Here is a 1,153,433-nt window from a genome sequence, read left to right as displayed (position 1 = left end):
CGGAGCGTGGCAAGTCCCGCTCTCCCAGCTGGAGCTCTGGCCAGAGCGCAGCAAGTTCCGCTCTCCCGCCTGGAGCCCCAGCTGGAGCGCGGCAAGTCCTGCTCTCCCAGCTGGAGCTCTGGCCAGAGCGCGGCAAGCCCCGAGGTCCCACTCTCCTGGCTGGGGCTCTGGCCAGAGCGCGGCAAGCCCCGAGACCCTGCTCTCCCAACTGGAGCTCCGGGCCTTTAAATAGCCTCCAGAGCCCTGGGGTAGTGAGGGGCTCCGGGGGCTATTTAAAGGGTCAGGGCTCCAGCTGCCTGCCTCTGCCACCCTGGTCCTTTAAATAGCCACCAGAGCCCCACCACCCCCATGCATTCCCCAGGGCTCCCGTGGCTATTCAAAAGGTCCAGGGCAGGGTAGAAGCTGGGGAGCCCAGGGCCCTTTAAATAGCCTCCAAAGCCCTGGGATAGCAGGGAGCTTGGAGGCTATTTAAAGGGCTGGGGCTCCAGCTGCCTCTGCTGTACCCTCTGCCTTGCCCACACCAGCCCCGCTCCCCCTGCCTGCAGCCAGCTCTGCACCCCGTGCCCACAGCTAGTCCCTGTCAAACTCCCTGCTGTGTCTCCAGTCAACCCCTGCCACCAGGGACGGTGCAAGGATATTTTGCGCCCTAGGCGAAACTTCCATCTTGCGCCCCCCTCTCCCCCCCAAAAATCACATACATTATACACAATACACGGTCACGAAATTGTGCACCAGACCTTTTTTTTTTAATCTGCCATGAGGCTGCATCAACTGTAAACGAAAAAAAAATGAAATTTTATTCCTATCAGTCCTTTTTCTTGTTCACTATTAAAAGTAAAGGATAGAGAATGCATGTCACTTACTATAATTAACTATTTGAATTTCATCAACTGTTTGACGTAAATATTGATTAAGAGATCAAGATGACTTTCAAGCTTAAGCCTGAGTATTCAAGCCTTGTTAGGTTTATGTTGCAACCATTACACTAAACAAAAGCACAGATGTAGGCAGATATTATCCTACTGGTGTAACAGCAACTGCTCTGGATAGGATCAAAAAGTTGTTCCACATTAGGGGTTGTCAAGTTTCTCAGAGGCATTGTGGTCCAGGTTTGTTTTAAAGAAATAGACCCCTATCCTGCAATCACTTATGCAGGAGGTATCTGTTAAGATGTTTTGCCTTGTTCTACTTTACCTCACTTGAGATAGGTGCAATTCAAGCATCTGACAAAATAATAGGAGAGCAACCTTCCAAGTTAGTAAGGAAAACATCTGGCTAGTACAACCTAGGATCCCACTATTGTGCTGCTCTGCTAGAAAGAATGATAAAAGATTAAAGTTCACAGAAGGTACAACTCCAAGGTGCTCCGAGCTGTCCAGCTAATCCTTGAATGTTACATTGTAAGAATTCACATGCAAATCCCATTTGCTTGATTCAAAAGAGGAGGCCATCAATGGGAGAGGCCTGGGAGCTCTAGAGATATTAATAGTTCATGTCTGTTCCAGTATTTAGTATCAAATCAGGGCTTTACCTGTCAGCAAACAACCACCACGCCTACTTATTTCTCAGCATCGTGCATGTTGTGGCTAGATGGTGATCCTGAGTCACTTGTTACCTTACACAAGAGAAACCTACATTTTAAAGAATTATTTCAAATGGGACAATAAAACAGGAGTAACAAACTTTCTGCTTTTCTGAGGTAATAGCCCCAGAAGTTCTTTATTATTTAACAGAGAGCCTGAGCTGAATGCTGGAACAGGGGGCAATATGATGTTGAAGGGCTTCTGTGAAGAAAGAGGAAGAAGTGGCTCTTGGAGCCTCTGGGCCTGATCTAAAACCCATTGAAATCAGTGGGAATTTTTCCACTGACTTCAAGGTCTGGGGATTGGTCCTGCTTTGAGCGGGGGTTGGACTAGATGACTTCCTGAGGTCCCTTCCAACCCTGATAGTCTATGATTCTATGAAGGTGGATCAAGGCCTCTGATAACAAGAGTAACTTTTGTAAACTTCTCATTTCTGGGCAATGAAAATACTTACTGAAATAAGGACATGATTGCTGGGGATGGACGAGATGTGGAGATATCAGAGGATGAGAGGCTTACAGTCACCTGGGTTGGGGATCTGGGCTAAGGGTGGTTGGTGGTGAAGTAAAATAGGAAATATGTGTAAACGAGCTCTTAAGCTAAGAAGTGGGGGCTTAGTAGGTTTTAACACATGCAATAGTTTAAAACAACACACAAGGGTGTATGGATTGTTTGTAAGGGGTCTGTTTAGTAATGAAACAGAAAACCACTTCAAGTTTAGAAAATGTGGGAACAGTTTAGATACAAACAGGAAAGGGAATATAAAAAACTATACAGATTTTGCAGAACATGATGTGAACCTAACAACTATGTCACCTGATTTTTGTATCCTCCTCTTCCCATTTCCTTATTTTGCTTCCATTGTTTGTCACTATCACTTGGTGTCATTTTTAATTTAGATTACAGGCTCTTTGGGCTAGTGAGTCTCTTTTATTTGTCTGCAGAGATCCTAGAACATTTTTGGACACAGAATACATAAGTAATAATATTCATAACAATAATTGCCAAGTGATATACAAACTTAAATGGGATAGAGCCCAGGGGATCCCCCGGGTCAGCACGCCACTGCAGCAGCCGGCAGCCCAGGGGATCCCCTGGCCCAGGGAAACCCTGGGCTCCGGGCTGCCGCGGCGGCGCGCTGACCCTGGGGACCCCTTGGGCTCCGGGCTGCCGCGGTGGTGCGCTGACCCGGGGGACCCACTGGGCTACCGGCTGCCGTGGCGGTGCGCGCTGACCCAGGGTCAGTGCGCCTCCGCGGCAGCCGGCAGCCCAGGGTTTCCCTGGGCCAGGGGATCCCCTGGGCTGCCGGCTGTCGCGGCGGCACTCTGACCCGGGGGATCCCCTGGGCTGCCGGCTGCCGCGGCGGTGCCCTGACCCGGGGGACACCCTGGGCTGCTGGCTGCCGTGGCGGTGCGCGCTGACCCAGAGTCAGTGCGCCTCCACGGCAGCCCAGGGTTTCCATGGGCCAGGGGATCCCCTGGGCTGCGGGCTGCCGCGGCGGCGCCCTGAGGGGGACCCTCTGGGCTGCTGGCTGCCGCGACGGCGCCCTGACCCGGGGGACACCCTGGGCTGCCGGCTGCCGCCGGCAGCTCAGACTCCCTCTCTGTCCCAGCAGCAGCGGCTGGTGAACCATTTAAAAAAAATTTGGGGGTGCTTTTTGGCACCGCCAAATCTCGGCGCCCTAGGCAACCGCCTAGTTCGCCTAAATGGTTGCACCGGCCCTGCCTGCCACACACCCGTGGCCCTGTCCAAAGCCAGCCAGCTCCACACACACTGCTGCCCGCACCAGCCCTGCACACCCTGCCCTGTCTCCAGGCAACCCCTGCTGCCTGAAGCCAGCCAGTCTCTGCCTCTGTCTCTAGCCCTGCCAACCCCTGCTGCATCCCCCCGCGGCCCTGCCTGAAGCCAGCCCGCCCCACACACCCCCTGTCTCCAACCAGCCCCACACCCCTTGCCCTGCCTCCAGCCAGCCCCATGTCCACTGCTGCCCTGCAGTTCCAGGACAGTAACCCTGCACACCTGCTTCAATGAGGTGGGCAGGGAGCAGCTGGGACCCACACGTGTGAAACAGCAGTCATTAATAATCAATCAACAGCATATATGATGCAATGTACATAATTTATAATTTTATTATTTATATAGTTATGGAAAGTAAATAATACATGAAAGAAATGAAAGGCTTTTTTTTCCACTTTTTTTTTTTAAATCATCCCTGCCAGGGTCCCGCCGAAAATGTTCGAATTGGGCCCTGCACTTCCTAAAGCCAGCCCTGCATGGCTGATGACTGCACTCTGGCACAATAGAACTCTCAACAATAAGAGTAAAACTTGTCTATGCAGGAGACAAAACTTTCTCTGGGGGGAGTTTGAGAATTTGGAATGAACTCCCCCAGGCACTAAGGACCATCATAAACATCATCAATTCAGGTGCAAGGTGCATTTCTTTGACTTTGCCTTCTAAAAAGTCACACCCTACCAAAACAAGATACTCCGCTGCACACATTTCTCCCTCTGGGGAGATGATGAGAGAACAAACAACATGTAACATATGTAGTCACGTGGCTTAATGCACAACTGGAAGGCACTCAGATACTACAGTGATAAGTGCAGTATAAAAAACTCTAGTGAACAGAACAGAAACAGAACAGTTAATATGTACACTTGGAGGACAGATGTCTTAAGGGGAGGAATGTTGAAACATATGACACATTCTTACATAAGTAAAATATAACATTTTATCATGCCGATACAGAAAGTTTATTTATTAGAATAGTTTACATATAGGGCCCTACCAAATTTACGGTCCACTTTGGTTAATTTCATGGTCATAAGACTTTAAAAATAATAAATTTCATGATTTCCAATATTTAAATTTGAAATTTCAGGGTGTTATAACTGTAGGGGTCCTGACACAGAAGGGGGTTGTGGGGGGTCACAAGTCTATTGTAGAGGGATTGACTATTGCTACCCTTACTTCTGTGCTGCTGCTGACGGTGGTGCTGCCTTCAGAGATGGGTGGCTGGAAAGCGGCAGCTGCTGGCTGGGAGCACAGTTCTGAAGGCAGTGCTGCCACCAGCAGCAGCATAAACGTAAGGATGGCACAGCATGGTATTGCCACCCGTACTTCTGCACTGCTGCCTTCAGAGCTGGGCCCTCAGCCAGCAGCTTCCACTCTCCGGCCGCCCAGCTCTGAAGGCAGCATAGAAGTAAAGGTGGCAATATCATACCATGCCACCCTTATTTCTGAGCTGCTGCCTTCATAGCTGGGCAGCTTCATCTACATTAACCTTATGATGCCCCCTCCAGACCCACTTTTGGGTTGGGACCCCCAGTTTGAGAAATGCTGTCTCCTCTTTGAAATCTATATAGTATAGGGTAAAAGTATACAAAAGACCAGATTTCATGGGCCGTGACGTGTTTTTCACAGCCATGAATTAGTAGGGCCCTATTTATGTATTAGTTACAACTTTGAAAGTCAATAATAAAACTAGTTTAATAGTGCATTCTTTTCACTTACAACAGCCTTAATTATACCAAAAATATTAAGTGGGATACTTAACAGAAGAAAGAACACTGCCCCTTCTTTATCTTAATGCCACATGCAAAGTTTTTGGAAATGTGTGAACCAATAGCTGTTATGAACTTCAGGAGATCTCAGATTTCCTCAAACATTTGAAATTACACTATTTTTTGTAGTACACACTGGCAAGCAACCTGAAAGTGCCTGTACTAATGTATGTATCTCTAGTATTAATGTATGAATTTCACCAAGTATTTTTGAATTTAAAATATTTCTAACTCTCCTCCCATCCCTTCACCTGCCCAGTATAATGAAAGTGCTTTACCTGGTATTTTAAAGGTGAAGTGATCAGCTACTGAGTGGCAAAGTCTGCCCTTCTGGTTACATAATCTAGCCAGAAAGTACAAATAGTCTATAGGTGTGGCACCATGGTAATAAACAATCAGTCCTGGTCCTTCTGGGATGTTTTCCACACCATGAAGCTCATAACCTGTGAAGTACACAAAGTGCAATTAGTTTTCTACCAGTCATGTTGTGATTTAACGTAAGTTCCTTACTAGATACCAGCAGGAAGTTATAAAGGAAACTGCACCAAAGATTAACTTCTCATTTGCCATGTCAGTGATATCAAGTTAAAGTTGATTATAAGGTGATGTTGTTACAGAAGGAACTGTGTAAGAGGGAAATAAACCTCTACAGCAAACTGTCTTCGCTTCACAATAGCTATTATAAAGGCATTTGCTCAATGGGCTGTAGCCTTTATGATTCAGTGAAGTGGGGAAGAATAGGAAACATGAATATGGCCCTATGACCAGAACAGATCCTGCCTGAGAGACCTGGGGTTTTGGGAATCATGAACAAGATCAGGGGGTGGGGGGAAGGTTAGCCATTCAGGGTGGGAGGGCAAAGAGATCTAGGTGGATATTGCCTTGCTTTTTACAGAAACTGGGAGTTTGGTGTGGTGAATCAGGTCCAAGAGCACCTTTCTTTGGGGTCCAAAGTGTACCACCTATTACATACCTCCCAACTTGGATGGCTGGTGTTCTACTCCCCAAAAGCCATCTCACCGAGATGTCCATACCTGTACGTGGAAGGCATACAGCTGCAAAGCTAGATACCACCAGATCACCGAAGAATCGGTGTTCTTCGAAATATTAAGCTAATGAAATAGGGCACAATCTGTAAAAGATAGTACTGGAGGGATACCATATTAGCCCTAGGACTGTTAAATTCCCCTTCTCAATTCTGTAATATTTAGTTTCTCATGGAAAGTGATTTCAGTTCAAATATAGCAGTAAGTGTTCATAATATTGAAAGGCTTAAGCATCAGTCTGGAACACACATGTCTGAGTGAATGACAGGGCATTGACACAGGATTTTTTTTTATCATAAAAAAGACCTTGTCACACTGAACCTGCCAGCGAACTTGCTCTGGAATAGTTAAAGGAGCAGCCAGCATGGCAAAGTGGGGTAGGAATTACCCAGCTAGTATTTGTTTGGAGATAAGGGTTTTCTTTAGTGCCCTCACTTTATATAAGAGGGTTTGGATTCATGTTTAAAGAAAAAAAATCTTGCTTACCATGCCATAACTTTCCATACAAGTCCCAAAGACATATCACCATTTGCCTGCCATTGTCCCATAACTTACTGGAATAATCCCCCTTTAGGCGATTCTTTCTCTTGTAAACATGAAGAAGAAGACTGGAAAGGTAGAGAATACCAAACAGAACGATATGAAATGCAAGCAGCATTATAAATGGAATTAACAGCAACAAGAAGTAGAACACCTAAACCAGATAGTCTTAAGGTGCTCCAGACCAGTCAATTCTTCCAATATGTCAGTCAGATAGGTCATATAGTTTACAAGTTTCTGCTCTGAAATACTGGATTTGCTTCTGCTTAGCATCTCCTGTTAAAAAGAGAATGAAACAAACTAAGTCCAAAACTCTTCATAGTCAAGGCAGCTTTCCTAGGAAAAGATGACATTATCCTTTATTCTTCCTACTAGCAGAGAAGTTCCACACATTTTTATTTAATTTAAATGGTGTTCTTAACATTGACTGACTGTTCTATGTAAACTAGGACTTTGATATATGGCTAATACTATGGTTACATATAAATATGTGTTATTTTTTATTTATATTAGATAGTGTCCCATTGTACTGGGCACTATAATTAAGCACATATTAAGACACTGTCTCTGCCCCAAGCAGCTTCCAGTCCAAAGCTCTGATTCCACAAATGTATGTTTGAATTCAATAGGAATACTCATATGCTTAAAGTTAAGCATGTTCATAAGCATTGTCAGGATCAGAGCCTAAGACTACAAGTGGGTGGGAGGTGTCAGGGCAGTGGGGTGTCAGGACAGATGGGTGGGAGGTTTTGGGGCTGTTGGTTGGGGAAGTTGGGTGGGGGTGTCAGGGCAGTTGGGTGTCAGGACAGGGGGGTGGGGGGTGTCAGGGCAGGGGGGTGTTGAGGCAGTTGGGTTTCAGGTGTCGGGGCAGTTGGGTGTCAGGGCAGTTGGGTGCCAGGGCGGGTGGGTGTGGGGGCAGTTGGGTGGGGATGTTGGGGCAGTTGTGTGTCGGGACATGTAGGTGGGGGGGTGTCAGAGCAGTTGGGGGTGTTGGGGAAGTTGAGGAATGTCAGAGTGGTTGGGGGTGTCGGGGCAGTTGGGGGATGTCAGAGCGGTTGGGGGGTAGGGACAGTCGGGGGATGTCGGGGCGGTTGAGGTGTCAGGGCGGTTGAGGAATGTCAGAGTGGTTGGGGGTGTCGGGGCAGTTGGGGGGTGTCAGAGCGGTTGGGGGGTGGGGACAGTTGGGGGATGTCGGGGCGGTTGAGGTGTCAGGGCAGTTGAGGAATGTCAGAGTGGTTGGGGGTGTCGGGGCAGTTGGGGGGTGTCAGAGCGGTTGGGGGGTGGGGACAGTCGGGGGGTGTCGGGGTGGTTGAGGGGTGTCAGGGCGGTTGAGGAATGTCAGAGTGGTTGGGGGTGTTGGGGCAGTTGGGGGGTGTCAGAGCGGTTGGGGGGTGGGGACAGTCGGGGGGTGTCAGGGCGGTTGAGGAATGTCAGAGTGGTTGGGGGTGTCAGGGCAGTTGGGGGGTGTCAGAGCAGTTGGGGGGTGGGGACAGTCGGGGGGTGTCGGGGCGGTTGAGGTGTCAGGGCGGTTGAGGAATGTCAGAGCGGTTGGGGGTGTTGGGGCAGTCGGGGGGTGTCAGGGCAGTTAAGGGATGTCGGGGCGGTTGAGGTGTCAGGGCGGTTGAGGAATGTCAGAGCGGTTGGGGGGTGGGGACAGTCGGAGGGTGTCAGGGTGGATGAGGTGTCAGGGCGGTTGAGGAATGTCGGGGCGGTTGGGGGTGTTGGGGCAGTCGGGGGTGTCAGGGCGGTTGAGGAATGTCAGAGTGGTTGGGGGTGTCGGGGCAGTTGGGGGGTGTCAGAGCGGTTGGGGGGTGGGGACAGTTGGGGGGTGTTGGGGCGGTTGAGGGGTGTCAGGGCGGTTGAGGAATGTCAGAGTGGTTGGGGGTGTCGGGGCAGTTGGGGGGTGTCAGAGCAGTTGGGGGGTGGGGACAGTCGGGGAGTGTCGGGGAGGTTGAGGTGTCAGGGCGGTTGAGGAATGTCGGGGCGGTTGGGGGTGTCAGGGCAGTTGGGGGGTGTCAGAGCGGTTGGGGGGTAGGGACAGTCGGAGGGTGTCAGGGCGGATGAGGGGTGTCAGGGTGGTTGAGGAATGTCAGAGTGGTTGGGGGTGTCGGGGCAGTTGGGGGGTGTCAGAGCGGTTGGGGGGTGGGGACAGTCGGGGGGTGTCGGGGCGGTTGAGGGGTGTCAGGGCGGTTGAGGAATGTCAGAGCGGTTGGGGGGTAGGGACAGTCGGGCGGTGTCGGGGCGGCTGAGGTGTCAGGGCGGTTGAGGAATGTCGGGGCGGTTGGGGGTGTCGGGGCAGTTGGGGGGTGTCAGAGCGGTTGGGGAGTGGGGACAGTCGGGGGGTGTCGGGGCGGTTGAGGGGTGTCAGGGCAGTTGAGGAATGTCAGAGTGGTTGGGGGTGTCGGGGCAGTTGGGGGGTGTCAGAGCGGTTGGGGAGTGGGGACAGTCGGGGGGTGTCGGGGCGGTTGAGGGGTGTCAGGGCGGTTGAGGAATGTCAGAGCGGTTGGGGGGTAGGGACAGTCGGGGGGTGTCGGGGCGGTTGAGGTGTCAGGGCGGTTGAGGAATGTCGGGGCGGTTGGGGGTGTCGGGGCAGTTGGGGGGTGTCAGAGCGGTTGGGGGGTAGGGACAGTCAGAGGGTGTCAGGGTGGATGAGGTGTCAGGGTGGTTGAGGAATGTCGGGGCGGTTGGGGGTGTTGGGGCAGTCGGGGGGTGTCAGGGTGGATGAGGTGTCAGGGCGGTTGAGGAATGTCAGAGTGGTTGGGGGTGTCGGGGCAGTCGGGGGGTGTCAGAGCGGTTGGGGGTGTTGAGGCAGTCAGGGGGTGTCGGGGCGGTTGAGGGGTGTCAGGGCGGTTGAGGAATGTCGGGGCGGTTGGGGGTGTTGGGGCAGTCGGGGGGTGTCAGGGTGGATGAGGGGTGTCAGGGCGGTTGAGGAATGTCAGAGTGGTTGGGGGTGTCGGGGCAGTCGGGGGGTGTCAGAGTGGTTGGGGGTGTTGAGGCAGTCGGGGGGTGTCGGGGCGGTTGAGGGGTGTCAGGGCGGTTGAGGAATGTCGGGGCGGTTGGGGGTGTTGGGGCAGTCGGGGGGTGTCAGGGCAGTTAAGGGATGTCGGGGCGGTTGGGTGGGGGGCGTGAGGCATCGGGCTGGGAGTCAGGAGCTCGCGATCCCTGCACTCTCCTCACCGTTGCCAGCCATGGGTGTGCAGACGCCCCTCCCCAGTGGCTGCCTGGCTGGCTGCAATCCAGCAGAGAACCCAACATCAGCATGAGAGGAAACAAAGGGGACCCCTGGTTACCTGTAGCTGTGCACTGCCACAGCATCCCCTGGTGTGGGGGATGACTTACTACAGAGGAAATCCCATAGGACTGTGAGGCGAGTGTGACATCCCAGCTGGAATGCAGGAAGGTGTGACAACGCTGCTGAATGTATGAATGTCATGTGAAATTCATGAGACTTGGAAGTCCTGCTCATCAGCTCTCCTTGAATTCCTAAAGTAAGCCCTGTGTGCAGTGGTATGGTCAGAATGAACAGGTGTTGATTATATTGGGTTGTGCAGGGCTCAAATTTGCATATTTTTAAAAACAGGTTTATCTTTAAAATTTACTGTCCTAGCCGTTATTACATCCACTAGAAAGGAAGGTGAGATAGGAGATATCCTTCTGTAAATATTTTAGTGTTAAACAGTCCATTACTTTTTATGAAACAAAGGCTTTTTTCTAAACACAGGTTTGCACTGATTCAGGTATGGTCTCCTCTAGGAGATTAGGTCCGTATAACTACATTACTCAGGGCTTGTCTACATCAGAAAGTTGCAGCGCTGGTGAGGGAGTTACAGCGCTGCAACTTAGGAGGTGTACACATCTGCAGGGCACCACCAGCGCTGCAACTCCCTGTTTGCAGCGCTGGCCGTACTCCCGTTTTGTCTCGGGTGTAGAGGATCCAGCGCTGGTGATCCAGCGCTGGTAATCAAGTATAGACACTTACCAGCGCTTTTCTTGACCTCCGTGGAATAAGCAGGTATCCCAGCATACCTGAGGAAGCCTCTGGTAATCAAGCTGGTCTCCTTCCCCGGCTTGCTCTCGCGTTCCCCGAACCCCGAGCAAGCAGGTCTCCTTCCCTGCGGTTTGCAGGGTGGTTCCGGGAACGCGAGAGCAAACCGGGGAAGGAGACCAGCTTCGCCGCGGTTTGCTCTCGCGTTCCCCGAACAAGCAGGTCTCCTTCCCTGCGGTTTGCACGGTGGTTCGCGGAACGCGAGAGCAAACCGCGGCGAAGCTGGTCTCCTTTCCCGGTTTGCTCTCGCGTTCCCCGAACCCGAGCAAGCAGGTCTCCTTCCCTGCGGTTTGCAGGGTGGTTCGCGGAACGCGAGAGCAAACCGCGGCGAAGCTGGTCTCCTTTCCCGGTTTGCTCTCGCATTCCCCGAAACCCCTTGAAGCCGCCCAACAGCGCTGCAGTGTGGCCACATCTAACACCACTTGCAGTGCTGGTTGCTGTAAGTGTGGCCACTCTGCAGCGCTGGCCCTATACAGCTGTACTAATACAGCTGTAACAACCAGCGCTGCAAAATTTTAGATGTAGACATGGCCTCAGTTGTAGGAAAATGCCACACCCCTCATATGTACCTCAGCAGTTCTGATTCTTGTACTAGAAATGTATCCCCTTGGCAGCTGTGTCCCCTTGCTCCTTGGGAGCAGTAGCCTGTATGTCCAACACCTCAAAGAAAACCTGCAGTGCCGAGTCTCAGAGCCTTGGTCAATTGACTTGGAAAGATTACCAGTATGTTTAAATTTACATATTTTGTTGTAAAATATTAAAAACTACATAATTTACTGTAACTTTTAAAAATTTCTCCCCAGAAGATATTACAAAATACATACATGAAATAATCATATAACTTTCTTAAAACATATCTATGTCTTATCTAGTCTGGACATGGGTTGTCTTTCTCATGTCAGCAAGGGGAAACAGATGTAAAACCAATTTTATGATGCTGACTCCCTCTATAAAGTAGATCATTTCCAACTATAATCAGCTTTCCACTGTGTGCTCCTAATGTTACACAAGCTCTAACTTTTTATGTCAGGATAAAGTTGTCGCTATTATGTGATTAAGTATCTCCAATGGATTTCTCTCAGTTTAAAGAACCTTTCCATTTCCTTTTATTATTTGGATTGAAGTTGCCTACTGGGGAGTTTTGCTTCTTTTTGACTTCTTTAGTTTGGAGTGGAGTGGTTTGAGGGGGAAGGGGTTCCCTTACTGTCCTCCTTTCCTCTCCCCCTACCCCTGAAAAAAATATGATTTTGTTATTTAGAATTTCCAAACAAGCTGGAAGTCTACAACTAGAGAGGACCAACCTGATGTAGCCCTTGTGTCACAAACCTTTCTATGGCCTGCCTCCACTTGCTGCTTCAGACCGCCTCAAGACTATAAGAAGAAAAACACACCTGGTAGAGGAAATTAACTGTAAATATATCCTTAAATAGCTGTTGGTTTGTGACCAAGGGCTGTCGCAGAGTACCCTGTTGTCACAGTACATCCCTGAAGGTGTGCTGCCCTCAGCTCCCTCTTCTGGCTCTTGTAAGAACCAATTCTCTGGCCAGAATACTTGGGGTTTGAATCTGCTCCCATAGAAGTCATTAGGAGTATGACAGATGTGATGCTCTGGAAACATGGACTATTCAGACTATTGTTGAGATGTGACGTATGCTGTGGACACAGAATATTCAAAGATGGTCGTACCAACTTTATAAATGTTATATGGGCTGGCAAGTGATTGTATTTTTGGCTTAGTATAGGAATTCAAATCACTGGTGGCTAATTCATGCAAATCCCTAATGCAGGTCACAAATCTGTGGAAGCTTCGCCCCCAGGGATTCCTGACCAACAAAGAACTGTAAACTGTATAAAGTGACCACATTGATCCAAGAATGGGCATGAGACTGACCGAGAGGGACAGGACCTGTGAAAAGACATGAAGTACTTTGGAACCTATCAGGGTCTCCGTATGCTGTACTGGCAAGGAGGTGAGCAGCTGATCCCAATGAGTGAGAAGGAGGAGCTATCTGCCCCCCAAATTGAGAGGCTCATGGCCATTGCGCCCAACAGGAGGAGACAGAATGCAGATGATCAGGGACTCCCTTCTGAGGGGAACAGATGCATCCATCTGCTAACCTGACTTGATATCCTTGGAAGTGGCTTGCCTGCCTGGAGCCAGCATTGAGACATTATGGAAAGGTTGCCAAGGCTTATCCATCCCTCTCATTACTACTCCATGTTACTCATCCGTGTGATCACTAATGGTACTGCCAGGTCTGACCATGAGCAGATCAGCAGTGGTAGGCAACCTATGGCACTGGTGCTGAAGGTGGCACACAAGCTGATTTTCAGTGGCACTCATGCTGCCCAGGTCCTGGCCACTGGTCTGGGGGACTCTGCATTTTAATTTAATTTTAAATGAAGCTTCTTAAACATTTTTAAAACCTTCTTTACTTTACATACAACAATAGTTTAATTATATATTATAGACTTATAGAAACAGCCTTTCTAAAAACATTAAAATGTATTACTGGTCTGCAAAACCTTACATTAGAGGGAATAAATGAAGACTCGGTACACCACTTCTGAAAGGTTGCCTACCCCTGGACTACAAGTTTCTGGCAGCTAGAGAGAAGGAGAAGGAATCATGGGTGCAGGTTGTGTTATCGTCCATCCTCCCAGTTGAGAGTAAGGACTTAGGCAAAGACATGCACATCCTAGAGATTAATGCATGACTGTACAGATGATATTGACAGGAGGACTTTGGCTTTCTAAAACATGGGATACTGTTCCAGGAAGAATATCTGCTAGGAAGAGATGGGGTCCACCCATGAAAATCAGAACCTTTGTAAAAGTAGGGGGCCACTGGCGCTGGAACCAAGGAGTAGGGAGCCAGGCCCCCCACTTTTAATATCAGCTTAGCTGGGGAGCAGGGAGTGGCACTGACCCTCCCAAACTGCAAGCTTTGGGCAGGCACGGAATTGCACTGGCAGGAGCTGCGCTTCGTGGTGGCGGAGCTGAACTGCACCACACCTTCCCAAGACTTTCAGTTTGGGTGGACAACACTGCCCCATGCCCTCCAAACTATGCCCATGTTAAAAATTGCTGAGCATGGCCCCCTGGCTTCCCTGGTTCTGATGCCGTTGGGTCCACCTGATCAAGAAGGGGAAGAGCATCTTCATGCACCAACTTGCCAACCTAGTGAGGAGGGCTTTAAAGTAGGCTGTAAGGGGACAGGTGACAAAGGCCCACAGCTACGTATAAAAAAGGGAGACCTTTACAGAGGGTTAGATATTGTAGAGGACATGGAAAATTATCATAGGGTCACAAGAACAGCAAAATGGAAATCAGTGGGGGAATCCGCTCAACATCTTAGATATTTACACACAAATGCAAGGAGTATGGGGAATAAACAGGAAGATCTGGAAATATTAGTACATGAGCTATGTTATCACTTAATTCACATTACAGAAACTTGGCATGCTAAGTTTTATGATAGAATATGGTATGGAGGAGTATAGCTTGTTCAGGAAGGATAGGCTGGATTAAAAGGTAGGAGGTGTTGCATTATACATCAAGATTATATACACTTGTTCTGAGGTCCAAAAGAAGGTGAGAGACAGACTAGTTGAGAGTCTCTGGGTAAAGGTAAAAGGGGTAAAAAAACAGTGGTGATGTCATGGCAGGGATCGACTATAGACCTGCAAATCAGGAAGAGAAGATTTATGAGGCATTTCTAGAACAAACAACAGAAATATCTAAAACACAAGACTTAGAAATAATGGGTAACTTTAACTACCCAGACATCTGTTGGAAAAGTAATATGGCAAAACATAAGATTTTCAATAAATTCTTGGAATGTATTGGTCACAACTCTGGATTACAGAAAGTGGAGGAAGTAACCAGGGGGGCAGCCATTTTAAATAGGATTCTGATCAACGGGAAGGAATTGGTAGCAAATCTGAAAGGTGAAAGCAATTTAGGTGAAAATGATCATGAAATTATAGATTTCCTGATTCTAAGGAAAGGAGGGAGCAACAGAATATGGGCAATGGGCTTCAAATAAAAAACAGACTTTAACAGACTTGATGAACTGGTAGCTAAGGTACCATGTGAAGAAAATCTAAGAGAAAAAGGAGTTCAAGAGAGCTGGCAGTTCCTCAGGGAGACAATATTAAAGGCACAACTGCAAACTATCCCACTGCAAAGGAAAGATAGAAAGAATAGTTAGAGGTCAATATGACTCCATAAGGAGCTCTTTAATTACCTGAAAATCAAAAAGGAATCCTACAAAAAGTAGAAAACATGAACAAATTGCTAAGGAGCAGTACAAAAGAAAAGCACAAACATGGCAGACAAAATCAGAAAGGCTAAGGCACAAAATGAGTTACATCTAGCAAGGCACATAACAGGCAATAAGAAGAGGTTTTTAAAATACATCAGGAGAAAGAGAAAGACAAGGGAAATTGTAGGTCCTTTACTTAGGGGGAAGAAGGTCTAATTGGTGATGACATCAAGAAAGCTGAGGTGTTTAATCCAGATTTTGCTTGAGTCATCACAAAAAAGTTTAATGGTGACCAGATATTCACCAAATTAATAACAACAAGGGGAAATGAATGCAAGTTAAAACAGGGAAAGAACAGGTTGAAGAATATTTGGATAAGTTAGATGTACTCATGTTGGCAGGGTCTGATGAAATTTGTTCTAGGGTACTTAAAGAACTAGCTGAAGCAATCTCCGAACCATTAGAAATTATTTTCAAGAACTCTGGATGACTGGTGAGATCCCAGAGGACTGGAGAAGGGCAAACACAGAATCTGTCTTTAAAAAGGGGAGGAGGGAGAAACGGAAACTGGACTGAGGGAATTATGCAACAGTCAGCCTAACTTTGATACTTAGAAAGGTTGATATTTTTTTCTTGGTAAGATTTTACTCTTGCTGTTTTAAGCAAGTGTCTATTGCAAAAAGTTTGTAATTTAAATACAATATTTTCCCCTTTAGGGCATAAAAATTAATAGCAAATACTAAAAGGCAGTGACTGGGTAAAATAAAGGCAAACATGGGTCTCTACTGGAGAAATAGTGCAACGCTGACATCATGTGACACGAGAATCTGACTAGAGACAGGTTTTTAAGTTAGACTGTTTAAAGCACAGGGTGGAAGGGGGCATTATATGTTCTTTTTGCTAGCACCCAATATAACACAATGCCAAAGGATTGCCCCAACCTTTCAGTTAAGGGGAGTTCACAATTCATGTCTGAGATCCTCAAAAAAAATTCTCCAGTAAAACCGGAACTGAGATTTTTTTTGAAGTTTTTAAAGTAAAAAAACAAGCTAAAAATCCAAACTGTTTTAAGTCAAACAAACCCTTCCAAATTGTCCATGCCTCATAAAGATGCAAAAAGGGGCACAAGCCCAACTATTTAAAAACACTTTGCAGGTCAGTTTTATCTTTATGAACTCCTTTCTGTTTTGTGATATGTTTAAATCAAGGGTTCTCAAACTGGGGGTTGGGACCCTCAGGGGGTCATGAGGTTATTACATGGGGAGTCACAAACTGTCAGCCGCCACCCCAAACCCTACTTCACCTCCAGCATTTATAATAGTGTGTAATCAGTAAGACTGACTCATAATCACTGCTGTCGCCATTGATCAGAGGCAATATCTGCTGTATCCAATGCAGCATGGAGACTGGACTTTGCCACCAAATTACTTTTGTTGATTAAGAAGACAGACTCTTTTCTGGCCACTGGTGGAAGTGTGTTGGAAAAGAGTGTCAGCTCTTGAAGATATGGAAATTGTACCTGACCATAAAAGTCTAATAGTTGGTGACCCAAAACTGTAGCCTCACCGAAGAGCATGCCTGGCACTGCAGCCAAATAAATCAATTCTTGGTGTAGCTCTGTTTTGTTGCAACTTCTTGTTCACAGCTGTCACAACCAGTGATAAAGGCACTGGGTGTGCGTACAAGAATTCAGCCTCTGAAGTTTCTAACTAAGGTGGTCATGGGATTCCATCTGAATCAACAAATTCATCTGCCCATATTCTTTCCTAAGCTACATGCTTCCAAGATGGAAGAAACTCTCCACACCTTAGACATTAGATGTGCCCATGCATTCTATCTTCAAAGGACAATGCAGTTCAGATTTTCACCAAGATTCTTTGTCATTTGGGGGCAATGATGAAAGGCAAGGTAATCTTGACTCAGATACTATCAAAAATGGATTTCTAACTGTGTAAAAACTTGCTATGAGGTAGCCAGAATAGATTCATCTGCTACTCTCAGGGGTCACAAAACAAGAGCTCAAGCAGTTTCAGTGACTTCACAGAAGAATGTGTTTATGTCAGACATTTGTTAGATAGACCTCATGGGGGGTGAGGTTTCTATTCATATGTTTACCAGGCATTACTGAAGCCTTCAGATCCAATGCTGTATTTGGCAATGCTGTGCTTTAATCTTTATTCTTCTAAGGGTTTGTCTACCCAAACAATTAGACAACAACAGACAGGGGTGTTAATATATTCTGCAGTAGCTTGCCACAGTCTCACTGTCCATGTGCACCCTGCTGACATGTGTTAACAGTTTATTCATGCATTCTGAGCTAGGCCCTAGATGGACTAGATCAAAGTGCACTAGCTTGCTGTGCTCTAATTGTTCATTTACATAAACCCTAAGTTTCTGGGCTCCCATCTCCATTGCAATGGTCCACTGCTTAGGAGTCACTGTTAGTGGAACATGCCTATGGAGAATCATTCAAAGTAGAATGAGAAATTATTTATCTGTACAGTAACTGTAGTACTTCAAGATGTGTTGTTCACAGGCACATTCCACAAACTGCCCTCCGCCTTATCTGCCCTGTAGTCCTTTATATTCAGGATTCTGTGGTTGAAAGGAAACTGAAGGCTAGTTGGCACATTTTACCCTTTTATGCCTTCAACACAGAGCATGAGGACTCACAAAGCACAGGCATGCCACGTGAATGCTGCTGGCCAAAGGACTCCAGACTTAAGCACATAGATTGCATGTCCGCCATTGGTGACATGTGCATATGGACAACACCTCTTGAAACACTCTAGTTACTCTATAGGTAAGTAACTTCTCATTTTTCCCCATGCAGAAGAGGCAGCATGAAGGCAACCATGGAGATGTTTATGAGGGAAGCAGACTGGTACCCAGGGAAGTTTGGGAATGCTAGAATTCATTAGGAGTGTACATTTACAATAGTACAGACATTGCAAAATGTTTATCATTTTCAGTGGTGTGATCATACATTTTTGACGTATTGAAGGCAAAAAGTGACTATGGATTTTGGCCCTTTGCTACACATTTTGAAGGGCCAGAGGAGGTTTGGAGCTAGAATTTAAGAATATAATATGTGTAACATAGGCTGTGTTGCCATAAGAACCTTAACTATTTCCTGACTTGTGTATTTAAATTCAGAGTCTTAGTTTTGTATTAAATGTATATTTTAAAATTTCTATTTGTAATTTTGATAAATATGAGATTCTAGGGCCAGCTAAGAATCATAGAATAATAGAAGATTAGGGTTGGAAGAGACCTCAGGAGGTCATCTAGTCCAAACCCCTGCTCAAAGCAGGACCAACACCAACTAAATCATCCTGACCAGGGCTTTGTCAAGCCGGACCTTAAAAACTTCTAAGGATGGAGATTCCACCCCCTCCCTAGGTAGCCCATTCCAGTGCTTCACCACACTCCTAGTGAAATAGTGTTTCCTAATATCCAACCTAGATCTCCCGAACTGCAATTTGAGACTATTGGTTCTTGTTCTGTCATCTGCCACCACTGAGAACAGACGAGCTCTATTCTCTTTGGAACCCCCCTTCAGGTAGTTGAAGGCTGCTATCAAATCCCCCATCACTCTTCTTTTCTGCAGATTAAACAAGTGCAGTATCTCAGCCTGTCCTCTTAAGTCATGTGCCTCAGCTCCCTGATCATTTTCGTTGTCATACTTCTTTAATTTGTTGGCAAGAATACTGTGGGAGACCGTATCAAAAGCTTTGCTAAAGTCAAGATATGTCACGTCCACTGCTTTTCCCATATCCACAGAGCGAGTTATCTCATCATAGAGGGCAATAAGGCTGGTCAGGCATGACTTGCCCTTGGTGAATCCATGTTGTCCTGATCACCTTCCTCTCCTCCACGTGTTTCAAAATGGTTTCCTTGAGGACCTGTTCCATGATTTTTCCAGGGACTGAGGTGAGGCTGATAGATCTGTAGTTCCCTGGGTTCTCCTTCTTCCCTTTTTGAAAGATGGGCACTTGCCTTTTTCCAATCGACCTTCCCCAATCACTACGAGTTTTCAAAGTTAATGGCCAATGGCTCTGCAATCACATCAGCCAATTCCCTCAGCACCCTCAGACGCATTAGATCTGGACCTATGGACTTGTGCATGTCCAGCTTTTCTAAATAGTCCTTACCCTGTTCTTTCACCACTAAGGGCTGCTCACCTCCTCCCCATACTGTGTTGCCCAGGACAGCAGTGTGGGAGCTGACCTTGTCTGTGAAGACCAAGGCAAAAAAAGCATTGAGTATTTCTGCTTTTTCCACATCATCTATCACTAGGTTACCTCCTCCATTCATTAAGGGTCCCACGCTTTCCCTGACCACCTTCTTGTTGCTAACATACCTGTAGAAGCCCTTCTTGTTACCCTTCAGATCACTTACTAGCTGCAACTCCAGTTGTGTTTTGGCCGTCCTGATTACACCACTGCATACTCAAGCAATAGTTTTATACTTCTCCCTAGTCATCTGTCCAAGTTTCCAGTTCCTGTAAGCTTCCTTTTTGTGTTTAAGCTCACTGAAGATTTCAATATTAAACCAAGCTGGTTGCCTGCCATATATGCTATTCTTTCTGCACATTGGGATGGTTTGTTCCTGCACCCTCAATAAGGTTTCTTTAAAATAAAGCCAGCTCTCCTGGACTCCTTTTCCCCTCATATTAGCCTCCCAGGGGATCCTGCCCATTAGTTCCCTAAAGGAGTCAAAGTCTGCTTTTCTGAAGTCTAGGAACCATATTTTGCTACTCTCCTTTCTTCCTTTTGTGAAGATCCTTCAGTAAGGCATTTGACACGGTTCCACATGCGGAATTATTAGTCAAATTGGAAAAGATGGGGATCAATATGAGAATTGAAAGGTGGATAAGGAACTGGTTAAAGGGGAGACTACAACGGGTCGTACTGAAGGGTGAACTGTCAGGTTGGAAGGAGGTTACTAGTGGAGTTCCTCAAGGATCGGTTCTGGGACCAATCTTATTTAACCTTTTTATTACTGACCTTGGCACAAAAAGCGGGAATGTGCTAATAAAGTTCACGGATGACACAAAGCTGGGGGGTATTGCTAACACGGAGAAGGACCGGGATATCATACAGGAAGATCTGAACGACCTTGTAAACTGGAGTAATAGTAATAGGATGAAACTTAATAGTGAAAAGTGCAAGGTCATGCACTTAGGGATTAATAATAAGAACTTGTGATATATTGGGGATGCATCAGTTGGAAGGAACAGAGGAGGAGAAGGACCTTGGGGTATTGGTAGATCACAGGATGACTATGAGCCGCCAATGTGATATGGCCGTTAAAAAAGCTAATGAGGTTTTAGGATGCATCAGGCGAGGTATTTCCAGCAAACATAAGGAGGTGTTAGTACCATTATATAAGGCGCTGGTGAGACCTCATCTGGAATACTGTGTGCGGTTCTGGTCTCCCATGTTTAAGAAGGATGAATTCAAACGGGAACAGGTTCAGAGATGGGCTACTAGGATGATCCGAGGAATGGAAAACCTGTCATATGAAAGGAGATTCAAAGAGCTTGGCTTGTTTAGTCTAGCCAAAAGAAGGCTGAGGGGGGATATGCTTGCTCTTTATAAATATATCAGAGGGATTAATATTAGGGAGGGAGAGGAATTATTTAAGCTTAGTACCAATGTAGATACAAGAACGAATGGGTATAAACTGGACACTAGGAAGTTTAGACTTGAAATTAGATGAAGGTTTCTAACCATTAGAGGAGTGAAGTTCTGGAACAGCCTTCCAAGGGGAGTAGTGGGGGCAAAAGACATATCTGGCTTTAAGATTAAGCTTGATAAGTTTATGGAAGGAATAGTATGATGGGAGAGCCTAATTTTGGCAATTGATCTTTGATTATCGCCAGATAAGTATGCCCAGTGGTTGGTGATGGGATGTTGGATGGGATGGGATCTGAGTTACTGTAGAGAATTCTTTTCTGAGTGCTAGCTGGTGAGTCTTGCCCACATGCTCGGGGTTTAGCTAATTGCCATATTTGGGGTCAGGAGGGAATTTTCCTCCAGGGCAGATTGGCAGACGCCCTGGAGGTTTTTCGCCTTCCCCTGCAGCGTGGGGCATGGGTCACTTGCTGGTGGATTCTCTGCAGCTTGAGGTCTTCAAACCACAATTTGAAGATTTCAATAACTCAGGCATAGGTTAGGGGTTTGTTATAGAAGTGGATGGGTAGGGTTCTGTGGCTTGCTTTGTGCAGGGGGGTCGGACTAGATGATCACGTTGGTCCCTTCTGACCCTAGAATCTATGAATCTATGAATCTATAAAACCATCTTATGGTCACTGCTGCCCAGGTTGCCATCCACTTCTACTTCCCCTACCACTTCTTCCCTGTTTGTAAGCAGCAGATCAAGAGGAGAATGGCCGCTGGCTGGTTCCTCCAGTAGTTGCACCAGGAAGTTGTCCTCAACACTCTCCAAAAACTTCCTGGATTGTCTGCACTGCTGTATTGCTTTCCCAGCAGATGTCAGGGTGATTGAAGTCCCCCATTAGAACCAGAGCCTGCGTTCTGGAAACTTCAGTTAATTGTCCAAAGAAAGCCTCAACCACCTCATCCTCCCGGTTCAGTGATCTATAGCACACACCCACCATGACATCACCCTTGTTTCTCTTGCTTCTAAACTTAACCCAAAGACTCTCAACAGGCTTTTCTCCAGTTTCATACTGGAGCTCTGAGCAATCATGCGCTCTCTTTCACACAGTGGAACTCCTCCCCCTTTTCTCCTCTGCCTGTCCTTCCTGAACAGTTTATACCCATCCATGACAGTGTTCCAATCCTGTGAGATACCCCACTAAGTCTCTGTTATTCCAGTCACATCATAGTTCTTTGACTGTGCCAGGACTTCCAATTCTTCCTGCTTGTTTCCCAGGCTTCTAGCATTCATGTACATGCACCTAAGATAACTAGCCGATTGCTCTGCTTTTTCAGTATGAATAAGAACCGCCCCCCCATTGCACCCTCCTCCTTGAGTTTCCTCCCAGTATCCCACTTCCCCACTTACCTCAGGGCTCACATCACAATCCCCCGGTGAACCTAGTTTAAAGCCCTCCTCACTAGGTTAGTAAGCCTGCCTGCAAAGATACTCTTCCCTCTCTTCGTTAGGTGGACCCCATCTCTTCCTAGCAAACCTTCTTCCAGGAACAACATCCCATGGTTGAAGAATCCAAAGCCCTCTCTCTGACACCACCTGCATAACCACGTATTTACCTCCACAATTCGATGGTCCCTACCTGAGCCTTTTCCTTCAACAGGGAGGATAGATGAGACCACGACTTGCACTTCAAACTCCTTTATCTTTCTTCCAGAGTCACGTAGTCTACAGTGACCCACTCAAGGTCATTCTTGGCAGTATCATTGGTGCCCACGGGGAGAAGTAGGAAGGGGTAGCAATCCGAGGGCTTAATCAGTCTTGGCAGTCTCTCTGTCACATCGTGAATTCTAGCTCCAGGCAAGCAGCATACTTCTCAAGTCTCTCGGTCTGGTTGGCAATGGATGACTCCATCCCCCGTAGGACAGAGCCCCCAACCACCACCACCTGTCTCCTCCTTTTGGGAGTGGTGGTCGTGGAACCCCAATCCATAGAACAATGCATCTCATGCCTTCTGGTCGATGGGGTCTCTTTCTGATCTCTTCCCTCAGATGACTCTTCCAAATCATTCTCCACAGTAGTACCTGCGCAGAGAGCTTGAAAACGGTTTCTTACCTCTATCTGCATAGGGGGTACATGGGTTCTCCCTCATTCTTCTTCTGGAGGTCACATGCTGCCAATTTTCTTCCCCGTTCTGCGCTGCCCTCTCTGATTCTTTTAGTCAAAGTTAGACTCAGGACTCACAGTTTGTCAGACTGCTCTGTTTTATTAGCACAGCGCTCTACTAATAATACCCAGATAATGTGAGCACCATGCAAGACACAAACTATCTTATTTATACAGATAAAAGGTCGAGAACTTAACAAGATAACAAAGGAAGCAGGATCTGATAAGTTTACCTGGACTAGGCATGCATATCTTATTTCCTTACTAAGTATTACTGATCTCTGTTAATGTTTCGCCGTTAGCACCACTGTTTATGCCTAATATTTCTTTTCCTGTCACCTGTATTTCAACATTTCTTATTTCTGTTTAAAGGTACATACAACATTTCTTTAATCCATTCTTATTTTTACAGTATAATTCATTCTACTTTCACATTTGGCATGTTGTGCCTCCAGAACCAAACACTGACTTCTATCCAGAAAGTCTTCATTTTCTCTGATGCAATGCAAGGTTGATACAATCAAGGAAGTAGAGTTGCCTGTTATTTATTTATATTCTGTCAGCACGTGGGGGCCCCCACCAGTAATTTGATTCTCTGTTTGAAAAGAGAAATCACCAGTGTTCTGTATTTAAATTGTCTATTCGTTTCTTATAAAGTAATGCTTTTTTACAATACCTCACTCATCTGTTACACAGTTGCTCACTAACAGATAGCTGTTGTTGTACTATCATTTATTCATGACCTCGTTGTCTTAAATTCTCATAATTCTTGATAGATTTGTACATTGTTTTAATTAGAACTGGTTGAAAATTTTCTGACAGAACAGTTTTCTATCAGAAAATGCTGATTCAATTAAACTGAAACCTTTTACAGGTATGTGTTGATTTTTGTCAAAATGTTTGATGAAAGATTAGCAAAGTGCTTAATTTCAATGTTATCATTATAATATACATAAAAGTTTTGATAAAGTAGTGTTGAAATTTCCAAAACAAAATTTAAAAATTTTTTGTTGTGCCGGACATTTTGAAATTTTTACTTTTTTCATTCTGATTCACGACTAAAGGAAATTTTAAAATGTTGGAATTTCCTATGGAATGGAAATTCTGAGATTTGCCAGCTCTAGTTTTAATCTCAGAACCCTCCTCCCTGCCACACTCCCTCAGTAATTTACACCTGAGGTTTCCAAACAGTGATGCATAGAGTACTTGCTGTATACGAATGGACAGCTGGTTGGTCACAGGTACTGGTTTAACTTGTTACCAGCTAGTAAATTACACTGAAAGAACACTACAATAAAAGCTTTCCCTATTTCTTTTTCATGAAAACAATAGTTTAATTGTCCCAAGGTTGCAAAAGGGAAGGGCAGTGATTCACATAATCCTGACTCAGAGGGCAACTGGTCATTGAGGCATTTATTAACATGTGAAGGGTTGGGAAACATTTTAGGCTTGGTGTACACTTAAAAGTTAGGTTAACAAAGCTACACCCCTGATGGTTGTAACTATGTCAACCTCACCCCCAGCGTAGACACAACTATGTCAATGGAAGAATGCTTCCATTAATGTAGCTACCATCACTCAGAGAGGTGGTATTCTCACACAGATAGAAACACCCCTCTCATTGATGTAGGCTTCATCTACACTACAGGGTTATGCTGGCATAGCTACGCTGACAAGTCTATGTAGGTATAGGCTCTGTAGTGTAGGCACAGCCTTAAGAAGAGACTTGGAAAACCTCTCTTAGGCCATGTCTATACTGCAAACTTTGGTCGATGCAAGTTACATTGGCATACAATCACCAAAGTTAATAAATCGTTTGTGTGCAGGTATACTTGATCGCTTACATTGGCACTTCACATATTCACCAGGAGTGCTTGTGACAATGAAGTGTGGTGGATTATGGGTAGGTTTCCCAGTGCGCCACTGTCTGGCGCAATGCCATTTGGGAAATTTTTGCAACAAGTTGTGGGGTAGAAATGAGTCACAGAGAGATCTAGGCATCATGTTCCCATTTTGTAACTTTTTCCATCCTCTAATGCCAGCCACATCACCTAATTTTCACAACTTTTTTTAAAGCCTACAAACCCTCCTGGCCCTTTTTTGTTGTCTGCCATCTGTGGTCAGGCATATGGGCCTGAGCAGTTTCAAGATACCAACAGCACAATACCACTTTCCAACCCCAGCCATGGAGAGCGGGGGTGGGGGGAGGCGGGGAGGAGGTTGGAGAGGAGGAGGAGGAGCAGGAGCAGGGGGAAAGATTTTTGATTGCATGAAACAATACAATTTCAGTCCCTGTTTCTGTAGGTACAAGTATAGGAAAATAGCGCTGAATATTGGCGCTATTTTCCACAGGTGGTGGTGATTCTAGCTAATCTCACTTCCAAGGGTAACAAAGGCAAGAGGTGAAAGTAAGGCAGTATGGGATGGCTGGTACAGCGTACTGGTAAAAAGTGGCCACAGATACCAGCCTGTACCACTGACTTTAAAGCACTTCCGTGGCAGTGCTTCAAGGACCCTGCTTAAAGCGCTGCCGTAACAGTACTTTAACGTTGCTAGCCCTTTTGTGCCCCCCATCAGCAACCTTGCCTGGTCCTGCTGACGGGGGGGAAGGGGGAGAAAAGGAGCAGCTGCTCTGGGGCTGGCAATTTAAAAGGCTCAGGGCTCTGGCCGCCGCCGCTGCTATCACGGCAGCAGCAGCCGGAGCCCTGAGCCCTTTAAATTGCTGCTGGAGCCCCGGGTTGCACAGGCCGGGCAGCGTGGATGGGCTGGCTGGGGGACGCTGACCCCCAGCCCCGCCTCTTCTTGGGACTCCAGAGTCGTACTGGTAAGAGTTAAATTTTACTTTCACCCCTGACAAAGGCACAGAGAGCACAGCTGCTTCTGGTGTCCCAAAACTGCCCGGACCTGTATGCCACTAGCCTGTTTACTGCCATGATGTCTACACTCACACTGCATTGACCTCAGAAGATTGACCATGGTTCCATGTTTCTGTTAGAAATTGCAGACAACAAAAAGTGATCAGCAGGTTGGTGGGATTGTGACGAACTGGGAATGTTCTTAATGTTTTCTCTGAATACTGTGTTGGTGCCTCAGTGTCCCCATGGCAGTTCTTAAGTATCTGGCAGAGCAAGGGCCAGTGCACCTAAATGCCTGGCACTCTGTCTCCTAGCAACTGATGGCCTGGGCCCCTCCTCTGCAAAGGTGCCAGCTGAAGGTGTTGGAGACAAAGAGATCAGGTGACCTCCTGGCCCGGGAAAGGGGCTGAGCAGAGAGGAGGGGCTGGAAGGGGTGGTTAGTCTGGAGCTGGCTGGGGTCGAGGAGTGAAGGGCAGATGTGAGGGGTCTGGCTCACTGCCCCCCAGAATGGACCCGGCTGAGGGGTCCGGTTCGCTGTATCTACAAGCTCTGTTTTAGACCCTGTTCCTGTCATCAAATAAACCTCTGTTTTACTGGCTGGCTGAGTCATGTCTGACTGCAAAGTTGGGGTGCAGGACCCTGTGGCTTCCCCAGACCCCGCTGGGGCAGGCTCGCTGTGGGAAGTGCACGGAGGGGCAGAGGATGCTGAATGCTCCAAGGAGAGACCCAGGAGGTGAAGACGTGTGAGCTTCTTGCCCTGAACAAGTCTGCTCCAAGGGAGAGGAGGCTCCCCAAAGTCCTGACTGGCTTGGTGGGGAGAAGTTCCAGAGCATCGCCCGGTGACTCCGTGACAGGGATTTAAAACAGAAAGATATACAAAAACCAAATGCAGTGTTTCTTCTCTCTAGATATTAAATGTACTTCATTAGTCATTCAAATCTAACATTTTGTGCATGTGCTATATACAAAAGCCTAGCTATAAATACAGTTTCAGTTGGAGCCAGAGTTGATTCACTTCCATTGAATTGACTTTATATTTACTATGTATTAATTTCTTCTCCAGGCGCTTTATGATGATATTTGCCAAGTGTCATCCCCAATGATGGCTCATTTTTTCCACTAAAAAGCCTGATCCAAAGCCCAATGAAGTTAGTGGAAGTCTTCCATTGATTTTAATGGACTTTGGATTAGGCCTTAAGTACACTTTTGAGTTAATTATGGGTAGTGAACCTCTCCTGTACCTTCTAATGGTAATGAGTAAGTAGTGTCCTGCTTACACTACAAGGACACTAGAAGTGAGTCTTCTTAGCCTCTCTTCCCTTACTTCAAGTTGATCTGCTAACTCATGTGAAAACTGCCTTGTCTTCCCTAGGATTTTACCCTGAGTTAGCTAAGACCATGTAAAGAGCAAGAGATTAATGAGTTTGCTCTACAGTTTTAGTTAACAGCAGTTTGGCTTTTAGCTCATGCACTAGAGCAGGGGTCGGCAACCTCTGGCACGCAGCTCGCCAGGGTAAGCACTCTGGTGAGCCGGGCCAGTTTGTTTACCTGACACATCTGCAGGTTCGGCCAATCGCGGCTCCCACTGGCTGCAGTTCGCTGCTCCAGGCCAATGGGGGTGGTGGAAAGCTGGGGCCAGCACATCTCTCGGCCTGCGCTGCTTCCCGCTGCCCCCATTGGCCTGGAGCGGCGAACTGCGGCCAGTGGGAGCCGTGACCGGCCCAACCTGCGGACACGACAGGTAAACAAACTCACCCAGCCTGCCAGGGTCTTACCCTGGCGAGCCGTGTGCCAGAGGTTGCTGACCCCTGCACTAGAGGTTCATGCACTAAGCTCCAGAAATCCTAGGTTCAGTCCCGCCCACTGACAACCAGGATCCGTCAATATAACAGATACATTATACTTCATGCAGGTATAATTTTGGCTCTTAAAAGATAATCTCAGAATGGTGGCTCTGAAGATTTTCCCCAGGCTATATAGGTCCGCTAAGCTGGTCTTGCTGAGAAATAATGTGAAGGCCACAGTGCTGTGATCACAGTCTTTCCCCAAAACATTTGCTTTACACTGACTGGAAGTATTACCTAAACTAGTCCTGGGCTTCTGAATAGGAAACAGTTTCAGATACAAGTTTTCACACACGGAAATTATTTATGTCTGTTGCACGAAGCAGTCATCTGGTATGATCAGAGCCTCAAGATCTTCTTTCTACATGAGAGTTTTTGAGTGGGGTCCTGAGAACTGTGGCATTTAAAAATTGGTTTGACTTTGGAAGCAAGAAGAGCGGGAACTATCCATGGGGAGTGAGCACAAAGCAAGGCTGATGGGACAACTCGATAAGACCAAGGCTGAGGTATGGAGTCTGGTAGTCTGAGGCTTTAGTTCAAGCTGAATAGAACATTAGGGGCCTAACCACAAAAACCACCAAAAACAGTGATTTTATGACTAGTTAGTACAGCCACATTATCTGCTCAGAAGTCATGAGTTCAGACTGGGCTAGCACAGCAGTTGATCTGTAAGGTCCTTAGTTTTCAGTTTTTATTTTATTTAATTTTTCCCAGGAATTTATAAGTGTTTATTACCACCACAACAAAAATTGGTGAAAATCAGTGCAAAAATTATTAATAATTTTCTGGGTAAATATCAGGTTTTATTTTGGTGGCTGGAAAGACAGGGGATCAAGGTATTCAGTAGATGAATGCTTTGAATTCCATTAATCAATGTGGTTTGCTGCAGAACTAAAGCAGAACTCAAAACACAATGCCACTTCTGAGTTTAAGAAAACAATATATCTCTAATCCCCAAATAAAACTTTTCATTTGAATAAATAGTTTACTGTTGTAGACTTAGAACTTTTAGCCTATAAATATTTACATTTAATAATTGGGCCACACCATTTGCAGCGCATACACACAACTTCATCCTTTTCTCCTGTTTTTGTTTTTTTAAAAAACTTGCAAATACTTCTTTGTGTTCTGAAATGTATTCTGATACAGGTTTTTTTTCTTACCATTTTAGTGTGTCAGATCTGTAAACCGTTATCTGCTAGCAGCTTGAAATGTATAACTGGTGGATGTGAGATTCATCAGTACATTCAGATGCACACACACTTCACAGCTTGAGTGTGTGCCTGTTTGTTTATTGTGTGTATCTTCTAGACTAATACATAGTCTTACTTCAACAGGTAGCTTTGCGTATACACACAGACTAATGTATTATCATTATATATATAATCCAATGTATTGTATTTTTCTAATAAAACAAGTTTTATATATATATATATATTTGAATGATACAAAAGTAGGGTGAAAATAAGAAAAACCTGAATAATACTTTTTGTAAAACTTGGGATTTTTTTTGGTAAAAATCAGTTTAAACTGAAAACAAAAGGGCTTACTTATCTGCCTCCATAATTACATAGGTGCATCTGTGGGAGGTGGGGCTGCTCTGTAGTTTGCCTTCAGGGCCACATCTGGTATTGCAACCACTCCCCACCTTAGTCTGCAAGCTTTGACTGACTGCTTAGGGCAGCATAGCCTGTGCCATAAACTTGGCATCAGCCTCTAAACAATCAAGTATCAAAATAGCAACTCAGGATTTGGCAGTCTGCATCTTTAAACAAAGACAGGGGAAAAATCCCTTAAAAATGCCTTCCCCAATATAAATGTGGAACTATATAAAGGGGAAAGGAGAGCGAAATGTATTAAATGTAGCAAATCAATATAAAGTGATATATGGGGGTGGGGCAAACATTTCCAGATGTTTACAAAGAAGTCTGAAGATGAGAAAACCAGGTGATGGGGACAGCATCCTGCACCCCAACGCTTGGAATAAAGAAATCGATTAGACTATCAAATTTTGTAGCCATTATAATGGTCAAACTAGCAGGGATAATGTTGATGTTATAGTGCATACTGGACATGCAACCTATCACCATTGTCATCATGTGAGATTCACAATCAGGACTGCTGACAATCAAAAATGGGAATTCAGACAGCAGAAATGATATAATTAATGAAAAAATGTTACTGGCACAGATGGGAGTAAACACTGAAATAGCCTGGATCCCAGCACATGTAGGGATAGCAGGAAACAAGGTGGCAAACAGAGTAGCAAAAAAAAAAAAAAAATGCTGTAAAAATGCAAAAACTGTCAGGCCTTGCCTCACTATGCAGCTTTTAGCGACAAGGCTATGTTGACACAGCCTTGTCGCTCAAAGTCAGTGTGTGTAAATGCTCTCTGTTGGTATTTTGTTGGCACTTTTGCAGACCAAATACTTCCAGCCCCGCGAGCAATGTTAGCTTTGTCGTCAGGAGAGCGCTTCTGCCAACAAAGCCGCGTTCACACTGCCACTTGCTTAGGCAAAACTTTTGTCTTTCATGGGGGCATAGGTGCTGACTTTTGAGTTTGCCAGTGGGTGCCCTCCCGAGGCCCCACTCCCCCTCCACCTCCTCCCTAGGCCCCATTTCCTCTCCACCTCTTCCCCCACCTGCTCACTGCTCGCTTCTCTTCGCTCCCTCCTCCAAGCACCTCTGCCAATTTTGGAGGGAGGCTATTCACATTAGAGAGACAAAGTGAGTGAGTTTATATCTTTTATTGGACCAGCTTCTTCAGGAAGAAGAACTCTGTGAAAGCTCCAAAGCTCGTCACTCTCTCTCACCAACAAAAGTTGCTCCAATAAAAGATGATATCTCACTCACTTCGTTGCTCTAATTTCCTGGGAACAACTGGGCTACAACACAGCATACAAAAACGCAGGATTCACATGAACAGAACAGAGTGAGCATCACACCAGGGCAGTATTTTCAGGATTCATCTTAGCATAATGTCATCATCACACCAAGGAAGTAGCACTACTAGCACAATGAGATAAATATAGCCACATGTGCATGCCAAAAATTCACAGTACAAGCACACTGGGATCCACACAGCAGGATAGTAGTGTCAGTTTAGCTCTCAATTTAGTGGGGATACAATCAGGGACTGAGTCCAAGGGTTCAGCTAAACACAAGGGCACCTGCAAATAGCTGTACTAACAGCCGGATCTACACTGGCCCAATAAGAAGAGTTGCACATCAGGGCACTAATTCCCAATCACAGTGCAAGGCAATATGGAATCCACGCACCAGGTCTTTAGTACCAGAATTTGTACTCCCAGGAGAGTGGGATGGAATTATAGAAGCCCTCTGTGATCGTCCTGGCTCAGTCCACCTCTCTGCCAATGCAGGGCTGATCCTTACTGCATGTTTTGTCCAGTCTCGTTTTAAAAGTCTCAAGCCTTGGAGTTTCTAGTTGACAATTGTCAAAGTTAGAATCAGGACTGACAATTTGTCAGACCACTCTGTTTATTAGCGCAGCGCTCCGCCAATAACATTCAGAATATGTGAGTGGCCATGCAAGGCCCAAACAGTCTTATTTATACAGATAAAAGAGTGGGAATTAGACAAAGGGACAAAGAAATCAAAACAGTAAAATTCACCTGGGGCACAGCATGCATATCCTATTTCCTTACTAACTGTTATCGATCTAAGGCTAATGCTTCACCAATTGCCCTTAAACGGTGCAATTGTTCTATGTTAATGTCTGTATTCCTGACACCTGGTTGCAACATTCCAACAACTTTGCTTAAAGGTACAGACAACATTTCTTTAATCCTTTCTATTCTTACTATATAATTCATTCTACTTTCACACACTCTATACCAGGGGTTCTCAAACTGGGGGTCAGGACCCCTCAGGAGGTTGCAAGGTTATTACATGAGAAGGTCACGAGCTGTCAACCTCCACCCTAAATCCCACTTTGCCTCCAGCATTTATAATGGTGTTAAATATATAAAAAGTGTTTTTCAATTATAAGGGAGGGGTCACACTCAGAGGCTTGCTATGTGAAAGAGGTCCCCAGTAAAAAAGTTTGAGGCCTTGGCTACACTCACACTTTACAGCGCTGCAACTGGGGTGTGAAAAAACACCCCCCTGGGCTCTGCAAGATACAGCGCTGTAAAGCGTCAGTGTAATCAGGGCAGCAGCTCTGGGAGCACGGCTCCCAGCGCTGCACGCTACACCCGTAAGGGATGTGGTTTACATGCAGCGCTGGGAGAGCTCTCTCCCAGCACTGCTGCTCTGACTACACTCACACTTCAAAGCGCTGCCGCGGCAGCGCTCCCGCAGCGCTGCCGGGGCAGCGCTTTGAAATTCCAGATGTAGCCATACCCTGAGAGCCACTGCTCTCTGCTATACCTCTGGGGAGTGGTGTAGTGTGCTTTGTAAGCCCCATATTCATCATTTGTATATATTCTTTATGTTTCATATAAAGCATGCCATGTAAGGTATCATGGGAAAGGTTATGATTTGCTGAAACCCACTGTTCTGTCGAAATATGTATATCATTAAAGTGTATGAAATTATGAGATTGTGCTGCATGGTGTTAATGAATATGCTACAAATTTGGGAGTAGCCCAGAAGGCAACTCCCCAGAAACAACAAGGCCCTTGACCAAATGGCTGGGTGGATGTTACACAACCATCACCAGCCATTGTGCAGCAATACCAAGATGAGAGCTGCCCTGACTGTCGAGAAGCGATGTGGAAGCTTGCAATACCTGATTGCTACCAGTCAGTCTGGAATCAATTTGGTGTGGGCAAATCTACTATGGGGACTGCTGTGATTCAAGTAGCCAATGCAATCACTGATGTTCTGCTCTCAGGGTAGTGACTCTGGGAAATGTGCAGGACATAGTAGATGTCTTTGCTGCAATGGGGTTCCCTAGCTGCAGTGGGGCGATAGATGGAACACATAGCCCTATCTTGGGACCGGACCACCTTGCCAACCAGTAAATAAACCGCCAGGGGTACTTCTCAATGGTGCTGCAAGCACTGGTGGATCACAAGGGACATTTCACCTACATCAACATGGGATGGCCAGGAAAGGTGCATGATGCCTGCATCTTTAGGAACTCTTGGCTGTTTGAGCAGCTGCAGGAAGATACTTACTTCCCAGACCAGAAAATTACTGTTGGGGATGTTGAAATGCCAATAGTTATCCTTGGAGACCCATTAAGATTCCTTAATGCCATATATTTGAAGAATGGATATCTGTGACCTGAGTGACAATGCATACAAGGTGATATAATAAACTTACGGACGCAGTTGAGCCTGGCTGTATGTTTACACATGGGACTAAAGTGGGAGTGAGAATTACTCATACTCCCTTGCATGGATTATCTGCCTCATCAGACCATACACAGGGTGGTGCTGAAAAGAGTAGTTGCTGCTGCTCTTCTTCTCACTGATGGGAGAGGAAACTTGGCTCACCACACCCAGTGCACCAGCCACTGCAGCCAGGTGGCATGGAGGAGAAGTGCAGGGGCAGCTGCTTTCCCCTGTGGAACAAGGGGGAAACCAGAGCTACACTGTCACTTTCATAGGTGCTCCTGGGGCAGTGCAACTACATGCTATCCATTACTTGCACAATCCAACCTCTGTGAAAGAGAGATTTGTAGGATCCCATCTCACTCAAGGCTCAAAAAAGCTCACTCAGTAAAGCAAGTCATTCAGGCCTCAATGGAGCAAAGCATTCAGGCATACAGTAGAAATAGTCACCTGCTTAGAGTTACACGCATGCTTAAATGCTTTTCAGGTTAGAACCTCAGGGTGTTTCTTAGCAACGTAACACTATTCTGGCCATTTGGTAAGCAGCTCCACATGGCAGGATTTAAGTGTCAGTGCCAGAAGTCATTACAGGGGAAGGCAGTGCAGTCAACTTCCACAATTTAAATTGTTACTTTGCGAATGTCACAACAGTTTGAGCTTTTCTTAAGCCTCAGCTCATGCAGTCCTGCAATTGCATAAGAATCTGTTCTCATTTTTAATAAAAGCTTCTAGCACTCAAAGTTAAGGAAAAGAGCTTGAAAAGAGCTTCATTATTAAATATAATATATCACAAATGAAAGAAAAGGGAAGTTGATAGTAATGAATATAAATCAGAAGCTAGGACCTGTAGAAAACTGATAAAGGAAGCAAAGTGACACAAGGAGAAATCTATGTCCAGAAAAGTTCAGGACAATAAGGACTTCAAGTATATTAGAAAGAAAAAGAATCCTGACAATGGTAGTGGTCCATTACTAGATAGATATGATAGAACTAGCAATAACAATTCAGAAAAGGCAGATGTGTTTAATAAATAAATATTTGTTCTATATTTGGGGGAAAAACAGATCATATAGTCTCATCTCGGGAGTATGCTAAATAGCAACTACTACAATTAGACATTTTCAATTCAGCTGTTCCACATAAATTTCATCCAAGAATTTAAAAAAAGCTGGCTGAGGAGTTTGCTGGACTGATAATGTTGATTTTTACTAAGTCTTGGCACATTAGGGAAGTTCCAGGAGACTGGAAGAAAGCTAATGTTGTGCCAATATTTTAAAAGGGTAAACAGGATGACCCATGTAATTATAGGGCTGCAAGTCTGACATGAGCTGGGAGTGGCTGATAAAGAATTAAAGGAAGGCAATATGATTGATACCAATCAACATGGGTTTATGGAAAATAGGTCCTGTCTAACCTGACTTCTATTTTTAATGAAATTATAGGTTTGGGTTATAAAGGCAATAATGTTGATGTAATATACTTAGACTTCTGTAAGGCGTTTGACTTGGTACTGCATGACATTTTGATTAAAAAACTAGAACAATATAAAATTAACATGGCATGTATTAAATGGATTAAAAACTGGCTAAATGATAGGTTTAAAATGTAATTTTAAACAGAGAATCATCATCGTGTGGGTGTGTTTCTAGTGAGGTCCTGCAGGGATATATTCTTGGCCCTATGCTATTTAATATTTTTACCAAAACCCTAGGAGAAAACATAAAATCATTGCTGGCAAAGTTTGCAGATGACACAAAATTTGGGGGAGTAGTAAATAATTAAGAGGACTGGTCACTAGTACAGAGCAATCTGGATTGCTTGGTAAACCGGGCTCAAGCAAATAATAGGTGGTTTAATAGGGCTGACTGTGAATATATACATCTAGGAATGAAGAATGTAGGCCATACTAACAGAATCGGGGAAGAGGGGGGCTCTATCTTGGGAAGCAATGACTTTGCTGGTCATGGTGGATAGTTAGCTCAACATAAACTCCCAATGTGCTGCTGTGGCCAAAAGGGCTAATACAATTCTTGGATACATTAATAGGGGAGTCTTAAATAGGAGTAGAGAGGTTATTTTACCTCTACTTTTGGTGTGACTGCTTCTGGAGTCCACAATTCTAGAAGGGTGTTGATAAATTGGAGAGAGAGTTCAGAGAAGAACCACAGTTTATGAGTACTTATGTGGGGAACAAATATTTAATAATGAGCTCTTCAGTTTAGCAAAGAAAGGTTTAATACATTCCAGTGGCTGGAAGCTGAAGCTAGACAAATTCAGACTGGAAATAAGGTGCAAATATCTAACAGTGAAAGCAATTAGCCACTGGAACTGTGTGCCAAGGTTTGTAATAGATTCTCCATGACTGCTATTTTTCAAATCAAGACTGTATGTTTTTCTAAAATATATACTTTAGTAATTACTTTGGGTTAGTTCTGTGGCCTTTGTTATACAGAGGTCAGACTACATGGTCACAATGGTCCCTTCTGGCCTTGGAATCTATGAAACGATGAGCAAAGTAACCTAAAAGCTCAGAAACCAGAAGGCAAAAAGAAAGGAACTCACAATACCTTATGTTTTTTAAATCTCACGGACTTTAAGTCAATCATGATTTCAGTATTGCCAACCCCAAGTGTTCAAAAATCATGAGTCAGGCTCACCAAAAATCATGAGATTGGCTTTAAAATTATTTAAAAATAATAGATTTGGTGTTTTTATGTGACTTCTGCTTGTTGATATTTTATGGAATATTGGTGTCACATTTTGAAGCTGTCTCCACAGCCACGAGGACTAGAAACATATTTTCTAAGAATGAAGGCTGAAAGCATCACATTTCCACTTGACTCCAGGAGCTGAGGCTTTAAGGAAAACAATAATTAGCAAGAGAATCATGACAAAATCATGAGAGTTGGTAACACTCTGATTTTTGAGGTGTCTAGTTCATTATTTTTGAATGATTAGGGATAGTAATACAGGGGGCCAAGTTTTTATTTAAACAGTTTATTATCACATTTCAGGAAAATCTAAAGAAAGGCATTTGGTTTTGACACCAAATGAATAAAATAAATATAGAGTCACCCTTGCCTTGCAGAATCATCCAGCCAAGGGAGCTTTTCCCCAGTTACAGAGGAAGGCCCTTGTGATAAAGATTCAAACAGATATCTTATTTCCACTTGTGATCAAATCAAAGCAAGAGCAGAAAAGCAGCTAAGCTCTCAATTTTTGGCTTTATCAGCTAAGGGTATGACTACACTTGCAGCTGTACAGCGCTGTGAGTTAAACCTGTCTTTGTACAGCTGAGTAGGGAAAGCGCTGCAGTCTGTCCACACTGACAGCTACCAGCGCACTGTCGTGGCCACAATTGCAGCATCTGCAGCAGCATTGGGAGCAGTGCATTATAGACAGCTATCCCAGCTTTCAAGTGGCTGCAACGTGCTTTTCAAAAGGGTGGGGTGAGGTGGAGTGTGACAGAGAGCGTGGGGGAGAAAGAGAGTGGATTTTTGGAGCCCATACTGTGTCAGCATCTGCCTTGCAAGTTCCGACCCCCTCCTCCACCCCGCTCTCACTCACTGAAAGCAAACAGCAGCTGTTTGTTTTTTTCCTCACAGACCAGATAAGCAGCCGTCCCTTGTGCTGCTTCTCTCCTCAAGCCCCCTCCCTCCCCCTCTCTTCAAGCAAACACTAGCTGTGGGCATTCCGAAAGGAGCCCCTTGCCTCTGCCCATTCACAGCAAACAGGAGCTGTGTTTGTTTTTTTTGATAAGCAGCTCCGGGAGCCCAGAGTTCACAACAAAACAAAGAGAGTAATCTTCACTTAAAAGGATTATGGGAAGCTTCTGGAGGTCAGTCACAGCATACTAAGATTATTCCCTGTTTTCACTGGCACCCCAGCACTGCAGCAGCAGCAGCGTTATACTCTTTATTCCTCTCGTGGAGATGGAGTACAAGGAGCACTGTAGCCACAGAGATATAGCGCTGTATGTGCCTTGCCAGTGTGGACAGGGAGTGAGTTACAGTGCTATAAAGCCACCAACAGTGCTGTAACTCTCAAGTGCAGCCAAGGCCTAAGTCGACAATGTTTCTTTTTTACAATATGGAAAGTGCATTTCTCCTATGCCACTGAGGAATCCAGTTGGTCAAAGAAGCCACTCAGCATTGACAGCTTGTTTTCCTTTGGTTTCTCAATGTTAATCATATTGCCAAGGTCCTAGTAGTTCTTAGCCTGTCTCTGGAGAGAAATACTGTAGTATGTGACCATTTCCCTACCTCTCCTTGCTTCAGCCAGAGCTGAGCCATAGAAATAAGATATTCCTCACTGCTATCAGAGGCTTATGAGCTTCGGGGCCAGTTTTTATCATTGGGTATGGAAGGGAGCAGAATAGTGGTTGGCTACATGGACCCTTACAGTGATGAGGCTATGTTGCTGCAACCACCCCGTTGTAAGGTGCGTGGCCGCTCTTCATCGCTAGGCACGAGCTCCCCCATCCACAAAATAAAACCACCCCCAACCAGAGCGGTCGTTCCGTCGAGGCTCCCGCAGATTAAGCCCTGTCCACGCCAGTGCTTCTCATCGCTAGAACTTTTGTCGACACATTTTTTGTCCCCAATCCCAGCTCATGGTCGCTTCCAAGGCCTAGGAGGGCAGGGCCCAGGATGGGGTGGGCTCCCGCTTGTGCCTCTGGGTGATTTTCACAAGCACCCGAAACTGGCACCAGCCCTTCTGCCGGGTGCCGCCCTGCTACCCCGGCCGGGACCCAGCGGCGCTGGAGGCAGCCAATGAAGGAGATAGCGCGGAGTGGAGCCGGAGCTGTGGGGCAGCCAGGTGAGGGGCAGGGCTGTGCTCGGGGGATTCTCGGCCCAGGGGGCGGGTGGGGACTAAGACGCGGGCTCCACGCGGTGGCTGCTCCACTGATGCGAGAGCGACAGGGCACAAGGTGGGGAGCGAGCGCAGCCAAAGCCGCATGACAGCGGCCAGCGGAGCAGCGCAGGGTCCCAGTTCCCTGGGCCGCGGCGCAGCCTCTGCTCTGTGCGAGCAGCTGCCTACACCTTGGTGCGGCTCGCGCCAGTACAGTAGTTACTTTAGTTTAGTTTGTGCATTTGACAGAAGGGGAGGGGGGCTCTGCCAGGGGCAACAAACAAAAACGATGCCGAGAAGCAGGAGAAAGCTGGTGTTGGAAGAGAGCTTGGGAAGATGGAGAGCTTGGGAAGATCGGGACTGTTTAGAGATGGAGATAAAAGAGGAGATAATTTGCTAAGCTTCTCTCAACCCTATCTTCGCTCATAAGGCAACAATGGGACATTCAAGGAAATTAACAGCCTCACACTTAAAAGGGATAAAAGGATCTTTTACCTAATGCATAAGTAGCACGTGGAAACTGCCGCAATATATCATCACAAGAGTTTAGTAGCACACATACACAGTTAGATGTTTATATGAATTCAGGGAACATCTGCAGTAAGGTTAGGTAATATTTAAGAAAAATGGAAGTGATCAACTCTTATTCTTCAGGGATTAACTAACTTCTAATTGATGGGCATTGGATTAGCTCAGGAGTAGGCAACCTATGGCACGGGTGCCGAAGGTGGCATGTGAGGTGATTTTCAATGGCACTCACACTGCCCCGGTCCGTGCCACCAGTCCAGGGGGCTCTGCATTTTAATTTAATTTTCAATGAAGCTTCTTAAACATTTTAAAAACCTTATTTACTTTACATACAACAATAGTTTAGTTATATATTGTAGACTTATGGAAAGAAACCTTATAAAAACGTTAAAACGTATTACTGGCACGCAAAACCTTAAATTAGAGTGAATAAATGAAGACTTGGCATACTACTTCTGAAAAGTCGCCGACCCCTGGATTAGCTGAATGATGAGTGTTCTGTGGAGTATAAAGAAGACAGACTAGGAGCAAGTTATTCCATAAATGCCCACTTCAGCGTTTCTTGCATCTTGTAATGGTCACTTGTAGAGACAGAACACTGGCCCAGATGAAACACTGGCCCATCTGGCAATTCCTACATTCACATGATTGCATTCTGTGTATAGACAGTTTCACCAGTTCCCTTTTTCAGCCAGTCAGGTTCTCTTGGTTGGGTTTTCCATGGAGCAAAGGGAAGAAAATATAATTAAAGAGTAAAATGTGATTGAAAACCCACAAACACTGGCATATGGAGTCAGGGGCACCTCTAGGAGCTGAAACTATTTCTAACTGACTATTTTTAAAATTGATTTGACTTAAAGTTGACAGTGTCTGTATAAAGATATTTGTCAAATACCATGGCAGGTTTCCAATGTAAGAGTTGTGGGAGTTTCACTTTTATATCAGTTTATTTGGCTTATTTATCTTTCAGTTATTAGCTTTAGCATTTGTAGAAGCTTCTGACCTTGAGTATAAGCTTTCCTGTAGTCTTAATTAATTAAATATTTCATATGGTGAGACTATTAAATATTACCAATCTAAAATTGCCAGGGGAGTCCTGCTCAGCCATGCACTGGAGCATGCACACAGATATTACATTACAGTAATTTAGCTGCTAAATTTGAAATCTCTACTGAGCTTGGATGAGCTGTGATTTTTCAAAGGCTTATAACTTCACCAAATTTGGGTGGATTTTCATGGGGATAGCAAAAGGCACATTATTGACACAAAGGCCACACCCTGCCAAATTGTAAACCCTAGCTCAAAAGGTTTCATAATGGCTTCCATTGGGAGGGAGAGAAGCAAGTGAGGAGAGGACTATCTAGGAAGGAGCAGGTTCCTTATTTTGATACCTTGACCACCTTCCTCTCTGATTGCTAGTTTTCCTACTGCCTGTATGCAGCACTCCTTCATACTCTTTGAATACACCTTCCGTGTCCATGTCTCCTCTGACACATTAATTGCTGCCTCCTCAGCCTCATTTCCTCATCCTCCCCTCCTCATTTGATCTTCAGCCCTGGAACAGCTCATTTGCTCACGAAGATGATGACTCATTGAATCTTGTTCTGAATAAAAACTCTTGCATCTCAGGCTATTCTTTCAGTGCTCCCTCTCTCTAACCATCACCTAATGCCCATCAGTGCTGCTCCTTACCCCCTTGCACAGGCCTTCCATGACACTTGGTCCATCACTGGCCACTGCCAGGATCCCTCTGCTGTAGTCAGTTCCCTCTTCTGCTGATTTTCCTCTGTCACTACTGCAATGTGTTTAAAAATAGTTATATCAAAGTCCTACTTCACATGAGAAAAACAGGATATTAAGAACATAATTTAAATACAACAAAAGCATGTCTGAAACCTCTGGTAGTAGTAGGAAGAAATGAACAGAGTGTTCTCTCTTTCTAGGGGCAAGGTTAAGAAGCTGCTTTGATTACGAAGAGCGTTTGACTCAGTTTGCCTAATTCTTTTAAATTAAGTAAAAGTGAATCCCATACTTCATGGCAGGAATCAATGATTAGCTCAACCTGGCTGACTTACGTATTAGAAGAATGGACTGGTGTGGGGTACCACTGTTTATACTACATCAGTCTTATCTTGTGTGTGTTGCACCTAATATTCTTTGCACCTGTTTTAATTTTTATAATCTTTAATTGCTTTTTAAATCTTCTCCTGCACATTTACAAGAGAAATAATGGCCTAGATGAGGATTTCTCCAGTAAGTCATGGGACAACGGAAGGTTCATGGTGGCATCCATGTTTAGTATCTGTGGAAAACTGTGGTATGGTAAGATATTTTTCTCTCTGAACACTATTGTATTGTGATATGCTAACATTTGATTATTAAAAACTGGTATCCTGAACTTTTTGTGGCTGAGCTATAGTTACACTCAGATGGGATTCACTGATAGATATGAGAATTTCTTTACATTTCCTGGGCATTTTGAGCCATCATAGATAACAGGAATGATGGAGGCTTTCAGCTAGGCCACTGATTCTTATCCAGCCCAAGTTGGTAGTAACAAAAGTTTTTATCAGCTGACGCTGTTTCTTACGCCCTGGCTGTGTCTACACTTGACTTCTATGTAAAAATGTTCTTATCATCATTGTGACTCTCCCTCTTGTAGCAGTGGTGGGAAATTTTTAAGAAAAACCTACTGTAGAAAATGAACATAGGGTTTATAAATATTAGAACCATGAGACACATGATAGATTGTAGGTTTTTGCTTAAATTAAAATTATAGGCATAGTGAATGAAGTTAATGCAGTAGACACAGAGACTGAAAAACTCCTCTGATCCAGAAAGTTTTAAATTTCTATGACTTCTGCTATCTAGAGGCTGATATAAAAGATGAAACCCACAAATAGAGACCAGGGTCAGTATTCTAGAAGAAACTTCTGCATCCTCCCCCTTCCCAACAGGTTGGGGTTAGGGGGTCTGGCCTTCTCAGTAACACAATAAACAATTTCAAGGCCTGCAATAGGTGCACTGGAACCAAATTCTGCAGTAACAACCCCTAAATTCAGTGCCAATATTAATAATTTATTCACACTAGAAAATACCCTTCATTCTCCATGTTTTCCTCTGCCACGGCACACACAAACAGACCCTGTCATTTATAGCTGAAAATACTCCTTGATGTTGAATTGAATAGTGATTATTTGAGGTTGGGATTTTGATTAAGCTCTCCAAGTGACCCAGCTTGATTCCCAGGATTTTATCTCCTAAAATGTTGGCAAGGCAGTCTGAGTAAGAATGTCTCTCTTCCACCCCCATTGTGTATCAGGGAAAGTGGTGCACATAGCTGGCTTCATTGGGCCTTGGCTGTTGTGCCTGGGCAGCCCAGCCCACCATCCTACACTTCTGTTTCCTTCCACTCCTTGGCACTCATGGGGAGAGACAGAGGCAGAGTTCCTGGGGCCCTGATTGAGATGAGCAGAGCAGTTTACACCTCTTACAGGTATTGTTTCAGACTCTCTGTAGACTCAGCCCTGGTCTACACTGGGGGGTGTCGACCTAAGATACGCTGACTCTAGCTACGTGAATAACGTAGCTGAAGTTGATCTATTTAGGTGATGTCTACTTACCGCGCCGTGTGCTTGGCACTGAATCCACTGCTGCCACTCCCCGTCGACTCTGCTTGTGCCTCTCGCGGTGGTGAAGTACCGGAATCGACGGGAGAGTGCTCAGGGTTCAATTTCATCACATCTACACTAGATGCGATAAATCGATCCCCGATAGATCGATCACTACCCGCCAATCCAGAGGGTACTGTAGACGTACCCTCAGAAAGACATTACTGCATTGATTTACTCACTTCACATTGTCAAGGTTATCTCTGCAAATATAAAGGCTAGAAACAATTAAAAAAGAGAGCGCTGGGATTCTGGAGCACAATTGTGTGCCAAGGAGTAAATTCTGTATCAGATTCTCCAATCATGGAATACATTTGACACTGCTTGGGCGTGAAAGCAGGCAGCATATTTTGGATGTACATTTGTGATACAATATGGCAGCACAAAAGACCAATGCATCACATCTGAAACAGGGAGTTGTTAATAATACATCTCCTACATGGTTTAGTGAGACTATTTATCATGTTACTTGCTGCTCAAAGTGCACAGGTTTTGGTGTGGACGAGAGGGGAGTGTTGAAGCATCCAAGAATGTCCTGACATACATTAGTTTTGAGGGGTAAAACTAAGACACACAGGCATCAACACTTCATTTAAATGAAGGGGTTCACTTCTTTTGGCCTTGAATTCCCTCCGCCCTTCCTTGCCCATGAAAGTGTAAGGCCTTTGTACCAGAATCAGTGTATTTCAGCTTCTCAGAATATGTCTATACTACAGTTAAAAACTTGTGGCTGGTCTGTGTCAGCTGACTTTGGCTTGGGCTCAGTGGCTATTTAATTGCGGTGTAGCCATTCGGGTTTGGGCTGGAGCCTGGGCTCTGGGACCCAGCGAGGGGGAAACCAGTATTTAGATTCTGTACAAATAGATGGGAAAGCCACTTAGTCCTTTTTTCTAATTTTAATTTGTGAGTAATCTGCTACTTTTATATAGTCTTTTAGACTAAAATTACACCTCAGGATGAACTGAGATGCTTTTTTAAACAAATACAAGGAAATAGTTAAGATCGTAAATCCATAACTAAAATACACTGTGAAATAACATAGTTGAAAAATCGTTTCTTATTTCATTTACTTGTCAGGACCTCTGTAATTTTTTTTTATTTTTTATTTTTTTGGCAAACATAACATTGCAAACATCTAAAGCAGAAAAGGGAACTGAAAAATTTAAAGGACTCTTGTTGTGTCACTGTCAGCTCTTGCAGGAGAATTGCAGGACTCTGAACCTACTCTTGGTATGTTAAAACAAGAAAAACTTCCAGCTTGGATTGCATTGCTTTATAAGGCAACCTCCTGTCTCAAGAATCTGCCCCAGAATATCCCCAAACTTGGCATATTTCTTTTATTAGGAGACCATCTTTTGTTAAACCAACCAGCTTTTGACAGGTCCATGACTCATCTCTATATCTTTAAACATATACTTTTTGTAAATTTAAAGTGGTATGGGTATTTTGCTAGTAGTTTAAGTTCTTAAACAATATTTTTTCTTAATTTTCTTTTTAAAAGCCTTGGTTCTTATTTTTAAAAGCAAATATCACTTCTTAAAGCAGGTAACCCTGATGTTTATTAGGAATAAAATCTGAAGAGATGGTTTTTGACAAACAGCCAGGTGTGAAAGTGAAGTTGTATGGGCCAGTAAGTGTACTGGTAAAAAGTGGCTGGGGTAGTACAGTCCTTCACATACCTTAAGCACTGAGTGATCACTGAATGCAATACTTGACCACCCAGACTTCTTCTTTGATGAGAGCAGCAACTGATCCTTTCCAGCAGTGCTGAGGGCTTTTGGTTCCTTTCCTCCTCCATCAACCACTATCTTTTCATCCTTTCCCTCTCTCACCCAAAATAAAAGAGATCCCTCTGCTTCCATTGAAGTTCAATGACTTAGCCATTAAAGAAGATAGTCCCATTTGGCTGAATGAGTGTGTTCTATCCACTTCACCTTGAACATGTCAAAACTCTCTTCTCCATACCTGCTTCCCAAATAGCTTTATTTTGAAGGGGGTCTAAGAATGTTTTCTCCTATTACAGCGTCATTGGAGAAGACGTGGGTTAAATAAATCGAAGATCCTTTAACTGAGCTTTACTAAAGTGATACCAAGTCCAATAGGACTCAAAGCTTACACATTTTCTGCAGTTTCAAAGACCAACTTTTCCTTCCTACACCTCATCTGATGCAGTAGGAAGTCTATTGCAGTTCCTGATTCGTGGCTGAAAAATTGGAAGTGAGCTCACAAATAAGAGTTTGGATCCTCCTCTCTTAATCTGAGAGCTACCATTGCACATGTAGCCATGGTCTGCACTGCCCTCAATGTCATACCTCAGCCCCAGCCCCAGAAGAAGTCATCAGCTAGGAACCCCCAGTTAGGGTGACCAGATGTCCTGATTTTATAGGGACATTATTGATATTTGGGGCTTTTTTTGTATGGCCTCCTATTACCCCTCATACTCTGTCCTGATTTTTCACACTTGTTATCTGGTCACCCTACCCCCATTGCCGAAAAACATCAGAAGCCAATCAAAGACAACTCCCATCATTGTTATACAGCTTGGCCTGTGTTGTTCCCAGATTCTTGGCTAACTCCTATGCAAAATTCTGGAATCTAAGAACACAGAGGAGGCAGCACCAGATAAAGATCCTACTAGCAGAAACAACCTCATTCAAGCACCCTTTGATGACTCTTTATTGTTTGGAGCATCTTTAGGCAGAGCTTTAAATGACTTGGACAGAGCTTTTAATGACTTCTTTGGATCTCAGCAAAACATTCGCTCCATTTCCTTCATCTAGAGAGTTGAGGGAAGTTCAGACCCTTACCAAAACAAAGAAAATTACTGTACATAAAGACTTTGCTGATTTTTAATTTTGAGATGTGAGTTTTTATTTTAGGATTATTTTTATTTTCAGATTATTTTTCCCCTTGTTCTGCATCTCTGAAGTCATAGTGAATTTAGTTTTTGATTTCTTTCTTTCCTTCAAGGGAATGTTTGTGCAATTCTTGCTACTGATCCTTGCATAGGCCAAACAAAAAATTTAATTTGAATATATTGTTATTTAATATACTTGTGTGATTCAATGCTTCCTGCTGCTTCTTCATGCCAATTATATAGGATATTGAGCCCACTTTCAACCTTTCCTGCCCTGATCCCCACTCCATTAGTGCTGTCACTTAAGCACTGACCCATGTCAGACAAGCATAGAGAATTCTGCACAAAGAAATAAACAGTCTGAACTATGCTGTTCATGCATACAAATAGTTACAACTAATTTAGAAATCATTCAGGAAAAAGATTTAGGTGTCACTGTGGACAACTCAAAGGAAATATCTGTGCAGTGTACATAGATTGGATGGCATGCTCTAATTTTGAATATTACATTATATTATGGTTGCTTCTTCTTCTCAAAAATTATATAGCAGAAATAGAAAAGGTACCAAGAAGGCTATTGCAGATAATTAGATGCATAGAAAACTTCAGCATGATGAAAGATTACTCAGATTATATAGTTTTTTGAGTGGGTCTGTATATTCCCACTTATGGGTACTGCTCTGCCTAGTAGTGTCTAAGTAGAACCCTCTCCTTGCAGCGTACCTTAGAGTACACTCACATGCCTCCCGCTTACTCATCAACATCTCCAACTGTTTTGAGAGTGAGGATATAAGGGGTGGCGTGAGCTGAGCTCTTCACCACCTCAGTTCCTTGGAACCGCATGCCTGGATGGTAGTGAACTGCTCCAGTCTCTTTGGATCTGGAGTCCTTTCTGCTTGAAGTGTTCTTTCTTGTAGCTAGTTAGTGTTAGTATAGGTATAGTCAGTGTGTAGCTTGGTTCCAGGTTATGGCAGAGCTGAGGAAGAAGGTGGGATTCAAGAGGTGTGCTTTATGCCCCACTGTCTTCCCCATGTCTGATGACCACATGTGGTACCTCAAGTGCATGGGAAAGGGCTGCTCTCCTTCTAGGTGTTCTGTTTGCCAGACTCTTAGACTCAGAGTCTGCAAGGACATCTGGACAGTTGTTGGATCCAAGGTCCAAGAGGCCATTCTTGACTTCTGTGGCTTCCAGTAAGTCAAAACAGTTGAAGTGCTCCAAGAACTGGAGCCCCATGAGGTCCAGCTTTGGTTCCCTCTGCTTCTCCAGTTAAGCCCTTGAAGCTACCTATGTCAGAACCGAGGGCCATGTGGTTGGCTTCAGCTGTCTTGCATCCAGAGAAAAAGTTGAGAGATGAGATGGCCACTCTCAGCTGTGCTGTATCCCATGCATTAGACTTCTTGGATCCATCCAATTCCAACAGAGCCTCCACGGCTTCGAAATCCTGGTTGGTTCCAGTCTCTTCTTCAGAAACTAGCAGGATGGATTTGAGTCTTATATTGGATGTGATTCTGTCTATGTCTTTGGCTCTGGCTGTTACAGTTACAAGCAAAAGAGGCTTAAGGACAAATCAGCCACTGTTAGCAGTGCCAGATCCCATGCCTCAGATTTATCAGCTCCAGCCAATATGACAGAACTGCTACGATTCTAAAATCTAGATCTTCAGCTTCAGCTCTGGCAGTTAGGGAGATAGATTGTATCCTGCATTGGATCTGGTGCCATCTAAATCTTATGCTCTGGCCACAATTCCAGCTCCATCTTTGGTTCCAAAGGATGCAGTGATAGTGATAGCTGAAGTTCACTGTTTAGTTTCTGATTGTTCCTTGGATCCAACTGTGAAACAGAAGGTCTCCAGAGAGAGGCAAAAAAAGAGATTTTGAGATCTGCTACTTTTTCATTTGAAAGAAAGAAAAGAACAGAGGACATTTTACTCTTTCCCCAGAATGTGGCTAAGGACTCAGAGCTTTCTTTGATGCCTTGGACTCTGCTGCTAGAACACTGACTCCTGCTATGAGGAGACATGCTTGGCTTTGCTGCTTTTCTCTGGCCCTGGATACCAGACTTAAACTACAGGATCTGTCCTTCCAAGGGGATGATCTTCTCAGAGAAAAGACAGATGAGTTGCTGGAATAGCTAAAGGAGGCAAGATCGACAGCCTATTTTCTGGGCCTGATTTCTTCTGATAAGAGGAGAACTTCTACTTCTTCTTTTCGTTATCAGAGGCAATTCTGTCCCAAGTTGTCTTCATCTTATTTTTCGCCTAATCTAAGATGTCAGCAGTACCATTAATTGTCATGCTTCCAGAGCTAACATAAGAAGAGGTCATTTACATCAAGACCTAAATCTGAGCAACCTGCTGCCTCCATTACATCTTTGTCTCGAAACACTGGCCCTCAGATTTGAATGCATGATTGTTGGAATTATTTTTTAGGCAGTGTATTACAACACTAATTGAACCATAAATTACTTTATTAAATTCAGAGGCCAAATGGTATTGATACAATTGCTCTAAACATGCCTAAAAAGCCTAAATAATAAGCAATTTACTACATCCAAACAGTAACATAACATTTATAAGCACTTAATCAAGATACTTACAAATGGGCAAAACTCAAGGTTGCTTAGATCCATATTGGTTGGCTTCAACGTGGTCAGGCAGGTATTGGCAATGAAGCCTTTAAGAGTTTGGGGGAAATGTGTGATTATGGGGGACTTCAACTTCCCGGATATAGACTGGAGGACGAGTACTTGCACGAATAATAGGGGTCAGATTTTTCTGGATGTGATAGCGGATGGATTTCTTCATCAAGTAGTTGAAGCACCTACAAGAGGGGATGCCATTTTAGACTTGGTGTTGGTGAGCAGTGAGGACCTCGTAGAAGAAATGGTGGTAGGGGACAACCTTGGTTCGAGTGATCATGAGCTGATTCAGTTCAAACTAGATGGAAGGATAAACAAATGTAGATCTGCGATTAGGGTTTTTGACTTCTCCAGGGCTAATTTTAAAGAGTTAAGGAAATTAGTTAGGGAAGTGGACTGGATGGAGGAATTAGTGGATTTAAATGTGGAGGAGGCCTGGAATTTCTTTAAGTCACAGCTGCGGAGACTGTCGGAAGCCTGCATCCCGAGAAAGGGGAAAAGAACCATGGGCAGGAGTTGTAGGCCAAACTGGATGAGCAAGCAACTCAGAGAGGGGATTAGACAAAAGCAGAAAGCTTACAGGGAGTGGAAGGAAGGCAGGATCAGTAAAGAAAGCTACCTTGCAGAGGTCAGAACATGTAGGGATAAAGTGAGGAAGGCTAAAAGCCGCATTGAACTGGAACTTGCAAAGGGAATCAAAACCAATAGTAAAAGGTTCTACAGCCACATAAATAAGAAGAAAACAAAGAAAGAAGAAGTGGGGCCGCTATACGCTGAGGATGGAATGGAGGTTAAGGATAACCTAGGCATGGCCCAACATCTAAACAAGTACTTTGCCTCGGTTTTTAATAAGACTAGTGAGGAACCTTGCGATGATGGAGGGATGATAAACGGGAATGTGGATATGGAAGTGGATATTACTGCAACTGAGGTAGAGGCCGTACTTGAACAGCTCGATGGGACATAGTCGGAGGGCCCGGACAATCTCCACCCGAGGATATTAAAGGAACTGGCGCGTGAAATTGCGAGCCCGTTAGCGAGAATTTTTAAGCGATCGATAAACTCGGGGGTTGTGCCGTATGACTGGAGGATTGCTAATGTAGTTCCTATTTTTAAGAAAGGGAATAAGAGTGATCCGGGTAATTATAGGCCTGTTAGCTTGACGTCTGTAGTATGTAAGGTCTTCGAAAAAATTTTAAGGGAGAAAGTAGTTAAGGACATAGAGGTCAATGGTAATTGTGACGAATTGCAACACGGATTTACTAAAGGTAGATCGTGCCAAACCAATCTGATCTCCTTCTTTGAGAAGGTGACGGATTACTTAGATAAAGGAAATGCGGTAGATATAATTTACCTAGATTTCAGTAAGGCGTTCGACACGGTTCCGCACACGGAGCTGTTAGTTAAATTGGAAAAGCTGGGAGTGAATATGAAAGTTGTAAGGTGGATAAGGAACTGGTTAAAGGGGAGACTCCAGAGGGTCGTATTGAAAGGTGAACTGTCGGACTGGAAGGAGGTCACCAGTGGAGTCCCTCAAGGATCGGTTTTGGGACTGATCTTATTTAACCTTTTTATTACTGACCTTGGCACAAAGAGCGGGAATGTGCTAATAAAGTTTGCGGATGACACGATGCTGGGGGGTATTGCTAACACGGAGAAGGACAGGGATACTATTCAGGAAGATCTGAACCACCTTGTAAACTGGAGTAATAGAAATAGGATGAAATACAATAGTGAAAAGTGCAAGGTCATGCATTTAGGAATTAATAATAAGAATTTTGGGTATACGTTGGGGGCGCATCAGTTGGAAGCGACGGAGGAAGAGAAGGACCTTGGGGTACTGGTTGATAGCAGGATGACTATGAGTCGCCAATGTGATGCGGCTGTTAAAAAAGCAAATGCGATTTTGGGATGCATCAGGCGGGGTATTTCCTGCAAGGATAAGGATGTGTTAGTACCGTTGTATACAGCGTTGGTGAGACCCCATCTGGAATACTGTGTGCAGTTCTGGTGTCCCATGTTCAAGAAGGATGAATTCAAACTGGAACAGGTTCAGAGACGGGCTACGAGGATGATCCGAGGAATGGAAAAACTGCCTTATGAAAGGAGACTCAAAGAGCTTGGCTTGTTTAGCCTGGCCAAAAGAAGGCTGAGGGGGGATATGCTCGCCCTAAATAAATATATCAAGGGGGTTAACGTTAGGGAGGGAGAGGAATTATTTAAGTTTAGTACTAATGTAGCCACGAGGACGAATGGGTATAAACTGGATATTAGGAAGTTTAGACTTGAAATTAGACGAAGGTTTCTGACCATTAGGGGAGTGAAGTTCTGGAATAGCCTTCCGAGGGAAGTAGTAGGGGCAAAAGACTTTCCTGGCTTTAAGACAAAGCTTGATAAGTATATGGAGGGGATGCTATGATAGGATCGTTAATTTGGGCAATTGATCTTGAATTACCACCAGACAGGTCTGCTCAATGGTCTGCGGGGAGATGTTGCATGCGATGGGTACTGAGTTGCTGCGGAGAATTCCTTCTTGGGTGCTGGCTGGTGACTCTTGCCCACATGCTCAGGGTTTAGCTGATCGCCATATTTGGGGTCGGGAAGGAATTTTCCTCCAGGGCGGATTGGCAGGTGCCCTGGAGGTTTTTCGCCTTCCCCTGCAGCGTGGGGCACGGGTCTCTTGCTGGTGGTGTCTCTGCAGCTTGAGGTCTTCAAACCATTTTTGAGGATTTCAATAACTCGGTCCTGGGATAGGGGTTGTTATAAAATTGGATGGGTGGGGTTCTGTGGCCTGCCTTGTGCAGGAGGTCAGACTAGATGATCAGATTGGTCCCTTCTGACCTATGAGTCTATGAGTCTATGAGTTTACTTTTTTATATCCTTTCACAAACAAGGGATATCTTTGCCAATTACTGACTTCAGCTAAAAACCAGTTTGAGACCATTCACCTTTATTTCCAGTTTTAATCCAGATAAGATTTACAATTTCCTTTCTCCCTTTCTGTTTCTTCCCTATCTCTTCCCTTCCTTCTTCCTGACCAACAGTTTTTCCATTGTACCTGGTTTACATAGGCCCTAATTTTTGAGATAACACTGGTGTGTTGGGTGGGAAGGTCCATGCTGGCACCTTCTAAAACAGATTCTCTTTGTGTTATTTAAAACCATCTGCAATCACCCCTCTTGGTCAGAAGCCTTTTTTTTTTTAGAAACTTGCCTTTATTTCATTAGTTATACTTTGAACCCTACTTCATTCTATCTGGCCTTATAACTAATTATTTTCAAGGTCTTTCTTTTACATGCAAATTAGGGCCCTTCTTTACAATACATACGTTTAACCAAACTTAAGCTGACTTTAATTTTATATTTATTCTACAGTGATTGAGTGTCAAGATCCAACCAGTCAGGGCCATTTCCACCCTCAGTTTGGAGAAAGGCTAGCCCATTTTGTAGACACTTGAAGGCAAATTACATAAAACAGATTGCTTATGGACATTATAGAAAAGGGCTATGCCATTCAGTTTGACAGACTGTACACTTCCAATTTCCCTCCATCCTTCCCTTTTCAGGCAACCTTCTCATGAGGCTATGTTACTTTCAGAAGTAGATAAATTGTTTTTAATAGGGGGCAGTCAAGGAGGTGACCAATACACAAGTCAGGGGTGTTATTCTCAGTACTTCCTGGTTGTCTGGCCGGGGCATGGGCACAGAGCTGGCACTAGGCATAAGCAGACAAAGCAATTTCTTAGGGCCTCAACCAGCTCAAAGGGGCCTCCTATTCATTCTTTTTTATTAGAACTTGGCTGTTTTAGTATTACCGAGAGGTGCCAAAAATATTCCTGCTTAGGGCCCCCAATGGACTAGCACCAGCAATGCATGGGTGACCTGGCCTCAGGGTTAGCATTGCGTGCAGGCCAAGGGTCCAGGGACCAGGCAGAAATTACGAGGAATCAGACAAGGTTGGAATGCCAAGAGATCAGAATTGAGAGACAAACTGGAGGACAGGAATCAAGAGACAGTTACCAAGGCTCAGGCTGAATCAAGATGCCAGGAAGTCAGGATCAGGTGAAAAGCCAGAAAGCAGGAAACAGGTGTCAGTTACTAAGAGTCAGGCCAGATCAGGAGGTCAGGATCAGAAGGCAGGAAGAGATAAATACCAGACCAGCAGTCCATGGCAGGGTGAAGCACAATTGTACTTCCTTTTTCCTTCTCTCTCTTAAATAGGGGCTGTGACCCAATCAGAAGCCTTGACCTAATCAGAGCGTAGGGATGTGGTTTATGACCCAGTTGGGCTTCATGGACTCCAGTCCCAGCTGCTGTCTGTGAACTGCTAGATGGAGGACTGGAGCAAGATAACTCCCAGGACCCCTGGCTTCAATACCTGTGGGGCCTGACACTGATGCAGAAAAACGATGAGGGGTTCCATCCAATTTTTTATTTAAGGAACCTCAACAAATGCATTCAGAAGTTTAAGTTCTGCATGTTAACTTTGGCTTCCATAACCCCTTCACTTTTGGTCATGGATTGGTTTACAACTCTTGGTTTAAAGATAACATAATTTCATATATTGATTCACCACATTCATTGAAAATACCTTCATTTCATATCCATCAGAGAATTAATTTGCTGATATTTTTCCAAAATGCACATTCTAATAAAGAGGAATCTGTTTTACATACTTTGGATGTGAGAAGAGCCCTTGCTGATTAACTAGATAGAACTAAAGGTTTTCGAAAATCAGATATATTATTTGTGTCTCATGCTAAGAATCATGTGGATTTTATGGTTTCTTCTCAGACTATTTCTAGGCGGATTAAACAATGTATTATTGAATGTTACATATTAGCAGAAATTCCTGTACCTACTTCAGTACAATCACATTCTCCTAGAGCTGTAACAACTTCTTTTGCTTGCCATAAGCAGGTCCTCCTTGCTGAAATTTGAAGAGATGCAACCTGGAATTCTGTACACACTTTCACCAGGCAATGTGCTCTGGATCTGTTCGCTATGGCTGATGCTACATTCAGGAGGGTGGTGATTCAGTCACTGTTCAATGGGGACTCTGTTCCCACCTCTGGACTATTATCAGCACTGCTTATAAATCAAAACCATAAATGGGAATATAGTAGAAATAGAATAGATCCAAAAAAGGACCCTGCAGATGACGAGAGCCATGGAAAAACTTGATGAAAAATTTGATGAAAGATAAAAATGATTAAGAGTATGTAGTTTAGAGAGAAACTATTGAACAATATAGAGAAAATAAATGTTTTTACTCATGATTTCACTTTCAAGTTCTAGATATTTTTCCCCCACTTTATATTTGCCTTGAGTAGGATATTTTTTTAATCCAATCCATGTGTCTCTCCTCTCAGTCTGAAGTGTTTTTAGTTTTCAGAGCTGTAGCATACACAACTCTGGAAAACTATGAGAAAGCTTATTCATTTGAAGTGTGCTCAATATTCTGTAGTTTTGTTGGTTACTAATAACTATTCAAGTGTGACATAAACAAAAAAACCCATGAAGTTAGAGAATAGCCTGGATCTTTAGTTGAATACTGTGATGGACTGTACTCCTGTACTCACACTATTGTAATAATATTTGTACAAAGTATGCCTTGCGAGGTATCATTTGAAAACCCATAATTTTCTGATCATTATTGTGCTGGTAAAATATGTGTGGTGATATTGTATGTGAAGTTATAACATTCCACTGTACGATGTTACTAAAACATGTTCCAAGTCTGGGGAGTGGTCAAACCAGTTCCTCAGAGACAAAGGGCAAGCTGACACATCAGCCAAGTATAAACAAGGTCAATAGGCCATTACCTTCTAAGTGGCTATTCATTGGCAGGAAAAAGGTCATGGGCAGAAAATGTAAATTTTAGCAAAGGTTCCTGTGTACATAGTTTTCCCAGCATCATGCTCCCAGGTAGAAATGCTTCTCAAATGGAGGAAAGGACTATAAAAAGAAGGAGGAAGACACCCCACAGGATCCCACTCAAGCTCCTCTCTCACTCTCTATCAATTCACTGCACTAGAAGGAAAAAAGGAAACAGCCATTACAAAGAAGGGGTCCTGATCTAAGGAGTTTGGTCAGTAAGACTGTTGAGAACATGTGGTAAGAATAACTTTGCTTTGAATTTAACATAGTTTGTTAAATTAGGCACTAGTTGCATTTTATTTTTCTTCTAACCATTTCTGACTTTTATGCCTTATTCCTTGTATTCACTTAAAATCTGTCTCTTTGTAGTTAATCAACTTGTTTTATTGTTTTATCTAAACTAGTGTGTTTGAATTGAAGTGTTTGGGAAACTCCACTTGAGATAACAAGATTTGTGCATATCATTTCTGGTAATTGAATGATGGACTTTGTATAAACCTGTATTGTCCAGAGAGAGGCTGGACAGTAGAAGACGTACATTTGTGGGGAAAATCTGAGACTGGGAGTATGCTGGTGTCACCCACCAGTTTAATTCAGGTTGGTAAAAGCCTAGCTGTGGCTGCAGGCTGCAAGTGCACACAGACATAGCTGGGAGCGACTTACATGCTGGAGGCTGTTTGTGAGCAGTCCTGATGGGAAGCTGCAGCCGCAAAGCAGTGTAAAGGGCACACCAGGCAGGCGTGAAACAGCTACTCGCCAGTCTAGATTGTACTGTGGGAAGGAGACAAATGCCATTTATAAGAAAGAATTTTCCCCCTGATTTCTGACTCCTCTTAAATCATGGTCACAATTACAAAAATAAGAACAATTGCTCAAGACTGAACCAATACTTTAGGCCTCTATGGTCTGACATATGGTTCAGCAATGCAGGAAATCAAGAATAAGGCTGCCATTTTCTCACTGCATTTTGATTAGCAAGTGAAATGTTTTGACTATCAGAACCAAGAGTTAATTGTTAGGCTAAAACTTACTCCTGGTGCAGCTTCCCCACATGTCATCAAGAGTTTCCACAACTCTAGTAAGGAGTTTATGTTATATCACAGGTTGACTGGTATAAAGCTAGTATTGAAACTATTGTTCTTTGTACTCTTGACAGGATATGAGCTTCATAGTATGGAAAAAATTCCAGAAGGACCGGGGCTTATAGTTTATTACCATGGAGCCCTTCCTATAGACTACTGCTACTTTATCTGTAATCTTTATATACAGACGGGAAGACTCTGTAACTCAGTAGCTGATCACTTATTTTCTAAGTTACCAGGGAAAGTATTTTTATTGTAAATAAGAGAGTTAGTAATATTTTGAATTCCGAGATATTAATTCATACCATTTTAGAGATACATATATTATTACAAATATTAAGACTTAAACAAAATGCTTTCCAGGTATGCACTACAGAAAATAGTATAATTTCAAGCATTTGAGAACCTCTGTGGTCTTTTGAATTTCATTATAGCTAAAGGTTTCTAGATTTCAAAAAACTTTGCATGTAGCTTTAACATAAAAATGAACTGTTCTTTCTGTTCTCATTTTTTTGGTATGATTGACTGTTGTAAATTGGAAGAATGCAACATTTAATGAGTTTTATTATTGGCTCTTTTTGAGCAAATCCTAAAATATAAACTATTCTAATGAACTTATTTTCTCAGGGTGAGAATAGAAATCCTTAAATAAAAACCTATGAAGCATCCAACTCTCATTAAGGTTGTCATTAGGACCAAGTAACTTGCATTGCACAAGAAAATTTGGACTCGGAACGCAAATCTATCCTTGATGTAATTCCATTGAAGTTAATGAAGTTGTGCCAAGGGTGAATTTTGTCTACAGTCTTTGTATGTAGTCTTCCAGCACATTTTCTTTAATAATTTTGTTTTCCTGGCTTCTTCCAATTGATGTTCTGAAAATGAAGTTTGGTTACCTTTAACTGAGGTTCTTCAAGATGGACTCTGCATATTCACATGGGATGTGTGATAAATAGGGATGTGTAATCTCCTGAAATATCCTGGGTGAACTTTACTGTTCAAGTTTTAAAAACTTTGGAACCTATTGTATTAAATGAATTGTTTATGTATCCTCGCAGGGCAGGGATTGCATGTATTTCCATGGGAAGGGTAAATATTGCTCCCCCAGAATTAAGAACAATTTGGGGTGATTAGTCAAAATCTCACAGGTTGCAAAAACTCTAGAGAAGCACCAGCCACTGGCAAGATTTGCCTAAACTAGTTCAAACTGGATTCCTCAGGGACCAAGAGACAAAGAAAGGGTTTTTGGTTAAATGGTCTGGTGGTAAACTGACTCAAGGCCTTCTTTCTGACCCAGCAGTCGGACAGGCTCTGTGTTCCACAGAAGGGTCTCAATCCTTAGGGAAGGGTTGGAAGGATTTTGGCCTACTTAGGCCCCAAAAGACTAGCCTGTTCTGAGCAAAGGGTGTTAGGAACTTGAAACCATAGGAAAACCCCTGTGTGGAGTTTGAAGGACTGCTCCTGCCAGAGCCCTTATTGGATTTGGAGTGATCTCTAGTAAGCGTCTTAGCATGCATGAGGTCTTTTTCTGTTTTTAATGTGTTTTCTCTGTATTGCTTTTGTGTTCAGATTAAAACAAGTTTGTTTAAAAAGAGATGTTTGGTAGATTAATAGTGGTAATTACACTGTTAACCATCTCTGAAGAGAAGGCAAAACAAACCTGCTTAGGCAGCCTGTGTTTTGTTGGAGATAGTCACAGTAAAGACAAGGAATGGGTCAGCCTGGAAATACTCTGGTCAGAAAGGAGAGAGATGCATGTCTCCACCCAATGGCTCAATCCAAAGGCAATGGCTGGGGAGCCAGAAGCTCAAGAGTGGGTGCCCTTGCTGGACCATTGAGGGGAAATACAGGTGCCCTGAACTGTGACATATATGATGGCTGTGTATGTGTGATATCCGTATGAGTGCGAATTGCATAAGTTTCCATAGCTGTGGAACTAAGTATCCTAGAAAGAAGAAGTACAGAGAAAAGTCCCAATCTTTTTGGGAAAGCCTTTGTGAAAAGAGAGAGGGGAAGCTGAATTATGAACAGCTGAGGAGACATTAGCTGGTTGAGCTGTGCACAGAAAGGCAGCTCAGCATTGACAACCTGATGAAAACACAGCTAGTAGGTTTGCTGTATTCTAATGAATAGAAGAGGAATAATGGTCCAGGTCTGCAAGGAACTTCCAGCCCACTGGCAGAGGGTACAGCCAGCAGGGTAAATCTTGGAGCCAGCTCCTTGGAGGGAAGTAGGTAAGTGGCTGGCAGAGGCACTACCTCTTTTCTACCCAGTCTGAGTGCATCACTGCTACTGGGATCAGAGACAGATCTACAAGTAGATCAGGAGAATCTGCAGCTGGAAAGGGACAAACTGCATCTGGAAATGCAGCAGCTAGCGGACCGGAAGCAAGAGAGAGAATACTAGGAAAAACAGTGTAAGTACAAGAGAAAAGAAAAGGAGTAGTACCAGCATGAGGAGAGAAAGAAAGACAGACAGCTTCAGAATCCTTATCCAGTAGATAGAACTAGTCCTCAGGTACTTGTCCTGGTGGGTGGTATAGATTCCAAATTGCTTCCTCATTTTAGGGAGGGGGACATAGATGTGTTTCTAAATGCTTTGGAAAGGGGTTGTGAATTGATAGGTCTCAAATGTAATTGTTAACAGGGAATTATCATTGAGTGGTATATTTCCAGTGAGGTCCCACAGGGATCGGTTCTTGGCCCTATAATATTTTACATTTTTTCAGTGACCTGGAAGAAAACATAAAATCATCTGTGATGAAGTTTGCAGATGACACAAATTGGGGGAGTGGTAAATAATGAAAAGAACAGGAGTACTCATGGCACATTAGAGACTAACAAATGTATTTCAGCGTAGGCTTTCGTGGGCTACAGCTCACTTCTTCGGATGCATAGAATGGAACACACAGACAGGAGATATTTATACATACAGAGAACATGAAAAGATGGAAGTACGCATATTAACTGTCTGTGTGTTCCATTCTATGCATCCGAAGAAGTGAGCTGTAGCCCACGAAAGCTTATGCTGAAATAAATTTGTTAGTCTCTAAGGTGCCACAAGTACTCCTGTTCTTTTTGCGGATACAGACTAACAAGGCTGCTACTCTGAAACCTGTAAATAATGAAGAAGACAGGTCACTGACTGAGAGCAAAGAGGACCACTTCATAAACTGGGCATAAGCAAACAATATGTGTTTTAATATGGCTAAATGTAAATGTATACCTGTAGGAACAAAGAACATAGGCTGTACTGACAGGATGGGAGACTCTATCCTGGGAAGCAATGACTTTGAAAAAGATTTTGGGTCGTGGTGCATAATCTGCTGATCATGACCTCCCAGGGTGATGCTCTGGCCAAAAGGGTTAGTGTGATCCTTGATGAATAAACAGGGGACTATTGAGTAGGAGTAGAGAAGCTATTTTTTCTCTGTATTTTGCACTGCTGTCACTGCTGCTGGAGTACTGTGTCCAATTCTGGTGCTCATAATTCAAGAAGGATGTTGATAAATTGGAGAGAGTTCAGAGAAAAGCCACAAGAATTATTAAAGGATTAGACAACATGCCTTATAGAGAAAGTTAAGGGGTAACTTGATTATAATCCATAAGTACCTAGCTGGGGAACGTATGTGCAATAATAGGCTCTTCGGTCTAGCAGAGAAAGGTATAACACAATACAATATCTGGAAGATGAAACTAGACAAATTCAGACTGGAAATAATGTGTAAATTTTTAACAGTGAAGATAAATAACCATTAGAGCAATTTACCAAGGGTTGCGATGGATTCTCCATCACCTACAATTTTTAAATCAAGATTGGGTGTTTTTCTGTAATATATGCTCTAGCACAGTGGTTCTCAAACTTTTGTACTAGTGACCCTTTTCACATAGCAAGTCTCTGAGTGACACCCTCCTCCCTTCTTATAAATTAAAACCACTTTTTTTTATATATTTAACAACATTGTAAATGCTCAATGCAAAGTGGGGTTTGGGATGGAGGCTGACAGCTCACGACCCCCCATATAATAACCTTGCAACCTCCTAAGGCGTCCCGATCTCAGGTTTGACAACCCCTGCTCTAGCAATTATTTTGAGGAAGTTTGGTTATCAGTGTTCAGTGGCCTGGATCTGAATGTCTTGTATCTGAATATGTTCCTCCTCTTCAGACAAAATGTTTACTGTCATAGAAGGTGTCAAGGTTCCTTCCCCACTCTGAAATTTAGGGTACAAAAGTGGGGACCTGCATGGACACTTGTAAGCTTAATTACTAGTTTAGATCTGGTACACTGCCACCATCCAGAATTTCAGTGTCTGGAGCACTTTCTGTCCCCCCAAAAACTTTCCCCTCCCTGGGTTGCCTTGAGGGACTTCTCCAATTCGCTGGTGAACACAGATCCAAATCCCTTGGATCTTAAAACAAGGAGAAATTAACCATCCCCCCTTCATTCCCCCAACCAATCCCTGGTGAGTCCAGATCCAATCCCCTTGGATCTTAAAAACAAGAAAAAAATCAAACAGGTTTTTAAAAAAGAAAGCTTTTAATTAAAGAAAGAAAAGTAAAAAATCATCTCTGTAAAATCAGGATGGAAAATACTTTACAAGGTAATCAGATTCATATAGCCCGGAGGAACCCCCTCTAGCCCTTAGGTTCAAAGTTACAGCAAACAGAGGTAAAATCCTTTCAGCAAAAAAAAGGAACATTTACAAGTTGAGAAAACAAAAATAAGACTAACCCGCCTTGCCTGGCTATTACTTACAAGTTTGAAAGATGAGAGACTGATTCGGAAAGATTTGGAGAGCCTGGATAGACGTCTGGTCCCTCTTAGTCTCAAGAGCGAACAACTCCCAAAACGAAGAGCACAAACAAAGACTTCCCTCCACCAAGATTTGAAAATATCTTGTCCTCTTATTGGTCCTTTGGGTCAGGTGTCAGCCAGGTTTACTGAGCTTCTTTACCCTTTGCAGGTAAAAGAGACATTAACCCTTAACTATCTGTTTATGACAGAAGGTAATTGAGGGTGATAATTACCTTCCATAACCAAATCTTGGATCCTCAGATTCAGAAAAGATAATTGTAGTGAGGGGGCCTGGCCTCTCTTCAAGACTGACAGGGAGGAACCACTCTCCATCCCCTGGTGGGCAGAGCCAGGCAAGCCGTGCCCACCCTGCCGGAAGCGGGGGAGGGGGTGGTAAAGGAAGTTTAAAAGGTGGGCCCTGCAGCTCAGTTGTACCAGAGCCAGAGAAGGAAGCAAATGTTGTTTGTCTGCTGCCAAGACCTGTGCCTGGGATGGAGTTCTGCTGCACTGAGGACCCAGAGATTATGGCAGGACTGCTGACAGACCAAGACTCAGAGGAGCTACTGGGACTGCCACTGGTTGTGTACCTCGGGGAGACAGAGGAATCCCAGGAGACAGAGATACATGCCAAAGGGGTAGTAAGAAGTAGCCGAGGGATGCCAGACGATAGTCCAGTTATGTTGGCAGAATTCAGGTCAGCATGTTTCAGCCAGGTCCTCACTGACCCAGTGGTTCTGGGCTGTGGGCTAGGACCTTGTGGAGTAGGGTGGGCCTGGGTCCCCCTACCCTCTGCAGCTGCCCTACCCCTAGGGTGGCCACCTACTCACCTTAGGCCAAGAGGCCTGTGTTTGCCCACTGTCTGCCTGAGCCAGGAGGGTAAGCAATAGACTGCTTACTGCTCTGCCCTGCCCAGAGGGTCAGAGCCACTTTAAAACTGCTTATTGTTCTGCTTTGTCAGAGGGTCAGAGCTCTGAGACTGGTTATTACTCTGCCCCGCCCAGGGGGCAAGAGCCCTGAGACTGCTTCTTGCTCTGCCCTGCCCAGGGGGCCAGAGCCCTGAGACTGCTTCTTGCTCTGTCCCACCCAGGGGGCCAGAGGCCTGGGACAGCTTCTTGCTGTGTCCTGCCCAGGGGGCCAGAGCCCTGAGACTGCTTCTTGCTGTGCCCTGCCCGGGGGCCAGAGCCCTGAGACTGCCTCTTTCTCTGTCCCACCCTGAGACTGCCTCTTTCTCAGTCCCACCCAGAGGACCAAGGCCCTGAAACTGCTAATTCTCCATTGAACCTTGCCTTTATAGATACGTGGTAGTGAGATGGTCTGGCCTCCCTCCACGAGTGATGGGGAGGGGTGGTCTACAGTAATTATAGACATCCTTTGTGTGGTTTCTTGAGTTCCAAGTAATATGCACAATATGGAGCCAACCGATAGGGCCTATTGAGCCAAAGCCATTCGGGCCAGGATTCAGTCATTGGATCTGATTAATACCCTTGAGCATAATGGTGAAAGAATTTAGAATTCTGATATCTCTTGTGATGATCAGGTAGTCAAGAACTGGCTGGTGGTATCTGCTGATCTGCCTCTGATGACTTTTCCAATAGAGGTGACTGCAGAGGACCTGGTAGAACTGATCATAGCGATAATACATTCAGAGACCTGAAGGATGTCTCGAGGGGCAGAACCAGTGGTGAAAATAGCCATTCCTCTCTTCTCTTATCCTCTGGAGGTAAAGAAGGGAGCTTTGGAGAAGAGCTGCTCTTATTTGCTGTTGATCTTTTGCTGGATTGAAGACTGATGAGGACTCAAGCAGGGATGGATCTGAGCTATTACTGTGGGATAATGAGTAGGAAGGTGGATTCAGAATGTTGCACAAGAGCAGTTCTCACAGGCTGAGGTTGCACTCCCTAAATTGCAGGTTTAAGAGTCAGTTCTGGTTATGCACTGTTTCTGAGTGGTCTCATATCCGTGTCTTAGCTCTGCTCACAGAACTTCTATGTGCCATAATCTTATCGAGATTTGTAAGCCCTGGATCTGATAAAGTTCTCATTCTCTGAATGGTTCTGCTAACAGAGGCCATTTCCAAAGCACATTTGTCTCATCTTGATTCAGATCCACAGACTTGGAGACCTTCTAAGCCACATTCTTCCCTTTCTTTGAAGATAGCACAAAAGAGGCTGCTGGAGTTGAAGGTCATCAGAATGGATGGAGGTCCATAAGGTTTCTATTTATCCTGACCCAAAGGACCTAGAACTGAGGATGGTCTCTGCCTATCCCCTGTATCTGATGTCTCTTCAGCTTCTGTGTTAGCTGTTTCTCCTGAAAAGGCGATCTATTCTGCCTCTCCTTCTTAGCTCTCAGAATAAACATGACACAGATTGAGCACTTCGATGAAGGACATCCCTTCTGAAAGGAAGCAAGGCATCCAGAATGTGATGCTGAAAACCGCTGCGGACAGGAGACATGTTTGAATCCATGTTTCCTCTTCAGAGCCACCATTTGAATTCTTCTATTAAAATTCTTACTTTAAAACTAAACTACCCTAATGGTCTTCACTATAAATTAATTGCTAACCGTAGCTCTATCTGCAGAACTATGTGAGGGGTTTTAGCATCGGTATTAAAGGTCCGGGGAGATTCCAAGTCTGTGACTGCAGGTGTTGAAAGGAAACCAGGTGGCTGTGGATCACTATACCCCCTTTTATAGCTTGACCGTTACACTGTTCAGGAATCAGGGAAGGAAGGGTAAGAAGGGGTGTGTGCACTCTCCAATGCGCACTGCTAGTTGGCCAGCACATTCCATGAGTGGGATATGCAGAGGCTACTCAAAGGAGAACTTTTCTTTTCTTTTAGAGATTTATATCTTATTACACTGTACCTCTTTGGTATACAAGAGTATTTTTCTCTCTCAGGTGTATATTTATGGGTAAATAACCTCACCTTTTGAAGTTTAATGCTTCAAGATTCTTCACGGTCATTTTCCATCCTAATTAGGCTACCTATGATAGGGTATATAAATCCCACACTGGGCCAGAAGGGGTTAAAGGACAGTACTGGGCCCAGGTAGCCTGTCCCTCCAGCCTGCAGAGCATGCTCCAACTGGAGAGGGAGTTGAAAAGGGAGCAGCACAGCTCAGAAGGGAGAAGACTGGGGAGAAGGATAGACCTACTCTGAAGGCTCCTGACAAGAGTGCCAGAGAAGCTTCCCTGAGGGAAGTGAGAATATATGCTCAAGTCGGTTGGGACAGATGGTTTGGTTACCCTTTCTTTTTCTTTTCTCCTTATCTGGAACTGAAAGTGGGGAGAGAAAAGCAATGATAGGAAGTGACCCAGGGAGGGTGACTCAGAGGGCACCTTTGGGAGGGCCAGATATTGCTGATCCTCCTTGGGCCCAGGCAGAGCTGTGTCTAGGGTTTTTGCCACCCCAGCTGGCAGGAAGGAAAAAAAAAACAAAACCGTGATTGCGATCAGTGGCAGCTCCCCTGCGCCGCTCTCTTCTTCGGTGGCAATTTGGCGGCAGGTCTTTCCCTCCGAGAGGGCCCGAGGGAACAGCCGCCAAATTGCCACCGAAGAGCCCGACATGCCACCCCTTCCCCTTGGCCACCCCAAGCATCTGCTTGCTGAGCTGGTGCCTAGAGCCGGCCCTGGCCCAGGGTTGGTTCCCAGTGGGGTGGGCAGGCCAAGACTCCCCTACTCCTGCCCTCGCTACAGGAGGGACTTGAACCACTGGTACTTCTCACTGTACCTCTGAGCAAAGGGCAACCAGGACTGTGGGGTGGGTCCTAGGTGCACTAACCACTAGGCAATTAACCCACCAAGGACTCTATTGCACTGCCTTTACTGCACTGTATCTAGAGGTTTGTTAATTAAATACAGATTTCCCTAGGAGCTAGTGGTTTGTTCACCTATGCTATTCTCCTTAGGATCTGTTTACTCCCCATAGTGCTCATTGTGGTATGTATGATAACACTTTTGTATTCATTTAAAGTTAAGTGTCTTTGTAAGAAGTGTCTTTAAGACAACTGAAAACAGTTGGTGAGGAACATCTCACTTTCAGTAATCTTTATTTCATTTGTAACTCTCAAATTCAAAGACTAACTTGTGAACTCAGAAAGAAAGAAATGATTGTAAAATTTCCCAATATACATCTGTAGTTTCAAAAATTCTTATTACTCTTAGCACAGTTATCTTATTGGAGCAAACTAGAAAAACAGAAAATCTGTGCATGCTACCATTTTTAATCTGTCTCCGGGTATTCGGACATATATCATGTTTCCCTGTGTTGTGACTCTTTGCCCCTTGTCCTCAGACTACAAGTTATAGCCTATAATCCAAACAAAAGTTGTTCATTTCACAATAAAGTATATATAAGATATAACACTGTCCTCGGGAGCCAAAAAATCTTACCGCGTTATAGGTGAAACCGTGTTATATCAAACTTGTTTTGATCCACCAGAGTGTGCAGCCCCCCATTTCCCACAACCTGGAGCACTGCTTTACCACGTTATATTCAAATTCATGTTATATTGGGTCACATTATATCGGAGTAGTGGTGTAGTAAAGTTAGGCTTATTATCATGTGTTTTGTGTGTATATTTTTCTGAGTGAGCAACTATGTGTGACTTTCTTTTAACTCATTCAAGTCAGGGACGGCATGTACATGAAAAGGCTATTCAAGTTCAAGCTGTAAATTTGCAAAACATTTCTTATTGCCAGTTGAGCCTGATACAAAGTCTCAGAAGTTTTTTAATGTAGCAGTGAAACTATGGACCAAATTCTTCAGCCTTTGTTCAGGCAAGATTCTCAATAAAATCAAATATTGTCTTTACATTTGTACCCATCAACAGCTACCGAAGCAGTAACTGAAAAATACACAGTCAATTCAGCACAGTACAGTTACCCTGCAGAAACTCTTCTGGTTTTTTATTCCATCTATTTTGCCAGTTCTTTTCTCCAGTGTTGAGTAAAGGTCTCTTGATACCTTTCTTGTCCATCATATTGATTATTATGGCTGGAACTCTGCCACACTTGGAAAGTGCAAGTACATTTCCATGCTACCATGGATTGAAGCTGTAACCCCTAATTGTATCTGAATATTTATACTGGATTTATTACTGATGACTATGAAATCTCCAGTTTTATCAGATATGTAATATGTAGACGCACTTAAAATTGTTGAAGGGGTGGGTGGGCATGTGTGTGTTGGAGAGTTTTTGATTAGATTTTATTTTCAATATGTACAAGTAATTATGTAATGAGGGTTAATGCACCATATGGATCTCTACTGGTTATGTTTTATTGCAGGAATACAACTGTATTTAAACCTGTTACCTGGAGTGCACAGTGGAAGAGACGAAAGTGTTGAAATTCTGAAGAAAGGCAACTTATTGAGTGTCACACCAGGCGGAGTTCGAGAAGCATTCTGTAGTGATGAAAACTACAACATCCTGTGGGGTAATCGCAAAGGCTTTGCTCAAGTGGCCATAGATGCAAAAGTGGTGAGTGGTTTCTTGTATGTGTCTATAAATATGTGTAATCCACTGATGAATGTGTATTATGCATGTATCGGGGGTAGCCATATTAGTCTGTTTCCACAAAAACAACAAGGAGACCGGTGGCACCCAAATAAATCTGTTAGTCTTTAAAGTGTCACCGGACTCCTTGTTGGTTTTGTGTGCTACGTGCCCGTCTCTGTGCCCAAGCCACAAAGAATGTGTGTCTATTACAGCTGCTAGCTACAAAGACTAGTTCTTTAACTGACACTTTCAATATTCATGCTTTTCGCTCTGGAAGGCCCTGATTCAATCCCCCAGATGACAGCCATCACATTAGCGCATATATATATTCTACAACACAGGGATTCAAAGATGAATCAAGTAATTCTGATTTCAAGTACGTTTTGTAAAGTGGATTCTCTTTCTAGGATTATAAAATGTGACCTAAGAAGGCTCAAAATCAATTATTTTTATATTAACAGGATTATTATAGTCTAATGTCAGATATAAAAGTAGCAAACTTGTGAGATTATGTACTTGAGGGATAACAGAGTACTTTGGTTTTAAGATTAATGGTCTCCAATTAAGTAGCCTCCTATTTATCTGTAAAAAAACTATTGCCTTATCAAGACTAAGATTGATAAGTTTATGGAGGGGATGGTATGTTGGGATAGCCTAATGTTGGCAATTAATTGATCTTTGACTATTAGCTGCAAATATGCCCAAAGGCCTGTGATGGGATGTTAGATGGGGTGGGATCTGAGTTACTACAGAAAATTCTTTCCTGGGTGTCTGGTTGGTGAGTCTTGCCCACATGCTCAGGGTTTAGCTGATTGTCATATTTGGGGTTGGAAAGGAATTTTCCTCCAGGGCAGATTGGCAGAGGCCCTGGGGGGTTTTCGCCTTCCTCCGCAGTATGGGGTATGGGTCACTTGCTGGAGGATTCTCTGCACCTTGAAGTCTTTAAACCATGATTTGAGGACTTCAGTAGCTTAGTCATAGGTTAGGGATTTGATACAGGACTGGGTGGATGAGATTCTGTGGCCTGCATTGTGCAGGAGGTCCGACTAGACAATCATAGTGGTAGGGAAATATGAAAAAGAATACCCAAAGCTAGCACTGAATTACAATTAATGATGGTATGATGCAAGCTACATTCCAGAGAGAGATTATAAGTTTACTGAGATAGATTCTATTCATGCCCCAGAACAGAGAACAGAAAGGTGTGCTGTCTGCCGGGTGCTAAGATATGGGATGTGGACCTGAGGCTGAAAAGGATCCTAACGGGAGCGGGAAAGAATCCGTTGATTATCCTTCATGTGGGAACAAATGATATGGCTAGATTCTCACTGGAATGTATCAAGGGAGACTATGCCAGACTGAGGAAGACACTAAAGGAAATCAAGGCTCAGGTGATCTTCAGTGGGATTCTGCCTGTTCCTAGAGAAGGGCAACAAAGGCGTGACAAAATTATGGCAATCAACAGATGGCTCAGGCAGTAGTGCTATAAGGAGGGCTTTGGAATGTACGGCCACTGGGAAGCATTCATGGACAGAGGACTGTTCTCTTGGGATGGACTTCACCTGAGTAAGGAGGGAAATAGACTTCTAGGATGGAGGCTCGTCCAACTGATTAAAAGAGCTTTAAACTAGGAATTTGGGGGAGATGGTTGGGAGATGTCCAAGTAATCTCCACGCTGGAATTTAACATTGAGAGGGAAGAAAACAAAGTAAGAGAGGATACAGCGCTGGGCAGAAGAATGGACATAAGGAGGAAGGGTAGGGTAGATACCAGTCTAATAGGTGATACTGGTGGTAGAATGTCTGTGCCTAATTGGGCAAAGAATGTCAGTGAAGCCAAACGGCAAAAATTAAGATGTTTGTACACTAATGCGAGGAGCCTAGGTAACAAAATGGAGGAACTAGAGCTACTGGTGCAGGAAGTGAAACCAGATATTATAGGGATAACAGAAACATGGTGGAATAGTAGTCATGACTGGAGTACAGATATTGAAGGTGATGTGCTGTTTAGGAAAGACAGAAATAAAGGCAAAGGTGGTGGAGTAGCATTGTATATCTATGATGATGTAGACTGTAAAGAAATGAGAAGGGATGGAATGGATAAGACAGAGTCTGTCTGGGCAAAAATCACGTTGGGAAAGAAAGCTACTAGAGCCTCCCCTGAGATAGTGCTTGGGGTGTGCTACAGACCTCCGGGATCTGATTTGGATATGGATAGAGACCTCTTTAATGTTTTTAATGAAGTAAACACTAATGGGAATTGTGTGATCATGGGAGACTTTAACTTTCCAGATATAGACTGGAGGATAAGTGCTAGTAACAATAATAGGGCTCAGATTTTTCTGGATATGATAGCTGATGAATTTCATCACCAAGTAGTTGAAGAACCAACAAGAGGGGATGCCATTTTAAATTTGGTTTTGGTGAGTAGTGAGGACCTCATAGAAGAAATGGTTGTAGGGGACAACCTTGGTTCGAGTGATCATGAGCTAATTCAGTTCAAACTAGATGGAAGGATAAACAAAAATAGATCTGGGACTAGGGTTTTTGATTTCAAAAGGGCTAACTTTAAAAAATTAAGGAAATTAGTTAGGGAAGTGGATTGGACTGAAGAACTTGTGGATCTAAAGGCGGAGGAGGCCTGGAACTACTTTAAGTCAAAGTTGCAGAAACTATCAGAAGCCTGCATCCCAAGAAAGGGGGAAAAAATCATAGGCAGGAGTTGAAGACCAAGCTTGATGAGCAAGCATCTCAGAGAGGTGATTAAGAAAAAGCAGAAAGCCTACAAGGAGTGGAATATGGGCGGGATTAGCCGGGAAAGCTACCTTACTGAAGTCAGAACATGTAGGGATGAAGTGAGAAAGGCTAAAAGGCATGTAGAGTTGGACCTTGCAAAGGGAATTAAAGCCACTAGTAAAAGGTTCTATAGCCATATAAATAAGAAGAAAACAAAGAAAGAAGAAGTGGGACCACTAAACATTGAGGATGGAATGGAGGTTAATGATAATCTAGGCATGGTCCAATATCTAAATAAATACTTTGCCTCAGTCTTTAATAAGGCTAATGAGGAGCTTAGGGATAATGGAAGGATGACAAATGGGAATGAGGATATGGAGGTAGATATTACCATATCCGAGGTAGAAGCCAAACTCGAACAGCTTAATGGGACAAAATCAGAGGGCCCAGATAATCTTCATCCAAGAATATTAAAGGAACTGGCACATGAAATTGCAAGCCTATTAGCAAGAATTTTTGATGAATCAGTAAACTCAGGGGTTGTACCATATGACTGGAGAATTGCTAACATAGTTCCTATTTTTAAGAAAGGGAAAAAAAGTGATCTGAATAACTATAGGCCTGTTAGTTTGACATCTGTAGGATGTAAGGTCTAGGAAAAAATTTTGAAGGAGAAAGTAGTTAAGGGCATTGAGGTCAATGGTAATTGGGACAAAATACAACGTGGTTTTACAAAAGGTAGATCATGCCAAACCAACCTGATCTCCTTCTTTGAGAAGGTAACAGATTTTTTAGACAAAGGAAACACAGTGGATCTAATTTACCTTGATTTCAGTAAGGCATTTCACATGGTTCCACATGGGGAATTATTAGTTAAATTGGAAAAGATGGGGATAAGTATGAAAATTGAAATGTGGATAAGGAACTGGTAAAGGGGAGACTACACTGGGTCGTACTGAGAGGTGAACTGTCAGGCTGGAAGGAGATTACTAGTGGAGTTCCTCAGAGATCAGTTTTGGGACCAATCTTATTTAACCTTTTTATTACTGACCTTGGCACAAAAAGCGGGAATGTGCTAATAAAGTTTGCGGATGACACAAAGCTGGGAGGTATTGCTAACACAGAGAAGGACCGGGATATCATACAGGAAGATCTGGATGACCTTGTAAACTGGACTAATAGTAATAAGATGAAATTTAATAGTGAAAAGTGCAAGGTCATGCATTTAGGGATTAATAACAAGAATTTTAGTTATAAATTGAGGACACATCAGTTGAAAGTAATGGAGGAGGAGAAGGACCTCGGAGTATTGGTTGATCACAGGATGACTATGAGCCGGCAATGTGATATGGCCGTTAAAAAAGCTAATGCAGTTTTAGGATGCATCAGGCGAGATATTTCCAGCAAACATAAGGAGGTGTTAGTACCATTGTACAAGGCACTGGTGAGACCTCATCTGGAATACTGTGTGCAGTTCTGGTCTCCAGTGTTTAAGAAGGATGAATTCAAACTGGAACAGGTTCAGAAATGGGCTACTAGGATGATCCGAGGAATGGAAAACCTGTTTTATGAAAGGAGACGCAAAGAGCTTGGCTTGTTTAGCCTAACCAAAAGAAGGCTGAGGGGGGATCTGATTATTCTTTATAAATATATCAGAGGGATTAATATCAGGGAGGGAGAGGAATTATTTAAGCTTAGTACCAATGTGGACACAAGAGCAAATGGATATAAACTGGACACTAGGAAGTTTAGACTTGAAATTAGATGAAGGTTTCTAACCATTAGAGGAGTGAAGTTCTGGAACAGCCTTCCAAGGGGAGTAGTGGGGGCAAAAGACATATCTGGCTTTAAGACTTCGCTTGATAAGTTTATGGAGGGGATGGTATGATGGGATAGCCTAATTTTGGCAATTAATTTAGCAATTGATCATTGGTTATCAGCAGGTAAATATGCCCAGTGGTCTTTGATGGGATGTTAGATGGGTTGGGATCTGAGTTACTACAGAGAATTCTTTCTTGGGTGCTGGCTGGTGAGTCTTGCCCAAATGCTCAGGTTTAACTGATCTCCATATTTGGGATCGGGAAATAATTTTCCCGCAGGGCAGATCGCCAGAGGCCCTGGAGGTTTTTCGACTTCCTCTGCAGCAGGGGTCATGGGTCACTTGCTGGAGGATTCTCTGCAGCCTGAGGTCTTTGAGGACTTCAATAACTCAGACATAGGTTAGGGGTTTGTTATAGAAGTGGATGGGTGAGATTCTGTGGCCTGCATTGTGCAGGAGGTCAGACTAGATGATCATAATGGTCTCTTCTGACCTTAAAGTCTATGAGTCTATGAGTTTATGTATACATACTGTAAGAGTGAGTGTGTGTGTCTGTGTATAAAAATATGCTGAATAAGGTTGGTATTGACAATATTATTCTATCAAAACATGCCCTTGTGTGGGCTGTTGTAGAAGCAGTGGAGAGCTTCAACGTTGAGAATTCTTGTTTTTCCATCTCAAAAATTTAAAGGATTAATATTAACATATTTTTTAGTGGAAGGGACTAAAATAATAATTTCTTAAAGGGCCCAATTTTAATTAAGTTCTCATTTTATAAATTATCCAGAATGGGTTTTCTGAGTCTTCAAGACAATCTTTCGTCACAGTTACATGCTGTAAATTTGGGAGTTCTTCATACAAAGCATACAGGTTGAATCCTTGCTTTAAGTGGAAAACTGAGTAGATGCCCTACTGTCTGTGTCTCCATAATATACCCTTGTAAGACTGTTGTCCCTGAAATTACTGCCACATAAGTAGTGCAGTGTGGAAGGAGACTTAGAAAATATAATTTGGCATTACCTGAAAATACAGAATTATTGACAGAAAATTATAAATGATACCAAAAACATTAATGGACTGAGAAATGGTAAGTTCTCCCTGCAGGAGGCACATTTAGGAATAATGAATAGCAACTTAAATGCAAAATCTCAAAACCTTTCTTAAAAATTTTGGCCCAGATCTTGGGCTGTTTCTGTGCTCAGTGCATCTCAACATGAGAGGTGCAAAGGTAGATTTGTCACCTTGGCACTCTCCTGACCCTGGGGCTACTGGGCCTCAGTGTTGGTGACGCTTTGAGGATGCTCTATTTTAAGTAGGCAACCCTTGGCCTCAAGGGACCATAATGGCAACCATGGATCTCCAGGACGTAGACACCTGCTGGTCATGCTTCATTTTTCCCAGCTACCTCTCCTCCCTCATGCTGGGGGTTGAAGGAGAAGGTGTAATAAGAGGTGCTCTGATGTCTCTGGGCCACCCAAGGACTCCTCATAGGCAGAGGAACTCCACATGTGGTTGGTTAAGCCAGCTTTAGGAAGAACTGGTGCAAAAGAGGATTGGGCTGTTTTTTCTAGCAGGCAAATACACTATAGTAAGAACATGGAAGTTATGAGTCTCCCCCCACCTTGTATTGACTGGTTATGCAGCATAGGGCATGTGATGGAAATGGAGCATTGGACTTTTAACTTTAAATTTTTGAAAAGATTGTAGATTCCCTTCTTAAATTATGTGGTAGAAAATCTGCAAACCCCAAAAGAGGGAAGGGGACAAAGTGACTATTTTAACTGGAAATTGGACTAATTTAAATTTAATATTATATCAGTGGAGTAGAGTGAAGAATTCTTCAGGTGTACGGTTGTTCTATGATGTACAATAGTAGGTTGTCACAAGGTGCCTCTTCAGCTACCTAGTGGGCAGTGCTGCCCAGCATGTTTTCATGTTCTCTGTCAGAAACTCACTCATGCTGTTTCCCTTTCACCATCTGTACATTTATTCTTCAGTTCCCAAGCAAAACAGAACATGACACAGGTATCCAGCAGGAGGAGACTGACACACAGCCGCCTTCTTCTCCTCATGGTCACTCTCGGAGCTCCCATGCTTCCTGTTCCTCTCAGTTACTGAGCCAATTGTCTCATTAGCCCAACAGTTAGCACCCAGGTGTCAGTAATCTTCTCACCAGAAATGGGTTATTGTCTTTCAGTAAGTCAGCAGCCTTCTCTGTGCTGCAGCAATCTCTGTGATCAGGATACTACGCGTAGCATTTTGTCACATAGGTGTTACAATATCCAGCATATGGTATTCTGGCTTATATTTTTTACTGCAGCTTCATTTGACTAATAAAGAATAGAGCTGTTATGACAGAAGAAAGGTGAAAAGCAAGATTAATGTGTAACCTTTGTGCCCCTCTGAGTTGGCAGCAACCAAGGCCGGGTTCAGTATCCAGGGGTTTTGTTTCAATATTGCAATAACCGGCTCGAGCCCCCACCCAGTGACCTGGGACACTGACATACCACCACCCCGGGCGCCTCTAGGAGGCAATACTTCCCCTCTCGCAAGCATGGAATCTGAGAGTAGCAAAATCCTTTTAATAAAGGAGGGAAACAATGCAGCATCCCATCGGAGAAACACCACAAACAAGATTTAACACAAACCATAAGCAAAAACCCAGCTCCAAGTACATTTGTCAATGTCCTTTCCCCCTTAGAGTCTTAAGTCCAATCACCCCAAAGTCCAACAACCCGAAAGTCGCTGGTCAGTGCCACCCCAGAGTTCAAAAGTTTATCTGCAGAGTTTTACTCCCCTAGCCTGGGTGGAAATGGGGGGAGGCCCCACACAGGGTGTTAAGGGGCACCTTACATGGGCCAGGGCCAACTGCTCCGCCTCTCCGTGGATTTCTGCTGCAGCCTTCACCACGACCAGCTCCACTACACCAGGTGTGCCGCTCCTCCAGCCGACCTGTGAGCCACGCCAGCCATCCCCGCAAACCGCTCCACTCTGCTCACTGTTCCATGGGCTGCTCCAACATGCTGCAAACTGCTCTGCTCTGCTATCCTCTGAGCAATAGGTCTTCAGGCTCCCCCACTAGTTAACACAGCACTCAGTGATTTCAGCTCATAGTAGGGGAGCCCCGGTGCTGGTGCACCATTGGCCCAACGTGAATTCAGCTCAGCCGCCTCTAGATGAACTCCTGATGGAATCAAAATTAGCTCTGCTCTTCAACAGTGGAGAGAGGAGGACGTACAATTGGTGTTTCAGGCCCTCAAAAGGGGCCCATACCATCAGGTACAAACACCAGTCCCCAACCTCTCTCAATTCACTGGCTTTTGGAACCCATGTCCCTTGTTTAGCAAGTACTACTTAATTAAGGTTGAGTCATCTCTGTCATAAAGCAGTCTCATAGCTCCTCATTCACATAATCAGGGTGACAACACTTTATTCCTCCTGCCCCAATAATAAAGAAATTGGGGATCCCAGAGCTGTCAAACTAACCATCCCAGGCTGCCGTGTGCTATGCTAGGTGAGGTAGGTGTGCCAATGCAAATACCTGAAATTCTTTCCACACTCCCCATAATTCATCACCAGATGTCAGGGTAGAGCTCATCCTGACTCTGCTTACATCTGCACAAGTTCAATGTGTCTTGGAATATGAAACGTGGCCAAGAGAACATCATCCTTCCTCTCTGTTATTAGTCAAATTTCTATAAACTGTATAGATATGAGTTGAAAGAGATACATTTTAAAGAAATAAAAGCAGAAGGAAAGAAGGAGTCATCATCTTAGCTATGGGCTGCTGCTTCAAAAGAAGAGGAGAGGAAATGGGAGCTGCTTTCCAGGACCAGAACTACCAGCAGGAGTGGAACTGCAAAAATAGGACTCCAGCCATCAGTGGTAGAATGGAGCCAGGCAATATTTGCAGGAGAGAGGGGGACAAGATGTTACACAGAGTGAGAAAAGAAGGTGACCTGAAGCCTAGTCAGGAGGAGCAAGAGATTTGGAACAGATGGCATGATGATGAGATTAAATGAAAAGCACGTTCATCTAGTGTGACTTTTAAAAAAAATTAAATTGTTTAAAAATAAACTAATTTCCTGATGTTACTTTTCCCTCTGAGCAGTTGTAGGGATGTTGCACAAGAAATACACTCTCTGTTAAGATGTGGTCTACACTATAAAAAAATTTAAGAAGCCCCTGCTCTAATTCATATCTCTGATAAACCTCTTGGGATAGGAACTGAAGGGAAAGCAAAGTTCTATGCTATGCCATGTACATAGTTGGCACTCGATCTATAACAACAATAATGAAGACACTGTCACAGCATAAGATTTAGGAAGAACCTCTGCTGTGAGGTGATGTGAATTGTACTAGCTCAATATGTGCTTCAAAAAGACAATAATCTTCATCATATTTGAGGAAAAATTATTTTCTGAGAAATTACAACTTAAAACTATTTAGTATTAAAGGCATTAGAAAGGAAATATTAGTTATGCATTATCATCCTTTCTCGTTCTCTGCCCCAACATTTGCAGGCGTTTCATAGTAAAAGTGGGACTCACACTGCATAGTCTGTTTTCTGTAGGACTTTTGCAAGATTTTGTTACCAAAATAATATGTGTCTGGATGATTTTTTGTCTAACTCACTAACTCTGACTACTTAGGCACTGAAAAAAATTGCTGAACAAACTCATGAAACTGAAAATTCTGAAATTTGTGAAATTATTTTTTCTGCTTCTAAATGTTATCCTGTCAGTGTTGTTTTGGTGTTCATCCTTCTAAAAGCAACATGTGACATAGGTTCTAAGAACACTCAGAAAATGGAGTCTCACCTGGTACCTAACTAGCTGTAGTTTTTCCTGACAAACATGTGACTCCTTCTGAGTTTCTAGTCATGATAACTTATCAGTTTCATTTTGATGTAATGGGATGGTAAAGTTGCCTATAACCATATGATATAGATGCAGAATGCCTCTCTACAGAGATTATGAAATATTTAAAACAAAAACTGAGGTTGAACTATTGTCCAAAGTCTTACCACTTCTTTTTCCTTAATTCTTAGCCCATCATCCCTTTGTTTACACATAATATTCAGGAAGGATGTCGGACACTTGGAAAAATAGGTGAGATTTACTTCGTATGTAGCTTTTCACATTCTTAGAGTTTTCTTTTATTTATATTTTCAAAATCAACTGTTTCTGGGAAATACTAGTTTTGGGAATTTCTTTAGACTATTTTGTTCTCTTTCAATCCTGGAACTGTTTCTTTGTGATGTAAACCGAAGTGCACATTGGTTAGCTAATATGAATGCTGTATGCATTTATTGGACTAAGCATTAATTGTTCTCTACATAGTGACCCATCTTAACCTAGTAATGAATTTGTAGGAGGTAATGTAAGATAAATATTTTCAAGATTATGTGCCCTGCATATTGTTTGACCTACTTTATGTAGCCTTCATCAAACCCCTATCATTTAAAATTTGTTAGTTGCAATCCAGAACCATTGTGATTCAGGGACTCTGCTGGCTTCTAAGGTTCTCTCTCAAAACGTAACACCACCTCGTCCCACCTTTTTTGTAATTCACAGGGTTTTTTAGGTGGTTCTATGAATGTTCTCGATTGCCACTCATTCCTGTATATGGAGGGTTCCCAGTCAAACTTCGCACATATGTTGGTGATCCCATTCCATATGATCCAAATATAACAGCTACGGAACTAGTTGAAAAGGTAAGTTGGGTGTTCTCTTTGAAACTTTTGGGAGCCTACAGTCTTAGTTTAAATGATGTTGAAGTGGCCCATTTCAGACAGTTAACACTACTTATTACCACTTTCAAAGTTATTTTTCCTCCCTTGGTATCCTGCTGTTAATTGAATTGTCTCGTTAGATTGACCTCACACTTGGTAAGGCAACTTCCATCCTTTCATGTATTTATACCTGCTCCTGTATTTTCCACTCTATGCAGATGATGAAGTGGGTTCTAGCCCATGAAAGCTTTGCCCAAATAAATTTTTTAGTCTTTAAGGTGCCACAATGACTCCTCGTTGTTTTTGTTGATGCAGACTAACACGGCTACCACTCTGACTCCTAAGTTGTGAACCCTGTGAAAATGCACTCCATCAGTCAAAGAAATGAAAATACTTCTGTGAAGTTAGTTTTCGATGTAAGCAATCAGTTTAGTTGCCACTGGGATATGATCTGGATCATACCTGAAGGGGAGGTAGTCCATTAAATAAATTGTCTCCTAAGGTGTATCCTACCTTAAGAAAAACATTGGGGACCCACCATGTCTTGAATAAAAAACAAAAACAAAAAACAAAAAGCAAAAAAAATTGTGTGGCACAAAGTGTGTTGAATTTAGGTATCTTGATTATAATACTTCTCATTTTATTTTGATCTGAGTGAAAATACTTCTTAGATTCCAATATCAGACCCCAGTCCAAACACATCTATAGTTATCTGAGCTGTGCCGCTCCTGAAAGACTGTGGGTCTGAATGACCCAGGAGAGACTCATCAAGTTAGCATGAAGTTTTTCCTCTGGGAGATCCAAAGGGGAGAGAAGAAAAGGATTTACTGCTGCAAACTGTGGAACACAGTGGGAAGCGGAGAGCTAACGCAAATTTCCTATCTCCGACCACCTGCTCTTATTCCCATTAGACTCCTCACCTATGCTCTGCCACATACAGTTCTTCATCTCCAAATAGGAACAGCACTACTATGTGGTCAGGGATAGGCAGACAACCTCAGCAGACTGGTTTTATTTTTGTGGTGATGTTAATATAAAAAATGCCTCGCAGTGCTTCGGGGCATGAGAAGGCTCATAGTTAATATGTGATGTATTTATTTCTTTTTCGGTTGCAAGTGATTAAATTTGGAGGTCAGATACAGTTCCGTCACTGCACTTTTTTGACTAGTAGCTCATTCAGGAAGTCGTTCAGAGCAAACATTGAGTACGACCTGCCCAGCAATACTATAGGAGTTTTTAGTGGTCCCTGGCTGTCAAGTCTCCTCTTTAACATCTTAGAGAATGAGTGTAGAAACCTGAGAAGAACAGTGTTCCTGTATTCTTCCCTCCCAGACTTTGCCTCTCCCAGCCCCCTCTCCAGACCGTCTCTCCCCGGCTCTGTCCCAAATTATATCAATGCAATAGGGAAGAAAAGACTTACCCTGTTGGGTTGTCTGGAATCTGGAAACTAAGTGGCAAGTGTATTAATGCAAGGAAGAAGTGCAGAATAGCTATATAGGCATTCCACAGCCATCAAGAAGGGATAAGCTTCCCTGTAGCCTACACCCCAAAGTACAGATTACCTTGCAAAGCCTTTTTCTGCTTCGCTTCATCAGAGGCAAGTCCTTAGCCACAAGGCTTGGGGGCAGCAGAAGTGTTGTTTCAGGATGTCTTACATTATAGCTCCTTGCCCTCAGGCAGCTTCTGTAATCTTTTTCGGTGGGGGCTAGAAGGACTGTACAATTATTGCCTCTTTCCTCCTGGTTTTTTACCCTTTTCTATTTTGTGGTATCTTTTGATTCTGTAGTGATAAGTGAAGCATAAATGCTTACATGGATAGAAGACGGTTGAGGAACTGCACAAAGCAGTTTCTAAAACCAAAAATTAATTCAAATGTAGTCAAGCCCTGCCTGACGTTCTGAAGGAGCAAAATACCTTTTCTGCTCCCAGATTTCAGACTGAGCCACTCATTTGGATCTGGGAATACAGGAGCAGATAGTTTCCCCCACCAGCATAAACATGATTTCAGCCACTTACAAATTCAGAGAAGCATTTGTTTTCCCTTAGATTCACATAATCAACGTCCTGTCTCCCCTTCTCCCTCACCACCGCCACAGAGGGGAAGGGCATCCTGAGTGTACAATGGGAAAAGCCAGGGACCTGAAGGAAACTAAATATATTAGAGTCTCCCTTCTCTCTGCAGCATCTGCCCTGCCTCAACACACATTGACATTCCAGTGTCCCTCAGCCGCAGGCCTGGGTACCTGGCAGGGACGGCAGGTTATATGGGCTCGTAGTGCCCGAGCACCAGGAATATTCAAGGCTGGAGGCTATGCTCCACCAATATTTGGAGCTGGGTTTCTCCCCTGGCCCTGTCTGGAATGGGCCCCGGTGCCCCCCTCCTGCCCCAGAACGTCCCCTCCCCGCCCCCAGCCTCAGAACTTCCCTGCCTGAAAGAAAACAGCCCGTGCCTCTCCCTTGCTTGTGCTGCCGGCTGCCTGCTGCTGCTTCTGCCTAAGGGCTATAGAGAGCAGCGGCTGGCAGACTGTTGTGGGGCACCTCAGGAGGCACTCAGGAGGGGGAAGGAGAGAGAGGAGTGGGGAGGAGGCACACATGTGCTTGGGAGTCCTTTCTCCTGTCCCCCGGCACCCACCTGGAGGAGACGCCAAGGGGATGTCCGGCCCAGAGATGGACATCTGGAGTGGACCTCACTCACCTGAGCAGCTGCTGGGGATTACAATGTAAATTAGTAATACTTTAACTTTGGGCAGAGGCAGGGGAATATCTTAATGGTTCTCTGCATAGTATAGGCAACTATTTGTTTTGCCCTCTACTGATCCCTCCTGACTTGGAGGGATTACCTCACCATTTTTTTCCAAGGACATTTTTCTTTGGCATATTAAGTTTGTTTTGCAACAGAAATGACAGGTATCTTTAGCTTTCACTTCCCTTTCTTTGGTATTAGAACTGACTAGTGGTGTCTCACAAGGCTGTATCCTAAACTGAAACTCTTCAAACACAATCCCAATTTATCTAAAAAAAAATATAAAAATCTAGCCTTTGTTTGATTTATGGGTGAGAGGAACAGAGGGAATAACAATTTGTGGGTAGTCTTGGGGACTGTTTGGAGGGAAACAGAGATTTATCTCAGGATATCACATAAAGCTGCAATACTAATTTAATCTTACAGTGATTTTATCAAGTTCTTCTGTAAAGAAGAATAGAAAAGTCTATTTCTAATGATAAATATATGGAAATAAAATCCCTGAGGCCGGCAATGCTCTGTTCCCGTCTTCTGTTGCCCCAGAAATTGGTCACACCCACTTTCTTTTAGAGTTCAGTCTCTATTTTATTACAAACCCTTTACCCACACCAGTACAGTGCAACATCACAGTTTTTAATTCCTACAGTTTTTAGTCCCTCTTTACCAAGACCTTAGGAAATGAGATCTCCCTGTTTTGGAAGCTGTTTCAGTCTGGTTCAGCTAGTCCAGTCTTCCCGTCTTGTAACACTTCCTTCCTGGTTTAGCAGGTTAGTCAGCTGAGACCTAATTAGTTCCTTATCTCTGCAGCATCACTTTCTGATTAGCTACTTGCTCAATCAGCCATCTCTGGGAAACTAATTCACGCTAATTCACCCATCAGGCCTCAGCACTCTGTCACAAGAAACTACTAGCAAAATGGTCTCACGTTTCAGGCCATCTTGAAATATGTAAACTCAGAGGTAGTTTCTCTTGATTTTTTTAAAATGGAAAATAAATCAAAGAAAATATATTAATACAATATGAAATTAAAGACAGAAAAGGTCAATATTTGCACAGTGACTTGAGGAGATCTTCCAAGAGACAAAAGGGAATTAGATGCCCATTCCCACTGACTTCCATTGACTGCCCTTTGTGCCTTTTGAGTCTGTCTCTGAATCTGTACTACACACATTATAGTCAAGTCCTACTCTTCAGCCTACTAAACACTAAATACCTAGCAGAGCCCTTCAAAATGAGTAACAAGGAACCACACTCCAGTCACTTTATCCCTTGCATGGACACATATAAAATAGAGACAAAGTGGGTGAGGTAATATCATTTATTGGATCAACCTCTGAAGGTGAAAGAGACAAGCTTCTGAGCTACACACAGCTCTTCTTCAGTTTGGGAAAGGTACTCAGAGTATCACTGCCTAATACAAGGTGGAGCAGATTGTTAAGCATAAGAAGTTAACATATGTTGCAAGAAACCATGTCATAAACAGATAGTTAAGGGTTAATATCTCTTTTACCTGTAAAGGGTTACAAGCAGTGAACCTGGGCCACCTGACCAGAGGACCAATCAGAAGACAAGATACTTTCAAATCTTGGAGGAGGGAAGTCTTTGTTTTGTGTTGTTTGTTTGTCTGTTGTTCTCTCTGGGTTCTGAGAATGAACAGACGTACCTACAGGCTCTCCAATTTTCTGTTCAAATAGTAAGTACAAGTAGAAAGGCGGTTTAGTCTTTTTGATTGTTTTCTTTATTTGCAAATGTGTATTTTGCTGGAAGGATTTTAATTTGTATTTGTGCTGGGGGGAAGGCTTCTCTCTAGTGTCTATAAGCTGAAAGACCCTGTAACTTTTACCATCTTAATTACAGAGACAACTTTTACTTTTTTCTTTCTTTTATTAAAAGCTTTTCTTTTTTAAAACCTGATTGATTTTTCCCCTTGTTGAGGCTCAAGGGAATTGAGTCTGTACTCACCAGGGAATTGGTGGGAGACAGGGAGAGAGAAGGGAGGGGGGAAGGTGGAATTCCTCTGTTTTAGATTCACAGAGCTTGAATCTGTATTACCTCTTGGGGAGGGGAAAAGAGGAGGGGGGAAGGTGCATTCCTCTCTGTTTTAAGATTCAAGGAGTTTGAATCACAGTGATCTTCCAGGGTAACCCAGGGAGGGAAAGTCTGGGAGAAGCAACGGTGGGGGAAAGGGTTTACTTTCCTTGTATAAGATCCAGGGGGTCTGGGTCTTGGGGTCCCCTGGGAAGGTTTTGGGGGACCAGAGTGTACCAGGCACTGCAAGTCCTGGTTGGTGGCAGCACTACAAAATCTAAGCTGGTAATTAAGCTTAGGGGGATTCATGCTGGTACCCCATCTTTTGGACGCTAAGGTTCAGAGTGGGGGTTATACCATGACAGACCATTCAAGATGAGGTGGACAATTACCACATCGGCAGTCTTAGGATAAAGGAGAGTTAGTGGTTCATAGATTGTGTTAATGAGACATAAAACCAGCTTCTGTATTGTGGCCATGATTTTTAGTGTCCAGCAAGGTTATGAATTTAAGCTCCTAGTCTTGTCTTTTGAAGATGTTATGCAGGTTTTCCTTTGATTATAAGGACAGAGAGGTCAGATATAGAGTTGATCATTTCAGGAAAAGTGTTCGCCCATGGGTTGATTAGGGTATTTGTTCTTTTATTATTGAGACCAACAGTTACAACAACACTACATATAAGATATATAGTTATATCTCTGCAAATGATAAATGTTATGAGACAGATCCTCAGCTGGTATGAACTGGCTGAGGTTCTGGTCTTACTGGAGCACTGTGGGGGGTTAATGCTACTTTCAGAAATGTTTTTCATATCCTGACTCCCATCCATTTCTATAATTTAGAAAATCTTGGTCAATATATGTGCCTAATCTTAGGCTCACTAATCCATTGTTAGGTGCCTAAATAAATAGTCTGATTCTTTCCTCAAGTGGTGAACACGCAAGAACTCCCACTGATCTCTTTAACAAATACATTTTTAGAAGCTGTTGTGTCACTTTGGGTGGAATAAGTGGGCCCAGAGAACTGGAGGTGTTTACATGACTGTTGTTATTCAACATGAACCATTTTAAACAAGGTTTGGGGTCCTGAGTACAGAGACCTCAGGCTCTTAGTTACTGTGGCAAACACACTAGAAAACTCATAACAAAGGCTGGAAATGTATTGACTGAGATACCTGAAAGGAAAAGAATCAAAACAAGACAAAAAGCACTGAAATTATGTGATTATGCAAAGAACAACAATATCTTTTTCAGAGATAAAGAATATGGGTTAGAGTCTCTTGCTCTGTCAAGCAGCCCATCTTGGTGGGGAAGAGTTAGTTTTGCTGTTCAATTTTGAATCAGGAATGATAGTCATGTTCCTGCTTTTGACAAAATAGACACAGGAGATAAGACAGTAGTAAAAGTTGGGGGAAATATGGCTTTTGTTGATGTTCTCAGGACACAAAGAGGCTAGTCAGGGATATCGTCTAGTCAAGTCCCTTACCTCTACCAGTCCTTCTCTGACCGGCAGAGCTGGATGGACCGTCTCACCTTGTTATGCTGGGGCCGTATGGTGCTTTTGATCTCCGGTTTAGGCAGAAAGCTGAGAGAAAGAGGACAACAGTTAGATGGGAAGGGACAGGAAGGGACACACAAGAGAGAGGAGGACAGAGCTGGACCTCATATGTATCAAGTTGGGGTCTTTGCTGGGGCAGTGATGTTGGCTAGGCCGCCCCACTGGTGTGCCAAGGTCCAGATGTCACAATGAAAATCCCCCAGTGGCAGTAATACAAATGGTATTTCCTTTCTCTCACAAAGTCGCTCTTTAAAAGGATCCCCAAAGGGGGTTATGGGCAGAATAACCCATCCTTTTTTTATTTTGTCCACCAGTTAGGACTAATTTCTGAAGTACCAATTTTGGTCCATTGAGTTTCAGTCCCATACTCCTCTTGTTTATCAGACATGATTTTAAGCACAATCCTTGGGTGGTAGCAGTAGATCCTCTCGGTTTAATTCAGATGTCTCCTTTTTCCTTCTTAAATAATGTTCTATAGAAGGTGACTGTGACAATTATGAACTTTTACCCACTTTCCATAAATTAAGCCCGTAATCAGGGAAGGCCCTCTGGGCCCTAATCATTACAAGAGAGCAAGGGAAGGGTCTAGGCTGAATATTTATCAGATTTTAGTCTGAGCAAAAATTACAGTGGATGTGATTTAACATGCCTGAAAAAACAGGGTTTTACATCCTAAACCTCTAATTTTATTTAATGATTTGATGCATATTTTAATGAACGGTAAACATTTAAAATAGGGTTTGAAAAAGGTAATAGCTGTTTTTGAAGGGGGAAAACTGCCTTCTACACCTGGCAGCTGAGGTTTTGCTGTGGAAAGCCTATTTCGATGTTTAGTTAAAAGATCTTTACCACAACTCCAGTTGAAAAAAAACCTGTCAAACTTAAATATTAAATTAAATCAAGTCATACTTACAGTTTAAGGGCTCAAACCTGCAAACGCAAGTGAATAATTTCAATCGAATATGTAGTCCTATTGAAGCTAATGAAACACATGCATCTGACAAAGGGGGTATTCACCCACGAAAGCTTATGCTCCATCTGTCAGTCTATAAGGTGCTACAGGCCTCTTTGTCGCTTTTCACAGATCCAGACTAACATGGCTATCCCTCTGATTCTAATCTCCTGAGTTATTGAGTTATTCATGTGCCTCAGGGTTTGCAAGATGGGGTGGTAGTGAGCTAACATTTCCATGGCACTATTGCATATCTAGATCTAGCTGTTTAGTATCCTTGGTTATCACAGGGGAAAATACACTGGTGGGTGGGAATGAGACTATCCCTCAGTATGAGCTTCATGGGATCTTGTGAAGGATTTACCCTTCCTGCCCTCTCCTCCCACAACATTTTCCACAGAGTTTTATATATACCTTTAGCATCCTTGGGAAAACTAGAAGAGAATGATGATTGAAGTGGTCGTTCTTGAAATATAAAAGATTTCCCCTCTTTCTTTCTCTTAACAGACAAAGATTGCCCTTGAAACGCTAAGAGACAGACACCAAAAACTACCAGGAAGTATACTAAGAGCTCTGTTGGAACAATTTGATAAACATCAGAAAGAAGACTAGTGTATATAAATATTGTTGTTAAATATTAAAAACTGTTATTATAACTTGTGGGAAGAAAAACTGTAGTTTTCTTAAAAGTACACGAAACTGCAAACTACATGTATCAAGCATTCAATCATATCACTGCCTTAAAATCTCACTCTCATCTGGTTTGGCAACTTCAATCCAAATAATAAAAGATAAGGAAATTAAGAGGCTCATTATCCTGAGAGAAATTGATTTGAGATTGTTAAACCAGATGACAGCAGACATTATTCTGATATAAAAGTTAGAGCATGTGTAGCATTAGGAGCACACTGTGGGGAGCTGATTATAGAGGGAGTCACCATTTGTTTCCAATTGTTGATAGGAGAAAGACAGCCCATGTCCACACCAGATGAGAGAGATGAGGAGACATTTTGGCTATAATACACTTAACTGTATTTTAATATTTAATAAAGGTGCAAATAAATTTAGAAATAGCAAAAAAGTTATGATTTTATCAATATTGCCTTTGCATTAATGTTGAGATTTTTCCTTTAGTTTTTTCTGTAAAAATAAAAATTAAATTAATAAAAGCATTTTTTTCTGTAAAAATAAAATTAAATTAATAAAAGCATTTTATAAATTTTTTTAAAACTGCAATTGAATTATTGAGATAAATTATCTGTACATATTCAGTAACTCCTCACTTAACGTTGTAGTTATGTTCCTGAAAAATGACTAAGCAAAGCGATGTTAAGTGAATCCAATTTCCCCATAAGAATTAATGTAAATGAGGTGGAGGGGGATGTTAGATTCTAGGGAAAAATTTTTCACCAGGCAGAAGATTTTTTTTTTTTAAACACACACACACTTTTAAATAATTTAATACTGTACACAGCAATGATGATTGTGAAGCTTGGTTGAGGTGGTGGAGTCAGAGGGTGGGATATTTCTCAGGGAATGCCTTACTGCTAAATGATGAACTAGTACTTGGCTGAGCCCTCAAGGGTTAACACATTGTGTTAATGTAACCTCACACTCTACAAGGCAGCACAAATGGAGGGAGGGAAGACAGCATGGCAGACAGACACACATTCTGAGAGAGAGAGAGAGATGCGCATTGTACCTTTAAGTGCGCTGACCCCACTTTAAGTACATTTCCATTTTAAGTAGATTAGCAAGTGGAGACAGCAGCTGCTGCCAGCAAGTGCCCTCTGTCCTGAGCCCTGTTGTGTCCCCCTTCCCCTCCCATGGAGATGGGGTAAGTGGGGGGCAGGAGCAGGGGGACACCCTGACGTTAGCCCTCCTCTCCCTCCCGTCCCCACCGCATAGCAAGCAGGAGGCTTCTGGGAGCAGCTCCAAGGCAGAGGGCAGGAGCAGCACATGGCAGTGGGGCCGGGGGGACAGTTGAACTGCCAGCAATTGATAGTCTGCTGGGAAGCTGCTGCACAGGGAACTTAGGGGAGTGAGGAGCTGTTGATCCACCTTGGTTCCAAGCCCCCACCAGCTTGCTCCAATGGGCTGTTCTTCCTGCAAGCAGTGGACAAAGCGGCAGCTGCCAAACAATGTTATAAGGGAACATTGCACAACTTTAAATGAGCATGTTCTGTAATTGTTTCGTTGTTACATTGCTGATCAATGTTAACTGGGACAACTTTAAAGGCCTGGTCTACACTACAAGTTTATCTCGAATTTAGCAGCGTTAAACCGAATTAAGCATGCACCTGTCCACACAACAAAGCCCTTTATTTCAATATAAAGGGTTCTTAATATTGATAATTGTACTCCTCCCGCTGAAATTGGTATTGCCATTTCGAATTAGGGTTAGTGTGGCTGCAATTCGACAGTATTGGCCTCTGGGAGCTATCCCACAGAGCACCATTGTGACCACTCTGGAAAGCGATTTGAACTCGGACGCACTGGCCAGGTAGACAAGAAAAGCCCCGCAAACTTTTGAATTTCATATCCTGTTTGCCCAGCGTGGAGAGCTGATCAGCACAGGTGACCATGCAGTCTCAGAATCAAAAAAGAGCTCCAGCATGGACAGTATAGGAAATACTGAATCTGATCTCTGTATAGGGAGATGAATCTGTTCTATCAGAACTCCGTTCCAATAGACAAAATGTCAAAACATTAGAAAAAATCTCCAAGGCTATGATGGACAGAGGCCGCAACAGGGACTCAACATAGTGCTGCGTGAAACTTAAGGAGCTGAGACAAGAGGACCAGAAATCCAAAGAATCAAATGGATGCTCACAGAGGGAGAGGCGACTGATGACTGTAGCTATCCCAGTTTCTGCACTCTCTGAAAACCATTTGAATTCTTGGCTGAGCTCCCAAAGCCTGAAGGGTCAAAAATATTGTCACAGGTGGTTCAGGGTATGTGTCGTCAGCCCCCCCTGTGAAAGCAAAGGGAAAAAAAAATCATTTCTCACCTTTTTTTGATGTCACCATGTGTGTTCAGGATGCTGCTGGCAGACACAGTGCTGCAGCACTACACAGCAGCATCCCCTTCCCTTCCCTTGTGGACGGGAGATGGTACAGAGGACTAGTATCCGTCATTGTCATCCAGTGCTCCTGGCTGGCCTCGGTAAGATTGACCAAGGGTGCCTGGGCAAAAATGGGAATGACTCCAGGTTATTTCCTGTAAGTTTTGTCTAATGGAGATTCAGTCCTGCCTGGGCTATCATGCCAGCTGGAGATTTCTGCCTCAGGCTGCTCTCCTCAGTCAGCAGCCGCGCACGGTTGCACCTATTCCTTGTTATCAGGGATCACAATCACAATCAGATACTTAGACCTCTACATTTTGCTGCAAATAAAAAAATTAAGCTGCCATTTAGAACTGTCCCCCAACATACATATCCTGGGACATTTTGTATTTTACCAGTGTCAACCAAAGGCCCACACACAAATGGAGATTCAGTGCTGCCTGTGCGTCTATCCTAATATAAGCAGAGTCAGGATGAGCTCTACCCTGACATCTGGTGGTGAATTATGGGAAGTGTGGAAAGAATTTCAGAAAGTGTGATCTTTCAGGTGTTTGCATGGGCATACCCAGCATAGCCCACAGCAGCCTGGGATGGTTATTGTGACAGCTCTGGGATCCCCCAATTTCTTTATTATTGGGGCAGGATGAATAAAGTGTTGCCACCTGATTATGTGAATGAGGAACTACAAGACTGCTTTATGACAGAGATGTCTCAATATAAATTAAGTAGTACTTGCTAGACAAGGGACATGGGTTCCAAAACCCAGTGAATTGAAAGAGATTGGGGACTGGTGTGTGTACCTGATGGTATGGGCCTGGAACACCAATTGCACATTCTCCTCTCTCCACTGTAAAAGAGTAGAGCTAATTTTGATTCCATTAGGAGTCCATCTAGAGACTGCTGAGCTGAATTCATGTTGGGCCAATGGTGCACCAGCACCAGGGCTCCCCTACTAAAAGCTGAAATCACTGAGTGCTGTGTTAACTAGTGGGGGAGTCTGAAGACCTGTCGTTAAGCAGCTGGCAGAGCAGAACAGTTTGCAGCATGTTGGAGCAGCCCATGGAGCAGTGAGCGGAGTGAAGCAGTTTGCAGGGACAGCTGGAGGAGCGGCACAGCTGGTGTAGTGGAGCTGGTCATGGTGAAGGCTGCAGCAGAACTCCACGAAGGGGTGGAGCAGTTGGCCCTGGCCCACATAAGATGCCCTTTAACACCTTGTGTGGACTTCCCCACCTATTTCCACCCAGGCTGGGGGGGGTAAAACTCTGCAGATAATCTTTTGAATTCTGGGGTGGCACTGACCAGAGACTTTTGGGTTGTTGGACTTTGGGGTGATTGGGCTTAAGACACTAAGGGGGAAAGGACATTGCCAAACATACTTGGAGGTGGATTTTTGCTTATGGTTTGTGTTATAATCCTGTTTGTGGTGTTTCTCCAATGGGATGCCGCATTGTTTCCTTGCTTTATTAAAAGGTTTTTGCTACACTCAGACTCCATGCTTGCGAGAGGGGAGGTATTGCCTCCTAGAGGCGCCCAGGGGTGTGTGGTATGTAAGTGTCCCAGGTCACTGGGTGGGGGCTCGAGCCGGTTATGCATTGTGCTATTGAAACGGAACCCGGCCCTGATTGCTGCCAACTCAGAGGGGCAGAAGGGTTACACTAATGCTTGTCAGAGATTTCCATTTTCAGCTATAGGCCAAGCAGGGATGAAAGTAACTCACGAGACTTACTGGTATGGCCAGAGGGGGCGGGGGCTCATCTGGTAGAGGCATGGCCTCAAGATTTAAAGGCCCTGGGGCACCAGCTGTGGCTGGGAGTCCCAGGGCCTTTAAATCACCCAGGGGGCTCCCAGCTGCAGAGGTGACTGGGAGCCCCTGGGGCCAACTAAAGAGCCTGAGGCTTCAGCCACTGTGGAGCTCCGGGTCCTTTAAATGCCAGCCCCAGCCCAGCTGCCAAAGCGGCAGGCTTGACTTACAGGGCTCCTCCAAGCTCCCTGCTATGGCGGGGAGCCTGGAGGATCCCTTTAAATGCTGGCCCCAGCCTGGCTGCTGGAGTTGCAGGCTGGGGCCGGGGCCAGGACTTAAAGGGCTCCTCCAAGATCCCCACTGTCCGGCCCAGCCACGATTTAAAGTGCCCCTCTGGGCTTCCCACTGCAGCGGGGAGCTTGGAGGAGCCCTTTAAATGCCGGCCCTAGCCTGATGGCTGGAGCTGGGATTTAAAAGGGCTCCTCCGAGTTCCCTGCCACCCAGCCCAGCCACTATGGTGGGCCAGGATTTAAAAGGCTCCTCTGGGCTTCCCGCTGTGACAGGAAGCTCAGAGGAGCGCTTTAAATGCTGGCCCCCGACCCGGCCGCTGGAGCTGCAGCATGGGATTTAAAGGGCTTGGGCCTCGCCACAGAGCCCTTTAAATCCCCGCTGCAGAAGCCAATGCAGTCTGGCATGACATACTGGCTCTTACTGGCATGCCGTGCTGGACCATAACGGCTTACTTTCACCTCTGAGGCTGAGTAAGTGCAGAATGGTGGTTCACTTGACTTTGCTGTAAGCCAACTGCCTGCCCGCCTACCCTCCCTCCACATTGCATTCTTTATTACTTCATCACACAAATGGGGGGATAACTGCCATGGTAGTCCAAGAGGGTTGGGGGGAGGAGAGAAGCGATAGGTGGGGTTGTTGCAGGGGCACCCGCTAGAATGGCATGCAGCTCATCATTTCTGTAAGATGTCTGGGGCTCTGACCCAGAGCGGTTGTTTGCCTCTCTAGTTCTTTAGTAGGCTTGCCTGAAATTCTAGGCAGGACAGAATCTCTATTAGACAAAACTTAAAGAAGAGAATGACCAGAGGAGTCATTCCCATTTTTGTCCAGGCACCCCTGACCGACCTCAATGAGGCCAGCCAGGAGCACCCCTGACAGCAGCAGATGGTACAGTATGACTCGTAACCGTCATTGTCAACTTGCAAAGCAGCAGATGGTACACGAGAGCTGGTAACTGTCCTTGCTAACTTGCAAAGGCAAGGGTATGCTGCTGTGTAGCTCTGCAGTACCGTGTCTGTGAGCAACATCCAATAGACATACGGTGACAGTGAAAACAGGCTGAATGGGCTCCATGGTTGCCGTGCTATGGCATCTGCCTGGGCAACCTAGGGAAAAGGGCGTGAAATGATTGTCCACCATTGCTTTCACAGAGGGAGGATTCACTGATGACATTTACCCATAACCACCTGTGACAAATTTTTGGCCCCATCAGGCATTGGGATCTCAACCCAGAATTCCAATAGGTGGGGGAGACTGTGGGAACTATGGGATAGCTACCCACAGTTCAATGCTCTGGATTTTGACGCTAGCCTCGGTACATGGATGCACACCGCAGCATTAATGTACTTAGTATGGCCACGTGCCCTCGACTTTATACAGTCTGTTTCCAAAAATAGGCTTCTGTAATATCAGTATAATCCCATAGTGTAGACATACAGTAACTCCTCACTTAAGATATTTATATCTGAGGCCTTTTTGAGCTCTACAAAAAAAGTGTGGTATTACGGTTATAACCCAACCATAATATTTGAATAGTGTGATACCACTCATTACAAATAAATTATAATTAAGTATAAAGTTGACTTTTGTTGCAAATAAAAACAAATTGTCGTCATGTGACACAGGACACAAGGCAACCTACATGACATAGGACAAACTTACAATTAAAGAAGAATGGTATCAAAATAGTATTTAAGCTCTTAATGCCATATCTTGCATAGTTAAATTATAGGAAAGTATTTTGGAAAACAAAAGTAAACAAAATAATTAAACATTTAATGAGTCAAGTTGCCACCTTTTTATTTAAAACTTGATAAAATCCTTATTATCTGTCTACCTTGTTATATTAAGAATGTTTCTATTACTTTATATTATTTTTATCTCAAGAATACTGCTATACAAGTGTAACCCTTCTGCTCCTCTGAGTTGGCAGCAACAAGGGCCAGGTTCAGTATCCAGGGGTTCCGTTTCAGTAACGCAATGCATAACCGGCTCGAGCCCCCACCCAGTGACCTGGGACACTTACATACCATACCCCACTGGGCGCCTCTAGGAGGCAATACTTCCCCTCTCGCAAGCACGGAGTCTGAGTGTAGCAAAATCTTTTAATAAAGGAAGGAATCAATGCGGCATCCCATTGGAGAAACACCACAAACAGGGTTATAACACAAACCATAAACAAAAACCCACCTCCAAGTACGTTTGGCAATGTCCTTTTTCCCCTTAGGGTTTTATGTCCAATCACCCCAAAGTCCAACAACCCAAAAGTCTCTGGTCAATGCCACTCCAGAGTTCAAGAGTTTATCTGTAGAGGTCCCTCCCCTCAGCCTGGGTAGAAAGGGGAACCTTACGTGGTCCGGGGCCAACTGCCCTGCCTCTCCGTGGGTTCTGCTTCCACCTTCTCCACGAACTGCTCCGCTTTACCAGCTGCTCCATTCTGCTCTTCCAACTGTCCTCACAAACTGCTCCGCTCCACAAGCTGCTCTGCTCCATGAGCTGCTCCAGTTCTCCCTGCAAACTGCTCGGCTCGCTCTGTGGGCCGCTCCACCCGTCCCACAGCTACTCCACTCTGCCAGCCGCTCTGCTCCACCAGCTGTCCCGTGATCCGCTCCAGCCATCCTCACAAACTGCTCCACTCCGCCAGCTGCTCTGTTCCACAGTATAGCTTCAGGCTCCCCCATTAGTTAGCACAGTACTCAGTGCTCTCAGCTCAGTAATTTCAGCTCTTTAGTGATTTCAACTCTTAGTGATCTCAGCTCTTAGTAGGGGAGCCCCAGTGCTAGTGCACCATTAGCCCAAAGTGAGTTCAGCTCAGTAACCTATATCTAGATTCTTGAGGGAATAAAAAAAATCAACTCTGACATTCTACAGTGGAGAGAGGAGGGGGTGGAACTGGTGCTTCTGGCTCCACAAGGAGACTGCATCACCAGGCACAGATACCTGTCCCCAGTTTCTCTCCATTCACTGGGAGTTGGAACCCATGTCCCTTGTCTAGCAAGTACCACCCAACTGAGGTTGAGTCATTTCTGTCACAAAGCAGTCCCACAGCTCGGCAGCCTGGGATGAGGAAGGCGTGCCTATGCAAATACACTCTCTGAAATGCTTTCCACCAGATGTCAGGTTAGAGCTCATCCTGACTCTGCTTACACAAGAAATAAGAAAGCCATATTTCACATATTAGGGAAATGTAAAACATTTTTATATCTTGTTAACCAACTTAAGCTGTTTAAGGGGGCATCCCACAGAATGGAGACACCAGAATATATCAATACACAGTGAAGAAACCTCTGAGCACCTGAAGAAAAGAAACTGTTATACTTAACAGACCAGTCAACAATACTTCAACCTACCATATATGGATAATTGAGTATGTGATTGACTATAGAGACATTATAAAGACCATTAGCCTGGCCAGGTCCAACAACCTGTATATTACGTATATACATGTGGTTTTAAATATCTCATTGGGATATGGCTGAATTTTATTGTTATGAAAGAGGAAATGTATCATTACTGTATGCCTCTTTGTTAACTGACATATAGCATCTGTTATTTCGACACAGATATGCAGAATTTTGTATAATTATCAAATTTTAAAAATTTTGGCACCAAATTTTTAATTTTTAGTGCAGTATTCTCTCACAAGTACCAGGGTTCTGTGTGGCACAATTTGGGTGCAGACAGCTCAGTGGTGGGGCCTGTGTGGGGGAGGGGAACTGGATGCACAAGTGTTCGTTGGGGGATTCTGGCTGCAACGGGAATGGGATTGTGCAGCGTAATCTATGTGAAGGTGGTTAGGAGTCAACAAGGGGAGGGTTTGGGTGCAGGGGGACACAGCAGGGGGGCAGCTTGTTGGGGGGCTGGGTGTGGGGGGCTCCCAATGCAGGGAGTGAGGCTTGGGGTGTGTGTTTTAGGTGGCTCAGTGGGGGGTTCTGGGTGCAGGGAGGTGAGGCTCAGCAGGGGGGATGGATGAAAGTAGGGGGATCCTGATGCACAGGGGTTGGGTGGACAGGAGGAACAGCTCCCCATACAGTGCCCTCTCCCCCTGAGGCTGAGGAGCAGGGACCAGGAAGTGGGGGGGAAGGGGTCACGATGCAGGGAGTGGCTCCCCTTGTCTGCCCAACAGCCATACCTCACCCCCCACCCCCAGAACCCCCACCCCAACAAGCCTCACACCCTGCACCCAGACCCGCTTGTCAAGCTCTCTCTCGCCATGGTTCAGAGCTTCCTGCAGCTGGGGAAGGTTTCTTGGGGTTGATCTGACCCAGCCCCAGCTGCTCTGTGCAGGGAAGAGGAAACCTGTCTGTCATCCTCCTCCTCGCCAAGTTGGGACTAATGTCCCTGGGAAGTTGGGGTACCCCAGCTTTCCCGGCCCCCTCCCCACGCAGTGACTTCCCTCTCCCCTGGCTGCTCTGGGTGCTAGGGTTGCCAACTTTGGTTGGATGAATTCCTGGAGATTTCATCACATAACAATCTTTAATTGAAGATTAATCTTTAATTCCTGAAGACTGCAGGACAATCCTGGTGGGATGGCAACCCTTTCAGGTGCCCAAATGTGAGTGAGCACTGGTGCAGCTTCTCTTTGTTTCCCCACAGAAACCATTTTTCTGCGGGAAAACAAAGAGAATCTGCAGCGGGGGAGGGCATGTTTCTGCACACATGCAGTGGTGCAAAATTCTTCTAGGAGTAAAATCCAGCTGAAAATCCAGCCTAAAGTAAAAAGCAATCTGGAGACAGACAAAGAGCCAAAGAGCTTAGAGAAAAATGTGATGACCCCAGGGAATGAACTGGAAGTATCCCAGGAAGAGGAGGCTGACTGCATCTGTTAGTGATTTTATATAATAGGTGATTTTAAATGATTAAGATAAGGTTTTTATATCATTTCCCCCCCCCCTCATCAGTATGGACTTTGGTACTTTTCAAAATGGAGTCAAATCTCCATTTTGTCCCTAGAGTTGGGGAAATTAAGGTGCCAAAGCTGTGGCGCAAACAGCTGGTTCAGACCAGTTGGAACTGGCTTGTAACTGCCAACGCCTCAGAATTTTCCTGCCATTCTTTATAAGGAAGTGTGCCACGTCATCACGGCGCTGTCCGTTCAGGAGGCAGCTGTGTGCAGTCAGGATTTTGCATGAGTCTCCAAATCAAGAGCTGTGAAGGATCCTGTGACACCAACAACTTACCTGCCATCCAGGATCCTTTGGTCCATCAGCAGTTTCGGTTCCAGTAGCTTGTCAACATCCAGCAGCCAAAATCCAGCGTTCCTCCCCAAAGGCCAGTGTTTGGCCCAAGGGTAGGAGGTCCTGGACCCACCACTCACTACCATCTGACCTGCCCACAGATGACATCGGATTAGCAGTGGGCTATATAGGGGATTTGATTGGTTTTGTTCTTGTTGCCAAGGGAGGGGTATTGGGCCTGAGCTTCAAGCCCCTTTGTTGCAGTCCACTTTTTGTTGAGTGTTTATGTGGTTGCTTATGGTTTTCCCCTCACCCCTTTTATGTAATCAATTCTTAATACAATACTTACCTGTTTCAACATAATTTTTGTCTCTTCTTCTTTCTTACACTATACTTGTGAGGGAGGGTGGGACACAGGAGCTGCTTCCTCAGGTGATGGACTTGCTATCAGGGTCCAAGAACCTGTACAAGGGAAACAGAGGCATATTGGGGTTCATTTAAATTTGAGTTTTCCCTGGTTACACATCAGAAAAAGAATCAGTGGGACACCAAGCTATGCCAGTCAGCTGAGGACAAGGACAGCATAACAGTGGCTGCAGAAACACCAAGTCATCAAGAATCAGAATGTGTAAAAGCGAAGGTAATAGAAAAGGTCTTGCTGATGGGAGACATCAAAGAGACTGTGCAAAGCCCTAGTCAGGACACAATGGAGTGGAAGACATCTACTACAAGGTGTGGGGATGGGGGGCGGGAAGTATCCCTGCTGAGCTGAACATCATTCACAAAGAAGTGGAGGTACAAAAGGAATGAAAACGGGTGTTGCTGGGTGAGCTACTACAAGCAGTAGGCAACACCGCAGAGTCTTTGGGGATCCTGTAAGGAAATGGAACAGAGATGACGACATCCTTAAATCAGAGGGATGGATATGCGTATGCCTACCAGGGGGATCTTTTCCACAAGATCAGAAAGTAGCCTTAAATTTTAAGCAGAGTGAAGTCCTAGTTTTGCTAACTACTCTAGACATGGCTATATTACTAGATGTTCTGGAGGCTTTCCGCATGTTGTAAATTATGGTTATGACACTGCATCTCACATTCTTCATGGTGATATTATGGTGATATGGTTATAGCATAATTATGATGCATTTTATACAAGACAGGTTATGTGAGATGTCATTCAAAAGGTTATGATTTGCTGAATATGATTATCCTATTATTTTTGTATCTGAAGTTATAAATACTATGCATCCATACTTCAAATGTAGTTACACCTGGATAACACCCACTAAACAAGATGCTTTCTATCTAAATAGCTAGTTGAAAAGGGCCTAGTCAGGGTAATGGGCCTTTAGAAAGAACAATAGTCCTTAGGAGAAGCTCATCTCCCACCTGGTAAGCCTTCCTGAAAACGCTACAGACAGCCTGTGAGTGATGGCTACTATGACTCTACAAGGACATGATGCTTTACTCAATCTTGGGATGTCAGTATTTTTCCCCACAGACAGGTCTGGGAACAAAGATTTGGAACAATGGGTTCCCCACCATGTGCAACAGCTATATAAGGCAGGAAGTGACATTATCTGGGGTTCTTCACACCCCAGAGAAGACAGCTGGAAACACCTGAGGAACAAAGACTGAACTGGGGGAAGTGCTAGACCCAGGCTAAAGGGATTTCTAGCCTGCGTATGAAACACTTGAGGATTCCAAGCTGTAAAGCAAGTGCAACTTGCTCCTTAAGAATTTGCAGCCTGCTTGTATCATCTCTTGAAGTGAGAATCTGCTAATTCATACCCAATCTAGTATAATGAGCTTAATTTGTGCTTTTTGTTTATTTGCTAGGTAATCTGCTTTGAACTGTTTGCTATTCCTTATAATCACTATAAATCATTGGTACCCCAGATCCAGGTGGTACGCTGGAGGGAACCCATAATAATGGTGTGCCAAGAACTACATGAAACTATATTCACAGGCCTCTGTACTTGCAGTAGAGGAGAACCCAAGGCTTGGTTTTCTCATATTTGTGAAAATGACCAGATCATTAATAGGGAGCTAATAGACTATCTTGCAGCAGCTAGGCAGGTGTACCCCATGGTTGGAGGCCATGGCCAGGTATTAACTTTGGTTGAGCCTACCTTTTCAATATAGTTGGCTGAGCAGGGGGCTGTGTCTGTATAGCTTAGTGGTTAGCCTTCCTCAACACATGGAATGGGCCTTTCAGAGTTTGAAAGGCCCAAGAGACATATGTTAGGACCTAAGGGGAAATGTACATAGAGAGGAAGCAGTCCTGGAAATGAACAGTACTTGGAAGGAAATCCTGCCTCTGCATCTTTAAGGGCCTGGGGCTAGGAGTCTTGGAGAGGGTAGGGCAAAAGTCTCTTAACTTGCAGGGATCATCTAGTTTAACTCCCTACCAAGATGCAGAATTTGTTGCATCTAAACCATCCAGCCTCCTTTTGAAAGCTTCCAGTGAAGAAGCTTCCACAAACCTCCCTAGCCCAGCTGTTCCATTGTCCTACTGTTCTTACAATTAGAAAGTTTTTCCTGAGATTTAATCTAAATCTGCTATGCTGTAGTTTGAACCCATTGCCTCTTGTCCTGCCCTCTGTGGACAACCAACAACTTTTGTCCATTTTTTTAATAGCAGCTTTTAAGTATTTGAAGACAGCTATCATATCCCCCTCTTAATATTGTGAGGGAAAATATGATGGGCTTACAACTTTGGTCAGGCTTTTAGGCCTAAACTTTGGATAAGCTTGTTTCTAGGCTGTGTTGAACTTTGGTTCAGCTTGTCTCTGTGTATAAAGGGCAGAGAGGAAGGGGACAGAGTGATGAAAAGTTGCTTCTGTGTGTCAAGGGGTAAAAAGAGTCACAATGGAAAGTTCCCAAAAGGGAACAATGGTTTGTGTGTATAAAGGGCATGAGGGGGCAGAGCACTAAAGTCCCCAAGTAGCATAATTTGGGACGGCCAGGCTTAATATATAACCACAGTAGTTGTGTTAGAAAGGTCACTGACTGCAAAAGAACCGATAGTGAGTAATGTATTCCAAATAAGGTAATTAATACAGAAGTATGTGTAATTTGTCTGTGGTTTTAATCTTTATAAGCTAGCTAAAATTTAAGGAGGGCAGAGCAGCTTGCCACCTTGCATGGGGCCATGCTGACTTTCCTTGCATGTATAAAATAAAGGAGCCTCCAGCTGTCTGATCCAAAAATCAATCGTGTGGTCAATTTTCCACAACAATCTCCTTTTTTCCAAACTAAATATACCTCGTTCCTTCAGTCTTTTCTCATATGGCTTGCATTCTATCCCTTTGGACATTTTTGTCTCTCTTCTCAGGCCTGACAGAAAGGGAGTGCACCAGTGTGATCTCCATGCCATCACATGGAAGTAAAAATAGCAAGTTTAAAAATATACTTGTAATGCAATATTAAGTCTCTGAATTTAAATACTCAAGTCATAAAACAGGTTGAGTTGCTGTAATAATCTTAGCTATCTGGCACATATTGTACACTTCTATCCTTCCTCCAAACCTCCTCTCACCCTTCAAAATGTGTAGCAAAGGACCAGTATCCATATACACTTTTTTCCCTTCAATATATCAAAAATATTGATAGCACTCTAACCATGCAGGACTCACCCCTGCAGTGCCTCCTGTTGGTCATCTCAGGAATTACCTCTCCAGCCTCCAGAGCACCTGCTGCCACTTGGCCTCCTATGTTCCTCCCAGACCCCAGATGATCCTTTCTCTGGGTGCTGACCCCAGGCAATACCCCCATAGTTTCTGTGGCTCTCCCCACTTAGGGGAACCCCCACTCACTATCCCCACCTTGCCTCAGTGTTTGGCTACCACCAGTCACCAACTAGCCCCCACTCACTGGGGCAGACTGCCATGTCTCAGCCATTCATCACAGGCAAGGGGGGGTTTTAGACCTGCTGCCTCAGCCTACTCATGGGCTGCCCCCTGCAACCCCAGAGAAAGTGTGAAGCATGCCTGGCTCAAAGCCTTTTTATAGGGGCTGGCTGTGGTCTGTTTGGGGTGTGGCTCCCAGTTGTGCCTACTTCCCCAATCAGCCTGGGAGCTGTTTGCCCCAGCCAGAGCCCTCTGCTGGGCTGTTCTAAGTCCCTCAGGAGCGAGTGACCACTCCACTACCCACTCAAAAAGAAAAACCTTTTCAATGTCTGTATTGTCAGAAATGTAAAGACCTGCTGAATTCCAGCATTCCCAACTTTGACTGTGCACTCTCTTAAATATCTTTGTGGCTGCCTCTTCTGCAGGGGACACCTGAATTCTGTGTATCCTCCAAATGCAACACTGTGGCCAAAAGAGCCCAGAGTCTGCATTGTGTGTGTCCTCATGCTCTGGGCTCTTTTGGATGAGAGTATTAAAAGGTTTATCTACACTGGCACTTTACAAGGCTGAAACTTGCAGTGCTCAGGAGTGTGTTTTTTCACACTGCCTGAGCGAGAAAGTTGCAGCACTGTAAAGTGCCAGAGTAGAAAAGCCCACAATGACAGGGTTAAAGAGTGACAAAACTATTACAGAGAAAACATATATTAAAAATAGAAACTGTTTATACATGTCTGGCTTATCATGTGTCCCCCATCTTCCCTGTGTAAACCAGGTTCCAAAGTATTTCATACCCTCTCACAGGGCCTGACCTGCTTAGTCACAGTCTCATGTCAGTTCTTAGATCAAGGGTGAATCACCCTATCTCCTCACACAAGGGTGGTCACAAAGTTTATATAATTCTTTGTTTGCTAGACCTCTAGAAGCAGATCAATCCAGTATAAGCAATTTTCCCCAGAGGGTGAAACTTCTACCAATGTGTGACCACTATACGAAATTTGCATTAAATAGCATCAGTCAGGGCCGGCTTTAGGAAGTGCGGGGCGCAATTCGAACAGTTTTTATGGGGCCCCAGCAAGGATGACTAAAAAAAAAAAAAAAAAACCCCACGTAAAAAAACACATGGGGCTTGTACTCATTGGGCGGTGCTCCGAGTCTTCGGCGGCACTTCGGCAGTGGGTCCTTCACTCGCTCCAGGTCTTCTGCAGCACTGAACGACCCGCCGCCGAATGCCACCGAAGACCCAGAGCAAGCAAAGGACCCACCGCCAAAGTGCCACGGAAAACCTGGAGCACCACCAGATGAGTAAAAATGAAAAAGGAGCCTCTAGCCAGGGAAGGGATTCTCACTGGGCGTGGGACCCTCTTTGGTGCGGGGCCCAATTCGGAGGAATTGGTGGAATAGGCCTAAAGCCGGCCCTGGCATCAGTGACTTTAGTTTTTCCATTAAGCCAGGAATGCAATCACTAGCCAGCCCATACAAATTCATGTAACATTTATAAATTTGATATAATAGTCTTTGAACATTCTGTGTGTTCACAGCATCTCCCATATTTCAACAACAGTCTTTGAATGGGCCATATTTCCAAACCATTGCATTTGTCACACTCCCACTGACTTGTATGAGAGCAAGATCACGCCCTAAAGATCTCCCAGCTACACCCATAAGAAAGATGCTACACTTTGTTTGGCTGAACAATTAGCTCTGATGTCAGATTTGATAAAGAAAAATAGAAAAGCAGCTGTTGCTTACAATGCATCATATAATTATTATAGATGAAAGAATTTACAAGCTACAACAACTATTCCATTGTCAATAACAAACAAATAAAAAGGAGGGCAAGTTGATACATGATGTAAAACTCCTTTTATATGTATTGACTGATGGATAAAGATGATGGCTACAGATCAGAAAAGAGATGCATTCGAAGCTTCTGCCTGCTCCAGTATTGTCTGGGAAAAAACTACTGGAGGAAGAATTTAGTAGAAAACTGATTCAAGAACAAGATAAAAAGTAATCAAATCAATTCAGGTTTCTTTGGCAATGAAAACAAAGGAGCTTTGTAACTCTGGTAACGAGAAATATGTGACAATCGGTATATCCATGAATTATATAGTCTGTCAGTCAGTTTCTCTTCTATTGCCCCACTGATATAGTCCACAGGCTTCAAAATCAGTCCATCAGATATACAGGGTGTAACCTCATTTAAAGATATCTTATCTTGTCCTGTTCCATCACTTCAAGGTGACAAAACCCCTGGTGCTAACCTAAATGTCTAAACTGTGGCTTTAAGCGACAGTCCTCAGTAGGCGGTAGGGTGATCAGACAGCAAATGTGAAAAATCAGGACAAAGGGTGTGGGGGTTATAGGATCCTATATAAGAAAAAGACCCAAAAATCAGGACTGTCCCTATAAAATCGGGATATCTGGTCACCCTAGTAGGAGGTGATGTGAAGGTGCATCTCCTCTGCAGGGGCTCCCAGAAGCGTTATGCTGTTGCTCTACCTGTTGAAAGAATGTAGCAAACACTCCTCTCTGTGTGCTGGCTACCTGTTTGAGGAGTCTAGTACCACTGTCACCTTGGAACTGCCATTGCTTTCTCTGAGTGCCAGGGATGGAAATGATCTGGGCTCAGCATGGTGAAGAGGGGGCATATCCTCCTCCACTCCTGTGCACCTGTTAAAGAGCTGGGCACAATCTAACTCAAAGCATTGGGAAGAAAAATAGAAGTACATAATAAATATACAGCAAAAAAGGGACACGGCAAAAAAGACCGTTGCGCCCCCCTTCGTAGGACTTGAAGGAACGTGTGTGTGTGTGTGTGGGGGGGGGGGGGGGATGGCAACGTGAGGTGTCAGGCAGCAGGACTTGGGAGGTCAGCTCCAGCCCCAGGTACAATGGAGTTGGGGGGGTTAGGGGCCAGCCCCAGCTCCTGGCAGTACTGTGGGGAGCTGGGGCAAGGGAGGGGTCAGCCCCTGTCCTGGCAATGACAAGCGGGGCTCTGGGGATGGGAGGGGGGTGTCAGCCCCTAGCTGCTGCATGGGAAGCTGTGGGAGAGGGGTCAACCCCAGTGGCGGACTTAGAGCTAGTGGGGCCTTGTGCTCAGCTTCATTTTTGGGGGCCATCCTTGGGACCCAGCCAAGAAAAAGAACAGTCTCTCTTATCTCCCCCCACCACCGTTTTTAATGCTTTCTTTCTTCATCCTCCTCCTATAAGTAATAGCAAGTAAATGAAAATAAAATGAGGTACCTTGATTGTTCTTGTAGTCTAAGTTATTTTTCACAGATCACTAATTGCTGGGGGTCTTGGTGGACCACTTAATGATCTTTCCAAATATTGTTCGTACCATTAGCTAACTTTTGTAAAGTGCTTTGGATAAGAGTGCTTTATAAAAAAAATGTAAAAAACTTTGGGTGCGGAGTCTGGCGAGGACTTAGGGTGCAGGAGTGGACTCAGGGCTGGGGGTGCAGGGTCTGGAAGGGAGTTAGAGTGCAGGAGCAGACTAGGGGAGGGGGTGCAGGGTCTGACCAGGAGTTAGGGAGAGGAAGAGAGCTCGGGGTTGAGGTAGGAGTTTGGGGTGTAGAACGCTTACCTGGGGCAGCTCCCATTTGGTGTGAGGGGTACAGGTGAGGATGTAGGGGGGTGCAGGAGTCAGCAAGGGCAGGGGGCTGGCAGTGAGTGCAGGGGTGCAGGAGTCAGGGAGGTCAGGTGGCTGGTGGGGTGTGAGGGAGTGCAGAAGTCAGGGCTGAGAGTGTGTGCGGGGGGTGCAGGAGGCAGGGAGGGCAGGGAGCTGGGTGTGTGTGAGTGGGGTGCAGGAGTCAGGGCTGGGTGTGTGTAAGTGGGGTGCAGGAGTCGGGGCTGAGAGTGTGTGAGGAGGGTGCAGGAGTCAGGGCTGGGGATGCAGGGTCTGGCCAGGAGTTAGGATGCAGGAGGGGGCTCAGGGTTGGGGCAGGAGGTTGGGGTGTGGAGCGCTTACCTGGGGCAGCTCCTGTTTGGTGTGATGGGTGCAGGTGGGAATGTAGGGGGGTGTAGGAGCTCCTGTTTGGTGCTCAGAGTAGGGGTGAGGATGTGAAGGAGTGCAGAAGTCAGGGCAAGGGGCTGGGGTCATGGGGGTGCTCCGTGCTCCCTGCCCCACCCCAGCCCCAGCCCTGAGCGGCTCATGGCATGGGGCTGGAGGGGGTATGTGTAGGGGGAGTGCAGGGGCCCCGCCTTTGCTCCACCCTGCCCCGATTCCACTCCCTACCCCAAGGCCCTGCCCCCCCTCATCTCCACCTTGCCCTCAAGCACGCTGCGACCCCGCTCCTTTCCCTCCCTCCAGGAGCGCCGTCAAACAGCTGTTCGGTGGCAGGGGAAGTGCTGGGAGCGGGAGGTCCGGAAATGTGGCATGCTCGGGGGAGCAGGTGGGGAAGAGACAGAGGAGCGGAGAAGAGCTGGTGGGGCCTTGGACTGCAGCTGAAGCAGAATGGGCCAGGGCCCCTTTGAACCTGGGCCCGGCACCAGGGCACCAGTGGTGCCATTGTAAACCCAGTACTAGTCACTGCTTCTCAGGATAGAGTTACCATCGGGTAAGTCTGACCTACATTCTTTGTTCACATGTGTTTTTAAATGTGTTGCCCCAAACTGGACACATTACTCTAGCTGAGGCCTCTCCAGTGCTAAGTAGAGCAGAACAATTACCTCCTGTGCCTTACATATGATACTTCTGTTAACACACCCCAGAATATTAGTTTTCTTCACAATTGCATTACATTCTTGACTCATATTCAGTCTGTGATCTGCTGTAACTCCCAGATATTTGTGCGCAATACTTCTTGCCTAGCCAGTTAGTCCTGGTTTTGTATTGGTGCATTTGATTTTTCCTTCCTAAGTGTAGTACTTTGCACATGGCTTTATTGAATTTCATCTTGTGGATTTCAAACTAATCCTCTAATTTATCAAGATCCTTTTGAATTATAATCTTGTCCTCCAAAGTACTTGTTTTCTTTCCCCTTTGAATATCCCCTGCAAATTTTATAAGCATATGCACCACTCCATTATCCAAGTCATTAATGAAAAAATTGGATAGTACTGGGCCCAGGACAGACCCTTGTGGGACCCCCTTAGATATGTCCTCCCAGTTTGACAGTGAACCATTGATAACTGCTCTTTGAGTACAGTTTTTCAACCAGTCATGCACCTACTTTATAGTAATTTAACCTAGACCTCATTTCCCTCATTTGCTTATGAGAATGTCAGGTAGGACTGTGCCAAAAGGTTTACAAAAATCATAATATCTCATGTCTACTGTGTACACCCTGTCCATTAAGCCAGTAAAAAGGGTAAATGAGATGACAATTATAGGCCTGTCAGCCTGACATCGATCCTGAGCAAAATAATGGAACAGCTGGTATGGGACTGGGTTAATAATGAATTAAAGAAGGTAATATAGTTCATGCCAATCAACATGGGTTTATGGACAATAGATCCTGCCTCACTACATTGACATCTTTTTTTTTAATGAGTTTACAAGTTTTGTTGATAAAGGTAATGCTGGTGTAATACAGTTAGCTTCTCTAAGGTGTCTGACTTGGTACTGCATGACATTTTGATTAAAATGCTAGAATGATATAAAATTAACCTGACACATATATTTATTAAAAGTTGGCTAACTGATGGGTCTCAAAATGTAACTTTAAATGGGGAATTGAGTGTGTGTGTTTCTAGCAGGGCCCAGCAGGGATGATTCTTGGCCCTGTGCTATTTAAGAAGAAAACATAAAATCATCATGGACAAAATTTTCAAGTAACGCTGAATTTGAGGGAATGGTAAATAATGAAGAGGAAATGTTGCTAATACTGAGAAATCTGGATCACTTGGTAAGCTGGACTCAAGCAAACAATATGCTTTAATTCAGTTAAATGTATATGTATACATCCAGGAATAAAAAATCTAAGCCGTACTTACAGGATGGGGGACTCTATACTGAGAAACTGTAACTCTGAGAAAGATGTGGAGGTTGTGGGGATTAATCAGCTGCTTATGTGCTCCCAATGTGATGCTGTGGTCAAAAGGAGTAATGCAAGCCTTGGATGCATAAAGAAGGGAATCTTGAATAGGAGTAGAGGTTATTTTCTCTCTACATTTGGCATTAGTTTGACCGCTGCTAGAATACTGTCTCCAGTTCTGGTGTCCACAATTCAAGAAGGATGTTGATAAATTGGAGAGGGTTCGGAAAAGAGCCACAAGAATGATTAAAGGATTAGAAAACATGCCTTATAGTTCTGTGACGAGTATAATGCAAGACATCAGACTAGATCTTCAGAATGATTTCTTAGGTCACATTTTCATAGATTCCAAGGATAGGAGTGCAACCTAAAAGCTCTGAATGCAGAAGTCAAAAAGAAAGGAAGTAAAAATGTATTATGTTTTTAAAATCTCATGGATTTTTAAGACAATTGTGATTTTGGGATACCTGATTCACTATTTTTGAATGCTTGAGGTTAGCAATACAGGGGGCCAAGTTTTTATTTAAATAGTTTTTTTGGCACATTTCAAAAAAATCTAAAGAAAGGCATTTGGGTGTTAGAAGTCTCCTTTTATCCAATTGTATGCAATTAAAAATCACAACTAATGAACAAAATAAACACAATCATCCAGACCTTCGAGGATCATCCAGCCAAGGAAGCCTTTCCCCAGTCAGGATGGCCCTTTTGATAAATGTTCACCTACTCTCTGAGTCCAAACACAAGTATCTTATTTCCTCTTGTGATCTGAGCAAGGGGAGAAAAGCAGCTGTGGTTGTTAATCCCTTCATTTTTGTTTTTTATCAGCTAAGTCTACAATGTTTCTTTCTAAGAATTTTACAGATTGGGAAGTTAATTTCTCCTATGTCACTTCCAGCAGAGGAATCCAGTTGGTCAAAGAACCCTGTCAATGCGAGTAACTTGTTTTCCTCTCTCTCTCTTTTTTTTTTAAACTCTTTTCTCTGTATTAATTGCACTCGCAAGGGTTTAGTAGTTTTAAGACTTTCTCTAAAAAGAAGTAATATTTGTGACTATTTTCTTTCCTCTCCTTGCTTCATCTAGAGCTGTGCCCTAGAAGCAAGATATCTCATGCTGCTATCAGAAACTAATGACTCTCAATGCAGGTTCTCTCATTCTGGTTGGGAGTGGTGTAGTGGTTGCAAGGAGCTGAGGCACCTTTCCAAATGTGTGGAGTGGAGATGAGAGGAGAGGAAAGCAAAGAGGAACAGACTGAGACCCTTTTCTCAGTTCATGCTGGGGATGGAGGAGTTGTAAGTGTAAGGGAGCTGAGGTTACTTTCCCAGATCATGTTATGGGCTAGGGACAGTGGGTGTGAGGGGCTGTAAATAAATGCATGATGAATTCTGTTCAGTTTCCTAATCTGTGACATGTCAAATTAGGATGACCAGATAGCAACTGTGAAAAAACGGGATGGGGGTGGGGGGTAATAGACACCAATTTAAAAAAAAAGATCCCCAAAAACGTGACTGTCCCTTTAAAAATGGGACATCTGGTCACCCTATGTCAAATAGTAAGTTCAACTTGGTTTATTAAGTTACATTTTTCTTACTACAGTAGAACCTCAGAGTTATGAACACCTCGGGAATGTAGGTTGTTTATAACTCTGAAATGTTCATAAGTCTGAACAAATCATTATGGTTGCCCTTTCAACACTTTACAGCTGAACATTGACTTAATACAGCTTTGAAACTTTACTATGCAGAAGAAAAATGATGCTTTTGACCATCTTAATTTAAATGAAACAAACAGAGAAACAGTTTTCTTACCTTGTCAAATCTCTTTTTAAAAGCTTTCCCTTTATTTTTTTGGTAGATTACATTTAACATAATACCCCTCCCCCGCCAAAAGAAAGGCAAATACAGTACAGTATCTGCTACTACCTGTGTGTATACCTTTGGTTCCAAATGAGGTGTGTGGTTGACCAGTCAGTTTGTAATTCTGGTGTTCATAACTCTGAGGTTTTACTGTACACCAGGTACTCTTGTACAGAAAGATGGTGCTCACCAGCCAATCTGGAGGCCAGTCTGCAGCTCATCCTGACTCACATGGGTTATAAGGCTATATAAAAGATCACTTTAAAAAAAAAATCTCATTTTACACTTTGTGGTTAGTTACACACCTAACATCATCCAATCACCGTCATCCTTACAGTCCAGATAGCATTGGCTCCAAGTTTCCAACTTAACGTACGTACAAAGGTACATTAATTTTGGCCTGATTAACAAGACAATAATAGGTTATGTAGTTAGCCGCATAACACCTTTTAACCTGCAACAGAACCTCAGAGTTACAGACACCCCAGGAATGGAGATGTTTATAATTCTGAACAAAATGCAGTTTTGGCTCCAGCTCCAAGAGCTCAAGCTCCAGGCCAGGCTCCAGCAGCAGCTTCCCCCTCAGTACCAGCAGCTTCCTTCCAGGCAGCTTCTTTCCTGGGGTCAGCTGGACTGAGTTTGCAAGCTTATCCCCACCGGGCCAGGGGAGAGGGGGGTGGAAACAGTGCGGCCCCCCCTGGGCCAGGGGAGAGGGGGAGATGGAAACAGTGCCCATGGCTTACAGGAAACTAGTGCAGACCCACCACTGCTCCTGCTCTACTGGCTCGGGCAGTCTTGGGCTGGCAGTGCAGTACTTCCTAGCTGTAAGTGGCTGCCCCATGGGGGGAGGGGGTACACAGGCAGCCCAGATGTGTCTACTGTGGAAGCAGAGAAAGAACTGATAGGGATTTGAAGCTGTTGCTTATTATTGTCTGTGTAGTGTTGCTTATTATTGTTTGTAATAAAGGTATAGATGCTTGCTGTAATTGTTTACCTGTAGAGAGACCTGCATAGGAGGGGGAAACCCTGTGTCCTAGTGCACTCTCTCCCTCTATGCAATTGCTTGAGAATAAAATATTTGACTTTGCTGCATCCAACTAGAGAATGAGAACCATGTTTTTCTCCGACACTACCTTTAAGATGCAATACAGGCACAATACAGTTATTATTTTTTTTTTTGTCTCCGCTGGTGTGTGGTTGACCAGTCAGTCCATAGCTCTGGTGTTTGCATCTTTGAGGTTCTATTGCATCATTTCATGTTGTGCTGAAATATCCTATGCATCATCCATTCTGTAATACAAAGTTCATCTGTTGATAATGTTCCATTATTTCTCTTTGTTGTGGCTTCCATTATCACTTCATAATTTGATATTCAGATAGAACCAATTAGATTCTAACAACCACTTATGCTTTCAAAATATCTTTGTAATCATGAAAATAGGTTACAAAATAGGTCTTACATTTTCATTCTATAAGCAGTATAAGCTTAATAAAGCCAAACTCATGCTTGCTTTTGGTTTCTTGCCATAACTGTGTGGGATGCTGGGATGGGTAGGCTTACATGACAATAGTCCCTTAGAATAATTGCATAACAATTTATGGACCTCTAGCCTATGTGCTAACAGGGCTGATCCTTTTTTCCTGGTGCAGAGGGTGGTGTGTGTGTTGTGGCTTTCAGAGGCTGAAACTCCTTTCCCAGTTCATGGAGAGGAGAGAAGGGGAGGGAGGTATAAGCTTAACCCTCTTTCCCATTCGTATGCCTTGTGCTACTAGCAAAGACTTATGGCCCCCAGTGCTAGGTTTTATAACTCATAAAAAATCAGAACTTTTGTTTGTTTTGTTAGCACACTCATCTAAACAAAGCTTCACTAGACATCATAGGTACATATACAAGCATCTGTGGAGTTTTCACTTGGAGGGTGGCTTCTGTGTGCTTCTGGTAGGTAGCTCATCATGAGCCTGTACCAGAAATCTTTTAGTGGCCCTGCTGCGAGTACTGCTCTGGGGGAGTTCCCAGTGTCCAGAAGGACCCAGAAGAAATAGGAAACTTTACTTGCTACTCCTTTAGTTTAATCTGTTCCCATATTAGTTCAGTTTTGACAATCATTCTGTGTCTAAATGCTGAAGGGCAGAACAGTGCTATTTATGTGATATTTGTTTAAAACAAGCCAACACTTTTGGCATTTTATGATCTGTTTTATCCATGATCTCTGAGTGCAATAAAAATTGAACTTACAATTCACCACCACACCTCCCTGCAAAAGTGCTTGAGGCAAATTAGATCATAAACACAATTCAGAATACTCTTCTAAAAATTAAATTAGAAGCCTATCTTATAAGCATTATAACAAAACAGAGCTTTTCACTTACTGTATTTTTTGCTCTAAGTTGTTTTAATTAGCTCATAAGGTGAGATGTGAAATTCTTACTGCTTAGGAAGTTTGTTGTAAGGGCTTCCTTATTTGGAAACTGATAGTACTGTGTAACAACCTACTTGGTTGGTCATAAAGGTCTCACAGTATTTTGTGGTGGCACCTTAAAGACTAACTTAACCCATGAAAGCTTATAGCCAAATAAATCTGTTAGTCTTTAAGGTGCCACCAGACTCCTTGTTGTTTTTGTGGATACAGACTAACACGGCTACAGTATTTTGTGTTTTTCTTAAAGCCCCGGCTCCTGGAACCCTGTAACTAAGAGTCTGTTTTCATTTTTTAAAAATAGTAATTCCCTAACCCTTAGGGTTGCAGAGAAAACCTTAACCAGGTGACCCAGACATACACTGAAATGTCCAACACCAAAAGGCAAATAAAGAGCCCCCACAACATTTAGTTTTTAAACTCTCATTATTTTTAAGTCAGTCCTATGATTCCTAACACCTGAGTCATTACTTTTGAACATAAGGCTATAAAAATACAGATTGCTGAGAGAACAGTAGCTTGATATCCCCTTTGCTTATTTGGGCCCCCAGTGAATATGGAGCCATGGTTGAGAACAGGGCTCCACTCTGGAATCACCAGAATGTCCCATAAAAAGAGCCAGGTGTGACACAGCTAGGTAGACTCACCCACGCGGTAGCACAGTGGATGTCAGGGGCTATGGCCCATTTCCTGGTTCACACGTGTGCATGAGTGGTGCAGAGGGTTCAAAGTAAGGTGACCAGCCAGGAAATGTGAAAGATCAGGACAGGGGGTGGACGGTAATAGAAGTCTATATAAGAAACAGACCCAAAAATCAGGACTGGCCCTATAAAATTGGGATATCTGGTCACCCTAGTTCAAGGGAGTTCAGGCCCCTTTCCCAGTTCATGGAGGGGAGCAATGACTGTAAGGGGGCTGAGGGCCCTCTTCTGGTTCCTGGGGGGAGGTCCCAGTTCACGGGAAGGGGATTCCGGGCTCACACACCTTCCTCGGTTCATGCGGGTCGGAGAGACGCATTTGCTCGCTCCCAAGGCCTAGGAGAGCAGGGCCCAGGATGGGGCGGGCTCCCGCTTGTGCCTCTGGGCGCTTTTCGCAAGCACCCGAAACTGGCACCAGCCCTTCTGCCGGTGCCGCCCTGCTACCCTGGCAGGGACCAGCGGCGCTGCAGGCGGCCAGTGAAGGAGACAGCGCGGAGCGGAGCCGGCGCTGCGGGGCAGCCAGGTGAGGGGCCGGGCTGCGCGCGGGGGATTCTCGGCCCGGGGGGCGGATGGGGACTAAGGCGCGGACTCCACGCGGCGGCTGCTCCGCTAACGAGACAGCGACAGGGCACAAGGCGGGGAGCGAGCGCGGCCAACGCCGCGTGACAGCGGAGCAGCCGCAGGGTCCCAGTTCCCCGGGCTGCGGCGCAGCCTCTGCCCTGCGCGGGCGGCTCCGTCCCCCTTGTGCCTGCGCCTTGGTGCGGCTCGGAGCAGCCCCCTCCGCAGCCTGGGACGCCCCGGGCCCTGAGAGCCCAGCCCCGGACTCGGGGGCTCCCGACAGAGTGTCTCGCACTGTCTCAAGTACCGTCTTCCCCTGGCGCAGGGCTAGCCACGGGCAGCTGAATTTGCTGAGCTGCTTTAGTGGCATTTTGTCTGAAAAATGTTTACTGGTGGAGCTCAGATTCCTGCGGGTGACAGCAATGAAAGACGCGAATACAGGAGTTACTTTCGTTTCTGCATTTGGCAGAAGGGAGCGGGCTCTGCCTGAGGCAAAAATCTGCTGAGAAACGGGAAAGCTTGTGTTGGAAGAGAGATTGGGACGGTTTCGAGGTGGAGAAAAATAATAGTTGGCTAAACTTCTCTCAGCACGAATGCACACAGACGTTTATATGAATTCAGGGAACATCTGCAGTAAGGTTAGGTAATATTTAAGAAAAATGGAAGTGATCAACTCTTATTCTTCAGGAATTAACTAACTTCTAATTGATGGGCATTAGATTAGCAGAATGATGAGTCTTCTGTAGAGTATAAAGAGGACAGACTAGGAGCAGGTTATTCCATAAATGCCCACTTCAGCATTTCTTGCATCTTGTAATGGTCACTGATAGAGACAGAACACTGGCCCAGATGAAACACTGGCCCATCTGGCAATTCCTGCATTCACATGATTGCATTCTGTGTATAGACAGTTTCACCAGTTCCCTTTTTCAGCCAGTCAGGTTCTCTGGGTTGGGTTTTTCATGGAGCGAAGGGAAGAAAATATAATTAAAGAATAAAATGTGATTGAAAACCCACAAACACTGACACGTGCAGGGGCACCTCTAGGAGCTGAAACTATTTCTGACTATTTTTAAAATTGATTTTATTTAAAGTTGACAGTGTCTGTATAAGGCTATTTGCCAGATATGATGGCAGGTTTCCAATGTAAGAGTTGTGGGAGTTGCACTTTTTTATCAGTTTATTTGGCTTATTTATCTTTGTCATTAGCTTCAGCATTTGTAGATGCTTCTGACCATTGAGTATAAGCTTTCCTGTAGTCTTAATTTTAGAAATATTTCCTATGATGAGCCCATAAAAGATTACCAGTCCAAAATTGCAGGGGCAGTCCTGCTCAGCACAGGTGTTTATCAGAGGAATTTAGCTGCTAAAGTTGAAGTCTCTACTGAGCATGGTTGAACTGGGATTTTTCAAAGGCTTATAACTTCACCAAATCTGAGTGGATTTTCATGGGGATAGCAAAAGGCACATTACTGACACAAAGGCCACACCCTGCCTAATTATAATCCCTATCTCCAAAGCATGAAAGGGGTTGTTTTTCCCATGTAAAAAATATTCTGGAGATCCATCTTCCTCTGATATCATTCTCAGATAAACTGTGTTGGTGAGATTTCCCCACAACAATTTAGCCTGAGGCAAATGAACGGAAAATTTCATCCCAAAATGTTTGTCTGGCAAACTTAAAACAACCTAAAACACAGTTTTATCATAGGAAGTGTCACGCAACCTTCATAAGTGATACTACCAGCTCCACCTTAGTAAATCATAAACACCTGGTGTTCTAATCTGTCTCCACAATCATAAATATATTCTTGAAATGCAGCTGCGAGCCACCTTGTTATTTATCCTATTCTTGTTCTTTGCCAGTGTATTGAATTTTGGATAGTACCACTGCTAGCACAGGAAAAGGAGAGCAAAGTATTTGGGAAATTAGATACCTTTTGGTGTGATAATTACTATTATATAGGGCATGGCTCTGAATCCAGGCTGTTGGTTTTTTTTAGTACCACCAAAGTCCACTGCAAAAATTTGCTAATCACAGAACCTGAAACAATTGTAGAACAACCAGATACTACTGAAAGTTGATGTGTTAAAACAAAGACTCAAAGATAGCTGTATTGACAGGTATATATTGTTTATTTCATTTCATTATAGAAACACCAAGCACTATAGTTAAGGTCTCATAGTGGCTTCCATTGGGAGGGAGAGAAGAAGTGGGGAGATGACCATTTAGAAAGGAGCAAGCTGGAAATTCCTTATTTTGGTACCTTGACCACCTTCCTGTCTGATTGCTAGTTTTCCCTCTGCCTTTATGCAGTCCTCCTTCATACTCTTTGAATACTCCTTCCATGTCCATGTCTCTTCTGACCCTTTAGTTGCTGCCTCCTCAGCCTCATTTCCTCATCCTCCCTGCCTCAGTTGATCTTCAGCCCTGGAACAGCTCATTTGCACATGAAGATGATGACTCATTGAATCTTATTCTGAATAAAAACTCTTGCATCTCAGGCTATTCTTTCAGTGCTCCCTCTCTCTAATCATCACCTAATGCCCATCAGTGCTGCTCCTTACCCCCTTGCACAGGCCTTCCATGACACTTGGTCCATCACTGACCGCTGCCAGGATCCCTCTGCTGTAGTCAATCCCCTCTTCTGCTGATTTTCCTCTGTCACTACTGCAATGTGTTTAAAAATAGTTATATCAAAGTCCTGCTTCACATGAGAAAAACAAGATATTAAGAACATCATTTTAAATACAACAAAAGCATGTCTGTAACTTCTCTGGTAGTAGTAGGAATAAATGAACAGTGTGTTCTCTCTTTCTAGGGGCAAGGTTAAGAAGCTGATTTGATTACGAAGAGCGTTTGATTCAGTTTGTCTAATTCTTTCAACAGAAGATGTTAAGTAAAAGTGAATCCCATACTTCATGGCAGGAATCAGTGATTAGCTCAACCTGGCTGACTTACATATTAGAAGAATGGACTGGTGTGAAGTACCACTGTTTATACTATATCAGCATCTGGTGGGTGTTAAGCATAATATTCTTTGCACCTCTTTTAATTTTCATGGGCACTAGTTGCTGTTTAAATCTTCTCCTGTACATTTACAAGAGAAAGAATGGACTAGATGAGGATTTCTCCAATAAGTCATGGGACAACGGAAGGTTCATGGTGACGTCCATACTTAGTAAGTTTGGAAAACTGTGGCACGGTAAGACATTTTTCTCTCTGAACACTATTGTATTGTGAGATGCTATCATTTGATTATTAAAAACTGGTATCCTGAACTTTTTGTGGCTGAATTATAGCTACATTCAGATGGGGTTAACTGATTGATATGAGAATTTCTTGACATTTCCTGGGTATTTTGAGCCATTGGTTCTTATCCAGCCCAAGTTGATAGTAACAGACGCTTTTGTCAGCTGATGCTATTTGTTACTCTCTGGCTGAGTCTACATTTGACTTCTGTGTAAAAAATGTGCTTATCAATGTTCTTATAATTTATGTGACACCCCCTCCTTCCCCCCCGCCACCCCTCCCCCGATAGCAGCTGTGGGAAATTTTTAAGAAAAAGCCTACTGTAGGAAAGGAACATAAGTACTGGTGTGGGTTTATAAATATTAGAACTATGAGACACATGATAGATTGTGTGGGTTTTTTGCTTAAATTAAAATTATAGGCATAGTGGATGAAGTTAATGCAGTAGACACAGAGCCTGAAAAATTCCCCTAATACAGAGAGTAGGGTCAGAATCCTAGCAGAAACTTCTGCATCCTCCCCTTTCCCAACAGATTGGGGCTAGGGGGCCTGGCCTTCTCAGTAACACCTTACCTCTGCATCTCACATGCAGGCATTTAGCTAGTTGTTTATATTTATCTCTGGCTAGTAGGAGCCTAATAAACAATTTCAAAGCCTGCAGCAGCTGCACTGGAACCAAATTCTGCAGTAACAACCCTAAAATTCAGTGCCAATATTAATAACTTATTCACTACTAGAAAATACCTTTCATTTTCCATGTCTTCCCCTGCCACGATACACACACAAACGGACCCTGAAAATATTCCTTGTTTGAATTGAATAGTGATTATTTGAGATTGGGATTTTGAAAGAGCTCTCCAAGTGACCCAGCTTGATTCCCAGGATTTTGGCTTCTACAATGTTGGCAAGGCAGTCTGAGTTCATAACATTGCAAACATCTAAAGCAGAAAAGGGAACTGAAAAATTTAAAGGACTCTTCTTGTGTCACTGTCAGCTCTTGCGGGAGAAATGCAGGACTCTGAACCTACTCTTGGCATGTTAAAACAAGAACTTCCAGCTTGAATTGCATTCCTTTATTAGGCAACCTCCAGTCTCAAGAAACTGCCTCAGAATGTCCCCACACTTGGCATATTTCTTGACCATCTTTTGTTAAACCAACCAGCTTTTGACAGGTCTGTGACTGATCTCTATATCTTCAAACATGTACTTTTTGTAAATTTAAAGTGGTATGGGTATTTTGCTAGTAGTTTAAGTTCTTAATATTTTTTTCTTAATTTTCTTTTTAAAAGCTTTGGTTCATATTTTTAAAAGCAAATATCACTTCTGAAAGCAGGTAACCCTGATGTGTATTAGGCAAAAAATCTGAAGTGATGTTCCTTGACAAACAGCATTTCTCATACATAAGAATCTGTTACTCTGGCTGTTTTAGTTGGGTTATCCTGCCTGCTCCCTATTACTGGGGGACAACTAACTGTTTCTCTAGAACAGTGTTTCTCAACGACTGGTCCCTCAGATCTCGCTGACTCAGTTTAGCAAGGCAGTTAGGAAGCCAGTCCCGTTATCAATAAGATTGAGAAGCGCTGCTTGAGAATATTTATTTTTATAGAGTGGCTGCATCCTCTGCTGGCAGTTGGGGTGAACTGCCTACATGATGTGGTTTTGGAACTGTGTCTTTATGGGCTGAGTGTCCAAGGCAGTCTGGGCAAGGCACTGAACCTATTATTATTTATTAAGCGCAGCCAATTGGAACAGGACACGGAACAGACCAGATCTCTTGTAAGGACTGTGTAAAGTATTCAAGCCAGGGGAAGCCAAAACTAATTAACAAAACAGATATGTCCTCTTCAAGAAGGTCACAGGGAAGAAGCCGTCTTTTAAACAAAGTTCATAAGGCCCTTACCTCAGGGCCCTAATTGAGCTCCTAAAATTAGCATCAAGAAACAAAATCTTTGTGCCCAGTCAGGCTAGTTTCTTGGTGCCTGAGAAACCTGCATGGCTTCTGGTCTCCTGCTCAGTCTTTTACCTATTTAAATAGTCCAGCAGGCCAGGGCATGGGACTTCCTTGATTACACCTAGAGAATTTTGGTTGTAGGCTCCAGCCCGTTCCTAAAAGGGGTAGTACAGTCCTTCAAATGCCTTAAGGATTGAGTGATCACTGAATGCTATACTTCAGTGGTTCTCAAACTAGGGCTGCCGCTTGTTCAGGGAAAGCCCTTGGCGGGCCGAGTGACGTGCTAGCTGCCTCTTCCTGCAGCTCCCATTGGCCGAGAACGGTGAACCACGGCCAGTGGGAGCTGCGATTGGCCAAATCTGTGGATGCAGCAGGTAAACAAATTGGCCTGGCCCGCCAGGGGCTTTTCCTAAAGAAGCAGTGGCCCTAGTTTGAGAACCACTGATATACTTGACCACTCAGACTTCTTTTTTGATGGGAGCAGCAACAGATCCTTTCCAGCAATGCTGCGGGCTTTTGGTTCCTTTCCTCCTTCATCAACTCCTATCTTTTTATCCTTTCCCTCCTTTCATCTAAAAGAAAAGAGATCCCCCTGCTCCCATGCAAGTTCAGTGACTTAGCCATTAAAGAAGATTGTCTTATTTGGCTGAATGAGTGTATTCTATTCACTTCACCTTGAACATATCAAAACTCTCTTCTCCACACCTGCTTCCCAAATAGCTTCATTTTGAAGGAGGTTAGAATATTTTGTCCTATTACAGCATCATTGGAGAAGACGTGCTAGATCGAAGATCCATCAACTGAACTTTACTGAAGTGATACAAAGTCCAATAGGACTTGAAGCTTACACATTTTCTGCTGTTTCAAAGACCAACTTTTCCTTCCTACACCTCAGCTGATGCAGTAGGAAGTCTATTGGAGTTTTTGATTCGTGGCTGAAAAATTTGAAAGTGTGCTCGCCAATGAGAGTTTGGATCCTCCTCTCTTGATCTGAGAGTTACCATTGCACACGTAACCATGGTCTGCACTGCCCTCAGTGTCATTCCTCAGCCCCAGCCCCAGAAGAAGTCATCAGCTAGGAACTCCCAGTGAAGAGAAACATCAGAAGCCAAGCAAAGACAACTCCCAGCATTGTTATACAGCTTGGCTTGTGTTGTTCCCAGATTCTTGGCTAACTCCTATGCAAAATTCTGGAATCTAAGAACACAGGAGGCAGCACCAAATAAAGATCCTACTAGCAGAAACAACCTCATTCAAGCACCCTTTGATGACACTTTATTGTTTGGAGTATCTTTAGGCAGAGCTTTAAGTGACTTGGACAGAGCTTTAAATGACTTCTTTGGATCTCAGCAAAACATTCTCTCCATTTCCATCATCTAGAGAGTTGAGGGAAGTTCAGACCCTTACCAAAACAAAGAAAATTACTGTACATAAAGACTTTGCTGATTTTTAATTTTGAGATGTGAGTTTTTATTTTAGGATTATTTTTATTTTCGGACTCTTCTCCGCCCCCTTTGCTCTGCATCTCTGAATTTATAGTGAATTTATTATTTAATTTCTTCCTTTCCTCCGAGGGAACATTTGTGCAGTTTTTGCTACTGATCCTTGTATGTGCCAAACAAAACATTTAATTTGAATCAGGGTAGATTTTATTTAAATTATGATTTAAATGACTAGTCAGGAAGACTCTATTTAATCATGGATTTCTACATAAAAGTGCATTCTTGTTGGTTGTTATAAGCTTAATTCATATTCTTCAAAATTTAGAGATAGATGTGGGTTTCGTTTTTAGAAGGTACACACTATACATTTTTAAAGTGATTTATTTTGAAAACTTTTCAGATTACTTTTACAGCTATATCAGAAAATGAATGATAGTTTGCTTATTTCATTTATCAAAGGTAATTGAAGCAGATATTTATGAAGTCAATGGGAGGTGAACTTTGTCCAATTCAACAGATTAATCATTAACAGAGCCGGCTCCAAGCCTCAGCGCACCAAGCATGTGCTTGGGGCGGCATGCCGCAGGGGGCGCTCTGCCGGTTGCCGAGAGGGCTGCAGGCGGCTCCGGTGGACCTACTGCAGGCGTGCCTGCAGATGCTTCACCGGAGCTGCGGGACCGGCAAGCGGCAGAACGCCCCCCCCGCGGCATGCCGCCGTGCTTGGGGCAGCGAAATGGCTAGAGTCGGCCCTGATCATTAATATTTGGAAGATTTTCTTGCCATGCTGTAAGAGGAGGAGAACATCACCAGAGAGACATTTAAATTGTTTTGTTTAACTAAAGCAACAATGTTATGTATTCTGGACTTTTTTCTTTAACAGCAAACACATAATATTTTAACAAAACAAGCATATGAATTTTTGAATTTAGTTAAACATTCGGTCAGGTTTGTCTTTGTTAATATTGTTTAACTAAAATAGTTAAATGAAATATTCAAAAAAAAAAGCACCCACAAATTAAATTGACTGTCAGCCAGGTCAACATGAGAAACTTAAAATATTGGCTTCTGCAGCTAACTCAGTCATCGTCACCTTCATTTTCCTGTTTGTTCATAATCTGGAAAAGAAAAACAAGCTTTTCTGCTTTTTCAGATCCCAAATGATTTCTCAATTTGGAAGGAATTAGTCCAAAGGAAGAAAATATTCTTTCTATACTGGCAGAAGAAGCTACTGCTGTTAAAAGTGAGATTATCACTTCAACAGTCTCTGAATCCAAGTGCTTAAGTGACTTCCACCAGTTCACTGGTGTGACTTTCTCTAAAACATCATCAGCAAACATATATTTCTTGAATGGTTCACCCTTAACTCTGAAATTTATTATAGTTGGCATTGGGATATCTATGTCATAGCCAAACTCCTCTTCTTTAGCAGTTAAGGTTTGATGCTGGTACTGAGTATTGAGAATATTTGCAAGAAAATGAGCTGGAGATAGTGCTTGTCCCATTTGTTTTTTTTAATGCTTGTAATTTAACTGTTGTATATTTCTCTTTTTAAGACCTCACTCAGTTCTTTCAAATTTCAGCAGTGTCAGCAATAAAACAGCTATTTCCCTGCATTTTGTTCAAGGCTACAGAAATAGGCTTCAGGGTACTCAGCATATGTTCAACATTTCTCTTAAGCCCAGTGTTGAGAACTTTGGCTGTGACAGTGCCATCTATTTTTTCACAATTTTGTTCTCAAACTGTCATCAGATTAGGCCAGTTCTTGTTATAGTGCTCAAAACAGTCCACTACTGAGTTCCATCACATGTCTTGTGGGAGAATTAGCTTGGTTCCTCCTTTCAGAGCAGCTGCTGCAAAGTGGCTGTTACAGAAGTATTTTGCAATTTCAACAACATTAGCCTTTATTTCTGGAACACTGAAGTCTTGGGCTAGGAGGTGCATCAAATGAGCACTGCAACGGTATGTTATTAGCTTGGGACTCTCCACACTCTCTTCTAAAGAATTTCTTCTCATCTTAGATACATTTGCAGCATTGTCTGTGACCAAGCTGCATACTAACATTTGAATTTCTTTTCACAGTTTGTTATAGCTTTTACTGCTACTTCTTGTAAGTATTCTGCTGTGTTTGCATTTCCTGATATATCAATTGTTTCTGTAAGGAAGACATTCCCTTCTTCTGTTGTCACACAAGCACATACAACAGCATCATTGTGGGACATTGCTCCACCCATCAAGACTCAGGTTAACAATTTCACCCTCTAGACCTTTTTGCACACTGCTCAGTTTCTCTTTCATACACTTTATCCAGCAACTTGCCTGCAACATCTGCTCTGTTGGGTGGACTTTATCCTGGTCTTAATGACTGAACCATGTTAATGAAGTGTGGGTTCTCAATCATACGGAAAGGAGAGTTTGTTGCATAAACTAACCAGGCAACTTTTTCATCAATTAACTCTTTTTGTAATCTGCTGGTTCTTATCACAAACCTATCTATGGTTGTTTCTGAGTGATGGAGATTTTTCTACAGATGATGTACTGTGGCTATGTGACATACATGATGTGACTGAAACGCTGTTATTGGCAGATAACTCTGAAACTATAGAAAATCATGGTGATCTTGAAGATGGATAGTCTTCAGAATCCTATATGTTGAGGATGGAGTCTCCTAAACAAAATAAGTCAATGCAGTTATTTTATTATTATTACAATACTGCTCACTAAGTATTACTAATTGCATTCACTGATACTCAGTACTACTTTAAAGGTGAAATTGTAAAAGGAAGATCTGCCTATTTCAGCTATTTATCTAAAACTGCATCTAAATAATAGTATTGTAGAGTAACAAGTATATTTTTTGGTCAAACATGAGAATTCAAGAATAGTACAGAAGGAAGACAGGCAGTCCTTAAAGAAGTATGAAATAAAAAAGTTTAACACCCTGAAGATCCTGCGTGATCAGACAGGTTCCTTAAATCATCTTCAACACAGCTTCCTCCTGAGAAGCAACACTTCTTATGATGTTGTTTCCTTCGTGCAACCAGGCCTTGCATTTCTTTGTTGCATTGTTTGCATTTTGCATGCATGCCTGTTTTATCCACAAGTAGAGGAACTTCATTAAAATATTCCCAAACTGGGTCTCTCTTGTGGCATGCTGCCATTGTAGGTTTTCCCTTATAGTGAGAGAATAGTATGGCAGATCTCAAATCAATGAAGGCTACACTCAAAAAGACCTCAAGACTGCTGGAATATGCTGCTCAAACAATTTCACTTTTGTTTCTACTGCTTGTCCCTCCCTTCTCACATTATCTCCAGACTTCTTCTCCTTGTCTATTCTGCCCCCAACAATCTTCTCCTTATTGAACTTTTTGAAACTTTGCACTTTTAGAGAGAGGTAAGGGATTGACTCTGTACACAAATTTGAAGATGGACAATAGGGTTGAGGTCTGTTATTTCTCATCTCTATATATTTATTTAAAAACTTTTTTGCTGTTAACAAGCATGTTATCTCTGGAGACACATCCACAGTTTGAGAAATGCAGAACTAAGCATCTCTAATGGTATCTTCTAGACTTATCACTGAGTCCTACTGGGTAGATAGAAAGATTAATTTAACTAATCTATACAGAAGCCCCTGAAACCTCATAAGATTGGATCCCTAATCCATGAACTATTGGAACTCATTTACAAAACTTTTCTTAAACATTACATGAATATATTGTCTCCTACTATAGAATTAGAATTTATAATCCCTATTTCGTGATGATATCTTTGAGCTATAATGCATCTTAATTCAAACTGATTTTTATCCACCCTGATTTGAATATATTTCTATTTAATATACGTGTGTGATTCAGTCCTTCTGCTGCTTCTTGATTCCATATATATAGGATGTTGAGCCCACCTCCAACCTTTCCTACCCTGCTCCCCACTCCATTACTGCTGTCACTTAAGCACTGACTCATATCAGATCAGCAGAGAGCAGCGGTCTCAAACTCAAATGACCACGAGGATCATGTAAGGGCTAGTTCATTGGCCCGAGGGCTGCATCACTGACACCCTCCCCACCCCCCGCTGCCCCGGCTCTGCCCCTACTCCACCCCTTCCATGAGGCCTCACGCTTTCCCTGCCCCCATTCCAACCCCTTCCCTGAAATCCCCACCCCAACTTTGCCCCTTTCTGCCCTGAGAGGGTGCATGAAGGATGTGGTGGGGGTTTAGGGCAGGGAGTTGAGGTGTAGCAGGAGGTTGGGGTGCAGGCAGGGGGCTCAGGGTGCAGGCAGGGGGCTCAGGGCAGGGAGTTGGGGTGCAGGAGGGGTGTGGGATGCAGCAGGCGGCTCAAAGCACGGAATTGGGGTGCAGCAGGGGGTTGGGGTGCAGGCAGGGGACTCAGGGCAGGGAGTTGGGGGGTGGGGTGCAGGAGGGCTCCTGCTCCTGCAAGTAGCTGGACCGTGTCCCTGTGGCCCCTGTGGGAGCAGATGCAGGGCTCTGCATGCTACTTGCTGCACTTCCAGGTACCTGCCCCAAAGCTCCTATTGGCCGTGGTTCCCAGCCAATGGGAGCTGGGGGAGGGTGGTGTCTGGAAGCAGGCTGTGTGTTTGTGACCCTGATGCAATTCTGCACAAAGAAATGAGTGAAGGGACAGTCTGAACTATGTTGCTCATGCATACGAATGATCATAGGCACCGACTTCCCCTCTGTCGCATGGGTACTTGACACTCCCCGCCTCCCAGCCCTCTCCCCACTTTACCCCTTCCATGAGGCCTCGTCCCCCATTCCAGCCCCTTCCCCAAAGTCCCTGCCCCACCTCCTCCCTGCCCCTATTCCAACTTCTTGCACAAATCCCTGCACCGGCCCCACCTCCTCCCCATAGCCTGCCACGTTCCCACTCCTCCCCCTCCCTCCTGGAGTGTGCTAACGCTGCCAAACAGCTGTTTGGTGGTGGCTCGAGGGGAAGGAGGAGGTGGGGCGGAGGGTGAGGGGAGCTTGACTAATTTTTCCCTATGGGTGCTCCAACCTCAGAGCACTCACGGAGTTTGCACCTATGTGAATGGTTAAAACCAGTTTAGAAGTCCTTCAGGAAAAAGATTTAGGTGTCATTGTGGAGAACTCAATGGAAATATCTGTGCAGTGTACACAGATTGGATGGCATGCTCTAATTTTTGAATATTACATTACATCATGGTCTTAACTATCTTGAGCAGTTTAGTATCGTCTGCAAACTTTGCCACCTCACTGTTTACCCCTTTCTCCAGATCATTTATGAACACATTGAATAGGACTGGTCCTAGGACTGACCCTTGGGGAACACCACTAGTTACCCCGCTCCGTTCTGAGAATTTACCATTAATTCCTACTCTTTGTTCCCTGTCTTTTAACCAGTTCTCAATCCATGAAAGGACCTTCCCTTTTATCCCATGACAGCTTAATTTACGTAAGAGCCTTTGGTGAGGGACCTTGTCAAAGGCTTTCTGGAAATCTAAGTACACGATGTCCACTGGATCCCCCTTGTCCACATGTTTGTTGACCCCTTCAAAGAACTCTAATAGATTAGTAAGACACGATTTCCCTTTACAGAAACCGTGTTGACTATTGCTCAACAGTTTGTTTTTCTACATGTCTGACAATTTTATTCTTAACTATTGTTTCGACTAGTTTGCCCGATAGTGACGTTAGTCTTACCAGTCTGTAATTGTCGGGATCACCTCTAGAGCTCTTTTTAAATATTGGTGTTACATTAGCTAACTTCCAGTCATTGGGTACCAAAGCCGATTTAAAGGACAGGTTACAAACCTTAGTTAATAGGTCTGCAACTTCACATTTGAGTTCTTTCAGAACTCTTGGGTGAATGCCATCTGGTCCCGGTGACTTGTTAATGTTGAGAGTATCAATTAATTCCAAAACCTCCTCTAGTGACACTTCAATCTGCGACAGTTCCTCAGATTTGTCACTACAAATCAGATTTGGGAATCTCCCTAAAATCCTCAGCTATGAACACTGAAGCAAAGAGTCCATTTAGTTTCTCCACAATGACGTTTTTGTCTTTAAGCGCTCTTTTTGTATCTCGATCATCAAGGGGCCCCACTGATTGTTTAGCAGGCTTTTCTGCTTCTGATGTACTTAAAAAACATTTTGTTATTACCTTTGGAGTTTTTGGCTAGCCGTTCTTCAAACTCCTCTTTGGCTTTTCTTATTACACTTTTGCACTTAATTTGGCAGTGTTTTTGCTCCTTTCTATTAGCCTCACTAGTATTTGACTTCCACTTTTTAAAGGAAGTTTTTTTTATCTCTCACTGCTTCTTTTACATGGTTGTTAAGCCACGGTGGATCTTTTTTAGTTCTTTTACTGTGTTTCTTAATTTGGGGTATACATTGAAGTTGGGCCTCTATTATGGTGTCTTTAAAAAGCGCCCATGCAACTTGCAGGGATTTCACTTTAGTCACTGTACCTTTTAATTTTTGTTTAACTAATCCCCTCATTTTTGCATAGTTCCCCCTTTTGAAATTAATGTCACAGTTGTGGGCCATTGAGCTGTTCTTCCCACCACAGGGATGTTGAATGCTATTGTATTATGGTCACTATTTCCAAGCGGTCCTGCTATAGTTACCTCTTGGACCAGCTCCTGCACTCCACTCAGGATTAAATCTAGAGTTGCCTCTCCCCTTGTGGGTTCCCATACCAGCTGCTCCATGAAGCAGTCATTTAAAGTATTGAGAAATTTTATCTCTGCATTTCATCCTGAAGTGAAATGTTCCTAGTCAATATGGGGATAATTGAAATCCCCCACTATTATTGGGTTCTTAATTTTGATAGCCTCTCTAATTTCCCTTAGCATTTCATCATCACTATTACTCTCCTGGTCAAGTGGTCGATAATAGATCCCCAATGTTATATTTTTATTAGAGCATGAAATTTCTATCCATAGAGATTCTGTGGAACATGTGGATTCGCTTAGGATTTCTACTTCATTTGAATCTATATTTTCTTTCACATATGTGCCACTCCCCCATTCTCCCCACCCCGCATACGACTTGTTCTGACCTTCCGATATATTTTGTACCCCGGAATGATTGTGTCCCATTGATTGCTCTCAGTCCACCAAGTTTCTGTGATGCCTATTATATCAATATCCTCCTTTATCACAAAGCACTCTAGTTCACCCATCTTATTATTTAGACTTCTAGCATTTGTGTATAAGCACTTTAAAAACTTGTCCCTGTTTATTTGTGTGCCCTTTTCTGGTGTGCCAGATTCTTTTTTATGTGACTGTTTATCATCTGATCTGGCCCTTACATTATCCTCTTCCATCCTCTGCTCCTGAATATAACCTGTAGATTCTCTATCATTGGACTCTCTGCTAAGAGAAGACTGTGTCCAATACACATGCTCCTCTACAGCAGTCTTATGTTCTTATGTACATTACATTATGGTTGCCTCTTCTTCTCAAAACCGATATACTAGAAATAGAAAAGTTACAAAGAAGGCTATTGCAGATGATTGGAGGCATAGAAAAATTCAACATGATGAAAGATTAGTGACGATATAGTTCTTCACGTGGCTCTGTGTATTCTCACTTACGGGTATTGCTCTGCCGAGTGGTGTCTAAGTAGAACCCTCTCATAGCAGTGTACCTTAGAGCACACTCATGTGTCCCCTCCGCCGCTCGCATGCATAAACATCTCCAACTGTTCTGAGAGTGAGGATATAAGGAGTGGGGTGACCTGAGCTCTTCACCACCTCAGTTCCTTCGAACTGCATGCCTGGATGGTAGTGAACCGCTCCAGTCTCTTTGGATCTGGAGTCCTTTCTGCTTGAAGTGTTCTTTCTTGTAGCTAGTTAGTGTTAGTATAGGTATAGTCAGTCAGTGTGTAGCTCAGTTCCAGGTTATGGCAGAGCTGAGGAAGAAGGTGGGATTCAAGAGGTGTGTTTTATGCCCCACTGTCTTCCCCATGTCTGATGACCACATGTGGTACCTCAAGTGCATGGGAAAGGGCTGCTCTCCTTCTAGGTGTTCTGTTTGCCAGACTCTTAGACTCAGAGTCTGCAAGGACAGAGAGACTCAATTACAACTCCTTCTCATCCCTCTGGATCTGGACAGTTGTTGGATCCAAGGTCCAAGAGGCCAGTCTTGACTCCTGTGGCTTCCAGTAAGTCAAAACAGTTGAAGTGCTCCAAGAACTGGAGCCCCATGAGGTCCAATTTTGGTTCCCACTACTGCCTCTGAAGCTATCTATGTCAGAACCGAGGGCCACATGGTTGGCTTCAGCTGTCTTGCATCCAGAGAAAAAGTCAAGAGATGAGATGGCCACTCTCAGCTGTGCTGTATCCCATGCATCAGACTTCTTGGATCCATCCAATTCCAACAGAGCCTCCACGGCTTCGAAATCCTGGTTGGTTCCAGTCTCTTCTTCAGAAACTAGCAGGATGGATTTGAGTCCTGCATTGGATGTGATTCTGTCCATGTCTTTGGCTCTGGCTGTTACAGTTACAAGCAAAACAAGCTGAAGGACAAATCAGCCACTGTTAGCAGTGCCAGATCCCATGCTTCGGATTTATCAGCTCCAGCCAATATGACAGAACTGCTACGATTCTAAAATCTAGATCTTCAGCTTCAGCTCTGGCAGTTAGGCAGACAGATTGTATCCTGCGTTGGATCTGGTGCCATCTAAGTCTTTAGCTTTGGCCACATTCCAGTTTCAGTTCCAGCTCCATCTTTGGTTCTGAAGGGTGCAGTGATGGCGATAGCTGAAGTTCACTGTTTAGCTTCTGATTGTTCCTTGGGCAAGCGTCACTGGTGTGGAGATCTCAGTTCTTTTCTTTCAGATGAAGTAGCAGGACAATGTTACTCTTTCTCCAGAATGTGGCTAAGAACTCAGAGCTTCCTTTGATGCCACAGACTCTGCTGCTAGAACATTGACTCCTGCTATGAGGAGAAGTGCTTGGGTTTGCTGCTCTTCTCAAAGGGGATGATCTTCTCAGAGAAAAGACAGAGGAGTTGCTGGAATAGCTAAAGGCGCAAGATCGACAGCCCATTTTCTGGGCTTGATTTCTTCTGACAAGAGGAGACCTTCTACTTCTTTTCATTATCAGAGGTAATTCTGTCCCAAGTAATCTTCATCTTATTTTTTGCCTAATCTAAGGCGTCAGCAGTACCACTAATTGACATCCTTCCAGAGCCAACATAAGAAGAGGTTATTTAAGTCAAGGCCTATATTTAAGCAACCTGCTGCCTCCATGGCATCTTTGTCTCAAAACACTGGACCTCAGATTTGATCGCACGATTGTTGGAATTATTTTTTAGGCAGTGTATTACAACACTAATTTAACCATACATTTCTTTATTAAATTCAGAGGCTAAATGGTATTGATACAATTGCTCTAAACATGCCTAAAAAGCCTAAATAATAAGCAATTTACTACATCCAAACAGTAACATAACATTTATAAGCACTTAATCAATATACTTATAAATGAGTTAAACTCAGAGGTGCGTAGATCCATATTGGTCGGCTTCAGCGTGGTCAGGCAGGTATTGGCAATGAAGCCTTTAAGAGTTTACTTTTTTATATCCTTTCACAAACAAGGGATGTCATTGCCAATTACTGACTTCAGCTAAAATCCAGTTTGAGGCCGTTCACCCTTATTTTCAGTTTTAATCCAGATAAGATTTAAAATTTCCTTTCTCCCTTTGTTTCTTCCCTATCTCTCACCCCCTCCTTCTTGCTGACCAACAGTTTTTTCCACTGTACCTGAGTTCACGTAGACCCTAATTTTTGAGATAACACTGGTGTATTGGGTGGGAAGGTCCATGCTGGCACCTTCTAAAACAGATTTTCTTTGCGTTATTTAAAACCATCTGCAATCTCCCCTCTTGGTCAGAAGCCTTCTTTTTAGAAACTTCCCTTTATTTCATTAGTTATTCTTTGAATCCTACTTCATTCTATCTGGCCTTATAACTTATTATTTTCAATTCCTTTCTTTTACATGCAAATTAGGGCCTTTCTTTACAATACATTCCTTTAACCGAACTTAAGCTGACTTTAATTTTATATTTATTCTACAGTGATTGAGTGACTGTGGCCCAATCAGGAGCCTTGTAGCTCTCCTCATCGGAGTGCAGAGATGTGGTTTATGCCCCAGCTGGGCTTCATGGACCCCAGTCCTAGCTGCTGTCTGTGAGCTGCCAGGTGGAGAACTGGAGTGAGAACTCCCAGGACCCCTGGTTTCAATACCCATGGGGCCTGACATTGATGCAGAAAAAGGGTGGGGGGTTCTCTCCAATTTTTGATTTAAGGAACCTTAACAAATACATTCAGAAGTTTTGGTTCTGCATGTTAACTTTGGCTTCCATAACCCCTTCACTTTTGGTTATCAATTTGTTCACAATTCTCGATTTAAAGAACATATAATTTCATATATTAATTCATCACATTTGTTGCAAATCCCTTCTTTTCATATCCATCAGAGAATTGATTTGCTGATATCTTTCCAAAAACCACATTCTAATAAGAAGGAATTTATTTTACATACTTTGGATGTGAGGTGGGCCCTTGCTAGATGAATTAAACAATGTATTGTTGAACGTTACATATTAGCAGAAATTCCTGTACCTACTTCAGTACAATCACATTCTACTAGAGCTGTAGCAACTTCCTTTGCTTGCCATAAGCAGATCCCTGTCGCTGAACTTTGAAGAGCTGCAACCTGGAATTCTGTACACACTTTCTCCAGGCATTATGCTCTGGATTTGGTCCCTAGGGCTGAAGCTACATTCAGGAGAGTGCTGCCTCAGTCACTATTCAGTGAGGACTCTGTTCATGCCTACGGACTATTATCAGCGCTGCTTGTAAATTGAAACCATAAGTTGGAATATAGTAGAAATAGAATGGGTTCCAAAAAGGACACTGCAGATGATGAGCCATGGAAAAGCTTGATGAAAGATTATGATGAAAGATTAAAATTATTAAGACTATATAGTTTAGAGAGAAATTATTGAACAGTAAAAAGAAGGTAAACCATGTGCTTCAAGTTACATTTTCACCATAATACAAGAAGGGAGGCACAAATGAAATTAAAAGCAACACATTTAAAATAGATGAAGAAAAAATATTTCTGCAATGCATCATGAAACTGGGGAAATAAGTGCCACGGTTTATTATGAAGGCAGAGAGGATTAGACAGTTTTATCTGAATAAGGATATCCATAATTCTATGATGCTGAAAATGTGTTAAGCATATAAACTCATGTGCTTCAGGACATAAGCCAACTTTTAACTGTGTGGTTAGACAAAACTCTTTCTCCAGATATGTTTTTTCGTAATGGTTCATTGTGGAGGTTTGGAACATCTTCTCTTGATCACTGCTAGAAACAGGATACTGAACTAGATGGACCATTGGTGTAATCCCATGTGGCATTTTCTACGTTACCACTTTCCAGCAGCTCCACTCTTGGGATTAAGTTGTGCAAAAGGCTTGTGCAGGCCTTTCAAGGTGAATTTTCCACTATGGGCACTGACATAAATAGGGCTTTTTATGTTCACTTCAGAGGCTATTGAATTAGGCCCCAAGTGTGCAAAATTGTCCTAGGATTCATAATTTAGGAATAATGATCAGCCTAATGCAGCTATACTTCATGTTGCATCAAGAAAAATAACTAGAATAGTAGTTAATAATCTAAAGGATGTAAAAGAAAATCATTAGGTTTAGTTGTAAAAGTAGATTATTGGGGAGGGAAAAGTTAGCCACTTCAGAGTATAGACAAGTATGATTTCTGGCTTCTAATGTGGAAAATACAATACAAATGTTCATGACTGTACTTCATACTAAATCAAAAAAGATATAGTAGTGAAAACCAACAGGGAAACAGTACCATAGGTTCTTTCTGATGTGGTAGATTTGATAAGCAGTTTCCATGACAGCTCATTTTATTGCAACTGATTAGGATTAGAATCTGAGCCATCAACCGTGTCTCACTCAGTGACTGAAATTTATTATGTTAAACCCTGATCTACCAAAAGCATTTTTCCATCTATCCTCTGTGTCTGAGTGACGAAGGCCAATTTCTAACTTGATGGATTTTCTGTTTACATCACACTTGAATAGGCACAAGTGACCAATGAGACTACTGAATTTTTGAAAGCCAATTGAGACTTTGATCTCAAACCTCTTCTTAGCTCTTCATTCTCACATTGCTTTCCAGTGAGTAGACTATGCAAGTGCTGAGTTCTTCCCCAGTTTCCAGACCTCTTCTAGTGTATTTTTGCTAAGGCCTTTCTGCAGTCATGAAAATGGCTGAGAAACAACTGAGAAGGTTTAGAGGAAAACTATATGGCCCTTCACATATCTCTGATTGTCACTGATCTCTGAGCTGTCATCCACCAGTCTGAAGCTGGAGGAAGTAACCCAGCATCTCCAAAGCCAATACTTGAGCTGGTGCATTGTTCACTAGGTCTTTCTTTGTACTTTCAGCCTAATAGTCATTTTAATTATGTGGTCATTTTTCTATTGTTTTATTACTGTTCTAGTCTTTGACATATCCTTTCAGTGAACATTGGCTTCCTGGTACTATTTTGTTTTTGGGGGTTGTTTTTACTAATGATTTCACGTTCAAGTTTTAGATATATTTTCCCCCACTTTAGATTTTCCTTGAGTGCAATTTTTTTAAAATCCCATCCAATTGTACCTCATCTGGGTTTGAATTGTTTTTAGTTTTTAGAGCTTTAGCATACACAAGTCTGGAAAACTAGCAGAAGGCTTATTCATCTGAATTGATGCTCAACATTCTGTAGTTTCATTGGTGCTAATAACTATCTGTGATGTTCCCCTCTGATATTATCAGGACCGGTGGTCTGATAGGTCACTCCAATCCTTAACTCTGGGAACCAGCCTTATCTTGCTCTGCTGCGAGAACCCCCACTCCTGGGCTGTTCACACAAAGCCTTTAGCATGTAAGCTGCTCCTTGAATTGTGCAGCTGAATGACACTAGCCAATATCTCCAGTCCCAGACACAACCCTGGAAACCTCCATCTTGCAGTGTCTAGTTATGCCCACTGGACACGGCAAGCTTATATGAGTTTGTCAATTTAACAAAGAAGTTGATATGTACCAGGCTTGTTATCCCAAGGGGATTTTCTGACCTGCTTCAAACCAAACACACTGCTTCAGGTAGAATAAACAAACATTTATTAACTATGAAGATAGATTTTAAGTGATTAAAGTCAAAGCGTAACAAGTCAGATTTGGTCAGATGAAATAAAAGCAACACTTTCAGTGCCTTTACAAACTTAGATGCATCTCACCACAGGCTGGCTGGTTGCTTTTCAGCCAGGCTCTCCCCTTCAATCAGGGCTTCAGTCGCTTGGTGTGGTGTCTGTAGATTTAGGTGGGACGGGGGGAGAGCATGGCAAGCGTCTCTCCCTTTTATCCTGTTCTTTCTTCTCTCTTGGCTTTGCCCCCTCCCCCATCAGAGTTAGTTAAGCATTACCTCATCGCAGTCCAATACTGACTGAAGGAAGGGGGAGTAACTCACTCAAACAGATCCTTCTGTTGCTGCCTAGGCCAGCGTCCTTTGTTCCTGTGAGGCTGGGCTGGGTTTGTCTCGTACCTGCCCTGATGAGGTGTGAACTGCCTCTCTGCTCTTGGAGAGTTTTTGCCTTGGCTTATTTTAAGCCATGAGGATACATTTTCAGCCTCGTAATTACATAGATAAATTATAACCTATAACATTACTGTAACAATTACTATAACATTACTGTAACAACAATGCTCAGTGCATCATGAGCCTTCTGAAGACACCCAACATGACGAACTTTGCATTGGATACCACGCAATCATTTTACAAGAATGAATATGGGAGTGCTGGGTGTTCCCCCGAGGTACAGAGCGTCACACTATACAAGTGTGACATGAACAAAAGACCCATCAAGTTAGAGAATAGCCTGGATTTTTAGTTGAATACTGTAGTGGACTGTATGCCTGTATTTACACTATTATAATCTTTGCACAAAGTATGCCTTCTGAGGTATCATTTGAAAACTCATAATTTGATGATCATTCTTGTCCTGGCAAAATACATGTGGTAACATTGTATGTTAAGTTATAAGATTCCATTGCATGATGGTCAAGGCCGGCTCCAGGGGTTTTGCCACCTCAAGCAGCCTCCCCCCCCCACAAAAGCTGCGATCTGCGGCAATTCAGCGGGAGGTCCTTCGCTCCGAGCGGGAGTGAGGGACTCTCAGCCGAATTGCTGCCGAATACCTGAAAGTGCCGCCTGGCTCCGGAGTTGCCGCCCGAAGCACCTGCTTGATAAGTTGGTGCCTGGAGCCGGCCCTGATGATGGTATTAAAACATGTTCCAAGTCTGGAGCGTGGTCAGTTCCTCAGAGACAAAGGGCAAGCTAACGCATCAGCCAGGTATAAACAAGGTCAGTGAGCCATTACCTGCTAAGTGGCTATTCATTGGCAGGAAAAAGGTCATGGGCAGAAAGTGTACATTTTAGTAAAGGTTCATGTGTACACAGTTTTCCCGGCACCATGCTCCCAGGTAGAAATACTTCTCAAGTGGAGGACAGGACTATACAAAGAAGGGAGCAAACACCCCACAGGACCCCACCCAATCTTGTGTCTCATTCTCTGTCCATCAACTCAGTTCATTAGAAGGAAAAAAAGAAACAGCCATTACACAGAAGAAGGGGTCATGACCTACGGAGTTTGGTCAGTAAGACTGTTGAGAATATGTGGTAAGAATAACTTTGCTTTGAATTTAACATAGTTTGTTAAATTAGGAACTAGTTGCATTTTATTTTTCTTCTACCATTTCTGACTTTTATGCCTTATTCCTTGTATTCACTTAAAATCTGTCTCTTTGTAGTTAATCAACTTGTTTTATTGTTTTATCTAAACTAGTGTGTTTGAATTGAAGTGTTTGGGAAACTCCACTTGAGATAACAAGATTTGTGCATATCATTTCTGTTAATAGAATGATGGACTTTGTATAAACCTGTATTGTCCAGAGAGAGTCTGGACAGTAGGAGATGTACATTTGTGGGGAAAATCTGAGACTGGGAGTATGCTGATGTCATCCTACAGTTTAATTCAGGCTGGTAAAAGCCTAGCTGTGGCTGCAGGCTGCAAGTGCACACAGACATAGCTGGGAGCGACTTACATGCTGGAGGCTGTTTGTGAGCAGTCCTGATGGGAAGCTGCAGCTGCAAAGCAGTGTAAAGGGCACACCAGGCAGGCGTGAAACAGCTACTCGCCAGTCTAGATTGTACTGTGGGAAGGAGACAAATGCCATTTACAAGAAAGAATTTTCCCCCTGATTTCTGACTCCTCTTAAATCATGGTCACAATTACAAAAATAAGAACAATGACTCAAGACTGCACCAATACTTTAGGCCTCTGTGGGCTAACATATGGTTCAGCGATGCAGGAAATCAAGAATAAGGCTGCCATTTTCTCACTGCATTTTGATTATCAAGTGAAATGTTTGACTATCAGAACCAAGAGTTAATTGTTATGCTAAAACTTACTCCTGGTGTAGCTTCCCCACATGTCGTCAAGAGTTTCCACAACTCTAGTAAGGAGTTTATGTTATATCACAGGTTGACTGGTATAAAGCTAGTATTGAAACTATTGTTCTTTGTACTCTTGACAGGTTATGAGCTTCATGGTATGGAAAAAATTCCAGAAGGACCGGGGCTTATAGTTTATTACCATGGAGCCATTCCTATAGACTACTGCTACTTTATCTGTAATCTTTATATACAGACGGGAAGACTCTGTTACTCAGTAGTTGATCACTTATTTTGTAAGTTACCAGGTAAAGTATTTTTATTGTAAATAAGAGAGTTAGTAATATTTTGAATTCCGAGATATTAATTCATACCATTTTAGAGATACATATATTATTACAAATATTAAGACTTAAATAAAATGCTTTCCAGGTATGCACTACAGAAAATAGTATAATTTCAAGCATTTGAGAACCTCTGTGGTCTTTTGAATTTCATTATAGCTAAAGGTTTCTAGATTTCAAAAAACTTTGCATGTAGCTTTAACATAAAAATGAACTGTTCTTTCTGTTCACTTTTTATTGATGTGATGGACTGTTATAAATTGGAAGAATTCAACATTTAACAAGTTTTATTATTAGCTCTTTTAGAGGCAATCCTAAAATATAAACTATTCTAACAAACTTATTTTCTCAGTGTGGTTAATTGCTGCATTGTTCTTAAATAGAAATCCTATGAAGCATCCAACTCTCGTTAAGGTTGTTATTAGGAAGCAGTAACTTGCATTGCACAAGCACATTTGGACTCTGAAGACAAAATCTATCCTTGATGTAATTCCATTGAAGTTAATGAAGTTGTACCAAGGGTGAATTTTGCCTATAGTCTTTGTATGTAGTCTTCCAGCGTGTTTTCTTTAATGTTCTGAAAATGAAGATTGCTTACTTGTAACTGAGATTCTTCAGGATGGACTCTGCATTTTCACAGTCATGGGATGTGTGATAAATAGGGTAATCTCCTGAAATATCCTGGATGAACTTTACTGAATCAAGTTTTTAAAGTCTTTGGAACCTATTGTATTAAATGAATTGTTTATGTATCCTCGCAGGGCAGGGATTGCGTGTATTTCCATGGTAAGGGTAAACATTGCTCCCCCAGAACTAAGAACAATATGGAGTGATTAGTCAAAATTACACAGGTTGCAAAATCTCTAGAGAAGCACCAGCCACTAGCAAGGTTTGCCTAAAGTAGTTCAAACCTGGATTCTTCAGGGACCAAGAGACAAAGAAAGGGTTTTTGGTTAAATGGTCTGCTGGTAAACTGACTCAGGACCTTCTTTCTGACCCAGCAGTCAGACAGGCTCTGTGGTCCACAGAAGGTCCCAATCCTTAGGGAAGGGTTGGAAGGACTTTGGCCTACTTAGGCCCCAAAAGACTGGGTTCCTAAGCAAAGGGTGTTATGAACTTCAAACCCCACACAGAGGTTTTCCTATGGTTTCAAGGACTGCTCCTGCCAGAGCCATTTTTGGATTTGGAGTGATCTCTAGTAAGCGTATTAGCACGCATGCAGGTCTTTTTCTGTTTTTAATACATTTTCTCTATATTGCTTTTGTGTTTAGACTAAAACAAGTTTGATTAAAAAGAGATGTTTGGTAGATTAATAGTGGTAATTACACTGTTAACCATCTCTGAAGAGAAAGCAAAACAAGCCTGCTTAGGCAGCCTGTGTTTTGTCAGGGGTGATTACAGTAAAGGCAAGGAACAGTTCAGCCTGGAAATAACCCAATCAGAGATGCATGTCTCCACCCAATGGCTCAGTCCAAAGGCAATGGCTGGGGAGCCAGAAACTCGAGAGTGGGTGCCCTTGCTGGACCACTGAGGGGATATACAGGTGCCCTGAACTGTGACACACATGTTGGCTCTGTGTGTGTGTGTGTGTGTGTGTGGTCTGTATTAGTGTGAATTGCATAAGTTTCCACAGCAGTGGAACAAAGTACCCTAGAAAGGAGAAATGCAGCGAAAAGTCTCAATCTTTTTGAGAAAGTCTGTGAAAAGAGACAGGGGAAGATGAATTACAAACAGCTGAGGAGATATTGGCTGGTTGAGCTGTGCACAGAAAGGCAGCTCAGCATTGAGGATCTGATGAAAACACAGCTAGTAGGTTTGCTGTAGTCTAATGAACAGAAGAGGAATAATGGTCCCGGTCTGCAGGGAACTTCCAGCCCACTGGCAGAGGGTACAGCCGGCAGGATAAATCTTGGAGCTAGCTCTTGGAGGGAAGCAGGTAAGAGGCTGGCAGAGGCACTACCTCTTTTCTATCCAGTGCATCACTGTAACTGGGATCAGAGATGGATCTACAAGTAGATCAGGAGAATCTGCAGCTGGAAAGGGACAAACTGCATCAGGAAATGCAGCAGCTAGCAGACCGGAAGCAAGAGAGAGAAGACTAGGAAAAACAGTCCTCAGGTACTTGTCCTGGTGGGTGGTATAGACTCCAAGTTATTTCCTCATTTTAGGGAGGAGGATGACATGTGTGTGTTTCTAAATGCTTTGGAAAGGAGTTGTGAATTGATAGGTCTCAAAATATAATTGTTAATGAGGTTTGTCATTGAGTGAGTGTTTTTCCAGTGGGGTCCCACAGGGATTGGTTCTTGGTCCTATTCTATTTAACATGTTTATCAGTGACCTGGGAGAAAACATAAAATCATCCATGATAAAGTTTGCAGATGACACAAATTGGAGGAGTAGTAAATAATGAAGAAGACGGTCTCTGATTGAGATCAATGAGGACCACTTCATAAACTGGGCAGAAGCAAACAATATGTGCTTTAATACAGCTAAATGTAAATGTATACGTCTAGGAACAAAGAACGTAGGCTGTACTAACAGGATGGGATACTCCATCCTGGAAAGCAGTGACTCTGAAAAAGATTTTGGGTCGTGGTGGATAATCTTCTGAACATGACCTCCCAGGGTGATGCTCTGGCTAAAAGGACTAATGCGATCCTTGGATGAATAAACGGGCATGTTGAGTAGGAGTAGAGAGGCTATTTTATCTCTATATTTGGCACTGCTGTTACTGCTGCTGGAGTACTGTTTGTCATTCTGGTGCTCACAATTCAAGAAGGATGTTGATAAATTGGAGAGGGTTCAGAGAAGAGCCACAAGAATGATTAAAGAATTAGACAATATGCCTTACAGTGAGAGACTCAGCTCAATTTATTTAACTTACAGAGAGAAGGTTAAGAGGTAACCTAGATTGGGCTCTTCAGTCTAGCAGAGAGGGGTATAATACGATCCAATAGCTGGAAGATGAAATTAGACAAATTTACACTGGAGATAAGATGTAAATTTTTAACAATGAAGATAATTAACCGTTAGAAAAATTTACCAAGTGTTGCGATGGAGTTTCCATCACTGATAATTTTCGTATCAAGATTGGGTGTTTTTCTATAATATATCCTCTAGGAATTATTTTGGAGAAGTTTAGTGGTCTGCGACAGCTTGCAACCCCCCCCAAGGGTTCCCAACCCCCAGTTTGACAACTCCTGCTCTAGCAATTATTTTGGGGAAGTTTAGTGATCTGTGTTCAGTGGCCTGGATCTGAATGTCTTGTAGCTGAATATGTTCCTCCTCTTCAGACAAAATGTTTGCTGTCACAGAAGGCAATTGAGGGTGATAATTACCTTCCATAGTCAGATCTGAGAACCTCTGATTCAGAAAAGGTAGTTGTATTGAGAGGGGCATGGTCTTCCTCTGAGACTGATGGGGATGAACCACTCTCCATCCCATGGTGGCCTGAGCTAGGTTAGCCACACCCACCCCACAGGAAGCAGAGGGGCAGCACAAAAAGTTTTAAAGGTGAGTTCTACAGTTCAGTTGCACAAGAGCCAGAAAAGGAAGTAGACGTTGCTTGGCTGCTGCCAAGCCTTGTGCCTGATATGGAGTTCTGCTGTGCCAAGGACCCAGAGAATGTACCAGGACTACTGACAGACCAGGACCCGGTGGAGCTACTGGGACTGCCGTTGGCTGTGTACCCAGGGGAGATGCAGGAATCCCAGGAGATAGAAGTACATGCCAAAGGGGTAGTAGGAAGTAGTAGGAGGGATACCAGATGGTAGTCCAGTTTTGTTGGCAGAATTCAGGTCAGTGTGTTTTGGACGGATCGCTGCTGACCCAGTGGCAGAACCATCCACCACTGTTTGGACCCTGGTGGAGTAGGGTGGGCCTGAGTCCCCTTACCCCATGCGGCTGCCTCACTCTGGGGTGACTGCCTATCCACTTTAGGCCACTTTAGGCCAAGAGGCCAGTGTTTTCTCCCTATCCTCCTGAGCCTGAGAGTAGGCAATAGACTACTTAGTGCTGTGCCCTGCCCAGAGGGTCAGAGCCCTATAGACTTCTTGCTCTGCCCCGTCCCGACAGCTAGAGCCCTGATACTGCTAATTCCCCATTGAGCCTTGCCTTTATAGATAAATGGTAGGGTGGGACGTGTGGCATCCCTCCAAGACTGATAGGGAGGGATGGCCACAGACCCCTACAGTAGTTATAGACATTATTTATGTGGTCTCTTGAGTTGCAGGTAATATGCGTAATACGGAGCCAACCAACAGGGCCAAAACAGTCAATGCCATTCTGGCCAGGATTCAGTCATTGGATCTGATTTATACCCTTGACCATAATGCTGAAAGGATTTAGGATTCTGATATTTCTTGTTACGATCAGGCAGTTGAGAAGGGGATGGTGGTATCTGCTGATTTGCCTCCGATAGCTATTCCGATCTTGTATCTGAAGGTGAGCAGAGGTGACTGTGGCGGACCTAGTAGAACTGATCATAGAAATAATACATTCAGAGACCTGAAGGATGTCTTGAGGGGCAGAACCCGTGGTGCAAATAGCCGTTCCTCTCTTCTCTTCTTATCCTCTGGAGGTAAAGAAGGGAGCTTTGGAGAAGAGCTCCTCTTATTTGCTGTTGATCTTTTGCTGGATCCAAGACTATTGAGGACTCAAGCAGGATGGATCTGAGCCATTACTGTGGGATAATTAGTAGGAAGGTGGATTCAGAATGTTGCACAAGAGCAGTTCTCATTGGCTGTGGTTGCACTCCCTAAATCGCAGGTTTAAGAGTCAGTTCCAAAGTGTTGGGAACCTGGTTATTATGCACTGTTTCTGAGTGGTTTCATACCTGTATCTTAGCTCTGCTCACAGAACTTCTATGTGCCATAGATAAAGTTCTCGTTCTCAGAATCGTTCTGCTAACAGAGACCATTTCCAAAGCACATTTATCTCATCTTGATTCAGATCCACAGACTTGGAGACCTTCTTAGCCACATCCTTCCCTTTCTTTGAAGGAAGTACAATCAGGGGTGGCTCTATGCTTTTTGCTGCCCCAAGCATGGCAGGCAGGCGACTTTCGGTGACAAGCGGATTCGGCGGCATGCCTGCGGGAGGTCCGCCAGTGCCGCCCCATCGGCGTCCCCACTGCCGAATTGCCATTGAAGCTGCGGGACGGCGGACCTCCCGCAGGCATGCCGCTGAAAGCGGCTTGCCTGCCACCCTCACAACCAGCAGGCCGCCCCAGGCACGTGTTTGCTGCTCTGGTGCCTGGAGCCACCCCTGAACACAGTAGAGGCTGCTGGAGTTGAAGGTACCATCAGAATGGATGGAGGTCCATAAGGTTTCTATTTATCCTGACCCAGAGGATGGTCTCTGCCTATCCCCTGTATCTGATGTCTTTTCAGCTTCTTAGCTGACTCTCCTTCTTAGCTCTTGGAGTACACATGACAGAGATTGAGCACTTCGATGAAGGGCATCCCTTTCCAAAGGAAGTAGGGCATCCAGAATATGCATCTGATGTGGAAAACACCTCCAGACAGGAGACATGTTTGAATCCAGGTTTCCTCTTCAGAGCCACTATTTGAATTTTTTATTAAAATTCTTACTTTAAAATTAAACTGCCCTAACTGGCTACACTATAAATTGACTCCTATCCTTAGCTCCAACTGAAGAACTATGTGAGGGGTTTTGGCATCTGTATCAAACGTCCAGAGAGGCTGCTGTGGATCACCGTGCCCCTTTTATAGCCTGGCCCCTAGACTGTTCTGGAACCAGGGAAATGAAGGGTAGGAAGGGATACGTGAGCTCTCCAATGGGCGCTGCTAGTTATTATGGCTGGAACTCTGCCACTCTTGGAAAGTGCAGGTACATTTCCATGCTACTGTGGGTTGAAGCTGTAACTGCTAATTATATCTGAGTATTTATACCGGATTTATCACTGATGACTATGACATCTCCAGTTTTATCAGATATGTAATATGTAGACACACTTAAAAAATGCTGAAGGGGTGTGTGTGTGTGTGTGTGTGTTGGAGAGTTTTTGATTGGGTTTTATTTTCAATATGTGTAAGTAATATGTAATAAGGTCTAATGTACCATATTGATCTCTACTGGTTATGTTTATTGCAGGAATCGAACTGCTTTTTAACCTGTTACCTACAGTGCATAGTGGAAGAGACGAAAGTGTTGAAATTCTGAAGAAAGGCAACTTATTGGGTGTCTCACCAGGTGGAAGTCGAGAAGCATTCTTTAGTGATGAAAACTACAACCTCCTGTGGGGTAATCGCAAAGGCTTTGCTCAAGTGGCCATAGATGCAAAAGTGGTGAGTGGTTCCTTGTGTGTCTATAAATATGTTTAACTCACTGATCATTGTGTGTTACATGCTTGTCTCTGCACCCAAGCCATAAAAAATGAGTCTGTTACAGCTGCTAGCTACAGAGACTAGCTCTTTAACTGAAGCTTTCAATGCTCATGCTTTTCGCTCTGGAAGGAGGCGAGCAGCAGGCCAGGGGGCGAGGAGGTGAGTGGCGAACCAGGGAGTGAGGAGGGATGCAGCAGCAGGTGAAGAGGTTTCTCAGTGGTCGGGCGCAGGGGTTGAGGAGGGATGTGGTGAACGGCAGGTGGGAGGTGAGGAGGGACACTGCAAGCGACAGCAGGGGTGCCGAGCAAGAAGGCGGCCAGGCCTGGGGTCGAGTAGGAGTGGGGTCGAGGTTGGAGTGTATGTGGCCGAGGGCAGGATAGGCAGCTAGCGTTCCCCAGGGGAAGCTTTAGCCACCACCCATGACTTTGCTGTGGTGCTGGGAATACCTTTACAAGGCCTGAATAAGAGCTCTATGTGGCTCAAAAGCTTCTCTCTCTCACCAACAGAAGCTGGTCCAATGAAAGATATTACCTCACCCCCTTGTCTCCCCAGTGCAATAAAACAGTTTTTGTTAATTTTCCCTTAGGTCTGGTCTACACTACAGACTTACATTAGTATAACTGTGTTGCTCAGGGATGTGAATAATCCATCCTATCTCCCAGTGTAGACAGTGCTTTGTCAGCAGGAGAGCCTCTGTCTCCCATCAACATAAAATGTCTTTATTAAAGTGCTTCCGTGGTCCAGCTGGCTTCACCAATGCAACATTTCAGTTGTTGACTTGCCCTTAGAACTTTACCCACATGTTAAAGGTATTTTGTGATAGGGGTCTTTAATTGGGTCCTTGAACTAAAGATAGCTTAACTATTTTAAAAAAGAAGTAGGGAAATATGAAAAAAAAAATACCCAAAAGCTAGCACTGAACTGAAATTAATGATAGTATGGTGCAAGCTACATTCTAGAGAGAGATTATAATTTTACTCAAATAGTCTGTATTCTTGCTCCAGAACAGAGTTTATGTATACATACCATAAGAGCGAGTGCATGAGTCTGTGTATAAAAATATGATTAATACAGTTGCTATTAACAATATTATTGTATCAAAGCATGCCCTTGTGTGGGCTGTTGGAGATCTCTACTGCTTCTACAATTTTGAGAATTCCTGTTTTTCCATCTCAAAAAATTAAAAGGTTAGTACTAACACTTTTTTTTTTTTCCAGTGGAAGGACTAAAAAAAAAATTTCTTAAAGGGCCCATTTTTAATTAATTTTCTCATTTTATAAATTATCAGATTGACTTGAAGACTCAGAAAACCCAATCTTTCGTCACAGTTACGTGCTGTAAATTTGGGAGTTCTTCATACAAAGCAAACGGCTCGATCTCCAGGATGTAGACACCTGCTGGTCATGCTTCCTTTTCCCCAGCTACCCATCCTCCCCCATGCTGGGGGTTGGAGAAGAAGGTGTAATGAGAGCTACTCTGATGTCTCTGGGTCACCCAAGGACTTCTCATAGGCAGAGGAACTCCACATGTGGTTGGTTAAGCCAGCTTGAGGAAGAACTGGTGCAAAAGAGGATTGGGCTGTTTTTAATAACAGGCAAATATACTATAGTAAGAACATGGAAGTTATGAGTCTCCCCCCACCTTGTAGTGACTGGTTATGCAGCATAGGGCATGTGATGGAAATGGAGCATTGGACTTTTAACTTTAAAGTTTTGAAAATATTGTAGATTCCCTTCCCAAAAGAGGAAAGGGGACAGAGTGACTTGTTACAATAAATTCAATATTATATCAGTGGAGTAGAATGAAGAATTCTCCAGGTGTACGGTTGTTTTTTGATGTACAATAGTAGGTTGTCACAAGGTGCCTCTTCAGATGCCCAGAAACTCACTCATGCTGTTTCCCTTTCACCATCTGTACATTTATTCTTTGGTTCCCAAGCAAAACAGAACATGACACAGGTATCCAGCAGGAGGAGACTGACACATAGCTGCCTTCTTCTTCTCGTGGTCACTCTCTGAGCTCCCATGCTTCCTGTTCCTCCCAGTTACTGAGCCAATTATCTCATTAGCCCAACAGTTAGCACCCACGTGTCAGTAATCCTTCCACCAGAAATGGGTTATTGTCTTTCAGTAAGTCAGCAGCCTTCTCTGTGCTGCAGCAATCTCTGTGATCAGGGTGCTACATGTAGCATTTTGTCACGTAGGTGTTACAATATCCAGCATATGGTATTCTGGCTTATATTTTTTTACTGCAGCTTTGTTTGACTAATGAAGAATAGAGCTGTTGTAACAGAAGAAAGGTGAAGAGCAAGATTAATGCACAAGTTCAATGTGTCTTGGAATATGAAACGTGGTCCAGGGAACATCATCCTTCCTCTCTGTTAGTCAAATTTCTATAAACTGTATAGATATGAGTTGAAAGAGATACATTTTAAAGAAGGAAAGGAGTCGTCATCTTAGCTGTGTCCACTATGGGCTGCTGCTTCCGAAGAAGAGGAGAGGAAATGAGAGCTGCTTTCCGGGATCAGAACTACTAGCAGGAGTGGAACTGCAGGCAGGAGAGGACCTGGAAGCAGAAAAATAGGACTCCAGCCATCAGTGGTAGAATGGAGCCAGGCAATATTTGCAGGAGAGAGGGGGACAAGATGTTACACAGAGTGAGAAAAGAAGGTGACCTAATGCCAGAGAAGCCTAGTCAGGAGGAGCAAGAGATTTGGAACAGATGGCATGATGACAAGATTAAATGAAAAGCAAGTTCAGATACTGTGACTTTTTTTTAGGTATTTTTAAACTATTTAATTTTTTAATTTCCTGATATTACTTTTCCCTCTGAGCAGTTGTTGTAGGGATGTTTCACAAGAATTACACTCTCTGTTAAGATGTGGTTTATACTGTAAAAATGTTTAAGAACAGCTGCTCTGATTCATATCTCTGATAAATCTCTTGGGATAGGAACTGAAGGGGAAGGAAAGTTCTATACCATGCCGGTACATGGTTGGCACTCGATCTATAATAACAATAATGAATACACTGTCACTACATAAGATTTAGGAGTAGGGTGACCAGCCAGCAAATGTGAAAAATTGGGACAGGGAGTGAGGGGTAATAGGAGCCTATATAAGAAAAAGACCCAAAAATCGGGATATCTGGTCACCCTATTTAGGAAGAACCTCTGCTGTGATGTGATGTGACCTGTACTAGCTCAGTATGTGTGTCAGAGAGACAATAATCTGCATCATATTTGAGGGGAAATAATTTTCTGAGAAATTACAGTTTCTTAAAACTATTTGGTATTAAAGGCATTAGAAAGGAAATATTCAGTTATGCATGATCATCCTTTCTTGTCCCCTTTCCCAAGATTTGCAGGTGTTTCATAATAAAAGTGGGACTCTTACATTGCATAGTCTGTGGAACTTTTGCAAGATTTTGTTACCAAAATAATACGTGTGGATGATTTTTTTTTATTTTTTGTCTAACTCACTAGTACTCTGACTTCTGAGGCAATGAAAAAAAATGCTGATAAAACTCATGAAACCAATAATTCTGATATCTGTGAAATTATTTTTTCTGCTTCTAAATGTTATCCTGTCAGTGTTGTTTTGGTGTTCATTCTGATAACAGAAACATGTGACATAAGTTCTAAGAAATCTCAGAAAATGTAGCCTCAGCTGGTACTTAACTAGCTGTAGTTTTTCCTGACAAACATGCGACTCCTTTTGAGTTTCTAGTCATGATAACTTATCAGTTTCATTTCGATTTAGTAGGATGGTAAAGTAGACTACAACCACATGATACAGATGCAGAATGCCTCTCTACAGAGATGATGAAATATTTAAAACAAAAACGGAGGCTGAACTTACCAAAGTCTTACCACTTCTTTTTTCTCATTTCTTAGCCCATCATCCCTTTGTTTACACAGAATGTTCGGGAAGGATATAGGACATTTGGAAAAATAGGTGAGATTTACTTTATATGCATCTTTTCAAATTCTTGGAGTTTTCTTTTATTTATATTTTCAAAATCAACTGTTTCTGGGAAATACTAGTCTTATGAATTTATTTTGAATCTTTTTCTCTTTTAACTGTAGTAACTGTCATGTAAACTGAAGTGCACGTGGGTTATCAAATCTGAATATGTATTTATTGGACTAAGCATTAATTGTTCTCTACATGGTGACCCATTTAACATGATAATGAGTATGCAGGAGGTAATGTAAGAGTAGATAATAATTTTCAAGATTATGTGGCCTGTATATTGTTTTACGTATTTTATGTAGCCTTTCATCAAACACCCATAATATTTAAAGTGTGTTAGTTGCAGTCCAGACATCACTGTATTCAGGGACTCTACTGACTTCTAAGGTTCTCTCTCAAAATGTAAATCTCCCCTCCCCTTTTTCTAATTCACAGGGTTTTTTAGGTGGTTCTATGAACATGGTAGATTGCTACTCATTCCTGGATATGGAGGGTTCCCAGTCAAACTTCGCACATATGTTGGAGATCTCATTCCATACGATCCAAATATAACAGCTGCGGAACTAGTTGAAAAGGTAAGTTGGCTGTTGGTATCTTGATTATAATACTTCTCATTTCATTTTGATCTGAGTGAAAATACTTCTTAGGTTCCAATATCAGACCTCAGTCCAAACGCATCTATAGTCTCAAGAGTGGCACATCTCAGATAAGACTGTGGGTCTGAACAACCCAGGAGAGACTCATCAAGTTAGCATGAAGTTTTTCCTCTGGGAGATCCACAGGGGAGAGGAGAAAAGGATTTACTGCAAACTGTGGAACACAGTGGGAAGTGGAGAGCTAACACAAATGTCCTATCCCTATCCCTAATCACCTGCTCATATTCCTATTAGACTCCTCACCTATGCTCTGCCACATACAGTTCTTCATCTCCAAATAGGAACAGCACTACTGTGTGGTCAGGGATAGGTAGACAACCTCAGTAGACTGGTTTTATTTTTGTCGTGATGTTAATATAAAAAATACCTTGCAGTGCTTTAGGGCATGAGAAGGGGCATAGTTAATATGATTTATTTTTTTTGGCTGCAAGTGATTAAATTTGGAGGTCAGATACAGTTCCCTCACTGCACTTTCTTGACTAGTAGCTCATTCAGTAAGTTGTTCAGGGCAAACAGTGAGCACGACTTCCACGGCAATTCTATAGGAGTTTTTAATGGTCCATGGCTGCCAAGTCTCCTCTTTAACAGCTTAGAGAATGAGTGTAGAAACCTGAAAAGAACAGTGTTCCTGTATTCTTCCCTCCCAGACTTTGCTTTTTCCAACCCTCACTTGCACCCAAACTGTAAACAATACAATAGAGAAGAAAAGACTTACCCTGTTGGGTTGTCCGGAATCTGGAAACTATGTGGCAAGTGTATCAATGCAAGGAGGAGGTGCAGAATAGCTATATAGGCATTCCACAGCCATCAAGAAGGGATACGCTTCCCTGTAGCCTACACACCAAACCACAGATTGCCTTGCAAAGGTTTTGTTTTGCTTAGCTTCATCAGAGGCAGGTTGTTATCCACAAAGGCAGCAGAGGTGTTGTTTCGGGATGTCTTTCATCAGAGCTCCTTGCCCTCAGGCAGCTCCTGTAATTTTTTTCTGTGGAGGCTAGAAGGACTGTACAATTATTGCCTCTTTCCTCTTGGTTTTTTTAATCTTTTTCTATTTTGTGGTATCTTTTGATTCTATAATGATAAGTGAAGCATAAATGCTTACATGGATAGAAGACAGTTGAGAAACTGCACAAAGCAGTTTCTAAAACTGACTTCCTGAAGGAGCAAAATACCTTTCTCTGCTCCCAAGTTCCAGACTGAGCCACTCATTTGGATCTGGGAATACAGGAGCAGTTAGATTCCCCCACCAGCATAAACATGATTTCAGTCACTTACAAGTTCAGAGAAGCATTTGTTTTCCCTTAGATTCAGATAATCAACGTCCTGTCTCTCCTTCCCCCTCACCACCACCACAGAGGGGAAGGGCATCCTTACTGCACAATGAGAAAAGCCAGGGACAAGGGGAAAACACATATTTTGCCCTTTTAAAAATTTCCAGAGAACAAATCATCTAATCATCACCTTGTTCTGTCCTGTAAGATAGATGCAGAGGCCAAAGAGAAGTCCAAAAAGGAAAGGGTGACTTCTTTTCAAAGGGGAAAGGGTAGAAGATTTACTCAGGCAAAATGACAAATCAGCTCCTGGACTTAAGGAGGTTTCCATGTTCTCCTCCTATAGTTGCTTGGTAAAGGGGCACTCTTGCATAAAGCTGAAGCAGCAGGATTTCAGTGGTCTCCTCTTTGACAACTGCAAAGGTGTATCTGAAGGCATAATTTGACCTGCAAAATCTTTCAGTAATGAGGATGCCTGAGAAAAGGACAGAGCTTGACTCTAAATCCAGGAGTTTGCAGGAGTGGCTGTTAGTGAAATTTCATGCCATTTGTGAGATGAGATTACTGTTTATCCCAGATTAAGTTGTCCTGTGAATTTAAGTTGCTGATGAATAGCTGACAGTACTATTTGATAAACATCACATTGAAAACTCAAATTCTTGCAGGTTCCTAGAATTTAACTTTGGGCAGAGGCACGGGAATATCTTCAAGGTTCTCTGCAGAGCAAGGGCAACTATTTGTTTTACTCTCTACTGATCCCTCCTGACTTGGAGGGATTACCTCACCATTTTTTTCCAAAGACATTTTTCTGTGGCTGTTAAGTTTATTTTGCAATAGAAATGACACTTGTCTATAGTCTTCACTTCCCTTTCTTTGGTATAGGACAGAGGTTGGCAGCCTTTCAGAAGTGGCGTGCCGAGTCTTCATTTATTCATTCTGATTTAAGGTTTCATGTGCCAGTAATACATTTTAATGTTTTTAGAAGGTCTCTTTCTATAAGTTTATAATATATAACTAAACTATTGTTGTATGTAAAGTAAAAAAGGTTTTTAAAATGTTTGAGAAGCTTCATTTAAAATTAAATTATAATGCAGAGCCCCCCAGACCAGTGGCCAGGACCTGGGCAGTGTGAGTGCCACTGAAAATCAGCTCACGTGCCGCCTTTGGCACGCGTGCCATAGGTTGCCTACCCCTGGTATAGGAATTGACTAGTGATATCTCACAAGGCTGTATCCTAAACTGAAACTCTTCAAACTCAATCACTAATTATCTAAGAAAAAATCTAGCCTTTATTTGATTTATGGGGGAGAGGAACAGAGGGAATAACAATATGTGGGTATTTTGGGGGACTGTTTGGAGGGAAACAGATTTAGCTCAGGATATCACTTAAGGCTGCAATACTAATTTCATCTTCCAGTGATTTTATCAAAGTTCTCCTGTAAAGAATGGAAAAGTCTATTTCTAATGAAAAAATATATGGAAAAAAAATCCTTGAGGCTGGTTCATGTATTTATCCTACAGGAGCAATGTGTCAGGGTGGTGCTATGTTCCCATCCTCTGCTGCCCCAGAAACTGCTTACAACCACTTTCTTTTAGAGTTCAGTCTGTGTTTTATTACAAACCCTTCTCCCAACTCCAGTACAGTGCAACATCACAGTTTTTAATTCCTACAGTTTTTAGTTCCTCTTTACTAGGACCCTAGGAAATGAGCTCTCCCTCTTTTGGGAGCTGTTTCAGTCTGACTCAGCTAGTCCAGTTTTCCCCTCTTGTAGCACTTCCTTTCTGGTTTATCAGGTTAGCCAACTGAGGCCTAATTAGTTCCTTGCCTGCCTAGCCATCCCCCGTGCCTTCACTAGCAGGACCAAGTACTTATTTTGCCCCAGATCCCTAAGCAGCCCTCCTCAAGGATTGAACTCACAAGCCTGGGTTTAGCAGGCCATGCTCAAACCACTGAGCTGTCCCCCTCTTAATGAGACATAAAACCAGCATCGCTATTGAATCCATGATTTTTAGTGTCTAGCAAGGTTATGAATTTAAGCTCCCAGTCTCATCTTTTGAAGATGTTATGCTGGTTTTCCTTTGATTACGAAGACAGAGAGGTCAGATATGAAGTTGATCATTTCAGGAAAAGTGTTTGCCTATGAGTGATAGTGTGTTTTTATCTTCTATTATTGGGACCAATGCAGTTACAACAGCACTGCATGCAAGATATATAATTACACATCTGCAGATGATAAATGTTATGAGACAGATCCTCAGCTGGTATGAATTGGCTGAGGTTCTGGTCTTACTGGAGCCCTGTGGGGGTTAATGCTAGTATCAGAAATGTTTTTCATTTCCTGACTCCCATCCATTTATATAATTTAGAAAATCTTGGCCAATATATGTGCCTAATCTTAGGCTCACTAATCCATAGTTAGGTGCCTAAATAAATAGTCTGATTCTTTCCACAAGTGTTGAATGCCCTACAGCTCCCATTGACCTCTTTAACAAATACATGTTTTGGATGCTGAGGGGAAGCTGTTGTGTCACTTTGGGTGGAATAAGTGGGCCCAGAGAACTGGAGGTGTTTACATGACTGTTGTTATACAGCATGAATCATTTTAAACAAGGTTTGGGATCCTGAGTACAGAGACCTTAGGCTGCTTAGTTATTGTGGCAAACACATGAGAAAACTCATGGCAAAGGCTGAAATGTATTGACTGAGATACACGAAAGGAAAAGAATCAAAACAAGACAAAAAGCACTGAAATTAAGTGATTATGCAAAACAAACAATCCCTTATTCAGAGACAGAGGATATGGGTTAGAGTCTCTTGCTCTGTCAAGCAGCCTTGGTGGGGGAGAGTTAGTTTTGCTGTTTAATTTTTGAGTCCTGCTTTTGACAAAAACAGACCCAGGACAAGTGATGGAATAGTAAAAGTTGGGGAAAATATGACTTTTGTTGATGTTCCTAGGACACACAGAGGCTAGTCAGGGATAGTATCTGATTGGTCTGTTCAGGTCCCTTACATCTGTCAGCCCTTCTCTGACTGGCAGAGCTGGATGGACCATCTCACCTTGTTATGCTGGGGCCATGTGGTGCTTTTGGTCTCCGGTTTAGGCAGAAAGCTGAGAGAGAGAGAGGACAGTAGGTGGTGAGGGACACACAAGAGAGGAGGACAGAGTTGGACCTATGTATCAAGTTGGGGTCCTTGCTGGGGCAGTGGTGATGGTTAGGCACAGGGCTGTCCTTAGGATTTATGGGGCCCTATGCAGTATTATTAAACTGGTGACTATATGCCCCATGGCAGCCTGGGCTCGCAGCCCAGAGGGGAGGGATGAAGCAGCAAAGGATACCGAGCCGCCCAGTTCGCGTCATGGCAGCAGAGAGTCACAGTTCCCCACAGAGATCTCTGTAACCTCTCCCTCATGCAGAATGTGCCACGCCAACGGATTCGGCTCTCTGAATATGGCCCCTGCCTAAGGAGACTGCTGGGCATCCTGCGTGTGTGGAAACCGACCTGTTCTTACCTGCTGTCATGGGTGGTGGGTGAAGCTGTTGCTTGGGGAGGCTCGCTCTCCAGCCCACCTGTGGCCCCACCTATACTCTGCCCCACTCTGCCCAGACCCTGCCCTCTCTCCACTGTCTCCCTCCTCTCTTCCTTCCCTCCCCCTCCCTGATTACCCCCTTCCAGCCAAATCTCTGAACCCAAATGAAGCAAATGACATTTGAAAAAACCACTCTTCTGAAACTTCTTTCTAAAGAAGATGGAGCATGTTTTCCACTGCATGCCAGAAGGTTAAGATTGGACGTGCAGAAGGTACCTAATTAAAAGCACTAAATCTGGGAATGAAAAATGTCAGTCGTGTTTTTTTTGATATACCCTGAAACTTGTCAGATTTTTTTTCCCCAAAACATTGTAGTAAGGGCAAGTCAGCTGTCCTGCTGAATATAACATTAAATATTATGGAATACATGATGCAGCTCTTCTCTGTTTTATATTTTCTTAATCAGTATTTCTAAGATGATTTTATATTTTAAATGTACTCTTAAGCCTTCGTGAAGTAATCATTCCAGATTACTACATATTTAACTCAATAAAACAAAGACATTATTTTAAATTAATCAGTCAGAGTTTTAGTGTGTTCATAGCAATGTTTATTGCTTTTAGAAAAAGGAAACACTCATTTACTTTGTGTGATCTCCATAAAAATAGACATGTTTATGAAATTTCACCAACTTTAAAAAATGTTTCCAAAGATTTTAGACATAACAAAGGATTTTATTTCTTACTAAGGTACTGATTTTGCAAGAGGGTTCTCTTAAAACTAGTTCCTCAAATAGTCAGAAGTAAAGAAAGGTAAACTCGTTTATCCAGCTATCTGGCAGGAAAGGGGTGTTGTTCCTTGTAAGGGCTCTCTTCAACAGGGCGGATGAAGGGAGAAAAGGATGGACTGAAAGGACAGGAAGACTCTGGAAGCAAGTTTTTTGTACTATAGTAATTACAATTAAAATGTGTATTTTAGATAAGGGTAGTCCTTTGACGGATTTATTTAAAAAACATATGTCTGAAATCCAAGCATTTAAGGCTAAAGATGAATACTCAGATAGTGCATCTAAAAATCCGTGCAAGGATTTTTTAGAGATGTGATTTTATAAACTTCAGCAGCACACTAATGAAATATTTTTAAAGCAAATTTTAAACTAAGGTCTTGTAGACTAACATGTTCTGAGTAAATATTACAGTAAAATACAACTGTTTTTGTCAGTAAATTCAGAAACTGACAGCATATACCTGGGGGTTGGCAAATACTTGTTAAATGGCTTTATTACCACTTGAATGGCTCTTTAACAGTTTCAGTGTTGTGCTAATAGGTCTGGCAGGCTGGAAGGCTTTTTCAGTTTTAAGTTACTAGATCCCCTCCAGAGTAAGAGTCATCAGGCTGCAGCAGCTAGCTGTGAGAGCCTGCAAGAAGGGTCAGAACAGGGATAGAAGAGGTGGGAAGGGACACTAAGACCCAGGGGAGCCCCAAATTTTCAGCTGTGCAGTCACTTATGCCCAAGGACAGCCCTGGTTAGGCATCCCCACTGGTGTGCTAAGGTCCACCTGTCACAATGAAAATCCCCCAGCAGCAGCTCACAAAATCTCTCTTTAAAAGTACTCCAAAAGGTGGTGATGGGCAGAATAGCCCATCATACTTTATTTTGTCCACCAGTTAGGACTAATTTCTGACGTACCAATTTTGGCCCATTGTGCCAGTCCTGTACTCCTCTTGTTTACCAGACATGATTTTAAGCACAATCCTTGGGTGGTAGCAGTAGATACTCTCTGTTTAATTCAGTCTTCTTTTTCCTTATTTTCTTAAATAATATTCTATAGCAAGTGATTGTGACAATTATAAACTTTTACTCACTTTCCATATGTAAAGTTCATAACCAGAGAAGGCCCTCCGGGCCCTAATCATTACAACAGAGCAAAGGAAAGGGTCGAGGCTGAATATTTGTCAGATTTTAGTCGGAGCAAAATTTTACAGTAGATGAGATTTAACATGCCTGAAAAAACGGGATTTTACATTCGAAACCTCCCATTTCATTTAATGATTTGATGCATATTTTAATGAACAGTAAACATTTAAAATAGGGGTTGAAAAGGTAATAGCTGTTTTTGAAAGGGGAAACTACCTTCTACACATTGCAGCAGAGGTTTTACATCGGAATAGGCTTTCCGCAGTGATAGCTTAGTTAAAAGATCTTTACCACAACTCCAACTGAAAAACTGTCAGACTTAAATATGAAATTATATTGAGTCACACAGTTTAAGCGCTCAAATCTGCAAATACAAGTGAATAATTTCACTCACATATGTAGTCCTGTTGAAGCTAATGAAACTAATCTCCTGAGTTATGCATGCACCTGAGGAGTGGTAGTGAGCTAATATTTTCATGTCACTTTTGCATATCTAGATCTAGCTGTTTAGTATCCTTCGTTATCACAGGGGAAAATACACTGGTGGGTGGGAATGAGACTATCCCTCAGCATGAGTTTCATAGGTTCTTGTGAAGGATTTACCCTTCCTGCCCTCTCCTCCCACAACATTTTCCACAGAGTTTTACGTATACTTTTAATATCCTTGGGAAAACTAGAAGAGAATGATGACTGAAGTGGTGATTTTTGAAATATAAAAGGTTTCCCCCTCTTTCTTTCTCTTAACAGACAAAGATTGCCCTTGAAACACTAAGAGACAGACACCAAAAACTACCAGGAAGTATACTAAGAGCTCTGTTGGAACGATTTGATAAACATCAGAAAGAAAACTAGTGTATTTAAATATTGTACTTAAATATTAAAAACTGTTATTGTAACTTGTGGGAAGAAAAACTGTAGTTTTCTTAAAAGTACAAGAAACTGCAAACTACATGTATCAAGCATTCAATCATATCACTGCCTTAAAATCTCTCTCTCATCTGGTCTGGCAATTTCAATCCAAATAATAAAAGAAAAGGAAATTAAGAGGTTCATTATCCTGAGAGAAATTGATTCAAGATTGTTAAACCAGATGACAGCAGACATTATTCTGATATAAAAGTTAGAGCTTGTGTAGCATTAGGAGCACATTGTGGGAAGTCGATTATAGAGGGAGTCAATATCAGAAAACTTTTGTGTTTGGTCTGTTTCCAATTGTTGATAGAAGAATACAGCTCATGTACAGACCAGATGAGAGAGAGAGAGAGATTTTGAGAAATTCTGGGCATAACACACTTGTAATGATATTTTAATATTTAATAAAGGTGCATATAAATGTATAAAAGGTAAAAAAGTTGATTTACCAATATTGCCTTTGCATTAATATTGAGTGCTTTTTCCCTTACAGTTTTTTCATTTGAACAAAAAGCCTTTAATTAATTTTAAAACATTGCAATTGAATTATTAATTGAGGTAAACTATATGTACGTATATTGATATCTGAGGTCCTTATTAACTCTGAAAAAAAATGGTGATACTCTGGTTAAAACCCAATCAGAATATTTTAATAGTGTGATACTACTGTGCCACGGCACCCCATATTCATCATAGTGGTGTGATTGTGATATATGTCATGTGAGATTTTGACGGAAAAGTTATGATTTGCTGAATATGATTATCCTATTTGTGTGCATGTATCAGTTTTGTATCTGAAGTTATGAGTATTGACTATGTATCTGTATTTCAAATATGCTTAATCTGGGTAACACCCACAACTAGCCTTTCAGGTACAACAATGAAGAAGCTATACAGTGCTGGTGGCTCATCAACAAAGACAGTGGAAGAACTTAGCCTTCCTGTGAACATTTCAGCCAGCCTATGAGTAATGGCTGCTATGACTCAGCAAGGCATAGAAAGGCATGTGACCAGACTCCATGACGCTGAACTCCATTTTGGTACCTGTATTTTTTCATAAACTGGGCTGGGACCTTAGCTTGAGCAAAGGGTTTCCACCGTATGGCGGAAACCATATAAGGTGGGGAGTGACCTCATGATTTGTCTTCACTCCTGCACAACTCGACACCTGAAAGAAGCTCTGAAACACAAAGGGCTTGGAATGGGAAAGGGGAATCCAAGCTGCACAGCAATTGTGGTCTGTGCCTTAAGAATCTGCAAGTCTGCTTGTATCGTCAGGGTGAGAAATTGCTAATTCACATCCTGTCTGTCTAGTGTATTAGGTTTACTGTGTGTTTTTGTTTATTTGCTAGGTAATCTGTTTTGATCTGTTTGCTATCTCTCTCTGTAGTTAAGAACTTGTTTTATGCTCTATCTTCACTCAGAACACACTGGTTAAGTGTCTGGGAAAATCTCAGCTCTGTGAACAAAGGCTGTTGTATATCTTTCTCACATCGAGAGGGAAGCAAATATATTAATAAGCTTACATTGTACAAATCCCTGTGCAGTGCAAGATGGTATAATTCTGGGTTTATATTCCAGCTAGGATGCAAGTCTGGGGAGCTGGGAAATTGGCTGTTCGTACTAGAGTGGCTTAAGTAAAGCACTCGGGTAGCTCAGTTGGGTGTGTGACAGCACCTGCTGTTGTGGTGGGTGATAACAGGGCCTAGAGAGGCTGGCTGAATCACCAGCAAAGCAGAGTGAGAGAGGCCTGCCTGGCTAGGGGGCACAGTGGTTCCCATCACTTCCAGACTGCACCCCACAGGTGACAACCCGTCACAACCACTCTCGTTAAAAATAAATTATAATTAACCATAAAACCTCCAAGCATCTGAGGAAGAAAAGATTGTGTGTTGTACATGACAGGCCAGTCAACTATTCTTCAGCTTACCATATGGACAATTGAGTATGCAATTGACTAGAGAGACATTATAAAGACCAGTAGCCTGGCCAGGTCTAACTAACTTTATATTACGTATGTACCTGTAGTTCTAAATCTCTCATTGGAATATAGCTGAATTTGGTTGGCGTGAAAGAACAAATGTATCATTACTGTATACATCTTTGTTAATTAACATAATAGCATCTCATCAGGAATGTGCAGAAGACTCAATGGCTGGGCAAAAAAACCCTATTTCCCAGTCTGATGTCTTTCAAAATAGGAGACTCCAAAATCTAGATGGAATTATTGGTTACATTTCAGGATTATTTGGAAATGGAATGTCTATTCAGAAAAGCGGTCGTATGAAAAATATATTAAAAAAAAATCCCACGTTAACTATTTTGAGCACCAGGCAGTGGAAACCATCTCTAAACCCCTAATTCATGATATTGAAGGCTAGCTACTAAAAAAGAAAAAAAAAGTGTATTGTGTATAATATGTATAACATCACTAAGCTGTTTAACCAAACACAAGCAAAACTTAATAAATTCATTGCAACAAATAAAAAAGTAAAGGAAAATAAGGAACGTAAAGCAATTATTTGTACCAGTTATGGGAGTTACATGTTAACTACCATAACCAACTCATTAGGGAACACTGAAAAAAGAAAATTGCTTGACCTTATTAGCAATAAACAATCAGCTAAATGTCCTCAGTGCATAACAAAAACTCGGGGAAATTGGCAACGTGTTAAATTGTGTGGACAGATTCCTTTTAGTACCATTCATCCTAATTGAGGCATATTTTATTCAAAAGAGTCTTGCTCAGGTAAAAAATTTCATGGTAATGTCATAAACAGATAGTTACAAGTTAATGTCTCTCTTACCTGTAAAGGGTTAACAAACAGGGACCCCAAACACCTGACCAGAGGACCAATCAGGAGACAAGATAGTTTAAGATCTCGTGGGAGGGAAGCCTTTGTTTGTGGGTTTTGGGTTTGGCTTTGTTCTCTCTGAGTCCTGGATGGGGCTAGAGGTGTAACCAGGTTTCTGCCAATCTCCCTGCTACAGTCTCTTATCTGTTCAGAATTGTAAGTAGAAAAGGCGGTCATAGTCTTTTAATTTGTTTTCTTTTTCATTTGCATATGTGTACTTGCTGGAAGTAGCTTAAATTGTGTTTCTGCTGGAGAAAGTTTCTTTCTATTGCTTATAAGTTGAAAGACCCTGTAACTTTTTACCATCTAAAGTGCAGAGATAAACCTGTTACTTTTTTCTTTCTTTTTTTATTAAAAGCTTTGCTTTAAGACCTGTTTGAGTGTTTTCTCCTAGTTAAGGCTCAAAGAAGCTTGAGTCTGTATTGCCTGAGGGAGGGAAAGGTAAAGTTCCTCTTTGTGTTAGATTCATGGAGTTGAATCAGGTGATCTCCTAGTGTTCCCAGGGCAGGAAGGAGCTGGGGAGGAAGGAGGGAGGGGGAAGGAAATGGTTTATTCCCCTTTGTTGTGAGACTCAGGGAATTTGGGTCTTGGGACCCCCAGGGAAGGTTTTTGGGGGAGACTAGAGTCGATCAGGCGCGCTACTCTAAGTCCTGATTGGTGGCAGCCTATCAGATCTAAGCTGGTAATTAAGCTTAGGGGAATTCATGCTAATACCCATATTTTGGACGCTAAGGTCCAGAATTGGGAATTATATTATGACAGGTATCACTACCAATATCGGATCCTTGACAAATTGGCTACTGTCCATTCAGTAGGTTATCTGGAAGACAGCATCCGCACAAAATAACTGAATTGACGTCAACTACTGGTGTGTTATGCAGCAACACACACCTGAATACCTCTTCACGTAGCTTCTTGTGCCAGGTTTGTTTTTGACATCACAACTCCAGTGTGTGGCCATGATGGCTCAGACATGTACCATCAGATAGAGAAGCTAGCCATTGCTGGCTCCTGCCTGGTGAAGCTTATTAAATGATGACAACCAGCAGTAAGGGTGACCTATAATATGAGTGGACTATACTTGAAATAACTACTTACAAGAAATTTATATATGGAGGCCTAACTTATAATGTTGCTACTCCAAATTTCTGTTTTACTCCTCATGTATGCAGCATTGTGGGATGCGCTATAATAATGCTTATTCCTGTTTTTCAGAATAAATCTATTATCCAAAATGAGCTGCAATATTAGGAGGAAGTTGAAATTTACCTACTAGTTATTAACATGCATATTAATCCACTTACTTTATATTTAAAAACAGTACTAGATCAGAAAGACATACACATTATTCAAATTGGAAATGAGGTGTATAAGGCAAAACAAGCCTTGAATGACCTTATCCATGATAAGCTTTCATGGATGCATACCCACTTTGTCAGATGCATGTAATGGAAATTTCCAGAAGCAGGTATAAATATGCAGGCAGGAATCAGTCTAAAGCTAACGAGGTCAGTTCAAGAAATTTAAGTTTCTCTCCCTTGGTGTTCACACCTTAACTGCTAGAAGAGGGCCTCATCCTCCCTGGTTGAACTGACCTCGTTAGCTCTAGACTGATTCCTGCCTGCATATTTATACCTGCCTCTGGAAATTTCCATTACATGCATCTGACGAAGTGGGTATGCACCCATGAAAGCTTATGCTCCGATACATTTGTTAGTCTATAAGGTGCCCCAGGGCACTCTGTTGCTTTTTTACAGATCCAGACTAACACGGCTACCCCTCTGATACTTATCCATGATGGGGATCTTGAGATACTGATTTCCCACGCTTGAAAAGAAGTTGCATATAAAGCTGTGTGTTGATTTTAGCTACATTAATTATGTATTGTCCCTTATACAGTTTGGTAAAACACTTAAAATCACATATAAAGGCCTCCCCCACCCCCATACAGTAATTTGGCAAAGAAGTCGTTTTAACTATAACAATTATCAACATGACAAGTGGGGATTTGTTGACCAATATGCTGGTTAGTGTACATACATATCATGTTTATATGTATTATCCTTACCATTACACATTAGCATTTATTAAGCACATATAGTATAGCAGTTATATAGCCTAAATTATCCTATACCTTTACTATAATCTCATTCTCTTATGCTAAGTGTCCCATGACATCTTGTATTAGCTGACATAAGCTTTGTCTTAAGAAGGTAGGAAAGTTGTCAGGGTCAGGACATATGATTATTTTACCATAGCAGCAGGGTGGGAGGTATTTTCATAGGCCAGCATTGGAATTTCCTAAGGAAGAGGTCAAGACATATGCTGGTTCTACCTAGCAGGTGCCTTCATATTTCGTACTTGGAATGGATATGTTCATGAGTACGCTGTGGTACCAGAAAAACAAGATAGAAAGCTGATTGGTTAAATCTCATTTCAGATGACATGTACAGTAAAAAGGTAGAATATGAAAAGATGGCTTTAGGGTAATTCTGGAAGCACAAGTTCTGCATAAGGTGATTGTAATAACCCTGCATGAGATTGCTTCCCAGAGACTGATTTGTATAGAATTATTTTTTTGTACTATATTTTTGGCTTATAACAGTAAGCCTGACTGACATTGGTTATTTGGTCTCTTGCGTATATTTCACAGCAAAGCATAATGTTGTCAAGAAACTGACTGTGCAATTTATCAACAGTTTGAGAACCCAAAACACCAATATTCTATATTTTAATGGTTACTTTTCAAAGCTAAAAGGCAAAAATAAATGTCATCTATTAATTTCTTATAAATTAAAACGTCCTTACAGCAGCTCAGTCATCTCTTACACAGTTAATTGTTGCCCACTAACAGAGAGCTGGAGCTTTCTGTCATTGACTTATGACCTCATTGTCTTAAATTCTCATAATTGTTTTAATTAGAACTGGTTGAAATTTTTGTGATGGTATAGTTTTCTGTTGGAAAATGCTGATTCAATGAAATCCACACCTTTTGCAGGAAGAACTAATTGTGTTGCATTGTTTGGTGAAACATGACTGAAGTGCTGCATTTCAATGTTATCATTTTGACTTTTATATTATAATATACATAAAATGTTTTGATAAATTTGTTTCAAAATTGGCAAAAAAATTGGAAATTTTTTCAGGAAATTTTGAAATTTTTTACTTTTTTTGTTCAGATTTAGGACAAAGGAAAAAATTAAAACATTGTCATTTCCCAGAGAATCATAATTTAGTTTCAACCAGCTCTAGTTTTATTCTAATAGCCCTACTCTCTGCTACTGTCCCTCAGTAAATTACATCTGAGGTGTCCAAACAGTGGTGCAAGGAGTGCCTACTTGTTGGTTATTTATAGAGAGCTGGTTGGGTACTGGTGCTGGTTTGATTTGTTACCAGCTAGTAAATTGCACTGAAAGAATATTAAAAGCTTTCTCAATTTCTTTTACATGAAAGCAATTAGTTTAATCATCACAGGAATATTATCTGCTTGCAAAAGGGAAAGAGTTGAGTCACATAATAATGTCTCAGAGAGGAGCTGCTACTTGAGGCATTCATCATGATGAGAAGGTTTGGGAAAGCTATCTTGTGCTGTATTTTGTGGTGAAAGTGTGATGCAAAGGAGGTCAGTTTTAGGCATCTTGAATACAATGACCCCATTCTGGGTTGCCTGAAGCACTCTGGAAATGCTCTCTTGAGAATCCCCAACAGAAGGAGATTAATTGGGTGGTGTATGAGGCCCCACACCATTCTCTTAGTTCCTAGCTTTTATGGGTGTTCAGAAGGTATGACTGAGAGAAGGGTGTGGCTAGAGAGCTGCCGTGCTGTGGTTATTTCACTACCAAAAGACTCTCTGAAGCAGTTGTGTCCCAGGTCTAAATCAGAGTAGCTGGGAACCAGATCTTTCCTTAGCTGACTCTAGAATCTATGTGTAATGGGTAGTCTTCCTTTAAGGTTTGTAGGACTTCGTGGTCAGCCCACCCTGCCATGTGGTATGACCTTTTAAGGATTTGAAAGGCCCAATATATATATTAGTGACAGACCCAGGCCAGTGGGGTGCAGGAGTCTGGTCCTATTGGTATGTAGCGGGGTGGGTGGGCAAAGCCCTCCCACTGCTAAAGGACCTCCCCACAGCCTAAGGGGAGGACCCACAGGTCTGGGACACCAAGTAATTTTGTGGGACAACTAATGAGAAAACAGGATCGGGAGTGAGAACAGAGGGCTAAACGAAGGGAACCTGATGGGGACACTGAGCAGAGAACCCCAGACAACGCCCACTGCTCCTCGAAGGCGTCAAGGGAGCCAGTGGACGCCACCCAAAGGAACTCTATCCGAATGCGTGAAAGGACGGAGGAACGGAAATAGGCCCTACAGTCACAGGAAATCCCGTCGGCCAACCTCCTCTCCCTGGTGTTGTAGATGGCTAGTTTGGCCAGGGCTAAGAGGAAGTTGATAAGGAGATCCCGCAACTTCGTGGGACCACGGATGGGGAGTGCATAGATGAACAGGTGAGGGGAAAAATGCAACCAAAAATGCAATAGGAGGTCCAAGAGGAGCCAGAACAGGAGCTGCAACCTGGCTCACTCCAAATAAATGTGCACCAGGGTCTCCTTCATGCCACAAAAAGGGCAGGTGTTGGGGACAGGTGAACCGTGCCAAGTACACGCCCATGCTCACGGCTCCATGAAGGAGCCGCCAACTGACATCTCCGGCAGGCCTCGGGACCAAGGCAGAGTATAAGCTGGCCCACCAGGGACTCTCACCCTCGAGAGGTGTCAGGAGGTCCTGCCATTTGGTATCGGGGCGGGACGTGAGGGTGAGGTAGTGGAGAGCATGGAGCACAAGTGTGTACAGATGTTTCCGTGGCACGGCCTGGAACAGAACCGGCTGCAGATTGTGCAGCTGGCTAGCAGTGAAAGGATGAGGGGGCCGATTCGGTCCACGGGGCAGGGGCCCTATAAAAAGGTCCATGGGGCCTGGGATGGAGGGTGGGCGGGGCGTGCCCTCTCACAGGACCCGGTCGAGGTAAGCCCAAGCAGCAGGCAGTAAAGTGGCCTTCACCTCCTGAAGTACGCGCTGGGGAGTACAAGGTCTGGAGAGCCCCATGCGCTGAGCGAGTGTCAGGGAATCCAGCCAGTCTCCCCGGTCGCTGTCCAGGAGGTCCCTGACCCTGGTAACTCCCACCAAGACCAGCCTCTGGTGCACCGCAGGGGACTCCGCCACCTGCACACGAAGCTGGGGATTGTGTAGCAGGCTCCGCGAGGAGGTCACTCCCACGGTGGCCGCCACGGACCTGGTCATTGAAAAGAGCTTCCAGGTCTGGAGGAGGTCTTGGTAGAAGAACGGCAGCCCGGAGAGGTCTTGCGGAAGACCTCTCAGATGGAGGTAAAAGAGCTGCCGGTCGTATCGGAGCCCTCGGAAGTGGCGGAGGAAGGCGTGTGCCAATACGCTCCACGCCGGACTACCTGCACCATACAGGAGCCTCTGCAGGGCCTGGAGGCGGAAGACATGGACCTGAGTGTGTAGGCAGTACAGGCCCTGCCCCCCTTCCTCCAGTGGCAGGTGGAGAACCCCTGCAGAGACCCAGTGCGTCCCTGGCCAAAAGAACTCCAGAATCACCATCTGGAGGTTGGCCAGGAAATCCAGGGCCAGGACCAGGGTGTTGAGCTGGTAGCAGAGCATGGACAGGACCAGTTGATTAGGCACCAGTGCCCTTCCCCAAAGGGAGAGGCACCAGAGTAGTCCTGTCCATTTCTGGAGCCGCTTCATCACTCTGCCCTCCAAACTGTGCCAGTTCTCCGGCAGAGATGGATGCGTGGCAGAAAGGTAAACACTGAGATAGAGCAGTGGACCCGCATTCCACCGGATGGCCTGAAGCGTGGGTGGGAGGGAGCTCGCCTGCCACCCATCCTCGACCACCAGGCCAGGGCTCTTGACCCAGTTCACCAGGGTGGAGGAGGCCACCGAGTACACAGCCTGGCAAGCCTCCACCCGCACCAAGTCGCCCGGGTCCTGGACCACGAGGAACACATCGTCAGCGTACGCTGACGGGACCAGCTGCAGCTCCAGCTCCCGAAGCATCAACCCCATCAACCTCTTGTGGAGGAGACAGAGGAAGGGATCAATCGCCAGAGCATACAGCTGACCTAAGAGGGGGCACCCCTGCCGTACTTCCTGCCTGAAGCTGACCGGCTCGGCCAGGGTCCAGTTGAGCCTGACCAGACACTCCGCAGACGCGCACAGCACCTGGAGAAAACCCACAAAGCGGGATCCGAAGCCGAACGCTCCAGGAGTGCTCAGGAGATACCCGTGATCCACCCTGTTGAACGCCTTCTCCTGATCCAGGGACAAGAGGGAGAACGACAGACCATCCCTACACCCTAATTCCAGAAGGTCCAAGACCAGATACACGTTATCAAAGATCGTGCGGCCCGGGACGGTGTAGGTCTGGTCTGGATGGAGCACGTCTGCCAGCATGGACCCTAGCCGCATTGAGATGGCCTTCGCAACCATTTTGTAGTCCGTGCTGAGGAGCGAGACGGGACGCCAATTCCGTAAATCTCGGAGGTCCACCCTCTTCGGCAATAAGGAGAGCACGGCTCGCCTGCACGAGAGAGGGAGGACCCTGCTCTGCAAAGACTCGGCCCAGATGGTGACCAGGTCTGGGCCAAGGACGTCCCAGAACACGCGGTAGAACACCATGGTCAGCCCGTCCATGCCTGGCGATTTATTGGTGGGCATGTGACGGAGGGCTTCTGAGAACTCGGCCAGAGTGAGAGGCAGCTCTAGCTGGTCCTGGTCGCCCGTGCTGACCGTCAGGAGTCTGTCCCAGAGCACTCTGCAAGCAGCAGGATTGGTCGGATCCAAGGAGAAAAGAGTCGCGTAGAAGGCCCTGGCCCTCTCGCACATCTCCGCCGGATCCGTGAGGGGGGTGCCGTCCTCTGCCAGGAGGCAGGTGATGTGCTTCTTGGCCCTCCTCCTTTTCTCCAGGGTGTAGAAGAAGCGGGAGCCGTGATCCATCTCCCGAAGGAGGTGGATGCGGGATCAAACAAAAGCAGCCCGGGCCCAATGGTCTTCGAGGGCCCAGAGCTCCTCCCGCTTCTTCCGGCACGCTCCGCAGAGGGATGGATCCTCGGGGCTGACGGCCAGATGCCGCTCCAGCTCCAAGACCTCCCGCTCCAACTGCCCTATCGCTGCTGGCGCTCCAGGTGTAGTCACGGCAGAAGAGCCGGGCGTGCACCGTCCCCAGATCCCACCACCGCCACGCCGAGGGAAAGGCGTGCCTCTGCCCTCGCCCAGGGCCGGTGCAAGGAAGTTTCGCGCCCCCCCAGCCCTGCAGCAGCTCCCTGCCCCCCCCCCAGTGTGCCGTCCGCCCCGTGGCAGCTCCCCATCCCCTGGCCTGAGGAGCCCTGCGGTACCTCCTCACCCCCCAGCTCACCTCTGCTCCTCATCCTCTCCAAGCAGGACTGCGCAGTGGAACCCCTGGGCTGGCGGCTGCCAGCAGCGGCGTGCTGACCCAGGGGACCTCCCTGGGTTGCCAGCGGCGCGCCAGGGCAGCCCAGAGGATTCCGGGGGCCTGGGGTCTTCAGCGGCGGGGGGCCCCCGCTTTGGCGGTAATTCGGCGGCGGGGGGCCCTTCCGCTCCGGGACCTGCCACCGAAGTGCCCCGGAGACCCACCGTGGGGCCCCCCCACCGCTGAATTGCCACAGAAGCGGGACCAGCTGCCGAAGTGCAGCCGGGTCTTCAGCGGTAATTCTGTGGTGGAGGACCCCGCCGCGGGTCTCCGGAGCACTTTGGTGGCAGGTCCCGGAGCGGAAGGGCCCCCCACCGTCGAATTACCGCCAAAGACCGGGCTGCATGTTGGCAGCGGGTCCCGCTTTGGCGGTAATTCACTGGTGGGGGGTCCTTCTGCCCTGGAGCGGAAGGACCCCCCGCCAGCGAGGACCAGGAGCAGAAGAAGCTCCAGGGGCCGGGCCCCGCGAGAGTTTTCCGGGGCTCCCGGAGCGAGTGAAGGACCCCGCTCCAGGCGCCTCGAAAAACGCTCCTGGGGGCCTCTGCAGGGCCTGGGGCAAATTGCACCCTTTGCCCCCCTCTCTGGGCAGCCCTGCTGGCGCGCTGACCCAGAGGAAGCCCTGGGCTGCCGGCAATGGCGCCCTGACCTGGGGGACACCCTGGGCTGCCAGCTGCCGCGGCAGCACCTTGACCCGGGGGGCCCCTGGCCTGCCAGTTGCCCAGGTGGTGCGTGCTGACCCAGGGACTGAGTCAGTGCACCTCCGTGGCAGCCGGCAGCCCGGGGTTTCCCTGGGCCAGGGGATCCCCTGGGCTGCGGGCTGCCGCGGCGGCGCCCTGACCCGGGGGACACCCTGGGCTGCGGGCTGCCGCGGCGGCGCGCTAACCCGGGGGACCCCCTGGGCTGCTGGCTGCCGCGGCGGAACGCTGACCCGGGGGACACCCTGGGCTGCCGGCTGCCGCGGCGGCGCGCTGACCTGGGGCACACCCTGGGCTGCCGGCTGCTGCGGCGGCGCCCTGACTCGGGGGACCCCCTGGGCTGCGAGCTGCCGTGGCGGCGCCCTGACCCGGGGGACACCCTGGGCTGCCAGCTGCTGCCGGCAGCTCATACTCCATCTTTGTCCAAGCAGAAGCTGCCGGTCAACCATTTAAAAAAAAATTTTGTGGCGCTTTTTGGCACCCCCAAATCTCGGCGCCCTAGGCAACCGCCTAGTTCACCTAAATGGTTGCACCGGCCCTGCCCTCGCCAGGCCAGCCAGAACTCCCGGAAGGACGCCACGAAGCCCACATCCTCCAGCAAACTATTATTAAAGTGCCAAGAGGCCGGCCCCGGCCTCTCCGAGCAAAGAGAGGCCATCACGGTGGCAAGGTGGTGATCTGAAAAGGGGACCGACTTAACGCTGGAGGAGTGGGCCCGTGAAAGGTGGAAACGTGACAGGTAAATGTGGTCCAGCCAGGAGTGCCGCAGCCGACGGGCCTCCACTCGGACAAAGGTGAACATCTAGATGTCGTCGGGGTGGTGGTCGCGCCAGACGTCCACAAGGGAGTGGCGTTAGACGATCTCCTGGAGGACGTCTGCGGTGGCTGGGCACTGCTCGGTCCCCAAGCGGTCCCATTCCTCGAGGGTGGTGTTACAGTCCCCTCCCAGGACCAGGCACTCACGAGGATCCAGGGAGCCGAGGAAGGCGGACGCCTGCTGATAAAAATGCAACCTCTCCGGGGCCGATGTCAGGGCATAAACATTGATGAGATTAACCACACGCCCCTCCATACGGACCCAGAGGTGCAGCAAGCGACCCGGCACAGCCTCGGCGACCCCCAGCACCTCGGGCTGTAGGTCGGGGGAGAACAGGGTCGCCACTCCAGCCGCACAGACCGAGAAGTGGCTAAAGTAGGCCCTGTCCCCCCACTCCAGCCGCCAGCTAGCTTCTGCGGCCGGATCCGTATGGGTATCCTGCAGGAAAACCACAGAGTACTCCCCCCTCCCGGAGGAAGGAGAGCACCTGGCTCCTGTGGAGACCCATCCTACAGCCCAGGGTGTTTAAAGTGGCAAAGATGATCGGCACCATGAGGAGGGCTGAGGAGGATCCTTGCCGGCAGACATGCCCACGGCCTCCAGCAGTCCGCGCAGCAATCGATGACCTACCCCGTAGGTGAGTAAAGAGTCACGGAAGACATGGACCCGCCGGTAGGCCGCGGCGGCCTGCTTCCCGGTCCTCTTACCCTCCCCCATGAGGGCCCTCGTGGCTGGGAGGACCTGATGGAAGTCCCCCCACCGCCAGAGCACAAGCTGGACTTTGAGGACATCCGTGGCTCCCGTAACAAACAACTCCCGCAGCTCCTCCCTCAGTGCATGGGGGGGCGGGGTCACCGATCGATGACTGTCCCCCAATGGGGCCCCCATCACAGCTCCGTGACCCACCGAGGCGGGAAGGCAGGGGGCAGACCCCCGACGTGGCGTCCGATGGGCCGACGCCACGCAACCCACCCCGTTCCCCGGTTCAACAAGGGGTGGCGGAAGGAGAACAGCAGCCCCTGGTGGGTCGGGACAAGGAAAAACTAGACAAGCCGCTCCCTGGGGGGCATTCCCAGGGGCGTCACTGGCGTCACAGGAGGCGGGGGTGACAAAGGACAGGGCTAACAGGAAAAGGGCAGGTATCAGGGATAGAATCGGGGAAGTGGGTAGAGGCAGGATCCTGAGCCCCTATAGTTGAGCCACTGGACGGTGGCTCCTCCTGGCCAGGCTCAGGGATCTGGGAAGTAGGAAGGGGACCCCTAACGATGCCGGGCTCAGCCACTGTACTACATGCGGCAGCCCTGGCATCCAGAGATAGATGTTCATCAATGGGGCCCCTGCCTAGGAAGTAGGGCGGGCTCTCCACACCCAAGAGGGACACCCCCTGGGAACCGGGCCTTGGCAGCGGGGCACTGGCCATCGCCCTAAGGGGCTCGGCAGCCGTCAACAGGGTGCCACCCGCAGTCGAGTTGATGGAAGAATACAGGGGACCCTCAGAGGTGGGAGCAGAAGCAGCGGTCAGGGGAAGGGAACTCAGGGACAGGGGGACCGTGGTGAGGCCGCCCAGATCGAGGCCTGCTAGCAGAGGGTCGTCCTCCCCCTGCATGACTGGGGTCAGACCCAGGGCCTCGATCTCCGCGTAGATGGAAGGGAGATCACCATCTACCACCCCAGGGCCCTCCCCGCCAGCACCCAAGGCGATACCCACCGTGGCGCTCGCAGAGGCGTCGAGTGGGAAGGGGGCGAGAGAGGCTCCCTCGTGGTCTTCCATGGGAAGGGACCCCGGAGGAGGGGCGGCGTTGCCTTCTGGTGCTGCCACGATGTCCCCAGCCGGTACCACAGAACGGGAGTTGTCAGGGGGCAAGGCGGAAGGCTCGTCATCGGTGCACCCCCCTGTTCTTCCGGGGGGCCTCCGAATCCGAAGGATGTAACGAGGCTCGAGCCTTCCGCTTTCCCCGCTTCTCCTGCGCTAAAGACCAGCCCTCCATGGCATCATCTGGGGGCTGGCTAACAGGGGTCAGGTCGGGGGGCAAGGGCAATGGCTCAGCGACTCGGAGAGGCAGTGGTGGGACAGCAGAAGCGAGGGAGGATTCCCCGTGGGACGAGCCCTCTCCCACATCCGGCGGTATCTCCGCCGCACCCTCTTCCACAGTGGTGGACCGAGGAGGACGGGCAGCTCCGGGTGCCGGGCAGCCAGGGGTACCGGTGATGACAGGGCCGGCACCTGGCCGGGGCTCGGGAGTCCCGGACACTCCTCCATGCTGGGCCAAGGGGCAGTCCCTCTGGACGTGCCCCATCGCCCGGCAGAGGTAGCACCGGGCCTCCCCCGTCGAATAACGCACCAGGTATTGGGCTCCCTGGTAGGGGACCAGAAAGGACCCCTCGAGCGCCTCTCCGCCACACGCCGCCGGCAGCAGTTGAAGTTGCACTTGCCGGCGGAATGAGAGAACATGATGGAGGGCGGGGTCCTTGCAGCCCAAGGGGAGAGGGCTGATGACGGAGATGGGGCACCCCAGGGCAGAAAGGGCAGGCAGCAGGGTGGCATTGGGTAGGAAGGGAGGGACGGAGGTCAGGATTAAGCGGACCCCCAGGCCTTCCAACGGCTCCAGGGGGACGAACACGCCCCCCACCGCCAGGCCCGTCTCTACCGCCTCCTGGGCGGCGGCCTCCGCTGTCAGGAAGAAGACCACCTTCCCGTACATTTTGGAGGCTGCTACGATGGCTTTGGGCCCCACTACTCTCACCAACGCCCACACATAGGTCACCACGTGGGGCGAGGCGGGCACCGGGAGGCAACGGACGCCATGCTTCCTGGTCTAAGTGGCACCCCTGGTGCCCCAGCAGACACAGTCCAAACCCCCACCACAAGAGCACAGTTTGAAAAAGACTCAGTCCAGGAATGCCCCCTCCACAGTGGTCTTCACGCGGTCTCCAGCAGCAGGCGGTCCTCTTCTACTCCTCCTCCTCCTTCTCCTCACGGCTCCAACAGCTCCCCAGCAACAGCCACAGTAGCCCCAGCAGCTCCAGGTGGTGGTGATCTGGTGTCCAGGCAGGAGGGACCCCACTCAGATGGTGTCCTCAGCAACAAGAGCTGGGGTCCCTCACTCCCCTCCTCTCTGGGAAGCAGGCCAGCAGCCCCCCCCAGGGGCTGTAGGTGGAGTAACAGCAGTAAGTGAGGTTGGAGGGGAACCACCAGCCAGCCAGTAAGCAGATAGCAGAGAGAGGGGTGGGTGATGGTGTCTAGCCCAGCCAGGGGAGCAGCAGGAGCAGGAGCAGGAACAGCAGCAGCAGCGAGGGCCCAGTGCCCAGCAGGAACAACAACAACAGCAGCAGCAGCAGCAGCAGTAGCAGCCCTCTCCCTCCTTCCTCCACAGCAGAGCGGTCGAAGGGAGAGCCACCACTGGCCCCAGGACGAGCAGGCTTCTGTTCCCTGAGTGACCAGAGCAGGGGCTGCACTAGAGTAGTCAGGAACCTGCTAGAATCAATTCAGGCAGACAGGCTGGTTAGAACACCTGCAGCCAATCAAGACAGGCTAATCAGGGCACCTGGGTTTTAAAAGGAGCATTCTCCAGTCAGATGGGGAGGAGCCAGAGGAGAGGAAGTGTGTGAGAGGAGCTGGGAGCAAGAGACACAAGGAGCTGGGAGTGAGAGGGTGTGCTGCTGGAGGACTAAGGAGTACAAGCATCATCAGACACCAGGAGGAAGGTCCTGTGGTGAGGATAAAGAAGGTGTTTGGAGGAGGCCTTGGGGAAGTAGCCCAGGGAGGTGTAGCTGTCAAACAGCTGTTACAAGAGGCACTATAGACAGCTGCAAATCCATAGGGCCCTGGGCTGGAACCCGGAGTAGAGGGCAAGCCCAGGTTCCCCCCAAACCTCCCAACTCCTGATCAGACACAGGAGGAGTTGATCCAAACTGTGGGGGAGATCACTGAGGTGAGCAAATCTGCCAATAAGCGCAGGACCCACCAAGGTAGAGGAGGAACTTTGTCACAATATGTAAATACCTATGGGGGATATGGACAGAGAGGAAGCAGTCCTGTGAAAGAATGGCGCTTGGGAGGATATCATGTCACTGCATCTTAAAGGACTTGGGGCGAGACACCTTGCAGAGAGGGTGGGGCAAGGCCCCTCCATCCCTCAACCACTTGAGGATGAACTGGGTGAAGATCACCTGCACAATGGCTGCCTCTTCTCTCCATAGCAGGGCAGACATCAGGAGTTAGCAGGAAAAGGCTGACTTGCTGAACACCCTGAACTGATGGCTAGTTAAGGAAAAGAGACCAGCTGAGGGAGGAGCTACAGCTGGCTAACCCACTGGTCATCTCCAGAGAGATCTAGGTGGAATCCTCTTTTAAGTAGAGAGTAGGGACTAACTAATGCAGCCAGTGGCGTAGCCAGGTTCTAACATCAGGGGGAGTGAACATATAAAAAAAGGCACCACCCAACATATGAAATTACACCTCTACCTCGATATAACATGACCCGATATAACACGAATTCGGATATAAAGGGGCAAAGCAGTGCTCTCCTGAGGGGGCGGCTCTGCAATCTGTGGCCCCTGGAAGCAGGCAGCACACAGGAGTGGGCGGGGGGCACAGTCCCCTGCATCAGAGAGACAATTGGACAGAGGTAGGCAGGGTCTGTTGGGGGTTTGCATGGGGAAGAAGTGGTGGGGAGCTGCACTGGGAGACTCTTCAATGCAGCACCTAGCCACACTGGCTCTGTGCATCATGAGGCCACTTGGGAAAAGGAGGCAGCAAGAGAGAGAGACTGAAGAGGAGGTGCCCTTCCCCTCCCAGCTGGGTCTCTGAGTCCTTGATCTTACAGAGTCTCAGCGCTGCAGGCACTGGGCTGCAGTGCAAGCTAGAGGGGCTGATATATAGAAGTCAGGACCAGTCAGAGCACTTCCCATGTCATTATGAAAACTCACTCCTGAAAAACCGAGTGAGGTAATATGTGTGTGTGGGGGGTAATATACATCAAAATAGGTGAGGTAATATATTTTATTGGACCAGCTTCTGTTGGTGAGAGAGACAAGCTTTTGAGCTTTCACAGAACTCTTCTTCAGGAAGAAGAAAGAACTCCAAGAAAGCTCCAAAGCTGCTCTCGCTCTCTCTCAATCTCACCAACAAAAGTTGCTCCAATAAAAGATACTACCTCACCCACCTTGCGGCTCTAATTTCCTAGGAACAACAGGGCTACACCAACAGAGCATACAAAAATGCAAGATTCACATGAACAGCACAGAGTGACCACCAGGACACTATTTTCACAATTCATCTTAGCATAATGTCATCATCATACCAAGGAAGTAGCACTATCAGCACAATGAGATAAATATAGCCACATGTGCATGCCACATGTGCATGCCAAAAATTCACAGTACAAGCACATTGGGATCCACACAGCAGGATAGTAGTGTCAGTTTAGCTCTCAGTCTCTGAGTCCATCCCCACTAAACTAAGTCCAAAGTTTCAGCTAAACACAAGGGCATCTGCAAATAGCTGTACTAACAGCAGGATCTACACTGGCACAATAGGAGGAGTTGCATGTCAGGGAACTAATTCCCAATCCCAGTGCAAGGCAATATGGGATACAGGCGCCAGGTCCTTAGAACCAGAATTTGTACTCACAGGAGAGTGGGATGAAATTAGAGAAGTTACAGAAGGCAACTCCCAAGAAACAAGGCATTGACCAAATGGCTGGGTGGATGTTAAACAACCTTCACCAGCAACTGTATGCAGCAAGTGAATGACAATTAGTAACTTAATGACTACCATCATCAGAATTACTCAACCCTGGGATTCAGCAATGCCTCCCGCTCCTCCCAACATGATCACAAGCCCTTTCCTTAGGAGACAATTCAGGTTTCCCCTGATAGGAGAGGGAAAATCAGGCTTCCTCTCCCTGCCCCACAACATGGTGCCTGGACTTGTTTGCCAGAACACATGGACTAAACTAAACACATACTACAACAGCAGATAGTTCGTTCCAGCCTTCCCTTGGGAGACAATTCCATCCACACCCCCAAGACACAGATTGTACTGCTATGAAGATTTTCCCTGATAGTCTCAGTTTTCCTTTCCTATCCCCCCCAGCCCCTATCCCTTCGCCACTGCCTCTTCTCTTCCACCCCTCACCCCCTAAGAGGCAATCATCCAGATGCCAGGGAGGGGGAACCAAGCACACTACATGGCCACTGTCTCTGAGAGGCAGGCGTCTCTGCCTTATGCAGCCCATTTCCAAAGATGAGCTGGGGACTTCTATTTTAGGAAGGACTGAAAAGTCACAAAAAGGAGTAATGCAGAGAAAGAACAGGGAATTGTTCCAGAAAGAGAGATTGTTTCCAGGTGCAGAAAAGAAGTCTCCCAGAAGGAAGGAGCCAAAGATTGCTAGTTGGATTGAACCAGAGACAATGAATGACCCTGAGTGTATCTAAGTTTCTACTTATGCTAATGGTGCTTGTTAATAAATAAGATCATTGGAAGGTGGGGCGCAGGGGATATGCTGATTTAAAAGGTCTATCTGGATTTGTTTATAATCTGGGTCAAGGGAATTGAGGCCAGGCTCACCTGCGGTGCCACGCCTTACCAAAAGTGGGTGCACCAGGGTGACTTCCAGTCATCACAATATGGTTCCAGGGATGGGGTGCAAGATTTCTTCCCATCAAGGAGGGATATCTGAGCAGCAAGATACAAACACCTTCCCAGGTAGTAAGTCATTTACCCTCCTAAGTCTGCATTTGGGGGGCTAGCTCCCGCTTTTTGCAGGCATCCTGCACCAGGAAGGAGACGGTCACCACAAACACTGAAAAGGAAAAAGGCATAGGCTCATCTAACTGTGTGCACTGACTGCAGGCAAACAGGGCATGTAAAATGCATTGGTCTCTATAGGAACAATGTCTCTGTGGCATACCCATTTGACCAGAGTACTAAGAGAACTGGGAAGTTCCGACTATTAGAGAGGGGTGCCCCAAAGTAGTAGGACCCAGACTACTAAAGTCTAAACAGAAGTGTGAGGATGCAGTTTAGGGTAAGAAAGTGTGAGGCCCCAGTGGCCACATGTTTTGGGAGAGGTAGGTCTGAGGTTTTGAACTCTCCGTTGCTCATGGGAAATATCTTGACTTCATCCTCAGCCCTAATGGGTAAAAACTTTGGGACTTGAGCTACCTTATTATGGGAGCCAGATCAGACCCGGGAACTGGGAGGGGCTCCAGGCAAGACAAGGATGTCCAACTGTTATAAAGGAAAGCAGGATTTTAGGGCTGAGGGCACCTCAAACATGAATGATTCCAAAGTTCTAAAGAGCCCATGAATTGCTGGCAGCAAGATTATGAAATTGTTCAACAACACTAAACTGCAGGTCCAGAAGAAGCATTTCTACCTAGATTTGAATGGTTGTATAAAAAGGTGCAGGAAGTTCAAATCCAAGAATTAAAGGAGAAACTCCTGAAGGGACTGATTGAACAGCATGAGCAAACAAAGCAGATAGAAGATGGGCAAGACAAACATGAGAGAACAACTATTCTATGCTGGTCAATTAAGTGAAGATGATTCTACATGGCAAAGTAAACATTTTGTACATATGGAGACAAGTAACAGAATTGCTACTCAGTTTGAATAGGAGCTCAGAAAGGCCAAACCAGGCGAAGAGCAAATCTTTCACTCATAGATATCGTGGGGACCCAGCTACAGAGGGTTCATGAATTGTTACAAGAAGAGATGCACCAGAAACTAACTCTCAGGACCCAGGTGGAGTGGGTAGTGGCTAAGAAGAACCACTTCAAAGAGCAGCTATGTGAAGGAGCCAAAGAACAGAGACTTTGAGAAGATCACCCATCAACAGATAGAAGGAGGTGGAATATCTATTAGTTTTGGAGAAGAGTTATTCTTCTCACTACACAAAGAAGTAGGAACATCCTGTAGCTGAAGCTTAGGAACTAGAGATGCTCAATCTTATCCTAGAGTAGCAGGTTACCAAACTGGAGACTAAGACTGGTGAGCTTTGGGGGTTGTCCAACAAAGCAGTAATACTACACTCCTTGGCAGAAGAAACTGGATTCAGGGGAAAGTGAGTCTGGAACCTTATAAGAATGCGGGGACCAGAGCACTAGAACATTTGTGAAGACATGTGATAAGGTGCTGAGCACAAAGGTGACGTTCCGAGAGGTGATTAACAGTCCATGTCTTGAGGAAGACTATTCTGGTGGGAGAGGTGTGCAAAAGACTGCATATTCCCAAGGTACAAACACAAATATGATATTTGAGGTAGAAGCTACAGTATTAGCAGTAGTTACCAACACCTTGGGAATGGAGCTTATCTGTAACTCTGAAATGTTCGTAACTCTGAACAAAACGTTATGGTTTTTCTTTTAAAAGTTTATAACTGAGCATTGACTTAATATAGCTTTGAAACTTTACTATGCAGAGAAAAAATGCTGCTTTTGACCATCTTAATTTAAATGAAACCAGCACAGAAACACTTTCCTTATCTTGTCAAATCTTTTTTTTAAACTTTGCCTTTTTTTTGTAGTTTACATTTAACATAATACTGTGCTATACTTGCCTTTTTTGATCTCTGCTACTGTCTGATTATGTACTTCTAATTCCAAATGAGGAATGTGGTTAACCAGCCAGTTCGTAATTCCGGTGTAATTGTTCGTAACTCTGAGGTTCTACTGTACACCAAGTATAGCATGTACAGAAAGGTAGAACTGACCAACCAATCTGGACGCCAGTCTGCAGCTGACCCTGACCGACATGGGTTACAAAACTTTTATAGACCACTTTTTAAAATCTCATTTTATACTTTGTGGTTAGTTACACACCTAACATCATTGAATCACCATCAAATGCCACCCTTGCAGTCCAGATAGCATTGGTTCCAAATTTCCACCTTCATATCCAAAAGGTGTGTATATACGTATGTTTCGGCCTGATTAAAAAGACAATACTACGTTATATAATTCGCTGCGTCACATTTTTTAACCTATCATTTCATTTTGTCCTTTATAGCTGGAACATCTTATTCATCATCCGTTCTAAAATACAAAGTTAATCTGTTGATGATGTTCTATTTCACTTTGTTGTGGCTTCCATTACCACTTCATAATTTGTTATTCAAGGAGAACCAATCAGATTCTAACAAGCACATATGCTTAAAAATACTGTTTGCAATTATGCAAATAGGTTATGAAAATAGATCACACATTTCCATTCTTCAAGCAGTGTAAGCTTAATATGCCCAAATTCATATTTGCTTTTAGTTTCTTGCAGTAACTGTGTGGGATGCTGGGTAGTGGAGGCTTATATGACAATAGTCCCTTAGACCAACTTCATAACATTTTATGGACCTTTGGCCTATGTGCTAACATGACTGAGCCATCTTTCCTGGTTCAGAGGGAGGGGTGTGTGTGGGTGGGTGGGTGGTAGGTGTAAGGGGCTGAGGACCCTTTTCTAGTTCATGGAGAGGAGAGAAGGGGAGGGGAGGTCTAAAGGGCTTAGCCCTCATTCCTATTCACATGCCTTGTGCTACTATCAAAGGCTTATGCCTTCTTGTGCTAGGTTTATAACTGTAAGAAGTCTGAACTTTGGTTTAGTGGCTTCTCAGAGCTCCCTTATTCCCTACTCCAGAATTTGCAATATCAGGGAGCAGTTACCTTAGACCACATTTACCTAACACACCTTCATTAGACACCGTAGGTACGTAGACAATCATCTGTGGAGTTTGCACTTGGAGGGTGACTTCTGTGTATGCTTCTGGCAGGTAGCTCATCATGAGCCTGTATCAGAAATCTTTTAAAAAGAACAGGAGTACTTGTGGCCACAAGTACTCCTGTTCTTTTTGCGGATACAGACTAACACGGCTGCTACTCTGGCCTCGTCCAGACTAGGGGAGGAAAATCGATCTTAGATACGCAACTTCAGCTACGTGAATAACGTAGCTGAAGTCGAATATCTAAGATCGAATTACTCACCCGTCCAGACGGCACGGGATCGATGTCCGCGGCTCTCCGTGTCGATTCCGGAACTCCGTTTGGGTTGATGGAGTTCCGGAATCGATGTAAGCGCGCTCGGGGATTGATATATCGCGTCTAGACTAGACGCGATATATCGATCCCCGAGCAATCGATTTTAACCCGCTGATACGGCGGGGTAGTCTGGACGTGGGCTCTGAAAGAAACCTTTTAGTGACCCTGCTGCTGCAAGTACTGCTCTTGGGGAGTTCCCAGTGTCCAGAAGAAATAAGAAACTTTACATGCCACTCCTTTAGTTTAATCTGTTCCCCATTAGTTCAGTTTTGACACTCATTCTGTGTCTATATGCAGACAGAGCAGAACAGTACTACACCTCTACCCTGATATAACACGGTCCTCCGGAGCCAAAAAATCTTACCGTATTATAGGTGAGACCACATATCAAACTTGCTTTGGCCTCCCTGCTCCTTGTCCCCTGACTGCTCCCTCTAGAGACTCCCACACCTAATCACCCCCAGGACCTGACCCCCTACCTAACCCCCCTGCTCCCTGTCCCCTGACTGCCCCGACCCCTATCCACACCCCTCACCTCCTGACAGGCAATCACCGACAGCAGTGGGAAGTGGAGCAGCCCGGCCCCAGCCCGCTCCACTCCACCAGCTCCAAGCCACTGTGCTCCACTTCCGCTGCTGCCAGTGAGTGTGGGGAGATTGGGGAAAAGATGTCCCCCACACTCACCTGCAGCGGGAAGCGGAGCGATGCAGCCCCAGCCTGCTCGGCTCTCCTTGCCCCGGCCCCAGCCATGTCGCTGGGGAGGGGGGTAGGATGGAGTGAGGAAAGGTCCTGCACTCACTGGCAGTGGGAAGTGGAGCAGCCCGGCCCTAGCCTGCTCCACTTCGCCAGCACCAAGCTGTGGCACTCTGCTTCCCACCACCGGTGAGTACGCGGGGCACCCTTTCCCCAACCTCCCCGCACTCACCGATGGTGGGAAGTGGAGCACCCCAGCTGGGAGCTGACGCACTGATCCGTGGGAACACTGCTTTACCACGTAGCATGCGAACCCGTGTTATATCAGGTCGCATTATATGGGGGTAGAGATGTATTTACATGATGTTTGTTTAAAACAAGCCAACAATTCTGCATTGTATGATCCGTTTTATCCATGATCTCTGAGTGCAATAAAAATTGAACCTATAATTTCACCACTTCACCTCCCCCCTAAAGTGCTTGAGGCAAAATAGAATATCATAAACACAATTCAGAATACACTTCCAATAATTAAATTACAAGACTACCTTATAAGCATTCTAACAAAACAGATGTCTGATTTTTTGCTATCAGTTGTTTTAATTAGCTCATAAGGTGAGGTGTGAAATTCTTACTGCTTAGGAAGTTTGTTGAAGAGCTTCCTTATTTGGAAACTGGTACTACTGTGTAACAGCCCACTTAGTTGGTTATACAGGTCTCACAGTATTTTGTGTTTTTCTTAAAGCCCCAGTTCCTGGAATCCTGTGACTGAGAGTCTGTTTTCATTTTTTAAAAATAAGTCTCTAACACTTAGGGTTGCAGAGAAAACCTTAACAAGGTGACCTAGACATATCCTGAAATCTCAAACACAAAAAGCAAATGAAATGTTTCCAAAACATTTAGTTTTTAAATGATCATTATTTTTAAGTCAGTTATATGATTCCTAACACCTTTGTCATGATTTTTGAATACAAGGTGATAATATTAGAGATTGCTGAGAGAACATTAGCTTGATATCCCCTTTGCTTATTTAGGCCCCAGTGAATATGGAGTCATGGTCAAGAACAGGGCCCTGCTCCGGAGTCACCAGAATGTTCCCTAAAAAGAGCCAGGTATGACACAGCTATGTCGACTCCTGTGCTGCTGGGGAAACCCAATTCTTCAGCTCATGCATGGGGTAGCACAGTGGATGTCACAGGCTGTGGCCCATTTTTGTGTGTGTGGGGGGGTGGGTGTGTGGAGGGTTCAAGGGAGTTTAGTCCCCTTTCCCAGTTCATGGAGGGGAGCAATGAGTGTAAAGGGGCTGAGGCCTTTCCCGGTTCTTGTGAGGGGCAGAGGCAGGGCTGGCGCAAGGATATTTCACGCCCTAGGCAAAACTTCCATCTTGCGCCCTCCCCTGTCCGAGCCCCCGCCATGAGGCACCCCCTGGAGGTGGCTCCCACCCCTCCACCCTGAGGCATCCCCCCTGCGGCAGCTCCCCACCCCCACCCCACTGAGGCACCCCCCTCATCTCACCCCTGCTCTGCCTCCACCCCCGCGCCAATCAGCTTAGGCACCGCAATCCTGGGAGGTGGGAGAAGTGAAGCAGCGACGGCATGCTCAGGGTGGAGGCGGAGCAGGGGTGAGATGGGGAGGGGAGTCCCCTTACTTGCTGCAGGCGGCCCTCCTCGGGCTACCCTGCCCCAACTCCCTCCGCCTAAATGCTGGCGGCAGGGCCAGCTTTAGGCCTATTCCACCAATTCCCCCGCATCGGGCCCCGTGCCTAAGAGGGCCCCGGGCCCAGTGAGAATCCCTTCCCTGGCTAGAGGCGCCTTTTTAATTTTTACTCACCCAGTGGTGCTCTGGGTCTTCGGTGGCACTTTGGTGGTGGGTTCTTCACTTGCTCTGGGTCTTCGACGGCAATTCCGCAGTGGGTCCTTTGCTTGCTCTGGGTCTTCGGCAGCGGGTCCTTCAGTGCTGCCGAGGACCTGGAGCGAGTGAAGGACCCGTTGCTGAAGTGTCGCTGATGAATCGGAGCCGTCCAGTGAGTACAAGCCCCACGTGTCTTTTTACATGTGTGGTTTTTTTTTTTTTTAGTCATGCCTGCCAAGGGCCTGTCAAAACTGTTAGAAATGGGCCCCACACTTCCTAAAGCTGGCCCTGGCTGTAGGGAATACATCCCATCTCTCTATGTGAGACAGATGCATGTATATCTATCATTCTCTATAGAGACAGAAAGATAGTCATGTACCTTTATTTGCTATTTTTCTCACTGTCTCTGATACTATGGGATAGTATTAAAATGAAAAAAGTCAATGATGGGTATGAAGGCGATTAGAGAGATACAATGTCAGATAGTAAACAGTATGAAAGTTTGAGAGTTCACTTAAATAGCTGAAAGCTAAGAAATAAAAATGATGACACGATGACAAAGCGCCAGGTTTAATTTTTAAAGCAAATTTTACTTAACATTTTCTACTGATGTCCAGGCAAATTTCCGTCTATGCAGAGCCCTTCCCTTCTATGGTGACTGTGAATACACGATATCAAGTTACACACAGACTGAAATAATGTTAATGTCAGCTTTTGCTTTTTGGCCCTGCTCCCCTGGCTGGAGCCCCGCAACCCTGCGGTCCCACTCCCCAGGCCGGAGCTCAGCAAGTCCTGCGGCCGGCCGCAGCCCCACAAGCCCGCAGCCCTGCTCTCCCGGCCAGAGCTCCACAACCCCGTAGCCCCGCTGCCCCGGCCAGAGCCCTGCAACTCCGCAGGCCCACTCCCCCAGCCAGAGCCCCGCCAGCCCGCGGCCCCGCTCCCCCGGCTGGAGCCCCGCAACCCCGTGGTCCCGCTCTCCCAGCCGCCACGCGGCAAGTCCCGTGGCCCCGCTACCCCGGCCAGAGCCCTGCAACCCCGCAGCCCCGCTCTCCTGGCCGGAGACCCACAGCCCCAGTCCCTTGGCCCGAGAGTGGCAAGCGTGGCTGCCCTGATCCAATGGTTGGAGCCCCGCAACCCTGCGGCCCCGCTAACACCGCCAGAGGGGGGAAATCCAAAGTGCCGCCTGGAGAGTACATGCCCCACGAATCAGGCCCCGCACTTGCTAAAGCCAGCCCTGGCCGGTGGCAACCAGGGCAGCAGAAGATCCGGTCGCTGCTGAAGAAAATGCCGCCCTCCCAAATCCCAATACCCTAGGCCACCGCCTAGGTCGCCTAAATGGTTGCACTGGCCCTGGGCAGAGGTCAGGGGGTTCCCTGGGGCTCAGGCCTCTTTCTGGGTTCATGCTGTGAGGAGGCGGCTGAGGCCCCTGCCCCGATGATGTGGGTCGGAGAGACGCATTTGCTCGCTCCCAAGGCCTAGGAGGGCAGGGCCCAGGATGGGGCGGGCTCCCGCTTGTGCCTCTGGGCGCTTTTTGCAAGCACCCGAAACTGGCACCAGCCCTTCTGCCGGTCCCGCCCTGCTACCCCGGCCGGGACCAGCGGCGCTGCAGGCGGCCAGTGAAGGAGACAGCGCGGAGCGGAGCCGGCGCTGCGGGGCAGCCAGGTGAGGGGCCGGGCTGCGCGCGGGGGATTCTCGGCCCGGGGGGCGGGTGGGGACTAAGGCGCGGGCTCCACGCGGCGGCTGCTCCGCTAACGAGAGAGCGACAGGGCACAAGGCGGGGAGCGAGCGCGGCCAACGCCGCGTGACAGCGGAGCAGCCGCAGGGTCCCAGTTCCCCGGGCTGCGGCGCAGCCTCTGCCCTGCGCGGGCGGCTCCGTCCGCCTTGTGCCTGCACCTTGGTGCGGCTCGCGCCAGTACAGTAGTTACTTTAGTTTAGTTTGTGCATTTGACAGAAGGGGAGGGGGGCTCTGCCAGGAGCAACAAACAAAAATGATGCCGAGAAGCAGGAGAAAGCTCGTGTTGGAAGAGAGCTTGGGAAGATCAGGACTGTTTAGAGATGGAGCTAAAAGAGGCGATAATTTGCTAAGCTTCTCTGAACCCTATGGGGCTGCCCAGGGTGGGGGCAAGTGGGGCAATTTGCCCCGGGCTCCGCAGGGGCCCCGCTAGCCAGGGCCGTCCTTAGGATTTATGGTGCCCTAGGCGGAATTATTTAACTGGTGCCCCTGTGCCTGACTTGCTCTGAGCAACACAAACATAAGCTTACAGTATTGGAAAACTTGCCACGTGCATGTTATTAAAACCAGTTTAACTTAATTAAGCACACTGTAATGCTGATGGACTAGCACTACAGAAAAAATTCTGATTTGACAGAATGATTCAAAAAATATAATTTTTTAAATTTGTCACCATTTTATTGGAAATTTATATGAAGAGGTATTGAAACAAGGATTTGTTTCTAATTAAAAGCAATCTTCCTGGCTTTTTTGGCTGCAAAATCAGTAATAATGTCATCGTATGACAAAGACAAAGTGATGTCTTGTTTGATTGCAAGAATAGCAAGACCAATCAAGCATTCCTGACTCATTGTAGAGCGGAGATAGTTTTTAATGAGCTTTAGTTTTGAGAAACTCTGTTCTCCTGTTACAGAAATTGTCAGTAGAATATGAGTGGTAATGTACACATTAGGGGAGAGAGAGAGAGAGATAATCTCCACAAGTTTGCTGGTATGAATAAACTGTACTTTCATCATCGATTTTGCATGTGGCAACACTGATGACAGTGTACTCAATTCTTCATACAGTTCAAGTCCATTTAAATCAGAACTATCACGATGCTTCAGGAGGATCTCTAGGTTCTTGCACTTTGTCATTAGTTGCTCTTGTTTTCCTATTTCGTTGAATTTAGTCCTGCTCAGCCTGCTGCCAGCTGAGTGAATGGAACCCCAGGCCAACAATGGGTTGAGTGGCTCAGCCAGGGTCTCAGCCACCAGCCTGCTTAGCCTGCTGCCAGCCTGGGGTTCCTTGGGGGTCCCCAGACCAGCAGCGGGTGCTGAGTGGGGCCGGCGGCTGGGACCTCGGCTGGCAATGGGGCAGCAGCCGGAACCCCAGAACATCAAAAATCAGCTGGCATGCCACCTTTGGCACGTGTGCCGTAGGTTGCTGACCGCTGCTCTGTACCAGTGGTTCCCAAACTGAAGTTCGCGAACCCCTGGGGGTTTGCAGAACGTTACAGGGGGCTCGCCAGAAAAATTTCATTAATGGCGGCCAGAGGACTCCAGGCACTGGAGACAGCAGGTGGGACCCAGTTGCAGGGTAGACACCCGGAGCCCCAGGGAGAGCGGGGCTGGGCAGTTTGGGCTGGCAGCCTGAGTTCTGGCAGTCAGCACAGGAGCCGACAGCCCAAACCCCTGCGCTCCACGCGAGGCTGGTAGCCCAAGCCCCAGGGAGAGTGGGGCCAGGCAGTTGGGGCTGGCAGCCCAAGTCCTGGTGGTCAGCAAGGGAGCCGGCAGCCTGAACCCCAGTGCTCTGTGCGGGGCTGGCAGCCTGAGTAACAGGAAGAGTGAGGCTGGCAGCCTGAGCCCTACCCCCATCAGTGGGGGAGCCAGCAGCCCGAAACCCAGCCTGAGCCCCAGGAAGAGCGGGGTGGGCAGTTGGGGCATCCATCACACTGAGGAAATTTAAACTTAAATCCCTGAAAATAGTCATTTTTAGGAGGGGGTTCATGACATTTCACAATTTAGTGAAAGGGGTTCGCGGGCTGTTAAGTTTGGGAACTACTGCTCTATACACTAGTAAGGAGATGAGCATATTACAGTTGTTGGAGGGCTCTATTTAGCAGTAACAGGGCTATAGGAAAGTCAGTCAACATTTTTTGTTTCTCTGATGAAAAGTGGCCCACTCCCTTCCCCATATCAAACTTGTCACAAATAATTGTCAACAACTTAATTTTCTGCTTTTGGCTAAGATATTGATTTTTTTTAAATTGAAATTGAATTCAGGATGGTTAGCAAGCATTTTTGGCAAACATATTTGTTAAATGACAATCTAAATGGCAACACAGCACTGCTTTCATTCTTGGCTCACCCCCTCAGCCTGCTGGTCCAACAGCTGCAGTAGAGGAGGAGATAGGTGGAAAACTGCAGGACCACAAAATCCACCTCTTGGGGTGCAGAGTGGCAACAGCAGCAACAAACCCTCAGGTCCAATCACACGCCAATGGGCACCACCACCAGCCCAACGGACCATGGTGAAGTTAGCACAGCATCTGATCTCAGGGATGGGGCACCCATGGAGCCACAGCAGCTCATCCTGCCCTGTGCAGCTCCGCCTGAGGGAGAGATGTGCTCCCCAGCTAGGGTGACCAGATCCAGATATCCTGATTTTATAGGGCCAGTCCCGATATTTGGGGCTTTGTCTTATATAGACACCAGGAGCCTATATAAGAAAAAGACCCTAAAATTGGGACTATCCCTATAAAAGTGGGACATCTGCTCACCCTACCCTAATCCCCTGTCCTGATTTTTTGCACATGCTATATGGCTATCCCCAGCCCAGTCCTGTGCGACCATTCCAATCCTGGCTGCCTGCCAAGGAAGTGAGTTACCTTCACTTTCATGCCTCAGTAGGCAGCCAGGGAGGGGAGGGAGGAGAGAGAGATGCTCCGTGGGGGGAAGGAGAAAGGTGGGGTGCTCCGTGGGGCAGCGGGGAGAAGAACAGATGTTATGGAGGACAACAAAGGATACTGCCAGAGCCGCGGAGCCTGCCTCACCTCATGCCAGGGGAAGGAGTCACGCTCGCAGGTGAGTTCCTTTCCCCCACCCCTTCCCAGAGACCCCAGCAGCCAATCCCCTCCCTCAGACTGTGCTGCATTCGTCTCTCTAGGACCCAACAGCCCTGCTCTTACATGCTCCACTGCTTCCCATCTGTCCGGGCTCCCGGCAGAGCGGTGCCCCTAGACCTAGTGGTGCCCTAGGCGGCTGCCTATTCTGCCTATGGTTAAGGACTGCCCTGCCGCTAGCCCTGGCATGAAATCCCTTTCCTCACCCGGCAGCGCTCCGACACTGCGGCGACATTTTGGCAGCGGAGGGCCCTTCAGTTGTTCCAGATCTTCGGCGGCGGGGGTCCCTTCAGTGTTGCCGAAGATGCGGAGCGACTGAAGGGTCCCCCGCCGCCAAAATGCTGCCACCGCTGCCGACTCAGAGTGCTGCCCTGTGAGTATAAGCTTCCTCGCTTTGCCCCAGGCCCCCTGAATCCTCTGGGCGGCCCTGCAACCCTATCCTCTCTAATAAGGCAATAATGGGAGTTTTCAAGGAAATTAAAAGGCTCATATTTAAAACGGACAAAAGGATCTTTTACTGAATGCATATATATATCATTTAGGCCAAGAGTTGATATCAATATATCATTTAGGCCAAGAGTTGAGCAAAATTAAATAAAAAGTTTAACATTTATATGGATTCAGGGAACATCTGCAGTAAATGTAGGTAATACTTAAGAAAAATGGAAGTGATCAACTCTTATTCTTCAAAAAAGAAAAGGACTGGGGGGGAAGTGGATGAACATGGGGAAATAGTTTTACTTTGTGTAATGGCCCATCCACTCCCAGTCTTTATTTAAGCCTACTTTAACACAACGTAAAAGTATTTCCCCATGTTCGTTCCCCCGCCCCCACTGTTCCTCAGACTGCAAATGGACCCTTTTGATTATCACTACAAAAAGTTTTTTTTCTCTCCTGCTGGTAATAGCTCACCTTAACTGATCACCCTCATTAGAGTGTGTATGGTAACACCCATTCTTTCATGTTTTCTATGTGTATATATATATATCTTCCTACTGTATTTTCCACTGCATGCATCTGATGAAGTGGGCTGTAGCTCATGAAAGCTTCTGCTCAAATAAAGTTGTTAGTCTCTAAGGTACCACAAGTACTCCTGTTCTTTTTGCAGATACAGACTAACACGGCTACTACTCTAAAACCTGTCTTATTCTTCAGGGATTAACTAACTTCTAATTGATGGGCATTAGATTAGCAGAATGATGAGTGTTCTGTAGAGTATAAAGAGAACAGAATAGGAGCAGGTATTCCATAAATGCCCACTTTGGGATTTCTTGAATCTTCCTGGAAGCATCTTATAATTGGCCGGAGTTGGAGACAAAACACTGGACTAGATGCAACGCGGACTGATCTGGCAGTTCCTGTGATTGCACTCTGTGTATAGACAGTTTCATCAACTGCTTTATACAGCTAGTCAGGTTTCCTTGTTTGGGTTTTTCACAGAGCAAGATGAGAGAGAGAAAAATATAATAGTAAACTGTGATTGTAAACACAAAAACTGGCACAGGGGCACATCTAAGAGCTGAAACTATTTCAGACTCTTAAAAAAATTGATTTAATGTTGAGAGTGTCCATTTAAGGATATTTATCAGACATAATGGCAGGCTCCCAATTTAAGAGTTGTGGGAGTTGCAGTTTCACATCAGTTGCTGGTGGTTTATTTGGCTTATTTGTCTCTCAGTCATTAGCCTCAGCATTTGTAGAAGCTTCTGAGCATTGAATCTTAGCTTTCCTGTAGTCTTAATTTTGGGAATATTTCCTCTGATGAGATTATTAAAGATAACTGATCCAAAATACCAAATGTCTTAATAATTGTATATTTACTTTTTTATTTTAATGGTTTTAATATTATAGCACACAGAGACTGAGGTCAATGGAACTACTCAGTACAAAAAATTAAACACATTCTTAAGACTTGATCTTGAAAAGACTTGTGTAACACAATCCTTTCAATTCTTTTTCCCTCTTCTCCCCCCTTAAAATATCTGAGGTTTTGCACTGCATTAAACTGTAAACAATTTTTTAAAAAGAGAGAGAGAAATGTTTAATATATGTTAAAAGAAAATTATTAAAGATGATAAGTCAAGCACTCACAAGTTAGGAAATGCTAGAATTAAGGTTTCGTGTGCAAACTTAGTTTGGCCCCCTTATGTGTATGCATTATGATAAAGTCTTTAATTACATGATCACATACTGTTTTTTCTCAGTTCAGCATCGTTCAGTGCAGAGGATGGATGATTCTCACTTAATGGGCAGCTGTTCAATATTTTATTTTATCCTCATTGTTCAGTGTGTGCCCCATGCCTTATTAACTGCACACTATTCAAACACTACTCAGAAGACAGAATTATTAATTTCCTCTTGGGTTTATCTGTGGTGTTCAACCCTATAGTATATGAGTGCTTCACAAATGTTTATTTTCACAACATCACTGAGATGAGGGCATAGTATTATCCCCATTCTAAAGATGGGGAACTGAAGCCCAGAGAGATTAAGGTAAAAAATTCCACTAATTTTGGGTTGTCAATTTGAGACACTCTGATTCATCATCAGAACAGGTCTATCCCCTGCACTGAATGAGGCCAGAGACTTGTGAAAAAAATGGTATGTGATCACGTAACTAAAGACTGCACTATAATGCATATACACAAGGGGGGCAATTTACAGTTGCACAGGCACCTTAATTCCAGCATTTCCTTACTATTGAGTGCTTGAATTTGTAACCTTAATAATGTTCTTTTAATATTTTGTGCGTGTGTGTGTGCACGCACGTGTGCGTACATGGTTTGCTAGGTTTTAAAAAATGAAAACTGAAAAAACAGAAATTGCATCATATACTGATGCCCACATGAGTCATCAGCAGGGTTGAAACCTACAGACTAGGGATCTGATTCCCAGCTTGTGCAGATATACTACCACTAGTTTTCCTTGAGCTAGTGCACTAAAAATAGTAGTATAGTCATTAGGGTTGCCAGGTGTCCTATTTTTGACCAGAAAGTCTGTTGAAAAGGGGACCTGACAGTGTACTACTGACAGACACTAAAAGTCCAGTTACTTGAGTAACTGTCCACAATTGGCTTCCGTTCTGTCGCCAGGAGGGTAAGAAGAGCAGCTGCTGCTGGAGCTGGAAGAGCATTCAGGAACTGCTCGACCCTGGTGGAGAGAGATATGGTGGCCGGCATCCTTGGGGAGGGATCCTGACTCGTGCAGCGTTTGAGGAGAGGGGCCAGTGACTGGGTTTACTACCCGGTCCCTCTTCTTAGCCTCATTTGTGTCCCGCCCCCGGGGTGCTGGTCTCTGTCCTGCCCCGGTCTCCCCGCACTCCTGAGTACGGCTCTTCCTCCCACATCCTGCCCCAGTCACCCCTCACCCCTGAAGCGCAGCTCTCCCTTCCCCATCCTGCCCCACTCACCCCCCACCCCCAGAGCACGGCTCTCCCTTCCCCATCCTGCCCCCGCTACTCCCCACCCCCAAAGTGTGGCTCTCTGTCCTCTGTGCTGCCCCAGTCACTTACCCTGGAGCAAGGATCTCCTTTGAACATCCTGCCCCAGTCACTCCTGTACCCCTAAATCCAGTAGTGAGCTGCCAAAAAATTAACAACTGGTTCCCTCCTCCTCACCCCACAAAGAGGTCATGGCTCCCCCCCCAGGACTCCTGCCCCATCCACCCGCCTTCCCTGTCCCCTGACTGCCCCCTGCGGTCCCATCCAATCCCTCCTCTCATTTCTGATGGCCCCCGGGACCCCTGCCCCCATTCAATCCCCCTGTTCCCTTCCCTCTGACCGCCCAACTCCTATTTGCCCCAACCCCTATCCACCCAACCCTGAACTCCCCTGCCCTCTTCCAACACCCCCTCCCTGCTCCCTGCCCCTGTACCATGCTGGAGGCTGGGCCGGGGGTGCTGGGCTGGGCCGGAGCAGGCCACCTGGCCAAGGCCAGGGAGCTGGGCTGCGCCGCCCCTCCCTGGAGCCCTCCTCGCTCCCCACCCCTCACCTGCACAAAGCCGCCCTTCTCAGCCCTCCCAGGCTTCCCGCATTCAAGGAAGGAGGCAGAGGTGAGCTGGGGCTGGGAGTGGGGCGCAGAGCTGCTGGAGCTTTACGGGTTATTAAATTTAAAAGCCCTTTTAGAACCGGTTGTCCCGCGTGGTACAACCGGTTCTAAAAGGGCTTCTAAATTTAACAACTGGTTCCCGTGAACCGGTGGGAACTGGCTCCAGCTCATCAATGCCTAAATCCCTGCTCAGCTGGTAGGGGGAGGGAGGTGGAGAGACCAGCCAGTGATGGGGATGAAGAGGTGGAGCAGGGGAGGGCTTTAGGGGGAAGAAACAGAGTGGGGCAGGGCCTTAGGAGGGAAGAGTCAGAGCATGGGCGGTGGGGAGAGGAGGGAAGAGGCAGAGCGGGGGTTAGGAGAGGTTCCGGCTTTCAGTGTCCATTTTTCACAGATTATAAAGTTGGCCATCCTAATAGTCCTAATAGCCCAGGCAGAGGCTAGTGGTGGCATGAGCTATCCCCCATGAGTACATACCCCCAGTGTCCAGGAGAGTTTGTTCTCTGGGCAGCTAGCCTGTACTGCTGTTTGCTGCTGCCTGCACTACGGTGGCTATACTATATTTTTAGCATGCTAGCTTGACAATAGATGTATACAGATAGATATTACTATTATACAGAGCATGATTCTTAATGTAGTTTTTTTTTTAAGTAGAACTTCATAGTAAAGTCCTTCGCAAAAATTTGCTAATCAGTCCTCACAATACTGGTGAGGTTAAGAAATATTATATAAAACAATTGTAGAACAAAAGCACACCACTAAAAGTTGGTATGTTAAGCAAGACCCAAAGATGGCTGTACTGACCATTATTTATTATTTATTTCATTTCTTTATAGCAAGACCAAGCACTATAGTTAAGGTTTCATAATGGCTTCTGATGGAAGGAAGAGAAGCAAGTGGGGAGAAAATCATCTAGGAAGGAGCAAGTTCCTTCCTTATTTTGTTACCTTGACCATTGCATGTTCCTCTATGATTCCTAGTTTTCCTTCTGACTCTACTCACAGTCTTCCTCTTTCACGCTCTTTGATTTAATCTTCCACATTGATGTCCCTTCTGACCCATTAGTGGCTGCCTCCTCAGCCTCATTTCCTCATCCTCCCCTCTGCAGTTGATCTTCAGCCCTAGAAAACTCCTTCACTCACCACGATGGCCAACATTAAATCTTGTTCTGGATAAAAACTCTTTTCTCTCTGATCTATCAGTTTTAGTTCCCCCTCCCTGACCAACCCCTAATCTCCATCAGGGTTGCCCCCGACTCCATTGCACAGGTCTTTCACGACACTTCAGTCCATCACTGCTCAGTGGTTCCTCTGCTGCTGTCAGTCCCCTCTTCTGCTGATGCTCTTCTGGCACTACTGCAATGTGTTTAAAAATAGTTATGTATGCATCCATAAGCATATGTCAAAGTCCTACTTCACATGAGAAAAACAGGATACAGTAGATGCTTGTTTGCTGTAACACCTTAAGCACAACATTTCCCCAGGGAACATGTTCCCTACTATAAATTGTTGACACTCCCCATAACAGCAACACCTGCTTAGGAGCAACATAGCAAAAGGACACCAATACAATGAAATTAATTACACATAATGAAAGCACATGTGTAATTTCTCTGGTGGCAGTAGTAGGAATAAATGACAGTGTGTTCTTTCTTTCTAGGGGCAAAGTTAAGAAGCTGCTTTGACTACAAAGAGAGCTTGACTCAATTTGCCTAATTCTTCTTTAAACAGAAGATGATAAGTAAAAGTGAATCCTCTACTTCAGGGCGGGAATCTGTGACCAACTCAACCTGGCTGATTTACATATTAAAAGAATGGATTTGTCTGGACTACCACTATCCAAATTATATGGGCTCTTTTTTGCATGTGTCACTCTCAATATTATTTTTTCCTCATTTACTCTGGTTTATCGTTTGCGTCTTTTGTAATATTTGCCTTCACATTTACAAGAGAAAGAACGGCCTAGATGATGATTTTTCCAATAAATCGTGGGACAATGGAAGGCTAATGGTGTCACGCATAATTAGTATGTATGGAAAGCTATGGCATGGTAAGAGATTTTTTTTCCCCTTTAAACACTAAATATGTATTATTGCAATAGGTGACTACATGACAGGGGTTCCCAAACATCGTTTGCGCCTTGTTCAAAGTAAGCCCCTGGTGGACCATGAGATGCTTTGTTTACCTGAGCATCTGCAGGTGCTACCGCTTGCAGCTCACAGCTCCCAGTGGCCATGGTTCACCGTTCCCAGCCAATGGGAGCTGCGGGACTACTTCCTGGCCAATGGGAGCTGCGACACCGCTTCCCGCAGCTCTCATTGGCTGGGAACAGCGAACCATGGCCACTGGGAGCTGCGAGCAGCTGTACCTGTGGACGCTCAGGTAAACAAAGCGTCTCACAGCCCTCCAGGGGCTTACCCTAAACAAGCTGTGAACCAAGTTTGGGAACCCCTGCTATATGGATGTTTTGAAATCTGATAGAACCAAAGTTTGACCTACATTTTCTTTTATGTGTTTAAAAATTCCATTCCATGTACTTTTTTTGTGCATTCCTTTTTCAAAGCAAACTTTATATGGGAGTAAAAAAGAAAATTCCAATAGCTCAGCAATGAAAGAAGGAGGAAAATTCATTTAGAAAACAAATTTCAGTTTTCAGGCTGACGCAAAAGATAGTTTATGAATATTTTTGAAAGGTGTCTTTAAAGTGCTGTTAACAATATTTTTTTATTGTGTACTGTGAGGTGCTATCATTTTATTATTAAAAACTGGTATCCTGAACATTTTGTGGCTGAACTATAGTTACACTCAGATGGGGTTCACTGACAGATATGAGAATTGGGTGATATTTCTTAGGCATTTTGAGCCATCAAAGATAATACGAATGATGGAGGTTTTCAACTCTAGGCCAATGGTTCCCAATCTTTTTTCTGTTGCAGCACACCTTGATACTTTAATTATTTTGAGGCACACCATCATATAGGGTATGTCTACATCTACAATTTTGCAGCGCTGGTTGTTACAGCTGTATTAGTACAGCTGTATAGGGCCAGCGCTGCAGAGTGGCCACACTTACAGCAACCAGCGCTGCAAGTGGTGTTAGATGTGGCCACACTGCAGCGCTGTTGGGCGGCTTCAAGGGGGGTTCGGGGAACGCGAGAGCAAACCGGGGAAGGAGACCAGCTTCCCCGCGGTTTGCTCTCGCGTTCCCCGAACCCCCCTGCAAACCGCAGGGAAGGAGACCTGCTTGCACGGGGGTTCGGGGAACGCGAGAGCAAACCGCAGGGAAGGAGACCTGCTTGCTCGGGGGTTCGGGGAATGCGAGAGCAAACCGCAGGGAAGGAGACCTGCTTGCACGGGGGTTTGGGGAACGCGAGAGCAAACCGCAGGGAAGGAGACCTGCTTGCTCGGGGGTTCGGGGAACGCGAGAGCAAACCGCAGGGAAGGAGACCTGCTTGCTCGGGGGTTCGGGGAACGCGAGAGCAAACCGGGGAAGGAGACCTGCTTGATTACCAGAGAGGCTTCCTCAGTTATGCTGGGATACCTGCTTATTCCACGGAGATCAAGAAAAGCGCTGGTAAGTGTCTACACTTGATTACCAGCGCTGGATCACCAGCGCTGGATCCTCTACACCCAAGACAAAACGGGAGTACGGCCAGCGCTGCAAACAGGGAGTTGCAGCGCTGGTGATGCCCTGCAGATGTGTACACCTCCTAAGTTGCAGCGCTGTAACCTCCTCACCAGCACTGCAACTTTGTGATGTAGACAAGCTCACAGTCTCCAAATAAGCTTGCCCTCTTATCACCTTGGTTTAAGCAGTTTATCACCCTTGGCTTCACAGTCTGTAGTCTCCAAATCAGTTCTGTGCCCAGCCCCCATCAGTTCTGTCCTCCCCCTTCACCAGTTCAGCCCCCACCTCACCCCAGTTCTGCTCCTCTCCACCCAGCCCCATCAGTTCTGTCCTCACCCTCCACCATTCCAGCCCCCTTCTCACACACCCCACCTAGGCTCCACCGTTCTGCCTGCTCAGCTGTCCTCAGCATTCACTAGTTAAAAGTGCAGGTTTGGAAAGCTTAGCAACTTGTCACAGCAGCACAGTGTGAGACGGAGCCCAGGCTGGTGGGTCAGGGGGGCTCAGTGGTGTACCAGTTCCAGGTGGCTCCCCAACAGAGGGGGAACCCATCACAGAAAACAACACTGTAGATTCTTTCTGATGAGGTAGATTTGATAAGCAGTTTTAATACCAGCTCACTTTTATTGTGCTGATCAGGCTGAGCATCTGAGCTATCGACTGTGTCTCCCTCAGTCACTGAAATTTATCATTTTAAAGTCTGATTTACCAACAGTATTCTTCCCTATATCCTCACTGTCTGTGAGTGAACAAGGACAGTCTCTAACTTCATGGGTTTTGTGTTTAGGTCATACTTGACGTGACCAATGAGATTACTGAATTTATGAAAGCCAGTTGAGTCTAGATCAGGCCTGCACAACTCGTAAAGCAGAGAGGGCCATATTACTCCAAAGAAAACAGCTGAGGGCTGAACCCCACACCTCCCCACACACCTCCGAAACACCACCCTCCCCAGCCCTCTGAAACACAACACTCTCCCCCTCCACCGCTGCCCACCCTGCGGAAACAAACCCTCCTTCGCCAGTGCCGCCCCGCTGAAACAGCTGTGGGCCGAAAAGGAAGGTTGCGGGGGAGTGATACGTTATTAATAATTTTTCAATTAAAGCAAATAATTGTATGTATGGCACACTAGGAAGGCACTGACAGTGTGTGGAAGCCTGCAGTGTAGAGGGGAAAGAAACGGCATGCATAGAGTGACCAGATCACAGCAGTAAAATAAGACCCACCCTCTCCCTGGTCAGCCCCACCATCACACCCATCTTCACCCCCAGACCCCCCCGCTGCCTTGCTGCATCCCTCCTAGTCAGTCCCCCACCCACCGCTCGCCTCCTTTCACCTTCTCCCTCCACTGCCAGAAACCCCCGTGCCCACCCCCAGAACCCCTGCTGGCTCACTGCTCGTCTCTTTGCCCACCTGCCACTTGCCCACCCGCTCGCCTCCGACTTGCTGGTCGCCCCCTCGCCCCCCTTTCCCCAAGTATAAAGCCTCATTCAAAGACCCAGGGTCTCTATATTACTGCACACAGCAGTCAATCAATGCAGTTCTAGATACATCTGTGTTATGCATTTTTACTTTTATATGACTTTGTATTGAACCTTGGTAATATGTTATAGCAGACCACTGAGGTAATATAATTAAAGTAGGCCTGTCTGGACTCATAAAAATGGCTGAGAAACAACTGAGAAGGTTTAGAGGAAAACCATGGCCCTTCACATATCTCTGATTATCACACTGACCTGAGTTATCAGACTGAAGCAAGAGAAAATAACCCAGCATCTCCAAAGCCAATATTTAAGACAGTGCGTTGTTAAGTCAAGTTAAACTGTTAGTGAGTTCAGAAAAAATTGTATTTTTCAATTAACTAGGCCTTTCTTTGCATTTCTGACCCTATAGATCATTCTAATTATTTGGTGATTTTTCTATTGTTTTATTACTGTTTCAGTCTTTTAACATACACTCCAATGAGCAGTGGCTTCATGGTTTTATGCTGGGTTTTGAGGTTCCTTTCACTCACGGATTTCACCTCCAAATTCTAGATAATTTCCCTTCTTCCCACTTCAGATTTTTTTTAATCCCATCTATGGGGGTTTGTCTACACTACGCAGCTTTTAGAGACAAGGCTATGTTGATACAGCCTTGTTGCTAAAAGCCAGCATGTGTGAACACTCTTTTGCGCTTTTTTGTTGGAATTTTTGCCAACAAAATACTTCCAGCCTGTTAAGGGGCTTATTCCTTCACCCTCTTACTTCCCTGGTCCTTCTCGCATGAACAGAGAGCAACAATACCCGAAGTCCAAAGGTGCAAACAATTTGATGTTTATTGGGGTGAACTTCCAGCAAGCATGATTCCAGTTTCCTTCCTTAGTGTCCCCCTTCCCAGCTCTGACACCACAGAGCCTTGCCTGTGTCCCTGTTCCTGTTCCCATCCCCTGTTCCCATTCCCCCTTTAGCAAAACATGATCCCAATTCCCCCATCCCCAGTCCCTGTTCCCATTCCCTCCCACTCCCTTACTTCCTGATTGACTGCAGAGTAAAACCTGAGTTTTGCTTAGCTATTTCTTAACCAATCATTTTACTGAAATTTAACTAACCAATCCTAACATATTGTAACATGGTTATTTAACCAATTATATTCCACCACCTTCATTGGTTTACACCCAACAAAATTAATTATACAGCAGACAGAAACAATTACAGAACCAGACAGAGACCATGCAAATAAACATACAAAACAATACAGAAGTGAGGATTTCACAACTACATCTATACAGACATAAGGGTTTTCCAGTTGTGTCTATTGCTAAGTGAGTTCTTGCCAGACAGGATGCAATCAAACTAGGTTTCCTTTTACATCTTCTAGGCTCTTCCCTTTCTCTGGAGGTGATAGGAATATCAGGACAGGATTGTATTCCTAATAGCCCACTAGCACCTTATTTCAAAGAGACTAGTTTGGAATGTGAGGATGTGACCATAAACTTCCCAGCTTATGGCTGCCTAACTACATCTTAGCTGAAGGCCTTAGCCTGTCACAGTAAGAGAAGGCCATTACATAGACAGTGATTTTGATTCTTTCTTTTATACCTCTATAACTAGCTAAGTGATAAGAATACACCTAAATTCTTAAAGTATAGGCCTTTGCAGACAGGCCTGAATATCTATATCCTAACACAGCCCCGCAAGCGGTATAAGCTTTGTCGGCAGGAGAGTGCTCCTGCCGACAAAGCTGCATTCACACTGCCGCTGGCATTGGCAAAACTTTTGTCTTTCGCTGGGGAACTTCTTTAAATATCCATGAAAGACAGAAGTTTTGGCAACAACTGTTCAGTGTAGACGTATATATTTGTCTCTCCCTCACTATTATCTAGTTTGAAAGTATTTTTAGTTTTTGGACTTTTAACATATAAAAGCCTGGAAAACTAACAGAAGGCTCATTCCGCTGACCTGGTGCTCAAATGTCTGTAGATTGATTGGTTGTTAACTACCTAGTGTGACTAACAAAAAACCCATCAAGTTAGAGATTGCCCTGGATCATTAGATAAATAGCATTTACAGGCAAGGACACCGCCCCCCTCCAGTTCCTGGCTTCTTTTAAATCATGGCCGCAATTACCAAAATAATAAATAATAACGCTGACTCAAAACTGCACCAGTACTTTAGGCCTCTGTGAGCTGACATATGATGCAGTGATGCCAGAGAGCAAAAAAAAGGCTGCCATTTTCTCACTGCATCTTTAACTGTGAAGTGAAATGTTTGATTGTCAGAGCCAAGAGTTAATTGTTATGTTAATCACTTCTTGACTAACATTGGATGTCCTAAAATTGACTCCTAGAACATCTTCCCCGTATATAGTAAGGAGTTTCCTGTAGCTTTATGTTAAATCACAGCTTATAAAAAGCTAATATTGAAATTATTGTACTTTGTATTCTTGACAGGTTATGAAGTTCATGGTATAGAAAAAATACCAGAAGGACCAGGGCTTATTGTTTATTACCATGGAGCCACTTCTGTAGACTACGACTTCTTTGTCTGGAATCTCTATATACAGATGGGCAGAGTCTCCTATTCAGTAGTTGACCATGGCTTGCGTATGATACCAGGTAAAGTACTTTTATTGTAAATGAGAGAGTTAGAAAGATCTTAAATTCAGACACACAAGTCTATTACACAATACTAGACATAAGTACCTTATTACAAATATTAAGACTCAAACCAAATGCTTTCCAAGTAAGCACTACAGAAAATAGTATAATTTCAAGCATTTGAGAAACTCTAAGGCCTTCTGAAGTTCATTATAGCTAAAAGTTCTTTGAGCTGCTGGCCATGTGGATCCCACATATGGTACGCTTGCGACCTCTGCACAGAAGTTTGGAAAGCTTTTCTCTAGCAATGTCCAGCAAAGGGTTGCAGAGGCACCCTGTATGCTCTCATGTTCCCCCTTGCCAAAACACAGAGGGTGGGGCAACCCCAACTACTAGCCACTTCCTTCTGACCACCCTGACAGAGAGATGGAACTAAAGTATAAACCAATCTAACAAACTTGTTTTTTCAGCATGGTAACCTACTGTATTGTTGTTAAATAGAAATCCTATGAAGCATCCCAACTTTTCATTATGATGAGCATCAGGAACTAATAATTGATTGCTCTGTCCCATACATATTCAAAACTTGGATTCAGAATGCAAAATACATCTTTGATGTAATTTCATTGAAGTTAATGGAGTTGTACCAAGGATGGATGTTGCCTGTTCAGTAGAACCTCAGAGTTACAAACACCTTGGGAATGGAGGTTGTTCATAACTCTGAAATCTTCATAAATCTAAACAAAATGTTATGGTTATGCTTTCAAAAGTTTACAACTGAACATTGACTGAAAACAGCTTTGAAACTTTACCATGAAGAAGAAAAATGCTGCTTTCCCTTTATTTTTTTAGTAGTTTACGTTTAACACAGTACTGTACTGTATTTCTGTATTTGCTTTTTTGTTTGTTTGTTTTTTGGTCTTACTACTGCCTGATTGCATATTTCCAGTTCCAAATGAGGTGTGTGGTTGACTGATGAATTTGTAACTCTGGTGTTCATAATTTTGAGGTTCTACAGAAGTTTTTGTATGTAGTCTTCCAGCTAGTTTTCTTTAATAGTTATTCTGTTTCCCTGACTTCTTCCAACTGATGTTCTGAAAATGAAGGTTAATGACTTATAATCAATTTTTTTCTCACATTCATGGGATGTGATGGCCTAGATGCTCTGAAGATGGATCCTAATAGGCAATGCCCACTGGAGCACTCAGGTGCTCTTACTTTCCCCTTCCTTCATTGTTCTTGAATATTCTAGGGGTGAGGCTATAAAGGAGGGCATGGGGATCCTTCACTTCAGGTCTTTCCACTGCTTGATCAACACCATGTATGGATTATGACTCCAAGCAAGAGGGGAAGGCAGATGGGGAATATGAGTATGCCGAGTCCATTTTCAAGAACCTCAGTTACAATTAAGTAACCTTCATTTCTCCTTTGAGTGGCTTCTGCAAATTCCCACTAATGGGATAAACTGATTAGAAGTACCCATTCTAGGAAGGGGGGCAAGGGACACTAAATTAAAAAGAGATTGAAGGATCTTGAAGCCAAGCTGAGAGCATAATGTATATGGAAGGATAGAACTCCATGTGACCACCATACTGATTTTTGCAGTTGGAACATTGAAGCAAGGAAATAAGGTAGCCTTCTTGATTCTAGTGGAATTGGCTGTAATCCTTTGAAGGAATGGAACCAAAGGTAAAGAATGTGTTTCCTGAATATAGAGTTTATTCCATCTAGATAATGTCTGTGAAGATGTAGACTGACCCTTTTTGTCATCAGCATATAATAGAAATAGACTCGGAGAACGTCTAATGCTTCTTGTTCATCTGTAGAGAATGCCAATGCTCTTTTAATATCAAGTGTATGAAGTCTTGCCTTAGCCCTATGGGGGTGAACTTTGGGGCAGGGAGCATGGCAAATTTATTGATTGATTAATGTAGAAATCTGCACCAACTTTGGGTAAAAAACAGGAGTGAAGACTAGCACTACCTTGTCTTTTGGAAAATTTTATATGGCAGATCTACCATAAGAGCTTGTAATTCATTAACTCTTCTTGCTGAAGTAATTGCTACTAGAAATGTTGTTGTAAGTGAAAGGAGAAATAAAGAACATTTCCACCACTGGCTGAAAAGATTGTTGCATTAATTGCATAAGTACCCAGTTATAGGAGGGTATATATGGTTTAGACCCTTCATAAATTTGTTAAATTATTCATCTATAAGCACCAACCTATTAGAGTGGAAGGTAGCTATGGCTGATAAATGCACTCTAACTGACGACAATGATAATCCTGACATTTACGATAAAGTAAATACTCCAGAATACTATGTATGAGGCTAAGAGAGAACGCCCCTTTTAGCCACCTATAAAGAAAACCTTTTTCAATTTAACAGTATTAGAAGTCTGCTTGGGCCTAATTTTAAAGCCAAACCCAGGCCTGAACCTGACCCTGGCACAACCAACCTGAACACAACGTGAAAGCATCAACTTGTTTTCAGACCCAACCTGCACCAGATACTCACCTCCAAACCTGTGTCAGAGTCACCGCCACCACCTCATCCTTGGGTCTCAGTCTCGTGGTGCTCCCTGCACCTTGTGCCCATGATCAATCTCCAGCCTCCTCCTGCTTGTGGGGTTGGGGCAGCAGAGGCGGCATGCCTCACTCCTGCTGGCCACTGCAGCCTCACTGTGCTTGTGTGCTGCAATTTGTCAGTATGCTCACTCCACCTCACACTGAGCACAGCGGGGTGGTGGTGGCTGGCAGGAGTGGAGCATGCAGCCGCCACCATGCTGACATCACAGGCAGGCAGAGATAAGAGCTTACCTGACCTGAGTCCTAGAGGACTGGATTGTTTTCTGACCTGACCTAAACTCAGCCCCTTTAGTTGGGTCCTGTTGGGTTGCGAACCTATAGGCAGCATTTACTAGTTAACTTCTTTTCTAGAGTTTGTTAAAACAGGGTGCACATTCATCAAGAGAGACAATTCCAAGTCACTTAAAAATCTATCCTCTATGCTGTTAGGTGAAGGAAACTTGGGTCTGGGTGGTAAATCCAACCATTCTGCTGAGTTAATGACTCTAGACAGACAGGAAGGGTCTTGAAATCACCTGCTGAGAAGCGGAGCATAATTGGGAACCACTGTTGCTGGAGCCATGCCAGGGTGACCAGAATAATCCTTGCCTTGTTTTGCTTTATCTGGATACCATTTTCTATACAAGTGGAAAAGAAGGAAATGTTTACAGTAGCTCTTGAGTCCAGTGTCAAGAATGCATCTGAAATTAAGAAACAATTCTTTCCTGCTCTTAACCATACCTTTGGCATTTTGGGTTTTTCCTGGTGGCAAATAAATATATGTGCAGGTGACCCTATTGAAGAAAAATATCTCACGCTACTGACATTTTTGGGACCATTCATGTGAGTCTATATTAATCCTGCTTAGTTGATCCACTAAGAGATTGTCTTTTCCTGCTAAATGAATTTCAGTTGGGGTTATGTTGTGTGCTATACACCATTCCTGTAATATAGTTGCTTCCTTGCACAGCTGGTAAGAATGAGCTCCTCCCTGCTTGTTTATAAAATAATCTGCTCTGGTATTGCCTAAAACTATTTGAACCACCTTGTGCTGTAACTGCTTGAGAATAGCTTTTCAGGCCCATTGAATTGCCCTGAGCTCTAGAAGATTTATATGAAATCTTGTCTTTTTCTGTGACCAGAGACCCTATGCTGTGAGTGCAAGACAGTGAGCTCCCTATCCAGTATTGCATGTGTCTGTTGCGAACACCACTGGTCGATCTGGATATCTGAATAATACTCCCATCAGAATATTCTGTGGCTGAATCCAGACGAGTAAATCTGACAGAACCTTCAACAGATTTAGATACATGGAGTGTTTGCCCTGTTTGTAGTTGGTTGATGACAGTGCTGGAGGAGGGTTCTCATTTTTAGACAGGTGTGCACAGTTACATAGGTCATAGACACTAGGAGCCTCATCAACATGAGGTAGAACAAATTTTTAATGAGATTGGTGACTTTTTGGTCTCTGTGGTCCTCTTGATATTCAGGAACCTATCTCATGGAAGCATAGCTTGTCCCAGACTGGAGTCCAATAGAGCTCCTATGAAAGATATGGTGTTGGTGGGTCCCAAACTCCCAAAAAGAGTACATGCGTAGATAACAGCTTCACAATTGTCTAAATATGGATACACACTTATCCCTTTCTTTCTCAAGAGGGCTGCCACTACTGATAGTTACTTTGTGAAAACTTTGAGAGATGGGGACAGGTGAGCAAACCCCACAGGTAAGTGAGGAACAAGACCTGGGAGATGGGTTGGAAATAGGAGGGAGCACGGGCTATAATGGCAGAGAGAAAGGAGGGTCAGGGCAAAGCTGAGAGGCAAGATCAAACCAGTATCTTAGATGCCTATATACAAATACAAGAAGTATGGGTAATAAGCAGGAAGAACTGGAAGTGCTAATAAATAAATACAACTATGACATTGCTGGCATTACTGAAACTTGGTGGGATACACACGACTGGAATGTTGGTGTGGATGGGTATAGTTTGCTCAGGAAGGATAGACAGGGGAAAAAGGGAGGAGGTGTTGCCTTATATATTAAAAATGTACACACTTGGACTAAGGTGGAGATGGACATAGGAGATGGAAGTGTTGAGAGTCTCTGGGTTAGGCTAAAAGGGGTAAAAAACATGGGTGATGTTGTGCTGGGAGTCTACTACAGGCCACCTAATCAGGTGGAAGAGGTGGATGAGGCTTTTTTCAAACAACTAACAAAATCATCCAAAGCCCAAGATTTGGTGCTGATGGGGGACTTCAACTATCCAGATATATGTTGGGAAAATAACACCGCGGGGCACAGACTATCCAATAGGTTCCTGGACTGCATTGCAGACAACTTTTTATTTCAGAAAGTTGAAAAAGCTACTAGGGGGGAAGCTGTTCTAGACTTGATTTTAACAAATAGAGAGGAACTCGTTTAGAATTTGAAAGTAGAAGGAAGCTTGGGTGAAAGTGATCATGAAATCATAGAGTTTGCAATTCTAAGAAAGGGTAGAAGGGAGTACAGTAAAATAGAGACAATGGATTTCAGGAAGGTGGATTTTGGTAAGCTCAGGGAGCTGATAGGTAAGGTCCCATGGGAATCAAGACTGAGGGGAAAAACAACTGAGGAGAGTTGGCAGTTTTTCAAAGGGATGCTATCAAGGGCCCAAAAGCAAGCTATTCCGATGGTTAGGAAAGATAGAAAATGTGGCAAAAAACCACCTTGGCTTAACCACGAGATCTTGCGTGACCTACAAAATAAAAAGGCGTCATATAAAAAATGGAAACTAGGTCAGATCACAAAGGACGAATATAGGCAAATAACACAGGAATGCAGAGGCAAGATTAGAAAGGCAACGGCACAAAATGAGCTCAAACTAGCTATGGGAATAAAGGGAAACAAGAAGACTTTCTATCAATACATTAGAAGCAAGAGGAAGACCAAGGACAGGGTAGGCCCACTGCTCAGTGAAGAGGGGGAAACAGTAACGAGAGACTTGGAAATGGCAGAGATGCTTAATGACTTCTTTGTTTCGGTCTTCACTGAGAAGTCTGAAGGAATGTCTAGTATCGTGAATGCTTACGGGAAGAGGGTAGGTTTGGAAGATAAAATAAAAAAAAGAGCAAGTAAAAAATCACTTAGAAAAGTTAGATGCCTGCAAGTCACCAGGGCCTGATGAAATGCATCCTAGAATACTCAAGGAATTAATAGAGGAGGTATCTGAGCCTCTAGCTATTATCTTTGGGAAATCATGGGAGACGGGGGAGATTCCAGAAGACTGGAAGGGGGCAAATATAGTGCCTATCTATAAGAAGGGAAAATAAAAACAACCCAGGAAACTACAGACCAGTTAGTTTAACTTCTGTGCCAGGGAAGATAATGGAGCAGATAATTAAAGAAATCATCTGCAAACACTTGGAAGGTGGTAAGGTGATAGGGAATAGCCAGCATGGATTTGTAAAGAACAAATCGTGTCAAACTAATCTGATAACATTCTTTGATAGGATAACGAGCCTTGTGGATAAGGGAGAAGCGGTGGATGTGATATACCTAGACTTTAGTAAGGCATTTGATACGGTCTCGCATGATATTCTTATAGATAAACTAGGAAAGTACAATTTAGATGGGGCTACTATAAGGTGGGTGCATAACTGGCTGGATAACCGTACTCAGAGAGTAGTTATTAATGGCTCCCAATCCTGCTGGAAAGGTATAACAAGTGGGGTTCCGCAGGGGTCTGTTTTGGGACCGGCTCTGTTCAATATCTTCATCAACGATTTAGATGTTGGCATAGAAAGTACACTTATTAAGTTTGCGGACGATACCAAACTGGGAGGGATTGCAACTGCTTTGGAAGACAGGGTCAAAATTCAAAATGATCTGGACAAATTGGAGAAATGGTCTGAGGTAAACAGGATGAAGTTTAATAAAGATAAATGCAAAGTGCTCCACTTAGGAAGGAACAATCAGTTTCACACATACAGAATGGGAAGAGACTGTCTAGGAAGGAGTATGGCAGAAAGAGATCTAGGGGTCATAGTGGACCACAAGCTTAATATGAGTCAACAGTGTGATACTGTTGCAAAAAAAGCAAACATGATTCTGGGATGCATTAACAGGTGTGTTGTAAACAAGACACGAGAAGTCAGTCATTCTTCCGCTTTACTCTGCCGTGGTTAGGCCTCAATTGGAGTATTGTGTCCAGTTCTGGGCACTGCATTTCAAGAAAGATGTGGAGAAATTGGAAAGGGTCCAGAGAAGAGCAACAAGAATGATTAAAGGTCTTGAGAACATGACCTATGAAGGAAGGCTGAAGGAATTGGGTTTGTTTAGTTTGGAAAAAGACGACTGAGAGGGGACATGATAGCAGTTTTCAGGTATCTAAAAGGGTGTCATCAGGAGGAGGGAGAAAACTTGTTCACCTTAGCCTCCAATGATAGAACAAGAAGCAATGGGCTTAAACTGCAGCAAGGGAGATTTAGGTTGGACATTAGGAAAAAGTTCCTAACTGTCAGGGTAGTTAAACACTGGAATAAATTGCCTAGGGAAGTTGTGGAATCTCCATCTCTGGAGATATTTAAGAGTAGGTTAGATAAATGTCTCTTAGGGATGGTCTAGACAGTATTTGGTCCTGCCATGAGGGCAGGGGACTGGACCTGATGACCTCTCGAGGTCCCTTCCAGTCCTAGAGTCTATGAGTCTATGAGTTGCTAGGGGTCAAAATGAAGGACCATTTAATGATAATAATAATTTCTTATTACAAACCTGAGGTTTTTGAGAAAATACCTATGTGGAAATAAGCATCTTTTAGATGAAGAACTACAAACCAGTCAGTCAACCAAGGCTGCCCAGAGAGGGGGGGCAAGTGGGGCAATTTGCCCCAGGCCCCACAGAGGCCCCCAAGAGAATATAGTATTCTATAGTATTGCAACTTTTTTTTATGGAAGGGGCCCTGTAGATGAGCGGACTCACCCTGGTGGTGCCTCCTGCTGGTGACTTCTGGGAATTAGCTCAGTTCCAGCTCCAGAGCCCCTTTTGCCAGCCAGTGATCCACCTGTCCTCTGGCCCCCGTGTCCCTCCCAGGACCCGGTGCCCTTTTACATAGGGTGCTGCCCCCTGGCAGTAACCCCTTTCTCTCAGGGTCTCCCTTCCCCAGGGACCCCCCACCCACTATCCCACCTTGCCTCAGTATATGCCAGTCATTGTCTAGCCACATGCCCTGGGGCAGACTGCAGTATCAGCCTTCTCATCGCTGGCAAGGTTGGGTTTGGACCTGCTGCCTTGGCCTACCCCTGGGCTGCCCCTGCAACCCCCAGTACCTGTTGGCCCAGTGCAAGGCCGCAGCCTGGGGCTTTCCAGGCTGGAGCTCCTCAGCTCCTCTGCCTTTCCCCAGCCCTGCTTCACTCAGGTACCTTGTATCTAGCTCCTTGCAGCCAGGCCCGTCTCCCCCTATAGCTAGAGAGACTTCTTTTGGGCTTCTGGCTCACAGCCTTTATAGGGCCAGCTGAGTGTTTGGGGCGTGGCCCCAGCTGCAGCCACTTCTCCCAATCAGCCCAGCCTAAAGGCTGCTTTCTCCAGCCATAGCCCCCTCCCAGGGCTGTTTATAACTCTTCAGGGCAGGAGCAGGGGTCCACCCTACTACAGGCCCCCAAAATTGCTTTGCCCCAGGCCCCCTGAATCCTCTAGGTGGCCCTGCAATCAACTAAATGGAAGGTAGAATGGAGGCCAACGTTAACATGTGAAACCAGAACTTCTCGATGAAGGTATTTAGAATCCTGATATGGGACATAAACCACCATCTTTCTCGATAGTCACGAAATATTGTGAGTAAAAACCCTTCTCCCTGAATATCTTTGGGACTTTGTCTACTGCTCTCATTTCTGAGAGTTTGAACTTCTGATCTTAGAAGACTTGCATGGGAGCGGTCCCTGACCAGGCATGAGTAGGGGAAAGTAGAGTCTCACACTATATGGCATACCTGCTGTGAAACATTTCCAATATCCACGTGTCCATAGTTATCAAATCCCAATGGCAGGAAAAACTGCACAGCTGGTTTTCAAACAGTCGATTTCACTTTTGTTGAGCTGCCAGACTGCAGCTGCATAGCAAATTGTCAAATTTTACATTTAGAACCTACTCATGAAAAAAAGGTGGTCTCCCTCTTGATTTCGGCTTAAAATTTCCTCTACAATGTTGAGACAAATGTTGGGATGGGTATTGAGGATAATATTGTCTCCTCTGTGAAGAGTGTGACAAAAAAGAAGAAAAGGGATACTGCTGTGTTTGATATCTAAAAAACGACATTCCACTTCTCTTCCTCTGCTGTTGCTGGTGAAATCCCAGAGACCTTGCAGTATATCTTGTCTCCTTCATTCTTTCTAATACCTCATCAGGCTTAATATTAAAAAAGACCTCATCTCTCTAAGGGGAGATCTTCGACCCTTTCTTTAGTCTCTGGTTGGAGACAAAAAGATTTCAACTAAGCAAAGCATCTTAAGAAAATTACAGATGAAACTGCTGTTGTTGAAAATCTGAAGAGATATGCCCTCAAAACATATTTATCAATCTTTTGGCCATGTGAAGCAATAACATTTGCTAACTTTCTCTCATCTTCTGATAAAAATTTGATGAACAGCTCTAATTTTTCCCATGAATGATATTGTTAGCTTCAATGACTGATAATTGGAGGCCCAAAGTAGATGACCAAAATAGTTTTCTGGCTAATATATCAATTTTCTTATCCTCTTAATCAGAAGGAGTAGAATGAGTGGTGTTGCAATTCCTCTCGAGACCTTTAGGTTCAAGCTTAGATGGTGAGTACAGGGTATATCACTGTCATCACAACCACATATCCCCAAAGAATACAGTCATTGATTACTTTATATACAATTTTAACTATCCACTGACACATATCTTCCATTTTATATCATATCATGTGCTCTGTGATTGATCTATTAACTTATAGGAACCAATGTCCATACAGGTCATGAGCTGTCCATGTGCCACACATCTGTCATCCGTTACACATCGTTCACTTCCCTACTATTTCTTTATCTACTAGTTACATATTTACAAGGCTACTGTGACTATTTCTGTGAATTCATGTCTCGTTAATTGTTTCATTTCCTTGTTTGGAATAGGCCGACACATGGTGCCTTGTGTTGTTCTTTGAATGGCTGCCCAGACCAGTAGGGAATTAGGGATAGGATGGGTGTGAAAGTAGAGAAACCTTCCTGAGGAAGAGGATACAGTTTGCCTATGTTTTTAGATATTGGCTGAACTGATGTTGGGTTGGATCATATAAGTTTAGCAGATTGTGGTAAACCAACCAACAAAGGTAGAGGAAATCTGGAGGACAAGCGCGAACCAAGAATATTCAATATAGAAGGAGAAGTTTCCACAATCAAAGTGTGGAACTTTAAAAGTCAAGGTTTGTAATTTTAAAATAGCCACCATCTTTTCAATCAATTATTGGAAAGCTACTGCTTCCACAGATGGAGAATAAGCAGTAGTTTTTTAAGTCCTTTACTTGGTCTCATGTGTTCTCAGTAACATGCATAATACAGATCCAGCCAATAAAGCCAGCGTGACCAAGGCCATTCTGTCTAAGATTCAGTCATCAGATCCGATTCATACCCTTGACCATAATGTTGAAAGGATCTTGAGTCCCAATATCTCTTGTTATGATCAGGCGGATGAGAAAGTGCCAATGGTACCAGCTGATCTGAACTGGATATTACTCAGATAATGGTTGTGATCTTGGATCTGATAGTGAGAGTAGAAGTGACAGCAGTGGATCTGATAGAAATGATCATAGAGATAATATATGTGGATATTCAAAGGGAAGTGGAACTGGAGGTGAAATCACCGTTCTTCTCTTCTCTTATTCTCTGGAGGTAAGGAAAGACATGCTGAAGAAGAGCTCCTCTTATTTGTTCTTGATCTTTTTTGTGCATCTGAGATTGCTAAGGACTCAATGAGGGCTGGATCTGAGCCATTTCTGTGAGAGAATGAATAGGAGGATTAGAACCAGAATGTTGCACAAAAGTAGTTCTCGCTGGCTATAGTTGCTCTCCATAAGCCGCAGGTTTAAGAAAAGCTTCCCAAGTACTTGAAACTGGCAAAGTATCTTGGTTATACACTGATTCCAAAGACTTTGATGCCTGTATCTTAGCTCTGCTCACAGAATTTTTATGTGCCATAATCTTATTCAGATTCGTAGACTCTGGATCTGATACATTTTCCATTCTTTGAATAGTTCTGCTAACAGAGGTGGTTTCCATAGGTAGATTTCTCTCATATTGTCTCAGATCTGCAGACCTGGAGACTTTCTTAGCCTCATTCTTCCTTTTCTCTGAAGGTGGCACAGCCGATGCTGCTGGAGTTGAAGATGCCCTCAGACTGGACAAAGGTCATTATGTTTCTCCTTATCTTTCTGATCTGAAGGACCTAGAGCTAAGGATCGTCTGGGCTTATCCCCTGGATCTGATGTCTTGTCAGATCCCAATTGAGCTGACAATGCCTCCTGAAGGAGTATGAGCAATCTATTCTGTCTCTCCTTCTTAGCTCTCGGAGTAAACGTGGTGCAGATTGAGCACCTTGATGGAGAATGTCTCTCTCTGAGGAATGTTCATCTGAGACCAGAAACATCTTCAGTAGGAGACACAATGTTTGAATCCAGGGTTCTTCTTCAGCTCCACCATTTGAATTTTTCCATTAAAATTTGTATTGTAAAACTAAACTATTCTACCTATGTAAACTAGAAACTAAATACAATCCTTAATTCTAACTTCAGAACTTAAAGGGTTTTTAAAGCATCCGAGCAAAGGTCCAGAAAGGTTCAGAGTCCATCACTGCAAGCTGCAGGAAGGAATTGAGGTGGCTATGATTGCCATGCCTCTTTGTATAGCCTGGCCCCTAGAATTTTCAGGAACACTGAAGCAGGGTCTGAGCACTGCTAGTTAGGTTCCATTATCAGAGTGGCTTGGCTGATGCACTTCATGAGTGGGAATATGCAGAAGTCACTGGGAGGAGAACTGTTCTTTCAGAGATTGGTTTCTTACTACACTGTACTTCTTTGGTGTATAAGGAATTATTTTATATAGTATATTTCTTTATTACTGTAAATTTATGGGTGAATGACCATACCTTTTAAAGTTTAAAGTTTCAAAAAAATTGCTAGTCATTTCCCACCATAATTATGCTACCATTATTCTACTGGTAGCTGGAGGTTTGTTAATGCAATTCAAATTTACCCTGGAGCTAGTGGTTTGTTTGTCTCTATGCTATTCTCCTTAGAAGCTGTTTCAAAGAATAATCCCCACTTCCCATATTGCTCAGCATAGTGTGGATGATTCAGTTTTTGTATTCATTTAAAGTTAAACATCTTTGTAAGAAGCTTCTTTAAACCAACTGAAAATAGATTGAGGAATTCAACTTTAGTAATCTTTATTTCATTTGTAACCCAAAATCTCAGAGCTACATTTGTGAACTCAGAAAGACAAAAGGTAACAAAATTTCCCAATATACATCTGTAGTGTCAAAAATTCTTACTACCCTTAACATAATTATGTTATTGGAGCAATTTGGAAAAACAGAAAACATTTTTAATCTTATTGGTCTCTTGGTGTTCTGATATATACCATGTTTCTCTGTGTTGCGACTCTTTGCCCCTTGTCCTCAGCCTACAAGAAGTTATAGTTTATAACCCACTCAAAAGTTCTTAGTTTCTCAGTAGGATAATGGTAACGTTAGGCTTATTTTTGGGTGTGGTGTATATATTCTGGGTGGTGTATATATTCTGGTAGGCAGCTGTGACTTTTTTTTAACTCATTCAAATTAAGTGAGGGTGTTAGCCAGGATTCTCTCAACCTAAAGCTCAGAGTAACTGTTCTCTTTGTGAGACAATGTCAGGAACAAATCAGTGGGTGACACAGTGCATCCATCTGATTAAAGATTGACACAAACCCAAAGTGCTTTCATCCCAAATTACTATTTTATTAGAACTCAGGGACAAAGATTTGCAAAATGTTAACACGCCCCCAAATAATAGTGACCCATGGTCTGAAGGGGTCTCAAGTGATCAAATGACAAGGTTCAAGTGGCCAGTTGAGTGCCTGACACTTTGGATTCCAAGAGATGTCCAGAAGGTCAAATCCATATTCATCAGACCTATCTACCCCTTTTAGGTTAGCAACTACTACAATTATATCAACAACATGTCAGTCAAAGAAAAAACATTAAGCAAGCACGTTTTAAGCTGTTAGTCCTGCAGCTGTCTTTCCACACAACAACAGTCCAAAGATATAGCTAGACTTCCTGGTTTTTTAAGACACAATTTCAGCACTTTCAAAGAAAGCTTTAACAGGAAGGCAAGCAGGGTCATGCCCAACTCTCGTGGTCACTCAGCCGCCACCATCCAGCTCATTTAGTTATGCTAAGGCTGCTACAAAGGCCTACTGACTAGCTTTAGCTATTTTTAGCAATGAGCACATTAATTGATATTCCAGTTACTGGCAATGGCCTAAAAACATTAGGCATTCTGCTGGTTGTCAAAATGTCCCCTAACAAAGGGAGCACACAAGAAAGGGCTGTTTAGTTTCAAGCTGTACATTTATAAAACAATTCTGATTTCCAAGTGAGCCTCAGGCAAAGTCTCAGAAGTTTTTAATGTAAAAGTGAGAAACTATGGACCAAATTCTGCAGTCACTGAAGTCAGAATTTAGCCTTAAATTTGTATCCATCAACAGATGCAGTAGTAGTAACTGAAAAATACAAAGACCTTTCAGCACAGTCATGTCACCCTGCAGTAACTTCCTTGGTTTTATTCTATCTACTTTGTCTGTTCTTTGTCTGGATAATTCCATTTATTCTGGGGCTGCTGAAGCAGGGTGAGCTGGAGCCTGGGATGGTTTTAGGGAGAAAACAAAAAAGATGAAAAACAAACAACAAGGGAAGAGCAGATGGCAGCTTCCTTCCTGGAGTGCTGCTGCAAGCAGGCTAAACAGACAGCGGTGGACACGGCTGGTGGAGTCTGGAGGGAAGTTGGCCAGCAATGGGAGAGAGGCAAGTAGTGAGTGAGGCAGCAATCAGCACAGGAAAGAAGAGATGCACTAAGTGGAGAGCCAGTGCGTACGGACCTCAGTGGCCCAGGTGTGTCTTTGAAGGGGTGCCAGGAACAAAGCTGAAATGGAATAAGGCCAGTTCAGGAGGGACAGGAAAGACAGAGATACTAGGAAAGTAGGGATAACCACAAAAGGAACAGTAGCTAGGAAAAGGAAAGACAGTGGTGTAAGGGGAAAAGAGAAAATGTTAAAGGAAAAACAGTAGAGCTAAACAAGAGGAAAAATAGCAAAGGAGTCTCTAAGTAATCTAAGAAATTATTAGAAAAACATTGTTAGAAAATGCTGAGAAAAGTAAAGTAAATGAAATGCAAAGGAAATAAGCTGTAATAAAAGAGAAACTGTAATTAAAGAGAAACAGACTAAAAAAAATATGGAGGAAGTGAGCTGTAAGTAAGGACTGTAAAACAAAACATCCAGACAGAATCTTAAGGTGTACAGAGTGACGTGACAGGATTAGAGAAATTGCCAGAGAGGAAAGGGACTGTAAGCCGGAACGTAACAGAGAGATAATCAATCTTCTTCTGTCAAGAAGCCAACACATCACATCAAGGAACACATGCCTTTATTTAAGCTGGACTCAAAACAGTAAACAAAGATTGCATAAGAGGATTGCTCAAGATATAACTAAGCGTCCTGTCATAGGTCTCACCCCACTCTGAACTTTAGAGCACAGATGTGAGGACCTGCATAGACACTTCTAAGCTTAATTACCTGCTTAGATCTGGTCTCACTGCCACCATCCAGATTTCTGAATACCTGGAACACTCTCTTTCCCCCCAGAACCTTCCTCTCCCTGGGTAGCCTTGAGAGACTCCTCCACCAATTCCCTGGTGAGTCCAGATCCAATTCCCTTGGATCTCAAAAACAAGGAAGAATTACTCCTTCCCCCTCCTTTTTTCCCCCACCAATCCCTGGTGAGTCCAGATCCAATTCCTTTGGATCTAAAAAACGGGAAAATCAATCAGGTTCTTAAAAAGAAGGCTTTTAATTAAAGAAAAGAAAGGTAAAAGAAAGAAAGAAAGAAAAAAAACCCTGGGAGACAGCATACCAGCTAATCTCACAGACAAAAGATAGAAAACACAGGATGTTCCCCTGGGCAAAAACCTTAATACACACAAGAATACCCAATTTGATAATTCCCCTAATTGCACCAAGACAAGTTACAAAAGAAAAACATAAACGTATTTATTCCTTTCTAAAACTTACTACTCTTATAAGAGGCTGGTTTCTTAATCTTTTTCACTCTGGCCGAGACTGAAACTGACTAAACAAAGGAAACTTCCCTCCTTCCTTTTGAAACATCTTGTTCCCCCATTGGTTCCTCTGGTCAGGTGTCAGCTAGGCTACGTGAACTTCTTAACCCTTTATAGGTAAAAGAGGCATTAACCCTTAACTATCTGTTTATGACACACACCCCAAATCTCAGACAGTGTTGAACCACACTGGCGGTGATTTCTTCCTAGAGCTTTAGATTAATAAAACACATGCACCTTTACATATACTGCTAATTATGTAAAACTACAAGATTTTTCACATTTCAAGGACAATTTTAACCAGTTAACTCTGGGAAACTTTCACGGGAGAGTACATCAGCTACTTTGTTAGAAGCTCCTGAAATGTGTTGAATTTCAAAATCAAAATCTTGGAGAGCTAAACTCCATCGAAGCAGTTTTTTGTTGTTTCCCTTGGCAGTATGAAGCCACTTTGGCGCAGCATGGTCGGTTTGTAGCTGAAAACGCCGTCCCCAAACGTATGGGCTTAGCTTTTCCAGGGCATACACAATGGCGTAGCATTCTTTTTCACTGATTGACCAGTGGCTTTCCCTCTCAGACAGTTTCTTGCTGAGAAACATGACAGGATGGAATTCTTGATCCGGTCCTTCCTGCATTAAAACTGCTCCTACACCATGCTCAGATGCATCTGTGGTTACTAGAAATAGTTTGTCAAAGTCTGGGGCCCTTAGCACAGGGTCAGACGTGAGTGTTGCCTTAAGCTGGTTAAAGACCTTCTGACTCTCATCAGTCCACTTAACTGTATTTGATTGTGTCTTTCTGGTCAAGTCTGTCCGTGGGGCAGCGATTTGGCTGTAGTGTGGTACAAATCGCCTGTAATATTCGGCCAAGCCTAAGAACAATTGGACCTGTTTCTTTGACTTGGGGATAGGCCACTTTTGGATAGCATCCACTTTGGCCTGTAGGGGGTTTATAGTGGTGTCCAAGGTGTTACTGGTGTCCAAGGCAAGTCACTTTGTTTTGGCCTATTTGACACTTTTTAGCCTTAACAGTTAGTCCTGCCTGCCTGATGCACTCGAAGACTTTTTCCAGGTGCTCCAGGTGTTCTGCCCATGAATCAGAAAAAATGGCCACATCACTGAGGTAGGCAACTGCAGATTCTCCCAATCCCACTAGAAGACCATCTACAAGTCTTTGAAAGGTGGCGGATGCATTTCGCAGTCCGAAAGGGAGCACATTAAATTCATACACCCCTGCATGGGTGATGAAGGCTTACCTTTCCTTGGCAGGTTCATCCAGTGATACTTGCCAGTACCCCTTGGTTAAGTCTAAAGGTAGAGATGAATTGGGCATGTCCCAATTTCTCCAATAGCTCATCAGTGCATGGCATTGGATAGTTGTTGGGACGAGTTACAGCATTTAGCTTACAGTAGTCCACGCAAAAGCGTATTTCCCCGTCTGGTTTGGGAACTAGAACTACTGGAGATGCCCATGCAATGTTAGAAGGGCGGATTATACCCATCTATAGCATGTCCTGGATCTCTCATTTTATAGCAGTTTGGGCATGAGGTGACACCTGGTAGGGTGGGGTTCTAATTGGGTGAGTGTTACCTGTGTCAATGGAGTGGTATGCCTGTTCAGTCCGTCCTGGGGTGGCTGAGAACATTGGTATGAAGCTAGTGCACAGCTCCTTGATCTGCTGTCGCTGCAGACGTCCAAGGGCTGTGGAGAGGTTTACCTCTTCCACGCCACCGTCACTTTTTCTGTCGTAGTAGACACCTTCAGGCCACTCCGCCTCATCCGTTCCCTGGGCTGTAAACTGGGACACCTTTAATTCTCTGGAATAAAAGGGCCTGAGAAAATTAACTTGGTATACCTTAGGCTTTATGTTGGAGGTGGGGGATGCTATGAGATAGGTAACAGCTCCTAGGTGCTCCTGGACCGTGAATGGTCCTTCCCATGACGCTTCCATTTTATGGGCCTGGAGCGCCTTTAAGACCATTACTTGATCTCCTACTTTGAAGGACTGTTCTTTGGAATGTTTATCATACCAGGTCTTTTGCTCTTCCTGAGCGTCCTTTAGGTTTTCTTTAGCAAGGGCTAAAGAGTGTCGGAGGGTGCTTTGTAGGTTACTTAAAAGTCTAGAATGTTAGTTCCTGGAGAAGGCATAAACCGCTCCCATTGCTGCTTCACCAACTGTAATGGCCCCTTAACCTTGTGGCCATACACAAGTTCAAACAGTGAAAACCCTAAACTGGGATGTGGTACAGCCCTGTAGGCAAAAAGTAACTGCTACAACATTAGGTCCCAATCATTGGAGTGTTAATTTATGATTTTACATATCATGGCTCCCAAAGTTCCATTAAACCTCTCCACAAGGTCATTGGTTTGATGGTGGTAAGGGGTGCAACCAAGTGATTCACCCCATGAGTTTCCCACAGGTTATTCATGGTCCCTGCCAGGAAATTAGTTCCCAAATCGGTAAGGATGTCGGAGGGCCAACCTACCCTGGCAAAAATGTCTGCTAATGCCTGGCACACACTTTTAGCCCTGGTGTTGCTTAGAGCTACTGCTTCCAGCCATCAGTTAGCAAAATCCATGAAAGTCAGTATGTTCTGCTTTCCTCTGGGAGTCTTCTTTGGACAGAATATCCACAGCTACTCGCTGAAATGGGACCTCAATTATGGGGAGGGGCTGGAAAGGGGCTTTGACCTGGTCTTGGGGCTTTCCCACTTGTTGGCACACCTCACAAGACCGGACATAGTTAGCAATGTTCTTGCCCATTCCCTCCCAGTGGAAGGACTTCCCCAAATGGTCTTTGGTTCTGTTCACCCCAGAATGGCCACTGGGATGATCATGAGCTAAGCTCAAGAGCTTTACCCAGTACTTAGTTTGAACTACCAACTGTCTTTGAGGACGCCAGTCTTCCTGGTGTCTACCAGAAAGAGTTTCCTAGTATAAAAGTCCTTCTACAACAAACCGGGATTGGTTAGAAGAGCTGAGAGGCGGTGGGGTGCTCCGTGCCACCACCCAAGCTTTCTGAAGGCTGTCACTTGCTTCCTGCTCAGCCTGGAACTGTTCCCTTGATGCTGGAGACACCAGTTCCTCCTTGGACTGTGGACTTGGGCTTGGTCCGTCTGGAAGCGATGTACGTGAGGGGGTTGTTTTCGCTGATTGTGAACTGCTCTCCGCTGGTTCACTATGTGATATTTCAGGCTCTGGCTGAGCATCTTGGGTAGGGTTATCTGCTGCTTCTGCCAGTTCAGGCCTGCTGGTGCCCTCTGACATTGGAGTTGTAGATGGGTTTGCAAACGCTGGAGTCAGTGATGGCAACAGTTCTGGTGCTGGTTGCTTTGCCAGTTCCAGTTCTGGGACTGGATTCACTGCAGCTGTAGCATTCATGGGTAGAAGATCCGATTCCACCATCTCTGTCTGGGTCTCTGGTAACATAGACGGGGCCCTGGTGGACGGCTTAGGAACAGGGATGAGTGTGGAAGCTTGCTTGGCCTGGCTGCATGTGACCATTCCTACCCTCTTGGCTAGCTTCACCTGGTTGGCCAAGTCTTCCCCCAGTATCATGGGGATAGGATAATTGTTACAGACTGCAAAAGTCCACATTCCTGACCAGCCCTTGTACTGGACAGGCAACTCAGCTGTAGGCAAGTTTAAAGATTTTGATATGAATGGGTGAATTGTCACTTGGGCCTCTGGGTTGATGAATTGGGGATCCACTAAGGACTGGTGGATAGCTGACACTTGTGCCCCAGTGTCCTGCCACACGATAACCTTCTGTCTGCCCACTCTCAAGGTTTCCCTTTGCTCTGAGGGTATTTGAAAGGCATCTGGGCCTGGGAATCTTTGCAGTGATTGTGGTGTAATGAACTTAATCGGTTGGGGTTCTTGGGGCAGTGGGCCTTTATATGTCCCAGTTCATTACATTTAAAACATCGCCTAGGTGACTGGTCACTGGGCCGAGGTGGGTTGCTGGAGACTGGTGAGGTGGGACAATAAAGTGTCTGGGGCTTTCCTTGGGTTGTAGGTGGGGTCTTAGGTTGCCCCCGGTGATAGGGTTTGGTTTCGGTTTGCCCCCTCTGATATTCACGCCAACTGCTAGTAGTTTTTTTCTTTTCTGCCACTTCCACCCATTTGGCTCCAATCTCCCCTGCCTCAGTTACAGTTTTGGGCTTCCAATCTAGGCTGTACCTTTCTATTTCCTCAGGAACATCCTCTAAGAACTGCTCCATTTGCATTAGGAAGGACATATCTTCCAGAGATTTAACACTTGCTCCTGATATCCAGGCATCCCAATTCTTTCCAATGTGGTAGGTGTCTCGGATAAATGACACATCTGGTTTCCACCTTAGGGCTCTGGACCGCCGACAGGCATGCTCAGGTGTTAGCCCCATTCTGATTCTGGCCTTGGTTTGAAAAAGTTTGTAATTGTTCATGTGTTCCTTAGGCATTTCAGCCACCACCTCTGCTAAAGGTCCACTGAGCTGTGGCCTCAGCTCTATCATGTACTGGTCTGTAGAGATGCTGTACCCAAGGCAGGCCCTTTCGAAATTTTCTAAGAAGGCCTCGGTATCATCGCCTGCCTTGTAGGTGGGGAATTTTCTGGGATGGGAAGCAGTACCTGGAGAAGGGTTGTTAGGGTTGGCTGGTAAATCCTGCTTAGCCCTTGCTAACTCCAGTGCATGCTTCTGGGCCTCCCTCTGGATCTCCATAGCCCTCTGGTGGTCAGCCTCTTTGGTTTTCTCTTCTCTTTCTCTTTTTCTTTTACCTCCATCTCTTTTTCTTTCTTCTCCATAGCTCTTTTGTGGGCAGCCTCATCTCTAGCCATCTGTCTGTCATGTTCCTTTTGGCTCTCCTCAGCCTGGAATTTAGCAAATTCTAGGTCCTGTTGCATAGTTTTTTTTCCTTTGCTTGACATTTTTCCCTTCTCTGCCTGAGCTATCTTTGTTTGAGAGGTTAAAAAAACAACAACACAGCTTGTAACTTTTTTGTGAATGTAACTGGACTCCTCAGAATGAGAAAGAAACAAGAAAACCTGGTTTGTGACTTGTCTTTTGCAAACTGTTAATTACCCTCCATCTAATCCCAGCTGGAAATCCTTTCTAACAAAACCTTGTTAGAAAAACTTTTCTCTGTTTGTCTTCTGGGTATCTCTCCTTCACTGCTTCTCCAGCATCTCAAAGGAGGAAAAAAACAATCTGGCTAGGTTCCTTTAAAATCCCTCCCCTGCTCACCATGTCATAGGTCTCACCCCCACTCTGAACTTTAGAGTACAGATGTGGGGACCTGCATGGACACTTCTGAGCTTAATTACCAACTTTGAACTGGTCTCGCTGCCACCATCCAGATTTCTGAGTACCAGGAACACTCTCTTTCCCCCTAAAATCTTCCCCTCCCTGGGTAGCCTTGAGAGACTCCTCCACCGATTCCCTGGTGAGTCCAGATCCAATTCCCTTGGATCTAAAAAACAGGGGAAAAATCAATCAGGTTCTTAAAAAGAAGGCTTTTAATTAAAGAAAATAAAGGGGAAAAAAAAAACCTCTGGGAGACAGCATACCAGCTAATCTCACAGACAATAGATTATTATTCCTTTCTAAAACTTACTATTCTGATAAGAGGCTGGTTTCTTGATCTCTTTCACTCTGGCTGAAACTGAAACTGACTAAACAAAGGAAACTTCCCTCCTTCCTTTTGAAACATCTTGTTCCCCCATTGGTTCCTCTAGTCAGGTGTCAGCTAGGCTAGGTGAACTTCTTAACCCTTTACAGGTAAAAGAGGCATTAACCCTTAACTATCTGTTTATGACACATCCTGAGAACCCTTCCTCCATACTCTGGGCATCCACAGGCTGAAAACTGAGAAATTGAAAAGTGAACTCATAACAGTGGGGTTTATGTTCCAGTGCGTTATATTTTCTAATTCAAAATTCTGCTATTTCATAAATGTAAATTATTACCTATACATTTAATTATGTTTCATTAAGATAATAGTAGTTAATATACAGGTAGATAACAGTAATAGTTTATGGTGTAAGCCCAAGAAGTTCCTGCTAAAACAACTAACTCTGATTTACTAGTGATTATTTCCCACTTAACTGATTTCTCCTTTATCCCAGCTGATTGAGATAAAACATAATTTGGCCTCTAAATTGCCTCTGCCTCTCTTCATTGCTCTGATTCAGTGCACTGAATGATCCACTCCGTTGAGTTCATTATACTGATTATGACATCCAGTTTTATCAGATATGTAATATGTAGCCACAGTTAAAAATGCTGGAGACGTGTATGTGTGTGTGTATGTGTGTGAGAGAGAGTGTTTGGTTGGATTTAATTTTCAATATGTGAATTATGTAATGAGTTTAATGTACCATAATGATCTGTACTGTTTTTGTTTATTGCAGGCCTACAACTGTATCTTAAACTGCTTCCTGCAGTGTATGGAGGGAGAGAACAATGTGTTGAAATTCTGAAGAAAGGCAACTTACTGGGTGTTGCACCAGGTGGAGCTCGAGAATCATTCTTTAGTGATGAAAACTACGGTATCTTGTGGGGTAATCGTAAAGGTTTTGCTCAAGTGGCCATAGATGCAAAAGTGGTGAGTGGTCTCCTGCGTGTGTGATGTAAATGTGTAGTCCATTGATTGTTGTGTATTATATGGCCCTCTCTTTGCCTGAGTCAAAAAGGATGCAAGTCTCTCATAGCCTCTAGCTACAGGGCCTGGTCTGACAGGATGCCTAGGACTATGAGTCACCTTGTTATCTCCCTGTCTCCAGCTAGAGGAAGAATTGCTTGTGCTTAACTGGGTTTCAGATCCCTTACACCACCAGTCTGCTTGTCACCCAAAAACTCTCCTCAGGGCAATGGGAGCCCTCACTATGGTTCGCATCCCAGTTACAAAGCTCTTTTGAAGCATTCCCCTGTGATATCCAGCTCCTGTCACTAGCTGTTGACAGTAATACCTGGTTTGGTATCATCAAGAGAACACTATATATGCCAACTTGTTTGAGTCAAGTGAGGATTGGCTCCTATATAACATCACAGCACTGAGATATATTTATAATGAAAACAATCATAAGTTTATTAGCGAAGATTTCAGAGAGAGTGAGTAAGGATAATGATGGAAACAGAAAGGTTACATATAAAACAATATCCCGATATACTTTCTAGAGACTAAACTTAACTTTAACAGGCTAACCATCTGTCTAAAACCAGTCATTTCTCACCTAAATGTCCTTTACAGTGCTCCAGCCAGGGCAGGTTGGGATCTCATTTTCATGAATGTAATCATACTGCCCAATTATATCCTCAGATGCAGGAAAAAGAGGTGTCCTTTTGCTTCTCCTTATATCTTTCCAAATCCATTGCTTGTCTCCAGAGTATGGATAATCTCTCTTTTTCTCCTAGGTTTATTCCCTGGTGTGCTGACTTCATCTTAACTTCACAGCCTTATGTTGACTTGGTATGCAAACAGAGATTCCATTGTGTTGTTTCTAAGGATGTCAATGAATTGCAGTACACTGATGTGATAAACTAAAAAAAAATTAATCACAATTAAAAAAATTAATCATGATTAATCACAGTTTTAATCGTACAGTTGAACAATAGAACACCAATTGACATTTATTAAACATTTTTGGATGTTTTTCTACATTTTCAAATATATTGATTTCAATTACAACACAAAATACAAAGTGTATAGTGCTCACTTTAAATTATAATTTATTACAAATATTTGAATTGTAAAAAACAAAATAAATATTTTTCAGTCACCTCATACAAATACCAGAGTGCAATCTCTTTATCGTGAAAGTGCAATTTACAAATGTAGATTTTTTTTTGTCACATAACTGCACTCAAAAACAAAACAATGGAGAACTTCAGAGCCTACGAGTCCACTCAGTTCTACTTATTGTTCAGCCAATCTCTAAGAGAAACAAGTTGTTTACAGTTATGGGAGATAATGCTGCCCCCTTCTTATTTACAATGTCACCTGAAAGTGAGAACAGCCATTTGCATGCCACTTTTGTAGTTGGTGTTGCATGGTATTTACATTCCAGATATGCTAAACATTCATATGCCCTTTCATGCTTTGGCCACCTTTCTAGAGGACATGCTTCCGTGCCAATGATGCTCTTTAAAAAAAATGCATTAATTAACTTAGTGATTGAGTTCCTTGGGGGAGAATGTAATGTCTCCCACATTTTTACCCACATTCTGCCATATATTTCATGTTATAGCAGTCTTAAATGATGACCCAGCACATGTTGTTACTTTTAAGAACACTTTCACTGCAGATTTGAGAAGCCACAAAGAATGTACCAATGTGAGATTTCTAAAGATAGCTACTGCACTCAACTGAAGGTTTAAGAATCTGAAGTGCCTTCCAAACTCTGAGAGAGACGAGGTGTGGAGCATGCTTTCAGAAGTCTTAAAAGAGCAACACTTTGATGCGGAAACTACAGAACCTGAGCCACCAAAAAAGAAAATCAACCTTCTGCTGGTAGCATCTGACTCTCATGATGAAAAGGAATGCACGTCAGTCTGCACTGCTTTGAATCGTTATCGAGCGGAATCCATCATCAGCATGGATGCATGTCCTCTGGACTGGTGGTTGCAGCATGAAGGGACATATGATTCTTTAGTGCAGGGGTGGCCAAACTGTGTCTGGTGAGCCACATGTGGCTCTTTTACCATTAAAGTGCGGCTTGCAAGCCCTTCATGCAGCCCCCCTTTCTCCATCTATCAGACTGGGAGGGTGGAGCTCAGGACCTCTGCCTTGCAGGGGAGTGGTGAGGTAAGCAGTTCTGTCCAGCAAGGAAGGGGGTCTAGAGGCTTCAGCCCTGCGGGGTGCACCATCTCCCGGCAGGTGTGCCCTGGTTCTCAAACTTCTGAAGATTGTTGTATGCAGCTCGGAGGACCAGTAAATTTGGCCACCCCTGCATTAGCGGATCTGGCACATAAATATCTTGCGACGCCAGCTACAAGAGTGCCATGTGAATGCCTGTTCTCACTTTCAGGTGACATTGTAAACAAGAAGCTGGCAGCATTATCTCCTGCAACAGTAAACAAACTAGTTTGTCTGAGCGATTAGCTGAACAAGAAGTGGGACTGAGTGGACTTGTAGGCTCTAAAGTTTCACATTGTTTTATTTTTGAGTGCATTTTTTTGTATATAATTCTACATTTGTAAGTTCAACTTTTATAATAAAGAGATTGCACTAGAGTACTCATATTTTGTGAACTGACAAATTATATTTCTTTTGTTTTTTACAGTGCAAATATTTATAATAAAAAATGAAGTGAGCACCGTACACTTTGCACTCTGTATTGTAATTGACATCAATATATTTGAAAATGTAGAAAACATCCAAAAATATTTAAATAAATGGTATTCTATTGTTTAACAGCGCTATTAATCATGCGATTAATCACAATTAATTATTTAATCATTTGACAGCCCTAATCAGAACCCCTTTAAACAAAAACCTACATTAAAACATGTAGTCTATTGTAATCCCACAATAATGTGAAGCTTCAGCAGAAGATATATTTTATAAACCAGATTATTGTATATAAAAGAAATATAATGGATCTCCCCCTAGAAAAGGAATAGTATTGATGAGAGACTTACTTTGTATTCTTCAAGCAGTGTTTCTCCAAGATTTCATGTTAGGATGTAGCTAAGCCATTGAATAGCTTCAATGTGTGTCCTGAGGGCCCTATGTGATCCCAAATGGAGCATCTCATTCTGCAGTGGTCTGTGTATTTGAACTGTTATCTACATCAGAGTTTCCTATGCCACATTTCACAGGTCAGAGACAAAGCATACCTGCCAATAGTGGGGGGATGGAGTGAGGATGGTAGCTTCAGCAGATGTTACTGAGCATGCTCAGTCTGTGTGAACATGCTCAGTACAAGCCAAGCAGCAACTCTGGCGGGGCATGTGACCCCACATGCCTCCTCACTCATCGCCTCTGTCACACAGAACTGGTAAAGTGGGTGAGGTATCATCTTTTATTAGACCAACTTCTATAGGTGAGACAAGCTTTTTAGCTATTAACAGATTTCTTCCTCAGGTCTAGGAAAGGTACTTAGAGAGTCACAGCTAAATACAAGATCGAACAGACAGAATATGTGCTAACTACTTATGCTAAACTAAGGAACCATTCAAGGTGAAGTGTCCCGTTAACATCCCTGTAGTTATAGGACAAAAAGGGGGCTGGTGGATTACAGATTGTTATAATAATAAAAACACTGGATTTATGGCTTAAGACAATGTTTTTTAGTGTTAAGCAAAGCTATGAATTTACATTCAATATTATGAAAAAAATAAAAAGCTTGAGTCAAATGTCAGCAGAGTAGAATGAAGAATTATTTTGATGCATGTTCGTTTACAATGTACAACAGTAGGCTTTCACAGGGATGTTGCACAAGACATACATTCACTGTTAAGGTGTGGTCTACACTATAACAAAATTTCAGAACCTCTGGTCTAATTTATGTCTCTGATAAACCTCTTGGGATAGGAACTAAGGGGGAAAAAAGTTTTGTATCATCCCATGTGGGTGACTGGCGCTCAATCTATAATAATAATAATGAAGGAGCTGTCACAACATAAGGTTTAGGAAGGCTGTTTGCTTTGAGGTGATCTGATCTCAATGTGTGCTTCAGAGAGATGATAACCTGCAACATTTGAGAGAAAAATAATTTTCTGAAAAGTTACAACTTCTTAAAACTATTTTAAATATTAAAGGCATTAGAAAGTAAACATTTAATTAGGCAAGGGCATCCTTTCTTCTTTTCCCCTCCCCTGATATTTGCAAGAGTTTCATAATACAAATGAGACTCTTACATTGCATAGTTTGTGTAAGTTTTCTATAGGACTTGTGCTGCATTTTAGTTTCTGCTTCCAAGATTTTGTTACCAAAATAATATCTATATCTGGATGTTTTTTTGTCTAACTCACTGGTATTCTGACTTCTTAGGCACTGAAAAAATATTGCTGAACAGGACTCCTGAAACTGATAATTCTGATATCTGTGGAATTAATTTTTCTTCTTCTAAGTATTATTCTGTCAGTGTTGTTTTATTGTTCATCGTGATGATAATGAATACATGTGATTTAAGAGACAGAGTCCTATGGCACCTTATAGACTAACATGACATGCATCTGACAAAGTGGGTATTCACCCACAAAAGCTTATGCTCCAATACGTCTGTTAGTCTATAAGGTGCCACAAGACTCTGTCGCTTTTTACTGATCCAGACTAACATGGCTACCCTCTGATTCATGTGATTTAGGTTCTAAGAACCCTCAGAAAATGGAGCCTCACCTGGTACATAATTAGCTGTAGTTTTACTGATAAACATATGACTCCTTTTGAGTTTCTAGTCATGATAACTTATCTGTTTCATTTTGATTTAATGGGATGGTAAAGTTGACTATAACCACAATATAAAGATGCAAAATGACTCTATTCAAAGCTGATGCAAGATTTAAAAGAAAAAAATGAGGCTGAACTATTGTCCATAGTCTTACCACTTCTTTTCCTTATTTCTTAGCCCATCATCCCTTTGTTTACTCAGAATATTCGGGAAGTCTGTAGAACACTTCGAACATCATGTAAGATTTACTTCATATGTAGCTTTTCAAATTCATAGTTTTCTTTTATTCATATTTTCAAAATCAACTGTTTCTGGGAAATACTCATCTTGCGAATTTCTTTCTAAACTTGTATTCTCTTCTAACTCTGGTAACTGTTTCTTGTGATGAAAACTCTTCTGGGTTATCTAATCTTAATGTGTATTTATTGGACTAGGTATTAATTGTGCTTTACATGGTGACACATCTTGAACTGGTACTTGGTATGCATGAGGTAATGGAAGCATAGATTATTATATTCAAGGTTATGTGCCCTGAATATTGTTTGACCTTCATGTTGCCTTTAACCAAATCACTTAAGATTTGTTAGTTACAATCAGACACCATTTTGATTCAGGGACTCTGCCAGCTTCTAAGCTTATCTACTATCCTCCTCCCCCTATTTTTTTTTAATTCACAGGGTTTATTAGGTGGTTGGATGAACATTTTCCATTGCAACTCGTTCCTGAATATGGAGGGTTCCCAGTCAAACTTCGTACATATATTGGAGATCCCATTCCCTATGATCCAAATATAACAGCTACGGAACTAGTTGAAAAGGTAAGTTGGCTCTTCTCTTTGAAACTTCAGGGAACCTACAGTCTTAGTTTAAATGATGTTAGTTGGTGTGAAATATTTAACATCAAATCTGTGTCTACTGGTTTCTTATGAAGTAAAACTTTCTTACAGTACATTGGTCATCTTAAATAGTGTATTGTTATTCAATAACATATCTCTGGCTAAAATATCATTTTCTTCAGTCCAGACAACACTATCTTACACTGTTAAACTCCTTCACAGATTTATGCATTGTTCTATCTCATCACTATCCTCGCTGGCCCTCTCCTTCAATACTTTATACCAGAGGTTTCTGGACTGTGTTCTGTGGATCACTTGCTGTTAGTCTGTGAAGAGCTGGCTGATCACAAGGTCCTGGCTGTGGACCTTGTTTCCAGATGGTAAACTGTCTCAAAAGGAACTAAAATACATTACATTATTTAAATTGAAGTAAATAAAGAACTTTTACAGATGTGCATGAAAGGCTCTAGTGCCCTAACACATAATTGATATTACAGCAAACCCCCAGCAGTATTAAAACAATCATTCAGAGAGGAAATCTGCCTTCCACCAACCTAAAAAAGAGCTTTCCATGCATTCATAGTTCTAGACAGTATACTTAGTATTATAGAATATCAGGATTGGAAGGGACCTCAGGAGGTCATCTAGTCCAATCCCCTGCTCAAAGCAGGACCAACACCAGCTAAATCATCTCAGCCAGGGCTTTGTCAAGCTGGGCCTTAAAAACCTCTAAGGATGGAGATTCCACCACCTCCCTAGGTAACCCATTCCAGTGCTTTACCACCCTCCTAGCCAGCCCTCTCCAAACCCCCCATCTAACAGATATCTGGCAGTGTGCCTAGAAGGTCACTAAATCTGTGCTGTTTTTGACTGATGGAGAGCAAGTTCTAAAGTCTTAAAGCCATCACAGAAAGCATCCTGCTATCCAAAACTCTCTGCCTTATAGTGAAAGGGATTCAGCTTGAGTGCCTCTGGTGACCACAGTTGTGGCACTATGGCTGGGGGAGAGAGGCTGGTTGGCCTTACCATGAGACGAACTGAGGCGGTCGCCTCAGGTGTCGGACTGTGGTGGGGGCACCACTAGGACCCAGAGTGTAGGAAAGGGGTAGGCAACCTATGGCACGCATACCGAAGGCGGCACATGAGCTGATTTTCAGTGGCACTCACACTGCCCGGGTCCTGACCACCGGTCTGGGGGGCTCTGCATTTTAATTTAATTTTAAATGAAGCTTCTTAAACATTTTTAAAACCTTATTTACTTTACATACAACAATTGTTTAGTTATATATTATAGACTTATAGAAAGAGACCTTCTAAAAATGTTAAAATGTATTACTGGCACGTGGAACCTTAAATTAGAGTGAATAAATGAAAACTTGGCACACCACTTCTGAAAGGTTGCCAACCCCTGGTGTAGAAGATTGTGTCTACTGCTGGTGCATATTTATTCTCTCTGCTCTAGATGCACAGAGATGGTGCAGTGCTGTGCAGGAGGAAGTAGGGCACAAGAGACATAACAGGCAGGCAGAAGAAAAGGTGAGAGGGAATAACAGAAAGCAGCAGGAGCTGCAGAGAGAGAGAGGAGGAGGAGCCTCTTATGTACCTCTCTAGCACCCCAGGAGCCTGGCTGATTAATACCAGCTTCTCAGGGAGCTTCCTGTTTCCTGCTGCTTTCCTGAACCCACTTGAGGAGGACAGGCAGTCAACTGAAGTAGTAGGAGCCAGTTAGGCCCTTAAGACACTGATATCTTCCCTCACTCAGGCCTTGTTACCAGCCTGCTTATTTGTCCCCTTCAATTGAGTGTTGAGAGCCACTATAGCTGGCACAGAACAGCAGCCATGAGTGAAAGAAGAAAACGCCCCACTGGGGCAGCATTCAGAAAAAGAAAGAAAGCAAAGGAAGCTTTTCTATCTAAGCAGTAAGGAGCTCTCCTGAGATACATAGACACAAATGTTCACGGTGAGCCTTCTGGCCCCAGTGAGGATGTGAGTAGTAGTTTGAGGGACTTCCTTGTACTGCATGGGCCACAGCAAGTGAAAAACTTCATACTCCCCAAAGACAATGAAAATAGAAGTTTCCATCCAACACATTACTGCCGTGAAATCCCCAATGGTGACAAAGTGGAGAGGCCATGGCTTATGTTCTCAAAAATCCAGAATGCTGCATACTGTTTTTGTTGCAAACTCCTCCAGTCTAATGTTCCAGCCACATTGGGTTCTATAAGAACAAAGGACTGGAAAAATCTGGCTAGAAATCTGGCATGCCATGAGAAGGCAGCAAATCACCTCAGAGCATTCCATAGGTGGAAAGAGCTGGAGATAAGACTAAAGTTAAAGGCCACCATAGATGATCAGCATCAAGAGAAGATTGCATCAGAGTCTCTTTACTGGCAAAATGTTCTGAAAAGGCTCATTGTCATTGTGAGAATGCTTGCTACCCAAAAGCTAGCACTGCGTGGCACTTCACATCAGCTGTATGTGCCAAACAATGGAAACTTCCTTAAAATTGTGGATGGCTGAGTTTGATGCTGTACTCCGGGAGTATCTAAGAAGAGTCACCACCCAAGAAATGTACACACACCACTACCTTGGAAAAACAATTCAAAATGAGATCATACAGTTACTGGCAACAAAAGTCAAACAGAAGATTGTGGCAGATCTGAAGTCAGCAAGATATTACTGTTATTCTGGACTGCACATCTGACATCAGCCATACGGAACAAATGACTTTAATGGTGCATTTTGTAACAAAACCAGAACCTAGTGATAATGTCCCTGCAATGGTGACTGTCAGAGAGAACTTTGAATGTATTGACATTGATGATACTACAGGAGCAGATATGACAAATGTGCTTCTTAAAAACCTGGAAGATACGGGAATTGTGATAGCTGACATGAGAGGACAGGGCTACGATAATGGTGCCAACATGAGAGGAAAGAATAGAGGAGTGAAGACACGGATCCGAGAGTTAAACCCTTGAACTTTTTTTGTCCCATGCAGTTCTCATTCATTGAACTTGGTGGTCAGTGATGCAGCATCAGCTTCTACTGAGGGTGCTGAATTTTTAATGTAATTCAAAGCATCTATGTATTTTTCTCTGCATCAACTCACTGATGGCAAATTTTGAAGCAACATCTGGAAACATCCTCTGTGCCACTGAAACCACTGAGTGCCTCACGATGGGAAAGCCTATCAAACACCAGATTGGGAAGATAGACGATGCCATACTTGCCATTATGGATGATAATGCTATGACAGGAACTGTTCATGGGAGAACAGTGGCAGAGGGAAATGGAATCACCAGAAACATACTTAATTTCAAATTTCTGTGTGGCTTAGTATTGGGGCATGACATACTGTTTGAAATAAATGTTGTAAGCAAGAGACTCCAAGGTGTTGACCTTGATATATCTGGAGAAGTAGAAAAACTGGACAAAGCAAAGTCATACCTACAGTCTTACTGGTCAGATGAGGGATTTCAAAATGTTCTGAAGAGTGCACAGAAGCTGGCAGAGGAACTTCACACTGAAGCTATTTTCCCACCCATTCAAGAATACAAGAGTCACTAAAGAAGAAGACATTTTGATTAGAAGGCACGGGATAATCCCATAAGAGACCCCAAACAGCATGAAAGTTGAATTATTTAACCAGGTGCTAGATTGTGCAATACAGTCAGTTGAAGAATGTTTCATGCAGCTCAAGGAACATAGCAGTATATTTGGGATGTTGTATGATATTCCAAAACTCCTCACTATACCAGAAGAAGACCTACACCAACAATGCAAGGCACTAGAGACAGTGTTGACACATGATGACATGCGCGATATTAATGCGAGTGATTTAGGTGATGAACTGAAAGTCCTTTCAAGATACATTTCAGCAGGATCAACTCCAAAGGCTGTTCTGGAATATATGTGTACAAATAAGATGACCATCCTCTTTCCAAATGCTTTTGGTGCTCTGCGCATACTTCTAACACTTCCTGTAACAGTTGCCAGTGGAGAACGCAGCTGCTCCAAGCTGAAGTTAACATCTATGCTCCACAATGACACAGGAGAGGCTGGTCGGCCTTGCAACCATCTCAATAGATCATGAGTTGGCCCAGACTGTGGACCTTCAGGAAGCAGTTCAAATCTTTGCATCCAAGAAGGCACAGAAAGCACCTCTTTGATTATTCAAGCAGATAAAAATGCCAGTGTTTATGATGCAGACAAGAAAAGTTACATTAGCTGTTCAGGTGTTTGAAAGTTAAGTGTTACTTACAATTTTTGAACAAGGCATTGTAAGTTGTTAGTTTTCCTTTATTGGGGTAGGTAGCAGAGCTGTACCATGAGAGGAGTAGAACAGGAAGAAGGCAGAATTGAGACTTTTCAAAGTTTTGGCCCAAGTGAGGTGGTATGGGGGCATCATTTGAGCTCCCCCCTCAGGTGTCAAAATGTTGTGGGCCGGCCCTGCTCAGGTAGGCAGGTTACAGGCTATTTAAGGCTTCCTAAGTCATAACTAATACTTTAAACTCCACCTGGAGTTAGATAGCACCATTACACAGCCACTGCAGATCCCAGAGCACTTATGTCATGAGTTACCAGAAAAATACTTCACTGAGACAGCTGCTGTGTTCTGCCCCAGTGTTACTCTCTGAATGCCTTCAACACATAATTCTATTTAGAGCACATTGTTATAGTTTAATACTGAGGTAACAAATGTTTAAGTGATGGTGAAGAGGTCTGCAAAGGACACAAGCTTCTGGACAGACAAAGAAGGTGAAAAACTGACTGGATTACTGCTGGGTTCACCTGAGAGTGTACACTTTTTACAAAGTGATCACGCTATATCTGACCTATCAGTCTTCATCCTCAAAGGAAGCCTGCATAACATCTTCAAAAGACAAGCCTGGGAGCTTCAGTTCAGAACTTTGCTAGACATAAAATCATGGATTGAAAAGAGAGATTTGATTTATGGCTCATTACAACAATTTACAACCCACTAATAACTCCCCACCCTCAGCTGCTTTTCCCCTCATCCTTTCTTTCCTCCCTATGACTGTTAACAGACCACTTCACCTTGAATGGTCCCTTGAAAAAGACGGTTACTCACCTTTGTAACTGTTCTTCGAGATGTGTTGCTCATATCCATTCCAATTAGGTGTGCGCGCGCCGCGTGCACATTCGTCAGAAGATTTTCTACCCTAGCAACACCCGGAAGGTCGGCTGGGCGCCCCCTGGCATGCACGTGGCGCGCGCCACTATGGCACCGAATATATACCCCTGCCGACCCGTCCGCTCCTCAGTTCCTTCTTGCCGGCTACTCCGACAGTGGGGAAGAAGAGCGGGTTTTGGAATGGATATGAGCAACACATCTCGAAGAACAACAGTTACAAAGGTGAGTAACCGTCTTTTCTTCTTCGAGTGCTTGCTCATATCTATTCCAGTTAAGTGAATCCCAAGCCTTACCTAGGCGGTGCGGTCGGAGTGAGAAACTGCAGAATGCAAAACTGCTAAGCCGAAGTCTGCATCGTCTCTGGATTGTTGCACCAGGGCATAATGGGAAGTAAAGGTGTGTACTGAAGACCATGTAGCTGCTCGACATATCTCCTGAATAGGTACTCGAGTTAAGAAGGCAGCCGACGAGGCCTGGGCCCTGGTAGAATGTGCAGTAATATGACCCGGAGAGGTATGAGCTAGTTCGTAGCAAGTGCAGATGCACACGGTTACCCAGGATGAAATCCTCTGAGAAGAGACGGGCTGACCTTTCATCCGGTCCACCACTGCAACAAAGAGTTGGGGTGTTTTGCGGAAGGGCCTCGTACGGTCAATATAGAAGGCGAGCGCCCTACAGATGTCGAGCGAATGTAACTGCTGCTCCCTACGAGATGTATGCGGTTTGGGAAAGAAGACCGGTAGGAATATGTCCTGGTTGAGATGAAAGGCCAAGACTACTTTAGGGAGGAATGCCGGATGTGGGTGTAGCTGCACCTTGTCCTTGTGGAACACTGTGTATGGTGGGTCCACCATCAGAGCCCGAAGCTCAGAGACTCTCCTAGCCGATGTAATGGCTACAAGGAAGGCTGTTTTCCATGACAAATATAGAAGTGAGCAGGTTGCCAATGGCTCGAACGGAGGGGACGTAAGTCTCATCAGAACTAAATTTAGGTCCCAGGAAGGGGTGGGGCATCGTACTAGGGGGTATAGACACTCCAGGCCTTTGAGGAACCTCAAGACCATAGGGTGGGAGAAGACAGAGTAAGTACCTTCCCCGAGGTGGAAAGTAGAAATAGCCACCAAGTGCACTCACAGAGATGAGATAGCGAGGCCTTGTTGTTTTAGATACCAGAGGTAGTCCAAAATACTAGGGATAGGAACCTCCGTATGTGCAACATTCTGCGTGTGACACCAGCAAGAAAACCGTTTCCACTTGGCTAAGTAAGTAGACTGCGTAAAAGGTTTCCTGCTACCCAGGGGTATCTCTTGCACCGGGGCAGAGCAGCGTAATTCCGATTGGGTTAGCCATGCAGGAGCCACGCTGTTAGATGGAGGGATTGCAGGTCTGGGTGGAGAAGCCTGCCGTGGTCCTGCATTATCAGATCCTGATGAAGGGGCAGAGGGATTGGGTTGGCTATTGAGTGGTCCAGCAATGTGGTGTACCAGTGTTGTCGGGGCCACGCAGGGGCGATCAGGATCAGTTAAGCCCTCTCCCTGCGAAGCTTTACGAGAACCCTGTGCACCATCGGGAAAGGTGTAAAGCAGGTGGTTCGCCCAAGAGATTAGGAAGGTGTCCAATATTGAGCCCAGGGTGAGACCCTGGAAGGAGCAAAACCTCTGACGCTTCCTGTTGTTGCGGGAAGCGAAGAGGTCTATGTGGGGAAAGCCCCACTTCTGGAAGATGGAATGTACAATATCCGGGCGAAGCGACCACTCGTGGGAGAGAAAGGATCTGCTGAGATGGTCTGCCAGAGTGATCCGGACCCCTGGGAGGAAGGACGCTACAAAGTCTATAGAGTGGGCTATACAAAATTCCCACAGTTGGATCGCCTCCTGACAAAGGGGGGAGGATCGAGTCCCTCCCTGCTTGTTTATGTAGTGCATTGCTGTTGTGTTGTCCGTGAGTACTAGAACACAACGGCCCTGCAGATGATGTTGGAACGTCTGGCATGCGAGGCGAACTGCTCTCAGCTCCCGGACGTTTATGTGCAACGCTAGCTCTTGAGATGACCAGAGGCCTTGCGTGCGACGATGGCCTAGGTGTGCCCCCCAGCCGAGAGACGACGCATCCATCGTTAGGGATACTGAGGCTGTCTCGGTTGGAACGGCATCCCTGCACACACCAGGGAAGGTGTTAGCCACCAGTTGAGGGAGCATAAGACGCTCTGAGGAACGGTGACGACCATGTCTATGGCGTCCCTGCCCGGGCGGTAAACTGAGGCGAGCCAGGTTTGAAGAGGAAGCAGGCATAGTTTGGCGTGCTTGGTTACAAAAGTGCATGCGGCCATGTGACTGAGAAGGCTGAGGCAGGTTCGGGCCGAGGTCGTCGGAAAAGTTTGGAGGCTCTCTATGACAAAAACTAGTGCCCGAAACCGGGGTAGTGGAAGGCAGGCTGTTGCAAGTGTGGAGTCTAGAATGGCCCCGATGAATTCTATTCTTTGAGTAGGCACTAGAGTAGACTTCTCTAGATTGATCATCAGGCCCAATAGCTCAGATAGGTCCGTGATGATAGCAACATGCCTGGTGACTTGAGCCTTGGAGGTCCCGCAAATAAGCCAGTCATCTAGGTAAGGAAAGACGTGTATTCGCCGACGACGGAGGAAGGCGGCCACTACAGCCATGCACTTTGTAAACACGCGCGGGGTGGTAGAGAGGCCAAACGGAAGGACCACAAATTGAAAATGTTGATTGCGCACCATAAACCGTAGGTACCGTCTGTGCAGAGGGTAAATGGCGATGTGAAAGTATGCATCCTTCATGTCGAGAGCAGCGTACCAGTCTCCGGATCCAAGGATGGGATGATGGTCCCCAGGGACACCATGCGGAACTTCAACTTCTTCAGAAAGACGTTGAGACCGCGTAGGTCCAGGATGGGTCGGAGACCCCCTTTCGCCTTGGGGATTAGGAAATATCGGGAGTAAAATCCCTTGCCCCTGAACTCCTCTGGCACCTCCTCTGTAGCTCCAATGGAGAGGGAGCGTACGAACCTCTTGCCAGAGGAATTGCTCATGAGAGGGGTCCCTGAAGAGGGACGGGAAGGGAGGGTGGGAGGAAGGGGGCAAAATAAATTGGAGGTGGTATCCAAATTCCACCATGCGTAGGACCCAATGATCTGAGGTTAATTGGGCCCACGCGGGGAAGAAGGAGGAAAGGCAGTTGGAAAACTGAAGGGGATCCTGGGGAAGGGCTGGTGCTCTGCTCTCGGGCGCACCTTCAAAAGTTCAGTTTTGGTCCTGCTGATGGTTTGACGGGACAGTTATTCTGGCCCCCTTGGCAACCCGATTGCCGTCTGCTGTTCCCGCGACCACGCCTCCTGCTAAAGTCTTGTCATGGCCTGGGCGGGGGGTAAGGGCGTTGAGGCTGGGTACGGAAGGACCTCCGTTGGGTTTGTGGAGTATGCATCCCGAGGGAACGCATGATGACTCTGGAGTCTAGGGTCCGTTTTCTGAGAGAAAAGGCCCTGTCCATCAAATGGAAGGTCCTGAATAGCATGTTGCAGTTCAGGAGGTAGGCCTGACACCTGCAACCACGATATTCTCCGCATTGTAATCCCCGAGGCCACGGTTCTGGCCGCCGAATCAGCAGCATCGAGTGAGGCCTGCAAAGAAGTCCGTGCCACTTTCTTCCCTTCCTCCAGAAGGGCCTGGAATTCCGGGCGGGAGTCCTGTGGGACCAGTTCAGCGAACTTACCCACCAATTGCCAGGTATTATAATTATACCTGCTGAGCAGGGCCTATTGGTTAGCCACCCGCAGTTGGAGGCCTCCAGTGGAGTAAACTTTATGCCCCAATAAATCCATCCGTCTAGCCTCCCGCGATTTCGGGGCAGGGGCTTGCTGGCCATGACGCTCTCTTTCATTCACAGATTGAACAACCAGAGAGCATGGAGGAGGATGGGTATATAAGTATTCATACCCTTTAGAGGATACAATGTATTTTCTTGCCATGCCTCTGGCCGTGGGAGGGATAGACGCCGGGGATTGCCAAATGGTGTCCACTTTGGCCTGGATGGAATGGATGAATGGCAGAGCCACGCGAGTTGGGGCATCCACCGACAGTATGTCTATGACCGGGTCTTCCACCTCCGGGACCTCCTCCACCTGGAGGTTGATATTTAAGGCGACTCGCTGGAGAAGGTCCTGGTGGGCTTGGAGGTCGATCGGGGGCAGGCCCGATGTAGAAGTACCGGCTACTGCCTCGTCTGGCGAAGAGGAGGATGACAGACCCGGCACAGTTGGCTCATTTAGTGACTCCTGTTCCGGAGGAGCATCAGGGTCCGGGAACACCTGAGGATCCGGCGCCAGAGCCGATTCGTCCATACCTTCTGGAGGAGGGTGGCTAACAGTGGCCTCTGGTGCCCGATGTTCCGACGGGGAGGAACGAGATGGAACCGTGGGTTCGCCTTGGGCCTGGTGATATGCCCAAGGCGTTCAGAAGGACCACTGAGGCACTTGTTCCGTGCCCTGAGCCTCCTGGAGGACACGGCTCTGCATTTCTGAATCCCCATATGCAGCGCTATCAGCGTGCAAAGACTCAGATGAGTGCCGTGATGGCCACGGCGGAGCAGAGTGCATGTGAGGAGGAGCCCTGTGTGCAGGGTACCGTACGTCGTGCCGCACTGGAGAACGGTACCAGGAGTCGTACCAGTGCTGAGAGGTTGACCGGAACCTCTGACTGGCGCGGTGCCGGGAGGTCGACCAGGATCATGAAGCTCTATGGTGGGAGTGGCTGCGGTGTGAACGGTGCCGGGAGCTGGACCACCGTCTGGAGTTCTGGTCCGGAGAGCGAGATCTTGAGCGGTGCCGCGAGTACGACCGGTACCGAGAAGGAGATCGGTACCGGGACTGCGAGCAGCGTCGAGATCAGGACCGGTGGCGAGACTGGGAGCACTGGCGAGACCTCGATCTCGAGTGGTGCCCACCTGCGGCGTTGATGGAAGGTGGCCTGACTAGGGCAGGCTTCCCTGTTGACGCAATAACCCGCACTGGTGGTGCCGGAGGTTGGGGCAGGGTGGGCTCCATTAGGGCAATGAGTTCCCTTGCCATCGAAAAGGTCTCTGGTGTGGTGGGAACAATAAGCTCTACCGTGGCGTGTGCCAGGAAGCTGTCATGCACCGGACTCGACGGCTCTTGCATGGCCGGAATCAACGGTGCAGAGATTGCCGGTGCCGCGGCAGTTGTTGGTGCTAGGCGACTCGGTTTTGGCTGTTGCTCAGACTGCGGTGTAGATATAGAAGCCGCAGGAGCTTTGACCTTTTTGGCACGCGGGGAGAGGGAGTTGTGCTGGGCTGGTTTCTGGGCTGGTGACGGCTTGTGCCGGGGCATCTTGGCGGTGCCTGTGCTCTCCGGTGCCGACGAGGCACTTCTCCCCGGGGCGGACTGTGCGGCACTCGGTGCCGAAGAGGGAGGAGTGAGGGCCACCTCCATTAGGAGCTGCTTAAGACGAAAGTCCCGCTCCTTTTTTGTCCACGGCTTGAAAGACTTGCAAATCCAGCACTTATCTGTAAGATGGGATTCCCCCAGGCACTTTAGGCAGGAGTCGTGGGGGTCTCCCGTTGGCATCGGTCGCCGGCAGGCCGAGCACGGTTTGAAGCCCGGTGAACCAGGCATGGGCCTGGGCACCGGGAGAGGGGAAGGGGCTAATCCCCAATCCTCTGAACTATATACACTAACTAGGTTTACAAAAGGTTATTAAAAGTATTAACTACAACTATAAAACTATATACACAATAGTACTAGAACGAGTAAATAGCTAGAGAAGTGGAGATCAGCTAAGCTACGCTCCACTGTTCCAACGACCGACACGGATAAGGCTGTTTATTCATATTTCTTTTAAGCAATTGACCCTGTATTTGTCACCTTAATACAGAGAGACCATTTTTATGTATTTTTTCTTTCTTTTTATATAAAGCTTTCTTTTTGAGACCTGTTGGAGTTTTCTTTGGTGGGGGCTCCAGGGAACTGAGTTTGCAACTCACCAGGGAATTGGTGGGAGGAAGAAGTCAGGGGGAAAAATCTCTTTGTGTTAGATTTACTAAGCCTGACTTTGCATACCCTCTGGGTGAAGAGGGGGGAGGTTAGACCTCTCGGTGCTTGTGTTTTCCAGGACTGGAAACGGGGAAGGTGGAGTCCCTCTGTTTAGATTCACGGAGCCTGCTTCTGTGTATCTCTCCAGGAACCCAGGGAGGGAACACCTGGGAAGGAGGAGGGGGAAGGGAAATGGTTTATTCCCCTTTGTGGTAAGACTCAAGGAATTTGGGTCTTGGGGTCCCAGGGAAGGTTGTTGGGAGGACAAGAGTGCCCCAAAACACTAATTTTTTGGGTGGTGGCAGCTTTACCAGGTCCAAGCTGGTAACTAAGCTTGGAGGTTTTCATGCTAACACCCATATTTTGGACGCTAAGGTCCAAATCTGGGAAAAATGTTATGACACTGCCAGACTAGGTGATCATGATTGTCTCCTCTGACCTTAAACTCTGTGAATCTATGAGCCAATCTCAGTGAGAGGCAGCACTCAGAGGTTCACAGAGCTAGATCACAGAACTCCCTGACTCCACACAATACTGGGATTGTTGGCTAGGAAAGCTGGTGAAGATCCTCTGCCTATGGATAAGTAGAGGGACCTTCTTTACTTTGTTTTCATAGAGCCCATGAAGCTCAGTCTGGGTCCAATAGCCTGATAAGGGACTAGAGAACCCAGCCCTAGCTCAGGAGTTGTTGACCTGTTTGCTTCACAAGAAGAGGGAGGTCAACCCTGTCTGTTTTCGGGCTGTAAGACTGTTCAACCTTATCTTTTTAACTTGGACTACTGTTAACCCTAAAATGTGGGGCAGGGAACTGTCTCCCTGATACTTGTAGCCAGAGAAACACAGCACATTTTCCGATCAACTCTATAGTAATCTCTGCTGGAAGAGAAAACCACTGGGGACAAAGGAAGCACCTGAAGCTCCCCAAGTAGGTGCTGTGTAGCAGAACATGGGCAGTTGCTTTCTGACCCTGATATAATGATAAATTAGAAGAAACTGATAAATCCCCACACGCATGAGTGACAGTTAACCCAAGTAGTATGGATCCAGAACAATGGTGCAAGTGACTGATGAAGAGCAGCAACAGTGGACAACCCAGCAAGAGCAGTTTCAGCAAAAATTTTTGCAACAATTGGACACACAGCAACAGCTACAGGGGGTCAACAGCAACAGCTATTGCACAAAATGGCAACACAGCAGAAAGAATTACAACAGAACCTTGACCTGCTGATGAATCTACAGCCTCTTGGGGTAACTAGTGGTCTGGTACAGGAGCTGTGAGCCTAGGGCCTCTGCCCACACCTGTATCTGTAAAGCTGGCTAAAATGGGGCCTGACAACAACTCTGAAGCCTTCCTGACTACTTTTGAACAGGTGGCAGTGGCCTCCAGTGGTTTCTGATGTTGGCCCCTAACCAGCCTGGCCCAGTCCGGGCAGGCTACTGAGGGCTTGACCCTGTGTCTACAATGAATTACAAACTGTTTAAAGCAGCCATCCTGAATTATCTTGATATCAGTGAGGAGACATGCTGCCACTGCTTCTGAATGGAGACATATACCCAGGGAGCCTGACCATGGGTGGTGATCCAAAGACAAAAGGAATATTGATGGTTACAGCCACGGCAGAACATGGGAAGCCAGCTGGCCAAGTTAATATTGACCAAGCAATTCATACAAATACACCTCTACCCCAATTTAACGCTGTCCTCAGGAGCCAAAAAATCTTACCGTGTTATAGGTGAAACTGTGTTATATCGAACTTGCTTCGATCCACCGGAGTGCACAGCCCTGCCCCCCCAGAGCGCTGCTTTACCATGTTATATCTGAATTTGTGTTATATCGGGTTGTGTAATATTGGGGTAGAGGTGTACTTCCTTCTGGAGATGCACGTGGGTTCTGAGGCACCGCCCAAGGTGATGGTGCAGCTGAGGGAGAACTTTATGGCTGATGAGGAGCCCCCAGAGAAGGAGAAGGGAGACAACTTGTGGCTAAAAATCTGACCCTATCTGAACCTCTGCCACTCAAAGATGAGTACCCTAGTTACCAGCAGCTCAAGTGTCAGAACAACCACTCTAACTCTGGGCAAACCACAGTAATCAGGCAGGAAGAGCCTGGATGAAACCTCACCAGGTCTTTTGAACCTTGGCCCCATCACCAGACAAAGCTAACACAGATGTGGATACCAGATCCCTACAACAGCCAGGACCACCATTGTGTGAGAGAAGAGACTCAGACCACAGTATGATGACCTGCTGCTTATGTGGGTGTCAAGGTTCCTCCCCCACTCTGAACTTTAGGGTACAGATGTGGGGACCTGCATAAACACCTCTAAGCTTAATTACCAGCTTAGATCTGGTCTCGCTGCCACCACTCTCAAGTACTAGCTCCCTTTTCTGGATAGTCTTGAGAGACTTTTTCACCGAGTCCCTGGTGAACACCGATCCAACCCCTTGGGTCTTAACACACGGAGAATTTAACAATCTCCCCTCTTTTCCCCACCAATATCTGGTGAGTCCAGATTCAATCCCCTTGGATCTTAAAACAAGGAAAAATCAATCAGGTTCTTAAAAAGAAGGCTTTTAATTAAAGAAAGAAAGGTAAAAATCATCTCTGTAAAATCAGGATGGAAAATAACTTTACAGGGTAACCAGATTCAAAGAGCCCAGAGGAACCCCCTCTGGTCTTAGGTTCAAAGTTACAGCAAACAGAGGTAAAATCCTCTCAGCAAAAAGGAACATTTACAAGTTGAGAAAACAAAAATAAGACTAACACGCCTTGCCTGGATGTTACAAGTTTGAAATATGAGACTAGTTCAGAAAGATTTGGAGAGCCAGGATTGATGTCTGGTCTCTCTTCGTCCCAAGAGCGAACAACCCCCAAAACAAAGAGCACAAACAAAAGACTTCCCCCCACCAAGATCTGAAAGTATCTTTGTCATAAACAGATAGCTAAGGGTTAATGTCTCTTTCACCTGAAGCACCTGACCAGAGGACCAATCAGAAAACCGGATTTTTTTCAACTCTGGGTGGAAGGAAGTTTGTGTCTGAGTCTTTTGTCTGGCTGCCTGCTTTCTCTGAGCTTTGGAGAAGTAGTTTCTACTTTCTAGTCTTCTGTTTCTAAGTGTAAGGACAAAGAGATCAGATAGTAAGTTATATGGTTTCTTTTCTTTGGTATTTGCATGAATATAAGTGCTGGAGTGCTTTAATTTGTATTCTTTTTGAATAAGGCTGTTTATTCAATATTCTTTTAAGCAATCGACCCTGTATTTTATCACCTTAATACAGAGAGACCATTGGTATGTATTTTTCCTTTCTTTTTTTATAAAGCTTTCTTTTAAGACCTGTTGGAGTTTTTCTTTACTTCAGGGAAATTGAGTCTGTACTCACCAGGGAATTGGTGGGAGGAAGAAATCAGGGGGGAGATCTGTGTGTGTTGGATTTGCTAGCCTGATTTTGCATTCCCTCTGGGTGAAGAGGAAAGTACTTTTGTTTCCAGGACTGGGAACGGAGAGGGGGAGTCACTCTGTTTGGATTCACAGAGCTTGTGTCTGTGTATCTCTCCAGGAGCACCTGGAGGGGGGAAGGGAAAAAGGATTATTTCCCTTTGTTGTGAGACTCAAGGGATTTGGGTCTTGGGGTCCCCAGGGAAGGTTTTTCAGGGGGACCAGAGTGCCCCAAAACACTCTAATTTTTTGGGTGGTGGCAGCAAGTACCAGGTCCAAGCTGGTAGCTAAGCTTGGAGGTTTTCATGCCAACCCCCATATTTTGGACGCTAAGGTCCAAATCTGGGACTAAGGTTATGACAATCTTGTCCCCTTATTGGTCCTTTGGGTCAGGTGTCAGCCAGGATTCCTGAGCTTCTTAACCCTTTACAGGTAAAAGGATTTTGGAGTCTCTGGCCATGAGGAATTTTATAGTATTGTACACAGGAGAGCTGTTCCAGTCCCTTTATAGTTATGACAGTGAGTAACTGGGGTACATCTGAAGGGAACACCTCCTTATGGAATGCAAGTATGCCTGGTGTGGACAGCAGAAAGCAGGGCAAGGAAGAAGGGGCTTCCAAAATAACCATCCTCATGTGGATCTGGGGGATGAAAGTACAAAGTTTGTTGGACTCTAGATGGAGTCAGACCTTGATGCAAACTCCATTGGCCAGGACAGGAGGGACCTCCCAGGGGAGACAGTCTTCCCCTAGTGCATCCACAGGGATGTAAAGGCCTACCCTAGCAGAAAACTGAAGTTTATCATGGGACGACATATAGAAACTCTTCCAGTAGCTCTATCCCCAAAGCTAGCCTATCCCATTATTATTGGTCAGGATTGGCAGGACTTCCAAGAAAATATTAGTGAGTTGGGAAAACCAGAGACCGTAGTCACTAACCAGATTCTGGCACTTGGGGCAAATCCTGGACTGATTGAAGTAGCTGGATGACAAGAACCTGAAGAATCTCTTGAGGGGGATTTGAAGACTATAAGACATCCACCTGGGTTGCAAATGGGAAGAGTATCTAGGAGACTGCCATTAGCTGATTTAGAAGCTGTGACCTAGATTTTCTCCATGAACCAAGACCCTGTGCTGAGTGGGGCCCACAACCAATTTACTCTTGTAAATGAAGAGGTGGCAGAATCCTAATGCCTGAGACAGTCACCCCACTTTATACTCAGGGGACAGAGCTATATCATATTGAATGCAACAAACCAACCAGTGAGGTAAGGACACAATTACAGATACCCTGGTTGTCCTATGGCTAGGACATGGCATCCCTTGTGCTGGCCACTTAGGCCAAGAAAATACCTTGTCCTGCACATCTACCTGCCTTTACTAGTGCCTTTCCCTGCTGCTAGAGCCTTTCATATTGCTAAAAATAGCAGTGTAAACATGGGAGGCACTGCTTGGGCATGTAGAGAGCCCATGTATGTAGCCTGAGGGTTCTGGCATGTAGGGCACTCTACTCTATCCACCTAAGCTGTGCCTCACTGTCTACACTGCTGTTTATCTCTATGCTAGCTGGGTTTGCATTGTCCCCACTCATGTGTACTAAGTCTATGTATAACAAAAAACATTTATTAAGAACAGAAAAGAAAAATTCCACAATAATTATTCAAAAGTATGCAAACCATAAGTAAACCCCTACCCTGCAGTATCTTGGACAGTAGTCCTTTGCATCAGTTTTGGTGTGAAATTCCAACAGACAAATGTCCCTTTAACACATCACTCCTCTTTCCCTCTGCTGCACCCACTCACTGATTGTCTGAGGTCAGCCAAGTCCCAGACTTCAGGGGTGCGTTCATGTGGGTTCACCTCCCTCATGTGGGGGCAGAGTGGGGCTCAAGCAATGCCTCTGCTCACCTTACCACTGTCACTTCTACCTTTGCGGCTGTTCACCGCTGTCTCTGCTGCTGCTTGCCACTCACTGCCACCTCTGCCGCTAGCTGCGATGCCATGTTCTGAGATTTTACCACTTAGCCCACTCCTTACTGATTTTAGGTCTTAGTGATTTCACTGGGGAGTGAGGCACTCTGCTGCTGCATCCTCTGTTGTCTTTCGGTGCAATGCTGTCCCTATGTCACATCTAAGATTCAGCCGCCTAGAACTGCCCATCATTGATTTCAGTTCTGGTGATCACTGAGAAGGAACAAGGACTCTAAGGCCACGTCTGCGCATCAAAGTTTGCTTCACATATTACGTTGGTGTAAAGCCACCACAGTTAATATATTGCTTGTGCATACACACTTGGCTGCTTGTGGCAGCACTTTGTGTACTCACCAGGGGTTCTTGTGTCAACGCAAACTGTGGTGCACAGTGAGTAGGTATCTGTGTGTGCCATATACCACGCTCTGGCACAATGCTTTTTGGGAATTTTGGAAATGTGTTGTGGGGCACACATGAGTGTGACCAGGATCCCAAGAGGGCTATGCTATGATTGCTCAATCAGGGAAAACTGCTAAGAATGGGGCAGATGATCCCCAAAACTGGTGGTTACTCTACCTCTTAGATTTACCAAGCCAGCAACAAAACAGCATCTACAATACCTTATTGGTTACCCAGAAGCCAAAACACCGTTCCCTTAAAGTAACGCAGCCTTGAGCTCCCACACAGACAGCCAAGTCAAGCACAATGAGGATTACTGAAAATCTTGTTCATCATACAAAAAGCTCTACCAATCCCAAAGGATCAGATACATTACCCCCTAGGTCAATGAATATTTCAGATCTTACCCAAATACACACTTACAGTCAATTCTTATTAACTAAACTAAAATGTATTTAAAAAGAAAAGAGTTTTGGTTAAAAGATTATATGTACAAAAATGAATAGAGTTCTTAGGTCACTTTCATAGTAGAGATAGAGAGCTTTAGAGTTGCAAAGAGTCCTTTTCAGAATCAGTTTATCAGGTTATGGTCCAATGCCCTTATTCAATATCAGGGTGATGCAGAATGGCACTGGAGACCACAGTTTTGTGGCTCAAACTTCCGCTGATGAAGCTTAAGCAGATTTGAGATGATTTGGAACTGGCTAGCCTGCAATGGAGTCTCTAAATTATCCTGGCTCCTGCATAACAGGACCCCCAACACCCTTGCCACATGTCACTCCTCCTCCATGCTGTTAATGGCCAGGGTCTGTTTATTGCGAGTACTGGAGATATCCACAGTGGTTTGCAGAGTCCTGGTAGGGTTCCCTTCAAGAATGGCATGTAGTTCATTGTAAAAGCAGCAGGTCTGCAGCTCAGCACCAGGTTGACTGTTGGCCTCCCCAGCCTTGTGGTATGCCTGCTGCAATTGCTTCACTTTCACGTGGCACTGCAGCTGATCCATGTTGTACCCCTTCACCTGAATCCACTGTGCAATTTTCTCTTAGATGCCCATGTTTCTATGGCTGGTCCATAGCTATTCCTGCACAGTCTTTTCTCCCCACAGGCCAGGAGATCCAATATCTCCTGTCTATTCCAGGCAGGAGCGTGTCTAGAGCATGTAACTGGTATGTTTGGTTGGGCAGTTGCACGTAATGAGGAAGACCTGTTAGATGTGCTCACCAAGCTGGACAATCAGGAAAAGGCATTTCAAAAATATGCAGGGATTTAAAGTTGGGAGGGGGGAGGGCTATGGCTTCCAGTCTCTATGACCCCCTGGGCAGTGGAATTCACAATTATGACCAGAGTGGTCACTGTTGGGCATTATGAGATAGCTCCGGGAGGACAGTTAGGTTCAACATAACTCACACACTCTTTACACTTGCACTGTGTCAACCATGGCCCACCATAACAGGGTGCTTACATCAGTGGGATACAAATTGGAGTATAGACACATGAACAAATAGGTTGTCACAAGACAGTTTACATCAACCTAACTTTGTAGTGTAAACCAGGTCTAAAGTGAGTCAGATCTGCTCTGTCTTTAAACATGGGGGGAAAGCGAGGTGGAAGCCAAATTGTATCTAAGGCTCTTTAAACAGGGTCCTCACTGTCAGATAAGAACACCTATTTCCCTTCCAACTTGCACTTGGATTTGACATCACTATCTCCTGCATAGTGAGTGAGGTTCTGGTTAGGATGACCCACTCAATTAGGTGGTATCAAGTACAGTTCTGCTGTCCTTTGGACATATAAAAAGGATAATATTTCGTTAGCTCATGCATTAAAGACTAAAGTGAACTTTAATCCAAAACAGCCAAAGCCAATCACTTTGGCAAAGCAAATCTGTCTTCTGTGACTTAGGCAAAGTGTGTCTGTGCAAATCTGGTCTACTCCTGAGGTCATCTCCCTCAGTTACTCAGTTGAGGCCAGAGAAATGCTCATTCAGACCCTCGTTTACATTTGCATCATAATGCTTTTCCCTGAGGCAGTTTCTGCAATCTTTTTCTGCTCTTATTTTCTATGGGGGCTAAAGAGACTGTATTATTATTACTTCTTTCCTCCTGCTTTTTATCCTCTTCTATTTTGTAGTATATTTAGATTCCACAGTGACCAGTACAGCATAAAATGTCTCGAGAGGCAGAAGACAGCTGAGGAGCTGCACAAAGTGGTTTCTAAAATCAAAAATGACTTCAAATGCAGGCCTGACTCCCAGGAGGAAGAAAATATCTTTTCTATTCCCAGGTTCTCAGGGGATGGATCACTTGATGATTACCTGTTCTGTTCATTCTCTCTGGGGCACCTGGCACTGGCCACTGTTGGAAGACAGGATACTAGGGTAGATGGACCTTTGGTCTGACCCAGTAGGGCCATTCTTATGTTCTTATGTTCCAGACTGAGCCACTTACTTGGATGTGGGAATATCGGAGCAGCTACATTCCTCCACCAATACAAACTTAATTTCAGTCACTTAAAAATTCAGAGAATTATTTGCTTTCCCTTAGATTCAGATCACCAATATCCTGTCTTCTCTTCCCCTTCACCACCACCATCATTGAGGAGAAGGACCTCCTGAATGTACAATTGGAAAAGCTAGGGAGAGGAAAGAAACAGAAATACATTAGAATCTCCCCTCTCTCTGCAGTACCTGCCCTTCCTCAGCACACATTAACTTCCCAAAGTCCCTCAGGCCTGAGCACCCAGAGTCCCCTGGACATGCTGAGAAATCTGATTCAGGTGACCCAAGCATGGCTCTTGGCTCCATTACACAAGAGTCATTGCTCCACTACTGTTGGAAGCATGTAGCTAAAAAGAATTTATCCATCCATTCATCAACAGGAAGACATTTCCAAAAAGAAGGAAAAAGGAAACACAACTTACGCTAAACCCAATGAGAGGAATAATTAAAGAGGACTGAGAATTAACTTTAAAGTTAAAAAACATATTGTGCTTTTATAAATTTCTAAAAAAAAAAAAATCCAACCTTGTTTTGTCATCTAAGATAGATGCAGAGGCCAAAGAGAAGGTCGACAAAGGAAAGAATGCCTTCTTTTCAAAGGAACGAGGGGAAAGGATAGAAGACTTACTCAGGCAAAATGACAAAGCTGCCCCTGGATTTTAGGAGGGCAAAATGACAAAGCTGCCCCTGGATTTTAGAAGGTTTCCATTTTCTCCTCCTATATTTGCTTGGTAAAGGATCATTCACCAGCTTCAAAGGCTGTAAGGACACTCCTGCACAAAGCTGAACCAGCAAGATTTCAGTAGTCTCGTCTTTGAGGACAATGGGATTGCATAGAAGTAAATGAAGGTAACTTGATAGGCCTCCTCACTGCTAAAATATTCTGCAGGAGAAAGGAATACAGCTTGTCTCTAAACCCAGAAATTTAGAGGTGTGGCTGTTAGTGAAACTTCATTTGTGATGTGAGAGAACTTAATCTGGGATGAATGGTACTCCTGTGAATTTAAGTTGCTGATGGACAGTGCTATTTGATAAACATCACTTTCAATACATAAGAGCCTGAAAGCTCCTACAGTTTGGAGAGGAATATTTTAAAGATGCACTGCAAGCAAAGGCAACTATTTGTTTGTGCCCTCCATTGGTTCTTCCTGATGTAGGACAACCTTAGCATATTTTTTTCATGAAATTTTTCTGTGGCATATTTAGGGTTGTTTTTTTCTAAATAAAAATGTCAGGTGGCTATAGTCTTTCCTTTCCTTTCTTTGCTAGCAGACTTGACTAGTGATGTCTTACAAGGATGTATTCTATGTTGCCTCTCTCCAAACACAATCTCTTTCTCTCTAAGAAATGGTATCCACACTTTCCTTCATTTATGGTGGAGATGGACAGAGGGAGTAAACAATCTGTGTATAGTCTCAGAGGCTCTTTGGAGGGAAGGAAAGATGTGGCTCAGGATGTTTCCTAAGGCTGTAATACTAATTTCATTTTCTGGTGATCTTATCAAGTTTCTCCTACAAAGATTAGAAATAATAGATCCTTCTTTTCATATGAATATTATAAGCAAAAGAAAATCCCTGCGACTGGCTTTATATACTTTTCCTAAAGGAAGAATAAAAAAATCTTGCTTTGTAGGTCATCTTTGAATACCTAAACTCATGGGCAGTTTCTCTTGTTTTTTTATAGCGTATCAAGGTTGGAAGGGACTTCAGGAGGTCATCTAGTCCAACTCCTTTCTCAAAGCAGGAGTAATCCCCAGACAGATTTTTTTTCCCTGATCCCTAAATGGCCCTCTCAAGGATTGAACTCACAACCCTAGGTTTAACAGGCCAATGCTCAAACCATGGAGCTATCCCTTCCCCCCTTTTTTTAAAAATGAAAATTAAATCCAAGAAAATACATGACTACAACATTTAAATACATAAATTCTAGGAAAAGGTTAATGTCCCCTAGTAATCTGGGGAGATCTTCAAAAATATGAAAGGGAGTTAGATGCCCAAGTCCCATTGACTGCTCTCTGTGCCTTTTGAAAATCTGTCCCTGGACCTATACAGTACACATTATAGTTCAAGTCCTACCTCTCAGCCTCCTAAATACTAAATTTATAGAAGAGCCTTATGTGAAACAAGGAACCAGACTCCACAGTCCCTTTTTGCCAAACATACATACAACACATAGTTATACCTCTGCAAATGATAAATATTATAAGTCAGATCCTTAGTTGGTGTAAACTGGCTGAGGTTTGGGCCCTACTGGAGCATTGTGGGTGTTAATACTAGTATGAGAAACGTTTAACATTTCCTGATTCCAATGCATTTATATGTATTAGCCAAGGTTTTCAAAATTATGTGCCTAAATCTGGCCTCATTATTCCATCTTTTTTAGGCACCTACAAAAATAGTCTGATCCCTCCACCCCAAGAGTTTAAGCACCAAAGAATTCCCATTGACCTTTTTAACTAAATTAAAGTCGACCTGGTTTATAAACAAATCCTTTAGTGTTGGTGGGATGTAGAGGAAAGGGTCTTGGCTGATTACCATATTTTAGCTGGAGCCTAATTATAGTGGATGAGAGTCAATAGGCCTGAAGAAACATGATTTGTTGGGAACAGTACATTTGCATGCTGAAGGAATTGTCCTTTTACATCCTAAACCTCCCTTTTTATTGAACCATGCCATTAATATTTTAATGAACAGTAAACATTTAAAATAGAGTTTGAAAAATGTATAACTGGTTTTGAAAGGGAAACTGCCTCTTGAAACTTGTGGCAAAGGGTTTTACACTGAATAGGTTTTCCTTGGTGCTGGTTTAGTTTAGAGATTATTACAATTAGTGCTTTAGTGAGGTAACATGTCTATGTCACTGTTGCATAGCTAGATATAATTGTTTAGTATGCTTCGTTATCACAGGAAAATACACTAGCATCTGGAAATGAGACTCTCTTCCTCAGCAAGTGTTTGATGGGATCTTGTGAAGAATTTCCCTTTTCTCCCCCTCTGCCCATACCCTTACCGCTTTCCATAGAGTTTTAGACTTTTTGTATATATTTTGCAACTTTGGGAAAACTTGAGGAAAATAATGATTCGTCATTCCTGTAATATAAAATGTTTCCCCCTCTTTCTTTCTTTCAACAGACAAAGATTGCCATCGAAGCGCTAAGAGACAGATACCAAAAACTACCAGGAAATATATTAAGGGCTCTATTGGAACGATTTGATAAATATCAGAAAGATGACTAGTGTGTTTACATATATGTTTAAAATGCACATACCTTGTTATAAAAGTATTAATAACTACGTTACTGTACTTTGAACTTTTAAAAAAATTACAGTTTTTCTCCCAACAAGGGCTGTCTCTCTTATGTCTCTGATCAGCAAGTGGAAATGGGCCAAAACTCAAATTCTTAAAAGATAAAATTGGCTTACAAAGGATTTTGAAAAATTTAGGCTTGTGCTGTTTTTACTAATTTATGGTATGTGAAGATGGCCTGAAAAGATGAGGAGGAGATTTTGGAGGAGGAATTTTCCACCTCACCTCCCACCCTGCACCCAGGTTTTGATCCTGGTACCATGAACCTGATCCAAAGCCCATATTAAGTCAGTGGGAATAGGCCAATAATAAACGTCTAGTCTGGTTTTGTTGGAGAACCTCTTGGGGTGTCTCAGATAGGCATTGTGGGCTCACTTTAATTGAAATGACAGGATGTTCCTTAGAAGTTATGTTTTAAACAGGTGCTAACAAAAACAAATGAAAATCCAGAGTTTAACAGCCTAAGAATGCTTTGACTGCTCAATAACATAGCTCCCATTGTGCTAGTTCTCCAGGCATCACAGATTTTTCCAAGGCAGACAACACCTAAAATTTTCTAATACAAAAAAGAAAGAAGAAACCCTCCCAGACCCTGAGAGGGAGGAAAACTCTTCAGGCCTTCTTGATGCACCAGAAACAATCAAAAAAAGCACAAACCCATCTTCTCTCCTTTGAAGGTTACTTTTAAATTTTTGACGTTTCACCAAGTTTAACAGTAATTTGCTTGGCTTAGATGCTCTGATATAGTACATCGTATTAATTCTTTGACAGCAGAATTACTAACTTATTCAAACATTGTAAAAAGTTGAAGCACTGTCTAATATTTGAATTGCTTAGATCGTAAACATAAGGAGTGAAAATCCTGACCCCGCTATACTCAATAGTAAAATCCCTTTGACTTTAATTGGATCAATGTTTTATTCATGAATGTTAAAGATGAACTCCCAAGTGGCAGTGTCAGAAAACTTCCTACTCAAAGACGCATTTTTTGCTTTTATTTCATGCAATTATTGCCCTTATAGTATTTGCTCTTTAATGACTCCAAAGGACTGAGCAAACATTTATTCTTTTGTGCTTTAATCTTCTTGCAATAGCCACTTGTCTGCTATTACAAGAGGAAAATCAGGAAAATTTGATCTGAAGAAACAACTCCAGTTGGTCATTTTGTACAGCATCACGCTCTGCTTGATCTGGTATTAGCATGTGTAGAGTACAAACATTTGAGCTAAATCTATGTACATAAAAACAAGTGCCCTGAAGCATTTAGATTTCTTGTCTTCTTGAAAGCTCAGTTTGAAAAGTATCCAGTACAGAAGTATATGAGTACAGAAAAGAACCAAAACTAAATGCCCTGTTGCTTCACTCTACATTATAATGTATTTAGTATTTTAAATATGATGCATGAAATCCTGGAAACAAATATAACTGGAAGTTATACTTGACTCACTCTTGTAAAACTGATAAGCTTCGGTGTGTAGATTCCTTCTTCAAACACTTTTTCATAATGAACAGGAGTACCTGTGGCACCTTAGAGACTAACACATTTATTTGAGCATAAACTTTTGTGGGCTACAGCCCACTTCATCAGATGCACAGAATGGAACACACAGTAAGAAGATATATATACATACAGAGAACATGAAAAGGTGGAAGTAGCCATACCAACTATAAGAAGCTAATTAATTAAGATGAGTTATTATCAGCAGGAGTTAAAAAACAGACTAACATGGCTGCTACTCTGAAATCTTCCATAATGCTATTTTACCAAATACGTTGCCACCAGAGCTCATACTCATATTTTCCAGTTGTGGGCACTTCTGCAGTGAACCTCCTCCTATACCTTTAAGTGGCCAAATTTCAGCTGTTTTGACAAAAAGAAACCAGAAGTGAGTCTTGTAGCCTCTCTCCCTTTTCTTTAAAGCTCTGGGAATAGGGCCAGCCCAAATGAAGATCAGTGATTTGCCCCTTTTGGCTAATGCAGTATAGCAGGTTCTCATCTAGCACCCTCTAGGAGTCCAGTAAATTAAACTCAAACTCTTCACTTATATCCAGGCTCACTTCTCTGCACTCTTCATCCCTTCTTCGGCTCTGCAGCATTGTCTTACTGCCCTTGTACAGGGCAACTCCTCCCAGGGCTGTCTTCCTGGAGGCCTGTTTCCAAACTCAGGAGTCCTGCTCACCCTTGTCAAGTTGTTTATGCACCACCTTCTCCAGTGGCCAGACCTTGCCATGCCACTGGGTTCCAGTCTAGAATGAGCAGATGAAGTTGGCTCCATCAGGCCCCTTGTTGCCATATCCCTCCCTGGACTCCTTCCTACCACAGCAGCCCCTTCCTGGGCTCTTTGTACTCCTGTTTCCTTCTGGGATCTCCACTCTCTAACCTCCCCCATCTTTTTTTAATGGCAAAGCAGACTCGACTGAATAGTCTATAGCAGTGATACTCAGACCTCTCTGGTTCAGGAGCCAAATTAGCAATCAATATTACCCAAAAGAGTCACAGTGTGAATTCATTGCTTATCTATCTATCTATATATAAAATTCTTACAGAAAAAATGACTGACCAAGTATTATTTTATCACCTGCAATTGGTTAATAACTTATTAAAAACATCCTGAGTGTGTGATTTAACTATTAACCAGTGTTTTAAAGTCATGGGCTACAAGAGCCAGAGGAAACATATTAAAGAGCTACTTGTGGCTCATGAGCCTCACTCTGAATATCACCCGTCTATAGCCACCAGCTATAATTCCTAAATACTTAGTGGTTTATATGCTCTCACTCTGCCCAGGCTTCCAAGTAACATAATAACACCCTTCTAAGAATAGTCTATTTCCCTGATACTTTCACTAAATAGCATTGTAGCTTTTGTTACTTTAAGATATTTGAATTCCTCAGAAATCTTTTCCCTTTCTTTAGCAAAGGCTTTACATATCCTTAAAAAGTGATCAATTGTTTCTTCCACCTTAAGGAACACAGTTTGTCTTTGTGTTTATTTATTCTAAAAAAGTTTTAAGTTACAATAGCCAGTTAGTACTCTAAACAAAATCACTTCATTTCTTCTATCTAGGGCCTGCTATATATCATTATCTTCAACTCTAACAGTGCCCTTCTGTCATAAACAGATGGTTAAGGGTTAATGTCTCTTTTACCTGTAAAGGGTTAAGAAGCTCAGTAACCTGGCTAACACCTGACCAGAGGACCAATAGGGGGACAAGATACTTTCAAATCTTGGTGCAGGGAAGTCTTTGTTTGTGCTTTTTGTGTGGGGGATGGTTAATTCCTCCTTGTTTTAAGACCCAAGGGAAGGTTTGGGGGGAACAGAAAGTGTGCCAGACACTAAATTCTGGCTGGTGGCAGCGTCCCAGATTTAAGCTAATAATTAAGATTAAAAGTGTTCATGCAGGTCCCCACTTTTTGTACCCTAAAGTTCAAAGTGGGGGAAAAACCTTGACACCTTCTTTGTCTGAGTTTTAACACAGAAGTCTCCCCCACTGCTTATCTTTGTAATAACTATTCAGCTCCTCCCCAGCTGTGTTTCATCTTTCATTAGGCCTGCCAGATGCAACCAGGTGCTTCAAAGGAGGCCTCCAGGCCACATTTATCCTTTCGTCACCTGTGCTGGGCTAGATACTCTATCATATTCCTCAAAAAGGATGTCTCCCATTTCTATTCAGCTGTGTGATCAGTGAGAAGGCAGATACTCCACCTGGACAGAAAAATGATGCAGAACCTGGTCTGTTAGTGAATAACCAAAGGCTGGTGAGTGAATAAGGGGTATTAAAGTAACCTAGGTGGAAACCTACTTTAATCTTCCATTGCCACAGTATCAGTAGGCCTTGAGAAGATGGCTTCACATTGTTGGGTGAAAAGCACAATCCACACCAATACTAAGCTTAACTAGTTTAAAGCTTTAATATGAAAATTTTTGGACAATATATTACCACCTTAATTAAGCAAAAAGCATAAGTAAAGCAGATAGAGCAGACAGCATAATATGGAATGGGCACAAGCAACACATCTGGAAGAACAACAGTTACCAAAGGTGAGTAACCATTTCTTACCTTTTTCTGAGGTGTGGGGTAAGCTGTTTGCTAGCGTTGGATTAATGCTGGTCCACTCCGGTGAATGTCCTGCATTGTTCCACCTCCCTGTGTTAAATACATGTTCTTTATGTCTTGTTTTGTTACATTATGCAAGTGCATATTAAAATTCTCATTTATAACTATTTTATTCTAAATATAACCCCTCATAACCTCAAATCCTTTTAACTGATATATTTTTACTTATCCTGCTAAAATTGGTGCCTTTTTATTTATCTATTTTTAGCCATTGCTACCTTCCTCAGTCAGCTGTCCTTTCATGTGTTCCATTTTTATTTTATTTTATGTATGTATGTATGTATTTATTTTACAACAGTTGAAGGGTGGAAGGGGCGGAGCTGAGGGGGTCAGCATCCCCCAACCAGCCCTTCCACGCTTCCTGGCCAGTGCCACCTGGGGCTCCAGCAGTGATTTAACTTCCCTATGCAGGAATCTGCTACTTACCATCATGGGTAGTATGAATGAACCCCATAGAAAAGTCCGTGTATATTGGATCTTGGTTGTTCAGCAAGGCCTTCTGGCTTCTTAATGGTGTGGAGATTGTGTAGCAGCTTCAAATACATTTAAATATGGAAGTTTTAATGTTCACATTTGTCAGTAAACAGTATCACTATGCTATTCCTTGGCCTATTTTGATATCTAATTCCAATTTATTTAGTTATGCATTGCCAAGCCAAACTGCAGAGTAGAAATTGTTTAGTGTAAGAGAAAAGCTTGAGTTTTAATAGCTGGGTAAGGAGACATGTGGGGCTTTTGGCAGCCAGAAAGGTGAGGGAGGCAGCTCAGGCTCCTGGCAGCCAGGAGGAAGTTGTGGCTTTTAGTACTAGGGAGCGAATGAATCTCCTCTTTCCTTCTCCTGTAGCAGGGTTGTGACTTCAGTTTTTTGGGTGAGAGGCTGGGACTCTTAGTCCCCTAACCATCAGCTGCTTCACTGCCCTCCATGCCAATATCTCTACTTCATCCATCAGAGGATCCGCCCCTTCTACCCTTCAGCTGTTGTAATAAGCAAGCATGCTTGTTGAATGTTTCTACTAAAATGGTCTGCAGTGAAACGGGTAACTGTACGAACATTTATCATTAGGTTTTACAGTAAACACCCAAGGAGATGATTGGGGAAGCAAACACTGCTAGTACACTATTATTTCAAATGAGTGATCTGCAAATCCACTTGTTGCTGTTATAATTTATACCAGCAAAACTGTCACCTTTACCCATTGTATGAAGTCCCACAAATAGGTTCATTTGAAGAGAAGAGATTCTTTAGTTAGCAACAGAGAAGGACTATTTTTTGTGTAATAGGTATGCAGGTTGTAAAGTAAACTAATGCAATTACATTTATTGGGACAGGTTCCTGCATAGAGCTTGTGACGGGAAGCAGGAAGTGTTACTACTGAATCGGGGTCAGTCTCAGACTTTGCTAACCTGGCAGGTAGTACCATGTCTCAGGCAGGTAGTACCATGTCTCAGTACAAGAGCTGTTGAGAAGGAATCAAATGAAGTGTCTGTGACGGTGCTGCCCGTGGGAGCCAGCTGAGGTTACTCAATCAGGGTGAACTGCAAACAAAACGGGGCAGACAAATCCCAAACGCTGGTGGTTATTCCAATACTTAGATTTACCAAGCCAGCACAAAAGAGCTTCTATAGTACCTCACTGGTTACTTAGGAGTCCAAACCATGCAGTTCCCTTAAAGTGCCCAGCCTCAGGCCTCCGTCCAGACACACCTGTCAGATGTGATGATGATTCCTGAAAATTTTACTTCATCATATAAAAGAAAAGGTTCTTCCAATCCCAAAGGATCAGCCAAATACCCAGGTTCAATTATAACTTAGATCTTACCCACAATACACACTACAGCCAATTCTTATTGACTAAGCTAAAATTTATTCAAAAAGAAAAAAGAGAGTTGGTTAAAAGATCAATATACAGACAGACTTGAATTCAGTTCTTGAGGTTCAGATGCATAGCAGAGTTGAGCTCGTAGTTGCCAAAAGTCCTTTTAGAAATAGTCCATAGGTTATAGTCCAATTTCCATTTTCAGGGTGGCTCCAGTCAATGACTGGGGATCTCAATCCTTATGGCTTAAGGTTTCCCCCTCTTGAAACCCAAAGCAGATCTGAGATGAAGAAGGATCATGTCCCAGGCTTCTTATACATTTCTAGCAGCCTTTCAGCCTGAGAAAACAATAGGCTTAACTTCTTCTCCCAAACATCCTGGCAATTAGCACAGAGTAATTTATCCATTAAACAGTTCAGATACAGGTTACCACAACCTTCAAAGAGACACATAGACAATAATACTATTTCACTCGAGTATCATCATAAATGCTAATATTCCTTTTTTGATCTTTGAATTAAAACTATAGCAATAGACAAGACTTGTTTGCTTACATCACAAGACCTGAGCAAACACCTCCCCTTCTACCTCTAACAATGCAGACTTGCATTTCAAAGCTCTATTCATTTACATATCTTGCTAACCAGTTCTTAAGGTTCACCCATGGGTCAGGTCAGTCGGTGAGGTAAGTTAATTAACTCTTTCTGGCCCTGTCACCTTTCAATGAGATATTATATTATACTCATAACATCACAGTGTCTCTTTGCTTTCAAGTCTTGCTGACCAAGACTAAATCAAATTAAACAAACTCCTGAGCAGACGGCTGCACTGATGACAAAGAAGTCCAGGTAGCTGCATAAATGAATCCCCTTTGATCAAATGAACACTGCCATCACTTGCAGAATGTTAGTAATTAATTTCTTCCGGGAAATTCAAAGTCCTTCTGGACCTGCTGTATGGCTGGTGTCTCCAGTGCCCTTGCCAGTAGATAGTAAAAGAACCCAGGCCAGCCCTCTTCACTGGGTTCCAGGCCAGGGACCCTATAATAAGCAGCCAAGGTCTCTGCACAGTCTGACTCTCTTGCTGCTGTTTCCTTGGGCTTCTTCCTACTCCTCTGACTTTCCCGCATCTCGGCCCTTGCCAGTCTCCCAACTCCCTCTACTCAGGGAGTAACCACAACCCACCTTCCTGATCACTGCTTCTGGGCTTTATACTGGCCCCGCCTTCTGCTCAGCTGACCCTATTTCTAATTAGTGGCATACTCCCTGGCTCCTCCTCCATGTGCACCTACTGGAATTAATTGGCCTGCCTGGTCACCTTAACCCCTCTTAACCATGTGTGGGGGCCATATCCAATCTTCAACTTATTCTGACATTATGGAAATACTCACCCTCTCCTGGGAAGCAGTACGTCAATAAAGACACCGCTACCTCAATATAATGCCACCTGATATAACACAAATTTGGATATAACGCAGTAAAGCAGTGCTCTGGGGGCGGGGCGGGACTGCGCTCTCTGGTGGATCAAAGCAAGTTCAATATAACACGGTTTCACCTGTAACGCGGTAAGATTTTTTGGCTCCCAAGAACAGCGTTATGTCAAGGTAGAGGTGTAGTCAAAAGTCAGGAAATGACAAATTTAGTGTGGCCACTGCAACACTAACTGTTCCTTTGTGTATATGCATTACAATGCAGATTTCAATTAAATGAACAAATACTATCCCTTCTCCACACAACATCTGTGGAGCACCGGTTCCACAGTACACAGTAACTGAGGCCTTGTCTACACTACAAAGTTGCAGCGCTGGTGAGGGGGTTACCACGCTGCAACTTAGGATGTGTACACACCTGCAGGGCATTACCAGCGCTGCAACTCCCTGTTTGCAGCGCTGGCCGTACACCCGGTCGTGCCTCTGGTGTAGAGGATCCAGCGCTGGATCACCAGTGCTGGTCATCAGGTGTAGACACTCACCAGCGTTTTTGTTGACCTCCGTGGAATAAGCAGGTATCCCAGCATACCTGAGGAAGCCTCTCTGGTAATCAAGCAAACTCCACTGCCCTCCAAGCAGGTCTCCTTCCCCGCGGTGTGCTCTGGTGTTCCCCGACCCCCCACTCCAATCAGGTATCCAGCCCCGCGGTGTGCTCTAGCGTTCCCCGACCCCCACTCCAAGCAGGTCTCCTTCCCCGCAGTGTGCAACAGCGCTGCAGCGTGGCCACATCTAACACCACTTGCAACGCTGGTTGCTGTAAGTGTGGCCACGCTGCAGCGCTGGCCATATACAGCTGTACTAATACAGCTGTAACAACCAGCGCTGCAAAATTGTAGATGTAGACATACCCTGAGACACCTGTATGATACTTATTTTTATTCTCATTGTTTAGTGTGTGCTCCTTGCCTCATTCCCTATACAAAACTCAATTTCTGCAGTGACACATTCTCTATATACCCCTGCCTCACTTCCCATCTAACCTATGCACTACAGTCCTGATTGCAACCCCTTCAATGAGTTTTGGATTAGACCCTGAATAAGAAATGCCACACAGCTTTCATATGTATGTGTGCAGCGCCAATAGTAAGAGATTGTTTGCTGAATGAGTATTAGTGCTCTGCTAACATACAAACATGTAGTGCCAATGGAATATTGGAAGATCTTTAGTTTTTAAAAAACCTCATTGTTATATGATAAAAACGTGTACATGCTCAAAATTTCTTTTTAAAATCCTTATAATTCAAGCAAATCTAAATGGATTTTCATTTGACCGAGGAAAACACATTAGTAATCTAGACGCTATCTCCCTGGTAAATTTCATGTTTCTTTTCTCAAAATCCAGAGGTGCTAAAGCTATTTTTAAGTCTTTTTTTCCCCTAATGACAAGAATGTATATTTAATACTTTATTATTGAAAATGTCTTACCTGGTTTTACTCAATCTTAAAAAAATAAAAATAAAAAAAATAAAACCTCAGGCTGTAACTGATCATAGAATTTTTAAGCCTGAAAGATTAAAGAATTGAGAATTTTAAATGATTGAAAAAGGCCACCTAGAATGGAACCAGTTATGCAACCTTAATTACAGATGTTGCTCTCCCTAAGATAATTAAAAAATAACATTTTCTCATCTGGATGGAGATATGGAATGAGGTAGTTGTTTTGCACAATTTTGATTAATGCATTTACATGACATTTCTTTACCTAATTGCAGCTCAGTCCTATAGTGCATACTCAGGTGAAAATCCAGTTGGCTTCAGTGGTTGTTTGGCTAAGTAGGGGTTGCAGTCTCGGACCCTAGATTTTAGTTCAATAAATGATTTGCTCTCCTTTACCCCAATGATTCTGAGACAGGTGTACTTCAGGCCAAATTCCAGAAGAAGCAGATTGTCCGGGAAATATGCACATTTCTGTTAGGGAGCTTATTGGGAGGCATTTTTGAAAGTGCCTTTAGTTAGCATATGTGTACACTACAGTTTTGTAGAATGCTTCAAAGCAGCAGCACAACCTAACTGAATAGACTTATTAACAAACACTGTCCAGTGTTGAGAAACACTTTTAAGAGTGCCCGTAAGTAATAAACGAATGTATGTATTTGTATTTATTTATGTAGCGCCCCTCTCCACCTGATTACCTCCTTTAATGGCAATCCGCTTACAGGTTCTGATGGACAGGTCTCGGTTCTTTTGGATCCCGCCATCCACTCAGCAGGGTGAATCTTTTTTCCTTTTTTTGTTATGAAATTATTTGGCAGTGCCTTCACCCCCCTCGCTCCTTCCTGGCGGGGTCACCAGGGCAGCCTGGGCGGAAAATTCTAACTACAGGGGAATTCACACTTACTTGCCAGATAGTTGGAGACTTCCAAGAAATAACACAACACATAAAAATATATTCAACACAACAATTATATTAAACAGGCAACAAATACAACATAACAGGGTGAAACACTATTTTTAGGGTCACCAGTGCCCACACTGAAAATACCCCTGACTTGATGTAACAAGTGTAAAATTAGTGTCCTGCTGGTATGCGTACTTTGTTGGGGCCCTTGATGACCTATAAAATTCTCTGCAGTAGTTTTGCAGTGCGGCTGACTGGGTTCAGTACAGCCCAAAGGACTGACAAGTGGGAGGAGGTGGTGAATCCCTCCCCAGGTGTAATAAACAGCAGGTTATAAAATCCTCAAACCCTTACTCCCTGGCTGGAGGACACAGTTCAGGGAGTACGGGGTCCCTAAAACAAATTCCCTGACTGACTGACTAAAAGCTGGTGCACTCACGAACTCCATGAATGACCTTCAGGTTGGAAGATGACACTGGACTCCTCAGTCACTGCAGAGGGGCTGCTGTTTGCTGACCTGGATCCTCCTCAGGCAGGATTCAGGCTGCGTTGGTCCCAGGATTTCCCCTCATCACAAAGGAGTGCAGGGCTCAAGGTGCAGGTTATACAACTACCCTAACATCCAAACTGTAGCCTCCTAGCTCAGCCTCCAGTCACACACTCCACAGGCAGCAGGCCTGGAGTAGCGGCACTGACCATGTGGGGACTAGTCTCACCAGGGGAGCTGGAGGTGAACCCAGCCTGGCTGGGGAAATTTCTCAGCAAACGTAACAATCGGGAATCATCCGTGAGGAAGGAAAACCCAGCTGAGGGATCTGCGGTCAGGTCCCTAGAGGCCAGTTCGCAAGGGGAACCCTGCTTGTAGGCCTGGGACTCACCAGCTCCCCACACAGCCAGTCTATCTGGAGCCACTCGGCAAGTGGCTCCAGATAGACTTCAAAATAGCTTCTCCTCTCTCCTCAGCTCCCTGGGAAGGGCATCTCCACTCCCTATTGGTTGCCGGGCAGACTCTGAGTTTGCCTTGGCTCCTGCTCCCTGAGCTGCCAGCAGACAGAGCTCCAGGAATCTATGTAATCTCCTTGGGGGTTACATTTATTTTGATTCATAAACCCATTTCATAAAAAGGACCCTCTATCCTTTTCTCTAGATCAGGGGCAGGCAAACTTTTTGGCCTGAGGGCCGCATTGGGTTTTGTAAATTGTATGGAGGGCCGGTTAGGGGAGGGGTTGTGGCCTGGCCCCCACCTCCTATCTGTCCCTCCCCGGGACTCCTGCCCCATCCAACCCCCGCCGTTCCCTGACGGCCCCCCGGGGACTCCTGCCCCATCCACACTCCCCTTCTCCCTGTCCCCTGACCACTCCTGGACCTCCGCCATCCCATCCAACCCCTCCTCTCATTCCTGATGCCCCCCCCCCGGACACTACCCCATCCAATCACCCCTTCTCCCTGTCCCCTGACTGCCTGCGGAACCTCTGCCCCTGACTGCCCCCTACTGCCCTATCCAACCCTCTGCTCCTTCCTGACTGCCCCCCTGGGACCATTCAACCCTCTGTTTCCCCCCTCAACCCCTATCCACACCCCCACCCCCTGACCACCACCCCGAATTCCCCTGCCTCTGTCCAAACCCCACTGCTCCCTGCCCATTACTGTGCTGCCTGGAGCACTAGTGGCTGGTGGTGCTACAGCTGTGCTGCCTGGCTGAAGCTGGGCCACAACGCCGCCACCACCACACAGCACAGAGCACCGGATCAGGCCGGGCTCTGCAGCTGCACTGCCCTAGGAGCTCACAGCCCCACTGCCCACAGCATTGCACTGGTGGCGGAGCGAGCTGAGGCCGCGGGGAAGGGAGAACAGTGGGGGAGGGGCCAGGAGTGAGCCTCCTGGGCCAGCAGCTTGGGGGCCAGGCAGGATGATCCCGCAGACTGGATATGGTCCCCAGGCCATAGTTTGCCCACCTCTGCTCTAGACACTCCTTGCCACAATTATAGAAAAATAATTACCACCTTCTTCACCCAATAATTAGAATATATAATAACTCAGCAGTTACATGTATTTAGATCTTTCTAATGTCCCCGGAGTCCTCTCTTACCCTTGAAATAAACAAATGGGCTTTTGCTGAGCAAAGATCCTCTGAAGATCAATAAACTAGGACTATTTCAGACTTATGACAGTGCTGGTCACATATACCACATCAAGGATGTAATTACCCTGAGAACAAGCAAGGTCTCAAGATTCTAATTTTATTTATTTTATTTATATATATATAGTTAGAACAATATATACATAAACTGCATATATTTGATAATATCCTTTTCCGCCTCCCTCTCTTGTCATTGTGGCAGTGTAAAAGACACACATATTAAAAAAAGAAAAAAAAAGCCCCCTTTATGATGCCAGAGAGGTGTGAAGTGGCTTAATTATAAATTCAATGTAATTGAATTTGATCAATTACTAGATAGGTATCTGATCATAGAATATTAGTGTTGGAAGTGACCTCAGGTGGTCATCTAGTCCAACCCCCTGCTCAAAGCAGGACCAATCCTCAGACAGATTTTTACCCCAGTTCCCTAAATGTCCCCGTCAAGGATTGAGCTAACAACCCTTAGTAGGCCAATGCTCTAACCACTGAGCTATCCTTCATGCAAACACTGAGGGCCAGTGGTTGTCTGCCAAAGATGACATCAGGAGATGATGTAGAGGCATATCTCCTCTCATTCGAAAGGACTACTTAGCATGAGATGTGGCCTCAGGAGCAGTGGGCCAGCATTCTTGCCCCTTTTTTATGTGGAAAGGCCCAGAAGGCCTACTTTGACTTGCCAGCCACGGACGCCACTGACTATACCTAGCTGAAGGCAGATCCTAGCATGATCAGGGGTAATGGCAGTGGTAAAGGCCCAGAGGTTCCATGAGTGGAAATACCAGGAGAACAAACCCCCATGGTCCCAGCTATTCGACCTCATACACCTTGTGCTGAAGTGCTTAAAGCCCGAGGTGTGCAGCCCAGAGGAGATTTTGGAGACCCTGGTCATGGACCATTACATGCAGGAACTGCCACCAGATCTCCGTAAATGGGTAGGCCTAAACGATCCGTCCATGTACGATGAGATGATCACACTGGTAGAAAGAGGGATGGCAGCCAGGGAACTGACCCGACTACCCAAGGAAGACCCCTTTCGAAGCAAGCGCCCGACCCCAACCCTGGAAAGTTGGGCAGCCAACCCCCCAGGGAGTCCTAGGTGGAAGAAGGGGGAGGGGCGAAAACCAGCGGGGACCCCACAAGGAAGGGATTGGCCTGAGTGGGGAGAACCCTGGGACTAAACCCCCTAACCCCTGGTTTAGAGGAGTTATTAGAAGCAATTATAGATGTTATGCATGTGGGGAGTGGGGACACATAGCAGCACAGTGTCCCAGCACCAAGGAGCCTATGCAATGTAACTTAGGGGATTGGGACGTCCCATGCTCCCTTATCCACCTTGCAGTTGTCACATTAGCCCCTCATAACTACATCAGGCCAGTGAGAATAAATGGAGCAGAGACTACAGTGCTTGTGGACTCTGGGAGTGCTATCACCCTTATATCGGGTAAGCTGGTAAAAAGTAGTCCGCTACTACAAGCCAAACATGTAGCAGTGACATGCGTGCATGGGGCCGTGAGCCATTACCCCACCATCCCGGTGGAGATAGAAGTTCAGGGGAACCTCATTGATGCGATCGTGGGCGTAGTTCCTAAACTCTCATATCCTGTAGTCATTGGGAGGGACTATCCAGAGGCTGGAGGGAGGTGGGATCCTGAGGACAGCAAATGTCAACCACCGATGTTTGCTGAGATTTCTCAGGATCTGTTCTCAGCCACCCGAAAGACCCACAAGACAAAAAAAGAGAGGAAGGCCACAAAGGCCTTGGGAACCCGGATCCTGACCCAGGGCCAGAAGACCTCCCTGGCAGGTAGATGGACATGAGCAGCCAACAGAGAAACTTCCACCACAGAAGGTGAGCCAGAGGCTGCCCCCAGTCATGACGGCGGGATGCCACTGGAAGAAGCAGAATCCGGCCCCTGGGAGCTTGGGTAGGTTAGTTCTGGGACAGAGACTTTCAAGCGGGACCAGGCAGAGGACCTCAGATATGATAACACCAGGAAAGAGGTGGCCAAGATCGATGGAATACCCATGGATGGGAAGGTCCAGGGTCCCGGACCTTACTTTATAGTGAAGAAAGATCACCCATGCCTTGTGGTACGAATGCAGGAGCAAGAGATATAACAAGTTCTGGTGCCACGAAAACATCAAAAAGCCATATTGAGTCTCTCCCACAGTCACTTGTTTGGAGGACATCTAGGAGTAGAGAAAATTCAGGCACGGATTCTGCGGAGGTTCTTCTGGCCAGGAGTACACGAAGATATAGGTGATATTGCACCTCTTGTCCAGAGTATCAGTTACATAGCCCTCGCCTGCACTTGCGGGCCCCTTTGATACCTCTTCCAATAATAGAGGTTCCTTTCGAATGGATAGCCATGGATCTGGTAGGGCCCCTAGAGAAGACAGCTAGGGGCCACAAACATGTGCTTGTTGAACTGAATTATGCAACCTGGTACCTGGAAGCTGTTCCCCTATGCAGCATGGCTTCCAAGACAATAGCTAAGGAGTTAGTACAGATCTTTGCCCAGGTTGGGCTACCCAAGGAGATATTGACTGATGAAGGGACACCTTTCGTGTCCAAGTTGATGAAAGATCTCTGTTTGTTGCTTCACGTATGAGCTCTACAGACCTCTGGTGTACCACCCGCAAACAGATGGCCTTGGGACCCTCAAGGCCATGATCAGGAAAGTGGTGAGCCGGGATGGGAAAGATTGGGATACCCTATTGCCTTACCTCATGTTTGCCATCTGGGAGGTTCCACAAGCCTCTACTGGTTTCTCTCCGTTTGAACTACTATATGTGCACCACCCACAGGGCATATTGGATATATTTCAGAGAAGCCTGGGAAGAAGAGCCAAATCCCAGAAAGAACATAGTTGAGCATGTACTGCAGATGAGAGATCAGATAGCCTGAGTTACGCCCATTGTATGAGAACACTTGGAGAGAGCATAGGAGACCCAACAAACCCATTATAACCACCAAGCGAAGCTTTGACGGTTCCAACCAGGGGATAGAGTACTGGTGCCCACAGCAGAAAGTAAACTGTTGGCCCAGTGGCAGGGACCCTAAGAAGTAATTGAAGCTGTGGGAGAGGTGAACTGTAAGATGCGGCAGCCAGGCCGCCGGAAACCAGAGCAAATTTACCATATCAATCTTCTAAAATTTTGGCATGATCGAGAGGCATGCTTAGTCACCCAGGAGACCCTTTCCCAGGAGGACAATTTACAGAAGCAAGTGAGGATATCACTTGACTCGACGCCGTTCCAAAAGATCGAGGCAGCCGACATGATTAATCACAACCGAGATGTGTTCTCTACAAAACCGGGGCTGACAAATGAGACCTATCACCATATCCGCACGATCAAGGGAGCCAAGGTAACATTGAGACCCTATTGTATCACGGCAGCCAAAAGAGAAGAAATCAAGGCTGAAGTAAAGAAAATGTTAGAATTAGGAGTTATTGAAGAATATTACAATCAGTGGTCCAGTCCAATCGTTCTAGTGCCTAAACCTGACAGTACCATGAGATTCTGTAATGACTTTCGCTGACTGAATGAAGTATCCCAGATCGATACATACCCCATATCACACATCGACAAACTGGTTGACCGACTGGGTAGTGCCCGATTCTTGACTACACTGGATCTGACAAAAGGGTACTGGCAGATTCCCCTGATCAAAGAAACTAACAAAAAGACAGCGTTCTCCACCCCGAATGAGCTATTCCAGTACACTGTCCTCCCTTTTGGGTTACATGAGACCCCAGCCACATTCCAGCACCTCATGGATAAGCTGCTGCGCCCCCATATTAGTTATGCAGCTGCATTCCTAGATGATGTCATCCTCCATACGGCAGACTGAGAAACCCACTTGGAGAAAGTTGAGGCAGTACTGCACACCTTAAGGCAGGCTAGCCTCACTGCTAATCCCACTAAATGCCACCATAGAGCTAGCAGAGGCTAGGTACCTGGGATATATTGTAGGAAGGGGCATAGTGAAGCCCCAAACGAATAAGCTAAAGGAGATTCAAAACTAGCCCTGGCCAACCTGAAAGAAGCAGGTCCACGCGTTCCTAGGTGTGGTAGGCTACTAACAACGTTTTATTCCCCACTTCGCCACTAGAGCAAGTCCTCTAACCGACCTGGTGAAGGCCTGAGGTCCAGACATGGTGAAGTGGACCGACACAGCAGAGGGGGCGTTCACAGACCTTCGGACAGCCCTCTGTAATGATCACATACTCATAGCCCTGGACTTTAACAAGGAATTTATTTTACAAACAGACGCTTCTGAGGTGGGGTGAGGGCAGTTCTGTTGCAAATGGTGGGAGAAGAGGAACCTCCGATCCTCTACCTAAGCAGAAAGCTTCTCCCAAGAGAACAGAAATACGCAGTAGTTGAGAGAGAATGCCTTGCTGTCAAATGGTCCATGGAGACACTGTTATTACCTCTTAGGCTGGCGATTTACTCTTGTGACGGACCATGCACCCCTCCAGTGGATGCAGTGAAATAAGGAAAAGAACGCAAGGGTCACCAGGTGGTTCTTATCCCTCCAACCGTTCCAGTTCCACATACAGCACAGGGCTGGATGCCACTATGGCAATGCTGATGGTCTGTCACGAGCACACTGCCCGGCGTCCCAAGTTGTCCAACTCTATGGTGTTGAGCGGGGGGGATATGTGACAGGGCAAGGCCAGATGGCTATAGAAAAGTAGTGGGAGATAGATATATTAGCCCCAGGTTAAAAAAATCCCTGATACCAGGATAAGAAAATGGCAGCTGCTCCAGGTCAATTAAGACACCTGAGGCCAATTAAGATCTTTCCAGAAGGCAGGGAGGATGCTAGGTTGAGTGGGATACCTGAAGCCAATCAAGGGCTGGCTGAAACTAGTTAAAAGCCTCCCAGTTAGTCAGGTGGGTGTGCATGTCAGGAGCTGTGAGAAGTTGGAGAGACTGAGCTGTACACACCATATTAGGCACAAGGAAGGAGGCCCTGAGGTAAGGGTGAAGTGGAGCTTGAGGAAGTGGGGGCTGCTGTGGGGAAGTAGCCCAGGGAATGTACATGTCCTGTTCCTAAAAGGTCAGCTACCATACCTGATACTATTAGGGTTCCTGGGCTGGAGCCCAGAGTAGAGGACAGGCCCAGGCCTGGACTTCCCCCACCTCACCCCTTTTGATCCCCTGATTAATCACTGAGACTGGGAGACAACAGAGACTGTGCAAGGGAGGATAGCTTTTCCTCACCTCCCTCGCTGGCTTATGATGAAAATGGCTCCGTAGGCTGTGACTCTTGCCTCTAGAGAGAGAAGGGCTACATGGAGGGTCACAGTGAGCCTCTGTGGCTAGCAAAATCTGTCAGGACATGCAGGACCCACGGAGACAAGGACAGAGCTTTGTCACAAAAGATTATATCCTACTGCTTGCTCCTTAATAACTCTAAATTAAATGTTCTTTCACATGCCAAACATGTAAAACTGTGGCACAGAAACTGGACATATAAATGTGATCACTAATCATTTAAAAAAAACCTGAAGTTTGTCATCCACTCCTCTTTCAAATTCCATTTCAAAATACACTTCTTTAATACTTTGCTCTCTGTATGCTTCACAGAAGTGCTGTGACAAAATAAATGATAAACCTGTAGTGCTGTGTGATAAACCCCATACTTTGGGCAACTGTTGTTGGATCATTCTCTCCATTCCCATTAGTGGAAGGGGCTCATATAGTGCATTTCCTTGTGGGAAAAGGAGCACCAAATGGGAGATCCACAGCCCAATGGCACCAGGCCCCTCCCCTTTCTGATGCCCCTATCTAGATGCTTTGTGTGAATTAGGTTGTGAGGTGTAAAGGGAAGTAGATTTGGCAGATTAAAGATTGCAAACCCAAACTGCAAATGAATGGGAGCTAAAGGAGGGGGTAAGAGTCTGCTGATATTAAATAATGCTAGACAGAGAGGAGGGTGCATATACAGTACATATTTCAAATGGTTTAGTGATACTGGGTCAGATATCTGTTACACTGGTGTAAAACTGAAGTAATCCATTTATGCCAGTGTAAGTATTACCCGAGTAAGAACTGTAACTGCACACTCTTAATGAGCCTGATCCAAAGTCACTGAAGTCTAGTTTGAAAAAAAAAACTGCAATTGACTTCAGTGGCCTCTGAATCAGCCTAGAAGTGAATAGCTTCACATTCATAGGTGGGAGTTAGTTTGTTTGTTAACAACAGTCTCCAGCGAGTAATGTTTACATGCAATATGAAGACAAGTATAAATACTTTCCCCAAACTCAGTCTGTCATATTTTCCTCATGCAAAGAAAGTTGTATCTTCCACCCACTGAATCACAGGAGGCTCACAGGTTTTTTTTCCGTGGTTAGCTAAGAGAACGTGGCCTTTCCTGGATTACGCAGATTTAAAGTTCATTAAATAATGAGGTGAGAGTGTCACCCCTGCTCTAGCCCCTGTACATTATCTAAAATGGCTGGATTGACGTTGGCTTTGCATCTGGCTGGGTGAGGCCTCCCTTTGCACAGGCAATGTGGAAGACAGGCATAAGAATGCCTTCTGGTGGATCCCCATAAACTCAGTGTAGGAGGTGTCTGAGGCTGGGAGGAGCATAGCAGGGCCAGGGCTGCAGTACACAGCATTAGGAGATTCCAAGCAGTACTATATGCCATAGGGAAGTGCCTGTAACCTAGAGAGGAGCCTCTCCTCCAGCCCCTGGAATAGCCCAGGATCAGGAGGGCACAACAGTGGTTTAAAGCCAACATGGTCCACCATATTCTGGGGCTGCAGCCTCTGTGTCTTGTGCCTTTCAGGCTACGTTTGCATGGAATTTGTACCTATGACCCACTCTGTATTCTGTGTTGTAATTGAAATCAATATATTTGAAAATGTAGAAAAATATTCCAAAAATAGTTATCATACATTTAAATTGGTATTCAGTTGTTAAGAGTGCGATTAAAACTGTGATTAATCACCACTATTTTTTTTAATCTCACAATTACTAGCCTGTCTGCCGGGCTCACGCCCATCCGTCCAGCTCTTTGTCAAAAGCAGGTAAAGTGGCCATCCTTCACCTCTTGGAGCTGAGCAACGAAACTAACCATTTCCTTTCCACCAAGAAAGAGTCTCATTATTTTGTGGGACAACCTGGCTGATATCTGCTCTTTTAAAAGGCACTTTGATAGGGTTTAGTTATTTGTTTTTATATAATCACTTAATTACCATTTTGAAGTGTTTTAGCTCATTTTCTCTTTTGTATCCTAACCAATTCATTGATAGACTTTAGCATGGATTTCTTAGTGTGTTTGCCATGGAGCTAAGCAGGCTGAAGTCTCTGTTTTTTCTAACCCTGAATCTTGTTTAAAACTGTGTAATATTGGAGAGTTTCAGGGTCATGTTAACATCTTTGATTCTTTTTGTGTCCTCCCCTCTTGTGGACCTCCTAAAATTATTTTACCTCTTAAAAGATTTGTATGTATAACCTCAGATTTTGGTTAATTAAAAAAATGCCCACAAAACCTCACATGCCATCGAGCATTAATTGAAGGTGAATGGACTTCCACTGGAGATTTTGGGGAACAGGTGCAAAATTAGACTTATTATACTAGTAAACAGAAAATATAATAAATTAGTCCTGACTTATATCTTTAAACATTAAATAATCATGAAGCATTCAAATCAAGTGACCAAAATTCAATATGGCATAACTGCTGATATTTTAAAATTTTTCTCATATGAATGCTATTAGAATGTATTATTGATCCTAAGTATTTGCTTCTAATTGTTCTACTAGCTCTGTGGAGGTTCTCTGATATAATTTTACATGAGTGAATTGTTTTTGTTTTTTATCATTCAATTCTTTTCCTGTATCTCTAAAGTACGTCTCATCAGAGTCTCAGTCCTCTTTGCTTTGACTTTTCCTTTCTTTCTTTATATTTTGTGTTGTGTTTTTATCTTCTACAGAAAGAAATCATCAAGATTTCTGCTTTAAAATGTCAGTGTGATAATAAGTGTTTTCCGCAAACAGCATCAATAAACGATACATAAATTTAAGTGGCATAAAATAAAGGCAAGTGGATAAAATAGAAAAGGAATAAAGAAAAGGGAATAAAAAGTGATGGTAAATAAAATGTATGTCTGAATCAGATATGGTTAGTTTGTCTACTGATTGTCAATTCTTTGTCTTAAGCTGTGAACTAATATATATAGTTCACAAAAAATATACCAAAACATCTAATTTTAATTGCTTTCCTGAGAGCTGTTTTTTTCCCATATTCTACAGGTGTGTAAAGCTCTGAACTTTAGAGACCCAGGCATATAGAATAGTATTGTTTCTTATGGGTAGTGTTGAGAAAGTCCAAAAAGCAGATAAAATTAAGTTACAGTCAGTATTTGTCCATTTTTAACATACAAGATTTTCCTTTTTTCCAAATATCCTTCAACCACTACAAGTGTTTTTTCTTCCATATAGGGAGAACATTTATCTTTCAAAAGAAGCGGTATTCTGCATTTTGCTTAAGGTATTTTAAGAGTCAGAACTGAATTCCCTTATTGCTTTCAGGTAACCTGAGATGCCATCAGTTAATTGCTTCCTTTACTCTATCTTCAACACCACCCACTGTTCTAGTTTCATGTGTAGAAATCATGGAATCTCTCTTTATAGCTACTATTTGTTGTGATGGTGGGTTGAACAGTACTCTATCCTACTAAAGAAATTATGCCTATGATAGTTTTTGTAATTGTTTCTTAAAGTTACAATTAAAAATTATAATAAAACAGATATCCCTCAAGAAGTGACAGACAGGATATAGACCAGCAGTTCTCAAACTGGGGGTCATGACCCCTAAGGAAGTCGTAAGGTTATGACCTGGGGAGTCACAAGCTGTCAGTCTCCACCCCAAACCCCGCTTCACCTTCAGCATTTATAATAGTGTTAAATATTTTAAATGTGTTTTTAATTTATAAGGGAGGTTGCACGCAGACTTGCTGTGTGAAGGGTGTCACCACTACAAAAGTTTGAGAACCACTGATATAGACTTACCCCTAGATAAAAGTGGCTGCATTAGTGTCCAAGAAAAATGGCAGTCAAAAACATAGCAACATTTGTGAGGGGTGAAGGGAACAAAAGTAGACTACTCTGACTTCTTCTATTTTCAAGTTTAGTATGTTATAAAAACTGACACTTGACATTACTCTTAAATAAGAGGATACAAAATCAGCTAATCTTCCTTTAATCTGAGTATTCTACTCTAATCTCAAATATGTTAGTGTATCTTGAAGAATCCATTACTGCACCCTTACTGTCACAGGAGATAACTTTTCAAGATGCAAGATTGTTCTAATGTTGTGAATAAAAAGACATTTTGAGGCTTTGAAACCTGTAAGAGGGCTTCAGAGGGTTCCCTAAACGTTACACCTTCCACTACATTCTCAGGGCTGGTTCCAGGTTTTCTACCTCCCCAAATGAGGGGGAAAAAAAGCCAATCGGTGGCACTCTGGCAGCAGCTCAATCGCGCAGCTCTATTCTTTGGCAGCAGTTTGGCAGCGAATCCTTCACTCCCTCTCTTCTTCTTCTGCAGCAGCTCAAAGAGAAAGAGAGGGACTGAGGGACCCTCCGCCAAATTCCCACAGAAGACCGAACGAATAGCGGACGGAGTGCTGCCCTTTTGTATTGGCCTCCCCTGACATCTGCTTCCTTAGCTGGTGCGTGGAGCCGGCCCTGTACATTCTGCAGATTCATTAAGAAACCTCAAGATTTAATTCAACAGTTATGCATCGCCACAAAGAATTATATAATTCTTCATAATTCCCACTAGCAAATCTAATTCCTTATGTTATTATTCAGGATACTTTAATGGATTTCATTTGGATTTGAGACAACAGTGATTAACACATCGGAGGTTCCTGACATGCATGCTAAATGTCTCGGGGGTTCAGGAGTAATGTTGTAAGTAAACTGATTGAAATATATTTCTCCTCTAGAGGGCAGTCTCCAGTCCAGATCATATACCAAACTGTAGGAGAACTCCATACCTACTGCTTAATAAACTGACAAATTTCTTATTCCAGCTTCAATCAGTTTTCTCATTTGCATTAATAAGCACTTAAATATAACAAATGTGGATTTTTCTTTCATATGTTGATTATTAAATTCTTACTTTTTTTGTTTTTTCTCTTTCTTTGCCCATCATTCCAATGTATACTGAAAATGTCCGGGAAGTGTATAGGTCTCTAGATAAGATATACTGTACTTCAAATATATTTTTCCTCCAAGTGTCTGAAATGGTTTTCTTCACTTGCATCTCAGAAGAAATATTCTTTTAAGTCTCTTTAAATTTTGCTTTCTTTTGATGCTATGGATAAACTTGGGCAGATGATATGAATGCTTCATAATAAAACATCTCTGCAAAACCTGCTTGCTGTGTTTGTGTGTATATATAGAACCATCAGTAGATTAAAAACTGTGCACTTGAAACTGAAATTAGACTCCAGTTTACTAAATCTGCCATGCCTTGTCTTGGAACAGACACATTTTCACACCTGAATTTTTTGTTGACAGTGAGACAAACAGGCACCATTTAGATTCAATGAATTTGAGGGCTCTGTTTTTTTCCTAAACTTGACATGTATTTATTCCCTTCCCAGCTATAAGACTATTTTTTTTAAATTAACATACAGGGTTATTTAGGTGGCTTTATGAAGTTGTTTGAGTGCCAGTTATTCCTCTGTATGGCGAGTTTCCAGTCAAATATTCCACATATATTGGAAATCCTATTCCATACAATCCAAAGATAATTGCTGCAGAACTAGCTGAAAAGGTAAATTTGATTCTTCTGTTGGCAATATCAAAACCCACTCTATATTTGCATTATTTTAAATATATTTGAAATATTTCTGTGTTTAAGAGTAAATGGAAGAATAACAGTACATCTTCATTAGATTTTTTTAGTGTGAATTTTGTCTGTGTGTCATGTATTGCATACAGTATGTGCACTATAAACAAGAGTTGCATCTTTATTTTTTTTGGTATGAAAGCTAATATGAAGGGTCTACCCAGACAAATCTGTCATCATCTAGGCCATGTAAGATCATGGATACCAAGCTTGGTTAACATATTTGTCTGAAGTATCACCTTGCTGTGGAGGCTCACAAAAGATATGCCATGAGAGGCTTTTTTTGTTTTAATGGCTCTGATGCCACAAATTGTGGGCTTACTAGGAAGTCAAGTAACTAAAATCCTTTTACTTCACCCATGTACAATTCCCTGGGCTACTTCCCCACAGCAGCCCCCACTTGATCCCTTTAACCTCCTCATCTATAATTGTACCACAATTAATTCTCCAGAGCTAGAAAGGAGAAACTCTCCAGCTGTAATCATTGCCAGATGATAGAACAGTGGCCATATTTTTTTGTTATAACCACCACAAAAAAAGTTTTTTGCATTCTTTTAGTATGAATCATCACAAGATTTGTCTTGTTGAAATTGATTAAAACTTTTTGGGTTATATGTAAAAATCCTTTCACTTCACCTCCTTGGTTAAGTTTTCAGGAAGTGTATGCCATCCACAGGTCTCCAATTCTTCTTCAATACCATGCTAGTTTTAAAGCATTCTTGAGTGTATTGACTTTAACAGCCAGGGAATTAATCTAAATTTATTTTCCAGCTGATTTACTTGGATAACTGTATAGTATTGGGGGGGCGGTGTACACACAATGTTTCTAGCTCTTAACCAGGAGTTTAAACTATAATTGTGGTTAGAAACAAGCTCAAAGAGCAGCCAGAATCATAGTTGTTAGTACTCTTATGCCTGAGAACTTGCCGTTTTTTTTAATAGACTTTGCAATCCAAAAGCTCCCTGAAGGCTAGTATTTTAACATTTAATTTCAGAAGTGAATGAAATGGTAAGTTTTTGACCTATCACAGAAGCCTTATAAAGCACCTTGAGTTGCTTGGAGGGAAAGCAGTTTAAGTGCCAAGTAGTGGTAGGTAACATAAAATAGATACCAATATACCAGTAGCCTGTAAAATAGATATCAATACAAATTAAAATAAATTGTACCTTAGAGGGAAAATGTATAATACCATTGCATTTAGTGGCTCTGGTGCTAAATCATTGCAAATGTAACCTCATGTGGTGTGACATTGCTTGAAGCCTTTGAAGGAATTTTCATCCTATTCATACATGGTTATTTGATATAGACACCATGAATGAAAATAAATTAAATGTGTATGGTTTAAGATAGGTTTCAGAGTAGCAGCCGTGTTAGTCTGTATCCGCAAAAAGAACAGGAGTACTTGTGGCACCTTAGAGACTAACAAGTTTATTTGAGCACAAACTTTTGTGGGCTACAGCCCACTTCATCAGACGCATAGAATGGAACATATAGTGAGTGTGTGTGTGTGTGTGTGTATATATATAATATACACATATACAGAGAACATGAAAAAGTGGGAGTTGCCCAACCAACTCTAAGAGGCTAGTTGAACCGTTGTCAGCGGGAAGAAAAAAACTTTTGTAGTGATAATCAAGATAGCCCATTTAAGACAGTTTGACAAGAAGCTGTGAGGAAACTTAGCATGGGGAAAATAGATTCAATGAGTGTAATGGCTCAGCCATTCCCAGTCTCTATTTAAGCCTAAATTGATAGTATCTAGTTTGCATATCAATTCAAGTTCAGCAGTTTCTCGTTGGAGTCTGTATTTGTTTTTGAAACTTTTCTGTTGCAAAATTGCCACCTTTAAATCTGTTACTGAATGGCCAGAGAGGTTGCAGTGTTCTCCTACTGGTTTTTTTATGTTATGATTCCTGATGTCAGATTTGTGTCCATTTAGTCTTTTGCTTAGAGACTGTCCGGTTTGGCAGAGGGGCACTGCTGGCACATGATGGCATATATCACATTGGTAGATGTGCAGGTGAATGAGCCCCTGATGGTGTGGCTGATGTGATTAGCTCCTATGATGGTGTCACTTGAATAGATATGTGGACAGATTTGGCATCGGGCTTTGTTACAAGGATAGGTTCCTGGGTTAGTGTTTTTGTTCTGTGGTGTGGTTACTGGTGAGTATTTGCTTCAGGTTGGGGGGCAGTCTGTAAGGGAGGACAGGTCTGTCTCCCAAGATCTGTGAGAGTGAGGGAACATCTTTCAAGATAGGTTGTAGATCTTTGATGCGCTGGAGAGGTTTTAGTTGGGGGCTGAAAGTAACAGCTAGTGGCATTCTGTTATTTTCTTTGTTGGGCCTGTCTTGCAGTAGGTGACTTCTGGGTACTCTTCTGGCTCTGTCAATCTGTTTTTTTTCACTTCAGCAGGTGGGTTTTATAGTTTTAAGAATGCTTGATAGAGATCTTGTAGGTGTTTGTCTCTGTCTGAGGGATTGGAGCAAATGCAGTTGTATCTTACAGCTTGGCTGTAGACCAGAGGTAGGCAACCTATGGCACGGATGCCGAAGGCGGCACGCGAGCTGATTTTCAGTGGCACTCACGCTGCCTGGGTCCTGACCACCGGTCTGGGGGGGTCTGCATTTTAATTTAATTTTAAATGAAGCTTCTTAAACACTTTAAAATCCTTATTTACTTTACATGCAACAATAGTTTAATTATATATTATAGATTTATAGAAAGAGACCTTCTAAAAATGTTAAAATGTATTACTAGCACGCAAAACCTTAAATTAGAGTGAATGAATGAAAATTCGGCACACCACCTCTGAAAGTTTGCCGATCCCTGCTGTAGACAATGGATCATGTGGTGTGTCCTGGATGGAAGCTGGAGGCATGCAGGTAAGTATAGTAGTCAGTAAGTTTCCAATATAGGGTGGTGTTTATGTGACTGTAGTGAGGCGCCCTGGCTCCCCACCGCGCCTGAAAGGAGCAAGCCAGAACAGATGCCGACATGGGCGGAGCCACCGCCACCTGTCCCCGCCCCCTGGAAGTCAAGGGGCGGGACAGGAAGTATAAAGGCCCGGCCCCAGCACTCAATTGACCGCAGGCTTCTGGAGAGGACAGACGCTGGTGCCCGAGCTCCCGCTGGGCCCAGCTTGTGCCGTGCTCGCTACCCAGAGGAGGACTGGCCGAGCCTTCCCCGGGCCCGGTATCCCGAGGCGCCGCCTGCGCTTCCCCGGGCCCGGTATCCCGAGGCGCCGCCTGCGCTTCCCCGGGCCCGGTATCCCGAGGCGCCGCCTGCGCTTCCCCGGGCCCGGTATCCCGAGGCGCCGCCTGCGCTTCCCCGGGCCCGGTATCCCGAGGCGCCGCCTGCGCTTCCCCGGGCCCGGTATCCCGAGGCGCCGCCTGCGCTTCCCCGGGCCCGGTATCCCGAGGCGCCGCCTGCGCTTCCCCGGGCCCGGTATCCCGAGGCGCCGCCTGCGCTTCCCCGGGCCCGGTATCCCGAGGCGCCGCCTGCGCTTCCCCGGGCCCGGTATCCCGAGGCGCCGCCTGCGCTTCCCCGGGCCCGGTATCCCGAGGCGCCGCCCGCGCTTCCCCGGGCCCGGTATCCTGAGGAACCTATGGTGTGGGACCCTATCGAAGATGCCGGCGACAGTCAGGTATCCAGAGAGGGGGAGGTCGGAAGTGGCCCCAGGGCAGCCGACCCGGATCAGGCCCCAGGAGAGCCTGAACCCATGTCAGTGTGTTGCGGCCAGGATCCCCACTGACTGCAGCGAGTCTTTGCCACTGCTAGGGCCCCGGGCTGGAAGGCAGTGGAGTGGGAGGGCCTGCGTTCCCCCTGCCACCCTTCCAAGGGTGGCAGACTCCCCCTCTCCCTGGCCTGATGAGGCCTTTTGGACACTGTGCTTGCTCAGCCCTGCTGAAAGGCCTGAGCTTGGACTGCTTGTTGCCCCGCCCTGCTCCAGGGCCAGGCTTATAGGCTCTGTATTTGCTCAGCCCCTGCTGAAGGGTCTGAGCCCTGAACTAATTTCGGCCTGTAGTGAGGCACCCTGGCTCCCCGCCGCACCTGAAAGGAGCAAGCCCCAGCACTGGACTCTTACACGTGGTGCCTTCTCTGAGGAGTTCCGCCCAGGATGTGGGCGCGAGCTCTAGATTCCGGTGAGAGAGGGGCTGCGGGGAAGAAACCTCCCTCCCGAGAGATGGATGTGTCGCAACTCTTTGCCCTCCTGGCGGAAAACTAGGAGCGGCAGGAGGTGGCCCAGTCACAGCAGCAACAGGAGCAGTGGGCCGCCCAGCTCCAGCAGCAACAGCAGCTTGTTGAGCAGCTGGGGACCCAACAGCACCAGCTGGTTCAGGACCTGGTCAAGCAGTATCAGGAATTCCAGCGGCAATGCATCCAGCAGCTCGCGGCGTCGCAGGTCCCACCTGGGGGGGCCCAGTCGGGAGACACTGATGGGGGGCCTGCACCCCAGCCCCCCGATTTGGCTGACAAAGATGGGCCCCGGCGACGACACCGAAGCCTTCCTAGTGACATTTGAACTGGTGGCGGTTGTCGCAGGGTGGCGCCCAGACCAATGGGCCTCCGTACTTGACAGGGACTGCTCAGGCGGTCTATCGATGCCTATCTGCCGAAGCAGCCCAGGATTATAGTCAGGTGAAGGCCGCTATCCTGGACGCCCTAGATGTAAGCCCAGAGACTTTCCGCCAGCGGTTCAGAAGCCTGACCTACCCCACTGGAGCCCGGCCTCGTATAGTGGCCCAGGAACTCCGGGAGACCTGCCGGCAGTGGTTGCAGCCCAAACATCGGAGGAGCTAGCGGAGCAAGTGATACTGGAGCAGTTCACCCACATCCTTCCGTCGCGGGGAAGGGCCTGGGTCCTCCGCCATCGGCCTGCAACACCGGCCGCTGCTGTGGTACTAATGGAGGAATTCCTAGCAACGGAAGCACCGGTGGATCTGGCTGTTTGAGCCGCCCCACCCGGGACGGAACGCCCAAACCCCGAGAAGAAGGCGACGCTCCCCCGGGCTGACGTGCGAGCTCCCTATCGGGGGAGGCCCCGGACCCGGGCTGCAGAACCCCCCGGGCGCCTCACTCGAGCCCCGACTCCAGCGCCGCGGAGGACTCATCGGAGCCCTCCTGGGGACAACCCCGGGACTCAGCCACGATTGGGATGAGCCGACCTGGGGCCCTGCTTTTCCTGCGGCGAGTATGGCCATCTCCAGCGGGACTGCCCCAGACGGGAATGCACTTTTGGCCAAGTCTGCCCCAGGGAAGCTCGTGCCCGTCACCCACAGACAACCAAAATTATTGTGCCCGTGGTTGTCGAGGGGCACCCGACGGTGGCCCTCCTCGACTCAGGCTGCAGACAGACATTGATCCGCAAACACTTAGGCCCCCAGGGGGAGGCCCGCCTGGGAGAAATCCGACTGCAGTGTATCCACGGGGACATACGGCCTTACCCCAGCGCCTGGGCCCAACTGATGATAGACGGGGTCACCCGATGGATGGTAGTGGGTCTTGCACCAAGACTGGCATATTCGGTGATCCTGGGCTGGGACTGGCCCGAGTTTCCGGCAGTCCTACGCCAACATGCCGGGGGCGGCCCAGGCCTATACCCACCTTGGAGGGGGAGGCCCCAGAGGCTGAGGAAGATGGGCAGGAGGCCCCCGAGACTGAGGAAGAGGGGTGGGAAGCACCCGACCCCGCCATCGAGATAAAGGAACAGGAGGATGTTTCCCTGGGCGAGGTGGGGGATCCCTCGACCCGCACGGACTTCTGCTGGGATCAAAGAGTCGACCCCACCCTCAGCCAAGCATACAAGCAGCTGGCCACGGTGGACAGGACCATCCTCGATCCAGGTTGGGTGGCACAGTGGCCGCACTTTGAATTGCGGCGAGAGCGCCTGTATCGGGTTGAGAGAGACCCACGCACCAGGGAGTCCCGGACTCAACTCCTCGTGCCCCAATGTCACCGATGGGCAGCCATGAAGCTGGCCCACAATGTCCCAGCTGCCGGGCACCTGGGTCCCAAGAAGACCCTAGCCCGGATACTGGGACGCTTCTTTTGGCTGGGTATACACCAGAAGGTAAAAGACTATTGCAACTCCTGTCCGGATTGCCAGTTGGCCACCCCGGCAAGAACTCCCAAGGCGCCCCCATCCTGATGCCTTTAATCGAGACCCCCCGTCGAGCGTGTGGCCATGGATCTGGTGGGGCCCCTTCCCAAGAGCAGTGCGGGGTTCTAGTACATCCTAGTGATGTTGGACTATGCCACCCGATTCCCCGAGGCCATTCCCCTCTGTAACATCACAGCCCGCACCATTGCCGGCGAGCTGGTGAAGGTCTTCGCCCATGTCGGCTTGCCCCGGGAGATCCTCACGGACCAGGGGATCAACTTTACCTCGCGGTTGTTACAGCAGGTGCGTGGACTCCTGGGGATTAAGCAGCTGCGGACATCGGTATACCATCCCCAGACCGAAGGGTTGGTCGAAAGTTTCAATCGGACCCTGAAAGACATGTTGCAGAAGTTCCCCCTGGAGGACCTCCGCGGATGGGACCAGCTACTTCCCCCCTCTTGCTTCTGGCAGTACGGGAGGTCCCTCAGTCGTCGACCAAGTTCTCACCTTTCGAACTTCTGTACGGCCGCTGACCCCAGGGCCTCTTGGACCTGATGAGGGAGACGTGGGAGCAAACCCCATCACCAGCCCAGGGCCTCCTAAAATATGTGCTCCAGCTCCAGGGCCGTCTTAAACAGGCTGGCGCCCTGGCGTGAGAAAACTTGAAAGCCACCCAAGAAACGCAGGCCCGGACTTATAACCGAGATGCACAGACTTGCGATTTCCAACCAGGGGATCGGGTCTTACTCCTCCTTCCCTCCAGTGAATCCAAGATCCTGGCTTGGTGGCAAGGGCCTTATGAGGTGGTTCGAAAGGTGGGCCCGGTCACTTATGAGATCCATCAGCCTGACCGGCGGAAATGGGTACAGCGGTACCACGTCAACCTTCTCAAGCCCTGGCGGAGACGAGAGGGTCTTTTAATCATGCCCTACCCACCTGAACCCGAGCTCGGACCCCAGGTAAACCCTACCGAAGACCTTGAGGGAGCCCAGCTTGGGGAGACGTTAACGGAGGAACAGCTTAAACAGACCCAGTGCCTCCTTCAAGCGTTCTCCCGTACTTTTACAGCCCAACCAGGATATACCTCCCTGGTATATCATAGGATTCAGACTGAGCCGGGGATGGTGATCCGGGGCGCGACCAGGCCCTTGCCGTATCACCGAAGACAGATCATTGACAAGGAAGTGCAGGCTATGCTAGACCTGGGGGTGATTGAACCCTCGCAAAGCGAGTGGTGTAGCCCAGTAGTCCTGGTACTGAAGCCTGATGGCTCAATGTTTTTGCATCGACTTCAGATGCATTAATGCCATCTCCAAGTTCGATGCCTATCCCATGCCCTGAATAGATGAGCTGCTGGCCCGGTTAGGAGAGGCCCGCTATATCACCACCCTGGACCTAAGCAAGGGATATTGGCAGATCTCCCTCGAACCAGCCACCAGGGAAAAGACCACGTTCGCCACTCCTATGGGCCTATACCAATTTACATGAATGCCTTTTGGCCTCCACGGGGCACCCGTCACATTTCAGTGCTTGATGGACCGCCTCCTTCAACCCCATCAGGACTATGCAGCGGCCTATCTGGATGATGTGGTCATTTACAGTCCCTAGTGGGAAAACCACCTAGAGAGGGTCGCCACCATCCTGAGGTCCTTGCGGATGGCCGGCTTAACGGCTAACCCTAAGAAGTGCCGCATTGGCTGGCAAGAGACCACCTGGGGTACACCATCGGAAATAGACAGGTGAAACCCCTCGTGAATAAGGTTCAGGCCATCGCAGCCTGTTCATCGCCGACCATGAAATGCCAAGTCCGCCAGTTTCTGGGACTGGCAGGATATTATCGACAATTCATCCCCCAATTCGCAGCGATGGCCACCCCCTTGACGGGACTCCTAACCAAGGACAGCCCACGACAAGTGCGCTGGACCCTCGAATGTGACAAGGCCTTCCAGTCGCTCAAGGCAAGTCTCTGCAGTGAGCCTGTCTTGTTTAGACCTGACGTAAATCGGCTGTTCGTTCTGCAGACGGATGCTTCGGAGGTAGGGCTCGGGGCTGTCCTCACAAGAGGTGGATGGGGAAGAGCATCTGGTCCTCTACATCAGCCAGAAGCTGTTCCCCTGAGAGAAACACTATGCAGGGTTGAAAAGGAAGCCCTTGCTGCAAAGTGGGCATGTGACGCCCTGCGATACTACCTCCTTGGGGCCCCGTTCACCTTGGTCACTGACCATGCCGCCCTCCAGTGGTTGGCCCGCATGAAGGACCACAATATGAGGCTCCAGCAGTGGTACTTGACCCTGCAGCCCTACGCCCTCACCGTTCGCCATAGGGCTGGGAAGGACCACACAAACTCAGACTTCCTTTCCCGTCTAGGGGGTATGGACAGGCCTGGCCCCGCTGCATGGGAGCCAGCCTTGAGGGAGGGTGTGTGTAGTGAGGCGCCCGGGCTCCCCGCCGCACCTGAAAGGCACGAGCCAGAACAGATGCCGATGTGGGCAGAGCCACCGCCTGTCCCTGCCCCCCAGAAGTCAAGGGGCAGGACAGGAAGTATAAAGGCCCGGCCCCAGCACTCAGTTGACCACGGGCTGCCGGAGAGGACAGACGCTGGTGCCCAAGCTCCCGCTGGGCCCAGCCTGCCCTGTGCTCAATACCCAGAGAAGGACTGGCTGAGCCTTCCCCTCGCCCGGCATCCCGAGGTGCCGCCTGCGCTTCCCCTCGCCCGGCATCCCGAGGTGCCGCCTGCGCTTCCCCTCGCCCGGCATCCCGAGGAGCTGCCTGAGCTTCCCCATGCCCGGTATCCTGAGGAACCTATGGGGTGGGACCCTATCAAAGATGCTGGCAACAGTCAGGTATCCAGAGAGAGGGAGGTCAAAAGTGGCCCGGGAGTAGCTGACCTGGACTGGGCCCCAGGAGAGCCTGAACCCATGTCAGTGTGTTGCGGCCAGGATCCCCACTGACTGCAGCGAGCCTTTGCCGCTGCTAGGGCCCCGGGCTGGAAGGCAGTGGAGTGGGAGGGCCTACGTTCCCCCTGCCACCCTTCCAAGGGTGGCAGACTCCCCCTCTCCCTGGCCTGACGAGGCCTTTTGGACACTGTGCTTGCTCAGCCCTGCTGAAAGGCCTGAGCTTGGACTGCTTGTTGCCCTGCCCTGCCCCAGGGCCTGGGCTTATGTACTGTGTTTGCTCAGCCCTGCTGAAAGGCCTGAGCTTGAACTGCTTGTTGCCCTGCCCTGCTCCAGGGCTGGGCTTATAGGCTCTGTATTTGCTCAGCCCCTGCTGAAGGGTCTGAGCCCTGAACTGACTTCAGCCTGTAGTGAGGTGCCCTGGCTCCCCGCTGCGCCTGAAAGGAGCGAGCCCCAGCACTGGACTCTTAAAGTGACTATCGCTTATTAGCACAGTAGTGTCAAGGAAATGGACCGCTTAAGATAGTCACATTTGTACAACTGTCGTGCAGGCTGCTTGTATTAATATAGTCAAACTTCTCAGATTGTTCTTTGGAAGCCTGAAAACATTGTTCCTGTGATGTTTGGGAGCTCCACAGGAACACCTGTAGAGCCAGTCAGACTGGCTCTCTCAAATCTGGGGAGCTATCCCAGAAGGATTTGCTTAGTGCTTAGCTTCTCGGCCTTTTGGCTAAGATCATGTGCTTACTGCCTAATCGTGCATTCTCCAGAACTTGCTGAGCTGGCTCTCCTGATTATCATCCTCTCTGGAAGGTTTTGAGTGTCACCTGAGAAATTACGGGATTGTACTGTATGCTTTTCCATTTTATTAATAAATCAGTTTTGTTAAATTCCCATTGAAATAGTCTATAAATAAAGTTTATGAAGTCAAATATTACAAAGAATGTTGTGTGATTTCGGACTACCTTGCTTCCACTGAACTCAATGTGAACTTTGCTGTCTATTTCAATGGGCACACAACTGAGTCTTCTGTAATTAATATGTTCATTTCACAACTGCACTGTCAGATACACTCTTTAATTCTGGAAGGAACTTAAGCACATGCTAACATTAAGTATGAACTTAAGACCCATTAACTTAATGATACTTAAGTAGTGACTTATGGTGTCAATCTGGGAGAAATCTTAACTGTTTATTATTAGAGTGACAACTAGCCACCCCCCACACACTTTCCCCAGATTTTTTTTTCCCCAGTATCTTTTGCAGCCTTGGGAAAAAGAAATCAATGATTCTGCTATGTGCATGCTCATGCAATACAAAGAGGTGTAAAGGTTAATTATTTTCTTCCCTTTTCTCTTAACAAAGACTGTAGTCCAGACTCTAATACAACAGAACCAGAAAATACCAGGCAATGTACTAAGGGCTTCAATGGAATTATTTGATAAACATCAGAAAAAAGACTAGAATGAGTTTTACAAACTTTGTAAAATATATTCCTTTCAAGTTATATATATTTCAGTAACTTGGGATTTGTAAATCCAGAGTGAAAAGCAATGTTCCACAGAAGTGATTGCTCTAACCATTGCTATTTGATGTTATATTATTTTATTTGAGTGTTTCTGTGTAATTGAACAAGAGGAACATGACCAACAGCTTGTCCTAGGTTTTCAGCTGTCAGATTTAGGTTTCACTCCTGTAGCAAAATTCCCAGTTCAATAGGCATTTTGTTGGAGTAAGGACTGAAAGACCAGACTTTCTAACTAGGAAATAACATACCAAATCCATATTTGCAGATAGTGAACCAAATGCCTAACCATTTGGAAAGGAGGTCGTAGGCAATATTGCCTTAATACTACATCTTTCAGGATATTTAAACTTACCACAAAATAGGATACACTCCTTATGTTACATTTTCAGAGTTTCACCACTTGTAACAATAAAATCATTCCCAAAGAACTTGTATGTTTTCTTTCCGTGTTTGCCTGACATTAAACTTTGTTGTTTGAATTGTAGGTACATTTTACACAGCTGAATTAAATGATTAGATTCCAGTCCTGCAGTCTTTAGTCAGGCAAAAGTCCTGGAACCTCATTCAGATGACTGAATCTTTATCTGATTTGAAGCACTAACTAGTGTTTGAATTCTTCAGATTATAAATATTAATTTCTACAATCACAGCTGCAACTGCCAGTGACTTAAGTAAGGATAGCTAACACTCCTCAGTTGTGACTGGGGAGGAGAACTATGAGAAAAAAAGTATAGTCCTCTTTTAGTAACTTATGCTTCAAAAAGGCAAACAAATTTTCATTCCATTTTAAATTAACTCTTGCAATATGTCCAATATTACAAGAATAATACAACAGTGTGAAGTAATAACATTCTGTATTGTAGGGACTCAGTCCTTCCCATGAAATCTGTAGACTCCCATTGGCTTCAACAGGCATTCAGTCAGGTCCCAACTTATTAGTCTGAAAAAATATTTGAGGACTAATTGAATGGCCAAAATCTATTAGCTGTGGATGTAAGATCTTAACTACAGTTTCTGCTAAGAACTTTTTAGAGTCCACAGCTTGGCCTGGGCAATGGGAGCTGGCAAACAGAGAACAATACATGGCTGAGAGAAAGCTGGGGTAAACAGATAACCTTGTGTGTTTCAAGTCAGTAAGTGGAGTCAGCATAACTCTGAATGTAATTGGGCTCCTTATCACGAGTTATAGACACATGAAGCACTGAGAAAGGCCTCAGGGTTACTCCCTAATGCAGGGAGGAGATAGTTGCGCAATACCCTTCAGATCCCAGGCAGAGTTCAGGGAGACGCCTAATATGATTGACATGAGTTATGGCACCCTCCCCTCACAGATGTATGCCAATCCCAGCCTACAGAAATGCAAGGGTAAGCTATAAACAATTGTTATTGTTAAATACTAATTACTGCTTTTTTGCTTTAAATCTCCAGGAATGTACCAGGGAGAACTGCTACCTCATTCCCCTGGACCCCAGAATTAGGACTTACCCCCAAACTATGTCTATTAAAGTATATAGGTTAATTACCTGTGTGTCAGCAATATGTTATTTTGGGCCATAGGTGGAGCCATTATGTAATCTTTTAGACTATTGGCTAATTGTGCTTATCTTGTCTTGAAGCTTAGGAAAACCCATCCCCATTGCTTCTCTCTGCCTAGTGAGCACCCTATATAATCTATTGTAATTAATTGTTCTGCAGTGTCTCTGAGCCTAATAAGCAGAGTGACACTCCACTAACGCTGTGCGTAATAAACTCCTGTGCTTAACTCTACATGGTGTGGATTTCTGTCCTTCACTAATAGTGTGAAAACACACCCAGCACAAGTCTTTAGTTTTGCAATCTCTTGAAAGTTTAAGGGGATACTGTTTTTGTTTTTTTTAAAGTTCTACTCAGTGTTGCCATTTCTTATGATTTGTTTGTTGTGATTTAATGTTTTATTTAAAACCCCAGCTACTGGAGACAGTGATTGTGAAAATCTCAGCTTGCATTTTTAAATGAAATTTTCTATCTATCATATTTGTAGAGGAAAAACTTAGACTGTGATTTGAATGCTCCAAAGCAGGGCCGTCCTTAGGATTTATGGTGCCCTAGGTGGAATTATTTAACTGGTGCCCCAGTGCCTGACTTGCTCTGAGCAACACAAACATAAGCTTACAGTATTGGAAAACTTGCCACGTGCATGTTATTAAAACCAGTTTAACTTAATTAAGCACACTGTAATGCTGATGGACTAGCACTATAGAAAAAATTCTGATTTGACAGAATGATGCAAAAAATATAATTTTTTTAAGTTTGTCACCATTTTATTGGAAATTTATATGAAGAGGTATTGAAACAAGGATTTGTTTTTAATTAAAAGCAATCTTCCTGGCTTTTTTGGCTGCAAAATCAGTAATAATGTCATCGTATGACAAAGACAAAGTGATATCTTGTTTGATTGCAAGAATAGCAAGACCAATCAAGCATTCCTGACTCATTGTAGAGCGGAGATAGTTTTTAATGAGCTTTAGTTTTGAGAAACTCTGTTCTCCTGTTACAGAAATTGTCAGTAGAATATGAGTGGTAATGTACACATTAGGGGAGAGAGAGAGAGATAATCTCAACAAGTTTGCTGGTATGAATAAACTGTACAATGTCCATCATCGATTTTGCATGTGGCAACACTGATGACAGTGTACTCAATTCTTCATACAGTTCAAGTCCATTTAAATCAAAACTATCACCGTGCTTCAGGAGGATCTCTAGGTTCTTGCACTTTGTCATTAGTTGCTCTTGTTTTCCTATTTCGTTGAATTTAGTCCCGCTCAGCCTGCTGCCAGCTGAGTGAATGGAACCCCAGGCCAACAATGGGTTGAGTGGCTCAGCCAGGGTCTCAGCCACCAGCCTGCTTAGCCTGCTGCCAGCCTGGGGTTCCTTGGGGGTCCCCAGACCAGCAACGGGTGCTGAGTGGGGCCGGCGGCTGGGACATCAGCTGGCAATGGGGCAGCAGCCGGAACCCCAGAACATCAAAAATCAGCTGGCATGCCACCTTTGGCACGTGTGCCGTAGGTTGCTGACCCCTGCTCTGTACCAGTGGTTCCCAAACTGAGGTTCGCGAACCCCTGGGGGTTTGCAGAATGTTACAGGGGGTTTGCCAGAAAAATTTCATTAATGGCGGCCAGAGGACCCTGGGCATTGGAGACAGCAGGTGGGACCCAGTTGCAGGGTAGACACCCCAAGCCCCAGGGAGAGCGGGGCTGGGCAGTTTGGGCTGGCAGCCTGAGTTCTGGCGGTTAGCGCGGGAGCCGACAGCCCAAACCCCAGCGCTCCATGCGAGGCTGGTAGCCCAAGCCCCAGGGAGAGTGGGGCCAGGCAGTTGGGGCTGGCAGCCCAAGTCCTGGTGATCAGCAAGGGAGCCAGCAGCCTGAACCCCAGTGCTCTGTGTGGGGCTGGCAGCCTGAGTAACAGGAAGAGTGAGGCTGGCAGCCTGAGCCCTACCCCCATCAGCGGGGGAGCCAGCAGCCCGAAACCCAGCCTGAGCCCCAGGAAGAGCGGGGTGGGCAGTTGGGGCACCATCACACTGAGGAAATTTAAACTTAAATCCCTGAAAATATTCATTTTTAGGAGGGGGTTCATGACATTTCACAATTTAGTGAAAGGGGTTCGCGGGCTGTTAAGTTTGGGAACTACTGCTCTATACACTAGTAAGGAGATGGGCATATTACAGTTGTTGGAGGGCTCTATTTAGCAGTAAAAGGGCTATAGGAAAGTCAGTCAACATTTTTTGTTTCTCTGATGAAAACTGGCCCACTCCCTTCCCCATACCAAACTTGTCACAAATAATTGTCAACAACATAATTTTCTGTTTTTGGCTAAGATATTGATTTTTTTTTTTAAATTGAAATTGAATTCAGGATTGTTAGCAAGCATTTTTGGCAAACATATTTGTTAAATGACAATCTAGATGGCAACACAGCACTGCTTTCATTCTTGGCTCACCCCCTCAGCCTGCTGGTCCAACAGCTGCAGTAGAGGAGGAGATAGGTGGAAAACTGCAGGACCACCAAATCCACCTCTTGGGGTGCAGAGTGGCAACAGCAGCAACAAACCCTCAGGTCCAATCACACGCCAATGGGCACCACCACCAGCCCAACGGACCATGGTGAAGTTAGCACAGCATCTGATCTCAGGGACGGGGCACCCATGGAGCCACAGCAGCTCATCCTGCCCTGTGCAGCTCCACCTGAGGGAGAGATGCGCTCCCCAGCTAGGGTGACCAGATCCAGATATCCTGATTTTATAGGGCCAGTCCCGATATTTGGGGCTTTGTCTTATATAGGCACCAGGAGCCTATATAAGAAAAAGACCCCAAAATTGGGACTGTCCCTATAAAAGTGGGACATCTGTTCACTCTACCCCAATCCCCTGTCCTGATTTTTTTGCACATGCTATATGGCTATCCCCAGCCCAGTCCTGTGCAATCATTCCAATCCTGGCTGCCTGCCAAGGAATTGAGTTACCTTCACTTTCATGCCTCAGTAGGCAGCCAGGGAGGGGAGGGAGGAGAGAGAGATGCTCCGTGGGGGAAGGAGAAAGGTGGGGTGCTCCATGGGGCAGCGGGGAGAAGAACGGATGTTATGGAGGACAACAAAGGATACTGCCAGAGCCGCGGAGCCTGCCTCACCTCATGCCAGGGGAAGGAGTCACGCTCGCAGGTGAGTTCCTTTCCCCCACCCCTTCCCAGAGACCCCAGCAGCCAATCCCCTCCCTCAGACTGTGCTGCATTCGTCTCTCTAGGATCCAACACCCTGCTCTTACATGCTCCAGTGCTTCCCATCTGTCCGGGCTCCCGGCAGAGCGGTGCCCCCAGACCTAGTGGTGCCCAAGGCGGCTGCCTATTCTGCCTATGGCTAAGGACGGCCCTGCTCAAAAGACAGAAGGCAAATAAAAATTTTTTAAATTGGCATAAAAATCATAAGCTTTTTAAAAATAATCTTATGATTTTGAATGTCTGGGGTTAACAGTACTGTACTCAAATTACTAAAATGAAAATATTTTAAACTAACTTTTTATTATATTCTTTCTTTGAAGCTGGACAATTAAAATATAAGTTTCACTTTTTGAGTGTTAAGTTTTGAATCAATTTAAATTTCAGTTTCTAGTACAATGTTAGGGTTCCAAATCCTGTGGAGGAGGGACATGATAGTGCCCCTTTAACATATTAAAACAGAAGATCATCAGAAATTGTCATATCACAATGCCTTGACTGTTTAATATATTTATCTTCTGTATAAGTTTTGATATTTAATTCTATATTTAGTAAATGTACTGTGTAAAGAAAAATAAAACTGAAGCTTCAGCCTGAGATATACTTGTTGTTTTGGTTTTATTTTTACTTTTGAAATGGTGTTTATATAGAAATTTGTTCCTCAGACCCAGCTTGCATAATTGTGTAAGGTCTAAATGAACTGAAAGAATTCTCCCCTGACAGCTAGCTGGGATAGGGAGAGACTTCTGGAGCAAACTGTATTTACATGAACACACCTACTCTGCTTAGATATCCAGTAGATAGAGCACTGTTGCTGAAGATTGGGGGAGAGGGAGGGATAGCTCAATGGTTTGAGCATTGGCCTGCTAAACCCAGGATTGTGAGTTCAATCCTTGAGGGGGCCATTTAGGGAAGTGGGGATTGGTCCTGCTTTGAGCAGGGGGTTGGACTAGATGATCTCCTGAGATCCCTTCCAACTCTAATAATCTGTGATTATGGAAAGAGAGAATGGGAGGAGAGCTATAACACAGTAGAGAAGATTAGAAAGACATGTTAAAAGGAGCAAGAGAAGAAAAAAAAGAGATGGAAATGCAAATATCTGACCACGGCTTTACTGCTGGACCTCACTGAAACCTACACAGAAGTAACTTCCATGGTCAAATCCTCCCTTCATTTAACATGTGCAGCTAAAGATCCTGCATTCACAAAACTATCACTGCTCCTCCTTGCCTCCTCCTGTGTGTTAGCTACCCTGACTGGCTCCCATCATATCTTTCTTGTTTGCCTGCCACTTGCCCACCTCGCCAGCTTCTGCTGTCTCTTCCTCCAGCCACCTGGAATACCAACTACATTCTGTTCCAATCCCTAGTTCTTTTGCCCGTTGGTCTTTTGTGCGTACGTAGTCCCTACTTGATGACTCAGCCCTTCATCTTCTAGACCATTTAGCATTTGAGAGAGTCTTTAATGTAAGACTTTAAAAAAATGAGGTGGTGTCTGCTGATACTTTTAAAAGTGTTTGCCTCTGGAGTCATTTCCTGCTGCTGTTGTGAAGTGTCCCAGTTGTCAGGCCAGCTGCCATCCATCACCCCAGTAGTGGGAATTTTCTGCTTAGTGCACTTTTGTCCTGCTGTGATTCTCTGTGCATCTGCTTAATAGCTCCTGCACGAGGAGCATTATCTTCTCTTCTGCATGCTGCACAGCCTGCAGCAGTGAACAGCTAGACTCTTGTTAACACAGTCCAGTTCTTTCAAGGAACCTGGACAGATTTTGGTGGAGAAAAAGTGCTTTAATTGCCTCTCTTCTTTGGCCAGAAGAGATTCTTGCTTGTTTGGATTACTTGTTTTGACCAGTGTTAAAGCACAGAGAGGGCTAATCTATTTTCCAGTTGAGTGTGATTCCATGACTGGAGCTTTAAGAACATAAGAACAGCCATACTGGGTCAGACCAAAGGTCCATCTAGCCCAGTATCCTGTCTTCTGACAGTGGCCATGCCAGGTGCCCCAGAGGGAATGAACAGAACAGGTAATCATCGAGTGATCCATTCCTTGTCGCCCATTCCCGGTTTCTGGCAAAGAGAGGCTAGGAACACCATCCCTGCCCATCCTGGCTAATAGCCATTGATGGACCTAGCCTTCAGGAATTTATCTAGTTCTTTCTTTTTTGGACCCTGCTATAGTCTTGGTCTTTACATCCTCTGGCAAGGAGTTCCACAGGTTGACTGTGCATTTGTGTGAAAAAATACTTCCTTTTGTTTGTTTTAAACCTGCCTATTAATTTCATTTAGTGACCCCAAGTTCTTGTGTTAAGAGGAGTAAATAACACTTCCTTATTTATTTTTCTCCACACCAGTCATGATTTTATGGACTTAAATCATATCTCCCCCCTTAGTCATCTCTTTTTCCAAGCTGAAAAGTCCCAGTCTTATTAATCTCTCCTCATATGGCAGCCATTCCAAACTCCTAATCATTTTTGTTGCCCTTTTCCCGAACCTTTTCCAATTCCATACATCTTTTTTGAGATGGGGCGACCACATCTGCATGCAATATTCAAGATGTGGGTGTACCATGGATTTATATAGAGGCAATATGATATTTTCTGTTTTATTATCTATTCCTTTCGTAATGATTCCGTTTTTGACTGCCACTGCACATTGAGTGGACGTTTTCAGAGAACTATCCACAGTGACTCCAAGATCTCTTTCTTGAGTGGTAACAGCTAATTTAGACTCCATTATTTTATATGTATAGTTGGGATTGTTTTCCAATGTTCATTACTTTGCATTTATCAACATTAAATTTCATTTGCCATTTTGTTGCCCAGTCACTCAGTTTTGAGAGATCCTTTTGTAGCTCTTCACAGTCTGCCTGGGACTTAACTATCCTGAGTAGTTTTGCATTCTCTGCAAATTTGGTCACCTCACTGTTTACCCCTTTTTCCAGATCATTTGTGAATATGTTAAAGGACTGAGCCCAGTATAGACCCTTGGGGGACACCACTATTTACCTCTCTTCACTCTGAAAACTGACCATTTATTCCTACTCTTTGTTTCCTATCTTTTAACCAGTTACCAATCCATGAGAAGACCTTCTCTCTTATCCTATGACAGCTTACTTTGCTTAAAAGCCTTTAGTGAGGGACCTTGTAAAGGCTTTCTGAAAATCTAAATACACTACTATATCCACTAGACCCGCCCCCCCTTGTCCACATGCTTGTTGACTTCCTCAAAGAATGGTGAGACATGATTTCCTTTTACAAAAAACATGTTGTCTCTTCCCCAACAATTTATGGTCATTTATGTGTCTGACAATTTTGTTCTTTACTATAATTTCAGCCAGTTTACCCAGTACTGAAGTCAGGCTTATGGACTGTAATTACCAGGGTCACCTCTGGAGCGCTTTTTAAAAATGGGCATCACCCTTAGCTATCACCAGTCATCTGGTACAGAAGTGGATTTAAATGATAGGTTACAGACTCCAGTTAGCAGTCCTGCAATTTCACATTTGAGTTCCTTCAGAACTCTAGGATGAATACCATCTGATCCTGATGACTTATTACTGTTTAGTTTATCAATTTGTTGCAAAACCTCCTCTAATGACACCTCAATTTGGGACAGTTCCTCAGATTTATCACCTAAAAAGAATGGCTCAGGATTGGGAATCTCCCTCACATCCTCAACCCTGAAGACCAATGCAAAGAATTCATCATTTGTTTCTCCACAACGGCCTTATCGTCCTTGAGTGCTCTTTTAGCATCTCGATCATCCAGGGGCCCCACTAGTTGTTTAGGAGGCTTCCTGCTTCTGATGAACTTAAAAAATTGTGCTATTACTTTTTGAGTCTTTGACTAGTTGTTCTTCAATTTATTTTTTGGCCTTCCTAATTATATTTTTACACTTTGTTATGTTTCCCAAGAAATGGTGAGATGCCAGTGTTTTGTTCACATGTAGGATAGGGAATTAGTAGATGTTAAAGGTCATTAATTATGAACCTTCTAACAGACTCCAAAAAACAACTGCAATCCAAGTGTCTGGGTAGTCTTTTAGAGATTACTACCCAGGTATAGTCAGCTGGTGGAATTCAACCAGTAATTGCCAGACAACACAGAACAGACATAGGCGCTTGAAAAGTAGAGTTGAAAGGACTGCGTTTAGTTAATTGTTCCTCTCTTATTGCAGCCTCAAATGGCTGAAACCAAACTTTATTTTGCTGTTAGTCAAAGTCAATAAGGGGCTTTTAAAAAAAGAAAATAGCCTAAAAAGTGTTTGGCCCAGATTCACAAAGGTACTTTGGTATTTAGGTACCTACATATCTCTATGAATCAGGGCTTTAATGACTATAACAAATAATTCAATATAAAATGGCAATGAGAATTTATAATCCTAAAACTCAATCCAGCAATCAGATTGGTGTGGGCAGATCCCCTTTGACTTCAGTGGGCTCCCTGCAGGTGTAGGGGTTAGCCCACATGGATCCAGTTGCAGAACTGAGACAAAGATCAGATTTTAGATTTTTAATAACAATTATCTAGTTGGCAATGGCATTAAACTGACGTAGGTTACCTTTTGTAGGCCTTATAGATGAAAACAGCATGCAGTACTCTATAGTCAGAAGTGACATATATAATATCACCTTGTTTTATTTCTGAATATTAACCTTTACTTGTACATGATTCAAGTTTGAACAAAAAAGGTATCTTTCCCCTCTTCAGTTTCCTAGTACAAAAAGCTGATTAAAAACTGGAATAAAATACTAAGAAATAAATATCAGTACTGTGGGGAAATTCATAAATAAAAATAAGTTGATTATGTGACAGAGTGGGATATATCAGCTTGTGTTATATTGTAAACTCCATGTATGTGCTGAGCACGTGTAACCTTGCACAAGACAATTATTGTAATGTATTCCAGACAGGTGCCCTACCCAGGAAAGATGCTTGCTGTCCTGATGAAACACTCCATAACTGAGCAGCCACCAACTCGGTTTCTCAACTGAAGGCCCAACCCCATGCAACAATGGCATTTCTATACAGGGGAGCCAGCGTGGCTAGTTGAATGGAAAATTTTCAGTTTATGCACTAGGCAAAAGAAGAGAGACTGCACTGTCGAAGGGGAGGATGCTTCTCTGAGCAGGGGGTAGATGTAAGCAGGACTGGCTGGAGAGATATTAGACAGGAAGGACTCGGCCTAGTCTGAAATGCTGAGAAGCCATAGACTCACAGAAGGGGTGAGATCCGACTTGGGAGGCTGCTTCTCAGGACTTGTTATTTTTCAGATAATTAGCTCTTTTAAAAAGTAAACTGACTGTTGTTAATAAATTCCCTTGCTAAGTCTGTGTTCCTTGCTCTCCTGCACTGTTTTCCACAAAGGGTTAAACTATAAGCCCAGTGTGATCCCACCTCAGGTGGGACTCTTAGGGAGCATTTGTAAGCAAGGTGGCTCAGAAGGTTTTAGGGACTAGTTTTCAGGGAGCAGGCCTTCTGGGCTGCAGTCCTATGCCACAATGACAGAGAATTCTGCCTAGACCCCATTGGTTTGGAGACCTGTGGAACCTGCATTTGCATCCATTTGCAATAGACTGCTAATACAGAGAGGTACTGGGGATATAGTTAATGGGAGAAGTGAATAAAGGTAATGGAAAGTTAAGTAGCAGTATGTTGGGTAAGACAGGCCTGGCAGTGGACAAGATGTTTTTATCAGATGGGACTCCATTATCCTAATAGCACTTCTGGGCCTTAACCAAAAAACCAATTGTACAAGTAATATGAATGCTGGCTGAGTGGGAGAATCCTAGGCTGTAATAACCTCTCTAATAAGCCATTAAAAGCAACCTGGAATTGTAACTCATTAAACAGAGTACCAAGGAAGGTAATTGTCTAGTTTGATCAATCACTAATGGATCACCCACTCACAGGAAACATTACAGATGGGGTGAGGAAGCAAAGGAACACACTAGCTCAGACCACAAAAATGCCAGGGTAGGGTGAAAATTTAGCACAATACGGAACTGCAGAATGAAGACTTCTACAAAGAGTGTCCCTGTGGGTGCTCCATTTCTGGTGAATGTATGTCCCTGTGCCTTTGATCGGAGAATTTCAGCAGCAGGCTCGTCTGGGTCACGCATACACTGTCCCCATCACACACCATTGTCAACGCCTATCTACCGTGCATGACCAGACTCCCCGCAGTTCCTTCTCAACTGTCCTCGCCCTGAGTTGGTGCTCTCAGCAGTGTGAAAAATAAATAGCTTTCCTCAGTGCTTAAAATAGGGGGTTTTTGAGTGGTTTTAGTACAGTAGTTAGATTTACTAACACTTTTCTTTCCCTGTTTATTTTTTCCATTAAAAAAAAATTAATATATTTTCCTACCCCTTAGGGCTGGTCTACACTACGGGGGAAAATCGATCTCAGATATGCAACTGTCGAAGTATCTAAGATCGAATTACTCACCATCCTCATGGCGCGGGATCGATGTCCGCGGCTCCCCATGTCGACTCCGCAACTCTGTTCGGGTTGGTGGAGTTCCGGAATCGATATAAGCGCGTTCAGGGATCGATATATCGCGTCTAGATGAGACGTGATATATCGATCCCCGAGCAATTGATTGCTACCCACCGATACGGCGGGTAGTGAAGATGTAGCCTAAGAATAGTTCGTGTTCACCCTTAGCACTGAACCGCCATAATTCGATCCAAGCCCAGTTCACCGGGATTCAAGTGCTGCCATTCCTGCTAGGAGGTGATCCTGGTATCAGATGGACACTCTCAATATATCTGATGCTTAGGTGAGACACATATCCCACAAAAGTGCTCTCACTGCAGCAAGTTGATTTACAGGCTTGTGCCAGAAAGGACAGAAACTTGCATCTCAAACTTATACTTATGGAGAAGTCTCTATGACAGCAGACCCCCTCTGGACAACGATCTCCAGAGACTTTAACCCTCTTCACAGAGGAAGGCTCACTTTGCCAAAAAGGTAGCCATGAAAAGAGCATCAACTTCCCTCCTGAAAAAGCCACCAAAAAGGCTCATTCTGTATCCTCAGTACTGACTGTAGCACAGCTGAGTACATATAAGGCATCAGGATCCTCTGGTACCATGCGTATCGTGAAAGCCAGTGACCACAAGCGGGCAGGCTTGGAGTCAAGGGGCAAACAGACGCCTACCTCCTTTGCTATGACATCGAGGGAACCGCCCAAAGACATAGCACCAAGGTGCTCTCCACAGGCTATAGTGCCACCACCTGCTCCAATAGCAAAGAGCACTCAGATGTCAGCACCGATGCCTATAACTGCAACAGCATCATCCACTTTGACCACTTTGACACTGAAACCATTGGATCTCTCGAGATATATAGATAGACTTATGTGTAGTGCTGGGAAGGAGCTGGTGATTATGGTACATATAGATACCAATGACATAGGAAAGGATAGAAAAGAGGTCCTGGAGGCCAAATTTAGGTTGCTAGGTAAGAGATTGAAGACCAAGACCTCCAGAGTAGCATTCTCTGAAATGCTTCCAGTTCCACATACAGAGCCAGCTAGATAGGCAGAACTGTAGGGTATCAATGCATGGATGAAATGATAGTGTAGGGAGGAGAGGTTTAGATTTATTAGGAACTGGGGAACCTTTTGGGAAAGGGGGAGCCTATACAGGAAGGATGGGCTCTACCTAAGCCAAAATGGAACCAGATTGCTGGTGTGTAAAATTAAAAAGGTCATAGAGTAGTTTTTAAACTAAGGGCTGGGGGAAAGCCGACAGGTGCGGAGGAGCACGTGTTTGGACAGAGACATCCCTGAGGGGAGGATCTATTAATGGAGATTCTTGTTATGTAAAGCCTCCGCTCAATCCCTTGGAATGTGATTGTAAGATTTGTAACTTTTCAGTCATTGCTAGGTATGATCATTAAGTTCTGTAACCTTCTGGAAACTTTGTAACTTTAGTTATTGTTAGCATAACCTTTTAAGTTTTGTAACTTTTGCAACCTTTGTGACCTTTTCAGTTACCACTTGTATAAACCTCCAAGCTTTGTAATATTCCATCACGCAATCAGAGAGACTGTGTGTGGGAGATAAGGAAGTGTGAACAAGGGGGTGTATATGGGACTGGGTAGAGAGGACCTGCAAGGAGAAAAGAGCCCGGAGCCAGGTGTGTCTGATGTAATCTGCCTTGGGAAAGCAATCATGGGGTGCGGTAAAGAAAAGAAGAATCTGGGACGCATGAAAGGAACGAAGCCTGGAAATGCTTCTTGGTGATGGACACAGAAGGGAAACTCTGTGACAGGAGCCACCCAGTTCCAATAAAAGGAAGAAGGCATGCACACAAGCCTGCTGGGTTTTTTGACCTGCTCGCCGGCCTGGACCCATGACCGCAGACGGACACACCGGATCTACTACGTCTCGGCTTCTCTGCTGTTTCTGGTAACTCTCCGCCTGTGTGACTTTGTGGGTGCATTAGGGTATGAATGCAATGAATGTGGGAGTGCATGAATAAGCTCCATCCCTTTTCTGTTTGATCCAACAGCGACATTTAATAAAACCAATATGCGTAACCCTGGGCTGGTTTCTAGGGAAACTGAGGTAACATTAATGGTAACCAATATAAGTGTAACCCTAGGTTGGTTTCTAGGGAAACTGAGGTAACAAGTCTCTATGTCCTAGTAAGGAGGAAAGGATGAAAAATAAAATACAGGTAGGATCTGATAAGAGACAGTGTAGTTCCATTTAATTACATCACTTAATGGCAGATAACTAAAAAGTGACAATTTTAAAGTGTTTATATATAAATGCTAGAAGTCTGGGTGAACAAGAGTGCCTTGTATTAAATGAGAATATTGATGGAATGAGGACAATCAATGGGACACAGTAATACCAGGGCACAAAATATATCGGAAGGACAGTACAGGTCAGGCTGGTGGGGGAATGGCACTATATGTGAAAGAAAGTGTAGAATCAAATGAAGTAAAAATCTTAAATGAACCAAACCGTACCATAGAATTTCTATGGATAGTAATTCCATGCTTGAATTATAAGAAAATATCAGTAGGGATATACAGTACTACTGACCACGTGACTAGGACGGTGATAGTGACTATGAAATGCTCAAGGAGATTAGAGAGGAGATAAAAAACTCAATAATGGGGATTTCAACTATCCCCTTATTGACCGGTACAGGTCACCTCAGGACAGGATGCAGAGATAAAGTTTCTTGACACCTTAAATGACTGCTTCTTGGAGCAGTTAGTCCTGGAACCCACAAGAGAAAACGCAATTCTTGATTTAGTCCTAAGTGGAGCACACGATCTGGTCCAAGCGGTAAATACAGCTGAACTGCTTGGTAATATTGACCATAATATAATTAAGTTTAACATCCCTGTGGCAGGGAAAACACCACAGCAGCCCACCACGGTAGCATTTAATTTCAGAAAGAGGCATTACACACACAAATGAGGAATTTAGTTAAACAGAAATTAAAAGATACAGTGCCAAAAGTGAAATCTCGGCAAGCTTCATGGAAACTTTAAAAAGACATCATAGTAGAGGCTCCACTTAAATGTATACCCCAAATTAAAAAACATAGTAAGAAAACCAAAAAAGTACCACCCCATGGTTAAATAACAAAGCGAAAGAAGCAGTGAGATGCAAAAAGGCATCCTTTAAAAAGTGGAAGTTAAATCCTGCTGAGGAAAACAGAAAGGAGCTCTTGGCCATCACTGCCTTTTTTCATTTGAACCTAAGCACACCATATCTACTGGCTCACCCTTGTCCACATGCTTATTGACCCCTGCAAAACATTCTAGTAGATTTGTGAGGAATGATTTCCTTTTACAAAAACCATGTAAACACTTCTCCCCAAAATTGTTTATCTACATGTCCGACAATTCCATTCTTTACTATAGTTTCAACGAGTTTGCCCAGTACTGAAGTCAGGTTTAGTGGCCTGTAATTGCTGGGATCACCTCTGGAGCCCTTTTTAAAAATTGGCATCACATTAGCTAACCTCCAGTCATCTGGTACAGACACTGATTTCAATGATAAGTTAGTTGTTCTGCAATTTCACATTTGAGTTCCTTCAGAACTCTTGGGTGAATACCAGCTGGTCCTGGTAACTTATTACTGTTTAATGTTATCAGTTTGTTCAAAAATCTCCTCTAATGACACCTCAGTCTTGGACAGTTCCTCAGATTTGTCATGTAAAAACAATGGCTCAACTTTGGGAATCTCCCTCACATCCTCAGCTGTGAAGACTGATGCAAAGAATTTATTTAGTTTCTCCGCAATGGCCTTATCTCCCTTGAGTACTCTGTTAGCATCTTGATTGTCCAGTTGCCCCACTGGTTGTTTAGCAGGTTTCTGCTCCAGATGTTCTTAAAAATTATGGACATGTACTTAAAAATTATATGCATCTTAATGCTGCCACATAATAAATTCACATATTTATGTCTGTGTTCTATTTGCCTGAACAAAACAATACAACCAGTTTGTATTGCCTCACACTTAACAGCTACGTACACACTTGTTTTAGATTTCTTTGGGCACGTCTACACTTGCAGATGTAGAGCGCTGTGAGTTAAACCATCCCTTGGAGAGCACAGTAGGGAAAGTGCCGCAGTGTCAGATTCAAGCAGCTCTTGCAACACCACAGAGAGCAGTGCATTGTGGTAGCTATCCCAGCATGCAAGTGCCTGCCACTTGCTTTTCAAATAGGATGGGTGGGGGTGGAGTGTGACAGGGAGTGTGTTGCATACGTGGAGGGAGAAAAAGAGGATGGGGGGGGCTGAGAGCATCTCAGTATGCTGTCTTGTAAGTTCAGAGAGCAGCAGATCCCCCTCCCCGCCTCTGTCTCACACACTCACAGCAGCAACATTCCACACTAATGGTTGCTTTGTCCAGCGGCAGATAAGCAGCTGGCTGTCAGAAACGGAGCTTTGAATGGGCATATCCGTATTCCTACAAGGATTCCAAAACAGTGACAAGAGTGGCCACTTGACTTAAAAGGATTACGGGACATTTCCAGAGGCCAACTGTGGTGCACTAAGGCAACACCGTAGTCACACTGATGCTGGGGTTTTTCAGCTGAGGTGCAGCAAGCATCATGCTTCTTGTGGAGGTGGATTACCAGGAGCGCTCCAGCTGCAGAGTCCAGGCGCTCTTAGTGCCACGCATGTGTGGATGGACAGTGAGTTAGGGTGCCTGGGGCTGCTTTAATGCGCTTTAACTTGCAAGTGTAGCCAAACCCTTTTCCCTCTCTTTTAAAGCTTAACAGTGGAACAATAAGGCCCTGATTCTACACACCTATGCAGAAGCCCACTGGGTGTGTAAAATCATGTGTGTTCCAGGGTTTGCACGATTGGGATCTAAATTAAAAGTCTTCCACCTTCCTATACATAAGGTGCTGAAGCAAGCCACGGCTGTCTACAAAAGAGTGGAGCATGCATTATTTCTTCCCCTTTTACCTATGAAAACGAAATGCCCTTATGCTCCTTGGTTCTTTTGCGCGAGATTCTGTGATTTCTTCCATAAGCCTGGAGAAGCTGGCAGCGCGTAAAGAGCTCGCTGACAGATTTCTCAGGACAACGGGCTGAAAAACGTGGCCACCACGGGAAACCTGGGCAGGAGGCACCCCGAGTGCTGCGGAAGGGCAGCGCTGACTCTGGCGGCTGGCCGCGGTCTCCGGAGCGGAGCTTGGTACGGAGGCTGCCGGTGCCGGTGCCGGGCTCTCGCGCTGACAAGGCCCCGCGTCCAGGCTCTGCGCACCGCCGGCTGCAGCGCTCCCAGGCCCAGCAGAGGGGCCGCGCGGCACGGAACGCAGGGGTCCTGCCCGGCGCGCGCGTCACTCGGGGACGCCCTGGAACTCCCGCGATAGGCTCCGCCCTGCACCGGCCAGCGCGCGCGTCACTCGGGGGCGCCCTGGAACTCCCGCGATAGGCTCCGCCCTGCACCGGCCAGCGCGCGCGTCACTCGGGGGCGCCCTGGAACTCCCGCGATAGGCTCCGCCCTGCACCGGCCAGCGCGCGCACACCGCCGGCTTCCTACCGCCGGAAGCGGCGCGCGGCGCGTGTCGCACCCAATGGAGTCCGGAGGATTTTGCCTCGGAGACGAGGTGGCGCCGATACCACCCGTGTCCCTGACCTGGCCCCGCGGGGGAGCGGAGCCGAGCAGAGCCGGCGTGACCCGGACTCCGCGGGGGCGGCAGGTGGAGGAGAAAACCCGACGCAGGACTAGAGCCGGAGCCGCTGCCGGAGCGAGGTGAGAAGGGAGGCGCCCGCGTCCCCTGTGTGCGGCTGGCGGGGCCGTCGTTGGGTCGCTCCACGGGGAGCCGCTGCCGCAGCGCGACGTGGGGGCTCATCCCCCTCTTGGCCAGACTACGGGGGCGCGGCCCCTAGGCTGGCGTGTCCTGTCCTCTTCACCCTCTGCCGGCTGCAGCCAGCCCCGGGACTGCGGCGGCCTCGGCTTGGAGGGAGCCCAGTCAACTGGGTCCCATGGCGTGGCAGGGCCCGGGGCACGTCTTCCCGCTGGGTTGGGGGGAGAGACGTGTGGAGGGTCATCATCGGCTGCTCCTCACTGAGGCACTATTGACCTCGACCCTCCTCCTCTGCACACGAGGGAGCGGTGAGGTGGGATCCCCTCGACCCCCCTTGCTTCTTTGTATGTGTAAAGAAGCCCTGACTGGGTGATGGTCCCTGGTGCTGCGGGGCTGGGCCTGTGACCCGTACGAAATCAACAGGTGTGATATGCCCAGCAACACTTGGGTCGTGCTCTCATGAAAAACGTGCTTTTGATTTTTAAAAGAAAAAATGACGATAAAAAATATGCGAACAAACACAACTACAGTAGGAAAAATAAAAGCACTGTATATTCAGGGAATGATCAATGTCAGTTACCTTGACACTGGGGGGATAGCTCACTGGTTTGAGCCTTGGCCTGCTAAATCCAGGGTTGTGAGTTCAATCATTGAGGGGGCCACTTAGGGATCTGGGGCAAAAATCAGTACTTGGTCCTGCTACTGAAGGCAGGGAGCTGGACTCAATGACCTTTCAGAGTCTCTTCCAGTTCTGTGAGATAGGTATATCTCCATATATATTATATTACTTTAAGCAAACCTACTAGCCAATTAAATGACCCCAGCATAGCCAATTTAGACTTAAAATCTGGACATCATTCAATATTGAAACACAACTCTGAGTAATCAAAAATACTTCTGACGAAGTGGGCATTCACCCACGAAAGCTTATGCTCCAATACATTCAAGACAACCAGTGGGAGCACAGTTCAACCTCACTAACAACTCAATGACAGACTTGAAGGTGGCAATTTTGCAACAAAAAAACTTCAAAAACAGACTCCAAAGAGAGACTGCTGAGCTCGAATTAATATGCAAATTAGATACAATTAACTTAGGTTTAAACAGAGACTGGGAATGTTTGGGTCATTACACTAATTGAATCTATTTCCCCATGTTAAGTTCTCTCGCACCTTCCATGGGTCATCTCAGTTATCACTTCAAAGGTTTTTTTTCTCCTGCTGGTGATAGCTCATCTCAATTGATTGGACTCTTACCATTGGTATGGATACTTTCACCTTTTCATGTTCTCTATATGTATAAATATCTTCTGTCTGTGTGTTCCACTCTCTGCATCTGAGAAAATGAGCTGTAGCTCATGAAAGCTTATGCTGAAATACATTTGTTAGTCTCTAAGGTGCCACAGGTAGTCCTGTTCTTTTTGCCAATACATCTGTTAGTCTTTAAGGTGCCACAGGACTCTCTGTTGCAAAAATACTTCTTTTCACAAACACAACAGATCATTAAACATTACAGGAAAGCTAGGTAAGGCGTCCTATACATAGAGGTATTTGCTCAGAGAACTGCACAAGACACTTCGTAGAATATTTTTATTGAGTCAAATTATTAAAAATGTCATTGCCTTAAATTCTACAGATCGGAATTTCTCTGGATCTCTGTTTGATTATAAAGTAGTAATCTTCACAGGTAATTACATTAGACTTATTCTTTTCCCCAACATACTAAGAACTTACAACTTTTTTGATATTTTTCCATCAAAAGAAAACCCCTATGTTGCATTTGGCTGCATATAAGAATTTCTCACTTTAAATAGTATGGCTCTAGCGCCACTGAAACAATTTTCTTTAAACCCATCTTATTCCTTATAGCTCCTTAAATCTTACAAAACAACCAAGTTTGAACACAATTGTTTTAGCAATTTTTTATTTGGGGTGTTTTTTGCTGTTATGTTCACAAATTTTTTTATCAGAATGTAAAGGGAAAAGAATGCTTTTAAAATATGCATTCATTGAACATCTAGTCTGACATCTTGTATAACACAGGCCATAGAACTTCCTCAAAACTATCCTAGAATATATTTCTCAGAAAAACATCTAATCTTGATTTAAAAAATTGTCAGTGACGGAGAATCCAATGGTTAATTACCCTCACTGCTAAAAATGTACGCCTTATTTACTGTCTGAATTTGTCTAGCTTCAACATCCAACTGTGGATCATGTTATACCTTTCTTGCTAGATTGATGAGCGCATTATTAAATATTCTCTATGTGATTATATATAGACTGTAGTCAAGTCACTCTTTAACCTTTTCTTTGTTAAGATAAATAGATTGAGCTTTTTGAGTCTGTTGCTATAACTCATGTTTTCTTACACTCTAATCATTCTTGCGGCTCTTCTCTGAATCTTCTCCAATTATCAACATTCTTCTTGGCACCAGAACTGGACTGAGTATTCCAGACATTAGTGTCAAATACAGAGGTAAAATAATCTCTTTACTCCTACTTGAGATTCTCCTGTTTCTGGATCCCACTTTTTGGCCACAGTGTCACACTGGGAGCTCATGTTCAACTAATTATCCACCATGACTCTCAAATCTTTTTCAATCACAACTTCCCAGTATGGAGTCCCCCAAACTGTAAGTATGTTTTGCACTCCTTGTTCTTGGATGTTTACATTAACATACAGTCATTAAAATGCACATTGTTTGCTTGTGCCAAATTTAACAGACAGTCTGGATTGCTCTGAATCAATGACTGATCCTCTTCATTATTTACCATTCCCCCAGTTTTGTGTCATCTGCAAACTTTATCAGTGTCAATGATGATTTAATGTTTTCTTCCATGTCATTGATAAAAATGTAAAAAATAGCATAGGACTGAGAACAGATCCCTGCAGGATGCCACTGGAAACATACTTGCTTGATGTTGATTCCTCATTTACGGTTGCATTTTGAGACCAATCAGTTAGCCAGTTTTTAATCCATTTAATATGTGCCATGATAGTTTTATGTCATTCTAGTGTACTAATCAAAATGTTGTGCAGTATCAAGTCAAATGCTGTACAAAAGTTTAAATATATTATGTCAACACTATTACGTCTAATCAACCAAATTTGTAATCTCACCAAAAAAAGATATCAAGTTAGTTTAACATGGGTTCCATAAACCCATACTGATTTGCATTATTACATCGTCCTCCTTTAATTCTTTAATTGGGTCTCATATCAGCCACTCCATTATCTTGCTTGGGATAGATGTCAGGCTGATAGGCCTAATATTAACCAGGTCATTCTGTTTACCCTTTTTAAAAAATGGCACAAAATTAGCTTTCTTCCAGTCTTCTGGAACTTCCCCAGTGCTTCGAGGATTATTGAAAACCTTGTAAAACTCCTGGAGGCAAGTTATCTGGACCGCCCAATTTAAAAATGTGTAACTTTGGTAGCTTCTGTTGAACATCCTCCAGAAATACTAGTGCAGGGAAAGTGCATTATCGTCCGCATGTGATGAGACTGTATGTACTGTTTTTCTCCATATACAGAATCAAAATACTTATTAAACACTTCTATCTTTTCTACATTATTATTGCTAATTCTACCATTTCCTTCTAGTAATGGACCAATACCATTGTCAGGATTCTTTCTGTTCCTAATATATTTAAAAAACTCCTTTTTGTCCTTAACTCTGGTGGCCATAGATTTTTCCTTGTGCTGGGATGGCATTAGTTGCACTGATGGATTTTTCCCATGGCCATGCTAATTTTGCTTGAAATAACAGATGCAGCTGACATCATAAACAGCAAAATGCTGCTCTTTGCAGGTGTTGCTATGAACACGTTAAGCTATTTTAGCTAACTTCTCTTAGACCGATTCTGGAGATTTGTGAGGAGCATCTGCTGTTTCTCCTCTCCAAAGAGGAAATCTTTATCCTAATTTTAATCTTGTCACCAGTCTTATTCAACATCAATTAAAGTAATTTAGTAAGATTGTAAGAAGACAATGTGCAAAACCATTATTGTAGCAATGAGACACAGCTATGTGTATCTTTCTCATCCAATGCAGACAATGAGCTCTTCAAACTATTCCACTATATGAAGGAAATTGGAATCTGAATGAAAAACATCTGTCTGAAGTTAAATGTGGGAAATATGCAGATGATGCTAGTTAGAAGTGGAAAGCACTTCAAGGACATATTAGCTGTGTCGAAACTTGCCCATAAATAATCAAGGTGTATCATCTCATTGTTTGGACTCATTGTAGCAATCTGGTCAGAGGTAGCTGGCACTCTGCAACCTTTGAGTTTGCTATGCCTGGCGACCACAGGATGATGTTTTTAGGATGAAATGTAGAGCATTCTCAGTGGAATGCTCTGGGCTTTGGAACTCTGACACTCATGGTCAAGACAGATCCTAGACTTGTTAGAGTGAAAAACAAGACTTTCTTTAATCAGGCTTTCTCACAAAAATGAAGTTGCAGAAGGGCCTGAAAATATTCTCCTGGATAACAGAAAACAACCTGCTGGGTTTGTAGTTGGGTTTCTGCAGGGTGAAGTCAATGCCAGAGACCCAGTAGCCCCATGTACTGGTGATGAAGGGACTGGAGCTTACCTTCCCTTCTGGTGCCTAACAGTGAGGCATTTGGGTTCTAGTATGAACAGAATTTGCAGTAATACATAGTTTTGTAAGTCGCACTTAGGAAACTGGTGGTTGCAGTAGAAATATTACATATAATTATGTGTGACAGGGGTAGCCAAATTCTGCAAGGGTTACACACACAGACAAGTCTTTCCACTCAACCCATAAGGAATTGGGTTTAAAAAAGTTATGAGTAACTGAAAGGCAGGTGTTGTAGTGGCAGTTAGACCTCAACTCTTAAATAGACTTTGAATGGATGTAGCCACATATACACTTTGAAATGACTTCCAGAGCACTACAAGACAGAGATGGGTATGAAAGATGAGTTGGGGAGGGAGTGTCAGTGAAGTCCAGGGGTAAAAATCTGGTGGGCAGCTTGATCATGTGGTAGGGAACTGTCTGTGGACACTGCTAGGGCTCATAAACTTAATGTCTTAAACTAGGTGCAGGCTGACAGATATGTGATGGATACTGAAACCCTGCTTTGGCTGTTGGAAAGGAAAAGGAACTCTCTCTTCTCCTCTCCTCCTCTAGCAGGGCCTCTGATCCATTCAGTAAGGAGATCTACTGCTAAAAGCAAAATTCCACCAGTGAGAATGTTATACCTTCGGTGCTTGAGAGCCTAAACCTCAGCTTGTCTAGCTGCACTATCTCTGTAGAATGCTGCTTTCTTAGTGGGTTGTGGATGGTGACATGTTCTCTGAAATAACCATGATTTTACCTGTTTGGGACCTTGCTAAATTAGGATTACAATTTTGAATTCAATCTAAAAGCAAACGTGGAGTTAATGTAGGTATGTGGACCACTGGAGTGATGTGCTCACAGTGTGTTGCATAAGAGCCCATCTATTGTTCATGTACTCAGGAACTCCATGAAGAGTGGGTTGCAGTAGCCTCACTTCAAAGTGACAGGCCTGGATCATAGTGCAAGGTGCTTTGCAGAAGAAACAACACAGTTTACTGGTCATTTACATGTGGTAGAAAGCTGTCCTTTGCCACTGTTGTTCTACCTCTTCCCTCTAGTTCAGCAGTTTTCATTCTTTTTGAGCTGAGCCTCCCCGCCCCCCTCCCTTTGAGTTACAATTTTTGGTTATGCCCCCCCCCTCCCCCCCCCCGTCCTGACAAAAATAGACACATGCAAAAGTATGCTTGATAGCCTACTCATAAACCTAACAGAGGCCTTAACATAACTTTTAATTAAATTACCTACAACTGTAAGTAAGTTTCAAATACACAGATATTTAATGGCACAGCCCAGGTTTCCTCAGCTGAAGACTGCTTCTACCTTGCAGCCAGGCTGCGCTGTCAGGGCAGGGCCAGTATCTACCCCTTCAGGTTTTCAGGGTGCGGGAAGGCATGTGCAATGGTTTCTGGATGTGGAGGCTGCCAGAAGTGGAAATCGATGTGGCTGCAGTGGGTGTTGACAATGAATCACAGGCTGGGTGGCCTGCTGAAATGAGTTGGGGGTGAAGGTGGTGCTTCCTCCCCACTCCCCGTGGGGGCTGGCCCATGTTCCGCAGCACTGGCATGAGCTGCCCGTTGTCACCACTCCCCTCCTTCTGAATGTTCCTCCATGCCCCCAGGAGGGCGTGCCCCATGGTTTGAAATCTCTCCACTAGCTTCTAGCTACAGAAATGGGGAATTTCTGCTACTTCACTTATTCTCTAGTCTCTTTTTAATTTGTTTTGAAAAATGGTCTTCTGTAGAAAATAGTTCCAGTACCTGCCTCGGATGCTCACAGCTGTGCCAAGCAAAAGCTGAATGAAAGTGACATGTTTTTTTCAGCCCTTAGGATTCTGAATAGCAACAGTGAAACTAGTTAGCATGTTATAATTTCAGTCTGTCGCTTGGGAAAAGTATGAGCAGCAGCCGAAATATGATGGAATGATGTCTCTTCAAGCTTACTAAATAACGTACATTGTAACTGTGCTGTAAACTACTTTAGTAAAAGCATACATTCTTTCAGCAATGGTGAATCAGAACAACCTTTCCTCCACTGTCTACATTTTACATGACAGAAACATTTTCGTACTTGCCATTGACAGGTAGATTTACTTTATTTTCCAAACTGTTGTCACTTAGGGTTTGTCTAGACCAGGATAAAAAGTGTATTATAAAGATGCTCGCTAACATCTTTTAAAACACTTGTGGAGATGAGGCAGGTGGTATTTTAGCATGTGCTGGCTGAATGAGGTGAACCCTAGTCTTCGCCTTATATACTAAAAATTTAGGGCTGTAGTCTCCAACCTTTTTAAGCACAAAATCACATTTTGAATGTAAGTGTAACCCAGGATGTAACTCAAGAAAATGTAGAAATAAGTTTGTTATATAAAGCTTAATATGCATAATTATACATTTTTCCTACTTACCGAGTCTCAGTGTGACACTTGTGACTGCACATTATCTGCCAGTGTCTTGAAATTCGGGTTGTAATTTGAAATAGCTTGTTGGATGCAGTCCTGCAGAGGAGCATCTGTGAGGCAGGTGCAATACTTGGACTTGATCATCTTCATTTGTGAGAATGCTGCCTCACACAGATAGGTGGAACAAAAATAAGCTTTCACTTTTAAAGCACAGGACTATAGAAGAGGGTTGTGATGGGTTGGGTCACAGAAACTCCCTCAAGCCTGTCACTAGATGTGCTGGGATGCCACTGAGAACAGCCCCCCACCCCCGCGCCAGAAAAGGCTTCCCTCCACTCTGTCTTGCTGAGCTAGTCACACCAGTTGGCTTCAGCACAGACCTAGGAGTTGTGCCATGCCCCGCCTGCAGTTCACAGAAATTAAGATCCACTTAGCCCAGGGGCTTCTCAGTTAACAGGGATTTTCCCAGCACCCAGTATTCAGTCTTTCTGGGAGCCTAAACCCTGAATAAATCCATTTTACTCTGTATAAAGCTTATACAGGGTAAACTCATAAATTGTCCACCCTCTATAACACTGATAGAGATGCACAGTTGTTTGCTCCCCCAGGTATTAATCACTACTCTGGGTTAATTAATAAACACAAGTGATTTTACTAAGTATAAAAGGTAGGATTGCAGTGGTTTCAATTAATAACAGACAGAACAAGGTAAGTTACCAAGCAAAATAAAACAAAACATGCAAGTCTAAGCCTAATACATTAAGAAACTGATTACAGATGAAATCTCATCCTCAGAGATGTTCCAGTAAGCTGCTTTCACAGACTAGACTCCTTACTAGTCTGGGCCCAATTCTTTTCAGACCAACGTTGTAGTTTATGGCCTGGATCACCCCCTCATAGTTACTGTCCTTTCTCAAGAAGCTGACCAAATGCTTCACTGATGCTACTTAGAATCAAACACATTGACATACAATTACATAGCCAATGTTCATAACTTCAGACACAAAAATGATACGTACAGACAGTATAATCATAACCAGCAAATTACAACCGTTCCATAGACATCTTACTTGACCTCCTTTGTACAAGATTTGGTGCAACTATAGGACCTTGGTTCCAACAATGATCTATACGGTCACAGTTCATATCAATAATGTCACAGGTACTTTTTTCGGTTTATGAGTCCCTCAAAATCGTTGTTCCTAGATCTGGCTGTCATGGTAACTATCTCCATATCAATTCCAGTACTTTGTAAATCAAACAGCTGATGGAATATTGCAGCCAAGCCACCAATATCTTCTGAAAGGAACGGATTTGAGATACACATGATGATTAGCTCCTTCATGTCTAATTCTTGAAGTTGCCTGTTGAATTCCTGTGCTAATTTAGTCAGCTCTTGCTTGAATCGAGTTTACAATTCTGACAGCGATTTTCATTAGATGTGGAAAGTCCATAATTTTACTCGCTAATGCTTGTAGATGGATAATACAGTGGTAATTTACAAATGAAAGAAAATCTGGATCATTTCTGCAAAAAGCCTGCATTTTCACCAAGAGTGGCGGATGCATCATCCATTGTGATCGAAACAAGTTTCTTGACTGGAATGATTTTCTCAAGTATGTACTTTTTAAATTCGTTGCAGATATCTTTGCCTCTTGTTCTCTCTTTAAGGGGCAAAGCAGTCAGCAGTCCTCTAGTTGTCATGTGCTTAAAAACCATTCAAACAAAAACAATTACCTGGGCTGTGTCGGTCATGTTGAGTGATTCGTCAAACTGCAGTGGACAGCAATTGCAGTCATTCAAATCCTGCTGTAGTTGCTGAAAGATATCTTTGGACAATGATTCCACCCGTCTTGCTACTGTGGAAGCACCGAGTGTCATGCTGTGAATTGCTATCATTATTTCCTCTTTGTTTTTAAAGTCTTTAAATAAGGAGTCTGCTGGCACAGTCATTGCCTCTTTAAATACTTCTCCATCCTTAAACAATTTCTTGTGTTTTTTCACCAGATGACAAACACAGTAGAGGCCTTCCCTTTTGCTGCTAATTTAGTAAAAAAAAATGACTGTTGAGCTTTCAAAACAGCCTTGAATTCAATAACTTTCTTTGTATGGAGTGTGCTATTCAAGGGGACACTGTCCTTGAATTTGCTATGCATTGTTTTGTGGTGTCTTTCTAAATTCCCCTTTTTACTTATTGATGTACTTTTGTGGCATAGAAGACATGCACACTTATCTTTCACTGTTGCGAACAGAAATTCACTTTCCCATTCCGAATGGAAGTTACAGGTTTTCGATTTCTTTTTAGATGGCTTGGGTTCATCACTCATTGTTAATGCTAGCTAGCTAGGTATGTATTTTTTTATTATAAGAGGAGAAAAAGGAGAGCACTAGTGATGACTGTAATCTGTAGGAAACACTTCTGAGCAGTAGACGTGTGCACCATGCATGGAGAGCTTTTATCTTTTTTCAATTCTGCACTTGCAACCAATAATAAGTGTCGTTTTAAATGTAGTTATGAAGCTGTTTCAAATTTATAACCTGCCACATTGAGGGGGTCAGCTCATCATGCCTAGCTAACAACATGATTAGTTTAAAAGAGTCTGGTCTGATGTGATCATGCATGCCACTTTATTTTTTGCCTAACTTTAGCTTGAAAAAAAAAGAAAATGAAATGGGTGACCGAGGCTTAGATCAGCTGTCAGAGGCTCCATGATCGACCAGTTGGTCACAATCTACTGGTTGGTGACCACTGATCTAGGGGGAAAATGTTAGTTTCAGAAAAAGGCAGATATACCATAGAAGGAGGGAATGGAGAGGATATGGTAACAGAAAGTTTGTTGTATTTTTTTTTTAAGTCTCTTTGGTGGAGACATGGTAGCAATATCATAGCTAAGGATGAAATCTTTTTTTTCATGGTGGCTGCTTTTTTTTTTTTTTTGTTCCTACTCCACCCCTAAAACTGATAAGTTAATCAGTCTGCCTGAAAGTTTTAATGTCTCTAGTATGATAGGATTTTTTTGGAAAGATTGAGGAAAATCAGGTGCATGTGTGAGAGAGACTTGCCCAGAAGAATTGCTCTTACTGCTTAGAAAATTTAAAGTTAAGATTATACTTAAAAACTGTTCTTAATAAGATTTCTCCATAAGTAGTTGATGATGTTATAATATCTAACTCCAGGCTCAGAAAGTATTTAGCTTAAATTAGTATTTGCAGTATCTGATAGTGTCCTGCTAATACTCACTATATTATTTTGAAGCAGATGCACTGAAGAGTATGAATGGAGTCTTGGTTCTGTTCAGCAGCAAGAAAATGACAATTGCTTATGTGATAAACTCAGGACAGCTGCAAGGGGGCGGAGTAGAAAACAGTCTCAGAGGGTTAAAAGGCCCTCCTCCCTATCAACTGAGGGGTAACTACAGGTCAATCAGGTTCAGCTGAGAAGGGGTTACCAGATAATCAGTTAGGATCAGATGAGAGGGAGTTACCTGAGGTCAATTAGGATCAGCTGATTCCAACTAAGGGCTGCCTGAGACCTTTTTAAACCCTACCCTGTTGGGAGAAGGGAGGAAGGAGAGAGAGAAGGAGTCCTACTGACAGTAGGTTAGGAACAGCAAGACAGTGAGCCTCACTAGGAGGGGAGGCTGCATTCCCTCCTATAAGGGAGAAAAACAAGCAAAAAGACTGGTGGAGAGAAGGAATGGACCTCCCCTGTGCCACCAAGAGGGACTATTTTACCCAAACCTGTCTTGCCAAGGCTAAAAGCAGCTGAGGCTGGTGAGACCAAGAAGGTGCCTTGCCACACTTAATAGTGAGAGAACCAGTGTTGTGAATGCGAAGTGAATTAAACTCTTGTTTACACTCTCTGCAAAGTCCCCAGATAATGCTGTAAACTCACTCATTGCTTAAATTTTCGTGGTAAAAGTTCCTTGCCTCTGAACATGTCCACTGCTGTCTCGCGGTAGGTGCCCAGGCACTTGTCTCTTGCGTATGCCCCCAACCAATCCGTGAACCAGGGGAAGATAGATGTTCCTGTACCTAAGTCATGTGCTGGGTCTGATCCAGTAGGCATGCTCAGAGGTCACCTGACTCCACACACATCAGCTGGACGATTGGAGAGGAGGAGGACATCCCTTACAACCTCTAGCCTAGTGTTTAGAGTACACACCTGGGATGTGGGAGATTACCCGTTCAATTCCCCTCTTCTGCCTATTGAGAGGAGATTTGAACAGAGAGCTGCCGCCTGTCAGGTAAGTGCTCTAAACACTGGACTGTGGGATATTCTGATGTGTGTCTTCCTCAAACTCTCCTATTGAAGTTGCACTCCTTAATTCAATATTAGGCCAGAGAGAATGAGAATCATTCTAGAGCTCAGCAGTTAGAGCTCTCACCTGAAATGTATCAGATCCCTTGTCAAATCCCTTCTCCTTGGGTGGGGAGGTGAGAATTGAACCAGTGGCTCCAACATCCCAGGTGAGTACCCTAATCACTGGGCTAAAAGATCTAATTGAGGTGGTTCCACATCTCCCTAGGTGGGGGTTTTCTGTGGAGTTAGGCAGTCTCTGAGCACATCTATTAGACCAGGGCCAGTGCACCTATCTTCCTCCAGTTCATGGATCACAAACAGATAGGCACCTCCCTGTAGATCAGATATAGGTGCGTATCTCTGTGAGAGGGGTGGTGGCTTAGGACACACTGCTCTCACTGGCATTTCCCAATGGCTACCTTAGGCAGCTCCCTGCCTAGCATGCTGGGTTTTGTATATTGCATTCTAAGGTGCCTGTCTTTCCCCATTCATTGTATAGGGAGCGAAGGCACTTAACTGAGGTTTTGTGGATCTCGCTATTCCCATGACTTTTTTTTCCTAGGCAACAAAAAGTTAGGTTTTACAATGCTGAGTGTTGCAACAGCAAAGTATCTTTGTAGATCCAGGCATTTGTTCCTATTTCTTGGAGAGATCCTAGTGGCTAGTTTTGGGCAAATGCTCTTCTGCCCCAGGATTCTCTCGTGTTTCCACAGGGTTCCATCATGCCCCTCCCCCCCCATTTTGTTTATAGTTTATATGAGGCTGGTAGGAAGATTTGTATGCAGACATGAGTTGCAATGTCTTAAGTATGCTGCCAGTATCATCTCATCCTCTCTGCCTCAGTTTCATATGACCTTGCTTGTCTTTAACAGATTTTTGAAACCTTTCATGTGGTGTAGAATAGATGGATTGCCAGCTGAGGCTCTGTCCAGTTAACATTAAAGCAATGGTGTAGGATGAGTGAAGCAGCTGAAAGATATGCAAATATTTCCCCCTTTAATTTAGGATATGTAACTGCCATTTGTTACTTAAGTTGACAGACTGGGGTTACTGTTGGATCTCCAGTTCTGTGTAACTATAGATGCTCTGTCAAGGATGGCTTTTTATTTCCATCTGTATTTGGCTATGAGGTTGCAACCAGTTCTTTCTGATGCATGCAAATTGTTACCATTATTCCTGGTTTTGTAACATCAAGGTTATAGTATGCAGTGCATTCTACATGGGGCTATGCCATAAATCAACTGGGAATCTGAAATTAGTACGAAAAGCAGAGCTCAGTTGTTGGGTGAAGTTTCTCGCAAACTCTTCTTTGTGACTTGGTATTGGCTATCTGTAGGTTTCCAGGTGGACTTACTGATTCCTAAATGACTTGGCACCTGCCTGTTTGAAAGACACTTTTCAATCCTGTGTCATACTGCTACAACTGTGGTTGGTGGATAACTTGTGAGCTTCAATGTAAGTATTTGAGTAGTTTGAAAGAAATTAAGAAATTTCTTTTTTTGTTCATTTTACTGCACTTTGTGTACAGTCAGTTTAATTGTTTCTGCTGAATAGTCAAATAGTTTAGTTTTCTTGTTGAAAAGACCCTTTACAAACGTTAACAGGGAAATAAAATTCTCTTCAAAAAAAGGAATTAAAACAAAATTAACGTACTACATAAATTGTGGATTTAAAAAAAATTCTATTTCAAAGAGGATATTATGAATATCATTTAAATGAAATTTTTACAAGTTTTTATTTTGTCTTATAAGATAACACTTTTTATTCCTGCCCTAGATTAAGAAGCTTCCATGACCTGGAGACAGTTTGACTTGTTTTGTTTTCTTTTAAATAGGAGATGATACATAAAAATGAATCCTGTACTTCAGGGCAGGTACCTATGAGCTATTTATGCTGCCTGGTTTACATATTGGAAGAATGGACTGGTGTGGAGTACCTTGAGGACTATCTGAATTATGTGGCCTACCTTTTATGGGTGTTTACTCCACTCATAATAGTTTTTATACTTCCTGGACTTATCCTCCTCCTCCTCTACATTTCCATTATTTTTCTTTATGTTTATAAGAGGAAGAATGAACTAAAAGAGGCTTATTCCAATGATATCTGGGATGGTGCAAGGCAAATGGTGGCAACTTTATGGGATGGACATGCAAGAATATGGCACGGTAAGCAAGATCTGATTGTTTTGTAAGTGCTGAAATTATTGTCACTGTAGTTTAATGACAGGCCTATCAGCCTTCTTTTTTGTATTTGTTTGAAAATTTCATGTAACCCTTATTTGCTCAGAAAATAAACGTGTGCTCATGATTGATAATGTGCTGTGTTGTAGCCACGTTGGTCCAAAGATATTAGAGATGGAAGGTGGGTGAGGTAATATCTTTTATTGGACCAGCTTCTGTTGGTGAGAGTGACAAGCTTTTGAACTTACACAGAGCTCTTCTTCAGGCCACCTTGTGTCTCTAATGATTGACAAGACAGAGGATAAAATTAAGAGCCTAAGCAGCACCTCAGTTTGCTCTGCTTGACTGTCTCCAACTCCCCCACCCTTAAACCATGTTTGGAGGAGGGATTGACTTCTGCCTCGCCCCCACCCTGCTGGAAGGCAGTACCGTACCCTGGTTGCATTGATTAGGCCAAACAGGTTTCCATCCATATTTGAGTGTAATTCTGTGTCCTCTTCAGTCCTTAAGGGCGGGTCTACACTACGGGGGAAAATTGATCTTAGATACGCAACTTCAGCTACGTGAATAACGTAGCTGAAGTCGAAGTATCTAAGATCGAATTACTCACCGTCCTCACGGCGCGGGATCGATGTCCACGGCTCCCCCTGTCGATTCCGCAACTCCGTTTGGGTTGGTGGAGTTACGGAATCGATATAAGCGCATTCAGGGATCGATATATCGCATCTAGATGAGACGCAATATATCGATCCCCGAGCAATCGATTGCTACCCGCCGATATGGCGGGTAGTGAAGATGTACCCTAAGATTGCTGTTTCAGCAAAGAGCCTAGCAGCTTCTCTACCGTTCTTCCCTTTCTGTCATGCTCAGCTTTCTTACAGCTTATGTTAGATGAGGTCCCGGCTGACAGAGAGGCCTTATATTCTATAGAGAATGTGCAAATGGATTAGTGATTTCCTTCCAGGTGAGGAGGGAAACTAAAAACTTCAGTGAGCACTCAGACAAAAGAAAACTGTTACTTCAATCACTACAGATAATCTTTCTGCAGCCTCAGACAGCCTTTGCTGTAACTGACCCATACCAACCTGCAGCAGTTTAAATAGCTATATTTGTCTTTGAGAAAACAGAAAGCATTTGTGCCAATGGAGATATCATTCCCTTCCCTGCGCTATTAAATCTAAAACGGACATCAGACTAGTAAGTGTCTCTAATATTGTATGTAATAAACAGGCACTCTCTGAATTTGAATAATAGCTCTTGGCCCAGGGGGTGCCTAGCTAGGGTGACCAGATGCAGGGGTGGCTCCAGGCACCAGCACACCAAGCATGTGCTTGGGGCGTCAAGCCGCGGCGGGCACTGCCGGTCGCCACGAGGGCGGCAGACAGGTTGCCTTCGGCGGCATGCCTGCAGAGGGTCCGCTGGTCCTTCAGCTTCGGCGGATCTCCCGCAGGCTGCCACCGAATTCGCGGGACCGGGGACCTTCCACAGGCAAGCCGCCGAAGGCAGCCTGCCTGCTGTGCTTGGGGCAGCAAAATGCCTAGAGCTACCCTGACCAGATGTCCTGATTTTATAGGGACAGTCCCAATTTTTGGGTCTTTTTCTTATATAGGCTCATGTTACCCCCCACCCCCGTCCTGATTTTTCAACTTGCTGTCTGGTCACCCTATGCCTAGCTCAGGATGCAGATGCCCAAACCTGTAACTGAGGGGGGGGGGTGTTCCTTGCTTTTTGCAATGATTAGTTCTTTGAGTAGCGTCCCGGTGGGTGCTCCATCCTCAGTGCATCCATGTCCATGTGCCTCATATCGGAGATTTTAGGTAGCAGTGTCCATTTGGCCCACACATGTGCTTTCTCTGTCTCATGCCTGACCTTGAGGCTATCTAGTGCTGCGTGGGTGAACTGCCCTCAGTTCCTTCCAAACCACCTTTGGCCTGAGATGAAGTATGAGCAGAGTCTGATAGATGATTGGTTCTCAACCTTGTTTTAGTTTATAGAGTAGCTACTAGAGTTTCTGTTGTTTAGATGTTTACTGCTCCCTTCTCCTTCTAAAATATATACTAAAAAAAACAAACGTTTGTTTTTGTTTGTTCTAGCTTCAAAAACAGTTCTCTCTCTGTACTTTTTGATTTTTGTTATCTTCTCCCCTTGTTGGGAAAGAACCCAAGAAGGAGCATGCTTGGCTCTCCCAGGTTTAAACGCTGTCTCGCCTACAGAGAGGCGATTCTGGTCAGCGATGCCATTCGCAACTTAGGAGAATCTCATATATCAGAAATGTCCTCGACTTCAATTTTTGACAGAAGGCACTAGAAAGAGCTGTGAATTAACACTCGGACGTCTGATGATAGAGAGCTCTCTGAGACCAGCCTCCGACTGCTGGTCCTGGGACTCCCCCAGAGCAACAATCCGCATCAACATCCATGAGACATCAAACTCTGGTAGCACCAAAGAGGAAAGCTACAGATTCCTCTCACAAAAGCACAAAAAAGAGGACTACAAGTCCCCAGACCAAACAGTTGACTGGGAAGAAGCGATCCCTGGCAAAGTCAGTCACTTTGGTACCAGCGGAGCAGTACCCATGAGGCATTTGGTTCTGCAGGTACTGGCACTGCGCCTAAAGACCTGAGGGGCACAGGCTCAGAGTGTCGGTACTGTCTAATGAGCGGCAGTAGTGGCCAGACCACCTTTTCTAAAACAGCACTGCTGGAGACAAGGAGAGCCATGGTACCGAGCGTTTCCATGCAGCAGTGTGTGTCTCCTGTCCAGGGCCGTGCGTACCGCTTGAACACACAAGCGTGACCAGGGACAGCTGCTGGTGAGCCTGGTGCCTGCCTAGTGGGCGGTACAGGGCCAAAACAAGCCAATTCCTAAGAACCCCACCAATCTATGTGACTAGATCCCCCCCATTGTACAGTCTGGGACTGTGGGGGGCCCATTGTGCACCCCTGACTCTCTCCCCCCCCTTCCCTCTCCTTGCTGGAGCCAATTAGAAAAAAGAAGCAACAAGCTGCAAGCCAAACAAGCTACAAGCCAAAAATTTGCCAACAAACAACTCACAAGCCAATTAAGCCAAAAACAAACCCAATTTCTGCATTTTTTTCGCAGGTTTGGCATGTCAGGGTGTTTCTGGCCCAGGCCTTGTGCTGTGTCAGGGTCAGGTGCAGTCTCACCGCTGAGTTTGTGTCCCAGGGGTGGAGGGTTGGGGGGCTGCAGGATCTCCCACCTTTGTGCAGCTAGTGGCCTGAGCACCCCAATGCCATGCTGGAGTCTCTGCATTTATTTATTGACAAATAAAACTTGCAGAATTTTAAAATATTTTGCGCAGAATTTTTAATATTTTGGTGTAGAATGCCCTCAGGAGTACATGATGTATAAAATCCCAGCACTGATGATCAAATAAGCATATTGGATCAAAATTAAATGCTGCTTACAATTCCTTCTCTTTGTATTATCATTGAGGCTAACTGCCATTTCCCTGAAAGTGAACAACTCAGCATTTGTTAGTACAATTTACTTAGACAGAACATGTCATGTCTCTTCTAAGCCTCATGTCAAGAGATTCTCAAAATCAGCACTTAATGTCAGTCTAATTCACTTTCCCACCCATTACCTTAACTTGACCTAGGAGCCCTAACCATTCAGAAGTCATACATCACCTGTTTTTTTCTGTTAAAAGAAGTATTTTTGATATCTATCAATTTTGCTAGGAGAATGTCAAAACTATGGTCTCAATCTATGGCCCCTTTACTACTCCTACTATAAATATAAAGATATTCTAAAAAATTATCTGCTCTTTATACATAAGAAAATCACCTATTTCTGAGCCTTTTTCATAACCACCTTGTCTAGATCCAGCTAAAGCAAAAAAAAGGATGTTTGAAGAGCAATTTACATAAAGAACAAAATCCTTCCTGAAAATCATCTGCACTTGTTTTCTGCCATTCAGTCAAAGGAAAGTGAGTTTCTAAGGCATTGATAACTAGATAGTGGAAAGCCTGCATCAAAAAGGCTTACAGAGCCAAAAATGTAACTTTAAATCTATTAAAGCATATTGGACCAAAACCATCAGCTATGTCAAAGAGCAGAAAAAGGATGTGCATATATATTTAATTGCTTTTTTTGTAAAGAAAATTATCATTCTCCGAGACACTTGCTGTTTCTTCCTCATACCAAGGTTTGACAATTCTGTCTGCACAGCTAAAACTCTCTCCATGCCCTCATCTACTATCTGAAGTTACTGTAAACTCATCTCCTTGGCCTTTCTGATATCCCTCTCCCCTATGCACACCTTTAGTTATTTCAAAATGCAACTGTACAAAGAATTTTCTTTCCACTTAAGTAAGATGCACAATTTTCATACTGTTTCTCTGTTCATCTGAGAAGTCGTCTAATACCATGAAATAATAAAGTTATTTGTATATGACATTAGCCTAATACTGCTAACATTATTGTCTTAGCATTTGTATGAGTTTTGGGATTGGGACTGGCAGCAGAAAGGATTTATCTTTTTACAGTAAAAACTTGTATGTAGAATAAAGGAGTTAGACAACTATAGTCTTTTGATAAGTAACCTCATTTCCTCTTTCTAGCTTTGAGAGCATTTCATCAAATAGACAAGATCAGCGTGCCAGGAAACCAGATCATCATTTCTTTACTGTGATGTTACAGCTCCTCAAATTTTGAAAGGAAAAGCTAATCAAGAGATGAGGCAAGAGTATAGATACAATCAAAGAGAGTGAGAGGCATGGAAAAGCAAAAAAAGCAGCAAGAACAATAAAAGGAAAGCATGTAACTAAACTACAGCTGAACATTTTACACATTTAACATGGATGGGCAGAAAAATACCATTAGAAATGGCTACCCAATAAAAGAAAGGCAAGATAGAGTGTGTGTGTATGTAAATATTTCAAGAAAACATTTAAATAAATATGTTTCAAACTTCTGCACAAGTCCCAAAATTGTTTTTAGTACTTTCTTCTGCTACCACTATCTCTTTAGTTCTGCAGATACATTTTTTCCTAAGAAGAGATTTTGGTTTTGTTTTTTATACAAAATGCCTGCAAATGAAAAAACTGAAGGGCACACATTGTCTAGTCAAAACTTTTTCCTGTCTCCATTTACATAAAATAGTTGTTCTTGATCACTGATTTGTCACTGTTTCAAACTGTGGTTTACCTACCAATCCTTCTCCCCTCATCTGTTCCTTGTTTTAATTACTTTTAAATAATCAAGATTACATAAGTGATATGAATTATTGGTAAGACTTCAGCAATACTATAGATGTCTTGGGGGAAAACATACGTTAAAATGATACAGTAGTTCAAGATAGTAAGGTAGCTTTTGTATTATTGTAAACTTTGTGTTTAGTGAAATTCTTTTCTTTCAGAGAAAATAGTTAATTGCTGTGAAATCAGATTTTGTCATCTTCGAAGTCACAAAGCATTGAACTGTCATGCAGCAGCTCTTGTGTTCGTCGTGCTCTATAATGTGTTAACTTTTCTGAAGGATGTTGTTATATTGGAGTATGAGTGGTGTAAAACGTTGACCCATTGTACCTTATACTTCTAACAGGTTATGAGGTTCATGGTCTGGAAAAAATACCAGAAGGGCCTGGGCTTGTTGTTTTTTACCATGGCGCAACTCCTGTAGACTATTTCTACTTCTTGGCTAAACTCCTTATACAGAAGAACAGAATGTGCTATACAGTAGCTGATCACTTTGTCTTTAAATTACCAGGTAAGGGTCTTTCATTGTAAATAGTGAGCTTGGAACATTTAATTGTAGACACCCTTTTTTTAGGGATATAATACCATAATATTACTGACACACAGTAATTAGCACAAGTAGTCAGACCGTATTTGTCAACAGTCTGTGTTGGACAGGACTTTCTTTGGTGTGTAGTAGCCCAAGGCCAGTATTGTCCCAGTTTATAAATACCATTGTATGGATTGGATAGGATTGTTTGGTGACCATTCCTGCCTCATCTGTCCCATTGGGTCTGAAAGTAAAGTAGAGTAGATCACAGCACTAAGTAGCCATTTTGATTAACCAACAGCAGCAGTTTCCATGCCTCCTCCCATTTAATAATGCAGTCAGTGATTTGGGTGACTGGAGCAGAAGGGTATAAAGTGACATTCAGTAGCTGGGGTGATGCCCCTCAAGTTGCCAGAGGCAATAAAAATGTCTTTAATATCCTCTCTCTGAAAAGAATGCATAATGTAACTGGGCTTCAGCCCAAGAATACAACTACAAGTAGGATCGAGCCTCTTTGGCAGAAGGACTTAGAGGTGGTTGAGGTAGGGATACATTGGTTTAGATAAATATATATGAACTCTAAACGTTAAGTATCAGAGGAGTAGCCGTGCTAGTCTGGATCTGTAAAAGCAGCAAAAAATCCTGTGGCATCTTATAGACTAACAGATGTTTTGGAACATGAGCTTTTGTGGGTGAATACCCGCTTCGTCAGATGCATGTAGTGGAAATTTCTAAACGTTAAGGTCTTCCTGAGCACTAGTATAGAGAAAGTTAAAGAGGGTAAATGTGGAAGCCTGTGATAATTCATTAAACTAACTTTAATTTAAAAAGTAACCTAAAATTTACCTAAATGCTGATGAGGAACAGATTCCCCCAGATGCCATCTTTTGTCTTGTCCTTGAGGAAATGGTGGAATTTTCTATAAGATGTCCCTTCTTCGTTCCTCCCAATTTTTCGTTCAGAGATGTCCTATTGAATAAATGTTTGAATAAAAAGTTCAGTATAGTTTAAGGTGCATAGATTTCAGAATATTTGTGCATATTATTTAAATGGATGAAGCAGTGCTCTCTTCTGAAAAACTTAGGTTTTTGATTCTTAAATGAAAAGAACTGCCATGCAGTGTTAGAGCTTGTACCCGTGACGGGCAGTGATCGATCCAGCGGGGGTGAATTTATCGTGTCTAGTTTAGACGCAATAAATGGGCCACCAAGCGCTCTCCCATCGACTCTGGTACTTCACCGGAGTGAGAGGCGCAGGCGGAGTCGATGGGGAAACATCAGCAGTTGACTCACTGCAGTAAAGACCCCGCAGTGAGTAGATCTAAGTATGTCAACTTCAACTATGTTATTCACATAGCTGAAGTTGCGTAACTTAGATCGATTTTCTCTCTCTCCCCCTTCTCCTCGGTATAGACCAGACCTTAGAATTGTTCAGTTAATGTAAAAGAACCTTAAGTCAGCCACCCTGCCCATCCAGTATATTGAATGGATTAGATTTAACAAACAATAATACATTAAACTTACTACACATTTATAAAAATAAATACAAAAACGTGAGCAGTGTAGCTGAGTTCATGGTACTGTATGAACCTTGCATCTTCCATTTCCTCTCATTTTACTTGTACATTAATTTGTCATAAACAGCTTTTTTGCATGTAATTTTGAGATTTGCAGGGGTTTTTTTATTTTATTTTTTTAAGAAAAACAGTCTTAAGCAACTGAGTGGAGTCCATCTTGGTTGACATGTGCCTCTTAACAGTTGTGGGAAAGTGGGCAATTTGGTGTTTGTGTGTGCTGCACGTATACGTATATTATGGGCCAGATCTTCATCTAGCATAAATTAGCATAGTCTTATTGAATTCCTGCTGAGAATCTTTCTGTATGAGTTCATGTTTGTGGACTTAAATTATTTTTTCACTGCTTCAGACTACATTTTGAAAGAGTCCTTTTTATGAACTCAGAACGCAGTGCTCCTTAGCAAAGGCTAACTATATAAAAAGTCTGAACTTTCAAATTTAGACTGTGCTTGATATTATTACCTGGGAAGGGGGAGAGAATTAGTCTTATTTTTTTTTCCCCATCAAACTCAGGAAAATCTATTGCCCAAGTTTAAACTTCAAAATTAGGATAAGCCTGGGGCCGCAGGAAAAATTTCTTCTTTAAAAAAAAATTAGACAAATATTCCATATTGCCAGCCATAATATTGCTCTGGCTAACCTCAACTCTAATTACAGCAACTTTGCAAAATGTACTCTGAAGAAGCAGCTGATTATGTATGTTAAATCATATCAGTTAGAAATATATTCTATTTTTTAGCTTCTAGAAGATATCATTAACTTCTATGTTCTTCTCCAAAACTTTAATTTAAAATAAAATTCTTAATCCCTGCCTCCCCATTGTTGTTCCTTTGTTTTACTCTTTTAAGAAATGAATTTAAAAAATATAATCAAATGGCCTAAAAATAGTGTTTTTCTTATACTCATAACTCAGTTTGCTTAGGTCAGGTCTGCACTAGGAGTATCTTGCTATGTCAGTGAAAAAGAATAAGCTGCATTCTTATCGCTATACCTTAAACCACCCTGTACTGCCCCTCCCCTATCCTGTGAAATTACCGTACAAGTATAAATCACAGCTTTGCTAGTATAGCTGTGCCCACAGGAGCACTGTCAGTATAGTATACTGGATATTCCCATACCAGTAAACACTCCTTGTGTGGACATGGTTTCAGCTTTCTTTTAAAAAAAACAGCAAGTTGCTAGTTGTTATGGTTGGGTAGGGGAAACCCTCAAAAATATGAATTGAGTGTAATCAGTGAAGAGATAGGTATGTAAATCTGCAAAGAGGCTGAAATAATAGCTCTGAGAGGTGCCTCATTCATCTCAGTGAGGAGGTTAACTAAGGGCTGGTCTACACTAGGGCAGGAGTTCGAACTAAGATACACAAATTCAGATACACTATTTGTGTAGTTGAAGTCGAAGTATCTTAGTTTGACTTACCTGGCCATCCTCACTGCAGCGAGTCGACTGCCGTGGCACCCCCATCGACTATGCTTACTCCTCCTGCCGAGGTGCAGTACGGGCTTCGATTAGCGGATCAATTTATCGCATCCAGAGGAGACGCGATAAATCGATCCCTGATACATTGGCGGGTAGTGTAGACGTACCCTAAGATGCCTAGTGCTGATAATTTAAATGTAGTCATTGTTAATTATTTCATTCTCATGTAAGAAAAGAGAAGGGATGACAAATCTGCAGAGTTTTCTACGAGCGATGTCGCATTTTGTTGAATTCTACCACTCCACATTCTACCACTCGTATTCCCCCCCACACACACAATAAAAGAGTTGTGCCCAAGGTACATAGTAGAGTCCATGGACATATTCAAGCCCCACCGAGAGGAGCTAAGCTCAAGGAGCCCAGAGAACACACACAATCACGTTTTGAGCATCTGCACTCTTGTAAGTGGCAATTCATTTTGGCAACTCACATGGGTGAAGTTTATTTTGTGAGCAGAGCCTGGAAGAATACCACTACTTCATCTCCCCTGTCCTTTCCCATTTGACCCCTAGATAAAAGTACTGAAAAATTCTTGTCAATTTGAAAAATAAATAATTAAACTAACTTTTGTAATTCTGACAGTCATTATTAAACTAAAATGTAAGTTGTTCCATTGGTCTGTCAGAATGTGTAGCTTCAAGCCTTCTCCTCTTTAAGGCATATTCCTTTCAAGTATTAACAACTGGAAATGCAGTCCTGCCTACATGAGGAAATCTGTTATATAAATGCCCCAGAACTTCTTTAACACAGAGTTAAGGTTGCTTGGTGGTGCCTTGTGCCCTTTCAGAATGTGAGGAGTGGTTCAACATAAACTTCTGAAAACAAGGAAATACAACGTTAAGGTACATGCCCCCACCCACCCCCAACTCCTGAAACACAACCTTAACTCTGCCCTCTGGCCCAGCATGCCAATAACACACACAATAGCATTCTGTCATTTACAGAGAACATTTTGGGAACAGAGCACATGAGCATTATAGAGCAAAGTTCAACAGCAGCTTTTTGCTAAGACAAAACTCGTGTTTAGGTCTGGCTTAGCTAACAGGAACTATCTACACTTAAACATCGAGTCCGTTTCACACAAACGATCTTAGACTTGCTAAATTTAACCATCCTTAGGATTCCTCACCTTGAGGATTCCTTCTGAGACATTGCCTTGTCCCTCACTAAGCCCCAGAGACTGCTGTCACATAGATCACCAGGCAGTCCACACAGCAAGAACACTCCTCTGCACCTCTGCTAACACAACCTACAGAATTCTGTGCTGAAATTATGCATATTTGGATACTTAAGGTATGCATGCACCACTTCATATCACAGTGCCAAGCTGCTCTAGCTAATCTCTCCACCATTCAACACAGCTACACCTAACACAGTAAATGCAACTGGAGTTCATGCAGATAAATGCTGTAAATCAATTTGTGGAATTCAGCACAAAAATGATGGATTCCATTAGTTCTTCCTCAGTCTATTTATTATAGATTGACAGATTTTAGGGCCAGAAAGGATTATTGGATCATCTAGTCTGTACTCCAGTACATCACGGGCAATTGAACTTCATCCAGTTACTCCTGTGTTGAAGCTAATAACTTCCAGAAAGGCATCCAGTGTTGATTTGAAGACTTCAAGTGATGGAGAATCCACCACTTCCTTTGGTAGCTTGTTAACTGTCGCACTCCCTTACTAGATCTTTTCCAGAGGCGACTGTCCACTCCGGAAGGGGCAGAGTTAAGGTTGCATTGCAAGGGTGGTGTGGGAGTGGTAAAGTTTGACTTGTATCATCTAGTGTTGTGTGCTTTTCTGGTTAGACTGGTGTCTGACTTAAATAATTGAATTTCAAGGATGATGCAAGACAGGAAAGGGTTGCGTAATTTTAATTTATAAAACATGTCTGATACCAAATTGAATCTAATGTGAACAAAATTAGTCTCACCATATTTTCTTTCATAGTAAAAATTTAGTCAGTATGTTTAGTTACTGTTAGTGAAAATGCTGAAGTTTTTTTTTTTTAGTTTCTTTCTTCATTCATATCAACATGCTCTTTGACCATTGAAGGAAAGAGCTTTAAACAATTCCCATCCATTGCACTGGTGGATTTGGTCAGAATCAAGCCATGTTTGGAAAGTATGGCTTGGAAAGGAGGTCGTGCTGCTGTTAAAACATCTCTTCATCATAGCTGATTAACCTGGCCAAAGGCATCACTGTGTTTTTTTGTTGGTTTGATTTTTTTGTTATGATTGAACTTGTTACTACTGATTATGAGGTAGCACCTAATTTGATTGGGTGTGATGTACAGAGCCATTAAAAACTATCCTTTAAAGTTCAAATTTTATTGGCCAGGATTTTCAAAACCTCTTAGTGATTTTTTTGGGGGTGCCACATTTGGAATGCCTCTAAAGTGGCTGACTTTCAGAAAATGAATGCTCTATACCTTCTGAAAACCAGACCCTTTTAGAGGTATCTCAGATTGGGTACCCCAAATCACTTCTGTTTTGAAAATCTTGACCAATATATTTTGTTTTGAGAATGTGTGAAATCAATAGCTATGTAACACATCTTAAATGTTCTGTGTTGATAACTTATTTTTTATATCTTGCAGGTTTTAAACTTTTACTTGATGTGTTTGGTGTTATGCATGGACCAAAGGAAGAATGTGTTAAAGCTCTGAAGAATGGCCACTTGGTGGCTATCTCGCCAGGTGGAGTTAGAGAAGCACTCTTTAGTGATGAAACCTATGTTCTTGTATGGGGTAATCGTACGGGCTTTGCTCAGGTGGCCATTGATGCAAAAGTGGTGAGTGTGTGAGGAGGATCACAGAACAGAAGCAAAGAAGGTTAGATTTTTAGGTCTTTCTCTGGGGCTAATGCTATTTTTCTCAGCACAGTAAAGCAAATGTTTATAAGTTATAGATGTATCATAAATAGTCTCTTCCTAACGTTTGTAACTAAATTATATAATTCTATCTCCTCTCCTGTTTCTTAATGCATGGGGAGGGATAGCTCCCTTTGTTTGCGCATTGGCCTGCTAAACCCAGGGTTGTGAGTTCAATCCTTAAGGGGGCCACTTAGGGATCTGGGGCAAAAATCAGTACTTGGTCCTGCTAGTGAAGGCAGGGGACTCAATGACATTTTGGGGTCTCTTCCAGTTCTATGAGATAGGTATGCTTAGTTGTATAATTTTTAATTTCCTTTTTTGTCTGATACTGAAATTCAGCGAACTTTCTTTTTCCACAGGCTCATGTCTCAAAGTTTTAATAGTACGGTAGTGTATGTAGTATTGGAGTATCTTTCCTTAAAATGCTAAAAAAAGACTATCGGTGATATATTATCCTAGCATTTGTTTAATCTCTAAGTGTCAGAGTCCAGTAACCAAAATCTGAGTACTTCTGTGGCTCAAAATTATTAGTGTGACATAGCTAAATGACTTCTATGAATTCCATCTTCCATGCAGTACTAAACTGTTCTACAAGATGTTACAGATGTTTGTTTAAATTCTGAGGAAATGTGAGACAAAATATTTTGTCTCATGTGAGAAATATGCTCATGTAACTAAATGCTGGTGTAATGATGAGCGGTATAGTAGTCATATGTGGCTACAAATGCTAGCTAATGGTGTGTGTGTATGTATGATAGACCAATTTGAGATTAAATAACCTTTAACAATAAGGGCCTCCAAAAGCTTTTGTAAATTTGACAGCCTCATGTCAATTTCTACAGCATCATTAACAATGTATGGTTGGCAGAATATGTTAAATGTTAACATAACTCCTCATAGTTTGCCCTAGCAAATGATTCCTTATATTCCTAGACATGATGTTTTACCCAATTTCATTTACGTCTGAGACAATAACTTTGCCTACATGTATATTAATCAAGCACCTATGGTCCCAGTTGTGCAAATCTTGTAGATGTGTAATTGCTTATTTAAGTCCAGAAGGCTACTCAAATGAGTAAAGTCACACATGTGCAAATGCTTGCAGAATCCTGTTCTAAGTGCTGCGAGAGCTCTAAAGCAAACGTGACTTTAAGAAGATTGACCGACTGAAATATACTAACTGTACTAACTCTACATTAGCAAGTAGTATCTTCCAGTTTGGACTTTCAGTACGATGGTAAAATAGCTTGTAGAACATTGTGGTGTTCACTGAAAAATCAGCTGTCTGCCAAATGTATTTATCAAATAAGTTACACATTTGTTTTCAAATAAACACTATATAAAACAGTCTTCCACATATTTGCATTAAATTCTTGTCTTTCTTTTTTCTCATAGCCCATCATTCCTATGTTCACACAAAATGTTCGGGAAGGAATTAGGACATTAGGAGGAATAAGTAAGATATAAAATATCTATTTTTCTATTTTTAATGTTCTGTATATGTTCAATCCTCTTACCCCAGTAGAAATACTCTTTAAAATCTGTGTTTAGATTTGTCATACGGTCTTATTTCTCAGAGAGGGGGAGAGAAGTCACTACGCTTTAGTGGTATAAACTAAGGTGGAATTGTATTGTCAAATCTTAATATTGGCACTAGCATGGATCAGATGATGACCTACATTATTGTGTGCTTAGTGAAAGGTCTTGATAAAGTAATTTGCTGCTGAATTTGCATGTAGAAGAACAAGTTTTTAGAATAGTACATTTCTCCTACGTTAACATGTCTTTTATGCCTACTGTGAGTTTTCTGTTCTGAGTTTGGGAGGTAGACCAGCTCTAATTAATGCTGCCTACATTTATTTAGAAGTGGGGAAAAAAATATAAACAGTTCATCTTAATTTTAATCCATATCTAGTTTGCTAATCAGCCAGAAAATGTGTGTGAAAATAAATACGTGTCCCACCTCTCTCTTTCCACTTACCCCTCCCCCTTCAGTTGTTCCAAAACACACACATGAAGTCTAAACAGTTTGCTCCTAGGACAGCTAGATGACAGGGTCTCTGCTGAGCCACTAGTGCAGGTTGCATTAGACACACCTCTCCTCCAGGCTCCTGCATATGGGTCAGAGGATTGCTACAGTAGCCACCTCTGTCTGTGTAGCACGTTCTGCCTCAACCACAGCCGCTCCTTCTCCTGTTTCACAGTACTACGGGCAAAAAGCAATCTTTCCTCGTGACATTGCTTCCAGTCATGATCAGGGACAGAATTCTGGGCAGAGAGAGCTCGGGCAACAAATGGAGAAGTGCAAGGTAGCCACATGTTCTCCATGCATTACAAAATAGACATACAACCATTAACTGATGCAGTATTCAAGATTCATAGTCCAGAAGGGACCATTATAATCATCTACTCTGACCTCCTCTAAAAATGGCATATGTAGAGGTGGGGTCAAACCCACACCCCCAAAGAGATCGAAGCCTCCATCCAGTTCCTTAGACCATTTAGCTAAGCAACCAGCATAGGAGAGAGACTAGCTAAGGAAGGTATGACTGGGAATGAAACCTAGGAGCTCCTTTTCACTAGAAAGGCACTAGCTAAGCCATGGTGCTACCCTCTGTAATTCTAAAGATACAGGACCAAACTTGGCTTTTGCAAAAAGCTCCATCCCTAGAAGTGCTACAATCTCTAGTGCCTTGGGAGTTTGTTTCTATTCTAGGAAGAATTGGGGTTGTTTCGATCTAATATCTTTCTTGCTATTTGCAGTAGGATTAGTAGATATCTTAGAGAAATTTAGTTAACTTATTATTGGTGTATTTTGTCCTTTTATATCTACCAGTCATTGCTTTCATTACATTTGGACTTTCTTAGGACTTACATGCACTGTACACAAAACTTAATAACCCAGTCACTGATGATTTTCTTATCCCTTTACACTCTGTTAAACTAAGTTCTAGTCTAAGGTCACAGGTTTAGTACTGTCACAGCTTTGAGATGACTCCACTCTGGTGACCTTGAGATAAGTGCTTTAAAAAAAATAGTAAAATAAATAAGCATATAATGGAGGCCACTTAATGCTGACTACTGCCTCTGATTTTTGTCTCCTAAAAATCAATATATAATATGCCATATACGCTCTATAGTGCAGGATGGCTCTTTGATCTTCCACATGGTGGGGACCAAAGCAGTAGGTTTTTTGTGTGTGCAACTCTCCTTTCTCACCCAGGCCTCTTATGATTGAAGGATTCCTTTCCCTTCCCTCCAGACCCCAAATCCCTGAAATTCAGGTAGCTATTCTATTCTAAATTGTAGTCTTCTATAGGTTCTTATATTGCCCGTATTACCCTAGTATCTGAGCATCTTTCAGTAGCGTGTTAAGCAATGTGATTTACATCTATCATGTGTGGTTCATTCTCTCCTCCTTATATTTTGGGGCCAGTGGGAAGAGATGGGTGTATGTGCACGTGTGTGTGCATTTTAGTTTGGTAGGGGGTTGTTTTGGAGATTTTTAAAAATAGATATTTGATATCCCCTCTCCCCTCCCCCCCCCTGACAGGAATTGGTTGAGAAGGGTCTGCTAGAGGTGCCTGTTTCCATTTCTTTTGTTAGATAGGGGCGGGTTTGCTGCCCTGTGTGCACCTTTCTTCCCTCCAGTCATATCTCCCTCCACAGGATTTTGAGGAGGCTATCTACTAATCTTAACTCCCATCTATCTCAAGTAGCTCTCCTTGCCCTTTCAGTAGCAGTCACTGGATTACCTTCTGCTGTTGGCAGAACAGAACCCTCAAAAGCTCCCTTCCAGACATCATAGGAAAGGGTTGAGGTTACTCTTGTTTTGACTGTGACTCTTCCATTTTTACAAAGTGAAGATGAAGGGTGGAATAGCGCTTCAAAGATACTGCTGTTCATTTGGGAACCTGAGATCAAAAGCCGGGTTACTTTACAAGTTAATTTATCTACTGCCTCCCAAAGTGCAAATGAATATTTTTTTTTTAACTGAAAAACAGGATTATTTAGGTTGATATATGAACGTCTTCGATTACCACTCGTTCCTATATACGGAGAGTTTCCAGTCAAATTTCGTACATACATTGGAGATCCTATTCCATATGATCCAAATATAAATGCTGCAGAACTGTCTGGAAAGGTAAGGTTTGGGGGTTTTTTTCTACTTGCAATACTGAAACTGTTTAAAATACTAGTAGCTGAAAGTCCCTGCTGTCATGAAGCCGTGTTTAAATAAATAACTAATTGCTGAGAATTCCACAAATTGGAAAGTAAGAGATTGTGAATCCCAGTGATGATTGGACCTAGTGAACTGTGGTTGTTGGGCCAAGAGATCCACTATCTATGCAATCTTCCTCATACAGCCTATGCAGATTACCTGTAGAGTAAGGGTGGTGATATATCAGTGGCCTAGGATTCTTGGCATGGATGTAATTCATAAATTAAAAGTGGCTGAGAATTTAAAAATCGCAGTGAGGATTGAAACTGGTGATATTCAAAACAAAGAGATCTGTCCATCATGCTTGTAGCTGTTTCTGTCCCTTCACACTAACTCATCAGAAACTCTAGGTTTCAGATTGACATAAGGAGAAAGTGACAATCCTGGAAGCTTATTACAGTAAAAGCTGTTTTATCCAGCATGTTTGGGGAATGCGGGGGTGCCGGTAAATGAAAAATGTGGGTTAACTAAGAGGGAGGGAGTTTAGGTGGGGGGTTGGGGAGAGGGAGGAGGTACGGGGCATGGGCTCTGGGAGAGAATTTGGGTGTGGGAGGGGTCTTGGGGCAGTGGAGGGACTGCGGGGTGCCTGACACTGGGGGCGCTCAATTTGGGCAGCACATGTGGCAACCTGTGCTGGGTGCTCCTAGGTGGAGTCACGGCAGGCGACTCTGTGTGCTGCCTCCACTTACAGGTGCCGCCCCTGCAGCTCCCATTGGCTGCGGTTTCTGGCCAATGGGAGCTGTGGAGCCAGTGCACAGAGCCACCTGCTGCGCCTCCACCAAGAGCAGCTAGGATAGGTCGCCCCTTGTGGGAAGCCGCCTGAGTTGAGCGCCCCCCGAATCTGGTACCCTGTGCCTCCTCTTGTGCCCCAACCCCATGCTTCAAGCCCCTTCCAACACCCAAACTCCCTCCCAGAGCCTGCGCTTCACATCCCATCACATGCCCCCAACACACTGTGCTAACTAGGGTATAAACTGGACTTCCAATGAAGGTCAGAAATTCTGGTTTATAGAGCTTTCTGGTTGGTGAAGTGCTGGATAAAACAACTTTTACTGATACGGGAAGTATTTGTTTTCAAGTTAGTGATTTTTATCTTAGAGTTTGCTAATTAAGTGTTACATAGCGCAGTGTGGCCCTCTAACATACATCTATAGTTGTTACATCCCTGTTTTATGTTGTCAGAATTCATGATAGATTTCTTCATTGTTTGATTCTTGTAACCCTCTTCTGTCCTATGCTGATAGCTGTAATAGATGAAATGGAGGTAAGGAAGTTCTGGCACAGAAATAGGTTCTTGGGCCCTTGAAACAGTGCATGGTGTTAAGTTGTCATTCTGACCCAAATAATCTTAAATTCTACTGTGAATTCTAGCCCAATGAAAATAGCTGTACTTACCTGTTCATGAAAGTCATTTCCATTTGTCCCAAAGGAGGTTCTTCTATTTCTTGGCTTATGTAAAAGAAAGCTACTAAGAAATGTTAAACCCACCAGATCTGCTACTGAGAATTATGGATGTTAACAGGAAGTAAAATCACATTAAAGCAAAGGTCATCTCTCCACCTCCCAGCTACACATTCTAGTTCTCCGTCTTCTAAAGTGTCTGACCTACACCCACACAACATGCACAAGCTCTTCAAATTTAGTATGTTCATAGATGACTAGTTCAGTCATCATTTCTGTTTTATGGTCATCTACTGTTTTATGTTCATATAATTATGACTAGCCTTTGTGAGTGCAGAGTACAGGAGGCCCGCGGATCTTTGGTGGACTGGCAGGTATGAGTGGTGCAGGCAACAGCGATTTTAGGTCAATAATCAGAAGTTCTTTAAATATGTACTTATAAAATAAGCATTTTGGAAGGAGATCTTTCACTATCTCATGAAAGTTTTGACTGTCAGTATCAAATTGGTTGGTCTCATTAGCTGGTTTGCTCTCTTTGAACATATTTACTGAAAGATGACATAGCTGATAAATGTTTGACTGTACTACTTAAACCCCATTTAACTAAAGCTCGGATATTCCCCCCCCCCCCATGGTTTGCCTAAACCACTAGTCCTGTAGAGCTGCAAAGCTAAGGGGCCTTCGAAAAGGAGGCTTTCTATTTATCATTTAAGGGAGTTGTAGGTCAGGCTTTGAAATCTTTGTACTTTAGTCCCTGCATTTCCTCCAATCCTAAACGCAGACTTCAAAACCTGTTGGACTATCTCCCATGACAACTTGACCAATCAATCAAAAGGGTTCGGATATCTGCTGAAAGCTTCAGATAAGCAATGTACTATAGGTATACTTTCCCATCATGATAGCTATGAGAGATAATTAGCTTAATTTCTTTCTATTTTTATGGAAACTTTACATGTCTAGACACTTAGGTGGAGTGAGCATGTACTTTTTACTGCTGCTTTGCCATTTATACTTTGTATATTTACTTATCAAAGGTAGATTCATCAGACATCATTGGCGTCTGTAAGGGAATAAATTGTACGTGGTTTCTTTGAAAAAGATCCTACATACATTTCCCCTGGTTTTAATTTAAAAGTAGGTATTGTGCCCTGGATTCTGGAATCTTTAGTAGGATGAAGATCTGTTCTATGAATTGCTGTATTCCCACTAGTGTAATATAAAAAAAACAGTTAGTTAATTTCCTTGCAATTTCTTTTTCTCTTAACAGGCAAAGGCTGCAATCCAGTCTTTAATAGACAGACATCAGAAAATACCAGGAAATGTATTTAGGGCTTTAATGGAACGATTTGAGACACAGCAGAAAGAAGACTAGTGTGTGGTGCATAACAAACTACACATTTACTTGTAATATTTTCAAAACTGTTTGTAACTTATATTATTATCCTCAAAATTGATTATTACATGCATTGTCTTAATGATATTTCTTTTTTAATGCAGATGTTTTCTGTATAGTTTAACAAGAGCTGTGAACAATGATGATTTTTTTTCCCCCTCAGTGACCACTATCAAACTTGAGCCCAAACTTGCAGTTTTACTCAGGTAAAAATCTGACTAAAGTAATTCGCTTTCAAGTGCAGTTCTATACTGAAAAATAACTTAGTGAAAATGACATTGGAGGCTTCCATATTCATGGTCTTTCGATAATTTCCATCTCAAATTTGCAGGTACAAAAAATGTTTTGTCTAACTGCCAAGCCTGCAAACTCATGGCAGATTCTGACATACAAGCTAGATTATTTCTATCTAAATACCAACACCAGTAATGGAGGTTCTTCCAACCAAATAAAGCCCTGAACTACACTTGTGAAAACCCATTTTTTTTAGATTATGCCCTTGGCTACATCTGTACAAACTTAAATTACATTCAAAGGTGTTGGCATAGACAGGTGTAGCTAGTCACCTAGCTTTACATGCGGAACCTGTAGTCCTGGTGGTAATGCTTCAGCTGGAAGGTATCCAGCTTTATTGTTGGAGCCCAGAAAGAGTTTGTGGGGCTGGAGCTTTATTAGAAGAAAAAAAAAAAGAACACCCTCCTCCCTCCCCCCAAGAAACTGAGCAAACTTCTTACAGAAACCAGTAAGACACAATACATATGGAATCCCATAATGCTATTTTGATGACATCATTTTTCAGGGTAAAACCACATGTTTTTTTTTGTCTCTGACTAAAGACAGTAGCCACATAAATCTGTGAACAGAAAACCAGATTTTCTGGCACAGTGAACTGAATGCCTAATGTTTCAGGAAGAAGGCATGAGTAATATTCAAAACTGCAACAGTCAGAATTTTTAATTATATTACAAAATAGAATGCAATGTATAATGTTCTTTTTTCAGAGTTTCACCATATTCAGCAGTATAAACAGGCTTTATAATTTTTATATATATGTACCTCACTATTTTTGTAAAAAAGATATACTTTTTTTTTTTTTTTTACACATCAGAATTACTAAAATATGACTTGCCCTCAATTATGCAGTCTTCACTCATATAATACCCTCACTGAAGTGAGTGAGGGGTTTGCCTGAAGAAGGAGTTGCAGGATTGGGCTAGTTTTGTTCATTGACAATAAACTGAATTTATATCTTAACTGAATCACTGACCAATGCATGAATTGTCTGAATAGCAAAATACCTTCAATATTTCCTGTAGATAAGTACTCAGACTGTCAGTGACTGTAAAATTATTGTCTGGGACTGTTCTTTAATTGTAGGAGGCCATCATCTCCTGGTAGGCCTTTTTAAAAACAAAACAAAACACTTTTAAAGAGACAAATCTCTTTCACTTAACTGTTACAGTTTGGTTAATTCCTGCAAACACTTATATGCACATGCCTTACTTTACACACAACTTAGTCACAGTGATTTAAATGCGACGTATGTGCATATGTTTGCAGGATCAGGGTTTTATATTCAGTGTTGAGTTATTGTATGGGGGGGAACAAATGTCTGTACATTATAAGATCTGCAGAAACAGTTCATCTCTGTTTGATTTTAAATGTTTAGTTAAAATGTTTAAGCTTGAAAAAAATCATGTTGTGAAAACAAATGCCCTTTCCACAGTCTTTGTTGATATGTGATCTACTTCAAAAGTTAAGGGGATGCTATCATGATCTAAGAATAACTTTAATTTATTGTTCTGTTTCATGCATTAGACCATTAAAACTGAGAATTTTTACCAAAACTTATTTTTGTGTAAGTTAGATATTTTATTTTTGCATTTTTCTCAAGGTGGAGAAAACAGATTAACTAATTTGTAGTTACCTTTCAGGATGCACTAGGGCAGTGCTGCACTGTTGGAGTAGCACACAATATAGGGGAACACTTAATTTTGTTTTTCATGGGAATTAAATGAGAGAGAGAGAGAGACCTATTATGTTGATCTTAGATTTTGAAAAACTTACTTTTACTTCACATGGGGCCAAATTTCACCTGACTTTGTCCCTTTAATTTAAGAAGTATTGAAACCTAAGTATCAAATCAAATGCAGTATCTGTACTTTTTAGATATTAAATATACTTTTTGTTTGTATAGGCTTTTCATATTTAATTCTCTATTTGTGATATGTACTGTACAAACATACCCTACAGACAAATAAAATTGAAATTACAACTGGAGTAGACTCCTGAAATTACTTTATGATCACTGTTTATGGATTAAGTGTGAGAGTACATGGCCATCTGAAATTACCAGTGGATCTGAGCAGCAGAGTAGAAAGTGTCCAGTTGTGGGAGAGGAAAAAAGAAATAGAATACCAAAAATAATTACTAAGTTAAAGGAATAAGAAAGCATTGAAAGAATGGATGTGAAAAATGTTGGCAACTGTTCTGGACTATGCAGTAGGTATTGCCAAGAGTGATTAGTGGTAAGTAGCTATTGTGTTGTGTGTTAGGAGTAAGTTATTAAAAGAATGCTGTAGTTGCCTTCAAGATGGATGGCTAATAACGACAAATATTGTATAATCTGCTGAACAGAAGATAATTTTTGCCTCTTTATTTCAACTGAGATGCCATAACAAAGACAGGAATTTTCATACAGGTTAGAAATGTACTACTATCACACTAAATTGGAATTAACACTCTTTCCCCTGCAAATCCAAAATCTTTCACTGGCCAGTTTCTTGGCTGCTTTTTACTGGCAGTTAATATTCATCCAGTAGCGGATTTAATGACACAGAGTTTACTGTAATTTAATACTGAATCTCTAAACTAAAATCATTTATATTTTGACAGAAGATGGAAGCTAGAGAAGTTCATCATGCTACAGTGTAGATCCTGTTTAAATAATGAATTATGCAATAGATTTTGTGTTGGGTTTGCTGTACAGTGTGCCAAGGTGGCAATTTATACCACTATACTTTGTGAAAGATTTGCAAGGGCTAAAATGGAGTTTTTCACATTGTAATGATAAATGTTACAAAGTTGATTATTGCTAACGTCTATAAACTTGTCATAAGTGGTTAGCTTGAAAGACGAAAAGTGCACAAGTGATGAAATAGGTGAGGACAGAGAGCTCCTCGTAGAGAGGTGTAGAACAAACCATACTTAAATAGAGAGTGGAATTTTCTTTTCAATAGCTGCAACAAATACAGTTCTTTGAGCGTGTGTCAGTGTGGAATCCACTGTAGGTGCACGTGCACCTCATGCACACAAGACTGGATTTTTTTTGATTAGCAGGGTCTGTTGAGTCCGCACATAAACCCTGTGCAAACTCATGCTGTCACACAATAGCATAAAGGGGGATCTGGCCATCTCTCAATTCCTTCTTAGCACCCATGGGGGTGAGACAACCTGAGGAGTGTCCAACCTGCTAGTTCTTAGCTCAAGCTAAACGTCAAAATCTTCTGCAAATCTTCAAAACCACTTCCCATCTCTGTCTGTTTTGATTGCCATGAATTGATCAGCAATCATCTGGACCGAATTTTGTTGTTCAAACTCCCCTTTACAGAATCATACAGAATCCCCCTAAGCAGGGCTTATCAAATGGCCGATTTGAAACCTGCGGCCTTCAAGCCCAGTCCTTCCTGCAATGGACTAATCCTCTTTAGCACAGTAGGTATTTTGTCTGCCTGGGGGAATCATACACTCCAAGCATATGCTGTGTATGCTTATCCTTCTCCATAAGGACATGCAAGTCCTGAGATACGAGGCTGAAATTTCACCTTCCGGAACAGTCCATGAAGATCTCATCAGAGACAGAAGAAATTAGGTCCAGAATCCTACTACTAGTCAAACCAGAATCATCTAGTGCCCCATGGAGCAGACAGGCAATGCCTAAGATTACAATGGAGAAGATGGCACCAAGGAAAGACTTGAGACAGACACCAACACCAGCATCAGCACCAACAGCGGTATCAGCACAAAAGCTGTCCTCAACTTCAACACGAAAGCCAGCACCAATAGCTCAGGTGGTGAAGTCAAACACCAAAAGGGCCCACTCCGAGCACTGAGGCAGAAGCCAAGGTCAGTAATAAAAATGTTAAATAAAATTGATCCCAAGACCAATACCTGAGGAACTCCACTACTAACCTCCCTCCTTGCCTGACAGAGAGAAGTCCTGTAAGCTCCATACATCACCCAGGGATGGAGAGAGAGATCAGGCTGCAAAACAGCAGCTTTGGATGATGAGATGCAAGCAGAACCAGGTCCAGCAGTAGAATTCCTACATCCATTGCCACTGATGCAGACTCCAATATTGAAAGCACCATATACATCAGGGCTGCTCCTAGAGGACATCTATTCCTCACCATCACTGCAATATACATTCTCCCTGTCATCAAGCAGAGAATCTTCCCCTTGGAGTTCTTTCTACTCTGGGAAGTGTGCCAGGTATGTACCTGGCAACTACAACCCAGCAATATGATTTTTCTGCTAGATGTACCTGTAATGCATACTCGGAAATGCTTTCTGGTGCAGGAGCGATCTGTTCTGCAATGCCCATATACAAGAAAAAGAGGCCCTGATCTTAGTTTTGGCCTTTTGCGCTACTCTGCTCATTCCAGATTCTACAGGAAATCCCCCCCAGTGAGCCAAGACCACACACTTCATATAACATTTATTGATCCCAAAGGGTTATAATTATTCCACAGGCTCATGTCATCTGGCTCATCTTAGTATAATAGTCACTGAAATTTACATGCTTTGGCTCAGTTATTTGGATAATATTCATAATGCTAAATACAATAGTCTTAAGAGAAAAGCATATCTGTGACAATCACCACTCTGATCTTTCAGGACCAGAGCAGTTGTTGAGTTACACTTCTTCCTATTAATCACTGAGTTTGCCCAGTAGAGTTTCCAGAGTGTGCGGATGTAATCTTCTTTTGGCCAGTGTCTGAAGAAGAAATTGCCAGTCAGAGCTCTCAAAACAATCCAGTACTCTAACTCAATGGCTATTCATTTCTTGTAGTGTCTTGTCCAAGTGATAACACTATGTTTCTATGTGTCATAAGGCATTATATCTGATAGTTGCATAAGCACACATTTATTTTTGGCAGATGCCGCTAGTAAATTCCAAAAAATCAGAGAGGTGCTTTGCAGATATAATCCTGCCTTTGTGGGGCACAACTGAGAAGTAGGGCGGACACCCTGTCATAACCTTAGTCCCAGATTTGGACCTTAGCGTCCACAATATGGGGGTTAGCATGAAAACCTCCAAGCTTAGTTACCAGCTTGGACCTGGTACTTGCTGCCACCACCCAAAAAATTAGAGTGTTTTGGGGCACTCTGGTCCCCCTGAAAAACCTTCCCTGGGGACCCCAAGACCCAAATCCCTTGAGTCTCACAACAAAGGGAAATAATCCTTTTTCCCTTCCCCCCTCCAGGTGCTCCTGGAGAGATACACAGACACAAGCTCTGTGAAACTACACAGAGTGACTCCCCCTCTCCGTTCCCAATCCTGGAAACCAAAAGCACTTTCCTATTCCCCCAGAGGGAATGCAAAATCAGGCTAGCAAATCCAACACACAGATCTCCCCTGATTTCTTCCTCCCACCAATTCCCTGGTGAGTACAGACTCAATTTCCCTGAAGTAAAGAAAAACTCCAACAGGTCTTAAAAGAAAGCTTTATATAAAAAGAAAGAAAAATACATACAAATGGTCTCTCTGTATTAAGATGATACAATACAGGGTCAGTTGCTTAAAAGAATATTGAATAAACAGCCTTATTCAAAAAGAATACAAATCAAAGCACTGCAGCACTTATATTCATGCAAATACCAAAGAAAAGAAACCATATAACTTACTATCTGATCTCTTTGTCCTTACACTTAGAAACAGAAGACTAGAAAGTAGAAACTGCTTCTCCAAAGCTCAGAGAAAGCAGGCAGACAGAAAACAACGACTCAGACACTAAATTCCCTCCACCCAAAGTTGAAAAAATCCGGTTTCCTGATTGGTCCTCTGGTCAGGTGCTTCAGGTGAAAGAGACATTAACCCTTAGCTATCTGTTTATGACACGCCCCCCAAATTGCAGACAGTGGGGAAGCTCACTGGCGGCGATTTCCTTCTAGAACTTGAAAATAAACAGATTAATACAACACATACACCTTTACATATACTCCTAAGTATATAACTAACAGACTTCTACATTTTAAGAACACTTTTTAACTACTGAATTCTGGGAAACTCTCTCGGGAGAGTGCATCAGCAACTTTGTTAGAAGCTCCTGTGATGTGTTGAATTTCAAAATCAAAATCTTGGAGAGCTAAACTCCAACGAAGAAGTTTCTTGTTGTTCCCCTTGGCAGTATGAAGCCACTTTAGTGCAGCATGGTCAGTTTGTAGTTGGAACCGCCGTCCCCAAACATATGGGCGTAGCTTTTCCAGGGCGTACACAATGGCATAGCATTCCTTTTCACTGACTGACCAGTGACTTTCCCTCTCAGACAGTTTCTTGCTGAGAAACACGACAGGATGGAAGTTGTGATCTGTTGCTTCCTGCATGAGCACTGCTCCTATACCACGCTCAGATGCATCCGTGGTTACTAGGAATGGCTTGTCAAAGTCCGGGGCCCTGAGCACAGGGTCAGACATGAGCGTTGCCTTAAGTTGGGTAAAGGCCTTTTGACACTCATCAGTCCACTTAACTGCATTTGGCTGGGTTTTTTTGGTCAGGTCGGTCAGTGGGGCAGCGATTTGGCTGTAGTGTGGTACAAATCGCCTGTAGTATCCGGCCAAGCCTAAGAAGGATTGGACCTCCTTCTTTGACTTTGGGACAGGCCACTTTTGGATAGCATCCACCTTGGCCTGTAGGGGGTTTATGGTTCCTCGACCCACCTGGTGCCCCAGGTAAGTCACTCTGTTTTGGCCTATTTGACACTTTTTGGCCTTAACAGTTAGTCCGGCCTGCCTGATGCGCTCAAAGACCTTTTCCAGGTGTAGTAGGTGTTCGGGCCAGGAGTCTGAAAAAATGGCCACATCATCGAGGTAGGCAACTGCAAATTCTCCCAGTCCAGCTAGTAGACCATCTACCAGCCTCTGGAAGGTGGCGGGTGCATTTCGAAGGCCGAAAGGAAGGACATTGAATTCATACACCCCCGCATGGGTGACGAATACTGACCTCTCCTTGGCAGGTTCATCTAGCGGTACTTGCCAGTACCCCTTGGTTAAGTCTATTGTAGAGATGAACTGGGCACGTCCCAACTTCTCCAATAGCTCATCGGTACGTGGCATTGGATAGTTGTCCGGACGAGTGACAGCATTTAGCTTACGGTAGTCCACGCAAAAGCGTATTTCCCCATCTGGTTTGGGTACCAGAACCACTGGAGATGCCCATGCACTGGTAGATGAGCGGATTATACCCATCTGTAGCATGTTCTGGATCTCCCGTTCTATAGCAGCTTGGGCATGAGGAGACACCCGGTACGGTGGGGTTCTGATTGGGTGAGCATTACCTGTATCAATGGAGTGGTATGCCCGTTCAGTCCGTCCTGGGGTGGCTGAGAACAATGGGGCGAAGCTAGTGCACAGCTCCTTGATTTGTTGCCGCTGCAGACGTTCCAGGGTGGTTGAGAGGTTCACCTCTTCCACGCCACCGTTTTTTTTCCCGTCGTAGTAGACACTGTCAGGCCACTCAGCATCATCTCCCTGGACTGTAAACTGACAAACCTGTAAGTCTTTGGAATAGAAAGGCTTGAGAGAATTAACATGGTACACTTTAGGCTTTAGTGAGGAATTGGGAAATGCTATGAGGTAGTTTACAGCTCCCAGGCGCTCTTGGACCGTGAATGGCCCTTCCCATGATGCTTCCATCTTATGGGCCTGTTGCGCCTTCAAGACCATAACCTGGTCTCCTACCGTGAAGGAACGTTCTCTGGCATGTCTGTCATACCAGGCCTTTTGCTCTTCTTGAGCATCCTTTAGGTTCTCTCTAGCAAGGGCTAAAGAGTGTCGGAGGGTGCTTTGTAGGTTGCTTACAAAGTCCAGAATGTTAGTTCCTGGAGAAGGCGTAAACCCCTCCCATTGCTGCTTCACCAACTGTAATGGCCCCTTAACCTCGTGACCATACACAAGTTCAAACGGTGAAAACCCTAAACTGGGATGTGGTACAGCCCTGTAGGCAAACAGCAACTGCTGCAACACTAGGTCCCAATTATTGGAGAATTCGTTGATGAATTTTCGTATCATGGCCCCCAAAGTTCCATTGAACCTTTCCACCAGGCCATTGGTTTGATGGTGGTATGGGGTGGCAACCAAGTGATTCACCCCATGAGTTTCCCACAGTTTTTCCATGGTCCCTGCCAGGAAATTAGACCCTGAATCTGTAAGGATGTCAGAGGGCCAACCTACCCTGGCAAAGATGTCTGTTAGGGCCAGGCACACAGTGTTAGCCCTGGTGTTGCCTAGAGCGACTGCTTCTGGCCATCGGGTAGCAAAGTCCACTAAAGTCAGTACGTACTGCTTTCCTCTGGGCGTCTTTTTTGGGAAAGGGCCCAGAATATCCACAGCTACTCGCTGAAATGGGACCTCAATTATGGGGAGTGGCTGGAGAGGGGCCTTGACCTGGTCTTGAGGCTTTCCCACTCTTTGGCATACCTCACAAGACCGGACATACTTGGCAACGTCCTTGCCCATCCCCTCCCAGTGGAAGGACTTCCCCAACCGGTCCTTGGTTCTGTTCACCCCAGCATGGCCACTGGGATGATCATGGGCTAAGCTTAAGAGCTTCCCCCGGTACTTAGTTGGAACCACCAACTGTTTTTGCGGCTGCCATTCTTCCCGGTGTCCACCAGAAAGAATTTCCTTGTATAAAAGTCCTTGGTCTATAACAAACCGGGATCGATTAGAAGAGCTGAGAGGCGGTGGGGTGTTCCGTGCCGCCGCCCACGCTTTCTGAAGGCTGTCATCTGCTTCCTGCTCAGTCTGGAACTGTTCCCTTGAGGCTGGGGTCACCAGTTCTTCCTCAGACTGTGGACTTGGGCTTGGTCCCTCTGGAAGCGATGTAGGTGATGGGGTTGTTTCCGTTGCTGGTGAACCGCTCTCCGCTGGTGCACCTGAGGGTATTTCAGGCTCTGGCTGAGCCTTTTGGGTATGGCTGTCTGTTGCTTCTGCCAGTTTTGGCTCGCTGGCGCCCTCTGGCGTTGAGTTTGAAGATGGGGTTGCACTTGCTGGTGCTGGTTGCTGTTCCAGTTCCGGGCCTGGGACTGGAGGTGCTGTGGCTGTTTCAGTGGTTGGCATGGAATCCGGGTCCATTACCTCTGTCTGGGTCTCTGGTAACACAGACGGGGCCTCTGTGGACGGCTCAGGAACAGGAATGGGTCTGGAAGCTTGCCTGGTTTGGCTACGTGTAACCATTCCCACTCTCTTGGCCCGCCTCACCTGGTTGGCCAAGTCTTCCCCCAGTAGCATGGGGATAGGATAATTGTCATAGACTGCAAAAGTCCACATTCCTGACCAGCCTTTGTACTGGACAGGCAGTTGAGCTGTAGGCAAGTCTACAGCTTGTGACATGAAGGGGTAAATTGTAACTTTGGCCTTTGGGTTGATGAATTTGGGGTCAACGAAGGATTGGTGGATAGCTGACACTTGTGCCCCCGTGTCTCTCCACGCAGTAACCTTCTTTCCGCCCACTCTCAAATTTTCCCTTCGCTCCAAGGGTATTTGAGAGGCATCCGGGCCTGGGGATCTTTGGGGTGATGGTGGTGTAATGAATTGCACTCGCATGGTGTTCTTGGGACAGTTGGCCTTGATATGTCCCAGTTCATTACACTTAAAGCATCTTCCATCTGATGGGTCACTGGGCCGAGGTGAGTTACTGGAGACTGGTGAGGTTGAAGGGTAGGGTATCTGTGGCTTTACTTGGGTGGTATGTGGGGTCTTTGGCTGTCCTCGGTTGTAGGGTTTATGGTCTGTGTGCCCCCTGGGGTAATCGTTCCCCTTGACAGTAGCTTTCTTGCTTTCTGCCAGTTCTATCCATTTGGCTCCAATCTCCCCCGCCTCAGCGAGATCTTTGGGTTTTCCATCTTGTATGTACCGTGTGATGTCTTCAGGAACACCGTCCAAGAACTGCTCCATTTGTATGAGGAGGTGCAGTTCTTCCAAGGTTTGAATGTTGTTTCCTGTTATCCAGGCCTCATAGTTTTTTGCAATGTAGTAGGCGTGTTTGGGAAATGACACCTCTGGTTTCCACTTTTGGGTTCTGAAGCGCCGACGGGCATGATCTGGGGTTATCCCCATTCTGTATCTGGCCTTGGTTTGAAAAAGTTTATAGTCATTCATTTGCTGCTTAGGCATTTCAGCTGCCACCTCTGCTAAAGGTCCACTGAGCTGTGACCTCAATTCTACCATGTACTGGTCTTCGGGGATGTTGTACCCAAGACAGGCTCTTTCAAAATTTTCCAAGAAGGCCTCGGTGTCATCACCTGCCTTGTAGGTGGGAAATTTCCTGTGCTGTGGAGCAATAATTGGCGCCGGGTTGTTAGGGTTGGCTGGCACATGCAGCCCAGCTTTTGCCAACTCCAGTTCATGTTTTCTCTGTTTTTCCTTCTCTTCATTCTCTTTTTGGTGTTTTTCCATTTCTTTTTGGTGTTTTTCCATGTCTCGGCGGTGGGCCGCCTCTTCTTCTGCTTGTTTCCTTCGGTAGGCCACCTCTTCTTCTTCTAGTTTTCTTTTGTGTGCTGCCTCTCTTTCTCTCTCTCTTATTTCCATCTCTGTTTCTTTTATTTCCAGTTGTCGCCTGTGTTCAGCTTCTTTGAATTGCTCTTCGGCCTCAATTTTTGCCTTAGAAGTCATGATTCCTGTTTTCTTGTGTTGGGGTGCCCTCCGGTGTTTATCTTCTGAACTGCAGGTTCTCTGTTGCCTCCTGAAGTCTGCCTAGCAACAGTGCCTTTAGCTAATTTTCAATGTTAAGTAAACCTGAAAAACCACTTTATTTGCATTTATATAGTGCTGGTAATGACTCTCAATGGGAGTGCTATTGTGTGACAAAAGACCCTTAACAGTCTCTTAATGGCTTCTCGCTTAACATGCAAGCCACAAACTGCCAGAGAGAGCAGAAAAAAAAATTCTCTCTGGTTCCCTTTTAAAACCAACTGTTTCTCTCTGCTAAAAAGCCCTTAGCAGAGAAAAGAAAAATATAATATTCCTACTGGCTTCTGGATTCTGTCTATATCCCACCACTGCTACACCATGTTATAACCTTAGTCCCAGATTTGGACCTTAGCGTCCACAATATGGGGGTTAGCATGAAAACCTCCAAGCTTAGTTACCAGCTTGGACCTGGTACTTGCTGCCACCACCCAAAAAATTAGAGTGTTTTGGGGCACTCTGGTCCCCCTGAAAAACCTTCCCTGGGGACCCCAAGACCCAAATCCCTTGAGTCTCACAACAAAGGGAAATAATCCTTTTTCCCTTCCCCCCTCCAGGTGCTCCTGGAGAGATACACAGACACAAGCTCTGTGAAACTACACAGAGTGACTCCCCCTCTCCGTTCCCAATCCTGGAAACCAAAAGCACTTTCCTATTCCCCCAGAGGGAATGCAAAATCAGGCTAGCAAATCCAACACACAGATCTCCCCTGATTTCTTCCTCCCACCAATTCCCTGGTGAGTACAGACTCAATTTCCCTGAAGTAAAGAAAAACTCCAACAGGTCTTAAAAGAAAGCTTTATATAAAAAGAAAGAAAAATACATACAAATGGTCTCTCTGTATTAAGATGATACAATACAGGGTCAATTGCTTAAAAGAATATTGAATAAACAGCCTTATTCAAAAAGAATACAAATCAAAGCACTGCAGCACTTATATTCATGCAAATACCAAAGAAAAGAAACCATATAACTTACTATCTGATCTCTTTGTCCTTACACTTAGAAACAGAAGACTAGAAAGTAGAAACTGCTTCTCCAAAGCTCAGAGAAAGCAGGCAGACAGAAAACAACGACTCAGACACTAAATTCCCTCCACCCAAAGTTGAAAAAATCCGGTTTCCTGATTGGTCCTCTGGTCAGGTGCTTCAGGTGAAAGAGACATTAACCCTTAGCTATCTGTTTATGACACACCCCGAAGTTGGAGATTATTCTCCCATGAAATATACCAAACCAGCAACAAAAGTAAACTTCTGTTTCACCACACTGGCTAACAAGAAGTCATAAAAGCACTTTCCTTAGTCATTCCAGTCCTTGTATCACCACCAAAAACACTAGACTTAGAGAGGAGTGGTTCTTTAAAACCAATCTACTCAAATAAAAGGTGCTTCTGATCCCCAAGGACCAGCCACACACCCAGGTCAATATACAACTCAGATCTTACCCAAAAATCACATTGATGCCAATCCTTTAGTATCTAAAGGTTTATTTATAAAAAGAAAGGCAAAATTTAAAAGTGGATAAAGGAGTCAAATACATACAATAAATGCAAAGTTCTTAGTTCAGGCTTGTAGCAGTGATGGAATAAACTGCTGGCTTGATAAGTCTCTAGTTGCTTCCAAATCATTGGAAGGTCCTCAGTCCATTGGTTAGAATGCTCCCATTAGTATAAGTTCACAGTCCAGCGCTGAAGCAGGAAAGAGTCAAAATGGAGGTGTTTCCAGGGCCTTTTATAGCTTTTGCTGTGTGGAGATAATCCCATTGTTCTTACTGTGGAAAATTACAGTAAGAAGATGGCATTTGGAGTCAGATGGACAAGTCACATGTCCCTGCATGATTTCGCTTAGTCACAGCAGGAAATCATTACCTATACCTCAAACAGCATGTTCACAGGGAAGTCTCTTCAGGATAAGTGGGCGTCTTCCATTGTGAGTTAAATGTTCTTCTGATGCGCTACTCAATTTGAATAGTTCCTCCAAGATGTGCTGCCTAACTACCTTGTAAGCATTACCCCAGGAGCAAACATTTGAAATCCAGGTCTAGAGCCAATACTCATAATTTCAAATACAAATTGATACATGCATACAAATAGCATAATCATGATCAGCCAATCATAACCTTTTCATGGACACCTTACTTGACAACCTTTTTAAGATTTGTTGCAAATATATAACAGTGGGTTCAACAATGATTTATGATTTAAGTGGTGTGAAAGTAGAATGAATTATATAGTAAGAATAGAAAGGATTAAAGAAATGTTGTTTGTATCTTTAAGCAAAGATGTTGGAATGTTGCAACCAGGTGTCAGGAATACAGACATTAACATAGAACAATTGCACCGTTTAAGGGCAATTGTTGAAGCATTAGCCTTAGATCGATAAGTTAGTAAGGAAATAGGATATGCATGCTGTTCCCCAGGTGAATTTTCCTGTTTTGCTTTCTTTGTCCCTTTGTCTAATTCCCGCTCTTTTATCTGTATAAATAAGACTGTTTGGGCCTTGCATGGCCACTCACATATTCTGAATGTTATTGGCGGAGCGCTGCGCTAATAAACAGAGTGGTCTGACAAATTGTGAGTCCTGATTCTAACTTTGACAATTTGGAGGTTCCACCGAGATGGCAACCGTCTTCACTGGGGCTGTGTGATTCCTGACCGTTTGTGTAGGACGACCGTGGCAGCCGGCACCTGGGCACTTGGCCCAAGCGGTCTTCCACTAGAACAGAAAGGCGCACGACCACAGTGAAGTCTACGCCATCGAACCTGTTGGTTCCCACTGTGTTCTGGTAGGGATCCCGGGATCTGACATCAGGATTCTGGTCAGGTAATTATTTCTGTGTTTTGTCCGGACTGAGGACTGTCCTGTCTCTGTGTCTATCCGTCCTCCCTGTGGAGTGTTTGAGTCTGGGTGCCATCTCTATCTGGGGATCGGCCGAACAAGGGGTTCCTGTCCCTGCGGTCTGAGTGAGTGAAATCTGCACAATCGCAGCTGCACCACACCTTGGGTAAAACCCTTAGTGTGAAAGCAAGGGCGATTGAGGCAGTAGCCTGTGGGCTCCTTTTCTGTGTTGCACTGGGCATCGCTCTGACGAACCCTAATTTCCTTCTTGTGTGATTGGTGTGTGAAGTCCTCCTGTATGGGTAACCAGACGTCTAAGCCGGGGCAGTTCCCTAAAGGAACTCCGGCTCATTTTATGTATTTTAGGAAAGGTCTAGACTCCTGTAAGTTTCTGGAAAAATGGTATAGGCTAACTCAGGGAGATCCCAAAACTCAGTGGCCACTGTTAGGATCTTGGGATAAGGATCGAGTAGACGTCTTAAAAGACAAACTTGGCCAATCTAAAACTAAATTGGCAAAAGGAGAGGTCGATTGTTTCATGCAATGGTGGGAAGAGGCAAATCGTAGATGGACAGAATCGAAACTCGCCTCTCTCAAAGATTCAAATGATAAGTTAAAATCTTTACTGGAAACCTCCTCTTCCACCACTAGACTGAGCGCTCCCCTTTACCCTGTTCTCCAAGCAGACCCCCCTTCATACTCCTGTCTCCGGGTGGGAAAAGACGAAGAAAACCCCTGGCTAGATTCCGGGGATGAGGATGAAGAAGACGCATTAATTGGCCTGGCAGCCTTGCGTCAAATCAATAGACGGCCACCCATGCCCCCAGCTCAGGAACAAGTGTTACCAGATCTCCCAGATCAGGAACAATTCCCAGAGATCTCCAGTTCGGACCCGTCTGGATCATCCGGTACTGCCGAGGCCCATTCCTCTGGACTAATTCTGCCTCGTAAAAGTTCACGCTTAGGCCTTAAAAATATCCAGGCTCCCCTCCGAATCCTGCATACTGGGGGCCAGGACAGGGGTCCCACTTGGAGCTATAAACCCTGGACTCGAACTGAGTTCCTTTCAATTATAAAAGGCTTTCCAAAGCCCCGAGAAAATCCTACCAAATTTGCAGAGGAATTTTTGTTAGTGTGTGATACCTATGAACCCTCGGAGGCAGACCTCCTGCAGCTGTGCAAGCTACTTGTAACAGCCCCTAGTGAGCATGATAAATGGCTCACAGCAGCAGATTGGCCCGCTGCTGACTGCCACTCTACTTTGCCAGACACTGGTCCTACTGCTGAATACCGAAAAAAGTGTAAGGAACAAGCTAAAAATCTATTTGAAGCCATCCCTCGGGTATGGACTCCTAAAACCAACTGGACGGCCATAAATAGCTGTAAGCAACGACAGGGAGAAAACCCGGGCGACTATCGCACCCGGCTAACTGACATTTTTCTGCAACATTCTGGTATACAGCAACCAGATACAAATGGACAGGGCGCCCTGGCTAGTGCATTTGTTAATGGCCTCCTGCCTGCTATTGGCAATCTGCTAAAACGAATAAGTGTTGGATGGGAGACCGAAACCATGGACAAATTGCAAACAGCGGCAGAGCACTGCCAACCTACTCTAAAAGGAAAGGAAGAGCAATCAGCTCAGCAGTTAATGGCCTTGCAAATACAGCATTATTCAGGGCAGGGCAAACAGTACCGGGGACGGGGAAAATCCCAGGGACGAGGACGGGGGGGACGTGGTCGTGGGAGGGAACAGGGAACTGGATTTTCGGGTTATGGGGATGTTTGTAATTACTGTAAACAGCCGGGACATTGGAAGAATGAGTGTCCAAGCCGGCCTGGTAACTGTGAACAACCAGTTAAACCCCCTGCCAGCACAGCCAGTCAGCCCCCAGCCTTACTTTGCCCCACAACAATGACGGGACACCGGGGAACCTCAGGAAATTTTAGCCCCTTTACTACCTCTCACTCCCACGGGTGAGTGTGTGTTAACTATCAATGATCTTTCTCTCCCTTTCCTTGTTGACACGGGAGCTTCGCTCTGCAGTTCGTACTACCGACCTGCCTGAGGTTCCCCGCTCCGGAAAAACCGTGTCCGCTGTGGGCATTATGGGAGTCCCAACCCCTTATCCCCTTTCAAAACCTCTACCGGTCCACGTTGGTCCCCTTTCTGCGGATCATGCCTTCCTTCTCTCTGATTCCACTCCGGTAAACCTTTTGGGTCGGGATCTGTTATGTAAGCTTGGCTGCACCATATACTGTTCCCCGGATGGGGTCTATTTACAAATTCCCCAGTATTCCCTGAGTGATTCTGTAGCCTCCCTGCTGTCTGAAACGTCCCTTTCTACTCTGGTCCCTTGTTGCCCACTGGTCCCGTCTCTTGAGCACCTAATTTCGCAGGTCCCATCCTCTCTGTGGCCAACCCATCCCTCTGAGGTGGGCCGCTTAAATACTGATCCTGTCTGCATTACTGTTGACTCTTCCAAACCCCTGCCTCGCCCATCTCAGTACCCTTTAAACCCTGAGGCAGAGGCTGGCATTGCTCCAGTCATAACTGCCCTGCAGGAGCAAGGCATTATTGTTCCCTGTTCCAGTCCCTGTAACACTCCTATCCTCCCCGTTCGAAAAGCTGATGGCAAATCATGGCGATTTGTTCAGGACCTTCGAGCCATTAATCGTATTGTCATACCCGTTTTTCCTGTTGTCCCAAACCCAGCAACGATCCTGGCTTCTATTCCACCAGCAGCAACTCATTTTACGGTTATTGATTTGTGTTCTGCTTTCTTTTCTGTTCCGGTTCACCCTGATTCCCAGTACCTCTTTGCCTTTTCCTACAGGGGACAGCAATATACATGGACCACGCTCCCTCAGGGGTATACAGAAAGTCCATCTTATTTCTCCCAGGCATTAGCCCGAGACCTAGCTGACCTTGTTTTCCCATCTGGGTCCACTCTAGTCCAATATGTAGATGATCTGCTCCTCTGTTCCCTCTCGTTATCTGCCTCAGAAACTGATTCTTTAGTGCTCCTTACTGCCCTAGCAAACAAAGGTCACAAGGCTTCTCGCTCTAAACTACAGCTTTGTCAAACCTCTGTCACATACCTTGGTTTTCTCCTCTCCCAGGGTTCCCGTACGCTTTCTCCCACACGCGTCCGGGCTATTCTTAGCTTTCCCCGACCCTGCACTCCACGCCAGGTCCGAAAATTTTTAGGCATGGCTGGATTTTGCAGGCAATGGATTCCCCAATACGCCTTCCTTGCAAAACCTCTACAGGAACTCACTCGACTCTCTGCCTAATCCCATGCCATGGTCACCTGAAGCAGACTCTGCCTTTGTTTCCCTCAAACAAGGTTTGGCTTCGGCCCCTGCTTTAGGGCTGCCAGACTACTCTAAGCCTTTTACCCTTTTCTGCCATGAACAATCTGGATGTGCACTTGGAGTTCTCACTCAGGTGCACGGCGGCAGGAATCGCCCAGTAGCTTATTTCTCTGCCACTTTGGACCCTGTGGCCCAAGGCCCTCCCCCCTGCCTGCGTGCTGTGGCTGCTGCAGCACGCTTAGTCGAAATGTCTGAATCCCTTGTCCTTCGCTCCCCCCTTACTCTCATGGTCCCTCACTCTGTAGAAACTTTGCTGTTACAATGCAATACAAGCCACCTCTCCTCCGCTCGCCTTACCAGGTATGAACTTCTACTGCTGTCGGCCTCATATATCACTATAAAGCGCTGTTCTCAGTTAAATCCTGCCACTCTCCTTCCTTTGTCTAATGACGGTGATTCTCATGACTGCCTTGCAACTGTCTCTGCTATCACCGTCCCGCGCTCTGACCTTTCTGATGTCCCTCTCCCTAACTCTGAGCTTGTTTTGTTTACTGATGGTTCCTGTTTTCGAGACAACCAAGGTCGTCTCCTTGCAGGATACGCTGTAGTGTCACTCTCTGAAACCCTAGAAGCTGCACCTTTACCTTCTGTAACCTCAGCACAAGTTGCTGAATTAGTTGCCCTCACCCGTGCCTGCTTTTTGGCTGAGGGACGCTCTGCCATCATTTACACTGACTCTCGCTATGCTTTTGGGGTTGTACGTGACTTTGGTACCCTCTGGCAAGCTCGGGGTTTCCTTACATCTGCCGGTACCCCTATTAAGAACGGCTCCTATATCGCTGCTCTCCTGTATGCAGTTTTACTTCCCTCTGCCCTGGCTATTGTTAAGTGCCCTGGCCACTCGATGGCAGACACTGATGTTGCTAAGGGTAACGCATTTGCTGATGCCTCTGCTAAACATGCTGCTGCTATAGAACCTTCCCCAGATGCATTTCTAGGTTCCCTCTCTGTTTCTATACCACCACCGTCCCTCACTGACCTCACCCTGCTCCAGGACTCTGCCCCAGAAACTGAAAAAGATTCCTGGGTTGCCCGGGGTTGCTCTCTACATCCTGATTCCCTTTGGCGTTCGCCTACTGGTACCTTCGTAGCCCCCTTTTCATTCTACACATCACTGGCCGCCCTGCTACACGTTGTTTCGCATGTCGGAAAGGAGGGAATGGTGTCTGCTCTAACTAAGGCGGGATGGTGGGCTCCCCATTTCAACTCTTTTGCAGCCCGCCACTGTGCCGCCTGCACCACTTGCCAAAGCCACAATATTGGTAAACCTGTAAAAGTGGCTCAGGGATTCCGGGGCTTGCCCCAAGCACCCTTCTTGCATTGGCAACTTGATTTTGTACAAATGCCTAAGTGTCAACAATTTGAATTTATTTTGGTTATGGTATGTTTATTTTCTGGTTGGATCGAAGCCTTTCCTTGTCGCAAGGCTGACTCACTGTCCGTTGCTAAATGTTTGTTAAACCATATTATGCCTGCCAAGGGAATTCCTGCCACTCTGTCCAGTGACCGGGGTACACACTTTACCGGACAAATTGTTCAACACCTGGATCGTATATTACATGTCACACACCTGCTGCACTGTCCCTACCACCCACAAAGTGCAGGTGCTGTGGAAAGGCGAAATGGTGTACTTAAGAATAAACTTGCTAAAATTTGTGACTCCACAGGGTTAAGCTGGTCAGCAGCTTTACCACTAGCCCTTATGGAAATGCGATCCACTCCATCCCAAAGGCATAAACTGAGTTCTTTTGAAATCGTTATGGGACGCCCTATGCGAACTGTGGCTACCATTACTCCAGTCCCAGACTTGAATTTGACTCACAGTACGCTTCTTCAATATTGCAAGGGATTAATGCAAGCTGTAAGTCACTTCCATTCACAGGTTCGAGCCGCCTGGCCGACAGAACCCACCTCTGATGCCTGCCACAACCTTGAACCAGGTGACTGGGTCTACGTACGGCATCACCATCGAAAACACGCCTTGGAACCTCGGTGGAAGGGTCCTCATCAGGTACTGCTTACTACCCAGACAGCTGTTAAGCTATCTGGCATTGCAGCATGGATACATGCTTCACAGTGTAAGAAGACACCCTCCCCGGCGAACCAATCAACACCTCAGGACTGCGCAGAGTCAGTTTTGACTCCAGAAGAAGACGTAGAGGAACAGCCTGCAATACCTTACAATCTACGCTCTCGTAAGGGTTGCCAGAAGCAGACGACGACCTAAAGCAAGGCCTAAGAAGCAGCAGTAGTGAGCCTAGCGCCTGCTGCCTGGTGGACATAAAACTGTGAGTGCAGTTCCCTCAGTTGAGGTTGTCAGAACCAGAAGGGCCTTGCCTCCAACATGCAGCTCTGGTGGCGCCTGTTCCTCGGCTGCTGGTATCTTAAGGTCTGGGGTGCCCACAATGACAATTCTTTTATCCAGCAGCAAGTGTGGATAGCTCAGACCCTTAATATTTCTAAATGCTGGGTCTGCAGCCACATCCCAGCCCACTCTCAAGCTGGTGTTCCTGTCCTGGCTATCCCACTGAATTCCCCAGACCTTACTGGAGGACCTCGTCCATTTAACAAAACATGGAACAGCAATGACACTTGGGAAGCAGTGGGAATAAATGTATCTAAATGGATAAGTGTGGTGGAGGGGAAAGGTCATTGGTGTTGGGTGTGTAATGGGACAGGGCTGGATCTGGGAACAAGCCGTTGCCTTCAGCATATTGTGGCAAATGGTGTATGGGATTATTCAAACAAAACTAAGGAGTGGCGGACTGGGTATGGGGATATGAATTTTTTTTCAACCTGGGATCAAACAGAAAAATCAGTCTCATGTTCCCCCTACAGTAATCTTAGTAAAAATAATACAATCTTCCAATGCCATACAAATACTACCACTCCTCGTAAGGAGGATTACCCTGTGCCCTTTGGAGGATATTACTTCTCATTTGCAGATACCTATGTAACAAATGGCTGCAATCGACCCTTCCCGGCCTTAATAGGCCATCATTGGGTTTGTGGAACCAAAGCTTATACTGTATTACCAGCTAACTGGTCAGGTATCTGTTATCCCGCCCAACTCTTCCCACAATTCCAGGTGCTAGAGTCCCTCCCACAAGAACGCCTCCGTAATTTCAGGCTAAAAAGAAGGGACTTACTAGATGCCCAATGGTATATACATAACATAAGCCCCTTAACTTGGGAAGAGGCCATTGGCACTTCCTTTATCCCACTTGGGGGAGTAATACACCACGCAAAAAGACTCCTAAGGTTACAAGCAGTGGTTGAAATAATGGCAAATGAAACCGGAGAAAGTTTAAAAACCTGGCCAAAGAAACAGGGGTGATCAGACAGGTTGCCCTCCAAAACCGTCAAGCATTAGACATAGTGCTGGCGGCCAAAGGAGAGACGTGTGCTCTCATTGGAAAAGAATGTTGTGTGTTTATACCTGACAATACCAATGAGGTAATAGATCACGCTAGCCACTTAGAACAATTCGCATATCTTCCTCATGAAGAGCTGAGTTCTTTATGGAAGTGGCTAAGTAACCTGTTCAATTTCTCTGGCATAGGAAACTGGTTGTTTCAGGGAGCCCTAACTATCCTGTTTGGAATCTTAGTGATTTTTGTATGCTTTCAGTTAATCTCCTGTTGTATTCACAATTGTGTCACCCAGTTGACTGCCCCAAAACAGAGTGCTAACATGATGATTTTGAATATCACTGATGAACTAAGAGATAAGGAATGGTTAATTTGTGGAACTCAGTAAGGGTTGGTCATGGCGTACGCCTGACCAAAAGGAGGGATTGTGAAAATAGAATGAATTATATAGTAAGAATAGAAAGGATTAAAGAAATGTTGTCTGTATCTTTAAGCAAAGATGTTGGAATGTTGCAACCAGGTGTCAGGAATACAGACATTAACATAGAACAATTGCACCGTTTAAGGGCAATTGTTGAAGCATTAGCCTTAGATCGATAATGGTTAGTAAGGAAATAGGATATGCATGCTGTTCCCCAGGTGAATTTTCCTGTTTTGCTTTCTTTGTCCCTTTGTCTAATTCCCACTCTTTTATCTGTATAAATAAGACTGTTTGGGCCTTGCATGGCCACTCACATATTCTGAATGTTATTGGCGGAGTGCTGCGCTAATAAACAGAGTGGTCTGACAAATTGTGAGTCCTGATTCTAACTTTGACAGTGGTCATATTTTAATCAGATAATGTCCCAGCAGATTCATACAATTACCATAAATATTAATTCATAAGAACAGAGGGCAAGTTTTGGCTTTTCTTTTGCTTTGTTTTTTTTAAATTCTGGTAAATTGTTGCTTGACACCTAAGCAAATGAGTGATTTTAGCCAAGTTGGTACCCCATGATGCTTAATGAAATATTAACGTATGAAGAATTGTCAACTACTATGACTGAATTTGTGAAAGTCATTAATCTTGACCTAAGATGCTTTTATTCAAAACAGAATGATTGTAGAAGTCAAGATTAATGAAATAAAGTATTATACTTGGAAATAAAAATTAGTATCTGCCACAATTAGATAAACAGATTCTGTCCAATCCTGCTTCAGAGGGAAAGAAACCACAGAAAAGCTAACTAGCAACCTGCTGGATAATAGAGGCCTGGCAGTGGGAAGGGATGCTAGTGTGAGGTGGGAAACTGATATCTTCTTCTCAGCAATCTTGGGGGACCTTATGTTGCTTCACTCTTGTCAATGACAGTGTTCCAACTAACTTCAGTAGGATTGGGCCCCCGGCTTCTCTTGTGCCAAATGTCAGCAGCTGGAGCACGTGCACCCTAGGTCGGTGGTTTTCAAACTGCAGGTCGCGACCCAGTACTGGGTTGTGGAATGTAAGGCACTGGGTCACCACAGCTCTGGTCAGGACCACCAACCAGTCAGGGGTGCTGCCCAGCTAAGACAGGCTTTTCCCTGTTCTGACACCGTGCTGCATCCCAGAAGCTGCCAGCAGCAGCTCTGGCTCCCAGACAGGTGGGCCATGGTGCTCCATGTGCTGCCCCCACCCTGAGCACCAGCTCTGCAGTCCCATTGGCCAGGAAGCAACCAATGGGAGCTGAGGGTTGTGGTGCCTGTGGGCAAGAGCCATGCAGAGCCACTTGTGCTCCTCTGCCTAGGAGCCAGACCTGCTGCTGGCCGCTCCTGGGACACAGCGCGGACTGCAGTGCCAGGACAGGTAGGAAGTCTGCCTTAGCGCCCCTGCTGCACCACTGACCAGGAGCTGCCTGAGGTAAGCCAACCCTGTGCCCCAATCCCCTGCCTCAGCCCTGAGTCCTGCCAAACCCGGAGTTCCTTCCTGCACCCCAAACCCCTCATCCTGGGTCCCACCCCAGAGCCTGCACCTCCAGCTCCCCAATCCCCTACTCCAGCCCAGAACCCCCTCCCACACCCTGAACCCCTCATTCCTGGCCCCACCCTGCATCCCGCACCCCAGCCCTTTGCCTCAGCCTTGAGCCCCTCCCACACCCCAAACCCTTCATCCCCAGCTCCGTTGGGTCACAGGCATCAACAATTTTCTTCAACTGGGTTGCCAGAAAAAAAGTTTGAAAACCACTGCCCTAGGTTATAGTAATCCATCCCATAAGCCTTTAAAACCATCTGTCATTAAGAGGCTGAGCACCCATAACTCCCAGCGGTTGTTCTTGCTACTTTATCCTCAATGGGACACTAACTCAGCCTTGCAAAATTCTAATAATCTGTTCACCTAGTGGGAGTACAATTTGAAAGGAGCATAAAGTAGTAAATTTCCTTTCACTGTTATCCAGAGGAAGGTGAGTAAGGAGGATTTAGTGCATGTACTGCTAGATTTTTATGAATATTTTGCTATGCTGCCCAGAGAACACTACAAACAACACTGGGACAACCACAAGACTGGACCAGAAAACAGGGCAGAGTGGTGACTTCCAAGAGATGGACCAAGACAACCTACTTTGCTGGTGCCCCAATGCCTGCAAGATTAAATATACACTAATTTGTATATGTGGTTCTATATCTTCTATGTGGACATTGTTAATAGAAGTAAATCATCTAGCACAATGGGACTTCATTTAGATGCTACTGCAATACCAGTCTTCTTCTTTGATTCCCATCCATCAGCTTAGCAGCAAGAATAGGAATGAATGAAGTCTCTGTCTTGTAACAAATTCATGGCTTTGTTCATCTTTAAACCTTTTTGGTCTAGGTCATGTTTCAGTGCGTCTGTCCAATGCATCATCGGTCTTCCTCTGTTTCTAGTTCCCTGCAATCTGGTATTTATTGCCATGCATAGTATCCTTTCTGGGTCCATTCTTGACACAGGTCAAAACCATCTCAGTCATCTTTCTTAGATCTTCTGTAACAGAATTGTTTCTTGCCCTAGCAGTTTTCTTGTCACTTCATTTCTTAAGTTTCAAGACTGCAAAAGAAAAAAAAAAAAAAAGAGAGTCCGTATTCCCCTCAGTCAGTTCATTTCTGCAATCAATATCTTTTGTTTGTTGGCTTTCCTCATATTCCAACATTCTGACTTATACAACAGTAGCAGCACAACAATATGCTGATTTTCATTTGTATCTAAAGGTCTGTAGCCGTCCAGATTTTACAGAGTTTTCCAAATGTAATAGCAGCTAAGCTGGTTCTTCTTTTTGTCATTTTCAGAATTTCCATTCTTCATTATTAGTCCTCTAAAGAACACACATTTTTCCACTTGCTCTCGTTCTCTGACTCCAAGTTTGATCTTGACCTCTTCCTCTTGCCTTCCAATCACCATAATTTTTCTCGTCTTTGTGCTGATCTGCAGTCTGAATTTTCTGCTTTCCCAATCTATCTTGTTAGTTATTCTCTGCAAATCCTTCTTGGTCAATGCATTTGAGGTCAATATCACCTGCAAATCTAAGGTGTCCTTTCACATAATGTAAGTCCTCTTGTTCAATCTCTCAATGCTACAGCCATTACTGCTTCCAGTACCAACTTGAACAAATCTGGTGATACTGTGAATCCTTGTCTCACTCCTACATTTGTTCTGAACCAATCTGTCAGTTTTTTGTCTACTCCCACCACACACACATGGTAATAATAATCCACCCTGTTTATAGATTTGAGGCTATGGAGTTATGTCTTTTGTGCTGACTAATTATTTTTATTATCATTAATAATATTGTGTAATTGATTCAAATTAAACTATAAGCTTTCCTAAGCAATTTCTGTATGTGCCCTACTGATTATCTTATAGACTCTTCAAGTCTCCCAAATTGCTAAAGAACAAAGATTTAAGATTGTCTCTGTCAAAATAAAACAAATGCTTTTCATTTCCCACCTGCCTAATTCTCAGAAACTATGTAGGGTGGAAACAGGAAACATTTGATTGATCTATTTACAGTAATGAAAACAGGTATGTCCAAAGGTATGTGCTGCAGATGTTGCTTTGCTCTCATACAAAAGAAACTTAATTTTGTACCATTTTATGTTGTCTCTTTGAAACCAATGTTGTTTCTTTGGTACCTTTCCTGGTCTGACACTGACTTCACCCTTGTGTGCAGATTATGTTATGGCCTTGAGGATAGTCAGCGAAAATTACTGAGTATAAAATGGGATTTTTGAAGATCTCATTGAAAGTGAGAATCTGCTCAGCTTACAGCCTAAAGCAGGCTTAACTTTTAAATTCTGGAAACAGCGTCCATTGTGGATTTTGCCAAATGCAATTGGCGTTTGGTGACCTGTGGTAGTTATTGCCTAACTGAGACCTTTTGAGGGAAAAAGGTAAACTCATTGGCCCTTATATCCCTTCATTCTGGAAGTTGGTGAAGGTGTTACCAATTTCTCTTCAGCATGTGTCTGTCTGGGGTGACAACTTTTAGATCTGCTCTAGGAATTATTTTTGGGAAGCTCTACGCCTGTGTTTATACAGGATGTCTGACTAGATGATCAGCGGTGCCATCTGGCCTTAGAATCTATGAAAAACTTCCTAAGACCATGAGGCAGTGCTTAATTTGTGCCCCGGCACCCCTTGGCTCGGCTGTTCATAGCCTTGGCACTTCTGGACTTGCCACATCAGTTATGAAAGTAAAAAAAAAAAAAAATTGCTTGAGTCCCAGCTCCTCCTTCATTACAAATTAAGCACTGCATGAGGCAACCTCATTTGACACCATGGCTGTTTGTACCCCTTGATTTCCATCATAAATGTGCACTGCATCAATTTCATGAAGTGCCTGCTCAGAAGACCTCAAATCGCATGGATTTTTTTTGTTAGCTCTTTGTCTCTTTTCTGCAAATCTTCAGACACCAGCTTTTGCCATTACAGATATTTTGTTCTGTTTTCTGTTAAATAGAATGTCTGCAGGTGACAAACCATGTTTCATTGCTGCTGTCCTTTAATGTAACAGTGCTAAGTCTGATCTGGCAGCCTTTTGCAGCGGATACTTTATTATTTTAATACCCTTTTCCTGCCAACAAGTTGGACTGAGGATAATGAGAACTAGCGGTTAGATTTCTAACCCAAACTTCACTGCAAACTGCTTAAAAACACTTAACTGTGGCTCATTTTCAGACATTACGATGTCAAGCAAAAATAGTTTTGACATGCACAATCACCTATTTAACTAGTATTTTCTAGTAAAAACTATCTCGGGAAAGTGAGAATAACAGGCAAGACTGAGTACATAGTTTTTTCCAGTCAACATAAACAAATCTATGCCTACTTTGCTCCAGGGAGGCTATTTTTTTTCTTGTGCCACCAACATGGGCTCTTAGTTTCTTGACTTGGTCTGTATTTTGGCATATATGGCACACCTTGACAGCTTCGTCAAAGTTGCTGTTCATTTGTTGCTGTTCATTTGAGGCCAGTATAAAATGTTTATGGCCTTTCTCTTAGATTTTTCAATCCCCAATTGAGCATCATATTTGCATATTTTTCAGAAACACCTTAGGGATCCACCTGGTTTCTGTAAACAAAATTGGGTCTAGGACTGAGAGCTACCCCCTAAAATGATGATGGGCCTGGGAAATTGCTATCCTTCCCACCCTGTACTAATAATGTACTCACTTTCTGCAGGGTCTCATCCAGTGCAGTAGCTCTGGCAATCAGGGTCTACATTTTGTCTGAAACCAATTTTTTTTAATAAATCAACCTACAAAATCTAGCTCTGGATTTTGCTCCACTGTACTTTTGTCAAGTGCTCTAAAGAATGTGTGTGTCTGCAACGAAATCTCTCCCAGATTTGGATTCCATTTGCAAATCATACATTTAAAACCGGGGGAAAAAATCTTTATATTCTTGGGAGGCTATCTGAAAGGCACCTTATAGCAATGGCAATAAGTAACGTATGGTCAGTTTCAGCTAACACCTATGGACTAAGGCCAAAGAATCCTCCTCTGTGTGAGCATACTTATACTCAGTTTTTGTAAGTGCTACATGATGCATAAACCACTTGTCTCCAGTTTTGACCATAATGTGGAAAGAGGACTGTGCCAATCCCCTCTTTGAAGGTGTCCATGGAACCTTTGTTGCATGCTTACTGTCATAGTACCTCAGGACTGGGGCTTCTTTAATTAACTCCTCTGGTTTCTCAAACTCTTTATTAAGATTTTCATCTCATGTCCCTTATGCATCTTTGCATAATAGTACTATCATGTTGGGGATTTGGGCATCTGGATTAGGCACGAATTTCTCTACATAGTTCATCTGTTAATGGAGATTTTCTATATCCTAGTAAAGAAGAGAGGACAGAAGTTGATAAGCTACAGATAACAGCTAAAGAGAAACTGCCAAATGAAAGAGTCCCATTCAATTACATGAGGGCAAACAACTAAATTTTGATAAATGTTGCAAGTGTTTGTATACAAATGCTAGATGGCTAAATGCTAAGATGAGTGAACTTGAGTGCCTGCCATTAAATGAGGATATTGATATAAAAGGCATCTCAGAAATTTGGTGGAATGATGATAATGGGACGTGGTAATGCCAGGGTATGAAATATATAGGAATGACAGAAGAGGTTTGCTGGTGGGGGAATGGCCGTATATGAGATAGAAATCATAGAGTCAAATATAGTGAAAATCTAAAATGACTCAAACTGTACCAAAGAATCACCATAAATAGAAATTCCATGCTTGAATAATAAGAAGATAGCAGTAGGAATATACTTCCAACCACCTGACTAGGATGGTGATTGTGAAATGCTCAGGGGGATTAGAGAAGCTACAAAAATAGAAAATTCACTTACCAGTTCTCTAAGTTTATTAAAGTCTATTTTAGGAACACAAGAATGGCCCTACTGGGTCAAACCAAAGGTCTATCTAGCCCAGTATCCTGTCTTCCAACAGTGGCCAATGCCAGTCGCCCCAGAAGGAATGAACAGAACAGGTAATCATCAAATGAACCTTTCCCTGTCACTCATTCCCAGCTTCTGGCAAACAGAGGCTAGGGACACCGTAGTATCATAGTAGTATTTTGAAGTCCACTGTCCTTATTCTGCTGTTCTTACTCCCTCCTCTCCTTGGAATCATGAAATATATCATTTCATGATCACTTTCACCCAAACTGCCTTCCACCTTCAGATTCACAGACAGTTCCTGTTAGTCAGAATCAAGTCTAAAATAGCTCTCCCCTGGATACTTCCTCCACCTTCTGAAACAACAAGTTGTGCCCAACACATCCAGGAATTTACTGGGCATTTTGTGTTTGGCTGTATTATAATTACTTTTCCAAAAGATGTCCGGGTAGTTAAAATTTCCCATTATTACAAGGCCTTGTGTTTCGGATATTTCTGTTATTCTACAAATGCACCATCCACCTTCTCTTCCTGATTTGTTGTGCTATCATAGACCCCATCATGACATTGCCCCTGTTATTTTCCCCCTTTTAACTTCACCCACAGACTTCCAATTGGTCTACCTCTCCCTCTTGTTGTGCCTTGACCCTATTGTAATGTTCCATTTTTCCCCCCAACACTTAGTCCTTTGTTAAGGTCGCTGATTTTATTCCTAGCAGTGGACTTTTGTCACCTTCCCTCTTTGAACCTAGTTTAAAATCCTCCTCCTAGATTTGCAAACTGGTGTGCAAATATGCTCTTTCACTTTTTTATTAGGTGGACTACCTCCCTTCCTAACAATCCTCCTTCCTGGAACAGCATCCCGCGGTCAAGAAAGCCAAAGCCCTCCCATCGACAGCCTCCGCATAACCATGCAGTCATCTCCAGGATGTGTGTATCCCTGCCTAGACGCATCCTTAACAGAGAGAATACATGAGAACACCACCTGCACCCGATTCCGCAGTGGCAGAGCCTCTCTCATCTGCAAGTGTGTGATCAAAGAGGGATGCTGGTGTCCCGTAGTTATTCCAGGTGAGCTACAGAATAATATGGTTGCAAGTTACAATGCAAAAGTTATAAAGAGAGACCCATCGTAGAGCTTAATGAGAAGAGACAGAGTTCTCTAATTCTGGGCAATTACCTTCTTGTCTTCCCAGTTAGGACACATGGCAAAACTGCAGCCACATTCATTTCAGATGCTAGAAACATCAAGAGTGAGAGAATTTCATAGCTAGTTTCTTCACACCAGTGGGAAATCAAAGTTACTAAAGGTGTCATGTTTGTCCCCTAATAATTAAGCATAGGTTATTTCTCCTAAAAATAGTACATACAAAGACACATACCCCCACCGGTTTTTATACATGCTTCTGCTTTTCTTTTTAGATAGTTTTCTGGAAAGTGAATGTTCAGCTCACTACTGTAGTGTTTAAACTGGCAGTGATGCTGTTACTCATGTTGCATCTTGGGTATTCATCTAGACTGACCTAGTCTGAGAAACTAGAATGGTAAAGTTCCATTCTAATCACTATTGAAGAATTAGGAAACAGATACATTTACTATAGGTGATTCTGTTTCCTGGAGCACCTTACACAGTCTGAAAAGCTCCAAAATATATTTTAAAAGTGACATCTTTTAATGAACAAAGGTGTGATCCTGTCCAGACGGTACCTGGCTGGATGCCAGGAAACTTGATTACTATTTTCCATGTCATGGTACAATTCCCCACTCTGAACCTTAGCGTCCAAAAGATGGGGTACCAGCATGAATTCCTCTAAGCTCAATTACCAGCTTAGTACTTGTAGCGCTGCCACCAACCAGGAATTCCAGTGCCTGGTACACTCTGGTCCCCCCCAAAACCTTGCCCGGGGACCCCCAAGACCCAGTCCCTCTGGATCTTAACACAAGGGAAGTAAACTCTTTCCCTCACTGTTGCCTCTCCCAGGCTTCCCGTCCCTGGGTTACCCTGGAAGATCACTGTGATTCAAACTCCTTGAATCTTAAAACAGAGAGGAAAATCCACCTTCGCCCCTCCTTCTCTCTCCCCCTCCCAGACTGTCCCTGAGAGAGAAAGTAATCCTAACACAGAGAAAATAACCTTTCTCTCCCCCTTCCCTCCTTTCTCCCCACCAATTCCCTGGTGGATCCAGACCCAGTCCCCTGGGGTCTCACCAGAATAAAAAAACAATCAGGTTCTTAAACAAGAAAAGCTTTTAATTTAAGAAAGAAAAAACAGTAAAAGTTATCTTTGTAAATTTAAGATGGAATATGTTACAGGGTCTTTCAGCTATAGACACTGGGAATACCCTCCCAGCCTAAGTATACAAGTACAAATTAAAATCCTTCCAGCCAAATACACATTTGCAAATAAAGAAAACAAACATAAGCCTAGCTCGCCTTATCTACCTAATACTTACTATTCTGAACTTATAAGAGACTGTATCAGAGAGATTGGAGAGAAACCTGGTTGCAGGTCTGGTCCCTCTGAGTCCCCAGAGTGAACAACCACCAAAAACTAACAGCACAGCACAAAGGCTTCCCTCCCTCAAGATTTGAAAGTATCCTGTCCCCTGATTGGTCCTTTGGTCAGGTGACAGCCAGGCTCACTGATCTTGTTAACCCTTTACAGGCAAAAGAGATATAAAGTACTTCTGTTCTATTAACTCTTAACTATCCGTTTATGACATCCACTCTATCACTTGATCCTCTCTTTCCCCTCCCATCGTTTGTCTGGTTTTATAGTTAAACTGTGAGCTCTTTGGGGTAGGGACCATCTCTTGCTGTGTGTTAGGACAGTGCCTAGCACACTGGGGCAGCGGTCACATGTGAAGCTACTATGCACTGCTTAATACGAATAATAAATGAATGTTGATAAATTCAAATATACTGTTAGCACTTGTTTTGAACTGAGGTAATGGATATCGAGAGAAACTTACTGCTCCCTATAGCTTGTTTCTATGGAATACAAGATGAGCTCTTCAAAGTAAACATTGTAATAGAGCTGTGCTTGCATATTCTGCCAAGGATTTGGGTGTAACTGTGAAGCTTCATTGGCCGTTCTCTTGTCAATTAGGAAATATCAGAACTATGCTGCTAGAATAGCATCGGTATGTTAGCTAAATGAAAGCTATTCAAATAGTTAAAATATTAAAACCAGTGCCATTTCTGACTCATTAATTCTGCTTCAGGCAGAAAGTAGAAATGATGGACACCCACGAATATTTTTATATGCAGGAAGAAGAAAAAATGTCTCTAACAGCATAGGCGACTGCCAAACATTCATTGCCTATTCAAGAGAAGTTTAACTAATCCACAGGTCTGGGGATACCTGTTTTTCATAGACATTTGAAAGGGGTTAGAAGGGTAAATCATTGTTAGTAAACTCTTATTCGCAAACATTACCATGGTTATATGTAGTAGGATAAGTGGAGGGTAAGTAAGGCAAATCACTATATTATACAGCCATAATTTATAGAGATGTTGTGCCACATTATATCAGATCACTGGTTCTCCACTGAGTCTGGTCATCAATATTCCAGAGCATGGTTGTGAAGTCCCATAATATATGAGGTGGGCAGTTAAGTCAAATCAAGTCCTTACCCTTTCAGTGTCTGACATACGCTAAAACAGGGGTCGGCAACCCATGGCACGCGAGCCGATTTTTAATGGCACGCTGGAGCCTGCCGGGACTCCTGCCCCAACCCCTGCAGGGTCCGCGCTGCCTGGCTGGAGCAAGGAGCGAGCGCAGCAAGCTGCCAGCCCCTCCCCCGTCTTCCCCTGGAGCCCTGTCGCTGCGCGCGCAGCACTCTGCGGGCCGAGGTAGCGCGCTCCCCCGGGGCAAAGTTTGGCTCCGTGAGGAGAGAAAACCGCTCCCCGCTCATCTGGAGCAACGCCGCAGCGCGCACAGCATTCTGAGGGGCGGGGCGCGCAGCGACAAAACTCCAGATGAGCGGGGAGGGAGCCTCATGGTAAGGGGTCCGGGACTGGGGCTGGGGGGGGTTGGATAAGGAGTGGGAGCAGTCAGGGGACAGGGAGCAGGGTGGGTTGGATGGGGGTGTCAGGGACTCTAACGCAGATGGCAAAGTTCGTTGTCTGACCGCGAGAGAGACGGGCAACACCAGCAAGGTCTGATCAAAAGCTCTTTATTGACAAGTGCACGCATCAATAGAGAGCAGCTCGTCTCCAGAGAGAACCAGCCCGCTCCTTACATCTTAGTATGAGCCTATATAGACAGTTCCGTCGCATCATAAATTATTCACTGGAGCAACCCACCCCCTTCTTCTAACAACTAGAAACTAGACATCTTTAGTATACATGCATGCCTAAAGTTAGAAATGTAGGGGAGTTAAAAACAAACAAAGAACAAAACCAGGGAGTGAAAACAAGGAGGCTGGGAAACTAGGGCTCTTATCAGTTCTTCAAAGGAGCTGCCCTAACACAGCACATCTGGTACTATGCCAGGAATGCAGCTTCTCTCTTATCTCACTTTTTCCCAGCGCTTGTGAGACATGCTGCTGCTTCTCAGTGTTTTCCACTCAGGAATTACCCAAAAACTTCTGTTAGCCTGACTTTGGTCAGGTTGGCATACCTGGTTTTGTCTGCAATATCTTTATTCCGGCCTAACAGGGGGGTGGTTATGGGCGGGGATCTCTGGAGGGGGCAGTCAGGGAGCAGCGGAGGTGCATGGGGCATGGGAGTCCCGGGGTCTGTTAGTGGGTGAGGGGTGGATAGGGGTCAGGGCAGTCAGGGGACAGGGAGCAAGGAGGGTCCGGGGGGGGGTGTCTCTGGAGGGGGTGATCAGGGGACAAGGAGCTGCAGGGGTTGGATGAGTCGGGAGTTCTGGGGGTCCTGTCAGGAGGCAGGGATGTGGAGAGGGGTTGGGGCAGGCAAGGAGCAGGGGGGGTTGTATGGGTCCAGAGTTCTGGGGGTCCTGTCAGGGAGCGGTTAGATAGGCATGGGAGTCCAGGGGGTTGTGTGTGGGGGCAGGGGTGTGGATAAGGGTTGGAGCAGTCAGGGGACAGGCAGAGGGTAGGGTCCTGGGGGGGCAGTCAGAGGACAAGGGGCAGGGCGGCTTAGATAGGGGGTGGGGTCCCAGGAGAGGGTAGTTGGGACAAGGAGCGGGGGGGTTGGGGGTTCTGGGGGGGGCAGTCACCCAGCCCTCTGCCCTGAGCCCTAACCCTCCCCCCCTCACACACACACAGCCCTCTGCCCTGAGCCCTGCACCCCCACACACACCCCAGGCCCCTGCCCTGAGCCCTGTACCATCCAGCCCTCTGACTCCTTCACCGTGCCCCATGACCCCAGCCCTGACTCTGGCATCCCCACACATACCCAGCCCCCCTACCCTGACACCTGCACCCCCCTCACATGCCCCCAGCCCTCTGCCTTGACTGTTGCACCCTGCACATCCCCAGCCCCCCCACATCCCATGCACTCCGCAGATCCCCACCCCCACCCTTAGCACCAAACAGGAGCTCCTGCACCTCCACTCACATTCCCACCTGCACCCCTCACACCAAATGGGAGCTGACCAGGTAAGTGCCCCCACACCCAAACCTCCTGCCCCAACCGTGAGCCCCCTCCCTCATTCTAGCTCCTGGTCAGACCCTCTACCCCCAGCCCTGTGCTCGGTCCACTCCCACCCTCAGCTCAGTGCAGAGAGAGGAAGAGAATGGGCCAGAACCAGGGAGAAAGTAGGTACCAACTGTATGTGGGGAGGGCCAGGACCCCAGACCGGCAGCAGGCTGAGCGGGTCTGGCAGCCGGGATGCCAGCTGGCAGGAACCGGCGGATGGAACCCCTGAGCGGCAGTGGGCTGAGCCGCTCAGCGTACTGTTGGTCTGGGGTCCCAGCTGCTGGCCCCGCATAGCCCGCTGCCGGTCTGGGGTTCTGGCTGCCAGACCCTTCCCAGCTGGGGTCCCGGTTGCAGGCCCCAGTAGCCCACTGCTGGCCTACGTGAACAGAACCCCAGACCAGCAGCGGGCTGAGCGGGCTGGGGCGTAAGATCAACATTTTAATTTAATTTTAAATGAAGCTTCTTAAATATTTTGAAAACCTTGTTTATTTTACAATACAACACTAGTTTAGTTATATAATATATAGACTTGTAGAGAGAGACCTTCTAAAAAACATTAAAATGTATTACCGGCACGCGAAACCTTAAATTAGAGTGAATAAATGAAGACTCGGCCCACCACTACTGAAAGGTTGCCAACCCCTGCTCTAAAACAAGAGCCTTGATTAACTTTATTAATATTCACAATGGCAGATGTAGTTTTTGCGGATATGGTCTTTTTAAAATGGTTGGGTAATTTTATCAGGTATGCTAAATTGAAGAAAGTTCTTATTTTTTTCCTCACATTTTAAAGTCTTGTTACCAGGAGGAGGAAAATCAAAATGATCATCTGATAGAAGTAGGGCTGTGAAGCAACTAAAAAAAATTAAGCGCACAATTAATTGCACTATTAAACAATAATAGAATACCATTTATTTAAATATTTTTGGATGTTTTCTATATTTCCCAATGTATTGATTTTAATTACAACACAGAACACAAAGTGTACAGTGCTCACTTTGTATTTATTTTTTATTACAAATATTTGTGCTATAAAAAACAAAAGAAATAGTATTTTTCAATTCACCTCATTCAAGTACTATCGTGCAATCTCTTTCATCATGAAAGTTGAATTACAAAATGTAGAATTATGTACAAAAAATAACTGCATTCAAACATAAAATAATGTAACACTTTAGAACCTACAAGTCCATTCAGTGCTACTTCTTGTTCAGCCAGTTTGTTTACATTTGCAGAAGATAATACTGCCCTCTTCTTGTTTACAATGTCATCTGAAAGTGAGAATGGGTGGTCACATGGCATTGTTGTAGCCAGTGTCGCAAGATATTTAAGTGCCAAATGTGCTGAAGATTGATATGTCCCTTCATGCTTCAACCACCATTCCGGAGGACATGCTGATGGGGGTTCTGCTCGATAATGATCCAAAGCAGTGTGGACCGATGCATGTTCATTTTCATCATCTGAATTAGATGTCACCAGCAGAAGGTTGATTTTCTTTTTTGGTGGTTCGGGTTCTGTAGTTTCCACATTGGAGTGTTGCTCTTTTAAAACTTCTGAAAGCATGCTCCACACCTTGGCCCTCTCAGATTTTGGACGATCCTTCAGATTCTTAAACCTGGGTCAAGTGCTATAGCTATTTTTAGAAATCTCACATTGGTACCTTCTTTGCATTTTATCAAATCTTATAATGAAAGTGTTCTTAAAAAGAACGTGCTGGGTCAACATCCGAGACTGCTATTACATGAAATGCAGGTAAAACAGAACAGGAGACGTACAATTCCAAGGAGTTCAGTCACAAATTTAATTAATGCATTATTTTTTTAATGAGCATCATTAGCATGGAATGGTGGCCAAAGCATGAAGGGCCATATGAATGTTCAGCATATCTGGCATGTAAATACTTTGCAATGCCAACTACGAAACTGCCATCTGAATGCCTGTTCTCACTTTCAGGTGTCATTGTAAATAAAGAAGCAGGCAGCAGTATCTCCCATAAGTGTAAACAAGCTTGTTTGTCTTAGCAGTTGGCTGAACAAGAAGTAGGACTGAGTGGATTTGTAGGCTCTAAAGTTTTACATTGTTTTGGGTTTGAGTGCAGTTATGTAACAAAAAAAAGTACATTTGTAAGTTACACCTTCACGATAACGAGATTGCACTACAGTACTTGTACGAGGTGAATTGAAAAATACTATTTCTTTTGTTTATCATTTTTACAGTGCAAATATTTGTAATAAAATAATATAAAGTGATCATTGTACACTCTGTATTCTGTGTTGTAATACAAATCAATATATTTGAAAATGTAGAAAAACATCCAAAATATTTCATAAATTTCAATTCGTATTCTATTGTTTAGCAGTGCAATTAATCATGATTAATTTTTTCAATAGCGATTAATTTTTTTGTTAACCACGTGAGTTAAATGCGATTAATCGACAGCCCTACTTTTGAGCAAGTTAAAGAAGTATGGATTGGATGAATGGACTATAAAGTGGATAGAAAGGTGGCTAGATTGATGGGCTTAATGACTCAGTGTCTAGTTGACAGCTGGTATCAAGCAGAGTGCCCTAGGAGTCGGTCCGGGGGCTGGTTTTATTCAACATCTTCATTAATGATCTGGATTAGGGGTCAGCAACCCTTGGCACGCAGTCCATCATGGTAATCCGCTGGCAGGCCATGAGACATTTTGTTTACGTTGACCGTCTGCAGCCTTGCCCCGCCCCCCAGGTCCCTGTGGCCTGTGCTGCTTCCCGCAGCTCCCAATGGCTGGGAACAGCGAACCTCGGCCACTGGAAGCTGCAGGGGGCCATGCCTGCGGACGGTCAATGTAAACAAGGATGTCTCTCAGCCTACCAGAGGATTACGATGATGACCACATGCCAAAGGTTGCAGACCCCTGATCTGGATGATAGGATGGATTGCAGCCAGGGCCGGTGCAGGGAAGTTTGGTGCCCTAGGCGAAACTTCCATCTTGCACCCCCCACCCAGCTAACCCCGCCCCCCCCATGGCAGCCAACTCAGCATCCGACCTGGGGAGCTCCCCCACAGCAGCTACCCGCCCCCCCACTGCAACAGCTAACCCCTCTCTCCCCCATCCCCCCACAGCAATTAACCCCGCCCAGGGAGACTACCCCCGCCACGGCAGCTAACCCTGCCTGGGGAGACTTCCCCCCTCTTCCCCCCTGCCATGGCAGCTAACCCTGCCTGGGGAGACTTCCCCCCTCTTCCCCCCTGCCATGGCAGCTAACTCTGCCTGGGGAGACTTCCCTCCTTCCCCTCCCCCCCATGGCAGGTAACCTTGCCTGGGCAGACTCCCCCACAGAAGCTAACCTTTCCTGAGTTTTCTCCCATCCAGCTCACCTCGGCTCCACCTCCTCCACTGAGCACGCTGGCGCCACTCTAATTCTCCTCCCCGCCCAGGCGTGCGGCACTGATTGGAGGAGACTTAGAGCTGGGCTGTGTGCTCAGCGGAGGAGGCAGAGTGGAGGTAAGCTGGGGCGGGGAGCTGTTCCCGTGTGCGCCGCCCCTGCCCGTTACTGTGGGCAGCCCTCCCCATGCGCCCCCCCACCCAGCTCACCTCCACTCCACTTCCTCGCCTGAGGGGACTTTCAGGCGCCCCCAATCACTAGGCGCCCTAGGTGGCCGCCTAGTTTGCCTAAATGGTTGCACCGGCCCTGATTGCAGCCTCAGCAAGTTCGTGGCTGACACTAAGCTGGGGAGAGAGGTAGCTATTCTGGAGGGTAGGGATAGGGTGCAGAATGACCTAGGCAAATTGGAGGATTGGGCCAAAAGAAATCTGATGAGGTTCAACAAGGACAAATGGAGAGTCCTGCTCTTATGTTACTGTGAGGGAACATACCCGCCCCCCTGTCTCATTGGATAGAGCTTTGCAACTGTTTATATGGGATCTTGTCTTGCCACCAAAGCCTTTTGAGAGGTTGCTGCCACAGGTCGGATGCTGTATCGGGGCCCTGATTGAAATAGTAATCAGTCCCTGCTGCAGAGCCCTGCCATTGATATAAGCATCTGTGATTTTAACATATAATATTGTAACAATTATATGCTTTTAGCTTTATTAGTTTACAGACCCATGCAAGCTAAATAAATGCAAAATAAAAGCCATGGTTTTAGTTCTCAAAGAAAACTTGTTTATCTGCATACTGTGGCACTGGGTGTGGAGAAACTAGATAGGAAAAAGGGGGGTATGAAACACTGACAAAAGAGGAACTAGGAGGGGGACAAGGGGTCACTTAAGTGCCAGCAGCTTTAAGCAAAATATAGTATGATGATAATTGCTTGCTTATGGTAACTGCAAAGTGGAGTTACAGAATGACCAACTCAGCCACTGCCAAAACGCATGATAAGTGTGGAAATGGCTTGCTCAGTTATAGAATGACCAGCTCACCCACTGCCAAAATGCGTGATAGGAGTTGAAATAGCTTGCTCAATTATAATATTTTATACCAGATACAGTACACATGATACATGTTGAAATAGCTTGCTGATTTGCAATATTAATTTACCAGAAAAGGCAAATAACTTGTGTAATCAATATGACGTTTTGCGGTTTTAACCTTTATAAGCTTGGTAAAAATTGTAAAGGGCAGAGCGGCCTATCTCTTGCATGAGGTTACGCTGTCTCTCCCTGTATGCATACTTGTAATCTTGTAGTCTTGTTATAACAATAAAGGTGCCTCAGGCTGTCTGATCCAAAATCAACAGGGTGGTGGTCTTTTCCCCCACATTACCTATCAGCTCTGTGTTCTTGGGGAACCAGGGTGCAGTACCCAGCCTCTGCTTGAACCAAAGCCGATCAGAAGAAAGATAAAAAACAATGAAAAGTAGTGGGAGACACACCTATCCCCGCCCCCCAGACAAGGGTGACAGGATTAAGGCAAGTCCCCTAGCCTCATTTGCATCAAAGATCGGACAAGGAGGCATCTCCATTAGTATAGACTGGAGAACAGAGATCCCCAGGCAAGAACTGTACTGATCTCTGGAACCAGCAAAGCAGGGAAACACTGCATAATGGGGGAATCTCTGCTCCAGATGTTAATGAACCCATGCCTGCACACACCCAGCTCAGTAGTTATCAGACCAATACTAGTAATAAATCCTTTATTGGTATCCAAAATACTGAAGCTGCATAATTGCATTGCGAGTTCCCTTAGCCAGGAATGATCAATTCCTATCGTTAGACCTGAACAAAACAACTTTGGTGTAGTCCCTTGAGCCATCAGTTTACCCACAAACAAATCTAATGTTCTCCCTTGGATCATTGTTCTTTAGTTTTCTAAGCCTGACTTTTATAATCAAATTTGTTAAATTTAATATTATAACTGTTTTGTTTGTTTGGCTCCCCTCGTATGGTTATTTCCTGGCAATAAATAACTTGCATGGTTAAGTTGGTTGCTTCCCTCTCTCTCTTTGTCTCCCCTCTCCTGGGTGTTTTTTGGCTTCCTCATTCGCTCTGCAGCAATAGTCCTTGTACCTAAGCTAAAAATCCCTGCAGTGCCCAAAAATCCTGTGGGGTTTGCTCACTAAGTGGGTTACTACCAGAACAATTATAATGTGAAAGCGAGAATAGGGATGTGCTGAACCTGGAGCATATGAGGGTGGCAGCTTGAAAGTGCTGCTCAACCCAGCCTGCTCAGGCGTATTCTATTTCATTGCGGTGCCCATGGCATATGAGGGTGACAGCTTGGAGGTGCTGTTCAACCCAGCCTGAGTCCAGGGACATAAGGTTCAGCTTGGGAGTGCTGATTAACCCAGTCCCTGTCTGTCTGTCTGTGTGATACTGGGGATGGCGTAACCCAGCCCTGGGGAACCTAGGTCCTGCAAGATAGCTCCATTGAGAGGGAGCTTGCAGATGAGGACACAAGTAGTACATAGACAGAATTACAGGAACTCCTCCCTCTACATACACACCCTGAAGAGTAACCCTAATAAATGAGCATCCCCCAAAGTAACAGGCAAATCTGGTAACACTTAGGATGGAAGAATCCCATGCACTGCTGCAGGCTGGGGACCGACTGGCTAAGTGGTAATTCTGCAGAAAAGAACCTGGGGATGACAGTGGATGAGAAGCTAGATATGAGTCAGCAGTGTGCCCTTGTTGCCATGAAGGCTAACGGCATATTGGGCTGCATTAGTAGGAGTGTAAGGAGGTGCCCTGGCTCCCTGCCGTGCCTGAGAGGGATGAGCCAGAGCAGGTGCCTCAGTGGGCGGAGTCACCGCCACCTGTCCCCGCCCCCTGGAAGTCAAGGGGCAGGACAGGAAGTATAAAAGCCCAGCCCCAGCGCTCAGTTGGAAGCAGGCTGCCGGAGAGGACAGCTGCTGGTGCCCAAGCTCCCGCCAGGCCCAGCCTGCCCTGTGCTCAGTACCTAGAGGAGCGCTGGCCTGACCTGCCTCGGGCCCGGTATCCGGACGACCACTGGCCTGACCTGCCCCGCACTCACTACCCGGCGGAACGTTGGCCTGACCTGCCTTGTGCCCGGTATCCCGAGGAGCGGCCTGAGCTTACAGACCGGTATCCCGAGGAGCGGCCTGAGCTTCCCTACGCCCGGTACCCGGAGGAGCCCATGGTCTGGGACCCCCGAGATGACGCTGGCGAGAGACAGGTACCTGGAGAGGGGGAGGTTGGAAGTGGCCCAGGGGTAGCCGACCCTGGTTTGGCTCCTGAAGAGCCTGAACCCATGTCAGTGTGTTGCGGCCAGGATCCCCACTGACAGCAGCGTGCCCTTTGCCACTGCTAGGGCCCAGGGCTGGAACGCAGTGGAGTGGGAGGGCCTGCGTTCCCCCTGCCACCCCCCCAAGGGTGGCAGACTCCCCCTCTCCCTGGCCTGAGGAGACGTACGATATACTGTGTTTGCTCAGCCTGCTGAAGGCCTGAGCCTGAACTGCTACTGCCCCGCCCTGTCCAAGGGCCTGGGCTAATATACTTTGTTTGCTCAGCCGGCTGAAGGCCTGAGCCAGAACTGCTGCTGCCCCGCCCTGTCCAAGGGCCTGGGCGTACTTTGTGCTTATCCGACCCCTGGAGGGCCGGGACCCTGCCTTGTTTGCAGGCCCTTTATTCCCTCAACACTTGCTGAGTGGTTAGGCCTACCCGGACTGCTGTGTGTAAGGAGGCGCCCACCGAAGCCGCGGGACCAGTGGACACAATCTATTTTCCATAAACCCATGTTGATTGGCATTAATTATATTACCCCTCCTTTAATTTTTTATTAATCGAATCCATATCAACTATTGCACTATTTGGCTAATGATCAATGCCTGGGTGACATGCCTATCATTACCCAGGTTGTCCTGTTTACCCTTCATTGGCTCAACGTTAGCTTTCGTCTAGTCTTCTACAACTTTCCCATTGTTCCATTGAATATCAACATTGACAGTACTGGGAGATCCTTGGCCAGTTCTTTTAAAATTCGTGAATGCAAGTTACTCAGACCTACTGATTTAAAAATATCTCACTTTAGTAGCTGCTGGTTAACATTCTCCTGAGTTACTGTTGGAAATTGTTTCATTATTATGACATCAGTCATAACATGCCTACGTCCTTTTAGGGGACCCCGGAAGACTTTGTCACGGCCTAGTTAGGCCTTGGGCTTTCTCAAGGATAGGTTATTAGCGGACACAGAATGCTAGCAGGTGCTGCTTTTAACCAGTTAGAACTGCCCTGTGTGGGAAGCCCTGGTGTTTATGAGGAACTGCAGAAAGCCCCTGGCCATAGGCCAACGGGGGCGGCCATTGCTGCTGGAAAGCCCCAAATTACATATGTATGTGCTGCTTTGCGTGGGATTAGCATGATGTTATAATTGCTGCGGGCCATCGGTGCGTAGTTGAACTCTGTACCAGGCCGAGCTTTTTTGTGCGCTGGGTTCCCCATCCCAGTGACAGCAACGCTTGGAGTCCCCATTGCGGGTGTGTCACTTTAACCTTCATTAAAGCCAATTAATTAACCGTGTGTGTGTGGGCCTCGTCCTTGCAGAGCATCCAGGCACGCAACAATCCTTTTCTCCCAAAATCCAGAATAACCCTCTGCTTCTGAGGCACATCTCAAAATTCTTATATTCATAATACTGTCCCTTATGAGGAAGCCTCTCTAAATTGTAATTTCTCAGAACTGTATCTATCTACAACAGTAGCAGCTTTGTGAAAGTCCTAGAAAATAAAAATGAATGATACCAGGGTACAGAATAGGTGGAATCATGGGAAGGTTTGAAACAACTGATGCAAGAGCCAGTTCTAAACTTTTATGCACCATGAAGGCCTATTAAAATTTCAGCAGATGCTTCACAGTCTGGGCTAGGTGCCGTGATTTTACAGAAATAAAATGATTGTTGGCAAACAGTGGGGTATGCATTCAAATCACTGACTGATGAGGAAAACACATATGAGCAAATTGAGAAGGAATTTTTAGGAATATTGTTTGCGTGTGACCGACTCAGTCTGTATATTTACAGTCAGACAGTGGGTGTTGAAACAGACCACAAGCCCCTGCTAGCATTATCTGGCAAACCACATCTGGCTATACCTTACGGATTCAAAGGATGATAAAACTGCAAAAGTATTATTTGGTTATGATCTACACACCTGGTAAATTCATGTTTGACGCCTATATACTCTCTAGAATGGTGATTCCCACCATGCAACTAGAGAACACTTTGGAAATAGAGATGCAAGTCTACATAGATCTAAGTGTAATGTCAATTCCTGTGGCTAACAAAAAACTGCAACAAATAAGAGGGGAAATGGAGAAAGACAAATCATTGTGGATCCTTAAAGAAGTGATAATTAGAGGGTGGCCTGAAGAAATAAGCAGTTGATGTCCAAGCATAAGAGACTACTAGAATTGCAGACATGAACTTACTGTGGTAAATGGGGTGATTTTTAAGGGCAGGAAGATTGTAACACCAAGGAGCCTTCAGAAAGAAATGCTACAGAAGATCTACGAGGGTCATTTAGGAATTGAGAAGTGCAAGCAAAGAGCACGAGAGGTGATGTATTGGCTGCGGATCAATAACAGAATTACTAAAGTGGTAGGAAACTACTTTTCATGCTTGAAATACAAGTCATGCCAACAGGCAGAGCTGCTGAGACCTCACCCAGCTCCTCAAAGGCCTTATGAGAAGTTAGGCACTGATTTATTTACCTGGCTATCAAAGGACTATGTAATAGTCACTGATTATTATTCTCTGCATCCGGAAATTTGCCCACGGCAAGGTCTTAGTAGTAAGTCACTGATATCCAGCATGAAGGGGATGTTCTCCAGACATGGAATTCCAGATGAAGTTTTTAGTGATAATGAGATGCAATTTTCCAGCACAGATTGTAGGCAATTTGCCATAGATTGGGATTTTCATCACAAAACATCAAGTCCAAATTCTTTCCAATTGAATGGATTTGTAGAAAGGTCTATAGTATAGTAAATAACCTTATGAAAAAGACTTTCAACAGTGGAGGTGATTTGGATTAAGCTTTATGGGTTTACCGAAGTTCATGCCTGGAGAATGGTTTTTAGCCAGCTCAGCTGTTACTGGGAATAAAGATCAGGACTAATTTACCCATCACTGATAACTTGATGAAATCTCATGACTATGGAAAATGAAAGAAAATCAGCAGTGGAAGCAGAAATATCATTTTGACAAAAGCATCCATGATCTCCCATCCCTTAATCTGTGTGATAGTGTGCCTGTGGAATCACACCTCTAATACGTGGGGCCAAAGGGGGAACCATTAAAGAATAGCTGTATCCAAAGTCTATTGTAGTCCAGACAGACAAGGAAACACATTCTGGCATAACTGAAAGGATCTAAGAGTACTCCCAGAAAGTTCCAAAACATTGACAGTAGATGTGGACTCTGGCATTTACCAACTGACGGATCCTTTATCATCAGTGGACAAAAGAGAAACTGGTGAGCAACAAGAGAGCACCTCAGACTCTGATGAAAGGCTGATGCTGAGAAGATCAGAGAGGGAGATCAGAAGTTCTGAAATACTCAGAGAGACTTGCTATCCTGTCTAGAGAAGGGGGTCTTGGAAGAAAGTGAGGGGTAAAGACTCATTCCAGAGTGATGTGCTGGTAACCTCTCCTCTCTAGGTAATTGACATGTTGGGTATATGGATTGTAGTTTATGGACATGTTCTAGCTGGGTTTAGAATTTAATGTACGTACCATTAGATGGTTGTTAGTAGTTTATATATATTTTTCAGGAAGATAGATGTAGAGATATGTTTATCAAATATTATAATTTAGAGAGGCTCCCTCATAAGGGACAGTATTATGAATATAGGAATTTTGAGATGTGCCCTGGAAGCAGAGGGTTGAAACCAAAGGTAGCTATGTACAGCAGTTCACCATGTATGCTCTCTAGTTCTGTACGAAAGTTTTATTCCTTTCTTATTCCCTGGTTAGTTGTTTAATGAACCTCAAGATCATTACAACTACCTTACACCACTTACCTAGCCAGCAGTTCACTTCCAGAATCTTCCGCCTTCTGTTTCCCTTCCCTCACAAAACAGGAAGGATCTCTGAGAAGATCACTTTGACATTCTTCTCCTTCAGCATCATTCCAGGTTCCCTCATCTCATCAATTATCTGTGAGATATCCTGTGACAGTGTTATTAGTTCCAGTGTGCGCCATCACCAGTGGATCCTTGCCCATTGACTCAGAAGCATAGCCAGTCTTAGCATCATGTCTCGTGTCTTGGCTCTGGGGAGGCAGCACACTGTCCTGTTGTCCATTGGCTTGCCAATCTCCAGGCCAGTCCTGGAGGTCTCCTGGAATCGACATTGATCTCCCAGTGACTATTGAAAACAATCGGGAGATTTTAATAGGACATTTTAAGAAAAATGTAATTACATCATGCTAGGGGCAGGGGGCTGGGATGTGGGAGGAGGTGCAGATTGCAAGAAGGAGCTAAGGGCAGGAGGTTGTGGTGCAGGAGGGATGTGGCAGGGAATTGGAGTGCAGGGGGGTGCGGAGTGCAAGAGGGGGCTTGGCAGGGGTTGGGGTGCAGGAGGAGTGCGGCAGGGGGCTCAGGACGGGTTTGGGGTGCAGGGTGCAGGAGGGGTTCAGGGTGCAGGCTCTGGCCCAGTGCCACTTACCTCGAGTGGCTCCAGGGTGGCAGCAGTGCACTGTGGGGCTAAGGCAGGAAGTGGCCAGCATGTCTGGCAGTGGCTCCTGGGGGTGGGTGGGACAGGTGGCTCTGCCGCACGCTGCTTTCCCCTACGGGTACCACCCCCGAAGCACCCACTGGCCGTGGTTCCCTGTTCCCAGTCAATGGCAGCTGTGGGAGGCAGTGCTGGCAGGAGAGGGCAATAGCACAGGGCCAAGGCAGGCAGGGAGCCTGCCTTAACCCCGCTGCGCCACGGGGCTGGCAATCCCGTGAGTTGGATTGAAAGCCCTGATGGGCCAGATCTGGCCCACGGACCGTAGTTTGCCCTCCACTGGACAATAGACTGAGAATGATTACAAGAGGCCATACTACAGGCTGAAGAAAACACAGAAAGCAGATTAAACCATGGATGTGGTAAAACATTACGATCCAACAAATCAGTTCAGGTTTGGTAGTAACAATGAAAGCAAAAAGGACTTCGTGCCTCTGATAAGAAATAAATGACAACACAGAAATACATTATGTAACCATTAAGTCAGTTTTTGTTCAGCTGTGGCATTGTCACAGTCCATTAGATTCAAAGTCAGCACAAATAGGTTACAGTAATTGAAATTTAGTCTCATCAAACACTCCAGATGGCAAAATACAACTCACAGCAACAACAAATCACAGAAGCAGAGCCAGAATAATATAAGAGATGAGCATACTTTTGGAATCCATAAAGAAATTAAAGGAGAACTCTTGGGAGAGAATTACAAACATTATCAGACAAGCAAAAAAGACCAATAAGAATGGCCAAATGTAATAAGGAATATTGAAGTGCAGAATACTGCTCATTTAATATGAAGGAGTCTCTAATTGTACTGGAAATAAAAGTTATCAAATAGCCATTCTTCATTTGTATTTCAAAAGAAAAAGAATTAAACTTCTGCCCACGATTATGCAATCTGTGCTCTAGGTGATACAAAGAGGAGCATGACAATGCTCAGGAATAATAAAAATAATAAAATTCTTCACAATGGGGATTTTTCTCAGACCATGTTACAAATATTAACTAATTCTTTCTGGCAGTATCCTGTTTCATAGGTAAATATGAATTTGCACTGTAGGGGTAGGATTTTACATTTGTATTAAAGGTCATAATGTAGTATGTATCTAATGTATGTCTTCAGTTCATCCTGCCAGCCACCCTTTTTAAACAGAAAAAGGAATGACCCTCTGGGACATTGGTAGAAACGCATCTGACAGACTGCCAGTGTCTGTACTGATGTTAAGGCAGAAATAGACCAGAACAGTCCTTATCACTAATTATGGTCACCCTTTGTTTTAAAATAAGCTGTATTATAAAAAATGGGGTCTTGTTTCCTATATGCATGTGTAGCGGGGTGGTCACCCTGCTCCGGCCCTGAAGGGGTTAAAGCAGCCCCGGAGAGGGCTGATTGGGGGAAAGCAGCCACAGGTGGGGCCATACCCCAATTAGGCCACGGCTGGCCCTATAAGAGGGCTGAGGATCAGCAACTAGGAGACACTTTCTCTCTAGCTTTTGAGAGAGAAGGACCTGGCTGCTTGGGAGCTGAGAAGGGTACCTGAAGTGGAGCTCGGGTGCTTCAACCTGATAAAGCCCCAGGATGCAGGCCTTGGTGAAGGCCTATGAATGGATACTGGGGCTGCAGAGGGACAGCTCAGAGACAGGCAAAGGCAGCAGATCCTGACCCTCCTTGCCGATGATGAGTAGTATACAGACTGTAGTCTTCCCAAGTGAACGGTGGCTAGATGGAGACTGGCAGTAGCCACTGAGGCAAGGTGGGGATAAAGGGTTGGGGGTTCTCCTGGGTGGGGAGACCCAGATTGGGAGTTACCGTGGTGGGCAGAACCCCTGGGCAGAGGGGCCCTGGGGTCCAAGAGGGACATGGGGGGCCAGCGGCAGGCAAGTCATCGGCCTGCAGAGGGTGCTCTGGTCTGCAAAGAGCTAATTCCTGACACGGCCAGCAAGAGGCACCGGACCAGTGAGTTGTCACTCCACCACAGCGTTACGAACCAATCCCTCTAGTCATTTCTTTGTTTTAAGGCTTAGTAAGTAAAAGACAGAATCTTGTACTGTGTTTATGTTAATTAAATTAAAGGAATGTTGGAGGCCTGGGCCACAATGTGAACTGGTTTGACCCCAAAATTTAGTAAGGTTTAATTTACAATGCCTTTCTTGCTCAACATAAAACACTGCTCTTTGTATACCTTTGAAGGTCTCTGTAAAAAACTGTTTGTGTGAATAAGGAGTGTATGCATCAGAAAAAAATAAGGTGCAAAGGCCCTTGTTGGAGCCAAATAATCAAAAAAGAAAAAGTAACAAAACTTATCAACGCCAAAGAACCATCAACGTGTATCCATGACTGAGGGAAGGCAAATTGACAACCCTGAAAACAAAACAATTAATTAAATCAAAACCAGAACAGAATGACCCTCTCAGAGGTGGTTTGGAATATTAACATCAAAAAAATACTAATTAAAAAATAACTGACCATAAACTGACACAGCAAAATCCATAAACTTCAACATACACACACAAAAAAGACTATAAAAAAGAGTACTTTGCCCTGGGGCTTTGGGTTCATCTTGCCAACAACTCCAGGTGCATCGGAGCATGACCAACAGAGCCTGGCTCCCCTCTGCGACCAATCTGGCTGGCCACTAAATTAATCCAGACTCTGAACTGGTAATTATAAACATCAACTGGGCAGGTGTGTGTGTGTGTGTGTGTGTGTGTGTGACTGAAAAGCAGATGCTAATTGCTGTATTCTCAATAAATGCAGTGTGTTGCCTTTTCCCCTATAAAAAGATCGTGTGTGCTTTGTTTAAGCATAACAGCACTTCAGAAGACTGGCACTAAAGCACATAAAGGTCAACAATTTATATTTTCACAAGTGTTCTGAGGCAATGTTGGATGCTTCAATTTCTGGGTGTTTAATCTGAGACAGTTAGGGCCAGATTTTCCAAAGGTGCTGAGCACCCCCAGTCAACTTGACCTGTAGCACTCAATACCTCTGAAAAATCCAGCCCTAGCAATCTCTAGGTGGCCATCTAAAGACAGAGGCAACTCAAAATTAGTGGACATGAAAATTTAAGCCTATGATCCTGACCCTGCAACTTGTTCCATGCAGGCAGGCTCCTTCACTTCCACAGAGCCTGGGGCCTCACTAACTTGCAGAAAGCTAGAGATAGGCAGTATCAGGAGTGCCAGGCTCCCAGGCCAGTGCTTAGATCACTATGCCTCTCTTTGTTCTGAGGAGGGATGGTCTTGTGGTTAAAGAGTAACTCCCTTAGTTGACAGCAATTGTAGGCAGTTATCTTCTTGGCGGGATGTGTACATGTTACATAAACACCAACCCATAGGATGGACCCAATCCCAGGTGAGAATCTTTTAAGTGTTAACTAGGTAGACACACAAAATCTAAGAGCTCCTTTGTTCCATTTGGAAAACAGAAACCGTAGTTAATATGTGACCTATTCTTCTTCTGAGCCTCTTTACATGACGATTAAAAAGCTAGATTATGAATAATATAGGAGAACAAGCTACAAAACGTGAGGGATATTTTTAGGGATCTGTGTTATTGCACATAATGATCTGAAAAAATGCTGAGTATCATGCCGTTGCAGCCTTAAATTTTACTAAGCAGTGGAATGAAAGTGCGTATGCCTGATTTATATTTGTCTTACTTTGATTTGCTGGAGAGTAGGTAGGAAAGCTTAATCACAGTCATTAGTTATGTCTGCAAAAGATGCTCACTGTCACCTTGAATCTAACAGGGCAAGGAAAAATGTCACTGTTTATTTGAAATAAAAATATAATTTGACATGTTTAATAAAAATAACAATCAGCCAGCCACAAGAGTGACAGGGTGCATGCCTATTTGAAATTGTTTTGGAGAATGGACAACTTTATAATTGCTTTTGCTGTTTGTTATCCTCTTCCTTGTGTTCCAAGAAATCACAACATGCAGCAAATGCCATAGTGGTGAAGAATGGAAGATGTTTTCCATGAACTATACTGATTATTTGCTTAATCACTGATAATTACTAGGTTATTTAGCCACCAGAAAATTCTTGAACTATATCTCAAAAGTATTTATAACACCATGCAAAAAAGCAATCTGTTGTGAGGAACAAATACTGTAGCCTCAAGTGTGGCAAGCCCTATTGGGAGATCTGAAAAGGGACAAGAATTATAGCATTTATGAAGTTGCAGCTATGTTTTTTAGAAGACTAGGGTGTCCCTTGTAGAGACAGAAGAGACGGGGGAAAGAAAGTTGGGAGGAGTATTTTGTTATGGATCAGAGACTTATTGGAGGTAGGGAAGAGGAAGTTATTAACCCTTTGTATAAGTATGAGAGGCTGCCTCAGGTGAAGAGAGGTGGTTGGTTTGTGTGTGTGAGTTTTTGTTTCTGGGTACACCTAAGATGCAGCCTGAAGCATAATTTCCAGTTCAGGTAGATGTATACATGCTAACATGCTAAAACAGAAGTGTAACTACAGCAACTTTCGGGGTACATACTTGGGAGGCAAGCCAGTGCCAGCGTGTGTGGTGTTGTAGCCATACTGCTATTTTGAGCGCACTAGCTGAGACGAGGTAGTGTGCATACATCCACCCAAACCAGGACTTACACCTCCCAGCTGCAGTGTAGACATACCCTTTGTTTGTACTTGTGTGTTTATACCTTCTGCTGATGTGTAAGAGAAGCATTTTTAGGATGAAATTTGTACCTTCCCTGAGAGGAAATTGTTGTGGTGCCCAGTGGTTGTGGCCATTGAAGAATCTGAAGGCCCAGTGGATGATGGTGGTTGGTGTGGTTGTGGTTCTTCATTCTGTCTTGTAATGGCAAGAGGGTGACAAGGCAGGAAACTGTGACAATCAAGCAGTTTAATCTCAACAACATGGGTTTCACATGTGTTTAATTCTTGAGAGGTGTGGGTGTCGGCAGATGTCAGTTCTTTTGGATTGATGGCATTAAATGCAAAATGAGTAATTACCATGTCAGCAGACCATGATTTAAGTTCAGACGAGGCTCCTGATCTTGTATGTATAAAAGAATCCTGGTTGGATGAAACTCTTGGGCTGATTTTAGTGCAGTCGATACCATCCAGGCAATGGGACCATAGTGCTTCCAGATGGCCTTGAGGGAAATTATGGTTCCTTCACTCTATTGAAAGTTTGGTTGGATTTTATAATAATCTTTTATCCTTCACCATCAATAGGGTGGACGGACCTTCTTCTACAACTCGACATTCATTGGTCACCTTTGTTTTGCCTGCAACAGTCATGAAGGCAGATGGTCAGAGCAATGGTGGTGGAGACTTCAGGACAATTCTGACCAGTAGCTTTATAAAAACTTTTTGAATTCTTTTGCTACGGCAATGCTGGAGGAAAGAGGAGGTCCTTTTCCCCCATCACAGTGTCTGCTAAACCCAGTATTACCAGTCCCAGCAATCATGAGCCAAGTCTAAGAAAATCAAGAGCTTGGCTTAAAAATCATGAGTAGCTCTAATTTCAAATTTGGGCTGATGTTTCAAAATTAATTAGATTCTAATTCTAAATCCAGGAACCAGCAAATTGGTTTCAACTGACTTCATGCTTCACTCCCCCATCTCCTCCTCCAGTATTGTCTTGGTTTCAAGTAGGTTCAGCTTTGATTAATTGCATGTCGTGTTTCATTTCATTGTACCTCCAAATCTTTGTTTCCCTGGATTTTAGGAGACATTCCGTGATCTTGCTTGAATAAGCTGATCTTCTTGGGTAATAATATATTCCTGGGAGAACAGAGATAAAACTGAATTTACATAGGTGCTATTGGCTTTTCATCATGTAAACATACTCAGTGCCTAGCAGCTCAACAGCACTGGGAAATCTTGGGGCTTGTTATCTTTACACATTAATTGGGTGTTTCTGTGGGAGAATAGTACATGATCACAGCATATTATCAGAAATACGAATTAAAAATAAATGACTATTGCAAAGCCCATTATATAAATATATCTCTCTGTCTTCAATCTCACATGCAGATACATGTAAGCAAAATGACTGTTCTGGCTTGTAAAATAATAATAATAATGAAAAAACAAATTAATCAACACTCCTGTGCTCAGTTTATAGACATTGGTCAGATTCTGAGATCAGTTATTCTGGATCTACATTAGTGTAGTTGACTATAACTCATTCTTTGTTTTCCATGATAATGAAGATATTTTTTTACTTGCATTAACATGAGAGTTAAAGATGAAACACTGCACAGTCCTTCCTTTCTCATTGTATTTACATATTGCATAAGTCGCTGTATAGATAGGTTTTATAAATACACAACACATAAGTGAACCTAGACATGATGAACAAAAGATAATTTCCAGTCTGTCTTGACCGAAGCAATTGTAAAGTAAGTATCACCAGAGAATCGCTGCACTGCTTCCACTTACAGTACCTTGCATTTAAAGATCTCCAAGTGCTATACCAGAAGTAATTATTTAGACCCCATGACACTTCTGTGAGATATGTACAATAGATGAATAAGTTTGCTTAGGCTAGTTTAAGACAGGTTCTTAGGTGCATTGCTATTTACTTTTTCACTTTTGGTTTGGTTGTTTTTGGCTTAACCTTAAACATTCCTTGCTACTCCCCTTTAAGAGTGGCTCAGATGAGCAGTGGCATGAATAACACTAGCTCACTACCCTGCTTTCTCTGCCTTTTTTTTTTTTTTCATGTATTTGGATAAATACCCTGCTGCCTCTGGTTGGTCCAAAGCAGAGGACAAGTTTAACTTCCCTTTATGTGGGAAGTACAAATTAAGAATAGAGGACTAGCATCATGCTGAAATCTTTTCCCAGGAAGGCTCTGTTCAGAAGTTACTGTAGTCTCAGGAAGCCTGTCTTTCCCCTGATGGAACCCCAGGCCAGCTGAATGCTTGCCACTGGATCCAGAAATGGGTGGAAGATGCTGTCATGAAGGCAGCAGCCACCCAGGCCCAGAGCCCCAAAGGTATTACACACCCAATTCCCACGGATTTTAATGGGAGTTAGGCACCTAACTACCTTTGAGGGCCTGGGTTGCACTCCCTTTCATACAAATCCATACATATAGGGTAAGATCTGTATGTAGAGAATCCCCTCCACTTACTGATCTCAGTAGGCTCTAAATAATTTCTCTTTATTCTTGGGTCCAGATCATTCCCACGGTGGTAAAATGATCTGAGACTGTGCCATTGCCATAGCGATAAGGCGGGAAAAACTGAGAGGAGACATAAAAGGAATTAAGAACCAGCTGAAAGAGAGGGCGATGCAGCAAGCCAAAGTTACCAAATAGCCACCTCAGGCCTGTAGCTGTCTGTCTCTGCCGAATTTAAGTGGCTAGTTTTCAGAAAGGCATGCTGGGAAAAAATTCCTACACAAGGGCAACCATGCACTAGGGACTAGTCTATTATAAAGGAAGATATTCCTTGAAAAGGGGAGGCTGCTGCATGTTGAGTACCACACACTGTATTTTGTGTACCAATCGAGCAATCTCTGAGAAAAGCGTTCCATGAGGCTTCTCTTGTGCAGTTTATCTTTATTAATCCTATGGAAGATGTATGGTTCTCACCCTGTGCTCACCTGGATGAGCCAAGCGAATCGAGGGGAGGTTAGGGCAGTTGATGAGGAGGCCTTGTGCTTCCACAGATCCCCTTTGGTTCCCAGTAGGGATGGGGAATAATGCAGTGGCATGCTCCATTTGCATGGTAGGAGGGGGATGGGCATGTTGAGGATCTGTGTGTTGATCTCAAGATGATCTTGGCTTGGGTGTTCACACACTTATGGCGAATTGGTATAATAACCTCAAGTGTTCAAAAAGCAGGAGATTAAAATAACATTGGGTTCTTTTTATTGGCCTTTTTGAGTGCACACTGGTCATACTTTCAAGCTTTTCTTGGTAAACGGGCTAGAAAATTATTTAAAAAAAGCAGAGCCTCCCTTGTAAATCACATGATTCTGGAAGCTGAGGCTTTAAGGAAAATTCCAAATATCACAAGACTTCTGATAGACTCATGAGGCTTGGTGGTAATATTACTATTTTCCTCCATTGTCATTTAGCCATTTTGAAGCTTTTCAAAAATCTTTCCAAATAAGTCCACCCCCACCATCCCCCGATTATTTTTTAGGTTTCTTTTCCCCTTAGACTCCACCTAGACTGGGCTGTCTAGCTCTCTGTCTTCTTTTATGCAGTGCTTCCAATGACATTTACAAGAACAAACCATGGAGGAAGAGAGGTAACACGGTTTATTCTACCGGTTAAAGCATATGAAGACTTGACGATTTGGGCTCTAGTCCTTTGTTCTGCCACAGACGTCCTGCGTTACTTTGTGCCAGTCTCTAAAGGTACGGCTACACTCCACGCTTCTTTTGGTGGTGTGTTGTGTACCTAAACACATAGCCTCTTCTAGCACAGCAAAAAAATAACAGTGTAGCTGGTGAGGCAGTGCAGGTGAGTAAAGACATGCCTGAAAGGTGTGGCTATGTATGTGAGTACATATCCTACACAGCTCTGTACATGGCCAAGCATAGCAGTGCAGTGTCCTGCTGCCTTCCTGCTGCTGGAGCCTATCCCTCAGGGAAAGACTCAAGCAGCGAGGAACGGCTCAGGCATGAGGGAGGCCGTGGAGAAAGTCTCTGCTAACTCCCTGCTGCTGGAGCCTTTCCCCTCCTCAGGGAATGACCCCAGCAGCAGGGAAAGGCTCTGACGGGGGTGTCCCCCCTGCCAGCCTTTCCTCCACCAGGAAAGGCACTAGCAGTGGGGAGCTGCTGGTGCCTTTCCCCACTACCTGCAGCTTTCACTGACACGTAATTACATGCCACAGTGTGGACACAGTTGGCTTTTTTCTGTGGCATGTACCTACCCGCTGCCAGAAGTGGTCTGAAGTGTAGATGTAGCCTAAGTGCCAGATTTTTAAAACTATTTAGGCACCTTGTGGGATTTACTTGACAGCAATGAGAGTTAAGTACCTAGGTGCTTTTGAAAATTCCAGTAGGCACCTAAATATCTTCAAAAATCTGGCCTTTAGCCCATTTGTGCCCAAACGTCCCCATCTACAGAACAGGGATAATATCACCTACCTTACACATGTTATGAGGTTTAATTCATTCATGTTTTGAAAGAGCATTGGGACACTTGTGTGGAAGTGGTATTAAATTATTATTAATAAGGGACAGATATTACAATCCATACTGGAGAAAAATCTCTGACTTCAGTGGTCTGTATTCTGTTCTCAGCTATTTGGTGTAATTGCAGAATAAGTCAACTGATTTATACAGAAGTAACAGAGCAGATTTTGGCCCCATGGGGGCTTTGCTTCAGTGAGAACTGTAAGATTGGTGCATTGCCACTGCCTCATCATAAATAAAGACGTGCATTAAAGAAAACACAGGAGGCATGGTAAAATGACCACAGTGTACTTTATTTAATGATTTTGGTACTTTGTGTTGCAATAAAATAAAAAAAATCTACAAAATCCAAATATATAAAATTTTCAAGTTTTCCTTTTAAGTTTTACAAGAAAAATCAAGTTGTAACCAAGGAAATTTGTTAGTATGAAGCACTACTTTCAAATTCATTTCATCACAAATTGCAACTTACTTAACAGACCAGAAGAACTATGGTACTGTAGTACATCAAATACTTCACACACTGTGTTCTTTACTATAGCACATGTAACCACTGCCACGTGAGACAGCAGTCTCTAGCCAATAAAGACACTCTTCACAATCTGGACTCTAAAGGAATGTTTGTATACATGGAATCTGAATATATATATTTACAGGAAGATTTTTTTAAATAACTATTTTGATTCTTCATTTCAAATAGAATACCAAATACATTTGTACAATGTTTACAAGTCAAAGCACAAGTACTGCCATGATTATCATTCAACTCAAGTCACTGTGCTTGTACTGGGGGGAATATCTACACTGTTCCATAAACATAAACGTGATTTTTTCATAACTTACTTCTGTAATGGTGGCTAAGGAGTAGAAGCACAGTAACACTTATTTAGCACACTCAGTGTATAATGCAACAGTTTACAACAGACAACTGAGAAACTATTGGTCCATTCTGTCCCTTTTGCTATTCATCTGCCAACTGTTACTTTAGTTTTTGTGATTTAAATGGGGGTACAAGACAGAGTTAAAGAATACAACTTGAACAGGAAAGAGCACAAATCTTTTAAGGCAAATTAAGCAAATATAAGCAGCTTGTATGCGGTTTTTTTCCTGGATTCTTAGATAACTCTCCAACAAAACCTAGAAATAAAGTGCGTGCCCTACAACTGTCAGCAATTATGTTTTGCTAAATGTCATCTATAAATTGATCAACATGGCTTTGTTTGAAACGGCTTTTTGCAAAATGGAAAGAAAACAAACCCTGCAAATGACAGAGTCCATGACTTAACATGCTTCAAAACGAAACTGAAGGCAGCTGAGGTAGTTAGATGTAAAATGCATTTACCTAAAATAATCAGTGAACCAAAACTAGGATGTTGACAATAAAAATCCCACTCATTTGGAATTAGTTTTATATCATGCAATGATTTAATGCCAAGCAAGAATCTATATAATTTTTAAATGAAAAGGTTCCTAGTATGTTAACAGTTACAGTAAGCATGGACTATTCTATTTGAATTTGTGTCAATTCGCATGTACATTTTAACCAGGCTTTTTATTGTCGCAGGGAGCCGTTTGTGGGGCTGACATGTGAGATCTTGTCTTCTTCTGCGATTTCAGTTCCTGAATGGCAGAAATACCACAAGCCCACCAGATCTCATGTTATTCAGGTTTCATAAGTGGCTCTTTAAACTATTAAAAGTACCAGTGATAAACACACAGAAACACACTGAGATATTCAGGGGTACTTGGATCAGACTGGAAGCTCTTTGGGGCAGGGACCATCTTTTCATTTTAAGTGCCTACAATGCCTAGCACAATGGGGCATCCAACCCCTGACTGGGGACTCAAGGTGCTACTGCAATACAAATGATTCATCATATTCAGCTTTGTATGGGTTCATGTGAAACATACACAAACCTAATTAACAAATGTGACCTATTCTTCTGATTTGTTATGGATCCTCACTATATTACTGACGGAACCCCAATAACCCAAACGGTCATTTATGTAACTAATGTTTCTGCAATGATGCTAGTTCATTACAATGGCAGTTAGCACAAACTTTCAATCCAAATAAAAAATAATGAGGAGAAGAGGCCCAGTTCAGTAAAGCACCTAAGCTTAAGTGGAAGTTGAAGGTGCTTGGACAAGACATGCGAGAATATGTTTTATGCCTCTGAGAAGGTTGATCATTTACCTTAGCCATAAATTCAGAACATTAAGGTTTAAAGGTAAACGACGCAGAAAGAAAAACATGTTTGTGCCCTTTTTGGTTTCTTTTTGACAAATAAGGAAAACCTGAAAAGGATTTTTCTCCCCCCCTGCTAGTTTTTACCTACAAAATACTAGGAATACAGGCCAAGATTTTCAAACGGTACTTCCACTTTTGTCTGCCTAACTGGAGGCACTTTAAAAGGCCTAATTTTCACAATGTGCTGAATTCCTCCCCGCCTCTGAAACTCAAGGCCCTTTAAGGTGGTTCAAGTTGGGCTCCCAGAAATGGAGGAATCAAAAAATCACCAACTGCTTTTGAAAATGTTGGCCCTAAAGCTTTCCTGCTATTGTCAGAGGATTCAATGGAATCCTTGAGAACTGGAGTGTGGTATAGCTTAGCTCTCAAATGAAAGAGTGGAGTGTTGAAACTTTCTCTCAGCAATTTGTCAGGCGTTCCCTCTCAGTTATTCAGGTTTCATTTTCTTGTGATGCTCCACTAATCTCATTATTTTTTCAGTTCTTCAGCAAATACAGAGAAGTCAAGACTTGATATTTCTAATATAAAAACAAGCGGGAAAAAAATCCTTTTTGGGGCTGGGGGGGAGAGAAGAAAAGTCCTCAGCTTTCAAATCAGAAAGAAGCAAACGGACACACCTTTAAAATTGACAGGTATCACAAATGGATAAATCAAGATATTTTTTTCCTCCCACGAAACAATCCTGAGGATGAGTGTCTGGTTTTATAGTTTTTCTATATTCTCATCCACATAAGTATGAATTTGCAGAAGAAAAAAAAATCAACTGCATCTGTGTAGGCTATATTATGTGTTCACTTACCAGGCAGGAGATGTTTTCTATTTGCTATCACTAAGGTCAAGGCACAAAGACATGTATCCAGCTTGACATTTTACTATATTAGAGCCTGCCATTCAATAACTAATGTGTTGTAAGCATCCTTTTAAAACAATGCTTCATAATTTCAGTTCCATTCTTTCGCTTTTCACTCAGCATATTAAAGGTTATAGCATGACACTAGGCCACACTTTAAGGCCAGAACTCAAATTAGCATCTACCTGGGAAAAATGGGATCCTTCATTCATCTTGGATCCAAACTCTACGAGTTGTAGCCATATTAGAAATGTCAAGATAGATAAAGGGTAGGGAAGCTCAGGCAAGTTCATATATTTTTACCACTATGTCTTTTAACCTTGCTCTGGGCAGATTTAGTTGTTGATAAAAATGCGTGGGTTCTACAGGTTCCACTGTTGCTACCACCATTGGAGCTGTGCCAGTGATGCATTACTGGGCCCATTTCTGCCAGTGCAGACAAAGAGAGGTTGGAGTCCAGACTGGTGGCAGGATGGAAAACTCATTCTTCTAGGGTAGGTCAATGTTCTATAGTGTACGACTAATATGCCAGGCAAAAAATGGACAGACTCTGCTGAGCTAGAGAATTCTTTTCAGGAAGAGAGGACAGTGTTTTTATGTTTGAGTCAGAGAATTGAAAGTACACAGTGAAAAGGACCTTTCAGCAATTTTTAAAATTACAGATCAAATTCATTGTGCCAGAGCCTGAGGTAGTAAAAACTGGCACAGCTCCATGACATGCCAGTTTACACCAGCTGAGGTCTAGTGCATGATATTCACTTTGATGCAACACACACACACTGCACGTTACTCCTGTGCATACAAAGCTACAAATGTCGTACAAATCTAACTTTCCTATGTAAATTCAGAGGTCTGGCGTTCAGCTGCGTTTTGGGCATTAAAGTTGTCAATGTTGATAGCTTAACCCTTTAAAGTAACTGGCTCAGTATTATTCATTGATTAATCAGATGAAGTAATTGTGTATTGACTTAAAGAAACAGTATATTCCCCAGGCATTTCTATTGTAATGCATTACTGTATTGATAGCTATGTTATTACGCTAACATGTTACCGTACCAACCTTAATTTAGCAAATAACATATAAAAACTGTGCTGGATATACTACACTACCTTCTGGAACCACTTATGTCACAAAGTGGGTTTAACTATCACTCTATCTCTCTATATATACCCCTTTTCTGGTTCTAGTCTCTTTTGCTACAATTGTACAGGCACCCTTAATGCAAACTCTAAACATCTGTTATGCTAATTTGAAACATATTTTTAAAAAGACAATTAATTTATTCAGGAATAATAGACAGCAAATGCTACTTTGCATTTATTAGAGACCACTCCTGGAAGGTGCTTCCATAGACCTCTGAAAAGTTTTTAAGAGGTGCTTAGGATCTTAGACAACTGAGCCCTTACTGACAATGGCTTCATTTAAAAAAGAACTCACTGTTGCTTCTGAGCTGAAATGAACTAATTAGAATATGTTGGTTCCATCAGTAATTTTGATAGGGTGGGCCACATTCCATCTCCATATTACTTCATGGGTGTAACTGGGAACAGAATTTAGCCTAATTCTGCAAACCAAGAAAAAACAGTGACTTGGGAAAGGTTTATACTCATGAACCTAATTCCCGCATTATGTTGTTGTGCAATGCTGTATTAAAAACATTAATGGGACCTATGTTTGTGAATTCCTCATGCATTCAGGGGGAGGACAGATCTTTTTACATATTAGGATAGGTTTAAAGCATGGTGTTCCAGCCCCTTCCCCCCCTCCTTGTATTCAAGTTTGATTACAAATTGAAATTACAGTTACATGAAATGCTGGTGTACCAATGAAGATTAATGTGAAAAGGATTATTTCTTTGTCTTTTACTTGTTATTTTCCAAGCCCAATGAAAAGAAGTTTTAATATCACTAAGTTACTATGAAGGAAGATATTCTTTGATACATGATTGCTCTTGTGTTACCCACAAAGCCCACTGAAATCTCTCATGGTGGGGGGTCTATTCTGCCATCAGCGCCAGCACATAACTCCCATTAGTGTTTAATAGGGTTTAACTTAGGCTTCTGCACTGAGAGTAAAATCCCCTTGGGCCCTCCATGCCACTTCAGTCCTGGGTTTGTGGCAATACTGGATTTGTGGCACAACCACAAAGTGCACCACAGTAGGGACGTCTGTGCCAACCTTGTGTAATCCAGCACAAAGAGTTATGATGGAGCAGATCAGGGTCTGAGTACTGGATACACATTTATGTGACTCCGATGCCTCCAGTGTCCTATGCAGGTAGCATGGCGGGCTGCAGCTGCTTCGCCAGCTCACTTATGGCTGGTGTATGGCCCTGGGTGAGGGCAGAGTTTTACCCCCAACTTGCCCAACCTTCTCCTGTCTACAGCCCATTAATTCAGGCTTTAGATGGGAGACTTGTATTCCTCTTGAAAGAGAAGCTTATGGTTTGAAATGTCATTTTTTTTCCACAGAAAACATAATCCTTACCAAAAAAAAGTTTTCAATTTTGCTCAAGAATTTTTATTTACTACAGAACTCTGAAGTTCACCCAGTTGCCATCTCTCCAGCTATTACAAGAACATGTCTCCCAAAATGTTTCAATTACATTTACAACTGATCCCTTCTTCCATGGATGGCAATGTAAAATACCCATTGACTTCAGCACAGTCAGGAATGGGGCCCATAATGAAACCTGATTACTGGCTGGATTTCACCTGTTGGTAAAATTAAAGTGAGCTGGTTTTTTGAAAAGATTTTACTTAGAAGCTCCCATAGAAATAAAATTAATTTGAAGATTTAAAAACGAACAACTCTTTATTTAGGGTCTGATCCAGCGCTCACTGACGTCTATGGAAAGGCATCCATTTATTTTAGTGAACTTTGGGTCAGGCCCTAAAGTGTCTGGCAAATCTGTTGCAGTCCTGTACTTGTCAAGTTATTTCAAGAGCATGGGATCTAATGTAAGAAGATTGTAGAGAGCTACAGGCAGTGGCGGATTAGCCACTGGGCCAATGAAAAAAATGGGCGTCCTCTGCCCTCACCTGATCTGCTCGCTCACACGCCTGGTGCTCCTGCAGGGCAAGCCACTGGGCAGGTGCACCAGGCGGGCAGAACGGAGCAAGCCCCTGTGCCCCGACCCCATTTCCTTGGCAGAAGTGTGTGGGGGCGGGGGTGGGGGGTTGCAGGCAAAAAGGATGGGGAGAAGCCGCCACTTGCTCTGGCCAAGGGCCCCACAAAACCTTAATCCACCTCTGGCTACAGGAACTTTTAAAGTGTGGTTCCACACAGAAAAAAATGACTTTAGAACATTAGCATTGTGAGACTGCATGTTTATTGCCTCTCAATGACGTCCATAGCCAAGGTACTCCGCTTACAAGTAAAATGATGGCTCTCTTGGCTGCCAATGCCATCAGCTCAGGTTGGGATCTGAAAGATCAAACTGGGTTCATCATCATAAACAAGAGCGATTCTAAAACTAGCATTTTATTAACAATGCTGTCCAGCATGCATTAGACAAAATAAGAATCCAGCTGCCACTGTTCAAATGTTCTTGACCTTGGAATACTATCCAGGGAAAGTACAGCAATGGTCATATTTGTATGGTGCACAGTCACCTGTGAATAATATATGATTTGAAGACTGGCCAGCAAAAGGTCTAGTCTGTCTGAACTTTATTTATAGGCCAAAATTTATGGGGCCAGTCAGCCATCCCATTGGATTCAGTGGGAACTATACCCACATCAGTGTTAAATTGGAATCATGGTGAGGCAAGGAGCTATGTTCGCTGATCCAATATGATCTTTGTTTACTGAACCTTTCTTTGATGTTCTGTAGGTTCAAAAATGATTTCAGAGACAAAAGCCATTTACTATGAACATTTCCCAGTTTCTGTCTTTCAATACAAAATAGATGTGGCGCATAAAGGTACAGTTGTTCTTTTAAAAAACTTGCTAGCTTTGCCTTGGATAAAATAACTACAATTACGTCAGTATTTGTAGGATTAACTCAACTTTCCCATACTTGTTACCTCAACTACTACAAATACTGAGGTAAAGCTGTCAAAATAACTAAGGCAGCATCTAAAGCAACTGACAAGTTTGTAAGGGTAACCAGGGTTTATTTGGCAGTAAGTTACAGCATAAGAAAGCAAAGTATTGTCAATGGTATTACCTATTTTCTCATTCGCTCATCAATGTGGGTTTATGTGATATTTCTAACGAGGAGGGGGAATATATAGACTGTGTGTTTTGCAGGAACAAAACCTCCCAAAGAAGTCAAAATAGTAACTGACAAATCGCATGATCTTGTTTTTGTGAATTTGTAAACAAAACAGACTTGTGATGACAGCACTGCAAACTTAGAGGAAGGTCATGCATAAAACTGTGGTACCTTGAAGCTAACTGCTGGTTCAGTCAGGGCTGATTCAATTGCTGATTTTAGGCAAGCAAGACCTCTGCAGCTGGTAGCTCGGGGTGGAGGGGGTGTGATTTAAAGGCCCTGGGGCTCCCAGCCACAGTTGGAGCCCCTGGGCCTTTAAAGGCCCCGCCTCTTCTGGTTGAAGTCACACCTTTTCCGATTTGAGGCTATGCCCTCTGCTCAGGACTCTGGCATACCGGTAAGTCCTTTAGGTTACTTTCATCCCTGCACGTCCATAGTCCAAAGTGCATGGCAGTGTACTCAAAGCCTAGGTCTAATGAAGGGGACCAATTTGAGAGCTCTAGAGACTGAAATCCTCTCTTTATTCACTGAAAGCAGCAGTGCCATCTTTCCCACACTGCGCCACAAACGTGCCTTAATCTTGAAGAGAGAAAGCATTTGTCTTCCTCTATGTCCTTTCAATCCTATGCCTCCCTGCTGAGATTGTCAGTTATGATGTGGGTGCGTTTCCACAATAAACTAGAATGAGGTGAGATCAACTGCCAATCAGCAAATGGTAACGAACATTTTCAGTCACTCTTCTTACAAATTGCATTGAAAATTTACCATCCTACCATTTCAGTGCTTGTGAAAGGTACTAGAATAACTACTTTGATGAGAAAAGTTCTTTGCTTAGTCATAGAGCAAGTATAGTACAGGCACTGGTAGAGACCTTCCCCACTCTGCCTCATACTAAAATGCCTACCTCCTGATCTGGTGTTACCACTTCTGGAGTGAAAGCATATTCTCCCCAGGTCCATTCAATCCTTGGCCTCAGTGCTGAGCTTGCCACGTACTTCGGTTATGTGGACTTTTCTCCACTAGGAACTGATCATTTCACAAAGGCCAATGAACAGTCATGAGCTAGAAATGCCTTTTTGTTCATTGTTGAGTTTGGCCATAGTTGAACAGATGTTCTAGTGACAAGGTTGTGTGTCTCATTCCCAATACCCTGAGCCATCCCCACCAATCCATTTTTAATACAACTTACTTATATGAAACAAATAAAATGGATGAATGATTCATAAGATGGATGAGAAATTAGGAAGTACGAATTTATTAACATATTTCTTTTAGCGCGCTCTCTCTCTCTCTCTCTCTCTCTCTCCAGCCTTAGGCACAGTATGGCACAAAGCTAACAATGGTGTTCTTTCCCCCTAACTGATTAATGTCTGCTTGCAGTAGCTTGATTACTTTATTAAATTTACAAATCTGCAAAATTAAAATGTCTCTTGAATTAATTAACTGCAAATCACCTTGAGTAATACTTGACACGTTCCAAGGTGTTTCTGTAAAAATAGAAAGGGGGAATCAATAGCATCAGCAAATACATGCTGGCACTATGAACATATTAATAGTACTGGTGACTTCTCTGCTGAGATAAGATTTTTGTATTGTTCACATAGTGCTGACTCTGGGCTAAATCCTGCCCTGACCAGGGCAGAGAGCGGAAGCACAGAGGACCATCTAGTGTCATCAGTGAAATGTCTCCATCTGGCCAGGAAAGTACTCCATGAAGAGTGTTGGAGTGGGCAATGAGCTATGAAATATACCTTGACTTTACTATGAGCAGGAGCAAAGTGTGCCGATGGCTAGTATTTGCAGCTGACCACAGCACATGCATTAACTGGCTGGAGGGGGAAAGGCTACCTAAAATGGACACCTCCATGCCTCTATGTGTTATGATGTGCGGGCTAGTGTGTTAGCCAGTTTTTCCCCTTGTGCTCTGTTGAGTTCTACTGCAGAGATTCTGCCTTACTGTTTGTGCATGCATGGGTGTACGTGTGAGAGAGGAGGAGCGCGCCGCCTCCTTGTGCCCTCTTCTCCCCCTTGCATGTTACAGCAATACTAGGACACTTTCACCTTATATATGTATATAATTCAGATCTCACTGGAAAGCTACCACATCTTTTCAACTCTGTCATTAATATGACCATTCAGATGTGGAACTCACAGATATTGCACACATAAAACTCCGTGCAGCAAAGCATTTAAGCATGCACTTAACTTTAAGCATGAGCAATCCCATGCCTTCGAAAAGACAATAGGCCTACTCGTGTGCTTAATAAGCTTTTTATTAAAGTGGGGTTGTGGTATGCAGAAGCTTGTGAAGGTGTAAGGGCTTTTTTGATATATATAATGTTACTGCAGACTCAAGAGTCTTTAGCGAGCATTCCAGTGGTTTCCTCTTTAGCCATATGTGTTTTAATTCTCATCAAACATAGGTTAAGACATATGGGTGAACTGAAAAAAATGCAGAATAAGAGAGAACAAAGACATGGCTCTTTGATATGTTAATGAGTTGTGACTGAATTGTATTAGTTATACATAGATGCAATAGTAATAATTTTGAAATATCCCCTAATGTGCACTTGTGTTGCATTTAAATTGGCAGATGTAACATTCCCTTAAAATATATGCATCTGATATTTTCTGTACTACATACACCATGGACTAGCACTTTTCTCCTTTTTAAACATGTATATCAGGTAACACTATCTGTGTTTGACAACAAATCCTCATAGTATTCTGCAATCAAAATTAAATTAAAAACACATTCACCACTGGTTACTCCAGTTATGCACTGTAGCTGTATTGATTTTAGTGGCATTCCAGGAGCATTTACTGGAGCAACGCAGTGTGGAATTGGGCCTCCTAACTTCGCTGGTGCTATTTGTCCTGTTTTCCTTGACTAACCAAATTTAATATTTATATTTAGCGCCTAATCTTGCAATGCCTGTATGGAGTTGTGTGCATGGACCGCTTGCAGGAGTATTTATAATTGTTTCACTGTTTTTTCTAAAGGTTAGTGTGCTTTTTTTTTTTTTTTTTACTTAGCATTTTAGATGATTAAATATAACTGGAGGCATCTTCTATTCCCCATCTTTTTTTATTAAACTACCAGCGTTAGATATTGTACAACTGCCTCCCCAAAACACTAAAAGCCAACGATGCTCTCCCTGTTGCAGTTATCACTCTATTATTCCTTATGATGATGCTTCACTAGACACAGAATTTAATATAGATCAAAAACAACGAGCTGTCAGAGACTTAGGCCTGAGTCCAATCTACATTAAGGCCCCCTTACACAGCATAAAAGGGCCTTAGTGGAAATGAGAATTCAGCCCTGGATTTTTTTTCACATATTCTACAGTTCATAAAACAGAAATAATTACAATAATTAAGAAGACAATGATGGTATTGTATTGTATTGTAAATACAGAAGGAGAAATTCTCCCATGTGAATACAAGGCATATGTATTATTTACGTTTTAGGCGTTAAGTGGCACTTAAGAAGTGCTCAACCTTCTGTGGAGCCCTCCGCACGTGAGGGATTCTCACCCAAGCAGAACTGTTTTATTAAAGATTAATCAAAATCACAGGTTAGTATTTTTTAATAATTTAGCCCTGGAAGGCTCAGTATATTTTCTGATCCTCTCAACACACAGAAACACCAAATGCGCTACAAGACTAAATATGCACAACTTTAAAGACACTGTATGGTTGGGTTAGCAGTCTCTGCAATGTCTCTCTAAGTCAAAAGCTTAGGATAGCTATTTGAACTTTCTAGGAAACCGATGTTTTGTGAGGGCTTGTCTGCACAGTGGGGTAATGCACGTTCTGGGGGTGTGACAACGCAAGTGCACTAACATGTTGTACATGAACTGGTCCATGTAGCCCCTGCTGGTGTGCTTTTAACATAGTGTTGTTTGAAATAGCATTATGATAAAGAACACAAGGAACCCTTTATGTGCACCAGGAAGGGGTACACAGACCACTTAATGCACAACATTAAACCCCATAGAGTGCATTACCCTCCTGTGTAGACAAGCCCTGACCGGTTTTCTCCCTTTCGCACACACTTTGGATTCTAACCAGGGTGAGATCTGGCATATACCAGAAGCCACTGGAGCTGTGCCAATAAGCATTGACGTTCTTTGTCTCTTTACACTTCTACAGCATTATTAGCAGCAGACTTATTTCCATTGTGAAAACTATTTACTCTGTAATTTTTGTACTAGTCTGCGTTAGGGGCCAATTCTATTCTTAAGGAAGTCAAATGAGACTTTTACCATTGACGTCAGTCAGAGCAGGACTGAACCCTAAGCAGCAATGTCTGCTCTCAGTTGCACTGGTGTAACCCCACAGACTGTACACTATTGCCACAATGTATACACAGTGCTTTCACATTTATATTTAACATAATCTAAACATATAACGGCATTAGGCTCTCCCAGATAACTGCATTCACAGTTACCATCATTTTAAATTTAACTAAGAAATTAGGGTGTGATCCAGCACATCCTGCTGTGCACTCTCAGCTCCTGCTGATTTCCATGGGAATTGAGGGGGCTGAGCACTTCTTGGTATTGAGCAGTGCTTTGTGGGATTGAGTCTTTAAGACCTGATCCAAAGGCCACTGAAGTTAGTGAAAAGCCTCCCACTGATTTCAGTGGAAGCTGGATAAGGCCCTTAGTGCTCAGGAAGAGGTAAGAGTCCTGGAGCATTAAAATTAGGTTGTTACATCAAATGATGAGGTCCAGGAGAAAAATAAAATGTTTTCAGATGCCAATTACCAATTAGTTCATACCCTATAGCTCTTCACTTTGCCAGAAACATGTCAGTGGCTTCCTATAGCACACGCTTTTGCTAGAGAGTGTTTGTACAGTGAGTAAAAAATACAAAATTAAGGAAGAAAAAAGTATAATTCTATTACAAATTCTTTATGTAAATCTATTTCTATTGACAAATGTTCCCATCAACACTTCAGGAATTACACACACACACTTTGTGTTGTGCATCTCTATGTACACTTGTTATCCCCCCACGTATAATAAAGTTAAAACTGTGTGTTTGATATAGCCCCAATGTGAGCCCATTGTTTGTGTAAGAAAAACAAACAATCTTCATAAACAGTATTGTTTAGGGCAAATATCCAAGCCTATTTATTGCATACCCCATGGAGTGGGTCATTTGCACGCAACTTCCAGGCCATAGGCAGATTTCCCAGTGGAGCAGTGACTGTTCCATATGCTGCACTAGACTCTGCCGGGTCTGTTCTCCTTTAACTCAGCCCTTTCTGACCTCTTGCCTGCAAAGCAGCAAAAGTGGGCACATTGGGGCTGGAAAGAAAGTGCATCAGAGCTCCAGATAACTTGGTCCGCCTGCTGGAAATGCAGAATAATTGCATAACAGCCACTGTTTGGATCTGGCGTTTTTTTTTTTTTTTGCTCCCAGACGATGAATAACTGCCCGTGGAATAAGAGACCAGAAGCAAATATCCTTGTATAGGGTCTGAAGTAAGGGGATGCAATATACCTATAGAATTGAAGGGCATATCTATTTTAGGCATAGCTAGTGCTCCTGCTATTGTAGTTTCCACATGTATTAGTGGGTATATTTCAAACTGACCTTGTCCTAATCATTTCAAGAGAATAAGGTTTTGGCTAAGTGTTTTTTATGAATAGTGAATTGTTTTTATCTATTACATGTGAATTTTCTATTATTTGGTAATTTAGCTTACCAAATCCTAGCAAGCCCCCAACCCCAAATGTGATACCCACAACTCTCTTATAATATAGCTAAAATGCCTTGGTCCCAAAATTAACCCATAGCATAAATTCTAGATGTGTGGATGGCACAAATTACGTCATACATATGCTGGAGGATGCATCTTTCCATGCCTGCAAAGCTTACCGACAGACATCTCTTTAGCCCCCTTGTGTCTATCCATCAGCCAGATACTTATTTGTATACCTGGCATCTTCCCTCCAGGATCCAGACTAGACATGTGGCTTACCAGTGTGTACAAGATTTTCCCAGCACAAGTAAGTCAGTCCTAATAATGAAATCCAAACCATAACTGCAGGCTTGAACTCCAATGTTTACATGAAGTTGCTTCTGATAAATGTGTTTGTTCTGTTCCAGAGTAAACAGTACAATGTTAATTTGAAAGGACTGGAATTGGATAGACATTTTTCAAAGTCCACTTAACAGGAATAGGTCAACAAATAAAAAACCGTCAACCGGACAAACTTCAGCTATATTAGTGTCAGCACTGAAGAGAGACAAATGATTAGCATCACTAAGTCTAGAGTACAGTTCTCTGCTGTAGTTGAGCAATATTAAGTCCTCATCCTGCTGCCATCAGAGTCCACAGCAAAGCTCCAGCTGACTTCAGGGTGGAGCTAACAATGCAGACTGAGGGCCTGATCCTGCAAATCTTTACCCACAAAAGTCATCCTTACTCATACAAATTGTCCACTGAAGTCAATGACCCTGATTCTGATCTCTTTTACATCAATGTAAATCAGGAGAAATTCCACTAAAGACAATGAGGTTACCACTCTAAGGGCTTGGCTACACTGGAGCGTTGCAGCGCTGGTGGTGGGTTTACAGTGCTGCAACTTAGTAACTGTCCACACCTGCAAGGCACATCCAGCGCTGCAACTCCCTGGCTGCAGCACTGGCTGTACACCTGGTCTGCTTGGGGTGTAACGATTGCAGCGCTGGTGATGCAGCGCTGCTCATCAAGTGTGGCCACCAAAAGTGCTGTTATTGGCCTCCAAGGTATTAGGAGGTATCCCAGAATTCCTGTCCATAACAAACCAGAGCTACTTATCTAAAAAACAAACACCTGCTCTTTGCTCCAGCGAGTGAGCGGAGGCAGGGGAATTGCTTTGGAATGTTCACAGCTGTTTGCTTGAGGAGAGAGGGGAGTCCATGTTGAGCAGCTGCTTATGTGGTCTGAAGGCTATTTAGGAGTGCATAATTTGCATTTAGTGAATAAGAGAGGGGTGGGGGAAGGGGTCAAAACTTTTTAAATGATTGAAGGTAGGTGCTGTGTATCTTCCAGTCCTTAGAACTTGCAAGGCAGGGAGCTGAGAACAGTGTCAGCTCCAAAAATCCACTTTCTCTGTCTCCCCCACGCTCCTTGTCACACTCCATCCCACCCCCGTTTTGAAAAGCATGTTGCAGCCACTTGAATGCTGGGATAGCTGCCCACAATGCACCACTCCCAACAGCGCTGCAAATGCTGCAAATGTGGCCACACTGCAGCGTTGGTAGCTGTCAGTGTGGCCACACTGCAGCGCTTTCCCTACACAACTGTACGAAGACAGCTGTAACTCCCAGCGCTGTACAGCTGTAAGTGTAGCCATACCCTAAAACAAGTAAATGAGATCAGAATCAGGTCCAATGGGCTACAAAAGTCTTTGCAAAATATCAACATAGAATTTAATTCGGTGAGATTATTCCTATAAGGCCTAGTTGGATGAACAAGTTTTTGCAGGACCATGCCCTCAGTTCTAGGGTGAAATTTGCATTTGATTGAACAGGTAAATCATCTTGGCAAACAGAGCACTGCAGCAGTTTAGAAATGAGTAAATCCAATACAGAATTTCTCTAAAAATTTATTCATTTATACTAATTGCAGTAACCTGTTTAAAAAAACAAACAAAGTGAACACAAAGAAATATGGGAAACAGTGCAAATGCAGAATTTCATATTCAGTTCGGTCTGTTCTTAGATTTAAATTGGTCTGTTCTCAGTTTAGATGTCATCTGTTGTAGCAGAACAAAGAGGAAAGGATTCATATGTATAATAAAAAGATATTTTTTTCTATAAACAATTGAGGATGAATTTTATAATTGTTGTTTGTAGTGTATAAATGGCTGTTTGCCACTTATTCCATTTGGCTTTCTGCTGACAGCGCAGGCTTCATGTGAGTTAGCCTAATTGCTACAATTAGGAACATTTAAATGGCTCATTGTGTTTTTATATAATTCTTCCCACATTCTGTGCTGTTGTACTATAGAATTAGTAATTACAGCGCTGAGCCTGTTAATTCACGGGCACATGTTGTGATTATTTTCATCATGCACCTTCTGCAGCAGCTCAGCCGAAATAAGCTTGTTTAGATGGATGCTTGTCTGTCTGTTCAGTTTGGACGAATGCAATTTACTCTGCTTCTTACCATGCACAGGGGCCACAGAGGCAGCACTACAACTCCAGCACTCGGCTGAAGTCATTTCCTTGGCATTGTGCAGGCCAGTGCAAGAGGTGGGGCAGTCACAGGGTAAATTGCAGCATCCCAGCCACATTGAACTGCACCACTACAGAAAGTGAGCAGCAAAACAATAGCAACTTTTAGCTGAAGCAATGATGTAGCCAAGTACCATTCCATGAAGAGTGTTAGTTTTTTTAAGGCTTTTGATGAACTTTAAGGAAAGATGAACAATGAAGAATCACTTGAAAAGCTTTTTTAGAAACAAATAGACTAATGGTGAATATTTATGATAACCATGAAAACTAAGTATTTATATAACATTACTGCATTTTAAAATGATCAAGAATCCCTTTCCAAAGGTCAGTGTTAGTGCTTAAATAATTGTGCAGTTATTTAAATGATCTTTTCTTAAACATATAAACCTACAAACTTTAAAATGCCCATGTTTCAGGACAGTGTTTAAACAACTCCATTTCATTTAGATCTACTGGTAAATTTGCACAGCTCAATAGACAAGGCTAATGTGAAATTAATTTCTAACACACAAAGAGACAATGCAATACTTTTCCTCCATCAGAGCATAATTCTGAGCTTTCATTTATTTATGTGTTTTATGTCATTTTCCTGTTATTCTGGAATGGAATATTAAAGAACTGATTTTTTTGATTACTTCAAAAGCTTAAGTTTTAACATTTCATTTTTCCTATTGCCATCCTACTTGAACTTTCTTGGTTAATCCTAAAACTATAATTCACGGTAAAAAGAATAGTGCATGTCCATTATTAACTATTCATAAGGCAGTATGGAGGTTTCTGGAATGAGTTGTGTTTAACAGAGAGAGCTCTTAAAACAATATTCTTACCACTATTTAGCTTGACCGTTCATGGAAAAACAGTCAGTCTGTGTAGTTCATTGCAAAGACAGATTTCAATGTGTATTCTGATCGCTTTCCAAATATCAGTGATATTGACGAATGTGACAAATTAAGTTTTTGGGGATCAAAATTTGACTTACTATAAAACATTTCTTTCTCCATGAACACACCTGGATGTATTTCTAGAGAGAGGCTATGCATACTACTCTCTATGACAGCATGCATATAGCAATTTTCTACGAGTTAGGACTTGTAATAAATCATTTAAAAAATCACAGATATTTAAAAATTTGATTTTTTTATACATAGAAAAAAATTGGTAGGAGAATAGAGAAACTGAACTCTAGAAAGTAAAAAATACCCAAAGCAAAAATCTTGTGATGCAAAATTTGGACTTTGACGAAGTCCTTTAAATAAAGTGATTCTGTAAGCCTCACCAAAACTTAAGACTTAGAATTTGGAAAAACACTGCACTCCGTTTTCACATGTGCAGGTTTTTAATTATTCCAGTAGAAATCAACTTCTGGCATTGTTTTCAAAAGACCTGGAGCTAGATTCACAAGGGGGATTTAGGACCTGCCAACTAGTGGAATTCACAACCCCACCGTAGGCACTTATTCAATGAATGGGGAGAGTTAGGCGTCTAAAGAAGAGACTAATAGAAGCCAGCAAGCAGAGCAGGGAGCTACCTAAGCTAGCCATAAGGAAATGCTAAGGAGAGGGGTAGGGCTTCAAAGAGACTTAGGCGCCTAACTCTGGGCAGGAGGAAAGTGCCTATCTCTACTTGGGATTTACAACTCTGAGCCCTCTACTTGAGTTAGGCACTTAAACCAGATTAGTCCTTTAACCCAGGAGGAGGGGAAGGTGGTGGAACTGCTCCAACAGAAGAAATTGACAGACTCACCCCAGAATACCCTATAGTCCAGTGGTTAGGGGTCTCATCTGAAAGGGTGGAGACCTATGTTCAAATCCTTGAACTACAGCAGGCAGAAGAGGGGTTTGAACCTGGGTCTCTCTCACCCAATGGTAAAAGTAGGGGAAACCACCTCCTCCACAGGTCATCTTTTTTGTGAGGCTAGGCATACTCTGAACATGCCTACCAGTTTGAGCCCTGCCGGAGAGATAGGCAGGGGAATGCCCTGTTTATGAATCCCACCAGGCTTATGATGCCAAGCTGCTCAGTGGTGTCAGAACTTAGGTGACTGTTTGCATGCCCAGCAGAAGAACGTGAGGTGCCTCAGGGACTTTAGTGGCTGAAATGTAGGTACTTAGGGATTTCAGCACCTGCAGGACTAAATGGTTTTGTGAATGCCAGTGGGGCCTAAATGCTGGACTTAGCCATTGTGAATCTAGTCCCTGATGTTTCAGGTAAGAAAAACTTGGGGCTGCTTGGTATGTATAGACTGGCCACTTCTTTTATGTGATGATCTGGTGTGTGCTTATGGAATGAAAGCTCTATTGAATTTGATTAGACAAAGGACAAAGGACTTGATTCCCCAAAACTTTTTAATTGCTTGTAGCACCAGTGTATTTTCTGACAAATTTTCTGAATAATCAGGTGAACCCCTGTGGAAGGGGGCAATCACTTCTTATAAGATTTCATGTTCTATCAAATGACCATTTCATTTAAAAATGACCATGCATGCAACTGGATGCTGCTTCATTTGCAAACATCTACGCAAATCTTCAAACCTGGGGGATTTTTCTAGTGACCGTAAAATTTTACTATTTTTCTCTCTTGCAGATTCCTGCACTTCCAGAGATATTTTGTTTTGAGGATTTTGCCCCTACCAAAGACAACAGACTTTGAACATTTCACCAATTAAAAAAAATGATATAAGTATTGCAAATGGCTAATTGAATGTATACAAAGAAACCATAAGCTATGTAACTTCTGTTATTTCATATTACAAATATTATAACAGGAAAGACTGAACTTATCCAGGAACATATACAGCAGTGACTACACTTAATATACCTGACAGTGGTTAAAATATCAAAATCACAGCTCTTCTCCATCCTGACAATGCTGCTTAAAACAGCAAATCTCCAGTTGTGCTCCACTTTCCTAAAATGGATAGACATAGTTATAGCGAGTTGTTTCTCATGGAAACCCTTTGGCATCTTCATAACCCACCTATATTTGAAACAGGATTCACTTTTTATGGAATATTTCTAAAAGTACCCATGTAGGCTTTCATATGGCATTACACTGCAAAATAAATCCATAACGTGTGAAAAAACATGTTTACATCAACCTGTGGAGGCCAGCTGATATCATTTGTGGACCAGGTCTTAAATTCTATCTTATTAAAGAGAATGAGATGTATTAAAAGATTTGCAGTTTATAAAAAGTAACACCATTATATACCATATTTTTACTTTACAAAAATATTGAAATAATCCATGAGTTATTCACTCTGCACCAGCTTTAAAAAAAATACTATCAAATTTTGACTTGCACCTTTAATGCAACTGAAAGCACCATCAGGGGATACTTTTAACATAAATAAGGATACCATTGACTTGATCATACCCTAGGGAGGTATAGTATTTAAAACCCAGACGCTTGCAGCAAAAACACTCATTTTACAAGTGAGTCAACATCACTTTTAGATAGATATGGAACCAAGTCTTGAATAGTTTCAAGAGGATCTTCCACATAGCTTGTTTTAATTTACTTGACTGTATATACTTACTAACAGGTGGCTGAAAGCCTCTAAAAGACATCACTTTCACCTTGGGTGGGGAAAAAAACAGAGCTGTCTGTACACGTGGAGAACTTGATTGTTCTTTCCTGCTTCCTGCTCTTGCAGGCCTCATGCCATTCATTTTCTGTCCCTCAGGCAACAATATCAATCTTGTAGTTATACAGTGTTTGGCACTAGAAGGATATGGCATGTTGCGTCTCTTATCCCACCTGCATACATTCACACACAGAGCCATGCATCATTCTGAGTCCTGAAACAAATTTAAGTTACAATGTGTTCATATCCTGATGCTTTCCTCTCAGAATCTGAACATGGTCCTCAAAAGTTCAGAGTATGAAACCTACACTTTCCTTGTTCTTGCTTTTCCTTGTTCAAGTTTTTGCAAATCGAACACTGAATCATGATTATCATTTAATTTACATCACTAAAGGCTAGAGCTCCTTGTTCCTGCTGAAAGCCAGAGGTGAGCTGCATAGGATTTCTGTCAAAAGTAACTGAAATTTTAATTAAAATGAATCTTGAATTCTATAGACAACTAGCAGTTCTGTTGGTACTAATGCTTATTACCTGATTAATCAGACTCTAGTTTACTCTCCTCTGATAGGCTTGAGAACATGACACGTACTTTTTTGATTCAGAACTATTTTGCAAATCTATTCTAAACTGAATGGTGTATCTGCTGGAGACTTAAGGATTATACTCCTATCATTTTTGCAGAAACCAGAGTTTTTACAACAGCAACATTGCCTGGTACAGCTAAGCTATTTTGACATTTTTTTTTGTCATTAAATAAGCAAATATCAATCATTCATTTCTAAAGTAAAATGCACTACTGGTTAAAGTTGAAAGCTCTCATCAGAATCTTCCTGTTGATCTAAGTATTGTGTAGCAGAGTTTCATTGCAGCAAGGAGTCGTGAGCTGGGTCTGTTTCCCAGTTGAAGTAATAGATTTTTTGAGGCTCTCAGGTGATGCTGCTTTATAAGTGAACTGCAGACAGATGGCATACAGAGGATCAAATGATAATCATGACGATAGCCAGACTATGAAAACTACCGCTTGCTGCTCTATTGTAGTATGCAGTTTAGTTATTGCCACAGCCCTACTGTCAACCCTTAATTTGGACTGTAACTTTGTAGCTTCTTCAAGTCTTTATTATTTTTTATAAAGTGGTTTCATATTCCAAGCGCTCCTGAATAAGAGCATCGTCTTTGTACTGTAGCCGTGGAGGAGTGGGGGAACATTCAAAAGCTAAGATAGCCTTCCTCAGGCTTCTGTCCAACACGTGTCTCTCCCAGGCCGGGTATCTGTTCCTGAACAGATCAATTTTAATCACTGACTCTTCAATCCTTGGCGGCCGGGATGAAGGTGTTGAAGGTGCAGTGGGCCTTACCTGGAAGACAGGCACACACCCATCCCTCTCTGCCAATTTCTGATCCCGATCACTTGTGACACTCCGATTGTTAGAGATAGACCTTAGAGTGTTTGTTGTCACTTCTGGGGGCATAGTGAAGGCAGCGACAGGGTCCTCACAAGCACAGCTTGGCGACTGCCCGAATCTTGGTCCATTGGGATGAAAGAAGGCATAGTACATCAGCATAAAAACAATGCCTGTTAAAAAGCTGCTGAACACCACACACAGTGCTGGTATGGCGAAAGCATCAGAGATCAGTGGGGCCTTGTACAGATACCAGAGAGCACTCAAGGCAGTGTTTTCCAAAAGGATCACAAAATAGTAAATGAAGAGCCTACAACGTGTCCTTCCTTCCTTGACGTTGAACCAGCTAAAGATATAGATAATCCCAACAACCATATCAAACACTATCTCTTCCCATTTAGTGATGCAGAACTCTGTTTCACAATGGACGATCCAGAAGGTCATGATACACCAGTGGAGGACTATGAAGATCCCAAAGTACAGCTGGAAAACTGAGGCAAAGAGAGCAAAAGTAATGACCCTGGCTGCAATTGTGAAGAAATGCCAGCAAAACTGGATTATAACAGCCATATAACTGATGGGTTTCTTGTCATCGCGGGAGTCACGGAGGGCTTTCTGGTAGGAAGCCAAAGCCCAAGCCAGGGACACAAGAGATGCTGCAGCTGTAAGACCTAGAAAAAATAGGAGATGCAGTAAAGGGTTAATTAGTGCATTAGAACTTGGTTGGAGCCAGTGAAAATACAGCAGAACCTCCATAATTAACACTAGGAATTCATACTGTCTCCCAGTTGCTCAACAATCAGTTAGGACAGATCTCATATTACTGAAATTTCAGTGGACTTTTGAGTTTTTACAAAGTGGACTGCATTATAGTTGTTTGTGTACTAGCACGTTATAATGAGTGCAATTAAACTAGAGTTGCCACCCTGAACAAAACCATCCTGTGACATATTATCTTTGCCTTTCCATGATGTCTGGTAACTTGCTAATTCATAAAAGTCAGTGATTTGTAATAGATCTCTCTGTCAACAGTGTGAGTTAACAATGTACAGTTACTATTATTATTATTTTAAAGAACATGAGATTTCATTGTTTCTAAGAAAACTACATAACAGCTCAGTATAAAATTAATACTTCCTTCTAATTTAATTACTTATGGTGCTATATGATAAATAAATAATCCAATTGATTAGAATGTGAGAATATGCTTAGAGCTTCCTAAAATATCTGTGATGGGATGTTCACCCCACTCTAGCCTAGAAAAGTTCAATGAGTCTGAGAAGAGGCAAATTAACTGGATATGACACCACTGAGGGAATTAGATGTCCTAAGTAACCTCTGAATGATGATGGAGCCTAGCTGAGAAGGAAAGGCAGGAATAGTATAAAGCCAGGAAGCTGGCAGCAGAAAAGGGCTGCAGTGAAGGAGTCTGCAGCCATCCTTTGGATAATAGAGAGGGAAGGAAGGAAAGAAACATAGCGGGAGAGGGTGCAGGAAATGGCTCAGGGAAATGGCAGCAAGGGTTAAGATGGTGCGGACTTTGACTGCTGATTAGATGGTCCCCGAGCTGGAACCCAAAATAAAGGGCAGGCCCAGGTTCCCCTACCAGCTACTTGGAAAGTGGTATGGTCAGGGCAGAGGATTTGGAGTCTGCCTGAGATTGTTTGTCCTGTGTGAATTTGATACCCCCGGAAGGGGAAAACACATAGTGAGATAGCTGTATGGCCAAGCCATGAAGAGGGAGCAGCCAAACCATGGATAGACAGGCTGTGGGGCTTGTAAACAAGTAATGGAACGGGATTTCAGACCTAGAAGGAACTAATCCCAGAGCAGCCAGGTGGAGGCACCCCAGTGGTGAGTAGCGAATCCCGTGACAATATCACTGCCATAACATAAAATAAGAACATCCATACTGGATCAGACCAAAGGTGCCCATTGTCAAATTATGCACTATGGTTGGTTCAGTTAGTTTGTACTACTTTTTTGTCTACCAATCTAATTTATTATATATGGTCAAACATTTTCCCACTGAAACACTTTTTCTATTAGAAAATGCTGACTTGCTGAATTCAAAACCTTTCTCAGGAAAGCATCAGTTTCACAGAAATTTCCAAAGCAAAATTATTGAAATGTTTTGAGTAGCCTTTAATAGTATAATAATATAAAAATTAAATTGATCAGCTCAAAACAAAGTGCTTCAAACTAGTCAATATAAACCAGCCTTATTGAAGTGGAATGAAATGAAGTGCTTCAGCCTTATCAAAGTTTTGATAAGAGTGGTTTGATATTTCCAAGTGGAAACTTTTGTTTCATGGGAAATGTTGAAATTTCACCTTTGTATTCCAATTTGGGATGAAAGGAAATTTTCAGATTTCAGAATTTCACCCAATCATAATCCCTTTCGGTAGAGCTGGTTAAATTTTTTTCATCACAACTTTCTTCAGAGAAAAATGGCGTTTAATCAGACAAATTTTCATGAAAAAGTTTGGTTTTGGCCAAAATTTTCAGGCACTTTGAAGAACAGTTTTGACAATACTGGATTTTTTTCTTCTAAATTATTCATAACATGAAAAACATTTCCAATAAACTCTAATTTTAGCCTGAATAGCATATAACTCCAGGGATAGCTCACTGATTTCATTAGTGATTACTCATGGAATGATGTATTCCTCTGTTTCAGGAAGAGGGACAAAATATAGCCCTTTATTTTACTTCATTTAAAATCATTTCCAGTTGTGTCTTGGAAGTGGTGGTGTAATGCAAAGCCCAGTTGTAGCAACTGATGCGATTCACAAAGAACAAGCACAAGTGGGTTCTTATCACCTTTAGATTTTGCCTTTTGATTTAAGAGGATTCATTTTCAGAAGAGAACATTACATTGGTTCTTGCAAGCAACCGTCTCTGTCACTGGCAAGATGTTAATTATGTATGTGAATGCACAACATAAGCAGAAGCCATTTCTCACATCTGTTATTAGAAAGACATATGTGCTAACAGGGGTCCTCAAACTTCATTGCATCACAATCTCCTTCAGACAACAAAATTTCTACACAACCCCATGAAGGGGAGAGAAGCCTGAGCCCACTCAAGCCCCGCTGCCCACTCAAGCCCTGCTGGAGGGGAGGGGAAAGCCAAAGTCCAAGGGCTTCAGCCCCAGGTGGGAGGCCTGTAACCTGAGCCCCACCACCCAGCGCTGAAGCTTGCGGGCTTCAGCTTTGGTTCTGGGTTGTGGGACGTGGGCTTCAGCTTTGGGCCCAGGCAGTGGGGCTCAGGCTTCAGCCCCAGATCCCAGCAGGTCTAATGCTATCCCTGGTGACCCCATTAAAAAGGGTAGGGACCCACCTTGGGATCGCGATCCACAGTTTGAGAACTGCTGTGGTAACCTATCAGATTACCTTTAGGGAGAAGTTCAAGATGGGACAAGAGCATTCTAAGATGACTGCTCTGCCAGTTGAGTTCCATGAACAGCTCTACAACACCTAGTTCTGAAAACATTTAATACCAAGAGGTATAATGTATTGCCACTTCTCTAGTGCCCTCATCAGTTTCTGAGGAATTAAAGCTTTTATTTTAAAGAAATTTCTAGTTATTATGATAGCTGAGGTTATTATCTGAGGTTATGATGATATCTCACTCGGTGGATAGACTGGAACTTCATGCCTCTCAGTGCTCTCATTGATATAAAAGGGCTGCTAACTTAGATGCCTAACAATCATATAAAAATTGTCATTGTGTTATCTCTCTCAATGTCAATTTTTTTTAAGAAGCACAGAACTGCCCTGGGATTGAGAGCACAGTTTTTGAGTAGAGTATTGCCACTTCTTCCCCTGTTCTGATACGAGGATACCAAAATAGTAATAATATTGGTGGAATCCTCCTTCATGAAGAGAGCAAACAATGAGACTCAGTGAGGAGGGCTGGGAAAACAGTATAAATTGATGATGTTTCCCTTTCTGATATGTACATTTGCTTGTCATGCTGAACTCTGTCTCAGTAATCATTATTTCTATAGGCAACATTAGCAATTGAAAGCATAAGCTCTCATGTTCTTATGGGAATGATTTTAATGCATCTGCCAAAATATAATTAAAGAGTGTCACCTTTATAAAATGAAAAGTTTGGAGAGGAGAAGTAATAAGAGAGTAATTATTATCACTGAGAATTTCCTCCATCTTAATAAACAGTACTGAAAAAGAGTTCCTTAATTTTATTATTGGCATAGGACAGTATAATATATGGGAGAGTTTTTTGTATACTTTCTTGCAAATCCTTTTTTGAGGACCACACAATCCCCAAACATGCATACATACCTTCAGTTTCACTTTAGCATATGGAAGATCATTCATTAATTCTCACACAGAATTTTTTCAAATAAAATACTAAATTCAAGGTCACACTCTCTGCTATTAAGCCACAGATCCTAAAGCTAGGTATTTCTTTGTTATTTAAAACCTCAGTAATAGGGACATATCCATAGCTATTATGAAACAAATGTAGAGATACTGAGTAGATGGGGGGAAATGGAGTAAGAGCACGTGCAATGCAAAAGAACTGAAGATTCAAGTATTTACTATGTCTTACTCTTGTGCTATTAAAGGTGCCAGCTAGGGTCACTGATGTAAGATGAGGCTGTAAATGTTTTATTATGGGGACTATCTTTACTTTTCTGTATTATATATGGCCAAGATCACTAAGCAATTACTAAAATAATTAACAATGAGAAGAATTATGTAAGAAAGAGGGTATTATATTTGATACAAGTGGCTGCTAATGAAGAAAGAATTCTGTGCACTATCTGTAGCATCCTGGTCACTGAAGTGGCTGCAACCATGTGAAGACTACAAGCTTGAGTGAAGTTAATTAACTAGTTGCTGTAGGGGGATTACTGACACCTGGGTGGTAATTGCTGGGCTAATGAGATAATTGGTTTAGGAATGGGGGTATATTTAATTGAGAGGAACAGGAAGCAAAAGGGGACGTTCAGAGGGTAAGCTGAATAGAGGACAGAAGCTGTGTGAAAGGTGGGGGAGGGGGGAACTGTACATTTGTACCTGTGGTACATCCTGCCCTGTGTGGAAACAGGGATTAAAGGTCTATATGGGAAAAAGTAACAGACTGTGTATTTGTGGTTAGGAATCCATGCCAATGGGCTAGGCAGTGCTGCTCACTGGGTAGCTGAAGAGGCACTTATTTTAGAAATGAATAGGTAATTCATTAATTGGAACATGTTGATGCATTTGCTAAGTACTGGGGGCATGACTAGAGGTCAGTGCATCAAGATGTCAAAAGAAGAAATGACACATTTCTAACCCACAGATTGAAAACTAGATACCAACATAATAGTGGAATGGGGAAGACTGGATGTTCTAAAGTGCTAATGAAAAATGCACCAATCAGCAGCAGCTGATTTGACCTTTGGGGTTCCCTCCAACGCTCTGGTTCTATGAGTCTATGATCTTCACTAACTCCAGCAGCCCAGGGGGTATTTATTTGTATTACAGAATAAACAAGTGCTCTTGCTAGCTACAGAATAGTTCAAGTTTGTGGAAACTATAGTGCATAGTTTCCACAAACTTGGAACTAGGGCTAGATTTTCTTCCTGTCGTCTGCAAGGTTGGTTGTATTTATTTTTTATCCAATAGTGGCAATCTAGTGGGAGCAGCCCTCCAGTTCTATCTGCCATTCCCGCTCTGGTGACGGTGTCAGAAGATAGGCCCAGGCACATGCATGGAACTCATATCTTCCCCTTTTCAAAATTTTCCAGTAGATCTGCTCCCGAAAGGAGCTACAGATGCCATCAACGGTTAGAGATGAAATGTGGAATCCTGGGCTTACATCTTGATATGTAAGTAAGGGCCTAATAATACAGCCCAGTGACTTTGATAGGAGTGGGACTGGGCCATAAAGAACTCTTATTTTGCAATGTCCAGAATTGTGCTAGGCTCCTCACAGTATGTATATCATGGGCAAGACCCCAGCCCTGCAAAGCTTGCAATCTAATGTTACGCACAATGCAATGAAGGGACAACAGTGGAATGGAGGAGGGAGATACGGTGGTCGCTACAATAAGGTGACATACATACTCAGCAAAGGCGTGCATGTAGAATTGTTCAATTATTAAGAAAAATGTCTTTTTTTTACTAAAAGATTTGTCTGACTCACTTTGTGTGGGTGGTAGAAGTGAGTATTGGTGAATTAGGTCAGAGAAGGCATTCCATGTGTAGGAGGTATGTGGGGGTTTGGGTGGGGTTGTGAGAAATGACTAAGTCCGATAACATATCCCACCTACTTATAAATATAAGACTTCCAAGATGAAGACTAGATGTGGAGGAGAATCTGTGCTGAACACAGACTAGCTGCCAGTGTGAACAAGGGACAAAATGCAGCACAGTTTGAATCTTCAGACTTGACAACACTTGGGAATTATACCAAAAATTCCCACTGGTGGGAGCCCTAGTGTAGATAATGCTTTTGCTGGCTTTACCACTATAAAACATATAGAATTTAACAGTCATTGTTATTCCCTACTATAATAAAACCTAGGTCTTACACAGCTTTTCATCAGTAGATCTCAAAACACTTATGAAGGAGGTAAGTATCAATCCCCATTTTACAGATGGGAAACTGAGGCACAGATAAGTGACGTTACCTGCCCAACATCATCTCGCAGGCCAATGGCAGAGTCAGGAGTAGAGCTATGTCTCCTGATTCCCAGTCCAGTTCTTTCGCCACTAGACTGCCACACACATTTCCATAGATCCTAGACTTCATAGTTAGGTTTACAAATTCTATAGAAAATTAGTGTTCCCTATTACATTCTTATACAACTTTTACCTGTCTTTGTGTTTTCTTTATTATGTTTACACATATTTTATTAAGACTTTACCTTGCCTAACTAGTTTTATTGCTATTTTAAAGGCTAAGGAAGAATATTAACCTCTGAATCTTCACCAAAGTTATGACTGAATACTACTACTCTCTTTTCACTTATGCATGCTGGTTTCTAAGGTGTTTGCATAATATAATTTTACACGTATTCTTTCATGTAGCATACCGGTATTTTAAAAAATAGATACTATTTTTGTAAATCAACTGGTAACATGTTTTGGCAGAAAAAGAAGCAGAAAGTACATTGGTGTTTACAATCTTCTTCATCCTCATTTTATTTTAAAATAAATTAGCATTGCATTTCACTTCTGCCTGGGTTCTATAAAGTTCCACTGGATGTTGATCTCTGCAGTGCTCATATGCTGCAGAGTGAAGCTTTGAAGAAGGGGATATTTTAAAATATTGTTTTTATTCTGGATCTTCACAACAAAGTCAAACCAAGTAATTTTGTTTTTTAGAAAGAAAGTACTTTTGATCCATGTCTTTTATAAGATAATCAGGTGTTAACTAGATCTAGATGTTTTTATTTATTAGTTCACTGTAGTTCTGATCTATCCCATCTCTGACTTCCAATGGCCCCTGGACTTCGCTGTCTCAATTTCTGTGACTGTGGTGCAGTTCTTCCTGAGACAATTATTTTGCTTCACGAGGGATTCTGAGGCCTGTAAATAGGTTCAGGGGCAGGTTCCAAGTGAGATTCAAGGCGCAGAGTCACAGTTAGCTCATGGACATTGAAGGTACATCTGCACTGCATTTGGATTGGAGATGTGATTGCCAGTCATGAAGACATACCCAAGCTAGCTTTGATCTAGCTAGCATGACTACCAATAGCAGTGAAGCTATGGCAGGACAGGCCTGAATGTGGGGTGTACTAACAGGAACAGCTGACCCGTACTGAAGTCCATGCTGCTGCAGCTCCCCTGCTAGTGATATTTGTGGTAGCTAGAATATAGTTAGTTTGGGTATACCTATATGTGCTGCAATCACACTTCTGATTGCAGTGTAGACATACCCTTAGTATGAAAGAGAGGGAGAGGTATGTCCTGTCTCCATTGCTCTTATCTCTCTCCTCCTGTCTATTGTCTGTCTTCTCTCACCCTCTCTTTCACTTTATTTCCAACCTCAGTCTTTAAATCATTCAATCTCTCACCCTTCCCCTCTTCCATGGTCACCTCTGCTTTGTCCACACTGTATCCAGTTACTCTCTCCTCCCCTCTCTCCTTTGTGCTTCCCCTCCTAGGTCACTGTCCCTATTTCATGCTTTCTTCTCATATAGTCAGTGCTCCTTCTACCTAACCCCTTTATCCCTTACTTTTCTTCCTACTCAGATCTCTCAGCTCTTGTAATTCTGTTCTTTGTTCCATGTTGCAGAAACGCCATCTCAGATCAATCCTCCACTCTGTATGACGTGAACTGTGGGGAGCTGAGTGCCAATCACAGAAGTGCTTCTTTAGTTCTGTGATTATCATGAAGTCTAAAGATGGGGAAAGTCCCACTTGGCCATTAAGTACATCTCCCTTTCTAGTATTTTGTCCTGTCTCATTGTGTGTCAGCTGGTGGACCTTCTGTCCCTTCCTTTAGGAAATTGTTTGATGGGTTAATATATTTGTCTGAAAAACTTTCTTGGTAGCCTAAATCACATCAGTTCTAGTCAGGCTGACTTAAAACACTAAATTTTCCTTCTTTCTTCTAGGTGTAAACGTCCACCAAGTATTAATAGACAGTTATCGCGCCCTTTAGTCATTGCTTAGTCAAACTACATTTTTAGCTGTTAGTCTTTTATCACAATTCAGCCAGTCCAGCAACCTGACAATTGGTTATTCTTCTCAACTTCTAGTGTCCTGGATAATGAGATACTTGAACTGCATAATCTTGTGCTCTGAAGATTCATCTGTGCACCCTGTGTCTACTTTCTCTTTCTTGATTTCAAAATGTTGAGAGACACTGCCTCTAGAACAGTCCCAGAATCAGTAAACACAATGGATGAACATATAAATCCTTACTGGGTTTAGAGGTACCAAGATAGCTGACCTAAGCAAGACCCTCTGAACAACATCACTTTTTCCAGCCCCCTTGAGTAATTGTAGTTGGAATGCATAAAAGTCTTTCTAGCAGGGGTGGCTCCAGGCACCAGCGCAGCAAGCATGTGCCTGAGGCGGCAAGCCGCAGGGGGCGGCCTTCCAGTCGCTGTGAGGGCAGCAGGCAGGCAGCTTTCAGCGGCACACCTGTAGGAGATGTGCCAGTCCTATGACTTTGGCAGCAATTCGGCAGTGGGCACGCCAATGGCGTGGCACCGGTGGACCTCCTGCAGGCATGCACCCGAATCGTGACCAGTGGACCTCCTGCAGGCGTGCCGCCGAATTCGCGTGACCAGCAGACCATCCGCAGGCGTGCCACCAAAAGGCGCCTGCCTGCCGTGCTTGGGGCGGCAAAAAAACAGTGTTGCCCCTTTTTTCTAGGACAGTGACAGGTCCTCTGAGATACTGTATTAAACTGCTCTGAAAAAGTGTCTGCTATAAATAGACTATAATGCTGTTACTGTTCATCATAAGGAACATATGGAGGGAACTTTCAAAAATCAGCCTTGAAACTTGCCTCTCCAACATTACAAATGCAAGGGTTGAGGTATTCACTGGTTTGTGCACACATGCTGCAATAACATGTGCACAATGGGCTCTGAATTCATGCTAAAACTTATACGGTGTTTAGGAACCAAAGATGATTATTATCCTCAACAGGAAGTCAATATAGCATTTGTATAATTCTGCTTAATGAAGGAAAAACTAGAACTGGTTATAGTGGTGGTTTTTGTATAGTACCTGATGCTATTTGCTTCTAAGTTTCTGCAGCAGCATCAGTTCTCAAGTCTGTTTCTGCTATAGTTCTTCAAAGAACTTCAAATACCTTTTTCATTCTATTGATTGTCTGGCTATGACGAAAGAACGACAGGAGACATTAGATATGGGTTTTATCAGGTCACAACTTTATTATTAGATAGATGTCTGGGACTAAACTGGCAATCCCTCCAACAGATTCACTGCCGGGACCCTCCAATTCCAGCCAATTTTTTCAGGAGTGGGAAGGCTTCCACCAACTCCCTGCTTTTCATCCAGGTCCCTCCAGTAATTCCCTTGCCGGGACCTTACCAATTCCAGGCCATTTTTTTTGGGGGGGAGGGGCGGCACAGCTGCCCCCCCCCATTTATCCAGGTCCCTCCAGCAATTCCCTTGCTAGGACCAGGTCCCTCCAGCAATTCCCTTGTTGGGACCTTACCAAACCCCCCCACCCCTTGTAGGAGGGGTTAAGGTGGACTATAATGATGTGGGGTTGGCTCCCTGCTGTACCAATCATAGGAGTCCCCAACTGCCCTCAGCTTGCTCAATTACCAAGCACCTCTCCTTAATTCCTTTTCCAAGACATTTTTCGTTCTTTTGTGCCTTGAAGCAGTAAACAGGATTGTGAAGCAGCATGGCTCCAGGGGCACGGAAAAGGGTGAGCTTGGGAAAACGGGAGGCTTTTACCCCCTGGCCCCAGAGGCAGGGAAGGGTAGGCAGAGGCAAATTACAAGTAGGACACAAGGGGGGTGATTTAGCAAGTGAAATTGCTGCTCGGTGTCTACTGCAGTCACAAGACAGTGTGACTTCAGGCTCATGCAGAAAAGGGACTAGCAGCCCCCTGCCCCAGGTACTTCCACCCTAGGCAACTAGGGTTGTCAATTAATGCCTGTGATTAACTGAAAGCAAAATTAACATGTTAATTGCATACCTGTGGGTGGGGCACAAGGCATGGGCAGTATGGGGGCTGAAGCAGCCTCAGGCCGCCGGTCCCTGGACAGCATGGGTCCTGGAGCCCTGCGCCCTGAAAGCAGCTGAAGCCCCAAGTAGGGCTGAAACCCAGAGCCCCCAGCTGTGACTCTATATTTGAAAATATAGAAAATGCCTAAAAATATTTAAATAAATGGTATTCTAATATTGTTTAACAGTGTGATTAAAACTGCAATTAATCATGATTAATTTTTTTTAATCTTGCAATTTTTTTAATTGACAGCCCTAACAGAAACATATCACAATGTATTTTAACAAATATCTCCCCACCCTAATAATAATAACTCCAACTAGTCACAAGCTAAGTGTTAATGAAACAACTGAAACCATGTGGAAAATCAGAGTGGCAGTATAAGGTTAATCTTTCCACCATCCCTTTACTAGGAAGTGTATTCTGTTGCCTACAGGAGAGCACATAGGTTAAGAATGAATTTTATGCAGCTAGTATCATGGTTTCTCTTTCAATATTTAGTCACTGGCCTCTCCCTTAGCTCCTATTTCCAACCTGATCTGATCATTCCCTGGCTTCCAAAATCCTCTTGCATAATCTCAGTTGTGGGTCAAGAAGCTCCGTTTATCTATTAAGTCATTTATGTTCCAATTTTTGCCAACTGAGGGGTATGTTCATATTGGACTATGAGTTTAGCACATAAAATTCACAGAATTTCCCTCCTTAACAGAGGGTTTTAACCATGTATGTGTAGTAAGAGGAGGCCCTGAGATATAAACCTTGGTATCAGAGGCCTGGTATGAGGCCTAAGGCCTGAACTAAAGTAATGGTCAAGACTTTGCTAATATAAAGCAAAATGAAGCTGTGAGCCAGAGGCAGGCCCTGCTCACAGAAGCTGGCAAGGAAAGGGCTGATGCTGCAGAAAGAGACATACCTAAAAGGTACTGAACACTAGAAATCAGAACATTCACATACTTGCACATTCCACACAGATAACAAGGAACAGGCTGACCCATCCCAATAACAGGGCCAAAAGGGTAATATGATGGATAGAGCTGTTTTGTTCGAACCAACATGTATAAGGTGAGAGGCGGCACTTTACTACGTAGAGGGGTTGTACCTTGCTACGTAGAAGGGTTGCACCTCAATACGTCAGGAGTGATGTGTAACTTGTTTGTACATGTGTATAAGAATGCATCCCTGGGGCGGTGTCTTTGTCCGGCCGAGGGGGCAGTGGAAAGTCCCGCCACTGACTGAGCCGAGTCCTTTGACCGGGGGCACATATTAGTAGTATGCCCTGTAGAGTAACAATCTAGGGGGAACTATCATTGTGTCCAATATGGCAATAAACCTGGCTGACGTGCCTTCAGACCTTACTAGACTCTGTGGTCATTGGGGGTTCTCTTCGGGTCTGCTGTGTCAGCTATCTTCGAAGAGCTGGGACAGCGCACAGAGGGAACACACGCATGCAGCCAAGTGATATCAGCATTGAATAGAGCAGAGCACTACACCGGTAGCATCTGACAACAGTATGCATTTAGATACCACCTACTGATGTGCCTGATTTGTTGGGCTCCCATTTGTAGCCTTTTATTTTATTTAAAGTGAATTTAGTAATGTGGTATTACACCTTCATGGGTTCGGCCCTGGTGGCTACAGTGAAAGTCACCTCTAGTAGTTGCTTTAGATTTACAGTCTCTGGGAACACAAAGGCCAATGACAGTGACCACGCATGCAGTCACAAGAACACGATCTAGTTTCTTTCACAAGTGTTATTAAAGTTACCAGCAAAGTTATGAATATCCAAACATATAGAAATTCTGTACAGACCTATGCACAGGTTACAGATGTTAGTTATACTCACATCCTTCTAGATCAGCAGTTCTCCAACTGTGGGTCACAGCCCCCTTTGAGTGGGATTGTCAGGGCTGGCTTAGACTTGCTGAAGCCTGATCCCCACTACCCAGGGCCAAAGCCCGAGGGCTTCAGCTCTGGGCAGCAGAAGTCAGGTTGCAGGCTCCCTGCCTGGGGCTGAAGCCCTTGAACTTCAGCTTTGTCCCCCCCCCCCGCCCCTCCGGCCCAGAGTGGTGGGGCTCAGGCTTTGGCCCTCCCACCCAGGGCAGTCCTATAATTATATCAGTTGGACTTTTTGTTTGGACTAATTCAATCTTTCTGTCTCCCTTTCATACCCTTTCCCATCGACATTTGTTGTTATAGGTTATGACATCTTATGAACTTACACTCATCTTACAGTTGAGTGCATAATTAGGCCAGGTGAGGGTTAGTGGACCCCTTAGTGGATTAGGGGATTGCAGTGGTGGGAAGGGTAGCAAAGGAAACTGATGGGGGGGCGGGGAGGGAAGCCTAGAACAGCAGCAGTTGAGGAGGAAAGGAGAGTGGCTCCTTGCAGGGGCAGCGGGGGCTGACCATCTCCCCATACCAGATGTCAGAGCTTGCTCTGGCTGAATCCAAACACCACCTGGGATGCCAGACTTCATCACAACCGCCTGCCTCCCTGCGAATTTGACACCATCAGCTCAGGATTAAACAAAGACTGTGAATGGCTTGCCAACTACAAAACCAGTTACTCCTGCCTTGGTTTTCACACCTCAACTGCTAGAACAGGGCCTCATTCTCCCTGATTGAACTAACCTCTTTATCTCTAGCTTGCTTCTTGCTTGCATATAAATACCTGCCCCTGGAAATTTCCACTACATGTATCCGACGAAGTGGGTATTCACCCATGAAAGCTCATGCTCCAATACATCTGTTAGTCTATAAGGTGCCACAGGATTCTTTGCTGCTTTTACAGATCCAGACTAACACGGCTATCCCTCTTATCCCTGCCCTTGTGTGTCCTTTTCCTTCCCCAACTCTTCTCTTTCCTATCCTGCTTCTTTTCCCTTCTGTCTAATAAGTGTCTGGTTTAGTTGGCCAAGACTATATTTTGTAACACTCCTCTAAGCCTGTGACCAGAAAAAGGCTAAAGGCAATGCCTTGAACAGCCTGATGCTGGTACGGATTTATCATATCTAGATATGGCTGATAAGCCTGTGTGCTGTGTTTGTGTTCCTGCAGCAACGAGGTTGCAAATTAATGTCAACACCAGAGATAGAACCTGCATTTGATGCATTTGCGTTTCTTTTTTCTCCCGTTTTATGTGTATTTGTCCTTGTTTTGTCTCCTAAGAAAGGGGATTGGACTTTAACAACAGTGACAATGACAGCTCCAGCCCATCTCAACTAACTTCTTCCCCTCAAAGGACAGTTATTACGGTCTTTGTTACCATTTAAAAGACTCTCAAACAAGGATTTTTTTTTCCTTCTAAAAAACACTCTCCAGCTGAAGGGGAAAGGAATGTTGTTAAAATGAAAGCCTTACTTAATGCTTTACAGTTCAAATGCTTTAGCTCTTTTCCCTTCTTTTCTGTATTGTTAATAAAAGGTTGCAAGGATTTTAATGGTGTGTTTGCCATGGTTACTAAGTAGGCTGAGGTCTCTGCATGCCAAACCCCAGACCTTGTTTAACACTGTTTAATGTTTGGCAGTGACTGGGTTATGGTCACACCTTTAGCCCATATATTCCATCTACCTTAATACTACAGTACCTGCCAGCTTCAGGTGGGTTTGTACTTGGCATAGCTAAACCATGCTGCTGCTGCTACCCATGCAGCTACACTGCTATTTATACCTTTGCTAGCTTAATGACCGCTAGCACTAGTATATGTACACAAGTGGAGGACCCACATCCCTAATTTGTAGCGTAGATGTAGCCTAAGATGACAATGTTTCCCCTTACATACACATTACATTCCTTTAACTCCTTTCTGGTTGGCAACATTATATGCTTACAGAATATGTCTGACTTCCATAAACATGCTGCTTGGATATAGTGTGACTTTAATAATAATTTGCAATTCTAGCACCTTTCATTCAAGGATCTGAAAGTGGTCTGCAGTCATTGAGTGAGTTAGTCTCACAGTAGCTCTTTGAGGTAGGTGAGTATTAGACCTTTTGTACTGATGGGTAAATTGAGGCAAAGAGAGGTTACGTGATTTGCCTGAAGTCACAGAGGAAGTCTATATCCAACTCAGGAGTAGAATCCAGGCTTTCTAAATGAGAGTCCATTTTTCTAATCATTGGGTACACCTTTTGCCATTTGGGTATTAGAGTTCAGTATGATATTGCCATCTTGAATAATTGAAATTTAAAAGCAGAATCTTTGGTAAAACTGCCTAATAATTTTAGTGCAAAGCAGATTGCTCTGCATCAGTTTTCTTTCCGCCAGCATAATCAAGCACGACAGTCAGTGAGTTCAGACTGGAATAGTTTGTGTCTGCACTGTAGAAGTAAATCCTCTGTGTATTTGGATCTTTGCAGGGCTACGTTCTGGTAGATCAGCTTATTAAAAAGACAAATGGCTCTTATATTTGGGAGTTTCTGTAAAGTGAGCTGGACTCAGGTGGCAATAAGTGGTCAAGCTTGGCAAATAGGTCAGTAACTAGGCCAAAATGTTCATGACTTAGCCATCCAGCAGTGTTGTGGTATGATAAGCCTGTTTTGTCACAAGCACAAAATTACCTGGGTATGGCAATTAGAGTTCAGAGTATTCCTGACTAGTTGTTCTAGGGAACTATATCACATACAACAGTCTCTTTTTTCTACGGGCCTCCACACTCTACACTAGGTCAGAAAGAATGGTGGCAGTTCTTGACGTGTGGGACACAGTGTGATGGGGTGCCCCACCCTGGGTCCTCAGAGGTTAATGGAGCCCGAGGAAGGCTGCCTCCTACGCAGCCTATCACAAAAGGTCTTATAGGGGCAGCCAGTCAGGGCCAGGCAGGCCCATATAAGAAGACCTGCAGTACAGAACAACTTCAGTCACTCCCTGAAGCTTGAGAAGGGAGCTGGACTGGCTGCCTAGCAGGCTGAAGGCATCAAGCACCGTGGACAGAGCCAGCTCCTGGCGCACTGCAGGGATCTGCAGGCTGATGCCCTGAGGCCAGGGAAAAGAGAGTGCTGGGGCTCCAGAGAAGTGGCCCAGGGAAACCTACTGTGGAGTCAGAGGGAATGCAGCAAGTGGCGGTCATCTTCAGGTCCCTAGGCTGGAACCTGGAGTAGTGGGAGGGCATGAGTCCCCTCTGCCCCCACTTGCCACTGAGGAAGTGGCTGGACTGAGGGACTGAGATACTGTTCCCTGGAAGGGTGGGGCACAGAGTGTGGCACAGCTGGTGGGCTGTGTCATGAAGAGGACATCACAGTCCTGGGCGTAACGTGAGTCCCTGGAGAAGAAGTGATGGCAGCAAGCCATCACCAGAAGAGAGCACACTGGTGAGAAGTGCTAATTCCTATGACAGCCAGCAGGAGGCGCCAGAGTGGTGAGGCGAACCCCATCACACACAGGTTGTGTGTGTCTGCACAGCCGAGATAGATTCTGATTACTATTTTTTGGAATATGTTAAGGCCTATTAGAGACTGGAATAGTTATTGTTAGTGCTGCTAGCGCTTTGAAAATAAGCCTCAGAGATGCTTTCAGAGTCACACCTCATCAGTTTTCCTAACTTTAGTTGCAGTTTACAAGACTATCTTGACAAGGCTGGATTTGTTCAAGAGCATATTCCCAGCCAAATGAGTGCCCAATTGTTTCCACTTTTAGTTGGTGGCCATGATTGTTAACTGAATTTATTCACCTGTCCCCAGGTAGTAGGCAGCTCTGTGTGCCTGGTGATCTAATTTCAATCAGACTTCATCAAAAAATGCAATATTAGGTTTTGTCATCCAGAAGTAATGAAAATTTTAAAAAAGAAGACAAGAGACCTCATTCTTCAGTCACTTACATCAGTCTTACACCAGTGCAATTCCGTTGACTTCAATAGTATTCCTGACTTATGGGAGAACCAGGTCCAGACTTTTAGCAGGAGATTTTTAAGAGTCTCTAAGTATTTAGAAGTACAAATACAATGGAAAAAATCAATGGAATTTGTTCCCCTCCATCACCTGGGGTGCTTTTGAAAATCTGCTTTTATGTAATTTTGCAAAATTACATAACTCAACATCACATACTGAATCAATGCATTTTGGCTGATGTCACATTACATTGCAGTCACCTATGTTGGTAGCTGTAATAGCTACACTGTTTAATCAGCAGTTTAAAAGTAGCATTTCCTGAGTAGGGACTGTTGGCTTGGACATGTTTTCAAAGCCAGTCAAAATTATTGGATCCTGCTGTGGGCCAAACACATTTACAATATAAATAAATGTGTATATATATGTGTATATATATATGTATATTGCATTAGAACAGAAACCACCATGACCACTAAATTGCTACTTTATCAACATTTTTCATAAGTCAAATACCACAGATTTCCCTTACCCCACAAAAATAAATGTATGGTAGGTGTCATCCTGAACTGAATTTTTCTTTCAGAGTAATAAGGACCTCAGAATAGCAGTGTATATAATGAATGAAAGTCCTTAAACTGCCAACATATATGCAAGAGCATCATACAAATGTTTCTCTGCAGAGTGTATAAATTGCAGCAAGAGGAGAATATTTCAGGCTTGGCAGTTCCCCTGTTGGGTCTGTTAGTAAGCTTGACTGGCAGTTACACTGTGAATTGTTTTTTTTAACCCCTGGGGAATCAAGGCAGTCAGTCAGTTTTGAGTGACAACCGAAAATAATTTACTTTCAGACTGTCACCCTACCCCGTGTTTCAGACTTAGAACCACCATCTGGTGTGTGGCTTGAAGTAACCAATTTATGTAATAAATGGTTTAATGAGCCATGCCTGCAAACAGAGCTTGGAAAAATGTGATTCCCAAACCCCAGGGTGCCAAGCACATGGTACTGTCATCTTCTATACAAAAAAGCAAACTGCTGTCTCCATCAGCTATAGCATACATTTATTTATTTTTATTCATTGGAATTATATTTGATGTTTCTCTGGAAGAAACTTATAAAAGCACCATGCATACCTATCTATATGAGTGGCAAACAATAACTATATTTCATAGAAAACATAGGCCCTGATCCTTGACTACAGCCAGAAAAGAGAAAGGGACGTGTGTCATTCTGGTCTCTTGCAATAAATCAGAGCAGTTTGATGGGTGTTCTAGGGTATGCCACATACCTAATGGTTGATTAGGCAGCCTGGGTTCAAAAAGGGTAGCGATGTGTCAGCCACGCCTACTTTCCCCCAGCCATGCTCCCTGTGCTGGTGGAGTACATGGGTAGCTCCTACTATGGCCATTACACTGGCACAAGGGCTGCTCTGCTCCAGTAGTTAGGCACAAAATAGCCACTGGTTACTGAAGGATTTAAGCTGTAATGTTAAAAAGTATAAAACTTTTTTTAGAGGCAAGATCTTGACTAAGGGTACAATTTTAAAAAGCAGCTAAGCGACTTAAGAGCCTCAGTCCCATTTGCAAAAGTAACTTGGGCACCTAGGGGTGGGGTCACAAGGAGACTTCTGTGTCTACCTGCCTAAGTCCAAGATCTTGGTGCCATGGGCATTCCCAAAACCCCTGTTCAGCTGCCATCTAACCTTGTAGGTATCTCAAGCCCCTAGGCGCCTAAGTTTCCACCGTTAAAGTCCTTGAGATGCATATATTTCAGTGGCTGGTCATGTGCTGATCTTTGCAGTGCTTTCAGTCCCCCTTGTGAATCTAGCCCTTAGGAATCTAAGTTCAGCTGACTTCCTATGAGACTCAGGAGACATCTGATACTATGATCAGAAGTGTGCCTGCAGCATGTGTAGACATACCTGAGCTAGCTTTGATCTGTCTAGCTTGAAACCATGGCAATATGGGCAGCAGCATGGACTGTACAATCCTGCCAAAGACCTGGAAGTGTTCTCAAGTGGTTAACCTTGTAGCTTCACAGCTATTGTTTGAGCTACATAGATCAAAGTTAGCTCAAGTATGTTACATGTGCTGCAGTCACTCCTCTGATTGCAGTAGGCATACCCTTAGGCTCCTAAGTGCCTAATTCATTTTTGTAAATGGGAATTGGGTGCTTTTGAAATTTTTACCATAAATCTCATGAGTATCTGCAAATATAACTACTGATCTGAGACTTTGTTTCTGTGGCTAACTTCTATCTGGTGTGTCCTGTTGTAACAGACGAATTTCTATTCATCCATTGCACCATATTAAATGATAACTCCTCAATCACTAATTGTTTAAAGACAAATCCTGCTGTGATTTGTACAGTCAGAGGAGCAGATTCTCTGTCTGCTGCATCCTCTGTTACAGGAATCCTCCCAGTCAGGGCAATATTCTTCAAGTTGAGAAGGTGAATGGATTTTGGAATGTATCTTACTGATGCACTGAACAGAAGCAGCATATACCCTAACTTACGTTAAGTAGCACCTTTCTCTACCAGTGCCCCCCTTGACTTCAGTGGGACTACTTGGGGAATAAGGTCCTATTCAGTGAAATGTTAACTTTGTGCAGAGCCAGAATGCTTAGCTGGATTGCTGTGCAGCTGTGGAAGTCTGTGATATTAAACACATACATTTAAAATGATATATATATATATAAAAGCCATGAAGTTGCTTTTAAAATGCAGACCTTTTTCTCTCTATAGCATGCTACAAATGCAGAAAAAGTCTTAACAGAGGAGATTTTCAAGAAAGTGTTCCCTGTTTTATTTAAGAAAATGTATGTCTGAAAGAGATAATATTTTTTTCTTTTATTCAATGTAGTTATTACAAAGTCCATTTTCAATAATTGCTGCTTTGATTGGTGATGTTTCCTAAGGGCTCCATCCAAGTGCCATCACCCTTCAGGAGAATTTGAGCCTAACTGGCCCTTGATGGTACTCTAGGCTACCCGTGGGAGCAATCAGGTGCTCCGAGGGGTGCCATTTAGCTAATTAGTAATGAAGCTAGAAAGAGGCTGCTAGAGCAGTATAAAGAAAAAGTTGTATAGCAGGAAGGGGGAGAGAAAGGGAGCTCCTTCTAGAGAAGCTTCGTGGGTCTGCAGGCTGGAGGACCCACTGGACACTAAGAGCTCTAAGCGAACAATCAGGATCCCTGGGAAAGAAAGATAATGGAAAGCTCCTGTCAATAAGCTCTAGGAAGAGAGATGGAGTCTGCCTGAACATGACAGAGCTGAGGCCTACAGTTTGAGGCTGGCTTCTGGGAAGGGAACAGAAAGACCCACAGGCAGTGGAGCAGGCTCCTGAGGGAGGAGCCCAACTTAGGGTCTAAAAAATGAGTAGGAAAAACTCATGGGAAGCAGGTTAGGCTCCTCTGGGGGAAGATAGGACTTATAAGTGGAAATAGGGAGACCCCAGAGATAAACTGCTAGAGGCTATGGGGAAGGGAAGCTGAAGACTTGAGTAGTCAAAGGGCAGAGGAGGAGAAGTTATTAGTTTGCAGATTTATGTTTGCTCTTTCATTGGACCTTTCTATCCCCGTAAGGGACCTGAACTTTTATGTGACGTGGTCAAAGGGCCAGCCACATGACCCAGCGAGAGGCAACTGGCCTGCAGGAGGTGCTGGAGCTGAGGATAATGGTGATGTTACACCCTGATGCCAATGGGTGCTCTAAGGGTGGGTGTGCTCCTGGAACACCAACATAAACAGATGTGGGGTATAACAAAACGAAGACACCAACCTGAGAAATTCAAGGACAATTTTCTGTGTACTGTGAATAATGTGGTTAAAATTTTCCAAGAGGAATAAAAATTAAAATATGCCCTTTAGCAGATCCTGTGCCACAGGCAGCAGAGTTGGTATTGTAACTGCCTTGGGGTTCAGAGAGCTTGGCTTCTTTAAAACCTTGTCCTGAGGCAGAGGGAGTGCTGGTTGTTCCAGAGACGTGGAGAGAGGGAGAGCAACAGGGTATGTGTATCTGTACCTCCAGACAAGAGGGCTAAGGCTCTCACAGTGTTAAGCAGCTGAGAACCTGTAACCATAAGCCCACGAAAGCTTATGCCCAAACAAATTTGTTAGTCTGTAAGATACCACAAGGACTCCTCACTGGTTTTTGCTGCTACAGACTAACACGGGTACCACTCTGAAACCTGCGAGGGACAGAGCAGCCGACTGGGGATGCCTCAGGATAGGAGCCAGGAGGAGCACTGTGCCCAGCAGGAATCACTGGAGAAGGACAAACCAAAGCTGGGCCCTGTACCACTGTTGCCCTGAGCTGCATGGGGCTGCAAGCACTGGGGCTTGTGACTTTGTATTGGGAATAAGGAGGGAGGCTGTTTCTCCGTGTGGGTTTGCAGAGAGCAGCAGAAGGGGGAACCGGAGGTGGTGGTGGTTGAATGTTTACTGGCACCTAAGACTCACTGCCAGATTGGAACTCTGAGTACAGACTCATTGCTTAGTGTCTTCCCTTTCACACTGTACCACCACTGGCTCGGTGGGGCCTTGTGTTTAATGTAACAGTATTTTACCACTCCCCCTATCTTGCCTGCTCTTGTTTTTCTTTGTTCATCTCTGTAAATAAATATTTCCATTTCCTATATTCATTGTACTATTCTGGTGTGTGTGTGTGTGTGTGTGTGTGTGTGTGTGTGTGTGTGTGTGTGTGTGTGTGTGTGTGTGTGTGTGTGTGTTTTTAGTCCAGGGAGTGTGGCACAGGTGTCCCTGGGTTGGAAGGGAGCTTCCCTGCTGTGTTCCTGCACACGCCTTTTCTTGGCCTGATCTGTCTGCAAAGCAGACTTCCTCTTGGCCATGAGGCTGCTAACATTACAGTAGATACTAACTTTAGGTGAGAAAACTGTATCAAAAGCAGCAGAGGAGAGTATTCCTGCTGTGCAAGGGAGCTATAAGGCAGAGATTCAGAGGAAAGAAGACAGGATACTGGTGGCTGCTGCTACCAGAGTTTCAATTTGAGAAGTGGGGCGGGGGCGTGGGGGGAAAGCTCCAAGTTTCTACCAGTTGGGATGTCAAAATGAGACACGACGCATGGTAGAACGTACAGATGAAGTTCAAAACTTGATCACATATGATCTGCTGGGCTCCACAGGACTGGCTTCTTCTCAGCTGAGTTTAGTCACACCCACAAGCAGGACTGAATTAAGGCATAGACGCAAAAGGCACATGTGTTGGACTCTGACTCCTAGAGATATTTTGTGAGTCTATAATCTCAGCTTTCGTTAAAAAATGTGGCTATTGTTCATGGTTGTGAAGGAAAGGCTGAAAACATGATGTGTGTTTTACCTATGCATCAACATTTGAGGCTGCTAATATGCACCAGCAGAGGGAGGAGAAGCAGCCAGCCTCATACCCACCATTAGATCAGTATAGGCACCTTGGGTCAGGGTAGGAGCTTGGCTATCCCTGGGCTCAGCAGGACTGACTTTTCCTGGGTGGGGCTCAGATAAATCCGAGGCTCTGCTCTTTCCTTCGGCTTCTAGGTTCAGGTCAGATAGAGGAGGGAGAAAAGGAGTACTACTCTTCCCAAACACCACCTATTCATAGAACCAAAATGAAATGTCATGCACAGTACATGGTATAGATGCTCATAATATAATTGCCCTCTCCTTTCTTCCATGCTGGGATCCTCAGTGAAACAGTTAATGTTGTCATTTAAATAATCATCATGGAGCATCTAGGTTACTACAACAGTGACATGAAGAGGACATTTCACACCTCTCAGTGTTATTGTTTCAGGTTCTCTGTATTTTCAGGCAAACATCACTTCACTGATTTATGCTAGTTTCATGGCTGATTTTCTTCACAATCATGTGAGCTAGAGACTTCAATTTAAAATAAAAGTAAACTGAGGTTCTGGAAAATAAGATGCCAGTGTTAAAGACTACCAGGTAGTCTTTCCAATTCATTCCAGTTCAAGTTCTGGCTGCAGCTGCATTGTAATGAATTTATTTTGTTATGGGGATGTCTTATTTTCTTCTCTGTTGTCTATGCAATTATTATAACAGTGCTAATATGCAGGGAGATGAGTTTCTATGGATGCAGGCTGTTGACCTATGATCACTTAATTTTAAGTCATGGTACTTTAGTAGCACTGAAAAATATTATTTAGGAAGAGTCACAACAAACGAAGAGAGAAGTAAAAGTCCGAGTCTGTTCTTTTGCTCAACTGTTTTGATCAGAAGGCAGAAAGAGGCTATTAGACCTATCCAAAATTTCTCCTTCTGAACATCTTCCATTACTAGACTTTCTGTTCCTGCCCCTAACAGTTCTATTTTCTTCTGTGAATAACCATCTTTAGTATATGAGTTAACCATAGCGACAGGCTGTTGGACTGGAAATGTAGAGTTCCAGCGAGTGAACTGTGTAGGCAATTTAATTGTGAGTTATCACTGGTGTTGTATCAAGGGTTGGGTGCTACGTGCTTTCAGCCTAATTCTCCACTGCCTTCTACATTGGGTAAGTTATTTACATCTGTGCAAAATACTGCCATTCTATATTGAGAGTGTTTATTATGTAAATGACTACCCAAGGTGGAAAGCAATGGAGAACTGGGCCTTTAACTTGTAACTGGGTATGTGCTACATTTGCTCAGAGATCCTCCTCCATCTTTATTGAATTGAAAAAACATCAAAAGTTATAATTCATTCCTAGTTTTGAAATAGGAAAAATAATAAATAAAAACAAAATAACAAACCCAAAACACTAGTTTGCTTATTCTATTTATTTTTTATGACCAGGTTGAAACAAAAGTGTACATTCCTTTACCACTTTCTGTAACGTTATTTGGTTCAAAATCTGAAAAACCACCATCTTCATACATGAAGGCAGTAGGGTCTGTAGGATCAGGTACCGAGGTAGGACTCATAATCTGATCTCTACCACTGATTTCATGCATGAAATTCACGTCACCTCTGTGACTTATTTTTCCCTTCTATATAATGAGGATAATAATTTACCTGCCTCAAAGGAGTGTTGAGAAGATTAACATTAGCACAATACTTTCAGCATGGAAAGGATTATATGAGTGCTAAGTATTAATTTTATAAGTGATAGGTTAAATTTCTTTCATTGTAAACCAGCTGTATGCTATATTAGAGAAGTGTGGTGACCGAGTGGGTAAAGCACCCAGCTGCAAAATGAATACCTGATCCATAGGATCAGGGAAGTCAGCTATGATGCTAGCTACATCATTCTCTTATGTACCATTGGCTATGGAAATGGACATGCCTTAAACCATGTCAGCCCAGTGAGCCTTCTGTGGCTCAGAGCAGACTTTGACTCTTTTTTTCTTAAATTCACTATATTAAAAAGGAACCCCACACTTTTCACTGCCTTGCCTCTTGTGAAGTCATCTGCATGGGTGCTAAGTGGGCGTAAAATATTATCATTTTGATTTGGTACTGTTACTATAGTTATTTTCCCCTGTGCAAATATATGTACCATGCAACATGCTACCCGATCAAAATAGTAGTGTTTCCCACCAACTTAGCAGTGGTGTAAGTGACTAAACAAGATGCAAGGCAGTGGAGAATTATGTACTTTGTGATTTACCTAGATGCTAATGAGTGACTTCAAAACAGATTGAACTTATACTTCTTTTATCAACAGATGTTATTAACCACAGTTTTCAAGGACACTAAGCAAATTTGAGCTGGATATTTTTAGCTACAATGCATCTGTCTCAGATCTACAGACAAAATCATGTATAGGGCTCCAAAGGAATGTTAGCTAAAAAACCAAAACATTAAATCCTATTCTAAATTCTGAAGAGGGGAAAGTTGCTTCTTACATGGCAAAAATTGTAGTGTGCTGCTTGTATGCTTTTCTGTACTCTTTTAACATTGACACCTCTGAAATGACATGGTGTTGATTGCCATGTGTGTTTGTATATATATAATTCTTACCTTAAATCTGCAGCAAAAATTCCTCCTTTAACAGGCAAAAAAATTATTACTTAATCATTTTTACCAATCGTTAAAGGAGAAATCAAGTTTGTGCTGCCTATGGATGGTTCTGTACCTGTTAACAGAAGTGCCTTCCCTCATGCTTGTATCAAGACACTTCACATTCAATATAACATGTTATTTAGTGAAGAAACGCCAACAGCCAACTCTAAGTATCTCTCCAAGCCAAACCGTCCTTCTCTGGAAAGAAGCACTCAAGCAAAACAAACCTGGGTAAAATGTTATTACAATCCTACAGTCCTTGTGCATGCAGAATTCCTATTGAAATCAATGGAAGTTATGGGCATTAGAAGATCTCTCTGCATGATAGATAGATACCATCCTCATACTTCAACAATGTCAGTACATCACTGCCCTCTCTGTGTGTCATTATTGTGTGAGATAATTTAGTTATATTTATTTTTTTACTACTGTCAGTGCTGACTATGTGATTGGGAGCCCTATATGAGACAAAAGAGCTTACAGTCTAAAATTGGCGGTCCTTATCTTGCATCCCTTCAAATTAATCTTGCATCTCTTCAGATCAGTGGATGCATTTGACAATCACTTCAGCGTGTACAGGATTGGGCCCTACATCAGTATTAAAACCTTTTCTTCTCCCTTAGTAACTTCAGAATGAAGACAGAGGGATTATTTTCCTGTTATATTGTCTCAAGAACAACACTGTAAATCTCTGTTGGAAAATACAATTTCCATAATCAAAAGTACTTTCAATAATATGTTGATTTTGTATAGCTGTTAGCATAAAAACACAGCTTTCAGTAGCCTAAAACCCTTTTAGATCAATTATCTAACATATTTATCTCATGAACATTTTATCTGAGCATAAGTCTGTGTAGACTGAGGCCCAAGTTTTTACTGCATGCACATTCTTGTGAACATTTTGATCACAAGAGAAACTTTGCCTAAGGGTAGGAAAAAATCATTTAAAAAATTTGATCAAGATAGAAAAAGAAGAAATCAAATTTAACGGTGTGCTGTGTGCGGATTGGACGTGACGTATCCAATAAGCAGATGGACCTGTCATGGCATGGACCGTTGGGGCATCAAAGATTATACAAGACAGAAAAGGGAAGCATTTGAAGAAGACAAAGCTGGAGAAATTCCATCTAAAGCCATTTCACAGGTTATCCTGTATACTTTTTCATATCAAATTTCTCAGCATTAAAAAAAAATTTGTTATATCACAACTAAGCAAACTACTGTTTAATCAGAGGTTGATATTACAACTGAGACTTAGAGTGCTGTTGGACTCTGAAAAGTGGCTGTCAAAATGGCACTGTGGAGGTTTAGGGTTTTGTTTTGTTGTTTTCCCCGTCAGTGAATTCATTAACAAGTGATATTTCTATGAAAGAGCCTTTTCAGTAGGTCTCCTGAGTAACAGACTTTTGACCATAACCACACTTTAAGGATAAAATAAAAATAAATATAAATTGAATAATAAACTATACTCAGCCCTATCCCTTAAGAAATCAGCAAATGATCATGACTGGTGAAACTGAAATTAATAATGTTGCTTTCAAATTCTTGCCTTCTTTGTCTGTGAACTACAGTTGCAGAAGTGATTTCTCTGTCAATCCCTTTATTCTTATTAACATTCCTTCTTTTGAATTTAGTTGAGCTCTCAAAGCTTGGATGAGTAAAGCATTCTGATTGTTTTTTTTCTAGCATAAGAGCTAATAAAGCATATGTAATTGGTGAATCTTCAAAGGTTTAGAGTTTGAGTTCAATCCAGACTGATTCAATCCAGTTTTTTCCATCTTGGCAGGGAAACAAAGGGTGGCAAGATTGGTGGTCATAGTCCAGGAGCTAGAAAGGTGGGAGACGACAGTACTAGAAGGTGGAAGCGTTGGAAACACAGGATAAGAGGGGGAGGAGATAGAGGTGGGAATAAAAAATGGTTGAGGAGGGAGAAAAAAATAGGAAAGACCAGAGGGAGGGACTGGAATGATCTAGAGAGAGAGAAAAAGGAAAAGAGGTCTACAGAGATTCCAAGCTGTAGAAAAGACAGCAAACCTGCCAACCTACCACAATGACACCAGAAGGAGAATTGGGCCTATTGGACACTAGACCAGGGAGGAGGCTGGCCACTAGATTTCTCTCCAAGAAAAGAGTAAAAGGAAGTTAATGTCTGCTTGCAAGAGGGATGGTTATGTTGAGGAAGGCTGAAGGACCTGGTACAGCCTTCAGAATATCCACAAATCCCTACAGCTGCTGGGGTTACAAGGTCCCCAAACTCTGGTTTATTTGGACAATTGTCCCTGGAAACATTTGTCATGTATTGGCAATTATGCTGCTGTTGTGGGTGTAAGCCCCTGAACAGTCGTGCAGTTGCATTTCCCACTAGCAGTAGGGAATGGTTTTGAAAGGCGCCTGCTTTTAGTATGGTCAAGGCAACTCAAGTACCAATTGTTATTTTTTTATCACAGTCCTGCTGTGCTGCTTGGAAATTCACCTAGGGAAGAGAGGTGAAAACATTATCTAGTAACTATAATGTTATTCTGGAATAGTCACTGTTTTCGTGCTACTGTGGGCAACTCTCATTATTTTCTTAAGGCTGATTTTGCAGAATTTCATTGCAATTTGATAGTACCTTTTGTCATGCCATAAGAATAATTTACACAGTCACACACTAGTATGCGTGTTGTATGAAATAATGTGGTGAGACTATGGATAGCTACAGTAAAGTACAGAATACTACTTACCTCAGAAAGTCTTGTCTGAAATTCAGAAAAAGCATCCAACACTCAGAATTTACAATTTCCATTGTATGACGTCTGAATGATTTACTGTTTGAATAAAAGCCATTATATACCCTTACCTAAAGCAGACATTCCCACTATAATAAACACAGCACATTAGTTTTCTTGTAATAAGGAAACAAATGGCTCTAAAATATTAAATGACCTTTTTCTGCTATTGCTACATTGGCAGGGGAATGCACCAGGTGACCTAGGAGATGTTTTCTTGCTCTCTAATTTCTGAAGGTCTATCGTTTATAACATATATGCTATGTGAGTAACTGGGACATTCAGTGCCTTTTATAGAGCCCTGCAAATATGCAGATATCTGCTTTATATCTGTAGACCATTTTTGCGGATCATGGCTTGGATGTGGATGCAAATTTTATATCCATGTAGGACCCTCGGCTGTCACCAAGCCCTCAGGCTCCAGCTTGGCTCTCTCTTAATCACTCAGAAGCTGGCAGCGATATGTAGCATTAGCACGTAGGGGCAATCTGGGAGTTGTAGTCCCGAGCTTGCTCGGACAGAGGAGGTAAACTACACCCTCAGAAGGGAGTGTGACCATGTGTTCCTGCATAGTGCGTCAAGTGTTGTGTGTGCAAGAGTTGCTGCAGCTGTGTAGGGGTGTCTGAGCCCCCAATAGGAGGGAGGCGCTGCACATGAGGGTCCAGGACTGTACCTCCCTTCCCGGAGAGGGGAAGGAGGTATGGTTGGAGCAGAGCAGACAGCAAGGCAGGAGATCTCTAGGGAGAAGTGGGGGGCAGTTGGGCGGTTTGGAATAGCCCTGCATCACAGGCGCACAGGAGCTGTTAATAAAGCCCTGAAAATCCACAGATATCTGACAATTTTTGCAGATCACAGATTGGATGCAGATACAAATTTTGTATCCACACAGGGCTCTATCTTTTTACTCTGTTTGATGCCTCACCATGTATTAAAAGAGGTTTAGGTCCTTTTTAAAATCAATTCTGAAACATTCATAAATATCTGCACTGTATATATCTTTTAGAGAAGTTACATTTATAGCATCTCCACATTTGCCAGTAGTTGAAAGCTATGGCAGCTCTGATTAAAAGGAATATAAAGCATATTTCAGTAAGAGGAATTGTACATTGGCAAAAATGTAAGCATTGTTCAAGGCTATATTTTCATATTTTCTTTATTTATTAAGATTTATAATACAAGAAATTTCCATCCATGTGTGGGGTGTTCACACATAATTTAATTTTACAATAATTATAATCCCATTCCATCAGCAAATAAAAACGCCCTGGCATAAATAATAATTAAATACATTCTCTCCATGGCAGGCATAATAATAAAATCCCTTCAAGCCTCATCCCATCTCCTACACAACTGCATTGGAGCAAAGACAGGCTTTGCAGTGAGCTCAGAAGGTTACTAAATCCAGACCCTGGTGGACTAAGTGGGAAATGTATTCCAAAGTTGAGGACCCTTCATGTTCTTGTTCAGGAAGAACAGCCTGCTGATAGTGCCCACTCATCTATCGAGGGAGGTCTAGTTTTTCTGCTGCTGTCACCTGTAAGAGGATGGAGTGGGTTGTTCAGATACCCAGGCACTAAACTTACAGGGAACCAGTGCAGATCCTGGAGCATTGGTGTAGTATGTTTCTGGCATGAGACGCTACTTAGGCAGGCAGGCAGTTTAGTTTCTGAGTGGTCTCAAGGTTCAGCCACACATTACAGCACTCTAGTCTGAGGTGACCAGGCCATCAATAACAGAGACAAGGTACGCCATGTGAGTAGAGATCACCTCTTTTTGGCCAGTCCTAAAAGAAAGTGCACTTGGCTATTGCCACTATCTGAGAATCCAGACGCAGCCCTAGGATCAAGTAATAGAACTCAGGAAGTTCACATCACTTTTCCTTAGTTAGGGACTTCAGAATAACCTTTGTCAACTTCTTCGGCAGCTTCCCTGGACTGACTAACAATAACACAGTCTTGGATCGACTCCTAAAACGCAGAACTGAAGGGAGTGATAAAATAGCCCCTGGTAGTACTCCACACACAAGAACCCTCAGGACAGAAAAGCAATTGCCTGCAGTTACTTGTCTGGTCATGTCAGAAAATAACAACACAACAACTCAAGGGCAATGCTGTCCACCCCATTAGTGTCTGCAACAATACCTTTTGGTGACTGGTATCAAAGGCTGCTGATGGATCTAAAAGAATCAAAGTAGAACACTTTCCTTCTGCCATTGCCAGAACTGATAATCAGCTAATGCAACCAGTGCAATTTCTCCTCCATACCCAGGTTTACATGCTAATCAAGAACATAAGAATGGCCATACTGGGTCAGATCAACGGTCCATCTACTTTAGATTCACATCTTCTAATCATGGCCAGTGCAAGATGCTTCAGAGGGAATGAACATAACTGGGCAATTAATGAGTGATCCATCCCCTGTTGTCCAGTTCCAGCTTTTGGCAGTCAGAGGTTTAGGGACACCCGGAGCACGGAGTTTCATCCCTAGCCATCTTCCCTAATAGTTATCAATGGACCTATGCTCCATGAACTTATCTCATTCTTTTCTGAATGCAATTATACTTTTGGCCTTCACAATGTCCCTTGGCAATGAGTTCCACAGGTTCACTGTGTGTTGTGTGAAGAAGTACTTTTTCCTTGAGGAGGTCAACAAACATGTGGAAAAAAGTGATCCAGTGGGTACAGTGTACTTGGACTTCCAGAAGGACTTTGACAAGGTATCTCACCAAAGGTTCCTAATCAAAGTAAGCAGTCTTGGCATAAGAAGGCCTCTCATGGATCAGTAACTGCTTAAAAGACAGGAAACAAATGCAGGATGGACAGTTTTCAGAATGAGAGAGGTAAACAGAGGTGCCCCAATGGATCTGTCCTGGGACTAGTGCTGTTCAACATATTCATAAATGGTACGGCAAAAAAAGAGGTAATCAGTGAGGTGGCAAAATTTGCATATGATACAAAATTACTCAGGATAGTTAAGTGAGGAGGTACAAAGGGACCTCACAAAATTGGACGACTGGGCAACAAAATGACAGATGAAATTCAGTGTTGATAAATGCAAAATAATGCACATGGGAAAACATAATCCCAACTATACATTCAAAATGACAGGATCTAAATTAGCTGTTACCACTGAAGAAAGAGGTCTTGGAGTCATTGTAGATAGTTTTCTGAAAAACATCACTCTTTTCACTCAACGTTCAGGGACAGTCAATAAAAAGCTAACCGAAGGTTAGGAAACATTAGGAAAGGGATAGATAGTAATACCAAAAAAAATCATAATGCCACTGTATAAATCCATGATACACCTCTACCTTAAATAGTGCATGCAGTTCTGGTCGCCCCATCTCAAAAACAAAAACAAAAAGATATATTAGAATTAGAAAAGGTTCAGGGAAGGGCAACAAAAATGATTAGGGCTATAGAACAGCTTCCATATTATCTTGTCAAAGGCTTTCTGGAAGTCTGAGTACACTACATCCACTAGGTCACCTTGCCACATCTTGTTGACATAAGAATTCCAATAGACTGGTGAGATGTGATTTCCCTTTACAAAAGCCATATTGATTCTTCCCCAACATGTTGTGTTCATCTAAGTGTCTGATAATTCTGTTAACTACTATAGTTTCAACCAATTTGCCTGATACTGAAGGTAGTCTTATTGATCTGTAATTGCCAGGATTGCCTTAGGAGCGTTTTTAAATAATTGGTGTTACATTATCTTACAGTCATCTGCTACAGAGTCTGATTTAAGCAAGGAAGTCTGATTTCTGTCAGAAGTCAGAGCTGTCTTGGTATCACCACCTTAATGATTTCTCCTAAAAAGGGAGGTTAGAAACAGGTCAACAGTTACCAAGATTGTCAGCCCTAGGTATTAGCTTCTTGTGCAGAGGCCTGAGATCAGCTTTCTTAAGAATACAGTAACTCCTCACTTGTCCCAGTTAACATTTTTTCATTGCTATGTCACTGATCTATTAGAGAACATATTCATTTAAAGTTGTGCAATGTTTGCTTATAATATTGTTTAGCTGTGGAGGCTTGAAACCAGGGTGGGCCAGCAGTCCCCCTATCACCTTCCTTCCACCCCCCCTCCAGTGCCTCCCAGCCGGCGCCTGCCCCATGTATCAGTAACTCCTCTCTCCCTCCCCGTGCCTCTTGCCTGTAAGAATCAGCTGTTTTGCAGCATTCAGGAGGCTCTGGGGGAAGAGGGGAGGAGCGAGGACATGGCGTGCAGCCTCCCCACTCCCTCCCTGCACCTCCCACCCACAGCAATCAGCTATTTCGCAGCATTCAAGAGGCTGGGGGGGGGTAGGGGAAGAAGCAAGGACATGGCATGCTTGCGGGGAGGAGCGGAACAGAGGCGGGAGGAGGCGAGGTGGGGCAGGAAGAGGTGGGCACGGGGGGGGGCTTGGGGAAGGGGTGGAGTGGAGGCACTTAGAAAAGAACAGTAAGAGGAGCAGCTGGATGATCTACCTTCTTACTCCACCACCTCAACCTCAACCAAACTTCACAGTCATCATTGTATTAAATTGTTTGTTTAAAATTGTTTAAAACTTATACCGTATATGTATATAATGTCTTTTGTCTGATGAAATTTCTTTTCCTGGAACCTAACCCCCCTATTTACATTAATTTTGATGGGAAAATTGGATTCACTTAACATCATTTTGCTTAAAGTTGCATTTTGCAAGAATATAACTACAACATTAAGCGAGGAGTTACTGTAGCTAGAGAGCTTTAGCAAGAGACACTGATAGATTCCACCAACAATGTACATGGTACCTCCCTACCAGACTTCATTAATCAGGAAGAACGTGGGGCCAATTTACAGGTGGTACCTCAATGAACTCCAGAATGCTCTCACTGAAATTCAGGAAAAGGCTGCTCAGTGTTTGCTCCTTTTAAGATATTGTTCTATTTCTATAACAGTCTAGATCTCTGTGATTTGTCCTGAAAAATAACATGAGAATTCCTAACAATGAGAACAACTAAGCTAATGACTACTCAGAGCAGGTCTATTATGTGAGACTTTGAGGCAAAGATTCCACGAGGGAGGAAAATAATTTTTCTTGATGTTCTCTAAACCCCACTATATGTGGTCTTAAAAAAAAAAAAGTCTTTATTGACCAAATTCTCATAAGACTTCTGTTACCAGTGCTTTAGCCAACTCCCCTGGCTCTTCATCTGTAACCATGGTGGCCTGTGAGGAAGGAGCTAGCAGAGATGGTCTGTAGGGCATCTTTTTTGTCTTCCATTATCAACTCATTATGACATCCTTCTATGTGAAATAAAAACAACAATCAATCACCACCATAACGCATCCTACAGCACTCCTTCAGGCCATGGACTAAATAAATAGATAAGCCTTGCACCATTCCATTCAATAGGCTATAGTTTTCTCAGACCAACAGAACTGAATTGCACAATCAAGTGATCTTGTCTGAGAACATTTTCTCCAGTTGCCCAGAATAAAATTTAGAGCCAACTAGCACAAGTACTCTAGCTGATGTCAATTATCAATTAGGGCTGTCAAGCAATTAAAAAAATTAATCACATGATTAATCACGCTGTTAAACGATAATAGAATACCATTTATGTGAATATTTTTGGATGTTTTTTAGATGTTCAAATATATTGATTTCAATTACAACACAGAATACGAAGTATACAGTGCTCACTTTATCTTTATTTTTTATTACAAATACTTGAACTGTAAAAACCAAAAGAAATAGCATTTTTCAATTCACCTAATACAAGTATTGTAGTGCAATCTCTTTATCCTGAAAGTTGAATTTACAAATGTAGAATTCTGTAAAAAACAAACAAATCTGCATTCAAAAATAAAACATTGTAAAACTTTAGCGCCTATAAGTCCAATCAGTTCTACTTCTTGTTCAGCCAATCACTCAAACAAACAAGTTTGTTTTACATTTCCAGAAGATAATGCTGCCTGCTTCTTGTTTACAATGGCACCTGAAAGTGAGAACAGGCACTGTTGTAGCTGGTGTCACAAGACATTTATGCACCAGATGTGCTAAAGATTCATATGTCCCTTGATGTTTCAACCACCATTCCAGAGGGCATGCGTCCATGCTGATGACGTGTTCTGCTAGATAATGATCTAAAACAGTGTGGATCGATGCATTTTCATTATCTGAGTCAGATGCCACCAGCAGAAGGTTGATTTTCTTTTTTGGCAGTTTGGGTTCTGTAGTTTCTGCATCAGAGTGTTGCCTCTTAAGACTTCTGAAAGCATACTCCATATCTGAAGGTATAGCTCAGTGGTTTGCGCATGGGCCTGCTAAACCCAGGGTTGTGGGTCCTTGAGGGTGCTACTTAGGAATCTTGGGCAGAATCAGTACTTGGTCCTGCTAGTGAAGGCAGAGGGCTGGACTTGATGACCTTTCAGGGTCCCTTCCAGCTCTCTGAGATTTTGGAAGGCACTTTAGGTTCTTAAATCTTGGGTCGAGTGCTGTAGCTATCTTCTGAAGTTTCACATGGTATCTTTGCATTTTGCCAAATTTGTAGTGAAAGTGTTCTTAAAATGAACAAGATGTGCTGGGTCATCATCCGAGACTGCTATAACATGAAATATATGGCAGAATGTGGGTAAAACGGAGCAGGAGACATACAATTCTCCCCTAAGGAGTTCAGTCACAAATTTAAATAATGCATTATTTTTTTAATGAGCGTCATCAGCAAGGAAGCATGTCCTCTGGAATGATGGCCGAAGCATGAAGAGGCAGATGAATCTTTAGTGCATCTGCTACGTAAATATCTTGCGATGCCGGCTACACCTGTTCTCACTTTCAGGTGACATTGTAAATAAGAAGTGCGCAGCATTATGTCCTATAAATGTAAACTTGTTTGTCTTACAGATTGGTTGAACAAGAAATATGACTTAGTGGACTTGTATGCTCTGAAGTTTTACATTGTTTTGCTTTTGAGTGCAGTTATGTAACAAAAAACCCTACATTTGTAAGTTGCACTTTCATGATAAAGAGATTGCAGTACAGTACTTATATGAAGTGCATTGAAAAATACAATTTCTTTTATCATTTTTACAGTGCAAATATTTGTAATAAAAAATAATATAAAGTGAGCACTGTATACTTTGTATTCTGTGTTGTAACTGAAATTGATACATTTGAAAATGTAGGAAAGCATTAAAAATATTTAATAAATTTCAGTTTGTATTCTATTGTTTAACAGTGTGATTAATCGTGATTAATTTTTTTAATCACAATTAATATTTTTGAGTTATTTATGTGAGTTAACTGCAATGAATCAACAGCCGTACTATCAAGACATAGCGAGTCAAGGTGGGTGAGCTAATATCTTGTATTGGACTAGCTTTGGTTGGTGAAAGAGAAGTGTTTTGAGTGACACAGAGCTCTTTTTCAGGTCTGGGAAAGGTATGCAGAGTGTCACAACTAAGTACAAGGTAGAGCAGATTGTTTAGCATAAGTAATTAACACATATTGTAAGAGACCATGCAAAGTAAAGTGGCCAATTAACACTTCTACAGTGATAGGAGAAGAAAGGGGAGGGGAGTTAGTCAGTTACAGGTTATTGTAATGAGCCATAAGTCAAGTGCAGGTGTCGGCAACCTATGGCACGCGTGCCAAGCCGATTTTGAGTGGCATGCTGCTGCCTGCCGCGGTCTCAGCCCCCAGCCTCACTCAGCCCCTCCTCCATTGCTCTCCCCTGCAGGGGCAGGAGGCAGAAGCTTGGTCCTGCAGCAGCCAAGTTTCCTCCCTCCCCCGCTTCTTCCCTCAGCGTTGTGCTTTCCTGCCCCTCCTACTCTCCTTCCCTGCGCCGATCAGCTGATGGCCCTTGCCAGGGGGAGGACGAAGAATGGCAGCATACTGGCTGCTCTGTAGAGGAGGCAGAGAAGAGGTAGGGATGGGGCCTTGGGGAAGAGGAGTGGAACAGGGCATATCCCTTCTAGCCCCCTGCCATGAGCTGCTCAGGGCAGGGGGTTGGGAGCACCCCTACGAGCTGAACACCTCAGCCCTCTGCCCTGACCCCTGAACCCCCCTACACACCCAGCCTTCTGCCCTGCACCCTCAGACCCTCCAGCCCTCTACCCTGACCTCTGAACCCCCTCCACACACCCAGCCTTCTGCTCTGACCCCTGAACCCCCCTCATACACCCAGCCTTCTGCCCTGCACCCTCAGACCCTCCAGCCCTCTACCCTGACCTCTGAACCCCCTCCACACACCCAGCCTTCTGGTCTGACCCCTGAACCCCCCTCACACACCCAGCCTTCTGCCCTACACCCCCCACAGGCCTTCTAAAACATTAAAAGGTATTACTGGCACACGAAGCCTTAAATTAGAGTGAATAAATGAAGGCTCGGCACACCACTGCTGAAAGGTTGCCGACCTCTGGTCTAGTGGCTTTATTAAGACCATGATTTTTAGTGTCTAGCAAAGTTATGACTTTAAACTCCCAGTCTCATAGTTTGAAGTTGTTGTGCAGGTTTCCTTTGAGGATGATTACTGCAAGGTCAAACACAGAGTGATTGTTTTATGACAAGTGTTCACTCATGGGTGACTTGGTGTTTTTGTCTTTTATCAATTTTCTGTGTGAGTTTATGCGAGAGCGTAGTGATTGTCTGGTTTCAAGCACATAGTTGTTATTGGCGCATTTAGTGCACTGTCATGTGTGGTAGGCATAATATATATGCAGAGAATCAGGGAAATATCTGTATTATTTTTAATACTATCATGGGTACCTCAGTTTACTGGTTTGATATTATCCTGCCTGGCTGAATGCTGTCCCTTTCACAGCCTCCTTTGATTTTAACTACAAACAGGAAACTAAACAATGGTAGCAAAAAGACACCTATATAGCTTCAAGGGAGAGAAGATGACAATGGCTGGGCCATTAATTGGAAAGATGCTATTTTCCAGGCAGCAGGCAGAGTTATGCAGCTGGTTTGCCATGGCTGACAGCCCAAACATAAGAAGAACCATAAACTGTTAAAGAGACCCCTAAAGAAGGAAGGGAAGAGGCTGAAAGGCCAGCAGCAGACACAGAAAGACATACAGAGGGCATGCTGCAGCAGCATAATCTATTTCTCCTAGCCCAGAGGTGGTGGGAACCAGGCAGAATGGCATTTACCAAAGCTAGCAGGGATAGGTTAAGATTTAGATAAGGGGAAATACAGTAAAACCTCAGATTTATGAATACCTGAGTTACAAATTGACTGGTCCACCACACACCTTATTTGGAACTGGAAGTACACAATCTGGCAGCAGGAAAAAAAAAATAAATAAAAAAGCAAGTACAGTACTGTGTTACATGTAAACTACTAAAAAAAAAAAAGGGAAAGTTTAAAAACAAAGCTTTGACAAGGTAAGGAAACTGTTTCTCTGCCTGTTTCATTTAAATTAAGATGGTTAAAAGCAGCATTTTTCTTCTGCATAGTAAAGTTTCAAAGCTATATTAAGTCAATGTTCAGCTGCAAACTTCTGAAAGAACAACCATAGTGTTTTGTTCAGCATTACGAACATTTCAGAGTTATGAACAACCTCCATTCCTGAGGTGTTCATAACTCTGAGGTTCCACTTTAGGTGTATAGGCCTTTGTTGTTTTAATGCTTGTCTCTAATGTACCTTTGGCTTTGGGTGATTAATTAAATAATGCTTTATTTCGAAGAAGCTATTTTTGAGTCACTTTTATCAGCCACTGTCACAGACTCTCAGGGGAAAGGGGCTTACAGCTGCAAAACATTGCTGAGGCTGTCATGTTAGCACAATTAAGAAACTGGGGTCTGGTCTACACTACGCGTTTAAACCGATTTTAGCAGCGTTAAACCGATTTAACGCTGCACCCGTCCACACAACGAGGCCCTTTATACTGATATAAAGGGCTCTTTAAACCAGTTTCTGTACTCCTCCACGACGAGAGGAGTAAGGCTAAAATCGGTATTACTATATCGGATTAGGGTTAGTGTGGTCGCAGATCGATGTTATTGGCCTCTGGGCGGTATCTCACAGTGCACCATTGTGACTGCTCTGGACAGCAATCCGAACTCGGATGCACTGGCCAGGTAAAAAGGAAAAGCCCCGTGAACGTCTGAATTTCATTTCCTGTTTGCCCAGCATGGAGCTCTGATCAGCACAGGTGGCGATGCAGCCCCAAATCCAAAAAGAGCTCCAGGATGGATCGTAAGGGAGATACTGGATCTGATCGCTGTATGGGGAGACAAATCTGTTCTATCAGAGCTCCGTTACAGAAGACGAAATGAGAAAGCATTTGAAAAAATCTCCAGGCTATGATAGACAGAGGCCACAGCACAGTGCTGTGTGACAAGCGTAACGGAAAGCCAAAGAATCAAATGGACGCTCATGGAGGGAAGGAGGGGGTACTGAGGACTCCAGCTATCCCACAGTCCCTGCAGTCTCCGAAAAGCATTTGCATTCTTGGCTGAGCTCCCAATGCCTGTAGGGTCAAACACATTGTCCGGGGTGTTTCAGGGTATATGTCATCAATTCCCCCCCATCAGTGAAAGAAAAGGGAAAAAAATGGTTTCTTGACTTTTTTATATGTCACCCTATGTCTACTGCATGCTGCTGGTAGACGCGGTGCTGTGGCAATGAATAGCAGCATCCTCTCCCCTCCCCTCCCCGGTGGCAGACGGTACCTTACAAAAGGATTGATAGCTGTCCTCATCATCCTGTGAGTGCTCCTGGCTGGCCTCAGGTGAGGTCGGCCGGGGGCACCTGGGTAAAAAATAGGAATGACTCCCAGTCATTCCTGGTAGATGGTACAGAACAGCTGATAACTGTCCTCATCATAGCAACTGGGGCTGAGTTCCATGAGCCCCCCCCCCCCGTCATGTCTAAAGAAAAGATTCTGTACTGCCTGGACTATCATAGCGGTGGGATGCTGGGCTCCTCTCCCTCCCACCATTTAATGTCCTGCCTGGACTATCATAGCAGCTGGAGACTGCCTCCCCCTCATTTTATCTCACTAAAAAGTCAGTGTTTCTTATTCCTGCATTCATTATTACTTCATCACACAAATGGGGGGACACTGCCATGGTAGCCTAGGAAGTTTGGGGGAGGAGGATGGGGTTGTTGCAGGGGCACCCCCTAGAATGGCATGCAGCTCATCATTTCTGCAGGATCTGACACGGAGCGGCTGTGCTCTCTGGTTCTCTAGTACACTTGCCCCATATTCTAGGCAGGACTGACTCTATTTTTAGATAAACCATAAAGGAGGGATTGACTCGGGGAGTCATTCCCATTTTTGTCTTTGCACCCCCGGCCAACCTCAGCTAAGGCCAGCCAGAAGCACCCATGACAGCATCAGACGGTACAGAACGACTGATAACCGTCATCTCATCGCCAATTTACAATGGCACAGCAGACGGTACAGAACGACTGATAACCATCTCTGCTGTCTTGCAATGGCAAATGAATGCTGCTGTGTAGCACTGCAGTACCGCCTCTGTCAGCGGCATCCAGTACACATACGGTGACAAAAGGCAAAACGGGCTCCATGGTTGCCATGCTATGGCAGCTACCAGGGCAATGCAGGGAAAAAGGGTGCAAAATGATTGTCTGCCGTTGCTTTCATGGAGGAAGGAATGAGTGACGACATTTATCCAGAATCACCGGCGACAATGTTTTTGTACCATCATGCATTGGGATCTCAACCCAGAATTCCAATGGGCGGGGGAGACGGTGGGAACTATGGGATAGCTACGGGATAGCTACCCACAGTGCAACGCTCCAGAAATCGACGCTAGCCTCGTTACAGCGACGCACACCGCTGAATTATTGTGCTTTGTTTGGCTGCGTGCACTCAACTTTATACAATCTGTTTTACAAAACTGGTTTATGTAAAATTGGAATAATCCTGTAGTGTAGACATACCCTGGGTGGCTGCTACCCAGAGATTCAGTCTCAAAGTGGTTGGGTTGCGGGGGTGAAAGAAGCTTTCACTTTGAAGGAGGTGAAAGAAGCTAAGCTGGTCACATGAAGGGTGCATTTCAAAGGGACTAAAAGTGATGTAAAGCACAGTTTGCCCTGCAGCTGAGACAATTAGCACTGAAATAGTGCTAATCTTCAAAGTGCACCATAGAATAACTAATCATTGCAACACCAGATATTACTGAACATTCTTAGGCAGGGTAAATACAGTAGCTATTCTCCATTCTCATTTTATATTTGGGAAATAAGCCTCAGAAGTTAGAAGATTAGCACAAGGATTCACAGTGACTCAATTGTGGACACAGAACCAGCGCTCAAGAAATCCTGACTCAAGTGTTATGCTTAAGTCTCCAAACTATTCTACTCCCTAACCACTCCTGAATTACATATAGATCACCAGAGAGGGGCACAAGGTACCAATTTGGATCTAGATTTCAAACTTTCCAAAAGCTTAGGGAAGTTTGGGTCCAGTTTTTGGCTAAATCTATTATAAAGACAAAGTCCAGTTCAGATCAGGTGCAGGTTTCAATTTCAAAGTGGGGTTACTTACATTCAGGCAGATCTCTCTAAACCACTAATAACAAAATGGCTGGTTTTTCCTTAATGAATAACAAACAATATAAATTACAGAACCAAACATCCCAAGAAACTAGTTCATATTGTAATCTGAAAAGAGTCAAACACCCCTCTCAATCTGAAATAAGCAACTGACCTGATTCTAACTTCAACTTCTAACTCCCATATATCCTAAGTACACTCCAGATGAATAAAATTAAAGAGTTCTATTTCTGCATCAGTAAAGGAGACAATACTGAATATCAGCTGGTTTGATAGGAGGCTTCTTTTGCCTCTCATAATGACAACAAAATGGGTCATTTTTGAAATATGAGCTTTTGGTTTCAAACATTGATACACTAAAATATAACCCAGATGATTTTGTGTTTGATGATTAAATCTTTATGTGAACATGGTCATATTTAACTAAAACAGTTTTCTCAATGAATCAGATTTTCTCTCTCTGCCAAGTAGGAAGGAGTTTTGAATGACAGTATCTTTTACTTTCCCAGTCTGAACAAACACACAATAGAATGAGGCTTTGAAAATAATTTACTTATTGTTTCGTATGGATCTCTGTGTGAAGTAGTCTTTGGGGTTTCAGCTATTTCATTTTAATGATCAGAGACTACTGTTACCTGAAAGATGTACACTTTCTGTTTTGACAGGGCTAAACCTTCTGAACAAAAAACCATGAAGAAAAAGTCATCTGTAAAATAAAAAATGAATATTTTCTGTCCAAAAGATGTGCTTAGAAGTCATTTAACAACTACGATACATCCTCCACCAGTTATCTAACAACAACAGCTAAGGCCACCCTATTCTGCAAAGCACTAAAGCACATTCTATCCTTAAACAGCTAAATAAATCCATCCCTAGTAAGCAAAAGCATGTAAGCATGTTCTTAGAATGTTCTGAGGACAACTTTTTGTTTCAGAAGGTAGAGGATGTAATGGGGGAGCAACTATTTTAGATTTGATTTTGACAAAAAGGGAAGAACTGGTTGAGAGTTTGAAGGTGGAAGGCAGCTTGGGTGAAAGTGTTCACAGAATGGCTGTATCAGGAACCCTTTAAAAATCTGAAGATTAAATAGAAATAATATAAAAAGTGAAAACAAGGACAAATTGCTAAGAATGAGTACAAAAGAATAGCTCAGGTATGTACGGACAAAATCAGAAAGGCTAAAGCACAAAATAAGTTATGACAAGCAAGGGAAATAATAGAAAATAAAAAGAGGTTCTACAACAAAGTAAGAGAAGGATGAAGCGAAGTGTAGTCCACTACTTTGTGGGGAAGGAAAGTTAATAATGGACAACACATAGAAGGATGAGTATTTAATGCTTTTTTTTATTTTAGTTTTCACTAAAGAAATTATTTGTGACCAGATGCTTTATACAAATAATATTAACAAGAAGGGAGAAGGGTCTTCTGTCAAAATAGGGAAAGAACAGGTTAAAGAATACTGAAATAAGTTAAATCTAGTCAATTCGCCAGGGCCTGATAAAATTTACCCCAGAGTACTTAACAAACCAGCTGAAGCAAACTCTGAACTATTAACAATTATATTTGAGAACTTGTGGAAGACGGTTAAGGTCCCTGCAGACTGCAGATGGGCAAATGTAGTACTTGTCTCTGGAAAAGGGAAAAGGAAAACAGAGGAATTATATACCAGCCAGCCTAATTTTGATATCCAGAAAGACACTGTGACAAATTATTGAAGAGTCAATTTGTTCAAATCTGGAGGATAGTAGGGAGATAAGTAATAGTCAACATGGATTTATCAAGAATAAATCACTCCAAACCAATCTAATTTCCTTCTTTGGCAGGGTAATTGGCCTATAGATGGGGGAAGCAGTAGACATGATATATTTGGACTTTAGTAAGGCTTTTGGCACTGTCTCTGGGGGCAAAGTAAAGAGCCTGGGTGCTGCTTTGCTAGTGGAGCCTGAGTGGAAAGCTCTTGTCAATTTCACTTTTGGCCTACAAGTATTAAGTGAAATTGACAATAGCCTCCCAGGTAGACAGCTGGCAAGTGAAAAAAAAATCCATTTCAGTTCTCCTAGAACAGAATAATTCTGAAAAAAACTTCTGCAGTTCTGAGTTTTCATCCCAATTCAGAGCAAAACATTTCTCAAGAACAAGCCTTTTTTTGCAAGAGGAAATTTCCATTTTCCAGTCAGATCTTGACAGACCTGGAATCTATAGCTCCTGTATCCATCACACAGGAGTGAGATGAGGAGACAGCACAAGAAGTCATGTCTAAGGGCAAGAGGGCAGTCAACTTTCCAAGCTGGTTCAGTCCTTGGACTCTATGCTGGATCTGCCAATAAGTGTGCCAATTACAAAGCACTTGTTTCAACAGTTTTGAGACACTGGGATTGGATACACTGGGAATCTGATTGTGCCTCCAATACTCATTTTCTATAGGCCGCTGAACAGCATCAAATGTTTTTTATTTTCAATAGACCAACCATGAGAGAGGAGACAAAATAAGTACACAGATGAAAATATAAGCCACAGCATTTTGGGTCCTTTTGCAGTTGCAAAGATTTCTAGTTTTCTTACAATTTTTCTACTTTTGTGGACTCAGACACTGCCGATAAGCAGGAAGCATTCAGCCAAATGTCAATCAAAAGATGGGCCCGATCAATAAAGAATATGGAGAGATTCATAGATGCTGTTTAGGGCTTCTACATACTATAATTTAAAGGGCTGTATTTAGACTCCCTGACAACACATAAATGTGAAACACCATTGTTTAGCAATAGAAGCCTCAGGGTTTCCACTTGTGTGTGTTTGCAAAGACATGGGTTAGTCAGACTCAAAAGATAGTAATTAAGAAAAAAACTGAGGAGCACAAGATATAAAACAGTTGCCAAATATGTGTTTTTTGACAGCTCATATGTATTCCTGTAACCTTGATTAGAAAGGCACTCTTGTATGTTTGAATGTATACAGCAACCAGGGAGGAACCCTGGCACTGCTAAAGAAACAGAACAGGTTTAGATTTGGGGGAGCATAATCAGAAAGTGATCTCAAAACCGTTGAAACAAGTGCTTTGACAGGTTTGCTAGCAGATGAATTGTGCGTGCAAATAGAAAGTTGTGCTACAGTTCTGACACAACATCTAATCTGATCTGCAGGGACTTGTTCAAACAGGGCTTTTTTCGGAGATCAAAGCAGGCTGGTACTCATCTGTAAAGAGTGGCCAAAATTACTGGCCCTCTGAGCGGCATGCAACAATCTTCAGAAGTTCGAGCACTGGGGCACACCTGCGGGGGGCTGGGGCTCAGGGTTTCAGCCCTGCAGGAGGTGCCTGATGGGGTTCGGGGCTTCAGCCTCACTCCTGCTTTCATTTACCATAACTGCACACGCTCATCAGACACCTGCAAGGCCAAAATCCTTGATGCAAATATCTCAGTGTCCAATTGTGTGCTCAGTTGTCTACTTGGAGTAGCAAGCTGCAGTGAGCGTACACAAGAAGCTAGACATGCAAATTGCATTTCTGGGTCAACAGAGGGGCCCCATGGCTTAAAATTTAGCCCTTAATGTCAACCAGACCTATCACTTACATCATGCCAGCAAAAGAAATGCTGCATTCCACCAAAAAGAAACTGCACAATACAGTGCAATACACACGTCATTACTTGTTCCGACAAGCGATGCTCTACTTCTACTTGATGGCATGTCTTTGTTTGTCTGCTTGCTTTCATATTTTTATATTTATTTTAATTATTTCTTAAAGTGTATTTATGGGAATGATTGATAAGATATAATATGCAGTAACTATCCTGTATGCGGCATTGGATTTTGTCCTTCCCCAGATGAATAGCTCATTCGATGGAGTGGGGATGAGACACAGGAAGGAGTCTAGTACACCTCTACCCCGATATAACATGACCAGATATAACACGAATTTGGATATAATTCTGTAACGCAGTGCTCCGGGGTGGGGGCGGGGCTGCAAACTCCGGTGGATCAAAGCAAGTTCGATATAATGTGGTTTCACCTATGACACGGTAAGATTTTTTGGATCCTGAGGACAATTTTTGTGTGCACACTATATTGGGAGATTGCTAGGCCATTTAGGGAAAGTATCAAATGAAATAAACAATAGCAGTTCTTAGTGATTATCTTCTGCCAAATGATTAGAGTATGGATTACAAACATTCCCTTCGGAGAATCACCTGTAAGGCAGGTAAGTATTATCCTCACTTTGCAGATGAAGACACAGAGATTACAGTGAGTTGCCCAAGGTCACTCGTTAAGTCTGTGATGAAACCAGGACTGCATATCCTGTGCCTTAATAAGACTATCTTTCATCACCTTGTTATTTAGATTGTCAGCTGTAGCGCTATAAACTATAAGCTGTTTGGGGGCAGGCAACCTGCTTTCTTACATGCCTGAGAAGCACCTTGTTCACCAGTTCCAGTCTGTCATAACACCAATCCCTTCCTCTAGCACGGGATCTGTGTAGCAATATGAAGTGCAGGCTCTGAGAATATGTCACTGTCCACTCTCCCAAACACTGCCTTTCTCTGGAATGCCACTGTTAAAGCTCTTCAAGTGAATGTGATCATACCTCCCTCTAGTGGTTGCAGCCTAGTACAGGGGAAAAGGAAGCAGAAGAAATGAAGCTTGAAAGGGAGAAAGATGAAAAGGAACAACAGGGAAGAAAAAGGGAGAAAGTAAAGAGCAGAGAAGAGAAATGAAGAGCAAAGAGAACACAAGCGGATAAGGAAAGGAATGTGGAAAGAGAGAAGAAAGAGGAAGAGAGGGACAGGAAGAAGGGGAAAAAAGGAGAGACGAAGAGCAGAAAAAGGAGAAGGGGAGGGAGAAAAGGACAAGGAGAAGGAAAAATTAAAGGGAAGCAAATGAAATGGGATGATAGAAGTAAGGGAGAAAAATAAGATGAGGAGAGAAGAATGGGAAAAGGAAGATCTTCCTAAGTTGTAGCCAACAATGCCACCAGAACAGGAATTTTCATGTGTGTCAGCACGTATGCAGTAGCTTAAAAAAATACTAAAGGGTAAAACTTCAGTTGTATTAGAACAAGGTGGAAAGTATGGAAGGCAAAGGTGGCTCAAAACTACTTTTCTACCCTTCTGTTTCTGGAGATAGTGGGGGGCTGAACTGGCCTTCAGGCTGCTCTAACTTGTGCACCCTTGCCGTGGGCCCCCGGGACCAATATGCAGGAAAGTATGGCTGAACCACTGTGCACTCTAACCTCAACCTCTCTGTCTCAGTCCCCTCCTACTCCATCCATTGCCTCTGTGCCAGGGGAGCTGACATAAAGATGAATAGGCCAGATTTTGCAGCAGCCAAAAATTCCCTCCATCATGAGGAAATCCTTGGCTGCTCATTTGTATTGCTCTGGGAGTGCAAAGAGATGTTTGTATGAGCCAGGATTAGGCCCAAAATAGTCATTTATAGTCCAAACTAAAATATACAAGTAGACTAATTAATGTATTGTCTCTTTATTAATAAAATTCTGGTTTGTGAAATGCACTTTATTAATATATATCTTTGGGGGGGAGGGATAACTCAGTGGTTTGAGCATTTGGCCTGCTAAACCCAGGCTTGTCAGTTCAAGCCTTGAGGGGGCCATTTAGGGAACTGGGGTAAAAATCTGTCTGGGGATTGGTCCTGCTTTGAGCAGGGGGTTGGACTAGATGACCTCCTGAGGTCCCTTCCAACCCTGATATTCTATGATTTGGGTTTTTATACTGCCAATCTCTGTAAGATCCAAGCACTTCATACTCAAATTAGATCTGCAGAGTATGGTTTCAGGAAACAAACTGGTATTTTTTGAAGGTCTATAACAAACTATTCAAGGCATACTGTACTACTTACTCTATCTCCAGTATGACAGAAATAGACAGGCACAACATATGTGGTATCCCCTGAAAGGGATACCACATTACATGGCTCTATGGAAATAGCTGAATACGTAATCCAAGTGCATTGCGGGGCAGTTTTTGATATGCCTATTGGTTTAACTGAAAGTCCCTTAGCAGCTATTATACAAAACGGAGACACTGTGATATTAGTAACATTAACCTGCTTTCAGTTGGTAATTTCTGTTGCTGTGACTGTCAGTGGGAGCTGAGTGTTTGAAATTGATTGGTCACATAATTGTTTCTCATTTCAGCAGAGTGATCATTAAAGAATTCTGAGATTTCCCGTCCTCAATCTCATAACGCCAATAGATCTATGTAAAGTATTCTCATTTGAGGGACAGAGTCATGTTCATTTTAATATCACTGTACCCAGTGCAAGTAAAAAGGAACTATTCTACCTCCTAGAAATTTAAAAATAGATGTAGTAAAATGAATTGATCACTATCATATTGGGGCATTTAAAAATAGTAGTCAAACAGACAGCAGGCTACAGAGATTAGCCATCAAGTAATGTCAAAACTGGATATAATAGGCAAAGAAAACCTAATGTATTTTTTCCCCCAGTCTCACTTTCTGCTGACACTGTGCTTTGTTCTTTTTTTTGAGGATTTCTTATCTTCTCTCCCACTGCCTTTTCTGGCTACTGGACCTGTTTCAGTGAGTCATTCTTTCCATCAAAATCTTATTTTCTCTCTCTCCTTTTCCCCCCAAATACAGTTACTAAGATCAGAAACTGCACATCTCTCTTTATCTTCAGGCTGTAGGTGATGACAGTGTGTCACTGCCTTTGGTTAAGTTTAGTGTGCACACATGTTCCATTTCTAACTTTTCCTATTAAGAAGTATGGATTGCTTTCATACTTATAGGTAAAGTACTTCTTGTATTTGTTTTCTCTCTCTGTCACATGGGATGTGGCCTGGCATCTGGAGTAAAGCAAAGTCAGGGATACAGAACAATCCTAAAGCATATCAGCCTACTACGAACTTCACTTGATTGACTTTCTGGAGATAGCCCAGCACAATTCCACTATCAGAGCTGAAGTGTAGGTACCTGGTGAACTGGTTCATAGACTTTAAGGCCATAAGGGACCAGGAAATCACCTACTGTGAACTCGCAGATGATGGGTCATAGAACTTCACCCAGTTACCTCTGCATTGCGCCTGTGCACAGTGGGGGAAAGGGGAATAAGCTTTTATTTGTATCACTGCCCCGGATCCCTTTTTCTTTTCATTCCAGTAAACAGCATCCGGCACAGAAATTAATACTTATGTATGTTAACAACTTTGCAACAGCCACATTGCTGAGGAACGCTCTGAGGGAAGGCCTTTTGCACCACTTAATCTATGCAGAGGGACAGCGTGAGGATCCACTGGTCACACGACGGTACATGAATGCCTCTGCAACATGCAGATGAGGAAGAAGACAACACTAAAGGCATGTCCAGGTCATTCTAGTGGAGTGACTGTACACAGTGTTTATGTAGATCCAGAGGCTGCAGTACCTTGCACAACTGGCACCGAAAGGGCTGTGGCTACTATTACAGTCTCTTACGCTGGGTCTGAGGAGGGGGGATTTCAACTTTGCAAATGCCATGCACTGTACCCGCCTAGATCCTGATTGTTAAGTTTGATACGGATGAGAGTGAATTTCACCTGGAGTGGGTGCATTCAGTAGGAATCAAAGTCAAACCTGATCCTAAAATTAAAATATCAAGACTCATCACACCTGATAAGTGAAATTATGTCATTTTATAGGTGATACTTACGGTATTTGTTATAAATATTACTAGATTCTTTGGGCATTTAGTTGCTGGGTGCCCTAGAAAGACCTATGACTGGTGCTAGAAAAAAATGAAAAAAAAGTTCCATAAACATTTTCTTAATTTATTTACAACCGACGTTCAAAACACCAATTCCCTTCAAATTTGTTTTATTATATGTGCACCGGTGCAACCCATTTTTCACTTCCATGCATGTATGCAAATGAAAATGCCCTAGTGATGCCAGAAAGGTTCACACAGCCAACTTGTCTGTATTAGCTCAGTTGGGGCAGGAGAGTGGTAGAAGGCAGAGGGAGGACAGAAGAGAAAATAGTTGCAGTGCACAGTTCATGAGCACTTCATAGGCTGAAATATGTTTGAACAGTTTCAAACAATAAATTAGTAAAAATCAAGTCCTGTTTTCAAATGATTGCAAAACAGAAAGAAAGGTGAAATGTAACATTGTTAAATGTGAATAATAGGTACAATTTTCAAAGTGCTTAAGCGACTTATGGGCATGTCCACACAGCCCATGGTAGCAAGCCCTCTAGCCTGGCCACAAGACTTCGTCTTATGGGGCACACACTAGCTGTGTAGGCAGGGCTCTGAAGTTTCAGCTTGAGGTGGACCGTGGCTCTGAAGCTTAGGGAGGAGGGTGGGCTTCAAAAGTGTGATCCATTCTATCTGAGATAGACAAAATATTGGTGTCAGTTGACTGATAGATTATTGTTTGAGGTGGGGAGGGGTCTGAATTTTCAAAAGTTAGCATGTTACATGTATATGAATAAGTTCAGCAGTAATTCCACAGGGGGAGGGATAGCTCTGCTAAATCCAGGGTTGTGAGTTCAGTCCTTGAGGGGGCCACTTAGGGATCTGGGGCAAAATCAGTACTTGGTCCCGCTAGTGAAGGCAGGGGGCTGGACTCGATGATCTTTCGAGGTCCCTTCCAGTTCTAAGAGATTGATATATCTCCAATTATTACCTATTACCTTTATTACAGACAGAAATGGACAGAATTAGACACATATAACATGTAAAAAAGGTGCAATTGCAAATATATACACATAGAGACAGTATAGATACTGTTTTCACACCATGATGAGGATGGGGGAAGAATGGATGGCATTTTGATTACAGTTTTGTACATTTAAGTTTCAATAGAAAACTGTGCAGACAGTTCTAATGAATCAGAAAGCTGGGTAAACAGAAATTAATGTAATTACTGATTAAAGACATTCAATACCATGCACACACATATGCGTATATATGCATAAGCACTCACACATACACATATATATATATATATACATTTACGTACAAATACAGATTATGGCTACAGGTTTATCAGTGTGGGAAAAAAGTCATGGATAACATGGTTTTCCCATTTATCTGTGATTTGTTTGTGTCTGTGACTCACCCCACCGTGGTAGCTCTTGCGGCTCCTATCCCACTGGGCTCAGCCTGACCCTCCACCCCAGGCATTGCAACCAGGCACTGCTGAGGTTTGACCCAGCTGCACCTCCACCATAATGGAGGGGCAAGCAAAATCTGAGTGGTGCTGCAACCTGACATGCCAAGTCACAGCACCTGGAGAGGAGAGTCGGACCCAGCCCTGGGGGACACAGGAACTGATGCTGCCTGAGGTAAGTGCAGCATGAGCTCCTTCTCAACCCCGGGGCCCCAGCTGGAGCAAGGTGTCAGGCCCAGCGCCAGGGAGAGTGCAGAGGAGGCTTGCTCTCCAGCCCTACACCCCCACCTGGCCTGGGATTAGGGCTGTAGTGCTGGGGTGGAGGGTGCTGCTGTGGTGGTAGGTGCTCCCTTATTTGTCAGGGCATTTTTAAATCAGAAAATCATAAAGTAGTCACTACACACATGACTTGTACTAAATGTATCATGACTACTCCATGATTTTTTATAAAAATGCAGTGATAAATCTGCAGCCCACCACACACAAACACATATTTATACACACACACAAAGAATCGTAGGACTGGAAGTGACCTCGAGAAGTCTTCTTGTCCTGTTCCCTGTACTCATGGCAGGACTACATATTATCTAGACCATCCCTGACAGGTGTTTGTCTAATCTGCTCTTAAAAATCTCCATTTATGGAGATTCCACAACCTCCTTAGGCAATTTATTCCAGTGCTTAACCACATTGACTGTTACGAAGCTTTTCCTAATGCCCAACCTAAACCTCTCTTAATACAATTTAAGCCCATTGCTTCTTGTCCTGTCTTCAGAGATTAAGGAGAACCATTTTTCCCTCTCTTCCTTGTAACAACCTTTTATGTATTTGAAAACTATGATCACGTCCTAAGTTCTCTGAAAGCTGCATGGCCACATGGCCATGCAGCAGCCTATTTAGACTGCGTAAACACTCAGGGAACCCACCCGGGGACCTGCTGCGGCTGGGATGCCCTTCCACCAGCCCCAACTCTGTTGCAGCCCGGCCCTACTGCGGCTGGAGTGGCCCGTCCGGTCCCAGTCATGGCTGGAGCAGCGAGGCCCGGCCCTGCCCGGCCCCAGGCACACATCAACTCCATATTGGTGCACATAACAAAATTTATTCTGCACATGGGTGATAAAAATTAGAAGAAACACTGATCGTGTCCCTTCTTAGTCTTCTCTTCTCCAGACTAAACAAACCCATTTTTTTCATTTTTTCCTCATAGGTCATGTTTTCTAGACCTTTAATCATTTTTGTTGCTCTTCTTGTCCTAAAATGTGGCACCCAGAACTGGACACAATACTCGAGTTGAGGTCTAATCGGCATGGAGAAAAGTGGAAGAATTGCTTCTCGTGTCTTGCTTACAACACTCCTGCGAAGACAGCCCAGAATAACGTTTGCTTTTTCTGCAACAGTGTTACACTGTTGACTCATATTTAGCTCATGATCCAGTATGACTTGCAGATCCCTTTGTGCAGTACTGCTTCCTAGGCAGTCATTTCCTATTTTGTATGTGTGCAACAGATTGTTTCTTCCTAAGTGAAATACATTTGTTCTTATTGAATTTCATCCCTTTTATTTCAGACCATTTCTCCAGACCACTTCTCCACAAACTTTGTAAGTGTACTGTCTATGCCATTATCTAAATCACTGATGAAGATATTGAACAGAACTAATCTCTGCGGACTCCACTTGATATGCCGTTCTAGATTGGCTGTGAACAACTGATAAGTACTCTTGAGGAACAGTTTTCCAACCAGTTCTGCACCCACATTATAGTAGCTCATCTAGGTTGTATTTCCCTAGTTTGTTTATGAGGTCATGCGAGACAGTATCAAAAGCCTTACTAAAGTTAAGATATACCACATCTACCACTTTCCTCCCATCCACAAGGCTTGTACATCTGTTAAAAAAATGTTATTAGGTTGGTTTGACACAATTTGTTCTTAACAAACCCAAGCTGACTGATACTGAGATTGGCTTAAAAATCCTGAGATCGTTTTTAAATCACATTGACTTTTGCCTGTCTTCTCATAAACTCACTGTGGGGGAGGGGAGCTGCCCTATCCTAATTTTTGTATGATCAGCTCAGCTTCAAAATTCAATCATAAAGACACACAAAAAAGTAGCTTCTCTGAGCATTGTTCTAAGGCAACCTTATTTACATGCTCCTATCCTCTGTGGTATGGGTAGTTGCCATTCTATCCCCCTCTGTTTCTCTCCCGAATTAGACAAGATGGCAGCTGCACTAATAACATGCTCCCCTGAAGCTTCCCCCCAAGAGTGATATTATGAGAAGAAAGTGAAATCAGTGTGATTAAAAAAATCTCAGGGTTTTAAAACCTCTCTTGATTTTTAGGTGTAACTCATGATTGGCGCTTGGCAACACTAGAGCAATACAGCACACAGTGATCTAGTTGCTCACTTCACCAGCCTGCTCTAACCTCATGGTAAAACATCAGTCTTAAATGAGAAAGTGCTGCATGTGTGACACAGCAGTAAAGCCGGCACAGCAGGACTTTCTGTGCACTCTGTATTTTAGAGTAAGGGAAAGTTCCCTAAATACCAGTGCTCCTGCCTAGGTCTTCTAGTCTCCCTCATTTTTATGCTTTATATTTATGTTGTCCTTTCAATTAAGTCATGGACTAGGTCAGGAGTGGAGAGCTGAAGAAGTTTTCCATCCCTCCTAAGGGCTTGTGAGTCCTGAGATAACACTACTTTGGCTAGAATGCTGGAGTCAGATGGAGACCTGCAAGATTGTTACCAATTTACCCTCAGAGTCTCTTCCACCTTAGGAACAGCAAAATAGGAATTTCTCCCAAATTTGTACATTTTTAGTAGACCTCTGACCAAAAGGAAAAGGCATCTGTTCTGTATATTTCCTTCTGCCAAAGCTACCTTCAATTATAGTGCAAAATTTAAAACAAACAGCTCACCAGTGGCGGATTAGCCATTGGGCCAATGTGGCCCATGCCCAGGGGCCTTGGCCAATTGGGGGGCCCCTGGAAAAATGGGCGCTCACGCTCCCTGACCCACTTCGCCTGGCACTCCTGATGGGGAGTGGAGGAAGCCCCTATGCCCCAACCCCGCTTCCCGGAAGAAGCACCAGGCGGGCAGAGGACGCCCCTGCTCCCTGACCCTGCTCCCCGGCAGGAGCATCGGGCAGGCAGAGTGGGGCAAACCCTTGCGCCTTTACCTTGCTCCCCGGCAGGAGAACCAGGGGGAGGGAGAAAGGGGTACTTTAGACGGAAGGGGTGGGGAGGAGCTCCCACTTGCTCTAGCCCAAGGCCCCACGAACCCCTAATCCACCACTGCAACTAACAGCAGGGTAATTAAAATTCCTGACACACATGCCAGTATTATGATAACATCATTCGGCGGGGCTAAGTAATTCAGACATTCCTTTAGAGAATACTCAGTGATCCATCCAAAAGCTTTGCTAGTCCAGCTATTCCATCAAGGATGTATCAAAGGTAGATACACGTTCCTAGTCTAATTCCTGCTCTAATTGCTATTTTTCATGGATGCTCATGCAGGAGAAAGAGAAAATGAGTGTTCTTGCCTGCAATTTTTATTTCTGATAATGGAGGGGCATCCACTGATTTGAACAGAGCCTCCCTGTATAGAATCATTCCTTGTGAGATTAAGTTTCCATCTATTGCACCTTTTACTCTATTAATCCTATAATCTAAAATACATTTTTAAAAATAGTTTCTACTAGTTAATATAGCTTCTTTGGAATTCATCTCCTGAAGTTAGTGGAGGGAGTCTACATTTGCCCTCACTGTGGTGGAATGAACAGATATGATGCATGAGTCATCTCCAGACCATTGGATTATGAGAAATATTATCATCATTATTTATTATTTGTATTGCTGTGGTGTCTAGGAGCCCCAAACCTGGACCTCATCGTGCTAGAAACTGGACACAAACAGAACAAAAAGAGAGTCCCTGCCCCAAACAGTTTACAATCTAAGTGTAAGACTAGAGACAACAGATGGATACAGACAGATTGGGGAATACAAGGAACCAATGAGACCATATTGGTCAGCATGGTTACTCCAAGTAAGGACAGTTGTTATCTGTGATTTTTTAATCAATTCTGTTGGAATAGTAACCACTGCAAATATAATTAAAGGAGCAACTGTACTGTAAAGTTCTACAGAGTACAGACTCTCACAAAATAGCTGACAGTCAACACAGTCGAATTTAGTCTTCTGCATTGTCTCCCTTTGGCACCCAAATGAATGGTGGAAATAATTCTCTAATGTAGTTCACTTGTAAACGTCCGTCTTTTTGACTCTGTACTGGCTCAGTGAGATGCTTTTCCTTCCATGTCCCCTGAAGTGCAGGGTTTATCACCCTTACTATGTGTTAGCACTAGGTGATAGTGGGGTAAGAGAAATGGTTGGATGAATGGATGCCTGCTTAGGTAGCAGCATGCTTTTTCTTGTGTATGGAATTAAAGTCAGCTGCAGTATTGCTGTTCTCTATCCACTGAATTACTCCAAGTTGCAAGGTAGCCCCAGCATCTCAGTGCTCATAAGCTTGCCTACAGAAATGTCCTGTGCTTTTTCTCCTACAGGTTAGGGCATTTGCAAGTCTCACAAAGGAGGGATCACTGGAGCCAAAAGTGGTTGGATTGAGTAGAGATGAGGAAATTAGGAAAGCCTGACGGGGCCTGTGAGCTGCTGGGAGGCACTAAAGTGAAAATGCATTTGACTTGTTGTTAAACCAAATGACTTGGGTGGCTGTTGTCACTGTAGGTGTTTATTATTTTAGCACTTTTCACTAAGGGATAAGCATCACAGCTCGCCCACCTCTCCTAAAAGCAGAGGGAGATCTTCTTTCCTGAACCCTGTCCTCAGAGCTCCTCGTCCTCATTGGCGAGGTGAGGACTCATTCGCTAGGCAGGAGAATCAGAAATGGGAGCATCAGGAAAAACAAGTGCCTAGAAGGAAAGTGTCTGGAACTGCTTACTACTCCTGCTTGCTGCTTACTAGTGGAGAAGCAGCTCATCTGATGAAGAAAAAAAAAAACTGGTCCTAGCAGAAGTCCCCTATCCACATTCTCTCCTCCCAAGAAAGATCTGTCCTCCTGCTAGATCCTCTTCCTGCAGCAACCAGCTTGTTTTCTCCTCTTGAGGAGGGATAGACAAGTAATACATCATAGATTTTACACAAAATCTGACTTTTTGGTTGTCTTAGTACAGTATCTTCTAAATTCAGGATAGTGCTTTGGGTATAGTAAAATTTTCTGAGAAAGAATCCTCATAGGTTTTTGCATCAGTACAGATTCTCCAGGGTTATTAAGTCTAAATGGCACAATTTATAGAAGTGGGAGTGAGGAGCCCCAGGAATATATGAGTCCCTTCACAGTGTCAGACACATAAACACACTTGTGTCTGGCTGGCTATAGGCCTGCCTGGAAACAGGAACCCTTTGTGGGGAAATTTCTTCTCTTGTCCCCACTCTCTTCCCCTTCCTGATGCATAAGAACCTAATACTTGGACCTGTGGCAACAACCACCAAACTGAGGAGCTCCCCTCTTCGTCTGACTTACCTTAGCCATTGTTTTTCAGTATCCCGGGTGCACTTTAATTATACATGCAGTAGTTATCAGTATAGGTTCCACTACCAACTCTAGGATGCTAGCTTCCTTTCTACACACAGGACCTTTCTCTTTCTGTTCAGTCTCCCATTTCTGACTGTTTCTCAAACATTTCACTTTGAGTGGTTCACTTTCAAATGAAGCACAATATGGCCAAAAATGAGCTATTTTCCCCCATCCTAATCGCTCTTCTGCCACTCTCCACTGCTGTCAACACCATCACTACCCTCCCCCTCAGGCAGGCAGTTTGGACTTCTCCCTCTCCTTCACCTCCCACTTCTCGACCATGAACAAATTTTGCCACTTCTTCCTCCACCGCAGTTACATCTGTCCCCTCCTGTCTGCCTCAACAATCAAATCACTTGTTCATGCCTTAGTCATCTCTTGCCTCAACTATTGCCTGCTCTTCTCTATAGCCACATGGCTTTATCTTGCCTGTTCTGCTGATAAACTCAATCTCCTCACCTATGGTTCTGGCCATGGTTCCCCAATGCTCTATCACATTCAAACTTCTTGTTCTAGTTTGCACCCTGCCCCGGCCTTCATCTCTGACCTTGTCTCCTGTGGCATTTCTCCCATACATCCCACCAATGATGTGACCCTTAGCACTTCCTTTGTATGCATCTCCACCCCTCACCTGTGTGCCTTCTTCTATATAGTCTCCTATGGATGGAAAACACTCCCAAACCCTTTCCACTAAGCTGCCATCACCTCCTCATTCAAAAGCCTTTCTGTAGGTAGCCAGCCGAGATGCATGGATGGGGGAAGTGTCCTCCCTTTCAACTTGTGCAGCAGTTCTGAAGATACCCCACCGAGGCTGCTTCAGCCCACTGTCTCAAGTAGATCAGGTAAAACAATTACAGCCCTCTCTGTATGCGGGTGTATGGAGTGGGAAGAGGAGGATTTTCTACCCTCCATCCCCTGAATGCTTTACAGCAGAGCTTCATGTAGCTAGTGCATCAGGGGGCGTCTCACCCATAATACTGGCCCTAACCTCTACATATACACAAGTTGCAAGCAGGGGAAAGATAGAGAGGCAAAGAGGGATGGTTGCCTGGTTACTATAGAAACATGTTATCACTTGTGTCTGCACCGCACAACTACCTGCACCTTTGCTACTCTGTAACACAGCTTTATTTCAAGCTGTGATATAGCCACATTCAATTTCCTGTTCTCAGCCCTCAGGGTGGGAAAATATATTCACCTCTTTACTTACAAAGTAGAGTGTTTGTATTTCTCACTAGCGGGTGATCAAAGGAAGCCTAAGGTAGTTGAGGCTGAGTAAAAATATGGAAAGCCCATCTGTGCTTGTGCTGCAGCTGGGAGGTACTACAATGACAGTGCACTTGATCTTGTGTTAAACCTTCTGACTGCCTCTGTGTTGGCTTTGTAAGTGACTCTTTACCTTAGTTCCTTCATACAGACCTTAACAAGCTCTAGTCAAAGGGTTTGCAATGCTTCAGACATCTGGTAGGGTCACAAGAGGGAAGACACACATGATAAGGTTGTGGAACCATTTTCAAGAAATCAGGGCATCACAGAAATGTTGGGCTGGAAGGGACCTTATGAGGTCATCTAATCCAGCCCTCTGCACTGAGGCAGGACCAAGTACCTCTAGACCAGTGATACTCAGACTGTGGCTCATGAGCTGCAAATGTCTCTTTAATATGTCTCCTGCAGCTCTTTGCAACACATGATATTTAAAACACAGTGTGATCTAATTATTAACCAATCAAGATGTCTTTTACTATGTTATCAACCAATAGTAGTTGATAAAAGCATAATACTTGGTCAGACCTTTTACTGTGAGAATAATACACACACACACACACACACATATTATATAACTAAACATTTTCTCTGTCATACTGTTTAAATATGAATGTTAAACAATGAACTCACACTACTGTGGCTCTTTTGGGTAATACTGATAGCAAATTTGGCTCCTGAATAACTGAGAACTGAGTATCATTGACCTAGACTATCCCTGACAGCTGTTCATCCAACCTATTCTTAGAAATGTCCAATGACAAGGTTTCCACAACCTTCCCTGGAAGCCTATTCCAGAGCTTAACTATCCATATGGTTAGAAAGCTTTTTCTAACATCTAATTTAAATCTCCCTTGCTGCAATCCTTGTAATTAATTACAATGGGGCTCAAATTAGGCGTAAGGCCCTACAGCACTTGGCAGAATACAAAAACAAAATGTTCAAGTCAAAGAGTTTACAATCTATGTTAAGACAAAACCGAGTAAGTTACCATGAGAAACAATAGAAGGAGATGGAGGAACAAGGTAAAAGTAAACGTGTTTACATAGGCTGCCAATGTACATAACTCACACTCTCCAGATCAGTTACAAGTGTTTTTGTTTGTTTATAGTATTCTATAGAATGGCTCAAAAACTATACAGAGACACTATTAATTTCCCACTTTTGGCCTTGATACTTTGAATATCACCTTAAAATGAACAAAATGCCCTGAAGAAATCTGTCATAACTGTTGCTGCTGGTGGACCACTTGCGAACAGAAGAACAGGTTGCATTCATCTAATAATTTATTTTGCTACAAATTCTTTGATCTGCTCTAAAATCATAGTTTTGCATCAAAACCACATGAAATGGTAGAATTTTGATATGTCAGAAATTGCCCCAGGTTTTCTGGAAAAGTTTGTGAACTACAGTGAGACACTGAACAGTGTCTGAGTTTGCAATGAAATAGAGGAACAAGAGAGTTTAATGTCCTTTGGATTTCACAGTTAAAATTGTGCATGCTCTGTGCACATCTTACTGTGAATGTCTTTGCATATCACTGGATCCACATTTCCCTCACATGCTGCCAACCCAATCAATAAAATATTGTGGGCTTCATTCTCCACTGCCTTATACCTTGTGTAGTTATTTATGCCTATGTAAAGGTGGGTGTGAAACCACTCTCATTCTGGTTCTATAGTGTTTGATACCAACTTTGCATGGTGCAAAGGATTCCACAAGGCATAAGACAGTAGAAAACAGGTCCTGTATGTAGCCATGGATGTCCCATATAAGTGAGGTTGTGATCTCTGTAGTTTAAATCAGTAATATATGGAAATGAGAAAATCTTTCCCACACAAATTTCTGTATCTGTTTTCCAGTGCTTATTTCACAGATGTGTTTTTTAACTATTCTATGGCCCAGACCTTGGTGCAGCTCTATCCCCTTTGTACCAGACCAACAGCACAAAGGGGAGGGAAAGATGGCTCCAATAAGCCAAGCGGGGAACCTATGGATAGCAGAAAGCCAGCATACCAAGCTCCACAGCATCTGCTCCTCACCCCAATCTAGAGGATGAGAATGAGCATGATTGCACATGCTATGGTTCTGTGATCAAAGTTAGAGTGGCTCTAACTTGTGCTGCAGGCCAAACCATCCGTAGCCAAGCTGATCCCAGGATTGGGTGATAAGAGGCAGAGAGATTTGAGAAAATCACTTATGCCCCCCTCTCTTCCTCAGGTGTCCTAAACACTGGTCCAGCTCAACTGAGAATCTGGCCCTATACTTTAAATATTAACTTTCACAGAAACAGAAAGGGGATGAAATCAGTAAAAACGAACACCCCATGTAATCCCACTGAAATCAATGTAATTTCATGGGACTCAATCGATACCGAATTTATCTTATTAAGTGGAAACTTGAGATTCCTACATTTCAAGATGGGTAAGTGTGGCCAATACTGACTAGAAACAGTCACTGAATCAGCAATTAGGGACTGCAAAAATGACAATATGCACCAAATGTCAATCCATAAGACCATTAACTGAATGAATGCATTCTCATTTCAGCAATATCCAGACCATTAGATGATAGGGCAGGATAAAAAAACACTGTAATCAGTGCTCTGTGAGGTGTGTTAATTAGCTGCTGGAGACAAAAAGCTGCAATGAAAGATCATAGTTAAAACTCCCCTTCTGAGGTTGCTGAGCTTCCATTCAGTGTGCGTGCACAGTGTATTTGGCAGGGACTCTGGGGTAAACCTAGAGTGGATGCATTTGGTGATCAGTGGACTGTGTAATGAAATAGTGATGCAACACATTTCCCTGTTTCTGGAAGGGAGTCCCTGTGGGTTTGGATGTAGCCTAATCTGACATGGTAAAGCAATTTAAATTAGTGATAAATTTGTTCATATCCTTTCCTATAAAACAGGAAGAATTTTGATGCATTAACACTTTATTATGCCTGGCTTTTTTTCCTAAGCATTTTATTTCTATACAACAAATGTGCCTTATTAGGCTTCCTTGAAGCAGCCCGGGATTGTATTATACTTGCAAAATTTATTAGCAGCAGCAAGAAGATAGCATTTCAACAATCACATGGCTAAGCAGTCATGAGGGATCACTGGCCCCAAACAAACCTGTCCTTTGGAAACTCCTCTCAACATTACATGGCTGCTTTTTCTCTGCAGCTTTCTACTCATACCTCTCAGCTCATTATGGCTTTCAGCTACTTCTTAAAACCACTCTGTACTGCTTCCCTCAATGTGTTTTCTTGGCAACATGTTTACTAGCTTTGAGTGAGAAAGCTTTGCCTGGAATCCCTGTTTGCTCTCTTAGTTTTCTAATCTGTAGATAACATCACCAGATTTTTCCAATCCCCTTATCATTCTGAAGACAGCCATTAGCTTGCCTCAAAGTCTTCTCTTGTGAGAATAAGCCTAACCTGTTTAGACTTTCCTCCCAAGCAAATGTTTAAAATAAAACAACTAATTCAATCTCCAGAGCTGCCATCTGTTGCCCCATCTTCAGGCAATTATATGTTCTTTTGAAAAGATGACTAATACTAAATCAGTAGGGCCCAATTCTACTCTCATTTGCTACTGTTTTACAGCTGTGTAGCTCCCAATCCAACAGAGCTATTCCCGATTTACACTGGTGTCAGTGAGAGGACAATCAGGCTCGGTATTCTACATGAGGCTCACCCAACACTCTATTATCATAAAAGTAGCAAGATTGAGGTTTTAGAAAAATATTTACATGGTGCTCACAGCCGTACCACCTTTAGCTATAATTGCATAAGCAAACAGGGTCAGACATGGTCAATAATTATAAATAGGAATAATTTAATAATACAATGTAACAGTTACAGAAAAAGCTGTGAAAACTTGGTTCTAATATGCACTTCTCGCTAGATGGCACTGCAGTGCAATTTTGCTTCCGGTTAAGGAAAATGTAACTTTTGTAATGGTTTACTATATTTGTCATACAGAATATTAGAGCGTTACATCAACCTAAAATGGTTACATTTTTAGTGCTTGCTCTCTCTGTCTACAAGTTTCTATAACTTAACCATAAGTGAAGGAGGGCAATTTTCTGCATAATTTGAGGGTGAAAGAAAAAGCATGAATTGAAAAGGACTTGGAAGAGAAGGGTTTAGCAGCTAGTAACACCAGCTGAACAATCCTTTATTTGCACTGAGTGTATAAAGAACCCAGAGCAACATTTTGTATGTTCCTTGTAATATGTGGATTCTGTCGTGTAGGTTTCTTTCAGCCACAAAACTTTGAAGAGGAATGTCTGTATTGTTCATACAAAGTTACCCTTGAATCCTATTGTGGATCTGTAAAAGTGGCAAACTGACCATAGCATGAAACCATGGGACACTTATCCAGGATGGCCTGGAATTGTACAGTTGCCAGAGAGTTAGATCAATGTATCTTAGGGTGCATGTGTATTCTTAGCAAATTGGAAGCTAGAGGGTGAAATGCCCACTTTCAGGCCACGTCCAGACTAGGGTATTAAAATCGATTTTAGATACGCAACTTCAGCTACGTGAATAACGTAGCTGAAGTCGAATTTCTAAAATCGAGGTACTCACCCGTCCAGACGGCGCGGCATTGATGTCCGCGGCTCTCCGTGTCGATTCCGGAACTCCGTTCGGGTTGATGGAGTTCCGGAATCGATGTAAGCGCGCTCAGGGATCGATACATCGCGTCCAGACTAGATGCGATATATCGATCCCCGAGCAATCGATTTTAACCCACCGATGCCGCGGGTTAGTCTGGACGTGGGCTTAGAGAGCCAGCACAGAACTTATGCATTACTTAAATTCAACTTAAGCCCTCAAAATAGGGTTTAAAGAGTGCATAGATCTTGTTCTCAGAAATGAATTAGGAATATGCCTAAAATAAAAAACCACATTGTGATCCCTGATATAAAGGAGAGGGGGTGGGGGTACGTGCAATTTTGTGATAAAACGACAGCTAGAAAGGAAATGCTTGCTACTGATGATGTGAAAAGAACTGCACCTCACCATGAAGGACAAGTGGTTAGAAACAAGAAGGTCTCCACTGCAAGTGCAGAGAAAGCACCTTTGTATGAAATAGGCCAGATCATTGCTAAACCCACAGTTATGGTAAAGTCAATGGCAGCTGACTCTGTTCTATCCCAGGGTACGTCCACACTACAGCTTAAAATCGATATTAGTAAAATCGATTTTATAAAACAGGGTTTATAAAATCGATTTTACGCGTCCACACTAGGGCACATTACGTCGGTGGCGTGTGTCCATGGTCCCAGGCGTCCATCGATTTCCGGAGCGTTGCACTGTGGGTACCTATCCCATAGTTCCTGCAGTGTTTCCTGACCCTTGGAATTATGAGTTACTACCCCAGTGCCTGATGGGGCAAAAATCACTGTCGTGGGTGGTTCTGGGTACAGCCTCACCCCCTCCCTTCCTGAAAGCAACAGACAGCCATTTCGCGCGTTTTTTACTGGGTGAAGTGAGCAAACGCCATTTTACAGCAAGCATGGACCCTGGTCTGATCAGTACCTTGATCGTGGACGTTGTAAACAGTTCACGCATTCTCGTGCTGCCTATGCTGAACCATGAACAGCAAACGCAGGAGAGGAGGCAGCAGCTACGGCAGCGCAGCGACGAGAGTGATGAGGACCTGGAGACTGATTTCTCCGAAACCGCGGGCCCCCGCGCTTTGGAGCTCCTGATGGTAATGGGGGAGGTTCTACCCATTGCTCGCCGATTTTGGGCCCGAGAAACAAGCACAGACTGGTGGGACCGCATAGTTTTGCAGGTGTGGGACGATTCGCAGTGACTGCGGAACTTTCGCATGCGTAAGAGCACTTTCTTTGAACTTTGTGACTTGCTTTCCCCTGTCCTGAAACGCCATAATACCAGGATGAGAGCAGCCCTGACAGTGGAGAAGCGAGTGGCAATAGCCCTCTGGAAGCTTGCAACGCCAGACAGCTACCGGTCAGTCGGGAATCAATTTGGAGTGGGCAAATCTAGTGTGGGGGCTGCTGTGCTGCAAGTAGCCAAAGCAATCATTAAGCTGCTGCTACGAAAGGTTGTGACTCTGGGAAACGTGCAGGTCATAGTGGATGGCTTTGCTGCAATGGGATTCCCTAACTGTGGGGGGCCATAGATGGAACCCATATCCCTATCTTGGCCCCGGAGCACCAGGGAACCCAGTACATAAACCGCAAGGGGTACTTTTCAATGGTGCTGCAAGCACTGGTGGATCACAAGGGACGTTTCACCAACATCCACGTGGGATGGCCAGGAAGGATTCATGACGCTCGTGTCTTCAGAAGCACTACTCTGTTTAAATGGCTGCAGCAAGGGACTTACTTCCCAGACCAGAAAATTACAGTTGGGGATGTTGAAATGCCTGTAGTTATCCTGGGGGAGCCAGCCTACCCCTTGATGCCATGGCTCATGAAGCCATACACAGGCAGCCTGGACAGTGGTCAGGAGTTGTTTAACTACAGGCTGAGCAAGTGCAGAATGGTGGTAGAATGTGCATTTGGGCGTCTCAAAGCTCGCTGGAGAAGTTTACTTACTCGCTCAGACCTCAGCCAAACCAATGTCCCCTTTGTTATTGCTGCTTGCTGTGTGCTCCACAATCTCTGTGAGAGTAAGGGGGAGACCTTTATGGCGGGGTGGGAGGCTGAGGCAAATCACCTGGCCGCTGATTACGGGCAGCCAGACACCAGGGCAATTAGAAGATCACACCAGGAAGCAGTGCACATTAGAGAAGCCTTGAAAACGAGTTTCATCATGGGCCAGGGTATGGTGTGACTGCTGTGTTTCTTTCCCCTTCATGAACCTCCCCTCCCCCCCCCCCCGTATTGACTCCTGCTGCAAGCAACCTACCCTGCACCCTTCCCTAACAGCTTGCTTATGGAAATAAAGTTACTATCTTTTAAAAACCTTGTATTCTTTATTAAAACTCAGTTGCTGTAAGCAACCCACCCTCCCTCTTGCTTTAAAAAGCATGTAATTAAAAATACACCAGTAGGGGTTTTGGAGGAGGATGGGAGGGAGGGAAGAAAAAGGCAATTAAGGAAGCCTTGAAAATGAGTTTCATCATGGGCCAGGGTACGGTGTGACTGCTGTGTTTCTTTCCCCTTCATGAACCTCCCCCCCCATGTATTGACTCCTGCTGCAAGCAAGCTACCCTCCACCCTTCCATAACAGCTTGCTTATGGAAATAAAGTCATTCCCTGTAACCAACCCACCCTCCCACTGTCTTTGAATAGCATGTCATTATAAGAAGAGTAAGAGAAATAAAAAGGTACCCCGGGAGTGGTTTGGGAGGAGTATAGGAGGGAAGAAAAAGGCCATTAAGGACATTTCAATGTAATGACAGCCTTTTGGTTGGACTGTCCACGGGGGTGGAGTGGGCAGGTGCAGAAAGCCTTCCCCCACGCGTTCTTACACGTCTGGGTGTGGAAGATGTGGGACATGGTGAGTACTGAGGGAGATTAAACATGGGCTGAAGTGGCACTCTGTGACCCCGCAGCTCTTCCAACAGACTTCGGAGGATGTCAGTTTGGTCGCGCAGCAGCTCCAGCGTTCCATTCCGCCACCGCTGATCTTCCTGCTGCCACATCTCATCTCGAGCGTCCCTCCTGTCCTCACGTTCACTGGCAGCTTTCCTGTACTTTGCTACCACGTCTTTCCACTCCCCCAGATGAGCTCTTTCACTGCGGGTTACTGCCATTATTTCTGTGAACATCTCCTCCCGTGTCCTCTTCTTCCTTATTCTCCTTATCTGACCTCTCTGTCGGACTGGGGTAGGGAGGCTTGAAAAATGTGCAGCTGCATGAGTGGGGGAAAAGAGTGATAGAAGGATCATAAGAGATAAATTTCACAGAACAATGGTTATACTCTTTCACAGTGAACTACACTATTCACCGTACGTAGCACATGTCACTTCCCTACAAGGTCGCCTTTTGATTCTTTTAGTATTTAGTGCTTGCGGCTGTGGTGTCAGAGATCAACACAGACGCAGGTCCGGGGATTACAAATCAGCTTGCAGGCGGACATGGTAAGGCATACATCTAATGGCAGTTAACCGTACAACGTCCTCCTTTCCCCCCTACCCGTGGCTATTACCAGGTAACATTCATGCTTGGCAGCCAAACTGCTAAAAAGCACATCATTTGCTTCTTTTCTTATGCCATCAGAAAGGTTAAGCACTAGAGGAAAATTGTGAATGGTTTTCCCCCCCCACTCTGCATGTCTGCTGTAATGGCAGGTCACTGAAACCTTACCACCTCCTCCTTCCCCCCTCTCTCTTGGCAATTAGCAGCGAAAATTCCTGCTGCCCAAATGCTAAAAAGGTCAGCACCATTAGAGACACCTCCCAGTAAGAATGGGCTGCTTTTTACCTTCCCCCCCCATGGCTAACTGCAAGGGAAGGATTTTTTTAAAGGCGCAGGAAAGCAGCAACGAAGGAATGGTCATCTCTGTCCCCTTAATAAACGACATTACTTTTTACCAGGTGACCATGAACGATATCACTCTCCTGAGGATTACAGACAGAGAAAAAGAAATTATGCTTCTTGAATGCCAGCAATCCCCGGGACCATACGCAGCTAGGCTTTGTCATGCAATGATACCTGATTACTTGCTCCAGGCATGGCGTGGTAAAGTTTCGTACCATGGTGGACGGAATAAGGCTGCCCTGCCCAGAAACCTTCTGAAAAGGCTTTTGGGGTACCTACAGGAGTGCTTCATAGAGATGTCCCTGGAGGATTTCCGCTCCATCCCCAGACATGTTAACAGACTTTTCCGGTAACTTTAATGCCAGCTAATGCATGCAAGCCCTCATGGCAAATCAATGATTAAAAAACGCTTGCTTTTAAACTATGTTTTTTATTTAAAAAAGTACACTCACCAGAGGTCGCTTCCATGGCTTCACTGTCTGGGCTAGTGGCTTGGGAGGGCTGGGAGGGTAATTCTGTCTGGCTGAGAAAAAGCTCCTGGCTGTTGGGGAGAATGGAGTGCTGTGTGGTCTCTGCCATCTCGTCCTCCTCTTCCTCCTCCACATCTTCGCCGTCCGCAGAATCATCAGCAATGGCTGAGATTACTACCCCCACCTCTGAATCCACAGACAAGGGAGGGCTTGTCGTGGCGCTGCCCCCTAAAATTGCATGCAGCTCCACGTAGAAGCGGCATGTTTTTGGCTCAGATCCAGATCTGCCATTTGCTGCTTTTGCTTTCTGGTACGCTTGTCTGAGCTCCTTCACTTTAACTCTGCACTGCACCGAGTCCCTGCTATGGTCTCTCTGCCTCATGGCATTAGAAATTTTTTCAAAAGTTTTCTCATTTCGTCTACTGGAATGCAGTTCTGATAGCACAGAATCTTCTCCCCATACAGCGATCAGATCCAATAACTCCTGTGTGTTCCACGCTGGAGCTCTTTTCCTATTCTCAGGAGACTGCATTGTTACTTGTGCTGCTGAGAGCTCCACGCTGGCCAAACAGGAAATGCAATTCAAAAGTTCCTGGGGCTTTTCCTGTGTACCTGGCCAGTGCAGTAGAGTTCCTTTACCTGTCCAGAGCGGCCACTGGTGCACTGTGGGATACCTCCCGGAGGCCATTAACTTTGATTTCCGTCCACACTAGCCCTAAATCGATTTTGTAAAATCGATTTTAGGGTTACTCCTTTCGTTTAGCTGGAGTACAGAAATCGATTTTAAGTGCCTTGTAGTGTGGACGGGTACACCGTTAAATCGATTTAACGCTGTTTAAATCGATTTAACGCTGTAGTGTGGACCTGCCCCCACTGCTGAAATCAGATCAAAGAAAGAGAAGCAGCATTAACTGGGCTTAAAGACTGGAAACTGGGAGGCAGAACTGAACCCTCAGAAGAATTAGATATTAATCCTGAGTTCAAGCTTTACAAAAACATGTGGGATTAATTGCAAATATGATCTAGAAGCAAGGCACCCTGAGATTAATGAAACTGTCTGGAGAAACCTTACTACACAGATACACACTTCTGTGCATGGTGAGTAAACATTTGATTAGTTAGGGGTAGGTCATATGCTGATTAAATAAGATCTCAAATCTACTCGCCTATTTGGCAAAAGCTACGAAACAACATTGTGTAAACTGTGCTGCTCAGAAAACTGATTGCTTGGTCATCTTTGAGGACATCCAGTACTGGGTCTCTTCTTGGAAAAAATAATTATATTAAGCGCTACCTATGATCCTCAAAGAAAACAACTGCATCTTAGTGCTGGCAGATTGTTTACATGCTGGGCACTAGTTTATCCAGTTGCAAACCAGGAAATTGATACTCTGGCAAAAGGTCTGGTTTGTTTGAATGTGCCACATGATTAGAGAATCCCCAGAACAGAAAGAGGAGGAGAATTACAGGCTACCACACCCAAAGAAGACATCTGTAAGATAAGTTCTATGGATACTTATGTAGATGGGAAGTTTCTGGAATAGAGGGCCACTTGGATCATGGTGGAGAAGAGGTAATGCATGGTAGGGCAGGTCCCTAGGCAGTCCCAGACAGGCCTAACATTTCAGGTTTTCAGAGCTCTGTTTATTTATCCTACATGGAACATTTCCTAAGATTAGTTTCCGATAGACTCTCATCATGTAGGCAGTTCAACCAATGGCCCAAGAAAGCAGTTCTGGACATCCTTTGCAAATGTGTTCCCTTCTGTAGCTTTTGTATAATTGTCATCCCAGTCAATAACTGATCATGCAGGATTTCAATTACCCAAATATATGACCTTCTGACTGTTCTCTCTGCTGATCTACTTTCTTTAACTCTCAAGGTGTATAGCAACATTGAGAGTCATCTGACTAGATTTATTGCCCTTACTTCTAACCAGACTGCCTCTGCTATGTTAGCGAGAATATATCCTCTCCCTGCAAGCTCAATATATCCCCATTTTATGCTTTTGAAACCTAGTATATTATTTCATTCATTAAAAAATGTGCACACAAGTACTTTTAATAGAAAAAAAACAAATACAAACAGGACTTAATTTATCATAGTATCATACAATGGAGAATATTTTTAGGCTCAACACCTTTAATTATTTTGAGAAGAAAAGAAAATTTCTACCCACTCATCTTGATTTCAGATCTGCTTTTGCCTCTATTTGGGTGAAGTCCTGGTTCCACTGAAGTCAATGGAAAAACCCCAGTTGTCTTCAATGAGTCCAGGATTTCTCCCTTGGCAGGATTGTTGACAATGGCTGAGATTAAAAAAAATGTTTTTCAAAGGTAGTGTGACCAGACAGCAAGTGTGAAAAATCGAGATAGGGGGCCAGGGGCAATAGGAGCCTACATAAGAAAATGCCCCAAAAAGCAGGACTGTCCCTATAAAATCGGAATATCTGGTCACCCTATTCAAAGGGGCTATTGAACATGCACAGTACTTAAATTTAATTTTAGTTATATAATATCAAGGGTTGAACTTGATCATAAGGTTTCCCATAGACATTTGATTATTTTTAGATTTTCCAGAAATGTTCAAGGCACTTCACAGAACAGAGAAGAAGAAAATGTCTCTGCCTCACAGTGCTTGGAATCTAAGCCTCCAGTCTCGCAGCAAGCTCTGTGTGGTTGGACCTCTGCACCCATGTGGAGCCCCAGTGAAATCTATAGGGTTCCACATTAGTGTTGGAAGTCTGTCTGCACAGATCCCATGGCAACATTGAGGTCTAATTTTAGATGTGATGAAACAATAAAAGTTAGCATAAAAAGTGGCATGGAACTTAGCAGCGTAGATGTGGTTGGGATAGGGAAGGGTTGCAGTAATAAGATTTTTTGTTTTGGTGTATATCCACCTTGAGAGTTCTCTTATTTTTTTTATTACTGTTATTCATTGCTTGTTGCCTATCCTGAAGTGCATTCTTATAAGGGACTGCAGTATGTAGAAGTTGGTGGCTCAATGAATGGGGATTCGGGGGTTGTTCCATGCATCAGGGAGAGAATGGAAAATAAAATAAAGCTCAGAAGCAATAAGAGGAGAAAAACCAATGGGGCATCAAATCTGGGATAGTCTGCAGAATGGAGTGGAAGGGCAAAGGAATATAACAGGCTGTCAGTATGTTGAGCATTTTCATGCACTTCCATTGAGCACAGTATAGTTCCAGAGGACATGTATCATGGTAGTGAGTCACATTTAACAGTATGCTTTTTTCAGATAAGAAATATATAATTTTTAAAACAGACTTGCACTTCAGTTATTTAGGTCTATATGAAATGTATCTTATCAGGTTTTTTGGTTAACTGTATTAATACAATTACTTCTTTTAAGCTATTCATAAGCTTTGGATGGTGAACATTTTCCACAGATCAATTTGGGAATTTATTGGGTTTCTAGTCATCATTGCTTGCTTTTTCTGAGACCAGCCCTAAGTGCCTTTTCTTTTAATCCTTGTCCTGCAATGCCCTATGAGTAGCCTGAAAATCAATCACTTTTTTACCATGGTGTTGCTAGACAAATGGAAATTCAGCCAATTAAGGACAGGCTCACCTGTGTGGGAACAGAAAGGGCTTGTATAAAGCCTGGTGCCTGACTGCAGAGAGGAGCAGCTGCTGCTGCTGGGAAGTAGGCTACAGTTGCTCCCTGAGTGAGTGGAGGGAGGCAAACCCAGAGAGGGGGGAAGCCAGATATGTAGGAAGAAGCTCATGAAAACATCACCAAGAGGTAGGACTTTACAGGGACTAGGGCTGCCTGTTATAAGGTCTCTGGGCTGGGAACCAGTGTAGAGGGCAGACCTGGGTTTCCCTACCAGCAACTGAGGAGTTGCAAGGGCATTGGAGGTGCCAGCCAGACAGCAGGTTTGGAAAGACTGAATTCCCTGGAAGGAAAAGTCTCTAGTAACTTGGCTGGAGGGCCAACCTACAGAGAGGAAGCTGCAGACCCAGGAGTGAGTGGGGCATCAGAGCAAGACAAGATGGGAGAAGACAACACTGGAGGGAGAGCGTAAGCTGGAAGAGCTAATTCACAGGACAGCCAGCAGGAGATGTTCCTTGCAGTGAGTGGACCCCGTGACAGTGACAGAATGTTTATTATAAAGACACAGCGCACAGCAAGGCTACGTCTTCACTGCAGAATTAACCTGGACTCTTTCCTGATGAGTTTTGCCTGAATCCCCCTACTGTCCACACACACAAACATTTGACCTGGATTTGTTGATGCTTTAAGTCTAAGCTAGCTGACGTGGTTGGTGAAAGCCCAGGTTCCACTTTAATTCTGGTGGTAACCTGCCACTTTGTAGTGTGGACGCAGGCTACTTACCTTGGGTGCTGATAGTCTGCCAATGTTTTCCCACAATTCTCCTCAGGCCATATTTGCCTGCCTCTCTACCGGCTCCCTTTGTCTGCACCAGAAGTCCCCTATCAGTGTATATAAACCCATTCAGTGTTTAAACCAGGATCATCATTTGCTGTAGAGCAAGGGAGCAGTTGCCCCTCAGATCTTGGATTGCCCCCTTGATTTTTCATAGTTCCTCCCTAGCTGGTTCTACCTTGTCTATGCCAGGCTTGCAGGGGTTGCTGGGGAGGTGGGGGGCAGGCTGGGTCTTCTAATCACAATGTTGTCAGTGTTACGCCCTCTTCCTGCCAGCTGGACAGGAAGAAGCAGTGGCAGCCTGGGCCAGAGCTGAGCACAGATTGAGCCTGAGTCAGGTCCGAATCCCATCCCCAGGCAGGCCATTGTTGAGATATCACTTCTTCCTGGCCTGCCATCCCCTCCTATTCCCAGGGCCGCCCGGAGGGAGGGGCAAGTGGGGCAATTTGCCCTGGGCCCCACAGGGGCCCTCACGAGAGTTTTTCGGGGCTTCATTCACTCCAGGAGCCCCGGAAAACTCTTGCCGGGCCTGGGCCCCCAGAGCTTCTTCCACTCTGGGTCTTTGGTGGCAATTCAGTGCCAGGGGGTCTTTCCACTTCGGGACCCGCTGCCGAAGTGCCCCAAAGACCCAAGTTGGGGGATTCTTCCACCCCAGACCTGCCGCCAAAGTGCCACCCCGAATCCTCTGGGTGGCCCTGCCTATTACCCAGGATAGGACTGGCACGCCACCTCCCTGGCCCGCCCTGGGATGGGACTGGCCCCTTCCCTCCACCCCTCCCCCAAGCAGCCGCAGCCTGAGTGGGGAATCAGAAGTGGGGATATTGACTTTGCTCCCCTCTGAATTTTTCTGAAATGATATCCCTGATTTAAACCCCATATTCCATGCAACCTGTTACATTTCTACACAGAGATGCCATCCAGGAAATCTTCCTCCCAGCATGCTGCTCACCAATGGTGCACTTCCTCCTCACCAATGGTGCACTTCTAGTATGAGGTCAGTGAGGAGCATGATTTGTGAAGATGTACCTGCAATCAGCCTATCTACAGGAATATCTCCAAGAGGCTGGATATTTTTGGATGGGAATTCAGTGGAGGGGAAGACTCAAACTGCAAGACCATGTACCGCAAAGTTGGCTCTAATGGCCAGTCCAACAACTCACCATCAACCTGCCCATACTATAAGGAGTTTGACTGGGTGCCTGGTACTGTCTTGAGCCTGGAACCCCCTGATTTTTTGGATAGTATTATTACTAGACTCAGGGCAGAGAGAGTGGAGGTGCCAGAACAAACACCAACTGTTTCAGGACTCACCCCATACAACCTCAGCCTGAGGCCTCAGACCTGTTCAGCAAGGAGATGACGAACAGGCTGGAGAGGATGCTACAGCAGAACCAACATTGAAGCCATCGGGTAAGATGTGGCCACCATCTTTGTTGCTGTTACGAGGGATATTATAACATAAGGGGGCCAGCTTTGTCGGTTTATGACCAATCTCATTATTGTTTTGGGAGATGTTACATGCTGCTGGGTGATTTTTGCTTCCGTTGAGAGTGGAAGAACCTCCATTTTCTGTCCCCTAGTCCTCCATCACAAGGCATGTAAGATCTAAGATGGATTCCAAGTGGGGAGACATTTAAATGTGTAACTAGTGATTTATCACAGGTTTGGTTGCCTGTACTGGGCCTGTAAACCAGCATTCTCTTTGACCACATCTGACTAAAGCTCTCCTTTGTATCCTCACATATGCTGTGCATTGTACATCATGTCCCAATAATATGAATAGCATTACACACCCTGGCATCCAAACATGTTTGTAGGCAGCGACATCTTGCCTTCAGTCAATGAGTGCACATTCTACCATCCTCCTGCAACTGCTCAGGGCATAATTAAACTTTTTCCTGCTAGTTCTGAAATGAGAGTAGGGCTTCAAGAGCCATGACTGAGTCTCCTAAAGTAACAGTGTGCTAAGACATCCCACTGATAACCATATTATTGGGAGGGAATAAAGTCCCAGCTTGTACAAATTTGAAAATACCAGATAACTGAAATACCCTGGAGTCTTGCACCCTTCTGGTGAATACCACACTGGTGTTCATGAACCTCCTTCTGTGGTCGACCAAGGCCAGTATAATGAGCAAGCAGTATCCTTTCCAGCTGATATATTACTGTGCATTTTGGTGTGGGATGCATGTGTGTGTGGCAAACAATGGGCATGTGTGCCACATTATATATCAGTAGTTCGGGAATCTCATTTACTCAAAGCCCACCATTATTTTGGGGACATTAAAAATCTTCACCACTCAAATCACAGCAATAATCACCTCACACATCTATCATCATAGCACCGACATCTGGCCAACACCAAACAGACTATTCCCCAACCTGTAGTAGTCTTGGAGAGCCAGCTTTCAGATAGCAACCCAATTCTGGACTAGCATGGCCTCTTTCATCTGCATATCCTGGTGTGAAGGGTTGGGGAAAACTCCACACACAACTCCAGGAAGGTGGCCTTCCTCATGCAGAAGTTCTGGACATCCTGTGTCTTCATGATGATATGATCCCACCAGTAGTTATGGTCCAGCTACAGAATTGCGGGTCAATGTAAGGGGAATACACAGCTATTATGATTGCATTAGCTGTCTCCACTCTTCCATGTCTGCACTCATCTTGCAGATCTTCTCAGCAAGGCCCACCACCTTCTCAAGGCAACAAGTTGCTGCTAAAATCCCTCCACCATGTCTCATGTCCTCTATCTGCCTTCTGTAATCAAAATGAGAGTTGCATTAATAGCAACAGCTGAAACAGGTCATCACCCTGAGCTGGATCCATGCCTCACTACTGATTAGAATGGTGGCCACTGAGAGATGTGAAGTGTGCCAAGCTGGAAGTACTTTACTTTATTGAGTTGGTTGACTAACAACATTCTGCATGAGGACCCAGGAAGGACAGACAAGTTTTCCTACAATATGCTGCAAAACAATTCATAAAGTGGTGGAGCTTAGTGCAGCTTAAAGAACCATGGGATAATTCCCCAAAAGTTCTAGCAGCCCACTTGGGCTAATACAGTGACAGTGTAGATGTGACTACCCAGTTTTTGATTGCAAACTTGAGTGTGGTTTAGTAGTATTGACACTCACACCCTATATTTGTATTGAATGTTGTTGGCACTTAATATTCCAAATAAAAATCTCATATTTCTGAGCAGCTTCCATTTCTATAGAGAGAAATGTTTTCCTCAGTTGAGAATCTGGAGAGACTATCTAGAGGGCTGACACATCACCATATGTTCTGGTACCAATTTAGTGAAACATTTGCTTCTCTGATTGCCAGTGCAATATATAGTCTGTGCATATAATGCCAACAGCTGACAATAAGAGTTGTATGTGGAACAAGTGCAGGCTATGCAATATGGTCCAGATCCAAAATCCATTTAAGTCAATGGAAATAGTATCAGGAATGGGAAAAAAGGATCCTAGATCCCTAAGCACAGATCAGAATAGAGAATTTCGCCCTTATTAACTGAAAGCTTGGTTGACAAGTTGAAGTAAGGCAGAAAACCAAGCAAGCCAACATAAAATTGATCTAATTTGATACACAAACCAGAAGGAATGCGCTGATCAGCAAACCCCCCCAAAACAGACATAATCCACTACGGCTAGTTTACAGTGACCAGCTACAACAACACTGCGAGAATGAGGGAATGAGGTGAAATACGACATGAAAACAAATAATTTGCTCTGTCTTGTTTCTACTGCAAATTAGGATTTATTCAAATTTATTTTTAAAAGTTCCTTGCCCATGTCTAAATGCTTGCACAGTAATTAAATATATAAAAACCCATTAAAATACAGTGACATGGTCAGCGTAATCAATCTCAGTTGACAATATACAAAATTGCCCAACAAGGCTTCCTTCACCAACCCCTCGATAATTTCTCATGAAAATCTATGAGCCTTACAGCACTCCCTGAAGGGTAGATTTGGGTACTTTGGACTAAATGCCTTCCAGAGGAGGGGGCCCCTCATGTAGACTGTTCTGCCAACAGCCCCTCCCTGCTTGCTCAGGCACCTCAGACAATTCCAACTGTAGCAAATCAGGATAGAAATTCCTTTTTTAGTTTTAATTTTCTTAGTACAATTAATTTCATGTCACATTTTTCTGACATTAGATCAGATATGATTCTTAATGCATACTTCTAACACTTCATTCATGATAGTGAATTAGGGACAGATTCTCTCACCCTTACTCTTGTGGATTTCTATGAGATTACAAGCAGCATATGGTATTACACAACGATGGCAGAATCTGCCCCTGAAAGAACATGAGTTTAAAAGCAATGTTAGATTCCAAAATAGTGTAAACAAATTGTCTCTACTAACTTTGTACTCTCTTGTCTCCCTATATCATGTCAAACACATCTATTCAGGGCCAAGTTTTACAGTGCTTGCTCAGATGAGTAGTCCTAATGGGGCTATTGAGTACTGGTATAAGTAATGACTGCAAGATTGTATACTCAGTGGGCCATCAGCCTGATGCTGTTCCCACTGAAATCACTGTGTTTTGCTATTGATTTAAATGGTAGCAGGATTTGCCCTCAAAACCTGCTTATCTTTACTACATGAGTTCCAGGGAAGTCAGTTGGGGGGTTATAAAGAGAACATGACCTGATATTTGTGAGATATTTTAAAGGTTTTCCATTCAGCACAGGGAGAATTTTAAGCTCCTATGGGCTGATGTGGGTGACTAGACATCAGTCATGTGTTGTCATTGAGATGATTGTTCCGAAAAGCCATCTTTATTCTTTTGTCTGCTTCTTAAAAAGTCTAGATACTGCTCTTATGCATTGCTAGAGTATGAAATTACAGTAACTACCAAGATCAATCCCATCAGGGCTCCAAAAAGGCATCAATGGAAGCTTTTATAGTTCTGCAGCAGGATGAGAATTAAAATGTAACAAAAATAACTGCATCAGATTTAGTAGGTCAGTCTCATACCTGCACTCTGCTAACCCGTGACCTACTAGCTTTGCTTATCTGGTATAAAGTACAGACAATTTCTGTTATGATACTTCAAAACTGGTGTTTCAGTGCCCTCAGATTATATCACATTATGGTAACAAGAATATCACAACTAATTTCAGCATGTTTTAGTTTTTAGTCTGTGTTCTCTGCATTTCTCTAACTACTTTTCTTTTGTTCTTCTTTTGTAATAGCAGGAAACCCAGCACTGAAGAAAATTAATATTGCTTCATAAGACCAAAACGTATAGACAACACTGCACTCGGCTTTCATTTGTATTCCCTGGTGAAACCTTGATTCTGACTAGGATATGGAAAGATGCTGCCTAGAGCCCTAAGGAGGTACAACTTATAGACACACATGCAGCTACTTTTCCATCTTTCTGTCTTTCTTTTCTTTGTAAACTTACGAAAATAGAGGGTGAAATGCTAGCCCTGTTGAAATCAATGAGAGCCCACAATTTCAGAGCTGGGGCACCAGAAACCCTCTTGAGATTGGGTTGGAGTGCCATGGACAGCACTGATGAGTTCAACTAGCTAGGCTGAAGAATTCAAATGGTTTCAGCAAAGCGGATATTCTTTTATGAATTGTTCTCACTGCCTCCTGCATGAGGTTCATCTTTCACTGATGCATGCAAAAACATCTTTGGGCTGAGACAAAGCTCAGGATCTAGCAACCCAGTGTACTACTTGTATTGCTATATGAGTCAGAAACCTGGACCCTCTTACAGGCAGACATGGAGCAGCTAGAGGCATATGTGCTGTCAGCACCAAATCCCAAGCATAAAGTGATTTGCCTTTGTTCAAAATATTAGTCTCACAAAGATTTGGCCTTCCTTCAATCACTCATTATGTTCAAAAACAATATAGCTATATTGCCAGGATGGACAAAAACACCTTGGCACACTGCTCTCACTCTCCATTGACACGTGAAGGAGTGCATGCCCGACACCTTACCTTGCACTGCCCCTGGGGCACCGTACAGATTCATGGATTCTCAAGATCGAGCCAGATCTGGGAACTTCACTTCATGATGCCTGGTGCAACACCATCAACCATAGTCACTCTGGCTGGCGCAATGATCATTAGCAGACTACGCATGTTGGATAATGATGGAATTTTGCTATTGACTTCATTGGGGACAGGATTTCACCCAAAAAGTCAAGGTTTTATCAAAGAAAATACTTATAGCCAGTTGAAACAATGCTGCTGCATAATGCTCACCACACATGCTCCTGTGTCCTGTGGTGTGGAATGTAAAACTCCTTGCATTGAATAAAAGCATTAGGAGCTACCTAACGTGAGCTGCCAGATGTTTTCTCCTTCATGGCCTTGCCTAGATGACACTGCAGATTTCACACCTTGTTTAACTTGGAACTACGATCCACTACGTCTCTAGATCTTGCCATAAATATATGCATGTACCACTTCTGGGCACATTATCTAATCTTTCCCCACCTTTATGCGGCTGCCCTGAATAGGAATTTGGGACAGGGATGTGTGAGGGAGAGGAGAAGAGGAGGGGAAGTGCACAGTGAATTGTGTTCCTTGCAGCCAGGGGCCCAATGTAATGGTTTCAGAGGCTCCCCCACCCAGTTTTGCTTAAAATGTCTCTCTGTACACTGATACTCAGCAGCTAAAGTGTGTCTCCTTGTCACAGCAGAAATGCTGGCTAATGTCATGTCACCTATCTCCAAAATCTATGTTCACAAGAAAATTATTAAATTGTCTTTCAAACAAACATCTTATATTCCTGTGGCAGGGAAAACGTGAGGGTTTTTTTTGAGTGGTGGTGGGGGGGTTTGGTGGGGGACAGAAAGGAGGAGGACATGGGACTTGCCAGTGTAGTCGAATAACCCACTAAACTAATGTTTGGGCATTAGTGCTAAATTAGAGCTAGCAGTGAATAGACCCTGGGAAAAATTTTAGCCACTAATTAATTAACATCTTTGCACTTACTGGATAGGTGCTAATGAGTTTGTATGTAAGTTTTACTGTCCATTCAGAGGAAGCAATCAAAAGATAAATATTAAGTAGATAATTACATAGGATCTTAGTACATAGGATTCACACAAATTTTGTTTATGATTGCCTAGCAGCCAGTACATTTATATGGCTAATGATAAACACATTTAGAACCGGATAGCTTCAAGATGCTATTTATTTCAACAACAAAATAAAATAGAAAGAAAATCAAAATATTTTTATAAGACATCGCTTTTCAGAAGAAAAATGTTTCAAGGTGGAAGAATCTTGGATGCTTGAACTGCAGGACCACATGTAAAAGAATTTAAATACCCAAACTCAAGCCCCAATAAGGATTATGGTGCTACCATTTCATAAACAGATTCAAAGTAGCATTATAAAGCACAACACTAGAGCTGGACAAATGCCACAAGCAGGTGATTCACAAATGTTTTCATGAACAAAAGCTATGAGTTCAGTTCTCTGCTATTCCTGATGACATATTATCAGAGTTCACAAATATTCAGATAACTACCAACTATACATAAAAATATTAATGAATCGCAAAAGCTCAACACGTTGCACCACAAATGCCTATTCCTCTGGAAGATCAGACTGCTTAGTTAGTTGCCTAAATATGAATTTAGTTTCCTAACTTTAGGCTCCTGAGTTTGAAAATGCCAGTGACAGAGCTCAGACTAGCATTCCCAAGCCTGCGCTCTGACCACTTAGCTAATTCCTCCAGACTCAAAAACTTTTGTGCCAATTTATTTAAAAAAAAAATCAAACTGCACTGAAGGTATTTTACAAACTCTAGTGTTTGTGGAGGTTTGGCAGATTTCAATTTTTATTTTTTTGTAAATTCAACATAGTATTGCTTGTTATTTTTAACCTTTTTCCATTTTTTATATATTTTAATAAATTTTCACAGGTTTCACAGTGGTGCTGCATGCAGCTCCCTGAGCACCCACAGTGCGGTGACAGCAGGGCTGCCGGGAGCTCCCTGTACACCAGATCATTGCAGGGACAACAAATGGCAAAGACTGCAGCCCAGTTGGGGCAAAGCAGAGACCCCCCCAGCCAAGGCCATGAGATGAAGGACGAGCCCCTGTTTGCCAGGGAGGCCACCTGCTGCTGAACAGCTACTGCCTGGGGATGGCCCCTGCACTTCCCACCAGTGAATGAGTGGGACTGTGACAGCAAGGCTACAGCGGGCTCCCTGTGCTGGCTACACTGGATCACTGCATGCACAAGGTGAGGGGAGGCGGTGCTTGCTGACTGTTTCCTATGGATATATATATTTGTTGCATTCAGTGTGTCAGGTGAAGTGTCAGTGTGTTTACTGAAGACTAAATGGAATCCTGCCAAGCCAATCTATGTGTGAACAGAAATTTTCTATCTGACTGTAGTGCCGCCAGCGGAGGCTGGGGGTGTTTTGTTTCATTTTGTTAGGATAACTAGTGTGTACAAGCCTATGTGATAGATAATATCCTACTGGAATTCTCTCCAAGAAGCTGAAGGGATGTTCATGCAAGTTGTTCTGATACTATGTCTTCTAGGAGACTTCGTAATCTGACTGCTACTTCTCTTTTATATGCATTGATTTGTTTGTTTCTGCTTGCAGGCTATATACAATATGTCTGTTAGCCCTTTATTTCTTCATATATGTCTAAGCCAGCTGTCGGCAACCTTTCAGAAGTGGTGTGCTGAGTCTTCATTCATTCACTCTAATTTAAGGTTTTGCGTGCCAGTAATACATTTTAAAGTTCTTAGAAGGTCTCTTTCTATAAGTCTATAATATATAACTAAACTATTGTTGTATGTAAAGTAAATAAGGTTTTTAAAAATGTTTAAGAAGCTTCATTTAAAATTAAATAAAATGCAAAGCCCCCCGGACCAGTGGCCAGGATCCAAGCAGTGTGAGTGCCACTGAAGATCAGCTCGTGTTCTGCCTTCGGCACCCATGCCATAAGTTGCCTACCCCAGGTCTAAGCCATCAGGACCAATTCAAGTTTGGACGTGGCTTGCATATATGCAGCTGTGAAGATGGTGTCACAGCTGGAAATATTTATGAAAATCTGATCTTTCTAATTTGCATTTTGGGGAAAGTTGTTCAAATAATTTTAGATCTGTTAATCTGAAAGAACTGGTCTCAGGGAATCTGTTTCCAACTATTTGTGATGTCCTGAGAAATGCAAGGTTTCAGTCTCAGGATACTGGAATTATGTCAATTTTTTTCATAAAATGTCTCCAAAGATTAGTAACATATAAACATAGGAATATTCATATTGGATCAGATCCATGATCCATCTACTACATTATTCTGTCACCAAATGCTTCAGAAGAAGGTGCAAGGAAACCCAAAGTAAGCAGTTCTCATATAACCTGTCCAAAGAGAAAGTTTCGTTCTAACCCACAGTATTTAGAGCCTTGCAGGGTGAGGTTTATATCCTCAGTGATATCTTGTGGCAATGAGTTCCACAGTCTAACTACATGTTGTGTGAGAAAGTATTTCCTTTTATCAATTTTGAATTTTCTACCTGTCAACTTAATTGAGTGTCCTTTTGTTCTGATATTATGAGAGGGTCAATAGAAGTTGCTGATTTACTTTTTCTGGATCATTTTTTAGTTTATTTTATTTTTAGCATGTCCCCTTTCATTAATCCTCTCTAAAGTAAACAGTTTCTCTTCATGAGAGTGTTTCCACACCTCTATTCATTTTCACTACCCAGGTAGGATCTTTGGTTTAGTGACATATAGCATCATATTATCTGTGGATAAGGAGATTTTGTTTACTACCCTTTTATATTTATGCCTCATAGCAGGTATTTCACACTGAACATAACAGGGTCTAAACTGACATTGATATTTCTTTAAAAAATGCTAAGAGTTTTTGCCCTTGTATTTCTTCAAGCTTCAGCTAAAAGTGAATTTTTGCAGCTGCTTGAAGTCATTGAAAGTTGAAGTTTAGAATTGAAATGCTGACAAAACCTTACCCATTACTGCATTTAGCAGCCCCTGCCATACTGCAATCAGCCCTATATTGTGCATGTTTGTGTTGTGAATCTCTCTGATCTAAACATTTGTTAGCTTAAAATATCAATTCAATTTCAATCCATTATGCTCTTCTCAGAACTCCCATCTGGCTTCCAACGCTATGTGGTATGATGTGCTCCTTAGACTCTGAAGGCGTGATTCTCCCGTCACCTACCTTATTGTAAATCTGGAGTAATGTCATTGAAGCCAATGAAATTACATCATTTAAAAACATGTGTGAGAGGAGACTAAACCCAAGAGTATGGCTGCATAATGGACTCAATGTATTCTTTACATCTTGCTTCCACAATTTTGCTGCTGTACCAATTTCTAGAGGAAGTGAAATTCAAAGTATGAACCCCACACACACACACGCCTTTGGACTCTTTCAAGGGGAGATGATCCTAGTTCTGTTTTATTCCCGCTGACTCATCATTCAAGACATTTGCAGTCATTTCCCAGACAGCTCCTTAAAACAAAATCTACTTCATACAAATGGAAAAATAAAACTGTGTTTTCTAAAGGAAATGCCAAGAAGAGGAAATAAAATATTTATCACCTGGAAAAAACACTGTTTACTGCAAACTACTTGAGGATTTCTTGTGATTGGAACTGACAGTAACTGATTAAAGAGCTGTGTGAGAGCACTCTGGTCACATGGTGTGCCTGCGTGAATTGCTAGAACTACAGTGGTTTTTCAAAAAAATCCTGTAGTAAGCCATTTTCAATTTGCTGTTAACTTGGGCCCACTCTGCTTGCTTTCTGCCTTCCACTCAGCAAAGACTGTAAAGATAACTGTTACCTTTTAAAGTAGTTATTTTAAGTGCCTATGAGTAATAAGAACGAAAAGCCTTCTGTACTTAGCCAGAGAATAAGTGCCAGCACTGCAGTAAGGCGAGTGGCAGGTAAAAGGTCAAGGGCACCATGATACATTTGGACTTCAATTTTCTTATGGCTTCCCTTACACTTCTTTATTGGACTTCATTACAAACAGTAGCTAAAGTGGGAGTTTAAAAAGGAACTCTCTGAATGCCCTTTTGTGTCATAAGACAGCTAGGATACCTGGAAGCTAACTAGACAGTGTTTGAGCACCAGGTGGTGGATGTTACAGCTGGAGCTTTTTCTGCAGGCTGGCGCTTCTTCAACCCTCCCTGCAGTGTTGTCCCTCTACACTCCCACTCAAACAGTTTTAGAGAATAGAAAAGTGAACAGAAAAATATATATTTGTTTACTGCATTTGTTAGAGCCTGAAACAGCCTAAAATTGTATACGCTAAGAGGAAAGAATCCTGTTAAATTAAGTGGGCTACGGATCAGTCCCTAGATCATTCTGCTACTCATTTTGCAAAAGAGATCTTTTCTTGATCTAGACCATCTCCCCACTCACCACCTCAATTGTCTCCCTGCTGGGTTCTCAAAGCATTTCATGTTGTGGAGCTCTGGGAAGGGCTCTGCAGAGCTCTGGTGGCACTAGTCAAGAATTATTGCTACAGATTATTCAAACTGAAAGCTGTTCATGGGTGTTCTGGGGCTGATAAAATGAAAGAGATTTTATTTCAAGCATTTGACTCGATTATGAGAGAATGAAAGAATTCTTCTGCACCGTGAAGTGTTAGCAAGGTGGTAAGAAGCACACAGACTCTGTGCTCATTAAATGTAATAGAATGAGATCAATAATGTTACATTCAATAGGCTCATAAGATGTGATTCTTCCTGCCAACACTATTTAATTCAGTAGAACAGGATGGCCAACCAGGCACGAAGGCTGTGCTATAATGCTTAAATTAAGACTAAAATTGGAAATCGTCTCTTCGTTTGTAGCACAAAAAACATTAATGATGTGTTTTTAAATTGCATTCATTATGAAGAGTGAGAAGATCATAGGTTTACTGCTTTATTAACCGACACACTGCAAAAGATAGAGGCTATGAAAAAGTAAAATAAAATCTTTAATGCCATTATAATTTAGTTAAGGGAACAGAAAACTTAGGAAACATGTTTAAGTGATTTTATCGCATAGTGGAGAAATAGGTTGAAGTGTAAGCCTAAAGCAAACAAAGCTATTTTATTTTACTTTGTAAGACCCTGGTCTTGCAAGCCCTTACTGACGTAGTAGTCTTTGCTCATGCAAGCAGTTCCATTTACTTCTATGGAAAGCCTTACATAAGGACTTCTCACCTGTGCAAGATTGGACCCATAATTTGGGAGACATTTTACCCTACATTTTGCACAAAATTCCCATTGCCACTAATGGAATTCTGAGCCTAAAATGAGGATAAACTATGACTTGTGGATGTTAAAAGTCATTATCTATTTAGGATTTTCCTACTGTAATATGCTAAGACTTACAATATGTTTTATAGACACTTATCTCTATCTAACTACGTTCTTCACCAGTTTTTCTTGAACAATTATACTAAGTCTGAAGTTCATGCAATTTATATTGTTAATATATGCAAATCCAATTTAGTCTGCAATATTCCAGAAATGTCCAAATCATTCCCTTCTATCAGTCATTGCACAATGGACCACTTTTCTGGTACATAGGTGTACAGAACACCAAAACCATCTTCTGGTACCTCACTTATCAGTGGTTCACAGTCAAGCTGGAAAGACATAGCAAGTGGGGTCTGGTTCTGTAAATATCTTCATCAATGATTTAGATAATGTCACAAAGAGTGTACCCTTATAAGTCTGTGGATGATACCAAACTGGGAGGGGTTCCAAGTGCTTTGGAGAGGAGGATGATAGTTCAAAATGATCTGGACGAACTGGAGAAATGGTCTGAATAAAATAGGATGAAATTCAATAAGGACAAATGCAAAGTACTTCACTTAGGAAGCACCATCAGTTGCACACATACAAAATAGGGAACGACTGCCTAGGAAGGAGTATTGCTGAAAAGGAGTTAGGGGTTATAGTGGACCACAAGCTAAATATTAGTCAACAGTGTAATACTGTTGCCTACCCCCAGCAAACATCATTCTGGGATGTACTGATGTGGACAAATTGTAGGAAGTCCAAGGAAAAGCATCAAAAATGATTAAATGTATAGAAAACATGACTTATGAGGGAAGATTGAAAAAAATGGGGTTGTTTAGTTTGGAGAAGAGAAAACTGAGGAGGGACATGACGACAGTTTTCAAGTACATAAAAGATTGTTACAAGGAGGAGGGAGAAAAATTGTTCTTTTTAACCTCTGAGGATAGGCCAAGAAGCAATGGGCTTAAATTGCAGCAAGGCCAGTTTAAGTTGGACAGAAGGAAAAACTTCTTAACTGTCAGGGTAGTTAAGCACTGGAAGAAATTGCCTAGGGAGGCTATGGAATCTCTGTCATTGGAGATTTTAAAGAGCAGGTTAGACAAACACCTAGATAATACTTAGTCTTGCCTTGAGTGCAGAGGACTAGACTAGAAGACCTCTTGAGGTCTTCTATGATACATAAAGGATGAGAATAATTCTGAGAGGAGGCAAAAGTGAGCTAAAACGTGAATAATGGGGAAGACTAGCTTGGACTAACATAGGAAGCCAGCCAATAAAGTTCATATCTAAAAGCATCTGGAGAATAGTTCGATGTGTTTAATAAATTCATGTTCTTGCAGCTTTAACTGTCTGTTAGGTGACCAATAACCCAAGAGGACTCAAATAGCAATCTTTGTGTAAGGAAGACTTGTCACTGAAAATTCTCTTTAGTATATTAGACACAAGCAGGTTTCTTTCTGTGTCAAGCATGTATGCCAAATTCTCCCCACCCCCCATCCCTGGTGAACAAACATATCAATTGTGGAAAATAAAGTGATCCAATTGGCATATGGAGTAAATGCAGCACTAGCTCAGTGATATGCCACTCCCTATTTACCTAAGTAAAATTCATTGCATACACTACATATACTTCTATATGTAGTGTTACACCACCGGGACCACTCCAGTTGTATGACCATTGGAGCAGCCCTATTAAAAAAAACAATTCTCCCCACAAACCTGCCAGAGAAATCTGTTTTTTCTTTTCCCACTGTGTCTTTATAAAGTACACTGGCCCTGGGTGCAAGACAAGTTAAGGAATGATATCTTTCAACCTATTAGAGTTAGATATAGGAGTGTTATGTTGTGAACAGGGGCGATTGCTATCTTTCTAATGGAATTGGCTGCTCTTGTTTCTTGCACTTAGAGGTCCTGAGACATCAAATCTTACAGTCATTAGTAAGTATACAGAAGCTTTCTAATGTAATTTTTAGAAGGTTCTCAAAGAAAATTAGTTGTAATTTCCCTCTTCCTTTGAGGCCTGTATAGTTGGATTCAAAGGCCAAAACATTAAAAAAAATGTGCCTAAAGTTAAGCTTCTAAATCCACATTTAGTCACATAAGTGGTCTGATTGTCAAAACTTCAGTGGGAGCAGCTGGCTGTTTGGTACTTTTGAAAATCAGGCCACTTCTTTAGCTGCTCAAATAACGATTTAGGAGCCTAACTTTAGGCATTTATCTTTGAAAATTTGGCCACAGTACTTTAAACAGCCAGAAGGAGGGGCACAAAATATAGTTCTAACAAAATGTGTATGAAATTCTCCAAACCATTTTTAATGCTCTTTTTTCTAGTAAAGTAACATATGCACAGATTACACAGTTATGTGTTATAAACAGAGCTGGACAAAATTCAGAATTTCCATTCCACGGGGATTTCTGACATTTAAAAAAAATGCAAAGAGTCCTGTGGCGCCTTATAGACTAACAGACGTATTGGAGCATGAACTTTCGTGGGTGAATACCCATTTTGTCGGATGCATGCATGAGTATTCATGCATCCGACGAAGTGGGTATTCACCCACGAAAGCTCATGCTCCAATACGTCTGTTAGTCTATAAGGCGCCACAGGATTCTTTGCTGCTTTTACAGATCTAGACTAACACGGCTACCCCTCTGATACTTTAAAAAAAAAAATGGTTACAATTGGAAACCTAGAGATGTCATAATTTCCTACCCAAAGGAACTTCAAATAATTTGTTTAGAAAAAAAAACAAACCATTTTCATTTGATTTTTTCAAAATGAAATGAAGCAGCTGGGTGCCCTGACTACTGAGGACTCCCCATTCTGCTTCTAAGGAGTCAGAGGCAGTCCAGGGAGTCTTCCATTGTGGAGCAGGAAGCCTGGAATCCATGAGGGCCTTGGCTCCATCTGCCGTCGGCTGACTTGGGCTTGTGGGAGAGATGGGGTTGTAAAATTGCAGTGTAGACATTTGGGCTCAGGCTCTCTGGGATCATCTCCCCCTTGTGGGGGTCCCAGAGCTCAGGCTCCAGCTGAGCATGAAGGTCTACACTGCAATTTTATAACACTGTAGCCTGAGCCCCATGAGCCCAAGTCCGCTAACATGAGCCAGCCAATGTGTGCCAGCTGCAAGTGTTAAATTGAAGTGTAGACATATTCTGAAAGTCCTTGCTAAAGCTGGGGCTCTAAGGACTTTGAGGCTCCTGACTCTGTAGCAGAAAGTCTGGAAGCCCAGGGTTCCTCCCAAACCCAGGGCAGTTCACATGGCACGGCTGCCCTGGAGCTATGGACCCTGGAAGCATGTGCTCCCTGGCAGCCCACCAGGCAAACCAGCAGGAAATTAGGCAGGTTTTCATTGGAACCCTATCTTTGTTTGGCAAAAGTTCATTGAAACTGTAGTGTTTCTGCAAAACATTTTGATTTTAACAAATCAGCATCTTATGATGAAAACCTGACCAGCTCTAGTTATAACTGGCTAGTATATATTGACATCCATTTGGAATGCCTTCCACAATTCACTCTTGGCTTTGCCAGTCTTAAGTATCATGACCATCCAAAACTCATGCTGATAAACCTTTGTACTCTGAGCTGACCTTGTGGTCTCCTCAATTGGGCTTAACACAAGCAGGCAGAATCCCCAGAATAGTGACAGTCACAAGTTCAGTAAAAACAGAACCATCTCTATTTATTACTGAAGGAGAGTACAGACATATCTCCACTTCAGCTTCAGCCCCAGGTGGTGGGGTTTGGACTAGGGCTTTAGCCTGGGTGGCAGAGCTTGGGCTTGGGCTTCAATAAATTTGTGAAAAGAACAGGAGTACTTGTGGCACCTTAGAGACTAACAAATTTATTTCAGCATAAGCTTTCGTGGGCTACAGCTCAGTTCTTCGGATGACTAGAATGAAACACACAGACAGAAGATATTTATACATACAGAGAACATGAAAAGGTGGAAGTACACATACCAACTGTCTGTGTGTTCCATTCCATGCATCCAAAGAAGTGAGCTGTAGCTCACGAAAGCTTATGCTGAAATAAATGTGTTAGTCTCTAAGGTGCCACAAGTACTCCTAAAAGCAGCAAAGAGTCTGTGGCACCTTATAGACTAACAGACGTTTTGGAGCATGAGCTTTCGTGGGTGAATACCCACTTCGTCAGATGCATGTATTCACCCACGAAAGCTCATGCTCCAAAACGTCTGTTAGTCTATAAGGTGCCACAGGACTCTTTGCTGCTTTTACAGATCCAGACTAACATGGCTACCCCTCTGATACTTGACAAGTACTCCTGTTCTTTTTGCAGATACAGACTAACACAGCTGCTACTCTGAAACCTGTCAATAAATTTGTGATGTATTGTTATTGCCTGCATACTGTCCATGACTTTTAATAAAATACCTGTGCTAAAATCATAACTTATTCATCACATATGCTCTCTCTCTCTCACGCACGCACATTGCTCTACACATGAGTGTGTGGTGATAGTAGTTTATTGTCGTGAGTGGGAGATAACATTTAGATACACACAAAGGAGACATGCAGATCATCCCAAACTAAAGTGCTCTGACACATTTACTCCACCATTTACTATCTTTGTCCATGTCACACAATTTACTGAAAATCTGCATTAGATGGTTTTAGGGAAATTTTACAATTGTCATTTGCACTATTTTGTCTTTCTCTGCCTGTAAAGCAAGGCTGTTTCATTGCAATGGTGCTTGACCTTTACAGTGCTGAGGAGGGCATGGCAAGCTGCCCAGAGCCCAAGTGCTACACCTCATGTCCACACAAATGTACATAAAACTCCATAGGATGTTTTTTTATTTATTGAGTACTGTAAATGTACTCAGTGTTATACACAGCAAATAGAACTATTGGTCTGAGGGGTGCAAGGGAAGGAGAATCAATCGAAAGAATAGCACTGAGCCTCCAACCTCAACTTCTGGCTGCCCAGCTTTGTACATGAGGTGATGCAAGGGGAAGTGGCCTGTGCCTTTAAAGAAGGAAGCTCTGAACTCTCTGCCCATTGCTCCACTGTTCCTAGTGCCCAAGTTGTACAGCATAGTGACAACTGTGAAGATTTACAAGACTACGGATTTGTTACCCTGCGTGAAGAGAGTTTTGAATGACAGATGCTCAAGGATAAGCTTGAAGTAGGGAAGTATGTGATGAACTATCTGGTATGTACAGTATGCATATCCCTTCCTTCTACTGGATAAAATCAAGACCTTTCAACTATATGCCATATCCTGATAACAGTTAACTGAAATACCCCTTCGGCTCAAATATGAATGGCCTGTGTGGTTGGAGCAAGAGGACATGAGTTTTACACCACTTGCTACTCTGGAGTTCTGAAGGGTTGCCAGCTGTGTAGTTCCTAGTACTGCTGGCTGAAATGTTTTTTAGTGGAACAGCTTTCCATCAGAAAATGAAGTTTCATTTAAATGTTTACATGGGAACATGTCCATTCCAACAAAATTTCCCAATGAAAACATTTCAGAATGATTCAAAAATCAGTCAGTTTTGGCGTAGTGTATCAGTCTTGTCATGTGTTGCCCTGTGGGTTCTTTCATTGAATGAATGCACATTGTTTCAGATGAGACACAGGAAGTGACAGTGTGAATGGCAGCTCTCTATTACTGGCTGGCCTCAGTCTTTTGGGATCAAGTTTGTGTGATGGAAACTGCATTCTGACGCTGCTCCTGCTGCTATAAGCAATGCTGGACAATCCCTCCCACAGCTCCGCTTCTCCCTCTGCGCCCACAGGCCCCGAGAGTTGTGTTACAGAAACTGGCAGACCACAGTGCTAGGCTGCTCAGAGGCAGCATTCTTCTATGGAGCAGTTCAGGGTTGGAAAAAGAAAGACCAGCAGTCAAGGTTTGGGATGGCTCAATCAAGAAGCTCTTATGGAAGCTTTGCACCATGAATGCCAGGAAGCGAAGGGAACCAGATTGTCAGAAAAAGAAGTCAACAGAATTCACTTTTCTCCAAGGCAGACCGGCTCCTCTGGAAAGCTGTACTACCCATGGGCACAAAAGAATGCCAGGATGCAGGAGGTGATGATAGAAGTGATGATAAAAAGGAGGAACTTAGCACAGCTTCAGTTACTCCAGCAGCACAGGAGGTTGCTTCTATTATAGACGGCCTAGAGACCCTCAGTTTCCTCTAAAACCTTGCCTCAAAACTTCAGCCCTGGAAAGGATGTGATTGGTGCAGGCAGTCACAGCTCCCAGGTGCAGGGAAGAGGCACTGTCTCCATCTCTGCTGGACATGGCTTTGGCGAGAACACTGGGGCAGGGGGAGGCAGTACTCCCACACTGCATTTCTCTCAACAGCAACTGTCACCAGCTACTATCCCCCAGCCCCTTTCCTCAAAGTGCATTCAACAGGCAACTAGCCAGCTCTGACAGCATTTCAAAGTTCATGCTGGGGTAAGAGCACTGCCATTTGTCATAGGGTCAGTCTGGGCCATGACCCCAAAAGACTGGGGTATTCTGAAACATATGGAACACAGTCACGGGGCTACCCTGCAGCAGCAACAGATTAGCTCAGGAGAAAAGCAACCAGGAACTGGGTCTACTATAGAGCAGAGGCTGACACCACTAATGCTTTCCATTATATCGTCAGCTAGGTCCACCAGCATCACTCAGACCACAGCAGTGTGTGTTTAGAATGGGGCCAAAATACGATCTCAAGCATCCTAGAATTGTGTTGCTGACCACAGCATGTGTGAGAAGGGTGGCTGTGGCCAGGCTTCCCTTCATCTTTGTGGAGGGTGAACTTCTCAGAGGTTTTACAGCTGCGGCTGCCCCCCAGCTGCCACACACCTAGTGGCTCCTATTTTGCTAACAAGGCAGTGCCAGATGTGTGTGTGTGTTTGCTGTTGTAAAGTTGTCAAAAGAAAACATTTCAATGTTTCCAAAACAAAATATTTCAGCCTATTTTATTTCTCAAAAAATATCGAGGTTGATTTTTTCATCCTAAATTGGGACAAAACAAGATTTTGAAATCAGGATGGAAATAGTTGCTAGAGCAAACAAATCCATGACCATTTATCTCTAGAGGATATTTATACACACAAACATCATATTTTATATCTCAATCACATCCTCTGTGCTGTTATGTCATTACTCAGATCACAGGGTACTAAAATGTAAGGAAAATACTACTCTCTGGTACAAGTTTATGTTATCATACCTGCATACTTTTTGTTGTAATCTCTACTCAGACCCTATGCCACCAGCATTCCCAGCTATCTCTGTGACACCACTGATTTCCTGAGGAAACTACAATGCATTGGTGACCTTCCAGAAAACACCATCCTAGCCACCACGGAGGCTCTCTACACGAACATCCCACACACAGATGGAATACAAGCTGTCAGGAACAGTATCCCTGATGATGCCACAGCACAACTGACTGCTGAGCTCTGTGCCTTTATCCTCACACACAACTATTTCAAATTTGATGATAATATATATCTCCAGATCAGTGGCCTCACAATATGGCAATTTTTTATGGCCGACCTGGAACAATGCTTCCTCAGCTCTCGTCCACTCACGCCCCTTCTCTACCTACGCTACATTGATGACATCTTCATCATCTGGACCCATGGGAAGGAGACTCAGGAAAAATTCCACCATGATTTCAACAGCTTCCACCCCCATCGACCTCAGCCTGGACCAATCTATATGGGAGGTCCACTTCCTAGACACCATGGTGCAAATAAGTGATGGTCACATTACCACCACCCTATACCGAAAACCTACCGACTGCTATGCCTACCTTCATGCATCCAGCTTCCATCCGGAGCACATCACACGATCCATTGTCTACAGCCAGGCACTGAGATACAACCGCATCTGCTCTAACCTGTCAGACAGAGACCAACACCTACAAAATCTCCACCAAGCATTCTCAAAACTACAATACGTGCACGAGGAAATAAGGAAACAGATCAACAGAGCCAGACGTGTACCCAGAAGCCTCCTACTGCAAGACAAACCCAAGAAAGAAACCAACAGGACTCCACTGGCCATCACATACAGCCCCCAGCTAAAACCCCTCCAACGCATCATCAGGGATCTACAACCCATCCTGGACAATGATCCCACACTTTCACAGGCCTTGGGTGGCAGGCCAGTCCTCGCCCACAGGCAACCTGCCAACCTGAAACATATTCTCACCAGTAACTGCACACCGCACCATAGTAACTCTAGCTCAGGAACCAATCCATGCAACCAACCTCGATGCCAACTCTGCCCACATATCTACACCAGCGACACCATCACAGGACCTAACCAGATCAGCCACACCATCACCAGTTCATTCACCTGCACGTCCACCAGTGTAATATACACCATCATATGCCAGCAATGCCCCTCTGCTGTGTACATCGGCCAAACTGGACAGTCACTACGGAAAAGGATAAACGGACACAAATCAGATATTAGGAATGGCAATATACAAAAACCTGTCGGAGAACACTTCAACCTCCCTGGCCACACTATAGCAGACCTTAAGGTGGCCATCCTGCAGCAAAAAAACTTCAGGACCAGACTTCAAAGAGAAACTGCTGAGCTTCAGTTCATCTGCAAATTTGACACCATCAGCTCAGGATTAAACAAAGACTGTGAATGGCTTGCCAACTACAAAACCAGTGTCTCCTCCCTTGGTTTTCACACCTCAACTGCTAGAACAGGGCCTCATCCTCTCTGATTGAACTATCCTCATTATCTCTAGCTTGCCTGCATATATATACCTGCCCCTGGAAATTTCCACTACATGCATCTGAGGAAGTGGATATTCACCCATGAAAGCTCATGCTCCAAAATGTCTGTTAGTCTATAAGGTGCCACAGGATTTTTTTTGCAGCTTTTGTTGTAATAGTCACTGTGGCACACAATTCTTACTTCAAATTCATGGCTCACTTTTCAGTTCAAAACCCTAGTGACCCCAAATAAGTGCTAATGTTATGTGATCCAGAAATTGCATCCTCTTGGCATTTGAAATTGATGATCATTTTTGTGCTTAAAGATTCAGAGTTAGTGTTTGTGCAGACCTTGTTGTCTGCAATTTTGTGTGCTCTTTTTCTTGCTCGCTCTCTCTCTCTCTCTCTCTCGGCTACTTTGTTCCAAATTTTTTACTTTACTAAGAACACTTTATCAATAAAAAAGAAAATGTGTGGTAGAATCTGAGTATGAGGAAGCAGCATCTTAAAAGACAAAAAGAATCAATAATCTGTATCTCATAACAGTATCACTACAAAACAGATAAATTATACTCATGCTAATTATAATGCCTTGCACTTGCCTACTTAACACACTGTACTTTAAAAATAACCCATACCTCAAGTCTGTAACCTGAGTTTAATGCCGTATTTTTGTAGCTTGGAACAGGGCTGCCGAGAGGATTCAGGGGGCCTAGGGTCTTCGGCGGCGGGGAATTGCCACCGAAGACCTGGCACTTTGGCGGTGGGTCCCGGGGCGGAAGGACCTCCCGCTGCCGAATTGCAGCCAAAGACTCAGAGCGGAAGAAGCTTTGGGGGCCTGGAGAGCAGGACCCCACTCCAAGAGCCCCGAAAAACTCTCGTTGGGGCCCCTGTGGAGCCTAGAGCAAATTGCCCCACTGCCCCCCCACCACTACCAGGCAGCCCTGGCTTGGAAAAAAAGTAACAACAGCTGTATAAAATATTCAACAACTTTTCTTGTGGTCATTAATGTCTTGATTGTAAAAATACCCTGTTTATGTGCCAAAGAATTTCCAGTGTCATTCACTTCCTACTACAAATTTGTGGTTCATGGCCAAGATGTACCCTGAGGAACTGAGAGGAAGGGTTTGACACTCTATCCATCTTCAGGATAATTAGATCCCTTAGGGACAAAGGACAAATTGAGTAATAACAAAACACAAGCATCAATCTTCTAAAGAAAAACAACTGTATGTATTGACCCATTAGAAACCTGTAAAATAGGAAAGAAAATCACTGAACAGTTAGCCAAAGAGCAATCCATGCTGGTGATGCTTGGGAATTTTAAAAAAAATAAACCTAGCTCTCGTAGGGCACTGCTGTGAGAAATTATGCTTTACTTATGCAGCTCTACAGTAAGTCGGTCAGCCTACAGCACAATGTGTTATCTTTAACTTATTTCCTTAATAAGTAAAGAGAACAGAGGAAGGATTTTCACAGCTGGCAGTATATTAGCACTGCATCAGTTTTTGTCAAGGGAATACAGTTTTTAAGGTTGTTTTAAGTCTTGTTTAATTTTCTTAGTTTTTTAAATGGGGTCTTTTCCCCTAGGAGGATGGGAGGAAAGGGTCAGATGGGAGATCAGAATCTGTTGCCAGCCCACGCTTAGTTATGTATCAGACACCAGAACAGGTCTCACCATAAAATTCACACAGCTCGCTGATTGCAGCTCTCAGGAACCTTCTTTGCTAAACTGAAGCATTTCAGATATTTTAAGTAAAAAGCATTTACAGAGTATTTCACAGGTTGAATGTCTCCCCACTAGTCACATTTCTCACAGACATCTATCATTACACCAAAATGAAGGCACGGATCCCTATATATTAAGGATTTATGAAGATACCCAATTTACAGCTAAGGGTATGATATTCTGGCTATATGTCTCTAACTAAATTTCTCTCACAGACCTTTTTCCTAGAGAGCCAGAGCACAATTAGTTAACAATGTACTTCTTAAAAAGTGACAGTGCATTCTTCTAAGTGTAAATAGCTTTTTTTTTTTTAAAAGTGATATCGCCCCATGCCAAGCATTCAAAGCTATCTGAAGTGCTTAGGCAGCAATTAAACAATAGATCACAACCTATGGACTGCCCTTACCCCATCTATCCTCAAAAGATGTATGCGGAGAGGTTCCCAATTTCTCGATAGACAACAACTCAAGAGCTATCTTTACTGTCTTGTATAGGGGCAAGCACAGAAGTGGTTCTTAACAATAAATAGTAATAATAATGTACATCTGTGACAGTCTGTACCCATGTTCATCCCTTTTACTGGACTGTGATACATTTTGTATAAAGTGGGCCATGTGAGATATCATTTGAAGACTCATAATTTGCTGACCATTACTGTCCAGGTAAAATTTGTTTGGTGACATTGTATGCAAAGTTGCAATATTCTACTGTATTGCATTACTAAAATGTGTTCCAGTTCTGGGGAGTGGCCACTCTCTGGCAAGAAGGAGGGTGTGGGTGAAAAAAACTATATTGTGACAAAGAAACAGCTCAGGGTTCCCATCCACACAGACATTTTGTCTCCTGAACCTCAGCTGGAGATGTTTCTTTAAGAAGAGAAAGAACTGTAAAAAGAGAGAGCAGACACCCCAAATTATTCCTCCCTCTCTCTGACCATGGCATCTACAACACCTGAAGAACAAAGGAAGCAACATTGGACTGGAGAAGGGGATCCTGACTGAATGTAGTTCAGCCAGCAAGATTGCTGTAATTTATGGTGAGAGAGCCCTTGGCTTTGAATTCACTTTAGTTTGCTAACTCAGGCATTAGCTGCCTTACTTTTATTTTTCTTGTAACCAATTCTGACATTTAATGCCTCATTACTTATATTCACTTTAAAGCTGTCTTTCTGTAGTTTGATAAAATAAGTTTACCTAAACCAGTGTATTTGAACTGAAATGTTTGGGAAACTCTTCTTGAGATAACAGGATTTGTGCATATCATTTTCTAAAACAACAGACTTAATATGAGCTTGTACTGCCTAGGAGAGAGCTGGGCAGTACAAGACGTACATTTCTGGGGAAACTCTGGAACGGGGAGTTTGCTGGTATCACTCTACAGTGTAATTCAAGAGTGGGTGGCTGCAGCACTCATACACTGTAACTGAGAATAATTGATATGCTGGAATCTGTGTATGAGCAGACCAGGATTGGTTGCTCTCGCAATTAAGCAATGTAAAAGGTACCCTAGGTTAGATAGCTGAGTGACACAGATGTTCATCAGTCCAGGCTGTATCTGGGTATGTCATAATATCCTGCCTTCCTTCCCCATGTAGTCTGTGTTCACAGGATCCAAGGTGCCCTCTCCTGGCACAATCTTATGTATTAATGCAACAATAAAGGCACAACAATGCTACAGTAAGAAAGGAAAGGTAAGGAGTGGGCAAAACGAGTATTAAATAAGCATTGTAGAAATGGGTATTTTCATGGCTAACAGGCCTGTATCACAGTACTGCCAAACCATAGAAAAGGTCTGCATCAAGGATGCATGTTTGTATTTACTATTTTAAAGTAATTAAAAGACCTGCTGCACAAAATCAAACCTAAGTAAGAACTAAGCATAAAGCGTCAAGGACTTGGTCTATATGCAAAACCCCTCAGTCACACATACTACTTCAGGTACACCTGGCTGAGAACTGATGGCCAAACATTTCATAAAACTTTGACATCTCCTTTCCAAAATCATTGCTCTCAGCTATGCCATTTTCTGCTCAGCATAATTGCTAGATGAACCTAATCACTGGATTTTTTTAAAAAAAAGTTTAAACATGCCCAGGAATAAAGAAAGGAAAAATAGTGCTGGTTTTATTCCCTCAAGTGAATAATCATGAGGGCATCTTTCTATTTATGGTTGAAAATTTCCAAGGAAAAACTACTTTAGCACAGGGTGCTGGTAAATACTGTCTTGAACTTGGTTTAAACTGGGCAAAATAATTGCTTCAGGGCCTAGCAAGTTCAGCAAACACAGAACGAATCTTTTCAAACTTTGGATACATGCATTCAAAACTTAGGAGTAGGCTTGGTTTAGCCATTACATCAAAGTTGGTCCTCTCCACAGAATGCTGTGTGACCAAATAGACCTGGACTGGTAACCTGTAACCCTGCATGTTTCTGACTGCTTAATGCTTCAAGCCTACAACTCTGCATTACTGTTGTTTTCATATAATCAAATGTTTTTGACTTGTTTATATAATATTGAAAACTGAAGTATGAGTCATGACATGTATAACTGTGTCGAGAAAATACTGAACCAAAACCTATACAGACATTCTGATGTTTAGTATTATAATTACATATATTAGTATTATGCCCACTGCAGTTTCACTTTGTATTTGTACAACCCTGAATTAATCTGCAAATCTACAGTCTTATGCAACCACAATTTGAATATGTACCTAAACTAAGTATAAAGTGGTGTGCATTAACAAAACTGTTTATAAAATAGAAAATGCCTTAAACTGGGACCAACTAGTTTCTCCTGGGGTGGTGAAAGCCATAATTTTACCTCGTAAAAACCATCCCTGGTAAATACTATGCCATCCCTGTTTCTATTACAAGGGTGTAGATTGGGCAAAACAGAATAGTAACTACCACTAACCAGGAGTGACAAGAACTGCTGAAGAAAATAGTGTGTTTTTGACACAGTCATTGTTAAAGCAGTCATAGAAGTCAGTAGAGAGACCTCATTCTTATGAAGTGAGAACAAAATACACAGTGGCTGGAAAGAACAGAGCATGCATGTCCACAAATGGCATCCTCCTAAATGATGAAATTACCTGAAATGACCCCTTACCTTGGAGAGCCTGTAGAGTATGAGTCTGTACAACAATACAGAGCTGCAGAACCAGCTGCGGTGCACTTTCCAGAAACGTGGCTAGCAAGTGCAGCATACTCACATCTGCATACTCATACACCATTTTCCAATAAAACCGCCATCTGTCGTTCTCTCCACTCTGTCGACTGCGGATACCTAAGTATATTGTGTGGAAATACCTAGAAATAAGAGAGAGATTAAGAAGACACTGCAGAATATTTTACAAGCACCATTTTTACTCTAAACTAACCCACCCTGTGCCAACATGCTCCAGGATAATTAATGGAGGGAATTATATTCAGAAGGGACACAATATTCTAGTTCATAATATTTTGTTCAGTGGAAAACAAAACAAAAATTATCTTAAAAAAGCCATTTTTGAAAGCTTAGCACCTTTGTTTTATGTGTTAAATGCATTCTATTACTTTCAAAGATAAGGTATTTGAGGCTGAAACAGAAAAACTGAGCTCCTCTATGGCCTTCTGCAAAACCCAATGAAAGAAATGGAAAGACCTACTAACTTTGGTGAGCTTTGGCTCAGGTACAAATGCCCTAAACCTGCAACAAGCTCTGCTTGGGAAGACCCTTACATTCACATAGACCCATACTGACTTAATTGAGACTCTGTGTGGGCAGAGTCATCCAGCATACATGGAGCTAATTGTAGGATCAGGGTCTTAAAGAGTTGCTGTGCTCATTAGTCCTCTTTTCCACAGTGAGAGGAAGGATGAATAAATTACTAATCTTGGCCATCTTAAAATATTTGTATGGTATTCTGGATATGTTTTGAAAGGGGGGCAGCTACAAATTCCCTTTCCCATGTAGAAGCACTAGCCCCTATTCAGATGGTTTATATATAAGAGCAGCAGAGGGTGGGACCAGAATCAGCACCTGCTTGAAGACAACAGGCTGCTGCTACAGACAGCAGTAACCTGAAGATGAACAGAGGTGGATGGAAAACACATGTGCTTATCATAGTCTGAGGGAGACAGAGGACAAGCACCAGGCTAGCAACCAAATAAATGGAAAGCAGCAGGTGTAGGACCAACTGGTTTTGTTGGAGGCAAAGGGATGGTTGCTGATGGACAGTGAAGCTACCCAGTCACTGAGAACTCTCCCATGTTCTTTGCAGAGACTATAGCAGCTGCTGGGACACCTGTGCTCTCTCCTGTGTGGCCTTTGATCTGCTGTCAGGAAGGAAACTTTGAGTCTTTTCTGCCAGCCACCTCTGTTACCTGCAGGAGAAGGAGAGCCTGTTTCATTCCTACAGAGGACTGGAGGCAGGTGCCAGGATGAGAACGGAACTCAGTGGGCAGCTGCTGCAGTATGTGCTGGGGGCGGGGGGCAATACGACACAGGAAGAAGTTCAGTGGCCAAGTGGTTTCTTTGTCAGCAGGGTCTTGCCCAGCTCCCCCTGTCTATCCCATCCCTCTCCTGCTCCATAATCATTCCATTTATTAGGACAGGAAAGCTTCCCCCCTTGCTGACTAAGCAACACCTGAGAGTGGGCACAGGTGTTCTTCTCCTTACTCCTACCCCAATCTAACTCAGGCAGTTTTTGCTACAATGAAGCATCAGCATCTTGTCATCTTTATGCAGGTGCTGCTGACTTAATTTCTGCTGCTGCTGGTCCTGCCCCTGACAGACCAAACTATCCAAGCAGAAGGAGAGGTTGGGGGAGGGGAGGAAAGAGAAGGGAAGAAAAACGTAAAGTTAATCAGTGGTCCCAGAGCAGTTGAGGTACAAGTTTAGTTTGTTTTCAAACTGACCTAAATTAGCAGTTTACTCACTATGACCCTCTTTGTTTCCAAATTGGAGAGTCAGTTAAACAGTGTTACTGCCTGAATGGAATTTTCTGATATGGATAACAGGGGTGCATCTGGCTACCCACAAAATCCATGCATCCCACTGAAGGAGGAGGTATCTGAGTAGATATGAGGACTTTATCACATTCACTTTTAAGTGTTATGTATCACAAAATCCATCCAGCCAATCATGGTACTGTAATTAATAACTTAAATATTAATTAATTAATCATTTTAATTTGATGAGATAAAACAAACACTGCAACACCCCTCCCACTTTCCACTCCCCACCTCAAAAGCCCCCATAACAAAACTGAGTTAGCACAGCAAGACAGGGTCTTGATTTACAGGCAACATACAGCCTCACTTCACTCTCAGGCTCTAACTTCAACTGCATCTGACAGGATTTCTGAACTCTGTGACATAGAATATTCCAGGCACAGTCACCACGGTGTCAGTTCACATAGTAAAATCACCGCTATCCTCTCCCCAGTGGCAGGGATGGGCAGTGAGTGGAGCTGCAGCCTGCACCCACTCATTGTACCCCAAACAATGGGGACATAGTCTAGAGAAATGTTGGTGTTAGCAGGGCTGAGTCTGCAGTACTGGATGCTCCTCAATGCATACCACAGTAGTGCGTGAGAAAAATGTAACTTAACATTGCCTAAGTCAGCTTTGGCCTTTGCCCACGTTGAGTGTTGTAGTGGAGGTGGGACAAAGCAGCAATTAGCTGCACAGGGATGGCGCAAAGCAACAATAAACTACATGGTGATTGGCTGGCAAAGAACACAATCCAGGAAGGAACAATGAGGCAACAGAAGGCATATGGCAACATCACAGTGATGATCAAGACAGCAACCTTGCCATCTCAGATGACTTAGAGAAGGCAACAAAACAACAAGAACTATGTGGGCATGAGCATGATGAGATAACTGGAGGCACAATGCAGTATTATGGTAAATGTTGGGCAGAGTGAGGAATGACATCAGTATAAGGCTCAGAAAAACAAGCAGTAAATGGCTTGATTCCTATATCTAGAAGCAAATTGTTCTGTTACCACAGCCAGTCCACTGGCTGACAAGACACTCGGTCACAATGGACACAATGGCTCCTGGACCAGACTCCAGAACCCCGCAGCACAATACAGTCAGCTGTGTCTCTTGTACACCATATACTAAAAAAGTATAGCCACCGGTTTCTTCTGCTGTCCTCACCTCTCTCGAAGAAGCATACATAGGTGTATTGCACACCTATGCAAACACCATCTCCAGCATCCCTGTGGTAACATCACTCATTCTCACTTTTGGAATCACTAATAGCAGCCATCAGCAACCTTCCTTTTACAGTAATGGTGCGCTCCTAGTGGCAATACCACTTGCTGTTCTACATTTGCCTTATGACCAGTGATTTATGAGCACTTAACAACATAATTCCTCTCCCTTTGCACTTTACTATGCAACATGGGGCAGTGAGGTAGGTGATTGGGTAGCCCACCTGTATTTAAACAAGAATCAGAAACAGAAAATCTAGGGGAGATCACTATTCCTTTCTTACAGATTAGAGGCCAAGTTTTTAAATGAGGCCTCAACTTGGACTGTCTTTTTGCACCGGTATCACTACTGGTCAAACTAATTACAGGCAGAAATAAGCATTTACACACACAACTACTATTCCTGATTTAGGGGTACAATAAGGTAGTTAGACATCTAAAAATTATCCTTTGCAGTCACAATTATATCAGCAACTGATGTAATATTCCTGGATGTGGCTCTACATTATAGCTATATAATCCTTTTATTATTTGTTCTGCAGTAGCAACTGGAAGCTCCAGTCATAGACCAGAGCCCCACTGTGCCAAGCACTGTACAAACATACAATAAAAAAGACTATCCTGGACCCAGTCATTTTGCTTCTGTTTGTTGTGTATGTCTATCCGGTTTGTCTGTGTATATGAATACCTCAAAGACATGGATCAGTGACTTTTAGTGGTTAGTAATTAAGCACCAGAAAAGGTTCACAGTTGAGTAAAGATATTCATAATATAAAATGGTTTTGGTCAACCCAGAAGAGCCTAGCTATATCCAGAGATATGAAAGCAGCATATATCATTTAATTATTAATTATCATTATAGCAGTAATTCATAGAGACCTGAACCAGGTTGGGAGACACATTGTCCTTTTCTCCAAATGGAAGTGGAACAAACAACAGGCTGGGGGCAGAGACAGAGGACAAGTAATAGCATATTTAGTGTAACAAGGTTACCAGATCCCATGATTTATCTGAAGTCTTGTGGTGTTCCATGATTTTCTTAAAGCCCCAGCTGCTAGCATCAAGTGATTATATGAGAATCTTGGATTTCATTACAGAAAACGTTCTAGCCCTCATACTTGTGGAGAAAAGCTTGAAAACATGAACTGACTATGACCTAAAGGCTCAGAAACCAAAAAGAACCTACATTTACTTTTTTTAAATCAATTCTCATGATTTTTTAAGTCAAATGCATGATTTTTGGGCTTGACTCATGATTTATAAAATGGTGGGGGTTGGTAATATTGATATAAACAAGCGGCAAGATGAGGTAGCAGTAATCAAAAAGCTTGCCACCTGCATAATTATTAGATGGCATCATATATATATGGCATAATTTTCTTTTTATCCTCTAAGGCAACAGAAAATGTTCTTATCCCAACAAAGCACTGGAAGAGTCCTAATTTATTTTGGTTCACCATTATGCAGCACAACAAACTGATCACTGATTAAATGTGACCCTGAAGGACTTATGTTTGGGGCAAGACATTGGCCTGCATCATGGTTCCCTCATACTAAATATGGGACAGAGGAGAACTCAAAAACAAGTAGGAAAGTTGGATAGTCCTTGCATTGATCCCAAAAAAATGTTAAAGGAGAAAGAAACCGAGACCAAGAAGACCTGTGCATCTGATGATCTAGAAAGGTATATTTATGGGCTGAGGAAATTGTGGCTTTCTCTCTGATATGAATACTTCCCTCCAGCGCTGCCCTCCATGGTCAAGAGCCCTGGACTTATTTGCCACATCATTAAAGTTTCTGCCCCTCAGCATAACTCACACACTCACATTTGAAATTTTTTGGGTGACATTTTAATTATGTGACTAAAGTATGCCCAAGTGCGGCTTAATTTAGATGCAACAAGGTAATTATATGAGAATACCAAGTACTTATAATAGTGCTTTCAACTACAAAGTGCTTTACATACATTAATTAATTAACTAGGCTGCACATACAGAAGCTTGCAGGGTTCAATCTATTTGACCAATCCCTTGTTGTCAGAAGAAGATACAGTAATTTATTCAAGAAAGGCAGCCTGAGGTGAGCTCTTGATGTCCAGACTGGGGAGCAGGTATCTATTTTTTATGCACAGGCATAACTCCCTCCTTCCTCCCCTGATTTTATTAATGCTGGATCTGGTCCTAAATACACCGGTGAGACTTTAACCCCCACTTCAGCCCCTTTACACTGCAAACAAGGGCCGGAGCAGCATCAAGGCAATCTAATAGCACTGTTTCTGGCTGTGGGATATTTCCCCTGGCTGCAGGCTCTATGGAAGACTGCTTTCTGCGGACACTTTTGCAAGCAGCGGGCAGGGTGGGAGGGCAATTTGAGGCAGTGCTGCAGTCATAGGCTGTCCTAATTTAGGAAGGCTATCCTGGGGCAATATCCTGGCCCCGCTGATGCTGATGGGAGTTTTGCCATTGACTTAATAGAGTTAGGATTTCACCTATAGTTTGCCTCACAGTATTGTAATAAACTGGATAGTGGTGTAAACACCACTTCCCTCTACTGGAAGGTTTCAAAGCTGCTCTGTAATAGGCACTGTTCTGCAAACAATAATTCCCCTTTAACACAAATAGCAAAGGCCTGATATTTTGAAGCAGGACTGAAAATCCAAATTCTAGGTGCTCATGGATGTGTTACAGTATGAAATGCCATAAATTTGTCTTATGCTTGTGGGGTAGAATTTTGTGTAGTTTGCTACATGTAGTTTGCCAGATCATCATTTTTCAGTGCTCTGAGCCCCAGTCAGACAACCCTCCACCTTGTTTGTGGATGGTTGGTCAGAAATCAAGATGTCAGATTTCACAGAACTGAAGAGCTCTATTCAGTTCCTTTTCATTCTGATTCTGAAAAATGTGAGCCAGTCAGTGCAATTCCAGTCAGACTATAGCTCTGAGTGTTTTCTGCTCTAGATTTTCATCATTATGAAACCATTTATCTTAGGGTAATACATGGAGAACTCTTCTGGAAAGAACTCTTCAGTTTGGAAGTGTCAGATAGTATATTGCTACCATGTGCTTAATCTGAAAAGTCTTTAGGAAGATACACGACTGAGACAACATTTGCATTTTTTGGAAAAATGGAAATATATTGATTTCATGCTTCATAGAGTCCATATTTGTGACAATTGTCTATGTCAGCAGAGGACGTTTGCTTGTGTTAGATAATCTATTGAAACACTTATAGGAAGATCAAAATCATTAATGGCCAGTTGCAGCTATTCTAGACATTTATTCTGATGTCTAATTTGCTTCATGGATCAAACAGTACATTAAACAATTTATCCATATAATAAACAGATGCTTTTTCTACTGTTTGAGAAGTATGGAGAGTAAGAATCTCTACAGCAATGCTTAAAAAATAGTAGAATAAATAGCAATTCAAATAAGTGGTATTTTCTTCTGTTGCCTAGCTACCAGAGGAAACTTTACTATATTTTTACCTCAACAATAGCTGCTGTTGAATAACAAGACATTTTGCTTTTAATGTACCTTTTTTATTGGGTGTGTCTGAATACTGAAAAACAAAAACAAAAAACTTTGTTTCCTTAACAGGAACATGCTAACGTTTTTCTTTTTGTTCTGGAGAACAGGGTAAATCTCTTCAGATTTTATTCCTATATCTCACAAGGAAGGCTTCAGCAGGTGATTTTTAATTTTCATTCCAAATTATTTTTCATTAGGAACATTAATGTTTAATGTGGAAAAGGAAATTGAAATAGATTCTGTAGCAGAGGAATGCTCCGAATTTGCCTAACGGTCATGCTGAAAACGTGCCAGCCATTAGAAGTCTGCACTTAATTTACCTAGAAGTAAGACTGCAGATGTCCTTAACATTAATAGTGTGTTTTGGTCCATGAAGGCCTACTAGGAGCAACGCATAAGAATCTCTAGAGTGCAGCTGTCATAAACTGATAGTTAAGGGTTAATGTCTCTTTTACCTGTAAAGGGTTAAGAAGCTCAGTAAACCTGGCTGACACCTGACCAGAGGACCAATAAGGGGACAAGATACTTTCAAATCTTGGTGGAGGGAAGTCTTTGTTTGTGCTCTTTGTTTTGGGGGTTGTTCGCTCTTGGGACTAAGAGGGACCAGACGTCAATCCAGGCTCTCCAAATCTTTCTGAATCAGTCTCTCATGTTTCAAAATTGTACGTTAACAGCCAGGCAAGGTGGATTCGTTTTATTTTTGTTTTCTCAACTTGTAAATGTCCCTTTTTTGCTGAGAGAATTTTACCTCTGCTTGCTGTAACTTTGAACCTAAGGCTAGAGGGGGTTCCTCTGGGCTATATGAATCTGATTACCCTGTAAAGTATTTTCCATCTTGATTTTACAGAGATGATTTTTTTTTACTTTTCTTTCTTTAATTAAAAGCTATCTTTTTAAGAACCTGATTGATTTTTCCTTGTTTTAAGATCCAAGGGGATTGGATCTGGACTCACCAGGGATTGGTGGGGGAAAGGGAGGGGAGATGGTTCATTTCTCCTTGTTTCAAGATCCAAGGGATCTGGATCTGTGTTCACCAGGGAATTGGTGAAGCCTCTCAAGGCTGGCTGCCCAGGGAGGGGAAGGTTTTGAGGGGGACAAGAAGTGATCCAGACACAGAAATTTCTGGATGGTGGCACAGTTACCAGATCTAAGCTAGTAATTAAGCTTAGAAGTGTCCATGCAGGTCCCCACATTTGTACCCTAAAGTTCAGAGTAGGGAAGGAACCTTGACAGCAGCAGGCAGGGCATTACATTCATGGTTATAGGGATCTTAATTAACTAGAACCAGTGCTTGCAGTGGGACTGTTTCCCTGCTCCTTCCCCACTATGGTGACAGACTCATGCTGCCTCTCTGAAATGCTCCTAAGACTCTTCTGGTGGAGGAGTGGCAACCCCCTAGTACCTTGGGAGGGCGAAGAGGGGTTATCTGACACACGATACATCTAACATAAGGTGAGAAATGGAAAATACAGGTGCTGGAGAGACAGGTTGAGTGGAGGAAGGTTTACCCTTAATGGTTTGAGTTAGTCAGTTCAAGAGTCCGAGCAAATCTACATAGGATAGTTCACTGACAATTTTGTTAGTGAAACCTTCAGTGTTGAGTTCACGAACTGCTGGTGAACCTCACCCTGGGTAGAGCTCTAACAGTCCTAGCTCTAGTCCCTACAGGAACCTGGGCTGCTGGTTAGCCATACTGACATGTTTGTGTTCCTTTAAGGCAGGGGTGGGCAAACTACAGCTTGTGGGCTGGATCCGGCCTGTCATGGCTTTGGATCTGGCTCACTGGATTGCCAGCCCCATGATGCCATGGGGCTAAGGTGAGCTCCCTGCCTGCCGTGGCCCCACACCACTCCTGGAAGCTGCCACCCTGCAGCCCGTGGGAGGGTGGGAGTGGGGTGCAGAGGGCTCCGCATGCTGCCCTTGCCTGTGGGTGCCTCTACCAAAGCTCCCATTGGCCAGGAATGGGGAACCGTAGCCAATGGGAGCCTTGGGGGAGGTACCCACAGGTGAGGACAGCGCACGGAGCCCTCTGCCCCCCACCGGGGGCTGCAGGGATGTGATGGACACTTCCGGGAGCGATGCCAAGCCAGGGCAGGCAGGGAGCCTACCTTAGTCCTGCTGTGTGTTGCTGCCATCCCGGAGCTGCTCCAGGTAAGCAGGGCCGGGTCGGAGCCTGCACCCTGAACCCGTCTTGCACCGCAACCCCTGCCCTGAGCCCCCTTGTGCACCCCGCACCCCTCCTGTGTCCCAACCCCTTGCCCTGAGCCCCTTTCTGCACACTGCACCCCCTCCTCCACCCTGCACTCCCTCCCACACCCCAATCTCTTGCCCCAGCCCTACATTCACCTGCATGCAATTTCCCCACCCAGATGTGGTCCTTGGGCCAAAAAGTTTACTCACCTCTGCTTTAAGGGGATCAATCTGCCTTTTGGGAGAACTCAGTCTCTCAAGCTCAGAATGCATGCACAGGACTGGGAGCTATGGCTCACCAGAGTCCAACAGAAGCTCATTATTAAAGCAGGGAGGAAAAGCCTGGAACACCACTTACAAAGACCAGGAGTAGCAGTATTGGTACCAATATCAGAGATTGAGACCTAGTGGGCTAAAGCAGGGTGGTTCAACCTTTTCTATGCTGTGGGCTGGATGCAAGTTGTAAGGCACCTCCACGGGCCCCTGGGCTAGAACATTTTTATTCCCATAGATCCGTTGTATTTAGGACTGTCAACCAAATGCAAAAAATAATCATGATTAATCGCACAATTAATAGCGCTGTTAAACAATAATAGCATACCATTTATTTAAATATTTTTGGATGTTTTCTACATTTTCAAATATGTTGATTTCAATTACAAAACAGAATACAAAGTGTACAATTCTCACTTTATATTTATTTTTTATTACAAATATTTGCACTGTAAAAACAAAAAAAAAGTATTTTTCAATTAACTTATTACAAGTACTGTAATGCAATCTCTTTAGCATGAAAGTTGAATTTACAAATATAGAATTATGTACAAAAAAACTGCATTCCAAAACAAAACAAATGTAAAACTTTAGGGGCTACAAGTCCACTCAGTCCTACTTCTTGTTCAGCCAACCACTCAGACAAACAAGTTTGTTTCCATTTGCAGGAGATAATACTGCCCGCTTCTTGTTTACAACATCACCTGAAAGTGAGAACAGGCATTTGCGTGGCACTGTTGTAGCCAGTATCTCAAGATATTTATGTGCCAGATGTGCTAAAGATTCATATGTCCCTGGATGCTTTAACCACAATTCCAGAGTACATATGTCCATGCTGATGACGGATCATGCTCAATAGTCATCCAAAGCAGTGCAGACCGATATGTTCATTTTCATCATCTGAGTCAGATGCCACCAGTAGAAGGTTGATTTTCCTTTTTGGTGGTTCAGGTTCTGTAGTTTCCACTTCGGAGTGTTGCTATTTGAATACTTCTGAAAGCATGCTCCACACCACATCCCTCTGAGATTTTGGAAGGCACTTCAGATTCTTAAACCTTGGGTCAAGTGCTGTAGCTATTGTGACATTTCAGTCTATTTGGTTTTATAAAAATATGCTAACGAGTGAATATAATGTAACTGGAATAGGTTCCAGGCAAATAGTCTCTTGCAAGGTATCATTACAAAGCTTATAATCTACTGAGTGTGATCATCCTATTTGTATAAATGTACCACTTCTGTATCTGAAACTAGAAATATGAAATATAACTCTGAGAGCCTCTTGTAATTATGCAAAGTGTGGGCAATTAATGGCCGTTTGGAATCTTGATGACTCCCATTAACCAGGACAATTGTCTGCAGATGGCTGTGTTTTACCTTTAAGTCTTCCCGTATACCTGTGTGCTGGCAAGTGGGCAATGAAGTCTTGCAGTGACATATGATCATGTCATATGAACTGGAATCCATCTTTAACCTGGTGCCTTTCCATTGAGAAGCAGAGGGTGGGAACCCAGAGAGGGACAAAGGATTCCCACCTTATGCAAAAGATATATAAATGGGTGGAACAGAACAAAGTGAGAGGAGTCATCCTGAAGAATCCTGTTGCTATCACCTGAGCTTGAAGAAGAGCTATACGAGGAGAAAGAATTGTGCCCAGGCCTGGAAGGTGTCCAGTCTGAGGAAAACACTTACTGAAGCATCTCTGAGGGTGAGATTATCTGTATTCAATTTGATTAGACATAGATTTGCACGTTTTATTTTATTTTGCTTGCTGACTTACTTTGTTCTGTCTGTTACTACTTGGAACGACTTAAATCCTACACGCTGTATTTAATAAAATCTCTTTTTACTTATCAACTCAGAATTAATACTGTATTAATACCTGGAGGAGCAAACAACTGTGCATATCTCTCTATCAGTGTTATAGAGGGCAAACAATTTATGAGTTTACCTTGTATAAGCTTTATAAAGGGTAAAATGGATTTATTTGGGTTTAGACCCCATTGGGAGTTGGACATCTGAGTGTTAAAGATAGGAACACTTCTGTTAGCTGCTTTCAGGTAAACCTGCAAATTTGCGGCAAGTAATTCAGAACCTGGGTCTTTGTTGGAGCAGACGGGAGCATCTGGCTCAGCAAGACAGGGTGCTGGGGTCCCGAATGGCAGGGAAAGCAGGCGCAGAAGTAGTCTTGGCATTTCGGGTGGCAGCTCCCAAAGGGGGTTCTGTGATCCAACCCATCACAGCTAACTTTAGAAATTGCACATTAGTACCTTCTTTGTGTTTTGTCAAATCTGCAGTGAAAGTGTTCTTAAAATGAACAACATGCGCTGGGTCATCATCCGAGACTGCTATAACATGAAATATAAGACAGAATGCAGGTAAAACAGAGAAGGAGACATACAATTCTCCCTGAAGGAATTCAGTCACAAATTTAATTAATACATTATTTTTTAACGAGTGTCATCAGCATGGAAGCATGTTCTCGGGAACAGTGGCCAAAGCATGAAGGGGCATACGAATGTTTAGCGTATCTGGCATGTAAATATCTTTCAATGCCAGCCAAAAAAGTGCCACGCAAACTCCTGTTCTCACTTTCAGGAGACATTGTAAATAAGAAGCGGGCAGCATTGTCTCCCATAAATGTAAACAAACTTGTCTGTCTCAGTGACTGGCAGAACAAGAAGTAGGACTGAGTGGACTTGTAGGCTCTAAAATTTTACATTGTTTTTTGAGTGCAGCTATGTAACAAATAAAATCTACAGTGTAAGTTGCACTTTCATGATAAAGAGATTGCACTACAGTACGTGTATGAGGTGAACTGAAAAATACTATATCTTTTGTTTGTTGTTTTTACAGTGCAAATATTTGTAATAAAAATAATAATATAAAGTGAGCACTATACACTTTGTATTCTGTTGTAATTGAAATTAATATATTTGAAAATGCAGAAAAACATCGAAAAATATTTAAGCAATTTCAATTGGTATTCTATTATATAACAGCATGACTAATCATGATTAATTGTTTTAATCGTGATTAATTTTTTTTTAGTTAATCACATGAATTAACTGCAATTAATTGACAGTTCTAGTTGTAATGCATTTCCTTTGGCACATACCCTGAGAGTGAGAGGGAAAGATGTATGTCTACACTATGAAATTAAGTCGATTTAATAGAAGTCGATTTTTTAGAAATCAGTTTGATACAGTCGATTGTGTGTGTCCCCACTAAGTGCATTAAGTCAGCAGTGTATGTCCACAGTACCAAGGCTAGCGTTGACTTTCAGCACATTGCATTGTGGTAGCTATCCCACAGTTCCTGCAGTCTCTGTCGCCCACTGGAATACTAGGTTGAGCTCCCAATGCCTGATGGGGCAAAAACATTGTGCGGGTGGTTCTGGGTACATGTCATCAGGCCTTCCTCCCTCCATCCGTGAAAGCAATGGCAAAAAATAATTTCTCGCCTTTTTTTCCTGAGTTACCATGTAGACTACATACCACGGCAAGCAAGGAGCCCACTCAGCTCACCATCACTGTATGTTTCCTTGGTGCTGCTGGCAGATGTGATACTGCAGTGCTACACAGCAGCATCCCCTTGCCTTGTGGATGACAGACGGTGCAATACGACTGCTAACTGTCATCATGTCCCGTGGGTGCTCCTGGCTGACTGCAGTTAAGTTGGTCAGGGGTGCCTGGACAAAAATGGGAATGACTCCAGGTCATTCTCTTCTTTAAGTTTCATCTAATGGAGATTCAGTCCTGCCTGGAATATCATGCCAGCTGGAGGCTTCTGCCTCAGGCTGCTCTCCCAGTCAGCAGCACTGTGCAGTCACTCCTACCCCAGCCTGCCCCTTGCTCCCGTGGCTCATGAAGCCTGGACAGTAGTAAGGAGCAGTTCAACTATAGGCTGAGCAAGCGCATAATGGTGGTAGAATGTGCCTTTGGACGTTTAAAAGCTCGTTGGCACAGTTTACTGACTTGTTTAGACCTCAGCAAAACCAATATTCCCATTGTTATTACTGCTTGCTGTGTGCTCCACAATATCTGTGAGAGTAAGGGGGAGATGTTTATAGCGGGGTGGCTGGTTGAGGCAAATCATCTGGCCACTGATTATGCACAGCCAGACACCAGGACGGTTAGAAGAGCACAGCAGGTTGCACTGTGCATCAGAGAAGCTTTGAATATCAGTTTCAAGGCTGGCCAGGCTATGGTGTGAAAGTTCTGTTTGTTTCTCCTTGATGAAAACCCGTCCCCTTGGTTCACTCTACTTCCCTATAAGCCAACCGCCCTCTCCTCCCCCCTTTGATCTCCATTTGAAGAGCCAATAAAGTCATTCATGCATTCTTTATTAATTTGTCACACAAATGGGGGGATAATTGCCAAGGTAGCCCAGGAGGGGTGAGGGAGGAGGGAAGCACAGGGGTGGGGTAGTTGAAGAGGCAGCTCATCATAGAAGTGGCATGTCTGAGGCTCTGACCCAGAGTGGCCATTTGCCTCTCTGGTTCTTTGGTAGGTTGCCTGAGCTCTCTAAGTTTCACGTGGCACTGCTGCGGGTCCCTGTTATAACCTCTGTCCTTCATGCCCTTGGAGATTTTTTCAAATATTCTGGCATTTCGTCCTTTGGAACAGAATTCTGATAGCACGGATTCATCTCCCCATACAGTGATCTGATGCAGAACCTCCGATTCGGTCCATGCTGGAGCTCATTCCAAAGTTTACGGGGCTTTTCCTGTCTACCTGGCCAGTGCATCTGAGTTGAGAGTACTGTCCAGAGTGGTCACAATGGAGCACTCTGGGATAGCTCCCAGAGGCCAATACTGTCGAATTGCAGCCACACTACCCCTAATTCGACCCAGCAGGGTCGATTTCAGCACTAATCCCCTCGTCAGGGAGGAGTATAGAAATCACTTTTAAGAGCCCTTTAAGTCAACAACAATGGCTTTGTCATGTGGACAGGTGCTGGGTTAAATCGATCTAACACTGCTAAATTCGACTTAAACTCATAGTGTAGACCAGGACTCAGCCTCACTACACTAGTATATACTGGTTTGGATTTGGTCTGTGTCACTCTTGAGTCCTAGCATCTAATCTCACACATAGGAGCAGCAGGAGCTATCTGGCTCATTATCTGAATTATCTATTGCCAGACCACCACAACAGCAAAAGATACTGTAGTGGGAATTGTCTGCCCTTTCTAATTCCTGAATTGAAAAGACAGAAATAAGAATTTAGGGGGAATAGCTATGTTCACCTTCCCTGTACGTTTAAAAAAATTTATTTATATAGCTATCGGTGCTTTCAGGTTTTATTTTGTAGGAAAAAATTTCACTCAGCCATCTGATGTAAAAGTTCAGTAAACAGAATGCTAAGAGCAATGTGCTGAACCTAGTAGGGGGCTGATATTCCACCTAAACAGTCTATAAACATTCAGGCAACAGCATGGGTTACCCACTGGGATATCCACAGACAGTGCTCATATGATTTCACTTGCCAACCCAACGGCTAAAACCTACTTCACAAAATTCCAAATTGTCTAATTTTTGGTGCTTCTGTTATTCAGAACTTATTCTAAAGTGCGCTTTAGTGTTGCCTGTTTGAAGAATTTGGTACATCATTCAATTCAAAAGTGAATTTGCCAGCTAACACATCAGCAATGCTCAACAGCAGTTTCACAAATGGAATGATCTTTACTATGAACTTGAACATTGAACTGTGGGCTATTTCTGTGTGTCATATATGTAGCATTCATAAATCTTTGTACTTAGGCTTTTGGCTTTGTGTTTGGTATGGGTTAAGGTAATCAGAATGGCAGCATTTTGAAGTTTCAGCCTTCCCTCAATTCCTTCAGGCCAAATCCTAAAGCCCTAACTTAGAGAAAGTGACCAATGAGCTCAGAATGAGCTTTCCCTGAGTAAGAACCTCCAGATTTGTCCCAACTCAAGCATTACAAAAGGTGAGTCAATTCTCATGTCTTGGCAGTAATGTGCAAGCCCATAGGGACATGAACAATATAATATCATCAACTGGCAAAGTGGCAGCTGAATTCACCAGCTTAAATGTAATTTCACCATTGAAAATCTACAACTTAAAAACCAAACTTCAAATCTTCCACTCAGCTGGTATGTCCACCTTAGCATATGAATGTGAAAGCTAGAAATCTGCTAAAGGTACCAATAGACAACTAAATGCCTTTGAAAGCAAATGCCACAGGAAAATAGTAGGTATTAAATTGAGTGACTTTAGAACAAATGCCAATATTCATAAGAGAGTTCAACAACCCCTTATTTGCAGAGTTACCCAGAAAAGAAGATGGAAATAAATGGGATATGCATTAAAAATTAAGCCAGAGCATCTGCTATGGCAGATGTGCCTTTGGGCAGCTGGAGGAACACACAGGATGGGCTAACTGAAAGAATCCCTCTGTAAAACAGTATTAAAGATAGAAAATTTACAGAACTTAACAATGTAGTGGATATGCAAAGAGTGGCTCAGGATAGACAGCAATGGTGGAGCCTTGTTTATGTCTTAAGTGGGAAGGGTTCACACTCAGATGTTCTGTGCAGTAGTCCATGTGGGAGTCTAGTTAAAGGGATAACTGAGAAAAGGCCATCCTTCCCAAACTGATCCACTTTACCAGTATGGGCTTGTCTGTAGAGAGAATTGCACAAGTTTATAGGTGTGAAATTAAGCTGGTTCAATTAAACCAGCACTGTCCACCAATTTAAATAAGGCCTCGTCTATACGTAGTTTTGGTATAGGCATAACTATTTTAGTTAGGGGCTTAATTTTTTTAATCAAAATAGTTCTACTACAAAAAATCCCTAATGTGGATGCAATTATATTGGCATAAAAGTGCCTTGCATCAATATAGCCTATTCCCCTTCCCACACAGTTATATGGCATGAAGCACATCTTCCTTTGGAGAGCGGAGGGAGGAAGAGGAATCCTTTCATAGTCCTCTAAGCCTTTTGCCTTAGAGCACTGTCTGCCTAGCTGCCACTGGCTCAGGTGACAAGAAGAGGTTTTCACAAAGCACAGAGAGGAGTTAATGTAGCTTAGAAGAGCATTACCTAATCTTTGCGTCAGGGCCGTCCTTAGGCATAGGCAGAATAGGCAGCCGCGTAGGGCCTTACTCTGCCTCGGGGCACCACTCTGCAGGCAGCCCAGACAGTGTAGAAGCAGGGCTGCTGGGTCCTAGAGAGAGCCGAATGCAGCACACTCTGAGGAATGGGATTGGCTGCTGGGGTCTCTGGGAAAGAGGAGGGGATAGGGGTTGGGGAAGGAGCTCACCTGTGAGTGTGACTCTTTCCCCCCGGCTGAGGTGAGGTGAGGCAGGCTCTGTGGCTCTGGAACCAGTATCCTTTGTTGTCCCCCATAACATCCATTCTTCTCCCCCCCTGCCCCATGAAGCACCCTCTCCTTTCTCCCTCCTCCCCAGGAGCAGCCCTCTCTCTCTCCTCCCTCCCCTCCGTCAGGGCTGGGTTGGGTGAGTGTGACAAACTGGGAATGTTCCTAATGTTTTCTCTGAATACTGTGTTGGTGCCTCAGTGTCCCCATGGCAGTTCTTAAGTATCTGGCAGAGCAAAGGGCCAGTGCACCTAAATGCCTGACACTCTGTCTCCTAGCAACTGATGGCCTGGGCCCCTCCTCTGCAAAGATGCCAGCTGAAGGTGTTGGAGACAAAGAGGTCAGGTGACCTCCTGGCCCGGGAAAGGAGCTGAGCAGAGAGGAGGGGCTCGGAGGGGTTGTTAGGCTGGAGCTGGCTGAGGGGAGACGTGGGGGTCTGGCTCACTGCCCCCCAGAATGGACCCGGCTGAGGGGTCTGGTTTGCTGTATCTACAAGCTCTGTTTTAGACCCTGTTCCTGTCATCGAATAAACCTCTGTTTTACTGGCTGGCTGAGTCACATCTGACTGTGAAGTGGGGGTGCAGGACCCCGTGGCTTCCCCAGACCCCGCCTGGGTGGGCTCGCTGTGGGAAGCGCACGGAGGGGCAGAGGATGCTGAATGCTCCAAGGAGAGACCCAGGAGGTGAAGATGTGTGAGCTTCTTGCCCTGAACAAGTCTGCTCCAAGGGAGAGGAGGCTCCCCAAAGTCCTGACTGGCTTGGTGGGGAGCAGTTCCAGAGCATCGCCCGGGGACTCCGTGACAGTGAGGTGCTGCGGGGGAGGGGAGGCTGGCTACCTGCTGAGGAATGAAAGTGAAAGTAACTCACTTCCTGGGCAGCGAGCCAGGATTGGAATGTCACACAGGGCTGGGTTGGGGTTAGCCAGATGTGTGAAAAATCAGGACAAGGGGTTGGGGTAGATATCCCTATTTTATAGGGCCATTCCTGATATTTGGGGTCTTTTTCTTATATAGGCTCCTTTTACCCCCCCCCCCCCCACTGCTTGTCCTGATTTTTCACACTTGCTGTCTGGTCACTCTAGGTGGGGGTAATTGGTGCCTATATAAGACAAAGCCCCAAATATGAGGACTGGCCCTATAAAGTCAGGACATCTGGATCTGGCCACCCTAGCTGGGGAGCGCCTCTCCCCGGGCTGGCAGCTGCCAGCGATTCCTCTCATCCGGGGGGAGCTGCACAGGGCAAGATGAGCTGCTGTGGCTCCATGGGTGACCTGTCTGAGATCAGATGCTGTGCTAACTTCACCATGGTCCGTAAGGCTGGTGGTGGTGCCCATTGGCGTGTGATTGGACCTGAGGGTTTGCTGCTGCTGTTGCCACTCTGCACCCCAAGAGGTGGATTTTGGGGTCTATTGCAGCTGTTGGACCAGCAGGCTGGGGGGTGAGCCAAGCATGAAAGCAGTACTGTGTTGCCATTTAGATTGTCATTTAACAACTCTGTTTGCCAAAAATTCTTGCTAACAATCCTGAATCCAATTTCAATATTTTTTTTTAAATCAATATCTTAGCCAAAAACAGAAAATTAAGTTGTTGACAATTATTAATGATAGGTTTGGTTTGAGGCAGGGAGTGGGCCAGTTTTCATCAGAGAAACAAAAAATGTTGACTGACTTTCCTATAGCCTGTTACTCCTGATAAGAACCCTCCAACAACTGTAATATGCTCATCTCCTTACTAGTGTATAAAGCAGGGGTCGGCAACCTACGGCACACGTGTCAAAGGTGGCAGGTGAGCTGATTTTTGATGGTATGCAGCAGCAGGCTGAACGGCTCAGCCCATCACTGCTCTGGGGTTCCAGCTGCTGCCCTATTGTCAGCTGGGATACCAGCCATCGGCCCCACTCAGCACCTGCTGCTGGCCTGGGGACCCCCAAGGAACCCCAGGCTGGCAGTGGGCTGAGCAGGCCAGCTGAACCACTCAACCTGCTGTCAGCCTGGGGTTCCATTCACTCAGCTGGCAGCGGGCTGAGTGGGCTGGTGGCGGGCTGAGCAGGGCCAGTGGGGGGTTGAGTGGCTCAGTCTGCTGCCAGTCTGGGGTGCCAGCAGCACTCAGCCTACTGCTACTCCGGGGTTCCGGCTGCCAGCCCCTTGCCAGTCAGGAGCTCAGCCGCCAGCTCCACTCTGCCTCCTGCCAGCCTGGGTGAGCAGAATCCCAGGCTGGTAGCGGGCTGAGGGGGGGTTGGCGGCCGGGATCCTGGCTGGCAGGAGTTGGTGGTCAGAACCTCAGACCAGCAGCGGGCTGAGCAGGGCCTGGGATCCTTGTCTAGGGTTCCAGCCACCAGCCCGCTGCCGGTTTGGGGTTTCATTTACTCAGCTGGCAGTGGCCTGAGTAGGACCGGTGGCCAACACCTCAGATAATAACAATAGTTTATTTATATAATATAGACATAGAGAGAAACCTTCTACAAACATTAAAATGTATTACTGGCATGAGAAACCTTAAATTACAGTGAACTTGGCACACCACTTCTGAAAGGTTGCCGACCCCTGGTATAGAGTGACCATATGTTGTACTAAGATTCTCCTGCTTTTTTTTTCCCTGTGAGTCAGTATAACTTTTGCCAGCCCAGAATTTCGACAGCCAATGTTTTACATTTTCACAATGTTTTCTCCAACTTTCATAAAGTAAATACATAGTTAATATGAGTTAAAAAAGCCAGGGACACTTCTTTGTGAAGAATCTGTACAGCAGATCATGCCCATAGATGATCCAGAAAAGAAATTTGAGGTTGAATTTTTAATGTTGTGATGGATAAAGCAGTATCTGCTGTTGATGAAAGGTTTAATACCTTGCAAGTACACCATGAACAGTTTGGATTTTTGTATGACATAACTAAATTCAACGAAATAGGAAAACAAGAGCAACTAATGACAAAGTGCAAGAACCTAGAGAGCCTCCTTAAGCACGGTGATAGTTTTGATTTAAATGGACTTGAACTGTACGAAGAATTGAGTACACTGTCATCAATGTTGCCACATGCAAAATCGGTGATGGACATTGTACAGTTTATTCATACCCGCAAACTTGTTGACATATATCCTAATGTGTACATTGCCACTCGTATTCTACTGACGATTCCTGTAACAGCAGCATCAGGAGAACAGAGTTTCTCAAAACTAAAGCTCATTAAAAACTATCTCCGCTCTACCATGAGTCAGGAACGCTTAACTGGTCTTGCTATTCTTGCAATCGAACAAGATACGACTTTGTCTTTGTCATACGATGACATTATTACTGATTTTGCAGCCAAAAAAGCCAGAAAGATTGCTTTTAATTAAAAACAAATCTTTGTTTCAATACCTCTTCATATAAATTTCCAATAAATTTTTGATAAATTAAAAAAAATATATTATTTGCATCATTCTGTCATATCAGAATTTTTTCTATAGTGCTGCTTCTTTAGTGCTAGTCCATCAGCATTACAGTGTGCTTAATTAAGTTAAACTGGTTTTAATAACGTGAATGTGGCAAGTTTTCCAATACTGTAAGCTTATGTTTGTGTTGCTAAGAGCAGATCAGGCACAGGGGCACCAGTTTAATATTCTCACCTAGGGCACCATAAATCCTAAGGCCGGCCCTGCTTTGCATTGTATTTTATCACACACAAAAAATGGGCACCTATACATACTTAGAATGGCTGTTCCCTAGTTCCTCTCTGGCCACAGAGAGCTTCTGCGTAACGGGGGTTTGTATGGTCATGTGTTTTCTTCCCCTATGTTCTACCATCCCCCCAGCACCTGGACCACATTCCTGAGATTTTCTCCCTTTCATGGTCTGCTGCAGAGGCGTGTATTTAGACCCAGGACAGATTACTAAAAATTAACTCTACCGAAGACCTGCGTAGTAGTTTAAAAGACATAACATTTGCTGCAGCTAGAGGTAGCCATTTAGATTTAGCAAATACTATTTTATTTATTCAGACTGAAAGGTCAGTATTATCTTGCCAGCTTTAATTTTCTGCATTTAAAATGTCACCCCAAACAGTTAGCTTAGGTAACATTTGTGCTTGCTACATATCTTTTACTGTTTCTTATGTCAGATAAGGTCTTTTATGTCTAAAGAATGCTAATGAAGTTTGAGAACCAGTCTTTGAGAAACACTATTTAAGGACGTGAAGCACCTTTTAAAGATTACTCTCTCAAATCCAAGGAGTTTTGAATTCTCTTGTTTTTCTAAGTGCTTTGACATGTCCTCTTCTGCCACCATCTCGTTGCCATCTTGATTTGTCTTTTTTATGCAAGAAAGACTGTTAGAATGACCTGAAAGAAGATTTTTTGCCACTAGCCTCCATGTTGGTGGTCACAATTATTTGTGTCTGTGCAGATAAGTGGACCTACTGCTGGAGCACCCCTCATGGCTGGGCATGGTGTGGAAAGCTCTTTCCTCTCTAGCACCCTCTGTTGACAGTTGCTCTGTCTCTGTGATGATCTCTCTTCCTCTAACTCAGCCTTCTGGACAGGCCATAATTTAGCCCTACCCCTTTTGGGATAATAGAGTAGACAATAAATAAAAGTGTAATTTCTCAAATCAGGTCTTTGGCTCCAAATCAGGGAGAACAGGGAACTAAATCTGGGTCTCTCATATCCTAGTTGAGTGCCAATTACTGAGTACCGGGCTACTGGCTATTCTTGGATGGGTCTCTCTCTCTCTCTCTCTCTTTACAGAAATCTTCATGACAAATTTTTGTCAAAACCAACCTTTTGCTATGAAAAGTTTAGGCTTCAGCAAAAACTGTTTTGCTGGAAACTTCGTGACCGGCTCTAATGATGATTATTTCTGCCTTTGCACTGTGAATATGCTGAGCCAACCTGTAGAATGGTTCTGGATCAAGTCAGAGGCCGTAACTTGCCCTTTAAATTTGCTTTTGAAATTAAGTTTGAAAAAGCCAATGGAAAAGCTATTCCTGTGCAAAAGGATTCCTTTTGTATCAACTTTTGTAAGTATTTTAACAAATGCATTTATCTTTTCTTTTATTCCTGACTGTGGTTTGAACATGCAGGTCAATGTGACCTTACAACTTCCTAGGGAAAAATTAGTTGCAGAGAGATGGCACACAAAATAAAAAAGACACTGACATAAATCAGCGAATTTCTGGGGTATCTGCAAAATAGATTTCCCATTTCTTGGCATGCTGTGCCCTAATCTCCCACCTTTGCTGCAGCAGCATCTGCTGTGATTTTCTTATCATCCATTGAGTGATACAAACTGAATGTTATTATTCAAAAAATGCACTCATTAGCATGTATCTGATTTAAGTTTTCTCCAGATGACCTTGTTGTGATAATGAATTTTTAATACATCTCCACAGAATGTTTAAAATGCCCCATTTCCAAAGATGATATGCCTAAAAATGGGAAGTGAAGACTAATACACATATACACACACACTCTGTTCCATGCTATTACAGATTGGTTTGGCAGCAGCTTGAATACTTGTAGATTAACTCAATTTAACAGATGTAGGCCCAGGTTCAAAGAAGCTGTTTTGCTGAGCTGTAACCTGGCAGGGAACGGAAGTGCAGCTATAAGTTGTGGCAGTGTTGCTAGTAGCTCTTTCAACTAACTTCATCAATGTGGTGAGGTGAACTGGGACATCCCCAGGCTGTCCTCGGCGCACCCCTTTCCCAGCCAGCGCAGCCCACTTTTGGGGATATGAATTTTCCCTATGATTCTCAGCCCACAAGCCATCCAATGAAGTGTTTTACACCTTTTCCATTGCTGCAACTTACTGACCACCACTGGGGACCTCTGCCAGCGTCAACACTGTGGGAAGGCTGAATGTGGTACCTAGTGCTGAATTGCCATGGAATGGCTTGAGCAGTTTGACTAAAACAACAGCAGATTCAAATACAAACTGAGGTTTCAAAAACCTTTTGTTATCCACATTAATGTTAGTTTTCTTCCAACCCTGCACACTGTTGCTCCAGCCAGATGCCGGAGCTGAAGATCCAAGTCACCCCAATAAGGGCTGAGACTCCATGAGCAGGGCTTGACTAGGAGAAGGAGGTTGTCATAAACAGATAGCTAAGGGTTAATGTCTCTTTCACCTGAAGCACCTGACCAGAGGACCAATCAGGAAACCGGATTTTTTCAACTTTGGGTGGAGGGAAGTTTGTGTCTGAGTCTTTTGTCTTTTGTCGTCTGCCTGCTTTCTCTGAGCTTTGGAGAAGTAGTTCTACTTTCTAATTTTCTGTTTCTAAGTGTAAGGACAAAGAGATCAGATAGTAAGTTCTATGGTTTTTTTTTCTTTGGTATTTGCATAAATATAAGTGCTGGAGTGCTTTGATTTGTATTCTTTTTGAATAAGGCTGTTTATTCAATATTCTTTTAAGCAATTGACCCTGTGTTGTATCATCTTTATACAGAGAGCCCATTTGTATTTTTCTTTCTTTTATATAAAGCTTTCTTTTAAGACCTGTTGGAGTTTTTCTTTACTTCAGGGAAATTGAGTCTGTACTCACCAGGGAATTGGTGAGAGGAAGAAATCGGGGAGATCTGTGTGTTGGATTGCTAGCCTAATTTTGCATTCCCTCTGGGGGAATAGGAAAGTACTTTTTGTTTCCAGGATTGGGAACAGAGAGGGGGAGTCTCTCTGTGTAGTTTCACAGAGCTTGTGTCTGTGTATCTCTCCAGGAGCACCTGGAGGGGGGAAGGGAAAAAGGATTATTTCCCTTTGTTGTGAGACTCAAGGGATTTGGGTCTTGGGGTCCCCAGGGAAGGTTTTTCAGAGGGACCAGAGTGCCCCAAAACACTCTAATTTTTTGGGTGGTGGCAGCAGGTACCAGGTCCAAGCTGGTAACTAAGCTTGGAGGTTTTCATGCTAACCCCCATATTTTGGACGCTAAGGTCCAAATCTGGGACTAAGGTTATGACATGAGTAGCAGCGGTGGGATATAGACAGAATCCAGAAGCCAGTAGGAATATTATATTTTCTTTTCTCTGCTAAGGGCTTTTTAGCAGAGAGAGAAGCAGTTGGTTTTAAAAAGGGAACCAGAGAGAATTTTTTTTTCTGCTCTCTCTGGCAGTTTGTGGCTTGCATGTTAAGCAAGAAGCCATTACCAAACTGTTGAGGGTCTTTTGTCATGCAATAGCCCTCCCATTAGGAGGCAAGTAACAGCACTTATATGCATGCAAATAAAGTGGTTTTTCTGGTTTCCCTTCATTGAACATTAGCTAGAGAGAGAAAAGGAAAAAAGCACTGTTGCTAGGCAGACTTCAGGAGGCAACAGAACCTGCAGTTCAGAAGATAAACACCGGAGGGCACCCCAACACAAGAAAACAGGAACCATGACTTCTAAGGCAAAAATTGAGGCCGAAGGACAAATCAAAGAAGCTGAATACAGGCGACAGATGGAGATGAAAGAAAAGGAAGAAAGCATGAAACTGGCAGCCTTCCAAAGAGAACAGGCAGCCCAAGAGGCAGCACACAAAAGAAAACTAGAAGAAGAAGAGATAGCCTACCGAAGGAAACAAGCAGAAGAAGAGTTGGCCCACAGAAGGAAGCAAGAAGAAGAGGAGGCGGCCCACCACCGAGAAATGGAAAAACACCAAAAAGAAATGGAAAAACACCAAAAAGAAATGGAAAAACAACAAAAAGAGAATGAAGAGAAGGAAAAACAGAGAAAACATGAACTGGAGTTGGCAAAAGCTGGGCTGCCTGTGCCAGCCAACCCTAACAACCCGGCGCCAATTATTGCTCCACAGCACAGGAAATTTCCCACCTACAAGGCAGGTGATGACACCGAGGCCTTCTTGGAAAATTTTGAAAGAGCCTGTCTTGGGTACAACATCCCCGAAGACCAGTACATGGTAGAATTGAGGTCACAGCTCAGTGGACCTTTAGCAGAGGTGGCAGCTGAAATGCCTAAGCTGCAAATGAATGACTATAAACTTTTTCAAACCAAGGCCAGATACAGAATGGGGATAACCCCAGATCATGCCCGTCGGCGCTTCAGAACCCAAAAGTGGAAACCCGAGGTATCATTTCCCAAACACGCCTACTACATTGCAAAAAACTATGAGGCCTGGATAACAGGAAACAACATTCAAACCTTGGAAGAACTGAACCTCCTCATACAAATGGAGCAGTTCTTGGATGGTGTTCCTGAAGACATCACACGGTACATACAAGATGGAAATCCCAAAGATATCGCTGAGGCGGGGGAGATTGGAGCCAAATGGATGGAACTGGCAGAAAGCAAGAAAGCTACTGTCAAGGGGAACGATTACCCCAGGGGGCACACAGACCATAAACCCTACAACCGAGGACAGCCAAAGACCCCACATACCACCCAAGTAAAGCCACAGATACCCTACCCTTCAACCTCACCAGTCTCCAGTAACTCACCTCGGCCCAGTGATCCATCAGATGGAAGATGCTTTAAGTGTAATGAACTGGGACATATCAAGGCCAACTGTCCCAAGAACACCATGCGAGTGCAATTCATTACACCACCATCACACCAAAGATCCCCAGGCCCGGATGCCTCTCAAATACCCTTGGAGCGAAGGGAAAATTTGAGAGTGGGCGGAAAGAAGGTTACTGCGTGGAGAGACACGGGGGCACAAGTGTCAGCTATCCACCAATCCTTCGTTGACCCCAAATTCATCAACCCAAAGGCCAAAGTTACAATTTACCCCTTCATGTCACAAGCTGTAGACTTGCCTACAGCTCAACTGCCTGTCCAGTACAAAGGCTGGTCAGGAATGTGGACTTTTGCAGTCTATGACAATTATCCTATCCCCATGCTACTGGGGGAAGACTTGGCCAACCAGGTGAGGCGGGCCAAGAGAGTGGGAATGGTTACACGTAGCCAAACCAGGCAAGCTTCCAGACCCATTCCTGTTCCTGAGCCGTCCACAGAGGCCCCGTCTGTGTTACCAGAGACCGAGACAGAGGTAGTGGACCCGGATTCCATGCCAACCACTGAAACAGCCACAGCACCTCCAGTCCCAGGCCCGGAACTGGAACAGCAACCAGCACCAGCAAGTGCAACCACATCTTCAAACTCAACGCCAGAGGGCGCCAGCGAGCCACAACTGGCAGAAGCAACAGACAGCCATACCCAAAAGGCTCAGCCAGAGCCTGAAATACCCTCAGGTGCACCAGCGGAGAGCGGTTCACCAGCAACGGAAACAACCCCATCACCTACATCGCTTCCAGAGGGACCAAGCCCAAGTCCACAGTCTGAGGAAGAACTGGTGACCCCAGCCTCAAGGGAACAGTTCCAGACTGAGCAGGAAGCGGATGACAGCCTTCAGAAAGCTTGGGCGGCGGCACGGAGCACCCCACCGCCTCTCAGCTCTTCTAATCGATCCCGGTTTGTTATAGACCAAGGACTTTATACAAGGAAATTCTTTCTGGTGGACACCGGGAAGAATGGCAGCCGCAAAAACAGTTGGTGGTTCCAACTAAGTACCGGGGGAAGCTCTTAAGCTTAGCCCATGATCATCCCAGTGGGCATGCTGGGGTGAACAGAACCAAAGACCGGTTGGGGAAGTCCTTCCACTGGGAGGGGATGGGAAAGGACGTTGCCAAGTATGTCCGGTCTTGTGAGGTATGCCAAAGAGTGGGAAAGCCTCAAGACCAGGTCAAGGCCCCTCTCCAGCCACTCCCCATAATTGAGGTCCCATTTCAGCGAGTAGCTGTGGATATTCTGGGCCCTTTCCCAAAAAAGACGCCCAGAGGAAAGCAGTACGTACTGACTTTAGTGGACTTTGCTACCCGATGGCCGGAAGCAGTAGCTCTAGGCAACACCAGGGCTAACACTGTGTGCCTGGCCTTAACAGACATCTTTGCCAGGGTAGGTTGGCCCTCCGACATCCTTACAGATTCAGGGTCTAATTTCCTGGCAGGGACCATGGAAAAACTGTGGGAAACTCATGGGGTGAATCACTTGGTTGCCACCCCGTACCACCATCAAACCAATGGCCTGGTGGAAAGGTTCAATGGAACTTTGGGGGCCATGATACGAAAATTCATCAACGAATTCTCCAATAATTGGGACCTAGTGTTGCAGCAGTTGCTGTTTGCCTACAGGGCTGTACCACATCCCAGTTTAGGGTTTTCACCATTTGAACTTGTGTATGGTCACGAGGTTAAGGGGCCATTACAGTTGGTGAAGCAGCAATGGGAGGGGTTTACGCCTTCTCCAGGAACTAACATTCTGGACTTTGTAAGCAACCTACAAAGCACCCTCCGACACTCTTTAGCCCTTGCTAGAGAGAACCTAAAGGATGCTCAAGAAGAGCAAAAGGCCTGGTATGACAGACATGCCAGAGAACGTTCCTTCAAGGTAGGAGACCAGGTTATGGTCTTGAAGGCGCAACAGGCCCATAAGATGGAAGCATCATGGGAAGGGCCATTCACGGTCCAAGAGCGCCTGGGAGCTGTAAACTACCTCATAGCATTTCCCAATTCCTCACTAAAGCCTAAAGTGTACCATGTTAATTCTCTCAAGCCTTTCTATTCCAGAGACTTACAGGTTTGTCAGTTTACAGTCCAGGGAGATGATGCTGAGTGGCCTGACGGTGTCTACTACGACGGGAAAAAAGACGGTGGCGTGGAAGAGGTGAACCTCTCAACCACCCTGGAACGTCTGCCGCGGCAACAAATCAAGGAGCTGTGCACTAGCTTCGCCCCATTGTTCTCAGCCACCCCAGGACGGACTGAACGGGCATACCACTCCATTGATACAGGTAATGCTCACCCAATCAGAACCCCACCCTACCGAGTGTCTCCTCATGCCCAAGCTGCTATAGAACGGGAGATCCAGAACATGCTACAGATGGGTATAATCCGCTCATCTACCAGTGCATGGGCATCTCCAGTGGTTCTGGTACCCAAACCAGATGGGGAAATACGCTTTTGCGTGGACTACCGTAAGCTAAATGCTGTAACTCGTCCGGACAACTATCCAATGCCACGTACCGATGAGCTATTGGAAAAGTTGGGACGTGCCCAGTTCATCTCTACAATAGACTTAACCAAGGGGTACTGGCAAGTACCACTAGATGAACCTGCCAAGGAGAGGTCAGCATTCGTCACCCATGCGGGGGTGTATGAATTCAATGTCCTTCCTTTCGGCCTTCGAAATGCACCCGCCACCTTCCAGAGGCTGGTAGATGGTCTACTAGCTGGACTGGGAGAATTTGCAGTTGCCTACCTCGATGATGTGGCCATTTTTTCAGACTCCTGGCCCGAACACCTACTACACCTGGAAAAGGTCTTTGAGCGCATCAGGCAGGCAGGACTAACTGTTAAGGCCAAAAAGTGTCAAATAGGCCAAAACAGAGTGACTTACCTGGGGCACCAGGTGGGTCGAGGAACCATAAACCCCCTACAGGCCAAGGTGGATGCTATCCAAAAGTGGCCTGTCCCACGGTCCAAGAAGCAGGTCCAATCCTTCTTAGGCTTGGCCGGATACTACAGGCGATTTGTACCCCACTACAGCCAAATCGCTGCCCCATTGACCGACCTGACCAAAAAGACCCAGCCAAATGCCGTTAAGTGGACTGATGAGTGTCAAAAGGCCTTTACCCAGCTTAAGGCGACGCTCATGTCTGACCCTGTGCTCAGGGCCCCGGACTTTGACAAGCCATTCCTAGTAACAACAGATGCATCTGAGCGTGGTATAGGAGCAGTGCTCATGCAGGAAGCAACAGATCACAACTTCCATCCTGTCGTGTTTCTCAGCAAGAAACTGTCTGAGAGGGAAAGTCACTGGTCAGTCAGTGAAAAGGAATGCTATGCCATTGTGTACGCCCTGGAAAAGCTACGCCCATATGTTTGGGGACGGCGGTTCCAACTACAAACTGACCATGCTGCACTAAAGTGGCTTCATACTGCCAAGGGGAACAACAAGAAACTTCTTCGTTGGAGTTTAGCTCTCCAAGATTTTGATTTTGAAATTCAGCACATCACAGGAGCTTCTAACAAAGTAGCTGATGCACTCTCCCGTGAGAGTTTCCCAGAATTCAGTAGTTAAAAAGTGTTCTTAAAATGTAGAAGTCTGTTAGTTATATACTTAGGAGTATATGTAAAGGTGCATGTGTTGTATTAATCTGTTTATTTTACTGTTCTAGAAGGAAATCGCCGCCAGTGAGCTTCCCCACTGTCTGCAATTTGGGGGGCGTGTCATAAACAGATAGCTAAGGGTTAATGTCTCTTTCACCTGAAGCACCTGACCAGAGGACCAATCAGGAAACCGGATTTTTTCAACTTTGGGTGGAGGGAAGTTTGTGTCTGAGTCTTTTGTCTTTTGTCGTCTGCCTGCTTTCTCTGAGCTTTGGAGAAGTAGTTCTACTTTCTAATTTTCTGTTTCTAAGTGTAAGGACAAAGAGATCAGATAGTAAGTTCTATGGTTTTTTTTCTTTGGTATTTGCATAAATATAAGTGCTGGAGTGCTTTGATTTGTATTCTTTTTGAATAAGGCTGTTTATTCAATATTCTTTTAAGCAATTGACCCTGTGTTGTATCATCTTTATACAGAGAGCCCATTTGTATTTTTCTTTCTTTTTATATAAAGCTTTCTTTTAAGACCTGTTGGAGTTTTTCTTTACTTCAGGGAAATTGAGTCTGTACTCACCAGGGAATTGGTGAGAGGAAGAAATCGGGGAGATCTGTGTGTTGGATTGCTAGCCTAATTTTGCATTCCCTCTGGGGGAATAGGAAAGTACTTTTGGTTTCCAGGACTGGAAACAGAGAGGGGAAGTCACTCTGTGTAGTTTCACAGAGCTTGTGTCTGTGTATCTCTCCAGGAGCACCTGGAGGGGGGAAGGGAAAAAGGATTATTTCCCTTTGTTGTGAGACTCAAGGGATTTGGGTCTTGGGGTCCCCAGGGAAGGTTTTTCAGAGGGACCAGAGTGCCCCAAAACACTCTAATTTTTTGGGTGGTGGCAGCAGGTACCAGGTCCAAGCTGGTAACTAAGCTTGGAGGTTTTCATGCTAACCCCCATATTTTGGACGCTAAGGTCCAAATCTGGGACTAAGGTTATGACAGAGGTACAGTACTAGAACTATGACAAGAAGTTCTTTCTCTTGACATTTCCAAATGAATGGTAATGACCCAAAAGGTTTGGCTAAACGTCATCTAAGCCTCCGACGTTTTGGCATGCCTATCCAAAGCAAACCCCTGGAGTTTCATCCACTACTGAGCTTGCTGCTTTGGTTTGGGACATAGCCTGGTGGCCAGGGGAAACATTTGTAACCGAGGGGAAGAAATGCTCGAATGGTTAAGGCACTAGGAATCAGGAGATCTGTTTCTATTCTTGGCTCTGCCACAGAATTCTGTGTGAGCTTGCCCAAGTCTCTTAAATTACAACATGTTGGATGAAAATTGATAAGATATTAACTCTTACACTTCATAAACTAACCACTATCATCTCTGTGTTAGGAAGAGGCTTCCTTCCATAAAAAGATTACAGTATATATGTACTTTAGGGTTTTACACCGTCTTTTGAAGCATCTGCTATTTATCTCTGTTAGAGGCCAGAGCAGTGGTGAGCTGGAGCCAGTTCCCACTGGTTTGCGGGAACTGGTTGTTAAATTTAGAAACCCTTTTAGAACCAGTTGTAAAGGGCTTTTAAATTTAATAAAAGCTCCAGCAGCTCCCTGCCCTGCCCCCGGCCCCAGCTCACCTGGCTCCAGTTCTGCCTCTGCCTCCTCCTCTGAAGGCTCCCCCTTCGGGCTTCCCGCCAATCAGCTGTTAGCGCGGGAAGCCTGGGAGGGCTGAGAAGGAAGCAGCAGCTTCCTGCAGGTGAGCTGGGGTGGGGGGCATGAGGAGGGCTCTAGGTGCTGTGTATCCCCGGCCCCGGCCGGCCGGCCGGCACAGCTCCGGGCCAGTCCCCCGCTGCAACTCCGGCCAGGCGGCGCAGCTCCGGGCCAGCCCCTGTCTGCAACTCCAGCTGGGCTGTGCGGCTTCGGGCTGGCTCCGGTCCAGCCCCCGCCTCCGGCCTGGCCAGTGGCTCCGGACCAGCCCCAACTTCAGGCCGGCCTTAACTCTGGGCGGCGCGGCTCTGGGCTAGCCCCCGGCCCTGGGCCAGCTCCCGGTCCCTGACTCCGGCCCGGTCCTCAACTCTGGCCTGGCCAGTGGCTCCGGACTGGCCCCCAACTCCGGCCCCTAGCTCTGGGCTGGCCCCCGGTCCCAACTGCGGGCCGGCCCCTGATTTCGGGCTGCCAGCGGCTCTGGCCCAGCCCCCAACTCTGGCCCAGCATCCGCGGCTCCCAGCCCCGACTCTGTGTGTGTGGCCCCCATCTCCAGGGAGTGCGGTAAGGGGAACAGGGAGGGGGTGTTAGAGGGTGGGGGGTGGATTAGGGTCAGGACTTGAGGTGGTCAGAGAGCAGGGAACAGGGGAATTAATTGGGGGCAAGGGTCCTGCGGGGGCAGTCAGGAAGGACCAGGGGTTGGATGGGGCAGTGGGAGGCAGTCAGGGGCAGGGATACCAGGGGCAGTCGGGACAGAGAGAAGAGGTGGTTGGACGGGGTAGGGGTCCTGGGGGGCAGTCAGGAATAAGAGAAGGCATTGGATGGGGCAGCAGAGGGACGTTAGGGGACAGGGAAGGGGGGTGGATGGGGCAGAGGTCCTGGGGGTGGGGTGTCAAGGAACGTGGGAGGTTGGATGGGGCAGGAGTCCCGGGGGGCGGGGGAGGCACGACCCCCTCGTGGGGTGAGGAGGAGGGAACCAGTTGTTAATCTTTTGCCAGCTCATCACTGGGCAGGACTATATGGACCACTGGTTAGATTCATAGATTCCAAGGCCGGGGGGACCCATGTGATCATCTAGTCTGACCTCCTGAATAACAGAGGCCATAGAACTTCTGATGTTGTACAGGAATGTCTACATTCCTTCTCTCTCTGTACATCGGTCTCCTCACTTCTAAAATCGGAATTGTAATATCAACTCACCTTGTAGGGCGTGTTTTGAGGCTAATTTAATTAAGGTTTGCAAAACACTAAGCTCCTTCAATCAAAGATGCTATCTAAGTGGAAGATATTACTATTATGTTTAAAATGTCATGTTAACAGGCAGATGTTTCTTCGGAAGATTATTTCACAGAAGCCCTCAATGTGTTTGAATGTAGAAACTTTAATTACCAAGTTGTCAACATTCAAAAATAAAGAAATAAATAACCACAGAGCGGGAAGTGTCCAGAAAGACAGGAAAAACAGAAGAGAATTTTTTTTTTTACAAAAAGGGGAATCAAAAGAATGAAGAGAAGCTATAGAGAGAAGGTCCTTTCTAAAATGAAATGGAACATCTTATTTTTTATATTTTCTTTAGCAAACTTCCTAGCAGCCAAGGACAAATGGATTATCCTGAGACAATGGGACAAAACCCCATCATGCCCCTGAACTTTAAAAACTCATTTTTACTCATGTTCTGCTTTAGTAAATGAATGAGGAATCGCAGCACCAATTCCTGTTCTTCTAAAGTAACTGTATCCAAGTGAAGACTGTTGTCATAAACAGATAGCTAAGGGTTAATGTCTCTTTCACCTGAAGCACCTGACCAGAGGACCAATCAGGAAACCGGATTTTTTCAACTTTGGGTGGAGGGAATTGAGTGTCTAAGGTCTTTGTTTTCTGGCTGCCTGCTTTCTCTGAGCTTTGGAGAAGTAGTTCTACTTTCTAGTCTTCTGTTCTAAGTGTAAGGACAAAGAGATCAGATAGTAAGTTCTATGGTTTCTTTTCTTTGGTATTTGCATGAATATAAGTGCTGGAGTGCTTTGATTTGTATTCTTTTTGAATAAGGCTGTTTATTCAATATTCTTTTAAGCAATTGACCCTGTGTTGTATCATCTAATACAGAGAGAACATTTGTACTTATTTTTCTTTCTTTTTATATAAAGCTTTCTTTTAAGACCTGTTGGAGTTTTTCTTTACTGCAGGGAAATTGAGTCTGTACTCACCAGGGAATTGGTGGGAGGAAGAAATCAGGGGAGATCTGTGTGTGTTGAAGTGGCTAGCCTGATTTTGCATTCCCTCTGGGTGAAGAGGAAAGTACTTTTTGTTTCCAGGATTGGGAACAGAGAGGGAGATTCACTCTGTTTGGATTCACAGAGCTTGTGTCTGTGTATCTCTCCAGGAGCACCTGGAGGGGGGAAGGGAAAAAGGATTATTTCCCTTTGTTGTGAGACTCAAGGGATTTGGGTCTTGGGGTCCCCAGGGAAGGTTTTTCAGGGGGACCAGAGTGCCCCAAAACACTCTAATTTTTTGGGTGGTGGCAGCAGGTACCAGGTCCAAGCTGGTAACTAAGCTTGGAGGTTTTCATGCTAACCCCCATATTTTGGACGCTAAGGTCCAAATCTGGGACTAAGGTTATTACAACTGTACAGATTTAATTTCTGTCCAAAACAATAATTACTTCAGAGGAAACACTGGTTATGGATCTAGCCTGCATGGTTCCTCTCAACTTTCGGCAAGTAAGGGTACAGCACCTTATCTACTCCATAAAATCCAAATCAATCTCATGCAGTTTCTAAGGAAGATTATTTCCACGGCACGTCTCTCCCATCTCTCTCTATGCCACACCAAGCACATTTTCTGATGCCTCTCTTTTACTTCATTCAAAATCTATGGTTATTAAATACATCCTGGCCAGCTATTCTTTTAAATTAGCATCCCCCATAAGATTTGATATCTTTCTGAATTCCCTCATGAACCATTCCAGCAATAATCTGCACTTAATATTGAATCTGTACCAGAGACATTAATTAGCTATGAACAGTATAAGATTTCCTTTATGCAGGCTTTCATTTCATTCAACCAAAACCACTACAGATCTTGGCTGTAGAAAACAACTTTGGCTTCTTCCCAATAAAATCAGTTGTTAAAAAAGTCCAATGTATTCAAAAATGGATTAGTTACAGCTTGGATCCCAGTCCACACCATACCGATTTTATACACTATCCTGCTGTAGATCTTTTTCAGCCTTGATGTCTAATTTTACATCAGCACTTTGGTTAACAAATACAATAAGTAGAATACAACACAATAAAAAGTTGTTTACAATATATGCTAGAGAAAATATGCATTTGTCTCCTTTCCAGAAAAAGTTATGGGAATTTTGCACAGAAGTGACATAATATTTTTAGAGTTGGAGGGGGATGATTATTGAAATCAGGATTTAGCTACACATCATTTATATGTTTTTGAATTTGACTACTCTTGTCCTTGGTAATTGACATTCTGCATCAGTGGTCACAGACCCTCTGGGATAATATTGTGGGTGTATTTTTTTGTTTGGATTAGCACTCAGATGCTATGTCATAAAGTCCATTAAGAAATAAATTATTTGAAAACCCTGTAAATTGTAATAAAAATTACTTAAAACTAGTTTAAGTTGAAATCATAATAAATAAAAGGGATATTAAAGGCTAGTTTCACATAAATAGCTTAAACTGAGCAATAACTACTGATGAGAGTGGAGGGTCTTGGGCATTGTAGATTTATGAACTGAGTCATTTGTCATCGTACGTCTTTAATGAATAAATCAGGGCAGCAATGGAAATGTGTTTGTGCTGTAGTAACTTTTCCACATAGCATAAAGAATGTAATTACATAGGAATTCTTGAACCCTCCTTTTTTAAAGAAAGTGGAAAGCCCATTCATTGCATGCAGTTTGGCAATGCTTGTGCATAGACAAAGCTGCTAAAAGCAACATCATAGTCATGTAGATTTTTCTGTAACTCACCACAGTTGATGTAGATTTGCATATGCTACCCAGTGTGCACCTGATGCACATAGAATGTGTGTGTAGCAGAGTGATTACCCGCTCCTGCCCTTCGGAGCTTAAAATAGCCCAGGAGAGGGCCGGGGCAAGAAGCCTTTGGCTGATTGGGAGAAAGCAGGCTCAGCTGTGGCCAGGTCCCAGTCAGGCCCAGCTGGCCCCTATAAGAAGCAATGAACCAGGAGCCCACTTAGTCTCCCTGTGCCTGTAGAGGGAGAAGGGTCTGGCTGCAGGGAGCTAGACATAGGGTACCTGGGTGAAGCAGGGCTGGGGAAAGGCAGAGGAGCTGGGGAGCTTGAGCCTCGAAAGCCCCAGGCTGCGGCCTAGCATAAGGCCAAGAGGTACTGGGTGTTGCAGGGGACAGCCCACGGATAGACAATGGTCCAAACTCCTTTGCCTATGATGAGTGTCTGATACTGCAGTCTGCCCCAGTGAACAGGGGCTAGATGGAGACTGGGCAGTAGCCGAACCTGGGGCAAAGTAGGACTAGTGGGTCGGGGGTTCCCCAGGGAGGGGATACCCAGATTGGTGGGGTACTGCCAGGGGGTCAGCACCCCAGTTAAAAAGGCTCTGGAGTCCAGAAAGGGACATGGGGGGCCAAGAGGACAGGCGGATCACTGGCCTGCAGAGGGTGCTCCTGGCTGGCAGTGAGCTAATTCCCAAAGGCAACCAGCAGGAGGCACTACAGGGGTGAGTCCACTCGTCTACAGTGTGGTATTGCTCAATTTGACTCCTGTAACTACAATTAAAAGCCTCATTTAAAATAAATACATACACGAAAACACCGCACACCCTTCTTTTACAAAATTATACTTCCATGTCTCAGTAAATAATTTTGGATGTTTTACATGAGCAGTTTCCAGCTTTTCTTTGTGGTTACCCTCCTTGCAATGGATGTGCAAACTGGCACCTCATTCCATGTCCTCTCATCCTGTGCATGCCCCAGCAGAGTTGGGCCATTTTAAAACTTTTTTTAAAAAGTCTAATTTCTGTCGTTTTTCACTGGTATTTTATTTTTGTCTGTCTTTTTTTGCTCTGTTTACAGTGCCCATTCCTCTAGTGACTCTTCCTTGCTCCTCCTCTGTCTCTCCAACTACATCTCATTCACCAGAAGGCTACATGCTATGCAGAGTAGCGTGCGGGAATGCAGCTCTGTCTTCACAAAGTCAGGCATATGTGCTCTCCCAGCGAAGTGCTGCAGAAGCAGAGAAGAGAAGCATGGATAGGCAGGCCGCTACCTCAGCCTGACATCCTATATCTGTGAGCAACTCCTGCAGCAGCCTCCATTACAGACCACTGAAGAAACAAGGAGGAAAAGAAGGTGACTTTCAAGGATGCAGCTTCCATTTCTCACACAACTGCAGAAACATATTTGAAGTATGAGATGGGATGGCTCAAAAGTGACTTCAAGATCACTGCTATTTAACTATGTCCTGTAGTTTCCTTAGACATCTCCATCCCCATCCCATCCCACCCCACCCCACACTCGGGAAGCAATCTCCAGTTTGTACAACATTACTGCAGTGAACAGACCATAGGCTGGATTTTTCCATGTCACTGGCATCACTGACAGCAGCGGAAGTTCAGCATCTCTAAGAATTAAACCACTTGTATTTCAGTAACTAAATATGGATTTAGGTGCTTAAATTTAGGCACCTATATTTGAACATTTTTGCTGTCAGCACAATTCCACCAACATCAAACCAGTGTTAGAGTAGAATTAAGCCCACACCTCTAAACTTTTGACTTTATACTTAATTTCTTGCTCTTCCAACTGAATTTTTATTGTTCCTCATGACTGTGCTTAAAATTGCTGACTTCCAGATTATCACTGTCCTCTCTCTATACTTTCTAAATCAAAAGGACTTAAGAAGATATTCTGAAGCCTAAATCTGAGCTGGAATTCTATTTCTGAAAGACCTAATATTGCTCCAGAATCTTGTTATCTCAACAGGGGATCAATCTGTGACCTTTTTACATATGCATTCCTGGTCATTATCCCTCATTAATGCTCTGAATTCTCATTCCGACAGGATCCCAATAATGTGGTTTCACAGTGGTATATTTGATTAGTCTTCCAGTCCACATAAAAGTCTATTACAGTCAGTTAGGTACATAGATATAAAAATAGATAATTCAAGAGAACTGCATTTTAAAGATCATCATAGGAATACAGTAGTTGTTAAGCAAGAAGATTAAAAGTGCTACTACACTAGCCCCTCCCCAGACAGCTACAGGTTCAGAGTGAAATAAGGTAGCAGTAGTAAAATATCAATTGAACTACACATTATTAAACTAGGTGAGCATTATTTCTGAATTTTAAACACCGCTGTTTTGTGTGGTGAGGTCACTGAAATGTCCATTCAGTGAAATGTCCTCACAAGTCCCCATTCAACCCTGGAATTACAGAACTGCATCAAGGCCACAAAAGGCCACATTTAGAAGTAAGGAAAAACAATATATGGATATGGTTGATAATTCACTTGTCCACTTAAGATGTCAAGTTCACATTTTCAAGGTTCACTATCCTAGGGCAGTATTTTCAATGATTTAAGCTCTTAGGGAGGCCAGAATGTATCTGGGTCAATCTCCCATGTTTGATTTATAGTAAGAGTAGGAAAAATTCTGCTATTTTGTTCACTGTCATAGATTCCAAGGCCAGAGGGGGCTATTGTGATTATCTAGTCTGACCTCCTGTAGAACACAAGCCATAGAACTTTCCCAAAATAATTCCTAGAGCATATTATTTTAGGAAAACACTCAATTTGGATTTGAAAATTGTCAGTGATGTAGAATCCACCTTAGCCCAGAGTAAGTGGTTCCAATGATTAATTACTCTCACTGTTAAAAAAGTATGCCTTACTTCCACTCTGAGTGTCTAGCTTCAACTTCCAGCCATTGGATCGTATTATGCCTATGTCTGCTGGATTGAAGAGCTCATTATCAAATATTTGTTTCCCATGTAGGTACTTATACACTGTAATCAAGTCAACCCTTAACATAAATAGATTGAACTCATTGAATCTATCACTGTAAGGCAGGTTTTCTAATCCTTTAATCATTCCCCTGGCTCTTCTCTGAATCCTCTCCAGTGTATCAACATCTTTCTTGCTTTGTGGACACCCAAATTGGACAAAGTATTCCAGCAGTGGTCGCACCAGTGCCACATACGGAGATAAAATAGCCCTCTACCATCAGTTGAGATTCCCCATTTGTGCATCCCAGGATCACTGGAGCCATTTTGGCCACAGCATCATGCTGGGAGTTCACGTTCAGCCAATTATACACCATGACCCCCAACTATTTTTTCAGAGTCATTGCTTCCCAGGATAGAGTCCCACCATCCTGTTAGAATGGCCTACTTTCTTTGTTCCTAGATGTATTTGTTTACATTCAGTCATATTAAACACACATTATTTGTTTGTACCCTATGTACCAAGCAATCCGTATCACCCTATGTCAGTGATCTATCCTCTTCATTATTTACCACTCCTCCAATTTCTGTCTCATCTGAAAACTTTATCAGCAATGATTTTATGTTTTCTTCCAAGTCATTGATAAAAATGTTAAACAGTATAGGGCCAAGAACATATTCCTGAGGGACCCCTCTAGAAACACACTCCCTCGATGATGATCCCTGTGTACAGTTACATATTGAGACTTATCAGTTAGACAGCTTTCAATTCATTCTGTGTGTGCCATGTTAATTTAATATCATTTTACTTTTTAAAACAAAATGTTGTGTGGTACTAAGTGAAATGCCATATGAAAGTCTAAGCATATTACATCACCATTATAATTTTTATCAACCAAATTTGTAATGTCATCAAAAAAGATATCAAGTTAGTTTGGCAGGATCTATTTTCCAAAAGCCCCAGTTGATTAGCATAATATATATTCCGCTTCTTTAATTCTTTATTAGTTGAGTCCCATATCACCTGCTTCATTATTTTGCCTAGGCCTGTTTAAATATTGGCACAACATTAGCTTTCTTCCAGTCTACTGGAACTTCCCCAGTGTTCCAAGACTTCTCAAAAATCAACATTAATAGCCAAATGAGTTCCTCAGCCAACTCTTTTAAAACTCTTGGATGCAAGGTATCTGGACCTGCTGATTTTAAAATGTCTAACTTTAGTAGATGCTGTTTAACATCTTTCTGAGATACTAATGGAATGGAAAAAATGTCATCATCATCATCATCATATGATATGAATACATCATGTTTTTCCCCCAAATACAGAACAGAAGTATGTATTTAACTCTTAGGAATTTTCTGCATTATTATTGATAATTTCACTATTTCCATCTATAATCCTACCATTGTTAATATTCTTTTTGTTCCTAATATACTTAAAACATTTCACCTTATTGTCCTTAACTCCCGCAAGTGCTCCCCATCCCCACTCCTCCCCCTTCCCTCCCAATGCCTCCTGCATGCAGCAGAGGAGTTGACCAGCTGGGCTGCTGGTACGCAGGAGGTGCTGAGGTGGAGGGGGGAAACTGGCTGCCGGTGGGTGCTAAAAACCTGCTAATTTTTTTCCGTGGGTGCTCCAGCCCTAGAGAATCCATGGAGTTGGCGCCTATGAATTGCTCAATACAAAATCTAGAATGTTCAGGTGCCCAAGTGCAGCACATAGGTGTAAGGGACTAGTGCGTAGGCCATCTGACCTAGCAGTCACAGCTGGGCTGAGGTCTGCCCACAAGGTAGTCATTGGAGGAATCGCAAGTCAGGTTCTGTAAGCAAGAGTCCGGTCAGAGTCAGAGTCAGGCCATGGTCGCAGATCAAAGGTAGTATCAGGCTAGAATCAAGAGGCAAGAGTCATGGACAGAGTCTGGCTGAAGTCGGAGACTGGAGATCAAGCAAAGTCTCACATTGCAGTAGGCCAAAACCTGTGTGGTTGCCCAGACAACTTCCTGGGGCAACCCCCAAGGTTAAATAGGGTGCTTGGTCAATCAGAGGGCCACAGCATACCACTGTATTTGCAGATTATATTCTTATTATCCAAGTAAATTAATATGTAAATTGATAACCTATATATTTGAATGAATAGTTCAAATTGTTTCTTCTAATATGAATCAGTGGAGGTCCCACAGGGATCTGTTCTTGGCCCTACCCTATTTAAGATTTTATCAATGACCTGGAATAAAATCATCACTGATAAAGTTTGCAGATGACATAAAAACTGGGGGAGTGGCAAATAATGAAGAAGATAGGTCACTGATTCAGCACAAGGGACATGCACAGGAATTGAAATTTGATCCCTTTGTGAGTGGCACATTCTGTGGTCTCCCTCCCAGGAGCTTGTTTCCCCCCTTCCCCTGGCCCCAGGAGGAGCTTGCTGTTCCCCAGTGTCCTGGCAGGAGCTTGTTCTTCCCTCCCCCCAGCCCGGCAGGAGCTCGCTCTTCCCTCTCCCATGCCCTGGCCCCGGGAGGAGCTCTCTCTCTCTTTCCCCACCCTGGCAATAGCTGAGTCATCCCTGCCTCTGCTACCCCACGGCCGAGAAGTTCTGTATCCCCGATGATTACTGGGGGGGCCTGTGCCTTGTCTTGTCCCCCCTTGCACATGCCCTGGTTCAGAGTTATCTAGATTGCTTGGTAAACTGGCCACAAGCAAACAATATGTATTTTAATGTGGCTAAATGTAAACATATACATCCGGGAACAAAGAATGTAGGCCATACTTACAAGTTGGGGGACTCTATCCTGGGAAGCAGTGACATTGAAAAAGAGTTGTGGGTCATGGTGGATAATCAGCTGAATGGGCAGCAAAGAGTCCTGTGGCACCTTATAGACTAACAAACATATTGGAGCATGAGCTTTCGTGGGTGAATACGACGAAGTGGGTATTCGCCCACGAAAGCTCATGCTTCAATACGTCTGTTAGTCTATAAGGTGCCACAGGACTCTTTTGCTGCTTTTACAGATCCAGACTAACACGGCTACCCCTCTGATACTTGACAATCAGCTGAATATGAGCTTCCAGTGCGATGCTGTGACCAAAAGAGCTAACATGATCTTGGGATGCATAAACATGGGACACCCAAGTAAGAGTAAAGAGGACATATTACCTCTGTAATTGGCTTTGGTGTGACCGCTACTGGAATACTGTGTCAGCTCTGGTACTCAGAATTCAGGAAGGATGTTGACAAATTAGAGAGGATTCAGAGAAGAGCCATGAAAATGATTAAGGGCTTAGAAAACATGCCGTATAGAGGTAGACTCAAGGAGCTCAATCTATTTAGCTTAACAAACAGAAGGTTAAGGAGTGACTTGATTACAGTCTAAATATCTACATGGGGAACACATATTTAATAATGAGCTCTTCAGTCTAGCAAAGAAAGTTATAACACAATCCAATGGCTGGAAATTGAAATGAGACAAATTTAGACTGTAAATAAGGTGTAAATTTTTAAAGGTGAGAGTAATTAATCATTGGACCAATGTATCAAGTTTCCCGTGGATTCTCCATCACTGACAATTTTTAAATCAATGTTGCATGGGTTTCTGAAAGATATGTCTTAGGAATTATTTTAAGGAAGTTCTATGGCCTGTGTTATACAGGAGGTCAGAATAGATACCACAGCGGTCTCTTCTGGATTTAGAATGTATGAAGCGAGAATCTAAGAATTTTGCACATGTCCACGCTGAATTCACCATCAACTGTGCTACACAGGTACCTCCCTACCTTTGTAAAGTCCTTCTGTAGTTACTAACAATATTCTCTAGTCTTGACCAGCCTCAATAATAGTAAGTCATGCCAGCTTATGTTTCATGCCCTTTTCTACATAATTAATAAATCTATTAAATAATACCAGTCCTAGTACAGATCCTTGGAGAACGTCACCATTAGCCTCTTTCCCTCTGAATACTGACCATCTGTACTGACCCTTATGTTCGTCCTTACCCAGTTCCTAATCCAAAACATTATTTTACCTCTGACAATGTGAATCTTTCATTTCCTTAAAACCTTCTTCTTAGGGACTTTGTCAAAGGCTTTTGAAAGTCCAGATAAATTATATTTTCCAGATCTTCTCTATCTATTATTTTTTTGACCCAATCATATTCTAGCTGGTTAGATCTACAAGATTTCATTTCACAGATGCTTTGGTACCTATCCCATCATTTCAGTCCTCAGTCACGTGCTTTATAGCTCTATCTTAATTTTTTTCAGCTAATGTTCCTGATACTGCATAAGAGTCATTGGTTTGTGATTGTCAGTATCGTCTCAATGCATTTTTAAAGATAAGTACAACATAAGTCAAGGAGTTGAGTCTAATGTGAGATTGCATATTCTTATTAGTACCTCAGCCACTTCATTTTTAAATTCCTTCAAAATTCCTGAATTAATGTTGTCCAGTCCCAGTAATTTATTTCAATTTATGAGTTTATTCTAATCTTCCTCTTTTGATACCTCAGTCTGACAGTGCCTCATTGTTATCTACACAGAGTAGCTCTAGAGTGGACATCTACCCATCATTGTCTGTGATAGGAACTGATGAAAAGAAATCATTAAGTTTCTCTGTAATGTCCTTATTATCCCTGATTACTCCCCATACTTTCTGACAATCTAATACACTTTGAAAGTTAAGCTTAAAGCACTAACTAGCAACTCCAGAGTTTGCTTTAAACACAACAGAAAAAAGGAACACTGTTTTCAAAGACTCTGAAAGTCCAGCAGACCTTCCAGGCGCTTCTGGAAGTCAAGGATATTGTGAAATAGGGGCAGAAGACATAGGTGAAAGAACAAAAGGCTATAAGCCCAGTAATTGAGTTCCTCCCTAACTTTGATAGATAGCCATTTTAATAATACTTGGCATGCATATAGCAGATTACAAACATTTTTAGTTAGGCTGCACAATAATCCTCTGAAGTAGGTTAATATTATTAACCCCGTTTTACAGATGGGAGAACTGAGGGTTAGAGAGGCATTCTCTTCAATTTTAGAGCTCCCAGCATAGATACTTAAGACCTGATTTTCTGGACTGTTAAGCATACAAAGTTTCTAATAACTTCAGCTACTCAGCACCTCCAAAAGCCAGTCCAGATATTTAAGTGCCTAAATTTAGGTATCCACATCTTCACATTTTGGGCTACTAAGTATTTATTCCATTTTAAAGATAGGGAAGCGCAGAGAAAAGTTAACAATTAAAATGTTTGAACGTATGAGCCTCAGGTTGTGTGGTCTTAGAGCAGAGGTGGGCAAACTATGGCCCGCAGGCTACATCCGGCCCGCAGGACTGTCCTGCCCAGCCCTTGAGCTCCCGGCCGGGGAGGCTAGCCTCCAGCTCCACTCCTATTGTCCCCGCACTCCCTCAGCTATGCCGCCATGTGGGCAGCGCTCTTGGCAGTGGGGCTGTGCGATCCTGCCGAGCAGCGCAGCAGCATGTCTAGCTCCGGCTGGGAAGCGTGGCTGCCAGAAATGCTGCTCTGAGTGGCATGGTAAGGGGGCTAGGGGGTTGGATAAGGGGCAGGGAGTACCAGGGGACAGTTAGGGGACAGGGAGCAGTTGGAGGGGCAGAGGTTCTGGGGGGAGGATCAGGGGACAGGGAACCCCCGTGGATAAGCGTGGGAATTCCGAGGGGCCTGTCAGGGGAGGGGGTGTGGATAGGAATCTGGAGATGGGGAACGGGGGTGGGGTCCCGGGGGGCCTGTCAAGGGGCGAGGGTGTGGATAGGGGTCAGGGCAGTCAGGGGACTGGGAGCAGGGGGGTTGGATGGGTTGGAGGCTCTGAGGAGGCCAGTCGGGGTGGGAAGTGGGAGGGGGTGGATAGGGGGTGGGGGCCAGGCTGTTTGGGGAGGCACAGCCTTCCCTACCTGGTCCTCCAGACAGTTTTGCAACCCCAATGTGGCCTTCAGGCCAAAAAGTTTGCCCACCCCTGTCTCAGAGCCTTATTTAATGGTCCCCGAAGTCTAAGAGTCTTTTCATTGACTTCAGTGGACATTAGATCAAACCCTGAAATTGATATTTAAGGCATCTAAATCAAGATAATCTTATTTTCAAAGAGTCTGAGCACCAACAGTTACTGTTAAATACCATGGGAGTTGGTGTTCCACAGTCCTTCTGAAAATCAACCCACTTTGATCTATGTGCCCAAATATGGATTCAAGATTCTAACTTTACACATCCAGAATGGAAAGTTTTGACTTAAATATGACTAGCCTTGGGTTACTGGGGTGTAGTGCATTAGAAATGAAACTTGTAGTTATGTGATCTCAGTTCTAACTCTGGTTCTTACCATGACTTGCTGTGATTTTGGGCAAGTTATAACTTCTTTGAGCCTTTGTATTCTTTTCTGTAAAAGGGAGATAATAATTACATGTGATCAGAACTGGGTGAACACTTTTGACCAATTTGACACATTTGTCAACCGACTGCATTATTTTTCAGTTCTGAAAGCCTCTGTACTGGCCATTCCTACAGTTACCATTTGGCTAAGCAAAAGCGGAAGTAAAGTCCACCATTAGCCCTACAAAATGGCAGCAGAGCTCAGAATAAGGGAGGAAATTTTACTCTTGCCTATGAAATGAATTTTATTTCTCTAAACTATATTTAATAGTTATAGTTGTTACTGATACTACTGATTATACTATTTACATTTTCAAAGTGCCACACAGGCATGAACAAGTCCACGTCCACAGCCCCCTTCTCCAATACAGTAGATAAGTATTTATCCATATTTTAAAGATGGAAAAGCAGTGTCACCACTAGCCGCATTTGGGCCTTTAAGACTTTAGGTACAACCTTGAGAAAGTGATGGTGCTGTGCTCCCCAAGTGGAGAGCTGCAGGGAAATCTGTGCTTTGAGAGACACAAACTCTCCCATGGGTCCCTGCCATTTTGTATGTGCTTTCCTCTCTGTGGCTGGCCAGCTATGCTGGTTGGTGAGGAAGGGCCATGGCCCTATCTCCTGCCCACACCTTTTGTGGATGTAGCAACCTGCATGGAACTTGGAGAGAGGACCACAGATTGCGCATGAGAAGAGTTCGGAGTATGCATTAAGAAATTAGTCTGTATGCGCATGGTTCAGATGCCAGCTGCAGTTGTAGTATTTCTCTAAACAGTTCTCTAAATAAAAAGCCAGCTTAGTTTTACAAGATTCATAGATTCATAGACTCTAGGACGGGAAGGGACCTCGAGAGGTCATCGAGTTCAGTCCCCTGCCCTCATGGCAGGACTAAATACTGTTTAGACCATCCCTGACAGACATTTATCCAATCTACTCTTAAATATCTCCAGAGATGGAGATTCCACAACTTCCCTAGGCAATTTATTCCAGTGTTTAACCACTCTGACAGTTAGAAACTTTTTCCTAATGTCCAACCTAAACCTCCCTGGCTGCAGTTTAAGCTCATTGCTTCTTGTTCTTTCCTTAGAGGCTAAGATGAACAAGTTTTCCCCCACTTCCTTATGACGCCCTTTCAGATACCTGAAAACTTCTATCATGTCCCCTCTCAGTCTTCTCTTTTCCAAACTAAACAAACCCAATTCTTTCAGCCTTCCTACACAGGTCATGTTCTCTAGACCTTTAATCATTCTTGTTGCTCTTCTCTGGACCCTCTCCAATTTCTTCACATCTTTCTTGAAATGCGGTGCCCAGAACTGGACACAATACTCCAGTTGAGGCCTAACCAGCGCAGATTAAAGCGGAAGAATGACTTCTCATGTCTTGTTTACAACACACCTGTTAATGCATCCCAGAATCACGTTTGCTTTTTTGCAACAGCATCACACTGTTGACTCATATTTAGCTTGTGGTCCACTACAACCCCTAGATCCCTTTCCATTGTACTCCTTCCTAAACAGTCTCTTCCCATTCTGTATGTGTGAAACTGATTTTTCCTTCCTAAGTGGAGCACATTGCATTTGTCTTTGTTAAACTTCGTCCTGTTTACCTCAGACCATTTCTCCAATTTGTCCAGATCACTCTGAATTTTGACCCTATCCTTCAAAGCAGTTGCAATCCCTCCCAGTTTGGTATCAACTGCAAATTTAATAAGTGTACTTTCTATGCCAGTATCTAAGTCGTTGATGAAAATACTGAACAGAGTCGGTCCCAAAACAGACCCCTGCGGAACCCCACTCGTTATATCTTTCCAGCAGGATTGAGAACCATTAATAACTACTCTCTGAGTATGGTTATCCAGCCAGTTATGCACCCACCTTATAGTAGCCCCATCTAAGTTGTATTTGCCTAGTTTATTGATAAGAATATCATGCAAGATTGCATCAAATGCCTTACTAAAGTCTAGGTCAGGAGTCAGCAACCTTTCAGAAGTGCTGGGCCGAGTCTTCATTTATTCACTCGAATTTAAGGTTTCACGTGCCAGTAATATATTTAAACATTTTTAGAAGGTCTCTTTCTATAAGTCTATATTATATAACTAAACTATTGTTGTATATAAAGTAAATAAGGTTTTTAAAATGTTTAAGAAGCTCCATTTAAAATTAAATTAAAATGTAGAGCCCCCCTGGGACCGGTGGCCAGGACCTGGGCAGTGTGAGTGCCACTGAAAATCAGCTCGAGTGCTGCCTTCGGCATGCGTGCCATAGATTGCCTATCCCTGGTCTAGGTATACCACATCCACCGCTTCTCCCTTATCCACAAGACTCGTTATCCTATCAAAGAAAGCTATCAGATTAGTTTGACATGATTTGTTCTTTACAAATCCATGCTGGCTATTCCATATCACCTTACCACCTTCCAAGTGTTTGCAGATGATTTCTTTAATTACTTGTTCTATTATCTTCCCTAAGCACGGAAGTTAAACTAACTGGTCTGTAGTTTCCTGGGTAGTTTTTATTTCCCTTTTTGCAGATGGGCACTATGTTTGTCCTTTTTCAGTCTTCTGGAATCTCTCCTGTGTCCCATGATTTTCCAAAGATAATAGCTAGAGGCTCAGATACCGCCTCTGTTAGCTCTTTGAGTATTCTAGGATGCATTTCATAAGATGGAGTCCTCTTATGTTATTCTCCAGCATGTAGTACATGAAACATGCTGGCAGCAATCATTCGAGTGAAACCCACAGCAAGGAAAAGAGGATAATGAACAGGAAAACAAAGCATTACTTAGAAAGAGAGTAAAGAGCTGGCGTGGAGGGACTCTGATTGCTGGAAAAGCTGGATTTCCAGTCGAAAAACCTTGCACAAGTGTGGAAGCAGTAGAAGCAGGAATTGATTCTGTATAAAGCAGTGGGGGGCAACCTGTGTCCCGTGCAGCTTCCCGCAGCTCCCAGTGGCCGGAAACAGCGAACCATGGCCACTGGGAGCTGCGGGCAGCTGTGCAAATGTAAAACAAATGTCTGGCAGCCCGCCAGTGGATTACCCTGACTGGCCGCATGTGGCTCACAAGCCACAGGTTGCCCACCACTGGTATAGAGATTTGACCTTGGGGGATAAAGATGGAAAGCATGGTGTCCTTTCATGTTACTACCCATCATGCAGTACATGAAATTGGGTATCTTGCATCCCAGAAGTTGCTAAAAGGGAGCACTGACTTGAATAATAAGCATTATAGTCTACTAGGATTACTATACTTGAACATTCAAAAAAGAGGACACCCACGGGGGGTGTCAGCCACGCCCATAGTCCACCCTCACTCCTCCCATGCTCTGCCCGCTCCTCGCTGACCCCATCACCGCATCCCTCCTCACCCCCTGACCTGCCGCTGGCTTGCTGAGTCTCTCCTCAGTCTCCCACTGCTCACCTCCTCCCACCTGCCACTCACCTCCTCACTCCCCTGCCAGAAACCTCCATGCCCACCCCAAGAACCCCCACCTGCCACTGGCTCACTGCTTCTTGCGTCCTCACCCCTGCCCACCCGCCCCTGGCTCCCTCGCCGCTCACCTCTTCAACCCCCACTGCCCGCCACTGGCCTTTGCGTGCCCCCCCGCACACCGCTAGCTCGTTGCTCTCCTCCTCACCCTCCCCACCCGCCACTTACCTCCTCACCTGCCCGCCCACCCGCCAGCCAGCCAGCCAGCCAGCCACTGGTTTCCTCGATGCTCGCCTCTTCACCACCCCTGCCACACTCGCCTACTCACCCCCCACCTGCTGATGGCTCACTGCTCGCCTCTTCACCCCACCCCGTTTGCCTACTCACCCCTCCTGCAGCAGGTCCCTCTGGGTCCTAGGATCAGCGGCAGCTGAGGGGTCTCCACGTGCTGTGCCTGCCACAAGCGCAAGCTCCGTGGCTCCCGTTGGCTGGGAAAAGCGCCACTGGGAGCTGCCAGAGCTGCAGAGCGGGCCTTGCAGGCACCAGCAGCGTGCAGAGAGCCCTCCATGCCCCCTGACCTGACTCGACCCGACCCTAAGAGCCAGAGGGACCTGCCGGGGGGGCGAAGTAGGGAGTCCTGGTGGTGCTTACCTGGGGCAGCTCCTGGGAAGCATCTAGCAGGTGCCTCTGGCTCCTAGGGTCGGTTAAGGGATGGGGGGGGGCGGAGGGCTCTCTGCCCACTGCTGGCACTGCAAGCCCCACCCCCGCAGCTCTGATTGGGCAGAAGGGAGCTGGTGCAGCATGTGGAGACCCTCTCCGCCTCTGTGCCTAGGGGCTGCCTACAATGCAGGCTCCTGCTGGTGGGCGGGTGCCGGTAGCTGCCCCAGGAAGCTCCACCAGCCCCAGGACTTTGGACTGTCTAGGGTTACCATATGTCCGTATTTTCCTAGACGTTTTTAGATATTTAAAAAGTCCTCTCAGATAGCAATTTAAGAACTAAAAAGCCAGACATGTCCAGGAAAATACAGACGTATGGTAACCCTAAGTCTAGAAAACTGAGTTTTGGATTGAGACAAAGAAAATTGGATTGTTGTCCCATCTCTGCTGCTGATAAGCCTGGGAAAAGTTAAATGTCCTGTATAACTGCTTCTCATTTGTAAAACTTGGATTGTGATCCTTGGATGAAAGGTGTTATAATGCAAAGGACTACTAACGCCACATAGGATGGCAGAACTGTGATTAAACACAGCAATGCCTGGTGGCCAGATATCTACTGAATCCAGTAGACCATACTATCTCTGTAAATCTCTCACTCTGCCTCATGAGACCCTTACTGGATTCTGAAGAGTTTGATGCTCCTAATTTGATAGCAAATATAACATCATGCAGCCCCACTGTGCATGAGAGTATTTTTTGCCAAGAGTATTTGACTAAACCAAGCCTGCACCTAAGCCCAATAAGTATTCTTCAATACAGCTCCATTTGTTCAACACTTTTTGTCTCTGGCTGTTGTCATAAACAGATAGTTAAGGGTTAATGTCTCTTTTACCTATAAAGGGTTAACAAACAAGGACCCAAACACCTGACCAGAGGACCAATCAGGAAACAAGATACTTTCAAATCTAGGTGGCGGGCAGCCTTTGTTTGTGGGTTTTGGGTTTTGCGTTGTTCTCTCTAGGCTCTGAGAGTGACCACACATACCTACAGGCTCTCTAATCTTCTGTTCCAATTTTGTAAGTAAAAAAGTAGAAAGACAGTTTAGTCTATTTAATTGTTTTTCTGTATTTGCAACTGTGTATCTGGCTGGTAGAGTTTTACTGTGTATTTGGGTGAAAGTATTCTAAATTGTATTTCTGCTGGAGAAAGCTTTCTTTCTATTGTCTATAAGCTGAAAGACCCTGTAACTTTTTACCATTTAAACTGCAGAGACAGACCTTTTATTTTTTCTTTCTTTTTATTAAAAGTTTTGCTTTCAAGACCTGTCTGATTTTTCCCCTTGTTGAGGCTCAAGGGAATTGAGTCGGTACTTAACAGGGAAGGAGAAGGGAGGGGGAGAAAAAGGTTGGGAGGAACCCACCTGATTTCCCTGTGTTGTGATTCAAAAAGTTTGAATCACAGTGATCTGCTAGTGTACCCAGGGCGGGAAAGATCTGGGAGGAAGAAAGGAGAAGGGGGAATCCCTTTGTTTAGATTCACGGAGCTTGAATCTGTATATTTCTCCAGGAGCCCAGGGAGGGAACACCTGGAGGGGAGGAGGGGGAAGGGAAATGGTTTATTCCCCTTTGTTGTGAGACTCAAGGAATTTGGGTCTTGGGACCCCCAGGGAAGGTTTTGGGGGAGACCAGAGTCTATCAGGCGCTCTACTCTAAGTCCTGATTGGTGGCAGCAGTACAGGATCTAAGCTGGTAATTAAGCTTAGGGGGAATTCATGCTAGTACCCATATTTTGGATGCTAAGGTCCAGATTTAGGGAATTATACTATGATAGCTGTACATACAAAATTTGAATCTCAAAAGACCTTTTCTGTGGGTTCTAGAGCACTGTTTCTCAACCAATGGGCTGCAACCCCCAGAAGGTCATTGAAAATGTTATTACAATACAAACCAAAGAGAAATCTCATTCCCCCTTTTCACGCACCCCCTTACCCTTCCAGGTCACGTATTCTCTGTCAGCCTTTCAAAACACACACTCAAATGAATTATCTGGGTTTATTGTTATCATTGATGCACATTTTACTTTTATAGTAAATATAAGGGGGTGATGACACTTTTTGACTTTAAATAAGGGATTGTCAATCTAAACAAGGTTCAGAAACACTGTTCTAGAGCAGTGGTTCTCAAAGCCAGTTCACTGCTTGTTCAGGGAAAGCCCCTGCTGGGCCGGGTCTGTTTGTTTACTTGCCGCGTCTGCAGGTTTGGCCGATCATAGCTCCCAGGGGTCGCAGTTCACCGCTCCAGGCTAATGGGGGCGCGGGATGAGGGATGTACTGGTTGCTGCTTCCCACAGCCCCCATTGGCCTAGAGGGTGAACCGCGGGCAGTGGGAGCCACGATTGGCCGAACCTGCAGACATGGTAGGAAAACAAACTGGCACGGCCTGCCAGGGGCTTTCCCTGAACAAGCGGTGGCCCAGCTTTGAGAACCACAGTTCTAGAGGACATAGACTGATAAAAGAAATCCTGGTATAATCTGAACTGTGTAAAAAGTAAAACCATTCTGTCTTTTTGTTTCAGTGTTGCTCACATGTGCTGGGCTAATGGAAGGAATTATTTTATTCTTTTAGGGAGTAAACAGGCTTAAAAAATTATAGGAGAAGAATGGGCATTAATAATAATTATTATTAATAATAACAAGACAGTTTTGCAAACAGAATTATCCAAAGTAGGTCAAATATTGATGCTTTTAGTACTGTATATGCAAGGCAGCAGTAAGCACAGTTTCATTATGGCATGTGGAAACTAAGATGTAAAATAAGTGTCTAAATATTCTATGTAATGCACTGAAAATGTACTCCTTAAATTAATGCATTAAATTAAAAAAGCCTTAAATACAGTAAAAAGAAGTATACAAGATACGTAAGTCCAGCTGACCCTCTTCTCCAGCTGAGAAAGGTGGTTACATTGCTGCCCACATACAAGACCCTGCAGAAAGCCAACCAAAGATCACAACTGCTGTTAAAATATACCTTACAGAGCTTGGCATCTGTTTGTTGCAGATGCCACACCAGCTGGGCTGGAGCTGAGAATGAGGCCAAAGGGGACTATATTCCACACAATAATCATCAGGAATATAGGGTGCCAAGTGGGTATTTGAGTCACATTCACATGCCAACTTGCTTTAGAACTGTGCTGCTATTTTCAGTGTAGAGGAATGAGCCAAGGAAAAGTGAAATCATGCGTTAATGGATATATAGATCTATTCTATTAGTCTAATCTTTTCCCTAGGGCTCTTGAAACTCTTTGAAATTAGGATCAAATTCAGCCCTGGTGTAAGCAATTCAGCTCTGCTGAGAGAAGGCTAAGGAGGAATTCTTGGCCCAAATTAAGATCTTTTTGGAAAAGCTATTACTCCCTGCTTTGGACAGGAAAGTTTAATTTTTGGATGTTTTAAGGAAAGAGGTTTTTTTTTTTTTAACTTCACAAGTTCATTTGGAAAAAGAGACTGTTAAGTGACTCAGATCTTCACCCCAAATATGAACTGAACCTGAACCAAATTGGAGTATTGAAGAAAGTGAGAATTCATACATTTTGATTTAATGTTACACATCTGCAGCTCTAGGTTTTTGCTAAGAGTGGAAGAACCAAAACACCACAAGCAGGGCTGTTTTGTATGGTATTTCAACCCAAGTCATAGACTCATAGACTCCAGGACTGGAAGGGACCTCGAGAGGTCATCGAGTCCAGTCCCCTGCCCTCATGGCAGGACCAATATTGTCTAGACCATCCCTAATAGACATTTATCTAACCTACTCTTAAATATCTCCAGAGATGGAGATTCCACAACTTCCCTAGGCAATCTATTCCAGTGTTTAACTACCCTGACAGTTAGGAACTTTTTCCTAATGTCCAACCTAAATCTCCCTTGCTGCAGTTTAAGCCCATTGCTTCTTGTTCTATCATTGGAGGCTAAGGTGAACAAGTTTTCTCCCTCCTCCTGATGACACCCTTTTAGATACCTGAAAACTGCTATCATGTCCCCTCTCAGTCTATTCTTTTCCAAACTAAACAAACCCAATTCCTTCAGCCTTCCTTCATAGGTCATGTTCTCAAGACCTTTAATCATTCTTGTTGCTCTTCTCTGGACCTTCTCCAATTTCTCCACACCTTTCTTGAAATGCGGTGCCCAGAACTGGACACAATACTCCAGCTGAGGCCTGACCAGCGCTGAGTAAAGCGGAAGAATGACTTCTCGTGTCTTGTTTACAACACACCTGTTAATGCATCCCAGAATCACATTTGCTTTTTTTTGCAACAGTATCACACTGTTGACTCATATTAAGCTTGTGGTCTACTATGACCCCTAGATCTCTTTCTGCCATACTCCTTCCTAGACAGTCTCTTCCCATTCTGTATGTGTGAAACTGATTGTTCCTTCCTAAGTGGAGCACTTTGCATTTATCTTTATTAAACTTTATCCTGTTTACCTCAGACCATTTCTCCAATTTGTCCAGATCATTTTGAATTTTGACCCTGTCCTCCAAAGCAGTTGCAATCCCTCCCAGTTTGGTATCGTCCGCAAACTTAATAAGCGTACTTTCTATGCCAACATCTAAATCGTTGATGAAGATATTGAACAGAACCGGTCCCAAAACAGACCCCTGCGGAACCCCACTTGTTATACCTTTCCAGCAGGATTGGGAGCCATTAAGAACTACTCTCTGAGTATGGTTATCCAGCCAGTTATGCACCCACCTTATAGTAGCCCCATCTAAATTGTACTTTCCTAGTTTATCTATAAGAATATCATGCGAGACCGTATCAAATGCCTTACTAAAGTCTAAGTATATCACATCCACCGCTTCTCCCTTATCCACAAGGCTCGTTATCCTATCAAAGAACGCTATCAGATTAGTTTGACACGATTTGTTCTTTACAAATCCATGCTGGCTATTCCCTATCACCTTACCACCTTCCAAGTGTTTGCAGATGATTTCTTTAATTACCTGCTCCATTATCTTCCCTGGCACAGAAGTTAAACTAACTGGTCTGTAGTTTCCTGGGTTGTTTTTATTTCCCTTTTTATAAATGGGCACTATATTTGCCCCCCTTCCAGTCTTCTGGAATCTCCCCCGTCTCCCATGATTTCCCAAAGATAATAGCTAGAGGCTCAGATACCTCTTCTATTAACTCCTTGAGTATTCTAGGATGCATTTCATCAGGCCCTGGTGACTTGCAGGCATCTAACTTTTCTAAGTGATTTTTTACTTGCTCTTTTTTTATTTTATCTTCTAAACCTACCCTCTAGTCAAAATAAGGAAACACCAGAAAGTCCAATTACTTAACCAAAGTGATTTATGATTCATTAGGATAAACTTCTGGCATCCAAAAGTATGGATGCCTATCTGAATTCATACCTTTGGCAGTACCTCAATTTGGAATTTTAATTACTTTACAAAACATATAGTTTTAGAAAAGCTGATGGAAGTTCCTGGATTTACACAACAATCACCTATTAAATTTGATTTAAAACCCTGTAATGCTGTTAGCCCCAGTCTAACCCTCCACAAAAGTCAATGGAATGACTTGCATTGATTTTCTATGGGTTTATCTGAATGAGCTTCTCAACATTTTAAAGTGTTATTAATTTTATATGTGGGGTTATTATTGCAGTATTCATGTCAAGGCTGATTCCCCACTTTGGCACTTTGAGTGCAGAAGGTCAGGGCCCGCAAGGATTCTGAAAATTAATACTGGCCACTCCAGGCTTGTGTTAAACTCCCAAGGTTACAGATTTTCTCTGACCTTGGATGGGTAGATGCTGCCACCACCCAAGCGCAAAAACCCCTTTGAGAACCTAGGAAGGCGCACTTGGGAATTCCTTCCTGTGGGTTACCCTCAAGGCCTTTTACTCCTCTCTGAGGAAGAGGGAAGAAAACAAAGGAAATCAGCTGTTGCCACCAGCTAATTAAACAACATATGCACAAACCTCTTAGGGACATGAAAATCCAATCCTGTTCTTTAAAAAGGTAAATTTTATTAAAAACAAAAAGAACAAAAATACATCTGGAACTTAGATTTTTTGCTAGGTTTTAAAAAAGACCATTACAAGGATTAAGCATCAAGATTGCTTCTTGAGGTTCAGTTTAAAGGTTACAAGCAAAACAAAAGCACCTGGGGTTAGCACAGAGGAGTCCACAAGCCATAAAGAAATAAGAGATAAACCTAATCGTGTCTTACTAGACATTTCCTGATCTACTTACATATCTGGGGTTTCAAATGAGTAGTTTCTAGGTATGATCTGATGATTTTCATACCTGGCCCAAAGCTTTTTACAGCATAGTTCCAGCCCTGTCTCTGCTCTCTGGGAGAACACCACAGACAGACAAAGGGGAAGCTTTTTCTCAAATTTAAAAAGTTCTAGCCTTCCCATTGGCTCTTTTGGGCAGGTGCCCACTCCCTTCCTTGGACTTTTTAACCCTTTACAGGTAAAGCAAGTAGAAAACAGTTACAGCTACTAACAGGGGTTTTATAGCTAACGGGCTGGCTGGGTGTCCATAAAAGGGAGCTACCTGCCCCCTTCATTTATCACAATTCAGTATTAATCGAAGTACAGACTTGTGAGGGTAGAATGAACAGTGGTTTGGAAGTAAGTTTTCAGGGTGAGTAAATGTGAGCAAATTTGCCAGATTATCTAGATCCTGCAAGGTTCTGACCAGCCTTAGCTCTTGCTTATGGCCTGATACAAAGACCACTGAAATTAATGAAAACACTCTTATTGACTTCAGGGGCACTTTTAAAATTCCTATTAAATACTGAGATAAGTGACAAAACCTATGGGCATAATTTGTTCCTGAGATGTAATCATAACTCTTACTGTTCCAAGGCCCAAATGTGGGATGAAATGTGTGATAAAGTCCCAAAATGAGAGACACAAAAACATGTTGATGCAGGAAATTTAAAATGCTGGGGGATTCATTTCTTCAGTGTAAATAGCTTTCTATAATCTCATTTTCATGATTCTTTATTTCTGAGATAAATTATCTTCAATAATAGAAGCAAGGGGACACCTAATTTGTGCAGAATATAGGTAACCTTGGGACTAAAATGAGCAATGACCCTCAAAATGAGAGACATTTGATAGCATGACATTGATTGCCTACAGCAGTTAATGAACTGATTCTGAGATTATGCTTCACAGTTCACCTATAAAACACAGAGAAAGATTAATATTGTACAACCTCCAAAAATGTACTGTACAGCTGTGAGGGATCTTTTCACAAGCTAAAAGTAGAAGGAATGTCTTTGTACTATCTAATAGAAGTATAAAGAACTGAGCAATATATACTTTCTCTGAAAGGAGCAGGCACTATAATACATATTACTCAGTACTTCAAGTCTGCTTTTAATTGAGTAGTCTCTACTGATGTCAGTTTCAGCTATTCAAGAGTAAATAAAGTGGATGGAAGAGATTTCTTAATATTTAATGGATTACATTGCACTTCACAGATTAAATCTCAGGTAATTCAGTAGTTAGATAACCAAGACTACTACATCAATTCTGGAATTGCTTGACTTCAGATGAAGGTTTGATTTTTCCCGCTCCCCCCCCACCCCCACCACTGCCACCCTGACTTTAGTTACAGTATTTTATGGGCCACATAATATGAATTGTTAGTATCAAGACAAAGTCAAAATGCCGTCTCAGAAGCACTGCAAAACTGAATCATGTTCAGTAATCTCTGATTTCAAATCTTAAAGTAATTAAATTGTTCATTCTTTATTGATCCACTCTAAACAAAACTGATCCTGCCACCTTTCTGCATTCTCCTAAGAAGGCAACTGGAATCTGAGCTGGTGCCTTTCCCAACCTGCTTTATAAACACAGTCCACACACTATGTAAATTTCAAACTCACCTCCTCTCTGGGAATTGGATATATTAACAGAGTAAAATTGCAGCAAGATGAACCTCAGCTCAAGACTTTTCCTCGGGCTTGTGTCTCTTAGGATCTGTGTGCTAGGGGTGTGATTCCCAGCTTGCACAGACATACTCATCCTAGCTCTTGTTGAGCTAGTGCACTAAACACAGTAGGGTAGCTGTAGCAGCACAGGCAGCGGCAAGCAGCGGCACAGGTGTCATAAACAGATAGCTAAGGGTTAATGTCTCTTTCACCTGAAGCACCTGACCAGAGGACCAATCAGGAAACCGGATTTTTTCAACTTTGGGTGGAGGGAATTGAGTGTCTGAGTCTTTTGTCTGTCTGCCTGCTTTCTCTGAGCTTTGGAGAAGTAGTTTCTACTTTCTAGTCTTCTGTTTCTAAGTGTAAGGACAAAGAGATCAGATAGTAAGTTCTATGGTTTCTTTTCTTTGGTATTTGCATGAATATAAGTGCTGGAGTGCTTTGATTTGTATTCTTTTTGAATAAGGCTGTTTATTCAATATTCTTTTAAGCAATTGACCCTGTATTGTATCATCTTAATACAGAGAGCCCATTTGTATGTATTTTTCTTTCTTTTTATATAAAGCTTTCTTTTAAGACTGGTTGGAGTTTTTCTTTACTTCAGGGAAATTGAGTCTGTACTCACCAGGGAATTGGTGGGAGGAAGAAATCGGGGAGATCTGTGTGTTGGATTTGCTAGCCTGATTTTGCATTCCCTCTGGGGGAATAGGAAAGTACTTTTTGTTTCCAGGACTGGAAACAGAGAGGGGGAGTCACTCTGTGTAGTTTCACAGAGCTTGTGTCTGTGTATCTCTCCAGGAGCACCTGGAGGGGGAAGGGAAAAAGGATTATTTCCCTTTGTTGTGAGACTCAAGGGATTTGGGTCTTGGGGTCCCCAGGGAAAGTTTTTCAGGGGGACCAGAGTGCCCCAAAACACTCTAATTTTTTGGGTGGTGGCAGCAAGTACCAGGTCCAAGCTGGTAACTAAGCTTGGAGGTTTTCATGCTAACCCCCATATTTTGGACGCTAAGGTCCAAATCTGGGACTAAGGTTATAACATGAGTGGCAGCAGGTGGGATATAGACAGAATCCAGAAGCCAGTAGGAATATTATATTTTTCTCTTCTCTGCTAAGGGCTTTTTAGCAGAGAGAAACAGTAGGTTTTAAAAGGGAACCAGAGAGAATTTTTTTTTTCTGCTCTCTCTGGCAGTTTGTGGCTTGCATGTTAAGCGAGAAGCCATTAAGAGACTGTTGAGGGTCTTTTGTCACACAATAGCACTCCCATTGAGAGTCATTACCAGCACTATATGAATGCAAATAAAGTGGTTTTTCAGGTTTACTTAATATTGAAAATTAGCTAAAGGCACTGTTGCTAGGCAGACTTCAGGAGGCAACAGAGAACCTGCAGTTCAGAAGATAAACACCGGAGGGCACCCCAACACAAGAAAACAGGAACCATGACTTCTAAGGCAAAAATTGAGGCCGAAGGACAAATCAAAGAAGCTGAACACAGGCGAGAGATGGAAAAACACAAACAGGAACTGGAAATAAAACAAAAAGAGATGGAGATGAAAGAAAGAGAAGAACAGATCAGAGAGGCAGCCTACCAAAGAGAACAGGCAGCCTACCAAAGAGAACAGGCAGCCAAAGAGGCAGCACACAAAAGAAAACTAGAAGAAGAAGAGGTAGCCTACCGAAGGAAACAAGCAGAAGAAGAGTTGGCCCACAGAAGGAAGCAAGAAGAAGAGGAGGCGGCCCACCACCGAGAAATGGAAAAACAACAAAAAGAAATGGAAAAACAACAAAAAGACAATGAAGAGAAGGAAAAACAGAGAAAACATGAACTGGAGTTGGCAAAAGCTGGGCTGCATGTGCCAGCCAACCCTAACAACCCGGCGCCCATTATTGTTCCACAGCACAGGAAATTTCCCACCTACAAGGCAGGTGATGACACCGAGGCCTTCTTGGAAAATTTTGAAAGAGCCTGTCTTGGGTACAGCATTCCCGAAGACCAGTACATGGTAGAATTGAGGTCACAGCTCAGTGGACCTTTAGCAGAGGTGGCAGCTGAAATGCCTAAGCAGCAAATGAATGACTATAAACTTTTTCAAACCAAGGCCAGATACAGAATGGGGATAACCCCAGATCATGCCCGTCGGCGTTTCAGAACCCAAAAGTGGAAACCAGAGGTGTCATTTCCCAAACACGCCTACTACATTGCAAAAAACTATGAGGCCTGGATAACAGGAAACAACATTCAAACCTTGGAAGAACTGCACCTCCTCATACAAATGGAGCAGTTCTTGGATGGTGTTCCTGAAGACATCACACGGTACATACAAGATGGAAATCCCAAAGATATCGCTGAGGCGGGGGAAATTGGAGCCAAATGGATGGAACTGGCAGAAAGCAAAAAAGCTACTGTCAAGGGGAACGATTACCCCAGGGGGCACACAGACCATAAACCCTACAACCGAGGACAGCCAAAGACCCCACATACCACCCAAGTAAAGCCACAGATACCCTACCCTTCAACCTCACCAGTCTCCAGTAACTCACCTCGGCCCAGTGACCCCTCAGATGGAAGATGCTTTAAGTGTAATGAACTGGGACATATCAAGGCCAACTGTCCCAAGAACACCATGCGAGTGCAATTCATTACACCACCATCACCCCAAAGATCCCCAGGCCCGGATGCCTCTCAAATACCCTTGGAGCGAAGGGAAAATTTGAGAGTGGGCGGAAAGAAGGTTACTGCGTGGAGAGACACGGGGGCACAGGTGTCAGCTATCCACCAATCCTTCGTTGACCCCAAATTCATCAACCCAAAGGCCAAAGTTACAATTTACCCCTTCATGTCACAAGCTGTAGACTTGCCTACAGCTCAACTGCCTGTCCAGTACAAAGGCTGGTCAGGAATGTGGACTTTTGCAGTCTATGACAATTATCCTATCCCCATGCTACTGGGGGAAGACTTGGCCAACCAGGTGAGGCGGGCCAAGAGAGTGGGAATGGTTACACGTAGCCAAACCAGGCAAGCTTCCAGACCCATTCCTGTTCCTGAACCGTCCACAGAGGCCCCGTCTGTGTTACCAGAGACCCAGACAGAGGTAGTGGACCCGGATTCCATGCCTACCACTGAAACAGCCACAGCATCTCCAGTCCCAGGCCCGGAACTGGAACAGCAACCAGCACCAGCAAGTGCAACCACATCTTCAAACTCAACGCCAGAGGGCGCCAGCGAGCCAGAACTGGCAGAAGCAAAAGACAGCCATACCCAAAAGGCTCAGCCAGAGCCTGAAATACCCTCAGGTGCACCAGCGGAGAGCGGTTCACCAGCAACGGAAACAACCCCATCACCTACATCGCTTCCAGAGGGACCAAGCCCAAGTCCACAGTCTGAGGAAGAACTGGTGACCCCAGCCTCAAGGGAACAGTTCCAGGCTGAGCAGGAAGCGGATGACAGCCTTCAGAAAGCTTGGGCGGCGGCACGGAGCACCCCACCGCCTCTCAGCTCTTCTAATCGATCCCGGTTTGTTATAGACCAAGGACTTTTATACAAGGAAATTCTTTCTGGTGGACACCGGGAAGAATGGCAGCCGCAAAAAACAGTTGGTGGTTCCAACTAAGTACCGGGGGAAGCTCTTAAGCTTAGCCCATGATCATCCCAGTGGCCATGCTGGGGTGAACAGAACCAAGGACCGGTTGGGGAAGTCCTTCCACTGGGAGGGGATGGGCAAGGACGTTGCCAAGTATGTCCGGTCTTGTGAGGTATGCCAAAGAGTGGGAAAGCCTCAAGACCAGGTCAAGGCCCCTCTCCAGCCACTCCCCATAATTGAGGTCCCATTTCAGCGAGTAGCTGTGGATATTCTGGGCCCTTTCCCAAAAAAGACGCCCAGAGGAAAGCAGTACGTACTGACTTTAGTGGACTTTGCTACCCGATGGCCAGAAGCAGTCGCTCTAGGCAACACCAGGGCTAACACTGTGTGCCTGGCCCTAACAGACATCTTTGCCAGGGTAGGTTGGCCCTCTGACATCCTTACAGATTCAGGGTCTAATTTCCTGGCAGGGACCATGGAAAAACTGTGGGAAACTCATGGGGTGAATCACTTGGTTGCCACCCCGTACCACCATCAAACCAATGGCCTGGTGGAAAGGTTCAATGGAACTTTGGGGGCCATGATACGAAAATTCATCAACGAATTCTCCAATAATTGGGACCTAGTGTTGCAGCAGTTGCTGTTTGCCTACAGGGCTGTACCACATCCCAGTTTAGGGTTTTCACCATTTGAACTTGTGTATGGTCACGAGGTTAAGGGGCCATTACAGTTGGTGAAGCAGCAATGGGAGGGGTTTACGCCTTCTCCAGGAACTAACATTCTGGACTTTGTAAGCAACCTACAAAGCACCCTCCGACACTCTTTAGCCCTTGCTAGAGAGAACCTAAAGGATGCTCAAGAAGAGCAAAAGGCCTGGTATGACAGACATGCCAGAGAACGTTCCTTCAAGGTAGGAGACCAGGTTATGGTCTTGAAGGCGCAACAGGCCCATAAGATGGAAGCATCATGGGAAGGGCCCTTCACGGTCCAAGAGCGCCTGGGAGCTGTAAACTACCTCATAGCATTTCCCAATTCCTCACTAAAGCCTAAAGTGTACCATGTTAATTCTCTCAAGCCTTTCTATTCCAGAGACTTACAGGTTTGTCAGTTTACAGTCCAGGGAGATGATGCTGAGTGGCCTGACGGTGTCTACTACGACGGAAAAAAAGACGGTGGCGTGGAAGAGGTGAACCTCTCAACCACCCTGGAACGTCTGCAGCGGCAACAAATCAAGGAGCTGTGCACTAGCTTCGCCCCATTGTTCTCAGCCACCCCAGGACAGACTGAACGGGCATACCACTCCATTGATACAGGTAATGCTCACCCAATCAGAACCCCACCCTACCGGGTGTCTCCTCATGCCCAAGCTGCTATAGAACGGGAGATCCAGAACATGCTACAGATGGGTATAATCCGCTCATCTACTAGTGCATGGGCATCTCCAGTGGTTCTGATACCCAAACCAGATGGGGAAATACGCTTTTGCGTGGACTACCGTAAGCTAAATGCGGTAACTCGTCCGGACAACTATCCAATGCCACGCACCGATGAGCTATTGGAAAAGTTGGGACGTGCCCAGTTCATCTCTACAATAGACTTAACCAAGGGGTACTGGCAAGTACCGCTAGATGAACCTGCCAAGGAGAGGTCAGCATTCGTCACCCATGCGGGGGTGTATGAATTCAATGTCCTTCCTTTCGGCCTTCGAAATGCACCCGCCACCTTCCAGAGGCTGGTAGATGGTCTACTAGCTGGACTGGGAGAATTTGCAGTTGCCTACCTCGATGATGTGGCCATTTTTTCAGACTCCTGGCCCGAACACCTACTACACCTGGAAAAGGTCTTTAAGCGCATCAGGCAGGCAGGACTAACTGTTAAGGCCAAAAAGTGTCAAATAGGCCAAAACAGAGTGACTTACCTGGGGCACCAGGTGGGTCGAGGAACCATAAACCCCCTACAGGCCAAGGTGGATGCTATCCAAAAGTGGCCTGTCCCACGGTCCAAGAAGCAGGTCCAATCCTTCTTAGGCTTGGCCGGATACTACAGGCGATTTGTACCCCACTACAGCCAAATCGCTGCCCCATTGACCGACCTGACCAAAAAGACCCAGCCAAATGCCGTTAAGTGGACTGATGAGTGTCAAAAGGCCTTTACCCAGCTTAAGGCGACGCTCATGTCTGACCCTGTGCTCAGGGCCCCGGACTTTGACAAGCCATTCCTAGTAACCACAGATGCATCTGAGCGTGGTATAGGAGCAGTGCTCATGCAGGAAGCAACAGATCACAACTTCCATCCTGTCGTGTTTCTCAGCAAGAAACTGTCTGAGAGGGAAAGTCACTGGTCAGTCAGTGAAAAGGAATGCTATGCCATTGTGTACGCCCTGGAAAAGCTACGCCCATATGTTTGGGGACGGCGGTTCCAACTACAAACTGACCATGCTGCACTAAAGTGGCTTCATACTGCCAAGGGGAACAACAAGAAACTTCTTCGTTGGAGTTTAGCTCTCCAAGATTTTGATTTTCAAATTCAACACATCACAGGAGCTTCTAACAAAGTAGCTGATGCACTCTCCCGTGAGAGTTTCCCAGAATTCAGTAGTTAAAAAGTGTTCTTAAAATGTAGAAGTCTGTTAGTTATATACTTAGGAGTATATGTAAAGGTCTATGTGTTGTATTAATCTGTTTATTTTCAAGTTCTAGAAGGAAATCGCCGCCAGTGAGCTTCCCCACTCTCTGCAATTTGGGGGGCGTGTCATAAACAGATAGCTAAGGGTTAATGTCTCTTTCACCTGAAGCACCTGACCAGAGGACCAATCAGGAAACCGGATTTTTTCAACTTTGGGTGGAGGGAATTGAGTGTCTGAGTCTTTTGTCTGTCTGCCTGCTTTCTCTGAGCTTTGGAGAAGTAGTTTCTACTTTCTAGTCTTCTGTTTCTAAGTGTAAGGACAAAGAGATCAGATAGTAAGTTCTATGGTTTCTTTTCTTTGGTATTTGCATGAATATAAGTGCTGGAGTGCTTTGATTTGTATTCTTTTTGAATAAGGCTGTTTATTCAATATTCTTTTAAGCAATTGACCCTGTATTGTATCATCTTAATACAGAGAGCCCATTTGTATGTATTTTTCTTTCTTTTTATATAAAGCTTTCTTTTAAGACTGGTTGGAGTTTTTCTTTACTTCAGGGAAATTGAGTCTGTACTCACCAGGGAATTGGTGGGAGGAAGAAATCGGGGAGATCTGTGTGTTGGATTTGCTAGCCTGATTTTGCATTCCCTCTGGGGGAATAGGAAAGTACTTTTTGTTTCCAGGACTGGAAACAGAGAGGGGGAGTCACTCTGTGTAGTTTCACAGAGCTTGTGTCTGTGTATCTCTCCAGGAGCACCTGGAGGGGGGAAGGGAAAAGGATTATTTCCCTTTGTTGTGAGACTCAAGGGATTTGGGTCTTGGGGTCCCCAGGGAAGGTTTTTCAGGGGGACCAGAGTGCCCCAAAACACTCTAATTTTTGGGTGGTGGCAGCAAGTACCAGGTCCAAGCTGGTAACTAAGCTTGGAGGTTTTCATGCTAACCCCCATATTTTGGACGCTAAGGTCCAAATCTGGGACTAAGGTTATAACAACAGGCTAGCCATGTCAAGTACAAACCTGCTTGAACCTTGTGGGTATGTACTCTGCACAGCCAGCTCGTACTGCCAGTTGCTGCTGCCAATTCTGCTGTGGCTACACTACTATTTTTAGCCTGCTAGCCTGATAAGAGCTAGCCCAGGTATGTCTACACAGGATAGGAATCACATCCCTAGCTCACAGTGTACATGTAGGCTTAGAGTTCCTCCTTCGGAACTGTTCAGCCCCCACCCTAGATCTTCTGTGTCCTGGGACCACTCACACTTCTCTTATATGAAGTGGAGTAATGAGTCCCCTGCTTTAGTGAGTCATCAGATCTCACTTAACCCTTCGCCAGTGGTATCAACATACACTAACAGCATGGATGCTTCAGGTAAACATTGATAGCTTGTTACATGAAGTTTGCATACACACCGATAGCAAAACATCTGTATATTTATTCTAATGTGCCCTCCATCACTCCTTGATTTAGCTTGTGATGTCCTGCCCCTTGAAATGGTTAGGCATTCTGTGCTCACTGAGGCACAGCCTCACTTTCATGTTAGTTTCTGTTTTGCTGCCAGAACAATAAAGTCACCACAGCAGACAGCTGTGTTTTTATCAGCTCCTCTCTGCATTTATCTCCTTCTCTGCTGGGTCCAAATAGAATATAGCTGATATCACTTAAGAGTTTTTTAAAACTTAAAACCTCTCAATCCATGAGAAATGGCAATCACTGTTCAGTCTTGTTACAGAATCATATGTTTTATTCCATTATGATCTAGTTTGACCTTCTGCATAACACAAACTATACAGAATTTCACCCCAAAATGCAATATAAGGAATTGCTCTTTCCTAATATATAAGTGAAGTAGTAGTAATATTTATCTGAACTAGAGAGAGCGAGTAGAAAATCTGGATTTCTGGTTCATGGAAAATATTGACATTTCAACATTTGTTTTCAGTCCAAATCAGAATGAAAACAAATATTTTTTCAAATTTCCCTCAAATCAGAATTTTCCAAAAAAAATTGTTTCAGAATTCCCCAAAGTTTTGTTTGTATTTTATTTCATGAGATCTTTTTCATTTGTATATTATTTTTATTGCTTTTACATAATCTCATACCATGTCAATGGGAGTAGTGCATTTTTGGAATGCTGAAACCAAATTTTGGAATACTCCAAAACAAAAAATTTCTGAAACTTTTTTATTTTTCCTCCCAGGGGACTATTCATTGAAACTGACACATTTTCCAAAATGTTTCCATTTCAATGAAAATAGCACTTTTTAATAATAAAAAAAGGATGGAAAATATCCAGTTGGTTCTACATATATATAGTACTTTGCATCCAGCAATCAAAGAGCATTTTAGAAAAACAGGGTTAGTAACAGTATCCACAGTTTAGAGATGAGAAACTAAGGGCTTGGCTACACTGGAGAGTTGCAGCGCTGGTGGTGGCTTTACAGCGCTGCAGCTCACTCACCGTCCACACTTGCAAGGCACATACAGCGCTGTATCTCCCTGGCTAGAGCGCTGGTTGTACTCCACCTCGGTCTGAGGAATAACGACAATAGCGCTGCTCATGCAGCGCTGCTCCGCCAGTGCGGCCACCAAAAGCGCTGTTATTGGCCTCCAGAGGTATTCGGAAGTATCTCAGAATGTCTGTTCAGCCACTCTGCTCATCAGTTCGAACTCTACTGCCCTGGCCTCAGGTGACCAAGCATCAGACCCGCCCTTTAAATGCCCTGGGAATTTTAAAAATCCCCTTCCTGTTTGCTCAGCCAGGTGTAGGGTGCAATCAGTGAATCTTTCCAGGTGACCATGGCTCCACGTGGCAAACGAGCCCCAGCATGGAGCAATGGTGAGTTGCTGGACCTCATTAGTGTTCAGGGGGAAGAAGCTGTGCAGTCCCAGCTGCGCTCCAGCTGTAGGAATTACGATACCTATGGGCAGATATCAAGGGCCATGCTGGAAAGGGGCCATGACCGGGACATGCTGCAGTGCAGGGTTAAAGTGAAGGAGCTGCGGAGTGCCTACTGCAAAGCCCACGAGGGAAACCGCCGCTCCGGTGCTGCCCCCATGACCTGCCGTTTTTTACAAAGAGCTGGACATGAAACTTGGGGGTGACCTCCCCTCCACTCCAAGGACCACAATGGACACTTCAGAGCAGGGGGTGGAGGAGGAGGAGGAGGAAAGTGAGAGTGAGGGTACTGGGGTGGGGGGAGAAACCCCGGAGTCCCAGGAGGTATGCAGCCAGGAGCTCTTCTCAAGCCAGGAGGAAGGTAGCCAGTCGCAGCAGCCAGTGCTTGGTGGAGGACAAACAGAGGAGCGGGTTCCCGGTAAGCAGTTTTTATTTTTAGGATTGAAATTGTTCGGGGGAGGAGGGAGGGTTAGGGCTGCATGCATGCATGCCTAGATGCAGAACAGCACATTGATGTGGTCTATCACGTTGCAGTAATCGGCCTCAGTAAGTTTCAGCCACAGCGTGGGCAATGCACTTGCGCAGGTTTCTTGGGAGAGCCACTGTGGTCCTTGCCCCAGTCAGGCTAACGTGTCCGCACCACTGTGCTGCAAGGGTTGGGGGGACCATTACAAGACACAGGCAAGCTGCACAGGGGCCAGGGCGGAATCCGCATTGCAGCAGAAGATCCTCCCGTGCTTCCCAGGTGACCCGCAGCAGCGAGATATCTTCCAGGATAAACTTCTGTGGAAAATGTTGGGATAGTGTTCAGTGTAGGTGCCCCCTGCAGCTGTTTGCTTTCCCCAACACACAGAAACCCAGAGGACAGTACAGGCCTGAAACAATCAGTCCCCCTTACTCACCATTTCGGGGCTCCCGTGAGTTATATGCGCTCTCTTTGGGATGGGAAAATTATGCTATTGTAAAGACTGTTACCCTCCTTAACTGCGGGGGAATAAAAGTCTGGTATAAACAATGCTGCCTATGTTAAGTGTTGCATTTTTGCCTTTACAGATCCAACCTTGAGATCTCGGCTGCCCATGTTATCAACGGCTGAGAGACTACAAAACCTCCGGAAGAAGCCGCGAAAAAGCAAAGACGACCTGCTGCAAGCAGTTATGTAGCACTCTGTCACAGAGAATCAAAAAGTGCAGGACTGGAGGGAAAGGGAAAGCAGGATCCGCCAGAGAAATGCAGCAGAAAGGAAGAAAAGCACAAAGCAGCTGATAAGCATCCTGGAGCGCCAAGCAGACTCTATCCAGGCGCTCATAGCCATGCAGGCTGAGCACTACCGCGCCCGCCCCCCCATCACCCTTGTCCCAAAGCGCTTTCCCTTGTGTCCCTATGTCAGCTCAAAACCCTCTTCCCCAGCATCCAGGTTCTTACCACCACCACCAGGAGCCTCCAACACCTGCACGTTCACCAAGCAGCCCTGAGAACTACGACCCTTACCCTCTGCACTCAACCCCCATCACCATGCAGTATAGCCATCCTGATGTGCAGCAGTCATTGCACAGCACTCCAGACAGGACATATTCAAACCTGTGACTGTACAGTTCCCCACCCCACGCCCCTGACCTTTTAGGTTCCCAAAAACTTGTGCGTCTGTCAATAAAGTTATTTTCTTTTCAATAAATGAATTCTTGGCTTTGAAAAGAGTCTTTATTATTGCAGAAAGTCAAAGATACCTCAGCCCAGGAAAGAAAAAGGCACTGCAAATCAGCTTAGCAAACACAGATTCCTACTAACATTGTAACCACTGCACCTCACTCCCGTGCAAGGCACCAAACATTACTGTTGGTTTTCAGCCTCAAATTCCTCCCTCAAGGCATTCCTAATCCTTGCAGCCCTGTGCTGGACCTCTCTAGTAGCCCTGCTCTCTGGCTGTGCAAATTCAGCATCCAGGCGTTGACTCTCGGAGGTCCATGCCTGACTGAATCTTTCACCCTTCCCTTCACAAACATTATGGAGGGTACAGCATGCGGATATAACCGTGGGGATGCTGCTTTCCCCCAAGTCTAGCTTCCCATACAGAGATCGCCAGTGCCCCTTTAAATGGCCACAGTCATTCAGCACTGGTTCAGCCTGTAGTTGAACTGTTCCTTGCTGCTGTCAAGGCTCCCTGTTTACAGTTTCATGAGCCACGGCATTAACGGGTACGCGGGGTCTCCAAGGATCACAATGGGCATTTCAACATCCCCTACAGTGATCTTCCACTCTGGGAAAAAAGTCCCGGTTTGCAGCTTCCTGAACAGGCCAGTGTTCCGAAAGATGTGTGCATCATGCACCTTTCTGGGCCAGCCTGTAGTAATGTCAATGAAACGCCCAAGGTGATCCACAAGTGCCTGGAGAACCATGGAGAAATACCCCTTCCGATTAACGTACTCGGATACTAGGTGAGGTGGTGCCAGAATAGGAATATACGTCCGATCTATCGCCCCTCCACAGTTAGGGAAACCCATTTGTGCAAAGTCATCCACAATGTCCTGCACGTTCCCCAGAGTCACGGTTCTTCTTAGCAGGATGCGATTAATGACCCTGCAAACTTGCATCAACAGGATTCCAACGGTCGACTTTCGCACTCCAAACTGGTTCCCGACTGATCGGTGGCTGTCTGGAGTTGCCAGCTTCCAGATTGCAATAGCCACCCGCTTCTCCACCAGCAGGGCAGCTCTCAATCCCTGCGGCGAGCTCAGCACATAGTCCCTTGAAAGTGGCTTTTCTCATCCGAAAGTTCTGCAGCCACTGCTCATCATTACAGACTTCAATGACAATGTGATCCCACCACTCAGTGCTTGTTTCCTGAGCCCAAAAGCAGCGTTCCACGGTGCTGAGCATGTCCGTGAATGCCACAAGCAAGTTCGTGTTGTACGCGTTACGCGACTCGCTATCATCGTCGGGCTCCTCACTGTCACTTTGGCTCTTAAGGAATAGCTCAACTGCCAAATGTAATGTGCTGGCGAGACTTGTGAGCATACTCCTCAGCAGTTCGGGCTCCATTTCCCATAGAAATCGCACTGCACAGTAACCGTTGAAAGAGGCAAGATGGCGCCAAACGTGGATGGAAAAACAGGGATTGCTGGAATGTGAAGCGATGCATCACAGGGCGTTGGGACAGAAATCAGAATGACCCGCATCCTCTGCCCCCTTCCCACAACACACGGCACCAGAATGGGAAGAGGTGCTCTGTGGGATAGCTGCCCATAATGCACCACTCCCAACATCGCTGCAAATGCTGCAAATATGGCCACACTGCAGCACTTTCCCTACACAGCTGTAGGAAGACAGCTTTAACTCCCAATGCTGCACACCTGCAAGTGTAGCCAAACCCTAAGGCTCTCATAATTTGCCCAGGGATACACAAGAAGTCAGTGAAAGAAATGGAAACAGAACCCAGATGTCTCGACTCCCAGACCAATGCCTTTGCATAAGATAACATTTTATTTAGGGACCGCCTGTACAGAAAGGTAAATTTTGCATCATGTTCTACAGTCAGGCCGGAGCTCATTCTGATCCCTGGTTGTAAGGAGCTCCACTGTCAAAAGACTTGTGTCTAGAAAAAAGCAGTAAGAAACATTTAACAGAGTGACACCTACCTATTATCTAACCATAGAAAAATGAACAAGATTTTGTTTAAAAATTGACTTAAATAATATCTGGCACTTTTGTAACAGTTTACATATACAAACAATGTAATTAATCCTTTGTTCATCTCTGATTCTCTAACTGTAAATTAGAGCTGAAAATAACACCATCTTTGATACTGGAAATGCACAAACGATTACAACTGGATACTAGTCTCTTCAATTTCAACTGGAAATGGGCCTGAACCTGATCACCTCTGATAAGAATCTGGAATCCAGAATTGAACTTTGGGTTCTCTTCAATTTCTAGTTCAGTCACTCTCAGTGGATCTGCACAGCTTTAGGCATGAATTGTGTCCTCAGGCCATTGTTTGACATCATAATCAAAGTCATAAGTAACATGATAGGGACTGTAGAACAGCATCCTGACTTGATTTAAGTAGGTAATAAGGGAGTTTTAAGAAGGCAGCCAAATTTATTGAGGTGGATAGAAGGAGACAGTGCAAGACTCTTCCGTAGTTTGTCAGAACAAGGGCACATAACTCAGTCTCATTACTTCAGTTTCATTGGGCAACTTTATTCAACTCTGAATGAAACCCTGGGCCATAGCCTCATTAGAGAACGGTTACTTTCCTATACAGGGTATGTAATTAGTTTACTTTTTAGTTATTGCTTAGAATAACTGAAAGATAGATTAATTACACTCATGTTAATAACCTTTCATTTAGAGGATTGGGAGAAAACTAGACCAGTTAAATAGATAACTGATGTAACCATTTTTTTTTAATTCAGAGATTTGCTAGAAGGGAAGATTCAATAGAATTCAAGCAGTCACCCTATTGAAATGACTGTAAGGCATGGACCAAAATCGCTTGTGCCAACAAGATGATATGCACTCCTTCCCCTGCTGACCCAGTTATAGAAAAGAGCCACAGGCTGGTGTGAGATCTAATCATCACAGCAACCACTATTGGATGGATTTCCTGACACAAGCTCACCATAAATTAGTTAGACCTAATAAAGTTCATTAATATTGTTTCACTTTTTAATAATATCAGCTGAAAAATTAAAAAGGAATTAAAAAAAATTAAAACTCCTTGTCACGCTATTTTCTTTCCTTTTGCAACTGAAAATAAGGTATGATTAGTAACTCCACACCTCCCTTCGCACTGCCCATGCTGAGACTCATTCTTTGGACCTGGATCCTGCAGGGTGCTGAGTTCCCTCCTCCTCCATTGGTATACGTGGGAGCTGAGGCTGTATCTCACTGGAAAGGATCGGGCCAGATAATGTCACTTTTGCTCACACATACCTTGATAAGGCACTTCCATCCCAGTTTTAATTTTACTTTCACGGGTGATGTGCTTTCATTTATACTGAATACCACAATGTTTCCACTACATTTGTTAATTCAGAGCCCTATTCTGCCTCCCTTACTCATGTTGAGCAGAACTTTCTGCCCTAGATCACCCCATGTTAAGTTCTCCTCACACCTTCTATGGGTCATCTATTATCACTTTAAAGGTTTGGTTTTTTTTCTCCTGCTGATGATAGCTCATCTCAATTGATTGGACTCTTCCAGTTGGTATGCATACTTTCACCTTTTCATGTTCTCTGTATGTATAAATATTTCCTGCCTGTGTGTTCCATTCTATGCATCCGAAGAAGTGGGCTGTAGCCCACAAAAGCTTATGCTGAAATAAATTTGTTAGTCTCTAAGGTTCCACAAGTACTCCTGTTTTTTTTGCAGATACAAACTAACATAGCTGCTACTCTGAAACCCTTGAGATGAGTGACACTACTTGCCATGAAAGACGAGGCCTGCTAACTCTAAGGAAGGAAGGCAAAATTAAGCACTCACCAATGACTTTAGAATAGCTACTGTTTAACAAAGTGCTGTGAGGATACAAAGCATCATAGAAGTGCTCCGTGTTATCTTTGAGACAAATCCCTGTTAAAAAGATATGACCCATTAATTAGTATTATCATTAATTAAGCAGTTAAACTTAATCATGTTTTTGTGTGCCTCAAAGCCTAATAAGAAAAGTCACTTCAAAAGAAAGCTCCCAGACACTTCCCTGGGGATGTGGATGCACAGTGATCCTTGACTTCAATGGGAACCAGCACCCAGGGCAAAATTTGACTTAGAGAGTTGCTTATATATGCACTTTCACTAACACTGCTTTTACAATAGAAACATGGTGCTTTACGAGTTCCTTTTCAATAGAGCACTTTGTGAGGATTTCCTATAGACTCCTACTAACCTGTCAGTGACACCTTACACTTTTTACCCCTACCATCTCTGTAACTTCTTGGGTTCTTCTTTAAACTCAGTCTCATGATTTATATTTCAAGTCATGTTTTGCAAACCAGTTCACTAAAAAACTGTATGTTCACCCAAATGGAAGAAACATTTGGATTTCAGTATGCCCACTCCCTCAGTCCTCCTGATTCACAGAGAGAGCGCTGTGCATGCAGATGATGTGTGCCACCCACAAGCGACCTAGGCAAGTGCAAAATCATGAAGAAAGCTAATACAAACATGGAACCCGCCTCTTCAACAAGAGTGGACTGAATGCATCTTTCCATAAGCAACGTGAATGTGAACGACTTCAAACACAAAACTGCATGCTAAGTTCATAGGCTTACAGGCATTGCTGGAAATAAGATAGAATGGTCAGATGCAGCATTTTGTACTAATACAATATGAAAGTTGTACCATATAAAAATTGTCTCTCATATCATATTAGTATCATCACATTTCTATTAATATGATGAGACTTATGTACCATCTATGGGAAAAGAAATACTAAGAGTGTATGATGGAAAAGTGCTGATCCAAGTTAAATGTGTTATCATAAAACAATGCACCCTCTGGAAACTTGCACTGATACCGTTTTCATGCACCGGGAGATGCTGGAATCACAGTCTATACTGTTCTTGGTCTGCTGAAAACAGATCTTCAGGGTTTCTGATGCTGCTTATTTTTCTAACCTTCCTGAATATGAACAAAGAAATGTAGTAAGGAAAAACTGACATGCTTAGGACAGAGAAGGCGCAGAAGAGAAAGAACGATCATCTCAATGAGAAAACTGGGCTGCCCATTCAAGATATTCATATATGTATGTACCAAAATTATTCATCTCTTCTTACTGAGAATGCCTGCAACAGCCTGAATTCCTCTTCCAAACCCATCCAGGCTGCAAAATATTCCAGCAAAAGCCCAATTACTCCTAAAAAACAATTGTCTGCCGTTGCTCTGGTAGAGGGAGGGAGGTAGGAAGAGAAGGAGGAAGCAAATGAATACAAAACAAATCAGGTCTATTTCTTGTTTGGATCCACTCCATCTATCTTTTACATCTTTAGGGTGGCACCAGATGGTGCCGTTTGACTGCTAGCCATCGTCAGCTCCTGGGTGCTCGGCAGAAGATGCTGCATTACGATTGCTAGCCATCATCATCTCCTGGGTGCTCGGCAGAAGATGAGAATGACCTAGCTGAGTCACTCCCATGTCTGCCCAGGCTCCCTTGACTGTTCTCACCGAGGTTGGTTAAAAAAGCACCCAGGAATCTGATGACGACGGCTATCAATTGTAATGCACCATCTGCTGCCAAAAGGCAATGAGCTGCTGCTGTGTAGCAAGTCTCACGTCTGCCAGCACCCAGGAGGCGTACGGTGATGGTGATCTGAGCGGGCTCCATGCTTGCCGTGGTATGGCATCTGCTCAGGTAACCCAGGAAAAAAGGCACAAAATGTTTGTCTGCTGTTGCTTTCATGGAGGGAGGAAGGGCAAGGGGGGCCTGATGATATTTACCCAGAACCATCCGCAACAATATTTTTGCCCTGTCAGGCATTGGAATCTCAACCCAGATCCCAATGGGCAGTGGAGACTGTGGGAACTGTGGGATAGCTACTCACAGCTACCCACAGTGCAACGCTCCAGAAGTCAACGCTAGCCTCGGTACTATGGATGCAGTCCACCGACTTAATGCACTTAAAGCATTTTGTGTGGGGACACACACAATTGACTGTATGTCATAACTTTCCTACTCAGATCTGGACCTTAGAGTTCAGAACATGAGAAGCTAGCATGAAACCTCCAAATTTAATTACCAGCTTGGATCTGATATCGCTGCCACCAGCCAGAAAATTCCAGTGTCTGGCTCACTCTGGTCTCCCCAAAACCTTCCCTGGGGGACCCCAAGACTCAGATGCCCTGAGTCTCACCACAAAGGGAAATAACCCACTTCCCTTCCCCCTCTTTACCTCCTCTCAGATTTCCCCGCCCTGGGTACTCTAGGATATTCCCTGCTTCAAGTCCTTGAAACACAAGTACCGAGAGATCAAATCTCTCCCTCCCCTCACCCAGAGAGTATGCAAAGTCAGACTTAGTAAATCTAACACAAAAAGATTTTCCCCCTCCTTAACCAATGGAAAAAAACCTCAAACAGGTCTTAAAATGAAAGCTTTATATAAAAAGAAAGAAAAAAGACATAAAAATGGTCTCTGTATCAAGGTGACAATATACAGGGTCAATTGCTTAAAAGAAAAAAATGAATAAAGAGCCTTATCCAAAAAGAATACAAATTTAAAACATTCCAGCAACTACACATATGTAAATACAAAAAAACAATATAAACCTATTGTCTTACTATCCTTGTACTTACAACTTGGAAACAGAAGATTAGAAAGCCTGGAGATAGAGAGATCACTCTCAGAGCCAAGAGAGTCACCGAACCAAGACAAAGAACACCCACCCAAAACTTCCCTCCCTTGACATTTGAAAAATCTTGTTTTCTGATTGGTCCTCTGGTTAGGTGTTTGGTTCCCTTTGTTAACCCTTTACAGGTAAAAGAACATTAACCCTTAGCTATCTGTTGATGACACTGTATAAAAACTATTTCCAAAGAACCGACTTCTATAAATTCAACCTAATTTCATAGTGTGGACATACCCTAAGAGAACAAACAAACAAAAGTAATATTTTTCCCCATCTGAATTTGTTTTTTTTCAGCTAATTTTCTACACCATTGTTTATTCCACTGTAAAATCCGTAACTGTGCCAATGAAGTCATCCATCAGTTAGAAACAGTGTGAAAAACTGATTTGGTGGATTTCTGTCAGGTGGATTGCTGGATGTCTGTAACACGTCCCAAGCTTCTTTATTTCCGCAAGCTTCTGGAAAGGGAATTACCCTGTCCTAGCATGCTTATGATTATCTTTTATAGACAGCTCCACAGTAAAATCCAGGACAGCAATAACAGAGTATTGAACAGATTTTACATAAACCTAAATTTGTAGTGGCAAATATTTGAAAGAAATATTTAAAGCCACCACCAACAAGGGCCAACACAAAGCTGTGTTTGTATAAGACAGAGAACACACACTTATCTTCAGCAAAATACTTTTGAAAAAAAAGTCTTCTGAAAGAACTATAAATGTTTCTATGACTTTTTCATACTTTTGCCTAACTAAGCTATTTTCTTGCAGAACTCTTTAGTCAACTTTGTACAGGAATAAAGCAAAAGTTGTATTTGAGTAACTTTGGCATCAAGTTGGTACGGATATACAGTACAACAGTTTAACTTTGATTTCCCCTTCCTTTCCTTTTGAAATGTTTTTCATCTTTTCCTCTTTGATCAACAGGGAAGAAAAGAGTGAGGGTATTGATTGCTGACATCATTTTCAGATCAAGCACTATGTATTTACAGGCTATTGTTTGATTCTGCAGACTTGTGCCCTAAGCGGAACCTCCGGATGTCACAAGTCACAACCTTGAGTTTAGCAAAACTTTTGATATAATCTCCAAAAGTATTCTTGTCAGCAAGTTAAAGAAGTATAGATTGGATGAATGGACTATAAGGTGGATAGAAAGCTGGTTAGAATGTGGGGCTCAATAGGTAGTGATCAACAGCTCAATGTCTAGTTGGCAGCCGATATCAAGTGGAGTGCCCTGGGGTCAGTCCTGGGGCCAGTTTTGTTCAATATCTTTATTAATGAGCTGGATGATGGGATGGATTGCACCCTCAGCAAGTTCACAGATGACACTAAGCTGAGGGGAGAGGTAGATACTCTGGAGGGTAGGGATAGGGGCCAGAGTAACCTAGACAAATTGGAGGATTGGGCCAAAAGAAATCTGATGAGGTTCAAGAAGGTCAAATGCAGAGTCCCACACGTAGGACAGAAGAATCTCATGCACTGCTACAGGGTGGGGACCAACTGGCTAAACGGCAATTCTGCAGAAAAGGACCTGGGGATGACAGTGGACCAGAAGCTGGATATAAGTCAACAGCATGCCCTTGTCGCCAAGAAGGAAAACGGCATATTGGGCTGTATTAGTAGGAGCACTGCCAGCAGATCCAGCAAAGTGATTATTCCCCTCTATTCGGCACTGGTGAGGCCACATCTGGAGTACTGCATCCAGTTTTTGGCCCCCCCACTACAGAAAAGATGTGGACAAATTGGAGAGAGTCCAGCAGAGGGCAATGAAAATGATTAGGGGGCTGGGGCACATGACTTATAAGGAGAGGCTGAGGGAACTGGGCTTATTCAATCTGCAGAAGAGAAGGGTGAATTTGATAGCAGTCTTCAACTACCTAAAGGAGTGTTCCAAAGAGGATGGAGCTCAGCTATTCTCAGGGGTGGTAGATGACAGAACAAGGAGCAATGGTCTCAAGTTGCAGCGGGGAAGGTCTAGGTTGGGTATTAGGAAACACTGTTTCACTAAGAAAGTGGTGAAGCACTGGAATGGGTTACCTAGGGAGGTGGTGGAATTGCCATCCTTACGGTATGTGTACACTACCCACCGGATCGGCGATACATTGATCCCTGAACACAATCCTTGTTGACTCCAGAACTCCACCAGGGTGAGAGGCGGAAGCGGAATTGACAGGGGAGCGGCGGCCATCGATCCCACGCTGCGAGGACACGAAGTAAGTTGATCTAAGATATGTCAACTTCAGCTATGCTATTCTCGTAGCTGAAGTTGCGTATCTTAGATCGATCCCCCCCAGCGTAGATCAGGCCTAAGAGGTTTTTAAGGCCTGGCTTGAGAAAGCCCTGACTGGGATGATTTAGTTCGTATTGGTCCTGCTCTGAGCAAGGGATTGGACTAGATGACCTCCTGAGGTCTCTTCCAACTTTAATCTTCTAGGATTCTATGATTCAGTGCTAGTTGCTCTGTTGGTATTATTCAGAACACTGTGGTTTTCCACAAGCAAAAATGCATATCAGCTTCTTTCCAAAAAGTAAAACACCTGAATATATTGCATGTGTGTCCAACTGATTGCCACAAGGGCTGCCTATCTCATCAGATCAAAAACTAATCGAAGTGGGATTTTATCACCTTTTATTGCACATTCATCCTAAACCAGCAGTTCTCAAACTTCATTGCACCACGACCCCCTTCTGACAACTAAAATTACTACATGATCCCAGGACGGGGGAATGAAGCCTGAGACCACCCAAACCCTGCCACCCCTGGTGGGGGTGGAGGAAAAAGCCAAAGCCCAAGGGCTTCAGCCCGGGCAGGGGGCCTGTAACCTGTATCCCATCACCCAGGGCTGAAGCTGAAGCCTGGGTGGTGGAGCTCAGGCTTCGGCCTCCAAGCCCCAGAAAGTCTAACATCAGCTCTGGTGAGCCCATTAAAACAGGGTTGTGACCCACTTTGTGGTCCCAGCTCACAGTTTGAGAACCCCTGTGCTAAGCCATTGTTTTCCATTGCATGTCTGGTCAGTATAACTGGGCAAAAAAAATTGGACAAATCTTTTTTTCACTGAAAAATGCATTTTGGGGTTGACTAAGACACTTTGTGGATTTGTGTTGAAATCCCCAAATTGTGTCAGTTGAAACATTCCACACTAAAAGAAAAACAACCCCCCCAAAAAACTGACACATTTAATTTCAACATTTTTTAACAAAACATTTAGTTTTTTTTATTTGAAACAACTTTTTGTTTTGACTTTTACTTCAATTTTATTTTTTTAAATGGCAAAAACCTCTCAAAATAAAACAAAATGTTTCTTTTCAGGTCAAACAAGAGGTTTCATTTGATCCAAAATGAATTTTTTTTCAACTTTTTAATTTCATTGAAAAAGTAGAATTTTTGGGCGGGTCAGCCTGAAACTATTTTTTTTGCGGTTCAGCCACCAAACAAAAAAATCAGTTATTGTCACAAATCTATTGTTAAGTAGCCATGTATGCAGCACCACACTTTGAACAGAGGTCAGCAAACCAATACTTTAACTGATGAATATGACCAGCTATGGAAAGGAAGGATGATCCAATGGTGAGGGCACTGGGGAACCTAGTTGAGTTCCATTCCTGTATGAAAGTGGAAAAAAGGATAAAGGGAATTTGAATGTAGACATCTGAGTTTTCTGTGAGAACAGAGGAAGAGTCAGGCGAACTCTAACTCTAATGACACGAGACTTCAAGGCAAGGCCTGAGCGAGTGGGAAAAACTGTAAGAGATGCTGTTTTGATGTTGTGTTAGATAAGACCAGAACACAGACTGTAGCAAGAACTAGCAGAGAAAAGTAAGATATCAGGAAGGAATATGTATAAACAAGATGCAGTTGTTGATCATTATTGTATTCAACAAAAGGTATAAATGCTTGTTTATTTATCTGGCGGAGACCTGCCTAGAAAGGGGGAATCCCTGTCCATGCGCACTCTCTCCTTTGCAATTGCTTAAGAATAAACTGTCTCTGATATGTTGCAAACAACCTAAGAGTGAAGACTGTTTTCTTCCACACCTGCCACAGACTTGCTGTATGACCTTAGGCAAGTCATTTAATCTTTCTGTGCCTCGATTCCCCATCTGTAAAAAATGGGGAGAACAATACTTCCTTCCCTGACAGGGGGATTGTGTGGAGAAATAAGTATGTAAGGTGCTCAGAGACTACGGTGATAAGGGCCATATGGCCTTTTCACAAAACTGGCATTTTCTGCAGCCTGCCCACAGATGTGCACAGGTTAGTGTGGAATACTTTGTGCCTTGAGTAAAGTCTTCCACAGTGATGAAAACTGTGTGTCCTGTGCATTCATTTGGAAGGGTATTAGATCTCTACCACTTCACACGGAAAATACACAATCTCAGCACATGAAATTTTCTACGCTGAAAACTTTTGCCAAGCAAATAGTTTTTTCCAAGTGCAATGGCACAGTGAGTGGTTCAACAAATGCCCTTGCCTTACTCACTGATGACACTCACTAAATTTTTTGCTGTGCAGCTCCTCCACAGCACGGTTTTCCCTTAGTTTAACACCTTATCAACAAAGCAAAAAAGGCATGAGAAATGTATTACATAGTCACAATGACAAGTTTTCAAAGGCTCATAACTCACTTTTACTCAAAGACTTCACAGTATCAAACTGCAACTTTCTTCCCCACGTGGTTTCAGTATAAAAGCTTGGGTAACTGGGTTTCTCCATTGTTTGTTCTGTTTTTCTCATTCTCAGAAATAGCGGAACCATTTTTACCCTACCTTTCAAAAAAAATAAAAATAAAAAAAGTTCCCTGGGCAGAAAGCAGCCTGGAAAATATCAAATTAAAAGGCAATAGTTTTGGAAAAATTTTGAGTGACTGAATATAGGTGGCTATCAGGGAAACTATTATGTAACTTCTTTAACTATACAGTTTTTCCTCTTTTCCACTGTAATAGGCATTAGTTCTAATAGAATTATGGCTCCTATCCTTCAGTTATGGTACAGAGTTCAAGGTATATTTTATTAGTTTTTTTATTATTTGCATTACACTTTTTCCTAGTGACACCAAACAGAGGTTAGGACCCATCGTGCTAGACATTACACAAACACACAGTAAGAGACAGTTCCTGCCCCCCAAAGCTTACAATTAAAGTAGACCAGACAGACAAAGGATGGAAGGGGAAACAGAGGTGAAGTGATGTGCCCAAGATCACACAGCAAACAAGTGACAGAGCTAGGACTAAAACCTAGGGTCTGCTGAATCTCAGTCCAGTATGTTATTCTCTGGATTACACTGCCTCATTTAGTTATTCCACCTTTTCTTCTGTATTTGCTGACTGAATCACATCAATTCAATTTACAAAATGGAAATAAGCTTTTCAAAGTTACCTTATAAACACACTTCAATTAATGATTAAAATAGAGAATTCAACCATCTTGCATTAGTTCTTTCTCTAAATACAACCTTGTATTGCTTTGATTTATTACATATTATGTTACTGATAACCATTCATTTAAATCATGGAAAGGCTACATTGCACTCAGAATGACAAAATCAATAGCTGTAAACAATTTCAGCTATAGCTCTTTGAAAGTCATTCATTAGTTTACAGCCAACATATAATGAGAATCTGAACAAAGATGCAGTGGCTTTTAACCTTAGTTTTCCTATCCTTTTTTACTTGTATCTATGGCCTACTCCTGATCAGAAGAGTTGGGTGCTGAGATTTCACTGAAGGGAAGTACCATATCCAACTCCATTCCTTATATTTGATACTTATGTGCTGGAAAAGGTAGTTGAGAGTAAGACAAAGTTAATCAAAGAAAGTTTCTATACACCCACATAAACTTCCTCTGCCCCTCTTTATGTTTTATCCTGTTTAATCAAAGGACAACCTCATTCTGGCTCCTATGCACCAAAAAAGACTTCACTAAGAGTAGAATTATACCACTCCAAGAGATTCCTATTATGCCTTGAACTGTAGAAGGGGGGCCAAAGTATACCAGAGACCACATGTAGGGCATGCTTCCGTCTTCTTTAATACTGAGGCATGAAACTGCAGGGCATAAGGGTTCCAGCACGTCAGGTTCCATTTGGATCTAAGCAGAGGGCATGACTCTTGATTTGAAAAGGCATTCTGAACCAAGACACATGCTCCAAATATATAAATAAGATACAAAGGGTAACTTGAATCTGAATCCATTTAAATTTAGAGTTGGAGGAAACAACTGGATCTGAATCCCCAGAACTAAACCTGCCTGTACCTGGGTGTTAAGTTTCTTTGGTGATTCCACCTAGTAGCAGATGTTGGAACCCTGCAGGGAGATTCTGACTGATTCCTGCTGACTCCTTGTGACAGGTACAACTCTTCAATTCCAGCTTGGACACAAGAGAGATGGTATAGCTCTCCAAGCACAGGGGAAGTGTGGAATTAGAAGAGAGGTATATGCAACGAAGCCAAGATTTGGAACAAAGTGTAGGCTGAGATTTCTACATTTGTTGTTGTCCTCATCTGAGTCATTAATAAAACCAAGCCCAAGGTAGGAGTTAAGTCTGGATTAAATGCAGAGCAAGATATCTAGTTTGCCAAGTGTACCGTATAAACAGCACAAAGTGAACTTATACTAGTTGGAGATTCCCTCTGTGGAATTCCCCCTTTGTAGCAGGTAATCTCCCGCCAATGTAAAACCAGAGTCACCACTTTCTACCTATGAGCTGCCTGCCATAAGCCAGGAATAGATGCTAGAACTAGAGGTGCGGGGCATGCTGCTGCACCCCCTGCCTTAAAGTGGTTTCCATGATATACAGGGTTTACAGTTTGGTTCAATGGCTCTCAGCACCCCCACTATACAAATTGTTCCAGCCCCTGAAGCCAGGGTAAGGGTCATGTCAGAGATGGGGAGGTGAGGCAGGGAGTACAGCAGAAGATGGGAAGGGAGAGGAAGGGGCATGGCATTCTGATGTTTTGCTATGTCTGGGTCGCTATGTGGTGTGGATTTGAAAACGCACCCCTAGCCAGATCTGTAAATTTAGATAATTGGATACAATGGGTAGAATTCTGGATAAGTTCCACAGATGTAATAGTGTAAAAGGGATAGGACTGTTCAGGAATTTTCTGACAAAATGTTTTGTAGTCAGAAACTGTTGATTTGTCAAAACCAAAACTATTTGCAAGAAAGATCATTTCTGATTAATCTCCCAATTCAAAAACTGTTTGGAAAAGTTTCAAAATTGTTGAGATGGTTTACTGTGACATTTTCTAAGCAAACCATTTTTCAATTCAAAACGATTTTTTCATCTAAAAGCTATAATTAATCTATACTTTTAAAAGGTCAAAATTAAAACTAAACATTTAAAAATTACCTGCATGAAACATTTTGATAGACTCAACCCAAAATTTTGGACTTCAATTTTTTGTCCCATTTCAGGAGGGGAAACAAAAAATTAAAATCTCAAAAACGCTCACAGGAATGGAAAACAATTTCCCATTCAGTTCTAAAGGGGAATATTACCTAATTGCCAAAAGATATATTTTAAACTTAAATCAATTTGACTTTGTTATTCACTGATTATATGAGATTCCAATTTATGGGTTTTTTTTGAGAAAAAGCCCAAGGCTATAGGGGCTAGTATATAAGAGTGAATAAAACAGGATTATCAGGATTTAGAAGAATGGGGGGGGGGCAGGGGAGAGGAGAGGCTAGACCATTTGCCAAAGAATAGAGGAAGAAATTTTTAAAACTAAAATTTGCTGGATAATGACAAAACCTGACCTAAAAGAAACATATCTAACAATTTTAGTTAAGTAGCAAATTTGACCCTTTCCACAAAGCACAATACATTAATACATATGTTAACTTTTCTTGACAGGAACACTTACTTTTTTAAATCATATAAGAATTTTGGGCTTGGCCTCCCAGGTGGGTGTACAACCATTTTCTCAGAAGAAAGAGAATCCAAATCTTCAGCATACTTAGTAGAAACATACTTAGTATTTTTTTCCCTGACAGTACAAGTAAAGGGATATGAACTCACCCAAACAGTATCATTGCTAGTCTAAAATATAAGCATTCAGATTAAGCTTTCTTATATCAGGCCATGCCCATATAAACTAATTTAGGTCTTGAATTTCAAAGAAACTTAGAACCCTCAACTCCATTTAAAGCCAATAGGAGCTGCATGTGCTCAGCACTTCTGACACATCAGGCCCATAATGTTATTAAGGATTTACCACTGAAGTCCACTCAGAAGTTACAGCTACAGTAGGTGACAGCTATGCAATTAGTGTAACTAGCCATAGGGTGCATATTATATTTATTCTCCTAAACTGGTACTCACTCCTGGGAACAATGTAAGCAGGAGCGATATTTTAGAAAAAAATCAGTGGGGGGCAAGGGGAGAGGTAAAGTTGTGTCAGCATATACAACATTATTGCTATGCCTATGCTAGGAATTAGGGTTGTGATTCCCAGCTCACATAGACATACTTAGGCTAGCTAGATGAGAGCTAATGCAAGTATAAACAGTAGCGTAGCCGCAGAAGCATAGGCAGTGGCAGCGGTACATGGCCTAAACCCCATGGGTGCATACTCACCATGGCTAAGCCATGCTCCTGCTGCCACTGCCTGTGTTTACTGTGGCTACACTACTAGTTACACTTCTGCTAGCTGGTCTTCGCAAGACCAAAAAGGTAGGCTGGGCAGAAGAGTAGGTGGAGACTTCAAGAATAATAGATGAAGTGTATTCAGAGTAAGTTCTTTGTTGTTCTGTCTGCCAAATGTGCAGCTTAAAGGTCAAAATAGCCTGGGTACGTGTGGACAGCTAAGGCAAGCTAAATTTGTGTGTGTTACCCTTGGATTTAACCCTAGCCACTTCTTTCCACCTCTCTCTTTCTTCCTTAAAGGCAGAACTGTTTTAATATCAACAGCATAATGCTGATCCCAAGAACTTGCCATTTGATAGTGTATATTACGTTATACTGAAACTCCTTATTTTAGATAATTTACTGAGATAAACCTTTATTTGTTACCTTTTCTTGGATTCTACACAGTGAGGCACAATTGGGAACAATTATGCAAATTACATCATGGCTACACTGGCACTTTACAGCGCTGCAACTTTCGCGCTCAGGGGTGTGAAAAAACACCCCCCTGAGCGCTGCAAGATACAGCGCTGTAAAGTCTCAGTGTAATCAGTGCTGCAGCGCTGGGAGCGTGCCACGCTCCCAGCGCTGCAAGCTACACCCGTAAGGGATGTGGTTTACGTGCAGCGCTGGGAGAGCTCTCTCCCAGTGCTGGCGCTCTAACTACACTCACACTTCAAAGCGCTGCCACGGCAGCGCTTTGAAATTTGAAGTGTAGCCATACCCTCAATACTGTATATATCTCAGTGGCACTTAACTTATTTTACAGATGCATGTTGCTGATCGCCAGTTACCCATCTCCAGCAAGTTGATGGTATTCAATACGTCAGGACAAGTGCTACCTTTACTTCAATTCTATTTATTGGGAGATGTCTGAGTGTTATTTTGTATTTCTGACAAATAGATTCTTAGGGCTAATTTTAACATGCATAAGCTGTAAAGTCATGATCAGGACTATGGCAAGTAGGACTCTTCCCTGAATGAGTACTATAAACTACTGGAGACTCTAAGTTTCTATTTGGAAAGACAGCATGGGACAATGGGGCCCATAGGTACTACTGTGATTCAAATAATTTAATATACATATGTAATTTCTCAGTTGTACCCACTTATGATTTATGCATATTGATCAGGCTATACAGATGCATACAGGTATGTTAATGAAAAGTAAACATGCATTTACCATGGTGGTGGTACTACAAAGCTGGAATTTTTGCACAATTTGTTGCATGTTTGGGCACAATACAACCACCAATAGGTCATCAGTTTCGATAGTACTGTATGTATCAATTAAGGTGTTGAATCAAACAGTCTCACTTTCACATGTACTGCTGCAGGGCAAGATTGCAATTTAGTCATAGCCCACAGCCAATCTTCTCCAGAGGAGTGTTGTGTGACATTCTACCTCAGGGAGAAAGCCTCCCTGAACATCTTGGTTCCAACTGGGTGGTGACTGCAGCACACATAGGCATCCCCAAGCTAGCTCTGACCAAGATAACTCGCTAAAAATAGCAGTGAAGGTGTCATTGCATGGACTCGTCACTTGAATACATGTCTAGGGTCCCATTGGGGCTAATACTTGGGCAACTAGCCCATGCCATGCTAAAAAAGTGTCACTGCTTTTTTAGCAAGATAGCAAAATCAAACCTAGCTTGGGTATGTCTACAAGTGTTACAGTTGCATCTCTGATTGCAGTGTAGATGCATACTCTGGGCCTCAGTTCCTCCTCAGTAAATTGGGATAATAGTATTTCACAGGGTATCATGAGGATCAATATATTGTGGGAGAGGGAGGGAGAGCAAGGAGTATATAAGTACATAGAGAGAGATCATATGCTATTTTAGATGAGCAGTTAAATGTAATGTGCAACTAAGGCTCATAGATAGGGCTCTGCCAAATTCATGGTCCATTTTGGTCAATTTCACGGTAATGGGATTTTAAAAATTGTAAATTTCACAGTTTCACATATTTAAATATGAAATTTCACAGCATTGTAACTGTAGGAGTCTCAGTCTAAAATGGGTTTGGGGCGTGTGGATCACAAGGTTATTGTAGGGGGGCTTGCAGTATTGCCACCCTTACTTTTGTGCTAGGGCCTTCAGAGCTAGGCAGCTGGAGGGAAACTTCTGGCTGGGCACCCAGCTCTGAAGGCAGTGCAGAAGTGAGGGTGGCAATACGATACCATACCATGCCATGCCACCCTCACTTCTGCACCAGTGCTGGCAGCAGCACTGCCTTCAGAGCTGGACTCCCAGCCAACAGCCATGGAGCTTCCTGAGCCAGGGGAGGTTCCCAAAGATGGATCTGACCTTGCCTCGGGAGCAAGCCGTGCAGCAGAGTCAGAAGTCTTGTCCCTCCCTAACCCCTCCAGGACTAGCAGCTGGAGCTCAGCGCTTGGGAGTTAAAGGGGCCTTGGGCTGGCTGTGTGAGAGGTGGCAGGGGATGATCATGGCACCCCAGGCGGTCACCCACTCGCCTACCTGTAAGGCCAGCTATGCCCCCCCCAAAAATTGATGATTTCATCATACCATGCCACTTCACTTTTGCGCTGCTGTTGGTTATGCCACTTCCCTCAGAGCTGGGCTCCTGGCCAACAGCTGCCGCTTTCGAGCCACTCAATTCTGTGAAATCTGAAATTGCCAGATTTCACTGCGGAGATCAGATTTTGCAGTCCATGACACATTTTTCATTGCCATGAATTTGGTAGGGCCCTATCCATAGACTCAGACTTTAAAGCCAGAAGCCATTAAAAACTATAAAAATTTGAATGGATGACACTTATGCACACCTCTAGTGTAATAAGTAGGCTCAAAGGCACAAGGTGGGGTTGTCACATGTACAGTTTAATTAAGAAATTTACTCCTCTGGATCTGGGTCTCAATTTCTAATTTACCAAAATATTCATGAGTAGCTTTTCCTACTATTCACTCAGCTCTGTCAATGAATAGAGTATAATGAAAATGAGCAGTGAGCAGTAAATACTGAGTAACAGAAGTTGGAGGGGGAAGGAATACAAAAAAGGAAATTTCTGAGGAGGGAGAAACACCTGCAAGTTTTATTTTCTTGCAGATTTTGAACTATATGTGGGGAGGGGAGATGAGTGAAAGATAGGAAGAGATACCAAGAGCTTCGGAACCTCACCCCTAGGAAAGGTCTGAGGGCCAGTGCTGTCCCCTGTGTCCTCTGAAACATTCTGTTAATTTGATGAAATGCTTCCAGGAACCATTGCTACCTTCCAACTTTCCTTGGTTTTCAGCTTCCTGGGTGAAACAAGTCATCCCTTGCCCTAAGTTTAATGCTCTTCTTGAACTGACTGTTTCTAAAGCAGAGTTTCCTCTTGTCTGTGATTACAGCTATATGAATAATTTGCAGTGAATGATTTAGCTCCTTTTTTCTGCTCACAAGATATTTTGTGAGCAGATTGCAATTTCCTTCAATTTATTATTCAAAGGTATTGGGGGATTGTTTTTCTTTTTTCAACACTACCTGGATTGATCATGAATAATTCGTTGTATTGGAAGTTCATGCTGTGCTGTGTTGTTGCATTGAGCACGTAAGTCACATGGAATTGTTTTGGCTCCCTGGCTGGAGGAGTGATCAGGCATGTGAGGTGCAAATATTCACATGCACAAACGCAAGCTCAGAGAACTGCAGACACTCAGGCATGAGACTTTGAAACTCACTTGTTGAGAAAAGCTATGCCAGTAGAATTTGATTGCTCAAATATTTGTGGGAGCTGAACACGAAGCGGAAGCGAGTATGGCTGATGAAAATTAATTAGAAATTGAATCAGCTATTCGTCTAGAGTAGTCACCAAGTCTGCTTGTGCCTGACAGAGGGTTCTGTTTCTGGTGGGATGGAACTCTCACTCTCCTACCTAATAGGAGACTGTAGTTCCTGTTTATCACCTCCTCTCTTCAGTGCACTCTCTCCCACCCCTACACACTTTTTGTTGGCTTACTCTTGTACCTAGAGTCAGTCTATGCTTTCATCCTCCTTTATTCTCTCTGCTGACCTACTGATTCTCCCATTCTCCTCCTTTCCTTTTGCTCTCCTACTTGTTCTCTATTCTTTTTCCCAATCTCATCCCCGCCAACCTCTGTCCTCCCCTTTTTTCCTTCTTATGCCCCAACACACCTATATCCCCATCCTTTCCCCGCTCCTCCCTCCCAGATTCCACCAATTTGTTCCTTTCTCCCTCACTCTCCCCTCTTGCTTCCCTCTTTTTCTTTCCTTCCTTCCTTCCTCTCCCTCTGCCCTACTCATCTGCGTCATAACTCACCTCCAACACTGCCTGCAGAATTATCTGAGGTGGAAGAAGTGTCCATTTTTACACTTCTTGCTTGTGATCACTATTCCTAGTATGTACATATGAGATGGATCAGAGAACAGAGCACTGATCAGAGGCCCCACTGGAGTAGAGCCTGGTATGCAAGAACTTCCACACTCTGGGTGAATGGACAGAAAAGATCACAAGAATTCTGAGAGACAGAGCACCACTGCACCACAAATGGAGCCCAGTAAAATACTTGGGGCTAAATTCTTGTCTAGGGTTTGTCTTTACTAGAGTTCAACCTTACGGCAAGCAATAAACACCTACAGCCTGGAACAAACATTAGGGGACTCTCCAGAGTAGCCGTTTTAAAAATGTTAACTCTCTCACATTAAGTGGCAATTGATTAATTAACTTGATGTGTAACACTATAGTGAAGGGAAGCGTCTACACAACAAGCACTACAGTGGCACAGCCTCAGCACAGCAGCTACGTGACACTACAGTGACAAAAGGGGGTTTTCTGTTGCTGTACTAAATCCACACTCTTGAGAGGCAGTAGCTATGTCTACAGTGTGGATTTAGGTCGACCTAAATACAACAGACCAGGAGTGAAATTTTTGACAGCCCTGAGCAATGTGGCAAGATTGACCTAAGTTTTAGGTGTAGACCAGACTTAAGGCCTCTTTGGCAGTAAAAAGGGATCTTAAGGTAAGAGTAAGTTACCTTTACACTGAATGTAAGGCCACGTTACCTTGCCAGATTGTTGAAAAGGCCTTAGGGTAAATGAGATTATGGCTCTTGTCTTAGGCTACGTCTTCACTACCCGCTGTATCGGCAGGTAGCAATCGATTTCTCGGGGATCGATATATCGCGTCTCATCTAGAAGCGACATATCGATCCCCGAACAACTCCTGTCGACTCCAGAACTCCACTGGAGCAAGCGGCGGTAGTGGAGCTGACAGGAAGAGCTGCAGACGTTGATCCTGCGCTGTGAGGACGGTAGGTAATTCGATCTAAGATACTTCGACTTCAGCTACGTTATTCACGCAGCTGAAGTTGCATATCTTAGATCAATCCCCTCCCCTAGTGTAGACCAGCCCTTAGAAAAAGCAGAGTATTGTTCAGGATTGTTCTGTCACCTCTACCCCCATGAGCAGTGGAAAAAAGAGTCAGTGGTTGTGCACAGCAGGGTTCAGGATAGTCCCTGAACTAGAGTGGATGGGATTCTTAAAGGTTTAGCAGCCTAAATTCTGAAGAACCTAGAAGTCTCCTATATGATTTGTCCTTCCTGTTGTGCATCCTGTAGGAAGCTGGTGTGGTCTCCCTTTGAACCAAAGGGTAAGGGGCCACTCTCTCAGCCTGAGTGGGCGGAGCCAGGTCAAGCTTACTCCACTCCCCAGAAGGGGAATGGTGGAACCGGAAGTACAAAAGGTGGGGCCCTTAGCCCAATCAGGGCAGCACCAGGGAGGAAGACAGACACAGGCCACTGGCTGCCCCCCCTGGACCCTGCTGCCGAACCAGGGGATGCCCTGGACCAGGGGGAAACCTGATCCAGAGGAGGTACTCGGGTTACCAGAACTGCATGTAGGGGCAGCCAGGCAGCTCCGCATGCTGCCCCTGCTCCAAGCAGCGGCTTTGCAGCTCCCATTGGCTGGGAAACATGGCTAATGGGAGCTGTGGGGGATGGCACCTGTGATGGGGTGGTGTGCAGAGCTGCCTGGCTGCACCTCCGTGTAGAAGCCGGAGAGGGGACATGCCGCTGCTTCCGGGGGCTGTCTAAGGTAAGCGCTGCTCACAGCCTGCCCCGCTCCGCCTCATGTCCCAATCCTCTGCCCCACCCCTGATCTCTCTTCTGCCCTCTGAACTCCTTGGTCCCAGCCCAGTGCACCATCCTACACTCCAAACCCCTCATGCCCAGCCCCACCCAAGAGTCTGCACCACCAGTGGGAGCCCTCACACAGCCCCGCACCCCAACTCATTGCCTCAGCCCAGAGCCTCCTCCTGCACCCCAGACTCCTCATTTACGGCCCCCACCTGGAACCCGCACACCCAGCCAGAATCCTCACCCCTTCCCACACCCCAACCCCCTGCCCCAGCCTGGTGAAAATGAGCGAGTGAGCGAGGGTGATGAGAGCGAATGACAAAGGGTGAGGGAATGGAGTGAGCAGGGGGTAGGGCCTGAGAGAAGAGGTGGGGCAGGGGTGGCACCTCGGAGGAGAGGTGGGGCAGGGGGTGTTTGGTTTGGGGCATGTAGAAAGTTGGCAACCCTAGGACATGCAAGGAGATAAATGTTCAGAGACATTGCTCCCACAGAGGAAATCACTTATACATAGTGTAGTAAAAGTGAAAGGGCTAGTTAACACACTTCTCCAGCATGCAATTCTTTGAATGTGTCTACCTTGATGAGTAAATGTATTTATTTCAGACCTAAAGTCTAAAACAATAGACATATTAAACACACACATTGGCCAAATATGAAATACATCAGTAAAAGAAGACTTTCGTTTTAAAATGATATCATGCAAAACAATTTTTCAGCCGCAAACAAGGTCTCTATTAAAGCTAGTGGGCATTTTTTTATGGAACAGTTTTCTGCTGAAAAACTCTGTTTTATCTAAATAAATGGGAACTTGTCAATTTTGACAATTAATTTGCTGGAAAAAAGTCAAAGCATTTCATTTTACTAGTGTGGATTTGATTCATTTAGATTATTTTTTATATTTTATTCAATCTTTAATATTATATATAATGAATCATATTTAATAAAATTAAGTCTATACGAAATGAACTGAAATTATATGTTGAAAAATGGTTTGAAGGATCCTGAATCAAATATGACTGGAATTTTCATTTCAGAGAAACTGAAATATTAACTTTTGTTCTGAATTGGAACAATTCTTTTCCCTAAAATGTTGGAATTTCCCATTTAACAGAAATTCTTGTTCACAACCAGCTCTCCTCTTAATCATTATCTCAACCCAACCCTCCCACCCACTGACTCTCACAAAAAGCCTGATAGAACAAGCAAACCTTTTGTGAGACACTAAAGGAGGGTCCTAGTGAATTCAGTTGGGAAGTAAACTCCAGAGCCCATGATCCCCCTCTGAGAATGTTTTTCAGTCAGTCCCCTTCTCGTTTAAATCAGAGGGGGTGTTGAGATCATCTGAGGTGCTCAAGTTATTTTGTAAGAATGTGTCAGATCACAAATGAGCCAAAGATCCTGTGATTCCTGTGCTATGCTGTGCATACAGTCAGGTTTACTGTAGCCAATGAATTTAGATTCCCCCCAAAAAGTAGAAGTTGCAATATGTGAAGATCAGTAAGTCACGCTACATGTCTGTTCCCTCAGTTCTCTTATTGTGGGCCTAAGTTTTTAGAATCGAATAGGAATAATGTTTGGAGTTTTGTTGGTCCCAGCATATCTGGGACTGCACACTGGAAACTGGTCCAGTAAAAGATATTACCTCACCCATCTTGTCTCTAGCAATAATGTGTCTTTCATTATTTTAGTATTTTAGGGAGAGGGAGATGCTTTCTGAAGTATATGAAATCCAAACTATTTAAGTGATCATACTTGCAGCCAACAGGCAAATTAAACTAACATTCATCATCTTCACTCTTCTTAATTGGGGTGTCCAGCTGGTTTTTTACACTGGCGATTTCTAATCTCATCTGGTCAATTTGTAATTGAGATTGTTTTTACAATGTAATTATGCACCATATCAGTTGGGTAATCTGATGCTGAAACACAGCATATTTATGGAAGAATACAGAAAGCTTTTAGTGTCATGCATAAAGAGAAGGCAGACGGCTTAAAGACAGGGTTTGCAAAGGGCAAGCATCAGGAAAGGCTTCTCAAATGTATTTTTTATAACTCATAATATATGCTGTGCTCCTCACTCAGGCAAAACTTCCATTGTCATCAGTGAGGATTTTGCCTGGGTTAGGGGTGCAAGACTGCTCCTTCTCAAGGCTATTTCACTTGTCCTGAGAAGCACAGTACTCTAAAGCTTATGGGTCATATCCTGCTGCCCATACTCAGTTTAAGTGGCTCCTTATTACATGACAGGTCTCATTCAGCAGTGCTCATGGGAATAAGATACTATTTAGCATGAGTAAGGGTGTCAGAATCTTGCCCTATATGAATTACACACGTGCTCTAATTGTAGACTATCCTCATAATCATTCAATTATATTTATTTATAATAATTAGTACTAATAACATCACCACTTTCCAGTTTTGTATTGCTTTTTACCTGAGGTTCTCAAGAGCAGTTTGTAAACATTAATTAAATAAGCCCCCATGAAACTGGTAAGAGATTTACAGAAAGAGCATTGAAAATGCAGCCAGCACTGGAGTGGAATATGGCAGCTGTTTAAATACTGGCATCTTGGGAAAGACACATTATTGCTGGAGACAAGATGGGTGAGGTAATATCTTTTACTGGACCAGTTTCCAGTGTGCAGTCCCAGATATGCTGGGACCAACAAAACTCCAAACATTATTCCTATTCGATTCTAAAAACTTAGGCCCACAATAAGAGAACTGAGGGAACAGACATGTAGCGTGACTTACTGATCTTCACATTACAACATATTGCAACCTCTACTTTTTGGGGGGAATCTAAATTCATTGGCTACAGTAAACCTGACTGTATGCACAGCATAGCACAGGAATCACAGGATCTTTGGCTCATTTGTGATCTGACACATTCTTACAAAATACTGTCAGAGACAAATCAAACATGGAATAACTTTTGGACAATCTCCTGTGATCCTGATCTCACATCATAACTATGAATGTACTCTAGATAATATTAGTTCTAATGTTAGGATGATATACTGTGTACATTCTAGTTAGAATACACCTATGGAAGGAACCCTTTTGGCATTCAAAACAAGACATTTTGAACCAGAAATCTTGGCTCAATCAGGTAGCCCTCATTCATGCAAGCAGTTGCACTGACATGCTTGTGTGAATGAAGATTGTGTGTGTGTGTGTGTGTGTGTGTACATACACGTATAGGGTTTAGATGCTTAAATCTAACTATATATGGGATTAGATAATGGTTGACGATTGATAGTGTGTGAGCAGAATGGACCTGGAAATGCTTCCCACAGCCAAATCCATTCACAGAGCTATATATTGCTGGCAGGGCAGCATTTGGGTTGATTTTCATTGTTTTATTTATGCACAGAATCTATACACAATTGACAGAACCACATCAGCAGAATTTTCCTCTATTAGTGTGATGGGGTCATTTTAAAAAGAAAGCTATAGGAAGCAAGGCATTAAAGCCCAGTCTTTAGAGTAATGGCTCCCTCTCGTGATTTTATCTCTTTTATGGTCTTGGTAGTCTACAGAGATGGAGACATTTAAGGATAAAAATTCTGTCGCGTGTGTATAGTGATTTACAGCTGCAAGTTATTTTAATGCTACACATACTTTAGAGTCTCTTTGATGCTACAAACAGGAGGACTATTGTTGCTGATGGATTTTATTTTAAAAAATTACAGCCACCATGCATTCGTCTACAGACACAAAGCCAAAATCAGCCTAGTTATGGATTTATAGTGTATGTATATAGGGAACATTTAACACTTTCCACATTTCCCCTCCAACTCTGCAGCTGAAACAAGCTGCCTTCTTTCTTTATATAATTTATATGCATGTACAACATATATTTATATTTTTATATAAAGTATAAGTTGGAATCTCAAAGCACTTCATTAGGAGCCATGTGTGCTGAAGTACAGAATTTTCTTGATGCTTTATATAACTGTGTGCCTCAGTTTCCCCTATGTTGTGCGAGTCTAACCAAGTGGTGGGAGAGGTTATTTATTGTTACAGAGGAGCCAGTGTGTGACTCTACCTAGCAGCCTGAACTCTAGACCATGGATGGGACTCTTTGTAATCTAGCCACTGATGTCCCGAGGGCCCTTCCCAACATGGAGTCAGAGGCTCAACCCAGCCTGCGCAGCCAGTTTTGGCCAGCGGAGAGAACAAAGAGCAGATGAGAGAGAGGGTGAGCTGTTTGCCCCGGGAAAGAAGACTAAGGACTGGGAGGGTTTTTGGGGAGGTGATATAGGGTGGCTGGCTGGAATGGGGGTCACTTCTGGACTGGGAACAAAGAGGAGTCTGAGCCCACCTGGTCGCTGGACAGACCCAGATGAACTGTGCTGAGATTTTCTATGCTCAAGGCCCGGAGAACTTTCTGTACTGTGTTCCAGACATACAATAAACCCTTCTGTTTTACACTGGCTGAGAGTCACTCTAGTCTAGAGATCATGGTTGCACTGCTCTCTCTGGGTGTGGAGGTTCTTATGGGGCTCCAGAGTGAGTGGACCCTCTGAGGGGGCTCTCAGAGATAGGCAGGCGTGCTAAAGGCTCAGTGGTATGGTTCCAGGAGGCAGAGGAGCCCAGGGCATATCCCCCCGAGAGAGGTGTGACTCCCAAGAACAGATACCATGCTTAAGGGGGTTCTTTCCAGGGACCGTATGGAGCCGAGAGAGCACTGGCGTGGGAGTCTGTGACACCATGTACTGCCAGCCTTATTCACATTGAGCACTTTACTCTGTAAGTAGTCTCTGTGATTTCAGTGGGACCTCTCAAGGAGTAAGCTACTATTCCATGTTTGTAAGGGTGGCAGAATTGGGTCCTATGAAGGGTAATTATTTTACAGATGAGGAAACTGAAGTCTATGGGAATGGTTGATGCTCAACATTGTGGAAAATCCAGCTTTTTTACCTAAGTGCCTAAATGTGGTATTTTATGACAAACCTTCAGTATCCAAGTCTGAAAATGTCCTAAATGACCTGCCCAAGATACCATGAGTCAGCAGCAAAGACCAGAACAACAGACAGGTCTCCTGAAACATAATCCTATGTTCTACCCACTATCAAAACTTCTCCCGGAGAGAGAGAATTACATTACACACTGGGATGTACAAAATATAAACAGTATTGTAAGTAAAAGAGATAAGATTAATGTTACCTTCAGACTCAAATTTCACAGCCCAATTTTCACATTCTCATACATTACTCAAATATTTTCCTTTTTGGCTGAAAAACATATACATGCTCTGGCTCAACCAAAAACAAACAAACAAACAAAAAAAACCCCAACAACCCACACTTCAGGAAAGTTTGAACTAAACGTATTTCTCTTTTAGCTATGAAAGAGAAAAACTATATTTTTTCTACTCTAGCAAAAGTTATTATGCTCCCCTCATCATGTATTAACACTGAGATAGCAGCCAGTTGGTCTCTACGTTATTTTGCATAAACAAAACATAGTACACAGTCTAGCCATTATACTACAGGACTTCGAAGTGGCAGAAATTCACACATTGTATAGTTCTGTAGATGGGGCTTTTACTAGTACAGCAGCATGAAGTTCCATAACTTCATTTGTGGAAACACACTGAAATAAGAGACATTAGTGTTTCCATTTTCTTTTTTTCTTCTCTTCTCAACAATTTTTTTTCTTGAGGAAACACACAGGGAACATAATGTTATGGTTAAAAACAAACAAGTCAAGAAATGCAAACAGTATTCTCATAGTAATAGTAACTAATAGTTCTTGCACATAGATAATATTTTCTAGTCAGGTTTTTCTTTTGAAATGGGTCACTTGATATACAAACTAGAGCCAACTTCTGCCATCAGTGAGGCGTTTGCTTACTTGAGGATTGCAGAATTTTACTAAGGATCAAATCTGTTATGTATAGATAGGGCCCTACCAAATTCATGGTCCATTTTGGTCAATTTCATGGTCTTAAGATTTTAAAAAATAGCAAATTCATCATTTCAGCTATTTAAATCTGAAATTTCAAGGTGTTATAATTCTAGGGATCCTTACCCAAAAAGGAGTTGTGAGGGGATCACAAGGTTTTGTAGGAGGGCTTGCAATACTGCTACCCTTACTTCTGCACTGCTGCAGATGGGGCACTGCCTTCAGAGCTGGGCAGCTTGAGAGCGGTGGCTGCTTGCTGGAAGACCAGCTCTGAAGGAAGAACTGCCGCCAGCAGCTGCGCAGAAGTAAGAATGGCATGGTATGGTATTGCCACCTTTACTGCTGCCTGCAGAGCTGGGCCCTCGGTCAGCAGGTGCCACCCTCCACCTTCCCAACTGAAGGCAGCTCAGCAGGAAGGGTGGCAATAGCACAATCCCCCCTAAAATAACTTTGTGTCCCCCCTGCAACTCCAAACTTTTAGTTTGGACCCCCAATTTGGACCCTCAGTTTGATTAACTCTGGTCTCTCCTACGAAATTGATATAGTATAAGGTGAAAGCAAACAAAAGACCAGATTTCATGGGGAGAGATCAGATTTCATGGTCTGGGACGCTTTTTTCATGCTTGTGAATTTGGTAGGACCAGGGCCGGCTCTAGCCATTTCGCCGCCCCAAGCACAGCGGCACGCTGCGGGGGACGCTCTGCCGTTCGCCGGTCCCGCGGCTCTGGTGGACCTCCCACAGGCATCCCCGAGGAGGGTCTGCTGGTCCTGCGGCTCTGGTGGACCTCCTGCAGGTGTGCCTGCGGATGCTCCACTGGAGCCGCGGGACCAGCAGACCCTCCGCAGGCACGCCTGCTGGAGGTCCACTGGAGCCGCCTGCTGCCCTCCTGGCAACTAGCAGAGTGCCCCCTGTGGCATGCCGCCCCAAACACATGCTTGGCACGCTGGGGCCTGGAGCCAGCCCTGGGTAGGACCCTATGTATAGACCATAAGACAAATATACAGGTTTTGCACAGTGATGTGTTACAGGGTGCGGTCATTTATTAAAAGAGCTGATCGCGCAAGTTGCCAATTGTCTCCTCAATGTTGCTGAGTGCCCTCAACTCCCATCCACCACTGAGGTTTGGGCCCCTATGGTTATAGGAAGACAAGTTGTGCTTATGTAACCTCCTAAATGCTGATTAAACAAATACCCACTGTAATTTCACTTTCCTGCAGGAAAAGTTCAGTCTGTTTTGAGAGCAGAACTCCCATCTGTGAGTAACACCACAGGAGATCAATATGCAAAATTGGACAATCGTGGATGCCCATACCCACAGTTGCTCCAGTTTGGAATAAAGACACCACAGCGTAATAAAGCTGTTCAGACTGAAAAAAAAAATCTTTTGGTTTATAAAACAATAATCTGAAGGTTCACTGAGACTCCTCAGAAATCTAGGTGCAATCTTATCATTACAACCAAACAGCAAATACTAGGCAAACAAAAACCATAGTATCAAACATACACATTTCTTCAGTGCCAAAACTGCACACAGGTCATAAATCCTATGCATTTAAAACATGAACCATTGATTTGACATTTACGTCACCACACCATCCTGACCTGTACAAGCAGCAAGTACCCAGTTCTTTGAACAGGCTGGTATCCTTCTCCTTGTGGCTATCTTCTTGCTACGATTAGTAAAAAGCAGGCCAGTGAGGGCAGATAGCTTCACCTTCCCTATCGTACGGCTGTCTCCCTTCAGGGCTGGCTGACCTGACCTGACCTGAAGAGTTTGACTTTCCTCCCCCCAACACTTGGGAGTGGAATTGCCCCCTACCCTTGGAAATGCCCTACTGATCAAGTGCCAAGAATTTGTGAACTTTTTTTCTGCTAGTCCCAGACAAACTGGCGTCGATGGACAGCTACTCCACCTTTCTGGCAAAAAAAAAACCCAACAACCCTGGTTACTACTGTTCAAAGCAAGCATGGGTTACACAAGCACTGACAGTTAAATATGAATTCTGTAAACAGACCAGCTGTTGCTGATATGCAGAATGAAATTTGATACCCCATTTAGGGTTCATTTACAGAAGTTGTTGAAAATAGCTACTTTGAATGCATTCCTTCTGACCTTTGATGAGTTTTGGCTACTTGTAGAACATTAATTAGAACCCAACAAGTTGCACTGGGTAGAAAAACAGCGGTGAGCAACAACTTTGCCAAGCAGCATCTGCCAATGGACAGTCTTTTCATACACATCCCTTATCTTACTGACCACTACTATGTGATAATCAGTTCCTCAGGCCATATAATAGGGGCACTGCATTAAACACGAACTGATACTGGTCCTATATTAGCAGCTATGAAAAACTAATTACAACTTGAGTTTACATATTACAAGCTAAAGGATCATTAAGCCATTTATTTAGAATTTTAATTGGGCTTATGAAAGCTGAATAGCACAGCTGGAGTCATGTTTCTTTGTCATTCTAGCACATAATTGTCATTCTATATTGAAACACAAAGGAACTGCTCAGAACATCATGAAAAACTCAGAGTAGTAGTGCCCCCTTCTAGTAATATGCCTGGTCATTTGGAACTAGTGACATGGCATCCCTGAAATAAAAGCACCAAATCAGGACTGTTACAAGTCTACACACAGATTTATTCATTTACTTTGTGGAGGACAGTAGGCAATTTGAGTTGTATTACAAAATCTTCTCTGATTATCAATTTATTTGTATAAGACAAAGGGCAAAAGATTAAATGAAGCTATGCAGAACAAAAAGAAAGATGTATTTATACAACATCCTTTGCAAAAGGAAAGCAGGCCTTTTAATAACAGCATCAGCTCTTTTATAAAGAGTCAAAAGCAGCAACAAAACTTCATTTCTTTGCTGTAATTTTAAATAAAGACAATGTGCTTTTTAAACTAAACAGGAACCAGAAGTGAATTCCACAACCAATGGGAAAAGATGCTAAAAGCCTTAGGGTTGTATCTCAGACGGACTTCAGTGCCAAGTCTTACATTAATCAATGACCAGGAACAGATAACAACAAAAGATGTCAAATACTTGGGACAAGAACCATTAAGTGCCTTAAACTATAGAGGTAAAACCTGAGAATCAATATGTAAATTTAAAAAGGAACAAATAAGAAGACTGTAAAAGAAGAGTGATATGTTCCAACAGCTACTATTTTTTTATGGCTATTTCATACTGCTATGTGATGATGGAATTGCAAAAAGAATTGGGAACTCCAAGTAAAAGGTTACAGTAATCTAATAAAGAAAATAAAAGGTGTGTATTAACAGTAATCCTAAGTGTTTCTTGATTTAAAAAGACTTCAAATCTAGTGATTTCTTGTAAGTGATCAAGGGAGTAAAGGAGAATACAATGTCCTAACACTTATCCCCAAGGGTCACCCCAGCAAGGAGAATCCTGGTCTGTTCTCAGATGACCTATTAAGACTGTCACTAGCTGATGAATCACATATGATGTGAACCACATCAAGGCAGTATTTGAAAACCCAACAATAAACTTCAACTTTGCCAACAAAATACTACAATCAATATGCCTCAAAGAGAGGTCCGAAGACTGAGAGAGAGTGAAAGAGCACATGACTAAGCTTCACTCAATAGGCCATGGCACACTTTCAGCAAGTCTGTGTGCTAATGCGCACTGTGAAACCCAAATCAGATATTTCAAAAATACAGATATTTCAAGATTGGTCTGAAATATTAACTGGATGATTTTCTTAGTCCCTTAAATAGAAAGTATAAAACTGATGCTGAATGAAAATTCAGACATGTCTTCAGTTGGGGCCAGTTTTTGCTCACATAATTTATGCTAGTAGTTCCATTGACATCCTTGCATAAATAAATTGCACAGAATTTGGCCCCTGACAGAGGAACGTTTAATCCAAACAGTTTACATTACAGGTTGTTTTGAAAGAACAATTCCAGGTTCCAAGGATATATTAATCTTTACCCTAGGTTAGCTGTATTGTATAGTGATCACCCTATATATCTGACCTCTCAGTCCTCATCCACAAAGGAAACCTGCAGAACACCTTCAAAAGATGAGCCTGGGAGCTTAAATTCATAACTTTGCTAAATACTAAAAATCATGGACTGAATAGAGACACTGGATTTATGGGCTTACTACTACAATTTGTAACTCACTTAACCCCCCACCACCACACTTTTCCCCCTCCTTTCCCTGTCTATGATTGGAGATGTGCTAATGGGCCACTTCACCTTGAATGGTTCCTTGAAATACATGTTAAAGACTTATGCTAAACAATCTGTTCCACCTTGCATTTAGCTGTGACACTGAGGGGAGGGCTACACTTAAAACGCTGCATTGGCACAGTTGCACCACTGTAGCACTTTAATGAAGACTCTCTACGCTGATAGGAGAGAGCTCTCCCACTGGCATAGTTAATCTACCTCCCCAAGAGGCAGTAACTACGTCAGCGGGATAAGATCTCCCACCAACATAGCACTGTCTAGACAGGGGGGTTAGGTTGGTATAACTGCATCACTCCAGGAGGTGGATTTTTCACTCTTCTGAGCGACGTAGTCATACCAAAGTCATTCTGTAATGTAGACCTTCCCGGAGTACATTTCCCAGACTTAAAGAACTGTTCTGTAAGCTTGAAAGTGTGTCTCTCTCACCAATCGAAGTTGGTCCAATAAAATATTACCTTACTCACCTTGTCTCTCTAATATTCTGGAACTAAACACAGCTAAAACAACACTGCATGCTCGTAACAAATGAACATTTGCCCCAACAAGCAGGCAGGACTAGGATTCAAATCACATCACTGGTTTTGACACATTAAAATATACTAGATACAGACAGAGGATGTTGCTCAGTGAACAGCATGAAAGGCAAAGACAATGGAGCATAATCAGGAGACTGAGCTGATCTATACAATTTACTTTAAAAAAGGAAATCTAATGAAGGAAAAATAATTTTAATAATTTATTACGGACAACTGAGTGAACTGATAAGAACATAAGAATGGTCATATGGGGTCAGACCAAAGATCCATCTTCTAGCCAATGATGAATTAGTAGCTGGGCTTTCTGGATGCAGCAGTTCATATACAATCTGAAAAAAGGTTGTAAAGTGACTCCTCCATATAGCAATGATGCCTGAGATATAAGTCACTTTTGCTTTGGCACGGATATCACAAAATTTTGCTATATGCAATTCTCGTATGTTAAAAGACATGCCATTTTCATTCAGCCATCTGGCTTCAAGACATTGCCTCTCAACTTTTAAAGGCTTTAAAACAGGGAATGACAGTTCACAAAGGAGTCAGCACACCTCATCTGGGGGAGAGTGCAGCTGGGTTCTCGGGGGCGGGGGGGGAGGACGAAGTGTGAGTGTCTAGGCTGGCAGGGAGGCCCGCAGGTGGGCTCTGGGAAGAAGGGGGTGTAAGTGTCTGGGGGGGGCAAGGCTGAGCTCTGAGGTGGAAGGGAGTGTGAGTGTCTGAGCCCATGGCTGGGCTTCGGGGCGGAGGGGGCAGAGAAGCAGGAACTGGGCTGTCATAGGGGTTTCTTTAACTCTCTACTCCTGGAGGAATTTTTGTGTGTCTGTATTGTCACAGACTTACTTGCTGACAGGTATTTTGAAATAAATTACCAAAATAATTGAAACTGGCATGATTATAAAGTAGGACTGTCAAGCGATTAAAAAAAAAGTAATCACGATTTATCGCACAATTAATTGTGCTGTTAAATAACAATAGAATACCATTTATTTTAAATATTTTTGGATGTTTACTACATTTTCAAATATATTAATTTCAGTTACAACACAGAATACGAAGTGTACAGTGCTCACTTTATATTTATTTTTATTACAAATATTTGCACTGTAAAAAATAAAAAATAGTATTTTTCAATTCACTTCATACAAGTACTGTAGTGTAATGTCTTTCTAATGAAAGTTGAACTCACAAATGTAGAATTATGTACAAAAAAAACTGCATTCAAAAATAAAACAATGTAACACTTTAGAGCTACAAGTCCACTCAGTCCTACTTCTTGGTCAGCCAAATGGTCAGACAAACAAGGTTGGTTACAATTTACAGGAGACTCATATTTAACTGTCAGTGCTTGTGTAACCCATGCTTGCTGCAGATCAAGCCCATTACTTCTTGTCCTACCCTCAGTGGATGCGGAACCATCCTCTTTATAACAGCTCTTAACATATTTGAAGACTGTTATCAGGTCACCCTCAATCTTCTCTTCTTTAGACTAAACATACACAGTTTTATTAACCTGCCTGTTTAAATCATGTTTTCTAAACCTTTTATCATTTTGTTCTCTGGACTCTCTCCAAATTGTCCACATCTTTCTTTAAGTGCAGTGTGCAAAACTGGGCATGATACTCCAGTTGGGGCTTCACCAGTGCTGAGTAGTGTGGGACAGTTACCTCCTGTGTCTTAAATACAATACTTCTGTTAATACACCTCAGAATTATGTTATTTGTGCATTGGATTTTTCTTTCCTAAGTGTAGCAGTTTCCACTAGTCTTTATTGAATTTCACCTTGTTGATTTTAGGCCAATTTATCAAGATTTCTTTGAATTCTAGTCATAGAATATCAGGGTTGGAAGGGACCTCAGAAGGTCATCTAGTCCAACCCCCTGCTCAAAGCAGGACCATTCCCCAACCAAATCCCTAAATGGCCCCCTCAAGGATTGAACTCACCATCCTGGTTTTAGCAGGCAAATGCTCAAGCCACTGAGCTATCCCCCTGTGCTCTAGGTGAGGCTAATATACAGGGAGAAAGTAGTTTTTTACTTCAGGTGGGACTTAAACCCACAATCTCTGGCACAGAAAGCCAATGCCTTATCCATTAGGCCACTGAAGTGCAACTAAATACATATATATATATGTAGAGAGAGAGAGACCTATCTCATAGAGCTGGAATGGATCCTGATAGGTCATTGAGTTCAGTCCCCTGCCTTCACTAGCAGAACCAACTACTGCTTTTTCCCCAGATGCCTAAGTGGTCCCCTCAAGGACTGAACTCCCAATGCTGGATTTAGCAAGCCAATGCACAAACCACTGAGCTATATCCCTCCTTGCCCTTACAGGTGGTATGCTTGCAACTTCTCCAGGCTTAGTGTCATCTGCAACTTGTATAAGTATACTCTCCACCCCATTATTGAAGCCATTAATGTGATTTGAGGTTTCATTTTTCTGTGTGGATCAGTGCTCTAGAGAACTGCTGCTGGTACTACAGTTCATCATGTAAAGAAGTCTGCATTCACACCAACTGTGTTAATACAGCCTTAAACTGGTACCATACAGTGGAGCAAATCACAAATTTGACTAATTGTGGCAGCTGTATTCAGTGAAGTGTCCAAATTAGAAGTGACCTATGAAAAACTATGATTTTCAACAGGAATATGCTTTGGGGAATTTCAAACACAATGGAATATTTTAGGACATGTTTTCAAAGCAAGAAAGGAGATTGCATAGATGTGAGATTTCACACATGTGCACAGTACATACAGTTCCATACATGGCACATGTAACAACAGCATCTGCCTGCACACAAATGCATGAACATTTTACATGGGTATTTTAAAAAAACAAGTGGTTCTTTGGGTTTTTAATACTTTTGGAAAGATCCAAACTGTGTTTCAAGTTTTATTTATTATTCTGTTCCTTTAAGATTAGCAGAAAGGGGACCTGACTAAAGACAGAGAAAAAACAACATGCAGATATTTACTGAAATAGCTAAAAGAATCTCTCTCCTAAGCAGAGAGAGTCAAGACCAGAAAGTATTACATCACCAGGAGATCCGACTGCAGGAGTTCCAGCCAGCATGGTCGACTAGCTAGAGGTTTTGTCAGTTGACTGCTAGATTCATTCATAAATGAAATCTAGATTCCTTAGTTATGCTGCATTAATTTCACTAACACTGACTGAAGGATTTGTTGCAAGTGCTCCACAGGAATCAAAGCAGCTCACCATGTATTTATTAGAAATTTGAATTTGTAACTTGATATGCTGTATTAAAAATAAACGAACAAAAAAAGCCACACAAATATAGAACTCAGTCTTGGATTCCCAGAAGCGTCATCATTTTCTAGAATGGGATTTTCCTTATTTTATATCACCTCAGTATATCCTGTTCCACAGTGATAATCTGCTACTTGTCTACATGCCAGACTGAAATACTTATAAAAGAAAACTGATTTAAAGTAATTGAAGCATTCCTCCAGTACCAACATACAAATGGATTTATAAAGTATTGGAGTTAATCAAAATTTTGAAAAGGGGTTGAATATGAATCTTTTTGAATAATTTGTTGTATAAAGATTTAAGTAATAGAACACACTTTGTAGCTCAGTGTGGCGGTATGCTGGGCAGTTTAATAACTTGTAAAAAAATATCTTGACTCTTCCATCTCCTGAACATCAATTTCACTCTTAAATTGGTCATTACTGTTAATTTGTATAATCATTTACATTATATATTATATATACATTATTTGCAAATCAAAATGTAAAGAGCAATAATCTCAGGTGTAAAATTTACTGTGCATGCTGTAAAAGAACAAGACTATTAATGAAAAAAAAATATAGGTTTGCAATCCAATGGCTTATACTTTATCCAGACAAAAACATTCCTACGTTAGGATTTTACCAAAAAGTTGTATTCTGCCAACTGAGTGGCCTTCCACAGACACTGCATGTTATACTGGAACTGCAAAGTCCCAAAATACAACTTAAAAATCCCCCAAAACATGGGGGCTTCTTCCACTATATAACCAAATTGCTATTCTGCTTAGCACCAAATTCTCTACAATTTTTATAATATTAATATTTAATGCAGTGAATCAATAATCATTTGGGTGCTCAGATAATAAATTTGACTTTGGGTGCTCACCCAAGAAGCTAGTTAGGATTTCAAACACATTTTTTTCATTTTCATTTCAATAAGAGTTTAACTGAATGATTTTAAATGTCTCCTAGAAAAACAAATATCATTTAATAATGCCTCGAGCACAGAGATGGTGGACTTTTGCCAACATGCTCGACTACAGTATTAGACAAATGGGGAACCCATGTATATTACAGACTTTTGACGCCTGTAATATACATGGGTTCCCCATTTGTCTAATACTATTTCCCTTTAAAGTGGGAAATTTCCTTGCTCTCACTCCCACTGGCGTCAATCCAGAGTAACTATTGAAGTCAATGGAACATATCTGGATTTTAGAGCAGAAATAGACCCCAACAGTCTGACACAATGAAGCTAAACTTTTAAAATCACCCCATATTAATTTTACACTAAAATATCAGCTGGGGAAAGTGGGGGAGATAAAGGCTTATCCTTTATCCAGGCATCTACAAACCTGAAGAGATCCAATATTTTGGCCTAAAGTTGACTTTTTCTGTGGGAAACACATAAGTACCCGGTTTCACCTCTTAGGGGGAAAGTTTGCCATATTTAAAAGAGAATTGGAAGATGTAGGAAAGAACATACAGATATTTTTACTCCACATAAGTGACAGAGGGTCCTGGGATGAAAATTTCTTTTACAATCAGCAGAAACTAATGCCAAGGAAGATTTAATTATTTCACATAGCAATAAAGGCATAACTGATGGCTCACTGTCTGGCAGAAATCAGGACATGATAATAGTTAATTGTGAAACTCAGTTGAGGAAGAGGGCATATTTCTTGGCAGCACATATCTCCTGCTTATTCTGCACTTGTTTGATGCCTGGAACTCTTATTAGCACTGTTCCATGCAGGGAACTCCCAGTCACATCACTAGCAGCACAATGTGTGGAACCAATGAAGAATATCAAAAAATCAATAGCATGGATCCAGGAGGAAGATTTCCTCCCTGCATTTGGTAAAGGTTGGAATGGTGGATTTGGTGATACACACAAATCTTATTAAAAGTTAGACACTCTGCAGTGGCTACAACATTTACACCAGATATCACCTTGTGTCTGTTCAAGAAAAGACTGGGTTTTGCTAAATCACTGAAGTGACTTAGGTTTCCTCATGCATGAATAATAGACTACTTTAGCCTGCAGCTGATATTCTAAGGGCAGCATAGAAAATGAAAAAAAAGAACTGAAATGCATAGCCTGTGTTTTGTAGTCTTTTTACAAAAAACCATCCCATACAGATACTTTTAACTTGCTGCATACAGAACTGACGCTACATAAATATATATTGACTTAATACTGTATTATAATGAATGCATGTAATTATAATGCATTATGGTCAATTTGTCCTCCATATTATACTTACAACAATCTATTCTCCCATGCCCTCCAAGAGATGTAATGATTTGTTCCAACTTGGAAACGTATTGCACCTAATAATACACATCTCCATCCTTCTAGTGGGGAACAATATAGAAGTGATACAGACATTGGGATTACTTCATCTCACTTCTAGTAGTGCTTTTGATCCGATACAATTCTAACTGACAAGATGCTCAATCATGTGTGATTAATTTGTCACTTGGATTTGATTTCTCCTTACGAAATTTGTTACAAAGCTTGCTTGCTTTCCTTTCTACTGAGCAGTCAGTTGAATGGCACATACAGAATACAACTGTAAATGTAAATCCATAGTCATGCACATGAGGTAATTTCTTTGGGGGTTTTGTTTCTATTTACAGTGGAGCAACATTTAAGAACAAAGGAAAAAGAAATGTCTTTGCATTTCCTCAATTAGCCATCAATAAGTGAGATAATATTTAACACAATTTTGTGCTACTGTGGCAATTAAGATTTATGGTGAAATCCTGGCCTCATGGAAGTCACTGAGAGTTTTGCCATTGTCTTCAGTGGGGGCAGGATTTCACCCACAGTAAATATCTGTAGGCCAAAAATATGATTTTCCTTACATGTTAACATTTTTAATAGGGCTTATTTCCTGAATCCTTGCATATAGAAGTGTTAGTTTTACACTAGTGCAGAGTGCAGGGCCGCCCAGAGGATTCAGGGAGCCTGGGGCAAAGCGGGGGAGCTGTGGTGCTTGTACTCACCCAGCGGCTGTCCGGGTCTTCGGCAGCGTTTCAGCAGCGGGGGGCCCTTCAGTTGCTCTGCATCTTCGGCAGCACTGAAGGCCCCCCCGGCGACAAAATGCCGCCAAAAACCCGGATCACCACCGGGCCAGGGCTCGCCGGGCCCCTGTGGGTCCCAGGGCCTGGGGCAAATTGCCCCACTTGCGCCCCCGCCCCCTCGGGCGGCCCCGCCAGAGTGAGTGTAAAGCGTATGTAAAACATTACTCTGACAAACCAGCAAGTGTGAGAGCTATAGATATGTAGATAATGCCTCTGCCTGGCTCCACCCAGACTAGCTAGCTAAGATCAAAAAGGACACTAAACAGTTAAGGGATCTCAGACCTAGAAAAGGGAAGAAGCAGGGACTGAGTAGGTTGTCAGAAGCAGTCCCGATGAGGGTCTGACAGGGAGAGAGACAGAAACCGCAAGTAGGCTCTCTCCCTAAACCCGGAGAGGGACATAACTGGGCTGAATGGAACTTCTTAGATAAGAGGAACGAGGCACATAGTGTATGTATGTATAAATAAATAAAATGCCTTTGTTCTGCATACTATACACTTTTGGGTGAAATAATGCCTTGTTCTGAAGAAGTTGTTTTTGAGTCACTTTAACCAGCTGCTGTCATTGGCTCACATGTGTCAAACACAATTGGGCCTGTGATTTAACAGGGTTGGCAGACAGGGGGCTGCAGTCCAGACTTCCAATCTCTGAGTGGTTGGGTCGAACCACGGCATCCTGAGTGGGATAAAGGTAACAAAATTTGTCCCTAAAGGGGTACTCGCAAGAGGGACTAAAAGGGGTCCAAAGTGCAGCTCTCCCTGTACCTGTGACAAATGGTTTCTGTGCTTACTGTTTCAACTGCATCTTAGAACTCCAGGGAAGGAATCTGTGCCCTTGTAAACAACCTTCTGAGGCCTCGTCTACACATAGAATTTGCACTGGTTTATCTTAAATCATTTTAGTTAAATTAGTGCAACTTTGTATTTAGACTGGGCATAGGACAGAGGGAAACAAGTGTCTCTGGACACGTGGAATGGTATAATCAAAAACCATTAGGATACAATGGCAATTCTATCACCGAAGCTTTTGACTATATGGTCTTGGGGCAGGAACAATAAATTTGTGTTTGTACACTCCTTAGCACAATGGGGTCTTGGTCCATGCCTAGGAGTCCTATGCACTATGGAAATGCAAATAATATTCAAATGACAGTTGGAGACAGCTTTTCCCCAGAACTGGAATAGCCATTCAGGAGCATGGGGAAGGAGATATACCCACACACCAAAAGTAAAGCCTCCATAAGAGAGCACTGTGCGTATCTCTCTTCTACACAGGTTGCAATAACTAACAAACAAAATGGTGGTTGTCCCTGCAGAGTCAAACACCCTAGAAACTTAACAATACATTACACTGAAGTGCCCATAATTACTGTATAAAGTTAAATAAACTGTATTCCTCAAACATTCCGTTTTGTGCCTCATTGTCTGGTTTTGCTGCAGCCCCATTCAAGCATAGAGATTATATATATTTCCTTCTCTTCTTATTCAAAGTGACTAAGGGTATGTCTACACTATGAAATTAGGTTGATTCAATAGAAGTCGATTTTTTAGAAATCAGTTTGATACAATTGATTGTGTGTGTCCCCACTAAGCGCAGTACGTCGGCAGTGTGCGTTCACAATACCGAGGCTAGCGTAGACTTTCGGAGCGTTGCACTCTGGTAGTTATCCCACAGTTCCTGCAGTCTCTGCTGCCCACTGGGATTCTGGGTTGAGCTCCCAATGCCTGATGGGGCAAAAACATTGTCGTGGGTGGTTCTGGGTACATGTCGTCAGGCCCCCCTCCCTTCATGAAAGCAATAGCAAAAAATCATTTATCACCTTTTTTCCTGGGTTACCCGTGCAGAGGACATACAACGGCAAGCATGGAGCCCACTCAGCTCACTGTCACCATGTCTCCTGAGCGCTGCTGACAGACGTGGTACTGCAGCATCCCCTTGCCTTGACTTGCCTCGAGGACAGCAGATGGTGTGATACGACTGCTAACCATCATCGTCATCCCGTGGGTACTCCTGGCCGACCTCGGTTAGGTTGGTCAGAGGCACCTGGGCAGATATTGGTGCTCCTGGCCAGCCTCGGTAACATCAGTTGGGGGCGCCTGGACAAAAATGGGAATGACTCCAGGTCATTCTCTTCTTTAAGTTTTGTCTAATGGCAATTCAGTCCTGCATGGAATATCATGCCAGCTGGAGGCTTCTGCCTCAGGCTGCTCTCCCAGTCGGCAGCCCTGTGTGGTCGCTCCTACCCCAGCATACCCCTTGTTCCCACGGCTCATGACCTGGACAGTAGTAAGGAGCAGTTCAACTATAGGTTGAGCAAGTGCATAATGGTGGTAGAATGTGCCTTTGGACATGCTCGCTGGCACAGTTTACTGACTCAGTTAGACCTCAGTGAAACCAATATTCCCATCATTATTACTGTGTGCTGTGTGCTCCACAATATCTGTGAGAGTGATAAGGGGGAGATGTTTATGGAGGGGTGGGAGGTTGAGGCAAATCGCTTGGCCGCTGATTACATGCAGCCAGACACTAGGGCGGTTAGAAGAGCACAGCAGGGTGCACTGTGCATCAGAGAAGCTTTGAAAACCAGTTTCATGACTGGCCAGACTACAGTGTGAAAGTTCTGTTTGTTTCTCCTTGATGAAAACCCACCCCCTTGGTTCACTCTACTTCCCTGTAAGCCAACTGCCCTCCTCCCCCCCCTTTGATCTCCACTTGCAGAGGCAATGAAGTCATTGCTGTTTCAAATTCATGCATTCGTTATTAATTCGTCACACAAATGGGGGGATAACTGCCAAGGTAACCCAGGAGGGGTGGGGGAGGAGGGAAGTACAGGGGTGGGGTAGCTGAAGGGGCACCCGCTAGAATGGCATGCAGCTCATCATAGAAGCGGCATGTCTGGGACTCTGACCCGGAGTGGCTGTTTGCTTCTCTAGTTCTTTGGTAGGCTTGCTTGAGCTCCTTAAGTTTCACGTGGCACTGCTGTGGGTCCCTGTTATAGCCTCTGTCCTTCATGCCCTTGGAGATTTTTTCAAATGTTTTGACATTTTGTCTTTTGGAACGGAGTTCTGATAGCACAGATTCCTCTCCCCATACAGCAATCAGATCCAGTACCTCTGGTTTGATCCATGCTGGAGCTCTATTGCAATTCTGGGACTCCATGGTCACCTGTGCTGATGAGATCTGCCTGGTCACCTCTGAGCTCGCCACACTGGCCAAACAGGAAATGAAATTCAAAAGTCCACGGGACTTTTCCTGTCTACCTGACCAGTGTATCTGAGCTGAGACTTCTGTCCAGAGCAGTCACAATGGAGCACTCTGGGATAGCTCCCGGAGGCCAGTAATGTCGAATTGTGTTTACACTACCCCAAATTCAACCCAACAAGGTCGATTTTAGGGCTAATCCCCTTGTCGGGGAGGAGTACAGAAATTGATTTTAAGAGCCCTTAAAGTAGACAAAAATGGCTTCGTCATGTGGACAGATGCAGGGTTAAATCAATTTAACACTGCTAAATTTGACCTAAACTCGTAGTGTAGACCAGGGCTGAGACACATGTGAACATGGGTTAAAATGTTTTGCAACACTTAACAGGAGAGTGTAAGCAGTGACAGCTATAATAAAAAGCACTATTTTCCCTGCATTTTCCACTTAAAATAAAATAATGGAGATATACCTATCTCCTAGAACTGGAAGGGACCCCAAAGTGTCATTGAGTCCAGACCCCTGCCTTCACTAGCAGGACCAAGTACTGTATTTGCCACAACCCTGGGTTTAGTAGGCCAATGCTTAAACCACTGAGCTATCCCTCCCCCAATAGGTATGCACAGCTCCCAGTGATGCCAACTGGAGATATCCAGGTGTCTCAGGGCAGGCCATGGCCCTCTCTGTTTAAAGCAACAATGCCACATTATATTCCAGCAGCCTCTAACTCAGATTTAACTGCCCATGAGATATATCTATTTTTACTCTCACCTGGTCTCTTATATGATGAGTGATAGTTTAATTGTCACTCTGAGAATCCTTTTTCTCTAACAATTCAAAGCCACCTCTTCTCCTCCTCTCCATAAATGGGGGGTTCTAATTAGGTAATTTTGCATCTGTTTATGAAACTGTTACAATATTACTGGTCATGATTAATGATGAGTAACTGGACTTGGTACCTCAATATTCTCTGTGGTAAGAGCACTTCAGCTGTATTAGTTCGCTGCTCTTTAGAGCCTTTTGAACAGGACTTTTATCATTATCAATGGCATCAGCAGTTCCATTATTAACAGAAAATCCCCTTATGTCGTTCATCTTGCCCAAAGTTGAACATTTGGGGATGAAGAGTCTGAAACCATGTTTGCTTTTGCTTATTTTTAAACTAATTCCAATTGATCTCAACCTTCACTGGCACTTGTTGGGAAAAGATGCTCTCTCAGGGTAGGCCCACACTGCACACTCATGACAGCAGCATATGTGCAGCTATCTGCCACAGTGGAAAGCAGGCTGTGTCTACCTTTCAGTGTGTAGCTACACATGGCAGTGAAAGGCTCTGGCACGGGGAGGCAGAAGGGAAAGGCTTCAGCAGCCAGAGCCTTTCACTGTAGGAGAAAAAGGCTCTGGCTACTCCCTGCAGTGGGAAAAGGCTCCATCAGTGGGGAGCTGCTGCAGGCTTCCCTGCTGCCAGAGCCTTTCCCTGCTGCAGGGAACAGTTCCTGCAGTGGCGAGGCAGCTGTACACTACGCTGCTAAAAACAGCAGTGTAGACATGGGAAGAGTGGCTTGACATGCAGAGAGCTGTGTAGGATATATACCCTAACATTCTGGCATGCCTTTATTCTACTCACTTAAAAAGTGCCTCACGTCTGGGTTGCCATGCATCACCATGGTTTTCGACTGGAATGCCTGGTCAAAAAGGGACTCTGGCAGTTCTGGTCAGCACCTCTGACTGGACCGTTAAAAGTCCGGTAGGCAGCGCAGTGGGTCTAAAGCATGCTCCCTACCTGCCCTAGCTCCATGCCGCTCCCGGAAGCAGCCGGCATGTCCGACTCCTAGGTGCAGGGGCCAGAGGACTCAGGGAACTGCTTGCACCCACAGGCATTGCTCCCACAGCTCCCATTGGCCATGGTACCCAGGGACTGTGTGTGGTGCCTCCTTGGCCACCCCTGCACCTAGCAGTCAGCCAGTTGCTTCCAGGAGCCGCAGGGAGCCTCCCTTAGCCCCGCTATGCTGCTGACTGGGAGCTACCTGAGGTAAGCGCCTCCCAGCCAAAGCCCACATCCCAACCCTCCCCACCTCAACCCCCTGCCTCAGCCCTGATCCCCCTCGTGCACTCCAACTCCCTTGGCCCCAGCCCGGAGCCCCCTTCTGCATCCCAAACCCTTCATCCCTGGCCCCATCTTAGGGCCCACACCACCAGCCAGAGCCCTCACCTCCTCCCACACCCCAATCTCCTACCCCAGCCTGGTGAAAGTGAGTGAGGGTAGGGGAAAGAAAGCGACAGAGGGAGGGTGGATGGAGTGAGTGGGGGGCAGGCCCCCAGGGAGGGGCAGGCAGGGGATGGAGCAAGGATGTTCGGTTTTGAGTAATTAGAAAGTTGGCAACCCTACCGACTATACTGCTATTTAACCCATGCTAGGTGCACATGCAGTGTATGTACTCTACATGCCACTGTAAGGAACGCGCAATATCCTTGGGGGCAAATCTCACTTTCTCCTTCACAGGTGACTAGGGGTCTTTGTGATGGAATCAGTGCGGTTTCTATATGAGTGTGTATGTCAGGAGGCGTGGGAGGAACACAAGATTTGAGGACACTATACAATGTACATAGAGCAAGACAGCAGCAAGCTGAGGAAACCACAATGGCAGCGTCCCTTGACTCCTTTTCCCTCTGTGGAGAGGCACTGACTAGGAACACTACAGTCACATAGACTTTAGACTAGAATAGTGGCTACAGACTGAAAACTTTCCTCTCTGTCCCAGCAAAGTTGCCTTTCAAAAATAGTTTTTCACACGTACCATCTATATATAAAAGTATAATATGCATATCCTTCAAAAGACCCTTAAAATATCACACTTCAATACAGAGTAGCCATAAAAAGGCAAAGAAAAAGTTTTAAATTCTTCTCACACAGGTTAAGGTTTACTGGCATCTACTGGCTGTTCCAAGTCATATTCTCTCCTCATTTGATGGTGGAGTTATTTGAGATATGGGTTAAAACTTATTTCTCACACTGTACCTCTATTGATTTCAATGGAATTAAACCAGGGAAGACTTTGGTCCATGTAGACCTTATTTACAATCCAGCAACTCCAGTATTCTCAGCTGACTTCTAGAAATCACTGGATCTTAAAAAGATAATATTCTTTATTTACAAGCGAGTTATCAAGTTGTGTGGATTAGCAATCGCAAGCAGCAGAACATACACAGTAGACTACAGATGGGATTATGCCTAAAATCAGTATCAATCCCTTTTAAAATATTCTCCTGTGGAATCTCAAGAAGAAACAAAACTCAAAATCAGATTACCTGTTCTAACTAGGCAACGTAAATACTGCAAAGAAACCCTGCTTGCAGAATATATTTAATAAAAATGATCTATTGGAGTATAAGTGTTAAAGATGTTTTATTTATATAGCGTCTTTCATCCTAACACATTTTACAAACTTATATACAAACTATACACAAGGATCACTTTATCCAATACTTTAGCATTATGTATTACTGTACTGTACAACAATTTAGGAATAGAATACCTTTCTCCGTGTAAAATAGCAGGGGAGATTTTAAGTGGGCAGGGAAAAAAAACAACCTAAAATTAGAACTTGACCAGGAAACTGGGGATAACAGCCCTGTTTATATGATAAATGCCACAAGATCTTTAGCAACCAAAAGGACCTCAGTTATACATCTCATACAAACTGGCAGCACCCTCATTTATTGCGCCCCTTACCACCACACCATGGCATTGGTTCAATATAGTCTTCGGAGGACACCAATTACTGAATCATCAATTACAGCTAAGTGGACTGAAAACTGTCCAGAGGATAGTAAGGTGGGAGAGGAGTTATGCAGGTTGCAACTTGGAGCAGTAAGAACAATTACTGTTATGAGTAAGAAAAGTAAAGCCCAGTCTCAGGAAGACTTTCCGACAGTAAGATTCATTAGGTCATGGATTAGTCCCCCAAGAGCAGTAGCGCAAGCCCTATCATTTGGGGCATTTAAAACTAGGACAGATAAAATGCTAATAAATTATGTACAAAAGGAAACAATTACACACTGGCAGGAAGATGAACTGGATGGTCTAATAAGTCTTTCCTATCTCTAGCTTTTATGATTCCATGACCCTTTTATTTGTGTTCCCAGAAGGTTATTTAACTAAGTACTATCTGACTCACTCCAAACCTGTGGAAGCAGAAAAGATCATGCCAACTATACAAAGTAACGTGGCCGTATTTGATAATAAGGCATTCATTCAAGAGAAATGAAGCAAAGATTCCTACAGACTGGGGTATCGTTTTCCAGAAGTTACATTATGCTAGCTGTGAAATATACCTCCCTCCTCTGTGTGCTGAAATCTTCGGATGAAATTGTTCTAAGTGCAAAGTATTTATTAACTATTACTATTCCCAGAGCAAATAAACTGGTTTAGAGGATGAAGAATCGACATGGTGTCAAATTCCTCTCCACTTTAACTCAATTGAAGATTAAAGGAGTTACACCACAGAGGCTTTTTGCCTGGGAACTTTCACCAAATCCTTAGGGAAAGGACTCAGGATTACTAGATTATTTAGGCCAATTTCCCAAATTTCAGAGAGCAAGCTGGAACTGATCTCTTGTTGATAAAACAAAAGAGTTGAGAAAATATGCGAACATAAGGAGAAAAATATGATTTATGAGACCCCAATTTTCTAGGGATCCAGGACAGAAAAAGAAAGTTGGTACACATGCTCCAGAGCTGGACAGCTGACTGTCAAAAGAAAAACACTCTCCACACACACGCAACTTTGGTTCTTACTTTCAGAGTATGGAGATGAATCAGAAAAATTCCAGCTCATTAATATTCCAGCAGAGAAAATACGTGCACAGGGGCATATTTGTATACTGTGTTCAAAGGGGTTTTCAAATTTCTGATCTTACCCATCTCTAGATGGACTCTTCAGTGGTAAAATGGAAACATCTTTACAAAATTGGAAAATACAGGATGTCACCAGAATGTTGCAAAATCCGCAGTGTACTGTATCTATTCCAAATAAAATTCCTGTTTTTCTGTTCTGTCAGGTGCTATCCAAAATGGCAATGACTAATGAGATAACTTGCAATATATCACAGTTAAATGCTCCTTTTTAATACAGAAATGTATTATACAGTGCCCAAAATAAATTCTCAGTTGAACACACACATCTTCTTGTGAAGTTAGTTAATTATTTTTTTAAAAGAACTTCCTTTCCAACAGCATATTTCCACTTATTTGGTTGATCACTGACACGTTCAAGATTTCATCCTGTATCTGTGAGCAAGATCAAGCTGCATTCTGAAAAGTGTGCATCAATCACTTTAGCATCGAAACATGATGATGATATTTTATTCATGGAAACTCATGAAGCCTTGCAGCATATACTGAAGGTCATCAACTCGGAGATCTGGTAGGTAGGAGGAAAGGGGATTCTGGGGTTAAGGGCTATTCACTAAGAATCCCCTGCCATAAATGCCCACCCATTTGTACTGAGGTTGCCTACAACAGCCAGGATCCAAATCTATTTACAACTTAAACTTCAACCAGAAATCAGTAGATAACCAGTGGAGACTATGAAGCATAGGTGTAATATGTTATCTGCACAGAGCACCAGTTATGGCCAAATCCTGCAGTCTTTACTCATTATGAGGTATTCTTTACTCTCCATTGATTTATGTGGCATGACTTGTCAAGGACATTACACCTCCCCATGAATAAGGAAAGCAGAATTTGGTCCCTGTTAAGCAGACAGCTACATTCTGAAATTTTCTTTATAGATTTAGGGGAGTCTTAATAGGCAGCAGGTTTAAAACAAACAAAAGGAAGTATTTTTTCAGACAACGCACAGTCAAGCTGTGGAAGTCCTTGCTAGAGGATGTTTTGACGGCCAAGAACTAGGTAAATTCATGGAGGATAAGTTCACCAATGACCTTTAGCCAAAACGGGCTGGGATGGTGTCCCTACCCTCTGTTTGCCAGAAGCTGGGAATGATCATTTGATGATTACCTGTTCTGTTCATTCCCTCTGGGGCACCTGACATTGGCCACTGTCAGAAGACAAGATATTGGGCTAGATGGACCTTTGGTCTGACCCAGTATGGCTGTTCTTATATTCTAGGGTGTGGACCCAATGTAGAGCACATTAACCAACATAGAGGATACAAAGGCACACATAACTGTGGTGAAATCCACCTTAAAAAGAGAATGGTCAACATTTTCTTGCTAACCACAAATGACTAAAAATACTCTTGCCATCCTGGACATCTGAAAGCAACTGGAGATCTAACGAAACCTTCAAGCTGAGAACCTGAGTAACAAGTGGTAGGAATACCATTTTAATATCTGAACTGGCCAGGAAACTGTTTTCCCATCCTGCAAAAATTTTCCAGAGAAGGACAAAACCAAGCGCTTTAGAAGTATAGCCAATATCCTGGTGGTTAAGACCATGACTATGGGAGACCCAGGTTCAAGTCTCTACTCTGCCTGATTTGAACTAGGGACTTGACTGGATCTCCTACATCTCAGCTGAGTAACATGACCAATGGGCTACAGTTTTTGTTGCTTCCTACAGTTGCTTTCCAACCTGTTAGAATTACCTCAGTTTCCTCTGGGTTGGGTCAGCCAACTAATTCTGGTTCTGACCCAGCCTCCACTGGGCATTGGTAAACTGTTCAACTTTACCAGACAAACTGATTGAAGTTGAGATGGAGAGCTGGACGTTATCTGCCCGCCGAATGCAGCCTAAGCCAGCCCTCCTCACTCAACTTCCTAAGTGCCCTCATATACATTCTGAATAGAAGGGGAGCCTGAACGGAGCTCCTCGTGACAGAGACATTGGAACAGATGAGACCAATAACCCCAATCTGGGATTATATATTAAAATACTTTCTATTTTGTTTGTTTTTCTGCTTAATAAATTTGTTGAAACACACAACTCTGCTATTCTTTGTTATAATAATAACAATATTGCCATTACCTAGCTTTTGTATCATGCCTTTCATTCATAGATCTCCAAGTGCTTTAAAAGGAAGTCACTATCATTAGCCATATTTTACAGATTGGGAAACTGAGGCACAGAGAGGGGAAGATGACTTGCCCAAAATACTGGAATTTGTTTCTCTTGAGAAGACAAAAAAGGCCGGTTGTGAAGGAGATTGAGGTGAGATACTGAAGGGATGATCTGTAAGTGAGATCATATGATCAGAGCTATTAAAAATGTCACCCAAATATCAGGATTTCTGAATTTAAATTATCTAAATCTGAGTTATTCTGTTTGCCCAGCCTTAGTAGGTGTCCTCTTTGCACCTCATGGAGGAACGAACTATAAATAACTTATAAATAGCATGTTGAATCTCTGCATAAAATTTGTAAAGTGTCATCTATGAGACATGCTTAAATGATAGCGGCAGAAATGAAAATCTAGATTTTTAGCAGCAAGTTTGTTAACTACGATTAATTTAGCAATGATATTCTAAGGCAAAGTAATTACTGTATTTTGTTTTTAGTAAGCCATGCAGGACCTTTGTGCAACATCATAATGTTTTATCAGTTGAAGGAGTTATGGCATGAACTAATATAAACTCATTTCTCAGCCTTAAAATGTTATATTCCTGATGATACCTTTGGAAAGGTGCTACGTTTTGTTCCATGTTTATTGTCTCTCAACGACTCCATATCCAATCTGTTACAAGTCCAAAGACAGCTTTTCTAATGGCCATCCTGCAAATTCAACCTGGAATCTGAAAGTCAAGCTGTGCTCTTTGTGACACTCAGAACAGTTTTGCATTCAGAATTTCATTAACATTTCTGTTGATGACAATCAAGGCAGAACAGAATCTAGCTCACATTCCCATAGCCCTGTAAAGCCCACACAGATAACAGGGACACCAAAGTGACAAAATAATAAATCTTTTGCTACTAAACCAAGCAGACACAGTATGACTTTACCCACTAGATCTGCTCCTCATGTGCATTTAAAAAGTGCCCCTTAAAAAGAAACCCAACCAACCCATCCCCCTAGAAAACACAGCAACATGTTTTACTATTATTATTTGCATTGTAGTAGCATCCAGAGGCCTCAATCAAGATTGCAGCCTCATGGTGGTAGGTGATATATAAATACAATAAGATATGGTTCCTGTCCCAAAAAGTTTAAAATCGAAGTTAAACTGATAAATCACATGAGAAAAAATACTGTTTTAACTAAGAATTAGCAAAAGACATAATTCTAGATGTCATGCTTTGGATGTATGAGCAGGATTCACTCAGTCAGCCAGCCAATTACAAATGGTTATTTAGCAGATATTTGAAGGCAGGCAAGCTAAAAACTTATTAAATGATATAAAAGGTTTACAGTACACTATATCAAACATCTACATTTATCTCTGAAAACAGACTCACTGTTTGTCCAATACAAACAGATTACAAAATACTCAAAGCACTAGGTTATATGTAGATGAGAGAATAATTTACTAATATTTGTTAAGTTTAAAAAAAGGAACATGCAATATGTGCAAATTTGCAAATTTATTTGTGCAGTTAGACATCGTGGGAATACAAGATATTAAGAACTCTCATCATAATTGTGAAAAACAGAGCTTCTTAAAATGAGCATAAAAATGCATGTGTAATAAGTATTACCTTCCTAAAAGAGACTTATGCATGATTTTTTTTAAATTGTAACTCTGAGTCAAATAGATGTTAGATTCTTTTTGAAAGTTCTTAACCCAGCTGAATATCACTGTACTCTCTTTTCAGTTTCAGACAACACATGGGATCACCGAACTTATTTCAAATGAGCACAAAATACACAGTGTGATGAGGTGGCTAATATTTGGATGCAGCACAGATGCATTCTCAGATTAGATAGCTGCTACTGATTTAAGCTGTGGGTAGCCAAAGGAACAAATTATGTTCAGCCGTGCAATTTTGACTCCCAGCGAAGTCTAAGAAATAAGAAAACAGATCAGTGGGTGCTAAAAAAAAAAGAAGCAACCAGAGGAGAGACTATCACTAGTAAAAGTTTAAGAGCATGGTATATGTGGGGCCAATTTTTGTAAAACGATCTCAGGGGCTCAATTCCAAGTGCTTAGTGCCACAAATGGGCCAGATTTTCGGAAGTGGCTAGCATGCAACATAAACAATTTTGAAAATATGGCCACTTATTTTGTGTCTAAATGATAGCTGAACTCCTTTAAAAACCTCGCCTCTGTGGATCTGAGTTCTTTTGAAAATTCTGGTCAACATGACTAGACACAAGCACTTATTGAACTGCATATCATTTAAAGCAGTTTGTGGTGAAGTTTGAAAATGACTCTGTTTGTTGATAAATACTTATTTAGGATACCCCGGAAGTACCACACTCCTAGATGAAATAGAACTAGAATTCAAATATTATCCTAACACATAAATAAGGCAGAAGCCACAATCATCCTAACAAGAATATAAAATAAAAAGCTGTTCCATTAATTTAGTTTGATGATCCATAGTATTAGCTAGATTAATAGCCAACCAGTGAATTAAAAGCCATCAATCATTTAAGAAGCAACACCTGTTAGAATCCACAGTTTATCCCTATCTCCTAAAGTCTGTGTCAGGAGAGCAAGCTGCCTACCTGTTAAACCAACCTTGCACTAAGTAATAGACACACACTTTGGAATTACAATATTAAGGAGATGTGGGCCATATAAATGCAGATAAACAAAAGTATATTTTATCTGTCGAGGAAGACATACAAATGGGCCCAATCCTGTTCAGGGCTGAGTCTGACTACCACAACTCCTCAACTCCCATTGCACTAAATACCTCCAATCCCCTTAGGAGTAAGGGAATTTCACTGTAAGTGACAGTCAGAGGAGCTAAATAATGTGCACCATGCTCACTTGCTGTATTGGATGTCTTTTAGAGTTTCATAGGCTTGTCACTGAGTTACTTTGGGCTGAAACTTGCCAAATACAGGTCCTGGTTCTGAAATAAGATGTTAGGTTTTTTCCTACAGATTTTTAAAAGACAATTGTTTTGACCTTTTAAAATACACCTTTACCCCAATATAACACAGTACTCAGGAGCCAAAAAATCTTACCGCCTTATAGGTAAGAAGCATTATATTGGGTACGGTATGGTCCGGGCTTGGGCGGGGATTTAAAGGGTCCGGTGCTCCAGCCGCTGTGGGGAGCCCTGGGCTCTTTAAATCACCACTGGAGCTCTGGCAGCATAATAGGAAGAAAACTATTTTAATCCTAACCCAAAACAGGGTTGTTTTGAGAGCAGGGGGTTAAACCGTCAAGCACAGCTAAAACACAGATTTATGGCTGAGTCCTACAAAGATCAGCCAAAACAAACACTTTTGTTATTTTAAATAAAAACAAACCCCACAAACCTACACCCCCCCCCCAGCTACTTCATTTAAAAACCAGGTTATTGTGCATAAGGAACATAATGGAATTCTCAGATAAAAACATATGTTTTCAGTACACGTGTTAGCAGCTGATAAATTGTGCTAATTTAAGTTTTAATTTATTCTCCTCAGTGGGACTCAGTTTGAGTAAACTTTGCAGCAAAGGCAACTCCTCTGGGTAGCACAATCTGGTCCTAACTGTTTGTTTTAAAAACAGCAAGGGAAGTTCCAAGACTACTTTGAAAGACCATGCTGATGGACCTTACTTCTCAGCTTTGCTCTACATAATGGTCAAAGATAATAGCAATCTCAAGTTGGATTTGCAGCCTTAATTCAACGTTTCTAGGCTTTGTTGGGGAAGTTAATTCAGAGCCCCAAAATTACTAAAACACAATTCTGCTATACAAACTGAATGCTGTGACAATGATTTTTTTTCCTTTGTAACAAATGTTTCCAGCAAGTACATTTATTTACATTATATAGAATTACTTGTAGTACAACATATAATAGTTAATGATGTGAACACTTTGGTGACATTTGTCCATCCTCAGCTGACAGAAATTGACATTGCTCAGTCAGAGTCAATAGAGCTGTAGAGATTTACATTAGGAGAGGATCTTGTCCATTGCATTTGATTTCTTATTAAATGATTCAGATTAATCATACTGTTTTCAAGCCTTATAGATATTTTTTCAGTATATGATATACTGTTTGCATTAAACACAAAGTCATGAATCAGATCTATGTCTATCAGCCCCTTCATTCTCTCAGCTTTCTCAAAGTCAAGCAGTTTTACATCTGCTTACAATTTAATGCATACGTTGTGTCTATACTGTAATTATAAACCAGCACCAAGGGTGTGCAAACTGCTCCTCACAAGAATAATTAGCACCATTTGAAGACTTTTTATCATGATTTCTACTTAGTTTGGCTAAATGATGTACATTTCTAGAGCTCAAAAAGATGTGGAATAGGTAGTGTTCTGCAAAGCAACTAGTTCTGCTCTAATGAGATTCTCAGGCGACTTTCGGCTAAAATACTATTACTAGCCACAAAAAGAAGTGCTCAGATCTCTAACCCAGTCTTCTTGCCAGTATTCATATGTGCTGCAAAAGCAAGTGAACTCCAGCAGAAGATGCATAAATATGTAGTGGAAGTACAACAAAGTTTACAAACCCCTGACACTGTTTATAGCACCAAAGAAAGATTACTCAACCCCGTCCCCATAGGTTCAATATCAAACTCCTCAGTAGTACTCTGTATAGTGATGACCTTAGCCTGAGTGGTTACATAAGACACCCACAATACCAGAGGCTGCATATCACACGCACACCCATTTTGTCATCCCCAATTCTCTGTTTTCTATTTTATCTGATACGACTGGGCCAGGGAATCCTATTCTGCTGTAATGGACACTAAAGGTATGTTTACATTGCAATGTAAGCCCAGGGTTAATGGGTCTTGAGTCAGCTTCCCCATGTTAAGGTACCCTGGGCTTGAGCATTTACACTGAATTTAAGACTATTCTAACCTATCCTCGAACCTAAGACTTTGGTGTCCAACTGCAGTGTGGAGACCAGAGTCAAAGTGTGATAATAGACAACACATGCAGGTTCCACTGGATTTTTTTGCCCCCAAAAGAAGCAAAATGCAAAGGATGGAGAGGGATAAAGAGTGGGATATTCAAGGGCATCTAACTGCTCTTAAATCACTTATGCACTTCTGAAAACAATCTCACTCCAGTGAAAATATGTACAATTACTATAATTTTACTTTTTGCAAATATGTGCTACAAAATGTTTCTATATTATTAGACCAGTATTCAAACTAAAACTCCAATCAGTAATTCTGTCTGGTTTACATAAAGAATCAAAGTCTGAACTATTCTAATCCTTGCATTATTTGGTTTTGAATAGTTTAACTAATTCTAGGCAATGAAATCAAATAAATATAGTTTGTTAGCACATAAAGACACTTTGTTTTAATTAAATGTCAACTTAAGAGCCATTTATTAATATACAACCTTCCATTTGAGATCTCAAAACAATTTTCCTAAGTTAATTCACAAAGCATCCAAACAACGCCATTTCACAAGTCAGTAAACTGATGCACAACATATTTAAGAGTGATCACTAATTTTTGGTACCCAACTTGAGACCTCTGGGTACAATGTTCAGTGGCGCTGAGCACCTGTACATCCCATTTACTTCAGTTAGAGTTGTGAATGCTCAACAAAGAAAAATCAGACCTAAGGCATCTGAAGTTGAGTGTCCAAAAAAATCAGTGACCACTTACTAAAATTTTACAAATGGGAGTGACGGAGGCTTAGAGGATATCTTCTTCCGTTATTATGTACTCTCTTCCATAATCCCACTTGGACTCCTGGAGCCTTTCAAGCCATCACTTTATGACCAAATACTCTAACTGCACGCCACTCTCCATGAATCAAACAGCAAACCTATAAACTTCTACTTAAGGTTCCTCTACAGCTAACTCTCAATCCTTGATCCTGTGTTCCATGTGGTCAAACCACCACACCACATCTCTATTATCCAGGGTGGAGTTAATGAGCTATACTTGCCATAATAAGTCAGCAGGACTCAATCTGCATCTCTCTGCAGGGTTCCCCCACCTGTTAACAGGTGAATCAACATAAGAACCTCGCCATTCAATTACAGAAACGCTAAGGTTCAAAACTGCTTTTAAAAATCTTCTTGTATCCTGTTTTAAAATACACATCTTTTAAAAAAAAACCCACAAAAACAAAAAGACACAACAACCAGCACTTACAGAAACAAGCTCCTAAAGACAGATTTTTTTCTAGCAAACCTTCAACCAGCAGTAAGTAGCCTAAAGCCATAAGTAGACCCAATTTTTCAGCTGAGCTTGATTAAGCTAACAGCTTTAGGGATATTTATGTGGAAAATGTTTGTCTGTAAGACCATAATAGAGTAAAATCAACAGAACTTTGAGATAGTTGTTTAAAAAAAACAACAACTAACAAATCATCCAAAGCCAGAACTTGGTGGTGATGGGGGACTTCAACTACCTAGACATCTGTTGGCAAAATAATACAGCAGGGCACAGATTATCCAACTTCTTGGAAGCATTGAAGACATTTTATTTCAGAAGGTGGAGAAAGCTACAAGGGGAGAGAGGCTGTTCTAGATTTGATTGGACAAATAGAGAGGAACTGGTTGAGAATTTGACAGTGGAAGGCAGCTTGGGTGAAAGTGGTCATGAAATGATAGAATTCATGATGCTAAAGAATAGTAGGATGGAAAGCAGCAGAATAAATTTACTGAATTTCAAGAAGGCAGATTTTAGCAAACCCAGGGAGTTGGTAGGTAAGTTCCCATGGGAAGCAAGTCTAAGGGGAAAAACAGTTTGAGAGAGTTGGCAGTTTTTCAAGCAGCCATTAATGAAGAGCACAAGAGCACACTAGCCCACTGTGTAGGAAAGATAGGAAGTATGGCAAGGGACTATCCTGGCTTAACCAGGAGATCTTCAATGATCTGAATCTTAAGGAACAGTCCTACAAAAAGCGGAAATGATATCAAATTAAGAAGGATGAATATAAACAAATAACACAAGCATGTAAGGACAAAATTAGGAAGGCCGAGGCACAAAATGAGATTAAACTACTTAGAGACATAAAAGGTAACAAGAAAACATTCTACAAATACATCAGAAGCTAGAGGAATACCAAAGATAGGCCCATTACTTAATGAGAATAAGAGACAGTAACACAAAATGTGGAAGTTGCAGATGTGCTAATGACTTTTTTGTTTCAGTTTTCACCAAAAAGATTAGTAGCAATTGGATGTCTAACATAGTGAATGCCTGTGAAAACAAGGAAGTGTCTGAGGCTAAAATATGGAAAGAACAAGTTAAAAATTACTTAGACAAGTTAGAAGTCTTCAAGTCAGCAGGGCCTGATAAAATACATCCTAGAATACTCAAGGAGCTGACTGAAGAGATATCTGAGCCATTAATGATTATCTTCAAAAACTCATGGAAGACAGGAGTGGAAGAGAAAAAAATATAGCTTCCACCTCTAAAAAGGGGAAAAAGGACAACCTGGGGAATCACAGACCGGTCAGCTTAACTTCAGTAGCTGGAAAGATAATGGAGCAAATAATCAAGCAACTAATTTACAAACATCTAGAAGATGATAAACAACAGTCAACACGGATTTGTCACGAACAAATTGTGTCAAACCATCTCATAACAGTTGTTCCCAGATTTGGACCTTAGCGTCCAAAATATGGGTGTTAGCATGAAAACCTCCAAGCTTAGTTACCAGCTTGGACCTGGTAAAGCTGCCACCAGCCAGGGATTTATACAGTGCCTAGCTCACTGTGGTCTCCCCAAAACCTTCCCTGGGGGACCCCCAGACTCAGATGCCTTGAGTCTTACAACAAAGGGAAATAACCCCCACCCCTTGTTCCCTGGTTACTTCCTCCCAGGCTCCCCTCCCTGGACGACCCTAGGAGATTCTCTGCTTCCAGTCCTGGAAACACAAGTACCGAGAGATCTAATCTCTCTCCCGCCCTCACCCAGAGGGTATGCAAAGTCAGGCTTAGTAAATCTAACACAAAGATTTTTCCCCTGACTTCTTCCTCCCACCAACTCCCTGGTGAGCTGCAGACTCAATTCCCTGGAGTCCCCACTAAAGAAAAACTCCAACAGGTCTTAAAAAGAAAGCTTTATATAAAAAAGAAAGAAAAAGACATTAAAAATAGTCTCTGTATAAGGTGAAAATATACAGGGTCAATTGCTTAAGAAAAAAAAGTGAACAAACAGCCTTATCCAAAAAGAATGCAATTCAAAACACTCCAGCAACTACACACATGTAAATACAAAAAAACAATATAAACCTATTGTCTTACTATCTTTGTACTTACAACTTGGAAACAGAAAATTAGAAAGCCAGGAGATAGAAAAATCACTCTCAGAGCCGAGAGGGTCAGAAACAAGACAAAGAACTCACACCCAAAACTTCCCTCCACCCAGATTTGAAAAAGTCTTGTTTCCTGATTGGTCCTCTGGTCAGGTGTTTTTTGTTACCCCTTTCCAGTTGAAAGAGACATTAACCCTTAGACATTAACCCTGTTTATGACAAACCAACCTAATGGCTTTCTTTAACAGAGTAACAAGCCTTGTGGATGGGGGAAGCAGCAGATGTTGTATATCTTGACTTTAGTAAGCCTTTTGATACTGTCTTGCATGACCCTCTCATAAACAAATTAGGGAAATACAGCCTAGATAGAGCTACCACAATGTGGGTGCAAAACTGGTCAGAGAACAGTTCCTAGAGAGTAATTCTCAGTGGTTCACAATCAAGCTGGAAGGACATATTAAATGAGGTCCTGCAGGGATCGATCCGGGTATAGTTCTGTTCAATATCTTCATCAATGATTTAGATAATGGCATCCAGAGTACACTTATAAAGTTTGTGGATGATACCAAGCTGGGAGGGGTTGCAAATGCTTTGGAGGATAGGATTAAAATTCAAAATGATCTGAACAAACTGGAGAAATGATCTGAAGTACATAAAATGAAATTCAGTAACGACAAATGCAAAGCACTCCACCTAGGAAGGAACAAATCAGTTACACTGAAATGACTGCCTAGGAAGGAGTACTGCAGAAAAAGGTCTGGGGATTATAGTAGATCAGAAGTTAAATATGAATCAACAGAATAACATATTTGCTTTTTTTGCAACAATCACTGTGGGATGTATTAGCAGGATTGTTGTCAGCAAGACACAAAAAGTAATTCTTCCACTCTATTCCTCACTGGTAAGGCCTCAGCTGGCGTACTGTACCCCATTCTGGGTGCCACATTTCAGAAAAGATGTGGACAAACTGGAGAAAGTCCAGAGAGGAGCAACAAACATGATTAAAGGTCTAGAAAACCATGACCTATGAGGGAAGATTGAAAAAAAATGGGTTTATTTAATCTGGAGAGGAGCAGACTGAGAGGGGACATGATAACAGTTTTCAAGTCCATAAAATGTTGTTACAAGAAGGAGGGAGAACAATTGTTCTCCTTAAACTCTGAGGATAGGACAAGCAACAATGGGCTTAAATTGCAACAAGGGAGGTTTAGGTTGGACATTAGAAAAAACTTCTTAACTGTCACAATAGTTAAGCACTGGAACAAATTGCCTAGGGAAGCTGTGGAATCTCCATCATTGGAGGTTTTAAGAATAGGTTAGACAAACACCTGCCAGGAATGGTCTAGTTATTATGTAGTCCTGCCTTGAGTGCAGGAGACTGGATTAGATGACCTACTGAAGTCCCTTTCAGTCCCACACTTACATGATAGTTCTCATCAAAGAGTAAAAGTGTTATGAAGTCATAAATCCCTGTACCTGGGAGTCACTCTTTCAGATAGACAGACACACACACACACACACACACTTACTTCTCCCTCACCCCCAAGTATAAATGTTTACTACTTAATATCTATTCTCCACTGGTTGAGAAACCTGAGCAAACTTTTATTGAAATTATCTGTGGAACACCAGCTAAAGCTGTGTATCTATCATCCAGTAATACTGACACTTCAGTTTTCCCATTTTATGTATAAAGTACATTGGCAAAACTAAGATGGGATGAATTTTCTATTGAGAAGTCCATGTTTCATTTTAAATTTTGTTATTTGTTCATTGACAGTCCAGAGGTCCCACATGTGATCTGCATGGCTCATTGACTTGTCTGCCTACTTCAGAGCTGAACTGGCCAGCCAATTGTGAACTGAAAATCATCAAAAATGCCACCAAAATAAATATTAGGGCAGCTTTTCTTACAATGACTGGAGGAGAGGGGAAATTCCTCATCTCCAGACATTTCCTTTCATTCCGCTAACTCAGTTTTTTGTTCCCACCACTAAAGTTAGACAAAAATCTCTAGTTAAGATTTGTTCTAGCTTTTTTATCCCACCAAGACACTTTAATGTATCAAGAAGTATGCTACGGTGCACAGTCTCACATCTGAAATAGTTTGAAACATGATTAGTTTAGACTGGCTTGTATTTTATTGTACTTCAGACCTTCTCTTTACCTTTTGTGTTAAAACAGATCTATTTTTGCATGTCAGATTTTATGAAGAATTCACTACAATACGCACTATGCCCTATTAAAGATGTTTACATTATCACAAGAGTAAAATGTTTCTGATTTTTCTTTTCTAAAGTGGGGACTTGGAAGCTTCTTCCAGATAGCAAAACACATACTAAAACCCTGATCCTGCAAACACATATGCAGGCACTTAACTTGATTACTGTGAGTAGTTGCATTTCAAGAAAGATGTGGAGAAATTGGAGAGGGTCCAGAGAAGAGCAACAAGAATGATTAAAGGTCTTGAGAACATGACCTATGAAGGAAGGCTGAAGGAATTGGGTTTGTTTAGTTTGGAAAAGAGAAGACTGAGAGGGGACATGATAGCAGTTTTCAGGTATCTAAAAGGGTGTCATCAGGAGGAGGGAGAAAACTTGTTCACCTTAGCCTCCAATGATAGAACAAGAAGCAATGGGCTTAAACTGCAGCAAGGGAGATTTAGGTTGGACATTAGGAAAAAGTTCCTAACTGTCAGGGTAGTTAAACACTGGAATAGATTGCCTAGGGAAGTTGTGGAATCTCCATCTCTGGAGAGTAGGTTAGATAAATGTCTATTAGGGATGGTCTAGACAGTATTTGGTCCTGCCATGAGGGCAGGGGACTGGACTCGATGACCTCTCGAGGTCCCTTCCAGTCCTAGAGTCTATGAGTCTATGAATATATGTTGTCAATCCTGTGAACAGCAAATTTGTGAAACAATTCTTTATCTATTCCATATAAAGGGTTACTCTGAAAACTGCATTTTAATAGTAAACCAACGAAAATAACTTGCACTTATATAAAATCTTTCATCCAAGGACCTCAAACTGTTCTAAAAAGTTAAGTACTATTGTTCACATGTAACAGTAGTTGAAAGTTAGGCACACAAGGGTCAGGTGACTAACCCAAGCAGGGCCGTCCTTAGGCATAGGCAGAATAGGCAGCCGCGTAGGTCCTCACTCTCCCTGAGGGCACCATTCTCCAGGCAGCCCAGACAGTGTAAAAGCAGGGCTGCTGGGTCCTAGAGAGAGCCGAATGCAGCACAGTCTGAGGAATGGGATTGGCTGCTGGGGTCTCTGGGAAGGGGAAGGGGTAGGGTTGGGAAAGGAGCTCACCTGTGAGTGTGACTCTTTCCCCTCGGCTGAGGTCAGGTGAGGCTGTGGCTCTGGAACCAGTATCCTTTGTTGTCTCCCATAACATCCATTCTTCTCCCCCCCTGCCCATGGAGCACCCCCTCCTTTCTCCCTCCTCCCCAGGAGCACCCCCCCTCTCTCTCTCTCCTCCCTCCCCTCCATCAGGGCTAGGTTGGGTGAAGTGCTGGGGGAGAGGGGAGGCTGGCTGGCTGCTTGCTGAGGAATGAAAGTGAAAGTAACTCACTTCCTGGGCAGGCAGCCAGAATTGGAATGTCACACAGGGTTTGGCTGGGGTTAGCCAGATGTGTGAAAAATTAGGATAGGGGATTGGGGTAGGGTGAGCAGATATCCCTATTTTATAGGGACAGTCCAAATTTTGGGGTCTTTTTCTTATATAGCCTCCTTTTACCCCCCCACCCCCACCCATCCCTGTCCTGATTTTACACACTTTCTGTCTGGTCACTCTAGGTGGGGGTAATTGGTGCCTATATAAGACAAAGCCCCAAATATCGGGACTGGCCCTATAAAATCAGGACATCTGGATCTGGCCACCCTAGCTGGGGAGCACCTCTCCCCCGGGCTGGCAGCTGCCAGCGATCCATCTCATCCGGGGGGAGCTGCACAGGGCAGGATGAGCTGCTGTGGCTCCATGGGTGCCCTGTCCCTGAGATCAGATGCTGTGCTAACTTCACCATGGTCCATAAGGCTGGTGGTGGTGGTGCCCATTGGTGTGTGATTGGACCTGCGGGTTTACTGCTGCTGTTGCCACTCTGCACCCCAAGAGGTGGATTTTGGGATCCTGCAGTTTTCCACCTATCTCCTCCTCTACTGCTGCTTTTGGGGGTGAGCCAAGCATGAAAGCAGTACTGTGTTGCCATTTAGATTGTCATTTAACAACTTTGTTTGCCAAAAATTCTTGCTAAAAATCCTGAATCCAATTTCAATATTTTTTTTTAAAATCAATATCTTAGCCAAAAACAGAAAATTAAGTTGTTGACAATTATTAGTGACAGGTTTAGTTTGAGGCAGGGAGTGGGCCTGTTTTCATCAGAGAAATAAAAAATGTTGACTGACTTTCCTATAGCCTGTTTCTCCTGATAAGAGCCCTCCAACGACTGTAATATGCTCATCTCCTTACTAGTGTATAAAGCAGGGGTCAGCAACCTACGGCACACGTGTCAAAGGTGGCAGGTGAGCTGATTTTTGACGGTATGCAGCAGCAGGCTGAGCTGCTCAGCCCATCACTGCTCTGGGGTTCTGGCTGCTGCCCTATTGCCAGCTGGGATACCAGCCATCGGCCCCACTCAGCACCTGCTGCTGGCCTGGGGACCCCCAAGGAACCCCAGGCTGGCAGTGGGCTGAGCAGGCCAGCTGAACCACTCAACCTGCTGTCAGCCTGGGGTTCCATTCACTCAGCCGGCAGCGGGCTGAGCGGGCTGGTGGCGGGTTGAGCAGGGCCGGTGAGGGGTTGAGTGGCTCAGTCTGCTGCCAGTCTAGGGTGCCAGCAGCACTCAGCCTACTGCTACTCTGGGGTTCAGGCTGCCGGCCCCTTGCCAGTCAGGAGCTCAGCCGCCAGCCCCACTCTGCCTCCTGCCAACCTGGGTGAGCAGAATCCCAGGCTGGTAGCGGGCTGAGCGGGGGTTGGCGGCCGGGATCCTGGCTGGCAGGAGTTGGTGGCCAGAACCCCAGACCAGCAGCGGGCTGAGCAGAGCCTGGGATCCTTGTCTAGGGTTCCAGCCACCAGCCCCGCTTAGCCCGCTGCCAGTTTGGGGTTTCATTTACTCAGCTGGCAGTGGCCTGAGCAGGACCGGTGGCCAAGACCTCAGATAATAACAATAGTTTATTTATATAATATAGACATAGAGAGAAACCTTCTACAAACATTAAAATGTATTACTGGCACGAGAAATCTTAAATTACAGTGAACTTGGCACACCACTTCTGAAAGGTTGCTGACCCCTGGTATAGAGTGATCATATGTTGTACTAAGATTCCCCTGCTTTTTTTTTTTTCCCTGTGAGTCAGTATAACTTTTGCCAGCCCAGAAGTTGGGCAGCCAATGTTTTACATTTTCACAATGTTTTCTCCAACTTTCATAAAGTAAATACATAGTTAATATGAGTTTAAAAGGCCAGGGACACTTCTTTGTGAAGAATCTGTACAGCAGATCATGCTAGAGCTGTGAAAATGTCAGTTTTTGATGGAACTTTAGAGGCAGTGATTTATCATGTATTTTATCATCATGTGAACGTGCTGCTATTGCTAATATCTTTCCAAACAAAAATAAGGCACAACAGGACTTCTGTAACATTTCTGTGCTACCTTAATCTACATGAGATGATTCTGTGCTGACTTCATTTTGGTCACTTTGCGCTTTACCTAGGAGTAAAACTAGGGTTATATTTTCCCACTGTTCGGAAACCTAGCTTATTAAACTGGATAATGCCATTGATCTATTTACAGTATAAAGTTGATATAGTGTTGTAACTAACGTTAAGACTGATGTCCACTATACATTTAAAACTAAAAAGTGGCTTTGTAAAAATGACATGGGTTTCCAACTCTACTGTGCCTCAGTCTTCGCACTAGCTCAAGTTAACAGGCTCACGGCTATACTATAATAGCTATTTTAAATAATATTTCTGATAATAACAATAATTTAAACAGTTATTTCTTTAAAAAACACCCTTATAAGTTATGTCCTATCGAAAACAACCTTCTGGGTCACAAAAAAGAAAACGGAAAAATGAAATAGGATTAGCTGTAGAAGCACAGAAGGGTTCTATACTTAAGTTTGTATGTCATGAAAACAACGAAGTTGATCAAGATCATCATGTAACTTCCCAAGAAAATTTTTATGCAGATGAAGCTCAAGAAACGCAAGAACATACAGAACAATCATTTGAAACAGATGCAGACACAAAACAAGAAATTAAAACAGTTGAAACTGTACTAGCATGGGATATAGATGACATTGGCACATGGCCGCAATCTTTAAACAACGAATACCGTGCCATTATACTTGAGAAAGGCTCTGTGAGAATTAAAGGTCTTGAATATCCTAAAGACATTAGAGGTAGGAAATTCACAAAAAACAATTACTACAAAAGACTTTCTAATGGTGAAATTGTCAACAGACGGTGGCTTGTGTACTCTAAATGCAAGGATGCTGTATTTTGTTTCCCATGCAAGATTTTCAATAGTTGCAATTTTAAGATAGCAACCATGGGTATTAATGATTGGAAAAATCTTAGTCACATATTACCACAACATGAAAAGGCACAATACCACATTGAAAGTATGCACAAATGGTGTGAGCTGAGTGTAAGGTTAAAAAATCAGACAACTCTTGATGCCCAAAATCAAAGATTGCTGGAGTAAGAAAAACAGCATTGGCGTCGTGTTCTTGAACGTCTATTATCTATTGTTGAATATCTATCAACAAACAATCTTGCTTTTAGAGGAAGCGTTGAGAAATTATTCCAGCCCCAAAATGGAAATTTTTTGGGCCTTGTACAACTGCTGGGAAAATTTGACACAGTGATGAGTGAACATCTCCGAAGTAACTGAAAATGAAATACATGACCACTATTTGGGACCAAGAATTCAAAATGAACTGATCATGCTAATGAGTAATAAAGTGAGAGACAAAATTGTTTCATTGGTTACTTTGGCAAAATATTTTGCCGTAATTCTAGATTGCACTCCGGACATAAGTCATCAAGAACAGATGTCATTAATAGTGAGATTTGTCGACATTAATGATTCAGCACAGATTACAGTTAAGGAATTGTTTATCACATTTTTAGAAGTACAAGACACTACAGGTTTTGGACTTCTTCAAACTCTCCTTGATGAACTAAAACAAATGGGATTGTCCATAATGAACATTCGAGGACAAGGCTATGATAATGGCGCCAATATGAAAGGATGCATTTCTGGTGTGCAAGCTAGATTGCTGAGAGAAAATCCACGAGCCTTTTTTGTTCCATGTGCATGCCACAGCCTTAATTTGATATTGTGTGATATGGCCAAGTCTTCTGTAGAAGCTATATCTTTTATTGGTTTGCTGCAACGTATTTATGTGCTCTTTTCAGCTTCCACTCAACGATGGCAAATATTCAAAGCACATGTCAATGGTATTACCATTAAGCCTCTATCTGAGACACGCTGGGAAAGCAGAGTAGAAAGTGTAAAAACGTTGAGATATCAATCTGAGGAAGTTTATGAAGCATTGGTTGCTATTTCGGAAGAAGCCAGAGATCCAAAAGCTAAAAGTGAAGCACAGTCATTGGCCTCTGAAATATCCAGCTTCAAGTTTCTAACATCTGTCGTAATCTGGTATGACATTCTTGTTAAAATCTCAAGTGTAAGCAAAATAATGCAGAGTCCAATGATGCAGCTTGATTCAACACTTACCTTACTAAACAACACACGAGACTTTTTAGTGAAATACAGAGAATATGGATTCAAAGAGAACTTGCACAGGCATTCGGTGTAGAACCAAAATTTCCATGTGCGAATGTGACACGAGTTTCAAGGAAAAAATGACAAATGGAATATGAAGGAGCAGATGAGCCCATAGACGATCCAGAAAAGAAATTTGAGGTTGAATTTTTTAATGTTGTGATGGATAAAGCAGTATCTGCTGTTGATGAAAGGTTTAATACCTTGCAAGTACACCATGAACAGTTTGGATTTTTGTATGACATAACTAAATTCAACGAAATAGGAAAACAAGAGCAACTAATGACAAAGTGCAAGAACCCAGAGAGCCTCCTGAAGCACGGTGATAGTTTTGATTTAAATGGACTTGAACTGTACGAAGAATGGAGTACATTGTCATCAATGTTGCCACATGCAAAATCGGTGATGGACATTGTATAGTTTATTCATACCCGCAAACTTGTTGACATATATCCTAATGTGTACATTGCCACTCGTATTCTACTGACAATTCCTGTAACAGTAGCATCAGGAGAACGGAGTTTCTCAAAACTAAAGCTCATTAAAAACTATCTCCGCTCTACAATGAGTCAGGAACGCTTAACTGGTCTTGCTGTTCTTGCAATCGAACAAGACACGACTTTGTCTTTGTCATACGATGACATTATTACTGATTTTGCAGCCAAAAAAGCCAGAAAGATTGCTTTTAATTAAAAACAAATCTTTGTTTCAATACCTCTTCATATAAATTTCCAATAAAATTTTGATAAATTAAAAAATATATATTATTTGTATCATTCTGTCATATCAGAATTTTTTCTATAGTGCTGCTTCTTTAGTGCTAGTCCATCAGCATTACAGTGTGCTTAATTAAGTTAAACTGGTTTTAATAACGTGAATGTGGCAACTTTTCCAATAGTGTAAGCTTATGTTTGTGTTGCTAAGAGCAGATCAGGCATAGGGGCACCAGTTTAGTAATCTCGCCTAGGGCACCATAAATCTTAAGGCCGGCCCTGAACCCAAGGTCACACTGAGTCAGTGACAGATTTAGGAATAAAACACGTCTTGTCCCCAATCCCATACGCTATTCATTAAGCCATGAGTTCTCCCTGAAGTATGAACTAAAATTGTAGATCCTGGCCCTGCAATCTGAATGGAAGATCCTGTGCTTGCCTTGACTTTAACTGGATTCTGTCACCAGTGTGGATCAGGTTACAGAGTTAGGGCTTCAGTGAAGTAGAATGCTAAAATCTGGTACACAAGTTGAATCTCTTTGTTGAACAAAAATACAATTTAGTTATTTAGTATACACAGCACAAAAACTGTGCAGGATACCATAAAAAAATATTGGTAAGTAACAAAATTTAACTTCTGCAGTGCTTTTGACAAATAACTAGAAGCATTATGCACATGCGCTATAAACATGCCCGGTTATATTCTTCAGTGCCATATCATATGCCTCCAGTCTGTGCAATTAAGTAAAATATTGCAAATATGATGCAATAATATCTAGCTACAAGTATAAGGTGACCTATTTATTTGAATAGCATTTCTCACATGCAAAAAATAGACAAGAGTATGCCATGAGTCTTGGGCAAGTTAATCTACAGTAATAATTTAAGCAATAAATTAGAGCCACAGTTAAACTGTTGGCTGCAAAAGGTATTCCTTGTGTCGTCTTCGCACTGGATTACACCTGTCATTTTATTAAATGTCTTTTATAGATTTTTTTCCTACTCAAAAGCTCCATTTACCTTATTTTCCTAATTCTGAATTTGTTAGCATTCTATAACATACCCAGTAAAGCCCATGTGAAATTTTTTCACTAGCCATCACAAATGCCCTCAATTTGACAATAATCCATCAGTTCCAATATGCAGAGGTGCTCTTTATACCAGGATAGCTGAAGATATGCAAAACCCTGTCAAATGCAACATATTCAGACATTTTACTGTTTGATGCTGATACCAAATATGTTTGAGTATTTTGATCATATGAATGTACTGATTGTCAGTTTGTTTGTCCTTTGCTTTAATGTAAAAAAAATTTTTTTTCATTCCTTTTAGGAGGCTTATGAGAAGGTAAAATGCCAAAGAATAAAACAAAAACAAATGAAATGGTGGTGGGAATCCCAAGAGGAAGCATAATTCAGTTTACGTTCCTTTGGATTTTAATTGCTGGCAAATTATATTTTTCAAAATCATATTTAGAGAATGAAATGGCTTCCAATCTGTTTTTTAAATTATTTTCACATTTTTCAGGGAGGTCCCAACTGACTGTAATGACATATCAAACCCCAGGTCCCACACTGATTATACATTCATTGGTTTAAAAGAATGGAACAAAACATCTTGTATGATCTACAAAAATAGCAACCTTTTGATCTGCTAATTTATTTATTTTTGTTCTAATCTGAACACCTGCTGACCTGTACCCTCTTAATTCAACACCAGTTTCCCAAGTGAAAGAGAGTCTTAATTACTCAGCATCAAAACAAACAAACAAATGAAATCCAACCCCACTATGTTATTGCAGGTGGGAAAAAAGATTAAAATGGGGGGGCGGGGTTGAATAAAAAACAATCTCCAAAACATTTCCAGCAGCTTACATTTGGAAATACTTTCTATTGCTTGGTTACATTAGCATTATTCAAGGCCTGATCAAAGGTTCAGCTGTTCAAAACCTCAACTCTCCATCTCTGCCCCTCCTCATCAGATAAACTCTTCCTCTCATACTGTCAGGGATGATTATTTTCTTCTTCCCCTTCAGGGTACATCTTCACTACCCGCCGTATTGGCGGGTAGCAATCGATTGCTCAGGGATCGATATATCGTGTCTCATCTAGACGTGATATATCAATCCCCGAACGCGCTTATATCGATTCCGTAACTCCACCAACCCGAACGGAGTTGCGGAATCGACAAGGGGAGCCGCGGACATCGATCCCGCGCCGTGAGGACGGTGAGCAGCTGCAGGGAAGCTAAAGAGGAGCCACCTGGCAAACAGGGAGCTAGAGAAATGCCCCAGGAACTGGGGACAGAACTGTATAGGGAACAGGCTGTGATTATGGGACTTTACAGCGTGTCTATGTGGGAATTATTGGGGAGCAGCAGCAGCTGGGCAGTGGGCCCCAATGAGAGACACTAGCTGAGCCTGACCTGAAAACCTGCAAGCCCCTATTTGTTTAATAGAGACTGGACTGAAGAGGGTACCCCATGCACCAGGCCTGAAGAGTCCTGACTCTCCATTGGACTGACCCAAGATGCAAACAAAAAACGCTACTGTTCACTTCGAACTGTAACTGTCTAAGCCTCTGGACCAAGAGTATCTGCAACCTTTTCCCTTTCCTTACAGCCTTAGTAAAATGCCCTTTTCCTTAGCAGTGTGTGTGTGCTTACTGGGACCCGTCAAGCTAGCCTTTGCAAGACTTAGCTGAGGAAGCCCTAACAGTGCTTGCCTCTGAGTTGTGTTACATTACTGGTACCTTACAGGTTTGGTGTACTGGACAGCCCCACTAATTATGGTCTGCTGTGACAGTGATTCCCCAGTGTGCCGGGGAGGGAGTCAGGGTCTCCTCCTCTGCGGTCTTGCCTGAGGCCACAATATATGGAGGTGCGGGGGGATGGAGGGGAGTGTATGGAGGGAACCAAGGACCTCATCTCACAACTGCCAACCCTTGCCTCCTTCCACCACCTGTCCCACCATCAGGCCTGCAGTCCAGCACCTTCTCCCCTATGTGCGCAGGCATGACCTGCACCACCTCCCAAGAGGCTCAAGAGAGGCAGCAGATGAAGAATGATACCAGGATGCTGCAGGAACAGGAATGGGCAATTGTGGCATGAGGGGCCTGGGAATACCTCCAGGCCTGGGCAGAGGTGCAAAGGGAGGAGTTCCTCTCATGGTGGGCTGAGACAACAGCCCTGATTCTGGGCTAGGCAGCAGCACCGACATTCTGAGCCAATCTGTCCCCAGGCCCACACACTGAGGCAGAGGAATAAAGGAGTCCTCCTTAACCTTTAGGTTGTTAGCTTTTACTTGTTTCTTTGGGGGTCGGGGCCTATAACACCGCTGCTCCATGCTGGCTCCCAACCACGTATAGCATGCACTTGTGTGCATTATAATAAGCATCTGCTGCAACACCACTGTTGTGCTTTCTGTTCTGGAGTCAATAATTACTCATTATCAACAAACTCATGTTTTATTTAGACACCTGTTTAAAAAAAAAAAGGAATTTTTTAATCCATAATTTCTATTCTTTCCCCCGGGACAATGGGAAGGCTTGTGTGCTCCAGTGATCTTGAGAGCCTTTGGTAAGGTCACTTACATCAAAGAAGAGCAGGGAGAAGACAATAAGCAGTTCACTGGCCCTCCAGGGTGGGAGCTGAGTGATAGGCCAACAACCCATCCACGTGAAAGCATTAAGCTACAGAAACGCAACAAGGTAGCCATTCTGGCAAACAGCATAACTTCCCCTATTGATTTATGGGCTATGTTAAACCTTACATGACAGGTGATCCAACAGCTTCCCAGTACTCCCCACTTAGCATCTGTGTAAACACTGCCTGCATACACTTCCCCCCTCCTACACTCTGGGTAATACACTAAACCCAGAGCCAGACCAAATAAGAAATTATGCACATCTATGCATCGACTTGTTATGTGTGTTTCATGTTCACAAACCGATAAACAAAACCAATGTGCTGCAAAACTTGAGTTAAATAAATGGGGCTAAATGCGTTTCCTCACACACACCCTTCTAACTCCTTCCCTGCTCTCAATTTACAAAAATCCTCTTAGCATTTTCCTCCTTCCCTTCTCAAGACAGAGCCTCTGGGTCTTCCAACAGGCTGCTGCTAGTATTTTCGGTGACCCCTGGGATGAGTGCCTCAGGAAGCCACTGTCCATTCAGTGATGTGGATGACAGCCAGCTAATACAATGCCTGCCATTCATCCTTTCTCAGCTGCCATTAAGAAAGAGGGTCCAAGTCAGCAGACACAAGCATCTTATCTTGAAAGCATCTCTCCACCACCGTCTCTGCTGCAACAGCAGTGCACTCCTCCTCCTCCTAATGGTGGGAAGAGCCAATGAAGATCATTTCAAAGTCCTCCAGTCTGTGCCAGAAGAGAGAAGGACCTCTCTCTCTCTCAGCAGCATTCACGGTAGTACTCCCCTTCTGCCACAGCATCTACTGGAGCTTGCCTCCTGGTGGTGATGGTGTTTTGAATGACCACAGACAACTACTTCAGCAACCATTTCTGTCAGTCTCTTTTTCAAATGCCGTATTCTTGCTGGATTGCACTTCTCTCAGCAGCACAGAAATCTGGTACTGCCTTTCTCTCAAAACAGGAGCAGCTAGTGATCTGTCACTTGGGGGGTCACTGTAGCCACAAAGTATCTGAAGTCCTCACCCTCCACATGAAAGGAAACATGTCCTTGCTCATTCTCTGGTCAGTTTCTTGGCCACAGGACAGTTGCATTCATATTTTTGCCCTTCTGAACACATTCTACTAGGACAGACGTGGGCAAACTACAGCTCACGTGCCACATCCGGCCCACATCCGTCCTGCCTGGCTCCTGAGCTCCTGGCTGGGGAGCTTAGTCCCTGGCCCCCCCCCAACTGTTCCTCCTCCCCCGCAGTCGCGTGGGCCGTGCTCTGGCCTGCTGCTCCTACTGGGCAGCATGGGGACCGCAGCTGGCTCTGCTGGGTGTCACGGCTGCAAGCTCCTGCTGCTAGTAAGGGGCGGGGAGTGGGGGGCTTGGGTAAGGGAGAAGGGAGCTCTGGGGGGCGGTCAGGGAGGAGGGGGCAGTTGGATGGGGTGGAGGTTCTGGGGGGGGGATGGTCAGGGGATGCGGAACAGGGAGGGTTGGGAGTGGGAGTCCCGAGGGGGCTGTCAGGGGGTTGGGATGTGGATAGAGGTCAGGGCAGTTAGGGGACAGGGAGCAGGGGGGTTGGATATGGGGGCGGGATTCCAGGGGGCAGTTAGGGGCGGGTGGATCCAAGGAGGGGGTGATTAGGGGATGAGGAGCAGAGGGCGGTTGGAAGTCCCAAGGGGGCTGTCAGGTGGTGGGGGTGTGGATGGGGTCAGGGCAGTCAGGGGACAGGGGGGTTGGATGGGGGCGGGGTTCCTGGCAGGGCGTGGTCAGTGGACAAGGAGCAGGGGTGGTTGGATGGATTGGCAGTTCTGAGGGGGGCAGTCAGGGGGCAGGAAATAGGAGGAGGCGGATAGGGGGTGGGGGCCAGGCTGTTCGGGGAGGCATAGCCTTCCCTACCCAGCCCTCCATACAGTTGCGCAACCCCAATGTGGCCCTCGGGCCAAAAAGTTTGCCCACCCCTACAGTAGGATCAGTTGAGTGATGCTGCTAGATTTAGCTGACCAAGCCATGGAAAGCTTTGGTGATGTCACAGTCAACTTCTGCTCTGTAGTAGATAAGTGCCTGTTTGCTTTCATGCAAGTTCTCAACATGTGATCGTTGTCTATATGTTTTATCATCCCTGATGTTCACAACCTTTTTGGGTCATGGCCCAGACTCCATTTGTAAAGCGGGCAAATGGCACAGCTCCTGTCCCCTGTATCCAGACCCATAAAGAGGCTGCCTCTTAGTATTTTGCACGAAAGGGTTGGGGATTGTAGCTGATAGCAGTTTCTCTATGTCATCATGTCACCTTACCCAATATAGAGACTGAATACATGGATGTTTTGGCAATACATATTGTGTATGAAGAGGGTACTCTAATTTCCTTTTGGCTGTGTTCTCCAACTCAGTACAAAACATCACCTTTGCCCTGTACACTAGCCATAGGCATTATTAATTATTTAAGCAAGTCCACGGCAACACTCATGTCAAGCACAGCCTAGACCAGAGCCCAGCTAGCTTGGCATAAGTATTACGCTGCTCTGTCCAAACTCATTCACTATGACCCACGTGTATGATATTTCCACTACCAATGACCTTCTCCTTCTCATGACCATTCCTGCACCCTGAGTGCTCAGCTGAGTCCCAGAGAAATATTCCTCTTCAGAGGAGCTGTCTACCTCAAGCAAAGTGGATGCTGCTGGTTCCCCTACATTTACTTCAAATTATTCATGCCACAGAGCTTCTCCATTTAGATCATTGCTGGAAGTTTGCCCCCGCCCCTTTTTTTTTGCACCCTAAAGTGCTCCATGGAAGAATGCTGCTTGTAGCCTCCCAGCTCCACTAATGCAGCTATCAGTGGCAGCTGTGGGAGAAATGAGGAAGGTAGCCACTTGAACTGGCATCAGCATCAGAAAAATATTGTTTTTCTTCTTTTGGGGAGGGGTGAGAACACTGCTGCTTTACAGTCCCTCTTTTCATCTTACAAAACTTGGGGGGGGCTCAAAGGGGGTAGAAGAGAGGCAGGCTTTGTAGGGCTGATGTGAAATCAATTAATTAAATAATTACTGCTCCACACAGCAGCAGGACCTCCACGGGCTCAGAGGAACATTATATGTAACCTGCTATGCTAGGGGAATCCTCTTAAAAAGCTGCTGCTACCAAAAAGAAAAAAAAAATAGTGTCTTGTCTCTGCTTGCTGGTGGTGCAGTGAGCAAACACAAACCCTCCTTCATAAGCAAGTGGTTTAACTGGACTAATCAAAAAAACAATGTGACTCAGTCAATCATAGAACATATGGGGCAACAAGTGACAGACTCGGGAAACTGAACAAATGCTAAAGTGGAAAAACTAAAGCCCACAGCTAGGTGTCCATGAGAGAAAGACTGTTCCTAGCTTTTGCTTTTCCTGATCATCACTATACAGAAAAACTCCTCGCTAGTGTAACTGACAGTGAAGACCCAACACATTAAGACCCTGATCCTCCAAACGCTCATGCAAGTGGTTAACTTTACTACTTTGACTAATCCCATTGGTTTCAATCAGACCATTTATGGTAGCAAACTTAAGCAAGTGCAGGATGTGGGCCCTGGTGATGAACACAGAAATTCACATGTTTTTAGATGGTAGGCTGTGATAGGGTGCAAGGCCACCCTCTTGTCTCAGATGAACATCCGGTTCATTAAAGCTCAGCTTCCCCCCCTCCTTGCATAAGTGCTCAGAAGAACGGTAACAAGACCAGCTACTTGCAAAAGGGAGAAGGCTACTTGGGAGAAGGAACGGCTCCTCATCCATGGGCTGAAACCTGTTCAGAGGAATTTTTTTTCCTGTTAATGTTTCGATTATGTTAATCTATTATACTTTCTTGTTACAGTCACTAACCCTCAATCCCTAAGACTTCACTAACTGCAACTGTATTTTTAAGCAGAGTCATTCCACCAGCTTACACAGCTTTAGTCTCCTATTATGCATTTTCAGCTATTAAAGACAAACAGAACCCCTCCCTCCCCCAAGCCATTAGTTATTTTTAAAATCTGTTTTATACAAATTAAAGGAACCAGAAAAAATACAAGTTATGGTAAGTTAAATTTCATTGCCCCTTAACCATATAAGCATTTATTTGCTGAGTTATTGACAGTGTGTCTGCTAATTTAGAATGCATGGAGGAAAAGGTCTTTTGATCAGAGCTCTCATTTTTCATCACCTTGAGTGACAACTATACTAATTATTATAAAAACCATTGATCATCCTTTTCTGCTAACTAGAAAGCATTGACATATTTTCTGTGACATTATTTAACATGCAAGCATATGAAGTAGGCATGCAGTGTCTAATAGGCTATTTTTTTCATCCATTTTACTTAAGATAGTTTCAGCAATTGCTTGAAGAAGGCATCTAACAACTTAGCACTGTTCGTGGAAATATCAGGATAAGTTCCCTGAGGAAATATAAAAATGGGAGACATTTTTACACTGCCAGAAATTCCATCTTGCTTATACTCGTAGGACACCTCTTCCTGAAATCAATTTCCCAAACAAGTTCAGCTGCTTAATGAAGTCCCACAAATTGACCTGATTACAGAAGAACCTGTGTGAGGGAAGAAAGAATATTTGTGGGACGATTAACAGTAAAAATCTCTATTTTAGTACAATTTTCCTCAAACAGCATCTGATAACATCTTTCCAAGAACTACTTTTCTTCAAAACAAAACCAAACAAACCACAGGGTTTCCAAATCTGTATGGTAAGTGTTTACTATGAAACCCCCAAGCCCTAACTCCCTGTGTTGCCTCAGAGCAAAGACTTCTTTTAATTTACAATTTGCCTCTGGAAAAGTACTTACTACCTTTCAGTGAAATTCACCCCTGGTATAAGTGGGTGCAGTGTGACACATTAGGTACAACCCCATTGGAGTCACTTATAGCAGTGATGAATCTGGCCCCATGTCTTTGGGCATACAGACAATATATGTAGGAACACAATCCAACATTATTAAGCCTTGTGTACCTTGTCAACATCATCGTAAGGGTCAAAATAAATAACTTCTAACTGGCTCTCTAATTTAAAATCTAGGAGAGATTCTTTGGGATATAAGACAGGTTTTTTAAAAAGTACAATAAAACACGTTTGGCCCTTGAGTCTTACATTGTCTCCTTAAACAAAAACACAGGTAAGCGTTTGAACTACAGGAGGCATTGTTAAACAGCTACCTTGTTAATCCATTCCCTCACGGACATTCTGTCAGAGTCGGACAGTATGTCTATGCAGCCAAAACAAAAAAAAAAACCAAACCAAACCAAACACCATAGCAGTGAGTCTCAGAGACTGGGTCAACTGACTCTGACTCATGCTATGGGGCTAAAAATTGCAGTTTAGAGGTTTGGATTCAAGCTTGGGCTCTGAGACCTGGCGAGAGGGAGGGTTTCAGAGGCCAGGCTCTAGCTCGAGCAGGGAAGTCTACATTGATTTTTTCAGCCCTGTAGCATGAGCTGGAGTCAGTTGACCCAGGTTCTGAGACTCACTGCCATGGGATTTTTCTTTTTTTCAGTGTAGATGTACTCCTACAGTTTAATGCCAGAAAAGATGACCAGACTATTTAATCTGACCCGACATCCTGTATATTACAGGCCACTAACACCACCCAGCATCCACACACTAAATCCAACAACCGAAATTAGACCAAAGTATTACAGCCCACAGGAGACTAGATATGGACTGCAGACAGAGAACAGGAGGGACCAAGATGTGTCAGTGCCCAAGGCCCCCACAGTGGGAGGGAAATGATTAAGTGAGATATGCCTAGATAATCCTGACAAGTGATCCCCATCCACACACTGCAAAGGAAGGCAAAAAGCTGCCCACGTCTCTGCCAGTGACCTGAGGGAAAATTCCTTCCTGACCCCAAATATCATGATCAGTTAGAGCATGTGAGCAAGAACTAGCCAGTCACACCTGAGCGAGAGAACGCTCAGTGCCACATCAGAACCTGGCCCTCCCTGGAAATGCCCCTTCTCCAGCCATGGCCATCCCTGAAGTTTCAGAAGGAGATTTAAAATAAAATAAAATAAAAAAACCCACTCACTGCCCCAGAATACTTTTTGGGGGTGAGAGAGGGGGAAGAATCTTTTCCTGACCCCAGTGGAAACCCTGAAGCATGAGCTTTCAGGAGCCCCCACAGCCCTGTCCCACCCCATCACAACAACCTTGTCATATAACTGCATTCATAATTTGTTTCCAACTCTCTCTGTACTGAGTAAGCCCCTTCTAAATGCTCACTTCCACTCCTTGGTCTACAAACATTCCAGCCTGATCAACACAGAGGCAGCGGTTACATCAGGCTCTAGAAAATCGCACAGTATTTTGTGAAATCACAAAAACCAATGGACCTGATTCTCCAATGCTTTACATCTGTTTTGCACAGGTGCAAAGAGTTACCAAGTCAGATCGGTAACATTTTATACACATGTAAATTATTACACCAAGTGCAAACAGTGGAGATTCAAGCCCAATTATCTCCCTTAGATGGCCACAGGTCAAAATAGAAATATGTTTAAAACACCAGTAATTTAATATTACAGGTCTCCACTACTAAGCTCTTCAAGTATTGCATGAACACTTGTTGAAAATAAGAGACTGTCCTAAACATTGTTACATTAGTCTACATCATATCTAATAGCAGGATCTTGTGCATTATTCAGTACATGGAAATTAAATGATTAAATTGGTATTGTAGTACAATGAAATTCTTGTGACAGCATGAAGTGAATGGGAGAACATTCAAAAAGAGAGGTTTATAGCAAATTAAATAGTAACATTAATATTATCAGTGTTGTATTGACTGTGTTATTTTAAAAATGAGATTCAACAGAAGCTTCTCTGAATGTTTCTCCACTTATTGATGCGGTCATAGAAATAAGAGTTGGCACTAACAGTAGACAGAAAAGGTGAAGAGATAAGGTTTTATGTAACATGGGAAGAGACTCCACAGTGGCTGAGAAGGGACTAGCACCATCTGTTCCATGCAGTGAAATAGCTGTATTAGTCTATGCATGCATTCTCACCATCTATCTAGTCCAGTCTCTTCCCCTTTCTAGTTTACCTCTCCAGTTCCTGCCTACTCCTGCTGAATGCCTGTCATTTTCCACATCCCAACAATGCTAGCTGTCTCTCTAATGTTAACACCCCTTCTCTCATGCTGCCTTATTTCACAGTGGATAATTAAAGTGAAAAATAAATAAATCAGGAAACTAAAGCTCACCTGCTTTAAATTATTCAAGCTCTGTGCCCAGCCACAATTCACAAAAAAGACTCTCACTTGTGACTGCTTAGGACACAAACAATTGGAGCACTATCCTTCTGTGGGCTTGGTGGGGATTTAGACTGTGGTGAAATCTGATAGCCCCCTGAAAAAGGAGGATTTAAACAGAGAAAATAGCTCAAGAGTGACACACCTCTGCCTGCTTGCTCTGCCTGGACACGGGAGAGAAGATAAACAGCCTTCTGGCTGGCCCTGTGTGGGACCTGGTACCAAAGTGAGACCATCAGCCGAATTCTCCTCTCACAAAACACAGGTTTCAAACTGATTTATCTCCACACACTTCAGTGTAATTACTCTTGATTTAGACTGGGTTGTAAGCAAAGGAATCTCAGAACCCATGTGATTGAGGGTGGCATGGAAAGGATTTACCTTACATTTTTACAACAATGTCACTTGATCTCTCCAACAGCATCAGGGCCTGATTTAGGCCTATTCCACCAATTCCCCTGAATTGGGCCCCGCACGTAAGAGGGCCCCGCGCCCAGTGAGAATCCCTTCCCTGGCTAGGGGCGCCTTTTTAATTTTTTACTCACCTGGCGGCGCTCCGGGTCTTCGGCGGCACTTCGATGGTGGGTCCTTCAGTGCCGCTGAAGACCTGGAGTGAGTGAAGGACCCGCCGCCGAAGTGCCACCGAAGACTCAGAGCACCGCCCAGTGAGTATAAGCCCCACGTGTTTGTTTTTTTTTAAGTCATCCCTGGCAGGGCCCTGTTGAAACTGTTCAAATTGGGCCCCGCACTTCCTAAAGCCGGCCCTGAACAGCATTACTATTCTTCCTGTCATAAAAAGATCAAGCAGTCTAGCTGAAAATAATGTGATGTCATTTCAGATGTCTTATCACTGTAAATAATGATCCTGAGGTTTATAAATTCCAAATAACGCTTAAAAAAGGCAAGTTCTTTTTTCCCCAAAGGACAACTTTTCTCATTCCTCTGAAACTACAGTAATTATTGTTGTTTAATTATTTGATTTCCAGCAGCACCTACAGACCTCAACCAATACTGGGCCCCCCTTGAGTTAGGCATTGTACAAACAAAATAACATCATGTAGCTCTTTTAATCAATAATTCTTAAAGTGCCTTCTCTGTCCCAAAGAAGATACAAACTGAATAGGCAAGACAGATATAGGTTGGGAGGGAAACTAGGCACAGCACATGAGTAAGAGATCAGAGAACAAAACCCAAATAGCCTGACTATTGGTCCTGCACCGTATCCACTAGGCCATACTGCCTTCTAATTGTATTATAGATAGAAATATAGTCTATCTGTCACTATAGATGGATCCACTTTCATCTCTGATAAACATATTCAGTTTACAAAAGAAAAGAAAAAGAAAAAGAAAAGAATACCTCAATACTACCCAAGCTGTGCTGGAACTACAAGTTACACTCAAATTAGTTCTGGGAGAACTGTTACGAGTTGTTTAAATGATGATATATTCATATGCCTTTGTTTGGAAAAATTCTGCAAATGAGATTGCCTTGAGCAGTATAACCAGAAACCCTGTGTTTCTATGATCATTTTAACTCAAGTAAAGCTATTAAAAATAAATTTGCTTGGTGTCACTGAGTAACAGTGTAATTTCTCATCAGCTTCCAGTATGTTAAAAATACTGCTTAAAAATGCACAGAAATGGTATTGGAAATTAACTGTAATTGCTACTTAATGTTCATCCTTGTACATTCCTTTCTAAATATTCTATTTGCCTTCACATCCTCTTCAGGTTCTATAATATTTTCAAGCTGTATGGGTTTTTTTGTTTTTGTGTTGCTGCTCTATGACAATTACTTAAGCTATAATAAAGCAAGTTACAGATGCTTCTTGGAAAAATCTCACTATATTACATACAAACACAAAGTCAGATGCTAAGCCCCTGCTCTATCCCCTTTCTATTGCTCCTGCTCATTCATTTGAATGGGAATCCCAAGCTGAGATCACCACATCTATATCATCCTGCGCCTCTCACAGACTGTAAGATGCAGTATAAACATTTAAAACCACAACTGAGCTATGCAGGTAATCCCAGAGAAGCACTTTCTTAAAAGTTTTGGTCCACATCACATTGCATTCTGAATGTGTACCATTTGTGACAAAGTTCCTCCTCTACCTTGGTGGGTCCTGCACTTATTGGCAGATTTACTCACCTCAGTGATCTCTCCCACAATCTAGATCAACTCCTCCTGTGTCTCATCAGAAGTTGGGAGGTTTGGGGAGAACCTGGGCCCGCCCTCTACTCCGGGTTCCAGCCCAGGGCCCTGTGGATTGCAGCTGTCTATAGTGCTTCTTGTAACAGCTGCATGACAGCTATAACTCCCTGGGTTACTTCCCCATGGTCTCCTCTAAACACCTCTTTATCCTCACCACAGGATCTTTCTCCTGGTGTCTGATAACACTTGTACGCCATAGTCCTTCAGCAGCACACCCTCTCACTCTCAGCTCCTTGTGCCTCTTGCTCCCAGCTCCTCACATGCACTTCCTCTCCTCTAGCTCCTCCCCCCATGACTGGAGTGAGCTCCTTTTTAAACCCAGGTGCCCTGATTAGCCTGCCTTGATTGGCTGCAGGTGGTTCTAATCAGCCTGTCTGCCTTAATTGGTTCTAGCAGGTTCCTGATTACTCTAGTGCAGCCCCTGCTCTAGTCACTCAGGGAACAGAAAACTACTTACCCAGTGACCAGTATATTCGCCCTCTACCAGACTCCTGTACCACACTGGCCTGGGTCTGTCACATATCCCTCCTCCCTGCTTAACACCAAGGGGTTGGGCAGCTCGGGATGCCAGACAGTGCACATGTAACAAGCCATCGGCATTGCCGTGATGGCTCCCCGCTCTGTGTTGCATACGGAACTGGAAAGGTTGGAGGGATAAGAACCACCTGGACACCTTTGTGTTCTTCTCCTTGTTCTGCTGCATCCATTGAAGAGGGGCATGGTCAGTCATGAGCACAAATCTGCGCCTGAGCAAGTAGTAGCGCAATGCCTCCATGGCCCATTTTACAGCGAGGCACTCTCTCTCCACCACTGCATATTTGTTCCCTCGGAAGAAGTTTCCTACTGAGGTAGAGAATTCAGTGTTCCTCCTCCTCGACCATCTGTGATAGAATGGCCCCCAACCCTACTTCCGATGCATCTGTCTGCAGGATAAATTCCTTGGTGAAATCAGGGGCTCAGTACAGGGTTACTGCGGAGGGCAGTCCATAGGTCTCTGAATGCTTCTTCTGCTGCGTCAGACCATTTCACCAGATCAGGTCCACGGGCTTTCACTAGGTCTGTCAGGGGGCTTGCCCTTGTGGCAAAGTGGGGGATAAATCGTCGGTAATACCCCACTACACCTAGAAATGCCCGGACTTGTTTCTTGCAATGCAGTTGGGGCCAATTTTGGATGGCCTCCAACTTGTTCACTTGGGGTTTTACCAGACCTTTTCCCACCATGTAGCCAAGATATTTGGCCTCTGTAAACCCTACAGCGCACTTGGCAGGGTTTGCTGTAAGGCCAGCTCACCTGAAGGTATCAAGGACTGCCTCCGCCTTCTCTAGGTGGGTTTCCCAGTCTGGGGTATGAATGACCACATCGTCCAAGTAGTTCTTCGATGATCCCCAACTCCAGCATTTTTTTTACTTCTGCTTTTATTTCCTCTCTTTTGGCGGCTGGCACTCAATAGGGCCTCATTGTTATTCTGGCCCCAGGGTTCATGACGATGCGGTGATATGTCTCGGTTGTTCGACCTGGTTTTGTTGAGAACACATCTTGGTTCCGGAAAATCATCTCAGATACCTCATTCTTCTAGTCTGGTGTTAAATCGAGAGACGTTCTCACCTGTTTGGAAGGCTTGTTTTCCTGGGTTAGGTCTTTTTGGATAGTTATGTATGCCTCTTGTGCATGCCAGGGTTTCAGAAGGCTGATGTGATAAATCTGTTCTTGTTTTCGGCATCCTGGCTGCCGCACTTTGTAGGTTACTTCCCCCACGGGTTCAACCACCTCATAGGGCCCCTGCCATTGGGCCAGAAGTTTGCTTTCTGCCAAGGCTACCAACACCATCACTCGATCCCCTGGTTGGAACTGTTAGACTTTTGCCTGGCGATTGTAATAGGTTCTCTGGGCCTCCTGGGCCTTTTCCAAATGTTCCCATACAATAGGGTTGACACGGGCTATCCGGTCTTGCATCTGTATTACATGTTCTATTATATTGCTCCCCTCATTGGGTTCCTCTTCCCAAATCCCTTTGGCGATATTTAGTATGCCACGGCGGTGATGTCCGTATAATAACTCAAATGGGGAAAACCCAGTTGAGGCCTGAGGTACCTCGCGGATAGCGAACATAAGGTAGGGCAGTAGGGTGTCCCAGTCCTTCCCGTCCTGACTTACCACCTTCCTTATCATAGCCTTGAGGGTTCGACTAACCTTTCTACCAACCCATCAGTCTGCGGATGGTAAACTGAAGTTCTCAGGGTATGTATATGGAGCAGCGTACAGAGGTCCTTCATTAGCTTTGACATAAATGGGATTCCTTGGTCTGTTAATATCTCCTTTGGTAGCCCCACTCGGGCAAAGATCCCCACCAGCTCCTTGGCTATAGTTTTAGAGGCTGTGTTCTGCAGGGAGACAGCTTCTGGGTAGTGAGTAGCAAAACAACAAGTATATATTGGTGGCCCCGAGCCGTCTTCTCCAGAGGTCCCACTAGGTCCATGGCTATTCGCTCAAAGGGGACCTCTATGATAGGAAGGGGTACTACAGGTGCCCCCAGGTGGGGATGGGGACTTTGCAGCTGACACTCCGGGCAGGACGCACAGTACCTCCGCACTTCTTCATGTACTCCGGGCCAGAAGAACTGTCGTAGGACTCATGCCAGGGTTTTCTCTACCCCCAAGTGTCCCCCAAAAAGATGACTATGAGCAAGACTTAATACAGCGTTCTGGTGTTTCTGAGGTACTAAGATCTGCTGTAACTTCTGCCCCTGTACTGATGCAACTCGGTATAAGAGATTCCTCTTCATTATGAAGTAGGGTCCTGGTCCCTGGGTTCTCCCTTCCACGGGGACCCCATCTATTTCAGTCACCTCCTTTCTAATGTTGTTGTACCCTGGGTCTTCAGCCTGGTCCCGTCCAAAATGTCCTCTTCCGGGGCTAATCTGCCCAAGATCTAGGGGCCCAGTCTCTGTTGCCTTAACTGGTTCAGAAGCATTAGGGTGGGGATCAGACTCAGGAGCTTCTCCGTCCTGGGTGGCCTTCTTTTCAGCTCCTTGGGTCTGCCTACCTATGAGAGCGACCCTCTGGCTTTGGGCTAGTATTTGGGTTCCCAAGGCCTTAGCTGCCCTCCTTTCCCTTTTCAACTTTCTACCATGTCTGGGAATGGAAAATAAATCTGGGGATATTTCAGAGAAGACTGGGGGTTGACAGTCTACTGTGGATGCCTCACTAACTTCAGGATTCCCCTCTTTCTCCAATCCTCCTACTGGGAGTAAATCTCCAAACCCTGGGAAGTCCCTCCCTATGAGCACCGGGTATGGGAGTTTAGGGACTACACCTGCTGCTACCTCAGTAGTGTTCCCCTGAATCTCAATTTTTACTGGGATGGTGGGGTAATAACCAACTGTCCCATGGACGCATGTTATCCCCATACACTTAGCCCGCAGCAGCTGACTACACTTCACAAGCTTCCCTGAGACAAGCGTGATAGCACTCCCCGAATCAACCAGTGCTGTGGTCTCTACCCCATTTAGCTTTACTGGTCTGGTGTACATATGTGGGGTTAGTGAGACCCCCACAAGGTGGATTAGGGAGCATGGGTCTGCCCAGTTCCCCAGGTTACACTGCATAGGCTCCTCAGCACTGGGACACTGTGCAGCTATATGTCCCCACTCCCCGCAGGCATAACATGTGTATGAGGCCTTAGGCATTCCCCGGTCTCTTGGTTTGGGCAGCCTAACATCACGATCCTCTTCTCTCTCAGTGCTCTGACTCTTTGGGGCTTCTGGTGAGCCTTCAGCCCCTCTCTTTTTCCACCTAGGCTCTCCTGGTGGCCCCATCACTCGAGCTCTAGGGCTTAGTGCTGCTAGTTTAACTCGGAGTGCCTCTTCCTTAACTGGTCGGGTCAGCTCCCTCGCTGTCCTTCGCCTTTCTACCAGTGCAACAACCTCATCATAGGTGGAGGGTTCGTTCTGGCTTACCCAGGCACACAGGTCTAGCGGTAGTCCCCTCATGTATCGGTCAATGACCAGAAAAGACAGTTACTCACCTTTGTAACTGTTGTTCTTCGAGATGTGTTGCTCACATCCATTCCAGTTAGGTGTGCGCGCCGCGCATGCACGTTCGTCGGAAACTTTTTACCCTAGCAACTCCAGTGGGCCGGCAGGTCGCCCCCTAGAGTGGCGCCGCCATGGAGCTCGATATATACCCCTGCCGGCCCACCCGCTCCTCAGTTCCTTCTTGCCGGCTACTCCGACAGTGGGGAAGGAGGGCGGGTGTGGAATGGATGTGAGCAACACATCTTGAAGAACAACAGTTACAAAGGTGAGTAACCGTCTTTTCTTCTTCGAGTGATTGCTCACATCCATTCCAGTTAGGTGAATCCCAAGCCATACCTAGGCGGTGGGGTCGGAGTGAGAAGTCGCGGCATGGAGCACTGCAGATCCGAAGGCCGCATCCTCTCTTGACTGCTGGACCAGGGCGTAGTGGGAAGCGAAGGTGTGGACCGATGACCAGGTCGCTGCCCGACAGATTTCCTGGATGGGCACATGGGCGAGGAAAGCCAGCGACGACGCCTGCGCCCTGGTAGAATGCGCAGTCACACGGCCCGTAGGAACATGGGCCAGCTCATAGCAGGTCCTGATACAGGACGTTACCCATGAGGATAACCTCTGCGAGGAGATAGGAAGCCCCTTCATGCGGTCCGCTACTGCCACGAAAAGTTGGGGGGATTTGCGGAACGGTTTGGTCCTCTCCACATAGAACGCGAGAGCCCTACGGACGTCAAGCGAGTGGAGCTGTTGCTCCCTGCCTGAAGAGTGAGGTTTCGGGAAAAAAAACCGGAAGGAATATCTCTTGGTTGATGTGGAAGGTCGAGACCACCTTGGGGAGAAAGGCAGGGTGTGGCCTCAGCTGCACCTTATCTTTGTGGAAGACTGTATACGGGGGGTCTACCACGCTAATTACTTAACTAACTACACTTAACAATCTAACTAACAACTGTAACAATAACGGTAGTTAACAAGGAGAGCTAGGGACGTGGAGGACAGCTATGCCGCGCTCCACAGTTCCAACGACCGACACGGCGGTAAGAAGGAACTGAGGAGCGGGTGGGCCGGCAGGGGTATATATCGAGCGCCATCGCGGCGCCACTCTAGGGGGCGACCTGCCGGCCCACTGGAGTTGCTAGGGTAAAAAGTTTCCGACGAACGTGCACGCGCAGCACGCGCAGCACGCACACCTAACTGGAATGGATGTGAGCAATCACTCGAAGAAGAACCTCTAGTATCTCTTCTGGATTCTGGGAGTCCGTTCGCAACCACTTTTGTGTGAGATGGATGAGGTCATATAATTGGGACTGCAGGGTTTTATTTTCCTGGTAGCGCCACTCGTGATACCGCTGGGCCTGCACTGCGGTCGTTACCCCAGATCTGGCCAGAATCTCTGCTTTCAGCTGGGGGTAGTCTGCTGCAGCCTCTTCAGGCAGATCATAGTAAGCCTTCCAGGCCTCCCCACACAGGAATGGAGCAAGGATGCCAGACCACTGATCTCGAGGCCAGGCCTTCCGTAGGGCTGTCCTCTCAAAGGCCAGAAGGTATGCCTCTACATCATCCTCCCGTGTCATTTTTTGCAGCCAATGGCTGGCCCGTATGATCTGCGTCCTATCATGGCCACAGTTCAGCTCTGTAAGGGTCTTTACCTGGTTTACCAGTTCTTACAACATAGCTCGATCTTGAGAAGCCTGGTCCATCAGCAGGTGATTAGTCTCTTGCTGCAGCCGCACTGCCTCCTGTTGGGCAGCTGCCTGGACATGGGTAGCCTCCTGCTGGGCTGCTGTAACTTGTATCAATGCCCATACTAAGTCATCTATTGTGGTGAAGAAAAAATAAACCCTCTACTATTTTTTTTTAAATCACCCTCCTCCTTCTGCAACGTTGTGCACACCAGATCCCATTCCTGACACCAGTTGTGACAAAGTTCCTCCTCTACCTTGGTGGGTCCTGCACTTATTGGCAGATTTACTCACCTCAGTGACCTTCCCCACAGTCTAGATCAACTCCTCCTGTGTCTCATCAGAAGTTGGGAGGTTTAGGGGAAACCCAGGCTCGCCCTCTACTCCAGGTTCCAGCTCAGGGCCCTGTGGATTGCAGCTGTCTATAGTGCTTCTTGTAACAGCTGCATGACAGCTACAACGCCCTGGGCTACTTCCCATGGCCTCCTCCAAACACCTCTTTATCCTCACCACAGGATCTTCCTCCTGGTGTCTGATAACACTTGTACTCCGTAGTCCTTCAGCAGCACACCTTCTCACTCTCAGCTCCTTGTGCCTCTTTGCTCCCAGCTCCTCACACGCACTTCCTCTCCTCTAGCTCCTCCCTCCCTGACTGGAGTGAGCTCCTTTTTAAACCCAGGTGCCCTGATTAGCCTGCCTTGATTGGCTGCAGGTGGTTCTAATCAGCCTGTCTGCCTTAATTGGTTCTAGCAGGTTCTGGATTACTCCAGTGCAGCCCCTGCTCTAGTCACTCAGGGAACAGAAAACTACTCACCCAGTGACCAGTATATTTGCCCTCTACCAGACTCCTGTACCACACTGTCCTGGGTCTGTCACACATGTTATAGAAATTTTTCCATTTTAAGGAATGTCATACAACTTTTTTTTTTTAAATGTTGAGGTTGTATCCCTCATGTAAAGTCAGGTGCCAGACTTCTACAGCTGGCCTACAATAGCTTTTACAGAGATAAAACTTATATGGTTTTAAGATCTAATAATTCACAACCTTCTACAGCTAGTAGAAAGGTCTGAATCACATTTAGAAGCTGAGACTTTCCCTTTCAGTTATAAAGATCCTGTTTGGATTGTTGAATCAATAGGCAGATACAGCAGAGGAGGCAAAATGTGAATGATGCATGTGGCCCTGCTATTTGTCACATTGTTCATCAGTTCATCACTTTAATGTCACCTGCACACAGGAAGGTATATGTTTGTGTGGATGCTTATAACATACAATATTAGATTAGTATACAAGCACAGCATCTATAGTATGTTTGAAATTATTAATGTTGAAGTTTATAGTGGCAAAACCATTGCTGTCTCCATGGAATAAGTGACTAAGAGCAAACCTTATACAAATACAACAGTATTCTTTAATAATTGTGCAAAACACTATACTGCAGTAGCAGTATGGTTAGGTGTAATGTTTTGGCTCATTACATTTGAACACTATTTTTATAGTTAGTTATTTTCCCTACTGGAGGTCTTTTGTTAATAACCCAAGGAATACCAGATCTCCCATTAAACTAAAGAATTCTATTTAAATGCTGTTTTTAATTACTTTGCAAATTTTCTTTTGCCTTAAATGTTGTGTGGTTTCATTTACCCACTGTTTGGGTGTCTTTGTTTTGGCTGGCAGAGTTGTAGGACATCAGAAAATAGCGGAGTGCCGGCAGTAGTAGTGGGAGCCATCTTGGCTAAAATTAAGTTTAAGTTCTTTCAATATATATAATTTCAGATCCTTTCATATGGCATCATTATGCACAACGTTGTTTCAAAATTCCATCCCAATATTTATGTCAAGCTGTAGAACAATTTAATTTAATTTGAAACAAGTGTATTTTGGAAATTAGGAGAGTTTGACAAATAGAATCTAGAAAAATACATGAGAACAGACTTCTCGGGAGCTAAAAAGAGAGAATGAAGGTTTTTAAGGCCCAGTTTGACAAAGCCCTGGCTGTGATGATCTAGTTGGGGTTAGTCCTGCTTTGAGTTGGGGACTGGACTAGATGACCTCCTGAGATCCCTTCCAACCCTAATATTCTAGGATTCTATGAATGAGACAATCCTTTAAATGGCAATATTTACATTTTCAGTTATCATGTAAGTTATCCATCATCTTGTTGAGTCTTTTGTCCCCTTCATGACAACATATTTTATGCAGGGTTTTGCACATTTTATGCTTTTTTTTTTCCTATCAGAAGCTTAGAGAGTTAACTTGTTCAAGGAAATTTGACTTGAGTAGAATAAGCTACTTGTTATTTCACTACAATGTGGCATTAATGGGAATAACGTGAAGGATAATGGAATTAAGAACTCTGAAACAGCTCAAACAACATGCCATTACATCAGGCTAATTCCACAGTTTCAGTGATAATCTGTTCCACACCATTCCAGTGGGCTTATGCAATCAAAGGAAGAAGTTGTTACCAAGGAAACCAATCAACCCAAGATACTTTGTGCATGAAAAATTCAGATATTAAAAAAAAACAACAACCCTAAAACCACCCTCTAAACTGGCTATGCCTTCAGTATTTGTGTGCTCATTGTGTGACTGATGTCCTCATGGCCAACACATTGGAGACTGGGCTGGGGACCTCTGATTTCAAGCATGAGCTAAAGATCAACGCCTCTGTTGATGGAGGATGTAAGGGATGCATATTCTCTGTGGATTAGCATGAGGGGGACCTGTAACATACACTCACCAGCAGGTTACAGTTGCAAATCTGATCATTACTTTTCTGACCTTTCAGTTAAACCATTTAACAAATGATAGATAAAATAAGAAAACTGTCCTTTCATTTAAAAGTACATGTTTTCTATTGGTCAGTGACACAAAATGGTTTACCCAATGTGATCAATTAAAACCAAAGAGAGAGCGAAAGCCGGTCATTTGTGGAGTGTATTCCCTTTTGTTCTCACATAGTCTGCAATGGCAAATCAGCACTACTTCAAAGTCTGGTCAACATTATGGGAAGCCTGTTGCACAGTATTAACCGACAGTACCAACCTTCTGTATTAATAGACTGGTCAACAATCTAAAAGAGTCTTAATTCTTAGTATGATAGATAAAGAAGCTTGTTTGAGAGCAGCTAATAATTGCTAGCTGGCAACACTGGCAAGACTGAAACGCTGGAGCATCTGCATTAGCATTGTCCCCAGCACAACAGGTTTACTATAAATGGTTATGCAAAAAATGATTGCAGTGAAAATGACATAGAACGTTAATGAGATGCAAAACAATCCAGAAGATCTCAGGACATCTTCCTGAAAGTGTCTGAGAATGTAAAGCTCACAAGGGATAAACTGCAATGCATCGTGACGTCAGGGCCGCCTGGGGCGGGGCAGGCGGGGCAATTTTCCCCAGGCCCTGGGCTTCGCAGGGTCCCCCACAAGAATGGCCGAGGCTTCCTCCCCAGCTCCAGCTGGACCCGACCCGGACCCGGACCCGACCCCGCCTCCGCCCCTCTCCCAGAGCCTCAGCGCATCCAGAAGCATCCCTGGACAGTCCTGCAGCGTGGCTCCGGCAGGGCCCCTGAGCTCCGCCCCGCTCAGAGCCACGTGGTAAGGGGGCGGGGCTGCGAGCTCCAGGCTGAGCTCAGCTCCCTCCACTTGGCCTGGAGCTCACAGCCCCGCCCCTTGACCACGCTGCTCTGAGCAGGGCAGAGCTCAGGGGCCCCACCGGAGCCATGTTGCAGCTGTCAAGCGAGGCTCCTGGATGCGCTGAGGCTCCGGGTGAGGGGGGAGCTGGGGGGGTTGGCTAAGGGGCAGGGAGTCCCAGGGACAGTCAGGGCACAGGGAGGGGGCAGAGGTTGGAGGGGATAGTCAGGGAATCAGAGGGTTGGATTGTGGGAATTCCGGGGGTCTGTCAGGACTCAGCGGGGGGTAGATAGAGGACAGGGAGAAGGGGTGGGGTCCCGGGGTGGTGGTGGTGGGATCTCTGGGAGACGGTGAGGGGACAAGGAGCAGGACAGGTCGGGGATTCTGAGGGGGGGCAGTTGGAGGGCAGGAAGTGGGTGGGGTCGGATAGGGGGCAGGGCCAGGCTGTTTGGGAGGTACAGCCTTCCCTACTCTAAAACTCATTCAACAGTTTGAGGCTTGCGGAAGAGCCAAGCTGTTAGCTTTTCCCTTAGGGCTACCATCCCTTTCACTTTTCAAATGCCAAATTATAGTCTATATTTAATTTCAGTGCCATAGGGAGATTCATGTCAGGGGAGGGTAGCTTCCTTTAAAATTAGCCACTGGGGGAGGGGTCACATGAGAAGAGCAATATCCTTCCCAACTCTACCAAGGGAGACACCCCTCCCCTGCATTCCATGAGGCTTCAAAGGAGTTAATTCAGTGGTTCTCAAACTTTTATACTGGTGACCCCTTTCACATAGCAAACCTCTGAGTGCGACCCCCCCCTTATAAATTAAAAAAACTTTTAAATATATTTAACATTATTATAAATGCTGGAGGCAAAGCGGAGTTTGAAGTGGAGGCTGACAGCTCGTGACCCCCAGTAATAACCTTGTGACCCTGAGAGGTCCTGACCTCCAGTTTGAGAACCTCTGAGTTAATTTAATTTTAGCACCCTGTATCCATTCACAAGCAAGTGTTATTTTGAGCATTTCAGTTTTCACAACATAGGCTCATCCCAGATTCTGGAACAAGCTCAAATGCCTAGTTCATGGAGTATGTACATAAAATATACTAAAGACAAACCCATAGTAACTGTCTCCACTTTGTGAGGGACCCCATGGAGCCAGTCTCTAGGAAACAGATAAATGCATGGAGGTTAAGTCCATTAATGGCTATTAGCCAGGATAGGTAAGGAATGGTGTCCCTAGCCTCTGTTTGTCCAAGGGTGGAGATGGATGGCAGAAGAGAGATCACTTGATCATTACCTGTTAGGTTTACTCCCTCTGGGACACTTGGCATTGGCCATTGTCGGTAGACTGGATACTGGACTGGATGGACCTTTGGTTTGACCCAGAATGGCTGTTCTTATGTTCTAACCTAAATGAACCCAAAGTTATGGAGACAGATATGAGTCAAGGAAGCCAGCAGAGTATCAGAAACCTGGAAAAATCTCTGACTGGATGGGTTTGGGTGTTTGGTCACAAGCTGAGGTGGTTCAAAAGTTTTGGATTTTTTTTAAGCAGAATTTTTTTTATTGTTTCTTTAAACAATCAAACACAGCAAGCAGCAAATATTTGACCACACACTTCTGAAACCCCAAACCATATTCAGGTTTTGGCAGACTAATTTCAGCTTTTTAATTAAAAACCCACAACACATTTTGAAGAAAAGCAGACATTGTCTGTGATTTTTTTCTGCTTTTTAAAAACCCCTAGTTTTCAATCCAGAAAAATTTGATGGAAAATATTTGTCCAACCCTTTTAATGAGCTTTCGTGCCTTTTAGCACTAGCTGATGCTGAGAACCAGTGATACCTTGTAAAGAAGTTTTCTCAAAACTGGGTTTGTGCCGAAATGCAGAAGGTTTATTTTTCCCAAGGCCGCCCGTGGGTGCGGAGCAAGTGGGGCAATTTGCGCTGGGCCCCGCAGGGGCCCCCACGAGAATATAGTATTGTATAGTATTGCAATTTTTTTTATGGAAAGGGCTCCTGAAATTGCTTTGCCCCTGGCCCCCTGAATCCTCTGGGCGGCCCTGCGTGATGCATAGTATCATGGTTGTATTCATGCACTTAGGATGTAACATCCTGTGACAGGGCGCACTAACTCCTCACTGGACAGGGAAGGGTTAACCCCACATTGTGGGTTGAGGAAACCACACCCAATTTACTCTACTGAGCATGCTCCAGGTGCACTGGTATAAAAGGAAGCAGCTCGACTCAGTTGGGATGGACTGCCATGGAGGAAGGATGGGAACTGCCTGCTCTAGCCAAGGCTCAGTGGAAGCCCAGAACCGTAGCAGCCAGGGACGCCACAGCCCACACAGATGCCAAGGCAACCCCAGAGGCCTTGCAGGGTTCAGAGGCACTAGAGAAAGGGCTGACTGGAGAATCTAGACATAACAGGGACACCCAGACCACAGGAGCAGGGACAACCGCAGGAAGCAGCCCAGGGGAATCAGACAGAGGACCAGTGAGTGAATTGAAGCCTTGAGTCAGTGTGTTTCGGTCAGAGTCTTCGCCCGCTGACTCAGTGACCCATGCTACGGCCACTAATAGGGCCCTGGACTGGGGTCTGGTGGAGGGGGAGGGCCTGAACACCCCTGCTGGGAGTGCAACCCCTCCCCGTGTCTGGCAGTGGCCACTAGACCTTACTGCCCCTGCTGACAGAATTTATTGACTTTGGCTGCTAGGCCTAACTGCCCTGCTGATGAGGCTGAATTTACTGACTTTTTCCACTATGCCTTCTGGTCCTTTGGACAGGGATGAATGTAGTGACTTGGGCCAGTAGGTCTGAGCACCCTGCAAGAATCAGGGGATTTCCCGACTCTGGCCATTGGGCCTTACTGTTCTGTGAAAAGAGGGAGATTGACTAACACTGGCCTCTAGGCCTTACTGCCCCACTGACCAGGGTGAATTTATGGATTCTGGTCACTAGACTGCACTGCTCTACTGATAAGGGCGAGTATATGGACGCAGGCTGGGAGGGATGTAGATGTCAGATATGTATCATCCCCCCCACACACATTCCCTAAGAGAGGCAGGCACACTCACCCCGCACAGGACAGGGTTTCCCCCAACTCTGTCACACATACATTTAATTTATATGGACATGCATTACCCATATGATATTCAAAGGAAAAAATTATCTCTTAGGAATACAGAAAGTGCTAAGTCGGAACACATCACTGGTCCAGCTAGTCTAGTATAAGGTTTTCAACAGTAGTCAGTGCCAGATGCTTCATAGGGAGATGCAGAGAGACAGAATCCCTCCCCGAGGAAGGGCAGAGTGAGGTTCCCAATATTGCCTATCCAGTAGGCTTGAAGTATTTCCGACCTTAAAATATTCAAAATTAATGAGCCCTTAATACAATTCTAGGTAGATATATCTTGAGATAGGATTTTTTATTTGCTTTCTGGTCTTTGCACCTTTGATTCTCATTTTCAAGCTTTTTTCTCACAAACATAAGGACTAGAAACTTACTTTAAAAAAAAAAAAAGCACAGATTCTCACATAATTGCACAACTCCAAGAGCTGGAGCTCTAAGAAAAGAAACAATATCATGAGAGTTGGCAAGACAGAGCTTCATAAACATAGGACCATTTCTAAATGGCACACTTTAGCCCTTTAGATTCCAGTTTAACAAAGCCACAGAAATATTACTGCAAGTAAAAAGAATTACAAATGGTGCAGAGATATTTCCCATTGAGATGAAAAATAAAACACTTTATGGCATGTGATCTTGAAAACAAAATTAAAATATGCAGTCGAACCTCAGAGTTACAAATACCTCAGGAATGAAGGTTGTTCGTAACTTTGAACAAAACCTTATGGTTGTTCTTTCAAAAGTTTACAACTGAACATTGACTAAATACAGCTTTGAAACTTTACTATGCAGAAGAAAAATGCTGCTTCCCCTTTATTTTAGTAGTTTATGTTTAACACAGTACTGTGCTATATTTGCGCGCACATGTGTGCGCTGCTGATTGCATACTTCCTGTTCCAAATGAGGAATGTGGTTGACTGGTCAGTTTATAACTGGTGATTGTAACTCTGAGGTTCTACTGTATTGTGTCTGGCACAGCCTACTATATCTAGACATAATCATGGATATCTTTTATTGGACCAACTTCCATTGGCGAAAAGGGTCCAATAAGTGATATTAGCTCATCCACCTTGTATTGCTAATATCCTGGGACTGACACAGCTACAAACTAGGTACAATAATCATGGATGTTACTGTCATGTTAGAATGACTCTAGCTGTAAGGACATACTGTAGATAGAAATATTCAATAGGAAATTAATTTGACTGAACAGAAGCACTAAAATGGAAAGGTCTTGAACATATGGAAATAACAAAACACTAATTAAGCCTAACAAAAAACTTGCTTGCTTCAGGGGCCTTTGCTATAACTGTAATTAATTTGTATTACTAAACAGAGCATATTACAGAAATCAGTCTTTAAAGGTAACTTTACCAGTTCTGACAAAAGACACAAAGGACATACTATAGACCTGCTATTCATACTTGCAGAGGGTAATTGCCAGAATTATGGGTCAGATACTCAAAGCCCCTCAAACTTCTCCTTTATTTTGTTTAAATGAAATACATTTGGGAGGATGGTACATTATACCTTTGAAAATGTATCAACATTTTTCCAGGGTGTTTAATTCACTATATCTAAACCAGTGTTGAACATTTTAATGACAGATTTTATTGTTATTACATAGAATGTTGTATATAAAAACACACACAAAAGGTCCTCAGGTTCCCTGGAAGCTATGTTGGTGCTGAGTGTCCCCCTGCTGCTCTAAGATTCTTCTGTCAACTCAGAATTGGGATATATATTGCTTACTAGTAGTAAAAGATAAATATGACTGGTAAAAGGCCAAAGCCACGGATCTCTTCTAACTCCTCCTCTTATGCCTTACTCCTCCTCATTCCATATACTAGAACAGAATGCAAGACCAGTTTTATTTCATTATGTTCTGCCATCTGTCATTAACCTGAAATATTCTTTTTTTTTTTTTCTTTTCTTTCAAACCTCTCGAGGAAACTTCTCAAAAACAGCAGCAGGTTCCACCCTGCTCATTACCACCCTGCCCACCCTACGGGAGCACACTAACTCAACAACATGTGTCTCTTGCTCCTAGTGAAATATGCTGCTCTGCTTGTCTTTGAGGTTCATAACAGGACACCAGAAAACCTTCCTTGACTCCTCTTTCACCATCAGAACAGGAATCTCTGATAAAAAAGTGTTGTTCTAACTATAAACTGTCATCTAACAAGAAGGTAGCTTGTCATTTCAAACTTCAGGATTTTGGGTTTAGCTACAGGATGTTCCCATTTGTAAAACATCAAATACAAGAAAATGTACACAAAATATGCTCTGTAGAAGAAGTAAAATTTAATGCATTCTTAAAGTGTTTTCTCATAAAGCTGTTGTTAAAGAGTTGGTTAAGTGAGTGGATGTAAGTCTTGGTCTTTTAAAGCACTAGTCTCCTCAAGCACTTCCAAAGTGTTAACAGAATTTAATATCATGTCTATATGAAATGTGGTTGATAATTTACCTGTGGCATCCTTTGCCCTTCCACTTTGGTATCCCTCTCCCCTCCTGCACTCATGATAAAATTTCAACTTATTCTGGTTTTTGATATCCAGCTGACCACTTTGCCACTTGTTACTAGAATGTGATATAACAAAACATTCTGTTATACACAATCATTTAAGGCACTCAAATATCATTGTGTTGAGAGTGACAGAAACCTAAGTAGACAAGCTCTTGTTGCCAACATTTTAAAAAGGATTTTCATTTCCATTTGCAACAAAACCATCAATGTGTCTACATCTAATTTACTGAAGAATTCAGCCTTTTGTAACAGTTATTTATGTTGTTTGCTTACAATACTGACAGTCCAAGTAGTTATACCCTGAAAAGTGATTGCTAAAAAAGGTCCCATTGGGGGGGTGCACACTTCGTGTTTCCAAATGTTTCTACAGAAATCTTCCTCAAATTTACACAAATGGTTTTTTTTTGTTTGTTTTATAACTGCCACCTCTGCAACTCTGCCTGGAATCTAAAAGTTGAGGTTGGTTCTTTCTAGCTCACACATCAGCATCCAGAGAAATAGCTATTCTGATTTCAGAACTTAGTTAAGAAGTTGATGATGCTTGAGCCAGCCTAGAATCCAGCTCAGTTTTCTGCATTTATATGGGTTCTACAGTGCTAACAGAAGGAAAAAGCAGTCAAAGGTATTTATTTCAGTAAAGTACATAGATGAGACCTGGAATACTTACTCTGTTAAATCACCTTTACACTCCTTATGTTTCTGTTTGTTCCTCTGTCCTTTTTCAGCCCAGTGAAGAATCAATGTAGCACTACTATAGAAAGATATTTCCACTGTAAATTAGAGCAGCAAAATCCACCTACCTTGTCCATGTGTTTTAACAAATAGATACAGGAATAAGAATTAAGTTACCTCCCACTAATCTTATCCACATACCAGATATAAATGGATTCCCATTATAGTAAGATCTGACTATATATATTATTACTTTGCTACATGAAAAATCAATGGAACTACTTGACGATTAAGGTATTGTTCAACATAGGAAGGTAATTAGAATTTGGCCCTATGCTAGTAGAAGTCTGAGTATGCCTATACAGCAAAACAATCTGTGACCAAGAAGCTTAGAGCCCAGATGAACTGACTCAGGCTTGCAGGGCAGAGGCTATGGGGCTAAAAATTGTAGTGTTGAAGTTTGGCCTTGGGTTGGAGTCCCGGCTCTGAAACCCCAGCCTCTGGCCAAATGTCCACACTGCTGTTTTTAGCCCATAGGTCAAGCCCCAAAAGCCCAAGTCAGTTGACTCAGTCTCTGAGACATGCTACCACAGATTTTTTGAATGGGGGATTTAAATATAAGTATGTTTTCACCATAACAGTCCAACCAGAATGGGATTTTGGATAATCAAAGAAATGAGCAGAAAAACCCAGTAGGGCTCAGCACCCATGCTGACTGTGGAAATCCCAGTGAGCGAGAAGGCTGACTTACAGACACTCAAAATCAGCAATCACTTAAAAATTAGGCCTGATACTCTATCATGAGGGACAATAAATCCTGAAGAACCCTAAAACACAGTGTTCAAGGTATTTTGTCATATGTACAAATTTGCTTCAGATATATCCCAAGATCAATTTTTACGGTGATGAATTTCTTAAATGTTAAAAAAAAGCAAAACAAAATTAAGACTAACATTAAAAGGAGAAGATTAGAGAACAAGCAGGCAAAAATAAAAGTATTAGTGACATCTGATGATGAAGAACAAAAAAAAATTAAGATGTATATAAGTGAGCCAATTGGCTGAAGACAGAGTTGAGTGAAATCTATTTCACTACTGACCACTGATAAGCTAGTCTGGATGCATCCATTTGCATTTCTATTCTAACTGGTTAACATCTTCCAGGCCTCAGGAGATGATTAATAAAAACTTACTGAATCACTGCATGACTCCAGTCAGCTAATCATAAGCCAGGATTTTTTATATATAAAATAACAGCAGCTGACGCCACCATGTGTCGTTCAAAGGATAAACTTAATTTAATGAGAAATATGCTCTAGTCTAGTTCATCTTTCTAGCTCAATGTGCAAACTTGAGAAATCATGAGCAAAATTTATTTAATAGGAATAAAAATATTTAAAACCTTATCTTAAAAAAATTAAATACAAGTGGTTAGACACGAGAAAGTAAAAATGCAGAATGAAGGGTGTGTATATCTGAAATGGAAATTTATAACATATCCATTAGAGAAATAACAGCTAGAGCACCACATGCAGAAAAATGCAAAAAGTCAGATATAAATGATTTCTGTTGAGAATTGCAAAGTAAGAGAAAGTATGAAATAACGTAAGATAGATAACTGATGTCAAACTTACATCTATTTATAATTAACAGTTAGATCTGCTTGTTACCTACTTTCTCTATTTTTTAAAAAATATTCACCCAGAAATTTACATTTTGTTTTTGTTGCACTCTGTGTAAACTTTGCTTCATCGTTAGCCTAGTTTTCATACCACATTGGTTCAAAATGTTAAGTCAGATTCATGAAACAAATAATTATATGTTCATAACATTTTGTCCACATAGATTTTTCCACTGTCATATAAGAGTGCACAATCTGTGCAGTTTAAAAAAGGAAGCTTCCAGGCTTACTTGGCAATGCCATGACAAATGGGTATGATTTACCCAAATTGGGCATTGTGGGCTTCATTTTCAAATGACAGAGAACCAGGTCTGCATGTAAAAAGTGCTTTGTTGATCACACATGCAATTCACTTGCAGGTGCATTTTTGCACCTGGGCTTTTGAAAATCTGGGCATATTTAAAAATATTCAAATATGGACACTGGATTTAAGGGCAAAACATACATGCAATTCCCTATAAAGAAAGTTCCTGATTCGTTTATTGACAATCACCACCAGGCACTGAATGACAGAGAACTGGAAACAGAAAAGATTTGCAAGCCTATGACATGTTAAAGCCTTGGTGCAAACTTTTAACCTGGACCTGATTCTAATCCTATGCAGGTTTCATGCCAGTGTAACTCCATTGGCTTCAACAGGGTTATTTCTGATTCGTTCCCAAATGAGAGATATCAGAGTTCAGTTCAGTCCATTAAATACTTATCATTTGCAAGCTCTTTTGCCAGGGTCAGCAATTACTGCAAGCAAAATTAAATTGAAAATGTTATTAGTCATGGTATGTGTATCTATATTTGTATAAATATGAAAAGATGGTAAGTATTGAGTAAGCAGGTGGAAGCCGAGGAATACAGAATGATAGTGGAGGGCAGCCACGTGTGTCCCAGCTTCCTTGGGACTTTTTTGATTCAGAGACACATAGAAGTGTCCTTAGTGAGGGCACCTCCAAGATTAAAACATGTTCAGTGATACTTCAGCAGCAAGTCAATTACTGTAGAGTCAGCAAAAGTACACAGATACAGGAATCAAATGATTCAGCACCTGGCAAACAGCAGAGATCTGCCAAGTCATTGGTCATATGAAACTGAACACTGGGATATAAAGGAATTGGGCACATCTATAGCTCCTGTGTTCTAGTGGACAAAGAAGTGTCATTTTGTCACCTCAGTCTCTACAAATAGCTAATAGAAAGTAGAGAAGTCAGAGGCAAGATCACTGGTCTTGATGATGACAAGAAAAACAAAGTTATCACACCCCTCTTTATTTTATTAACTAGTTGACAATTTTTTCATGTTAACTGAGTACTTGTAAAAGTTACTAGATTAACAGCACTAGAAAATGAAAACTCATTTATCCACAGAATCCATGCAGCACAGACAAAACTATAAGCTTCTTTTTATTGCCCTACTATTGTACTTTCATCACTGAACTCAAAGGATCATAACTATGGGTCACAGATTTATTTAGTCTCCATATATTTTCCATCCTTGGCTTCTCTGCAAGAACATTAATAAAAAGAAATTTCCTACACTATCAATTGCTATGAGGATACCTGTCCACTTGGAACTATAGTAAAAATACTACTCATTTCCTCATTTCATAGGAAAGTAAAGCTATCAAATGGTAATGATTTTGGTTACTATGGTTTGAATCCAGTCCAGAATTAATGATCAAAAATAGTGCAAACCTTGACCTCTTTCCATTATGGAGGCCAGCTAAATTGGTCCAGGTCTGCCACCTCTGAAAACATTTGGGAGGCTGTCCAAGGTTTCAGAGAAGAGCTACCTTGGAAGAGGTAGAGAAACAGATCAGCTGTTGGAATACAGCCTTATACATTAATAACCCCCATATCAAATGCTGCATGTTCAGTGCCGGGGAGGGTGACTATCTTAACTAATGAGATATTCTGAAAAAGTGAGATCATTTCTAACAGAAAAGAAACACCCTAAATAGGGGGTCTTCATACACCTGAAGCACACTGACTATACTGTGTGCTACTAGGACAAGGAGACTGAATGGTAAAAGACAAAAGACAAGGAGACTGAATGGTAAAATTTCAACATAGCATACACGTTACTATATGACTCCCATAAATGTTAATGGGACTCATGTAAAAGCAGCAAAGAATCCTGTGGCACCTTATAGACTAACAGACGTTTTGAAGAATGAGCTTTTGTGGGTGAATACCCACTTTGTTGGATGCATCCAACGAACAGGGCTGGCGCTTCCATTTAGGCGGCCTAGGCATTCGCCTAGGGCACCAGCATTATTGGGGGGCAGCATTTTGCCGGGGGGGGGGCGGGCGCGGCAGGCGGCTCCGGTGGACCTGCCGCAGTCGTGCCTATGGAGGGTCCCCTGGTCCCGCGGCTCCAGTGGAGCTGCCACAGGCATTCCTGCGGACGGTCCGCCGCTCCCGCGGCTCCGGTGGACCTCCCACAGGCACGGTTGCGGCAGCTCCACTGGAGCCGCGGACCAGTGGACGCTCTCCGCAGGCCAGCACACGGGGCGGTGAAATGGCCGTGCACCTAGGGCTCTAAAAACACTAGCACCGGTCCTGCCGACGAAGTGGGTATTCACCCACGAAAGCTCATGCTTCAAAATGTCTGTTAGTCTATAAGGTGCCACAGAATTCTTTGCTGCTTTTACAGATCCAGACTAATACAGCTACCCCTTTGATAATGGGAATCATGTGGCTACATCTTTGAGCAGCAGGATGAAAATTAACCGAGGAGTATGAACCATTTCTCGGACTGGGAAAGGTATATTAAGGAAGTTGAATGCTGACATAAAGAAAGACATGCAGTGTGCACAGCAGCGAAAAACATTAGGTGTGAAAGTCGGTTTGGAAAAGTGTCGGAAAGAATGTGAAGGGACTAAGGCCTGGTCTACACTACAGGGTTAGGTCAAATTTAGCTGTGTTAGGTCGATTTAAAAATGACTGCGTCCACACAACCTACCCCGTTCCGTCGACCTAAAAGGCTCTTGAAATTGACTTCTGTACTTCTCCTCGTCAAGGGGAGTAGTGCTAAAATCTACTTTGCTGGGTCGAATATGGGGTAGTGCGGACACAAATCAATGGTATTGGCTTCTGGGAGCTATCCCAGAGAGCTCCATTGTGACCGCTCTGGACAGCGCTTTGAACTCTGATACACTAGCCAGGTACCCAGGAAAAGCCCCGGGAACTTTTGAATTTCATTTCCTGTTTGGTCAGCGTGGCGAACTCAGCAGCACTGGTGACCATGCAGTCCCCCCAGAATCGTAGAGCATAGAATGTTTCTATCACCCACTATCATCTCCATCCCTCAGGTTATCGCAGATTAAAAGGCAAAAAAACCCGCACTCACGATGACATGTTTTCCAAGCTGATAGGGCACAGCTTAATACATGGAGGCATTCAGTGGCAGAGGCCAGGAAAGAACTGAGTGTAAAGAGCGGAGGCAGGACACGATGCTGAGGCATGATGAAGCATCTGCTGGCAGTGGGGGGGGAGGAAATGGACACGATGAAGCATTGGTTGGAGCTGCAGGAAAGCCAACAAGAGCACAGACCCCCACTGCATCCACTAATATAACCACCTACCCTCCTCCCCATGTTCCACAGCCTCCTCACTCAGATGCCCAAGAACGCGGTGGGGGGGGAGGCTCTAGGCACCCAGCCACTCCACTTCAGAGGATAGCCCAAGCAACAGAAGGCCGTCATTCAAACAGTTTGATTTTTAGTGTGGCTACAATAAGCAATGTGGCCTTGTCCTTCTCTCCTCCCCCACCCCACCTGGGGTACCTTGTCCATTATCTCTCTCTTTTCTAATTAATAAAGAATGCATGGTTTCAAAACAATAGTTACTTTATTTAGAAGGGGGGAGGTTAGTTAGCTTACAGAGAATTAAAATCAACAAAGGGAGCGGGTTTTCATCAAGGAGAAACACACAACTGTCACACCGAAGCTTGGCCAGTCACAAAACTGGTTTTCAAACCCTCTCTGATGTGCAGCGTGCCTTGCAGTCTTCTTCTAATTGCCCTGGTGTCTGGCTGCTCAAAATCGGATGCCAGGTGACTTGCCTCAACCTCCCACTCCACCATAAATGTCTCCCCCTTACTCTCACAGATAAGAGCACACAGCAAGCAGCAAGAACAATAGGAACGCTGGTTGCACTGAGGTCTGACCAACAGCACCAGCGAGCTTTTAAACGTCCAAAGGCACATTCTACCACCATTCTGCACTTACTCAGCCTATAGTTGAACTGCTCCTTACTACCGTCCAGGCTTCATCAACGGATCCACCGAGCAGGAGAGCACAGTGCACCAGAAGCAGTGGACAAGGACTGTTAGCAGTCCTACTGCACCGTCTGCTGCCAGCAGCACCCAGGAGACCAGAAAGGATCCCCTGAGCTTGTCACTAGGGAGCAGGAGAGCAGAGTTGCAGCAGAAGCGGTGGAGCCATACACCATGCCCTGGAGGTTGCTAGGAGCCAGGCAGGGAAGACGTTTCCAGAACCCCCGGCCAAACTACTTGTCCGACGAGGACAGTTAGCAGTCCTACTGCACCATCTGCTGCAAAGGCAAGGAGCTGCTGCTGTGTAGCAATGCCAGCTGATGCAGGTCTTTCTGCGTCCAATGCTTGGAGGTCTAGGTAGGGCAAGGTACCTCGGTCAAGGCAAAAGATCAAGAGCTCTGGAGCTGTTACATGTGTCAACCACAGAAGTGCTATAGGGTGTTACAGCGCCGACCAGACTGGAATGCATGGCTGCAAGACTTCTTCACCAGCAACAAAGGACAGGAATATGATGCACCTAAAATATAAAAAGTCCCGCACATTTCCCAGAGTCACTATCCTTGATAACAGAATGTCAATGATTGCATTGGCTACTTACTTGGATCACAGCAGCCCCCACAGTAGACCTGCCCACAACAGCAGCAGTGATGGTGAGCTAAGCAGGCTCCAGGCTTGCCGTGGAATGGGGTCCACACGGGTAACCCAGGAAAAAAGGTGTGAAACGATTGTCTGCTATTGCTTTCATAGAGGGAGGGATGACTGACAACATGTACCCAAAACCACCTGCAACAATGTTTTTGCCCTATCAGGCATTGGGAGCTTAACCCAGAATTCCAATGGGCGGCAGAGACTGCAGGAACTGTGGGATAGCTACCCACAGTGCACCATTCCGTAAGTCGATGCTAGCCACGGTAGTGAGGACGTGCTCCCCTAACTTAATGTGCTTAGTGTGGACATATACAGTCGACTGTATAAAATCGATTTCCGAAAATCGACTTGTATAAAAATCAACCTAATTTTGTAGTGTCGACATACTCTGAGTCTGCCTTAATATCTAAGGGGCTGAGTTGAGGACAAGAGAGAAAGCAAGGATACAAACAGATTGGTTTACAAAATTAGAAAGCTAGGTACAAGTAGGATCTTAAGAAATGAATTAAATATGTTTAAGCATGCTATATACAGCTGCTAGCAAAAGAGAACAGGTTGTTCAGGATGGAAAACAGAAAGAGGGGTTCTGAAAAAGTTTAATATCAGGACCATCCTTACTTATCTATATAATATACTGATTGGCGCATATATGTGGATCACTATTCTCTGCTGGATAGAGAAATAGACCTGCTTGCAGTTATGCTGCTCTCTAGTACATGATTTACATAGATAAAAATTTTAACACCACTCATGCAGCTGCAGATTCTGCTTTAGTTCAAGTAGTAAGTGCCTGTGGGGTTTTTTTTGGCACACAAATATCTTGAATTCTATCCCTGCTCATGATCATAAAGTTTGAGAAACCAGTGTGCCCTTTCTAGAGAGAGCAACTTACTGGAGTCACACCAGTATAAAACCAGTATAAGCAAAAAGAGAATCAGGCCCTGGGAACTGCAAACAAAGAACTCCAGTGCTGATGAATGTGCAGGATGTTAGTCTTAGCCTTTTAATACAAAAAATGTAACTAACTATCATTCTAATTTTTTAGTTGACATCACAGGAGTGTTGTGAGACAAAACTCAAATGTTAGTGAATTGCACGAAGATCCTCAGATGGCAAGTATAATTTATTACATTAAAAGTTCATTTTTATAGCAGTGAACTAATATAAAAACAGCATAGACTTCAAAGGTTTGAATTGTGAAAGAAAACTCTTATTTGATGCAAATCCTAAAAGACTTTATTTTCATTGCCTCTTTTTAAAAAAAAAATCCCTTCGCACACCCAGCTAGAACAGAGCAGAGATAAAACCACCACCAAAAAGTTAATCATAATTGGCCCTTCCTCAGATCTCATTTTTAGAGATATCAGTTGACCTGTGGGCAAAGGGAGAAAGTAATTGATTCCCATGCTGATTGACCAGTTGAGTTCCCAGTTGGAGCAATCTGGCAGGCAGCTAAAGAGCCTTTGCCCTTCCACCAATGCAGGGTCATTGGCCTAGCCACCACCTCCCTTCAACATCATTCACTAGTGCCCAAGTGAAATTTGGTAGGACTGACTTACTCTTGCTTTGACTTTTTGGGGATCTACTCTCACAACTAAAAGCAAAACGGTATAAACCCCATGCAAAAAAAGCAGGACCAACTCTGCCAGATATTGAGCGCTTCCTGCGAAGTACCGAGTGCCCTCATTTTCCACTCTCCATGGGAGCTGCAAGAGTTCAGTCATTGCAGAATGAAGATCTGGGAGCTGAGAAGCTTTGCACAACTCTGGTGACGTCATTTTCTCTGTGCAAATTACGATGTTACATTAAGCATGAAACAGAGATTATAGGACAAGGAGCACTAGGGACCTGAAGAAAAATGGAAATATTTAAGAAAATGCCCCTATGCCACTTACCTTGGGGCACTGAACTCCTCTTACTATAAACCCCTGTCCTGCAACCCAGATTCACATGAGTTAACTTCAGCCATGCAAGTAATCTATTTGAAGTCATGAACTCTCCAACTCCTTTCTCCAGTGCAGAGGATGTGTTTGGAGGGCGCCTAAAGATTGCAGATGCGCTTTGTGTCCTTGGAGAGCAAGGATTTGGTCCATTGACTTCAGTGAGGCTACTCATGTGACTAAGGAAGACTATTTATGCAAATATGGGTGCACAACTGCAACATTTAGGCTTTAATGTTAATCCTATTTTTCTGCTATGATCTATAAAAATAAGGACTTTTTTCAATACAGCACTGGGAAAAAACAAAATCCTTCCAGAGAGACTAATAAACCCTCACTGCTCTATGATGGGTATACCACCACCATTAGAGCACTAGCTAAGATGTCACACCAACCAGGAACAAACAATGGTTGGGGAATTCCAGGCAGGGGCGGTTCTAGGGATTTTGCCACCCCAAGCATGGCAGGTAGACTGCCTCCCGCGGTTTGCCTGCGGAGAGTCCGCTGGTCCCTTGGCTTTGGCAGACTGCGGGAGGTCCTCCGAAGCTGCGGGACCAGCGGACCCACCGCAGGCAAGCCTGTGAGAGGTCCACCGAAGCCGCGGGACCAGCGGACCCACCGCAGGCAAGCCTGTGAGAGGTCCACCGAAGCCGCGGGACCAGCGGACTCTCCGCAGGCAAGCCTGTGAGAGGTCCACCGAAGCCGCGGGACCAGCGGACTCTCCGCAGGCAAGCCGCCAGAGGCAGCCTGCCTGCCACCCTTGCAGCGCCGGCAGAGTGCCCCCCGTGGCTTGCCGCCCCAAGCATGCGCTTGGCGTGCTGGGGCCTGGAGATGCTCCTGATTCCAGGCTTCATGAACCCACAAAACAAAAAAATGATCATTTAAGTTGCTAAATATGCTTAAAAGTCTTTGCATTGTTTATTTGGGCTAAATTTAACTATTTAACCCTCATAGCCTCTGTTTTGTTTCTTCCTTCATATTTTTTTACCATCTTTAAACGGCATTTGAATATTTGTAAGAATTTTCTCAAATTTACTTTCCCTGAAAATAAACAGATGGTTCTAGCATTGACCAAATACTGCAAATACACAATGATAAGAATCACATTGTGACCCTTAGATTATTATTAGGGTTGGAAGGGACCTCAGGAGATCATATAGTCCAACCCCCTGCTCAACCAGGACCAATCCCCAAATGGCCCTCTCAAAGATTGAATTCACAACCCTGGGTTTAGTAGGCCAATGCTCAAACCACTGAGCTATCCCTCCCCTGCATTTTTTTCCCACCCCACCCTGCTTTATACTCAGGGAATACAAAGTACTAGGTATTCCCTGAGTATAAAGGGAGTCAAAGTAGCTAAGCAAGCAAAAACTTTGCCAAATATTTACCACTACAAATATTGCATGATATTTGTGAAGGTCATGAGATAAAAGTGAAATTACTTTACAATGCTTGTGCTTTGATTAACCATTTTCCTCCTTGTTTTTCTTCACATAGATTCATTAATATACCTCTGACTATCATTATCCTAATGTTTATAAGTTCTTTTTAATTAGTAGTCTAATTCCAAATAAAACCAGTTCAGCAACTGCTGTTATCTCATTTGAAAAGGAATTACTGCGGTAAATGCATTTGCTTTTCATTAAATCTTTTTCATAGGACCTGTCTGAAACCCAGTCAAAGAGAAAATAATGCTAAACTAGAGAGGATAAAAATAATATGCTTCTATTCCTCCCTGCTATCAAAACTTTATTACTAGTAACATTGTTATTGACATTGTGGCAGCACCTGAATGCCCCAATAATGATTGTGGGACTCCATCGTGATAGGCACTATACAAACACATAGAAAGACACAAACTCTGCTCCAAGGAGCTTACAGTCAGAAGCATAAACCAGCTGTCAGCCTGTAGCACAGTCCTGCAGTCTATATGCTGGTAAAACTACTAATTGCATGCACAATACAGTATTACATTTATTAACTTTACTGAATCAATTTGAGGGATAACAAAAAAGATATCCTTACTATATATTTTTTTTTAAATCTAGGGTTTATTTTCTTTAATTTCTTGTGGAACTGCCAGTAATGTCACAGGTATATTTACATTTTCCTTGAGATAATGAAGTGACTCCTCAGACTCTGGCTTCTGTAGCTGTGCCAGTTTTTTTTTTCCTGGCATATGTTAATTTATTATTATAAATTTAAGCAAACAGTAGACTCTAGGCCATTAACTTGCAAGGCAAGAACTTTGTCATCATCACATAAATGAATGATCAAAGTTAAATTAGTGATATCTTGGAGGTAGATGGGTTAGTAGACACTAGCTGTTGATAATCATTTTTTTAAATGTACAGGTGTATATGCGAGACTGCATCCTTCTTCATCTATCATTTGTCTTCTTCAATTGTAAGCACTTCAGAACAGTTACCATTACAGTATGTGTATGTACAACACCTATTACAATAGGACCCTGATCCTAATTGGGCCTCTCCATACTTCTGTAATATAAATATGAATATAAAATAACCACAATACTACTACTAATTAATGATATATGCAACACAGAATTTAGCAGATTTTTGTACATTTGCTAGCATCCTGATTTTGAGAAATAACTTTACATTGTAGCAGTCTTCCGAACATCTACGATGCCCACACAATGGAGGATCTGGTTGAAACAACAACTTTATCATTAACACAAAAGCAGTGGAGTTTTCAAAAATGCTCAGTGTTGGCCTAACTCTGATCCCATAGAAGTTAACCGTAAAACTCCCATTGATTTGAACGTGAGCAAAGTTAGACCAACTGTCATAAACAGATAGCTAAGGGTTAATGTCTCTTTCACCTGAAGCACCTGATTAAAGGACCAATCAGAAAACCGGATTTTTTCAACTCTGGGTGGAGGGAAGTTTGTGTCTGAGTCTTTTGTCTGTCTGCCTGCTTTCTCTGAGCTTTGGAGAAGCAGTTTCTACTTTCTAGTCTTCTGTTTCTAAGGGTAAGGACAAAGAGATCAGATAGTAAGTTATATGGTTTCTTTTCTTTGGTATTTGCATGAATATAAGTGCTGGAGTGCTTTGATTTGTATTCTTTTTGAATAAGGCTGTTTATTCAATATTCTTTTAAGCAATTGACCCTGTATTATATCATTTTAATACAGAGAGACCATTTGTATGTATTTTTCTTTCTTTTTATATAAAGCTTTCTTTTAAGACCTGTTGGAGTTTTTTTTTACTTTAGGGAAATTGAGTCTGTACTCACCAGGGAATTGGTGGGAGGAAAAAATCAGGGGGGGAGATCTGTGTGTGTTGAATTTGCTAGCCTGATTTTGCATTCCCTCTGGGGGAATAGAAAAGTACTTTTTGTTTCCAGGATTGAGAACAGAGAGGGGAAGTCACTCTGTGTAGTTTCACGGAGCTTGTGTCTGTATATCTCTCCAGGAGCACCTGGAGGGGGGAAGGGAAAAAGGATTATTTCCCTTTGTTGTGAGACTCAAGGGATTTGGGTCTTGGGGTCCCCAGGGAAGGTTTTTCAGGGGGACCAGAGTGCCCCAAAACACTCTAATTTTTTGGGTGGTGGCAGCAAGTACCAGGTCCAAGCTGGTAACTAAGCTTGGAGGTTTTCATGCTAACCCCCATATTTTGGACGCTAAGGTCCAAATCTGGGACTAAGGTTATGATATGGTGTAGCAGCGGGTGGGATATAGACAGAATCCAGAAGCCAGTAGGAATATTATATTTTTCTTTTCTCTGCTAAGGGCTTTTTAGCAGAGAGAAACAGTTGGTTTTAAAAGGGAACCAGAAAAAAATTTTTTTTTCTGCTCTCTCTGGCAGTTTGTGGCTTGCATGTTAAGCAAGAAGCCATTACCAGACTGTTAAGGGTCTTTTGTCATGCAATAGCCCTCCCATTAGGAGGCAAGTTCCAGCACTATATGCATGCAAATAAAGTGGTTTTTCAGGTTTACTTAACATTCAAGATTAGCTAGGCAGACTTCAGGAGGCAACAGAGCCTGCAGTTCAGAAGATAAACACCGGAGGGCACCCCAACACAAGAAAACAGGAATCATGACTTCTAAGGCAAAAATTGAGGCCGAAAAGAATACAAATCAAAGCACTCCAGCACTTATATTCATGCAAATACCAAAGAAAAGAAACCATATAACTTACTATCTGATCTCTTTGTCCTTACCCTTAGAAACAGAAGACTAGAAAGTAGAAACTGCTTCTCCAAAGCTCAGAGAAAGCAGGCAGACAGACAAAAGACTCAGACACAAACTTCCCTCCACCCAGAGTTGAAAAAATCCGGTTTTCTGATTGGTCCTTTGATCAGGTGCTTCAGGTGAAAGAGACATTAACCCTTAGCTATCTGTTTATGACACCAACAAATTAGTGTTTTTGGAAATCTTACACACAATTATATTCCTGCTACTTAATATCAAAGTGCAACTTAGAGTGTAAGAATGACAAAAATGGTATTGCCGTCTTGTGTGTAGTTTTAATTGTTCAGACTTCTTGGGCGAGATTCTAATCTCTTTTGTGCTCATGCAAATCTAGGGTAACCCCAGTGAAATCAATTCTGTCACTTTGGGTGGGATCCACAAAAATACTGTGTCCCATTTTTAGGCTCCACTGGGATCCAACAAAACTCCTGCTTTGCTGCCGCCTAATTCAGTAGGTGCCTAAACTCATGTGGAGCCTCAGATTTTGGAGTAAAAGTTCCCTGAGTGCCTATATTCCTGCCTTTGAATGTGTGCACCGCTGCCTCACTCTAGGCCCCCTATCTTCCACCTAAGCTCCAGAGATATCCACCAACCAGGGGAAAGATAAGAGTTCATCTGCCTAAGTTGTGTGCAGGGACCAATCCAGCAGGCATGTTCAAAAGCAGCCTACCAGATCAGGCCCCTCAGGCAAGTTCACCCAAAGAAGTAGGGGAGGAGAAGGACCTCCTTTATAATCTTCAGTCTGGTGATTAGGGTATTCATGTAAGATGTGGGAAATCCATAGTTCAAGTCTCCACTCCACCTGATGATTAGGACTGTGCCACTTCTCAAGTGAGTGCCCTAGCAATCAGGCTAGAGAGTCATTTTTACTCTTTCACTGGACCAATGAATCAGTTATTCAATTATTTAATTGAAATGGAACACCTTCAAACAGAAGCTACTGAGGGAGTCTCACATTGGATTATCCCTAACCTAATGGTTAGGGCATTCATGATAGACAGCAAACCTTTGTTCGAATCCCATCTCATCAGGCAGAGGGTGGTCTCCCACATTCAAGGTGGGTACTCTAGATTCTACTCTAACCAGTAAATTAAATGTTATAAGGCTGCTGCTGCCTTTGAAGTCATCTGACGGGCCCCAATCCAGTAAACAATCTCTGGGCGGGCACACTTACTGGATAGGGCCCCACATGAGACTTACGTGTCTGAATACCTATCTTCTCCTGGTTTGTAAATCACAACCAGAGAGATAGGCATCAAAGTCAGAGAGGGGTAGGCTTCACATATACTCCTCATCAGCATCTCCCACTGGCAAGCTTACATTGCTCCCTGCCTAGCATGCTGGCTTTGTGGATTGCATTCTGAGGCACCTCTCTCTCCCCATTCATTGTATAGGGAGCCTTGGCTCCTAACAAACTTTCTGGATCACATGGTTGTTCTTGTGATTTTCTAGGTGCTGCGATCCTTAGTGTTGCAATACCGAAGTCCCTTCACGGAGCAGGGTAAATTACCTTTTGCCTCTGTCTGTTTGTCATGTCTTACTTACATGGCATACATCCAGGAGATAAGATGCAACTTATGATAAAACCACAAGGAACTCTGATTTGCAAACTGAATATTCATTAGTATATAACAGTTAAAAATATTCCAGAATTCAAGCAAAATTACCTGAGGCTCCCTACTTTGAATTAGGATGTAAAAAAGACTTCTGTGAACAGTAACATGGTATAAGACAATAGGGTAATCTAGAAGGAGAGGGCCCCTGGGAACTGCGAGTGGCCGCACCTGCCGACGCTCAGATAAACAAAGCATCTTGCAGCCCACCTGGGCTTACCCTGAACAAGCTGTGAACCAAGTTTGGGAACCCCTGCTCTATGTCCTTTCCCTGTTCCCCTACTCCAAGTTATGGATCCACTGAGTATCACAGCCTTCTGGATTACCTTTCTCAAAAATGAAAGATACAGATAAGGGTCAGCAGTTGTCAATCTCAAATGATAGTTTCTTGAGCCACCTTCAAATAATACATAATTAAAATGACTGACCATGGGATTCCCTCAGTGCCAACTAGTAGAGGGCATACCACACTGTAAATCACATCAGGCCTGACATATTCATTGCCCCAAAACACTGTTAGCATGGTCTGTATCTAAAAGTGTCACGTAAAGTATTGTATACAAACTGGTAACACGCTGGTCCCAAAAAAAAATCACTGTGTAGTGTATGTATAGAGCATGCACAAAGAGTTATAAATATGTGCTGGAATACGTTCTGAAAACGTGTTGGGCAGGCAGCACACAAAGTGCAGCCTGCCTTGGACAAAGGAATGTGTATTTACTTGTCTGACCAGTTCCACTGCAGAAGACAATGAAAAGTACATTTACATATATGGTAAACAAAGCCATCAAGCAGGGTAGATGACTGCTTAACAATGATGATGAGGGATGGAGTCTGCACTCAGGAAGCCTTCCTGGCCCTTGAAACAGGAACAATGAATTTTGGGTAACAGAAGGGTAGCAAAAAGACATTCAAGTTATCCATCACCTAAGGGAAGCAGCACCATGAAAAGTGAATCCTCTCATCCTGGGAGGCAGGAATAGCTGGAAACTGACTATAGGTGAGAAACCTGCTTTGACAAAGATTGTAACTTGATGAAATTAAGTTTTAGTTGGTAGAAAGCATGTTTTGTTTAACTTGTAACCATACCTGTCTCTTTTATTCTTACCTATTGTCATTTAAATCTGTTTTTGTTAATAAATGTATTCTTGCTTTATTACAAAACCATATCAGTGCTATGTACTAGATTGTAAAGTGAGTCCTCAGGTGACCTAGCAGGCTGGTATGCATACTCTCTCATTGGAGGCAGCAAACTTAACTTCTTGAGTGTCCAGTGAGATAGGGTGACCATATGCCCCATTTTGGCCAGGACACTCCCTTTTTTCAAGCCTTGTCCTGACTTGTTTGGCAAAAGTGGGCATTTGACCCATTTGCTCTTGCCAAATGATCAAGTTGGCAAATGGGTCAAATGCCCACTTTTGTCAAAAAAGTGGGGTGCGGTGCAGAGGAACGTGCAGGGGCGGGGGATGAGCAGAGATGCCAGCCCCATGCAGGGGGGAGGATGGGCTGGAAATAGGGGGAGGAAGGGTTCTAGTGCATGTGGGATAAGCAGGGCTAGAGTGACCAGTGACAGCCTCAAGCAGGGGGCCAGCAGGGTTAGAGTTGCAGTTGGGGGGTGCCTTTGACGAGCAGCTGGGGCCAGCCCCATGAGGTGGCCCTAGGACAAGTGGCTGGGGCCAGCCCTGTGGGAAGGGAGGCTTGGGGCCAGCCCAGCATGGTGTCCCCATTTTCACTTTGGGAAATATGGTCACCCTACAGTAAGGGAATCTGAACACTGCAAAAAAAATATTTGGGAAACTTGGGAATTGGGGTTCACTAGCTGTTACTTGCAAAGCAAGGTTTGGACTGGCAGAATCCTGTTGAATTTGCTGGCAAGACAGACAAGTTTGTGTCAGAGAGCTGACACATAGCTTAGCAGCAGCAAAGCTCTCACTTGCTGAGGGTGAAATGGGTAACACAGTGGCTCAAAGTTCAGACTGCCCTAAGAGAAGCATCACATCCACATACTGAAATTATGAGATTAATACTTTTCAGCCTCTGGGAAATGATCTGGGAGCAGCAGTAGGAACTCTTAACATGAAAGGGCGATTTCCCAGGGTGGAGAGTAGCAGCACTGATGACAGGGGAAGTTGCAGTTCTAAAATATGGAACACTTCTAGAAGTCCATATCACACACTGGTTCTGACTGCATTCATACACAATATTTGGACTACTGTATCATCTGTTTTTCTTGCTGTATATAGTAAAAAATATATTTAAGTCTCTCAATGGAATGTGTAACTACTTGTATATCAATGCATGCATCTTCTATACAATTATCTTGTACAGCCAAGTAAGAGACCCTGTTAATTTTCTAGAATATATTTGTCATAACTGCTCATTAAATTTTAAAAACAGTTGCAAGTAACTTATTCCAATTAGCCATGCCTTTGTCACTGAGTACTGTAATGTCCACTACATAGGTCCACACCTTAAAGCCATTTGGAACTTAAAGATAGCACAGACTGAAACTGCATATTTAGTGAGTTCCCATATCTGTACTGGTTTCCAATTAGTTTCCAGATGGAATTTAGGATGTTGAGTTTGATTTATAAACCACATGGGCCTTGACTAACTGGAGAATCACCTCTCCCTCCCCGCCCCCAAGAGATTCTCTGTCAGTTGTGACTAGCTGAACCATACAAGTTGAAAGTGCCCCAGTTTATTAAAGATAACTGCAGGGCATTCTCCTTGTGGAGTCTTGTATACCAGAACTCACTTCTGTGTTTGACAGAACCTAGATCTGGTAACCTTAGAGCTGGTTGCAGAGTATATCTATTCTTCTGCACTTTTCTGCAAGGAATTTGAAGTAACTGTTTACAGGCTTTGCTTCTGGTGGGCTTTGTGTGTCTATTATGCTATATTATGAACTGAGTGTTATTATGTAAACTATATTACAGTTCAGTAGAGAGACCTTGTATTTGTATTTTAATTTTGTGCAGTGCTTAGAACAGGGATTAAATCCAAATAACTGCAGGGAGTCTGTCTGTATCGCACAGTATTTTCCAGAATGCCTATTGCTATAGTATCTAAGCACTTGTACTTAGTACCCTACATAATGAAGGAAAGAGAAATGATCCCAGATCCAAGTACAAAGCTCACTTTCATATTTAATAGGAGCAGCACTGTGAATTGAGGAACATCTCACTGACTTTACTATAGCTGGGAATACTTCTCATCCATACAGCCCACAGGCCTCTATTTCCCACAGACCCTTTTCCTCCCCACCCCTTGCCCCCAACTCTGAAAAGATTTACATGTTGAGACTCTTTCCAGGAACAAATCCAGAAGGATATGTTACAGAGTACTTATCCCATTGATTAATTCTAACCAGCCATTTAGGTTCCAATTCTCCTCTCAACTGTTTTACACTGATTGAACTCCACTGACTTCCATAGAGCTATTCCTGATTTATCCTAGTTTTGACAAGAGGAAAAAGGCCTTTCATCTACTTTGAGTTAAATAAGGCTAGTACATCTAACACACACAGGTTTTCCCCTGACTTCTTCCTCCCACCAATTCCCTAGTGAGCTGCAGACCCAATTCCCTGGAGTTCCTCACTAAAGAAAAACTCCAACAGGTCTTAAAAGAAAGCTTTATATAAAAAAGAAAGAAAAATACATACAAATGGTCTCTCTGTATTAAGGTGACAAATACAGGGTCAATTGCTTAAAAGAAATATGAATAAACAGCCTTATTCAAAAGAATACAATTTAAAGCACTCCAGCAACTATAGACATGTAAATACAAAACGAAAAACCAACTTTGTACTCACAACTTAGAAAAAATCCTTCTCTAGCTGAGAGAGATTCAGGTAGAAGACAAAGAACTCAGACACAAACTTCCCTCCACCCAGAGTTGAAAAAAGTCTGGTTTCCTGATTGGTCCGCTGGTCAGGTGTTTCAGGATACTTTTTTTTTCCCCAGGTGAAAGAGACATTAACCCTTAGCTATCTGTTTATGACACGCCCCCCAAATTGCAGACAGTGGGGAAGCTTACTGGCGGCGATTTCCTTCTAGAACTTTAAAATAAACAGATTACTACAACACATGCACCTTTACATATACCACTAAGTATATAACTAACAGACTTCTACATTTTAAGAACACTTTAACTACTAGATTCTGGGAAACTCTCACGGAAGAGTGCATCAGCTACTTTGTTAGAAGCTCCTGTGATGTGCTGAATTTCAAAATCAAAATCTTGGAGAGCTAAACTCCAACGAAGAAGTTTCTTGTTGTTCCCCTTGGCAGTATGAAGCCACTTTAGTGCAGCATGGTCAGTTTGTAGCTGGAACCGCCGTCCCCAAACATATGGGCGTAGCTTTTCCAGGGCGTACACAATGGCATAGCATTCCTTTTCGCTGACTGACCAGTGACTTTCCCTCTCAGACAGTTTCTTGCTGAGAAACACGACAGGATGGAAGTTGTGATCTGTTGCTTCCTGCATGAGCACTGCTCCTATACCACGCTCAGATGCATCCGTGGTTACTAGGAATGGCTTGTCAAAGTCCGGGGCCCTGAGCACAGGGTCAGACATGAGCGTTGCCTTAAATTGGGTAAAGGCCTTTTGACACTCATCAGTCCAGTTAACTGCATTTGGCTGGGTCTTTTTGGTCAGGTCGGTCAGTGGGGCAGCGATTTGGCTGTAGTGTGGTACAAATCGCCTGTAGTACCCGGCCAAGCCTAAGAAGGATTGGACCTGTTTCTTTGACCTTGGGACAGGCCACTTTTGGATAGCATCCACCTTGGCCTGTAGGGGGTTTATGGTTCCTCGACCCACCTGGTGACCCAGGTAAGTCACTCTGTTTTGGCCTATTTGACGCTTTTTGGCCTTAACAGTTAGTCCGGCCTGCCTGATGCACTCAAAGACCTTTTCCAGGTGTAGTAGGTGTTCGGGCCAGGAGTCTGAAAAAATGGCGACACCATCGAGGTAGGCAACTGCAAATTCTCCCAGTCCTGCTAGTAGACCATCTACCAGCCTCTGGAAGGTGGCAGGTGCATTTCGAAGGCCGAAAGGAAGGACATTGAATTCATACACCCCCGCATGGGTGACGAATGCTGACCTCTCCTTGGCAGGTTCATCTAGTGGTACTTTCCAGTACTCCTTGGTTAAGTCTATTGTAGAGATGAATTGAGCACGTCCCAACTTCTCCAATAGCTCATTGGTGCGTGGCATTGGATAGTTGTCCGGACGAGTTACCGCATTTAACTTACGGTAGTCCACGCAAAAGCGTATTTCCCCATCTGGTTTGGGTACCAGAACCACTGGAGATGCCCATGCACTGGCAGATGAGCGGATTATACCCATCTGTAGCATGTTCTGGATCTCCCGTTCTATAGCAGCTTGGGCATGAGGAGACACCCGGTAGGGTGGGGTTCTAATGGGGTGAGCATTACCTGTGTCAATGGAGTGGTATGCCCGTTCAGTCCGTCCTGCGGTGGCTGAGAACAATGGGGCGAAGCTAGTGCACAGCTCCTTGATTTGTTGCCGCTGCAGACGTTCCAAGGTGGTTGAGAGGTTCACCTCTTCCACAACACCGTCTTTTTTCCCTTCGTAGTAGACACCGTCAGGCCACTCAGCATCATCTCCCTGGACTGTAAACTGACAAACCTGTAAGCCTCTGGAATAGAAAGGCTTGAGAGAATTAACATGGTACACTCTAGGCTTTAGTGAGGAATTGGGAAATGCTATGAGGTAGTTCACAGTTCCCAGGCGCTCTTGGACCGTGAATGGCCCTTCCCATGATGCTTCCATCTTATGGGCCTCTTGCGCCTTCAAGACCATAACCTGGTCTCCTACCTTGAAGGAACGTTCTCTGCTATGTTTGTCATACCAGGCCTTTTGCTCTTCCTGAGCATCCTTTAGGTTTTCTCTAGCAAGGGCTAAAGAGTGTCGGAGGGTGCTTTGTAGGTTGCTTACAAAGTCCAGAATGTTAGTTCCTGGAGAAGGCATAAACCCCTCCCATTGCTGCTTCACCAACTGTAATGGCCCCTTAACCTCATGACCATACACAAGTTCAAACGGTGAAAACCCTAAACTGGGATGTGGTACAGCCCTGTAGGCAAACAGCAACTGCTGCAACACCAGGTCCCAACTATTGGAGTATTCGTTGACGAATTTATGTATCATGGCCCCCAAAGTTCCATTAAACCTTTCCACCAGGCCATTGGTTTGATGATGGTACGGGGTGGCAACCAAGTGATTCACCCCATGAGTTTCCCACAGTTTTTCCATGGTCCCTGCCAGGAAATTAGATCCTGAATCTGTAAGGATGTCGGAGGGCCAACCTACCCTGGCAAAGATGTCTGTTAGGGCCAAGGCACACAGTGTTAGCCCTGGGGTTGCCTAGAGCTACTGCTTCCAGCCATCGGGTAGCAAAGTCCACTAAAATCAGTACGTACTGCTTTCCTCTGGGTGTCTTTTTTGGGAAAGGACCCAGAATATCCACAGCTACTCGCTGAAATGGGACCTCAATTATGGGGAGTGGCTGGAGAGGGGCCTTGACCTGGTCTTTTCCCACTCTTTGGCATACCTCGCAAGACTGGACATACTTGGCAACGTCCTTGCCCATCCCCTCTCAGTGGAAGGACTTCCCCAACCCGTCCTTGGTTCTGTTCACCCCAGCATGGCCACTGGGATGATCATGGGCTAAGCTTAAGAGCTTCCCCCGGTACTTAGTTGGAACCACCAACTGTTTTTGCGGCTGCCATTCTTCCCGGTGTCCACCAGAAAGAATCTCCTTGTATAAAAGTCCTTTGTCTATAACAAACCGGGATCGATTAGAAGAGCTGAGAGGCAGTGGGGTGCTCCGTGCCGCCGCCCAAGCTTTTTGAAGGCTGTCATCTGCTTCCTGCTCAGTCTGGAACTGTTCCCTTGAGGCTGGGGTTACCAGTTCTTCCTCAGACTGTGGACTTGGTCCCTCTGGAAGCGATGTAGTTGATGGGGTTGTTTCCGTTGCTGGTGAACCGCTCTCCGCTGGCGCACCTGAGGGTATCCCAGGCTCTGGCTGAGCCTTTTGGGTATGGCTGTTTGTTGCTTCTGCCAGTTCTGGCTTGCTGGCGCCCTCTGGCGTTGAGTTTGAAGATGTGGTTGCACTTGCTGGTGCTAGTTGCTGTTCCAGTTCCGGGCCTGGGACTGGAGGTGCTGTGGCTGTTTCAGTGGTTGGCATGGAATCCGGGTCCATTACCTCTGTCTGGGTCTCTGGTAACACAGACGGGGCGTCTGTGGACGGCTCAGGAACAGGAATGGGTCTGGAAGCTTGCCTGGTTTGGCTACGTGTAACCATTCCCACTCGCTTGGCCCGCTTCACCTGGTTGGCCAAGTCTTCCCCCAGTAGCATGAGGATAGGATAATTGTCATAGACTGCAAAAGTCCACCTTCCTGACCAGCCTTTGTACTGGACAGGCAGTTCAGCTGTAGGCAAGTCTACCGCTTGTGACATGAAGGGGTAAATTGTCACTTTGGCCTATGGGTTGATGAATTTGTGGTCTACGAAGGATTGGTGGATAGCTGACACTTGTGCCCCCGTGTCTCTCCACGCAGTAACCTTCTCTCCGCCCACTCTCAAATTTTCCCTTCGCTCCAAGGGTATTTGAGAGGCATCTGGACCTGGGGAACTTGTGGGTGATGGTGGTGTAATGAATTGCACTCGGATGGCGTTCTTTGGACAGTTGGCCTTGATATGTCCCAGTTCATTACACTTAAAGCATCTTCCATATGATGGGTCACTGGGCCAAGGTGAGTTACTGGAGACTGGAGAGGTGGAAGAATAGGGCGTCTGTGGTTTTACTTGGGTTGTATGTGGGGTCTTTGGCGGTCCTCGGTTGTAGGGTTTATGGTCGGTGTGCCCCCTGGGGTATTCGTTCCCCTTGACAGCAGCTTTCTTGCTTTCTGCCACTTCCATCCATCTGGCTCCAATTTCCCCCGCCTCAGCGTGATTTTTGGGTTTTTCATCTTGTATGTACCGTGTGATGTCCTCAGGAACACCATCCAAGAACTGCTCCATTTGTATGAGGAGGTGCAGTTCTTCCAAGGTTTTAACATTGTGTCCTGATATCCAGGCCTCATAATTTTTCCCAACGTAGTAGGCGTGTTTGGGAAATGACACATCTGGTTTCCACTTTTGGGTTCTGAAACGCCGACGGGCATGATCCAGGGTTAACCCCATTCTGTATCTGGCCTTGGTTTGAAAAAGTTTATAGTCGTTCATGTTCTCCTTAGGCATTTCAGCTGCCACCTCTGCTAAAGGTCCACTGAGCTGTGGCCTCAATTCTACCATGTACTGGTCTTCAGGGATGCGGTACCCAAGACAGGCTCTTTCAAAATTTTCCAAGAAGGCCTCGGTGTCATCACCTGCCTTGTAGGTGGGAAATTTCCTGTGCTGTGGAACAATCATTAGCGCAGGGTTGTTAGGGTTGGCTGTGTTTTGCTTAGCCTTTTCTAATTCCATGGCCTGTCGGTGGGCTTCCCTCTGGAGTTCCAGCTGTTTTTGGTGGTCCATCTTTGGCTGCTTGCTCTCTTTTGTAGGATGCCTCTCTTTCTCTCAGCTCCATCTCTTGTAGTCTTTTTTCCAGTTCTCGCCTGTGTTCAGCTTCTTTGATTTGTTCTTCGGCCTCCATTTTTGTCTTGGTAGGCATGGTTCCTGCTTTCTTGTGTTGGGGTGCCCTCCGGTGTTTATCTTCTGAACTGCAGGCTCTGTTACCTCCTGGGGTCTGCCTAGTAACAGTGCCTTTTTCCCTTTCTTCCTAGCTAATTTTTTTCAATGTAAAGTAAACCAGAAAAACCACTTTATTTGCATGTATATAGTGCTGGTATTTGCCTCCTAATGGGAGTGCTATTGTGACAAAAGACCCTTAACAGTCTCTTAATGGTTGCTTGCTTAATATGCAAGCCACAGCTGCCAGAGAGAGCAGAGAAAAAAAAAACTCTGGTTCCCTTTTAAAACCAAACTGTTTCTCTCTGCTAAAAAGCCCCTAGCAGAGAAAAGAAAAATATAATATTCCTACTGGCTTCGGGATTATATCTATCCCACCACTGCCACCATGTCAGTAACCTAGTCCCAGATTTGGACCTTAGCGTCCAAAATATGGGGGTTAGCATGAAAACTTCCAAGCTTAGTTACCAGCTTGGACCTGGTACTGCTGCCACCACCCAAAAAATTAGAGTGTTTTGGGGCACTCTGGTCCCCCCAAAAACCTTCCCTGGGGACCCCAAGACCCAAATCCCTTGAGTCTCACAACAAAGGGAAATAAACCTTTTCCCTTCCCCCCCTCCAGGTGTTCCTGGAGAGATACACAGAAGCAACCTCCGTGAATCTAAACAGAGGGATTCCACCCTCCCTGTTCCCAGCCTGGAGAACAGAATTACCGAGAGTCAATCTCTCTTCCCCCCTCACCCAGAGTGAATGCAAAGTCAGGCTAGTACATCTAACACACACAGGTTTTCCCCTGACTTCTTCCTCCCACCAATTCCCTGGTGAGCTGCAGACCCAATTCCCTGGAGTTCCTCACTAAAGAAAAACTCCAACAGGTCTTAAAAGAAAGCTTTATATAAAAAAAGAAAGAAAAATACATACAAATGGTCTCTCTGTATTAAGGTGACAAAAACAGGGTCAATTGCTTAAAAGAAATATGAATAAACAGCCTTATTCAAAAGAATACAATTTAAAGCACTCCAGCAACTATAGACATGTAAATACAAAACAAAAAACCAACTTTGTACTCACAACTTGGAAACAGAAGATTAGAAAGCAGGAAATAGAAAAAATCCTTCTCTAGCTGAGAGAGAGATTCAGGCAGAAGACAAAGAACTCAGACACAAACTTCCCTCCACCCAGAGTTGAAAAAAGTCTGGTTTCCTGATTGGTCCTCTGGTCAGGTGTTTCAGGATACTTTTTTTTTTCAGGTGAAAGAGACATTAACCCTTAGCTATTTGTTTATGACCGAGACAATCTTAAGAATTGGTATTGAGTTTTGCTTAAAGAAAAGCTATGTTTTAAAATGTGAATTACCGGTACTTTGCTAAAGAGAAACTAAGCACTTCTAGTGAGTAGTTGCTTGCATTTGATTGATTGTAATAAATAAGTTCAACAAGAGGCCAAACATAATCTATGCTTCCTGCCTAGTTTGTGTCATAGAAATGGACGTCAGCAGTTCTTCCCCTTGTATACCCTTTCCATGTCACAATTGCATTTTTACTAATGAAAGTATTGGCATCCTTAGGTTTTGTACTCATGGCACAGTGACAGGGCAAGCCTCACCTCTGACCCATCAGTGGTGCCTCCTGAGTCTACCCTGCCTTCTCCTGTTTTGGAACCTAGGATTCACCCACTCATGGGCCAGTTATACCCTTCTTTACCAATTGTGATTCCTCAGCAGGTTCTGTGATAAGTAGTTAAATACAGTGACTTAAAACATCTTCTTCACAACAAAGTATAGTTTGTTTATAGGTAGGAACATGGCAATCAGGCAACTGTTAAAACTAAGAAGCCTGCTGTCATAACTGTCCTACTCAGATCTGAACCTTAGAGTTCAGAACATGAGAAGCTAGCATAAAACCTCCAAACTTAATTACCAGCTTGGATCTGATATCACTGCCACCAGCCAGAAAAATTCCAGTGTCTGGCTCACTCTGGTCTCCCCAAAACCTTCCCTGGGGAACCCCCAAGACTCAGATGCCCTGAGTCTCACCACAAAGGGAAATAACCCACTTCCCTTCTCCCTCTTCCCCTCCCCAGGCGTTCCCTCCCTGGGTTCCTGGAGAGATATACAGATTCAAGCTCCGTGAATCTAAACAAAGGGATTCCACCCTCTTTACCTCCTCCCAGATTTCCCCGCCCTGAGTACTCTGGGAGATTCCCTGCTTCAAGTCCTTGAAACACAAGTACCGAGAGATCTAATCTCTCTCCCTCCTCACCCTGAGGGTATGCACAGTCAGGCTTAGTAAATCTAACAAAGATTTTTCCCCTCCCTTCGTTTCTTAGCCTTAACCAGTGAAAAACACTCAAACAGGTCTTAAAAAGAAAGCTTTATATAAAAAAGAAAGAAAAAGGACATAAAATGGTCTCTGTATCAAAGGTGACAATATACAGGGTCAATTGCTTAAAAGAAAAAATGAATAAACAGCCTTATCCAAAAAGAATACATACAATTTAAACACATTCCAGCAACTACACACATGTAAATACAAAAAAAAATATATATATAAACCTATTGTCTTACTATCCTTGTACTTACAACTTGGAAACAGAAGATTAGAAAGCCCGGAGATTCCTGTGGTCACTCTCAGAGCCCAGAAAGAGAACAGACCAAGAACAAAGGACTCACACCCGAAACTTCCCTCCACCCAGATTTGAAAAAGTCTTGTTTCCTGATTGGTCCTCTGGTCAGGAGTTGTTTGTTACCCCTTTCCAGGTGAAAGAGACATTAACCCTTAGCTATCTGTTTAAGACACCTGCATACATCTGCTCTTGCTTAAAGCTTCCCTCAAAGCTTAATTAGGCCCAGCTTATCACAGGTCCCCTGATTTCTAGGCACTGGGTTTGTGCCTACTTCCCTGAAGGCACTGACTGCCTTTTCATCTCCTTCACAACTCCTTTGTCTGCTGTGGGTCTTCTGAACCTGGTCAAACCAGTTTATGCACCCCATGGGGAGGGGGAGTTTCAGGACAAGCTTTAAAGCAGTTTGCTCTCTGTCACTGTCTGTCTGTCAAGTACCAGTGATTGGGTTATCTGCCATTGCCTGGTTCCTGCAGATGTGAAGTGAGTTCCTGCAGGAGTTAACTCCCTTGAAACCAAGTGGAAAACATAATAAAACAGGTACTGTCATGGTATAATTCCCCACACTGAACCTTAGCATCCAAAAGATGGGGTACCAGCATGAATTCCCCTAAGCTCAGTTACCAGCTTAGTACTTGTAGGGCTGCCACCAACCAGGAATTCTAGTTCCTGGTACACTCTGGTCTCCCCCCCCCACCCAAGACCTTGCCCAGGGAACCCCAAGACCCAGACCCTCTGGATCTTACCACAAGGAAAGTAAACCCTTTTCCCCCACCATTGCCTCTCCCAGGCTTCCCCTCCTTGGGTTACCCTGGAAGATCACTGTGATTCAAACTCCTTGAATCTTTAAACAGAGAGGAAAATCCACCTTCTCCCTCCCTCTCTCTCCCTGAGAGAGACAGTAATCCTAATACAGAGAGAAATTGGCTTGTCTCCCCTCTTTCTCCCCACCAAAATTCCCTGGTGAATCCAGACCCAGTCCCCTGGGGTCTCACCAGAATAAAAAACAAACAATCAGGTTCTTAAACAAGAAAAGCTTTTAATTAAACAGTAAAAAACTTATCTCTGTAAATTTAAGGTGGAATAGGTACAGGGTCTTTCAGCTATAGACGCTGGGAATACCCTCCCAGCCTAAGTATACAAGTACAAATTAAAATCCTTCCAGCCAAATATACATTTGCAAATAAAGAAAAACAAACATAAGCCTAACTCGCCTTATCACCTAATACTCACTATTCTGAGCACATAAGAGACTGTATCAGGGAGATTGGAGAGAAACCTGGTTGCATGTCTGGTCCTTCTGAGCCCCCAGAGTGAACAACCATTAAATTCTAACAGCACACACAAAAACTTCCCTCCCTCAAGATTTGAAAGTATCCTGTCCACTGATTGGTCCTCTGGTCAGGTGACAGCCTGGCTCACTGATCTTGTTAACCCTTTACAGGCAAAAGAGTGATGAAGTACTTCTGTTCTGTTAACTTTTACTTATCTGTTTATGACAGGTACACATAATGCTTATAAAAATTAAACAGATAACTCCCATGTTCTTCACTGTTCCTTACAATATTTAGTTACTTCTGGGCTGGCAATTGGGATTGTGTATATATGACCTTCAGAAGCTTAGAGAGTTTTCTGGAGAATGTTCTATAGTAAGAAGGCAACACTGAACTTTTATTACCTTATGAATAGACTGGCATTTTTGTTTAGGTTTCAGTTGTCTAAAAAAGCATGAGTGCCTTATAGGCGAGAACCTGAAAAAAGTCCAAGTCAGCTAAGGAGTTATTTCAATTTCTGATATTCTTTATACTTATAAAATAGCAATAATTGGGAATTTTATTAAACTATATTACATAACAGTATTTTCAAAGACTATTTTCTTAATGCTCACCTTGCAGCAAATACTATGTTAAATCCCTCACTCTTAAAATTGCATAAATGATATATTACAAAAAACTTAACAGGCTTTTAATCAAATCTAAAACTCTCCAGAGAGCACTGTAAAATTACACAGAATCCCTCATTTAGCTTTAAACCCAGGAAAAAAATATGAAGGAATAGAATTTAAGAGAGTTTGCACTGAATTAGCCTCCAGTGCATTTATGACAGTGGCTCTCAACCTTTCCAGACTACTGTACCCCTTTCAGGACTCTGATTTGTCTTGCATACCCCAAGTTTCACCTCACTTTAAAAGTATTTGCTTACAAAAAAAATCAGACAAAAATACAAAAGTGTCACAGCATTCTATTACTGAAAAATTGCTTACTTTCTCATTTTTACCATATTATAAATTGGAATATACATACTGTACTTACATTTCAGTGTACAGTATATAGAGCAGACATTAGACGACAGTATACAGACAAGTCATTGTCTATATGAAATTTTAGTTTGTACTGACTTAGCTAGTGCTTTTTATGTAGCCTGTTGTAAAACTAGGTAAATGAGTTGATGTACCCCCAGAGGTATGTGTATCCCTGGTTGAAAACCACTGATTTGATACAGATTTTTCTTTCATAAACTTTTTACATTTGACTTTAGAAGTACCTTATTCTTTTTACGTGTTCTGAGGAAACACTTACTAAAAAAAATACCTTGGATTTAACTGAAAGGTTCTATTCTCTTTCAATTACATCCAAGATGTTTCACTAAAAAAAAAAAAAAAACACCAATCTTAGATTGAACAACAAATACCACCTAAATGGCAAAATTCCCTGAACATTACCCAAGAGTATCAGTCTCTTTAGACACTTGACAAAATTCAGTTTAGTAATTTTGACAGAATATCAATGGGTTTTTTAAGCTTTTTACAATCTTTATCTATTTAAATTTTCATTGTGCAAAATTATGATTTAAATCTTCACAGTTGCTGGAAACTATGGGGAAGAAACCAGACAACTATTTACTGACGGGACACTGAGATTCAAAGAATTAAAGCTTAACACCAATATCACAGGTCAAAATAAAGAGAATAAATATCCTTAAATCAACCCTTAATAGCTTCTTAAGCAGCATTTTTAATTTGGCCTGTGATACTGCACCCAATATTCTTCATAGTGATATTTTATGACATGATTATGGCATAATTATGATGCATTTTGTACATGACAGGTCACGTAAGGTGTCATTGGAAAAGTTATAATTTGCTGAATACTATTATCCTATTTGTATGCATGTATCATTTTTGTACCTGAAGTTATAAAAATTGACTGTGGATCTATATTTAAAAATGGGCTTACTCTGGAAAACATCCACAGCCAGCCTTTTGGTACAACAACGAAGAAGCCAGACAACAGTGTTAATGGCTCATCAACAAAGATAATGGGCTGTGGAATAGCTTAACCTTCATGTGGACTTTTCGGCCAGCCTGTAAGTAATAGCTGCTATGACTCCACAAGGGCATGTGACCAAGGCACATGACTCTGGACTCCATTTTGGGGTGTCTGTATTTTTCCCCACAAACTCACCTGGGAACCAAGGTTGAAACAAAGGGTTCTCACCATACACTAAAGCTACATAAGACAGAGAGTGACATCTGTTGTTCTTCTCTCCCCCACAGCTGAACACATAAGAGAAACTCCTAAGGGAAAGTACTGAGAATGGGGGTGGGGATCCCAAGCTGCAAAGCAAATGAAGCTTGTCCCTTAAGAATCTGCAAGCCTGCATGTATCGGCCAGGGTGAGAATTTGCTAATTCATATCCTATCTTTCTAGTATTTTAGGCTTAGTTTGCATTTTTATTTACTAGGTAATCTGCTTTGATCTGTTTGGTATCACTTATAATTACTTAAAATCTATCTTTTTGTAATTAATAAACTTGTATGCTTTATCTAAATCATTAAGTTTGGAGTGAAGTGCTTGGAAATCTTTGCTCAAGGGACAGAGGCTGTTGCATTTCCTCCCCACATTAAGGGAGGAATGAACTTTATGAGCTTACTTTGTACACATCTCTGTGCAGAGTAAGATGGTACCATTTGGGGTTTATATTCCAGAGGGCAGGTGCATGCCTGGGGAGCTTGGAAATTGGCTGATGTCTGCTGGTTGCTCTCAGGTAGCCCAGTTTGGGTGAGTGGCACCACCTACTGTTGTGTTGGATGATAATGGGCCCAAGGTAAGGCTGGCTGTGTCCCCAACTCAACTGAGGTGTTAAGACAGATGCAGCGGTTTCTCATGACTCCCAGACTGCACCCCAAGGGTAACAACCTGTCACACTGTCCATCTATAAATTTCTATCATCAGTTTGTGTGTACACAGTGAAATGGATGCTTGCCAATGCTTGCTGATAAAAATCTAATCCTTCCAAGCCTGTATATAGAATAATGACAGTTCTTTGTATTTTGCAAAGAATTACTAGAGTAGTAACCCTTAGAATATAACTTAATTTTCAGTTTCAGAATACTTGGATACAGAGGACCTTCTAAGATATAGTAAATTGAGACTTAATACTTGGAGAAAGGTATTATGGATAGGACCAGTATCTGGAAGGAGCTTTCTGGCTGAGCACTTCTATGAATTATATTTGCGTCAGTTTAATAAAAAGCAATAAACCTTTAACATGCTAGTGCTTAGGGCTTGTACCTGCCTGGCCTTCAATGGATTCAAAAGGAGAGAAAAGGGTACTTATGCTCAAGTATGTGAGTTCCTTCAAATTAATGACAGGACCAGCGCTAGGGTTTCTCGCACCTTAGGCACACGGCCATTTCGCCACCCCCCCCCGTGCTGATCCTGCGGCTCCGGTGGAGCTGCCACAGTTATTCCTGCAGAGGATCTGTTGGTCTGTGGCTCTGGTGGAGCTGCTGCAGGCATGACTGTAGCAGCTCCACCGGAGCCGCAGGTCAACCGGAGCTGCCCGCCACCCCCCCGGCAAAATGCCGCCCTCCGAATAATCCTGGCACCCTAGGCGATTGCCTGCGCTGCCTAAATGGTAGCGCTGGCCCTGATTAATGGTACCTCAGAGAAAGTTCAGATTCACCCCACAACACAAGAACCATCTGGAAAGCTGCAATGGAGCTCCCCGAAGAGCCAGATACCAACCCTGGAATGTGTTCCCAATTTTTGAGAAAATTAGACTGGAAGGACATCACACAAAGTAGAATGTGCTTTACCAGTATAATTAATACTAGAAATAAGTGTGTGATTTTGGAGTTGCAAGAATGTGAAAGACATAGAAATTGTGTTCTGATAATGATACAGAATGAAAATGTGGCAAAATTTCCCACTAATTAAAAGATGCAAGTTGTTGTAGAAACATCTTTGCTTTTTCATTGTCTACACTTTTCCCAATCGGGGCATTGTTTTCAGATCCTATTTTTGTGGTTAATAGGAAGCAGGCATTTAAAACCTAATTTTCTTATGCACCTATTTCTTTACTTTACTGCAATACAACATTAATGACAGTAATTTATGTAGATGTTTAAAGGCTAGCATTTGATTCTTTAAAGTTCTTACATTGGATGTTGTCTGACAAGAGTTGGTAAATGTAAAGATTAAAAATATGCAGAATATAATTAAAAGAAACCCATAATTGATACTTTGTTCCCTGTAACTGCTTTTTATCAAAATACCATTACAGAGCACAGATTACTGAAGTCTCAGAGCAGCCACAAATCACTCACCACAAAAAAACTAGAAAGAAAGCAATTAAAAAACCAACATTTGCAAGTCTCTAATGCCCATTCAGGATTGCCCTGTCTCCTCTTAAAATAATTGCAACTAATTTTTATTTTTAAGCATTTCAGAATCTGTTTATAAATTGGGAGCATGGAAAAGGACTCAACTATCCTGTGTTTGTCTACTTCATACCTGCATCAGCTACTGACAGCACAATGCTATTGCTCTGTATGATACAAGAAATATAATGTATCTCACCACCTTGAGTTCCTAAAGATTCTAGATTCAGCAGCTTCTTGTGGCACATAAAAACAACACACCACACCTGTTTTGGGCACATCACTTAAGATCACACATCAGGTGTTTTTTTCCTTTGACATAGTGTGTACATTTTGTACATAAGACAACTTCTGTCTAAGCTTTAAAGCTGCTTCTTCTATTGGAATTTGTAAAAATTATAGATGACAATTCCCTCATTCAAAAAAAAGTCACCACTACAGGAGAGTTTTATATCAAACTTCATCTTGACAGATACAGAGAAACTAATCACAGAACTAAAAATGACTGGTTTGCTTAGGTGCAAGTGATCATGACTGCATCACATTTGTTATGTTCAAACGGAGTAAAGTTCAAACCGGAGATATACTTGGTGTTTTAAAGAGGACTAATTTCACAAAGCAGAAAACAATCATGAGCCAAATCAACTAGCAGAAATAATTTAAGCAGAAAAATGTGAACAATAATTGGGAACTGTTTAAAAATATTTTACTAGATACCCAGAGGCAACATTCCCACAAAGAAGACTACACTGGTTTTAAGAAACAGCACAGGCTGGGTTAGATGTTATAAGGCAGGATGTTGTGTTTTATATATATATATAAATAAATGGACAAATAGGAGAAGTTGATACCAGTGAATATAATTTAATATCTATGGATTACAGAAAAGATAAGGGAAGCAGAGTTAAAGTCAATACAAAGGAGGTTTTTAAGTGTATTAGGAACAGAAGGAATCTTAACAATGCTATTGGTCCATTATTAGATGGAATTGGTAGAATTTTCAACAGCAATGTAGAAAAGGCAGAATTGTTCAAAAACATTTGTATTCTGTATTTGTGGGGAGGGAAGGGACAGACGATATAGTCATATACGATGAAACATTTTCTATTCCAATAACAACTCAGGAGGATGTTAAACAGCAACTACCAAAGTTAGACATTCAGCAGAGCTGGATAACTTGCATCAAAAAAATTTTAAAAAGCTTTCCAAGGAGTTCACTGGACTGTTAGTATTGATTTTTAATAGTCTGGGAATATTAGGGCATTTCAGAGGACTGGAAGAAAGCCAATGTTGTACCAATACTTAAAAAGGGGAAACAAGATGACAGGCAATTACAAGCCTGTCAGCCCAACATCAATCAAGAACAAAATAGTGGAATAGCTGATTCAGGACTCAATAAAGAATTAAAGGTGGATAACCTAATTAATGCCAATCAACACAGGCTTATGCAAAATAGGTCTTATCAAACTAATTTTTTTTATGAGAATACAAGTTTGGTTGATAGAGGTAAGAGGGTTGATGGAATAAACTTGGTACCACATGACAATCTGTTTAAGTAACTAGAACAATTCAGAATCAACATGGCATACATTAAATGGATTAATAAACTGGCTGACTGATAGTTCTTAGCATGTAATTTTAAACATGGAATCATTTCAGGTGATTTTCTAGTGGGGTCCTACTGGGGTCAGTTTTGGCCCAACACTATTTAGCATTTCTACCAATGACCTGGAAGAAAACAATCACTGATCAGAGGGGTAGCCATGTTAGTCTGGAGCTATAAAAACAGCAAAGAGTCCTGTGGCACTTTAGGCTACGTCTAGACTACCCGCCGTATTGGCGGGTTAAAATCGATTGCTCAGGGATTGATATATCCTGTCTCATCTAGACACGATATATCGATCCCTGAGCATGCTTATATTGATTCCGGAACTCCACCAACCCCAACGGAGTTGCAGAATCGACAGGGGGAGCCGCGGACATCGATCCCGCGCGGTGAGGACAGGTGAGTAATCCAATCTTAGATATTCGACTTCAGCTACGTTATTCACGTAGCTGAAGTTGCGTATCTAAGATCGATTTCCCCCCCGTAGTGTAGACTAGCCCTTATAGACTAACAGACGTTTTAGAGCATGAGCTTTCATGGGTGAATACCCACTTTGTCGGATGAACTGATAAAATGTGGAGGTTATACAAAGATTGAGGAACAGTAAATAATGAAGATAGGTCCTGGATATAGAGCCCACTGCATTTCTTGGTAAACTGAGCGAATAAACTATGTGCTTCAATATGGTCAAATATAAATTCATACATCTAGAAACAAAGAACATAAGCCATATTTATAGGTTGGGGAACTCTACCCTGGGAAGCACTGAATTTGAAAAAAAAAAAAAAGACTTGGGGGGTCAGAGATTAATCAGCTGAAATAAATGTGTGATGTTGTGGCTCAAAGGGCCAATGCAATACTTTGTGTATAAACAGAGGAATCTCAAATAGGAGTAAGGGAGGTTATATTACACCTATTTTGTGACTGCTACAAGAATACAGTGTCCAGTTCTGGTGTCCACACTTCCAGAAGGATGCTGACAAATTGGTGATGGTTCAGAGAAGAGCCAAGAGACTGTTTAAAGGATTAGAAAAAACATGTCTTAATAGTGATAGACTCAAGGTGCTCAATCTACTTATCTTAAAGAGAAGGTTAAGGGCTGACTTGATCAGTCTATAATTACTGACATGTGAAACAGAAGTTTGATAAGAGATGGCTCTTCAGTCCAGCAGACAAAGATAAGATCCAATAGCTGGAAGTTGAAGCTAGACAAATTCAGAGTAGAAATAAAGGGACAAATTTTTTTAACAGTGATGGTAGTTAACTACTGGAACAGTTTGCCAAGGATCATGGTGAATTCTCCATTACTGGTAACTTTTAGATAAAGATTGGCTAATTTTCTGAAAGGTGTGCTTTGAAGAGGAATTCATTCAAGGAAGTCCTGGGGTATGTATTATATAAGAGGTCAGAGCAGATGATCACAATGGTCCCTTCTGATTTAATAATCTCAGAATCTATTGATTTTTTATAAAATTTCAAAGCAAAAATGGAGGGTCAGCTGCAAGCTGCAATTACAATTCTCTTTAATTACTATGGATTTGGCATTACTCATTTAAAAATGCACATTTGGGGAAAAAAGCAAAAAAATTTGTGGGACAGTTACCCACTACAACTCTGACCTCTAATCCCAGGGGAAATAATGAAGCATGGAAATTTATGCACTGTCAGCAGTAGTCAGTTATTGACTCTGGGTTTGGATCACAATTTCCCACAGATCTGAATCCTTGAATTCATTAACAGAACATGAGTTTTATCACAACAAATGGTCACTTGAATATCTAATACAATTAAAACTTAGCAACAGCAAGGTGTTCTCACTTCTATCATCATAATGTAGCATTGAGTGATGAGTTAGAAGAACACTGTCAACTTTAAAAAAATTCAGATAGAAATGTGATTTTTCTCAACTACCGTTATCACAAATAAACCCTAGGATTATAACAGATTTAAAGGAATATTTGTCTCTCTTCTATTTGCATATTTTGCCTATTGGACAGTATTTTGTTAATAGTCTTTTTTTACTGTTTTCTTGGCCATACATGACCTCTCCTCCAGGTCCTTCAAGAGCATATTTAACAAAAGCAGCAACAAGTAACAAAACAGATGTCGTTATGGCCTCGATGCATAGCTCTAAAACATGTACTTAACTTTAAGTATCCAAGCAGTCCAACTGACAAAGTTAAGTACTTGCTAAAGTGCTTTGCTAAATCAAGGTACACTTGTATTATCCAAGCATCCTGAGGATCCAGTTGGGGCTGTCATTGTACTAAGTAGCATCCAAAAATATACATTAAGAAGCTATGCCTGCCCTGAAAAGTTTACAGTCTAACTTAAGATGAGACCCAATAAGTGAATGTAATGAAGGATGAGCTTACATAGGTGAGCTATTGCTCAACTTGATCATCCCAAATAATTATGATTATGTATATAGTATATAAAATTGTTAAAATATTGATCTTCTACCTAGCCATTATTGGTGGGAAACCAATTGCAGGCTTCAAAGTAGAAGTGGGTCTTGAAGAGAGATTTGGACCACTTAGGGGAGGGTGTTCTAAGCATAATGGGTGCTGTTGAAATGGAAGCTAAAGCTGAAAGCAAACTGACAGCAAGCAACAGGAAGGTGCATGAAGAGCAGGGATCGGCAACCTTTCAGAAGTGGTGTGCCGAGTCTTCATTTATTCAATCTAATTTAAGGTTTTGCGTGCCAGTAATACATTTTAACGTTTTTTAGAAGGTCTCTTTCTATAAGTCTATAACATATAACTGAATATTGCTGTATGTAAAGTACATAAGGTTTTAAAAGTGCTTAAGAAGCTTCATTTAAAATTAAATTAAAATGCAGAGCCTCCTGGACCAGTGGCCAGGACCCAGGCAGTGTGAGTGCCACTGAAAATCAGCTTGCATGCCATCTTTGGCATGTGTGCCATAGGTTGCCTACCCCTGATTAAGAGATAGAAAGAAAGGGTACACTTGAGTGCGTTTGGCGTTATCACTCTTTGGACTGCCCTAAAGACCCTCTTAAACGGTGAAGAAAAACCCTTCTAACAATTAAAAAAAAAATCACACACACTCACTCCAGACATGCTATTTATAGGTATGGTATGTCAGAACATTTCACTTTTAAAATTAGTCTATTAAAAAAATTGTGTTGATAATACCCATTTAAGAAATAAACTAGTATTAGCCATTCTGTTTAACAATGAATGATTGATCACCCACTGGCAGAATTCTAGTTGTACGTCTGTATAAAGAAGCACACTGCCTTGGAAGCAGTAATGTTAAAGTAACAAAAAGTATTTGTAGAATGGTTATTTCAATGTTCTTTAAAGCCTTTCTATATTTCTTACTATCAAATGGTATTAGAAAATGCTATTCTTATGTAGGATAATATCATAAACCAAATTTTCCTCACAGCTCCAATGGGGATTTCTCATGCTTTGTAAGTACACATATAAAAATTGCTTCAAAGTGGAGCTCATCTATTGGAATTTAATTAGTGCAGGGGTCGGCAACCTACGGCACACGTGCCAAAGGTTGCATGCGAGCCGATTTTTCATGGCACAAGGGGTAGGCTGAGCTGCTCAGCCCGCCGTTGCTCCGGGGATTCCACCACTGGCTCCTGCCAGCTGGGGTCTGGCCACCAGTCCCACTCAGCCCAGCTGCTGGCCTGGGGTTCCAACCCCAGGCTGAGACCCCAGCTAGCAGAAGCCAGTGGTGGAAACCCCAGAGCGGTGGCAGGCTGACCAGCTCAGCCCACTCCAGGTCTGGGGTTCCCACGGGGTCCTGCTGCCGGTCCTACTCAGCGCAGCTGTTGGCCTGGGGGATGGAACCGCAGGCTGGTAGCGGACTGAGACTCCAGCTGGCAAGAAGCCGGTGGTGGAAACCCCAGAGCAGCGGTAGTCTGAGCTGCTCAGCCCGCTGCCATTCTGGGGTTCCCGCTGCTGGCCTCTTGCCAGCCAGGGTCCCACTCAGCACCCACTGCTGGCCTGGGGGAAGGAACCCCAGGCTGGTGGCGGGCCGAGACCCCAGCTGGCAAGGAGCCAGCAGCCAAAACCCCAGAGTGGCAGTGGGCTGAGCTGCTCAGCCAGCCCCAGCTCTGGGGTTTCCACCGCTGGCTCCTGCCAGCCAGGGTCCTGCTGCCCGTCCCACTCAGCCCAGCTGCTGGCCTGGGGGGAAGGAACCCCAGCTGGCAGGAGCCTGTGGTGGAAACCCCAGAGCTCTGGCGGTTAGCCCCCCACTGCTCTCAAGTTCTGGCTGCTGGCCCTTTGCCAGCAGGGGTCCCCTCAGCCCCATTCACCTTGCTTCCAGTTGGAGTTCCAGCGCAGGCCCCCTGCCAGACAAGGTCCAGGCTTCCAGCCCTGCTCAGCCCTACCAGCCGCCAGCTTCACTCACCTCAGTTGCTGATCAGGGGTTCCAGCCACTGACCAACTTATAACTCAGAAACCTGTTTGCAGCTTAGAGTATCTAAATAGGTGCCACTAGACATTGGAAAACTCAGCAAGGATCATACTAAACTAATAAGATCTGAATTTTAATTTAATTGTAAGTTAAACAAGGTTTTCAAAATGTTTCAGAAGCTTTATTTACATATAACAGTAGTTTGGTTATATATTATTATAGACTTACAGAAAGACCTTCTAAAAGACATTCAAATATATTACTGGCACTCAAAGCCTTAAATTAGAGTTGTATACATGAAGACTCGGCACACTGCTGCTGAAAGGTTGCCGACCTCTGCATTAGTGGTACTAGCAGCAAAACAGTAACAATGCCATGAAGATCTTCAACAGACTCGACATTCAGAGCTTTTAAAAGTACAGATTGTTGTCAACTGGACTTTTTGCCAGGCTGATATGCATTGACAGCTGGGAACTGTATTTAAATAACTGTCAAGTAAGATGACTTGTTCAATTTTTTTTTTTCCAGATCGGCACTCATAATTATACTGTTCCTGATTTCGGCACATGAAGGAAAAGTACTTCTTTTAAGAAAGTCTGTCACATCTGCTATTGTAAGTTGGCAATAGAGAAAATGATTTTAGATTACTGGTTTTTTGTTTTCCGCCCCCCACCCCCCCCATCAACCAACTTTCCCACAACTTTGCATACTTACCAAAGAGTTAACTTTTCCCCTGAGGAATGTAGCAGTGGGCATATGAAATGCATGTAGTTGTATCAGAATTGTGATTTATTATATTTTCCCCTCAAAGATTTTCAGAGGGGCTACTATAATTCTAAGCTTCTTAATGTACCTTTAGATTCACCTCGAGAGACTATAATAGCTTCAAATCTCGCTTGTGTTACAAGTCAAAATCAGTTGGTGACTAAGATGAGAACTGTCACCAATCTGTCATACAATTTAATGTTGTGTTACTACACAAAGGGAGTTATGATTGGAATAGCAGGCATCTCTCGCCTCATCAAGGTGAACCAGCAGAGTTGTCAGTTTGCTCAAAGCCTTCTTGTTTATTAACTATTCCCAACTCCAGACAGAGTTTGGATTATTATGCATCATTTTATTGTTCTAGCACCTAAGATCTCGACCACACCAGGTCTCCATTGAGATATGTACTGTACACGTACTTAAATATCATTCACTGCTCAAGAGAGATTACCATCTGATCCTGCTTCAGCTGGACTCCATGTGGTGCAGGGGTGTGCTCACATGCAAATCAGTTGCAGGATCAGAGCCTAAAAGACAAGCCATAACACATGGATGAAACAAATACACAGGGGAAGGGAACTGGCAGAGGAAGTGGGCGGGAGGAGGGGCTGGATAACAGTGATTCTCTGTTGCCCTTCACCTTAGTTGTCATACACCACTTTAAAGTGGATGTAAAACACTGCCATTCTGTTTTAGTAGCAGGTTACACTTTCCACTGGTGTAAATGAGAATCTCAAATAAATATCAATGGAGACAAGTCTAGAAGGCTTCAGCACAAACTAGCTGTGTCCTAAACTCATAGCCAGTCAGAAGCAATAATCACAACTTGTCACCCGTCTGAGTTATACCTTTTCCATGAGCCTTCAACTGCCTCACATTATCTACTCAAATTATTTAAAAAAGTATCAAAATTCTTAATGGTTGATAATGCAGCACAAATACAGTTTCATGCACTACTGCTTAACTGAACATATCCATACATGTTATTGGGTTCATGGTTTTACTTTCAAACATGATATCTTGATAATATTTTAATACATCTAAAACATTACCCCTGAAACATTAGTAATTCCCCAAGAAATCCTGGAAAGAAAAATCCTTTCATACACACTGTATTTTACAGTTGAAAGTTATGAAATCTACCAATTGGCATTACCAGTTCCACACATTGTTTTTATACACACAGCATTTATCATTGCATTGCTGGGCAAGACTAATGAACTATCATGTCAATTTTTACTTTAGTGAAAGTCATTGTCCTTTTTTGGAAAGACAAGGTATCCAAGTTATCACTGTAAGATATACATTCTATGCAAAAAAAAAAAGACATGACAGACATTTTCAGTATAGAATAATGATCTTGTGCCCCAATATGAATTACACAATTGATCTCAAGAGCTATCCTAAGCAAGCAGGAATAAATACTGGAGATGGGCCAACTCTGGAAAAGTTTAAGTGCTACTCAGCCACTTGTGAGCTGCATGGGAAAATTTCCCATCTCTACACCAGCTAATAGTGAACAGAGATAATGGGAGCATGAGAAAAGAAAGGGGAGAAAATGGTCAAGGGCTGGAAAGACACTAAGTGCAAGACAGAGGAGGGAAATGACAGGCAAGTCACTTAGGGCGGATTTTCAAAAGCGCTTAGCAGTCGGCTTACCCTGCTCCCTTTGAAGCTGATGCTAAAAACAGCTGACTTCTATGGGAGCATAGTTTGGTCAACACTGAATGCTTCTGAAAATCCTACCTTAGTGTCTTGGTGCTTCAGTTCCCCAGTGGTAAAAATCAGAGTTATATAATAGTTTCATCTGTCAGAGGGGAATTGTGAGTATATGGTAATTAGTATTTGCATGATCATCAGATACTATTTTGACAAGTGCCACTGAAAATCCTATAAATAAGAGTTGTGGGGGGGGAAGGTGGAGCGGGTAGGTTCTCTCTCCATTTACTGATTATAATACCTGGTCTTTTTGAGTACTGTACCAACAGAGTCTTAGCTGGTTGCAGGTAGGTACTGTACATACATGTATTGTACTTAGCTAGCTACCTGTAGTTCCTGGAAGACTGAGGTAGACATTACAAAACTCACTAATCTCTAGAACATAGATATTTTACAGAATAGTATTGGACAAATTCTGAGCTCAGTCACATCCATATACCACCATTAATATCAATGAGATTGCACTGATGTAAATAAGAGCAGAATTTGGCCCTGCGAGTCTTTTCAGATACATTGGCCGTTCATTCTGGTCAAGTACTGCCCTCATTGTTAGATTTGGGTGTGTAATTTTTTTAAGTTGCCTTGCTGATTTTACTTTCCTATAAAACACGTTGTGTATCTTGTTGGATAACAATTCTGCTTTCCTTTTGACTTTGTTATAAGGATCATCAGTTTTCTAACTTTTAAAGTTCAAATGATTACTGTAAAAATTAGATCTTCCCCATCTCTCCCCGGGGGGAGGGGGGAAGAGAGAGAGAATGACACCCACCCAGAATAGCCAGCCTGGAGCTTAAAAATGTGGGACAACCAGGTTCAAATCCCTTTTCTGAATCAGACCTGACTTGAATCTGGGCCTCCCACACCCATGTGAGTGCCCTAAGCACCGAGTTATTGGCCATTCTGCAGTGTTTCTTGCTCACGTCTTTGTGAAGAATTTCAAAAGGTGTCATGTTCCTTCCAACCTGCAGAACGAATGTTTTTTGTGAAACAGAATTCTTGTTTTCCATCCAGCCCTATTAAAAATACAAAAGTGAAAGAGTTTTTGAAGGTCTTATTTCTTCTGGGAGCTTTAGATATTATTGTCTTTCCTGCTTTCCCAGACAATCTATATCCAAGGACAATATAGCTCTATTAACCTTGCTATAATCAGCCAGAATGTCAAAATCTGTGTTATAAATCTTCAACTTAATCACTTGTGATTAAATATTCAGATGAAATTATGTGCAACATAATGTTATACATCCATCTCCTCTTCCTTAATTGATAACAGAGGAGAGTAGAGTGGGGGCAGGGGAAGAAAGGACCAAAACCCTTTATGAATATCAAGACAATACAAGTCTTTGCAGACAACTTCCATCTTTAAGCATGCTGTAATTTCATAAGCCCTGTAACAAGAAACATTATTCTAATGTTGAACAGTAAATTAGCATTTAGTAAAGCAGTGGACTTTTAACTTTAGATATTCAATAGAATAAATGGTCACGTTGCCATCTTTTACAAACACTGCCCCCAGTCTTGAAATCAGATGCCCTGGCATGAACCCCTGTGCCTTTTCATAGCTTCACTGATTTCAGGATCAGGTTCTATAACCTTTACCAAAAGAAGTTATAGAAGTATTCCACATGCATACAGTAAGTACTACATATGAGACACTTTTGAGTGCTCAATGGGAGAAATTCACTCCTATGTACAAGGGCAGTGCAAGGCCTATGTACCACTTAATTCCTCAACCCAGGGGTGGGCAAACTTTTTGGCCCGAGGGCCACATCTGAGTGGGGAAATTACATGCAGAGCCATGAATGTAGGGCTAGGGCAGGGGGTACAGTGTGCAGAAAGGGGCTCAGGGCAAGGGGTTGGGGCAGAGGAGTGTGGGGTGTATGAGGAGGCTCAAGGAAGGGGGTGGGGGAGGGATGTGGAATGTGGGAGAAGGCTCAGGGAAAGGGTGCAGAGAGGAATATGGGAGGGGGCTCAGGGCAGGAGGGGTGCAGCAGGAGGTTGGGGTGCAGGCAGGGTGTGGCAGGGGCTCAGGGCAGGGAGTTGGGTTGTGGAGGTTCAGGGTTTGGGCTCCGGTCTGGTGCCGCTTATCTGGAGTGACTCTGGGCATGCACCGGGGCCAGGGCAGGCGCCCGGAAGCAGCCAGCACCAAGTCCCTGTGAACCCTGGAGGAGTGGCAGCAGAAGGCTCTGCACACTGCCCTTGCCTGTGGGTACTTCCCTCGAAGCTCCCATTGGCTGCGGTTCCCTGTTCCCGGCCAATGAGAGTTGTGGGGGGCAGTGCGTGCAGGAGAGAGCAGCGCACAGAGCCTTCTGCCACCCCCCAGGGGCCACAGGGACATGGTGCCAGCCACTTCTGGGAGCAGCATGGGCCTGCGGTGCCACAGGGGTGGCAATCCTGTGGGCTGGATCCAAAGCCCTGATGGGCCGGATCTGGCCCGTGGGTTGTAGTTTGCCCACCCCATTCTTAAACACTATTTTAGTTACATTTAGAAATGCCTACTGATTTTGGGTGATGCCTCAGTGTTTGAGCACTCAGTTTAAGATATTTAGAGCCTGATTTTGGGAGATGCTGAGCATATGCAGCTTTCACTGACTTAAACTGGAGTTGTTGTTACTCGCACCCCTAAAAAAAAAAACCAACATGAAAGGTGTCCTACACTGGACACCCAATGTCAGGTGGTCATCTTTGACTTTATGTACATAGTAAGAAATTCTAGATGGAAAGGACCTAATAGATCACCCAGTCTATCCTCCTGCCAGTATCAGACTATTCCATGCAGTAGACTTTAATGATTTAATTTTTAAAATGACACATACAACTGGTCTTCCATTTTCCTCAGGTGATTTCATAGTCTAACTAATCTCATTATTAAGTTGTGTCCTGTTATTCAGCCAAAATGTTCTTATTTTAAAGTGAATTTTTTTTGCTTTTGTTTTGTTTTTGCTGACCCTTGCTTTCTTAAAAGTGGATATTGAGATGGATATCTCAGCAGAACATAGACAGCTCTGGTTGCTTTACTGCTGTCCAATGCATCTCATCATGGTTCCTGACAATCTAGTTGTGTGGGTAAGAATGTGCCATGCTCAGGTCATTTAATTTTTATCATCTCTGTGCATGATCACCAATGCTGTCAATGGGGTTACTGGATTTTGTACTGTAAAGTCTTATCTATTAGAAACTAGATAGGCTGCTAACTTATTTCACATAGCCCATTGAACAGCCAGTCAAATATTTTTTGTCAACAATATCCTGATCTAGATTTATATCACTGGTCTAGGGAAAAAAGGCAACACTTCAATAAGTGATTTTATCAGAAAAAGTTCTGCTGAATTACACACACTTTTCATAATTGAAGAGTTTCATTACAGGCTTCTCTGGCTCACAGAGAGCAGTTCAGGTTTGACTAGAGCTGATCAGGAAATTTTTGATGAAGCATTTTTTGCCAAAAATGCTGATGATTTGTCAAAACTGAAATCATCAGGAAAGATTTGTCAAGTCTGACATGCCAGAGGGAGAACCCAGCCAGTCAAGAATAGCCAATACCTAGTATTTAGGGCAGTCACCTGAGATATGGGAGACTCATATTCAAGACCCTGCTCTGCCTGATTCAGACCAGAGACTTAAACGTGGGTCTCCCCACATCCCAGATGAATGCCCCGCCTACCAGGCTGTTCTTCTGGGGTGGGGCTTTTGTTTTTCATGTAAAACTTCAAACAGCCTCAGTTTCATCCTAAAGCAAATGGGACATTTTTTGAACTCTTGAATAATTTCACAGGATGGGAAAACAGTTTCCTGCCTAAGTCTAGGTTTGACAATCTCTGGCCCTGATCCTGCAAACATGCAGGTGCTTAACTTTACTGCATAAGTAGACTTACTGAAGTGGTTGCAGGATTGGGGCCTCTCCATATACTGCTGGAGATGTGGGGGGTGGGGAGATAGCTCTGTGGTTTGAGCATTGGCCTGCTAAACTCAGGGTTGTGAGTTCAGTCTTTGAGGGGGCCATTTAGGGATCTCAGACAAAAGTCTGTCTGGGGTTTGGCCCTCCTTTGAGCAGGGGGTTGGACAAGATGATCTCCTGAGGTCCCTTCCAACCCTGACATTCTTTGAAGAAATGCAAGTACTTACATAAGAACGGTCTGACCCAGTATGGCTAAGAGGGAATGAACAGAACAGGAAATCAAGTTATCCATCCCCTGTTGCCTATTCCCAGCTTCTGGCAAACAGAGGCTAGGGACACCATCCTGGCTAATAGCCATTGATGGACCTATCCTCCATTAACTTGTCTAGTTCTTTTACTTACAGAATGAAAACTGCCATCTACAAGAAAAAAAACACTCACAATCACTGAGTACCACATTTTTCTCTTATTGTTAGCAAGCTTCTACTAAAACTTACAGGCCTGATCCTGTCATTCTTACTCATGATGAGTAAAGTACTGCTTACTTCATAAGTAGTCCTAGTGAAGTCAATGGAATTAATTCATTAAATAAGGTACTATTACTCACAAGGAGTAAGAAGTGAGCCAGAGAGGTCTGAATGAAATGAATAGGAGCAAAGTTTGCCCTAATTTTGATTCTGTACAACCACAGCAGAGTTTTACTTCACAGTACTTCAGAAATGGAGTTAGTCACATTTACACAATATCATTCTGTACGCTATAAGAAATGAGGCATCTTATCACCCTGAGGTATGAAAAATTCTATATTATATTCAGCAGTCTGGCGTGGCACAGTCTGAAGCACCTGTACATTAAGTAGTTATTTGATTTTGTCACACTGTATAATCTAGCTCAATGAAATCTGATATTTATTTCCAAGTCAGTTGCGTTGTCCGGTTCTTATGCTTAGGCTGCAATGTTTGTGGTTACAAACACTTCAGAGGAAAGTATACAATGAGAAAAAATAAAACAGTTTAATACTATCTGATTTAAAAATTTTACAAAACAAGACAAAAATCCCGGATCTTTGGCCTGGAGATACTGAGTGTCCCTTCAATAAAGCCTAAATGCTCCTCAGAGCAGAAGTTCTCTCTATTTGTGTCTTTACAGTTATGAGCACATTGTCAGTGCCTATTAATAAGAGATTCTTTGTTTTGACTGACTTAAGTTATCCCAACATACCAGATATCTGTTGTACAAAATCAGTCTACTGCCACCATAGACACAAGCCTAAAATTAGTTCCTAAATCCATATTTAAGTAGTCTGATTTTCAACAGCACTGAGCACTCAGCAATGCCCATTAATGTTATGAACCTAGCTTTTGGCTTGTAACTTTGAAAATCTTGACCTACATATATGTTGTCATAGTGAAGAACAACAACTATATGTATCAGAGGGGTAGCCGTGTTAGTCTGGATCTGTAAAAACAGCAAAGAATCCTGTGGCACCTTATAGACTAACAGACGTTTTGGAGCATGAGCTTTCGTGGGCGAATACCCACTTCCTCAGATGCATGTAATGGAAATTTCCAGGGGCAGGTATATATATGCTAGCAAGCAAGCAAGCGATAACGAGGTCAGTTCAATCAGGGAGGATGAGGCCCTGTTCTAGCAGTTGAGGTGTGAAAACCAAGAGAGAAGAAACTGGTTCTGTAATTGGCAAGCCATTCACAGTCTTTGTTCAATCCTGAGCTGATGGTGTCAAATTTGCAGATGAACTGAAGCTCAGCAGCTTCTCTTTGAAGTCTGGTCCTGAAGTTTTTTTGCTGCAGGATGGCCACCTTAAGGTCTGCTATAGTGTGGCCAGGGAGGTTGAAGTGCTCTCCTACAGGTTTTTGTATATTGCCATTCCTAATGTCTGATTTGTGTCCATTTATCCTTTTCCGTAGAGACTGTCCAGTTTGGCCGACGTACATAGCAGAGGGGCATTGCTGGTATATGATGGCGTATATTACATTGGTGGATGTGCAGGTGAATGAACCGGTGATGGTGTGGCTGATCTGGTTAGGTCCTGTGATGGTGTCGTTGGTGTAGATATGTGGGCAGAGTTGGCATCGAGGTTTGTTGCGTGGATTGGTTCCTGAGCTAAAGTTATTATGGTGCGGTGTGCAGTTACTGGTGAGAATATGTTTCAGGTTGGCAAGTTGTCTGTGGGCAAGGACTGGCCTGCCACCCAAGGCTTGTGAAAGTGTGGGATCATTGTCCAGGATGGGTTGTAGATCCTTGATGATGCGTTGGAGGGGTTTTAGCTGGGGGCTGTATGTGATGGCCAGTGGAGTCCTGTTGGTTTCTTTCTTGGGTTTGTCTTGCAGTAGGAGGCTTCTGGATACACGTCTGGCTCTGTTGATCTGTTTCCTTATTTCCTCGTGCGGGTATTGTACTTTTGAGAATGCTTGGTGGAGATTTTGTAGGTGTTGGTCTCTGTCTGAGGGGTTAGAGCAGATGCGGTCGTACCTCAGTGCTTGGCTGTAGACAATGGATCGTGTGATGTGCCCGGGATGGAAGCTGGAGGCATGAAGGTAGGCATAGCGGTCAGTAGGTTTTCGATATAGACCTTAAGGTGGCCATCCTGCAGCAAAAAAACTTCAGGACCAGACTTCAAAGAGAAACTGCTGAGCTTCAGTTCATCTGCAAATTTGACACCATCAGCTCAGGATTGAACAAAGACTGAATGGCTTGCCAATTACAGAACCAGTTTCTTCTCTCTTGGTTTTCACACCTCAACTGCTAGAACAGGGCCTCATCCTCCCTGACTGAACTGATCTCGTTATCTCTAGCTTGCTTGCTAGCATATATATACCTGCCCCTGGAAATTTCCATTACATGCATCTGAGGAAGTGGGTATTCGCCCACGAAAGCTCATGCTCCAAAACGTCTGTTAGTCTATAAGGTGCCACAGGATTCTTTGCTGCTTTAACAGTTATATGGCATGCTGCATCATGGAGCTCTAATCTAACTAGTTGCAGGGAGAGCCATGGACCCAGATGCTGGAATGCTATTTGAGGAGATATTTAGTGGAAGCTTAAATCATTGACTGTGAAACTTTTAAGCCTCTTGACTTCATAGCATGTGACAATTCATCTCTGTGGAATAAAATCAAAATTTTGAAAGCCTGAATTAGTTTTGACTGAATTACTACCAGCAAGTTTTCTATTTGATCAGATCATGCCTGGAGAACAAACAAAATGCCAGCAGACTTAGGCTGCACTATAAAACAAACTTCTGATTTAGATCTTATTTTTGGGAGTCAAAGCAGATGTAGCTTGGAAATTCTTATAAAATGTTAGTGTAGCTGTTCCGACTTAATTGTACTGTGAGCTGATGTCAAGATTTTCTTTATGACTGCAGGGTTAGAGAATCTAAAGCTATGTGGTTCTAGATCTTGTGCGTATATTCTTTACATGTTAAATTGAAAGTTATATTTAGCAGCAAAAACATTGCTATACATCTTAGGGCTTGAACTTCCAATATTCTGAGCAATTCTGAAAGGTCCTGAGCATGTGAATCTTTCATTTACAGAAACACCTAGCACTTAAGGAATTTTTCTTCGACAGATCTTATGCTTTATAATCATTTATCCTTTTTACGGATGGGGAAAGTGAGGCATAGAGAAGGGAAGTGACCTGCATCAAGTTACTCATGTGAATGAGTGTTTGCAGGAATCCCCTACTGGGTGACCTTGGGCATGAGTACTCTCCTTGAATTCAAGTGACTACTTACATCAAGTTACTCACCTCTATATTTGAAGGAAAAAGACTCCAATTTATCTCAGTGGATACTAGTTCTGGCCCTATACCCACTGTGGGTCATGAATCTTATAAATTTCAGCTTAAGAAAAATTTTAAAAATTGATGACCTGTATCTTCCACTGATTTAGCCTCCTCATTATAATACATCACATTTACATGCACTCCATGTCACTAGCAGACTATTTATAAAAAGGAACATAATTAGCAAGATGATTTTATAATTATGTTTTAAAATATGGCAACTATCAGTTCAGATTAGGTGCTTATATTTTAATTACATTGCTCCATTTATGGAATATTTTTTATTGTTTCAGTTCTTACTTTTTGGTGTTCTGAAACAGCCATAGAGGGCCTGGCTCAGTAGGACCACAGAAGGTCCTCAACTCACACTGACTCAGAAGTTCAGGATGCTGGTGACCTCAGATTGTCAGATCCAGAGTTCCTCTCCCACCCCAGACTCCTACTGAATGTGAGATCAGGCTGACAAGCAGGTTCATAGAACTTCAACTGATCACATGGTGTTGTCATAATGATCAGCTAAATCATATGGGATTACAATGCCACAGCCCTCTCTGTGCCATGCTGGGGAATAAGGTTCATCTTGTCTTGCTCCCTGTTAAACCCTAATCAGTTTGTAACTATAGCTATGGGGATAGAAGGTTACCTGAAATTCCACAATGTGCTAAAATGAGTGGGGAGGGCTACAGAGTGGTGGGAACCTCAGTTCTATCCCCTCACTCACCAGCCAGAATAACTAGCTGGATGCAAGAAGGGATATGCTACAGAAAAGGATGAAATATTCCTCACCCAGAACAAGGGAAAGAATTGCTACACTCAAAATCACAGATTTATTCATTCCTGGCATGTTACAGCAATACATTGCCTCTTACCCCAGGGCAGCTTATCATGGGAGAAGGTATAACTTTATTTTATATAAACATGGCACTGGGCCTTCAGACAAATGCACATGTCCTAGTGCAACTGTTACAGCTCTAAGTCCTTCGAAGACTAGGCATCCTGGGAAATGTAGTTTCCCAGAAAGTACTGATAATCTAGAGATCATGCAACGAAGGACACAGGGAACAGTCTGAGATCTCTATGTTACAAAGGCCATGTCTACATCTAAAATTTTGCAGCGCTGGTTGTTACAGCTGTATTAGTACAGCTGTATAGGGCCAGCGCTGCAGAGTGGCCACACTTACAGCAACCAGCGCTGCAAGTGGTGTTAGATGTGGCCACACTGCAGCGCTGTTGGGCGGCTTCAAGGGGGGTTCGGGGAACGCGAGAGCAAACCGGGAAAGGAGACCAGCTTCGCCGCGGTTTGCTCTCGCGTTCCCCGAACCACCCTGCAAACCGCAGGGAAGGAGACCTGCTTGTTCGGGGAACGCGAGAGCAAACCGCGGCGAAGCTGGTCTCCTTTCCCGGTTTGCTCTCGCGTTCCCCTAACCACCCTGCAAACCGCAGGGAAGGAGACCTGCTTGCTCGGGGAACGAGAGAGCAAACCGGGAAAGGAGACCAGCTTCGCCGCGGTTTGCTCTCGCGTTCCCGGAACCACCCAGCAAACCTCAGGGAAGGAGACCTGCTTGCTCGGGGTTCGGGGAACGCGAGAGCAAACCGGGGAAGGAGACCAGCTTCGCCGCGGTTTGCTCTCGCGTTCCCGGAACCACCCTGCAAACCGCAGGGAAGGAGACCTGCTTGCTCGGGGTTCAGGGAACGCGAGAGCAAGCCGGGGAAGGAGACCAGCTTGATTACCAGAGGCTTCCTCAGGTATGCTGGGATACCTGCTTATTCCACGGAGGTCAAGAAAAGCGCTGGTAAGTGTCTATACTTGATTACCAGCGCTGGATCACCAGCGCTGGATCCTCTACACCCGAGACAAAACGGGAGTACGGCCAGCGCTGCAAACAGGGAGTTGCAGCGCTGGTGGTGCCCTGCAGATGTGTACACCTCCTAAGTTGCAGCGCTGTAACTCCCTCACCAGCGCTGCAACTTTCTGATGTAGACAAGCCCAAAGACTTGGGACTTGCTGGTAAAATGAGAGAGACCTGTGAAGAGCAACAAGTGCCAAGAAATGCCAGCTGAAGCCCTGATACAAGAGCCAAAAGGACGGTTGAGCCCTGGGAAGGGCTTAAGGATTTGTGTTGCTGGAGTAGGCTAAGAGGAACCAAGAACCTTTCAGTTGAAGTCCTAATACAGGAGCCAAACTGAACTGTTTAGGTTTATTTCGTGTGGGGGCTTCAGGGAGAAGACCCCAAGAAGAGGATTTTTTTTTTATTTTAATCACTTGCTATGAAGTAGATGCATATATCTGAGGAACTGAGGAATAGCAGAGCACACAGATTGTGGAGGGAGCAGTGTTCCAACATGAGTATGAAATAGATATTTTTAAAAAAAGACTGACCACAGTAATAAACATTTTGTTAAATACCAAAATTTAATTACTAAAGTTAAGAGTGCTTGTGATAACAATGCAGCAGCACTTCTAATCATCAAAAACTAACAAAATGCACATTCCCTCACAATACCACAACCTTAACACATGGATTGTTGTGTGTCGGTGTGTGTGTTCATCTATGGGGATGAGAGAGTTTAATATATATTAGTCTTTATGTCTGCACAGGGTGACCAGATGTCCCAATTTTACAGAGAAAGTCCAGATTTTTGGGTCTTTTAGTCTCCTATTACCTCCCCCACCACCACCCCAGTACTGACTTTTCACATTTTCTGTCTGATCACCCTATGTCTGTATCTAAATATTTCTTTTAGCAACACTCTTAATGCATAATGTCAGTCCATACATATCAAGTGACAGTATCATTTTTGGTAAAGTACTTAGCTGCTGTTTCTTGAAAATAATATCGTGTAGTAGAAAATGTACAATAATAATTTATGGCAAAGTTATGCAGTGCAAACTTCTAAAATAGGAAGATATTTGTAGACATGCATTTCAGACAGATGTGTGCATCATTAATATGTAGATACATAAAATGTTTCTTTTCATAAAGATCTGTGCTGTGCTTATTTTTGAGATTTCTGGGTAATAGTTTATATTTGGGGTCAAAGCTAAGGTTCTTATGGTCTGATGGAATATGCACTTAATACTTCACAAAAATATAATGTTCCTGATTGAGAGCTAAGCGTGGGGCAGCTTGGTTAGGGACAAGGGAGAGAGGGAAGAGATGGCTGTATGTCACCTTGGAGACCCTCTTGGTTTTGGGGCCTGCCAGTATGCAAATCCTCAACATAAGATGGAACATAAGCAAGAGCAGCTCTCTAAGTTCTACAACTGATCCCTGATCCCACAGTATTCTTGCCAGCAAGGTAAAGAAGTATGGGCTGGATGAATGGACTATAAGGTAGACAGAAAGCTGGCTAGATCGGGTAGTGACCAACGGCTCCATGTCTAGTTGGCAGTCGGTATCAAGCAGAGTGCCTCAAGGGTTGGCTCTGGGGCTGGTTTTGTTCAATATCTTCATTAATTATCTGGAGGATGGTGTGGATTGCACCCTCAGCAACTTTGCAGATGACACTAAACTGGGTTGAGTGGTAGATACGCTGGAGGGTAGGGACAGGAAATAGATGGACCGAGACAAGTTAGAGGATTGGGCCAAAAGAAACTTGATGAGGTTCAACAAGGACAAGTGCAGAGTCCTTCATTTAGGATGGAAGAATCACATGCATTGTTACAGACTAGGGACCGAGTGGCTATGCAGCAGTTCTGCAGAAAAGGACTTAAGGGTTACAGTGGACAAGAAGCTGGATATGAGACAGTGTGCCCTTGTTGCCAGGAAGGCTAATGGCATTTTGAACTGTATAAGTAGGGGCATTGCCAGCAGATCAAGGGATGTGATCATTCCCCTCTATTCAGCTTGAGTGAGGCATTATCTGGAGAACTGTGTCCAGTTTTGGGCCCTACACTACAAGGAGGATGTAGAAAAATTGGAAAGAGTCCAGCAGAGGGCAACAAAAATGATTAGGGAGCTGAAGTGCATTACTTATGAGAAGAGGCTGAGGGAATTGGGATTATTTAGTCTGCAGAAGAGAAGAATGAGGCGGGATTTGATAGCTGCTTTCAACTACCTGAAAGGGGATTCCAAAGAGGATGGATCTAGACTGTTCTCAGTGGTATTAGAGGACAGAACAAGGAGTAATGGTCTCAAGTTGCAGTGGGGGAGGTTTAGGTTGGATATTAGGAAAAACTTTTTCCACTAGGAGGGTGATGAAGCACTGGAATGGGTTACCTAGGGAGGTGGTGGAATCTCCTTCCTTAGAAGGGTTTTAAGGCCCAGCTTGACAAAGCCCTGACTGGGATGATTTAGTTGGGGATTGGCCCTGCTTTGAGCAGGGGGTTGGACTAGATGACCTCCTGAGGTCCCTTCCAACCCTGATATTCTATGATTCTAACTGACCAAAGGGGGTTTTCTAGTAGCTCACACTACCTAGGGCACCTCCCCTGACTACCCCCCAACCTATGTGCTATGAGCTACTGGCATAGAACACCACCTGTTATTTCCCTATAGGTTGCACATATCCCTTAAAATACAAAGTTGGTCAAGATCTGGTCAACTGCATTGGCCACAAAACAAAGGAATAAGAGACAACTCATTTCAGCAAAATCAGTAACAAGCACCCTGTTATGGAATCAGTTTGTCAGCAATCTAATTAAAAATAGCAATAGATCAGAACAGCAACATGAGGTAGCCTACTAGAATGTAGTTCTGAGCATAGTCATACAGAGGTCTGTCCCCTGAGGAAGACTTCATGGGTGGTAAACAGCTTAAGAAGGCTGAGAAAAAACTGTCAATCATAATGTAAAACAAAATAAATTAATATACTGTAACTTTGTTTCAAACTTATTTGACAAAGTTTAAAAACAGACTGACATATTTATGATGGAAAGGTGAAATACCCACATGCTCTAAAGCTGATCATAGGCAACAATTTATATCCTGAAGACATCTGGAAAAGTTCTGGGTTTTAGCATCTTTAAAAACTATGATGTTGCAATACAATTAAGAAAACCTCTTTGAATTATGCATCTTTCATTCAGTTCCTCCAGCAGATATGACAGCACTGCAATCCCTTGCCAAGTCTGATCCTGATATGCTATGGGGCGAATACAGACCCTAAACTGTCATACTCCATTTACATCATATGTGGGGAAGAGCTAATGTGATTGCTCAGAATGTTAAGTACTACTACTGTGTTCAGGAGAAAATATCAACAATCTAAAATCTGAATTATTTATTAAGGAGGAAGTGCCTTTTGAAGTGAACATTATTTATCTCTTCTCAGAACTAATGCCTAAATATGTTGCAAGGAGAAAAGGGAATTTACAAGGCACTTTCATGATTCATAGCCTGCAGATTTTACATGCCTTTTTCATGTGTTTCATCTCTTTTCCAGGGCCATGTACAACTTTTTGCCAGGCCTAGATACTTACTTGATGAGCACCTTAGAAATCCCTGTAATAAACAATGGAACTGATCACCCCCCGCCCCAGGGAAAACTCTCAGGAAAGGAAACTGCAGGAGACAGTGATCCCCTACCTATAAGCCATGTGGTAGGGACCAGCTGGATCCCAGGACCATCCCCAGGGAGGGTTTATGCCTCCATTATGGCTGTTTGTCCCTAACAGCCCATCTTGTGCCCCAGCAACATAGCTCTTGCAGCCATGATGTAAAGGCTTCACCAGAGGTGAAAGGACACTGTACGGGCATACCAGCAAGAGCTGGTATGCCATGCTGGACTGGACAGGCTTCCCCAGTGGTGATTTAAAGGGCCTGGGGCTCCCCACAGCAGCCAGAACCTCTGGCCCTTTAAATCCCCACCAGAGCTCCAGCAGCTAGGTTTGGGCAGCACTTTAAAGGGCCCGGAGCCCCGGGCCCTTTATTTCGCCCCACAGCTCCCAGCCACCTCTGCAGCTGGGAGCTCTGGGGTGATTTAAAGGCCCTGAGGCTCCCAGCCACAGCTGGAGCCCCAGGGCCTTTGAATCCTTAAAGGCCCTGCCTCTTCCAGTTGAGGTCACGCCCCCACTCAGGACTCCGGCGTACTGGTAACTACTTTCAGTTACTTTCACCAGTGGGCTTCCCCCACAACCACCGAGAGAGATGGTCAGCAGAAAGTCAATACAGCCCAGGGCTGTACCGTAACTTTGATGGGCTTTAAACTGGGAATGGGGTTAGGCAGGGGCAAGACATCCTACACTCTATGCCTATGAAAATCCCTAGACACACAATGTGTCCTCCATGAGATCTGTGGAGAACGGTGCTGTCATAAACAGATAGCTAAGGGTTAATGTCTCTTTCACTTGAAGCACCTGACCAGAGGACCAATCAGGAAACCGGATTTTTTCAACTTTGGGGTGGAGGGAATTTTGTGTCTGAGGTCTTTTGTCTTTTGTCTGCCTGCCTGCTTTCTCTGAGCTTTGGAGAAGTACTTTCTACCTTCTAGTCTTCTGTTTCTAAGTGTAAGGACAAAGAGATCAGATAGTAAGTTATATGGTTTTCTTTTCTTTGGTATTTGCATGAATATAAGTGCTGGAGTGCTTTGATTTGTATTCTTTTTGAATAAGGCTGTTTATTCAATATTCTTTTAAGCAATTGACCCTGTGTTGTATCATCCTAATACAGAGAGAACATTTGTACTTATTTTTCTTTCTTTTTATATAAAGCTTTCTTTTAAGACCTGTTGGAGTTTTTCTTTACTTCAGGGAAATTGAGTCTGTACTCACCAGGGAATTGGTGGGAGGAAGAAATCAAGGGGAGATTTGTGTGTTGGATCGCTAGCCTGATTTTGCATTCCCTCTGGGGAAATAGGAAAGTACTTTTGTTTCCAGGATTGGGAATGGAGAGGGGGAGTCCCTCTGTGTAGTTTCACAGAGCTTGTGTCTGTGTATCTCTCCAGGAGCACCTGGAGGGGGGAAGGGAAAAAGGATTATTTCCCTTGGTTGTGAGACTCAAGGGATTTGGGTCTTGGGGTCCCCAGGGAAGGTTTTTCAGAGGGACCAGAGTGCCCCAAAACACTCTAATTTTTTGGGTGGTGGCAGCAGGTACCAGGTCCAAGCTGGTAGCTAAGCTTGGAGGTTTTCATGCTAACCCCCATATTTTGGACGCTAAGGTCCAAATCTGGGACTAAGGTTATGACAGGTGCATACTGCTGCAGCAATGGCAAACTCACACATCCTCAAGAAAAAGGAGTTCAATATGACAAATTCTACACTATCACTTGATAAATCTTCATTTGGTCAAATGTGACTTTTGTCATAATACAGTACAATCTCAGTTCTGAACACTGCCTTTACAGTATCATTTTAAGTGGGATAGAGACTCCTAAGTCAATGCTAGCAGTTATATGCAGTTAATGCCCATTATCTCTCTGCAGGTATTATTATGAAGTTAAGAATTAGGGGATAAGCCATTCTGAGGTATTAAGATCATTTTTTATACAAAAGCTGATATTATATCATATGTTCAAAATTCCAGATGATTGTTTTATGAAAATATTGGCCATTTAAGACTTAAAATTCCATACATAGATTAAGAAAATAGGTGAAAATAAAATATTCTGAGGAGTCTAAAATATTAACTCTTATTTATCCTGGATTGCATACATTTCCAAAATATTGGAACACATTTAGTGTAGCAGAAATATTCAATTTTTTTCCAAAAAGCTCTTAAGCTTTTACTATCAAGTTCTTTCTTCACTGAAAGAAGTGGATGTGAGCTCCATGGTAGTTAATATCAAGAAAGGTATTAATGTATTGTGACAAACTTCCTCCTCTACCTTGGTGTCCTGCACTTATTGGCAGATTTGCTCACCTCAGTGATCTTCCCCTCTGGTAGAACCCACAGTCTGGGTCAACTCCTCCTGTGTCTGATCAGGAGTTGCGAGGAACCCAGGCCCACCCTCTACTCCGGGTTCCAGCCCAGGGCCCTGTGGATTGCAGCTGTCTATAGTGCCTCCTGTAACAGCTGCATAACATCTACAACTCCCTGGGCTACTTCCCCATGGCCTCCTCCAAACACCTTCTTTATCCTCACCACAGGACCTTCCTCCTGCTGTCTGATAATTCCTCAATCCTCCAGTAGTACACCCTCTCAGTCTCAGCTCCTTGTGCCTCTTGCTCCCAACTCCTCACACACACTTCTTCTCCTCTGGCTCCTCCCTGCCTGACTGGAGTGAGCTCCTTTTTAAACCCAGGTGCCCTGATTAGCCTGCCTTGATTGGCTGCAGGTGTTCTAATCAAAGTAGATGTTCTAATCAAAGTAGCTATCTCCACTGCCTTCTAGAAAGATCTTAATTGGCCCCAGGTGCCTTGATTAACCTGGAGCAACTGCCATTTGGTTACCACGGTCCTAGGGATTTGTTTAGCGTGGGGCTAACCTACCTGTTCCTCAGTACTTTACTGTAGCCATCTGGCCTTGCCCCATCACAGTATCTTTATGTTTTGCTATAGATAGCACTGTATTTTAGAAGACATTGAATATGACCACGTATTAGTCTGAACTATAAATTATTAGGACCATTCAAAAGTCTGCAAGTGTTTGCCTGAAAACACCCACCCTTTCAATAGATATTGATCCTTTAGGGAAAGGGTTAAATAGGTTATGCTGACTCATTGAGGCAGATGGCTTGTTACTCCTCGGCATAAGGGAGGTGAAAGTGGCTCTCTTGCGAGAATCTAGGGTACAGACTAAATAAACTATGAAATAAGAAGCCAAGAAGCATCCAATCCTGGGGAGGAGGAGTCAGCTGGCATAGACTTTGTTTTAGAGCAACTTGGACAGGCACCTGCTCAGAAATGCATCCATATTTTGAAAATATTTTCAAGATGCTTTTAATAAAGTATAATTATTAATATTACAGTGGCACCGAGAGGCTCCACATGAGATCAGGATACCTTTGTACTAGACTATTCAAACACATGGTAAGAGAAGTCCCAGCTTCAGAGAGATTACAGTCCAAATGGGCCAAAGGGTAGGAGAAAAGGAAAAATCCTATTTTACAGATGGGGAACTGAGCTACAGAAAGATTAAATGATTTGCCCAAAGTTTCACATGGCAAGCCTGTGGCAGTACTGAGAACTGAAACCAGGTTTCCTGAGTCCCACTCCAGCACCTTAACCACAAAGACACCCTATCCCACTTTCTCAGACTGATTTTATATAGATTGTATGTACTGAGGGACAAGAAAATATAGCGACAGACACCTTGTGGAGGCAAGAGGATTATGACTCAAAACCTACACATCACCCGTTGGCTGACCCTGCTGCACCATTGCAAGAGGGGAAGAGTGACCCATAGAACCTCTCAATGCCAAATGGTAAAAGGAGGTCCCAGAATACCTTAATCCTAGTATGCATATTCTGGTTCACCAAGGAGTGTCATGTATGATCTTAAATGAAAGCCGGGATCATGCTGCTCATTAAAATTATTGTGAAATGTATGTACAGATACTATGTAAAAAGTTATGAAAATATGTCCCCCAGTCTGAATCAAGGCAGGTTGAGAAATAGGTTTCTATCACACAAAGGATGTATATTCACCTATTTGTCTCGCTTCACATGTAAATTACATATTGTAAGCCAACATGATGGGAGTCATTTACATCAGCAGGGGGATAGGAAGCCAACAAGGACGCAGGACACCAGAGACTGAACTGTCCTGTCTTTGGGGCCTGACAATGAACTTTGGGGATATAAGCAGAAGACAAGGAGATACCCCTTCATCCTTCGCCTAGTAGGTAAATGGACTCCATGCGTACATTTCTGAAAATGTGATCCCAACCTGCCCTGGTTAGAAACACTGCAAAAAGGCTTTGGTTGAGATAAGACTGCTTTAGGCTGTTAGTTTAGTGTCTAGAAATCATGTATTGATGTTGTTTTATATGTAACCCTTTTGTTTCCATTTTCCTTACGCACTACCTCTTAAATCTTGATCTCAGATAATAAACTTATGTTTTCACTATAAACATATCTCAGTGCTGGGGTATTGTACCAGGAGCTGATCCTGAGTTAACTCATTCAACCTAGTGCATATGCTATTCCCTTGGGGAACACACACAAGTTATTACTGTGAGTGTTCTGTGGAGAAGGGGCTGAATACTACAGGGGAACATTTCAAAGGGCTCAGGGGCTGGGGTACACCTCTTGTTAACATAAAAGGCAAAGGAAGGGCTGGCAGAGCTCAGAGGAGAGTGCTTTGGTGGCTAACAGACTGGAGATGTCAGGGAGCAGACACCCAGTTAAGCACCAGTAAGTCTCCCCCTTGCTGGAAGCAGGAGAGTAACAAGGTGACTCAGTCCCGGGCACCCCAAGAACCATCACAGTAGTCTCACATCACTACATTCTAAAATTATTTTACTAAATGAGGAAACTGAAGCTGTAATCTAGTGAGTCTATTTAAAAAGAAGAGAGTAAAGGGTAGATTTAGGTATTATACCTGCTTTTGAATCCCATACCAATTTTTGTGGTTTACTATTTTATTTTCCCTTTTAAAAATATATAAATATTTGTTATGCAGCCCTGGGGGCTGTTCTAACTTATTCCAAGTTATACATAAACTCCTGGCATAGGCAGAATTTGAATGGCACAGTGGTAGCTTAGGGTTCCTTTACCCTCTTTCCTTATCGGCTGTGCCTTTTGTGCTGAAAAAGTGCAGCACAGAATCCAATCTACAGGGTTGATTATAATAAATCAGTAAAGATTAGTCATGTCCTACCAATAATTCACACAAGTCTCCCCATTAAAATCAGCAGGAGTTGTCACGGGGTATGTCTACGCTGTAAAGAAAAATCCTGTGGCACCAAGTCTCAGCCCGGGTCAATTGACCCGGGCTTGGGCTGTGGAGCTAAAAATAGCAGTGTAGATGTTTGGGCTTGGGCTAGAGCCCATCAAGGGGGAAAGGTCTCAGAGCCGAGGCTCAAGCCCAAGCCTGGGCTCCAAAACCATCCCCTCTTGCCAGGCTCCAGCCCAAGCCTGAATGTCTACACTGCAATGTTTAGGCCCAAGCTTGAGTCAATTGACCTGGGCTCTGAGACTTGGTGTCACAATTTTTTCTTTGCAGTGTAGACACATCCAAGGTTGCAAGGCTAGGTGCACCTCTGTCTTCCTCCCAGTCTCTGAGTGCACCCCCCTCAGGTATCAGGCCTCACACCTTTCTCTCTTCTTGGGTAGAACTCTGCAGTTTTCCCACTCTTAGATCAGACCCTGGGCTACAGTAGCCTGTGTATCAACCATACTTCCCTAGCAAATCCAACTGAATTTAGCACCTGTGCTTTTTCCCTTCAAGAGTCTGTGACCAGGGGTGAATATAGTGACCAGACTGACTTACTAAGAAGTATATAGCTGAGCAAGTAACTGATTTTTCAGTTTGGTGGCCAATTCATTTTGAAACAAAACTGACCCTCCCAGCCCCCTCGCTGAAGTGTGTGAGGGGGGGAACCCTGTGTTCAGGTCAAAAAAAACATTCTGAAATGAAAAGAAATGCCTAAATGGTTTTCTTTGAAAATACTGAAATGTTTTGACATTTCCAATGAAAATTCTTTTCCAGGTCCTCTGGCCAAGATGATTCACTAAATTCAATCTGAATTTCCAAAAAGTTTCAGTACCCTAAAAAAAAAATAGCATTTTTGGCAAATTTACTATTCACCAATTTTTTTCCACCTTGTTCTGCTAAATCATCATTTAACAGTAACAACAAAGCATTTAAACAAAATGGTTTTTAAAACAACAGTTTCTCTTCTCTACAGGGCTTCCCATTCCTCAGTGAAGAGCAGGCAGACCTAACTTCTCCAGGCCCTCAGCAGATGCTGGTGCCAGTCTCAACAGCTCCCCAATAACTGCCTCCTTTCTGATAAGAGACTGACACTTTTTTTAAAATCCAGCCAAACTCCCTTTGTCCTTTTTAGTTCCTGGGTGTATGGTCCTGCTTGTCCAAGCCAGGTTGTAGGCTCCTTAGGGGGTCAAGTCAGCCCACTGAAAGCCAATGGCTCTGCCACTGTTCAGTAAACCTGAAGGATTTACCTTGTGGTAATTTAGTTGTTTCCCCTTCCTGGTTCATTTTTTTTCAACTGCTCTGTATATAACTATACAGTAAACATCCCAATAAAGCAGGTCAAGCTATAGTATTCATAAGTTAACACAAAACAGTTCCATGTCTGTCACAAGGAGTTATGCAAATGAAATGAGAACAGTTTATAGAATCAGTTATATCTAAATGAGTCTCTTCTTTAGGCACTTGAACAAAAACCAGGGAAAAACAAATGGCATACTTAAATATCATGTGTAGCCCTTTGTTCAGTGAGTTAATCAGTATACTCTTATCACGAGTTCCTAATTAACCTATGTGGTAAAAATTCCTAGCAAATGGTTGTTGACTGTAAATGTAATCCCTCCTTCTGACATATGCATTAATGCACTATTGTTAAAGTTCAAAGTGGTTATTATTGAGTTGACTCAACCCCATTATTTATTCTCTGCACTATATTTGGCTTCACTTGTGTAAACCTTTTTAATTGCTCCGTCTTTACTTACAGCGCATCTTTGCTTAATATGTTATGAACTCTATTTATGTTTATGCCTTTTCCAATAAGCCTACATTAAATGTAGTTTTCACCATTATTACCAGAAATGTTAATGAGAACTCTATAGTTTACTACTATCACCCATAAATGTTCCTCTGTTTTACCAGTCAGAAATGTTGGGTTCTTGGATGCTCTCAACGGAATTACATTAAATTCTCTCCACTACATCAAAAGGAGGATCCTGCCATTTACTATGTATAAATCTTAGGTCAAAGAAACATTTCTATATTAAACTTTCATTTTAGTGTCCAAATGTTTCCATGTAGGATATATTTGCTCTGAAAACAGGTTTAACTTTAATTTGCATTATGTATCATGCTTTTTAAAGTAATAACAATATTGATAGTTGGCACTTAGAGCGCTTTGCAGCTGACCATCTCAAAGCACTTCACAAACATTATAGAACTGAATTTCACAACACCCTTTAGTGCAATTAAGTATTACCTTCATTCTACAGATGGAGAAACTGAGATAAAGACTACAGGGAAACATTTTCACCAGCGTCCACTATTTTGAGTGCCCAATTGAGGTATCTTATATCCCTTTTCTCCATTAAAAAGACAGAGGAAAAAATAAGTTATTGTACTCTAGTGAAGGTAAACGGGTGATGCGGTTGCTCTCCATCCCTGAAAGTCAGGCATTAAGTGTTTCATGACACGCAGCCTAAGATCAAGCCAACCCAAGTTATGGACACATCAAAGCTTTGGCTTATCTAACTTGCTCAAGGCCACAAAGGAAGTTGCAACAGAGTCCGGAGAAGGGAAGAGACAAGACAGATTCCCTAGCTTTTTCTTTAGCCACAAGACTATGCTTCCTACTTTGATAGTTATCTAAGGACTCTGAGGAAAACAGACTGTGAATCTGCTATATGCCCAAGAGAAAAGCGTACGCAGTGTGTTTTTTAAACCCTAAACCTACTTAAAATGAGGGCAGACATTTTTAAAGCTTCTTTCAAAGCTACTTCCTGTGCTACCAGACATATCAAAAATCAATGCCATTCCTCTTCTTTTCTTAAGTCTTACGTGACAGAGAAAGGTTGAATAACATGTGAACAACTAGCCCCTCAATCTCAAACATTAGGCTGTCTAAATGTGCTTCTCTGAGCTAATCAGGCAATTGAACATACATGTGTATTTTATGCTCCTGTTATTGGTTATATTAGCAAGAGAAATATGTGGAAACAGAACTATTAAATATATAGTGGCAACATAGGACACCTATGCAATTATTTTAAGATAACAGAGATAGAGAATTCCAAAATGAAATAACAAAAATGATTAGAGACAGACAGATTCCCATATTAAGAGATATTGAAGACATCAGAAAGGTTTCCTTTTGAAAAGAGTCAAAGGAAGAGGAGACATACTTATTTTCTCATAAGACAAGAAAAGGAAAGGCAGCAAATTTAAACTGAACAAAAGGAAATACTTTTTTCCACACTATGCATTATTAAACGGTGGAACTCATCGCCTCAAGATGCCATTGAAAAGCCTTGTAGAATTCTAAGCAAGGATTTGATATTTATATGGTTAATGAGGACATCCACAGTTACCTTAATAAGATAAGTTATGAGGAATACAAACTTTTCTTTGAAGCACAAAGCAACCATTAACTAATAGGGAATAACCTACCCACAGGGAAAGTCTCTTCCTAATCCCTAAGTGTCCACAGTGTGGTTCTCACACCTTTCTTTGAAGAACCTGGTACTGGCCTATAGGACAATGGTCTCGATGAACCATTGGTCTTATCTGGTACAGCAATCCCTATGTTACCATCTTTGGGGGTGGGGGGAGGGGGGTGACCCTAAGCAGCCTTGTATTCACACCCTACATGTTCTTGTCTCCTTCCTCACAGCAGGAATCAACTTTACCTAGCGGTAACCCTCAGAAAAACACATTTCAAAGGGTGAGTGAACTGGAAAATGAGGGGCAAAAATATTTGAATATATCTCAAAGAAGACAAAGGAACTGGCTCTTTGACTTTGGGGTTGGAGAGATCCTGACCTGGGAATATGTTGCTGAGAACGTGGTAAGGATTTTATCTTGAGCCAAGTCTAGCTTGTTGAGTTTTAGCTACTAGAAAGCATTTTATTATTACTTCACTTGTAACCATTTCTGACCTCAATACCTTATACTTGTGCTAACTTAAAATACTTCTCTTTGCAGTTATATAAACTTGTTTTATTTTAATCTAAATTAATCCAGTGTTGGTTTAAACTGAACTGTTTGGTAACGCCAATTAAAGTAGCAAACTGTTGAATATTGACCATTGACCAAGGGCAACAGACCTTTAATATGTGAGCTGTCCAGAAGAGGGCAGAACATGTTTTGGGGAAAATTCAGAACTAGGTGTAGGTTAGAGGTCACCCTGCAGGAAATAACCAAGGCTAGTGGAAGTCAGAGCATGAATGGAAGGAACCCTGCTGACCAGCCGATGGGGTCAGAGCTTCTTGACCAGAGCTACGGCAATACAAAGACACTCAGGGTGTGACCTGTGTGCTAGCATTTGTGAGCAGCCCAGGCTGGCCACTACAACAGCGAAGAGACACCCAAGGCTGCGAGACACACAACGACAACCCCTCACAGGTCTGGATTGTACCCCAAAATATGACAGGGGAGTATGTGTGCACATACACGTTTATTGGCTGAAAAATTTCCAGCTGAAAAATGGGTTTAGTCAAAAAAACAAAAAGCTTTCAGGGAAAATGTAATTTTCAATTAAAGGAATTTTTAAAATTTTAGATTACATACTTCATTTCTAAATTTTTGTTTGGGGTTTCAAAAACCAAATGGAAACAAGTTTTCAATTTATTTTGAAATAACCTATAAAAAACAATTTTTTTTAATTAAAGAGTTGCTCAAAATTGTGGGGAGATAAGCCTGTTTTTTGAACAGCCATAATGTGTATTTTTAAATAACAAAAAACTAAGAGCCAAACAAGCACCAGATATTTCAAGGAATTAGTAGTGTGACCTACAACTTTCTGCTTTAGGACACCAAGTTGGTGATGCTAGAAAATCTGTTACCAAGGCAGTTCAGTGCCTTTGTGAAATCAGTTGATCTCATGTTAGTTCCTTAGAAACAGGTGGCTGTCTCCATTGTGAGATTAAGAACTGAATAGGCATTGGAAATGGAACTACCCACATCTCAAGGGACGGATCCATTACACCAGGGCTGAGTCTCATTAGCAGAGCAGTATGGGGAAGCTTTTATTGCTATTGTTGATGACAGATCTGGTATGTGGATGGACAAAATGCTTCATTTTCCTGGACTGTTAGCCTGCCACCTAAAATGTCCACCACATTTGCTTAAAATAAAACGAACAAATTCAATATTTTAAAAGAAACTGACTGCTGTTGTCATATTGTTGTGTGCCAAACTTTCTGTAAACACACACACACACACACACACACAGAAAATAATTTAGTTTCATTATTCCAGATGGTGTTCTCAATCACGTGAAATTTATGGTAACCACCACATCCACTGATTAATTCTGCCAATCCAAAGGAATTATGTGACTCTTCAGGGAAACATTTGTACCAATACCGTTAGCATACTGATTAGACCAATAACATCCCAGCTAACAAAAATAATGACATAGCATAGTAACACTAGCTACTGTACTAAAGAAAAATAAACTTTAAAGTATATTTTAATTTAAGTCACAGTTTGTGTCACTATATACATAGAGGATCACAGCATTTAGAGATCAGGAGGAGGTATCTGGGCGGTATAAATTACTCTGCAAACTCAGGGTAGAGGATATACCTTGTAGAGGATATACCAGTAACCAAACTAATACAACATATAACATATGGAACCCATTATATCCTTATTCCAAAATTAACAAAAGACATTTGAGGTGACTATTCCACTTTGAGTTCTCAGTTTCTTAAAAAAAATTAAGACAAATAAAAATTAGGGATAGAAGAATGCTTCCTAGCTTTTTTGGAGTTTGTATTTATGATTATACAAGAGAAAACTAACTGCAAGTTACAGAACTATAATTTTATTTCAGTGCGTTAGTGGGATTCAGTCCAGTCTCCAGATATGGAATCCTTTCACCTCCCTAGTCTTTCAAACAGGAATCAATCCTGTCACTTTTCACTGGTTAGCGGGTAGGAGAAGATGAGCTGAGTTAACTCCTTGTTCACTATGGACTAAACTGTACCCCTGCATCCTCTCATACGCATTTTTCCTTTTATTCCCCTCCCCACTTTTGCTGTCCCAAACTCTATTCATATCCTTCCCTATTGCTGCCTCCCTTCATTTTTTAAAAAGCGTACTTTTGATGGGACTAACACTTCCACATCTATTTGTCCATTGGATGTAACACCCTAAATCAGAGGTGGACAAACTCCTTCTGCCTGGCCCCTGAGCTCCTGACCCGGGACGCTAGCCCCCAGCCCTTCCCTACTGTTCCACCTCCCCCACAGCCTCAGCTCACTCCACCACCGGCGCAATGCTCTGGGTGGCCAGGCAGCCCAGCTGCAGAGCCCAGCCTGACCTGGTGCTCTGTGCTGCGTGGTGGCAACAGCGCTGCCAGCCACTGTAGCGCTGCCAGCCACTGGTGCTCCTGGCATCGCGGTAAGGGGGCAGGGGGTGGGGGGTTGGATAGAGGGCAGGGGAGTTCAGTGGGGTGGTCAGGAGGTGGGGTGGTGGATAGGAGTCAGGGCAGTTAGAGGGCGGGGAACAGGGAGTGGTTGAATGGGGGCAGAAGTCCGGGGGCGCAGTGAGGAAGGAAACATGGGGTTGGATGGGGAGGCAGGGGGCAGTCAGGGGCAGGGGTCCCAGGGGCAGTCAGGGAACAGGGAGAAGGGGTGGTTGGATGGGGCAGGGGTCCCGGGGGGGGGCATCAAGAATGAGAGGAGGGGTTGGATGGGGCAGTGGTGGGCAGTCAGGGGCAGGGGATCCAGGGGCATTCAGGGGACAGGGAAGGGAGGGATGGATGGGGCAGAGGTCCGGGGAGGGCCCATCAGGATTGGGGGTGGTGGATGAGGCAAGAGTCCGAGGGAGGGATGGGGGGGCAGGCCACACACCCCTCCCCTAAATGGCCCTCTATACAATTTTTGAAACCTGATGCGGCTGCCAGGCCAAAAACTTTTCCCACCCCTGCCCTAAATAGATAATGTTGATACAATGGACAAAACTGGTATTACACTTTATAAACAAGCTTCAGCAACAAAACAAACTCAAACCTTCAACTGCAAACAAAGGTACTGTTTAATTTTTTTATGTGTTGAAACAAAGTATCCAATTAAAAAGCCCAACCTCTTTATTTAACTGTTATGATTGACATGTTATACAAGAAAATTAGCTTAAGTGGAAAGAATATAAAAAAAACAACCCCTATTATTACATAACTAAAATGAGAGTGAAATTGTCGTGTTGCTGGAAACTGCATATCTTTTAATAAAGTTTGTCCTTATAAACCAAGATTAGGGACTGGAGCTCATTGGTAGAGATAGACTATTCATTTAGAATACCAGATAAACTTTGCAGCTAATGGTCCAAAGCACTCGAGCATTCGAGTATAGAACTGGAAGCCATAGCTCACTTTAAGATGTTATTCTTTCTTCCATTCCACAGGAGATTCGTATATGGAAACTGACCTTTCAGCCATAAATAGTCTTCCAATTGTAACACTGCATAAGGTAGTTTATTCAGAACATTCATCTGTTTGCAGAAATTTTCTGTGAGAATTTGGAATAAAGCATCCAAAAATGAGTTATGGGCCTGAAACACCGTCTTTTTTTTATTTACGTAGTCACTTCTATATTTGCCATACAAAGAATACTAGAACTCTCTAGTGCAACATGTAATCCTATACCTCTTTCACCTTGTAAGAGTTTGTGTTTTAGAGGATTTCAACCACCCAAGTACTAATTCCTCCAGATACAAGTTGCTAAATACATCCTTTTGGCAAACAATATGTTCACCTCCTTGGACTGAATGGACTGGCAAAAGCATTAGTGTTTACACAGTGCTCTGAAAAAGTAAAGTCCTATATAAGTGCTAAGTATTCGTATAAGAGAAACTTGTTTTTCGTTTGTAATTTGTGGTATCTTTCCTTCTAAAGTCTCTCAGCAACATTTATATGCAGTTAGGGTTATAAGGATAAACTGAACAGGGAAACTAATTTGTATAACGTCTTTTAGTAAGTGATTCCAAAGAACTGTAATGGAGCTTCACATTAATATCTCAGAACATAACATCCATCTATATATTACTGTGTCTCAACAAAAGAAAAGAAATATTTATTCTACTGAATGGATTAATAGCAGCTAAAATAGATTAGCATAGATACAATCCCTCTAAATGGAACTGCCCCTTCTGCTGCTACTCTGTCAATCAATCACCTCTCATGAGCACTTAAGTTGAAGGAAACAACACAGTTAGCCAGAGGACTTAAGTCAAAAATGTCTGTGACCTCATGGAAGAAAAATGATACTTTCTATTTGTAGCCTTCCTGTGCATTGAGGAACAGATGGGAAGACTATGCAATAATCTTTTCTAGATTCTTTTTTAATCTTTTCTGGACTCAAATGTAACAAAACTGACAGATTTCAAAACACTGAGAAAAATTAGTGACAGTTTGACATGTTATCTTGTGAGGTTCAATGACAGTTGGAATTACTGACCATCTAACACCTACACTGTAACAGGACAGAAATATCAGAAACATCACAGTGAGATGCTAGAAACACATCTTGGGAATACAATCTTTTGGTTACTGGAATGGGAGGAAAATAAACATCCTTCATTTTTTGAAAAATCTGGGACCTAAATATACAGTAGAAGTTAATCAAAGTATCATTTATTGGCCTTACTAGGTATCCTAAATGTGCCCTAAATCTGACACTGAGGGCCAGATCCTCAGATGGTGTAAAGTGGCATAGCTCTAGTGAAATCAATGGAACTATGCTGATTTACACCAGCTGAAGACCTGACCCTGAAGACAGTGCAGAAAAAGTGAGCGTCTTTAAGACTTGCAAGACAATTCTAGTGGCAGATTGTAAACCTAGAAATACCAAATGGTAAAGAATAAAAAGCCTCATTTTCCCCACATCCAAGTAAATAAGAATAAAAACCTATCACTACCCAACACTTCACCTCAGGCCAGAAGCAGAAAGTTCCTTCCTTTGAAAAGAGCAAGTGTCACCAGTTAGCTGATGCACCTAGAACTTGATAGCGATTGCTCTTCCACCTTGGGGACTACAAGGCTTTATTCCATCACTCCTCATTCACTATGTATGTGGGAACTGGATAGGCTGCATTGCCATTAATGACTACGACACATTCTGCTCTGTTTCCTTTTCATCAGATCTAGATGATGCAGTTTCTCAGCATTTCCAATGTCTAAGGGTATGTCTACACTACGGGATTATTCCGATTTTACATAAACTGGTTTTGTAAAACAGATTGTATAAAGTCGAGTGCATGCAGCCACACTAAGCACATTAATTCGGTGGTGTGCATCCATGGTCCGAGGCTAGCATCGATTTCTGGAGCATTGCATTGTGGGTAGCTATCCCATAGTTCCTGCAGTCTCCCCCACCCATTGGAATTCTGGGTTGAGACCCCAATGCATGGTGGTGCAAAAAAACAGTGTCGCAGGTGATTCTGGGTAAATGTCCTCACTCATTCCTTCCTCCGTGAAAGCAACGGCAGACAATCATTTCGCGCCCTTTTTCCCTGGATTGCCCTGGCAGACGCCATAGCATGGCAACTATGGAGCCCGTTCAGCTTTTTTTTACTGTCACCGTATATCTACTGGATGTTGCTAACAGAGGTGGTACCGCAGCGCTACGCAGCAGCATTCATTTGCCTTTGCAAGATAGCAGAGACGGTTATCAGTCGTTCTGTACCGTCTGCCATGCCATTGTAAATTGGCGATGAGATGACAGTTATCAGTCGTTCTGTACTGTCTGCTGCTGTCATGGGTGCCCCTGGCTGAGGTCGGCCGGGGGCGCAAAGACAAAAATGGGAATGACTCCCCGGGTCAATCCCTCTTTTATGGTATCTAAAAATAGAGTCAGTCCTGCCTAGAATATGGTGCAAGTGTACTAGAGAACCAGTGTACCAGAGAGCACAGCCACTCCATGTCAGATCCCGCAGAAATGATGAGCTACATGCTATTCTAGGGGTGCCCCTGCAACAACCCCACCCATTGCTTCCCTGCTCCTCCAACCCTCCTGGGCTACCATTGCAGTGTCCCCCCATTTGTGTGATGAAGTAATAATGAATGCAGGAATAAGAAACACTGACTTTTTAGTGAGATAAAATGAGGGGGAGGAAGCCTCCAGCTGCTATGATAGTCCAGGCAGGACATTAAACGGTGCGGGGGAGAGGAGCCCAGCACCCCGCTGCTATGATAGTCCAGGTAGTACAGAATCTTTTCTTTATACATGAAAGGGAGGGGGCTGATGGAGCTCAGCCCCCAGTTGCTAGGATGAAGACGGTTACCAGCCGTTCTGTACCATCTACTGGGAATGACCAGGAGTCATTCCTATTTTTACCCTGGCACCCCCAGCCGACCTCACCTGAGGCCAGCCAAGAGCACTCACGGGCTGATGATGATGACGGATAGCAGTCATATTGTACCGTCTGCCACCAGGGAGGGGAGAGGAGAGGATATTGCTGTTCACTGCCGCAGCATCGCGTCTACCAGCAGCATGCAGTACACATAGGGTGACACTGAAAAAAGTCAAGAAACGATTTTTTTCCCTTTCTTTCACGGGGTGGGGGGTAAATTAACTAGCTATACCGTGAACCACCCTGGACAATGTGTTTGACCATACAGGCATTGGGAGCTCACCCAAGAATGCAAATACTTTTCGGAGACTGCTGGGGACTGTGGGATAGCTGGAGTCCTCAGTACCCCCTCCCTCCCTCCATGAGCGTCCATTTGATTCTTTGGCTTTCCGTTACGCTTGTCACGCAGCACTGTGCTGTGGACTCTGTATCATAGCCTGGAGATTTTTTTCAAATGCTTTGGCATTTCGTCTTCTGTAATGGAGCTGTGATAGAACAGATTTGTCTCCCCATACAGCGGTCAGATCCAGTATCTCCCGTACGGTCCATGCTGGAGCTCTTTTTGGATTTGGGACTGCATCACCACCCGTGCTGATCAGAGCTCCACGCTGGGCAAACAGGAAATGAAATTCAAAAGTTCGCGGGGCTTTTCCTGTCTACCTGGCCACTGCATCTGAGTTCAGATTGCTGTCCAGAGCGGTCACAATGGTGCACTGTGGGATACCGCCTGGAGACCAATACCGTTGATTTGCGGCCACACTAACCCTAATCCGATATGGTAATACCGATTTCAGCGCTACTCCTCTCATCGGGGAGAAGTACAGAAACCGGTTTAAAGAGCCTTTTATATCGATACAAAGGGCCTCGTTGTGTGGATGGGTGCAGGGTTAAATCAGTTTAACGCTGCTAAAATCGGTTTAAATGCGTAGCGTAGACCAGGCCAAAGTGTGATAAAGAGCTAGATAAGAGGTAGCTGATTACAGTCAGTGTGGAGATGACAGAAATGATACTAACTGGTCCCTTTCTAGAAGAAAAGTGGGATAGATAGCAGCTCTCTTGATAGAGGGGTTAAATTTGCCTTTTGTTAGTAAAGTGCACAAATGGACTGAATCTTACTGGAAGCAAGACTTTCTTTAGAGGATCAAATAGCAGTTATAGCCATGGATGCTTTCTCCATCCCCCTCCCACAACCTCAGGTAAGGAGATAGTGAAAATGCAAAACACAAACAGGATCCTTACCTTTCACACCTCTAAGTTTAATTACTGTAATATTCTCTACATAGCACGACACATGAAGATGTCTCAGAACTTTAGCTGGTGCAAAATGCAGCAACCCATTTAGTACTGTTTCTCTCCTGGAACATATTATACTATATAGTATTACGTATTATATTAACCTGTGCATAATAATTTGCTTTCATTCCTGTCTACCTTAAAGACCATCTTTCTGCCATGTTCCTTCTGGATAGAAGAAGTCAGTTAATACATTTGAACCAACAACGCCAGATTTAAAACAGAGAATGCTGTCTCAGCAAACTTAAGGCAGTGGTACATGGGTCTGGGATTCACTTCCCCTGCCAAAGTTTATTAACCTTCAGGGCACAGTTCAAAGCCCATGCATTCAGGACTTTGTACTGGAAAAGATGGTGGGATGTAACTTTTGTAGGAGGAGAGTTTATATAAGCCTATAAGATTGGTTCCTTTAACTGGTTGTGAACTGGCCTGCTGAGAGAGAGCGAGAGAGAAAAGAACAGGAGTACTTGTGGCACATTAGAGACTAACAAATTTATTTCAGCATGAGCTTTCGTGAGCTACAGCTCACTTCTTCAGATGCACAGAATGGAACACACAGATAGGAGATATTTATACATACAGAGAACATGAAAAGATGGAAGTATGCACACCAACAGGAAGAGTCTAATCAATTGAGATGAGCTATCGTCAGTAGGGGAAAAAAAACTTTTGAAGTGATAATTGAGAGAGCAAGAAATCAGAGCTTTGTTAATGTGTATTTAAAGCACATTTTTATAAATCTCCAAAAACTAAAGTGGCTTTGGTGCTTATTTTTGCTTCAGAAATGATCAGCTCTAGTATGTTCATCAGACTTCCCTCTGAGCATGCAAGATCAAGAATCCTGAATTCTTCTAGAACAATGCAATGAGGAAAACAGAATGGTGTTTAGACAGACATTTAATTAACATGGTTGCACTGCATCCCTGCTGTTTGTTTGTTTGTTATAATTCTCAATAAATAAAAAGTTTTAAAACCTAATTATTTTCATACCCAGTTCTCAGGTTATTCATGCTGATAGTTCTTTGCCTGTTTCCTTCCTTTCCCCTCCTAATATCTTTTGAGCTTCCAAAACTGCTAGCTAAGCAAAATGAGCAAAAAAAAAAAATTAACTGTCTCAAAAACAGTGTGTGAGAAAACTCATACAAAGATTAAGACATGTTTGCAATATTTCCCAGCATGCTCCATGTCTCTCAGATATAGAAGATACAAATTCAGCATGTTACATGCCTTAATTTCACCAAATCAAAAGCTGTGTTCACTTTCTGCATTGCACTTGGAATCTTCATTTTTACTGTTCGAGAACTCTAAATCTCTGGCCTTTGTCCCAATTGCCCACTATGGAGAAACACTAGCCGTGGTTATGTTCATTTTGCTGATTCATTACTCAAGTTGAAATAAATATATTAACAAAATCATGTCTGTTGCTATTTTTCTTAAATTGTATTATTTTGTGCTCTATTCCAAGTCAAGGGTCCAATCATGCAGTCCTTTACTCAGGTGCACTTAAGAAATAACTGTAGGGATAAGCCTTATGTACAGCAGCCATTATCTCCCTTGACAGCTGCATTCCTCAGAAACCATGCAGTTGTCAACTAATTGCGAGGGTGAAACTCATGAGGACAGCATCCAAACTTCTTTGGCAACTGACCCAGCTTTACCAAGTTCACTTCCATAGGAGAGCAGAGGTATTACAAATCCCACTGCTTTCAGAACCAAATGTCACTTCCAAATCACTTCAGCTTAACTTTTCCGCAATACGAACTAGGAAGGAGAAGGAAGGGAAATGAGTTTTTGAAGTTACACATCTGGTCCTCTGGAGGACATGAACTGCCTGGGCAGAGATGCCTGAAGGAGAGCAAAGAAGAGGCAGTGAGGTGATTTAAGATAAGGGTGGCTCTTGCTCTACCCATTAAAAAAAGGGAGACACTCTGTGCTTCTTCCAGTGTTGCTCTGCCAGCATGTGGGGCTGACAAGGCCATGGATCCACCCTTACTCTGAAAATACATGACCTCTCTAGGACTACTAGCATAGCAGGCGGTGCTAGCTGCACCCACATTTTCCCTGTGCTTTCCAAACCTGTAGCCAAATGTTTATCTCCAGCAGTAGATGTACTTGGAAGACAGGGCTGCATAATTACTTCTAAATGCACATAGGCAAGGGTGTGACCCTAACAGCTCCATTAGGTAAAGAGTGCATTCAACACACTGTTGTCAGAATATTTAGCCAAACTGTGTCCTGCAAGATATCATAAAAACTGGTGGCATGCTGGTCATGAATATCATTGTGTGATGTATTATGTATAGGTTGTGTATAATGAGTTATGTATGTGTGCTGGAAATATGTTCTTAAAATATGTTTTTAAGGCAGTCGATAGACAAGCCAGCTTTAGACAAAAGAATGCGGATTTACCTGTCTGAGTCGAGCTTTGTAAGCCAGGTACAATGAAATTACATTTACATATCAGGTAAACAAAGCAATCAAGGTAACGAATAGTGCAGGAAACTGCTTGGTGAGCACTCCAGGGGGCTTGAACCCCCAGGTCTTTGTGGTTCTTGAGAAAAAGACAATGGACTTTGGGAAATATAAGGGGAACAAAAAGACAGTCTAAGGCCATATCTACACTGCATTTTCATCATTAAAACTTTTGTCACTCAGGTGTGTGAAAAAAATACACCCGTGAATGACAAAAGTTTTAATGATGAAAAGTGCCAGTGTGGACAGCGCTTCATCGATGAAATTACTGCCCCTCATTGGGGGGTGGTTTTATTTTGTCACCAGGAGAGCTCTCTCCCAGCAACAAAAAGCAGCTACACTGCTCACTTTACAATGGTGCGGCTGCAGTGGCATAGCTGCACTGTTGTAAGGTGCGCAGTGTAGACATTTTGCCAAATTTGCCACCACTTAGGGGCAGAAGGGGAGATGCTGGTAGCTCGATAAAAGTGAGAAACTGTATTAGGCAAAGTCATAGCTTGCAAGAATTAAGTTTTAGACACTAGGAAGCATGCTATTATTTTTTGTAACCATTTTTTATCTTAGTCTTGCTTGGTATCACTTAAATCTACGCTTTTATTAATAAACTTATTCTTGGTTTATTATAAAACCATCTGAGTGCTGTTATAGTAAAGTAAAGTGCAGGACCTCAGCTAAACTAGCAGACTGGTGTGCGCACTGCCTCTTCGGAGGCAGCAAACTTAATTTCTGCAACTGCCCAGTCAGAGGGACTGGACACAGCAGAGACATGTCTCCAGGGAACTTGGGTTCACTGATTGTTACCTGCAAGGCAAGGTTTAGACAGAGTCTGGAGGAGTTTGCTGGTGAGATGAACAGACTGGGTGCAGCAGGGAGATGTCTCATAGTGTAAGCTCCAGCAAAGCTCTCTCTTGCTAAGGCAGAGAGGTAACACAGCAGTTCTGAGTGCCCAGAGCAGAGCTTCGCAATGGATTAAACACAGAATGTATCAGAGCCATGGATAAGAAAACATCCACAGCTATGCCTGCATGCAAAATTAAAAAAAAAAAAAGTAATTAACAGATTACAGTATAAATTCAACCGCCTACGCAAAGCCAAAAATCTGCCCTCAGTTACACTCAACCAACCACACTAACTTCAATGGTACTGTAACCGAGGACCAGTCTTGGCTGACAGTCTGCAGACATCCGCCAAATCTTTTCACAGATGGCCTTTTTTCTTCCAAATGGCGGAATTCAGTCCTATGTACAATGGTTTGTAGAAATTAGTGACAAAATACAAAAGAAAAACCTAAATTTTTATTCATAAGACATTTGTGGCTCATCTGCAGTCACACCACATTTTCTTTTTGTTATACTGTAGTAAAAGTTCATTTTAAATCACTATTTCACAGCATCGCCCCAGGCAGCATTAAAACCCTCATTAATCTCCCATTAGCACACTTCAATTAATATGTAATTGTTTTTAGCAATCACACTTATATTTGTAAATAAAAATTAATCTTGAACATAATATTAAGAAAGGCCAATTTCACGTAATTCAATAGCTTAACAAAATTAATAATTTGAACCAAAATATTTACTTTGTGCAAAGATATTGAGAGGCCAAGTCATATCAAAATATGTATCACGGTGGGTTACTCATAATGTACCCAAACCTACTGGGCTCAGAACTGGCTTTCATAATGTCCATACACAACTATTGCAATTCTCTACATTTCGGAATGAAGTTCCATGCCCTGAGATAGTTCCAGAGAATGCAGAAAGCCAACTGCTGAGCAACAGAGGTCACCAGGAACACATCACCCCAATTTGTTACTTTCAGTATGAACTTCCTGTTAAATTCAGAGTCCAGTTCCAGGTCACCATTTCAACACCCCAGCATGGAACTGTTACTAGCTATTTGAGTGATTGTCTCTCTACATGACCACCACTTCCTTGTTATCTAAGTTCCACTGGAGCAGTAAATCAGCTGGCAAATAAGGGACGGCTGATGACCTCTGGAGTCAGAAACTTCACAGGAGATGGACCTCATTGCCAGATGCAGTGAGAATGAACAATAGCTTCCATGCTTTCACAGCTAAGCACAAAACCCACTTCTTATATCCTCACATTCATAGTTATATATATCTGGCCCAAACCAACTAAACAACAAAAAGCAAGCTCAACACCCAAGTCTTCTTGCTGGCAGGGAGAAAGCAAGGTGGAATTGTCATTTTTACTTAGTGAAATTGCTCAGGTGTTATGGTAATGGGACAATAGAAAAACCTAGGTAGATGGGGTAGATTTAACCAGGCCAAAGGAAAACAAGTAAAAATTGAAAACTAAGACAGAACCCTAAAGAAAAGACAAGAAAAGTAGCACAGGTTTTCAACAGTGGGGACATCAATCCTTAGACTATATGTGCATGTAGGACTAATATGACACACACACAATGTGTAGTATACCATGGTGGCCTGCCCAAGAAAGAACTTCTAATGAGTGCAACCAAATTTCACAAAAAGTTCAGCCTGCATTCTGAGTGCTTACGTGACAACCTCTCAGGCCAGCATACATGCTTTGTCAGGTGTGAGAGGTTTCAGTTCCATGGACTTCCTACTGGAATAGTAATTGTGCTTACTTTTCCAAAAGGAAGTACCTATTTTCCAGAGTGTACGCTTCCTTTGGACCCACGACTGCACTGAGAAGTGCTGATGTAATATTTTTAGATGTCTGTAAGATGTTTAAGTTGATTAAAAACTAAAATATAAAATTAATATGGCACACATTAAAGGATTAAAAATTGGCTAATTGTAAAAACAGGGAATCACCATTGAGTGGGTCTATCTCCAGTGAGATTCCCTAGGGACCAGCTCTTGACACTACAATATTTTACATCTTTCTCAACGACTTGAAAGAAAACAAAATAATCACTGATAAAATCTGCAGATGACCATAAATTGGGGGAGCGGTAAATAATGAAGATGATAGATTACTGATTGAGAGCAATCAAGATTGCTTGGTAAACTGAGCACAAGCAAATAATATGTGTTTTAATATGACTAAGTGAAAACTGGGGCAGCTCTAGGGATTTTGCCGCCCCAAGCATGGCAGGCAGGCTGCCTCCGGGGGTTTGCCTGCGGAGGGTCCGCTAGTCCCGCGGCTTTGGCAGACCTCCCGCAGGCGTGCCTGCGGGAGGTCCTCTGAAGCCGCAGGACCAGCAGACCCTCCGCAGGAACGCCTGCGAGAGGTCCTCCAAAGCCACGAAACCAGCGGACCCTCCACAGGCAAGCTGCCAAAGGCAGCCTGCCTGCTGCCCTCGCAGCGCCGGTAGAACTCCCCCTGTGGCTTGCTGCCTCAAGCATGCACTTGGCGTGCTGGGGCCTGGAGCCGCCCCTGAGTGAAAACACACATATCTGAAAACAAAGGATGTAGGTAATAATTACAGGGAGCCCTTATCCTGGGAAGCAGTGACTCTGAAAGAAAGCTTGGGGGTCTTGGTGGATCATCAGCTGAACATGAGCTTCCAATGTGATGCTGTAGTGAAAAGAACAAATGTTATCCTGGGATGCATAAACAGGGGAATCTTTAGTGGAAATAGAGAGCTTATTTTAGCTCTATATTTGGCACTGGTGCAACTGATGCTGGAATGCTATGTCCAGTTCTGATGCCCAAAATTCAAGAAGGATAATGATAAATTGGAGAGGGTTCAGAGAAAAGCAGTGAGCATGATGAGATTAGAAAACATGCCTTACAGTGATAGGCTCAAGAAACTCGAGAAGATACATAGGGAATAAATATTTAATAATTAGCTCTTCAATCTAGCAAAGAAAGGTATAAAGCTATTCAATGGCTGAAAGTTGAAGTGAGACAAATTCAGACTGGAAATAACGCATACATTTTTAACGGTCAGAGTAATTAACCATGAGAACAATTTACCAAGGTCACGGTGGAGCCTCCATAATTGACAATATTTAAATAAAGTTTGGATGTTTTTCTAAAAGATCTGCTCTAGAATTATTTTGAGGAAATCTATGGCCTGTGCTACACAGAAAATTAGACCAGATCATCATAATGGTCCCTTCGGACTTTGAATCTATGGGAATGGTACAAGTACACCTCTTTTCTCATATCATTCACTTTTGATGACCATAAGGACTCTGACTTTCATGAAATATATTGGGGAAGAAAGGAACAAATTAGCCAAATGGACTATAAACAATAACTGTGTAAAATACTACAGACTATGGGCTATAAAGTAACTATTTCTCTCTATATTTTCATAAGTCTAGTTAAGTTACTAATAAACAGCTAACAATCTCGTCAAATTCTATTTTATTGATCAAACAACAAGGCATGCTAAAACATAAATAACGTTGCTGAGTTTGATATTCATGAGGGTTTTATGACATTATAATGGACACAATTTCTGAAGAAAAATTATAACAAAAGGAAAGTCAGCAAGTTAAGGGCAAAGAATTAAGCACTCTTCCATGAAGCAAAATCTCATGCACAAAGAATTTAATCATAGATAAATAATTTAAAAAACAAAACAAACAAACACAAGGGGCTGAAGAACCCTCAATCCCAACTCACCAGGCTGCCTGCACTGCCATGCAATGTTGGACCATATTCAGCTCTACCCACAAACCCTACCCCTACCCAGCATGTTCCAATCCAAAGAGATGTCATGGAGTTCTGCGCTGTGGCACTCAGGGTGATGCAGACTCTCTTTGTATTTCCTCTTTACAGACTGCCACCTCCCACATACAACTGAAATGCTTCACTCCTGCAACTTTGACCATTCTGGGGGGTAGGTGTGGCAGGGAATTTGTTCTTAATATATTAAAATTACATGATATCAGATCATGCTTACTAAGGTCTTGATCTACAAACAAATACACATGAGCAACTTTACACACATGAATAGTGTCATTGTACTTCATGGCATCACTCATGTGTCTAAAGGTATTTGTGTGTTTGCAGGATTGGGTCCAAATATTAATTATTATGCATCTCACTGGGACTCCTGAGTTCAGCCCCACATGGGGGAAGTACACAAGCAATCTTGAACAAACATTTTGTTGGTTGAAATTCTATCTGCTTCTCAATCAGTCAATGTTTAGAAAATCTCTGATTTTGGATTAGTCTCAACATAACCTTGATAAAAAATAATATTCAAGACACTGTAAAGTATTTGTTGTAAAAACGAAATGTGTAATAACAAATGATCTGTTTAGTACTGTCAAACTCGATAGATTATTATTTAATATTTATATTAAAGTAGTATCCAAAGGCCACCACCAGATTTGTGGTGTTAAGGGACAATCTCTCACCAAAAAAGGGGATCTCTGGAAGTTAAAAATTCCAAATTTGGAACATTGTACTGAGTCCAAATATGAAACAGAAATATTAAAATAATTCTTACTAAATGATATGACAATGATAGGAAATCTTTTTACAACAAATGCTAATAAAACACCTCTTCTAAAAATATACCTTCAACCAGTCAAAAAAAGAAACTTCAATAATACTTTCAACTGTTGCTTCATTATATTGCTACATTCAGCATAGCTGAAACATTGCTTTTGTATACCATAATTTTATTTTGAAATTGTAACTGTCTGTATATATTATGCTTCCCCAAAACTAGGTTGCAGAAAACAGTGGTAAAATTCACTTGCAAATGACTATGCTTCAATTTAAAATCTATTCTGGAACGGAAATTATATTCTAAAAAAAAATCTTTTGGGGATGAAGAAAAGACAGTATCTAATAGAACACATAAGCTACATGATACTTAATAGCATTGCAGTATTTGAAACTATACAGTTACTATGGCATAGTTTTTGCCAAAAATTTTAATACCAATGATGATATTCAGTGTAAGTGTCCTTTCAATCAAGTACCATATCTGCTATAGACCATTATAACATGGCCTTTCCATGAACACCACATTACAAATAAGTAACTGTTTAAAAGTTTGTTGTCTGAAATATTTTTTACCATACAACATGTATGAAAAATTGACAATATGATTTGAGAGCTAGATGTTATATAAATAGATGTTATCCAAGCACAACAGGACTATACATCCCTAGACAGTGCAAACCTTTTCTAGCTATAATCTTTACTCTCTCTGAAGTTCTCTAACCACATTAATAATGTGCATATATATAGACAATTCTAGATAATATGAATTATATGGTATGTTTTTCTCAAAACACTATTTTTTTTAACTTCACTCAGAAAGTTAAGGTTTGCCAGACTTTGGGATAATATAAATCCAGATGTGTATTATGGTTTAGATTGCAAGTTGATGTAATTTGGGTGTAATGTGACTGTTTACCATGTGCAGCGAATCAGAAGACAACTAAACAACCAGCTTAAATGCCCACTAGCATTAAAACTTGGGAAGGTTTATGATTCTTACCATTGCCTCCCTTTTTTTAGGGTTTTTACATAAATCTCCTCTTAAGGTAACCAGCCATCCTGATATTATCAGGACTATCCAAATATTAGGGGCTTTTTCTTATGTAGGATCCTATTCCCCCTCCCCCAACCTGATTTTTCGCACTTGCTATCTGGTCGTCCTACCTCCTCTAGAGCCATACACAATGATACCGCCATCCAAATCACCTGAACGCATTACAACAGCCAGTTCTCCAGAGGCAGTTACCAATACTTTTTGCATGGTTGTCACACTGCATATTAAATACAATCACATCAAAAACAGTGTGCGAGCAGGGGTATGCAATATATTCATTGTCTACCTACCCAGCCACTCGGAAACGGATAGTATTGCCAGTGGTAGCAATGGAATGGATGTATCCATGCTCCCTCGCACACGTTGGAGCTACCTAGTTTGGATAACATTCTAATCCAGTGCGAGTGTGTATTTGCATGCTCACGTATCCACACTACAGAGAATTGCATAGGCCCAAACTACATTATTTACAGGGTCACTTGCTTCCCGAAAAGAAAGAGGAAAAGCTTAACAGCAATCTAAGTTTTCGCTCAATTAAACACGTAAGAGGAGCCCCTCCCACCTCACTTGACCGGTAGGAGCCGAGCCCCGGGGGGAGCCCGAGGAAGCTGTGGCTTGTAGGGGGGGTGTAAGCAGGGTAAAAGGGCTGTACCTCCAGATCTGCCCGAGCTGCAGGATGTGGATGAGAGACTGCAGGAGCCAGATGCAGAAGGCGCAGGAAGCGGACCTGCTCTTGCCGGCCCTGCCGCCGCTGGTGCTGCTGCTGTTGCTGCTGTTGGTGGCCGTGGTGGCGTTGCTTTTGCTGGCGTTGGACGCCTGCCTCTGCGGCGTGCAGGGGCGAGGGGCGTCCATGTCCCCGGCCGCCGAGCCGCTGCTCACCAGCAGTTTGCTCTCGGCGGCCGGGCAGGGGCCGGCGGCGGCGGCGGCGCTGTCCTCGGTGCTGAAGTCGTGCACGAACCAGCGGAAGCTGAACACCTGCACGGAGAGGGAGCCGAGCAGCACGAAGAAGAGGGTCAGCCCGAACCACCAGCGCTGGCCCCGCAGGTAGTAATCGACCGCCAGCCAGATGTCGGTGCCCACGTCGGCGAAGTACACGGCCAAGGCGGCCAGGATCCACAGGCAGTCCCACAGCGAGTAGCGCCGCTGCTCCCGGCCCAGCCGCAGGCATAGCGACGACGAGCCCCCGCCCGAGCCCCGGGAGCCGCCACCGCCGCCTCTTCCCCCGCCGCCGCCGCCGCAGCAGCTGGAGCCTCCGCCCGAGCCATCCCCGCCGCTGCCGCTGCAGCAGCCGCCCCCCGGTGCCTCGTCCTCGCCGCCGCCCGGCCCCGCGCCCGAGGGCAGCCCCGGGGCCAGCGCCTGCACCGAGCCCGAGTGGTCCGAGTTCTGCAGCGGCGTGAACGCCACCTCGCCGCCCTTCTTCATCTTCAGCCGCCCGTCCGACTTCGCGGCCATGATACCTCCGCCCCGCCGCCGGGGAGAGCGCGTCTTTATCCCGCGCCTCCCCCTGCTCCTCCCCCGCCGCCGCCGCTCCGCTCCCCTGCCCGGCTACTGGCGCGGGCCGCCGGCTCCTCCCGGGGCCGCCGCGCCTGGAGCGCCGCCTGCCTGTGGGGAGCCACGCTCAGCCCCCGCGCCCCGCCACCCGCGCGCTCCGCCCGAGCCGGCAGCAGCCGCGGGACCGCTCCCCGGCCCGGCGCATCCCTCCGCCCTCCGCCGCCGCCACCCAGCTGACTGACGCCGGGAAAGAGGATGACCTCATCCCTTCCTCCTCGCTGCCGCCGCCGCCCCCAGCACCAGCCGCGGCGCGCGGGCGGGAGGAGGCGGGGCACCCAGCGCCGCGGGAGGCAGGGAGTGAAGGGGGGGGCGCGGGAGGGGGAAGTGACCTGCCTGTCCGTGGGTGCGGGGACAGGGAGCGGCCAGGAACTGCGCTGGGGAGGGGCCGCTCAGGGGCCACGGGGTGGCTGGGGGGTCACTGGGGAAGGGAGGGGTTGAGATGGAGACGGGATTAGGGCAGAGGAGTGGGGGTCGCTGGGGGAGGGCAGAGGCTGGGATGTAGGCGGGGGGTTCAGGCACGGAGTGCATGGGGGATCACTGGGGAAGGCAGAGGTTGGGATGGAGGCGGGGGTTAGGGCACGGGATGGATGGGGGTCACTGGGGAAGGTAGGGGATGGGATGGAGGCGGGGGTGCATCGAGATCTCTGGGGTAGGGATGGAGGCGGGGGAGTTCAGGCACGGAGTGGCTGTGTGGGTCACTGGGGAAGGTAGGGGATGGGATGGAGGTGGGGTGGATGGGGGATCTCTGGGGAAGGCAGAGGTTGGGATGGAGGCAGGGGTTAGGGCACGGCATGGATGGGGGTCACTGGGGAAGGTAGGGGATGGGAGGGAGGCGGAGGTGCATGGGGATCTCTGAGGTAGCAGGAGTTGGGATGGAGGCAGGGGTTTCAGGCACAGAGTGGATGTGGGGTCACTGGGGAAGGTAGGGGATGGGATGGAGGCGGGGGTGGATGAGGATCTCTGGGGTAGCAGGGGTTGGGATGGGGGGGTGGATGGGGGATCACTGGGGAAGGCAGAGGTTGGGATGGAGGCGGGGGTTAGGGCACGGCATGGATGGGGGTCACTGGGGAAGGTAGGGGATGGGATGGAGGCGGGGGTGGATGAGGATCTCTGGGGTAGCAGGAGTTGGGATGGGGGGTGGATGGGGAATCACTGGGGAAGGCAGAAGTTGGGATGGAGGCGGGGGTTCAGGCACGGGTGGATGGGGGTGAGGGGAGCGGCACTGCAGAGAGGAAGGGCGGCGGAGTGTGTGTGTGGAGGGGTCTCTCAGAGAGCCCAAAAGCGCTGCAGCGCAGGGTGAGAGGTGAGGTTGTGGGATCAGCCGGGGGGGTGGGGGGAAGCTGTGGGAGCAGGAGCTGCAGGGGGAGAGAAGGGGCGCAGGGGGCGTAGCTGCCGGGAGGGGGCGCACTGCGCTCGGGAAGCGGCAGCAGGAGAGAGACGGGCGGGTGAGGGGAGCGGTGTGTGTGCTGCTACCTGTCCCCTTGCTGCTGCCGCCACCGCGCTGAGCGGGGAGAGCCCGGCCAGGCTGCCCCGTTAGGTGCCGCTGTGTCACTTCGGCCCTTAGCGAGTGTGGCTGGGGATGGGGCAGGGATGGCGGCCGAGGGTCCCCCCGCAGCGGGTGAGAGGTCTCGTGGGGAGCTGCGCCGGAATCAGGTGGGTGGGGCTGGTGCACCAGGAACGCCTGGGACACGAGAGAGCCAGAGGCTGGAAGCAGTGCCATAAACAAGCAAACAGTGGCCTCCCCAAGACATTGCCCAGCCAGGCGTGACCGAGTGTTTGTTAAGCTACAGGCTAACACCCCCGCCAGCGCTCAGAGCAGAAACCTGCGGCCGATCCCGGGTAACTGGTTTGAAATCCGTGGTGGCAAAGCACAAAGAAATAATACCTCCCACTCCCCGCAGGAAATGTTTTACCTCCGTTAACTTTGGCAAGCGGTGCGTTCTTAACTCACACCGTGCTTCACAGGTTGGCAGAGGCTCTCAGGGGAAGGTGCGGAGACACCGCTCTGTCCCGCCATCCAGGCAGAGACATCACGGGATTAATGTAATGCACGAGGCCAATGCCTGAGCTAGTTCTCCTCCCCCACTTCCGAGCCGAGTTTCAGCTGCTAAAATGAGGCTCGTTCCAGACTTGTGTAAACTATTAATTTTACCCATGTGCCTTTCTCCTAGAGCAGCACAGATGGCCACATGGCTGTACTTTTCATTTTACAACCAAAGCACTCCCGGGTAGGCTAGGGGATAGCACAAGCATGGGTTGAAATGGAAATCACTCCCTTGCCTATTCATTCAGCCCCAGAGCTCGCACTTTTTAGCAATCTAAAGCCTGATCCCGGCTCTCCACAATGCTTTTCCGCTCCAGCAATCTCTCTCCCTTGGCACTCTAGCCAATTCAGCACTTCCCTTGCCAGTAAGCGCTGCTCACCTCCGAGAGAGGCCTTGCTGACTTGGCCATGCGACTGAGTTACAGCCCGACTCCTAAAACGCTTGGCTGTTCATTATGCTGTTATTCTCAGTGCAACAGCATCATATTGCTTTAATTGCTTCGCACGCAAAGGTGGCAGCAGTTGCTTGGTTAAGTTACATCTGATTAATTGTATTTCGCTAAAAACAACAGTTCAGCCACATAATGATCTGATAAACAGTTACACAGGGCTCAGTTAAACAAGCAAGACCTGGAGATAACTATGGCATAAGAGCTCTGAACTCTGCATGGGGAAGAGGGAGTTGGGAAAGAAAGGACAATCCTGTTCTGTTACACTTGTAACTCGTCTGACATCAATGGGATTGTATAAGTGAAGGCCGACATTTGGCCTTCCTGGTTTCTTTAACAGTCATTTTTTGTGTGATATATTATAACTATATTTTCACTTTCTAAATAAAGCAGCCAAAAAATTAATCGTATTGATAGAAAAATCATAATAGAAACGTTAATGAAAACATGATGGGGGAATTCCAGTGATAAAATCTGCTGCTTAACACAGCCCCTTCCAATCCAGGAATGAAGTGGAAGCATTTATACTGACAAATAAAAATACACATTAGCTATGCCTTCAAACTCGTAATCAAAGGATGAGTATAAGAAGAGCGTTTTGTTCTACAGACAACCCTTAAGCATAAAATCTCTGAAAACAGGCAATGTCTATGAAGCAACTGTTACGGGCTATGTAATTGAGCACTTAAAAGTCAATGAATGATAAGGTTATGATTGTCACACTTAATATCAACCTTGCCCCCCTTGTGCATATGCATTACAATACAGTCTTTAATGACAAGATCACATAATGTTTCTCAAATAATGTACACTTGCTCTGCAAGGCCCTGATTTTAATTTAAAAATATATTTTTTATTTTTATTTTTAATTTCTAGTCACTCTTGAAGCCTACACTGATTTCATTCTCATAATTGTCCAGCATATGGTTATTACTTAGAATTATGATACCTAATTTAATAATTTACTTATGGGGCACCTATGTGGTGTCCTATGTATCTACTAGATTCCTGTGTCAGCCGATAATGCAATTAACTGTGTAGCCAGTTAAGCTACCATATATGTCAGCAGATTGTCACTGTTACTCTATTATACTTGCACTATAATAAAATCAGTTTAGTGTGGACTTTTAATGTGACTTTAATTGACTGTGTTTGGCATATAGAGAGTAGTACACAGTACTACAAGATGCTACAAAGGTATCGATGAGATTACATTGTGAAATATTATTTGAAACAGCATGCAATCAACAACCTGTTTAGGGCCCAGCTGGTGCTCCTGGTCCAGGCAGGTGTGTATAGCAGCATTCACGCATTTCATAGACCCTTGAGATTGAGAGGTCTTTCTGCATGGCTTGTGGTCCACCAGAGAGGAAATGGCTGGAGTTGTGGAGGGGATGCATAATATCCCCATTAGGCCTTGCGGTGGATATTGTAAAATGAGGACCGTATTAATGTATCTGCCTATCCTCTCCTGGGTCCCCAGAAGCCACTGGATCTAGGCAACTGAGAGACATGGAAGGTGGAGTGAGGTGGCTGCTAGGATTCAGAGCCATTGCTAGTTTACAGAGCTAGGGATCATTTGGTATCCTCCATCAGGTTTGAAGGCAACTGTTCCATGGGGAGAACCTTCCCAATGGGGCCTTGAAGGACAATGTCTGAATAAAGGTTGCAGAGTCAGGGCATGTAAAGAGATCATCTATTTAGATTATCAAGTTTAAAATATTGTAATTAGGAATAACTTGTTTCCCTCTCACCTCAGTTTAGAGCTCTTATGTGGTTTATGAATCCTGCCAAAGAGAGCCAAAATTAGTCCAAAATCTGTTTTGACTTGTTCATTTAAGTAACCAGTTCTTTTCTAACAGGTTTCATTTTCTAGTTATTGCATCAGCACCCAGGTGAATATTTTCTAATTTGCATTTCTGTATACATTGAATGGCTGCCTGGACCTTCCATACAATGTTGTGTGTTTCATGGAATTTTGCAAAACAGCCGTTTCTTATAATTTTATTACCAATAGTTTTCTGTATTTACATCATAAAGGTCCAACTTTTCTCCCCAGGGCTTCAAAAGGAGTTTGGACTTGGACTCTAAGTGGCTGATCTTAGAAGCTCACTGAAGTCAACAAACTCCAATTGATCACAGTACACTTAGTGTTGGAAGTCAGGAGGAGACTGTTTTCCTTTGACAGGATCAATTTCCATTTCATTCACTGTTCTAGCCATGGAACTGTGCAACTGGAAGAGATCTCTCTCTGTTTTATTTCCTCCCCTACCCCAGTTAGGCTACTGCTCTGGTTCTGCAGTATACTTCTCCACTTTCAGCTGTTGGCACTGTGCACCTTTCATTTACAGTAAGCCCCTAAATGGGACCTTCTAGTGGGAGTGAGCATAAATCTACATCTACTTTAAGGCCCCTTTACACTGCCAGAGCAATTTCTCTCTTTTCTTCTTCTCAACGAGATACATAATGGAAAGTATCCCAAGCAATATGTAAGTGCTGGAGAAGCATTTATCGAAGTATTCTTCACTGTTATACTGGTGAACCTTAAATGGAGTTACACCAGTATAACAAGAGAATTTGTATATGCACAGTATATAAACTGGCGTGCATTCAACAAGATCACTTCTGAATCCTATTCTATTCATTACAAAATATAATTCAAAGATATTTACTGTGATTGCAGCCATCACACCTGCTTCATAAACCATGCAAAGCTGACTTTTTCTTCTTTGCAAAAACCTCATTCTTCCAGGGCTGTATTTTCATGGGTGCAATATCTTCTTCTTTGTTATAGGTCTCAGCAACTCCATCTGCTTCTTTTTCTTTCCCAAATCATCCTTCTATTTTAAGAAAAAATGTTGTATTCCTGTATTGGTTCTCTGTGTTCCTGAACAGGGGGCCTTGACCAACTCAGCTCCAAAAGTCAAGGAAATGCTCTCTTCAGTTCCAATCTGCAAAAGAATCTATCTTCTTCCTTTTCCTTTATGGTATTTTCTAGCTTTTTCAGATTCTCACACATAAGCTCTCCTGCAATATTATTTAGCTATATCAAATAGGTCTATCTATTCTGATGCATTTGATTCCCGGTTTTGCTTCCAGTTCCCTCTTTGCCTTTAGGTTAGCTTTGTACAGAGTAAGATTAGTCAATTTCTGCATGCAGGGATCAATACCTTTACCAAAGCTGTTTCCCTGTGTTTGGCAATACTTTTGACAATCATGACCTCTTGCTTCAGGGTGATATTCCTTTCTATCTTTTCTTCTAACCTATAAGGAAGCAGCTTTTTCCAGATCAGATACATTTGTTGGGTGATTTTAGTTGTAACTCAACTAACATTCAGCTCTTGATACTTATTATAACTGGGAGGATCAGACAGTCCCTTTCTTGTTGCCTGATTCTCCACTGCATTGCTCTGGTTTTCTGCTAGTGTAATTCTAGTGCATAAAACTGGTATAACACTATGGAGAATCAAGCCTTCTCTCCTCTTGTGTCATTGACTTTCTGTCTTATCTTAGAGCTTCAATAGCTATTACATAGTTAAAATAGTAAGTAGGATTCTATTTTGAATCTATTTTGACTAATAGTCCTCTACCAACTGCATTTCTTTTTTAAAAAGTTTTAATGTTAGAAGCATTTAAAATGATCATGTTACAAAATGTTCACTAGTTTGGGGCCTTTTGATTATTTGAAAATTAAACTACAAATTTAACACATCTATAGATGATAAAGTCTGCAGAATAGGCTATGTGTTTAATTTTGTATTTACACAATAAAGTATTTATTTACAATATTCCCTTAACCTTTTTCATGTATTCCAGTTAATTTGACAACAAGTACATTTTATGACTTCCACATTTTCCTGTAGATGGGGAAATAATTTTATTATGATGAAGCCAATATAAAGTAATTCAGTCAATACATGTAAGCTTCCAGGGCATGAGCAGTCTACCTAGCAGGTGGAGCAGGATCTTGCCTGGTGAACGTGGTGGCAGTTCCGACTGACAAGCAAAGATCAGAGATTTGCAAGGGAGAAGCCAGAGTCAGGGTTAAGTGGCTAAGCCAAAGGTCAGAACTGGAGCCAAGCCCTAAACCAAAGGGCATTCGGGGGTGGGGAAGGAGCGAGGACTCAGCGCACAGGCTTCCCCCTCCCTTCCCTGTCTCCTGCCCAGCTCGTTCCTGGCATTCCTGGCGTTTGGGAGGCTGGGGATGGAAGGGGAGCCTGCCTGCGGAGTCCTCACTCCTCCCCCCTCCTGAACACTGTAAGCCAGCTGATTGCCGAGGACAGGAGGCAGGGGGAAGAGGGAGAAGGTGCTGATCCATGGAGTCTGCCAGAGGGTAGCAGAGCTGATAGGGGGACTGCCAGCTGTGGACAAAGCAGGCAGCCAAATGATGTTATAGCAAAGCATTGCACAACTTTAAATGGAGCATGTTTTGTAACTGAGTAGGGATGTAAGATTGAAACAATGTTAAGCAAGAGGAAGTTAATGGGGAGTTATCCTACTGAGTTCTTCAGAAACCACCTATTCATATTTTAAGCATCTAAATATATTTAATTATAGGCACTGAAGAACTAAATTCATATTTTTGTGATCGCAGTAAAGGCTGTAATGTGAAATATGATTTCTCATTCCTACTTATGTGAGCACATTGACAGGAAAGTTACTTAGAAAGAGGAAGCCACTTCTAAAGTTTGTGAAAGAACTTTAATTCAAAGTTTAGTATACATTCTTTAGACAGATATCAGCAACCTCGACTCCATGTTGATTTATCTTTTACATTGAAATATATAACTGGAGATAGCAGAAGAGACAGGCATGTGAGGGGACATTACAGGGACTAGGTACATTTGCAGCCAAAATTGTACCATGTTACAAATCTTTTTCACTGCCCTCCCCACTCCAAAAGCAGCAAGCAAACATTAGGTCAAATAGGAAGGAAAATAGGAAAAAGGGGGAATGATTTTGACTTTCTATTTCCATTTTGTTTCACTCATTTTATCTACTTGGTAAAATAAGTTATTGTTTTTCATTTTGGTGAAGCGGTTCCAGCGGTGCAGTGCTGGGAGCTACTGTATAGCTGTGACAGCATTAAATGGCCCAACAAGACAATCAGAGCCTGGCTTTGGACAATCAGTTTCCAAAGCCATATTCCTTCAAGTCCTTACGCCCCCTATCAAGAAAAGCCTTAGATATTCCTGGACCTGAAAAGGGCTACAAAAGTGGCTGTAAGTTATATCAGTGTACAACGAATGGATATAGTATAGTAATTCATATTTACACTGTGAAACTTAGTTAAGGAGGAAAAGTGGAGGTAAGGAGCAGAGTTAAAGCTGGCTGTTATCATAATCTTAACTGAGAATTTCCAGACTTCCTGATTCTTAGCTTTTATGGGGCACAATGTTCTAATTTTCTGGTGCATGTTTGTTTCATTTTTAATCTTCAATATATAGTTCCTGAATTTTTAAAAAATTCATCATCCTCGCACTGTTTAAAATGAATAGCTCTCTACTGATATGTACAACCTTCAGTCTACCGTAACCAAGTTCTTTGTCTTGGAATTCCTCAGCACTAGACACCATTCCCTCTGAAGCATTCAGGCCACAGGCAGAGGAAGGGACTTTCCCACCATTCCACTTAATGCCAGTCACGGCACTATGATAGAAAGATTCTTTGGTCTTTCAGAATCCTGCATTATTAGAGGCAGAATGCTACTCTTCTTCTCCATATAAGTGATGCTAGATGTTCGGGCACTAGGAGTAACATTTTTAAAAGTTTCTAACTGATTAAGGCCCAGATTTTTAGTCATTGCTCCACTTAGCATTGCAATGCCTAACTGACTTAGGAGCCTATATTGCATTTTCAAAAGAGAGTTAGGTACCTAGGAGTCTAAATCCCATCAACTGACACTGGGGTTAGGCTCCTAAATGCATAAATTCCTTCTGAGAATGAGATTTATGCTCCTCAATCAGTTAGGCATTGCAATGCTGACTGCAACAACACCTAAATACCTTTAGAAACCTGGGCCTTAGGCACTTGGGAGCCTAAGACTTGGCCTACACCTAAAATTTAGGTTGACCTGGCTACATCGCTCTGGGGTGTGAAAAATTCACATCTCTTAGAGAGATAGTTAAGCTGATCTAGGTCCCGGTATAGACACTGCTAAAGGAACAGAAGAATTCCTCAGTCAACCTAGCTATCGCCTCTTGAAGAGTGGATTTATTACACTGATGGAAAACCTCCTTCTGTTATTGTAGTAAGTATCTATAGCAGCATAGCTGTAGTGCTACAGTTGTGCCACTGTAGCACTTGTGAAAACATAACTGTAGTCTCATGGAAAGTCAATGGATCATTGAAAGAAAAGATCATTAAAAGTCAATGAGACTTAGGCTAAGTGCCTCAATCATTTTTAAAAATGAGACTTAGGCTCCTAAGTCACTTAATCCAGTGGCTCTCAACCATTCCAGAGCACTGTACCCTTTCAGGAGTCTGATTTGTCTTGCATACCCTCAAGTTACACTGCACTTAAAAAGTACTTGCTTACAAAATCAGACATAAAAGTACAAGTGTCACAGCACACTATTACTGAAAAATGGCTTACACTCTCATTTCCCCCATATAATTATAAATCAATTTGAATATAAATATTGTATTTACATTTCAGGGTATAGTATATAGAGCAGTGTAAACAAGTCATTGTTTGAAATGTTAGTTTGTACCAACTTCACTAGTGCTTTTTATGTAGCCTGTTGTAAAACTAGGCAAATATCTAGATGAGTAGGTGTACCCCTTGAAAAACCTCAGAATATTCTGTGATACAGCAAGGCCAAGGAGCAATGAAAGAATGGGAGAGGGGAGACATATAAACCCTAGTCTTATTAAGGCATAGTTTCCAGTAGACTAGGGAAGGTTACTATAGGTTAACTGGAGCACCTGTAGTCAACTAAGGCCCTGTCAGGAACCTAATAAAAAACCCTGCTTCAAGCAGAAGGGGGAGGGGGAGAGCTGAGAATTGAATTGAAAGACAGGAGGAAGGGAGACCCTCTCCCCCAGTGTCAAGGACTGAGCATAACCCTACCCAAGGGGGAAGAGGGTAAGAAACCCGCAGGAGTTGAGAGGGGCTGGGGCTCATACCCCTTCCCTACTTCCCTCCTCTACCACCTTCCTGGGCCATTAGTGGGGCCTTCAGTGCCCCAAGAGCAAGAACAAGGGGTGGCATCCTAGACCCCTGCCAAGAAAAGCATGGGACCCATCATACCAACGTCAGCCATTTTGCCACAATCCCCAGGGGTATGTGCGGCCCTGTTGAGAACCACTGACTTAATCTACGGGAGTTAGGCACTTAAACATCTTTGAGGGGCTGGCATTTTTGAAAATTTTCCTCCAGGACATTACAAAACTCCAAATTGGACATATGGAATTATAACTTTCTATTGACCTGTCACTTTCAAGTAGGGTGTTGAAAGGGATTTAAAACCAAACAAATTGACCCACTATGAATGACCATACTGAGCCTGATTCACTTCCAGCCACAGTGCAGAGCTTGGAGCAAGTCAGCAAAGCCCACTATGTGGGTGAGGCCAAGTCAGATGTTAATTGTATTGACTAAGCACATCTTCCAGGCAGCCTCTACTACTAAGACTCCGGGGATATTTAAAGCAGTCTTGTTAAGGTACCTTGCCATGCCCTTGTATTGAAGGGAAGGTACCTTGCCATGCCCTTGTATTGAAGGGAAGGTACCTTGCCATGCCCTTGTATTGAAGCACCTCCCTCTTGTGCTGCTGCCCTTGCCATCACAGGGGGTATAGTTTGCATTCCCCTGTACGCAACGGAGTGAATCTAATCACTTATTTGTACACTGTCCAGGTAGAGCAAATCATTTTCCAGTAAGGAAGCCAGCGGCTGAAAGAAGGTATTCACCGTTAGCAATGGAAAACAGATTAGGACGGCATTATTTACACTTGATAAATCAGCAATGGCATCAAAGCGAGTAGTATTACAAACTATTAATGAAAGACATAACAATGAAACAAGTCACATAGTAGATCACAACAAAGTGATTCAGGGTAATGAATACTGATACTACGTAGCTGAACTGTGCACTCTGGGGATGCCGTTTTAAAGCCGTTCCAGCCTGCACACTAGCAACGCAAGCACAAAAAGGATTTTTGAGGAGATAAATTGGCCGTGTTTTCTCGCTAAATCAGATCACATCCTACAGTAGATCTTCTGCATGATGATCTAACAAGGTACATAAAAACAGAATTCAGTTTGCAGTACTCATGAGGTGTTTTCGTTTGTTTGTTTTAATCAAAATAGCCACTGAGGTTTCATTTCCCATGAACCTATCAGCCAAAATACCTTATTTGAAAGAATGACATGAGAAAATAAACACAGGACTTTTTAAAAATGAAAACATGCAAATACTTCACCAGAAAAATAAATTTAATACCTACATTTATGACAAATTCATATGATCACTGAAAGCATACGGTCTACTGGTGCTCTGAAGGAGAGATAGGCCCATGCTATAAAATTCAGATATAAAAACAGATTTTAAACCCTGCAATGGATATGTCCACACTGCACCTGGGATCATGATTCCTAGCTCAGCTAGACAGACATGCACTAGCTCTGCTGGAGCTAGCATGCTAAAAATAGCAGCGTAGGTGAGGGTATCATGGACAGCTGCATGAGCACAAATTCACCCGCATACTCGGGTGGCTAGCCTGAGATACTGCCTGTGCTACCATGGACAACACTTCTATTTTTAGTGTGCTAGTGTAACACCGACAGACTCCGGTCATCAGCAGGCGGGATCAAGCTAGGGACCTCTGGAGCTTAGTGCATGAGCTGAAAGTCAACTGGCTATTAGCTACGGCTGTAGAGCAAACATTAATCTCTTTCTCTCTCTCTCTTTAAGTGGTCTCAGTGTCACCAGATGGGACAGACCACCACGCCCAGAAGGTGTGTGGGTTACACTAGCTCAAGCAGAGTTAGAATGTCTATCTACACATGCCGGGAAGTGCGCTCTCAGCTGCAGTGTAGACATACCCAAAGTTTAGGAGTGTTTAGATCCAGGATTTGGGGTTGACCTTCAAAAAGGAAGTGGCACCTTGCAACATTCACATCTAGAACTGGGTTTGTATTCTGATCAAGGAGTGTTCAATTCATGATTTTGTTTTAGGCCCATCTCTTCTATGAACACTAGAAGCACCAACACTGGTAAAGTCAAAATAAACAGAGAGTGAGTTCATAAATAACAACATATTCAGCCATAAATGCATTATTTATTATTATTACTATTATTTTGAGCTTGTTGCAATTCAGAACTTGGGAAAGAGAAGGTGTTAAGATTTTTCTTTGACATTAGTTAAAAACCAGAAAGAGGATGTAATGACTATTACTACCGTAATGACAGCTGATGGAAATTCTCTTGTAGGTTTCTCCGTAGGTAGAGCCTTGGTATCTAAAGGTTGCTGTATCAGTATTCTTCAAAAGATTATGCATCAAATGTCAATGGGAGGCCTGCACACACAGGGAGAACTAAATAATGGGTGTGAATTGTTCAGTGAAGATAGAGCCAAGAGGACAATTTTTTCCATGGGTTAGTTTTGTGGAGGTGCAGTAATGGGACACAAAATGCATGGTGGTATAAAAGAGGTGTATGTTTTGTTTAAAAAGTAATCCTGAGAAAATACAAATTCTAATAAATATTGATCCTGAAACAGATTTTACGCAAGTATTAACTATGATGAACACACTTACACAAATCACCAAACATAAATTGTTTTCCTAAATGCTACTACATATACCCCATCCTGTGAATGCACATATCAGATTCAGAAAACCATGGTATAGCTCTAAATTTCTGCTTTATTTACAGTTCAATTGTGCAAAACTGTTAAGAATTCCTAGTAGGATTGCAATGTGTTGTTCACATTAGACCTGTTTACTCTCCACTGATGTTTTTAATTTATTGTTTTGACAGTTCTCCATAATAATTACAGTACCTTCATCATTATAAAATACAAATAAATCAAATCAGCATGAATCTGAAGAAGCAGCATATTCACTACGAATCCTAGAAAACAATTATGCATAAAGCTGCACTACAGTGCATCCATCATTTTCATCCTCAGCAAGCCACCTTGAAGGAAAAATATAAAAACCCATAATTGGTACATTAGGTACAGTATATCTGAAATCCAACAAATAGACAAGGAATAAGGCCCTGCTTCTGCTCTTTCTGATTTCAATGAGAAATTTGCCACTGACTTTAACAGGAGCAGAAATGAGCTAAAAGAAAAAGGCACTATATAGATAAGTGACAAATAGATGATTTCACGGAGTGGCACAAATATTGGTCATTTTAGATTAAGAAATTTTTTTAACAGATTATTGTATATGATATCATATTCCTAGGGTTAAGAATACTACTATTTTAATCTGGTGCTTCTTTATTGGCCCATAGACACCCCTGCCCCAATTTCCACATTAGCCCAGTTCTTCTCCAATAAAAGCCAGTGGAAGCTTTGCCACCGACTTCAGTGGAAACAGGACTGGATCCAAAGTTAAAATGTATAGAGGAAATACTAATGCTAATACATACTACTTTATAGGTAACAATTTTTGTCTTCAAAAAGCTTTAAAAATAACTTAGACTTTCAACCCTTCTGTGAAGTATGTTGGATGGGCTAGATTCTCTTGGGTTATCTGGTCCCTTTGTTGCTCTGGTATAGTGAAGGGGTTGGAATTCCCTGGGGGCAAAAAGGGGTGTTCCCAGCTGTTGTAGAGCCAATTAATCACCAGTTACTCCTGCAGCTGTGTCAGGGAGTAGAATGGGGTTTGGCCAGTGTGCTATTAAGCTCTTTCTAATATTGGCTGGTGTAATGGCCCCTGTGAGTCATAGACCTGATTCTGCTGTAAAATGTTGAGGCCAAGGCTAACCTCAGAATCAGGACACTACAATCATCCCAGTAGATGACAGACACAGGTCAGAACCTGGTCCTATACCTATATAGGGAAAGAGAGAGTAAGGTCAACCTTTCTACAAGTCTCCACTAATTTTGGATGCTCAACTTGAGACACCAAAGACTTTTTCACAAATACTGTGAACTCATAACTCCAGCCGAAGTCAATGGGAGTTACAGGTGCTCAACACTAGAGGTCTGAAGTTAAATATCCAAAAGACCAAGACATCTAAAATCACAGGATATTTTGAATTTTTTGGCCGTAGTGACTTATCCAAGTTCATAGAAGTATACAGAGTCAGGATCTGAATCGGATTTTCTTGGTTCCCAAACCTGTTTTTGGACCGCTTGACTCTGACCCTCTCTCTAAAAACAGGACACTTGTGCAATTTTTATACTTCTTTGTTCTGAGGATACACTAACATTATATTTTGCATCTAAAAATGGAGGAACACATAAACATAAACCTTTACTAGTGTTTGTTTCTATTTTTTAATTTGAAACTCTATAAAAATGCTGAGAATTCAGTATATTGCAGGGAATATCACACTAAAGATATCATTCAGTTATAAATTTCAACTCTGAGAAACAAGTGTATTGCTTCAATTTATCTGACACATTTATGAAGAGCTGTAAATTATCAGTATGTTCATTAATAGTTAAGATTTAGGATGGGTTTCTGCTTGTACAGTACTAATCTTAACCAATCCCCTCACCGTTTTTTCAGATAAATCCCTAAATTAGTGTTATGATTCTCTTTGTGTACCACTTGCATGAAAAAGCCTTCCTTTTAGCTTTAACCTTGCATAGCTAAATAAATCTCATGGCCCCTCTTCCAAATGAATAAATAGACACTGAAACTGAACATTTTTAAAAAAGCAATTGTGGAAATACAAAGTACAGTTTGCAGTATATGTTATTAAGGAAACAGCATTCCAAATAATGAAGACATTTAATGTATTGGCTTACAGACCTGCTGCAGTTGAAGCAATACACTTCATTTGTAGATGAATCTGTGATTTCTACTTTTTCCAGAAACCAGCCACTTGCTATAGAAGGAAAAAGGCAAGCAGACATTTAATATAACTCAAATGCAAACAAAGTATAAAAAAAGTTTCATTTTCCAGTCCTTCTGTGATTCAGCACTATCACATGTATCCAATATAAATAACAAAACTGAAACACAGATAACCCAAGTTATTACTAACTCTTCTTCATTTTTAAAGAACATTCCTCTGACGTTTTTGACGGAAAATTAAAAGGTAAGCTTTGACTACATCTCAAATCATTTTTTTCATCATTGAAAGGAGCAGTTAGTAAGTTAGATGAAGCAGAGTGCACAGCCATATGGCACAAATTCTTGAAATTAGATTTTGTCGTTTTTTTTTCCAGTGTGAAATGTTATCTAAGAACATACTACATGGCTAATGTGTTTTGATCTACACTAGCTACCAAAGTAATAAAAAAAACAGAGAATTTGTAAGTAGAAACAATCCTTAAGAATAAGAGGGGTAGCCATGTTAGTCTGGATCTGTAGAAGCAGCAAAGAGTCCTGTGGCACCTTATAGACTAACAGGCGTTTTGGAGCATGAGCTTTCGTGGGTGAATACGCACTTCGTCAGATGCACGTAGAGGAAATTTCCAGGGGCAGGTATAAATATGCAGGCAAGCTAGAGATAATGAGGTAGTTCAATCAGGGAGGATGAGGCCCTGTTCTAGCAGTTGAGGTGTGAAAACCAAGGGAGGAGAAACTGGTTCTGTAATTGGCAAGCGATTGAATGGCTTGCCAATTACAGAACCAGTTTCTCCTCCCTTGGTTTTCACACCTCAACTGCTAGAACAGGGCCTCATCCTCCCTGATTGAACTACCTCATTATCTCTAGCTTGCCTGCATATTTATACCTGCCCCTGGAAATTTCCACTACATGCATCCTTAAGAAAATACAATGCTCTAAATAAAGCAATGGGAAAACAAGTCTTTTTGGCTGATATTTTTTATTTTTAATGAATGTATTTAGATTTGTGCAAACTAACTGGCGAGTATGAATGTTTCTTATATAAGACGGTTACTCACCTTTGTAACTGTTGTTCTTCGAGATGTGTTGCTCACATCCATTCCAGTTAGGTGTGCGCGCCGCGCGTGCACATTCGTCGGAAACTTTTTACCCTAGCAACTCCAGTGGGCCGGCAGGTCGCCCCCTGGAGTGGCGCCGCCATGGCGCCCAATATATATCCCTGCCGGCCCACCCGCTCCTCAGTTCCTTCTTGCCGGCGACTCCGACAGTGGGGAAGGAGGGCGGGTGTGGAATGGATGTGAGCAACACATCTCGAAGAACAACAGTTACAAAGGTGAGTAACCGTCTTTTCTTCTTCGAGTGATTGCTCACATCCATTCCAGTTAGGTGAATCCCAAGCCATACCTAGGCGGTGGGGTCGGAGCGAGAAGTCGCGGCATGGAGCACAGCAGATCCGAAGGCCGCATCCTCTCTAGACTGCTGGACCAGGGCGTAGTGGGAAGCAAAGGTGTGGACCGATGACCAGGTCGCTGCCCGACAGATTTCCTGGATGGGCACACGGGCAAGGAAAGCCAGCGACGACGCCTGCGCCCTGGTAGAATGCGCAGTCACACGGCCCGTAGGGACGTGGGCCAAGTCATAGCAGGTCCTGATGCAGGACGTTACCCAAGAGGATAACCTCTGGGAGGAGATAGGAAGCCCTTTCATGCGGTCCGCTACTGCCACGAAAAGCTGGGGGGATTTGCGGAAGGGCTTAGTCCTCTCCACGTAGAACGCGAGAGCCCTACGGACATCAAGCGAGTGGAGCTGCTGCTCCCTGCCTGAGGAGTGAGGTTTCGGGAAAAAAACCGGGAGGAATATCTCTTGGTTGACGTGGAAGGCTGAGACCACCTTGGGGAGAAAAGCAGGGTGTGGTCTCAGCTGCACCTTGTCCTTGTGGAAGACCGTATATGGGGGGTCTACCACAAGAGCCCGGAGTTCCGACACCCGTCTAGCTGAGGTGATAGCTACTAGAAAGGCCGTCTTCCAAGAGAGGTAAAGCAGGGAGCAAGTAGCTAACAGCTCAAAGGGGGGCCCCATGAGCCGGGACAACACCAGGTTAAGATCCCAGGTTGGAGCAGGGGGACGGACGTTAGGGTATAAACGTTCCAGCCCCTTAAGGAATCTAGACACCGTCGGGTGGGAAAAAACAGAGCGACCATCCGCACCCGGGTGAAAGGTGGAGATAGCTGCTAGGTGGACTCGTAACGACGATATGGCCAGACCTTGCCCTTTGAGGGACCAAATGTAGTCTAAGATGTCGGCTACTGAAACTTCCATAGGGCGGAGATTTTTCTCTACGCACCAAAAGGAGAAGCGCTTCCATTTGGCCAAATATGTCGCTCTTGTGGACGGCTTCCTGCTGCCCAAGAGCACCTCCCTCACCGGCGTGGAACAGCGCAGCTCAGAGCCAGTCAGCCACGCAGGAGCCACGCCGCTAGGTGCAGCGACTGCAGGTCCGGGTGACAGAGGGTCCCGTGCTCCTGGGTAATCAGGTCCGGATGAAGGGGCAGGGGAACTGGGTCGGCTATGGTCAGGTCCAGCAGCATGGGGTACCAGTGCTGTCTGGGCCATGCCGGGGCTACCATGATCACGTGAGCCCTGTCCCTGCGCACCTTCAGAAGGACCCTGTGGACCAACGGGAATGGGGGAAACGCATAGTACAGGTGGGTCGACCACTGGATGAGGAAGGCATCCGCTATCGACCCGGGCTCCCTGCCCTGAAAGGAGCAGAACGCTTGGCACTTCCTGTTCCCTTTGGACGCGAAGAGGTCCACCCGGGGATAACCCCACCTCCGGAAGATGGAGAGGGCGACGTCTGGGCGGAGGGACCACTCGTGTGACAGGAAGGATCTGCTCAATCGATCCGCCAGCGTGTTCCGTACTCCGGGGAGGAAGGAAGCCATGAGGTGAATGGAGTGGGCTACACAAAAGTCCCAGAGTCGTATCGCCTCGTGGCACAGGGAGGAGGATCTGGTGCCGCCCTGCTTGTTGATATAATACATGGTCGTCGTGTTGTCGGTGAACACCGCGACACAACGACCCTGGAGCTGATGACAGAACGTTTGACAAGCAAGACGGACCGCTCTCAACTCCCGCATGTTGATGTGTAGCCGCACCTCCTCCTGGGACCACAGGCCCTGCGTCCTCAGGGTCCCTGCGTGGGCCCCCCAGCCGAGATCTGAGGCATCTGTTGTTAGGGACACCGAGGGCTGAGATGGGTGGAAGGGGAGACCCGCACACAACACTGACTGGTCCAGCCACCAGTCGAGAGAATCTAAGACCCCCTGGGGGATCGTGATTAACATATCTAGTGGCTGTCTTGTCGGCCTGTAATGACCGATGAGCCACAGCTGGAGTGGTCTCATGCGGAGCCGAGCGTAATTGGTCACGAAAGTACAGGCCGCCATGTGGCCTAACAGGGTTAGACACGTCCTCACTGACGTCAAGGGGGCTGTCTGTAGCCGTTGCACGATGGCCGACAAGGCCTGGAACCGCTGCAATGGCAGCAAGGCCCTGCCCACAGTGGCGTCCAGGACGGCCCCGATGAATTCCACCCTTTGTGTGGGGGCCAGGGTGGACTTGTCTGTGTTCACCAAGAGGCCCAGAGCGGCGAACATGTCGGTGATCACACGGACATGGCTGCAGACTTGTTGGTGCGACGTGCCTCGAATCAACCAATCGTCCAGATACGGGAACACGTGGATACGACTGCGCCGAAGCTGCGCCACAACAACTGCCATGCATTTCGTAAACACTCTCGGGGCCGTGGACAAGCCAAATGGGAGGACTGCAAATTGGTAATGCAGAGACCCCACAAGGAAGCGAAGGAAACGTCTGTGGGGTGGCCAGATAGCAATGTGAAAATACGCGTCCTGCATGTCGAGGGCGGCGTACCAGTCTCCCGGATCCAGGGATGGGATAATGGTCCCCAAGGAAACCATGCGGAACTTCAACTTCACCAGGTACTTGTTGAGCTCTCGCAGGTCGAGGATGGGCCTGAGGCCTCCCTTGGCCTTGGGGATCAGAAAGTAGCGGGAATAAAACCCCTTGCCTTTCTCGTTCTCCGGCACCGCCTCTATAGCTCCTTTGCCGAGGAGCGTCTGCACCTCCTGCCGAAGGAATTGCTCGTGAGAGGGGTCCCTGAAGAGGGACGAGGAAGGGGGGCGGGGAGGAGGAAATGAAACAAACTGCAGGCGGTATCCCGACTGCACCGTGCGTAAGACCCAGCGGTCCGATGTTATTAGGGACCACGCCGGGAGGAAAAAAGAAAGGCGGTTGGAAAACGGGGGGAAAGGATCCAATGGGGAAACTGTTACTGCGCCCTCGGGCGCACCTTCAAAATGAAGGCTTGGGACCAGGCGGGGGCTTAGAGGAGCCTTGGTTTTGGCCCCTTTGGTTCCCCGAGTGCCTGCGCCTTCCGTTCCTGCCGCGGCGCCTGTTAAGGTCCTGCCGCTGGCGGAACTGGAGATACGGCCTGCGCTGTTGTTGCTGTTGCTGCGGCCGGAAGGGTCTGCGTTGCGTCACTGGAGTGTGCATCCCCAGTGACCTCATGATGACTCGGTTGTCTTTTAGACTCTTGAGTCTAGGGTCTGTCTTGTCCGAGAACAGCCCTTGGCCTTCAAAAGGAAGGTCCTGTATTGTGTGCTGGAGCTCCGGCGGAAGGCCGGAAACCTGCAGCCAGGAGAGGCGACGCATTGTTACACCCGACGCGAGGGTACGGGCAGCCGAATCCGCAGCGTCCAGAGAGGCTTGCAAGGACGTGCGTGCGACCTTCTTGCCTTCCTCTAAGATGGCCGCAAACTCCTGACGAGCATCTTGTGGCAACAGCTCCTTGAATTTGTCTGCTGCCACCCAGGAGTTAAAGGCGTATCTGCTTAACAGGGCCTGTTGGTTGGAGACCCTGAGTTGCAGCGCCCCAGCCGAGTACACCTTACGGCCGAGGAGATCCATCCGCCTGGCCTCCCTGGATTTGGGGGCTGGAGCCTCCTGACCATGACGCTCTTTATCATTGACGGATTGGACCACCAGGGAACACGGAGTCGGGTGTACGTGGAGGTACTCGTAGCCCTTAGAAGGAGCCATGTACTTCCTCTCGACGCCCTTCGCAGTGGGAGGAATGGAGGCCGGAGACTGCCAGATGGTGTTGGCGTTGGCCTGGATGGTCCGTATGAACGGCAGGGCGACCCTGGTGGGAGCGTCTGCCGAGAGGATGGTGACAATAGGGTCCTCTACCTCCGAGACCTCCTCGGCTTGTAGACTCAGGTTTTGGGCTACTCGCCGGAGGAGGTCCTGGTGCGCCCTGAGGTCCAGCGGGGGGGGGCTGTTGGAGGAGGTCCCAGCCACCGCTTCATCAGGGGAAGAAGATGAGGAGACCCCCGGCAAGAGGGTGTCTAAAGGGGGGTCTCCCTCGGCCCTCGCCTCTGCCTCAGGAGCCAAAGTGGAGTCCTGGTGCTTGGATCCTTCCTCCCCATCCGGGGAGGGAGGGGGGCGAGACAACGAGGCCTCAGGTGCCCTGCGCTCCGCAGTCGCCGGCCTAGCAGGGAGCTGTTGGGGGCCCTGGGCCTGATGATATGCCCAGGGTGTCCAGAAACCCCATTGCTGTGGGGCTGGGTCCTGCTGTGGAGGCTCGCTGAACAGCGCCGCCTGCCGGTCGGTGCCCAGCGCGTACCCACTGTCCGCCAGCGAAGACACGGACGGCTGCCTAGAGGGCCATGGCGGGGCGGACCCTGGATGGTAAGGGTCCGCGCGGGCCGGCACGGGCGATCGTCTCGGTGCCGGGGACCGGTGCCGGGAGTCGTAACGGTGCCGGGAGCAGGACCGAGTTCTGCCACGGTGCCGGGATCTGGATCGGTACCGGGCGCCGCTTCGGTGCCGGGATCGGGACCTGCCACCGGTTCGGTACCGGGAGGTCGACCGGGACCGGGACCTGCCACCAGCTCGGCGCCGGGAGGTCGACCGGTGCGGCGAACGTCTGGATCGGCTCCTGGACTCGCGGTGCCGGTAACGACGGCTGGAGTCTGACCGCGATCATCTCGGTGTCGACCGGCGCCGCGAGTGCGACCGGTACCGCTGAGGGGAGCGGTGCCGGGACTGCGAGCGGCGGCGGGATCTGGAGCGACCGTGACGTCGGGACCTGGAGCGAGAACGAGAGTCCCGGGACGGTGCCGACATCATAGGCTTGCCTCTGGACACGACCCGCACCGGAGGTACCGGGGGTGGTAGCTGAGTGGGCTCGGTCATGGCTATGAGGTCCCGTGCCGAGGCGAAGGTCTCTGGTGTAGATGGCACCACTATCTCGACCCCAGATGTCATGGGGGAGCTTGGCGGCACTGGACTCGACGGACCCGCCGGGCCCGGAGTCGACGGTGCCGGCGGCGCCGCGGCCGATGCTGAGGCCGGGCGCTCCACTCGGGTGTGCCTGGCCGGAGTAATGGACTTCGACGGCCTAGGCTCTGTCCCCGGTGCCGGAGAAGGTCGGTGCCGGGGAGTCTTCTCGGTGCCGGTGCGATCCGGTGCCGGCGCCGAGATCACGGCCTGCGAAGCCGCCGGGTCAAGTGCCGCCTCCATGAGGAGAGTCCGGAGCCTTTGATCCCTCTCCTTCTTAGTCCTTGGCTTAAAAGCCTTGCAGATGCGGCACTTGTCGGATCTATGCGATTCCCCCAGGCACTTCAGGCACGCGTCGTGGGGGTCGCTGGTGGGCATAGGCTTCTTGCAGGCCGCACACTGCTTGAAGCCCGGCGAACCAGGCATGAGCCCGGTGCCGGGTGCTGGGAAGGGCTAAGCCCCCGGCGAAAAACTATTTACAACTACTTAACACTTAACTACTACTATCTAACTTAACAGTCTAATTAACAACTACAATAGAGATAACGATAGAAAAACAAGGAGAGCTAGGGACGTGGAGGACAGCTATGCCGCGCTCCACAGTTCCAACGACCGACACGGCGGTAAGAAGGAACTGAGGAGCGGGTGGGCCGGCAGGGATATATATTGGGCGCCATGGCGGCGCCACTCCAGGGGGCGACCTGCCGGCCCACTGGAGTTGCTAGGGTAAAAAGTTTCCGACGAACGTGCACGCGCGGCGCGCACACCTAACTGGAATGGATGTGAGCAATCACTCGAAGAAGAACAATATGTTTTTAAAACCAATTCAGAAAATCACCCTGTTCAGGAGAACACTCAAAGATGTGGTTAACTTTAAGCATGTGTATAAATTCCACTGAAGTCAATGGAACTTCAATGGAGGCCTATGAGCAACAGAAGGAGATTAGGGAGTTCATGATCTTCAGAGCTGAAGAACTCTACACATTAGACATAAGAACAGTCATACTGGATCAGACCAAAGGTCCATCCAGCCCAGTATCCTGTCTACTGACAGTGGCCAATGCCAAGTTCCTCAGAGGGAGTGAACCTAACAGGTTCTTTCAAGTTTTCATTATGGAAGTTTTCATCTTTAAACAAACTGGTGCCTTTTGGGAATGTTTTGCCAAATGGAGAAATATCTGTGGTCCTGCTCCACAATTGATTTATGCCACAGCACTCCCTGTTTCATTTAATATTACAGTGTGAATGCTGCTTTTACTGTAGTGAATATACCACTACTGTCTTGGTGTTTGTTCTTTAGAAGTTGGGTTTGACTGTAGAAGTATTTCATGTATACACTTGGAAGCCAAATAGAAAAAATACTATTTGCTGAAATTGTATATGGGTGCTTCTGTGCATAATTTGTGTTTCGGAAATAAGATACAATATTATAATCCTTTAATCTGATTTGCAGAACCCATGGACAAAGTATAAAATAGGACAAAAAATCCTTTACAAAATATTTTGCAGAATCTCATCTATTTGTATAAAAAGGTCAAAGCTTGCCAAAGTTTCCTATTGCTCACGAATGGTTATTAACTGATAACTATGTAAAACCTAGGATATAAGAATGCCCACATTCTCAGTCTCCAGTTCCCAAGAGTCACTTATAGAGATAGTGAAGTACTTTTGGTACTCTTCTAATTAAATATTCTGAATTGTTTCATATATCACAGACACTACTCATAAGATATGACATTTTATGGAAATCTCTGACTCGTGCACATTATTAGTGATTATTAAAAATCTCTCTCTCTCTCTCTCTCTCTCACACACACACACACCTTAACAAACACAAAGGAAGGCATTGCCGCTGTCCTGAAGAGTTTACAGTCTAGGGTTTTACTGTTATCCAGGGAACTCCAACTGACTTCAATGACAGTTCCATGCTTGCGGAACTTGTTGAGTCAGGGCCTATATTAGACAATATCAACAAATGTAAGACGGGACACTGTGTGGCATTTATGTTAAAGGAGGGCATGAGGGTTACAGAAAATGTGTGGCAGAAAGCAAGTGTTCTCTTTGGAGTGGGAACAGTCTTTTTGTTCTGTGTTTGTACAGCATCTAGCCAGGGCAGCTCCAGGCCCCAGCATGCCAAGTGCGTGCTTGGGGCGGCAAGCCACGGGGGGCGCTCTGCTGGTGCCGTGAGGGCGGTAGGCAGACTTCCCTCGGCGGCATGCCTGCGGAGGGTCCGCTGGTCCCGCGGCTTTGGTGGATCTCCCACGGGCATGCCTGCGGAGGGTCCTCTGGTCTCATGGCTTTGGGAGGTCCGCTGAAGCCGCGGGACCAGCAGACCCTCTGCAGGCAAACCGTCGAAGGCAGTCTTCTTGGGGCAGCAAAAACCCTAGAGCTGCCCCTGGCACCTAGCACAATGGGGTCTTGGGCAAGGTCTACGGCTCCTAGACACTATGGTAATATATGTAATAACAATAATCATAAGTGTTGCTTGAAGAGCGTTTTAGGGAGTGATTTGAAAGACAAGGTGAGGTAGTTAGATGGGATGACAACACAGCGACTGTTCAGTGCATGGGGTCAGCACTGCCGAATGTGGCGTAAAGAGCAAGGAGACAGAGAGGAAAGATAGTCTTGTGAAGGTGCTGGACTGGGATTCAGAAGACCTGGATTCAATTCCTGGCTCTGCCATGGACTTCTGTGTGAATTTCCCAGGGCCTTAGTTCCCCATCTGTAAAATGAGGATAAAAATCCTTCTTTTCCTTTGCCAGACTTGTCTATTTAGACTAAATTATTTAGGAAAGGAATAATTTCTTACCATGTGTGTGTGTTCAGCACCTAGCACAATAGCAGCCCAAGTTCTGCTGGAGTCTTTAAGCTCCACTGTAACACTATTATTAATAATAATAAATGAAAAGGAGCATTAAGATGAAAGGTTGAGGGAGAGAACAAACAGCAGGAGGGGGAGTAATGGCATTTTATTTATTATTGATATTTTAATAAATATGTTTTTAAAACTTCAAATTAGCCATCAGTCCACTCTGATGAACAATCACTGCAAAGTTTCCGGGTCATACAGCTTCCAAAAGATAACGATATAGTGTTGTGTGGGTTATAACTGAGAGTTAGCAAAAAATTGTCCAACCTTGGAGTCAGCAGGACCTGCCATCATCACAGATTTGTCCACTGCTTCCTGGTTATGATAAACTTGTGACCTCTTCTAATGGCCCATGTGGTCAAAAAATCTGAATTTTATTTGGCTTTTTAATTAAAGCATTGGGATCAATATCAATTGATTTTTGTAACATCAGATAGGGGAGTTTTAGCTGAGCAATCTGACCAGAATATCTCAGCACAGATTTCTTAGATTCAAGCTATAGGTTGTTCTCTGATTCCAATTTTATATTTCTAGTGTACTTTTTTTTTTAACTAGGACTATTAACTAAAGCAATATAAGTTCAAGACATTATAACCTGAGAGTATTACTTCTTTTGCTTTGTTAACTTTTGGTCTTACGAAATACTAACGTTGCATTGTTAAGTATGTCTCCCTCTGGTGCAACACATTGTCTTCAGTTCAAACTTCTAAACAAACCAATTCTTACATTTTGTTATCTCATTTTTTAGATAATGCACCAAAATATAAAAATGTTTTAATCTAGTCTTCACTTTTGGGGCTCAATCCTGCAGTATTTAGTAAGAGGTTTGGGTGAATACTGACTGCAGGATCCGACCTTGAGAGATGCAGAAGTATGCCAATGTGATAGGTTTCTTTTATAAACCATGAGCTAGATCCTCAGCTGGTGTAAATCAGTGTAACTCTATTGTCTTGAATGGAGTCGTTGTTTTATGGATTTACACCAGGTAAGGGCCAAGCTCTATGTCAATTGTAATGAGTTTACAGGCATTTTCAAATGTCAAGCAGATCCTTAAAAATCTGTATTCCGCTTACAAACATATTTAAAACATATAGAGTACTTACCAAATCCTTTCCCATCATGGCCAATTTCAATTGAACGCAGTCTTCCTAAATATTTTGTCTTAATCCTGAATACGTCAGACTTCAAAATTGAAAAAGAGGCAGCTATTAAAATGTAATAAGTCAAACTCTGGAAAGTAGCATGCTTGCCCAGCTCAGTTTTGAGACCGTTCAAATGTAACCAAATGGAAGAAAACTAGATGGCTGACAATATAGATGCATTACTACTACTAATGTAGGTCTTTTGATTTAGGCTTTGTGTTGCTAGTTTTCCTTCAGTTTAACATGAAAGATGTACTACTTAAGTTATATTTGAATGATTCTTGCCCTTTTATTGGTTTTCACACACAAGAGAGATGTTTCTGCTTGGTACATGATGAATTGTCAACCAGATAAAGTAATAATAACTTTTATTATTTTTGGTTTATGATACACAAACATGCCTCTGAGAATATAAAGATAAGTGATTTTTATTCTGTTTACTGTCAGACCTCTCAAATGCTCCACATTTTGGTTCAAAATACGGGTTTGTTTCATATATCATAGGAAGGAGGAACAGCAACTTTTTTCATTAAGGCATTTCTCCGAGAAATCAAAAGGCAACCATGGCACGCATCTTCAGGGAATGCGGTTGGATTGCTCCAAGGTTTTCCATCGATCTGATCCCATGTCCCAGTGGACCATGACAGTTGGTGAATGTTACTAAATCTGCAGGTGCAACCAGATTCTCTCTCTCTTTGCTCCTTCTGCCTGTAGCAACAACTTTTCCCACCTCCACTAACCCTCTGCCCATGGAGGATGCTATATGGGTGAAGATCCACCAGAAGACATTGGCAGGCAGAATGGCCAGAGCTACTCAGGACAACTTAAGTGAAGAAGGTTTGGGATGGCTGGGAGTTCAGCTACAGAGTATAAGATAATGATTTAGGAATGGAGAGTAAAACACACCCAGACTAGACTCAGTCATCACCTGTCAAGAGTCATTAAGGAGAAAAACTGAGGAGGGAAGATCTTTTATTTCCTGTTTCATCAGAAGTGCCAAGGCCAGGTATGATCAGCATGACACCACCAAACAGTTCAAGGTAGCCTGTCTGGTGCACAACTGGATCTATGCTTACGCAGTATTTGCCAATGTAATGTGTTTAAAAAAAGGTGGTGAGGGGAGAGGGGGAATAATATTTTATTCATGTATTTGGTCATGATTCAGATACTTTGTGGCTATGACATGATATAGATTCTCAGCCTACTGTAGTCAAGCATCTGACAATGGCCTGGAGTAGGAGGACATCAGACTCTGACCAGAATGCATGCTGTCCTTTTATCTGGTTATGTGGCTGCACAATATTTGTGGCTGACAGGACTCTTTACAGTGTCAGGTTCCATGACGAATTTGAATGCTGGAATTTAATAGGGTAGTATACTTCCACCCAGCACGCAAATGCAAGTATGAGTGTTCCAGGTTTGCATAGCAGGAACACACACACACAAACACTTTGTATTTTATTTACGTGATGCCTGTAGAAAAGTGGGTTCATTCAGATGCCACAGCAATGAGCCTAAGAAACAGAAAGGCCCCAGAGGCACTTAGGACTTGTCAACACTACCGCATGGGGTTGATCTAAGATACCATGTTTTCACTGCAGTAAGTCAACAGCTGATGCTCTCCCGTTGACTCCGCTTGTGCTTCTCGTCCTGGTGGAGTACTGGAGTCGATGGGAGAGCGCTCGGTGGTCAATTTATTGTGTCTATAGTAGATGTGATAATTAACCCCCCGCTGGATCGATCGCTGCCTGCTGATCTGGTGGGTAGTATAGACATGCCCTTAGAGTCACTAGAAGTAAGAGATTCTCCACTTCTATTAGAACAGAAGTCCTGGAATAGCTACTGTATCACATGATCATTCTGGTGAGAAGGTTAAAATGTAGGATTTTGTTTGTTTTGGTGGTTTGATGAGATTTTTTTGGAGACTTTATCAAGGGTTTAAGATACAATTTCTAGCCAAACACTTAAAAATGGCTGGGGTCATGTCTCATGTAGTGACTTGGAAAACAACAGGAGGCTGCTGTTCCTTAAAAGTCCTGACCATGAATGACCTGTCCAATCTAGAGACAAACACATCACATAACAAACTCGGCAGTACTTACCTTTCCTCTTTCAAAAGGATCTTGATGTTCCAGTGGTTTAGTGAGCTGAACTAATTCAGATGAGTCCTCATCCCCAAATAAAATTACATGCACGCTGGCATCAGTTCCTGCTCCCTTCTTGTCACCAGTATACACTTTAATTATGTATTCTACCAGACTTTCCAGGGGGCTTTTTTCCTTATTTAAAGTGTGATCTATTTCATTTTTGAGTTTAACGCCTTCCCTGATAATAAAAGATACTGGGATTTCTCTCCTTATTTCAGGTTCATGAGCATCCAGAGAGAACACTCTGCAAGGCAAAACCATATACAATAATGTGAAACTGTAGTATATTTTAAGTTAGGAAAACATGAATTTCCATCTGAGTGCTAACGAGAGAATCTAGCATGGATATTTTTGCTAAATACCCAGAAATTAACATACTATGTAACAAAAGTCGCTTTTGATCAATTGCTTGATTGATGTTTTTAAGATTAGCTTAAAAAGACCAAGCTTACTCATTCACTTCAAATATGTAGACAGGTTCTTGTTTTAGTGCTTCCTTCAAATGTAAAGTTTTAACATCCAGTTTGCAGTCTAGAAACAGAAACAAAATAAAATTAAGATACTCAATTGTACAGCCAGAATTTATGTGGAATCTGGCAATGATATAGTTATAGCATTCTTATTATACTAAAAATATAGCTTATTAGTCAATCAAAATACAACTAAACTGCCTGCTTCACAAGTTTTGCACTATTATAGCTTCCCCTATTGAAATGGTCTAATTGCAGGATTTCCATTCTGAACGTCAACTTTCAAGTTTAGGACAAGATTGTTCTCTGATCCTAGGCAGATTTGCAAAGGCATCAGGCCCTCCCCGTCCCCTGGATGGGCTATGTAGGTCTGACTTTGAGCATGACTGGGTGGTGGTGTGGGGGAGCAGAAGCTGTGTATCTGATACTCTCCCTGCAGGTAGCGGTTGAGGAGAGCTCCCTGTACAACGGCTAGAGGTATTGGCCAGACAGGAGGAGTGAAATGAGCTGCATCCCCAGAAAGGATGTTACAACTTACTTCCCACTCAGCACAAAAGGGGAGAAGAGGAAGGATTGAGTCACAATTCCTTCCCAGGGCTCCTGCTGTGACACTGCAGCTACATAATTCCCATTATTCAGGCTGAGTTTATTGGCTCTAATTTACTTTTAATGATTAAAATATATTTTCCTCCCTTTGCCCTAGTTTGGTAAACTAGGAATCCTAACAGCTTTAATGATCTTAATAAGGCCACTAAGCACTTAGTCCAAGGATGATTTTATAAACGTAGTCCAAGGAAGATGATAAACTTGAGGGACCAATTTGACCACCCTTACTCATGGCAGTTATTACTTTACTACATGAGTAGTCCCTCTGAAATCAATGATAATACTATAAATCAGTAACGGTGGCAGAATCTGGTCATACTTAAGCTTGACACTGCCTCTCTGAAGTGTGTATTACAACACACAATTAACTGAGAGATTTCAAGCCTTTTGTGCAAGAGCACAGTGAGTCAATGGCTGTTAGGAACAAAACCCAAGAGTTCCCACAATCAGTTTACTGCTTAACTTCTAGACAGTCTGACTCCTTCATAATGAAAAATAAATTATACAGACAATTATGAAAAATAAAGTCTCCTGCTTTACCCCAGAATCTTGCATTGCCAGACAGTATTTTCAGACATGCTTGGAAAAATTTTATTTCTCTCATTTTGTCTGCTATCCTTTGGCACAGTTTTAGTGGGCACATTCAGTGATTTAGAAGTCAGTCAGTAATATGGATGCAACAACTACATTATTGAGATGGAATGCAAAACCAAAAAGTAGTTCGCTGCATTAGTAATCATGAATAATACCCTGCTCTCACATTGCATTTTTTCTTTCCTTGGGGAAGGAAATAGTTTACTTCCTTGATGCTATCAACTATGCGGTCTTTAGTTCCTTGGATTTTAGCTAGTCAAGACCTAGATCTTTGCCATGTCAGATTAGAACCTAACAACGGCCAGAAGAAATCACTATGGAACTGACCTCACAGTATGCGCACAGTAACCCATTAACTTCAATAGGAGTTTTTCCTGTGCAAGGTCTGCAGGACCAGGCTCATTGGATATCAGATGTATCTAGCAAAAAGTAACTTACTTGTTTTGCTGCTGACGGACAGGACAACTTTATGCAGTTCTCCCAGGTCAACAGCATCCATCTGAGCTGTAAATGACTGCAAAAACACATTATCCAATGATACAATTGTAAGATATATTCAATTCACTATATTATATAGGAAAAAAAGAAACAAAGATTACAAATAGAATATACATGAATGAACTTACGGGAAATTTTCAATAACTTTGAAATGAAAATACCTCATTGTCCTCTTCTTGCTGGGGATTCTGCAATGGCCAGCCAAGGATTCTGTCTCCTGTGTCACCATTGATTCCACACACACACAGCGTCACAAGTACTACATTCCTCTTGTTCAAAACATTGCTGGAAAACACTGTTACATGATATGTAATCACTGCAAGATCAAAAGGAGAGACATTATGTCACTACCACAAAACAACTTTCCATAGGTATTTAACATTGCAGCAACATACAGTCTGCTGACATAAGACAATTCAAAAATTGACAGAGATAACAAAAAGGTGAAGCAATCAAACTGTTTCCAACTTTTTTCTTGATGTTATTCTGCAACTCCCTTTGGCAAACATTAGCAATTGTCATAAACCCACAAATGAATGGTCTGCAACTTTTGGTTAAAACAATAGACATGTGAGTTTAATTTGCCTTTTAATGTGATTAAGGACAGCACCCACATTCTGGAATGAATAAATAGATCCTTTTTACCTGGGAAATACATAATGGGTCAAAAAAAGTCAATGACATTCAGGCTCCTAAGTCACTTAGGTGCTTTTGAAATTTTTACTGAATGTGTCCTGGGATTTAGATATAGTCAGTATGGACAGTACCTGAGTACACTTTAAACTGTTTGAAGTTTATGGACCAGATTCTTGACTAGTGTAAATTAACAAAGACCCATTGACATCAAAGTGGCTATGTCAAGTTACACCAGCTGAGGATTTGGCCCTATCCATTTACATTTTCTTAACAGAACTAAATTATATTAAAATACAGGATATTCAACTCTCTTCAACTTTCAGTCACACTGTTTGCTGCTGCTCCTGCACTACTGGAGAAGCAGATGCATCTTGTTCTTCCAAAAGGCTTTTGTAGGTGGGGGATAATAGCTCAGATTCATCAACCCCCTTCAGCCTGCTGGCACAGAGTGGCCACCTACATCCTTTGAAATGTGGATAAGACAAGAGGCTATCCAGGTTCAGGTTGACCAGCAAGCACGCGACTTCCTCTGACAGCCTCTATGTCTAGTGAACTGTGTGACAGACCCAGACCAGTGGGGTACAGGAGTCTGGTAGAGGGCAAATATACTGGTCACTGGATGAGAAGTTTTCTGTTCCCTGAGTGACCAGAGCAGGGGCTGCACTAGAGTAATCAGGAACCTGCTAGAACCAATTAAGACAGACAGGCTGATTAGATCACCTGCAGCCAATCAAGGCAGATTAATCAGGGCACCTGGCTTTAAAAAGGAGCTCACTCCAGTCAAGTGAGGAGGAGCCAGAGGAGAGGAAGTGTGTGTGAGGAGCTAGGAGCAAGAAGCACAAGGAGCTGAGAGTGAGAGGGTGTGCTGCTGGAGAACTAAGGAGTACAAGTGTTATCAGACACCAGGAGGAAGGTCCTATGGTGAGGATAAAGAAGGTGTTTGGAGGAGGCAATGGGGAAGTAGCCCAGGGAGTTGTAGCTGTCATGCAGCTGTTACAAGAGGCTCTATAGACAGCTGCAATCCACAGGGCCCTGGGCTGGAACCCGGAGTAGAGCGCGGGCCCAGGTTCCCCCCAAACCTCCCAACTCCTGATCAGACACAGGAGGAGTTGATCCAGACTGTGGGGAAGATCACTGAGGTGAGCAAATCTGCCAATAAGCGCAGGACCCACCAAGGTAGAGGAGGAACTTTGTCACAACTGTAAAACATGCAGGGTTCACTGTATGAACCAAACTTTGCACAGGTCACATTGATCTAGCCTCACACCTGGTATACAGGGGTCATCTTTAGTGGTGAGGAAGTAGCTCTTGTTCCATGCCTAATGGATAGCAGCATCGCCTCAGAAGAATATATCAGTGGTGTAGGATTTCATAATCCCATTTTATAACATGTATCCCTTTTAACAATAAAACATATAATTTAAACAATTTGAAATAACTGTAATATCTTCAAAGTGCAATTTAGCTGATGCTATACTTATGGTTTCAGAACGGCCATTTATCCTCATTAATTATTATTCGAAACAGTATTAATGTGATTAATTAATTAATTAGCAATGTGACAATTAGCCACTTTTGGGATTGGTCACCTTGGGTGCAGAAATACCCTGTGTACTTTCCCATCTCACTCACAGATCAAAGTGGTGGGAGGAGCACAGTTGGGTCTAAAATGGAAATCAAGAGTTGATGTTAACTATGGAGCTGTCCAACCATAAAATCTGTTATACTGGCAGGAAGGAAGAGAGAGCAAGAGACACAAAGAACATATGCAATAGAGAGGGGAGGAGCATGAGCAGAAAACAGCCTTCCAAGGGGAGCAGTGTGAGCAAAAAACCTAACTGGCTTCAAGACTGAGCTTGATACATTTATGGAGGGAATGGTATGATGAGACTGCCTACAATGGCATATAGCCAATCTGTGACTGCTAGTAGCAAATATCCCCAATGGCTGGTGATGGGACACTAGATGGGGAGGGCTCTGAGTCACTATAGAGAATTCTTGCCTGCTGTCTGGCTGCTGGGTCTTGCCCACGTGCTCAGGGTCCAACTGGCTGCCACATTTGGGGTCGGGAAGGAATTTTCCCTTGGGTCAGATTGTCAGAGACCCTGGCGTTATTTTTGCCTTTCTATGGAGCATGGGTCACTTGCAGTTTTAAACTAGTGTAAGTGATGGATTCTCTGTAACTTGAAGTCTTTAAATCATGATTTGAAGATACCAGTACCTCAGCCAGAGGTCAGACTAGATGAACATGATGGTCCCTTCTGGCCTTAAAGTTTATGAGTCTATGATTTAAAAATATGACAGAGATGCAGGGTTGTTTTGCACAATGAATTCTGTATAACTTTGTGCATCAAGGATCACTTTGAACTCCACATGTGCTACCTGCTGTGGCGCTGTTTAAAGCACTCTTGGACATAAAAAGGGAAAGACTTGAGGAGAAATGTGCTTCATGCTATACTAGCTCTCTGCTTCATTGTGATTACAAAATATATTTACAAATCCCTCCTTGCAGATTTCTGAGGCATATGCAGAAACAGATAAATACAAATGAGATGCAGTTCTTACCTGGAGAGTTATCAAATAATATGTTCTCAAAAGCAGGGCCTGATTTAGGCCCATTTAGCCGATTCCCAGGAATCGGGCCCCACGCCTAAGAGGGCCCCGCGCCGAGAGCCGGAGCCCCAGCCGGAGCACAGCAAGACGCCCTGCAGCCCTGCTCTCCCAGCTGGAGCCCTGGCTGGAGCGCGGCAAGCTGTCCTGCAGCCCCGCTCTCCCGGCTGGAGCCCCGGCAGGAGCGCGGCAAGCAGCCCTGCAGCCCCACTCTCCCGGCTGGAGCCTCAGCCAGAGCGCAGCAAGCCGCCCCGCAGCCCCGCTCTCCCGGCTGGAGCTCCGGGCCCTTTAAATAGCCCCCATAGCCCTGGGATAGCGGGGGGCTCTGGGGGCTATTTAAAGGGTCGGGGCTCCAGCTGCCTCCGCCACCCCGTCCTTTAAATAGCCGCCGGAGCCCCGCCGCCCCCATGTATTCTCCAGGGCTCTCGCTGCTATTTAAAAGGTCCGGGGCGGGGTAGAAGCAGGGGAGCCCTGGGCCCTTTAAATAACCCCCAGAGCCCTGGGATAGCAGGAGGCTTGGGGGCTATTTAAAGGGCCGGGGCTCCAGCTGCTTCTGCTGCACTCCTTGCCCTGCCCCCAGCCAGCTCTGCCCCCAGCCAGCTCTGCACTCCGTGCCCACAGCCAGCCCCTGCCAAACCCCCTGCCCTGTCTCCAGCCATTCCCTTCCACACACTCCTGTGGCCCTGCCCAAAGCCAGCCAACCCCCCCACACCCCTGCCCGCACCAGCCCTGCACACACTGCCCAGACCCAGCCCCAAACCCCCTGCCCTGTCTCCAGCCAACCCCGCTGCACTCCCCTGTCTGAAGCCAGCCAGTTCTGCACTCCTCTGTCTCCAGCCCTCCCAATCCCTGCTGCATCCCCCTGCAGCCCTGCCTGAAGCCAGCCCACCCCACACCCCCGTCTCCAGCCAGCCCTGCACCCCTTTCCCTGCCTGGAGCTAGACCCTACCTCCAGTCAGCCCCTGCCCTGCATCCAACCAGCCTCATGTCCACTGCTGCCCTGCAGTTCCCAGGGCAGTAACCCTGCACTCCTGCTTCGATGAGGGGGGCAGGGAGCAGCTGGGACCCACACATGTGCATACCCACAGGGCGTGGCAGGGACCAACACATGTGAAATGGCGGTCATTAATAAGCAATCAACAGCATATATGGTGCAATGTACATAATATATAATGGTATTATTTATATAGTTATGGAAAATAAATAATACATGGAAGAAATGAAAGGCTTTTTTTTACATTTTTTTTTTTTTTTAGTCATCCCTGCCAGGGCCCCGCCGAAAATGTTCGAATTGGGCCCCGCACTTCCTAAAGCTGGCCCGGCTCAAAAGAGAGTAGTAAATATTATACACACACAGAACATACACTATTTTATATAATAGTAATGATACTACCCTTTATGGCACATCAGAAGAGCTCAAAGTGCTTTACAAAGAAGGTTAGTATCTTTGTTTCAGATGGGGAAACCGAGGCACTGAGCAGTGACATGAGTTGCCAAGGGTCACCCAGCACACCAGAGGCAGAGCTGGGAACAGAACCAAAGTCTCCAAAGTTCCACTCCAGTGCTCTCTACTCATAATTCCACACTGACTGTGTGTGTGTGTATATATATATATATATACACACACTTGTGTGTTTTAGCGATCAGTCTCCTCCATGAAGCACACCTGAGTGCCTAGATATTTTTAATAACCATTTGGATTCTGTGTATAAAAGGTGAAAACAATTGACCTTATTCTGCTTTCCTGCTGAGAGCTCTGAGAAGTACGAAGTTTGATTCCAAATTATGACATTTAAGCGTTTAGTGCTAGCCAAAGCATTCAAGAAAAAGAACAGATGATCATACTGAGATTACTCACTTAAAGTTAGGCATGTCTCTGAGCACTTTGCTGAATCATGGGCATAAGGGTGAATAAGGTCAATGGAAGAACTAGTATTGAGTTTAATAGGGCTTTGAATCAGGTCCTTAGTGAGCATACTTGGGGTCTACACTTAAATGAATGGATGCTCTTTTGAGTAGGAACTAAATACAAACTGATTAATGTTAAATAAAAAATTATTTGGCCTGTTTGTTTTGCCAAGGGAATATTCTGATAAATACTAAATCTGAGGAAGAGCTCTGTGTAGCTCAAAAGGTTGTATCTTCTACCAATAGAAGTTAGTTCAATAAAATATACTACATCACCTACCTGTGTCTCTGGGACCAACATGGCTACAACAACATGGCTATCCTGGGACCAACATGGCTACTACAACACTGCAAACATTAGATTTCATGTCATTTGGGACTGTACAGGTACTTACTATCTCACTTGTAAAAATATGAAAGGGTGGAAAGACTGTTTCAGATTAAAAGATCCCTTCTGCTTTGCTAAAACAAAGATGGTGTTCATAAGACAAATTTTGAGCTAATTTTTAACAAGCATAATTATTTGGACTGTACAGACATAAGAAAAATAAAATCACTTGTTAGAAGGTGAGCTATAGTAAGTAGTGTTGTTAGCACCAGCAGCAGCAGAACAAACAGAGCAGAAACAAAGAAACATTTCCTAATGCTGTTCTATATGACTCATAATGTTCATAGGCAATACATAAAAATATATTTCCACTGCACACTTTATGGTACGGATAGGGTGACTAGATGTCCTGATAAAATCAGGACTGTCCTGATTTTGAGGCGTTTGTCCCGCATCCCGACCACAGTATGGTCGGGATGCTATTTGTCCCGATATTTTGTTTCCTGGTCTTCAGTGGCAATTCAGCGGAGAGTCCTTCAGTCGTGGATGGTCTTCGGCGGTGTTTCGGTGGTGAGTGCTTCTGTGTTTGGCAGCAAGGTTTATTACCCGCTGCCGAAATACCGCCAAAGACCGTCCGCGACTGAAGGACTCTCCGATGAATTGCCACCGAACTCCTGGACGAGTGAGTGTAAAAAAAAAAAAAAAAAAAAAAAAAAAAGTTCCCCCCTGCAGCAGTCTCGATATTTTCCCCTTAACATCTGGTCACCCTAGCTACAGAAATTAAGAGACATTAATAATGTTTTCCCTAATAGATATATTTTGAAGTCTGATCTAGATTTTATTAAATGTTAAATGAAGACAATAAAATATCCTACTTTGACAAAGATTTCAGTTGTATTATTAGAACTTGTTAACCTTCTGGACCATTCTATCTCTTTAATATAGATTTATACCTACCAGAAAGTGCTGCTTTTAATGGCCACTCTACAGGGACCTCAATCCATCTGTCTCCATTAAGAGAAGAAGAAAGTGTTTTATTTATAGAGAGACTAAAGGTATCCAGGGTTGCTGTGTTCTGCATTTTAAAGTGATGAAGAGACAACTGGGATGTGTTATTTCCCAAACTCTGAAGCCCAAATCTCACTTTATAAAGCATCCCTAAGTCAGATGGGAAATGTACCTAGGGAGTAACAAAGAAAAAAGTTAACATCCAGAATGATTTAAAAAAAAAAAAAAGAGTGGGATTTTCCAAAGTGCTCAGCATTGGCTTAATTCTGCTCCCACTGAAGTCAATGGCAACACCCACGTTAAGTTCAAAGGCAGCAGAGATCTCATATTTACCCTTTAGTGGTAAGGTAACCATACATCCTGTTTTGGCCAGGACAGTCCCCTTTTTAAGCCCTGTCCTGACTTTTTTGGCAAAACGGACAAATGCCCACTTTTGTCAGAAAAATGGGGTGCGGAGGAACATGCGGTGGGGAGGGGGGTGAGTGGAGATGCCAGCCCCATGCAGGGGTGAGGTTGGGCTAGAGGTGGAGGGAGGAAGGATTCCAGTCCACCAGCAGGGTTAGAGTGACCAGTGCCAGCCTCAAGCAAGGGGCCAGCGGGGTTAGAGTTACCAGTGGCAGCTGGGGGGCGCCTTTGGTGAGCAGCTGGGGCCAGCCACATGGGTGGGAGGCTTGGAGCCGGCCCTGCACGGTGTCTAGTTTTCCCTTTGGGAAATATGGTCAACCTATTTAGTGGTGTTCCTTATATGCTAATAAGAAATCAGTGAAGACTCAAATTTAAATTACATATTGTACTGTCTATTAAATGTAAATGTTTAATGTTCACACAAATTGCTTGGATATGCATAATTAATTTTGAGTAATTGTTGACAAAGAATATGCTTTATAACCATGAGTTCTGAGAGTATAAAAGAAACACAAATTAATTATGGTATTCAAGTTAAAGGTCCAATTCTGTTCTTCTTGAATATGCAAAGGGATGCCAAATTGTTATGAAGGTGGGATATTACAGTCCCTATTTGCTGATCTCTATATAAAAGCAAATTCAGAAGAGAGGCTAAAAAGGTAGGGAAATGTATATATATTTTTACATCAGATGTTACTTGATCCTCAGCTTGATGGCACACTTTGTTTGCCATGGAAATTGGGTTTGACTTGCCATTGCTTCCATAAAACACCATGACCAAGTTAGAAATATTCTTCACTGACTTTTCAAATTCTTCTGTTGTTTCTTCACAGAGTTTTGTGAAATAAATTCTCCATGTGCCTTCTGAACAAATGAAATAAGGAATGTGATGAAGGAAAGACAGATTATAAATACATTTTTTCTTTTAAATGTTCACTAAGATAGCCAAAATAAAATTTATAACAGGTTCATTTATTTTCATTTTAATTGGGTATCAAAATTATTTAACTGTACTTTGACCCTAATATGCAGGTATATTTTTATTTCTTAATATTACATAGAGGATAAAACTGCCAGTACTGGTAAACATAATTATAAGTTTGTGATGAAAAAGCTCCCATATAATCATTTTTTAAACTAGTGAATACAATATTAGGTCTAGGGCATCAGATCTACCTGATTTCATTTGCTGTTTTTTTAACGGCAAGACAGCTGTGTTCCTCCTCTCCTGAATTTCTATTTGAAAGAAGATTGAAAACCAAATTAATGCTTTTGTAAAACAGTGTCTAAATTATAATGAATGTCTGTATTCATCTATGGTGAAGCAGTTGACTGAGCACTGTATCAGTGAGATTAAAGATTTGGCTAGGAAGAGTACAATGAGATTTTCTACTCCAGCATCTGTTTTGTATAATGAACTGGGTCCAAAACAAACACAATATTATAAATGGTTGTGATCCAGATAAAATATTTTTTTTAATTTTACAATCATTTATACTTTGTTTATACAAATTCTGCTACCAGGGATTTGGGTGTGTCTGCACAGATTAGATATTTTTAAGTTGATCTAACAGACTAATTCTGCTCCCACTGATATCAACTCTCATTAAGATCCATAGAAATGGATTGGACCAGAAGTCATAATTAGAGATAAAGGCCTGAACCGAAGTTCACTGAAGTCAATGGAAAGCCTCCTACTGATGTCAATAGGCTTTGGATCAGGCTATAATTGCATCAATATTTTCTTCTATGAAACCAAGGAAAGACATTTGTGTTCCTATAGAAGTTCAACAATATTCATTCCATGACTCCATTTATAACATTATGTGATTTTGAAGATACTAATTTATTCCTTATATATTTTTCCAAGAATGTTTCAATTTTTTTTCAGAGCAAAGTTCAAGCAGCTCGTATATTATTGGCTTTTATAAAGATAACATTTTGTTTCCTTATTATTTCGGAAGGCTGGAGGATTAGGGATGATGAAACAAAGGAAATACATTGTAACAGTACTCTGTTTGGCTACAACACATTAATAATAGCCTTTGGGACAAATTCTGCTATGGCCAATGCAGCTGTGGTGAGCAGTCACGCCCTGTTGTGGCTTCTGCTACAGTACTACTGTCAGCGAGGACAAAATATTTCATTGTAGACTAAGGGACCATTTATGGAGTGTATTTTACTACTTTTCTGAACCAGAGCATAATATGACTCAACTTGTCTCTGGCTAGAGATTGCTGTTGACTGCAGCATACATGCTGGCTAGACACACCTCCAACATATCGTATTCTATATCATGAGAATGTGCTGTATGTTAGACAGCCATCTTGAATACTATGGAGACATTCTCCTCCACTGCTTGAATGCAGTGGGGCAAACTATCTAAACTGATCCTTCTTGCTTGGCAAAACAGCAGAGGGCAGGATTTAAACATCATGGGAATGTAGGCAGCCACCTTTAAAAACATTATCCTGTCATAAGGGACAAAATAGAAGTGGTACTTGGAGAGACAGCAAGATACACAGAGTGGGCCAGATTTTGTTCTCATTTGCCTCAGTATAAATCTGGACTAACAGAGGAAAAATTAGCACCCTGTAAAATACTGGATTATCAAACAGGACTAAAACTGAACAGTTTCAGAGATTGTAGTTCCTACTTAATTACAACGAGATACTAAAGTATCTGATACTATAACTTGTTATGGAAACAGAAAATGTAGCTGCATTTAGCAGTTTGGAATTAGTTTCTTAGTAAATAATATATTTCTAAAATAATATTTACCTGTAGCTTTTAGAGTTACTGAGGCAGATTTTTTCCCATCTTTTAGCCATATTTGAGCCATAAACAGTGTCTTTGTCCCAGCAAATGTTGGCTCGTGCACAATAATCTTCTCTAGCTGCCAGTCAGAGCCTTTTCCTTTATCTACAACCAACTCCTGCAGAGACCCAACATCTACTGCTTCCACCCGGAAAACATCCACCTGAAATAGGCAAAGTCAACAAATAAAAGAGTATGGAACCAGAACTGCCAATGTGAACTACAGTGAAGCAGAACAGTGAGCCAGGTGAAAATGAGAGGAGGCTGAGGCACAGCATTTTCAGGATAATTCAGTAAAATACAAACAGAATCAGAGATGACAGGGCTTAAAAAAGCCAAACTCATGCAAGGAGCAAGAGCCGCACATGCATTTTCTCTAATCTACTGCTAAAACACCTCCACTTTTCTAGGCACATCATTTGGATGCCTAATATCCCTTATGGGTAAGATTTTCTCCTCAAACTTCTAACAATGTTTTCTAGAGGTGCAATTTAAAAAAAAATGTCTAGCTGTGTGCAAAATGCACCCCAAGTTTCACACTGTGGAGAAGAAAAGGTAGGGCTGGGGGATAGGAGTAGTGGCAATAAAGGCCTTTGAGGTGGGGTTATCTTTCCCAGGAAGGAAAGCTTATTCAGCTTGTAGTAACTGGAGTTCTTTGAGATGTATTGCTCCTATTTGTGGTGCACTATTAGCTTGTGCATAGGCTTCATGTGACCAGGACTGAAGAATTTTTCGTAGTAGTGAGCATTTGGTCCACATATGCACCCCCACTCTCCTTGTGCTCACACCAAGGGTGCAAAGGGGGCTGCCAGACCTCCACCATTTCAGTTCCTTTTTCTCCACTAGGCCACACTAAGGGAACAGAGGCAGTGGAAAAGGAGGATAGGTAGTGCACTAGACATAGGGATAATGCATCTCAAACAACTTTACTTACTACAAAAAGTGCAACCTTTCCTTCTTCTTCAAGTGCTCATCCCCATGTGTAGTGCACTTCAAATGATTCACAAGCAGCGTCCATCCTGAGAAGGGGGGTGCCTGGAATTCTATATCACTACAGATTGCAGAACTGCCCTGCCCAGGAAGGCATAAAAGGCATCTGCATGTACCAGTGCATAGCATCTGGTGAAGGTGTGCACGAAGCCTCAGGCTGCTGCTCTTCAGAGATTAACAATAGGTACATCCTTAAAGGGGACTCCTGAGACTGCCTGGGCTCTCATTGAGTGTGCCCTCACATTATGCCACCAGGGACATTGTTCAGCTTGTAGCAGAGAACAAGGAGAACAGCTCGAGATTCACTGACAGCATCTAGGAGGAAACGGTCTCTCCCTTCATCCTCTCTGGGAATGAGATGAGTGTATGTCACTTCTGAAATTATTTTGTAGGAAGAAGGCCACTTCTGAAATTATTTTGTAGGAAGAAGGCAAGGGCCCTACGCATATCCAAGGAGTGGCACATCACCTCCTCCCTATTAGCCTGTGGTTTCAGATAGAACACAGGTAAATGGGTGCTTTAGTTGAGGTGCAAGTCCGACACTACATTAAGGATGAACTTTGGGTGCAGCCTCATGGAGCTTTATCCTTGTGGAGGATCCTGGGAGGCAGGGAGTCTGCCGTGATCAACCCTAGCTCCTCTACCCTTCTGGCCAATATGATTGTGATCAGGAATGCCTTCACAGAAAGGTGCTGCAGTGAGCAGTTCAAGACAGCCTTCCTCCATCTCCACCAGAGCAGACAAAATCAAGTCCCAACCAGGTGTAGGCTTCACCACTGGAAGGAAGACTCTAACTAGTCCCTTCAGGAACCAGAATGTGACTGGATGTGAGAACATAGAGTAGGTGGCTACCAGCAAATGAAATGCACTGATAGACATCAGGGGAACCCAGAGGGAGCTGAGAGGCAGCCCCTCTCACTTCAGGGATAATAGGTCATCCAGCTTCTTTGGCACCCCAACCACAAAAGGGGGAATTCCCTGTTGATCACACCAGATCTCAAATCTCTTCCACTTTGCAAAGTAGCACCTTCTGGTAGAGTCCATCCTGCTGATGTTCAGTATGCCCTATGCATCTGCTGAGCCAGCCATCTCTTAGGTTTGACATTCATCCAAATATCATGACTTCAGGCAAAGTGTGAACAGACTGCGGTGGTGAATCTGTAACTCATCCTGAGTCAAGAGATCTCATACCAGGGGAAGACAAAGAGGAAGCCAGGCTGACAGGTGTAACAATGCAGAGTACCAGAACTGATGGGCCCAATCTGGTGTTGTGAAAATCACCTGTACTTCATCTTGTCTGACTGTCCTTAATACTCTTGATAACAGAGAGATCAGGAGAAATGTCTAGCTCAGGCTTCTGACCATCATATGAGGAAAGCATCACCCAGAGATCCTGGCTGCAACCCTCTTTGGAGCAGAACTTGCATTTTTTGTTTACATCGGACAAAAACAAATCTGTGGTTGGGTGACCCCCACAATCAAAATTTTCATGCAGAGTTGGGCCATGCCTCTCCCTTGCATGCTCTCTGGAGAAGTGTCTGCTGAAGGAGTCCATCTTGGTGTTTTGATCCCCTGGCAGATGGATGGTGGTCAGGATAATTTGCAAAACTATGTACCAGTTCCAAAGGGCAATGACCTCTGTGCAGAGCTGTGAGGAAATGTGCCCCTCCTTGCTTGTTGATGAATTGAAGACCACTGTCATGTTGTCTTATAACACCTGGATTGAATAGCCTTGAATGCAAGGGAAAAATTGTTCACAGATCACACTGACTGCACTCAACTCCAACATGTTGATATGGAGTATTGACTCACGAGGAGACCATGTCCCTTGGGCCACCTGCCCCCTCCATGTGGGCCCCCCAACCAATTTCCAGGCTGGTCCTTCCCAGTACTGGACAGTCCCGATCTGGAGTGTGAGGTTCTCCCCTACTGGATACGAGATGGGAACTTCTGCCTCTTCTTGGAGGATGTAGACAAGGAACTTTTCCTCTAGTGTCTTCCACATCTGCCCTGACTCTGCTGATCTGAGTTTCTTGGAGCCGATGGGAAAGTATGAGGGGTACGGAGGCCCTGAAACCAGCTGGAGGCGCACTTGAAGGCACACTCCCACTTTATTCAGGCTGATGAACTGGGGGGTTTCCCTAGCCAGAGTCCAGCCCCACTTTCATGAACTTCTCCATGAAGAATGTTCTGAGCTAAAACTCTCTCAACTGCTTGGTCCTTCTCACAAATGATCTGCTGATATTGCACCTGGAAGGGACATAGTTTTACCCAGGCAGTACAAATAGGCCTCATGATCATCCTTTACCATGAAGGGCTTCTGACAGTCCACACAGCTCTTGAAGCCAGGCATCACTGGCATGCTTTTCTTGCTGCCAGTGGAGAACATAGGGCAGGAGGGATTGGGGACTGCTCTCCTATCCAAGTGGCGGAGGGCAAAATGAGGAACCAAACCCTAACAATCTGCCCCAATAAGTTAGACCAAAGTAACTACAACTAACTACATTTTAACTATTTACAGAGAAAGGGCAAAGAAGCTACTATAAATACTGAGTGTCTGTTCCAGACCATGAGAGGTGAGAAGGAATTGAAATGATGGTGGTCCAGCAGCCCTCCTATAAATCCTTGGTGTGGAGCACAGAAAGCAGTGGCCCATGGGTGGACCACATGGTCACTGCTACGAAAAATTCTCTTGTCCTGGGCATATGGATCGCATGTACAACCTGAAGTGCACTACACACAGAGACAAGCACTTGAAGAAGAATAAATGTACTAAACAGCCACACTTATAGATTTTCTCTACAGAAACTGTGCAAGAGGAGTGGGAGTTGGTGAGCTCATCATCACTGGATGATGGTTTCTTGGCCAACACATATTCAGAAGGCTGTTGATTCTGAGGGAATTATTCATAAACTCAGAGCCAAATGAACCTTGGTGTCCCCTACTATGCATTGTTAATTAAGAGAGGCATATAACAAATTTCATTTGGCAAATGACTCACTTCCCTCATTACTTTCAAACCTTTATTTATGGGACAAGACTGAATTTATAAAACACATGTTAAAAAATACAGCCCTGATCTTAGAAACACTTATGCACATGCTTAACAGTGAGCATATGTGTAGTCCCATTTAAATCACACGCGGAAGTGTTTGCAGGATCAGAGGCTTAAATTTAAAGGAAAAAGCCTTCAATATGCTGAAGAACTCAGCAACTCTTCCATTATTGTCTCAGGGGAAATATAAACTAATGATTTATGACATTCATTTCCAAATCACCATTTTTTTCTTAATTCCTTCCAGGGCAGCAAAAGGTCCCCCCCGCAGTTAAGTCCCAGGAAACAAAAAAGATTCTTCTGCCCTTTGGGTCTTCAGCCTGTCACCTGGGCCCTGTTACCAGCCCCTTTCTGGACTATCTGTTCTAGTCTTCCTGGCTCTGGGATAGAGCAACAGCCCTGAGGCTAGTTCCACTGGAGTACAGTTTTCAGCCCCTCCTGGGCTATGTTCCTTACCTCCTTCCCTGCCCCAGTATAAAACAGGGGGCTTGCAAAGCTGGTTTTCCTGGAGTACCCTTCCCCCAGCAGGCACTGGCTCAGGATTTTCCACAGGAGCATACTCACTGCCCACTCCCAGACTGACCTCACACTGCTTATTTATAAGGTCCAAGTGTCCATTAAGCTCCTTCCCAGATCCCTCAGCCCTGCCCCTCCAGCTGGTAAGCAGCTAATTATGGCAGAGGTATGGGTGGTCCCATCTCTCCTTAAATGGGCCCGTCATAATGTGACATCCCTGTAATCCTGATGCACTTGCCTTAAAATAGTCAGAATCTCAGGAATCCAGGAATGGTTAGATCAGCAAGAGATTCAGACACTTCATAAACTTTGGATTGAGCAATTAATATCTAGAGCTGTGAGAGCAGGAGTAAACTCACAGGATAGACAAGAGCACATTTTATCTTTAGGTGTACTTTTGAAAGCTTGAGTGACAAAATGAGCTTAAGTATAGTCAAAAAAACGAATTAAAAGTGAGAACAAAATGGCCAGCAACTATTGTTACTAGAGGTGAATGAACACCTTGCTGGAGACAAGGTGGGTGACTAGGCAATATTTTTTACTGGACCAACTTCTGTTGGTGACAGAGAGAAACTTCTGAGCTCCTCAGAGCTCTTCTTCAGGTCTTGGCAATTAGCTCGAAAGCTTGTCTTTTGTACACATGGAAGCTGGTCTTACAAAAGATATTACCTCACCCACTTTGTCCCTCTAATATCCCAAGTCCAACTCAGCTACAACAACACTGCAAACAACAATATGCTGGAGACAATTTGATCTGGCAGATTTAATCCAGTGTTTTGTTCACAGACTGACCATGATTGACATTGAAGGACATTTTGAAGAATTAAGTCACTATCCACAATTGTTCAGCAAATGTTTTATGTGGATTCTTTTAGTCTATGATTGCTCGTGTGCTGTTCACTGAGACTGTCCCTTTGGATACTCGATATTTGAATTGTGAGACTCATCTCCTATGCCACATGGTGGTGTTTCTGTTCCTTAACTTATGAACAGGAAAAAGGATGGGCTGACTGGAGTTGAAAGAAAGTGAGGGACAAAGAGTACGCAGGAGACAGGGAATTTTAGGAATTTTTAAACTTTTTCTTTTGTTTTTTCCCCAGAAAAAAAGTGCATCGTAGTTAACTACATAATTAGAACTTAGACCTGAATGGAGAAAAGTCATGTTAACCACTGAAAACTAGACACTATCTATGGAGCAGAATGTATATTCATTTTTATCAGCATATTCACACCATGTAATTGTGCGTACATGAATAATTCCACTTAACATCAAAAATTAATTTAAAATTTGGAGAAATGAACTCTTAGCTGAAAGTTGAGCAGCCCTGAATTAAGGTATAATAGCTAACTGTATATATCCTCTAAACAGCTCCTCCAGCAAAACCAGGAAAGACCAGAATTGAAAGTCCTGACAATGCTCAGATTAAAAAAAAAAGTAGGCAGTGAAGAGAAGAACTCCTTCAAAAACAAGGAAGCAACCAACCAACCATTTCAGGCCTTCTTTTATCCATTGTAAACAAGCAAAAGAGAATGCGAGCCCAGTTTTTGTGAAATCCTTTGCAGATCACCTTTAAGTGCTGCTGTGTTGGTCTAGGATTCAAGTTTTAAACTTTATAACCTCAGTTAACTTCACCCAGCACTCCTCAATGGCAGCACTGGAAGCTTTATTGCTGTTTGTAGTAGTAGCAATAGCTGTTGCAACAGCAGCAACAGCTTTTGACTAAATAGTCTCTGTGTAATGTTTACCTTTATAAATGCGAACCATTTCATATTCTCAGTAGTTCAGACTTGATAGTTGGTTAGCGACAATATTCCCAGCAGAACTGAAAGTAGCAAGTCAAGGCACACCATATGCTTAATTTCAAAAATGTGCATGCACGGTGATTTCCCATCTTCTTAATGTTACTCATTTAAATAGGCTTTCACTAAAGAAGAAACTGGGAGCATCTAGAGGAGGAATGTTTTCTGTAGAGATATGCAAATCCATTGATTTGAGGCCTGATTATTCTGATTTCACTTGTTCAATCTTGAGGAACTTCACTGAAGTCAGAGCTTTACTAGTTTGAGACACATCAAAATCAGGCCCTTACATTCTGAATCTCAGTGATTGTGAAATACTTGCACAAGCAGAAAACGCACAAGAAGGATTTGTTCTTGCTAATCCCTCACTTTTCAGGTTCTCACTGATTTGCACAATTTTTCTTTTAGGATCTGATTTTTATTAATCCCCAGAAGATCCAGACATTATCTTTCCCAAAGTTCACATATGTGTGTAACTCAGGGTTGTTTTAGGTTCAACTTTCACCCAAAATTACCTTAAAATGTTTCTCTCTCAGTATATAAAAAAATCAAAACCCTTTTAAGAGAAAATGAATGTGTAATTAGAGACTTCTACAGTTCATCTGTCTGCAACAAGATTAGAGAAAAAAGAGAACCCTGAACCGGCTGACATTATTAACTACAGCTAGCTGAAACCTGAAATTCCCATTCCACAGAAAACTCTGAAATTAAAAAAAAAAATGTTGTTCCCAAACAGAATGGAAATGGGAACATTTGGAATTTCCTACAGAACAGGAATTCCAACATTTTGTTGAAATGACATTTCATTTTGACTTTTTCAAAATGTTCCCAATGCTTTCTCAAGCTGCTCAGAGCCTGAGTAGCCTACCCACACAGCTGGAGACTTCCAGGCTGCTGAGGAGCTAGGGACCCTGAACCTTAGGAGACCAGGGTGCCGAGGAGTCATGAGCCCAAAAGATTGGAAGCTGGGGCTTTCAGGGCCTCCATGCTGGAACAAAACCAGTCAGTTGTTGAATTTGCTTGGCAGGCAGGGTTCCATCAGAAACATGCTTCTTTCCATTAGAATTTAGTCAAAATTGATACATGACTGCAGAATGTTTTGAGTTAACAAATCATCATTTTCCAACGAAAAAACATTCCTTAACTCATTCTTAACATCATATGGCATTGGAACATGAGCAGTAAGCATCTTGCTAGAGTTTGTGGTTCAAGAAATTCTTTAAATTATCTATACACCAATTCTAGGCATCTGGGCAACAAACAAGAAGAATTGGAATTTCTCATTTATGAGCACAAATTTGTTCTAGCTGGTATTACTGAAACCTGGTGGGAAAATTCACATGACTGGGATGTTAAAATCGCTTGTAGGAAGGACAGAGTGGGTAAAAGGGGAATGGGAGTGACACTCTATGTCAAAAATGGCAGAAACAAATGATCTGGAATGCTTATGGATAAATGTCCTAACAGACAAAGCATAGGATAGGGTCCTAGATGGTGTCTGATACAGACCACCAAACCACATGAGAGAACAGGAGGACAAGCACCTATTTATAATGTGTAGGGGAAAAAAGTTCATGGGAGACTTCAATTTGAGTAATATAAGTGGTAAGTCTAAAGATGCTGGTATTAAAACATCCTGGGAATTTCTAAAATTTAACTGTGAAAATCACCTAACTCAAAAAGTGTTGCATCTAACATGGGGAAATTCTATATTGGACCTTGTCTTGATCATAGAACTAAACATTAGTGGTTGCTTAGATGTTAGTAATCAGGACTTGATTACATTTATTATGTGAGAACACAATAAAATACAAACCAATAATAGCTATACTTGGTATATACACGGGCCAATATCACAACGCTGAAAACAATTAGGAGCCAAATCAGCTGGGAGAAGGAATTTAAATAGAAAAATGTGAATGATGATTGAAAACTATTTAAGAACATTTTACTAGATGTCTCAAAAGCCACAATAAAAAAAAAAAGGGGGATACACTGCTTAAAAGACCAGCCTGACTTAAAAGGGCAGTGAAATTAGTTATAATAGTAGTATTACATATACATAACAAATGGAAAAAAGAGAAAGTTGGTATCAGTTAGAAGCTAGGAATAAATTAGAAGCTAGGAACTGTAAAGAATTGATAAAGGAAGCAAAAGGAGACAAAGAGAAACATATGGCCAGAATAATATAAAGGATTTTTAAAGTATGTCGGGAACACAAGGAATCCTAACAACAGTATTGGTCCATTACAAAACAGAAATTGCAGAATTGTTGATAACAGTTCAGAAAAGACAAAAAAGAGTTCAATAAATATTTCTGTTCTGTTTTTGGGAAAAAGCCAGATGGTGCCATCAGATCATTTTGATGGAATACTTTCCATTTCAACAGTAAACTAAGGAGGATATTAAACAGCAGCTACTAAAATTAGACTTTTTAAAATCTGGAGATATGGATAGCTTGCATCCAAAAGTTTTAAAAGAACCAGCCAAGGTAATTTCTGCACCATCAATGTTGATTTTTTCCCATTATGTCTTGTAACTGGGAAAATTTCAGAAAACTGGAGGAAATCTAATGTGGTGCTAATATTTCAAAAAGGAATAAATAGAAAATTATTACTGATAAAATTTGCAGATTACACAAAAATTGGAGAGCGGCAAATAACGAAGAGGATAGATCATGGGTATAGAGCCTTCTGGATTGCTTGGTAAACTGGACACAAGCAAACAATATGTTTTTCAGCATGGTCAAATGTAAAGTCAAACATCTGGCAACAAAGAATTTGGGCCATATTTACAGGATCATAGAATCATAGGCTTTAAGGTCAGAAGGGACCATTATGATCATCTAGTCTGACCTCCTGCACAATGCAGGCCACAGAATCTCACCCACCCACTCCTGTATCAAACCTGTGTCTGAGCCATTGAAGTCCTCAAGTCATGGTTTAGAGACTTCAAGGTGCAGAGAACCTTCCAGCAAGTGACCGTGAGGGATGCTATCCTGGGGAATGGTGATTCTGAAAAATACTTGCGGGGCGGGGAGGGTCACAGCAGGTAACCAGTTGAATGTAAGCTCTCAGCTGTGACTAAAGGGTAAATGGGATCCTTGGATGAATAAACAGGGAAATACTGAGTGGGAGAAGAGAGGTTATATTTCCTCTGTACTTGGCACTAGTGCGACTTGTACTCAAATACTGTGTTCAGATGAAATTGTCAAGGAGTTCAATCTATTTATCTTATCAAAGAAAAGGTTATGGAGTGACTTGATCACAGACTATGTACCTACGTGAGGAGCAGAAATTGGTAATAGAGGGCTATTCAGTCTGGCAGTCAAATGCATAACAAAATGTAATGGCTGTAAAATGAAGCTAGGCAATTTCAAACTAAGAAATAAGGTGCAAATATTTAACAGTGAAGGTAGTTAACTATTGAACAACTGCTCCATCACTGGAAATTTTTAAATCAAGAGTGGATGTTTTTCTAAAAGATACGGTCTAATTGAATTGCAGCTGTTAGACTTGAGGCAGGAATTAATACAAGAAAGGCCTATGGCTTCTGTTCATATAGAGGTCAGACTAGATGAGCAAAATGGTACCTTCTTGCAATAAAAATTTATGAAACCCAATCCTACAACCAGTGTCTCTGGATCTTAACCTGTTCAGAGGTAATCTCTCTCTTCTGTCTAACAAGCAGCTATTCTTACAGACCTTCCCTAAGGAAATTATTCAATACAAATGGGAATTAGCAAGGTCATGACCACTGACTAATGGCTTCTTCAATAACATGTTTACGACTTTTTGGAAGGCTGCTGTGCTGATTCTGACAGATGTGTTGCTGACCTCAGTGTGAAGTAGACCTAGGTATTCCCTACTATCTTTCATTAACTAAAAGGGGCACAGAACCATTTGTTCATGGCAACAGAAATTCATTTTCTCCATTGTTTTCAAGCCTTTCCCTGGAAGACTGGTCCAAACTGGGTCAGTGAAAGCAGCACAGTTTTCCCTTGCTGCTCTGGCTGGTCTGCATCCACAGTGCTGGACTGATTGTCTCAGATTTGATTAGGGTTTTCTGTGATTGAGGAAGAGAACTCCCAACAGCATGAGGTATAAAGAGCATGAGATCATATGAAGAAGTTTTGGATTGATTAGTTAACCAACTATAGTCAACAGGTCGGCTGGTCCAGATTTTGCAGAGGCTACAGAGAAAGAGAAGGAGGAACCCTTTATGGCTTCACTAAGTTGTGCAGAGTTGTATGAATTCCTTAGCAGGTTATCAATGGCCTGACCTAGTGGGTGGCTGCTCAACTCCAATAGAAGAGGGGTGTACTACACTGTCAAATTTTGTGTTGCTGTGAAGCCTGGCAGCGGCCTGACATTTTGTGCATACTCCTATAACTCTGGACTTATGTTTGCGATAGTTAAGGTCTCTATCCTTCTTCCCGTCCTAAAAATATTTTTTAACAACCACCCTCCTCCACCATCCCACCCTCCATTGTGCCCGTTTCACAGTGATTCCTGTCCTCTGTCCTATTATCCCTTTCACTCAATGGCCTGGTAATCCCAGCCATTATGGTTGCTGACTATGGTAACTTGGGCCATACGTGACATTTGGATCAATAGCACTTTGCAATTTTATAGTTATTATACTGTGTACACTTCTCATGAGAGCCAGCATGTTGCCAATGGTTAGCAAACTGTGGTATCTAAGGGTATGTCTACACAGCACATGAAAGCGTGCTTCCCAGCAGGGGTAGACAGAGGCAGGCTAGCGCTACTTGAGCTAGTGCACTAAAAACAGCAGTGTAGGAAGGGCAGACTGACAGCAGCTGAGGCTAGCCACCAGAGTACTTAACTGCGGCATCTCTGAGTACCTCAGGTGGCTAACCGAAAGTGCTGCCCACACTACCACAGGCTACTCTGCTATTTTTAGCCCACTAGCTCAAGCACAGCTAGTATGTCTGTCTACATGTGCTGGGAAGCATGCTCCCTGCTGCTGTGTAGACATATCCTGAGATATATCATGATATGACACTGCTGACAAATGATGACTTTTCATGGTGACCATCATTGTCCTTCCAATATGATGTCCATTTTTTAGTCCATTTCCACTAGGTGTGCTTTTTTTTCTAAAGTAATATTTAAAAATTGACCATTCTTAATTCATAAACAAGTAATGAAACTGAACACCAACAATCACCTCTTGCTAACAATTTTTGTGTGTGCTGCAGTTACCATGGTACCAACCTGAGTGGTTGGTGTCTAAATATAGGGCAGGAGAAAGGATATAATCTCTTTCCAACAACCAATAGAATAATATGAGTTAAAAATGTTCATGGAGATTTTCCTTTTTTAAAAATGCAAAGTAGTTTAATCCCTATATCCATTGCACATGAAAGTGGTGGATCTTTAAATATTTGTTTTAATCTCAACATATAATGTATAACATTTGGATTACTTCGCTGTGCAGGATTAGTTTGAAAAGAAATCATGATCTGAAAGACAAAAATATGGATAATTCTCAGCCATCTGATTGAACATATATCCAACCTGCAGAATGGTGCATAGAAAGGACCTCAGGAAGACATCAATACAAAATGGTAGACCGTAGAAGGAAATAGTAGCGGAGCTGCAGGTCAAAATCAAGCTGTTGGGACAGAGCTGGACACTGAAGTTTACACAATGTCTGCACATGGTTCAAGACTATGCTAATAGCCTGTAAAATCTGTGAGAATTGAAGTCATTCACAAAAGATGAATAAATAGTATTAGGCATCCAACAGACTACTGTATAAAGATGCAAGCAGACCAGAAAAAAGATCATGCCGACTCCCTGTTTGGCATGTACTTACTGCCAGGATGGCCCCTCATGTCAGGATATGGCGCGGCAGGGGTTCTTTTAGTCTGTGCCCCCCCCCATACACAGAAAAGACGGTTACTCGCCTTTGTAACTGTTGTTCTTTGAGATGTGTTGCTCATATCCATTCCAATTAGGTGTGCGCGCGCTGCGTGCACGTCCATCGGAAGATTTTTACCCTAGCAACACTTGGTGGGTCGGCTGGGCGCCCCCTGGCATGGTGCCGCTATGGCACCGAATACACACCCCTGCCGACCCGTCCGCTCCTCAGTTCCTTCTTGCCGGCTACTCCGACAGTGGGGAAGGAGGACGGGTTTTGGAATGGATATGAGCAACACATCTCGAAGAACAATAGTTACAAAAGTGAGTAACCATCTTTTCTTCTTCGAGTGCTTGCTCATATCCATTCCAATTAGGTGAATCACAAGCCTTATCTAGGCAGTGGGGTCGGAGTGAGATACTGCAGCGTGTAGAACCGCAGAGCCGAAGGCTGCGTCCTCTCTGGATTGTTGCACCAGGGCATAATGGGAAATGAAGGTGTGTACTGAAGACCACGTAGCTCCTTGACATATCTCCTGGATAAGTACTCAAGCTAGGAAGATGGCCAATGAGGCCTGAGCCCTGGTAGAATGAGCGGTAATATGTCCCGGAGAGACATGAGCTAGATCATAGCAAGTACGGATGCACGCCGTTACCCATGACGGAATTCTCTGAGAAGAGACGGGTAGGCCTTTCATCTGATCTGCCACTGCCACAAAAAGTTGGGGCGTTTTGGGGAAGGGTCTTGTTCAGTTAATGTAGAAGGCGAGGGCCCTACGGACGTCGAGGGAATGCAACTGCTGTTCTCTACGAGATGTATGCGGTTTGGGAAAGAAGACCAGGAGGAATGTGTCCTGGTTGAGATGGAAGGCCAAGACTACTTTAGGGAGGAAGGTCGGATGTGAACATAACTGCACCTTGCCTTTGTGGAACACCATGTATGGTGGGTCCACCATCAGAGCCCGAAGCTCAGAGACTCTCCTAGCCGATGTGATGGCCACAAGGAAGGCTGTTTTCCATGACAAATATAGGAGCGAGCAGGTAGCCAATGGCTCGAATGGAGGAGTTGTAAGTTTCGTCAGGACCAAGTTGAGGTCCCAGAAAGGGGCGGGGCGTCGTACTAGGAGGTATAGACGCTCCAAACCTTTGAGGAACCTCGAGACCATAGGGTGGGAGAAGACAGAGTAAGTACCTTCTCTGGGGTGGAAAGTAGAAATAGCCGCCAAGTGCACTTGCAATGATGAGATAGCGAGGCCTTGCTGTTTAAGATACCAGAGGTAGTCCAATATAGTGCGAATGGGAACCTCCGTGGGTGTTACATTTAGTGTTTGACACCAGCAAGAAAATCACTTCCACTTGGCCAAGTACGTAGACCGGGTGGAAGGCTTTCTGCTACCCAGGAGTACTTCTTGCACTGGGGCAGAGCAACGTAACTCCGACTGGGTTAACCATGCAGGAGCCACGCTGTGAGATGGAGGGATTGCAGGTCCGGGTGGTGAAGCCTGCCGTGGTCCTGCGTTATAAGATCCTGATACGGGGGCAGAGAGATCGGGTTGGCTATCAAGTGGTCCAGCAACGTGGTGTACCAGTGCTGTCAGGGCCACACAGTGGCGATCAGGATCAGGCGAGCCCTGTCCCTGCGGAGCTTTAAGAGAACCCTGTGCACCAGTGGGAAGGGTGGAAAGGCGTACAGCAGCTGGTTCTTCCATGAGATTAGAAAGGCATCCAATATTGAGCCTGGGGCAAGACCTTGGAAGAAGCAGAACTTCTGGCACTTCCTGTTGCCGCGAGAAGCAAAGAGGTCTATGTGGGGAAAGCCCCACTTCTGGAAGATGGAATGTAGAACGTCCAGGGAAAGCCCCACTTCTGGAAGATGGAATGTAGAACGTGAGACCGAAAAGATCTGCTGAGATGGTCTGCCAGGGTGTTCCGGACCCCCGGGAGGAACGATGCTACAAGGTCTATCAAGTGGGCTATGCAAAATTCCCACAATTGGATCGCCTCCTGACAAAGGGGGGAGGATCGAGTCCCTCCCTGCTTGTTTATATAGTGCATGGCCGTTGTGTTGTCAGTAAGCACTGAAACACAACGACCTTGCAGATGTTGTAGGAACGTCTGGCACGCCAGGCGGACTGCTCTCAGTTCCTGGACGTTTATGTGCAACGTTAGCTCTTGAGATGACCAGAGGCCTTGTGTGCGACGATGGTCTAGATGAGCCCCCCAGCCGAGAGACGACGCGTCCGTCGATAGGGACACCGAGGGCTGCCTCGGATGGAACGGCAGTCCTGCACAAACCAGAGAGGGTGTTAGCCATCAGTTGCGGGAGTCTAAGATGCTCTGAGGAATGGTGACCACCATGTCTATGGTATCTCTGCCTGGACAGTATGCTGAGGCAAGACAGGTTTGAAGGGAATGCATACGTAGTTTTGCGTGCTTGGTTACAAAGGTACATGCGGCCATGTGACCAAGGAGGCTCAGACAGGTGCAAGCCAAGGTCGTCGGAAAGGTTTGGAGGTTTTTTATAACAGAGACTAGTGCCTGAAACTGGGACAGTGGCAGGCAGGTTTTTGGAAGTTTGGAGTCTAAAATGGCCCCAATGAATTCTATTCTTTGAGTGGGCACTAGAGTAGACTTCTCTAGATTGATCATCAAGCCCAGTCTCTCGAATAGGTCCGTGATGATGGCTACGTGTCTGGTGACCTGGGCCTCAGAGGTCCCTCGAATAAGCCAGTTGTCTAGGTAAGGAAACACATGTATTCGCCAACAACGGAGGAAGGCGGCCACTACTGCCATGCACTTTGTAAAGATGCGAGGGGCTGTAGAGAGGCCAAACGGAAGGACCGCAAATTGGAAATGTTGGTGGTGCACCATAAACCGTAGGTACCGTCTGTGCGGGGGATAAATAGCGATGTGGAAATATGCGTCCTTCATGTCGAGAGCAGCGTACCAGTCTCTGAGATCCAAGGAAGGGATAATGGTCCCCAGGGATACCATGCGGAACTTCAACTTCTTTAAAAATATGTTGAGTCCTCACAGGTCCAGGATGGGTCGAAGACCTCCTTTTGCTTTGAGGATTAGGAAATATCGGGAGTAAAATCCCATGCCCTTTAATTCCTCCGGTACCTCCTCTATAGCTCCGATCGAGAGGAGCGTGCAAACCTCTTGCCAGAGGAATTGCTCGTGAGAGGGGTCCCTGAAGAGGGACGGGGAGGGGGGTGAGAGGGAGGGGGCAAAATAAATTGGAGGTGGTATCCAAATTCCACTGTGCATAGGACACAACAATCTGAGGTTAACTGGGACCACGCAGGGAGAAAGGAGGAAAGACGGTTGGAAAACTGAAGGGGATCCTGGGGAAGGACTGGTGCTCTGCTCTCTGGCGCACCTTCAAAAGTTCGCTTTCGGGCCCGTCGCTGGTTTGGCGGGACTGGTATTATGGCAGCCTTGGGACCCAGATTGTTGTCTGCGGTTCCCGCGACCATGCCTTCTGCCAATGTCTTGTCGCGGTGTGGGCGGGGGGTAAAGGCGCTGAGGTTGGCTACGGAAGGACCTTCGTTGGGTTTGTGGGGTGTGCATCCCAAGGGAACGCACGATCACCCGATTGTCCTTAAGACTCTGTAGCCTAGGGTCCGTTTTCTGGGAGAAAAGGCCCTGGCCTTCAAATGGCAGGTCCTGGATGGTGTGTTGCAGTTCAGGAGGTAGACCTGACACTTGCAGCCATGAGATCCTCCTCATCGTAATTCCCGAGGCCACGGTTCTGGCCGCCGAATATGCAGCGTCGAGGGTGGCCTGCAGGGAAGTCCGCGCCACTTTCTTTCCTTCCTCGAGAAGGGCTTGGAATTCCTGGCGGGAGTCTTGTGGGACCAGCTCAGTGAACTTACCCACCGACTGCCAGGTGTTATAATTATATCTACTGAGCAGGGCCTGTTGGTTCGCCACCCTGAGTTGGAGGCCCCCTGCAGAGTAGACTTTACGTCCCAACAGGTCCATCTGTCTAGCCTCCTGCGATTTTGGGGCGCGGGCTTGCTGGCCATGGCGCTCTCGCTCATTGATGGATTGAACCACCAGGGAGCATGGAGGACGGTGGGTATATAGGTATTCATACCCTTTGGAGGCTACCATATACTTTATTTCCACCCCTCTGGCCGTAGGAGGGATAGACGCCGGGGATTGGCAGATTGTGTCCGCTTTGGCTTGGATGGAGCGTATAAATGGCAAAGCTACGCGGGTTGGGGCATCCGCCGACAGTATGTCTATCACCGGGTCTTCAACCTCCGGGACCTCCTCCACCTGGAGATTGATATTTAAGGCGACTCGCTTCAGAAGGTCCCGGTGAGCTCGGAGGTTGATAAGGGGCGGGCCTGATGAGGATGTACTGGCCACTGCCTCGTCGGGTGAAGAGGAGGACGATAGACCCGGTAAGAGTGGTTCCTGTAGGGATTCTTGGTCCGGAGGTACGTCAGGGTCCGGGAGGATCTGAGGGTCTGGTGCCTGAGGAGAGTGATCTGTACCCGCTGGAGGGAGGCAGCTAACAGTGGCCACCGGTGCGTGATGTTCCGACGGGGCAGAACGTGATGGTACCGTGGGTTTGCCTTGGGTCTGGTGATATGCCCAAGGCATCCAAAAGGACCACTGATGAGGACCTTGGTCTGGACCTTGGGCCTCATGGAGAACCCAGCTGTGTGTCTCTGAATTGGGATAGGAGGCACTATCAGAGTGCGATGACTTAGACGTGTGCCTCGATGGCCATGGCGGAGCGGAGACCATTTGAGGATAGGCCCTGTCTCTAGGGTACCATATTTCGTGCCGCACCGGAGAGCGGTACCGGGATCTGTACCAGTACCGAGAGCTTGATTGGGACCTGCAACATGCCCGGTGCCGAGAGGTCGACCAGGATCTTGACGCCCTACAATGAGAGCGGCTGCAGTGCGAACAGTGCCAGGAGCTGGACCAGTACCTGGAGTATCAGTCCAGTGAGCAGGACCTCAAGTGGTGCCACGAGTGCGACAAGTACCAAGAAGATCGGTACCGGGACTGCGAGCGGCGCCTGGATCTGGAGCGATGACAAGATCGAGAATGTTGGTGGGACCTCGATCTTGAGTGCTGTCTGCCTGAGGTGCCGATGGAAGGTGGTCTTACCATGGCAGGCTTGCCTGTCGATTGAATAACCTGCACCGGCGGTGCCGGGGGTTGAGGCAGGGCAGGCTCCGTTAATGCAATAACTTCCCTCGCCGTAGCAAATGTCTCTGGCGTAGTGGGAACGAGAAGCTCTACCAAAGCATGTGCCGGGGAGCTGTCATGCACCAGACTTGACGGCTCCTGCACGGCTGGAATCAATGGTGTGGAGATTCTCGGTGCCGCGGCAGTTAGTGGTGCCGGGCGGCTCGACTTAGATTGCTGCTCAGACTGCGGTGCAGATAGTGGGGCCGCAGGAGCTTTAAGCTTCTTGGCACGTGGGGAGAGGGAACGGTGCCAGGCTGGTTTCTGGGCCGGTGACGGCTGGTGCCGAGCTGTCTTCACAGTTCCGGCACTCTCCGGTGCTGATGAGGCACTTCTCCCAGGCGCGGACTGTCCGGCAGCCGGTGCAGAAGGTGGAGGAGTGAGGGCTGCCTCCATTAGTAGCTGCTTAAGGCGAAAGTCCTGCTCCTTTTTCGTCCGCAGCTTGAACAATTTGCAGATCCGGCACTTGTCTGCAAGGTGGGATTCCCCTAAGCATTTGAGGCAGGAGTCATGAGGGTCTCCCGTGAGCATCGGCTGGCGGCAGGCCGAGCACAGTTTGAAACCCGGTGAGCCAGGCATGGGCCTGGGCACTGAGTGAGGGAAAGGGCTAATCCCCGACCCTCTGAACTATATACACTAACTACGTTTACAAAAATCTGTTAACTAGAACTACAGAGAATAAACTATATACACAATAAGTGTTAGAACGAGTGAAAAGCTAGGGAGGTGGAGATCAGCTAAGCTGTGCTCCACTGTTCCAATGACCGACAAGGGCAGTAAGAAGGAATGGAGGAGCGTACGGGTCGGCAGGGGTATATATTCGGTGCCATAGCGGCGCCACGCCAGGGGGCGCCCAGCCGACCCACCGAGTGTTGCTAGGGTAAAAATCTTCCGACGGATGTGCACGCGGCGCGCACACACCTAATTGGAATGGATATGAGCAAGCACTCGAAGAAGAATGGACTGCTGCTTCTGGGGTCTAGTCCTCCAGTTAGGTCACCTCTCAGTCCCTTCCTCTTTTGGGTTTAACAGAAAAGTCCAAAATAAGAAAAACCCAAAATCTTGTGGCCTCTAAGCCAGGCCCTTGGTTTCTGTCCAGAATTCACAATTTTTTTGGCCTCTTTCATTCCTGAGGCCTGTACTTCCACTCTTGGTCTGAGGGAGATGTAGGGGAACACAGACTGCTCTCTCTTCTGCATTCCAGCACCTGGGACCTTGTTTTAGGTGGCTATGGATTGTTCCTTCAATCCATTTTCCACTTCCTTGCACTGCTTCTACTTTTGCCGTGCTTGTCAATGTCTTCACTAGCTCTATGGACTCTGCTATCCCCATCCTGGGTCTGTGGTTCCTCAGTGCTTCTTCTTAGCCAGCTACAGAGGTGCTTTTTCAAAGCTGCTCTCAAGTCCTGCTCTGAAGCAGCTGGGTTGTATTTTGAACAGCCCCTCTGTCTCTTGCCTTAAGGCAGTCAGTATTTCTGTCCTTCAGACTGAAGTCTTCCCTACCAGACCCTCCTTCTGGAGGCTGGAGTTGTATTTCACACAGTTCCTCTGCCTCTTGCCCTAGGACAGTCACTATCTCTCTCCTTCAGACAGGAATTTCCACCAGCTCTTCTTCATGGAGCTGGGGTTGTGGTTCAAATAATCTGCAAGGCTTTAGCCAGCTTCTCCTGCAGCTGGGCACACATTGTCAATTAACCATCCAGTTTAGAGGGCTCATCAGGACAGCCTTTTCCTGCTGGTGTCTGCCTTTCTAGAAGGGAGGAGGTAGAATACTTGCTGGTCCCCTTCCCAAAGTTCATCCGATTGAGCTGGGAAAGAGGGGAGCCTTGACTTGCCCACTCTGCAAGGTTTCTGATTCCAGGCCCTTAATGAGTACATCTACACAGCCCACAGTAGTGAGCCTCCCAGCCCAGATGGAGAGACTTGACTTTGTGAGGTTTGCACTAGCATTCTAAAAATAATTGGGTATACACTGCTTTGAAGTTGTGGCTCAGGCTCTGATGCCAAGGGTGGTGGGAGGGCATCAGAATCCAAACTCCAGCCTGACTGCAATTTCAAAGTGCTGTCTACACAGCTAGATTTGGAGTGCTAGTGTGAGCCCTACTAGCCTGAGTCCATTGATCCACTGCTGCGATCTGTGTGAATGTACCCAAAAAGAGATTCTTCCTGAACTCTACTTATTCCCAGGACCATCTTCCTCTCTCCCAATATCTCTCCAGTCTTTGTAGATCAGACATCCCAAAATCTAAAAGGGACCATGCCATGGGATGGGGATGGGGATGGGCTGACCCCTGGACACCACTACCCTTAAGGTGGCAGATTGCCTCCTCAGACTCCCCCCCAACCTTGATCCTTCTGGAAAGGACATCAGACACCTCAAGATATTGAAGTCACAGGTAGCTGAGGACACTCAGTGCCTCACAGAATCAAATGTTTATTTACTGGAAAGGATGATGAAAGATCATCAGAAACTTGGCTCTACAAGTGAAACTGTTTTCCCCTGGGCATGTGGTCAGCTGTGGGGAGCTATTCGAAGTGAAGAGTTCAGGTAAATGAATTTCTTTACCACCTGATCAGTTCTTCGTTTGATTCATAAGGGTAAAAACTTGGCCTCTTGAAAGCCACAAAGGCAATTTTTGAAATTTTAAAAATTAATCCAAGCCTTTAATTATCATGTAACCGACAGATGGTGTCCAGCTCCAGTGAAGAGATCTGGCTGAGTGAGAAGCCTGTGTCTTCCATCCATTGGCAATCCATTTGAATACTTTTTATTTTCTGTACATTTCTGCATCACTTAGCTGTTGTTTATAACAATCCTGACATTGTGTTGGACTAACCATATTTTGATCTGATTTCTAATAGAAATACTATTCCAGTTAACCAGCAGATACTGGATAGTTAGGGGAAAAAATATTGCGAGGAAAAGTGTATTTTAAAATGTCAGACTAACTGTTAAGGTTCAGCATACAAATTTCATGACTGTTGTATTTCAAAGTACCACACCCCACTATGTCCAGATTCCCTAACTGAAGGGATGCTCTCAGAACAATATGTGAGTGTGGTGGTCAAGAAAGAGGCACTCCATATTTGACAGTCTTATTTATAAGTGGAAGAAAACATCTGGAAATTTCCAAGAACATTAAGTGAACAAAAATATTGCTGCTAAGGCAGGAAACTTACTTACAGAATCCATTTATCCCTTCTTGTTTACAAGATTCATCTATCACCTTTATTGCACCAATTTTGTTTTCACTGGACATGAAGCAAAATCAAGAGAATTTGATTTTTTATAGCTATTAATCATTCATCTATTGACATAACAATTTCATGCCAGGCTCTAGAATAAACATATGTTAATATTTACCAAGTTTCACTGGAAATGTATGAACACTATGTTACATTTATACATTACTCCTACACTATGCCAAATTAAATAATGAAACAAAAGGAACATGCCTGGTTTGCTTCCTGTGGTAGAAAACAGGCATATCTTTGCCACCCAACAGCATAGGGAAATACCATGAAAGCTTCCCCCGTGCAGTGAAACTCTGCCAATTCAGCCTCCATTCTGACATGCAACATTTCTGCTTTTTCAGTTCTGGGCCTCTCTTCAGCTTACCAAACATTTCCACTCATAGTGGCTATATGATGTACAGAAATATCCAATAAAGGACACATCAAATTAATTTTCACCTAAGAGCTAAACAGGATTTAAACTCTCAAATGTGCTGGCCCAGAAAATCAACTATCAGTGAACCACTTTCAAAGTTTCAAAAGCTGGAAGACAGGACTGCAACTGTCACAACCCAGGACATTGATTGACAACTGGCTGCTCCCAACACTGACAAAGATTCTCTGGACTTCTCCGCTGTCTTGTGAACAACTGTCTCAAATAGGGCCCAGTACAGCAACCTACTGAGCACTGAATTCCCACTGGGATTTGAGGAACTTACTGGAGAACTTCTCCACCATGCAGGATCATGCCAATAGTTTGGTACTGATTTCCACTACTTATCCAGGTCTGCTTTTTCTGAAACTGGCCTCCATGGGTGAAGCTCTTATCCTTTTGGAGAAGGACATGGAACAAAGAAGTCCTATATTTTCTTTATTGCATAATATTTTTTAACCTAAGTAAAAAAAGAATTGTGTGCTCTACACTGAAAGTTCAGGAAGATAGAACCATGTCCATAATCTAATAGTTGGGGCTGATAACCCCTCCTAAGTTTGCCCAACACTTCCATTATAAGCCCTTGTTTTCAGTTGTTACTTATTTTGCTAAACCTTATCTGAAATTTTCCATGTTAGGTGTCTGCCTCAGGGTGATATATTTTGGAAAAACTTAGCCAAAATGATTCAATGTCTCCAAGAATAAGGGTAGGGGAAAATAAGTTGTTTTTTCCATGTTAAAACATTCTGATGAACATTTCTTTGAACAGTTAATGCACTCCCAAGGTTAAGAGCAGGGACTTAAAATCTGGTCTTTATGTCAAGGATGTGCTTTTTGCTGCCCCTGTGAAAATCTGCTCAATTTTTTCCAAAGCCTTATCACTTGGCCAGAGTAACTGGAGGTTCTTTGAGATATGTAGTTCATTTCTGTATTCCACTGCAGGTGTGCACATGCACTCCATGTACCCAGAGTCAGAGAATTCTTGCAAGCAGCATCCTTTGGTCCACACGCACCCTTGTCTACCTTGTGATTCCAGCTGAATGCATAAAGGGTGGAATGGACTGACTGCCTTTCGAGTTCCTTCTCTATCTCAAAATCACTACAAATCTTCATGATCCTAAAAGAACCTTAGCCATACCTGGCAGAGGATAAAAGAATCTGATGATGAACACATCTGGTGTATACAAGCAACCTCTATAGCTAGTCCATATTTTGTTCAGAAGTACTTGACATGGTGTCAGGAGTAAACTAAGAACAGAAACAGAAGGAAAACAGCAACAAACGTTGCAGGATCTCATCAACATGCCACTCTTCAATACCCTAGAGAACTTTAGCTTTGACAAACCTTCACAATGGACAGACCGGAAGCAGTATTTTGCAACTTTTCAAATTGCAAACAAACTCCACAAAGAAACTGGAGATATACAGGTATCTTCTTTAATTTACACTATGGGGAAGGAAACAGAGCATGTTTTCACAAGACAATTCAAGAATCAAGGGGAAACGTTGAATGTTTTATAAGAGAGCCCTGCATTTTGAAGCTGAAAACTGTGATTTTGGCAATGCAAAACATGGAAGTATCAGAGACAGGCTGGTTATTGGGTAAACAGATAAAAACTTTTCACAGCAGCTACATCTGAAGAGAGATTTAACCCTAGCTACAGCTGTTCAAATAGCAAAACTGTGTGAACTGGTGAAACAGCAAAACCTAAAGAAACTTGACAAACTTGAAAAATCTGAAACTAGCTTAGAAACTGTACACAGACACTTGAGTATTAAAAGTCATTATTAAAACCCCTGAGATCAGGAGAGAGAACTCCCAGTCTAAAAGGGACAAATTCCAGCCTACATGCATAAAGTGTGGAACAAGTCCTACCCCAAAGAGATGATGCATGTCCAGCCAGAGGCACATCATGTAATATATGCATGAAATATGGATATTTTGCAGCTGTTTGCTGAACCAAAACAGTCAGGGAGTTGACTCATATTATACACAATCAAGAGCCACTGTTTCTGGGATCTATCACTTGTGATGACTCAGAACCTGTTTGGAGAGTGAAACTGAATATTCATGGTAAGACTATTGAATTTAAAATTGACTCAGGAGGGGACATCAGAGTAATCTAAAAAGGGACTTGCAATCACCTTCAAGCCCCGCTCCTGCCCCAGAGCTGAAGTCACCTGACATAGCTCTGACTAGCCCTTGAGGTATTCTGAACTGCATGGGCCAGTTCACCACAGGAACAACCTATTATGACAAAAGCTATGCATTCAGAGTGTATGTGATCAAATGACGACAGACCAACAACCTTCTCAGCTGCAGTGTGACAATCATGATGGGCCTAGTGAGACAGGCAGAAGAACTTGATGGGATATTTGGTGATACTGAACTTTTGAAAGGAGATCCAGTACAAATAACCTTAAGAAACAATGCTAAACCACATAGTGTATACACACCTCTCAAGATTCCTATCCCATTAGTTCATAAAGTGGCAGCTGAGTTAAAGAGGGTGGAGCAGATTGGCACAATAAAGAAAATCTCTGAGCCAACAGCATGGTGTGGTACTGGTTATAAAGAAAAATGGAAAAATACAAATCTGTGTGGATCTTAAAAGACTTAATGAAGCAGTTGTGAGAGAAAAATATACCCTCTGAACATTGGATTAATTCCTCCCCAAAGCGAAGGAAGCTACAGTATTCTGCAAGTTGGATGCCTTGAGCAGATTCTGGCAAATTCCTTTAGCCAAAGAAAGTGCTAAACTGACTACATTTATCACACCCTTTGGGAGATTTTGCTTTCAAAGATTACCTTTTGGGATTACCAGTGTATGATTTAGTGGGGGATTGGTCCTGCTTTGAGCAGGGGGTTGGACTAGATGACCTTCTGAGGTCAGCTACAAGAAGCAGCCCTGACAGAAACGCAATTTCAAGAAGTTCTAATTTATATTAGGGCCAGCTGACCCAAATATCTAAAGGACACCAAGGAAAGGATAAGAGATTACTTTGAGGTGTGTGGACAATTACGCAAGTCAAACAGACTAATTATTAAAGGCAATTCCATCATAATTCCAAACAAAATGAGAGGAGAAATCCTAAATCTCATCCATGAAAGATATCAAGGATTAACTAAATGCTGTGAATGGGCAAAGCAGTCAGTGTGCTGACTGGGCATAAGCAAAGATATAAAGAATAAAGTATCTGAATGTGAATGTTGCAGAACTAACAGAGCAACACAAAGAATCTTTAACAACAGACAGACAGACCTTGGAAGAGACAAGTTGCAGATTTATGCAAAATCAGAAGACATCATTACCTTGTCGTCATGGACTATTTTTCCAGGAACATAGAAATAATGTATTTGAAAGACACAACATATTGCAGTGTTATGGAGAAACTGAAGTGCACTTTTGCTCACTTTAGTTTTCCAGCATAACTAGTGATAGACAATGGACCACAATTCACTGCAGCAGAATTTCAATTATTGTGAATGAAATATGATTTTGGTCATATAGTAGCAGCCCACATTACTCTCAATAAACGGAGAGGATCAGAGAGCTGTACAGAAGGCCAAGAAAATCTTATAATAGAAAGATCCCTTCCTTGCTCCTCTGAATTAAAGATCAACACCAATAGCAGCTACTGGATAGAATCCAGCCAATCACTGTTCTAATTTTGGACATCTACAGTTTGCTGCTCAGAAAGAAAAATCAATAGAGCAAACTCTACCGACGGCAGATGCAGAACAAGACAATGATGACTCACAGATTCCAAACCAGCTGTGGCCAGTCATTGCAACTAATTGACAGCTAGCTGACCAAGTTGTTATGGATTCAGGTTGTGTAATTAGAAAACCGTTAGAGAACTTAACAGACTGATATGTACTGAACTTCAAAGACAGCATGATAGTGCAAATATTGTAAATGGTGGGATTGTAGAACTGAAAGCGGGAGATGTAATGAAATGCTAACCTGTATTATACTGTTCAGCCACTAGGTGGCCCTGAGAGTAAAACACCTTATTTAAATATATATCAGCTATACCTCGCAGAACATAAAAGGATCTGATAATGAACACATCATGGTGTGTGTGATGTTGAACTCCATATGTTTTATGGAAATATGCTTATGAGTGTAAATATGATGTAACTGAAATATGCCTTATGAAAAAGGTCTCTTGTAAGGTGTCATAACAAAGGTTATAAACTACTGAATATGTTCCTTCTATTTGTATGCATGTATCATTCTTGTATCTGAAGTTAGAAATATGAAGTATAACTCTGCAGTTCTGTTGTAATTATGCAAAGTGCGGGCCATTCATGGTGGTTTAAAATTTGATGGCTCCCACTGACTAGGACAATTGGCTGTAAATGGTTTATTTACCTGGAAGCCTTCCTGTGTACGTGTGGGCCAACACAGGAAGAATGGATACAAGGGGTCTTACACTGACGTGTGACCATATCACATGATACTAGAATCCATCTTAAATCTGGTACTTTTCCATTTAGAAGGAGGAGTGGGGACCCAAAGAGACAAAAGATTCCCGCCTTGTGCCAAAGCTATAAAAGGGGGTGGAGCAGGACAAAGGAAGGTTGTGGTAGTGCTTTAACGCTGCTGCTTATCACTCCCCTCCCCTCTCCCCGTTGGCAGCTCTGCCGGTACGGACCCTACTGGCAGGGCTGCCGACAGGGGAGGTAAAAGGGGCAGGGACATTAAAGCACTGCTGTGGCAGGTTCTTACCGGTATGGAGTACTCGCCCAACCCGGCTCACTTTCACCCCTGAGGTGATGAGGACCAGGATGCTGGTGGGGGAGGGACTGGGACTGGCTGGGCAAAGAGATTGGGACATGGAATTTGAGGATGATGACTCAGATTGGATGAGAAAGTCAGGAAGGGAAATTGGGACTGGGAGCACCATTTGGGATGGGGAATGTAGATATGGGAGGGGTGACTGGAGGTTAGAGTTGAGGAGAAGGCAGATTTGATGAGGAGGCAGAAGGGGGGCTGCAACTGGCTGGACAATGAGACTGGGCACAAGGAGTGAAGGTAGGAGACTAGGACTTGTGCAGTGAGTGTATAGAGTGAGATTAGGCCTTGCTTGGCAAAGAGACTGTGATGAAAAGTCTGAGGAGTGGAGACTGGGACTGACCAGGTGAGGAGAATGGGACTGGGATGAGGAGCAAAGGACAGGAAAGAGCCAGTACTGAAACAGGGACAAGTTAGAAGGGAAGGGGCAGAAGGGGTCACACTTGCAGGGAATGGACAAAAGCGTCTGTGCCCACTTGGCCAGTAATGGGGCAGAAGGGTCTTGACTCAACGGCATGTTTCCTTTCATAGCCTGGAGTGGAACATGTTATTTCTGAGTCTCACCATTCCTCTGCTGTCAGCAAATATCCATGAGACTGAGTGGCTTGTAATTAAAGTCTGTATCATAATGCATATGCACAAGCAGCCAAATTAAGGTTGCATAGATAACCTTAATTCTGATATTTCCTAATTTTTGAGTGCTTGACTTTGCAATCTTAATAATGTTTTTAATGAAGTTCTATTGTGTGTAATATTCATATCTGTGTGTGCCTGCGCCCACATATTGTAAAAGCCGCAAGACATCACAAGCTAGAAACCAGAGGCCCTATCCAACTCTCAATCAAGTCAATCAGAATTGGATCAGGCCCTAGAAGAGCAATAGATCCTTTAGAAATGATAACCACACCTTTCCCTTGGTGAAAAGATCCTCTCCTTTCCTTGTTAATTTTCTTCTTCCTGTGTCTCCCAAGAGCCCTCGTAGAGTGACATACACATCTGCATCTGTTCCTGACTTCACGGATGCAGTCGTAGTAATGTACAGAACATACTCTTTTACTGTTATGTGGGGGAAAAGAAAAAAGTATTGAAGCTTGGACATTTATGAAATACATATATTTTAACACATATTATGACTATACTTTTATTTCTGGAGCATTCCTAGCCAAATTGATCAAAGTGTTGTGTAAAATGGCATCATTTTTTAAACTACACTGTAATTAAAATAAAAACCCAATGTAATTATAATTAACAATAGAAAAAAAATTGAGTTGGAAAAAGAGTGAGAGTAAAAGGTAATAGATCAATACTGATCACTCTAAAACAGTAAACATAACACCCCTGGGAAAAACAAGCTATTTATTTATGTATTTATTTATGTATGTATAAGCATAACAAACATACAAAACATCCATCCTAAACTCTAGGTGACTTTAATAATCATTCAGAACCACAACAAAACATAAAAAGCTCCATCCTGAGCTTTGCTGAACCCATACTTAGCGCAGCTTAGAGAGTGAGAGAGGAGAAAACCTTCACACTTCCTTTGAACCTTGGCCTCTGGTCAAAATGCACCCCTGCATAACCCAGAGTACCCCCAGGGCTGCTTTAAATTGCACCAATTTCAGTAATCCCTTAGGGAATGTGCTGCCAGCCGAGGATCTGGAGGAACACTGTATGTTTCTGTGCCATTCCCCTACTTCTAGCCAACTCCCTCTCATTTCCCTTCAACTGAGGAATCTTTGTTTGTCTTGGTTAATGTAGCTTTAACCGCTCTTTTTTGTATCACTAGAACAATGCAAAAGGCCTTTAGTAAGAGTTGAGGATCTGGCCCAAAGGCAAAACCACAAGTAGCCACTCTACTGACAACAGGAGCCAATAAGACCCCGGGAACACATAGGGATCAAAATTATGGAAAAAACATCACTTCCTGCCTAACATTACCACTCAGGCAATGTCGTTCACACCAAAAAATCCTTTAAAAAGATGAGCTGTGCAGCATCCCCCAAAAGTCAACACATTTGTGCTACTTTGGAGTAAGAGTTCAGGGGAAAGAATTTCAAAGTCAAGTGGCTCTCATAGAGAACATCCTGTCAATAGCTTCCTCAATTTTATATCAAGGGAGCTCTGGCAAGAATGCCTTCACTGATATTAACTATGGCTATAGGGCTGATGGAGAAAGGTGATCTCTCAAGCAGGATGATCACAGACCATTTAGGACTGATAGGTTATAACTAATACCTTAAGCTCCACCCAGGAAATACAGGAAGTCAGTGCAGCTGAAGGAGCATTGAGGTAATGTCCTTAAGTCCAGGTACCTACTTAAGATACCGTTTTCTGCACTAGCTTCTTTTATGTATGGGTTTAGGCTCAAAGCAAAGCACATTACAAAAATCTAGTCTTGAGGTGAGAGAGGCACAAATCACAGTAGAAAGTTTCTGGTGAAACTTGGTAACTGTATCATAAATGAGGAAGGCCTTAAATTCCTAGGAGCACAAGAATATATGCATCTTGTGCGAGGTACTACATAACTTCTCCTTATCTGAAACTGCAGCACCAAGAATAATTTCCCTTGGAATTTCCTTTGCTGTTTGGGGAGGGAAACAAAGTAATATTGTCAAGATAAAAAAGAACTCAAATGAGTGCCACTCGCAAGATTTTTTATCTTTTCGGTGCTCAGGTTCTGCAGCTCTTTGTATTAGAAACTGGAATTAATCATACTCAGAAAACAAAATGCACCAATAAATAAATGGACTGAGTTTCAAAGCAGTGCAGAGGATTTAGCTACATTAACCCATTAAAATGAATGGAAATGTATGCTGAAATCACTTGCATTGCTTTGAAAATCTCAGCCATGATACTCGAGCAAATCTTCAGTGTTTTTGTCAAGTAACAAACCTGTTGAAAAATGAAAACCAGCTGTGAGAACTGGAAGCTCAGCCACTGTGCATCCTTCAGCATCTGCAAAGTTCCGAAGAAATGGAAATTCTAGAATTTCTTTAGTTTTTCTGTGTTGAAGTTTCACCTGCACATACAAAAAGAACATAAGCCAATCTCAGTATCTGTGTTCTGGAGTTCTCATGTAAACTGTTACAGATAGATAATCTGTAATTTAAAGAGGCATGATACTCATTATTAATGAGAAAAAGATGAATATTATTATTCTAAACTGGCCTTTTGAAGCTGGTCTTTAACAAGACAGGAGAAGGAAAGATAGCGAATTGTCATTAAAATCCTGTCAATATTGTATTTGAAAATAAAAACCTATTCAGGAAATTCTGGGAAAAAATGAAAATGTAGAAATCTAGCACATCAGTACCATCTGAATCATATGATCTCAAGAATATTTGTTAACGTATTGAATCTCTGTGAATTATTGTATAAAAGAAATAAAGGGATGATAGTGCACAAAGAAAACTGTAGACTGAATTTTAGAAACAATCTTTAACAATGAGGGCTATTAGATTGCGGAATAGCCACCCATGGTAAGTAACAGAAATTCCACTGAGTCATTTAAAGCTAGACTGGAAAAAGCACTTGAAAATATACAGAATAATTGTGTTTTGACTAGGAGATGAAAAAAATGGCCTAATCTTTAATTTCTATATTATCTACCTCACTACCTTTAAAAAAAATGACCAAATACTTCAACCACTAAGCTCAATGTCTTTGGTTAGCAAAAATCATAGGTATGTGGCATCATTATGTAGGCCTTCAAAAGGCTTCTATATTTTCCATGATGTGATTGAAAAGATTACAAAATGAAATGTAGGCTCTGGTACAGAGTTAAACTAAAGAGAATTCTCTCTTTCATACTGATGTCTGTATGTCTGAAAAGTTTCTTGAAAGTCAGACCTCACTTACTGTGCTTTCCTTCTTCAAGAAGTGGGAAGAATAAAAACTGTTCTTGTATTTTGGTTAATACTTTCTCCAGAATGAGACATCTATTATAGTTATTTCTTGTACTGGATATTGTGTTAGAGTGATGTGAGATAGTTTATTCAAAAACAAAAACAAAATTATTTGTCAGTGCTTTTAATTACAACGATGGAGAGACTTTAATTCTCAATACCAATGTTAAACAGCAGAATGAAGCTCCTGACATTTCCCTGTATTGTGAAGGCAAACCCCCATGACTGAGAAGTCCAGTCTTGTATAATTTAAATAAACAGCAATAGGAACACAGGAACTATCGTACTGGATCAAACAGTGGTCGAACTAGACTAGGATCCTCTCATAATAGCCAGTACTAGATGCCTTACATGAAGATTCAAGCATTCCTGCAATCAGGGCCGGCTCTAGGTTTTTTGCCACCCCAAGCAAAAAAATGTTTGGCTGCCCCCCACCCCAGCCTTGGGCTCCCCGCCACTTACCCACCAGTGCCCCCCCACCGCCCCAGCACTGGGCTTTCTCTCCGCCCCCACCCACACCCTCTGTCGCCCCAGCACTGGGCTCCCCACCCTCAAACATGGGATCCGCTACCAGCACATGGCAGCCAAGCCCTGGCCCAGCTGCAACTTCATCCCCATGCGAGTGGAGCTGCTGGTCGGCACAGAGCGGGAGTACTTTCAGGTGGCAGTGCAGCTGCGGGGCGGCACGGAGAACACGGCCCCCTCCCTGGGCTTGGCGGCGCTGCTGGTGGCCAGGGTGGATCAGTTCGTGCTCACCGCCCTCACCCCCGACATGCTGGCGGCCGAGGACGTGAGAGCCCCCCACCTGCTGCTCTTCAGCCTCACCGCACCCTGGCCCAGCCTCGGCGGGCAGGAAGACGAGGATCTCCGGCTGTGGGGCTACCTGCTCAGCACCGATGAGCTCACACAGCCGCTGACCTCCTCACACACTCCGGGAGCCCCTCTCCCCGCCACAGCCCGGGCTCAACTCTAAGGGACCCCACTTCCCTTCCTTCCTGGATGCTCACACACTCTGGGAGCCCCTCTCGCCACCGCCACAGCCCGGGCCCTGGAGCCAAGCCCAGGTTGCGGTGGAAAGAGGGGCTCCCAGAGTGTGTGAGGAAACGGGGAAGGAGGGAAGCGGGACCTGAGATGCAGGGAGGGAGGAGGGGTCCTGCTGCTGCTGCCGCTCTGAGTCTCCCCAGGGCGGCGTGGCATTTCCCTGCCTGAGTGGGCTGTGCAGGGCGCCACTGGGCTGGGCAGGGGGTGCGGATCCCGGCTTGCACACTGACAGAGCGACTAGCTTTTTGCCACTCCAAGCAAAAAAAAGGGGGGGGCATGGAATGAAAATGCCGCCCAAAGCACATGCTTGGAGGGCTGGTGCCTAGAGCCGGCCCTGCCTGCAATAGGAGTACGATCACAAAACCCACCCTTAAGGGAAGGGAAATCCTTTCTAATCCCAGATAGCTATCACTTTGCTTATGCCCTTTGTATTTTTAATCATACCAAACGTAACTGTGTATAGTCTCATTATCCATATAAATGGTAGTGAGCTCCTTCGAACTGAGCTTTGAATCACTGCCACGACTTAATGAAGTAAAGCATGCTAATGGATATCACTGTTTGTAATTACCAAGTTTTTATCCTCAACACACAAATTTCCATTGTGATCCACCATGTTTTATAATCTTCCAAAGGCAGTTATAACTACCTTACTAGATCAATATTTCATATGGAAAAAAAGATGAAATTAGCAACTGGCCTAGCAGATAAATGTCAGGTGCTTCATCCTGCATCTTAATATCGCATATTTAGACTGAGAAGTAACATTTTCCCACTTAATATTGTAATGAAAATGAAACACAAATATTCATGGACTAAGGTATAATGAAAACTGAAAGTGGAGGGATTCTTTCTTATACACTTCCTTTTATTTTTCCAGCTAGAGTTGATAAGTATCTTTTCTGTGCAGTGTAGTGCCACAGCAATTTTGATGTGATATGAGGTTTTTAGCTTCAGCATCTTAGACATCAGAGGAAAGATTGTCACTTTTGCTATTCATTTCTTTTTCTAGGATGCCAACTTTAATGGCAGATATTTTTGTCAAAAGGCATTTCCAGTGTCTCACTTCATTAGTGGTCTTGGATCACAGGTCCATAACATGTAATAGCCAATTTGAAATTATGTAAACACTGCCATTTATGCCAGTGGCAATAGTTATGAAAAGATAGCACTGGAAAAGCTATAGACTACAGCACCTCTGTTAGCTGCGCTCCAGAAATTCAACTTAAGTTTACAGAATTTTTGTTGTTCAAACATATTCTAATAAAAAATGTTTTGAGCACATTGTGAAATCACTACAACACTGTTAGCAGATCTACTTGCTTTGTAAATAAGAAATGTTATGTAATTTTGAACGTAACTGTAAACTGCTTCTGGAAACAACAACTGTACATTATGAAAAGAACAGAACTTAAAAATAAAATAAAATAAAAAGATCTGGACTTGCTTTAGTAGTTTTTACCTCATGACAATGCCAGATCTCTCCATTTCTGGCATCTTCTATTTCCAAGCGAACTTTGCATATAGAGGTGAATTTCTTATCTAGTTCCACTGATGTCTGACAAATCTCAGCCTTTTTAAGGGATCCTTTGGGAAATAAGACTGGAATACTTGTACCTTTTTCACCACAAATAGTTAAAGACATTTTAGGGCTCATGCTTGAAGCATCACTAGTTGTAACAATGACATCCCAAGTCCCTAGTGAAACAAATCAGTAAAAAATAATTAATTCATTAACTGCACTTAATATCCAATATAGTACAGATGCTTGTAACACGGTGGGTGAGTGAATGACTAACAATTGACTTTCATTTTCCCATTTAACCAAAATCTTGAAATTTGTTAAACTCATTCATTATCATCCACTGAGTACACACAGAAATCCTAGATTAGAGCTTTGACCTTTCTACCAGAGGCTACCAATTATCAATCTTTTTCACTGGATTTCAACTGTTCAAGTACCCACTTAAACTAGACTCTTGAAATTTGGTAGATACATTCATTCACCACTGAGAAATACCCCTTTGCTCCACATTTGACATTTTTATTTAGGCCACCACAGTACATCAAGTCCTTCTTCCACAAGGTGGTCATATTAGTTGGTCTCCAATTTGAAAAAATCATGGTCTTTTGGGTTCAGCAGTTCCATTGATCAGATTTTAACAGATGTGTTGTTCATACTGAGAACCCTAATTATGGCCCCTATTCAGGAAATCATCTGTATTCAGGACAGCATATAAGCATGTGCGTAACAAATAGTTAAGCATAAGTGCTGTCCTAAATAGTGATGGACTTGAGCATGTACTTTCCTGAATTGAGGCTATAGAAAACACTCAAAACAGTAGCTGAAACAAGAGATATAAAAGAACTGGAAGGTTTTACTGGATATTGAAAAGGAATAGTAATTACTTTTCAAACCAAAGGGATAGCCTTACATACTCAAAACTCCCATTGAAATCAACATCAGTTTTGGATGCAGAGGGAATGCAGGATGAGACACCATAGGTTCAAAGTTAACACTAAAATTTTACTCTAATTTGGGACACCACCATTTGGTTTGAATTAACTTGTTTAATGTTTGTAATTAAGCCTCTAAACGGCATCCCTATGGGGATTCCCACTGACATCAATGGGACAACACATGCTAGCCGAGTACATTAATAGGTCAAGGCTTAAGGCTGTATGTTTGTCATGGTCACAATTTCTATGACAATAAGTGTGACTTTTGAAGAACTTTTTGGCCACCCGGGCTGGCCCACTACTGAGTATTTAATTACTTTTTTAATTTGGCTCTTTATATGCCCAGTGAGCTAAAGTATGGATTGAACCATTTTAAATCATTTTTATTGTAAAATAAAAGATACTTTGCTGAAAATAATTCAGTCATTGACTTCCTGTTTTTATTCTCAGAATTTCCCTGAAAGCCAGACTAGGCAGCCTTAACACTATAGGATAAATCCTGAGCTGGTGTAATTTATCATAGTTCTATTGACATCGATGGACTATGACCATATCTATATCTATATATGTATATAGACGTAAATGGAGCAAGATCAGTTATACCACCCGAGGATCAGCTCCCATGAGTTCAAATGTACACACTTCAGTGAAAGAGAACATTAGCTTTAATGCATTCTTAAAATTATCTAAAGAAGCTTTTCTATAAATCAAGATGTTGTGATTTGAAGGCTGATACAGGCAACTTTATCAAAGCTACAAATAAATTAAACCAAAGATAGCAATGAAAAGTGAATGAAAGTTAGATGAAAATTTCCTACATCTCCACTGGCACATGGAATATTGTTTTTAGACTTTATGGTTATTAAAATACTGAATGTTACTTGTCATGAACCTTGGGAACGATTGGTAATTCTCAATCTGGATTTGGAGGGATAATGTTACATTCTGAGGGCAAGAAGGCAGGTCTTTCTTATGTTAAAAATGGAAACGATATATTGATGGATTCACTGAGGTTTAGGAGGTCAGTGTTTGTAACTGCTTGTCCTACACTCATGTTTCCAAGCTATTCTGAGCTTCGGTTGCTGCAGCAACATTTCTCTGATGTTCCAATGTTCCCTTAAATTATAACAGAAATCTGCCTACTGTACCAAGAACATGCAGCTCAGACTGAAGGATGTACATTTTGCTTCCTATGCCTATAATAAACACAGCTAATGCACACAAAATACTCAGAGCATAAAATGGAACATAGGTCATAGCATGTGTATAAAGTAACTGAAGTTCCATTAAAATATTGCTGGTTTTGAATGCAATTTCTGATGTTCAGATTGGTTAGGTCTGGGCATGGTGTCTTGTCTGTCATTTGTGGTTCAGATGCCATAAATGGACCCAGTTTAATATTTTACTCCCTTCCAAAAGAGATTACAGGACAGTGCCAGATACAGTGGTATCGTGACAAAGGGTTAAAGGCTTAAAATGTTTTCAGTGTCCAAATTCTTTCTGAAGTTTCATCTTCGGTTCATTTCAAATTCTGAATAGAATTCTGGGTTCCGCTGATCCCTAAGCTAAATACCATTGAGAATTAGTATCACAGACATACCTTTCAAATGAAAATAAAATTCAAACAAAAGTAAAGCCAATGGCAAACATATACGCATATGGTAAAAACACTATGTTCTAAAAGAAATGTTTCATGTCTCTTCACATGTCAGTGTTGCAAGAGTCTTCTGCTCTGCATTTCGTGATATATGGAACAACCTACTTTCTTTCTGCCTCATCAACTCAACATCTATTTTCAAATTTCATCTGACAACATATTTGCTGAATAGCATATACTTCTTCATCTCCCTCTTTGTGCTATTATTTTTTTCTTTTAACATTGTAACTGTATTTACCAGCTTTGTACAGTGCTGGGGATATAGTTTGTGTAAAAGAAGCTATTCAGAATAAAGTTGTATTGTATATTAAGTCTCAACTGACCCATCCTGGGAAAATAAACATAAAATACAATCAAATTAGAAGCTTGAATGTGTTTTGATGATTTTGCATCTCACCCTGAATATTTTCTGCCAATCTCTCATTTCTCACTTTTCCAAGAAGTCTCAACTCTCGTTCCATCCGTCCATCAGCAACTCCGCTGTCTAACCATTGCTGGCATGAGAATACATACTGGCAGTCACTCTTGCCTGATTCTTGGATGGTGATTTGGTCCAGGTACCATCCAGCTCCATAACCCATATTATTGTGTTCAACTAGCACTTTGATTAACATTCCGAGGTCTACAGCTCTCACACTGAAGCTATTAACCTGATGGGAAAACAAGTCACAGTGAATTGCCCATAATTAATAACACCAGTTATTATTAAAATATATTTAGCAAGGTTGTATTAGGTAAAATGGATTCGTTTCCATATTAAATCATTCGGTTTTGCTGGTGGCCTAACAGAAGGATGGGTAATTAGACTGATATGCATAATAGGCTGATGTTGACGTTTGGAGGTCTTATTATAAAGGAAATATTTGGATCCTTGAGTCTGTATATTTTTCCAGTCCCTAGACAGAGAGTCCATCTCCTGGGTTGCAAGGAACAGAGAATCTAACATTAGTGACCCTCACTCTGAGGTGCTCCTCCCTTGGGTGGTGAGAAAGAGAGAAGCATTAATTTACTTGTAAAAGGCCGAGGAGTGTTGCTGGCCCCAGCCCTCTCACTCCAGGTCAACCCTCCCCACACCACCCAAATGGAACTCCATGGAGGCTGACGGAGTGACAGAGGCCAGTACTAGGATGCACCAATTAAACAGAACTTTATCTTAAATAAGGCCTTTTATTCTAAACATGTTTCAAAGCCTTGTAGACCATAAGACTTCGTAGCTTCCAGAAGGAAGAAAAAGCCACATTACAACACCACCAGACAGAAATAGTGATGTTTTTATGACTGTGCAAATGAAAGACGACAAAGATAGCAGAAGTATAACTAAGGCTGTTCATGCAGGCAAATGAGAAGAGATGTGCTCTTTAGTTGTAAATGGACATCTGTTAAAATATTGCTACAGCTACCAGTAAACAAAAACTAAATGGCAGCTGCACAAGTGCATGATGGGATGAATAAATTATGTGAGCAAGAGAATGAATGTGTTCTGTGAGCGAACGTGAGTGGGAGGGTGGATATTTGGGCATCTGTGCGGGTGTCATTAAAAAAACAGATGGATAGCAGAAACAGACGCTATAATTTTACTTGTTGCCAACCACTGTACCACCAGGAAGACCAGAAAACATGGAAGGAGAGATGATTTAAAAAAAAAAAATAGCCCAGCTAATCCATGCTCCTGTGAGCAAGGGATTATTCACTACAATGTGCTCAGAAAGAGGAAACATCAGTTGTTATTCCTACCGCAGTTTTTAGGACTTTTGACATTTTTGCCTTGACATATCCTTGATCTTCCCCAAACAGTTACCATGGCAAACTATAGCCCTCAGTGTAATGCATAAAAAGCCTAAAATAGGAGTTAGCTGAGATGAACATTTAAATAACTTTTATTGGGAGCACTAAATCATTTTAAAATAATTGTATTTTTTGCAGTTTCAAGACAATTTTTTTTTGTCAGTGTACACCACCTTTAACTTACAGAAACTAGCCTGTGCTGGTAATATTCATGTTTCTTCACTGCTAACTCTTTTCAGATGTAGACCTATCATTAGCTTCATTCTTTGGGACAATAATTCATAGTCATTAGACAACAGTGGTCACAATCACTGATTGTTAATCTATGAATTATCATAATGCATTAAATTACCTGCTTCCTCAGCATTAGCAAGAATATACTTTTGTCTTATGTTATTATCCTTCTTTTTTGTTATTTTAGTTTTTAATCTGTGTAAAGGCATTCAGATCTGTATTATACATTTCACTGGAAGTGTAATTGATGAAAACCAAAATCATTTTATTTAAATTAGCTTGCCTGATTTAGATTCAGTTTTAGCTAGGCAAAATGACAATTTCCCACTCATTTAACCCATTAAACCAGTGAGATCAGTTAGCTAGAAAGATAATTACTTACATAAATATAAACTAGCCTTACTTTCTGCAGTTTAATTCAATTGGTTTAACTTATTTTACCATGCAGTAATAATAGGAATTTGTTACCAGTAGCTCATTTAATTCCTTTGCATTTTACAGAAGACTATTCCTCGATCTTCATTTCTAAAGGTGCATCCTTGCTGCGTCTTTCAAACCATTCTCTTTTCATAGAGTCATAGAATATCAGGGTTGGAAGGGACCTAAGGAGGTCATCTAGTCCAACCCCCTGCTCAAAGCAGGACCAATTCCCAACTTAATCATCCCAGGCAGGACTTTGCCAAGCCTGATCTTAAAAACCTCTAAGGAAGGAGATTCCACCACTTCCCTAGGTAACCCATTCCGGTACTTCACCACCCTCCTAGTGAAAAAGTTTTTCCGAATATTCAACCTAAATGTCCCACATTGCAACTTGAGACCATTGCTCCTTGTTGTGTCATCCGCTACCACTGAGAACAGTCTAGACCCATCCTCTTTGGAACCCCCTTTCAGGTAGCTGAAAGCAGCTATCAAATCCACCCTCATTCTTCTCTTCTGCAGACTAATCAATCCCAGTTTCCCCAGCCTCTCCTCATAAGTCATGTGCTCCAGCCCCCTAATCATTTTTGTTGCCCTTTGCTGGACTCTTTCCAATTTTTCCACATCCTCCTTGTAGCGTGAGGCCCAAAACTGGACACAGTACTCCAGATGAGGCCTCATCAATGTTGAATAGAGGGGAATGATCACATTCCTCGATCTGCTGGCAATGCCCCTACTATAAAGCACAAAATGCCGTTAGCCTTCTTGGCAACAAGGGCACACTCTCAACTCATATCCAGCTTCTCATCCACTGTAACCCTTAGGTCCTTTCTGCAGAACTGCTGCCTAGCTATTCGGTCCCTAGTCCATAGCAGTGTATGCGATTCTTCCATTCTAAGTGAAGGACTCTGCACTTGTCCTTGTTGAACTTCATCAAGTTTTCTTTGGCCCAATCCTCTAATTTGTCTAGGTCCCTCTGTATCCTATCCCTACCCTCCAGTGTATCTACCACTCCTCCCAGTTTAATGTCATCTGCAAACCTGCTGAGAGTGCAGTCCATGCCATCCTCCAGATCATTAATGAAGATATTGATCAAAACCAGCCCCAGGACTGACCCTTGGGGCATTCTGCTTGATATCGGCTGCCAACTAGACATGGAGCCACTGATCACTACCCGTTGAGCCCAATGATCTAGCCAGTCTTCTATCCATCTTATAGTCTATTCATCCAGGACATACTTCTTTAACTTGCTGGCAAGAATACTGTGGGATATCATATCGAAAGCTTTGCTAAAGTCAAGGAATAACAAACACATCCACTGATTTCCCCACATCCACAGACCCAGTTATCTCCTCATAGAAGGCAATTAGGTTAGTCAGGCATGACTTGCCCTTGGTGAATCCATGCTGATTGTTCCTGATCACTTTCCTCTCCTCTAAGTGCTTCAGAATTGATTCCTTGAGGACCTGTTCCATGATTTTTCCAGGGACTGAGGTGAGGCTGACTGGTCTGTAGTTCCCTGGACCTTCCTTCTCCCCTTTTTTAAAGATGACACTACATTAGCCTTTTTCCAGTCATCTGGGACCTCCCCCGATCACCATGAGTTTTAAAAGATAATGGTCAATGGCTCTGCAATCACATCCGCCAACTACTTTAGCACCCTCAGATGCAGTGCATCCAGCCCGATGGACTTGTGCTCGTCCAGCTTTTCTAAATAGTCCTGAATCACTTCTTTCTCCACAGAGCGCTGGTCACCTCCTCCCCATGCTGTGCTGCCCAGTTCAGCAGTCTGGGAGCTGACCTTGTTTGTGAAGACAGAGGCAAAAAAAGCATTGAGGACATTAGCTTTTTCCACATTCTCTGTCACTAGGTTGCCTTCCTCATTCAGTAAGGGGTCCTCACTTTCCTTTACTTCATTCTTGTTGCTAACATACCTGAAGAAACCCTTCTTGTTACTCTTAACATCTCTTGCTAGCTGCAACTCCAAGTGTGATTTGGCCTTCCTGACTTCACTCCTGCTTGCCTGAGCAATATTTTTATACTCCTCCCTGGTCATTTGTCCAATCTTCCACTTCTTGTAAGCTTCTTTTTTGTGTTTAAGATCAGCAAGGACTTCACTGATATGCCAAGCTGGTCGCCTGCCATATTTACTATTCTTTCTACACAACGGGATGGTTTGTTCCTGAATCTCAATAAGGATTATTTAAATTACAGACAGTTCTCTTGGTCTCCTTTCCCTCTCATGTTATTCACCAACGGAATCCTGCCCATCAGTTCCCTCAGGGAGTCAAAGTCTGTTTTTCTGAAGTCCAGGGTCCGTATATTGCTGCTCTCCTTTCTTCCTTGGGTCAGGATCCTGAACTCGACCATTTCATGGTCACTGCCTCCCAGGGTCCCATACACTTCTGCTTCCTCTACTAATTCTTCCCTGTTTGTGAGCAGCAGGTCAAGAAGAGCTCTGCCCCTATTTGGTTCCTCCAGCACTTGCACCAGGAAATTGTCCTGAACACTTTCCAAAAACTTCCTTGAGTGTTTGTGCACCGCTGTATTGCTCTCCCAGCAGATATCAGGGTGATTAGCCTGAGAGCTACTAACTTCTGTTAGTTGCCGGAAGAAAGCCTGGTCCATTTCCTCCCCCTGGTCTGGTGGTCTATAGTAGACTCCCACCACATCACCCTTGTTGCTCACACTTCTAAACTTAATCCAGAGACTCTCAGGTTTTTGTGCAATTTCATACCAGAGCTCTGAGTAGTCATATAGCTCTCTTACTGCTTCTTGTATTATGAGAAGGAGTAAATAGCACTTCCTTATTTACTTTCTCTATACCACTCATGATTTTATAGACCTCTATCATATCCCGCGTTAGTCACCTCTTTTCCAAGCTGAAAAGTCCCAGTCGCCTCATGCAGAAGCCGTTCTATACCCCTAATCATTTTTGTTGCCCTTTTCTGAACCCTTCCCAATTCCAATATATCTTTTTTGAGATGAGGTGACAACATCGGCACACAATATTCGAGGTGTGGGCATACCATGGATTTATATAGAGGCAATATAATATTATGATTATTAACTGCTTTTCCTGTAGTATCTTCCCCAGTTCTTTAAAAATGTGCCACTTCCTACTCTCTAATAAAATTTTCCTTTGTCCTGACTGTTTTGAATTGAAATTCAGAGCTTGAGGAAAACACTTTGTCTGATCTCTCCAATGACATGTAAATATAGGGTGACCAGATGTACCAATTTTATCGGGACTGTCCCGATATTTGCTTATTTGTCCCGAGTCCCGACCTACCTTCAGTCGGGACGCAAATTGTCCCGATATTTTGCCTCTGCTCACATGTGGAGCGGAGCCCGGAGGGGGCTTGCGCCCCCCCCGCCCCGACTCCGCCCCCACCTTCCCCCATTGGATCCCTCTCCAAATCCCCGCCCTGGCCCCACGCTCTCAGCCCCGCTCCCTCACTGCCCCACTGGATCCCTCCCCAAACTCCTGGCCTGGCCCTGCCTCTTCCCCAAGCACGCCGCATTCCTCCTCCTCCCCACTCCCTCCCAGGCTTGCACTGATCAGCTGTATGGCAGCGCAAGTGCTGGAGGGAGGGAGGAAGTAGAGATGGAGCGGAGGCATGCTGGTGCGGGGGGGAAGGGCATGGAGCTCCGGCGGCTGTTTTTTGTTTGTTTGTTTGTTTCTGCTCCACCGCTGGCTTTTTTTTTTTTGCTCCATCTGCCCCACGTCCCAACATTTCACCTGTGTGATCTGGTCACCCTATGTAAATAAGAACATAAGAATGGCCATACTAGGTGAGATCAATGGTCCATCTAGCCCAGTATCCTGTCTTCTGACTGTGGACAATGCCAGATGCTTCAGAGGGAATGAACAGAAGACGGCAATTATCAAGTGATCTATCCCATCATCCAGTCCTAGCTTCTGGCAATCAGAGGTTTAGGGGCACCCAGAGCATGGGGTTATATCCCTGGCTATCTTGACTAATAGCTACTGATGGACCTATCCTCTGCGAACTTACCTAATTCTTTCTTGTAGTTGAGGCTCATCTCCAGGCTATGTTGTTGTAAATTCTTATAACCTTTAGGGAGGCAGAAATTCACCCAGGAATTGCTCCAATGCAGGATCTTTCAATTAGTTTTGTACCCTTTATTGTAATTTCATCTAGACCACATTTCCCTAGTTTGCTTATGAGAATGTCATGTGGGACTGTGTCAAAAGTCTTATTAAAATTAAGATACATCACATGTACTGTTTCCCTTCATCCACTAATCCAATAAGCCTGTCAAAGAAGAAAGTTAGGTTGGTTTGGCATGATTTGTTCTTGACAAATCTATGCTGGCTATTTCTTATAACACTATTATCCTCTAGGTGCTTATGAATTGATTGTTTAATAACTTGTACCAGTATCTTTCCAATATCAATGTCAGGTTGACTGGCTTATAACTCCCCGGGTCCTCTTTGTTCCCCTTTTTAAATATATGTACCATGTTTGCCCTTCTGTTGTCCTCTGGAACCTCACCCATCCTCCATGAGTTCTCAAAGATAATTGCTAATGGCTCTCAGATTGTTTCAGATAGCTCCCTGTGTAATCCAAGGTGAATTTCTTCAGACCCTGCCGACTTGAATAAATTTAACATATCTCAACATTCTTTAACCTGTTCTTTTCCTATTTTGGCTTGTGCTCCTGCATCTGTGTTATTAATATTAATTGTGTTAAGCATCTGGTCACAAATAACATCTTTAGTGAAGATTGAAGCAAAATAGGCATTAAGCATTCCAGTCTTCTTAGTGTCGTCGGTTATTAGCTCTCCTTCCCTGCTAAGTAGAGGAGCTACACCTTCCTTCGTCTTTCTCTTGCTCCTAATGTATTTATAGAACCTCTTCTTATTGCCTTTTATGTCCCTTGCTAGCTGTAACACATTTTGTTCCTTAGCCTTTCTGATTTTGTCCCTTCATACTTACACTATTGTTTTGTACCCAACATTGGCAATTTGTTTTCACTTTCCGTGGGATTTCTGTTTGATTTTCAAGTTGTTAAAAAGCTCATGATGCAGCAATATTGGCCTATTAGTATTCTTCTTGCCTTTTCTTAGTATCAGGATAGTCTGCTGTTGTACCTTTAATACTGTCTCTTTGAGAAACTGCCAGCTCTGCTGGACAACTCTTTCACTTGGATTTTCTTTCTATGGAATCTTACCTACCAGTTCTCTGACTTTGTAAAAGTAAGTCAATTGTCCTTATTTCTGCTGCTCTCACTCCTCCTTTTCCTCAGAATAATGAAATCTATCATTTCATGATCACTTTCACCCAACTGTCGTCAATAAATTCACAACCAATTTCTCCCTGATAGTCAGAAACAAGTATAAAATGGCTCCCCTCCTTCCCTCCCCACATCCCCATTTACTTCCTTTACAAACAAACAAAAAGTTGTCCCCAGGAAATTTGCCCCCAGGAAATTTTCCACACTCATCTCCAGTCTTTCTCGTTATGGTTCTGCTCCTTCCCACTACCAAACTATTTTCTCTGTTTCTGGTGACTGTTTCTCCTCTGTGCCCAGACCTCTCCTTTATGGTGTTCCACTAGCATTAATTCTGATCCTTCTCTTTGCTCTCTTCTTTAACTATCACAATTATACACATGCTACTGTATACAGACAGTGGGAGGCAATCTGACCTATCGGACACTGCACTGGACTGGGACTCGGGAGACCGAGGTTCTATTTCTGCCTTTGCCACAGGTCTGACCTGTGACACTGGATGTGCCACTCCACCTCTCCATGATTCCATTTCTCCAACTGTAAAGGGCAGCAATGATAGGTATGTGTCAAGAAACGTGATGATTCATCTCTGTTAACTGTTTCTGCCTGTCTTGACCAAGTTAACTATCTTATTTCTTCTTCCTTCAGATAAATATTTCGGAGAAAGGTTTTCGGGGGGGTAAGAAGTTTATCCTCAGACACATTTCAGTCTCTTGTATCCTCCTTATCTCAGGCATTCCATTTCCCTCAAGCGTCTTTAAACTTGGCTCTGAACTTTTCTTCACTTCCTATATTTCCTGTGTTGGCAAATCTGCTTATTATCGTTGTGATACTGTTTGTTCTGTATACACCGGTGCCTTGACCCACCTCATTCCTGGTTCTGTAACAATAGTCATCTTGGTCATCAGGAGGGACTGAGTCAATAACCTCCAAAATGGAAAGGGACATCTTCTATAGCTTGAGCTAAAGGACTAAGTCCTCTAACTGGGTGCTAGATACAGCCCAGAGGGGGAAATGTAGCACACACACTTATTTTCATCTCCTCTTTATTGCAGTACTTTTTCATATGATCGCCCCAAGTCCCAGTCCTCCAAACTCCAGTAGGTACAGAATCTTGCTGCGTGCCTTCTGACATGTACAAACTGAGCTTGACTAAACACAACCATCTGTTCCAAATCCATCTTGCGATCCAATTCAAAACTGTCCAAAAAACCAGACCACAGGACCCTTTCTTCAGAAAACCATCTTGATCTTGTTTTCCCAACTCCCCTCTCTGCTTCTTTCATTGCTTTAGAACTGGCCTCCTTTCTTTCCTTTCACGTAAGATCACCAACCACTGTTATTGCAAGAACTTTCTCCATTGCAGGAAAATGCAGTATGGAATAGCCTTCCCATCTCATGGATTCTCCATCTCCTTCAAATCTTAGCCAAAAACATATTTTCTCTTATTGCCTCAAGAAGTTTCTCTCACTCACTGATATTTTTATTTTAACATTGTAATTATTATTAAACTCTATAAAGAGCTTTGCAATACAGTTTTTATAGAAGACGCCATTCATAGTGCAGGCCCAGTCCTGGGATTTTGAAGGTGGAGGAGAGGAGTTTGGTTCTAGACAGACAAAAGAAGCAGTAAGAGGGACACAGGGACAGAATCTGTGATGGGGTTTGTAGACAGGGTTTAAAAAAGAAAAGAACAGCAATTTCAAACTGGATTATGAAATTGATATGGAGTCAGTGGTATTGATGTCATTGGGTATGATGTCAGAGGAATTATAGTATACAGCAGAGACAGGTGCTCAGCATCTCCCTCAAAGAAGGACTGCGTTTGAATTATCTTGTTTAGCACTGATTGAAATTAGCACAATATTTCAATTTAATATGTGTGTTCTTTAAGAAAATATTTTGCATCTCACGTAGCAAATATATTCATATATGATATGACGGTTGCTATAGTTACAAATACATTTTACTACTAAAAAGCAGATTAAACAGTGAAGTATGTAATCAACAAATATTGTTTGCAAATAAGGGAGGCATTGCTGTCCTCTGGCTGTAGTAATCATGTGCAGAACAGTTTTTCTGTTAAATTTCTTCATCAATACTCATCTCTCACATGTGAGACATGTCCTTAACTTTATACGAGTTCCTTCTCTTCCCTACCTCTGCCACATTCTCTTCCCTTCTGCTTTTATTTCGCACACAACTTATTCCCTCAGTGTGTCTTCTCATCCATTTCAGTCTCCTAAATTCCTCTTTGATCTACTGCTCTGTGTTCATTTTCACTTCCTCTCCTTTCTTTACCAGATGTACTCAGCTCAGAACTCTTTGCTCTTCTCCCTCCCATAAAAGTATTGAAAAGGTCTCCCACTTACAGAGCAATAACTGGGCACTTTTGGAAGTCCCTTCCTTACTATATGTAATGTATTCTAATGTGCATCTGCTCCAGAGGCCCCAATCCTGCAAAGACTTTGGCAGCTGCTTAACTTTACACACTGTGAGTAACCCCACTGATGTCAACTCTTTGGAGCACCAAGGTCTATGTTTGTAATTTGCCCTTCTTCCTCATCAGCAGTACAAACTTAGAGTGCCTCTTGATTTTCAGAGTTATGATGAAGGTTTGTGTGTCTCCAGCAACTGGGAAGAAGACAACAGCTGCAATTTCCGCTGAGGATGCCTAGCCCTGAGACTGGAAGGAGAAGAGCCATTGCCAAATGGACTCACCTCTGAGATGACCTCCCCAGAGAACATTAACATTTTGTCAGAAATTTCTCAACCTACATGAGTTTGCATGGAAGTACTTTCACATCTCAGTTTTTTAACTGCAAATGTTAAGATGTTTGCAAATAATTGAATCCGAGTACAAATGTTATCAATTTCTCTAAACCAAACATTTTATCGTAGTGAAGAGGGTAATCGTCTACTCCTAAAAAAAATCCCCAAGTTTTGTAAATTTACCTGAGAGCAAATTAGCTAATTTCATTGAGAAATCACACCATTTTTCCTTTGCAAAATTGGCTTTTGTAGGGGAAAAGAAATAAAATGGGAAAGACGATTGTTGTCAGGGAATGGACATTTGAGGGGAAAAGTTCTCATTTCTGATATAACCTATACTGATGGCCACACTGATTATTTAGTCACACGCTTCAAACTGGGACATACTGTCATGGTTCTGTCTGGGAATTTTTACAATTTTTTTTCTGCCTTCAATCTTTTTCTTTTGATGGGTGATGTATTTGACCTTCATAAAGATTAGGTAATTTTTCCCTTGGTAACTGCAATTTTTTATATTGTGTTAATTAAAACATGTTAATATATTTTTCTGACATGATGCATTTTCTCAGCATATGTAAGACCTCAGTGGCCCTAACTAAACCAACACATAACTAACACATTTCATTTACGTGGTTTCTAAATATAGGTTAGCACCTTGTATAGACATTTTAACTGGTAGAGGAGAATCCTAGCCTCCTTCCTATGGTACATCTTCAGCTGCTATCATATTTTACTGTGGATCCATTGTTTTTAAACTGCTTTCTATTATTGGCATCTAAATTGATCTAAAATATCTGTTCTTAGCAAGTGACTGGGGTTGATTTGCAGCTTCTGCTGGCTCAACATAGTATCCTCACTAAGGTTCTTGTTGTGCCTTTAGATTTCTAGAATAGACTATGACAAGTTCTTATGTATACTACAGAACTGGTTTATGCCTCAAGCTTGCACTGAATCTTCAGAAAGAAGACAGGGTTTGGAAGATAATAATACGAAAAAAAAAGAGAGAGAGAGAGAAATGCATAAAAAAATCCATACTAACCTGACCTCTTTCAAAACTTGTATGTGACCTAGAATGCCTAAGTTTTCTTTTGCAGGAGTCTCCATTCTCTCCAAATATTGTAATAAAGACATCTGAATCAGTTCCTGATGCAGGTAATGTTCCTGTGTGAACACTGACTGAGTAAAGAACTTCTGCATGAAAAATAAATAAAAGAAAACATTACTAAAAAATCTATGCCAAGGAAATAATTAATCTGAAAGAGTACAGGATAAAATGATTATTAACTGATCCTCCTTCATGTACCTACATTTTCCATCCAATTTTAATACAGATTGCTAACTGTTTCTCAATGGCATGTTTCAGTGTTATAAATGGAATGTCAGCGCTCATGTTCATATTCAAAAGAGAAAAAAAATCTCAGTTATTGAAAGCCTGATCCAATGCCCACTGAAGTGAATTGAAAGCCACTCACTAACTTCAATGGGCTTTGGATGAGGCCCGAGTTCTCTTTATAATAAATACTCAGCTTAATTCCAGTTAGAACTTGCTCACTACAGCAACATTTTATGAAAGAAATATAAAAGACTGACAATAAAAATATCCTACTCTTTGTTCTTGGTTAGCAGCATTCCATTTTAACATGTTAGATAGATAACTGCTGCCACTACAATTAATTTGGTCTGGGGAAGCGGCTTAACTATTTACATCGATATGTATTAATATTATTCACTACAGACAGTAATTATCATCTGGCATGATTTTTCCTTAGCAGCATGACAAAAACATTTTTTATCCAAGGTTGTGATAACTCTGTGTAGAACTAAATGCTATAATATACTCCCACCGTCTTATTCTACATACAGGCCAGCTTTGTACTGGAAGGGAAAGGAAACAGTTTTTAATGTTTCGATGAAGTTGTCTTTTGATTATAATGTTTAGTGAATTAGACTTTTTTCTGGCAAATACTGTATAAAATACACCTAAAGCAAAAGAAGATCTTACCAGAGTTTTAAAATCACATTCATATTAAATTTTATGTGTGTATTCCTGTTCTTACAGCATATCAGTTAGATGACAACACAAACATAAAAATATTGAGGTACATCTCTGGTTTGGCCAGAATTTCAGCCTTTTTTTGGTGCTAAATATAAAGTCATCAATCTTTTCTTTGTCCATAAAATATTCAATCATCACTTTACTGTGCATTTTAAATATATAAGCCAGGTCCCTAGCTGGTGTAAACTGGCATAATTCCAATGATTTCAGGGGAATTGCACCAGTTTGGCCCTATACATTTTGAGGTGTTCAAATTGGCATTTGATGTAGTGGAAACATTAAATACATAAGGCTATTTGCCTTAAAGAGGAAAGCAGTAAAACATTTTTAAGCCCTTTTAGGCTTTGTTAAAGATCCAACATTTCACACAAGTGCTTTAACCAAGGATGTCAAAAGCAACTGGGAAAGACTTTTCTAAAATGCTTTATAATCTTTCCCATCATCATGTTTATTCTAGTTGATTCACTTTAAAAAACTTTTTTTTTTGCTTGTTTCTTGGTTCAGCAGCATACCCCTGAGCGGTGCCTTATCTGGTCTGACTGCTGCTAGCTCTGTCACGGTCTCTGACCCATCTTCTTTAAAGAGCCACTGGTCTGCACTGTAAAAGCCCAGTTCTTGCTTAGTGTCCAGGTCTTTCAGACGAAGCTGCAGGCAGTAAAAGAGAACAATCATATTTGTTATGAAATATTTTCGTATCCCTCCTAACAAAAATTGACATTTCTGACACATTTAAAATAATCTAATATTTTCATGTATAAATAATGCCTGATTTAGCATGCAGAGGAACAGTTATTGCAAGGCCCAGATCCTGTAACTGGGTGCTCCCAAGTGAGCTCTTTAATGGGGCTTCATACAGACATAAAGACCCCCTGACTGAATCCAGCTGAAGGATCAGGGCCTAAATCCATATGCTAGTAACTGCTGTTCCAGAATTTCCAGTGACTGTGTAAAGCTACAGCAGGCCTATCTGTATATACATATTTGTTCAAAGGCATTAGGGGTGATGTTCATTTATTCACTATTACTAGCTCTTTTATAGTGCTTTTCATCAATAGATCTCAAAATGCTTCACAATGTTTAATGTATTTATCCTCACAACACCCCTGTGAGGTAGGGAAGTATTAATATCCCTATTATAGTTCAACATATTTGTGTGTTAACTGTTTATATTTCCTTCTGCTTTTGGTTCGTTTGATGCTTGATGCTGACATGGCATATATCATAGCTGGGATTTTCAAAGGTGTTTATGGGATTTAGGTGTCCAGCCCCTATCAAAGCACCGCTGCTCCTTGTCCCCTGATTGCCCCCTCCCGGGACCCCTGCCCCTAACTGCCCCCCAGGATCCCACCCCCTATCAAAGCACCACTGCTCCTTGTCCTCTGATTGCCCCCTCCCAGGACCCCTGCCCCTAACTGTCCCTTGGGACCCCACTCCCTATCTAAGCCTCCCTTCTCCTTGTCCCCAACTGCCCCCTCCTGAGACCCCCCCAACTTCCCACCTAGGACCCCACCCCCTACCTGTCCCCTGACAAACCCCTGGGTCTCCCATGCCTATACAACCGCTGCCTGTCCCCTGACTGCCCCCCTGAACCTCTGACCCATCTAAGCCCCCTTCTCCCTGCCCCCTCGAACCTCTGCCCCATCCAACCCCCCGCTCTCTGTCCCTTGACTGCCCCCCCCCAGAACTCCCTACCCCTTCTCCAACCCCCCAGCCCCCTTACCATGCCACTCATACCAGCGTGTCTGGCTCCATGCAGTGCCAGACACGCTGCTGCGTACATGCTGCCGTGCGCCCCTGCAGAGCCCACAGTCCCCCCCACACACACATATACCCAGCACCCGCCTTCCAGATTTGAACACCTCAAAATTCAGGAGTGCTCAAGCTCAGTTTGGGCAGCTGTTACTTCATTTCTCCCAAATCAAATATACTGATCCACTGTAACTTGCTGTAGAAAAAGTAGGATAAAATTGAGCAAGAAATGCTTCCCAGTGGTTATTAGGACTGGAATTGCTATTTTCAACAGCCATTGCCTTTTTGTTTGTTTGTTTGAAAGGAAGACAGTGATATTGCATTGGCAAATTCCCCATAGAAAGAAAGAGTGGAACAAAAGAATAATAAAGGCATCTCAACTTTTCCTCACTTATGGAGGATGGTCTTATAATATGCATCCAGATATCCTCCAATCACACAAGCTGAAAATTGTTCCACTTTACTGCAGCTCTGTAACCATATGGGAACCAATCCTGTCTGTGTTTTGTGCACATCCAAAATTCCTGCTGAATGACCCGCCCTGGGAGTGAGTTACCAGTGACCCAGGGCTGTGGCGGAAGTAGGGTGCAGGTGGGGGGCCAGGGGGGAGAGCCCATTGCTGAAGCGGCAGGAGGTGTGAGGGGGGCACTGGTGGGGGGTAAGTGGGGAGCCCAGGGCTGGGGCAGCAGTGGAGTGGGGGGAGGGCACTGGTAGGGGGGAAAGGGGGAAGCCCAGCACTGGGGCGGCAGGGGGTATGGGGGGGGAGAGCCCAGGGCTAGGACAGCAGGGGGGTGCGGGGGGGGGGGAGTCCAGGGCTGGGATGGGGGGCAGTAAAAATTTTTTTTGCTTGGGGCAGCAAAAAACCTAGAGCCGGCCCTGCCAGAGTGCAACAGTCTTCATCCCACAATGTCATCTATATCCATAATTTTTGCACCTTTTTTAAAAATCCCACAAACCCACGCAGCCCTGCTTGCTCTCTACCATCTCTGTCAGAGGCCTGGAGCCTGCACAGCTCTGCACTATTGTCATAAGTATTGCAACCCCAGGATGCATGATCCTCCAGTATTTGTAGAGCCACAAGAAGAACCAGATGAGTGGGGAACATGATGATACCTTGGAGGACAGATTAATGTGGGACATAGTGAGAACCAATTTCAAAGCTGTTGGTGGTATTTGTGGAGCAGCTGCAGGTGGTAAAGTGCTGCTTCTAGGCCTGAGAAATGAGCGCAGACTGATGGTATCACATCATAATGCAGGCTTGGGATAATGAACAGTGGCTGCAGAACTCTGGGATGTGCAAGACCACATTCCTGGATCCAAGCTTGCCCAGCCTCCGGAGCATGGACAGCAAAATGAGAGCTGCACTGGCAGCAGAGACGTGAGTGGTGATTGCACTTGGGAAACTTGCAATGCTGGATTGTTACTGGTCAGTGGGAAACCATTTTGGAGATGGAAAATCCACTGTGGAGGCCATTGTCATGCAAGTACGCAGGGGCATTAATCATCTCCTGCTACACAGAACTGTGATTTTCAGCAATGTACAGGACATCGTGGATGGATTTGCAGCAGTGGAATTCCCAAAATGTGGTGGAGCAATAGATGGCAGGCATATCCCCATTTTGGCACCAGACCACCTGGTCACAAAATACATTAAGCATTGGTGGATCACTGAAGATGCTTCACCAACATCAATGTTGGCTGGTCAGGGAAGGTGCATGGCACTCGCATGTTTAAAACCACAGAACTATTCAAGAAGCTGCAAGCAGGACTTTCTTTCCTGACCTGCAGATTATGATTGGCAATGTATGTTGAAATGCCAAAAGTGATTCAGGGGCACCCACCCTACTCCATAACAGCCACCTCAACAGCACCAAAGAAAGATTCAGCTGTTGGCTCAGCAGGTTTAGAATGGCAGTTGAATGGACTTTTGGTAGACTGAAGAGACGCTGGCATAGTTGACTCAGAACATTGGATCTCAGTGGCAAAAACATCCCAATGGTTATAGCTGCCTGCTGCACAATATCTTTGAAGCAAAGCGGGGAAAAGTTGCCACCGAGGTAGAGGATGGAGATGGAACACCTGCCTTCTGAGTTTGAACAGCCAGACAAAAGGTTATTAGAAGAGCTCAATGCAGAACTACACAGCTCAGGAAAGCTTTGAAGGAGCACTTTAACAGTGAACCACAGTAATGTGTTGCAGTGTACTGTGCTCTACCTGGCTCTGATGTTTTGAGACCTGTTAGGAATTGTGTGGTGCTTGGTGTACAGCCATGAATATAGCACTGTCAAGGCACCTATTAATTTTGCGATGCTTGTTGTATATTTATGATTATTACACTGTGCTGTCATTGATCTTATGAGTTGTGTCCCAACTTAAGAGTGGGTGCTTTAAGAACGGCTAAGCACTCTGCAGTATCCGTTGTGAACTAATAAAGATGACTTATTTTTCAAATAATAGAATTTTATTTGGTAACGAAACCAGTGCAAAGAAAAATCTGTTCAATTTAAAATTTAATAAATTAATGGAACAAAACTTACTATGGGGAAAGAACATTCATGTCCATTTTACCTACACATACACAGCCGTGGATTTCATAGGTCAGTGTATGTGAAGCTGTACTTGTCCTTAATGTCCCCTGGGATAGAGTGGTAAGGGTAGGGATGTGGCCCTAATACCATATGGAATGTTGAAGCCGGGTGTAGGGAGGTGCTGTAATGAAGTTCTCCATGGACTGCAAAGAGAGATGAGCCCATGATTACTGTAGGTCCACAAGAGTCTGCAACATCTGTGTTTGCTGCTGAGAAGCTCCATTATGTCCTGGTGCATCTTCTTCTCCTTTTCCTTCTGGGACTTTCTCCTGTCCACTCTTTCCTTCTTCAGTCTGTACAATGTTCATCCTCCAGGCCCTTGCTCACCATCTAATGCAGCATTGGCTTGCAGGATCTCATGGAACATGTTCTCCCAAGTCCTCTTCTTTCTCCTTCTGGTTTGGGTCAGGCATTCTTTCTCCTGCATCTCCATTGCGATCTGGTTATAGATGTCCATGTTTCTATGGCTTGTCTATAGCTGTGCTTGCACAACCTCTTCTCTCCATAGGCCTAGGAAATCCAATATCTCCTGCCTACCCCAAGCCAGAGCGCATCTGGAGTGTGTACTGGCATAGTCAGCTGGGCAGTCAGACATAACAATGGAGGATTACCTGTTGTGCTCACAAAACTGGACAATCACAAAAAGGCATTTCAAAAATTCACAGGGCTTTAAAGGGGACAGGAGCCTTCTGATTTCTGTGACTCCTGAACAGTGGAGTTCACAATTATGACCAGGAGAGTTCAATGTCAGGCATTGTGGGACAGCTGCTGTTAGGGTTGACATAAGTAATATTGTCTGCACTTGCTCTGCATAGACCTCAATACATCAATCGTGACTCTACGCCACTTGGGGAGGTGGTGTTACTGCTGTAAAGGGGCACTTACATCAGTGGGAGACAAATTTAAGTATAAACACATGTACAACTAGGTTGACACAAGGCATTTTATGTCAACTTAACTTTGTAGTACAGACCAGGCCTGGGACACTCAGGAAAATTAATCCAAATTAATTAAAGTGTGAATTTAAAGTGGATTATTTAAACTGCTTTAAATCCGTGTGAACACTCACATTCTGTTTAGCTTAATCCACTTCCAAAACGCCAGTGCTCTTCAATGAAAACTGGGCACTTAATTCTTAACTTTTTTGAAAAACTCACCCTATTACTTTGGCAGTAAATACTATAATAAAGGTTATGTTGGACCTTCCTTATAATCTGACAGTTTCAGTTGTTCATATCTTTATTTTTTCCCTTTAAGTAAAAGTTATCCATGTGTAGTCTTAGCCTGAAAATGAAAATTTTGTAAAAATTTTGTAAAAGTGTTTGAAGAAAATCCATTTTGTCCATTTCTGAGTTTCTGAAGAGAAAAAATGGCATTTTACACTATTTTTTTAAAAAGCACACTCTTTGACTCTTAGGTCAATTTACAAAACACGAATTGAAAAATAGCGATTGGCAAGCATATAAAAATATAGCTCCATCCATGTGCGTACCAACTTTTTTCTAAGATTCAGAGTTACAACATAAAGTACAAGACTAGCATCTACAGAGCTCCAGAAGTTATTTCTTAAGCTTTAAGTATTCCAGAGCATTAATTTCTTTGTGTAGAAACTTTATACGCAAGATATTAAAGTTCTCTAGACAGAAACCTTCAGCCTTAAAGACCTTAAGTGACTAAGGACTCTAGATATAAATTTATTTTTGTAGAGTACTTGGAATGCAGACCATCAAGTACATACCAAACTTTATGTACTGGGGTCCTTGAGCACGTAAAAGGCCCCAAAGCTGAAGAATTCCACATGGCTAACTTTATGCCCTGGAGTCCCAAACTGGAAGTGCCCTGATTCTGCAAGGTGCTCCACTTCCATTAATGTCAAGCATTCAGCAAGATGCAGGATCAAGCTCAAGGAGAGAGAAGACATTGTCCTGCAGTCCTTTCTCCAATACATAACAGTGCATAACAGTTAGCTTGCTATGAGAGAATTGACTGGATTTCTTTAGGAAGTTTGAAAATTAAAACTGTTGCCACTTGTGCACCTACTGCCTTGAATAGAAGTTGATTTATACATGGGCTTGAATGCTTTCCTGAATTGGGGACACTGTGAATCAGCAGAAGTCAGTTACTCTTTTCATGCAGGGCCATAATACCTGCTAAAAGCATAGATCAATGGAAAATATTGCCCCCTGCTACATAATGGATTTTGTGATATGGACTTGCTCACTAAATATAAGACTCAGCAAATATCAATACATTTAACATATTCTGTCAGAGATTGCATATTGTGGGGAGAAACCCTGGCTCCTCTGAAGTCAATGGCAAAACTCCCATTGACTTTAATGGCGCCAGAATTTCACCTTCTATTTCTGACACATGCGAATAAATAATATTGTTGCATTACAAAGAAGTGTTCTACATTGTATAAGGTAATGTACTTCCAAAAGGTATTTTTCTATTGTTATTAGGCACGATGCAGCCAGGTCAAATGCAATTAATGTGAAATACCTTGTGAAGTTTAATTCCTCTTCCTAACCGTGAGCCAGATAACACCAAGGAAACTTTTGTTACATCACCAATCTCATCAACAGTCAGCTGTCAAATAATAATACAAAAACGTTAACGGAAGCATACCTTACGCAATCATTTTGATCATAAGGCAAGTTTTCGAGGGGTTTTTTGGATTTTGTTTTGTTTCATTTATCTTAACTCATTTGGAAAGATGAGTGAACAAACGAGAATGCTGAGCAAGGGTGAACAAACCCCGATGGTAAATCAGAAAATCAATCTGAACTCATACGGTACAGTATATATCTCCCACAAAAAACACTGTTAACTTTAAGTTAAAGCATCTAGACTACACAGCCCACCTCAAACTGTAAAAAGCAAGGAAATCACAACTACATCCCAGCTACATTCCATTTATCATTTCCTCTTCTCAATCTTAGTTGCCTCCAGTCCCCTGCTCACAGCACACAGATCTCCATCCTCGACCTGAGCACCCAACAGGCAGCCTTGAACTCTGACCATGTTTATTGGTTATATTTTCACGTGTTTTCATGATCAAGATAGGGTTGTTGGTGGCTTCCATACATTTCATAAATTACTTTTTGTAGTGTGTAGTTGTGTAGTGATTTTGTATTGGTGTGGGTAAATAAAATATAGGGTCAGATTGCAAATGGTGGATGCTGACATACATTTTTCCTTCATGTTTATGAATAAACTTTAGTGAAGAGGTGATCTATGTTCTAGCAATTGTTTGGAAAGCTGGTATTTATTTTTATGTAGAAATTAGAGAACTGAAATTTACAGCTGTTTAAGTATTTATATTTAAATTTACACTTATGGTTGGAATTAAGGCTACCCATTGGTTGTTCAGGCTGAATGTAAAGATGTGCGGTGAGATTCTGTGGCTTGCAATGTGCAGGAGGTCAGAATAGATGAACACAGTGTTCTCTTCTGGCCTTAGAGTTGATGAGTACATTGGGACATCAGCTCTTTCAAGGTGGTCATGTAGGGGCTAATACATATCACTGCTGCAATGCCACTAATGCAAATCAGGAAAAGCAAGGAAAAAAGCAGTTAAAGGATTCAACTCCTCATCTGTTCTTCACTTCTCAACTTCAGCTATTCTCTTCCAACCACTCAGAGCCTGCATATCTCCAGCTACTGGCATTTTTGCTACTAGCAGTTGCAGTCTCCCCTTGTAAGCAATCTTATTATACCATCCCCTCCATAAACTTATCAAGCTCAGTCTTGAAGCCAGTTGGTTTTGTTGCCCACACTGCTCCCCTTGTAAGGCTGTTCCAGACCTTCACTCCTCTAATGGTTAGAAACCTTCATCTAATTTCAAGCCTAAACTTGTTGATGTCCAGTTTATATCGATTTGTTTTTGTGTCCACATTGGCACTTAACTTTAATAACTCCTCTCCCTCTATGGTATTTATCCCTTTGATGCATTTACAGAGAGCAATCATATCTCCCCTCAGCCTTTGTTTGGTTAGGCTAAACGAGCCAAGCTCCTTATGTGACATTAAACTCCATATTCTTTATGGAAATATGCTTATGATATGGATATGACATAACTGAGATGTACTTTATGCAAGATGGGTCTTGTAAGGTATCATCTGAAAAATTATGATTTACTGAATGTGATTATCCAATTTGTATGCCTGTATCATTTCTGTATCTGAAGTTAGGAATATTGATCCCGTATCTGTATTCCAAATAGGTTACTTTGGGTGTCACCCCCAACGAGCCCTTCAGGTACAATAATGAGAAAGCCAGACAGTGCTAATGGCCCATTAGCAAAGACAATGGACTGTAAAAGAGCTTAGTGTTCCTGTGGATGCTCAAAACAGCCACGAAGAGTGGCTGCCACAGCCCTACAGAGACACCTGGTACTGGACATCCCTTCTCTCTTTCTGGAATGCCAGTGTTTTTCCACTGGAACTCAAAGGGTTCTCACCTTACACAAGAGCTATATAAGGTAGGGGAGTGACATCATCAGGTTCTCCTCTGTCTTCCCACCCAAAGAAACACTGTGAAACACCTAGATATAAGAACTGAATTGGGGTGAGCAGGGTTGAGCCCAAGCTGGAAGGGCGTCTAGCTTGTGAGTAATAATACCTGAGGTCTCAAGCTGGAGACTAGAGCAGCTGCTTTTCAAGACTTTCTGTAATCTGTCTGCAACAAAATCTATGGCAGGGGTTCTCAAACTGGGGGTCGGGACCCCTCAGGGGGTCACAAGGTTATTATTTGGCGGGTCGCGAGCTGTCAGCCTCCACCCCAAACCCTGCTTTGCCTCCAGCATATTTATAATAGTGTTAAATATAAAAAAGTGTTTTTAATTTATAAGGGGGGGTCACACTCAGAGGCTTGATGTGTGAAAGGGGTCACCAGCACAAAAGTTTGAGAATCACTGACCTAGGGTGAGAAATTACTATTTGTAACCAATTTCTTTAGTGAAACAAGCTTAGTTTGCATGTTTTGTTTTATTTGCTTAGCAAAAAGAACAAAGCAGATTACTATCTCTTTAACCACTTAAAATTCACCTTTTGTAGTTAATAAACCTATTTCTTGTTTATAATATAACCCCATTTGTACAATTCATGATTAGGCAGGGGGTAGGGGGATAAGAGGCTGTGCATATCTTCCTCCGCATTGAGGGAGGAGGTGGATTTCATAATATTCTTTGGGTCTGCACTCCAAGGGAGGTGGACACCTGAGTGCTGGGGCAGGTCCCTTAAACTGAGTCTTCCCAGAACTAATCTCAGTGTCTGTGTCTTTCTGCAGCTGGGTGTGCCCTGCCTGTGTGTGTGCTGGAGGAGGCTTAATAGCCTGGCTCAGCAAGACAGGAAAAAGGGTGCTCTGGCTGGGAGAACAGGTGGGCTCAGCAGTATCCCAGCATATCAGGTGGCATTCTAAGGGGGGAAACCAATCACACCTTGAGTCTCCTCTTGTCAGGTAGGTTTTCCATTCCTCTGATCATCCTAGGGGCCCTTCTTTGCACCTGTTTCAGTTTGAATTAATCTTTCTTGAACATGGGAAACCAGATGTCTAGAGTATTCTAGATGAGGTCTCATCCGTGCCTTGCATGACACTTCCCTATCTCTACTGGAAATACCTTGCCTGATGCATCCTAGAACTGCATTAGCCTTTTTCACAGCTGCATCACATTGGTGGCTCAAAGTCAAACTGTAATCAAATAATACAGCCAGGTCTTTCTCCTCCTCCTGTCACTTCCAGTTGATAATTCCCCAGTTTATAGCAAAAAAATCTTGTTTTTAATCCCTAAATGCGTGACTTTGCAATTTGTACTACTAAATTTCATCCAATTTCTATTACTCCAGTATTCAAAGTTCTCCAGTTCTTCTTGTATGATATTCTGGCCCTCCTCCTTATTAGCAATACATCCCAACTTTGTGTCATTCACAATTTTTATTAGCACACTCCCACTTTTTGTGCCAAGATCTTTAATAAAAATATTAAATAAGATTGGTCTCAAGACCGAGCCCAAAGGAACTCTGGTAGTAAACTCCCTCCAGCCTGACAGTTCACCTTTCAGTATGACCTATGGTAGTCTTCCCATTAATCAGTTCCTTATCCACGTTTCTTTTCTCATGATGATTCCCATCTTCTTCAATTTAGCTAATAATTTCCCATATGGAATTGTATCAAATGCCTTAAAGAAATCTAGGTAAATTATATCTATTGCATTTCCTTTAACTAAAGAAATCAGTTACCTTCTCAGAGAAAGAGTTCAGGTTGGTCTGGCACAATCTACCTTTTGTAAAGCTATGTAGTGTTTTATCCCAATTACCATTTACCTCTTTGTCCTCAATTACTTTCTCTTTCAAAATTTGTTCCAAGATCTTGCATACTATTGAGGTCAAACTAATGGGCCTGTAGTTTCCTGGATCACTTTCTTTTCCTTTCTTAAAAATAAATATTATATTAGCAACTAATGACAGAGTACAACCCCCAAGTTTACGGATTCTTTAAAAATCCTTTCTATTGGGCTTGCAATTTCACATGCCAGTTCCTTTAATATTCTTGATGGAGATTATCTGGGCCCCCTGACTTGGTCCCTCTAAGCTGTTTAAATTTGACTTCTACCTTGGATATTGTAATTTCTACTTCCATATCCTCAGTGATGAGCTGCTAAAATCTTAACAACCAGTTCCCTATAAAAAGTTCTGATTTAAGGGATGTGCCACAGTATGTATTTTTTGTACCAATAGGGTTACCATACATCTGTATTTTCCAGGGAGGAATTTTTAAATTTTAAAAATTCCGCCCAGACAGTGATTTAAGAACCTAAAAGCCTGACATCTCCAGGAAAATACAGATGTATGTTAACCCTACCTAAAGTTCTTTTTTAAAAAGATGGATCTGAACTAGAAATGAGCTCCATTTCACATGTATGGGTCCCTGCCACTCCCTTGGGGTGTGCTAGGGTGACCAGATGTCCCAATTTTATAGAGACAGTCTCAATTTTGGGGTCTTTTTCTTATATAGGCTCCTATTACCCCTCACCCCCTGTCCCGATTTTTCACACTTGCTGTCTGGTCACCCTAGGGTGTGCACATGTGTGGGTCCCAGCTGCTCCCTGCCCCCCCTCATTCAAGCAGATGTGCAAGGTTACTGCCCTGAGAACTGCAGGGCACCAGGGGACATGGGGCTGGCTGCAGACAGGAGCGTGGGGCAGGGTAGCTGGAGGCAGGGAGTGTGACACGGGCTGGCTGCAACAGGGGCTGGCTGTGGCAGGGGGTGGCTGCAGGCAGGAGCTGTGGGCAGGGGGCAGGTACTCACATGGGGAGAGTGGCTGGGAGCAGCCTGAGCAGCAGGACGTAGCCAGGAACCCACCAAACAGCAGAAGAAGCCCCAGAGCCAGAGGTCCAAGGAGCAGCAGCAGCAACAGGGCCAGGAGGCAGCCCACATGGCTAGCACAGTGCAGCACCCCCTGGCAGCAGGGAGGAGGAATTACATGCTTCCTGGCAGAAGCCCATCAAAGCTTCCCTGCAGGGAAGCCAGTTAACAAGCGGTTCTAAAACCTTCTAAATTTAACAACCGGTTCCTGCGAACCAGCTCCAGCTCACCCCTGCATATCCTCATTTCCATTAGCGACCCTCTCACTATCCCTAAGCTGCTCATTACTCTTATTAAAAAATGAGGCAAAGTATTCCTTTAGGTATTAGGTCATGCTTAATTTACATCCCATCCTTAGTGTTTAGCAATCCCACTTATTTCCTTGTTTTCTTTTCATTTATATGGCCATAAAACATATTACTACTGGTTTTAATTTCCTTTGCACTTCCATATCTGCTTGGATTTTTCTCTATACTTTTCATTTTTTCTCTATTCTTCCTGATCTCCAAGAGTTAGGTTTCCTTGCTGATTGTTCCCATCTTCCATTCCTTGTAGGCTGTCTGCTTTCTCTTCATAACCTGTTTGAGATGCATGCTTATCCAATTTGGCCTGCAACTCTTCCCTACAATTGTTTCCCTTTGCTTGGGATGCAGACTTCAGATACTTTCTGTAACTTTAAGTAATTCCAAGGCTCCTCCACATTCAAGTCCTTGAGTTCTTCAGTCCAGTCCTCTTACCTAATTCCCTTAGTTTTTTAAAGTTTGATCTTATGAAATCAAGGACCCTAGTCCCAGATCTATTTTTGTTTAGCCTTCCATTTAGTTTAAACTGAATTGTCTCATGATCATGAAAACCAAGGTTGTCCTCTACAACCAGTTCTTTTAAGAGGTCCTCACTACTCACCAATACCAAATCTAAAATGGCATCACCTCTTGTTTGCTCAGTGACTATTTGGTGAAGAAATCTATCTGACCCCTACCATTAGTAGTAGCACTTGTCCTCCACCCTATATCTGTGAAATTAAAGTACCCCAGGATCACACAATTCCCAGTAGTATTTATTTAATTAAAAAATATTAAAGAAGTCTCTATCCATATCCATATCAGATCTTAAAGACCGCAAGCACTATCCCAGTGGAGCCTCTGGTAGCTTTCTTCCCCAAAGTGATTTTGACCCAAACAGATTCTGTTTTATCCATTCCATCACTGCTAATGTCTTTGCATATTAATTATGAGATAGACTGTAATGCTACTCCACCATATTTATCTTTATTTCTGTCTTTCCTGAACAGCACATACCCTTTAATACCTGTACTCCAGTCATGACTACTATTCCACCATGCTTCTGTTATCCCTATAATATCTGGTTTCACTTTCTGTACCAGTAGTTCTAATAGCACCATTTTCTTGGCGCATGGGAAATGTCAGATATCAACTCTGACCAATAAAGCAATCTGTATGTACAATCCGGCACATAGAAAACACAATGTACCTTTCCCAGTTAAACATTGTTAAGATTAATATAAAATATAATAAAAAGAAACTCACCAAAAACGGGTCATTTTTAAGATTCTGAACCTTCTGTGCAGCTGATTTCCCTTTTGTTCCAAACACAACAACTTGAATATCGGGAACTTCTTCTGGTATGTGTGTACAGTAGACCCACATTTGCCATTGTCCTCTGCTTTTAGTATCAAAGTATTTTACTGGATCAGATGTCACGGTCATTTCTATATTTAGAAGAAATATATATTCAGAATACATATCTTTCTTATAAGTCACCATAAATCATTACATTAATTTATAAAATTGTAATTTACTCAGAAGTACTTAGTCATGCAACATTAAATTGTGTAAGCAAAAGACATTTCATTGGCATTACCTTTTAATGGAATTACTAGTTCTGTAAAAGCTTTCTTTGAGTGTTTGCTGATCCAGTCCTTGTGAGCAAAGATGTGAGTGGCAAAAGGGTAACTTTCTTCTTTTATAACAATTTTTTCCAAGAACCAGTCATCTGATTAAAACAAATATACTAATTTATTGCATGTCAAGTAACAATGATAAGCTCTGCCTACACAGGCTGAGGCTTCTGATTTAAACGAGAATGCAGAGGACTCAGCAACTCACAGAAGACATGCAACACCTCCCAGGTTTGGGGCTACAGAGATTTCTTATTAGTGATTATAACTCAGTCAGCTCAAGAGTTTTCTCCTCCTTCACAGGAGGAATATTACTGACCCAAGAGTGCAATAAATGCATGCTACACTGTACCCATGTGACATGACTTTTTTGGCAACACAGGCAGGAAAGAAAAGAAAACTAATATAAAGTGTGTTTTTAAAATGGCCCTTTCCCTACTTTTCTTGCATATAACAATGAATTATTCCAGGACTGGTGTATTATCATCAGCCTTTGAGGATCAGAAATGAGAAACAAATCCACATACATCCCAACTGAAACTGAAGCTACTGGCTTGAGATTCCTGAACTGCACTTGGTTCTGACATATTCCTGACTGTTTTTAAGCTAATCCTAAATAGGAGTAAACTATTTTGGCGAAATCCTGGTCTTACTTAAGTCAATGGGAGTCATGACTCTGAATTCAGTGGGGTCAGGATTTCACCCTTTCTCTTTAAGCAATAAGAGGCAAATAGCCCCCTATTAGGGTTTTTCCTATATAAATTACTTGAAACTCCATGAATTTGGCTCCTGAATTTTCCACATGTTCTTGCTCTCAATGGTGGGCGTAGGGATGGGGAACTGGGTTCGCCACTCTCAGAGATGGTCTGCAACTTGTTGATCTCAGGAGATTTGCAGAGGCCAGGGCTACCTGCATCTCTTCGCTGTGTCTCCATATGGCTACTTGGCCCGCATGGCACTGAGAGTCCTGAAGGAGCCATGATCCTACACTGTCCCTAACGGTCACTAACTATTTTGAAGTTGCAGCATTATTTATAATGAGAACTGGAGGGAGTTGGGAGAAATGATGCTGCAGAGAGTGTAACTTTCTCTGTCTGCCACTCCACCCACATCCCCAGAGCCCCTTAAACACCTGCGAATGGATTTCTATAGGAAACAAGGACAGTATTTTGAAGCCAACACTCCCCTTCTTCCATGCCCCTCTTTTTACCTCAACTGATTGATCTTTGTTCGTCTCCCCTGGTGGCAGAGGAAGAAAGCATTTCTCCCTGACTGATTAAGGATTTATTTTATACCTAATAAAAATGTCCATAATTTTAAAAATTGAAAATTAAAACAGTGTATATAGGTATTGGGGTGGGGAATGATAGCCAAATGAGATGCAAAACAAGAAAGAAGAACATACTTTTGCTGGAAAACAAAAATGTTTGCTGAATCTACTGGCAGACCCAAATATATCAAACAAGCCACTTATTGCAAAAAACAAACAAGAAATGCCTTGTAATTTTTCACTATGTAATTCACTGGATACTGTTTATGATTCTCCTATAGTACATTGACAATTTAAATGAAACCAGGTTATACACAATCTAACACAAAACACAGAAAACAAACTGAAAAGGTCCAGCAATTTCAATTTTTTCACTAGTTTCCAAATAGAACAGACCTCATTAAACGTATGATCTGTAATCATAATTTTAACAGATGTTTTTCTGCATTTCTGACTCCCATTACATCTGATGATAATCAATGTTGTTATATGGTATTTGTTATAATACAATGCTGTATATTTCAGGCACCTAGTTTGTTTTAAAATTATTATACAGTACCTTTTTTAAAACTTTTAAATCCAACAAGAACTTGGTTCAGCTTGCCAAGGTGAACTGCTTTGATTCTGAAAACATTCACCTGCAATTTGAGAATAATTTAAATTGTGGTTTTGCACGGTAGGTATGTATGACTTATGAATTTACCTCTGCATAAGTGGACATTGCTTTGTATGTTAGTGCACTTTACTTTACCCTTATCATGTCATTCCATTTCTTTCAAGTGCATAATAAAACAGTATGTGCTGTAATTGTTATTTCCACTGTCAGTGACTAGTATGACTTTTCTGATGAATTTTAAAGTATCACTATAATTGATAAACAGTATTTTCAGAAACTTTGATGCTCAGCTTGAAGTTCCGGTAAGATGCTGATTTCTACTAAGCTTGTAGGATGAAATAACTAATTTGGATGAATTATGACTGTTACAAGAAGTGACATCATACCTATGTATCTATATTAGGATTTTCTACGGAAGTCATCTCCATCACACAAAAGAGGTTCTCAAGTACTTTAGATTTGCATGGTGAAGTGCTCAGTGAACTTAATGGAGTCTTTTGATCTTCTTCTTTCCTGGCATAAGATACACACGCACACACGCAGAGTTTTTGGTTTGTTTGTTTTCTCACTCTTTTCCCAGACACCTCTCTTCAGTCTAATTAGAGGTGGGAACGCTCTCATAAAAGCATGATTAACTTTAAGCACATGAGACTTAGGTAGCTGCTTAAAATTAAGGGCATGTGTTGTTGAATATGGATGGGATTACTTGTGCTTAAAGTAAAGAATGTACTTAAATATTTTGCTGACTCAGGCCTCCAAGATCAGGGTCTTGAAGCATGCGATAAATAATTGAATTAGTCTGACCACTTTGGGAAACTTCTTCCACAACAAAACCTCCACAATTAAGGTTGCTTTATCTCTGGTGCTCACAAACTTCTCCCAGACTTTGTTATTCTAGAGAGGAACAGTTGTTCAAGTGAGTTCTGAATGAAGATGCAGTTGCTGATGTAGCTTGATTCTGACCCAGTAAGGGCCTTTAAGATCAGGCCAAAGACTTGAACTGGCAATGGAAACCCTACATGGCTACCATGTTCAGTGCCAGGTATAATGAATTATGACTGCCTAGCCTGGAGTCAATGAACACATGGAGTACTCTGGCAAATTCTCATCTGAGAGAAAGGGTGAAGTATCAAGGTCAAAAAAGTAAGTGTTTTGTCAGATTGTCGTCAAGGAGGATAGGGTAAAGAATACACTCAGGAGAGTAGTGGGCACCATTAATCCAAAGAATGCTGTTATTACTTGAACTCTAGAATCTTTAAACAATACGTAAAAAATCAAGATACTGGACTCAAACAGATGGAAGAGTTCTGCTCGGGTGACATTGTTGCTCCCCTAACCAAACATATCAGAGAATGGGAACAGAAATTGGATATGTAAAAAGAAAAACTTGAGGACTCAAAGAACAGGAGTCTCTTCATTGTTGGAGTCAATCAGCTGACTCAGCACTCACAAAAATCAGTGAGTCAGTCCACGAGTTTCCTGCCTCAATTATTATTCTTCAGGGTACTTTAAAAGTGAATTTATTACAAGGAGAATAAAGAAAAACGCAGAGGCCTTATATATGCAGAAAGAAAACAGAACCACCACCCTTCTCAGCCAGCATTAATATTTCATGTCTCTACCAACTGCTTGTGGAATCCTGCTTTCTCTAAGTATCATGCTCACCTACCTACCAAATAGATGAGCCCACTGATTTCCGTACATTATCTTTCAAAGCCTAGGTAGCCCTACCATTCTAAGTCCTCTTTCACTACTGTCTCCCGATTTCCTTTGTAATGTCTGATCAGGGAGATTAACCCCATATTTATTGGGTATCAGGTAGAGCTTTACACTCTGCTGCAGAACTGTACAAATTAATTAGACTAACTGGAAGGCTGCAATAAGCAGCAAAGATCCAGTTTGTTTTTCATAAAACCTGGCTTCTGAAACTTTTAAGAATGAAAATCAGCAGACAAAATGAAAAGATGAGGGTTTAGAGCACAGAGAGAATATATGTCAAGTAGAAGATTCATTGAGGTACTTCAGCTACATTCAGAGACCAGGGTAATGTCTATCTGTTAAAGTAAAAAATATTATCAAAAGGTTTAATTTCATATGTTCTTCTGGAGTTCTTATTATTAGAGGATGCATAATAAAGATGGAAAAATTCAAAATGCAAAAGTAGAGAGATAATTCAGATGTATGAATCAAAAAGATAAAGGTCAAAAGGACTTAGGTAGGCATCACATGTTTTAGTCATTCAACAGCTGATAGATCAGCACACAGTAAGAAGCCATCAAGTTAGTGTGCACCATTCTCAACCACACAAGCGTTTCCCAGGTCCCCAGGTGTGGTCATTTGCTGCACTTCTCACTGCCCTGCCTCTGAAACAGTTGAGCTTGCACCAGAGAGAGCATGGCAGCTCGAAGCCAGACACTCTCTCATCAGGCTGAGTCATGAAGAGGGAGTTTCTTACAGTGGAAGCATCTCGTTCACATTCTGTTCACCACAATGTGGAAGCATCCGCTGTAGAGATGATCGGTAACATAGTCCAGATTGGTTTTCCACTTATGAGTCAGGGTTAAGGCCTCTCCTATACATATTTGCAAAGGGACAGTCATGGCAACTCCTGGATTTTGACAAGGAGGTTCTCCTCATCATGCCCTGGGGTGACTAAAGCAGCAAGCATTAAACTGAATCTGGATAATCTGGATTCTGGTTACAATGGTACTGGAGCAGTATTCATTGGTTCTTCACTTTCCGTTCAACACCACTAAGTGTTGAAGGGCGATCAGCTGCAAAAAGCTTAGTAACAGAGAAATGTATGTAGGTTCCTTATAGAGTGATTTTACATTGACCTTTGATAAAAATGTAATGATGCCTTGCAAATTTGAATTTGTATCAGACACTGAGGTCTAACAAGGTATCTGTAAGATTTTGATCTGAAATTTTCTTTAATTATCCTATTCTCTTACCAACAATTGTTCCAGGACTTTTTCTGCAAAAGTTTTTTAATTCTCAAAAACCAAGAAGATTTTTGCAAGGTTAATAAGGAATTTCTGAATGGATGAACTAAAGAAGAAGAATGAGGACTAGAATGGGACATTTACCTTATTATTATTTATTGTTTATATTGCTAGGTAGGTGTTCATGATGGTTCAGAAAGCACACAGTGCCATATTCATTTAAGCAGGCACAACACCAAGATATCTTATGGAGAGTTATGTACTCCCACCAATGGTGCATTTGGCCCATGGTTTAGATAAGTCACTGCATCAAGGAGTTTGTAATCTAATTTTCTGAACAAAAACACTTCATTAATTTAACTCGCTCTCTGTTGTGCAAGCTGATGGTGCAGAAGAACAATCACATTTCATCCCAGAGATGGTTGTCACTCAGTAGTAGGTAAAATGATCCCTATGTGGAATGGGCAGGCTGGTCAAGTACTTTTAACATCCTTTAGCATGAAAAGCTCTATGTAAACATGAGGTATTATTAAGGAGACATTTACAATTTCAATTATTTTTCCTCAGTTCTTTTACCTGGCCTCTGGCAAAAGTGATGGGTCCACTTCTTGAATTATTAAGCCATCTTTTCCCAGAGTCACCGCTCGCTCCTTGAATACAAAGATAAGCCTCTCCACTGGTATCTGCTTTCTTTATGTCTCCAGTGTGCACATGAATGGAATATTCCACAACTAAAAGAAAAATTTTAAAACAGGCAGTATAACAAGGGAAATTCTCTGCCATCTTGTCTCATAATTGGGTTCCTTACGAAAATGCTTAGGTTCTATTGTATTGTTTTATGTGAGGATCACTTGATATATTCTTAAAAAAGGAAAGGCACAGTACCATAAAATGGCACCTTAAAAGTTTTTAATTAGAGGCTGGGTCTATATAGAATGCAGTTATGCAGCTCCACAGATAGCTACGTAGTTCACTTTTTGTCAAGTTATTAAATATTATTTGTATTATGGTTGTACCTAGAGGCTTCTACCAAGATCAGAGTCCTATTGTGCTAGGCACTGTACAAACATATAGTAAGGTATGATCCCTGCCCCAGGTAGTTTATAATCTAAATATACAAGACAGACACAGGGTGGGAAAAAATATTATCCCCATTTTATACAAGGAGAACTGGGTCACAGAGAGATTAAGACCCTGCCTACATTACAGAAATTTGCAACATTGTAATGTAGTCAGTTTAGTTACACTGTCAATACAGTTACATCCTAATGAGTCACCCTGCTCCGATGTAAAGCAGGGTTGAAAACAGTGCATCTTAATCCAGTAGATTAACAGAGTAAACTGCACTAGCATAAACCCTGTTTTACATCAGCACTAAGCTCTACATCAGGGTGAAACTATGTCGGTGCTGGGGTAGGCCCTAAGTGATTTGCCCAAGGTCACATACTCTGTAACAGGGCTGGGAAACAACCCCGATCTCCTCAGTCCCAGTCCAGTGCATTAACTACAACACATTCTTACTCTCTGCATAAATCCCTGTTTGTGAATCCACAGAATGTAGCTTTCTTCCGCCCTGCAATGTCTCTTCCAGAAAATCAGCACTATTGACTACTGTATTCAATAACCTACAGAAAAACCTATACACATCCCTCCTGACCTCTTGGGTACCCAATCCCACTGCCTGTTTACATAGTCATCACTAGTTCTAATCCCTAAGGCTCTATATTCCTATTTGCCCCATTTGTATTTTTGTGTGTACACCATTTTCATCTTGCACTGGAGCAAGGACTGCACAGTCATAAAAAGCTGTGATCTGATTGTCTTAAGATGCTTTCAACTCATGTAATTATCCTCCAGTGAATAAACACATCAAGAGTATCAAGCTTGTTCATGCATCAGACCACAACACACTCACAATGATCTTAAAGTTAAAGCACACTGATATAAAATAATAGAAATGATCAATTAATATTTAAATCCTTTCAACTTCAGCTTTTACCTTTAAATAAAATATTCCCTTCCCTTTCTGCTGCATGAGAGATGAGGATGGGTCTTCAAAATCAGTTCAGGCTCTTGTAGTGAACTAGTAATTGGCCAGAAGGGGAGAATGCTGTTCTGCTGAGCAACCATATGGGGTTATGGGAAGGAAATCCTGTGTCTGTCAGCCCTGCCCAGAGAGTGGATCTTTGACGATACAGCTGTGACCACTTTCCTTGCTCTCCCTAGCCAAACAGTGGAAGTGGGGCAAGGCCTGAAAGAACAGGAGGGGCCATTGCTGCCTTCTCTGGCACAGGCTATGGAAGAAGAGCCTTGACAAGAGGCTGGGGAGGCTGCTGTCACTATGCACTGCAGCTTAACGGTAGTATTGGAGGACATTTAAGAATGGAGGAGTCAATAACTGGTTTGGGTACAGGAAGAGAAACCGAGGTCCAGTTTTTCAAAGCCAACAAGGGGATTTAGCCACACAACTAGTAATTCCAATGACAGTGGTGTGACTAGACCTCATATTCAGCTTTGAAAATCTCAACCTTAGCTCCTGCTTATTATGGTTATGCTTGTTTTGGAAGGGGTGAACTAATCAATAATGTACAGACACAGAACAAAAAGATTATTTTAGTTCTGATAGAACAACACCGTAGAGCACAGTAACATAACAAATTTGTGACCAGCTATACACCTAGGCTATTAGGAACTACAGGGAGGCAACAATGACTAACTATCTCAGATCCTTCTGCTTTAGAAGCATCAACTTGAGCTAAAGAAGAATTTAGCAATATGACACTTCGATTCCTTTCAGAAGGGGAAGTGGTATATTTGTAATTATTATTATTATTATTATTACTAAATAATAAGCACTTTATACCACAATAGTGACCCTTTAGGTTGTGGGTTCATCCACCAATACACACATACTTTGATGTATGGAAGGGCAAGTAATCTGGCTGATGAACTCACATCCTATCGCAATTATTGTTTAAGGCTTGATTTCAGAGGTGCTGAGTACCCACAACTTCAACCAAAGTCCCTAAATCTGCCAGGATCTATTCATCTTTGGCTGTCTCAGAAGTTTCAGCTCCCACTCATGCCAAAATAATCACCGGTATGCTGCAGAAATCAGAGAGGTTACAGAATGTAGGTCCAGAATGCTACAGAATATACAGGAATTGTATTAAAATTCCCAGAAGCTCATGAGGTCTTCATTACAGCAAGTTTCTTGGAATCCCTATGATAAATTTATGGAAGGTTTAAGAGTGATTGTTAAAAACACACTGTGAAAAATTAAGAAACCACAAGCTAAAGCTGTCGTTTATTCTCATGCGTAGGTGATGGCAAAAGAGAAAAAAAAAGTGTTCTGCAAGATATTTATTTTTAAACTTTTCCTACAGCTCTTTTCACAAGCTGGTGCTATTCATATTGAGTGTTATAATAAAAAAGTCTGAATACAAATATTGTGACATTTCATGTAGTCATTTTTCTAATCCTTTTAAAATATAAAAAGTTCATATCACTGAAGTAAGGGTTTTACAGGCCAATTTTGCATACAAGTAATAAGGGCTGTATATAGCCACACTGGTAACATTTATGTACATGTTGCAACACATTTCTGTTAGGTGGAAACATCTTTGTTTCTCCTCATCATTCAACTGTTTGTGGATGGCATGTAAAGAAGCCTCTTTTGTGAAAAGTATCAGAGGGGTAGCCGTGTTAGTCTGGATCTGTAAAAGCAGCAAAAATCCTGTGGCACCTTATAGACTAACAGACGTTTTGGAGCATGAGCTTTCGTGCATCAGATGCATCTGACGAAGCGGGTATTCACCCACGAAAGCTCATGTTCCAAAACGTCTGTTAGTCTATAAGGTGCCACAGGATTCTTTGCTTCTTTTGTGAAAAGTAACTTTCATTTCAGTGTGGCATTATTTATTGTATTCAAGGACTCCCCCATCACTTTAAAAAAAAATTAGCCTAGGTCTTGATCCAGCAAAGCACTTGACTACTCGTGTACTTGAAGAAGGTGCTTAAGTGCTTTGTTAGATTGAGGCCTAGAGTACTCTCTTTAAGGTGCCTTTGCCATATATTCTTAGGTGCTGTAAATCAGCCTACCTCTACTGAAGCAATGGAGCTGCACTGATTTGCATCAGCTGAGGATATGGCCCACACAATTTAAAGCAAATGATCTGCCTACGTGATATTTTGGCAGCAAGTTGTCCTGCCATTGGAAAAAATAGGTTTTAAGATGCAGGATTCTCTGGGTCAGCAGAAACAAGATATGTCACTGTTGTGATGCACCTAGAGTCTAGTCCTGCTAACCTTGTTCATGCAAGTAGATCTATTGAAGTCAGTAGACCACGTGTTTGAATGAGGTGAGAAGGATTTTTATTCATAGATTTCAAGGCCAGAAGTGACCATTGTGATTATCTAGTCTGACTTCCTATATAACAGACCACAGAACTTCCCCAAAATAATTCTTAGAGCAGATCATTTTGAAAAAAACATCCAATCTTGATTTAATAATGGCCAGTGAAGGAGAATCCACCACAATCCTTGCTAAATTTTTCCAATAGTTAGTTAACATCGCTGTTACAAATTTACAACTGATTTTCATAGACTACATATTAGCTTAGACTGTGTCTCAGATCTCCAAAGGGGTCCGCACCTCCAGTTGAAATTTTTGGGAAAAAAAATGAAAATAAAAAAAGGTTGAAAACTACTGATTTAGTACCAAGTATCAGAGGGTAGCCGTGTTAGTCTGGATCTGTAAAAGCAGCAAAGAATCCTGTGGCACCTTATAGACTAACAGACGTTTGGGAGCATGAGCTTTCGTGGGTGAATACCCACTTCCTCAGATGCATGTAATGGAAATATCCAGGGGCAGGTATATATATGTGTACTAGCAAGCAAGCTAGAGATAACGAGGTCAGTTCAATCAGGGAGGATGAGGCCCTGTTCTAGCAGTTGAGGTGTGAAAACCAAGAGAGGAGAAACTGGTTCTGTAATTGGCAAGCCATTCACAGTCTTTGTTCAATCCTGAGCTGATGGTGTCAAATTTACAGATGAACTGAAGCTCAGCAGTTTCTCTTTGGAGTCTGGTCCTGAAGTTTTTTTGCTGCAGGATGGCCACCTTAAGGTCTGCTATAGTGTGGCCAGGGAGGTTGAAGTGCTCTCCTACAGGTTTTTGTATATTGCCATTCCTAATGTCTGATTTGTGTCCATTTATCCTTTTCCGTAGAGACTGTCCAGTTTGGCCGATGTACATAGCAGAGGGGCATTGCTGGCATATGATGGCGTATATTACATTGGTGGATGTGCAGGTGAATGAACCAGTGATGGTGTGGCTGATCTGGTTAGGTCCCGTGATGGTGTCGTTGGTGTAGATATGTGGGCAGAGTTGGCATCGAGGTTTGTTGCATGGATTGGTTCCTGAGCTAGAGTTATTATGGTGTGGTGTGCAGTTACTGGTGAGAATATGTTTCAGGTTGGCAGGTTGTCTGTGGGCAAGGATTGGCCTGCCACCCAAGGCCTGTGAAACTGTGGGATCATTGTCCAGGATGGGTTGTAGATCCTTGATGATGCGTTGGAGGGGTTTTAGCTGGGGGCTGTATGTGATGGCCAGTGGAGTCCTGTTGGTTTCTCTCTTGGGTTTGTCTTGCAGTAGGAGGCTTCTGGGTACACGTCTGGCTCTGTTGATCTGTTTCCTTATTTCCTCGTGCGGGTGATGTAGTTTTGAGAATGCTTGGTGGAGATTTTGTAGGTGTTGGTCTCTGTCTGAGGGGTTAGAGCAGATGCGGTTGTACCTCAGTGCTTGGCTGTAGACAATGGATCGTGTGATGTGCCCGGGATGGAAGCTGGAGGCATGAAGGTAGGCATAGCGGTCGGTGGGTTTTCGATATAGGGTGGTGTTAATGTGACCATCACTTATTTGCACCGTGGTGTCAAGAAAGTGGACCTCCCGTGTAGATTGGTCCAGGCTGAGGTTGATGGTGGGGTGGAAGCTGTTGAAATCATGGTGGAATTTTTCCAGAGTCTCCTTCCCATGGGTCCAGATGATGAAGATGTCATCAATATAGCGTAGATAGAGAAGGGGTGTGAGTGGACGAGAGCTGAGGAAGCGTTGTTCCAGGTCGGCCATGAAGATATTGGCATATTGTGGGGCCATGCGGGTGCCCATAGCAGTGCCACTGATCTGGAGATATATATTGTCATCAAATTTGAAATAGTTGTGTGTAAGTATAAAGGCACAGAGCTCAGCAGCCAGTTGTGCTGTGGCATCATCAGGGATAGTGTTCCTGACAGGACCAACAGGACTCCACTGGCCATCACATACAGCCCCCAGCTAACACCCCTCCAACGCATCATCAAGGATCTACAACCCATCCTGGACAATGATCCCACACTTTCACAGGCCTTGGGTGGCAGGCCAATCCTTGCCCACAGACAACCTGCCAACCTGAAACATATTCTCACCAGTAACTGCACACCACACCATAATAACTCTAGCTCAGGAACCAATCCATGCAACAAACCTCGATGCCAACTCTGCCCACATATCTACACCAACGACACCATCACGGGACCTAACCAGATCAGCCACACCATCACTGGTTCATTCACCTGCACATCCACCAATGTAATATACGCCATCATATGCCAGCAATGCCCCTCTGCTATGTACATCGGCCAAACTGGACAGTCTCTACGGAAAAGGATAAATGGACACAAATCAGACATTAGGAATGGCAATATACAAAAACCTGTAGGAGAGCACTTCAACCTCCCTGGCCACACTATAGCAGACCTTAAGGTGGCCATCCTGCAGCAAAAAAACTTCAGGACCAGACTCCAAAGAGAAACTGCTGAGCTTCAGTTCATCTGTAAATTTGACACCATCAGCTCAGGATTGAACAAAGACTGTGAATGGCTTGCCAATTACAGAACCAGTTTCTCCTCTCTGGGTTTTCACACCTCAACTGCTAGAACAGGGCCTCATCCTCCCTGATTGAACTGACCTCGTTATCTCTAGCTTGCTTGCTAGTACACATATATATACCTGCCCCTGGATATTTCCATTACATGCATCTGAGGAAGTGGGTATTCACCCACGAAAGCTCATGCTCCCAAACGTCTGTTAGTCTATAAGGTGCCACAGGATTCTTTGCTGATTTAGTACCGTGGTAACTTGAGAGTTTGCCCACTGTTGCATGTGAGGGGGGACTGTGTAAAGGAGATGGAAATGGTTCTATAGATGAAAGACAGGGCAAGGTGAGACTCTTGGGAGAATCCAGTCCAATACTTGCTTTTCCTCCCTGGTACTGGATGAGCTCTACACTCCTAATGCTGCTGGCATTCCTTCAGATCAGGACATAACAGGAGAAAGCATGACTCTGCATTGGAAGCTGAAACTATGAATAGGATAGACGGGACACAGAACAAACAACATGTCCAGTTGAGGCTAGTGGGGTGACATGGGAAACATGAACACAAAGTGTAAGTCTCTCTGCTCTGGTGGCAGCAGGTACCAGGTCCAGGCTGGTGGCTAAGCTTGGAGGTTTTCATGCTAACCCCCATATTTTGGACGCTAAGGTCCAGATCTGGGAATAAAGTTATGACATGGTGGCAGAGGTGGGATGTAGACAGAATCCAGAAGCCAGTAGGAATATTATATTTTTCTTTTCTCTGCTAAGGGCTTTTTAGCAGAGAGAAACAGTTGGTTTTAAAAGGGAACCAGAGAGAATTTTTATTTCTGCTCTCTCTGGCAGTTTGTGGCTTGCATGTTAAGCGAGAAGCCATTAAGAGACTGTTGAGGGTCTTTTGTCATGCAATAGCCCTCCCATTAGGAGGCAAGTACCAGCACTTATATGCATGCAAATAAAGTGGTTTTTCTGGTTTCCCTTCATTGAACATTAGCTAGAGAGAGAAAAGGAAAAAAGCACTGTTGCTAGGCAGACTCCAGGAGGGAACAGAGCCTGCAGTTCAGAAGATAAACACCAGAGGGCACCCCAACACAAGAAAACAGGAACCATGACTTCTAAGGCAAAAATTGACGCCGAAGGACAAATCAAAGAAGCTGAACACAGGCGACAACTGGAAATAAAACAAAAAGAGATGGAGATGAAAGAAAGAGAAGAACAGATCAAAGAGGCAGCCTACCAAAGAGAACAGGCAGCCTACCAAAGAGAACAGGCAGACAAAGAGGCAGCCAAGGAGGCAGCACACAAAAGAAAACTAGAAGAAGAAGAGGTGGCCTACCGAAGGAAACAAGCAGAAGAAGAGTTGGCCCACAGAAGGAAGCAAGAAGAAGAAGAGGCGGCCCACCACCGAGAACTGGAAAAACAACAAAAAGAGAATGAAGAGAAGGAAAAACAGAGAAAACATGAACTGGAGTTGGCAAAAGCTGGGCTGCCTGTGCCAGCCAACCCTAACAACCCGGCGCCAAATATTGCTCCACAGCACAGGAAATTTCCCACCTACAAGGCAGGTGATGACACCGAGGCCTTCTTGGAAAATTTTGAAAGAGCCTGTCTTGGGTACAACATCCCCGAAGACCAGTACATGGTAGAATTGAGGTCACAGCTCAGTGGACCTTTAGCAGAGGTGGCATCTGAAATGCCTAAGCTGCAAATGAATGACTATAAACTTTTTCAAACCAAGGCCAGATACCGAATGGGGATAACCCCAGATCATGCCCGTCGGCGCTTCAGAACCCAAAAGTGGAAACCCGAGGTGTCATTTCCCAAACACGCCTACTACATTGCAAAAAACTATGAGGCCTGGATAACAGGAAACAACATTCAAACCTTGGAAGAACTGAACCTCCTCATACAAATGGAGCAGTTCTTGGATGGTGTTCCTGAAGACATCACACGGTACATACAAGATGGAAACCCCAAAGATATCGCTGAGGCGGGGGAGATTGGAGCCAAATGGATGGAACTGGCAGAAAGCAAGAAAGCTACTGTCAAGGGGAACGATTACCCCAGGGGGCACACAGACCATAAACCCTACAACCGAGGACAGCCAAAGACCCCACATACCACCCAAGTAAAGCCACAGATACCCTACCCTTCAACCTCACCAGTCTCCAGTAACTCACCTCGGCCCAGTGACCCATCAGATGGAAGATGCTTTAAGTGTAATGAACTGGGACATATCAAGGCCAAGTGTCCCAAGAACACCATGCGAGTGCAATTCATTACACCACCATCACACCAAAGATCCCCAGGCCCGGATGCCTCTCAAATACCCTTGGAGCGAAGGGAAAATTTGAGAGTGGGCGGAAAGAAGGTTACTGCGTGGAGAGACACGGGGGCACAAGTGTCAGCTATCCACCAATCCTTCGTTGACCCCAAATTCATCAACCCAAAGGCCAAAGTTACAATTTACCCCTTCATGTCACAAGCTGTAGACTTGCCTACAGCTCAACTGCCTGTCCAGTACAAAGGCTGGTCAGGAATGTGGACTTTTGCAGTCTATGACAATTATCCTATCCCCATGCTACTGGGGGAAGACTTGGCCAACCAGGTGAGGCGGGCCAAGAGAGTGGGAATGGTTACACGTAGCCAAACCAGGCAAGCTTCCAGACCCATTCCTGTTCCTGAACCGTCCACAGAGGCCCCGTCTGTGTTACCAGAGACCCAGACAGAGGTAGTGGACCCGGATTCCATGCCTACCACTGAAACAGCCACAGCATCTCCAGTCCCAGGCCCGGAACTGGAACAGCAACCAGCACCAGCAAGTGCAACCACATCTTCAACCTCAACGCCAGAGGGCGCCAGCGAGCCAGAACTGGCAGAAGCAAAAGACAGCCATACCCAAAAGGCTCAGCCAGAGCCTGAAATACCCTCAGGTGCACCAGCGGAGAGCGGTTCACCAGCAACGGAAACAACCCCATCACCTACATCGCTTCCAGAGGGACCAAGCCCAAGTCCACAGTCTGAGGAAGAACTGGTGACCCCAGCCTCAAGGGAACAGTTCCAGACTGAGCAGGAAGCAGATGACAGCCTTCAGAAAGCTTGGGCGGCGGCACGGAGCACCCCACCGCCTCTCAGCTCTTCTAATCGATCCCGGTTTGTTATAGACCAAGGACTTTTATACAAGGAAATTCTTTCTGGTGGACACCGGAAAGAATGGCAGCCGCAAAAACAGTTGGTGGTTCCAACTAAGTACCGGGGGAAGCTCTTAAGCTTAGCCCATGATCATCCCAGTGGCCATGCTGGGGTGAACAGAACCAAGGACCGGTTGGGGAAGTCCTTCCACTGGGAGGGGATGGGCAAGGACGTTGCCAAGTATGTCCGGTCTTGTGAGGTATGCCAAAGAGTGGGAAAGCCTCAAGACCAGGTCAAGGCCCCTCTCCAGCCACTCCCCATAATTGAGGTCCCATTTCAGCGAGTAGCTGTGGATATTCTGGGCCCTTTCCCAAAAAAGACACCCAGAGGAAAGCAGTACGTACTGACTTTAGTGGACTTTGCTACCCGATGGCCAGAAGCAGTCGCTCTAGGCAACACCAGGGCTAACACTGTGTGCCTGGCCCTAACAGACATCTTTGCCAGGGTAGGTTGGCCCTCTGACATCCTTACAGATTCAGGGTCTAATTTCCTGGCAGGGACCATGGAAAAACTGTGGGAAACTCATGGGGTAATTCACTTGGTTGCCACCCCGTACCACCATCAAACCAATGGCCTGGTGGAAAGGTTCAATGAAACTTTGGGGGCCATGATACGAAAATTCATCAACGAATTCTCCAATAATTGGGACCTAGTGTTGCAGCAGTTGCTGTTTGCCTACAGGGCTGTACCACATCCCAGTTTAGGGTTTTCACCATTTGAACTTGTGTATGGTCACGAGGTTAAGGGGCCATTACAGTTGGTGAAGCAGCAATGGGAGGGGTTTACGCCTTCTCCAGGAACTAACATTCTGGACTTTGTAAGCAACCTACAAAGCACCCTCCGACACTCTTTAGCCCTTGCTAAAGAGAACCTAAAGGATGCTCAACAATAGCAAAAGGCCTGGTATCACAGACATGCCAGAGATCGGTCCTTCAAGGTAGGAGACCAGGTTATGGTCTTGAAGGCACAACAGGCCCATAAGATGGAAGCATCATGGGAAGGGCCATTCACGGTCCAAGAGCGCCTGGGAGCTGTAAACTAGGTGTTCTTAAAATGTAGAAGTCTGTTAGTTATATACTTAGTAGTATATGTAAAGGTGCATGTGTTGTAGTAATCTGTTTATTTTAAAGTTCTAGAAGAAAATCGCCACCAGTGAGCTTCCCCACTGTCTGCAATTTGGGGGGCGTGTCATAAACAGATAGCTAAGGGTTAATGTCTCTTTCACCTGAAGCACCTGACCAGAGGACCAATCAGGAAACCGGATTTTTTCAACTTTGGGTGGAGGGAATTGAGTGTCTAAGTCTTTTGTGAGTCTGCCTGCTTCCTCTGAGCTTTGGAGAAGTACTTTCTACTTTCTAGTCTTCTGTTTCTAAGTGTAAGGACAAAGAGATCAGATAGTAAGTTCTATGGTTTCTTTTCTTTGGTATTTGCATGAATATAAGTGCTGGAGTGCTTTGATTTGTATTCTTTTTGAATAAGGCTGTTTATTCAATATTCTTTTAAGCAATTGACCCTGTATTGTATCATCTTAATACAGAGAGACATTTGGATGTATTTTTCTTTCTTTTTATATAAAGCTTTCTTTTAAGACCTGTTGGAGTTTTTCTTTACTTCAGGGAAATTAAGTCTGTACTCACCAGGGAATTGGTGGGAGGAAGAAATCAAGGGGAGATCTGTGTGTTGGATTGCTAGCCTAATTTTGCATTCCCTCTGGGGGAATAGGAAAGTACTTTTTGTTTTCAGGATTGGGAACAGAGAGGGGGAGTCTCTCTGTGTAGTTTCACAGAGCTTGTGTCTGTGTATCTCTCCAGGAGCACCTGGAGGGGGGAAGGGAAAAAGGATTATTTCCCTTTGTTGTGAGACTCAAGGGATTTGGGTCTTGGGGTCCCCAGGGAAGGTTTTTCAGAGGGACCAGAGTGCCCCAAAACACTCTAATTTTTTGGGTGGTGGCAGCAGGTACCAGGTCCAGGCTGGTGGCTAAGCTTGGAGGTTTTCATGCTAACCCCCATATTTTGGACGCTAAGGTCCAGATCTGGGAATAAAGTTATGACAGGGGTGACATAGGAAACATGAACACAAAGTGTAAGTCTCTCTGCTCTTTTGCAAGGGAGGGTTTAACTGTGTCTATGGGGGGAGATAGGTCTGGGACAGGATATTACTGAAAGACTGCCTCTGAGTAAAGATAAAAAGGATGAGGATACTTTTTTCCTGGAAAATTCCCATGAAAATCAGAGTTGATAATGGATGTGGTGATATTGCTATGGCCTTTATTATAACCAGGCATTTGGTGCTGACAGTAAAAGTGGTTTTGTATTTTGAGGTTTACATTTTATCTTTAACTTTGCTATCTGAAGGGATCTTTCTATTTATCTTCTCTGCGGGGGCTAAGAGGTTGGGAAACAATGACATTTATTTTTCAAGTGTTTTATTTTATTTGGACTTGTGTTACGAAGGGATTTAGTAAAGTCATCTCCATGTCCTGCTGTCTCTTTCAGGCCATGAATGACTGCACTCAAATAAAACTCTAGAATATCTTTGTCACCAGTAAGCAAACTGATATGCAAAGAAAAGCTGCCTGTTTGTTAGAAAATTTAGATTGATTTAGTACTGTGACCCTGAAATATAAAACACTGCCCCAATAACAACACTTTCCCATATAGAAAATCACATGTATAGCGTGCACGTGCGCGCGCACACACACACACACACACACACACACACACACACACACACACACACACACACACACAGAGGGAATATGAACAGTATTGGCTCTGATTTCGAAGATACACATAAGCCCAATGGGCTTATTCACATGCATAAAATTATTCACATGCAGAAGGTTATGCAGGATTGAGGACTACATTTTCTTTGGGTTGGGGACTCATGAGGCCTATAATCACACTGCCTAAACAAGGTCTGGGCCTTATATGAATTTCCTAATACAGAGGTGTTATTCAGAGCAGTAACTGATTTTTAGGAAATTACTCAAAAATCTGTTTTGCTTGGGAAAAATTCACAAAGTAAAAATCTGAATTTTCACACAGCTCTATTTTGTCTCAGAAGATGAGGAAGTGAAAAGTCAGAAGTGGATGAAAATAAACGCGCCATAGACATCATTTCTGCTATAGACATTCTTGGGGTCATAAATTAGCACAGTTGGGAATTTGTTTTTGTGTTTTGTGTATTCACAAGAATTTTGATAAGTGTTTGAATTTTGTTTTTTTTTTAGCATTGCCCTTTTGTGGCTGGTCTTAAATCAGTAAGTCAACCCTAATACCACTGGGAGGTTAAAGGAATCCTTTTACTCAGGGTAGGCGCCTGTGTTTTGTTCTAAGAGAATGAGGTCATTTCCCCAGGATTCATGCTGATGATTGTAGTGTGTGTATGTATCACCTTCTTCTGTTACTTTGAACCTGGATGATCACAAATCTAGGAAGAACAATGTTTTTGGGTGAATGGATACAGGTTGGGACTCCAAATCATGCAATATTCTGCATACCAACATGCAATCAGTGATTAAAAGGGTTTGTTTGAATGTGTTTTGCTGAGTTTGTTCAAGTTCCGTTTGGGATAAAATGGTTAAGAAAAACTGCTTAGGATTTAAAATTTTCATGTGGAGTATTTTACTGTCTCTTTCTGGGTGCAGAGAGACTTCTCATTTTTTTCCAGCAACTTCTGTTTAGCCAATACAACATCCTCTCTACTGTAGCGTCGGTCAATAAACCTCTTTCCTGTTGCTAATAGTTTCAGTACATGATCTGTACTATCCTGATCACTTCTCTTTATTCTAATGAATTGGATAAATGGGAAGCTTTTTCTTAAATGGCCATGGATGAAAGCTATCAATATGCAACAGGCTGCTTTTACCCATATTTTCTGATGTAATCATTATCTTGTCATGTTTGTGACACCACACATTTAAATAACTTGCTTGTGTTACTACACCTCTACACTGATATAATGCAGTCCTCGGGAGCCAAAAAATCTCACCACCTTATAGGTGAGACCGAGTTATTTTGGATTCGGTCTGGTACGGCGTACCAGCAAGAGCTGGTAGGCAGTGCCAGAGTGGACCGGCTTCCCCAGCAGTGATTTAAAGGGCCCAGTGCTCCAGCTGCTGCCGGGAGCCCCAGGCCCTTTAAATCACCACAGGAGCTCCGGCAGCAGGGCTCGGGCGGGGATTTAAAGGGCCAGAGACTCCAGCCGCTGTGGGGAGCCCTGGCCCCTTTAAATCCCTGCCTGAGCCACACTGCCGGAGCTCCAGCAGGGATTTAAAGGGCCCGGGGCTCCACATGAATTCAGATATAAATCGGTAAAGCAGCAGGGCTCAGATGGCGCTTTAAAGGGCCCGGGGCTCCCCACTGCTTTACCGCGTTATATCCAAATTTTTGTTATATCGGGTCGCATTCTATCAGGGTAGAGGTGTACTTGAAAAATGTGCAGAAAAACTGAATTTGTACAAATTAATATCAGGGTGTTTTGCTCTAGTAATATTTTCTGTATTGTAAATTCCTCATGAATATCTATAAAACACTAACTAAGGCAACTGAAATTGGTGGATAGCTCTATGCTAACTGACCATGACAGGTTTTTAAAACCTTTTCACTGGCTTGTATTGGGTCTTTGCATATCTGACATTCCTAAAAAAGTAAACATTTCTAGGTAATCAATTCCTTATTTATAGAAAGAATAGGTTAATATCATACACTACATAATACATCATACATTTATTCAGTTAATTTGTTATGACCTATTTTACTCTGCAGGATCAATAAATCTATTTTTGGTTAAATGCCACATGCTATTGTCTGCTTGCTATAATATGAAAGAGACTAAAATCTTATATCAACAAGATATGTTTAACAAGATATGGTGTCAGCTGTTCCATAGGTTGCCCCAAGACTGACTTAGAATCATAGAATCGTAGACTTTAAGGTCAGAAGGGACCATTATGATCATCTAGTCTGACCTCCAGCACAATGCAGGCCACAGAATCTCATCCACCCACTCCTGTATCAAACCTGTGTCTGAGCCACTGAAGTCCTCAAATCATGGTTTAAAGACTTCAAGGTGCAGAGAACCTTCCAGCAAGTGACCTGTGCCCCACGCTGCAGAGGAGGGTGTAAAACCCCCAGGGCCTCTGCCAATTTGCCCTGGAGGAAAATTCCTTCCCAACCCCAAATATGGCGATCAGCTTAACTTCATTGGACTGACTTCCTTTCTAGATGAAAGAAGTGTTGCCTGCTCTTGCTTTTGATGTACATTTATCACATTACAATCTTAGGACAAAATTCTTGTCTTGGAAACTTGCACATAGCATGTATTGAAATCAACATTAGAAGCACACGTGCATCCAAGGACAGAACCTAACCCTCAGTGAGGAACAAGGGTTTAAATTACCAGGTAAAGGTTCCTGGTCCATGTAAAGAGCTGGCAGCTCCACACATTTCTCTTCATTACGTTTGAACGAGCAGTTGAAAGCTAACCACATCTCCTGGTTTGTGCCTGTGTGCTTCATATGCAGTAAGTCTAAGTGCCAAGACTGATTTAACTTGGTGTGTGGGCCAGTTATCTGAATCTTGTAGATTGAGCCAATGTCTGCCAGTTCATCCTATGTGAGAAAAAGAGAAGTCAAATGCAGTCTCACTATTGCAGTGCCAGATCTAATATGCTTGTCAGTTACATATAATAATTTAACAAGTCTCAGAGATTAAAAGGTTGCGGCAGTTTTAGAATTGTTACTTTTTTTTTTTTTACACAATACAAAATTGATTTGCTAACTGCATGAGCTGAATGGCTCGCTAGTGGTTTGAATACCAGAGAATTGGTGACTTTTCTCATAAGAGTCACTGGGGAAAATTGCATACTGAACAAAATTAGACACTATAATTTACAATGATGTAGTGGACTGTTTGCAAACGTTATTGATTAGAAAGTGTCCAAATGGCTCATCTCAACGAACAGCTCAATTGTTCTTTAAATTTTAGTTACCAGACCATGGATCACATGAGGAAAAAATGTGTTTCCTATAACATACAGTAAAAACAACTGTTGTAGTTAAGTGTGAATTTTAAAGTTAATTAATTTAATTTTGAGTGGGCTACATAGTTAGGGAAACACATTAATTCCCTTCTTTAAAGGTTTCTCAGACTTCTTCCATAGCGAGAACCACATTTTAGTAGACAGATTGTCCTCTGGAGCCCTTCCCCTTGGATTCATGATGGAACAGATCCCCTCAGCTCCCATTAGTGATTGCACAACATCCCTGTGGCCATGCCACTGCATGTATAAGTAACCCTAGGAAAGTGCTTATGTAATTTGTAACTATATTTCAAGGCAATACATCTCTTGTCCTTTTAAGGGAACAACAAGGTAAGCACATTGTCTCTTTTTATTCTAGGATTCATCTCTACTTCCTATCTCTTTTCCCACTTCCTCCTTGGATCCTCTCCTTCCCTTCTTTACACTCGCTGCCCAGCAATCTGGTGCCTTGAACATGCTGCCTGGCCACTTCGTTCTCTTCACCCCGGTGGGCATCTCCACTTTCACAGCCCTTTTATGTAGCAAAGGGCCATTAGTGGAGACAGCCAGACTTGCTCCCCCTTGTTTCTAGCTCATATCCAGGCTCTTCTGATGCTTATAGAAGCAGCTGGGAGCAAGGAGGAGCAGCAGCGCGTGAAGTATGATGTGCCTGCTTTCTATTAATCACCAGTAAGTGTTCCACAGATCACAGTTTGAGAACTATTGCTTAATAAGTCAATAAGTACTATAGGAACAGAAATAGCCCTCCTATCGGAGAAGACAGTATAATTCCCAAAAGGAAGTGAGGATGTGGGGTTATGAGAAGCTCCCTACTGACTGAATGTGAGTCTCAAAAGGTTTGTTGATGTTTTAATTAGTAGGGAAGGAAAGGGAAAGGCAGAGGTGAAAGTAAGCTGGTACGGCGTACCGACGAAAGCCAGTGTGCCATGCCGGACTGGACCGGCTTCCACCGTGGGGATTTAAATGGCCCAGTGCTCCTGCCACTGCGGGGAGCCCCGGGCCCTTTAAAGCACCACCAGAGCTCTGGCAGCTGGGCTCCGGTGGGGATTTAAAGGGAGCCCTGGGCCCTTTAAAGTGCCACTGGAACTCCGACAGCGGGCTCCCACAGTGATTTAAAGGGCCCAGAGCTCCACAGTGGCCGGAGCCCCGGACCCTTTAATTTGCCCCTGAGCCCTGGGGCTCCCAGCCCCTCTGCAGCTGGTAGTGCTGGGGTGATTTAAAGGCCCTGGGGCTCCCAGCCACAGCCGGAGCCCCAGAGCCTTTAAATCTTGAAAGGCCACGCCTCTTCCGGTTGAAGCCAGGCTCCCGCTCAGGACTCTGGCGTACCGGTAAGTCCTTTAAGTTACTTTCACCCCTGGGGAAAGGAGACAGAAAGAGAGGGGGGAAAGGAAGAAAGAGTGGCATGAGGGAGGAGGACCTTGATGGAGGAACAAGGAGTTGAGCAAAGGAAAAAGAAAGGAGGGGCAAGAGAGATAGGGACAGAAAGCAAAGGAGGCAAGGGAATGGAAAGGGTCTGAACATAGGATGAAGAGAGAAGGCGGTTAGGAAGGAGAAACATAGTGGAAGGGAGGAAGAATTAGATGATGAGATTTCGGGAGGAAAAGGGACAAGGACCTTTTACCCTAACATATTCTGACTCCAGAAAAGTAACTTGGTATCTCTGACTTTATACACCATATTTGTGGATTAAATTATGAAATACCACATTTTCAAAAGGGCCTCAAACTGGCCTGTATATCTGTGCCTGCAGTCTGACATGCACAACCATATGCACTAGCAAATCACAGAATTTTCTCATGAAAAGACTCAATGCATGAAAATCAGGCAGGATTTGTTAATGAAAATGCCTTTGCGCATGTGCAAATCCTGTTATTTGTAGACAAAAAATGACTGTTTGTGCTAATTTGCACAGACTGGTTTAGAAATCATTTTGAAAATTTGGCCCAAATAAACTATTTCTACAGGAATTAAAAGGATTATTGAGTACATGATTCTTAGAAGTTTTCTGGTAATAGAGAAAGATTGAACTACTTTGATTTGAGTTGCTTTTCCTGTAATTTGAAGTGCCAACTCTTTGTGATTCAGGTCTCCATAAAAGATGAAAGAAAGGTGTATTGGATCCATTTCAGTGTTGACGTCAGATCCAATGATGTCCATTATCCACAGACCTGAGGACTGCATGTTGATTTGAGGCAGTTTAGGACTAGAAATCAATCTTTTACCTTTAAAAAATGATCAAACAGAAAGAGGAAAGAAGACAGCATGAGAGAAAGGCATAATATATTAGGCCACAGGCTTTACAGTACACAAACACAGCTGTATTTGCAGGTTACATTGTATCTATGGCAACAGTTCACTAAGAATAACACATCAATACTTTTATTGCATTTTTTCATCAAGAATTTAACCTTAATGTTCTTTTGTGTTTCAAACTTTAGATTTACAGAATTTTTTCCGGGTGTCAAGTTGTTTTTACTGTCCTTTTTGGAACTAATTATTAAAGAATATGCAGCCTCCTTCATAACCCTAATTAATTGTTTTGACAGAAGTAATCAATGTCACCTACTCACTATCTCACTTATATCACTTATCTCATTTAGAAACAATGGTAGTCTGAAGCATAACAACACCTGGTATATAGAAAATAACCTCAATGAAATCCCCACTTGCAATCAGACCTTAAATAAGAATATGTTGTATGATTCTGAGAGATGAACCTATAAAAAATGTGCTCTAAACCCACATTAGCCAGATCCTCATACAGCAATGCTAAAAATCCTCTGAATAATTGCAGGTCTGATACATTTGGACCTTTAATTTTGGAATGTGTTTAAACGATCCTATGTAAACATGCTATGTATGTTTAAATGATCCTATGTTGTGATATGATAAATAACACAACACAGAGAAATCTACCTTTAATGAGTCTAGAAAACTACATGGTGGGTTCTAAGTGTATGTGATACAGACACATTGCTTCTCGCTTTTCTATTTTTGTTTCCCCTTAGAGATCTAACTTGGCAGGTTCATTTCCATTGGTGTATCTATCTTCTTGGCATTATTTTTATAGGATACAACACCTGATTATAGCAATCTTCTTTTCTCTTATTTTTAAATGCAATTGATGAATTTTACTTCTTGTTTGGAAGTGAGAGGCTGTCCGGAGATCATGCTGTGAGCACCTCCCAATGCCTTTCTGCCACATGCACCTAGGTTTTGACTTGTAATCCTGCCGCAACGATGGGCTTCAGCCAAACAGAGCAACAGCTCTACTGAACAGTGCAGTAGCTCTGTGGGAGTGGACTAATGCCCACAGATAAGGTCTAAGCTGAGACACTAAACTAACTTTTCCCTATACTTCACATTGGCTCCCAACAGGCTGAAAACTAGTGTATTACAACTCTACTTTAAGCCACTTATCCCCATGAGGCCTGCTTCTCAGATTCTAATCCCCCATTAAATCATTAATTTTAAAGTGCTAAATTTAATTCAGAGGGCTATTGCTTTATGCAGAGTGCACTATGCAGCATTAGATTACATTATCTCTGACCTTACCAGTGTGTTTGCTATTTTAGTAAAATCATGCTGAAAATTTGTATGATGTTTATAGCCAAATAAAGAAATTATAGAAATTGTAAAGATCTTGATGTAAGCAGGTGGAACTCTCATTTACTTCAGTCTTGTTGCAGAAGGACCTACCTATTGTTATAATCTCACAAACAGTCTCACATATTCCCAGATGAGTATCAAGCCAGTTCCAACATGGAAAGATCCACTCTTTATCTGAGTCCTCTGATTCCTTGATTGTTATCATCTTGAGGTACATTCCAGCCCCATATCCTTCTCCATCATGTCCTAAAACTACCTTTTGCAAATGGCTCAGAGAAACTGCCTCTATTAAAAATGAATCCACCTGCCAAAAGGAGAAATACTTTGAAAAGCAGCAAAAATTGAATACTTGTTATTTAAATATATAAACACACACACACAAAGCATAAATGTAAAATGCAATAACTATAGATGAACTTAAACCAAAAGCTTGGATCTGAATATGCTTGAACTTCAGAGGAAACTTGGACCTGGTTCTAGATCAGGATCAGGATCTGAACTTCATGACTGGCTTATATCTATCAAAGTTAAAAAGGAAATCCCCTCTCTGAACAGCATAGTTCTGTTCTTGATTAGATTCCAAACATTGTGGTTCAGGCCCAACATTAGTAATGACTGCGGGCTCCATTTGATCTTTGGCTCAAATGGGACATTTCATCAGTCATTTCAAATTATGCTACAATGTGCTTCTCACTAAAAAATCCCTAGAAGACCTTGGTTCTGATATACTCATTGTGAGTTTCTGGCTTCCAGGATCTATTATGCAAATATGCATTAGCAGGGTTCCAGAGGGAAGTTAACATTCTGGAAAAAACTTATTCATTGGGAGACAATGTTTTCTATAATCCTGAATTCTCTCTTAGAAAGCAGAGACGCCTGTCTTTTGTTTTCTGTACAACATGAGAAGAAAGGAGGGAAAAGAAGTCTGAAAAGGAGCAGATAGGAGAGGGTAGGAGAGAGAAAGAGATACAGGCAGAGATGAAAGAGAAGGCTGGGAAAGACAAAGACAGAAGAGGAACAGAATGGATAGAGTAATGGGGAAGGAAGGGAAAGGAAAGAAGGAAAGGAAAGGAAAGAGCAAAGGGAAAGAGAAGGAAAAGAGGACAATGGGGAGAGAGGAGTCGAAAGGGGAAATTTAATGCAGCATTAAATCTATATGATTCAAGGACAGCATGGTGCAATGCATTCTTCTCATTTTATAACAATCTTATCTTCTTTGTACACTACCCATATGAGGGCCCAGTGGGCCCCAGTGTCGCTAACAATGGTCAATATGTTTTGATTAGCTGGAAATGTTTGCAGCCCCTCAGTACTGAATCAAGTTGAAAACAATTGGAGTTTTAACAATAACAAAATGCTTCATATAAAAATTAAAAAAATAGATTTATGCACTATGGGATCCTAATAGATAAAACTACAAGGCACGTAGAATGCATATATTAGCAAACAGCTCTGTGAACAACAACTCTGTGGTTACCAAAGTGCTATAGAACGTCATAGCCATTTTTGTATAAAAGTAACACAAAAGCCATTTATCTTTCACTAATATTAAAAATGCTTTCAGGTGATAAAACATACATTTACTAGAATTCCAGACTTGGCAGCCAGATTGCAAGTACAATTAAGAAACTGGTTCTTAATTAAGGCAATACAGGGAAAAATCTGTGCATGAAGGATGAGTTACTCACCCTGTGCAGTAACTGTAATTCTTCAAGATGTGTGTCCCTATCGGTGCACCACTTCAGGTGTGCATGTGCCTCTTAAACCCTGGATAGGAGATTTCTAGCTAGTGGCAGTAGTGGATTAGCCACTAGGCCAACGGGGCACATGACCAGGGGTCCCAGCTAATTGGGGGGGTTCCCAGAAAATGGGTGCTCCCACACTCCGACCCGCACTGGGGGCGGGGGTGGGCAGAGGGCAGGCGACCTGAGTCTCGACTCCATGCTGGGGGAGGGCATAACTGCAGGCAGAAGGGGTGGGAAGGGGCCCCCACTTGCTCTGATCTAGAGGCCCCTCACAAAACCCTAATCTGCTCCTGGCTAGCAGCGTCAGTTTGGCCCAGGCATGCACCCTGTGCCTCCTCATGGCAGACACCAAGGCTATATATGGGTGCGTGGGCAAACCACCCTCAGTTCCTTCTCTACCTAGGCGTCTCCTAGGGAACAACCAAACCAGAGGTGAAGGACAGGTACTAGAGCACCTATGGGGACACACAACTCGAAGAATTATAGTTACTGAATGGGGTGAGTAACTCTTCCTTCTTCTTCGAATAGTGTCCCCACTTCACTTGACTTCTGAGCAGTATCCTGAGGAGGAGGAGGGAGCTTCGGAAGAGGGTCCAGAACAGAAGCTGCGTCAGATCTGATGGTATGAAGCAGGGTTTAATGGATGGATTGAAATCCAAGTAGTGACTCTACATATCTCAGATATTGGAACATTCTTCAAAAAATGCAGTAGATGGTGCCTATGATCTGGCTGAATGTGCTCTCATCCCCTGAGGGGTGAGAGCTGAGCACCGACAGAGGCATAACAGGCAGAGATACAACCCAACGGTCATTTCAAAAGTCTCTGAGCAGAGATGGGATTACCCCTTATATCTATCTGCAAAGGAGAAGAAGAGTCTAGGTGATCTCCTAAACTGCTTATTCCTACCCAGGTGGAAGGCGAAGTACCTTCTAATGTCCAAGATGTGGAAATAGGATTCCTGCTGAGAACGCTGAGGTTTTGGGAAAAATACTGGTAGATGGATAGAATAGTTAGGATGAAAATCCTTTGGTAGAAACTTAGGATGTGGAACTTTAATGACCTTGCCATAAAGAACATTGTAAAGAGGGGTGGGAGGAATCTGCCATCAAGGCTCCAATCGCCCTGACCCTAGGGGCTGACATGATGGCAACTAAGAAGGCTGTGTTCATTGACAAATGTAGTAGGGAGCAGATCACCGTTGGTTTGAATGGAGCTTTCATGAGGTGGTTGAGAACCAGGTTAAGGTCCCAAGACGGGGTCAGGGTCTAATGAGGGGGAAGAGATTACCCAGACACTTAATATATCTGGATGATACCAGGTGAATAAAAATGAAGAATCCCTTGACTGGGGGATGAAAGGCTGATACTGTATACCTTGACTGATCTGATGGATAGCTCAGATGTCTTTAGACCCAGCAGATAATCTAGGATGAGAGAAAAGGGAACCAACTCAAGCTAGAGGTAGCAACAACCAAATCAATGGACAAATCGCTTCCATGTTGGTACGTAGTTAGTGCGGGTTGATGTTTTGCTACTGTTTATAACATCTGCTGCACATATATAGAGCCATGAAGGAGCCACACCCTGAGATATGGTCGGGAATTTGATTGATGGTTGGACACTGAGTTGAAACAGTCTTGGCCATGTATGTGCTATGAGAAGTACTCTGGCCTTGTCCTGCCTGATCTCATTCAGCCTCCTTAGAATTAGTCGGTGGGCTGGGGGAAGGATGGAACAGAGTCTTTTTTCATGATAGAAGGAAGATGTCCCCAGGGAGTGGTGACATAGATCCTCCTCTTGAACAGAATAAAAGGCACTTTCTTTTCTCTGAAGTGGCATAAAAGATTGATCTCTGACAGTCCCCATCTCTGGAACATGCTTTGAAGAACCTGGGTGTCCAGGTCCCATTTGTAGTAGTGGGAGAAATCTCTGGCTGTGGTGTTCTGTATGCCTGGGAGTTAGACCACTGAAATTTGGATGTGGTGGGCTACACACCAGTTTCTGAGCTTTGTGGTTTCAGTACCCAAGGAGAGGGATCTTGCTCCTCCCTGCTTCTTAATGTAGAACATGCAGGACATGTTGTCCAACCTTACCTTGATTGCCTTGCTCCTGATGAGGGGCACGAAATGGAGGCAATTGTTCCTGACTATCCTGAGCCCCAACAGGTTGATGTAGAGGCTAGCTTCATGGGCTGTCCATTTGCCCTGAACTCTGAGGGTGTGTAGGTGGCTCTATTATCCTAACAGGGATACGTCAGTAGTTAGAGTCACTCCTGGGGTTGGGTGACAGAAAGGAACATCTGCACAGATGCTGAGCTGCTCTTTCCCTGGTTTAGGGCATTCTTTACGTGCCAGGGGATGAAACTGTGGATGCGACAGGTAAATGTGCCAAAGGTTGCCGATCCCTGGGTTAGAGGTTCTTTAAGTTAGACGTTGAATCTAGTTTCATCCTTTATGTTGTTGATATGATTGTTAAATGAAATAATTTTACAGAAATCTAAGACTCTCTGCTTTCTTAAGAATACTACAGCTTGGTGATGAGTAAGTATGAAAAAGGATTCTCTTATTTTTAAACTCTGTCAGTGCATTCTCTTCTTTAAGTAAAATTTCTCAGCTGAGGTTATACATTAAATCTCTCTTCTTTAGGGGAATGTCACTTGTTTTAGTCCCAAAAGCTACCTACGTTGCAAAAAAATGTGGTGCCCCCTCACTTTTGTTGTTAAAAATTATCAACAGAAATAATATTTAAGATACGATCATCAAAACGGCTATTTAGATTAAAGGAATGAATCTCACAGCAATATAAGTTTCCAGCATGAATCATTTTTATGACACTAATTTTGGTTCTTTGTCCCACACTGCATCCCACATTTGGGACAGAAAAAGTTGAGAGGCATGATCACAAGAGTTATGACTCAGATAAGCTGCTTTACACATGCAAATGTAGAACCCTGATTATCACCTATGGAAAATCTAGGCATAAAGCTGGAACAGAATACTGCTACAAAGATCTATAAGGAGAAATTTGCTCTTACAAGCAGGAGCTAGTGGTAGACATTCAGAAAACAGAACTGTTATTTGAGTTTGTAAGAAAACTTAACATTTGTGTCTTTTTACCTTGTTCCTTTGAAATTTTCCCCCTTTCACCAAGGATTCCTGCAGTTTCCTCACACCTGTGTCCCCTCTTTCGCCATACAGAGTGATATAAACATTTGCAAAGGTTTCTGATCCCCAGTGGTCACCAGTGTGTATAGAGACAATATACTTGTGGACTATACAAAGAAAGAAGATTGTTTGAACAAAACAGATTGAATTGAAAGGGTAAGCTTCAAGGAAAACTGCTATATAATTTAAAGATATTCTAATAAAATCAGAGAAATAATAACAAAAAGAACATGTTACATGGAGATTAGAACAGAAAGGGAGTAGTTCTTCTGTATGAACCTGATCCAACTCCCACCAAAGTCAGTGGGAGTCTTTTCATTGACAACAGTAGGAGCTTGATTGTCCCTATGTGGCTCTTGTGCTAGTACACTTGGAAAAATTCATTCTGTTTTATTGTGTGGGACTCTGGAGCAACTCAGAAGAAGTCAATTCTTGCCCGTCAGAAAAATAAATGTCTCCAAGATAATAATGTAACCATCAGAGAGGAAGGCACTCTATTGACTTGATGCAAATTAGAACAGAGGGGAAGGACGTAACGTAGCATCTGAATTCATGACAGTGTATGTATTATGTGACAAGCTAATGAACACATTTAACACTGTAAGGTACACGATGCCTTTTAAAGTCTTCTGTCTTTATATTGCAGTCATATGACTGCATTTTGCTGGTCCAGGCTACACTGTCAGAGAGGCCTTCTTCTGGGAAGTATCAATAAGGCTGCAGCCCAATTTACCCTTTATGGAGATAGTGACATAGTAACATGAACTCCAAATATATATATATATATAATTTTAAATATACATTATTATTTGGCTAATATTTAGCTACATAAGAGGTCATAATTAATCAATGTAGTTTTCCTGTAAGATCCATATTTAGTTTTCAGATGCTCAGATAGGAGCAAACTGTTTTAACCATGTTAGAACATTTAGGCTATGTCTACACTACAGATCTTAAGGTGGCACAGCTGTACCACTGGAGCAGCATGGTTGTACCGTCTCCCATGTAGCCACTCTATGCCGATGGGAGAGGGATCTCCTGTCGTCATAATTAAACCACTCCCCAATGAGCAGTGGTAGCTATGTCAACAGTAGACACTCTTTGTCCATACTGCTGTCCACAGCGGCACTTTTGTTTGTGAAACTTATTTCAGTCAAGGAGGTGTTTTTTTCACACCTCTGCCCAACATAAGTTTTACCGACAAAAATGCTAGTGTAGACTTAACCTCGGTTTAGAGAAACCATGACAGTTAGGCCCCTAACCAATTGACTTGCATGTGTAATGCAGACATGTGAAGCTCTATATTCTTTAATTGTATGGCTACAATTTTGGAAGGCCCTCTGAAAAAAGTGGGACCTTCCCACATTACAAAAATGCCCTTGAAATTACAGCACAACTTTATAGTACATAAAATCAATTATTGTACAGTAATGATTATTTCTGATATTCACTTCAGTAACTCAAGCTATGATAAGCTAAAGAATTCAACACTAAGTCTACCAAAATTGACTTCCATAGCTTTGAATTATGTCTTATCTTTTACTAGCATAATTAGATTTCTCCAGTGTTGCACACAGAGAGTTATGCACAAGATTTAGCAAATGTTAAGCCCAATTTGTCATGTAACTAGGAGAGATTTTAAAATGTGCAGTATTGTCGCAGCGCATGCGCAAATGGAGTTGCTGCAAAACCACCATAGATACTGAGCACAGAAAATGATTAAATGTAGTATTTGCTGAATTGGCTCTTTTTTAAAGGCTGGTTCTCATTGTTCCTGTCTCTTTTGCTATTTTTACCTGGTAAAGGTTTCTGGTTCTCATTCACTGCAGGGAATTCTTTCACCAGCTCTCTGTCTTCTCTGTTAACAGAGAGCCAGCAGTTACAGTCAAAGTTCACTTCTTGTTTAGTATGTAGCTCTTGCATGTGAAAGGACTTCAGATGCCAGCCCTCAAAGCCTGGCAAATCATCACAGCTGACCCGAATCTTGTACACATCCCCCACATCTCCAGTTTCAACCTGCAATAAATATAATGAAGAAAAGTGGGCTATCAAGACAGCTTCATGAACAGAGATTTTTTCCAAATGGCATAGGACAGATGAAGTTAATGTTAACAGACAGGAAGGATGATTTTGTGGTTAAGATAAAGGAGATGAGGGAATCTATTCCTGGTTTTCCTATAGACTTCTGGTGTGACCTTGGGCATGCCATCTGAATCTGCCTTCTCATTCCCATTTTGCAGATAATGGAACAGATTCTTTTCCCACTAAGGAGCAGTGAGGCTAAATTTATTAACATCTGTGCACTGAGGGCCTTGGATGGAAGCTGTTATGTAATGGTCTGATCATGCCGGCTACTGAGTGCCCTCAACTACTATTAAATCAATAGGATCAAGCCCTAAGTGTTAGCTATTATGAGTAATAACAAGAAGTAATAATAAAGCCTTGCTCAAGTAGTTTTAATGAAATATTCACTTGTATAATGATAGATTTCGTAATCCAAATGATTTCATATCCACTTCACTGGAAAAAAGGAGCCGTTTTGTTCTTTTAAAAAAAATCATTAACCTTGTACATCTAGCTTTGCACAATAGGGTTGCCCTTCCCTACTGTCGATGATGTAACCACATTGTCCTGATGATCGGAAATGGGAAAGTTGAATCTCTTGATACTGTTGCTGGTTAACTTCAAGTCCAGAAGGGATCTTTCCACTGCTCTCACTACCTCCATGGATCTCTGAGCTCCAGTTTATCCGTGCAATCCACAGCTTGAGGCAGTGGAGGGGCTGAGGTTGAATGTTTAAATATTTGCAGTCAGATCCCTTCTAACTACTTTCTCACTGCCTTAGTGCCTGTGGAGCAGGGAAAAGAGAAGGGAATTGCTGAACCCACCAACCTCTATTCTCCCCACCTGTAGTTCCAGGAGGTTAGTGATCTGCAGCCTCCCAAAGGTGTAAAACTTGTTAGATTGGATGGAGAGAGCAACTTTCATTCACAGCCATCAGGCCAAAGCAGCACCCACATCTGATTGTTTCATCAGCCTACTGCTGGAAACAATAGTGGCTTCAAGAGAAACAAGAGACGAAGCTAGTTTTAAAAGGTTAATTAATTTTAAGACAGGACTAAGAAAAAATGTTGCCCAGGGTCTTGTATTCCATCAAAACTACCTTCTCTCATCTTATAAGTTAATATTTACAGTCCAACCACAATATAAAATTTGTGACTGGTGCCTGAGTGAGTTAACCTGTTATTTAGGGACAGCAGAGATGAAGGAACATTTTATATTATTTTGGGCAGAGGACAGTTAGTTGTCCTCTCATTAACGTCAACAGAGTCATGTAGCTAAAATGTGGTGGAGTGTTTTGAATGTTCAGAGTAAATTGTCAGGTAAAAAGATGGAACTTACTAAAATAATACAGAAATCAGAAAAGGACAATGGGTTAATTCTACCTCCAAGCTAAATCCCAGAAGACAGAAGGCAGTTCATAGGGACTGGGACATGAAATCCTCCTCATTCTCCATGTATTGGTAGCAGTGCTGCTCTGTGGCTGATACTGTGGCCCTGAGGTTGTAGTCATGCACTGGAGAATCCACCAGACTTCCCCCTCTCTTTCCTTGGCCTGCACCTACTTGCCCCAAGCCCTGCTATATGGGGATACAAGAGCATCCTTTGTGGAGCTGTACTCTGAGGTATGCAGTGGGTTTGCACCCCTTTGTGGGTTCACCATATCCTTCCCAAGCTTTGTGCGATTCCACTGTGTTTAAGAATATCTCTGTGTCCATGCAAGGGGAGACAGAATTTCCCCATTGCACAAACAGAGTTTTATTTCAACAGTTTTTCATTCAAGGTTGTGGAGGTTGCAAAGGGTATCAGGAGGCATGACTATATTTGTTGTACTAATCAGTCTAATTCTTCTCAAAAAGTGTGTGTTTTTCTCTTATTCTCAAGGGGAGAACATACTGTTCTTCTGCATGTCCAAATTGGGCCTTCTTCAGAAGCAATGAAGTCATAAGTTCTGCTTTTTCACAGCAAGACTTCCTGTTTTTTAAATTATTGCCTGCAGTTTTTCCTTCTTACAGATGGACCACTTGACTCCATTTATATCACACAGCTACTTAGTTGTATATACCAAAGAGTATTTACTGGACAAAACTTTATGGTTTAGAATTACAAAAATACAGCACTTGGATATTTTTCTTTTTACTTAAGGTGGTATATTGTACTCTTATCTTGTCTTCTGCTACCCAGACCTCTAGACTTCTAAACAGTTGCAAAGAAATTTTAATGGCATTTTAAAAGATATACAGTATATTGCATTCCTTGCAACATGCAGACAATATACATTTTAGATGTAATGTACATGAAGACAGTTTCAGAGACTATTTCACTACTGTGTGAAGTGTGACTGCTCTAAAATCATTGTTTTTCCTTCATTTCCCATAATCATGATTTCAATGAACTCTATGACTATGCCTCCAACCAGAATGTACCTGCAGCAAGACTTTTTCCTGATCTACTGAATTAAACTGCACTGGGTAATCTCAATTGAATTCAGCAGATATTTCTCTCCTTGTAACATTTTTTCCTCTAATTCAGTCATTATTATCCTCTTTTCTATTTCAGTCTTTTGGTCCATCATCATAATGCATGTTTTTATTACATCAATTCTAACCCTTTCCTGAGCAACTTACCATGATCACTTCTCTATCTCAGAATTGGATTTCCTACCTTGGATCCAATAATTGTCTTTCTTCACCTTCTGATCCCTATAAGCATCAAATTAATGCAAAATGTCCTAAGTACAGCTGAGCGAATAATTCTTAGCAATGCAGCCTCTCTCCTCATCTTATGGAGTATTTGCATGCAGAATACTCTTTCCTCATATTTATTCATGATTCAAAGTTTGCTAATTAATTTTGTCACATATTTTTTCTCTCTCAGTTAATCACAGTTGGAGCCAAGTATTCTATACTTGGTGCTTGAAATTTGAGCTATGTTCGTTGTGATTGGTCATGTGCTAAGTAACAGGTATTGCTTCTGTTCCATGATTGAATTAGTATAACTCTTATAATCAAGAGATTGCTTTGAACAAGCCACTGGGGCTTTGAGTCTCACAGAGAAAGGTACTAGACAAAAGACGATTAGGTAAATTTGTAATATTTTAAGCCTTTACCTTTCTGGGCTACACAAGACTTCTTCAGAGGAACCAGACCTAGAATAGTTAGGCTACTCTAAGATTTATTGTCTGGATGCATACCTTAATTTTAATTCGTTGTCACTTTCACATAAAGCATGTGTGCATGCATATGTGATCCTAGGTATAAAGAGTGTGGTCAGATCATTGTAGGATTCATATAATTTCCTCTGTATCAGAGCTCTGGAAACCCTGTCCTTCTAATGTGCTAAGAAGTGATCCTTTTTACAGAAAATATACAAAGTGAATTGCTTCTTGTCTTAATCCACAGACGTTAACGAGAACAATATTTCACCCTCCTCCTTGTAACAAACTTTTATGTACTTGAAAACTGTTATCATGGCCCCCCTCAGTCCTCTTTTCTCCAAACTACATGGTATTTAATTTTCTGCCATTCCCACAATTGCTGACACAGAGTAATCATGAATGCATGCATAGTCCTCTTTGCAGAGGTTTGTGGTCACATCCTTATCTAGCTCATTTAATACCACCTATACCAGCACTCTGGAGACTGGTTTTAAGGATCCCATCCTCATGATGTCTAGCAGTGCTACTTCTCATATGATAATTATTTGGATTACAGTAGTATGTGCAAAGTGCAAGGTACTTTCCATATACATAATAAAATACCATTCATGCCCTGAAAAGCTCACAATGTAAGAAAACAAGAAACATGTAGAAGTAGGGGAAAGGGATAAATATACCATTATAATATATACCAACACCCATTCTATGTGAGCTTAGCATGTCTTCTATGAGACCTCAAAATTTCACAAAAGTAAACCCAAAAGGGATGCCTGTATAGCTGAAACAAATAATATTTTTGAGCAAACATGGATTAATTATTATTTATCTATTTTTGCATTATGTGCCCAGCTCCACTTTCATAGATTCTATGGCCAGATGGAGTGATTGTTATCATTCAGTCTGATCTACTGCATAACCCAGAGCGTAGAACTTCCCTGAATTAATTAACACAGAGCATATTTAAAAATTGTCTGTGATGGAGAATCTACTACATCCATTGGTAAGTTGTTCCAACGGCTAATTACCTTCACTGTTAAAAATGTATGTCTCATTTCCAGTCTGCATTTGTCTAGCTTCAACAAACGTGTTTGTGCCTTTACTGAACATTAAGATATACCTGCCACTATGTTATAGCCAAGATGCTTAGAAATATAACAAAACATATGTTTAACTAGTTAGGTTATAGAATGTCAAAATTAATGATAGACATCCCAGAATGTTTCTGCTTCTATTTCCCAAGAACAAGCAAACATCAAGAAGACAAATCATGTAAATTTTCCATGTTTTAAATAGAAGCATAATTGTAAAAAGGAATGTAGGGTGTGTTATCAGAGCCTTAAATCTAGCTTGTATAGTGGCCATGCCAACCCCTCTCCTTTCCAAAGAGAACATTTCTGCTTGTGTTTTTGAAACTCCAGGAAAAACTTGTGTAGGTGGAAATTTAAAACTATTGCTTATTTCTTAAACACTGAAATGGCAAACACCTTTTGAGATGTACAGTTGCAAATATTTTGTATCTAAATGCAAGCCTTCATATAATAACTTCCTGAAATCATTGTTATAGGAATAATAACATGGTTATGTACAAATATGGCAAAATCATTTGATGTTACAACTAGTTACCAGTATAAGAAGCCACTTAAGTATAGAATATTTATATTAATGGCAATGAATTAATTACAGGCTGTATGCAAGCAAACCCTCCCCCAACTCAGAAAGGCAAGAAAATCATCATTCCAAAAACTGTCATGTAGAATCAACAACTTAAGCTAAAGATTTTGTAAAAGTCTATTTAATTTTAGAAGACTGGGGAACTGAAAAATAATAAATTAAATAAAGAACAGGGAGTTTTGGATTTTGAAGACAGAATTTAATTTCCTGACAAACTAACAAAATTGAGTGAATATCTCAGAGAATGGACTGAATAAAAAGGAAGAGTTAAAACTAACTTTGAAAGTTATCTGTTGCCTTCCTGCCACAGGAAGAACAGAGGCAATTATAAAATGTAGCATATTCATTAAGCACATTGCATGTTCAGGACCTGAAAGTTTCACCTAGACAACCACAAAGGCATGAAGCCAATGAATGGGCGACAGCAACCAACACTGAATCTAAACAAGCCTGAAAGAGAAGTGTTTTCCTATAATTTCATGAAAATAGGAAGCAGAAGGGTACAAAATACTGAAGAAAGCACCCACTCACTCATACCCTGTGCTATCCCGCTCCAGCATGACATGTCCTAAGCAGGCTGCCACAGATAGATAAGAAAAACAGAGAAGATTCAAGAAGAAACCAACCCCAGGAGAACTTCCCTAAGACTTCAGCATGGATTGGTGAGAGGAAGTTAACTAAAATACTGCCAAGGGATTACATTTTAAACTCTCCCAGTGATTTTGTTGGAATATTAAAATGCTGTTGTAATGTAAAGAGCTAACTATCTCTTTTTAATCACCAACTGGTTAGACCACATATTTCTGGAGAGGAGACAGGAGCTAAACATTGGTAAACAGAGAAACAATGAGGATGTAACTGAACTTACAATTGTTAATATTCATAACAGATCTGTTTTAAATGACTTTTTTCTAAGTAACTAATTTAAATATCTTCTTTGATTTCATAGAATTTAGTTAGGATTGCTTATTTTACCCAACTATCAACTTTTTAGGTTATTATTAATAACTAGACAGTCTAACTTGCCCTTAAACATAAATTATTCTGCACATATATAAATAATTTTAAGAATCTAATAAAATACTAAAGCTGAACACAATAATTTTGGGAAATAGTACACTTTGATCTTAACCTACCAAGAGAAAAACACTCTCAGAAGCCAGTTACTCTCAAGGGTGAAATCTGTTAGAAGCTCTCCAGAAAGGTACATACAGAAGAGACTATAATGAAAGTAACCATCATTTGTGTTCAGCCATTCGTGTTGTTTTGTTTAATGTTTTCTTTTCCTTTCTTTTAATACTAAAACAGTCATAGGTAATCATTATGATTATTTTAGAACATAAGAATGGCCATACTGCATCAGAACAATGGTGCATCTATCCCAGTATCCTGTCTTCCGACAGTGGCCAGTGCCAGGTGCTTTAAAGGGAATGAACAGAACAGGCAATCATCAAGTGATCCATCCCCTGTCACTTCCAGCTTCTGGCACTCAGAGCCTAGGGACAACCAGAGCAAGGGATTGCATCCCTGACAATCTTGGCTAATGGCCACTGAGGGACCTATGTTCCATGAATTTAACTACTTCTGGAGGGCCTCAGCTGGAGTTCTCTGTCCAATTTTGGGCACCACACTTTAGGAACAATGTGGACAAACTGGGGAAAGTCCAGAGGAGAGGAACAAAAGCGATAAAAGGTTTAAAAAACCTGACCTATGAGGAAAGGTTCAAAACCTGGGCATGTTTAGTCTTGAGAAAAGACGACTGAGTGAGGACCATATAACAGTCTTCAAATATGTTAAAGGCTGCTATAAAGAGTGCAAGGATCAACTGTTGACCATGTCCAAGAACTAATAGGCTTGATCTGCAGCAAAGGAGATTTAGGAAAAACTTTCCAACTGTAAGGGTAGTTAAGTTCTGGAATAGGCTTCTAAGGGAGGCTGTGGAATCCCCATAACTGAAAGTATTTAAGAACAGGTTGGACAAACACCTGTTAGGGATGGTCTAGTTCACTTGGTCCTGCCTAGGATTACTTGGACTTGATGATTTCTCAAAGTCTCTTCCAGACCTATGTTTCTATGATTATATGACAAACACAACTTCTTATTACTCAATTTATTTTCTACATTTAATGTTTATTTCTTTAAATCATTTTTAATTGGTAGCCAATACAGTACTGTTGCTATCAAAGTTTAAGATCAATGAAAGCAAGTAGGTTTAACTTGTGCATTCTCTATTATTTATATATTTCCATAATTTGTTCTTTATATTTGCTAACAATCTGCAATTAAAATGAGAGAGCTGCTAACATTTCATAGGAGACTTTGCAAAACAGTTTGGACATGATTGTCAACTTCAACGTGTGCATGCACTTGTGACAAACGTGTGAGAGTGCACCTGGAAAATCAGGGATATACATACTCTCTTGCCATGATGTGAACATAAGTGGGCACATAAATGGGCAATATGCAGATTTACATGGATTTCTGGGATGAAAATTAAGCCCATTGTTTCAAAACAATGAATCTTGCATATAATACATTAGCTGTGGTTCTTCCTTACTGCCTTGTATTACTAAAGACATTTGTGTAAAACCACAATCTTCGTTTTATTAAGAGTTCATCTGCTCCTGCTTAGTGCTCATCAGAATTCACAACTCTCCGTTCATTGTGACATCATAATCATTCCCACAAGTGTGCTGTCACAAACAGGAGCAGATGAACTCACTTATGAAACAAAGATCCTGTGTTTATTCAAATGTCCTTGGAAATAAGGAAGAAAGGAAGAAAACAACAGAAACCATAAGATATATCAGTTGAATTGTTTCTAAAGAGAAGGGTTTTCAAAGATTCCCATGAAACACCAACCACTATTTAAAATCAAGCCTGTTCCTCTGATTTACTTAAAATGCAACAAAGCTTGCAAAATAGCGTGACTCATATTGCAAAAAGACAAACTTTCATGCTCAACAAACAACTTTCAGAAAATATTAAGGTTTTGACACAAAGCAACAAAACCAAGGATATGAACAGCCAAGGGAAAATATAGCATGTTTTCCTAAAACTAAGCGAGTCGGAAGAATGGAAATACACTTAGAAAGCTGTCAGTGTGGCACCACACTGAAATGTGCCCACTGAAGAAAAGTGGAGGCCTCTTTAATGAAGATCAGAGAGGGAGAAAAGCCCCACTTATGTCCCATGGACACACAGTCCAACCCTCTTCATCTTCAGTGTTCTGAAGAAAGGGAAAGGGACAGGTATTGTTATCTTACACTAAGCTCCCAGCCCCCCACTTAAAATACTAGATCCCACAATATTAGAATGCTCAAGATCTTAAGTTCCAAACTGGTAAGCAGTAAAACCTGTGAGTTTTTGAAGTGTTTCTGAGCATTCACCTAGCCAGACTATAGCCTCCTTGGTGATGGATTAGTTCCAGGGGGAAATGCAGGGACTTTTACCCCTTTGAGACCCCAAACATTCCCTACTCATAAGACCACAGCAGAGTTCCAAGTTTGGTATGAAAAAAAATCCCTCCAAACTGTCTCTTTTCAATCTATTCTCATCCTCCTGCCTCTGTGTGGCCTGTGTGAAGGGGAAGCAGAATTAAATTCACTGCACTCAGGGAAAAACAGGGGCTTCTTTATTCTCACTGGGGACAAATAGCAGGCACTGTCATGGCTGCACTCTCCGCTACACACTGGCTGGTATAGTTGAGCAGCCGTGTGGTGGCAGCAAGCTACCTGCCACAAAAGTGTGTAGTAATAGGTGTTCGGCCCTGGCCTCAGGAGCTCTGCCTTCCTGAGGGCAATCTTGAGGTAGTGCAGCTCCATGTTCCCCTTGGCTACAGGCTGTATCTCAATGGCACAATCTAACACTAAGAATTTTACACAGCCCTCATTACTGCAGGGTGCAAGAACATGTAGCAAAGCATTAGGGCCTGATACTTTACACATTAGAGCCAATGGCAAATTACCCAATGATTTCAGGGTTAGCACAATTAAGAGAATTAAAAAATATGAAAGACAATGAGCAGCATATGCTATAAAATACAAGAAAGGAATCATGTTTCTTGCTGATTTACATCCTTGAAACCCACTGTAATATAATGAGTTTACACTGGGGTGTGAACACAATAACTGAATGTAGTTGATACCAGTCAGCTCTGTGTTCTTGGGGAACCAGGGCGCAGTATACAGCCTGTCTGACTCATGAAGGACACCCCACCCCCAGCCTCTGCTTGAACCAAAACCAATCAGAGAAAAGACTTGCAGAGAGCAGTGAAAGGTGGTGGGAGACACACCTAAACCCCTTCTGACAAGGGTGATAGGATTAAGGCAATTCCTCTAGCCTCATCTTCATCAAAGATGGGACAGGGAGGCATCTCCATTAGCATACAGAATGGAGAACAGAGATTCCAAGGCAAGAACCGCACTGAACTCTGGGACCAGAAAAGCAGAGAAGCACTGCATGATGGGGGATCTCTGCTCCAGATGTTAATGAACCTATACCTGCACACACCCAGCTCAGCAGTTATCAGACCAATTCTAGTAATGAATATTTGATTGATATCCAAAATACTGAAGCAGCCTAATTCCACTGTGAGCTCCCTCCAAGGAACACCGCCCAAAGCCAGGAATGATCAGCTCCCATGTCTAGCCTGAACAAAACAACTTTGGTATTCTCCCTTGTTTACACATAAACAAATCTAGTGTTCTTCCTTGAACCACGGTTGTTTCTCTACAAAAACCCCTACCTATGTTCAAGTAAGTGTTCTGATGCTTGGATCCAAACTCTGCATCAGTTTCACTGGGATTTCATCTTCTCCTGACTGACCATGCTGAGGGCTCTGCCTGTCTCCAGCTCTCAGGACCCTGAGCTACCACCATCACTTGGGAACCCTGACCAATACAAGCTTTATGGAGTGGTAAGAGCCCCCTCTCTCTCTGTTTTCTTTTCTACCTCAGGTATAACTTTCTAACCCTAACTTGTTTCATCAGGTATAGTTTTCTATATATGACTTATAATGTAACTGTTATGTTTGTTTAGCCTCTCCTTGTGTGGTTATCACTATTATTCAATAAATAACTTTTATGGTTAAGATGGTTGCTTCTCTCTTTCTCTCTCAGCTTTACTCTCTTGTGTTTTTAGCTTCCCTATTTACTCTGCAGCAACGCCCCTCTTACCTAAGCTAAAGATCCCTTTAGCGCCCAAAACTACTGTGGGGTTTGCTCATCAAGTGGGATACTACCAATACAATTGTAACTTGAAATTGGGGATAGGGACATGCTGAACCTTGACATATGAGAGTGGCAGCTTGAAAGTGCTGCTTGATCTAGGTCACTGAGTCCAGGGGCATATAAGGGTGGCAGCCTGAAAGTGCTGTTCGACCCAGCATGCTCAGGTTTACTCTATTCCAGTGCAGTACCTGTGGCATATAAGGGTGGCAGCTTGAAAGTGCTGCTTGACCGGGTCCACTCAGACTTGTTCTGTTAATGTATGTGTGTGTTCATCTGGTTCTGGGTCTGGAGGAACCCAGCTCTTGGGAACCTAGGTCCTGCAGGATAGCTCCACTGGGAGGGAACTTGCAGAAGGGAGAAGTAGAGCTCCATATGAAAACACAAGTGACACAAGCAATACATTGATAGAATTACAGAACCCCCCCCCCCACACACACCCCCAGAGGAGTAACCCTAATAAATGAACATACCCCAAAGTAACAAGCAAATCTGGTAACAAGTTGAGCAGGGTTGAAGGAAGAGGATGGCCCAAGATCTAAAGTTATATCATTCCATCTTTGTAAATAACTATGTCATTTGTAGCAACCAAAGCAGCATTTCAAATATATCCTTTGGCTAGAGCAGAATGTCATTATAATCTCAGTGCAGTATTGTACAGTGATGACTTACAAGGAATTCATCCGTTGCTCTGGGTAGAAAGCACACATATTCTGGGCTTTGTGGAGAAAGGAGAAGGTCACCACTTTTGCCCTTTGAGCCATAAATTACAAGGGTTCTTTTACACTTCTGTGGCTCTGGGGAATCTCTGGCAGTTTTAACTTGCACTTTCCATTGTCCTGCTAAATAAAAGCAAAAAATCACATTTTTAACAGTGAGCGGGAATACACAGGGATTTGTTCATCATTATTATTACAAAGCATTTGAGCAATGTCATAAATTTACATGATGTTTTACAAACAATGGACAGCCACACATCCTCTGCCTCAAAGAGATTACAGTCTAAATAAGAGATGACGTACACAGGACTCCAGTTGAGGAGTGGATATGTAAGGGGATATTAATAATGTGGATAAGGGAAAAGGAATCCTCGGCTAAGTGGTTACATGAGTTATTTTATTGCTATAATAATAGTGTAATAATTTATAATAAATTGGTTGGTATAATTAATTGTATTTATGTATTTATTTAAATATAATTGATTTAATTCATTCATTCTTTAATTTAATTTCTTGATGTATGTATGTATTTCAGATGAAAATTATTTATCTATTTAGGAGATGGTAGATTATTTAAAACAGAAGACTTTAACATAGGAGTCACATGAAACAACTGAATATAAGAACACACAGCTGCTTGAATAGTACAAATTAAACCATGATTGATTTTTAAAGATTTTTGTCAATAAGAATGGTCTACTCAGTTGACTATGATTTGAGGGATCAAATTATTCACTAGGGATCCAAATTAAAGCCCAAAAAATTCAGTGGGAGTTTTTTCATTTTGCTTCAACATGATTTGGATTGGACCTTGTTACAGTGTATTTGGACAGTTGCCATGCATTAATGAAATTGTTTGCAAACCATGAATTCATGAATTATAGCAAAAATATACCAGGAAATTGTATCAAAGTAATGAATTATTCTCCTGTTTAAAAAAGTTGCAGAAAACAGATCATGGAGCAGAAACAATACTGTGTGACTTAAATGGATGCTAGTGCCCAAAAGAGTAGTTCCTACTGGCTGGATGGAATTTGCCCATGATTTCAAAATGACTGAACCTTGAAGGATCATGCTGATCATAGGAGGCAAAAGGGACCTAATAAAGATAAGAAATTAAGAATCTGTGCTTAGCTTGCGATGTGTACTTCTATAGTGTTGTCATTTGCTGACAATTTTAATATAAAGAAAAACTATTTCATGATCATGTATCTACCCACAATGCGTGTTGTCAAGAGAAATTTTAGAGGCATTTAATTCACTTATAAACCTGGATGTACTTTTTCCTGTTCTTAAGCTGCATTTTTTCCTGCCTATTTTTTTCCTCCATCTGTTCTAGTGTCCTTGGCTAATGCTTTTTTCCTGTTTTCTTCTTTGTTCTATGTAGCTTATCCTGTCCCACCCCCCACTCTGTAGAGAAGGCTTTCTGTGTCACAGCTGATTGTTCTGTGGCTCTTTGGGGTTCAGACACAGCACAGCAGGCAGACATGCAGCTCACAGTCAGTCTGGTGGGTGACAGCTAGGTTTTGTCTTTTTAGGGTTATTTCCAGGAATGAGTCAGATGCAATATGTGACAGATACAAACCATGTCTAATGAGGAACTTTATTTGTTAGATATGTATGACCAGTTAGCTTCAGCCTGCTGAGGCATGGAGATGCAAATTGCAGCTCCCTGTGCCAGCCTGGCATGTTGCGCCCCTTAGGGATTCATGCTGGCGAGGGAAGTCATTGCTGGAACTGTTTGCCACTAGTTTCTTCAGTTTCAACCAGGTCTTCACACAGTAACCCCACAGGCAGAGGGGCTGAAGCAAGGCTACAATGAGTCAGATCATCCCTTAGTCACCCAGGCCATACCCTATCTACAATAAGCACCACTCTCTTTGAGGGCTGCACAGGCTGCCCCTAAAACCTAGTGGAAGGGAGATTGTGACCACCACCTTATATCACAGTACCTCCCTGGTAGACTTTCCTCCACCTAGGCCCTGCTTTACTTGAGCAGAAGGTGGATAAGGCAGGGTGAATCTGTCCCAAGGCGAGAAGGCAGCAGTGCATATGTAACACCAACAGACCCCAGTCACCAGCGGGCAGAACTGAACCTGGGACTTCTGGAGCTTAGTGCATGAGCCTCTACCGCATGAGCTAAAAGCCAACCAGCTGTTAGCTAAGGCTGTAAAGCAGACTTATTTTATCTCTCTCTCTAAGTGGTCTCGGTGCCACTAGATGGGACAGAGCACCACACTCAGGAAGTGTGTGGGTTACACATAGTTGCAGGCTTTCTGCTGCAGAATGCAACATGCTAAGCGCATATTATGAGACCAGGAAGCCATTCTGAACACTGATTTATTTTAATTGTTGCCCAATGGTTGTATCTTTTCTTAATTATTATTTCCAAAGAAAGGTTAATGTATCAGTGATCAAAGAGTTGGGAGTTTCCCAGCAAATGAATCAGTGGTTAACAGATTTAAGGCCTCTTAGGCATCTGCGACTGCTTGTTCTCAAGCCTTTACTTTTCATTTCTTCCACAGTCTAGTGTCCTGGCCAAACTAAGCTAATTGCATTTTCTCTCACTTTGGTAAATTCATTTCAATCTGCTCACTCCAGAGTCAGAAGAAATGTTTGTCTAACACTTTAGCTCCCTTGGACATTTGCTTATTAAAAAATGGCTACATAAGAAAAGGAACTACTTGCAAACACCAATTGGTTGATGTATAATACAATGGTAGTTGGGGTGGTGGCTTTATATTCATATTTGTTTTTTGTCCAAATCTGGAAGTTCTCTCGTCGCTTCTTTCAGTCCTTATTCAGACAAATCTGCCACTAAAATCTGTGGAAGCTGTGGGTGCTTAGCACCTCTGAAAATCAGGCCGCTATTTAGGTGCTTTATTTTAGATAACCAGCATTGAAAATTTTGGCCTTTGTACCTACCATATAAAAAGATGCATTTACTTAATATATCATGTACCATTCACTGTGTTAATGTCGGTGGACTGTATTATCTCTGTGTTGTGTTTATTAGCTATGGCTCTTTTCTTTTGAAAAATCAGACTGGGGCTTGTTAAATGAACTTGAGAGAGGAAGCGGAAAGGCTGTTTCTCAACAAAGGATCAAAATTCTCTCTGTCTTCTAAAACATCAGTGTAACTAAGGCTTTCATTTTCATGTTAGCCCAGCAGTGCTGCCAGTGCACGGGCACTTTGTTAACTCTAACAAATGAAGTCGAATCAGCCTTAATGCCATCCTCCCAACGAACCTCTTTGACACGTGGATGCACAGAAGAAACGCTAGCTGCAAAAGTGGGAAAATCAAACCTGCAGTGACTTCTGCACAAAGAATCAAGAACATTTAAAACAGACACTATATTTTAAGTGTGAAAAACTGTAAAATCAAAAGACAAATAATACAGGGGGCTACATCTTCTTCTTATACAAGCAATGTAGGTCGTAGTTGGTGTTTTGTGGATATTGCTCTCTGATTTCCCAATATCAGTGCTGTATGTTCTCAGGACTGATAAGGACATATCACTTTCTTAGATGTAGCAGCTGCTTAAATTATTTTACTGAGGGAATGCACAGAGATCATGGAAATTTTCTTAGCTTGCTTACTTCGCTTGTCTTTCAGTTGCTTGCTACAGAGTTTGCCACCCTGCCTGATTTGCTTTTTCAGTAACTTCAGAGTCCACCTGACAAAGGGCATTGTCGCTGCCATTTATAAACAGGGCTGTGACACGGCACTATCAGCAGCACCCTGATCACTGGCAGCGCTGTAGCCTGCAAAAGGCTGTAGGCCCACCTGGAGGCAGCTTCCTGGGACATTCTGAGCACTGAAAATCACTGGGCTAACAGTATAAGGATAAGATATAAGTGGAAGGAACAGGAAGCAAGGGGGAGCCCCGAGGGTGAGCCTGGGCTGAGGAGTGAAGGCTGTGGGAAAACCTCCCCATGCTCTAAGCCAGCATTACACTACAATACTTTGTAATGAATGAATGAATACATGGTGAAAGAGTAACAATCTGGTGTGTGTTCATGATGGTGAGACCACACATACTGGCCAGGCAGTGGAGTGCACCAAGTAGCAACAGAGGTGCCTCTGACATGGACTAATATTAACCTGCCAGAAGTCTGTGGACTACCTGTGATCATTTTCACCCCATCAACAGAAACTTGAAAGAGGAGAAGGGACTATAAAAAATCTGAGGAATTTCTGGGGAGAATTTTTTCTGTTTTTCTATTTGTTTTTATATATCTCTCTGCCCTATATCCTTGTATGACAATATCTGTTAGCTGAACTGCTTTCACTGCTGCTGAACCACATTCTGTGCAACACCCATAAACTCCTGCAATACCCCAGAGCATCTCATGAACCACACTGCAGGAGTCTAGCTCCTTTTATCTGACTGCAACATAAACAACACTGTGGAACACTATATCTTGCCTCTTCCCTTATTCTGCATTATTCTGAGAGGCCACCTATCATGGGGGCAGGGAGGTGGGGGGGAAAAAAAAAGGAAATCATCCCTACAATATAAAGCAAATCTTTACAGAATCATGAAGTGTCTGATTCACTCTGATACTCCCTTGATTCTCATTTGAGTGCTGAGAGCAATTATCCATCTTCTTTGCCAAGGCAAGTGTATTGGAACCCCTCTCTCTTACATCGAGCACCCAACATGGAATGAAGAGGGCATGAATAGATCTGCTGCCTTATTTGGTTTGAGAGAGTCTATCTATGATCTGAGAATGCTCCAGAGCTTGATGTAGCTCTGCCTCCTGCAGGCAGAACCCTTGCTCTTAGGTAGCTCATGAATATCTGTATTGTAGCCCATTTACTAGTCTCTAGAATGAATACTTCATTTGCAGAAAGTAGAGTGGCAGCCTGACTGAAAAGTGCTGAGATTCAACTAGTGCTCAGGAGACCTGCTTAACAATGGTGATCAGCTCAGTTTCAAATACCCCTATTGGGGAGAAGGCAATAGGGAAGATGATGGCTGAGCAACATTAGCCAGATAGAAGGAGATTCTCTGGGTTTCGAGAGTGGATTATTATCTCTCAACTATTTTGATGTAGTGACCTTTGCTTTCAGATAGACCTCAGCATAGTGTTCCATGCCTCTGTGACCTTGAGGCAAGGCTGGATTACTACAATGCTTTTTTCTGATGGCTTCTCTTGGAACTCACTTGCAGACTGCAATTACTGAAGAATGTGACATCTTCACTGCTCAAGGGCCTTCACTTATGAGAATCAGTAACACGAGTGCTCTGCCATCTGCACTGGTTATCTATTATTCTGTGAGTGTGTTTAGTATTTAAAGACCTAAATACAGTCTGCGAGAGGGTGTATACCTGTCATACTATGATCTGCAGTACCAATTGCGATCAGCAGAGTTGAAACTGCTTGGTGCAGATTTGAAAGGTTAGAACAAAGGTCTTCTCCATCAAGGGTCTGTGGCTCTGGGGAGTTCTCTCTACTTTGACATACACTCAGATACTGCACATAAGTGGATACCTGTGGGTTGAGTTCAATACCTCCTTCCTAACCCCTTTGCTCTGTTAACCTCCCACAAGCCTCAGTCTTGCCCCTCATATTATTCAACAGCTATATGGCATAGCTGATTAGACTTACAGGCTGAAATGTCACCAGTACGCAGATGACACAGTGCTCTACATCTCCTTTACATCAAACAGGACCATCTCCTGGCTTTCTCTATGCCCAGCTGAAATCAGCACTTGGATGAAGAACAGATGGCTAATGATGAATCAAGCAAGATTGAAGTGTTGCTGATAGGCCGAGGGAGGCTTTTCAAAAAACTTGCTTCCTCTTTAACACTCCCACTATTGAGAACATCTGCCCTCAAACTGATAAATCAGCTTTGGTGTCCTTTTGACTCCTCAATGCTACCGAAGGCTCAGATAGACATGAGATAAGGAACACCTCACTACCTTATTGGCTGGCCAAAAGATTGTGCCACATCCTGTCAGACGCAGAACTAGTCATGATCCATGCATTCATGCTTGATTATTGCAATGGAATACAACTCTGAATGAAGTCACACAGCTGGCAAAACTCAGACTAGAACAAAAAACAGTAGTCCATCTGCTTAGCAACACAGGCTACCATGAACACATCTCTCTGATGCTCCAATCTGAACTGAATGCTTACTGAATGCAGAGTCCACTTCAAGGTCTATGGTGTGTAATCAAAGCTCTCCATGGGAATAACCCTAACTACCTGAGAAATTGCCTCTCCATCCATGAAAGCTCCATTCCACTGGAACAATGCAACTGTTGACCAATAGGGGAGACTTTGAGAGCAGGACACCAAACTTGCTGAAGTTGGACCTAGATTTAGCTTATGGGGCATATCCCACAAAAGATAAGTAACCACAAAATTCACCATTTTCAAAACTAAATGCAAAGCTCAGTTCTTTGACTTTATTTTCTCTCAGTAAGATTTTCAGATACAGACACCAACTCACCCACCACACTAACCCACAAATGTAAATCAAATACCTATGAACTCATCAAGTTATTTATCTTTAAAGCTGGGAAGGAACAAAAAAGAGGTTATTTATAGTGTTAAATACTTGAGCTACTACAATGATAGGCACTATATCTGTGGATAGGTAAGTAGACAGACAGATTTCTAATATTAAAATTTCATTTACTCAGCCAATTTTATTCAACCAAATGAAGATACTGTATTTAAGTACACTTACCAATTTTATAGCTTAAGTCTAAATTATTTCTGGATACTCTTAGAAAAACTTTGCTGAACTTGACCTGAAACTGCTTCCACTGTCACTTCACAATACATTTTTCAACTCACTGATGCATGTTGGGTGAGCTGTCCCTGTGTATTAAATGACAGTGGCATTGGGTAAACAAACCAGTTCTTGAAATCTGTTCTCAGAGGAATTTCTGATTGATTTCAGGACTGAATAATAGAAATGGGAAGAAAACCAAAAATGGTTTGTGTGAAGTATCTCCTTTGCTCAATTCATTTGAAAAGACATGACATGGCATCTTTATAGATGACTATACTTGACTACTACTTGACACTTTACATAAATGATTACTGTGGAGGAAACTAATTTGCTTCATTGATTTGTTCACTTTATACCAGGGGTAGGCAACCTATGGCACAGGTGACAAAGGCGGCACGTGAGCTGATTTTCAGTGGCACTCACACTGCCTGGGTCCTGGCTACTGGTCCAGGGGGTTCTGCATTTTAATTTAATTTTAAATGAAGCTTCTTAAACATTTTAAAAACCTTATTTACTTTACATACGACAATAGTTTAATTATATATTATAGACTTATAGAAAGAGACCTTCTAAAAACGTTAAAATGTATTATTGGCATGCAAAACCTTAAATTAGAGTGAATAAATTAAGATTCAGCACACCACTTCTGAAAGGTTGCCAACCTCTGCTTTATACTGAAACTGAGTTTAATTTCAATGTCAAAGTTCTGGGAGGAGAATATAGAGTGTTTCTCACCTTTGATGGATGCCTTCTGCGAATTACCATTTTCTAAAATAAACAAAAAAGTTTTATACTTGTTTGCTGATAAAGCTACTTAAGATGTCTAAATTTATAATCACATTCAGAAAGAATTTTCATATTCTCAGCCATAACTAGTCATTTGATATCTAGAATATTATTATAATGCAAATTCTCTTTACTGGAATACTTACTTTTAGCAATTAGCTCTCGCTCAGTCTTCCCATCATCCTGGTACTCATCTAACCATCTTTCATTGTAAAGAGATAATAATTAGACTTATGGCAATTAGTAATTAATCTTTTTATGAGGAATCTCAGCATTATTTGCCCTCCTTTCACCAATGTTTTTTGTGCATCTCTCATCAAGCTAAGTCTTGTAAACACTTACTGGGCCAAATTCTCTGCTGGTATGAATTGGCACAGCTCCGCTCATTCAATGAAACTATGCCAACTTATACCACAGGCAATGGGATTCCTCATGGTAGTTAGCACTACACCTGGTAGTTACTAGTAAGTATTGGCAGGTTTCTTAGATTCTAAGATCTACGAGGCTTCTAGAACTTCTATGGACCAGGCAGCTATGAAGGTGAATTTCACCTCAATTTTGCCCTTCATTGTACATTATAGAATTTAAGGGCTTAACCCCAAACTTGACACACTACAAAAATACCCCCACATACTTCTTCAACTGATCCCCCTATCTCATATTAGAACGTTTTACAGCCATTACATGAGTTCTCTTATTTAAAAATACTGGTAATCATTATAAGCTTCCAACTTACTAGCTCCCTTTTGCTGCATCCTATACAACTGCAATTCATTCTACTCTCCATATACAAGTAACTATGTGAATAAAACTCTTGTGTACAGAGAGAAGACTACACTGCATTATGTTTAAACTATTGTTGCAATAAACACATTGATTAACCTTTGTGAATTCTCTTCTAATCCCCTCCAAGGAACCAAAAGATCACTAACCATTTTTAAAAATAGACAGGAAACAGGTTCATTGGTAGCACTTATTGCAGGCAAAGAATTACAGAGCCCCTCTAGTTCTATAGATAATGTCTCTAACCTTTTTCTAGTGCTTAATAAGTTCTTTTTGACAAGGCAGTTTTATAGCAAGTCCACAGTGTTAGTCAAGTATTCCTCCCTTAGCAGGAATCTTATAAAATCTCTCTGACATTGCAGAAACAATTGTCTACTCTTCAAATAATCAACTTTAATGTAAACCAAACTAATTAAACAGCCTAATAGATTAAAAAAACCTAATCATTACAATAATAGTTTTAGAGAAAAAAATAGTTATTAGCTAACAATTTGCAGGATTTTTGCAAATTGAATTTTTTTTTTAAGCTAGAGGGGAGTTTTCACATAAAAACAGAAAATGTTTCCTTTCTTAACTGAATTTCTAATTGATAATCAAGATTGTAAGACAACCCTCACCCTAAAAAATGATTGCGCTGACATGAACAAGTATTTTGTAGTCAAATGTATATGTACTCTAAGTATTTGGAAAGCCTGTACTGCAATGCATAATCTGCTTGATTTTAAAATATGCTTCTCTGAATCATTTCTATAGTGTTAGATATAGATATTATACACACATGCACATATATTCACCTATATCTCTTTCTGCTGCAAACTATCTGAAGTTTATATGGTGGTTGCTTCAACATACAAATTGCTGAAAGCTAGGTTGTTGTCTAGGGTGGCAAAATATCTGGAGCAAAAGAATGTTTAGTGGCTCTGACCAGAGGCTGAGAGAGTTGGATATTTTTCAATTTTGCCTATGGCAGCAAAATTCTAGAGCCCGCATTGAGACAGGGAAATAGACCTTTGCTAAGTGAGCAGAAACATTTTAACTATCCTCTAAGACAATATCAACTAACCTTTTTTTCCCCACTTAGATAGATATAAAGTTCTCTTCAAAGATTTCCAGTATATTAGGTTCACTCTAATGACCATTAGTGACTGGGAAATGCAAAATGAACTGGCCTAAATCCATATGATTGGAAACTTTTAATGTAATATCTTTTAAGGAGCAGAGAACTGAAATGTTATTTAGTTTTATATGATATGTACATGCAAGGTTAAGGAAAAATTATTGCATCTTTTCACCCACAGAACATTTGGCTTTTGACCTTTTTTATCTTATTCCATGCCCTCCCATGCTGATCCAGCAGCCTTTTCTGCATGGCTTGGAGCAGAGAATTTTGTTCACTCTTTACTCCCTGAAAGACAGCTGGGCAGGATTCATATATTCAGGCTTTGTGCAGGCAGCAAAGTGGTTTTTTTAAGTGTTTGGCTCCTGTCTTGCAATGTTTTCCTTAAACGGCTCACAGTATAACAACTACAATTCTGATTTCCCATCAATGGCATACCTGTTACAGGGAAACACAACTTCTTGATCATCATCTTCCTCTTTAAATTTGACAACCACCTTATCAAGGAACCATCCATTGCCTGGGTTGAAATGACAAAAGTTTACTTGCAAGTTTGTATTTTTGTGGAGAAAAAAAAATCTTTAAGAGAAAAGCTGAAACAACTGCTTTCCCAACAGCAGATCCCATTAGGTCAAAACTCAGCTAAAGAAGTGAAAACATTAATCTAATACCCTCACAAGATTCCCATTCTACTACTAAGGCACAATATTCCTAAGCATAGGCAAGAGACAATTTTGATTCCAGCAGAATATTCTTTGTGTGGAGACAAGGGTGTAGTAGCATCTGTAAACTGCTACCACCACTCCCACTTCAACCTATGCTCTTCTATTCCTTTTGTTCAGGTTCACATATGAGGACAACATTCTGCTTGTGCAATTTACCATGATTCACTGTAGGAACCAGAATCCTTGGTCGTTTGAGAATAAAGTACATGACATTATGAATTCAGAGAGACTGGATTAATATATAACATCCTCATTCATGTGTGTTCTTACAATAGCCTTATACAGTCTATAAAAAATATAAGCTTTCGATCTTGAAAAGAGTTCAATGAAAATCATTTTAAGTAAACCACCAAGGCCAAATATGGTGTAAGAAGCAAATGACTATTAGATTAACTAATTCTGACTGAAAAAAAATATTGAATGGAAGAGGTTCTTCTATTGAGGCGAAAACCTCTTCACTAAGCCTTTCAAATTTGTGTTTTCTTCAAGCCTTTATTTCAAAGGCACATTTTTGTTCAGCTTTTTCCTTCTATTAAGAGAGCAAAGCGCATTCTTAACTAAACTTCGTATAAGTTATTGCCCAAGGTAATCACATAACTTACATTTATGTAACATTTAGATTGTGAAAGATTCAAGCATTTAACAGATTAATCATATAGAGTTCACTTACCTATCACCAAACTACCACTCACCAATCACCATTCTCTGGGGCAGAACCCAGCAGCCATTCTCTACCAGCAATACTAAACAGGTGACTAGCAACTTTTGGGGCAAGACATACATAATAATCACCATTGTAAAGAGAGGAATTGAGTAATAAGTTAGTCAACTGAAAACAGGATGAATTTAGGTAGGCTGAATATAATTACCTAATTTAAAATTTGGCCATGATGCCCTGGTTAACACTAGCATTGTTGCAAAAAAGACAAAAAAAAATGTTTGAGAACTCGTTTTCACATTTTACCCAAAAGATATTTTCCACAGGACAGTGGGCAGGGCATTGGTCCAGTACTGACTCAAAGGGAAGAATGCCATCTACTGAATCATCAGAACACCTCCAGGTGCACTGGGTTTTTTCTTAGGCAATGCCCATTCCAGCCAAGTATTAGGAGCAGAAGGAAATTATTAAATGATTTGAAGTAAATTAAATGATTTGAAATAAATGTTTTGAAGCCATCAGATTGTGCATAATGCAAGATTAAGTAAATGTACAAACTTATTGTTTGCAGCGCTGTTGTAGCCATGTTGGTCCCAGGATATTCGAGAGACAAGGTGGGTTAAGTAATATCTTTTATTGGACCTGACAAAGAGCTCTACGTAGCTCGAAAGCTTGTCTCTTTCACCAACAGAATTTGGTCCAATAAAAGATATTATTTCACTCACCTTGTCAAACTTATTATTATAACCCTTCTCCTCCTCCTGGCCTTCCCTCCAATTGCTTGTTACATTTATCCCTTGTATCTGGTCCTTAATTAGATTGTAAGCTCTTTGGAGCAAGGACAATATGACTACATAGAGCCTAAAACAATGCAATCTGATCCTCAATTATGAATATTGACTAAGTTTGGTCCTGCTTAGCTTAGGAGATCCAATCTGATTCTATTCTGCAAATACTTTATTGTAGCACTTTCGAAATGTTAGCTCTTTTCTTTTACACTATGCCAGTGATTCTCAACTGTATTACAGATTGATACTGATCTCAGGACCCTGTAGGAGGCTCTCCTCTTATCTGCGAATATGATCAAGGCTACTCTCATTTTGTTTGAGACCACGCAGAGCATATATAATGCCATCCACAGGAACAATCCCACATTGCCCAGTACACATGAAGCAAATGGCCTAGTGCTGCCAGATTCTCTCTGCGTCCTCGTCACTGCTAGGATTTTGTTCTTATGGTTCTCTGAGATTCCACTTGGTGGCAAAGTGGCAGTCAAATCACTGCTCTAACTTTATTCCTGTACCTCATTTTCATTCACTGTCTATAGAAGAATCATTTTATCCAGCTCTGTATGAGTTACCCTTGTGAATTCTTCTGTGGTACTCCGTAGGACAAATAAATAGCACTCTGTTATAAATCAGCTTGCAAACCAACAGCTAACTGATGTTATTTGATACTACATCCCAGTTGTCTTTTGCTGCCCAATACCATAGCTTTCTACAATCCCACCATTGTGACCAGTCCGCAGGAATAAGTACTTATGTCTCTTTTTTATTCTTCTTACTGAAAGGCCTTTTGTAACACTTTGTATGAAAGACGTTATATATACAAATAAAGAGTATTGTGTTGTAAAAACAGCTCACAAAACAGATTAGTCACTAGAAAATTAGCTCCTACCTGGACCAGTTCCATTATGGCTAATCACAAGTTTCTTCAGGTCTCTTAGTGATACAGCCTTTATGAAGAAGATATCCACCTGCAGAATCATCAAAATGAGATTGATAAAGGCTTTTATCATGTAGGTCCTTGCATGATGTTCAGTGGTATGGACAAGATTGTTGCTTCCAGATGCAGCTTAACACTTAGCCCTCTGTTCTGAGTGGTAGCAAGGAAGGTAAAAAAGGGCAAAGTATGGCTGGGGAACGGTTATGTTTTAGGACATCTGGTGTAAGCATGATTCTCACCATGTTAATGAGACATTTAGCAATGAGTTCCCCTCTTAGGTTGTATACCTACTGCTGGTGAACAGAGAAAGAAGATGCAAGGTAGTGTTCTCATTCATGCAGGATCAGGTTTTGCTGAACTTCCTCTGCTGATGATTGCATTTTATTTGGTGCCTATAGGTATGATGCTGCACATATCCTAGGCAGGTTCAAGCACAAACTGCTTGAAGTAGCATTAATATATAAAGGTGCTTATTTACTGCAATCAGAGTTGTGATGGCTGATGTGTAGACATACCTGAGCTAGCATTGATTTAGCTAGCTTGAATTACAATAGCCACAGCAGCAGCACAGGTGGCAGCATGAGCTGTACAACGCCACCTGAGATCCTGGGTATGTTTTCAAGTGGCTGGGCTGTGCTGCTGCCTGTGCTGCCATAGCTCCACTGTTCTTGTTATTCAAGCTAGCTAGATCAAAGCTAGCCTGGATATGTCTACATGTGCTGTAGTCACACCTCTGATTGCAGTGTAGACGTGCCCTTAGCAGCACAGAACTGGCATGGCCTCCTCTAAAGGCCTCCTCAGCACAGAACTATGCTACCTCCTCTAAAGCCTACCATTTAGTGTATCGGTTCAGTATGCCCTCAGTGTAGGGAGTGTGTTGGGGGCAGTAGTAGCATGTAACTTGATTCTACGAATTACATTAACCTAATCAGGGAACAGAAACACTACCATAACCCCATGACCTATGTGTCCATTCAAAACTAAACAGAGCATGAATTTTGAATATCCAATACTCACAGTAAATTATTCATTCAGAATCTACAGGCCAAAAATTATTAAATAAATTAATTCTGTGAATAGTTTTGAATAAATATCTGAGACAACTGAACTGCTCAAGGATAAATGTGTAAACAGAAAATATCTACATATGTTAAAAAAAACTATTTGCTACAAATAATTTGCTAGCATTGATCAGTTTTGCACATTTTTTCCTTTACCTGTCCACGCTGAAACTTGACTTTATTATTCTTAGCTCTATGCAGCTTTCGCTTGCCAGAATCTCCTCTCGTTCCAATGAGAGTGGCGTACACATTAGAATCTGTTTCAGCACCAAGTTTAGATCCAGTATATACATGGAGTTCATAAATCACCACTAAAAAAGGACAAACATTTGCATTATTTTTCTTTCTAATGTATGTATATATGAACTTTTCCTTCTATAGCTGGCCAGAGGATGGCACGCCTTCTGACCTGTTTGTAATTAGCCACACCAATCCATATATCCACCACTTCCAGGCTCAATCTGTAATATTCTATACCTAAATGTGAGACCCCTGACCTTAAAAAGCTATAGTTTGCTCTGAACAGAGCAGCCCAACTGCTCAAAAAACAGGCCATCCAGTGTGTGTCCCCCAATGCTCTATTTTCTTCACTGTCTCCCTGCTGAATACTAGGCCAAATACAAAGTTTCAGCCTTATTTTTCAAAGCCTTTTGGGATATTGGCTTAAGTTACCTGGGGACTGTTTCACTCTGCATGATCATGACCTCAGACAAAGATCTATGTTCCACTGGAAACATGGGACTGTCATCAATAAGAGTGAAATTAGTGCATGAAAAACACAGAATTTCACCCCAAGAAAAGATCAGGATGATCATGAACCTCAGCACTTTCACAGCAAGTGCAAAACCCACTTCTTTGACTCAGCCTTCCCACAATAACATCACACAAGCAAAACAAACAAAAAACGCAAAAAACAGCTGACTAGACAGGAGAAGGAGAGAAAGAAATATATGTGACATGTGCACTTCAATAATTTTGGGACTTGACCAAACATCATGATAATGCCACCTTATGAGAACTCACACATATATGCATATACACATTGTTTGTACTAGGAACAGATTGACCACGACCAGCTAAAGGTGGTAAACTCTATTTACAGTAGGTGCTTTAGAGTTATTTTATTTAGATATTTTGAAGTGCAGTAATATTACCATAATTGTCCAAATAGTACTAAAACTTCTGTTTCACAATAATTATTTCCAGAAATTACATACTGCTATATTCTGCTACACTTTTCAGTTATTAAAGGTTTTTAATATAACTTTTTTTTGGTCCTAACTACATCTTAGTGGAATCTATCCATTCAGTTTTTCTATTCTAATCATAGCTGGTCACTAGTGCTTGCTACCGAGTAGAGAGATTACTATTCCAGTAATGGAGATTTTTAATAGCCCTCTGGAAAGAAGAAAACTCCTGGGGGAGCACGGGAACACACATTTAAGCACAATCTTTAAGAAAGGGACAGAGGAGAAGCCAGGAACATATAACAAACTATTTTAACCTTGGTATTAAACAACATACTATAAGCATTAATTAAAGATACTACTATTATTAAACTACTAGTCTTACTTCTAATGATAATGTGACATTTATATAGAACTTTTCATGAAAAAGGATCCCAAAACACATACACACACATACACACAAATCACTTCACCCACCATGGAAGTGTAGCCCTTACCAAGGTGGAATGCAGTGGTTCCTTAACAGTACAGAACACTGCAGAAGCATTTAGGACAGGAAGTTAAGAATACCAACATGTGTATTTGCAGCTGCAGAGGGAATTTAGGTATTAGAATACGGCCATGACACTTAGAATAGCACCTGTAACTCTTGCAAAAAGTGCCATAGGATTTTTAATTACATTGAACTGGAGTCTAAGCCAAACAATAGCATCTCCACGTCCAATGCTTGACCACCAAATAGGGTGTAGGATAAATATGAAATTATAGAATTCGAGTTAGCTTAAGTTTGGCTAAGGAAATATGTGTGTGGTAGAGAAAGACCCTGACTAGCAAGTAGAAGGAAGGCCTTGAAAATAATAAAAGGCATAAAGCCAGAAGAAATGAAGCGGGGAGGATGACCGGTTTGAAGAATAACTAATGAAATAAGGGAAGATTTCTAAATAGGAGACATCTGACTGATAGAGGTGACTGCAGATGGTTTTAAATAAGACAAAGAAAATCTGTCTTAAAATGAGCCAACATGGACCTTCCAACACCACATACCAGTGTTGAAGCCTATGTGAATCCAGGTGCAATGGAAAAACTGTTGGGCAGGAAGTAGGAGGGGAGGAAAGGCCTTGGGAAGAAAAGAGGCTGTTAGTCTTATCTGGATTAAAACTGGTAATAAGAGTAAACTGTCTCAGGTTAGTTTTTAGATGAAATCAGTACTTGGCTGTGACATCATTTGTTTGCTGAGGAGTATAAAGAAGTTGACTCTTAAAAGGTTCATTGCCAATAACTCCCTGACCACAGTGGAGCCAATCAATATGTGTCTGAGAACCCCGGGGTTTAGCCCATATGAATAAATGTTTATCAATGTTTTGTTACTGTTTGGATGTACTAAATTGTTTATTATTTAGGCTTTTTAAGGCATGTTTAGAGCAATTGTACAAGTACCATTTGGCCTTTGGATTTAATAAAGGAATTTATAAATAAATTAGTGTTTGTGGTTTCCCATATTAATAATTTCAAATATTATTAATAATTCCAATTAGGCATTGGTTCACTGCTGGCTCAGAGGGATGAGTGCCACCTCCTGAATCACAATCACTACTTCCTGCAACATCATGGCTTTCCTTGGAGCTCTCCCATCATATTTACTAAGACGAAGCATACTTAGCAAATGAAAGATAAGACCTCATCCCGACAAATACATAACTGAGAAATTTTCAGTTCTATATCAAAATGATTTTAACATGATACCTCATAGTATATTAATATTAGTGTACAGATTAGCAATAATAAAGTAGAAGACACTCCTCTTGAAATAATAGGGAACTGTTCAGATGATGGAGGGCAGAACATAATGGTAGACCACTATACAGGAGGAAAAAGCAACTTGTAAAGAAAGAGCTACAGTGATCAGGATCGTACACAATACTTTTTGGGTCAAATATCCAAAAGAACATCTATGGGTTAGATTCTGCCACTCTTACTAATATCAAGTAAGCAGATCTCCTGGACTATTTGTGGAGGAAGGTACTACATGTCATTAGTTAGAGTGGTGGAATCCAGCCCAAAGACTGAACTTGCAATTTTGCATCCTTACCATTCACACTCAAAATGTTGAAGTTGCAAACCACTCGCAGGTGCTAACAAAAGGATGCAGACTTCTAACTACATAATTGTGCCAGCAAATTAGGCAAACATCTATTTTATTTGCACCTGCAAGTGATTTGCAGTCTTAAAACTGCAAAGGCAAATAACTGGCACACAGTTTTAGCAGCCTATTTGAAAAGTAAGCCCTTCAATAACAAGTGACTCACAGGAACAAAGTACAAACAAGTTACTTTGGGGTTGACATCAAACTGAATGAGCAAATATAGGATGTACAGGAAGAGAATTAGAAAGAATTGCAATATAACACAGGGATATGAGCAGATCAATGGCTCATATATTAAATGTATTAAATAAAACTGTAAAACCATGTGATAACCAGGGAGAATATAATAAGAGTTGAATGTAACTTTTCAACGGATACCTATCTGAATATTCCACTTAGAGTAAGAAAGATGTGTATATTGAGAAAATATAAAGCCAAAACAAAATCTCTTCACCTCTTTGTAACAGACCTTCATCTCACCATCTAGAGAGTTTTGGCTTGATTATATACAGACTATCTACTCTGTCTAATTTAGAATGGAAGTTCTAAACTCTTGAGGCAGAGATCATGTCTTACTCTAGGTTTTGTACACACTAACAATGCTCAGTAAATAATATAGTAAAGTTAGTAATGGAAAACATGTTTTGATTAACTGATATACATGTTATGGGGTACCTGATTGAAAGATCTCCATAAAAAGTGTCAAGCAGAGAATCTCATTCAAAGAATCTGACAAAGGATGACTACAGCAATTCCATCCACATGGTCATTAAGTGGATTGTGAATAGTAAGCGTCCCTTTGCCCAGATGGGGACTTGCACAGCCACCAGCTCCAATGGACACTGGCTATAATCAGACCTACTCGAGGTCCTTTGTGTTATGGAGCACCTGGATAAAAGGGATGTTAATGTTCAAGCCCACCTAAGCTAATTTTGAGAGGATTGTGTGACTTTGTGATGAGGGGTATAGCAGATATGGATCCAGGGGAGAGACACGATACTGCAGTGGTTTATTGAAAGCTGGAAACCCAGGGCCAGAAAAGGAAGCTGCTTTTATCTACAGCCTGGACACAATGGCACCTTTTCTGCAATTTCCATAAGTGAAATTGCCTGTGTGTAGTTTTGCTGTTGATTTGGCTATGTCTGTTCAAGGTAAACAGGGCTTGTTTGCATACTATAAAACAGTGGTCCCCAAACTGGCCTAGGCTCCCTAGGGGAGCACAGAGGAATGTTTCGGGGGGGGGCACGTGGTAGGGCCCGGGCCAGCTGCTATGGGTGGCAGGGAGGAAGCACCACGCTTCCAGCCATGCTCTGCCCCCAAACCAGCTCTGCTCCCAGCCCCGCTCCTCCCCCAGTCCTGTTCAGCCCCCAGTCCTGCTCCACCTCCAGGTCAGATCTGCCTCCAGTTCCAGTCCACTCCCAACACTGCTCCACCCCCAAATCCCAGTTCTGCTCCACCCCCAGCCCAACTCTACCCTCACTCCCTCTCTGTCCCAGGCCAGCTCCACCTCTAGCCCCAGATCCTCCCCCATCCCCAGTTCCACCCCCAGCTCCACCTTCAGCCCACGCTCTGCAGCTGAGAAACCTTGGCTGTGCAATAATGGAGGGGGGTGCAGCCAGGTTCTGTTAATGGTAAGGCGGGGTGGGCAGTGACTGGAAAAGTTTGCACACCACTGCTGTAAATAAATAACTTACACTAGGAGATATCCTAAATCTTTGCATCATTAGCTTCTCTTCCTGACGTGATCCAAAGATCCAAATCTGCTGCTACTAGTCAGCAAAGGGCCAAAAATATAACATATTTAAAATTGCTACGTTTTTCACATTGCCATAATATGTCAATCATAAAACTATCATAATTAGAGCCTGATGGGCCTGATTCCCTAATCAGTTTCATTCCAGTTTAATTCCACTGATTTCAGTGTAGTTATGCCAGCAAAAAACTGCTGTAACAGAGTAGAGATTTAGGCCTTCGCTCAAAAAAAAGCAGAGGAAATATTGGAAAATATACTCCGAATAGAACCATTGAATGCAAGCCAGTAGACATTACTTTAATATTATGAGAGGGATTTGTTAAACTGAGTTTAGACTGCTGTATCTAATATGAGGGCATCAAAGGGATAGAAAGGGTCTAGAAAAGGGCAACATGATTTAGGAGGATTAATTAATATAGAATGGTTGGAAAAACGAGGATAGCACTTGCTACTAAACTGACCTTTTGGAAAATATACGATTGAAATCTTCAAGTAGCTATACAAGGATTCTTTAAATAAGCTCTAAAATCAAATGGAGACAACCCAGGACTTGAGGTCATGGACTGAAAAGTTGAAACAAGGGAGGTAAAATGCTTTCATGCAGAGGATGGTGAACTTCTGAAAGCCTCCATCAAAGACAGATGTAAAGGGAGCTACAATAGGCATGTTCAAAAAAAGAACTGAATGGTTACTTAACATTAAAGACTATTACAGGAGTGCAGTGAGGAGAGACAGTGCTTAGGTATGTACCTTTCAGGCCTTAACAATTCAGTATTTTGCTAACTATTGAAATTTTATCATGTACCTTGTGTTATCTGGTGTTTTTCTTAAAGTCCCAGCTGCTAGAGTCCAGTGATTACATGAGAAACTGAGTTATCATTTAAAAAAAAGTCTCTAGCTCCTGTAATTGTGGCCAAAAAAAGCTTGAAAGGACATCAAAGTGCATCAAAATGTCTCAAAAACACCTGTCAGGGATGGTCCAGCTAATACGTAGTCCTGCCATTTGTGCAGGGGACTGGACTAGATGAACTACCAAGGTCCCTTCCAGTCCTACGCTTCTATGAAAAGAAACCAGAGAATCTAAACTGTATTATTTTTTAAAATCTAATGATTTTGGGGGCCTATCTTGTGGTTTTTGATATGTGGGATTGCAGTACTGTTTGATCTCAGGTAATCAGTGAGAGACATTATAGTCCCCATCCAGCAAGCACTCTGCATGTGGAACTCTTCCTTACTTCAAAGGGAGTTATCTGCATGGATGACTTGCAAACTCAAACCCTACAGGTCAACATTATTTGTCAGTTTTGCCCACTGTATATATTTAAAAGTATTGTGGCCTGTTTTGTTTGAAAGACTAAACTGATGTTGACATCTTAACATGTTTAGGAAGGTGGAAGAGGCATATCCGATAGTATTAAAATGGAAGAATAAGAAACTAGAAGTCACAGCTCTGTAAATGTTTGTCTTTTCTCTCCACATTCTATATACATCAACATTCCAAACTCAACACTGTTCAGAGTAACTCTATTATCAGAGTTTTAAAATCATCGCCCTCACTAGTTTAGACTCTCAGCTAATAGCAGATGAATTTAAGATGAAGTATAACTTACATTTTGTTCACTCAGTCTGCATATGGGATAAGCTTTTTCAGCATTTACAGTTGTGTGATCATAATGACACAAATTGCCCAAATTATTTTCAGATCAGGTAGCTGCTATTAGTTCACCTAGCTGCTATTTCACATGAAATTTTCAGCAGACTCTCAACAATTGTTCCCCAAAAGGTCTAATTTCCCTACTACCTGGCAAGTGATAAATACAAACATTATGGCATGGAACCATTTCAGTCATGACTCCTCTTCCACTTCTTTATAATTTCCTCTGTCATTTTATTTCCTTCATTTGAACTGATACTGTAAAACGTACCTGAAAACATACCAGGCAAATATTGTATGCAAAAATTATGCTGGGATTTTAAGCAGGGCCGGCTCCACTGTTTTTGCCACCCCAAGCAGCGCACCGAATTGCCGCTGTGGACGGCGGCAGCAGTCCATGTGCCGTTAGGGCGGCTTGCGCATTAGCGCGGTGGCGACAGCTTCTGTCTTCAACTGGAAGACAGAAGCTGCGCGACTGCAGACAACTGAACACAGAAACTGCTGCCAAATTGCCGCCGCTGCGGAAACGTGTGAGCCGCCCTAACGGCACACAGACTGCCCCCGCCATCCGAGGTGGCAATTCAGCAGGCTGCTTGGGGGCAAAAACACACAGACTGCCGCCCCTTGCAGATTGTCGCCCCAAGCACCTGCTGCGGATGCTGGTGCCTGGAGCCAGCCCTGATTTTACGTATTGCAGGTTTAGGCCTCAATGCATTACTCATAGGCATAAAGTGATTAATGCATAAATGTTTTCAAGATCAAGGCTATAGACTGATATTAAAGTTGCCCACTAACTGTAGCTGTGGCCACAATACTCACTGTAACCATTATGTTTACAATCTCTTTCTTGGCAGCACCATCACTGCTGGCAGGACTTCTGGAAATGATGTTAAAGCAGTAAAGAACCAATATTTCTAACACTGTAATACAGTGGTATCAAAAGATGCAATAAAATAAATATATTGTGTTTCTCAAGGGGTTTGTTACAAAATGACACCAGAGAATATAGGAATTCCCATAGTGCCTCAAACAAACAGTGCTCTATGTAGTCAGATATCCTGATATGTCTGACAGCCACAGTCAAATGCATCAAGTGAATGCAAAAAACCCAAACATACCTCTATAGTACACATATGTATGCAATGTGGGAGACAATTTCTTACCGATCTCAGCTATTGATCACCTTGTGCTATGACACATGTTGATTGATACCCATGATAATTTTATCTTAACTTATGTAAAGGAAAATGCTAGTCTTTGTACCATAAAGGAAACCTTTCAATCAGGAAAAAGTGCAGGTATTAATTTACTTACTGTAGGTCAATGGATGCCTGCCTCAGTTTGAATTTTTCCATAGATACTTGGAACATCTCTAGTGGTAAGATGGTGATAAACATTTGATAGTGACAAAAGTAATAACATTTGGACTTTTAACACTTTTGGTCACTTTTTGTACCATCTTATGATAGATGTGGTCCACTGACAACACTAGGACCACATAAAATCAGCCATTTTTGACCTGGTGCTTTAATAGACTGGACATATTATTAGGAGACTATTCTAATGCTGCTCTCTGTAGCTGCTCATAAATTTCTCAAAACAATTTTTTTCCCTGATTTCCCTCAGTCCAAAAGTGAATTTTTTTTAAAGTTTGAGCCAAATTACTTCAACCATTTTTGATGTACTCAAGCATGGACAAAATAGATTTTTCCCCTTTATGTTCACATTACACAGCTTGCATTTAGATCATTTGAAAACAAATAAAAACATTGACATTTCTTGTGCTCTATAGCTCTTTCAGATCAAAAGCTTAAGCCATGTTTGAAAAAAAAATCAGTTCTGCAGTCATGAGTATTTAAAGTAAAATTGTGAGTACTTACAGAATTTTTTTTGCCTTCTAGTTTATTTTTTTTTTTCCTTTTTTTCCTTTGTTTTTTTTCCCTTGACACAATTCAGGCCACATTTGTCAGTTTTAAGCATCTGTCACTTTAATAATTATTGAATGGATTTTCTTTGAGTTTGTTTAGAGTGACCAGATGCCTGATATTAAGGACTTTTGTCTTATATAGCAACTATTACTCCCTCTCTCCCCTCCTAATTTTTCATACTTGCTATCTGGTCACCCTAGTCACTACGGGATCAAACCAAGTCACGTCTGAGGAACCCTGATTCCGTAGGTGTAAAACGATGAACACTGGAAGTCAGCAAGACTGTCCTGAACTGCAGGGAAGGAGTTCCAAGTGTAATGGGAGTGACATGAAAGAGGCACTCAGACAATGAGGGCTGGTTGGTCGGGAAGCAGGGAAAAAATAAAACCTGAAGTGTAGAGGCAAAGGCAGAGTTATGCAGAACCCTGAAGGGTGAGAAGTCTGAATTTGACATGGAAGATGAAGGGAAGCCAGTGAAGGCTAAACAGGGATGAAAGCATCACTCTGAGCAGGAAGATTATTTTAGTGTCAGCATTTTGAACTGACTGGCCTCATGTAAGGAGACAAACAGGAGGAAAAGTTGTCAAAGTCAGAAACAGAAGGGGATGAAAGAAGAGATTTTAGAGATGATGTAAGGAAGAACTGACAGTAACTGGTAGCAGTTACCCCTGGATTTGAGGGAAGGAATTGGGCAAGCAGAAAGTGGTAAGGGAAAGAGGAATCAAAATCAACTCTAAGGTTTCAAGTCTGTGTTGGGATGATAATGGAGTTCTTAATGGAGAAAGCCGGGAGAGGACACCGTTTAGAGGGAAAAGGTGAGTAATAAGGTCAGTGGCAAAGAACAGAAATAAAAAATGCAATGCTTCCTGAGTTGAGATTATAAAAATACTTTTCCATTTTGGTTAATGTTTTTGGAAAATTATTATTATTTTTTAATGAAGTGAATTTAGTGCTGGGGAAAGGTACCAGACTGATTTGAAAGCACTGGAGACAAATTATAAAATTGTATCAGGTTGTTGTTAGGTAATATGCAGCACATTATTTGTTTTGTTGGGTAAATGACTTGATATGTGGTTTGTCCAGTACTTGTAGGCAATTACCCTTGTAAATGGGAAATGCAAATGGCTAGAGTTTCATTTTCTCGTTATGGAGAAATAGAAAATCCTTGGGTAGCCCTGCTGAGTTTATATTGATATTCAATTTAAATGAACCCAAAATCAATAGCTAATTTGTAGCTATAAACTTAAAAAATTATGAAATTTCTAAAATCCATATTATGAATATTTTGTACTTGCTGCATACAACTTAACAAAGATGATGTCCCTTCAAAGACGACAACAGCAATAGTGTACCACCACTTTTAACAGGGCTGAACTAATGCCCTGTTTTGAGCATATTCTCAACAATATACACAGTAGACATGAATCTCCACTACCTTGCACCTTGTGTAGCCATTTACAACTGGCCAGAGTGGAGTGTACATACAGGGCCGGCTCCAACTTTTTTGCTTCCCCAAGTGGCGAAGAAAAAAACAAACAAAAACGATTGAGTTGCCACCGAAGTGCCGCCGAAAAGGATGAGAGGGAGTGAAGGACCAGCCACTGAATTGCTGCCTCAACAATGGATGGACTGACGCCCCTTTCTATTGGCTGCCCCAGGCACCTGCTTCCTTCACTGGTGCCTGGAGCCGGCCCTGTGTACATATCAGAATGGCAATATTTCACACTTCCTTGGCACAGTTGTAAATGACTGCCCAGTAGAGAATTGGGTCCTGAGAGTCAAATTCATATTCCAATACGTCTGTTAGTCTATAAGGTGCCACAGGACTCTTTGCTGCTTTTACAAATTCATACCTGATGCAACTCCACTAATGTCAGGCATTCACTTTCCTATTGCACCAATGGGTGGCATTTATGTCACTAGGGGTTCCCAAGAGTGATACTGCGGCTCTGTTTCCAGATTATATGGGGCTCAATTCCACCTGCTCAATCCTAATTTATGTAACACCTTAATCAGTGAGGGTGTTACTTAAATTGCATACTATTCTAGAGAATGGGGAAAAGGGCAGGGGGTTGAGGGGAAATGAGTGTGTATCTCTGTCCTTCCCAACATTTCAATGGCCTGTGCTGTGTAGTAGGTCAACACAGATGAGCTGATAGTTCTTTAAAATCTATGAAAAAATTTTCTCAGTTCCAATCTGGATTGTTTTGGGGGGAAATGACATACCTCCTAAAGGTATCAGTTTGTTTACATCTTTTGGAATTAGTTGATTGTCACTTACTAAGTGTGGGATGACCCTTCTGCATTCCTACTATCTCATCTCAAATACAATTTGCCGGAACTATAACCTACATAAGGTCTAGTTCAGGGGCCTATGATGCCAGATCATAGATGCACCATCATCCTGTTAATATCAAAGGAATTCTATAAAGAAGTGATACATTAAATGATTTTTCCAGCTCCCTGTGCCTTTACAAAAGCCCAGAAATTTGTTTCTTTGTTCTTTTTAATTGTTGTATGTGTTTTTTCTGCTCCATTTATAAAGATTCATGGTGTTAACAGCAATGTGGATAACCTCTGATGTCCTTCAAAAGATCCGTCCTAAAGTTATAAATTGCCATTTTAAAGAGAATAGCTCAAATCTGGTTTGAGCAACAACTACTCATTGCCAGATCCTGGGCTGCAGCTACAAAGCGTTTTGTGCAACTTAGGAATGTGTGACATCAACCTTATTTCAGGCTATCTTGGTGTTCCCCGCTCCTCGGTCAATGTGTGCCTTTTGGTTGCTTTAACTAGACTCATAGACTCATAGACTCATAGGTCAGAAGGGACCAATCTGATCATCTAGTCTGACCTCCTGCACAAGGCAGGCCACAGAACCCCACCCATCCAATTTTATAACAACCCCTATCCCAGGACCGAGTTATTGAAATCCTCAAAAATAGTTTGAAGACCTCAAGCTGCAGAGAAACCACCAGCAAGCGACCCGTGCCCCACGCTGCAGGGGAAGGCGAAAAACCTCCAGGGCACCTGCCAATCTGCCCTGGAGGAAAATTCCTTCCCAACCCCAAATATGGCGATCAGCTAAACCCTGAGCATGTGGGCAAGAGTCACCAGCTAGCACCCAAGAAGGAATTCTCTGCAGCAACTCAGTACCCATCGCATCCAACATCTCCCCGCAGACCATTGAGCAGACCTGTCTGGTGGTAATTCAAGATCAATTGCCCAAATTAACGATCCTGTCATAACATCCCCTCCATATACTTATCAAGCTTTGTCTTAAAGCCAGGAAAGTCTTTTGCCCCTACTACTTCCCTCGGAAGGCTATTCCAGAACTTCACTCCCCTAATGGTCAGAAACCTTCGTCTAATTTCAAGTCTAAACTTCCTAATATCCAGTTTATACCCATTCGTCCTCGTGTCTACATTAGTACTAAACTTAAATAATTCCTCTCTCTCCCTAACGTTAACCCACTTGATATATTTATATAGAGCGAGCATATCCCCCCTCAGCCTTCTTTTGGCCAGGCTAAACAAGCCAAGCTCTTTGAGTCTCCTTTCATAAGGCAGTTTTTCCATTCCTCGGATCATCCTTGTAGCCCGTCTCTGAACCTGTTCCAGTTTGAATTCATCCTTCTTGAACATGGGACACCAGAACTGCACACAGTATTCCAGATGGGGTCTCACCAACGCCTTATATAACGGTACTAACACATCCATATCCTTGCAGGAAATACCCCGCCTAATGCATCCCAAAATCGCATTTGCTTTTTTAACAGCCGTATCACATTGGCGACTCATAGTCATCCTGCTATCAACCAGTACCCCAAGGTCCTTCTCCTCCTCCGTTGCTTCCAACTGATGCGCCCCCAACGTATATCCAAAATTCTTATTATTAATTCCTAAATGCATGACCTTGCACTTTTCACTATTGTATTTCATCCTATTTCTATTACTCCTGTTTACAAGGTGGTTCAGATCTTCCTGAATAGTATCCCTGTCCTTCTCCGTGTTAGCAATACCCCCCAGCTTTGTGTCATCCGCAAACTTTATTAGCACATTCCCGCTCTTTGTGCCAAGGTCAGTAATAAAATAGTGTTTTAGGGGGCAGTTGCAGCAGCCAAGCATCACAGGAGGATAGGGATAAACTGACCACATCTCTTGGCCTCTGGGAGAGAATGGGTTTTGTCAGAACTATCATATAGACTCTGTGCTGGGAGGAATTGTCTTGTGGCTGGTTACACTGGCTTTTAGCTTTGCACTGTGGGGGTGGGTATGAACAGCTCACAAAGCAACCCAGAATACGGCCCTTCAGGTTTAATAAAAATTTGTTATAATGCAGGCAACACATACTTGACAAAAGCTCCTTTTCAGACATCCCAATTGCTACTTCTGTCCAGGTTTCTCCATCATCCTGATCTTCAGCTAGCCAGCAGTTTACAGCCAGACAAATCTCCTGGTCAGAGGTAGGGGTCATTCTTTCAAGTCTCACCTCCTCTAGGTACCAGCTAGGGTCACTGCCACTGTTGTCATGACCAATGCGGATTTTATACAGTTGCCCAAGACCTTTGAGATTAATCTGTAACAGCAAAAACAGAAGGAGAGTCTGTTATAACATTGCCTTGTATTAGTTCATCTGTACCGATAACTGTGCTTATAAATTGAGCACACAATTAATGTGTGGCCGTGGGTTTGTGCCTCTTGGAAAATGAGGCCTTACCCAATACTGAATGAGACTGTGAGAGTGGTAACGCGTGTCAAGCAGTATCTGTCACAATCAGGGTCCAGACATCCAAGGGGAGAACAAGGGGTTTGAACCCCAAAGAGTAAGAAAGACCCTGATTGTCACGGTACCTAATTGCACAAGTAAGTTAATTGACTGCAGTGGTCTATGGTATTTTCAGAATGAATAAGGGGATCGGACAATCAGGTGCATTTTTTAGGTTTCCAGAGACCATCCCTTTTTGTGGCTGAGGATTCAAATTTTCTTTTTCAAAATAAAACTATATAAATATTTAAACAAAGAGGCATTTGCCTATCATTGCTGCATCAGAAGGTACATTTTGCAAGGCACTTTGTCGGCAGGGCACTTTTAACTATTTCTACAACTCATCAGTCTTTAGTGGATCTTTTTATCTTAATCTTTTATTTTCATGTGCTTTGGTGTCAGGGTTAACTGTTTCTGCTGTGCTGATACCTACGATGTAGCGAATTTAAACAGTAAAACACAACCATTATGCCTCACAAAATATTGCAATATTGAAATAAGAGCCACTTTGTCTGGGGCTGCAGGAAAAGTTCGCTGAGCAATGCAGAAGGCAGCAACCTAAACATAAAAAGTAGAGTTAAGCACTTTATAGTCTCTTATCTTCCCTGATGGCTGTGACAGCTGTTGATATGGAGAAAAATCACAGAGAACTGTCTGACAGAAAAATATCTGGTTTTCTTTCACCGTCATACCAAACTGATAGTGTTCAGCATAAAAGCTGGTTAGGGCAAACCAGTTAAAATAAACATAATCCTATTAGTCACTAAAAATGATGAGGGCTACAGTTTATCTTAAAGGCGCAGCCAGAGCAACAGAGGACAGTGTAATGGTCCACTACCCCAGCGCTCCTAGAAGCATTATTCATCAGGCAGACATAATGCCCTCCAGGAGTATAATGGGATGGTTGCCACTTCACTATCTCTTCACAGGATGCAGGTTGTGCTTCCTCCCTTAGGGTGACCAGACGTCCCGATAAAATCGGGATCATCCCGATATTTGGGTGGTTGTCCTGTGTCCTGACCGACCTTTGGTCGGGACACAATTTGTCCTGATATTTCGCTCCACCGGCAGCACTCGGCTTTTTTTCTTTGTCCCGATATTTTCATCTCATCTGGTCACCCTATCCTCCCCACATGGGGCCAGCTATGCGGATCTGGGTGGAGTAGGGTCATGTCCCTTTCACTCTCCATCTTGAGAGCTTTGAACTGTCAGTGACACTACATTGGCATACCCTGGTGCTTCCTGGGCACAAAGACTACAGTTGTGCCTGGACACAGCTCTGGGGCTCAAGGATGGGGGAAAGATTCCTGAATCCTCTTCCACCTCGCTTGTATTACAGAGCCAAGCCAGGCACAATTAAAGTCATATATGGCTTCTATGACATTCTGACATGAGCGGCGATGGCATTATGCGTGACACTGAATCTATACACCTAGCTGAAGTTAGCAGTGTGCCCATACTAGCATCATATTTTACCTGCAGCAGAGAGCTATGGCATTTGAAAGTGGGTGGCCAAAACTGACACAGATATGGGATATGGTTCTGATACCGAGAGCCAGTGGATGGCACAGGCAAAGATCACACAATCTGATGTGCGGAAGTGCAGGGTATAAAGTGAGCTGGGTCTAACAAGGCTGCAAACCTTTAATCCAGCCTCTAAAATGTAGACTCCTAAGGTAAGGGAGTATTATAAACATATTTAACAAAGTGTCTGAGCTCTGAAATTTTGTTGTGAAGTATGTAAATTGCATTGTTAGTCAGGGACAGGCCTAGCACTTTTTGGAGACCATTTTAAGTCCTGGGCAATGCCTCTTACTTGTGGTGCAGTATTATTACAGGTAATAAACCAGGTTCAATCCTACAGCTCTAATACCAGGCTTGAACTCTGGTTCATCTCCTGCATCAAGCTCTGAGGCAGGTGTGAGCTCCCTCTCTAAACATGATACTCCCATGACTCTCATTCTCTTCACTGGAGGTGCCTTTGGAGTTGGAGTCACTGATACCAAACCACTAAAAAGCCCATCACTGATACATTTTTTTAAACAATTGAATCAGTGAACTGACTGTGAACCAGTTGGAACTGTTATTGAGAAAGAATGCAATAGCTATTATTGCTATCTTTGTTTAGGGCCCCAGAAGAACGAAGCCATGTCTTTATTATTGATGTTTAACTTTATCTATAGTGCTATTCATATCCCAGAATCAATGTTAAATTGAGAGTTTTGTTCAAAAGCAAGGTTAACGTGGGAGACAGAGTTCCAAACTGGACCAATGTGGGAAGCTGTATATTGTGATTCCATTCGGGCAGACCAATAGCACAATGGGGTAGCGAGGATTGGGGAGAATGGGTGGGGACAGCACAGGAAAGCTGACCAAGGGAAAGAAAAATGGCCAGTGTGAAAATAAGACTAGTAAGGGAGCAGGGAAATGATGGGGCCTTCATCTTAGATGGGGGGACAGGACTCTTCCCTGTTACTGGGTAAGCATCTGAACAGTCAGACAGACAAGATGAAAAGGTGATTCAAGGTAAATGAAGGTTGGGAAGAGCTCTGTGCAGAAAAGAGAGCCCAGGGCTGTCATAAGCATGAGGTGAAGATCCTGGAAGTGACTGTTTCAGTTTGATTCCACTGAAGTTCTGTTTAGCTTCTCAAATGAATGTTTCTGCTCATATACACTGGAAGTAGGGGTGCTGGGGGTGTAGCAGGACCCCCTGGCCTGAAGTGATTTCCATCATATACAGGGTTTACAGCTTTGTTCAGTTGCTCTCAGCAATTATAAAAATTGTTCCAGCACCCCTGTTTCTGTGACTTCGTAGTACTCGCAGAACTCCCTGACATTCTAAGTGCAACATAAGGGGGCACAACTTAACTGAAGTCAAATTGCATCCACATATGCCAACTGTGAATTTGACATGTAGCGTTAAAAAGCAAACAAATGGATTTGACTTGACAAAACAGCAGAGAACATCTCTATCCAGTCTATTCAGAAAGGACTGGAGGTGTTCATTTTTTGCTGGAAACCAAGGCAGGAATGCTAATGACAGACAGCAAATCAGGTATGTATGATGTTCTGAAAGGACATATAAAAACTTTACAAGTTTAGTCCATCTGTTGTAGTTTGGGGTGGGATCAATTTATCTTGCTGTTAGATCAGATCTCACACTGGTCTCACAGCAGTACTGACTTACTAAAATGTTGCTGTTTGCCAACTGGAATGCTGTCAAACTTATGTCAGATTTAGCTCTTGCAGTGCAATGCAGATGAAAATGCTCTCACAATTACACTGTACTGTTAACAATTGTTTTTTTCCATCTTAAGGACTCCATCTTGAAGTTGTTCCTTCATTTCCAAGGTTGACTAAATCATCTTGAACTACTGCACAGATCAAATGCAAACTGGCATTTACAAATCTACTTTCACGCCCAGAACATTTTATAAGTTGTTGTAGAGAAAAGTTGACTTGTTTCCCTAGTAACTAAAATGCTCATAAAAACTCTTCTAGTCTCCTTCTGTTATGGTACAATGGCTGCAAAAGTAACAATCAGTTTTATGTGGTGCTTGTCTTTCTGGCATAGCTGCAACAAAGGGTCTCAGGGAGCAGAAAGGATGGATCTTGTGGTTAAAGCCCAAGACTTTAAAAAAGGGAAGAAGGAGGATCTGGGGAACTACAGGCCAGTCAGCTTCACCTCAGTCCCTGGAAAAATCATGGAGCAGGTCCTCAAGGAATCAATTTTGAAGCACTTCGAGGAGAGGAAACTGAGCAGAAACAGTCAACATGGATTCACCAAGGGCAAGTCATGCCTGACTAACCTAATTGCCTTCTGTGAGGAGATTACTGGCTCTGTCGATGAGGGGAAAGCAGTGGATGTGTTATTCCTTGACTTGAGCAAAGCTTTTGATATGATATCCCACAGTATTCTTGCCAGCAAGTTAAAGAAGTATGGGCTGGATGAATGGACTACAAGGTGGATAGAAAGCTAGCTTGATCTTCAGGCTCAACAGGTAGTGATCAATGGCTCCATGTTTCGTTGGCAGCTGGTACCAAGTGGTGTGCCCCAAGGGTTGGTCCAGGGGCCGGTTTGGTTCAATATCTTCATTAATGACCTGGAGCATGGCGTGGACTGCACCCTCAGCAAGTTTGCAGATGACACTAAACTGGGAGAAGTGATAGATACACTGGACGGTAGGGATAGGATACAAAGGGACCTATGCAAATTAGAGGATTGGGCCATAAGAAATCTGATGATGATCAACAAGGACAAGTACAGAATCTTGCACTACTACAAACTAGGGACTGAGTGGCTAGGCAGCAGTTCTGCAGAAAAGGACTTAGGGGTTACAGTGGACGAGAAGCTGGATATGAGTCAACAGTGTGCCCTTGTTGCCAAGAAGGCTAATGGCATTTTGAGCTATATAAGTAGGGGTAGGACCAGCTTTAGGAACTGCAGGGCCCGATTCGAATACCCAGCAGCGGTCCGGGTCTTTGGCGGCACTTCGGCGGTGAGGGGTCCTTCACTCACTCCAGATCCCCTGCCACCGAAATGCCGCTGAAGATCTGGAGCAAGTGAAGGACCCCCCGCCACCGAAGTGCCGCTAAAGACCCGGACCACCACCGGGTATGTAAAAAAATTTTTAAAATTAAAAAGGTGCCTAAGGTGCAGGGTCCTCTTAGGCACAGGGCCCAATTCCAGGGAATCAAGAGAATCAGCCTAAAGCCAGCCCTGGGTAGGGGCATTGCCAGCAGATTGAGGCATGTGATCGTTCCCCTCTATTCTGGAGTACTGTGCTAAGTTTTGGGCCCCATACTACAAGAAGGATGTTGAAAAATTGGAAAGAGTCCAGCGGATGGCAACAAAAATGGTTAGGGGTCTAGAGCACATGACTTATGAAGAGAGACAGGGATCTGGGGTTATTTAGTCTGCAGAAGAGAAGAATGATGGGGGATTTGATAGCTGCTTTCAACTACCTGAAAGGGGATTCCAAAGAGGATGGATCTAGACTGTTCTCAGTGGTACCAGATGACAGAACAAGGAGTAATGGTCTCAAGTTGCAGTGGGGGAGGTTTAGGTTGGATATTCGGAAAAACTTTTTCACTAGGAGGGTGGAGAAGCACTGGAATGGGTTACCTAGGAAGGTGGTGGAATCTCCTTCCTTAGAGGTTTTTGAGGTCAGGCTTGACAAAGCCCTGGCTGGGATGATTTAGTTGGGGATTAGGTCTTGCTTTGAGCAGGGGTTTGGACTAGATGACCTCCTGAGGTCCCTTCCAACCCTGATATTCTATGATTCTGTGACTGGGAGATAGACACCCAGGGTTCTATTCCTAGTTCTTAGCAACAATTCACAACCCCTCATGCCTTGGTTTCCCAACCGAGCAGGCTAATAATACTTACCAACCTCACATGGATACTGTGACACTTCCTTCATACACTTTGAGATTCTCAGGGGGAAGGCACAATGCAAGCGTAAGGTATTCTTATCTGTTAATATTAAATATGCAGCTTGTTTGAATTTCACTCGGGCCAAGTCTGATTTTCACATAGTTTGAATGACAGAATAGGAATAATGGATGGTTGCTCTCTAATTTGACTTCTGTAAAGCAAGTCTTATTGCTCAGGGATAATGTGACATCATTTACAGGTTTCTAGTCTTCCTCTGACATGTACATAGCACCCCTGTTGACACCAATGGCCTGGCATTGGTGATTTAGGTAGTAGGGTTGGCAAAATGACTGAGCAGAACCAAATCATTGTACAGGTTCAAAAGCCACTTAGTTAAACAGTACTAAAAATGTGATTGCAAGCCCTCTCTTCTTGTGATATCTCCAGTCTGGATTCTAGTAGAGTTTGGATTTGGATCTAGAGCAAAATTTCCCCTCAATTTAGTAAGTAAGGCTTTTTGTTTGTTTGTATGTATCTGGAATTTTGGTGTGGCCCATAATAGCCAAGTATGGCTCTAGATCAAGATCTAAACTTTCACAAAGATCAAGGGGTTAGAGGTTCCACTTTCTGGGCTGACTATCCTGAACCTATCAGATCCTCCAAACTTTATAGGGATTGTCTATCAGTTGTTACCATAACAGGTGCCATGGAATCTCCCCCCATAGAGTAATGTCAAAGCATCTAAGTCTTTATCTAGAGCTCATGTATTTATTTCAATTTTGAAACATTCTAAAGTATAGACTGCTAATTATGTGGATTTGTGCCAAGCTGTGTGATGAGTGCTGAAGGTGACAGAAAGTTTAACCTTATGCAGTTACTGCTCTTGCAAGACATACCATAAGCACTTACCAACCTTAACAACATCGCTGTCAGTACAATGACAACAGAAATCCATTCTCTTTATAATATTTTTCTTCAGCATTATATGTAATAAGTGCATTTACTCATCCATCAGTGTCAACATTCATTACATTTTAACAATATTTTTAGTACAACTATGTACTATGCATGGAAATGATAGACAGTACTTCTGCACAGTTCCAAATACCAATTTTTTAAATATAAGTGCCTCACTTGCACCTACAATATAATACATGTGCAAATGGCTAATGGATGTATGCAAATACAAAATCTGCATACATCAGAGGGGTAGCCATGTTAGTCTGGATCTGTAAAAGCAGCAAAGAGTCTTGTGGCACCTTATAGACTAACAGACGTTTTGGAGCATGAGCCTTCGTGGGTGAATACCCACTTCGTCAGATGCAAGTAGTGGAAATTTCCAGAGGCAGGTATATATAAGCAAGTAAGAAGCAGGCTAGAGATAACGAAGTTAGTTCAATTAGGGAGGATGAGGCCTTATTCTAGCAGCTGAGGTGTGAAAACCAAGAGAGGAGAAACTGGTTTTGTAGTTGGCAAGCCATTCACAGTCTTTGTTTAATCCTGAGCTGATGGTGTTTTGCAGTTTGCAGATGAATTTGCAGATGAACTGAAGCTCAGCAGTTTCTCTTTGAAGTCTGGTCCTGAAGTTTTTTTGCTGCAGGATGGCCACCTTAACATCTGCTACTGTGTGGCCAGGGAGGTTGAAGTGTTCTCCTACAGGTTTTTGTATATTGCGATTCCTAATATCTGATTTGTGTCCATTTATCCTTTTCCGTAGAGACTGTCCAGTTTGGCCAATGTACATAGCAGAGGGGCATTGCTGGCATATGATGGCGTATATTACATTGGTGGACGTGCAGGTGCATGAACCAGTGATGGTATGGCTGATCTGGTTAGGTCCTGTGATGGTGTTGCTGGTGTAGATATGTGGGCAGAGTTGGCATCGAGGTTTGTTGCATGGATTGATTCCTGAGTTAGAGTTACTATGGTGCGGTGTGCAGTTACTGGTGAGAATATGCTTCAGGTTGGCAAGTTGTCTGTGGGCGAGGACTGGCCTGCCACCCAAGGCCTGTGAAAGTGTGGGATCGTTGTCCAGGATGGGTTGCAGATCCCTGATGATGCGTTGGAGGGGTTTTAGCTGGGGACTGTATGTGATGGCCAATGGAATCCTGTTGGTTTCTTTCTTGGGTTTGTCTTGCAGTAGGAGGCTTCTGGGTACACGTCTGGCTCTGTTAGTCTGTCACGTCTATTAGTCTATAAAATCTGCATACATAATTCATTTTTTTCCATACAAATGCAAATTTCTCTTGCTAGTGACATGTATTACTCTTGGGCCAAATTCTGTTCCCACTGAAGTCAATAGAATCTTTGCCATTGGCTCAGCATGAGTAGCTTTGGCCCTATATTTTTGATAGTGAAACATACTGAAATTGCTTATACCTGAAAACTTGACACTAAACCTTACCTGAGACCTTACTTTATGAATAAAGGTTAATTTATCCTGCGGATTCAAGGATATCATTTATCAAATACTATACCTTTTATGTTTTAAAAGGATCTACATGGTTAATGTACACAGAACAGATTCCATAACATTTAAGCAACTGAAAGCGAAATTAACTAACTCTCATTTCAACAGGAACATGCTCAGTAGCAAGGTACTTCAATATAAGGATGGATGGATAGTGCATGTGAAGATTCCTTTTGGATAGGAGAGCCATGTTCAGCCTTTCCAATCTACTCTCTGGTGAGGAGAAGGATAAGACTACAGAAAGTTCTCTGTAATTAAATACAGGCATTTTGCAAAGAGTTAGCACAGGACAACATTCAGATGAGTCAGCACTCCAGGACAAATTCATCCCTTGTATAACTCCACTGAAGTCCCAGTACCTAATACAACTAATAGAGTCTATGATCGACAGGCAGCTGATGAATTTCCCATAAGGCTACATCATCAACAGAATGGCAGAGAAGTCATATGTAACGGCTGGATTCCCAAAAGTAATAGAAATCATTAACTTTGGTAATTTACCTTCTGTGGCACCTGCAGATAATGAAGAAATCTATGGGAATAGAAAACATTTCCACATTGTGAGCACGCAGCTGGTATGCAATGCCAGAAATATTATAGCTACTGTACCAGCAGAGTACCAAGGGTCCAGCCATGATACTTGTATTTTCCATTTGTCTGAACTCAGCCAGATTCTTGAATTGTGGCTAATGAACTTGGCATAGATACACATTAATCTTAGAATTAGGACATGTTGCCTGTACTCCCAGAGAGACTCAGGGGTCTCTGAGCAGAAGGTAATATGGACAAATGAGGAATGGGCTGAATCATCACATAGGGATCAATTTGTAAAATTTTTCCATGTTCATACAAATCTTGTTCCTAGAATTAGGTCAGATAACAGATACTTAGAATAACTATCACCATATTGCAGCCGCACTTTTCAGCATTGTCTGGTTTCCTCTTGCTGCCCTCCCATCCTCTATCCAGCCTGTCATAAATCCAAGAGAACTCACATTCATTTGCTCCCTGTATAAGCTATCAGTATCCAGATTTCCATCCACCAGAAATGGACAGACACTATTCATTATCCAACAAACTAGAAAGAGTGTCTCTCTAGTACCCACTATACATTGGCTATGGCAAGGGCAGGCATTTTGATTCCTCCAAGTACAGCCAATAGAAGAAAGTTGTCTCAAGAATGACACTACTGGAAATACTGTTTTGATTTTAAACTACGATGACTCATGCTGATATTGAAAGGGGTGTCCAAGGAATTAGTTTGGTATCCAATACTATGATATTGGTCATTGGGCAGACGCTCAGCCCCAGCACACCAGTTCTGGGAATGTTTCCCTTTAAGGCTTGGGTTTGGGAATTCTGGGAAGTAGAGTTCCCCATGTGGGCCTGGGAGTCTTCCAATGAAATGTGTTCCACCGGAAGGAGTATATCTCCAGGAAGGGGAATAAAGGATTATGAGGTGACTCTGGAAGAAGTAGCTGGAGATCAATATGTGGGAATAGCAGGATTGGGGCTCTCCACAGTGGCTAAACAGGTGACCTGTGAACATTGCCTGAGAGGACCTTACCTGAAAGAGTAGATAAGATAGGCTGTAGAGAAGCCTAGAAGAGGTCAGCCCAGGTAGGATAACACACACAACTCTACCTATTCTTTCAGCACATATGACCATGCCACAGCCATCAACATAGCCCAATGCTTGGATAAGATCATCTTGTGGCTTAAGAAAAGCTGGTTGAATCTGAACTTGAGAAGGACAGAGGTGATGTTGGTGGGCAGAGAAATACATTTTGCATCTTGGCTGCAAACTCTTCAATCTCCTTTGGTTGAAGGCATACACCCACAGTTGGTCAATTCAGTCCATAATTTGGGAGCACTCATGGATTCTTCACTGATGCTAAGATCTCACATAGCAGCACCTGCAAGTAATGCTTTCTATCATCTCCAGTTTGCTAGTAGACTGCATCCCATCCTGGCCTCAGTTATATATACCTTTGTCACCTCCCATTTTGACTACAGCAATGCAATATATCTGGACATGAAGCCATCAGCCCTTAGGAAACTCCAGCTACCACTAAACACTGCTGTGCATTTCCTCAGCAACAAAGGCTATCACAAGTACATCAAAACTGTCTTCCACTCTGCGATGGAATGCTAAACTGTATTATAACATGTGTAACATACCTTACCTGAGCTGGTTAACAGTCATACCTGTAAGTGCATTAAAGTATCTTAAAGACAACACATCTCTTGTATTTCTCTCCATGATGGAAGCTCTGTAGCCAGCCCAAATCTGGTACAGAAGCCTGACCTGCTAGTAGCAGCCCTGCAATCTACCATGCACAAGGAGTGCATGACGTGGTGTCAGAAGTAAAGGTAGCCTAACTAGTGCCAGAGGAGAACAGAAACAGAAGGGAACAGTAACAAAGGTTGCAAAGCAAAGAAAAGAAAAAAGCAATAAAGGTCGTAGGATTGATCTCATCAACATGCCCCTCTTCAATGCTCCAGAGACCTTCACTTTGACAGACCTTCAGAATGGACAGACTGGAAGCAGCATTTTGCATTTCTACTGAAAATCCATTAGGAAACTGGAGAAATACAGGTATTGTATTTAATTTTCATGCTATGGGGAAGCAGGTAGGGCATATCTTTAAATCCTTTGCCTTTACCGACAACAATCGCAAAGATGACTGTGGAAGAGTTCTGGCTATTTTTGATACATATTTCATACGTCAGAGAAATGTGGTTTACGAAAGGGCATGTTTTCACAAAGAATTCAAGAACCAGGGGAATCTGTTGAAGCTTTTATAAGAACTGTGATTTGGGGACTATAAAATTTGAAAATATGAGAGATACTGGTTATTGGGTTTCAAAAGTATTTCAAAGCAGCTAAAATTAAAAACAGGTTTAACCTAACACTCAGCAACCCAGATAACAAAGCAGACTGAGCTACTGAAGCAGCAAAAGAAAAGGTCAAAGCAACTTGAAAAACCTTAAAAAACAGAAACTAGTTTAGAAGTAATAAACAGACACAGCATGATTGCTAAAAGTAATTATAATAAAACCCCTGAGGCATTGAGAGACAAGTCCCAGGCTAACTGCAAAACCTTTCAGAGTAAATACACAAGAAGTGGGAAAATTCATAGTCCAAGAGATGAGTGTTGAGCCAAAGATGCAAGAAGTAGTAAATGCACAAAATATGAACATTTTGCTATTTGCCGCACTAAGGCAGTCAGGGTACTTATTACTGCAGATAATCAAGAACCATTGTTTCTGGGATCTATTATATATGATGAAGGACAGCCTGCCAGAGAGTTAAACTGAATATTCATGGAAAGTCTATTGACTTTAAAATTGATTCAGGAGCTGAGTGATATAAGAACTGACATATAATCACCTTCAATGCCTCACAGAGCTGAAGTCACTTGACACAGTCCCAGCTATCTACGGGAGTATTCTGAACTGTATGGGCCAGTTCACCGCAGGCACTAATTACAAAGACAAAAGCTTTGCATTCAGAGTGTATGTGATCAAAGGATCAAAGTCCACCAAAATTCTCAGCCACAGAGTAATAGCCATTATTAGCCTAGTGAGAATAGTGGAAGAAATCAAATGGAATATTTGGTGATACTGGACTTTTTAATAACCTTACATATAATACAAATACAATACAAATAACCTTAACAAGCAATATAACTCTCAGGATTCCTATCCCTTTGCTTCATAAAGTGGATGCCTAGTAAAAGAGAAAGGAACAGATTATGCCAATTATTGGCATAATTGAGAAAATCTCTGAGGCAACAACATGGTTCTGGTTATAATGAAAAATGGAAAAATACAAACTTGTATGAATCTTAAAAGGTTTAATGAAACAGCTGTGAGAGAAAAATATATCCTCCCAACACTGGATAAATTCCTTCCCAACACGAAAGGAGCTACAGTATACTCCACGCTGGATGCCTCAAAAGCATTCTGGCACCAAAGAGTGCTAAACTGACTACATTTATCACATCCTTTGGAAGATTTTGCTTTCAAAGATTACCTTTTGGAATTATCAGTGCGCCTGAAATTTTCCAAAGAAAGATGGGAGAGCTGTTAATGAACACAAACAGAGTTTAGTTTTCATAGATGATATTTTGACATATGGGTCATTGATGGAAGAACACAACACAACCCTCAACAAAGTTCTGAGCTTAATCAGTCAGTGAACTTCCTCTGGGGTTGGCTTTGGGACTAATCTTATTTTAATATTTTTATTAATGACCTTGGCATAAAAAGTGGGAGTGTTCTACTAAAACTTGTGGATGACACAAATTTAGAAGTTATTGCTAATATGGAGAAGGACTAGAATATCATATAAGCAGATCTGGACAACTTTGAAAACTGGAGTAATAGAAATGGGATGAAATATAATAGTGCAAAGTCATGCACTTGGGGACTAATGACAAGAATTTTTGCTATAAGCTGGGGACTTATCAATGGAAATGACAGAGGAGGAGAAAGACCTGGGTGTATTGGTTGATCACAGGATGACTATGATCCACTAATGTGATGTGGCCGTGAAAAAGGCTAATGTAGTCCTAGGCTGCATGAGGCAAGGTATTTCCAATAGAGATAGAGAAGTGTTAGTACAATTATACAAGGTACCAATGAGACCTCATCTGGAATAGTATGTGCAATTCCCATGTTTAAGAAAATTCATTCAAACTGGAACAGGAGCAGAGAAGGGCAATGAGGGTGATGGAATTAAATGGAAAACCTAACTTATGAGAGGAGAGTCAAAGAGCTTGACTTGTTTAACCTTACCAAAAGAAGGCAGAGGGGAGATATGATTGCTCTCTAGAAATACATCAGAGGGATAAATACCTGGAAAGCAGAGGAGTTATTAAAGTTAAGCACCAATGTGGCCACAAGAACAAATGGATATATACTGGCCATCAGCAAGTTTATGTTTGAAATTAAATGATGGTTTCTAACCACCAGAGGAGTAAAGTTCTGGAACAGCTTTACAAGGAGAGCAGTGGGGGCAAACCTGGCTTCAAGACTGAGCTTGAGAAGTTTATGGAAGAGATGGTATGATGCGACTGCCTACGATGGCATGTAGCTGATCTGAAACTGCTAGCAGCAGTTATTACAGAGAATTCTTTCCCAGGTGTCTGGCTGGTAGGTCTTGCTCTCATGCTCAGCGTTTAAGTGATCATCATATTTGGGGTCAGGAAGGAATTTTCCTCCAGGTCAGACTGGCAGAGATTCTGGGTTGTGGTTTTTTTTTGTTTTTTTTTGCCTTCCTCTGCAGCATAGGGCATGGGTAATTTGCAGATTTAAACTAGTGTAAATGGCAAATTCTCTGTAACTTGAAGTCTTTAAATCATGTTTTGATGACTTCAGTAACACAGCCAGAGGTTAGGGATCTACTACAGAAGCGGGTGGACCTATGGCCTGCAACATGCAAGAGGTCAGACTTGATGATCATGATGTTTTCTTCTGCCCTTAAAGTCTATGAGCTTTCTCAAGTTCTGGTCCAAGACTACAGAATGAACTCCCATGAGAACTAAGGCCCCTCACTAAACCTCACCACCTTCCATTCCAAGTAGAAGTGCACTCCTTCAATCTTTCCTTCTCTAATATAAAAGTAATTGTATAAAAGCAGCATGTACATTTAAATAAACAATCCTACCAAATGTAAACACTGCACATGCAATTCTTCCCCAGAGAGAGAATGAGAGAGAGACCAAACCATACATGACAGATGTTAATAGTGTCACTTAATACACTACTGGAAAGCACTCAGATACTACAGTGATGGAGCAGTATAAGAACAGAGTAGAATAGAAAGTCAGCTAGGGAAAAGTGATACAAAAGCTGTAGACAACCATTGCATCCTTCAGGTTTCTGGGCTGGCACCCAGAGGACAGGAAAGGCCTTGGTTCCCCTTCAGTGCCACCTGAAGCTCTGCACGGACAGAAAAAGGACTGACCGGGCCTTGAAAAGGGGACCATAGAGTCAGAGAGCCTGGAGAGGATTGGAAAAGAACTGTCCAAGGAGGTGCCTGAAACAACCACTGAGCCTGAGGAAAGAGCTGTAATCCAGCAAGAGGCAGGAAGATTGTTTAGTTGCCATAGAGGTCTGGCGGGGGAGCAAAACTTGAAATCAATCATTTACAAGTTACCACACTAGCAAGGGAAGGCTAAAACCCCAGTCGGGGAACTATTCTACAGGAGAACTGAAGCACAACAGTGTTTCATGATGGAGCGTGGTTGACTGTGTTACCCCACCTATATTCAGTTACCTCATGTACTGAGGATAAATTAAGTTTTCCTTTTCTCCAGAGACCTCATAGGAGAGGTTTAGATGAGATCTTCTTAATGCTGTTCTCTCTGTGGGTCTGATTCTTGGAACTGATTAAACTATGCTTGGTTCAGGACTCAACTCATTTAAAACTAAATCAAGATGTTGAGAGCAAAATTAATCAAGCAACCAAAGGACATGAAAGAAGAAATTCTTTAATTGTCTATGCACCAGTGTTAGGAGCCAGGGTAACAAACAAGAAGAAATGGAATTGCTCATTTATGAACATATATTCAATCTAGTTGGTATTATGGAAACCTGGGGGGATGATCTGCATAACGGGAATGTTAAAATCAATGTTTACATCTATTCAGGAAAGACTGAGTAGGCAAAAGGGGAGGGGGACTGGCACTCTATGTTGAAAATGGCATTACTTGTTTCCAAGTCACTGATAACTCAGAAAATTATCTTGAATGCTTACGGATCAATGTCCTAACAAATAAAGTGGCCTTCTTCCAGGTGCCCCCTTGTGGGCTCAGGGTCTGCAAGTGGCCCCTTGCCTCAGTTTCCCTCTTGGGTCCCCAGTAACTCCATGTTAGGAGGTGCCAGTGGTTAAGTCCCTCTGCTACTTCTCCTGCCCTCAGAACTCTCCCAGGAAAAACCTTCCATCTCTGGCAGTTCTCCTTTCCTGCCTTTCTCCTCTCTGACTCAGTCTGCTTTGACTCCTTACATCTCTTTCTCACTAGGTCTCTTATAACCCCTAAGTGCTGCTCTGCCCTCTTAACTGGCCCAACTGGGAGCTCCTGGACTGGAACAGGAGAGCTGAGTCCAGTTTCATTGAATGGGACAGCTACCCTGTTGCATGGGGTATTAGTTGGTGTCTGCTACAAACCACCAAATGACACTAGGGAACAGAATGACTGGCTCTTTATGCACCTATCTATAATGTATCGGGGGGAAAGCTGTGTGATTATGGGGCACTTCAATATGAGTGACATATACTGAAGGTCTCATGCTGCCAGTACTAAAACATCCTTGGAATTTCTAAATATTATAGATAATTTCCTAACAAAAGGCATTGCATCCAACAACAGGTAATTCTTTATTAGAGCTTGTCTTGACAAATAAAGACGAACAGTTCACAGAACTAAGAATTAATGGTAGCTTACGTATGAGTGATCATGGCTTGATCACATTTATAATGTGCAAATAGTATGAAGTCCAGCCCAGTGGTATACATAATTGGTGCTATAAAAGGGCCAACTTCATAAAGCTGAAAACAATTAGGAGCCAAATCAGCTGGGAGCAAGAATTTCATCAGAAAAATGTAAATGATAATTGGAAATTGTTTAAGAACACTTTCCTAGATGCTCCAAAAGCCACAATCCTACAATCTAGAAAGAAGGCCATATTCGTTAAAAAAAAATTGTAGAGGGGAAGTGAAGGCAGCTAGAAAAAATAAAAATAATAATATATAACAAATGGAAGGAAAAGGAATTAGAGTGTAATAAATCAGAAGTTAGGAATTGTAGAAAATTGATGAGGGAAGCAAGAAGAAATCTAAGGCCAGCAGAGTTCAGGACAATAAGAAGTTGGTTTTAAGTATATTAGGAACAAAAAGAAACCTAACAATAGTATTGTTCCATTAATAGATGAAAGAATAGAATTATCAATAATAATGTAGAAAAATAGAAATGTTACATAAATATTTCTGTTCTTTGTTTGGAAAAAGAACAGATATAATCATATCATATGATGACACTCTTTCCATTCCACTAGCATCTCAGGAAGATGTTAAATGGAAGCTGTCCAAGATAAACATTTTAAAATCAGACATCCTTGAGTTTTAAAAGAGCTATCTGAAGAGCTCACTGGACTACTAATGTTGTTTTTTATTAAGTTCCGGAACACTGGGGAAGTTCCAGAAGAGCGGAAGAAAGCTAATGTATTGCCAATATTTAAAAAGGGTAAATGGAATGACCTGGTAGTTATAGATATGTGAGTCTGATATCGATCCTGGGCAAGATAATGGAGCAGCTGATATGGGATTCAGTTAATAAAGAATTAAAGGAAGGTAATAAAATTAATGCCAATCAACATGGGTTTATGGAAAATAGATCCTGTCAAACTAACTTGATATGTTTTTTTAATGAGATGACGAGTTTGGCTCAATCTATTTAGCTTAACAATGAAAGTTAGGGAGTGACTTGATTACAGTCGATAAGAGCCCACTTGGGGAACAAATATTTGAAAATGGGCTCTTCAGTCTAGTAGAGAACGGTATAACATGATCCAATGGCTGGAAATTGAGGCTAGATACATTCAGGTAAATAAGGCATAATTTTTAACAGAGTGGGTAATTAACCAGTAGAACAATTTACCAAGGGTTGTGGTGGATTCTCCATCACTGGCCATTTTAAAATCAAGACTGGATGTTTGTCTAAAAGATCCGCTCTAGGCATTTTTTCAGGGAAGTTCTATGGCCTGTATTATACAGGTGGTCAGACTAGATGATCACAATCACCCCTTCCAGCCTTGGAATTTATGAACCATGAACTAGAGGAGGTAGCTTTATGCCACCTTTACATCCCCTGATCTTGGCTGGGGATATATTTCAGCTGGCTAGACTTGTTAGAGCCTCAGGGATGCCCTAAGTTGTATCCAACTGTCTTGGGACCTAAAGTGTCATTTTGGCAACCAGGGATAGCCGGAGCACAGCACTGCTCAAGTCATGTCCTGTCTGCTGTCCCTGAGTGCTTAGAAGTGTGTGGAATAGAGCTAGTATATTGTATTGATGTCATTTTGGGGATTGCCCTATTCTGGAGGAATACTCAGCTAGCTGGTTAGAGAACCAGAGGGTTAACTCAAGCTGCTAACCTTAGTTAAAAGCCAAGTTGCCATATTTTCACTGCTATTTTTAATCTTTTTTTCCCAATGCAGACATATCCTTAGATCCGATATACTAATAGCCGATTGAGTCTTTTCTCTTTTGAATCAGCCCGATAGGAATATATAGTTACTTAAACAGAATGCAACCAAAATGAAAACTTAACAAATAAATATAGCACTATAAATTCAGTGTGCAGTGCAGTAAAATATAATGTGCACTTTATGGAAATAATAGTACCATTTACCAATAAATCACTAATAATTGGAAGGGAAAAGACAGCTTTTAATACTTTGCTACAATACCTTCACACGAACAATATATTCATTACATTTTATGACACTGGTCTACAATTTTTGAGAAGTCGTCTGCTTCAGAGATAAAATGTGATATTTATTGTGTATTTTGATGTGCTGAATTCAAATATGACAATTAAAACAACTGATTGGCTACTGTTTCTAAGATATTTAAGTTTTTACATTTTATGTCTATGTATATTGTGTAGATAGTAGAGTTTTAATCATAAATTGTAAACCTAGGTCTTACCTATGGTTGCTTTACATGATAATATTTCACCCGTCCTGTTTATGTAACACTTTAAAAATCAGCAAAAGGGTTATATAAATAAAATTTATTATGAAACAAAAGGCAAAAAACTATTATGTACATCGTTTAGTCCTATTCAGTGTCTACTCAGCACTTCTTGGCTTGTCTCTTGTATTCATTAAATGGAGCATCTCTTGTCACTGTCCAGCAATAGTCTGCAAGCATTGATGGGCTCCATTTGCCCTGATAGCCTGCCAGGAGATTCCACTGCTTTAGTCTGGAGCCCAACAGCTCTGCCTTACTCTTGGGTAATTCCAAATTCCTGACAAAGTCATTCAGTTCACCTTGTGTTATGAGGTGTGGTTCAGAGGAGGATGGGAGAAAATGTGGGTCCTGTGACATTGATGGTTCAGGACCAGAAGTTTCATCCTCTTCCTCTTCCTCGTCTGACTCAAGTGAGAATGATTCTGGTGCATCAGGAACCGGCAGTCCTTCTCCGTGGGGTACTGGGCGTATAGTTGATGGAACGTTTGGATAATGCACAGTCCACTTTTTCTTCTTTGACACACCTTTCCCAACTGGAGGCACCATACAGAAGTAACAATTGCTGGTATGATCTGTTGGTTCTCTCCAAATCATTGGCACTGCAAAAGGCATAGATTTCCTTTTCCTGTTCAACCATTTGTTGCACAAATGTTGCAGCATATGTGTGGGGCCCACCTCTTGTCCTGATCTCCAATTTTGCAGCCAAAAGAAAGGTGATAGGCTTTCTTAACTATAGTGGTTATACTATGCTTTTGTGATGCAAAAGTCACTTCACCACAAACATAGCAGAAGTTATCTGCACTGTTCACACAAGTACGAGGCAACTCTGCTCACTTTGGCTAAACAGAAATGTGTTCCTTTGCAAAAATCAAACACTGACAAATAAGAGAGCATGACACTGTATGATTTCTAGAGCTGATATAGGGCAATTTGTTCAGCAGAGTGATGTAAGCTTCATTATGATTGCATCATCCATGACTTCTAGGAATAATATGATGCAATTCATATCATGTATGACACAATACCAGCTTCAGATTGCATCATTCATTGTTTTGCCTAAAAAGCAAGTACTGTCCAAACCCAGTCATAGATTTCTTCATAGATCCAGTCAAAGATGTATTTTAGTCATTTCTGGTTTAAATTGAGATCCCTTCCCTTTATAACTCACTTATCCTCAGCCATTCCCAAGTCAAAGGTCGTATATACTGACCCAATAGCATATCTTGAAAACTAGATTCAATCAACAATTATAAGCATCATTTTCGTTCTCAGTGACCCAGAATTAGTAAAGTTGGACTACATTTATTTCAGAAGCATTTTGGCTGTAGAGCAGTGTGATCAAGTGTCTTTGCAAGTATTGAGAAAGGCCCCACAATAGATTTGTGCTTATTTCTAAAATCAGGCACTTTGCCACAATAGACTGTGACAGTATTTCAAACAGGCACTTCAGAGAAAATCAAAGGACTCTAACTAGTGCAAATGGAGAGAGATGCAGTGCTGTCCATTAGAGAGGGGGCCCATGCCACAAAATTCAGATAAGGATTTGATCCACATTTCTCAGTTCTCCCCCCAAAATTTGAGGTTTTTGGATAAGGGGATTCAGCTGGGCTTGTTATAAACAGAGTCCCTAATTGTGAAAAACAAAGCCACAGATTTTAAGTCACCAAAGTTCATGCATTCTTATTCATATTAATCTTTCTCTTAATTATTATTTTAATAATGTGCCCAGCACCATAAAGGCTAATGCTGCCCCAAAGAGCTTGCAGTCTGACAGAAGGGGCCTGGGGAAACCCTTAGTAAGCAGGTTAGTAACCTTACTCTACGAGCAGACCGATTGGGCGAGAATCTCAGCTGATGTAAAACAGTGCTGCTCCACTGAAGTCAATGTTGCTAAGGGTGGAAGAATCTGGCTCCAAGATTGTAACAAAAGTAATAGCTAACGTTCCTCTGGCCATTTCTCTTTGGAAGCGGGAAAGAGATAGTGTGCCATAATCAAACACTAGAAAAAATCACACAGAGAGGATTTTTTCAAGCAGAATATGAGGACGCATCATCATGTATCATAGGGCTAGCTTTTAAATATAATTTACAATACAATAAAAGTTTAGTTGCTCAAGACATTTCCAGGATCAGTATTTTGGAAAAAGTCTGGATACTGTGGAGGCAGCAGAAGTAAACAGGGGAAACCAGATTAAAATTTTGAAACAAACTCTAACCCCTTGGCAGAGCAACATTCTTTATTAGAGGAAAAGTGTGATTCTCCACAGAATAATTATTCACTGAAAATCATGCATGAGTAATGTCAAAAGCAGAAAACCATCCTCAAGTAGTAGTATAGCCTCTTTCAGCCCATGGGGAAATTATCAGAACCACTCAGGGAAAACCTGTTCTTGTAGAATGAGCATACCAGGGAGGGCAGATATTGCAACAGTAAATCTTCCCATTGGCCTATGCTTGGAAAGAAAAGCACTAGAAAGCTACCTCCAATGTGCTGCAGCCAGAAAACAGCTACCTTGTGAGCCCAGAACCTTAGACTCCAGCCAGAAACAAGGATGTTCCCCATCACAAGACAATAAACTATCTCCACTAAATTTTTTCTGTTGCAATTAAACTGTTAATACCTTAGGGAAAGATCCTTGCCATACTTTACACCTGTAAAGTGCCATGCACACCCACAAGATGATTTTGATCTCACTTATAGAGCCAGGCAGGAAATATTTTCCCCACCCCAGGAATATTTTCTAGAGTTCAAAATTTCTTCCCATCTTGAGTCAGGATGAAAACTCTAAATCTCAAAAATATTCACGAACTGTTCTACTCACTTACACCAGTGTGAATCAGAAATAAGTGGAGCTGGCCCACTGTGTAAAACCTGTAAAAGTGACATCACAATTAGGTCTCATATAAATCAAAGTCTTGGTTACAGATTTCTCAGAAAAGATTTTGATTTTAGTTACCTTTGGACTTTAATCCCCTTCTGTCTCACACACACACACCCCATGTTTGCTTTCTTTGATGTTCTTGAATATTTGCTGTGTTGGCTTTAGAGAGAATGTTCAGATACTTCACAAACTACACTAGTGCATATGAAGTTAACGTTGCTATCTGTGAGCTTATTATAATCTTGATTTTTGTGAGGACTGTTCTTTCCTACTTTGGAGTCTGGCTCAGTTTTTTTATTTTATCTCATTCTTTTTGTGGGACTTGTGGCCAATTTCCCTGCCACACCTTGTGGCAGCAATTGTGACTAAGGGACGTTAGAAAATGGAGGGTATTTTATTGTCCTTCTGCAGGACATATGTGTATTCTGTTTTTTCCATTAAATTTAATGATACATTCTTACGGTTTTCTGTAAAAATCAGTAACACGGTTTATAAAAACAAAAACAAAAGCCTCACTACAACCCCAAAACAGATATCAATGCTATATACGATCAGATGCAAGTTAAATGGCGTTCAGAGACCACATATAGCAGATTCCTAAATGAGGGATAAAATCTTGGCCTCTCAGAAGTCAACAGGAGTTTTGCATTGACTCCACTGGGGCCAGGATTCCCCCAAAGGATGGATGAAACAACCGATGTGTAAGAAATAGCAGTAGGTAACATCCTACTTTCCAACAACTCCACAGTTTTTTGTGCTAGTAACTGATACTAAATTATTATAGGATGTTCTTAGAAAACAGCACAATAGGCGGATGCCTTGCACAGGGGCGGCTCCAGGCACCAGCAAGCCAAGTGCGTGCCTGGGGGGGCAAGCTGTGGGGGAGCGCTCTGCCAGTTGCCGCGAGGGCGGCAGGCAGGCATGCCTGTGGAGGGTCCGCTGGTCCCACAGCTTCGGTGGACCCCCAGCAGGCTGCCACCGAATCCACAAGACTGGGGACCTCCCTCAGGCAAGCCACAGAAGGCAGCCTGCCTTCGGTGCTTGGGGCGGCAAAATACCTAGAGCCGCCCCTGGCCTTGCAATACTGTAAAATACTAACACGTTTTTGGAGAGTATGATTTTCTGCCTTGTAGATTACTAAAAATAAATAAATGAGCTTATTAAATCCATCATTTAAGATTATGAAAGAAGTCGTTTAGGGAAAGGGATGCTGCTTACATTTATCTGCTCTCTGATTATCATCACCATCATCTGTAAGCAGCAGTTAAACTTGAGAAGTGCGGTTCTCATGAGAAGGTGAGACGGATCTGGCCGGCCTGCAGGTTTTGCTATTTTTGGTGAATTCTGGGTTGTATGTCAAGCAGAAGCTTCCCCAAGGGTCACTAAAGTTTAAAAGGCCTGATATTCACTTACACAAACCTCCCTCTACACTTGGGTCCTAAAATGGGTGTAATTTTTATACTCTTTGTTTAACTGGGAATCTGGTTCTGCTGAGAACAGACCAGCAGGCCTAGTGGTCCTGGTACCAGGTCTTGCTGCACTGCATGGAGGAACAAGGTGAACCCTGAACAGGAAATCCACCTGGAGGGAGCAGCACTGCATTCCGTACGAGGAGGAGAAAAATAGGTTAATGAGCTAGTCACTACCCTCCAACAGACTGAGTAGGCAGGTAACAAGCTGTTAGCTAATGGCATTAACCAAACTGTTATAAAACTTCAGAAAGGTTTCATTTAAGGGGCACGTAAATATTCAAGATGATATTTAAATTTAACTGAACCTGTTCACTTGTTCTGAGCGATGGGTTCAGGAAGGGTTAAATTCTACCTTCAGACAGACATGAATGTCACCATAATGTTCACTCGGGGTCTGATTTTGACCTTGCTTACACCAGTTTTACATCACTGTAACTGCACTGACTTCAGTGGTTGTCATAAACAGATAGCTAAGGGTTAATGTCTCTTTCACCTGAAGCACCTGACCAGAGGACCAATCAGGAAACTGGATTTTTTTCAACTTTGGGTGGAGGGAATTTTGTGTCTGAGGTCTTTGTTTTCTGTCTGCCTGCTTTCTCTGAGCTTTGGAGAAGTAGTTTTACTTTCTAATCTTCTGTTTCTAAGTGTAAGGACAAAGAGATCAGATAGTAAGTTATATGGTTTCTTTTCTTTGGTATTTGCATGAATATAAGTGCTGGAGTGCTTTGATTTGTGTTCTTTTTGAATAAGGCTGTTTATTCAATATTCTTTTAAGCAATTGACCCTGTATTTTGTCACCTTAATACAGAGAGACCATTTGTATGTATTTTTCTTTCTTTTTTATATAAAGCTTTCTTTTAAGACCTGTTGGAGTTTTTCTTTACTTCAGGGAAATTGAGTCTGTACTCACCAGGGAATTGGTGGGAGGAAGAAATCAGGGGGAGATCTGTGTGTGTTGGATTTGCTAGCCTGATTTTGCATTTCCTCTGGGTGAAGAGGAAAGTGCTTTTGTTTCCAGGACTGGGAACGGAGAGGGGGAGTCACTCTGTTTGGATTCACAGAGCTTGTGTCTGTGTATCTCTCCAGGAGCACCTGGAGGGGGGGGAAGGGAAAAAGGATTATTTCCCTTTGTTGTGAGACTCAAGAGATTTGGGTCTTGGGGTCCCCAGGGAAGGTTTTTCAGGGGGACCAGAGTGCCCCAAAACACTCTAATTTTTTGGGTGGTGGAAGCAAGTACCAGGTCCAAGCTGGTAACTAAGCTTGGAGGTTTTCATGCTAACCCCCATATTTTGGACGCTAAGGTCCAAATCTGGGACTAAGGTTATGATAGTGGTGTTATTACTTATTTACATCCGTGTAAGTGAGAGGAGGATCAGGCCCCGTGTGCAACACTCCACTGGGAGAATCTGCCTTAGTTAATTTTTGCTCTTCAAACTGGAAAGCACAAGATATAATTCACAAAGAAAGCACCTCCTATTGCCATGTGACTGGTAGTGATTCTCCATCATTCGCTTCCTGTGCCTTATCCTACAGCAACCTAAGTAACATACTATGGACTAGGTGATTTTAGGCACAACCCTGATGTAACTGTGTAACTGCACCACCCCGAAGAGAGGCCCTGTGGAAGCACTGTGTCCCTGAGACACCCCTCAAGAGTCACAATTTCCTTGCCTTCCTTCCTCATTGCTCCTGGGCAGTAAATTAGCACACACATCACTGAGGGCTTGGCAGGAAGTTCTGCCCATTCCCAATTCCTCCCCAACCACCAACTCCAAGGAGAGACTAAGAAGGGGTATCGGTGCTTACTTCCGTGTCCCTGGGCCTAAGGTGCAGCTAGCTCATATAGGAGTACTGGGTGTGGGGTGGGGAGCGAGACTCTTACTACCCTCAAACCCTGTGCAGGACAAGCCGTAATTTAGCCCTACCTTATTAATATGACATCAAGAATGGATCCAAGAAAAGGAAATGATTTTCTGCCTCACACGTAAACTCTGCTTATTTAAAATTAGAATTCTAGCCACAGGAAGCTAGTTCCTAGAGCCACAGGAAGCAAGTTCCAAGATTCTTCTGCTTGATGCGCTTTTCCCCGCATATGCTGACTTGACTCTCCCCAAAAATATACGATGCCACCATTCTGCCAGGAAATTTTCATGCAGCATTCATGAACGATTCAGCAAAACAAAAACCTCCTTTTTATTAATATTATCCACTTTTGAGTAAACCCGTTTTAAATATGTCTTGTAAGTAAATTCTCCAATGTTTATATAAAACAGAACTGTACCTTGAATGTATCTGCACTGTTGGGATTAAACAGCTGGTGCTTCCCAGATCCCAGAATAATAGGACCAGAAGACTTGTTTTCTCCATAAGCGTAAAGGGACACTGTTGCTGTTGTGCCAGCTGTTTGGAAGCCCCCAGTGACTACAGTAATCTTCCAGTCTCCTTCTGCAGAGTAAAAATAAAATGGAAACACTTTTATCACAGTAACTGCTATGTGGCTGGGGAGCTGCCTACTGCAAATCATGCATGACAAAGTCTCAGGGGACTGTAACTATTGTGCACCTGAGAAGCAATGGTGTTCGGAGAAATGCTGGCTGAATTGCAAAATAATGTTGGAAATTCAGGTTCTGCTTGGATAAGGATCCAACAGCTCAGATGCTTATCTTGGTCTCTCCTCAAGTCTGCAAAGTTAGGCTGGAAATCTCATGAGAACTGGCTGCTCTCTTGAGATTTCTGGCAGTTTCCCACCTGAAGCAGCTGTGATGGATGTGGGAGGATCCTTTCCTGCAGGATTTGGATCACAATCCTCTTGGCTGCTGCCCATATATTCCATAGGAACAAAAAGTATCAGAACATTTCAAAACCTTTACAAATATTTGAATTAAGTCAAAATTATCATCTTGTCTCCTTATCTCTGCCCAAATATTAGTGTGTCATGCAACCAAGCACTCTAGCTGCCAGAGGGGAAGTGTGGGTTTGAGATCATCTGTGAGTGGATCTCTATGTTAAAGGAAAGGTCCACAAAAGTTTGTGAGCCACTCATATAAGGCATCCCTGATCTCTGTATACTTTAATGCCATTTTGTCTGCAATACACTGCATACATATTATATAAATATCTGCAGTCGGCTTAATACTAATCTCATTAAGAAGATCAATTCACAAAGAGAAATTGTGCTCCTACATCTGAGAAGCGGGAATCATGAACTCTCTGCATTTCTTTTACTGTGCTTTTTGCCGTGTGTGTACAACAGGTTCCACCTAGTGACTTTAATTCATTTTGGAGAAAGCAAAACAGTTTGGAGAAAGCAAAATAAAATCCTAGCCCACAGACTTGTTGTAGATAAACACCATGGTATACACTGCAGTTTCATTAATAAAAAGCCTTGGGTTGTTAATTGCCACATGAGTCAAGACTCAGGAATTAGATCAAAATGTTTTATTTTGGGCAGTGGCTCTACTGCAACCTGGGGGAGGAGCTGGGATAGAGAGTGTGATCTCCTATTTTCCATGCTAATAAGAGCTGGGTTCCCACTAAAAATGATATAGCAAGTTTTGGGGGGGGAGGCAGGGGGGAGAATAAGGACCTCATGGGAGATTTTCAAACACACGAGGGAAGCTAAAGACCCATTTCCCATTGAAAGGCAATGGGAGTTGGGCAGCTAACTAACTCCCCTTCGTACCTTTGAAAAATTTCCCCCTCACGTCAATTGCTACAGACCCACTTTCCTAGCAAAGGAACCACATTTACAGGTGGCAGGAGATACATTCATCTCCATTGGAGGAAGGATTATCCCCAAAATACTGGAGGTAGAAGAATTAAAGAGGTGAAAAGGGGGATTCTGAAGGACTCCCTATTCCTCAGTGTATAAGACTATTTTTAAAAATGAAAATCTGCCTATTCTATTTCCCAACAATGTAATTTTACTTTTCAGAAAGCCTGGGTTACTTTGGGGTCGTTTGGCTGGCAAAGAAAGGAGTCTCGTTACTTAAGAGATAACACGACAAATAAAGAACATTATTGACAAGATATAAAATGTAGCATATTGTACCTCAGTTCAAATTCTGAGTTCCAAAATTTTCTGGAAAGACACTGCGGTGCAAAATTTTAAATGTGCTAAAAAAATATTTTTTTGCCTGGATTTCTATGTTGCCTCAATTATAGTGTCCCAAAAGTCTATCCTCCTACATTCTAAAGACTGCTCATCATGTTAGTATGATGTCAGTACAGAACTTTCTCCTAAAATCTACTTAGGTAGTGTGAGATTGTTGTGCTTAGGTTTGGGGAGGGTGGGAGAAGAGGGGCAGTTATGATCCTCAATTTGTGTCCTTAAGGTAGGCAATGCAGTCTCGGAGTAGCATTATTAGTGCTCTCAAGTCTGGACATTCTGCCCAGCTTTGGGAAATGCAGAGGAGACATCCCTAAAAGAACCTTTTACAAGTAGAAACGGGCCTACGCGGTGAAGTTCAGCTGTGCCTCCTGAGCTGAAACTCTCAAAAGATGGGGATATCTGGATTCAGGTTTAAATTTGTACTGTTATGCAGTATGAGGCCATCACTGAAGTCCAAATCCTAATCTCAGCCAGGTATGAATTTTCCCAAAGGCATGTTGGGGGTCTTGGTTTGCACCCATCTTCCTTACACTGATCTCCTAAAGGTTTTGAAATGTGATTTGTTGTTTGGTATAAGAAGAGATGCAGAAGTAAAAGGAGCGTGTGGCAGTGGAGAAGACAGTAATAAAGACAGACAAGGAGAATGATACAGTGAAGTGTATGTATGGATAAGGATCTCAAGACTTTCTAATCCCCAAGTGGAAGCAAGTGCCCTAACCACTGGGATGGTCTATAAAATCAGTCAGTTTCTATCTCAATATTTCCTGTTGGAGTTGTTACATTGTGTATAAATAATTGACCATCCAATAGAATAGAGTCCCCAGTCTAACTTGGGATGTTGGAGTCCAGGTTTAAGTCCCTGCTCTGAATCAAGAATTTAAACCTAGGCCTTCCAAGTGCCAGGTAAGTACTCTAACCACTGGGCTAGTGGCATTCTAGGATTGGCTCATTTCTCATATAGCCTAGAACTGAGGATATTTTCATCAAAGCCAATAAGTATTCACAAAACATCTCAGTTTCAACAGAAAGAAAAAGTACTCAGATTTTTATCAACCAGCTCTACCAGCCAGCAAGACAGTGCTTATTCTGGTTCTGGATCAGGGTCAAAATGCTAAACTCAGAGTGCTCTTTGCAGGCCCTAGCCTGTGATGTCCACTGAAAATAAGTGAACTGAATGCATCATAAGCTTAGAACCCCACTCCCCATCATTTTTATAGACTTAAGTGGCCATTTCTATATGCAGTGATTTTATTGCATGGTCAGACACACTTGGCTGAATTGATACAATGTAGTGTCCAGTTCTCTGAACACAAGAAGAACTAGACAGAGTTCCTTCTAAAACTGACTAAAGACTAGGAACTGGATTGGTGGAACTATAGCAGTATTAACGAGCAAGCCCCAGCACAGAGCCTGGTAAATGCAAAGAAAATGTTCTTTCTGAGAAAGGCAATAAAGGATGAAGGAAAAAGTAGTTCTTATTCAAAATAAAATTTATACAAGTAAAATGTGGATTTGAATATAATTTGCGGAATAGATACAAATTTTATAATTAAGGATTTGCCTCAGGAACACCACTTGAAAAGAGGTACTTGGGTCTCAGTGGATATCTTGATTGCTACAGAGAATTATGAACACATTTTAAAACTTTTTCCTGACATCTTCTAAATTGTTGCGCAAGCTACAGCATAAAATATTCCTTACAGCCGGGGGTGGGGGGGAAGTTGTGTGTTATTCAGATATATGTAACGTAATTTTATCAGGACAGAAAAGTCAATCTGGGCAAGCAAGAAATTGCAGGTAGAATTGGAAAGTGGAGAACTAATGGAAAGAGCTAATTATACATGGCCTTGGGTGACAGATGCCACAGAGCCATGATGGAAAGATTAACTAAAAAAAGTAAAATTCAGATGGATTATCATTAATTACTAGGAAAATTATAAATGCCCAGATAACCAGTGAAAGACCCCAAAATTATTGGCATGAAAAATGACAGAATAAGGAAAAGAATTTTCAAATAGCACCACTGAAGTGATTTATCATTTAAATCAAAATGAAGAGTTCAGGGCTTACTGCAACAGTCTAATTGTGTATTGTAATTAAAAATGTAAAAGCAAATAAATAGGCAAAAGATGTGCAAGGCAGGTAGTTCTGAAACAGAGACACTCTTGATTAGAATACAGAAGGCAGCAGCAGGATTTACCATTTGCTTCATCTTGCATTTTCAGCTGACGATTTATTTGCAGTTCTGCCAAAAATAAAATATGAAGTGCAGTTAATAATAGACCTGGCTGGTTACATTAAGAAAAGGTGGAAGGAAAGATAGAGTGATATTAACCTTTGGGCTCCTGCATAAGCAAATCCTCCCTCTCTCACCTCCTAATTATAAAATATAATATAATATAATATAATATAATATAATATAATATAATATAATATAATATAATATAATAAACACACACATATATAAAAACTTGCCTAGGAAATGGAAATATGAAAGCTGCAAAAGGGTTAAGGTTAAATTTTAAGTATAAATTCAGCACAAAGATTCTGAGAAAACCATACAAATTATTGATTTCATCTCCATAATGTAACAATAACCCTTACCTTCAGGGTAGAGCTCGATTTCTGAGTGAATTATTCCCTGGGACACAAATGGAAGCCACCTGAGCATAAGCAAGCAAATAAGAAAGAAGATTGGAATCAATTTATTCTTCACTGCATGTAACTGAATGATTGGAGGATTATTTTGAATGTTAAACCTGTGTAGTAGCAGGGGAATTGTCTCTGGAGCAGGTGCAGTGCAGTTTGATACATAGTACAAATTCAGACCTCCAACCTACAAAGGGACTGTGCAGGTTTAAGAGCCCTTGCTGACATAAACTGTACCTTTGCAGGATTGGGGCCTAAAGACAACATTCAAGATAGCAGAGAACTGGTGTGGAAAAAATAAGATCCCAGCCTCAACCATAACAGGTGAATCAAAATCAAAGGTGTCTTATTTTGAAGAGGGTTTGGATAAGCACTGTCTATCCCATACTCTAACAAAGTGTGACAGACTCAGACCAGTGAGGTACAGGAGTCTGGTCCTACTGGTATCCAGGGGGGTGGGCAGGCTTCTAAAGGACCTCCCCTCAGCCTAAGGGGAGGACCCACAGGTCTGGGACACCAAGTAATTACGTGGGACAACTAATGAAAAAACAGGATCGGGAGTGAGGTCATAGGGCTAAACTAAGGGAACCTGATGGGGACACTGAGCAGAGAACCCTGGACAATGCCCACTGCTCCTCGAAGGCGTCAAGGGAGCCAGTGGATGCCGCCCAGAGGAACTGTGCCCGAATGCGTGAACAGATGGAGGAACGGAAATAGGCCCAACAGTCACAGGAAATCCTGTCGGCCAACCTCCTCTCCCTGGTGTTGTAGATGGCTAGTTTGGCCAGGGCTAAGAGGAGGTTGATAAGGAGATCCCGCGACTTCGTGGGGCCACAGATGGGGAGTGTGTAGATAAAAAGGTGAGGGGAAAAGTGCAACCAAAAAAGCAATGAGATATTCAAGAGGAGCCGGAACAGGGGCTGCAACCTGGCGCACTCCAAATAAATGTGCACCAAGGTCTCCTTCTCGCCACAGAAAGGGCAGGTGTTAGGGACAGGGGTGAACCGCGCCAAGTACAAGCCCGTGCTCACGGCCCCGTGAAGGAGCCGCCAACTGACATCCCTGGCAGGCCTCGGGACCAGGGCAGAGTACAAGCTGGCCCACCGGGGCTTCTCACCCTGGAGAGGTGGCAGGAGGTCCCACCATTTGGTATCGGGGTGGGACACGAGGGTGAGGTAGTGAAGGGTGTGGAGCACGAGCGTGTACAGATGTTTCCGTGGCGTGGCCTGGAACAGAACTGGCTGCAGATCGTGCAGCTGGCTGGCAGTGAAAGGGTGAGGGGGCAGATTGGGTCCACGGGGCAGGGGCCCGATAAAAATGTCCAGAGGGTCTGGGGTGGAGGGTGGGCGGGGCGTGCCCTCTCGCAGGACCCGGTCGAGGTATGCCCGAGCAGCAGGCAGTAAAGCGGCCTTCACCTCCTGAAGTATGCGCTGGGGAGTACGAGGTCTGGAGAGCCCCATGTGCCGAGCGAGCATCAGGGGATCCAGCCACTCTCCCCGGTCGTAGTCCAGGAGGTCTCTGACCCTGGTGACTCCCGCCAAGACCAGCCTCTGGCGCACTGCGGGGGACTCCGCCACCTGCACACGAAGCTGAGGATTGTGTAGCAGGGGCTCTGCGAGGAGGTCGGCCCCCACGGTGGCCGCCACGGACCTGGTTCTTGAAAAGAGCTTCCAGGTCCTGAGGAGGTCTTGGTAGAAGACCGGCAGCCCAGAGATGTCTCGCGGAAGACCTCTCGGATGGAGGTAAAAGAGCTGCCGGTCATATCGGAGCCCTTGGAAGTGGCGGAGGAAGGCATGCGCCAATACGCTCCACGCCAGACTACCTGCACCATACAGGAGCTTCTGCAGGGCCTGGAGGCGGAAGACATGGACCTGAGTGCGTAGGCACTTCAGGCCCTGCCCCCCCTCCTCCAGGGGCAGGTGGAGGACCCCTGCAGAGACCCAGTGCATCCCTGGCCAAAAGAACTCCAGAATTGCCGTTTGGAGGTTGGCCAGGAAATCCGGGGCTGGGACCAGGGTGTTGAGCCGGTACCAGAGCATGGACAGGACCAGTTGATTAAGCACCAGTGCCCTCCCCTGAAGGGAGAGGCACTGGAGTAGTCCTGTCCATCTCCAGAGCCGCTCCGTCACCCTGCCCTGCAAATCTTGCCAGTTCTCCAGCGGAGACAGATGCGTGGCAGAAAGGTAAACGCCGAGAAAGAGCAGCGGACCCACGCTCCACCAGATGGCCTGAAGAGTGGGTGGGAGGGAGCTCGCCTGCCACCTGTCCCCGACCACCAGGCCAGAGCTCTTGACCCAGTTGACCTGGGCGGAGGAGGCCGCCGAGTACACAGCCTGGAGAGCCTCCACCCGAGCCAAGTCGCCCGAGTCCTGGACCACGAGGAGCACATTGTCAGCGTACGCCGACAGGACCAGCCGCAGCCCCAGCTCCCGAAGCACCAACCCCGTCAACCTCTTGCGGAGGAGACAGAGGAAGGGCTCGATCGCCAGAGCATACAGCTGGCCCGGGAGGGGGCACCCCTGTCGCACTCCCCGCCCAAAGCTGACCGGCTCGGTCAGGGTCCAGTTGAGCCTGACCAGACACTCCGCAGAAGCGTACAGCACTTGGAGAAAACCCACAAACAGGGGTCCGAAGCCGAACGCTCGCAGAGTGCCCAGGAGATACCCATGGTCCACCCTGTCGAATGCCTTCTCCTGATCCAGGGACAAGAGGGCTAACGACAGATCATCCTTACACCCCAATTCCAGAAGGTACCGGACCAGATACAAGTTATCAAAGATGGTGCGGCCCGGGACGGTGGAGGTCTGCTCTGGATGGACCACGTCCGCCAGCACGGACCCTAGCCGCATCGAGATGGCCTTTGCAACAATTTTGTAGTCCATGCTGAGGAGCGAGACGGGACGCTAATTCTGTAAGTCGCGGAGGTCCCCCCTCTTCGGCAATAAGGCCAGCACGGTTCACCTGCACGAGAGAGGGAGGACCCCACTTTGCAAAGACTCGGCCCAGACGGTGACCAGGTCTGGGCTGAGGATGTCCCAGAACACGCGGTAGAACTCCACGGTCAACCTGTCCAAGCCCGGAGATTTATTGGTGGGCATGTGACGGAGGGCTTCTGAGAACTCGGCCAGAGTGAGAGGCAGCTCTAGCCGGTCCCGGTCGCCCGTGCTGACCGTCGGGAGTTCGTCCCAAAGCACTCTGCAAGCGTTAGGATCGGTCGGATCCGGGGAGAAAAGAGTGGCGTAGAAGGCGTAGAAGGCCCTGGCCCTCTCGCACATCTCCACCGGATCCGTTAGGGGGGTGCCGTCCTCTGCCAGGAGGCAGGTGACATGCTTCTTGGCCCCCCTCCTTTTCTCCAAGGCGTAGAAGAAGCGGGAGCCGCGATCCATCTCCCGAAGGAGGTGGATGAGGGATCGAACAAAAGCACCCCGGGCCCGATGGTCTTCGAGGGCCCGGAGCTCCTCCCGCTTCTCCCGGCACGCTCCGCAGAGGGACGGATCCTCGGGGCTGGCGGCCAGACACCTCTCCAGCTCCAAGACCTCCCACTCCAACTGACCTATTGCTGCATCCCTCCGTCAGCTGGCGCCCCGAGTGTAGTCACGGCAGAAGAGCTGGGCGTGCACCTTCCCCAGATCCCACCACCGCCGCGCCGAGGAAAAGGCACGCCTCTGCCCTCGCCAGGCCAGCCAGAACTCCCGGAAGGACGCCACGAAGCCCGCATCCTCCAGCAAACTATTATTAAAGTGCCAATAGGCCGGCCCCAGCCTCTCCGCGCAGAGAGAGGCCGTCACGGTGGCAAGGTGGTGATCCGAAAAGGGGGCCGGCCGAACGCTGGAGGAGTGGGCCAGTGAAAGGTGGAAACGTGGCAGATAAATACGGTCCAGCCGGGGGTGGCGCGACCGATGGGCCTCCACCCGGATGAAGGTGAACGTCAAGGCGTCATCCGGATGGTGGTTGCGCCAGATGTCCACAAGGGAGTGGCGTTCGACAATCTACTGGAGGACGTCCGCAGCGGCCAGGCATTGCTCGGTCCCCGAGCGGTCCCATTCCTCAAGGGTGGTGTTAAAGTCCCCTCCCAGGACCAGGCACTCACGAGAATCCAGGGAGCCGAGGAAGGCGGACGCCTGCTGATAAAAACGCAGCCTCTCCAGGCCCGATGTCGGGGCGTAAATGTTGACGAAATTAACCACAAGCCCCTCCATGCGGACCCGGAGGTGCAGCAGGCAACCCGGCACAGCCTCGGCGACCCCCAGCACCTCGGGCTGTAGGTCGGGGGAGAACAGGGTCGCCACTCCAGCCGCGCAGACCGAGAAGTGGCTAAAGTAGGCCCCGTCCCCCCACTCCAGCCGCCAACTAGCTTCAGCGGCCGGATCCATATGGGTCTCCTGCAGGAAAACCACAGAGTACCCCCCCCTCCCGGAGGAAGGAGAGCACCTGGCTCCTGCGGAGACCCATCCTACAGCCCCGGGTGTTTAAAGTGGCAAGGATGATCGGCGCCATGAGGAGGGCTGGGGGGGATCCTCGCCGACAGACACGCCCACGGCCTCCGGCAGGCCGCGCAACAATCCGTGACCTACCCCGTAGGTGAGTAAAGAGTCACGGAAGACACGGACCCGCCGGTAGGCCGTGGCGGTCTGCTTCCCGGTCCTCTTACCCTCCCCCATGAGGGCCCTCGCGGCCCGGAGGACCTGATGGAAATCCCCCCACCGCTGGAGCGCAAGCTGGACTTTGTTACAGGAGCCACGGACGTCCTCAAGGAACTCCCACAGCTCCTCCCTCAGAGCATGGGGGGGCGAGGTCACTGATCGATGACTGTCTCCCAGTGGGGCCCCCGTCACAGCCCCGTGGCCCACCGAGGCGGGCAGGCAGGGGGCAGACCCCCAACGTGGCAGCAGATGGGCCAACACCACGCAACCCACCCTGCTCCCAGATTCAAGAAGGGGTGGCGGAAGGAGAACAGCAGCCTCTGGGGGGTCAGGACAAGAAAAAACTGGTGAAGCCGCTCCTTGGGGGGTATTCCCAGGGGAAGCACTGGATCACAGGAAGTGGGGGGGGGGACAAGGACAGGGCCAACAGGAGTAGGGCAGGGATCAGGAAGAGAATTCGGGAAGGAGGTAGAGGCAGGATCCGGAGCCTCCATAGTTGAGACGCCGGACAGTGGCTCCTCCTGGCCAGTCTCAGGGATCTGGAAAGTGGGAAGGGGACCCCTAATGATGCCGGGCTCAGCCACTGTGGCACGTGCGGCAGCCTCGGCATCCAGAGATAGATGTTGGTCAATGGGGTCCCTGCCGAGGAAGGAGGGCAGGTCCTCCACACCCAAGAGGGACACCCCCTGGGAACCGGGTCTCGGCAGCGGGGCACTGGCCGTCGCCCCAAGGGGCTCGGCGGCCGTCAACAGAGTGCCACCCGCAGCCGAGTCGATGGAAGATTCCAGGGGACCCTCAGAGGTGGGAGCAGAAGCAGTGGTTAGGGGAAGGGAACTCGGGGCCAGGGGGGCCGTGGTGAGGTCGCCCAGGTCGAGGCCCACCGGCAGAGGGTCGTCCTCCCCTGCGTGACCGGGGTCAAACCCAGGGCCTCGATCTCCCCGTAAATGGGAGGGAGACCACCGTCCACCACCCCAGGGCCCTCCCCGCCAGCACCCGAGGTGATACCCACCGCGGCGCTCGCAGAGGTGTCGAGTGGGAAAGGGGTGACAGAGGCTCCCTCGGGGGCTTCCACGGGAAGTGACCCCAGAGGAGGAGCGGTGTCACCTTCCGGTGCTGCCACGGCGTCCCCAGCCGGCACCACAAAACGGGAGCCATCAGGGGGCAAGGCGGAAGACTCATCATCGGTGCCCCCCTTCCTGCTCTTCCGGGGGGCCTCCAAATCCGAAGGCAGTAAGGAAACTCGAGCCTTCCGCTTGCCCCGCTTCCCCTGCACTAAGGACCAGCCCTCCATGGCATCATCCGGGGGCTGGCTAACAGGGGTTGGGTTGGGGGGGCAAGGGCAATGGCTCAGGGACTCGGAGAGGCAGTAGTGGGACAGCAGAAACCGGGGAGGATTCCCCCTGGGACGAGCCCTCTCCCACGTCCGGCGGTATCTCTGCCACACACTCCTCCACAGAGGTGGACCGAGAAGGAGGAGGGGCAGCTTCGGGTGCTGGGCAGCCAGGGGCACCGGTGATGACAGGGCCGGCGCCTTGCCGGGGTTCGGGGGTCCTGGACGCTTCTCCGTGCTGGGCCAAGGGGCAGTCCCTCCGGACGTGCCCCATTGCCTGGCAGAGGTAGCACCGGGCCTCCCCTATTGAGTAATGCACCCGGTAGTGGGCTCCCTGGTAGGGGACCAGAAAGGACCCCTCGAGCGCCTCTCCGCCACGCGCCGCCGGCGGCAGTTGAAGCTGCACTTGCCGGCGGAACGAGAGAACATGACGGAGGGCGGGGTCCTTGCAGCCCAAGGGGAGAGGGCTGATGACGGATATGGGGCATCCCAGGGCAGAAAGGGCGGGCAGCAGGGCGGCATTGGGCAGGAAGGGAGGGACAGAGGTCAGGATTAAGCGGACCTCCAGGTCTTCCAACGGCTCCAGGGGGATGAACACGCCCCCCACCGCCAGACCTGTCTCTACCGCCTCCTGGGCGGCGGCCTCCGATGCCAGGAAGAAGACCACCCTCGCCCCACCACCCTCGCCAACGCCCGCACATAGGTCTCCACGTGGGGCGAGGCAGGCACCAGGAGGCAACGGATGCCGTGCTTCCTGGTCAAAGTGGGAAAGGAGCCCCGGCCGCTGTAGATGGTGGTGGAAGCGGCGGTCAGAAGAGCGGCGGCAGGCGGGGGGGCCGCCGCTACCTGGGCGTACGCCCTGGGGGCCGGGGGAGGGACACCTGCAGAGCTGGTGGAGGGAATAGCGGGGAGGGATGCCGCAGCCGGTAGTGGGGCTCCGGCAGCAGGGGCAGTCTCTGCCATGGAGGGCCTGGCCTTTTTAGCGGGGCCCTTACCCTTCTTCCCACCCCAACCCTTCCCACCGGCTGGGGGGGCTCCCCCCGAATCAGAAGGGGTGAGAGACGTGGCAGCAACGGAGGTCTCCCCGGTACTCGACACCACCGGTGCCCCAGCAGGGGCAGTGGTAGGTGGATCAGCAATGGCGGACAAGGTAGAGGCTTGGGCAGGGGACACGGGGGCAGGTGGAGGACGGGTGGTGGGAGCATTGCGAGGGGTCTCCCCTGCCGCGTCCCCCGCCATAACGAGAGCGAAGAGGGGGACAAACAGCAAGGGGAGGGGAAGGAGAGGAGGCAGCCACCCCTCCCAGCTAGGCTGCAGGCAGGGGAGGAAGGCGTTAGAAAGGGAAGGCTAAAGGGGCGTGGGGAGCAACCAAGGACCTAAGGGCGGTAGGGCTTCAGGGCACCGACGCAGAGGGGAGTTCCGGCTCCTCCAGTTGCACCAGGGGATCAGGGGGACAACGGCATATGGGGGTGCAGTGAACAAGGGGAAACCAAATGGGGAAGGGCACAAGCGCATGGGAGGGGGCGTGGGCGCACGAGGGGAGGGACCAATCAGGGCTGGGGGAGCACAGAGTGGGAGGGGAAAGGGTGAGCTGGGAATGGGGTAGAGGGACCACGGGGACAGCTGCAGGGCTGGGGCAGGACTATCAGGGCAGCAGAGGGAAATGGGTGGGGCAGACAAATGTGGCAAAGGGGAGGGGGTCAGCCCAGGGGGTTTGGGGGGTGTGCGCTCACAGGCACTTGTGCCAAAAAGTCAATGGTTGGCTGCTGCAGGCCCAAATGATGGAAGTGGGTGTGGTGAGCCAGGGGAGCAGCTCAGTCCCAAAGGCAGGAAGCTGAAGCAGAAGGAAAACAGCCAGCGGCAGTGGTGGAGGGGGCAATGATGGTGGTGGGGGCGAAGGGGGACACGGATGAACCGGGAGCAGGCTCCACGCCACACCCCCGGTGCCCTAGCAGACACAGTCCAAACCCCCACCACAAGAGCACAGTTCGAAAAAGACTCAGTCCAGAAAAGCCCCCTCCACTGTGGTCTTCACAAGGTCTCCAGCAGCAGGCGGTCCTCTTCCACTCCTCCTCCTCCTCCGGGCACCAACAACTCCCCAGCAACAGCCACAGTAGTCCCAGCAGCTCCAGGTGGTGGTGGTCTGGCGTCCAGGCAGGAGGGACCCTGCTCAGATGGTGTCCTCAGCAACAAGAGCTGGGGTCCCTCACTCCCCGCCTCTCTGGGAAGCAGGCCAGCAGCCCCCCCCCCCCCCCAAGGGGCCGTAGGTGGAATAACAGCAGTAACCGAGGTGGGAGCCAGCCAGCAAACAAACAGCAGAGAAAGGGGTGGGTGGTGGTGTCTAGCCCAGCCAGGGGAGCAGCAGGAGCAGGAACAGCAACAGAAACAGCAGCAGCAGCAGCGAGGGCCCAATGCCCAGCAGGAACAGCAGCAGCAGCAGCCGCCCTCTCCCTCCTTCCTTTACTGCAGAGCAGTCGAAGGGAAAGCTACTACTAGCCCTAGGAGAAGCAGGCTTCTGCTCCCTGAGGGACCAGAGCAAGGGCTGCACTAGAGTAGTCAAGAACTTGCTAGAACCAATTCAGGCAGACAGGCTGATTAGAACACATACAGCGAATCAAGGCAGGCTAATCAGGGCACCTGGGTTTAAAAAGCAGCTCACTGCAGTCAGGGAGGGGGGAGCCAGAGGAGAGGAAGTGTGTGTGAGGAGCTGGAAGCAAGAGGCACAAGGAGCTGAGAGTGAGAGGGTGTGCTGCTGGAGGACTAAGGAGTACAAGCGTTATCAGACACCAGGAGGAAGGTCCTGTGGTGAGGATAAAGAAGGTGTTTAGAGGAGGCCATGGGGAAGTAGCCCAGGGAGGTGTAGCTGTCATGTAGCTGTTACAAGAGGCACTATAGACAGCTGCAATCCACAGGGCCCTGGGATGGAACCCAGAGTAGAGGGTGGGCCTGGGTTCCCCGCAAACCTCCCAACTCCTGATCAGACACAGGAGGAGTTGACCCAGACTGTGGGGAAGATCACTGAGGTGAGCAAATCTGCCAATAAGCGCAGCACCCCCAAAGGTAGAGGGGGAACTTTGTCACAGTTGGTGTCATGAGTGGGATTTTGGTGTGCACAGCATGGCAGAAGGAGGAGGGTGATTTACAAAAAAAAAGGTAGAGGGTTTTGGTTTTTTTCACCACAATGTATGACCTAGTATGGGCACTGGTACAAGCTGTGGCGGCCCAGCAGGAGGCTACCCGTGTCCAGGCAGCTGCCCAACAGGAGGCAGTGCGGCTGCAACAAGAGACTAATCGCCTGCTGATGGACCAGGTTTCTCAAGACTGAGCTATGTTGTGGGAACTGGTAAACCAGGTAGAGACCCTTACAGAGCTGAACCGCGGCCATGATGGGATGCAGATCATACGGGCCAGCCATTGGCTGCAGAAAATGACACGGGAGGATGATGTAGAGGCATACCTTCCAGTCTTTGAGAGGACAGCCCTACGGGAGGCCTGGCCTCGAGATCAGTGGTCTGGTATCCTTGCCCCATTCCTGTGTGGGGAGGCCCAGAAGGCCTACTATGATCTGCCTGAAGAGGCTGCAGCAGACTATCCCCAGCTGAAAGCAGAGATCCTGGCCAGATCTGGGGTAACAACTGCAGTGCGGGCCCAGCGGTATCACGAGTGGAGGTACCAGGAAAACAAAACCCCACGGTCCCAATTGTATGACCTCATCCATCTCACACAAAAGTGGTTGCGAACAGAATCCTGGAGTCTGGAAGAGGTACTAGAGGTTCTGGTCATTGACCGATACATGAGGGGTCTACCGCCAGACCTTTGTGCTTGGGTAAGGCAGAACGAACCCTCCACCTATGATGAGGTTGTCGCACTGGTAGAGAGGAGAAGGATGGCGAGGGAACTGACCCGACCAGTTAAGTAAGAGCCACCCAAGGTTAAACTAGCAGCACCAAGCCCTAGAGCTCCGGTGACTGGGTAACGAGGGGCTCACAGGTGGAAAAAGAGAGGGCTGAAGGCCCACCAGAAGCCACAAAGAGTCAGAGCACTGAGGGAGAAGAGGATCATGATATTAGACTTCCCAAACCAAGGGACCGGGGAATGCCTAAGGCCCCATACAGATGTTTTGCCTGCGGGGAGTGGGGACATATAGCTGCACAGTGTCCCAATGCTGAGGAGCCTATGCAGTGTAACCTGGGGAACTGGGCAGACCCATGCTCCCTAATCCACCTTGTGGGGGTCTCACTAACCCCACATATGCACACCAGACCAGTAAAGCTAAATGAAGTAGAGACCACAGCATTGGTTGATTCGGGGAGTGCTATCACGCTTGTCTCGGGGAAGCTTGTGAAGTGTAGTCAGCTGCTGTGGGCTAAGCGTATGGGGATAACATGCGTTCACGGGACAGTTGGTTATTACCCCACCATCCCAGTAAAAATTGAGATTATGGGGAACACTACTGAGGTAGCAGCAGGCGTAGTCCCTAAACTCCCATACCCGGTACTTATAGGGACGGACTTCCCAGGGTTTGGAGACTTACTCCCAGTAGGAGGATTGGAGAAAGAAGGGAATCCTGAGGTTAGTGAGGCATCCACAGTAGACTGTCAACCCCCAGTCTTCTCTGAAATATCCCCAGATTTATTTTCCATTCCCAGACAGGGTAGAAAGTTGAAAAGGGAAAGGAGGGCAGCTAAGGCCATGGGAACCTGAATACTGGCCCGAAGCCAGAGGGTCACTCTCGTAGGTAGGCAGACCAGAGCAACTGAAAAGAAGGCCACCCAGGAGGGAGAAGCACCTGAGTCTGACTCCCACCCTAACGCTTCTGAACCAGTAGAGGCAACAGAGACTGGGCCCCTAGATCTTGGGTAGATTAGCCCCAGAAGAGGAAATTTTGGACAGGACTGGGCTGAAGACCCAAAGTACAACATTAGAAAGGAGGTGACTGAAATAGATGGGGTCCCCATGGAAGGGAGAACCCAGGAACCAGGACCCTACTTCATAATGAAGAAGAATCTCTTATACTAGGTTGCACCAGTACAGGGGCAGAAGGTACAGCAGATCTTAGTACCTCGAAAACACCAGAACACTGTATTAAGTCTTGCGCATAGTCATCTTTTTGCGGGGCACTTGGGGGTAGAGAAGACCCTGGCACGAGTCCTACAACGGTTCTTCTGGCCCGGAGTACATGAAGAAGTGCGGAGGTACTGTGCATCCTGCCTGGAGTGTCAGCTGCACAGTCCCCATCCCCACCTGAGGGCACCTTTAGTACCATTTCCTATCATAGAGGTCCCCTTTGAGCGAATAGCCATGGACCTAGTGGGACCCCTGGAGAAGACGGCTCGGAGCCACCAATATATACTTGTTGTTTTGGACTATGCTACTTGCTACCCAGAAGCTGTCGCCCTGCAGAACACAGCCTCTAAAACGACAGTCAAAGAGCTGGTGGAGATCTTTGCCTGAGTGGGGCTACCAAAGGAGATATTAACAGGCCAAGGAACCCCATTTATGTCAGAGCTAATGAAGGACCTCTGTACGCTGCTCCATATACATACCCTGAGAACTTCAGTTTACCATCCGCAGACTAATGGGTTGGTAGAAAGGTTTAACCGAACCCTCAAGGCTATGATAAGGAAGGTGGTAAATCGAGACGGGAAGGACTGGGACACCCTACTGCCCTACCTTATGTTCGCAATCCAGGAGGTACCTCAGGCCTCAACTGGGTTTTCCCCATTCGAGTTATTATACGGATGTCACCCCCGTGGCATATTAGATATCGCCAAAGAGATTTGAGAAAAGGAACCCAATGAGGGGAGAAATATAATAGAACATGTAATACAGATGCAAGACCGGATAGCCCGTGTCAACCCTATTGTACGGGAACATTTGGAAAAAGCCCAGTAGGCCCAAAGAACCTATTACAATCGCCAGGCAAAGGTCCAACAGTTCCAACCACGGGATCGGGTGATGGTGTTGGTACCCACGGCAGAAAGCAAGCTTCTGGCCCAATGGCAGGGGCCCTATGAGGTGGTTGAACCCGTGGGGGAAGTAACCTACAAAGTGCGGCAGCCAGGATGCCGAAAACAAGAACAGATTTATCACATCAACCTTCTGAAACCCTTGCATGCACAAGAGGCATGCATAACTATCCAGGAAAACAAGCCTTCCAAACAGGTGAGAGTGTCTCCCGATTTAACACCAGACCAGAATGAGGTGTCTGAGATGATCTTCCGGAACGAAGATGTGTTCTCGACAAAACCAGGTCGAACAACAGAGACATATCACCACATCGTCACGAACCCTGGGGCCAGAATAACAATGAGGCCCTATCGGGTGCCAGTGGCCAAAAGGGAGGAAATAAAAGCAGAAGTAAAAAAAATGCTGGAGTTGGGGATCATCGAAGAATCCCACAGTCAGTGGTCCAGCCCAGATGTGCTGGTGCCCAAACCTGATGGCACCACAAGGTTTTGCAATGACTTCCGGCAACTAAACGAAGTATCCCAGTTCGACGCGTACCCCATACCTCGCATAGATGAGCTACTGGATCGTTTGGGGAATGCCCGGTACTTGACTACCCTAGACTTGACAAAGGGGTACTGGCAGATTCCCCTTGCGGAAGACACAAAGGAAAAGACTGCATTGTCTACATCAGAGAGTCTTTTTCAATATACTGTCCTCCCTTTTGGACTACATGGGGCCCCAGCCACTTTCCAGCACCTCATGGACAAGCTATTACACCTGCATAACAGTTATGCTGCTGCCTACTTGGACGATGTGGTCATTCATACCCCAGACTGAGAAACCCACCTAGAGAAGGTGGAGGCAGTCCTTGACACCTTCAGGCGAGCTGGCCTTACAGCAAACCCTACCAAGTGCGCTGTAGGGTTTACAGAGGCCAAATATCTTGGCTACATTGTGGGAAAAGGTCTGGTAAAACCCCAAGTGAACAAGTTGGAAGCCATCCAAAATTGGCCCCGACCGTGTCGCAAGAAACAAGTCCGGGCATTCCTAGGTGTAGTGGGATATTACCGACAATTTATCCCCCACTTTGCCACAAGGGCAAGCCCCCTGACAGACCTAGTGAAAGTGAAAGCCCATGGACCTGATCTGGTGAGATGGTCTGACGCAGCAGAGGAAGCATTCAGAGACCTACGGACTGCCCTCTGCAGTAACCCTGTACTGAGCCCCTGATTTCACCAAGGAATTTATCCTGCAGACAGATGCATCGGAAGTAGGGTTGGGGGCTGTTTTATCACAGATGATCAGGGAGGAGGAACACCCAATTCTCCACCTCAGTTGGAAACTTCTTCCGAGGGAACAAAAATATGCAGTGGTGGAGAGAGAGTGCCTCGCTGTAAAATGGGCCATGGAAGCACTGTGCTACTACTTGCTCGGGCACAGATTTGTCCTCATGACCGACCATGTCCCTCTTCAATGGATGCAGTGGAACAAGGAGAAGAACACAAAGGTGACCAGGTGGTTCTTATCCCTCCAACCTTTCCAGTTCCGTGTGCAACACAGAGCAGGGAGCCGTCATGGTAATGCCGATGGCTTGTCACGTGTGCACTGTCTGGCATCCCAAGCTGCCCAACCCCTTGGTGTTGAGCAGGGGGGAGGGATATGTGACAGACCCAGGCCAGTGGGGTACAGGAGTCTGATAGAGGGCAAATATACTGGTCACAGGATGAGTAGTTTTCCATTCCCTGAGTGACTAGAGCAGGGGCTGCACTAGAGTAATCAGGAACCTGCTAGAACCAATTCAGGCAGACAAGCTGATTAGAACACCTGCAGCCAATCAAGGCAGGCTAATCAGGGCACCTGGGTTTAAAAAGGATCTCACTCCTGTCAGGGAGGGGGGAGCCAGAGGAGAGGAAGTGTGTGTGAGGAGCTGTGCAAGAGGCACAAGGAGTTGAGAGTGAGAGGGTGTGCTGCTGGAGGACTAAGGAGTACAAGCGTTATCAGACACCAGGAGGAAGATCCTGTGGTGAGGATAAAGAAGGTGTTTGGAGGAGGCCATGGGGAAGTAGCCTAGGGAGGTGTAGCTGTTATGCAGCTGCTACAGGAGATCCTATAGACAGCTGCAATCCACAGGGCCCTGGGTTGGAACCCGGAGTAGAGGGTGGGCCCAGGTTCCCTCCAAATCTCCCAACTCCTGATCAGACACAGGAGGAGCTGACCCAGGCTGTGGGGAAGATCACTGAGGTGAGTAAATCTGCCAATAAGCGCAGGACCCCTCTGTCATAAACAGATAGCTAAGGGTTAATGTCTCTTTCATCTGGAAAGGAGTAATCTGAAACACCTGACCAGAGGACCAATCAGGAAACAAGACTTTTTCAAATCTGGGTGGAGGGAAGTTTGGGTGTGAGTTCTTTGTCCTTTGTCTTGGGTCTGACCCTCTTGGCTATGAGAGTGATTTTTCTATCTCCAGCTTTCTAATCTTCTGTTTCCAAGTTGTAAGTACAAAGATAGTAAGACAATAAGGTTTATATTGTTTTCTTTTGTATTTACATGTGTATAGTTGCTGGAATGTGTTAAATTGTATTCTTTTTGGATAAGGCTGTTTATTCATTTTTTTCTTTTAAGCAAATGACCCTGTATTTGTCACCTTAATACAGAGAGACCATTTTTATGTCCTTTTCTTTCTTTTTATATAAAGCTTTCTTTTTAAGACCTGTTGGAGTTTTTCTTTAGTGGGGACTCCAGGGAATTGAGTCTGCAGCTCACCAGGGAATTGGTGGGAGGAAGAAGTCAGGGGGAAAATCTCCTTGTGTTAGATTTACTAGCCTGACTTTGCATACCCTCTGGGTGAGGGGGGAGGAGGAGGAGAGATTAGCTCTCTCTCGGTACTTGTGTTTTCCAGGAATCTAAACAGGGAGGGTGGAGTTCCTCTGTTTAGATTCACGGAGCTTGCTTCTGTATATCTCTCCAGGAACCCAGGGAGGGAACACCTGGAGGGGAGGAGGGGGAAGGGAGATGGTTTATTCCCCTTTGTTGTGAGACTCAAGGAATCTGAGTCTGGGGGTCCCCCAGAGAAGGTTTTGGGGAGACCACAGTGAGCTAGGCACTGTATAATTCCTGGCTGGTGGCAGCTTTAGCAGGTCCAAGCTGGTAACTAAGCTTGGAGGTTTTCATGCTAACACCCATATTTTGGACGCTAAGGTCCAGATCTGGGAAAAATGTTATGACACCCTCAAGGTAGAGGAGGAACTTTGTCACAAAAGTTCCTCCTCAAAGATATAGTTATTTTTACTTAAGGTAAACTCTCTGTCCCTGGGCCAGAAGTGCATACAGTATTTGTTCTGTTTGAAGAAGCCAGCTTATAGAAAGCCCCATGACATGACACCCCAGGCTGGGAGTGTCCACAGACATAGTTGGTGCATATTAGAAGTTAGAGAAAACGAGCTGGAATTAATTCACTTTACTTACCCCTAATCAGGGGATGACAGAGGGCCATTAGTCTACTCTCATATATAACCATTTTACACTGGTGCACAGCATTGGGTCTGTTCCTCATTTGCATTAATGGCTGTAACAGTCAGGGTCCAGACAGCCCAAGGGGAGGACAGAAGGTTTAAACCCCACAAATGAGCAGTTGAACCAACTGATTGCAGATGTATTATTGTACTGTAAGCATATTGAAAAGGCCTTTCATGCAAGCCTGGGACATTCTGAACTTGATGGTCATTCTGAGAGATGTATACAGACTATGGTTGTGAATCTATGTATTTATGCATATAGAAAACTGTGCTCATAACCTGTACTACAATTTCAACTACACATCACAGCCCGGACGGCACATTCCAAGACAGGGATTTATATGACACCGGCTCCAAGCAACAACCCACTGTCTAGCCAGGAAAAGACAATGGAGTTAATGGAAAGTTGTCGAGGCATCCTGGCTCTCAGGTAAGAGGGAATTTCTTCACTCTGAATAAACATGAGTCATCATGGACTGAGAGAAAAAAAAGGTAGACACAAGCCTGCTTGTAAAAGGCTTTTTCCACAGTTTTCTGACAGTCACTTGGCAAGTGCTGTCCATGAAACGCTGGATTCTATTACAGCTAGGGGTATGCTGGGAAATTGTTCAAAGGCAATAGATAACTTGTATTAGAAAAGGGTTAAGTATCAGAGGGGTAGCCGTGTTAGTCTGGATCTGTAAAAGCAGCAAAGAATCCTGTGGCACCTTATAGACTAACAGACGTTTTGGAGCATGAGCTTTTGTGGGTGAATACCCACTTCCTCAGATGCATGTAGTGGAAATTTCCAGGGGCAGGTATATATATGCTAGCAAGCAAGCTAGAGATAACGAGGTCAGTTCAATCAGGGAGGATGAGGCCCTGTTCTAGCAGTTGAGGTGTGAAAACCAAGAGAGGAGAAACTGGTTCTGTAGTTGGCAAGCCATTCACAGTCTTTGTTCAATCCTGAGCTGATGGTGTCAAATTTGCAGATGAACTGAAGCTCAGCAGTTTCTCTTTGAAGTCTGGTCCTGAAGTTTTTTTGCTGCAGGATGGCCATCTTAAGGTCTGCTATAGTGTGGCCAGGGAGGTTGAGGTGCTCTCCTACAGGTTTTTGTATATTGCCCTTCCTAATGTCTGATTTGTGTCCATTTATCCTTTTCCGTAGAGACTGTCCAGTTTGGCCGATGTACATAGCAGAGGGGCATTGCTGGCATATGATGGCATATATTACATTGGTGGATGTGCAGGTGAATAAACCAGTGATGGTGTGGCTGATCTGGTTAGGTCCTGTGATGGTGTCGCTGGTGTAGATATGTGGGCAGAGTTGGCATCGAGGTTTGTTGCGTGGATTGGTTCCTGAGCTAGAGTTATTATGGTGCGGTGTGCAGTTACTGGTGAGAATATGTTTCAGGTTGGCAGGTTGTCTGTGGGCAAGGACTGGCCTGCCACCCAAGGCCTGTGAAAGTGTGGGATCTTTGTCCAGGATGGGTTGTAGATCCTTGATGATGCGTTGGAGGGGTTTTAGCTGGGGGCTGTATGTGATGGCCAGTGGAGTCCTGTTGGTTTCTTTCTTGGGTTTGTCTTGCAGTAAGAGGCTTCTGGGTACACGTCTGGCTCTGTTGATCTGTTTCCTTATTTCCTCGTGTGGGTATTGTAGTTTTGAGAATGCTTGGTGGAGATTTTGTAGGTGTTGGTCTCTGTCTGAGGGGTTAGAGCAGATGCGGTTGTACCTCAGTGCTTGGCTGTAGACAATGGATCGTGTGATGTGTCCGGGATGGAAGCTGGAGGCATGAAGGTAGGCATAGCGGTCGGTAGGTTTTCGATATAGGGTGGTGTTAATGTGACCATCATTTATTTGCACCGTGGTGTCAAGAAAGTGGACCTCCCGTGTAGATTGGTCCACGCTGAGGTTGATGGTGGGGTGGAAGCTGTTGAAATCGTGGTGGAATTTTTCCAGAGTCTCCTTCCCATGGGTCCAGATGATGAAGATGTCATCAATGTAGCGTACGTAGAGAAGGGGCGTGAGTGGACGAGAGCTGAGGAAGCGTTGTTCCAGGTCGGCCATAAAGATATTGGCATATTGTGGGGCCATGCGGTTGCCCATAGCAGTGCCACTGATCTGGAGATATATATTGTCATCAAATTTGAAATAGTTGTGTGTAAGTATAAAGGCACAGAGCTCAGCAGCCAGTTGTGCTGTGGCATCATCAGGGATAGTGTTCCTGACAGCTTGTATTCCATCTGTGTGTGGGATGTTTGTGTAGAGAGCCTCTACATCCATGGTGGCTAGGATGGTGTTTTCTGGGAAGTGACCAATTCATTGTAGTTTCCTCAGGAAATCAGTGGTGTCACGGAGATAGCTGGGAGTGCTGGTGGCATAGGGTCTGAGTAGAGAGTCCATATATCCAGACAGTTCTTCAGTGAGAGTGCCAATGCCTGAGATGATGGGACGTCCAGGATTTCCGGGTTTGTGGATCTTGGGTAGTAGATAGAATAACCCTGGTCGGGGCTCTAGGGGTATGTTGATTTCTTCTGGTGTTAGTGTAGGGAGTGTCCTGAGTAGATGCTGTAGTTTCTTAGTGTAGTCCTCAGTGGGATCTGAGGGAAGTGGCCTGTAGAATTTGGTATTGGAGAGTTGTCTGGCGGCCTCTTTTTGGTAGTCAGACCTGTTCATGATGACAACGGCACCTCCTTTATCAGCCTCTTTGATGATAATGTCAGGGTGGTTTCTGAGGCTGTGGATGGCATTGCGTTCTGCACGACTTAGGTTGTGAGGCAAGCGATGTTGTTGTTCCACGATTTCTGCCTGTGCACGCCGGCAGAAGCATTCAAAGTATAGGTCCAGACTGTCATTTTGACCCTCAGGAGGAGTCCATGTGGAGTTCTTCTTCTTGTGCTGTTGGTGGGAGGGCACCTGTGTATCAGTGCACTGTTCAGTGTTGTCCTGGAAGTATTCTTTGAGTCGGAGACGGCGAAAATAGGCTTCCAGATCGCCACAGAACTGTATCAAGTTGGTGTGGGTGGCAGGGCAGAAAGAGAGTCCCTGAGATAGGACAGACTTTTCTTCTGGGCTGAGTGTGTAGTTGGATAGATTGATGATATTGCTGGGTGGGTTAGGGGTACCACGGTTGTGGCCCCATGTAGCAGGTAGGAGTTTAGACAGCTTACAGTCCTTTTTCCTTTGTAGAGAGGTGAAGTGAGTAATGTAGATCTCCTGTCTTATTCTAGTGAAGTCTGTTTGTATAGAAGTTTGGTTATTAATGACAGTCTCCAGGTTGGAGAGCTCTGTTTTGATGTTTTCCTGTTTGCTGTATAGGATGCTGATCAGGTGGTTCCTCAGTTTTTTTGATAGAGTATGGCATAATCTCTCACTGTGGTCTGTGTAGTATGTAGATAGCAGTGGAAAAGGGTTGTCTTTATGTTTCTTTTCTGGGTCACTTGTATATGTTTGTTCTCCCTTACTATTTCATCTTTGAATCTGTGGCTTTTCTATTACTTAAGCCTTTTGTTTAGCTTTACCCTAAACAGGTGTCTCGTGTGCAAACTGTGTGGAATGTGTGTGTCAAAGTAAACTGGTGTCTGGGGGTTGGTTCATGCCTTGAGGGGTGATGAACCAGAGGGCATTTGTCCAACTGCCTGGTAATTAAGAACTTCAGATGGATGGATTTGGGAAGACCTGGGACTGAATGTCACCCTGCAAGGAGTAACTAGGCTGATGAGAGCCAGGGTGAGATCTTGGGTCTGAACCACAGCGGCACCACACCAAGGCATCTAAGTACAGGGCAGGTGGTGACAGAAATGTCAAGTGGGATGTACTCTTCCTCCACTGGCCTGCATTCCTCCACTGTTCCAGCCTCAGAGCTGCAGTCACCACTGCCACTGTGTAACCCATGCCTGCTTGGTGTGGCACTCTGTCTCCCTCTAGTGGCAGCTAGAACAGCCAGAGACTGATTAACCTGCTAGAGTTTTGGCTAAGAGACCGGTGCCTTCTAGCTCAGTGGTTTTCAAACATTTTTTCTGGGGACCCAGCTGAAGAAAATTGTTGATGCCCGTGACCCAACGGAGCTGGGGAGGAGGGGTTTGGGGTGTGGGAGGAGCTTAGGGCTGGAGCAGAGGATTGAGGTTTGGGGGTGAGGGCTGCAGGGTGGGGCTGGGAATGAGGGGTTCAGGGTGTGGGAGGGGGCGCTGAGCTGGGGCAGGGGGTTGGGGTGCAGGAGGGCATCAGGGTTCTGGGCTGGGAGTGCAGGCTCTGGGGTGGAGCTGGGGATGAGGGGTTTGGGGTGCAGGAAGGGGTTCTGGGTTTGTGGGACTCAGAGCTGGGGCAGGGGATTGGGGCACCTGTCCTGGCACTGTGGACCGCACTGCACCCTGGAAGTGGCCAGCAGCAGGTCTAGCTCCTAGTCAGAGGCCCACAAGTGGCTCCTAGTCAGAGGTGCGTAAGTGGCTCCACATGACTCTCGCCCACAGGCACTGCCCCCACAGCTCCCATTGGCCGGGAATGTGCGGAGCTGGTGCTCGGGGCTGGGGCAGCACGCAGAGCCCCGTGGCCTCCCTGCCTAGAAGCCGGATCCGCTGCTGGCTGTTTCGGGGGCACAGCGCAGTATCAGAAAAGGTAGGCACTAGCCTCCCTTAGCTGGGCAGCACTTCCGACAGGACTTTTAACGTCCCGGTCGGCAGTGCTGACCAGAGCAAGGCAACCCAGCACCTTACATGCCATGACCCAGTAGTGGGATGTGACCCATGGTTTGTAAAACACTGTTCTAGCTCATGCTAAAGAGACTCATGCATTGAGTCCCAAAGATCCCAGGTTTGATCCCGGCTACTGACAAGTCATCAGTGTTACAACTGTACCCCCAAATGGGGGGAGGTGAGATTTAGTAGTGGTATCCACAAAGTTGCAGGTGCATATGCCTCCCAACTCATGGCAAATCTCCCTTAAGTGTCAGGGTAGAGGAAGCCCCTCTGATGCTCAGCCGTGAGGTATGCAGGATGCCTGCACTCACTGCAGGGGTTCTCCTCCTCCCACATTCTGACAGCAGATCTGTCATACTTCTGCTACCTAGCAGGTAGTATATGCCTGCTTGGTGTGTGCAAAACAATCTTTGCCTCATAGAAAACGAAAATGATTCAGCTGAAAGCACAAGAGAAAATGTTCAATTTCTCAAATCTTCTCTACCCGCCAGAAAATCAGAGCTGTATCTGGATGTCTCATCCTATCTGTTTCCAAGCACCACATGTCAATTTCACACCAAGGACTAGCATGAAACTGACAAAGAAAAGGAGTGAGGTCTGCAACAACAGGAATAGATGCTGAGAATAACAAGAAATGATTAACAGTGGCACCTGAGGGAAAAGGTCAATTAACCCCCTGATAAATAGCCAGCTCATTGTTTTCAGAAAATAGGAGCTTTGATTTAAAAGGGGAGAATATAACCATTTTCTAAAGATGTGTTTTATGCCTTGCTGACTAAAAACAGGTGGTAAACACTCATTTATTTACATGTTGCTTTTCTGGTTTTCACATTCTGATTTCCTCTCTTCTCTGGTTTCAGAGTGGTAACCATGTTAGTTTGTATCAGCAAAAACAAGGAGTTCTTGTGGCACCTTAGAGGCTAACAAATTGATTTGGGCATAAGCTTTCATGGGCTAACAGACTTAAAAGCGGTAATTCTTTAACAAAAAAACTCAAAAACAGACTCCAATGAGAAACTGCAGAACTGGAATTAATTTGCAAACAGGACACCATCAAATTAGTCCTGAATAAAGACTGGGAGTGGATGGGTCACTACAAAAAGTAATTTTCCCTCTGATATTCACCCCTTCTTCTCAATTGTTGAGAATAGGCCACTTTCACCTTAAATGAATTGGCCTCGTTAGCACTGACCCCCCCACTTGGTAAGACAACTCCCATCTTTTCACGTGTTGTAAAATATACATTCTGCTTCCTGTATTTTTCACTCCATGCATCTGATGAAGTGGATTTTAGCCCATGAAAGTTTATGCCCAAATGAATTTGTTAGTCTCTAAAGTACCATAAGGATTCCTTATTATTTTTTTCTCTTTTCTGGATTATCCTTAGAGGAACTTTTTTCCTTCCACATAGTAAAGCCATTGCAATCTCAACATGAGAGCCACTTCATTAATCAATGGTTATGGATTGCTGTACAGTAAGATGGCTGGGGCTTGATCCTGTATGGTTCTGAGCTTCCTGGCCCTGATCAGCAAAGCACTTGGTATATGCTTAACATCAAGCACATACATAGTTACACAGATCAGGGCCAAAGGGCAGGCACCTTCCCACCAGCTCACTAACAGGCCCAACCCCAAGAAGTGCCAAGCACCTTCAATTACACCTTGAAAGAAGCACTTGGCATTTCATAGCACCAGATCCTAAGAACCTTAATACATTAACTAACTGACCTTCTAGTTTTCAGTGCTACAGCACACACTGGGCTGTTGGCTGATTTATGCTGCTCTCCTGTTAAAACCAGGTTATCCAGATATATTGTGTAATCCTAAATGCTGAAAACATGTTGATGTATAATTTAAAAAACCCAAAACAGAATTAACATTTTAATTGAAATCCATGAGAATGGCTGGATTTTGCCTGTGCAAAATCGAAAGTCAGGATTCTATTAAGTCAGAAAAAATATCGACATTTCCCAGATTAACTGAGAGAATTAAGAAATATGGTATTTTATACTACAAACCAGAAAAAAAAAATCAAGTCTTCCAGTATAAAATGAAAATAAAGCCATGAGCCAGTGAAAATAAAGCATATCAGAAGCATGTCTGAGGAACAAAGCATTCTCCTTCCTTGAGAAGAGCATTGTATTGCAGCTTCTTTGGCCAATAAAGAAGCCACCCCTTGGTGGTCCTGCTGCCCTATCTTAAACTCTCGTCAGTAACAGTGTTCTTTTTTTTAGCAGTCACAAAAGGCAGGAATGATATAAATTCTTTTTCCTTTTCACCTTTACAGCCTCTGCTCCTGAATATTTTCTGCTGACCAGCCTCCTCGGTGTATTCATTCTGTGATAATTGGCACCTAAGTGCCCTGTCATGCATGATGTCTGAGCCATGTGACTCACTGGAGGACGGATTTGATATTGAGCTGATCTTTCTTGCCTGAGGTAGGCAGCTGGCCTCCTTTTTCTATAGAACATTCTGTCTGATTAATGTCAGAGAGTTGTTTGTATCTTTTCATGAACAAGTATAAGATATTGATGAAACACCAACTAGTATGTGCCCAAACCTGCATCCCTTATTCACATGAGAAATCCCTACTCTTGTTAGTATTAATAAAAATAACTATAACAATTATAGGGTTGCCTTAATCTCAAAAACATTTTACAAAGGTGAGTGACTATTTTTATTCCTATTTTAAAGATAGTGAACCTGGGGCACAGAGAGTTTCAGCAAGAGGCCCAAATTTACACCAAATCAACAATAGATCTGGTAATACAAACTAGGTGTCCTGACCCAGAGTCCAGAGACCTGTCCACTAGGGCACATTACCTCCTATCAATCCACTAATTTCAATGGGTCTACTCACAAAGTTGTTCACATGTATGAGAATTTGCAGTGTAAGCATTATCGTATGGGCCTGAGCATGTTTTTGGTTTCCACAGCTCTTCTTTTCTTGTTAAATGTAAAAAGGCTGGGTGATGTGGTATTTCTCAAGTGACTTTAGCTATTCTGGTGTAACCCCTGCTTGCTGGTGGGGCAGGGGGAGGTTATACTGATTTAATAGCTTAAATTAGATAACCACCGGAAAAACTTACCCCTTTTTGGCATCTCAGTCATCTCTTCAGCAAGAACAAATGCTACTTCTGAATTGTGCTCCTCATGGATTTCCCATGGAGAATGAGGCTTTAATTTAAAAACCTGTTTGTATAATTTATCTTTCCTTTTTTCATGGGAAATTCTCACCCACCATCTTAGTGCATTGCTCCACATGTGACAGAGGTACACTTGCGCAATCCAATCATATAACATTACGAAGTACGGAGTTAGCCTTTGGCACACACTACCTAGCAATCACTAAATTAAGCAATCAATCCTGGAGCGATAAGTAATGAGTTTATCTGCCTGGTCCTGGAAAAACCAAACTGAGCACATCTATTGGCTAAATGTTTCACATGGGTATCATCCAAAGGGTGTGTAGCCTTAAAGGATTATTTGGGAAGACAAAGCTAGTTTAAAAACAAAAGAGCTGTAGTGTAAATACTACCTCTCACAGTTGAAAATATATTCGGAGTCCTTCCCAGCTTTTCTGATGATTACTTTCTCACAGTACCAGTACTGCGCCTTGTTACTGGCCTCGCAGTGCAATAGCACCTTCTGCAGTTTTCCAAGAGATACAGCTTCCATTTCAAACATATCCACCTAGAAGACAACAGCGCAGACACCACTTCATAACAGCAGTAAGAAAGGCTAAAAGCTGCTCAGTATTTTAAGGGCATTGATCCAACTCTTATTACAGCCAACGAAAAGATTCCCATTGGATATAATGGGAGTCAGTTTGTTCCCAATGGGGTAGAGTCAAAGCTCATTGAAGTTATCCAGTGTCTCTCCATTGACTCAATGAATTTTGTATCAGGTAATAAGTGGACAAGCTAAAAATCTGAATGTAATAGTAATGGCAAAAACCTCATGTAAATTACATTTACGATCCTTCCCCAAAAGTAGTGCTAAATTCTTCAGTACTGATCCAGTACACCTTACGGTAATGCTTGAGCAGTGTTTGGGGTGATCACTTTACAGTACTGTAACATTATTTTCTTAGTAAGGTACATATTTGCTGCATGTGGGGTTCTCCCCTTATTTAAATGCCATTATACTGAAAAAGCTGAAATCTGGCACGCCACTTTGTTCTGCTTATCCATTTAGACTTGTGCAAAAGCTTGATGAAGATTGCTTTAATGGAGGCATGCAGCTGATCAGGTGACAGATTCAGGTTGGCCTAGTTTTGACCTCATGAAGAGCATACAGTTCGCTTGTGCAAACTCTAAGTTTAACAGGAAAACTCAAAGGGAAGAGGTGAAAAGTATAAATTTACATACACAGATATCCAAAAAACCCCTACGCTAAAAGCACGTTAAGGTTGTAAAGTCAAGCACTCTAAAGATAGGAAATGCCAGAATTAGGGGTGTTGATGTAACCTTAGTTCAACCCCCTTGTGCATATGCATTATGAGACATTCTTTAATTATATGATCACATACTATATTTTCCACAGGATCCCCTGCTTCATTCAGTGTACAGGATGGACAGAGTTACCCATTCAGTGAGCTATCTAATATTTCTTTGTATCCTCCTTATTCCTTCCTTCCTGCCCACCCCACACCCACTTTATTTTCTGCACAACAACCAAACCTTGCACCGAATACAGAATTGGTCATTTCTTCATGGGTTTTTCTGCGATGCAGTCACTGCAGCATATCAGTTCTTTACAAAGATTAATGAACTGGTGTTCACAATACCCTGGTGAGGTGAGGTGAGGTGGTATTCTTATCCCCATTTCATGATGAAGTTGAAGCACATAGATTAAAGCCAAAATTGTCAAAAATGTCATCCAATTTTGGGTGCTCAATTTGAGAAGCGTGGGACCGGATCTTTCAGAGTACTCAGCATTTTATAGCACTTTACACGTCCAGAGCAGAGCTCCCATTATCCTCAGTTCCAGCTATGAGTGCTCAGCAAGTTAGTAAATCAGAGCTGAAGCATCTCAAGTTGAGTACCCAGAAAATGAGGAACATGGTGGCCACCTGTGAAAGTTTTGTTTAAGTGACTTGCCCAGCATCATGTTAGGAACTCTGTGGCAAAGGCAGGGATAGAATCCAGTTCTCCAGGGCAGTATTCAACTGCCTGAAGCAGAAGATGATACTTTCTTTTCCTGCAGTCCCCTGCCTCATTCACTACACACCTTCCAGCTTCTGTAACAAATGAGGTGAAGTATAGAATCTCCTCACTCTTAGACTTTTTGTATAAATAATATAATACAGGATACTCTCATTAGCCTACCCAGAAGAGGTGTCTCAGGCAACTTTATGTCCTGAATTTCAACTCCTTTGTGCAGTACTTAATATCTAATGCTTTACTAATGGGGCAGATTTGTATTCTATGCTGTTAAATTGGCACAGATCCACCTGCAGTTTCTCAATGTATCTGGGATGTTCTACTGTGCTGAATAATTGAACATTTATATACGCTTTGCATTTTATAAGTATTCCTCAAATATGTCAATATAACCTGTGAGGTTAGTAAGCATTCATATTCCCCCATTTTACAGATGGAGAAACTGAGACACAGTGGAGGCCAAGCGACTTGCCAAGGGCACTCAGAAAGTCAGTGTATATCAACACTGAAATAAAACACCTGCAACTGGCCCATGTCTGCTTGCTCGGGATGCGAGGCTATAAAATTACAGCATAGTCATTTGGGCTTGGGCTGGAATCCAGACTCTGGGCCTACACGAGCCCGAACAGCTATGCTACAATTTTATAGCCTTGCAATCTGAGCTTCACAAGCCCAAGTCAGCTGACCCGGGCCAGCCACTGGTGTTTTATTGCAGTATAAACATATCCTCAGTGACAGGACCAGAATTAGAACTCAGTAATTTCTGAAATTTGGTGTCTTGCTCAGTCCACTAAACCACAGTGCAGAATGTAGCTTGTGTATTTTACTTATGGTAAGGCTCCTAGGTACATGAAAGACAAATTAGATAGTTTCATTTACACCTGGATTGCATTCATCAGTATCAAAACTGCCATGTGTTAGAAGAAATAGACAGCAAATGTTCCTACTGAGATTTGAAGCCATGAAACAATTTTTGTGCACTCATTTGTGTCCAATTTTGATCTTCTATGCTTTGACTGAAAATGTCTGTATTTTCCCTTGTGGCTTTTCTCATCATCTTGTTTTTTTCCTTTCTTTTTCTATTCTTTTATTCTCCTTAATGTCCCCACCACCACCCTCCCTGTTTTACTCTTGTTCCATTATTCATTTCTGGTTTACTAGGTCCTTTTTCCCCCCTTATTTATATTATCTCCCAGAAATGGCAAGCACCAAATTTTTAATAAAAGAGTAGCTAAATAATGTGAAGTGTGTTTGTATCCTAGATTTTGATTAGTTCCCCTCAAAACCAATTTTAAGCATGTATAAAGGCTACTTTAAACACATCTCTGTGAATATGCAAACTTCCTTGTTCAGACTTACCATTCCCCTCTGAAATTTCACTGGCATATCAGATTTATGCAGAAGTCTTAGACCAGAGTCTCCTCTCTTTCCATATATACATAGGTAGATCGGAGAATCTGTTTCAGCTTGCTCCAAATGGCCAGTATAAACATAAATGTGGTATCTCACAACTTGCAATACCGGGAAAGGAAAACACAAGTTAGTTATTCATACAGAGAGATCACAATTCACATGTTCAACCTTCAGTCATAATGAAGACACCACCACAAATCTGGCTTGCAAACATTTGCAAATGTAAGGGGACTGTTATCCCCTTTTACTAACATTCAGTGGGGATGTTTTGGTTGCTAGCTCTCAGCACTAAAAGAAGAGGGATTGATGGCAAATCAGGACCTTGAGACTGACAGTCCCCAGGAACAATGGCGAGAGGCCAATGCTCCAGGTCAGCCTGATTGATAGGGTGGGCAGGCTAATCAAAGAGACAGAAGGCCAGGGTGGGTCCCGTCCTCTGTGTGAGCTGCAATTGCCTGGGTCAGACAGAGCGGGGCCGAGCTAAGGTGAGAGTAGGGGCCCATGCTAAGCTGCTGGTAGCAGAGCTGCAGCCCAAAAAGCCAGAGTACAGCCCAGAGAGAGAGACCTGCCCTGGGAGCAGAGCTGCAGCAACCAGAGCCAGAGGGGCCAGACAAGCAGCCCAGGAAGCAGGTGGGAGCTGAGAGAGAGACACAGGCCATGGCTACACTGGCGCTTTACAGCGCTGCAACTTTCTTGCTCAGGGGTGTGAAAAAAACACCCCCCGAGCGCTGCAAGATACAGCGCTGTAAAGCAACAGTGTAAACAGCGCCGCAGCGCTGGGAGTGCAGCTAAACCCCATGAGGATGTGGAGTACGTGCACCGCTGGGAGAGCTCTCTCCCAGCACTGGCGCTGTGACCACACTCACACTTCAAAGCGCTGCCGTGGCAGCGCTTTGAAGTTTCGAGTGTAGCCATACTCACAAAAGCAGCCTGCAGATCTGTAGCAACTGGAGCCAGGGAGGCCAGAGAATCAGCCCAGGGAGCTGAAGGCAGAGCAGCAGCAGCAGATGTGCTGAGGCAGTGTGGAGCTGGGGCTGGAGCAGTCCGGAGCTGGGTGCGGTGAGCAGCTGGGGAGAGCGAGGGGGACCCTGGGCAGTGGGCCCAGCACAGGGAGACGTGTCAGCCAAGAGGCTCTGCAGGCCAGACTTGTAGGGGGGTCATAACCCTGACAGAGCAGGGGTGACACTGGGGAGAAGGGTCCTGCCACTCAGTGCCTGAGAGAGTGTGGCCACCACCAGAGCAACTGTCTGACCCACAGCATCCTTGCAGCACAGCCAGGGCCTGAGGAGGAGGCCTGGGACCTACAAGGAACAGACTGTGAAATGCCCTGATGTCCAGAGATACTGTTTGTGATGGTCCCTGCCACAGAGCAGGGTGATGTGTTTTCCTTTAACCTTTCCCATTTTTCCTTATTCTTTTTTAAAATTAATTGTTAATTAAATAACTTGCATTTGCTTTAAATTGTATGATGTGATCAGTGGGTCAGGGAGGTGCGCAGTGCAAAGAAATTACCCCAGAGTGGGGACACCCTAGCCCCTGTCCTGGGTGACCACATCAGGGTTGGGGGTTGAGCCCCCCAGGAATCCTGGGCCCAGCCTTGTTGGGGTTACGAGGACTCTGCCAGACAGGAGAGTGGAAAGGGAGTCCTCAAGGGCAGGGAGGCCTCTGGGTAAAGGAAGTGGGAGTGAGGACTCAGATCCTTTCGCTAGCCCACTTCACCGGGGTAGTGCAGAAGCCAGGAAAGTTCCCCACAATAGCAGGACCATTCCCCTGCTTACAAAGAGATTATATTTTCAAGAACTGAAGTGTTTTCTGAGATTACTAACAATACCATTACACGTACTTGGATAAATGGGTTTTCCTGCTTCTTCTACTGGGAGTTCACATATAATATCTGCAGCTCCACGACTTCTTGACAACCACTTGTTTGCTGGAAAATTCAGAGTCCTCCTGCTTTTTACATGTTGCAGTGTCACCTAGGGAAGAAGCAATAACAACAGCCATGATGCAATGCAGTTTCTCCAGTTCTGCAGTGTCCAGTACTGAAGAGATACATTTTCCTTCATTTTACTTTTCTAATTTTGTTACTATTTTACCAATGTGCCTCCACTTGGAACTAGAAAGACTATCTTTAGAGAGAATCTTTATGCTCACTCATTCCTTGGTATCTCTGCTGTAATTGCCAACATCTATTCTTTTTATCTGCTAAGAGTTCTCAAAATATGTGTTATTTTTGGTGTGAGCAAACATGTGAATTAAATTTGCCTTCTTACCTTACTAAACATCACTGGGTTTTGATTTTTGTCTACGGATACATTCCATGGAAATCTGCCTTCTGAACTGCAGAATGAAAACATTCTGAAAAAATGAGCAGTGAGACTAGGATTTTGGAAAGTGAAGTGGGTCTGTTACAGGGCTATTTCCAAATGGAAATGGGCTGAAACCAAATTCCTGAATCTAAATCCCTCTGAACTCTGGTGGGAGAAAGCACATATTTGCATAGATTCTAAGAAATCTATATGTTGAAATTGGTGGATCCAGATCCAAATTCTATAGCTGGCTCCTGCTTCTATAATAGAACAAACCAAACCCCTGCAACCAAACACGTTTACACCTTCCCCAATTTAAGATAGTTCAAGATCCAAATTTTGAGCTATTTGCTACTGAGTGCTGTGGTAATAACTGTCTTATTTGTTGCTTCATGTTATTAGAGGAGCTTTTTTTTCTTTTCCTTCTTAGAGATGGTTATTATTGGTCTCTGATTATAGCAGCACATACTACAGTTTTCCCTTCCTCAACCTTCGTTAGCAGCAGGCATACCAAAACCATTCTGTCTCTACACTCTTGATGCTGTTTGAAATATAGTATTCTGAGAAAAAGCTTTATGATTAAAATTACAAAATTAGGTATTTGCACTCAAATTCTAAAAGCACATTTTAGAGGGGGAGAAAAGACTCCTTTAAATTGCTTCCCTATTAAAGTGGACACATATTTTACTTAAGATAATATTCATTTAAAAGAGAGAGCATTTGGTTTCCAACATGAAATACTTTTGCAGCTGTGATTTTTAATCACTAATTGAATTTACAGGACAACCTCAAATGATTATTGGCACAGCTCCCCCTGCTGCTTCAGAGCAACAACAAATGTTAGCTGCATTGACAAAAAAACACAACTTTCAAGCTAATTGGTTTTCTTAAGTGAAGGGAATTCTTTGAAATCCCAGAGTTGCCCTATGAAGTTTGGACTAACATATTAAAGAAATGTGCTGTAACCAACAGATTGGAAAATAGATTTCCTGAAATCATTTGACCAAAACTGAAACATTTAAACTTCTATTCAGGTTTGATATTCCTAAACTTCAGGCCTCTGAGCTAATGTCAAAAATTTGCTATTGGCATGCAGTTCTGGTTTTAGGATTCAGGCCTTGTAAGATGACATGACAGAATAAAAGGCAGGCACGTGTGTTTCCATACACATAGGTTAGGAGACAGGGCTGGCTCTAGCAATTTCGCCTCCCCAAGTATGGCGGCAAGCCACGGAAGGGCTCTGCCACTTGCCGGTCCCACAGCTCCACTGGACCTCCCGCAGGCTTCCCTGCGGGGGGTCCGGTGGTCCCACGGCTCCAGTGGACCTCCCGCAGGCATGCCTGCGGATGCTCCACCAGAGCCGCGGGACCAGCGGACTCTCCGCAGGCACGCCTGCGGGAGGTCCACCGGAGCCCTCTGCCACCTTCCCGGCAACCGGCAGAGTGCCCCCCGTGGCATGCCGCCCCAAGCACATGCTTGGCGTGCTGTGGCCTGGAGCCGGCCCTGTTAGGAGACAAAGCACAGGTACTTGGTCTGGAGTTCTGAAAGGAATATTCCATGATAGGTCTGTTCTAGTATGAATTTATTCTACCAAGTGTTAGTCAGCAAAATAGAGTAGAATTATGTCACTTAGTAGCTCCAAGCATGTTGTTCCAAGCATGGATATTATTGTGTGCAAGGATATGACTGGCTTATTCATAGCCAAACTCCGGTCTTTTTCTCCCCATGCAGTTGTCCATGGTGTAGCTGAAATTCTGTGACCTTTCCAGCCAGTTTCTAGAGGTAATATAAGCGCAACCTACAGCAAACTGAAAAATACAGTTCCATTTTTTAGGATGCAAAATTTGACAGAATATCAATACTCCAAAATTAGCACCTAGGTACTACAGTGATTGGCACATTAGAAAAAAACAATGCTAACAATGCCAAGTTTGAGGGAGTTTGAATCCAAAGTTTTGGCTCTGATCCATCCCTTTTATAAACTTGACAGTGATAATACATTTATGTAACTGCTTTGGTGGCATGTATTTTGGGATTACACAATCTGTCAGTAATTTCATCCTCTCTGAATGTCCTAGTTAAGTGCAAAATTAGGTATTTTTCCCTGAGAGTCCCATAGTCAAAGAATTTCTCATTACTCACATATGCTAGGATGTACAGTATATACCATGATCAAAGGACTCTGTGGTTACACACAAGTAGAAATGTGCCAAAAAAGTTGAACCAGAGAGAAAATCTCAAGTTTTCATTGTTATTGCAAATAAAACATTCCACTGTGTTGCCTTGACATTCAGTAAGGTCATTAGCTGTCTATGTTAAGATTCATTTAACCCAGTGGTTTTTAATCTGGGGTCTGTAGACTAGGTCTAAGATTTCCAAAGGGGTCTACATAGAATATCAGGGTTGGAAGGGACCTCAGGAGGTTATCTAGTACAACCCCCTGCTCAAAACAAGGCCAACCCCTGAGCAGATTTTTGCACTGATCCCTAAATGGCCACCTCAAGGATTGAACTCACAACCCTGGGCTTAGGAAGCCCATGCTTAAACCACCAAGCTATTCCTCCTCCCAAGCTTCATTTGAAATTTTGTAGGGATCCACAAATGGAAAAAGGTTGAAAAGCACTGATTTAACCAAAACCAACCAAGTTGGGGGTCAGTGATGAGCTGAGTGAACTACCCCAAACTGTCACAACACCCCAGAAAATGCTTTGTGTCAAATTTCTGATAGCTAATAAACTATTAATATATTTTATAATGCATTTGGATACTTTAATGAATAATATAGGCCCATTTGGTGAGCACAAGGGATTACGTTTATCCAGTCAAATTGGTGTAGCAGTAGCTTAATGGACAGAGCTCAGAATGTGCTCTGTTCCTGACTCTGATACAGACTGGTCTAGTGACCTTGGGAGAGTTTCTTAAACCACTTTCTGCCTCAGTTATCTCATCTGTAAAATGATGCTTACTCTTCTCTATAAAGTGATTTGAGCTGAAAAGTGCTAAATAAGTATTAATTATTAATTATCACCCATCATGCCATTCAGTTTTTCCACAATTTATTATAAAGTCACAAAGCAATGAATTAAAGCATTAATTATGCTGCAGACTGATCAGCAAATTTACCATAAAAATCTTAAGAACATAAGAACATAGGAATGGCCATACTGGATCAGACCAAAGGTCCATCCAGCCCAGTACCTTGTTTGCTGACAGTGGTCAATGCCAGGTGCCCCAGAGGGAGTGAACCTAACAGGTAATGATCAAGTGATCTCTCTCCTGCCATCCATCTCCACCCTCTGACAAACAGAGGCTAGATACACCATTCCTTAGCCATCCTGGCTAATAGCCATTAATGGACTTAACCTCTATGAATGTATCTAGTTCTCTTTTAAACTCTGTTATAGTCCTAGACTTCACAGCCTCCTCAGGCAAGGAGTTCCACAGATTGACTGTGTGCTGTGTGAAGAAGAACTTCCTTTTATTTGTTTTAAACCTGCTGCCCATTCATTTCATTTGGTGGCCACTAGTTCTTATATTATGGGAACAAGTAAATAACTTTTCCTTATTCACTTTCTCCACACCACTCATGATTTTATATACCTCTATCGTATCCCCCCTTAGTCTCCTCTTTTCCAAGCTGAAAAGTCTTAGCCTCTTTAATCTCTCTTCATATGGGACCCATTCCAAACCTCTAATCGTTTTAGTTGCCCTTTTCTGAACCTTTTCTAATGCCAGTATATCTTTTTTGAGATGAGGAGACCACATCTGTACACAGTATTCAGTCTTACCTTTTCTAACTTCCATTCTGGGTGTTCACTTGTTCCATCGTGTCCTATTCTTATCTTATAGAATTCTCCAATATATTTTATTTCAACCTGAATTTAAACACAAAACAGCACATGTAAATAAGGATCAAGCATTGAAGCTCTATACTTCAGCCTTGCTTGGCTTGTGATGTGAAGGTTAGAGGCTGTTTAACCAAAGCCCACATTGGAGAACTGACCCGGCAGTTGATCCAAGATTAGAAGGCAACCTTACACAATTCTCCTTGCCCACACATATGGGGTGAGAAGCTTTTTGACAATAAGAGTGGGCATGTGTATTTTGTGCCCAGGCTGCTATCTTTTCATGATACTTTTGCAAAAAAAAAAACCCAATATATTTCCTTTCCTGTGTCTTAGCTTATTGCAAGTGAAAGAAAAGACTAATGTACTTTTCACCATTTGTGCTGTGTTTACACTTTTTGCCATTCATTCAGCTTGGCCGAGGGCCACATTTTTGAAAAATTTAGGCATAAAGTCCACATGCACAACTGTAATTCTTTCCTGATTTCCCTGAGAAAGTGAAGTATCTATGAGTACTAAGATAGGCATGCAACAATTCCTGCATGTTTTCAGGCAAACCTTGGACTGCCTTTTTTCAAAATCTGGCCCTGAAAATAGGCTATTCAGTTTCTCTTCGGCTTAGGCTCCAATATAATTAGATGGGTTCCACCTTAGCCCCAATGGAACCAGGATGCTGGCACAGAAAATTAGCAATATTTTTGAGATGGTTCCAACTGATGGATTGGAAAAAAAAAAGTTTGGACAAAGCTGAACGGTGAGTGATACAAAAATAAATCTGTCCGGTAAAAGATAGATCAAAAATTACAGCTGAGCTGGAGGAGGGATGGTTTACATCAGAGGTACATTCTGGAAAAGTAAAAGAGTGGCACATAAAGTTGAATAACAATAGGCATGCCATCAAAAGTGAAAACTGAAACAAACTGCATCAATGTGAGATGCTTAAAAGCAAAAACAGATGAACTACCATGCCTGGCAGTGGAAGAGGACACTGATGTAATTGGCATTATTAACATATGAGAGCATGTCAAAAACTCAAGGGGATCTAGTAATATCTGGCTAGATAGGACAGATTAGCTGGTAGAAGTGGGAGATTAGTACTATATCTAAAAGAGTCTCTAAAAGCCTGATGCTTGGTGTAAAACTAACGTAAAAAGAGAATCGGGCTAATCATTTCTGAGCAGACAGGACCATACAATAGAAACTGAATACAAATCCCAAATCATATGACTACAAATGTACCATCAATCTCCTGTTGAGGAAAAAGGTATTGAGTACACAACAGTGAAGGAGATCAAAGAGAAAACTCAGGCCCCACTCCGGCACTGAGATCTAGAGTGGAACCTTGCACATGCTCCAAATCCCACTGACATATGCACAGGCACAGGGGTCTGTTCAAGCAGATCCCAATGCAAGATCGACTCTATAGCTAAAAAAGAAGACCCAGAGAGCGAGTTCAGTCACCTACATATAGACTGACCATTTGTCACAATGAGAAAAGCAATTTCATGACATCTTAAACACTTGCTTCTTGGAACAGGTACTTCTACAGCATGTAAGAAGAAAGACTACTCTTGACTAGGGCTAAGTAACATACAGGGACTGGTTCAAGGAGCATCTGTAGTTAGGCCACTAAATAATAGTGACCACAATACAATTAAATTCAGCATCTTCGAGGTGAATCTTAATCTCCCGGTGTTGGCAGTCTCCCTTTAACTCAGGTCAGAAAATAAATAGTAGAGATGCCAGTGTACGTTTATGAATTTGCTGGAACTTCTGAATCCTAGATCTGGGATTGGAGTAGACAAGGCATGGAATGGAGAATCCCCCTTCTCTTCTGGAATATATCAGCAAATCAAAGTGCAGTTAACACTCACAGGCACATTTAGACCTAGGATTACTTTCCAGAAATTACTGCCATTTTGCAGAGTTGTTTTGACAAATATTTAGAGCATCTGTCCAGTTTGTGAATACAGAAATGTAAACCATGCAGCAAAATAACATCCCTCAGGATGCATTAGAGCAACATGGTTAAAATCATTTCTAATATAAATCCTAATATTGGTCATATAATTGTGTGGAGGATACAAAAGGCCTAAATAATCCAGCTCCAAAAACATGGTACAGAGAGATCTGTAAACCGTTAGAAGTCACTGATGTATTCTTACCTTTTTGATTGAATACAGTTTGCATTACACTTCCATCTTTACTTTGTAAAGCATTTTGTAGTACCATAAGTATAAAGGATACTCTTATAGTCCAATTTTATCACATTTTTCAGGTCTTTGTGATGCTGAACAGTTATCATTATTTAAACTGAATACAAATCATTTCATATCCTATATATTGTAGTACAAGTAGAGTTCTCAGACACTTGAAAAGCAGATTTACTGTCAGATTATTTCTCACTGAGTGTTCTTCTGACTAAAAGGCTGACGGCAGCATCCTCTGTCATATTCTCCTTTTTCCTAGCCCAGCTCACTGCTGGTTCATATTCCAAAGAGCTATTTACATTGTTTTAAATAGTTTTCATTTTACCTTTTCTGTTAAAAATCCCTACTCATATGTTATCCAACTACTCTCTATTTCCATTAATAAAAATAAAGTTTCCTTGTCTCCCCTCGCAGCTTAATATTTCCCCAACTCTTATTTCTAGGCCCCGCGGCCTTTATAAGAACATTGTACTGTTCCCCAGAACAAAGAATGTTTAAGAAAATAATGTTAACCCATATTCCTATTTTCCTTGATGTTCCCAAAGGTTGAGCAGCTCACAGGGTATAGGTGAGAGAGTTGGAGGATTCCTAGTCATTTACTGAGCTCAGTGGGAAGATAGGGAAACTTTAATTGTATTAACAAATCAAAATCTATCACCACACTTGGAAGATTATGATGTTATTATAATCGCCAATGGTTCTCCATTTGATTTAGCAGTAATTTACTTCTATGGACTCAGAGCCTGATACCCTCACCCATGTTGTATAGTACCTTACTCCATGAGTCAATAGGCTCATGATATGATGATATTAGAGTAAGAGTGTCATAGTCTGGTTCTGAGTCAATAAACTACCAGTGTTATAGTTTACCTACTTGGAAAGTAGACTATCATTGTATGAAATGGAGCAACCTGATATATTATCCTTTCATTCAGAATCTCTGAATACGTATTACTGTCATGTTTCATGCCTATTCTAATTATCCTTTTCCATTCCATTTGGTTAATGGTTCAGCTGGCCGGTCTGCCTGCCTTCTTTTGTGTCAGTGTCAATAGGCAATGTATTGGCTTTGTGGAAATGCAAGAAGTGACGTCCACCTAGAACAAGCTTAGCACCTATTTGTCTGGCCAAAAGAAGGATTCCCTTTGGTATAATTAGAGAAGGGCATAGCCAAGTGTGTCCATTAGTATACTAGGTATAATATGCCCAAGCAATCTTTTCTCATGTGAGCAGCCTCAAAAGGGATTCAACAGGTAATGTCTACTTACATGAGTAAGGGATGTGATTCCTTTTACTCTAGAGGCAAGGGTATTTCCACTTTCTGATAGCTGTCTGCATGAGTTTGGCAATAGGGAAGAGATTCAAATTGCCCTCGGTTACCGTAATGCTGTCTGAGGCAGTTTTCTTCCTAGAATTCCTGGCTAGACCTCTGAGGACGTCAATCATTTTAAAAATGAAAAAGTGAAGTCTCCTGCTTTAGCAAAGTGCGATGAAAACACATCAGGCTCAAGCACACAAGCAGTAAAGAGAATCAGTAATAAAACCAGTCTTGCATTCCTGGCCCCATTTCAGAACACTGCTATACTCACACTGATCCACAGGTACAAAACAATGTCACTTTTAAAGAGTTCTTACTCATTAGCTAGCTTTTGATGGATTTGTCTACTGCAGGTTAATGAAGGGAAATGTTTTAATTGAAATGTTATTTAATTGATAATTGACGCCAGAGCATCAGTGTGTGGAGCGTTGCAGCCCATGGTGCTGATGGAGAGATTCTTCTTTTCTTCAAGATCAATATCCGTAAGACACGGCTATAATGGATATCTATTTTATAGCAGGACAATCGGTCCATATCTTAGGGAATCTATGGACAGGGAGAGAAGTTAATATTGCAGACATGCTATTACCCAAAACTGGTTATAAATTATTCACTAGTGAGAAGAAAGGAGTTCCCAGTGGGTCATAGCTCTGTGAAATATATACTGTACGTATTTCCAAAACTAACATCACAACTAATAGCCTCGATGCTTAAGCCATATTAGTGCAAAGTACTTATTAATTATTATTATGGACAATAAGGACCTTGGTGTGAGTCACAACTACAGTAGTATAGAGAAAGCACACACAGCAAGTTCTAGTACATAATGGGAAGTATCATTTCTAGTTAATTCATTCACACATGGCTTCCAGCTGGAAGACAACAAAAGAGGATATGTCCCTCTTATAAAAGCTTTGTGAGAGAGCCAAGAGAAGCTTTAGCCCTTTGTTAATAGCAATTTCTTCCTTCCATTCTACCTGGAGGTAAGCTCCTTTACAAACTGGATCCTAATTATATTAATAAAGTCAACGGCAAAACTCCTTTTGTTTCCATTGCAGGATATAAACAGGATCAGATCCTGACAATGTAATATGCACGTTATTGCAATCTATTAATACCGTGTATAAATCTTCTACATTTCAATCTTTTATTAGGGCATTAGTTAGCTGGAAAACAGCGAGGTTATGACTTTAGCAGAGCCAACCATGCAGTACTCATTTTTGAGCCATGATTACAACAGTGTATTCAAGAATGCATTTCATTTCTTAAGATCCTGTAAATGATACACATCTTTCAGTGGATATGATTTGTGCAGAGGTAGATGGTTTCTAAGACTAGTTTCAAACCAACTGCCTAAACTAATTGCCTTAAGGAAAGCAATTTACTTCTGCAGTTTTCCCCGCTTGAGAGAAAAGAGCATTTCCTCTGCCACATACTATATATATATATTTAGATGATTTAATGCAGAATTCAGAGACATTAGATATAGATTTACTTATGCAAAACATTTTCCCTATCACGAGAGAATTATCTTTGGAAAGGTATTCAGTAAAATAATGTTCCCAGCCTTCATTAGCTACCTGAAACTCATCCTCCTGCCTGGGAAGAAAGAGTTGCTCCCTGTTGTCCTTGCCAAGAGTTATTGGTCCAGCTACTCCTTTGTCTCCATATATCCAGAGTGTGACATTTGCTTGAGTTCCTCCATTTCCTGTCAGCACTGACACTTTCCATTCATCATCTGAAGGAAGGGGATACTTGGTACCTTGGGTATTTTTCATTTCCTCTGTGAAATACAGAACATTAGTGGTAAATCAAAATTGACATGAAACTGACAGTCCTTGTTGTAATATCAGCACATAAAGGAAACATAACAGAGAGAGGATTGTATTTTTTCACTGTAAGTGAGGGAGCCTAAAAAGATTGATTTATGTTTCTTGTCTAGTCCAAAATGTTCTGGTTAGCTGAAGCTGAACTACTAAAATCAAACTGGAAAAGACCAAGCATCTCAAATGTGTACTAGCCTCCCCATTCCTACAATGTTTTATGATTCAATGGAAACACTAGCTTCTAAGATCTCTTTACCTATCTTCACTGTGGAATAACGCATTGTCACAATCAGAAGATGAAGTCAGAAATTTAAAATTGGAGAGCGATAAAGTAAAACTGAAATATCTGTCTGTTGCTTTAAAATACTTGCAAGCTAAATGGGGTGAGTTGATCATCTATTTCTCAAACAGCTATACAGACAGGCGTTGAGGAAATTTCTTATTCAGGATCTGTTGCTGTCAAGGGTAGCAAAATGAAACTGACAAGAGATCCTGTATAATGTACTTTACCACGCTGTTTGCAAAAAGAGCAGGGGAGGTGAGGTGCAGAAACTCTTCCTGTGCTGGGCCATCTCATGTGCTATACTTGTTCTGTTGTTTTAGAATAAGTTAGTTCCTACTTCTTTAGAGGGATGAGACCATGACAGTAAAAAAATTTTGTGGTGTGAAGGCCCTCATTATCTTTTAAAAACAATTGTATAAAGTGGAGTACTTTTCATTTCCTCCAGCATTTAGGATAATTCAGCACTGGTATCAACAGGATTACTCATGAGTTTAAAGTTAAGTTTATGCTTAAGTATTTTCTGGATTGGTGCCATAATAATCAATTTGACAGAATCATTAATGCCTGAAAACAGAGTCAAATTAAGTTTCAAATTAAAAAAAAAAGTGACTATCTGAGGAAATTAAATGGAAGAACAGATTTGAACTCAGTAGTTCTTCAAATACACGCAATCACCCATTTTTAATTTTACCCTTCAAAAAAAATTAAACTTTTACAGTGTTGAAAGATCAGATTCTAACTCACAAGTCACAAAATGAGCATAACATACCATGGATCATCAGCCCCAAAGCACAGACCTCTACCATTTAAGTTAAAGGAAGTAACCCTATTGGCTTTCAGGCATTGTAGGTCGTTAGCCTCTATACAGATTAGTCACTAGAGAGGAACACAATTTATTACAAGTAAATTTCACAAGCTGATGGCCTGACCAAATTTAATTTTGGAAGAGAGAGAAATTCACTTCAATGATTGCCTCCACTGATCTTTCGCCCAGTGTTGAGGATAAAGATGTATTTGCAAATCTCAAATGACAAACCTGGAAGTGAAGCATGAATGACTGGAGTCTCAGCAGGGAGGAACATAATTTTGAGTATTTCCAATTCAAATGGATTAGCAACAGTCATATGTCTGAAATACTATTCCTTCTTGGGGTAGTGCTGTCAGCTAAGTGCTGTCCACTTACATAGGAAGACACCATCCCTGCTCTGAAGAGTTTGCAATCTATAGCTAACTGTTCTGGCCCAAGGGGAAGATACTGCAGTAAAAGAAAAGGCTGATAAACATTCCATCTGCATCACCAATAATATAGTGCAATCCACTACTGGAACAATAAGCTAGAAAACATAAATAGCTGAAGAATATGTTCTCTAAGGACATGTCTACACTTACTGGTAGATCGGCCCTGCTTGCAGTGCAAGTCGATTTAGTGGGTCTGGTGAAAAAAAGCTAAATTGATGGGAAAGCACTCTTCCATTGATTTGTGTACTCCCCGAGAAGCATGAGGGAAGACAACAGGAGATGCTCTCCTGTCGACACAGCACAGTGTAGCCACCCCGGTAAGTGGATCTAACTACGTCAACTTCGGTTATATTAATCACGAAACTGAAGTTGTGTAAGTTAGATCGATTTATTGTGGTAGTGAAGGCCAGCCCTAAGAGAGTTCCCACCAACATAAAACTCTCTTTAGATTCCACATTGATTAAAAACTATAGTACCTCTTGATATCTGGGTATATAGTTTTTTATACCAAGGACAATTTCCTTTTTGTTTGTTAAGCAGAAGAAAAAAATGAAAATAAAGTATTATGCATGACAGATACTAGCAAAACCTCTGAACTTCAAAGTTAAGTTTGAAATGCCAGCCATAACTCATCTCATTGTATATTTCTGTTAGTATTAACAAGAGTACTTAGTGAAAGTCAAGACTTTGACTCCTTTGGATTTGTTTCTTATTAAGTGTATATAAGCAAAAAAAATTCCACATTAACTTGAAATGTCTGTGAAACAAAGTGGGTAACTGAAAAGAAGATGGATCAATTTAATACAGTCCTGATTTTTCTTAGTAAGTTCCTCAGATATCACTTTTATTGTATCGGTAGCTGTTTTACGAAAAGCAGTGGTAATCAAGGAGAGTTATATAGTCAATTTTATCAAATGTATGATCTAGTTGGATCCAAAATATATTTAACTACAGAAATATATAGAGAAAAGGGTTTTCCTTTAACACATTAAATCTCACATTTAAACCAAACGATTCAGGTAACTAAAGATCTGAGTCTGCATCGGGATCCACTAATACAGACCTTTGCTCCTGTGGGGAGTCCCACTGATGCCTAAGGAATTTGATACAGAACCAAGGCATAAGACAACCCAGGGCCAAATTCTGAGATCCTTACTCAGCCAACACTACAACACAAATAAATCAGAGTATCACCCTAGAGAGGACTGCTGAATTTGGTCCAGAGATTGTAAGCTATTTCGAGCAATGTCTGCCTCTTTTTTGTTTGTTTGCTTGTGTAGTATATTAGTATTTGTCTGTAAGGTGCCAACCAAGTGATGGCACTGTAGAATAATAAATAATGTCATAAGAAATGCTGTTTTTATGGGATTTTCAGCCATTTGGAGCGCAGCTGATAGTCACTTGGCCAGGGGTTATGCAGCTGGTTATGCAACTGATAATCACTTGCAGCTGGTTATGCAGCTCTCTGATCAAGGGCGTAGCCACAGGTGGACCTGGTGGGCCACAGCTCACCACTTAGGATCCAGGCCCACCCAAATCTGAGCAGGGTTGTAGTGCTGCCACAGCGGCCCAGAGCGTCACTTGGGCACCTGACATTGAGGATGGAGCTGTGCACCCGCCCTTGAGAAAGCTACGCTCTGGCAGCTCTGCCTTGCCATTTTCTGCACCGACTTAGGTGCATGCTCAGCTCGGCAGGTGAAGCCCTGTGTCTGGGGGCACCAGGGCTGGGAAGAGGCTGTAGCATCGGGGGAGAAGCTGAGCTAGCACAGTGTCGGAAGTCAGGGGCCACCCAAATTTCCACTCCTAGTTATACCACTGTCTCTGATAGTGGCCATTTAGCCCCCTCTTTCACTGTTGCACATATTTATGTTTCCACCACAGGAATTTTTAACATGATTTCAGAAACACAATGGTGAATGATGAAGATCAAAATTCCCACATCAATTCCCACACTTGTGAGATCTCACAGGATTCCTGTAATCTCACAGGGAAAACTTTACTGTCCAGAGACCACCAATGAATACATCATTGGGCATAGACCAGCATTGTCAGAGAGATAGTCTGAACAACTTAAAGAGTTAAAGGTGAATGTTAGGGGTATAGCTGGGGACGTATACTAAATATCTACTTACAGGATCAGTTGCCACCCTTCTGTGAATACTAATTTGGGAATTTAAAAACACAATCAGTGCATTAGGTCAATGTGGATTAAAAAATCTTTCAACCTTCAATGATTCCCCTCTCCCCCCAAAAAACTATGAAAATCCAGTCACCTGTTAAAATACTTCATAGGAAAATATTTTTCATAAAATAAACATTTTCTTTGTAAGACACAGTCAACTTTTGTATTTCCATTTAGTTTGTGTAGACACAAAAAGGACCCTATAGTTATTACTGCTCATAAATACTCCCTACAAAGCGTTATAGAGATTTTACCGGAACCATTTTTATGGTAAATATCTCCTCTGGAAAATGATCCTGGATATCAAACCCTAAAAACATTCTGCTTTGTTGAAAATATGTTTAATGACGTACGTGGTGTTGTCCTATATTTTAGATTCAACACACTGAACCATTTTCTGACAATCTATGACACATGCAGAAGGCTTTTGGTATGACACAATAGTACAATACCAGGTGAAGCCTAAGGGATCCGAAACTGAAATAGTGTTCTGAAATGAAAACAGGAGTGATGCTGCCACAAAGATGTCTGTGCTATTTACAGATAATTAGCAATAATTAGAAATAATAGTCTGCACTGATTTTAATTAAACCAGGAGAGTTTGATGCAATCCTAATCTTGCACTGCATTTAAGGTCTCCTCTGGTATAAAACATATTGCTCCTGGTTTCAGATCTGAGTCTCCTGTAAATTAGCATGTCAAAATTTGCCATTTTGTTTATATAGGCACAACGGTACCTAAATTCCACCAACGTCAATCAAAAGCAGAATTGGGCAACTCAATTTAAGGGCCCTAGTTTGACAATTGGACTTCTCAATTTATTATCTGGTGGGGGCAAGGAGAAGCTATCCAGACAGTGCACAGCACTAGAGGCTCCACAACCCCAGTGTGTCCCCTCCACAGAGGTAGGGGAAGGATGGAAGAATTGCATAACTGTGGATTCTCCATCCTGCCTCCCCCTCTGCGCCCCCATGGCCCAACCTACCCCACAAGCACGGATCTGAAACATAGGTGGACCATACAAAGCAGAGGTCTGTTCCCCTACTCCACCCCACCAGCCTGACCCCTTTCTTGAATAGGGGAACTTTGCACCACCGAGATAAGAACAAGATTCTCTCTTCAAAGAAGGCTCCCACTTGGGCTGTGTGACCTTGTCCTGCTAAATCAGAAATCTTTAGACTTTGAAGAGAACATGAAACTCCTGCAAACTGAGTTCTCAGCTGCTACAAGTTTATTTATTTTATTTCGTTCCATAGTAATCCTAGGACCAGGGCAAGAATTACTATCAAACTGCAATCTTTGTGGTTGAAGAGCAGACATTTCCATTTAGTTAGAAATACAGGGTGGTTTTTTGTTTTGTTTTGATTATTAATCCCTTAAAAAAACAATGGTTTAAATTGAAGGGCGGTGGGGGTGAAATACTGAAACTTTAAAAAAAATTAAAAAAAGAGAGATTCCAAAATACCCGAGTTTTCCATTTCAAACACTTCTCACTGTAAATGGTATCAATGGTGAATTGCTGTTGTTGTTTATATTATGGTAGGGTCCATAATCAGCTAAGCATTATACAACACACACTAGAGAACCAATCCTGCCCCAAACAATGTGATCTTAATCCCTTTATGCCACTCCCGGAGTAGCAGGTTACTGGGGGGAGAGAATTGGTGAAGGCTTCGGCAATGCCCAGTTGATTGATGGCTCCTTGAGGGCCACAAGCAGACATGGATCAGGTCAGCATTAACAACTCCTCATGCAGCCATTCCTGGGAACATGGATCCTCCTCATCCACACCCAGGGGATACTGGGTGCAGCAGAGTACTGAGGCCAGTACGTACTGGGTCAAGAATCCTTACTCCCTTCCCCCAGTAATTATACACAACAATATGATGCAGCCATACCCAAACATTTTAAAAGGTAGTTACTGTCTCATCCAAAGCCCACTAGAGTAAATGGAAAGACTTCCATTGACCTCAATGGGCTTTTGTATTGGGCCCTACATTGTATTAGCACGGTTATATATAATGTAAAGTGGCTCATATTAGTAAGGAAAAGAGCTGGGCTATATTATAATAATGTATTCAAAACCAGCATAGTGAAATTAGTCAAATCAGTTATATGCTGACTATTGGCTAACCAATCTAAACTTCACTGCTTTTTCAGATAACAACAAGTCTGTTAAAGAGCAGTTCAAATCCACACTGTGTATTGCAACAGTCTAGAAAAGACATTCGGTGTCGTCCCTAGGGTAGGCCATCAAAAAGATACAGAATCACAGTACTACAATATAGATTTTTTAAAACTATTCCTTACTTGCGGGTGGAGAAGCTGATGGGCTCTGAGCCACTGGCTTCTGGGTTTTTGCCAGTTGGTGTTCAGATTCTCTGATCCCTCCATTTGGTTGGCTGGGTGTCGCAGATGTTCCCATAGGCTTTTCCCTGCCAACTAAAATAACAACATGTAAAGCGTGACACTACCAAAAAATCATTTGCTTCTCCTATTTAGAAGCTACCCAGGTATTCAACAGCAAACACTAGTAATAAACCTTGCAATCATAAGACAAACGTACAAGATATACCAAAATCTTTTCTCTGTGCAGTGCATAGATGTAAGTAATAGGTTTTTATTGCTAGCAGCAGGCATAAAAAAAAGAAAAAAAGGAAAAAAGATGGCATGCCAATAAAATCCAGTCACCACTTTGTGATTCTAAGCAACAATTTAACATTGATGTATGAATCAAATGACTCATTCAAATGCTGTTTTCTTGATGTTAAGTCCCTCCACTGATGTTTTCTTGCTTAAAGGGGGCCATTGCTTGAAATCTCTTTCAAACAAAACTGCCGGTGGCCATTTCTGAACTATGAAATTGCAAAGTGACAAATCTTGGCTGCACTGAAAAAAGCATTAGGTCCTTTTATCTTCTTTTATTAAGAAGCAAGGTATTTTAGGAACCAACTTTCATACCTGAGTCTATAATGGAGTAGCAAATAGTTTTATTACAGCAGTACCAGTTAGCATTGCTTTAGTTAAGGCTTTCCATTGAAAACCCTTTTCTTCATGGGTTTAGGAGGAAAAATTATTCTCTCTCATCTGCACGGTATATAGTGACTCAAATATTCTGCCCCCTCATCCCCAACCACATGCACGGTGCATGCACTGTACTTGCAGTGATACCACAGTTATGATTACTTTTATTATAATGCTTCTGGGTACCTTTGGAATTGTTTAAATAATACTATAAACTGTGTGCTATAATACTGCCTCTGACTGCTGATTGAGATGAGTTTATACCGCTTGTATCTGGGTGTAGCAGGGTGTTCACCCTGCTCAGGTTCTGAGGGGTTAAAAACAGCCCTGGGAGGGGGCTGTGGCTGGAGAAAGCAGCTCTATCAGCTGGTCTGATTGGGAAGTGGTTGCAGCTGTGCCACGCCCCAATCAGGCCACAGCTGGCCTGTATAAAAAGACTGGAAGGCAGGAGCTCAAGAATCTCCCTCTGGTTGTAGAGGAAGAAGGACTTGGCTGCAGGGAGCTAGTGACAGGGTATCTGAGTGGAGCAGGGCTGGGGAAAGACAGAGGAGCTGGGGAGCTCTAATCTGGAAAGCCCCAGGCTGCAGCCTAGTATTGGGCTAATAGGTACTGGGGGTTGCAGAGGGCAGCCCAGGGATAGGTAAAGGCAGCAGGCCCAAACCCAAACTTGCCAGTGATGAGTAGGCTGATAATGCAGTCTGCCCCAAGGTGTGGGGGCTAGATGATGACTAGCAGTAGCCTGATACTGAGGTGAGGTAGAGATAGTGGGTGGCAGTTCCCCTGGGAGGAGGAGACCCAGAACTTTAGGGTACTGCCAGGGGGCAGCACCCCAGGTTAAAGGGGCACTGGGGTCCAGGGAGGGACACAGGGGCCAGAGAACAGGCAGATCACCGGCCTGTAGAGGGTGCTCTGGAGCTGTAATGATCCCAGATATCACCAGCAGGAGGCACCTCAGAGGTGAGTCTGCACATCTATACTGGGGTTCCCAACTTATAGTCAAAGCTTGATGGTCCATTCATCGTTTTCATGGTATCTTTCATTGTTTATCTGAAATATCTTTGAACTAACATCCGCAAGATATAAAAAGCTGTGACTGCACTGGTTTCTGCCAGGCTCTCACTGGCCAAGTGACTATCAGCTGCATGCCAAATGGAAAATAAAAAAGGGCTCTGAATGGTATAAATCTTTATCAGCTGGCTCATATATTTCATTATGGGGTACATCAAAGCACTCAATGGAACTTTTAGTGCATGACAGTAGGGTCCACATGGACGCTTAGTGAGTAGCTGGCTAGTGCAAGGTAGATTTACATCCCAGCCAGCCACAGACTCAGACAAGCCCTGAGCATTATGAAAACTGGATAATGTATCACACCACTAAACTACCACATCAGAACCGAGAACTGGTCTTTTTAGGGAAACATGAAAGCTGGGATTTGCAAAGGAATTTAAGGGAGTTAATTGCCTAGTTCAATAGGAATTGGGAACTTAAATCACTTGGGCCCAGATCCTCAAAGCTGTTTAGGCTCCTAACTTCCATTGAAATCAATGGGAATTAGGTGACTAAATACCTTTAAGAATCCAAGCCCCAGTTCCTTTGAAAATCCCATTATAAAGGAATAATCATTAAAGCACAAGAAATGTGAATTTAGAAGAAGGCCATTTTAATCATATGAAATATTCCCATTTTGTAGATGGGATTATAAAGTTCATATGAAGACAAGGTTGTCTCTGCAATTAAAACTCCATAGCCTTCACAGATACAGAAGTTCTCCATGAGATGGGGTTGTGAGAGTGAACCATGGAAAGTTTTAATCAATCTACTAAACTGCTTTCTCTGGGGGGGGGGAAGAGGTTTAGCAGCTCTTGTTATCTACCCTATGATTCAATGTCAGAAAAGAATCAGGAGATGAAATTCCAAAAATTCACAGTCCAAACTGTATCTGTCCCTGTGTGGGAGCACTAGAGGGGGAGAAATTACAGGGAGCTGTTTACCCTCTAGTACACCTGCTTAGGAGACTTCAGAAAGCTAATTTACAGCTCTCTGCTGCCAAGGTGGTTAGAACAGATTGGCCCAGTGAGGGAATGTTTAGATGGGTGTGGCTTTATCTCCGGCCATGGGACAGTACTAGGTAGGGTGCTCTGGGGGAGTACAGCCTAGCTCTTTTTATACCATTCTTAAAGAGGTAGGAAAGGCTATCTCTTACCCATAACAACCTTCCCTCATAATAATGGCAATGACTCTGGTGGCACTGGGACCTAGAAAAGCATGACTTCAAGCACTGCCACTTAGACAGTCCAACACCCTCCTCCATCACCCTCAGTGTGTCTGTGCCTAATGCAGCCCATAAGGTAGAGCAGTTGTATATTAATTTTAAAAGGTAATCCCAAATTAATGTCTTTTAGTTCCTGAAGACTGGTGTTTCATGTTCCCATTTATCCTAATGCCCATGTAAAAAGCATATCTATTTTAAGCTTCTCCCTCTTTGCCTCATAAAAAAGAGAACATTAGTTAAGTGAAAAAAAGATAAAAACTGATTAACTATTTGTGGTCATTCACTCCAGATTGTCAGCCTTGCAGAAATGTTGTCAATATTTAGCAAGACTACCACTACCAATAGACATTCCAACTGAAACTCAGAGATGTACGTCTTCAAATCTATTCCATAGTTTATTCATGATGAGACGTGCTTTGTACTGTTCACACTTTCTGACTGTAGAGCAGAAGAGCTTATTTTCTTTTGAACTGGCCTGCAGACAACTACGGTGTGTGTTAAAGCTACAGTTCAGTGAAGGGGGCAGATATTTGTGAGGAAGTACAGCTTTGTGGCAGAGTACTCAGAGATCTGGGTTCTAACTCCTGACAGACTTTCTGTGTGGAAGTTCCCCTTTTGTAGAAACAGGGATAATAATATTTCCCCTACCTCACAAGGATGTTGTGATACTCAATTCGTTAGTCTTTATGGAGCTGCTTTGATGCCATGATTAAAGCAACATAGAAATGTATAAAAACAAAGTTCTCAGGTTTGCATAGTTAGCAACCACTGACAGTGGAGCAGATTCTTCACTCTGCTCCACTCACACTTTGGGGGTTTCCAGAGTGAGAGAGTCCACTCCAGGTATACAACCAGCCTACCTGGCTCCTATGCCATATTTCTTGCAGTCTCCAGCAGTGAGGGGCATATTGAAGTTAGAGAAGGGGTATGGCCAGAGCACACTCAAGTTATATTCAGCTAGAGAGTAGTTCTTGGGAACTGGTGCCAGCTGACACATGGTAGAGCTGCCCCCAGGCTGCTCAAACCAGTGACTAGAGTTGGGCAGAGAATCAGGGAGCTGTAATAACCAGATGTTATGACCATTGTTTTTTCCACATACTCAAAGTTTCATTTATTCAGCAAAAATCAAGATTTTTCCTTTTAACTCTTGAGTTGGTAAAATGAGGTATAAAAATTACCAATGTATATGGGAGGAATTAGTTGCAAGTAGGATATGTTTTTCATTTAAAGTACTAAAACATTCAAGAGAATTTTCCACATCTGGTCTTTATATTTTTACCTTAAACTTTCTGGTTATATTGACATGTGTAACTATAAATATGTGAAATACTCAGTGGCTTGTTTAGTATTCAAAGTTGCATACATTTGATGACTCGTGGGTAGAACAAAATGTTTCTCTCTCCAGTCTGAACAACTGGCTTGGTCTGGCCATCTGGTTGGAGACCAACATACATCCCTCTGTTTTGCACAGATTCTAGACTCACAGATCCACTGTCTAAGTTCTTCTCAATTTTAAAGTGACAGTATACATCACCCGTTCCCTAAAAAAGATGAAATACAGAAATGTGAGTTCAACAATTGAATGTGATATGCAGTTGGAGAACTTTAAAATAAAACTTTGTATATTTGTGTCAATTCAGTTTGTTTTTTAAGTTTTTAGCATATTGCTAAGTTGTCTAACTGTTCCATCCTATAAAGATAGCCTCATGTTTGGACCTGTTTATTCCTTTGTGATCAGAAATAGAGATATAATGATCTGAATAAGGGAAATATCATGCATGAGACAGAGTTCTGATTCATGTAAAGGTTTAGGCAAAGGCTAAACTGTCTTTAGATCAGAGCCTCCCAGTTCTGCAAGTTTTATGGCTGATGGGAGATGTAAAAAGTCTCTATTTTAGACAAGATTGTATTCCTTCCCTCTGGCATTGGCAAGTTACTTAAACATTTTAAAAGGCAAATATAAACAAAAACTGCTTACTTTTCCATTACACTCGCCATCCTTGATCCTCAGGTACATTCTTTGGTGTTTCAGACTCTCAATCATGCAAACTCCAGAGCTGATTTTATGCACTTTCCAATAGGATTCTTCAGACTGCTTTCCTGCTCCACTGCAGCTCCCATCAGGCCTGAGGCAGAGAGCCTGGTAGAGACTTGTGGTGAGCAGAATTATGGCACCATTGTGGAACACACCCTACAAATTGATAGATAAAAATATCCATTTGTAAATGACATGGCTTCCCTCACTCCCTTTGATTTTTCACCTTGATACACTCCATCATCTAGCAGTAGTTGTACCTTTACACTAGCAATTAAGCAGATGTGAACTGTGTTTTTTAAACCACTACAGGCGCATTTCTATGTATAAAGTGGTAAGTGACTCAAGTACATTTTTGTCACAAGTCACATAAACGTTCCTTCGACTAGCAAGCTGTTCTCTCCTTCTATGCAAACAATTTCCCATCCAGCTCTGTTGTGTGTACAGCCCTGGTTTTGGAAGGTTTTTTGACTATCTGTGACTTCCCCAGGGTTTACATCATGATGTCGCCCTGTTAAGCTGTAGTCGCAGTCTTTAGCTCCACCTAGTGGGAGGAGATCACTCTTTCAACTTTTAGTTTGCTGGGGTGTGTTCGGGTACAGTGGATTTTACAAGTATAAACTATTTGCAGTTTAGTTTCCTTCATCTCTCTCCCCTAACCTTACCTTCACATGCACAACAAATTCTTTTGAGAGTCCTGCGTAGCCTACTGTATCATCAGCTACTTTGCCTTGAAGACTGAATGTAATCATGTGCCCTGGACTTCGGGCTGATTCCAGAATTGCACAGCGATTTGGCTGAATATGAACTTGTAGCTCACAGAGAGTATTTTCATTGTCCTAACACAAGAAAAGCAGGAATAATCAATTATATGAACCACTAGATATAAGTAATTGAAAGTGACGTCACGCCATGGAGTCTCTATTTCTGCACCTCTATTAATTCTTCATGGTGCCAGAAACATATTGCTACTAGCCATGAAGATCAACCTAATATGGAAATTCTCAAATTTGTTTTTGAGCTTGAAATTCTAAAATTAAGAGGCCTGAAACTGGGCACAGAATCCTGAAATAAGACAAGCCTGTTATCTATTCATAATTATATTCATTGGGTACAATTTGTTTCCTGGGTTCTGCTAGAGAAAGTCAAGCTAGGAACTGCCAAAGGCAGAACTTCTGCATTGAGTGCAGGTATAACAACTAACCTACCTGGACTCCTTACTGCAGGGGTCTGGGGTCACCTGGCGCAGCCCACAAACTGGACTGAGTCAGAAGAGAGGGTGCAAGGTCAGGGCTCTCAGGAAATGCACTCAGAATATCTCTCAGGTACCTTTCACCAGCAGCAGCACTGTGGCCCCCCACATCAGCGTTTATATGGCTCTCCCTGGATAAATATCTAGGGAAGGCAGCAACCCACAGGGATCCAACCAGATGGCTGAATCAGGCTCATTATTTGTATTTGTCTGGTCAGAGTGTAAAGGGCTGTGGATTATTTCCTGGTCCTTTTGCATGAAAGACACTATACACAAAAATACACATTGTATTGGATTTATAAAAGAACTGGGCAAAATGGAAAGTTGCAAGATTTCAAAGCTGTTTTCATTTCACATGGTTCAAAGTGGACTGTTGCTTTTTCAAAAAAATCATTAAGTTCTTTTAATCTAACACAGAGGTAGGCAACCTATGGCACACATGTTGAACACAGTCCGTGAGCTGATTTTCAGTGGCACTCACACTGCCGAGGTCCTGGCCACCAGTCAGGAGGGCTCTGCATTTAATTTAATTTTAAATAAAGCTTCTTAAACATTTTAAAAACCTTATTTATTTTATATACAACAATAGTTTAGTTATATATTATAGACTTATAGAAAGAGACCTTCTAAAAATGTTAAAATGTATTACTGGCATGTGAAACCTTAAATCTGAGTAAATAAATGAAGACTTGGTACACCACTTCTGAAAGGTTGCCAACCCCTGATCTAACACATTAAGTTCTCTCTCATTTACTGAAAACTCAGGTTTAAGAAAATGAAAAATGTCAATAGACATTTTAATAACAGCTTTGATAACTCTTAAAATAACAAATTAGATAAAAAGATAATAACATTTTAAAGACTAAATGGTTTGTGAAACTTTTTGTTTCCAAGAAAGGCCATTTTTGCATGAAAAAAAAATTCCTTTTCATTCAAAACATTTCAACCTGCTGTAACTGAAGCTTTTGAGAATAAAAGAAATTATCAGGTGGACTTTAGATGAGACTGTGAAACAAGAGAGCCACGAGACCTTTGATTAAATCTGAAACCTATACAAATGTTTACTGTATTACAGTACCTTTTTACAGTCACACAGCACCTTTCTTCCAAGGATCACGAAGTGCTTTAATCATTAATTAATCCTCACAACTTTCTTATGAAGAGGTGTTTTATTACTATATGCAATTTAGAATGGGTAAACTTAGGCAGAGACTTTAAGTGGCTTACCCAAAATTAAAAAAAAAAAAGGCAGTGACAGAGGTGGAAACAGAAGGAAGGAATCCTTTCCCCAGTCCCCTAGTTGTAATGATGTTGAGAACAAGAGAGAGCTGTTCACACTGTGTGGAACAGGAACAAGAAGAGTTTGCACCATTTGTTCTGTGGCTTGAAGCCATTCCCAAATAGGTGCCCAATTCTGCAAGATGCTGAGTAAACTCTTCTCTCACTAAAGCCAATGCATATTATATAAAGGAGGCTTGTGGCCTGCTGTGACCACTAGATTACTCGCTCCTCAAATAAGGGAAAGAAAAACACAGTTGGTTCCATCCTCAGTAAAACACAGTTCTGTCTAAAGGAATCACCTTCCACAACTCCACTTGCCTAATCACATGTTGAGAGTGCTGTGACAGAGCGATGCTGGGCTTGACTTCCAGGAGGAAGACTCTTTCCTGTTGAGTTCAGTATCTCTACAGGAGGTGGGAGAGGAGAAAAAGAGAGAAAAGGGACAGAGGTCTTCTCTTGTCCAGTGCAGAAGGTCCACTGGTGAAGAAGTTAGATAAAGGAGGGAGCCAAAGAGGAGGATAGGAAGGAGCCTATTCCTTAAAAATCTCTCTTCATAGAGCTCAAGAGCTTTGCAGATTGATGAGGGAATGGAGCAAGGTCTCGCCCTTTCCCACCTCCAAACTGATGTTGCCTAGGCTGTATCTTCTGGCCCTTGATCTGCCGGTTGATTTGGCCAGGGCTGTGGAAGAACCCACCCCATAAGTTGACTAAATTGGATCCAGTTTCTTTGGTTCCCACCTTTAAGGACTTATAAAGTTTCATGTGCCTGACTTTCCAAGAAGCTTGTGATCATGAAAATGCAAGTACAACCAGTACTAATCTGTTGCTGTTGACAAAAATCTACCTTTGAGGAGAGGATGAGAGAGCAGGGGAGCAAGCTAGGCTTGGAACATTAACTTGCAACAAGCCTTGAAAGACAGGTTAGTTACAAAAAGTGATAGGGAAATAAATGGATATTTACAATTAGCACTTGGCACTGATAATTATTCAAGGAGAGGAGATGCCAGGGCATGCCAGATATGTTGTCAACATTTGACTAGCTGGTATAAACAATGAAACACAGCTCATAATGTTCCAGATTGTATAAATCAAATTCTTCTCAATAAGCCATTAAAAATACTAAGTAAGATACAGGAGGAAAGAGTAAAAATGAAAATAGATGGGCACCAAAGCAGAATCCAAACTTTCCTGATCTTTGGCACGTTCAAACTTCAGATTTTGGTTTTGCAACTTGGCCTCATCTTTGATTGGAAGTAACTGCTACTTATTAGAAAAGAGAACAAAGCTTGCATTTTATTTAATAAATTAATACATAATAATAATAACCATGAAACAATGAAAAGCAATAAGGCAATTTCATACCATTCCAGTGACATAGCCATTATTTAGAGCAAGGGCAATATGTGGCATCTGATGACTCTTAAACACATGTGCATTTCTTTTGACAGTCACATCAAAAAGACCTAAAGAGTTTGGGGGAGAAAAAAGGTAAAGCCATAGATGTATTCAAACTCATTTTTACATATAATACCAACAAGTGACTTATGATTTTGCAAAGACATTATCTGGCAGGGAAGAGCGTGAATTAAAAAAATTAGTAATTAGAACTGAGGAAAATTTGGACTCTGATCAACAGATCGCCTCCCAGTTCATTTGGGGAAGCTCATAAAGTCACTGCCCAAGAGCTATCAGCGAAGAGCAAAAATCTCTTGGCAAGAGCAGATTTATTGTTTGTAAAAGATCAAAACAAAATAATACCCCATCCCAATACCCCAAAAAGGGAGCCAGGGACTCCATGAAGTGTACTAGAGGCCTCACTATGGCCAATTGAATTTGTGTGGAAGACATACTGCAGATACCACAGTGAAGGGCAACAGTATAATATCCTAAGATAGAGAGATAAAAATCTATTTCTTTCAGGAGAATTCTATTTATTATTTGTAAAAACAAATTTTGCAGCATGGCTCTGAATTTCCATATTCTTAAGATTTACCTCTTCTATGATGTCTCCAAACCCCTTGACAATGATGAAGCTGTGAAGTGCTTACTGTATTAGCAGTGACAGTTGTTTGTTTATTATAGTAATAGCTTTGCCAACAGGGGAAAACAGAGAGCTCCCTGTTGTCTCTCATCATATACTTAGGGAGAGATTCTCACCTGTGCACCTGCTAAAAGGGCTGAAGCAGCATAGCCCCGTATATGTAAGGGGAGGATTCCCCCAGCACAGGCAATATGGAAGACAATTCCCAGCACAGAGACGTGCCAGACTGGGCCTGGGGGCAAGAGGTGCGGGTTTGGCGCAGGGAGCAGCACACAGCAGTACAGAGATTCTAGGCATCATTGTGGTTCATAGGGCACCCCAGAGAGGCTGCCATAACTCAGACAGGCTCTAGGGCCTTGTTATTCCTGGGGCCTCTCCAGTCCCTGGATCAGGAGGGTGCTAGGGTGACCGATAGTCACCTTATCCCCTCCTTCCTGGGCTGAGAGTTCTGGGCTGTGCTTCTTAGAGTACAGTGTTCAGTGCTTTCCACAATGGAGCCCTGATTCCTAACTGGGGCCTCCAGGCACTACCACATTATAAATATATACATAAATAACATTGTACTTTCCCTAAATGCCTGTAGCTCCCACCGATAGCAATAAATACAGTGAGTCAAACTCATCCCCAGTGTAATAACACTGTGAGCCATTTCTCTCCCATAGGCCTTTTCTGTCACTCTGATGGGCCCACTTGCAGTGCAAGGTACTACTCAGAATGGCAGCATCTGGCCCAGAGATTTTATCTATTGACTAATTTTATTCCATTCATAATAAAATAGAGCTGTTGCAACCTGCTGTTTAGTAGTTAAAAAATTAAGTATATTCATTCAATGGAGCAAGGCTGAATGCACTGTATGCCTGTTTAAACGATTGTTCTAACTAGATCAACTAAATTCAAGGTAATTATCTCATACATGGGGGCATCTTGCATGTTGGTAGTGTTCCTACATGCCAGAATCAAACCATAGCTCAAAAAATAATAATCACAATGACACTTCTCTTAGTGCTTCCAGTCAGCGATAAAAAATCCTGGAAAATTAACAATCCCTGAGCCAAATCCTAAACTGATGTAAATTGCCATTGCTCCATCAAAAGCACTGGAACCAACCTGATTTACACCAGCTGAGGATCTGGTCCAAAGTTATTAATAAATTGTTCCTTGTAGTCCTACCAGCATTTGAAAGGCAGGAAAGTTTCAGCCCAAGTAGCTTCCACTAAAGTTGCTTACTATGAAAGATAAGTAGATGGTGTTTCTTTCTGGAAACTTCATTCCTAACTGTGAGCACAAGGAACAGTGCCCCAAGCTACAAGTCTCACATCAGCTTCTGTTGTACAGAGCTAGTCTCAGTGCCCTGGTAAAGTAATGTGCATGCGTTTAACCCAAACAAACGTTCAAGGGAAATGTTGAGGGGTAGAGACATGTTCTTCATGGCAAGAAGTGTAAGTAGATGTGTGCCTACATTTGACATCACAGTTGTGCTAGCTGCGTTCTCTATTTACATGGCCACTTGCAGTAACTGTGTGTGCAGTTGTGGTACCTGCACAATTACGTAGAGACTGAAAATACTACTCACTGAAAATGACATACATGATTATTTTACTTCTAATATGTAAAATTAAATGTACAGAAAGTGCTATAAATTTAATGTGTTTATGTGTTTAAAAACTTCCATACAGAAGTCCACGTATACACATGAAGGAAAGTGCAGCAGTCTGCAGTGAAGCAGACAGCAGTGTAAATTTGGATTCTGCATGCAAAATGATTATGAGCTCTGTGGTGCTATGTGGAATTGAATCAGATACAATCCATCAATCAAAGTCATAGTGAACAGATTTCCTTATTGCCTCAGTGCAGACTAGGAGTCCTGATTCATGTAAGGAGGTTGGTTTGGAGGTTTACCCAGTAGTTCACAGTTTATAATCATAAAATGAAACTCCCTGTAGGATTTCCAGGACATTCTCATGCTGGGTAACTGCATTTAGGGATTTGGAATGCCCTGAAATTTAAGGCAATACTTAATGATTTGATTAATTCAACGTTCTGAGTCACTGAATAATTGCACTCCAAGAGCAACCATGACAACTAAAAAGGGATCTTTACAAAAATAAAGTGAAACCTGTATTCCATGCCTATCAGATTTTATTGATCTACCTGTGGACTGTCCTGCATGGAGAAGATTACTTGAGGAGTTATTCATATGGGGGTTTTCTGCCCCGATTTCTCAGAGACATCCCACAGGTAATTGCTGGGAATTTGCTCACTGCCTTGAAGGCTCTCTCAAGTATGTCCTTCAAGGTTCTGTTCTGTCATCCCTTCTATTCAGAGCATAGGTGAGGCCATTCAGGAAAGACCTGAGACACTTTCGGTTGCACCGCCATAATGTAGATGATAACAAGCTTTTAACCTCATTTTCTCAAACCCTTGTAACACAGTACTTTCTCCTTGCCAGAGAGAGCTGAGGCTTGAACAGGAGTGAGTTGGTTGAAGCTCACCCAGATAAGATGGAAGTGATGCTGGTAGAGAGGAGGAAGCATTTGGAGCTGGTGGTTGGGACAGTATCTGCCCCAGTTGTTGAGAGGGTTTTACCACCCTCACCATGGAGGTTTGCATTCTGGATCACTAAACCAGCACATGAGAACTAGATTCTATTTAATAATGGGGCGCCATTGTGAGATGTTCTTTTACAACAAAACCAAGTGGCTTTTACCATTAATAGTTGTATATGCATTCAAGAGTAAGAACATACATGGTTGCCATCCTCTGCTCCTGTTAGAATTAATTTTGAATCTTATACATGACATCCTCAGTGATCTGATGATGCCCTCCTTCCTCATGCTGTTCACCCACACATCCCCATCTGGCAAATATTTTACCATATTTGTCCTTCTTGTCACCAAGTGCATCAACTGTGCCATCTGGACTGAGGCGTATGAAACCACGGGTGAGCCTGCTGTAGAACTGAAGAGTGTTGCTTTTCTGAAACTTCCATCTTTCAGCAGCCCACTAGTTATATTTTTAAAAGAAGGAAGAAAAGAGCCCTTATGAGAAGATACGGGAAGAAAACGTCACATACAGAAAAACTATTGACCTGATTTTCCCCAGAACAGATTTTGTATACTGTCAAATCAATTTTTGAAAAGAGAAAAAGTCTTTACGTTTTCCACTCTCTTGAGTTCCAGCTCTTGCCCTGCAGAGATAGAGAGAATGTGATCAGTTTACACAGTATTCTGGCCATTCTTTGACACAGTCACAGTGACAGGGGACTCTCTTCTGCATTGTTTTATGCTTACTTGCGGAGAAGGTAGTAGTGTCAGTGACATTTAGTTCTCTTACAATTTTACCATCCTCTTCCCCTTGATCTAGCCACCTTTGGAGAAAAACAGAACCCATTCTGATTATATTGTTTTGATCTCAAACCCAGCAATATTTTTGTCACAATATTTACACATTACATTTTAATATTTTGTGCACTGAGGCCCTGAACCAGCAAAGCACTTAAGCATGTGCTTAACTTTAAGCAGGTGAAAGTTTCCATTGACTTCAGTGGGACTGCTCACTTTTTTAAAGCTATATGTGTGCTTAAGTGCTTTTTCTTGATCAGGGCCTAGAGGCCCAAGCCAGCCTGACTACCTGGGGATCTCAACTAGTGATCCAATGTTAGGGATCAGGAATAGCAGATCCACTGACCACACTGTCTGCCCCCAAAAGGCTACTTCAGGGAGCCAAGCTTTAACAGACTCCTAAAATCATCTCTCATGACGCAAATTTCTTGCAGGTAACACAATCCTCCCCACCCCCAACCTGTACAGGTGTAAACTGCACCATTAAAAGTAAAAGAGGCTTTATTCTCTTCTCACTTACACTGCATAAATTAGAGCTAACTCAGTTAAAATCAAAGGAGCTGAATCATTGTAAAAGTGATGTCAGTGAGAGGTGTATCAAGCCCTTCAACCACACACAGGATTTTTATGTCCCTGAATTATTTATGAAGCTAGCATTGTATTTCAAGCTCTCTCTGTAGCAGTTCATCTCACCTACAATACGGAATCAAAATTAGGTCACGCTAAGAGGAGGTGCTGTATCAGATGGGCAGAAAGCCCACACGCACACATAAATCAATTTCAGGGTGCACATCATTCACTCAAAGCTGTCTTGGGCACTTATTTATTCACTTGTAGAAGTGAAGGAAGGACACAGAATTGAGCTGCCATTGGCAAGTTGTAGCTGGATTCATACATGACTGGACTTTACTAATTCCTAATATTTCTACTGATTTTTATTAATATCACTTTCCATAAGCTATTTGTGAATTAACTGATAGTAAATAAAATTAGAAACAAGCATGGGAGTAGCAGATTCAGAACAGAGAAGCAGCAGGGAAATTGGGATTGCTTCAAGTTCTGCTGCTGCTCAGTGACAGGTTTGGGGTGGACCGGGGAAGGACCAGCTGCTCAGATACATCTCAGTGATAGCCATATCATGAGAACCTAAAGCCTGATCCCGAGTCCACTGAAGTAAATGCCAAAGCTCCTATTGATATTGTCAATGGTGCAGAATTACCCTTAGAGAGAGAGCAACCCACCTAACTGAAAAGTGTTGCCTTGGATATAGGGAGAGGTGGATCAGCTGATGTCAGATCCAAAATGTCAGATGAGGGGATGTGCCAGCCAGCAGCTGCTGAATGTTGTAGCAGGTGTGGGGTGCAGAAGCCTTATACAGAATGTTTCAATGCTCAGTCAATTGTTAAATGTATCACGGGTGGGAAGTGACCAGACATTGTTACCATCTTATGACTGTTTGTTAGAGTATGTAAAAGGAGCTGGATCATCAATTCGATTCTCAGGGGACAAGCACTTCACAAATCACCCCTGACTGGAGAAGGCACGAACAACTAGTTGTTATTACAATATAACCCATTTGAAAACGCCACCAACCTGTGACAAGGAAAAGAATAATCCAGGTCTGTGACAGGATCCTTGACTACAATCTTCTTCAGAAACCATCCATTTCCTATGAACAAAATAAAAACAAAAAACATCCTAAAATGAAAATTTACTCTGTGTGTGTATGTGTGCATGCGCACACGCGCACACACACACACACACACACACACACTCATATATTTGGCCAGATTCTGATTTAAGTTACACCAGCTTAAATCAAGGCAAACTTCACTGAATTCAGAGAGCTATATCAATGTCAAACCAGTTTAAGTCAGATCAGAATCAGATCCAGTAACTTTAAACACAAATGAATATAATATTAGCACTGTGCAAGGAGTCACTCCCTGATATATAGTAGTGCTCATCATTTTCCTGTAATTATGTTAGGGTCCTTGTCAGGGTTGAATGCTTTCAGAGCAAACCCTCATGAGCCTGCATGTGTACTGCTCCTAGCTCCCACTCAGACTCTTGCAGGCAATTACCAGACCACATACTCCCTTCCTGAGGGGTCTGGTTTATTATTTCCACAAAGTGTAACTCACCATTTTAGTCACTCAAGTTCATGTGCTCTCTGGATCCATATAACTGTCCTGGCAGGTTTTTCTTGCCCCTGTTCAGGAGCTTCTTCCCTCCATCACCCCAAGTCTCATTCTTGGAGCTGGGTTGTAGTTCAAAGAGTCACTCCCTCAAGAGAGGAGTCCCCCAGCCAGCTCTCCTTCTTGGAGCTGGGGTTGTAACTTAGGACCTGTAGGTCCTTAGCCAGCTTCTACTTCAGCTGGCCCCTTTTCCCCAATGAGTCCTTGGGTTCAGCAGGCAGGCCTTCTCCTGCTATTAAGGAGGAGCTGCTCCCCTTTCTAAAGCACATCTCAGTTGTCTGGGAGAAAGTGGACCTTTGCCCCACCTGTTCTACTAGACTCCTGGTCCTGAATCCTTAAAGAAACAGTAACTGAATTTCCTTTCAAACACTACTTATACCCAAGACCACTTCCTCTTGACGAATATCTCCTAGGTCCTTGCAAACCAGACCTCCCAAAATCTTAAAGGGCCCTTCCACATGGCAGAGGTAGGCTGAACCCAGGCACCACTACCCTTAGGGGGACAGACCTGCTCATCACAGTACAAGCTATTGTAAGGAAAGAAAGATTCACTTCAAAAACTCTCCATTTATAGTCACATATTTGAGAAATACCATAGGGTTAAAAGTGGATTGTTGCAGGCTAGCACGGCCCCTTATCCCTCTCATTTAAAGCATTTAATGTATGTATTTGAGAAGACATTTTCTGAGTCTTTTTAATTCTTTAATATTTTGGTCAAATTATCAATAAAGCTGAACATATCCATATTTTGGATACAATTTGGCAATAACACTGCCTCCAATTTTTTAAAACATTATCATTGCCAACAAAGGTACAATCCATTCCCGGCAAGTCCATGGCATAAAATGGTGCAATATTCCCTTGATGAGTACGCATTGTGAGAGACAGTGTAACTCCATGGAATATTTCAGAAGTCCAGGAAGCTGACAGTTTAATCATTAACCAATCTGAGAGGCCCACACTGCCAGCAATTCTAAGGGGTTATATTGACTGGCTCAAAGCAGAGTGAAGAAAATTGATTGTTTGACACTACTGATCTTGGCACATGGCTGTTTCATCATTGCCAAACTCCATAACAGAGACCCATGTTATAATGTGCAGAAACGTCAGAAGATAGCAGGCCTCTGCCTGAGAGATGCTACTGCAGAGGAAGAGTTGATGACAATGGAGTTCATGCGAAAATGGAGATTTTTTTAAGATACAGTCAAACCTGCATGAGCAACCATCCAAATGATTAATTAAAAAAATCAATTGCTTAGAGGAAGTGGGTCTTCCAATGAAAGTGGATTAAGACTGCAAGACTGTATTCAGTAGATCTGGAGACACTTCCTTTGTCTCCCACACATTTGTTCAACTTGTCTACTTAGATTGCAAATTCTCTACGGCAGGGAATGTCTCATGATGTTTCTGTACAAGGCTTAACACAATGGGGCCCTGATTTAGTCTGTGATTTCTAGGCATTAGTGTAATACAAATAGATAAAACAAATAATAATAATAATAATTAATAATCATAATGGTGTGGTCTCTTAAGACACGAGGTTGCATAATAAAGACTGCCACTGAAAAACCTATAGCAGGTTGTCTGGAGGAATGGAAAACTCAAGGATTTTCCCCACATAGGGTTTTTCTTGAGCCATTTTCCCTTCTAACCCTGTGGTTCTTAGGGATTTATCCTTAGGAAAAGGAATTGCTGGGAGGCTACTTTCTTGTGGTCTCACTTCCATTTAACAGCCTGGTTCAATAACAACTATGTAACCATTAACTGGGTCCTTTCTCAGCAGCTTAGAAGAGGCCACAGAAGGGATCCAGAGCAAAATATCACAGCTCTCAGTCATGATTTTCCTGAATTTCCGTGTGAAAATCTGGGAGCAAAGAGGGAATAGTACTGTGGAAAGAGACATCTCATCTAACCTGCTCCACCCCTTCCTCCCTCAGGAGGTCACCACGCTCTCTACTTGCTGAGTTCCAATCCAGGGGCATATGTGCAAGGCTAATGAACAAGAGAAACTGACAGAAGTGCCACTTCTCTCCTTCCATATGAGAGGGGTTGGGATATCCTCCACAAGTGGATTAATGTGGGATGATCTAGCAATGAGTGACACCTTGTACACATTGGAAGGCTGAGTAGAGGGATGGGAGACAGGGAGGGTAACTGTATTACTGCCTGTATCTAAAATATCAAGACAGAATAAATTGACACCTCTACTAGACACTGTGGCACAGACTATCTTGCATTGATCTGCTACAGTGTCTGGTATTCAGGGTCAAATAAATCCAAGTCTTGGGATCATAGGCAATTTGGTTCATAGCCTATATTTCCATAAACTGTGTGTGTACAGTACCTAGCACAATGGCCCTCAAATCCCTGGTTGGGACTGTCAGGCACTACTGCAATTGAAATAATAATGATGCTAATAAATTTCATTTACAGCGATAGTCCATCTCCAGTAGACATACAGATTATAGCCTGTACAATGAAATATTCAAAGTGCAGAAAAGACAAACAAATTCAATTTTTCAAATGACAGAACTATAATGTTCAGTACTCTTTATTTAAAAGTAACTTTTTAATACAATTATTTGGACTATCATAGAGGTTAAGGATGATTATTTGGAATTTGTGAAGGTACCAAAATGTAACTTATTCATTTTAACGTCTGGTATTCTTGGAACCCTTTGCCTCCCCCTATAAAATACCTTGGTCACATTATTTCATATGAATATTTTACAAATACTGTAATTTCACAGAAAGCTGCGGTCAGTATTCAGTTGCTATATGTAGAGATTTCTCACCTGATCCAAGTCCATTATGTCCTATAACAATCTTGTACAAATTTCCAAGGTGCACAGCTTCAAGTAGGAAGAGGTCAGTCTGCAAACCAGCCAAGAAAAGTGCAATTAAATCTCTAAAAGAACTCCCCATCCAATGGGACCCATAAAACCTATGGTATAAAACTATGAAACTCTTCTATGAAGTATGAGCATCCCGATATGATCTATGAAAAAATGTATGATAATATCAAAGCAGACAAGCAAAGCTGGTTTTCAGGACAAACAATTATAACTAAAGAGCTAATCCTTATCACTTTGCTTATGTGTGTTAGTCCTATTCAAATCAATGCAATTACTAGAGTGAGGATAGCAGAAACTAGCCCAAAGTTTAGTGAACAAAACAATCACAAATTGTAACATAATTTAATATCAGAATATAGTAAAATATGTATTTTACTGAAGTTATTTCTTCTCTCAATATATATTATTTAAATAATTAAGACATTTTAAAAAACAGTATGCACTTTACCTACACAATAATTATTATGGATTATAATTTTCCCCCAAATGTCAATGCAAATGTTTAAAATATAATTTTGGCTTAATTGTGCAGGTTTTCTATGAACTTTGCAGTCTAGCAGTGATCTTTGCTAGTGTAAGTCCCACCTTGGCCTGTAACAGCCTCAGATCTTACAAGGTAGAGATCTAGAAAGGACAGACAAATGGATCTGGAAGTATGCTTCTTGTCACTCACTTGTCCTTTTAGAAATTTCCTAGGATTCTTCGACCTAAGTAGCTGTCTGGAGCCAGTGTCGCCTTCTTCCCCATGAATGGAAATATAGACATCAGCTTCTGTTCCAGCATTCCACAGCTCTCCTGTTGTGACGTGCATCTCATATACAGTCACTGACAGTAAAAGACGACAGGTTTTTTACATTACAAACACTACTATAGTTATAGCAATAACCAGTTGTAAAGCAGGCTGACTATACATCCAAATACATCTGTATCAAGGATCAGCTATCATGTACTTTTCATTTCATAAAAAATTCCATTTAATATTAAGTAAAATGACACACAAACTTGTTTTAATTTTGTGTGCATGCTGTTTACCGCAGGTTGGTATTCCTAGAGGTGAATGCAAATTGAAAATCAGCTCTAAATGCACAACAGTATATTTTTCTCCTACAGCACCACTTACAGTCATTATTAAGCAGAAAAGTAAACAAAATAAATCCAAGATTAGCATCAAGATAAGCAGTCAGACCACGAATATTCCAGACAGCAGCCATCAACACGATGAAGTTTAACAAAGACAAATGCAAAGTGCTCCACTTAGGAAGAAAAAATCAGTTTCACACATACAAAATGGGAAGAGACTGTCTAGGAAGGAGTATGGCAGAAAGGGATCTAGGGGTTATGGTGGACCACAAGCTAAATATGAGTCAACAGTGTGATGCTGTTGCAAAAAAAAGCAAATGTGATTCTGGGATGCATTAACAGGTGTGTTGTAAACAAGACACGAGAAGTCATTCTTCCACTCTACTCTGCACTGGTTAGGCCTCAACTGGAGTATTGTGTCCAGTTCTGGGCACCGCATTTCAGGAAAGATGTGGAGAAATTGGAGAGGGTCCAGAGAAGAGCAACAAGAATGATTAAAGTTCTTGAGAACATGACCTATGAAGGAAGGCTGAAAGAATTGGGTTTGTTTAGTTTGGAAAAGAGAAGACTGAGAGGGGACATGATAGCAGTTTTCAGGTATCTAAAAGGGTGTCATCAGGAGGAGGGAGAAAACTTGTTCACCTTAGCCTCTAAGGATAGAACAAGAAGCAATGGGCTTAAATTGCAGCAAGGGAGGTTTAGGTTGGACATTAGGAAAAAGTTCCTAACTGTCAGGGTGGTTAAACACTGGAATAAATTGCATTGGGAGGTTGTAGAATCTCCATCTCTGGAGATATTTAAGAGTAGGTTAGATAAATGTCTATCAGGGATGGTCTAGACAGTATTTGGTCCTGCCATGAGGGCAGGGGACTGGACTTGATGACCTCTCAAGGTCCCTTCCAGTCCTAGAATCTATGAATCTATGAACCCTTTAAAAGCACTGGTTAAAAAATAAATTCTAGCACCATTGTCTCCACCTTATGGCATCAAAGAATACTTGCCTGCTTTAATATTTCGGTGCTTCAGGCAATAATAATAGTAGATTATTCCTTTATTGCATTTGATGGGGAATCTTCTTTAATCACTTTGTAAATTTGGAAGGGAAGGGAAGGGCTATAAATGAAAACTGTAACACCTTTGAGTGTTTAACACAAAATATGTAATATGACATAAAATAAAATTCCCAGGCAAAATACTATTAAACTGTAGTTAAGAATGGGAATAGTAATTTATGGGTTACATTTATGCAGCTGTAAATCTGAAGAAAAAAGGCAGAGATGTTAAAAAAACAGATAACTCAAAATTAAGATTAAATATAAAAGAAAAGAAAACAGCTGGAAGTATAGAATTACATTGTTCAGACATCCAAAACAACTTTAACTCTGTCCTCTAGGTACTGCCATCTTCCCTTCTTTGTTTTATTTTTAGATCAAGAACTTTATCTATCGACTTTGGGCAGTCGGCAGCCTATGGTTGATAGCATTTTAAATTAGGACAATAATTGCCCCTCAACATGCCACCTTTGGAACTCCTGGTCCTCCATGTCACCCATCTCCCACTTCCCCAGTCTACATCTGGAGTCAGCAGCAGGTCCACTTAAATTTATGAACATTTTAAAGTATTCTTTAGCTTTGCTCCACACACCCATGAAAACAGCTCTGTACGAGTGTGGTCTATGCAGCATCCACAGGTAACAGAAAAGGAAAGAAAATAGCAGTTATATTAGTCAAACACATGACATATTTACAAAAATGCAATTCCCATGATATTCCTGGTAGTGTTTGTGGTTTGTACGTGATGGCATCATGATAGTTACATATGTTTTTTTGTTTCCTGATCTTTTTTATAAGTAAAAAAATAAACAAAAAAACCTTGTGAGGTTTATTCACCATTGTTTGAGTTTCCAGGTGGAAAGTAAACAGGGCTTCCCTTATCTGTAAAACCTCAATGAGACAACCCTAAGTCTAAAGGACTTTTGAAATTCAAGACATTTGATCAAAGACATTGCAGGTCACCTCCCTGTTACATCTCCAGCTTAGGAGTTGTGCATGCCCAGCCTTCATAAGGAAAAAGACCAGAGAAAAGCATTGCAGCTGTCAAACAGTAATAGGTAATGGATAAAAAACAATCAATTGAATTCTACGGGTGGCAGTCTGTGACTTGAATTGCCTGATACATTATTTCACCTACCTGGAAGAACAGGCTGGCCCCGTCGCAAAAGAGGAAGCTCCCGACAGATTTCACCATCATCCTGGTCCTGAGCCAGCCATCGGTGGGCAGGGAGAGAAAACTGTTCTCCTGTGTAAAGGTTCTGCAATTGCACCTATAATAGCAATGACAATTATCATTTGTTTAAGCCACTTAGACTCCAATCCTGAAGTTGGTTCTGCTGGGGCAGATCTCTCAGCCTCTGCCAAGTCCTACTAGCATCAGTGGGGCTCCACATAGATGCAGGGGTCTGTGCTAGCAGATGTTATTTCAACATCTGGAATTAAGATGAAGGGCCAGATCCTGGCTCTTGCTCTGGTCCGTTTGCAGCTCTGGTGCCATAAGGGAGCCATGAAGGCCTCCCTGGGGGATAGTCCCAGTGCAGAAGTGGTGCAAGAATGTCATAGGCAGTCCTATACTACCCTCCTATGCAGCCTCTGATATAGAGCCGTAATAAGGAAGGGGCACCAGGAGTGGAGGGAAAGCAATCAGTGTTTTGTGCTCTGACTATTCTGAGCTGCAGATCCTCCCAAAGGCAGCTGGCCAAGGCTACCGTATATTAGAGTAGCACCAGCAGCTCAGCATCCCCTGGCCAACCTAAGATTAAGGAAGTGCGAAGGTGACAAAAAGCCACCTCTGCCCACTCTCCTGGGCTGAGCTAACTGCTGCTTCACACGGTTTAGTCTGACATGTCCCTTTAATTGTAATATAAGGGAATCCCAATTATTGGAAAGTCTTACTGATGCCCACTCTTTCAGGGCTGGAATACTATGTTTAAAAGGAAGTAACTGCAAGAGGTTCACCACAAATGCTGGTGAACCAAACTCTCTAATCTTGCTTGAAGAAAACTGGCAAACCCAAAGCCTATTGCTATCTCCTGTGGAAAAACATGTGGGAGGGGAACACTTACTGCACATGAGCGAGGTAGCACCATGCTTGAGAGAGGTGTTTGTAGTCATGAATAGACCTCAAACCATCTTAACGCCGGGAGATCCATAAGGAAAGCCACTGATGTAGGGGTTTATGCATGGAGGGCTAGCACTTCTGTGGGGCTGCCCAGCAGCATAGCTCATTACTGAACATTTGTAGCACAAAAGTAATACAACGTGATCTCTTGATTTCATATCTGCAGGAGAATGCATGGATTTCCCAGGAGATAGTGCTGACCAGTTTGTCTCCCCAGACTACTGCGCTGTTCCCCTCTCCCCAGATTCTGCAGCAGTGAAGGACCATACTGTGTTAACTCTACTGCACAAAATGTGGGGATCTTTGTAGAAGATATTCGGCTCCTTTAGCCCCTCCCGCCAAAGCTGCACAGCAGATGGAATGATTGAGCCCTTGCTGATGGACTGCTGCCTAAAAGCTGTGGTGGTTTCAGGTCTTGATCCAGCCATTTTTATTTCAGATGAACCCAGGTAAGTAGACAAAACAGACTTTGTGAGCCAAGAATCAACAGTGTACACTGAAATGCCATTGATTTTAATTAAGATCTACCAGCTTGCATACGTGGACGCAAGGCGAGGAGGAAAGAAGGAGCCCAAGCTCCTTTTCTTTCCTTTTTTACCTGACTTTAGTTTCTCAATTTAATAGATGCACCACACAGAATGCGGACCTTGCAGGGTCTGTTCACAGAGGCTGGTGGAGGGCCAACATCTGCAGATTCATTTAGTGGGTCAGATTATATGTGACCCAAATAATAATAAGTAAATAATAAATAAATAAGTATATCAATTATCATTCCCTGGATGACAGCTGCTCCCCTCTTCTAGTAATCCCCTGCCCCAAATATAGTTTAAGAAGGGCTGGTGGCCTGCCCACCAACCTTTTTTAGTGTTTGGGTGAATGGTTGCTCTCCTCCATTATGAGCTTCTGCCTTCCACAATCCTTAAAGGGTCTTTTGGCAGACAGGAAACTTCAGATTGTCCAAAAGCCAACAGGAGTTGGGAAACACTTTGACTCTGTCAGCTACTGAGCTAGAAGAAGTATCCCATAGTTCCTAGGGAAGAAGCTAAGGAACCATCTGGACCCCCTGACAACCTAGTAGTTATACAACTTCTCCATCCAGGCATGCAGTTACTAGGGATATGTGGTCAAAGAATGTTGCCCATGCATGGACCTGGCGCACAAGATTGTAACTAGGTTTACTTCAATGGAACTGCAACCATTGGTACCACTTTGAATATGCCCTCAAAAATGAATTATAAGGATAAACTCTTTTCATCTGTAGCTCTCAAAGTGTTAAAGGAGGTTAAGTATTGTTATCCTTAATTTATAGATGAGGAAACTGAGGCACAAAGAGTTGAAATGACTTGCTCGAGGTCACACAGTTGGTGATTGGCAAAGCTGGGAATAGAAAGCAGGTCTCCTTACACCCAGACCTCTGTCCTATTTCCTGGGGCACACTGACCACACCTTGTCTCAGTAAGGGTTGGAAAGAGAACTAGCATACTACCTATGCTACAGACCACACCTGGTATAAACCATGGAAATGCTCAGTCTATAACTTGTAATTTAGAAGGATCATAAATATTCACTGGACATCCTTTCTCCTTAGAAACTGAAAAGGAAACCTTAGCGATATGGCTCTTGCGCTGCTATAAACTCCTCACAAGAACAATCTACAATAAATAGGTTTCTCAGTGATGCAACAAACATCAGTGTCTGACTGAAATACTTTTTTATTTCATTTTGCTCATTTGGGCACAACAATTGTTTTTCAGAAGGTAAAACACTTGCTCAGGGTTCTCACCTCTTCACAGTGCCAAGAGGGGGATTCTCCAGAATTATTGTGTCCTATGCGTATTTTATAGAGCTCTCCTATGTCTCCGGTGTCGATCTATAAAGGAAATAAAGAGATAAATTGCATCTAGCTCCTTAAAAGAAAAATTCCAAAGAACAATTAGTTCAGTAGGTATCACTCGTATGTTACATTCCTGTTTTAAAAACTGTTTCCTGGAGAACAGTAACAATCAGGCATTGTGTTGTGTTTAAAATACAGCGTCTCTTGATACAAAATGGTCTACTTTGATTATCTTGTAAGACTGTGTTTGGAAGAAGATTAGTTCTTGGGAGTGCTGGGTGCATGCTTCCAACTCTAAACTTCAGTGATCTCAATGCACCACCTTTGCATGCAAGTCAGTCAAGCAGCAAAGTGTGAACTGGTGTGCTCTTATCAATAGAGAGATCATCATTTGGGCTTTGAGAACTTACTAACAGGCATCTCTCATCCTCTGAGGTATGAGTTTTCTCATGATTTAGTCCACTCACTGGAACTGCTTTTCTCCCAGCACAGCAGTCTGGACAGCTCATCTTCTGAGTTCACTTACACTGCAGAGATGCATGTGAAGCAAACCGTTGGATGCTAACTCCCCTGGACTTTGTGAAATAAACAATAAAGAACTTCCTGCACAGAGATACACAAGGATAAATGCATTACTTCTCTTCTCTTCCCCTCTGCTTGCATGACAGTCAAACAGAGAAAACCCAAGGCAAGACTAGGCCAGAAGGTGATAAAAAGGTTGTTCACATGACGAAACTCAGATGCAGGAGAGAAATGGCGGCGGGGGGGACAAAGATAGGGAAGAGGAACTGTGTTTGCTTTTGTTGTAAGGCAACCCTAATCCACCTGCTCCCTGGAGCATCGTTGGAGGCATCTTCCAGTGCTTCTGAAGCTCATCAACCACAATAAAACTGTCTCTGGAGCCATCTGGGCTGCTATTGTACTATTGCCATTTTCTTTTTCCTCCAGATCCTCTAGACACACTCGGAGTTCATGTCTATTATGACAGGTTTCAGAGTAGCAGCCGTGTTAGTCTGTATCCGCAAAAGGAACAGGAGTACTTGTGGCACCTTAGAGACTAACAAATTTATTTGAGCAAAAACTTTCGAAAAGTTTATGCTCAAATAAATGTGTTAGTCGCTAAGGTGCCACAAGTGCTCCTGTTCTTTTTTCATGTCTATTATGTTTTTATGCAGATGGTTTTGTGTTAAAATATCCATCATAGATACTTCTATGGTCCCCCATTACTGTACTATTTGAGCATCTCACAGTCTTTAATCACCCCTGAAAGATAGGGAAATATCAGTATTCCCATTTTATAGACAGGGAACTGAGGCAGAGAGAAACTAAGGTCCCGATCCTCAAAGGTGTTTAGGCACCTAACTTCCATCTAAGCCCTACTACTTCATTTCAGCTTTAAGATCTTAAAAATGAACCCAAATGTTTGGCTTCTCTATCCTTTGCAGTTAGTTAGTTAGTTCTATATACAGTAGTTGATATTTCTTAATGAATACACTGAGCTTAATTGGCATTTAAGAAAAACAATTAGGTTTAGCTCTGTATTTAATAGTAGTATTACTTGTTTCCTGGTCTACTGTACAAAAACTGGCAGTCCCTTTTATCACATAGCTTTACACATTTTATGTAATCTGGTAGGCCACTATGGACAATAAAGAAAATATACTGAAAGTTTATTACTTACAGTGAAGATGTCTTCATTGCCCCTCTGAAACAGTTCCCCCTCTTCTCCATACAGAAAGATAGGCCCTGAATTACTGTAATCCCCATACAATGTAATATAAACCTGTGAGCTGGTTCCTGCAGATGGCATATCACTGGTGAGGACAGACACCTTCCATTTGCCAGCTATGAAAACATAAAAGGGCATGCACAATTACCTGAACCCATGATACCCTGGCAAAATTTGTTTCAGTAATCAAAATTCTAAGCTACATAATGCAGACAAATATAAATATAGACATCTGTATATATATGCTATAATAAAGCATCCATTATGTGATTATTTAGTTTGCATGGTTAAGCACTCAAAAAAACCGAAAATGTCAGGTTTCATGCAGATCCTTCGCTGTGCTCCTTTGTGCATATGTAACATGATACAGCCTAATTCATGAACGCACATTCTCAAATAATATGATATATGATATAGCATCACATAGTTCTTTTCTGTGCCCTTTCATACACATGGAGAGCATCTTGTTTTTTCACACAACTTAATTCCATAGTTCCAACTATATCTTTATTGGTTTAGTCTTCTTATAAAAGTTCTTTTCAACCAAAACCACATATTTTAATAACTAAGTCAGCAACCAGGTGCTTGGTATATTTTTGTTTCAGTAAGCAGCACAGCCTTCTCAGAGTATGGCTACATTGCAATCGGAAGCGCAATTGCAGCTTGTGTAAACATACCTGTGCTAGCTTTAATCTAGCTAGTTGGAACAATGATAGCAGTGAAGACACAGTTAAACAGGCTTCTGTGTGAGCTAGTAACATTAGTATGTACCCAGGAGCCCTAGGAGGCTTATACAGCCCCTGTGGAACCTTTTCCATCACTTCTTCACTGATATTTTTAGCCACGCTAGCTAGGTTAAAGTTAGTGTGGGCATGCCAGTCCACGCTGCAACCACAGGTCCATAGGCAGTGTAGAAGTACTCGCAGTGGCAGTCCAAATGATTAAACAGTTAACTATGAAGAAATTTAGGTGAAAACATCAGTAGCGCATAGATGCCAGCAACTGTCCACTATGAACATAGGAACGGCCATACTGGATCCATCTAGCCTAGTATCCTGTCTTCCGACAGTGGCCAGAGACAGGTGCTTCAGAGGGAATGAACGGAACGGGTAATCTTCAAATGCTCCATCCCATGTCACCCATTCCCAGCATCTGGCAAACAGAGGTTAGGGACACTTCAGGGACATTATGACTCTGCTATAGTTAAGCCAGACCACAGTGTGGCCTACCCTCATGAATTTGCTGCAGATAATATGATTTGGCCCCTACTGCAAGACAGCTTGTGATGACGCAAAAGGTTGCAGCCTTCATGTGATTTTTAGAAACAGTGAGCAATACCCCCATGGTGCCCTGTAGCATCATAGAAGCCACACTAAACAGCAAGGCCATGTGTGCAAGACCCAGTTTTTCTGCTGACTGGAAATGAACCGCTGTTGATATTTCTGTGCCCCTCCCAGCTCTTATTTTGGGCCAAGGTTTCATACCTTGGAGGTAATTATTATTCATCACCTTCACAGATAATATAACTGAGAGCTTGCACAAAGCAGAGCTGGAACTGGAACCCATGGGTCTAATATAACTGAGCCCAATCTCAACTACCGGGCTGCACAGTCTTTCAGAAGAAACAAGTCAAATTAGGGGCTTGTGCAATTGACACCAGCACAGTGTGGCTCCATATCCCTATCTAGCAGGTAGAGCACATAGAGAAATGTACAACTCTTCTAATATTTCTGGGATAAGAGAACTGGTTATATAGCTGAAGAGATAAAGGCTCATTTTTTTACATCAAGAGGTCTTGGCTTCACTCCCTACAGGATCCAACAAGGGACATTGTTACATTTAGCTATATTGTCTGTAAACCCTACACCACAATCAGCTCCCAGAATCACAAATAGAAACCAAGGCTCCTGATACCCAGTCTGTCACTGCTGTCTCACAAATACTAGTATAACTTATTGGCAATGTGTGTGTTGTGGCTCCCTATATGGGCTGCTGCACACAGAGGATAAGAGCATGTTTATCCCACACCAGTTGCTCCTATACCTGAAGAAGAAAAAGTTTGTGATGTGGAAAGTTCTGGGGTCAAGCCCTGTTGATGAGCCAGATGGAGGTAGAAAAATATGCAAATTAATGCAAGGATGCTGGAGTAAATGTTGGGATGACTTTATATTGCAAAATGTATTTAAGGGTGAATTTGGATCTTGTGTTAATAGTTGGACTGTTGCTTTTAAAATTATTTGTACTTGATTAATGGGTGCTCCCCTGTAAGATATGGGTGTGGCAAACTGAATATGTGTTGGAGGTCAGGAGCAATGTGTTGGAGATTGTGCCTCTGTGTCCAAAGAGTGGGAGACCCAGCCTAGATTAAATCAGATCTTGATTTCGTAAACTTATCTTTTCAGAAAGCAAGTTGCATTCTCACAGGTGTAATATTAGCACTTATGGGGGACTGGATGCTTCAGTACATTGGTAATGAGCTAGAGAGCATTTCACCTGTAGGTCACCTGTTTGAATTCTGCCCAGATCAGCAGGGGTTAAAAGTGTCCCTGTCTAATGGAAGTCTGGTAGTCTTTTGTATCTGATTTTGGTGAGTCCCCATTTCGGCTCCCACTTCCCAAACTTCACCGTGCTTTGCCTTAGCTTGCAAGCTCTTCATGGCAGGGACTCTCCCTTACTGTGGTTATGTCTACACTTTGACATGGGGCTGTAAGTCTCAGTTTAAGGAGACATACACATGCTAACTCTGACTGAGCTAACACACTAAAAATAGAGTGTAGCCGTGGCAGCGAGTGACTAGCCAACACGTACAGCCCTGTCCAAGGCATTAGACATGTACTTGGAGCGGCTACACACTCACACTGAATGTTTAGCAAACTTGCTTAATCTGAGTGTCTCCTTGAGCTAAAAAGTCACATCCCCAACTCACTGTACAGACATAGTGTGTGTGTCACACATGCATTGCAGATGGTCCGGGGGAGTTCAAAAATCAGAAGACATGCCAAAAACCATATTTTTTAAAAGTCTTATGATTTTTGGGGGGGCTGACTTCTGAATTTTAAATGCTTTGGGCACATGTGAGATTAGTTTACTCTTCTACCTCTTGGTTGAGAGATACTGCAGGTATCACAATTACAGCAGGCCCTTGCATAAGGTGGGAGACATTTGAGTTAGAAGCTACTTGCGCTCTCCCCGCTCACCTTGGGCACCCATGTAAGGGCCAGCCATCTGGCCCCTGGTATGCATAAGAGTGTAATGTAAACTATATGCTTACAAATAAACAGACTCCACTCTGAAAAAAATTATGAGATAATCTGCTTGGGAGGGAGCAGAGGCTGAGGGAAGGGGTGTGTTTGCTAACTCCTTTGTGACAAATCCAATGCAGAATATACACAATTGCTACATCACCTGTTGTTTACTAAATATATGATCTGCACTGGAACAGCTTTGGTTTGTGGTCCTGGGGTTAAATATTTTGTTACATTTGGGGCTGAAGTATGAAAGGGTCTCACTGGCTAGTGGCAAGAGACCTGAGACGATATCAATGTTCATAACTGGCTTTACTTCAGATGAAAGTGTGTAAGAAGATCCCCAGTTACAATCCACAACAGGAGTGAATTTCTCACACAAAATGACGTGGTCATACTGAGATAGATAGATAGATAGATAGATAGAATGTGACCCAATATAACATGGCTTTGCATACAACACAGTAACCCTGGGGCTCCAGCAGCAGGGCTCGGGTGGCTCTTTAAAGGGCCCAGGGCTCCGGCTGCTGCAGGGCAGCCGGAGCCCCGGGCCCTTTAAATTGCCGCCCGAGCCCCACTGCCGAAGCCCCAAGGTAGCAGGGGCAGGGATTCAGCCAGCGGTGATTTAAAAGGCTCAGAGCTCTGGCCTCTGCAGGGAGCCCCGGGCCCTTTAAATCACCATCAGAGCCCTGCTGCCGCTACCTCAGGGCTCCAGCAGCGGGGCTCTGTCGGCACTTTAAAGGGCTCAGAGCTCTGGCTGCTGTGGGGAGTCCCCGGCTCTTTAAATCACTGCTGGAGCCCTGCTGCCTCTAGCCCAATATAACGCAGTTTCACTGATAACACGGTAAGATTTTTTGGCTCCTGAGGACCATGTTATATCAGGGTAGAGCTGTATATATTTTCTGCAGCCATGTGGTAAAATGGTTTAAGTAAAGGGCTAGGTGGAATAGAGGCTCCTAGATTCTACTCCCATCTCTAGTTACTGATTTAGGTGATGTAATGTGTTCATTTTGTGCCTCTATTTAACCATCCATAAACAAAAAGAGGTACAGTAATTCTGTCATGGCTTCCAAGTGATGAGGAGGATTTAGATTCCAGCACTGGTTATTTTCTTGTTTGGACACAAATAAATAGACATAGGCACAGAATAATAGCCTAACTCAGGGGTAGGCAACCTCTGGCACGAGTGCCAAAGGCGGCACGTGAGCTGATTTTCAGTGGCACTCACACTGCCTGTGTTCTGGCCACTGGTCCGGGGGGCTCTGTGTTTTAATTAAATTTTAAATGAAGCTTATTAAACATTTTAAAACCTTATTTACTTTACATACAACAATTGTTTAGTTATATATTATAGACTTACAGAAAGAGACCTTCTAAAAACGTTAAAATATATTACTGGCATGCAAAATCTTAAATTAGAGTGAATAAATGAAGACTCGGCACACCACTGCTGAAAGGTTGCCGACCCCTGGCCTAGCCTATATTTCGACCCCTGGCTTAGCCTATATTTAACTACAGTACGTACATAGTTCCTGGCTTTTGCACTGAGCATGGATGGATGTGGAAGATTAAAAGCATCAGTAAAACTTATTTCTCATAGAACTCCAGAGACTAGTTAAGTGCCAACTCCCCTAGCCATTTTGGTTCACTGCTTCTCTCACTGACAGTGTTCTGATTGTAGTATGAGTCTGTGTATTTATCACACCCACAATCCATTCAATTCTTTAAGAATATGTGCCATGGCTGTCACTCAGAATTATATCATGTAATGGTGGTATCATGCAAAATGACAACTGGCAGGCTGAGACACTAGCAGCTATGTTTTAGGGCACAGAGTTGTATTTTTAAAGTGTGAAGTAATCAGTAAATAATATACATTTTATTCTGTCACACCCTTACCATCTTATACCAAAATACCACAATCTATTTTTAGTCTGTGTGGATGAGACTTACTCTGTTATGTTGTGAAAAAGATGGGTCAGATTTTTAAAGGGATTTAGGTGCCTAAACTGGCAGATAGGCTCCTAAATCCATCATGGTGGTGCCACTGACATTTTAAAAGCTGCAGCTCAGGTACCACCCGAGTCCCTAGGTGCTGAAGACCCCAGGCACCCAAGTTTCCACTGGTCAGCAATTTCAAAGCAGCCTAAGTACCTTGGAGATGGCAGCAGCAAAAGTCAGGCCAAAGCCCTTGAGGTTCCAGAGCAAAATTTTTAAACTAGACAGGGTACTCCTTCTTCTAAGCACACCTAAGACCCAATACTTGTCAGAGCCCATAGCAGGAGGGCTGGATGTAGGCCGCTAATAGGTGGGGTGGCACAGGGAAACACAAGATGAGCTTGAAAGAGGTGTCTTGGGTGACTAGGAGACAGAGAAAAAGAGAGATGTTTTAAACCTGTAGGGCATCAACTAACTAGGGGTGACCTAAATCCAGGAGAAGGTTCACGTCTGAGAATCTCGAGCAGAGGGAAGCACCTACCTCTGGCCTGTCAGCCAGATGCATCAGGTCAGCAACTTAAGTGCCTAAGCCCTTTGCCTCTCCTCAACCTCTCAGCATTTCACTCTTGGTTTGCTTCCATGGCTCCCTGCGCAGCTGGCTGGCGGGCTGGCCTGGGCTACACTAGCGGGGGAGTTCGATCTAAGATACCAACTTCAGCTACGCAAAGTATCTTAGTTCGACTTATCTGGCCGTCCTCACGGCAGTGAGTCAACTGCTGCGGCTCCCCCGTCAACTCCGCTTACTCCTCCTGCCGAGGTGGAGTATGGGCGTCGATTAGCAGATCGATTTATCGTGTCCAGATGAGATGCGATAAATTGATCCTCAATACATCGAACACTACCCGCCGATCCGGCGGGTAGTGTAGACATACTCTAGGGTGCTTAACTATCCCTGTGCGAGCAACACCTAAGTTCTTTTAAAAGCTCTGGCCATCAGTCAATAGAACACTTTGGCACTCAAAAACATCTTCTTCTGTTTTGCAATATTTCAAAGGAAGCACTGCCTTGAGACAATAGGTGTTGTAAACCAATGGTGCAAATGACACACACAAAAATGTTGGGGGAAACCAAGAGTTGTTTTCAGACAGCCTTCAACAGGATAATAGAAATATGGAGGGGGACATATCTCTCTCCCCCTAGTGTTATGCTGCTCCTGTAAACTCCCCTTTATTAAAGAGGTTGTGGTACAATTTGTCTAAATTCCTAATTTAAGTGACTAAACAAATTGTATTTATTCCACAACGGCTGAGTAAATGGGATATGCACTGGGTGTTTTGGAAAACCATTACAGTAATGCTCCTGATGTCCATTGATTGGCTGCAGAGCCATTCCACAGCACTATTGTAAGCTCAGGGTTGCAGTAGCATCTGTGGCTGCTCTGTCTCAATATGTGAAGGGGATTGGCTGGTGACACCACCTAGTTATGAATGCTCTGCTCACAACACATTTGGTACCCTTGCCTGCCTCCATTCCATCTAAATGATTCTCCCCATGCTTCAGTGGATGGACTTTCCCACAGCTCTCAAAGCACTAGCTCTATTTCATACACCTGCATCGCGTCTCCACATACTACTTCACTCTGTGCAACAGAACAACATTTGTTCAACTTTATTTAGGACATTCTGATGCCTTCAGCTTTGGCTGAGGATTTGGCCTTCACCATTAACCCTATTTGGATGCCAGTAGGGGCTTTAACCTCTCCCATGGAGGCTATATCCATGAGATAGCCTCTCTTAATGAATTTATTCTTTTCACAGTTTTGCCAGAATATTCACCTCACAGCAGTGTTCTAGGATTAAGTTATTGGTTTCTAACATGCTTTGAGGTCCATGGTGTAAAGACAGCATAAGTACAAAGTATTGAAATAATGTGTAACGGGACAGAATACGGGAGTTTATAGATTGCTTAAAAATAGAGATCTAAAAATTTCACTCTTGCATGAGATATGCACTTATTACAAGAATTAAAGACTGCAATCTAGCATTCATTAATTTTTTAAATGGATGCAGTTTGCCCCTGAATATCAGCTGAGTTTTCTGAGTACTTTTATATATATGGGCGCCAAAGGCTCAGCTAAATAATTATATTGTCATTATTAAATTACAAAACAAACTTCTGAATAGACACTCAATGTCAGGTTAAACTCCCATCCTTCAAGAACTGTCACAGTTTGAAGACATTAAATGGAGACAGTGCAGAAGAAATCATATCTTCTGAACCCAGGATACACTACAAAGTGGGTTTTTTTTTCATGGTGTATATAGATCCTTATTTGAAAGATCTCATTCAACTAAAAAGGTCAAAAAAGTTCAAGAATAGCCAACAGCACAGCAACAAGAACAGAAACTGCAAGAAAGAAAAGGGAGCAAGAGAAGCAAATAGCAGAATCACATTCTGCAACAATAGAGGAAAATATGGTCCACATTAAAAACTGGTATAATATGCTTTCACCATGTCTGAATTTATCTCAGAGTCTATAAAGTTTGCACTGTTATCAGAAATGTTGTCCTTTCCTGTGGTTGCGTGAGTATGCTCTGATTAAAGCCAACTATATAGCACCCCTCCTTAATCCTGCATGTTGGCCTCATTTATAAGCATTAAGTCAACATAGCTGTACAATGTGCAAGACAGGCTATACACGTGTACCTGACAACTCAGCTTAATTCCGATGATTAAGGTTAAAGCTTTGGCTTCATTAAATAATCCCCTTAATTCTTACAGTGGATTAATATGGTAATTGGACTAATGCCATTTGACGATATCAGTGCTATCAAAGTTAAAGGAAACGTGTTTAAGAATGATATGTTAAGCAATAAAATTGCATTGGCTCCTTTTGACATTCATAAAAGTAATGGAAAACATGTTTTTTTGAACTGGGTATTGGTAATTGACAAAATATAGCAAACCATTCACTGAGAACATGTTCTGTGTTCTCAAACTGAATATACCATTTCTGAGAAATTAGTAATCCTTCATTAGCTATTGATTGTATTACTTATGATTTATATACACAGAACCATCTTACCCATCAGCAGACTGTATCTCCAATTTATCATAATGGGGGGTAGCAGTGAACATTATAGCCCACGATGTGTGGTGGTTTCCTTTCTAGTACCCTATTTTCAGTCACCCAAAACTTTTCAAGCTAACTTTGTCCAGGCACTGGTCTTTGGAAAATATGAGCAAAAGCTCTTCAACCATTTTTCAGAACAAAGGAAGTGAAAACAGTCAACAGCCTTTTTAATACCCAACCATTTCAGCTCTAAGGCAGTTACCCAAAAAAATCACCTTCTGGAACAGGTGGAAAACGTCACCTGTAGAGTTGAAGAAAAGTTAAAAATAATCAAAACCAAAGAATTAGGTTGGAAACCATTGTGCAACCAACCTTAACCAAAGTGATTGCTGCTGTTCCCACTACATTATCGATTGATTGGTAAATGATTATTAAAACACATTGAATTAAAACACTCTCCATGCCTTCATCTCCTGAACCTAGTTTTGCCCACACTTTTGTTGAGCCTTATAAGCTGTTGAAGTTTCTAAGCTCCTAGAAATGGAGTAACATAAAAACTGTCACACCAGTAGTCCATTTAGTCTAGGATCCAGTCTAAGTCTGTGGCCAGTACCAGAGGCTTTGGGGGAAGGTTCAAGAAACTCTTTAATGGACAATTATGGCATAAACTGTCAACCAATTAGTGACTGTCTTGTGCACTGAAGCACAAATGTTTGTATCCATTATTTTTTTATTCTTAATCCTATAAATGTCTAATCTTTTTTTCAATCCTGAGAAGCTGCTCGTATTGATACTGGATATTTTGTTGCAATGAGTTTAACAGATTACAAATACTCCCTGTATAAAAGAAATTTCCATAGCTTTAAATGTGTTTCCTTTCAATTTCCTTAGGTGTTCTATTGTTCTTGTAAGATGAGAAAGGGTGAATAGAAGCATCCTATTCTCAATACCAGTCATTGTTTTGTATATCTCTGTCATGTCCCTTCTTATCTTCACTCTCTTTAAACAAAACAGCCCCATCATTTTCAAACCTCTACTCAGCCCAGCCCTCTCACATTTTCACCACACATCTCTGGGCCTTTTCTATTCCTGCAATTTCTTTTCTAGGCCTTGTCTACACTACAAAGTTAAGTCACTGTACAGCCATCACAGGAATTAGAGCAGTGGTTCCCATTCACACTGTGCTCCTTCTGTCAGTGGTGCGTGTCCTCACCCAGAGCACTTCCACTGACTGAAGTGGGGCACTGTGGAGCATTGACAGCTGGAGCCCTGCAGCCCGGTGCTGACAAGCCTAAGCTGTCAGCCGGGCGCTGGACTCACACCAGGACTCCCCCTTCCCCGGCACTGACAACCCAAGCTGTGAGCCCAGCACCTGGCTGATAGCTCAGATGGTCAGTGCTCAGGAAGTGTGGCCTAGCTCTATGAGCCCGGCGCCCAGGGCTGTCAGCACCAGGGTGGGGAGGGACCCAGCTATGAGCCCCATGTGTGGGGTTGACAGCCAACAGTTGATGTAAGCAACATAGTGTCTACACAGACACTACGTTGCCCTAACTACATCATCCAAAGCACTACGATTCTTGCAGAGGTGGAGTTATTAGGTCGGTGAAGTGGGTGACTTACGTTGGTGGGAGCACCGTTGTAGCATAGGCACTTACATATTTAGGTTGACGTAAGCTGCCTTATGTTAACCTAACTCTGTAGTGTAGATCAAGCCTAACATAGGCTGACCAGAAGTGAATATGGTGTGCTGGATGAGGGTGCAGTATCAATTTATATTAGGGCTGTCAATTAATCGCAGTTAACTCATGCGATTAACTCAAAAAAATTAATCGCAATTTTAAAAAGTACTCATTATTAATAACAGTTTTAATTGTATTGCTAAACAATAGAATACCAATTGAAATTTAGTAAATATTTTTGGATGTTTTTCTATATTTTCCAATAAATTAATTTCAATTACAACACAGAATATCAAGTGTACAGTGCTCACTTTATATTCAGAGGGGTAGCCGTGTTAGTCTGGATCTGTAAAAGCAGCAAAGAATCCTGTGGCACCTTATAGACTAACAGACGTTTTGGAGCATGAGCTTTTGTGGGTGAATACCCACTTCCTCAGATGCATGTATTCACCCACGAAAGCTCATGCTCCAAAATGTCTGTTAGTCTATAAGGTGCCACAGGATTCTTTGCTGCTTTCACTTTATATTGTTATTTTTGCTTACAAATATTTGCACTGTAAAAAATGATAAAAGAAATAGTATTTTTCAATTCACCTCATACAAGTACTGTAATGCAATCTCTTTATCGTGAAAGTGCAACTTACAAATGCAGATTTTTTTTGTCACATCATTGCACTCAAAAATACAACAAATATTAATATTTATATAAATATATAAATATTAATGTTAAAAAATATGAGTTAATGAAATTTGTGAATGAACACCTTGGGGAAGACTTGTATGTCTCCTGCTCTGTGTTACCCACATTCTGCCATATATTTCATGTTATAGCAGTCTCAGACGATGACCCAGCACATGTTTGTTTCAAGAACATGTTCACTGCAGATTTGACATAACGCAAAGAAGGTACCAATGTGAGATTTCTAAAGATAGCTACAGCACTCGACCCAAGGTTTAAGAATCTCAAGTGCCTTCCAAAATCTGAGAGGGATGAGGTGTGGAGCATGCTCTCAGAAGTCTTAAAAGAGCAACACTCCGATGCAGAAACTACAGAACCCGAAGCACCAAAAAAACAAACCAAAAAAGACAAAAAACAACCTTCTCCTAGTGGCATCTGATTCAGATGATGAAAATGAATGTGTGTCAGTTCACACTGTTTGGATAGTTATCAAGCACAACTCATCATCAGCATGGATGCGTGTCCTCTGAAATGGTGGATGAAGCATGAAGGGACATATGAATCTTTAGCACATCCGGCACGTAAATATCTTGCGACACTAGCTACAACAATGCCATGTGAACACCTGTTCTCACTTTCAGGTGACATTGTAAACAAGACACGGACAGCATTATCTCCCGTAAATGTAAAAAAACTTGTTTGTCTGAGCGATTGGCTGAACAAGAAGTAGGACTGAGTGGACTTGTAGGCTCTAAAGTTTTACATTGTTTTATTTTTGAGTGCAGTAATATTTTTTACATAAACCTACATTTGTAAGTTCAACTTTCAAGACAAAGAGATTGCACTACAGTACTTGTATGAGGTGAATTGAAAAATATTACTTTTGGTTTTTTTACAGTGTAATTATTTGTAATAAAAAACAAATATAAAATTAGCACTGTACACTTTGTATTCCATGTTGAAATTGAAATCAATATATTTGAAAATGTAGAAAACACCCAAAAATATTTAAATAAATGCTATTCTATTATTGTTTAAAATCGCAATTAATCACGTGATTAATTGCTATTAATTTTTTAATCGCTTGGCAGCCCTAATTTATATACAGACATTACAATATTTTCTGTATTATTTTCTATCCCATCCTTCACATATTTCATTTGCTGTTTGATTGCCACTTCACATTGAGTAGAATGTTCTCTGAGACATCCACAATGACTCTCCAGTTCTTTGTCAGTTATTTTACAGAGCCAAGCAATACATATGAGTAGTTCAAATTATTCCTAGCAGTCTGCTGCAATTTAGAATCATAGAATCATGGGGTTTGAAGGGACTACAAGGGCCTCTAATCTAATCTCCTGCTAAAATAAAGGATTTGTTGTGTCTAAACCATCCAGGACAGATGGCCATCCAGCCTCCTTCTGAAACCTCCAGTGAAGGAGCTTCCACGACTTCCCTAGGCAGTCTGTTCCATTATCCTACTGTTCTTAGTTAGGAAGTTTTTCCTGACATTTAATCTAAATCTGCTATGCTGTAATTTGAACACATTGCCTTTTGTCCTGCCCTCTGTGGCAAGAGAAAACAATATTTCTCTGTCTTTTTACGGCAGCCTTTCAAGTATCATGTCCTCCCTTAAGCTCTTCTTTTCTAAACTAAACATACCCAGTTCCCTCAGCCTTTGCTCATATTGCTTTGTTGCTTGCCTCTGGTTCCTTTCCAGTTTCTCTACATCCTTTCTATACATTGGTGACCAAAATGGACAGTGCTCCATCTGAGGCCTAATCAGTGCCAAGGAGAGTAGTACCATCACCTCCCTTGACTTGCATGCTATGCCTCCGTTAATGCAACCTAAAATTGCATTGCTTTTTTTGCAACAGCATCACCTTGTTGACTCACTTTGAGGTTGTGATCCACTACAACTTCCAGATCATCCTCAGCAGTGCTGCTGCCAAGCCAGTTACCCCCCATTCTGTATTTGTGCATTTGGTTTTTCTTCCCTAAGTGTAGCATCTTACATTTTTCTTTGTTTCATTTCATATTGATGTCTATAGCTCCGTTCTCCAATTTATCAAGATCCCTTTGAATTTTAGCTCTGTCCTCCAAAGTTTCTGCAACCCTCCCTAACTTTGTGTCATCTGCAAATTTGATCAGTATGCTCTCTATTCCTACATCCAGGGCCTTAATAAAGAAGTTAATAACACTGGCCTCAGAACAGATTCCTGTGGAACCGCACTTGAGACCTTCTTCCAATTTGATATCATTTCATTAATTGTAACTCTTTGTTTGTTGTTATTTAACCAATTACGTATCCACTTAATAGCAGTTCTACCAAACCCATATTTCTCCAGCTTACTTATGAGAATGTCATGGGGAACTATGTCAAAAGCCTTGCTGAAATCCACTTACATTATGTCCACCACATTCCCCTATCCACCAGTTCCTTTGTCAAAGAAGGAAATCAAGCTGGTTGGCATGATTTGTTCTTGGTAAATCCAGGCTGGCTACTAGTGATCACCCTTTCATCCTCCAGGTATTTGCAAATTGAATGTTTTAGTCATTGTCCTAATAGTTTCCCAGGTATCGAGGTCAAACTGACTGGTCTATAGTTCCCCAGCTCCTCCTTTTTCCCCTTTTTTAAAGATGGGCACTATGTTAGCCCTTCTCCAGTCTTCTGGGACCTCTCCTGTCATCCATGAGTTTGCAAATATTATTGCCAGTAGCTCTGAGAATTCTTCAGCTAATTCTTTCAGCATCTTGGGGTGAATAGCATCATGTCCAGCTGACTTCAATTCATTCAAGTTAGTCAGAAGATCTCTGATGTGTTCTTTACTTATCCTGATCTACATCCCTTCCCATTTATTGTCTATAATAACTTCACTAGTGGTCCAGTCATGGTATTTTTTGTGTGAAGACTGAAGCAAAATAGGCACTGAGCAGTGCTGCCTTCTTATCATCTTCCATTACCAGTTGACCTTCTCCATTGAGCAGCAGACCTACACCATTCCTGATCTTTCTTTTCTTCTGATATATTTGTAGAACCCCTTCTTGTCGTCTCAAACATTTCTTTCCAGTTGTAACTCATTCCTTGCCTTGGCTTTCCTGATTTTGTCCCTATGCACTCATGCTATTCCCATGTACACTTCCTTGGTGACATGCCCCTCCTTCCATTTCCTGTATGTATCCCTTTGGGTTTTTACATAGCTAAAAAGCTCCTTGTGCAGCCACATTGGTTTTCCTGGGGCTCTTCTTATCTTTCCTCTGCACCAGAGAGGTTGATGTAGAGTCTCTAGTATTACATCTTTTAGGAACTGCCTGCCCTCTTTGACTCCTTTTCTTCCTAACTGGTCTCTCCAAGGGACCTTGTCTACTATTTCTCTGAGTTGGTTGAGATCTGCCTAATATGGATCCTTGGAACATCTCACTATTAGCCTTTGGCCACGCTGAGAATTGTCCATTTATTCTCTCTCTTTGGGTAAAATTCTGTCCCACTGAAATCAGTGGCAAAAACCCTACTGACTTCAGTGAAGCCAAGATTTCACCCTTTGGTTTCAGTCTCTTTGCCAGATTCTAATCCATGACAGAACTTTACTTCTCATCCCCTGACTACTTAGTTTTCTTAGTAATCTCTTGTGAGCAACTTTGTCAAAAGCTTTTGGAAGTCCAAATAAATTAAGGTATGGGTGACTGGGTGGTGTAAATCCAGGATTTGTGATAGTACATGATGAAAGACTATATGACTATGAAAAAGTTGCTGGATTGCTTAACTCTTCATTTCCAGCCATTCTCACAGTCAGGTTTTTTGGAAGCTTTATACATAGACTATTGCTTTTGAGTACTGGCTGGATTCCACTGAAACACTTTCAAACAACATTTTTAACAATGTTTTGTTTGTAAATTAAGATGTAAGCAGCTGAAAAACATCTATACTCTTCATTAGGCAGTCCCAAAAGACTTCTGAGGAACCCAATAGAACATGGTAATTGGCAGCAGAATTGGGGGAAAGGACAAAATAATTTGAGAGTTAGTTTGTTATTTAGTGTCTTGGATTCTTCTTAAATATATTAACCAATAGCACAATGTTCTTTCCAATTATTTTAATACTGATTTATTTTACAGAATACAAAGAAACTCACAGATAAATATAGCTTCAAAACAATAGAAAAATATCAAATATTTACAGAAAGATATAGCTGCCACCGGACTTTCAGAGAGTACGCACAGGCCAAATTCTCTTAATGTGACTCCTGTTCAGTAGGGCCTTCCTCCACAAGCAGTCCCACTGACTTCAGTGGGACTGCACTGGATAAAGGTACTGTTCAACATGGGTAAGGGTATTAGAATCTGGCCTCAGGACTCCAATATTCACTATAGTTATGGTTTTTTTTTCCAGTTTTACATTTTGAAATTACATGAAAAAGCAAAAATATTCTATAAACAGGTGTCCTTATTTTTCAGAATAGAATGAAACATCCTGAAATACATTAAATTATACTCCTATCCATCTACTAGTTTATCATATTTACAAAAGAAAAATGAGTATGGATCACATTTATAGGACAGATCATTAATGAAATAATAAAATGAATGGCAATTTAAAAAGAATAATACCCAGTGTTTCTTGCTAGGATTAGCTGCATTAAAATATTGTAGCATGCTCTAGTACTGGGCCAGATTTATCCTTGGTAAAGGTTGATTGAGGGCCATAGATTCAGAATGAGTACAAGAATACAATTTGCAATGGTAAAAAGGTTCAGATCCACTAAGGGACTTAGGCCATGCATTGCTGGGCATCATGGCACCTTTCACCGAAATTCACTGCTATCCAGAAAGACTTATTTGCATGTCTAGGCACCCTAGAATGCAATCCACAAGAGCCAGCATGCTAGGCAGGGATCTGCCTAACCTAGACAATGAGAGATGCTGACAAACCCCTCTCCTCTCTCTCTGAGATAGGCACTTAAGTTGGGGCTGCAAGGAGGTGCCTATATCTGCTAAGCAATCCATGAATCAGAATCAGTCTCCTGGAATAAGGCAGCTAACCCATTTAGCTCAGTGGTTAGTGAACTTATCTGGGAGACCCAAGTTCAACTCCTGTTCAAATCCTGTTAAGATGAGTTCGCTAACTACCGAGCTGTGGGATATTCTGATGCAGGGCTCCTTCAGTCTCTCCTGTTGAAGCTGTTCCACTTTGGATAAATAATGAAAGAATGATTGGAGCAGGGGGAAAGGACCCTGGTCTCCCACCTCCTAGGATAGGATGGGCATCTTAACCATGAAACAATGGAGTCGATCTCTCTGGCCCAAAGTATTTGTTCCAATGTGAGCAAATACTTGAACAGTCACACCTTCTGGGTCAGGCCCTGTGTGCACGTTAGGCATTTGTCGATCACTCTGGGGCAGGAGATTAGCACCTGGATGTTGAGCGAGGCACCAGTGCACATCCCCTAGGCAGAAGCTTGGGCACCTACAGTGTTCACAGGAGTTTTGTGGATCGCAGTGGAGCCAAAGGACATGGGTACCAAAACGTGAAACTTGGGTGCCTAAGTACCTTTGTGGAGTGGGGTCAAAGTGACTGCATCTTCACGTACTATGGGCAGAGGGCTGTAAGGAGCTGGCATAGCCTCAGAAGAGGGCAGGGCTGCCTGAGAAGGAAGTGAAGCCAGGACAGCCAGGAACTCCACTAACCCAGCATCTTCTCTGAAAAGTTCCTGCTGGTGACTCCCTGTGGAACTCCATCTTGTTTCAAGGCTGTTCCCCTTTGTAAAATCCTAGTGGATAACAGAGGCAGAAGCATTGCTCCATTCCCACAGAGGCAAATCTCACCTAAGATATGGTGGTCTTAGATGATGCAGAAAAGTTTATTTTATTCACCCTGATGCCAGCTCTTCTGAGTTTGGTCTTTAACAGACATAAATGGCTGGCCTTTCTGTTTTAACCTTGGTTTCAAAACCCACACACAACTACCATGACAACCGTCTGTTATTTTTCATTGTAATAAAGCATCTGAACAATAGTTTTCTACTTTTCATTGACCAAATGAACCACTGTATTTTATTTTGCAGTTTAGACAAAACAGTGTGCAAGATCATTCCCAGCTTTTCTCTAAAAACGTTCTAAAGTATAAGAAGTTTATCTTGGAGCGTGGGTGGATATGTGGTTACAAAACTCTTCATTCTAACAGGTACTAGCTGATTTTTCTCAGAGAAGACAGTTGGAATGTTACAGACTCTCTCTAAGCAAAAGATACAATGGCATTAATGAGGAAAACTGATTTTTTTAAAAAAGATTACATCACTGTCACAGAAGGTTAGTTACTGATTCTGCACTATTTTCTACAAAAAAAAAATCTAGGCAATTACCTGTCTTTCTGCAATGCTGTAAAAGTGTAAACATGCTAGGCCTGTGCATCACACTCAATGGCATGGTCCACAAGGGTGGATTATATGATTTTTTTTCTTACAGATGTTTTCACCAATGTAATGTTATAGATGTCCCAATATCTTTATTATGTGCCTTTCTCTTCATTGCTGCTTTTATTGTATGTTACACAAAAGAGAGTTTCTTCTTCTGTAGCAAAGGCATTTTCCTCTTCCAAATTTTCAGAAGCATTACATTCAGTGTTATTTAAGATAATGTCACAGTTGTGAAATGTTTCAGAATGGCAGCCTTCTGCTGGATCTGTCAACAAGGGAGCAGATTTTTCTTCAAGAATTTGAATTAGGCTAACTCTCGAGCATTGGCATATTTTTTGCTTTGTATCAGGTAGCTTATTATTGGTACTTACTGTTATATCATTGAGTACTCGTTTGAACACATTATTTTCATGATTGCTGATCTCCTGTGCATTTATATTCATATCTTCCATCGCATACAACATCTTTAACTCGTTTTTTTCTCCTAGACCTGAGGATACAAGAATCTCAAAGCTATTTCCATTAATGAAATCTAAGGTGTTATTAGCATAAAATCTATTAAAAATATTACTGGCAATCTTATTAATACAGTTGTTCTTCAGAATCACATGATTATTTTTGTCTCTTATTAAATCTTTGCTTGGCCAGAGCAAATGTTGATATTTTTTGGCAATTAAGTGTAGGCCAAATTGGTTCTCAATGTCAGATGCTTTTCGGTAGGCATATCCTCTGTTTTCCTCATTAACTGGTTTTATGATGGCCATCAATATTGGACAATGTTGTCCACAAATAGCATGAAGCTTATCCAGAGAATCTTGTTCCTCCAGAGCTCCCCTGTTGGCATTACTGTCATTAGTTGGTTGGGTTTGTATAGGTTTATCATTTAAAGGCTCTTCCAGAGGATGCACCTTATTGTCAGGTAATCTAAATTCCATAGATGTAAAGGCTGGATAATTGGTTTTAGTCTCTGTACAAAGATTCGTGGAAGTGGTGCATACCGTGCATGACAAATTGTTGTTTTCTTTCTTTATTGCATGAAGAAAAGGAGTGTCATCCCTGAAGGTAGGTTTGCTTTTCAGACTCAAATCAGGAAAAGGCTCTGAATCACTATTGTGAGGCATCATGAAGTAGTGGCATCCACTTTCAGAGGGTTTAACCACGTCTTCAGGTTCTGAAGAAGATATTTCATTGTGTGGTGGATACTGATTCAGATTTGCGAAGTGGGAGTATGGAACATCATCACTATTGTTGTCAAACGCTGTGTCTGCTGAACTTGTGTCCAAATTGCCATACATTCCAGTCTTTTCAGGTGGTGATCTTCTCACCAAATGATTTTCTTTAAGAAGCCACTTGCCTTTATCAATCAATATTCCTTCATCTTCATCAGCAGGTACACCACACTGACAATATTGCTTTGTACATCGCACTGAGCAGTTATCACTGTAATACACCTTCTCTCCATTAAGACTAAACTGTGGTGCTGGTGAAGAAAAATTCTCTCCTCTCCATGTATTGTTGTCTTTGTTTATTTCTTCCAGACTTTCGTGTGATATAAGTGAAGACCTTGATATTTTCTCAACAAAGCAAGAATTATGTTCCTGACAAAAGGCAGAGTTTTTTTTCATAATTGTACATTGGGATTCTTCAGAGTCCTTTTGAAGAACTTTAGACTTATATGGAAGTACCGTGTGAAGGGTAGGCTTAAAGGAGGCTTCTGCTTTACCATAAAGCTGTTCAATAGTTCTTTTAACGTAACCAGTATTATACTGTTTTTCATATATTGCTTCCTCCCCACTTTCATTGGTGAAATCACTGGATGCCCTATAATAGTAATCACTGTCATCAGTATCTGGTCTATAATCTGACCAGTCTGAAGTAGCAGGGCTTTTAAAGCATTTTTTTAATTCAAAAGAAGGATTTGAATGCGTTCCATTCTCCAGTTCTTTTACTATCAGTTTTACTTGCAATTTCTGTTCCACTTCAGTTATGTCCAATTCTGTAATTTGCTTAGACTCATAACTAAAAGATAACGGTGATGGTGTAGATAATCTCTCAGGGGTTTCTTCACAAGTCCCATTTTCTTTCTTTTCTTCTTGTACAGAGTCTTCCTCACAGTCACATTCTGTAGAGGTTTCTGCAACTAATTTATACTGCTCATTTGGTTTTTCTGTGCCATCTTGCTGTCCTGCGTTTTTATTGTTGTCAAGCTGCATAATGTCTTTTTTATCTTCTACCTCCGAAATTTCTCCATCTAAAATATTATCTTTATCATTAGAAGTTATACTATGAACAGTTGAGTTAGGCTCTTCTGAAGTCCCTGATTCTTCATTATTGAATGATGTATCTGTGGCTTTATCTTGCAATTCTTGTAATGAACTGTCAGCCTCTTCTTCATTTTCTTCAGATAGTTCTACATTTGAAGTAAGACTACAATTATTTGAATTAGCATTCACGTATTTTCTGTCTGACAATATTTTGTGAACATTCAAGTCGTTTAGATCTGAAGTCTCTGCTGATGCATTGGGATCTTTCTGTATATCAGAGCATTCAAATTCTTCAATCAGCTCTTGTACATCAGCATTCTCCTCAGAATTTGTACTGTCCTTTGGAATGCAGATCTTATTTGGGTTTTCACTTTCATGAAAGTTTGGCAAGTTCTGAATTTCAACTACGAAAGGATTTTCATGACAATGTGCAGAGTCCTGTGTTTCTATTCTGCTCCCAGAGTGTAATACATTATTTGATGTCGATTCTTGCAAATTTGAGACAGCATCCTTCAGGTCCTCAGCTTCTTCTGTGACTGCAATTTGTTTTAGAAATTGTAACAATGAAAATATTTCAGAGCAGCTACAGGTAGTTTTTAGTATATCACCTTTGCACATGCCATTCAAACTCTCTTTTAGATTCAGTACAAGTAGCCAAGCTAAGAGGAGACTGGGGGAAGATCCAAGTAATGAAGGAGAAGAAAAATCTGTAGGACCACATGATTTTTCTGTACATCTAGTATGAGCCTTTTGAATGCCGAGCATAGCTGATTGTAGTTGCTGTAGCAACATATCAGACAAGCAATCCTTCTGAGCATCAATTTCAGTCTTCCTGAAAATTTTGGAATCAACTTGAACAGCAACCTCAGCACTTATGCTCTGATTTGGACTTATATCTTGAGTATTCATATCTGATTGCAACTTCTTTTTATCATTTTCATGCATTTCATTGAACACTTGTAGCTTAGCATCATGTTGGAAATCTGACTGTAGTAAATATTTGACCTCTTTCATTATACTTGTATCAGCACAGGTCAAAGAGCCAATTTGTCTTCCATATAACCATTTGGCTGATTCTTCTATAGCTCCCATTTCACTGAGAGGTTCCATTGGCTTTTTCAGTAGATGTTGTTCAATCAGATTGGGTTTTCCAGTTATGTGCACTTTATTTGCTATAACCTTAGTTTCTTTATCTGAGAGAGTTTTGATATTTTCCATAGTAGAATGACAAAGTTTAGTATTTGCTACATTCCGTTCCTTTTTATTTATGGGAGCTAATTTGTTTGGAGGCAAAACAGCATTTGGAAATGCATTTTGCAGCCAGTTTTGGACATAGCTTTCAAGTGAATACTCAGCAATCCCATCTGAAAAATCCTCTTGTTTCAGAGCATCCAGTGCATTATTGCCATCTGATATATGCATTTTACTTTCAGTTGTACTTAGATTCTTCTTTTTTTGTTTTTTCTCTTTCTTTGAAGATTTGTATGAACTGTCAGAAATAACATTGTCCTTTTCTCTTTCAAGGTTATTACCATTAGCTATTTCTGACAATAGCTTTGATGTCATTAGAGAATTGTGTGTCTGTTTTACAGAATTAGTGCAGTGACATATGCCTTCTTTTTCAGTACCTGGTGTATTTTGGCTGTGTTCAGTTTCACTTTTTGAATCAGCTTTTTCCTCTATCAGGCTATCTTCACATTTTGCAGATAGTGGCAAACTAATTTTTTTGGCTGATTTGGATTTTACATTGTTCAGTTGTCTATTAGCTTTTGTTTTCTTACTAAATGATAACTCATTTTGTTGAAGTTCCACAGAAACCTGGGAATATAACTCATTTTCAGGACATAAGTTTTTGTTTGAATTGATAGATTCATCACCGTTTCTGACATGAAATGCCATTGCTCTTTTCTGACATGTTTCAGAATAAGTATCTCTAATTTGCATTGTAGATTTCTGCACACTTTCGCTTGTGATGCACATATCATGAGACATTTCCTCACTCTTAAAAGTTCCTTCCTCTGCAGTCTCGTCATATTGCTGATTTTGGTGCAAATGTACACCTTGTTCCAGATAATGAGATGGTGATTTTCTCTTTTTCTTCTTCTTCCTTTTGCTCTTAGATGATGCAAGTTGGCTTTTGTCAGTGGAATGGGTTGTATCACATTCAGCGCTGCTGTGGAATTGTTTCTCACTCTCAGCAGTGGTAGGAGAGGATCCTGTTGTAAAGTTGAAAGTCTCAGGAGTAGCATTAGTACATGTTGACATTGTCATCTTAGTTTGTTTGTTTCCAGTACAGGCTGAGTGAATGGCTCCTTGAGAAGAAAGTAATAAATCAGATGGGTTACATAGTTTGTCTTCACTTTTTGATTGATACAATTCTGAGCATCTGATGAAAGAACTCAGTGATCTTTTTATTTCTTTAATTCCACACTGGTCATGAAGAGAGTTGATAGTGTCTGCTGAAAGAGGTCTATCTGCCCGGTAAATTGTTGAGGAAGGTATGAAGCCACTGATATTAGCTTTGCAGCTTGATAGTAAACTATCATACATGCCTTCCTCCACAACTGATTCCTCCAAAATGTTCTGTAACAATCCATCTTCATCAGGCATATCTAATGTCTTTGTATTTGTAGTTTCTTTTAAACCATTACTTTTATGGCTTAATTTAATCAGAGTTTCTTCTTTTTTCTTTTCTAAAGAAAGCTTTAATAAATCATTGTTGCTTATTTCACTAAGCTTCGAATGATTAGTACTTGATGTTTTACTGCTGGAATGAGTGACCATGCAATACTCAGATTTGCTTTCCCCATCTTCTATTTCCTCACTGTAGGAAAACTGTCCTATCATTTTTTCCTGAACCTTTTTGTCAGATATTACAGTGACACTTTCAACTAATGCTTTCTTTTGTCTCACTCTTCTTGGCCCAGGTGTAGGAGGCCTATGAAAATGAGGTTTGACTTTATCCTCCGATACATTACATACATTCATGTTTGCAGAAGAGTTCTGCCAGATTTTATAATCAGAAGTGCTTAAATCAGATTCTGATTCTTTACTTGTTGCTTCTGTGTTAATCTGCTGCAGTGAGTCACTCTCATCATTATTGCAGTTCTCCAAGACTGGAGCCTCTGTAGGTTTTATATATGCTGAAATATTTAAATCAGATGAATGATCCTCTGCACCTACTGCAGAATTGCAAATCTTGATATTTTTATCAGCAGAAACACCAGCACGACTGACAGTGGTTGTCCATTTTAGGGTTTCTTCCTCTTTTATCCTGAATCGAACTTTCATCTCTACTGTCATACTGCCATCTTGATTAACATGAACAGATTTCTCAATGTCATCTTCAGAGCGCACCATTGATAAATCTTCACCAGCATGTGAATGATTTTCTGCTAAGCCCATGTAATTGTCAGGAATGCAAGAAGAATCTGAGTTATCATTGCTGTAGCCTTTATCAGAAGAAACTGAGTAAATTTGAGCTCCTGAGGGCATTTGTGTACTCACTTTCAACATTTATATTGAAAGCACCCAAATTCACAATATTAGATGGAAAGTATAGAAGATAATCATCATGCATAAGAATCCAGACCGAAAGACAGCAGGCAGGCAGCAAAGAAAGGAGAAAGAAAAAAGAAAAAACACAAAGTATGATTAGTATAAAGGAACTCAATGAAAGGTTTTGGGAATTTTTTTTGTTTTTTTTGTGAGCATTGGGATTGAACAAATTATTGTAACATAAAGAAAAACTATTACAGTAAGGTGTCTGTTTTCTCTAACTCATTTCCAAGCACTTGTCAAAAAGAAAAAACACAACTTTTATAAAGAGTAGATACTGAACTTTCCTGCTGGTGCAATTTTCTTTATTTTGTTTTGCAACATGATCCTTCTAACACCAGTGTTACAATCTTTACAGTCCTAAGCCTGTGAAGTGCCGAATGCGTCCAGCTCCATCAACTTTGTCATTGAATGTTCTTTCCCACCCTGCAGGAGGCACACAGGACCTCACAGGATTAGGCCCTAAGATATTAAGCATGGAACCTGATTTTTCCTTTACTACTTCTTGATGATTTAATAGCAATTAATGGATCCAAAGGCATATGCAGTACATAACAACCTGAACATTAATGGGTGCTACAATACATCAATCAAGAGTAAATCTCTCTGGAATTGATTTTACACCCCTTCACTTATATGACTAATCCTTGGTTATCAGAGTAGTCCCAGGGACTACTCGTGTATGTAAACATTGTAGAATTGGGCCCTTAGCATGTACTTCTATATATGTTTACATTTAAATTTTTAACTAGACATTTATAATAAGATTTTTACATCATGCATTTTAATTTATACATGCAGTTACAATGTGCATATATGCTACAGTTCTCTAGGACCTGGTCAAAAGACCACTGAAGGCAATGAGAATATTCACATTGACTTCAATGGGCTTAAAATTAGGCTTCTAATGTGTTTGTTTGCACACAGTGAAGTATTTCTAAAATGTGTTTGTATTACTTTGTAATAACTTGACACTGTCACAGGGTGCTGGAACAATTTGTATAGTGGGGGTGTTGAGAGTAATTGAACCATACTGTAAACCCCACATATAATGGAAACCACTTCAAGCCAGGGTTACTGTTACATACATACACACTATTCCAGATTTGTTGCCTCTTTCAAGTTTCCATTGTAGAGGCTTTTCCAGGAACTGAATGAGAAATGATGGTAAATTCAGTCTGGCTCTCATTCCAGAGACCAGACCTTTCACTTCTGTAAATAAAAATCTCAACTTCACTCGCCTCTGGAAGCGGAATGAAAACAACAGAAGTCCCCCAAAACTCTGAACTTTACACTCATATAACCTCGTATAACCTGATGATGTATCCAACATAGGGCAGTTTGAATTTTAAAGTAAAATACTTAAAGAGTTATTCCTCTTGCTTTAACTGCATTTTCCCAATATCAGCTGATGAAACTTTCCAGATCTGTCAGCTACTTCCATATTCTAACGCTGCCAACTTGGCCATGATTATACGCAAAATTTAGATGGAAGAGACAAACTTATTGACAACTTTGATTTTTGTAGTCATTTCATTTGCCTCAGAATGTCCCTACTCGTTTCTCTTAACTCATCAGCTATCCTGTACACATAGCCCTGGTGACCAAGGAGATGACATATGGGCAAGAGACATCAGGGTGAGCTACAGGGTGGAAGTTGGGAAAAACTAAAGAGAGTGGACTTGGGGACATGAGATATTCTGCAGGGGCACTGGGCAGGGATGTGTGAATGGGAGCTTAGTGTCTCTGTGCAGAGGCACTGGGAGTTGATGCTGCCTCGGCTCCTCAGCACAGCAAGGCAGGAGCATCACAGAAAATTAGCAGAGAAAATGAGCTCCTCCAGCACTGTTGCCTTGGTTCTCCAGCATTTCAGGAAGCTTTACAGTGCTGGTGTCTTGGTGAGCAGCAGAGGCAGCAATGTCAGGAAGCCCTAGACGAGCTAATGCCTTGCCACAGAAGTACTATGTTCCCCCACACATCTTAGGCTCTCCAGAAAGACCTCATCTGCCTCTACAAAGTTCTCTTCCTCAAAATCCGCTCATGCCTGATCACCTCTTGGCTTCCCCAACATCCTCACTCTCTTTTTCCTCAGTTCATCAGGCACCCCGTGTACCAACTCCATGAGGAGCCAAGGGGAAATCACCTATTCACATAACTTTACCCAAACACTACTGAAAAACATGTCACAGCCATAAGGATGTGAGGAAGTATGGTGCCCTGTTGTGGGCATGAGTTGAGAGTCAGGAGGTTCAACTTTCAAGTCCCCATTCTACCCCAGACTTTCTGTGTGATCTTGAGCAAGTTTTTAAGGCCTACGTTTTTAAAAGTGACTCGGGATCATGTGTATCTAAATTAAGAAATCTTAAAGGGTCCTGAAATACAGAGAGTGGGTGGTTAGCACTTTCTTAAATTCAGGCTCCTAAGGTGTCTCAAGTTGGGCACCCAAAAACTGAGGCATCCAAAAATCAGTAATCACTTTTATAAATGTAACCCTCAGTCTCTCTGTGAGAGTTTCCTGTCTGTACAATGGGGATGTCAGTACTTCTCTACCTCTCTTGAGTGTTGTGTGGATGGATACATCAAATGCTATGGTAGCAGAACCATATAAGCACTTTAGATAGACAAATAGTCAGTCAGTTTACCTCACTTACACAAACCAATACAATGTACACTGTAACTTTATGAAAGTCACACCACGCCTATTTTAAATGAACACATGGCCAATAAACAGAGTTAAGGCTACATACTGATTGTTCAGGATAAGGGGGCATGTGGGCACAGAGCGGTGGAAAAGAACTAGCTGAAATGCATGGAGGGCACCCGGATACTGAATAACTTAACTGCTTATTTCCTTGCTTTTCCCAGTTTGCTTTAGTTAGGTATGGGCACATATGAAATTAAGGATATGACAAAATATCCCCATTCATTTACTGAGCTAATATCTGAACACTGCATGATAATATATTTGCTCTGCTGTAATACCATCAGAAAGTTCAGCTAGAAGGGAGACATACATTTGTTCTCTGTATCAAACTGTGTGCTTTCTTTTACCCTTGCTGTAGTATGCACAAAGCATGATGTGGATAGATTAGCAACAATCAGCCCATTTAAAATATGCTTTGATAGGTTCACATACAAGTCCAAATAATTCTGTTTGAAAGGAAATATGTAAGCCAGCTGAATTTTTAACAGAAACTTGAATTCCAAAATGAAAATTAATGCTTTGATCTCTTTGATGCCTACTGAGGAAATCTGAGCAAAAATAAATAGTTTTGTTTCAACTGACTTGCTTGAATACTCTTGATCCCAATCAGATCGCTATGGTTTCTTTTTTTTAACATTAAAATGTGAAAGAGATAAATCACTTGAGAAAATACAAAATAATTAAAGGAACTTACTATTTCTGCTCTCTGATTTGGCATTTGCTTTGGGGTACACACGATTGGAGAGTCCTGGCAACTTAGCAGGTAGTGAATACCTGTGAGGATCATAATTCCTTGGTTTAAAAGGCTCTCTCCCAGCTGCCACAATAGCCCCAGAACACAAGATCAGAGACTGAAGGTTAGGAACCTGGGGGAAAAAACCACAACAAATCAATTTCTCTGTATCAGTAACAAACAGTAATAATACAACAGGTTTAGTCTTTCCACATAGTTTTTTCTTCACTTTCTACCCTGTACATATATAGCATTGCAGCAGGCTATTAAAAAGGGCTGGATTTTATTCCACAGTGGAATTTATTTCCACATGGGGTAATGCACTTCCTGTGTCTTTGTAAGTTTGTAAATATATTAGAAGATGATACTGTCAAGCAAGGTTTGGATCCAGATAAATATTTCCCTGAAGTTCAAGAGTTTGGAAATGGAGTTTGGATTTATCTCAATATAGACACGATCAACGGCCATGAAATTACTGAGTGAGAGTGTGTGTGTGTGTGTGTGTGTGTGTGTGTGTATGAGTCAGTGAACGGAAGAATCTTCAGCCACAAAATATATTACCGAACTCTAATATGGGTGGTCTGTGGCTGCATACTGTCAAATATACAGAATTAGTAGTGGACCTGGCTTCCTGCTCCTCCAATTACAAGGAATTTGAGCCTCATGGATTGCGCTTTGCTAGCTTGTAGGTGACGTGCCCCTTTCTCTCTTTCATGTCTACTTGTGGACACCGAACACAGAAATCACATCTTTACCAGATGGAAGGTGAAAGATTCACCCTGCATGGGTGTTCAGTTGAGCTGAGTCTGATTCCCCTTTCAGTTATACCAGTGCAAACCAGAAGAAACTCCGTTGTAGTTAATGAAGTTACAACAATGTAAAACTTGTGTAAGCAAGAGGAGAATCAGGCCCATTGTTTCTGGAAGTTTTGGGGGCTAGGATTTGGTCCACACTTTATAAAATGTAAAATAACCTTATATGAAGTTTTATAGCCATAACTTGTGGGTGGCAAAGACAGATGAAGAACATAATACTGTTGAACGTTGCTTATAGCAATTTCATCCTTTGAACATTAAAAATATAAAGAAATAGGGGAAAAAATCAAGATTACTTAGTTTATGGCATTGTGAGCTTTCCTCAGCAATGTAGTAGTCGTAGAGGAAATCTGACTTTGAGTTTTGAGTATAGATACTTCTGCTCTTACATTAGTAATTACATTGTCATGGGATCACAGAAATTTAGGGTTGGAAGGGACCTCAATAGGCAGAACCAACTATACCTATATCATCCCTGACAGTCTCTGAAAATATAACCTAAATCTTCCTTGCTGCACATTAAGCTTCAAGAGATATGGAGAACAACCCTCTTTATAATAGCCCTTAACATATTTGAAGACTTATCAGGTCCTCACTCAGTCTTCTTTTTTCAAGACTAAATATGCCCGCTTTCTTTTAACCTTTCCTCATGATCAGGTTTCTAGACCTTTTATCATTTTTCTTGCTCTTCTCTGGACTCCCTCCACTTTGTTCACATATTTCTTAAAGTATGGCATCCAAAACTGGGCACAATGCTCCAACTGAGGTCTCACCAGTGTCAATTTCCTCCCATGTCTTACATGGACAATTTTCTCCCATGTCTTACATATGACAAACCAGTTAATACACCTCAAAATGATATTAGCCTTTTTTACAACTCCTTCATATTGTTGGCCCATATTTGTCTGTGATCCACTATAATCCCCAGGTCATTTTCAGCAGTACTATTGCTCAGTCAGTTATTCCCCATTCTATATTTGTGAATTTGATTTTTCCTTCCTAAATGTGGTACTCTGCATTTGTCTTTATTTAATTTCATCTTTTTTATTTCAGCCATATTTATCAAGGTCATTTGGAATTCTAATCCTGTCCTCCAAAGAGGTTGCAACACCTTCCATCTTGGTATGATGTTCACATTTTATAAGCACACTCTCCACTTCATTATCCAAGTCATTAATGAAAATGTTGCCTAGTTTTGGAGCCTGAACAGACACATATAGGACTCCACTAGATCCATCCACCCAGTTAGACAGCAAAGCACCAGTAAATGCTCTTTAAGTTTGTTTTTTTAACCAGTTCTGCACACACCTTATAGTAATTTCATCTAGACCACGTTCTCCTAGTTTACTTATATGGGATTGTGTCAAAAGCCTTACTAAGATCAACATACATCACATCTACAGCTCCCCTGCCGCCCCCATCTACTAGGGCATGAACCCTGTCAAAGAAGGAAATTAGGTTGGTCTGGTATGATTTGCTCTTGACAAAATCATGTTGTCTACCACTTATAACCTTACTATCTTCTAGGTGCTTACAAACTGATTGTTTAGTAATGTGTCCCTCATGTTCCCAGGTATTAAAGTTAGGCTAACTGGCATGTAATTCCCTGAGTCGTCTTTGTTTCCCTTTTTAAAGATAGGTACTATGTTTGCCTTTTTCCAGTCCTTTGGTACCTCATGGTTCTCCATGAGTTCTCAAAGATAATCACTAATGGTTCGAAGATTTCTTCAGCTAGTTCCTTAAGGTGAACTTAGTTAGGCCCTGACAACTTGAATACATCATAGTGAAGATGCTCACAACTCCTGTGGGATGGGTAGGTACAGGAATTTGTTCTGCTGCATTAATAGACCATCAGCTCTTAAGGGAACAGAGGTAGCGTTCTAAAGGAGCTCTACGTAATGCATGTCCTAATTGTGGGGCTGGGCTATGGAAGGGTTACATGTGATTGGATGAGTGGACATATTTTGAAGGCATGCATGAGAAAGGACTAGAAAAGCATCCTGTCCAGGAAAAGCTGTCATTAGATGACATAGAGAAGGAAGTGGTTTAAGAGAAGACTGGTGGGCTTCCATGAAAACCTAGAATTAAAATTCTCTCGCTTCAGTTACTAAAGTCCCAAATGAGTGTGCATCCTTCCTCAAAACTGACTACCTTTTTTGAAGGTCCATAAGTGTACAGAGGCAAGTCCATAATAAGGAAGGCATCAGACAGCTGATGGTCAGGGCACAGGGGACCTTACACTGGTCAGAGTGCTCACCAGCCATGTAAGCAAACAATTCATTTGATTACACTGGTAATATTACAAAAGCAAACATTGTGAAAAGCATATCTGATGCCATTGTTTATTCTCACCTTTCTGCCATCTGTAGTGTATAACTTCACAACTGGATACTGCATTAACTCACTTATGGAATCCAGAAAGGTCTCAAAGTTTTGCATGTTCTTCTTACTCAGAACTATAGTGCACCTGATTCTTATGTCACCATTTTTGAAAACAAGGAGCTTTTTAGGGGTTCTTATTTTGACAGCTCTGTCTTCCTGAACAATGCCGTCTTCTTTCTCCCTGGCTAACTGCACAACTCTGCGACTAGCACTAACTGGCCTGCTGATCTGCCAGGGCAATGGCTTCTTACTGGCCCGCTCCAAATTAATGGGCTTAATTTTCTTCTGATGGGAACAAATATAAGACTTTCCATCTTCAAGGTCCTCCAGATTGGTGATACTGTGTATCCCACGTGGTGTACTAATATTCCTCACCCCAAATGGTATTGGGACTCTTTTGGACAAGTTATCCAGCAAGGCATCAAATGTTTTGAAAGATCGATTATTAATGACCATTTTGATCCCATTAAACTGAGGGTCTCCACTTTTATAGAAGCAGATGCGTTTGGCCACAACAGGTTCAGTGACATTGAAGTGACGTGTAGACAAAGTCTGTTCACTCTCAGAGGAGTTTGGCTGAAGCATTGAATAATTCGTTGATGGTGTTTCACTCATTTTGACAGCACTCTGGAAGGAAGAGGAGATGGATGTAAAAGTTTTCTCACAACTGCAGTAATAACATAGTCCTCATTCTGAAAGATGCAAAAGGAAAATTGGTAAGAAAAATAAACAGCAGCAAATCTTGCCAAAAATCATTGACTTAAATGGGTCCAAGCTGTTATCGCGAAATTCCACAAAGACTCCAGTACTGTAGGATTACGTTAGCATAGCTTTACTTTCAAATACTCTCAGAACTCTCCATTGTAATTTCATATCTCTTATCATTTTGGTATAACAGCATTTTCTTTAGAAAGAGGTACTTTGTCAGACTAGAATGGCAATTACAGGTTTTCTTTTTTAAGGATGAATGTAATGACAACATTTCACACATTATGTATTAGGGAAATATTCATGGGGAGGTGAGAGTTTATGCAGAGGTATGAGCCATGATTCAGTCCAAGATAAACAAAAACCGAAAGACAATGGATTTGATTCTGATCTCAAATACATCAGTTTTACACCAGTGTGCTCCAGTGATTTCAGTGATGCTACTCTCGATTTACTACACTGTAAGTAACATCAGATTAATGTTTAGAGCATCTTTTGGTGGCTATAATTAACAGTCCACTTCATAAATTGTGACAGATCATTTGCTTTTCTATTGTAAGCTTTGCCTTTTAGGATGTATAACTCAACCATTTAAATACTTGCATTTGTGCTGAGTGAAATCTTGTTGATCAAGTGTGAAATTATTTTTTCCTAGGAGACAAAGGCTTGAATTAGTGTAATCTTTTATAAAGACAAAGCCATTTCCAGTGCTTTTAATTAAAATGGCAGTTTTCAGTAGCTAAATCTTTAACATGAGCTTTAAAATTCTAGTCATCTAAGCAATATGCTGTTTCTGAGAGCAATGTAAGCATGGGCCATGATCTTTAAAACAGGGACCACTCCCCCTGTGCATTCTCCACATGCACCTGCTCTGTTACTCAATTAATTTAGTTGCAATCCTTTAATAACAGTATTTTATTTTAACAGTTGTGTTACCTGTCAGCTCTGTGTTCCTGGGGAACCAAGGCACAGTATACAGCCTGTCTGACTCACGAAGGACACCCCTCTTTTCCCGCCCCCGCCTTTGCTTGAACCAAAACCACTCAGAAGAAAGACTTACAAAAAGCAATGAAAAAGCAGTGGGAGACGCACCTAAACCCCTCAGGACAAGGGTGACAGGATTAAGGCAACTCCCCTAGCCTCATTTGCATCAAAGATGGGACAGGGAGGCATCTCCATTAGCATACAGAATGGAGAACAGAGATTCCAAGGCAAGAACTACACAGAACTCTGGGACCAGAAAAGCAGGGAAGCACTGCATCCTGGGGGATCTCTGCTCCAGATGTTAATGAACCTACACCTGCACACACCCAGCTCAGCAGTTATCAGATCAATTCTAGTAATAAATCCTTTACTGGTATCCAAAATATTGAAGCTGCCTAATTGCATTGTGAACTCCTTCCAGGAAACACCGCTCATAGCCAGGAATGATCAGCTCCTATTTTCTAGACTGAACAAAAGAACTTTGGTATTCTCCCTTGAGCCATCAGTTTACCCATAAACAAATCTAGTGTCATCCCTTGTTTCCCCACAAAAAACCCTACCCACGCTCAAGTAAATGTTCTGATGCCTGGATCCAAAATCTGCATCAGTTGCATTGGGACTTCATCTTCTCCTGACTGATCATGCTGGGTGCACTGCCTGTCTCCAGCACTCCGGACACTCAGATGCAACCACCACCAGGGAACCCTGACCGGTTCAAGCTTCACAGAGTGGTGAGAACTGATGCACCGCTCTCTGTTTTTTTTGTTTTCTGTTTTTCTACTCTAGGTATAGCTTTCTAACTCCGACTTGTGTGATCAGGTATAGTTTTCTAAACCTAACGTTTGTAATCAAATTTAAGTTAGATTTAATACTGTAACTGTTTTGTTCATTTGGCTCTCCTTGTATGCTTATTACCTGGCAATAAAAAACTTTTATAGTTAAGCTGGTTATTTCCCTCCCTCCCTCTTTTGTGTTTTTGGCTTCCCCATTTGCTCTGCAGCAACGGTCCTTGTACCTAAGCTAAAGATCCCTGTAGCACCTATAAATCCTGTGGGGTTTGCTCATTAAGTGTGTTACTACCAGAACAATAATAACGTGAAAGTGGGGGTAGGGATGTGCTGAACCTGTGGCATAGGAGGGTGGCAGCTTAAAAGTGCAGCTCGACCCAGCCTGCTCAGATGTATTCTATTCCGGTGCGGTGCCCATGGCATATGAAGGTGGCAGCTTGGAAGTGCTGCTCGACCCAGCCTGCTGAGTCCAGGGACATATAAAGGGTCAGCTTGGGAGTGCTGATTGACCCGGTCTGCTCAGATGTGCACTGTTTAATGTGTATGTGTGTGTTCATCTGATTCGGGGGCTGGAGGCTGGGGAACCTAGGTCCTGCAGAATAGCTCCATTGGGAGGGAACTTGCAGAAGGGTGAAGTAGAGCTCTGAATGAAAACACAAGTGACACAAGCAATACATTGACAGAATTACAGAAACACCCCTCACCCCCCCGAAGAGTAACCCTAATAAATGAGCATCCCCCAAATGGGCAAATCTGGTAACAGAACTGGTAAATGTTGCCCTGACCACAGCATACACTGGGAAAAAATGGCTTATAAACTAATCAGCCTGGAGAAAAGATCTCTCTACCAAAACCAATGTCCTTTTCAAAGACACTTTTCATAAAAAGGAATATAGCACACTTGTGGACTATATGTGTGTTTTTTTAAAAATAAAATAAAATAGCCCAAATGAAACTCTGTATCACTTGGATGCGGATGCCAGATTTAGTACAGGAACATGCTATCTCCTTCAGCAATTGAACATTTTTCTTAATGAAACTGGGAAATGTGCCCTGTTTTAAAGAAAATAGTTCACCACCGAAAGACTTCAGCTCTGGGACTGATAAGAAAATGTTCCCACTTTTAAAGGCAGTTGAGGCTCAAGGTAAAAATCACATTTAACAAGACTGGTTTAAGATTGGGGTCTTAGTTCCCCTGTCAATTCATGGGTTTTTTCCCCTCTCTCTTTAAATATGAAATAGCCAAATTCTTTTATTTTGAAAAGTGGATGATGTGAAGGAAGAGAAGTTACTTTGCATTATATTATCTGTGCTGCAAAGGGCACACATGGCATGTTGACAAACTGAAAATAACCCTAAACATCGAGTTGGAACCACGGGGATCAAGATTGAGCTTGTACACTCAAATTTTCATGATGTCAACAGAAAAATGTTAACTGTTCCATTAAGGTCATACAGGACAGAATTTTTAAAGATGAGTGCCTAAAATTAGACCTCCAAATCCATATTAGGCACCTAGTTAAGTGGCCTGCTTTTCAGCAACTGCACTTCCCTCTGAAATCAATAAGAGATTTGGGTGCTCAGCACCTATAAAATACAGGCCCATTCATTAGCTGCCTAAATATAGTTTTTGGTGTTCAACAATAGGCACCCAAGTTTCAAAATATTTGTATTTGAGTTCATAGTAGTTGCAGGCTTCATAAAAATATGAACAGGAGAGTCTTATACAATTTTTAATTAAAATGTTCCCACTGCCTCTGCAGGCCTTGTGTTCCCATGCTTAGGGCAGCACAGGCGGAAAAGAGCAAGCTAAGGTCCTAAATGAAGGGAGGAGTGCAGCCAACATTAGATGCTTTCCTCATGCTTGCCAATGTCCTGACACTTGGTTGCACAGTGAGTCAAGACTGGCGATGTAAGTGAGGCATAGCCATTCTACACACCATGCTTCCCTCCAAACACAGTAATTTTCTCAGGGGAAATGCTTGTGGGAGTTAATATTGCTCACAGTAGCACAAGCTCTACCACTGTGGCTTCAGGGCAAATGTGAACATGTAATGAGAGAACCAGTGGCAACATGGCTCATAAGCACACTGAATAACCCCAACACCCCACGCCACTCAACTGGAAGACAGGAGCTCAGGTTACTATTCCAGCCTATGTGGAATAACAACCTCAGTAAAGAGGTGAAGACTTCACAGCAACCCCAGGCCCTGGTTCCAGGTTATAGTGAGTGGCTTTACCTCCTCAATCCCTCTGCATACCACTTCCATAGAGTATGATTACTTGGGTGGAGTGGATTTTGCCCCAATTACTTACCTATTAATACAGCTAAGAAATTAATTCAAGAGAGTTTTTGTTATAAGGTTTCCAAAGGCTACTCATAACCACTTTTAAAATACCGTATGATGTTTTGCAGTTGTCCAAAGGTTGTTTTGGAAATTTTTAGTCTGGTTAGTTATTCAGTTTTGGAAACTGATCAAGATTTTGAATAGAAATAACTTAAATTACTATTTTATACATAGATTATTGTTAGACTGGGTCTGGACACTAGAAATTTATAATCCAAAAACAACCAACCAAACAAAAAGCACACACAAGGTAATGCATAAAGACAAATGCCAATGATTAACTATTATGGAATAATTACATGCACAGAAAAGTAACTGATTAGCAGAAAATCAGGTCTTCTCTCATGAAATATAAAATTTACACAATATTTATCATATATTCCAAAGTACTTTAGAATTGAATCAGTTATTGCATTAGCACATGGTATGTGTTTTTAGTTTGCACAGGTGTTAGCAATTAAAGCTAATCAAATTAAATTTTGGACAATAACATATGGTTTCTTATGCATCTTACACAATTTCAAAAAGTGGATAATCAACATATATTGTATAAGACTTTATTTCACATCAGAGGTCATAGTTTTATCACTACAATACTTCATTTTAGCTTAATTTAATTAAGGATTTTTGTAGTTTAAGAATTTTCCTTGAGAATTCTTACACAACGGTTGCTTTTACACAACCAAAAATGTCTGTTTATATCATATACATTTCCATTTTGTAACAAATGCTCTTCTGGTAGAAAACAAAACGGAACTCAGATTCTTTGTTTCCACAGTCAACACCTCTTTCAATTTAAGAATTTACAGTGCTGATGCTATGCTTTAAGAGAGAGATTACATTTAAACAGTTTATCCAAAGCTAGAGAAAGTTACTATTTTTCACAATAGTTAATTTCTGTACTGTAGCATTTCATTACACTCACCCACAGTCGCATCCTATGTAAATAAAAGGATAATCATCTTGTTTTCGGAGATTTACATTATTGTAGGTGCAATTGACCATGCTACATGAAATGAACATCTTCAGTCTTATTCTAAGGAAGCCCAGCTACAAAAACATCACAATCAATTTGCTTAATCTGGGCTAAAATTAATCCATGACTTAGTTTACCTTAGGTAGCCATTGTTCAAAGCACAGAACCAAGCATTTCACTCAGCAAGCCCTCATACTTTTTTGCATTCCCTTTACCTTTGTAATATTTATTTCTAATGTGAATTTTCATATTCAAATCCTTTTCCCTTGCAAAGATGTTACAGAATCAGAAGTTAAAGATTGAAAAATCTCAGGTAATTTAATCCATCTCCAGGCCAGTGTTGTCCTCCAAAGTACATTTTCTAGTGCTTCTAGTTTTAAATGTCCCCAGAAATGCAGATTCCATCTCTTACCTTGGGAGACCATTCCACACTCTTACAGATCTCAGTGTATGGAAGTTTTTCCTGACATTCTCTCTTTTAATTGTGTACAGTCGTCAACTGACCAAATCTCCTTCTGTTTGTGCTTAAGGACAACTGGACTGAATGTTTATAATCTGGTTACTTATCGTTTAGTCATTGTACAGTACATAATTCCATGGTTTTCCTCCCCACAGCATTCTTCCTTCATGAACACTTTCCAGACCAGTACAGACTGCCATCCATGAAGAGTTCTACTATTCCAGAATGGACATTGAAACAAGCATTAGAAAACTGAGAGAAACTGTATTTTCTTTCTGCAGCCAGAGAAGATTATGTCGTGCTGTGGCTTCATTATTCCATGGATTGATTTTTTTTCTTAAGAAACTACTGTGCCCCCAGATGGTAACTGTTCCATCTAATTACTACCAAAGGTATAATCTGATTTGAAGCTTCTTTACTTAATTGGGACTACAGCAAGATTTCCATACTAGCTCGGTAGGGTAGCTACAAGAAAGGCTGCTCAGAAGATAGCACTATTACATATCACAATGATTTTTTCAGAATGGCATTTACTTCCTATGCTGTGAATTCAGTGCTTAAACAAGTATTAAATACTGCTTCAGACTTACTTCTACAATATATACCCACAAACATGATAAGATTACATTACACAGACTCTTTTTTTGCTATAAATACTCATTTCTTAGCTTAAACAGCTTACTAAAATAATCATTGAAGTCTCAAAAAGATGTCAACTTGTGTAATTGTACTGCTCACCTTCCAGGCAACATTCTGTTATTTGTATTTGGCTCTTTTGCCCAGTAGTTTATACTAGCTCCTGGTTTATTAAATATATTTATCAATATATAGTCAACATGTGAGCATTCATAAGTAGTAAATAATCTTCTGATGGCTCTAAATTGAAGGATAGACTTGAAAATTTTGACAGATTTCACTTTCTTTTAAAATCTAGACTTCCACTGAACAATGCACTTTTGATGATGATCACTTCAGCCACCAAGCTGCATCTCTGCATCACTGGAATCACTCAACAGATTACACTCCTGTGCCCCTGGTGAAGATAAACAAGCATCATTGATTGACACCATAGATGCATCTTCATTCGGCAAGACCTTAAAAGACTCACAAAGCTTTCATCAAGGCAGCTGCAAGCTGAAAGATTAATTAATTCCCTCCCTGTACTACAACCACTACATGTTTAAAAATAAACAAACAAACAAACAAACAACAGACAGGTTCCAGCCCCACACTTCTCCAGCCTCAAGAGAGGCAGCTAGAGAAAGACTCCCATCAATGAGACCTGTTCCTGATTATACTGTATAGAATCAGACTCCAAACTAACAAGTTATGAAAAGCCCTCACTGTCCTACAGGAATCAATTCGCACACAAATCTTTCCCACTCTGCTCACCCAAGTAGCTCCAATGACATCCATGAAACTACTCATCTAAGTAAAGAGAGTGAAATTTGGCCCTTAGTGTTTGAAAAATGGATATGATTTTTGTTCAACATTTGTAAAAAATGTAGAAATACAAAATTAATCCCGGAAAAATTAGACAATGTTGCAGTGATTAGACAGAGCAGTTAGAGGAGGTATTACAATTTTCTGGATAGCTATCATTTCCTCTTCTATATTTCATTGTCTTCATGTTTATCTCCAGATACTTTCATGCCCGACAGGGCAATTTCTTCAACCTGAGCACCACAGCCATATTGATCCCAAACTTTCTTCAAAGGAGCCATGATCTGGCCAAAAAAATTCATTATTAAGCTGCTAAAATTTTGCCTTTAGTGTTTAAAAATTCCTGCACTTTGTATTTAAAAGTCTTGTTGGGTTCTTGGTATATACAAGCATTACTGTTATTTAGCATTGATAAAGCACCACAGATATGGTGATTTACACAACACAGAGTCCATGCCCCTACATGCTTACAATCTAAGTTTAGATTAGGACATCAGGAAAAGATAAATAACAAACACAGGAAGCCATAAACACGTGGAAGGAGGAACTGGGACAAGGAAGATTAAAGTGCCCAGACACTGCAGTGATGAGGAGCAGATAGATTAGATAAATAGAGAGACAGACAGGCATGTGGTTGCTTGAGTGAACAGGATATGCATCTAGAAGGTTACACAGTGGTTTGGCTAATACAAAAAGCTATATTTTGAAGGCTCCATGAAGCCAGCACCACTTATTAAGTTTGTCCGACACTTCTCTTTATAAGACTGTATAACTATCAAACTTTAACCGTTTAAGCTAAACATTTTACAGGCCTCAGGCTGAATTTTTCAGAAAATTTGAGCCAAAATGATTCAGCCATTTTCAAGAACAAGGCTAGGTAAAAATACACTGCTTTACCTGTATTAAAGAATTCTGGTAACGATGCCTCTGAAAAGTTCTAATGCACCCATTCTTTGGAGCAGGGACTTAAGGGAGTAGCCTTAGTGTCAGGAATGCTGTTCACAGGTCTTATGAAAATATGCCCAAATTTCACCAGGTTATAAGCCTTTGAAAAATTACAGTTCACACATGATCATTAGAGACTCACTAGTGATTTCAGCAGCTACATTCCTGAAGATTTCATACACACTGAGCATGCAGCAGCCTGGAGCTGACCAGGATGTTCCCTACTAGGCTGTGCTCAGTCTGGGCCCAGGATCCTGAAATGAGAAACGGAGCCTGTCACTCCTGTGTGCTCAATGAACCGCCGGAGGCCCAGGCATTGTAGAGCAGGAAGCTGTCTAGTTTGAAGGCAGAGGAGACAAAAAACAGATCTGCAAGGGGGAAAGAGGACTAGATGAGGACAAGGAGCCTGGGGAAGTGCAAACTGGGACTGGAGGCTGGCAGGGGAGAGAAGGAAACTCAGCACTGGGGACAGAGGCTGAGACTGGGAGACAGAAGGGAGACTGTAACTGGCTATACAAGGAGATTGGGACTGGGGGCCAGACTGAGATCAAATGAGGAGCTGGCAGGGGGGGACTGGAACTGGCTGGGCAAGGAGATTGGGATTGAGAATCAGTGAGGATGGATGTAGGGGGAAGCAGGGAGGGGAAATAGTTCTGTTATACCTTGATTTTAGTAAGGTTTTTGACACAGTCCCAGATGATGTTCTCAACAGCAAATTTGGGAAATGTGGTCTAGATTGTATTACCATAAAGGTGGGTGCAAAACTCATTAGAAAACCGTATGCAAAGAGTAGCTATCAGTGGTTTGCTGTGAAACTGGGAGGGTGCATCTAGCTGGGTGCCACAAGGGCCAGGCAATATTCACTAGTTTCATTAAGAACTTAGATAATGGATTGGAAAGTATGCTTATAGTATTTGCTAATGTCACCAGATTGGGAGGGGTTGCAAGCACTTTGGAGGACAGGATTAGAATTCAAAATGACCTACATATTGGAGAATTGGTCTGAAACCAACAAGATGACATTCAAGATAAAAGACTTGTGTAAAGTACAGTGCATAGGAAGGAAAACTCAAATGCACAACTACAAAAAGGGTAATAACTGGCTGAGCAGTCGTATTGCTGAAAAGAATCTGGGTGTTATAGTGGATCACAAATTGAATGAGTCAACAGTGTGACGTGGCTAATATCATTCTGGGGTGTATTAACAGGAATGTCATATGTAAGACATGGAGGTATTTGTCCTGCTCTACTTGGTACTGGTGAGGCCTCAGCTGGAGTATTGCATCCAGTTGTGGGCACCCCATTTAGGAAAAATGTGGACAAACTGTAGAGACTCCAGAAGGAAGCAACAAAAATGATAAAAGGCTTAGAAAACCTGATTTATGAGGAAAGATTAAAAAACTGGGTATGTAACAGTCTTAAGATATACTAAGGGCTGTTATAAAAAGGATGGTGATCAATTGTTCCAACATCTACTGGAGGTAGGAGGAGTAGTAATGAACTTAGTTTGCAGCAAGGGAGATTTAGGCTAAATATTAGGGGGGAAAACTTTCCAATTTTAAGAGTACTTAAGTTCTGTAATAGGCTTCCGAAGGAGGTTGTGAAATCCCCATCAGTGGAGGTTTGTAATAGGTTAAACACACACCTGTGTCAAGGATAGTTCAGGTTTACTTGGTTCTGCCTCAGAAGAAGTGGCTGAACCTGATGACCCCTTGAATTCCCTTCCAGCCCTACATTTCTATGATTCTATAAGGAGCCACAGTGTGGGGAAAGAACTGGTACTGGCTAGGCAAAGAGACAAAGACAAGGACCCAGAAGGGTGGAGATACTGTGATTGGGACTGGAGGCCAGTGAAGACATGGAACATGGACAGACATGGCAACTAGACACCAGGCTGAGGGACAGAGACAGGCTAGGTGAGGAGCTGGGAAGGGGTGAAACTGGGACTGGATGAGCAAGGAGACTGAAAACAAGGAGAGGGGGAGCAAGACGAGGAACTGAAAATTGCTGGGCAAGGAGATTGGTAATGGGATAGGAAGTCTGGATGGCTGAGATTAGGACATGGGAAATTAGGATGGAAAGACTAAGAAGTGGAGACAGGGATTGGCTAAATGAGGAGAATGGGATCGGGATGAGGAAGAGACAGAGCAGATGGGGTCACACTTTGGGATAATAAAGCAGAGGTCCTGTGGAAAAATTGTTTGTGATCATATAATTAAGGACAGTATCATGATGCATACGGACACGGGCCTGAAGTAAGATTGCACAAGCAACCTTAATTTTGGCCTTTCCTAACATTTGGGTGCTTAACTTTGCAACTCTAAAAATGTTCTTTTAATGTAATATTCTGGGTGCAGTATATTTTTAATCGCCAAGCAGGAGTGTGAAAGGCTGATGTACATGTATGCTGATGACCTACTAAGCAGAAGAACAGCTAAAGCATCATTTCTTATTTTGTCTAATTATATATGGATTTTGGAAGAAGGGAGCCATTTCATTTCAATTTTATACATTTATCTAAGCCTTCCTGTCACCAGAGGCCCTGCAATTTCCTCACAAGAGATATTTTGTGGTACTTTTGTTCATCCACAGCAGCCTGACCTTTCCCCATAGACAAATCAGCCTGCCCCAAAGTCTTTAGTATTAATGGCCTTTGGAATGTGTATGGCCAGCAGAATGCTGAGGATTTGTCCTGCGGGATCAATTCCAATCTGTGATGTAGTTTATACTGCGTAGCAGAACTGTGCCAAACTCCGCTGCACTAGCTTGCAGATGACTTTAACAAGCTTTATTTTGGTTTTGGCATCCACTAAGTTTAAAGAGACAATGAACCCAAAAACAAAACTCAGAGGCACTGTTTTGAGTCACACCCAATTTTCCATGATTTCTGGCAGCTAATCTCCAACCGACAAAAGAGTTCTCTTTTGCATTTTACCATTCTGGAGTTAGCAATCTGCATCCCCTCCACCTTGAGGAAAGGGTAAAGCAAAGCATGGAGGAAAACTGAAACCAGATTCGCCTAAAACTGGACCCACAATCACTAGCAGGTTTGTAAATAAATACGTAAAGTAACCATAATGTGTAAGTTTTCAATTTTTCTGTTGTATTTTTAGACCTAATTCAAGTTTTTGATTCCACTTATGGACTTTGAAGAAACATAAATACACATCTATGCTGTAGGAGAGATGTAAAAAAACATTTAAACAATTCGTAATCAAACACAGAAAGACAATAGAGGACACTGATTCTAGTTTCAGTTGCAAGTGAAATTTATTTGCAGGTGTCATTAAATGTCTAGAACATTATCTGACTACTTGCATCACAAGAACATTACATTATATGGCACACGTAGTGATATTTGTTCAAATGAGCCCTGAAGTAATGGGAAAGTAGATCAGAAACAGTTCTGCATGTGAACCTTGCTCACTGACTGTCTTCAGCGTCTTTGACTTGAGCCCAGTAGTCCATAAAGCCCTAGAAGCATGCATATGCAGAAAACAAGAAGTGGTGTGCCCATCCTAAAAAAGTTCCAATTGCACCTACAGCAGTTATAAAGTGGAGCTTGTTTGGCCTGCTACACAGAAGTCTGTTAATGAGTCTCTTTCTTGATCAGCTGTTTCTATGAAGTAAATTTAATCATTATCAAAAGAACTGACCACATCAAAACTGAAGGGATAGAAAATACACAGAAGGATAGAAACAAATTACAAATTAACATGGAAAATTAGAGCAACAGTGCAGCAAGCACTTTAGGAACATTTGGTAACAAAAAATGTTAAGTCATGTTACAATAGAGAGGAAACAAACAGTAAAGATGTAAAATATTGCTGGTCCATATTTCTAATAGGATCATTCTGCATTTATTGGTATTTTATGTTTTATATCAGAGTGACTACCATCATGTTGGTGCAGAGCAGTCTCCAACTTCAGCTCTGGTCCTTCATTTGCAAGAGAAAGTAAAGGTCAGATGACACTTGGGACTCCTCCATAGCTACTGAACAGAAATTGATCCAATGCCCACTTAAATCAAAGGGAGACTTTCTACTGACTCCAGTGGGGCATGGATCAGGGCCCAACTTGCCATGGTGAGTGGCAGCCATTCTTTTAAGAACTGCCAGCTGAAGAGAAGTGTTTTTTTAGAATCAGGCCCCAACTTTCAGATTCATTTTCATTCTGCAGAAGCAGGAACAATGAGACATTCCCTCTCAATGCTTAGGATTCAGGTTGATCCACCTAACTTCTCCATCAAGAGCAGCAATGTCAAGAACAAGAAGTGGAGCCTAAAAAAGATCCACCACATTTACTGACACTATTCTGCTGTGTCATGGATATCCTCAGGCTTCAGATGCTCATGGGTCTGGAACCCAAGCTCACTGAAGTCAATGGAAAGTCTCCAATCAACTTCAGTGGTCCTTGGATCAGATCCAGAGTGACAAAATGGGAAGTGTGTCAAGGTAATTTTTGAAATTGTACAATGTTGATTCATTATTCCTTCTTGTTTACAGAATTTGTCATTTCAGTCATGATAAAAGACCTTGTAAATCTTGATTACATATTAAAAGTAATTATGTATGGGCTGACACCCATGACCCGTCTTATAGGTTCTCGATTATTCTCAGCATCAGCATCACAGTCTGGAAATTGATGTCCAAGTAAGGAAAAAATATTTGATCAATTAGTCTACCATTTTCACTGACATTTCCTTTTTTCTTTAAACAGATAAACTAGCACCCCAGATTGAGAAACATAAGCAGCCCTTTTCAGGGCATTATCACAAGTCAGAGTGGGGTCAGAGGTGTGTGTGACAGGGTTCTCCCTGACTGGCAATCCTATGCCCCTGGAATGACACTCTTTGTTTAAGTTTAAGCCATCTGGGTAGCAGTTAACAGTTGAATATTTTTATCACTCAGATATGAGTTACTTCTTTAAATTGAGCCGTCGCTATAGCAGTTATTACCATTGGCCTCATGACCCAAGCAAATGCTGATAGCACGCCTTACATCTCCAAGTCCCTTCAACCTCTTACACCTCTATTTTTTTTAAATTGGACCATTCGGTAAGGTACGGAACTAGGAAATTGTTATCAAGTTGAAAAGGAAATTATCACATTAGCGGCAGAGGCCTGGGTTAAGTTTCTCTGAATGTGCCCAGCCTGTTTACATCCTTTCCAGTAAAGCCTTCCAAAAATGTGCCATTATTAATATGCTTCTGCTGATAAGATTGAGACATTTAGTTAGCATAGCATTTCAATGTCTGATCTCCATTAACTTTTTATCTAGTTCATCCCTACAGACATTTGTTCATGAAATTCTGCAAGAAAAAAATTGATAGCCAACAACTGGGGATCCAGAAGTGAGAAAAAAGGGAAAAAATTCACCAGGGGTGGGAGGGGAATGGATGGTTAGAATGGGATCAGTATAATCGACTTTGAAAGTTGCTACTTTGGCTGGGTTCTGCTGTTTTCCCACAAAAACTGGCAAACATGAACCCAAATCTGAATTTCTATCTAAACTCCCATGACAGGCTCTGGGTGTAAAATCTTGGCCCCAGTAAAGTCAGGTGGAGCTCTCTTTGGCCACATCAACACTACAGCCATTGCAGTGGCACAGCTAGGTCATTGCAGCTCTTCCATCCCCCCAAGAGGCAGTGCTAGAGCAACAGAAGAATCTTTCCGTCGACCAAGCTGCAGCGAAAGAGTTGGCCTTCTCCACTCCACTTTCTGGGGAAGCCCTCCTGAAACAGTGGGCTTTCCTGGGCTGCTACAGGGAAACATTTGCCTTTGTCTGTGTTGCAATTACACTATCCAGTGCAGTGATACAACATCAATGTCTTCAAAAAGTCTCTTGACCCAAACCCTTAAGGTTAATTCAACAGACACAAACGTGGCTGAGTGGAATGGTCCTATCTTTCTACACAAACCATTCACCAAACTTTAGTGTTGTTCTCCTAAGATGTATGTGGGTCTCACATTCTTTCACGCACAATCAAATAAACAAAATAGGTTACTTTTATCCTCTGCTGAACCTTTCTCTTTATGATTTTCAATCAGTTGCTTCCCCTAAATAATACTGTGGTGTCTTTATTAACCTTAGCTCAAGCATTGCACTGAGTCATAAGAACTGTGGTATTAGACCACCTAGGTATTTTAATTGAGGGTCAGAATTCATTAAGGAACCACTTTTTTCCTACTGAGGATTCATTATGAGGATCATAATTTTCCACTGAAAATTACTGACGTTTAAGTCATGATAAGGTTTCATTACACCTCGTGATGCAATATTTGATCCTTATCTATATTTCTTGGTGTTAATCAGTTTGCCTACAAGTCCTTGCCTCTTTCAGAGAGTCTGGTTAGAGGAGAGGACTACAAAGGTAGGACATGAGTTCTTGTAACCAGCTTATTTTGGGACCTTGGGCAAGTCACTTATCCTCTGTGTGACCCAGTTTATCTATCTGTAAATGGGGGGTATTTATATTTTGCCTATATCCTTATTTCAAAAGCATATTGTTCAGATTAATTAACAATTGTAAAAATGCTTCAGACTGAATGACAAGTTACTGTGATGGGACATCTGGGTCTTTTGGTGCCCCCTGAAGGACAACCCTAAGCCCTGCTGCACCCTGCCTCATTGTAACCCAAACCAGACAGTAACCTGCGGTTTGGTGTTATTTCCCTGCCAAGGTCTGGAGGCAGCTCACAAAGTCACCATGACTAAGGAGCTAAACAGAGGCAGCTGAGCCACCCAGTGGGGAAAGAGACAAGGAATTGTGCTAACCAGAAGTCAAAGCAAGAAGCTCTGGGGAAATATAGGAGCTACCCTCATTGTCAACTCCAAAAAAAATGCAAACCCGCTTGTAAAACTGCATATAAATAATGTAGCTGGAGACTTTTACTAAATGGGCATTACCTAAGTATAAATCACAGCTTCTGCAATAAAACCCCAGGCTCAAGACAATGATCTACATTTAAACAAGAGCCTCCAATTAACTTCCTTCCCACCTCTGACTCAAGGGCATTGAAGTATCCACACATGTACGAATTTTATATACATATATATTTATGTATATGCACATGCACACACACACTCACATGTACAGTTTCTTCCATTATTTTTATGCCCTTTGGATTATATTACTCACCAAGCCTGTGTACTGCTTATTGTGAGAGACTGACCCATACCTGGGCATCTGTAATGTATGTTTTAACAGTGGATTGGTTATATATTTGCATGAGATTTTAAACTGAACAGCTTAGGAAGAAAGAAATTCAAAGACTATATTTTTTCTATTAATTTATCTAGATTGAATTTCTTGGCAACCTGCCAGTTTCTCAATTCAGGATAACAGTAGAACATGGCACATGCCAGATAAAGGATCATGGACAACTGCTCGAGGGCGCAATATATATATATATATAAGTAATGCTGGCATCTTCCAATCTAACAATATTAGGTTTCAAAAATACATCATCTTTCTGATAATTATTCCTCTACCTTATCTAAAAAAGCCCTCAGATGTCCTCTTCCCAATGCAAACTTTCATACAAATGGTCACATTGATTAGAAAATTATACACAAAAAGACACTTCACAATTTTTAATTAAAGATAAAAAGCAAAATGATGTTTTGCTATTTACTTCTGTTTAGTCAAAAATTACTATTGAAATTATTTGCAACCATTTTTCAAAATTAATTAGTAAAGCTTTATTACCTAAAAGTAATAAAAACACTGATAAGTAAAGAAAACGTCCATAAAGTAGGTGGGGTGAAGATATCAGTTCTACCCTTAGATAGCAGTACTATTAGAAGGACATTTAAGAAAAATACTATAAAGACTCATTGAGACACTTAGAACTAGATTGGATAAATATCAGAAAATATACTACAAGGAGCAATCCTACACAGGCAAGGTGATGGATTAAGTGACCTATTAGAAATCTTCAACCCCTGTGCGCCGTACTAGACCTAAACAGTTTTCTTTGAAGGTCAAATCCAGCACCCATTTATCAGTGTACATGCAGTGTGCCCAGATATTTGATAGCATCATTGATGTCAATGGACAAAATCCCTCCCATTGACTTTAGTGGGCATTGGATCAGAAAGGAGAGCAACGTTAGACCTAGTGATTAAATGAAAATAAAGTACCATTAAAAATAGCTTTTAAAGCAATAGAAATGGATACCTGATGTATTTATAAGTGCTCAAATAGATCATTTTAATATGAAAATTCTTAAACTTGAGGCAGCTTTCTTACTGAGTACCCCTTCACTCATTTAACTGATAATATGGAAAACCTCAGAGTTAAAAGATCATTCTCCAATAAAGGAAGCACCATGAGGCCAAGAAAGAAAATACTTTAGAACCAATAGGTCACATACCCTTGAATAACAAGGAGAGCTCAGGGTGTGAAGGTATTTCTATTTACACATTTTTATAATGCTTCTACTATTCCATTGCTACAATAACGGTGATGAGTTTTCAAACTTCCTTCTCCCAAAGTTCACAAAAATACTATTCTCAATCTTTTGAGCTACTTTTCCACAACAACATACTGATGAAATCTTACACTCATCCAAAAAAAAGGGGGCATTTTTTGAAGGTTAACCAAGTTTAAAACATGAGCTCTTTACTGTTGCCCCATATATTCAACTCTGCTCTCCAGTCAAAGACAGTTCATGTTATATCTCCTTTAAATTAACTTGAACATGGCTCGGAATAAGCTTGGAAACCTTATTCAGATGCAATATCACTTTTTGTCTTACATCACTTACAAGGATGACACTGGTTCTGCATCAGCAATGGCTATCACAAGCATCGAACTCCCAATTGTAAAGTGCCTGGGGAATGGAGTTGCATCTGGCAAAGAAGTATAGCTAGACGCTCCGTTCTCTGTCAAGATACAGCTGTAAAAGCCCTACTTTTTAAAAAAATAGTCCTACTCTCATTCACTTATCTCCAGTGCACAGGAAAGCCAAATAATATCTATTGCCCTCTGATTTTTTAAACTAACCACAAACCCATACTAATTAATTTTTCATTTAACTGTGTCTCTATATTGCAATTTTGAAACCCATGTCAAGCAAGAGGACTTAGATTTTCAGGCTCTAATGCAATGTAATAAAAGGAAGTAATATTCTATTTTGGATCCAATGGCATTTTAATATGTGCTTTAAATCTGGGAGGAATGTATTGAAACCTGTAAGATACATAGCTGAATACCTTGGAACACTGAACTGTCAACACACACACTTAACCAAAGGCCTGTTTTTAAATTTAATTAAACCAGGGCAAACCAAGGGCATGCTTAAATAGATTTAAATCTGGTTTAAACTGATTTAGCTAATTTGGTCTAAATTAAGATAAATCAATATAATTCATGTTTAAATCCATTTATACATGTCCACCCAGGGGTATGCACCATTGAACTACACCGATTTAAAAAGTGATTTAAAATTTAACTAGTGGAACTTCTGAGCCACTGAAAACAGAACAAAAACATTGAGCATTTAATGCATACAGTACTTCAAAACTCTGTACTCATACAAATAAAGGATGGAGTTCTCCAGGTACTCACTGTCGGGCTAAATCTGCTCCCTTTAAAGTCAGAGAAGAGAGTTAGGCCAATACTCAGCACTTCTAAAAATCTCAACATAAAAATCTCCTGGGATGTTGTTTCTATATTAAGCCATAGAGCTGAGACAGAAAGTTTACAGAGATACAGGTAACTTTAAATCGGCTAATTTTGTAAAGAACTATCTATCTTTAGCTGCTATCCCTGTCAATTTGGGGGGTTGTACAATTATAGGCCCCAGTCCTGCAAACACTTTTGCACATGCTTAACTTTACCTCTCTGAGTAGCCTTGTTGAACTTAATGGGATTACTCACAACAGTAAAGTTAAGACCTTATCATAGATTATTAGGAACCTCAAGAGATCATCTAGTTCAACCCCCTGCTCAAAGCAGAACCAATCCCCAAATGGCCCCCTCAAGAATTGAGCTCATAACCCTGGGTTTAGTAGGCCAATGCTCAAACCAGTGAGCTAGCCCTTTGTTTACACAATTGGGTCATATTTTCCTAATGAAAGGCACTCACAAACAATAGGGACTATTGAGACAGTATAAATGGTCAACTCAACTATGTAGAGGAAAACAGGGCCACTGACTAGACACAAAATGAGATCAAATAAAGTAATCACACTTGAAGTATCCTCTTTTTCTAAGCTCTTTGAACTATGGTTCTTTTAGCTGTTTTTGTAAAAATAATAGGTAAAAATGTGCACAGGTTTCTTTTTTAAGTCGATAATGTCCCTTTAAGAAACTGATTCTGATCTCAGTTACTACGTAACTGCTATGTAAATCCATAATCATCAGGGCACTCTGAAGAAATAGTTCAAGGAAAGGCAAGGGAAGTGTGCTACTGATATCACTGTTACCTGCCTGAGGTCATTCCCCCATCATTCTGCTGAAGAACACTGTACATGCATCTGTTCAAATTGGATGCCTGAGAGGGCAAAGTAACAATAAAGAGGTCCTTTCTCCCTTGAGAATAATTCCTGGAGGGGAAAACGTAAGTTTCAACTCACACAATCTCCTCCAAATTCTTCCATTTCTATTCACACCACACACAATGTAGAAGTAGTGAAGAGTCTGCTTCTTTATTCCCCAAATGCCCATGGGTCTTGATGGTCATGCAAAATTCAAGGGACGTTTGGGTAGAAACATCTGCCGTCCAACAAACCGCTGGCCCCTGTAAGCACTACACTTGATGGAGCTGTAGTTTATTCCTATTCAGGTCCTATTCTATTCTATCTAGGTATTTACATGGCCCACATCTCCATAGTATCTGAGCACCTCAACCCTGAATAGAGTTTATCCTCAGAACAGCAGAGTGAGGTAGGGCAATATTACCATGTCACAGACAATAGATTAAGTGACTTACCAATGGTTACATGAGAAGTCTGTGGCTGAGTGAGGACTAGAACCCACATTTCCAGCATCCCAGTCAAGTGTCTTATCCACTAGATCACTTGTTTCTTTCTCTGCTACTGTTATTAGAGAGGAAATTAGTACCAGTTAATACTGACTCAGGCTTTCATTGAGCGAGACAGAATCCAAAATATTGGGGCCCACTCTCTCCAACTCCTCTAAGGAGTGGGGGAAGGAAAGAGCATCCAGTAGAGGCCCAACTTCCTCCTTCTCTAGGTGCAGCTGCCCTTGTCCGTAGAGACACTGAGGTGGGCACGCGAGCCTTAGAAAAGGTCAAAATAGTGTAGAAATGCAGTACGCCCGCTGGACCAGCCTTGCCTCAGAATCATAACCCTTGTGGCTTTGGCTTTGTTTTAAGGGGGGGGAGGGGGGAGGAGTTGCAAAAAGTTCCTTTGCCGCAACTGAAATAAAACTAGTCTTTGTAAAATCATCACAAATAAGTTTACCAGCCAAGGTCAACCTACAACAATCATTCAAGAATCATGACAGAACAATAGAGCTACTGCATAGAGTAAACAGGTAGGCACTAGGGTTGTATTTCTCTATCTCAATAGATAAGCTGTTCTCGAGACTTCAAATAAATCACTGGGAGCAGCTAGCGGAAAGAATGATGTAGGATAGATCTCCCCTCATGTTTTTCTTAGCAGACTGCCACAGGGAAATACTTAGATGCTGAAGAATGCCTGTTTGCATAGAAGAGACTGATCTAAAAAAGAACTGACACACTGCTATAATCTGAGCACGCAAACTGTCTCTCAGTAATTAGATTGTCTTATTGGTTTAGTGCTATTTTAGGCTTATTTTTGCTTTTGAGAGTTAGACCTGCTCATTAGAAAAATATAGTTTGTGTTGTGCCGTGTCAGACATCTATTTATCATGCTATAGGAGTATATTGTATTCACAGCACTATTTTTTACATGAAAGATATAATCTTTTGAACTTAAATGCTCTCTTGCCATCTTGAACTGCAGTGGACAATCAGCATTAGGATTCTCTCTCCAGGGTTTCCAGATGCTAATTCTTAACATTTTTCTTCCTTCAGAAACATTTTCTGGGGTGGGGCAAGAAAAAAAGGAAGTGTTGTATGGTCCAGTTTCAGGACTGGAAAATAATTATTGCTTTAGAATTATTGTTTTAGTATTTGTAAGAGTGTTGACAATTTTAAATTACAGGTTTTTGTCACAGCAAGAATCTTACATTTAAAAATGATTTCTAATGTGCACATGTTTATTTATATAGTAATTAGTCCTGACAGATTGGTTTGCAACTGGTATAAAACTCTTTATCAAGATGTGAATTAAGGCTATATTACTGCAATTTATAATAGCAGCAGAGGCAAGAAAACTAGATGAAAAAGTGCTGTTTAATAGCATTAGGTGTGTAACTTAAGAAACTATCACAGGTGTACTTAAAACAGACTGTTATTCAATACTATATGAACAGCTATTCTTGAGGATCGTTTGCATACTGGTTTGCCAGAACAATCTGTTAAAAACAAGTATGAAATTTGGGAGGGGAAGGTTGGTGGGAGGGATGGAAAACCCACGTTGGCATAAAAAAATATGATGGAAGAAAGGCTACATGAAGATTTTGGTTACCAGAATCACAGAAGTTAAAAATGCACAAGACATACTCATTAATCTTGTGCATTTCCCAGCCACTGCATTATTGTTCATTAACAGTACATGGCGGAGAGCTTTGTTCAGTCTTTTTCAAATGACGTTCATGATGGGGATTCCACTGCATTCCTTGGAGGACTTTCCTATTGCAATTACGACTCAGGAAATTCATCAATTCAGCTGATATTTCTCTTAGTTGAACTTCATCATATTACTTATATCCTCTAGCCTTGGATTAATATACAGTTCTTCTGGCTCCTTGGTTCTTACAACTTGCAGTATCATATATCACTCAGGGCTCATTTATTTTATTTATTTGGATTTAACATAAGAAACCTGTATGTGAACATTAGGCACCCTGACTACAATTAAATTCACATCCTCATCAGAATAGCTCATGACTCATAACATAACATACCAACCAGGAAAGCCCCAATTCAGCAAAGCATGTAAGTATGTGTTTAAATCCATCCCTATTTCACAAATAACTTACATACTTGCTTTCTTAAGGTTAAGCAAGTGCATGAAGTACTTTGCAGAGCTGGGGCCTAAATGCAACAGCCAAACATTCTCCTAACCTACTCTATGCAAACCTCAAATCCAAATCCCTCCATGGCTTTTGCAGCACGAAGGTCTGCAAAATCAGACCAGATCTAGTCAGAAAAATTTGAAATTTCTTCAGAAAACGAAAGGTGGGAGGAATCACAAACAGTTCATGATTTCTCCCTCATTTTCCAACCAGCTCTAAAATTTAGTTACAGTATTTAAATTAAACTTTCCTCATAAATCAGCTTCTCTTGCTCCTTAATAACTTCTACTGTCCTTCATTTAATTTCCTCCAAATTTATCAATGCCCTTCTGATATTGGATTGTCCAGTATTCTAGCTGCGGTTTCACCACTATCACTGGCCCTATTTCAGCAAAGCGCATAAGTAAGTGCTTAAAGTACTTGTTTATTTTTGATTGTATTAACATCCATCTTCAAGAATCCAGTGGTATTATGTATCCTACATAGTCATGATCACATGAACTAAAACTAAGCTCCAAAGAAACCTCCTGTTCTGAGAGGCCAAATCCTTAACACGTAGATTTGCAAATTCTTAACAAAAAGCCCCAAATGTAAAGGCTTTTATTGACCACCAAGACCTAAATTCAACATCTTCTACTCCCCGCAACAATCCATACGATGCTGTCTGTAAGAAAGCTGTATTCCATGATCCATGATTTTTTACACTGCTATAATCTCAAAGGAATAATTCTGGGAGGTTCTATGGCCTATGTTATGCAGGAGGTCACATTAGATGATCACAATGGTCTCTTCTGGCCCTGGAGTCTATGAAGTGTTAGGCCTGGTCTACAGTAGAAAACTAGCTTGTTTAACTACATTCATAGATGCTAGAACTAGTGGTGCTGGTCAGACAGCACACCACTGATTGAAATGGTTTCCATTATATACAGGATTTACAGTTTGGTTCAATGGCTCTCAGCAGCCCCCACTATACAAATTGTTCCAGCACTCCTGACTGATGTAGGAGTGTGAAAAATCAGTCAGGAGTGTGAAAAATCCAAATCCTGGAGTGGTGCTGCTAAGCCAACCTAAGCCCCCAAGTAGACAGCACTAGGTTGACAGAAGAATTCTTCCATTGACCTAGCTACCATGTCCAAAGGAGATGGATTGCCTACACTGACAGGAGAACATCTCCCATCGGCATAGGTAGTATCTACACTGGAATGCTACATCAGCGCAGCTGTACCATTTCAAGCATAGACAAGCCCTTAGTGATATACTCAACTAAAATAGGGCAAACACAGAATCCTGAATTCAGATCTAGGGGCCTAGTCCTGCTGACCTTTACTCATGCAGTTAGTCTGGTCAAAGTCCAAGAATGTAGTGCTAATTATTGTATCATGAGCAAGTACTCCCATTGTAATCACTTTGTCCAGTAGCAGTACACTTTGATAAAGCACAAATACTTGCAGAACCAATGTCATTTATGATTTATATTTCAATCAGCATCTGCAGGAAATTTAACATTTATTATCTCAGAAATCCTAATTTCAGATCATTAAGCAGCCAGCTCTCCTCATTCTTTAGCCATGGCCATTCTAGGCAAATCCTGCTTTATTAACACTAATATTCCCATTGAAGTCAATGAGATCACTTACATGTTCTTGTGGTTTTTATTATCTGTATTACCATAGCATTCATGGACCATGACCCCATTGTCCAACGCACTGTACAAGCACAGAATAAGGGACTGTCCCTGTCCCAAAGAGCTTACAATCTAAGTAAGAGGGTTAAACTCTTCTTGAGCCTTTACCTGATTATTAGAATCCCAATGCAGAGAATGAGATATTCTAATTATTTGAAAACAAAGCTGTGGCCCCCTATTAGAGAAGGGAAAAAGCTATGCTGGTTAGGAGGTGAGTGTGATCCCTCATGAGGCCCTGAGTGATCCATGATTTCTGAGGCTCAAATCCCTGTCCATTCCATGCCAGGAAAGCTGGGGACAACATAGCAAACTTCATCTCCTCAAAAGAACAATAGGAGGTAAAGTCTATGAGAACCTCATTTCTTTCATCCTATATGTTTCTCCATGGCAGCCAAAAATCAGGTCAAAAGGGATGAATTTGGCCCACAGTTAACACTGAACTATAAAAGACAAACTTTTAAGAAATACCCTTGCTCTCTAAACCACAGCCCTTGAAACATTTCTGGGATTCATTTTGTTACAAAACGTTCTGAATCTTGAGATGCCAAGCACACTCTCAACCACCCCAACCCACAATACACACCTTGAAATGCTTGAAATACCATAGTTCTTTTTCAGTCATTTGTGATTCTGTATTTTCTCATATTTGTAATTTTTAGACTGATGGAACAGCTGCAAATGGGTACTTCTGAAATGTCGCATAAAATTATTCATATCACTTAACTTCATCAAGTAAGATATTTATAACTGATGATCACATTTGCTCCGGTGCTAGTGCTGACTAATATTGTCTCCACCCATAAGACTTTTACAGCTCCTCATTCCAGTTTGCTTATGGTGGCAGAGTCTTATCTATGAAATAAAACCCATGAATATCCGGACAAAAACTGGAAAAAGATTAGCTCCCTCCCTACTGAGATAAATCACTTCCCAATGTTTTCACTTGAAGACTTTAACATTTTTCATATGGCTTTTACTGTGACTAGATCTGTAAAGGAATGTTAGTTGCAAACATTATTAATTACTGTGTGATATGAACTTGAAACTGTGGCTCAGATTTTAGAAGCTCTTGATAGTATCATTCTTTAACCTTTATATACAAGCATTTATTTAGAAACAAAGATATTTTGAACAATGGCTTATAAGTGAAAAGGGGACTTGATGTAAGTTAGCCTACAGGTAAGTGATCTGAAGGAGTACACGGTACAGATATATACTTTTGCAGTTGTTAATACCAAGTTGACAGTGCTGTGAAGGATGATGGCTGATATCAATCAGCTCTAAATATAGATTTACAATTCTGCATTGATACCAAACCTTGTGGCACAAACCTCAGCACAAAAGCTATTTTAATTGTTTACATGTATAGTACAGTAGCACCGAGAGACCCCAAATAGGATCAAGGTCTCTATTGTGATGAGTGCTGTACAAGAACATATGAAGATAGGGGGCCACCTCTGAAGAGCTTACAAGAAGACAAGTGAGAAACGAAGAATGTTGGTAGAGGGAGAAAATATATAATTTTATATACATTGATACATTTTCAATTTTTTTATTATAAATAAAGTAAGTGCCAGCCATGCCCATCTGCCCTCCAACCTAAATTGGCTGCCCCTCAATCGTTAATTGGTTATTTGTTACAACTGGATCTTCAGATCTGAAGGAGCAGAAGGGTAGTGGCCTTTTGGATCAGTTCAGGGGAGATCATTCAGTGAAAAGGTGGTAGCATGGAAGAAAAGTGAAGAGATATTTGTGTGAGAAGCTGACAAATGGGTAGAGGAGGCCTGCACAATTGACACAGCGTGAGAAGGGACACGAGTGGATTGAGAGTGGCAGAGTCATGAAGAGCTTGAACGTAAGGACACAAGTGAGACAGGGTGAGCCAGTGGACAGCTTCAAAAAGGACTGAGGGAGGAGATATGATCAGAATCATGGGCAAGGAACATGATCTTAGCAGCTATTCTTTGTAGGGACTGGAGGAGGGTAAAGTTGGTGCAATAAGGCTGCAGGGGAGAAGGCAATAGCAGTCAAGAAGGGAGAGGATAAGAGTTTGGCTGTTTGTATAGAAAGAAAAAGGGTGGATGTTAGCAATGTGGTGGTAGACATCTTATCCTTCTACCAAACTATTCATGGGGTATGGCTCTTTGCAGTCCTTCTAGCCGATACAGTTGTGTGTCTAGTCGTTCAGAAAGCAAAGTATGTGCACAGCTGTTGTATTCAAGCGTCCGATGAAAACTGCATTTTGTACCGCATAAATTATGCATTTATTAGATCTGAAGGAAACTATTTTTTTCAGTTCGGACTTACAAACATATGGACTTTTATATCATACGCAAAAATTTAGCATCATGTTGTAAACCCTGGCCCTGCTTCCACCAGCTGCAGAAAGCCCCTGGTAGCAGAACTGGTGTGGGTCTACTACATAAAGAATGTGGGAGGGAGGACCGAGAGAGGATGGACATGCAGGGGTGTTTACATCTGCCCGGGACAAAGCTCTGCTGTATGGTAGCTCCCTGTATATCAGTGCTCAGAGGAAAGGCTGCAGTGGGAGGGCTGTGGCAGCACTCTTGAAGAGCACGCTGAAGAGATTCTCCCTGGCCTCAGGTCTGGGAGAGGGATGGATTTTTCTCCTCCAATCCCCAGTGGAGCTACCCATTATCAATCTGACTCCTCAGGCAGAGCACTAGGTTGAGGATTTACGCACAAGTATTCAGAGTGTCCCAAGAGCAGCCGTATACAAGAAGGGCTAACAAGCCTGTTTGAAGATTAATGAATTCAGTGTCCCACAATTCCAATAGGTTCATCAATAATCCATAATCATATGGCAACATTTCGGGAGGGGTATACTGTTTATGTTATTAAGCACATGAAATAAGTTGAGAACATTAGTTATTTGGCTTAAAACAGAAAGGATTTAGTCTGAGCAAGGAAGCCAAATGTAGAACTTTTGGTAAGGGGTGTATGTTGATTATTTGTTTAGGACTAAAAATATAGGTCTAGAAGTTTTTCAAACAGTTACTCAGTTCAAGGTCATCAGACTTGCTTGCGATCACAAAAGGCAAGTCTGGAACCAAGTTTATTAGCCAAGTATTTTTTCCCCTACACTAGTTGTTATTTTTGGTTCCAATATTAAACAGTATGCAGACACCTCTCCTGGCAATCTGACCTCAGTTTTTCATTGAAATAATCAGTCTCATCCTCTAGGACTTGCTGCCTAACCAGCTGACACAACAGGACTAATGCACTTTCAAATCCTTCTTCTGTTAGCTTTGGAAAGATTGAGCGGAAAGCAAAAACTATGCATCACCCACACTGCTATATGTAACACTGCTTTCAAAAAAGGTGATGAGTGACTTATCTGAATGTGGTTAAGACATCTGGCTTAGCGAGCATCCTCCCTTGTAATCAGAGGTCAGAGTTTTATGGCAGAATGAAAAGAAATAGAGGACAGCATTGTAGTGTTACAATATACAATACAAATGTACGCTTTTTGCTAAAGTTTCCCTATTAATAGACAAGACTAATTTTAGCAAGACTGTCTGCCAGCAACTATCAGGAAAGATGAATTGTGTTACTCATACACTGAAGAGACAAAATGTAATGTATGCAATGTAAAATAGCTTTAACTTTCTGAGTTTTGCACACGCAAGGAGGGCAAAATTAAAAGGCTTTTTAAAAACAAAGTATGTCTCTCAGCCACCAGTCCCTCTTTTTAGAGGAAGCCTAGTATGGTCCCCCACATGATCTCTTTTGGCTCTCTCTTCTCTCAGCCCCTCCTTATTGAAAAATGTGCAGGAGATGGGCACCGGTGCTCCAGGCAGCACTGTAAGGGGGCATGGAGTGGGGGGTGGTAGAGGGCAAGGGAGTTTGGGGAGGTGGTCAGGGGCAGGGGTGTGGATGGGATTGGGGCTGTCAGAGGGTGGGGAACAGGGGGGTTGAATGGGGGCAGGAGTCGGGGGGGCAGTCAGGAAGGTGAGTGGGCGTTGGATGGGGTGGCAGGGGGCAGTCAGGGGCCAGAGTTTCAGGGGCAGTCAGGGGATGGGGGTGTGTGGATGGGGTAAAGGTCCCAGGGGGCCATCAGGGAACAGTGGAGGTTGGATGGGGCAGGAGTCCTGGGGGTAGGAGTGCGTCAGCGGGTGAAAAGCAGGGGGATTCAGATAGGGGGCGGGGCTGGGCTATGCCTGGCTGTTTGGGGAGGCACAACCTCCCCTAACCGGCCCTCCATACAATTTCGGAAACCCGATGTGGCCCTCGGGCCAAAAAGTTTGCCTACCCCTGATCTAGACAATTCCTGACAGGTGTTTGTCTAATCTGCTCTTAAAAATCTACAACGATGGAGATTCCACAACCTCCCTAGGCAATTTATTCCTGTGCTTAATCACCCTGACAGTTACAAAGTTTTTCCTAATGTCCAGCCTAAATCTTCTTTGCTGCAATTTAAGCCCATTGCTGCTTCTCCTATCCTCAGAGGTTAAGAAGAACAATTCTTCTCCCTCTTCCTTGTAACAACCTTTTATATACTTGAAACTATTATCGTGTCCCCTCTCAGTCTTTTCTTCTCCAGACTAACCAAACCCAATTTGTTCAATCTTCCCTTAAAGGTCATGTTTTTGAGATCTTTAATCATTTTCGCTGCTTTTCTCTTGGTGGCAGTGGTTTAGTCATACCTCGTGAAGGATGTGTAGAGCTGTGTGTTAGTTGCAGATTACTAGTCCTTGAAGTGCCTGACCAGTCCACCTTCTGACCAGTTCACAACTTCCATTGTCATATCCTAATAGATATGTTTCCTTATGTGTTGTCCATTAAAAACCCAACCCAGAAAAGTGATAAGCACATGCTTAACTTTAAGCATGTGCAGCAGGCCTATTAAAATCAAAAATGAAACTAAGATTAAGCACTTGCTTAAGTGATTTTCTGGATCAAAGCCTAATGTTCAGGCAGGTCCTGTGAAGTGCTAAGTACCTTCTATTTCCATTGATTTTAATAGAAATTAAATTTTGAGAGGAAGCAACTCTCAGAATTGGGCTCTAATAGTTTGAATTTTTATTTGTTTTTAAATGCTATCTCCCCAGAAAACTTCATCAGAGTGTTATTGTTCTATCCATGGAGACTGTAAAATCTTCTCTTTATTTATCTTTGTGTCTAATAGGATTTTCATGATTTCCTCTTATAAAAAGAACAACATGAATAAAAATGGTCAGCAAGTATTTAAGAAAAAAAACAAACTACGAACCAGATTTCTCCTTCAAAGAGCTTCCTGTTGCCAGAACACAAATACATAAACTTTTTCCAAAATTCAGAAAGAAAAATTATGCATAAAAATATAACTCAGCATGTTTCAGAACAAATTATGGAGAAAACGATAGATTTCTGAAGCATATCACAAATTGGCTACTCAGGTTTAAGTGGGCAAAAAAGCTGGTAATCCTTTGGTTACTAGAAAAATACATGAAGTAGTATTATGAAAGTTTAATATCTGAAACTATACAAGCATCGCAAAATGTATTTATCTGGAAGTCTACAGTGCAGCTTAGCGGATGTGAAAATAATTCCTTTGAAAATAATTACATTTTAAGACAATCAGAATGAGAAAGTGTTTCATATCAAATGTCTTACAAAACATTTTTGTTGGTTTTTTAAAAAAGCAGTTAGTTCTTATCTCAATCTTTTCTTTCAGAGGAAAATACTGAGGTCTTCAAAGAAAAATAGGTGACCAAATTTGAGCTTTGAATTATATTGGCTGAATAAAGCCCTCAGCACACTCCTGAAGGAGTGCATTGGTTTGAGGTCATAATAAATTGCAGAGTAAAGTGAAAAGTTATTGTGCCCATAGTAAATTGGCCTTTCTACTGAATTTTGCAAAATGCACTGCATGAAACTCGGAAACCTAGATCACTAGGTAACAATAGTGCATTCACTCACTGCAGAGATTGTAACAAAAGATGCACAACAGATACTCATTTAGATTTGGGACCAAACCATCTTCACATTGAGAAGAACACCACTGTAGAAGAGAGGTGTCAAAGGAACGAAAAGACAAATCAAAGCCAAGCTATTTTTAAGATGTGTGGGCCTGCATATTCAAACAGCTAGAAAAAGTACAACGTTTTGTACAAATGTAAAACTCCACTGCAAAAATCTGTATTACAAATTTGCGGTTTTCAGCAGCTGATGAGGAGGCAGGAGGAAAACAATTTTACAATGTTGTTGCATTATCTTTGGTTGCACCAGTCAATGTTTCCCATTACATTTCATATTACTGCTATAACATTATTTATGAAGCACAGGAGGTATTCTGTGCATCTGACGAAGTGGGTATTCACCCATGAAAGCTCATGCTCCAAAACGTCTGTTAGTCTATAAGGTGCCACATGATTCTTTGCTGCTTTTAGGAGGTATTCATGACACTGTACTAGCATATCAAAAGATAAAGCCCTGCCCTGAAGAGTTCACAATCTAAGGAAGGCAAATCACCAGTAATGACAACATGCAACACTGCAGAGTAGGGTGGGACGAGAGAGCCGGGGAAATAGAAGTCAAGGGACTGGGAAAGAAGTGCTGCTTTCAGGGGAGTGTTCAGTTTAAAGACTGAAATTGATTTAATGAGTGTAATATAGAGCAGGTCCTGAGAATGTTTTACAATAATCACACTGGGTACCCCTGGACCAGCTCTATCTCTGCTGCAGACAATGAGCCTAAGGCCATCAGCAGTCCTGACCCATTACGAGATGCTGAACTGTTTCTACCATAATGAAAGACTGCAAGTGAATAGCTTGAAATCTCTTGAAAACAGAGCCCAGTCCTACAGTTGGAGATCAGTCTAGAGTCGGGAAAAATGTATAAGGACAGCTAGGACTGGGTCCCTACTACTATTCTAACATTCAACCTCAGTCGCAGTGCTGGCAATTTATGTCTCTGAATATTGCACAATTATCATCAAACAAGTCGTGCCTGGGTGATCTTTGTAGTACTTCGGAATGCTAAAGGCAATTAGAAGCAATGAAGTATTGAGCATGTTTCCACATTCAGTTTACAGTTTCTAAGGACACTATTTATTTTTTCGTGGCTTGCTAATACAAGCGATACCAAGGCAGTAATACACATACAAACATTCAATGCATATTGCCATGGTGCAAATGATAAATGAGTTTAACAAGAACTTCAACTAGACTGAGATGTGAAAGATAAAAATGTAACTGGACAAGCAATCTAGTTTACTTTTTGAAACTCCTTTGCAAAGAAAATACAAATTGTACAGAACAAAGGAGGGCAATTAAAGCAGTGAATTATGTGCCCTGTTACCATTAATTAAGTTAGCACTTTTTCAGCACGGTACATGGGGATTTAGCTACATCACTATTGTTAATATTAATCATCATCACTAGGCATAATGAACCTTAGTACTATTTAGTATACAACAGTCGTCTTCTTGACGGTGTCAATAAGAGACTCCAGCCCTAACCAGCTAAGCACTTAAACATGTACATTTAAGGATGAGAGTGAAATAAATGGGACCACTCACACACAAAGTTTTGTGCGCTTTACTGGATTGAGGCTTTATTGCACTAGTTCAGCGGTTCTCAAACTGTAGGTTGGGACCCCAAAGTGGGTCAGGACCCCGTTTTAATGGGGTCACCAGGGCTGGCATTAGACTTGCTGGTGCCTGGGGCCAAAGCCCATGCCCCACTGCCCAGAGCCAAAGCCCTCAGGTTACAGGCTTCCTGCCTTGGGCTGAGTCCTCCTGGGACAGCCAGGCTCAAGCAGGCTCGGGCTTCAGTCCTCACTCCTGGGGTCATGTAGTAATTTTTGTTGTTAAAAGGGGGTCATGGTGCAATGAAGTTTGAGAGTCCCTGCACTAGTTAATTCCTGGTATAGTGTAATCAGCAATGTGAAAGTTTATCCAAGATCTACCAATGAGCCATGATCCTAAACTATAACTGCCTCTGCCATTCCAGTACAGAGCAAAGAGCATCATTCCAAATTTTATGCTGTGGACAAGTGTCTACTAGAGATCATTAATTTTAATAATTGGAGATATACCTATCTCCTGGAACTGGAAGGGACCTTGATAGGTCATTGAGTCCCGCTCCCTGCCTTCACTAGCAGGACCAAGTACTGATTTTTGCCCCAGATCCTTAAGTGGCCCCCTCAAGGACTGCACTCACAACCCTGGGTTTATCAGGCCAATGCGCAAACCACTGAATGTGCAAACCAATGTGCAAACCCTACCTCCATTGTGATTTGTGCTGTAGGTCAGATTTGAGCCTAAGTGTCCCAAAGTGAAACGTTAATCTCCCTGACACCTGCATTTCCTTCATAACAACATAAATTGAGGGGCAGATTCCTAGAAGAAGTGTGCTCCTAATGTAGTACATTGATTAGATTTCCTCTTCAGCCAATTTAAATTATATTTTGGAAAAATATCTAAATCCATCCAATGTGTTCTAAATGGATTTACATTGCCGAATATAATTTCAGCATGGCTCAAATGCTACAATTCATAAGTTATTTATCTATTTTCACTCATTTTTCTGCAGTATATTTGCTCAATGGCACAGTGTTACCCAAATATGTTTGGGCCATATGCTCACCTCCACCCCTCGGCAAGAGGAAGACCAAAACAGTGGCATCTCCATGAAAAATAGATCAGGCAACAACTTGGAGAGGGAAAAAGAGGTACAGTTTGCTCTAACTCACCATGTAGCAAGCTAATCTCTGGGTTTGTCTACATGAGAAAACTGTATTTAGTTAACTAGCTGGGTTTAGACATTGCTTTAGTTATATAGGTGCAACTGCCTAGGTGGACACTACTATTTCAGTTTAAGAGCCCCATATATTGATTTACCATAAAAACAGTTCCCTACTGACTTAAGATAAATTAATTCACGGCATTCTTAAATAAAATAAGAGTGTCTACACAAAAAAGTTGCACCTATTTAACTACAGCAGTTTCTAAACCAATTTAATTAAACTGAGAGGCATTGTTGTCCAATGAACATAGTACCTGGATGGGAGCTTAGGAAACCTCAGTTCCATTTGCATCTCCACTGTGTGACCTTACCCATGTCCCTATACCTCTATTTCCTTTCTCACACTTCATTCTCCTTGTCTGTTCAGACTTTAAACTCTTGTGGATAAGGACTGTATCTTACTATGCCTGTTCAGTGCCTAGCAAAATGGGACTCTAATCTCATTTGGGATTTGTAGGCACTTCCTGAAATATAAGTAAATAATAAGCCAGGGTAGTGAATGTGGTATGCTTTTCTTATGTAGACAGCACTGTGGGCCATGCTGTGTGTGAGGACAGGAGCTGTGACCAGTCAGAGACGAGGAGAGCCAGGGAAACATGCTACTTTATGCACGACCCCTTCTGAAACCAGAACGTGCAATGTTGATCAAAGCTACAAAAATTGCAGCTGCATGCTATATGAGCCCCTTGGAAGGGTCACGGCAGTACAAGCAGTGGTGGCTAGCAGCTGGCAACATATGACTCTGCAAATCTCCCAGCGCTGGTAGTCTGATTTTTCTTCTACTAATCTCACCAAAACTCAGGCTCTGTGCATTCTGCTGGAGCTGAACAGGTCTCCCACAGGGGACAATGCTACGGAACTGAGCACTCTTTGGAGATGAACATTTTGAGGTAAACCCTCTCCATCAATGCCTTTCTATTCAGAAAGGAGAGGAGACACTTAGAGTTTGGTTTTCTCTCGCGATGCAAGAAGTACTCTGATGAATTACCTAGCCACTACTATATAGGTTAACTCTATAGATTATGGATTTAACACTGTCAATTGCAAAACTATTCCTAATAACTTACTTTAATGGACTGGAAAAATCCATGAAAGTAAATGTATAGCAATACCTCTGCCTCTGCTAGGGACTCTGGCAATGCCAAAAGGGGTCCTTCCCCTGCTCAGCACTGTATATTGACCTGCAATGCAATGCCCGCATTATACTCCTCAGCAGCAAGCCTAGAGAGGATAGCAGGAGCTGACATGAATACAGAGGACAGAGTGGCTCAGTGCTGGGCTCATGGAAATCTCCAGCACTGTTGACATGACACATAATTTCCATCAACTGAGTAAAACAAGGGGGAATACCCACAAAACAGACAATGTGTGTCACTGTCTGATTTTACAGTCTGGATATAATCCCATAGGGCTTGAATTGCTAGCACAACTCTATTGACTGCTGAGTTCTGCCAGCATGAAATTGGCCACAAGTATGGGAAATAGTTTTAATTTTCATACGTTCAAAATATTTCACCGGGATTCAAAAGAAAAATGAAGGACCAGATGGGCAGGTTTGACAACTATACAAGGAAGTCCAGAACATTTGTGAAACCTTTTCTTCCTTATCAAAATATTTTGCTCTATTTCTCTGTAGCTCTATAGAACATGCTATTCCCAGGTGCACAAAGTTACTTCAAAAATGACATTACTAATCTGACCTCTGAAAGCTATACAATGATAAATATAAGGTCATAATTACAAGCATCAAAATTTCCACATGTAGGTGCCTAAAGTTAACTACCTAAATAAAAATTATCTTACTTGCAGAGGCACTGAGCACTCGTGACTCCCATTGAAGTCAGAAGAAGCTGTAGATACTCAGTCTCTGTGAAAATGAGGCCAGCTGGGAAGGTAAGTTTATCCACATATGTTTGAAAATGTTGGCCTAAATGCTCCTAAAACTGATGTGGTAAAATGCCAAATAGTACAAAACTAAAAAGACAAGCAAACATATATATATCTGTCACAAATTCTGCCACAGACAAATCAGCAATCCTACATGCCCCAATCTAATCTCAGGACAATTTGCTCCCCAAGTATAAAAATTCTATATAGAATCATTCACAAAGAAAATTTTTAAAAGATTTTACCTCACTGTTGCAGGATGCAGTTGAATTTTAACCTTTTATTGCTATCAAGGTCTTTGCAATGCTATAGAAAACAGCAGCAAAGAAAAATCAAAATATTATAGATGCTAGTTCATTAAACTGCTGCTCTAAATTCACATGTACGCCAACTATTATGCATCCTACACATACACTCTTGTTGAAAGGGAACATTGATGTTTGTTTTGTATTATTGGCTGAATTACCTATAGCAACAGCAAACACTTTATACAACTCTTAAGCAACAAACTGAAAACAGAGGAACTGTTTGTTATTTTCTGATCATAATTGCAGTCATTAATCTCACTGTGATATATGAATGAATTAATCATATAAAGGACTGACATTGTATAGCATTTATCTCCTCTCATTTAATCTCTTCCCAGCATAAATATTTTTCCTTCACAATACACTGTAATCCTTTTAAGGGCTGTTTCTATGAGCCCAGGAAGTAGCTAGCGTATTTAAGGCCTGATCCTGAGAGGTGCTGTGCATTCTCAATCCCCACTGAAGTCAACAGGTGTTGCAAGATCTCAATACCCCTCATGATCATTACCTATTAATTATACTGGTTGGTAATAAAGTAACGTACATATGCAAAATGCTGCGTGAGCATTAGCTAATGAATCCTCACACTGTCTCCTGGAATTATTATTGTTAGTCCTGTTTTACAAATTTGGAAATGGGCAGAGATTAAGTTCCTAGTCCAGCAAAACACTTGAGTATTTGCATGATTTTATATGTAGGAGTAGTGCCGTTGACTGCAATAGTACCACTCATGTGGTGAAGTTGGACATCTGGTTAAATACATTGCTGTTTTGAAGCCTACGTGACTTGCCCCTTGCCCAAGAACAATGAGTCCGTGGAAGAACCAGGATTAGAATGTAGGACTTAGTTCCAAATCCTCTATCTAGTCCACAGTAACTAAGCTTATTATAAAATTACATAATAATAAAACTCTCATTCCTTACTCATCCTCTATCACATGATAGATGCAATAAGCTATTATTGAGAGGCCATGTGGAGAAGAACAGTGGTCTAGTAGATTTTTCATTACATTGATCAAGTTACACAGCAATGAATTTATCCCATATACTTTAATATGAAGCATTAGTAACAAAAACTAAAACATAAATCAAAAGAAATGTGTGGCCTGATTTACCATTGCATTACTCCAGTTTAATGCCAATGTAACCCCCCACCCCCTGAAAACAGTACAATTACACTAGCAAGAAAGTGGAGTGAATCAAGCTCATGATATAATTTGAACACTTACGCATTTAAATTTCACTAATATGTAGGTGAACAAACTCATCATCTGATAATTTACCTTAAGAGCAGCAAAGTGAAAAACAAACAAGTAGATGTTGTTACTGATGGCAGTCACTTGTACAGTGGATCAGTCATGAAGCTTTTAAAACAAACACACACACACACACACACACACACACACACACACACACACACACACACACACACACACAGAGGTTCTGTGCAAGTTTTCTTCCTAGCAACAGGAAGGAAAAGAGAAACTCTATGGGGGGGAGGGGAAATGAATTAAAACTAAAAGAATTTTTAAATATTCCAAAATTAGACTCTACTCACCATGACCTACAGCTAAATTCAATGAATAAAAGATGGCTGCCAACAGGCTCTGCACTGAAGATTTCTCTATTGGGTAGGGAGGGAGAAATGATTCCTTCTTCACAACTTACCCATTTCCCTCCCCTGCCCATGGAATGACCACAGACTGCTATTTCAGCCACAAGGCTAAATGACTGGAGGATCCATGTAATGTCAGATCCACTGAACTTGCCCCCAAACTCTTTCCCTCTTCAGTCGCACGCAGGACCCCATGCAGAGAGGAATTATGGAATGCAGTAGATAATCACCCTGCCTGAGCTCCCCAAATCCCACCTCCCTGTGAGCAAACACACTGTGTGTAGGATTGATTCAAGCAGTATTGCCATGTCTGGCAATTTTATCATGGGTTTCAGAACAGTTGATGTTTTTTCTTAAAGACTCAGCTCCTGGAATCAAGTCACTAGGTGAGAATCTCAACTTTCACTTAAGAGAATAAGTTTCTAGCCTCATAGTTGTGGAGAAAGGCTTGAAAACATGAACCCAATAGTACCCTAAAAAGCTCAAAAGATTTTTAAAAAATGGGGTTGTTCTTATTTATCACATTTTTTTCTTTTAGTGACACATGATTTTGAAAATTTGGGATTGGCAATGCAGGACTCTCCATGTTAGTGGAGGAGGGGACAATATTTGTTCCTACGTGTACCTATGTTACTATAATTCTATTCTGGGGTGAGTGACAAGAATGGATTTTCCATTCTGGCTTCCCTTTCATAGTTTACCACCACCAGAACGCTAATTGATTATGAACACTAAAGTACATGTAATTCAGTATTGCATATGAAGTAACGTCTTCTCTGTGGAAATCTCTTAAGAGTAGCAGACAGCAAAACAATCATAATACTACAGACGTAGCCACAACAGAAATCTGAGCCTTTGGGTTTGAGGGAATATAAATGATTAGAAATGCTCTATCTTCAAAGTAAATGTTGAACAATGAGGCAAAAGGCAATTTCTTCTTGGACTGTTAGTGGCAAAGCTTGATTTTTGTGGCTTATGATACCACTAGAAACCCCACACAGGAATTCTATACTTCCCTTACTTACCTGTTAATCTGTTACTCATATTAATGGATTTCGAGTGATGTGAAGGAAGCTTCTGCCAAAGGAAGAACAGTTTTTATGCAGAGCCACCTGGAGCCAAAAAAGAGTTTTTAATGTGTTATAAACAAATAAGTAAACTTTGAACAAAGCTACTACTATACACACATCTGGTGGTTCTGATGACATCATAAACCATGAGAATCCCTTGAGGATCTTAGAGCTTTGCAATGCACAATTCCCTGACATTTATATTTGATCCATGGAATTAACCTGTTAGATTTTAGGAGTATACGCTCATTGAACCTCTCCCAGATGCAAGGCCTGAATTAATGGGCTTAGCACAGAGGAGTTCCAAAGTAGTTAGGAGCACAGAAATCCATGGGTTGCTATCCCTCATAGCCAATGAACCCCCTCCTCTCTGTTAGGTGGCTTGGTACCTGTTCTGTTGCAAACTCAGCAGCCCCATGCTATTTGCTTCTCAAACACCCCTCCATGTGGGGCAAAGATGTGTGAAGTCAGGGAGCACATGCCTTCAGGGGGATAACTTGACATGTCACAGTTTGCCCTTTCATGGGCCTACAGCCTTCTAGGCTTTACCTGTCCACAAGTGAGGAGGCGGAGTATTCAGCCATTACACTTAACTCTCCCTTCCTTCTAACAGATGTACCTAAATCCCCATGCACTGAGCTGAAAGCACACCCCTTAACTTTTGATTTTCTTTACATTCATCAGAATGACCAGATTTTCATATTACTACTCTGTTTTAATTATTTTTACATCAATTAAACTAAAATCAAGTGAAAATTCAAATCATGTTGCAGAGATTGCAACAATCTGAAAATTTATTTTCAAAAGACTTTGCAGATTTACAAGGGTTCTGAATAGAATCTAACAAACATTCCTCTTAAAAAAAGGAAGAAAATCACATCTGTCATTATGGCACCAGAACAACATATGAAAGCCAGCTATTCATGACTGAACAAACAAAATCATGAAACTGAACACATTATTATTCCATGAAACTCTGATTTTGAGGCTTATACATACATAAACATATACTTGCCAGGGTGTCTCCTATGCTTTGGAACATTCCCGAAACAGAAAGTGCCAAGCAAAAAGGATGACAAAATTCCAACTGAACACCTATATTAGCATTTTGATCAAGTCTAAAGACAGAGTGTCCATGATTCACATGCACAACTCCTGTTGAAACCAATGGAAGATGGAAATGAGCATAGGAACTGCTATAATGGATCAAAGCAGTGGTCTGTCTTGCCTCTGACAGTAGCCAGTACCATATGTTGCAGAGGAAGGTGTAAGAAACCCTGATAATAGTCATTTATTAAGCATAACAGATCTGTAGAGAATGATTCTTCCTAACCCTGTTAGTCAGTGGTGGCTCAGACCCTGAATGATGAGGATTCCTACCCCTATCTTTTAACCTATGTAATAGAACTGTAGATGTTCTTATAATCCAAGTAAGGCTTTTATCCTTTTTTGAATTCTACAAGACTCTTGGCCTCAGTTATATATTTTGGTAATGGATTCCATAGGTTAATTATATATTGAATAAAGGAAAGAATGAGAAAATTCAGGCAGATGAATTTGGGTTTTTTTAGAATGCTGGAAGAGGGCAGTCAAACTCAGGCTTATAATAGAAAATCTTTCACTAAGTCGCTACAGCCCTACAATACCTCCTTCTCTGGAGTAGGAGGAATTGAGTCATGACAGCTCTCTGACTAAAGTCTGAACTAAGATAAAATAGTAGATCTATTGAATAGGAACTTTTTCCATGTGCTATGTCAAGGGTAAAAGAGTCGTCTCAGGACATCCTTTAGTGGCAAAGTGTGGCACTCTAGGTGTGTTGCCATCAACTTCCTCTGGGGCCCTTGTAAGAAGGCACTTTAAACTAAAATACCCCAGGCATGGGAAGTCTCACAGCAAATCAAACTGTTTCTTCTCCCCTCGAGTCCAGTCCTTGCTCCCCTTGATTCAGGGATAGCACACCTCTACTTCTGAAGTCTGTGTGACACTTTGGGTAGATTTCCTCTCAACCAGGAGTCCCAAAGACTTCCTCCTAGGGTTTGTGCTGCTAATCCACACAGGCTTTTCTTCCTTCAGTCAGGAATCCCACTACTGTCATTCTTGAGTCTGCACTGATAATTAGGCCAGCTGCAGCCCTCACTCAGCTTCTCCAAGCTGGCCTCTTTCAACTATATCCTTTTTCCCTGGCCTGGGAGAAGTCACAAGGCAGCCATCCTCTCACCCCCTTTGTCTCCCTGGAGGCTTCTTCTATCTCCAGGCCTGGACTGATTTGCCCACATGGTCCACCTGTCATTATACACTTGCCAGGTGTACAATGAGTCACAGGTAGGGTTGGACCCATTATCCCTTGAAGAATCTGAACCAACATATCACAAAAAAGCAGTGGAGAGCCTAGTTCATCGTTTTGCTGGACTGCAATTTGTACTCAGAGCTAGCACTGTGCAACCCCACATGACAATGAGACTTTCCTTTTTACATGCAGTACTATGCAGCTTTTTAAATGTTTTCCTTTTGGAATTTACTGTATTTTGTGCTACAATACTGAGTAACTGTATAATGACTAAATATGAGAGTTATAGAAAGTTGCATATTTTTAAAAAGTCTTTATCTTGTGTTGTGAAATATTTTATATCTTACATAATTAAAACTGAAACACAAATCTATTTTATTTTATATCGTTTATAATACTCTCATGCATTTTATTCAGCCTGGGGAACAAAATAATGATAATTAATAATACCCAGCTCTTAACTAGCACTTTCTATCCACAGATCTCAAAGTGCTCTAAAAAGAATGTATGTATACTATACCCATTTGACAGATGGAAAAACAGAGACACAGAGAAGGGAAATAATTTGCCCAGCAGGCTGGTGGCAATGCTGGGAAAAGAACTCAAGGTTCCTGAATCCCATTTAAGTGTTCCATCCACTAGGATACTACTTCCCGTTAGTCTAGACTGGACACTGACTAATCTGTTTCACTTTAGTTTCTCTCTCTGATTCGTATTCATTGTCTCAGTGCTATAGTGTCTGGGTTATAAATACTGTGAAGAATGAATGTAAGTTAAAAAATAAACTAAGACACCTAACATTCATTGCATTTTTTTAATCATGAAAACATTGCTAACATTTTGTAAAACTTTTTTCTTAGTATTGACATCCCCAATTGTTTATAAATTATGAGTCAATCCTCAAGAAAGTCAGGAGATTGGCTTAAGAATTATGAGGTTTTTTTAAAAAATGAAATTTAGAGTCTTTTTGTCTCCTGTATTTTGAGTCTTTAGGACACATTTGGGTCACATTTCCAAGATTTTCTCCTCAACATCATCATTTAAAAAAACAAAAAACAAAGCTGAGATTCTCACCTAATCAACTGACTCCAGGAGCTGGGGCTTTGAGACACCAAACAGGACAAGACTAAAGATAAAAATAGCAAGAGTGCAATCTTCTTTTCAAACATTTAAATTCAGTCCACAACTATCTGACAGTAGATGTCCCTTTAAGTACATGATTATTCCAAGCCAAAAAACTAAATTAAAATGAACTTAACTTTGAGAGTAATTATCAGTAACTTAAGGGTAAAAAATATATAACAGGGATGCTTTAATTATATCAAACTCAAGTATTACAATCCAGGAAATTCAGAGTTAATGTTACCATTCAAAGAAATCCAAACATGGTAGGGTATGGAAATTAACTGTTAAGGTACCCAAAGTTAATTCTTCCCTGCATTGACTAGATCTGTGTAAAGAAAGGTAATGCCGTTTCATGAAAGCTCTCAATAATTCAAATTTTAGTTCTGTTCCAGTTTGTAATACAAACCCAGCATATCAAATTTATCCACAAAAAGGTAAGTCCTGTGGTCCATGACTCTAGGGCTGGCTGCCTAACTGGCTGCAAAGAAGCAGTGGACCCTGGAAGCCCAAGCTGCTAAGGAGCCATGAGCTTGGGAGCCAGTGCTTCCAGGCTCTTCATACCATTAGCCCACCAGGCCAGTGACCGAGGAACTGGGCGGGCAAGCTGGCAAGAAACTAGACAGGTTTCTAACAGAACCTTGCCTACTTTCTGTCAGAGAACAGCCAGCCTGAGAGTAAACTGATTTTTAAATAAATTAAGGTTTTTTCCCTTTTCCTTCCTCATCATGTCAGGGCTGCCCAGAGGATTCAGGGAGCCTGGGGTCTTCAACAGTGGGTCCCGGGGCGAAAAGACCCCCCGCCGTGGGTCTTTGGGCACTTTGGCGGTAGGTCCTGGAGCGGAAGGACCCCCTGCTGCCAAATTGCTGCCAAAGACCCGGAGCAGAAGAAGCTCCAGGGGCCCGGGCCCCACGAGAGTTTTCCAGGGCCCCCGGAGCGAGTGAAGGACCCCGTTCCTGGGGCCCCAAAAAACTCTCATGGGGGCCCATGCGGGACCCGGAGCAAATTGCCCCACCTGCCCCCCCGGGAGGCCCTGCATCATATCACTACAATATATCCACTGAGCCAGCTGCTGAGTTTTGCCTTCCTGAGGATTGCCTGTACTTTACCAGTACTATGTAAGAGAAAGTTGTGAAAGATAGTTACTTTTGTTTTATTATCCATTTATTGAGTGCTGAAAGTGTATTCAGTGATGTACACATTCTGGAGTACACAAGTCCTGCTCACAATCCTATGTTAGGCCTCAACCCTAAAAACACTACTAAGCATACCATTTAATACAGTAAGTAGGATCAATAATCCATTGGTTATTACTAGGGCTGTCGATTAATCACAGTTAACTAACACAATTAACTGAAAAATATTAATCACAATTAAAAAAATTAATCATGATTAATCACAATTTAATTGTATTGCTAAACACTAGAATACCAATTGAAATTTAGTAAATATTTTTGGATGTTTTTCTACATTTTCCAATAAATTAATTTCAGTTACAACACAGAATATGAAGTGTACCGTGCTCACTTTATATTGTTATTTTTTATTACAAATATTTGCACTGTAAAAATGATAAAAGAAATAGTATTTTTCAGTTCACCTCATACAAGTACTGTAGCGCAATCTCTTTATCCTGAAAGTGCAACTTACAAATGTAGATTTTTGTCACATAACTGCATTCAAAAATAAAACAATGTAGAACTTTAGAGCCTTCCAGGTCCACTCAGTTCTACTTCTTGTTCAGTCAACTGCTAAAACAAACAAGTTTGTTTACATTTACTGTAATTACAATGCTGCCCGCTTCTTATTTACAATGTCACCTGAAAGTGAGAACAGGCAATTGCATGGCATTTTGTAGCAGGCATTGTAAGGTATTTACATGCCATATATGCTAAACATTCATATGCCCCTTCATGCTTCAACCACCATTCCAGAAGACATGCTTCCATGCTGATCATGCTTGTTAAAAAAACTGTGTTAATTAAATTTGTGATTGAACTCCTTGGGGGAATACTGTATGTCTCCTGCTCTGTTTTATCCACATTCTGCCATATATTTCATGTTATAGCAGTCTTGGATGATGACCCAGTACATGTTGTTCATTTTATGAACACTTTCACTTCAGATTTGACAAAATGCAAAGAAGGTACCAGTGTGAGATTTCTAAAAATAGCTACAGCACTCAGCCCAAGGTTTAAGAATCTGAAGTGCCTTCCAAAATCTGAGAAGGATGAGGTGTGGAGCTTGCTTTCAGAAGTCTTAAAAGAGCAACTCTCCAAAGCGGAAACTACAGAACTGAACCACCAAAACAGAAAATCAACCTTCTGCTGGTGGCATCTAACTCAGGTGATGAAAATGAATTGTTATTGAGCAGAACCTGTCATCAGCATTAATGCATGTCCTCTGGAAGGGTGGTTGAAGCATGAAAGGACATCTGAATCTTTAGAAAATCTGACGTAAATATCTCACAATGCCGACTACAACAGTACAACATACAAACACCTGTTGTCACTTTCAGGTGACATTGCAAACAAGAAGCGGGCAGCATTATCTTCTAAATAAGATAAACTTGTTTGTCTGAGCGATTGACTGAACGAGAAGTAGGACTGGGTGGACTTATGTAGTTTTGTTTTTTAATGCAAGTATTTTTGTACATAATTCTACATTTGTAAGTTCAACTTTCATGATAAAGAAATTGCACTACATTATTTGTGTTAGGTGAATGGAAAAATACTATTTTTTTTTACTGTGCACATATTTGTAATAAAAAATAATACAAAGTGAGCGCTGTACACTTTGTATTCTGCATGGTAATTGAAATCAGTATATTTGAAAAGGTAGAAAACATCCAAAAATATTGAAATAAATGGTATTCTATTATTCTTTAACAGTGTGATTGTTATTTTTTTTTAATCATGTGATTAATCATGATTACTTTTTTTGATCACTTGACAGCCCTAATTATTACCCAGTCTAGTAAGCAATGCATCCAGCAGTAAGTATTTGCAGGACTCCATCCCAAAATGACAGTTCCTCTTGAAGTTAGTGGCACTTTTAACAATTTGAAATGACCCCTTTAGCATATGTGTGTTGTTTCACTAACAAGCAATCAATATGTTTAAGGAACTGGGCATGGACAGTAGAGCCCATCAAACTTTGTCCTCCCCAACCTCAAACATGGCATGCATGATTATGAAGGTGAATCCATTCTATCTGTATCTCTTCTCACCTTGTTTTTTAGCAAGTGTTTTACCCTCAAAGCTATGACTTGTAAAATTATAAAATATAATGATCACAGTGTTTGCGAAACTATTTGTAAACTTACCACAAGAAAAAGGCAACTTTTCAAACTTGGGAAGCCAAAGTTAGATATCTAAATCCAAATTCAGGCACCTAAATCAATGAATGACCTGATTTTCTGAAATATTGTGCATCTGCAGCTCTCATTGAAGTCAGCACGCAGGTGTAATCAACTATAATGTAAATGCAAGATGATATGCCTGGGATTTTATCACTGAATAAATTTCACAAGCTGATAAGAGCAAGGCAGAAGTATCATGAGTAAAAGAGTCCTTTGTCACTATGAAGATTACTTGATTTTTTTTTTAATTCCGAACTTGTAAACTGTACAGTTGTTGTTTTTTGTTGTTGTTGTTGTTTATTTTACAAAGTGTTCTGACTCAATTTGGTGTGTGGGAAGCTACATTTAAAAAAAAAAAAAGACAGATTGCTTCTCCAATCCTGTAAAAGTACAGCACCAAAAATAAATGTGTTAATTATGTTCAGCTCCATCTCAGTAAAACTAAAAAGGAGAAAACTTAGACAGGTCGATAAGACACAGATTTGTATAAATCCTGAAAGAAATCTACCTTCAAAACATGACCACACTGAAGTCATAACCATTTAAATTCAGGGCTTCATCTTGCACACACCTAGACATGGTCCTTACACAAAATTTTGATATGTATTTTTAATAACCCCTCTCTGTCATGAAAACTTTTGAGTGGGATTAGGCCCATTTCAGCAAATAAGTAGTCTGCCAGAAGTTATACAGACTTCAACACTGATATTAGTATCATCATTATTTGAAACTGGTTTTCGTCAAGAGCCAAAATGTAACCCAGAATTCATTTCCTGAGTATGCAGTGACATCAACAGCATCAGAATATGAAGACAGCAGTTTTAGGTACATGACAAATAGCAGCACTAATATATGCATAACATGTTGAAACTGTTCATTCCATATTTCCTTTTCCATGAAAATGCTCTTCTTCACTACAAACTGACAGATGCTGGGTTTTTGTTTTTTATAAATAAAATGTAAAGAGTACAGTGTGATGATTCCCGGGAGGACACAGAGTGGTAGCTCCTTGCTACCACCTGCCCTTAGCAAGAGAAAATCTTGTTTGTGCTGCCATAAGTCAGTTCCCCAGCTCCAACAGCCATAAGTAAAACAAGCACCCCCTCTAGGCCTCACAGGCCCTGCTGTTACTCTGCAAGTTAGAGACTAGCACACTGCAACCCTTGCGCCTTCTGAGCATCTACCTGGAGTGTCCAACCCCTGGTCCACTGGCCATTCACAGTATTCACAGATTTGCTGCTTCCAAAGAAGCAGAACATCTCAGCATACCAGTTCCACATCATCACTGCTCTGCTTCACACACAAACTTAGATACGTTTACAGTCAAATTAAGTGCAAGTTTGTTTAACAAAGCATAGCGATTCAAGAAGTAGCTGCAAGTAGAAGTACTAGAAACAAATTATTAGATATACAATAAAATCATAATATATATTCTAGAGACTAGACTTAATTAGCAAGACATTCTTATGTCTTGTAGAGTATTTCTCACCCAAAAATCCCTGCAGCGCTTTCCAGCCAAGCTAGCTGTGACCCACGGGCAGCAGGTGAAGCTTCTCTTTGGGGAGACTAGCCCCCTGCTCCATCTCTGCTCACTGCTCTCACCAGGGCAACAGGGGAGGGCAGGAGGGCCTGAGAGCTCAGTTGGGGCCACGTGGGGGGAGGGGGCTAAGAGATCAGCCCCGGCCAGGCTCGAGCTCTCAGCCCTGGTGGGACCACAACAGAGCTCTGAGCCTGGAGACCCTCAACCTTTCCACTCTTCAGCCACAGGGCCATGGCAGGGGGAGATTTTTCTAGGAGCCACAAATTGGCCAGGGCCCCTGGGCTTGGGCCTCATGGACCCGTGCAGTTATCTGCCACTGCACCCCCTGGCAGTACGAGGTTTGGGGAGGCTCAGCCTCCATTACACATCACCCATGCTGTGACCCACCTGTCATAAGACAATCATGTTGTCAGCTTGCCTCTTAGGTGAAGGATTCAGTGTGTCCATAGATCCTATTTGTGGCCTCAAGAGGTAAAAATAGACAGGACCATGAGATGCTTATCAGCCATACAAAACAAATGCCTTGGCTGGTGGGTGGATGCCTCTCTTGATTAACTAGCTGCTAGGGTATATCTTGGTTGTCTGCCCTTACTGGACCACCTAATAGCTGTTATGGGTGCTCCTCCCTATTGTCAGAATAAAGGGTTCCTCTCCCACAATCACCATTTACTTCTGAGTAAATAGGACAGCTGCAGGGAAATTTCAGTCTGAAGGACTTTTCTTGTCTCCAACTGCACTCCAAATCACATACCAACTTAACATCTTTGGGTCACCAAGTTCCTATATGTCAGGCAGGCTGGGAAAATCTTGTTCCCAGTTTGGATCCCACTATGTGATTCCCATGAGTCTGGCATGGGACTAGACTTATGTATGGGAAGGGCAGCCTTGACTAACGGCTACTGAAACATCTCCTGGAAATAGGGAGCAGCCTCTGCAGCTATGAATCAGTCCACAGAACCTCCACAAGCCAGCAACCACAGAGGCTGCTTTCTCTCCTGGACAGGAACTGTCACCTGATAGAATAGTTTAGACTGGATAACATGAGATGAAATTGCTATTTGGTTTTAAACCAAGATGTTGATAATAAAAGAAAAGAAGTGATACAGATCACTTCAATCCAGTAAGTTACAAAAAATACATTCTCATTGTGCTCTCCATGTATGTAAACTTTGCTCTAAGTCATGTGATTGATACTTTAGCTGCTTAAATCAAACACAAGTAGGAAGAAAGTGGAATCTCTCCGTACCTCCCCCAGTCCTGCCGATGCCCCTATTTCTTCTGTATCTCAGCCACCACAGCAAAAATGGCAGCTGCAGGCCCTTTTCCCCATCTAGTTCTGACAGGTTCAACATCCTCAGTGTGACCCCCTTCCATGCTCAGCTTCACGGCTACTGATCCTGGTAAAGGAAGACTTATCTAACAGCATGCATAACAGCTGACTGAGCCGTACTATGTGGTCAGTCACAAAATGGTGCCTAAGCAAAGGGAAGCCTTTTTTAAAATTAGACAGAAACCATACAATAGAAAGTGTACAAACAGGTTAAATTTGATTGACTGAACTTCATGCTGTGCATCATTGATCCAACATCTACATTATACATTGTCATATAATTGTCCACGTTGGCACATAAGCCAGGGCAGCTCTTTAGCAATTTGCTCTTACCAAGATGCAACTGCAGTTCATTCTGCTTTCTTTTTAATACATAAAACACAGATATAAACATTATTTGATAGCAAATGCCTGTGCAAACACCCCGAACTGGGAGAAGGCAAATCCTTATAAAGCTCATCCAGCCTGCTGCCAAGAAATTTAGTGGAGAAATTTATTAATTCTATTCCTAAATTTTCCAAGTCCTCATGAGTGATGTCTGCAGACTTTTGATAAAGCCAGTTTTCTAGCCTGGCAATCAAATTTGGGAGGCAAGCAAGTCTTCTTGTGCCATCACAGAATTTCAGACCCTGTCAATTCCTGGAACTGGTCCTACAATATCATCCAAGCTAACCTCTATCCATTTTATCAGTCCTGTCCCCCACTCTTCCAAATAGGGCCTTTCAGGACCATAAGCGCAGAGTTATTACCAATTCTTACTTAGTTACATTTGAAATGAACCCCACCTCCCCTTTCTCTGCCCACTGCGCTCCCAATCTCCCAATGATCCCACCCCATTCCCAATCTAATTATTTTTGTGGGGAAAGTGTTACCTTATGTCTCTACCATTTCTAGGCCCAAGACACACATTTGAAAGAAGGCGCTGAAATTTTAAATTAAACAGAAATTGTTACTTTTATCACACTGCATGATATTATACCACAGGATGGAGGAGCCACTGTTATGCTTATTAACCTGACCATTTCTTGTTTCTCACTAGCATGACCAGGACAGCAACAAGAACCTCACTGAAGGCTAGGAAGCAGACATCACAAGCAGTCGAATGTTTGATCAAGCTGAGGGCAAGGTAAAGAAAAACCAAGGAGATTTGGTTTTGCACATGCAGGGACATGAAAAGGGACTGATCAAATGTTTAGGTTTGAAGAGGAAAAAAATCAAGAGTATTGCTGAAACATAGGACAGATTTAGGTAGAAGGACAAAGAATTTATGAACAACCATCCCACAAGGAACTATTTAATGGTGATGTGAAATCCAAAACAGAGATTGCACTGCTATCACAGCAATGCGTCCCTGGATGTGTTTATGTAATTCCTCCACAGTACAATACCAGGACACCACCACAGACTGGTCCTTCCCAGTTTCCCCCTGTGCTTTCCCATGGCATTTCACCCCTGCACACATTCAGGGAAATAGACATGTGTTTCATGTTCTTCTAGTACAGACATTTTCCTTTGTTTTCACTGTTACCCTGGTTACATATTGCAGCTGGTCTGCTTGCTTGTGTGACTAATGAAGTTTATATTGACAAATTATCTGCATAAAGAGTTTAAAGAGCATACAGTATTTTAACATCAATATATTCACAAGTCATTCCTCAACTTTAAACTCTCCTTTTCACTCATATAGACCATATAAAAATTACAATTTAAAAAATGCATACCTGCCACTTAAGCAAATGAAATTTTAGGCAACAATGCTAGCATTTAATGTTGCATCTATGCATCCTTCTTCACTCTTCTATATACTCCCTCAGTTTAAGTCATACAGTATATATATAAGATTCAAAGAAACTCATACCTACTCATAAGGATAAACCACCTCCAGAACAAGCAATGATTTTTAACAGCAACAACTGCTAACATTTACTTCTGCCTGCATCAGGCATCTGTATCCTCCATCCCCAATTCCCTACCTGCAGCTGAGAACCATGTGCACAGAGCATTTCTAATCTGGACAGCAGGTCCACTGCAGCTGTTTAATATAAGTCACAGCCTCAGGTGCCACATCTTATCTGTTCCACTGTACATGATTTGCAACAAGTCCCAACGCCTTCTCATCCTCACAATGTATCAGTGTACTGAAGACCTCCTCCTTGTTTTCACATATATTTTGACAATAGCAAAAGGCAGATATTACAATTGTTGTATTGATCACTTATCCCACAGCCTCTAGGATACCAGAAGGCCTTTCAAGGTCTCCCACAAGCCACTGCTTCAGGAAAATGTGCAATGAACTCTGGGTTTGGTACTCAGTTCAAAACAACTACAAGGATAGAGTAAAGTTCTAATGTGAATATGGGGCAAAACTGCACACAGAACAGCATAGCCAATGTAATTCTTTGCACTGTTGATGCATACATTGGTGCAACCCATCAGTTCACTTACTAACAATTCCATTTTCTAGTGCAAACACAGCCTTTACTTTGCATGAACTTATAATGTTATGCTTCCCAGACTAGCAAGCTCTCCTCAATGTACCAAGGAAAATCTGCCTATTTGGCCATTTGCCATGAAGACCTAACAAGCCTAAAATTCTCTTTAAAATCAAGTGTTATAGCAGGATTCCTAAGCTACACAAACTGCAGCAAGTGTTCCACCTGCTGGACAAAAGGCAGCACTAAGCTTCCTTAACAGGAAACAGATGCAGCAAATATCTGTGATCTACACAATGACCAAAAAAAAAAACAACCAACATCAAGGTTTCCCTGTTCTTCACTGAGTGTGCTAAGTAAATAAATAAGGGTGGAAATACAGCCATTTGATGCAAAGGATACAAGGAGGTCAAGCATTTGTCGTGGAGGTTAGGGGAACCTGTTCTCCATTTCCAAGAGCTCTTTTAATAAATGTTAGTCCAGCAAGGTTATTGTTAGTTTTTGCTCTTACAAAGGACACAGGATCTGCAAGCAAATCTAAATACAAGGGGCCAGATCCTCTGTACGCTGCTCTGGGAAGACAACTGCCAGAGATTCCCCCAGTATAAAAGGACTCTTCAAGTGGCATAAAGCTCTCCTCTTGGGCATAAGGGATGAGTAGGAGGCTGAGCTAGAGTGGGATGTGCTCCTGTGATCCTCAAATAAGCGCTTCCCAACCCATCCATCCAGACAAACAGTTACCCCCTAGCTGCTGGAGGCCTCCTGCTCTTACACCTGCTTCTCCAGGGGGGGAAGGTCCCCTGCTATTTTCAAAGGGATTGCGGACCCTGTGGATGCTCTTGGGGGAAGAAGTGGACTCCATACTTTTGTCTCTTCACTTGTGGGGAAACCCTCCAGCCACCACCATTCTAAAGAGGGGACATGGACACAGAGGCAGAAGCATGAGGGGCCCCATCTCCTGATACACTTACAGTCCCAAAAATCTCTCAATACAATTCTGACCAAGAGTTTCAATCTTCCTTTCAGATACAGTCCTTGCTATGGTAAAGCATACATCAATCACTCTGAGATCAGATCACTGGAGTGCGAGCTTGATGGGGCTGCATCTTCAATCGAATGTGGAAGATGAGGCTAGGTCTCCTGTCTTCAATAGCTGTACCACATTCCTTCTCATTTCCAGCTGCCAAACAATATGCCTTCTACTTCCCAAACCCACCCTTCACACTCTTCAGTCTTCTTCTCCTAACCCTCCCCAAATAAGCACTGATCCTCTTGGTTCCCCACTTGTAATACCAGCTGTCTCTTCACCACAAAACCACTGTGGGTTCCTTGTCAGGAAGTCCCTTACCCTAGATCAGAGGTGGGAAATCTGCTGGGAGCTACAGGCAGCCATGCCAATGTAAATAAACTGTCTGGCGGCCCGCCAGTGGATTACCCTGATGGGTCATGTGCAGCCCGCACAGTCCTAGATGTTCACAGGCCATCTGCCCACTGCTACTTTCTGGAAGGGAACATGATTTGGCAGCAGATGAAGGCAGGGTAGAGTGGAAGGGCCCCTCTGAGGAAGAAAAAGAGGTTTAATGCTGAGGTAATATCCGGGAGGGTGGGATATATTGTCTAGATCAGTTGTCCTCAACCTTTTTGGGCTTGGGACCCATTTGTAAATGCTTATGGCCTGTTGCGACCCAGTAAGTAGTAGGGGGGCGGAGGCTCTGGGTTTGTTTCCTTCCCTTTCCACCTCCTCTGGAGGTTTGGTTCCTGCCCGGCACTCACCTCACAATGGTGACTCCTGCAGCTCCTGTGCTGTGGAGCTAGGTGGGCTTGGCTCTCCGCTCCAAGCACTGCAACTGCTGGGGTTGCAGCACTGCTCAGGTTTGGCCCCTCCCCACGAAATTTTTGTGATTGGAGATGTGACCTGGCTTATGGGGTTGCAGTGCCATTCACTCCAATTTGGCCTACCTGAGCTCTCGTCATCATGATGACTGGGGCCAAACATGAGTGCTGCTGAGACCCCAGAGGTTGCAGTGCCTGGAGCATAGAGGCAAGCCCAGCTGGCCCTGTGGGACAGGAGCTGCCACACGACCCTCTGAAACATTCTGGTAGCCCAATTTTTGGTCCCAATCCATGGGTTGAGAAACCCTGGTCTAGATGACCTGCACTTGCCACTCCTCCTGACAGCTACTGATCCTGTTTTCTCATTTCCTGGAGATCTCCCTTCAAACTAGTAATGGCCTTTGTCTATTCAACATCATAGTGTTCTACTCTTCCATGTGTGACATTTTCTGCAAATTTTCAGACTGGCCCAATAAGTAATTTGCAAGTTATTTTGCATGACTACACACCCTGCCCTAGCAGAGGCGAGGTAGGACATGGAGCTGCACAAAACTTGTCAGCTATGAAAGTTAGGTGGGTGCTAAAAAGTACCCAGGAAGTAGTTGGGTGCTTAATGGTGGCAGACTGAGATTGAAAGGTGGGGTAGCTGCATTTATAGGGGAGTCTGGGAAGAAGATTAGGTGGCTGGGGGAAGCATAGCTGGGTTTGTGGGAGTGTCCAAGGTGGTAGCTGAGTGTAACTAGGAATCAGAGTTTAGGAATAAGGGCAGCTCAGTGGCTTGAGAGTAGATGTCTGGGGGGAACAACTGGGTTTGTGTGGGTATCCAGATGGAAGATGGGAGGAAGGAGCTATGGGAGAGCCGAGGGTTTCTGGGAAGAAGATCAGGCCAGCAAGATGGGGTGACTAAGGTTTGGGTGGATGGAAATATGTGTAGGAGAAAGGGCAGGATGAGACCAGGACTGATGCCCCTATCCTTCTCCCTGATGCTGCCTCCACTTCCTGCCACTGCAGCTTGCCAGCTCCTCTCAAGTGCTGTATCTCTGCTCAGCTCCAGCAGGGGGCACAGCAAGACAGATCTGCTTGGAAGTCTGCTCAACAATCACAAACAGGAATGCATGAGAGGTGGCCTGCATGAGATCACACAAGATATGTGACAACTGTCAAGTCGAATCAGGTTGTGGGGTCACCATGACCAAAGGAGGGTCAGAACTAAGCAGAAGGCAGCTAGAAATGAGGGCTGAGTGTGTTGTAATGAGTATGCAGAAGTTAAGGCCAATGACAGATTGGAAGGAAACTGGTTAGAGTCCTCTACATGTTATTTTGCACAGGGCCCCACAAAATAGTTACATATACACACTTGATGCATTAACAGGGCCAATTTCACAAGCTGAAAATAATTATGAGCCACATCAGTTGAAAGAAAGAATTTAAACAGAAAAATATAAATGATAATTGTGAACTAAGGACATTTTACTAGATATGCAAAGAGTCACAATCCTTCAGTCAAGAAAGGCCACAATGGTTAAAAAACCAGCCTGGCTTAGAAGGAAAGTGAAAGCAGCTATAAAATAATTAAATAAATTTAAAAAAATTATAACAAATGGAAGAAAGGGGAAGTCGATAGTAATGAATATACACCAGAAGCTAAGAATGTAAGAAAATTGATAAGGGAAGCAAAGGGGCACAAGAGAAAGTCTATAGTCAGCAGAGTTATGGACAATAAGGAGGAGATTTAAAATATATAGGAACAGACGGATTCCTAACAATGGTAGAATTGTCAATAATAATGAAGAAAAAGAACAAAATGTTGAATAAATATTTCTGGTTTGTATTTGGCAAAAAGCTAGATGATGTAGTCTGATGATGATGATTGATTATATCATTTCCATTCCAATATTAAACTTAGTAGGACGTTAAACAGCATTTAATAAAGCTAGAAATTTTTAAATCAGCAGCAGGGCTGCCCAGAGGATTTAGGGGGCCTGGGGCAAAGCAGTTTCGGGGGCTCCTTCCATAAAAAAAATTGCAATACTATACAATACTATATTCTCGTGGGGGCCCTTGTGGGGCCCGGCGCAAATTGCCCCACTTGCTCCCCCCCCCATGGGCGGCCCTGGGAAAAATAAGCCTTCCACATCTAGGCACAAACCCAGTTTTGAGAAAATTTCTTTACAAGGTATCACTGGTTCTCAGCATCAGCTAGTGCTAAAAGGCAAGAAAGCTCATTAAAAGGGTTGGACAAATATTTTCTGTCAAAACTTTTTCTGGATCGAAAACTAGAGGCTTCTAAAAGGCAGAAAAAAATCATGGACAATGTCTGCTTTCCTTCAAAATTTGTTGTTTTTTTTTTAATTGAAAAGCTGAAACTAGTCTGCCAAAACCTGAACATGGTTTCAGGTTTCAGAAGTGTGTGGTCAAATATTTGCTGCTTGCGGTGTTTGATTGTTTACAGAAACAATAAAAAAATTCTGCTTAAAAAAAATACAAAACTTTTGAACCACCTCAGCTTGTGACCAAATGCCTGAGCCTATCCAGTCAGAGATTTTTCCAGGTTTCTGATACTCTGCTGGCTTCCTTGACTCATATCTGTCTCCATAACTTTGGGTTCATTTAGGTTAGAACATAAGAACAGCCATACTGGGTCAAACCAAAGGTCCATCCAGCCCAGTATCCTGTCTACCGACAATGGCCAATACCAAGTGCCCCAGAGGGAGTAAACCTAACAGGTAATGATCAAGTGATCTCTCTCCTGCCATCCATCTCCACCCTCCGACAAACACAGGCTAGGGACACCATTCCTTACCCATCCTGGCTAATAGCCATTAATGGACTTAACCTCCATGAATTTATCTGTTTCCTAGAGACTGGCTCCATGGGGTCCCTCACAAACTGGAGACGGTTACTGTGGGTTTGTCTTTAGTACAACTTATGTACATACTCCACAAACTGAGCATTTGAGCTTGTTCCAGAATCTGGGATGAGCCTATGTTGTGAAAACTGAAATGCTCAAAATAGCACATGCATGTGAATGGACACAGGGTGCTAAAATTAAATTAACCCAGGACTTCTCAAACTGGGGGTCAGGACCCATCAGGGGGTCATGAGGTTATTACTGGGGGTCACGAACTGTCAGCCTCCACCTCAAACCCCACTTTGCTTCCAGCATTTATAATAGTGTTATATATATTAAAAAAATGTTTTTAATTTATAAGAGGGGGGGCCACACTAAGAGGTTTGCTATGTGAAAGAAGTCACCTGTATAAAAGTTTGAGAACCACTGAATTAACCCCTCTGAAGCCTCAGGGAATGCAGGGGAGGGGGGTCTCCCTTGGTAGCGTTGGGAAGGATATTGCTCTTCTCATGCGATCCCTCCCTCAGTGGCTAATTTTAAATGAAGCTACCTGCCTCTGACATGAATCTCCCTATGGCACTGAAATTAAATATAAACTATAATTTGGCATTTGAGAAGTGAAAGGGATGGTAGCCCTAATGGAAAAGCTAACAGCTTGGCTGTTCTGCAAGCCTCAAACTGCTGAATGAGCTTTAGAGTAGGGAAGGCTGTACCTCCCAAACAGCTTGGCCCTGCCCCCTATCTGACCCCCACCCACTTCCTGCCCCCGACTGCCAGCCCCCACTCAGAATCCCTGACCCATCCTGCTCCTTGTCCCCTCACCATCCCGCAGAGACCCCCTCCAACCACCACCTCGGGACCCCACCCCTGCTCCCTGTCCCTGACCGCCCCCAACCTCTGCCCCTTCCTTGTCCCCTGACTGTCCCTGTGACTTCCTGCCCCTTAGCCAACCCCCCAGGTCCCTTACCCTCAGCTCCCCCCCTCTCCCAGAGTCTCAGCCCATCCAAGAGCGTCCCTGGACAGCGGTGCAGCGTGGCTCCAGCAGGGCCCCTGAGCTCCGCCCCGCTCAGAGCCACATGGTAAGGGGGCAGGGCTGCAAGCTCCAGGCTGAGCTCAGCTCCCTCCGCTCAGCCTGGAGCTCACAGTCCCGCCCCCTTACCATGCGGCTCTGAGTGGGGAGGGTCTCAGGGGCCTCACCGGAGCCACGCTGCACTGCTGTCCAGGGACTGTCCTGGATGTGCTGAGGCTGAGGAGAGGGGCGGAGACGGGGTCAGGTCGGGCTGGGGCCAGGGCGGGAGCCTCAGCCATTCTCGTGGGGGTCCCTAAGGAGCCCAGGGCCTGCAGCAAATTGCCCCACTTGCCCCCGCCCTCTTTGGGCGGCCCTGATCAGCAGGTCTGAATAACTTGCACACAAGAGTTTAAAAAGAGCTGGCCAAGGAGCTCTCTGAATTGTTAATGTTGATTATTTTAATTATGTCATGGAACTCTTGTGAAGTTCCAGATGACTGGAAGAAAGCTGATGTTGTGCCAGTATTTAAAATGGGTAAATGGCATAACACAGGTAATTATAGACCTGTCAGCCTAACACTGATCGCAGGCGAAATAATGAAACCGCTGATACGGGACTCCTTTAATAAAGATTTAAAGGAGAGTAATATAATTAATGACAATCAACATGACTTTATGGAAAATAGGTCTCCTCAAACTAACTTTCCTTTTTTTGATGAGACTACAAGTTTGGTTGATAAAGGTAATAGTGTTGATGATGTAATATACTTAGATTTCTATAAGGTGTTTACTTGGTGCCATTTTTACTAAAAAACTAGATTGATACAAAATCAACATAGCACATATTAAATGGATTAAAACTGGCTGATAGGTCTCAAAATGTAATTGTAAATGGGGAATCATCACTGAGTGGATTCGTTTCTAATGGGGATTCATAGAGATTAGTTCTTGGCCTATTTTACTTAACATTTTTACCAATGACCTGGAAAAAAACATAAAATCATTACTGATACAGTTTGCAGATTACAACTCCCTGAATCTTTGCTTTAATAATAAAGAGGACAGGTCAGTGATACAGAGTGATCTGGATTGCTTAGTAAACTGGGCTCAGGCAAACATGTTTTCATACAGCCAAATGTAACGTCAAACATCAAGGAACAAATAATGTAGGCAATACTTACAGGATATGGGGCTCTGTCCCAGGAATCACTGATTCTGAAAAGGACTTGTCATGGTGAATAATAACAATTGGCTGAACACAAGCCCCTACCACCATGTTGTGGCCAAAAGGGCTAATACAATCCTTGGATATATAAACAGAAGAATATGGAATACAGAGGTCATATGACCTCTGTATATGGCACTGGTGCAATCACTACTGGCATACTGTGTCCAGTGCTGATGTTCACAACTCAGGAAGGATGTTGATAAATTGGAGATGATTCAGAGGAGAGCTATGAGAATGATTAAAGGATAGGAAAACATGCCTTATTGTGAAAAATGCAAGGAATTCAATATATACAGTTTATCAAAGAGAAGGTTAAAAGGTGTCTTGGTCATTCTATACTTACTTATATGAGGAACCAAAATTTGATAATGGAAGGCTCTTCAATCTATCAGACAAAGGTATAATGCAACCCAGTGACCAGTAAATTGAAGCTAGACAAATTCAGACAAGAAATAAGATGCAATTTTTTAACAGTGAGGGTAATTAACCAGTGTAACAATTTACCAAGAATTGTGATGGATTCTCTATCACAGGAATTTTTTAAATCAAGTTTGGATGTTTTTCTAAAAGATATGCTCTAGTTTAAACAAATTAATTCAGAGAAGACCTACAGTCTATGTTATACTGAAGATTAGACTAGATCTGTGATTTTCAATCATTTTTTGAGGACCCCTAAAAAAATTTGAATGTAGGTGCGGACCCCTTTGGAAATTTTAGACATAGTCTGCAGACCCCCAGGTGTCCACAGACCACAAGTTGAAAACCACTGAACTACGTGATCGCAAATGGTCCCTTCTGGTTTTATAATCTGCCAAAACCTAATCTGGCCCTCAATCCAGAAAACTGGCTAGTTCTGGACACATAAAACCTCTTAGGGGAGATTTTCAAAGGTATAATTGCCAGCTAGGTGACTTTCCAGGAGAGTTAGGCACTTAACTAGTGTCTTAAGGAGTATGTAGGGCTAATGCTTTCATATCCCTGGGTCACTTGTTCAGCTCTCTGCAGAAGTATCTTCCCATTGGAATCAGTTTGTACATCGCCAGAAGTGTATTAAGTTACAGGTTGGCTGGTTTATTATTGTTTTTCCTTTTATAATGCAGAAATATGTTCAACATGGATAAGACTGTAATGTTACTTGGAGCATTGAGCTAACATAAATAACTAGTTATATGTTCACAAACAAAAGCTTAGCCTATTCCTCAAAATAGCATGTATTGATCAATTAGGTCTTCCTATACTGTTATGAAAGTGATACTACAGTACTTAAAAGTTCTTTCAGACTAGATCAGTGGTGGGCAACCTGTGGTCCACAGGCCGCACACGGCCCGTTAGGGTAATCCATTGGCAGGCCACAGTTTGCCCACGACTGGACTAGGCTAATAAAATTGGATTGGATTGTATCTAATGGTCAACGTTGGCCTCTTTTGTTAAGATGTACAGATAAAGCATGACTCTTTTGCTAAAACAGTTCACTGGCTTCTAGAAGGGGAGAATTCCCATATGAGACCATTATCAAGATAAGCTTATTTGTTGACCTAAAAGCACTGGCAATCTTAAGGGTTGACTGTTTGTATTTCAAACAAACAAAACCCCATCCTTATGCAGAGACCAGATCTAGAAAATTATAACCCCAAAGGTTAAAGTTTGACAACATTGTAAGCTACTGAAAAAGGCCCTTTACAATGGAAAGATTTAAGCAACCTTAACCATAGCTGTTACTATGAACTCCAGATGTAGTATAAATTAGAGAATATCACCCAGCATGTGTAGAGAAAGAAACTGATCTTCCAGTCCTTATATAAGCAAAATTCCCATTTCTATAAGGACTGCAAAATTGGGCCCAAAACTGAAACAAAACAAAAGCAAAAATTAAGTTTTATTGTACAGCTCTGTACTGTGGTACATTTACTAATAGCATTTACTGAGCAGTTTACATTATTGTATATAATTCTATATTAAAATTAAAATAAGAAATCTATAAACATTAAATAATTAAATCTACAAAAATAGAATATCATTCTTTCTCTCAAAGATCAATTGTTTTGCTTTTTTTAAACTTCCTGTTTTGCTGTATGGTAACTCTTCTTTATCACACTTGATTCACAGAACACTATTGTTATTTTGCGTTGCTTTACTCCTAATCAGCAAAAAAACTACTGCACCTGAACAAGACATTAAACCTTCTTTTCGGGTAAGTTTTCTCAGAATAAACTGACAAAAGTAGATTGTTTTCTTTTAACCCTGACATTTCCCCCCTACCAATCTATTTTTGAAACAAATTTTATTTTAGGATGTCCTGACTGATACTGAATTGGAAACCATGGTGTGAATTTTATAGAACACTATTTCCTTTTATAAAGGATGTTCACAGCTAATCTGTCATCTGCATGGCAGACAGAGGCCAGAAGGCTAGGAAACCAGGACAGGTGGTCTAACAGAAGCTTGAAATCTGACTTTTCATGGCATTTTGGTTCTACATTAAATTGTGTATTTCTCAATAGATAATAAAATGTACCTTATTTCTGTCACACTTAAAATTGCTTAATTATTTAGCATCTGAACTTGTTCTCCTTATTCAGTTTCAGCTGAGAAAGGAGTGCAGGATACAGTCCTTAAAAGTGTATTTTTAAAATTACATTACTCTCAAAACTGTGAGATATATAGTACCAAATATCCCAAACAGTCTGAACATGCATACTCAAACTACACAGTCAGAACTGCTGGCACATACTGAGATAATAGACACTTTGCTGTGCTGAACAAGAAATACAAATCCGTCTAGAGGTGAAATGATCCATTTCACATCCTGAATCCGGAGCCATCCTGTATAATTGTATATATACATTTAAACAAAAAGCAGACAATTTTGGGGCCTTGCAGTCAGTTTCCTGTTGGACGAGAAGTCTGTGATGCAGAGTATGGGTATTTGCTTAGTGTAATTTGTTTTATTTATTCTATATAAGCCAGTCCTTGAACAGAGAGTGTGAAACAACATGCCGGCAGTCCCCTCTTTCAGGGCTCACAACCCACACACCAAAACTCAGTTTCTAGGGACCAACTTTGCTCCAAGAATAGATTCCAGTTTTTAGAGGGATTTACAAAGGAACCACCGCTATTGCCACTTACAATATCTCCACCTCCCCCAAAGAAACTTTAGTAAAGGGTCTGCTCAGGGCAATAAACATAACATTTTTGTCACTTGCCTGAAGGCTGGAGAATTGCTGCTTTATTCAACTGCATCACAACAAACAGAGAGAGCTTGGGGGTGGGGGGAGTGGGAAGGGAAAGGGGTGAGGGAATGCTCCCAAACAAGAAGCAGGGAAAGATGAGGCATAGCTCCATCCCATAATAATCCTTTGAGTAACTCAGTTAACTCCAAGATGGCCACTTTACTACAGAAACTACCTTAGAAAACTAACAATCCAGCTTTTCTTCAAAGACTGAACAAATCTTGCGCCTTAACTATCAGCACCACCTGGTGACATCCACCATTAAGAGTGATATTTAATATACTACTACTAACAATAATAAATATTTAGGGCTAGTTTGGCACCTTGTAATCTGCCTTGAGCAAGGGAGAGTGCCTAGCTGCACTGTCTGAAAAGCAGAACAGGGACCCCATTGTGACTCAGAGATCCTTGACTCCATTTCCACAACATATCCAGGGGGTGTATACTGCACTCGGTACAGGGCTTGTACAATGTACATATCTTCCCCACACACATCTTGCTGCCACAGAGGAAACAGGGAGTCAGACTGTGACTGAGTGTCAATCTGCTTCCCAGTCTGTTCCTGGGGCAGTGAAACTCCATGCCACTCTATGCACAACACTTGTGACAAAGCCACAATTTAGCCCTTTGTTTGCAGCCATTCTACTGTAACTATGTAAAATAATTCTTGTATTGGCTATTCAGCAAGGAACCTTTTTTTAAACACACTTTCTTTAAATGGAATCCTCCCCTACCCCTGCCAGCTGAGAATCAGCAGCCACTATGGTTTCACTGCCACAACAGCTATTGCAGCAGCTGTGCCTCTTCAGCCATGTGGTTGTATGTAGGGTGACCACCTGTTGTGAATTGGGTGGGACAATCCCAAAATGCAGAGGTCCAGTTCCAGTCCCGGGATGAATGACTCTGGGACAGCATTTGTCCCGGATTCCCTGTGGCATCTCTCCGTGCCTGCCTGTGGGAGGCTGAGGTGGGCCTAGCCACACCCCTCACCACAAAGTCCTACCCCCTGTTGCTCTCTCCGCTCCCACCTGATGACCCGCCCCCTTACCAGGCCAGAAGCTGAAGCTGGAGTCAGGCCCTGGTAAGAGTCACCCAGGGAGCCTGGGCTGCTCTGGGGAGCCCTGGACCCTCCACCTGGGCTCCCCACAGCAGCCTGGGCTCCCTGGACAGCTCTTATCACAGCCCAGCTCCATCTTCCAGGCTGGCCAGGGCGTGGAGGCTCAGGGGAAAAGGTGGGGTAGGGGGTGAGGCCTCAGGGGATGAGGTGGGGTGGGGCCACAGAGGGGGTGGGGTTCCTGCATATGTCCCACTTTTGCCTTTTGAAAAAGTGGTGACTCTATTGCAGGGAGTTCCCTTAAGAGCTGATCAGAGGGCTGCAGGCTGCTTACACAAGCTTCCAACATCATGTCCACCACTTTGCTTCCCCACCAGCCATTACACTGTATTTCAGGCTTTTTCCTGAAGTACTAGAATGAGGGCATCATCCTGTGATCCTTACGTTGGTTAAACACATTTAAGTGATTGGCTGAACTGGGGCCTAAATGAAGAAAATATTAAAGAAGCAGGCTTTGGCGCTATGCAAAACTGAGCATTCACTATTCACAGTAAAGTTGTTGCAGAGTTTCTTATTTTGCTTATAGTGTTCACCACAAACACCTGAGTAAACCCATATACCACTGTGGAAAACAGTCATTTAATGATCCCCACTGTATGATAAAGCATTTATTTATTAAACATGGGAAGCATACATAGACATTTCTTTAGAAAATAAAGACAGGGCAAAAATGTCTGTATTGACCAAAGTAGATACCATTACTACAAAATATAAACTTCTTCTGCATTACATGGCTTCTATTTAATGCCTATGCAATGGAAACAAAAACATTTTAGTACAAATTATGTATAGATATAGAAGACCATGTACAGAAAAAGGAAATGTGCATTTTGGGAAATTTCATGGGCTGTCAATTTTGGGGGATGTCTCTATCTTCTCACACCTGGTTAGGCTGTCTTCAGTTTCTGTGGTTTAAGACCCACACCCCAAATGTGCCATAGGGAAAGGATATCAAGAATGAACTAGAAAATGCCTTTTTTCTCACATGGTATAATAAGATATTGTAGATTCCAGTAAATAGTTTTTCATGGCAGGTACAGTTCTTTCTTTGAAGGATTACAGCATTAAACCTCTTTTGGGGATGGGGAGGCAAACCTCTCCTAAAAACTCCAGATGAAGCATTTTGTATCCGAGAAGCTTTGTGGGGCTTTGTAATTAACTCTTATTAATCATTAGGTCTTCAACAGACACAATTTCTGCTTTAACCTTGGGTTTTGTTGAACACAAGAAAATGACATCTAGTGCACATGGAAGACAAATTTTATGATGCCAGTAGCCACGTACTTGCTTGACCCAGAGGATTAATAAAGTGTTCAGTTAGGAGTCAAGGCTGTCTCTTTATTTCTGATGTCAGAAACAGCTTCAAAGACTTCTTCACCTTCTTAAAATAAAAAGTAAAGTACAAGGTTTCTGGAGGGGCTACAAATTTGGAAGTTCTACATGCTATTTCTGTATTGGTTCTGTCCCTATTTTATATGTTTGTTCTATACGGTACCTTATCCTTCCACAACTTTTTAAGGAAGTTAGTTATAATTTGTCAGCAGTCATGCCCTGAGGTTGGATAAGCTTGTCCTCTGTTAATTAGTGAAGTCACCTAACAGTAATCTTGCTGAGTATTTAGCTCTGGAGCCTGCTAGTCCCTGAGCTATCATCAGCTCTACCAGTTCCTCAATTTACACCTGCTGGGATGGGATCAGCAGACTTTGGTTTCCTTAAATAAAGATTCCATTTGGATTACAGACTAATATTGCCTACATGAGAGTATACGGATCAGGATAAACAGCCACAGTGGGTGGCCTCTATCAGCAGTGAAAAACAGTTCATTAACAAAGGATGCTACCTGTATAGATACAAGAAAACAAATCAAATTATATGACAGGGCATACATTTATCTTTAGTATATTTTAAATTCTGCCATAAGAAATCATAGAACAGAGTGTTTTAAAGATCATTTAATTACAAGAATGTAATTTATGTATGTGTTTGTACAAACATATAAAGCCAAGATTTTCATAACTTGAATAGCAATTTTTACTTGTGTAATTTGAGTCAAGTTAAGGAAGCCTGATTTTCAAAAACAGGGTGCTCAGTTTTGAAAATTTTGACACACACACACACACACACACACGAGCATATTTTAAGATTAGGAATTTTATTTTCATTTTTCTAAGAAACTTTAACTCAAAGGATGGTGCTTGGGTTTTGTGACTCTATGCCAAAATGGTCACATGCTGATATTTTTTAAGCATGAGAAAGTGAGAAAATACCTGTAATTCACAGAAGATGCCTTGACATTTTAAAATTTTTTAAAGCTATGAAAAAAAATTTTTTTTTAAATGGAAAAGGTTGGGGGGAGTATTAGTTTCATGTTTCTAGCTATATGAACTCAACATTACTGAAAACATTATGGCATTTTCACTTTTTCTGTGGAAATGCACAGGATGAAAATTATAATTATTCTATTTTTACTTGACATAATGCCCCTGAAATATTTAATCCTGAGGAGAATACCATTCCGATACATTTAGTAGTATTACATATTCCACAGTGACTAAAATGTATTCATAATATATTACACTGTTGACTTTCTAGTATGAAACAACTAAATTGTTTGGTATGGGAATTTGCGCACTACTGCAATGTAGTTACAAAAATTGGCAGCTAGAAACACAATACGATAGCCTGATGATGTGAAAGGTTAAAGTCAACAACAATAGAGCTTTTAGTTGTGAAAACACAAGCAGTAAATCTTGAGGAAGGCAAATAATGTTTTCTTCTCTTTTCTCACCAATTATGTAAGATCCTCTTTCCTAGCCTGAGGTGCAAGCAGGTTATCAGGTGTGTGTGTACTTTTAGGATTAACCATGTTCATGGCAATGCAATTACCTTGATGAACTGGGAGAGAATGCACAGCACAAGTCCAGCCTTTTAGTTTAATTCTTCCGATATCAGAAAGATACTGCGGCCAAATTTCTTTGTTTAAGTTTGCAAGTGATTCTGTAATTTCTGATCTGTGCTTCTGAAGATAGGAATACTTAACCTCAGAAGACCATGAGTCCTCTGCACATTATCAGGAGCAGACATTAGGGACTCAGATATGGTGCTGTCATAGAATATTGTAAATACCTGCATGGGTGGATAGACAGAAAGGAGAATTTCTGCCAGTTATGCCATTTGGTTTTCTTGAACTACTGCTTGTGTATTTGCCTGTAGGAATAGTTATCATTCATATCCATGGTAGTATCCAATCCAATATGCTCAGTACTTTTGTTCTTAAAATATGCCACATTGTGGATTCTAATCACAAAGTGACTTTAGTCATTTCTTCACTCAAGATAACAGACAAGGCTATTAACAAGGACCTTAGTTTTTCCCTTAAATTCATTCATGCTTCTCTAAAAAAGTCTGAAAGGCTCTTGGACATGTTTTCTGCTCATGTTATCATCTTGCAGGTCATTAACCATGAGTGCATAAGAGACTGATACTTAAGAAAAGTACTGAATAATTCCTGGAGTCAGGATTTAGCCACAGAAATGAGTTATCTGATGGTTTTCCAGCCATGTCACGGAAGAGAAAAAAGCTGATGGTGAATTTTGTCTTTACACATATGCTTTTGTAATGTGTGCACAATACGGCAATATAATGAGAGCTAGCAAGGTGCAAAGTTGCGATTACCACTCCTGATTGGCTAAAGTTTATGCACATACAATTATTTTTGTTATCCCATTACCTTTAAAAGCCCTGCCCCACATGTTTGTCCCAGACACCTGTTACCTCTAGTCTTTTAAGCTCTTTGGGGCAGGAATTGTCATATTCTATATGTACAGTGAAAGTCTATGGACCTCTTTAAATCTGCACTAGCAGTTGTGCAGCAGATGTCTCCAGCTTCCCAGCCACTGTTAGGGTTGCCACCTGAAGCACAAAAAAACAGGACATCCAGGATGATCATGACCCCATCAAACTTGGCAGCTGGTCGGGTGTACTAAGCACTCTTCCATATTTCTCAGGACTGCTTCCTCAAAAAAGGGAATGATCCTGAGAAAACCTACAAAGGTGGTAACCGTCACCACCACGGAACTTCAGAGCACATAGCTGAGTTATCGATCTGTGCTCTGAGAATAGGATTTGTCCTTGAATAAATGGGTCCTCATCATTGATGGGAGAGGTGCATATATATATATATATATATATATATATATATATATATATATATATATATATATATAAATAACGTACGCAGTAAAAAAGATTTTCAAATCTATGGAGCATCAGCCATTCCTATCAAATACACACAGCAAACAAACAATAAGTGACTGTTGTGTTGCTTAATGCATTACTGGAAGGCACTCTAATCCTATGGTAATGTGCATAGTATAAGAACCTAAAGAATAGATAGCATTATACATCAAGCAGTAGTGGTGTCTAATGCATCTCCTAACTCAGATTAATTTTGGCATTGTTCCTTGTGATTAGCTTCCTAAATGCTAAAGTTCCAAAATGTTTAAACCTGCCCCTCACCTCAGCTTGTGCTGTGATCAAATTCACAGGTTCCAAGGACACTGGGATCTAGTCTGACCTCTGTATAACACAGGCCATAGAATGTCCCCAAAATTATTCCTAGAGCAGATCTTTTAGAAAAAACATCCACTTTTGATTTTAAAATTGGCAGTAATGAAAAATCCATAGTGCCTCCTCATAGATAATAATTAACCATTGGAACACTCACCATTAAAAATGTACACCTTATTTCCAGTCCTAATTTGTCTAGCTTCTACTTCCAGACAGTAGATCATGTTATATCTTTCTCTACTAGATTGAAGAGTCCATTACTAAATATTTGTTCCCCACATAAGTACTTATAGTAGACTGTAATCAAGTCACTCCTTAACCTTCTCTTTGTTAAGATAAATAGATTGAGCTCATTGGGTCTCTCTCTATAAGGCATGTTTTCTTATCCTCTAGTCATTCTTGTGGTTCTTCTCTGAACCCGCTCCAATATATCAAAATCCTTCTTGATATGTGGGCATCAGAGCTTGACACAGTATTCCAGCAGTGGTTGCACCTGGGCCAAACATAGGTATAAAATAACGTCTCTGTTCCTGCTTGAAATTCCCCTTTAATGCATCCCCGGATTGTGTTAGCTCTTTTGGCCACAGCTGTTCAGCTAATTATCCACCACAACCACTTTTCCCAGAATTACTGCTTCCCACGATAGAGTTTCCCCATCCTGTAAGTATGACTTACAATTTTTTGTTCTTAGATGTATACATTTATATTTAGCTGCATTAAAATGAATATTTTTTGCTTGGGCCCAGTTTACCAAGTGATCCAGATCATTCTGAATCAGAGGCCTGTCCTCTTCATTATCTACCACTTCCCCAAAATATGTGTCAGCTACAAGTTTTCTTCCAGATCATTGATTACAAGATGTTAAATGACATAGGGCCAAGAACTGATCTTGGTGGGATCACAATGGAAAGACACCCACTTGTTGTTGATTCCCCATTTACAATTATATTTTGAGAGCTATCCATTAGCTAATTTTTAATACATTTAATGTACACCATGTTAACCTTTATATCATTCTAGTTTTTTTTAATCAAAATGCTGTGCAGTGCCACAAGAAGTCTAGAGAAGTCTAAATATCTTAAATCAAAACTATTACGTTAATCAACTAAATTTTTAATCTCATCAAAAAGATATCAAATTAGTTTGACAGGATCTGTTGTCTATAAGCCCATGTTGATTTGCATTAATTATGTTAATTCATTTAGTTCTTTATTAATCCAGGTATCACCCATTCCATTATCTTGCATGAGATTGATGGCAGGCTGACAGACCTATAATTACCTAGATCTGTGGTCCCCAATGCGGTGCCCACGGGTGCCATGGCACCCGTGGGGGCATCTTAATGCGTCTGCGTCCTGGCCCCCACGAGAGCACCTGCCGAAATGCCGCGGCGGGGATGCCTCTCAATAACGAAGCTTGTCGCTGACAAGCGACGTCATTGAGAGGCGTCGCCCCTGAATTTCGGTGGGGACGCCTCTCGCTGATGCCGCTTGCCATTGACAAGTGACGTTATCGAGAGGCGTCACCCCCAAATTTCGGTGGGGATGTCTCTTGATGACGCTGCTTGCCATCGACAAGTGACGTCATCGAGAGGCGTCGCCATCGCGGCATTTCGGCGGGTGCTCCGCCGCCGCTGTGGGCCTTCGGCTGGCGCACGCCAGCCAAAAAGGTTGGGGACCACTGACCTAGATCATCCTGTGTATCCTTTTTAAAAATTGGCATTACCTTTCTTCCAGTTTTCTGGAATTTCCCGAATGTGCCAAGACTTATTGAGAATCAAGATTAATAATCAAGCAAGCTCCTCGGCCAACTCTTGAAAAATTTTTGGATGCATGTTATTTGGACCTGTTGGTTTAAAAATGTGTACCCATAGTAGGGTGACCAGATGTCCCAATTTTATAGGGACAATGCCGATTTTTGGGTCTTTTTCTTATATAGGCTCCTATTACCCTTTCACCCCCGTCCCGATTTTTCACATTTGCGGTCTGGTCACCCTAACCTATAGTATCTTCTGTCCACACCCTTCTGAGATACTAGTGGCCAATGGAACTCACAAGCTAAGCAGGGTTGGGCTGGGGGAGTACCTGGATGGACAAGAGCCAAGGACCATATAAGTGCTGCAGGAGGTGGTGATGACAATCCAATAGCATTGATGATGAGCTTTGTGCAGCTCAGTGTGGGAAAGTTTATAGTTTATTTAACATGCTGGTTTGCATAAAACCACACATTCCCCCAAGCAGTGTCAGGAGTTGGATGTGGAGCTGCACCAAGCATGACAGCTGTATGTGGGGCAAGTGGGTGGGTGCTGGAGAGTATCTGGAGGTGCTGTATTTCTACAAGTAGGTGGGTGCTGAGTGGAGATTGAAGAATGGTAGGCAAGGGGGTCTGGAGTAAAGCTGGAAGAGAGAAGGTGACTAGAGGTGATGGGAGAGAGGGTGAGGGAAGCCTAGGGCTAGTATGGGTGCCACTTATGTTCTGTCCCCACAGCTGCTGTTAGTTAGATGTTCCTTCCTTCCTTCCTTGGATGAACAGGGAGAGCAGAAATAAGATGGCTACCTGCAGAGCAGATACCACAGCAGCCTCCAGTGGCCAGAAGGAGTGCTGTAGACTGCCCTTGCAGCCTAGCTTAAGGCATATGTAAGCAGCTGGCCTGCATCCCCCCAATCTAGGAAGGACTAATGCCATGTCCAAGGCACTTTCAGGTCTCAGGGCATGCTTTATGAATTCATACAAGATACTCAGAGTAAAGCTATTCCTCTGACCAACACAGACTGGAGGAGCCCTTCACCTTCACTCCCCTCTTTCTCACCCATCCCCTCCAGGGCCAATCACAAGAACCAACTTTCCTCCCACAGCTCTACCTTCAACTGAGCTGTCCCAGCCCTCTGTAGAGAACACCCGACTCCTTCCCAGTTGCGTCTGATAATGGAACAGAGGTGGCTAGACCCCTTCACCCTTAAAGGGCAGATCACTTTATTACAGCATGGCATATTAGGTGGGCTTCAGGGATGCACAACAGAGCTGCCAAATGTTAGAGTGTCACATGAGATACCTGACACTTGGCAACCCAAGAGTAGGTGGCACTCTTCCCTCTGAAATGTTTCTGATTGGGGGCCTGCGGGGCCTGTTGCTCCCTCAAACTGCAAGCCTCCGGCAGGCATAGAATTTGTCCCCCTACACATATATGAGGCCCCATTAGCCTGGCTGGAGCTGCCCTTTGCCAAATATAGAAGTCAGATTACACCTATGGCTCCACCATCATGTCAAGAAGCACCGTGCTGCTAGAGCTGATGTACGTTGAATGAGATATGAAACTGAACTCCTGACCAGTTCTGGTCACTAGAGATGCTGTGGAGCTTTTTGTAAGATCAAGGGTGACAAGCCAGCCTGACTAAATTCTGATTTGGATGATTACATTCTGCTTCTCTAATTTTCCCCTACAGTTTCATTGTATATAATATTCTAAAATTGCTGTCCTAAACTGATGGATGGTGTAAGCTGGGTTGGTAACGCACTTTCTGAATTCCATTCTGTATTGCTAATATGGGAATTTATCTGTGTCAAAGTAGAGGGGAGGCAATGTGACCTAGTAGACAGACCACTGGACTGGAACTCAGGAATCTGGGTTCTATTCCCAGCTTTGCCCCTGGCCTGCTGGATGACCTTGGTAAAATCATTTCACTGTTCTGGGCCTCAGTTTTCCTATCTGTAAAATGGGGATAATGATATTTACCTCCCTTTGTAAAGCTCTTTGAGATCTACTGATGAAAAGCACTATCTAAGAGCTGGTGTTATTAGATATGCCAATCTCTGAAATATAATTTGCTGATTTTGATAATATTGTATATTATGCATTTGTTTATATGTGGGTATAAGACCATTGATGTTGAAAAATATTTTTAAAATTGCTCCCTATTATAATTACATTATTTAAAAAATAATGTGCATTTCTTATGTTGTATCAAAACTTTCCTTGTATCACCAAGTGTTGCTTTCACATCAGTATTAACAGGGTTTTTTTTTTTTTTTTTTAATATATCTATATTTTTGCAGGATGTGACTAACATTTCTTCCCTGGAATGGGATTTGCACACTTCACAGCATAGTAGCCTCTCCTTTCATTTACTCTTTTCAAGCACACAAAAACAAGAGTTTACTATTTAAATACATTATAAAATTATTAACATCATACAACCGGGTTTATAAACTATTTATCAATAAGTGTTCCTAAAGTGCTCATCCCAGTAGTATCTATGATGTCTTAAACAAAGTAGAAAGACACTATCTGTGAAAGGAGATAAGATCAAACAGTTCAGAAGCATGAGCAGCGGATATAACAGGTCAGGGAAGGCTTAGCCTGGTGTTGTTGTCGACCCACCACCCGACACCTGGGCCGTGGTGGCCCCAACTCTTCATCAAGGCCCCCATCACCTCCTGCTGCTGCCTGCCTGCCATGTCTCCTCCACTCCACCATCCCTCCACTTGAGGACAGAGGAGTGAGGTGGGATGACAGCCAGTGGCGGGCGGGGGAGTGAGGAGGCTCAGCTGAGCGCTGGAGCCAGTGGCTTGGCCAGGCAGGGCCTTCAGGGGCAGAAGTATCTGGCGCTTGGGGACCTGGGATGGTGCTAGGGTTGGCCTGGCACTCAGGGGTTCAGTGGCTCAGCCCAGCGCTAGTGGTGAAAACCAGCAGCTCAGCCAGGGGAGGGCCTCCAGGGGCGAGGGGGGCCATCAGCTCAGCCCAGCGCTGGAGCTGGCCCAATGCTTGGGAAAGCTGGCAGCTCGGCCCAGCACAGTAGCTGGCCCGGCGCTTGGGGACACTGGCAGCTCAGCTTGGTGCTTGTGGGGAGGTGGTGCAATCGGGGGGCTGGCGGCTCAGTCCAGTGTGGCTGGGATGGTCAGACCAGGGCTCCTCTAGTTGCAAGGGGAGGGGGGCCTCAGGGCTTCTCCTGTTATGGAGGGAAGGAGAGACTTGGGGCTCTGGGATGCTGGGGCGGGGCCTTGGGCGGAAGGGGTGAAGCCGGCAGGCTAGTCTCCCCAAAGAGGGAGTTCACCCACTGCCCATGTTCAGAAGTTATAGTTAAGGCTGAAAGTCTGTCACGAAGGTCATGGAAGTCATGAATTCCATGACTTTCTGGGACCTCTGGGACGTCTGCAGCGGCCAGTGCAACTGACCCCAGCGCCGCCCAAGCTTGGGTGGCCCCTGGGCCCCACCAGTTGCTGCAGAAATCCCAGAGGTCCTGGAAAGTCATGGAATTCATGACTTCCATGACCATCAGCAGTGGTCCAGGCCACACGCCACTGCCCCCCACCTCCAGAATACCAGTGGCAATCCCAGGCCACCCGCTTCCCCAGAGCACCAGGGGCAGTTCTGGGCCACGCTCCGCTGCCTTCCCCACCCCACCCCCCCAGAAGACCCCATGGCAGTCCTCCACATCCTCCCTCCAGAGCATGCAGGATTTAGTAAGAGATATATTGTACAAGTCATGGACAGGTCACGGGGCCCATAGATTTTTGTTTACTGCCCGGGACCTGTCCATGACTTCTACTAAAAATACCCGTGACTAAATCTTAACTGTACTTATAGTATACCCTGTTTCTGTAGTCTTTAGTCACACAACACTCCTGTTACTGCTTAAGGGTCAGATCCTGCAACTGACAGCATGTGGGTGAACCACTGCAGCCACATAGAGCACCGCTAATTTCATTGTCACCTGCACCCTGTCAATAGCAATATCAGGGTCTAATTTCTCACTGTAGTTTCAATTGGATAAAATATTCTAGAACTGTTGTCCTAACTTATGCAGCCTCACTCTGTACTGTTACATCATTACTAAATTTCATTCCAGTGGTGAAAGGGGAGCTTTGCTTGAGTAAGGATTGCTGGAGCAAGTCTGCAGTTACTTTCCTAAAATCCTACTATTGTCTCACCAAGGGGAAAATATCCAAGCGGCTTTCTAATGTCTCAGACATGAAAGCTTAGAAAAAATAAGAATTTTAGTTAAAAAAATGGAAGGTCAGCAGTTTAACAGAAGAAGCCCTTTTGAACTTCCTTTGTATGGAATACATGCTATTTGCTTAATACAGGAGGAACAAGGAAATTAGTCCCTGATCCTGAAAATATTTCCACATTAGCAACTTTACATACGTGAAAAGCTCAGGGAACTAGTTGTATGCATAGTCAATGACATGCTGAAGTGTTTTTACAGGATTGGGATCTAAAGTCGTAAACTCTTCAGGGAAATGTTCCTGTCTTACTCTCTAGCATTCATACTACAGTGCATGGGCAGACTATATGTGAAAGAAAATGTAGAATCAAATGAAGTAAAAATCTTAAATGAATCCACATGTTCCATAGAATCTCTATGGATAGCCATTCCATGCTCTAATAAAAATATAACAGCAGGGCTGCCCAGAGGATTCAGGGGGCCTGGGGCAAAGCGGGGAAGCTGCGGCGCTTGTACTCACCTGTCAGCGGTCTGGGTCTTCGGCGGCATTTCGGTGGCAGGGGGCCCTTCAGTCGCTCCGCGTCTTCGGCAGCACTGAAGTGCCCGCCGCTGTCGAAGACCCAGACCGCTGCCGGGCCAGGGCTCATGAGGACCCTGCGGGGCCTGGGGCAAATTGCCCCACTCCCCGTCCCCCCTCAGATGGCCCTGTATAACAGTGGGGATCTATTATCGACCACCTGACCAGGACAGTGATAGTGATGATGAAATGTTAAGGGAGATTATAGAGGCTATCAAAATAAAGAACTCAATAATAGTGGGGGATTTCAATTATCTCCATATTGACTGGGTACATCTCACCTCGGGATGAAATGCAGAGATAAAATTTCTCAAAGCTTTAAATGACTGCTTCTTGGAGCAGCTGATACAGGAACCCACAAGGGGAGAGGCAATTCTCGATTTAGTCCTGAGTGGAGCACAGGATCTGATCCAAGAGGTAACTATAACAGGACCGCTTGGAAATAGTGACCATAATATAACAACATCTGACATTCCTGTGGCAAGAAGAACACCTCAACAGCCCAACACTATGGCATTTCATTTCAGAAAGGGGAACTATGCAAAAATGAGGAGGTTAGTTAAACAGAAATTAAAAAGTAGAAGCTTCATGGACACTTTTCAAAGACACCATAATAGAGGCCCAACTTAAATGTATACCCCAAATTAAGAAACACAGTAAAAGAACTAAAAAAGAGCCACTGTGGCTTAACAACCATGTAAAAGAAGCAGTGAGAGATAAAAAGGCATCTTTTAAAAAGTGGAAGTCAAATCCTAGTGAGGTAAATAGAAAGGAGCATAAACACTGACAAAATGTAATAAGAAAAGCCAAAAAAGAGTTTGAAGAACAGTTAGCCAAAAACTCAGAAGTTTTTTAAGTACATCAGAAGCAGGAAGCCTGCTAAACAACCAGTGGGGCCCCTAGACAATCAAGAAACAAAAGGAGCACTTAAAGACGATAAAGTCATTGCGGAGAAACTAAGGGCTTGGCTACACTGGAGAGTTGCAGCGCTGGTGGTGGGTTTACACCGCTGCAACTTAGTAACTGTCCACACCTGCAAGGCACATCCAGCGCTGCAACTCCCTGGCTGCAGCGCTGGCTGCACACCTGGTCTGCTTGGGGTGTAACAATTGCAGTGCTGGTGATGCAGCGCTGCTCGTCAAGTGTGGCTACCAAAAGTGCTGTTATTGGCCTCCAGGGTATTAGGAGGTATCCCAGAATTCCTGTCCACAACAAACCGGAAGAATGGCTGAACTCCGAGCTCCCGAGCTCCCCGGAGCTACTTATCTAAAAAACAAACACAGCTGCTCTTTGCTCCAGCGAGCGAGGAGCGGAGGCAGGGGAATTGCTTTGGAATGTTCATAGCTGTTTGCTTGAGGAGAGAGGGGAGTCCGTGCTGAGCCGCTGCTTATGTGGTCTGAAGGCTATTTAGGAGGGCATACTTTGCATTTAGTGAATAAGAGAGGGGTGGGGGAAGGGGTCAAAACTTTTAAAATGATTGAAGGTAGGTGCTGTGTATCTTCCAGTCCCTAGAACTTGCAAGGCAGGGAGCTGAGAACAGTGTCAACTCCAAAAATCCACTCTCTCTGTCTCCCCCACGCTCCCTGTCACACTCCACCCCACCCCTGTTTTGAAAAGCACGTTGCAGCCACTTGAATGCTGGGATAGCTGCCCACAATGCACCACTCCCAACAGCGCTGCAAATGCTGCAAATGTGGCCGCACTGTAGCGCTGGTAGCTGTCAGTGTGGCCACATTGCAGTGCTTTCCCTACACAGCTGTACGAAGACAGCTGTAACTCCCAGCGCTGTACAACTGTAAGTGTAGCCATACTCTCAATGAATTCTTTGCTTCAGTATTCATGACTGAGGATGTTAGGGAGATTCCCAAACCAAAGCTGTCCTTTGTAAGTGACAAATCTGAGGAATTGTCACAGATTGAAGTGTCACTAGAGGAGGTTTTGAAATTAATTGATAAACTTAACAGTAACAAGTCACAGGAACCAGATGGCACTCACCCAAGAGTTCTGAAAGAACTCAAATGTGAAATTGCGGAACTATTAACTATGGTTTGTAACCTGTCCTTTAAATCAGCTTCTGTACTCAACAACTGGAAGATAGCTAATGTAAAGCCAATATTTTAAAAGGGCTCTAGAGGTGATCCTGGCAATTACAGACTGGTAAGTCTAATGTCAGTACTGAGCAAATTAGTTGAAACAATAGTAAAGAATAAAATTGTCAGACACATAGAAGAAAATAAATTGTTGGGCAAAAGTCAACATGGTTTATGTAAAGGGAAATCGTGTCTTACTAGTCTATTAGAGTTCTTTGAAGGGGTCAACAAACGTGGACAAGGGAAATCCAGTGGATATAGTGTACTTAGATTTCCAGAAAGCCTTTGACAAGGAAGGTCTCTCACCAAAGGCTCTTACATAAATTATGTTGTCATGGGATAAGAGGGAAGATCCTTTCATGCATTGAGAACTGGTTAAAAGACAGGGAACAAAGGGTAGGAATAAATGGTAAATTTTCAGAATGGAGAGGGTAACTAGTGATGTTCCCCAAAGGTCAGTCCTAGGACCAATCCTATTCAACTTATTCATAAATGATCTGGAGAAAGGGGTAAAAAGTGAGGTGGCAAAGTTTGCAGATGATACTAAACTGCTCAAGATACTGTACATACTCATTCATAAGCTGAATATTTTTGGTAAAAAAGTGATGCATCAAAGAGCGGGGGTTGGTTTATAAATGGGTCTACACCAAAATTTGATGATTTTAAACTCTGTGGAATCATTGAATTGAATATCTAATACATTGTCATTTTGTTTACCTGGGGTGTCTGCAGGCATGGAGCCCCCCAGCTCCCAGTGGCCATGCTTTGCCATTCCCAGCCAATGGGAGCTGCGGGAAGCGATGCGCCAATTCTCGCAGCTCCCATTAGCTGGGAAGGGCAAAGCACGGCCACTGGGAACTGGGGGGCTCCATGCCTGTGAACTCTCCAGATAAACAAAACATCCAGGCCTGCCAGAGGCTTACCCTAACGGGCCAGGAGCCAAAGTTTACCAACCCCTGAAATATAGGGTCAGCTTATGAAAGGGTCATACAGTTTTTTCTATTTTTACCTAACCATCTTGGGGGGTCATCTTATAAACAATTGGGCTAATGAACGAGTATATATGGTAGTTAAGACCAAAGCAGACTGTGAAGAACTTCAAAAAGATCTCACCAAACTAAGTGATTGGGCAACAAAAAGGCAAGCGAAATTTAAGGTGGATAAATGTAAAGTAATGCACATTGGAAAAATAACCCCAAATATACAAACAATATGATGGGGGCTAATTTAGCTACAACTAATCAGGAAAGAGATCTTGGAGTCATCTTGGATAGATTTCTGAAGACGTCCACGCAGTGTGCAGCAGCAGTCAAAAAAGCAAACAAGATATTGGGAATCATTCAAAAAGAGATAGAGAATAAAATGGAGAATATCTTATTGCCCATATATAAACCCATGGTTTGCCCACATCTTGAATACTGCGTACAGATGTGGTCTCCTCATCTCAAAAAAGATATATTGGCATTAGAAAAGGTTCAGAGAAGGGCAACAAAAATGATTAGGGGTTTGGAACAGGTCCCATATGAGGAGAGATTAAAGAGGCTAAGACTTTTCAGCTTGGAAAACAGGAGACTAAGGAGGGATATGACAGAGGTATATAAAATCATGAGTGGTGTGGAGAAAGTGAATAAGGAAAAGTTATTTACTTGTTCCCATAATATAAGAACTAGGGGCCACCAAATGAAATGAATGGGCAGCAGGTTTAAAACAAATAAAAGGAAGTTCTTCACACAGTGCACAGTCAACTTGTGGAACTCCTTGCCTGAGGAGGTTGTAGAGGCTAGGACTATAACAGGGTTTAAAAGAGAACTAGATAAATTCGTGGAGGTTAAATCCATTAATGGCTATTAGCCAGGATGGGATAAGGAATGGTGTCCCAAGCCTCTGTTGGTCAGAGGGTGGAGATGGATGGCAGGAGAGAGATCACTTGATCATTACCTGTTAGGTTCACTCCCTCTGGGAAACCTGGCATTGGTCACTGTCAGTAGACAGGATACTGGGCTGGATGGACCTTTGGTCTAACCCAGTACAGCCATTCGTATGTTCTTATGTCAGCAGCTCTTATAGCTCTCAGCACTTTTGAAAATTACCTCACTTAGAGGTATGTAAATATAGACTTAAGGGCCTAACAGTAAGCTATTATTATTGAAAATCTTGACCAGTCTTATGGAGTTTACATATTGTTTATTGGTGAGATATTGCTAACAATTAAAATAAGAAGGTACAACCCAAAGGCTATTAATACCACGGTTGCTGTATGACTGTCAAAAAATGTGTCCAAACGGACACATGAATGAGTGGCCATACCCCATGCACTCCCTCCAGGCTTGGGGTCACCCCAGGCAACCTGCCTCAGTTTCTTCCTCAAGGGGCTTCTTTATCTCCACACCCTGTTTGTCCATTCACAACACCCCTTCCCAGCATCTGGGTTTATTCAGATAAAAATAAACTCAAAAATAAAACTCAAAGTCCCAAAATAAAGTCTATTCATTTTACCCTCTTGTGTCACTCCCAGTTCTTTCCTGTCTATAGTCTGCTGGAGCCTGCTCTCTTTGCAGTCTCTTATCTCCTTGAGCACTTTCCCCTTCACTGCAGCCTCCTCCTGCTCTTTATAGGGAAATCACCTGATCCATACGCAAGTGTGGCTCCTTAGTAATCAGGATTGGTTGGCCCCAGGCTTCCAGCCTTTGAGAGGCAAGCTACCCTGTTACAGGACACATTTTTTACCGACAAAATTCGTAATGTTCTGTGAGTGCTTTCAGGAAGCAGAAGGTGCATGGATTTGAAGCATTCTGTTTCCTTTCCTCAAATCTTTGTTTTTAAGCACAGAGACTCCTAGCCCTAGAATTACCAGTAAAGACATTGCATTTATATTTGCATTACATCACGATATCATCATTATGAGCAAATAACTGACATTTTCTATAATCATTTTTATAAACCTCTCACTTTGGATATGGAAAAAGATCCCCACACTTGTCAACTCGTGACTCAATTTCTGTCATGCCATCTACATTAGTCTCCCACAATCCTTCTCTTAAACCACTTCAATGACTCCCATACCGCACATATATTTATGTGTAGCCTCCCTATTCACAGATCTCTCTTTTCTTCCTTTCACTCCATTGACTTAACCATCTGCAACACTGCTTTAGAATTTTATCTTACATGTAACCACCTGAACTGGTTCTTCCCTATCTGCTTCCCTTCACTTCAAGTCAGACTCTATGCCTTCTGCCTGTTTTCTTCCTTTGTTCATCTTCTTTCCCTTTGTTGTACTTCTCCCCATGATTCATGTCTATATAATGTCTTTTATTTCTTCTAGACTCAAATGTCTGGCACTCTCTTCTCCTTTCTTTTTATTTTTCTGTTTGTCATTTTAAGACCTATATCGAAACCTCTCTCTTTGCCTCTTCTGAATGCTGCTACTGCTAATGATTTGATGACTCCCCTGTCATGCTTTTAAAAAAATAATATTTTCTTCTCACTTAAAGAGGTTTTTGTCTTTACTGTTGGTTATTATTATATTTTTTGAGTTAATTTTTTGTCCTTCTGTTAACCTTCTTCAGTGCTTTGCACGTAGAGGACTATTAATGCAATGTTTAAATGCAGGGTTGTTTTGCAGTGGTATATTGGGAGGGAGGGAGAACGTGTTGTACAAATGGGATTTGCCAAGCTCTGACAGCAGCAGTTAAAACTGACACTGTTTGCCTTCCTGCTGTCAAGGGTAATGCAGAGAAATTTCTGAACTGTTTCCTTTCCTCTACTTTAAAGTGAATCATGAGAACTCAAAGATTACTGATTCTGCAAAAGAAAATGAGAATTCCTGGATATAATGGTAGTTCTAATTTAGGAAACATGAAGAATCACACCAAAGTGATATGTTTATATGGGACATCACAATATTGTTATTGTTTTTCATCACTTGGCACGAGAGAAGCTTGGATTATTTCCAGAGGATACATGCACTCAACTAATTTCACATATGGGGCCAAAGTCTCAGCTGCACGAGAGCTCTGCTTGACACAGCTGAGGGAATAGAAGTAGCCTATGCGATGTGGTTCAGGCCCAGATGGAACTCAAAAGAGCCGCAGGACTGCTCTACATGCTGCTCGCTTTGGAGTTATGATGTTGGTTGAGGAATGCCAAGTAGAGCACACTCTGGCCACAACCTTTCCTGGTCCCAAAACATCCCCATCTTGACTCCTCGTCAAAGGGAGGAGCCCATTAGGCTGGCTGGTCCCACAGGATTCTCCAGTTGCCCCATCGAGACAGATTCCCACCCTCTGCACTACCTAAATGGCTGGTATAGCTTGGAATGGGGGGAAAGACTCATGCATAGGCTACAACAGGGGTAGGCAACCTATGGCATGCATGCCGAAGGCGGCACGCAAGCTAATTTTCAGTGACACTCACACTGCCAAGGTGCTGGCCACCGGTCCAGGGGCTCTGCATTTTAATTTAATTTTAAATGAAGCTTTCTTAAACATTTTAAAAACCTTATTTACTTTACATACAACAACAGTTTAGTTATATATTATAGACTTATAGAAAGAGACCTTCTAAAAACGTTAAAACGTATTACCGGCACACGAAACCTTAAATTAGAGTGAATAAATGAAGACTCGGCACACCACTTCTGAAAGGCTGCCGACCCCTGGGCTACAATATGACCAGCTAATGCTGTGGTAAAGGCTTTAAGGAGTATTTCAAATCATGTTAACTAATTAAATTTAGCTTAATTCCATTTTAAAAGCACCTTTTTTTAGCCTATTGCTAGTCTAGCCTGGTCTGGTAGGCCCAGGGACAGTAGTGGAAACAATAATATAGCAAAAGCGGAGGAACTTACAGGTCTCTGCAATTTTAGCCAAGGTTAACTTGAAAACCCTTATAATGCCACTAATGCAAGAGAGAGTGTATCTGCAGTGATTTCATGGTTCCCATTAATCCAACTTTTCATGTGGGCCAGTATTAGTATCCTTTACCTAGATTAGAAGATACATTTACCTCATTAGCTAGTGGTAAACATTTCTCCAAGATCAACCTAGCCCAAGTCTACCAGTAAATGGAGATTGAAGACAGTGACAAAAAGTTCTTATGATTAACACACATAAAGGCTTATTTCAATAAAACAGGATAGTTTTTGGAACAGCATCTACACTCAGTGTTCAGCAGAGAGTGAGGGACCAGGTATCAAAGGATATTCTTGGCACTTGGTGTTACTTGAACAATATACTGGTCCCAGAAGCTGACATTATGACCCTTGGGAACCTCTATAAGACATTTGCAAAGCTGTCTAAGTATGGGCTTAGTGCCTGCAAGGAAATATTTGAATTTTTTCAAAAACTCAATGTGTTGTGGCCATACCATTGACAAAGATGGCTTGTGTAAATCACAAGACAAAATTAAAGTGATCCTTAAGGCACCCTAAACACAAAATATGATAGTTATGTTCTTTTTCTGGGGATGGTCATTTATTACCAGAGGTTTTTGCCTAATATAGCAACAGAGTTACATCCTCTAAAAAAAGCAAAAGCAAAAACAAAACAAAAACAATGGACAAACATGGTGTTGCTACACACACTATATCAAGGGTAGGCTTTTGAGGAGGCAAAGAATCTTATAGCATCTGAAAAGGTCCTTACATAACACAATGCATCATTGCATATAAAGTTTGCTTGTGACATTTCCACATGTGGAATAGCAGCAGTAGCATCGCATGCAGTGGAAGATCTTACTGAAAGGCCTACTGCTTTGCTTCTAGATCTTCTACTTCAGCAAAATTTAACCACATTTAAATTGATAGAGAAGCTCTAAGTGTGGTCAGATTAGTTTATATATATATATATATATATCTCACCAGTATCTATGTGAGAAATGATTTACGCTGGATACAGATCATCAACCTCTAGTTTCAATTTTTAATCCAAAGAGGGGAGCATCAGTAGAGGCGACACCACAATTAGTCATTCTTGTTATTATACTGAGTTCAAAAGTACCAACCAGCATGTAAATACAAATGACTTGTCACGCTTGCCATTGGAAGGCACAGGTAGGAATAGTGAAGTGGAACCAGAGACAGTCAATATGTTCTATATGGCACAAATTGAACCAGTGACAAGTGTCATGGTTTGACATAAAGCTAATGACAATCCAGTGTTGGCTGAAGTGTATGACATTACATAGAACGGATGGATAGAAGCAAACAAACATCTCTTTCCAGTTTTCTTTCAGCAAAAAGGACAGCTAAAGTGTAAAACAAGGCTGTGTGATCATGTGTGAGAGTTTTTCCTCCAAAACTCAGCTCACAAGTATTCAAGAATTGTATGAAGGCCATTTGGAAACTATAAAAATGAAATTTCTTGCCAGGAGTTCTGTTCTGCGACCAGGGATTGATACACAAATAAAGAAAATGGCAAAACATCAGGGTTGTCATCAAACACAACACTTGCCTAAACAAGCTCCTTTGCATCCTTGGAGTGCCCAGCTACACCGTGGCTGTGATCCAACAGACTACACTTGTAATGTCCAAGAGTCAGGCAGGTCAAAGGGCAGTCTCAAACAGTGGTCAGAGCTCAAGCAAGAGGTCCAATTGACAGGAGAGCTAATCCAAGCAGAAAGTGCAGCAAGGCTAGGTTAAATGGGTCCAAGTAGCAACTAGCAGGCAATAGCTTGTTCCTCAGACAAGGCCAGAACTGAAGCAGAAAGTTTATATATAATCACCAGCCAGTCAGGGCCAAGACCATGTGGCCAATGAGGAAGCAGTTCATGGATCCCTGGATGCTAGCCCACCCAAGTCTGTGAATTCCCAGGTAAGCTGATGTGTTGGTGTGGCAGGATAGCCAAGGTTGTTTCCTAAACACTTGGGAAGCCTGTGTTTGAGGCCAGGGGCTGATAATACTGGACCATTTACAGGAGATATATTTTTAATTGCAGTAAATGCCCATTCTAAGTTACCTGAAGTATTCTGTGTGAATTCAACTAGTTCAGCACAGATGTTGGAAGAGTTAAGACTAAAGCTAAGAGACTATTCAGTGGCCAAACAGAAAAATAGAATAAAAAAATTGATTATTTCAAAGGGAAACTGAATGTTTTGGTTTTTCTCACTAAAATGAAAATCCCAAAAATGTTGTTCAGATCAAAATAAATGTTTTGAATGTGGATTCAAATTGACATGTTGTTTCAAAAATGTCACTTCAAAATGAAATGTCTCATTTCTGGGGGAAAAAATAGCGGGGGGGCAGGAGGTTGCGAAAACTGAATTCACAAATTGTAGACTCATAGACTTTAGGGTTAGAAGGGACCAATATGATCATCTAGTCTGACCTCCTGCACAAAGCAGACCACAGAACCCTATCCATCCACTTCTGTAACAAACCCCTAACCTATGTCCGAGTTATTGAAGTCTTCAAATTGTGGTTTGAAGACCTCAAGCTGCAGAGAATCCACCAGCAAGTGACCCATGCCCCACGCTGCAGAGGAAGGTGAAAAACCTCCAGGGCCTCTGCCAATCTGCCCCGGAGGAAAATTCCTTCCCAACCCCAAATATGGCGATCAGCTAAACCCTGAGCATGTGGGCAAGACTCACCAGCCAGCACTCAGGAAAGAATTGTTTCAGAGCCCCAAAAATGCATTATTCAGAAAATTTACTAGTTGCTGATAAAGCTTCACCCAGATCTAGATAAGACTATTGCTTTCAAGGAGTCCCTGAAGGGATTGTAAGTGACATTAGACCTCAATTCACATCCGAAGTTTCAACTGTCTGTCAAAAGAAATGATATTCAACATATCACATCAGCTGTTTACCATCCTGCCAGAACAGAGTAGTAGATTGAATGTCCGGATAAATCTAACATGTGATTTGTGCTATGGCTCATACTAGATTATTTATTACACAAGATTGAGAATTTTCTATTGATTTATAGAAATGCAGCCCATGCTACTACAGCAATGTTGTTTATGGGATGCCTGGACTTGCCAAACCCTGATCTACAAAGGAATGTTCTTAAGAAATACTGTGATCAAATGGCCACAAATAGTCACACCTAGCTGCACAGCTTTCACCTGGGTGAAAGCGTCTTACAGTCAGAGACTACCAAGGTAATTTGTGAGTGATTACATCACAGACTGAACCTCTGTCTTATCAGATAGAAATGGCACCAAACATCTTATGGAGAAGACACATAAATCAGCTTTTAAGTACAAGTCCATCAAGATTTCAACACCAGTATGACACTCATTGAAAAAAACAACCCTACAATCCAGCCATAGACAGCAACTTGTGATAGTAACAGTGAGCCTCCCGTCCCTATTTCTACTACAAGTGATCCAACAGAGGAGCAGGAAGACATTGCTATTTCTGCTACACCAGAAAGTAGAGAACTGTTCCAGGTACTACTGAGATGCCTATAAGACATTATCCAGAGAGAAGCTGTAAATCACTGCTGAGGCTTAATTTGTAGCATGCTGTATATTTAGTGATAGTAGTTTTGATAACATGGGATTTGTCACTTTTTATGTCCTTCACATTTAAGTGGGAGACGTATGCAGTGCATAGAAATTGGTAGCATCACTTTAAACAGTTTGTGAGTCATGATCTACGTTTTGAAAGCTGCCAGAACCCAACTAGAACAGCAATATGTATATTATCGGGCCTACATGTTGTATATGTTCAGTAAACACAATGACATGGACCCCCACTGTGGACGTGTGGTTCCTTCATATTATATTTGTTGTGTAAAGAATAAAAGACGCAACAAATGAGTTGTGAATGTTACACCCTCCGACCAGAGACAGTTTTAAAACTAGGGTTTTATTATAATTAATATATTAAAAAAAACAGATACCTCTTACACAAGTCTCATTGCTGCTCTGTTCTTTCAGAGCACATACAGCTCTGCTGCTGCAATCTGAGCTGTCCCCTTTGACCTCCTCAGCAGACTTTCAATCCTTAAAAGGACATAGCACAGGTAAAGCTAATCCTGACATTGCCTTATGAGTACTACACAACCCCCCTTATAAATGTAATATCATCCTGACATTTCTGGTGACAAGATTTAACATACAGACCATCCATTTGGCTTATTATCAGTAGTCCATGAATTCCACAAGATCATAACTCTCATTCTCATTGAGGCTTTGGGGCTTTCCTCTTTCACAAGTTGCGGTATCAATGACTGAAACTTCTGCATCTCTCTTCAGTTATTTTACATTAAACAGAAAGTTTCTGTGGCAATTATAGTTCCAGTATCCACTATCCAACTGAAAAGCCAGTTCCGACCAGTTTAAATTCCCAAACACATTAATGTCTTGTGAAATAACAGTTCCTAGATGATCAGTGGTATAATCATGTAACTCCAAGTCATTGAGCATATGGCAAGCAATTTAGAAAAAAAAATCTACTAAATTAACATAATTACAAACTATCCAGAATTATATAATGCTTAATTTAAAGCAACATCCAATATCACTGTTTACTCATATTACAACGATCTTGGATAGAATGCAGGATGAGGTACAGAAATAAGTACTGAATATGGAATGTGACAAACATGAGGACAACCCCATGGTTCATTCACCAGTCCCATAGTTGGATTTAGACACCAATAAGTAGGTGTCCATAATATTCATATGCCAATGTCTATGCAGTTCACCCCTCTCTATTCACACAACCTTGCATATGCAAAGATTGCTCTGGTGATCCATCCTCTTGTGCACTAATGGTTTCAGGCTACTTGATCACTTTTTGGCATTATGACTTCAATGGTTTGTGTGAATATCACATCAGTCTGATCAACAGTTTCCAAGTTTATAGATCAACATCATCCTCATTTCCCAGATGTGGTTACAATATTCCTGCCTCTGGATTCAGGGTCTCTGTGCCATGGGCAGCATGTGATACCAGCATACAATATAGTTCATCTTCACTCTCACTGTCAGAATAATGGGAGTCTGAATTCCTGTCCTCATTTTGATCTCTTATTATGCTAGTTTGTCTTGTTCCCTACGTCATCTGCTGTGGTGGTTTAAAGGGTGGTGTTATGTCCAAGGGTCAAAAGTCACAAAGAAGTAAAAGATTGCATTCAAGAACTGTAATACAGCCTTTTTCATCTTCTGCTTTTACATCATAGACTGAACTTTCCCCTTTTCTTTTAAGTATTAAATGAATTTTATCTTCCCAATAAGATCTTAATTTGCTTGGTCTGCCTCTCTGAAAGATTCTGGACCAGTACTACGTCATCGGGTATGAGAGCAACACCAGGTACTTTCTGATCATAAAAAGAACAGGAGTACTTATGGCACCTTAGAGACTAACAAATTTATTTCAGTATGAGCTTTCGTGAGCTACAGCTCACTTCTTTGGATGCATAGAATGGAATACACAGACAGGAGATATTTATACATACAGAGAACATGAAAAGGTGGAAGTATGCATAGCAACAGGAAGAGTCTAATCAACTGAGATGAGCTATCATCAGCAGGAGAAAAAAAAAACTTTTGAAGTGATAATTAAGATGACCCATAGAAGGTGTGAGGAGAACTTAACAAAGGGAAATAGATTAAATTAGTGTAATGATCCAACCATTCCCAGTCTCTGTTTAAGCCTGAGTTAATTGTATCTAATTTGCATATTAATTTGAGTTCAGCAGTCTCTCTTTGGAGTCTGTTTTTGAAGTTTTTTTGTTGCAAAATTGCCACCTTCAAGTCTGTCATTGAGTCATTAGAGAGGTTGAAGTGTTCTCCCACTGGTTTTTGAATGTTATGATTCCTGATGTCAGATCTGTATCCATTTATTCTTTTGTGTAGAGACTGTCCAGTTTGGCCATTGCACATGTACATTGCAGAGGGGCATTGCTGGCACATGATGGCATATATCACGTTGGTGGATGTGCAGGTGAACAAGCCCCGGATGGCGTGGCTGATGTGATTAGGTCCTATGATGGTGTCACTTGAATAGATATGTGGACAGAGCTGGCATCGGGCTTTGTTGCAAGGATAGGTTCCTGGGTTAGTGTTTATGTTGTATGATGTGCGGTTGCTGGTGAGTATTTGCTTCAGGTTGGGAGGTTGTCTATAAGCGAGGACTGGCCTGTCTCCCAAGATCTTTGAGAGTGAGGGATCATCTTTGGACAGGTTGTAGATCTTTGATGATGCGCTGGAGAGGTTTTAGTTGGGGGCTGTAAAGGCGATAGCTAGTGGTGATTCTTTCCATGAGCAGCAGATTTTTGAGGACATTTTGATGCCAGTTCATATGCTTCTTTCATCTGCAGTTTCCATTTCTCTCTGTCCCCAGGTGCAGATTCATAGTTTACAGGTAAACCAAATGCAATGTCAATGGGCAAATTTGTTGATTTTCTATATAATGATTATAAGAGTGAGAATCCTATAGTCTCATTTCATATATAGTTATAGGCTTACATGACCTTATTAAGGGAGTACTACCATTTTTTTCCGTCTGGCAAGGTTCTGAACATAGTCAGCAGACTGTGGCTAAGTCTTTCTACTTGACCATTGCCCTCTGGGTGATACAGGATTATGAGATGTTTCAATTTTACCACAGTGCTGCAAACTTCTGAATATATTATTTTCAGACTCTGCCCTTTGGTCATGACAAATCCTTTTGGGAAAACAAACTTTTAAAACAAAGTCATTGAAGATCTTGTCTGCCACAATCTTGCCTTGGTCATAGGGTATGGTAGGCTTAGGTAAACATACCAAAGTGATCCACTAGGACTAAAATGTATTCATATCCTCCTTGGCTTCTTTCTAGATGCAAGAAGTCTATTGACACAAGCTAGGATGGCTCTGTTATAATTATATATATTATTTAGTGGACCTATGATAGGTTGGTTGTGTTTCTTTTGCTTAAAACATGTACAGAGCCTAGTGACATAATGTTTGAAGTTTCTCTTCATCTGCAGTCAATAAAACTGAATTCTTACAAGACTGTTTACTCACTCAGCTCCAAATGTCCCATCTCTTCATATATGTCTTGCTATACTTGCCTTTTGTATTGTTCAGCTAATACCAGTTGATTTCATAACTCAATTTTCTGATAAAGTATTCCACCTTTATCCATATGCAGCCACATTCACACACCAGGGTGGAGATCTTACCACATCTTCCTGTGTTCTCTCGGTTATTAAATTTGTACCCCAAGGACTTGAAAAAAGGGAGAATTTTAACAATAACTGTATCTTCCTTCTGAGCTGCCAAAATGTCTTCTTGAGGAATCTCTTCTGTGCATTCTGTCATATATTTTTACATATTGAAGAGTATCCTGAATAAACTATCTGCCTCAACATTAGATTTCCCTGGACAATATTTAACTTTGAAGTTAAAGTCAGCCGCAACCCACCAGTCTGCTGTGATGTTCAGAGAGGAAAACACATTAATGGGTTGCTATCACTGTATACCATGAAGGATTGTGAGCAATAGACATAGTTACAGAATTTTTTAGTTACAGCCTTTTTCAACATTAGAAACTCCTGCTTTTCTGAATGAAGGAGATAATTCATCTCAGCTGCAGTTGGTGTTCTTGACCCGCAATTGATAACTCTCAATTTGCCTTCCTGACACTGGTATAAAACTGTGCTTATACCCTTATTGGAAGCATCTATATGATAGATAAAGGGTAAAGCAAAAATCAGCATAGGCTATTATTGGTGGCTGTATTAGGCAATCAGCTGGTTTACAACTGTTTGGTGTTGCTCAGTTGAGGTAATTGGCAGTTAGGAGGATATCCATCCATATTGTTTCCCTTGACTTTTGGCTTTCCTCTTTTTCTGAGTCCAATGGAACAGGCAAATCTTACAGTGGCTTTGCTATTGGAGAAAAGTCTTGAATGCACCTTCAATAGTAAATAGAGGCATAGCAGCTTACAGAGTTCCCCTATGGTGTTTAATGGTTCATCTACCATGAACAAGAACAGCCAACATGTCAGCTGGATTCATTTTATAACTTTCAGCAGACACTCAAGTAATGTACCTCTGTCTTAAAGAGATCACATTTAGAAGCTTTCATTTTAATATCATGCTTCTGTAACTGTTGCAACATTCTTCTTATATTCTCCATGTGTTCTTCAAAGGTGCCACTGTACATAAAGACATCATCCAGATATGGAATGCACACCTCATCCCTATGTTCCGCAAGGCACTTTTCTATACTTCACTGGAGGGCAGCAAGAGCATTTGTTAACCCAAATGGGATTCTAACCAATTCATGTAGACTCCATGAAGTAATGAAGGTTGTGATATGATGACTTTCTTCAGTCATGAAACCTTGGTTTTGGGTCTTCTCTTGATCTAAGACTGAGAACCAAGATTTACCTCCTCATCCGTTCAGAACATCTTGGATTTGAGGAATGGAAATCTGTCTGGCATGGCTTTTCTGTTAAATTCCTGATTGTCTACAAAAAGTCTTAGACTACCATCCTCTTTCTAGACACATACCACTGGTGACATTTAGCATGACTATAATCAGGCCCCTATTTAGGGGATTTTTAAGCCATTCCTTTATTTCTTTACATAGTTAATGGGGCACTGAGAAGTCAGTCTTCTAGTTGCTGGTTGTGTACATCTGCAAACTAGAGATCTTCCTTGTGTCTCCATCATTTCTGGAGAAAACTTTGGACTCTTCTTTTTGCATCTGCTGGGCCATTTTCCTTTGAATCTCTGACAAATGGCTCATGTTCACTGCTGGTTCAAACAGATCTAGGTCATCCCCTCAGTTTGAAGCTGTTCTCTTTACTGGCTTAGTCCTGGATCCTTGGTACTCCCAGCTCTGTCTTTTGACACTGATGCTGCCTATAACTATTTTATATGATGAATACTCCCAGGGAATTTCAGATTTAATCTGCTGTAAATTTCCTAGCACAGTTTGTCCTTTCAAAATGATGGTACATTTTGATGGGTTATTGACAGGGATATGGATCTGGAAAGATTATTTTTGAGGCATTTTATGTCCAAACCTTCAGGCCAGTGAACAGCAGCATCTTGTTCAAACACTGCTGTCCAACTTTCAATATCTAGGCCTGTATGAGCCCAACAGGTTAAATTAGTTTTTTTCCTTTGGGGATAATTACATCCCTTCTCTTCATTTTAAGAATGCACAGATTGTCTGAATTTCTGTTTTGATGAAGTTCACAAGCATTTCCACTTTTGCCATACCACCATAAGGAAATATACATTTCATATTGCTAATGAGGCTAGGTGCTGGTGCCTCATCAGGTGAATTACAGCAGTGGTTTTTTACTATCTCCTCAATTGTAGCCAATGATCAAGTTCTCTAATTTGTGTGGAGTGACCAGCAACAAAACATTTAAAATGTCATCATATTTGCTTAATTTAAACTGGACTTCAATCCTTCTTTTGTAAGGGGTTTGAGGTCCACTGATAGCTTTCAACTCCCATCTTCTCTTTCCAGTAGCTCTTCAAACTTTCTAAAGCATGTCCCTGAGAGATTATCTTCCACCCACTGACTCAACTCAGGCACACCTGTGCATGTGTCCTACAGGGCTTGAGTTTTGTTGATTAAACACATCACACATCTCTTTCCAAATAAATTAGCTACTCTGGTTTGCTACTTGGGTATAAGATGGCAAATTCAGGCTGCTTCTGGTAAATCAGATGCAGTGACAGCTTTGTGTCTGCTCTCTTGTGATTTTCCTGCATTACTTCCTGGCACATCTGAAACTGTGGTCAAGTATTGCTTCTGCCAGATAGCCTGCAGCTAGCACATTCCTTTCTCTGGCGTTGCCCAAGGGTGCTTTTGTTACGTCTGGACATCTTGCTTTAATATGTTAATTTTGGCTTTCACACCTTTGATTTCATTAATACTAGCCTTTAGTTCCCTGATTTCATTCATGAATGAGTCAACTTTTGTTTCTCTACTTTGGTGTGCAACTTCTCCAATAAGGCCTCACCTGCAACCTGATTATCTTTTAAATAAGGTTGCATCACAGCCTGAATATTATCATTCCGCAGTCCTGTTAGGATTGAATGGAGAAACTTGCTTTGTACCAGGGCAGGGTCAAGGGTCATATCTTAGCTCAGAGTCAACTTCTTGTGAGGCAAACAATATCTTCTGTCTCAAATGAAATGTTCAGACTAGGAAATCCTGAGGTGCCTCTTTTGGCTCTTGTGCTGCTCTTGAGAGATGCAGATAAAGTTCAGTTGCATATTTTTCCTGGTAACAAAACCATAACATGCTCCTCAGTTTTGCAGGCTCCGATTAGATTTTCCCACCAAGTAATTCCTGAGGCTCAGTCATGGGCAAACTGCTTTGATTACAGCTTGGGTTTATCTAGCTTCTTTCAAATCCCGCTTTCAGTTAGATAAAGCAAACTGCTTAGGCTTAACCAATCTTTTTGTAGAGAGTTCCCTATCTGTCCTGTCATTTTAAAGTCTTCTTTTAAAATGGGTTCTATTTTCTGGAGTGGGTATGATGATTTTATACTGGAGTTTATCTTTAAATTTCTTTCATGCTTTCCTAAAACGATATGTCAAGAAATTTTAATTTGTCAGCATATTGTTTCTGAATTGTCTCTACTTTGTTTCAGCTGACTCCTCTTTTTCTGTAGGAATTAGAGGCAAAATCTTATCTTTTAATGCTAGCAGCGTAGACAATCCCTGATCTTCTAACTCATCACTATTTAAATAGCTTCTTATCCATTTGATTAAAGCAATTATTATTATTGTTATTCATTTTGCTTCAATTTGTCCCAAATGTGCCCAGAGAGTAACAGGTTTCTCTTAAAAGCTCATTCTTCAACTGGTATCAAAGCTCCCCTTCCTTCAGGTGAATGGTCTTTAATTCTCTCCCAGCCATCCTGCTTGCAAACAATTCAATCTTCCCTGGCTCCTTTTCCTGGAACAGTCTGCAGTCACTTCTAGGTAGGTTTGTCTCACAGAGAGGTCAGATCATTGTAATTGAGCCTCTCCTGCCTGCGCTCACCAAATGTTATACTCCCAAGAGCAGGGACAGTTTTCAAACTGAGATTTTATTAAAATTAATACAAATCACCCAAACACAACTTGCACAACCCCCACTGCTACTCGGTCCATGCCTTTAAGCGTACATACAACTCTGCTGCTGCACCCAGAGCTTCCCCCCTTAACCCCTTTGCAGACCTTCAATTCCTAAAAGGGCAGAGCACAGGTAAATCTCACCATGACATTCCCTTATGAGTGCTACATGAACTCTACTTTCTCCAGACTCCATCATTATGAAGGGTGAACTTTGAAGTGTAACTGGGGCCATTGGGCTTCTTTTACACTGGGAACATTTACAAAAATTAATTCACTTCAGCTACACTGGTGATAGAGCCAGTGAGAGCTGCAGTGTAGAGAAAACTCCCAGAGTCAGATCTGTTCTTCTATGACACTCATCACTGTAGTACCTCACAACCATTAAAATACTTTATCCTCACCCATCTCATATAAGGTTCTGTTATGTGGGATGGGGAACCAAGAAGATTAAGTGACTAGCACAAGGACACACAGGAAGTTTGTGGCTGAGCTACAAATGCAACCAGGATCTTCTAAGTCCTATCCCAATGCCCTATCCACCAGACCATCCTTTCTACCTCTTTCCCTTACTACCATTTCAACTATGCTTGCTCTTCACCAGCAGTGATGAAAACTGATCTGGCTGCTGAAGCCTCATTTACACTAAAGCTCCCATCAGTTCTAACACTGTAAACATGTTGCACACTGATTGGTGTTGTAAATTTCCCCGCAGTAGGCATGAGCTTTAAATGCTAACTTGCACAGGCAGTTTCTTTCTCTCTCCTTTCCCCCCATTTTCTAAAAAAAAATAAAAATAAAAATCCAAATCAACAATAATATCTGAGTAAAGGAGAAAAACACCAACATGAATACAGAGCTAAAGTTACAGGCGTAAAAATAAGTCAGGGAATAAAAAAGTGTATTTATAGGCATCCATCACACCTCTATCTGATAGTAACATCAACTAGCTCATCCTGCACATATAAAATATTATCAATAGCCAGTTAAGCTAATAAATATCTGACTTCAATGGAGTAACAACAGGTGAGGATCTGATTCCATATGTCCATGCTGGACAAGTTTACTTTTGCAAGCCCTGACTCTTCTGTATTTTAAAATATAATTTTATGGTTGTAGTACATGGATTTCCATTTATAACATATATAAATCTTGTTAGAATAAGGTTTTCACAATATTGGTTCTGCTTTCCAGGGCTTGGAAATTTCAAAAGAAAACCTTTCAAGAAGTGACAGAATGGATGGTGCCCCAGAAATTAGGGTGATTTTCAATGTTTGAAGTGTGAGGATGATTTGAGAAGACAAAATTCATTTTTCCAACTCCTCCAAGGTAAAAGGCTGCAGAACACTCCCGTACACAAACACACCATATTGCTGCGCTGCCATTCCAGCCTATTGTCTGGAATTTCTGGTAGCTACCCTCCATGCCAGTTGTGTACATGTAAGGGACACTGTATCTGCCCATGAATTAGCAGGTAGCCATTTCTTAACTAAAATCAGAAATGATAACACCACCATGGCATTTCAGGGGCATTTAAATTTATAATAATTAAAGATCTCATTGTACATTTCACATAAAGGTGAAACTCACTGCCCTTTCATGCAGAAACTAAGAGGGCTTGAGGAAATGATGCAATGGCTCTTTTGTGGACACTACTTCAGTCTCTGGCTTAGAATGATGGTGCTCCTCCTTTGCATCTTTGATGGTTGTGGGGTGGGGGGTCCAGATTTTGGATTTGAGTAAGCACAGAAACAGTAGCTTCCTCCCCTCAACATAGAACTGCCCCCTCCTCCCTTGTGTAGCAGTTATGCATGTGTCTCTCCCATCCCCCTTTCCAAGAGTAATTGCAGTGAAAATAAGGTGGGAATGTCAATCAAGAGTAGAGGTGAAAGCTCTTGTGTCCTACAAATCCCTGATTAGGTGATCACATTTTACCTATCTAAATATCCCTCTGTAGCTTTAATTGGATGACTCTCTTAATTTTCCATCACACATCAAAAACGTTTGCTGGTATTGAACTGCTGCAATATTCCAAATTAGCAGTGAGCGAAGTGGTTCCGTGTAAAAACTCTCTAAGAAGTGTATCAGATCATTCTGAAACAAAGCTTCTATTTAAATACAAGATATTGTTATTAACAGTTGTTTTAATAAAATTACACTTATATATCCAATAAGTATTATATACCCTGTTCATAGGTATTATAAATGAATAAATGTTTGCCTTACTCTTGCAAAGTTCTTGTTGATTTCTGTTGCTTTCACATAAGCAAGGTGAACAGGATCTCACTCCCTGACAGAAGAATGTTCTCTGAATACGCACACAATGCACACAGTCATGGAAATTTTCTCTAATTCGTGCTAGCTTACAAAAAGCCCCAATATTCTTGTGTAAAAAATTCAAAAGGTAAAACAAAATAATGATGGCACAATATGAGTAACACTAAGGCCCAGTCTGCAAGTGAGAAATAACAACCTATATATTTGAAATAAAAAATTGCATCATGCCAAACAATCAGTTCATGAATCCACAAATATTGGTTTACCTTTTTAGCTAATCAAGATGCAACCTTTAGCTGCAAAAACATATTCTAATATTCTTTATCTTTGTTTAACAGAGGAGAAAAATTTGTTTTAAACAGGATGTGTGCAGAATAAATTTTGTTTCTAAACTGCCATAACAAGAAGCTTTAAAGTAAATCAGACACTGTAAAGTAATTCCACAATGCCTTGGAAAGAGCCCAAGATTGCTGGTTCCTAAATATATTCTCTATGGGTAAATGGAGCTGCCACCCTTTACATGAACAATAACTATATTCCCTTGATAACTGCAAGGAATACTCCATGAAACAAGTTTTTACTCTGATAAGCAAAGGCGTGGAATTATATTTGACTTTCATTGAATTGTTGTTTGTTAAAGTGTTACAGAAGATGCTACACTCCTACTTCTTAAAACTATCAGTTGGGTTGTTTCTGTTTTTTAAAGCTGCAAGAACCTAGTTTCTGATAACATTATATTTTTAACTTACTTTGACATTTTCCTATGTCAGACAAAATAATATTACAAGTGCTATATATACAGCTGTGATAACAAATATATGATTTTATTTTGAAAAGAGGAGTATTTGAAATCTAAGGCCTGGTCTACACTGCCTCTTAAGTCAATGGAAGTTACATTGCTCAGGGGTGTGAAAAAATCACTCCCGTAAGCAACGTAGCTTACATTGACCTAATGTGGTGTCTATGCCGTGCTATGTAGGTGGGTGATGCTCTCCAGTGGACTTACCTTCTGCCTCTTGAGCAGGTGGTGTACTGAAGTCAACAGGAGAGCACGTTCCCATCAACTCATCACATCTTCACCAGACCCACTAAATCGACAACGATGCATCAATCACAGTGGCATCAATTTAGCCTGCAGTATAGATAAGCTTAAGACAATGCTGACACTTTCAGTTCAAGCACCTTTACCCTAATGATTAGCTTCAGTATACGCTGTTCACATGTTCCAATAATAAATGTTGTGCTCAAATCATGGCCTTAATTTTTTTTTAAGTTACTCAAGTTATTCGGGTTCTCCTCTCAGTTCTGCCACAGCCTTTGTCTGTGATCTTGGACAAGTCCTTTAACCTTTCAATGCCTCAGTTTCCTTCTCTGACGTAGCTATTATGCGACAATTCATTAATATTTTTTAAGTCCTTTGCTATCCTGAAGTGAAAAGTACTATGTAAAAATACAGTATTACTATATCCAGAAGCCACTAATAACTACACTTCAAAGCTGAATCTGATCTGAAATTCTCAATAGCTTCTTCATCATCTTATCCCATCAATAGGGATCAACAGTCTCATTTTTCATCTCCAAGTGTTCTTGTCAAGTGTGTCTTCCATGCTGACACCAACCTCATCCATGTACTCAGCATCTCAAACCAACCTTTTTCTAGGTTGTCCTTGTGGTCCTTGTCCCGTGACAACTCCTGTATTCTCTGGCCTACATATCCCACATCTTGTCATTTCACATGACCCAATCATCTCAGTTGATACTGCCTCAGCTTTTCTGTGATGAGTATTACTTGCATCATGGCACTTACTGTCTCGTTGCAAAGTCTATTAACTCTTATCTGACTCAGAATGCCCCGAGCACTGTCATTTCAGTAGTATGAAATAGTTGTTCTTCTCTCTTCCTCCCTGGCCAACATTCTGACCAATACATCATGGAAGCGTCTAATCAAGATATTTATCACTTGGCTCAAATTCTCAATATCATGTGAGAAAATAATGCAGATTTATTATTTAAAATCTCTGAGCAAATGCCTGTGAGGACACTCTTAAACTGATATTTAAAATATATATATTGATTTAACTTAATTTGGTAAGCGGTCTACACACAGAAGGCACACTGCCTCAACTAAATTGGTTACTAATCAATTTAATTACATGGATCCAACACCTTTATCAGAAGCCTCCTATTAATTTGATGTTTAAAATCTTCAGTAAGCTAAATTGATTTTACACAAACCTGTTCATAAGTGTACACATAATAAGACCACCAGTTTGATTTAGAAACTAATTTAATTAAATCAATGTGTTTTCTGAGTAAACCCATCCCAAGGAATTAACTAACTAAATTAATATAAGCCATTTTAAAAAATGATTTAAGATCATCTACACAGAGGCTTGCTCAGTTTTAATTAAATTAGATTTAAATAGATTTTAGTTAAACCAGTGCTATTTGTAGATAGGCAAGGCCAAAATCATTACACTGAACTAGTACTATAAGTAGTGTAGATAGCAACACCTCTAGTTATAGTTTGTCTGACACTCTGCATTATAAGACCCTATTTCCAGTCACTAATACTCACATTGAAGATTTAAACAATTTGGGCTGAAATTTTCCAAGGCAGGTGCCTGCCTCAGGCCGAAGTGTTTTGGATACCTTCAGCTAAAACGGTTGAGCCATTTCCAAGAATTAAAAGCCAGGGAGAAAAACATTATTACGGCCATGTTAAAGCAACTCTTACAATCATTTTATTCTACTAGAGTCTTTGGAGCAGGGACTTTCAGTTTAGCAGGGGTAAAGCTCAGTGTCAGGGACATGCCTTTTGCTGTATCCATAAAAATTCGCTGTTTGGCCATTGTAAGTCTGGGGCAGGGGGCTTAGCTTGAACGTGCTCAGTGAAGATTTGTTAGAATTTTCTGATGATTCTGCTCATACTCAGCAAGCCCCATATCCCAGAGATGCAAGGGCTGAGCTGTGTTTTCACTGCAATTGCTCCTCCTACCATCTGGGAGCCACTGTGGCACTGAGAACTGGAACAAACAGCAGGGAGACTCTCTCTCCAGTGCTCTCAATGGTCCCCCAGCTGGCACACTGGCAGTGAGGAGGTGGGAGTACATCAGGGAAGGGAAGAGAAGAGATGCAGCAGGGGAAACAGAGGTAAGAGCTTGCAGAGAGGGGAGATAGAAGCCTGTGGGGGAAAGAGAGATGGAGGGTAAGGGCAGGAACAGAAGGAGGTGGGAGAATAGAAGCAGAACATGGGCAGAACCAGAGGTAGGGGATAGAGGAGGAAGCTTGGTGGGGACATGAGGAGGAGACAGGAGCAGGAGCTAAGGACTGTGGAACATGGTGGGCAGTAGCTGTGGATGAGGGGAGGTAATGAGATGGGTGATATCAGGTGGGATTTGAGGGGGATTAGTAGCAGAAGAGAACAGAGCGAGGCTGGGGTATTGGAGAAGAATGTTTTGTGGTCACTAGAAGATACTTCCCTGGAGAACTTGGAACTGAATCAATTATTCCAGCAACTTAACATTGCTTTGCTATTTAAGAAATTCCTGTGAACCCTAATGGCTAGTATGTGTCTCCATCCACACATATGGTGCCATGTCTACATAGTAGACATTAACATCCTACTCCTGCAACCAGTTACTCATTACCTCAATGAGACATTCAGCAATTACTGCCTCATTCAGTGAGAAACTGAACAGTGCTCTGGGAATGAATTGGGGTTGGGTAATGAATGAAGCTATTCTCTGTCGGAATCCTATCTCATGTGTTATAAAAGTTGGAAGTGTGATATATGAGGAGTGGGCTGCAGCAGGAGACAGGTTAGCCTTGTGGTAGCCTCCTATGTGATGCTAGTCAAGTCATATAAACCAACATTTTCACAGGTGGCCTCTATGTAGTCTTCATTTTTGGGATACTTCAGCTTGAGACAAACCTGGGATCTGGCTTGCGAAAAAGTGCTAGGTTCTCACAGCTGCAACTGAAGACAATAGGAGTTCTGCTCTGAACACATAAAATGGTAAGTACTCTTAAAAAAAATCAGACCCCAGCATCTCAAGTGGGATACCCAACTAGACACTTTTGGCTGTAGTCTGTGCCCCCATATGTAAAATGGGGATAATACCCCTGCCTCACCTCATGGGTACTGTGAAGATAATTCATTGTGTGTAAAGAACTAAAATATTATGATGGGAGCACAGTAGAAAAGCCCATAAGGAAGTTAATAATTTTGTATTCACTCCAAGGCTTGGCTGGCATGCAATAAAAAAAATATGCCTGAGGCCAAACACTGAATGATGAGGATAAAAAGCACTCTTGAATAGATACCCGTTTAATAAGCACCATTCATCCTATGCACTGAATGAAGCAGGGATCCTGTGGGGAAAAAAGAGCATGTGATCATGTAGGTAAAGCACAAAGGGACTGAAAGAATTAAGATTACCTTTGCAACCTTAATTCTAGCACTTCTTACTTCTGAGTGTTTAAGATCACAGTCTTAATGTTACTTAATGTAGAGGATTCATATATATAAATTTATGTTTATTTAAACTGCACCTGTACCATTTACTAGTGTAGCAGTAAAATTTTAAGTTTTGTGATATCTACAAGAATTTGGGAGAAGAAAAACTAATACCAAAAAAAGTGTATTATTGCATTATACCTGATCATTCTAAATTCTGTTTTACGTTGTTTTCATCACCAATGGTACCTAAGAGAAACTGGCATAGTGTACCACATTTGCCTTAGAAGAATGCATGAAAGTACATACCTAGACCACATTAATGCTCTTCATCCCTAAAATTTACCATTCCTGCTACCACTCTTGCCCTACTCTGTTTTAGCTTGCCGCTATGTTCTGGAGCATGGGTTCTGTGCTCATCTTCACTGTTGTTCCATTAAATGCTGTAGAAAGCACTTTAAAATAATTTGATCCAGATTATGATTTCAATTAGTGCATGTATTATCTTGAATAACTCCATAGAAGTCTATGAAATAGTCAGCTCCATTGATGTCAATGAGTTTACTCAGGCTTTATGGTGGCCTAGATGAGGTCACAATTTGGCCTCTTGAGCATAAGACACTACATAAAATTATATTCTCTGCTTAATACTCACCATCCCATGCGTATAGAGTATTTATTTGAAATTAAATTAATCTGCTTGCGTACATTAGGATATTCCCAGTGATCTGAAGTTGAGCGGCTAACACAGGCCAGAATTGTAGTTATCTTTGTTGGTAATAAGCAGTAATGGCCTTCCTAAATTGTCAGGAAAAAGGTCAGTCATCCAGTCTGAGATTCCAGCTCACCAGAAGGTAACAGTTTGTTCCATGAAGACTCATCTAGTATGTAGGTACTTATTACATTTGGTTTTTTGTTTCCTTGATGAAATATTTCATCAGACACTCCAATCAAAATCCAAGGTCCTTTCTAGAAATGTCATTTGGCTTTGTGTTTTTACAAAGGTGATTTTGATGCATCTATTTTTTTTCCTTCTGGCGGAGACGTATCTAAAGAGGAATGTTGAAGGTGAGGGGAAGTTCACATTTAAAGTTATTTGCTAGGCTGGGATTCACTTCTAGTAACAAGCACCTTACCTTGAAATCTTGTTTGTTACATTTCCTTCAGCAGCAATGGCTTCTGAGGCCCTGAGCAACTGCCATAAAAATAGAATAATCTAAACCCAGCTGAAGGATCAGCATGAATTAGGTATTATACTATGCCTGAAGAGGACCCAAGAACAACAAGGAGAAAACATTAGGCCAAAGGATATTACTTTGCTCTTCCAGACTGGTAAGAATTACTGTTCACAGAAGTAAGTAGTGTGTCCCAAACAAGGGTACAGTAGGTCTGGTTATTTCAGCACTAAGAGTCCAAACTTGGCAAGTAAAAGCCTTGTTTCATTCCAGAGATCCTTTGCCCAAATTAAAGATGGCAGGAAATCAGTCACAGGCCAAGTAATTACATTTTTTCCCCTCTCCATGATTTCTCTGCTTAGAGCAGGATTGACATTGCCATAGTCTAAAAAGGAATGCTACTAGTACAGAAAAACAAATGCATAAGAAATCTCAGTGATTTATTTTCTAAAAAGTACAAAATAAGTCAATCTTTTAAAGGAGGCATTTCTAAAAAGTTTAACTAGTAAAAACATTTTGCGCAAGAGGCACCACTTTTATCATTACTCTTACAAAAGAGACAGACATTGACATATAAGACAGATGAACCAGTTGCAGGTCAGCCAGCCATAGAAGACCCTTACCTGTATGTTATAACAACCATGTTTTTATCTCTACTTTTTGACCCAGGTTGGCTGTCCGATACCTCCAGTGAAGATTCCAATAAATTACATAAATAGGAGCAAAGCATACACCCTTTTGTACAAGGTTTCCCATCACCAGGGAGTCCGCCAGAGCCTCCCAGCTACTTCGCACCGCGAGAGCTCTGGGAGTGACCGTGTCTCTTAGGCATCTGGGTAAGAGCAGTAATACACAGCAGTACTCGCATCCGAAACCACCGAGGAGATGGGCCCGTGGGCGTCCGGCGCGGCCAGGCCGGCGTCGTGGCCCGGGAAGTGAAGCCCTAGCTCGGGCTTGCAGGCGAAGTGCAGGTACTGCTCGAACTCGGTGCGATCCACGTCGCCCAGCAGCTCGTCCTGCGACAGGTGCTCCAGCGGCTCCCTGCACTGCTGCGCCTCGGGCGGCGGCGAGGGCTGGCAGGGCTGCGGCAGCAGCTGGGGAGCGCGGGCCTGGCCGGCGGGCGGGCACAGCTGCCCGTAGTAGGCGTGCAGGGGGCCCTGGCAGCCCAGCAGGCTCTGCAGGGAGCTGAGCTGCCCCAGCGGCTCGGCGCGGGGCAGGTGCCTGCGGAGCGCGGCGCTGGCCTGGCTCTCGGCCCCGTGCGCCGGGTACTCGGCCGCGGCGTAGCCGTAGGGCGCCAGCTGACACTCGTCCTGCAGGGGCGGCGTGAAAAAGGCCGGCTCGCTCTCCGCCGCGTCCAGCGGGGACGGGTCCGGGGTCGGCAGGTTGTAGCCGTCGAAAGCGGCAGCCAGGGGCTGGCAGTCCCGGTAGTGGCCCAGCGCCGGGGGCAGCGCGCTCTGCACGGCGGGGTAGCCCTGCTCCGGGTAGGGCAGCGCCAGGCTCTCCACGCACATCCTGCTGCCCTCGCTGGGCAGCCCGGCGCCCGGCGCCTCCGCCAGCCCGTGCGCCAGGAAGCCGCTTTCCACGCGCTTCAGGCGCTTCACCTGCTTCCGCCGGCGCGGCCGGTACTTGTAGTTGGGATGGTCCTGCATGTGCTGCACCCGCAGCCGCTCCGCCTCCTCCACGAACGGCCGCTTCTCCGCCAGCGACAGCGCCTTCCAGGCCTTCCCTGCGGGGCGACAAACCGCGTAACCCTGCGGCTCTTCCGTGCGCCTCCCGTGCGCCCCCACCCAGCACCTGGCCGCCTGCGCCCGGCCGCCTCCATCCCCCCAATGCGCCCCCACCCAGCACCTGGCCGCCTCCATCCCCCCAATGCGCCCCCACCCAGCACCTGGCCGCCTCCACCGCCCCTGCCCCCTCCGGCGCCCGGCCGCCTCCATCCCCCCAGTGCGGCCCCCCAACCTCCGACCGGCTCCATACCCCACTACCCACCCCGTGCGCCCACACCCAGCCCCCGGCCGCCTGCACCCCCGCACCCACCTCGGGGACCCCCCCCCGCGCAGCCCCCATTTCCTCCACCCCCCGCCTCGAGCTCCCCTCGCTAACCCAGGCCCCGGGCGAGGGGCATTGGCCACTCCTCCCATACCCTCTGCCCCCAGCGCACCAGCCCCGGCTCCAGTCCTCGCCCGCGGGGCAGGTACCAGCAGCACTCGGTAATTTTCCCTCCACGCCGCTCGCAGAGGGCGGGGACCATCCCCCACTCCGCAGCTCCGGGCCAGGCTGGGGCAGGTGGGCGGAGAAGCCCCCCGGCCCGGCTCAGGGGCCGGCTCACTAGCGGACACTCACCCAGCATCTTGCTGAGCTCCGCGTTGTGCAGGTCCGGGTTCTGCTGCGCCAGCCGCTTGCGCTCGTCCTTGGCCCACACCATGAAGGCGTTCATGGGCCGGCGGATGCGGGACTCGCTTTTGGCCCGGCTGCTCGCAGCCCCCGCCGGGGCCGCCTCACTCTTCACCTTGGCGTCTGCCAGGGGGCTCAGGGACTCTGCCCACTGGCACGGGCCCAGGGCCGGCATCATGATGGGGAGCGAGCACCTTGCCTGCGTCTGGTCGTCGCTGCTGGCGTATCCCGCATCGGGGCTGCTCATCTCGGGGCAGCCGGGCCGGAGCCACCGGGAGGAGCCGGCCTCACCCGGACCCGCCTCCGACCCCTCCCCGGGCAACAGCTGGCAGGAAAAGGACCGTCTGCTCCGAGCAGCCCCCTCTCCCCTGGCTCGGCTGGGGCAGCAGGGACAGCTCCCCTGGCAGGCTGGGCGCGGGGACGCCGCTGATTGAAGCAGGGGCTCAGTGAGGGGGGGGGGCCACAGGCTCACTGCTGGCAGCTGTCAGAGCGTCCCTATTTACCCAGAGCCGCGGCCAATGGCGGGGCGGGGGCGGGGTCTGGGCTGGGAAGGTGACGAGGGGCTCGATGCTCTGAGCAGGGAATGGAAGAGTCTCAGCCCCGCCCCTTCCAGCGACTCTTTACCTGTGCAGGTTACAAGACAGACAGCACCCGGCGGGGACGGATTTTTCTAGGATTCAGGGTGCGGGGAATTGTTCGGTCAAGCAATCGTCCATGTGAGCAAATTATAAACCGATACTTAGCTGTAACCTTAACTACGGAGACACGGGAGGTGGATGTATAATGGAATGCATATCAAGAGATCTTTTATATGGATTGTTTGTATTGGCCCTGGAGATCATCTCATACATGGACTCTCTTCTATGTCTTAGCTTGACAAATCACCTGTTTCATGTTTGGTGTACTCTTATTAAAAACTAAGCAACACTCAGTTTATTTAACGTGAAATGTGTCCCTGGTTGTGTTTTATATCGAAATGTGTATAAGTGACGTTAAAATTACACCGATTTCTGAAATAAGTGATATCGCATTTTCTAAAAATTGCCTTTTAATTGTTTCTTTATGAAAGATTTGTTTTTAAAATATGTTATAATTAAATATATCAATGTTCCCCGAAAACATCAAGTGTCCTTAAACATTAGATTGTGAAAGATTCTTATTTAGATAAGGAAGTCTGGACAGCTCTCGGCAAATAAATTAATATTGAATGAATGAATGAATCATGCTTTAGGTTAATTAAGTCCATCTGGCAAGTAAGCGCAACACTTTCCCCCCGATAAAGTATGCAACTCTTTGTCAACTCCTCTCCACCAAATAGCTGGCAAGGGTGAAAGAGGAAATCACTGGATAATGTTAAACATATGCAGTGTTATGACTGGCTGCAGTGCCCAGAACCTTAGAGTTCAGGTGCCAAGTACCCATGATGACCAAGGGGATTGTGCATTCTTTTGTTTGTGGGGGTTTTGGTTTTTTGTTTTGTTTTGTTGTTGGGTTTTTTTTTTTTTTTTGTTTTTGGTCGTCGTCTTCTTCTCTAGAAGCAAATGTACTAATTACTTTGGCTTCTTTAGATTTCTTCCCATGCCTGCGTTTCAAATGGTAACATGCAAGCAATTTTGTGTATTTCTTATCAAATAAAGTAATTTAACCCATTAATTTAGTCCTTAACCTACCACAAAGGACCCAAACCATTAGCAAGTGAGTAGTTTAACGACAGGCTCCACAAAGAGAAACCATTCCATCGAACCGTTTGCCGGGGAAAGGGTTTGGGAATGGAATACACACTGGTCAAGAAGGATCAAGGCTAGCAGTAATTGAAAGGTGTAATTGTCAGCTTGTTTAGCAGATGTTACAGAAACCAATGCAGACCAAACCTATTCTTATATATATATATATCTCCTTGAACTGCAGAGTAGATTTGAACAGCGATTTAATCTCTCCACAAATCATCTATATTCTTTAGATTAACATTACTCTAAATGACTCAAATCAGGCATTTGCCCCCTTTTTATATCTTGGGGCATTGTAATCAGCAATGGATTTTTTTTATGTACAGAAAAATTCAACAGCTTGACAAGAACAAGAAAAATATTGTTATTTCACAGCTCAACATTGTCTCTACATTTTCTGTCTCCTGGTTTTGCAATGATTTCACAGGACGGTTATGTACATGGAATATAGAAATGAATGGTACAAGCACTCCGATTATGCTATTGATGCTGATATTCAATCCCGTGTATTTTACCTTGCCACTAAATTTTCAAAGGCGGCAGATTTTGTAGGGGCAAAACATAATTGCATCTTAGAAATGACCTGGGGGAGCTGGAGGTTTTGACATGCTGTGGGGGAGCTGGTGTGCTGTTTTTGCCATCTAAAGGTAGATGAAGATTTTCCTAAGGGGGTTGGGGTGATCCTCTTGTCTCCCCATTTTCCGCCTGTCCTAAAAATGGGTGTAGATCTGACTTTCATCTGGGATAGACTGAGTTTCTGCATCCCTAGCTAGCAATATGTGTCTGCCTCAGTTACAAACTTTATCTTCACATTTCAACATTGTTTTGTTTAAAATTGTAAACAGAATCTGCTTCACAGTTCTGCAGTGCAGGAACTGCAGAATACTTGGGAGGCTGGCTGTCTAGCCCGGGGTTCTCAAACTGGGGGTCGGGATCCCTCAGGGGGTCGCAAGGTTATTACATGGGAGGTTGTGGGCTGTCACTCTCCACTCTAAACCCCGCTTTACCACCAGCATTTATAATGGTGTTAAATATATTAAAAAGTGTTTTTAGTGTATAAGGGGGGGGTCGCACTCAGAGGCTTGCTGTGTGAAAGGGGTCACCAGCACAAAAATCTGAGAACTCCTCGTATAGTCCCATGGAATTTACATACACTTAGGAAACAGAAACTTTGGAGTAAAATCATAGTTGTATTTACGGGCCAGCGCATTACTTAAGTCACCTTTTGGTGACTACAGGCCAAAGCCTGTCATTCCTTCAATGTGCTCTGGGCACTGCTGGTAACAACTTCATAGGATTTGATGCTTTAGCAGGCTCCAAGTGCTGAAATCAATGCAGAGGGAGGAGCTCCTGTTCTGGATCACCACCACCCTTCCTGTATATTAGTGATATCAGAGCAGCAAAATGTAGAGAATAAAAAACGACACAGGATCTTATTGGGGGACGGGTAGATACGCCATATGCTGCCTCCAAAATATACAAATAAAATTAGTTGTTCTATACACATTTTAGAAGTAGTATATTATAAACTTACCTTAGTTACAAGGGATGTTGTGAGGCAAAATTCACAGGCATTTGTAAGCACTTTGAGAGCTTCATATGGAAGAGCCCTGTACAGGAGCAAATAATGTATTATTAATTTAGTATAGATACTTGCCAGAAGCAAGATGACTTTATGCAGTTCCTTCCTCTAATGGCTAGGCACTAGGGAGAATGGGCCAATAACTCAATTGTACATGGATTTTGTGTGCACAGCTGAATACTTTGTCATGTACACATTTCTGGGTTTTATTCCCACTACCAACTTCTTTCTTCTTCCTGTAAACATATGATGAAAGAGCGGCTTGGACAGCATCTATACTAACAGAAAGTCACTCATAACTTTAAATGGAAATACTGAAAATGACATGAATAGTTAAGGCACTAGACCAAGACTTAGCTCTTGGCTCAGTTCCTGGCTCTGCCACAGACTTCCTGTATGGCCTTGGTAAGTCACTTAGGCCCAAACATTTAGAACAGGTTAACATTAGGCACCTGTGTAGTCCCATTGACTGGAAGTTCCAGCTGCACAGTACACTGTGCTAGACACTGGACAAATAATAGGACACAGTCCCTGTCCTGAAGAGCATTCTGTCCAAACTGACAAAATAGAAAAGAGGTGGGGGAAAGAAAGTAACATTATTTTCATTTTACAAATGGGAAACTGAGGGAAAGAGTGACTCCCCCTCCTCAGTCTTGGAAGCACTTAATTATTCCTGTGGTTAACGTTAAGCTTGTATTTGTTCACAGAATTGGGGCCTCTGGTCCTGGCTCCAGTAGAATTTTCAGGAGTGTAATTACATTGAGGTAGTTGATCATTTTTCCTCCTACCATTTGTCATTGTTGTTGATTTAAATTATAAACTCTTCAAAGCAGGGACTATCTCTTGGTATGTGTCTGTATGATCCTCCTACAATGAGGCTCTGATTAATGATTATTAATGATATTTATTATGGTAGTACCTAAGGACCAACCAAGAATGGGACCCACTTGTGCTAGGCACTGAACAAATACAAAGTAGTAGATAATCCCTTCCCCAAAGATCTTACAATCTAAATAGACGGACAGACAGGATAGGAGTTGGAGGAAGGGATAAAACACACTGTTCTGCCCCCACAGCCTGCCTCAACTGCTACTGGCCCTAACCTCCCATGCTACCCCATCCCCATACCTATTCCCTGTCCCAGCTCCTTCTGCCCTCTACATCAGCTCCTTTGATCCCCATCCATTCCCTTACTCCTACTGCTCCCATCCCCTCAATCCTACTCCCACCCCAGCTCCTCTTGCACTTGCCCCATCCTACCCTCTGCTCAGCTCTCTGCCTTTCCTCCCTCCATCCCCCAATCCTACCCCAGCTACCTCTGTCCCTGACCCCTCAGACCTGATGCTGAGCTCAGATGCTGCCCATAGAGGGGGCGGGCAAACTTTTAGGCCTGAGGGCCACATCAGTTTCTGAAATTTTATGGAGGGCAGGTTAGGGGAGTCTGTGCCTCCCCAAACAGCCAGGAGTGGCCCGGCCCTGCCCCCTATCCAACCCCCCTGCTTCTCACCCCCTGATGCTTCCACAAGACTCCTGCCTCATCCACCCCCCCCCCGTTTCTTAACGGCCCCCTGGGCCCCCTACTCCTTTCCCCCCTCCCCTGACTGCCCCTGGAACTCCTGCCCCTGACTGCCCCGTGGCCCCATTCAACTCCCGCTCCTTCCTGACTGCCACCCAACTCCTGCCCCCATTCAACCCCCATGTTCCCCACCCTCTGACAGCCCGGACCCCTATCCATACCCCCGCCCCTGACCATCCCCCGAACACCCCTGCCCTCTATCCAACCCCTCCCCGCCCCTTACCCCGCTGCCTGGAGCACCAGTGGCTGGCGGCTGTACAGCCGCGCCTCCCAGAGCACCGGGACAGGCAGCCGAGCCGCCCGGCTGCAGCCAGCCAGGCAACCGCGCAGCGCAGAGCACCGGGTCAGGCCGGGCTCTGCATTAGTAAAATAATAACAATTTTAAAATTGTGTTTACACTATAATAGCCCCCAGAAACTTTCAAGAGCTGAACAGACATATAGGAGGGCTTGGTCCCTGACAGAAAGAGTTTACAAGCTTAGACCTTGTCTATACGAAAAACAAAGTTGCTTTGGGTGAAATTGAATTGATTTTAAATCTACCTAGCTAAATCAGTGCAAACCCCTGCTGTGGACCCACGCAAACCAATGTAAACCTGTTTATATCAAATTAGCTTAATACAGTAAAGTCTGTAGGAATTGTGTTTAAAGGATCGGAGCCTTTAATCTATAGCCCCCATAAAATCATCTCACTGATTTATATAGTCCTAAAGTGAAGACAGATCTGATTTAACTGTTCTCCCTAACATGGTTCTATAATTTAGATTGAGCCTAAATGTAACAAAATGGATAAGTCTGCGTTCAAGGCCTCATCAACACGGGAATTTTAATAAAAATGTCCCATCATTGCTAATCCCACTGCAACTACACCAATATTAGCAAAACTGGTGCAGACGGGTCTCCAGCTCCAGCAGCCATTTTCAGCACCAGGCTGATTTAATTGACCTGGTGTGGTGCTGTAAGTGATCTGTCAGAGCCCTCTACACTAGAGATTCCACTGTTGTTTACAGGGGTGCAACCTACACCTTTGTATTAGTATAACTGGACACTATTATTCTGCTGTGAGTAGCTTTTTGGGGTGAAGTTAATAAAACCCCTTCCCAGGCAACATAAATAAAACTGTAAAAAGGCTTTAAGGCTTGTGAATTTAAAGCAGAACAGCTATTCCCGATGTGCGTATAGAGTTATAACTAGTTCACTTTAAATTTATACCCTATCTTAATCCACATTTGTTTCTTTATGTAGACAAGATATACTCTTGACAATTAATTCGGAGTAAAGTAGATTGTGGATTTAAAGTGGATTAGCTATTCTGAATAACTCCACGTGTGGATGTGCTTATTCTGGAATAATAGGAGTGCCCTTTTCCCGATTACTTAAAAGTGGATTAAACTAAACCAGAACCAAGCAATTTTATTCTGGGATAAGAGAGTCCACACAGGCAGTTATTCCTAAATAGTTATTCTGTAATAACTCCCTGTGTAAACAACCGTTTATACTAGACAGGAGTGTTCACACAAGGGACTATCCGGTATAACTATATTGGTTTAAATTCACACCTTAGATTATACCGCCCAAACCTTCCTATATAGACAAGGCCTAAATCGTTTGGTTTTTTCTACCGATTTATTGAAATCTGTGCAGAACTGAGAGTACACCAGCTCTAACGGGGAAATTGGTAAAAAAATGTCAAGACTCACATGCACTCAACTACATAACACGGTATGTGCTTTACTGTGCCACGGAACTAGCGTGCTGTGATTGGGAACCTCAACAAGGTAGTTTTGTATAGATGAGTAATTAATTACTTGGTGTGGGATTTTTAAATAGGAAGAAGCCCAACCTTAATAACTTTGGGGTTAAAGTGGTCTTAATTAAGTTTCGAAATCCTACGACAGAGGTCACACTTCGTTTAAATAAATGGATTTAAGAAACTGACTTGCTAACGCTATTGTTTAGCTGGAGCCTTTTTTGTTCTCCAAAGGTTAGGTTAACCTGATTGCTGTATCTTTGCGAGTGAAAATATGAAAACTTCAAATTGCTAGATCTTTTTTCCCGGGCCGGGACTTACTTCTAATCCTGATGTTAAGGCAGTAGAGAGGCCTTTGTTTGTCTTTGGTTAGGAGGAAGGAGGAGATGGTAGGTATGAGCAGAAGACTGTGTATGCTTCAAGAGAACATTTAACATATTCTTTATGTAAATTGCTCCCCTGTCAGCAGGAGATCTGGCGTCTGACAGGATGGACCTTGAACTAAAGCAGGACTTGTCTTAGTAAATTACAAATCTGTCACAAACGCCTTCAAAGCATGATAACAAATGCTTAAGTGGTTAAATGTTAAGATCTTTCAACAAATTGTCCACGAACATTGCTCTTACCAATCAGAACTAAATTCACTTGGGCTGTTTTCCTGGGCTTTCAATAGTCACTTTCCATAAATAGCCTAGAGAACATTGTGTAACATTGTCAAAAGTGGCTACGTGATTTAGGAGCCTAATTTAAGTCTAATTTTCTGAAAGTCAAGGCGCAGGAACTGTTAGAAATGTTAGGCGGAGTGCGAGGGCAGTTCTCAGACATGCTATACTTTAAATTAACTTGACCAAATATTCAGAGTCAATTTTGAACTCCTAAAAGGGAGTATTTGGCGCCAGAAACCCGATTCTTACTCAAACAGGGAAGAGGAACTATATCAACTAAACCATGTATCAAATCGAATTAAAAAACAAGTCCCAAATTTCAGATGTCAAATACTCTAACTGTTGAGAAATTATCTACATACCAAAAATATTCATAGACGCTATCTGTCAAATGTTTGATTAGTGAATAAACATATTCATAAACTGTATACAGTTCCCCACCTACTCCTCCCTCCAAAAAAAAAGGCTACATTTATCAAATAACTCTCACCAGTAATTATTCCCAGCTCTATAATTGTTATGTAAACTTTTCTCACATTTGGTCATGGACATAATTTAAGTACATGACAAATATCAAAGTTCACCCAATTTTTTAACTATGTGAAAAGGCGGTGGCAATTTTAGGGAGGAGGTGGAGACAAGGAAAGGGATTCAACCCATACCTCAAAACAGCTAGAGATGTTGCTCCCAGTTTCCAAAAAACACAAAGCCACCTATTTATTTCCAAGCAATTTCAGACCCAGGGAAGAACCAGGACAATTTCTGCCAAAAACGACGGGTGACAATTGATTACTTGAAACTATTTTTCCATGCCTAGCTGTGGCCTGCATTATTAAAGGCACGGTACTTTTCCAGTATATTTGAGTATCATGTATATCTGTACTTAGGGACATTTCTCTAAACGTGATTTTTGATCAGACATGAATATCTGATTTTCTCATTGAGATTGCGAGGAATTTGACTGTTTTTACTGAATTTGTCTGAGTCGCTGAAATATCTGTGCAGGTTAAAAGCTCTATTTGCTTTTGCATTTTTATGCTGAAGTTTGCATGGGATCAGGGCATCCTAATTTATACTGAATTCTGCTCCTGGATCTGCTTGGAGAGGTGTTGAGTTGATCGCAACAGTCATGATTCTATCAACTCCAGCAGGCGCTTCAACTTGTATTATCCCTAGCTACTTGTGAATAACATGTACGCGTCTTGCTCTAGATAGCCAGTCCAAAATGGACTTCCTGCTAATTTCTTTATCTGACAGAAAACATTCAACGATATTTGGCTAAAATTGCAAGGTCTACATAGCTCATTCAATATAGTCACATCAAAAACTGCAATAAATAATCCTCCTCACACACACTTAATGTGAGCTAAGGACATTAATATCCTTCTGTAGGCTAATGATAAAACAGGTCCGCTATATTTTGCACGTACACAAATAGAGCAAAAAAAGGTCTGGATGCGCCTTTTCCAAAAGGCAGCATAGGAATAATTTGACATGCTTTGAAAATGTTTCCATTTTGGGTCCTTTTCACTCAGGACCATCATCGAGACATGGAGCTCTAATTTTTAGAGTAAAGCAGAGTGCCAGCGGATTGTAAAGTAAAGCAATGAAAAGTAAAATAATGCATCTTTTAAGAGTAGACTTTTTCCTTTCCCTCAAAGACCACACTGATTGGTGCCGAGCAGAGATTTTGCAAAAACATAGGCAATTTAGAATATTTAAATCCAACTGCCCACACAATCGAGTATTTAGAGGTATAAATTATCTAAATTGTGCCTGTAAATTCCAGGTGCAAAAAATGTAGGCAAATGGTAACATATGAAATCTGGTCCTAATTAATCTGTTTGAAAGGGCTTCCCCCTAATGATATGTACCAAATTGTGTTATTACTCCTAGGCAAACCCTATGTACGATGTGATATTTTTGCTTATATTAGGACAAATTAATTATCTGTAGAATTCCAAACACAAGGGATCTTCTCTCAGCTAACCTGAGTGAGGAGACACAGAATGGTGTGGAGTAAACAGCACACACAGTCACACCACTACTGCACAGTGAAAAGAGCAACAGGGAATGATGCCCACTATTTTAGGAATCTTGAGAGTAGAACATTGTACAAAGAAAGTGAGCTTTGTGTTCTACTTCAAAAGTTGCTACTATAATGAAGTGATATGCTACATTTCAGACATAACAACACACAACTGCCTTAGGGCCTGATCCAACATTCCTGGATCAGGCACTGTCTGCATCAGTTTTCAGGTAAAGGACACTATTTCATTTCACTGTCCAGATAAAAGTCAGGTGAATCATAGGCTAGCTAGACCTTCCCTCTCACCCCATCTCCAAGGGCTCTTCTCTGCCACTCATGGCTGGGGCAGTACAATACTTAAAATAGTGCCATTGATTTCACTGGGAGTGAAGTGTTAACTTAGGATAAATAAAGGAAGCAGAAGCCTGCCCCAAAACTGAATATGAATTTATAAATCCACCCCTACTTCCTCTTAGTTGAAAACATTTTCTGAAATTAAACATTTTAATCCTGTATAATTATGCATGTGTTTTTAACAGTAACACTGGAATGACCTCACGGAAAGGTTTTTCTATTTGAAGTGGCACTGACATATTTGCAAGGTCAGACCTAAATGGAGGAGTAATGCTTACCAGTAGGAACACTAACGTCTAAATGCCTGTTTTGACTTATTAATTGAATGCTCGGTTGCAAAAATAACAGCTTCCTGAATATTTGGGAACCAGCTATGGAAAAGTGAACTCTAGAAGCCTCCCATTTTAACACACTGTGTGGTTACAGTGTGTTAACTAAAGTACAATGTCAGATTTACGCTTGAGGGGACATTGACTCCCTTCAGTCTTTTCCCATAAGTGAATCCTCTTCCACATACACCGAAGACAGGTGTTCAGTCGCAGACTACATTATTTCTACATGAGCTAGTTGCATTTGTTGGTTGGCACTTTTAAAGAACAATCCTGTTCCCAATGAACTCAAGCATCTGGGCTATTCATTAGATGCGTGACCAAGAGCTTAAATATTTTGGTGTAATCTTTCCTTTCCCTTTTAACTTCAATTTCACAATATGCATACAGATAAAGCAGGTTATATTAAAATTTTTAAGTTCAGTTAGACTCAGTTAGCCTCTCCAAACCAAATCCCTTAAAAAAAAAACAGCATCTGAATTTTCTAAGAGAAAACAATATTTTGAGGGGATAGATATTTATCAAATCCTTCCGCCATTTAACTGAGATAAGACCAAGGGTTAAAAAAATAAAAATAAAAAGTCGTTTGACATTATCTCCGATTACTTATATTTAAGTACAATGAAGTTCTCTTTACTGTAAAGGCTTTCAATGAAAAGAGGACATTTATCTAAGTCATTGGCTACTAACTACCATATACATTAAAATACTAATCGTAGATGTAAGGAGCTATAAAAGTGAAAACATTTATTATTTTCCCTTTATTTGTAAAAAGTGCAAAATTAGTCTGTACAAAACCCAAATTCCATATGTATAAAACTGAACAGTCACAACATTTAAACAGCATCGTGAACTCTTCCAGGAGCTGATAAATTACAGTCCAACTGTGCAGCTATCTGAAATTTAAATAGTTTTTAACTTTCAGTTCAGGGTGAAACACTAGAATTGCACCACTTGGGGATCAAATGGAGAGCTGTCTTTCAAACCTTGAGCGGGTCTCTGTCACCTGTCAGTTCTCAAGATTCCAATAAATTACATAAATAGAAGCAAAGCACACACCCTTCTGTACAAGGCTGCCCATCACCAGGGAGCGAGAGCGCTGGGAGTGACCGTGTCTCTTAGGCATCTGGGTAAGAGCAGTAATACACAGCAGTACTCGCATCCGAAACCACCGAGGAGATGGGCCCGTGGGCGTCCGGCGAGGCCAGGCCGGCGTCGTGGCCCGGGAAGTGGAGCCCTAGCTCGGGCTTGCAGGCGAAGTGCAGGTACTGCTCGAACTCGGTGCGATCCACGTCGCCCAGCAGCTCGTCCTGCGACAGGTGCTCCAGCGGCTCCCTGCACTGCTGCGCCTCGGGCGGCGGCGAGGGCTGGCAGGGCTGCGGCAGCAGCTGGGGAGCGCGGGCCTGGCCGGCGGGCGGGCACAGCTGCCCGTAGTAGGCGTGCAGGGGGCCCTGGCAGCCCAGCAGGCTCTGCAGGGAGCTGAGCTGCCCCAGCGGCTCGGCGCGGGGCAGGTGCCTGCGGAGCGCGGCGCTGGCCTGGCTCTCGGCCCCGTGCGCCGGGTACTCGGCCGCGGCGTAGCCGTAGGGCGCCAGCTGACACTCGTCCTGCAGGGGCGGCGTGAAAAAGGCCGGCTCGCTCTCCGCCGCGTCCAGCGGGGACGGGTCCGGGGTCGGCAGGTTGTAGCCGTCGAAAGCGGCAGCCAGGGGCTGGCAGTCCCGGTAGTGGCCCAGCGCCGGGGGCAGCGCGCTCTGCACGGCGGGGTAGCCCTGCTCCGGGTAGGGCAGCGCCAGGCTCTCCACGCACATCCTGCTGCCCTCGCTGGGCAGCCCGGCGCCCGGCGCCTCCGCCAGCCCGTGCGCCAGGAAGCCGCTTTCCACGCGCTTCAGGCGCTTCACCTGCTTCCGCCGGCGCGGCCGGTACTTGTAGTTGGGATGGTCCTGCATGTGCTGCACCCGCAGCCGCTCCGCCTCCTCCACGAACGGCCGCTTCTCCGCCAGCGACAGCGCCTTCCAGGCCTTCCCTGCGGGGCGACAAACCGCGTAACCCTGCGGCTCTTCCGTGCGCCTCCCGTGCGCCCCCACCCAGCACCTGGCCGCCTGCGCCCGGCCGCCTCCATCCCCCCAATGCGCCCCCACCCAGCACCTGGCCGCCTCCACCGCCCCTTCCCCCTCCGGCGCCCGGCCGCCTCCATCCCCCCAGTGCGGCCCCCCAACGCCCGACCGGCTCCATACCCCACTACCCACCCCGTGCGCCCCCACCCAGCCCCCGGCCGCCTGCACCCCCGCACCCACCTCGGGGACACCCCCCCCGCGCAGCCCCCATTTCCTCCACCCCCCGCCTCGAGCTCCCCTAGCTAACCCAGTCCCCGGGCGAGGGGCATTGGCCACTCCTCCCATACCCTCTGCCCCCAGCGCACCAGCCCCGGCTCCAGTCCTCGCCCGCGGGGCAGGTACCAGCAGCACTCGGTAATTTTCCCTCCACGCCGCTCGCAGAGGGCGGGGACCATCCCCCACTCCGCAGCTCCGGGCCAGGCTGGGGCAGGTGGGCGGAGAAGCCCCCCGGCCCGGCTCAGGGGCCGGCTCACTAGCGGACACTCACCCAGCATCTTGCTGAGCTCCGCGTTGTGCAGGTCCGGGTTCTGCTGCGCCAGCCGCTTGCGCTCGTCCTTGGCCCACACCATGAAGGCGTTCATGGGCCGGCGGATGCGGGACTCGCTTTTGGCCCGGCTGCTCGCAGCCCCCGCCGGGGCCGCCTCACTCTTCACCTTGGCGTCTGCCAGGGGGCTCAGGGACTCTGCCCACTGGCACGGGCCCAGGGCCGGCATCATGATGGGGAGCGAGCACCTTGCCTGCGTCTGGTCGTCGCTGCTGGCGTATCCCGCATCGGGGCTGCTCATCTCGGGGCAGCCGGGCCGGAGCCACCGGGAGGAGCCGGCCTCACCCGGACCCGCCTCCGACCCCTCCCCGGGCAACAGCTGGCAGGAAAAGAACCGTCTGCTCCGAGCAGCCCCCTCTCCCCTGGCTCGGCTGGGGCAGCAGGGACAGCTCCCCTGGCAGGCTGGGCGCGGGGACGCCGCTGATTGAAGCAGGGGCTCAGTGAGGGGGGGGCCACAGGCTCACTGCTGGCAGCTGTCAGAGCGCGGCCCTATTTACCCAGAGCCGCGTCCAATGGCGGGGCGGGGGCGGGGTCTGGGCTGGGAAGGTGACGGGGGGCTCGATGCTCTGAGCAGGGAATGGAAGAGTCCCAGCCCCGCCCTTTCCAGCGACTCTTTACCTGTGCAGGTTACAAGACAGCGCCGGGCGGGGACGGATTTTTCCAGGATTCAGATCAGAATGCGAGGGGAAAGAGCGCCTATGGGTATATGCTCTATTGTGAGAAATCCCTTTTTAAAACTATGTAAACTCATTTGTAACACAGTTGAATGTATCCTAGTAATAATTATTATATCGCTGATGGCTTGAACTGGGACCAAACAAGAGCAGCACCTATTGGATAGGCATTGTACGAACACTGAATCCTAAGTGCTCCCCAAGAACTTGTAATATAAATAGTCAAGACAGAGAAATATTAGGAAAAGGGATAAACCATAAAAGCAGAGCCATCAATATGATGGCACAAACTTCACGTTAGCTCCACCATTTTTAAATTTTAGGTAGTGTTTGGGTGGGAGGGGATTATCTAAATCATTAGCAAAATTTGATACCTCTTTTCTCTAAATTTCGTAACTAGCACAGAAATTTCCAGCTTAGTAGCCTAGGGAAGGAACATAGTTCACATGTAGGTTAAAGGGGCATCTCAGTACTTTGCATCCAGTGAACAGCTCATTAAATTAAAGCCTGTAACCTCACATCAATTTTTCCTTCTTGTAGTCCGTACAAACAATAGATTTTCAGTGATGTGTTTTCAATACATACAGCCTGGACGTGGTAATATAACGCCCAACACTTGTTTTCACTTTACAATAGTCCTTTCACAGTATTTAGAAGTATGGTGAACATACCATGCTCCTAACATGAATATATGAGGTAAACAACTGTGAAGTAAATATACATCGCTGGGTATTTTGCAAACATAAACATAAAATCAGATCACATAGAGATATGAATTATATTTATATATATATATATATATTCGATTGTGTGTTCATGTGGCATACAAGGTCATCAAAATTACAACTTTTTCATAAAGCCTCAGATTAATGTTTGCATTGTTATATGGCGCTATTAAATGCATGAATGCTTATCTTAGAACAGCGCCGAGCTTTAAACATAAGATCAAAGAGGCTTATTTGGTTAAGGACACCTTTGTTTGGACAACAGCTATAGGCAAATAATCTCACACTACATGAATCCTCTCCTGAATTCATGAATGAACTCAGCCTCGCCTTTAATGAAATCCAGCGTTTCATGTTTCCTGTAAAATAAGAATCTATTCCTTTAAAATTGAAATATCTAGTAGAGATTCAAGAAAGCAATACCTTGAGATGCCCTACTGTGACCGAAGTAACTAACTTTTGTGATTGCCTTTTGGGCCCATTCTTGGTTTTGTATCCCCTTTTCTAAAGCCATAGAAATGCTTAGATTTCTCATGTATCTGTTATAAATTATTGTGTTAGGACGTTGTGTATTTCCCTGTCGCAAAGATTCCAACCCTTTACCAATGGGCTAGTTTCAGTAACATCCTTACAAAGAATAACACATTTTGGGCATCCCCCATCTGAATGTTTGTTCGAGCCGAGAAAGTTTGGGAACGGAACAGACAAAACTGAGAAGTATCAAGGGCAAGATTTTAAATGTATCTCTGTCTCTTTGGCTCGTGTGGCAGATGCTACAAAAATTGTTAGGAAAATAAGCTGCTTTTTATAAATAGCCGCAAACTGTCCCAGTACCAAAATAATCTTTCCACATTATATATTTAAAATTAGTTTTAAAATAGATTCAATAATCTAGATATTTTAATTTTGCCCGCAAAAATGCTTTATTATAGTATAATTGATTACAACAATCAGAAATGCCTATTAGAATTAAAATTTCAAGAGTTCAAATAGAAACTATTGCGCTAACTCCCGTACTCTCTCCTTAAGTCTTTCTCCCTTCCTGTTCTTTTTTTTTTAAATATGGTCATCATCCATTTGTGGCTGCGACTTTAATATTGTGCCCAGTCTGGATGTGCTGGTGACCCTGGACCCCTCAGAGTCCTAAGCTAGGAGTTTAGTAGCTTCTCAGCAATGAGTCACATATTAGTGGAGTACTGGAAAAAAATGGGGAAAAATATTTTTTATCTGGATTAATTTAACGCGACGGGAAAATGTACACCCCTTTCATTGCACATTGGTGAATATTCAAAGTAGGAGTGGAAAGCAAGATAACTTAAAATTAAAAGAGAAAGCGAACGATTAGCTCCCAACTGATCTGCTGCTGATTGTATTTCGAGGACTGATTTAAAACCTTTTGGCGTGAATAGACTTCCATTGACTTCGGATCAATCGCCCACTGCATTGGGGCCCAGTCCTTATGATTTAGTTCAGACGAAATTCCTACCTTCTGCAGGATCTGACCCCTGGAAGAGAGTATATTCAAGCAATAATTTTCAAATTCTAGGACAGCACAAGTACTTTGGGGAACATGCAACTTCAAGAGGAAGAAATTCTGCGCAGCAAACATTTTAATAGCTCTGCAAATTTAGTGAATGACTATATATAAAATTCACGGCAGCATTTCTGCAATTTCTGCAATTCCTATGCTGCAATTTCTAGCATAGGCGAAAACGTCTATTCATATAATGAACATGAGGTCATGAAATAAGCAAACCGCCGCTGACTTTGCTTGGGAGATTTGTGCAAACAGTTTCTACAGCTCGTTGATCTGGGATCAAAGGGAATATAAAGTGTGTTTTGAATCCAAGCCGAGAAAGTAAAAGCTTGCTGATTTGTATGGAAAATTTGGCAGTGTGTGACCCTTCCAGTGCGTTTGGTGTCATGGATAGATTATCCACCCCACCCCCCGTTCTGTTTGACTGTGTGCATGGTTCGTTCCTGAATTCCAGTCCCAACCTATTTACACCAAACCATCCTGACGACTGAGATTGAATTGAATTAGAAAACATCAAGTTGTGCCCACTGCTAAACTTCGTTTTCCTTAGGAGTTACTACAGCAGCCTCTACTTGTGACTATGTGCATCCCAAAACCTTCATCCTCACGCGAACCGGGGGCGGGGACTGGGGGGGGGGCTGTCATTCGTCAACTTTCCCAACCTAACAATGCCACCGAGAGTTCAGCTTTCTGATTTATTGACCTTTTAAACTTGCGAATATAAAAGTGTGTGTGAGGTAACGAACGGGGGTGGGGGGATTCTTCAGCAAAGATGTGTTTCTATTTCAGTTCCATTACAAAATGTAGTGTTGGAAGTGGTGCTCCCAGCGTTATCAGAGTCGACCACAAATGCCACATGAAAAGCAGCAAACATCCGGAGGGTTTCCTGCAAATCGCGCTGTTTCTCAAGACAAGAACTTTGTGTGCGTGCGTGCGTGTGTGTGTGTGTATTTAAAAGGAACAATCGTGCACATCGGTACAGCACTTACAGTCGATGCTCACAGCAATCAAAGCAACACTGCCTGAACATACTGCAACGTAGAGAAATGCCATTTTGGGGTTGTAGGTTAGAAAAATAAGAGAGAAGACATAAGAATGTTAAAATAAAAACTACAACCATTTGTTCTTTGCTAACCAATGAATAAAGCAGTTGGTTGGTGTGTATCAGTTTAAACTACCAAAGCCGTAATCTCTCTCTCTCACACAGACACAGACACACACCCACCCACCCAGGAGCTGTCTGTCCATATCCGTATATAGCTTCCAGAAGGAACGCAGTAACGCAGGGCTTGGCCGTTTGTATGAATAGACAATAGCTCGGAGAACAAGCTAAAACAATAACGTCCTTGCACACATACAAGTTTGTTGGGTGTGGGTTTTTCCCCTTTCTAAAAGAAAGAAACCGTCTCCCCTTCGGGCTGGGAAGGAAGGGCCTTTGCAGAGTGTAGCAGGGTGCCGCACAGATCCGAGGAGGGACTTTCTACGCCCAAGGTAAGCGCACTTTCCCACCCCAGGAAGGACCGGGCTTGCCCCCAGGTACAGCGCTGCACGGTCTGCCCAGTGCAGACTGCTCTCGGAAAGCGGCTCTGCCGGCACTCTGGGTCGGACAAGCCCCGAGCCTTGCGGATCGCGGTTCGGGTGGGTTAGGTGACGCGTTCAGGCCCAGCAGGTACATCTGCGCCCCCACAGCCGCCGCCGCCAGAGATCAGAGCTCCAGGAAGCCGCGGCTGGGAGGGCGACGTGCTCAGGCGAGGGGAGGCTCAAGCTGTCTAGTCCCTCTGTGCCCCCCGCCCCGGCGCGCTGCCGCTGGGGTTCCGGGCAGGACTGGGGGCTGCAGCCCGCGCCCGTAGGCTGGGAAGGAGGAAATGCGTTGTTTGTTCCCGCGCCTCCGCCCGGCCCTCGCCGCTGGGCTGCAGGGTTCCTCCCACCCGAGCCCCAGCCGGCGCTGCGTTTCCCAGAGGAGCCGGGGGCTCGGCTCCGGCCCCCTCTCACTCCGGTGTCACCACTCCCTTGCGGTCCCTCAAGCTGCTCCCGACTGACACCGGTGTGAGTCAGATCGGGTTCCCCCGGGGAGCGGAGACCCACCCAAGCTGCAGCTCCGCCAGCCCCTAAACCACGCTGAGCCTTCCCAAGGCCGGAGCCAGCCCAGAGCAGAGCTGCGCCCTTCTGCCGCCCAAGCTGCGGCTCCCTGCTCTCCTGCCTCCCAGCTTTAATATAAGCTACCCTTGGCCTGGCCAGTTCTCTGCGGTGAGGCTGCTGTTACCAATTGGCAAGTTGCAACCAAACACATTGGACCAGATTTCGATTGCAATTACTGCAGTGTAAATCCAGAGAAATTCCACTGACTTCAGGTGGATTCCTCTGGATTTACACCGGCCCCTCTTTGCATCAATCTCTGCCAAACCCAGTCACACATTAGCCAAGTGTATCTGTCCCATTGGATTTGGTACTGCACCACGGAGATGACTATAATAACCTCCTTCCTCCTCTTGGTAGCATTACACTCCTTCAGTGGTATAAAGGCAAGGAGTTGGTGGGAAGTGATTTTCTGAAACCCGTTTTGATCAACTGAAGTCAAATCTTGGGTATTTTGGAAGACTTCAGGTGCCAAAGAGCTTCTCTCTTTTCCTTTTTCTTTGGAGATTTGATAAACTTTACAGTTAATCGATTTTTATCTTTTTAAATGAGGGGCACCAGGTACCTTTTGAAGAAGGGGGTTGATAGAAATGGCTAGGTCCAGGCATTATAAAGCAGAGATAGGACAAAAGAGAGAATTTTTTCCCCTGTGATCTGAGGGAAAATTTTCAAGTGCCTAAATGACTTAGCAGCCTAAAGTTCCACTTTCAGAAGTGATTTAATTGCCTAGATTAATGAGAGTTTTATGTGCTTTTGAAAGTTTTACCCTGATCAATTATATTTAAAGCCAAGGCATGTATTGTATTTGGAGCCAAGGTAGCTCCATGTAAGTCATTGTCAAAACTGTAATTCACTTAATTATGGGCAGGATCAGGCCCAGAAATAGCAACTCCAAGTTGGTGACAGATACATCTAGTCCCAAGGCCCATCCTTCATTTTATTCTTAAATGTGCCAGTTAGCTCATTCTTGTTCAATCTGACTACATTTTGTAAACTTTCCTTTACCACTGTCACCCCACTGTTCTTCAATTTGGGAACTGGTCTTTGAAAGACTGAAAGGTAATGGAAGATTTGGGGCCCATCAATCAACTTGTATTTTTAAATGCATTTCTGCTTCTGAAAATTAGATTTCACACTCAGACACACACTAAAATGGTTATCAAAATGGATGTATGTCTTAATTTATTAGCCAACTCGTTTCACTTAAACAAAACTGTGAAAGTTAGGGGTTTTAAACATTATTATTCTTAATATATCATATAAGTCATAGGCATTTGTGCATAATACAATAAATAAATAATTTTTAAAAAACACAACTCCAAAAAAAGTCACAAATTTTAAAAACAAATTAAAAGCCACAAGAATAACCCTTCTCTAGAATCAGTTACACCTTGCAAATCACCACCCAGTAAAAATTAGTTTAAAAACCCCTACATGTATGGCCATATTCTGCTTGTACTTACACTGGAGCTACTCCAGATTTATGCAACTGTACCTACAAGCAGAATCTAGCTCACATAATAGAACTTTTTCAGTTAACAAATTGTTTAGTTTATGGCTTAGAGAAATGCAATTCAAATAACTTTGTGAAAGTGAAAAGTTGATCCGGATTCCATTGATAAAGAATATAGTGTAAGGTCTATGCTATCAAAGAGGAAACTAATTTCACTCAAAAGTCACAAGAATGAATGTTCTACAAAGTTCACTGCAAGGGCTGCTGTACTATTGATAATCCTTTACTGTATGTTTATCACTGCTTTCTTTGGTAGACAGTGACACTTTTACAATATATGTTAAGTCCACTCTGCTGTGTCAAAATGAAATTTTCAACTAATACACAGGGGAAAAGGAAATGTGTTTTGAGTGAAGTAGCTACCATTCTATTATGCAGTTATTTAAATTACAGAACAGGTGATCTGCTGCTAGTATTTTAACTGAAGTTTGTAAGTGATACCAAAAAAATGCAAAATTTGGGATCATTGGTTCAAATCTTTAGATGGTTTACCATCTTTTTTTGTTGTGATAGTCACTAGGACTGAGCATGGGATCAGAAGAAAAAAGAATAGCTCTAAACCTTCAAAGCTAAAACAGAAACAAATCTTTCTACAGTTTGGATAGTACTGAGATTGAAAAATATTTTTCATTTTCCAATAAACCACTGCTTTCTTGGTTCTAAAAAAGTGCTGAAATACAATAATAAATAAATAAATAATATTAATAATAACAATAAAAGATTTTCTGGGGTATTTCTTGGTCAGAAATTAGAAATATTGGAAATCTCACCAAAAACCCCTGTCTTTTCATTTCCAGATGAGCTATGTATACCCAAGAGATTTGGACAAGAATCCATTTAATGCTGTAGGCTACAACTGAAACCCAGAACAGGTGCACCATGGTTGAGAACATTTTGCTTTTATGTTGTGATTCCATTGAGTAATTTAAACCATTCTTAGCCGTTTTCTATATCTAAAGAATTAAATATAGGAGTATGAAAAATCAGAAAGATGTTGAAATTATGAATTTTTCTGTAGTTTTTTGGTAGTTCTTAAGTATCAATAAAGTTAATTTCATCTTACTAACTTCAGTATAACTCCCAACTAATAGTTTCCAACTTTTAATGGTTACAGTGAAATGATACATATTGTTAAAAAGGGAATATACATAATTGCACATGAACTCTACTTAAACAGTAAAATTGATCACATTCCCATTACAATTGCCAAATTCCTACTGATCTCCATGGCCAAACATCTACTGACTTCACTGGATGCAGAGTCAAGCCCCATGTTTCTTTACAAAGAACCCAACATTATTTGCAATGTTCTAAGCATCGTCAAATTTCATTGTCAGTTGGTGCTGAGGCAACGCTACACCTCATAAGATCATGCCCAAAGCAGCCAAAAAGTCTCTCAAAAAGAGTAACAATTGCAAAAGTTTCCAAAATAATTTGGGCCATTGAAGTATTTTAAACTAGTTACTCGTTACTTGAGTTTTAGATTTTTCTAGAAATCTGGCTGAAGTTTGCATCTACTTCTCTTCCACGATCTATTTGTGTTTGAAGAAAGTCAGGGGGCTGAAAAACTCCTGTGTCCACTCCCTCCAACATCACCTTTCATATCTGCACAGTGCTCTTTGAAGGGTGTTTGCAGAAGGGATGAGACAGCAATTATCACATGGAGCCATAAGCTAGAAAAGAGGAACATAAACAAAACCCACTCATTAGCTACCCAGAGAAAAAAAAGAAAGATAGATTCCTCTACTCCAAGTGCAAATAACCTGCAAGTAGATTGTCTTTACCCAACTATCTTCACTCAGTTTACTAATTCCAACAAGATAGGCTGCCTGGCTCAAGATGAAACTACTGTATTATCCTCAGTTCAGAGGCTAAGGCACCCGATTACTTCACTGGACTTTCAAGTTCTGGTGTTTTAGGCTCAGATCCAATGGTGTCACAAATAAAAATGAATTTGCTGTCAACTTCTGGTCCATACAGAATATAAGTCTACATCACAAAACTGAATGATTTAGAACAGTTGGTAGTGGAGGTCCCATTGTCACAGATCCAGATGAAGTGGCTTTAGGATAGAATTTACCCAATGCATATGTGAGGTATGGATAAAACTCAGCCCTACATCGTAAGACCTGGGGCACTTTGGATTCACAAAGCAAGGGAGGTAACTATAGCATTTTAGTCTTTGGCAGTATAGTTGCTGTAATATACATGCTATGAAGAGCAGAGCAGATCTCTACCAATTACTTCAAAGCACCATGCTGTAAACACAGGAAGAAAATAACACCTATAAGCATGAGATCAGCTGAGTAATGTTTATAACGATTCATTTGGCCAGGTAGTGCAAAGCATGGTGGTGAGTTAGTGATGTGAGAGCTGGAACTGAAAAGCATCAAACTCATCTCATGCAGGGCCCAAACATCTATCAGATGCTCCCTCCAAATCTCCCATGCCACCAAGGGGAAACTGCTCTCCATTTTAGCCCTCTGCTTGAGCTGGGGAGACTGCCAGCAGCAGCCCATCTCAGCAATCAAAGAAGATGCATTCCCTCATATGGTAGTTGATAGAAATGTCACTTTAAAGATGCTCTGAAACCATAAGTCCTGTACAAGAATCTAGACAAGACAAGTAGACAAACCATTCAGCCTCCACCAGAGGGAGCCCACTGCCCCCAACATACTAATCACCCCACAGACAGAGACCAAAGTATGACCAACGAGCTACCAGCAGAGGCCACAAAGCAACCTATCTATAACCACTATTGCTGCTGAGCAACAGCTGCCAGGTACAGCCGCCATGTAATAAAGTACTGTGGATGGGGAAGCACTGTGGGCTGAATAATAGGAACAGATTGATGGACGTTGGTCCTATTGAAGCACAGGGGATAGGTGGGTATGGGCCCACCCACACCTAAATGCTTTTCCCCCCAGCTTATAGAGAGGAGCCACCGGACCCAGGCATCAACGAGTCACATGGGACAAGAAATGAAAAACCAGGGGCAGACTATATTGGTGAAAAAAGTGTTTTTATAGCAGCATAACAGTGTCTACACTAGGGCTTTTGCCAATATAGAAATATCATTAAAAAAATCTAACTGATATTATATTGGCAAAAGTTTCTTGTGTAAACTTAGCACAGATACTTCTTTGTTGTTGTGTGTTGGGTTTTTGTTTGTTTGTTTGTTTGTTTAAAGCAGTGGTTCTTAACCTTTACTGTAGCCTGCACCCCTTTGGTTCTCAAATTATGTTCTTGCACCCCTACAATTAGCTTAAAAACTTGAAAATAATTTTTTGTTTGTATATTATATTGCTTGTATATTACAGTAATGGTTAAAAATGTATAATGTTAATAAATACATAGGTTTGATGAAACAAAGTAGTTGTACTTATGTTTCTGTGCTTAATTTGTATTTTTGATGATCTACCTTCTAAAAAAATCTGGCTTGTCTCGCACCCCCAGAAAGGGCATCTTGCACCTCCAGGGGGTGCGTGCACCTCAGGTTAAGAACCACTGGTTTAATGAATGATCGGCCATAAATGCCCATTTCTTAACTAATTATTAAATAACATATTTCTTTAAGGTCTTGTCTATATATTTTGGGATTCAGCTACAGCTGACCAGCAGCCAGTTTAGCTGCACCAGCACAAACCTGCAACATAGACAAGTAAAATCACAAACTTCATTGGTTAAGTTTACCCCAGTTCCAAGCAAAAGTAAGCTTCAGCAGTGCAGATCATAACTTTCCTTGTGTATATTCCAAGTCTGCGTCAGTGCCACTACCCCTGTTGTTGGCCACTACTGGCTGATGGTCTAATTCGAAGTACTGACAAGGCCTAAGAAGCAAAAGAGACTTGGTTCTCAAGTCCTTGGGCAACTATTGCACAACTAACTATACCTAATTCTTAGGGTTTGCTGTCCAGACCAAAGCCCATGTAGCAACTCTAAAATACAACACTAGTCAAAACTCACTTTAAGTGTTGTTATAATTAATTCAGCTCTACAGCCATCTTTGGAAAGGTGCAATAGCTGTTAAAATATATGTAGCTTTCACTCATTTCCACCTTAGCTGCCCTACCAACTTTCCAATTCTTTGAGTTTGGGCCCTATGCTGTGCTACTATCTAGCCAGTGCAATCAGTCCCTCACTTTCAGGAGCACCAAATTCATCTGAAATTAAAACAAAAAGATAAGATAAAGTTACTTAGTTACTAAATCACATACAGATCTGGGTAGAGAATGTGGAAAAACCATCAAACAATACTGCTTGTTAAGTTTAAGTCTATGGGCAACTCTCAAGTGAGCTCTTTTTATTCAGTAAATAAGATTGTGAAATATTCGATGGAC

The 1,153,433-nt window shown here is 43.1% G+C and overlaps 9 protein-coding genes, 1 long non-coding RNA gene and 1 other non-coding gene across 27 annotated transcripts in view; 4 read left to right on the top strand and 7 right to left on the bottom strand.

The window, feature by feature from the left end:
* LOC127044293 (transmembrane protein 68-like) overlaps positions 1-7,008 on the bottom strand; it is a 21,447-nt gene extending 14,439 nt beyond the window's left edge. Inside the window, 3 exon segments of the mRNA XM_050938931.1 lie at positions 5,428-5,592; positions 6,682-6,906; positions 6,909-7,008. Coding sequence (XP_050794888.1) covers positions 5,428-5,592; positions 6,682-6,906; positions 6,909-7,008 — 490 coding nt within the window.
* Positions 7,009-54,419: 47,411 nt separating this feature from the next.
* On the top strand, positions 54,420-82,820 carry LOC127044306 (transmembrane protein 68-like). Its single transcript, XM_050938948.1, has 7 exons — positions 54,420-54,584; positions 55,811-55,827; positions 59,974-59,981; positions 64,462-64,622; positions 74,245-74,305; positions 74,771-74,910; positions 82,716-82,820. The coding sequence occupies exons 1-7, from the start codon at positions 54,432-54,434 to the stop codon at positions 82,818-82,820; spliced, it is 645 nt and encodes a 214-aa protein (XP_050794905.1). The 5' UTR covers positions 54,420-54,431.
* A 27,909-nt stretch (positions 82,821-110,729) lies between these two features.
* LOC127044290 (transmembrane protein 68-like) lies at positions 110,730-148,882 on the top strand. Of its 2 annotated transcripts, none has more exons than XM_050938925.1 (6): positions 110,730-111,042; positions 130,135-130,299; positions 136,450-136,643; positions 140,577-140,637; positions 141,091-141,230; positions 148,778-148,882. In XM_050938925.1, the coding sequence occupies exons 1-6, from the start codon at positions 110,730-110,732 to the stop codon at positions 148,880-148,882; spliced, it is 978 nt and encodes a 325-aa protein (XP_050794882.1). The 2 variants fall into 2 exon arrangements, with proteins under 2 accessions (XP_050794882.1, XP_050794883.1); XM_050938926.1 differs by having other exon boundaries at positions 110,935-111,018.
* Positions 148,883-183,993: 35,111 nt separating this feature from the next.
* On the top strand, positions 183,994-239,877 carry LOC127044288 (transmembrane protein 68-like). Its single transcript, XM_050938922.1, has 6 exons — positions 183,994-184,319; positions 189,829-189,993; positions 211,297-211,490; positions 216,457-216,517; positions 216,957-217,096; positions 239,773-239,877. Exons 1-6 carry the CDS (start codon positions 184,004-184,006, stop codon positions 239,875-239,877), a joined length of 981 nt encoding a protein of 326 aa, XP_050794879.1. The 5' UTR covers positions 183,994-184,003.
* A 50,291-nt stretch (positions 239,878-290,168) lies between these two features.
* Positions 290,169-324,751, top strand: LOC127044285 (transmembrane protein 68-like). Of its 7 annotated transcripts, none has more exons than XM_050938916.1 (9): positions 290,169-290,247; positions 298,771-298,908; positions 302,932-303,050; positions 303,430-303,760; positions 309,344-309,508; positions 315,181-315,374; positions 316,851-316,911; positions 319,460-319,599; positions 322,346-324,751. In XM_050938916.1, the coding sequence occupies exons 4-9, from the start codon at positions 303,433-303,435 to the stop codon at positions 322,448-322,450; spliced, it is 993 nt and encodes a 330-aa protein (XP_050794873.1). In that variant the 5' UTR covers positions 290,169-290,247; positions 298,771-298,908; positions 302,932-303,050; positions 303,430-303,432; the 3' UTR covers positions 322,451-324,751. The 7 variants fall into 7 exon arrangements, with proteins under 7 accessions (XP_050794873.1, XP_050794876.1, XP_050794874.1 ...); XM_050938919.1 differs by lacking the exon at positions 302,932-303,050 and adding an exon at positions 295,374-295,484 and having other exon boundaries at positions 303,661-303,760; XM_050938917.1 differs by lacking the exons at positions 298,771-298,908; positions 302,932-303,050 and having other exon boundaries at positions 303,430-303,468; positions 303,661-303,760.
* On the bottom strand, positions 309,516-732,170 carry XKR4 (XK related 4). 3 transcript variants are annotated; one of them, XR_007772445.1, is made up of 5 exons: positions 731,371-732,170; positions 491,284-491,483; positions 394,917-397,035; positions 310,373-310,495; positions 309,516-310,282 (listed from the first exon to the last, which is right to left on the bottom strand). XR_007772445.1 is itself a non-coding variant. In XM_050938884.1 (3 exons), the coding sequence occupies exons 1-3, from the start codon at positions 732,168-732,170 to the stop codon at positions 396,089-396,091; spliced, it is 1,947 nt and encodes a 648-aa protein (XP_050794841.1). In that variant the 3' UTR covers positions 392,775-396,088. The 3 variants fall into 3 exon arrangements, 1 of the variants encoding a protein (XP_050794841.1); XR_007772444.1 differs by having other exon boundaries at positions 309,516-310,495; XM_050938884.1 differs by lacking the exons at positions 309,516-310,282; positions 310,373-310,495 and having other exon boundaries at positions 392,775-397,035.
* TRNAR-UCU (transfer RNA arginine (anticodon UCU)) lies at positions 591,704-591,776 on the bottom strand. The gene has a single exon. It is a non-coding gene; the product is annotated as a tRNA-Arg (tRNA).
* LOC127044311 (uncharacterized) lies at positions 700,478-701,381 on the bottom strand. The gene is made up of 3 exons (XR_007772452.1): positions 701,061-701,381; positions 700,844-700,948; positions 700,478-700,738 (listed from the first exon to the last, which is right to left on the bottom strand). It is a non-coding gene; the product is annotated as an uncharacterized LOC127044311 (long non-coding RNA).
* An 11,633-nt stretch (positions 732,171-743,803) lies between the features above and the next one.
* On the bottom strand, positions 743,804-1,064,395 carry RP1 (RP1 axonemal microtubule associated). 7 transcript variants are annotated; one of them, XM_050938879.1, is made up of 59 exons: positions 1,064,249-1,064,395; positions 1,029,867-1,030,588; positions 1,026,661-1,026,832; positions 1,000,366-1,000,529; positions 998,634-998,720; positions 995,867-995,999; positions 993,270-993,421; positions 992,537-992,615; positions 989,137-989,212; positions 987,493-987,569; positions 987,358-987,389; positions 987,076-987,205; positions 983,524-983,624; positions 980,294-980,467; positions 979,572-979,784; positions 978,957-979,134; positions 974,605-974,736; positions 968,345-968,547; positions 963,180-963,266; positions 958,926-959,058; positions 957,029-957,180; positions 954,043-954,197; positions 930,346-930,404; positions 929,942-929,986; positions 925,912-926,075; positions 901,252-901,477; positions 888,391-888,545; positions 887,126-887,204; positions 884,504-884,585; positions 882,312-882,367; positions 882,115-882,147; positions 874,575-874,744; positions 863,582-863,801; positions 861,738-861,892; positions 856,967-857,180; positions 855,299-855,489; positions 852,626-852,836; positions 837,699-837,853; positions 834,121-834,199; positions 832,255-832,386; positions 831,921-832,102; positions 825,511-825,597; positions 819,184-819,316; positions 817,655-817,806; positions 806,547-806,799; positions 803,495-803,730; positions 799,979-800,105; positions 797,991-798,139; positions 771,114-771,312; positions 769,509-769,568; positions 769,018-769,196; positions 767,877-768,099; positions 761,599-761,753; positions 761,378-761,453; positions 759,722-759,800; positions 759,225-759,513; positions 757,084-757,162; positions 746,703-746,778; positions 743,804-744,906 (listed from the first exon to the last, which is right to left on the bottom strand). In XM_050938879.1, the coding sequence occupies exons 2-59, from the start codon at positions 1,030,509-1,030,511 to the stop codon at positions 744,852-744,854; spliced, it is 8,490 nt and encodes a 2,829-aa protein (XP_050794836.1). In that variant the 5' UTR covers positions 1,030,512-1,030,588; positions 1,064,249-1,064,395; the 3' UTR covers positions 743,804-744,851. The 7 variants fall into 7 exon arrangements, with proteins under 7 accessions (XP_050794836.1, XP_050794835.1, XP_050794832.1 ...); XM_050938878.1 differs by having other exon boundaries at positions 1,029,867-1,030,523; XM_050938875.1 differs by lacking the exon at positions 1,064,249-1,064,395 and adding an exon at positions 1,053,950-1,054,015 and having other exon boundaries at positions 1,029,867-1,030,523.
* A 63,723-nt stretch (positions 1,064,396-1,128,118) lies between these two features.
* LOC127044279 (transcription factor SOX-17-like) lies at positions 1,128,119-1,130,296 on the bottom strand. The gene is made up of 2 exons (XM_050938903.1): positions 1,129,792-1,130,296; positions 1,128,119-1,129,174 (listed from the first exon to the last, which is right to left on the bottom strand). The coding sequence occupies exons 1-2, from the start codon at positions 1,130,087-1,130,089 to the stop codon at positions 1,128,273-1,128,275; spliced, it is 1,200 nt and encodes a 399-aa protein (XP_050794860.1). The 5' UTR covers positions 1,130,090-1,130,296; the 3' UTR covers positions 1,128,119-1,128,272.
* A 10,310-nt stretch (positions 1,130,297-1,140,606) lies between these two features.
* On the bottom strand, positions 1,140,607-1,142,949 carry LOC127044278 (transcription factor SOX-17-like). Of its 2 annotated transcripts, XM_050938902.1 has the most exons (3): positions 1,142,896-1,142,945; positions 1,142,452-1,142,863; positions 1,140,607-1,141,873 (listed from the first exon to the last, which is right to left on the bottom strand). In XM_050938902.1, exons 2-3 carry the CDS (start codon positions 1,142,747-1,142,749, stop codon positions 1,140,972-1,140,974), a joined length of 1,200 nt encoding a protein of 399 aa, XP_050794859.1. In that variant the 5' UTR covers positions 1,142,750-1,142,863; positions 1,142,896-1,142,945; the 3' UTR covers positions 1,140,607-1,140,971. The 2 variants fall into 2 exon arrangements, with proteins under 2 accessions (XP_050794859.1, XP_050794858.1); XM_050938901.1 differs by having other exon boundaries at positions 1,142,452-1,142,949.
* Between the last annotated feature and the right edge of the window lie 10,484 nt (positions 1,142,950-1,153,433).

This window comes from Gopherus flavomarginatus, chromosome 2, assembly GCF_025201925.1.
Source record: "Gopherus flavomarginatus isolate rGopFla2 chromosome 2, rGopFla2.mat.asm, whole genome shotgun sequence".
Lineage (NCBI taxonomy): Eukaryota > Metazoa > Chordata > Testudines > Testudinidae > Gopherus > Gopherus flavomarginatus.
Note: the sequence above shows the minus strand (reverse complement) of the source record. Positions and strands in the feature narration are given on the sequence as shown.

Bases quoted from the DNA above. Each gene is read 5' to 3' on its own strand.
- LOC127044306 (XM_050938948.1), top strand. From the start codon at position 54,432: ATGGAAAAAATTCCAGAAGGACCGGGGCTTATAGTTTATTACCATGGA. The intron at 64,623-74,244 runs GTGAGTGGTTTC...CTTAATTCTTAG, and splicing joins TGGCCATAGATGCAAAAGTG to CCCATCATCCCTTTGTTTAC. The intron at 74,306-74,770 runs GTGAGATTTACT...TGTAATTCACAG, and splicing joins TCGGACACTTGGAAAAATAG to GGTTTTTTAGGTGGTTCTAT.
- LOC127044290 (XM_050938925.1), top strand. From the start codon at position 110,730: ATGTTAAGTAAAAGTGAATCCCATACTTCATGGCAGGAATCAGTGATT. The intron at 130,300-136,449 runs GTAAAGTATTTT...TGTTTATTGCAG, and splicing joins CTTATTTTGTAAGTTACCAG to GAATCGAACTGCTTTTTAAC. The intron at 136,644-140,576 runs GTGAGTGGTTCC...CTCATTTCTTAG, and splicing joins TGGCCATAGATGCAAAAGTG to CCCATCATCCCTTTGTTTAC.
- LOC127044288 (XM_050938922.1), top strand. From the start codon at position 184,004: ATGATAAGTAAAAGTGAATCCTCTACTTCAGGGCGGGAATCTGTGACC. The intron at 211,491-216,456 runs GTGAGTGGTCTC...CTTATTTCTTAG, and splicing joins TGGCCATAGATGCAAAAGTG to CCCATCATCCCTTTGTTTAC. The intron at 217,097-239,772 runs GTAAGTTGGCTC...TTCTTTCAACAG, and splicing joins CTACGGAACTAGTTGAAAAG to ACAAAGATTGCCATCGAAGC.
- LOC127044285 (XM_050938914.1), top strand. From the start codon at position 303,433: ATGATACATAAAAATGAATCCTGTACTTCAGGGCAGGTACCTATGAGC. The intron at 303,761-309,343 runs GTAAGCAAGATC...TACTTCTAACAG, and splicing joins ACATGCAAGAATATGGCACG to GTTATGAGGTTCATGGTCTG. The intron at 309,509-315,180 runs GTAAGGGTCTTT...TATATCTTGCAG, and splicing joins CTTTGTCTTTAAATTACCAG to GTTTTAAACTTTTACTTGAT.
- XKR4 (XM_050938884.1), bottom strand. From the start codon at position 732,170: ATGGCCGCGAAGTCGGACGGGCGGCTGAAGATGAAGAAGGGCGGCGAG. The intron at 491,484-731,370 runs GTACAGCCCTTT...TCTTATTTCTAG, and splicing joins CAGCTCGGGCAGATCTGGAG to GTATTTCCACACAATATACT. The intron at 397,036-491,283 runs GTAAGGGGTCAT...TATTTTTTCTAG, and splicing joins TACTCTACAGGCTCTCCAAG to GTCTTACAGCTGCAGCATCT.
- RP1 (XM_050938875.1), bottom strand. From the start codon at position 1,053,988: ATGACTGAAAAAGAACTATGGTATTTCAAGCATTTCAAG. The intron at 887,205-888,390 runs GTAAAGGAAAAA...ATGATTCTGCAG, and splicing joins TCAAGTTTCAGCGTGGACAG to GTGGATATCTTCTTCATAAA. The intron at 863,802-874,574 runs GTAAGTCATCAC...TATTTATTGCAG, and splicing joins GAGCAACGGATGAATTCCTT to GTTGAAACTGGAGATGTGGG.
- LOC127044279 (XM_050938903.1), bottom strand. From the start codon at position 1,130,089: ATGAGCAGCCCCGATGCGGGATACGCCAGCAGCGACGACCAGACGCAG. The intron at 1,129,175-1,129,791 runs GTGAGTGTCCGC...GTCGCCCCGCAG, and splicing joins GGAGCTCAGCAAGATGCTGG to GGAAGGCCTGGAAGGCGCTG.
- LOC127044278 (XM_050938901.1), bottom strand. From the start codon at position 1,142,749: ATGAGCAGCCCCGATGCGGGATACGCCAGCAGCGACGACCAGACGCAG. The intron at 1,141,874-1,142,451 runs GTGAGTGTCCGC...GTCGCCCCGCAG, and splicing joins GGAGCTCAGCAAGATGCTGG to GGAAGGCCTGGAAGGCGCTG.